The sequence below is a fragment of the Capra hircus genome, chromosome 1 (assembly GCF_001704415.2).
Source record: "Capra hircus breed San Clemente chromosome 1, ASM170441v1, whole genome shotgun sequence".
NCBI lineage: Eukaryota > Metazoa > Chordata > Mammalia > Artiodactyla > Bovidae > Capra > Capra hircus.
The window spans coordinates 92590619-93744051 of NC_030808.1; the positions used below are offsets into that span (position 1 = coordinate 92590619).

The 1153433-nt window shown below is 37.2% G+C and overlaps 2 protein-coding genes, 1 non-coding gene and 1 pseudogene across 3 annotated transcripts; 3 read left to right on the forward strand and 1 right to left on the reverse strand.

The window, feature by feature from the left end:
• Window positions 77582-861297, reverse strand: NLGN1 (neuroligin 1). The gene is made up of 6 exons (XM_005675300.3): window positions 860671-861297; window positions 840040-840851; window positions 605168-605320; window positions 85140-85352; window positions 80957-81746; window positions 77582-80157 (listed from the first exon to the last, which is right to left on the reverse strand). Exons 2-6 carry the CDS (start codon window positions 840530-840532, stop codon window positions 79335-79337), a joined length of 2472 nt encoding a protein of 823 aa, XP_005675357.1. The 5' UTR covers window positions 840533-840851; window positions 860671-861297; the 3' UTR covers window positions 77582-79334.
• LOC102188172 lies at window positions 315936-332219 on the forward strand (annotated as a pseudogene).
• On the forward strand, window positions 932833-986275 carry LOC108636355 (poly(A) polymerase type 3-like). The gene is made up of 3 exons (XM_018050230.1): window positions 932833-933003; window positions 983925-984371; window positions 985703-986275. Exons 1-3 carry the CDS (start codon window positions 932833-932835, stop codon window positions 985919-985921), a joined length of 837 nt encoding a protein of 278 aa, XP_017905719.1. The 3' UTR covers window positions 985922-986275.
• On the forward strand, window positions 1052140-1052211 carry TRNAC-GCA. The gene has a single exon. It is a non-coding gene; the product is annotated as a tRNA-Cys (tRNA).

Genomic DNA, 1153433 nt, shown 5'->3' on the forward strand with positions numbered 1-1153433 from the left:
AATCTTCTACTCAGGGTTCTTATAATTAAAGACTCTAAGTAATCTTTATAAGCACAAAAGGTTAACCATGCACAGAGTGCTCAGATGAAGCATTTCAGGGAAACACTGAAAACTTTCTAAATAAAGCCAGAGCCATTGAAGCTGCTGACTAGAAAGTAACCCCTGACTGATAATATGTCGAGACAAGCCATTATCCAGGATGGGTTGCTTTGATTTCAGTAAAGTGAAGTGCTAATCTAAGCAGTTAGTTCTTCAGACTTTCCAGAGACTAAAGAGGATGCATACCAGCAAAACAAACACACTTGCAGAGCATGTAATTTCTTAAACTGACAATCGAGTCTGTGTTTGCTAGTATTCATATTGACAGAATATTAATAATATTTCTGAAACATTTTCACAAGTAATAGATTAATCTTTATAAATAGATGTGTTTAAAATATGGATGAATATCCACTGGTTCCAACATAAAACTCCATGACATAAATTACAAGGACTTCCATGATTTGGCTTCTGCTGTAAAGCAATGCTCAAAATTCTCCAAGCCAGGCTTCAGCAATATGTGAACCATGAACTTCCAGATGTCCAAGCTGGTTTTAGAAAAGGCAGAGGAACCAGACATCAAATTGCCAACATCTGCTGGATCATGGAAAAAGCAAGAGAGTTCCAGAAAAACATCTATTTCTGCTTTATTGACTATGCCAAAGCCTTTGACTGTGTGGATCACAATAAACTGTGGAAAAATTCTGAAAGAGATGGGAATACCAGACCACCTGACCTGCCTCTTCAGAAACCTAGATGCAGGTCAGGAAGCAACAGTTAGAACTGGACATGGAACAACAGACTGGTTCCAAATAGGAAAAGGAGTGCGTCAAAGCTGTATATTGTCACCCTGCTTATTTAACTTCTATGCAGAATACGTCATGAGAAACACTGGGCTGGAAGAAGCACAGCTGGAATCAAGATTGTCAGGAGAAATATCAATAACCTCAGATATGCAGATGACACCACCCTTATGGCAGAAAGTGAAAAGGAACTAAAAAGCCTCTTGATGAAAGTGAAAGAGGAGAGTCAACAAGTTGGCTTAAAGCTCAACATTCAGAAAATGAAGATCATGGCATCTGGTCCCATCACTTCATGGGAAATAGATGGGGAAACAGTGGAAACAGTGTCAGACTTTATTTTTGGGAGGCTCCAAAATCACTGCAGATGGTGACTGCAGCCATGAAATTAAAAGACGCTTACTCCTTGGAAGGAAAGTTATGACCAACCTAGATAGCATATTCAAAAGCAGAGACATTACTTTGTCAACAAAGGTCCGTCTAGTCAAGGCTATGGTTTTTCCAGTAGTCATGTATGGATGTGAGAGTTGGACTGTGAAGAAAGCTGAGCTTCAAAGAATTGATGCTTTTGAACTGTGGTGTTAGAGAAGACACTTGAGAGCCTCTTGGACTGCAAGGAGATCCAACCAGTCCATTCTGAAGGAGATCAGCCCTGGGATTTCTTTGGAAGGAATGATGCTAAAGCTGAAGCTCCAATACTTTGGCCACCTCAAGTGAAGAGTTGACTCATTGGAAAAGACTCTGATGCTGGGAGGGATTGGGGGCAGGAGGAGAAGGGGACGACAGAGGATGAGATGGCTGGATGGCATCACTGACTTGATGGACGTGAGTTTGAGTGAACTCCGTGAGTTGCTGATGGACAGGGAGGCCTGGCGTGCTGTGATTCATGGGGTCACAAAGAGTCGGACACGACTGAGCGATTGAATTGAACTGAACTGAACTGAACTGAACTGAATCTCTTCAATCTTGTGTTTCACCTTGCCCTGACTCATGCTCTGTCTTTTGGCCATACTCAGCTACTTGTTTCTGCTTGAAAAAACCCAGGTGATTAAAGCCTCCATAGTTTTTCACAGGTTGTTCCCATTGTCTACCATTCTAGCTATCTACTACTGGGTAATAAATCATGCCAACACTTGTAGTGGTCCTGAGAGGTGGTGGTACTTAGCTAGGTGTTGCTTTCTCTGTGGGGTCTGTCCTGTGTATGCAACCAGATGATGGCTGGAACTAGAATTGTCTGAGACTTGTTAATTCACATGTCTGGTTCCTGGGCTCAAAGGAGTCAAGCAGCAATGGTCTGGAACAGTTGGCTTCTTGGGCATTTCTCCATGTGGCCTTTTAAATTGATCTCTCCAGAATAGTAGCTTCAGGAGAGTCAGATTTCTTATGTGGTGTCTTGGGCCTTCAACTATACATGTATCAAATGAACAAGAGAGTCAGGTAGAAGCTACATCATCTTTTAGGACCAGCCTTACAGTAGTTGCACAGTATAATTTCTACTGCATTCTATTTATTAGATGTGAGTCACTAAGGACAAATCATGTTCATGAGGAGAGATATGAGGAGTGTCAGAGAATGTGAGGACATATTTTCAGATCATCATACACATACATAGCAAACACCTGTTACTTTTCAAGGCAGTCATCTCCACCATGATGCCTTTGGACCATGTTCACATCCTACTTTATTCCTTTCCCTTTTTCAGATTAATCATTTGCTCCACTGTAACTCTACTCCTTATATGTGCTGCTATTACTACCTGTATGATTATATGTATTGAACAAGACATATGAAAGTATATGTGAAGCTTATGAATACCAGAAAATTCATTTCCTACAAATCAGATTTGTTTTCCAAAGTGATGTTAGAACATTTTTCCAAAGTTAAGAACATTAGGCTTTGGGCATCATGAAAAATTACAAGTTGCTTACTATTTTGTCTATATCAAGGAACAGGTGGCTAGAAACCCTAAACTTATTTTTACTTTGCTAGAATTATGGTCGTTGCAAGTACAGTGTCTTACCTTACATTAATAAAAGCCCCTACTAAAAAAAAAAACTAGAGAATAATGTAGAATACATTCATCTTCTTTCTCTCAGTAGATCTTCCAGCACTGATTACCATGAAAGACATCAAAGGCCCATAAAAGTCCAATACAGTAATGGAAGAAGGAACTTTTCCAAGTTGAATTTAAGATGTGATGGATTTGCAAAATGTAACGGCTAACTTCCTGGCAATTGTATAATGAATGATAAGCAGAAATTAAGCAATGCATTTCTATTTGTTTTAGATTTATATATTTGTCTTTTGGATACATGCTGGCCATTGAAATGGACAGCATTAATCTTTGGCATCTTCATTTCATGCCATATATAAAAGCTAGTTATAAAGGGTGTTGCAACTCTCATCCAAATTAGTGGAAGCAAAGTTATTTATATTTAATTTTCCCAAGAGTCAGATCTCTTACTTCCTATGCATTTCTATATCAATTAGCACTTATATGTTGAGAAATTTTAAAAAGTTGAATAGTTTACTGGCATATTTTGGCAACTTGAGGTCTCTGGCACCTGCAATTCCATGAGGAATGGGTAATTTTTCCTTAATAGTAGAAGAATAGTAGGGGTCACATTTGGCTCAGAATCATGGGTAGAGTTTTCATAAAATATCACCCTGTAATCATTACTTACCGCACACTTTAGCAGGACAGCTGATGAGGAAGAATGACAGAACAGGGACATTGCCATCAACAGGCAGAGCACGCCTAGTCTCAAGAGTGTAATTCGGTTCCACTAGTACTTAGAGACACTTACTGTCACATTATGCTACCCTACAACTAAGAAGAGTTTAGGGGATAAAAATTATTGTTTAGGGAAAATGTGTGATTTTCTGATGGCACACACGTCAAATTCTGTTCAAATAAAAGCCAAGACAAGCGAGAGATCCTATCCATTCTCTTGTGCCTTCAATGGACTTTAGGACATTGTATCCCATAATTTTAAAATGCTTCCTCAGGCAATGCATCCTTCACCCAAATCAAGTGATATGGAATGAGAGATACTGCTCAATCATCAAACAGAGAAGGCGGTAGAGGCAGGCTCTCAGGCTCTTTACTAATTTTTCTATGCCTTTAAATATAGCATGAAAAAAATTTACACTAATTTCTACCATCGTCATTTTATATGTTTTTAATTTTTTCAGTTCAGAAATTGGGAAATGATGATCACTCATTTATTTTTGGACATTTTAATCCTATATCTCTTGCTTTGTGATTTTGGGTATGTTCATAAAGTGAAAAACAAAACCTAAATCTCAACAACCCATGTACACGTGGTGTTTAGTGTTGGCACACATGGATGGCTTGAGAAGATTTCTCCCGTTCACAGTTTTTATCAGCCACACTCCTCTCCTTAAGCTTTCCCCCAAACAAACAGACGTGCCAATAAAACAGAGAGCATGTGTGGCCAACAAATCTCTTTGATGAGTCTCTGAGTGTCTGATTCCAGCCAAATTACTGCTCACAAGCTCTTTCTATAGAGAAAATTTCAAGTTGCCACCATTTACCTAATTTTCATTAGCACACTTAGCTCCTATAAAAATTTCCCACGTCTCCAAACAGATATTTGCAAAGTATGAAAAAAAATAATATCTGGATATTTATTATCTATGCTAATTTATGATTTAAATTATAATAGAAGGGTAAAGTCAGAATTCTATTCCCTAACAGGTCTGAGATAAAGACTATTGAAAGAATAAAATGATGAGTGAGGTCGTTAATATAGAATAATCACTTGAAATAATTTTGGAGGGTTTTATAAATTTATTTCAAGGGGAAATGCTCTCTTTTACTTCTTGCTTCATGTGTTTACTAGTTTCTCTTCTGTATGCTTACTTAGAATGATTCATGTTTGTGTATGATTTCAGCCAAGGTAGCTTCCTCTTGCTTGTTAGATGGGAAAAAAAATAGAAAATATGAAAAATATTCTCTTCAAAAGAGGGGATCACAATTTGGACAGTGATAGTAAACACAGACTCTTCCTTATTGAGGACTGTTCATCATATTTCCCTTTTCCTATCTATTGTTTGTTTTTAATTTGACTTCTGTCTTTCAGATGACCTTAGTAATCTCTTTTATTTTCCCTTTGTTTTTTTTTTAATTTTGAGATATATTATATACTGCATAAAAAATAATTTAGTCTAAAAAGTAATTATAATCTATATCCACCAACTATACCCAGTGCTGAACCATATCTAGCCCCATTCCTCAATAAATTTGCAATTTTAGTGGGTAAAAGAAAAAAGTAAGTGACTGAGTATAATGAAATATTATAAATATTTTAATAGATGCCTGTATATAAAAAGTGGATGCCCAAAATAGGGAGTGGTCAGTTGTATTCCTTGGGAAGAGGAAGGACAGGGATGACTTCATAGATTAAATTAGAGGTGAGTCTTAGTAGAACAATGGGGTGGTACAGGATTCTAGGCAGAGAAGTGACAAACTCCTGAAAAAATCTGGATATGTTTTGTTTTGAAATCCTAAATGGGACTGTGAGATGTATATGAGGGAGAGGGCCTTAGTACTTCAAATTTTCTCTAGAATTTCAGTTCTGAGGTTTGAGAGGGACACATCTGGAGGCAGAGTGACCTGATAGAAGGCTGTTTGGGTAGCCCAGGAAAGGATTATGGCATGGATTAGAGAACACAGAAGCAGTATGCAAATTCAAGGACTTCTAAAGAAGTACATGTTTCAAGAATTGTTAACTAACTGGATGCAGAGAGTAATAAAAAGAGGGTATAAGAATCAGCCCCAAGTTTTTCTTCTAAGTGAACCACTTAAGTTGATGGTGATACTACTAGGTAAGACAGAAAATTTAGCAAAGTTGCTCCATAATGTGAATTTGGATATAATGGGATTTATGATTGGTTCTAATCCTCCTCCTGGCCCCAGGGAAAAAGGAACATGAGGAAACAAAACAGGAAGGAGGAATATGAAGCAAGGAAGAGCTGGGAAATGAATTCCTTTTAATTATTTGAGCCTTTTTTCAGTCAGTGTATGGCCATCTGTATTCAGTATGTTTCACTATCTTTACCTTTGTGCCTATTACAATTTTATAACATGACTTTTAAATTAGCCTTACAATAATGTGACCTTGAATTATAATCAACACGATGCTTGGACCCCACATAACATTTAGCTGGCTTTCTAAACTATGTATAAGTGCAGGATAGCATCAACGATGAACTGACTTTTTGTGGTACTTATCATGCATGAACATGAAACCCATTAAGTAGGTATATGAACCTATATTTAATATCAAAACTGTTTGAGATGGAAATACAGACTTGGTGGCCATCAGTATATATTTGTAGTTGAAATCATGGTTATATTTGTTGTGGGAAAGTGACATTTTAAGAGTGGGGAAAAAAGTAATCACAATCAAAAACAGTTCAGGGGATCAAATGAACGCAAGGTCATGCGAACTGAAAAAATAGGGAGATGTTTGGAGATGAAGAGAATGAGGCAGTAACCTAAGACTGGAAATTTCCCCTGTGTTTGATTATTAGAAAGCAGATTATTAGATCTTGGACACAACCATTTTAGTGGTATTCTGGGGTGAGGAGGGGTGGAAGACAGATTGTAGTGAGATGAAAAATGAATGAAGTTAACAAAGTGAGATTGAGTGCATCCTTTCAAAATATTTGAATGAGAAAGTGAGAGTAGGATTTACAGTAGTTATTCAAGTAGGTGGGATCAGGAGCTTTAACATGGACAAAACTTCAGCCTTTCTGTGGTGTCAGGAGCCAGAGAGAGGTCTAGGTTTCAGGAGAGAGTGTGGCTAGACTATAGAACAAATATCTTGGATATTGACAAGAATTAGATCAAGTGCCAGGGGGTAAGTTTAGCCTTGAGAAAGAGAAGGAACACTTCTTTCTCTAAGGTTAACTGAGAGGAAATCAATTTGTAGATCTGAAGTAAATCAGAAATAGATCAGCAGAAATCAGAAGGAAAAAGTGACCTTGGGTGCTGTTCTCTATTCTTTCAGAGAAATGGGGGGAAGCCTGATGATAAACCATTAAAGGGGATCTTGAGTGAAAACTAACAAAGGTTCAAAGTTAGTCAATGTTATGTTAGAGAGAAAATTGCTAAAATGGACTCAAGTGATTTCTGTTTTCTTAAGCATTGTTATAAAAATACCCTGTTGTCTTGATTACTAAAAAGAAGTAGTGAGAAAAAAATTGCTGTTAAAAAACAAGGAACACTAGACTGAGGGTCTGGAGATGGGCTTCTGATTATAGTCTGGCCATAGTTTAGCTCCATTATGTTAGAGGAGAAAATATAAGAGGTTTCTCATCTGAAAGGAAAGATTTGAACTAAATAACCTCTAAATTTCCTTCCTCATAGAAACCTAACTTTGTTTTGATTTTGATTAAGGCAACTAAAAAGTATGGAGAAATGTTTAAGCCATACTAATTTATATACTCATGCTGTGCTGTGGACACCCGGTAGCAAGAGACAAACTATAGCTTCAAGTAGCGGGTAGAATTTTTTGTTTATTTCAAAAATATTTATGGCCTCCTACTTTGAGTCAAACACTGTGCTAGGTGTTGTGTGAATAAAAAGATGTATTAGATGGGTTTAGGTCCTCAAGGGAGCTTACAAACTAGTGAAAGAGTGGAATATACATCTTTCAAATGTTGAAACTATAAAATCAAAGACAAGAAGAAACAATAAACATTCCAGGACTGACTATAACAATGTAGATAGTCTTTGTTCCCAGGCTGTTTGTTAATTGCCACAGACATTTGCTGTTAATTGGCCAGGACATTTTCCAGTTCAGTTCATGTGATGTGCTGCTAGTTCCCTCATGTCTACTAAATCTGTTGCCACTGTAGCCTGGAGAGATTTTCAAAGTGCCATAGAAGACTACAGAAATGTTACCTCCCTGCAGAGGGAATTGGTTTGGGCATGAACCCATGAGCAGTTTAATGTCATTCAGCTTATGCCTTGTGTTATCCTTGAGCTAACTAAACTCTGCCATCAGAAGCAGTGTTGCTGCTTTGGGGCTGAGGATTGGGGGTTTCAAGGGATAGTATTCTATTAAACTTGACATTAACTCCTCCTCTGCTTATCTGCAAACCAAATGATTTCTCAGTACTCCCTCCCTTCCTCTTTTCTTCCCTCTCTTCTTTCCTGCTGTTCTCTCTCTTTTCCTTCTTTATTTGCTCATGTAGTCTATAAATTTTTATCCCACTGTTACTGGGCCCTGTGCTAGATGATAAAGGTGTAGGGATAAAAAGTATGGTCTATTTTCTTGCAAAGCTTATACAGGAAGAACATACAAACAAACAGTCATAATTCAGCTTGATAACTGTTCAGATAGTATTGTGCAATAAAGAGAAAGAGGAGTGATACATCTAAAGAGGAAAGAAGGCATGGATGATGGTGAAGGAAGACATTTTGAATGGAGTCTTGAAGCATAGCCATGTGTGCATTTGTGCATATGTTTTGAGGGGAGATGCTATTGCATCTTCAGAAGTTCTGAGGCAAGAAATGGTCACAATTAGGAGAGTTTGATCGAAGTCTGAACATTTTGTTTCTGCTCCAAATGGTGGAAGAGAAGTGGAAACTTAACCCTACTTCTGCCACTTACCTGCTAAACTGGAGTATATCCATCTTTCTCTCCTATTCTCTCACATCTTCTCTCTTCTTCAATTGAAATTTCATCAAGGAACACCTCCTACACACACACACACACACACATAGGTCACAGGACCTTGTCTTAATCTATTTGTACTACTCAGAAAAAAAAAAGTAACTTTCTTGCTGTTGTAGAATGTCTATATACTATTATCCATTTTTACTAGTGAGGCTGCTGCTAAGGACAGGACAGAGTCATTAGGGTAAGTTCCAGTGGTTTGGAAGGGCTATAGGGTACAAAGAAAAGAGTGCATAGTATGAGGTGGCAAAGGTGGACAGAGGTCATATCTCCACGTACCTAATGCCATTCTGAAGAGAATGAATCTTACTCAGAAGGTGATGAGAGCCACTGAAGCTATTCAAGGAAGGAAAGACAAAACCAGACCTATATTTTGTTGGCCATGATTTATTCTGAATCATGAATCATATTTCATAGTATATACTCAAGAATTTGGCATGGCCATAAGAGGTCTGGTTTTTGCCCTGAGCTTCTTGGTGGTAAAGTGAAGTGAAGTTGCTCAGTTGTGTCCGACTCTTTGCGACCCCATGGACTATAGCCTACCAGGCTCCTTGGTCCATGGGATTTTCCAGGCAAGAGTACTGGAGTGGGTTGCCATTTCCTTCTCCAGGGGATCTTCCCAACCCAGGGATCGAACATGGGCCTCCTGCATTGTAGGCAGACGCTTTTAGGCAGAGTATCTTTGTTCAGAGTGAGGATGGCCATACCAGATTTTAGGATAAGGCCAGTCATATTTTATAATCTTAAGGTCAAGATTAGTTATGACAGGGAGACAAATCATGTGATTTAGTCATGTGGTATCAGTCAAACTGGAGGCTGAAATCAATGACATGGGGAATAAATCAATATTATGTAGGGAATTCCAACAGTCCAGTGTGTACTTCCACTGCAGGCTGCAAGGGTTCAATCCCTGTTTGGGGAACTAAGATCCCACATGCAGCAAGGCGTGGCAAAAAAAAAGTCAGTCTTTTATGTAATGGAACAGCAATAAAAATTATGAATTCTGATGCTTGGGTAAGCCTTCTTGGTGGCAATGCTTCATGAGTACTGCCACAAGTTGATGCTGGGAAAGTAATGCATCCTGACTCCATGGGGAGCAGACCAAGGAAGCTTACATTTAGAACCCTCCTAGACAGTAAGTTTTATGAGTCATTTCAGTGAATTATTGAAACTGATGATGACTTTGGGGCACTGCTCTCCCCACCCCACTGCACACTGCCAAACTTACAGTTGGTATAAAAATTGAGGCCAGTTTTGGGGACTGTGCCTTGTAATTTTAAGGTTGCCTGAAACCTCTTACATTAGTTAGTGTTAGTCACTCAGTAGTATCCAACCCTTTATAACCCCATGGACTGCAGCCCTCCAGGCTTCACTGCCCATGGAATTCTCCAAGCAAGAACACTGGCGTGGGTAACCGTTCCCTTCTCCAGGGGATCTTCCCGACCCAGGGATTGAACCTGGGTCTCCCACGTTGTTGGCAGATTCTTTACCATCTGAACCACCAGGGAAGCCCCACTTCTTACACATAGGAGTTAAAAGTAGAGGCTTTGGAGTCAGACTTGAATATAAATCCTAGTTTGGTTGCTTTTCAATCTGTGTTACTTCTCAAAGTTTTACTTTCTTCATCAGAAGCAGATGCGTTGGTGCTCTGTATCACCTCCCTTGGCTTACCTTGGGTTTAGCTGAAGCTGTGCTTCATAGTTCACGGGAGCTCAGACTCACTTTGCCCTGGTAGTAGATCAACTCTGGTGTAGGCTGTGTATCTCCCTGGGCAGTAGGAAGCTCTCAATCAAAACAAACATGGCCCTGGGCCAGTCCTCTAACAAAGGGGGACAGCAGCTGTAGTAAATGCCTCAAACTCTCACCATTTGGATGGCCATTTCTTGGAGGCCTCCTGTCTGCTTCTCAGATATTCCTGCTCCTGTTGCCAACAGCGGCAATCATAGCAATTCATCTTATATTGGCTTTTCCTCCCTTCCTTACTTCTGCTTTTCTTACCTAAGACCTTTCTCACGCTCTAGTTTAGAACCTAAATTAGGACACTATCACACTCTTACTATGAAGATTAAATGAGATAACATGTTTATTTAAAAGAGAATTAGTGCTTTGTATATAAAGGCTGCTATTAGAACAGGACATAAAACAAGCAGTATTTAAATAGCTGGAGAGAAGGGGATTCATTTGAGAGATTTGGGGAATTCATCTGAGAGATTTAAAAGATATTGGATGGGTATAATATATATGCTAAGAGATAGTGTGAAATCTGAGATGACTTTGACATTTGTCAAGGAAGAGACTGTGAGAGAGAGGCAGGTTTAGTGGTGGGAAACATTGCATTTAATATTTGACAGATGAAGTTTGATATTCTTGTGAATAGACAAGTATGACTGTCCATTATGATGTTCTTCCTACATCTCCACAACTAGAAAGACAGGCAGTCTAAAAACCGAGTGACCACTGATCCTAAGTAACTCTCAGCATCATCAGAGAGATGTGTATAGAACAGAAGACAAGCCGGACCTGTGCCCATTCACATAAATGACCCTTGTTTGATCTGCATAGTGCTTCCCCATGTATAGATACATTTTATTGTTTGTTTTATTTATTTCTGAATCATTTTGTAAGTGATTTTATATGAAAATCAAGATTTTTATTTTTTCTTAAAAACAAAATCAACTTAACACTAATCCTGCATTTTTGAATGGAAACACTCAGGTAGGCCTGAACAGCCTGTCACTTGTAGAACAAGACATGCTTTCTTCAGCTGACCACACACCATACCACCTGCCTTTTAGATCAAGGGTGAATTGTTATTCACAATGCAGGTGATTTTTAGTTGTTCCTATAACAGAAGCACATCACTCATTTTTGTCATGTGTTTGCTTCCTTGTAGGCATTTGTGATCAAAACCTGTGCAGAATAGGACAGTAGGGGATATGAAAGGGTAGGTGCTTTGAAAAAAAGGTGAAACTGAGGATCTTGTGCTGAGTTGAATAGTTTTTCATCAAAATTCATGTTCACTGGGAACCCAGGAATGTGACCATATTTGGAAATAGGTTGTTTGTAGATATAAGCAAGTTAAGATGCGGCAATTCTGAGTTAGAGTGGACCCTAGACTCAATATAACTCAAATCCACGTAGGAGGGCACACACACAGAACACTATGCGACAGCAGAGGCAGAAACTGGAAGGCTGGATCCACGCCAGGGAGCATCAAGGATCTCCAGCAGCGACCAGAAGTGAGCCAGAGGCAAGCACGAATCCTCCCCTAGACAGGGCATGGCCCTCCCATTCTTAATTTTGAAACTCTAGCCTCCAGAAATTTGAAAGAAAAAGTTTCTTTTTGTTTAAGCCACATATTTTGTGGTGCTTTGTTATAGCAGCCCTGTTATATAGCCCTGTTATAGCAGCAGGTTTTATAGAAACCTAATAAGGATAAGACAAAGAAAAGAGGAAAACAACAGAAAAGCTGGTTCAAGGAAAAGAGCGTCATTATTTTGATCAAATGCTGAAAAGTGGTCAAATAAAAAAGGACTGAGATGGTGCAAATGTCAAATAAGAGTTTAGTGATGAGCCTGGGAGGAGCCCATCAAGCGAGTGATGGGAATGAGTGGAAACCAGAGGGAAGTGGACAAAGGAATGAATGTGAATTCAAAAGACAATGCCAGTGAGTAGATTCAAGAAGCCTCTCTTGGAAGGAGATGAGAGCAACAGGATAATAGAGGCACATCGCACTTAGGGAGCAAAGATAATTTTTCTTTTTAAGGTAGATACTGTGCATATCTGTAGTGATCAATCGCTGAATGTGCCTACTGATCCACTCAGCGCCCTGCTCCAGCTGTTCTATTAGGAAGTCAACATGGATGAATCATGCTGGCCGGCTCTGGTGCACTCTGACTGCTGGTTAGTTTCCTCAGTGGGAGACACCAGCAAAAACAGAAGCAGCGTCCAAAAGTGAGCTCAAGGTATTTATTGCCCTGCCTTCATCCCTTCTCGGGTCATGGGTTAGCATGGCTAAATGCGCCACAGCTTCTGTCTGGTGGTACTCTCCTATAGCAATGGTTCTCTCCCAGCCTTCTGATAAATGCTCCCTCCTCTTGCCCCTTGGAAATGGCTCTTCCTCTGATTCCTCCTCACCTTCCCTCATAGGCACTCCTCCTTGTCAATCTTCTCAAACAATTAAATCCATCTCCCTGTCTGCTATTTGCTGGACATGGATTAACACATAAAGGAACCTCCTCCTAGGGGCCCAAGGCACACAGCATTGCCTCTTACACAAGTCCTTTACTTTCCTGGAAACCATTTTGATGACAAATCCCATGATATTTAGAAAATTATTCTTCAATTAATGGCTTACAAGGAGGAATTTCCTCCCTATTTTCTGTTATTGTCATTATTCTATTTTCTGACCCTTCTCATATTTCCCTCTCTTCCATTCTGGTTCTCTCCACTGTCAGAGAAAGTAAAGACCTCCACCAGTTTTAAGGCATGACAGTTATGTGCAGGCCTCTTTATCTGAGGGGAATACAACACATCACCAGAGGATAATGGTGAACTATGTGCAGAGAAATGAGGCTTATTATTTAGAGTATATGTGTATGCGCATGTATGCAAGCACAGTGTATATAAAACAGTATTTGTTGTCATCCTAGAAGTGGCCAGGAGGAAGAGAAATTTGATTTGATGTGGTTGAGATGTCAGGTTTTTGGGCTCTCGTCCATGCTCTGCTAAAGAACTGCACATGACCAACGATAATTTGCAGTTTGGAGTTTTCTTCCCTGTCTCTTGCTTCTGAGTTTCTTTCTCACATCCTCCTCAAGGGACTTAAATTTTTCTCCTTCCTTCTCACATTCTGCATCTGCTGCGCCTCAAACGGGGTCTTCTCTAAAGCATGTAAGAATGCTTAACTGTCTCTTATTTAAACAAACAAACACATAAACAAACAAAACTCAAAAGATCATAACTTCTGTACCTGCTTTACAGGAATGTTATGGGGAGCATGAAACCGACCTGGGTGTAAACTCCATGCAAGCAGCGATTACACCTACCTTAATCTGTGCTGCATCTCCAGTGCCTCGCCTGTTACCTGGATAACGACAGAAAATAAACTGACCAATGAATAGTTATAAAATGGATAAATAAAACGAAATGATACATGTGCTTTGAAAGTGGTGTAAGATATAAAAGCATATATCCTAATTCATTTTTGAGTAAATTTTGATGAACTATAAAGCACAAGCAGAAACATGCACACACCATCAGTTCAGTTCAGTTCAGTTCAGTCACTCAGTCTGTCCGACTCTTTGAGACCCCATGAATCACAGCGCGCCAGGCCTCCCTGTCCATCACCAGCTCCCGGAGTTCACTCAGACTCACGTCCATCGACTCAGTGTTGCCATCCAGCTGTCTCATCCTGGGTCGTCCCCTTCTCCTCCTGCCCCCAATCCCTCACAGCTCAATGACCTTTTATAAAGTACTCACAATGCAGAGCCAGGACCAAGGTCAAGAACCAGAGTATTAGTGACACCAGGCACCGCAGCATTCCCCACCTTGTTCCGTTCCAGTCCCTACAAACTTCCTCACAGAAAGCTCTCTTGTATCCAGCTTCCCTGATGCGACATTTTGCTTGGCAATTTTAACCCGTATTGTTCTGTGACATTAATCCTTTCTTATGGATACACAATATTCCATTGTATGATATGTGGCAGGAGGGGAAAGGGATAGGGCACAACCCTTAAAGAATGACATAGCCAGTTGAGACAAACTTAGAACAGAAACTGGTTAGAACCGATTAGATCCAAGATCTTGGAAAGCTCAACTGCCTGTAGACCTTGGGCCTTGTTATGCACTTATTGTAATATATTACCATATGCCACGTGATATGCCCACAGGCTCCATGACAGTTCAGCGGCGGACCATAAAAGGCTGAGGAGTGGGCAGAGGCCCAGTTCTTGGAAATCCCTACCCCTTCCTCAAAATAGTTGGAATAATCTAGTTAGCATATGCAATTACCCAGCCAGCAAAAGCAAACCTCCTCTACAACCTCGACTGCTCTCACCTGAGGCAGCAGGTTGCATTCTGCCTATAGATGCATCTCTTTCAATAAACCTGTTTTCACTTCACCACTGCTGGCTCTTGAATTCTTTCCTACAAGAAGCCAACAAATCTTACTTGGTAGGTCATTCCAGGAGCTTGCTAAGATGTGGGACATGACCATCCTCTTGCACCGGGTTTTCCTGCAACAAATATACTAGAATTTAGGAATCAGTTCTACTTTCAATAGACATTAGCTTTATCACCAGGTTTCGGCTACGGTGAATAGTGCTTCTCTGAACATTGTCCTATGTGTCTTATGCTGGATTATATCCAGTAGTAGAATTGCTGGGTTATATAATTTTTTTTAAGGGTATGTATTAAAATGTCTCCTGTAAACACTCCTAAAATACCTAATAAGTAATAGAAGCTCAAATTTACTCAAGTAAAAAGGATTTTATTGCAAGCTACACAAATTCCACCAAATTTAAAAAAAAATGGAAAATTAGCAAAAGCAGACATATGAATTCATAAAGCACAGCATTTGTGTTTAAACAACTCTACATGTTTTAATAGATCCAGAAGCACTTAAAATTTTATAACCCAGAAGGATGCCCATGAGGAGGCCACTCAGTCATCAAGAGCAGATTAAATTGTCAGGATAATGTACTATATTTTAGGAAAATTTTTATTAAAAAATTAAAATATAATTTGAATCTTAATAAGAAAAATATTTAGCAATGTGGGAATATCTTCTACCCCAAACTTGCTTTACTTAGGAATCTAAATAGCTACTATTTATTGAGAGGGAAAAAAGCACACTTTTTGTATGGTGAGGAAAAATATAATGGGGAAAACTTAAATTTACTTTCAGCATATTTTAAATAAGGTATATTTTCTATACTTTAAAAACATATTTTATAAGAACATATGCACAGTAACCATTTAATAAATATATTAGTTATTTATAAATTTTTTACTTTTCTTACATATAATATACATGTAATGAAGTAAAAATAGAAGGATTTTCATTAAAATTTGTTGATTAAATATCTATATAGTGCATATAATAGGCATCATGTAAATTTTATATTAATCTACCTACATTATTAAAAGTTCTATTGGCCACACAGTTCCTCACAGGTGATGAATTTGTGCTGGAATCTTTATTCTGATTTCCACAGTGATATCCTACCTACATCATTAGGGAGGTAATTACTGTTTTCTCGAGGTTCTTATAAAGATGACCTCGTGCTTTGTTATTCAACCTTCACTGAAATGTGTCCAGTGCAAGAGAGAATAGGACTATTATATTATTAGATAAGCATACCTGTCCCTTGGCTAGTTCAAAAGGACATTGTAAGAATTAATGAGATTATATCACTGAAGTACTTTTAAATACTGGAAAAATTCGAACGATGTAATAGTTATGACTTAAAATAATCACCAAAGGTATATATCGGGAATTTGATTGTATTTCATTCACAAATTATTAAGTCAATAAATTAGCTTTATAATGTCATTTTTTACTAAATTCAAAGGGTAGAGTTTGGGATTAATTTAACTTTTGTGAGAGAGACCTTTTCTGTAAAGCAAGACTCTGCCAGTGGCAAGTTTGAAAATGCAGCCCAAAGGGGCTTAACCATTATAGGGAATTGATTAACTCAAGTAATTGAAAAGGCTGGGGGTGGTATACCTTCAAGCTTGGCTGGCTGCCAGAGGATGGAGCAATGAAACGGCTACACTCTTCAGCTTCTTCTCAGTCCTGCTTTGTCCTCAGGTGATTGCCAGTGTCAGGCAAGCTGTGCTGTATAAGAACGAATTGGGTCAACAGCAGTTTCACAGGCTTTTCAACCCAAGTGGAAACCCCAGAGAAAACAGCAGCTTGTCTTTCCCAACAGTTTTATGCAAGTCCCCAGAATATTGTTGGTCCACAGAGGGGAGGCATTCCCCACTGTGGTCAGTATGATATGACCTCTGTTAGCCAGGACTGGGCCACCAGTGGGTGGATCCAGGAGTCGGTAGTTTCAGCCTTGTCTGATCCCTAGTCTGAATGGGAAAGTTCTCTCTGCCCAAAGGAAAAGTAGGTCCTGCTACCAGAGGATGAGACTAAAGGCAAAATCAGCAAAGGACCCACTTTTTTTTTCTTTTAAAAAATTTTAGTCATTTATTTATTTTTGGCTGTGCTGGGTCTTTGTTTCTGCAGCAAGTGGAGCTGCTCTTCATCGAGGTGCACAAGCTTCACTGCACTGGCTTCTCTTATTGCGGAGCACTGACTCAGTAATTGTGGCGCACAGGCTTTGCCCCAGGCATGTGGAGTCTTCCGTGACCTGAGATCAAACCTGTGTACCCTGCATGTGGCAGGCAGATTCTTAACCACTAGACCGCCAGGGAAGTCCCAGGTTTTCTTTCATCAGTGTGAAACATTTGAATCAGAAAGCTAAAACACAAAACAAAACAAAAAACTTCCACCGAACCCAGTTTTGTTTTTAACATTTCTTGAAGATGGATGAAACATTTAACAGTTAGTGCCTAGATGTTCTGGCACTCTAAATTACCTTGTGTTTAGTGAAACTACTTGTCAAAATCTTATTGACTTTGTTTTTGAGACTCACTGCCATATTTTATCTCCATCAAGATCACAAATGTACACATGTTAATCAGGATATTTGGGACTCATAATCAAATACAATGAATATGTAGGCCAAATCTGATGACCCTGTTATGTTTGAACACCTACTAATTAGGAAGCTGTGAGGTTTCCGAGAGCCAGTGACATGTTAAAACTCCAAAAATTAGAGGAAAACCAGAAGACCAATCAACCCGATTTTATCTGTAGAAGATATTCTCCACAAATAAATAATTAAGAAGGAATTTAGAGCCTCAAGGGGAAAATTAAAGATCTCATAGAATAGTAGGAAAAAGTAACAAGGGCAAGGAAAGTCAAATAGCAACAGATGCACTTGTTGGTGGGCCATTTGAATTTTGCTGGCGGGATAACCCCAGCAGGAGGGGCATTTTCACATCGTTTAGCAGAGGCCACAGCAAGGATAAGGAGTTCTAATCACTTTATTAGAATTGCAAAGTCATCATAGGAGATATGGCATGTGGGAAATATTTATAAAGATATTCAATGAAATGCTTGTATGACCACAAGAAATAACGGAAAGTAGATGTTGTTCATGGACACATTAAGAGAAAAAAATTCATTTATCTTGGCTAAATAGATGGATTCATGAGATTCTCTTTGGTGAAGAAAAATAATTGTTCTGAAAATGAAGTCTTAAGCTGGCAGCTTTAGTGCACAATATTGGACCATGAACTCCAATTAAGCTATTATGCCCCTTTGGTAATGGTGATTAAAATATTAATCTACCTTGTAATGTTGATTGTAACATATAAACTTGAACAGAGGTTTTAAAAATCACTTCTGATAGGGAAGTTTTGAACTACTGTATGTGGGATTCTGTTCTTCCTATCAAAAATTTCTTAATGATTTTTTTAACTTAGACACAGCAGATCTTAGTGATTTTATAAACCTAATTTGATATGTAAAATCTACTGGTTCATTACACCAATCTCTTCTTGTGGATGAGGTTCAAAGAAATCAATGTGTGCATAGCAGTGGCTAGGTTCAGATAGACACCTATCACCACAGATCAGGTCACCTTGGTGCAACTGGGTATCAATTAGTTTTCTATTGCTGTGAAACAAATCATCATAGATGTAACAGCTTAAAATAACATCCATTCGTTACCCTACAGTTTATTTTAGGTTAGAAGTTCGGATGTGGAGTGACTGAATTCTCTGTTCTGGGTCTTATAGTACTGAAACTGATGGCTAGCTCTTTTTCATTTGGAGACTGGGAGAAAATTTGTTTCCATTTTCATTAAGCTTGTTGGCTAAATTCCAGTCCTTGTGGTTACAAGACCACAGACCCTGTTTCCTTGCTGGCTGTCATGTGGGGGCTTCTCTTTGCTCCTAGAGACTGCCACATGGCTCTGTTAATCTGCAAATCTAGCAACTGGGACTCTTACATATTGAATCACAAACTTTGGGAAGAGCCCATTTTCTTTCAAAGGCTCACCTGATTAGGTCAGGCTAACCCAGGATAATTTTTTTCTCAAAATCAACTGTCCCATCTAATGTAATCCAATAATGAGAGTAAAATCCATCATAGTCATATTATCAGGGATTACACAGGCTATGTACCCCAGGGAGGGGGCAACTTGGAAGTCATCTCAGAATTCTGTCTACCAGAATATATTTTTTTGACCCAAAAGTAGGTGGCTAACTCTATAATGGTCTGTTTCAGGTCAAGTATTTTCAATCCAGTTTTCAACCTGTTTCTTCTTATCACTGTCCTGTCTTCCAACGGAGAGTGAAGCCAAGTAGACCTTAGGAATCATCACTACGAACAGAGTTAGTGGAGGTGATGCAATTCCAGTTGACCTATTTTAAATCCTAAAATATGATGCTGTTAAAGTGCTGCACTCAATATGCCAGCAAATTTGAAAAACTCAGCAGTGGCCACATACTGGAAAAGGTCACTTTTCATTCTAGTACCAAAGAAAGGCAATGCCAGAGAATGTTCAAACTACTGCACAATTGCACTCATCTCACATGCTAGCAAAGCAATGCTCAAAATTCTCCAAGCCAGGCTTCAACACAACATGAACCAAGAACTTCCAGATGTACAAGCTGGATTTAGAAAAGACAGACGAACCAGAGATCAAATTGCTAACATCCATTGGATCATAGAAAAAGCAAGAGAGTCCCAGAAAAAATATCTATTTCTGCTTTATTGACTATACCAAAGCCTTTGACTATGTGGCTCACAACAAACTATGGAAAATTCTAAAGAGATGGGAATACCAGACCACTTTACCTGACTCCTGAGAAACCCATATGCAGGTCAAGAAGCAACAATTAGAACTGGACATAGAACCATAGGCTGTTCCAAATTGGGAAAGGAGTATGTCAAGGATGTATATGACACCCTACTTGTTTAACTTATATTCAGAGTACATCAAGGAAAATGCTGGGCTAGATGAAGCACAAACTGGAATAAAGATTGCTGGGAGAAATATCAATAACCTCAGATATGCAGATGACACCACCCTTATAGAAGAAAGCAAAGAGGAACTGAAGAGCCTCTGGATGAAAGTGAAAAAGGAGAGTGAAAAAGCTGGCTTAAAAGTCAGCATTCAAAAAACTAAGATCATAGTATCTGGTCCCGTCACTTCATGGCAAATAGATGGGGAAACAATGGAAACAGTGACAGACTTTATTTTGGGGGGGCTCCAAAATCACCGCAGATGGTGACTGCAGCCATGAAATTAAAAGATGCTTGCTCCTTGGAAGAAGAGCTATGACCAACCTAGACAGCATATTAAAAAGCAGAGGCATTACTTTGCCAACAAAGTAGGTCTCTCTAGTCAAAGCTCTGGTTTTTCCCGTAGTCATGTATGGATGTGAGAGCTGGACCGTAAAGAAAGCTGAGCACCAAATAATTGATGCTTTTGAGCTGTGGTGTTGCAGAAGACTCTTGAGAGTCCCTTGGACTGCAACGAGATCCAACCAGTCAATTCTAAAGGAAATCAATCCTGAATATTCGTTGGAAGGACTGATGCTGAAGTTGAAGCTCCAATACTTTGGCCACCTGATGCAAAGAACTAACTCATTGGAAAAGACCCTGGTGCTGGGAAAGATTGAAGGCAGGAGGAGAAGGGGATGACAGAGGATGAGATGGTTGGACGGCATCACTGATTTTATGGACATGAGTTTGAGCAAGCTCTGGGGGTTGGTGATGGAAAGGGAATCCTGGTGTGCTGCAGTCCATGGGGTCTCAAAGAGTCAGACATGACTGAACGACTGAGCTGAACTGATCTGATCTCCCCATGATTGTGAAAATTGACAAACTATGACACAACATTAGGTGGTGGTTTCCAAATTTAAGTATGTATGAATCTCCTGGGGAAAATATTAAATTTTCTGATTGCTGTCTGTCAATCCTAAGAAATTCTGGCACAATAGGTCTCAGAGAGAGCCCAAGAACACACATTTTAATAGTGATTCTGATGTATCCAATCAGTAGAAAAAAGTTCAAGAAACACTATGACTTCAGCATCTCTATATTGATCCTGGCAGTCTGTCCACATGTATTCTCTATAGCCTGGCATATCTAGCATTGTTCAGACTTGAAAACTGGAATTTCTGAAAATATTTGAGGACTAAATCTGAGAAAATGACAAATTAATGTAAAGCTACTTCAGATGAGAAACACGAAACAAAATCTACATATATATATGTATATATATATAATATGTGATAGAGAAATCACTTTTCTTAAAGAATTTTAATGACTTCCTGTGTCATTATTAAAAATTTTATCAAAGAAAACAAAACAAAAAATGTTATCTTTTTTATCTGTGCTGTAGTTTGTTAGGTTTGCACTAGGAAATTTAAGGCATTCTTTATTGAGGTTAAGTATCATGAATATTTAGCTTCCCAGGTGATGCTAATGGTAAAGAACCTGCCTGCCAGTGTAGGAGTCCGGAAGACATGGGTTCAATCTCCGGTTGAGTTTGAGCAAACTCCGGGAGATAGTGAAGGACAGGGAATCCTGGTGTGCTGCAGTCCATGGGGTCATAAAGAGTCAGACATGAGCTACTGAACAACAAAATCAGGAATACTGACTGCATTTTCCTTTTATTCATACATAGTAATGATCATGGAACAAAGCATGAAAAAAGTGTTGCAGACTCCATGTGTGTATGTTAGTTACTCAGTAATGTCCAACTCTTTGTGACCCCATTGACTCAAGACCCCAGTCTCCTCTGTCCATGCAATTATCCAGGCAAGAATATTGGAGTGGGTTGCCATTCCCTTCTGCAAGGGATCTTCCCAACACAGGGACTGAACCCAGGTCTCCTGATAGTAGGTGGATTCTTTACCATCTGAGCCACCAGGAAAGCCCGCAGACTCTACACTCATGCTGAAATAGACCTTGTATTTTGTGATCATCAGTTAAAGCCTGAATACAGAGCCAAAATCTTGATTTATGAATAGAAATGAGAAATGAAATATAAAAAATAGCATCATAATGAGAGACACATTAAAAAAGAATGCTGTTTTTTAGGACAATTTTTTAGAGTTACTCTGAATATAGGATTGTTTATCTTTTAAAATTTAACTCTAGTGACTTAAATTTTATTCATATTTTATTTTCAAGGGCTTTCACTCCATAATTAAATCAAACCCTGTTTGTTCTGGAAAGTATTAAACATTTTAAACAAGAAATGTGTACATTGCAACTAAGACATTTGCAATCAGGAATGAATTAAATTTGCCTCATGATTATGCCACTTTTTTGAAAGTGAGAGTGTTAGTTGCTCAGTCGATCCCTACTCTTTGGACTCCATTGACTATAGCCTGCCAGGTTCCTCTGTCCATGGAATTCTCCAGGCAAGAATGCTGGAGTGGGTTGCCATTTCCTTTAAAATAATTTTATTTATTTAGGCTGTATTGGGTGTTTGTCGCTGCTCCTGGGCTTGCTTTTGTTGCAGTGAGCCAGGGCTTCTCTCTAGTTGTGGTGTGCAGGCTTCTCATTGCAGTAGCTTCTGTGGTTTCAGAACATGGGCTCTAGGGCACTCAGGTTTCAGCAGTTTTGGCACGTGGGCTCAGTAGTTGCAATTCCCGGGCGCTAGAGCATAGGCTCAACTGTTGTGGCATTGGGCTGCATCGCTCTGCGGCAAGTGGGATCTTCCTGGATCAAAGATTGAACCCATGTCTCCTGTATTGACAGGCAGATTCTTTACCACTGCCACCAGGGAAGCCCTTATGCCACTTTTTAATAAAACAAGGTAGTAGATACAACATCAGATACTCTTTAGGACCTGGTGAAATGCAAATAAATCTTTTCAATTGCCATTAGTAGCAATAATTGTGGTAATAAATGAATGTGAATATCCAGCTTCACTTTTACTTACCCATTCACAGAAACCAGTATAATTTATCAAATTTTCATGCCTGCTAATTCTACTATTAGATAAAAACCTTGCCTTTTTAATAGCAGAGTTTCATTTGATATCTAAACCATGTGTAGTTACTGAAATCTATTAATTTCAAAATATATGTGATGATAATACATGATGATTATCAAAGTGAATTCTAGAGCATGATTTGGCTAGTATGGTTATAGATAGAGGCCATATATAGGTGGAAACCATACATAGATATGGTTATACATAGAGAATGAAGCATAAATCAGGATGTTTTTCTTAACCATTGCATTTCCATATGAATTTTTTTCCCAGGAAATATTTTCTTTTTCTTTCTTTCTTTCTTTTCCAATTCACATTTTTTTTCTGAGTCACCCCTCAATGAATTGAAAGGCAGATTTTTTTTTTCTTCAAGTTCTGATCTTTCTTCAGTATCTCCTTCGGCACATATCCTTTCTCTTCTATATAGTTTCTTCTTTTTCTTCTTGGTTTAAATTCTATGGTCTTGAATTTTGCTAAATTCTTGGAAGGTAAATGTGGTAATCTTAAAAATTTCCATAACCTTCATCACCTTTCTCATCAGCCTTATCACCTGAAGAAACGGCATATGACCTTCCTCTTCCTTTATAGAGTAAAACCTAAACTCTCATACATAAATGCCCACTGCTTTCTTCTCTGCAACTCAAAGTACTAATATATTCATACAGCATCCCCTGCTTGCTTGACAGAAGAAATGCCTTATCATATTAATGCTTAATACCTTTCAGTATGGCCCAGATTCCAAATGATCATGTCTCATCAATTTCTTGCTTTTGGTTCTTCAATTTGGCTACTACTTTTTTCTGTTTAGTTTTGTAGTGGAAAGAAAATAATTTTTCCTCTACTCTTCTAGATTCTTGGCTGAAACCCCCATAATAAAAAACAGATTAACAGGAAGATAAGAAGGCAAAGGCAACCCACTCTGGTACTCTTGCCTGGAAAATCCCATGGATGGAGGAGCCTGGTAGGCCGCAGTCCACGGGGTCGTGAAGAGTTGAACACGACTGAGCGACTTCACTTTCAATTTTCACTTTCATGCATTGGAGAAGGAAATGGCAACCCACTCCAGTGTTCTTGCCTGGAGAATCCCAGGGACGGGGGAGCCTGGTGGGCTGCTGTCTATGGGGTCGCACAGAGTCAGACACGACTGAAGCGACTTAGCAGCAGCAGCAAGAACAATTTTAAACCCTGGTAAGGCCCCTTTTCTCATATAAATTTACCTTACAAAAGAGAAAAGACTACTATTTTCAGAACTTCTTTTGTGTCTGCACTTTTTTGAAATAATCAGTTCAAAATAATCCATAAGCCAAAAGGACATACTTTTGGGTGGCATACTCTGCTACCCTTCAGCTTATAAACATAATCAAATCTCTGTTAATAAATTTTCCCTCAAAAGACTAGCATCACCTGTGTAGACTACTCATCTACGACCAAGTTTTTCTTTTCTTTTCTTTTCTTTTTTTTTTGATGTGGACCATTGTTAAAGCCTTTATTGAAAATTTGTTACAATATTACTCCTGTTTTATATTTGGATTTTTTGGCCATGAGACATGTGGGAACTTGGCTCCCCAAACAGGGATCGAACCTGCACTCTCTTTGCTGGAATGCAACGTCTTAACCTCTGGATCACCAGGGAAGTCCTCCAAGTTTTCTTAAAAGAGTAGTTTACATGAAATTTCTCCATTTCTGATCTTTAACAAACAATCCCTTGTATTCTGGCTTTTCCTCTCATGAATGGATACATTTATTTATCTTCTAATCTCTGCCCATTTTGTTACTGATTACTTTTGGATTCTTTCATATAGATTAATATCACTTTCATAATATTCCAGCATTTCTCCTTCACTATGATTTTATATTCATCTCTATCACCATTCTAATTTAGTCTTCTTTGTTTCCTCTTAATGTATACATATAAATATCAGTGTTCTAGTTTTTCTCTTGGCTGTTGCCTCTTCTTCTATTATTTTTCTCTCAGTGATTTCATTTATGGTAACTAGAAAAATCACTTCCTAATCAGATTTTGCTTAACTGCTCCCTTGAATTTTAAAACCAACTTTTCAAATGTCTTGGTGAATATTTCACAAGGATGTCCTTCCTGAATCAGAACTTTAGCTTGTCCAGAACTGCCAGTCCCATCATGGCAGTCACATATCCAGAATGGTGCTCCTTCCTGTTCATCTTTATGTCCCTAGCGCTTGGCACTGGGAAGGAGTCAACATATGCTGAATAAGTTGCTCCTTCTTTATCAATGGTCTTTCTATTTCATCTGTGATTTGGGTTTCAGGTCAGTTCAGTTCAATTGCTCAGTCATGTCTGACTCTTTGCGACCCCATGGACTGCAGCATGCCAGGCTTCCCTGTCCATCACCAACTCTGTAGTTCACTCAAATTCATATCCATCGAGTCCGTGATGCCATCCAACCATATCATCCTCTGCCATCCCCTTCTCCTCTCACCTTCAATCTTTCCCAGCACCAGGGTCTTTTCAAATGAGTCAGTTTTTTTTCTCATCAGGTGGCCAAAGTATTGGAGTTGTAGCATCAGTCCTTCCAATGAATATTCAGAACTGATTTCCTTTAGGACCGACTGGTTGGATCTCCTTGCAGTCCAAGGGAGTCTCCAGAGTCCTCTCTGAAGAAGCATGAGATGTATAAATGAAATATATTTCCACAATGACTCTCCAGAGTCTTCTCCAACACCACAGTTCAAAAGCATCAATTATTTGGTGCTCAGCTTTCTTTACGGTCCAGCTCTCACATCCATACGACTATGGGAAAAACCAGAGCTTTGACTAGACAGACCTACTTTGTTGGCAAAGTAATGCCTCTGCCTTTTAATATGCTGTCTAGGTTGGTCATAGCTCTTCTTCCAAGGAGCAGACGTCTTTTAATTTCATGGCTACAGTCACCATCTGCAGTGATTTTGGAGCCCCCCAAAATAAAGTCTGTCACTGTTTCCATTGTTTCCCCATCTATTTGCCATGAAGTGATGGGACCAGATACCATGATCTTAGTTTTCTGGATGTTGAGTTTTAAGCATGGAATTTTCTTGGAATTCTTCCTTTTCTTGACATCAGTATTAAGAAGATCTTGTCAACTAAGTCTTTCCAATATCTCATGCTGTCATTGTCTTCTTTCCCATTGCTTTTGCCCTGAGTTGATTCACAAGAGGGTAAGAACATTAGACTACTTTGTTCACAATTTTAACCTGAACAGCTAAAAGAGTGCTTGGTACATAGTCATTGTTCAATAGATATTTGATGAGATGGGTTGAATCAAGGGCTCTCTCTCTCTCTTTTTTCCAAGACTATTACAATAGACTTCTATCTGGACTCTTTGTACCCAGTCATTTCCTTAATTCATCCTGCACATCAGAGTCACTTACAAACTTTTACTCCTCTATCTTGGTATACAAATTCTTATTATTTGAAATGTATGCCACTCTTTATCCAGCCTCAGAGTGATCAGTGACCAAACTCCCGATTATTCCCAAACATCTGTTCAAGCTGTAGGTGCACAAAACACACTTTTCTTTTCCATTTCAAATTCTTTCTTCACTGAGAGTACATCTGTATCTATGTATGCCTCCTGAGAAATCTGTATGCATGTCAAGAAGCAACGTTTAGAACTGAACATGGAACAACAGACTGGTTCCAAATCGGAAAAGGAGTATGTCAAGGCTGTATAAGCTGTCACCCTGCTTATTTAACTTGTATGCAGAGTACATCATGTGAAATGCTGGGCTGGATGAAGCACAAACTGGAATCAAGTTTGCTGGGAGAGACACCAATAACCTCAGATATGCAGATGATACCACCCTTATTGCAGAAAGCGAGGAAGAACTAAAGAGCCTCTTGATGAAAGTGAAAAAGGAGAGTGAAAAAGTTGCCTTAAAACTAAACATTCAGAAAACCAAGATCATGGCATCCGGTCCCATCACTTCATGGCAAATAGATGGGCAAACAATGGAAACAGTGAGAGACTTTATTTTCTTGGGCTCCAAAATCACTGCAGATGGTGACTACAGCCATGAAATTAAAATATGCTTGCTCCTTCAAAGAAAAACTATAACCAACATAGACAGCATATTAAAAAGCAAAGACATTACTTTGCCAACAAAAATCTATCTAGTCAAAGCTATGGTTTTTCCCATAGTCATGTATGGATGTGAGAGTTGGACTGTAAAGAAAGCTGAGCACCAAAAAATTGATGCTTTTGCACTGTGGTGTTGAAGACTCTTGATAAGTCCCTTGGACAGCAAGGAGATCCAACCAGTCCATCATAAAGGAGATCAGTCCTGAATATTCATTGGAAGGACTGATGTTGAAGCTGAAGCTCCAATACTTTGGCCACCTGATGTGAAGAACTGACTCATTGGAAAAGATCCTGATGCTGGAACATATTGTAGGCAGGAGGAGAAGGGGGCAACAGAGGATGAGATGGTTGGATGGTATCACTGACTCGATGGACATGAATTTGAGCAAGCTCCAGGAATTGGTGATGGACAGGGAAGCCTGGCCTGCTGCAGTCCACAGGGTCGCAAAGAGTTGGACAATACTGAGTGACTGAACAGAACTGAACTCACATGACTTTTACATCAAACATCATAATTTCTACTTTACTATGTCAACCGTCCAGTAACTCTTGAATATATTTTAACTTGAAAGTGTAGAGTCTAGGCCTTTGCTGAGGTATCGCTGTACCTTTTAGTTTGTCCAATGCATTCTTAGAAGTTGTTACCTAATATCAAAAAGTAGCTTTCATGATCTATTTGAGTTGTCATAATCCTTTGGTTCCATGAAAACAAATTGGATACCCACAGGTCTCTCTCTCTCTTTCTGTTACTGAAAAGAATGGAATGAGATCAAGAAGCTCATTTTTAATCAAGTTGCAAATTATTAATTTAATATATTCCAAGGATAATATTCCATAAATGATACTGCCAGACATTTTAGAGGACCGAGGTCTTATGAATATCTGTCCTGAGAAATATAGATTATTTATTTTCTGCATCTGAATTGCCAGTCCATTTATGTTAAACTTTAAATTAGCAAGACTTTATTTCTCATTTTACTCTTTTCATTGTATTACTATAAAGCATTGTATTTTGATTGGCTTCATAACTATATGGTGCATGTTGATCTTGCTTTATGCTCTAGATGTGTTTTGAAAAAAAAGTTATAAAATGAACACTGTGATTTAGAGCCATGTTTCTTTTTAACTTTTTGTCAGATCAGCAGTGGTATTAGATTAAGAATAAAGTGCACAATAAATGTAATGCACTTGAATTATCCCCAAATCATTCCTCCACCACTCATATGGGGAAAAATTGTCTTCCAAGAAATCAGTCCCTGGTGCCAAAAGGGTTGGGGATCACTGTTGTACATCTGTTCCATTTCATTCTCAGGATAATATTCCAAAGCAGAACATGTTCTTTGAACTCTCCTCCATATTTTGATTATAACTTGCATGATTTTTGGTGTCCCACTTGTTAGGAAATAATCCAGAGATAATTTCCTTTTTATAGTATGTGAAATTATAATGTGTTATTATCACTTAATAGTATTTAATAATTTAAGGTATCATCTTGCCATTACCAGGAGTCTTGGGCAGAAAGTTTAGAAATGTTATCAACAGATACTACTACAAATCATGCTCATACAATATGAGGCATTTCCTGTATTACCACAGATGCAATAGTTTTTATGTTTTAAATCTGACTTGATAGATTAAGTAACTACTAAGGTAAGTTAACAATTCAAGTTAAGAAAAAAATCAATAAAATTAAAATTAAGAAAGACAGTAAAAGAATAAAAGCTTTTTTAATTTTTAATTTTTAAATATAAATTTATTTATTTTAATTGGAGGTTAATTACTTTACAATATTGTATTGGTTTTGCCATACATCCACATGAATCCACCACAGGTATACACATGTTCCCCATCCTGAACCCCCTTCCCTCTTCCCTCACCATACCATCCCTCTGGGTCATCTCAGTGCACCAGCCCCAAGCATCCAGTATCATGCATCAAACTTGGGCTGGCAATTCATTTCATATATGATATTATACATGTTTCAATGCCATTCTCCCAAATCATCCCACCCTCTCCCTCTCCCACAGAGTCCAAAAGACTGTTCTATACATCTGTGTCTCTTTTGCTCTCTCGCATACAGGGTTATTGTTACCATCTTTCTAAATTTCATATATATGCATTAGTATACTGTATTGGTGTTTTTCTTTCTGGCTTACTTCACACTGTATAATCAGCTCCAGTTTCGTCCACCTCATTAGAACTGATTCAAATGTATTCTTTTTAACGGCTGAGTAATACTCCATTGTGTATATGTACCACAGCCTTCTTATCCATTCATCTGCTGATGGGCATCTAGGCTGCTTCCATGTCCTGGCTATTATAAACAGTGCTGCCATGAACATTGGGGTACATGTGTCTCTTTCAATTCTGGTTTCCTTGATGTGCATGCCCAGCAGTGGGATTGCTGGGTCATAAGGCAGTTATTTCCAGTTTTTTAAGGACTCTCCACACTGTTCTCCATAGTGGCTGTACTAGTTTGCATTCCCACCAACAGTGTGAGAGGGTTCCCTTTTCTCCACACTCTCTCCAGCATTTATTGCTTGTAGACTTTTGAATAACAGCCATTCTGACTGGCATAAAACCTCATGGTGGTTTTGATTTGCATTTCTCTGATAATGAGTGATGTTGAGCATCTTTTCATGCCTTTATTAGCCATCTGTATATCTTCTTTGGAGAAATTTCTATTTAGTTCTTTGGCCCATTTTTTGATGGGGTCGTTTATTTTTCTGGAATTGAGCTGCAGGAGTTCTTGTATATTTTCGAGATTAGTTGTTTGTCAGTTGCTTCACTTGCTATTATTTTCTCCCATTCTGAAGGCTGTCTTTTCACCTTGCTTATAGTTTCCTTTGTAGTGCAGAAGCTTTTAAGTTTAATTAGGTCCCATTTGTTTATTTTTGCTTTTATTTCCAGTATTCTGGGAGGTGGGTCATAGAGGATCCAGCTGTGATGTATGTTGGAGAGTGTTTTGCCTATGTTCTCGTGTAGGAGTGTTATAGTTTCTGGTCTTATGTTTAGATCTTTCTTTAATCCATTTTGAGTTTATCTTTGTGTATGGTGTTAGAAAATGTTCTAGTTTCATTCTTTTGCAAGTGGTTGACCAGTTTTCCCAGCACCACTTGTTAAAGAGATTGACTTTAATCCATTGTATACTCTTGCCTCCTTTGTCAAAGATAAGGTGTTCATAGGTGTGTGGATTTATCTCTGGGCTTTCTGTTTTGTTCCATTGATCTATATTTCTGTCTTTGTGCAAGTACCATACTGTCTTGATGACTGTGGCTTTGTAGTAGAGCCTGAAGTCAGGCAGGTTGATTACTCCAGTTCCATTCTTCTTTCTGAAGACTGCTTTGGCTATTTGAGGTTTTTTGTATTTCCATACAAATTGTGAATAAAAGTTTTAATACATTTTAAAATCATAATGAAAGGATAATTTTCTGGAAAAATATACATTGCCAATTTGAAGCAGGAGTATTATAAAAATGTAATTAGAAAAATACACGGAAATTTACAATATAAAATAATTATTTTAGCATAGTTCTGGAGTAAAATGGCTTCAGTTCAGTTCAGTCACTCAGTCATGTCCGACTCTTTGTGACCCCATGAATCGCAGCACACCAGGCCTCCCTGTCCATCACCAACTTCCGGAGTTCACTCAGACTCATGTTCATCGAGTCGGTGATGCCATTCAGCCATTTCATCCTCTGTCGTCCCCTTTTCCTCCTGCCCCCAATTCTTCCCAGATCAGAGTCTTTTCCAATGAGTCAACTATTCTCATGAAGTGGCCAAAGTACTGGAGCTTCAGCTTTAGCATCATTCTTTCCAAAGAACACCCAAGGCTGATCTCCTTTAGAATGGACTGGCTGGATCTCCTTGCAGTCCAAGGGACTCTCAAGAGTCTTCTCCAACACCACAGTTCAAAAGCATCAATTCTTCAGCTCTCAGCTTTCTTCACAGTCCAACGCTCACATCCATACATGACTACTGGAAAAACCATATTGGTCAGTTATTTAAAACTTCAAAAGACATATAATGCTTATACCATATAATATGTAAAATGTTTTAAAAAAGGAGAAAACTATTCAAATTTATTTTTGAAATTGTAAAACCTTGATACCCAAACTTGACAAATAATAAAACAAGCTCTAGGTCAATATCATTGAGCATATGTATAAACTATAAACAAAATATTAGCCTATAGAATTCAACTCTGCATTAAAAAGTATCATCTATCATGACCTAGTAGAATTTATTTTAGGAAATATGGATTATTTAAACTTAGAAAATCCACTAACAAATTTATCACTTCAAACTGTCAAATGAGAGAAGCCTTATGGTCATCTCTGTCAAATCCAGTTATTTCCTTATCTCTAAGGAAACTTGGAGAAAAAAATGCTTACTTAAAATCATAAACAATATCTACTTTGGCCAATAGCTCATGTCATACTTAATGGTGAAACATTTAAAAGACTGCTTTTAAAAATTATGAACAAAATAAGGATAGCTTCTGATTGTCATTTCTAAAGGAAATACAGCCAGGATCCCTAAATCTTCTAATGTTTTCCAATCATCAGTTGCAAATATAGTTGCTGCTGCCAAACCTTAGTTTTTACACACGAAATATGATAGTTAAACTGATACTTTTTTTTTTGTTATTATGGCTTTAACCATGCAATCATGGGAGATGCATGATTCTGAAGGATCAGACTTAGCCTGTTATTTACCTACTAGTGTGAAAAGAGTCAGTCAAACAGGAAGTCATGTGTGTCTCAATATTATTAAACCATCCACATTAGATAAAGAAGAGACAAGAGATATACAGGGCAGAGAAAGAAAGAAAACTTGAAATGAGTGACCCTTCCTAATTGATTTCTTCTTATTTAATCTGTTAGTATAGTCTAGGTTTTGCTGTTGTGACAAAGTAACTATGAGAACTTAGATACTTTAGATACTCAAGTAACAAAAATTTGTTTCTCTTTCATGCTGCCTGTTCAGTGAGGATTGATATGGAGCTTTGTTCCACTTAGCTATCAGGGACATAGGCTGATAGTGGCTTCACCATCTTGTACCTGTATCATGTGGCACACGTGGTCTCCTCCTATGGCTTCGCCAGAGAAGATAAAAAATGGAGGTTTCTCATGGGGTTTTCGTTGTGTGCATGCTAATTGTATGCTTCAATTGTATCCAGCTCTTTGCAACACTATGGACTGTAGCCCACCAGGCTCCTCTCTCCATGGGATTCTCCTGGCAAGAACACTGGAGTAGGTTGCCATGCCCTCCTCCAGCTCATCTTCCAAACCTAGAGATCAAACCTGTTTCCTATGTCTCCTGCTTTGGTAGGTGGGTTCTTTACCATGAACACCACTTGGGAAGCTTAGGCTTTTTACGGCCTCAGTCAGAAAGTGATTAGTGTCATTTCAATCACACTTAATTGAATAGAAAATATGATCCTTTAGAATAACCCTTTAAAATAATAAGTGGGGTATCTGTTGAGCATCTACCACAAAGATTAAAACTAGTCCTCCTTGGTGACCCTCAGACTTTAACCAGTATATGAGTGGGATTACACTGACTGGATGTAAAAAAAGTGTAAAAAGTGGAGTGATTATCAGTTCAATTATTCCTTACTACAAGTGTGACATCCCAGGTGTTACTAATAAATTGACTTGAAGTGTAAATATCAAATATATTCTGTAGTTGTTAGCTTGATCAGCACTCTCTGCTCATAAATAAGCCATAGCAGATGCCAACATTATCAGAATGTTGAGGTGAGCCTAGATTCAGAAGCAGGAACATAGTTAAATGATTTTAACTATATTAATAGTAACAATATCACAACAACTATTTTTCTATAGTTGCATAACAAATTGACATAATTTAGTGGCTCAAAACAACACAGATCTATTATCTTACTATTTCCATGAGTCAGGAATCTGATTATGGTTTACTGGGTCATCTGGTCAAGGTCTCATCATGAAGAAATCAAGATAACAGCCAGGGCTATAGTCTCACCTGAGGTTTGAGGTCCTCATCTAGTCTCACTGGTTATTGGTAGAATTTATTTCCCTGCAGTTCTGAGAGGTCCCCATTTTCTGGCTGGTTTTCATCTGGGGACCAATCTCAGACTAGATCTTGCCCTCAGGTTCTTGCACATGGCCACCTCCCCTCATAAAATGGCAGTTTGCTTAGTCTTTGAAGCCAGCAGGAGAATCCTCCTAATTTTAAAGGACTCACCTAACTGTGCCTGGCCTACTCAGGATAATCTCTCTTTGGCTAACTTACAGTCGACTGGATTGGGAACTGTTGTTGTTGCTGTTGTTGTTGGCTGTGCTGAGTCGTCATTGCTGCCTTGTGCCCTCTCTAGTCGCAGTGAGCAGGGCTGCTCTTCAGTTGCCATGCACGGGCTTCTCATTGCAGTGGCTTTTCTTGTTGTGGCTTGCAGGCTCTAGGCCATTCAGCTTTCGCTAGTTGTGGTGCAGGGCCTTAGTTGCCCACAGCTGGTAGAACTTTCTGAGACCAGTATTCAAACCTGTGTCCCCTGCATTGGCTGGCAGATTCTTTACCACCAGACTACTATGGAAGTCCATGATTAGGAACCTTACAATACAACTGATAACTCCATCATGTTTTTTGGCACATTCAAGGGGCGGTGGTTACCTGAGAGGAGGGAATCTTTGAGGCCATCTTTTAATTCAGTCTACTGCACTCAAAATATTTGAGTGTAAATACATATATATGGAATTTAGAAAGATGGTAACGATATCCCTGTATGCGAGACAGCAAAAGAGACGCAGATGTACAGAACAGACTTTTTGACTCTGTGGGAGAGGGAGAGGGCAGGATGATTTGGGAGAATGGCATTGAAACATGTATAATATCATATAAGAAATGAATCGCCAGTCTACGTTCGATACAGGATACAGGATGCTTGGGGCTGGTGCACTGGGCTAACCCAGAGGGATGGTATGGGGAGGGAGGTGGAAGAGGGGTTCAGAAATGGGAGCTTATGTACGCCCCGTGGCGGATTCATGTTGATGTTTGGCAAAACCAATACACTATTGTAAAGTGAAAAAAAAAATAATAACAATAAATAACTAAATAAAATGAAAAAAAAATTGAGTGTATACTTTGAGTCAGGCATTACGATAGGCATTTAATGTGCCTTATTTCATGATTTCTTTTCACAAAACCCTATGAAGTAGGTATTAGTAGTCTTATTTTAAAGATAAGAAAATGGAATGTCCCAGAATAACCTGCTCTAAATATCACAAGCAGCAGTTATTGAGACAGAATTTGAACCTAGGTTTGATAGATGCAAAGTCAGTCTGCTTCCCCTCTATACTACATGGTGTTTCCTTTCATTGCCACCTACTTAACAGAACAACTGCTGGGTGTGCCTGGCACACCCTGGATGTCATTTGTTGTGTACTATGTCTTTTCACTATGCATGATCACATCCTCCTCTGATGGATAAAATCTTTAAGGTTTTAGACTTCAGTGCTGCTGACCCGAGAACAGTTCTGTTTTCTTGGAAGGGCTTTGGTTATCTCTGACTTCATCCATCCATTTTTTAAATATTAAAAAAAATCCCTCTCTAAAAATTGAGGTAGAACTGAGGTACAATGGCATATAAATTTAAGGTGTGCCTCAGGCATGCATGTGTGCTCACTCGTGTCCGAATCTTCACAGCACCATGGGCTATAACCTACCAGGCTCCTCTTTCCATGGGGTTTCCTGAGCAAGAATACTGGAGTGAGTTTCCATTTCTTTCTCCAGGGGAGCTTCCCAACCCAGGGATCAAACCCCTGTCTCCTGTGTCTCCACATTGACAGACGGATTTCTTGGCACTGAGCCACCAGGGAAAGTCGTAGCATAGTGATTCACAATTTTTAAAGATTATGCTCTGCTTATAGTTATTATAAAGTGCTGGCTGTTTTTCCTGGGCTGTACAATATTTGTTCATTTATGGCGTATGGTAGAATAGGGCTGGGAGAACATGAGATGTTGTGCAAGAGTGTGGGTGTGTTCAGAGAAGGGAGTAGTAAGGGTCACACTTGCCTGTCTTTAAGCCTTGTGCATAAGACATGGATGCTCACACCTGGTTCAGATCTCTCTTTTTTTTTTTTTAAGATTTAAAATGTTTTATTTTTTATTTTATTTTTTTTAATTTTAAAATCTTTAATTCTTACATGCGTTCCCAAACATGAACCCCCTCCCACCTCCCTCCCCATAACATCTCTCTGGGTCATCCCCATGCAGAGGAGACCTGGTGGAGATACCAAAGAACTGGTTGGAAGTAACAAGCATGAAGTAGCTTGGGGTATAACACATGCCCTACGAATGTGGGGTTAGTTAATGATGTGTGGTTCAAAGTATTTTGGGTTCTGGTATCTTCCTTTTACATTACAAATGCTCACTATTAAGAACATTGTTCTCAAATTTCTTTTCCTTGTATAGAGATAAGTTGACTCCTGAACAAGGCACTTTTCTAGTATCTCTGTTATAGGGGCTTCAAAGCTAAATACTTATCACAGGAGTAACCATGTAACCCAGTGACAGATAGTTCCCAGAGCAGGGGCTTTCTTTCATAATGAAAAGTGAAGTCTTACTCCGAGAAAGCCCTTTACCCCTTCACTTTCTGTCTATTCCCTGCTGGGAATGCAGGAGGAATGCTCAAGGGGGAACAGCCACCTAGAAATGGTGATGCAAAAAAGTCAACAAACTAAGCAGACAGTAAAGCAGCTGCTAGGCAGACTTGTCTTTTTCCCAACTTCTTTAGGTAAACTTAGTTGACATCTAACAGATACAGAAAAGTATAGAAGTCATAAGAATACAGCATGCATCTTTGTAACCACTACCTGAACCAAGATATGGTTAGCACCAGAGAAAACCCTCTCATGCCCTCTACCTGTTATTATCTTCTTCTTCAAAGGTTATCACTGTTCTGATATGTATCATCAGTAAATATTTTTTCCTGTCTTGAAACATCATATAAATGGAATCACATAATATAGAAGAATTGTACAAAAAAGATCTTCATAACCCAGATAATCATGAAGGTGTGATCACTCACCTAGAGCCAGACATCCTGGAATGTACAGTCAAGTGAACCTTAGGAAGCATCACTATGAACAAAGCTAGTGAAGGTGATAGAATTCCAGTTGAGCTATTTCAAATCCTAAAAGATGATGCTGTGAAAGTGCTACACTCAATATGCCAGCAAATTTGGAAAATGCAGCAGTGGCCACAGGACTGAAAAACGTCAGTTTTCATTCCAATCCCAAAGAAAGACAATGCCAAAGAATGCTCAAACTACCGCACAATTGCGCTCATCTCACATGCTAGTAAAGTAATGCTCAAAATTCTCCAAGCCAGGCTTCAGCAATATGTGAACCGTGAACTTCCAGATGTTCAAGCTGGATTTAGAAAGGGTAGAGGAATAAGAGATCAAATTGCCAGCATCCGCTGGATCATGGAAAAAGCAAGAGAGTTCCAGAAAAACATCTATTTCTGCTTTCTTGACTATGCCAAAGCCTTTGACTGTGTAGATCAAAATAAACTGGAAAATTCTGAAAGAGATGGGAATACCAGACCACCTGACCTGCCTCTTGAGAAACCTGTATGCAGATCAGGAAGCAACAGTTAGAACTGGACATGGAACAACAGACTGATTCCAAATAGGAAAAGGAGTATGTCAATGCTATATATTGTCACCCTACTTATTTAAATTATTTGCAGAGTATATCATGAGAAATGCTGGGCTAGAAGAAGCAGAAGCTGGAATCAAGATTGCTGGGAGAAATATCAATAACCTCAGATATGCAGATGACACCACCCTTATGTCAGAAAGTGAAAAGGAACTAAAAAGCCTCTTGATGAAAGTGAGGGAGGAGAGTGAAAAAGTTGGCTTAAAGCTCAACATTCAGAAAATGAAGATCATGGCATCCGGTCCCATCACTTCATGGGAAATAGATGGGGAAACAGTGCAAACAATGTCAGACTTTATTTTGGGGGCTCCAAAATCACTGCAGATGGTGATTGAAGCCATGAAATTAAAAGACTCTTACTCCTTAGAAGGAAAGTTGTGACCAACCTAGATAGCATATTGAAAAGCAGAGACGTTACTTTGCCAACTAAGGTCCGTCTAGTCAAGGCTATGGTTTTTCCAGTGTTCGTGTATGGATGCGAGAGCTTGACTGAAGAATGCTGAGTGCCAAAGAATTGATGCTTTTGAACTGTGGTGTTAGAGATGACTCTTGAGAGTCCCTTGGACTGCAAGGAGAGCCAACCATCATCCATCCTAATGGAGACCTGTCCTGGGTGTTCATTGAAAGGACTGATGCCGAGGCTGAAACTCCAATACTTTGGCCACCACATGTGATGAGTTGACTCATTGGAAAAGACCCTGATGCTGGGAGCAACTGGCGGCAGGAGGAGAAAGGAACAACAGAGGATGAGATGGCTGGATGGCATCACAAACTTGATGCACATGAGTATGGGTGAACTCCAGGAGTTGGTGATGGACAGGGAAGCCTGGCATGCTGCAATTTGTGGGGTCGCAAAGAGTCAGACACGACTGAGCAACTGAACTGCACTGAACTGAACTGATGTATATACATTCATTCATTCAAGCAGGGGCTACTCTCTAGTTGTGATGCATGGGCTTTTCATTGCAATGTCTTTTCTTGCTGCGGAGCACAGGTTCTAGGTGGTCAGGCTCAGAAGCTGTGATGAATGGGGAATTTTAGTTGCCCTGGAGACACAACTTAAGGACTAAACAAGGACAACAATGTGAGATCTTAGTCTCACAGACCAGAGATTGAACCTGTTGTCCCCTACATTAGCGGGCAGATTCTTAACCACTCGGCCACCACAAAGTCCTCTGTCTATATTCTTTTTTAATTTTTTTCTTTAATTTGGTAACAATGTAGTTGGTACTTTTAAACACACTGGGAATACAGCACTCAGGAACTTGTGGTGTATTTGTTTTAGTGGAAATAAACACAAAATAAAATAGATAAAATATATGTTAATGAGGATAATTGCCATGGAAAAGAATTGCAGGAAGATATTTTGCAGGGGCCCAGGCAGATCACAATTTTAAATCAAGTAGTCAAAAAATGCAATGATAGGAAAACATTTCAGCAAAGGCCTGGGTGAGGATGGGCAGGCAGACCAAAATTTGGAGTCTGGATATTTGCCAGACTACTCTTAGAAGAAACATTTTCTGTTTTTTTTAAACACAATTTTTTCTAGTGTTTTTAAAACACACAATAGTACCAGCTTTTCTGTACTTTTAAGGGAACATGCAACAATGTTTCCTTCTAGTCCTCCGGAGAGCTTTTGCACCAGTCTGTTCAGACTTTCATTTTTCAAGACCAAGTGATGGAATTCCATTAATTAGCACAAAGTGAGGGGGAAGCAATCCTGAAAAGGTCAAAATCTACAACATGAAAAGGAAGACAGCAGAATTGGATTATTGACAAATGGACCATGGTGCATGTGACACTGAGCCCTTTGCCTTCCCTCCCTGCTTACAGGGGCCACGGTTTATGGATTGGTCAGTGTTTCTTTCCAACCATAAGAGGAGACTGTACGTACTGATGATGCTTGGCTTTTGCTGGCCCCCAAGACGTCTCTACTCCAGCAGCCCCTGGTTCATCTCCAGTCCATTTCAGTTCTTATGTTACACTGATGTCAGAGGGTCCTTCTTTTTTCTTAATTTTTAATTTTAATTAATTAATTTTTGGCTGAAGTGGATCTTCATATCTGCACACTGGATTTCTCTAGCTGTGGTGAGCCAGGGCTACTTTTCATCATGGTGTGTGGGCTTCTCATTGTGGTAGCCTCTCTTGTTGTGGAGTACAGTCTTTAGGTGAGCAGACTTTAGAAGTTGCATCAGCTTTCTAATATCTAAAAGTGATCCAATCCTTCTTTCTTAAAACACCTTTGGGTAGAAAACTCTCATTAAGATTTACAAGATCCATCAAGGCTGGTCTGCGCCTGTTTCAAGGTTCCTATATCACACACTGTATCACTGTATTCTAACAGAACACTGCACCCTTTTGCCTTTCTGGATGCTGTTTTATTTTCTTAGGTGTCCTCTATTCTTTCTCTTTCTCAATAATGTAGTTCTGCCATGGTGCCCTGGCAACCTTGCACACATCCACATAGATCATGCAGGCAAAATCTTTAGCCACAGCTAATCTGAGTCTTGGCAGAATGCCTTTTGCTCTTTCCAGGACTTGAAAGGATGAGGAGCTGTGATGAGGTCATCTCTCACTTGCCTCTCTATTTCCCTGAGAGGCTGCTGGGAGATAGTTTCTCATCACCTCTGATGAAGCATGAGGCTTTCTGTCTTATCTCCTTTAGAGTAAGCTGCATAAAACCACTTAACAAGTTTAGAATTGAGTCAAGCAATGGGGTATCCCACAGCTCATATAGCAGTCAACCAGCACCTTTTTGTTTTCCTGTCACCCTTTTTGGTATGCAGGACAAAGAGGGAGTTGGCATTTTTAGCTATTCTTTCTTTCACTGTCAATATAAGTAATAAATTTCCTGTATCTAAGTGTAGCTCATTATGTCTTTACTGAGTCAGTCAGAACTTAGCCTTGAACCTTGCCTTGGTTCTGCCTGGTGGTTTGTGCTTCACAGATAACTCCCACTTCCTTCCATTCCCAGCTCAGCCCTCCTCCATCTGAAGCCTTCCTTGTCTCACGTGTCGTGCTCAGTCATTCAGTCGTGTCTGAGTCTTTGTGACCCTGCAGACTGTAGCCCACCAGGCTCCGCTGTCCATGGGATTTCCCAGGCAAGAATATTGGAGAGGGTTACTATTTTCTTCTCCAGGGAAACCTTCCTGACCCATGCATCAAACCCACGTCTCCTGCATTGGCTGTCTGCTTTTTTACTGCTGAGCCACCTGGAAAGCCCACTGCTGCTGCTGCTGCTGCTAAGTCGCTTCAGTCGTGTCCGACTCGTGCGACCCCATAGACTGCAGCCCACCAGGCTCCGCCATCCCTGGGATTCTCCAGGCAAGAACACTGGAGTGGGTTGCCATTTCCTTCTCCACAGGCTGCCTTAAATACCCCTTTCCCTCCTTTATTTTTTTAAATATATCTATAAATATCTGTTCTAACAAGATTAATCTATCTACAACTGTACTGTAAATATGGTAGATATTAGATGAGGCTATTAAGAACTTGAAATGTAGCTAATGAATTACAAATATGAAGTATGAACAAAAGTATAATTTTTTTCTTAATACTTTAAAAATATTGATTTACCATTGAAATAATACTTTGGAACTGTAAAATTGAGTATATTATTAAAATTAACTTTACTTATTTTTATTTCTTTTTAAAAATAGACTTTATTGTGTAGTAGTTTTAAGTTTACAAAAAAATTCCCCAGAAATTACAATTTCTCATGACTCCTGGTCTCCCAGTTTCCCCTACTACCAATACCTTGCATTAGTGTGGTACAGTTGTCACTCTGATGAACAAATATTGATGTATTACTATTATTAATAACTAAAGTCTATGATTTACATTAGGGTGTGCTCTTCCCTGGTGGCTCAGATGATAAAGTATTTGCCTGCAAAACAGGAGACCCAGGATTGATCCCTGGGTCAGGAAGATATCCTGGAGAAGGGAATAGCAACCCACTCCAGTATTCTTGCCTGGGGGATTCCATGGATCCATGGGAGCCTCGCAGGCAATAGTATGGAACTGCGAAAGAGTAGGTCACAACTTAGCGACTGAACAACAACAAATCTTCAGTTCTAGGATTGTGTCTTTTTTTTTTTTTTTCCATTTCTTGAGGCCAGTTCTTGGAATTGTAGCAGCTTAAGTCATGGCTTCAGCCTGGTCATCATGTAGTTAACTTCACATGGTGGGGGTTTCAGTATCTATAAGATATCTCACAGCATATAGCTCAGAATATTATCTATAGCCTTTGAGAAGGAACTAAAGGTCCTTGACTATGCTTAATAACTAAATTACTATTACTTGGTCTCCTTTGCTTCTCCATGTTATCATTTCTCTGATTAAACTTATTCTTTGGCTAAAGTTTTTCCACAGACAAAGGCAGGCTGAGGTCATGGATGGGGAGCAAGGACCATAGGGTTCATATGGTGCCTCTCCATTTCAGTAGTTGTTTATCCAGCTGCACACAGCACCCTGGTTTGGGAGTACCTTGAAGGTACATTTTTAAATAGTCTTCACAGTGCCTAGTTCAGTTTCCTGATGGCTTATGGGTACAAGTAAATGTTTTCCAAATCAGTAAATAAATTGATGGACTGAAATATTAGTGGTGTCAGATGTGTTGTAACATCGCCGACCAAGAAGCATATGCACCAGGAATAACTGCATGTTATAAGTGTTGAATTCAGAAAGCCAGCACAAAGCACGGGGTTTGAAAAGAGAGTGACATCCGTTTCACCCCAGGAGGCACAACAAGTAATCCGTGTTTGAAGACATGAATAACACTTCATTATAAAAGTCAATTTTATACCATATCCCTGGAGCAGCTAGCACAGGAATTGTCGGTTTTCAACCTATTTGCAACTGCGTTATTTTATTTTCCTCTTTGAGGGCAATATGGATTTTGGTAATTTTAGTGCTCTAGAGAAGCAACACATTTGTGCATAAACCTCTGTTCAAATAAAGCAGGTAGTGACCTTTTAATTCTCTGAATGTTATATTGTTGTTGTTTCTCTCAGTGATATAAAAGACTGGGAAATTTTTAGAAAAAGTTTAGAATAGACAGTGAGCCAGAGGAAAAGATAAAAGGAAGAAATCTGTAAAATTCATACATATATTCATCATTCACTGTATATTACTTAGCCTACAGCAATCAAAGCAAGTTTAAACTTGTAAAACCAATATTTGACATTGTTTTTCAATTTGCTTCAGATTTCAAAGATATTTTGCTTTATTGTTAATTTTCATTTTTGCATTTATCATCTAATACTTTATACTATTACAATAATTTATATATATGAAAGAATTTATCTGTTGTCAGAAAAGGCTTTTGTCTGTACTTACATATTCTTTGCCTTTTTAATTTTTACATGTCTAGATTTGGCAAGACTTTATGCCTACTAATCACAAATAGACATTCCCAGCTATATTTAAATTTGTTTAAATTTGGAATTTATATTTGTTTGAAAATGAAATGAAATTATTATCACTCAGTCGTGTCTGACTCTTTGTGACCCCATTAACTGTAGCCTGCCAAGGCTCTTTTTGTCCATGGAATTCTCTAGGCAAGAATTCTGGAGTGGGTTGCCTTCTCCAGGGGATTTTCCTAACCCAGGGATTGAACCTGCGTCTCCTGCATTGCAGGCAGATTCTTTACTATCTGAGCCACCAGGCTTTCATATCAAATTTGTTTGACTCTGATGCAATTGATACATGCTGTTTTGGTGATAATCATGTTGATAATACTCTCTTGATCCTGACCAAAATAAGAGCATACTTAATAATGTAACAGAAGTTCATGGGGAAGAACAATGGTTTCACAGAGTACTAAAACAAGAGCACCAGTGTTCTTGGTAACTTGGTTGGGAAAGCTTATGAAAAGAAATGTGAGCTCATACTATGGAAGAATACAGTTTTTTCACATGTACTGTGATATTCAACTCCTTATTATTACCCTTATGGATCAGAGGGTCAGACAAGTTAAACAATGACCCCAACATTTCTCATTTCATAGATGTGGCAGAGATACTAGTTGAACTCATGCCATCCAAGGGTATATTTAACAGACTAACTGTTAGGAACACACCTATTCAGAGTATGTTTTATGAAACATCTCATTCAACCTTAAGAAGAAAGCAAATGTAGCCTGTTTCCTAGAGCAAACCAACCAATCCCTAACAACAATAAACAGGTACATCCATGCATAAACCAATTTCATTGCCAGCACTAAAGTAATTGATACATCAGTTTCCTCCAAGTCTTGTAGGGCTTGTAACTGTAATATTATAATGCTTCAATTGATGCTGTATGGAGTCTACTTGCAGTAGCATTCTGTAATAGAAGATCAACAATTTCTTTTCGAAATCCTTGTTAATCGCTTTCAAAGTACCAGCTACTCACCACAATGTCACTTCTGAAAGGTAGTTGTTTAATATTTATAGCATTCTCAGGTATGTTAGCCTCTGTGCAGAATACAAACAGCCTAAATCTTTGTTCCCTGGAGTAGTAGTTACCAACCACACCATCAAGAGCTCTTTTTGTAATTCGTCTTTCCACTGATGGTTCAGACAAATATTTTGTCTTCCAAGTAAATTGTTTATAATAACTTACCATGGTCTTACACTGGGAAAATAAAATTCTTATCTCAGGACTTTTCAAATATTTAATTTAGGGTTCCTGTGGTTACTTCATGGATGTCTGGGTTCCAAGAATTCTAGACTCTCTTGTGCCAAAGTTTCGGTCCTTGACAGCCCACATAGCCATGTGCATGGAGCAGGCAGCACCTCCATAAAGTGACTGAAATGGTAACAATTCACTCTGTCTGGACTCACTCCATACCCTAAAATTCCTGCATTTTCTCTGTTTCCTTGGGGGCACTGATTTTAGGCTCCAGAAGGGTCTTCTTTTTCATTTCAGAAGTAGCTCTGGATGGAAGAACACTGTACAGCATTGGGAGCTGGAGAATGGAAAAGTGTCCTGGGCATAGAATTGGGAGACACTGAGAAAAGCTGATGAAATGAGAGGGGGCAGGATAAAAAGAGGTTATACTGAAAAGCTGTGGGATGCTTGGAAAGGAGTTGAGAACGGTGACTGAGTTTGATGCTTGGGAGATGGTAAGGTAGTACAAAGTAACTAAGTGATTATTTAGGTGACTGAGTTTAATCCATCTCTGTGCTAAAGAAGCATATCTTCTTCTGTCTCATTTTAGCAACCTCCCACTGAAACCGCAAATGAAGCATTCTTTAGAAAACATTGATTTTTTTTTTTTTCTCTTCTGCTTTCATCTCTCTGTATTTGGTGTGATATTGGTAGGATAAGACTTCCTTGGGTCTGTCTGTGCTCAAGTTTCAGTTCTTATAAATTCTATTGAACTTAATTTATGGATAGTGATTAGAAAATTTTAAAACAGAATTAAATGCATTATCTGCATAGTCAAATAGGATTTATATTAGGTTGAGATATGATAAGAGTACTACTCTCGGGCTCAAACAGTCTGTCTCCAGCTTTGTAATCATGGATAAGTCACTCATGATACCTGAACTTTAAGCTCTGTAGCCTGGGCTGGGGAGCACCTGAGGAGACTTCTAGAAGTAGTTTCACCTCATGTTTGGGAGTGAGCACCCAGTGTCCTTGGGTATTTAGCTGGGAGAACTTATTGAAGACAGTCTAGAAGAGCAGATTAGGAAATGTGACATCATATTATGAAAGAATATAAAGAGATCCCAAGGCTTTCTCTCTCTCTCAAAGTCACTCAGTCCTGTCCGACTCTTGGCAACTTCAGGAACTGTAGCCTACCTGGCTCCTCTGTCCACGCAGTTCTTCCGGCAAGACTACTGGAGTGGTTAGCCATTCCCTTCTCCAGGGGCTCTTCCCAATCCAGGGATCAAACCTGAGTCCCCTGGATTGCAGGCATTCTTTACTGTCTGTGCCACCAAGGAAGCCTGATTCTAAAACTATTAGTACTCAAACCAAGAAAAGTTCAATTGGAAATATTAAACAAAAGTGGGCTCCTATAGGTTTAACTAGATGCCAGAAATGTTGCTGTAGATACATCTTTACTGAAGAAAGAAAACCATGTACATGAAAGTACATGCTTAAATACATACATACATACATACATACATAATCTTTCTCAATACATAATCTTCTTTTTTTCCTTTGGCTTCATCTTGTAGCTTGCACGATCTCAGTTCTCTGACTAGGGATGGAGCCTGGGTCATGCATAGCAGTGAAAGCCTGGAATCCTCACCACTAAGCAACCAGGGAACTCCCTGTATATAGTATTCTTAAACAGTGGAACTTGCTCTTGAAAATTCTGGTTTGGTTCCTGTTCCAGATCAGTCAGAACCATGGTGAATAAACCAGATGTATAAATCACATCCTCTTGGGTAGTTGTTTTATTGAAACATTTAAGAAAAATTGTATAATACAATATCCATTTAAAAAGATATAAAACATAAATATATATATTGATGAATTTTGTATGCACCAGTACTTGTGTGGTGATCTCTCAGTTTAAGTAAGAGAATGTTGTCAGCACCCTGAAGCCCTTATCCGCGTTCCCAAAGACAACTCTTCGTTTCCCCTTTGAAGCGTCCACTGATCCAGCTTCTAGAGTAATATCTTCTTTTCTTTGTTTGATAAGTTTCACTTCCCTGGTGGCTCAGAGGTTAAAGCGTCTGCCTGGCATGCGGGAGACCCAGGTTCGATCCCTAGGTCAGGAAGATCCCCTGGAGAAGGAAATGACAAGCCACTCCAGTACTCTTGCCTGGAGAATCCCATGGAGGGAGGAGCCTGGTAGGCTACAAGTCCATGGGGTTGCAAAGAGTCGGACACGACTGAGCAACTTCACTTTCACACGAAAGATTACACTCCTAAACAGTAGAATTTAGTTTAGCTTGTTTATGAAGACAATATATTTTTGGATAGAAATGATTTAACATTTGAAGAAGCTCAGATCATCACCATTCAGTACTGATTAAGCACAGCCAACATGCTCCACTGATGACATGAGAGGCAAAGTGTGTTCCCTCAAACAACTTAGCTATGTCTTTGTTGACAAGAAGTTAGTTGATTTTCAAGCAATATTTTCTACTACTTAAGCTCTTTTCCTCTTGGTTCCTTCTTTTTAATTTCCTGGCTCCTTTAAAAATGTCCCTGGATGTAAAGTTTGAATATAGTTTCATAATAATGCTTTTTTAAAAAAATCATGAATTATTTCTATATTCATGGCTGTAGACTGTTCCAATCTTGACTTTGATTAAGCTAACCCATTTCCATTTCTTTACACAGCAGTGTGATTTGCAGAAGGTGGGAGATATCAGTCAGTTCATACTTGCTGATGCCTGTAAAGACTGTTGAGCTGTTTGAAAGAAAGTTGTGGCTTGGACAACTCTCAGTACCATTCTGCCATCTCCTGTGTAGACTAGTCTATTGATCTCATAAAACTTATAGATGTACTTCAAATTGTTTTACTTGTAGAAACCAATCTAAGAAGAGTTTAGCCCTTTAAAAAGCAGCTACCGGGCATAGAGAGGCTAAGAGTTCAATGCCTCAGAGTATTTGGGGCTAGTAGAAAAAAAAATGAAGTTATTTTTCTTCAGATCAGAGAAGACTAAAGGGACAAAGACTCCAACACATTAATAAATGAGACATGACCTTTTCCACTGATCCCAGATATTAAAGTTGCTTTTCCAAAGTAAGAGTTTTATTTTTCAAGAGAGACAGGGTCATGTGGGAGAGAAAAAGATCAGAAAATAAAAGGTGATGTCACATCAGAGTAGTTATAATTAATAAGTGCAGCTGGAAACAAGATGAGAAATGTCAAGAAACTAAAAAAACATAATTTTAAATAACTACTGTAATCTAGAATATTGTTTTCAAAAGAAAAAATTCTTTCAAATACAAATCTGTGTGTGTTTAATCAGATATAGCTCAGTTGAAACTAAACAACCAGAGGTGTACTAAGTGATTTCAGGGCAAGTGGGATTAATCTTTTTTAGTTCACCATGTGAAAAGAAAGATAAGTCACCCTGTGGCCAATGTCTCTTTCTTATTTGGGGAACAATATGTAGCAACATGTTAAAAGACTCTGTAGTATGGGAAATTTAAAATGCATACAAAAATAAAATAATAATGATGCCATATTTCCATCACCTGGCTTCAGTGAGGATCAGTCAGGATCAATGATTCTCAGCCTGGACACTGCATCATTTCAATAGTAAATATTGTTTTAACACTCATCTCCAAACACATGGATATGTATTGTCATTTTCATAGTCATAATCAATGTTTTCTGTTTGTAAAATCCTTTCTCTCAAATGATTACTCTACTATTTCTTCTCTCATATATTAGTTCTCCAACATTAATGTGGGTGAGAACCACCAGGGAAGCATATAGGATAGAGATGGAGAGTGTGCATTTTAAACACATACACTGGGAATTTTGATACTGTTGATCTGTGGAACACTTTGAAGAACAGGACTATGGAAGTTCATATTAGAGTTTTGAGGTAATCCTGTGAGGTTAAAACTAAAGTGTTTCATGTGAAGTCTAATTTTAAAGTTTTTTCTCTATGTCCATCGTACGTATTTAGAACTCACCAATGTACCACTATTTGCCACTTCTTCTTATGATAATTTTACATTTGTTCTCTGTTTAACTGATTTTCAAGTTTCATGTAAGTGAGGTCTATGTGTTATATTTTTAAATAAATTGAAGTTTTATCACTTCTTTTATGAAATGTTTGGTTTTAATTATTATTATCATTATTATCGCCACTCTGCACAGCATGTTGAACCATAGTTCCCTTGACCAGGGATCTAACCTGTGCCTCTGCAGTGGAAGCACGAGTTTTAACTACTGGACCACCAGGAAAGGCCCATGGAGGTGTATGTTTTAGAAAGCAGTTGTTTCTGATCCTGTCTACAATATTTACTATGGGACTTATTAAATATTTACTTTATAAATTGGATAGCTGAAGTTCTCATCAGGAAGGAAGAGATAGTTTTGGTTTTCTCTTAGAGAAAATAAACTGTATAGTCCATGGGGTCACAAAGAGTTGGACACGACTGAGCAAATTTCACTTTCACTATAAAAAGGTATTCCTTCTATCACTTAAGGTAAAATTAGAAAACCATTCCTCTGGTAGAGAAATGCTTGGGATGATCTTTGTCTTTCTGACTCCTCCCATAGAGAGAGGCAGACGAATAAAACATGAGTGGGCAGACTTAAAAGCCAAGCTAAAAAACTTGGGCCAAAATTCTCAGAGTAGAAGGATTATTGTGAGGAAAAGCTAATGATTGCTCTTTTATAAGTTGCAAGAAAGCAGGGATTCTTACTAGAGAGACAAACAAATGTTTTCCCTGATCAAGAAAGGCAGATAGACATTGACAAACACTCTCAGCAAGCATCATTATAAAGAATTTGGATCTCTACTGGCCCCAAAGGAAAGTCTGAACAGAAGAGATGTGGTCACCAAAAATTACAAAAGGGAAATGAAAATCATCCTACTTTTAGGATGAAGGTAAGTCTAGAATTTGCAAGAAGGCCTAAAGAACATCTCATATCAGAGCCTGGGGCTGCTTAATGTCATTCTACTGTAGTTACAAGTATGTTTGAGGTCCTCCTTGGTCCCCACTTGTACAAATCAGCTGGACATTATTAGTAGATGAAAAAAGCAGATGTGGCACTTAAGTTTGAAGTGAAGCAATGGAAATAGAACTCATAATTTCTCTGGAAAAAAGTATTATAGGTAGAAGAATGCAGGAAATTATATTTAAATACTGTGGTGTCAAGTAGGTGAACCAGGTAGGTGCTAATAGGAAGTAAAGGAATAAAACTTCTCTAATGATTAACAGATATGCTCCACTAGGCCACCTTTTATTTCTGAGTTGGGGATCTGTTAATGTAGCTTGTGAGTTCCTTAAACAGTATGATCAAAAGCCAGAGGGGGTCTTCTCTGGTGATCCAGTGGCTGATTTATCTGCCAGCCAATGCAGGGGATATGGGTTTGATCCCTGGTTTGGAAAGATTCCACATACTGAAGGGCAACTAAGCCCGTGTGCCACAACTACTGAGCCCGTTGCTTTACAGCTCATGCAGCTAGTAGTTACTGAAGCCTGCATGCCATAGAGCCCATGCTCTGCAACAAGAGAAGCCACTGTAATGAGACGCCCATGCATCACAGCTAGAGAGTAGCCCCTGTTTGCCACAACTAGAGAAAACCCACACACAGCAACAAAGACCCTGCACAGCCAAAAAAAAATTAAAAAGCAAGAAGACATTTGGCATAAAAATACCCTTATTTTAGAATACATGTGCTTAAGTATTTGGTTGTAAAGTGTTATAATATGTGTGATGTACAGTCAAAAGAGATAGAAGCATAAAACAGAAGTGGCAAAATGTTATCAACTGGTAGATTTCAATGAAAACTGCCATTCGTTCAGTGTTTCTGTGGCTTTGAAAATTTTTAAAATAAAAGTTGAAAAGTAAAAGAAATAGTACAAGTATGTTTATAAATATAAAGGAAAATACCATATAAACTAGTCAAAAGACTTGAAATTTATTTTCTCTGGAGAGAAAAACCAGGTAATATTGACTGTTTGCTGTTTTTCATTACATGATTTTTGGTACTGTTTGTGTCTTTACATCCTATGAAGGCAATTCTCCCACAAAAACTAAACACTGGCTTAAAAAAAAATCCAAATAGGCAAACTGGGAGATCAGATTGCCAGGTGATTCATAGAATCAGAAAACTGATTGTTAAATATCCTAGAAAAGTTTTATCTATGTGCATGAGGACAAATGTGTACCATCTAAATGAGCAGAATCACTCGAGAAAAGAAAATGATAGCCACATCAGGGAGCAAGTCAACATGAAATACAGGGAGTCCAAGTCCCTCTCCTAAGTGTCAGGAGAGGGGACAACCTTCCCTACGGTCAGTCAATTCAGTTTTTCTTCTTTTTTTTAATTAAAAATTTTTTATTTTTTACTTTTAGCTGCACTGGTCTTTATTGCTGTGAGTGGGCTTTTCTCTAGTTTTGGTGAGCAGGGGCTTTTCTTCTGTTGTGGAGCATGGGCTCTAGGCATGCCGGCTCAGTAGTTGTGGCCCTTGGGCTTATCCCACAGCATGTGGGATCTTCCAGATCAGCGATCAGACTCGTGTTCCGTGTATTGGCAGGTGGATTCTTAACCAGTGGACTACCAGGGAAGTATCAATCTATCTCCAGAGATAATACAGGATTACTTATTCATGAAGGATTACCTGAGCAAGGACATTTCCAAAAACAATGAAATTAATATAGGCATTTACTGACATCTTAAAGTTCATCTTCTGTAACTAGGCTTCATGGACAGGTCATAGGTACCCTAACTACTAGCTCTTGTTTGTGGAAAATTCTGAAAGAGATGGGAATACCAGACCACCTGACCTGCCTCTTCAGAAACCTGTAAGCAGGTCAGGAAGCAACAGTTAGAACTGGACATGGAACAACAGACTGGTTCCAAATAGGAAAAGGAGTACATCAAGGCTGTATATTGTCACCCTGCTTATTTAAGTGGTTAGGTAAGGAGTGTGCATTTTCTGCACCCTGTTAACCAAATTTTGGTCTCAATTTCAAGTATGTGTACTTGGGAAACCCTCAGAGTACTTACTTTGCAAACGGTTCACTAGCTCATTAGTAAGACCTGAATCTGGGTTTCCCTCCGAATGGACTTCCTATTGCTCCTGGTATCAAGGGCAAGATGTAGACCTTGGTGAAACAAGGTCGTCTTTGGAATATCTAAGCTGGTTTTCTCAGGTCAGTTTTCTCTTGCATCTGGTTGGTTTGCCTTTGGTAGGTTATAAGGCCCATATGCAGACTCTGATCCACTTCTTATCATGCCAGTGCTCAAAGAACTTGGATTCAGGTTCACAAAGGTAATTATTGAAATGAAAAATAGAGACAAAATAATTAAACTAATACATTTTTCACTTTTTTTCCCCCAGAACATTGTTTTAAATGTTAAAAGGAATTAACACTGCCTATGAATACAATGGCTTTCCAGGTGGCGCCAGAGGTAAAGAATCCACCTGCCAATATAGGAGACACAGAGACACGGGTTTGACCCCTGGGTTGGGAAGATCACCTGAAGAAGGAAACGGCAACCCACTCCAGTATTCTTGCCTGGAAAATTCCATGGACAGAGGAGCTTGGTGGGCTACAGTCCATGAGGTTGCAAAGAGTTGGACATGAGTGAGCATACACACGTAAATACAAGAAAAGTTTTTCTATCAACTTAATTAGTGATTGAACATGAAAATGCACTAGGCTCTGTCAAGAGCAATTCATATAGACTTAACTAATGTTTATTTATTTTGGGGATCATTCAGTTAGTGTTCCAGTACACTCCTCTAGCAGCCACTTATGGACTACTTTAATTGGGCTCATTATATTTCCATTCAACTCTTCTAATATAATTTATTATGATTTTTATTTAATTGCGTATATACGTTGGTAAAGAACCAAATGCCACCATAATATCCTTAAAAATCTAAAATATAGGTTCCCTGATTTTCTACTTGTATGTTCACCATTCACACTGAAATGTGAGAGAAAAAGAAAAGAAAAAAATGAACTTAAATGCCATGAACTTAAATTTGTTCTAAGCTTTTGGAGAGGAGACATAAATTGCTAAGGAGGAACTTTAAAGACAAACTGAAAAACACTCTATTTCATTGTAGCATGCTTCATTTCATGGGTTTTTAAACTTAACCACAGCAATATGTACTCACGGTGGCAGAGACGTTCCACAATTGTTTGCACAATTCCACTCAGGCAAACTGGGTCAGGCAAGGAGGCATGATTGAAAGGACAAATCGTCTGCGTTCTCTTTCAATTCTTCCTCCTCTCTAGCTAGTCATGCCTAACCTATTATTTAAGGCCACCACAAACCCTGCTTCTCTTGTACAAATTTTCTTCGTTGGGAACCCCCTGCTTTTTCCTAACCTGTTTGCTTTTACTGTTGGTACCTGTAGTTAGCACATTACGTGGTAGGAAATTTTATTCCATATTTTTTCTCCATTGTACCATGTAACAAATTATTTTCTTTCAGATATGACATCACTTAATTTGAAAAGAAAAACAAGGGGAGCAGGCATGTTGTCAAGAACTCAATACTAAATAGTTATAGGTTAAGGTGGTTAAGTCTTTCTATTTTTTTGCTCTCTAGGATCATTTCTTTCTCAGACGTAACTACCTCAATTCAACTTTTTCACATGTATGCCTTCAAGCTTCTGTGCCTTTTCATTTCAGGCCATTCAGCCTGGAATGTGTTCTCACATTCTTTGCCCATCTTTCAAGACTCTTGAAAGTGGCACACTCTAGAGTCTTCCTTGGTGTGCCTGGTCAGTGCTTTCTTCTTTGTACTCCCTGGATATGCTTCTTAGACCACTGTTTAATGCTCATTTCATTCTGTCCTGTTGTGCAACAAACTCTTCTGCTCTTATGAGCTTCACTATAGTATGATATTCCTTCCTTGAGGGAAGGTGCCTATTTTATGCATCTTTGTACCACCTGCAAAATCAAAACTCCACTCTTACTATATACTGAAGTCAATGAACTGAATATATATGACAGAGTACATCCATTATCTGTTTTATGAGGTTTTTTCAAAGCCAGACTATCAATATCTTTGGGGCAGAGGCTGAGACTTTTTGTTTTTGTAATGCAACAAAAAATGAAGTTAGTTAAAATATTGCAATTTCATCTTCCTGTACGTTTTGCTTTTAAAAAACCCTCTAATTTACAAAAACTCATTTGGATATCTCAACAACCTATATCAGCAGGCTATAATGGTCTAAAGGGAAAAAAAAGCACATGGTCTTTTCCACGGTCTTAGAGTTAGCCAGACCTGAGTTTGAATTCCTTCTCCACTATCTACAGGCTATGAGATCTTGGAAAAATTCTGTAACTTCTCTAAAAGCTGCATTTTTCTCATATTAAGGCTAACAATTAATTTTACAGAATTGTTGGGAAGAAAGTGTGATATATGGATGTAAAGACATATGATTCATATTTGACATTGAATATAAGTGAAGATTTCCCTTCCCATCATGCTTCCTAGGAAACAGAGCTTTAGATGGGCTAAAGGATTGTCCAAAACCACACAGCTGGCAAAGGATTAAAAATAGTAGCAAAACTAGGAATAGAATCAAGGCCTCCTGAATCTAGGTGTATGCACATTCCGTTGTGCTTAAAATCTGGGCTGAGACTGTACATTCCTGCAGGAAGCCGGAAACTACTCACTTGCTATCATCCTGTTACCACGCAGACTCTATAACCTAAGATACCACTGCAAAACTTCTGCTTCCTGGTATAATGAGGAAACTGAGGTCCACAGAGGTTAAGCGCCTTGACCAAGGCCATATGGCTCTCTGGGGGCCATGTCCACCTTGCTGTCATCACTCTTGTCTCGTGACTGAGACACTGTGGTTGAATCTGGATGGACCCTGGAAGGAGGAGACAGGCCCAGCTGCAGGATGGCAGCATGAAGCCTGGCTCCAGAGCATCACACAGAAAAACAGAAACTTGGTGTTTCTTTGGCAAGCTAGACTCAGACCACTGTGATAAGAAGGAGAAGGAGGATTAAGATGGCCGAGAGAGAGGAGACTCAGAGGACAGTGAGGACATGGATGAGATGAATGATTCCAATGAGTGGCCTGATGATGGAGAATCATTGAGATGGACACGGAAAGCAACAGAAAGAATTTGGACCAGTGGATGACCATGGTAGAGAGAGCAGGGTAGCCCAGGAAGGTTCCACACCAGCCAATCTGCTCTATATCTGCTGCAGAACCAGCTGATGGTTGTATAAGAAAAAGAAAAACAAAACATAGGGAACTTCTCTGGAAGTCCACTGGTTAAGGCGCTGGGCTTTCAACACAGGATGCATGGGTTCAGTCCCTGACTGGGACACTAACATCTCGCATGTTGTGCAGCTTAATCAAAACAAGCAAAAACAATACCCAAATAAACAGTTTTTTGAAAAAATATAATTAAAAACCCCCCAAAACACAGCAAGAAAGACTTCTGCTCACCTGACCTATAGGTGAGGAAATGTCACACTCAAGCCATCTCCAAGTAAGGAAATGCAAATAATAAAATTGTGGGTAATTTATTAAATTTCAGAGATGTATCTGTTGCTGATGAGTGAGTATCTAGCTAACATAAATTGGTTAAAATCATACATTCAGTAATTGAAATTATTACCCATGAAGTGGAACCGGGAGAAAAAGATACTGACCTGTAATGCATTCCACTTCATCCCAACACGTTCTTTCTGCCAGCTGCATTCCCTCTTCCTCCCTTGCTAAGATCTGTATAAATTAAGTTGGAAAAAAAGAAATGTGGCATGTGTATAGCTAAGCAAGAAGTGTGCTTAGTTTAAAAAAATTAACCCTCATATGCATTAACCAACGATCCTCTAGTACAAGGAGCCTGGAAACCATTTGGATGATTGACTACTTATGATTTCATGGAAACTGTCAGAAGAAGTAAAGAAATAGGAAATTTAAAGGGCTTGGAACTCCTGTGATGTCACAGAAATGTTTGCTGGAAGGATTTCAGGAGATAAAATTCAAAGCAATTTCTGAAATTTCTGTGCTTTGGATCAGAGCTTTTCAAATTTCTAAGGTGGATATGAATTGCCTGGGGATCTTGTTTCAACATGAAGATCCTGATTCTGTAGATTTCCAGGAAGTCACGAGTTTTCCCTTCTCTAACAAGCTCCCATGTGTGCTGATATTGCTGGCCCTCAGGCCTCACTTTGAGCAAGATGGCTTTAGACCATGTTGACCATTTATAGGTTACTGAAACACTGAGATCCTTTAAATAGTTGCTAAAATTTGCATTTTGAAAATAGTGGTTTATCTGGATTAATGATAACGTAAAATCAAGTCATGAGTCAAAACTGAACTCCAGGTTGAGCTTGAGTCATAGTAACATCAGCTTTAGAATTTGTTTTAATCCATATGAAGATAAGCCTACATTGTTTCTTGTGTCTGTAAGTGCTGAATTATTCATATGAATCCTTCAGAGCAGCCTTCTATAAATCAAACGGTGAGAACTGAACTGAGAATTGTAATGGTGAGAAATTCTGAGCTCCTAACCTGATTTACCTGAGCATTCTGTCAGTTATCTTTCTCCTGTTCTGACCCAATCATTCCTGGTGATTTAATAGCACCTAAATATAGCCCCAGAGACTCTTTCATTGCAGTGTGTGATCTTCAAGCTCTGTGATTTTAAAGCCTTGATAGAGTTAAAATTGAAATCTTGAAGTGCCATATCAGAGACCTTCTAGAGAATGTTTGAGTTGGTTCATCCAAATGCTTTCACTTGGTTAACAAAGTTGGCCTAATAAGGCTCTTCTGGAAACAGTTATTTGTGACAAAAGCATCTGATTTGACTTATTTTACAGAAATATTTTGTTATACCCTTTAATGATAATACAATGTTCTCCCCACTCCTTCTCAGGACAACTTGGTTTGTGTAAGGATTAAAATATTTTATATGGATGATAATCATTTATTTATGCTGATTTTCTATTGATTAATGGATCCTGACTTAAATTAAAGAAAGTAGGGAAAACCGCTAGACCATTCAGGTATGACCTAAATCAAATCCCTTATGATTATACAGTGGAAGTGAGAAATAGATTTAAGGGCCTAGATTGGTTAGATAGAGTGCCTGATGAACTATGCAATGAGGTTCGTGACATCGTACGGTAGACAGGGATCAAGACCATCCCCATGGAAAAGAAATGAAAAAAAAGCAAAACGGCTGTCTGGGGAGGCCTTACAAATAGCTGTGGAAAGAAGAGAGGCGAAAAACAAAGGAGAAAAGGAAAGATATAAGCATCTGAATGCAGAGTTCCAAAGAATAGCAAGAAGAGATAAGAAAGCCTTCTTTAGCAATCAATGCAAAGAAGTAGAGGAAAAGAACAGAATGGGAAAGACTAGAGATCTCTTCAAGAAAATTAGAGATACCAAGGGAACATTTCATGCAAAGATGGGCTCGATAAAGGACAGAAATGGTCTGGACCTAACAGAAGCAGAAGATATTAAGAAGAGGTGGCAAGAATACACAGAAGAACTGTACAAAAAAGATCTTCATGACCCAGATAGTCATGATGATGTGATCACTAATCTAGAGCCAGACATCTTGGAATGTGAAGTCAAGTGGGCCTTAGAAAGCATCACTATGAACAAAGATAGTGGAGGTGATGGAATTACAGTTGAGCTGTTTCAAATCCTGAAAGATGATTCTGTGAAAGTGCTGCACTCAATATGCCAGCAAATTGGGAAAACTTCAGCAGTGGCCACAGGACTGGAAAAGGTCAGTTTTCATTCCAATTCCAAAGAAAGCGAAAGAGGAGAGTGAAAAAGTTGGCTTAAAGCTCAACATTCAGAAAATGAAGATCATGGCATCTGGTCCCATCACTTCATGGGAAATAGATGGGGAAACAGTAGAAACAGTGTCAGACTTTATTTTGGGGGGCTCCAAAATCACTGCAGATGGTGACTGCACCCATGAAATTAAAAGACGCTTACTCCTTGGAAGAAAAGTTATGACCAACCTAGATAGTATATTCAAAAGCAGAGACATTACTTTGCCGACTAAGGTCCGTCTAGTCAAGGCTATGGTTTTTCCAGTAGTCATGTATGGATGTGAGAGTTGGACTGTGAAGAAAGCTGAGTGCCAAAGAATTGATGCGTTTGAACTGTGGTGTTGGAGAATATTCTTGAGGGTCCCTTGGACTGCAAGGAGATCCAACTAGTCCATTCTGAAGGAGATCAACCCTGGGATTTCTTTGGAAGGAATGATGCTAAAGCTGAAGCTCCAGTAATTTGGCCACCTCATGCGAAGAGTTGACTCATTGGAAAAGACTCTGATGCTGGGAGGGATTGGGGGCAGGAGGAGAAGGGGACAACCCAGGATAAGATGGCTGGATGGAATCACGGACTCGATGGATGTGAGTCTGAGTGAACTCGGGTGTTGGTGATGGACAGGGAGGCCTGGTGTGCTGTGATTCATGGGGTCGCAAAGAGTCGGACACGACTGAGCGACTGAACTGAACTGAACTGAACTGAATGGATCCTAAACGTTAGAGACTAGGAATTTGACCAAGAACCCTAATGCATTGATTAGAGGAGTAAGAAGTTGAGTACATTGAAAGTTAGATGTAAAGCTCTAAAAGTAATTTGAAACAATCACCAATATGATGCAAATGGTATTATGAAGATAAAACAAAAAGTTGGCCTTTGATTATGCTTTTTCTTATCTGCCTCAGAAGGCTGCTGTGAGGAAAAATAGGAAAGTGTCTTTGAAAGTGATCTGTAAGGTCTAAATGGCATCTCTGCCTTTACTGCCAATCTGTTTTACATAAGATCACCACACGAACCTTCTTAAAGCATCAGTTTGATGACTTAATTTCCCAGTCCAAGTGCCTTCAACTGCCCATTCCAATGTCCTCCTGATGAATCGGTTTTGGCTTCCCTTGGCTTTTAACAAGCATCATGCTGCCATTCTAGTCTTCCAGTTATTTTGCTATTCTAACCTTATATTCTTATGCTGCGGGATCATGTCTGGAATCTTCTGAGTTCCTGGACCAAATTTTCCATTGTCTCCTGGACATTTCCATTTGGTTGTCCCATAGTGACCCTAATTCCAAACGTGTTCCAAACTAAGATCATAACCCTTCCTTATATATTTTCCATTATCCATTTAGTGCCTAAACCATGAAATGGGGAGTTTGGGTTTTTGTTTTTTACCTGCACCTATCTCACAAGCCCACTGTCAATAAGTAATGGGAAATTTTGCTTTACCTGCCCTTCTCTCACAGGCAAACCCTCTTTATTCCCCACACCCATTAACTCTACCAGACATTTTTTCAGAGGTAATATCCTATAGTTCTTTTAGTGAACAAATATTGATGAATCACCTGCCATGTTTTATTGTTGCATAAGTTTTATATTGTTGCTAAAATATATTACTGCAAATTTGGTGTATTGAAACATTATTTTACTTTTGGAAGTTAGAAGTCTGATATGGATCTCACTGGGCTAAAATCAAGGTGTGGGCAGAGCTATGTTTCTCCTAAAGTCTCTGAATTTCTCCTGAATTTCAAAATTCATAACATCTACAAAGTAACTTTTGCCATATTAGGTAAAATATGAATAGGATGTGGAGGTCTTTGCTGGAGACAGAGGTGGTTACGTGAACATTATTCTGCCCATCCAAAGCAGTATGAACACAAGAGTCAATATGATGATACAATCCCTGTCCTCAAGGAGTCAAAGCAGTGAAATGAGTGGGTAGCTATTTTATATATATTCTGTAATTATTGCTGTGTAATTATAATAAATATAAATATAATTATATATTTATATAATAATATATATAGTATATATAAATATATAATTATATAAATATTATTATATAAATACAATAAAAATTTCTTTGGGAATCAGGGAAGGCTTTGGAATGAAGTGATATCTAAGACATACGATTAAAACTGTCTTTGAGATTTTTGTTACATTTTAGGAGGGAGAATAATGGCACCAAAATAAGTTTGGTACAGCAATTAAGATATTAATTACATCAATATGATTTTTTCACTTTTACAGCAGTCACCAGACCGGCTTAATATAGACATTAGTTCTCCCGCAAAGATACAAATGTGGGTACTCTATGTATGTGCTACATTTATACACATAATCTTTATATATATACAATATACCATTAAACAGATAACATCAGCTATAGAACCAACACATAAATGCAAGGCACTTTTCTATGGGCAGAATGGAATAGCAAATCAGGCAAAATTCTTCTGTCTAGGAACTCACACTTCAGAAGGGATACAGGACATGGGCATACATATTTACAAAAATATGAGGCAGAAAGAACTGACTGTCATAAGAAAGATATAGATACAGCATTGTGTATATAGAGCTTGAAGGTGAATACTTCCAACTTAAAGAAACCAAGGAAGCAACTTGCCTGGTGATGCAGTGATTAAGAATCTGCCTTGCAATGCAGGGGCCCTGGGTTCAATCCCTGGTCAGGGAACTAGATCCCACACATTGCAACCAAGGATCTTGTGTGCTGCATCTAAGACCCGACATAGCCAAATAAATAGAATAAAATGAATGATAAAAAGGAGAAACCAGGGAAGACTTTACAAATCATGCCTGATTTGAGTTGGAGAATTGAAATATGGGCAGTTGAACTTTTTCACTTTGGTGATGAGAAAAAAAAAAAAATTAAAAGGCCATGTGTGGTACTTCCCTGGTGGTCCAATGGTTAAGAATCTACCTTGTAGTGCAGGGGATGCAAGTTTGATCCCTGGGGGGGAGGGAACTAAGATCCCACATGCTGGGAAGCAACTAAGCCCTTGCACTGAAGAGTTTAATTAATTAATTTAAAATAAATCAATTTTTAAAAGTTATTTTATGAAAAGGCCATGTGCTCCACATTGCTCTTAGACAGAAGAGAGCAAAGTTCCTGTGGGGATCTTTGAGTCTTTGGAGATGAGAATTCTAATTATAATTTCACCTGCACTGAACAAAATTATTTATGCACTTCTATTGCTCCCACCAAATCTTCAGAGGGATCTTTCTGCTGCAGTTTGGTAAGGGAAATATAGAGAAATAAATCACATACTTTGTCAGAAAGGGACAGATTAAGAAATTTACAAGGGGGAAACGTACAATTACTGAATATTTTCTAGAGGGAAAACAGAAATATTTATACCTTTGGGAAATTATATTACAATAATTCATTTGGTATATATTAAGCACTGACTCTGCAAAACACTGTGAGAGATGATTTGGGGAATACAAGTATTTTAAGACATAGTCCTTATTTTTAATTCTTCTATTTGGGGAGGAAAAAACAGAGATTGAGTACATGATAAAACTGTATATTTCATGTTACATGGCTAGGATACAACTTGGATCAATTTTAGTGGGTCTGATTTGGGAATGCTCATGAGAGAGAGAACAACCAAGTCTGACCTAGAAGAATAAGCAGGGTTACAATAGATTAAGGCATGGTCACTGGAAAAAGGTTAAACTTGTAGGGATAAAATTTTGGCAAAAAGAATCACAGGTGAAAAATCATGGAGGTAGAGTAGTCAAGACATTTTCAGGGACTTACATGTCATTTTCTTTTACCAAATCTGAACTGAGCAGTAATTTCAGGGAGTAAACTGAAAAGAAGATGGTCCCTGACTTCAATGAGTTTACAGCCTTGATGAGGGTACAGAGAAAGACAATTAAGTAAAGTGTGATTTATGTTGTGGCAGAGATAAAGCAGAAAACCCAGTTTTTGCCTTTTTAGAAGTCACGAAGAGCAAAGGGAGGTGCCCAGTGCCATTTGAGCTGAGTCCTAAGGGATGACCTTGAGCTGGCCAACAGATGAGCAGGGAGATGGAGTTGTCTGCTTAAAAACCCAGAGCACAAACAGCACAATGCATTTGAAGAACTTGAGAACATTTCTTTGTGATTGAAGTCCAGGCCTTTGGGAGAAGAAGATGAAGAAACTTATTGATATTGATAGCAGTTGGACCATATGGGATTTTGGAGACTATGTTCAAGGTTGTTTTAGCATCCAGATTAGAGTGATTGAGAGTGAAAACTATAAAATGGAATTGGGAGGCTTCCCTGGTGGCTCAGTGGTGAAGAATTCACCTGCCAATGCAGGAGACATGTGTTCAATCCCTGATCTGGGAAGATCCCACATGCCGCAGAGCAACTAAGCCCATGAGCCACAACTATTAAGCCTGTGCTCTAGAGCATGGGAACCACAACCATTGAGCCCACATGCCTCACCTACTGAAGCCTGCACGACCTAGAGCCTGTGCTCAGCAGCAAGAGAGGCCACTGCAATGAGAAGCAACTACAGGTAGGCCCCACTTGCTGCCAGCTAAAGAAAAGACTCAGCACAGTCTAGTTTTGTGTAGACTAGGTTGAAGACAGTCTTGGCAATGGAGTGACCTTAGCTAAGTAAATGCAACTGATGGGTCTTTTTATCTAACATACAGAAGAGTAGTTTAATGATTGACCAAGATATTCAAGGCTGAGTCCTCACAAGAGAAAACTAATCTCGAGTCTTAATTCACCTCTCCATTTTACTGTTTTTGCTGGTCTACATAGCAAAGAAAGGCTTCCCTGGTGGCTTAGTGGTAAAGAATCTACCTGCCAATGCAGGAGACTCAGGTTCTATCCCTAGGTCAAGAAGATCTCTGGAGAAGGAAGTGGCAACCCACTCGAGTATTCTTACCTGGGAAATCCCATAGACAGAGGAGCCTGGTGGGCTGCAGTCCATGGGGTCATAAAGGGTCAGACATGACAGTGACTTAACAAGAACAATAGCATAGCAAAGAAAGGATAAAGTATTTTCTGATAGATGAGCATAATTATCTCCATGTCAAATGTATATAAAGCTATAGTTTTATATGTCTTAGTTTTTGGTAAAAAGAACTTTCCAATTTAGGACATGGAAAATGTAGCTTAACGTAGAATTTGAACTGTGGGGAATTCGAGGAGGAAATAGAAGAGCTTGAATCCTAATTAATGAATATCATCTTGACCACTGTTTCCTCCCTCTTTAGATTTTTTTTTTTTTCTGAAGATGATGATTCATCAGCTTCAGCTATAATTATTCAGGACTTCAATCTTTCCCAATGGTTTACAGCTCTTGAAACAGACATGTGTTCTTATGTTCAAACTGTTGGTTGCTAGAGGAAAATATTTCTTAAACTTCTCCCTCCCTCCTTAACGCATCTTTTCACATCTGCTGGGCATCCCAGTTTTTTTCCCTTTCTCTTCCTCGCCTAACTCTCCAAAATGTTTTATTCTAAACTGTGCATATATCCCTAAGCTCTTTCATTTTGTCTGGAACATGATATAGTCTCAGTGTAGAATGGCAACCTGATGTAGACATAAGATATAACGAATGCTAAGTGTACTTAGATCATCAACTAAAGAGTTCCTTCTATATACAGTCTTATTCACACAATACACAATTATCCTTTCATCACTTTTAAAAACATGCACAGCTCCATTGCATGAACTCACTCATGTTGCTAAAAGCCTCATGAAAATCTGAACAAAAATAGTTTCCATTAGATATTCTCCACCTCTAATGTGGAACCTTTCCTGTATCACTTCCGTTTAGTTTTTTCTTCTTTTTTGTAAAATAACTAATTGCTGTTCCTAGGCTCTTTAGGACTTAAGGTAAAAAAAAAAATACTAATAAGTCACAACAATAGTGTGGGTTCCAAGAATCAATCTCAAATAGAGACGGCTAGAGAATTAGAGATGACATAGACATCTTGGGCAGTGGACAAAGAAATAAAGAAACAATTAAATAAGATCTTTATCAGTAGCAGGGGGAAAAGTGATTAGAGAACTGTCTGTTGCTGTATAATTTGGGAAGAAACTCAAGACCATCACCTAGGGTATTTTTTATTGGAGTGTAGTTGCTGTACAATGTTGTGTTAGTTTCTGCTATACAATGAAGTGAACCAGTTATACGTATGTGTTTGTGTGTATATATATATACGTATGCATGCATATATCCCCTTCCTATTGCATCTTCCTCCCACCCGTATCCAGCCAACCCCTCTGGGTCACCACAGAGCACCAAGCTGAGCTCCCTGCACTATACGGCAGGTTCCCACTAGCTAGCTATGATACATGATAGTATATATAGTGTATCTTAAAGTTGTTAAGACAAACACCTTTGTCTTTAAGATACCCTACTTGGTAGAAATTCCTTGCAATTCTGTGGTAGCGTCTATCAGGCACTGGTTTAGGTTTGTAAAACCAGGAGCAGGTGAAGGTGTACTTTTGTTGTTGGTCTTTTCTGACTCCAGTCTAGATCAAACTACTTACCCGTCACAGATTATTTTCTTACTATTGATTTTTTTCTGATTATAGGACTCTGCAAACTTGTTGTTTTTAAGCTAGTTTAATAGTAAGTGGTAGTTAGAAAATATGGTCTGTAGATGTGAAGTATATATAAAACATATATACTTAATAACACAAAGCCCCATGATGCCTTTCTGTAGACTGGGATCATAAGCCAGAGGACCTCCCTTTCACTGACTAGATGGTTTTAAACTCCTTGGGGATTTCCCATCTGGATGTAAGATGTCACATACTAAGGCAACAAGCGGGTTTTAGTCATAAGCACACAAGATAGACAGAGGTAGGAACAATCCACATGAGGTTTCTACATGCTCTTCTACAGTCTTGTAGATTTCAGAAACTAAAGCTAAAAAGTTCCCAGTTTTACAACAGCATCCATTTTACTCAGGCCTGAAATCTTGACTTACCTGGTGAAAAAAAAAAAAAGCTAATTCCTCCTTACCTGTTATGTCAATATAACTTTTAAATGGATCAAAAAAATTAAACTTTAAATAACCAGGCTGTAAATACAGAAGAAAATATGAGCAAATTAACAAAAAATTCTTGGAATGGGAAATGTCTTTCTAAGCAAGACACAAAATCCAGAAAACACAAAGGAAACACTAACACACTTAAATAACGAAACACACTCATTTCTTCCCAGCACGAAATAACATAAAATTCAAAGGAAAATTGAGCAAAATTATTTACAACACACATGACAAAAAGTACTGATTTTATTTATCTGTAGAGAGCTCTTATGATTCCATAAGAAGAGATTAATAAATAGAAAAATATACAAAGTAAAGGAAGACATTTAATATAAAAAGAAATACAATGGTCTATATGCATAAGAAAAGATGTTTTACCTCAATTAAAAAAACAAATTAATACAATAATGACTTTTCACTCATATTAAAATGGAAAAGATAAAAAAGTAATAATTGCATTTTTGGCCATAGTGGAGGGAGATGGGTACTCTAATACACTGTTGGTGGGAGTGTATGTTTGCATAACATCTTTGAAAATCAATCAGGAAATAGTCAAATAAGAAAAAATATCCTCTGATACAACCTTATTCTTACAACCTGCTTGTAAGAATTATCCCTCAAGTGTGTATTTCCATTCATGTGAACAAACAGATGTTCAAGGATTACATTTTGTGTAATACTTTTTGCTTTTTTCTGTAATAACAATGATCATTCTGTTTGTTCTGAGTTTTCTACATCCTTCTCAAGTTCAGAAAAAAAAATTAAATCCATACCAATGCTATATTTTTTTTCACATGCTGAAACATAGCAAATACTCCATTTTATATTCAAGACCTCTCTCTCATGGTCCCCAGTGACACATCTGAGCTGTACTCGTTTTCTGGTCTCCTGAGCAGTTCTGTCTGTTCTCTCCTTCTGTCTCTTAAAGCCATGACTTCTTGAATTGATACACCTGGATCAATATTTTGTTTATATATAAAATTCTAAGTAGATCATTAATTTGTTCAATGTCTTCCATTTCCAGCGCTGATGTTGAGATCCCCTTTTCTTTGTCTCTAGAAGCTTTAGAAACTTTTCTTCTGATGCCCTGACATTTCATGACTATATGCCTTGATGGAGTGCCCTGTCCATTACACTAGGCAATGGTAGGTTCTTTCATTTGATAAAATCATATCCTTTAAGGCTGAAACATTTTCATGTATTACCTCTTTTATTGCAATTCTTTTTATTTCATTGTAAATTATGATACAGGTGCAGAAAAACCTCACGAAATAAGTGTTTGTTTAATAATACGTCATTATAAGAAAAATACTCTGGAAAAAAACACCCAGATTGAGAAACAGAACTTTGCAGACCTCCTCAAAAGTCCTTCACGTGCCCTATCCCAATCACAACTTCTTTTCTCTCCTTTAAATTAACACCATCTTAGGTGTTTGTTATTCATCTTGCTTTTCTTTATATTTTTTCACCCAAGGGTACTTTCTTAAGCACTTTTCTAGTTTTTTTTAAGTTTTCTTTTAATCTACATATCTCACCATAATTTTTCCTGCAATTTTTTGTTGAAGAAGGCAGAAATTTTAATTGAGAAAATTTCCTATATGGTTTAACTGCTCTTTTGACCTTTATACTTCTCAGTAGTTGCACCTAGAGATCTAATCAGATCCAGGTTCACTTTTGGGTGCAAAATTTCTTCAGAGTTGATGGATTTCCATCCAGAGGCACATCATGACAGGTTGTTTCTATTTTTATAAAGATACTAATGCACAATAGTTAGAACTATTAATTTATCAGAAGTGAGAAAATATAAAATTGTAATACAATCATCCTTCTTTTATTGGCTGAAATAATTCTATAAAGAATAAATTCTTTGCATCTACAACTTGGCTACCTAGTAATATAATTCACAGAGGAGTGATAGGACAAATTCTTTAAGGCTTCTTTTTATTTATCAGTTTTCAAAACAATGAACTGAACTCCAGTTATTATCCATAAGTGACAGAAGAGATTTTATTTCAAATCTATTATTGACTTATGAATTTTGATCAATTGAAATTATCCTTATCAATATTCACATTGTCCCATCTTTAGATAGTGAGATCTTCAAGTTGACTCCTGAGTCCTTCAGATATACTTATAGAAGTCTTTGGCAAGATGTTCCAGATTCATCTATTACAGTTTGTTCCCCAGGTCTCTCTTTCTCCTTTCTCTCTCTGTTTAATTTTAAAGTAGTGAACATTATTTGAAGACCACAATTCAAACTCTGGAGCTGCTCATTGCTACTGACTTGATGATTCCTTGCATAACTTTTTGTTTATTCTGAAACTTCCATTTTAAAATCCAAAACCATAGCACTTTTATTTAACCTGTTCTATCTTGCATCAACATATCCTTCCTTCCACATTAAGATTCAGTTCAGTTCAATTCAATCACTCAGTCATGTCCGACTCTTTGCAACCCCATGAGTTGCAGCACGTCAGGCCTCCCTGTCCATCACCAACTCCCGAGTTCACTCAGACTCACGTCCATCAAGTCGGTGATGCCATCCAGCCATCTCATCCTCAGTTGTCCCCTTTTCCTCCTGCCCCCAATCCCTCCTAGCATCAAAATCTTTTCCAATGAGTCAACTCTTCACTTGAGGTGGCCAAAGTACTGGAGCTTCAGCTTTAGCATCATTCCTTCCAAAGAAATCCCAGGGTTGATCTCCTTCAGAATGGACTGGTTGGATCTCCTTGCAGTCCAAGAGGCTCTCAAGAATCTTCTCCAACACCACAGTTTAAACGCATCAATTCTTTGGCACTCAGCTTTCTTCACAGTCCAACTCTCACATCCATACATGACCACAGGAAAAACCATAGCCTTGACTAAACGGACTTTTGTTGGCAAAGTAATGTCTCTGCTTTTGAATATGCTATCTAGTTTGGTCATAACTTTTCTTCCAAGGAGTAAGCATCTTTTAATTTCATGGCTGCAGTCACCATCTGCACTGATTTTGGAGCCCCCCAAAATAAAGTCTGACACTGTTTCCACTGTTTCCCCATCTATTTCCCAAGAAGTGATGGGACCGGATGCCATGATCTTCATTTTCTGAATGTTGAGCTTTAAGCCAACTTTTTCACTCTCCTCCCTCACTTTCATCAAGAGGCTTTTGAGTTCCTCTTCACTTTCTGCCATAAAGGTGGTGTCATCTGCATATCTGAGGTTATTGATATTTCTCCCGGCAATCTTCATTCCAGCTTGTGCTTATTCCAGCCCAGCGTTTCTCATGATGTATTCTGAATAGAAGTTAAATAAGCAGGGTGACAATATACAGCCTTGATGTACTCCTTTTCCTATTTGGAACCAGTCTGTTGTTCCATGTCCAGTTCTAACTGCTGCTTCCTGACCTGCATACGAGTTTCTCAAGAGGCAGGTCAGGTGGTCTGGTATGCCCATCTCTTTACTGGTTCTCAAAACAGTGGAAATGATTGAATTAGCATATCACAATATTGTTTGTTTGCTGTAACCCTCACTACACAGGTAAAAATTTGTGTAGCAATAGCACTATTACCAAACCTAATATGATTGCTGAAAGTAATGAAAATTTTGCAAGTGATTTTCCTTTCTCCTCACATTTTTTATAGTTGTATTATGTTTCCATTGTCAAAGCATGTAGCTATTGTCCAATGTACTCTCTACTTTATAATCCTCATTTAGTCATAGTCATATGAGTGAATATACATATAATGTTCAACATCAGTCTTTACATCAATGTCTTCTTTCTGTTTGTCTGGGATAATTTTCTGGTACATTTCTCAGGGAATGTTCATGGAAAAAATATTCCCTGAGTTCTTGAATGTTGTTAATCATTTGTCTATGGCCTTCATAGCTGTATCTTAAGTAAAGTTAGTTTATGTCTGAATATAAAAGTCATTGGCTCACATTCTCTTTCCTTGAACATATTACATATGATAATCAATTTTCTTCTGGCATAAAACAGTGCTTTGGAAAAGTCTGATGATAACCTCATTATGAGAGTCTCCATCATAAAAAATTTGACCTTATTACCTGGATATAAATACCCAAAGAGTTGTTTCTTTTATTTCCGATAATCTCACTAAAATAGAATATGTCTTAATATCATTTTGATCAGTTTTCTCCAGTATTCAGAGCATTCTTTCAAAATGTAATTTCAAATCTTTTTCTATTACATTTTCTGAAATTACACTTTTATTGTATTAATTTTGTTCTGTGTTTTGGTTTCCTTTTAAGAAGATTCCATATACACATATATTGAGTCTCATTTGTCTACCTCCTTATTTGCCATTTATACTTGAATCATTTTCCTTTTTCCTTCTTTTCATCTTTATTTATGGACTTTTTTTCTCCTTTTTACCCTACCAGTCCATTCTGAAGGAGATCAGACCCTGGGATTTCTTTGGAAGGAATGATGCTAAAGCTGAAACTCCAGTACTTTGGCCACCTCATGCGAAGAGTTGACTCATTGGAAAAGACTCTGATGCTGGGAGGGATTGGGGGCAGGAGGAAAAGGGGGCGACAGAGGATGAGATGTCTGGATGGCATCACTGACTCGATGGACATGAGTCTGGGTGAACTCTGGGAGTTGGTGATGGACAGGGAGGCCTGGCATGCTGCGATTCATAGGTCGCAAAGAGTTGGACACGACTGAGCGACTGAATGGAACTGAACTGATGTGCTTGAAATTGTTTAAAAAATTTTATTTGATGTATTAAGATTTTAATTCCAATTTCTTATCCTTTCCTTATGATTTATACTATTTTTATAAATTCTTCCCTATTTCAAGGTATGACAATATTTTCTTATATGTTCATCTGAAACATTTGAAGTTTGCTTTTCACATTTATACTTTTAATTTATGTAACTTTTTGAGTGTAGTGTGACATAGAGATAATTTTCTGTCATGCAGATAGCCATTTTTAGCTGAAGAGTTTTCCTTTTCTCTTGATTTATAATGTTGCTCTGGCATACACCAAATTCCTCCTTTTTCATTGATCTGTTTATGAGTTCACTATTATTCTCCATTTGTACCTCTGAATCGATACTACAGTATTTTAATTAAAACAGCTTAATAGCAACTCTTGAATTATGGTAGGTGAATTTGTTGCTCCTTATTCTTTTGCTTCAAAATAATCTTGGTTATTTTTGATCTTTACCCATCTAAGGTTTGGAAACAAACAAACATACCCTGATGCAATTTTGATTAGTTTGGATTCATGGATAAATTCAAACAGTTTTATTTATTTACTTTATCTCATAAAGCAGACATATTACATGCTCCTGTGGAGCATTTCCAGATACCTTAAAAAAGAATATATACATTTTCTCCTCCACGTCCACACATAGGCAATACACATTTGCACATTATTCATATATGAATGTAATATTTGTAGGAATATATATATATATATATAAATTAGTAACTGTCAATGTTTCTGGGGAAGGAATTAGGATTTGAAGTGAGAGAGATGATTACTTTAAAATATATTATTCTATTTGGATTGTTTTACCTTGTTCATGAGTCATTTTTTTGTATGAAACAATCCCATTTGAAGACTACAGTTGCCTGGCCTAAATCAGCATCTAAACTATGACAGATTTTCAGTATAAGAATTGGGCAAAGTATTAAAGTAGCAGAACCACATTCTTTTTCTATGATACCATTTACCATAAAAGCGCTAGCCACTCAGAAATCTTTAAATAGAAGTTATAGAGTAATTACCCTAATTTTCCTACTAAAGATGACTATGATGCCATTCAAATATTTTAAATGAAAGAAAATCAGTTCTTGAAATTTACCTGATAATGCCTCTGGCTATATGTGTAGACAAAACGAAGAATTAAATCGTTTAGTTGTTATTAATGGGTGTACACATGCTATAGTTTATTCACTTTTCTGTCATAAATAGCTCAATGACCTACATGTAATAGATCTTTAATATTTTTAAAATAATTATTTAATGAGTAAGTGCATGGAAAACAACTGATGGCTGCTTTGAGGGTGATGTGTGGCAGTTTGCTGTGGGGTGTAAATATAAAACCTAGAATATAATAGGCACTCAGCAAATGTAGCTACTACTGTTCTCAGTACTATACATACTACTTCTATACTTATTACTCCAAAGCTTTGTTCTCATCCTGAGTCTGGACAGTGCATTTGTTAATGGTCTGGGTCAAGAAAGAAGGAAGTTTACCATTTTGATGGATTTCATTCCTCTTGGATGGAAAGATTTTCAGGTGGCATTTAATGGTGTTCAATATCCTAAAGACGAGGTAAACAAATTATCAAGGACAAGATAAAGGTAGAATTTTCTTAATGGCTGTATGTGTGTAAGATTTTAAAGAGTCTTAATAGGGAAAATGTCTCAGTCTGAATTGCTAGTGTACTATGACCACTAAAGAAGGTAATACCAATATAAATTATACTTAAAAATAGTTTCTACGATGAGGATATTTAAAGTGGTGTTCTATGAAATAGAGATCAACCTGTACTTGAAGGGTTTGCTATGTTCAACTCTTGACATCAAACTTTCTGAAAAGTTTGGTAGTATATTCAAAAAATAGTGTTCAGAATGATGTATTGAAAATTGAAAATTTTCTTTGGAGAAGAAAATAATTCATGAAAGATATAATAACTGACTTAAAACAAAAAGGAACAGTAGATCATAATAAGGAAGAAATTCGAAACAGTCCCATATGTAGTAGGCTGCTTTAGAATTCCAGGCTGATAGTATTAGATAGGGTTGACAACCACATGTTAGGACTGTAGAAGAGTATTAAGTTAAGTGGTTGGATCAGATGAGCTTTAAGTTGAATATTTTGTATCCCATGATCTATTTTGGCCTAATAAAGGGTGAGTTTAGATACAGCAGTTTTATTATTAGAAATAATTGTTACACATTTGCCTCTGTTGATGGACTTGCTCAACAGAACTCATATATTTCTGGTAACTCAACAAATGTTTTATGTTTACTATTTTGAGACATATCAGAGAGATAAAACAAGATATTGCATAATAATGTGGTATAGTTGGTAGCACAGAAGGTAATCTGAGTAGTTTAAGGGTTTAAACCTATTCCTGGTGTGGTAATTATTATTTGTTATTGGGTAAATCACAGAGTTGGCTCATGTGTTTAACACTCAGCACATTGTCTGGCACACCTTGCATACCATTTGGTGAGTGAATAGATGTCTAATTTCTCTCATTGCTTGACTGGTGGTCACTAGCTTCCAACCTGCCTGAGGCATTGCTTATTGACCAACCTAGATAGCATATTCAAAAGCAGAGGCATTACTTTGCCAACAAAGGTCCGTCTAGTCAAGGCTATGGTTTTTTCCAGTGGTCATGTATGGATGTAAGAGTTGGACTGTGAAGAAAGCTGAGCACTGAAGAATTGATGCTTTTGAACTGTGGTGTTGGAGAAGACTCTTGAGAGTCCCTTGGACTGCAAGGAGATCCAACCAGTCCATTCTAAAGGAGATCAGTCCTGGGTGTTCTTTGGAAGGACTGATGCTAAAGCTGGAACTCCAGTACTTTGGCTACCTCATGTGAAGAGTTGACTCATTGGAAAAGACTCTGATGCTGGGAGGGATTAGGGGCAGGAGGAAAGGGGGACGACAGAGGATGAGATGGCTGGATGGCATCACCAACTCGATGGACGTGAGTTTGAGTGAGCTCCGGGAGTTGGTGATGGATAGGGAGGCCTGGTGTGCTGCGATTCATGGGGTCGCAGAGTCGGACACGACTGAGCCACTGAACTGAACTGAACTGAATTGAAGACTTTCCCCACAAATTCCACAACTTTGAAGAAGAAGCCATAAATAAAAATGGGAGAAGGCATCTGAATGGAAGCTGCAGGAACTGGGAGTTGGAGGGGGGTGGGGGGAGATTTCCTGTAGTAGAGGAATTCCAATCTGAGAGGGAAGCTGAGTGTTTTCAGGAGAGAAATAGAAATGTCTAAAGGGAGATACAAAGCAACTTTCCAGGATGGGAGCAGTACAAAAGTCTTCAAATTATGATACTCCATTAGAAAATATTGCTTTCATATGCACATTTACAGAATATATTTGGGACTTTTTTTTTTTTTGAACTTAAAAATAACATTCTTTCACCTGTAAGGAAATGTAAAAATATAATGAGAAAATGAAATAATACCAACATGAAATCCTACTAACATCAAAATCCTTTCATGGAAAGTAATACTCTGAAAATGTGTTTTTGAACTGTTTATTTGGTACTGATACATATGTGGCCACAGAGACCAGCAAAGAAAGCAATGACAACCATTTTTAACAGTCTGAAAATACTGGTCTTTAGACCATGCATAGGGAAATTCTATGATGTCCTATTTGTTTACTGTACTTCCATCTTGGGCAATATTCAGATGAGAGATACCACACTTCACTTAGTCTTCCCTACCAAGGTCATTACTGATTAGATTGTACAAGGCTAGAAATATCTCTCTCTAGATTTTATTTTTGTGACACAAAATAAAATTTTGTGATTTTATCTACTGACACAATTTAACCAAGACTTGGGTCAAGTTTTAAACTTGGTGCTTCTTTCTAATTATGATTAATCTTATTCTCTAAGGAAAATAAATTATGGTTTAATGGGTTTTGTTCAAATCCCTGTGTATCATACAACTCTGCTTTTAAAAGCAACTATTTGGAGGCAAGAAGTCATAAATTAAAAATTGAGAAGCTTTTCTTCTTTTCTTTCTCCTTCAGTTCCTCACTCCCCTTTTGCTTTTTCTCCTCTCTCTCTCTTTTGACAAGCTGTGTAACAACTGTATCCAAGTTCCCAAACTTTACTCTCCAAATTCTTTCCCTGCCTTTACCAAGAGGTGAACAGATCATAAAATATCATTGTTTTCATCAAATCAGAACTGTCAGCATATGTGTGGGCAATAGAAAGAAGTTGCAAGGAAACATTTATTTTGGAAATGTTTTGGGGTGTGTCAAGCAAAGAAAAAATTATTTCTGAGTTTAAAAATGGCCAACACAACTTGGAAAACATGGTAATATTTATTTGTGATGATGAATTTGTTTTAATGAAAGCCACGGATGTCAAAACACAAACTGAAACATGACAACCCAATGGCCTTTTATTAAAAAAAAATGACATATGTCCCATTAATATGCTAATGATAAGTGCAGAGAGGGATGAATCAAAAACACTAAAATCCTTCTAAACACACCATCTAATACAGATATCAATTCTGGATATGGCATTCAAAAATAGTTTCTCTGCTTTAATTTCATCTGCTGAGTTTTTGTAACTGTATTTGTACAAGTTTCTTTAAAGCTCTAATTATTATCATTCATTTCAACACAAAACTGCTAGCACTTTGGCTTGACTTTTCAGAGAACTAAATTCTGTCACATTGATACATATGTAGAGAGATATATTAATACAATATCATTTGTCATTTGTAAATATATGAGTCTGAAAGGGCCATCATAAATATTCTATAAACCATATAGTTCCTAAGCCATATATACCATATGGTATATATAATGACTGACTAGAAAAAAATTACATAACTGTTTGATTTATAATTGTTGCTGACAACTCAGACTTCTTTTACATTAAAATTATTTATTTGAAAAAAAAAGTTTGCTATAGATTTAAATTTCTACATGTACCATTAAATAAAATGCTAAATAATTGCTGTTATCCAGAAACTCACCTTGTTCTGTCCAGAAGTCATTTGGACCTATTTGGTAACATACAAAAATCAAACTAAATGTAAGAAAAGACTTTTTTAAATATAATTTTCTTACTGAAAACTTATAAGATGGTCATCCAATTATACCTTTTAAATTGAATTATTAGGAGCTGCAAATTAAAAAAAGACAATAATGTTCATAAATAAAATCCTAGAAGAAAGGCACTTATGCCCTGCACATGGTTATTCTACTTTGTAGATGCTACAACCGTTTTCAAATTGAGCTGGTTTCTGGCTTGCATACAAATGCAGCAAAGTGTCAGAATAAAACCAAATCAGAATGCTTATGGAAAATAATCAAGCTGGTTACTAAATACGTCACCTCAGTAGGAAATTTCTTTAGTGACTTCTGATGGAAATTTGTAGTGCATGCTGCTATATCAAGTGCAGGAGAGGTATAAGGCTGTTGGAGAAATTCCCTTAGTTTATTGACCTAAAAACCAAAGCAACTGTCGTAACAATAAAGCTTGACAAGATAATTAAATGAATGATAACAAAATCTCAGCAGGGAAGTGCCCATTAATTAAATTTATTTGGGAGCATGTTTTCACAAGTATAACCAAATTATCTAATTTTCACTCACATTAAAAAGTGATAGTCTATAACAACTAATTACTAGAAATGAAGGGGAAGGCCAGTACTTTGAACCAATAACACAGAAGAAAACAAACTTCAGAGGATTGCCATGATATTTGACAGCTTCCTAAGAACTCCATTTATCATTTTACCCTGTGAAAGTATTTCTGTGAAACTCGCCAAAGAAAAGAATCCCAGTAAGTTCTACATAGCAGTGTCTTTAAAACTGGAACACAAAACCACGTTCTTTGAGTCTTTTCATTACATTAACATGTGTCATTATAAATATGTCAAGAGGTGAAATAAATGAGAAGAATATGTTATAGAAAAAACAATTGAGTTTTGGCATTTCTTTTCTGTAAGAAGATTACTGGCATCCTTGCTATATTCTTTAGTATTATGTATGGTTGATTGTTTTTAAAAATTTCACTGCTGCTTTCATGTGGTACAGATCAAAAAAATTAGAATTAAAGCATTATTTGGTCAATTTTCAAATTTGAAATGAAGAATAAAATAATCTATATGTTACTCAAATTTTCTGCTCTGAGCTATTAGCATGATCTCTCCAGATTCAAGCTGGGTATTTTTCATGCTATAGCAAATGATTTTCCAATTTCTTACAGTTAATAATGGAACTCATGAGAAATCTGTAGTAGTCAAGTAGATTTTGTTCACAGTCAACATATTCAACAAAAATTTAAAACTCTGAGAATTGTTACTTTTATATTGCTAATCCCATTCTCTAAAACAACATTAAACCGTTGATAAATATTTGACAATAATTTGTGTAATAGCTATACAATGAAATCAGATCATGAACTTTTTATTACCAAATTTAGAAGTAAGTTGAAGAAAGTAGGAGAAACCACTAGACCATTCATGTATGACCTAAATCATATTCCTTATGATTATACAGTGGAAGAGACAAATAATTCAAGGAAGTAGATCTGAGAGAAAGAGTGTCTGAAGAACTATGGATGGAGGTTCATGACATTGTACAAGAGGTAGTGATCATGACCATCTCCAAGAAAAAGAAATGCAGAAAGGCAAAATGGTTGTCTGAGGAGGCATTACAAATAGCTATGAAAAGAAGAGAAGCGAAAGGAAAAGGAGAAAAGGAAAGATATACCCATTTGAATGCAGAGTTCCAAAGAATAGCAAGGAGAGATAAGAAAGCCTTCCTCACTGATCAATGCAAAGAAATAGAGGAAAATAATAGAATAGGAAAGACCAGAGATCTCTTCAAGAAAATTAGAGATACCAAGGGAAACATTTCATGCAAAGATAAAAGATGGGCACAGTACAGGACAGAAATTGTATGGACCTAAAAGAAGCAGAAGATATTAAGAAGAGGTGGCAAGAATACACAGAAGAACTGTACAAAAAAGATCTTCAAGACCCAGATAACCACAATGGTGTGATCACTCACCTAGAGCCAGACATCCTGGAATGCAAAGTCAAGATTACGAACAAAGCTAGTGGAGGTGATGGAATTCCAGTTAAGCTATTTCAAATCCTATAAGATGATGCTATGAAAGTTCTGCACTCAATATGCCAGAAAATTTGGAAAATTCAGCAGTGGCCACAGGACTGGAAAAGGTCAGTTTTCATTCTAATCCAAAAGAAGGGCAATGACAAAGAATGTTCAAACTACTGCACAATTGCACTCATCTCACACACTAGCAAAGTAATGCTCAAAAGTCTTTAAGCCAGACTTCAACAGTACATGAACCATGAACTTCCAGATGTTCAAGCTGGGTTTAGAAAAGGCAGAGAAACCAGAGATAAAATTGCCAACATCTGTTGGATCACCAAAAAAGCAAGAGAATTCCAGAAAAGCATATACTTCTGCTTTATTGACTATGCCAAAGCGTTTGACTGTGTGGATCACAACAAACTGTGGAAAATTCTGAAAGAGATGGGAATGCCAGACCACCTTACCTGCCTCCCAAGAGATCTGTATGCAGGTCAAGAAAGAACAGAAGTGAACATGGAACAACAGACTGGTTCCAAATAGGGAAAGGAGTACGTCAAGGCTGTATATTGTCACCCTGCTTATTTAACCTATATGCAGAGTACATCATGCAATATGCCAGGCTGGATAAAGCACAGGCTGAAATCAAGATTGCTGGGAGAAATATCCCCAAACTCAGATATGCAGATGACACCACCCTTATGGCACAGCAAAGAACTAAGGAGCTTCTTGATGAAAGTGAAAGAGGAGAGTGAAAAAGTTGGCTTGAAACTCAACATTCAGAAAACTAAGATCACAGCATCCAGTCCCATCACTTCATGGCAAATAGATGGGGAAACAATGGAAAGAGTGAGACTTTATTATTTGGGCTCCAAAATCACTGCAGATGGTTACTGCAGTCATGAAATTAAAAGACGTTTGCTCCTTGGAAGAAAAGCTATGACCAACCTAGGCAGCATATTCAAAAGCTGATACAGCACTTTGCTAACAAAGGTGTATATAGTCAAAGCTTTCGTTTTTGCAGTAGTCATGTATGGATGTGAGAATTCGACTCTAAATAAAGCTGAGTGCCAAAGAACTGATGTTTTTGAACTGTGGTGTTGGAGAAGACTCTTGAGAGTCCCTTGGAAAGCAAGGAGATCCAACGAGTCCATCCTAAAGGAAATGAGTTCTGAATATTCATTGGAAGGACTGATGCAGAAGATGAAACTCCAATACTTTGGCTACCTGATGCGAAGAACTGACTCACTGAAAAAGACCCTGATGCTGGGAAAGATTGAAAGTGGGAGAAGAAGGGGACAACAGAGGATGAGATGGTTGGATGGCCTCACCCACTCGATGGACATGGAGTTTGAGAAAGTTCCTGGATTTGGGGAGGGACAGGGAAGCCTGGAGTGCTGTAGTCCATGGGGTCACAAAGAGTTGGACATGACTGAGCGACTGAACTGAACTGAACTGAACTGAAGACAATGAAATAAAGTTAATTTTGGCTTAATGTTTGTATAAATTGTAAGCGGCCTTGGCTACTTGCAGTTTCAGCACAGGCAGGGAAGTATGAATTAATATGTGATGACAAAAATATTCTTTTAATTTTGTGACTTGTTTTCTAAAGAAAATCATCATCTAAATAAATATATTTAAAACATTTGGGTAAAATCTAATCACATTATTCAAAATACTTATTGCAATTTAAAATTTTTTTCAGCTTTAAAAACAGCTCTTCATATTCTATTTATTGTGGGACATCATTTTACATTCAGAAAAGTAGCTGCTGTAATATAAAACTAGAAACTAATGCTCACAATGATGACATCATGACCTCAAACAGTAATAAAAGTTAGAGCTGCTTTATCTTTCACAAAGTTTTTGCTACATTAATAAAAACAAAATAGGGCTATGGTTTGTTTTCCTAGGTCATTTCCCTAAATTAGTATAAAATAAGTGTCTGTTTTGATAGCTAGGTAGATCGAGTAACAGATAAGTTTAGAGCAACAGATAAGTAGATATAAATAAGGCCATCATTAAAATAGAATGGTTTTGCTAACTGAAGTAATGCATATGAAAGATTTCATTTATATCTTATTTTGTTTTCATTTCTATTTTTGTCTTTATCTTTTGTTTAATCAATATAGTAAAAGACAGTTTTCTGATTAAACAATATTTAAGATGCAAAACAATTCTTTATGTTTACATTGGCAGTTCACAGCCTAAAAGCATAATCACATCAGGCAAAAACTGAACATAGACCGCTCTGGATTTTGAAGACTTTTTTTTTCTTCCAATAGATTTTTATTTGAAGCTATGGAGCAACATCTACATTTTACTGATAGTTAATAATTGGAAGGGGGAATTATAAGTAAATAAATTCCTCAAAATAGAAGATTTTTATCTTTATTGTTAGCTTAAAGTCTTGCTCAGCACTTTAAAATTTTCTTAGAATGATAACTTTCTATCCATTACTTTATGGGAATTTAATCACCCTGATATTGGGAAACTAGATATTGTATTTCATAAATGTTGCACATTTATTTCCAGTAGACCTGTTTCTTGATGATCAGAATTGGACCGTGTGTTTCTAACTGAAAACGATTGGCACATTTTATTTCCACGCCACTTTCACAAGAAGAGGTATTAAAAAATACAATGCTAATACTTTTCATGAGTTCCTGGGCTTATAAATTCATAATAAAATTAATGTTTCATCAGTTTCATTTTAGATGACACTTGATTTTAAATACACAGTGTGTCTTCTGTAGAAGTTAACTACATGTCTTCAAAAACCCGACTGGTCTAGAGAAATGACTCTCTGAGACAGTCATGTTTCATTTCTTCTTTCCTTTTTTTTTTTTTGTTTTTAAAAAAAGACAAAACAGCAATAAACATTTTAGCTCTTTAATGAGCAAAGATCATGTCTCTTAGCATTGGACTAATAGTCATTATTATCTTTATTTCACGCAATGACCAATGACATGGCCAAGATGTACAAAGTTGTTTCCATCAAGTAGTATACAATTTTTTTTTGTATAATAAGCTTTCATTCTTGAAAAAGAGTAACTGAAAAGAAAGGTTTCTGTTACTGCAGTTAGTTTGTCAGAGAAAGTTCTTTGCATTATCTTACAAACTATCAAAATTGCTAGTCATCTGAAAAAATGTAAAAAAAAATCACATAACTTTAGTCTAATAGAAATATAGTACAGGTAAGAGAGAAAGTATTTATCAGGATGTGCTCTTTAAGTCCATCTCGATTTTTTTTAATATAAATGTACATCTGATTACATATACAAACATTTGGAAAGGTCTGTGATATACTGTTACTGGTAAACAACAAGGGGATGAAGAGTTTTCTGTGGTCTTAGACTATTCATTTAAAATCACACGTACGTGTAAGACTATAATCCTCCAGGTGTTGACGCTCCTTCTAGGTTCTTTATCTACGTTGCACTCTATTGAGACTGTGTGAGTAAATTCCAGTGAAGGAACCTCAGTGAGAAAGATAAGTGATGTGAGGAGGGACATAACTTTATACTGAATTATTATCAGTAAACATTTTGTCATGCAACATGAGTAAATCAATGAACTGAGAACTGTAATCAGAGTGGTAATTTGGGGCATCCTCAGATCATAAAGACTTGCAAGTTACTCTTTGGACACACTTCACCTTACCCAAAGGAACAAAATACAGAATAACAAAAACCACAGCAAATTATAGATTCTGTAACATATGTCCGATTAGGGTTATATTTCTAGAAAATATTTAGATGGGAATGAAAAGAACATTAAAAACACAGGAAATTTTTTTTTTTCTGGGATTCATATCAGCGAGTATTCACCACTATGCCTATAGTTTCTTCAGATACATTTAGTAACTAATTCCTTCTATTATCAAAACTACTGTGAATTATTTTATTGTAATTACTTTTGCCCCCTAAATTCTTCTTTAGTTTCTGCCAATTGATGGAGGAAGCTTCTATTAAAAACTTCAGTGGGATGAGAAGAATTTTAATTACGGCTTAATCAACAGCACAGCCACCAAGCATATAAATTATCATGCACATCGTGCTAAAAATATCCAGTTTCCTTTATCCCCACAACTTTATACTGACAGCACTTATGTGATAATGTTGTACCTGCCAGTCTTTAAACTTCTTTGTTTTACTGGCAAATTTCAGCATGAGCCTCTGCTAAGGCCATTAACAGCATTGGTGCTTTGTGTACTTATCCAAATATGTAAATATGGTCTACACAATAAAACAGCTCCAAATAAAAACTGGTGAAAATTATCTGACATTCCATTGGTGTGTCCCTTGTGCATATTCATGGTTATTTTTTAAATTTTTATATTTTATATTTCAGACATAGTTCTTTCCTGTTTGGTGTTCCACATGCCTACTTCCATTATGTAACATAAATCTTCAAAAAATTAATTCTTGAATGTGAATGAAAAAGTATCATTCAGAACAACTGCTTCAAGCAATTGAAATTCGCTTTTAAAGTTGATTTGTGTATATATGTACAATTCTTTTTTTTTCAAAACCCCCAAAGTTCTTGATATGTATATTCACATAATATTCCTCCTTATTTAAATAGTAAGAGTCTTGTAGGTTGAAAGCCAAGGAATCTTCAGCAATCTTTTACTGCAATCCATCAAAAAAATAGTTTGTTTCTCTTATCTGGCTATACCCTGGTTGTTGAATGTGAATGGGGGTGGGGGTGGGGATGGGGCAGAGTATTGTTCTGTCCTCCAGTAAATGTATTGAATGTGTGTAAGGGTTGAATCCCTGGTATAGTGTTGGGAATCATTGTGATGGTGTTGGGTGTCATTAAGGGAACATCATCAGGTGACCTCCTCATAGCTAGTGTGTAATCTGGGGGGCAGGCGGTCCGGAGAACCACCTCGTGTGGATGGATGGACTCACACTCATGATCCAAATCAGTGTGCTTCATTTGCAGGGACATGATCTCCTCTTCTTGTGCGTGGGTCAGATCATTGGTAGTCGTGCGCTGAGGGCTGCATCTCCTGTGAACGTCATGTCTCCTCTTATCCTTTTTGTAGTACAGGGCTGCAAAGGCCAAGATGTTCAGAAACAGCAGTGATGCTCCAACGGCGATAGTGACGCTCAGCTCTGTTGAGTAGTCCCTTTGATCCACTGAAAATGGACTTGGCTGTTGTTTGGGATCATCCTGCTTGGCAGTGGGAAAGGCTGATGTGACAGGTACGGAATTTTTTCTTGTAGGTCTGAAAGTGATGTCAGTTGATGGCACTTTAGTTGTTGTCGAGGTATACTGGGAAATGTCATTGAGATTATGCAGATGAGGTACCAGCTCCAACCAGAGGTTTACCTTATTGGCTCTGTAATGTTCTTTAACTCTTGGTTTTAATCCAATATGGAGATAAAGTTGGTCTTTCTGGGAATATCTGGTCCATGCTACTTCTTCAAAGCGATTGGGTTTGGTATGGATGAATTTTGTGTCTTGAGGGACTGGTTGATTTGGGTCACTAAAAAAGAGAAATTATGAGAAAGAAGTTTGCTTTATTTTTAAAAAATCATAATAGCACTAGTTTAACATTTAATTGAAGAGGTAACTCAGCAAGGCTTTAGACTGTTTTAATATAACTTGGGTTAATTTAGAAATAGCAGTTCCATTTCAGGCAGGTTGTTAAATGTTTGATAATATAATTTGAGTAAATCTCACTTTCTTGTTCTCTCTACCCATGGACTGCTACACATCCAAAGATTAAAAAATTCAAGTACAAGTGAGTTTTCTCATAGGCAAGATAGCAGAGACAGCAGTGGGGAAAAGTTGGGATTTGGAATTGGCAGGTGAGGATTGGAGTCCTAATGCTGCTATATACTAGATATTTGACTATATATATGTGAAACTTTCATAGCCTAAGGCCCTTTTTATGTAAAATGGAATTATGGTATTTGACCTGCTCTCCTCACAAGGTACTTGGGAGGATCAAAAGGCATACAGTACTGTAAACTGAAAATCTCTATAAAATAAAACTTGTCATTATTGAATAATAATAATAAATCTTGTGTAATTAAAAAAAGAAAATAAATTTAATTGAGTAATGCAATAAAGATAAAAGACATTCTTAATAAGCTTTACAAAGTAAGAATAAAGCAGTGATTTCTGAAACACCACAAATATAAATTTTGAATAAAGGAACTTAAATATCATTGGCATCAACCTATTAAATTAAATCATTTGGACACAAAACATGTATATTTTAAGTGCTTAAGAGGATATTTTTACTAAAGTATAGCAAACTTCATTCCTTAGGTACCTACCCAGTTTTAGCAAAATTTGTCCAGTATGTCATTACGACAGCACTCAGCATCACATCATTTTTGGAGAAATTGCAAGGAAATAACTCTGTAGGTCCAATCATGGGTATTCCTAGTACATAGGGAACTTCATCTCCATGAGCTGCATCAGCCCAGGCTGGAACCTGATCTGTTTGGCAATGATGGTAAAAGGCATAGAAATAGGTGGGTGAACCAAAATTTGAGTGAAGATCTGCTGTAGCCACAGCTGGTGCCACCCACTGATGGTCCGTAAACAAAGCTAATAACGTCTTCCTTCTGGTTTCAGGGTTATGACGGTCAGCCCAGTCAGTATACATGAATTTAATGGTTTCTCTCAAAACATCTTTGCCTTCAGGATATCCATATAAGTTATCAACAAAATTAGAAACAGCAAAGTCAAAATCACTAGCAGATATACCATCATCACTATCTACTATATTTTCAACAAATTTTAATCCTTCCCCTTGGTTAACTCCTAACATTATATCATAGTTGAGAAACTCTCCTTGCTCCATCAGTATCTGAGGGTCATCTGGTATCACATCACCATCAATCACAGGTCCAAAGGCTATGTGGTATCGTGCTGGTTGAATATCTTGGTCAACAAGTTCTTTGTAAGGCTTCTTCTGCAAGCATTCCACCAACTCTACTGTATCTGAAACATTGCAACCAACTTTTGTGGCCAACATTCTAGCATATTTTGCAGGTTGGAAACTAACAGCCCAGCTGGAAAGGGCTGTTCCACTTTGAGCTATTGCTCGTTGAAAGAGTCCTATGGGGAAAAAAAAATAATAATAACAAAACATTTCAGATGACCTTTGAATAATGTTGTGGTAAAACAATCAAATCTGATATTTGAGATGTGTATATAAAAACCCAGATATGACTCAAGAAACAGGGAGATAGAGACATTTTTGCTTAAGAGAAGGTACACAAATTCATCCCCAGGGTACAATGAATTGGAAAGATGGATTAGAGTCTTCTGCTTTCAGTAGCAGCTGCTTTGAGAAGGAAGAGATCTAAATTGTGCACTGTCTCAAAAAAGAGTAAACAAGGAGAAATGGAGAATGTGGAAATAGTAGTGGTAAAAGAAGTCTCAAGTATTCATTTGCTCAGCATGTAAACACCTATGTTACTGTCACAGCCAACCAGATGGGGCTCTCTCCCCTTTAGCTCTACATCACACTTTGTATTGTCTTTTGAGGATATTTCCTCCAATTTGGCTGCATGTATCTTTCTTCAAAATGGCTCTATGTGTTTGTTTTAATCAGAATTTATTTGAAAACAATTGTTGATATGTTTACATAATTACTGGAACTGGGAATCTGCTAATACCCTGGGGATGGCCTTAAAGGCACACAAAACAGAATATCACTTTAGACATACTCTTCCCAACTCTTTATATTAGACACAGTATGTTGAATACTCATCTTTCTGAGGAAGATATAACATTTGCAGTGTATTCACTAGGTTAAAGAGAAAACCATCAGCAGAAGGATTTAGTGGGGGCGGGAGGTGATTTAACTTTTTCCACTGTTGAACGTGCACTGCTATATTTTATCATAAAAGATGAAAAGTACATGGTCCATTGCTTTTCATTTAATTACATTTAAAAATTATAAATCATGGTCCCATATGCAGCTTGATAAGAGCTGCATACCATTCAAATTTATAAATGAATTTTACTTATTAGGGTATTTTCTAATAAAATTCTCATTTTTAAAATATAATTTATCTATTCTATTTTAAAAATTACCTTTATTATCAATTTCCAAACATAGCTTTGTATTTCAGTTATTCAAACACATGCTCAATCATTCATATGTGTTAACGTATAAGAATTCTTTTTCACAAAGGTGCTAAAGTAATGACTAAATTAGAAGCAAAGCTTTCTCTTTTTTTCTACAAACACATATACACATTCAAAATGCCTGTAATGTTTCCAGATAATTATAAAATATTCAAAAAGTCAAAAAATACTAATAAATATTTGTTTTGATTTCTGACATCTTTATGAAAATATTTTCAGTTTGCTATAGCAAAGAGAATACCTATAGTACGAATAACTTTTTAAAATTGTGCTTGTCAACATTGGCTCAGAGAACTATTTTACTGCTTAAAAATTTTATAGCTAAAATAAGACATCTATAAGATTCTTTCCCATTATAGGGACTTAATGACGTTAACTAAATACACCCAAAAAATACATATATCACATTTAATATAGTCTGAAATATGCCATCTAAATGGTACTGGGAAAATCCACATATTTTATCATTAGTGAGAGTACTAGTATGCATTATTGTTACAGGCCTGAGAATTGTTGCAGCTCTGGGAAGTTCCCAAACTTTAAAGTCTATGTCTGTAACGGAGATAAAATTAGCCTGATGATTCCAAGACCCCTTCTGAGCATCTCCTGGTCAATTTAGGCAGCTTTGTTACTAGAAGTAAGCTTAGAACTAGATCACACATAAGTACATTTATCTAGCCAGGCATGGATAGATTTCCTTGAAGAGTGTGTGTAATGGAATGCTATGTTTTCACCTGTTTACACAGCCATTTGCCACTGTTTACCACATTGATTGACTGATGAATAGCAACACTATCTGATGAAGTAATTGATTCATCTCTTTAGAAAATGCTAGTTTTATACTGGCTGAAAATGGCTGTGATACCCATGTTTACTTTACATTTAGAAAAAAAATTTAGAAAAAAATTAGTGCAAATACCCTTTGAGACCAAAGGACCCTAAGAAGTCTGAAAAGATTGGCTAACGTTATCCTAGATGAGTACTGGCATTAGTATAGTCTTCAAGCTAGAACATTCTAATCTGTTCAATTAAGGAAAAAAACAACAAACTTTATTATTTCAAAATAAGTCACTTCACTGAAGACCAAAATCTCTATACTTTGGAAGAGTTCTCATACATGTGCCATTTTGTTATCTCAAATCAGAACTCTACTGATACAAGTGAGATATTACATAAACTATGTCTACAAATTAAGTCAATAATAATATATGATCCTCCAAATATATAAACTCATTTAATGACTGTTATTCTGGAATTTGACATTAATGTGTCTTTGATGCCAAAAACAAATATTCTGTGTCTGGTGCTCATATCCTAAAAGTTAGTCTTACAAACTGACGAGCTTCATGATTTAAAACTGACAGTGTATACTTTCTTAATATCTATAAACTGACAATGGAAAAGCAGAAAACATAAGATGGTCTATGTTGCTATGTATTCTCTCTTTTCCTATCTATTCTGTATGTATAATGGAGAGAAAATATTCACTTTACAGACTTCTCCAACAAAACACCACTGTTCTTGTGGATATTTCAAATTAATAATGCTATAAGAATGGGTGACTAAACTCATGGTAAAATGGGAGTTCATAAAGACCAGCATGATAAGCCTGGCACAGGCATTTTGGAAAAAAGATGTCAAGGCCAGAAAATGGAGACAAAAACAATATCTCGTGGATTTAACCAGCCTCAGTGCTCCAGGCTGCTTTGACAGGCTTCAGGGGGAAAAAATAACATTTTTGGAGTTGAAAATAGAAAAAGAACAAAATCAAACATATTTTTCTTTTTAATCAAAAGCTCTACTAGTGACCTTAATGCTTTGACAATTTTGGATCATGCATGCAAGATAATCAAATGTCTGTCCTCTACTCAGACAAGTGAAAATGACGTTTTCAGACGAACTAGCTTACAACCGCTTCCTTATTATCTTCATACTAGTAAAGGGTTAAAAAAGTTTACCATCTAGAAAATGGATTATATACAAGCCTTGCATTAAACGATAATTTTTTTAAAAACCCATGTCTTTGATTTTGATTACTGAATCAACATAACAGAAATGTGAACATCTTTGATTTTCCCCAAAATCACCCTTTGGAGGAGAGAAACGTTACTGTAATGCTAATTATTCTGAAATGTGCTTGTAAGGGCATCCATACCAAGCTCCACAGGAAACAAAGAAAAGAGTTTGACAAAAATTTAAACATGCATAGAGACGCTGAAGAAACAAAGTTTGAAACAGTTATTGAGTTCACTCTAACATTTAGTTTAAACAGAAATATATACAGAGCATCACATACTACTGATGGTGGTGGCATGCAGACACCAAAATTGTCAAAATTTGCAACCTGCATAATACCTTTGGTTGAATTGCTCCAACGGTTACCTTCAGAATAATGGGATAAAGTCAGCAGATTGACACATGAACCCCCAGCGCCAGATCCAAAAACAGTGATTCTTAAGGGGTCACCACCAAAGAATCCAATATTCTCACTAGTCCATCTTAAAGCCTGTATGAGATCAAGGAGTCCATAGTTTCCTTTTGCAGCCTGATCCCCTGTGCTCAAGAAACCTGGAAAATAGAAGACATCAAAGAACACCCTTTTGAGTTGACATGAGTCAAACAGATAGAAAATTTAAATAAAATTGAAACCTGTTTTCATCAAGATGAGTAAAACCCAAGTTCTTTAGGGAAAAAATGATTTTCCACCAGAATAAACTAATTTACTTTAGGAAGAATAGCAGAGACTAAAATCTGGAAAATGATATTTATCTTCCCCAAATGTTTCCCAAGCTATCCAGGTAACAGGTAACAGGTAGCAGGTAAAGAGAGAATGAAAACATTGTGAAAGACCTCAAGAGAGACATTCTAGGGGCTGACTTACTTGGTGGAGATATTTGAGATAGTATCATGGAGTGTGGAGAAGGCAATGGCACCCCACTCCAGTACTCTTGCCTTGCAAATCCCATGGATGGAGGAGCCTGGTAGGTTGCAGTCCATGGGGTCGCTAAGAGTTGGACACGACTGAGCGACTTCACTTTCACTTTTCACTTGCATGCATTGGAGAAGGAAATGGCAACCCACTCCAGTGTTCTTGCCTGGAGAATCCCAGGGACTGGGGAGCCTGGTGGGCTGCCGTCTCTGGGGTCGCACAGAGCCAGAAACGACTGAAGCGACGCAGCAGCAGCAGCAGCAGCAGCAGTAGCAGTAGCAGTAGCAGCATCATGGGGTGTATGAGGGTGTGTTTTTGCATAAAAACTGTCAGTCCTCAAGTTGCTCGTGGTCTAATATGGTTGGAATTTCAGGTATGTGTGGTAGACTGGCAGGATATGAGGACACAGAACAGGGGTATTTTTCTAAGACTTGTGCATAAAATTATATGCAACTCTTTGTATGTATAGGTATATGCACATATTTATTGATGATGTGCCATGGTTAAGAATCACTGTAGCTGATATAATTTGAGATTACATTTTAGAATGCCCCAAATGATAAACTGAGATAATATAAGAAGTTAGAAAACAATATAGAACATTTGAAGATTCTTAAAGAGTTGAGATCCATATTTCTCCAATGTTCAAAGCTCCATTTCATAGTGAAGAGGAATATATGTTGATTAATGGAGAGAATGAGGGTGGGGAGAGGTTACAAAGATCTAAACTGACAGAGTAGAAAAGGCAATTTAAAAAAAGGAGATGGATAGTGTAAAACTGACAAACAGAAACCTCAATTAAAATAGAGCTGGGAAGTCAGAAAGGGGAGTTGTCATGCACTGTGACAATAGCAGAACCCAACAGAAGAAAAGCTTTCCTTGCCTGGCAAGAGCTCAGCCAGAGAGACTCTCACAACTCAGGCCCTGAAAAGCCTCTATACTTCAAACTCTTCAAAGTCCTCCAACAGACTCTTTGTTTACTATATGCTCCCACCTTCCTTTTCCCTTTTTTAAAAAAGTCCTTCTCTCTTTGCTGTGGGGGGACTGGCATGTGGCTCGCCACAGTTGTAGACCCCAAACTGCAATTCTTTGTTGATCCCAAGTAAACCCATTTCTACTGGAGAAATTGCTGGCAGTCTATTTAAGTCAACATTTTGGTGGCCTGAATGGAGATCCAGAGAAGATCCCTGATGATTTCCTGGCTAGTGATGGTAGACAAGTGTGATGCTCACATTGAACCCATTGCTGCTCACTGCTTTTCTTGTCAGCCCTGGGATTTAAGAGTTAGTCTTTCTTCTGGATGTAAGCTTCTGCCCTATTTGCATTTTGAAGCCCTCCAGTCTTTACTGGGGATCTGTTTTAAGACTATGTCTTTTCTGGCTACCTGGAGAAGGAAATCACAATCTACTCCACTACTATTGCCTGGAAAATGCCATGGACAAAGGAGCCTGATAGGCTACAGTCCATGGGGTCGCAAAGAGTCAGACACGACTGAGAGACTTCACTTCACTTCACTTCTTTTCTGGCTAAGACTTTGTTCTGTATGTGTGCGAGTACTTATTTGGCATCTGCCTGATTTTTGAAATTGGCCTTCTTGAATTGGAACTGTGCTCATCTTCGGGAGGATTCCTTCTGGAACAGGGGGTAGGACTGTTCCTGCTGGAATTGGCTAGCCTTTGGTTCATTCCACTGGGATCAGGGGCTGCTTCATTATAACTGTGTGGGTTCAGCCTTTGACTCAATTCCTTTTGGAAGAGGGGCTATTTTATTGGCACTGTGCTATTAAGCCTTTGGCCTGATTCCCCTTGAACTGGGCTGTTATATTAGAGCTGTACTGAGCAGACCTTCAGAACTAGAGTGTTCCTTCTGAACTGGCTATTATTAGACCTGCAGGCTGTTTGAGCTATTTGAGTTGCTTGAGATGTTTATGCTATTTGAAAATTATCCTTTTACTCTAGGTAGAAATCTTTGAGAAATGGGATCCCTACTATCTAAAGTTTTGAGCATGCCCATTTACAGGGAGTCTGGCCAATTTTATATTTAAAAACTATAGTCTTTCCTCAGGCATATTTCTAACCAAATGGACCAACCTAACTAAAGGTGATTTAGAGTATCACTGGCCATTATGGGGAATTTTTTAAATCCCCAAACTCATTTTTCTTAAAACCAAACTGGACAATAATCCAAGATTTCCAGAAACTTAATGTAATACTTATTTTAATTGGTATTCTCAGGTTTCCAAATGTTATCAGGAGCCTAAAATTGCTTCTTTGCAAAGTAAGATGTTTAAGATGAATTGAGGCAGAAAAAAAAAAAGAAAGAAAAAGAAAAAACAAAGAAAGATTCAGTTCAGTTCAGTCGCTCAGTTGTGTCCAACTTTTTGTGACCCCATGAACCACAGCATGACAGGCCTCCCTGTCCATCATCAACTCCCAGAGTCCACCCAAAGCCATGTCCATTGAGTCGGTGATGCCATCCAACCATCTCATCCTCTGTCATCCCCTTTTCCTCCTGCCCTCAATCTTTCCCAGGATCAGGGTCTTTTCCAATGAGTCAGCTCTTCGCATCAGGTGGCCAAATCATTGGAGTTTCAGCTTCAACATCAGTCCTTCCAATGCTTCTAAAACCTCATGCTCCTTCCCTGCCTTCTTTGTCTCAGGACCTGCCTCTGGTGCCATATTCCTCCTTCCCTCTATATCACCTGGTGGTGGTGGTGGTTTAGTTGCACTAAGTTGTGTCCAACTCTTGCAATCCCATGAACTGTAGCCTGACAGGATCCTCTGTCCGTGGGATTTCTCAGGCAAGAATACTAGAGGGGGTTGCCATTTCCTCCTCCAGGGTATCTTCCTGACCCAGGGATTGAACCTGGGTCTCCTGCATTGCAGCCAAATTCTTTACCGCTGAGCCTCCAGGGAAGATCTTACATCACCTACACCTTCTTTATATGCTAAATTCCTCCACACTAATTCTCTTGCCAAACTTCCCTTTTCCTTGAAACCATAGTCAAAAATTTTCCCAAAGTAACAAAAAATCCTCACAGAATTACTAAGGAATTCAATATAGTCATTCAGACTTATCTACCTGGTTTATCTGACTTATATCAGCTAGTTCATAAGTTTGTTGGTGAAGCCCAGACCCACTACTGGATGAAAACTGCTAATTGAGAATATCCTGAAAGGTCTCTAGAATTACAACTGAAAGAGCAGCCTGCTACTTTACTATCTAATCAGGCTCAAGCAATCACCGGTGACTCATCAGGCAATTCCTAGGGATTTACCTAAGTCTGTTGATTGGACAAAATTCAGGCTTGCACACAAAAATCTGGTGAAACTGGTCATAACTATTAAAATCAACTTCAGATTATTTTTAGAGAAAATTCTTTTCTTCTTTCAGATGTTGATTCTATCCTGGTAACTTTAAATTCTATATTTATGAATGGGCTAAACTGAGACCTTTTCTTCCAGTAAAAAGAATCAGGATGGAATGGAAAACCACATCTACTCCTGATTTAGTTAATCTGACAAGCCAGCTTTCTCTCACTCTAAAGGAGTCACCTAAAAGGAAAAACATCAACATTCTTAATCCTCAGCTCCAGCAAATGAAGATCCCTAAGCAAAACCTAAGTCTTTCCTGATGGCTCAGATTAAAGAATCAGCCTGCAATGCAGGAGACATGGATTTGATCCCTGGGTCAGGAAGATCCTCTGGAGAAGGAAATGGCAAACCACTCCAATATTCTTGCCTGGGAAGGCCCATGGACAGTGGAGCCTGGAGGGCTACTACAGTCCATGGGGTCGCAAAAGAGTTGGATACGACTTACAACAACAAACAAAACCCAAACTACCCTGGTTTCTTCTATTATTGAAAAGAGCCAGAAAATTGAAAAAGAGATTGTTACAAATTTAGGTGCTGTAGGCACCTTCAGTTTTCCAACCTGCCTTTCTATGTTCCTTTCACTTCTCAATGACGGGGCTCCAAAGGACCACAGGGGCTCTTCCCAACCCTCCCTCTTGATCGGCTTGGAGAAATATTACTCCAGATTGGGGATGAATCTCTTCCAGTCCTAAGTCACACTCTCCATGTTCAAACACACTCCTGTAAAGCAGCTCTGCTTTGGAATACTAAAAAGTTCAACTAGTGGGGTTGAACTGCCGGGAGCCAGTGTGAGGAAGCCCGCCCGTGACAAGGTCATGAGGAAGGAAGCTGACATACGCAAGGCGTGCTCAGACTTCAGGGACCCCTCTGGAAATTCCTAAGCATGTACCCCAACAAAAATCTGCCGGCTTTTGTGCTCTGCTTTTCCACTCTTCTGACATTTTCTGGAAAAAGTCAATTCAGGGCTTTAGTCTTCTGCATTTGAAAGAGTGTTTCAATCCAAAAACCCTCTGATGGCTTTCTAGCCTGCCTGCAGGACTCGTACAGCTGCGCCTGTGATTGTTTGAGGCCTCCTGACCGCAGGAGGCACAGGAAGCTTAAAACATCCTAGGAATGTAGGAGCTTCCGAGGAGTCAAAATCTTTAGAATAGGACTGATTAAAAGTTTCATTTTTTGGGTCAATGCTTGCTGCCAAATTTTCATATCCTTTATTTTTAGATATAGTTGGTATATAAAAAAACAAGTAGTAGACCTGGTATTAGCAACATTAGATCTTTGAGTTAAGTACCTTCTTTGTTATATCCCACTGCACCTTTGTTCTATAGAGATGTAACTTTAATGCTTTAAGGAGATGCAGATTAAAGAAAAACACTTCAGGGGAAACAAAATTAACATTCATTAAGGAAGAGAGCCAAAAAGTGTTAACAAGCCTCTTGGCCAAAAGATAATGTAAATCACCTGAGACCTTTTGTATACAAAATGATATACGGAAAGAATCTGGGTTGCGAACGCTACATAATTTTGTGTTATCCATTGATCTCCATGTTTTATCAAAAGTATAAAAGGCCTTCTGAACAATAAAGGCCGGGGGCCAGGGGCCGGGGGCCAGTTTCTCGGGCCAGCTTCTCGAACTAGTCTCTCGGCCTGGTTTCTTGGGACTCTGGCTCCCCCCGTGTCTTTTTCTCTCTTTCTTCTTCTCTCCCTTTCCTTCTCTCTGCTCTTTACTTTAACTTCAGGCTGAATCTCCACCTGGGGCGCGGAGGCTCGCCAGGTCTACTTACTTGCCCTGGCTGTTAAGACCCGCATGAAAGGGAGCTTAAGGCGAGGCACCCTTAGATATTTAAGCGGGTGCTGGTGGCCCAACGTAGATGGTGCAAATTCCTTGTCTGGAATTTTATTGGCCTTCCGCGTAAACCAAGCTATTCAGCCCTCTTCCTCCACTTAATCTTCTTACTACACTATAGTTTCCTAATCTAATCTTATATTAATAAATAAACAAGTCTTTCCACGCCAACACCGTCCACCCTTCGAATTCCCTGGATCCACCGGGGCTGGACCGCGGCATTGAACCTCAAGAGGTTCCTGTCTCTGAATCTATTGCCTTTGTTTAGGCCCTTTGAAAGATACACATCATATGAGGTCAAGACTTCTTAGAGAAGAATCATGCCAGAATTGCTCTCTCCCAAAAGGGGAAGACAATTCCAGAACTTTACAGCAATCATCAAAGTAACATACCAGTGGAATTTAATTACCCTTTGACATATTTTATTCATTCTGTCTCTGATGATACTAGGGCTGATTCTGGAAACACTGATCTTTGGCCCTATTACATCAGTTACCACCTTCCTTATGGGTAAATCATCAACTGATGTTGGTAATTCCACATTACATCTCTTATCAAGATTCAGATGGGAACTTCCCTGCTGGTCCAGTGGTTAAGAATCTGCCCACCAATGCAGGGGATATGGGTTGGATCCATTCCTGGACCAGAAAGATCCAACATGCTGTGGAGCAACTAAGCACATGTGCCATAACTACTGAGCCAGGTGTTCTAGAGCCCAGGCTCTGCAGCAAGAGAAGCTCCAGCAACCCACAACTAGAGAAAGCCAGCGTGCAGCAGCTAAGACCCAGCACAGCCAAAAATAAATTTAAAAAAAAAGTTCAAATAGATCCCTCAAAATCTTTCCCCAGAATTAATCAATACCTTACCGTAAAGAAGGCATGAAGCCCATAATAGATTACAAGGCTCAAGGCCTCATTGTCCCTTGTACTAGTCCCTGTAACACTACCATTTTACTGATGAGAAAACCTAAAAGCCAAAGGTGAAAGTCTGTCCAGGACCTCTGAGCAATAAACAAATTGTTATGCCTTGACATCCTGTTATTCTTAACCTTTATGCTCTGCTGATATCCACTCCTTCTGGAAGGGAATCCTTTACAGTAATTGATTATGTGGCACATTCTTTAGTATTCCAGTTGTTGAAGGTAGCCAATAACTCTTTGCTTTCACTTAGGAAGAAAAACAATTCACCTAGCTAGTAAAATAATGTCTGATGGTTTTGCTGAGAGTTTTTATTATTATCAATCCTGAAGGATGACCTGGATGACACAAAGTTCCTCAGAGGTTCTACTTTGGTGCAATATGTGGAGATTTGCTTCCTTGCTTTCTTCGACCCTTTTTACAAGAAGGGAACCACCACTTGCTAAGACTTTCAGCCTTAAAGGGACATGAGGTCTCCAAGGGAAAATTGCAGTTTGTTCAAACCTGGGCTCGATATTAAAGGCATCTGATGTTATTAATAGAACAAGGGCTTTACCTAGATCCAGATAGATTTCACGGTGTCTTAAATTTCCATAAACCCAAAACTAAGTACCGACTCTGAAGTTTCCTTAAGCTAGTCAGTTCAGTTAAGTTCAGTCACTCAGTCGTGTCCCATTCTTTGCAACCCCATGGACTGCAGCATGCCAGGCCTCCCTGTCCATCACCAACTCCTGGAGTTAAGCTAGTCAGTTACTGCCAAAAATGGATTCCAAAATTTCTCTCTTATGGCCATATTTCTATATGTTTTTCTCAAGAATAAGGACCTTGACCCAATTTTATGGGAACTGAATGATGACATAGCCTTTGAGGCCTTAAAGCAGAGTTTGATGAACTTACCTGACCCTTGGATATCCTAATGACCAGATTCTCTTTTTCTTTTTTTTATATATATAAAAAGGAAATGAATGTCTTGGATGTACTCGCTCATAAACACGGGGACCACCACTGACCCATGCATGCAGTAGCCAGCAAATCAACCCCTGGCACAGGGATATCCCCCTTCGCTTAGAGCCACTACAATTACTGTCCTTCTGATTAAGGCCACTGAGAAAATTGCTATCCCCTTTCACTATTTTTGTATACCACAGAGTAGAAGCCCTCCTAAACTCTCATCACACTCAACATTTCTTTGTCAGCCACCTCATGTCTTATGAAGTTCTTTTGTTAACTGCTCCTCACATGAATCTTCTATGTTGTAACAACCTTAACCTTGCTACTCTTCTCCCCTCTGTCTCTGATGAGGTCCCTCACAACTGCTTAATGCTGATGTACCACCTCCTGACTCCTCCTGATGATCTACAGAAAATTCTTTTGGGTAACATTTACTTCTCACGGTTCACTGATGGTTCGTATTTAAAAGGTAACAACGGGAAATATTGTGCTGGGTTTGCTACTTCAACTCCTTTTGATAGTGTTGAGACAGCACCTTTACTTATGGCTACTTCAGCCCAACACACTGAATTATACTCTCTTACAGTGGCTTGTACTTTAGCCAAGGGCAAAACTGCTAATATTTATACTAATAGGAGACATGGTTTCAGAGTACCTCACAATTTTGGAATGTTGTGAAAGCAGTGTGGCTTCCTTACTTTCAGCATAAATAAAAGTGAACCCTATGTTCAGGAACTATTGAATACAATGTTTTTATCTGCTGTTTTAGTATTAAGATTCTGGGGCATTATAAATTTGACTCTCTTGAAGCTAAGGGAAATCACCTTGCTGACCTTTCCACAAAGAAATGCTATCTCTGAAGGAACCACTAGATAAACTTTAATAACATGTATACATAAGAAAGACTCGGGAAGACTTTGCCAAAATGGTTGAAGCCTTCACCTTAAATGCCATTTCAGCTAAAGACAAAAGAGGATGCTGGTTTGGGACTTCAAAGGGAATGAAGGAGATTCACGTGAAGATGGGCCAGGCAGAATGGAGATGCAGATGTAGAAAATGGACTTGCGCACACAGTCGAGGAGAGAGAGAGTGGGATGAGCAGAGGAAGTAGCATCAGCATACCTACACTCTCAAGCATGAGATGGATAGCTGGTGAGAAGTTGCTGTATAGCACATGGAGCCCAGGGTGGCGCTCTGTGATGACCCAGAGGGATGGGATGGGGGGTGGCTTGGGAGGCTTGGGAGGGAGGGAAGGAGGAAGAGGATGCATGTAAAATCATGGCTGATTTGTATTGTTGTATGGCAGAAAACAGCAAAACATTGTAAAAACTAAAAAACTAAAAATTAAAAAAATTAAATTAAATTTTAAAAAGATGTACCAGGCAGAGACATGGGACACAGAGCTGACTTTAATTTATATGAATTGCTAAACTCTCCCTACCACATTGAGCCCATATTCTTCATAGCTATCCCTGGGGACAGTTCACTTCCTGTTATAGGCCCTTTTATCTAATTCTTTAGGCAGCGTTAGGGGGAAATAAAAGGAAGACTTATTGAGTCTTCTGTTTCTTAAAAATAAACAGCCTAAAATAATCCTCATTCCAAAGACACATTTTGGGGTGACAAATTTTACTTCCCTAAAATATAAGTGAAAAAGTATTTTATAAAAGATTCTATTTTATAGATTATTAGTTTATTACATGGAAAATATTTAGAGATATATAGAGATTAATTAAGTACATTAAGGGATGTATTTTCCAATTTCTGCAAGTTTATGGAACTAATTAACTTTAAAAAGTAGATTTATTCTCTTATTGAAGACCCATTACAGAAACTTAACATAATAGTTCAATGTTTGTGATAAAAGTTATTTTATTCAATTTAAAATATACCTCTAATTTACTTTTTTGAAAAACAGGAAGTCAATTACATTTGTGAAAACAAGACTGTGATAATAATCTCTTTTGACTGAATAACTCAATCCATTCTCAGAATGGATATATGAACCAGAAATTCTTTAGGGTCATTGTGGGAAACAGATGAAGTCAAATCTTCCCGGATAATTTTGAAAAACACTAAGAAATACAAATGATTAGTCTTTCTTTTCCTACAAGACCCAAATGCTAAGAAACAAAAGGACAATTCCTAGTCTATCAGGGAAGTGAGTGTGTGTGTATACAATCCTGGAAATATTAAATCATTCTTGAGATGGAAGTTTTAAAAAATAGGTTCCAAAGACACATATCTTTCTGGTTAACTCATCTTTTATTGAATCTACATAATAATTTAAGGAAAATTTCATATCTTCTTATATAAAAGAATATTGCAAATATGTAATATTCATATATATGAAAGCATATTAAAATATTTAAAAAAGTGACAAGGAACTCTTTTACTTTATTTTCTATTAAGTGAATTTTGGTATAATACAGAACCATTAGTTTAAACTCCTGAAGGAATTTGTTATAAATGTTTTGATCTATAAAAATAGGCTGATGGCATGAACCCTGAAAACAACATTATGGAAGGATTACTGTGCATTAGATAGAAAGGACTCTTGAAGGACAAAGGAGATATGAGTGTGTCTGTGTTTGTGTGTGTGTGAGACAAACAGAGGTTGATTAAGAGAATAAGAATACATTCTAGGTAGTTTATTGCTTATAATTCTATATCAAAATATAGATCTAATATATTCAGATCAAAATCTGATATCTAAATATAACTTATGACACAGTGCAAAATCCAGGGTTTATATTTAATTCCTCTTGAAATAATATTGAATGAGTCCAGTTACAGTCAAACAAATCTCTACATTCACACAAAAACTGATTTACTGATAATGAGCATTCAATACATTACATGTAAAAATAAAAAGTAGTAATAAATTATCTCTACAATAACTAAATGTAGTATCTCTTCTATAATTCTAGTTTTAGTTGCATCATTTAAATCACTCAGTTAGATTGGTCAAATAGTTTTTTGTTTGTATAATACTGTAAAGCATGTCAATTATCTCCTTAACCACCTCTATATACAATTAAAAGAAATCTTATAGCATCTTAAAAAAACCTTAAAATCAATTCTCCAAAATTGCACTAAATCATAGCATAAAAAATGGAACAAATCGATGCGTCAAAAAACTAAACAGACATTTCTCCAAAGAAGATATACAGATGGCTAGCAAACACATGAAAAGATGTTCAACATCACTCATTATCAGAGAAATGAAAATCAAAACCACAATGAGGTACCATTTCACACCAATCAGAATGGCTGCTATCCAAAAGTCCACAAGCAATAAATGCTGGAGAGGGTGTGGAGAAAAGGGAACCCTCTTACACTGTCAGTGGGAATGCAAACTAGTACAGCCACTATGGAGAACAGTGTGGAGAGTCCTTAAAAAACTGGAAATAGAACTGCCTTATGACCCAGCAATCCCACTGCTGGGCATATACACTGAGGAAACCAGAACTGAAAGAAACACCACATATACCCCAATGTTCATCGCAGCACTGTTTATATTAGCCAGGACATGGAAGCAACCTAGATGTCCATCAGCAGATGAATGGATAAGAAGGCTGTGGTACATATACACAATGGAGTATTACTCAGCCATTAAAAAGAATACATTTGAATCAGTTCTAATGAGGTGGATGAAACTGGAGCCGATTATACAGAGTGAAGTAAGCCAGAAAGAAAAACACCAATACAGTATACTAACGCATATATATGGAATTTAGAAAGATGGTAACGATAACCCTGTATGCGAGACAGCAAAAGAGACACAGGTGTATAGAACAGTCTTTTGGACTCTGTGGGAGAGGGAGAGGGTGGGATGATTTGGGAGAATTGCATTGAAACATGTATAATATCATATATGAAATGAATCACCAGTCCAGGTTTGATGCATGATACAGGATGCTTGGGGCTGGTGCACTGGGACAACCCAGAGGGATGGTATGGGGAGGGAGGAGGGAGGGGGGTTCAGGATGGGGAACACGTGTATGCCTGTGGCAGATTCATGTTGATGTATGGCAAAACCAATACAATATTGTAAAGTAATTAACCTCCATTTAAAATAAATAAATTTATATTAAAAAAATTTTTTTAATGGAACAAATCACTGGGTAAAAGACTGTGTCCTAGGCACCTTAAACATAAAGATATTTAAAACTGTGTGACTAATAACCTCAAACTCTCTGGCTAAAAATCCAATCAGAAATTGCAGGTGCTAACTCTCCTGATCTTCCTAGGTGCTAAGTCCTGTCAATTCTTCCTTACACTCTGTCTCTGTATTCTACTCATGTCACTGACTTATTCTAGATACTATTTTCTTTTTACATTCACACAATCTTTCTGACTAGTTGCTCAGCCTTGGAGCAAACAAGTTTTCCTTATATTCTGTCACCAAACTCACGTTTGAAAAATACTCTGTTTTGAGGGCAGACTGTAATATCAAAATAAAACCCTTATGTTAAGATATAATTGGTTAGTTTCTCTTTATTTTTTGAGTCAAGATTGTTTAAAATATGATGACTTAAAAATTCCTCAAATTGGATAATTTGGGGTCTGAGTAGGGGAAAAGAACACACATAGTATATTTAATTATACATCATCTTTAGCTAGCTTCCTTGTTTTTGTGTTCTCTTGAGAGCTACCGTCCAAATTCTTCTCGGAAAATAACAAAGGATAAAGTCAAAATAATTTCTTTTTTGTGTATATCCTCCAGAAAAAAAAATTGCTCTGAAATGACACTGATATCTTAATATCATATTACTCAGTGGTATTTCTAAACTTGTATATTTCAGTACATTGGCTTATTTGTTTCTTGTGAGATAATTTGCTTTTTAATGTCCCATGTTTGGGAAAAGGAAACTGTGTTACTGACCAAGGCTCTTGTTCCTGGTAGTTAAACATGAAGGAATACAATGGGAAAGCAGGTGAATGCTAAAAGATGTATGGAAAGAAAACACCTGTAGATATTTTATTTTTTGCCCCCAAATTCCCAATATTTTCAACATGCCCAAGGTCAATAGATGAGACTGATCCTTCTATATTATAATCTAATTTTAACATTTTGTGACCCCTTCGGCCAAACAGGACTAAAATACTTATTTTAATCAATTTCTTTTGAAAATAGATAGTAATGGAGAGGAAAAAGACCATGATTTGCTTAGCCCTGAATTATGTATACTATTCCCATTATAAGAATGGCTCAAGGGACTTCCCTGGAGGTTGAGTGGCTAAGACTCTGTGCTCCCAATTTAGGGGGTCCAGGTTCAATCTCTCATCGGGGAACTAGATCCCACATGCCACAACTTAAAGATCTTATGTGCCACAACAAAAGATCTTGCATGCCTCAACTAAGACCTGGTGCAGCCAAATAAACAAATATATATATATATATGTATATATTTTTTTTTACAGGAGGGTTCAAGATGCTGGGTAAAACATCATCCTCAACCCCAGATCCAGTGCTATGGCCTCTATTCTCCACCCCAGCCTAAGATTGTTCATGTTTACACTTCTTGGTCACTGAGTCAAGAAAAGCTTATCCAACATTCCTTGAATTAGGCTATTGTGTACTCTCGCCTGGAAAATCCCATGGACGGAGGAGCCTGGTAGGCTACAGTCCATGGGGTCGCAAAGAGTCGGACACAACTGAGCGACTTCACTTTCAATTTTCACTTTCATGCGTTGGAGAAGGAAATGGGAACCCACTCCAGTGTTCTTGCCTGGAGAATCACAGGGACGGGGGAGCCTGGTGGGCTGCCGCCTATGGGGTCGCACAGAGTCGGACATGACTGAAGCGACTTAGCGGCAGCAGCAGCAGCAGCAGCAGTGCTTATGTATTTCAATCTGGAAAAGAAACCTGCTACCACAACTGACAAAATTTCTGTTTTCTGGATAATCTTTCTCACTAAGAAGTGATAAAAGAGAAATCTCCTTTCTAAAAGGTCCACAGACAAGAAATCACACTGTTTAATTGTCTTAATTATGCAGGAATGTGGCTAGTGATTTAAATGCATAGTTTACAATGAGGGACCCACAATGCTGCCATATAAAGAAAAGGTTTCAGGAACTACCCACTCCAGTGTTCTTGCCTGGAGAATCCCAGGGACAGAGGAGCCTGGTAGGCTGCCGTCTACGGGGTTGCACAGAGTCGGACACGACTGAAGCGACTTAGCAGCAGCAGCAGCAGCAGCAGCAGCAGCAGCAGCAGCAGCAGGAATTACTACACAGTTTAGAACTATACTATATTGCTTCAGGAACAGTAAGGGCTATACAAATTTTTATAAATATCTAACTGTCTAACATAGATTTTGGTCTCTCTTATGTAGTATATGTGTGTGTATGTACTTGATAATTATAATTTATATTTACAATTTGCTCATCTTCTTAAATTTTTTCTGAGCTGAATGTTTCACTCCATCCACCCCCAATGGCCACGCTATACCTGTTTGCTGAACAGGAATTAATAAATTACAATTCTGTTACCACATGGAGACCAACCACTAAACTTTCCAAATGAAACTGTTTGTCTTTCTTTGATGGCAACAGAAGAGTGAAAATTTAGGAGCAAACCCTCTCAGCAGACAACCTCTGGGGAAAATGCTTTTAGAGGTAAAGTGGGTGGCAGTAATTTTAAAGGAATTAAAATAGGACTGTCCTGGGCAAAGCCTATGTGAAAAAAGAAAACTACTATTTTAGAATAGTTACCAAAACTGTTAACACATATTAGTTGCACATATTTACTTTGACCTGTGGGATGAAATAGCAAAAAAAACAAAACAAAACCCAATTTAAAACCAGTGATATTTGAGTCACTTTGACCGTCCTAAAACAAGCAGCAGCAGTCAACAGCACAGAGCTGCGATCTGAGGAGGAAGGAGGCAGGCTGTGTTCCTCAATCCCACACTAGCTGATCCCTGAGGACACAAATAATAAAAAGGGAAGGACAGGAAATAAAGTCTGGACAATGAAGAAATCTGATAATACAACTTGATTTCACATGAATAAGGCCAGATTGTTTTATTTCTATCATCATAGACTATTTGAGAAGATACACATCATTCTACGGTATGACGAGCAAAATCTGGTCTTTACTAAGTGCCGCTTTTACTATATCGCTCCTTATTAAAAGGTAATCTGACTGATTTAATGATCTACATTATTTTTGAATACGTTCAGTATTACAAAAACTTTTCAAAAACCAGAATTAAAAATTACTGTGTATTTCTTCACCCAAATTTCCTACAACCCAACGCCTTCCTTCCTCACTCTTTTCTCTCTTCTTCCTTCCTTGTCTTCTTCCACTTTTCCTTCCCTCCCTCTCAATCTCTTTCCCATCAAATCTGGAATCACAAATGGAATTTAGTTTTTCACTTAATCTCCTCAATTTCAAACAGTTTGTTGGTCTGTCCTAGCTTTTCTCATTTTTGCATATTTAACTTATCTGCAGAGTACATCATGAGAAACACTGGGCTGGAGGAAGCATAGGCTGGAATCAAGAAATATCAATAACCTCAGGAGAGAAATATCAATAACCTCAGATATGCAGATGACACCACCCTTATGCCAGAGAGTGAAGAAGAACTAAAGAGCCTCTTGATGAAACTGAAAGAGGAGAGTGAAAAAGTTGGCTTAAAGCTCAACATTCAAAAATCTAAGATCATGGTATCCTGTCCCATCACTTCATGGCAAGTAGATGGGGAAACAGTGGAAACAGTGGCTGACCTTATTTGGGGGGGCTCCAAAATCACTGCAGATGGTGACTACAGCTTACTCCTTGGAAGGAAAGTTAAGACCAACCTAGACAGCATATTAAAAAGCTGAGACATTAGTCAACAAACGTCCATCTCATCAAGGCTATGGTTTTTTCAGTAGTCATGTATGGATGTGAGAGTTGGACTATAAAGAAAGCTGAGCACCAAAGAATTGATGCTTTTGAACTGTGGTGTTGCAGAAGAGTCTTGAGAGTCCCTTGGACTGCAAGGAGATCCAGCCCGTCCATCCTAAAGGAGATCAGTCTTGAGTGTTCATTGGAAGGACTGATGTTGAAGTTGAAACTTCAATACTTTGGCCACCTGATGCAAAGAGCTGACTCATTGGGAAAGACCCTGATGCTGGGAAAGATTGAAGGCAGGAGGAGAAGGAGATGACAGAGGATGAGATGGTTGGATGGCATCACCAACTCCATGGAGATGAGTTTGAGTAAGCTCCGGGAGTTGGTGATGGACAGGGAGGCTTGGCATGCTGTGGTCCATGAGGTCGCAAAGAGTCAGACACAACTGAGCAACTGAACTGAACTTGCTTTTCTTGACTTCTTTATTTTTTGAGAAATATAAGTCAGTTATGGTGTAAAATGTCCCTCAAGTAAGGTTTATATGCTGTGTTTCCTCATGATTATACTTCCTCAGGTTATGAATTTTGGGCAGAAAAATCATAGATATAATGTTTTTTTATCTCAATCTAGCATAATGGGGGGCACTGGTTGATTTGAAACAAATATTAAATTCATCACATTTTATTATTAGATGGAATTGGCTGCTTTTCTTTCTCCCTGATTTGGATTCATTCATTCCTTCATTCTTAGCAGTATAGTCTCATGGCTTCTTCCTATATCCTGGGGATTATAACCTTTTACTGCTAAGTCGCTTCAGTTGTGTCCGACTCTGTCCAACCAACCCCATAGACGGCAGCCCACCAGGCTCCCCCATCCCTGAGATTCTCCAGATAAGAATACTGGAGTGGGTTGCCATTTCCTTCTCCAATACATGAAAGTAAAAAGTGAAAGTGAAGTTGCTCAGTCCTGTCCGACTCTTCGTGACCCCATGGACTGCAGCCTACCAGGCTCCTCCGTCCATGGGATTTTCCAGGCAAGAGTACTGGAGTGGGGTGCCATTGCCTTCTCCAAATCTTTTACTGCTATTATTTATTTTGATGCTTAGATGGTCCCACATTTGGCCAATGGAAGCTTCTCTATATTGCTTCCAATGTCATTTTGACATGCTTCCATAATCTTTGAGCACATTCTTATTTCTCTTTGGTGCAATAAATTGTCATTTTTTGCGAGAAATCTCTAACTAATAGTTGAGTTCTTTGACTTCTTTTTAGTTAAAATTTTGAATAGCCTTTTCATATATAAAGCAATGAAAAAATTTTAGTAATTACAAAACTAAGTAAATTTACAAAGAAATTTGGTAAAGTATGTTAATTAAGGTTACATAGAATAATTATAGAGATTACAAAAAGCTTTAGCACTTTCAAAAGACAGAAACTGAGGCATCCTGAATTTTGGAATATAGGAATATCTCACTGGGTAAAAAAGTAGAAGACAATAAGGTAAAACTGCTAATCTGGAACAACACTAAATAATCTTACTAATATCACATATAGAAGTATCAACATCCCATTATACACACACACAAACACGCATGCACGCATTAAACAACACAGGTAGCAAAAATAAATCTATAACTCTCCTTGTGTGTGCTCCATCACCCAGTCATGTCCAACTCTTTGTGACTCCATAGACTGTAGCCCACCAGGCGCCTCTGTCTATCGGGATTCTCTAGGCAAGAACACTGGAGTGAGTTGTCATACCCTTCTCCAGAGGATCTTCTCAACCCAGGGACCAAACCCAGGTCTCCCACATTGCAGGGAGATTCTTACCATCTGAGCTATCAGGGAAACCCAAGAATACTGGAGTGGGTAGCCTATCCCTTCACTGGGGGAACTTCCAGAGCCAGGAATTGAACTGGCGTCTCCCTGGGCTGCAGGTGGATTCTTGCCAGCTGAGTCACCAGGGAAGCCCATAATTCTCCTTAGCTAAAAATTTTAATGACAAAGTTTGAGGATTATGGAAATCGCTCGGTAGTTTGGAGAAGAGAAATGCTACCCACTCCAGTATTCTGGCCTAGAGGATTGCCTGGACTGTATAGTCCACTGGGTTGCAAAGAGTCAGACATGACTGAGCGACTGTCACTTTCACCAAATTTTCAATTTCAACTTTGAATTACCTAGATGATACGAACAGAACAAAATAAAGGCAATGGGCAGGGCAGAGAAACAACTCCTTTTCTGAACACTTCAAATGCGCTTTGAAAACTGTAAAAGATAGGAAACATGTAGACAAGATGGTTTAGCAACCAATCTCTGGGTTACCTCTATCTGAGCTCTTGCCAAAGTATATTATCACTGGTGTATCGGCCTATCTCCCTGATTAAACAGAGGCCATCTTTGTGTTCCTAACACTTAATTACCATTGAATAAACATTCCATGAAATAATTAATCCATAAATAATGAGTGAACTTTGTAGTAGAACTTTTACCACTCTGTTCTCTCGCCTGATGGAGTATGTAGCTAATGTGTATAGTACCTCTCAGTTGACTGTCAAAATATCCCAGGAATCAGATAATATTAATATTGTTGTTGTTCAGTCACTAAGTTGTGTTCAAGTCTTTTGCGACAGGACTACAGTCTACCATGTTCCTCTGTCCATGGGATTTTCTAGGCAAGAACATTGGAGTGGGCTGCCATTTCCTTCTCCAGGGCATCCTCCCAACCCAGCAATCGAACCTGCATCTCTACACTATGTTTAATACATTTAGAACTGCCTTTGTCATTTTTGAATAAAAATTTTCTTTTAAGAAAAAGCCTATAGGGTGAGATGGATTGGGAGAGCAGCACTGATGCATATCCACTACCATGTGTGAAACATATAGCTAGTGGGAAGCTGATGAATGGGAGCTCAGCTTGGCGCTCTGTGATGACCCACAGGGGTGGGATAGGAGCAGGGGCATGGGAGGGAGGCTCAAGAGGGAGAAGATATACGTATACATGCAGTTGATTCATGTTGTACAGTAGAAACCCATACAACATTGTAAGGTAATTATCCTCTAATTAAAAACAGATTTTTTAAAGAAGAAAAATCCTAAGAACTATAATAATCTTGAATATTCCCTTTTTAAAATTTCCAAATTCACCAAAATATTACAGTCATTGTAGTTAGTGGGATCCTGGCTCTGATTCCATCACTCTCACCCACTGATTCTTCTCTGCAGAGGACCACTGTTTTTTGGCTTGTTTAAATGGTCAACTTCTACTCAGTCTCCAAGCCTCAACTCAAATATTGTTGTTGGGAGAACTTCAGACACAATTAGCCCATCTTCCTTTCAATGCCCAGTTTACCCTGAACATTCCTTTGTAGGTATGTCCTAACACTGGACTGTAATCATTTGTTTGATCCTACCCCCAGACGGGGCTCAGTACCGTACATTCAGCAGATATGCAAGAAATGTTTGTGAAGTTAAAGATGCCTATTTCTAAGCACTTCTAATTCCAGAAAAAAAACAGTTAAAAATATATACGACAAGAGAGAATTAATTATTTTTTTAACGTAAGTCAAAATAGGTATGTAGTTGGAGTATCCTGGTTTACAAATACCAGAAAAATCTAGCACCCTTATTGATGCTACTGAGGAAAAACAGCCACTGAGGAAAAACTGAACATCCATGAGATAAACCTTGTAAAGGCAGTATGTTAACTTTCCTCTAACACAAGGTGGCTCAGACAGTAAAGCGTCTGTCTACAATGTGGGAGACCCGGGTTCAATCCCTGGATTGGGAAGATCCCCTGGAGAAGGAAATGGCAATTCACTCCAGTACTATTGCCTGGAAAATCCCATGGACAGAGGAGCCTGGTAGGCTACAGTCCATGGGGTCACCAAGAGTTGACACGACTGAGAGACTTCACTTTATAGACATTATAGTTAGATTCAAAGGCAGAAACCAAGCATGGGTAACGATTCTACAGCAAATGGTCTAAAAATATGTTGAAAGAGAAACGTCTCAGGTTAAAAATAGTGAAAGCTACAATACAAAGAAAACCACACCAAATTACTTCCCAATACTCAAACCTCTAACTAAGCTTGAGTGATAATCCAAATTTCCCAAATTTTAAATCATATATTTTGTGAACCTAACTTTTCTTAGTTTCAATTAGTGGTTCTTCAAAGAAGCTTGTGAACTCTAGATTAGGGTCATATGGCATGCTGTTTAGAGTGGCTGTTAAGTGTACATAAAGGCAGTAGAACAGGGACCCAGAATATCCTAATTCCAGAGTCCAAAGTAGCATCACCAGCAACTGGCCTCGGGTGATCTTATTTATTGATGCCAAAAGGACATGTGATAAGTCTTGATTAGATGTTAACCATAAATCCACCTAATACTGAAAACCGGAATAATTCTTTGCTTTTGGATTCTACTGAAGCCTAAGTGACATGGTGATATTGGTTCTTGCAGTCCATCAGAAATACTGCCTGAAGCCTCAAATCTATTGCTGCATTAACCAGTGAAGGCTCATCGTGGAGGAAATTCTATATGTAACTTGGCCTTCAGTTAAAGAAATTCTTCAAAAGTTTTCGTAGCCCAGCAATTCCTATAGTAGCTAATATGGATCTTCAGCTCAGAGGGTCATGGGATGCTGTTCAATAGCAAAGGAAATATTGAAACAAGTAGAAGGTCAATTTAGAAGAAGCAGTGATCTGAATCTCCCCCAGGGTGCCCTCGCATTAAGCTTGGATTTGTAATTGAAAATAAATCTTTCATGTCTGGGTGACAAGTCCGAGGTCCTGTCCTGGGTGCAGTTTTCATGAAGTATTATATTTTCCAACTTGAAGTCACTGTCCTTTTCAGCTGATTTTGACCTGCCATGCCACAGTAGGCTGTAGGCTGCCAAGTGATTAGCTATTCAGGAAAAAAGTGAAACTAATCTCTGTATTAATATACATGAAGTGAAATGAGAAAGGATCAGAGACTTGGAGGCACAGAGACTGATGTAACAAGCTGTGCAGCGAGGCAGACTCCCCCAGACCTGTTAGGAGAACCAAATCCCAGAGAGGAAGGGTGACATTTGGCAGAGGTGCTGGAAGAGACAGTTGCTGCGGGTTGAAGTGACAACTTGATTTTCTTGCACTTTAATGTAAAGAGTTAGTCCTTTTTCAGAATGAAAAGAGCATTCTGTTATTATGCCACTTAGCGAAAGGCATGCAAGTGGAGAACTCAATTTTTTTTTTTCTTTTGCTTTGAGGATGGGAAGGGAGTTATATTGAAGAGATGTATCAATTTGGAGTTTTCTGAGGAACGTATATATATCATCTATCTTCCAGTAGAAATACCGTCTTTCTCTTAGAGAATCAGATAATCGTGGAGATGAATTCATATCACAAATATGAATCTTTTCATGAAAATTAGTTCATTGAATCAGCATTCATTGGGCACCTACTTTTTGCCAGGCACTCTGCAAGATCCCCTGGAGAAGGAAATGGCAACCCTCTCCAGTATTCTTGCCTGGATGACTGAAGCAACTTAGCACGTACGCACTGCTAATTATGCAATGTACAAAGTCTAGTCAGACATGTCTCCTGTTATTCAGAGAGTTAATTTTATCCAAATGTTTCCTGAATGTATTTCTTGGTCTTCCTGCAGTCTCACCATGGAGAGAGTATATGAAAAAGATTCTTAGGAATCTACCTACTGAATCAGAATGTCTGGGCAAGAGGTCCAGAATGCCTGTGGATGGAATATGCACTTTCAGCAAGTTCCCAGATGAGTTCCATGTGCACTAAAACTTGAGAATTCTGATGTCTTAAAGGAAAAGAGTGCAAGAATTTCCTACCCAAAATATTAGGGCTGGAAGTAACTTTAGTAACTAATGTCATCGTGTAATTATATGCATGAGAAACTAGTATCAGAGACTGAACATAAATTGCCTGATGTCACACAGCTGTTTAGGCATCCAGTTTTCCTATCTTCTAAGCCCTATATGCTTGCAAAAGGTAGCTACATTGTCCATGTTCACTCTTCTTTTTGTGCTACTAACCCACAATTCCCATGTAATAGTGTTTTGGGTTATAGGATTATGATGGCGAAAATTAGCTATATGAAATTATTTACCCTTCCGACCTCTTTTCCAGACTACTTTATATTTGCCCTTAACTATTCTAGAAAAACAGGGGTATTTATTCATGTAAAAAAATCAATTCTCCCGCAACAAAAAATGAATATATGAGGTCTATTCTATGTACCTTTATTAACTTTTCTTGCAGTGAAAAATGCTTATTATTATCTATAAATTATCCTTATATTTCCAAAGGAAAGGGAAAACTGAATTTTAAATGCAGGGAAATCAAATCTTTAATCTTAGTTTTAAAGTTCTAGCTACCTTGGAAAGAAAATTCTCTTGTCAACTCATTTTTTATTATTCTTTTTGGTAGGAAATTCTTTTCAGAATTGAAATACCTATATAGTGCAAGCTAGTTTCTTTTTGTTCTGTACTCAGAGAAGATAGAAAACATCTGGCAGCTTCTTCTGGCAGGATATTCAAGAAAAATCTTTATACTCTCAGGCAAAATAATCCAGCTTTTTTCCCTGCCTCCATTGTATGAATCTATTTCCCATCTCTTATATAAATGGATAAATGCATAATATAGATGAATATTTGTTGGTCAGAGCCAAGTTATAGTAGTTTAATTTGCAATTTATTTGAATAAAGTTAATTATAGCAAAAGCAATGTTATTCTACAGAAAATAACGTGCTCTTTAGGCTTTTCACCTATTATCCATGCCAAGAGAAAAATCATTATGCAGCATGCTAAGAATTTTTTTGATCTCTAAGAGGAAAGGCCGCTTGCATATTGCATTGGACCAGCTCTACCTCTGTGAGGTAAAGTTACTCATTAACAGAGCCACCTGAGTGAGGAAATTGTTGCAGCACAAAGGAGTCAGCCTGTAGAGGGAGCCTTTTTCTAATTCACACAGAGGTGCATTCTGTGTTTTGCAGAATTCAGGGTAGCTGACCCAAGGGGTACCCAACACGCTTCCTCCAATCGTTTAGGATTATATTTGTGTATAAACAGGCTTAGACTCTTTCCCCATTTCACCATTCTTACAAAGAAAATAAATAATAAGTTATACCCTGCAATTAAATGCACATTATTTGTAAAGCTTTCATTAGTTCTTAATCATTTCTGTAAATATCTTAGAATTATAAAAATAGCAGTTTTGTATTTTATACTTGACTGCCTTTTGTTTCTTAACATTGAAATTGGAATATTGCTAGCACCAAAGAGGAAAAATTGTACCAAAGCGCACATGAGGGGCTGACTCAACAAAAGCAGTCGGCTCCAGTTAGAGGTACAAGTTTGGCAATGGAGCAAACCTTAATTTCCTACTAAGCTGAGCTGGTATGGTCATACTGTACCCAGTGGTAAAACAAAAAATTGTCTTTCCTTATTAAAAACAGCATGTCAGGTTCTGCCCAGAGAAACTTCACTCAGAGGAACAAGTAGGGCTCAGAGGGTAAGAAGGGGTGATCAATATTTGATTATATAGATCCTAGGTCACAGCTGCTCCTTTCCTGAGCTGGGCTACAGCTCCTCTTAATTATTTGCGATCAGAAATAAAGAATATTAATTTCTCAAACTCAGCTTTCAGGCCCAGCACCTAGTCTGCTCCACTAGTATGACCTCCTTCTCTTTTTTTCAGCCTGTTTCATCCAGGTCATGCTTCTATTCTTTTTTTCCCCAGACTCTTTCTCCAGGCTTTCAGTTATGTCAGTGTCCTACTTGTGTTTTCTTTACCATCTGAAATTTTCTCTGCATTAGACTCTCACTCCTCAAGGTGCCATTTTTTCTTTTACAACTCTTTACCCTGCACACAAATAAACACCTTTGTTTACACCCAATAAAATTAAAATATTTTAATATATATTATAATAAATTACATACATATGATCATTCCAGAATATGGACTAATTACATGGATTTTAGTAATACCTATTCTATATGCTTCCTAGGTAGCTCAGTGGTTAAGAATCCTCCTGCAATGCAGTAGACACCAGTTCAATCCCTGGGTCAGGAATATCTCCTGGAGAATGAAATGGCGACCCACTCCAGTATTCTTGCCTGGAAAATCCCATGGGCAGAGGAGCCTTAATGGGCTACAGTCCATGGCGTTGCAAAAGAGCCGAACACGACTAAGCAACTAAAACAATGACATCATTCTATTATATGAGATTAGTTGCTCAGGCGTATCTGAATCTTTGTGACCCTATGGACTATATAGCCTGCCAGGCTTCTCTGTCCATGGAGGGATTCTCTAGGCAAGAATATTGGAGTGGGTTGCCATGCCCTCTTTCAGGAGATCTTCCCAACTCAAGAATCGAATCCAAGTCTCCCTCATTGCAGGCGGATTCTTTACCATCTGAGCCACCAGGGAAGCCCATTCTATTATAAAGCAATCAATAATTCTTGTCTTATGTACCACAACTAGAATTTAGTGAGAACATTACACTACACTAGGCTCTTGTTTAGGTACGTTACATGTCACATTTCATTTAACTAGATAATGACCCTGACTAGTAGATAAAGAGTGTGAGGTCACCTAGTGAGTTAATAAAAAAGTAAGACTTAAAGATTTTGTCTTGAAAAAAAATGCACTTAATATTTTGATAAAGAAGTTTGCCTGTATGTATGATCTTTCTTTACATCTTCTGTAGCAACCGAAAGGGTGACTTTTCCTGGGCTTCTAAGCATTCCTCTTTTCAACACTTAACTTTTTTCTCCTTAACAAATCATCCAACCGACATAACCCCCATTTCTTCCTTGATAATATAATCTTCTCCTTTCTACAGTCACACATTGGAACCAATGCATGATCCATTTGTGACAATGAAACACAGCAGTCTCCTTCTTATAATACAAAGGCACAATCAGAGAAGAGAAAAATAACTAAGCAAAAAAGGAAAGTGCGGGAAACTCCTCTGGTTTTAAACATAACTCAATAGAAAATTTGTCTTTCATCAAAAGTATTTCCAGGATAATGACTTGTGGTTTCTTTAGATTTCATATAAGTAGAACAGGACTCCTTTTTCATAAAGTAGGTAAGTGGATAAAGTACTCATTCATTACTACATTAATTTTAAAGGGAATGTGAACTAGCTTCACTTGATATCAGCACTCATCTCAAAGAAAACCGCTGTCAGTCAGAGCTCCGGGGTCAGAACTGTCTAGTCTTATTTCCAGGAAGGGCTATGTTCCTTTCTCAGGAGCAACTTAAATAGACCAACACTGGACCTTTGCCCTGAGTGCATCATTCTTCATACCTTCTATACAGGACCATATGGTTCTGGTGGGAGGGGGCTCCCTTAATTATATGCAGAACATACAGTTCAGCTCAAGGGAAAATGTATTGGAGCAAGTGACAGGCACAGCATCAGGCACTGAGTATAGAGAGGCATGGGGATATGGAACACACATAATTAGAACAATCACACTATAATAAAAATGAAGGAAGACATGCTCCTCTCAACTTACTACTTCTTAAATGAAGTAGTACATAATATTAAAGGTAAGAGTGGAGTAGGGTATTACCTACAACAGGCATATTTATAACGCCTAGAAAATAAGACTTTAGATGTGCAACATCTTATTCGGAGTCTAAGGCTGTATCATTGAGAGACAAATGTACGGGCACTAATACAATTGTTATATTCCCTTGAGGGCTCCTTACGACTTTCATCTGAAGCTTTCCATTGTATTGAGGGCCATCACAAATCTTCTGGGCATGGAAAAGTCACAAAGTAAAGGGCAGAGAAACAAGGGTGGGGAATTTGATAGTGTTAAAGTAATATAAGGAGCTCTAATATTGAGGCTGTATATGGGATTATAGTGTCCATTTTTGGCTTTAACTTCCTATACTGAGATATAACCTTTATATTAGAATTCTTTATTTTGCAATATTTATCTCCCAGTACACTTCTTAACAAACCATTAGTACTCAATTGCTAAATTGGTGACTATACATATTTATTGTGGATAATCTTTTTTTTAAGTTTCATTTATTTTTGATTGTGTTAGGTCTTCACTACTGCGTGCAGGCTTTCTCTAGTTGCCATGAGTGGGGGCTGCTCTCTAGTTGCTGGGCACAGGCTTCTCATTGCATTGGCTTCTCTTGTTGCTGAACACAGGTTCTTGGGCATGCAGGCTTCAGTAGTTGTGGCACGTGGGCTCAGTAGTTGCAGTTCCCAGGCTCCAGAGCACAGACTCAATAATTGTGGCACATGGGTTTAGTTGCTCCAAGGCATGCAGGATCTTCCCGGATCAGGGATCGAACCTGTGTCTCCTGCATTGGCAAATGTATTGTTTATCATGGAGCCACCAGGGAAGCCCCTTATTGTGGATAATAGTTATAAAAAATTATGTACAAGACTCTTTTCCATATTAGACTATAAACATTTGAATGAGATGGAGGGGAGTGAAAAAAATTCATCTTTGTATCCTCTGCCAGCTTCTAGCACACAATAGGTCATACATTTATAGGATGACACAATGTATAAATGAAGTTGGGGTCTTGGCTCTGCCATTCTCTCTTCCCCTCCCCTCACTTGCTAATGACCTGGCCAAGTCCCACTTGCAAATCTGAAGATAGAGCTGGAAGCCTGGCCCCTACCAGATCCGAAGCAGAACTGACTGTGCGGTGAGCCACCTCATTCACTAATGCAGCCAGTGTGGAGGACTGAGGCACTCCTGGTCTGCTAATTTCTTGTGTACAGACACAGGCTAAAAACATGTCCTGTGGATGATTATTTTTCAAGAATATGTAAATTTACATACACCACACATCTGTAAATTTTCAGGCACGTTTACAGACACTCTCAGGACTCATTCAGAGGAGGTCAGACACTGGAACAAAGCAGGGCAGAAGCCGCGGCTGTGCAGCCTGAAATTCTAGCCTGTAACAGCTGGGAGGTTTCTGGCTGAGACGGCTGTTTGTGACTTCCTGCCATAGCTGTGATGGACTCTTGGCATTAGCTCGCTATCTCGTTTCCTAGCCGAGCCACTTGATTGGTGAATGATGAACGCAAGTTGGTCTGGCTGACAGCTGTCTACTACCCAGGAACTATGGAAAACTGTGAGTAAAGTTAAAAGATTGGAGAGACCTCTCAGCTGCACTGATAAAACCATTTAGATGAGAAGTCTGACTAAGAGGTAAAGTTGTGAGAGAGACCTGTCACAAGGTCCTTTGTATAAGTTTTGAGAAACAGACTTTTAAGAGAGAAATGGAGGGGGTCTTTTCTTTCAAAGACATTGAAAATACCAGATAAAGTTGAAGAACTCATGTTAAAAAGAAACTCAGTGAGTAGTGAGTCTGTTGAGGTCAAGGTTATTTTTACAATTTCTAGGAATTGTGTATTCATAAGGCTTACTGTATAGTAGGCTCTTAATAAATGTCCATGGACTTGAACTGAAAATGGACACAGTACTGTCAAGACTAGAGAATCACCTGTAATGCTGGTCTCTAAATTGGCCTAAATACATGGACAACTCATAAATTTTAGTGGCATTATGAAGAAGCATATACAATCTTCCTTAATGCATGACTGATTCCCTGGGTTGCCATTTCCTTCTCCAATGCATGAAAGTGAAAAGTGAAAGTGAAGTCGCTCAGTCGTATCCAACTCTTGGCGACCCCGTGGACTGCAGCCCACCAGGCTCCTCCATCCATGGGATTTTCCAGGCAAGGGTACTGGAGTGGGGTGCCATTGCCTTCTCCGAATGTAGAGAATACTTAAGATATATCAATTTTCAGACTTGGAAATGCTCCAATTAAATTGGCTCTTGAACTACTGGTTCTTGAGGATTATTCTATTCTAAATGCCTACCTGGTCCATGACAGAACACTGTTAAAGATCAATGGGTATTTAAGCTGAATTAGTTCAATTTACTCATCACCTTCTTAAGGTAGACTAACCATGCTCTCTCTGGTTTCTACTGATCCATTCATCACTGTGGCCATCTGATGATTATCAAGAACCATTTTTCTCTGTTGCAAGGAACTTATGCACCCATTCATTCATGAGCGTAATTCCTCTAGAATCAAGGAAAAGATTTCATTAAAAATGAAACTAGGGTCATCCCAAGGAGATTTTTACTGAAGCGTAGCCTCACCACTTCCCACGAGATTTTGTCTGTGTGTGGAAAGCTGGTTTTACAATTATAACTAGTTGGATTTAGAGAGAAAATCACATATAGAACAACCAATACAATTGAAAGAGCAATGATTTTATTTTCATTAAATTTGACTTTGGCCAAATAGATAAGTAAGTGTGTGGTGGGAATCTTGCTATTTTCTTATTTCTTTTAGGTTTTTTAGGTTTCTTCTAATCTCGGCAAGCCCGAACCAGGGTTAGCACTATTCTCATTCTAAAATACTTGTTTTGGGACTAGCTAAATAATTTCGTCAATGACTATTGAAAGTCTAGGAGTCACCTGATGTGTATCCCTAGGGCTTTGTCACATAATAGGCATTCAATAAATATATATATTGAATTGAATTAAGAATGGGCACAATTTTGTTAAGGTGAGAACCACCTTTGATATTAATCTCCAAGTAATGCCAGTTAGGTTCCATTACCATATTACGTGACATTTTCATGTCATAGGGGATTTTGTAGACAACATTCAGAGTTGGTTATGTGTTAAAAATGTGAAAAGAAATTGAGCAGATTATTTGAATCAAAACATAAACTGATCACCTTTTTCATATAGAGAGCTTTTGAAACTTACTTTCAGAAAACACCTAGAGGTATAATACTTGATGTAAATAATATTTACTAGTAATATCAAGAATTGGGAAACAATGTCATCATTATTTATAGCCTTTGCAGGGTTAATTGAATCTCTTATCTATTCAGTTATCTGTGTTTAGAGATCAGATTTATTTTTCTCATGGTTTTTAATTCCAGGGAAAAGCTGTTCAACCAAGAATATTTTCCTAAATAATACTGGCTAGGGAAAATAGAAGAGTATAGTTTTAAATCAGCTGCCTATTATTATTTGTCAGTTATTGGCAGTGTGTTCTTCCAACAGTTTTCAGAATTGATAGAATGGAGTGCCTAATATTGAGTTAACTCTTGCCCTTCCCCACAATCTCAACAGAAAATTTAAGTCATGTTTCATATATTAAACAACAGCAGCTATGTAGGAGAATTAGTTAAAAGTAAGGGTGGTTGTCTTTTGAATTGTAAATCACCGAGACTCTAAATGCCACTTTGAAAAAAAAAAAAAAAGAGTGCTATGAATCTACACTTCCCAAATGGAATCTAGGGAGATTAAGCTACTGCTGGCTGTACATCTGTTCCACAAAACAGCTGCATCAGAGGGTATGGATTAAAATAGAAATAGATTGTGTAGATGCTCTTTTGGCTCCAGAACATCCTTATAAAACACCTAGTCACACACATCCTCCATCTAATTTTCTAGCAACAATTTAAATAAATACAAGATGTCAGACAATAGTCCCAGTTCAGGGAAAAAAGGACTTCAATTCCACCCAAGTTAATTGGGGCTAGAATCATTCCTGCGACATCTATGGCAATTTCACATTGGTGCACTTCAATTAAGGAATAATAAGAGTGCAAAGTAATTTATACTCATAGATTAGATGTCGTCTGTGAAAAATTACCGATTAACTCAAAGGCGGCCTCTGGAGTGCTCACCAAGCATTTTAATGGGGGTCTCTCTGTCACCTCTTGTCCTAGTCTCTGGTCAGAAACTAACAACACTCTAAATCTGCCTTTTAGAAGATTCAATATACCTGTTTTGCACATCTATGACTTCTCCTCTTAACAGTTCTCTAAACCATAACTGTTTTGCTGTAATAATCAATTTTAATCACCTCTTATTGTTTTATTTTCTTCACACTTTCTTTTTTCTTTTATTTCAACTCTTCCAGTATTACTCAGCATTAAAAGGCATTTTCTTCAATAAGGTAACAAGAAAAAGATGTTTTGAGGGGGATGATATTGTTATTCAAACGTTCTGTATTGTTTTTTTCACCTAAATGAGTACACATAACTAACTTTCAACAATGAGAAAATGTGATGTTTCTTGTAAAGAGGGACTTGATTCTTAATTACTGTTTTCTCTAAACTAAAAATTTATGTCTTAGTCAATGATGATTATCATGTAGAAAATTTTGTGCATAATATTTGACCTTTTTAAACTCTCCACAAATTAAGTAGGAGGATTATTACTTGATTATTTGTTCTCAAATCAGTACTATCTTCTTGAAGTGTCTAAAGACACAGCTAAAAAACATTAAATGAAGACAAAAAACTAAAAATGGCTTAACTGAAACCATTACTCTCTTTCCCTTCTTCAGTTCTTATCTGAAAACAACAACAACAAAGCAAAACATAAAGAAAACCTGCACTTATTTTATTAGGAAAGAAAATCGTCTACTTTCAGTTGTTAGTAATTTATTCTAAAAGATGGAAAACCACAATTAAACACAAGTGAAGCAAGTTGACTTCCCCCTTTCTCTGTGATGAGGAAGTGTCAGAGAGCTTGGCCTAACATGGAGAGACAATCTGGGTACTAAGGTGAGTTGTCCCACTTATTAGGGGCATGAATTTCGATGAACTGAACATATTAATTTTTGTGCAACATTGTTTTCTGAAGGCCAAACATGGGAACAATGAAGCTACTTTGCTGGGCTAATTGCATTAACAAGGGTTGACCCTGTGAGCTAAGGGCAGTTGTCATTTTTGTAGGTCACTTTTCATACAGGATCCCAGAAGAACTTTTAAATGTTTATTTCTATCTGTAACAAGTATTTCGTGGTTCTCTTTCTAAGAATAAGGAATTGGCTACACTGTAAATAATGAGAGCCTGCAACATAACCAACTTCATATGACTTTCATAGAACATAGTATGTGTGTGCATGTGTGTGGGGCTCTGTTGTGTCCAACTCTTTGTGACCCCATGGACTGTGGCCTGCCAAGTTTCTCTGTCGCTGGGATTTTCCAGGCAAAAATATTGGAGTGGGTTGCCATTTCCTCCTCCAGGGGATCTTCCCAACCCAGGGATTGAATCTGGGTCTCCTGAGTCTCCTGCATTTGGCAAGTGGGTTTTTTACTACTAGCTCCAGCCACCTGGGGAGTCAGAGGGCATGTTTGTTGTTCTTCACTTGCTAAGTCATGAATGATTCTCTGTGACCCCATGCACTACAGCACCAGGCTTCCCTGTCCTTCCCTATCTTCCCAGAGTTTGCTCAAATTCATGTCCATTCAGTCAGTGATGCTATCTAACATCTGATCACCACCCCCTTCTCCTTTTGCCTTCAGTCTTTCCCAGCATCAGGATCCTTTCCAGTGAGTTGGCTTTTCACATCAGGTGGCCAAAGCACTGGAGCTTCAGCTTCATCAACAGTTCTCCTAATGAATATTCACAGTCGATTTCCTTTAGGATTGACTGGTTTGATCTCCTTGCTGTCCAAGGGACTCTCAAGAGTCTTCTCTAGCACCACAGGTTCAAAGGCATCAATTCTTTGGTGCTCAGCCATCTTTATGGTCCAACTCTCACATCCACACATGACTACTGAAAAAAGTATAGCTTTGACAAGATAGACCTTTATCAGCAAAGTGATGTCATTGCTTTTTAATACGCTATCTAGTTTTGTCATAGCTTTCTTTCCAAGGAGCAAGTATCTTTTAATTTCCTGGCTGTAGTCAACGTCTGTAGTGATTTTTGAACCCAAGAAAATAAAATCTGTCACCATTTGCACTTTTTCCCTGTCTATTTGCCATGAAGTGGTGGGACCAGATGCCGTGATCTTAGTTTTTTGAATGTTGAGTTTTTAGTCAGCTTTTTCACTCTCCTTTTTCATCTTCATCAAGAGGTGCTTTGGTTCCTCTTCCATATCTTAGAATGGTATCATCTGCATATCTGAACTTGTTGATATTTCTTCTGGCAATCTTGATTCCACCTTGTGATTCATCCAGCCCAGCATTTTGTATGATGTACTCTGCATAGAAATTAAGTAAGCTAGGTGACAATATACAGCCTTGACTATTCCTTTCTCAGTTTTGAACTAGTCCATTGTTCCATGTCTGTTTCTAGTTGTTGCTTCTTGACCTGCACACGGGTTTCTTAGGAGACAGGTAAGGTGGTCTGATATTTCAATCTCTTTAGGAATTTCCACCTCTTTAGGAATTTTCCACAGTTTGTTGTGATGCACTGACAGAGGCTTTCATATAGTCAATGAGGCAGGAGTAGATGTTTTTCTGAAATTCTCTTTCTTTCTCTATCATCCAACAAACATTGGCAATTTGATCTCTGGTTCGTCTGCCAGAGATCCTTTTCTAAATCCAGCTTGTACATCTGGACGTTCCCCTTCATGAATCACAGCCTTGTCATGTCAAAGGGGCTTGCATAACTCAATGAAGCTATAAGCCATGTTGGGCAGGGCCACCAAAGACAGGTCATAGTGGAGAGTTCTGACAAAATGTGGTCCACTGGAGGCGAGAATGGCAAAACACTCCAGTATTCTTGCCACAAGAACCCCACAAAGAGTATGAAAAGAGAACATATTAGAAAAGTTTAAAAAGTGGTTGAGATATAAAAAGTGATACAGAGGGAGATTTGAAGAAAAGGCCCAGGGGAAGTATGTGTATACTGAGGTGCATTAGTCGTGTCCAACTCTTTGCAGCTCTATGGACTGTAGCCCACCAAGCTCCTCTGACCATGGGATTCTCCAGGCAAGAATACTGGAGTGGGATGCCATGTCCTCCTCCAAGGGATCATCCCAACCCAGGGATCAAACCTGTGTTTCTTATGTCTTCTGCTTGGCAGGTGGGTTCTTTACCACAAGTGCCACCTGGGAAGCCCAAGGGTAGGGACCTGGCTAATTTAATGTTAGGTAATAATTTCTGAACTTCAGTCATGAAAATGTGATTTTTCTTTGGTTTGGAAGTCTTGCTTTGTGGCAGCAGCTTATTTATACTGCTGACTCTGTTCATTTAAACCTGTCATTGCCAAAGTAACTATATCGCCAGCCCGCCTACCCAAAAGCCTAAAAAGCCAGTAAAGTCCTTAGATCCAAGAAGATAGATATGGTTAAAAGGAGGAATTTAAGTATAATCTTCCTCTTCCTTGAAGCAAAGGGTTATTGAAGCAGTACACAAAGGACATACTTATTTTAGAAATTAGGAATGTCTATAAGTGAATATTTAAATACCCCCATGGCTTGGGCCTATTTAAACATTCTATTCAGCTTTGCAAGATATGTGATTAAAAATGGTAGGTGACTAAACAAACCCAACATACCCTCTCTCAACTTTCCCTCAAATAATGAAAAAGATGTGGAGAAACAAAATGCTTTAATGCTTTAAATGACAATAAAAATCAAGTCTGGAAGTAAGACTATGACAAACCTCTTGGAGAACTTGGAACTGATCATAAAATTGATCAAACTGGATTTTATTCATTTCATATTTACAGATCATTTACAATATGCTAAGCAGTGTAAGCAACTTACAAATGCTGATTTATTGAATCTTGATTAACCTTATTACTAACCTCAGCTCAAAAATCACACAGTTGATAAGTAGTACAGTCTGGATTTGAACTTAGATGCTCTGACTCCAAAGTCCATGTTCAACCCCAACATACTTTGCTGTAAAAACTAGACTAAAGATGACTTCATGGAGCTGAGGTGCTGTGCTGGGCACACAAATTGGCAAGGATGTGTGTATAGGTGGGCTTACTGGTTTAGAACCTATTTCCCCAAAGACTGTAAGATCCTTCAGGAGCCATGGTGTGTTTGTTCTCTTATGTACATTAAATACCAGGAAGATGTTCTTTGTTTTTATTGGCAGATAAACGTATCCCTAAATGTTGGTTAGAAAACTGTTTCCTAGGTCTCCTGGCTGAGAAGTCCAAGGTCAACACCTGGTTAGGCATTCATCTCTCTATTGCATGAGAGTCTAAGGCCATACCATCCTGAACACTCCAGATCTCATCTCTACTGCATGAGAACTACATTTAAAATTTGTCTTTTTTTTTTTTAATGAAAAAAGAGCAATGCACTAAAGAAAACTTGAAACCTGAAGAAGAAAATAAAAACATAAAATGGAAAAAAAATTCTTACTAAAAAGAAAAACTATGACTTACATTATAAAATGAGAATTTTCCAAAGAAAGGAGGGTTATGATTACATTTTCTAGTAATTAAAATGATTATAATAGGATGTTATTCACCTTTGTTTTTTTAGGAGAAAAGTAAAGGAGAAAAAAAGATGCAGTGTTCAAAGCACTGTGTGACTCTCAAGACTCGTTTTTGTCATTTTTAGCAACTGTTAGTCCAGGATAGCACCTATTATTTTAAGTAGATACCAGATAAGTCATGCAAGGCCATCTCAGTTGTAAAGTAGAAGATTTCGCACAAAGAACACATTTTGGAAATTGGTGACATGTGGAAAGAGAAGAGAAACAGCTGAGGAAAAAGGGAGAACCTAGTGTCTCCCCCAGTTTGCAGAATTGCCCTGACAAGACATTTTCTACCTGGATTCCTGAGTTGGGACCAAACAAAGTAGGGGAGGAACCATAAACCCTCTTACATATTTCGTGTACTTGAATTCTTACTTTGTTTCAAGATGATGCAGGTGTGATATTAATTCTGAGCCCTTGAATGTCTGAGAATAGGAATTTTGTTGTGTATATTGTCCTTGTGCCATGACGTTTTTGCCTAAAACTTGTGTTGTCTTCTGGAAAGAAGTTGGATACAGGGCTGGGGCCAGTGTGATTTTTTTGTTTCTTTCTAGGTATTCTGTGTTGGTTTTATTGTTTGCTTTATATACTTTGTTTGGGGGAGACACAAGATGAGAGTATGAATTTTTTCAGTCTTTGTAATTAAAAAAAAGTTTTAAGACTTGTCTGAATGTGGGTATCTATTTTTAGTCTTTGCTTATAGTAAGGGAAGGCTCTTTTATTTGCTATATTCATTTTCTCAGCTCAAGAAAACTGTTCCATAATACATTTCATTATGCTTCTGTTCCAATTTTTAGATCTTTCTTAGAAAACTCTACTATTCTAAAGTTAGTTTTCTGTATTTTTAATATCATACCTGTTATTTTCTCCCTCCTCACTGCAACTCTATTCTCCTTTCCCCCTATATTATAAGTGGGCTTTTAAAGTATAACCTCTTTATCAGTGGGGCTTCCCAGGTTGTTCCCAGTGGTAAAGAATCCACCTGCCAATGCAAGAAATGCAGGAAACATGGGTTCCGTCCCTGGATTGGGAAGATCCCCTGGAGCAGGGCATGGCAGCCCACTCCAGTACTCTTGCCTGGAGTACGTGGACAGAGGAGCCTAGAGGACTATAGTACAGTGTCACAAAGAATCAGAAATGAGTGAGCACCCATGTGTGGCATGGCTATGTCTGTGCCAGTGAATCAGTTTTCTACTGTATTGATTCTACTCTTTGCTAACATCAATCACTGTGGATTTAAAATCTGTCACTATTATTTAATTCTCTTGATATCCTCCCTTATCTCACCACCCATTTTTAAATATCAGCCTGATGTTTTTTATTTCAATCTATTCTCTCCAAGTTGATTTATACCTCTGTTTCAGAGGTAATACATTATACATTCTAGGAAGTATGTCAAATTTCTATAATTATATTCTGGCTTCTGTATCATTTTCAGAGGTCTGCTTTTTTATTTTCATCATGGTGATAACTTTCTTTCGGTTAGTAGTATTTTTAAATGGGAAAATATTTTTAGTTTTGATGTTTTCTCCTTTATTTTTTCTTGAGCATGATATCCAGATCCATAATTTGTCAAATTACAAGTTATGACTTGTTCTTAGTCCTACTCAGTTAACTTTTCAACTGGCAAAATTCTTATCTTGGATCTAAGACTAAATAGCTGTTTGATGGACACTGTCCTTGACATAGTTTTCAGCAGTTACAATTTTATGGACTGCCTCTGTCTCCAACATGCTAAAACACATAGAGATATAATAACTATCATATTAGCTAGGATTCTTTTAATTTATAAAAGGGATGTTTAAAGGAATCAAGCAAAAAAAAAGCAACAATAAAGGGAATCTATTGGGTCATATAATAAAATATTAATAGCTAAAAAGTAACTGACATCATGCATGGGTGCATCCAAAGGTTTAACCTCTACTGTCATGACCCTCTCTTGTAAAAGTTCTAGATACAAGGGGCCAAGAGAAGATTAGCACAGTACAAACATACTAGATGCAAAGATGTAAGTTCTCATATAAGATGTAAGATTTGGGCAGCACTTCACTCTGCTTTTTAGCCATAAGTATGAAATGGGAATGTAATCAGTTCCCAGGTAGGTTATTGATGATCAGAGCCAAAGCATTTCATTCACCCTAGTGAGTAGTAAGCATACAGTCAGTATAGATGACATCCCATTTGAAAATAAAATAAAAAATTAAAGAGATATTGAGAAAGAGAGAATAATATCAGCATGGCTCAGAAAAAGTGCTTATCTCCATAAATTATTTACTAAGGGGATTGGAAAACAAATATGGACAGTATTATTTTACACTCTCTGTAGGGTATAAAAATGTATATAGTATGTGAAGCTGGATTAGGCAGTTATAAAGATAAAATAAGTGTGTACTGAAAACGCAAACTTGAAGGAGGAAGAAAAACTTAAACTCCCCTATAATAGAGAATAAAGGACAAAGATAGAAAAAGAAAGAAAAGAAATTAGAGTTTGAGACAATAACTATGGAACCTTAGAGTTGTAGATATACATTTTAGAGGAAAACATCATCAAGGTTATTAAAGAAGGCAAATATCAAGTACACATTAACAAGGCAAAATTTCAAGTACAAGGATGGTATTTCCCTGAGTTTAAAAATGAATATTATAATGGCCTAGAATAAAAAGATACAAATAAATAAACACCTACTAGGTCCTTTGAATCACAAGGACAATTAATACATCCTTTTGTCAACTGTATAGATAAAAAAGTTGCCCACAAAGGAATAAAAGCCTGACAAGTTGAGACATGAACTAGAAAACAGAAAAGGTGCTACTGAATTTTCAGTATATCAACCTATGACTTAAATTTTTTTTCCTAAATAAATATTTACTCACATGAAAGCAATAGAATGATAATGTCAGATATGCTTGGCTCAGAAATTATGTCCATTCTGCAGATATTATTTAAAGATGCATTCCAAATGATTGAATGACAAATTAAAACTCAGAATTTAAAAACTGGAAAAATGTATCATTAAAGGACATCAGTCATGTCCAACTCTTTATGACCGCATGGACTTAGCCCACCAGACTCCTCTGTCCATGGGATTCTCCAGGCAAGAATACTGGAGTGTGTTGTCATGCCCTTCTCCAGGGGATCTTCCTGACTCAGGGATCAAACCCAGGTCTCTTGTATTGCATGCAAATTCTTAACCATTTGAGCCACTAGGGAAGCCCAGTTAAATGACTGGATATGATGTAAATTTGTTAAACATAGTTAATACTCTTAGTAATTGTAGTTTTGGATAGACAAACAAAACATAAAACATTTCTGGAATAGAAGCTGTTTAAGCTATAAATAAAAATAATGTATATTTTTAGATTTAAACAAGTAGATTACACTAATAAGGCCTTAAATTGTGTGTGTGCTCAGTTGCTCAGTCATGGTTGACTCTTTTGTGACCCTATGGAGTGTAGTTCTCTGGGTTCCTCCGCCCATGGGATTCTCCAGGCAAGAATACTGGAGTGGGTTTCCATTTCCTCCTTCAGAGCTTTAAATTGGGAGGAAAGCAAATAAAAGTGAAGATATAGTATTTAAAGTTATTCACATTAAATTCGGAAAGCAAAAAAGACTTTAATTTTGGAGTTTACCCATGAATTAACTATAATATAACTAACTCCTTGAAAGCAACTCACTAGGATTCAAGTTCTATGTTTTCTTGACTTTTAATTATTGATGTATCTCAGCTGCCTAAAACACTTCCTAGCATACAGTATGTGTACAATAAATATTAGTTGAATGAATTACTTAATGAACTCACTCTTTAAAGCATAGTGTGTATGTGCATTTACTTCTATAGATTTAGAAACAATTGTCCTCATTGGAAAATTAAAAATAAACTCACAGAACTCATACAACAAAAACTAAGAACATAAAGATAACTGTTTAGGAATTTTAACCAAGATAAAGAATAACAAAAACAAACCCTAAAACTAAGCTACATAAGGCCAAGCAGAGTGGCAATGATAATACATCTAAGTAGGATAAATTCTACTTTTAAAAAATGATTTTGTTTTAAGAAACAAAATCCAAATACATGCTGATTATAAGCAACATGTAAAAAATGTAAAAGTCATTGGACATAAAAGCATTATAAGGTAAAGAAACTAAAAGCAAGCCTTGAGGGCAGTAGTATATTTAGATAAAGGAAAAGTAAAAAAAAATATTAAATAACATATATTTACATTTTTTCCTAAAGAAAAAAAATCCACAGTTGGACCACAGTTACAACTTACAATGAAAATAGTTGTCATGAATATTTACATTACAAAGAGAATAACATTAAAACATATAAAAATAAGCCTCCTAGAAAAATAACAATTTTAAAAATTAATGTGCTGGTAAAAGAACAATTACTTAAAAGACGTTTATGTAACTGGGTATTTGAGAGACTAAGCAGGAAATATATATAGACACAGAGAATTTGAATTATATGATTTGAATTATGGATTACAGGTTGAATTAATTTGGTTGTAGTGAACCATAAGCACCCTGCAGAGAACACAAGTTCTTTTCACACACCTATATCATAGTTGGGTTTCCCAGATGATGCTAATGGTGAAGAATCCCCCTGCCAATGGAGGAGATACAAGAGACATGGATTCTATCTCTGGGTTGGGAGGATCCCTTGAAGTAGGAAATGGCAACCCTCCCTAGTATTCTTGTCTGGAAAATTCCAAGGGCAGAGGAGCCTGGTGGGCTATGGTCCATGGGTCTGCAAAGCGTTGAACATGACTAACTACTACTCTTAGTTCTGCGTTGTAAGAAAACACTATTCCATTTGGAATAAAGCCTTTTATATTTTTACATATTCTATCTTACTATCATTCAAAGGATAAGTTAACAAATCCAAACTTTCAAACTTCAAGTAGCAATCATAAATCTCATTTTTAATCACAAAGGACACATACATCAATAAAATATCATGTTTATTAAGGAGGACTTCCCAATTTAATTAAAACAGATTCCCTATTTTTAAAAATTCATTTATTTAATTGGAGGCTAATTACTTTACATTATTGTGGTAGTTTTTGCCATATGTTGACATGAATCAGCCAGGGATATACATGTGTCCCCCATCCCGAATCCCCCTCCCACCTCCCTCCCTATCCCATCCGTCTGGGTTGTCCCAGTACACCAGCTTTGAGTGCCCTATTTCACACATTGAACTTGGACTAGTGGTCTACTTCATATATGGTAATATTATACGTGTTTCAATGCTATTCTCTCAAATCATCCCACCCTTGCCTTCTCCCACAGAGTCCAAAAGTCTGTTCTTTATATCTATGTCTCTTTTGCTGTCTTGCATATAGGGTCATCATTACCATCTTTTAAAATTCCATATACATGCGTTAATATACTGTATTGGTGTTTTTCTTTTGGACTTATATTATTATATTGTATATATTATTATATACACCCTGTATATAATAGACTCCAGTTTTATCCACCTCGTTAGAACTGATCCAAATGCATTCTTTTTAATGGTTGAGTAATATTCCATTGTGTATATGTACCACAGCTTTCTTATCCATCCGTCTGCCTATGGACATCTAGGTTGCTTCCATGTCCTGGCTATCATAAACAGTGCTGTGATGAACACTGGGGTACACGTGTTTCTTTCAATTCTGGTTTCCTTGGTATGTATGCCCAGCAGTGGGATTGCTGGGTCATATGGCAGTCCCTAGAACTGAAGTCTCAGCCAAGAAGAAATGTTCAGGGGGTGGTAATGGAAAGAGTTGGAGTTATAGACTTTGCATATAACAAGGAGGATTAAAGAGGTAGATAATCCTTGTTTAGGGACTTCCTAGGTGACTCAGCAGCCAAGAATCTGCCTGTCAATGCAGGAGACATAGGAGACTCAGGTTCGATCCCTGGGTAGGAAAGATCTGGAGGAGGAAATGGCAACCCATTCCAGTATTCTTGCCTGGGAAATCCCATAGACTGAGAATTCTGGTTGGCTACAGTCCATAGGTGACAAAGAGTTGGACACAACTGAGCATGAACATGGACACATCCATGCAATCCTTGTTTAGTTCCCAGTTTCATTGGGTTAAATGTTCTCAAGGGTAGATTTCTAAATGAATTTAGGGGATATATCAAACTTCTGCTGCTAAGTCGCTTCAGTCATGTCTAACTCTGTGCGACCCCAGAGATGGCAGCCCACCAGGCTCCCCCGTCCCTGGGATTCTCCAGGCAAGAACACTGGAGTGGGGTGCCATTGCCTTCTCCAATGCATGAAAGTGCAAAGTGAAAGGGAAGTCACTCAGTCGTGTCCGACTCTTCATGACCCCATGGACAGCAGCCTACCAGGCTCCTCCGTTCATGGGATTTTCCAGGCAAGAGTACTGGAGTGGGGTGCCATTCAGAGCATATGAAATCTGAGTTCCCAGCCCAAGTCAGTGACAAGGTTGAGAAAATTCAGATCAAATGCTCTTACATGTTGGTTTGTTGATGTGTTAACTAAAAACAAACTAGCTGTCATTATAGTGATAAGAACAATTGATTATTTTTTTTACCAAAGTCGAGAAGGATGGGATATAAAACGTATCAAAGGAAGAAATGTGAAGGGAAATTATTTAAAAATTCAAAATATAAGATAATTTTGGGGAAGAGATTATCTTACATATTTAAAAACTGCAGTTATAAATGGCACAATTTTATTTTACATTAATTTGGTGCTAAAAGCATAACTGATTTAGTGGGGCAAAGCTAACTCTCATATTCTTTTATTCACATTAAATTGAAAGTAGTTTACTGAAAAAAAAGTATAGAGAATTAAAGTTTAGAGGCCCAAATAAAGAATAAAAGGAAAGAGAAACTATATGCTAATATGTCATAGGCAAAACAAAAAATATGCTAGAAATTAGTATATAATACAGATGTAATAAATACTGAGACTGCATTATTCCTAAAGAAGTACATGGCAGGGTTGGTCCAGGTGGCCACTCTTCAGAGATTTGTATTCACTAAATGTCACCTTCAGTGCAGGACTCCTCTCGGCTGAAATTCCCACAATTGTGAATCATTTCTTTGGCTCAAGAGGATATGCATTCTAAATATTCAGCTATCACTATGCTATAAAGCCAAGGAATGTACAACTCCATAGTTTAAAGAAGATTAACCCAGTCTTAGAAAGGTGGACTTTTTTCTCTATATAATCACCAGGAAAAAGAACCTTAGGGGTGGAGCCAGGATGAGAAAAGAGGCAAATGAGGAAGCATGCCAGACTGGCAGAGCCAGCTTCAGTTAGCAGCAGCATCCCAGTTTGGGGTTCTGGAATGACAGAAAGGCATGAGAGCCCTGGAGACCAGGAATCATGAGTCTAAGGACACTTTATTTAGGGAAAAGTGATACTGTGCAGAGGAGATGGGAGCCACCAGAATTCTCCTACAATGCCATTCCTCTATGCTGTCTTGCTGGCAGCCTGCAATCTTGAACACTGAAGGCACAGTTCTTTGGGAAATTGTGGAAGAGTCTATTGTCCAGACTATCTATCTCTCATCACTTCTACCATCAGTATTTCTTTTTTTTTCTTTTAATTAATTAAAAAAAATTTTTTTTTTACTGTAGGATAATTGGTTTACAGAATTTTGTTGTTTTCTGTCAAACCTCAACATGAATCAGCCATAGGTATACAATACCCTCTCCCTTTTGAACCTCCCTCCCAGCTCCCTCCCCATCCCACCCCTCTAGGTTGATACAAAGCCCCCTGTTAGAGTTTCCTGAAACATACAGCAAATTCCCATTGGCTATCTATTTTACATATGGTAATGTAAGTGTCCATGTTACTCTCTCCATACGTCTCACCCTCTCCTCCCCTCTGCCCAGTTCTACCATCAGTATGTCTTTCTTGTCATGAGTTAGCCATGTGGTACTCTTGCCTGGAAAATCCCATGGATGGAGGAGCCTGAAAGGCTGCAGTCCATGGGGTCACTAAGAGTCGGACACGACCGAGTACCTTCACATTCACTTTGCACTTTCATGCATTGGAAAAGGCAATGGCACCCCACTCCAGTGTTCTTGCCTGGAGAATCCCAGGGACAGGGGAGCCTGGTGGGCTGCCGTCTATGGGGTTGCTCAGAGTCGAACATGACTGAAGTGACTTAGCAGTAGCAGCCATCCACATTTAGACTCCTAAGGCCCTAATTTTCTCCATTCCTTTTTGTAAATCTACCCTTAGCAAGTTGACTCATTGGAAAGACTGATGAACATCAATCAAAAATTAAATTTCATTTGACTCAAAATTCACTCCTACATACCTATTCCTAGGTACTCTGGGAATACTTGGGCTTCCCTGGTGCCAAAGTTGGTAGAGAATCTGCCTGCAATTCAGGAAACCTGGGTGCGATCCCTGGATTGGGAAGATTCCCTGGAGAAGCAAATGGCAATCTACTCTAGTATTCTTGCCTGGAAAATCCCATGGACAGAGGAGCTTGGTGTGGTACAGTCCATGGGGTCAAAAAGAGGTAGCAACTCTACCGTGACTTAGCAACTAAACCACCACCACCACTGGGAATACAGAGACAAATAACATCCAGTCTTTGCCAGTCAATGAGGAACCCAAACCTATGGTAAAATATAGCATGAAAAGTATAACAATACAAGGTATAGAAAACAGTGATGCAACATAAGAAATCTTGAGGAGGCTTCCTGGAGAAAATGATAAAGCTGGATTTTGCAGGATAATAAGAACAAAAGCCAAAATTCATTGAGTATTTTCTATGTTGTTGGTTGAAGCTGTATTATGAAGGATCATATGTACGGTCTTCTTATCTTCTAACCTTACACCATGAGGATTTGAGGCAAGGTTTTAACAAGCAGGGTGAAAAGGAGATTACATGAATCTTCTATCAATTTGGCATCAACATGTAAAGTATATTGGAGAAATGTAAGGCCAGAGAGAGAGCATTTATTTAGAAGTCTATTCGATTACTCTCAGTGTGGAATGATGTCACCTAAAGCAAAAATCATAATAATGAGGAGGGAAAATAGCAGATGGTTTGTTGCAAGTAAACATTTAATCTGCTACTCTTCGAGGTATGTTTGCATAGTTTCAGGGGTTACACCTTCACTAAACTAGGACATTTTTCAGAGTGAAATGGGACACTAATATCAATTATATCTAGTGAGAAGGTATAAACAAAAAGACTATTCCAGGTAACCTGTTAAAATTAGATTTAAGTAAACTAGTGGTAAACTGGCAAAGAGGTCACTTAGGGGTGGAAAGGAAAGAGACATCTCAGAATGCCCGAGATATAAGTGGTCAGCTCTGAAGGACTGCCTTGCTGACACCTAATTCAATGTGTGTTTTTGGAAAGCAGAGGGCAGATTTGCATACTTTTTCAGCTATAACTGTCATATATAAAGCTACTCAACATTTAGAAGCTTCCAGACATTGTAACAAGTAACTTCTCACTGGGGTGATTTCTCAATACCATGCACTACCCTTGGCTCTAGTTGGCTCTTCCTTGGAGTAATGCCCAATTCTCTCTGAGCTCCTAAGAAGTACAAATATTCTGCTAAGGGGCAGAATATTCCATTAAGCCAGCTGTGCTGTGACTGATACAGCAGAAGCTTTCACAAAGCTCTCCTTAGAGCTGGAGCAGCATAAACTTTAGCAACAGGTCAGATGTGCTTTTGAGCTGCTGCTGGACAGCAAGTTGACACTGTTATCATTATTGTTCAGTTGCTCAGTGGTGTCTGACTCTTTGCAACCCCATGGATTGCAGTGCACGAGGCTTCCCTGTCCTTCACTGTCTTGCGGAGCTTGTTCAAACTCATGTCCATTGCGTCGGTGATGGCATCCAACCATCTCTTCCTCTGTTGCCCTCTTCTCATCCTGCCCTCAAGCTTTCCTAGAATCAGTCTTTTTCAATAAGTCGGCTCTTGGCATCAGGTGGCCAAAGTATTGAAGCTTTACTGATATGACACTGATATGAAAAGAGAAAGTATCAGAAAACATTATGCACCAATGGGTAGAATTTTATAGGGATTAAAATAATTCCCATAAGTCAATCACATGCTAATATTTTAAAATACCTTGCTGGGCTTCATAATGTCATTTGTAATCATATTTCTGTAGTTTTAAAAGGTATTTAAGTGCCAGTATTAGCAGTACGTGCCATTGTTGGAGAATCAAGAAAAAGAAAACTATGATCATGAAAATAATTATTCAACATTTCTTCACTTGAGTACCAACTGTTAAATGATAGGAGAATTTCTTACATCTATATACACAACATGTACAACTTTCATTTGGCTTTTTCATTTAAAATTGTATCAAAATAATTCCCTACACTATTAAAGTCATTTCAAAGTATAATATGAAAACAGGGTAATATTTTGTCTTATAAGTAAACTATAATCTCATTCATATCTCTATACTTAAATGTTTAGATTGATGCCAATATTTCACCAAAACAAATAATGCTGAAGTAAACACCTTTGCACAAGAATCACTTTTTCCTATATTCTGATCACCTTTAGATTTTTAACAGCGAAAACACTGGGAAGAGCTCTATTCATATTTTAAGGTAGATAATGCATGCTGCAGTTCATGGGGTCACAGAGAGTTGGACACGATTTGGCAACTGAACAGCAACAACTACAACAACAATAATATATTATGACATTTCTTTCAAAAAATCTCATATCATTTTACACACCGGTAATTGTGAATGTTAGATCCATCTCACTCTCCTACTCTTAGCACCAGGTATTATAATTTTTGTAATCATCTTTGATAACTTCATGAGGTGAAATGGCATCTCATTTTCTTTTAATTTGTGTCTCTTTGATTTTTTAGTGAGAATGCAAATTTTCTCATGCTGTTCACAAATACATTTAAGCTTTCTTGATTGAAATTTTCCAGGAAAATAGTTATTTCAATTCTCAGTCAGCTTTTGCGGTTGCATGCAGTTTTTTTCTGTTTTACACTTCTCCAATGACAAAAGGCTCAAAAGGTGCAGAGGAAGGTGCTGTATACATGGTGGGTGTTCAAGACACATCAGGGTGTCTCATTTGCACCTGGTTACATTGCCACCTATGAACATGGGAGGCCTTCAAGTGTAGGAAAAGCTTCTGGAAAAATGTATCTGAAGACTGTAGCAAAATGGGAGGAAATGTTAACGAGAAGTAATTTAAGGATGTCACTGAACTTCTTTTAATTCATCCGTTTAGGAAGAGGGTGTTTCCTGTCAAATCAATATCACACAAGAACTGCAGGCTCAAGGATATTCTGCTCAGACAAGAGTGGAGAGACAGGTTCCCATATGTAGGCAACAAAAACAACACCAACAGCCTTAGGGAACTCAGGCCTAAGAATCAGTAGTCATCTTCCTACCAAAAGAAATTCTTCTAAAAGTCATTATCACATAATCACAATTATAATTAAATGAAAATTTACTATAATCTTTTGCTTCATTCTTATTGATAACTTAGCAAATCGTACAAATATGGATATCTGCTAGTTGTTTTTTTTCTTTTTTTTAGTATTCATTGGCAGGAGATCTTTGCCTAAGACAAAGATATGAAGGAAAGTTTATTATGCCTCAAATCAAGCTACTAAAACAAATCTCATTTCAATTTTATTAGTGTGGGAATTATATAATTTGATATTGTTGCAAATTTGTAAACTGAGAGTTTTGAAAAGAAGGGGCAAGGGATTAGGTGGGTATATATTATGAGTAGACATGGGTTCAATCTCTGGGTCGGGAAGGTTCCCCTGAAATAGGACATGGCAACCCACTCCGTTATTCTTGCCTGGGAAATCCCATGGACAGAGGTGACTGATGGGCTACAGTCCATGGGGTCACAAATAATTGGACATGACTGAACAGCTGAACACAGAGATACATATATTATGAGCTGGGCTTGATGGAGATCTCAGTTCCATTTTGGTTCCATTTGAAACATAACTTTTAGGAAACTTGCCTAAGGTCATACAGTTAATGCATGGAAGACTCATAATTAAAACCTACCAAAACCTACCTTTGGTCTGGCACCAAAGCACACTTTCTTCCTGCTTCAGTTTCTGTCTCCAAAGTCTGTTATGAGTCCTTTAGAAATAGTAGCTCATTTAATTTTCTTAGTAATTCTATATTAATGGGAACTATAATTAATCTTACTTTACTGTGGTGAAGCTAAATGGAGAGAGATAACTAATTTACCCTAGGTCACATAGCTGGTAAGTGGTAGAGCTAGAAATCAAAATGCAGTTTGAGGTTGGCGCCTGTCCCCTGAACCACATCACTGCTTTACTTGTTGTGCTATGGAAACATGGAATTGCTGATCTTCAATGGGAGCAGAACCTACAGCCTAATTTCTACACAGTAACACCCTCTAGGAAATTATCAGCATCTGCTTTACAATCTATATAATACAATAGTCTACTTACATAATGAATATTTGTACTATTTCTTGGTTCCCACAGAAATCTGGCAGATGAGGAAAATCATACTATTATCTCATCAACAGGTTGCTTACTGGGGGCAGGGCATACTCTGAAGAAGAGCTGTGGAAAGGAAGGGCACATTTTATGCTGTAGTTTGAAATGATATTTTTTTCACTTGATGTAGATAAAGAGCAAATGGAATTTTATTTGTAGGAGCATATCACTGAGGAATTAAAAATGGCAACCATGTAGTTACCCCATGCTGAATAGCATCTATGTCACACTTATTTTCTAAAAGATATTTTCAGTTCAGTTCAGTTCAGTTCAGTTCAGTCGCTCAGTCGTGTCTGACTCTTTACAACCCCATGAATCGCAGCACGCTAGGCCTCCCTGTCCATCACCAACTCCTGGAGTTCACTCAGACTCATGTCCATCGAGTCCATGATGCCATCCAGCCATCTCATCCTCAGTCGTCCCCTTCTTCTCCTGCCCCCAATCCTTCCCAGCATCAGAGTATTTTCCAATGAGTCAACTCTTCACATGAGGTGGCCATAGTACTGGAGTTTCAGCTTTAGCATCATTCCTTCCAAAGAAATCCCAGGGCTGATCTCCTTCAGAATGGACTGGTTGGATCTCCTTGCAGTCCAAGGGACTCTCAAGAGTCTTCTCCAACACCACAGTTCAAAAGCATCAATTCTTCGGCGCTCAGCCTTCTTCACTGTCCAACTTTCACATCCACACATGACCACAGGAAAAACCATAGCCTTGACTAGACGGACCTTAGTTGGCAAAGTAATGTCTCTGTTTTTGAATATGCTATCTAGATTGGTCATAACTTTCCTTCCAAGGAGTAAGTGTCTTTTAATTTCATGGCTGCAGTCACCATCTGCAGTGATTTTGGAGCCCCCAAAAATAAAGTCTGACACTGTTTCCACTGTTTCTCCATCTATTTCCCATGAAGTGATGGGACCGGATGCCATGATCTTCGTTTTCTGAATGTTGAGTTTTAAGGCCACTTTTTGACTCTCCTCTTTCACTTTCATCAAGAGGCTTTTAAGTTCCTCTTCACTTTCTGCCGTAAGGGTGGTGTCATCTGCATATCTGAGGTTATTGATATTTCTCCCAGCAATCTTGATTCCAGCTTGTGTTTCTTCCAGTCCAGTGTTTCTCATGATGTACTCTGCATAGAAGTTAAATAAGCAGGGTGACAATATACAGCCTTGACGTACTCCTTGTCCTTTTTGGAATCAACCTGTTGTTCCATGTCCAGTTCTAACTGTTGCTTCCTGGCCTGCATACAGATTTCTCAAGAGGCAGGTCAGGTGGTCTGGTATTCCCATCTCTCAGAATTTTCCACAGTTTATTGTGATCCACACACTCAAAGGCTTTTGCATAGTCAATAAAGCAGAAATAGATGTTTTTCTGGAACTCTCTTGCTTTTTCCATGATCCAGTGGATTTTGGCAATTTGATCTCTGGTTCCTCTGCCTTTTCTAATACCAGCTTGAACATCAGGAAGTTCACAGTTCATGTATTGCTGAAGCCTAGCTTGGAGAGTTTTGAGTATTACTTAACTAGCGTGTGAGATGATTATCCCCTTAAATATACATGGTAAAGAAAATACACTGATGGTTTTAGTTCTGTTTCTTTAGCCCCTGCTGCTACTGCTGCTGCTAAGTCACTTCAGTCATGTCTGACTCTGTGTGACCCCATAGACGGCAGCCCACCAGGCTCCCCCGTCCCTGGGATTCTCCAGGAAAGAACACTGGAGTGGGTTGCCATTTCCTTCTCCAATGCATGAAAGTGAAAATTGAAAGGGAAGTCGCTCAGTTGTGTCCGACTCCTAGCGACCCCAGGGACAGCAGCCTACCAGGCTCCTCCATCCATGGGATTTTCCAGGCAAGAGTACTGGAGTGGGGTGCCATTGCCTTCTCTGCCTTAGCCCCTACCACATAGAAAGTATCCTGCAAATACGTGCCTCTGGAGATAAAGGCACAGCTGGAACCAAGATTGCCAGGAGAAATATCAATAACCTCAGCTATTCAGATGACACAATCCTTATGACAGAAAGCAAAGAGGCACTAAGGAGCTTCTGGATGAAAGCGAAAGAGGAGAGTGAAAAAGCTGGCTTAAAACTCAGCATTCAAAAAACGAAGATCATGGCATCCAGTCCCATCACTTCATGGCAAATAGATGGGGAAACAATGGAAACAGTGACAGATTTTTTTCTTGGCCTCCAAAAGCACTGCAGATGGTGACTGAAACCATGAAATTAAAAGACGTTTGCTCTTTGGAAGAAAAGCTATGACAAACCAAGACAGCATATTCAAAAGCAGAGACATTACTTTGCCTACTAAGGTCCATATAGTCAAAGCTATGGTTTTTCCAGTAATCATGTATGGATGTGAAAGTTGGACCATAAAGAAAGCTGAGGGCTGAAGAATTGATGCTTTTGAACTGTAGTGTTGGAGAAAACTCTTGAGTCCCTTGGACTGGAAGGAGATCAAACTAGTCAATTCTAAAGGAAGTCAGTCCTAAATATTCATTGGAAAGCTTTGGCCATCTGATGTGAAGAACTGACTCATTAGAAAAGACCCTGGTGTTGGGAAAGATTGAAGAAAGGAAGAGAAGCAGATGACAGGGTATGAGATGGTTGGATAGCATCACCAACTTGATGGACATGAGAAGGCTCTGGGAGTTGGTGATGGACAGGGAAGCCTGGAGTGCTGCAGTCAATGGGGTTGTAAAGAGTTGGATACGACTGAGTGACCCACTCTGGGGATAAAAGTAAATGATCTGTGCTAATAGGACCATGATTAAACTCATAATTGAGCCAAATCTCTGTTATGTGGAACCGCATGACATTTGATTTGCAAAAGTTGTTCCATCTGACTTTACAGGAAGACACATTGATGATGCATCATTTTAATTTCTTTCCTGAGCATTCACTGGAAAAATGTAGCAAACGGCAAGGTTGTTTATTTGTTACACTAGTGCTCCTCCAAAATCAAATGAACAAAGGCAATCTTAATTTCATGAGTCAATTATCTTAATAAATACCTACATAATTAACTGAGGAATTCCCTTTGGAAAAGCCAATTGAGTAATGATTTCAATATAGGGAAATAGAGGGAAAAAACAATTCTGAGGTAATATAAAACTTTCTTACCATTATCAAATGTGATGTAGGAACTTTCATAAATATATATACAAATATATATTACAAACCACTTAAGTATATATAATGCACAAATAATGTCAGATCTGATTATTATTTGTGCTCATACAATGACCAAATTTAATGGCAACTAGGAGAATTGTATTTTTAATACACCAGGTATGTTTATATAACAAATAAATATTAGATTATGATAACATTAATTTCTTTCTCCATCTCTGTACTTTGAAGATAATTTCACTTGCATTAATTAAATAACACAGTTTAATAAATATTTCTGAAAGATGGTTTGAAATCCAGGTTCCAGCATTTGACATATTTATCACCAGACATCTATTAGTCTTTAAGAAATTTTCTTTGCCTTTTTTAGGTCATAGTTTTCTCATCTATAAAATAAACAGATTGAGCTAGATGAATTGTGAAGCTCTTTTCCTGTTATGAAAATTACACTCTCTTAAAAAATGAAGTCAACACAATATTGTAAAGCAATTATCCTCCAATTAAAAAGAAATAAATTATAATTTAAAATATTTTTAAAAATCTTCCAAAACAAAATAGAACTGATATCAATTAGCTAATTGGTAAATAATAAAATAATTGGCAGCAAAAATAAAATAATTATTGGGTTGGCCAAAAAGTTCATTGGGACTTTGGGTAACATTTTACAGAAAACTCGAACAAACTTTTTGGCCAACCCAATGTATATTACGTGGTATGACTACTATGTACTGTAGATAAATCAAGAGAAGATTACAGATTATGTAGTTGTTCTACATGCCATTGAGTTTTATAATATCTCTACAGATGGAAATCAGTATCTGCTCTCCTGAACTGCTGAAAATCATTAAAAAATAAAAATCTTATAAAAAAGTAGAGGTTATAGAGGTGAAAACAATTGTGTTTGCAACTCTGCCATCATTCAAATGACTTTTGTGAACTTCCATTTATTTTCCTAATCTTTATATTCTTTAAAATGGAGTGGATAGTAGAAATATTATTATTATTATTATTATTATTATTATTTCCCCAGTAAGTAGGAAGAATGAGTATTCCCTTGGGTGGCCATGCTTTAGCCTTACAATTGCACAGGAATTTGGTTGATGTAATGAATCCATTGTGTTTAAAATTACCATTGTGTTCAATTAGTTAATTGTACTGGTAATAAATATTACTTTACGTTTTTCACAGAACATCCATGTGAACCTGGCAGGTGAGTGTAACAATTGCTTGTTCCCACTTATAAATTTAAATAAAGCCTATGTAAGTACTCCTTATTACGCTTAACTTGCCTATTATTACTAGACCTAGTCTAGAATTATTTTCAATATTTGAATCACTTAAAGTCAAGGATCCCAGCTCTACTTGCTTTCATTTCCTGTATACCAGTAATAAATAACCAGATCTTTAAGATGTAACTTCATTAAAACACACATGCTCCTTTGCATCAGGGACAAATGGAAAAAGATACTACCCCAGAAGTGAATAATTCCCTGAACTGCCAATTTGGATAGAATGGCCACAATCAGGCAGCCCAAGATATGGGGGGAATATTCACAAAGGAACATTTAGCAAGTCACTTCTTCATTTTAGTGTTGTTTTAAATTTTAGTGGATGGTATATAGCCCTTTTTAATTGAGTAACAGACATATAGCACCTGGTTCTTATGTTATAGATACTTAAAAAGTAGAGAAGTAATAAAATTCGATGCATCGTGAGTTTAGTAAAAGCTGAGCTCAACAAAAACTAGCCTAAAAGCATCTTATATATTCTTTAATAGTATCCCAGTGTTATAGCAATTGCAAAGTCACATACAGACTAGAATTTAAAATTACCACTTCTGTGTCATGCTAATTGAACCTGGAAAACAAAACAAAACAAAACAAAACAAAACACAACTCTGGAGAAAATCCCTCTCACAGTATGACCTGCTTAACTCTTCCTACTCAGCTAGGCCAGGGTCCTGCATTGTCTGAGAAATGGATGGTCACATATACACCTAGATAACCAGGGAGGAATAGCTAATATTCCATCCCTTCCCTGCAGATACAGTATATACCTTTAATTAGAAACCATATACTTTCTTGGCATCCATGATCATTTCCTAGCTGTGCTCATAAAAAACTTCCATGCTTTCTTCATAACAGAGACAATTCCAGCCATCTGTCTCTTAATCATCTCTTTGAACAGATTTTGATGATCCAGGAGATAATTAAGTCTTGGCGATTGTTAGTGAATTTCAATTTTATTTCATATAGGAAACATGACATTCAGCATAAAGGAGAAAATTATATGGAACTTTGTGATCATGTCTATACAACTTCTAATAAAATAAGATCACTATGCTCTTTTGCTGTATTTCATATTGGTGTTTGTGCTCCAGAAATCTCTTCTTTGATATGTGTAATATGTCTTGTTACTCTAGAGTTTAATTATAGTGATACAAAAAACCCCCAAAACATTAAAAAAAATTACTCCCCAAAATGAAGATAATTCATGGTCCAAATTATAAAACTTGTTTTTCTGCAGGCTTATATTTCTGACTTGCAAGAATAATCTAATAATACAGGGATAGACCAATGGTCTTCCTCAGTGGCTCAGTGGTAAAGAATCTGCCTATAATGCAGGAGACACAGGAGACATGGGATGGATCCCTGGGCCAGGAGGATTCCCTGGAGGAGGGCATAGCAACCCACTCCAGTATTCTTGCCTGGAGAATTGCATGGATAGAGGAGCCTGGCAGGCTACAGTCCAGTGGATTGCAGAGTCAGACACGACTAAAGCAACTAAGCACGTACACACAGACCAACAGTACAAGGCATTATGCATCACTTTGGTTATTTATGTTGCAGATTGGTTGGACCAGATGCTGGTTATTGAATCTCTTCTCCCCTTTTCCATTACACAAACTGAATGTCTGTGGGATCCCTGGAAGGGTTTAGTGGCATCTGAAAAACCCTTTAAAGTCCCAGGCATACTTTTGTTTGTCTGTAGAAAAAGACTATATTTTCCATTAATATTTCAAGCAAGATCCAAAACTTATGTATTAGGATCTTTTTGAGACTATTATGTGGTAACTAACATCTCAGATTGCATAGACAGCCCTTCCCAAGTCAGGTATAGTATTAGGGAGATACTTAAGACAGTTGTCATTTTCTGTTTTGGGAGAGGGGAAAAGGGCAGCAGAGACAAGTAAAGAACCTGTCCCAAACCTAAAATAAAACCATGGGCTATTACTTGGAAGGTTTGGTTTTTCCTTTTGATTCAACCTCTGAGCTCTCTGAATTTAGACACATTAATGGTTGGCTCTTGGCCTCAGATTCCCTATCTTTAAACAGAGGTACATCAGTGACATTCAAAGCTGTTCTGTGAAAAATCCTGGGAATTTTGGAAAAATAATTGAGTGACTTTCCAAAGATGAAAGACTAGTGCAAAACAGTTGTTAGCTTCACACACCTCCTAAAGGGAAAGGAACACGTGGTTGATGCCAAGTGAGTGTATGTGTCTACATTTACTTCCTCAACACAACGACTCTAGTTGTGTCAGACGGTTCCTTAGGATTTACACGTCATTCCTTTTTTGAGGTGTTGAAACTGTTCAAACTTCTAGAATAGTTTTATCTGGTATGGTAATTATTGGGTTTCCCAGGTGGAACTAGTGGTAAAGAACCTACCTGCCAATGCAGGAGACATAATAGATTTGGGTTCAGTCCCTGGATTGGGATGATTCCTTGGAGGAGGTCATGGCAACCCACTCCAGTATTCTTGCCTAAAGAATCCCATGGACAGAGGAGCCTGGTGAGCTATAGTCCATAGGGTCACAAAGAGTTGGACATGACTGAGGTGACTTAGCACACATGCATGTGTGGTAATTACTGGGCTTCCCAGGTGGCTCAGTGGTAAAGAATTCACCTGCCAATGCAGGAGACACAGGAGATAAAGTCTTGATTCCTGGGTCAGGTAGAACCCCTGGAAAAGGAAATGGCAACCCATTCCAGTACTCTTGCCTGGAAAATTGCATGGACAGAGAAGTCAGGAGGGCCACAGTCCCTGGATTCTCAAAGAGTCAGACATGACTGAGCACGCAAGTACCGTAACTGTTAGTTTACAATTCTGTTTCCTCCTCTGCATTGTAAGTAACTCAGGAGAGGCATTATTTCTTGCTTATCTATAGAACCTAGAAAGTGATTGAAACATGGAAGGAGAAAGATAAGCAAACAAAGGTGAAGAAAAATAATGTATACAGCAATATGAAAGGTGGGTTAGAATTTCATGAGACAGATAAAGACAAGCAGAACTTTTGGGATTATCATGCAATAATAGTCTATGTGGTGGGGTAGTCAGTTCAGTCGCTCAGTCGTGTCCGACTTTGCATCCCCGTGGACTGCAGCACGCCAGGCTTCCCTGTCCATCACCAGCTCCCAGAGCTTGCTCAAACTCACGTCCATCGAGCTGGTGATGCCATCCAACCATCTCATCCTCTGTCATCCCCTTTTCCTCCTGCCTTCAATCTTTCCCAGCATCAGGGTCTTTTCCAATGAGTCAGTTCTTTGCATCAGGTGGCCGAAGCATTGGAGTGGGATAGAGTGGGGGTTAAACTGGAGAGATATTTAAGAAGTTTATGCTAATGACTTTGTGGCCAATTTGGTAAGAAATGCAGAAGAGAAAAGCCCAAAATAACTTTTGCATTTCTATATTAGGTTCCCCCAAACCAAGAGAAAATAGAAGTAAGACAATTTGGAAAGTGGTCATGATTTGTTTAATTATGGTCATGTTAATGGGAACACCAACTCATGCAGTTCTTTTGTGTCTCTTGGTATACTTTTGTGATTTGAGATGGAAAATGCCTTTATTTCTGTGGAAAGAAGTCAACAAAGTTCGAAAAACATCTTGGAAAGGTATTCCCGAGCTATTCAGTTGTCAACAGAGCACTTGTTCTGGATCTAGGATACATATTTAGAAGTTGGCCAAAGACATCTGACTGCACATACTGACTTGAGAGATGCCAGTGGACAGGTTGGTTGGAGGAAGGTGAGTGGGTGAGATTAGGAAACGGCAAAGTGAGAAGGAGGTATTAACAGACTGACAGAAGGAAGGAAGGTAGGAAAAGAAACTGAAAGTGAAGGGACTTGTTAGGAACTTTACTGTGATACTTTTCTAGGTTTAATGCCGAAAAACTACACAGATTTGAACTTTCCCCGTAGGAACTTATCACCAAGGACCAAAAGAGGCATTGATTAGATTAATGATAAATACAAAAAGCAGAAGTGGCACACTCATTTGGCACAAAGGGAGTGTAAAGCACACATTTAGTTAGGAAGGCAAGGGAAAGAGATGTGAGAGATTCTGTCAGTGGGAACAAGGCGAAATTGTCAACTCTCTTTGATCCATGTGAGAACCCCTGTTAGGAGAAGGTAAAATATTCTTGGTAATTTATGGAAAAGATATAAAACCCCTGAAGGATTCAAGACTGGCTACTCTTCTCTCTGGTGGCACAAGCCATGTAAGAATCTCGGCAAATAAGTTCCATGAAATGTGAGAATTGATTTTGGAAAGGTGAAAAAAATATTAGTGGTATACTTTAAAAAGTACGACCTTAGAATATAAAAAGGATAAGGGGAAAAAAGTGATATTTTCAAATAAACACTTCCATTTATATCAATTCAACAACTCTGGACAGTAAAATAGATACAAACAGCAACTGGAATGGTCTAATCAACACCTGGGAAGAAATGGAAGAAAGAAATGTTTCAGTGGTGTGCAGAAAAGAGATTACATTTACATGTGTCCTGTGAACCTGAAAAATGGAAGAGAACTGTAAACTCAGAGAAAAGAAAACTTCACTTGCCCAAACAGGACTCTTATTTGACCAGCTATATTGACTGAGCTGAATCTAATGAGTTTTTGTGCCAATGCAAAATGGACCCCAACTATAACCTAGGAACTTTTTATTCAAAAAAAGTGATTGAGACAGAACCATGCTGATTGTGAAATAAATTATTTACTTTGCAAGCCACATAGTACATCTGTTTACTGTGTGAAATAATGCACCCATTGATTTGAGGCAGGGAGAAGGCTTTAATTTATCAGTTTTTTAAACTTTGAATCAGACTGACGTTTGCTACGAAGTTTCTATATTGAGCAGAAGAATGTACTCTTAAGTCTGGAAGTCTTTTGTTAGTTGAAGTACTTGCAAAATAAAGCACAAGAAGGAATTACACCATCTTCTTATTATAGCTAACTAAAAGGTTTCAAACAAAATTAACACTTGCTGCATGAGTTAACATACCATAAAGTCAAGCAAATTGCATCTGTATTTAACATGCATATGGAGTAACCCATTAATGAAAAAACTTATGATTTAAATTATTTGAATACTTATGTCTACTTACATCAAAATATTAAAAGGTTTAGGGCTATATATTTAATTCTACTGAAAAGGGTTGAATAGTGTTTCCCCAAAACATGTCCACCAGGAAACTCAGAATGTGATTTTATTTATAAATGCAGTCTTTGCAGGTATAGTAAGATAAAGTTATACTGGATTAGGGCAGGCCCTAAATCCAATGACTAGTGTCTTTATAAAAGATAAGAGAGGATGATGAAACTCAGACAGACAGCTTGACATTTTCAGAAAAGAAATGTTTATGTATGTTTTTGTGCACGCATGCACAGTCATGCCCGACTCTTTGCTACACCATGGACTATAGCCCGCCAGGCTCCTCTGTCCATGGGATTTCCCAGGCAAGAATTCCTCCTCCAGGGGATCTTCTCAACCCTGGGATCGAACCCACATCTTCTGCACCTCCTGCATCCAGGCAGCTTCTTTACCACTGAGCCACCTGGGAAGCCCGTATGTTTATATAAGTACTTCTTATCCAGGAAACTGGTTCTAAATAAACTTCAAGGATTGTTCATGACACCAAAAAGTTGAATGACTTGCCCAAGGTCATTTGGTAAATCTGTGTAACTTAACATTGGAACCCAGGACCCTCACACATTTGGAGTCTTTGCTGTAGATACTGTCTCTTGCTGCCTCTGACTTAATGAGGATAATGCTATAGAAAAATGACTCCTGTAAACTCTACTGTCAGTCAGTAGGAGCTGGAAAAGTGCTCCTGTTGATGGCTTTCATGATTAGAATGCGGTGCAAAAGCCCCACACTCTGGCTTATAAAACAAGCTAAAGTGTCCCCTGCTTCCTCACCTCATCATTTCTGGAATGGTACTTATCTTTCAAGCCACAAAACAGTGCTGATGCCAAGGCCATAAAAAGTATTATACGGCTCTGCCTGCCATCTTTTCAAGGTGGGCTGGCAAAGCAGAGGACCACAGACAGAAAAATGGAGTAATAAAGTTTAAATAGTAGGCAATAATATTAATCTGCTGTGCTGCAGTGCCGATTAAGAGATTGAACCAACTCCCTGCAGTTCTAATTGGATTTTCCTGTGTTTTCTACAACCCTTAGGGCTTTACCCTGGTAAATCTTATTTTTGCTTGCCATTTATTCCCCATGAATGACTCCCTGTAATGGATTTATCTGTAAAAACACAAAAGCTGCTTATATTGACATAGAATTATTTTGTAGTTTTCTTTGTAGATTGCTGGCATGTTACTTCCTAAAAATCAAGTAATTAATACACTGAATCGTTGGGCTAATTGCTGTCTAAATATTTCATATGCATAATAAGATATGAGACTATAACTCAAGTACTGGGAAAGCACAATCATGTGTAAAGCGATGCCCTGGAAAACTGTATTATGATAAGACTAGTAAAATGGATCCATACAGCATTATGGATAATGTCTGAGGTAATCAAATGTAAAATGAAAGAGGAATAAAGCTTTATGTACACATATGTCAGGTATATTTCCCAAATCCGTAAGAATCATTTTCACATGGTCAATTCACTATTATTTTTGAAATAATGCTATATTCCTCTAAATTTGTCTTCAAGTGTATGAGTGTAGGAAAAGAATGCCTTTGTCAGGATATTCTGCTCTTAAGGCTCGAATCACTGCTTGGTTATGACTCCAATAACAACCATGATAGCTCCAGCTATAAAACATTAATCATATATATTCCTAAGTCTAGATCAGAGATGGAGAGTGTGTGAAATAGGGTCCTAATAGGTGCATCTGTTCAGGGGATCACCTTACAAATTTACGACTAACTTTTTGATTGAGTTAAATAGGGCTGTTCAATTTGTCTTTTATCATACATCTAGTGATGCTTCTATTTTCCTTCAGTGTGTTTTAAATTTTGATTTAGGCTAGTACCATCCATGAAACCACCTACCTCTGGTGATTTGCTTACCAGAATCTCCCCTCAAATTCCCACTCTCTGCTAGGTGATCAAATTTTCTGCTTCAAACTCTCAGAGCACACTCTCTGCTCTCCAACTTAGGGTGTCTTGCCCTTCAGATTTTGTAGACATCTTAATCCTGATTGCCAATGAGTTTTTCATCCTCTCTCTGCCTGGTTCCTTCCTGCTATGGTATCCACTAGATTTCTAACTTCTTTCCACTGTCTTCCTAATGGCTTCTACCTGATACCAGATGGCTGTTTTTCCCGCTAGTGTTGACATCTGGAAAACTGATCTGCACTCAGCCATCCTGCTTATTTTCTGATGGGATGTTTTGCTTTTATGCTGTTTCACTTGCATCAAACATTCTCTGATTTTCCCAGTCTCTGCTTCCACCTCTGACTAGTGATTTCTAACCAACCATATTAAAAAACATTTACTGAAGATCTCTCATGTGTCAGTGCATTGGGCTAATGGGAATACAGGAGTAAACAGGTATCATTCCTGTTTTCAAGGAGCTAATGCTTTGTCCAGGATCTGTTTTGTTATACTCCTTTCCACGTACCAGGTGGTTTACCCTTAAATCTCACAGCTGCGGTTTTCTAGGCTTGGCAGGCTTAGTAGGATCTGAGACGTTTGCTAAAATGTCAGAGATCTGGGGTTTTCAGTGGTGCTCTAACGGTTAAGAATCCACCGCCCAATGCAGGCGATGTGGGTTTGATCTCTGGTTGGGAAACTAAGATCCCGTATGCTGCAGTGCAACTAAGCACACATTTCAGCAACAAAAACCCGGTGCAGCCAAAAAAAAAAAAAAAAAAAAAGGCAATACGGGCTGCATTTATTCAATCAGAATCTTCAGGGACGGGATCTAGGAATCTGCCTAAGCAAGTAACTCCTATAATTATGTGATTGTGTAAGAGATGATCTAAGAACCCTATCTTGAAAACTGCTCAAGTGCAAGTCTCAGTACAAATCTATGGAACAGCTTTAATAATCCCCGGTTTACAGATAGAGACACAGAAGAGTACAGAGTTGCATAATGTTCCCAACTGAAGAGTAGAAGAGGCAGGGTCCAAACCCAATCTATATAGTTTTAAAACCCTTGGCATTTTCACTCTGATCCTTCACAGTCTCTTATCTGTGTCTTTCATGGGTCCTGGTTCCTATTCCAGAGTGGTCTACCAAACAAACTATTTAATTATGGCACTATCTGACCCTGGTAACAGCGGCAATGGTTACTTCTATGTGTCGATTTGCCTGGGCCATGGTGTGCCCAGACATTTTGGCCAAATATTACTCTGGATGTATTGCTTAAATTAATGCTTTCTAGATGAGATTAACATTTGAGTCAGTACGCTGAGTAAAGCATATTACCGTCCATAACATGCCTGTCCATAGTCGCCCAGTCATATCTGAGTCTGTGTGACCCCATGGACTGTAGCCCTCCAGGCCCCTCTGGCCATGGGATTCTCCAGGCAAGAATACTGGGGTGGACTGCCATTTCCTTCTCCAGAGACCAAACCGTTGTCTCCTGTATTGACAGGCAGACTCTTTACCACTGAGCCACCTAGGAAACTCCCTTCCTAACGTGCGTGGGCCCATCTAATCAACTGAAGACTTGAGTAGAACCAAAGTGCTGAGTAAGAAAGCTTGACTGCTGAGCTGGGCAGGTGGTCTTTTCTGGTCTTTGGACTCGGACTGAAACCCTGGTTCTTCTTGGGACTTGTGCCTCCTGGATTTTGGACTAGAACTTTGTCAGCTTTCCTGGGTCTCCAGCAGATAGATTGCAGATCTTGAGATTTCTCAGCCTCTATAATTGCATGAACCAATTATATATATATATATATATATATATATATATATATATATATATATAAATTCTTTTATAGGTTCTGTTCCTCTGTGGAACTCTGAATAATATAAAAGTATTTGCCAGCATTTTAGAAAATAAGGAATCATCTTTTGGTATCATGACAAGTTACCTGAAATAAAGTTGGATATTTCATACTTACTTGAAAGAGGGAAGACTGAGTATGAGCAAATATGGCAGAAAATGATCTAGGTCAGAATGAGTCACCAGCTAAACATAAACCAAAATTATTCTGTCAGGACTCAAGCATCATCCCAATCTCAATAAATGGCAATAACAGCCAGAGGCAAGCCTCCCACTTTAGGGAACTGATGAAATGCTTCCAAACAATAGAAAAAGGGCTACTGTCAGCTGGATCCCTGCACAGAGTGGGAAACTTAGAGAATATCAAGAACCAAGAAACTACAGTTACAATGAATTCTAAGGGGGAAATAAAACTTGGGAAATGTTGGTAACTTTTCTAGTACAAGGCTTAATGAGCAATGTCTTAATTACACTGTTCTGACCCACTTCTCTTCAGAGTGGTCTTAATTTTGAAGTGAAACAGCTCCCATATAAGAGTTTTCTAAAGACAAGGATGTCTTTTTTTTTTTTTTAAAGGTGTTTACTGAATTTATTAACAATATTGCTTCTGTTTTATATTTTCAGCCATGAGGCATGTGGGATCTCAGATCCCCAACTAGGGACTGAATCCACATCTTCTGTATTGGAAGGCAAAGCCCTAACCACTGGACCATCAGGGAAGTCCCAAGGTTGACTTTTTTGAAGGAGGTCCACAACATGAGAGTGGGGGACTTCCTAGGTGGTGCTAATGGTAAAGAACCCGCCTGTTAAAGCAGGAGACATGGGTTGGCTCCCTGGGTCGGGAAGACCCCCTGGAGGAAGAAATGGAAACTCACTCTAGTATTCTTGCCTGGGAAATCCCATGGACAGAGGAACCTGGAGGGTTGCAGTCCATTGGGTCGCAAAGAGTTGGACATGACTGAAGTGACCTAGTATGCATGCACACACCACAACATGGCTGCAAAACTACATGAGGTGAGATTCTTAAGGACATAAGTGCTGTTTATTGAAAAAGCAATTCTCTGTGCTGATGGGCAAAGAAAAAGAGTATTTGTGCTAGGAAATATTTTGGCTACACTAAAAAAAATTTATAAGAGCGAGTGAAGTAAAGCAGCATTGCACTTAAACCACCTCTGATAATCTCCTTCCTATTCCTTAATCTCCCTCAAGGAAAAATGATGAAGCAATACTTAAAAAAAAGAAAAAAAAAACTGTACTGGGAGCATTTTTATTGTCTGTCTTAAATCCTCCCTACTGCAATTTTACCTTATTACTCTCAGGAAGGTAAGGAGTGGTCAAAGAATGATATTAGTCATAGTTTTCTTGGTAAGTGATATTCCCTTGGTGGCAGATTCTATTACCGTGAATATTCTCATTTTAACCTTGCTTGATTATTTAAAGGGAACTTAAGTGGTATGGATTCAGCTTGTCTAAAGCTTTAATTTTTCCCATGAAAAAAACAGAGTAAGCCATAAAAGAACCGTGAGAGGGCCAAAGACAATTTTCTGAGGAAATTATTCATTGACTTCATTTACTTTAAATTGCAAAACTCTGCATCTAAAGTTCATTTATTTTCTGGTGTGGGCAAACTTATGAAGTAGGTAAGGCTTGTCTTCCTCAGCCCCCTCACTCCTTTGGCTGGCAAATCCTGTGGTGCCCCTTCCCCCTCTATGGTCCTGGGGTCTTCTGGTCCCCTCTGATGCTATGGTCCTGGGGTCTTCTGGTCCCCTCTGATGCTATGGTCCTGGGGTCTTCTGGGTGACCAAGGATTTTCTGTCACTGCACCTCACTTGGGACTGCCGTACTGGCTTCATTCCATTCTGCACATATCCTCCCTGTCCTCTCACCCTCCCCTTCACTTCAGAAAAACTTACTGGCTTTCTTTATCATTCTTCCAGAGTTCTTGCTTCTAGCTGGGTAAGGTCCACTAACCTGATGAACAACTTTATGTGTTAATGGAAAACTGTTACAGTTTGAATTGTGTCTCCTCCACAAAAGATACGTTGAAGTCCTAACCCTTATTACTTCAGAATATAGAAACAGGGTTATAACAAGTGTAGTTAGTTAACATGAGGTCTTTGCTTGCCATTTCCAGTTTCTGGTGGCCTTAGGTATTCCTCAGCTGTGGAAGCATAATTCCAATCTCTACCACTGATGTCTCTTGAAGTTTTATTTTCCTGTGTCTGCTTCTTATAGGACCCCAGTCATACTGAATTTATAGCCCATCCTAAAAGAATATGACCTCATATTAATTAATTACATCTTGTCAAATATGATTTCAGAGTTCTAACCTCTAGAACTGTGAGAGAATGAATTTCTGTTATTTTAAAAAAAACACAGTGGAATACTACTATATCATGTAAAAGAACAGAATTTTGCCATCTGTAGCAACATGGATGGACTTGGAAGGCATTATGCCAAGTGAGATAAGTGAAAAGAAGACTCACAGGTATAGGGAACTAACTAGTGGTTACCAGTATTGGGGAGGCACAAATTACAGGGTATAAGATTGGCTTAGGATTGTATTGTACAGCATAATGAATGCAACCAATAATTTTTAATAACTGTAAATGAAAAGTAAAGTAACCTTTAAAAATAGTATAAAAATTAAAAAATAAAGTACTTAAAGCAGTAACAAAAAACCACCACTAAGTTTATGATACTTTGCTGTGGCAGCCCTAGGACGCCAATACAGAACCTAATTTGTTAAAATGTTATAACTGAATAACTTATATATGTCTATTACAATAAGACCTTCAGTAGAAAATGATATAGCAGAAGCAATATTACTAAGGATGTGACTCAGGTACCTGACAGGTCAATGGGAAAGGTATTTGGAGATGGAAAGGGATGTGTGGTATCCAGCAACTCTACCTAATCCTGTATCAGGGTATTTTGAGCTGACCCAGTATCATAATCTGATATCTAAACTATATACTAAATATTGCATATATCGATGAGGACATGGCATGGAGGTAGTTATCACTGGCTGAGAGCCTAAAGTATTATGTGCTCTTGTAGATCTTTGCTCTTCTCCTGCAATTTTGCTCCTTACACAGTTTTCTTCATTTCCATCTACCCATTTGTTCAAGGCCAACATGATTGGCAGATGGAAAAAGAGATTTTTTACCCCCCTTAAATTCTCAGCACCTTGCATAGTGCATGCTACAGAGCATGAGTTCAAAACTTGTTTGAAAGACCTGAGCTGGCTTACCACCTGTCACCGCTGGGGGAGCCCTGTGTCCTTCAGTTGGTCTGTCTCTCTCACTGGTTCCATGGAGTCTTTTAAAACTCTTGGAATGCAAATCCATTTGCTGATGACAGGAGGTATAGAGGGAGCTATAGGGAATCAATGGGAGAAATCTAGAGTCTGCCCTCAGCTCAGCTACTAACCAGATCCCCAAACCCGGACAAGGCACAATTTAACAGGAATTACTAAAGAACACTGCAATGCAATTGAAAGTGAATTGAAAATCCAGTAAAATTGGATTTCTAATCTCTGTACTGCCAAAACTTCACCCGTGGGATTTTCATGAATCTCCTCTGTGTCACAGTTTTCTCCTCTGAATATTAAGAAGATTTGAATATTTAAGAGGAAGGCATAAAACCACTAGGTTCTGTGGGGTAAAGGTCTGCAAGAGTGAAAGGAATGGAAGGAGAAAGGTTGTCCCACTGGGAAGCTGGAGTAGGAAAGATAAAAGCACCATTTTATTTGGATCCAGTGATGAGCGTCGAAATACTTTGCTTTTACTGTCCTCGAGTATATTCATTGGCAACACACTGCCCTTCTGTTAGAGTTCCATGGTTTTCTGTGACCTACATTTGCTGTGATGTTTTACTGACTCCTTCATTTGAATTAGCTGCTTTTTTACAAGCCTCCAAATGCCATTATGAATCACCGAAGCTCATGCCATCTATCACAGTTATAAGGCATATAAAAGATGACAATCATCAGTCAAATAGCTTCACTCCTCCTGAAACAAAATTTTCTCAGTGCAAAATAAATACTCTCCCTCCTGCTAGGTTAGCTAAAATTTATACTCCTGTTATGCAAATAGTCCTCAAAGTTTCAGAGTAAAGAAAGTATTCAGTGTGTTGGATCAGTCATAGGCAGGAGATATCATTTTAAATAGGAGTTTTTGCTTTGAGACTTATGCACAGGCTTCTGAAAGCATCACACTTTTATTAGTGGGACAACAAGGGGTGCTCATATGCTTAAATATATCTTAAAAAACCCTTTTAGTTTATGTCATGAGCATTCCAGAACCTTACATGATAATAGTTAAATCCAACCATAATTTGTTTCTTAGGCCAAGAAAGAAACATAATAAGAATCTATCTAGTTGCTCAGTTGTGTCTGACTCTTTGTGACCCCATGGACTGTAGCCTGCCAGGCTCTTTTCGTGGGATGCTCCAGGCAAGAATAGTGGTGTGGGTTGGTATTCCCTTCTCCAGGAGATCTTCCCAACCCAAGGATCAAACCCCAGTCTCCTGCACTGCAGGCAGATTCTTTAAATAGGAAAATATAAATTTTATGTTTTATTATAAATAAATACATGATAGTATAAAATCAGTGAATTTTTACCTAGAAGAAACCCAAGATATGTTCACTGTTAAGTCAAATGAGGATTTGAGATTCAAGGTTCAGGTCATTTCACCAGGGAAAACTCCTAGTTAATAATAGCTGGACCTGAAATTCAGAAGCCCTAGCTTTGATTTGAGCTCCCTGTCAATTCCATTAGATTCTAACAGTTTAAACAATTAATTAAACATGGCAGAAACTCCTCATTGCCACTGAATATTAATTTTTCCCTTCTTGTTCTGATTTGATTTTGGGCATCCATGCATCCAATCAAAACAATATATTTCCCAGGAAACTTTAGACAATGGTGTTTAGTGTAAGGATTTTGTGTAATTTCTAAGAAGCTGGCATCCTGGATTGTAAAATGACCTTCTAGAAGGAAGTGAGGCTAAGATTATAGAATCCTGGGTTACTGATAACCATAGATATGCCCTACAGATTATCTCTGAATTTCTTTTACTTGAGAAATGAATAATTACCTTTTTAATGAGCCACTATATTTTGTGTTTTCTATACTATATATATATAGTCAAGACTATTTCTAAATGTTCACTGGGTTATTCTACAATTTAAAAAAAATCTGGAAGCTTTCTCAGCAACTGCATGTTTTGGAATCAGCCATCTCAGATAACCAAAAGGACACCAAAAGGACTTGAGTACGGGTCCATTCTTAAAGAAATAAGCCTTATTTCAAGAGATAGCACTACAATATGTCCCATAAATGTGTTATGTACTTACTAACACCTTTATTAGCGACCACTATTGTCACATAGCAGAGGAGATTAAGAATTCACTAATAATTATCTGTTTCTATAAGCTAATTTTACAACAATTTACTATACATTTCAGAATAGCTAATGTAAATCCAAGTAAATCAGAAAGAGAAACACAAATACTGTATATTAATGCATATATATATTGAATCAAAGAGGATGGTAACAGTGATCCTATATGCAAGGCAGCAAAAGCTGCAAAAGAGACAAAGATGTAAAGAACAGACTTTTGGATTCTGTGGGAGGAGGCGAGGGTAGGATGATTTGAGAGACTAGCACTGAAACAGGTATATTACCATATATAAAACTGATATACAGTGCAAGTTCCATGCATCAAGCAAGGCACTCAAAGCTGGTGCTCTGGGACAACCCAGTGGGATGTGGTGGGGAGGAAGATGGGAGGGGGATTTAAGATGGGGGGGCACATGTCCACTTGTGACTGATTCATGTCAATGTATGGTAAAAACCATCACAATTTTGTAAAAGTACCTTCCAATATTGTACCCTCAAATTAAATTAATTTTTAAAAAGAAACAGAAAAATATTTATCTTAAACTTATATGAGACTCCTATTTTTACCTTTTGAAAAATTATACTTTAACAGAAAAATTAACTATGTATATAGGCAACTATTTCAGCAGAATTTTATTAATATCAAAAATTGCCTACAATTCAAATGGTGTCACATACTCCAAAAGGTAAACCATAGTGATTTTGAAAAAGTGTGACTTACCAAAAATTTTTTTCATATTGATTCTTGTAGGACGAATGATGCACATAATGTGCCCTCCTCCCAAATTTTCAGTCTATTCCACAGAATGTGTGAATATGTTACACAGGGAAACGCTGCAGATGTAATTAAGATGAATAATTTGCTGGTCTTAAAATTAGGACATTATCTTAGATTATGCAGGGTGGTCCGGGGTGATCACAAGGGTCCTTAAATGTAGAAGAGGGAGGCAGAAAGAAAAGGTCAGAATGATTTGATGTGAGAAGGACTTGACCAGTTGTTGCTGCCTCAAAGTTAGAATAAGGGAACAGGGTTGGCTTCTAGAAGCCAAAAAAGTCAAAGAAATGGATTCCTCACAAAAGCCTTGAGAAGAGAATGTTGTTCTGCCAACACTTTACTTTTAGTCCAGGAAGACCTGTGTCAGACTTCTGACATGTACAGCTATAAGTTAATAACTTTGTTCTATTTTAATCCACTAAATTTGAGGTAATCTGTTATAGCAGGTATAGAAAACAATCTTCTCATAAATGAAAAATGTCATTTGTAATAAAGCTAGTCCTAGAATTCAGTTCTTAAGGTAGGGACTGGTAGGGAGAGGAAAACAGTACAAAGACTTTGAACTTAGTCTCAGGTTTGTCAATTATTAGTCAAGAGACTATGAATCTCATTTTCTTTGTACCTTAAGCTCTTTCCAGCTTATTTCTACGACATTTCAGGAAACAGAAAATTTAGTCATCAGGGGAAAATAGGCAAAGCCCCTCCCACCTTTGCTAACACCAGTCACCTTGTTAAACCTGTCTATAGTACTCTTTGAAGGGCATATTAATTTATTCCAGAAATATTTGTTTTGTACCTGTTCTGTACCAACAGAGGATGAGATGGTTAGATGGCGTCACTGGCTCGATGGACAAGGGTTTGAACAACCTCTGGGAGATGGTGAAGGACAGGGGAGACTGGCATGCTGCAGTCGACTGATGGGGCTGCAAAGAGTCAGACATGACTGAGTGCCTGAACAGCAACCACCAGGTATTCCAAGGAGCTGGGGATACAGCAGCAGGCAAGAGAGACAGGGCTGTTAATCTCATAGAGCTTTCACAATGGGGAAGAGAGAAATACACAGGGAACACATAAGAACATAAATGTAAGTTCAGATAGTGAAAAGTAAAATGAAGAATATCAAAGAAGGGGATGTGACAGATAAAAACCGGTGTTAGCATATAAGAAAGGGGCTGGGGACTAGTACGCAATATAATTTATGGAAATGATTTATAAGTTCAGGTGGAAACATTAAGGAGGAGCCTGCCATGTGATGATCTGCGGGAAGAGCATTTTGGGATGAGGGAACAAAGTCCCTAAATGTGGAAATGACCTTGGTGGGTCTAGAAAAAGATATAATGCCTGGGTTCCCAATTCAATGCATAGCAGCCTGGGAGAGCAGAGGAGGAGATGAAGGGTAGAAAGCTGGACAAGCATGAGAGTAGCTAGTGGGGATGTACTAGTGTCATGAACATCATCCTTCTCCAGAGTGACAAGATGCCTCCTCAAATCAACACGTATCTCATCTGATCTAACCACTTCTTTAAGCATTTACCTGGAGGAATACGTCTACCCCTGTATTGCAGAGATCTACTGGAAAATACAGTGGATACTATTTTAATGTTGACAAGAATTTAGTAACAACAAACTTTGTGATGTTCTTCCGTACCATGGTTTGAAGTATGTGTTATAATGCACAGGGTTAAAGGTTGTAATACAAGAGAAGCAGAGAGTAATGGTGCTGTCAAAGGGAAAGATGAAGGAAGACTTTAACAAAATACCAAAACAAAAGTAGCAGCACCTCAGTGAAAAACATAGAATTACTACCTGCCTATGTCACTAAATGATATAGGGCTCCTCAGGTGGTGCAGTGGTAAAGAATCTGCCTGCCAAAGCAGGAGATTTGGGTTCAATCCCTGGGTCAGGAAGATGCCCTGGAGAAGGAAATGGCAACCCATTCCAGTATTCTTGCCTGGAAAATTCCATAGACAGAGGAGCCTGCTGGGCTACAGCCCAGGGGTCGCAAAGAGTTGGAAACGACTGACTGATGACTAACACTTCCATCACTTTTCACACTTGCTATATCACTAGGCTAAGGCACATGTTGCCCCCTGCTGCAAATGTACTAAAGACCTTCACAAACACAGACAAAAAAAAAGAGTATTAAGTTCTTTTAGGGCAGTTGATGCTTTCCTTTGGGATTTTACTGATTGAATTGAGGTTTTAGGCACTGTGCTTATTTTCTTGACTCTCGAGATTGATAAATTTTCATTCCTTTTTCACCCTTAATGGCATTATCTTGTAATAATAGTACACATTAGATGACAACATATGGATAGGCCATCAGATTCATAAATGAAAGCTACCTAAGGCAAGCTCTGTGTCAGCAATACTTCAGAGGACTGGCAAACTTTCCATGGGAGCTTAGACTATATCTGATCCCAGACTTAGCTCTGAAGTCCTTGTGATCAGATTTAAATTAGGTGTTTGGAATGGAAGTCATGTCAGCTACAGTAATGGGGAATCATCTGCCTTGACCTACCATTTATTTCCTCTTCTTGTCTGAATAAACTCACTGTTATGCTGTGGGAGCAAACTGGATCACCCTTACCCTGCTCTTTGCTTTGTAGATTTACTGAAAATTTGGTGAAGAGAAATAAAGTTTGACTTGATAAAATTCAACCATGTCTTCCACTTCCTACAGACTACCCTCAATTTGAAATGAGAATACAAAGTCACACTGCTGCTTTCCTTTGGGTGGTCAGGCCGGAAGCATAGAATTGGAAATGTACAATATTTTCATGATCTGGAAATAATGGCAAGTGGATGCCCTTTTTATATCATCCATTCATGTCCCCAAAAGGCATTCTTAAGAAGTTTCTTTAAACTAAATTGATTTGCCTTTTGCTAAAGCTTTGTTTTATAATGTGTCAAGGGGTTTGAAAAATACAGGCAGTATTCAAAGAAAGCAAAGCAAACACAAGCAGTGCTTACATTATTTACCAATTAGAAATTGGCACACACTTCTAGTTTGCATATATTTGAATTAAGAGAAATTCATTTATACATCTCTAACAAGAATATTAATTCAACTTTTACTGAAGGCATAGAATGCGTAAATTTCTATGCCTGGCACCATGAGGGGTTCAAAGAGGAAAAAGAGATTATAGTTTGGTCAGGCATCAATACACACAAAGAATGAATAATTTTGAGACGGTATAAGCAAATGTCTTTGAGGACAGTTCTTTGACTGTCTTACTTGGAAAATAGGATAAGAAAATTATCCTGATGTACAAAATATCTCTCTAGTAGAACTTTCTCATAGCTTGTGCTACCCATGTATAGGAGCCATATGCATGTGGATTATAATAGCCATTCAGTTCACACACTAAGCTTGGCAAGATAATATGAATCAATTTCTTTGTAATAAAAATGCTCATTTTATTTCTCATTGAGTTGAAAACAGAATTGCTTGTATTCTGTCTATATCCTTGGACTGGATCATTTGTACAGTAGTTGGTGGCTGAGATGGTAAAGAATCTGCCTGTAATGTAGGAAAGCCAGGTTTGGTCCTTGGGTTGAGAAGATCCCCTGGAGAAGGTAATGGCAACCCACTCCAGTATTCTTGCTCGGGAAATTCCAGGGACCGAGGAGGTTGGTGGGCTATAGTCCATGGGATTGCAGAGAATCAGACACAACTGAGCAACTAACACAAACACACACACACACACAAGCACTACACTACACTACTGCATGCTTACTACATGCCAGGCCCAGTGCCTGAGACTAAGAATCCTTTGGAGTCTCATTCTATGTAGGATCTGGGCATGGCCTTTATGCTGGGAGGTAGAATTGAAGGTTACACTGGCCAAGCATGTTGCTTTTGTTAATTATGAGCATGTTTTTTTTTTTTTCCCAGTCTTGCCCTCTTCATCATGGATGAGCTATACAAAATAACGCAGAGTCCTCATGCAATCCCTACAAGTCTGAATGCCAATCCACTAGGCCCAAGCACCCAGGTAGTTTTTATTCACTGTTCTGTTCACGTTTTTCAGACCCACTTGGTTCTCCAGAGGTATAAACACTCAAAACAAGCACCATTCATTTTTCAAATATCATCAGGCTGCAAGAAGAGGAAAGAGAAAAAAGAATTTTTAATATCCTTTCACATTTCCCACAAAAGCCTAAATCAGGAGTCCATTGTAAGTCTTTGATGTATTTTCCCACTGTAACTTGGAAAGCAGTCCAGGGTCTAGGAAAAGAGTGTGTGTATGCTAAGTCCCTCAGTCATGTTCGACTTTCTGCAACTGCACTGACTGTAGCCCGCCAGGCTCCTCTGTCCATGTGATTCTCCAGGCAAGAATGCTGGAATGGGTTGCCATGCCCTCCTTCAGGGGATCTTCCTGACTCAGGGATTGAACCCACATCTCTGATGTCTCCTGCATTGGCAGGTGGGTTCTTTACCACTAGCAGCACTTGGGAAGCCCCCAGGGAAAGGGAGGATAAGGCAAATACACACAAATCATGTTTCACACTCCCAACTATAAATAGGTTCTCTGGAATAATCTAGGAGGCTCAGGCCAATTGAGTATCATATTGTTTCCTGCCCTGTACTAGGTCTTGCTGGGTAAATAAAGGCTTACCTCTTCCCTCTAAAGCCTATCGTTTCAAAAGAATAGGAACATTTGGTGCTGCCTGGGTTCTAATGCTCTTTCTCCCTTTCTACACAGGACTTCAGAATGCCAGTTAAGATGAAAAGTCCAGAAAGCAGTTCTCAGCAGAGATCTTAGCCTGCATTTATCTCACCAGGAGCTGAAAAGAAGGCCTGAGAAACTGCAGGAGGCAAGTTCTCTAGAAGATTGACAGGTGTCCAAAGCAGTTCAGAATGAATAGCTGTGAGGGGATGAGGCTAGAACACAAGTCCCCCCCCCTTCCTATCTTCCTTGCAGAGTAAGTGACCTCAGTGGAAAGCAGTGATGAGAAGTCTGAGGGAATAAAGGATTTGACAGGAAGTCTGTAAGTCAAGGGAAGTGGTGTGAGGTAAAAGGGATTCTCTCTGGAAAGATGAAAGGGTGTTCTAACTAAAACACAATTCATACTTTTGCCAGTTATTGGCCCTGCTTCTATGACGCCTAATAGTGCTTCCTTGATCTGGATCTGCCTCCTTGACCTTGGTGGCTGAAAGCTGACGTGAGCCTGGAGCACACTGTCTGAGTTCTTTCCTCTCATCACAGACAAACAGGAGACCAATGAGAAAAGAATCACGATGCCTCCTCAAAGCCTTTGGAGGTATCTGCTCAGGAGATGACCTGTGATTATTTGTAGACTGCATGGTGCATTTTCCTTACAAATTTTTTTCAATTATGTTTTTATTTTTGTTTGCTTACAGGATCTTAGATCCCTTACCAAGGATTGAACCTGTGCCCTTCTCAGTGAAAATGCAGAGTCCTGAACACTGGACTGCAGGGAACTCTCTGCATTTCTTGATCTGAAATCAAATTTGTGCCTCAGATAGTAGAGTCTGCCTTGCAGTGCAGGAGACCTGGGTTTGATCCCTGGGCCAGGAAGATCCCCTGGAGATGGGAATGGCTACCTGCTCCAGTATTCTTGCCTGGAGAATTTCATGGACAGAGGAGCCTGGAGGGCTGCAGTCCATGGATTGCAAATAGTAAGACACAGCTGAGCAACTAACACTTTTACTTTCTTATTTTTGACCTGAAACGAATATGATCATCTTAGCTAGAGAGTTCTGGTAGACTCACTTGGACTTTAACAACAGAGGTGTCTGTTTGGTTGCTCCATTTGTTTTCCTATGTTCCATGTTCACTGAATTAATCACATGATTTCCATATTTTCTTCACCTATGTTGATTAAAATAGTTAATAAAAATAATCATGGCCACTGCCTATTGAGCACTGGATACCAGGCACTGTATTGAAGTATGTTACATGTAGTAACCTCAGTTACCTTCACATGAACCTTCTAAGGTCGGACTTAAGTTTAAGAAGACTTTTAAAGCCACACAGTTTTTCAAACAGATTTCTTCTCTACAATATATTGCGGAAGCATGTTAAAATCAAAAGAGTATGTATTTTACAATCAGAATTTAAATGCTATTAAATTTATTATTTCAGAGAAAGCAATGGCACCCCACTCCAGTACTCTTGCCTGGAAAATCCCATGGATGGAGGAGCCTGGGGGCTGCAGTCCATGAGGTCGCTAAGAGTCAGACACGACTGAGCGACTTCACTTATGTATACAATATATAGTCATCTGTCTCAGATTCTTTTTAAGTGGAAAATCATAGAAATTAGAAAGAGGGACATACCTTCAGGTGGTTTAATTCATTATTAAACTCTTATAAAATTTAGCTTCCAAATGCCTATGGCAATATAATTTTAAAAAAGGCAAGAGATCTGCACGTATATAGATACTATGACTGAAATAATATATAAAACTCTTGAAGAGTTGAAAACTTTAAAAATGGCTACTATAATAAAGAAAAGAATGAAACAATGCCAGTTGAGGCTACATGGATGGACCTAGAGATTACTACGCTAAGTGAAGTAAGTCAGAAAGAAAAATATCACATGATATCACTTATATGTGGACTCTAAAACGTGACATAAATGAATTTATCTGTGAAACAGAAACAAACTCATAGACATAGAGAAGTGATGTGTAGTTGCCAAGGGTTGGGGAGGGGGGGGATGGAATGGGAGTTCAGGATCAGCAGATGAAACTATTCTATATAGGATGAATAGACAACAAGGTCCCACTGTATAGCACAGGGAACTATATTCAATATCCTATAAATAAACCATAATAGAAGAGGAAAAAAATGGCAACTATAATATAAGCATTACAATATTATTTGCAGTAACAAAAATACAGTTACTTTGCTTTTTTAATGTTAACTAAAGGCCTGGCGTGCTGCAATTCATGGGGTAGCAAAGAATCAGACACGACTGAGCGACTGAACTGAACTGAACTGAAAGTTAAAATTTTAATTTATTATTATATTTGGAGAGTTGTACAGACTAATTGTACATGGTGTACATGTACAATAATGAACATGAACTTGGGCAAACTCCAGGGGATGGTTAGGGACAGGGAGGCCTGGCAGGCCTCTGCGTCCATGGGGTCACAGAGTCGGACACCACTGGTTGACTGAACAACAACAACTGACTAATTATAAAAGAAGTGCTGAAGTAATAGCAATAGAATTCTAAACATCTTCATTTTCTTTCTGAAAATTGTAAAGATATAATATTTAGCTTTGAAAGTGAAAGTGAAGTCGCTCAGTCGTGTCCAACTCTTTGGGACCCCGTGGACTGTAGGCCACCAGGCTCCTGCGTCCATGGGATTTCCCAGGCAAGAATACTCGAGTGGGTTGCCATTCCCTTCTCCAGGGGATCTTCCTGACCCAGGGATCAAACCCAGATCTTCTGCATTGCAGGCAGACACTTTAACCTCTGAGCCACCAGCTGCTACTGTTGCTGCTGCTGCTGCTAAGTCACTTCAGTCGTGTCTGACTCTGTACGACCCCATAGACGGCAGCCCATCAGGCTTCCTCGTCCCTGGGATTCTCCAGGCAAGAACACTGGAGTGGGTTGCCATTTCCTTCTCCAGTGCATGAAGGTGAAAAGAGAAAGTGAAGTCGCTCAGTCGTGTGTGACTCTTAGCGACCCCATGGACTGCAGCCTACGTGGCTCCTCCGCCCATGGGATTTTCCAGGCAAGGGTACTGGAGTGGGGTGCCATTGCCTTCTCCGCTGCGCCACCAGGGAAGCCCATATTTAACCTCAGGCTAATTGTATTCTGAAAGGAGAATATGACAGAATCAATGTTAAATCTTCAAGGGCTTTATTTTCAATAACTTAGTTTTCTTAAGAGAGGAATTCAGTGACTTCCTAAGGGTAAAATTACCACAATTTTATTTTCATGTCACTTGAAATATTTGTGGAACATATAAAAATGGTTTCTTATTTTGAATCATATAGAAATTAATAAAAGTGACACAACAATTTGTTAACTGTTTGTGTTAAGCACAATTACATAATTTCTGGATCAAGAAGTTTTGCGGCCATATGATCATGTGACTAGTTTCTAAATTCCATTTCTGCCAACTCATTACCAGTAATCACATTTAAATCCTTCTTTAATAAACCTCTTCAGACTTTAAGATATGCTATCTGGAGGCAGATAATCCAGAAGGATTTACAGGTGGCATCTAAAAAAAAAAACCTGTTTAAAGTTTAGTTAATATGTATTTTAATGTTTTGCCTGTCTAGAAATTCAAAAGTTGGAAAATTTTGGTCAGATGATATCCTAAACTGTTGTAGACATGAAAGAGTATCCACATTAAAAATTAGTCTTCATCTGTGAAGCTTTTCTTGGGTGTTAGTCATAGAAATGCCATAATCTTCTATAATTTACCATGCATAGATACAAATCCAGTGAATCAGATTACATGTTTTTGCTTCCTCATGAACTTTTACTATCTCAGAACTTTCACTTCTAATTTTGTTATTTAGGAAAAAATATTTATATATTTAGTGGAGAAAATAGCAACAGAATCTGACACACTCCGCTGAAACCACAAGGACTTGTTACCATTCATGAATGAGTTTATCTTATGAACTAATCCAGTGACTGATCAGCTGAAACGTTCAATAAGGATTTCTCTGTATAAGTGAAAACACAATTAATCCATGCTTTTGCTTCATTATATTTTAAGTTAAAATTTTTTTGACATGTGGAGACTATTTCTCTCTCTGGGAACAAGTCTGGAGTGCTGCAAAATCCTAAAATATACTCTGATTCATTGTCCTTAAAGAAGAAGAAGAACAACAAAACTGCTCTGGCATTAGAAGTCATTAAAGACTTGAGCTAATAATATGCTAATTTTATAAAAGCTTTAAAAAAAAATAAAACCTCCCACTGCTATAAAAAATTAGAGATTTGAAGAAACAAACAGTATTCAATAAATGATTAGTATCTGATTTAATTTAACTTATGTAGCTATAAGTCTGTTGTCTCTTAAGTTTAATAGAAAAATATAAAAATCTATCTTGGGCAAGATATACTTTACTTCCTTCCCCTAAAAATCTTAATATTATTGCTTTAAGGAAAATACCTGCACAATCATTACAATTTTAAAATAATGACTCCAAAAGAAGTTCTATATTATCTGAATTAAATTATAATATCTACCCATAAAATCTGTTTTGTGTCTGTGTTGCTATGGAAGTTTTTTTAAAATAAAGAATGATTGGATTGTCTCTAATAATAACAGAAGAGCCACACAGCTTTATCATTCAATTCTAGAAATTCTGTAGAGAAAGACAATAAAAAAAACATTCTGCCTCTTTCAAGACCTTGCTTCATGAGCATTCCGCAACTCTTGGTCTGTATTCATGTAATCTGGCTTCCTATGTTGGTAATGCTGGAGGAGAGGGTACAGACGAGTGTTCTGTGGGCTTTCATCCATTTTCTTCATATACCTGGCTACTCTGGATGAATCAGATCTGTATCTGCCTTCTGCAGCTGAAACAGCATGGCTGTTGATGGAATAACAGTGCCCTGGGCAACAGAAGAAAGTCCTTAGACAAAGCACCACAGGAAACATCCGCCTTGAGCTGTCTAAAACCAAATGTGCAACCAACTAACCTGCAGGGGTGAATGCCTGCGTCCTCCAGTCACTCTCTGCCCACTTCACGACCCTCCAACAAGAATCCTAGACATCCTTCAGTGAAGGAAATCCTCGGTAGCAATTGGAATAATAACCTTTGCCAGACTGCACAGGGCCAGAAAATTACTTCTTTTGTCTAGGTCACTGCAGCATCAGGCAATTTCTGCTAGTGGGGATGTGAAAAGGCAGTCCCCATGCCAAGAACTAATAAACATAGGGGAGGAGATCTTAAGTGTGTGCTTCAATAAGTAAGCCCTTCATACACATATCTGTTCAGTGACACGTTCAAATCTGTCTGCAAAAAAATTGTTAAGGGAGTGTTCTCTCTCTTAAAAGAAAAAAAATGCCCAGGAGTTCTAACAGAAAAATAAGGGCAATTTACTCGACTGGCATGTATCACCACTCACCGAGGGTTAGAATCCTGCCCTCTGCCACCTCTGTGCAACTCATTGACTTCATGAGGGCCAGCCTCTATTATTACTGCTGCAGATATTTAGTCTCAAATAACAGATTTTTTAAATGAGTCATATCCAGGTTTTCTTCTACTTTTTCCCTGCAGTAACACCAGAATATTTCATCTGCATCTCTGTTGCCATGGAAAAATGAACATTCTGAAAAGCAGGCAGGATTATGAGTTGAAGGCAAAGTCTAATAGCAAGGAACAGAAAGAACTCAGGTTGAAAACATATACACACCACAGTTAACATTACAGAAAAATGGCAGCTTGAATAACAAGGAAAAAAGAATAGAATTTCATTAAATCTCTGACCTTTTAGATAAAGTATTTTGAGTTTCAAAACTATTTTTTCAGGTTTTGTGGGGTTTTTTACATTTTTTTTTTAAAGTGGAATAACATTCTTATGCTTAGGAATAAAGTAGGCACACTATTTTCACCACCTGTGCATGGTTGGCAGGCACAAGACCATTGTGCAGCAAACAGCAGATAATTGGATTCCGTCTACACAGTGAACCTGCTAGATCATTAGCAGCCTTTCATGTTGAAAATAGACATGATTAACAGGAGCTGGGAACCAGCCTTTGTATATAGCTTAATGGAGCAAGAAGATCTCTGCTGGACCCAGGTCATTTGATCCCAAATTCTTCAGGTACCATAGGTATTGTGTGCACAAGACATGTGTCAAGCGAGACAGATAAGAAAAAAGGTAGAGAGACAACAAGAGATAGGACATGTCAAGACGGCAAAATGAGAAAAGAAGTGAATTGAGAGTGTAAGAAGTGAAATGAAGAAATAGAAATGGGAAAAGAAAGAAGCATAAGAGAAAAGAAGGGATGATCAAAGAATAATATGCAGAGAGAGAAAATGAGTAGGAAGAAATATGAAGGAAAAAGAGAACACAAAGGTGAAAAAAGCTGCCTTTAACAAAAAACTTCACTTAACAAGTCTGGGAAAATTAGGTAAAGGAGAACCACGGAAAGTGCAGTGGCATGTTACCGTCATATTGGTCTCATGATCTTGTCCATCTAATGAGGTTTCTGTCCCTCACATCCTAGACATGTAACCTAGCAGGACACTATGGGGTCTTCCTGGGACAGACCCCTCCCCCCATGTCCTCTGCTTACCTCTTGTTTGTAGAAAAACTGTGATCTCTTAGGCCTCCTCTGAATCACAAAAGCCTGAGTCAAGACTGAATGAAAGCATGTGAACATGTAGTGACATACTTACTGGGCGGGCCATGAGGACTGGTAATGATATCTGAACACATTTCTTGTCTTATGTTATAGATGTTAAAACCTCTACCAAATGGAAGACATTAACTACGTGATGATCATGAGCTTATAGCCCCCAGACTAGTTAACTACGTGATGATCATGAGCTTATAGCCCCCAGACCAGTTACTAAAGCCAGAGAATTGATGTTAATCCCTCTGACACTGCCCTGTTGCCTTGCCATCAACCAATCATAATATTGTGCAGGAGCTGATCACAAACCCTATGACTAGCCTCCCTACTTGGCCTTTAAAAGTGCTTTCCTGAAACCCATTGAGGAACTGGGGTTTTTTGAGCATTAGCTGCCCCGGACTCCTTTTCTGGCACCTTACACTGAATGGTGTATTTTCCTTCACAATCTGGTGTCAGTAGATTGGCCTTACTGCGAGTAGGCAAGCAGACCCTGTTTGGTTCAGTCATAGGCACAAGCTTTAGTTGAGAGTGGATGGAAACCCCCGTGGGAGCTCTCTATGTGTGAGAAATCTCTTTCAAGGTTGTCCTCTCCTTTTGCATTTAAACTCCGAGAAGAACTTGAGGATTTTGTGACATCTTGATTCCTACTCGTTAGACCTTATCCATCCAAATGATCAATCCCTGAATCTCCAGACTGTAATTTTAACCTGACTGTCCATGGGGTGAGAAAGCTGTCAGTAGCCCTCCACTGCTGAGGAGAGATGATGCTGTGTAGTAAGGAGAACAGTGAAGACGCAAGAGACCTGGACTCAATCTCCACAGGGCCACTAAGGAAAAGAGACCTTAGCAGATGCAAGAACAAATGAAGCAATTTCTACCCTGGGGAACTGAACACTTACAGATTCTGAGGATACTCTTTCTCTAGGTGAGATAAAAAAGGTTATCAGTACTCTAGACCCCAAGCAATTGGAATATTTCTCCTGATGGCTGAGGAGAAATCCTAGAGAGAGGAAGGCTAACTGGTCTTTTTAAGGTTAAGTAAGACAAAGTTGCCCAATTTAATGGCTGAGAGGGAGGCTGGAGTGAGATTTTAGTCCCAGATAAAAGCCCATATAAAAGGAAAGGGTTGTTAATATTGTTACCTTGTGACCTTTATTAGTTGAATTTAATCTTTCCTCAATGTTTATAGCACTTGCTCTGAAATCTTATTCTAGTGAAGCATCGATCACTTTCTGCTATGTGTACCAATTCATACCTCATTGCAACCCATAGACTGGGAGGACATTCAAGGCTGAATCAGTGGTGGATTAATCTTAATGCCTTCCACGGCATGTAAGTTGAGCCTGTGCACAGTAAGCACTTGCCTTACAGTTGATGTACAAATGACAGAAGCAGTGGAGGAAGTCTGTTTCTGGGTCAGGATATGAAGACTTAAGTTCTGTGCTTATTTTGAGCCAGCTGAGTTGGGAGCATAGGATTCAAGTCTTAGAAGCTGAGTGGCTAGTGTCTTGAGTATAACTATAAAATACTATTACATGCTAGGAGCTTGAAAAGTTACCTTTCCTCTCAGCGTTGACACTACAAGGTAAATGTTATTATCTCCATTTTACAGATGAGGAAACAGGTAATTAAGTAATTCATCCAAGGGGACTTAATGAGTAAAGGGCAGAGGCAGGAAGGCTCAAACTCAGGGCTGCTGGTGCATTAGTATTGGAACCCAAGCCAGATTAGGAACTATAAGACTTCCTTTATTAAATTTGGTCTCCAGAGAGAGGTCTCCATGCTTAGAAGTCCTGAAACAGGTCACTGGCAGGGAAAAAAATGCCAGACTAACTTGACTCTAATGTGGGCTTTGGGCAGATATTAAACTTCTATGTCATTTGCTTCCTCCTCTGTCAATAACACTATTCTGTAAATAACAGGACCTCCCTCGCAGTTATTAGGTATATTTTTGTTAAGTTGAACTGGGATATTGGAAAACTCCTAGAACAGTGTGTTGGTACACAGTAATTACCATAGTGAATGCCACTTAAATCTGAATTTCTGAAGAAGTGAAATGGTAGAATTTGAAAAATGTGGACACTTTCTTTCCATGAGCCATTCAGGGCATATATTTGACAGCCCCTCCATCTCTGGTCCTAAGTTCATGGCAAATCTCAATTATCGTATTCATTCATTGACACAGTTGTCTGTGCAGTGAAAAGACCACTCTGAGAGGGACTCTCCTAGACTCTGAACTCTAGGACAATTGTTCCACACTGTGGATTTGCTTCCTTCTGCTAGTTAGTTCAGATCTCCCAGAATTAGAAAATAGTGCCCTGACCATACATCCACATTCATTCTTGGTACTATTACTACTGATAGTAGCTAATATTTATAAACATTTAGCTCCAATACTTTGGTCACCTGATGGGAAGAGCCAGCTCATTGGAAAAGACTCCGATGCTGGGAAAGATTGAAGGGCAGGAGGTGAAGGGTGTGAGAGAAGATGAGATGGTTAGATTGCATCATCAACAAAATGGACATGAATTTGAGCAAATTCCGGAAATAGTGAGGGACAGGGAAGCATGGCGTGCTGCAGTCCATGGGGTCACAAAGAGTCAGACATGCCTGAGCAACTGAACAACAACAAACACTTAGGATGAGTCACATATTGTCCTAAGTCCTTTATGTCTTACTTAATCCTCACAACAAACCTATGACATGTGCTATTCTTGTTGCCATTTTACAGATGAGGAACACGTAGTGTACATCCACGGTCACAGCATTATGTACTCTCAGTATAGCAAGGGTAAATGGACTCCCACAAAGCTGCTCCATGTGTTGAGGGTGTACAACTCATCATAAGACCAAATCAGAAAAAAAAAATCCAACCGTATTATTTTTGTCATTAAATAATACCTCAGAGGGGGAAGTGTGGGCATTAGATAAATATGGTGCAGTGAATATCACTTAATTACAATAAAGAGAAAAATAATTAATGGAAATATAGCCAGTATTGTTATTATTTAAAAATGCAAATAAAAATAAGATCCCATTTTTTTAAAATTGTCAAATTTGGAAAGTTAAGCAATAATGTCCAGTTTTGGGAATAGTGTTATGAAATGAACATTTTCATATTCTTCCAGGAAGAGTGATAATTAGTCTATTTGTGGAGGCAAAAGATATCAAGGGCTTTTCAAATTTTCATAATCTTTGATTCAATAATTTCCCCATCTAGGAATTTATCTCAAGTAAATAAGCTGTACAAAATATTTATATGTGAGGATTATATCATATTCTATTTAATAAAGCACAAGTAGAAACCCAAGACCCAGGCTCAGAAAAGCATCTGGGTTCAAATCTTAGGCCTATAGTCACTAGCTCTTTAAGCTTTAGGAATTTTATCTCGCTAAGTCTCAGTTTCTACAACTGTAAATGGGGTTTGGTGTAGAGCACTCTGCAGAATGCCTGACACACAGTATGTGCTCGACAAATATTAGTTGTCTCATTTTCATTATTCTATTATCATCATTACTTGTTAACCTAAATGTACAGCAATGTGGAATGGGTGTATTACTTCTAATCACCTATTTAACGGAATCATGTTTTTGAAGATTAATGACATATAGAAATGATAATTAAGCAAGTGACAAATACACAGGGCAAAATTAGAGAAATCATCACAATTTCTTATTATATGAAAGTGAAAAAAAGTGAAGTCACTCAGTCGTGTCCGACTCTTGCAACCCCATGGACTGTAGCCCACTAGGCTCCTCAGTCCATGGAATTTTCCAGGCAAGAATACTGGAGTGGGTTGCCATTTCCTTCTCCAGGAGATTTTCCTGACCCAGGGATTGAACCCAGGTTCCGTGTGGCAGGCAGATGCTTTACCATCTGAGCCATCAGGGAAGCTCTTTTATTATATAGTGTATAGATATACGTGTGTATGCATAACTCGTTGTAGGAAGGAAAAAAATAAAACATTAGCATGTTAATACTAGAGAATTCTTGAGATGACAGGTAACTCTGTATTTGCAAAGTTTTCTATAAAGAATATGTGTTACTGTTATAGCTAGAAAAATATTTTAACAAAATATGTTTTTAAAGCAGTTTTCACAAAAGATTAATACACACACACAAGATAATGGTAATCATTTTCAAAATTGCAACCATGAATTTTTGTGGGATTTTGACTACCCAAATACATTTCCATTGTCTAATAGCAAGCTCACTGGTCATTAGGAAAGGTAGGTTGTCTTCATTAAACAGTCTAGCAGGATTGTATTCTAGTCCCTTCCCTCTCCTAGCCGAGGAAGAGTCATGTTTTTGAAGTGAAACTAATTCTGTCCTCCTTTATTATGATTTGAATCTAGAATCTGAGTAGAGCGGCACACAGATTGAAAATATTGGAATTCATTCATTGTGGTATGGCTCTTCTGAACACTCTGTACCTGATATAAACTGGACCTAAAGTTCTGACTTATTTCTCCACCAATATGACTTGGTTCTTGCATTTCCAAGGTTGGGTTTTCAGTCTTCCTGTCGTTCTGTGGCTTTTTACTATTGTTTCAGTACATTTCCTTTTGCTTAGGGTGGTCAGAGTTGTCTTCTGTTGCCTGCAACCAGAGATTACGTCTCTTGTATTTAATTTGTAGTCTTGAAGAAATGGCTAAAGAAAAACTCATTAGCTTATTAGTGGTGGCCTCAAGACAGACAAGAATTTTGGCTCATCATTAGATCACAACACACGTGCTACATTTTTGAAAAGTATCCTTTTTTCAGTCCTATGTGCTATTTGTCAAAACTGTTTACGTAAAATTTTCTCACTTTCTGTGGTCATGGCCTGCTCAACATATCAGTAAAACTGATGGCAGAAAAGGATAATGATTTTTGCAGTTCATGCATTCCCAGTAACAAGAAAATGTTATAAAAGATTTTGTTCCAGAGAGACCAAATAAAACATTCATTAAGAGCATGAACTCAGGGACTTGACCACCTAAGTGGTCTAATTAATTCCTTCTTTTCCACTTGCAATCTAAAAGACCTTAGGAAAAGCTACTTAACCTTCAGTTTTCTTCATCTGTAAAACTGAGATAACAACAGTTCCTATTCATATAGCTGATATAAAGATTAATAAAGTCAACATGTTTAAATCATTAGGATAGAGCTTGGCATATATGAAGTTCTACATGTGTTAACAATTTTTATACACTGACAATAATGATTATTTGCCACTATTTAAAATCTAGATGATTTATTCTTCAAATTGTAAGTCATGTCAAATGAGTATTTTTTATAGAAAATAAACCCCAAAAGATGTCTGGCCATGTTTTGACCTGTGATTCATGAAAATGTGTAGAAAAGAGTCAATTCTATAAAAATATACCAAAACTTTAATGAAATAGCAACTTCTGTGCATGAAAAGTTAAGATCATTAGTTACAGTAGATGGTTATAATAATTTTTAAAACATATATACATTTTAACTGATATTGCATATGAGGTGTGTCCAAAATGATAAATTCAAATTGAGGACTTTTGAAAATGAATTTCAACTTTAATTTACAAATGAATATTCATGAAGACCTAAGTAAGTATAATTTTGGATAACTACTGGAAGAGCTTCAGATTACCCATAAAGTGAGTAAAATAAGAGAAAATTTGATACATAGTATCATCCTCTGATTTATCAATAGCTATAAACTTATGTTAGGTTCTGGAGATAATAACTGAGTATGACAAAATCCTGGGTAATAGAAAGTTTATAGAATACTGCCAGGTACACAATAGGCATTTGAGAAGGAAATGATGCTACTTAAATGAATGCATTACAATAATGAAAATCATTTTAAGAACTGGTTTTTAAGCTTATTATTGTCAATCTATGCTTTTTAGAATAGTCTATCTATATACTGCTGAAGATTCAACTTACACAAGTTTCGAGCTTCTTTTCTAGTGAATCCTCATTCATCTTGGCAGAGGATTAGAAGACCAGTGAACTTCTATATTCGGGGCCTAAGATTTAGGTTTACTCTCCAGGTTTGGCACCTGGTAAACTTGAAATGAGCTCACTGAACAGCAGCTGATCCCCAAACCATGTGAATGTTTGGCCATTCTACATTAGTAGATTTCCATTTTGACCTCTGATTATACTTCATCTTCCTTGATACAGGGAATTATTTTCTAAACTGTAGCCTGCTTCACTGATGGTTTCCAAGAGTTGGGTTGTGTTTTCTATACTCACTGTTCTTTAGTGACGTCTGTTCTAACCTAGATGAATCATGTAGAATCAAGAGGATGTGGTCCATCAGAGAGGGATATTGCTTGTACACAGATGCTTGACCTGTCTTTTATAATCAACAAACCTGACTCCTGGAGATTTCTAAGGCCCCACTAAGTTCAAGTCTGAATTCAAACTCTGTGTTGGCTGGATGTACAAGCTCATAGATTAATTGGCCCCCTAATATCTGCAGTGTCTTTCTCTGGTTTATTAATTATCTCTTTGAGTGTTCATATAATAAACTTTCAATTATTCATATGTATACTTACTGCAGCTTTTTAACTTGTGTCTTAATGATAAAATAATAATTGATGTTAAGAAGGATGTCTCTGAAATGCCATCAATATCTTTTAAAGCTCCATTTTCCAGACAAGCAAAATAATAAACCTGCTTGTTTACTCTGTTTTGAATATAAAATTCCAAGAATTATCATATATGATGGAAAGTAAGTAGTCTAAATGTCAGTACTTCTGTGTTTGCATCCAGCTCTGACTGGAATATAAAAAAAATACCTTGAATAGGTCACTGAAACTTTCTGGGCCTTTTTCCTGTATTTTTAGAGTGAAGAGGTTATACTTTATTATCTACAAGATTCTTTTCAGTTTTAAAAGGTAGTGCTAAATCTATTGATGTTTATATCTATGTCTATGTCATCTGTTTATACCTATTATCTAATTTCTTTTCAAAAAATAATTTTTTCTCTACAAATAGCTTTTTTACAGCACAGTTAGCTTTAGTTCTGGATATAATCTAAATAAATTGATTTAGTTGGAAGCACTGAATTGGATAGGTAGAATATGTATGAAAGAAAACAATAGAGATTGTTTCTCAAATTAAGGTTTTACATGTTTGGTATTGGGGGAACTTTTAGAAAGTGATCTGACATTAGATTAAGAAATACCATGTTCCTTTACTATAAGTAAATAAAATAATAGAGGTAGAGGAGAATCATGATCCAGGGAATAGAAGTACCATTTCAACAACTAGTTGAAAAAGTAATGTTCCCAAAGAAATGACTAGTCATCAAGCAGGCAAAAAACTCTGGTCATTCAAAATTCAACATTCATTTGTGATAAAAACCCTCCAAAATTCAGGCATAGAAGGAACATACTTCACATAATAAAAGACATATATGATAAACCCACAGCAAACATTATCCTCAATGGAGAAAAATTGAAAGACTTTCCCCAAAAGTCAGGAACAAGACAAGGGTGCCCACTCTCACCACTAGTATTCAACATAGTTTTGGAACTTTTAGCCACAGTAATCAAAGACAAAAAAAGAAATAAAAGGAATTCAGATTGGAAAAGAAGTAAAACTCTCACTGTTTGCAGATGACATGATCCTCTATATAGAAAACCATAAAGACACCACCAGAAAATTACTAGAGCTAGTCAATGAATATAGTAAAGTTGCAGGATATAAAATTAATACACAGAAATCCCTTGCATTCCTATACACTAACAATGAGAAAACAGAAAGAGAAATTAAGGAAACAATTTCATTTACCATTGCAATGAAAATAATAAAATACTTAGGAATAAATCTACCTAAAGAAACAAAATCTATATATATAAAACTATAAAACACTGATGAATGAAATCAAAGATGACACAAATAGATGGAGAAATATTCTTCATGGATTGGAAGAATCAATATGATTAAAATGAGTATACTACCCAAAGCAATCTATAGATTCAATATAATGCCTATCAAGCTACCATTGGTATTTTTCACAGAACTAGAATAAATAATTTCACAATTTGTGTGAAAATACAAAAAACCTCGAATAGCCAAAGCAACCTTGAGAAAGAAGAATGGAACTGGAGGAATCAATCTGCCTGACTTCAGGCTCTACTACAAAGCCACAGTCTTCAAGACAGTATGGTACTGGCACAAAGACAGAAATATAGATCAGTGGAACAAAATAGAAAGCCCAGAGATAAATCCACACACCTATGGACACCTTATCTTTGACAAAGGAGGCAAGAATATACAATGGAGAAAAAACAATCTCTTTAACAAGTGGTGCTGAGAAAACTGGTCAACCACCTGTAAAAGAATGAAACTAGAACACTTTCTAACACCATACACAAAAACAAACTCAAAATGGATTAAAGATCTAAACATAAGACCAGAAACTATAAAATTTCTAGAGGAAAACATAGGCAAAACACTCTCCGACATAAATCACAGCAGGATCCTCTATGACCCACCTCCCAGAGTAATGGAAATAGAAGCAAAAATAAACAAATGGGACCTAATTAAACTTAAAAGCTTTTGCTCAACAAAGAAAACTATAAGCAAGGTGAAAAGATAGCCTTCTGAATGGGAGAAAATATTAGCAAACGAAGCAATGGACAAAGAATTAACCTCAAAATATACAAGCAACTCCTGCAGCTCAATTCCAGAAAAATAAATGACCCAATCAAAAAATGGGCCAAGAACTGAACAGACATTTCTCCAAAGAAGACATACAGATGGCTAACAAACACATGAAAAGACGCTCAACATCATTCATTATCAGAGAAATGCAAATCAAAACCACAATGAGGTACCATCTCACACACTGGTCAGAATGGCTGCCTTCAAAAAGTCTACAAACAATAAATGCTGGAGAGGATGTGGACAAAAGGGAACCCTCTTACACTGTTGGTGGCAATGCAAACTAGCACAGCCACTATGGAGAACAGTGTGGAGAGTCCTTAAAAAACTGGAAATAGAACTGCCATATGACCCAGCAATTCCACTGCTGGGCATACACATTGAGGAAACCAGAATTGAAAGAGACACGTGTACCCCAATGTTTATTGCAGCACTCTTTACAATAGCTAGGACATGGAAACAACCTAAATGTCCATTGGCAGATGAATGAATAAGAAAGCTGTGGTACATATACACAATGGAATATTACTCAGCTATTAAAAGAACACATTTGAATCAGTTCTAATGAGGCGGATGAAACTGGAACCTATTATGCAGAGTGAAGTAAGTCAGAAAGAAAAATAATGAAATAGTATATTAACACATATATATGGAATTTAGAAAGATGGTAATGATGACCCTATATGCAAGACAGCAAAAGAGACACAGATATAAAGAACAGATCATTGGACTCTGTGGGAGAAGGCAAGGGTGAGATGATTTGAGAGAATAGCATTGAAACATGTATATTATCATATGTGAAATAGATCACCAGTCTAAGCTCGATGCATGAAATAGGGCATTCAAAGCTGACGCACTGGGGCAACCCTGAGGGATGGGATGGGGAGAGAAGTGGGAGGGGGTTCAGGATGGGGGACACATGCCATAGCTGATTCACGTCAACGTATGGCAAAACCACTACAATACTGTAATTAGCCTCCAATTAAAATAAATAAATTAATTTTAAAACACTCTGGTCATTTGAGTGAACTCAATTATTTTTCAAAAATTTAAGAGAGTAAACAATGGTTCTGTTCAAGACTGAATTTTTCAAGATAAAATTTCTCTACTGTCTTTCAAAAATTCTATTATAGCATATATTTTATGATCTCTTCAAATAAAACAATGTGTCTGTTTTTTTCATCATCTGACATTGTCAAAAGTAAAACATATAACTTCTCTGGATATCCTGTTAAATGGTCAACACAAAGTTAAATTTCAGAGGCTTAGGCACAATAGAAAAATTAAAGTATAAGTATAATAAGTATAAAAGTATAAGTATAATAAGCCACAATCACATTTGTTTGTTTTAATAAACCTTTTTATATTGTATAAACAAGTAGTTCTAGTAGAACTTATTTGCAGGATTAATTAAGGAACCTACTTGAAGGAAATTTTATAGATGCTCAAACACTCAGGTTATTTTATGTGAAGATAAACCTTTGAAATTGATTAAAAAAAAAAACTCCAAAGCTCCAAAATCTGAAAGCGTAGGTTTGAGCTCCAAAGCCTGGGATACACCATTTCAGTATTCTTAATGATTACACTTCTTGATATGGTATTACAATTGTGATTTTTGCTAAGCAGGCAATGCATGTCAGCACTTTATTCATAGTTTCAGTGAGGTGTCATGCAAACAAGTACATGAACACTATCAAACAACATGTGATTTGTAGCCTCATTTTTGTCTGGGGACACAATTTCACATAATGATACGTCATAGAGTTGCAAGTCAGCCTCCCTTTTTGATCTCTGTCAAGAACAAAACTGGGAAGCAAAAATGGCTTTGCTCATTTGTCTTTTGCTTGCTAGTTGCATAATTTGACTAACAGCTTAAAAGGAAGCATAGCTGTATAACTCACTATGTATAATACTAATAAACAACTACACTCTGTACTTTGAATACTTCTTTTCACATGCATAATAGAGCAGTCTCCTAACAGCAGGTGGAACTCTGACAGGGCAAAAATGGGTTAGTGTATAGATTAGTATATAGATGTATACCCTATAGTGTTAGTGTATAGATCACTGTATAGATCTGTTTATTTGCATAAGAAAAGCTCCTTACAATTAACATATAGAGAACAGAAAGCAGATTTCTAAGAAAAACTTGATCCATGAAGGACCAAACAAGTCTGACTACTTTGGCTTCCTTTCACAAAGCATGCCATTTTTACCCGTGAAAAGGCTGAAAAAACAAGTGTAACGTATTGGGTGTATGTAGAAAATAAAAGTTTTATAAACATACATAAATGTTTATGTAAGTTTATCTATTGTTTAAATATAAATATGGATTTATATATGATATATAACTATAAATATGCAAATGAATTTATATAAAATAATTTATACATTTTATATATAAATATGCATTATTTACTATTCCTAGGTGGCTCAGTGGTAAAGAATCTGAATGATAATGCAGGTGATGCAAGAGACCTGGGTTCTGTCCCTGGGTTGGAAAGATCCACTGGAGTAGGAAATGGCAACCCATTGTAACATTCTTGCCTGAAAAATCCCATGGACAGAGAAGCCTTGTGGGCTAAAGTCCACGGGGTTGCAAACAGTCAGAAACGACTAAGAACACACACTATATATAATACATGATATGCATCAATAACATAATTATGTACAGTTATATAAATATAAAGTTTTATAATATGATTTATTAGTTGGCTGTTTATAACTATTATCTAAATTAGTTATTATATATTATTATAATATATATATTACTGTCAACAGAAAGAGAACAGAATAAAATCACCTCAAGTATCAGATTATCTCTGCTCCAATGAAACCCTTAATATTTGTCTTTGGAAAGAGATTTCTGGAAAATCAGTTGCTTTGTCTATCTGAAGAGTCAAAAGTGACATTCCCTGATGACTGTATGTAGATCAGAGCCTGTTTGGGCACACGGGAAAGAATTTTGGAAATGTACAGACACCATTAAAGTGATGAGAGGTTAAGGTATTTAGGTATCAATAACATACAGTCAACTAAAAAATCATAAACCAGTACCTGTAAATAAACCTAAAACGTCTTCTTAAATGTGTACACATGCACACATGAATATACCAATGATGAGAAAAACATAATCTTGGTAAACATGTGCTGTGCTGCACTTAGTGGACAACTCAGTCATGTCTGACTCTTTGTGACCCCGTTGACTGTTGCTGGCCAGGCTCCTCTGTCCATGGGGCTTTTCCAGGCAAGATTACTGGAGTGGGTCCATGCCCTCCTCCAGGGGATCTTCCCAACCCAAGGATCAAACCTAGGTCTCTCACATTGCAGGAAGATTCTTTACTGTCTGAGCCACCAGGAAAGCCCAAGAATACTGGAGTGGGTAGTCTATCCTGTCTCCAGTGGAACTTCCCAACCCAGGAATCGAACTGGTGTCTCCTGCACTGCAGGTGGAGTCTTTACCAGCTAAACTACCAGTGAAGCCCCTTGGTAAACATAACCTATGCTAAAAATGTCTGATGTCTTTATAATCTTTTATAGTTTTAATAATCTTTTATAGTTTATATATAATTACATAATTATCATTATGTATATACTATATATAATTATGAACTTTTATTGTTAATTAAAACTGTACTTCTCTGAATGCCTTAAAAAGTTGCATGCTTCCATTTCTTTTTTTCCTAAGATTTGCCACCTTTTATAGTGTTGTAAGTTTCACAATAGGATGAGGGTTTTTCTTTTTTTGCTTTTTAAACAGTCCAAAATTCTAGTAGATGCTATTTTTTCACATGATACTTTCTTTCTTTTTAAAAATATGGAGTAAAAATTGCATTTGAAATAATAAACACAAAAATCTAGAACTCTTATTCACCATGCTACTTAAATATCACTCAACAAAGCAGAAAACATGCTTTCTAAGTCACATGATAATTCACTTCTTAAAACTGAATTGTAACACAGTGCTCAAGTGTTGTACCTTTTCTACTCTTTAAGTCCCAGGTGGCATCATGTTCTCATTTATTGAATGTCTCTGATAGTCAAGTCACCTAGCTATAAATTGGCTTCCCTCCTAGCCTAATAACTTAGACAATTCTTATAAAACAACTGGAATATTAAAATTCAGACAAGTGACCCAAAAATGGTCCTAGAGGGCAGGTCTGCAATTTCCTAATTTGCACTTTCCTTATTCCTCATTTGTTAAGTTTTGCAACATCAATTTTTATACTATTGCTGTTTTATCCCGGCCAAATGGTTGTTGAATTTTAATGAACTGTCTCCCTTTGACAAATGAGTTATTGTTTGATATATTACATTAGGGATATAGAGAATAAACAACTTATGGATACTAGATATTTGGATAAAACACATTCACATAAACTAGACTATTAGTGTAATGAGTTTTATTAATTGTAAAAAAGATAATACACAGCAGATTTTGAAACCTGCTGAAGAATGATGGACAAATGCATACTTTAAATCTCAGTACCTTAAAGGAAATGGCAAGTACTTTCACATAACCAAAATTTCTTTCCTTTGTTATGGTTCTAGAAAAATTTTACTTACATGAAACAGATCTGAAGGATGGAGAAGCTTTTTCTAGCCCTCTTGGAGGAGGTTGCCATTAACCCCACTAGAGAGCTGCTAGAACTCACACAGGACTGGGGAAATAGACTCTTGGAACTTACACAGGATTGTGAAAATAGACCCTTGGAGGGCACAAACAGAACCTGTGCACACCAGGACCCAAGATAAAGGAACATTGACCCCATAAGAGATTGACCTAGACTTGCCCATGAGTGTCCAGGAATCTCTGGCACAGCAATGGGTTGGTGGTGGCCTACTGCAGGGTTGGAGGCACTGAGTATAGCAGTGCCTGCATGGGACCTTTTTAAGGAGGTCACCACTATCCTCATTACCTCAACCATATTTTCAGTTCAGTTCAGTCGCTCAGTTGTGTCCGACTCTTTGTGACCCCATGAATCGCAGCATGCCAGGCCTCCCTGTCCATCACCAACTCCCAGAGTTCACTCAAACTCACATCAATCGAGTCAGTGATACCATCCAGCCATCTCATCCTCTGTCAACCCCTTTTCCTCCTGCCCCCAATCCCTCCCAGCATCAGAGTCTTTTCCAATGAGTCAACTCTTCACAGGTGGCCAAAGTACTGGAGTTTCAGCTTTAGCATCAGTCCTTCCAAAGAACACCCAGGACTGATCTCCTTAAGAATGGACTGGTTGGATCTCCTTGCAGTCCAAGGGACTCTCAAGAGTCTTCTCCAACACCACAGTTCAAAAGCATCAATTCTTTGGTGCTCAGCTTTCTTCACAGTCCAACTCTCACATCCATACATGACCACTGGAAAAAGCATAGCCTTGACTAGACGGACCTTTGTTGGCAAAGTAATGTCTCTGCTTTTTAATATGGTGTCTAGGTTGGTCATAACTTTTCTTCCAAGGAGTAAGTGTCTTTTAATTTCATAGTTGCAGCTACCATTTGCAGCGATTTTGGAGCACAGAAAAATAAAGTCAACCACTGTTTCCACTGTTCCTCATCTATTTGCCATGAAGTGATGGGACTGAATGTCATGATTTTAGTTCTCTGAATGTTGAGCTTTAAGCCAACGTTTCACCCTCCTCTTTCACTTTCAACAAGAGGCTTTTAAGTTCCTCTTCACTTTCTGCATAAGGGTGTTATCATCTGCATATCTGAGGTTACTGATATTTCTCCCGGCAATCTTCATTCCAGCTTGTGCTTCTTCCAGCCCAGCGTTTCTCATGATGTACTCTACATATAAGTTAAATGTGACAATATACAGCCTTGATGTACTCCTTTTCCTATTTGGAACCAGTCTGTTGTTCCATGTCCAGTTCTAACTGTTGCTTCCTGACCTGCATACAAGTTTCTCAAGAGGCAGGTCAGGTGGTCTGCTATTCCCATCTCTTGAAGAATTTTCCACAGTTTATTGTGATCCACACAGTCAAAGGTTTTGGCATAGTCAATAAAGCAGAAATAGATGTTTTTCTGGAACTCTCTTGCTTTTTCGATGATCCAGCTGATGTTGGCAATTTGTTCTCTGGTTCCTCTGCCTTTTCTAAAACCAGCTTGAACATCAGGAAGTTCATGGTTCTTGTATTGCTGAAGCTTGGAGAATTTTGAGCATTACTTTACTAGCATGTGAGATGAGTGCAATTGGGCGGTAGTTTGAGGATTTTTAGCATTGCCTTTCTTTGCTGGCATACTGAGCGCAGCACTTTCACAGTGTCATCTTTCAGGATTTGAAATAGCTCAACTGGAATTCCATCACCTCCACTAGCTTTGTTTGTAGTGATGCTTCCTAAGGCATGCTTGACTTCACATTACAGGATGTCTGGCTCTAGGTGAGTGACCACACCATCGTGATTATCCGGGTGGTGAAGATCTTTTTTGTACAGTTCTTCTGTGTATTGTTGCCACCTCTTCTTAATATCTTCTGCTTCTGTTAGGTCCATATCATTTCTTTCCTTTATTGTTCCCATCTTTCCATGGAATGTTCCCTTGATATTTCTAATTTTCTTGAAGAGATTTCTAGTCTTTCCCATTTTGTTGTTTTCCTCTATTTCTTTGCATTGATCGCTGAGGAAGGCTTTTTTATCTCTCCTTGCTATTCTTTGGAACTCTGCATTCAAATGGGTATATCTTTCCTTTTCTCCTTTGCTTTTCGCTTCTGTTCTTTTCACAGCTATTTGTAAGGCTTCCTCAGACAGCCATTTTGCTTTTTTGCATTTCTTTTCCATGGGGATGGTCTTGATTCTGTCTCCTATACAATGTCATGAACCTTCATTCATAGTTCATCAGGCACTCTGTCTATCAGATCTAGTCCTTTAAATCTATTTCTCACTTGTACTGTATAGTCATAAGGGATTTGATTTAGGTCATACCTGAATGGTCTAGTTGTTTTCTCCACTTTCCTCAATTTCAGTCTGAATTTGGCAATAAGGAGTTCGTGATCCAAGCCACAGTCAGCTCCCGGTCTTGTTTTTGCTGGCTGTATATTGCTTCTCCATCTTTGGCTGCAAAGAATATAATCAACCTGATTTCGGTGTAGACCCTCTGGTGATGTCCATGTGTAGAGTCTTCGCTTGTGTTGCTGACAGAATGTGGTCCACTGGAGGAGGGAATGGCAAACAACTTCAGTATTCTTGCCTTGAGAACCCCATGAACAGTATGAAAAAGCAAAAGACAGGACACTGTAAGATGAACTCCCCAGGTCAGTAGTTGCCCAATATGCTACTGGAGATCAGTGGAGAAATAATTCCAGAAAGAATGAAGGGATGGAGTCAAGGCAAAAACAACACCTAGTTGTGAATGGGACTGGTGATGGAAGCAGGGTTTGATGCTATAAAGAGCAATATTGCATAGGAACCTGGAGTATTAGGTCCATGAATCAAGGCAAACTGGAAGTGGTCAAACAGGAGATGATAAGAATGAACATTGCATTCTAGGAATCAGTGAACTAAGATAGACTGGAATGGGTGAATTTAACTTAGATGACCATTGTATCTACTACTGTGGGCAGGAATCCCTTAGAAGAAATGGAGTAGCCATTATAGTCAACGAAAAAGTCCAAAATGCAGTACTTGGATGCGACCTCAAAAATGACAGAATGTTCTCTGTTCATTTCCAAGGCAAACCGTTATTCACTGTCACGGTAATCCAAGTCTATGCCCTGACCAGTAATGCTGAAGAGGCTGAAGTTGAACAGTTCTATGAAGACCTACAAGACCTTCTAGAACTAACACCCCCAAAAGATGTCTTTTTCATTATAGGGGACTGGAATGCAAAAGTAGGAAGTCAGGAAACACCTGGAAAAACAGGCAAATTTGGCCTTGGAGTACAGAATGAAGCAGGGCAAAGTTAATAGAGTTTTCCCAAGAGAACACACTGGTAATAGCAAAAACCCTCTCCCAACACCACAAGAGAAGACTCTATACATGGACATCACCACCATAGTTTGGCCCCAGGTAAATAACAAGGAGGGAATACAGCCCCACCCATCAACAGAAAACTGGATTAAAGATTTACTGAGTATGGCCCTGCCCATCAGAAGGAGACCCAGTTTCCCCCTTAGTCAGTCTCTCCCATCAGGAAGCTTCCATAAGCCTCTTATCCTTCTCCATCAGAGGGCAGACAGACTGAAAACAACAATCACAGAAAACTAACCAATCGATCACATGGACCACAGTCTTGTCTAACTCAATGAAACCATAAGCCATGCCCTGTAGGACCACCAAAGATGGGTGGTTCATGGTAGAGAGTTCTGACAGAATGTGGTCTACTGGAGAAGGGAATGGCAAACCACTTCAGTATTCTTGCCTGAGAACCCGTGAACAGTATGAAAAGGCAACAAGATAGGACACTGAAAGATGAACTCCCCAGGTTGGTAGATACCCAATATGCTACTGGAGACCAGTGGAGAAATAACTTCAGAAAGAATGAAAAGACTGAGTCAAAGCAAAAACAACACCCAGCTGTGGGTGTGACTGGCAATGGAACTAAACTCCAATGCTGTAAAGAGCAATATTGCACAGGAACCTGGAATGTTAGGTCCATGAATCAAGGCAAACTGGAAGTGGTCAAACAGGAGATGGCAACAGTGAATATTGACATTTTAGGAATCAGCGAACTAAAATGGACTGGAATGAGTGAATTTAACTTAGATGACCATTATATCTACTACTGTGGGCAGGAATCCCTTAGAAGAAATGGAGTAGCCATCATAGTCAATGAAAGAGTCCGAAATGCAGTATTTGAATGCAGTCTCAAAAACGACAGAATGATCTCTGTTCATTTCCAAGACAAACCATTCAGTGTCACGGTAATACAAGTCTATGCTCCAAACAGTAATGCTGAAGAAGCTGAAGTTGAACTGTTCTATGAAGACCTACAAGATCTTCTAGAAGTAACACCTCAAAAAAGATGTCCTTTCCATTATAGGGGACTGGAATGTAAAAGTAGGAAGTCAAGAAATACCTGGAGTAACAGGCAAATTTGGCCTTGGAGTACAGAATGAATCAGGGCAAAGGATAATAGAGTTTTGCCAAGAGAATGCACTTGGTCATAGAAAATACCCTATTCCAATAGCACAAGAGAAGACTCTACACATGGACATCACCATATGGTCAATACCAAAATCAGACTGATTATATTCTTTGCAGCCAAAGATAAAAATGGAGAAGTTCTATATAGTCAGCAAAAACAAGACCGGAAGCTGACTGTAGCTCAGATCATGAACTCTTTATTGACAAATTGAGAATTAAATTGAATAAAGTAGGAAAAACCACTAGACCATTCAGGTATGACCTAAATCAAATCTCTTACTATTATACAGTGGATGTAAGAAACAGATTCAAGGGATTAGATCTGATACAAAGAATGCCTGAAGAACTATGGATGGAGGTTCATGACATTGTACAGGAGACAGGAATCAAGACCATCCCCAAGAAAAAGAAATGCAAAAATGTCTGAGAAGGCCTTACAAATAGCTGTGAAAAGAAGAGAAGTGAAAGGTCAAGGAAAAAAAAAAAAAAGAAAGAAAGATACACGCATTTGAATGCAGTTCCAAAGAATAGCAAGGAGAGATAAGAAAGCCTTCCTCAGTGATCAGTGCAAAGAAATAGAGGAAAGCAATAGAATGGGAAAGACTAGAGATCTCTTCAGGAAAATTAGAGATACCAAGAGAACATTTCATGTAAAGATGGGCACAATAAAGGAAAGAAATGATATGGACCTAACAGAAGCAGATGATATTAAGTAAAAGTGGCAAGAATACACAGAAGAAGTACACACAAAAAAATCTTCATGACCCAGATAATCACAATGGTGTGATCACTCACCTAGAGCCAGACATCCTGGAATGTGAAGTCAATTGGGCCTTAGGAAGCATCACTATGAACAAAGCTACTGGAGGTGAGTCCAGTTGAGCCATTCCAACTATTGAGCTATTTCCAAGTCTACTTGAGCTAGGGAAGTCCAGCTGACCTATTTCCAATCCCAAAAGATGATGTGGTGAAAATGCTGCACTCAAAATGTCAACAAATTGGGAAAACTCAGCAGTGGCCACAGGCCTGGAAAAGGTCAGTTTTCATTCCCATCTCAAAGAAAGGCAATGCCAAACAATGCTCAAACTACCACACAGTTACACCCATCTCACATGCTAGTAAAGTAATACTTAAAATTCTCTAAGCCAGGCTTCAACAATTCATGAACCGTGAACTTCCAGATGCTCAAGCTGGATTTAGAAAGGCAAGGAGCCAGAGATCAAAATGCCAACATCTGCTGGGTCATCGAAAAAGTGAGAGTGTTTCAGAAAAACATCTATTTCTGCTTTATTGACTATGCCAAAGCCTTTGAGTGTGTGGCCACAACAAACTGTGGAATATTCTTTAAGAGATGGGAATACCAGACCACCTGACTTGCCTCCTGAGAAATCCGTATGGAGGTCAGGAAGCAACAGTTAGAACTGGACAATGGAACCATAGACCCATTCCAAATTGGGAAAGGAGTATGTCAAGGTTGTATATTGTCACCCTGCTTACTTAACTTATATGCAGAGTACATCATGAGAAATGCTAGGCTGGATATAGCACAAGCTGGAATAAAGATTACTGGGAGAAATATCAATAACCTCAGATATGCAGATAATATCACCTTTATGGCAGAAAATGAAGAAGAAATAAAGAGCCTCTTGATAAAAGTGAAAGAGGAGAGTGAAAAAGCTGGCTTAAAACTCAACATTCAGAAAACTAAGATCATGGCAACAGTCCCATCACTTCATGGCAAATAGATGGGGAAACAATGGAAACAGTGCAGACTTTATTTTTTGGGGCTCCAAAATCACTGCAGTGGTGACTGCAGCCATGAAAATAAAAGACGCTTGCTCCTTGGATGAAAAGTTATGACCAACCTAGACAGAATATTAGAAAGCAGAGACATTACTTTGCCAACAAAGGTCCATCTAGCCAAAGCTATAGTTTTTCCAGTAGTCATGTATGAGAGTTGGACTATAAAGATAGCTGCATGCTGAAGAATTGATGCTTTTGAACTGTGGTTTTGGAGAAGACTTGAGAGTCCCTTGGACTGCAAGGTGATGCAACCAGCCCATCCTAAGGGAAATCAGTCCTGAATATTCATTGAAAGGACTGATGCTGAAGCTGAAACTCCAATCCTTTGGCCACCTGATGTGAAGAACTGATTCATTGCGAAAGACCCTGATGTTGGGAAAGATTGAAGGCCAGAGGAGAAGGGGACAACAGAAGGTGAGATGGTTGGAGGGCATCACCAACTCGATGGACATGACTTTGAGTAAACTCCGAGAGTTACTGATGGACAGGGAAGCCTGGCGTGCTGCATTCCATGGGGCTGCAAAGAGTCACACACTACTGAGTGACTGAACTGAACTGAACTGGACAATTACTTAAATAAGGTGGTAGTTGAATGCACAATTAGTGAAATGAACAGGTGTTGAAGAGTAATTTAGAAAATTGAGAACGTTGGAGCTATGCTTCCCTTGTCCCATACTTCTTCCATTCCACTAGGGAAGGGTGATATTTTTTCTCTCATGTGAGGGTGTAGGGCTTGGATTACAAGTACTCTTTGCTCTGGTCTTCCATTAGTACTTGATTTCAAAACTATTTACTCAGGCACTATTTCAGTAAGGGAAAATATTTCAAGCTAACTCCCACATACTCAGAGGCTGAATGGCCCAAAGGTTCAAATGCCAGCACTTAAAAAATATTATTATATGCTAATTATGGGCATGATGATGAGGCACTTCAAGATTCTGAAGTGCCTTTCTAATCATTGTGTAAAGAGCAAATTGTATTTGATCTGACTTTAATGTCAAGAATATGTATATTATTCTAGCTATAGTAAAAATTCACATACTGTAAATATAATAATTTCCTGCTTACCAGGATACTTAAATTCCATTAACATCAATTGGTGAACAAGAACCCTGCTGACTCTCTGAAGTGAACTTGAATCCATTCTCTACCACTGACTAGGTTTGTAAACACAGGCAAGGAGCCAAGATTCCTTAAACCTTGGTTCTCTCACCTGGAATACAGAATAATCAAACCTGCAGCTTCCTATTGTTTGGAGGATAAATAATACAATGAAGATCCAATACATAGAACATATGAGGGATGGGTTTATAAATAGTATTTGTTGTTGTTCTTATTGTTATTTAGGAGTGGGAAGGTGGAACTAGTGGTAAAGAACTCGCCTGCCAATGCAGGAGACATAGGAGATGTGGGTTTGATCCCTGGGTGGGGAAGATCGCCTGGAGAAGGAAATGGCAACCCACTCCAGTATTCTTGCCTGGTGAATCCCATGGACAGAGGAGCCTGGTGGGCTACAGTCCAAAGGCTCACAGAGAGTCAGACACAACTAAAGCGATTTAGCACACATGCAGGTAGTTTAGTGGGTTGGTTAATAGCAAGGACTTTGGGATAAACACAGCTGGATTCCAATCCTGGTCTTACTAACTTACTGCTGTATGATCTTTGACATTCCTTCTGATTTCTAACTCTGAGTTCCCTCCGTGGTAGCAGGGAGCTTGCAACAGTTCCTATTTCATAGGATTGTTGTGGGGATTAAGTAAGATGGCCCATGAAAGGTATTTATTACACTAGCTGGAACATATCAACTACTCAGTGAAAGGTAGCTTGTATTTTTGACATTATTGCTGTTTTTATGTTTACTATTATTGGCTATTATTTTGTGCCTTTTCCTTTTCTTGAAACATTTCTTGGAGAAAGATATTTCTACAAATTCAAATTACCGTATTTCATAAAAATACAAAGCTGTAAACCAAAAGAACTTTGGAAAAGCATGAAGCACAGTACAAATATGCCATGATGTTATCACAAATGACATTTTTGTTACTAAAATCATTCGGCAGCTGTTAGTTCTACTTTTAAAACCTTGTTCTCTTTGATAAATATCATTTAAGTATTTATATCCTTAAACTCAAATAGTTATTTTTAAAATTATTTTACAAGTCTTTTAATTTTACTATCGAGTAAACACTAGAATACATTCATTCAATAATATGTGTGTTGATTAACTCATTCCATACATATGTAATGAGTACCTACTATGCCCTAAGAGCTGAGCTTAGTGTGGAAGATACAAAGGCATTTGAAGCACTATCCTTGGCATCTAGGAGCCCACCGTCCTGGTAGACCCACAATAACAGTTTTACTAATGAGAGAACCGTGAGTAGAGGTTAGGGATTAGGGAAGATTTCTCCCAGGAGTCCATCAAGCCAAGGTGGAGCTAGAAATAGTTAATGTCATCATTTGATGACTTCTAAGAAGCTCTCCAGTTGGAGGTCCCACCTCCTAAAGTATGCAGGTGTTTTTGGAACTCTGTTGGATTTGGTTAACTCCCTGTCATGGTTGCCAAATTTCCACTAAGTTGCTCTGTGCTTACAAATCCCCAGCCTTTGGATATGAGTTTTAAGCATGTCACTGGGATGGGATTTGAGTTTATTCTCTCTGGCCCCTTATCTACCTACCATATGAGGATAAAATAATCAACCATTATTTCCATAGGATTAGATCTGTGTTTAAGACTGTGCTGATTTGAGATATAAAGAATGTGAAATCTAGAAAAATGCTACAGATGAATGTATTTGAAAAGCAGACGTAGAGACACAGATGTATAGAACAAACATATGGATGCCAAAGGAGGAAAGAAGCAGTTGGATGAATTGGGAAATTGGGATTGACATATATACACTACTATGTACTCTTGCCTGGAAAATCCCATGGATGGAGGAGCCTGGAAGGCTGCAGTCCATGGGGTCGCTGAGGGTCAGACATGACTGAGTGACTTCACTTTCACTTTTCACTTTCATGCATTGGAGAAGGGAATGGCAACCCACTCCAGTGTTCTTGCCTGGAGAATCCCAGGGATGGGGGAGCCTGGTGGGCTGCCGTCTGTGGGGTCGCACAGAGTCGGACATGACTGAAGCGACTTAGCAGCAGCAGCAGCAGCAGCATGTATAAAATAGAAAACTAATGAGAACCTACTCATGGCAAAGGGAACTCCTCTCAATGGTCTGTGGTGACCTAAATGGGAAGGAATCTGAAAAAAGAGTGGATACATATATACATATAGCTGATTCACTTTGCTATACAGCATAAATTAATACATTGTAAAGCAACCATACTCAAATAAATTTTTTTTAAAAACTGGCTACTTTCACACTTTGCCCTCTCTATGTCCTTTTTCTGTGGCCCCTGTCTTTTCTATACCCCACCATTATGTTTGTACACATTTTCCTCTTCTAGTTAATTACCCTTGTAACAGTAGAGAGCGTTTAAATTTGTGCCATCCCTCCCACAGGCACCTAGCATGGTGCTTCATACTCTGAAGGCATTAATACTTATATAAATATAATTATTAAGAAAATTAATAATATGCCAATTTCCTGGCCTTTGGAATGATTACGTACAGTCAACATCCTTCTCCTTACACCTTGCCTTTGCATTTTTTACATTCCAATTCTATAGGTCTTTCTGTCTCAGGTAAAATTCAGGTAACCCATACAACGAAAACATCTTTCTAAGCTTGGAAAGCATTTTGCTTTGTGCCAGATACTGGCTAAGTGTTTCATCCATGTGCCAGGGTCAGAACCATGTTAAGGTATGAACATGGTTGGCCTTGATCATCCCCCACCAGGGGGTTTGGCTTTATTCAGATTATAGCTCAAGAATCCAGAGACAAAAATCTGTCTTTTCCATTTCACAGATGAGGAAAATAAAACTAGAAGTTAATGCATCTTGTCTGATGTTACACATCCTCTAATTCTGGAGACAAGATACAAATCCAAGGCTCTGCTCTAAACAACTGTACTAAATGTATTCATTTCTGCTTTGTAACTAATATATATATTATATAAAGTATATAAATAGATGGCTATCTTAAGTTTCAGAAGAGACCATATATTCTTTGAGTGCAGATTCATGCATTGCTGCTGCTGCTAAGTCACTTCAGTCGTGTCCGACTCTGTGCGACCCCATAGACAGCAGCCCACCAGGCTCCCCCATCCCTGGGATTCTCTAGGCAAGAATACTGGAGTGGGTTGCCATTTCCTTCTCCAATGCATGAAAGTGAAAAGCGAAAGTGAAGTCGCTCAGTCGTGTCCGACTCTTCGCGACCCCATGGACTGCAGCCTACCAGGCTCCTCTGTCCATGGGATTTTCCAGGCAAGAGTACAGGAGTGGGGTGCCATTGCCTTCTCCAGTTCATGCACTATTCACCTCTATATCCCTTAAAGCACTTAGATCGTGGTCTTGGATAGTAAGTGCTCAGTAAATATCTTTGGAATTACTATGTCTTATTTAAGCAATCACAATTAAAGACTTGATTTCATATTGATTTCTGAGCTTCTTAGATGATAGAAAAAAGGTAATGATGGCACTTCTTGAGAGAGAAGTGAAAATAATACCTTCTGACATGACACGGTAGAAACTTATGCTCTGAGAAGCTGCGTTGGCTGGCGAATATAAAGCAGACTCTAATCTATCAGAAATGATAAATTGGATACGCTAGCCAACACGTCAGGCTTGATGCACAAGCATTAGGCAAAATTCCTTCAATTTGTTCTGATTAGTCTATGGTGACATTTTTCTCCTTGCATAGGTTAACTGCCAACCAGGAGAAAGTAAAAAAATCTCAACTTTATTCTCTTAAGATCACAAAAATACCAAAATAGTGAAAGAGCCAAAGAGGGTAACACCAAACATAAAACTAAAATCAATGGGACGGTATAGAACAATGGATGGGGGACAGGGAGAAAAAGATAATTGTGATTTTGTTTTAGGAAAAGTTACTTGAAATAACTTACAGGTTTCTCAAGCACAAGGTGTAAATGCTAACATACAATAGATGCCACGGGATGATTTATTGATGAGAGTCCCTTAGGAGCTTTGCAATAGCCATCTTTCCTTTCTAAGCATCAGCTCTGCTACTTTTATTAATTCCTATTTTATCATTCATTTCATTTATCCAATAAACATTTGTTGAACGCCTATTATGCTCTAGACTTTATGTTAGGATCTGAAGATACAGTGAGATTAAAAGGCCCTGTTCTCAAGGAGGTCAAGCTTAGTTTATGAAGACCTAGATATAATGAAGAAAGTATGAAATAAGAGGATGTGTGTGTGTTAGTTGCTCAGTCATGTCTGACTGTTTGTATGACCCCATGGACTGCAGCCCACCAGGCTCTTCTGTCCATGGAATTCTCCAGGCAACAATACTGGAGGGGTTGCCACTCTGTTCTCTGAGGGATCATCCCAACCCAGGAATGGAACCTGGGTCTCTTGCATTGGAGTAATAGTCTTTACTGTCCTAAACATATAAATTATATGGAGTTCCAGTATTTCAGCTGATTTTTTTTGTTGTTGTTAATTTCTATTCTAGGCTACTACTGCCAATAATTATTTAAAAATATACCTCCTTTCCTCATTACTTTCCATTCTCATCTTTCAATGCTTATTGTAAGTGTCACTAAGATTTGTAAATGTTTCATGTATCTAATATTTATGTTCATTACTTTGTCTAAAACACACTGAGATCCACTCAGATTTGAGCATTCGTTCAGCCAAACTTTCTTGAATAAATACCACAATTGAGCACACTGAGATACATGGATGATAATAAACAATTCTCTCCCAAAAGAAGCACATAGTTTAGAATTTCACTGTGTGATACAGTGGCCACTAGCCACATGTGGCTGGTTAATTTTTTATTTTAATCTATTAAAATAAAATGAAATAACAAGTTCATGTTCTCTGTAACAGCCAACTTTCAAGTGCTCCATAGCCAATGTGGCTAGAGGCTCTTGCATTGGAAAGGACGGAAATATTCTCATCATCACAGTACTAAGCAGTGCTGTTTTAGATTATGTGGAAAAGGGAGTGGAGAAGTTGGTAGGCTTGAATATATACAATCATGGACTATGGAGAGAATTGTTAATAGATGTACAGAGTGTGATAGAAGGTTGAGGATCTGGAAAGGCTTCATAGAGGCAGAGACATTTGGGTCTCAAAGGACAGAATCAAGTGAGTTGAGGGAGACTTAAAACAGCACAGTGTATTCAAGGAGCTTTACAGTACGGCCTCTGAATATAGTTGGGCAGGTTGTACATGTCACGATTCAAAAGGGCCCTCCTTAAATGTTAGTTTTGCTACAGGCACCTTACTCCTACAGGCCTCCTTACATTTCTTCACTCTGGGCTTCAGTTTACATCTGCTGCTGCTGCTGCTGCTAAGTCGCTTCAGTCGTGTCCGACTCTGTGTGACCCCATAGACAGCAGCCTACCAGGCTCCTCTGTCCCTGGGGTTCTCCAGGAAAGAACACTGGAGTGGGTTGCCATTCCCTTCTCCAATGCATGAAAGTGAAAAGTGAAAGTGAAGTCGCTCAGTCATGTCTGACTCTTAGCGACCCCATGGACTGCAGCCCACCAGGCTCCTCCGTCCATGGGATTTTCCAGGCAAGAGTACAGAATTGGGTGCCATTGCCTTCTCTGCACTTTATATCTAGCTCCTCCTAAAGTCTTTTCTCATCTTTCTATCCCCATCCCATAAAACCAAGCCTGAATTGTAGAACTTCTGAACATTGAATCCCACTGGCACTTGTCTTCTGAGCTACACGATAGAGTGTATTTACTAGCTTCCACAGTTCCTCAATATTTCAACTATTAGTATTGTCTTTTGTCTACATTTTAATGCCCAGGAAGGAAGGCAGTGTCCAAGTTCTCTATTCTTCTGTGTCCTTCACTGCAACACTTGGGATACAGGTAGATGCTCTGATTGAGTGATATGGTAACTTACTACAAATCATTTTTGTTCAGCTTCAATCCATATTGAACTAACAACCTGGTAAGCAGTCTAAAGTACTGGGGATAAAAATGATTAAAATGAAGGATGATGTAGAAAAGTAATGTTATAATTTTGGGGATGGGGAAAATTACATATATTTAATTGCTATAGAAGAATAATATGAAGTAACCTTGAGGTTAATCCTTATGTAATGTGACAATACTCCACCATATAACTTCCCCTTGATGTTTCTGGTGGTGGTGTTTTAGTGCTAAGTCATGTCTGACTCTTGTGACTCCCTGAACTGTAGCTCATCAGGTTCTTCTGTGGATAGGATTTCCCAGGCAAGAATACTGGAGTGGGTTGCCATTTCCTCCTCCAGACGGTCTTCCTGACCCAGGGACTGAACCCATGTTTCCTTTATTGCAGGTGGATTCTTTACTGCTGAGCCACTAGGGAAAGTTCTATTGATTTTGCTACTTTAATTTTTGGTTTAGTGCTTTTTGTTTGGGGTGAGATAGACCGAATACTTTTAAGTTATTTTACTCATTGTCAGTTCCTATTAATCATGTAAGTTCTGAGTAAGAATAATTTTGATAATATAGTTTATTGAGTGTAAATGGTCTGATTTACATTTCCATCGGTCTGATTGCTTATCTTTATGTCTAATATTTTTGAATTTTGTGTTTTTCTATTGAGTGGTGGTCCAGAAAAGATGCTAAATATATTTTCTCTCTTACCAATGTGATCATTTACGTGGCTTTTTTCAGGACTTGGTATGAGGTATGCTTTATTTTTATTTGGAACCATCTTTGAATTGATCCCTGACATTCAAGGTTGAGCTTCACTTTCAACTGAAAAATAATAATTCACATATGTTGTCCATAAGCCTAGCCATGTCTTCTGTAAATAAGAGGAACATTGATTGTTCTCACCATGAGACCTTTCAGTTTGGTTCAATCCAATATCCAAGACATAACTTTCAGGACTTAGGCAAATATTAAGTGACCTGGCAAAGAAGGAGTAATCATACACTTTCCTGCCTTTTCTGCTGGTTTCTGGAGATGCGCTTACAGTTGGTAGCATTTTTTAGGGCAGCTTAAATTATGAATGGCATGTGCATATGCGGGCATGCGCAAGGGAACAGAGACAATGCAGAAGCGATAAATATTTGTCTTCCTGCTCCTATTGTAGTGTTTCCTAGCACTTCCCCCCTTTACTTCTTTTTCTCCTCCCTTTTCACCCCAACATTTACATCTTCAGCATACTGAAATCTCATCACAATAGGCACTGATTTTGTTTATTAATGCTGTTCTAAATTATCTTTTAGTAGTAACTCAGTTCAGTTCAGTTCACTTCAGTCGCTCAGTTGTGTCCGACAGAGGTTAAAGCGTCTGCCTGGAATGCAGGAGACCCGGGTTCGATCCCTGGGTTGGGAAGATCCCCTGGAGAAGGAAATGGCAACCCATTCCAGTACTCTTGCCTGGAGAATCCCATTGAGGGAGAAGCCTGGTAGGCTACAGTACATGGGGTCGCAGAGTCGGACACGACTGAGCGACTTCACTTTCACTGCTTTCACTTTGCGACCACATGAATTGCAGCACGCCAGGCCTCCTTGTCCATCACCAACTCCCGGAGTTCACCCATGTAAACTCATGTCCATCAAGTCGGTGATGCCATCCAGCCATCTCATCCTCTGTCATCCCCCCCCCCTTCTCCTCCTGCCCCCAATCCCTCCCAGCATCAGGGTCTTTTCCAATGAGTCAACTCTTCGCATGAGGTGGCCAAAGTATTGGAGTTTCAGCTTCGGCATTAGTCCTTCCAATGAACACCTAGGACTGATCTCCCTTAGGATGGACTGGATGAATAGTTGGAATTTATTCATTCATTCATTCTCTTAGCCAATAGTTACTGAAGCACTGTCTATATTTTGAACAAAGTTTTCTAGGTAGGAAATGCAAAGAAAGATGAATTTCAGATCGTTCCAAATAGAGGCTCATATGGGGGTGATGGCATCAACGGAAATAAAACAAATGAATGTGATATTGTATTATGTACTATGGAACTAAAAGAGACATTGAGATATCTAACTCTGCCTGGCAAGACAAAGAGAAACAGGACTGACAATGGGAACGGGGCTTTCCAACAAAGGGTGCAACCTGTGAAAAGCAAGGATAAGACAGCTCAAAGTAAAGTCTGGCAACAGTTTCCATGCGGTGGGAGTGGTGAGAAGTGTGGCTAGAGAGTTGGGCATGGTTGTGGGATGGATTTTCAAGTAAGAAATTTATACAGTAGGTGACGGAAAGATATACAAGTGGCAAAATTAGATTTGTATTTTAGAATGATCTTTCTGAGTGCAGTTCAGAGGACAGATAAGGAATTGGGAAAAAGAATAGCAGTGTGATTATACTGGGGAGATTCAGGAAGGTTTTAGAAAGGATAGGAGAAATGAGCCAAGTCTTAACAACTGACTTGGAATAGGGCATGAACTTCTGTCTTCTTAGCATATATTCTTATCTCAACTTGGAGACTTTCTCATTTTATCTCCTACTGCCTCTGAACTCTACTTGCCCTTAGAATCTTCATATAAGGCCACTCTAAGTCACTTAATGGGTTTTAATGTTTTTCTACTGAAAGAATGGTGCATAAGCCAGTGACACCAGCATCACCCAAGAACTTATCAGAAATGCAAAATCTCAGGTGTCAACCAAAACCTACTGAATCTGTATTTCAGTAGGATCCCCAGGTGATTTGTATGCATGGTGCACTTGAAGAAGCACTTTCTCATGGTTCTCCATGCCCACATTATAGTGGTTTGGGAGTAGAGTGGTAGTTTCTATGCTCTGCTTCTTCTGACTCCCCCAAAGCACATAATAGTGCTTATTGTTGGTGGGTAGCAGGTACTTGCTAGCTGATTTATTTTCAAAATAAGAGTGTGACTTTAAGCAATTCAACCATTTCAATTTAATAGACATTTATTGCAACTGGGTGACCAGTTAAGAGTTTATTGCAATATTGTCCAGGTGAGAAATGATGTACTGCATTAAGGCAATGTTAGTAGAGAGTTAAAAAAAAAAAGAAGAAGAGGCAAGGGAAAAGAAATATCTAGAAGGAAAGATTGGTATGTTATGCTTATTACAGATACGACAAGTGAAGGTGAGAGAAAGACATGACCTATGGGTGAGGTGAATATAATCACCTATGATTTTACTGGCCAACTAAAGATCAGATGAGATCCCAAGTTTATTCAGAGTCATTCTTTCTACATTTTTCTACTTTTCTCTTTCCCAGCCAACAAATATTTATTGAGTTGGTACCTTCCAGAGGGTAGGCTCTTTTCCAGGTGCTGTAGATAAAAAGGTTTATCCAATATTATTTGGTCTTTGCCCTCAAGGAATTTACAGCCCAATAGAGGACACAGAAAAACAAACTGGCAACTGACATAGAATGAAGTAAGTGATTTGATAAAGGTAACAGCCATGGGCTGGTGGCCCCAAGGAGAAATATTGAATCTAGATTTGGAATGGATGATTTCAGAAAATGCTTCTCAGAAGAGGGAACTCCTGCAAAGAGCTCTCAAGACCTAATAAATAGCCAGGTATATGTGCATATGTGCAGTGGATAAGATCGGAGGCTAGAAGTAGAATTCCAAAATACAAAGGAAATCTTACAGAGAATGCCTTGCAGAGTAAGCACAGAGGGTTTATTCAGTAAATTTATGTTGTTCCATGTGGCAGCAGAATGCTGTGTCAGGAGGAGGTTTGCTATACTGAAAAATACAGGTGAATAACGTTATGAAGTGTCACTCATCTAGTTATTGCAGATCAAGGTACACAGTAATTTCTTATAAACCATGTCTCTCATGTGGAAAACAGGAAAACTTAGTGAAATCTTGCTCCTTGTCTGCAAAGAAATAAATCAAATGTAAATCTGTTTTCTCTGCACTCCAATCACTTGTTAGACTCTTGCTGATCTTTCAAAACCCACTTAAATATCTCCGTCTCTCTCTTTTTTTTAAAGTAGCAAACACGTATTCTTGTTCCACAGTTCCCAAGGTTTTTGTACCTTATAATTCATGGGCTGCCCTTTTTCTTTCTTATAGTCTGAGTTTTCTACTTGCTTATGATCTCTAAGCAGTAAGGAATATTATCTATTTTTATAAACATCTTGGTCATTGACATCATGCTTGGTACAGAGTAGGCACTCAGAGAATAGATGTACTATCTTAAATTAACTGGTTCTTAATTATGGGGTGAGGCATATAAATGATGATGAAGGTGAGATTTACCATCTTCATAGGAATAAAATTATGTGAGGATTTTCCCACATTGGCTTTATATGTATAAATCATTAGTAGATTAATACTAGGCTTTGAGAGGGTAAAGATTAGCACCTTTGCCCCTTCATTAAAGCTATTTGCATCCTGTAAAATATTTCTGAATGCCACATCTGTTTTTGCTATAATTGCATGACATTTCTCTACAAACTGCTCAAAAATAAATTTGCACTTGTTAATTTTCTTTGTTAGCTAAATGTAACCATTCAGCTAGGTCAGATTCACACGAAAAGTGGACAACACATTGTAGACTACAAGAAAGAGAAAGAAAAGGTGATAAAGCCGCAAACCTTCCTTCAGTCACTGCTGGCTTCTTTTCGGAGGGAACGATTCCCATGATACTAGTGTCCTTGACATTTAACTCTCATCTCCCTAATGTATGCTAAAAGGCTCTCTCACTTCTGCATTGTGTTTAATTTTTCTTTCCTCTCTAACTCTTCTGTGACTTTTTTGCCTTCTTACTAGATTGAAAGAAGGGGCTGCATTCTTTTCATATAGAAACGGCAGCAGGGGGTATAAATAGTGCTTGACAGCTCTTTGATTTTATTAAAGAAAAATTGATGGTCTCACTGAATCAGCTTGGGATTATATTACTATAATTCTATCACTGTTTTGGCAAAAATGTCCCTCCCCATCCAGGGCGTCATAAATGATTAACTGTGAGCGCAGATCAAAAGCTTTCCTATGTAGGTTCTATTGGAGGGAGGAGGTCATATGTTAAAAGGTGTCAGAGGGTGGCTTTGTGAATGTTGCCCCTTAGAAATGGATTTCAAATTAAAATTCTATTCTTAAACAAGTAAGGATTTTGTGGGAAAGCTGAGATCACCTTTGGGTAGCACTCTTAGGGAGATAACTCCCAGACATGTTCCATTTCTCTAGAGTTGAAACACACCCATTTGCCGAAACCAGTGTAACTACTCTGGCTTTGCCATGGGCTCTGCATTGCCCTCCTTCCTCTCAAAGGTCGACAAGGCATGATTTAAAAATCAACAAAATAAGTGTTTTAAGTTTAAAACACAATTATATCACACTAACCTTTCTTCTTGCCAACATCTAGCAAATAGTATTAAGATGGTGTGATCAGTTAGGGAGACTAAAAAAAATCCACTTGACATTTGACCCTGACTATGTATATACCAGAAACTGTCTGAATACTGATGTTTTTCATTACTCAATTGCAACACTTCAATATATTTTCTCTTCCACTGTACTCATTACTTTCTCAAATACACGCATTCAGTTTTATCTACTCAAGTCTTTTCTGAAACTTCTTTGTTTCTAAATAATCTTGTAGGTACACATGGACCTTGAAATCTCACTTATTCTTCATAACCTATTATGTAGCCAAGAACTCAATTTAATCCTATCTAAGCTTTAATTGAATAGTTTAAAATACTATTCTCCTGTGAAGCAAGCAATTCATTTAAAAATAAATACAGTCTTTCTTATATCATAATCCTGGCCCTGCAATTGTTGAATATTTGAGGAAGCTAATGACAACTTTAGTTTATCACTATGATTATCATAATTTCACTACTAATAATTACCTACCGATTTTAAAAAATGATCTGAAAAACAATGATATGGTAGATGAAATGAACTTGAATTACATATACTTTATGCTTTTCTCCAGATTTATCAGAATGATTTTATAACCTTGGGAAAGTCACTGAACCTCTCAATATTTCTATTCTGATCTCTTTAAAATAAAGATAATAACTTCACCTTATCATCTACTTCAGTGATGAAGGTGTAAAGACTCATAATCATAAAAAGCACATCAGGCTTTATGAAAGCCAGACTCAGCATAAGTATAAAGTATTTCTGAGAAAGAACACATGAAGAGTTTGCAAACACAAAGTTTTTATAACATGTTTTGGAAAAAAAAATACATAAAGGGAATAAATCATACCTCAATCCTCATTTTCTGAGGTAAACTCCTGTATCCACTGTATCCCCTGTATTATTAGTTCAAGTGAAGGACCTGAGGAAATTTTCTGTCACTACATTTAGCATTCAGCTATGGCTTCCCATTGCTAGGCAGTGAAATACTCATCTTCTACTTTAAGCATCGGATTTACTGCTCCTAATAGGAGATTTGCATTTGTTCTAAGATTACAAATAACAATTATGCCAAAGCAATTACTCTTAACCTCAATTTGTAGCTCTTGCTTGCAGCAGGGCACTTTCATCTGTTCCATTTATTTTCATTCTCATTTTGGCCTGGAGGTATTTCTAAATAAATCAATCACAGTAGATGTTGGAACAAGTCTATTGAATAACACCTAGACTGACTACACACGCTGTGTGGAGAATGAAGGAAATTATAACTATAAATCAAGTAAAAAGAGAAGGCATGCTTTGTGGGTCACTTATCTGAATAGATTAAGGGAAAAAACTTTTGCCCTAGATTAGCTTGATACTTTGCTCTTCTTCCTGCTTATTCTTGTGAATACAGAGATAGCATTTTAAGTGGAAAATACAAAATAAATAATACACTGCCTACTTTATAAATAATTTGCAAATACTTTGCATAGTATACATGAACTTCCTTTATCAACAACCATAATTTGTAGAAATCACTAGTGATTATAAAAATTGTTTTCATCATAAGTTTCCTACTGTGTCAGGAAATATTAAGCCCTTTATCTTTTTTGTACCTATTTTACAGATGAGAAAACTGAAGCAAATGGAGATTAAAGAACTTGGCAAATTCATGAAACTAGTGAGTGGCAGAGTTGAGAATCCATCTTGGGCGTGATTCTGGAGCCAGTGTTCTCCTCCTTCACTCTTCTACTTTCCCAGGATGTGTCAAATGCATGACCAAGCAGTATTTTTATCTGATGTCACTACATCGTGGTTAAACACTGATTCCAACGTGAAGAATAAAGCAAAAGCTTATTAATTGTGACTTTGTTTTTGTTAGAGATACCAAGGGAGCATTTCATGCCAAGATGGGCTCGATAAAGGACAGAAATGGTATGGACCTAACAGAAGCAGAAGATATTAAGAAGAGGTGGCAAGAATACACAGAAGAACCGTACAAAAAAGATCTTCAAGACCCAGATAATCACGATGGTTTGATCACTCACCTAGAGCCAAACATCCTGGAATGTGAAGTCAAGTGGGCCTTAGAAAGCATCACTACGAACAAAGCTAGTGGAGGTGATGGAATTCCAGTTGAGCTATTTCAAATCCTGAAAGATGATGCTATGAAAGTGCTACACTTAATATGACACCAAATTTGGAAAACTCAGCAGTGGCCACAGGACTAGAAAAGGTCAGTTTTCATTCCAATCCCGAAGAAAGGCAATGCCAAAGAATACTCAAACTACTGCACAATTGCACTCATCTCACACGCTAGTAAAGTAATGCTCAAAATTCTCCAAGCCAGGCTTCAGCAATACATGAACAGTGAACTTCCAGATGTTCAAGCTGGTTTTAGAAAAGGCAGGGGAACCAGAGATCAAATTGCCAACATCTGCTGGATCACGGAAAAAGCAAGAGAGTTCCAGAAAAACATCTATTTCTGCTTTATTGACTATGCCAAAGCCTTTGACTGTGTGGATCACAATAAACTGTGGAAAATTCTGAAGGAGATGGGAATAGCAGACCACGTGACCTGCCTCTTCAGAAACGTATATGCAGGTCAGGAAGCAACAGTTAGAACTGGACATGGAACAACAGACTGGTTCCAAATAGGAAAAGGAGTACGTCAAGGCTATATATTGTCATCCTGCTTATTTAACTTATATGCAGAGTACATCATGAGAAATGCTGGCCTGGATGAAGTACAAGCTGGAATCAAGATTGCTGTGAGAAATATCAATAACCTCAGATATGCAGATGATAACACCTTTATGGCAGAAAGTGAAGAGGAACTGAAAAGCCTCTTGAAAGTGAAAGAGGAGAGTCAAAAAGTTGGCTTAAAGCTCAACATTCAGAAAATGAAGATCATGGCATCTGGTCCCATCACTTCATGGCAAATAGATGGGGAAACAGTCTCAGACTTTATTTTTTTGGGGGCTCCAAAATCACTGCAGATGGTGATTGCAGCCATGAAATTAAAAGACGCTTACTCCTTGGAAGGAAAGTTATGACCAACCTAGATAGCATATTCAAAAGCAGAGACATTACTTTGCCAACAAAGGTCCGTTTAGTCAAGGCTATGGTTTTTCCAGTGGTCATGTATGGATGTGAGAGTTGGACTCTGAAGAAAGCTGAGCGCTGAAGAATTGATGCTTTTGAACTGCAGTGTTGGAGAAGACTCTTGAAAGTCCCTTGGACTGCAAGGAGATCCAACCAGTCCATTCTGAAGGAGATCAGCCCTGGGATTTCTTTGGAAGGAATGATGCTAAAGCTGAAACTGCAGTGCTTTGGCCACCTCATGTGAAGAGTTGACTCATTGGAAAAGACTCTGATGCTGGGAGGGATTGGGGGCAGGAGGAGAAGGGGATGACAGAGGATGAGATGGCTGGATGGCATCATGGACTCGATGGACATGAGTCTGAGTGATCTCCAGGAGTTGGTGATGGACAGAGAGGCTTGGTGTGCTGCAATTCATGGGGTCACAAGGAGTCGGACACGACTGAGTAACTGAACTGGACTGAACAATGCTTTTATTTCTATAGTCAATACTACTCATATTTATTCAGAATATAGCACAATGAAAGGTCATAAGTAAATGATTGACTGTATGGAAGTATATTGAATCAAAAATCTTGCATTTAAAAAATGTTTAGACTTATTAATATATGAACCACTTCTTACTTGGTATCCAAATAATTATTCCTTATCTATAAAACTGAAAACAATTGTGTTCCATAAATTTCAGTAGTGTTCTCTCTTGCTGAAGACAGTGCCTTGTTCTTAGTTATTTTTTTATAGTTATCACATATGATATATCTGTAAAACCAGTAATGTATCTTATGAATGAAGGAGTCAATCAGAATTCATCACCAATCAGTATGGCCACTCCTTCTAATCATAATACAGATGAATGTATTCCAGTAGATTTTAAAATTTAGTATTCTACTTGTTGTTTAGTACTCTACTTAGCTATTTTTAAAGTAGTTTTATAAAATCAAAAGCTATAAAATATGTAACTGGGGAGAAATGAAGTGCAAAAAGTAGCAGAAACATTACTCTAAATACCTTCTGTCAGAGAAAAATAATGACTTGATATATTTCCTTCCAAATATTTTCCATAAATATATTTGTGGTTGAAGTAGAGTGTTTATATAGCCCCAAATTGTGAAATACTTTCCAAATGTTCAGTATAGTGCATAGTTAAATCAGTATATTTTTCTAAATTATTTCTATGTTGTACAATAGCATCATTTCAATTAAATATTTATAGCTTTCAGATTATAAAAATCTCCTATTCAGGCCCGACTTCATAACTCTTTATTTGATGTGTTCCATAAAATTTAGCACTGAACAGTTAAAAGCATGCATGGATTAGTTCTGAGTCATCAAACCTGAGTCATCTTTCAGTTGAGGCAAGTCATACACATCACTAGGAACTCTTTACCGTCCCTATGTTACGCATATAAATTATAGCCAAATGATATCCATATTAACTGTGAGTGTTCATGAGTGTCTGTACGATTGCACGCGCAACTTGCATTTCAAGTGTATGCTTTTGATTTTTAGGTCCAATTAAAATGATGTACCTGGCCTCTGTTCTGTTCCCTTTGGACAGCAATCTATATCACAAAGTCATCATTCACCATTCTTTCACTATTCTGCACTTGAGCATACAAAACAATTTATAACATTCCTTAAAAAAAAAAAAAATTCAGAATACTAAGCTGTAATGGCTTTCTCCTTCCCAAGGAGGCAGTCTGCTCACTAGAGAAAGGGATTCTTAACAGCTGAATGCCGAATTCTGTTTTCCCATACATCACAATTTGAATTTTTATTTTTATTTTGGCCATGCTGTATGGCATGTGGGATCTTCGTTCCCCAGTCAGGGATTGAACCTGTGCCCCTTGCATTGGGAGCACAGAGTCTTAATCACTGGACCACCATGGCAGTCCCTGGATGGCTAGAACTTTTAAAATGCTATTAGTGATTTATCTTATTTATATCTGTGCACAACTATAGTTAACTTAAGACAGTTTTAAATATTGTATGATGAATTTTATTCTAAAAATTCTGAATGTTTCTGTAGGTAACAGATTCAAGGAAATTCTTATTTGACTGCTTCTTATATTTAATTGATATAAATATATTTAATGAAGCTTTACTTGGGTACTGTAAGGTAAAAGGTGAAGGGTATTTTCCACTTAAATATATACAGTTGCATTTTCCTATTTCTCAGCCTGACTTCTAAATTACACAGTAAAATACAATATTCAACAAAACTGATTTCAGAGCCAGAAATCTTACAAACCCTCATAATAATGTATTCCCTGACTTGTTTGTGGCTGTGGATGTGGATTTAATATAGGAAACATATACTGAGTGCAGCAAATGGGAAAGACTAATATTTTCACCACAGGTGGGAGAAGAGAAATATTTCAAAGATTTTCTTATTGGCAATTTTGCCAATGGCAAGCATGGCAGAGGTGTTAAGAAGGCATTATAAATATATCTAGCATAGCATGGACTAAACTAGGATTATATTACTTAGGGCAAGTCTTTTAACCTCCTCTGAGTCTCATTTTCCTCACTCTGAAAATGGTGGAAAAGATTTGTGATACCTCACAAATAATTTAAAGTAATCAAATACTGAGGCACTTTATAAATACTAATGCCTTCTGCACATGAGAAGTGAAGGGGTTAATAGATGCCACAGGATTCTGGGAGTGGAATTTTAATGATAATCTTCTGTGCAATATCCATGCCACTTAAGTAGTGAGTGGATATTTTAAAGATTAGAAGAGATTCCAAAGAGATAGAAAGCCTTGGGAAAACTCTTGGCATCGAAAGATCCAAATATCTGAACATAAACCCAATATAAAGATTTCATTAAAATGTGGGGTTCAGCAAGTAAATTAGAAAGACATTATTACATTGACCAGAATGATTCATTGGGCATAGATATAAACATTTGGGAGAAGAATCACAGAATTGAAGCCCTGGCACCCAAGCTGGTGACCCTGACATGTGGAATGTGAGCTTCTCAAGGCCACAAAACTTGGAGTGAAAGGTGAGAAACTGGTGGCAAGGAGAGCTCTGGGACTATGAAAGAAGTCTATTGACGTAACTAAATGTTTCAAATTTGGGAATAATGTAATACCTGAAAATTCAAAATAAAGTAAAATATATTTGAGGTGCTGGCATTATAAGAGTTCTGAGAAATGCTTATGAATTCATTTCAGCCTATTTTATTAGTGGCCTTAGAAGGAAGATAAATAATTTTTCAGTGTAAAAAATCTCTTAAAACACACTAAATGAGTTATTAAATAGAAAAGGGTAGAAATTAGTTTACAAGCACATATTATGACAACCCACTCCAGTACTCTTGCATGTAACTTTCCATGGACAGAGGAGCCTGGAGGGCTACAGTCCATGGGGTTGCAAAGAGTCATCCATGAATGAGCACACACAGCACATTCTAGATCAGAGTTCTCTTTGACCATAGCATAATATGCAGCTATTTATTTTCAATGAGCAAATTCTACAATTGAAAAATGATGCAGAGGGAGCATATTCAGGATAATAGATATAACAGACTTTGTCCTAAAACTCATTTTGTTCATGATGCTATTTAATTTAGGATAAAAAACAACAGAGTAGGCAAATTAAAATACACATTAAATCTTGCAAAATTCCTGTTTTTCATACAACTCTCTGATGATAATAGACACCTGATTTTAAATTACTTTTCATAAAGTTTTATATTTTTTGATTTGTTTGCAAAAACATTTGACTCACCATTCTAAAATATGTGATGTTACTACGTATTTCAAACTAATTTCTTTAGAAAAAGAAAGAAATGAGAGATTTAATCATATAGCTGTCTACCAATTCTTTCAACAAACTTATGAAAACCCTACTAAATATCAAGTACACAGATGACATGGCCCATGATTTCTTTTCCTTAATAAGAATGCACATCTTTGTTTCACATTTTTCATGTATAAATATATAAACAGGTATATTTAAGTTCAGTGATAAATCTGTTACCTGGTAAGGATACAGAATGCTGAAAGTTGTTAATTAAACATTTGGGTTAATGGAGCAACAGCATACATGCCTGTGCTTCCCTGCTGGCTTTCCTGGTGGGAAGGGCTTCTCTGGTGGCTCAGACAGTAAAGAATCCTCCTGCAGTGCAGGAGCCCTGGGTTCGATCCCTTCCTTGGGAAGATCCCCTCGAGGAGGGAATGGCAACCCGTCCCAATATTCTCACCTGGAGAATTCCATGGACAGAGGAGCCTGGTTGGCTACAGTCTGTGGGTTGCAAAGAGTCAGACATGACTGAGCAACTAACTTTCATGTATCAGGTTCGATGCAGGATACAGGAAGCTTGGGGCTGGTGTACTGGGATGACCCAGAGGGATGGTACAGGGAGGGAGGTGGGAGGGGGGTTCAGGATTGGAAACACGTGTACACCTGTGGTGGATTCATGTTGATGTATGGCAAAACCAATACAATATTGTAAAGTAAAAAATAATAATAATAATAATTAATTAATGATAAATGGTTAAAAAATGTTACTGAAAAAATCAAAGTTATTTAATTAAGATGATCAAAGTTTCTTCGAGATTCTTCCAAATATGGTGGTCACTTACGCACATTAGCTGGTTTCACGGTTTTAAAACAAAAACAAAATTCTGTCTTGAGAACTGAAAATATTTGGTGGCTGCTCTCACGTGCATATAATTCAATGCAGAGCTGAAGGTATAGTAAGTTTTCCTACTCATCTACACCCTTTCGAATCATTTTTTCTTTCATTAGAACTAAAACAATTTATGAAAGAAGTCTGTTTGAAGCACTTTCTTTCCTGTCAGCCTCTGGGCCGATGATGTAATACAACAATCCGTCATGGAGCCAGGGAGCCCTGCTGATAGATTATAGCAGTGGATCATCCAGGTGCTGCTCTGCACTGTAGCATGCCTTTACTAGAGCACAAAAGCAAAGTAGTTTTGAAAAAAGTAAAAATTCCAGGGAAAGCACTGTTTGGATTTTATTTTTCAGTCTCCAGAGATCTTATTAAAGGTTGTAGGAGGTGAGAAATGTTGATGGAAAAGTGAATAAAAACTTAAAAGATATACAAAAAAAGAAAATAAAGCTTCTAGGTTCTGATTCATATGGAGATTTACTTTATATACTGGAGTGGGTAGCCATTCTCTTCTATAGGGGATCTTTCCTACCCAGGGATCGAACCCTGGTCTCCTGCATAGCAGCCAGATTCTTTACCAACTGAACCACCAGGGAAGCTCCTTATATATTAGAGAAAAAACGTACATTTGATTAGAGAGATTAGAAATAACCTTGGGTAATGAATGATGATCTCATGAAAGGAGAAAAAAAGAAAATAATTAACTTAAGTTTCAAAAGAAGGTTGGTGTTTTCCCCATTCCCACCCATTAATAGAAAATATTCTAGTGCAGTAGATAGTGGTGTCCTATAGTTAGTAATAATCTTAATACAAATAGCACTTAATGAGACTTCTCTTTGTGAGGTTTAGTCTCATTTGTTCTCCACTTTAAAATGAAGATTCAAGGAACTTGCTTGTCTAGGTTCCATGCAGGATACAGGATGCTCGGGGCTGGTGCACTGGGATGACCCAGAGGGATGGTATGGGGAGGGAGGTGGGAGGGGGTTTCAGGATTGGGAACACATGTACACCCGTGGCAGATTCATGTTGAAGTATGGCAAAACCAATACAATATTGTAAAGTAAAAAATAAATAATAAAAAAATAAAATTAAGTTTCAAGGAACTTGCTTATAACACATGGCTAGCAAATGCTGGGAAAAAGATGTAAGCCTAAGCTCCCAGATTTTAAATCCAGTATGGTAGAGTACAAAGAGAACAGATCTCTATATATCTTCCTCTTAGGACTGGGTGTCAATAAAAAATAATAAATCATATACCTAGTCCTATGCTTGACAAGAGAACAGTTGAAGAATTAAAGTGATTTTTTTCTTTGCTTTCCCTCATCCTTATTTAATCAGATGCCTCTGCCCTGAATTACAGGCTATTATAACATCCTATATGTTAAGCCATGGAGAGTTTGCATATTCACAAGATGGCAGAAGAGCCCTAAGAATGCTTTAAACTTGTCACATTTCTTACTGCAAATACTTTGTCAGGTTCCATAGGCATTTTATCACTGAGGGCAATCTGATAGTTTCTTTGGAAAATAATGAAGCAAAATTTAGAAGAAGAAATACAAAATCTTGAATAAATTCAATAAACCAATTTCATGATACAGAATTGGATATCATTCAGTTGTTAGCGGTTGATCTTATAAAGCAGAACAAAAATATGGTTTTATAGATGACTTTCTTAGTGAATGAGGCAACTGTTCTGGAAGTTAAGGAAATGAGAATGATTTGTGACTAGAGTTTATAACCCCATCAAACCCAGTCCGTACATGGATTACTTGATGTGGATCTAGATGTTTCATTTTGACAAACTAAAGAATGAGGTGAGAATCTGGAAGCCATCTCATGTTAGTAAGGCACAGAAAAATTGAGTAAATAGACACAAGGGAAGGGGAAAAAAAGTCCTAAAAAGAATATGAGACCTGCTTCTATTTGTGGGTGAGGGGTACAAGGCAATCATGTTACATTTCTCAGAGAGTCATAGCTGGAACACATAGGACAAGATACTAGAGGCCAGGTTATTCCTCAGTTTAGGTACTGTATTGTTCTGAAATAGGTTTAATTGCTTTTTTATATGACTGCTGAGGTTACTGTGGAACTACATGCCAGAAGATTCCTGGATTGGATGCAGATTTGAATCAGTCCTCTAAGCCCTTCTATCCCTAGAATTCTTGATTTTTTGGAAGCAGATGGAAGCTGAAGCTCACAATGATGAAAATCTTGGATCACATTGAAACAGCCTTTTTTAACAAAATAGTTTTGGTGTTTTGTTAAAGTCTGAGAGATTTGTGGGAGTGTTTACCACGGTTTATGTTGTGGCCGAAAAAAAATTGAGAATTTCTGATCTAATCTGTACACCTTGTTTATTGGGCTTAAGGAAAATTAAAGATGACAATTAGAACTCTAGCACTTTTAAAAATTGGTGTACTATAGCACTGCTTTCTTTTATTTGAAACAATAACACAAAAGAGACAGTTCATAGAAGAGAAAATATCTCAGGCTTGTATTTGTGCAAATATTCATCAACAGGCTCAAGAGATTTTACAGAGAAAAGAAATGAAGAAAATGTGGAAATATTTAGCGCTCAAAGTCCTCCTTAACACATAATGAATCTTGGTCCGTGGCTATTAACATCCTGAACTTCTCAACAGTAGGGGGAATCCCTGACATCCTGTGGATATACTCAAGACAGGAAGCAATAAATCAGCCTTTCCTTAATTTCTCTTAAGAATACATTTGGGTATTGTAAGCTATCACTGTTTTTCATTATAGCGTAATAAGCATTCACCATTTTTAATGGCTTGTGTTTCTTCATTTATTTTTAAATACTGAATGATATTTTTTTTATTGTGGAAGACACTTTAGATAATAATGAAAGTTTACTTGTGTATCTCCTATAACACACATAACGCAACCAAAATGGCAACAGACTATAAACAGTTATGGCCAAGCCACATCAGAGTCAGTGATAATCGCATCAAAACTGCTGTCTAGCTCATGGTAATTGTAAGATGCCATCAACTGAAAGGTTTCTGAGTCAAAATACAGGGGGAAAAGTGTCTTTGAATTAACGAAATATGACATATGGAGAGAAATTGAGCCTGGCATAAAGTATTCCTTATGTGTCTCAAAAGTATTTTATGTAAAGGTACAAACATTTGATGTTAATCAGCTTTTCTTAACAGATTGTTATTTTAAAGCCATGTGCTTAATCAATGTAAAGAAAAATATGCTATAATAAAAAGAAAAACAATTAAACTTTAAAAACTTACTTAAAAAGAATTCAAAATGGTTGTCTCTTCCCCGTGCATGCTAAGTCTCTTCAGTCATGTCTGATTCTGTGCGACCCTATGGACTGTAACCCACCAGGCTCCTTTGTCCATGAGGTTCTCCAGGCAAAGATATTGGAATAGATCACCATGTCCTCCTCCAGGGGATCTTCCCTACCCAGGGATCAAACCCGTATCTCTTGCATCTCCTGCATTGGCAGGCAGGTTCTTGACTACTAACACCACCTGGGAAGCACAGTCTCTTCCTCAGTTTATAAATTTATTCATCAGAAAACTAGGCCTATTTACTTAAGATCTTACTACCATCAGGATAGCTGAAATTTCTAAGCAGCATGCACAGTGCTGAAATTAGTATTCTATTATTTCATTATTTAGCTCTATAGCTTTTTTTCACAAAATTTCCTAGGTAGAAAAAGTATCTTCAGTAGATACTAAGCTCTTTTTCCACCAGTTAGCTAGATTCTGAATAATGTCAATTAAACAACAAAAACTGACTTTATAATATTTTGTGCATGCTGATCTGCTTCATTAGTGTCTGACTCTGTGCAACTATTTGGATATCTGATATTGTATATATTGTGTAGATATATCTCCCATTCAGTAGGTTGTTTGTTCTTTCTGACAATGGTTTCCTTTGTTTTGCAGAAGCTTTTTGGTTTGCTTTAGTCCACTTGGTTAACAGTTTCACTTTTATGGCGTCTGCTTTTGGTGTCCTATTTAAAAAATTGTCACCAAGACCTATATCAAGGAGATTATTACTTATATTTTCTTCTAGGAGTTTCATGGTTTTGGATTTCTATACAAGTCTCTAATCTATATTGAGTTAATTTTTGTGTAATGGTGAAGTTTCATTCTTTGCAAGTGGTTGTTCAGTTTTCCCGACACCATTATTTGAGACTGTCTGGTGGCTTAGACGGTAAAGCGTCTGTCTACAATGCGGGAGACCTGGGTTCAATCCCTGGGTCGAGAAGATCCCCTGGAGAAGGAAATGGCAATCCACTCCAGTACTATTGCCTGGAAAATCCCATGGACAGAGGAGCCTGGAGGGCTACAGTCAATGGGGTCGCAAAGAGTCGGACACGACTGAGCGACTTCACTTTCACTTTCCCTGTTGTATATTTTGTCTCCTTTATAATATATTAACTGACTTTATATGTGTGGGTTTATTTCTGGGGTTCCTATTGACTGTCATTGATCTATGTGTTTATTTTACGCTAATACAGTACTGATTTATAATAGCTTTACAACATAGTTTGAAATCAGGGAGGGTAATGCTTTCAGGTTTATTTTTCCTCTCAAGATTGCTTTGGTTATTCAAGATCTTTAATGATTTCCTACAAATTTTAGGATTATTTTTATCTTGCCATGAAAAATGCAACTTAAATTTTGATAGGAATTGCACAGAATCTGTAGATTGCTATGAGTAGTATGAATATTTTAGTAGTATAAAATTTCATAACCCATGGATATGGAGTATCTTTTCATTTATTTTTGTTTTCTTCCATTTCTTTCATTAAAGTATCTTAGTTTTTAATATATAGGTCTTTCACCTCTTGATAAAATTTATTCCCAATTCTTTTTACTATTTTGTAAGCATTTTTAAATGAGTTTAAACGAGACTTTTCTTAATTTCTCTTTCTGATATTTCATTTTATTTCAGCATATAGAAACAACAGATTTTTTGGTTTTGCTTTTGTATTCTGCAACATGATGAATTCCTTTGTTAGTTCTAACAGTTTTCAACGGCGATTTCAGGGTTTTCTGTATATAATATCATATCATCTGTGAATTAGTTCAGTTCAGTTCAGTCGCTCAGTCATGTCCAACTCCCTGCGATCCCATGAACTGCAGCACCAGGCCTCCCTATCCATCATCAATGCCTGGAGTTTACCCAAAGTCATGTCCATTCAGTTGGTGATGCCATGCAACCATCTCATCCTCTGTTGTCCCTTTCTCCTCCCACCTTCAGTCTTTCCCAATATCAGGATCTTTTCAAATGAGTCAGCTCTTTGCATCAGGTGGCCAAAATATTGGAGTTTCAACTTCAACATCAGTCCTTCCAATGAACACTCAGGACTGATCTCCTTTAGAATGGACTGGTTGGATCTCCTTGTGGTCCAGGGGACTCTCCAGAGTATTCTCCAACATCATAGTTCAAAAGCATCAATTCTTCTGCGCTAAGCTTTCTTTATAGTCCAACTCTCACATCTATACATGACTCCTGGAAAAACCATAGCCTTGACTAGATGGACCTTTGTTGACAAAGTAATGTCTCTGTTTTTTAATACGGTGTCTAGGTTGGTCGTAACTTTCCTTCCAAGGAGTAAGTGTCTTTTAATTTCATGGCTGCAATCACAATCTGCAGTGATTTTGGAGCCCCCCAAAATAAAGTCTGACACTGTTTCCACTGTTTCCCCATCTATTTGCCATGAAGTGATGGGATCAGATGCCATGATCTTCATTTTCTGAATGTTGAGCTTTAAGCCAACTTTTTGACTCTCCTCTTTCACTTTCATCAAGAGGCTCTTTAGTTCCTCGTCACTTTCTGCCATAAGGGTGTTATCATCTGCATATCTGAGGTTATTGATATTTCTCCCGGCAAGCTTGATTCCAGCTTGTGCTTCATCCAGCCTAGCGTTTCTCATGATGTACTCTGCATATAAGTTAAATAAGCAGGGTAAAATATACAGCCTTGACGTACTCCTTTTCCTATTTGGAACCAGTCTGTTGTTGTTGCATGTCCAGTTCTAAGTGTTGCTTCCTGACCTGCATACAGGTTTCTGAAGAGGCAGGTCAGGTGTTCTGGTATTCCCATCTCCTTCAGAATTTTCCACAGTTTATTGTGATGCACACAGTCAAAGGCTTTGGCATAGTCAATAAAGCAGAAATAGATGTTTTTCTGGAACTAACTTGCTTTTTTGATGATTGCTTAGTTTCCAATTTGGATGATCTTTCCAATTTGGATGAGCTTTTTTTTTTTTTTTACTTGCCTAATTTTTCTGGCTAAGATTTCCAATACTATGTTGAATAAAAGTAGTTGACAGTGAGCATTCTTATCTTGTTCTTGATCCTAGAGGAAACATATTCAGTTTTGCATTGTAGAACATGCTGTCATGTGGTAGGTTTGTCATAAATGGCTTGTGTTATGTTAAGGCATGTTCCCTCTATACCTGTTTTATTGAGAATTTTGTCATAGATGTTGAATTCTGTCAAATGCTATTTCTGCATCTATTGAGAAAATCATATGCTTTTTATCCTTCATTTTGTTAATATGGCATATCATACAGACTTATTTGTGGATCTTGAAACATTCTTGCACCCCTGAAATAAATCTTAGTTGGTTATGATGATGATCCTTTTAAACCATTGTTCAATTCCATTGTTAATCTTTTATTAAGGATTTTTGCATCTATGCTCATCAGGTACAGTGGCCTATAATTTTCTTTTCCTGTGGTATCCTTGTCTGGTTTTGGCATTAGGGTAATGCTTGTCTCATAAAATGAACTTGGAAGAGTTCTCTTATTGGAAGAGCTTGAGAAGGATTTGTATAAATTCTTCTTTGAATGTCTAGTTCACTGTTCTACTTCACTGGAAACTACCAGTGAAGCCATATGTTCCTGGACTTCTGTTTTTGGGAGTTTTTGGTTACTGATTCAATCTCCTTACTAGTAATTGGTCTGTTCAGAGTTTCTGTTTCATCATTATTTAATCTGGTAGGTTGTATGTTTCTAGGAATTTATCCACTTCTAAGTTGTCTAATTTGTTGGCATATAATTGTGCATAGTAGTCTCTTATGAGCTTTTATATTTCTGTGGTATCAGTTGTAACATCTCTTTTCTGAAATGACTTTTATATAAGCACATCTAAGCACACATTTATTGAGCACATGGTAGATACTCAATAAATATTTCCTTTTCTCGATTTCCTCCAGAAGCTTCATGTGGATACCCCTTAAAACTACGTGGAAGTCAAAAATAATATTTTCTTTGCTAAGTAAATATTTTACTTCTACGTATGAAAATTTGACAGTGAGTAACAGTTTTCAGGTGAATTGTTTTAGTTGTTATTGCATTTCTAAGCTATGACCCCGAGCCTGAATATTAGTCATACAATTTTCCATCACAGATTTGGAATTGCTTTCACAATGCTTTACTCAACTGAGTAGAAAAAGGGAAAGATAAAGAAAACACAAATCTATAGTATCAAGTTTTCTTAAAATCGGTCACTATTTTTTTACATAAAAATGAAAATGAAAAAACTTATATTTATTTTTTTTATTTTTTTAAAATCTAATTTATTTATTTATTTTTTTTAAGATTTAAAATGTTTTATTTTTTATTTTTTTTTTAATTTTAAAATCTTTAATTCTTACATGCGTTCCCAAACATGAACCCCCCTCCCACCTCCCTCCCCATAACATCTCTGAATTAAATTGACATTTAGTTAAGTTAACCCTTTAAAGACACACTAATCTTCAGGGGGTTTTATGGGTTTTTTTCTGGTGTTGTCACATTTATTCAAGAATTGGACTATAGATAACACTAATAGAATTTTCTACTAACAACTGATTAAAACCCACAGCTTAAGTTACAATGTAGCATAACAATAACATTTCACAGAGGACTTTATACTCCACAAAGTGTATTCACAAATACTCTCATTTAATGGACAGATAAAAAAAGAAATACATTCCAGTGAGCAGAAGTATTTGGTGTGAAGAGGCTGAGGCAGGATGCTGTGTTTCCAATACCTTGGAAGAAGATCACCTGGGGAAGGGAATCTGATAATGCTGTGTAGAAAAACTGGATGGGAAGAAGAACTGAAACTGTGTAACTAATGTTACCAGACACATGATGTGGTGAGGTCCGCCCAGACTGATGGCAGTAACATCGGGAACAAATGCAATGACAAAAGTAGAAATAATCAGATGTGTTTGCCTAGAGGCAGAAGTAGGAATAAAGTGGCAGGGAAACAAGAGAGAAAGTTGATGATCACTCTGACATTGAACCTATGTGGCTAAGAATATGACATCACCACAGAGAGTAGTAGGAAAATAATGGGAAGGAAAGATGGCTTTGAAGAATTATTTTATATTTAAAGATAATAATAGCAGCTCTCATATAAAACTTAAATCTGCCAAATATTTTTCTTAAGTGCTTTACATTTATTAATAAACTTAATATTCAACAACTTTATGTATAGACAGTCAAGCTGACATGATTTCAATGATGTTAGAAGCACAAAAATTGTTGTTCTGGACTTTGACACTGACTGACCAAAATAAATCATTTTCAGTTCTTCAGATGCCATTGTTAAAAGTGTATTTTATATTGATCTGTTTGGAAGCAAGATAGCTTCACACTATTTGCAGGGTCAAGCATGAAGTTTAGGAAGAAGATGGGAATAAATATTTAGAGATTAAAAACAAAAAATGTTCAGTTAAGGTATTATGCTTTGCAGTCATCTCTTCCAAAATACTTCACAAAAGTATAAGAATGAATATGAAAAAATGAGATGTCAGCAACTCAAGTAAATGTCTTGTGGGAAAAAAATGCTAGATTTAAAAAAACAGATGTTTAACCTCAATTTTATTGTAAATAAAGTATTTTGGTGGTGAAGGATGCCAAATAATTTTACTAGTAGAAATAGTATTTAAATAACTGATTACTATAGTTAAGTGTAAAAAAAATTCTTTTTCTCTCTTTCTTCTTTAGTTTTTTGGAGGGGGGTGGAAATACTGAAGCAATTGGAGAAAGAAACCATTAGGATCTACAGGTCTACAATGATCTCACAAATGACTGAGGTAAAAAATAATGAGAGAGAATGCCAATGCGGTAAAATATTAACATTTGAAAAATCTTGAAGTTTTTCATATAATTTTCATAAATCTTCTGTAAGTTTGAAGTTATTTACAAATAGAAGCTGAAAAAGAAAAAAAACAAGAACTGGATTCTGTTCATAAAGCCTGTGCTTATGTGTGTGTGTGCCTATCTGAAGGCTCTGGAATTGGGTAAAACGAAAAGAATCCATGCTAAAATCAGGGAACAAACTGAACACTTTTCTTTGCATGAAAAAGAAGATTCCATAAGAAATTGATTTCATCTGGTCCATCCAAAGTATCTATGAAATTACATTGCTGTGGATGTTAACAATGTATCTAAGAGAATGAAATCAATCCCCTTGGAGGCTGTCATGGCACCTCCTTAAATGCCTACCCAAGGTTAAACTAAGTGTAATAGGAAGAGTTGAAGAGCAATGGCTACTGTATAATTGCTGAGAAGCTCATTGCAATTTCAAAGGAGAAGGATAACAGGTGATCACTTCCTTTGATGGTTATAGTACAAATGAACTGGAGTCAGACCAGCAGCCTAACTCAATTAACACATCAGCCTCATAGCGTAGAGAATTTGTCTCTTCATGCCTCTCTAAATTTTTGCTCTTCTGTGTGATCTCTTTATAAATATTTCTCTCCACCAAAATCATTTTCCCTATTGAGCTTTCTTTCTCTTTTCCACTCCCAGATTTCACTAGATCCCGTTTCTCTTTTTTTTATCTTTCATGTCTGCATAATCAGAATAAATTGGGCTTTATAAAACTGAGTTGTGTATTTAGTGAATAGCATGTGAGTCTTATCAGATTTAGAGCTGAATTAAAAAAAAAAAAAAGTGTTTCTCTCAATTAAAAACTGCCCTTAAAATGACTATTTCCTTGATTTGGCCCTTCATTGGTTGGTTTGTTGGTTGGCTGGCTGGTAGTTGAGTGACTCTTATCAGTTCTAAGTATGGATCAAAACTTTATTGTAGTCAGGCAGGTACAGACAGCAAGGGTGAAAATCTCTCAAGTATCTTACTTCACACTTGGTTTTCAGAGTGCCATAAATCCGGAGAACTGTGGATAAAGAATAGGAAGTCTTACTTCTGTGGTAGCAGCCCTTCCCTAGGGAGCTAGTCAAGCTATTTTTACAACCAATACAATGATGTCCACTGCATACTGGATGAGTATCAACCTGGCTGTTCCTGAATTGACTCAGTGGTTACTCAGGAGGGAATTCTTCTCTACCCTACAGAAAGGAAATTTTTATGTCTTTCATGTACATTGTGGAGATTTCAGAAACAAGATTTTAAAGAGGAAGACTAAAAAAAGGTAAAGGCATCCAGGAATTGTGAGCAGCTGTTACCACAGTCTAGATTAACACAGAAGTTTGCCAGAAAGGCCTGAAGAATGAAGGAGGTTGATTTTTAAGGTGGGTTAAGGAGCTCAGACATAGTGAGCCTGATGTCTGTACCAAGTCTTGATAGTTTGATTAATGGCTTTATCAAACTATAGGACATATACTCTGTCCTAGCTCCCCTTACCCCCTCCCACTTCCCCAGCCTCTCACCTTATGTGATACATATACACCCATATAAAAAATACTGCTCTCCATACGTGTTTCTCAAACATTAACTTGTTTTAAATTTTGGCATTAACTGTAAATTTTGTGCAAAAATCAGACTTTGTTAAAATGATAAATTTCGTACTTTTTCAAACTTGCATATTACAGATTAAATTTCCCTCTGAGTACAAGGACTTCCTTAAGTGAGGTGCCCCCCCCCCTTATGTTAGACTATGTCTTTAACATCATTCTCAAAACTATTACCTTTAATGTATAAATCAGGTTCTGTAAATTGAACCTTATTCTCTAGCCTATAACATAATTGTATAAGAAAATCTAACTCTTCTCATTGTCAGATGACTAATTATATAAAGTCACTGAATGAAAAGGATTTCTAAATATTCCATTCAAATTTGATCATATTATTTTTATTCAGAAAACTAGGAGCATTAAAAGAGCAAAACAAGGGGGCTTTTGGTAAAGAGTGTGCCTGCCAATGCAGGAGACATGGGTTTGATCCTAATCTGGAAAGATCTCACATGCCATTAAGCAACTAAGCCCATGGGCCACAACTATTAAGCCTGGGCTCTAGAGCCTGGAATCGAAACTACTGAAGCTCTCATACCTAGAACCTTTGCTCCACAACAAGAGATGCCACTGCAGTGAGAAGCCCACACATCACAACTAGGGAATAGCCCCTACTTGCTGCAACTAGAGAAAAGCCTGTGCAGCGATGAAGAGCCAGTGCAGCAAAAATAAATCCATAAATAAAAACCTTAAAAAAAGAACAAAATAGGTCAAAAAGAAAACCAGGTGCTATGGATTAAATTGTGTAGCTCCCCCAAATCACGTGTTGAAGGCATAACCACCTGCAATGTGATGATATTTGGATGTGGAAGCCTTTGGGGGATAGTTATGTTCAGATGAGGTCCTGAAGATGGGACACTCATAATGGAAGTAGTGTCTTTTAAGGAAGAGATAACAGGATAGCTCCTCTCTCTCTCTCAGTCTTTCTCTCTGCCTTCTGTCTCTTCTTTCTCTCTTTTGTCTCTATCTCCCTTCCCCTTTGCCCCAACCCCATCCCCACAATGCGACACAGTGAGAAGGAGACTGGGCTGCTAGCCAGCAGGAGCGCCCTCATCAGGGAACCAAATCAGCTGGCAACTTGAACTTCCCAACCTCCAGAACTGTGAGAAATAAATGTCTTCTCTTTTACCCACCCAGTCTGTGGTATTTGCTTATGGCAATCTGAGCTACAACTCCACGCAACAGGGTGAACACATTTCCTGGAGCCCAGCAGACCCTAATTGTGATATCTCCTGAATATATTTCCCAGAGAAATGAACTATTTGGGAAACAGCTGTTAGTTTAAAAGGCTGACTATAGTATTACAGCAGTTGACTGCCTTAAAGGGTGTACCTAAAGCCACTATCCAGCATATAGCATGTTTTAGCTGCTTTTACCCCATACAGGCTTTTGAGAAGAAGAGAAGCAGAGCATGATGGTATTTTTAAAAGAAAAACAACCTTTTTTCATCTAATTCTTACCATTGCTTTTTATGCCTTGGCTGGTTAAAGCTGGTGAATTTTCCTCTCACAGCCTATGTACCCTGCTATTTGAAATAATCAACATGTGCCTTGAATCTGGCCTCCTGCCAGTTTATGTTATCATGGAAATACTAGATTACACATGAAGATGGAAACATTGTAAATAAAAAAAAATAAAGGAATAACATTCCTTTCTGTATGTGTATAAAATGGATTTCACTAAGGTCTATTTTGCTCTCTGGAAATCACACAAGGCTTCTTTTGTATTACACACACACACAAATATGGACACACACATGCACTCTAGCTCTTGCCACCCTTATTTTTTTTTAATTCATTTTGATACATTGTTATTCACTTTGCATGTTCTGCTTATTTTCATTAAAATTTGTGCTATATTCTACTTCTATAATATAAAACAACTCTAGCCAAGGAGACTTGTGTGAAAATGAGAACTAAATGGTTAAAAAAAAAAATCCATTACATCCTCAGTAGCTATGCTATTTGACATATCACTGAAACCTGAAAAACACATCAGTAACATTTTCCTATATTGTCTAATGAAAAGTTTGCAAGCATATTTTCACTGTATACTGTTCACAAATGCCTCATTGTCCCCTGACAAATGGTCTGTAGCAAATCTCTAAAATTTTCTCTCATAGTACTACAGCTTAAAAGATTCATACCATCAAACGCTGCACCTCAAAGGCTAATGTCTACTCTCCAAATTTCAAATACCGAAGCCTAATAAAAATTTAAAGAGTCCGAGCTCCTCTCTCCAGGGAACAGCTGTCAAGCATCTCTTGAAAGAAAGAAACATAAACAGCCTCCACCTAGAGTACCAAAGTCTTGTCTTTGAAAAAAGACATAGTAATGGCAAGTTTTTTTAATAAAAAAAGAAATTCAGGTTATGCCAGTTGATGTTAAAATGATGGGCTTTTGATCTCTCAATAACTTAGGAACAAAAATGTTTCAAATATATCAGATGTATTTAGGAAGGAAAATGAAAATCTTTTATACACACACACAAACACATATACACAAACATATACACACAAAGATTCTATCTTGGGGACATTGTGTTTTCTTTTTAAGTGCTTTCACTGTCAACCTTCTATGCAAAGGCTGATTTATTCTACTCATAGCTGCATTTCATTAAGTCAGGACTGCCCTGGAGACAAAACAAAGTTCATTTCAGTTCGGCAGCATTTCATATTTTTCCCTCCTCTCAACACATTTCATCAATGATCCTTCATTTACACTTTCTGGTTCAGTAAAATTCCTTGTAGTAATGTTCTTTCACAAAAGCTTGATTTGAAAAACCCTGTGTAGAAAGGCCCAAACGACTTACTTTACGTCATCCATGGAACAATTTATTTGAGGACAGGGAGCCCTAGATTAAGTTGGAAAAATCACCCCTTATTCCACAGAAATGCAATCTCATTTTTCCATTGTAGTATCCTAAAGTATATTATACTACCACTCTTTAAAGAAATTTATTTGAAATCAGTTTAATATTGACTTTCTTAGAAGCATAAACTCTCCCTTTTATGAACCATGTTCTGCCTGGGATCTTTCTGCTAATTTCTGCTTTGAGAAGAAAAATATGCCATCTTAAAGAATAATGATAGTTTTAGATCCTTCTTAATTTTCTAATAACCTAATATAATTCATTGAAGATGAGTTACCTTCAAAATTTTGCCATTAGCCACTAACCACATATGGAAATGAATCACAGTTATATTTTATTTTGGCTACGTTGTAGTTCATTTTCTGTAAATGACAAAGATAACCATGTTGAATTAGATAGCATTTGGAAAAATAGTGATGCTTTTATGGGAATAAATTTAGATGAATTCATTCATGTTATCTGCATTGTTAAATGAAGTGATTAAATTTATATTCATCCATTATTTCTTATCCAAATTATACTGATAATTTGACTGTGTCCAAATACTTAAAGCTACTATAATCTAGTATTGCTAAAGGAACAAAAAACTTAAAAATAACCATTTGGCAACTGAGATTTGATAATTGAAAATGCTACTCCATAAAAACATATAAACATAAAACATAAATAGCACTCAAAAAATTTAAATCCTTACATTTCAAAGTTCAGTTTATTTCTTAAAAAACATATATTCTACAACATATTGTACTTTTATTTTGTAAATGTGATATACCATCTTCAACTCAATTTATATTTAATGAAATTGTAAGCATTTCAAGATGTTTACTGTTGCTAAATCATGAAAAATTAAGCAAAATATAATGTAATTAGGCTTTCCTAATGGCTCGGGGATTAAAGAATCCACCTGCAATGCAGGCCCGTGGGTTCGATCCCTGGGTGGGGAAGATCCTCTGGAAGAGGAAATGGCAACCCACTCAAGTATTCTTGCCTAGAAAATCCCAAAGACAGAGCAGCCTGGCAGGCTACAGTCCAAAGGGTCACAAAGAGTTGAACATGACTGAGCATAAGCATGGATGGATGGGTGAATGTAATTATTAAGTTGTAGAACTGACATTAGAAATAAAGAAAAAAGTTAAGATCTCCAGCCAGACTATGTGTTGTCTTCAGTGTAATTTTCTCTGTAACCAAAACACTACATATATCTATACCTATGGGTACTTCAAATATGTGTGGGAGAATGAATATCACCATGTCTTCCTACATATTTTTTTTTAATCTGAGGGAAACTGAGTTGAAAATTGTCTTTGTAATGTTATCTTGCTTATACTAAGTACATGACCATTGTCCATAAAATGCAGCCTTCATAATTTGTCAAAATTACAAATTGTGGTAAGTCCTATGACATGTTGAGGAACACATAAGAGAATGATGCATCAGAAATAAACCTCTTCAAAGAGGAACCACTTAAACTAAGACCTGAAGATAGATGGAGAAGTCACCAACTAGAAGAACCTAGTTGCCCAAGTGGAAGACAAAGACATGAGCTGGTGTTTTAAGGCTGGCTGGCGTGTAGTCAGACAGCGAGATGAAAGGAATGAGGTAAAGCTGGAAAGGTAAGCTAGGGCTAGATGATACAGAATCTAGTAGAGACTGGCAAAGAATTCACATTTTATTCTATATGCTTGAAAATCTATTGCAGACTTATAAGCATATAAGTAAAATGATTTGATAAACTTTTAATAATGACCATACTGGCTTTTGTATGTTTAACAGACAGTAGTCATAGCAGTGGGTATACAGAAGTAGATGGTTTAGGATCATCATACTACATTAATTATCTGAATTTCTTAGTTGAACATGAAAGTTTTAGAAGTGGTCTCATAATATGATAGAACTCTCTGGATTCTCAGTGAATACCTTGTATCCAGGCCTGAGTGATGTGTCCTTTAAAAATAACATATTTAATAAACAAAGTATTATTCATCTTTATTTTGTTGTTTAATTGAAATTGAGAACAGCTTTTCTTTCCTTCTGGTGAAGAATCCTAAGTATGCTAAATATGGTTCAGATGATATATTTATGTATTTGTATATAGACAGATAGGTAGGTAGGTAGATATTATATTTTGCTAGGTGATTAATATATGATGCATTTGGGGTAGCCTAGATGAAAAGTTTAGCTCTACATTTCTTTAAATAGTTTAGAGTTTTAGCTAATAATTTTATTTCCACCACTGCATATTTTGCAATTCAGAAAAATACAAAAATTAGACCTATTTTGGTCGGTTGATTTGCATCTGATATATGATAAATAATAAATTTCTTTCTTTTCTTAAATTTTTGATGGGAGAGCTGATATACAGAGGGGTTTTTGTATGTATATTCTTTCCTTCACAATCATTTTCTTTTCTATTCACATTGTGAGGTCCAAAAATTCTAATAAATGTTTGAGATTTTTTTTTCCTCAGCTAACTTTTAACTAGGAAATGGGTTTTTGAAATAAATCTTTTGTCCATATGTAGTGTAGGATTTAATGACTGAACAACAGTAACCAAGTGTGGGAATCCGTTAAAGAGAAGAAAGGGAACTCTGTCCAAAGAGTTTAGGAATAGCTGGGTTTCATTTAATATACCAATGGCTCAGGGAGCATATTTCATTTAAATTAGTCACTCAGTCCTTGATGCAAAAATATTTTTAAAAACTAGACTTCACAAAAAAATCCATCAACATAGCAATGATCTGAATAAGTCTACACCAAGCTGTGCTTGTTTTCTGAAGACTATGGTTTACAAAGAATAAATTATAGAGATTCAAGAAAACTTAATCTGTCTGAGATAAATTCTGATGAGAAATTTATTTGGGAACATAAATATGTTCTAACTTAGAAGCCTGAGGACAATTCAACATTCCAGAGAAATGCAAACACACACATACAATGGCCAAGATGTCAGAAGAATATTTGAATAATAGTGCACATGATCAGCATGTTCAATATGAGCAGCTATTTCAAATGCATGTAGACATTGTCAGGAGGTGATTAAGGAAGAAAGTAAAATTTAAAAATATTAACAAGTAGAGACCAATTGATCAGTTTATATGTGCTGTGCTTAGTCACTCAGTCATGTCCAACCCTTTGGGACTCCATGGATTGTAGCCCGCCAGGCTCCTCTGTCAGTGGGGATTCCAGGCAACAATACAGGAGTGGGTTGCCATGCTTTCCTCCAGGGATCGTCCCAATCCGGGAATCAAACCCAGGTCTCCTGCATTGCAGGCAGGTTCTTTACCATCTGAGCCACCAGGGAAGCCCAAGAATACTGGAAGGGGTAGCCTATCCCTTCTCCAGCGAATCTTCCCGACCCAGGAATCAAATGGGGGTCTCCTGCACTGCAGGTGGATTCTTTTCCAGCTGAGCTACCAGGCAAGCTGATAACTACTTCAAAACTTCAAATTTATATATATATATATATATAAGTTTAAGTTTTATATATGTATATATAACTGCTTTTATATTATATAATATATATTTCTAAGATTGTATAAGTGAAAGTGAGGAATGAACTTCTTTTATATAACTCACTATTTCAAAACGAAGATTACTTTTGTTGATTTTTATGTGTAAAGGCTTCTGAAAGTGAAAGTAAAAGTCGCTCAGTTGTCTGACTCTTCCTGACCCCATGTAATAGTCCATGGAATTCTTCAGGCCAGAATACTGGAGTGGGTAACCATTCTTTCTCCAGATCTTCCCAGTGCAGAAATTGAACTGGGGTCTCCTGCATTGCAGGCAGATTCTTTACCAGCTGAGCTACCAGGGAAGTGTAAAGGCTGCTATTGTCAATACATGATTTTACAATCTCGCTGTATTAGACATACACTTAGAAAAGAAAGAGAGAATTACTTGAGCAGTAGAGATCTTTCCAGACCTGGGGAAAACATGTCTATGGCCCAGGGAATTTAAAGGAAGAGGAGAGCACCTACAATGTGGAAAATGTCGTTAAAAACAAACGACCTTTTATCTATCATATATTGTTCAGGTTTTGACCTTCAAATATTTTTAGAATTCTCTGGGTTAAATTTTTTAAAATTTATTCAGAAATATTTGTTCAGTGCCTATATCATTTAGGAAGGTGATAAAAGATTTTAAAGCCATTAAAAAAAGAAAAAAGACCAAAACAACACAACTGTCCTTACATTCAAAAATGTCTATAATTTGATACCAAAAGAAGAGATGCATGCTAATAACTATTAAACAAAGCCTAAAAATTAGAAAAGAAGGTGGTGACAGACTGAATGTTTAAAATACAGGAGTTCTCTTGGGAAGGAGAGGCATATGTAGGCTTCAAGACAAGTTTCAGTTTGCTACTGAAATGTAGGATTTTAACAGGTGATGTCACAAGAAGAAGATATTTCAGAGGAGTCGTATGAGGGAAGATGAACATTTAAGAGAGGATGTTAAATTGAGGTGTTAAAGAATGTTAAGTAAGTGTGGCAGATGCTACTGATGTTTGCTCAATATTTCTGGTCAGGACATATCTGTGATCCAATTCTGGCCAACGGAACCCTGGTAGAAATCAGGGATGGGTTTACTATTACTCTGAAAGATTTTACTCTTTATTAAATATAAAACGTATGAGAGCTAGATGAGGTCATGACTATTGGATGAAGTCAAACCTTAAGAACTTCCTTATTCACTGGGTCCTTGCAAATGTAAATATTCTATTCGTACACATAGAAGAAGAGGAGGGGGAAATGTCAGAATGGGCTCATGTACTGTTGCACCAGGTTTCAAATGGTATAATATGGCAACTTGTACTTCATTTGGTAGGTCTATAATAGCAGAATAATATAATCTTGGAAGTGTGTAGTATAAGTAATAAAAGCTTTACTGTTTGCATTGTACACACTTGTACCCCAGTCAGGCTTATAGCAGGTGCTAAGTAAATAGTTGATGAATAAATGAAGGGTTGAAACCATACAAAGAGTCATTATAGAGTCTTCAATAATTCTTAATATTTTTGACTCCTTCTTAATAATCCTACTTGGATTTATAACATAAAATTTCTCAGACTACATGTATATGTGTAGATGGTATCTGAATCATCAAGATCTATGTATTTAAGTGGGACGACACAATTAACTGCTAGTAAATTCAGTTATGCTGCTGAGTACTAATTATATGCTACTGAAAATAATTTAAAGGAATATAGGCAAAAGAGTAGGAAGTAGGAAAGAATGTAAATGTAGCTATTGGATCATGGCAATTTGTTATATGTTTCCAAATTAGCTGGGGACAGTGTTGTAAGATTGTATTTATTTATTTATGCATCTGTAAGTAATGGGGAGGTACCTACCATTTAGGAATAATTACTCTCATCTTGCAACTTCTATAGGCAATGTATGGCTTCTGCAAGATTGTCCAGGGTATATTATGTCACTTTTGATTGGAATCTATATTATTGAAACTGAATAGAAAAACTGCATTCATAAATGATGCATTTTCCTAAGGTCTTTTTTTAAAAATTAGAAAAACAATGCAAATGTGGGAAGACACCCATACTCCTTAAACAAACTGGAGAATAGCTGATGTTTGTCACTGACAAAATTAAAAATTCATTGTTCAGTTTAGTAGCTTGAAAGCCTGTTATGTCACGTTCTTCACTGAATGACACACATTCTTCTGTAGAAGTGTTCTTCTGCTAAATGCACACCAGAATGTTGGTAATTGGGGCATGCAAATTTGTTCTGCAACTAAGAACAAGAGGAGGATTTAGAAGCTATTTTAATGTGGTAGTACATTTATGTTTAAAGTACAATAATATTCATCTCATTATCATGCATTATTCATATGCAGTGTTTGAAGTGGAGGTCTTTCCAAATATATTAAGAAACTCTTATTCACAATAATCTAATTAATTCCCATATCCTCCCTTTCTCTGATTTCAGCAGGTGTAAATCTTCATGCTGAATTATATCACAGCCTCTAAACTGGCACTTCATGGGCCAGATCCAGCTAGTGATGTGTTTTGCCCACATAGTGTGCAATGTCTTAAAGATCATTTGTAAGAATCTAGAAAAAGGAAGCTATCACACAAAAATCCGGATTTTTCAGTCCCTTTTGTTAAAATCAAAAGAGCTGGAAAAAGGGAGCCTATACTTCTTCATGGCAACAATTTTCTGTACCTCAGTAGGCCTGTAGGGGACACCCTTATGCTCTGATTTCATGCAGGCCCCGTCATGCATGATTTGTCTTCCCTCAGTCTAAAGAGGGCTTCTTCAGGTACTGGGAATATGTAGATGCTACTCATCACATCCTTACACACAGCCTGGTTCAATTTAATAGTCTATGGCATTAGCTGTAGTTTGGCATGAATGAAAAATACTGGCTACTTCTATAATGCTATTTCTGTAACTGGGAATGAATGGTAAAGCAATTTCAATTATCAGGGGGGTCACTGGGAAGCTACATCTATCAAACATCTTGAAGAATCATGTCTGCTTCTTCAAGAATCAAGTTTTCAAGTCTCTTAAAAAGGTGTTTTTCATCGTTGTTAAAGCTCAGTTTCCATGATCTGAATTTTCTTTCTTTCTTAAACTTGCTTTATGTAAACCCTACTAAAGAAAAGAGTACACTATAGATTATGGAGCCATGAAATTAAAAGACACATCTTCCTCAGAAAAAAAGCTATGACAAACCTAGATAGCATACTATTAAAAATCAGAGACATTACTTCGCCAACAAAGGTCTGTATGGTCAAACCTATGGTTTTTCTAGTAGTCACATGTTGATGTGCGATTTGTATCATAAAGAAGGCTGAGCGCTTAAGAACTGATGCTTTTGAATCACTGTGTTGGAGAAGACTCTTAAGGGCCGCTTGGACTACAAGGAGATCAAATAAGTCAATCCTAAAGGAAATCAGCCCTGAATATTCATTGGAAGGACTGAGGCTGAAGCTAAAGCTCTGATATTTTGGCCACCAAACGTGAAGAGCTGACTCACTGGAAAAGACCCTGATGCTGGGAAAGATTGAAGGCAGGAGGTGGAGGGGGCGACAGAGGATGAGATAGCTGGATGGAATCACTGATTCAATGGACATGAGTTTGAGCAGACTCCAGGAAATGGTGAAAGACAGGGAACCCTGGCATGCTGCAGTCCATGGGGTCGCAAAGAGTGAGACGCAACTGAGCAACTGAACTGTACTGAATGATATAGTGTTAACATTTTAGGTAGATATGGAGTTTAGATTTTAATATCTTTTAAAATGTTGTAACTATGTACTTTAGCATTATGGTACAAAAAAGTACTACAATGCATTATAATTTTACAAACTAAGAATAATGCTAATATCTTAAATTTCAGGGTATTTTCTAGTCCTTCAAAACAGAGAATGTAATTATCTGGGTTTTTCCATAAGATGTTATGGTGCAATCAATGTGCTGCAAAATGCAAGCAGCAATGTCAGAGATTGAAGATTGATGATTTATTTTTTCTTTAAAGTGCAATGTGTTTCTTTGACACCTTTTGTTTACCTATTTTTTCTACTTTATCTTAAATGCCTTATTTCTTCTATGAATACAAGGTAGACACATTAATTAATCAAGCAATATTGCTGTATTCAGTCTGTAGATGTTGTTTAATCAGTAATTAATTTTTGTTATGAAGAGTTTGTTAAAACATCCTAAACTCATATCTGATGGAGAAAAATAAACACATTGGAGGTTTAAATAACTGTTGGAAGAGGTAATTGAGAGGACATGACCGCCTTGTTCTGAGAACTGGACCTGAGCTATCAGAGGTTCCTCACTCGCTTACTGTCCTTGGAATATACATCCTGCCCACTGTGCCCACAGTGGGAGCCATTTTCAAGGACACAGACTTGAGAGAAACATGCTGTTGAGACCATCTGGATGGTATTTGTGACCAAACCCAGGTAAGGTCTCTATGTACACTTTCAAGATTCTAGTAGGCAGGTGCAACAATCCATTCTTCCTCTGGCCGCCCATGACTAGCCTCCTGAGGAGGTTTCCTTGCAAATTAAATCTGCCACCTACCACTCTGAAGTGGTCTGCCTTTTTCTTCAGTTTTCTCCCCACCCTCTGTGCAAGGGGGCCAGATTGGGAACCAATAACTGACCGTAAATTCATACTATTTCTCTGTGGATGTGCCAAGGGCTGTGTTGTGGGGAGAGGCTTTCAACCCCAGTCATCTCCATCAGCGTCTCATCTGAATAAAGAAAGCAAAATTCTATTCTGAAACAAATCTCTGCTTGCTAATTCTTAATCAGGGTACACAACCACCAAGCCATTTAGAGCAGAGAGATGATTAGAGGTGACATCTTGGGAGAGAGCAATTGCATCTTATATTGCAGGAATAGTAATTGCTAGGTGAAGTCGCTCAGTCATGTCCGACTCTTTGCGACCCCATGGACTGTAGCCCACCCGGCTGCTCCGTCCATGGGATTTTCCAGGCGAGAATACTGGAGTGGGTTGCCCTTTCCTTCTCCAGAGGATCTTCCCAACCCAGGGATCGAACCCAGGTCTCCTGCATTGTAGGCAGACGCTTTATAGTCTGAGCCAACAATGAGATTTAATAATTGCTAAGTTATGGCCAAACAACAATCATAGCACTCTTGCTTCTGTGGCTCTCCTTACTCTGGTGTCATAACTTGGAGTTTTTATAAAATACAAATTTCCTAGTGGCTAACTGTGGCTTCAACTGTCTCCATGTTCTATGTAGTCTGTGGCAGCGTAAAATGTATATAATTATTATTTTATGTTATAAATTATTTTATGTCTTTGTACTATATAATGACATATATTATACATTATATAATACACACTTATGTTATATCCATTAATATTAATTATCAACATATATTATTGATATAAATTAATGTATATATATTTGAAGGTTACTGACACACACAATCACGTGCTTCTCATCCTGATCACTATTTCAAACGTCCAAAATACTTTATTAGATCTAGCCCTGTCTCAGCTTTTAGAATTCTCGCTATGTTTTAGCTTTTTAGTTTCTTTCTCTTCTTAGAAAAACCAAGCTCATCCTACTGTATGGCCTTTGCTTGTATTCTCTTTGTGTGGAACATTCTGTGTTCAATCAGTCACATTTCTAGTGTGCATAGGTACTACCTGAAGAACAAAAATGTTTCTAGAAAATTTGAGTACACGTACTCTGTGATGCAGAAATTCCACATATAGGGACATACCCATAGACAAACACATATGTATCACATTAAAAGTCTGATTTTAAAAATAATCAGCACTATCATAGCTGTAATAGAAACAAGAAGAGAACAAACAACTTGAAAACATTCCAAATGTCAATAGAGAGCAGGATGGATAAATACACTGTGATGAATTCACACGCAGGAATATTATACATTGCATTGAAAATGCATGAATATGCATCAGCATGGATGAATATCAGAAACAAAATGAAGACCTAAAAAACTCTAGTTGCAAACAAATGGAAAAAGCTATGATTTCATTTCTCTAACATTGTAAGTATGTTAAACTAGACAACCTGTTGTCAGGTATATATGTGTGTGCTAAAATCACTAGGAAAATCAAGCAAATGACAATCACAAACTTAAAAAATGGTGGCAAATTCTAGATGTGGTGATAGGGGAGAAGCTGAGATCAGCAGGGTACACAGAGGATTCAATGTTTTATTTCTAAAGTTAGATTTTAAGCATTTGTGTATTTTAGTTCTATATATGTGATATAAACATGGAATAAATAATATAAATAATGACATTTTATGTATTAAATTGGCCATCAGTCACTATGTATTCATGTTGCTTTATTTTTTTATACTTATCACCATCTGAAATCACCTTACTCATTTATTGATGATCTGTTTATTATTTCTCTCTCCCTTTCCCCACCAGACTGCTGGCTTCATTAAACTGGTACCTGGTCTATATAGTTCAGTGCTAAAAATAAGATAGTATCTTACACTTACTAGGTGCTAAACATAGTGATTTGTTCATTTAATGAATCACTAGCTGATATGTATCACAGATGTACTAACTACAGAATATTATGAAGGAGACATTTTTAGGTATTTATGTTTCATTCCCATAAGGGCCTTAGATTGTACTTGGATTTATTTATATCTTCAGTGACTCAAACCATTTTCTCATCAAACTGAGTTTCCTGTTCCTGCACCCATTGCTCTTCCTTGAATAGCTGACCATCCACACACGTGATTTTATTTTCTTCATGGGAGGCATTTTGAATTTTGGCATCTAATGAATCCTAATGTGACAAGATGAAAGATCAGGAGACACTTGAGCAATGCTCCTCTCATCTATACTATCACTAGATAGGAAAATTACTCATAAATTTCCTGAAGGATATAATCCTATTCCTGTTAACCCTGTGAAAAATAATTTGCTTGTATTAAAGAAACATCTTTTTCTTGTTAATTTAATGAAAAAGTTAAAAAAAAAACTATTACTTAAATGGTATAGAAAGCCAGAAGAACTTAATTACCAAAGAAAGACCAGAAAAATGTTAAGTGAAGTGTAACAACAATTATAAAATGAGCTAAGAAGCCATTAAGCAACATTTACCATATGTATTTTAAGATTTTGCTTTTACTCAAATTGTACTCTTTGGCTATTTAATTATTGCAGAAATAATAAATGATAATTCTTTACTGTAGAGATTAAAAATAAATTCTTAACGTCATCCCCAAGAATTGAGTCATTAACTAATATACATATTTTTTTCTAAGTGAGTTAATAAAAAAATAACTTTCAACTTTTGCCTGTACAATTTATGAAGTAACCTATTCTTCCTCCTCAGCTCTTCCCTTAAAATTTAATCTCTGTAAAAAAAATTACTGATTAAAAACTGATCATCACACAGGATACAGCATGCTTGGGGCTGGTGCATGGGGATGACCCAGAGAGATGTTATGGGGAGGGAGGTGGGAGGGGGGTTCATGTTTGGGAACGCATGTAAGAATTAAAGATTTTAAAATTAAAAATAAAATTAAATTAAATTAAAAAAAAAAAACAAACCTGATCATCACCTACCAGATAGAAAACTAAAGGAGATACTACCAGCCACGAACAATCACAACTTTTAATGTTGCAGAAGGAGAAATAATGGGATGGAATAGTTCAGCCCCAAGTTTCTGGACTATACTGCTGGAGTATGAATAATACTTTTTGTAGCCCAGGAACTGTCATATGACCTCCAGAAAGTTACTTTCTTTCTGGCTAATACCCTCATCCATAAAATGTGGATAATAACAGTTCTTGTCTCATAGAGTTTTGAAGGCTGAATGAAATAACACATATAAAACACTTGGAGTACCTCTAGCCTACAGTATATATTTTACCACCGGTTATCTGAAATATAAAACTTTAAACATAAAGATTTATTTATTTGACTCAAGTTCTATGTGAAAGAAATTATGGGTATCTTACAAAATATCTCTTGAAACCTAACTCATGACAATGAACATGTCTAAATTAAACTAAGAAAATAGATTAGAAATAGTCAAGTTAGCATATAAAGTGATTATCTGGCAAGAAACCATGGATCAACTCTGTGCTTAAAATTTTATAAATGCTTTTTGCTTGTCGAAAATACTGGATGTCTTTAAGTTGGATGAAATAATATATCACAAATGACATGAAAAATATAGCTAATATTTCCACAGAAGAAAAGTATCTGGTCAATAGAAGGAGAAGACAAGCCATGAACAAAGAGAAATTATTTGCAAAGGACACAACAGACAAAGACTGTTATTCAAAACATTAAAAAGAATTCTTAAGACATTACAATGAGGAAATAACACTATTAAAAACAGGCAAAAGTCTTTTCATAGTCGCCTCACTAAGAAAGATGTATAGACAACAAGAAAGCTTATGAAAAGATGTGAATGTTTATGAAAAAATTAGGGAATGGCACATTAAAACAATGAGATAGCATTACATGCCTATTAGGATGGCCAAAGCCTAAAGTGCTAACAGTGACTTAAAGCAAAAGAAATTTTTGGTCACTGCTGATGAAAAATGATACCCACTTTGGAACACAGTTTGGCTGTTTCTTATGAAACTAAAACATTCATATCATACAGCTGAATAATTATGCTCCTTGATAATTATCAAAATAAACTGAAAACTTACATCCACACAAAAATTTCCACACAAAGGTTTATAGCAGCTTTAGTCTTAATTGCCAAAACTTGGTGGCAACCACAATGTCTTTCCAGAGGAAATGGATAAAGTCTGGTACATCCAGACAAAGAAATATTATTCAGTGTTAAAAATAAATGAACTATCGTACCCCAATGTTCATCACAGCACTGTTTATAATAGCCAGGACAGGGAAACAACCTAGATGTCCATCAGCAGATGAATGGATAAGAAAGCTGTGGTACATATACACAATGGAGTATTACTCAGCCGTTAAAAAGAATTCATTTGAATCAGTTCTGATGAGATGGATGAAACTGGAGCCAATTATACAGAGTGAAGTAAGCCAGAAAGAAAAACACCAATACAGTATACTAACACATATATATGGAATTTAGGAAGATGGCAATGACGACCCTGTATGCAAGACAGGAAAAAAGACACAGATGTGTATAACGGACTTTTGGACTCAGAGGGAGAAGGAGAGGGTGGGATGATTTGGGAGAATGGCATTCTAACATGTATACTATCATGTAAGAATTGAATCGCCAGTCTATGTCTGACGCAGGATACAGCATGCTTGGGGCTGGTGCATGGGGATGACCCAGAGAGATGTTGTGGGGAGGGAGGTGGGAGGGGGGTTCATGTTTGGGAACGCATGTAAGAATTAAAGATTTTAAAATTTAAAAAAGAAAAAACTAAAAAAAAATAAAAAATAAATAAACTGCAAAAAAAAAATTAAAAAAAATAAATGAACTATCAAAGTCATGAAAAGACATGGAAGAAACTTTAGTGCGTATTACTAAGTGAAAGAATCCAATCTGGAAAAGCTACATACTGGATGATTCCAGCTATGTGACAGTCTGAAAAAGAAAATTATGGTCACAATAAAAAGTTTAGTGGCTGCCAGGGCTTAGTGGGGGCAGAGCACAGAATTTTGGGGGCAGTGAGCCTACTCTGTGTAATACTACAATGGTAGATACTTGTCATATGTTTGTCCAAGCTCATGGAACGTATAGCACCAACAGTGAACCCTAATGTAAAGTATGGACTCTGGGAGATTGGGACGTGTCAGTGTAAGTTCATTAGTTGTAACAACTCAGTTGTACCACTCTGGTGGGGAATGGCCATAGTGGAGGAGGTAGTATATATCTGTCAACAGGGGTTCATGGGAACTCTGTACTTTCCTTTAAATTTTATTGTGAACCTATAAAGCTGTTCTGAAAAAAATAAAGCCAATTCATTAAAAAAATGTATCTGGCTTGTAGATATTGACTAAGCAATAATATAATAATGTTAGTAGAATATAGAATCTAATTTTTCAGCACAAGAATTTGAGACTGGGTATTGAAAATATCTTTGGCTTATATATCTTTGGCTTTAGCCATGATTATAAAACAACTAGAAAATTAAGTTCAAATAAACAAAAATGTTTCAAGTTTACTGTCTGAAATTAATCAACTAGGTGATTTAATTTTTTTTTACATAGTACCACTGCAGATGGTGACTGCAGCCATGAAATGAAAAGATGCTTACTCCTTGGAAGAAAAGTTATGATCAACCTAGATAGCATATTCAAAAACAGAGACATTACTTTGCCGACTAAGGCCCGTCTAGTCAAGGCTATGGTTTTTCCAGTGGTCATGTATGGATGTGAGAGCTGGACTGTGAAGAAGGCTGAGTGGTGAAGAATTGATGCGTTTGAACTGTGGTGTTGGAGAAGACTCTTGAGAGTCCCTTGGACTGCAAGGAGATCCAACCAGTCCATTCTGAAGGAGATCAGCCCTGGGATTTCTTTGGAAGGAATGATGCTAAAGCTGAAACTCCAGTACTTTGGCCACCTCATGTGAAGAGTTGACTTATTGGGAAAGACTCTGATGCTGGGAGGGATTGGGGGCAGGAGGAGAAGGGGACGACAGAGGATGAGATGGCTGGATGGCATCACTGACTCGATGGACGTGAGTCTGAGTGAACTCTGGGAGTTGGTGATGGACAGGGAGGCCTGGTGTACTGTGATTCATGGGGTTGCAAAGAGTAGGACATGACTGAGCAACTGAACTGAACTGAACTGGCCTTCCTTTTTTATATTTTAGTGAACACCAAAAGTTGAGGAAATAAAGATTGAAAGTTGAATTGATAAACTCATAAAACCACTTAGATTTATATCATTATGCAGAATAAACTAAATATTAAGCCAAGAGTTCTGTAAGTTAGTAATAAGAGTGAATGTAAGGGGGAAGGGAGAGAAAAAATAGTAACTATAGAATAATTGTAACAATAATGATATCAACAACCTATAATGGAATATAGTCTGAACAAAATGAATCACTATGCTATACATCTGGAACTAATAGAATTTGTAAACCAACTATACTTCTATTAAAATAATAATGATATCATTCTGAATTGCAACTTAGAGTTACTCAAGGAAGTAAAAATTAACCTCTTTAAAAATAATTTGCATAAGTTTGGTAAAAAAAAATTTCAAGTAACTTGAATTAACAGGAGATCATATTCATTGGTAACTAAATTTTTATACCAAATTTCAAGCACTTTCCATATATATATATTTAAACTGTATACATATATATATTTACTATATTTACTGTATATATACAGGTAAAATATATATATTTTATATTTATATATTTTATATATTTATATATATATATACACACTCATATACAGACATGGGCTTCCCTTGTAGCTCAGTGGTAAAGAATCCGCCTGCAATCCAGAAGTTACAGGGGACGCAGGTTGGATCCCTGGGTCAGGAAGATCTCCTGGAGGAGGGCATGGCAACCCACTCCAGTATTCTTGCCTGGAGAATCCCATGGACAGAGGAGCCTGCTCGACTATAGACCAAAGAGTTGGACATGAGGGAAGCCACTTAGCATGCACACAGGCAAACAGGCATATTCTACTGAGACCAAACTTGCTATCTGTTGCACTATTTTATATACCCCAATGTCTTGCAAGTCATTTGTGTTTTATATTAAACATTATGTTAGATTTTAGGGGACCTGAGATTTCCTAGTGTTGGGAATGATGCCAATAAATTAACAGATAGAATGGTTGGAAAACAATGTCAGTTCTAACTTTGAGTCAAATGGATTAACAGTCCAACTGGAGTAATCAATTTCTTCTGTGCTAATGGTGCTAACAAGCAGAATGACACTTGACCAAATACTACCAGATGAATGAGTTCCAGAACAGTTTGGGCACCATATGTGCAAGTAAACCTGTTTTTGTTTCTTTCTTGAAATCAGAAGCTGAAATAGATGTTATTGCCCCATTCTGCACAATAAAATCAGAGAAAATAACTTTACTTTTCAGTATTTAACTTTTCCTACATGTAAAATAGCTGAAATAGTACAGACTATTCTCTTGTTTTACCCAGTGAAATGTCAAAATTAATATGTCTGTACTGATTAATTATGCACATTTAAAGTCTTTTGTCATCCCAGGACATTCAATGACACATAGTATTTTTGGTGGAAAATAATAGTCCTTCTGTGCGAGAATTTTGAAAGTTATTTCACACCCATGAACTTATTTGAGATTTTCAATCATTCAGCAAGGTCATCAAAATAGATATTAATATCCCCATAGAACAGATGAAAAAACTAAGGTTTAGAGAACTGACACGCTTTCCCATAGTCATTTGGTGATGATGGTTTAGTCAATAAGTCGTGTCCAACTCTTGTGACCCCATGGAATGTTGCCTGCCAGGCTCCTCTGTCCATGGGATTCTCCAGGCAAGAATACTAGAGTGGGTTGCCATTTCCTTCTCCAGGGGATCTTCCCGATCCAGGAATCGAACCCAGGTCTCCTGCACTGCAGGCAGATTCTTTATCAACTGAGCTATGAGGGAAGTCCAAATTCTCTACCACAGTCATTTGGTCTATATCAAAGCCTAGGTAAGGGACTCCTAAAGTGAATTAGGTAGAGTCCAGATCAAAACCTAGGTTAATGACTACTAAAGAATTCCTCTTTGCTGCAAAATGATGTTTTTTACCTTCTTAGTATAATATTTAAACAGCCTTAAAAACTGTGTAATTCATATTTGTTTGTGATTTTTGTGGTGTGCTTACTGATCTATTTCATTTTCCTTTAGATCGTGTAGAATAATACTCTAGGAGATACTATTCAAAGAAATAAAATTTATAGCAGCATTTCTCAAACTATTCAGTGGAACAGTGTTGTGAGGCTGAAGTTAATATGTATTCAAAAAAAAATAGATCCTACAGTCAAATTAGTTTGGGAAATCTAGCATATTAGAATCCTTTGAGCAATTAATATACTGAATCCTGCAGTAAAGCTACCTGTTTAACTTTGTTACATATCATTGTATACCAATGATATAACTGAAATTGATTTCTTATGCATTTAATTAGAGTATAATTGACTTTAGAACAGTTTGGGAAATAATTCTTTACAGAAAATATCTTGAATAGTAAATATTTGTAGTTTTTTCTTTATTTTTTTCTAGTAAAAAGGCCTTGACTCTTCTCTAGTTATAATGATTAAATTCTCATTTTAAGCACTTTGAGGGCAAGCCCTAGATGTGGCTCATCCTCTTCTTTCCTACTAAGAATTGCTGCCCACACAATGGTAAGTTTTATATGAATATAATCATCAGACATTTATAGAGTTACTATGAGTACACTACTGCACTAAAAGTAAAAACAAGTTTAACCAATTTGTAACAATTTCCTTGAATTAAATCAATAAGTGACAAGAAAAAAAAGATGAGAACCCTAACCTTGAGATCTTTCTCCTCTTTTCTGATGAAAAATAAGAATGCATTTCTTTTTTTTAAATTTAAATTTATTTATTTTAATCAGAGGCTAATTACTTTACAATATTGTATTGGTTTTGCCATACATCAACATGAATCCGCCATGGGTGTACACATGTTCCCCATCCTGAACCCCCCTCCCACCTCCCTCCCTGTACCATCCCTTTGGGTCATCCCAGTGCACCAGCCCTAAGCATCCTGCATCCTGCATCGAACCTAGACTGGTGATTTGTTCTTATATGATATTATACATGTTTTAATGCCAGAGAATGCATGTCTGATGAGAAAATGCATCCTACTCTGCTAGAGACCAAAGGAAAAGGCAGAAATCACATTTCTCCTGCAAAATCTTCACTTGAACAGGGGAAAATTGGTTCCATTATTGACAAGATAAATTATAATTATACACACTCACACACATTGTTTTAAGATAAAGTAATACAGCATAGCATTGGTGACGGGGAGGGGGCAGTTGGGGAGCCAATGCATTGACCTAATATTTTCAAGATAGGGTATGCATCTTCAAACACTGAGTGTAACACTTAAACATCTTTAGTAGAATGTCAGGACTAAGCCTTAACTCTCATAAAGGCAGTGACTGTATTTTCTTCGCCACACAGCACCCGAAACTTGGCTGAGAGCTGACACACTGATAGTTATTTGTTGAATGAATGGATGTATGAATGAGCATCATCAACCCTGCTCTTTTCAGTATCTTTTGAGAAGTTTTCTCACTGAGATAAGAGTATCTTCAGTTGAAAACTCCCACTATTTTCTTTTCAAAGTCTGTTTTTACTAAATAATTTTTCATTAAAATTCTCTCTAACCAAGAGATGAAAAACAGTGCCTTAATACATAGTAATATGTATCTGGTTAAAGCCTCAGGCATAGAGCTGCCCAGCAGGACAACTTCAGGGTTAGATTATTGCAGGCTCTGCTAGTGGTCAGTCTGGGCTGGGACCAAAATGGCCTTGAGGTCCTATTACATTTCTGAGTGATGGCCCCTTTATCATACTGTCTGCCCCTAGAGATATTTAAGAAGCCCAGAGTATTCTTCCCAACACAGGAATCCAATTTCTTGTCCTAAAGTCTTATGAAAAGCTGACCTGCCTAGAGAAGACATATTTTCAAATGGAAGAGAGCCAGTTTATTCATGGTAAACTGAGTTGTTTCTCCTGAACCCAGCGAAAAATGTCAAGAAAATAGTATTTTTCCCTTTCTTCTAGTAGAATCCCATCCCCAACTTCCTCTTAATAATCAGGCAGTCTATACCTACCTGATAATATATCTGCCTAATAATCAGGCAGGTATGCTTTTCCTTAAAAAATTGTAATTGAATAATTTCCACTGTTCAGAACAATGTTGCTCTGTCTATCCTTAAGTATAAAGTTTTCCCTATATTTTACCTGGCTCTGTAGCCACAGAATTCAATGACCTAAGTCCAAATTTGATACTACTGAAACACATAAGTTTAGCATTAGGGTTCATGAAAACAGTCTTGTGTATTCATTGGACTTGGTTCCTTTTGCATCTGAAAAGTGGAGGTAACAAACACCAATAACATGGTAGGGATTGCAATGTGGCTCTATTTTCCTGTTCTAAATATTAATGTAAACACTCCATCGATAACATTAGACACATATTTTCGCATTTACAGATATATGCCATATCCTGTGAGTTGCAAAATATTCAGTAATTGAGGACTGCTTCAATCTTGCAATTTTGGACTATTTCAATCTTGCAATTTTGGAGTTATTTTCAGATTGAGCAAAGATCAAAGCACCCTACATATGTGCATAGCTTTAAACATATTAGACTAGAAATAAGCCATGTTTGTTGAGAAAACAAAAGGAAGGTAGAATTATAAAATGTAAAAGTAGTCTGCAAATAACAGTCACTTTTCATTTTAATGAATTTTGACTTTTAAAGAAACACTAAGTAAGTTCTATTTATTTCATAGATATTTGATTATTATTTTTAGAACATAGTAAGTTCTATTTATTTCACCATATTTGATCTGGGTCTGAATCTTAAAATTGGGTTTTCTAGAAGCTACTAGTTTAAAATAAGGATTACTTAGTCAAGATACTTGTTAATCCGTAAATTTTATGCTATATACTTAGCAACAAATAAACTTCAATTTTAATTTCAAGTTCAGCTAAAGCGTCAATGATCTCATGATTATTTCAGCATTGGACCCTGCACACCCTTGCATATAACAGGCTATATTTTGAACCCCATATGTGTGTACATTTTTTTCTGTGAAAAATCTGGAGATGACAGAATATACTTTTAAAAGTCAAAACTGTTAAAACATTGAGCCCGTTTACCTAGAACGAGAGTAAACAATAATAGAGCTTGCTATTTCAAAAATATATTTGGATTATTTATAGGAATCACTGAAACCTTCAGAAGGTTAGAAAAACATTTGCTTTCAACAATGTACTCCCTAGGCAACTAACCCCCTCTCCAAGCATATTCAACACTATTTACCTTGAAAAAATGTTATACCTTCCTGTTATCTGCTTGCCATTAGGATATAACAGAAAACAAACCTACTGCATGTTTTAGCTCCTGCTAAGTCGCTTTAGTCGTGTCTGACTCTGTACAACCCCATAGATGACAGCCCACCAGGCTCCACCGTCCCTGGGATTCTCCAGGCAAGAACACTGGAGTGGGTTGCCATTTCCTTCTCCAATGCATAAAAGTGAAAAGTGAAAGTGAAATTGCTCAGTCGTGTCTGACTCTTCACAATCCCATGGACTGCAGCCTACCAGGCTCCTCCATCCATGGGATTTTCCACGCAAGAGTACTGGAGTGGGGTGCCATTGCCTTCCCTGATATTCTAGCCAACTACTCACAATTTTATTTGTAAAAGAAAATACAAATAAAAGTTGTAGCCTTGTTCACTTACTCAATATTTTCAGACATTTACCTAATATATGATTTAAAATAAGGGTTCTGAATAATATAATCTTTATGAAATTGCCTCAAAAGTGGTTAACTTAGGAAACCATATGTCTGATTAAGATGCATTAGAAATCTTAAGAAACAATAATGTTACAAGTGGGATGATCAGAATGATAGCTATTATAATAAAGACATTAGGAAAATGGTGTTAATAATCTCAGAACTTTAGCAGAACATTAAATTGCCTTTATATCAGAAGTAGCTATGATTATTTCTGAAAAGAAAGTATAAATAGCAAGCTCTTGCATGGGGAGCACCAACTCTTTCAGGCAGATAAGAAGGTATAGCCCTGAATCTCCTTCACACCCTTTGGAGAATTTGTTTGATATTTAGGAAGGCAGGATTAGACTCTGGCCTCTGCTTGTGCCTGGGCACCCAGCTCCTCCTTAACTGGTCAGGTAGCATTTCACTGTGTATAATAAATTGATCCAATCTTCACTTCTGGGATTGCTTAAGAGTTTCTTCAGAATTGCCAGGGCCCACACTATCTAGCTTCAAGTCATTTACTTAGAAGCTACAGGCTGCTTTGGGGCTGTCCAGAAAAATGAGGATAAATCAGGTTTCCTTTACTGCTTCACACGCCTCAGTCTCTTTATGTAGTGTCATACTGGGCACCCACTATGGAGTCGGTTTCTCAGCCTCTCAGTACAAAGTCAGGAAGGGGACAGGACATCTCATTCAGGTTCAAAAAGGAATATAGCTTTTCTATGCTCAAGGGCTGATTTGTAATTTAAATTATAAAGATGCCCAAAATTATTTATTTAATTATTTTGGGCTAAGTATACAGCTTCATGTACATGGAAGTATTGGGGTGATAACCAAACAAGATGGGCCATGTTGCTTTCCTATTTATTCCTGTTTCTCTTATAGACTGTGTAAAAACTCTGTTCATTTTACTTCACCAGTCCTTCATCATCTATTCATTTTTCAGGGTTCTGCAAACTGACTTTCTCATTCACCACTTTCTAATATGGTCATTTTGATTCTCAGTCTGTTGACCACTTTTCAGGTTATTCTCCTATTTCTGTTCTTGAATCACAGCCATGCCTTCCAATAGCTTTAATAAAATAATTTGTCCTCTTCCTTCCCCTTCAAGATCGAAACTGAGGAAAGCCTTGTCTGAGAAATTATTAACAGTTTAAGTAGTTATTGGTCATGGCTGCAAAGTTTTGTTTGGATATTGGAATAACCAAAAGAGCTACCCAGGTCTATTTCCAATTCTTAAAAAGGCTCAAATAAAAACAGTGTGTGGTGGGTGGGTGGGGTAGAAAGTGGGGGTGTGTATGTGCTTGTGGTGTGAGGTTGTGTATGCTCATGGTATTGGGGGGCATGTATTGTTTGGGGCAGTTGGTAGGGGAAGGATTTTAAAAATCACTATTTTTGTAATAAGAAATATTCATTTCATTGTGAGAAAGAATGCCTTGATAATTAAAAAGGCAGGTAAGAAAAAGTTTTATCTCATGGGATTGACAACTTGCTTCTAGAAAGTTATTGTTCATCTTTGAGAAGTGTGTGAATTTGTTCGTACAGTTGGAGGAGTAATTTGGAAGGTCTCCACTGGAGATAAGACTATGATGGAGGTCTTGTCCGTCATAAACTATTTCGCCTGGCTGGGAATGCCAAAGCCTCTCCCCACATCCTCCATCTCCTCAGCACCGAACCTTCCACCCACCTCCCAACCAAAGTTAAAATTATGCTTGATTCAAAAGACAAAATTCTCTAAGAATTAACTGGCGGGTGATCCAGGGATTAATTCACCCTGAATTTCTTAGGTGCGGGACTTGTACTGTTGGGAAAGCAGAGATGGTTCCTGAAAGAGAAATTAAAACGATGGAGTTTCCTAAAAAGCAGTTGGAATCTAGATGTCAAAGGATAGAAAGACGTCTTTCCAGAAAGGCTCAACCTAAAGATAAGGAAGCAGGATAAGATCTGGGCTCTTTAATGATCTGTGAAGGTTTTAATTCCTTGGCTGCTTGTCCTTCAGCTCTACATTTCTCCCCTTCCACCATATAATTAATGCTATGGACCACATGACATCTCAGAAAATTTCCATAAATCATTAAATCCTTGTTTTCATATTAAAAAAAATCAAGGAGTGGGTCTGAGCTGACATGGATGGAACAAGAACTGAATGAATTCACTGGCAGAAGATGAAGAGAGTCTGAGGTGACAGTGAGAATGTATGGTGCCCAGGAATTCACAGCAAACTTTGTGAGGTGCTGGACTTTCCACAAATCATGGGCTAGAGCTTGAACCTAACTTATTTATGGCCAAAAGACAGAGAGACTCTAGCAGATTTTTATTCTGTGCTGGGTAAACATTCCATACAGTTCTCTCAGTCTTGGCAAGGAGTACTGAGTATTATACCTAGAACATATCAATCATTTATTGAATTTCCTATTGAGATCACTTAAAATAATCTTATTACTGGATAAAGAACAGAATCTTTTTCCTGACACCTGAGGCTGTGACAGAATCTACTCTGAACACTGTGAAGCCTATGGTAACTAGTTGAGTGCTTGAACTCCAGGAAATGCTTAGTAAATGTTTACTGATGATTAATCCAAAATGTTCCAGAAGCTTTATAGGAGGTTACAAACAGATTGGGAAAATAAAAATCCATGAATCCCTCAAGAGAGAGACAATCTTACAAGAATATTCAAACTATTTTCTCTGAAGCAGTTTTAAAAGAACCATGAAAGGAAAATTCTAAATATCCTATCTTTATGATACAGGTTTACAAATACAATCAGAATGCCAAGTATTACTAGAGAAGGCTTGATTTTTTTGGTTTCACCTTCCCTTTTGCCCCTTTTTGTTATGAAAAATTTCAAACAACAGAAAGTTGAGAGAATAATGAGTGTTCATATGCCCATCATCTAAAGTCAACAGTTATTAATATTTTGCCATATTTGTTTGTCCTCTCTCTTGCTCTCTTATTTTCTCTTTCATTTGAGAGGGATTATCTGAAAGTAAATTTCATACATAAGTCTTTCCCTCAAATAATTCAGTTTTCACCTTCTAAGAATAAGCATATTTTCTTATGTAGCTATAATTTCACTATCACACTTAAAACATCACACTTAAAAATATAATTCTGTAATATCACCCAATATCCAATTCAAATTCAAATTTTCCCAATTGTCACTAAAGTGTCTGTTACAACTCTTTTTTAAAAACCAATATCCAATAAAGGGTCCCATATTGCCTTTGTTTGTTACGTCTAGAGTAGTCCCCTACCATTTTTTTCTTCCATTATATAAAGACCAGGCCAATTGCTTTGTAGAATGGCTTACAGTCTGGATTTCTCTGATTGTTTCCTTCTGGTTTGAGTTAATCTGTGCCTTTGTCCTCTGCAATTCCAGTGAACTAGAAGTTAGATCTAAGGCTTTGGTTATTTTTAAATTAAACAATCTTAAGCAAGAATACTCTGTAAGCAATACTGTTACTTCTTATTACTTCAAGTCAAAAGGCATATAATGTCAGCTAATCCCACTAGTAATAAAGTTAAATTTGATCTCTTGGTTAAGGTGATTCCCACAGGATTTCTCCATAGTAAAAGTAAGTTTTCCCACTTGCAATTAACAAGCAGTCTGTAGAATAATACCTTGCAACCTTACATTATTCTGTTAGCACTTCCCTACCCTCAACTTCCACATAAGGGCTTTAGCATTCACTAGTGATCTATCTTTGAATCAACTGTTTCACTAGGGATTACTCAGCACTTTTTACTGCAATTAGAGATACAAGTGATATCCTAGAGGAAGTGTAAAGAGGAAGCCAGACCATTAATAAAAATGTTTTTGTCTTGAACTCATTTTGAGAGTTGTTCCTACAGAACAGCATAGAATGGATAAACAATATGGTCCTACTCTATATGCTTTAACCTCTGAGCCACCAGGGAGTGGTATATCTATAGCACAGCGAACTATATCCATCTCCTGGATAAACCATATGGAAAAGAATATTAAACAAAGAACGTATGTGTGTGTAAAACTGAGTCACTTTGCTGTACACCAGGGTTTGGCACAATATTGTAAATCAGTTAAAATTCAATTTTAAAAACACCAAAAAACAAAACATTCACACACACACAGAAAGCAGATAGAGGAACTACATAGAGGAACATACTTGCTTCTGTGGGACAGACATTTGAAAAATTGTTCAAAGATTCAGGGAAGTTTGAAGAGGATAACTTTACAGTTTGTCATTATGACCACTCTGGTGGTCTTCATCAATTGTTGGTTACTTATTCTGTGGGAACCTGGAATAACTAGATAGCAAGTGTATTAGAATTGCCTACCAGAAACAAGAAATATAGGAGGGGAGAGTAAACACAGCATAAGTCTGAAATAATGTTGGTGATGGACAGGGAGGCCTGGCGTGCTAAGATCCATGGGGTCGCAAAGAATTGGACACGACTGAGCGACTGAACTGAAAAGTAACTTAGTAAGTTAGGAAGACAAAGAACATCTTCTAGAATGGAAAGAATTCGTTAATTTCCTCTAGTTCAGATCATTTTTTAACACCACCAAAATCAAGGATTGAATGAATTCAGAGGGATGGGAGTCTTTGAGGTGTGAAGCACAGCTCATCTGAAAACCTGAGTTTGTGAATTTGAGAGTTACCAACTGGTTTATAGTCAGTCTGTGATTTTTTGCAAGCTTGTTTTCTAGTTTTATGATTTAAGATAGAAATATGATGCTTTCTTTTATTTTCCTTTCCTTTGTCTGAATATAAAAATTGGGTATGCCATTAGCAGAAATTATACAAAGAAAAACAAGGATAACTCCTAATTATACCCTCCAGACATAATCTTTTCTAATACTTTGGTGTTTATCATTCAAGATATTTTTCTTTACATATATATAGTTTAAGAAAAAATGCAATTAGATTATTATACTGATTTTGTAATCTGCTTTTCCAGTTAATGTGTATGACGGACATTGTTCTGTGTCCTCTTTCTGTGTTATATTATCATTAATGATTACATTATATAGAGGTACAATAATTTATTAAATAATAATCTTTTGAAAGGCACAGGGCACTACTAGTTTTCACTGTTGGGAGCTGTATAGAAGTGATTTTTCTTATATTTCAGTTTTTGTGCACTGTCCTGTAATTTCTTCACACAAAATTCCAAGATGTAGAATTGCTAAGTGAAAAGACTTACATTTAAAATAACTACTTGAAATACATGTTTATTCTACTTATTGCTACATGTTTAGCTATCTAATTCTGTTTTGTCTAAATCTGACTATTTAATTTTATTTTGCCTAAGTTCAGTTTTTAGAACATTTTACATGTACAAACTTATCAGAAAGCTAGCTATGACATCACCTTCAATGGTCTGTTTGTTTAGTAAATATCTCTTCTAGTAATCAGAGGCACAGAATTTTTCTACAGACCTCAGGCTACCAGATGCTATATTACAACAAAAGTAAGTCTTACACCAAATTCTTTTACAAAGGTTAATTGGAAAGTAGACATAAATGTTATCATACATCATTTTATTGTAAATTCAAGGAAGCTTATACTTTCTGTCCTGAGAAACTCTGGAAAAGACTATAAATGGAAATTCTTTTTTTTTTTTTTTTTTTTTACATCATAGGCAGAATGCAGCAAAGGCAAAGACACCTAATTTTTGTGATGGTCAGGCAACAAGGTACTTCAGAAATGGGTACAAATGGGTGTCCAGATATGGAACACATTTCAGCAGGTTTTAACCTGTTGAGTTCCATATATCCTAATGGCTTGTTTAGGAAAGGATAGTGAAGTCCTTACTACCTTTCTAGGCAACACATTTTATACATCTGTCATTTGTGGTGACCTCAATGGGAAGGAAATCCAAAAATTATATATATATATATATATATATATCTGATGTTTACTTTGATGTACAGCAGAAAGTAACACAACATTGTAAAGCAACTACCTCCAAAAAAAATTAATGAAAAAATGCTGAAGTCCTCAAGGAGCCTAACATGTCTATTTTAACTCAAGTGTTATATGCACTTTGGCTTCTAAATTCATCTTTGTGAACTTAAGAGAATTCTTAGCTTTTACTAAGAATTTATGTAGGTTGTGGCCTGTGGGTATTTCTACCCCCTCTTTACAATGGAATGAATGCGTGTGTGTTTTAGATCCCTGGTTGGGGAACAGGAGGAACAGGCAGTATGTTAAAACACATTGATTCATCCATTCCGTACCAGCTGTCTGGGATACCTTACCTTTTTCAGTTCTGAGAGAAAACATTGATTGGCCCTCACCATTTCTAAGTCATGAAGGTACAGAATAGAAAATTTCCTGGGCAGACCAAGACTTCTGAAACCAAATTAAGATGTAATCAGAGTGGAAAGTCATCTACTTTTAAATGATACTCATCTGCTTGTATTAAGTCTCTCATTTCTAGATCTGACAACAGGCTAACCATATGTGTTTGAACTTGTCTACACTGAGGATTGTTTCCTATAATGTCTAGGTAATAGACCCAAACAGATAGAGTAGTTCTTTTGCTCTTCATGTACCTGCGAAAGGACACACTCTGAAAGTAAATTTCTCTCTAATTTTCTTTGTTTCCTGTTTCTATTTTGATTTTCTGATCCTGCTGTATTTGGCAGGTAGACACATTTTCTAGATGAGGCAGTGAGGAAGGCAGGAATCAGGACATGCTTTATGATGTTCTTTTCAGGTTGCTTTATGCAGCACCATATCTAAAGAACCCAGCCTTCCTGAATGTCCAGGCAGGTGGCTCCTTTATGAAGCCACTGAAATAGCTCGTCCCAAAATGGACAAGTGACAAGCTACCAACTGAGTAGATAAAAGCACTGTGCTTGGGGTTCTCTAAGGTCAGTCAGTTTGACTAAATGTACAAAGACGAGAACTACACTGACTTTGGGGCTGCTTTTAAAATGGGTCAATAAATAATCACCATTCAATCAGAACAGCAGTGAAGAGACTGGATGTATTCGAAGGCAGTTAAATGGAGGTGAAAGTAACTTTCTTTCCATTTAACTGAGCTGTTGTAAGGATCAAGCGAGAATCCAGATGAAAATGTTTCAGAAAATGTTGTCTAATTCCTATCTATTCTATCCATTCTATTTTTGATAATTCCAGCCAGAGAGAAGCTATAAATATTGCCTGAATTATTACCCTTTATAAAATTATTAAAAAAGAATTCCCCCTTTAAAATCAAATATAGGATGGGTAGTAAACTGCTGACCAACTGTGGTCTGTAGATGGATTTGGTCAGAGCAGACTTTTCATTTTAATGTACTTGTCATCAAAGTTAAAAAGTTAATGTTCCAATACAAATTTTGGATTTCTCTTCTTTATTGAGAAAGTGGGAGATTTGGAAGCAATGGTTTCTCATTCATGCATTCATTCAACAAATATGTATAGAGGTTCTACTACATATCAGGCATACTTCTAGGCATTAAGTAAATGATGGAGCAAAGTATGGCAAAAATCAGCTAAAAATAGCAGGTGCTGCTACTTCATATAAGTACATGCTCTTTAGTTTTATCACAGCCTCTACCACCCCCACTTTACATTCTGACCATCAGGAACACCATATTCATTTCTTATAACTGCCTGGTTCCTGTAAACATTTAATCTGTTTGAGATGCCTGTAATACACCTGCAGTTTGCATATCTTCATTCAAGTTCTAGAAAGAGATACTAATAAATCCAATTTATTCATTCTTAATAGTACATGAGGAATTAAGTTAGGAAGAAAATTGCTGTCTGTTATCAAATTCAACTCAAGCCTCTATTGAGTCTCTGATACATGTACATTCTTAGAGAGGGAAGTCTGGGAATTGAGCTTTGGAAGGAGGGGATTTTCCACAGTAGGATGCAAAGGACGCATGTGTCATTTCAGGGGACGATAGAAGAACTGGCATGTTTGAAGATGTTGAAGAGACCAGTCTGGCAGGAGCACAGGATAAGGGAGGGAACAGCATAGTTTCACAGCTCTTCACATGATCCAAAACATATTATTGTCACTCCAGAAAATTGGCAATCACAGGTAAATCTTCCAGAAAATATTGAAGGATAACAAAGAATCAAGTGGTTTTAAAATATTATGTTCTTATGATACCTAAATAAAAGAAAATGAGCACAGACTTGGATCATGTGTTTGTTACTATATTTGTAAAGCTTTGAAAGGGTGGAAAACAGGCAATTGAGGAGTTTTTAAGCATCTACATTTGGTCCCACAGAAGTTTCCACATACTTGGGCATGATTGAACCATTCAGATAACTATTCAGATAATACTCACATAGTATTCTAATATACTGTTTGATGAGTCATGATGATAAAAGTACTTATTAAGCCTTGGCTCCAGTCTAAGAAATATTTTTAACTTGTTCATGTGTCAAAAATAACTTTTGAAATTGTATTATTTTCATGACATTTTTGGAAAGGATGATAAGATGCCCAATTGTACATGCATGTAAACTATATATAAATGTGTTACAAAGAGAAGTGAGGATAGTAGTTAGGAAGTTAGAATGCCATTCTAACACCTGACATTTTGTAGTTCAGCAAAGAAAACTTTTGATGTCCTTAGGGGCCACGAAATCTCATCAACATGCAATTTGTTTATTTTATTTTAGTAAGTGCTGTGTAAATACCATGTGCCTAGTGCTAGATTAGGTACAGTGGAGATGGCATCTTAGAGAAATCACAGAACTTGTTACCAAGGAGTTCATGATTTTCAGGGGTCTAGTTTTCCAACATGGCATTTGCACAGGTTTAAGGAAAGGCTGAAAATCTCATTTTCTATTCTCTTCTCAGTCCCATGGTAAGGCAAGTTTTCATTATTGGGAGTGGATTGACTGCTAAACTAAATTAGCAATTATGATGGGTACAATTAACTGATAAAGAATTTATTATCACTTAAAGTACCTTAAGAATTAAATCTGATATTTATTTAACCTTACTCTGTACAGCACATTGGGCTGAAAGGGATACAAAGAAATAATGAAAGTCGCATTCAACACTTGGCTCATCTGTACCTGTCACTCCACAAGACACTTCATGGACATTATAATTTTTAAACTGTGACCCAGGTCTGTCAGGTTGCAAAGTCTATTTTCTTTCCTCTACAGTACGCTCTAGTGCTTGCCCTTAGCAAAGTTATAAATCCAGTGGCAGAGACAAGGCTACTACATGCACATAAAGCAGTAAGAGAATAAATAGAATTTAGTTCTGTGGCCTTGATTTTAATACCAAAACAAACAAACAAGCATCAACAACAAAAATAACACAACTGGTTTGGGCTAAGTGGCAGAATAGAAGTATAGGTCTCCATGTCTTTAGCGTCATGAAGGCCAGATTTGCCTTCACCCTTTCTTACAGTGTGACCTTGAACTCTGATCCTCAGTTTCTTCATCTGCCTCATGACATTAACATCTACTGCACTTGAGAATTAAAGCTACATGTAAAACACCTTGCCTAATGTTTGCCCCAAAGTAAAACCTCTGTGTTATTCAATTCAATGGGCATTTTCTGTCTCATGTTAAACAACCTTCACAATTTTTGACAGTATTACTGGTGCCAGCTCTCTTGAAACATCTTCATTCCTTGTGATCTGAGATTTCAGTCTTAATTTTTCCCCCTATCTCTGTGGATACTTCTTGATTTTTTTTCAGGACCCAGTGCTGGATCTTAGCCTGCCTCTTTGATCACTGTACCTTCTTCCTATAGACTCTCATGGACATACACACGTATATTCTGACAACTTCAAAGGTATTTCAGACTTCAAACTATCTTTTGAGTCCCAAACTGGATTATATAACTCCCTATTCAAAACCTCCACTGACTATCCACTTGACCAGTTTCCAAAGTGACTATGTCCACACCTGAACGTCCTATATCATACCAATTTCCCCAAGCAACTGATAAACCTACTCATATCATACTTCTAAATACTTCAGTGATTTTCATTGCTCTTAGAATAAAAATCTTACCTTTTCCTGCATAGCCACATTGTAATTTGCCTTGGGATTCTCCAGCTTCATTTCATGCCATTCTCCATCACATTCAATAATCTTCAGATAGACTATCCTTTGTTAAGATCTTCAACTACCCAAGCTCCTTCCTGAGTCAGATGTTTTGCACCTACTGTCTACCTCTTCGCCTGGTAAATTCTTTGTGAAATTTTAAGTTACAACTTAAACTTTTCAGAGAAACCTCCAAGAACTCCAGGCTATGCAGATTAAACTTGGTTCTTTTGCTACACGCTTTTATAGAATAATATGTTTCTCCTTCCTAGAACTTAGAGCATTCATTCTATGTATATATACGAGAAATCTCTTCCTCTTCTTACAAAGTCCCAATCCTATTGGATTAGGGCCCGCTCTTACGTCCTCATTTAATCTTGATTACTTTATCTTGACTTCCCTGGTGGCTCTGATGGTAAAAGTGACTGCCTACAATGCGGGAGACCTGGGTTTGATCCCTGGGTCTGGAAGATTCCCCTGGAGAGGGAAATGGCAACCCACTCAGTACTCTTGCCTGGAAAATCCCATTGGCGGAGGAACCTGGTAGGCTACAGTGCATGGGGTTGCAAAGAGTCCAACACAACTGAGCGACTTCATTTTCACTTTCTTTTTTTCACCCTTCAAAGACTTTATCTCCAGATATAATCAAACTGAGGGTTAGAACTTCAACATACTAATTGTAGGTGAAAACAACTCAGTTCATAACACAATGTTTCATAAATGAGATAAGACTTGAGATGGGCCAAAGTATGTATGTGGAGTGGGTTGCCATTTTATTTTCCAGGGGATCTTTCCTACCCAGGGATTGAACCCACATCTCCTACATTGGCAGGCAGATTCTTTACCACTGAGCCACCAGGAAAGCCCCTAAATTATGTGGGAGGAGAAGGCCATTGAAGTACATAGTATATATTCACAGATTTTAAAAGTCAAGGGCAAGTGCTGATTAGCGCAGGAGTCATTAGGAAGTAACTGCAGATTCTCCAGACATCAGCTATAGGCAGAACGGGTCATGTGGGTTCCAGCTATGATATTCACCCGTATATGAGGACTGAAAGCGAAAGCTTCACTAATGACAATGGAAATAGAAATTTTCAGAGAAAATTTTCCAGAAAAAGAAAACAAACTTACAATAGCTTGAGGGAAAAAATACATATATTTATGACTACGAGGCAAGAAGGTTTAAAAAAGCACTATAAGAATGAGGAGATGGTGAAGAAAAAAATTTTTAAATATGGTAGTGATCTCAAGGTAGAATGGGAAACAAACCAGCCACTTGACAACAAATTCATCACTGCTTGCCCAGGGGCAGAAATCTTTGACCACCGCAACAGCTGCAGGAGCTCTCTAATCTCTGGTAACTCCCCATCAATGAATTCCAGTGTTCAGGAGGCCATCATTTTTTCTGCCTTTGCCACTGGTTTTCATCTTCAAAATATATGTACAAGTGGCTCTCTCTTTGCCTTGGAATCCCAAATTATGAATCCTGGTTAGCTGGTGTGGTATATCAAAAAATATATTTGGTGTTTGTTTCTGATTCCTAGGACAGAGCACCTGAAACCTTTGAAACTTCCTTAGTGATAGGAGTGTCTTCTGTAATTCATAAGGAGCTTTGGAGCACATGCTAATGAGGTGACTAGTTGGGGTCCCTGGATAGGCCCAGGATGAGGCTGGTCACTGGAAAGACCAAGTGACTGGAGGGGTTCTCAGTCCCACCCACTGTCTCAAGGAAAGTAGGAGGGCAGAGAAGGCTGAATATTGAGCTCTAGAAAAACTCTAAAGCAAGAAGACTTGATGAGTTTCTGGGTTAGGGAATATGTGGAGGTTTCGGAAGGATGTACTTGCAGACATCCTTGGTGCCTCAGACAGTAAAGAATCCGCCTGCAATGCAGGGGACCTGGGCTTGACCCCTGGGTCGGGAAGATCCCGTAGAACAGGGAATGGCTACACACTCCAGCATCTTTGCTTGTAGAATTCTATGGACAGAGGACCCTGGAAAGCTACAGTCTGGACAAGACTGAGCGATTAACATTTTTCACTTCATTGCCAAACACAGCAAGGAAACTTCACATCTCCCACCCCTGCCATGCTTTGCCCTATGCGCATCTTCCATCTGGCTGCTTCTAGGTAGTTTACTTTTATAATAAATCAGGTCATGTAAGTAAATGTTTCCCTGAGTTCTCTGAGCCATTCTAGTACATTATTAAACCTGAGAAGGGAATTGTGCAAACTTGAATTTATAGCTGTTTTGTCTGAATTTGAAATTGACATCTGCAGTGGGGGCACTCTTGCAGGACTGAGCCCTTAATCTGAGGGATTTGATGCTATCTGCAGGTAGACAGCATCAGAATTAACTTTGTAGGACACCCAGTTGTTGTCTGCTGAGAACTAAAGAATTGCTTGATGTAGGAAAATCCCCACTCATCTGGTCTCAGAAGTCTTGAAAAAAGGGAAGAAAGATATAGTTTTCCCTTACCGGTGGAGTCAATACCAGAGAGCCTCATGTTCGGTGAATTTATCTCAGATTAAACATCTACAGTTACACTTCTCAACTATGTAAATGTATAACTGGTAGCATTTGGCATCCCCATCCTTGAGTTCCAAATTATCTTCAAATACTGGTGGATATTTGAATGCATCCTTAACCATTTTAAAAAACTTTCTCCTTATACATTTGAAAGTTAGGATATGTATTTATCATTTTTATTTTTAAATAACTTGATGCTGAAACAAAAAAATTTGGTACATATGTCAATACAGACTCTATCAGCATTGTGTAAGTATGGCAGCTGCTGCTGCTGCTGCTAAGTCACTTCAGTCGTGTCCGACTCTGTGCGACCCCAGAGATGGCAGCCCACCAGGCTCCATCGTCCCTGGGATTCTCCAGGCAAGAACACTGACGTGGGTTGCCATTTCCTTCTCCAATGCATGAAAGTGAAAAGTGAAAGTGAAGTCGCTCAGTCGTGTCCGACTCTTAGCGACCCCATGGACTGCAGCCTATCAGGCTCCTTTATTCATGGGATTTTCCAGGCAAGAGTACTGGAGTGGGGTGCCATTGCCTTCTTCTAACAAGTATGGCAGATCCAGCTATAAAGGAAAAAGAAGAGAAATCTCTCTTCACTTTGTTATTTAGAAACCATCAACTAAGCAAGGCTAGGCATGATTTTTCATGTGAGGGAGAAACCAGGGCAAGCAATCTTTGCTTTAGAAGATCTAGCTCTAGGTTTTGGCTTAAAAACAATGTCATTGTTGAATCTGAAGGGCAAATTTGCCACATGATAATCATAGGGATGTCATAAATTGCATTCTTTCCTTCTCCCCAAAGAGGTTATTATAGAACAAGGATTATTTTGAAAATGTCATCAGAGATGTGGAAAAAAATAATCTCCCCCTCTAGGTAGAAGATAATAAAAGACTAAGGGATCCTGGTGGATTTTCAGCTAACAGAGGGCACAACCTTGCTTTCAGTTAAAGCAAGAAAAAATGCGACAAGGTTATATTTCTTTTGTAGGAACCTGCTATTTTTATTTTATGGTTATTAAGCCTTTCCTTCATGCTCAAGCTCTTACAGAACATGCAAAAAAAAAAAAAAACAAGTTTTCAAAATGGGTTAAAAATCTTAGGAGAAAAAATTCTGCTCTCAATAAGGTTACCTCTGGAAAGAGAAAAAACAATTAAACACAGGCAGCATTACACACTTTGCAATGTTTTTATGGAGACTGAAGGCTTCGCTGGTGGCTCAGCTGGTAAAGAATCTGCTGCAATGCGGGAGATCCCTGTTCGATTCCTGGGTCGGGAAGATCCCCTGGAGAAGGGAATGGCTACTCACTCCAGTATTCTGGCCTGTAGAATTCCATGGACTGTATAGTCCCTGGGGTCACAAAGAGTCGGACATGACTGAGTGACTTTCACTATGGAGACTGCAAATGGGCAGGATGACTGGGCTTGGGGAAAACGTTTACTCATTTTTCTTTTTATCTATTCCTTTTATTCCATGGGACATTTCAAGGCAGCAAGATCAAGAGCCAGTCTAGAGGTAAAGGGATTTCCAAGAGAGGACAGATTAGTCTTTAGTTGTGAAAAATGGGAACATTTTCCACATATATGAAATAGGGTAAAAGAATAGATGGGGGAGAGTGTGCCTGTAAACTAGAAGTAGAAAAGTCCATTTAATTTAAAAAAGAAAATGACAAGTGCAAGAATAGTGAGTTCAGTTTCTCATTTTTTATGCGCATGTAGGTTTAGTTCTGCAAAGAAAAGGGATTAGAAACATCTGTTCTTGTAGTACATCCTAAGCTATAATTTTTGTCCCCATAAAATTCCATGTACCTTAAATGATGAGTGCTTAATAACTGGGCATATAGTTCTCATTGTGTAAGATCCTAGAGATGCTGAAGCTTGAAAGTGAAAACTAGTTGTTTATATTAGACGAAAATATTCAGTGGTGAAGACTGAGAAGATTTGAAGATCCAGAAATGAATCTATTCAAGATCTATTCAAGACTAAATTTTATTCCCATAGCTATGAAGCAAAAGCTTTAATTTTTTTCCCCTGTGCGGAAAGCCTACTTTAGAACTAGTTTCTAGGGCTATTAGAAACACAAGCCCCAATCACGGCATTAGCTAATTTCATACACTTGCCAACTTGTCTACAATACAGATGGGAACCGATGTGGCAATGTTGCCCTGTGCCCTACTGACAATCTTCTCACATAAAGTAGAGATCACCCTATTGGGTGGAAATGTGACTGGTCAGTGATCTCAAAATAAAATGCTGCTGTAGACAACAGCACTTTCAGGCACACTTTTTCCACTTAGGACCTGCGAACAGAGTGGAGGTCAAGTAGAGTTGAAAAGGTCAAGTGGCTCTCAGACAGAAGTCACTGCTTTTGTTCTTTCAAATGGTGTCAGAGTCACTGCTCCAGAACAGCAGAAATAATGAGCATATGTACTTGGCCTGAACCCTCCATGTTATACTAACTATAGATCACATGCAAGGCTACCCAGTTGACTCTAAAAGTATCATTCAAGTTGAACTTGAGTTTCCCTGGCTCTATGGCACTTCCTAGTGTATAAGTTACAGGGTCTTGAAAGCTGCAGGCTATTAAGTCACTGAAGTGAATGGCTAACAACAAGGCCTATTGCCCTGCAGATTCAGATATACTGCAGGTCAAATAATGACTGGCAATTTGATCTCTGGTTCCTCTGCCTTTTCTAAAACCAGGTTGAATATCTGAAGTTCACAGTTCACGTATTGTTGAAGCCTGGCTTGGAGAATTTTGAGCATTACTTTACTAGCGTGTGAGATGAATGCAATTGTCATTGCACTCATAAGAATATTTTAATTCTTCACTTGAACCAAGTGAATATTGAAGTCTAAAATCAACAGTCAGCTTTCTGGGATGTAGGGGACATATTTTCCAAATGCTATTTTAGCCTTTGAGTGCCCAAAATTTTACATGTCACAATCCATTTTGAGGGCTTCCCTGGTGGCTCAGTGGTAAAGAATCTGCCTGCCAATGTAGAAGATGTGAGTTCAATCCCTGGATTGGGAAGAGCTCCTGGAGAAGGAAAATGGTAACCCTCTCCAATATTCTTGCTTGGGAAATCTGACAGGGAAGCCTGGAAGAATACAGTCCACGGAATCACAAAATAATCAGACATGACTTAGCCACTAAACAACAACAACAATAATACATTTTGCAGTATATAGATAGAAGTGGTATTCATAAACGCAAGACAGTGTGAATGTTGATGTTGTTGATAATGACGGTTGTGGTGGTGGGAGTGATGTTGATGACAAAGATGATAATGATAAAAATCTCTTACATTTGACTGTTTTCCAAAGCTCTTATATTGTCCAGGGCAACACTTATAAAAGTGATTATACAAGTTCCATGCTGCTGCTGCTGCTAAGTTGTGTCAGTCGTGTCCGACTCTGTGCGATCCCATAGATGCCGGTGTACCAGGCTCTGCCGTCCCTGGGATTCTCCAGGCAAGAACACTGGAGTGGGTTGCCATTTCCTTCTCCAATGAATGAAAGTGAAAAGTGAAAGTGAAGCCGCTTAGTTGTGTCCGACTCTTAGCGACCCCATGGACTGCAGCCTACCAGGCTCCTCTGTCCATGGGATTTTCCAGGCAAGAGTACTGGAGTGGGGTGCCATTGCTTTCTCCGATACAAGTTCCATGGAGCCTACAAAATTTGGGAATTGAGGGGTTAGTAATTTCTCTTCTGTGCTATATTTTCTAGATGTTTAATATTCCAAGAAATTCTTCTTTTGTAGACTTTTAGGAGGTAGATGACATATACAGAATTTCATATGGGAATATTTCATTCCCTTACCCTAAAACATCCCTTACCCTAAAATCCTAAAAGTAGAATATTAAAAATATTAAGTGTCTGGGGGAATATATTTTATGATGCTGTCAACTGATGTATGGACATACAGAACCACAGTGCTGGAGGTGACCACGGTTACATGCCATCCAGTTCCATATCTTCATTAAGCGGATAGGGCTTTGAAGATCAGAGAAGTTACTTGACAATTTTAGGGCTTCCATACCAAATTAGAGGTAGGGAAGAAATTATAGTCCAAGCTTTCAAACCCTAGGGTCTTTCTTTTTATTACATCTTCTAAGATGGAAGACTAGCCCCAGGCTTCCTTTATCTTTGCCCAGTCTCTAAGTTAACCTTGCCACACTTTCACTTATCACCTATTCTTAAACTTTTTTATACCTTTAATTTCTTGGTTCAGGAATTCAAAAGTTATCTCCATGACCTCCAGGCTCTCTGCTGAAAGGACCTCTCCATGAATCATTTATCTTTATATGGATTCTGTAATATGGTTTTTATCTGTTTAACCAATGAGGAAAACAATATCCAGACAGTAAGATTTGTTCAAGGTCACGCAGCAGTTAGTGATATGAAGAACCAGGCCAGGATACTGTCTGATGGCTAATCCCCTTTTCCCACATTTTTATTTATTTATTATTTTACAGAATAAGGGCTATTACCTTGAGTTTAAGTGCCAATAATTGTCTTATCTAAGTCAGTTAGTTATGTCATTTAATCTTCTCATTGGCAAATAAATAAATTCAGGATAATTATATCATTTTCAAGGTCACAGTGTTAGCAAGCAGCTATCCAGGATTTGAACCCAAATCTAATTTCAGTGTACTGCTCCATTGACCATACTCTGCTGACTTTAATTTTTAACTTGAAAATAGAAAAAAACAAAAATCATAATAAATTTTGACAGAGACAGTCTACAGTCACAAAACAACTTTTAATATCAATGAAATCAACAGTCTTTTGTAACTAGGCAGCATAGATGTCTCTATTAAGGTCTGGAAAATTAGGTTCCTCTCCAAATTTTACTCTTTATTGGCTTCAAAATCTTAAGCAAATCACTCTGAATTGCAGTTTCCTGGCCTTTAACAGATAAAAATTGATGTATACTAATTTGTAGTACAGTTCTGAGATTAAGATCTGGAGAGTCAGAGATGATTGTAAATTGAAAGACCCTACTCACTGAGAGAGGAGACCTACAAGCATTCTTAGAACCTTCTGGCCAAGGTAAAAATGAATATTAGACAAAAAGATTTGCTTGCTGGGTACATCTCTGAGGTAGACAATGATAACAGCACTTTATGGATAATTTAGAAATGCCTGTAAACTATAAAGCACAATATAAACGTGATAAACATAACTAGAAAGTGAGTAAAATCATGTTTACCAAGTTTGTAATTTAAGAGGAAACAGATTTTGAAGGAAAGAAAACTTATTTATATTTTGTGGCTTGTTTTTGACACAGTAATTATTTTTGTGACTTGATGGAGTTGAAACTGAAAGCCTCATAAGTGAGGCATCAGATAAACTGGTATGAAGCAACCACTTTACAATATTTAGAGCACTCCTGGGAGTTTTGAAACTGTTTATATGCCATTTTAAAAGAGAGGATTATGCAAAATGAGAGAAGAGATCACTTTTACAACTTCACTCATATTATGGGGGGCTTTAACTTGATATTCATAGATTGGTATTTTAATGAGTTACATAAAGTCTCTCCCTTAATGTTTATGACATATGTTTGTTTCTGTAAGTTGCATTTCTGGGAACATAAATGCCTAAACACTTCTAATACTCTAAAAGCCACACAGGTGAAAAAGAAAAGAAATGCAAGCAGGTTGGATCAGCTGACATAAAAAACAAAGCTTGCGCATGTACAAAACTGAAGAATTAAAACTGGTACCTCAGTATAAATAAATATGATGTAGAAATAAATTTCTGTTGCACAAAAGTAGTTTCTTTAAACATATTGGAAAATGTCTAGCTAGTCTTTGCACCATTCAACCTAAAAATAGGGAAGGAAAGGGAGATAGAGAAGAGAGCTTCTGGCAAAATGAAAAATTACCTTTATTAGAGTGGCACCTACTTCAGCTGTATTGTAGCTAAGTTTTGTCTGAACTGGTGTTGTAAATCCTGATTTCCAAAGATTTATAGTGTGATTATAAAAAAGGTTGATATAAACCCTTCAAATGTCCAGCCCTTAAGATTTAAGTTGATTCATCAATGTACAGGGACTGATATATAAAAATTTAACAGTGGGCTTATCAAATATCAGAAGTATTTTAAAGTATTGACATATTTCTAAATATTAGATACCACATAAATCTATATGACAGCTCTATGACATAATTTCTATTTGCATCCAAATCCACATCCAATATTTAAATTGAGTCTCAGAGTAGTTCAGTGATTATTCCAAGGTCATACAACTAATAAATGGCAAAGCCAGGATGCAAACCTAGAGAGGTTAATTCTGAGCTCCAATTGTTTAATTGTGTAGAAGTTAGTTCCTATCACCATATCTAAAACAACACAGAGCATCTTCATTTGTTTTTATGGAAATAATTGTTGTAAAGTTCTCAGGACAAAAAAAAAATAGATTTAAATTCATTTATCTAGGGAATAGGGACAGCATATTAAAAAGCAGAGACATTATTTGCTGACAAAGGTCCATCTAGTCAAAGCTATGGGGTTTCCAGCAGTCATGTATGGATGTGAGAGTTGGACTATAAAGAAAGCTGAGCACTGAAGAACTGATGCTTTTGAACTGTGGTGTTGGAGAAGACTCTTGAGAGTCCCTTGGACACCAAGGAGATCAAACCAGTCAGTCCTAAGGAAATCAGTCCTGAATATTCATTGGAAGGACTGATGCTGAAGCTGAAACTCCAATACTTTGGCCACCTGATGCAAAGAACTGACTCATTTGAAAAGACATCAATGCTGGGAAAGATTGAAAGTGGGAAGAGAAGGAGACAACAGAGGATGAGATGGTTGGATGGCATCACTGACTCAATGGACATGAGTTTGAGTAAGCTCTGGGAGTTGGTAATGGACAGGGTGGGCTGGAGTGCTGCAGTCATTGGGTCTCAGAGTTGGACATGACTGAGCCACTGAATTGAACTGAGGGCTTCCCTTGTAGCTCAGCTGGTAAAGAATCCACCTGCAATGTGGGAGACCTGGGTTCAATTTCTGGGTTGGAAAGATTCCCTGCAGAAGGGAACAGCCACCCATTCCAGTACTCTGGCCTGGTCGGACTCAAATGAGCAACTATCACTTTCAAATTTTCAAAGTAAGGGATGTGCAAATTATAAGAAAGTACCACAAAGTTTTAAACAACTTTTTACTGACACTTTACCCTAATAAATACTACTTCTGCTGCTGCTGCTAAGTCGCTTCAGTCATGTCCGACTCTGTGCGACCCCATAGACGGCAGTCCACCAGGCTCCGCCATCCCTGGGATTCTCCAGGCAAGAACACTGGAGTGGGTTGCCATTTTCTTCTCCAATGCATGAAAGTGAAGAGTGAAAGTGAAGTCGCTCAGTCATGTCGACTCCTAGCGACCCCCTGGACTGCAGCCCACCAGGCTCCTCCGTCCATGGGATTTTCTAGGCAAGAGTACTGGAGTGGGTTGCCATATAAATACTAGACAAGAATATATCTGAATTAAATAATAAAGAATATGTCTCATAAAACTTTGTTATTCTGGAAATAAAGCATATCTTTTGTGCACTGCTTTCACTTTACCATTTTTCTTCAGAAATCTTAGGAAGTCAAAATCTCTATATGTTATCACTTGATATTTTTGAAGATCAATTTTTTGAAAGTGTATGAAATTAATACCGTAATTTACTTGCATATGAAAATGTGTCTTTTGGAGCTTTATAAAGTGTTGATAAGCAGATGCCCTTAAGATTACCACCTTCAAATAAAAAAAATTCAAAGCACTTGCACATGGTATAGAACATAAAAAAAGCAAATGTTATCTGGTATGAGGGGTAGAATAATTTCTATTTTGATTTTTCTCATCTTCCTTTCCTTACTAATGTATCTGTTCTATGATAATGTTAATATCCCTTGAAAGTGAAAAATCAAAAGCTATAGAGAATACTCTGTACACATATAGTTTTATATATACATATTCTATAGAGATAGCACATTTGCTTATATTTATCCATAAAGATTTGTGGTTTGTATCAAGTTGTTTTGAGGATCAACTAAAAAAGAAAAAAGCCAAGTCATTAATTTATTTGGTTACTGTCTGAAAGTGAAGTCGCTCAGTCATGTCTGACTCTTTGCTACCCCATGGACTGTAGCCCACCAGGCTCCTCCGTCCATGGGATTCTCCAGGCAAGAATACTGGAGTGGGTTGCCATTTCCTTCTCCAGGGGATCTTCCTGACCCAGGGATAGAACCCAGGTCTCCTGCATTGCAGGCAGATGCTTTAACCTCTGAGCCACCAGGGAAGCCCTTTAATAGAGAAGCAGGAGTAATAAGTGACATTTTAGAATGACTTTTCAATACAACTGGAGATATACTGTACATTCTGTATCCAACCTGGACAGTTAATCAGTGTCCTGAATCTATCGAACAGTGAGCAGAACAGAGTGAATTTAGCAAATATTGAAACTTGTGCCTAGTCACTTGGTTGTGTCTGACTCCTTGCGGCCCCATGGGCTGGGGGACCTGCCAGGCTTCTCTGTCTGGGCAAGAATACTGGAGTGGGTTGCCATGCCCTCCTCCAGGAAACCTTTCCAACCCAGAGATCGAACCCAGGTCTCCTGCATTGCAGGTGGATTCTTTACCACCTGAGCCACCAATAGCACTGAATTAAAAAGAAGAGACAAATAGGAATTTCACTGATCACTTCAATATAATAACAATATTGACACTGACTATTCCTATATTTACTTTAATGACTGTATCCATGAAGTTCAAACTCTTTATTTTGGGAATTGGTTCTTATACTCATAACAGCTTTCTGAAGTATAGGGAGTTTTTTTAAGAAAATTATACATATGGCAATGGAGTAAGAGAAAGTTTAAATTAATATCTATCTATATATCTATTTCAATATCCAGTTGGCTTTATTTTTCAGCTGGATAGTTTGATCTTGTTACGTTCCTACATATAAACCACCTACCTATACATTAAGACTCAGTTCTTATACCTCATGCATACATCTTTCTAAATAGTTAGAGATTATTCTAATTCATTATCTAATGCTGACTGCCTATATGTTAATTTGGCAAATATTCAGATATTAGTTTGTGACCTTTCTTTAGTCATTCTATTAAACCACTGTTGATCTTACATCTTAGCTTCTCACCTACATAATAATCATCTTGCTAGCTTGGTTTTTCTCTTAGGCTGAAAATTGGTAGTTCCAGGACTAGGTTCACTGGTATATCCAACAATACATGCATTTAGTTTGGTCTAATACATTTTATAATTAGACTAAATATAAAAAGAATTTGACCTTTTCCTTATGACATGTTTTCCTTATAAGTTTATGAGTAAGTTCATGTGTTCATTTATTCATATTTTATTTTTAATAATGTAACAGCACTCAGAAACCGTCTATTCAATCCATAAGACAGGATTTTAATTACATGTATCTAATAATGTATTCCTTTCCTTTCTCCAGCAAATGCAATTACCATTCTATATCACTTGTATTCATCATTCTCCTTTTTCTAGAGTTTTATTGCATTTGTATAATATCCACTAAAAGTATATTTTTATAACTTTAACTCTACAAAAAGTTAAAAAGGCAATATAAAATATTTTGGAATTTTATTTTATATTTAACATATTGCTAAGCTTCATCTATATTATGTATCTTCCTGTAGTTCATTTGCTTTGATCATAGTGGGTTTAAAAACACATGAAATAATTTTCCATATTTAAGGATTGGGAGATGAGAGTTTCCATAAAAACTCAAAACTTCAGCTTCTCTGAAGCAATCGTATGAGCTGGAGATACTTGTTCTGCATTTTTATATGTGACTTATCAGAGCTTAGAAGCAGCTACTGCTTTCCCTGGGGACTGACATACCCCGGCCCACTTCACTACCTTACCTGGCCACGTTGTGGAATATGAGTTTGTACTTCCCCTCTTAAACTGGCCTTTAGTAATTAACAGAAGTAATAGTTGATAGTTAAGAAAATCACAGAATCTTAGATTTTTAAAAAGCGTTTTTAAAAAAAGATGATAATTTAAAAAAATGATCTACTCCAGCTGATTCATGAGGAGACAGTTACTGCTGCCCAGTGTCAGGTGGTACCCAAGCATGTATAAGAAGGACTAACAATAAATATTTCTCAGCACTTGCCTTGGGTCTTTCTGAATGTGACATTTAAGAAGCAGCAGTAACTATTTACCAAAAGTCAGAAAAGGATTATCCTCTGGAATAATACATTTCCTTGATCAGTGCTTTAAATTTGTCTACCCCATCAACATTTTACCCTGGATCTCCCGAGAGTCAAAGAAAATGTTCTAAGGTTCTGTGTTTATATAGTCAAGATACATTGACAAATTGAGGCATTCATCCAATAATTTAAGCAAAGAGCCATTACATTAGGAAAATAATATTGTTGACTAGGATCCTTGGTCAAACTGACATGTTTTGCCAGTCTACATCAAGCATTCTCTGTTATTCATTTGTTCATACACTGAACTATTCTTTGAGAACTTACTATGTGCTAGGCATTGTCCTTGTAGTTAATGTCATAACAGCTCTCTTTTGATAATATTCATTCATTGCTACAATGTATTTTAAAAAAAAACTTGAAAAGTGAATTAGTAAAAAATTAAAAAACATTTGTTTTCCATTGATTTCAGGTTTTTAAACTTTTCTTATGGATGTTAGATCCAAACAAGAAGAATTATATCTAACCTTACCTGAAAAAATAATTACAAGGAAATAAATATCCCTTTAAAATATCTACATAGAAATAAAACTCATCTACAGCAATAATGCAAACAGCCACACTGAATGCTATGATTAGTTTATTAGGAAGGCAGAGATATGGAAAAGAATGCGCAAATCTACAGGGAAATGTGGCACAGTGCCTGATAGAAAAGAGAATTCAATAACTGCCAATCAGGGAAGTGTTCGCTGAGAAGAAGCCATCTAAGTGAACATCGGTAGTTTCAGGCTTTAACAAGTCTGGGGAAGCATGCACTGGTGGAATGCATACTTCTAAAAATGATAAATTAAGTGTATACCACTCTGAAAACTGGAAAAGGTAGAACACTTCATATAATTCTGTGAAGGCAATGTTTTAGTTATTTTTGCAGTTATTTAGCATGTCTTTAATTCACAAAAAGGCCTTTGCCTTTTCAGTCGGCCAAGTGAGAAATGGTTCAGGAACTTATGGCCAGCTTATGATTTTTACTTCAGACACGAATGCTACAGCATCAGCAGACAGGATTCCACATCTAAATTTCAAAGAATGTTTTCCTAGAGAGTAACATCGAATGTAACCCTGAAAGGAATCTTTAGATGCTTAAAATATCATCACGTCTTTGCTTATCATAAATATTCCAATAAGGTACAACACGTTAATGGCTAATACTCTTTTCCACGCTGGATAAAAATTGAACTGAGCCCAAATAAAGAGGGATAAAGAAACATTTTTAATATGTTACTTTCTTTCAAAAGTCATAGGTCAGCAATAAAGAAAAATACTCTCAAAGGAAAAGAAAGAACTTTTGACAGTATGGGTCAAATAAAATGTTTATGAAAATTAAGTGGGTTATTAAAACATGCATGGTCAAATAAGAGGAAGGAGTCCTTGTAAGTTAGGCATAGAGAAGAAAAATTGAGGAGCAACTCCAAAAAAGCCATATGTCTATTCAACAGAACATAACAATGACTTCAAAGCTAGTTAAATCCAAATTAGAAAGTGATGAACAAGAAATAATGCCTACTCAAAAGGGGACTGCAGATAGACATAGGGGAAAAATACTTTTAAAACTTTAGATAAAGGAGCTTATCATTTACAAGTTCCCCCAGAAGGACAAATCACCCCCAAAGTACAATAATGTTAGCTTAAATTATTAGAAGACATCTGTTTTATATTTTAATTGTTTTTCATTTCTTTTTCCAAATAAGTCAATTAATTCTAAATGCTTAGGAAGAATAAGACAATTCAGTGTAAAGGTTACTTAAAATACTCAGTATGCAACTGTACACACATGTCTATTAAAAATTTACAGAGACTTTTTTTTCTATAAACATATTACACTTATAAAATACACAGATGCACTCAATATTAAAGATATGGCTTACACTTTAGTATGCAGAAGTATAATATGATATCACTTGTATTAATTTCCAGAGATTTAGACTGAGTGAAAATGCAAATCCCCAATCTTACTTACAAAATTACACTTATACAGTGTTCTGGAAATGACAGAATTATAGAAATGAAAACCAGATTAGTGGCTGCCAAGGATTAAAGATGGGGTGAAGCTGGAGGAAGGTAGGTGTGGCTCCAAAAAGAAACAGAAGAGGTCATTGTGGTGATGCTGTTATTGTCTATCTTGCCTGTACCAATATCAATATCTTGCTTGAGACACTCTACTATAGTTTTGTAAAATATTATCATTGTGGGAAACTGGGTAAAGGTAACATGGGACCTCTGTATTATTTCTTACAACTATATCTACAATTATCTCAAATAAAATGTTTTGTTAAAAAGTATGATGTATCAGAAATCCATGGCTATTAGTTGCTATGAATAAGTGAAATGAAGTAAAATAATTCCAAAAGGATGATAAAAGACAAGAAGAGACTATTTTTTGAGGAATCCTGAGTATGGATGTATGATAAATTTTATAACCTAGATGTCCATCAGCAGATGAATGGATAAGAAAGCTGCGGTACATATACACAATGGAGTATTACTCAGCCGTTAAAAAGAATACATTTGAATCAGTTCTGATGAGATGGATGAAACTGGAACCGATTACACAGAGTGAAGTAAGTCAGAAAGAAAAACACCAATACAGTATACTAACACATATATATGGAATTTAGAAAGATGGCAATGACGACCCTGTATGCAAGACAGCAAAAAAGACACAGATGTGTATAATGGACTTTTGGACTCAGAGGGAGAGGAAGAGGGTGGGATGATTTGGGAGAATGGCATTGCAACATGTATACTATCATGTAAGAATCGAATCGCCAGTCTATGTCTGATGCAGGATACAGCATGCTTGGGGCTGGTGCACGGTGATGACCCAGAGGGATGTTATGGGGAGGGAGGTGGGAGGGGGGTTCATGCTTGGGAACGCATGTACACTCGTGGTGGATTCATGTCAATGTATGGCAAAACCAATATAGTATTGTAAAGTAAAATAAAAATAAAAATTTAAAAATGATTTTAAAAAATTTATAATTTATTTCTAGACCCAGGTATATTGAGGGATGAAATCAGATAGAAAAATTTTAGCTTCAGGGTATACTAGAAAAATCTAAGCACTTGAATTTTTGAGAAAATATTATATACATGGAATAATGCTAAGTTCTCAAAGAAGTAGGCATATATCAAAGAATGCCTTAAGTTCAAAAAGTAAACAATGTCTTACAAACTTTAAGTTAGGACTAGATTCTAACATCAGTTCAAATCCTTTCTCCATGACTCTGGTAGTGAGATTTTGGTCACGTGATTTAACCTTTTGAACTTCATTTTATTCATCTGTGAAAGAGGACTAATGATTCCTTCCAAGGACTGAGTATGATATCTTTTGTAAAGATCTTATCAGTTGGTCAGGTGCAGTATGGATATCCAACCAATAGCAGTTATTGCACTGTTTTCAGGGGTTCAAGAATCTGAGGCAAAGACTGAGCCTCCACTTTCTTGAGCAGTTTACCCATGTGACCCAGCACACACTTTATGGCTGTGGAGTATTGTAGCCATTCATACAATAGCTCCAAAGCTTATGTCACTGATGACATACATTTCCAAGGGCCCCTAAGTGTCCTCTGTACTATTATTTTCTAATGGAGAAATGGCAGGAATTCACTAGCTAAAATTTAAAAGGTGGAAATATATTTTTAAGAGTTGTACATATCCAATAAAGAAAATAATTCTCTCAATATGAAGATACTTGCCCAGAATGAAAACAATCTGGCAACACAGTTAAGTTGACAGCAAAACCCTTTGATCTAGTCAGTCTGGAAACTCAGTCAGTTTCAATTCCTTTCCGTTTAGCACCTTCCACATCCAGTGACATGTTAACTCATGAATTAAACTTTCCAATCTCCCTCTTACTGATTCTTCTTCTTTTATTCCACCTTATGTGCCAAGACACAAGTATATATTATTTTTCACCTATATCTATAAGGGATCAAACCAGTCAATCCTAAAGGAAATCAACCGTGAATATTCATTGGAAGGACTGATGCTGAAGCTGAAGCGCCAATACTTTGGACACTTGATGTGAAGAGTCACCTCATTGGAAAAGACCCAGATCCTGGGAAAGATTGAGGACAGGAGGTGAAGGGAATGACAGAGGATGAGATGGTTTTATGGCATAACTGACTCAATGAACATGAGTTTGAGCAAACTCCAGGAAATGGTGAAGGACAGGGAAGCCTGGCATGCTGCAGGTCACAGCCTGTGACCCTGTCCATGGGGTCACAGAGTTGGACACGACTGAGCAATTGAATAACAAATACGTATGCAAAAGCCTCCTCAATGAATCCTCACTTTTTTGCTGCTAGGTATAATCTGAGAACACAATTATGCTGCATATTCTTACCAACGGTCTTTCCAGGTGGCTCAGTGATAAAGAATCCACTTGCCAGTTCAGGAGAGGCAGGTTCAATCCCTGAGTCAGGAAGATCCCCTGGAGGAGGAAATGGCAACCCACTCCAGTATTCTTGCCTGGAAAATGCTATGGACAGAGGAGACTGGGCAGCTACAGTCCATGGGGTTGCAGAGTTGCACACGACTGAGTGACTGAACACAAACACACACATTCTTTCCAACAATTACCACAAGCCATATCCTGAAAACTCATAATGTCATATAATGTCCTGATCAGAAGAAATCTTTGGCTGCAGCATAATGTTTGAACTCCTCAGTCATGATACTTTATATCCTCTGTAATCTGACCCCAATTTCATGCCAACCATCTCAACGAAGTCTATGATCCTGCCAAAAGAAACCAACATTAACCCTGCTGACTTGCAGGACTTCATGAATATGAGCGTTTCTCCACTTCGTCACTTACAAAACTCCTACTATCTGAAGCCTGGCGTGCTGCAGTCCCTGGGATGGCAAAGAGTTGGACACGACTGAGGGGCTGAACAATAACAACCTCTGCAAGTGTATATGTGCTCAGTTCATTCAACTCTTTGTGACCCCATAGACTATAGCCTTCCGGACTAGCAAGAATACTGGAGTGAGTTGCCATTTCCTACTCCAGGGAATCTCTCTGACCCAGGGATCAAACCCAGATTTCTTGCATCTCCTGCTTTGACAGGTGGATTCTTTACCAATGCACCACCAGGGAAGCCTACTCATCTGCAAGACTCAACTCAAATCCTACTTCCTCCCTGAAACTTTTAACTTCTGAGCAAGAACAAAGTAAACAAACAAACAAACAAACCAAAAAACCTCAACTTTTTCTGTACCACTACATCTCATCAAATATATATTTACTATATGTTTTTCATATTTATTTAAACTATATTTAATGTTAATATATATAACTTTGATTATGTGATATTGTATTTTACATTTTAAAAATAATTTTTTGTTGTTGTTGTTCAGTTGCTCAGTCATGTCTGACTCCTTGCAACCCCGTGGACTGCAGCATGCCAGGCATCCCTGTCCTTCACCATCTCTTGGAGACTGCTCAAACGCATGTCCATGGATTCGATGATGCCATGCAACCATCCATGTATTTTACAGCAAAAATAAATGCTATAAATAAATATGCAAAGACTGAATGTATGCCTAGTAAGACTATCTTTGAATATCCAGTGTGCTATGCTCCTTGGTATTCATCACATGTAAAACAGTGAGTTCAACAGATGGTTTTTTAGTAAATGAAGGAATGACTGCATATATCTGTATCCCTGGATGAATATACCCCAGCACACCATATCCTACAAGTACTCAGTAAAAGCTTTTGAGTCAAATAGTTCTAGTGAAATATTATTATAATATTTCTAAAGCTCACACATTCAATTTAAGTGAAGCATTACTATAATATTTTTGAAGCTCAAACAGCCAAGCCATACAACATGGATAGACGGAAATGAACACCTGCAGAAGAAATAAGGAAATAACAATAGCTTAAGAAAAGATGGTTTGTAATGCTGAAAGACGAAATAAGAAGCCATTGTGAAAGGCTGAGAAATGGGAAATTGTATTAAATATATAAGTAAACGAAAAATAAAGTGAAGTATCATAATTTATGAGATGAAACAGCCAGGCCTTTTTATTTTTCTGCCTTTACACCAAAACTAAGCTAGGAAATATTACCAATAACCAATATATAGAAAAAGGAAATGATAAATATGTTTTGTGAAGTTCATAATGTTAGGTATCACGGAGAAATGAAAGAAAAAAGAAAGATGTTGTTATGCTCTAGCTATTTCCCCGCAAATCTTAAAACATATGTCTAGAAACTTTATACATAAATGCACAGCTATGTCACATAGTACAAACTACACTAAGAATATAGCTGGTGAGGGATTTCGGTGTGATTCTCATAGGTGATAATATTTTTATGTTATATGCAGCAGTTCACCATAACACTAACACACCAGAACATAACAAAAGGCCTCAGATTAAAAAGCATATCTCTTTTGCAAAATGCTGATGGATTGATATTATTTTATTTTTATAATATTAAATAGTATATTTTATATGTGCCCATTCTTCAGAACACTTATCAGCCAATAAAAACCCATTCTCCTTGCATTGTGTTTAAAATAAAATCTACTCCAGTTCTAGAAATTTACATGAGAACATTCTCTGACTATCTGAGATGGTCTTTCCCAACAGAGAATTTTTAACTGGAGGAAAAGGTGATATTTGGATAAGCAAAAATGAGCCTTTATCTATACAAGTAACTACTTTGAAATATTTTTTTAAGGATTTTTGAAATGCTAACAATGATTATTGGTACTGTTTATAATATTCCCTTTCCAGTCCAAAATTTTTGGAGGAAATTGCTTTTTATCTCTAATCAGTTTTATACTTAATCAAAACCTTCCTTGAAATGTTTCAACAAATGTGACACACCAGGAAGCTCCATGTAACAAAATGAAATGTTACTATGACTAACTTCTAATGCAAAGAAACCCAAATGTCAAAACAATGTGGAAGTTGTAAGAACAACTGCAAGCTGAGAAAAAGATTTACAGTTCCTCCTGGTCCCCCACTTATTTTATAGCTGCCATATGAGATTATCTTTCTGGATGAAAGCTGCATTGATAAAGAGGTTTAATTGTCTGTCAGTGTGCCTTATGGTGAAGTTGCTTCATTTACTTCAAGCCTGAATCTCATTACCAGTTCAATTCTCTGGGCTCCTCTCCATCTAAAGGCGGTGCTTAATTAGTGTAGCCGTGGTGATGAAGGCAAATACAGCTTGCTTTCCTTTCCCCATCTTCTCCAACGAATCTAATAGACTATCGATTTTCCATCCTCAAATAGATCAGGCACCATTCAATCATGTTATTAGCTGTCATTAACTTGAATTCCCCACTTTGATGAGATATCAACACCATCAAGGCCATCCGATGAACCAATCAACAACTAGGCAGCACCTGCAGTTGGAAATCTCTGAAAACCATGCCTAAAATACTGTTCTTTGTTATTTTTTTTTTCCAGAGGAGTTTATATTCCCATCCTCATTTTTCTTATTTAGCATTTGAATAAAGCTTTCATTTCCTAACAACTATACTTGGAAAGAGGTGTTTGCTTTTGAAAGGTTGATTGTGTTATCTGTCGACAAGCCATAATTTTACTCAAAACTAATTCTACCCCTTTTCCACATCTGTAATATTTTGAAAATAATCTGACACTATAAACAGTTAGAACTTGTCAAAGCAAATAGATCCTTCTAATTTTAGAAAAAAGATCTTTATTAATTTTAACTGTAGTTTTACGAGATGATTACATTAAGAAGCAAAGGGGAAAAAAATGAACATCTCACTCCCCCACTGCACACACATATGAATGTTCAATAGCTAAACCAAAAGGGAAAAGAAAGCCTGACTGTGATTTTGTTTAAGTGTGGATCAACACAGGAGAAATCACAGTCAGCAATACCTGTGTCATTGAAAAAAATGGCAACCACAAAGGCCTCTTCAGAGAGTAAAAAGTCTGAACGTCTGCCTTCAATTTTAGAAATATTCTTTATTTTTTAAAGTTACAGAACATATTATTTACTAAGATATTTATTGTACAATGAAAATAAAGTGATCATTCCCTTTGTCTGAAATGCCATTTCTTCTCACAACTTTCTACATGTTGAAACTCTATTCAAGTACCCTTTTCTCTGTGAGTACTTCCTGATATCCCCGTAAAAGCAACTGCAATTTCTTCACTGCTCCTATTGTCTTTTATTTATCAGGGCATTTCTGACATACAGCATGGCTTAGAGTAAAAGCACTTTTCTTCCCTTGAGGACAGGTAAAAATATGTCTTTATTCATCCATTCATTCAGTCAGTCGGTTGGCCAGTCATTCTTCTAGTCATTTATCCATTTATAAACATTTACCACAAATCTATAATGTGGTACATACAACTGAACACTTTTAACACAGAGATTTGTTGATTTATGCAAAATTTAGCCCATATTGAAAGATTCCTGAGTTGTCTGGAGTCTGGCACAGCAAAATGGGAGCAGCAATGACAGCACAAGCTTACACTGTGAGTTTTCATTTTAAGTGAAATCCTGGAAAACTCAAGGAAGATTTGTCTTAATTTTTTTTTTTTTTTTTTGCTCAACAAGAAACACAAACTCCATACTCAATTAATGCAAAACCTGAATAAACTAAAGTATGCCTTCTATGATCCACAGAAAGGTCTAAGAGTAGCCAGGGGTCAGAGCAAAGTTTTAAGGAACATCCTTAAAGATGATACATCAATCTTGACAGCTGCCATGAGAAATCCCCAACTCAGCAAAACACATTGGCACTACATCGCATCCAGAAGTGAACACTGAGAAACACTGCAACTTTTGGAACACAAGTTCATTGCCTGAGAGAATTAATTTCACAGATTTTTTTTTTTCACATTTTAGCTCTCTTTGACTAAACAGTAAGTTTTCTTTTCCCAAGGTGCCTATGTCATGCTAGCAAATTCTTTTGAACTTTTTACTTCTGAGATTAATTAAAGCTTCCTTCTCAATTTCCTTACCATGTTTAACTAAATGGTTAAAATGATGGCACATATATTGCAAGTCAACATAATTACTGATAACACTAATAAGTTTTAATCACTTTCTGTAGCTGTTTACCCAGATACGGAACTACATTCTCTCCTTTAATCCCAGAACCCTAGGGACAGACTTCAGTGAGAATGAATAACATTAACACCATTTAAATGGAATCTGAGCCAAGAGAATCTCTAAGCATATTTTCGGATGAAACCAGGGCATTTTTGAAAATGTAATACCAAATAAAATTGACCAGTTTCTCCCTCATGTGTGTTAAAATCTGGAGATCATAAACAAAATTAAACACTCCAAATTAGCACATATACCACAAGGCGTATATCATGGCCTGGTATCTACAGCAGCAAATAACATTTGCAATTCTAAAAATGTTTTACTTATATGTTATAAATGATTTCAAAATGCATACATGTGGATTATCATATTCAGATTTCATCACACATTTATGAGATTTGGATCACATAATTATCATTTTCAATTTATAGATAATGAAAGCTGGTTCCATGGCAGAACTAGAACTAAAATGTCTGCTTCATAACTCCCACTGTTTTCCCTTGATTTTCCCTTTTGATTTATACAGTTGTTTTTAAGGACTGCTTTTGGTTTTAATAGAAATGTCCAGTTTTAATAAAGCAGTTTATCTTTAATATGAGTAACTATCAGAATTTCCCAGCAGGGAGCCCAACTTAGTTGATATCTTCATTTTGTGGCATTTTCGTTTATTTAATGAGATCTTATTCAAGTTATCAGAGCTAAGATTCCTGATAAATGCACAGCCAGGCTTCTACATTTTCGAATGGCGTAGGTATTTTAAGACATTATTCACTTTTTGGATTTTGGTTATACCACTCATTTGCCTTATGCTCTGTTCTTTAAACTGGAAATCATTCTACCTATTAGTAGTTTAACAGACAATCCTTTTGCGACTCAAAATGCTATCAGTTTATGGAGCAGCAGCCTTTGTGAGATTTGGTTAGAAATGCAGAGACTTGAGCCTCACAGTGAACTATTTATCAAAAATCTAAATTTTAACAAGAAGCCTAAATGACTCAGATGCGCATGAAAGTCTGAGAAGTACTACAGTACTCTATACTCTATTTAGTGTATCTCTTCTGAACAGGACTGCAGAAAACTGAGACTATCAGACATCCAACTTCTTATATATTTTCTTATTGTTCTCCTCACTTGAAACAGCATTTGAAGCATCGAATTCCCTGAATTCGAAAAATATCCTCCACCTTTTACCTTCACTGAATAATTTTTTAAGTATGTATACAGGCAAATAGACATAGACATGTATATATATATTTTATACAAAGAACAATTATATCATGCACATCTGAATTTTCTTTTATGATAAACACAAGTTTTACAAATTTGCAAAGACTGAATTACAAGATGTAAAATATAGATAATCAAATATATTCAGTACTTCGCATAAACAAAGGAAAAATATTTAGGGGGGTTAATGAAACTCTCAGTGGAAACAGACCCAATCCTGGATAATCTCATTAAGAGCTTTACTGCAAGTAGTAACAAATTAGCAGCATTATGCATGCGATTTGTATTTAAATTTCCTTTTTATATTTCCTGTGAATGCATTTGCTTTGGTCCAACATTTATAGGGAAATGCTTTGATTTTAATCAGATGAATGTTAATACCACTTCAGTGATATGCTGCAGAGAAAATACTTGGAGGAAAGACAGATAAAACAGCTAATCCAGACATAAGCTTAGAGCTACACTAACTGAACTGTGGGCAGTTATGCTTGTACGTATGTACCACTCATCCACTGAAAATGAATCACTGCCTATTAGGGGGAGCTGCTGTGGAGTGATAATGAGTGGGTATCCTTGTTCCTAATTAGAGGCTGTGCCACACCTCTGACCACTTCCATCAGGACTTGCTCTCTCTGTGAAACCCCAGGAGCTATTTCAGTTACCCTTTTAACTGCTTTCTTTGTAAACCCAGAGCAGAGATTTTCCATTATACACTGTGATTTTATTCACAGCTGGATACACTGACTCCAAAATACTACATAATTGTGCCCTATACTCATATCAATTGAAATCATTTTGGATTTAATGATTGACTATTCAAAAGGTTGATGAGTGACTAGAGGAATTATCTGTTTTTAACAGAAGCTTGATAGAAAGGACTCACATATATTATATTAATACAGAAAAACAATTCCTTGCAGATCTAAAGCCAAATCATTTTAAAGGCTTCCTTTTGGCTATTAATATTCCATTTGACAATCTACACTGATCAAATAAACTGCCAAGATTTTACTTTTCTGTTTTGTGTGTAGACCGTCCAAACTTATTCACATTCATTCACTAATTTTTGCCCTGAAGAATAAATATGAATGATTTCTAAAAGTGATTTGAGTTCTAAGCAGAGCTATACTTGAAATTTTGAATAGTTACAAAAATGAAATGATTAAGCCTTTAAAATTCCTTGCCATGGACAGAAATTTCCCATCTGCTTATTAAGAAAACATTCAGAAAATTGGATAATTATAATCATTTATATGTAGCTAGCATCTTTCTGCAGTGGTACTTATGGACCAATTGTATCATTAACCATCAAATCATTTTCAGAGTAGAAAAATTGAAACCCTTCGAATATTTGGTGGTGGTGAAAGCCACAAGTTATCAGTTAAAAAATAACATATACACACAAACACACAACACTTGTCTGCTTGTATGTTTACTTAATTACTTAATAAACTCCAGGATATTCTCAGAAAGATGTTGTCTTGTCTTTTAAGGTCCCCTGTGAAAGTGTCAGAGAGTTTCTAAATGCCACTAGTATTCAGTTCAGTTCAGTGACTCAGTCGTGTCTGACTCTTTGCAACCCCCATGAATCACAGCACGCCAGGCCTCCCTGTCCATCACCAACTCCCAGAGTTCACTCAAACTCACGTCCATCCAGTCGGTGATGCAATCCAGCCATCTCATCCTCTGTCGTCCCCTTCTCCTCCTGCCCCCAATCCCTCCCAGCATCAGAGTCTTTTCCAATGAGTCAACTCTTCACATGAGGTGGCCAAAGTATTGGAGTTTCAGCTTTAGCATCATTCCTTCCAAAGAACACCCAGGACTGATCTCCTTTAGAATGGACTAGTTGGATCTCCTTGCAGTCCAAGGGACTCTCAAGAGTCTTCTCCAACACCACAGTTCAAAAGCATCATTCTTCGGCGCTCAGCTTTCTTCAGAGTCCAACTCTCACATCCATACATGACCACTGGAAAAAGCATAGCCTTGACTAGACGGACCTTTGTTGGCAAAGTAATGTCTCTGCTTTTATTTTTATTTTTTTTCTCTCTCTGCTTTTAAATATGCTATCTAGGTTAGTCATAACTTTCCTTCCAAGAAGTAAACGTCTTTTAATTTAATGGCTGCAATCACCATCTGCAGTGATTTTGGAGCACAAAAAAATAAATTCTGACACTGTTTCCAGTGTTTCCCCATTTATCTCCCATGAAGTGATGGGACCAGATGCCATGATCTTCATTTCCTGAATGTTGAGCTTTAAGCCAACGTTTTCACTCTCCTCTTTCACTTTCATCAAGAGGCTTTTTAGTTCCTCTTCACTTTCAGCCATAAGGGTGGTGTCATCTGCATACCTGAGGTTATTGATATTTCTCCCAGCAATCTTGATTCTAGCTTGTGCTTCTTCCAGCCCAGCGTTTCTCATGATGTACACTGCATATGAGCTAAATAAGCAGGGTGACAATATACAGCCTTGACATACTTCTTTTCCTATTTGGAACCAGTCTGTTGTTCCATGTCCAGTTCTAACTTGCTTCCTGACCTGCATATAGGTTTCTCAAGAGGCAGGTCAGGTGGCCTGGTATTCCCATCTCTTTCAGAATTTTCCAGTTAATTGTGATTCACATAGTCAAAGGTTTTGCAATAGTCCATAAAGCAGAAATAGATGTTTTTCTGGAACTCCCTTGCTTTTTCCATGATCCAGGGGATGTTGGCAATTTGATCTCTGGTTTCTCTGCATTTTCTAAAACCAGTTTGAACATCTGGAAGTTCACAATTCACGTATCGCTGAAGCCTGGTTTGAAGAATTTTGAGCATTACTTTACTAGCGTGTGAGATGAGTGCAATTGTGAGGTAGTTTGATCATTCTTTGGCATTGCCTTTCTTCGGGATTGGAATGAAAAGTGACCTTTTCTAGTCCTGTGGCCACTACTGAGTTTTCCAAATTTGCTAGCATATTGAGTGCAGCACTTTCACAGCATCATCTTTCAGGATTTGAAATAGCTCGATAGGAATTCCATCACCTCTACTAGCTTTGTTCGTAGTGATGTTTTCCAAGGCCCACTTGACTTCACATTCCAGGATGTCTGGCTCTAGGTGATTGATCACGCCATCATGATTATCCGGGTTGTGAAGATCTTTTTTGTTCAGTTTTCTGTGTATTCTTGCCACCTCTTCTTAATATCTTCTGCTTCTGTTAGGTCCATAGCATTTCTGTCCTTGAGCCCATCTTTGCATGAAATGTTCCCTTGGTATCTCTAATATTCTTTTTTTTTTCTTTTATTTTAGTTTACAATACTATATTGGTTTTGCCATACATTGACATGAATCCACCACAGGTGTACATGAGTTCCCAATCCTGAACCCCCCTCCCACCTCTCTCCCCATATCATCTCTCTGGGTCATCCCAGTGCACCGGCCCCAAGCATCCTGTATCTTACATCAAACCTAGACTGGCGACTCATTTCTTACATGATAGTATACATGTTTCAATGCCATTCTCCCAAATTATCCCACCCTCTCCCTCTCCCACAGAGCCCAAAAGTCTGTTCTACACATCTGTGTCTCTTTTGCTGGCTTGCATACGGGTCATCATTACCATCTTTCTAAATTCCATATATATGTGTTAGTATACTGTATAGGTATTTTTCTTTCTGGCTTAGTTCACTCTGTATAATAGGCTCCAGTTTCATCCACCTCATTAGAACCGATTCAAATGTATTCTTTTTAATGGCTGAGTAATACTCCATTGTGTATATGTACCATAGCTTTCTTATCCTTTCGTCTGCTGATGGACATCTAGGTTGCTTCCTTGTCCTGGCTATTATAAACAGTGCTGCAATGAACATTGGGGTACACGTGTCTCTTTCAATTCTGGTTTCCTCGGTGTGTATGCCCAGCAGTGGGATTGCTGGGTCACAAGGCAGTTCAAGTTCCAGTTTTTTAAGGAATCTCCACACTGTTCTCCATAGTGGCTGTACTAGTTTGCATTTCCATCAACAGTTTAAGAGGGTTCCCTTTTCTCCACACCCTCTCCAGCATTTATTGCTTGTAGACTTTTGGATCGCAGTCATTCTGACTGGCGTGAAATGGTATCTCATTGTGGTCTTGATTTGCATTTCTCTGATAATGAGTGATGTTGTGCATCTTTTCATGTGTTTGTTAGCCATCTGTATGTCTTCTTTGGAGAAATGTCTATTTAGTTCTTATCACTGATGAACATAGATGCAAAAATCCTTAACAAAATTCTAGCAATCAGAATCCAACAACACATTCAAAAGCTCATACACCATGGCCATGGGGGGTTTACCTCAAGGATGCAAGGATTCTTCAATATCTGCAAATCAATCAATGTAATTCACCACATTAACAAATTGAAAAATAAAAGCCATATTATTATCTCAATAGATGCAGAGAAAGCCTTTGACAAAATTCAACATCCATTTATGATAAAAACTCTCCAGAAAGCAGGAATAGATGGACATTTCTCAACATAATAAAAGCTATATATGACAAACCCACAGCAAACATTATCCTCAATGGAGAAAAATTGAAAACATTTCCCCTAATGTCAGGAACAAGACAAGGGGGACCACTTTCACCGCTACTATTCAACATAGTTCTGGAAGTTTTGGTAACAGCAATCAGAGCAGAAAAAGCAATAAAAGGAATCCAAATTGGAAAAGAAGTAAAACTCTCACTGTTTGCAGATGACACGATCCTCTACATAGAAAACCCTAAAGACTCCACCAGAAAATTACTAGAGCTGGATATAAAATCAATACACAGAAATCCCTTGAATTCCTATACACTAATAATGAGAAAGTAGAAAAAGAAATTAAGGAAACAATTCCATTCACCATTGCAACGAAAAGAATAAAATACTTAGGAGTATATCTACCTAAAATGTGGGGAGGGAGGTGGGAGGGGGGTTCATGTTTGGGAACGCATGTAAGAATTAAAGATTTTAAAATTTAAAAAAAATAAAAAATTAAAAAAAAAAGACCTATATATAGAAAACTATAAAACACTGATGAAAGAAATCAAAGAGGATACTAATAGATGGAGAAATATACCATGTTCACGGATCAGAAGAATCAATATAGTGAAAATGAGTATACTACCCAAAGCAATCTACAGATTCAATGCAATCCCTATCAAGCTGCTGCTGCTGCTGCTGCTAAGTCGCTTCAGTCATGTCCAACTCTGTGCGACCCCATAGATGGCAGCCCACCAGGCACTCCCATCCCTGGGATTCTCCAGGCAAGAATACTGGAGTGGGTTGCCATTTATGTCTCCAATGCATGAAAGTGAAAAATCAAAGTGAAGTCGCTCAGTCGTGTCCAACTCTTCATGACCCCATGGACTGCAGCCTACCAGGCTCCTCCATCCATAGGATTTTCCAGGCAAGAGTACTGGAGTGGGGTGCCATTGCCTTCTCTGCCCTATCAAGCTACCAGCGGTATTTTTCACAGAGCTAGAACAAATAATTTCACAATTTGTATGGAAATACAAAAATCCTTGAATAGCCAAAGCAATCTTGAGAAAGAAGAATGGAACTGGAAAAATCAACCTGCCTGACTTCAGGCTCTACTACGAAGCCACAGTCATCAAGGCAGTATGGTGCTGGCATAAAGACAGAAATATAGATCAATGGAACAAAATAGAAGGCTCAGAGATAAATCCACATACCTATGGACACCTTATCTTTGACAAAGGAGGCAAGAATATACAATGGAGAAAAGACAATCTCTTTAACAAGTGGTGCTGGGAAAACTGGTCAACCACTTGTAAAAGAATGATACTAGAACACTTTCTAACACCATACACAAAAGTAAACTCAAAATGGATTAAAGATCTAAACGTAAGACCAGAAACTATAAAACTCCTAGAGGAGAACATAGGCAAAACACTCTTCAACATAAATCACAGCAGGATCCTCTATGATTCACCTCCCAGAATACTGGAAGTAAAAGCAAAAATAAACAAATGGGACCTAATTAAACTTAAAAGCTTCTGCACAACAAAGGAAACTATAAGCAAGGTGAAAAGACAGCCTTCAGAATGGGAGAAAATAATAGCAAATGAAGCAACTGACAAACAACTAATCTCTAATTTTCTTGAAGAGATCTCTAGTCTTTCCCATTCTGTGATTTTCCTCTATTTCTTTGCATTGATCGTTGAGGAAGGCTTTCCTATCTCTCCTTGCTATTCTTTGGAACTCTGTATTCATATGCTTATATCTTTCCTTTTCTCCTTTTTTTTTTTTTTTCGCTTCTCTTCTTCTCACAGCTATTTGTAAGGCCTATTTGTTATAATATTTCAAATATATTGAATTTGTAGAGCCACTAGTATAGGTTCTACCAATTCAATTATATTTAAAAATATTCTAACAAATATTCTTAATTAAGAAGAGTGTTGAGAATTTCCACTAAAATAACTTGATTCAACAAGTTTTCTGAAAAATTATCACCCCTAACAAAACCTAAAGACATACTAATAAAATAGACTAGTGGTTTCACTGTTATCAGCTATGTTATTCAAAAAAATCATAAAATACTTAGTAGAAATTCCATCTTAGTCAAACATAATGATTTTCATATTTATTTGGGGGTTTTCACATTAAAATTTTATCCATTTTCAAACCTAACTCCCATCCACTTTTGTAATGGAGCAGTAGACGTATAGTCATAACCTCTTGTCATTGCGTCCCTAACACTCCAGTCAGGATTATGCCCTCTGATTAAACCTTACAGGTCATTTTAAATGTATGTATTCTCTGCAAGAGTAAAGAAGTCCAAGCTATTCAGTTGACATTAGCACATACTTATTAATCATAAATTAACTGTGAATTAATTTACTAGATAAGCCAATTCTCATATGGAAATCTGGATTGTAAAAGAAAAAATGAATATGTATACTTGAATGTGATGAAAGGAACTATCAATGACACGATAACTGGATTTCTTAACAGTGGTTTTCAGATACAGAGTAGGGGAATTATGCCATCTGTCCCAAATTTCCTATCGATATTTGATGGTGTTATCTAATTGAAAGCAGAAGCATTAAGAAGTGGAACTACCTCATTCCAAAAATAATTTATTTACATTCTTATTTATCAAGAGTGCTATCTGTTGGCATGGCTTGAGTTTATCACTCATAAAATTAATGTTGGCATATTAATATAAAATTGAAAGCCTCCAATGGACCAGAGGCAAGGATAGATTCTGAGATTATAACGACAAAGTTACACGATCTCCGTTTTCACTCACATAGCTCCTGGACCATGTGAAAAGCATTATGATGAAGTATTAGGGGATAAATAAATAGAAAAGATAGGTAGTCTGCCCAGCCTGGGTGAATTAGAGAGTTAAACTCAGTTGAAAGAGGGAGATTGTGGGAAGGGCACCTTGTATTAGTGTGTTCAGATAAGATTTCAACTTCTTTGTCATTGCTCAGCAAAGCAGGAGAAAGGATATGAAACCAAGAATTCCTAAATTTCAAATGATTCTTTAATGTTCTATGTCAGATGTCCTAATTTTACTTAATTCTCATCCACACAGAAAAAGGAAGAAGGCAACATTGACACTAACTGATTGGTGACAAGCTTCTGTGAACAGGTTACAAGAATTTCAGTCAACCTAATGAAGCTGAAACCAGCCACTCACTGGAACCATGCCAGCAGGTTATTAATATGTCAAGAGAAAATAGAGCAAATGCTTATCAATTTGAGAAGAGGCTTATTTTCACTATTAAAAAAAATTACTTCAACTGTGTTTCCCAAAATGAATAGTTTCCACATAATACAAACTCAAATACAATGCAGCAAGTGCTATGAAGCAAAAAGAATCATCAGTGTTTAGCTTCTGAACTTATTCTATGAGGCCACATTTCCCTGATAACAAAACAAGATAAAAATATCACAGAAAAACGAAAATGCCAGGCCAATATCGCTGATGAACATAGGTGCAAAAATCTTCAACAAAATTTTAGCAAACAGAATTTAACAATACAGTAAAATGATCATAACCATGACCAAGTGAGATTAATCCTAAGGATGCAAAGATGGTTTAATATACACAATCAATGTGATATACCACATTAACAAACTGAGGAATAAAAACCATATTATCAATTCAATAAATGAAGAAAAACCTTTTGACAAAATTCAGCATCCATTTATGATTAAAAACTTTCCACTGAGTGGTTATATATATCTCAGTATTAAAAAGGCCATATATAATAAGCCCATAGCTAACATCATACTCAACAGTGAAAGCCTAAAAATATTTCCTCTAAGATCAGGAACAAGAGAAATTAAGAAAACAACCCCATGTACTTTCACATCAAAAGCAATAAAATACCTAAAAATAAATCTCAAAAAGGAGGTAAAAGCTCTGTACTTGGAAAAGGACAGAGGCAATGTATAAGGCACTGATGAAAGAAACTGAAGATAACAAAAACAAATGAAAAGGTATACTGTGTTTGTGGATTGGAAGAATTAATACTGTAAAATGACTATATTACACAAAGCAATCTAGAGATTCAATGCAATCCTTATCAAAATAACCATGACACTTTTCACAGAATTAGAAAAATTAGAAAAAATGTATATAGAACCAAAAAAATCTGTGAATTGTCAAATTAATCTTGAGAAAAAAGAATGAAGTTGAAGGTATCACACTTTCAAAGAAGAACATAGATAGAACATAGGCAGAATATTTATATGACATAAATCATAGCAATATATTTTTTGCATCTGCTGCCTAAGGCAAAGAAAGCAAAAGCAAAAATAAACAAACAGGACCTAATTAAACTTAAAAACTTTTGCACAGCAAAGGAAACTACCCATGAAACAAAAATACAATCTACTGATAAGGCATTAATATCCATAATATATAAACAACTCATAGAACTCAATATCAGAAAAACAAACAACCCACAAAAAAAATGGACAGAAGAACTGAACAGAAATTTTTCCAAAGAAGACATACAGATGGCTAACAGGTACATGGAAAGATGCTCAACATCATTAATCATCAGAGAAATGCAAATCAAGATTACAGTGAGATGTCACGCCACATCTACCAAAATAGCTATCATCAAAAAGACCAGAAGCAGCATATGTTGGTGAGAATGTGGAGAAAACAGAACCCTCATAATCTGTTGGTAGGGATGTAAATTGGTGCAGCCACTGTGGAAAACAGTATTGAGGTTCCTCACAAAATCAAAAATAGGAATACTATATGATCTAAGAATTTGACTCCTGAGTATAAAGCCAAAGTGGGGGAGGAAACTAATTTAAAAGATACATGCACCTCAATGTTCGTAGTGGAATTATTTACAATAGCCAAGATAGGGAAGCCATCTAAGTGATCATCAGCAGATAAAGAGATAAAGAAAAAGTGCAGCGGAATATTATTTACCCTTCAAAAGAATGAGAATTTGCCATTTGCAACAATGTGGATGGACCTAGAGAGTTTTACGCTTAGGAAAATAAATCAAAGACAGCTATTCTATGTCATCACTTATACATGGAAACTAAAAGATAAAACAAACAAATATATATAATAAAATAGAAACAGACTCACAGATAAAATAAGCTAATGTTTACTAGTGAAGAAAGGAAAGGGAAAGGGGTGAGACAGGTGTTTGGGACTAAGAAACATAAACTACCATGTATAAAATAAATAAGTCATTAGGATACATTGTACAGCACAGGGAAATATAACCATTATATTATAATAACTTTAAATGGAGTACAATCTATAAAAATATATCATTATGTTCTATACCTGAAACTAACATTATAAATCAACTCTACCTCAACAAAAAATATCATCAATGTTCATGTCCTCTTTGATATTGATTTTAAAACTCACACATTATTTTTATTAAGGATTATGATAATACTAATAATTACTCTGTCACAGTCTTATTTTAGGATTACTTATTTCCACGATGCCTACAAAAATGTACATGGATTTCATATAGCAGTTGTGTTATTGGGAACCTGAAAGAGTATACTGATAGTAGTGACTGAGAAAAAAAATAAGGCTCAAACCTTAAACGATCCACCTACTTCTCCTAGGTTTCTGGGGCCATACTCTAGTCCACTTATACCCTGAATGCCTCTCTTATAGATTAGTAATAAATCAATGCTTGAAAATCCCTATTTGTTGCCTACTTATTTTTTAAATTTAAATATAATCGATCCTGACTCTGTACCAAAACCAAATAAGCATGATTCCTGGAAATCTTTAAGTAGAAAACTAGTCTGGACTTGGATTGGCTTGAGTATTCAATGTGTGACTTCTCTTCCCTCGTATCATGTTGATTTCTAAGGCCAAGAATTCCTTCTATGCCTGAGGAATGAAGAAAAGAAGCAATCTATTTTACTCTTTCTCTTTGGGAGTGGAAATGATGAGGATTTCTGACCTTCCTCTAAAGTCCAAAGAGTATGATCAGCTTTGCCATTCAGGCATTTAAATGTTAACAGAAGTTTACTTTGTTGAGGTTTTTTCAAATAACTGTACAGTGGGTATTTGCAAATTGCTTTAACACAGTTAAATATATGAGCAGCTTGAGCAAAAGAGCATTGTCTAGTTGTATGATTTGGTCTTTGATCTTTTAATTTTGGATTACTTTGGTCTGAGGTCATTGTGAGTGTACTGATCTCTGTTATCACATCTGATATTCTTCACGACCCTTATGATGATTAACACATGGAAGAATATGTTTGCTATGCAAGTTCCAGGAAATGGAATTGTAATGACAAATGCAGAGAAACCATTTGTTCTTTAACTGCCCATATGCCCTCCTTGGAAAATTTATGAGAAGAAAGCCACTATGAGCCTCATTTTCTTCAAAATCATTTGTCAAATTTGTCTCAAAGTCTTTCTGCATTCAGTAACATTTGTGAAATATTTACTGACTTTCTGATTTGTTGCTATAAAAATAAGGTAAGACATATAACTTATGCAGGTAATTAGTGTTCTATTAAATAACACTTCCATGATTATATTGTTTACTAGACTTTAGAAAGTGTTACATTATTAAGTATTAATATATAGATTTATTGGTACTTGATTAAATAAACCCATGTTGTGTAGAGGACTTTTCAGGGGTTACCATGGGAGACAGGTATGAAGGCTAAGCATATGGGGTTTCTAATTCTTTCCCATAATTGTTTTAATCTCAGCAGTTCTGTTTTAATTTATATCATATATTCAATGACCATTAAAAATGTCATATAAAACTATTCTACTGCCAAAATTGTTTGAAAATTTACTCCCTGAATGTGGTGCTTATAAGTAGTATCTGTAAAATGTTACACATACAATATGCATGTATGTAGGGGCTCTTAAACAAGACAGTGACTCCCCTGTTGTGTTTTTGCAATCTAATTTAGCATATATCTCAGCAATTGTTAGTGACTTTTCAGGTAATCTACAAGATGTATGTAACAACTGCATTTAACTTAATTTTCATTGGCTACCTGTTTGCTACTAAAATTGGATTTTTCTTCTTGAACTAAATCCAGCTCCATACCTGTGTTCCTTTTTTTTCTTTTTCCACAAAGCACCTTTATAACTAACTTTTGAAACTTCTTCAGCAGATTCAAGGTCTATTTGTCTATCTTTCAGATCCTGTCAAGTCACCCTCATACATTATCTTATCTCAGTCATGTTGACCATGAAGAAACAGCCTGACAAGGCTGCTGATGCAGAAAAAGGCTTGTCTAGTCAAACATCCAAAAATGCCCCAAAGAAAGTGTCCAGAACATTTGATATGAGGCTGCATGTCTGATGAACTCTCTTTGCTCCTTGCTCGGGCAAGAGAGAAATGGTTAGATGCTACAGACAAGTCTCCTCTGATCAGCCTGATCCCTCTGCCTCTTTTCACTCTGATTAGGCTATTACTTGGCAAAAGGTGGGACCACTGCTGACCAAGTCACAAAGCTGCTGAGATGAAAAATGTTACGCTTTGTGAATGGCTTGCTGTTTCCCTTTTCTACTTAAAAACACATATTCTACTCTTTGTGTGTGTGTAGGGCCAAGGAAAGCTGAGCAGAAACACAGTTTATTTTCCCTGGAAACACACAGGGAGGATATTTATCAAGGTTTAATAGGGTATAACAAGGAATCTTAAAAAAAAAAAAAAATAGATACTATTGCTTATATCCTCAGGGCAGACTGCTTGAAAGAGATAGAAGAATCAGCAGTGTAGGTTTTAAATGATGTTTGAATGATTACCAACTAGAGCTAAGTTATGAGACAAAGGATTTGAAGACATGTTGAAAACAACTCTACAAACATAATTCATCATTATTACACATTATAGTTTGACTCTACAAAGGAGTATAAAAACTACAGGATCTTAGGGTAAGTGTGTGTGTGTGCTTAATCTCTCAGTTGTGTCTGACTCTTTGTGACCCCATGGACTATAGCCTGCTAGGCTCCTCTGTCCGTGGGGATTCTCCAAGCAATAATACTAGAGTGGGTTGCCATGCCATCCTCCAGGGGATTTCCCAGCCCAGGATTTGAACCCAGGTCTCCTGCATTGCAGATGGATTCTTTACCCTCTCAGCCACCAGGGGATCCCAAGAATACTGGAGTGGGTAGCCTATCCCTTCTCCAGGGGATCTTCCTGACCTGGGAATTCAACCAAGGTCTTCTGCCTTGCAGGTTGATTCTTTACCAGCTGAGCCACCAGGGAAGTCCCTTAGGGTGAGTAAATAAGCACTAAGCAGGAACTGATTATGAATATGTCACTATGTTAGGAACTGTGATAATGAAGGGAATCCCTGCCCTTAAGGTTTTAATAATTAAATGGGAGATATCAACATATAAGGGCTTCCTAGGTGGCTCAGTGGTAAAGAATCTGCCTGCCAATTCAGGAGACACAGGTTCCATCCTTGGGTTGGCAAGATTTCCTGGAGAAGGAGATGGCAACCCACTCCAGGATTCTTGCCTGGGAAATACCATGGAAAGAGGGGCTTGGTGGGCTACAGCCCATGGGGTTATAAAAGAGTCAGGCACAGCGTAGTGACTAAACAACAACAAATCAGCATGTAAATTGTTGTTGCTATTGTTTTCAGTCACTAAGTCATGTCTGACTCTTTATGACCCCATGGACTGCAGCACACCAGGCTTCCCTGTCCTTCATTATCTCCTGGAGTTTGCTCAAACTCAGGTCCGTTGAGCTGGTAATGCCATCCAACCATCTCATCCTCTGTCACCCCTTTCTCCTCCTGCCCTCAATCTTTCCCAGGATCAGGGTCTTTTCCAATGAGTTGGCTCTTCACATCAGGTGGCCAAAGTATTCGAGCTTCAGCTTCATCATCAGTCCTTTCAATGAATATTCAGGGTTGATTTCCTTTAGGATTGACTGGTTTGATCTCCTTGTTGTCCATGTATATAAAAATGGAGAAACTGGAGTCATGGAATCTAGTCACTAGTTAATGAAAATTTTCAGATAAGAGACAAATATACATAAGAATGAAGAAGGGACTTTCAGACCAAATTTACTATAAAGGTAGATGCAGCCATTACAAGAGTCAGTAAGTGTGTAAGTATGAGCACCTGTGATGGAGGGTACAGGCAGAAGAAAAATAATAATGATTTAAGCTTAAGGTATATTGAGCTGAAATGTTAGCAAAAGATTCACAAGGAAATGTTTACCCAACAATTGCAACTACCCAATTGCCAACATCCGTTGAATCGTAGAAAAAGCAAGAGAATTTCAGAAAAATACCTACTTCTGCTTCATTGACTACGCTAAAGTCTTTGACTGTGTGGATCACAACAAACAGTGGAAAATTCTTAAAGAGATGGGAATAGCAAATGACCTTACTGCCTCCTGAGAAATCTGTATGCAGGTCAGGAAGCAACAGATAGAACTGGACAGGGAACAATGTACTGGTTCCATATTGGGAAAGGAGTATGTCAAGGCTGTATATTGTCATCTTGCTTATTTAACTTATATGCAGAATAAATCATGTGAAATGATAGAGTGGATGAAGCACAAGCTGGGATCAAGACTTCAGGGTGAAATATCAATAACCTCAGATATGCAGATGACACGAACCTTATGGCAGAAAGCAAACAGGAACTAAAGAGCCTCTTGATGAAAGTGAAAAAGCTGGCTTAAAACTCAACATTCAAAAAACTTTCACTTCATGGCAAATATATGGGGAAACAGTGGAAACAGTGAGAGACTATTTTCTTGGAATACAAAATCACTGCAGATGGTGACTGCAGCCATGAAATTAAAAGATGTTTGCTCCTTGGAAGAAAACCTATGACCAGCCTAGAAAGCATATTAAAAAGTAGAGGCATTATTTGCCAACAAAGGTTCACTTAGTTAAAGCTATGGGGTTTCCAGTAGTCATGTATGGATGTGAGAGATGGACTATAAAGAAAGCTGAGCACTGAAGAATTGATGCTTTTGAATTGTGGTGTTGGAGAAGACTCTTGAGAGTCCCTTGGACACCAAGGAGATCGAACCAGTCCATCCTAAAGGAAATCAGTCCTGAATATTCACTGGAAGAACTGATGCTGAAGCTGAAACTCCAATACTTTGGCCACCTGATGAGAACTGACTCATCTGAAAAGACCCTGATGCTGGGAAAGATTGAAGGCAGGAGAAGAAGGGGACAACAGAGGATGAGATGATTGGATGGCATCACCAACTCAATGGACATGAGTTTGAGTAAGCTCTGGGAGTCGGTGATGGTCAGGGAAGCCTGGCATGCTGTAGCCCATAGGGTCACAAAGAGTCATACATGACTGAGCGACTGAACTGAACTGAACTTGAACTGAGGGAGGCCTGATGTGCTGCAGTCCTTGGGGTTGCAAAGAGTCAGACACGACTGTGCAGCTGAAGTGAACTGAATCCACTCTTCTGAGACAGTTTTTTTGGACTAATTATACTTTTACAAAGCACTAAAAATTATATTTTCTCCATTCCTTTTATTCATTTAGTCAATAAGCATTTGCTGAATGCCTTCTATGTACCAGGTACTACATTAGATATATGTAGCAGAACAAAACAGACATGGTAACCCTTTCTTATGGAATTCAAAGTAAACTGGAGCAGGCAAACAACAAATAAGTAAATAAACAGGTACATAACTACACAGTGAGATCAGTGCTACAAGGGAGAAGAAAAGGGTGCTATAAGTGAGATGCGTTTTGAATTTGGTAGTCAAGGACATTCTCTTGAATGAGATGACATATAACCTGAGACTCAAAAAATAAGAAGCTGGGCATTCGAAGACTATTTTAGGCAAAAAGAACGGCATGTATGTTCATCCTGAGGCCCCTAAGAACTTGTCAATTTTAGGAAATTTGCAATTACAGAGACTTCTACAAGGAGATGTAAAGTATGTGTCAGATATAAAGCCAGTTTTGCCAGTGACCAGAAAGAGGAAGAGGATTTATAAACTTCCCCCATATTGAAGCATCTCATTAAGTAGACCAGGAGTTCAATGAACAAAATGCAGCAGTGACCACTCATCAGTGTGGGTCTGTGCTATGAGACAGGGAAGGTGACGTCCTTGTGAATTTTGTGTCGTTAAGAAGAGGGAAGCCATATGTTTAGAAATATCATCTAACACACAGCATATTTTTAAATCCTGCTATTTCAAATGTAATTGTGGAATTTTGTTCCACAATTTTATATATACATTTATTTCTTAGAATTATCTAGTGAGATAGACATTATTATTATTTTATTTTTATTAAAGAAGTATCTGAAGCTCAGTGAGAAGAAAATTGCCTAGGGCATTACACAAGCAGATAGGTAAAGCCTGCTGCTGCTAAGTCGGGTCAGTCGTTTCGACTCTGTGCAACCCAATAGACGGCAACCCACCAGGCTCCTCCGTCCCTGGGATTCTCCAGGCAAGAACACTGGTGTGGGTTGCTATTTCCTTCTCCAATGCATGACAGTGAAAAGTGAAAGTGAAGTCACTCAGTCATGTCCAACTCTTAGCAACGCCATGGACTGCAGCCTACCAGGTTCCGCCGTCCATGGAATATTCCAGGCAAGAGTACTGGAGTGGGTTACCATTGCCTTCTCCGAGGTAAAGCCTAGACCCTCCTAAAATCCCACATTTACTCCATGAGATAATTATGTTCACAATGAAAGTTTCAAGTAAAATTTTTCAGAGGATTTAGTGTAGATTAATAGAAACTGTAACCTTCAAATATGAGTCCAACCAAAATGAAACCCAATGGATCCCTATTAAATCTTAACAGCATATGGTGTAAAAAACAGTCTCAGTTTGCATATGGGAACATTAAGGCAAAGTGACATGGAAGGACTTGAGCTACAAGCCACATAAGCTTTGATCAAACTGCAAGATGATGACTTTAGCCTGTAGCTACCAGTTCCTGTAAAAGGTACTGAGTCCTTAAAATACAATTGTTTAAACATATTAGATGGAAAACAAAAGATAGTAACCATCTTTCCATTTATGTTTCAAACTAAATTGGTTTCTAGAGTATTAATTAAATATAAAGTTACTAAAAAGTTCAAGAAAATGTGTAAGTATTTTGTAATAACCTAAATGAGGAAAGAAATCTGAAAAAGAACAGATGCATATATATGTGTGTGTGTAACTGAATCAGTCTGCCGTACACTTGAAACTAACACTACATTGTAAATCAACTATACTCCAATATAAAATAAAAATTTTTAAAAATTAAATAAAAAATATGCAAAATCGTCTTGCTTCCCCTAGATTTGTATTAGAGTTACTATACTACAGGGAGGAGGGCATGGCAATCCACTCCAATATTCTTGCCTGGAGAATCCCATGAATAGCAGGGCCTGGCAGGCTACAGTCCACAGGGTCACAGAATCCGACATGAGTGAAGTGACTTAGCACGCATGCAAGCATGCAGTATACCAGACTATGGGGCTGCCCTGGTGGCTTGGATGGTAAAGAACCCGCCTGCAATGTAGCAGACCCATACTACACAGAACACTAAATGGCAACCCACTCCAGTATTCTTGCTTGGGAAATCTCCATGGCAGGTTACAGTCCATGGGGTCACAAAAGAGTTGGACAAGACTTAGCAACTGAACAACAAAAACAACAACATATAGGACACTATATGACACTATAGAACACTAGGACATAGTGTTCATACTGCTTTCTTGGATAATGTTCATATTTGTACATCCATGTGGTAAACACAAATTTCCTTAACTCAGTTTCCATGGAAAATAGAATTTCCTTACTTATATTCCAAAACCATAATACTAAATGTTATATTTTCTTTTTTAGATATATAAGAGCACAGAGAAGACCATCTGAGGGAAAAAAAGGAGATCTATGAAACACATTAGAATGGGTATTTGTTGGGGATGAGAGGAAGCAGGAGGGTCAGTCTTTATATTTTAATAAATATGTATAGTAATAAATGTATATTAACTAAGTTATTCTGACATTGACTAAAAGGATTTTCTAAATATTAAAGTTACATCAGCTGACAGAGAAAATTATATTTGAGGTTTGAACAATTTTTTATAAGGTCAAATTTATGGACTAACTTTATATCTTTATGAAATGACCAGAATTGTCATGTACCAACATGTGCCAAAATGCTCCAGAGACCCCTTTCCTCCTGAAGTGAAAAAGAGAGAGAGAAAAATTTTATGAATAACATAACTTTTTGGTTTGGCTCAAAAATGCGAAACACAAGATCCTGAAATTATCATTTCCATTTAATTTTCCTAAATTACCAAATGGCAACTTATTTTGATAACAGCTTTTAATTTTAAGCGCAGCTCAGAGTACCTATGGATAAATTATACCTTCTGATAACCAAAATTCTCATGTTCCCATCTGAAAAATTTTGTCTTATAATCACTAAAAAGACAACAAATCTTATCTATCATAGCAATGGCAATGGCCCTCCATTTTGAAAATGAGATTATTCTCTCTTTTTCCTGTTACACTCATACATAATCCTTCACATAAACCCTTCCCTCTGGTTTTTCTTATGTGTCTTTCCCAGCTCATAGCTGCCTCCTTGCATTTGCCCGTCCACTACTATCACAAAAGCTCTAAAGAGTCACCTGTTTTTGGTCTTTTCCCTGAATAATTCCACTTTATAGCTATAGTCAATGGGGTATTAGGTACTTGAGGACTGCTTTGTACACAACATATCCATTTTATTTTTCTCTCTTCATGCTTTTTAAAATTCATTATATTTTTATTTATAATTTAAATATATTTGTCTGCTCTTTCATAAATCAAGAGATCCAAAACCTCAGAGATAGTTAAAAGATTTATTTTCAACTCACTTACTTCAGGATTTCTTTGGCACAGTATTTGCAGAGCAGATTCAACTACTTCGCTCTTTACTTTGGAACTTGGCCATATTTGAGGAGCCTTATAATAGTAGTGATAATATTAGAGTTTAGATAATTTATAGAGGTAGGGGAACCATTGGTTAGTAATTAATGAATTATAAATTTCCTTTTAAACATATTCATAAATTTAACTGACATTATAAATTAGGTGGACTTTATAAAGTCTCACATCTAAAATTCAAGGAAAATCCCCCAAAACAAATTTTACTACTTTTCAAAAACCAAAGTTTAACACTGTTACAAATATGTTTTCCAGTATCTAAGGAAAGGAAAAATAAATAATTTATCAAAGTATGTTAAAGAATAATATTTCTAGAGACTTCCCTGGCAGTCCAGAGGTTAAGATTCTGTGTTTTCACTTCAGGGGGCACAGGTTCAATCCCTGATTGGTGAATTAAGATTCTGCAGGCCATGCACATAGATAAAAATAAAAATAATAAAAGAGAATTATATGTCTGTATTAAAAATGACAGTGACCACAGCATGAGGAGCCTTATAATAGTAGTGATAATATCAACAGTAGTGATAATACAGTAGTAGTGATAATATTCACCTCTTTGTTAGTTTTAAAGAAGAAAACACTGTGAAAAATAAGTTTTGAATCTAATATGGTCACTGGCTAGATACTATACTAGCTAAAGCAAATATTTCTGCAACAGGCCAAGGTTAAAGGTGAACTTAATACTAATTTGGGTTTTCCTTTTAAGTAAGTGGAAAGTATTTCCTATCATTAAGTCTAATTTATAAATCACCTTGAGAAATTTTTAAAAATTCAGAGTAGAAATACATTCTATAATAGTTGAATAAATGCACAGCTCACATGAAGCACTGGTAATAAAAATAGATTCCTATGAAAATAAATAGCTGTTTTAAAAAGTTTAACTAGAGAAGACCAGCACTGAAGCCCTTAAATAATCCATTTGCCAGATTGATTAGAGACCACCACAAATTTTATCTTGGTTTCATAGTTCCAGGTTAATTTCTTTCAGTTACCAGTTCATCTCAGATCAATCATTGCTCTGGGTAGGTCAGAGCTGTCTGGAAAAGAGAAATTCTGCCTCATAGTTTTAGCACTATGCTTCCTCAGGCTACACAGATTATGGCCTAGCAATGCATCAAGGTTGCAACATTATTTACAATTGTGAAAATCTGGAGGAGGTGGCAAATAACTTTGAAGGTGAGACATTATTACTTTAAAGTGAGTAAAAATTACCTGGATGGGTCAGACAAGGGCCACGGGTTGACATTTCTATCCAAATTCCCAATGATGTCTACACTGCTGTTCTGAGGACCACATTTTAAATGGAAAGTGGTTAGAAATCCCTGGGCTTTCTGGAAAATTGCTCTGATTTCCTGCAAGAAATTTTTATTTTCTTAAGTTTTGCTGTGGATCACGTACAAATATTGCCAGTCCTCTCAGGTTTTTAATCCTTATGAGCCCTTATATGCAACTTGATTTCTATTGGTTTGGTTACAAAAAGTTGCTTTTAGTTGGTTCTCAAATAGCCGAGTCACCCTGAATGAATTGATCCAAATGTTTTTTCCCATTGAAATATCTTTGTGAGGCTTTCTAGAGAAAAAAAAAATCATTTCTTAAGGCACTCTCTATTTTATTTCTTTTTCCTATTTAAAATTCTAATTCAAAATAGTTTGCATTATATAAAGAGAACATTTTGTTGATTCTTACACAGAAACGAAATACACATAGAGATGCATGTTCTTTACCACAGGCAGGCTGATTTCTCTCTACTTGTATGGTTCTTGTCTGTCATATTCATGGAAAGTTTTTACTTTATTCCTCATTTTAAAAGTTAATGATTGAGTGGATGCCTATGCTATGAGACAAATGGTAGATTCTTAATGAAAACCAAGTCTTTGTCTACTGAACTGCTTTTTGGCTGATAAAGAGTTAATGAGTTAAAGCAAAATGATTAGATATAGTAAACATACCATCACAAGAACCCGGCTCTACTATATGCCATCTTGAAAGAAGGAACGGTCTGTTCATACAGTCTCTAAGGTAAATTTTGAGCAGCATATTTAGCTTTCTGTATGCCTTTGTGAATTTGTCATAGAAATCCTGGATGTCTATCAGTAAGAGAATTACATCTTGAACATAACTGGATTAAATGGATCTGTGATACACTCCACATGAATATTGCAGAAATCTCTTGAATGATTTATTGGTACCCTCACCCTTTACAATAAGAATAAAAATGCTGCTGAAAGATCTGTTAGATTAGTATTTATTAACTACTTTTTAATTTTTTAAGTATAGGTTCCTTTTGCCCCCAGGGCTTACAAACACAAAGAATAAGACATATTTTCAGGTCCCTGGGAAAGACTATGTGCTTATAAATTGTGCATTTCTTTAAGCTTATGAAACTCTGAATGTAAATATCTTAATATAGTCTCATTTTTTTTTTTTAAGAAAGCTGCTGTGTTTATGGACTCTGGACTATACATCCACGAGTCTGAGGCAGAAGGCACAATTTTGTGATATTCTGCTCAAGTTCTAGTTGAAAGAAGGAAAGCAGTAATAAAGGGCAGGTTAGAGGAAGAACCACATACTGAGAATGGCTAGATAAGCTTCTAGGGGAAATATTTTAAGCAAATGGTACCCAAGACAGGTTATATGTTTATTTATGGGACAAACTTCTACATCTTCCATTATGTTCTGAAGTGAAAGAATGCTGATCATGCTTCAGTCCCTGGAACTATATGCATTTAAATTAAAAATATAGAAAAGTACAGTATACACTGAGGTGGGATCTATCGACTGTGTCAGAAATACTAGCGTTTTCATTTTTCCTTTTGTAATAGAAGTCATTGTGTGTGTTCGGGATGGATTCTTGGTCTTTATTAATCTCAGCCATGAAAGCATCTGAGATTTTAAAAGCTATTGATTTTTTAAAAAGAGACTGTAGTTCTGTTCTGTGGTATCCTCAACTTCTATTTCAAATCTGTCATAAACGGGTCTTCACTGCAGATGGTCCAGCACTTGGTGATGCATTTTAGGCACCTTCTTTATTTCCTTTTGAAAAATTTGGATACTTGTTTAATTTTAAACAATAAAAAATCATTTTGCTTTGATTGATGATCTTTCCCCACTCTCTTTCTTTGGACAGTTTGATAGGCAAGGCCTTCAACTGTGACAATTAAGGTTGCAAAATGGACACTTTCCAGAAGGTTTTAATTTTTTATTCTCTGGAGGCCTCCCAAGTAGTCTATTTTCCCTCCTAGTCACCTTTAAATTTTCACTTGTCTTTGATTCTTATTGCTTTCTCTCCTGGAGGAAGGCATCTGAACCTCTGTTGGCCCCTAGATTGAATTGTTTAAGCTTCTTCAAGTTAACTATTAAGTTAGGGTATTAAGGTCAATACAAAGTAAATCTTGAAACAAAATGGATTTTCCCCCCGTCACTCTATGATATTACTTTATTTTACATCATGGCATTATAGGGAAAAACACAAAATGTAATGAATGGTAAATATATATCATTTAGTAAAACCTATTAAAACTTTGTTTGTATTCATAATGATTTAAAAGTCTCTGCCTTGAGTAGCAAATGGTACCACACTACAGGAATACAAAGCAAAAGATGACAATAAAAAATCTTCCTGAGATGGAGAACTCATTTGCTTTCTTTTTCTGTTATGTAGCTTGGGATTAAGAGAATTCCATATATCACTATAATTTTCTCTCATAACTATTCAACTGAGGAAACCATGGGGCAATGGATCCTTACAATCACTTAGGGAGAGTATTACAGGAACATGGGCAAACATAAACATGCTAAAATTAATTTTATAGTGTCCACAGGTCTAATTGTAGCACAGAACTTTATACTACATTTAAAGGCCAGGAGATAGAGTCACAAAAACTCCCAAAGAATGAGTCTATGCAAAGATCTAAACTCCGTACTTGGACTTGCAGTGAGAATGAAAGAGCAGGGTGTACTTGTTAGTTAAATCACTTAAAACTTGGCATCAGTACACATTTTCTTTTTTCTTTCACACTATGTAGCTTAAGATAATAAAGGCATTTTATACCTTTTGCAATTTATGCATGCACTGGCAAGCTTTGTAATTCTACACCTAACTGTTTTAGAAAGGTTGATCAGCTTGCTCTTACTGTACTAAATTTAAAACAAAATGGCTTTAAGAGGATGAGTGCTTCAAACAAACTCCTACCTTATTGTTTGAAAAAAAGTAATAGTTTGTCTATGAAAAAAATGATATTATATTTCAGAAAATATTTTATATCAATCACCAGAGTAATTGCATTTTGGATGCTAAAAGAGATTCTGAATTTTACCTTTGAAAGTTTATAACAAGACAAAATTAAAGACTATAATACAAAATATACTTTATAGAGATTCTGTTATAAGCTTTTGATTTATTTTTAAAAAAAGTGGATCCCTGTATTATATATTATTTAAGGCTATTTTTCAAATATTTATTTCAAATAAAATAATACTTTGAATATTTTGAAAAGTTTGAGATTGTTTTAGAAAATGGGAGCAAAAACTTAAATGAATTTTACCACAAAGATACAAAGGCTATTTAAATTTTTGAGTTTTCCATTCCAATAATTGTAAGCAAGTATATGATATATATAGTCACTTTTATTGACATAAAATTTGTACTGTTTTCTAAACTTAATATTATGATATATTCACTTCTCTAAATTTCTACTGGAGCTTTTTATCCTTTCATTTCAAAAGTCATAATGAATATTTTATCATATGACTATTTTCTTTAAGGGTACATATTAAAGTTATTCAGCTTCCCTGGTGGCTCAGAATGCTGGAGACCTGGGTCTGATCCCTGGGTTGGGAAGATCTTCTGGAGAAGGAAATGGCAATCCACTCCAGTATTCTTGCTTAGAGAATCCCTATGGAAAGAAGATCCTGGCGGGATACAGTCCATTGGATTGCAGGGTTCAACCGAGAGACTAAGTACAGCACATTAAAGCTATTAATAACTGAATTAACATCTCAAAAATCAGAAAAAAATGCTTAAGACCACTTGTTTAACAGTCACTATAATCCAAAATTGTATATATATTGATTATATATATATACACACACAAACACATATATATATATATACATACACACACATGTTTCATTAAATATTTATGAAAGACCAAGTGATTGTGGTTGAGGTAAGAAGTTGGTGAGATATTTGGTACATTTGGTCAGTGTAATTACCTTACACTATATATATGTGTATATATATATGTGTATATATATATGTATAGCAAGGAGATCCAACCAGTCCATCCTAAAGGAAATCAGTGTTCACTGGACGGACTGATGCTAAAGCTGAAACTCCAATACTTTGTCCACCTCATGCAAAGAGTTGACTCATTGGAAAAGACCCTGATGCTGGGAGGGATTGGGGGCAGGAGGAGAAGGGGATGACAGAGGATGAGATGGCTGGATCGATCGCATCACCGACTGGATGGACGTGAGTTTGAGTGAACTCTGGGAGTTGGTGATGGACAGGAAGGCCTGGCGTGCTGCGATTCATGGGGTCGCAAAGAGTCAGACACTACTGAGTGACTGAACTGAACTGAACACATATATGTATATACATATATACTATTTGACTTTTAAAAATTCACACACAGATGGGTATTAATGATTTAATCCAAAAATGCATTCATATGCTTGAAAATCAACTGACAGTATTTTCTGTAATGGTAATTAGGAGACTTTTATTCAAACACTTGACTATGGTAGGAGCTTAAATATTGTTTGTTAAAAACTATAGAATAAATAAATTTATTTTAAAAAGTTGAACTTAGATTCTGATATATTAAAGTCTGTTTGCTGCCAATAAACTGAGTATACTAGCTATTTTACTTTCAATGAGCTATGTAACAATAGATAAAAATATAGAAAAAATAGATAAAATTTGGATTTTTAATTCAAAGATTAAAAAATTGTCTTCTTCCCTCTCTTCCTCAAGCTCTCCTTTCCCACTTTGTAATCCTCTGCTTTGAAGGACAAAATACAAAAGATCTTTGCTCAAAATATTAAGAATCAGACCCAGTGACTACAATACAACTAGAAGGTGGGAGATAGCTTAAGAAGAAGAGCTGTGTGTTATGAAAATTCCTCAGCATGAAGTTTTAAATAACAAGGAAGGATCTGAACAAGACTCAATGGATAAGAGTGAAATTACTGACAGGACATATACTGCCAAAGAAATTATCTGAGAATTTTTGAGAATACAACTTCACGAAGACATGAGTGAGTGATTTGTTGTTGCTGTGTAACTGCTCAGTTGTGTCTGACTCTGCAACCCCACAGACTGTAGCCCGCCATGCCCTTCAGTCCACGGAATTCTCCAGACAAGAATACTGGAGCGGGTTGCCATTTCCTTTCCACAGGATTTTCCAAAAGTAGAGATGGAAACTGAGTTTCCCACATGCCACCAGGGAAGCCGAGTGATAATAGAAAGATAATTCAGTGAAGTAATTGAAGGCCTAATAAATGCTATTTTTCTTAATTTGAATTAGGAGGTTTTAATTATTCCATCCTAAGACGCATAATTTCCCTAACATTTCATTTGGAAGAATTTCAATATACAGCAAAGTAAATACAGTAAGCAAAGAATACAGTAAGCATTCATATAACAACAATACCCAACCTATTATTATATTTGCTTGATCACATATGTGCCATCTATCCATTTCTAAGGTGCAAATTTTAATAAATAATTTTTGTATTTTTATAATTGCAGATTTTATGAAATTGGATCACATTTCACAACCAACTACCAACATATATTTTAAATATGATAGTGCTGTTTTTCTTTAAAGGATTGTTTCTAACTTGGTGGTAACTCCTACAATCAAAGATATTTTATAGTTGAGAAAATATAGTCATAGTTTTGACAAAAAGATGAATTACAATTCAGTCTTCCTATTAAGTTTTTTTAAAAAGAGATAGTTCACATTATTTAAATATTTAAAGTTGACTTTAAGTAAGATATCAAGACTGAAGCTCATCATTCTAGTATAAAAACATGAATCATGATTGAATTATAGAAGATAGACTTTTATGGCATATCATGAGTGGAACAAAGATTATAGGAAAAATTTGAAGCATTAAATGTCAGGAACAGTATTTTCTGAGAAGTTATTAAGAGGCTGACATCACTCTCTCTTAATTTAGATCAGATAATCCTTTCCAATCACTTTTTCCTTTGAATATTGATGAACCCAACCATCATCTCATCCTTACTTCAGTTATCTGTGCTCATCTGTATTCTGAATCCTTAGAGAACAAAGAATATAAGAATATAATTTATGTGCTCGGTCTCTTTTGAGTCTTCCTCCCTTATCCTTTGCTTTTTCGCTCCATACCATCTTCGAGAGCAGAAAGAGTATGTTGTTTTTGTTTTAAGTAAAACCTAGAGAGAATGGAGTATGAAAAGATAGATGGAATCTTCTTGTAACCTATTTATTAACACCTCTTTTTTAGGAATGACTATTGTTAAATAAGTTGACTATAGCTATGAAGTAAGTCCCTGTACAATCTTAGAAAAATATATGAAAAATGCAAAAGGAGAGAACTTAAAAAAAACTGTGATTTGGAATTTCTGTTTTAGTACTCAGTTGTTTGAAATTAAGTAATCAGCCTTTTCATGTAATTATTTCTTCCCATATTCCTTCCCACACAAAAGTACTAAATTAAAAAAAAAATCTTCTAAAATGTGTGAAAAATGTTTCTGCTTTGTGAAACAGTGAATTGAATGGTAACTTACTAAAAATTTAGCTGAAGTATCATCTTTTTGTATTCACTGTACTGCAAAAGAAAAAATAGTATTTTTTTCTCTCCCAGAAACTGTTTGTTCCTCTGCAGAATGAATGGTTCTTGAGCTTTCTGTTGTTGTTTTTCACAATACATAGTTGTTGTTATGCCCCTGTCCTAAGAATCTGTCTACCAACTCTCTTTCTTCTTGTCAGAAACCCTGTTACCAGGATCTTTTTATCTTATTTGCTGTGGTTATAAAGGAAAAAAATTGAGATTAGGGTATGAGCTGGTTGCAAAATAAGAAAAAGTACTCCAAGGGTTTGAGAGTTTTTAAAGAATGAATTACACAGGCACTAGCACGAGTATATGAACTTTCCGAATCTATTTTTTAAATATTCAAAGACTTAAGAAATCCATATTTTAACTATGTTCCAAATAGCTAATATGTTCCAAATTTTAAGTAAGCTAACTCAAAATCCGGATGTTACTGAATATTATAAATACATTTATAGATTTTAAATGTGTTTTCAAAGTACACTGAATGTCAGATTGTCCTCAATTTGTAATTTGCTTTAAATTATAAATTTAACCATCATACTTAATACATACTGATTACCTCGAATGGGCCAGGCACTATTTTAACTGCTTTATATACATTAACATGTTTTTTTCACAACTGACCAATGAGTGTGCACATTTCCTAGATGAAGAAATGAAGGTTGGGAGAGATGAGACAACTTGCTGAAGAAGACTCTCCACTTAAGCTCTGTCAGTCTGGATCCAGAATCTACACGCTTAACCACTCCACTATATCATTTCATCTAATATATGTTCCCTTAAGAACAAAATCTATGTTTAGTAAAAAAACAAAAACAAAACAAAACAAAAAAACACAAAAAACGACTATATATAAATAGAAAAAATTGTAAAATATGATCAGAATTTTACCACACACAGGAAAAGAAACCACTTTTGGTATATTTTCCTATTTAAAAAGTTTTATAAACGAAGCTCTAACCATGTTTGAGATTTATTATATATCCTTTATTCAATTTAATATTACATCTTAAAATCATTTCTAATCTATTATGCAGTTCTTCTGATTAATATTTTTCAATGACTGAATAACATGGCATCAACTGCTTATATACTGGTCTTATTTTCAACCAAAAGTAATAAAGAATGATAGCTAAAGCTAGTATGAATAAGTGTGATAGAATATCTACAATCTACCTCTTTTAATTGCTACTTTTTTTTGAATGAATTTCCTCGTGGCCCAATGATCTAAATAAAGTTTTAGTAAAAGAACATTAGGATGTGTATAAAAAAGGAAGAATGGGCAGTCATATCAAGAAAGTATGGAGAATACATGTATACATCTTATATCAAAGTGTATTTTGCCTCATTGGAAAACCTCCTAATTGAACATTCTTTTTAAACTTGTTTGATGTTTTCACTTTATATAGAGAGGCAAGTACAAAAGTATAACTTGAATAATGAAATAGATTTCTTAGGCTCTCATTTTAACACCCATAACCAAATAATAATAACACTGTATCTATAGTACATTTACAATGTACATTCAGTATCAGTCTTATAGCCTAAATTCCTCATATTAGAACCCTCTATTGTTCTCTGATATGAACAAATTGAGTGGCAGAAATGTCCTTAAATTTGATTAAATAATTCAAGGTAGGCTTCTATAATTTAAGTATCTCTCTTTTCCCCAGTTACAAATAAATATACAATGCATGCCTTTCTCTGATGCCACCAATGTAGAGCAATGCAGACATTTTCTTGTCCAGTTGAAAACTCACGGTTGAGTACACAGCAGAGAGGTGCAGCCCACCCATTGATGAAACAATTTTCAAACTCAGCCAACTGCCCAAGACAGCAACCAGATTTCTGACCTATATTCTCTACCAGAATGATAGAAAAGGGCTAATTCATTCTGTCTCTTATGACTCATTGGAAAAGACTCTGATGCTGGGAGGGATTGGGGGCAGGAAGAGAAGGGGACGACCGAGGATGAGATGGTTGGATGGCATCACTGACTCGATGGACGTGAGTCTGAGTGAACTCCGGGAGTTGGTGATGGACAGGGAGGCCTGGCGTGCTGCGATTCATGGGGTCACAAAGAGTCGGACACGACTGAGCAACTGAACTGAACTGATGACTGAGCATCTCCATCCCATCGGCTACATGTTTTGAATGTAGGCCTTGGTGCAATGGTTGTTTGGACAGAAATTATGATAGCAGAGTAGAAAGAACCAGATGTAATATACAGAGATCATGCACAGTCTTTAGCTAAGTGTATTAGTATTGCAATCTGAGAGGTAAGAAGGAGGAGAAAAATACATTTACATTTTTCTGTTACACATGCACACACATAATTATATCATAGGTTTTGCTTCACTAAAATAATAAAGAAAAGTAATGTGCATTTACAGAAATACACTTAATATTAAAACAAGTGTTCTTTAGATTTGGAGGTGGGGAAGGATTATGCAAGATACTCTCAGAGTAGCACGTTGCAAAGTATGACTGAAATAAAATTTCTCTTAAAATAACATATCCAATGTTGCTTCTAATGTAAAACAGCAGTAAATAAATTGCCAGTCCATTTCTTTTTCAGTTGGTGCTCAGTCACTCAATCATGTCTGACTCTTTGCAACCCCATGGATTGTAGTCTGACAGGCTCCTCTGTCCATGGAATTTCCCAGGCAAGAAGACCGGGGTGGGTTGACATTTCTTTCTCGAGGGGATCTTCCTGACCTAAGGGCCAAACATGCATTTCATGTGTCTCCTGCATTAGCAGGTGGACTTTTTACCACTGTGCTACCTGGGAAGCCCCCTTTTCAGTGACTATAAAGCAAAATGCTGCTGCTGCTGCTGCTAAGTCGCTTCAGTCGTGTCTGACTCTGTGCGACCCCATAGACAGCAGCCCACTAGGCTCCTCTGTCTCTGGGATTCTCCAGGCAAGAACACTGGAGTGGGTTGCCATTTCCTTCTCCAATGCATGAAAGTGAAAAGCGAAAGTGAAGTCGCTCAGTAGTGCCCGACTCTTAGCGACCCCATGGACTGCAGCCTACCAGGCTCCTCCATCCATGGGATGCTCGAGGCAAGAGTACTGGAATGGGGTGCCATTGCCTTCCTCGATAAAGCAAAATAGGGAAAGTAATTTCTATCCTTAATATTAAATTATGAAAAAAGAACCAGGATCTCGAAGATTGGATAATAACTTTAATGTTACATAAGTAGGAAGCGGCAGCCAGGATTTAAGTTTTAATCTTTCTTCTGACTTTAAAGAGTAAGCTCTTTCCATTAGCCGATTACCATTTTTCTGTTTGTTTTTGTTTTTGAAATGCCTATATGCTTTTTGTGAGGAAGAATCCTATATACGTTAATACATGACTAGGATAACATAATTGAAACCACATAGAATTTTAGTGTTTTAAGAGCCTTCATAAATGATATAGTCTAAATTTCTGCCCAGAACCCTTCAGATGGACAATTTACTATTAATGCTTGTAAACATATGCTATTGGACACCTCTGTTTTCCTCAATGAGTAGACTCTGCTGACTCCAGAACATAACACAACGGACTGTTTGAAAACTTTTCCCCAAAAAGGAGACTTAACATGTATGCTTGTCACTCTCTTGCAACATTACATGTTATAAATAAATTAGCAAAATGAACAGTCTTCCATTTGCTGCTCTCCTTGGAAAGCTTACTAAGTAGTAACTTTTTTCTAACAATACAATGAATCCATCATATAAATTAGATTTTTAAAATATTCTACTTAAGGTTTTAGCAGTAATGAGTATTTTTCATCTGTAGGCAAAAGGCTATACAACATATGTAGATGTTTGTTTGATTTTGTTTTTCCATCGCTGGCTCCTCATGGATTCACTTTAGAATTAACTTTGTTATTCAGTAGAAAGCAACTGCACATCTGTGAGATGGTTTTGCCTTTTGTTCCTACTAGAGACCAAATTTTTGATATTTTGAGCTACATTAAAGTGTGCCTTCCTTGCCTGATTATTGAAAGTGAAAACGAAGTCATTCAGTCGTGTCCTACTCTTTGTGACCCTGTGGACTGTAGCCTACCAAGCTCCACTGTCCGTGGGATTCTCCAGGCAAGAATACTGGAGTGGGTTGCCATTTCCTTCTCCAGGGGATCTTCCCGACCCAGGGATCGAACCCGGGTTTCCCGCATTGGAGGCAGACGCTTTAACCTCTGAGCCACCAGGGAAGTTAAGCAATGAAGCTAAAGATCTAAATATGTAAAGATCTAAATATGCCAACTTTGTTCATGTTATTCGACTATTTTCTGAGCATTTGCTACTGTCTATAGAGTTATTTCACTTTCACTTTTCACTTTCATGCATTGAAGAAGGAAATGGCAACCCACTCCAGTGTTCTTGCCTGGAGAATCTCAGGGACAGGGGAGCCTGGTGGGCTGCCTTCTATGGGGTTGCACAGAGTCGGACATGACTGAAGAGACTTAGCAGCAGCAGCAGCAGCATAGACTTATTTTATATTACTTACTCTAGCATCACAACTTAAGAAAGTTAACTGCTTCCCTTAAATAAAACAAGTTTCACTTAAAAAACAAGTTAGTGAAGCTATTTCACAGATTTCAATGACGTAGTGATGTAAAATTAGGGTATCTAAGTTGACGCATTTCGATCTTAATTGAGCAACACTTTCAAAGTAGAGCAATGCTCCATTTCCTCCCACAATATATTCTCCATAATCTCATCTTTAAAATGGGAAATTTTCTTAGAAAATAATGTATCTTTTCACTGCAATTTGTCAGTTGAGGTGCCCACCAGAGAGCTAGTTTAACAGCCAAATATCACAATAAACTGTGGAAAATTCTGAAAGAGATGAGAATACCAGACCACCTAACCTGCCTCTGGAGGAATCTGTATGCAGGTCAGGAAGCAAAAGTTAGAACTGGACATGGAACAACAGACTGGTTCCAAATAGGAAAAGGAGTACGTCAAGGCTGTATATTATACCCTGCTTATTTAACTTACATGCAGAGTACATCATGAGAAACGATGGACTGGAAGAAACACAAGCTGGAATCAAGATTGCCAGGAGAAATATCAATCACCTCAGATATGCAGATGACACCACCCTTATGGCAGAAAGCGAAGAGCCACTAAAAAGCCTCTTGATGAAAGTGAAAGTGGAGAGTGAAAAAGTTGGCTTAAAGCTCAACATTCAAAAAACGAAGATCACGGCATCCGGTCCCATCACTTCATGGGAAATAGATGGGGAAACAGTAGAAACAGTGTCAGACTTTATTTTGGGGGGCTCCAAAATCACTGCAGATGGTGACTGCAGCCATGAAATTAAAAGACGCTTACTCCTTGGAAGAAAAGTTATGACCAACCTAGATAGTATATTCAAAAGCAGAGACATTACTTTGCCGACTAAGGTCCATCTAGTCAAGGCTATGGTTTTTCCTGCGGTCATGTATGGATGTGAAAGTTGGACTGTGAAGAAGCCTGAGCACCGAAGAATTGATGCTTTTGAACTGTGGTGTTGGAGAAGACTCTTGAGAGTGCCTTGGACTGCAAGGAGATCCAACCAGTCCATTCTGAAGGAGATCAGCCCTGGGATTTCTTTGGAGAAATGATGCTGAAGCTGAAACTCCAGTACTTTGGCCACCTCATGCGAAGAGCTGACTCATTGGAAAAGACTCTGGTGCTGGGAGGGATTGGGGGCAGGAGGAGAAGGGAACGACAGAGGATGAGATGGCCGGATGGCATCACGGACTCGATGGACGTGAGTCTGAGTGAACTACAGGAGATGGTGATGGACAGGGAGGCCTGGAGTGCTGCGATTCATGGGGTCGCAAAGAGTCAGACACAACTGAGCGACTGAACTGAACTGAACTGAACTGATACATATAAGATACATAAAAAATACATTTTGGGGGAATTTGTTTAAAATACACAGTTGTGTGAACAAATTAGCTTCTATTAACAGCTGCAGAATATTCTGTAGGTTAATTATTCATAAAATGGACTGCCCAGAGTTGCTTTGGACAGGAGAAATTTGAAATATCTAGTTACCATTGTCAGTGATTTCCAAGAGTTTCAAATCATCTCAGCCTCCTGGACCAAGTGATGCTATGCTCTTGAAGCAGCTGTAGAATGCAGGGAAATCATCTTGGTGCTCTGTGATGAACTAGAGGGGTGGGATAGGGGGGTGTGGGCTAGGGGATCAGTGGGAGGGAGGCTCAAGAAGGAGGGTATATATGTATACTTTTGGCTGATTCACATTGTTGTACAGCAGAAACCAACACAACATTGTAAAGCCATGATCCTACAATTAAAAAAAAGAAAGAAAGAAAAGGAATGGAGGGTATACAGATAGAATACATTAGCCTTCTCCTGTATCCAAAATGTACAGTCATCCAGATAGAGGAAATGTTATTGAAGAAGAAACTTCTAGTCTTACATGTTTGATTGTTTTGATTTAAAATATTCTGTGCCCTCTGTCAGCCTTCTCCTGGTATTTTTTTTAGCGGGTAAGGTAAATATCCTGAGCTAAGAAATGCCATGTCTCTCTCATAAAAATGGCACTCAGAGGTCTTTCCTTGTTGGGTAAGATCAGAACTACCCACTACAAAAGAGAGCTGTTAAAGGTACGTTGGCACCAAACTGAGACTCTTTCATGGCCACCCTTAGAATTATGAAAGAGAAATGGGCAGAAACCGTTTCCCCAAACATGTTTTACTCAGAGGAAAATAATTCTAATGGCAGTTACATCAGTTTTTGATTAGCTGTGATCTATGAAAAATTTTAAATATGTCATCTCTAATCATCCCAAACTCTGCCAGGAAGGGACTACTGTTTGCATTACATACATGTAGAAATAAGGAATCAGCAATTTAAAATTGATTAGTTATGATTAAAGGCTAGGTGGATAAAGGGTAGGTGTGGGACTTGAACCTTGAATTTTGATCTCTCTGATTTCATTGTTTGTTTCTTTTTTCTCTACTACAGCATCTTTATTTTTGAATCTTCAGAAACTTCCCTTGCAAAAATTACATATGAAGAGGAAACAAGGGCCAAAAAAAGCAAAGAATGTTATAGCTCTAATATGGAACCTTGGCAAGAATGCAGTGATGAGTGTGGAACAAATGTTAAGCTTACTCACAAGTTCAGTGAATAGTTCTCCTGCATCTACTTTGCTGTTTCCAAAGAGGCTGATTTAGATTTTGTGGTGCCTGAGGGATTGGGGGCAGGAGGAGAAGGGGACGACAGAGGATGAGATGGCTGGATGGCATCACGGACTCGATGGACATGAGTCTGAGTGAACTCCGGGAGATGGTGATGGACAGGGAGGCCTGGCGTGCTGTGATTCACAGGGTCGCAAAGAGTCGGACACGACTTGAGCGACTGAATTGAACTGAACTGAACTGAGGATTATACAATCTTTAAGAAAAAGGCAAAAAAAAAAAAAAAAATCCAAACACTAATTTTGGCACAAAGTAAATATTTATTTAGAACTAGAAAGTAAAACATACCAAATATTGAAACATTAGGGATTCAAATGCCTTATTCTGGGATCTCTTCACCAGAAATACAAGCAAATGCTTCAAAAGCCTTCCAGTAGCTAACAGTATTTACATTGTGCGTCTGCTCAGTTGCATCCAACTATGCGATCCCATGGACTGCAGCCCCCCCTCAGGCCCTTATGTCCATGGAATTTCCAGGCAAGAATACTGGAATGGGTTGCTATATCCTACTCCAGGGAGTGCTCACAGGGCCTATGCAAATAAGAGGTCCTGAATATTAACTTTCATTAGCATCATGTAAATTACAGTGAGTATGGATGATTCAAATGTATTTCAGTAATATTACAAGTTAATCCTTGTAATGAAACTTTAGGCTATCCACCTTAAATCCACAGTACTTTCAGAAACATGCACACATACACATACATGGAACATAAACAGACACATGGGCACACACACATATACATACACACATACACAAGCACTCCCATTTTATGGTCCCAGAGAAGGGAGGAACTAATTCTTAACTCTCCCTGGCAGCTTCAAGAAAAGTTTCATAGGAGACAAGACAATTTAATTGTATTGAGAAAAATGTATAGTAGTTTGTTAGGCAAAGAGAACACAGAGAAGCGTTTCTAATCAAGATAAAAGCTTCGGCTGAACACAGTGGAACACTGTCTGGATCTTCTCTGACCCATCCTGAATCCCTGGAATCAGATGGGAATCCAGACCCAGTGTGAGTGTTCAGGAAACCTCATTAAAGTTTGAATAGAGTGATGAGAAGAAAGTGAAATTCTCTCTCTGTATGTCTACAAAGCAGCTAAACCAATAAAGGAAAACTGGGTCTAATGGTTAAAGAACTGATCTTAAAATATTCTAAATCTAGAATTACAATATGCCTGTATCACTTCTAAGAAGAACAAAATGTATTTGGAAAAAATTTGTTTTCAAAATTTTAAAACATTCTGGTATATGTTTCACTGATTCAGTTTTGGAGACAAGGGATGATATATACTGGACAAATAACATGTTATGTAATATAGATAACATAATATAAATTATAATTTAATTGGGTTAGTAATTACAAGCTAACTGAATGACGGAGTGTGGGCAGAGATATGTAAAATAAAGTGCTGTTGCTTAGTTTAATTACTATCTCAGATGATATTACACCCACAGTGATTCTTCATAGAACAGTGTAAAGTGTATATACTTAGTATTAAATTAGCTATTTCCATGCATGATTTGATACTGATAAAGTTAATTAAAGCAATGAAATTAAGATATTATTGGCTTATTTTCAGTTGCATGGAGACATATCTAAATACTGATACACACAAGAATAAATAATCTACATATGGATTACTTCTGTGTCCTCTTTTTAGTTCTAATTGCAAAATATAAATATCTTAAAGCAAATTTTATGATATTTTAACACACAAATGCTTATGAGGTTTACTGGTAAAAACTGAAGGAAGAGTCATATTAATTTGCAGAAATGTCTACTCTTCTGCGGCTCCATTCTGTCCTTAATTAGAATGTGTAATTCCTGGGCAGGTTACACCGCCAAGATGAATATCAGAAAAGAATTTTGATTCATTTTGTGACATTTTCAATCATGTCTGGCATTTATTTTAAAGGAGCACTTAATCAAAATTGTTTCTAATCTAGGGACTCTGATTATCATTTTAATTGATTTGCTATTTATTGATTGAGTAAGAAACACAATCAACCAATTTTATGTTGTTTAAAATCATTATCTTCATATAATAACTTAATAGTATGCTTCAGTAAAGTAAATTATTGATTATTTCCTAAATTTCTCCAGATCTCAGGGCATGAAAATACACATTTTAAATTAATTTTATTGGACTATAGTTTTTTTTACAATGTTGTGTTAGTTTCTGCTGTACAGTGAAATGACTCAGCTATATGTATACATATATCCCTTCTTTCTGGATTTAACTACAATGAGGTATTATCTCACACTGATCAGAATGGCCATCATCAAAAAATCTATAAACAATAACTGCTGGAGAGGATGTAAAGAAAAGGGAATCCTCCAGCACTGATGGTGGGAATGTAAATTTGTACGGCCACTGTGGAGAACAGTATGGAGGTTCCCTAAACAACTAAAAAACGGAAATATGCATTTTTCAAATATTGATGGAATAGCTTTTCTTTCTCAGAAATATTAAAATTTAAGTTAAACTATTATAAAAACACTCTTTGAATATCACTCATATTTGGGATGAAATTTTATGGCAGATCCTATACTCTCCTGTCAAATAGCTCCTACAACTCATCTATGGGTCGTTAGCATCACTCTGAGAGACATCAAGGTAAATAAATCTTGCTCTGGTCCCATACCATTAAATTCAAGACTGTACTTGGTTCAAGTGGGGGTAATCATAGAAAGGGCAAGAGTAATGGATGAGAAGTTTGTTTAGAATTGAACAAGGTTCCTAGTATACACTAGCTTTTCTTTTTAATATAAATTTATTTATTTTAATTGGAGGCTAATTACTTTACAATATTGTATTGGTTTTGCCATACATCAACATGAATCCGTCACGGGTGTATACTTGTCCCCCATCCTGAACCCCCCTCCCACCTCCTTCCCCATACCATCCATCTGGGTCATTCCAGTGCACCAGCCCCGAGCATCCTGTATCATGCATCAAACCTGGACTGGCGATTTGTTTCACATATGATATTATACATGTTTCAATGCCATTCTCCGAAATCATCCCACCCTCACCCTCTCCCACAGAGTCCAAAAGACTGTTCTATATACATCTGTGTCTCTTTTGCTGTCTTGCATACAGAGTTATCATTATCACTTTTCTAAATTCCATATATATGTGTTAGTATACTGTATTGGTGTTTTTCTTTCTGGCTTACTTCACTCTGTAAATAGGCTCCAGTTTCATTCACCTCATCAGAACTGACTCAAATGTGTTCTTTTTAATGGCTGAGTAATACTCCATTGTGTATATGTACCACAACCTTCTTATCCATTCATCTGCTGATGGGCATCTAGGTTGCTTCCATGTCCTGGCTATTATAAACAGTGCCACGATGAACACTGGGGTACATGTGCCTCTTTCAATTCTGGTTTCCTTGGTGTGTATGCCCAGCAGTGGGATTGCTGGGTCATAAGGCAGTTCTATTTCCAATTTTTTAAGGAATCTCCATATTGTTCTCCATAGTGGCTGTACTAGTTTGCATTCCCACCAACAATGTAAGAGGGTTCCCTTTTCTCCACACCCTCTCCAGCATTTATTGCTTATGGACTTTTGGATCGCAGCCATTCTGACTGGCATGAAATGGTACCTCATTGTGAATTTGATTTGCATTCCTCTGATAGTGAGTGATGTTGTGCATCTTTTCATGTGTTTGTTAGCCATCTGTATGTCTTCTTTGGAGAAATGTCTGTTTAGTTCTTTGGCCCATTTTTTGATTGGGTCATTTATTTTTCTGGAATTGAGCTGCAGGAGTTGCTTACATATTTTTGAGATTAATTCTTTGTCAGTTGCTTCATTTGCTATTATTTTCTCCCATTCTGAAGGCTGTCTTTTCACCTTGCTTATAATTTCCTTTGTTATGCAGAAGTTTTTAATTTTAATTAGCTTTTGAATTGTGCACTGTATAACCCTAAGATTGATCAGAAGCTCCTGGCTCAAGTATGGTGGCCATCAGCATATTTCTGGACAAGGCTGTGTCTCAGCCTCCTTAAACCTTGTTTTTAAGTCTGAGTTGAAGGGAGAAGTTGTGCTTTCAGAAGATCCACTGTGGTCCTTACTCACTAAGATTATCCATGACTATATCCACTAGTGAGGCCTCAATGAGGAAGTCCAGCAGCTTACACCTCATTTGTTATGGATAATGTGGCTGATTTCCCTGCTGTCAACTTGGACTGCAATGACTGAGCTTTCTACTCTTTGGAAAAGTAAATCTGGTGTAATTTGCTAAAGTTAAATTCATATCTGATCCTGAATACTTGTGTTTTGTTCTAGACTTTCAATATGTTTTCAGCAAGAAAATAATACCTCTGAAAGTATGTTCACTCATTTCACATTTTAATTGGTTATAACTATGAAAAATAGCTTTGAGTTAAATATTTTCTTTTTCATGTCTATGTTTCTACTAAAATAAACATAATTTAAATTAGTGTGAAATCATTAATCATAAGCAACACCTAAACCACAGAAGCTTAACAATAAGTACTAGCATGTAATCATCTTTGTCAATAGAAAATGGGTGATAATTGTGATTTAGAAAGTCTGTTTGATTCACTTTCTCCTCCCCGCCCCCCCGGATTTAAACAGAGCTTGTCTGAGGCAGTTATCACTTACTTCAATCCTCCTTTTGGAATCAAGTCTTTTATTTCAAGACACTCTCTACACTAAAGTCCAAATAACCTTATGTTGCAAACATTCCCAGAAGAGTCCTGTTCCTGACCTTTTCATTGCCTTCAATTTGATTGACATTCTTTCTGTATATTGTATTGGTCTCTGCTTTTTGCTCTGTTGTTTGTGTGTGTATTTAGTTGCTCAGCAGTGTCCAACTTTTAGTAATCCCATGGACTGGAGCCTGCCAGGCTCCCGTGTCCATGGAATTTTCCAGGCAAGAATACTGGAGTGGGTTGCAATTTCCTGCTCCAGGGGATCTTCCCAACCTAGGGATCGAAGCCATGTCTCTTATATTTCCTGCATCGATACGTAGATTCTTCACCACTGTGCTACCTGGAAAGCCCCAAACTGATAACTGGTCTTTGCTTTTGTATTAGATGGGAACCAACAGATTATTGTGTCATTCCTGGCAATATTTACATTTTAAATTGGGATATTATTAGTACTTTAAAATAGTGGTTCTCATTTTTTTTTTGCCTTTTTTTAACCCATAAAGGACCATTTTATTGTTTTGCCTGTAGACCTTATGTTTTTGAAGACTTTGACTCTCATTTTGCATTTTTTTGTGATAATAACTGATTGAAATGGGCACTGTGATGACCAGACATGTGATTCAGTAAATGAGTCTGCTCCATCCATCATATCTGAAAAATTTCAGTGATGCCACTAACAGTTAATCTGAGCTTCTGATTAGCATGAAATTAGGATTGCTATATGTTCAGCCAAATGTGAAGAAGTAAATTAAGGTTTTCATGAGGATTTCTATAATGTTGGAAAAAAATCTTTCAGGCTCTACTGCTACCCATGTGGACTTCTAGAAGGAAGAGAACTGAAGCAGAGAATCAGTATCTTGGTCCAAAGCAGTGATTTCAAGGTTTAGCATTTTCTACCAGTGAAGGAAATGATTTTGGGTAAATCTTGTCAGCTCTAGGCTCAAATAGATATCTTCTTATTAGACACTCATCGCAATGCTATTCAGATATTCTAAAGTGACCACCCCCCAAGAACTCTGAACTCTTTAAGAGTTACTAAAATGTATGCAGCATAAACTCTTAATCTTAATGAAATAAAATACTAAAATATGTAAACTTTGCATATAAACCTCATGATTGATGACATTGTTATTCAAATGGTATTAAAGGAATGCCCCCCTGTATCCTTAATATAATTCTATGTGGCTTTTCATTCAGGAAAAGAAAAAACACAAAGCATGACTTAAATATTTTCTAGTTCCATCTCTGACAATATATGTTTCTTGAACTCATTAAATCTAAAATATTATTTTTTATTGATTTGTTTTCTCTTGAGACTGATTAATAGTTGAGCTACATGTTGTGCATAGTAATACCATACAAACAGAACTTAAGGAATTATTTAGGTAATGGAACCCTTTGATACAGATGAAATTCCCCGTAAGAAGGTATGTTTTATTGAGAGTCACTCACTTTATTAAGGGAATATTACACTTTTTACATGGGAGCAGCAGTGTATCTTAATGTCTTCAATCTGAGTCATTTATGTCAAATACCCTGCAGAGGTATGAACACTTAACAGTGGTAATGATTCACTCATTTATTCCCCAATCACTCATAAACCATTAGCTTCTTCCTAGCTGCTCTGGCCATGAACTTATTTTGGACTCTTATGGTCAATTCCTTCAATGGGTCTTCCCACACAATTGTTAGTAACCTATTACCTTATGCTATGGTGGCCACACCAATACTTGTCTCTGTTATCCACAGTGTCTGTTCCGTGTGTTCCTGTCGTGGACTGAAAACACTGTGGGAAGCGATTAAATAGCTTTACCAATCTATCAGGTCTTAAATTTTGTATTGCCCACTTATAACTTAGATCATATCACTGAACTACATCCTTTTATCATCAGTACCCTTAATATGTCCATCACTTTCATAGTTTTATTATAACTTGTCAACCTTTAACTCCTGAGCCTACATTTTCCAATCTTGATTTGGATGACCTGTTACATGGCAATCTTAGAACAAACTCTTCATCATCATGCCAAAGTTAGTTTTCTGCTGCCTTGCTCTAGTTCCTATATAACAACACCATCTTTCAGCTCATGGAAGATCAAAACCTCCTTCTGTCCCTTTCCCCAAAGACATAAAATCTCTCCTTGGGAATCAGAGTCCTCATATCATACTTTCTGGTTAAACATGTTAGACAAGCCAATGAACTCTCTGACTCTCAAATTTCTCATTTGTGGAATAAAAAAGCAAGCAACTACCACTTAGTGCAACTGTGTTAAATACAATAAATACCAAAGTTTTTTCCTACATCAGACTTACTTTCCAAAGATTCTCAGCTATATTTATCCCTTTTTGTAGCCAAGAAACACAACTGTATTCATTTCTTAGCAACCATGCACCTCTTCCACTCATTTATTCATTCAGATCTCTTCCATATGGAATATCTTCTAATCTCTAAATTTTCTAGAAGGCATTGGCTTTCTTGATCCTGCAACCAGATCTAACTGGTATATAAATGGCTTAAAAGAAATTCTTAGTGTGGATTATCACAGAAAGCATGTACTTAATAAAGAACAAAATAACCTGAGACTATTTCTTAACCTTTTCACCAGCTCCATATTTTCAGTTGCCCATCTGACATCATCTAACATGGGATAGGCAACTTTGCCTCAAATTCCATATAACATAACTAAGCATTCAGCACCACCTTTTAAATTAACTCTATTTCCATACAAACCTATGTCCTTCAGTATTCTGCCAACACTTCTCTTTCAGGATCAAATGATCAGTCATCTTTTTAAAAATTCATATCAAATGATACAATAACAGAAAACTGGAAGCTGCCTCAAATTCCTTTTATTCTTTCACGTAGTCACCAAAAATTTCAGAAGTTTTCCTGTTTAGACTTTCTCTTTTTAAAAACCATATCTTAGCCATGCCCCTTACTTACTCTTAATGAGTACACCAACTCCATAGTAATTTATCAGTTTATATATTTAGCTATTTCAGACATTTTAATATAATAAACTTTTTGTTATTTAATATACAGACTTTTATATTAAAATGTCAGGGATTATGAAGTGCATGTGATAAATTATTTGGCAAATAATAACCAACTATAAGGCATAGCTATAAGGCTTTTATTTTCAAGTTAATAGAAAAATCTTAGGCAGAAATCTTCTATCTAAGTTCTTTTTAATTCTACCTTTCATGATCTTAGTTTACCCTTTAGAGTTGCAGAAAAGATCAGCTTTCCATATTGCCTCTAACTATGTCCCAAATCATCATTCTATGCTTATTTGTCCATATTATAACAGCATGGTAATAACAAGAGCAACTATTATTCATGTACTGATCAATTACTGAATGCCATATTTAGTATGCCAAGCTATACAGCATATTAATGCCACCCTAGACAGCACATTAAAAAGCAGGGACATTACTTTGCCAACAAAGGTCCATCTACTCCAAGCTATGGCTTTTCCAGTAGTCACGTATGGATGTGAGAGTTGGACTATAAAGAAAGTTGAGTGCCAACAAATTGATGCTTTTGAACTGTGGTGTTGGAGAAGACTCTTGAGAGTCCATTGGACTGCAAGGAGACCCAACCAGTCAATCCTAAAGGAAATCAGTCCTGAATATTCATTGGAAGGACTGATGCTGAAGCTGAAACTCCAATACTTTGGCCACCTGATGCGAAGAATCATCTCATTGAAAAGATCCTGATGTTGGGTAAAATTGAAGGAGGGAAGAAAAGGGGACGACAGAGGATGAGATGGTTGGATGGCATCACCGACTAGGTGGACATGAGTTTGAGTAAGCTCTGGGAGTTGGTGATGGACAGGGAAGCTTGGTGTGTTGCAGTCCATGAGGTCGCAAAGAGTCAGACATGACTGAGCAACTGAACTGAACTGAACACTTAGTATTGCATATTAGCTATCTCACTTAATCCTCACAAAAACCCTATAGCGAACCTCTGTTGTTTCCATTTTACAAATGAGGATACTGAGATTTAGTGATATTAGGTCATATAAAGAGTAAGTTTAAGAGTTGGAACTCAAAACCTATTCTTTCTGTCTCCAGATCCTGTGGTAAAAGGAGCAAAATATGCCATCCAAAATATGCCACTTTGGGATATTGATTATATTGAATTAAAGTTACTTAAGAAACAGCAGTTACTAAAAGGACACTCTGATCCTCCTTCGTTTTCCTAAAAACAGGAAATGAATCTCCCATGTTTAGGGGAGACCGTCCCTGTACTAGGAGGTAAAAAGACATTCTATCACTAGAGACAGAGAATTCAGGGGCAAAAACCTATATAATTAACCTTGGTACTTCTTTACTAATTAGCTACCCTAAGCTCAAAACCCTTTGTCAATCCAACACTAATGTATTGCTTCTTTGCCTAAATGCTTTGGTTACTTCTCTGAATCTCATATTTTGGGGGATACTGTACATAAAAAATTAAATCTGTTTTTCTCTGGTTAATATGTCTTATATCATTTAATTATTGTCTTAGTTTCCCCCTTTAGAGTTGCAGAAAAGATCAACCTTCCACATTGCCTCTCTCTCTCAGAAGAAAGAAGGGAAAGGTTTTCCTTCTCTACCTGTGTTAATAACCAACACTAGTATACAACTTTTTCAGGAATAACAAAAATGAGGTTCAAACTACTTTCTTGTTGCTCTTCTGACACACCGAAGGTGGTTTATTATCTCTTGACTTCTAGGCCAAAAGCTATCTAGACAGTTGTATAAGCAATGAGCTGCACACACTGTCCCCCATGTGGTTCAGTCTCACACCTTCACGAGCTCTATCAACTCCTGCATGTGTGCTGAGTTCCTCCATTGTGTCCAACCCCGTGGACTGTAGCCTGCCAGGCTCCTCTGCCCATCTAATTTCCCAGGTAGGAATACTGGAATGGGTTGCCATTTCCTACTCCAGGGGGTCTTCCTGACCCAGGAATCAAACCCGCATTTCTTTTGCACTCCGGCGTTGGCAGGCAGATTCTTTACCACTGCACCACTTGGGAAGTCCACTATCAACTCACTCGGTTGTATTCCTCCTTCATCTAACCTTAAAATACTCATTTGCTCCAGAAAATATATGTTGAGATAATATAAATTTTATTTCTATCTTATACAGAAAAAAAAAGTGTATGAAACACACGCAGTTGAGCATCTTATGGGCCTCATAGCCTCCTTCATGTACTGTATTTATATAAACAGAAAGTCTCATTAATTACATCTTCAAAATATCTCCCAGGGTATTCCCTTCCTCTTCATTCCCACTCTCATCAGTTATCTGGTCACTGCAATAATTTTTTAACTTGTTTCCCTCATTCTGTCTCTTCCTCTCTAATCTAACTTGTGCCCAGTTATCAGTTACATTACCAAAAGGCCATTTTGATCACATTACACTCTGGTTAAAAACTGCAGGACACACCTATATCCAAGGTAATCAAGTTATTCCTAAGTATTTAACTTCACTGCCCTGTGAGGTACTGCTACAGGAAACATATGACTTATTCTATGCCTTATGCCAAATTACACATATTCTGACTTCAATATCATACAGCTTCTTCTGGATTTACAGAAAGATTAAACCCCATTTTTAATCCATTTCCAAAGCCTGTGCACATCCATTGTCTCCTAATGAGGATTCCCTTCTGTGAAACTAAGTTATCCTCTTCATCTCTACCCCACAGTTTAGCACAGAATCACATACATATATATACACATATGTACAGCAGTAACTCTTTTCATCTCACCAACTCTTTTCTCTCAGTACCTGGCATATTACAGGCATCACTCCATCTCCACACACCTTAATGTGGTGTGTACCTGCTGTTCAACAAAATGCTTTGCTTGATTTTTTTTACATTAAAAATAAAAATTGCATTTCTATCCCATCTATTACTTTGGATAAACATCATGTTAAGAGTTTAAAATGAAGCAGAAATAAGGTAGTTTAATTCTATGGAATGCCCTGTAGTGATCCAAATAGGAAGGAAGTCCAAAAGGGAAGCGATATATGTATTTGTATGGCTGACTCATTTTGCTGTATAGTGGAAACTAACACAACACTGTAAAGCACCTATGTGTACTAATATGCTAAGTTGTTTCAGTTGTGTTGACTCTTTGTGACCCTGTGGACTGGAGCCCACCAGGCTCCTCTGTGCATGGGATTCTCCAGGCAAGAATGCTGGAGTGGGTTGCAATGCCCTCCTCCAGAGGATCTTTCCCACTCAAGGATCAGACCTGCATCTCTTATGCCTCCTGCATTGGCAGGTGTGTTCTTTTCTAGTCACGCCATCTGGCAAGCAACTATATTCCAACAAAAGCAATTAAAAAAGAGAAAACACTCAAAAGAAAAGGGAATTTGTGGCTAGGATCATTTCTTTAACAAATATAGCTTCTTCAGGTCCACCAACATTTTCTAAATTAATATTTTAAAACAAACTTTAAAACCCTGCAAATAAAGTCAGTCCAAGGTGAACATTTCTGATAAGTGAATAATGTTTTGCTAATTCTAAGTGCAAAAAGACCTATCAGGTTCAAATTAAGAACATACACGGTTTAGCAAGGGGGGGCGGTCCATAGACGTTAGGATATCTAGCAGACTGGGCTCATGTTTTTGGGCTGGGACAGATTTGAAGCTTTCCAATAGATGTTTATGTATTTCATATGTTTTCATTTTCACTGTACTCACTACCTTATTCTCAAGAGAGGGCCCTAGGTGCTTAGGCAGAGCAGGCAGCTGCTATCTAGCAAATCTGGAGAAGCACTGAATGGTCATCATACTCAGAAACTCTTTTCCCTCTCAGCTATTTTCATAGCACCTAAAATGTCAATTTCCAGTAGGGAAAGCAAGGAATCCCAATTAAGATGCAAATTCACATGTAGCGCTAGAAGAAAAGACTCAAGGGGGAAAAAATGTATTCCAACTTCACCTACTTCCCAGTTCTGCCTCAGGCCAGCCTGCTGAGAGGAAATCCTGTAGAGCTTCAAAGTAAAGAACTAGGGTGAGCTTTTCCAGAGCTCTGTGTTCTGATTCTCAAGACAATTCTCTGTACTTGAACAGTCTACATTTACTTTCTTTAATATTTATGTCCTTTTGAGCTTTTCCTCAAATGCCCCAAACTATTTTCTTCAAATAGATGAATTTGATTGTCCCATTTCTTAAAGGGTGTCTAAGTTTAGATATCTGGAGACACTGGCACAGAGTGTAATAGATGACTTCAACTAGGCAACAGAGCTGGTCTGCACAGATACATCACAAATTTGGCAAATGAAATTCCTCTAGTAGGACAGTGTGTGCCCATCAGAGCACAGGAGACCTGAGAATAATTGTTTCCATAGAACTCTACTCAGATCTGCCTACTTTAACCCAATGAAAACTTCATCTTACTCTGTAATGTCACTGAGAAGAAAAGTGACACTAACTTTCCATGTGGATTTTTAAACCGCATTTTCTAAACAAACACTGTTAAAAACCTCTTCACTGATTTAAAATGGAAGAAAATCAATTCTGGATATTGAATTTGTAATTATTGATCTACTCTTTCTGAATACTCAGAGGAAATAAAAGTACAGTTCAGACTGCCTCTATAGTCAGTAAAAATACGCCCCCTAGATATATTCTGCTCCTGCTGCAAAGTTGCCTCAGTGGTATCCGACTCTGTGAGATCCCAGAGACAGCAGCCCACCAGGCTCCCCCATCCCTGGGATTCTCCAGGCAAGAACACTGGAGTGGGTTGCCATTTCCTTCTCCAATGCATGAAAGTGAAAAGTGAAAGTGAAGTCGCTCAGTCGTGTCCGACTCCTAGTAACCCCATGGACTTCAGCCTACGAGGCTCCTCCATCCATGGGATTTTCCAGGCAAGAGTGCTGGAGTGGGGTGCCATTGCCTTCTAGTTTTACTAAATTCCCACTTGTAATAAGATTAATTTAATGGGGCTTGGAAGGTAGAAAGGTAAATTTATCAAATTCATTTCTCTCAGCAACAGAAGAAAAAAGGTCAAGATTTGCTAACTCTGATAACTTTAAACATAGTATCATTATTTACCTATTTCCCTTTGAGATTATGGTTTTGAATTTTTCCCCTTATCTGAAGGAGTTATGTTTGGCAGCTATCCATATTTTCAGGGCAACAGCGAAATATTTATAATGCTTATTAAGCAGAGAACTTAGGAATATAGGGAAGGAAAAAGATTTTTAGATTGTGTCAAATATTCTTTATGTTATTATTTTTATCACCAAGAGCATCACAATCTGAGAAAAACACATTAGCTTCAGAGAGTATTTGAAGAACTTACTTGCTATCAACTTTTTCTTCTATCAAATACCAGACTAATCATTTGAAAGACTGTTGTTTCTGATTTTTTTAATATAGATTATAATTTTCAATACAAATAAGTCATTCATATATGAAGTCCTGCCAAAACACACTTTGCCCACAACAAGAACCAACTTAAGGTTAGCACTTAAAGAAAGAAGGTGTCATAGAGACATGATTTTACCTTATACAGTAGAAAACCTAAAGACAACTAAAATTAAGATATACACATGCAGATACACAAAGATTTGCTCCATAATCCATCTAAAAACTATATTTAGATAGAATTGACATCATGGTCAACAGTGAAAAAACTAAATAAGAAAACAAATTTTTAAAAGTATATTCAACCTTGGAATAAGTTGACAGGTTACTTACACAGATTTGAAGTATCAAATACCCTGTCAAATACAATGTCTTAACATAACTTCCTTTTTTAAATTTGTGTCAGATTCTTCTAGAATATTTTAATTTTTAAAACTCCATCATTTTCAAGTTACTTTAGTTACTAGATCATCTGTTATAAATGAGGGGAACAGAAGAAAAAAAAGATAAAGAATAAACTGCTTCTGCAAATTTACATTAGTGAGACCATGAATAATTAGACTAACAATCATTTGTATAGTGAAGTTGGCATTAAGTCTATTGTAATAACCCTTTTAAGATTTCAAAAATATCATTAAACTTTCCAGCTGTTCAAATTTGTTGTAAAAATACACATTTACAAAGCCAAGTGTATTAGTTATTTTATGATATGCAACACATTAATCCCAAATTTCATGGCTTCAAACAATGATATTTATTATCTCTTTGGCACTGCTTAGCTGGATCTTTTGACTCAGAGTCTCATCAGGACTGCCTTCAAGGTATGGAGTAGGGCTGCTGTCATCTTAATGCTCAACTAGGGGGTAGACCTGCTTCCAACCTCGTTTATGTAGTTGTTGGTAGGATTCAGTTCCTCAAGGGGCTTGATCAAAGGTTACCCTAGTTCCTCATCTCATGAACCTCTCCAAAGAGAAGACCGCAACATGGTCACTGACTTCCTCAGACCAAGTAAGTTAGGAGAGCTGGTCGGGGTGGGGAGGGGAATAATGGTAAGACAAAAGTCACTTTCTCTTATAACCTCATCACATTAGCCATATTCTCTTCACTAGAAGATATTCACCAGGGACTGTGCTCACGCACAGGGTCATGCTGTGTTGTGCGGAGTCACTCAGTTGTGTCCAACTCTTTGAGTCCCTATGGACTGTAGCCCACCAGGCTCCCCTGTCCATAGGGATTTTCCAGGCAAGAACGCTGGAGTGGGTTGCCCTCATCCAGGGGATCTTCTCAATCCAGGGATCAAACCCCAGTCTCTGACATTGCAGGCAGATTCTTTATTGTCTGAGCCATCAGAAAATCCAGGGAGAGGGCATTATAAAAAAACATGATTATGAAGACATGGGATCACTGCCTGTCATTGTAGAAGAAGTGTACCACATTACCCAGATGGAGTTAAAATAATATCTTAAAGTGTTTCTGCTTTCTGCTTGGTTTTTCCAGTAGTTAAATTACATGTGGATCTAAGAGTTGGACCATAAAGAAGGCTGAGGGCCAAAGAACTGATGCCTTCAAATTTTGGTGCTGGAGAAGACTTGAGAGTCCCTTTGGCTGCAAGGAGATCAAACCAGTCAATCCTAAAGGAAACCAGCCCTGAATATTCATTGGAAGGACTGATGCTAAAGCTGAAGCTCCAGTACTTTGGTCACCTGATGTGAAGAGCTGACTCATTGGAAAACATTCTGATGCTGGGAAAGATTGAAGGCAAAAGGAGAAGTGGGGCAGCAGAGGATGAGATGGTTAAGATAGCATCACTGGACTCAAGGGACATGAATTTGAGTAAAGTCCAGGAGATAGCGAAGGAAGGGAAAACCTGGAGTGCTGCAGTCCATGGGGTCCCAAAGAGTTGGACGCAACTTAGTGACCAAACAACAACAACACAGCTTGTAAGTAACTGCATCAAATTTCAGACTCAAACTATGAATCTGGCACCACAGTTCATGTTCTGAATTACATACACTGTATGTGAAGGGCTTCCCAGGTGGCACTAGTGGTAAAACCCGCCTGCCAATGCAAGGTATGTAAGAGATGGGGGTTTGATCCCTGAGTGAGGAAGATCCTCTGGAGGAGGGCATGGCAACCCACTCCAATATTCTTGCCTGGAGTATCACATGAAGAGAGGAGCCTGGTAGGCTACAGTCCGTAGACTCTCAAAGAGTCAGACACAACTGAAGTGACTTAGCACGCACAGTATGCACATATGTTTGTTAAATTAAGATGGTGGATTAATACTCAGAATTACTTTCCTTTTCTTCTTTCTAATCTCCCATGTCTCAAGTTCCTGTTCATCAACGAATTAATCCAAAATATTTTACACCTACTAAATTCCAGTACTATATTAAGAATAAAGTATTGTCTTAATGCAGCTTTCATATTTTTTTCATAGATGCTTTCCTTGTTTGTTTCTTCTTTATCCCTAAAATATCCAGTTATTGGTACTTTATATTTGCTATTCCCTTTCCTCCCTTTTTATTATTAAAGATTTCAAACTATAAAAAAGTTGAAAGACCAATAACTACTTATAAGTCCTTTTATTAAATTATCTATTAATATTTTTACCACATCCTCTGGCTTCATCTCTTTCTTCCTCTCTGTCTCCTTCTTTCTCTCCCTCTTTCTCACATACACACACATGTAGCTTGTGCACCCACAAATCATCATTTTTATACGCTATTTGATAATAAATTTTAGTACTTTTTAAAATATGCAAACCTCACAAGAACTTAATTTTATTTATTTTCCCATCCTTTGTGTAACTGTCGTATATTTTACACTTACATATGGAATAAAACCATATTATTATTTTAAACAGACAGACATTTTAAAAAGAAATTTTTAAAAAGTTGATTGCCTCTTCTATTCTCCCTCCCACAAACGTATCATTTTCCAGAGATCTCTGTTCTTTCCTGTAGGTTAAAGTTCTCATTGGTGTCATTTCCTATAGCACCATAATTTTTCTTTTCTTTTAGCATTTCTTGTAGTGCAAGTCTGCCAGTGAGGAATTCTATCAGTTGTCATTCATCCAAAAATACATTTATTTAATCCTTTATTTCAGAGATGTTTTCATTGGATATAAAATCCAAGGTTCAACTTTTCCATCCTTTCAACATGTTTGAGATGCCATTCCAACCTCATTCATACCTGGCTATGGTTCATTATCATTACAGGAGACAGTGATCAACACCATCCCCATGGAAAAGAAATGCAAAAAAGCAAAATGGCTGTCTGAGGAGGCCTTACAAATAGCTGTGAAAAGAAGAGAGGCAAAAAGCAAAGGAGAAAAGGAAAGATATAAGCATCTGAATGCAGAGTTCCAAAGAATAGCAAGAAGAGATAAGAAAGCCTTCCTCAGCAATCAATGCAAAGAAATAGAGGAAAACAACAGAATGGAGAGACTAGAGATCTCTTCAAGAAAATTAGAGATACCAGGGCAATATTTCATGCAAAGATGGGCTCGATAAAGGACAGAAATGGTATGGACCTAACAGAAGCAGAAGATATTAAAAAGAGGTGGCAAGAATACACAGAAGAACTGTACAAAAAAGATCTTCACAACCAAGATAATCACGATGGTGTGATCACTCACCTAGAGCCAGACATCCTGGAATAGGAAGTCAAGCGGGCCTTGGAAAGCATCACTACGAACAAAGCTAGTGAAGGTGATGGAATTCCAGTTGAGCTATCTCAAATACTGGAGGATGATGCTGTGAAAGTGTTACACTCAATATGCCAGCAAATTTGGAAAACTCAGCAGTGGTGACAGAACTGGAAAAGGTCAGTTTTCATTCCAATCCCAAAGAAAGGGAATGCCAAAGAATGCACAATTGCACTCATTTCACATGTTAGTAAAGTAATGCTCAAAATTCTCCAAGCCAGGCTTCAACAATACATGAACTGTGAACTTCCTGATGTTCAAGCTGGTTTTAGAAAAGGCAGAAGAACCAGAGATCAAATTGTCAATATCTGCTGGATCATGGAAAAAGTAAGACAATTCCAAAAAAAACATCTACTTCTGCTTTATTGACTATGCCAAAGCCTTTGACTGTGTGGATCACAATACACTGTGGAAAATTCTGAAAGAGATGGGAATACGAGACCACCTGACCTGCCTCTTGAGAAATCTGTATGCAGGTCAGGAGGCAACAGTTAGAACTGGACATGGAACAACAGACTGGTTCCAAATAGGAAAAGGAGTACATCAAGGCTGTATATTATCACCCTGCTAATTTAACTTATATGCAGAGTACATCATGAGAAACGTTGGACTGGAAGAAGCACAAGCTGGAATCAAGATTGCTGGGAGAAATATCAATAACCTCAGATATGCAGATGACACCACCCTTATGGCAGAAAGTGAAGAGGAACTAAAAAGCCTCTTGATGAAAGTGAAAGAGGAGAGTGAAAAAGTTGGCTTAAAGCTCAACATTGAAAAAACGAAGATCATGGCATCTGGTCCCATCACTTCATGGGAAATAGATGGGGAAACAGTGGAAACAGTGTCAGACTTTATTTTGGGGGGCTCCAAAATCACTGCAGATGGTGACTGCAGCCATGCAATTAAAAGACACTTACTCCTTGGAAAAAAAGTTATGACCAACCTGGATAGCATGTTGAAAAGCAGAGACATTACTTTGCCAACAAAGGTCCGTCTAGTCAAGGCTATGGTTTTTCTAGTGGTCATGTATGGATATGAGAGTTGAACTGTGAAGAAAGCTGAGTGCCAAAGAATTGATGCTTTTGAACTGTGGTGTTGGAGAAGACTCTTGAGAGTCCCTTGGACTGCAAGGAGATCCAACCAGTCCATTCTGAAGGAGATCAGCCCTGGGATTCCTTTGGAGGGAATGATGCTGAAGCTGAAACTCCAGTACTTTGGCCACCTCATGTGAAGAGCTGACTCATTGGAAAAGACTCTGATGCTGGGAGGGATTGGGGGCAGGAGGGGAAGGGGACGACCCAGGATGAGATGGCTGGATGGCATCACTGACTCGATGGACGTGAGTTTGAGTGAACTCTGGGAGTTGATGATGGACAGAGAAGCCTGGCGTGCTGTGATTCATGGGGTCGCAAAGAGTCGGCCACGACTGAGCAACTGAACTGAACTGAACTAAATGATATTTTATCTCCTTTGGCTGGTTTCAGGGTTTTCTTTTTAGCACTGAATTTTAGCAGTTTGACTAGGATCTATCTGAATGAGGTTCTCTTTCTATTTACTCTATTATTGATGAAAATTCTTTAATCCATAACTTGATATTTTAACACAAATTTGGTAAGCATTTAGCTATTATTTCTTCCAAAAATTATCTCCATTTTTTCTCTCTACTCTTTTTGGGACTCATATCACATGTAACATAGATTACTTGACATTGTCTCTCAAAACATTGAAATTCTTCACTTTTTTTTCAAGTTGTCCTGTTATATTTGGATAAGTACTTTCTACTGGTCCATCCTCAAGTTCAGTAATCTTTTCTTTTGCATTCTACAGTTTCATTTTAAGCCTATGGTTGATTTTTAAAATTTAAGATATTCTAATTGTTAGCTCTAAAATATTCATTTGTTGCACTTTTATAGTTTCTGCTTCTCTGCTGATATTTTGCCACATATTTATTTATTGTGAACACTCTTTCTTTTAAATCACTGAATATATTTATAATAATGGCTTTAAAGTCCTTTTCTACTCGTTCTAAAATATGAATCTCTCAAGGTCTGTTTCTTATAACTGTCATTTTGTTAATTATGAGTCATACTTTTCTGTTTCCTCACATGCCTAACATATTTTAAATATTTTATATTAAACATTAGAGATGATGTTGCTGGGAGTTTAAATCATATTTGTCAACATAAAGAATTTTGAACTTTGCTTTCTTTGATTCACAGTATTTATGTTTATGTATATAAACACATATATATAGTAATATATATTTTAATTACTTTTATTTTTTATTTCCCTCTTTTTTTCTTGATCTGGATAGACAGTGTCTTGCTTAGTTTATTAATGTGTCAAAATGTCAACATGGGATGTGTCTATTATCTCTTCCTTTTTTTTGGTTAATACTTAATTAACCAGTCTCTTTCTTCATTATTTATTTCTTTGTAGTGCTTTTATTTTTATTTGCTGTGTTTCTAGGTTGAAAAATTAACTCATTTATACTATTCTTTCATATTTTTGATATAAATATTTAAGATTATGATATTTTCTGTTAACTGATTTATTTATATCACACAGATTTGAATATATGGAGTTTTATATTAGTTTTTGGAAATTCTTAAATTAGGATTTGTATGTTCCTTTTTCCTCAGGATTTGTTTAATAGATAATTCTGATATTTCCAGGTTGAAAGTCTTTTAAAATTAATATCTCATTTGCTTATGTATTGATACAAAAATGTTAGTATTATTAAAACTTTGTAACATACTAAGATCTTCTTTATAACTTAGTATACTGGTCAACTTTTATGAATGTTTCAAGAGTACCTGAGAAAAATGTATATTTTCTATTTTCATGATGTATATTTCAATATGCATTTATAGTGTCTACCTTAGGGGAGTTGGTGATGGACAGGGAGGCCTGGCGTGCTGCAATTCATGGGGTCGCAAAGAGTCGGACACAACTGAGCGACTGAACTGAACTGAACTGAACCTTACTAATTTATGTTATTTAGTTCTTCTGCATCTATGGTAAATCCCCTACATACACTTCTTCAAGTTGCAAACTTTCAAAGATGCAAATGTGTAGCCAGGCATGAGTGAAATTGCAGCTGGCCCTCTGTCTCCTATTGCTGATGATCCCTCAACTCTACCATCTCCTACCTCCTCTCCCTCCTCCAGTCAATAACTCTTCTTGCCTGTTCACTTGATGCCAGTACCTCTATGCCAGCTGTTGTACTGTACCTTTCATGATACTATACCAAAAGATTAAAGATATTTTCTTTATTTTTTGTGCTGTTTTTGAATGTATTATTTGTGTGAAAACGATTCTAAACCTATTCGAGTACAGTAATTATAAACTTATTATACAGCTGATTGTGTTAATTGGGTACCAGGCTAACTTTGTTGGACTTATGAACAAATTGGACTATGAACATGCCCTCAGAATGGAACTCTTTCATATGCAGGGGTTGTTCAGTCACTCAGTCATGTCTGACTCTTTGTGACCCCATGGACTGCAGCATGATCTGTAATGCTCTCTGTTAGCCACCTGACCAGCTGCTTGGTTCCCTCGTGCCACTTCTGTGCTCCCTTTTTGGTATCCTTTACAATGGGAGACTGAAACCTCACTGGGCAGATGGACTGCCTCCAAGAGCCTAAGGATTTGATCACCATATTTGATTGGGGACCCTCGGGTGGTCAAGTGGCCTCTTTCTTTCCAAATAGCAGCATGTGCATGTAGCACCAGAAAGGCATGCTTGGAGTCAGTGTAAATATCTACTCTTTTTCCTTTTCCCAGCTCTGACGCTCAAATCAGAGCTATGAGCTCAACTAATTGTACTGAACTACCTAGTGGCAAATTTTTAGCCTCGTGGTCTCAAAATTGGAGACTACTGCATATCCGGCTCTTCTTTTTCCATCAAAGACAAAGCTTCTTCCATCAGTGTACCAGATTTCCTCAGGATTGGTCAGAGGATCTTCTGACAATCCCTCTTGGGATTTTGTGCAGTGGTCCAAAGTTTCTAGGCAAGAGTGAAAGGGGAGAGAGCCCTCGGGGGTAGGCAGGAGAGTGGCAGGGTTAAGAACCTCACAAGGGGACATAGTCAGACCTGGATTTTCCATCAGCACTACTTGATATCTGAGGATTCTTTGATCAGACATCCATAAATGGCCTCTCCCATTTAGGAGTTGTTTCACTTGGTGGCTGGTAAAAATAGTTTGCCCCCAAAAGAGAGTTTTAAAGCATCTTCTATCAGTTCAGTTCAGTTCAGTCGCTCAATTGTGTCCGACTCTTTGTGACCCCATGACTTAACTGTATTTAATTTTGTCATATCTTAGAGTGAAATTGATATACAGTTCAAATTTGAACAACAGGAGGGTTAGGGGTGCCAACCCTTTGCACAGTTGAAAATCTACCCTCGGTAGCCCTGGTTCCAGGGTACCTGAGTTTCTTCCATACTCATGTTTCCTCTGTATTCACAGACTCGACCAAGTATGGATCGTGTAGTACTCTATGTTTACCATTGAGGAAAGTCTAGCATACAAGTGGACTCACGCATTTCAAAACCATTCTATTCAAGGGACAACTGTATTGAAATTTTATTTTGTTATGCCATTTTAAAACTATAATGTTATAAATCAAAAAGAAAGATCTATGCCTTTCAGAAGAATTTGCGTGCTCATATGTTGAGACATTTCATGGTGTGATCAACCTTATCTATCTCTTTAACTCACTGTGGGACATTTCCCTGAAATTCATACTTTAATATTAGGTGCCTTTGCCATAATTTTTCAGACCATCTTATTGGTATAGTTTTTATTCTTGCTCCTTGGATCAACTTTATGTGTCCAGCAAACTCCCATTCATCTAAGTTGCTTCTTATTCCTCCACTGTATCTTTTCAGTAAAGTCTTCCCAGTCCATTTAGGAAGATAATTAGTCTCTCCTTTGCAGATTGCTAAAAGCAGGATGCATAGTTTTATTTAAGTATTTATTATTATGGAATGATGTAATGATTTTATTTCTTCTATCCTTCTATTGTCTCCTTTACTTGGCAGTAAGCACTTTGAGTGCAAGGAACTTGCCGTTTTTATTTTTATACCTAAAGATTCTCATACAATGAGTGGCATATAGTAGATTCTCAATAAATACTTAATGCATAGTAATCAAATTACTCCCATAGCCATAAATGCTTTCTGAATGCCATACCTTATTTATTTCTCACAATCACCTTGATTTCTTAGATATAGCAAGATACCCTTTTTACAATGATTCTCCTTGGTATATGTATACTTGTACTTTCCACTATATACATTACCATGTTTGCTTGTACTGATTTTCCTATATATCTAATTCTCTACTAGATTATAGGCTCTTTTCTGAGGGGAAACTTACTACAGCTTGATAGAGGGAAATTACTAAGAAACTGTTGAATGAGAGAATAAATGAATAAACAAATGAGATAGGTACCACTGCCAAGAAAAGACTCTGGATGCTATTATTAGTATTTAATATAATGTAATACTTAGATGCAAACATAGTAAATGCAATATTTATTACACATAATTATAATGCTAAATCAGTGTTAAATTAGTAACCAAAGTATTTTGCTTACACAAATTTTAATAGAAAAAGCAGTTTTAAAGTAATAAATAACATATCAATAAATGACTATGTTTCCTTACCATAAAGACAATGAATTCAATAGTATTTATATTTTGGAGAAAAAATCTAGATAGAAAAAATATCTATCTCCTCTGAACAATGAGACTATATTAATGAATGAAGCACAGAAGTTCTAGTTCTAAAGGACTGTGATATAACATTCCCATTTATCCAATTATTGCTTTCCTCTCAAGGGACACTTTCAAATCGTTGAATTCTTAGTTGATATTTAATCAGTTAGAATTTTTGGATAAAATTTTTTTTAAATATTGGCATTACTATATTTGAATGATGGCAAGAGAGAAGGCTATGGTTTTTCAGGTGGTCATGTATGGATGTGAGAGTTGGACTGTGAAGAAAGCTGAGTGCCGAAGAATTGATGCTTTTGAACTGTGGTGCTGGAGAAGACTCTTGCGAGTCCCTTGACTCTTGAGAGACTGCAAGGAGATCCAACCAGTCCATTCTGAAGGAGATCAGTCCTGGGTGTTCATTGGAAGGACTGATGCTGAAACTGAAACTCCAGTACTTTGGCCACCTCATGCAAAGAGTTGACTCATTGGAAAAGACTCTGATGCTGGGAGGGATTGGGGGCAGGAGGGGAAGGGGACGACAGAGGATGAGATGGCTGGATGGCATCACCGACTCGGTGGACATGAGTTTGGGTGAACTCCGGGAGTTAGTGATGGACAGGGAGGCCTAGGGTGCTGTGATTCATGGGTTCGCAAAGAGTCAGACACGACTGAGTGACTGAACTGAACTGAAACAAACTGGAGAGATACTCAAACTCCACCTGGCCTCAGGAAGCCATTTATAAAGTTTTGATAAAGAAAATAAATCAGTTTTTATAAAAACATAATGCCACCTACTGCAAATCAAACTATAGGTAGCCTTTCTACCATAAATTTTAGTCTAATACTTTATCTGTTGATAATTACAACAAAACAAGTTTTTGAAAAAAATTATCTGTAACTTCCCATTGTCCTTCATTTCCAAATTTCAAAGCTTTCTAAAAAGTCATTTTTATTTTTCTAAAACTTTTAAATCATTCAAATTAAATCAATGGATTTGAGTCAAGTTGAAATGCCTAATAATAGTCTTAATATTATGACATATCTTACTGACTCTTTATCTATCTGAAGAAAAAGGTTTCTTATCCCTCTCCCCTCATACACACATACATAAAACCTCATGAATAAATTAAATAAACCCATTGAGCCAGTCTTATAGAATATCTAGACTTCCAATTATTTCCAAGTAAAATTCAGAGAATTGACTTAAGTCAACAGATGGTTTGGGGCTTGTTTAAAGAAGAAATTATTTCACTCCATATGTAAGCTTGTGAGACATGCAATCAACTGCTGCACTTTTGCACATAATTTCTAGAATTCCATTTTAAGAAAATGCATCCAGAGAATATTTAGTAGAGAACCAGTAACTTTAGAGTTTCTTTTCCTTTTACAGTAGTCAGGACCTCATTACCCTGTCTTACTGGTCCTTAATAAATTGGCTTGAAGCTGCTGCTATTTTAATATGTTTTATCTAAAATCCATTTAATTAATTTTGTTGATTATTTTAAACATTTTAATTAGCTATATTTGTACTTCTGGACTACTGAAGCTAAAAACAACAATGTATATCCTTTTAAGAATAAAAGTAATCACCTATGCAAAGTTCTTCTGAGACAATTATTTCATAGGGGTTGACAATAATTCTTTGAGTGGCAACTAGGAAGGGTGATATGCTTTATTCCTCCAGTTCTACTCTTCTTTACGGCTGAACCATCTATAGTGCATTTACCAATTCTACTGGCTTTCCTCTGAGTGTAATGACTTTCCTTGTACTCTGTTAAAAATATATCCCCACAAATCAAGAAGAAGCAGATTCAGACTAAGTGGCTGAGAAGATTTACATTCTATTGCTAACCCAGTTATTACTCTGCTGAAAACCCCATAGCATCAATATAATGAATCCCTCAACTTCTGCAGCAAGCACAATTTTTCTTCCCAACCTCATTGGCTCCTAACTTTCTGCTTGACCTTTTACAATCTGTGTGCGGCAGAACTTCATTACAACCTTTTAATGATGCACAAATGGCACACAACACCAAGGTCACAGAAGATCCCAAGTGAAAACTTTTCAAACACCACTAGAATAGATATTGAGACCTCATTTAAGAGGCAGAATAACCTTATGGAGAAATCATACCTTAGGATTTAATGTGTTCCCCAAGGGCTGATAATGCAAAATATTGACAATGTGGTAAGTTGAATAACTAGCTCTCAACAAACCTTTTTTTTAAGAGGAAAAGAAACTGACTTATCAAGCTATAAATGGCTAAGAGATCCTAAACAGTTCTTTTGGTGTCCTATCTCAGTGCTAGGAGGATAATAGCTTTAGAATTCCACCCAGACAGGTTTCATTATATAATTCACAACATTGATGTAAGCTCAAGAAGCCAACACTCTTATATATATATATATTTTCTTATCAGCTCAAGCCAGCAAAAAGCACCTCAAAATCCCATTGTAAAGTAAGTTAAGAATGTGAAAAGCACAAAATTACAGCATGGCTCTTCTCATGATTGATTGACTGAAAGTGGAGGAATCTTGAAGGTGTAGGAGTAAGCAAGTTGAATTGTAGGGCAGGATGGGATGTGCAAGAAAGAGGAAGGGAGAATTTGATTCTGATCAGCAATCTCCTTCAAGAAAAATGAACATTTGCTTGGGGAGCGAGAGTAAAGGGAAAGAGCCTCAAGGAAATGTTTATTTCTACTTGCTTTAAATCTTACTGCTCAAGGAAAGTAGAGAATACATGTTCTGATTCTTCTTTTTGTACTTTTGAATCATTTCCAGGGTTTGTTTCCCATTTTCTCTTTTCCTGCCCTTCCTCTTTTTTCCTCTTTCTCTATTTTCACATCAGTTCAAAAAGTCCAATTTATACATGGTAGAAGTTATATGATCTGCTAACATATGAGATAGAATGGCTTGTTCAGGTTTAGCTGGAAAAGGGAAAATATTCCAATTCACTGCTCCCCCTAACATAGTCCCCCAACTCAAGTTTTTATTATAGAGTATATACTGAGTACCATGTGGAAAGAGAAATGAAAAATAAAAATAATTCTGAATTGGAGGCCTCTAGGAGAAGGCAATGGCACCCCACTCCAATACTCTTGCCTGGAAAATCCCATGGACAGAGGAGCCTGGTGGGCTGCAGTCCATGGGGTCGCAAAGAGTCGGACACGACTGAGCGACTTCACTTTCACTTTTCACTTTCAGGCATTGGAGAAGGAAATGGCAACCCACTCCAGTGTTCTTGCCTGGAGAATCCCAGGGATGGGGGAGCCTGGTGGGCTGCTGTCTCTGGGATCGCACAGAGGCGGACATGACTGAAGGGACTTAATAGCAGCAGCAGCAGTCCAACATTGGTGGTACCATGATGACTGGTTTCTATGTCCTTAGGAGAGCTAAGTAATTTTTCCTCCAACCCACACACTCACCAGCAATTTTAAAGAGGACAAAGATGAGAATTCAGAAGTCACAGAAATCAGTTCTAAATCCATAAGGGCTTTGAGTCCTTAGACGCAGTGTGTACAAGAATGTGAGTTATACTGTCATATACAGCCAGGTTCAAATCTCCAGCTTAGATGCTTTATAGCCATGCAAACTCAGCACAATTATTTAACTTCTCTGTGCCTCAGTTTCTTCCTATCAGTTAGGAATAACAACTAACCTGGGTAGTTATTGAAAGAATTAGGAATAATAATCCATGTAGAGTCTATTGCTCAGAGCTTGCCACTTTAATGGATTCTCATGAAACAACCTGGGGTCATCTTAAGTCACAAGGCATATGACTTGATTCAAATATTGCCAGAAGTTATAGGTTTTCATTTTCACCAACTGTAGTCTCAAGATTGCAGCATGGCTATTAGGTTAAAGAAAAAATATGCTTTCCCCAAGGTTTTTGCAGAAAAGTCTATCTGATTTGATATAGCACACTATTTAATAGGAAGTGAGTCAGACACAACTGAGCAACTGAACTGAACTGAACTGAACAGAACATTGGGAATGGCTTCCCAGGAGCTTCAGTGGTAAAGAATCTACCTTCCAAGCAGGAGATGCAGGTTTGATCCCTAGGTACGAATGATCTCCTGGAGAAGGAAATGGCAACCTACTCCAGTATGCTTGTCTGGTAAATCCCATGGACAGAGGAGCCTGGCAGGCTACAGTCCATGGGGTCACAGAGTCTGACATGACACAGTGACTAAACAACAACAAAACTGGGAGTAGAGGCTGATGCATTTTATAATCTATTCACAAGATTGATCACTAAACTTCCCCCACACTCCCCTAGAACACCTTCATTTACAGCAGTTTTGCTCTTAAGCCATCCTATCCCATTGGCACTGAAAATACTCCTATGTGGAATTTCAACATAGTATCTCTTCTATGCAAAGTTGCCTTTGAGGCCAGGCTAACCCATGGCTTTATTTCATGGTCTAAGTCAATACTGGGCACAAAGAGATCCCTTTACTAGATTAACAAGCAAAACTACCCAGGAAGAAATACTAGATTGCACCATTTACCCTGCCAGGCTCTCTGCCGTAGGCTCCAGGGCCCAAGCAGTATGATGGCTGGCAGGTTTGGTAGTGAGCACAGATGGAGAATAATTGAGGTGCCCCAGTTAGCACCAGGCACATTGTGGAAGCTCAGAAAAGTTTTAAACAGCAACGGGAAACTGCTCATATTCTCTCTACATACAGCTATTATATACATTTGTGAATATATTTGTAGATCAGATTACTCACATTTCATCCTCAAGCCTGCAGGGTTGAATGTGAAAGACCTGGCATTTGCTTTAAAAATTCTCAATATCTTGCCCAAGGATATGCTGAACCATTGGTACCAGAAATTATCTATAGACAAGGAAGTATTGACAAATTCAGTGCTTTAGATATTCCTGTGTAGAAATTTGCTGCTTTAAAATTTTTCAAAAAATGGCATAGATTACTGTAAGGAATACATTTTTTCTGCAGTAATCATGCAATACACATATGCATTTCCAGACTATCCTCACACCTTCTGGCAGAAATAGGTCAGTTAAAATTAGTGATGGGAGAATAATATTTTATTAATGTTTAAAATATATATGTGCAAGTTGACTTGCCATATAGTCAAGTAGTTTTTGATTAGTATTCATCTACTTACTTAAGAATTCTTCAACAAATATTTATGAGTATTTACCTATTGTGTTTCAAGCAATTTCATGGGCTCTGGGAAATGGCATGAAGGAAGCAAGATGAAATACATAAATCTCTTTATTAGTGCTATAACATAGCACTCTTAATGCTCTTTTCCAAATTCTGTGAAAGTGAGATTCATCTGCAGTGGAATGGGAATGATGTCCAATTCATGTGCTTTTATCTAATTTAACTGAAACAGGTACTTTCCAGTATAAATGCTTTACTTTGCCATAAAATTTCATTACACAATGTGTCAAAACGATGTACAAGCAAATGGAGTTAAAGAAGTGAAGTTTTCATAATTCTAAAAAGTCAACTGTGAAAATAAAAACTGCCTCTCTGCCTAATTCCCCATGCACATCCTGCTTTTACATGAATAATGATATAAAAGATTCTGAGCTCATTCACCTGACAAAGGAGGCATAAAAAATACCGGTAAATATATTCTTACTTGCCTTGTTACCATTTGCCATCTGTATGGTTATTGCATTCTACAGTCACTTCACTAAAGATGCAAAGAAATTTTAGCTACAACTCTCTTCCCTCAAAATCACAGTCACTGTCATGGTATTGGATTAGTAACGGTTGCGAGAATGTGGTTTCCTCCCAACACCAGAACAGTGTCGGACCAAGTTCAAAAATCTGCGGAAGAGTTACCGAAAAGCGAGAAATGGCCCTGTGCTAGAACCCTGTGCCTTCTTTGAGGACATGGGCGCTTTGTTGAATCCTGCAGCACATGTTTCATCCACAGATAAGCCAAGGGAGATTCTGTCTCTCCCCAGACTGAAGAGAACTGGCATCAGTGCTAATTAATCTAGAACAGATCAATATGGTGGAGGAGGAAGAAGCTGCAGAGGAGTCTGATGGTGATAAAATGGGCGTTGAGTTTACCCGGAAGCCTGAGCTTCATGGTGGCCCTGTCATATTTCAAAACCTGAGTGGTGTGCACAGGGGCTACGAGGAAACCAAGACTTTCCTTGACACCCTCCATGAGACTTGGTTTTATGAAGCGCTGCAAGCCTGTCATCGGAAGAGCAAGTTGTATGGGGCTGTGTCTGAGCAGCTGCGAGAGTATGGCTTCCTCCAAACTCCAGAACAGTGCCAGACCAAGTTCAAAAGCCTTCAGAAGAGTTACCACAAAGTGAAAAATAGTCATGTGCTAGAGTCCTGCAGATTCTACAAGGAGATAGATACCCTGATTAACTCTCAGGCATCTGCTTCTCCCATCAGCTCCCTAGAAGATGCCCCATCACCCTCAGTTCAAGAAAGAGACGACATGGAAATTGAACCTAAGGAACCTACAGGCTGGGAACCTGAGGAGGATTCCCAGGAGGCGCTTGTTGAAGACTGGCAGCAGGAGAATGAGTGAGGAGGAAATCATAAGAGAACCAGAATTCCATTCTATACATGTGTCTCTTTTGTCTCTGAGGGAGAGGGAGAGGGTGGGATGATTTGGGAGAATGGCATTGAAACATGTATACTCTCACGTAAGAAACGAAGTGCCAGTCTATGCTCGATACAGGATACAGGATACTTGCGGCTGGTGCATGGGGATGATCCAGAGAGATGATATGAGGTGGGAGATGGGAGGGGGATTCAGGATTGGGAGCTTGTATACACCTATGGTGGATTCATGCCAATGTATGGCAAAACCAATACAGTATTGTAAAGTAAAATAAAGTAAAAAAAAAAAAAAAAAAAGAACCAGAATTCCAGGGACCTCCAGGTTTACTGCAAAACCCGAGCGATTTTGAAATTGCAAGTAGTATCAAAGACGATGCAATACAGGTAATCTGTAAGGACATGGAGCAGCATAGGACATTCATAGAAAAGTCTAAAAGGGTCGTTTTCCAGAATGTTGATCCAGGTAAATGTCGTAAAAGGGATTGCATCTCAGGAAGACAGTGGGAAAACCTTCACGGAATCGGACAGGGAAGACTGGTGCCTCAGCTTCGAGATTTGGGGAAAGCCCTAGCGCATCAGAGGCCTCTTGTGGGGAAGAGGCCCTTCCGGCTCCTCAGATATGGAGAAAGCTTTGGAAGGAGTGCGCATCTCATGTGCCGCCTGACCCACCAGAAGGAAAACCCTTCTAAGGGCAGTGTCTGTGGGAAGTGCTTTGGCAGAAGCAGGAGTCTAGTGCGACACCAAAGAATCCACACGGGAGAAAAACCTTTTAAATGTCTCAACTGCGGGAAAAGCTTTAACGACTCCTCCAACTTTGGTGACCACCAGAGAATTCACACAGGGGAGAAAACCTACACAGGTGGAGAGTGTGGGAAATGCTGCAGCCAGAGCTTGAGTCTCATTATACATCAGAGAACCCACACTGGAGAGAAGCCCTACCCGTACGGAGAGTACGGGAGGAGCTTCACCAACAGTTCGCACCCACCAGAGTGTCCACACGGGTAAGAATCCCTACAAGTGTGTGGACTATGAGAAAAGTTTCAATAACGGTACGAGATTTCGCGAGCACCGGCGAGTACACACCCCGGAGAAGCCCTACGGGTGCATCCAGTGTGGCAGACACTTCAGCAAGAGCTCTGTGCTGATCAAACATCGCGAGGTTCACCTGAGAGAAAAGCTGCTGCCACCCTGCCAGTATTCTGCTCCCCGGAGAACCCACTCAAGGAAGGGGAAGGCTGATGACTTCAGGCAGACTTCATGATGATGAGCTCTTCTCTTCCTAACCGTCCACTTGGCCATTGTACCCTGATCTCACTCTCGGAAGCAATCTTTTCTTATCTAGAAAGTGTCATTCCCAAGATAAGCTTGAGAGTATAAATAAGCTAAAGGCTTGGAGCCTGTTCTCACCTCTGCCTCTTACTTGATTAGTCTGTTCCTCTCCTTCTAATACTAATCCAATACTGGCAACCAGTACTAATCCAAATATTTTACTCTTTCTTCTATTTTTGACTTCACAAGGATTTCTTTTCATCATCTGAGACTATCTCCTTTCTACTGTAAAAGAGGTAAGAGGTTTTAGCAAATTAAAGGAAATAATTTACCACCCCCCGCCAGGGGATCTAATTTTATAATTATATCTAGCAAATGTAGTAACAATAATTCCCTTGACTGAAGATGACTCTTCTCCATATTAGAAGGTCATTTTTTTTTGATTGAGGCTTGCAACAGATTTAGATGGACAGTTGAAGGGAACAAAAAACGGACCCCAACTTAGCAAGTTAGATGACCAGAAACAACTCTGGAGAATCAAGAGATGACAGACGTGGCAACCAGACTGCCCTCCCATGGACATCCAAACCAAGACCACTGCAGGATCAAGGTTACTTGAGCCAGAGCTGGCTATCAGTGGTAATAATAATGTATAATATATATGTATAATACATATATATTATATAACAATAATATATAACAAAAATATTTAAGGATTAGAAAACTACATGGAGGGGCATTCCTCAAATCCAGTTGCCAAGCAACTCAATTTTATGTCCTGTGTCTTGGTGAAAGGTTTTGTGTGTGTGTATATATATATAATTATATGTTCACTTTTCTGCCTGGCTATCGTCAGACCTAGAGCTGGACTCATAGTATGAGATATTCAGAGTCCCTGCAAATTAAGGTTCATCAGCATCTCACATGTGCTGGCTTCTTTTTCTGCTAAGCACTGCAGCATTAACACATGTCTAATTACTAGGAAGTTTCCCTTCCCCTCACAAAAACAGTGCCCTGACACATCGATGCCTCTAAATTTTGTTGTGATAAAAAAACACCTAAGTTATGACTTACTTCTCTTCTCCTCTAATTACAATTTAAGGCCAATTTAAAACCAATTAAGTTCTTGTTATTTTTTCCCCAGTCTGCCATTAATAGGCCCTAAATCACAAGAATATAAGAGGCTGTGCAACATCAATCTACAGTCACAATACTTTCAGTAGAGTTGTCATGAAATTACAGAAGGGTAACAAAATGATTAGATGTAATTAGGCAGGAGGAAAATAGGACTCAACTCAAACTGTCAATCAGCAAATAATTAATCTTAATGTAGAAAAATGAAAAAATATATATATATATACATGACTTAAAAGTCATATTATAAAAACTGCATCCCCAAGAAAATGAAAGCAACCAAAGATAAATTAGAAGTCCTTTATTATTAATTTGATGAAGTTCATGTTTACCATAATAAATGACAAGGTTTCTCAATTTATTAAAATGCCTGAAAGGAGAATGGCTTTCTTAAGTCTAAAATATAGCACTTGAGCTTATTAGCAAATGACATAGAGAAATTTAATGTTTTATTAAATGGTTCATTACAGAAAAATAGAAACAGAAATGGCCATTTATCTTCGAGGAGTAACCATAAAAATCCCATTATATATACTAGTCTCAGAGAACTTCTATAGTGAGAACTTTGAATTCCCTTTTGTATTGAAAGTAAAACCCGCTCCAATGAAAGATGTAGGGTTTACTTATCTTTTAAGAAAATTATAACCCTGAATTAGTAGGAAAAAGCCCAAGTAGACTGTTTAAGTGACATATGAATGATAATTCTGTATTACATATAATTCAATAAAAGGAAAAAAATATTCTCAGACGGGAAAGATTAAAAAAGATCTTCCAGTCTATCTTTGTTCCCATCCATATGACTTGATTTCAGAACCTCCAAAACCTGAATCTATAAAAGAGAGCAAGAAAAACTATTCTGCTCTTAGTAAGAAAATACATTTGAAAGAGAGTATAGCATGAAAAGGGGAAAGAGCAGACATTAGGAACCACCCGATACACTTATTACATCAAGGTAAATTATCTAAATGTATTTCTAGGAAAATAGGCTGCAAGTTATCATGGTTAAGAGCCTGATTTCTAGGGATAGGTCTTTGCTCAGATTTCCTTGGGCAAATTATTTAACCTTGTTAAACTTTAAATTCTGCATCTTTAAAGAAGGGATAATCATAGAGTCTTTCTCATAGAGTGTGAGGGTGTACAGTTTAAGCATCTGCATCACTGGTTTACTTAGAATGATTTCAAACTAATAAAAGTCCAGTAAAACCAGCTGGAAAACGTACTATAAATATGATGTCAAAACTATATAGCCAGTGTCAAAAGGTGCACTTATAATTAGTATGGTAATCAGTGAAATTGTGTTTGTAAGCCCACTAGAGGCATAAATATTTAAAATTAAAACAATGATATTGCTTCACAGTTTGCAAAATTCTTTCAATTTCATCACCATATTTAATCATCATAATGACACTGAAACCTGAGTGGAACAAGGAACTCCAATCTGGTTTTTGATGAGCAGACTGAGGCTCAGGAATAGTGAGAAATTTGTCCCTCACTGCATGATATTAAGTCTTGAAGGCAGGAGACACACCCAAGCTTTTTCTTTTTTTTTTTTTTTGGCTTTTAATGTTGATTTCAAGGTACTTTCTTCCACATTACACTATCCCCCTAAAAATAATATTGCTCTGACAGATTGCTATAACTCTAAAAATTCTTACACGTGTGCTTTGGGAATAGTATAAGAGTAGGCATGGAGTACAAATAGCCTCATTCTGTAAAGTTTCTCCCTGGATAAGGTAGTGATTAGCTAGCTATAAAACATTATTGTGACATCTATTTTGTTAGAAGCATTTTTGATAGAGTATTGCTGCTATTTTCACAAAGCAGTTGGTACTATAATATAATCATCTCTGGTGATTAAGCCAAATTGGGAATCCTCTAGAAGTCTATTGGTTGTGAATTTTGTTGTCAGATTTGCAGTACTGAAAATCTCACAGATATCAGTCACTAGTGTCAGTGACACAGATGCTTAAACTGTACACCCTCTACTAGAAGCATCTAATTATCTCACCATTCTCTTATTAATGTCTAGTAACATGAGAGTTTAAATAAATGACATAGTAAAATATTAGCCTCAAGGTTCACCATAATATAAATTTGGTTGGTTCCATTTGATTTTTATTACCGTATTAAAAAATATCTGTACAATACCCTATTTAATGCATTAAATTATATGCTATAAGAAGAAATATGGCTATTCACTTCAAGTTAAAAAATGAACAGGTTCCAGTGAACTTTGCATCATGGGTTTTTTAGTATTGATATTTATTACAAATTATGTATTCTCAAGCATGAAAAGTAGAAGTTAGCCACTCAGTTATGTTTGACTCTTTTGCAACCGCATGGACTGTACCCTGCCAGGCTCCTCTGTCCATCGGATTTCCCAAGCAAGAATGCTGAAGTAGGAAGGAATATCCTTCCCTTCTCCGGGGGATCTTCCCAACCCAGGATCAAACCCAGGTCTCCTGCATTGCAGGCACATTTTTTACCATCTGAACCACCAAGGAAGTCCACTGTCAAGTATGAACCTGCTAAGTTGCTTAGTCGTGTCTGCCTCTTTGCAACCCCATAGGCTGTAGCCTGCCTGTAACTCTGTCCATGGGATTTTCCAGTCAAAGATACTGGAGTGGGTGGACATTTCCTTCTACAGAGGATCTTCCCAGCCCAGGGACTGAACCCACATCTCTTACAACTCCTGCATTGCAGGAGGGTTCTTTATTACTAGTGCCATCTGGGAAGTCCTGTTCTCAAGTATATGCCTTGCTTAATTTAAAAAAAATCAATTTTCTTGTTAACTTTGAGGTATCCAGAGAAAATAATTTATATACTTACGAAGGAAAAGGAAAAGTAGAACATGCTTTCAAAAGAGGGCAGAATTGTGTCACTCTCGCTTACACATTGATTGCAGCCTCATGCACTGAGTATTTTTCTCCTATACGTGCGTTCTCTTTGCCCCAGATTGTAATGACACTTCATTTTACATCTCCAACCCAGCACATTCATAAAGCGGTTCATAGGGAAAAGAGTCCAGTGACATCTTATTATGAGTGTGAGGCTGCAAGTAAAAAAAGAAATTAACATCTTGCTGAAGATTTGCTTGGAGTTTGTGAGCCCTAAGTGTTAAAACAGTTTATGCTATATGAATAACTAAATTTCTCCACAGAGGAGAAGAGGGTCTTTACTGGCACCAGAAAAGCAGAGAATCCATGTCTAGAGCTATTATTGTCAAGCACATAAATCTACATCTCTTTTCAATAGTATTGCCCTGCATCTTTATCCAGACAAACAGAAAGTTAGATAGAGTAAAAGCATATGAGGGAAGCTGCTGTATAGCACAGGGACCTCGGTGCTTTGTGATGACCTAAAGGGGAAGGATGGAGGTGGGGTGGGCGGGATATCCAGCAGGGAGGGCAATGTATGTATATGTATAGCTGATTCACTTCATTGTAAAAGAAAAACTAGCACAATAATGTAAAGCAATTACACCTCAATTAAAGAAAAAAAAAAAACAACATAGAAAGTTCATCTGTCTGCCAGGGATACACTTTTGACTTCTGAGTAGGTGGGATCAATATTTTAATGACACAAAAAGCATAATTCCATATTCTTTTTGAGCTTCTCACACAGGCTAATGCCACTTACTCTCAAGCAACATCTCCTTCTGTTAGTCTGATCCCATAGTTCTCCCTATAGCCCTGGGTACTATAATTACTTCCTTCCTTTAGGTTTTGTGACATGCCCTGGTTTATAAGCTATTCTGTCCCATTCACATCCTCCAATCCCTGAAGCATCTTCCAGGCATCCATGTAGAGTTGATTGCCACATATAAGGGTAAGAGAAAGTCAGAGCCATTCCAAATTGATTGTAAGAAATCTGCCTTGCAGCCAGTTAGTTCTACTACAGTAAAAGCCAATTCACACAAAGCAAAAGGGAGCTCTCCTTGGTCTACCTGGCGGCTGACCAGCTAACAAAGGTGAGAACGGAACGGTCTCATCAATAAAACCCCAGGCTTGGCAACTCTTCGGAGGGACATACCAACTCTTCATTTACTCTGTCTCTTAGACTGGGGCTGTGAAATTCAGTCCACATGGGTCCCTTTACAAATCGGTCTAATACAGCAGGTGGTGCTCCGAAATGGGAAACCAGTGGGAACTTGGGTGAGTCACGTTATTTCTTAGCTCCTAGTTACTTCATCTTAAGAATAGAATCTTATTTCCTAGTGTAATAATACCTGGAACCACATCAAGTAAAACATGTAAAGCAGAGTTGGTGCAGCAGAACCAGAAGAAGGGAATCATAGGCCTCCCTGGGTTCCTTACCTCCTGCATTTGGCTATGAGGGAAATATAAGGAACATTAGCATCTCATAGGACTCTTTTGGAAACTGTGGGATCAGTGTGTGATGTCACACACACACATTTAAACCCCTGTGAAAAACCTACAGTTTCTGATAATTATACTAACAATATCCTGAGAAGCGCTGGGAAGGGTGTATCTTCACAATGCTTCTGACTGTTGGATGCCAGAGTTGGCCAAGCCTTTTCCCAATATCTAACCTTTCAGCCTAGCCCTCTCTTCTTTCTCTAATGAGACTTATCATGCTCAACTGGCCAGAGAAACAGACAGAAATGACACTTCTCACCCTCAGAGCAATAACTCTAGTCCCCATTTCACCATTATAGCTTCCCTCCTGTGATTCTAGAATGTTCTTCAACATTCATGAGTACACTTTAAAGGAAAAAAGGGTATAAATGAACTTATCTATGAAACAGAAATAGTGTTACAGATATAGAAAACAATCTTATGGTTACCAGGGAATAAGAAGGGAGAGGGATAAATTGGAAGATTGGGATTGACATATACAAACTACTGTATATAAAATAGCTAACTAATAAGAACCTACTTATTAGCACAGGAAACTATTCTCAATACTCTGTAATGGCCTTTATGGGAAAAGAATCTTAAAAAAGTGGCTATATGTATATGCATAATTGATTCATTTTGCAGAAACTAACATTACATTGTAAAGAAACTATACTCTAATAAAAATTAACTTTAAAAAGACACTTCAGCTGAGAGAAGAAAAACTTTAAAGAAACTCTTGCTGAAAAAGATGCCAAGACGGAAGTCCCGAAAGACCAACATAATTAACTTAACCTTTTTAATCCCAAGCAGAGCCTCTTCTCTGTAAGCAGCCACAATATTAGTTGTCTAATAGTGACTTTGCTTATTTGATGCTAAATGATGCATTATTGCCTGACAGTTGATTGTGTGTGTGGGCTAAGTCTCTTTTGCCGTGTCTGACTCTTTGTGACCCTATTAGCTGTAGCCTGGCCAGGGGATTCTCCAGGCATGAATATTAGACTGATTTGCCATGTCTTCCTTAGGGGGTCTTCCTGACCCAAGCATCAAACCTGCATCTCTGATGTGCCCTGCACTGACAGGCTGGTTCTTCCCCACTAGTGTCACCTGAGAAGTTCCAACAGTTGATTGCAGACTTTTAATCTGTGATAAATATTAGGTCAATGTGATCCACAATCATGCTAGGAAAATTTGAAAAAACAGACATTTCACAGTCCCAGTTTCATGGAATTGAATTCCTTTCTTTTCATGGTTATTGATACAAGTATCAGCTAAAACCTGATCCTAAAATGATTTTTCTGAGTACTTTACATTTGCCTCCTTAATGTCAATGCCAGTAGCCTATATCAGTGCCCATTCTTTTGAACTCTATGGTTGGTTTCTAATCACTAGAGTTATTCTCTAATGTGACTGTACATAGAAGTGCTGACTACCTTTGGTATAAAATTTAGAATGTATACCTATATGTAAATCTGTTCTAATGTCATCTCTTTCCATAAACCATACCAATGATCTAAATGAAATGACTTTTAAACTTTTTCCTTATTGCTTAATATTTAGCAGAGAATCCATAAAACTGACATTTTCTCTTCATTATTTAATGTAACATAACTGTCTTTCATCTGTCTTAACTCCCCAATACATTACCCTCTTTTATTTCCCTTCCACTCAGTATCCTTCTACCAGTGTCTTTAGCCCTCCACATTAAGCAGCATATTGATTATCCAGCTTCTTTCCCTCTCAATATTCTTACACAGTCCTCTTGTATAGGCTTGGCACATCCATCATCCTGTATTCCTCTTTTATACATAGTGAATAATCATATTTACATAGTGTCCAGTTCCAAGGAATTAAAGCACTTTAGATTACTTTGGGAAAATATGTATAATCAGTTCTGACAGCATTTCTGAGACAGGCAGAAGCAAAACACTGTAATCCATTTTTACTAAGTAAGAAAGATGGCAGTGGAGATAGGGAATTAGTCTTCGTTCACACAGACATTTTCTAGTAGTTACAAACTGACATTCAATCCCTGGCCAAGTGTGCTGGCTAGCCCTCTCCATCCCCTTCTTCCCATTCCTGCTGTGACTCCCCCTAGTCCAGGCCATCTACATATGCTATTGCCACAACTGGAATTCCTCTGAGACTTCCCATTCTTTTGACTCTAATCTGCTCTGTTTTATCCTATTACGGTCAGGATGTGCCTTCATGAAGAACTTCTCTGCTCATGCCATTTACTGGCTCAAAAACTTCAGTAGCTTCCTATCATCCAATACATTGACTTTTCTCACACCAGCATTTGAGTGTCTCAATCTAACTTTTCAAATATATCAATAACTGCTGCCTTATATCAATATATGAATATTCTATGTGGCCAATAGAGTTACTAGCTGTTTCCTCAAAGTCTCAAGCTTTTCCACTCACAAGTCTTTGTCCACACTGTTTCTGATGCTCAAAATCACATTTCTCCCCCCCCCCCCCCCCCCCATGCACTAGTCCTGTCACTTTTGCTCCTTGGGGATCATTTCCAGTGCTTCTACTTATATGAACTTCATTCTGGATTTGTGAGTCAGCTGGAATCTATCTTTTTCAAAGGTGTAGAAATTTTTGCTTGTCTTTTGGTGTTTATGATATTCTAATGTATTCTTTCTCTTTTTTACTTATCAGATTCATACAATATAAAATATCTTTGTAGCAATAACTCTTTCCCTAGTACTTTTAAAAGCTTTTTGTAGTAACTAGCATCTATAAGTCTTTATCTAACAAAGTTCTTTATGCATTTAATTTGATTTCATTAATTGTATTGCATCATACTTATGAATGTATCTTATCCTCATGCGTTATTTTTCATTACCATTCACAAGATCATCATTTAACATTCTTTTAAAATTCTTGAACTCTGTTTTTCTCTATTATTTTTGTTGGTTCCTCTTTCATCTCTTAATCCTGGCATTCCATGTGGACTCTCAGATACTCCTTTATAGATTGGTTCTTGTCTCTTACCTATATACTGTCTCCAGGAGGAGTTCTCTTACTCACAGCTCTAATGTGTGACACACAATACTACCTACAAGTTTTTCTCCAGCCCTGCTCATTCTCTGTTACCCCACTTCCAATAGTCTCTTTAATGTTTCTGGGAGGATATCAACTTATATGTGACCAAATTCACACCTCTTCCCCAGAGACTCTTTGACCATCATTGACACCAATGGCTTCACCTCTCTTTGGCGCATTAAGCTGAAATTTATCCTCTAAATCAATCTAATTCTGTCACTGTGCACCTAAGGAAACTAAAGCTTGGAAAGGGTAAGGGGTCAGCCCAAAACTACATAACTGATTTTTAGATCAGTTAATATTAAACCAGCAGCCCATCTAGAGGGGTGTCATAGAATCAACCCCAGGAAGTCTGCCGTATTGTAGCAATGATGAGTTGAGGATGCTGACTCTGTCCTACAATGTCTCTTCCTGAGGGTAGGTTTAACACATCTCCTCTTGCCAAGTTCTGATGAGTTTCTTCTTGTGCAACTGCTTTATTTAGATCTTTCAAATGGTAAACTTGATCAAATCTTCTTTTTATTGCCTTCTAGAAAGCTCATATTCCAATTTTTGCCTACACATAGCAAACATTTCAGATTTCAGAGTGCCCATTTAGAACCCCAGGGTACTACATGGTTTCAAATTATTTTTCCTTCCAAAATTTTTCCTTCACATAAATTTCATTAACTACCTTCGTCTGAAGGAAATAACTTGTAAATTATATCTATTTGTTACTATCTTCAATATTTTGGAAGAATAAAACAAAAAATTAACATTTTCAATAAAAATATTTAGCTGTACAAACAACACAGTGATAGGGATAGAACTTGGTACAAGGTCTCCAGATGCTCAGTGGCACACTCTGTCTTATCTGGCTGTTCTTTATATTTACTTGATACATACTGTGTACTTGTGTGTGTAGGTATATGTGTATGCTTAAGATTTAATCATTTCTTATCCTTCCTATCAGATTGTAAAATCCCAAAGGATGGGAATTGTCTATAATTTTTTTTTACAGTCTTCTCAAGCAAATATAATGGTATGTGCATATGGTATCAACACAATAACTGAATTTGGACAATTCTCAATCTATGACTAAATCCTAACCCATATCTCAATTCTCAGTCACCATCTCATTTATATATAGAACTATCTGACCTTGGCTAAAACTGTAATCCTTTACTTGATAGAATAGACATGTAATCATGGGGTTTACTGTAAAATGAATTTCTGTTAATGGAATCTTGACTTCTCACTAACTTGAGGGAAATGAAAAAAATGTGTACTTCATAAAAATATACAAGTGTACCTCATAGATATTGTGGGTTCAGTTCCAGATCACTGTAATAAAGTCAATATCAAAATAAGCAAGATCCATGAATTTTTTTTTGTTTTTCACTGCATATAAAAATTATGTTTATACTTCATCATAGCCTATTAAGGGTGCAATAGCATTATGTCTAAATATATATATATATATATATGCTTTAACTAATACGTATTTTATTGCTAAAATGTCTAACCATCATCTGAGCCTTCAACAAGCTATAATCCTTTTGCTCATGGAAGGTCTTGGCTGGATGTTTATGACTGCTGACTGATCAGGTGGTGATTGCTGAAGGTTGGGGTGGCTATGGCAATTTCTTAAAATACGACAACAATGAAGTTTGCTGTGCTGATTGATTTTCCTTTCACAAACAATGTTTCTGTATCATGCAATGCTGTTTGATAGCATTTTATCCACAGTAAAACTTCTTCCAAAACTGGAGTCAATCCTTTTAAACTCTGCCACTGCTTTATCAATTAAGTTTATGTAGTAATATTCTAAAGCCTTTGTTGTCATTTTAATAATCTTCACAACATCTTCATTAGAAGTAGATTCCATCTCAAGAAACCACTTTTCTTTGCTCATCCATAAGAAGTAACTCCTTATCTATTCAAGTTTAATCATGAGATTGGAACAACTCAGTCACACCTTCAGGCTCCACTTCTAATTTTAGTTTTCTTTCTATTTCTACCACATTTACAGGTACTTCCTCCATTGAAGACTTGAACTCTTCAAAGTCATTAATGAAAGTTGGAATCATCTCCTTGCAAATTCCTGTTAATGTTCTTATTTTGACCCTTTGCCATGAACTGTGAATGTTTTTAAAGGCATCTATAATGGTGAATACTTTCTGGAAGGTTTTCAACTTCCTTTCTCTAGATCCATCAGCAGAATCACTATCTATGGCAGCAGTAGTCTTAAGAAATTTATTTCTTAAATAATAAGGCTTGAAAGTTGAAAGTACTCCTTGATTCATGGGCTGCAGGATGGATGTAGTGCTAGCAGGCATGAAAGGAACACTAATCTCACTGTACATCACTATCAGAGCTCACGAGTGACCAAGTACATTGACAATGAGCATTGATATTTTGAAAGAAATCTTTTTTTTTTTTTTTTTTTTGAGCAGTAGGTCTCAACAGTGGGCTTAAAATATTCAGGAAAACATGCTGTAAACGGATGTACTGTCATCCAGGCTCTGTTCCATTTATACAGCACAGACAGAATCCATTTAGCATAATTCTTAATGGCCCAAGGTGTAGCCAATGATAAGTGAGCACTGGCTTCAACTTAAAGTCACCAGCTACATTAGCTCCTAACTAGAGAGTCAGCCTGCCCTTTGAAGCTTTGAGGCCGGGCATTGACTTTTCCTCTCTAGTTATGAAAATCTACATAGCATCTTCTTTCAATGTAAGTCTGTTTGATCTACGCTGAAACTCTTCATTAAATATTTTAGGTAGATTTTCTGGATAACTTCCCATCGCTTCTATATTAGCACTTGTTTCACCTGCACTTTAATGTTATGGAGACGACTTCTTTCCTTAAGCCTCATGAATCAACATTCTGATATTTTCAAACTTTTCTTCTGCAGCTTCCTCACCTCTCTAAGCCTTCACCGCACTGAAGAGAGTTAGGGCCTTGCTTTGGATTAGGCTTTGGCTTAAGGGAGTGCTGTGACTGTTTTATCTTCTATCCAGACCCTTAAAACTTTCTCTACATGAGCAATAAGGCTATATACATATCTTCCTTATCATTTTTGTGCTCATTGGAGTAGCACTTTTAATTTTCTTCAAGAGGTTTTCCTTAGAATTCACAACTTAACTAACTCTGGTTCCAGAGGCCTCGGGTTTCTTCCCATCTCAGTTTTTGAACATACTTTCGTCACTAAGCTTGATTATTTCTAGCTTTTTATTTAAAGTGAGAGATGTGTGACTCTTCCTTTCACTTGAACATTAAAGGCCATTTTAGAGTTATGAATTGGCCTAATTTCAGTACTGTTGTGTCTCGGGGATTAGGGAGGTCAAAGGTGAGGGAGAGAGATTAGGGGGACGGCAGGTTGGTAGAGCAGTCAGATCAGACAGCAATATCTGTCACTTGCCATCTTATTGGTTTGGCCATCTATATTTTTGGTCAATTGTATATATAGGCATGGTTTGCAACACCCCCAAAATAATTACAGAAGTAATGTCAAACAGAGATCACTGACCACATATCACCGAATCCAATATAATAATAAAAAAGTCTGAAATATTAAAAAGTATTACTAAATTACCAACATATGAAACAGGATACAAGCAAATGCTATTGGAAAAATGGCACCGATAAACCTGCTCAACACTAGGTTGCACAAAACTTCACTTTATAAAAAACGCAATATCTGTTGTTGCTGCTGCTGCTAAGTCGCTTCAGTTGTATCCGACTCTGTGCGACCCCATAGACAGCAGCCTACCAGGCTCCCCTGTCCCTGGGATTCTCCAGGCAAGAACACTGGAGTAGGCTGCCATTTCCTTCTCCAATGCATGAAAGGAAAAGTGAAAGTGAAGTCGCTCAGTCATGTCTGACTCTTAGCATAATATCTGTTAAATGCAATTAAATGAAGTATACTTGTATTTACAATGCAGCCAATATTTAAAATTAGGGCAACTTGATTACATTCTAATGCACTTAGAATATATATATTCTATGCAGTGAATGCACTGAATATATATTCAGAATATAGCAATCTTATTTTGTGCTTATAAGTTAAATATAAAGGCAGAGAAAATAAGTAAATAAGTAAAGGCAGAGAAAAATACAAGAATTTCTCATCTAATGACATTTTATAGTTTTTTTAACATTTCTATTTTATCTAATATTTCTTTCAGCATGAAGATAGAAATATTTAAAACTCTATAAATTCCACCTATTTATCATTAATTAATCATTAATTAATTAAATAATTAATCATTATTTATCATTAAAAATCATTAATAACATCTCTTAACAATTTCTGTTTACACTCAAAGTGGATTGTTGTTTGTTTTTTGGCCATGTGGCTCATAATGTGGGATCTTACTTTCCTGACCAGGGATCAAACCTGCAACCCCTGCACTGGAAGCATGGAATTTTAACCACTGGATTGCCAGAGAAGTTCCTCAAATCTTTCAAAAACTATTTTAAGTATACTATACAATTTTCATAGATATTCACTATTAGCTCTTGTAAACTTTGTTGGATAAGTGACACAACACTAAATAAAACTAAGAAATAAGAAAGCAATTTTTTTGCTTAGCAGTGGAATCCACCCTCTGATACTTTATAAATATATAATTATTTAACAATTTTTAAAAATTCTCACCTTGATTTTAAAATGTTGGCAGCATGGAAGATATGAGAGATATAAATCTGTATTTTCTAAGATACAGTCTTGAAGAAAGAGATACTTAGAAGTTTACACTGAGATTGTTTTCTTTTTTCCATGTAAACATAGAAAAGCATGAGCCTGTTGAACTCAAATTATGGGCTCAAACACAGAAACAGGAGGTAACTAGAGTCTAACAAGTGTTACACTGGGGAGATTGCAGCTAGATCATTAGCAGAGCCCAGAAATACTGCACAGCCCTATTTCCTATGCACTAAAGTAGAGCTCCAGGATGCATAAACATTCACACAAACAAACGAAAAGAGTTTGTGTTTCTTTCTTTTTTTTTTTTTTTAAATCTATTTGCTTCTGTTAGAGGCATTGGTGCCTGCTCTTAATGAAACAGGGGTAAATATGTTATTCTGCCAATGTTCAGTTTTCCATTATTATTTAAAGAATGAAACTGCTGTATTAGAGTCCATTTGAGGAAATACTATTGTCATCTTTATATGTATAAAAGCAATTTCAAGTCACCGCTGAATTATATTTAAGAAAATATTGTGTAGAGCCTCAATTTTTCATGTTTTGCAAAATAGTAGGTACAGTTCTTAGTTATATGCTTGCAATAAATCTCACACATATTGAGATAATACCTTTTTCTTTAGGTCATTGTTGAAACACTAAGACTATAATCACCAAATAGTCTCCAAACAAATAGCTTTTACCCTAGCAGTACTCTAAATCATAATGCCTTTCTTCAGAGTTTCTGAAACTAAGAAAGTCTGATTTGAAATCAGAACTCTTGTTACAGAAATTATTTCAGAGCACTGAATGGCTTGCTTTGTTTCGACAAAGAAAAAAAAAACTCAACATTCCATATTTACCCTCTGTTACATTATTTTAGTTGGACTGCAAGGAGATCCAACCAGTCCATTCTAAAGGAGATCGATCCTGGGTATTCATTGGAAGGACTGATGCTGAAGCTGAAACTCCAATACTTTGGCCACCTCATGCAAAGAGTTGACTCATTGGAAAAGACCCTGATGCTGGGAGGGATTGGGGGCAGGAGGAGAAGGGGACGACAGAGGATGAGATGGCGGGATGGCATCACTGACTCGATGGACGTGAGTTTAAGTGATCTCCGGGAGTTGGTGATGGACAGGGAGGCTTGGCGTGCTGCGATTCATGGGGTCGCAGAGTTGGACATGACTGAGCGACTGAACTGAACTGAAGTGACACTATTTTAAAATCATATTTGCAAGTAGATTTATTTAAACACTGTAAGTAAAATATAAAGCATGAAAATGTAAGCCATTAGAGCCATCATGATACTATTTTTAAAAATGCTGGTTTGAAATTCCAGCTTTTTTCCAGGTATTATGCAGGTTCACAGATGACTGTTTGCTAGGTAGCAGAAGCAGTCCTACCTAATGTTAAGTCATTTCTCACATATGAAGTGTATGATTAGCAATATTGATCTTCATTTCAGGATGACACAGCACACTGCTTAGGAATGCAGTTTAGAGATTCAACTGGACCTGGATTAAGCTTTGGTTTTGTTACTTAGGAGTTGTGTGACTTCAACAAATTATTCTACCACTACAAGTTTGCTTCCTTACTTCTAAGCAAGCATCATAAAAAATGTTTATTTAATAATGTGTGTGTTAGTTAGTATTGCTTAGTCTCGTCTGACTCTTTGCAACCCCATAGATTGTAGCCCACCAGGCCCCTCTGTCCATGGGCTTCTCCAGGCAAGAACACTGGAGTGGGTTGCCATTTCCTTCTCCAAAAGGAACTAAAGAAAGAAAGAAAGTGAAGTCGCTCAGTTGTGTCTGACTTTTTGCAACCCCATGGACTGTAGCCTTTCAGGCTCCCACATCCATGCAATTTTCCAGGCAAGAGTACTGGAGTGGGTTGCCATTTCCTTCTCCTTATTTAATAGAGTGGATTTGAAAATTAAGTGGAACAGCCTATGCTAAGAAACAGCACAGTGACTATTAACTTTTGATTATTTTTATCAGCATTATTTTTCATTAGGCATATATGTTTTGGGAAAGAACATAAATCGATTTATTCAGTCAAATGTGATTTTTGGCTTTTGTTCCTTGGCCTGAGAAATCTTGAGTAATTTATGTAAAAGTCTTTGAGAAGAATCAAAGCAATACAATAGAGAAAGAAAAGTCTTTTCAGCAAAGGGTACTAGAAAGTTAGATACCCACATGGAAAAAAATAAAATTCAAAAACTACTTTACATCATATACAAAAATTAATTTGAACATTCACCCAATTGTGACATCCAAACATTAATGCTTTTAAAGAAAAATAGAAAATACAAAAAAAAATACAAAATATCTTTAGGACTTGGAGCTAAACAAAAGTTTCTTAGAAGATAGAAATCAGTATCTAAAAATGGATAAATTGAAATACATCAAAATTTTAAATTTCTGCTCATCAAAAGATAGATACCTTTAAGAAAATGAATAGGCAAAGTGGGAGAAAGTATCTGTGAAATGTATACCTGATAAAGAAAAACTCTGCAAAATATACATAATTCTACATTCTAATGATAAAAAGTCCAACAACCCAATTAGTGTGAAAAATATTTGAACAGACTTCTCACTAAAAAAGATAAAAAAATAGCCAATAAGCACATACAAAGCTGAAAAAGAAAAAGAGCACCCAAAAAGCAGTCAAGATCATTATTATCCAGGAAATAATCATTAAAGTTACTACAAACACTACAAAAATGAATAATAATATTAAAGTCCGAGCACACCAGTACTGGGAAGATTGTGGAACAGTTATAACTGACATATATTATTTTTACAGAAAATGGTAGTCACTTGGAGATATAACTCACAGAAATTCTATTCCTTTGTATTTATACAAAAAAGATGAGAATTTATATTCATAAAAAGATTTGTCCAACAATATTCATGGAAGCTTTAGTGATGATGACCTCAAACTGCAAGCAACCTAAGTGTCCATTAATTGAAGAATAAGTAAACAGAATATAGTATAATAATAATAGAATGAAATACTATTCAACACAAGAAAAATACTAATATGCCAAAAACACAGACAGTTCTCAATATAATTATGCTGAATAAAAGAAGCCTTATAGGCAAAATGCATACACTTTGACTCCATCTACACAAATTTCTTGGTGGCTTCCCTAGTGGCTCAGACAGTAAAGTGTCTGCCTACAATGCATGAGACCTGTGTTCAATCCCTGGGTCGGGAAGATATCCTGGAGAAGGAAATGGCAACCCACTCCAGTATTCTTGCCTGGAAAATTCCATGGATAGAGGAGCTTGGTGGGCTACAAGTCCAAGGTGTCGCAAAGAGTCATACCTGACTTCACTTTCACTTTCACTTTATTTCCACAAGGATTTCTAAACAAGCAAAACTATTCTGAAAACAAAAAAAAAATCAGTGATTGTACTTTGGATTGGGCAATGACTGTGATGAAGCATGCTGTCAGTGTAACACAGTCTGTTTGCATTTGTGAAAACTTTGTTAAAAAAACATTTAAGATTTGTGCATCTGTGTCTGTGCTTTGTATCAACAGGAAAAAAAAAAGCTATGAGGAAAATATTGAATTCAGGTTATATATGCATATTAAAGCATCTGAAGTATCAGAAATGTACTGATTGATACCTGAAATTTACTTTGAATTGCACCAAAAACTAAGATAGATTTATAGATAGAGGGATAATAGATAAATATGGAGAAAAGTAAGTATACAAATGTTAATCACTGAATTTAATGGTAGATTTAGGAGTGCTTGTTGTAAAGTTCTTTCAACTGTATTGATGTTTGAAATTTTTTATAAAATTTATCAAAAAAATTGAAATTTTCTGATTTTTTTTTCATTTTCTAGTAAAGGGGAAATCATAATTTCTTCCTAAAGAATTTTTCTGAGATAAAAGGAGACAGTGACATCTCAGGTACATATTCTGCAAATCTGTTTTCCCACAATTTTTGTTTAGTCACTAAGCCGTGTCTGACTCTTTGGGACCCCGTGGACTATAGCCTACCAGGTTCCTCTGTTTATGGGATTTCTCAGGCAAGAATACTGGAGTGGGTTCCCGTTTCCTTCTCCAGGGGATCATCCAGACTCATGGATCAAACCCGTTTCTCTTACACTGGCAGATGGAGGATTCCCACCGAGTCACCAGGGAAGGCTGCACTGCGGATTACCTACTCATTTTCCTCAGAGGTGTCCTTCAACGAGCAGAAGTTTTCAGTTTTAATGTAGCTGATCAATTATTCTTTTTATAATGCATGAATGTGTTGCCCAGCACAAAGCTGACCTACTGTGTGTGTCATGTGTGTTGGTCCTCTTATCCTTTACTTCACCAACATCCTCTTTCAGGGTCACAGGGGGCCCCTTGCAGAGGAGGCTAGAATCTGCTCATATTTTCCCACCTAACTTCCATTCCTCACTCTTCCTGTACGGAGTTGGGTGTCACTTGCTCAGAGTTTCTTTTGAAGGGTGTCCTTGACCTCTCCAAGGAATAACAGACCTCCCTCCCCATCTTTCCCATCCCCATACACAGACCTAATCAGAAGTAGACCCACAGTGGACATTCAGCCTTTTTTAGCCTCCTGCATCTTTTCTCTGAAAAGAAAAGAGTAGGCAAAAAAGAAAGAGGACAGAAGAATACAGCAGGCTGGATGTCAAATTAGAGCCTATCACAAATAGTGGGGAGCTGGAGTCAACTGCTATGGAAAGCCAAGGAGAATTAGGACAGAGAAAAATCCCTTTGACTTGTGAGAACTGTGAATACTGACCTCAGAAAGATCATTTTCAGGAAAGTGGTTGGAACATCCGAGGATTGGCCTTATTTCTATTCTCGGCTTATCAGTAGCTCATCTTCAACAAACTTTTCAGCTACCGTTGTGGCGACATGAAGGTCCTGCCTATTTTACTGGAGTTTCCCACATTCTTAAGCAGAAAATGGTTACCTCTTAATGTTCCTTATCTTCCTAAGCACAGGCAGTCACAGGCCTGTTACAAAGGCTCTGTGAACACAAATGATTTCAAACACGCCGCACCCTCATGGCCAGAAACCCTGGCTGCGCTCGTCAGTCCTGCAACTCACCCCATTGCTTTTCTCATTTTTTCAGGTGTGCATATTTCGTCCTGTGCAAGGACTGAGCTCCAGTAGCTGCACTAACCTACTGAGTGTTATCTTCCTTACCCGATACATTTGAATGCTTCATTCTCAAGGGGGAAAAAATCACTTGGAGCCAATGAAAAGGCTTTTGGAATTACAGAAAGAAACTGAGAAATCTTGGACAGCCCTTTCCATAAGATAACCCCTTTTGAGATTAAAAAAAAATTATATATCCTAGATCTGAAGGTAAAATTACGAGGTTACTGGCACTGGAGACTGGGTAACTCCTTCCCAAATGACTGGCTTTTCAGGCAGTCTATTTGTTTTCTCATGCCCTAGGAATCTTGTACTATGTGAAATAACTTCAAAGGAAACTAGAGCTCGCTAAGTGAATTATGTTTACATCTGATGAGCAATTTTCGATGCTCAAGACTATGATAGGTTGTGTGGAGCACATACAAGGAAAATATCACATGTTCTTTGCCTCGAGGGTTACCCACAACAAATAACAAAAGAACCATTTAAAACACAAAATAATTAAGCATCATTGGCTATTGTGGGTACAGAAGGAAAGGGATTAAGAGAGCTGGAGTATGTTTCTTTAATTCTTCAAGATTTATAAACAACAAGAAAGGAGACCACTTTAAGAATATGTAGGGGTTATGAAAGGTCACCTGAACACTCGGAAACAAAAGAAATTTAAGACAGCTCTAGACTCAGAACAGTAAATTTTTTTTCCGAATCGAAAGAATTTAACTCTTTGTAGTAGCTGTTTTTGGAAGAGTTTTTTTTTTTTTTAATAAACCAGTGGGCAAACTTAGAATATTCCCTAAGTTATACAGCATATGCAGGAGCATTCTATAAGAAAGATGGTAGACATTGGCATTAAACTTTATTTTTAATATGTGCTTACATGATTAGAAGACTATTCCTATAGTAAGTTGTAGAAGTGGCTTACTACTGGGAATCTTCTAATGGGAATATATTTGAGGTAAAGTACATGTCTCACATCACAAGAAGGGCAGAGGATACAGGTAAATTCCTTCTCAATATGGTGAATGAGTTGAGAATCAAGTGAAGTTATAATGGCTGACCTTCAATGAATCAGCTTGGTACAATAAGTAAGATGTGCCCAACTGGCCACAGGACAACTAGACAATAGATTTTTTAAAAAAATCAGTTTTGACCAAAACCTGACAATTCAGTAGGGCAGTAAAGCTCTATGACTTGTTCACAGAAATTAAATAAGAGTTAAAACCCAGTGAGGATTATATTCTTCAGATTCACACTGACTGCCACACTCTCTCTTTATTATCTTATTTCAGTTATTATTCTTTAGGAGGTTCATGCCTCATAACATTCTTTGAAGAAGAAACGTAATTTTCCATATTTGCAAATGTATTTGTGCCATAAAATTCATTCAATATATTTTTATTACTACTGGAGGCATTAACATCAGGTATCATCTCTGCCCTGACTTTTTTGGACTAATACTTTTTCTTTCAACCTATTACAATCCCAGTCCTCACAGCACCATTCTTCAGTAATGTTTCACCACACTGTCAAGGGTACTTGTTTACTGTTGAAATTACCACCCGATTAATATCCCCAAAACCACTGTTTTAGACTTCTCCTATGGCTATTTAATTACTGTTTTCACATGTTTACTTCAGAGGAAGCAAAAGGCACGAAAACATGCAAAATAGCATTAGTGACATATTGGCCTTGAAAAACTTAATTATACTAAGTAAACACACTACAAAATGAAGTTCACCCTTCACTATCAACCTTAGCTAACATCTAAGTAGTTCTGTTTCCCATTTTCTCATCTGTGCTTGTTTATAAATAGGATTTTGTGAGATGACACGGTCTAGATGCATGGTTGACCCTTGAACAATGCTGATGGTCAAAAAAAATCACATAAAGTGACAAGCTATGCACCTATTTCTCAAAGGGGAGGAATGGGGGAAGCTGGTTTGGTGACTTGCTTTGACTCCAGAAACTACATGCTTATATACTAACACCTTTTAGTTGTTGTTGTTTAGTCTTTCAGTCATGTCTGACTCTTTGAGGCCCTGTGGACTGCAGCACACCACTTTTCCCTGTCCTTCACTGTCTCCTGGAGTTTGCTCAAACTCATGTCCATTAGTGATGCCATCCAACCATCCCATCCTCTGTCACCCCCTTCTCCTCCTCCCTTCAATCCTTCCCAGGATCAGGGTCTTTTCCAGTGAGTCGGCTCTTCTCATCAGGTGACCAAAGTATTGGAGATTCAGTTTCAGCATCAGTCTTTCCAATGAATATTCAGGGTTTATTTCCTTTGGGATTGACTAGTTTGATCTCCTTGCTGTTGAAGGGACTCTGAGGAGTCTTATTCTCCTAACACTTAAAATAACTCAATTATTCCAGGACATCAGAGAGACTAGAACTTCCACTTGGGGTACCCAGTCTGTCATCTTTTGCCCACACTAGGCTGCCTTACTCATTTGACACTGTTGCTGTTGTTTTCCATTTATCCAAGGGGTCCTAGTCAGTGTGCAGGTAGAAAACATAACTCTCATCATATTGTTCCTTTTAATGCTAAAATCACATTTAGTTTCTCTGAACAATGGGCTAAACTTCACCACCCCACTTACTTGTTAGTTTGGAGCCAAAACTGAACTGTTTGTATCACGTCAAGTTTCTCTGCAATCAGTAAACATCCACAGTGTCCTTCCATTTTTTGTTAGAGAAAATAAAATACATTTCCATAGAAAGAAGAGTTTGTCTAGAAGCAATACTGAAATTTAGCACTGGGTATATACTCTTGTGGGTGAGATGATAAAACACAGACAAGGTTATCATCTGAGTAATGCAGTAGCTCTCCCTCAGTGGATTCTCAGTCTTTCCACTTTCTGCAACTTAAGCTTCTTGTGTCTCAGTTTATTAATTAATAAAATGAGGATAATAATAGTATCTAATTCATACAGATGTTGTGAGCATTAAATCTTGTCATATTTGTAAAGTGCTTAAAAGACTATTTGACATACAAAAATCACTACCTAAGAGTGTGTTAAATACAACTAATATGCATAAAATAAATCTGCAAAGCCAGGAAGTGTAGAGGAGGCCTATGGCATGAATATCCTGGCTAAATTATCTGCGTGCTTCTTTTATTTTGTTTTAAAGTACAATCTGGGCTTTAAGTTTCTTTAGTTGATTGAAAATTTGTTAAAGAATAATATTTATATTATAAAAGTAATATTTTAATTTCTTGCTTATGTTAATGAATTGACACTTAATACTTAAAAATGAATGACACTGACTATCTTTACTGTAATGATATTTTAAAAAAATCATGCCATTTCTCACATCAGACCAAATAACACATTGTCTACTTTTTAAATGGAGAGTGTATACAGTTGGCTCTCCAAAGAACCATGCAACCATGAATGAAGTCAGTGGCCTGAACACTGAAGTTCAAGGCAGTGATAATGGGATGTAGATTTGCTAGCATGTGGATTTCTCAGGCAGTCTCACCAGCCACACCATCCTCCCTTTCTATTATTTAACGGAATCGCAAACACTGGTAACAAGACCCTGGATTCCAGCCAGCCCAGCAACATAGAAGCCACGCTCACTCCAGCTCTACTCTGCAGGGTGAGATGTTTGTGAATGATAAATGGTAGCAGGATATCGAGGCAGGAGCTGCATTAAGTGGAGCAAATGCAAACTTGGCAGGCAGATGAAATGTGCTAAGCACATACCAAACACAACATCAAGCCATGTGGCAGAGCTGTGAGACACTGGGAAGCAGTCAAAATTGCCAGCAAGATTACAGGTGACACAGACACAAGAGCATCAGGCACATACGAGACAAGATAACCAACCACAGACCACACAAGGCAACAGGCTGACCTGAAAGGTTCTGCTGAGCACACGTCTTCCTTGGTGTCTTGCCTAACTGAGAGCAGCAGTTTTAAACAGGCTTATATGACAATAATCAGTATGATATAAGATGAGCAAAGTCCATAATGATGCAGTGAGTTCCTATTTACAGTTTTCAAGTGATAGTTGTTTGTTACCTGTTTTAATGAAATTAATTTAATAAAATGAAACCAATGCAATGCTACTTTTTGCATTTTATTAATTTCCTTCTAGTCAAAGAGTAAATGCTTCCCGACCATTATATTTTTGTGAGGAATAAATGGGATACTGTGAGTGGGAAAAACTGTCATGATTTTAGACACACAGCAGGTCCTTCAACTGTGATATCCTTAATTCTTGATAATCTCTATTGTTCTGAAATCATCTACCTCAGAGAAGTTAGCATTGCTACTCCAGCATTCTTTTTGTCCCCCATTGTCACTTTGGTAACCATAAGTTTGTTGTCTATGTCTGTGAGTCTCTTTCTGTTTCGTAACTAGGTTTATTTGTATCACATTTTAGTGTCCACATATACCATCATATGGTATTTGTCTTTCTTCTTCTGGTTTACTCTACTGAGCATGACAATCTCTAGGTCCATCCATGTTACTGCAAATGACACGATTTCATCCTTTACTATAATGAGTAATATTACATTGTACATATGCACCACATCTTCTTCATCCCTTCCTCTGCCAACAGACATGTAGAGTCCTTCATGTCCTAACTATTGTAAATAGTGCTGCTGTGAACACTGGGGTGCAAGCATTTTTTAATGAATTTTTTCTGAGTTTTCTTTGGATATATGCACAGAAGTGAGATTGCTTGATCATATGGCAACACTGTTTTTAGTTTTTTAGGGAACCTTCATATTTTGTTCCATTGTGATGCACAAATTTACATTCCCACCAACAGTGTAGGAGGAAAACAACAGAATGGGAAAAACTAGAGATCTCTTCAAGAAAATGAGAGATACCAAGGGAACATTTCACAAAAAGATGGGTTCAATAAAAGACAGAAATGGTATGGAAAAAACAGAAGCAGACGATATTAAGAGAGGTGGCAAGCATACACAGAAGAACTGTACAAAAAAGATCTTCACAACACAGATAATCATGATGGTGTGATCACTCACCTAGAGCCAGACATCCTGGAATAGGAAGTCAAGCGGGCCTTAGGAAGCATCACTATGAACAAAGCTAGTGGAGGTGATGGAATTCCAGTTGAGCTATTTCAAATCCTAAAAGATGATACTGTGAAAGTGCTACACTCAATATGCCAGCAAATTGGGAAAACTCAGAAGTGGCTTCAAGACTGGAAAAAGTCAATTTTCATTCCAGTCCCAATGAACGGCAATGCCAAAGAATGCTCAAACTACCACACAATTGCACTCATCTCACATGCTAATAAAATGATGCTCAAAATTCTCCAAGCCAGGCTTCAACAATACATGAACCGAGAACTTCCAGATATTCAAGATGGTTATAGAAAAGGCAGAGGAACCAGAGATCAAATTGCCAACATTCACTGGATCATCGAAAAAGCAAGTAGTTCCAGAAAAACATCTATTTCTTCTTTATTGAATATGCCAAAGTCTTTGACTGTGTGGATCACCACAAACTGTGGAAAATTCTGAGGGAGACTGAATACCAGACCACTTGACCTGCCTCTTGAGAAACCTGTATGCAGGTCAGGAAGCAACAGAACTGGACATGGAACAACGATTAGTTCTAAATAGGAAAAGGAGTATGTCAAGGCTGTATGTATATTGTCACCTTGCTTCTTTAACTTATATGCAGAGAACAAAATGAGAAACGTTGAGCTGGATGAAGCACAAGCTGGAATTAAGATTGCTGGGAAAAATATCAATAACCTCACATATGCAGATGACACCATCTTTTTGGCAGAAAGTGAAGCAGAACTAAAGAGTCTCTTGAGGAAAGTGAGAGTGGAGAGTGAAAAAGTTGGCTTAAAGCTCAACATTCAGAAAACTATGGTCATGGCATCCAGTCCCATCACTTCATGGCAAATAGATGGGGAAACCATGGAAACAGTGGAGACTTTATTTTGGGGGGCTCCAAAATCACTGCAGATGGTGATTGCAGCCATGAAATTAAAAGATGCTTACTCCTTGAAAGAAAAGTTATGACCAACCTAGACAGCATATTAAAAAGCAGAGACATTACTTTGCCATCAAAGGTCCATCTAGTCAAGGCTATGACATAGTCATAGTCATGACTATGGTCCAGTACTCATGTACGGATGTGAGAGTTGGACTATAAAGAAAGCTGAGTGCAGAAGAATTGATGCTTTTGAACTGTGGTGTTGGAGAAGACTCTTGAGAGTCCCTTGGGCTGCAAGCAGATCCAACCAGTCCATTCTAAAGGCAGTCAGTCCTGAATATTCATTGGAAGAACTGATGTTGAAGCTGAAACGCCAATACTTTGGCCACCTGATGCGAAGAGCTGACTCAATGGAAAGACCCTGATGCTGGGAAAGGTTAAGGGCAGGAGGAGAAGGGGACAACAGAGGATGAGATAGTTGGATGGCATTACCGACTCAATGGACATGCGTTTTGGTGGACTCTGGGAGTTGGTAATGGACAGGGAGGCCTGGTGTGCTGCGGTTCATGGGGTTGTAAAGAGTCGGACAAGACTGAGTGACTGAACTGAAGTGAACTGAGAGCTGTGGAGATCAAAATGAGCATAGAAGTAACTATATTATGAATAAGATAACAAACAAAATTAAAGAAGATAGTATGAGAGAAAAGGGCTGGAGTCTTTAGAGAGTTTAAGAAGATACATTTTGGAGGGAGTAGTTGCCAGGACTTTGAGTAGACAGCTAGGTAAATGATATTTTTTAAGAAATTCTGCTGAGTGCTATACTATTCAGCAATACTAGTATAAGTTTATATTGCATCAAAGACTTGGTGAAGTTTCATTATTGTTTTAGCATTTGTTTTTTCAAATGGAACTACACCTAACTTAACCAAGTTTTATTTGCCTTACCCTTCTAGCTATATTCTTCTTGAAAACCTAGGACAATCCATTTTTGCCACACAACTGCTACGTAGTAAACATTTTCAAATTGAGTTATAATGATCTTTACAGCATGAATTAATTTTGGAAATATTTAGTATACAAACACACAATATAGAAAGAGGGTAAGATTAGGAGCTGAAAGTCTTGCAACTTAGCTCCAAGTTCTGCCTTTGTTATTCATAGGCTATAAATAGAGGGGGTTTTATTTGCTTATTGGATCTCAAGTGCAAAGAACTGGGTTAAACATTCTTAACATCTTGTGGTACATGGTCAGGACAAGTATTCTAAAGCTATGTATTTCCCCTTTCGTTGTTGTTGTTGTTCAGTCGTTCAGTTGTGTCCGATTCTTTGTAACCCCATAAACAGCAGCACACCAGTCTTCCCTGTCCTTCACCCTCTCCTGGAATTTGCTCACATTCATGCTCCTTGAGTCAACGATGCCATCCAAACACCTCATCCTCTATCACCTCTTTCTCCTACTGCCTTCAGTCTTCCCCAGCATCAGAGTCTTCTTCCAATGAGTCTGCTGTTCACATCAGGTGGCCAAATTATTGGAGCTTCAGCTTCAGCATCAGTCCTTCCAGTAAATATTCATGTTGATTTCCTTTAGGATGGACTGGTTTGATCTCCTTGCTGTCCAGGAGATTCTCAAGAATCTTCTCCAGCACCACAGTTCAAAACCATCAGTTCTTCACCACTCAACCTTTTTTATGGTCCAACTCCCACATCTGTACCTGAGTACTGAAAATATCATAGCTTTGACTATACAGACTCTTTTGTTACTAATTCCTTTACTTAAACTGCTCCTGCCTCAGACTCTATTATGCTTGATAGTTGACGTGTAAAATATGTAGTAGGGTTCTAGGTTTATCTGTTCTTTAAATGAGTAAGGTTTGTGATATAGTCTACATTTTAGTTGTGTTTTTTCTTTTCGCTTATGATTTTTAAAATTAGCCATATAGCTATACATCCACTTTGAGTAATTAGGACTTTTTAGAAAACATTTTTTTCTTAATTTCATCCAAAACTGTTAGTATCAAATACACTCAAGGCACAATAGTGGACATCAGTGTTTGGCTTCTGGGAATAGAAGACTGAATAAACGAGGATATCTGAAATTTTTTTTTCAATTTTTTTACTAACTTAAATTTCTAGTAAAAGGTTTAAAGCTACTGATAAAATGGCCTCATTCCCTTCTCGTAAGAAAATATTTCCCACAAAATACAAGTAGCTGTCTCTCTGTGACTTTTTAAATAAAGGAGTTTCACATAGTTAAGTTCTTCTGTGTAACCAAGGTCACAGAGCAGTCTTATAACTGCTTCTCTGCAGCAATAACTTTTTCAGAAAAACTAACTCAGTTTACACTCCTATCAACAGTGCACGAGTATTCCCACATCCTCAGCAACCCTGATAGTTATTCCTTTCAAGTTTTTGCCAATCAGATTGATAAAAAATGGCATCTCATTGTTTTAATTTGAGTTTCCCTCCTTACTAATAAGTTTAAACATCATTTTATATGTCTATTATCCATTGGGCTTCCCTTTCTGCATCTTTCCTTTCCTAAATACTTTACCAACTAAGTCATACTTCTATGACTTCTCTTGGAATCTGTGGCATTGTCATTGATTTCAAGGAATTCCTAGTATATTCTAGATAACAATCCCTGTTATCAATTTTAAATACTGAATATATCTCCTTTTAAACTGTGACCTTCCTTTCAGTTTTGTGTATAACATTTTCCAAAGAACAGACTATCTTAATTTTCTTCTTTATGCTTTGTATTTCTTGTCTGTGCTTTTTGAATCATGTTTAAGTCATACTTTGTAACTGTAAATCAGAAAGATTACAGGCTAGTTACTCAATGATTCTTAGCAACTGATACCCTCATTTGGAAATCTCAGTTTGGCCTATGTGTTCATTAACCATTTTTTCACAATAGTTTTCTAGAAAAATACACAGAAATCCATAGAAAATGGATTTCTAGAAAAATCTTCATAATACTATGATTAATAGGAACTGAGAATGTAGTTAGAAAGTGAAAGTGAACTCGCTCAGTCGCGTCCGACTCTGCGACCCCATAGACTGTAGCCTACCAGGCTCCTCTGTCCATGGGATTTTCCAGGCAATAGTACTGGAGTGGATTACCATTTCCTTCTGCAGGGGATCTTCCCCACCCAGGGCTCGAACCTGGGTCTCCCGCATTGTAGACAGACGCTTTACCATCTGAGCCACCAGGGAAGTCCTATGTAGTTAAATAACATATAATAAAGTATCTCTAATTCTTGGCCCACAGGAAGCATGTACTAAATAGTAGTTATTATTATTACTATAAGAAGAGATTATTAGCCAGAAAGAGCTAAAGAAAGAACCATGTGAGTTCGTGAAAAATGACGGGTGTGATTTAGAGGTAGGCATTTAATTTTTATTTGTTTATCTTGTGCAATTAAATGCTAATAAAATGGAATGTGTTTATTTTCTCTTCTAAAGAGTTTTATATGAAAGATGCCACAAACTCCAAATGGCACTCCTACAGAGCCAAGTGTTTAACTACAGCTAGATTGACAGTATGGTGATGATTTCATATTGCAAATCAGCAGACAAAATGATTCAAGGAGTCATTGATGTTTATGAAAGACTTGATTCATAGTGCCCTTTCATGGGAAATCTGACTTTTACCAGCCTTTCCTGTGCTTCTGATAGAGGACATCAGAATCTTTCATGGCTCTGAATGATGACTTTCTTAAAAAAATTTTCATTCTATTTTTGCCAGACTGCCCTGGGGAGATCTACAGAGGACCACCTACAAATGACTATCTTGTATACAAGGAGAAAATTTTTCTCAGTGGGATATGGAAAGTGTAACTCTGAGAAGTTATATAAGGGTCATAAATCTAAAGTATTCCCAGTCCTAGCCTCTTCCACATTATTGAAAATATAGTTGATCCTACCCAGAAGATAAACTGTTTTCCAGAAGAGAGACCATATCCTCCTGTGGTCCTCATTGCATGTAGTACTCATTTACTGGCACAAGTCATAGGACCTCTCCCTTTTATTCCCCTAAATACCGTATCACTCCAAGCTTTATACCCAACAGATACTCAAGTATTTTCTGACTTAACAGATGATTTATGTTTTACTATGTGGCTTCCCAGGTGACTCAGTGATAAAGAATCCACCTGCCAAGAGGAGACATGGGTTCAATCCCTAGGTTGGGAAGATTCCCCAGAGAAGGAACTGACAACCCACTTCACAAGTCCTGCCTGGGAAATCCCATGGTGAGAGGAGCCTGGCAGGCTACAGTTCATGGGGTCACAAAAGAGTCACACATGACTTAGCAAATAAACAACAACTACAACATGTTCTACTATGGCAGTCTAACTGTGGTCAAGTCCATGTTATTCTTAAAGGGCTACTAGGAACACCAGGGCTTCCCTGGTGGCTCAGAAGGTAAAGCATCTGCTTGCAATGCGGGAGACCAGGGTTTGATCTCTGCATTGGGAAGATCCTCTAGAGAAGGAATTAGCAACCCACTCCAGTACCCTTGTCTGGAAAATCCCATGGATGGAGAAGCCTGGTAGGCTACAGTCCATGGGGACGCGAAGAGTCTGACACAACTGAGCGACTTCACTACTAGGAACACCAGGGAGTTATGACCTTCTGGACGTAGTAGATAAAGCCCTGTTTAGATTTTTGCAATGAACACTAGTTCTATCTTCTGTCTGCTCCCAGCACTAGTATCTACATATGCTCATCTGCAATTTGTGATACGGTAAGTATGTTTTATTTCCTAAGTGTCTACATATGATGAGTGGTATAAAAGGACGGGGGGTGTAGAGAACAAAACTCCCCAAACTGTTGTTGGCAGTCAACCCTTCCCATTTTCCAGATCAGTCTGCCCTTCACATAAAATCTGCAGCTGCTGACTGCAGGGCTTGTCACTGTTACCAATTCTGCCTCTTCATCACACAGTCAGCATGACTGTTTTTGCTCAATCAAACTTACCCCAATTTGAATTGTTCCATTGGAGTGGTCTGGCTGCTGCTGCTATTTCCCAGATATTAACATAGACATTACAGCGCTCCAACCACTCAAAGACTGCAGCAACACAGTCGTCCTGGATGGCAGCCACTCCAGGGAGATCTCAGACAGATGGCTGTTTGCAGAGAATTTAACAGCAGTGCCTCTCCACACTGCGATGATGGATTTCCACCTCAAAGGAAGTAATGGGCATTAATCCCCTTGAGATTTCATGATATTCATTCCATGCCTTTCTACCCATACCTCATTCCTCACCCTTACAACGGCAGGCAGATGCCAGCATTTCTGATGCCTGAGAAGAGGGACCTCCTATGATTACCAAAAAGCCTTGTATGTAGGGAGAAGGAGCCTATCTCCAAACAGAATCCTAGCTCTTGCAGTGACCAAATTCGGGACCCTAGAATCATATATCTTTGTTGAACTTTACATTTTTTTCATCAGTAAGACGGAGATGATAATGCTTAACTCATCAAGTTTTGGGGAGAACTAAATGAGGTGTTATATGCGGAGCACAGAGCATCTTCCTGGCACACCACAGGTGTTGGAAGAATGTGAACTCTTGCAGGTAGTCATATGCCAATGTGGTAATTTAGCATAATAGTGCCTCTCTTATTTCTTAATTTTTATTTTTTATTTTTGCCTTTTTTTCCTCTCAATTACTCCCCCTTCTAGTAATTTATAGGAGTAAATTAAATATATCCTTTTAGATTATTTTTTCATTTTTAAGTTAAAGTGTATTTAAACATACAGTATGCAGAGTGTTGGAGAAGACTCTTGAGAATCCCTTGGACTGCAAGGAGATCCCACCAGTCCATTCTGAAGGAGATCAGCCCTGGGATTTCTTTGGAAGGAATGATGCTAAAGCTGAAACTCCAGTACTTTGGCCACCTCACGTGAAGAGTTGACTCATTGGAAAAGACTCTGATGCTGGGAGGGTTTGGGGGCAGGAGGAGAAGGGGACGACAGAGGATGAGATGGCTGGATGGCATCACCGACTCGATGGACATGAGTCTGGGTGAACTCCGGGAGTTGGTGATGGACAGGGAGACCTGGCGTGCTGCGATTCATGGGGCCGCAAAGAGTCGGACACGACTGAGCGGCTGAACTAAACTGATGCAGAGTATGCATGTGTGCTCCATAGTGTCCAACTCTTTGAAACCTCATGGACTGACAGTAGCCCCCCAGGCTCCTCTGTTCATGGAATTTTTCCAGGCAAGAGTATTAGAATGGGTTGCCATTTCCTTTTCCAGGGGATCTTTCTGACCCAGAGATCAAATCCATGTCTCCTGCGTCCCCTGCACTGGCATGCAGATTCTTTACTACTGTACCACCTTGGAAGCCCACTGTATGCAGAGATAAGCATCCCAATCCTAAGAGTATAGCCTAATGAACTTTTGCAAAGTGAACAATCCTATAGTCAACACCTTGATCTATTATAAAAGAGATCATTGTCAGCACTTTGCATAGTCCCCATTTATCTCCTTCAAGGTCCTGTAAAGTTGTGAAAGATGATAGTAAGCTGGAATGTACCCAGAAGATTCAAAGAATCTCAAGAAACTTTGCATCAGGGACAAAAACTATATTGTATATCAAATGAATGTTCTTCTAGAAGAGGAAGCTAGAACTATGATTTCCCCAACTTGCATCTAGTTCTGCCTCAGTATTCAGGGACAGTGTGTTTCAGCAGTTCACCCCAGGACTTTCACTTGAAAGATTTCTTTCCTGACTTTCAGAGCTAATATTCTAGGCTGTGTTTAAAGATTACATTCTCTGTTGCATCTTCCTACAAGCTAGTCTTAAATGGTGTCTTGGCAATGGAGAATTCATCTTTCCAAAGACAAGACAACTCACCACTAGCCATAACTGTTGGCTTGATGGTACTCATTGGGCATGGATTCTGTTGTGACATTGTTCAATAAATCAGAAAAAAAAATCTCTAATAATTAGGATTTATTTGTGAAGAAAACCCTAAGATTTTTATGTTGTGTAAACTCATATTGGTACAACTCTAATTATTCAACTTGAGGTACAGTCAATGAGAGTAACTGAAAATTTTAAATTTTAATTATTACTACGGTGCATACATACATAATTACCAGTTTGTTGTCAAGTGACTACTTCAGAAGATAAGTTTGAATTGTTCTAAAATTAGCATATCAATCATCTGCATGTATAGACAGATTTAAAGTGCTTTAAAAATTTCTTATTACTCCATTGTGTATATGTACCACAGCTTTCTTATACACAATGGAGTATTACTCAGCCGTTAAAAAGAATTCATTTGAATCAGTTCTGATGAGATGGATGAAACTGGAGCCGATTATACAGAGTGAAGTAAGCCAGAAAGAAAAACACCAATACAGTATACTAACACATATATATGGAATTTAGGAAGATGGCAATGATGACCCTGTATGCAAGACAGGGAAAGAGACACAGATGTGTATAATGGACTTTTGGACTCAGAGGGAGGGAGAGGGTGGGATGATTTGGGAGAATGACATTCTAACATGTATACTATCATGTAAGAATTGAATCGCCAGTCTATGTCTGATGCAGGATACAGCATGCTTGGAGCTGGTGCACGGGGATGACCCAGAGGGATGTTGTGGGGAGAGAGGTGGGAGGGGGGTTCATGTTTGGGAACGCATGTAAGAATTAAAGATTTTAAAATTTAAAAAATAAATAAATAAATAAAATTTTAAAAAAAAAGAAAAAAAAGAAAAAAAATTTCTTATTAAACTATGGATAATAACCATGCTAATATTATTAATTTTCACTGCAAAAAAATATTGTTCTCTTTATGAAGATAAAGATACAAAAATTTACAATAAATTTCCTAATCTGACTTAAGGAAGGTTTATTATTTAACTGCCCTGAAAACAATAGAGGTATGAAAATTATACATCAGTAGACGAGAAAAGCAAGGCAAAAAAAAAAAAGGAAATAAATGCTATGCATATTTTAATAAAGAGTTCCCAAGATATGAAGCATATGAAAATAATGTGTTGAAAAAATAGTCATACAAGCCCCCAACCACCTTGTTTCTGTAACTACAGCTTTTGAAAATTAAATGCTCATACACTCCTTTTCCTCCGTCCATGTCCATGGGATTCTCCAGGCAAGAGTACTGGAGTGGGGTGCGGACGAGCCTGGTGGGCTGCAGTCCATGGCGTCGTGAAGAGTTGGACACGACTGAGCGACTTCACTTTCACTTTTCACTTTTATGCATTGGAGAAGGAAATGGCAACCCACTCCAGTGTTCTTGCCTGGAGAATCCCAGGGACGGGGGAGCCTGGTGGGCTGCTGTCTCTGGGGTTGCACAGAGTCGGACAGGACTGACGCGATTTAGCAGCAGCAGCAGCAGCAGCAGCAGCAGCAGCAGCACACTCCTTTTCACTTGGCAATTCTAGGATATCCTAGATTGTTTTATATCACAGTAACAAATACACGTTAAATTTTAACTCAGCCCCACAGCAGAAGGCTGTGTAAAGCAAACAGAATAAACAGAGGAAGCTGCTTCATTGGGGCTGAGGAGAGACCCCAGTGCTGCCCATCTGATTGAGGGAGTGCTAGACATTAAAGGTTTATCCTCACAAGAAACATGCACCAGGAACCAAGAGAGACACCAGAAATTTGACAAAGGAGGTAGAGATATCTGCCACCTACTGGCCATCTGTAGAACAGCAAGCAACAGAGCCTAGAGCTGGAGAGGCAGCATCATGGAAGCCTCCTCTGAGACTTGCACCACCATAACCAAGTCAAGCTCTTGGGCATTGCTCTCGAAAGAAAATGTTCAAGGGCCCTTCCAAAGAAACTGGAGATTGCCCTTTCCAGGAACTCCTTTACCTGGAAACACTCTTGCTTGCAAGTGACTGAAGCCAACACAAACTATCTCATTGAAATAAAAAAGGAATGCATTATTTCATGTAAGGAAAATCAAGAGAAGAGCTAGACTTAGAGACAACAAATCAGAAACGTGATGACCTCTGGATTTCTTTCTTTTTCTCCCCACGTCTCTCTCATCACTTTTTTCAGGCTTTCTGCATAAAGATTTATAGTCTTAAATCTGTTTTCTCTACACACTTAGACTCACAGTGTCTGGCAGTTCCCAGGTGTGCATCTTAACTTGAATGTTGAGAGAAACTGCCTTACTTTTTATTTCTTTTACTTTCTATTAGCTGGCTTCCGATATGGTTGTGTTTCATAAAATAGTTAAATTAGAATAAAAAATATATCTGGGAAACCAAAACAGAATTTCCATCTAATTGCTTTCCCCAAAGGAGATATAAAAAAACAAAGCAAACAACCTTTCTTCTACAAATACTACCATTTCATGAAACAAAGGGACAGTTTTAACTTGAGAGAATTTTTTATAATCTCAAAATAAAGGGCAGTTCTTTAAATGAATATATTTAGCTTTAGGAAATGTTATTACATTATTTTTTCCATTTCACCCATGAATGCGTCATAACTGACCAGGAACAGTCTTCGTAAATCATCTTTCAGTGATACCGAGAGATATGAGAAAGGTACTGTGGGGACCTGCAAGCAGTGCGAATGTATTTCTCTCTCCACAGAATCTTGTATTGTCTTCACCACTGCCCACCCTTCTCCATCCACTCATTTACTAGAAACCAGAGACAGGACACGTTTATTAAAAGGAAGAAACCAAGGAGAAAAAGCCAGCAAGAGAGAAAAAAAAGGATAAAGAGAGATACTCAGTGGTTAAATCATTCATGGGAAAGATGTGAAGCTTGAAGAGAATTAGGATATGACACTCGGAAATAAGCCACTTTGACATCAGATTTCTTTTGAGCTAAAGGCATTTGAGTTCCTGAAATCATCAACTGCCTAAAAGCAGGGCCTCCCCAAAGAACTCAGTTGTCATAAATCCCCTCCCTGGAAGCAGGTCACAGAAACAGCAGGAGCTGGAAGGACTCTCTGACCTCCCTCATCTCCCCTGGAGTGGGTCAGAACACTCTCACGGGAGAGATGCCCTTCCTGTGTGGGTCAGAAAGGAGCATCTTATTTGTGAAGATTGAGGGACACCCAGAGGACTCCAAACAGGAAGTCCTTGCTCTTCCCCCAGTTTACCTCCCTTATTGCACACCCTTTGTCTTATCATGGGTTTCCAAGATTCTCCACTCTTCATCAAACCTAGAGGTTTAACCATTTCTTTGCTCAGACTTAACCATTTCTTTGGGTTGTCATTTCCTTCAGAGGGCTCTCATGTCTCATAAAACTTACGTTAAATGAATGTGCCTGCTTTTCTCCTGTTAATCTGCCTTCCTAAGTCTAATTTTCAGGCCCAGTCAGAGACCTTAAGAGTAAAAGGGTTTCCTCCTCTTAAACGCATCTCATCACTTTCCGGACCATGTACTTTTAAATCCTTTCCTCTCTCTGAATCTGTTACACAATATAAAAACACAGACCACAACGCCTGATCTTTCGTTTAGCACCAACTAAAGGACACAAGATTACTTCCGAATTCCAAATGTTCATGTAAGAATATGCAGCCTAATTTGCTGGTATTGTTTTCTAATTGCATTGCATGTGTCCCTCCCATACCTTCATAAGCATAATGAGATCTTTAAATGGAAAATTTTTCTGCAATGTTGAAGAGCAAAACTCAGACTGCTACACTGGAATATATTCAGTCATTCAACAACAAGCCAAGCTTTCAAATTAGCATTTGCATTAGTGAATGACTCAGATATAATATAAAATTAATCCTTTACAAATTTATACAGGCTTCCTCAAACTGTTAGTGTAATAGATTTCCTTATGAAAGCACATTTAATCACACCTTTTAGGGAGAGTATTACATCAAGATCTAGACATCAATGTTTAAAAAGTTAGGTAAAATTACATTTCTAATGAGAAAAAAATTAAAAAGTAAAAATTAAAATAATACCAAAATTATCAACATAATTTTCAATTTTCTAAAAGAGCTGATAGAAATCCCATCAATCTTGTGGTGTCAATTTTGGCAAGGAAAAAAATTTGTCCTTCCAAGGCAATGCAGCTTTTGCACAAATCTTAAGTTAAATTATTCTCTTTGACAAAAAAATCACATCATATTCATTTCACTTCCTCAAGCATTTATTGCAGAGAGAATCAATTAACAGTAAAGTTAATTACTAACTATAAAGTTGCTAATTGAGACAAATTACACATGATGGCTTTGCAATCTGGGTAAATGACAGGTTCAGGTGGATGTGCAACTTACAAATTTACGATATATAAGATATTTGTCTTTTTAACAAAAATTTCAAAATGACCCGTGAGTTAAAATGTAAGAGCAACAGAAGCTACCATAACATGATGTATTAGAGCTCAGAATTCAGTAACAGGACATCTCCAAATTAGAAACTATTTATTCAAGTTTTACAACCAGGTCATTGAACATTGTTAAACTCATCATACAATCTTGTGACTTGAGACCCTGAGGACTGAGTTACAGTAAGGGTCAAGGTATACTGCTAGAATGGTTTTTATCATGCTTGCTATTTAATATTCTGGTAAAGTCAATCATTCATTCTAGTATATACCTATGCAAACATTTTAAAGTGTTTAAACCAAATGCTAAATGTTTGGAGTTAAATGCTAAAACTTTGGAGCATTATTTCCTTTGTGAAAACTAATTTCTCCCTTTCTCCTAGTATGAAATGATTCATACTCAGAGCAGAAAACCTGAATGAGTAAGAAGAAAAACAAAAATCACCAATAAGTCTATCATCCAGGAATATTCACTATGAAGATATTGGTGCCTTTCTATGTATCTATCTCTAGCTCTATTTGCAATCTTGAAAGTGTTTACTTGCAACAAAATAGCATCATACTGTACATATAATTTTATAATCTACTTGCATAATATGTAGATAATTTGGGAACACATTTCCTTGCTTAAATTCAACTATATATTTATTTATTTATTTATTACTGTTAGTATTTGGTGTTATTAAATAAGTGATTTAAATATTATCCCATTTTTGTGACATTGGGAAGTTTCCATTTTTGATACAAAAACACTGCTGTGGTGATATCCTCTTAACTAATATTTGTTTACATTTAAGGTTATTTGTCTTTCTTATATTTTAAAATAAATACATATGTATTGCTATAGGTTTGGTCCTATTTTTGAAAAATATGGTATTAAAGTTATACACACTTCATACACACAATCCACATTAAAGTTATACAACACAATCCACTTTGTATGGGGTCTAATTTATACACAGATGTATTTGGCTACTTTAATCAAAGGCAATACTCCTGTGCTTTCTAACCCACAAACGAGTTTGCAGAGGTAAAGGAAAAGTAGGGAAACCAAGTAACATATTTGAGTGTTTCATAATCTTGAAAAGAGAACCTTGTGTATAATGTCCTCTAAAGGCAATTTAAATTTTGTCTTAAGGGTATTTCCACATGAATCTATGGAATCTCACTGCTTGAGAAATCAGGTAGTTCAGTTCAGCAGCTCAGTCGTGTCTGACTCTTTGTGACCTCATGGATTGCAGCACACCAGGCTTCCCTGCCCATCACCAACTCCTGGAGTTTACTCAAACTCGTGTTCATGAATCAGTGATGCCATCCAACCAACTCATCCTTTGTCACCTTCTCTTCCCGCCTTCAATCTTTCCCACCTGAGAAATCAGGTAGGGCCTTCTCAATAAATCCATTATAAAATGGCCACAGACTGTACCAATTTCTGATTCCTCTAAAAAGACAGTCATGTGAATTGAATTCAGCTAAATAGGGTATTTGACAAGTTGCTAAAGAAATGATTTTTTATATCTATACAACCCAGAGATTAAGCTACACAGGTATGCATCAAAGACCTGAATTTGATTAAAATGTTTGTGAAGCAACCATAGACTTCTGCATAATGAGGGATTTGGATAAATAAAAACTAATTTTCTTTAAAAATCTAGAGTTATATTGAGTCTATGGTTAAATATTCAAGTAATTTTATATATAGCATAAAATTTGAAATCAGGTTCTGTAAGAATATAATGTGCTATTTCTTGACTGATGGCCATAAAATTAAAGTAATTTGACAGGATTTTATCTTTAAAACTATAGGTAGGGCAAACTTTAAATTATAAATAAATAGAGCAAAAATACGGTGTATAAACTGACCACTTGGAGACACAGAGTGAAAAAGACTTGTTTTTGTCCATATGAAAATCACTCAAATATGTGAGTTGCTGGAAATTTTCTCCAGCTACTCAGTTTGTTTGTTGGCCATTCTTCTAATGACCGTTTCCACTTTCACTGCTACTCAGACTTGGAAATACTCTCCTTTCTATTACTCTTCCCTCAAGAACAGTAATCATCATTTATTAAGGCTCTACTCAGGGTTAGGTACTGAGCTAGGTGCTTTATATGGTAACTCACTTGATTCCCATAACAAGTTTGAGAGGTAGGTTATTACCCTCATTTTATAGATGAGCAAACAGAGGGTTGGAGAGATTGAATGATTGTCTCTGAGACATAATAATTGTGATCTAAGATTCAAAATCCTACCTTGTTTACCTGGCTCTAAAGCCTCTATCTTTTATGACATGCTATTAGAGATTAAGGGACAGATAAAGTGTGATCTCTTTCCTCTGGATACAAGCTAATGGTGAAATACAAGTAAAGAATGAAATGCAATTGCATGGGGAGACAGTAATAACCTTTAATAGAAGTGTGCATCAAGTGTAACAGGTGAGGGGGAGGTGACTATTTCTTCCAAAAGTGATAACATTTAAATAAGGCCTTGAAGCACAAGGAGAATGTCCACAGATGGCAAAAAAAAAAAAAAGGAGAACAATATAGATGGGGAAGGAATTGAGTGGTTTAAACTTAAGCAAAATATGGGTGAATCTGACAAGTTTGTGATGATATAGCAAAATGTTTAAGATGATATGTTAATAAGTTTGTTCTTTATTATTTAGGACAAATAAAAGGATAAATATAACACTCATTTATATAGAAAAATGTGGTTTATATATCCTAAGAGATTTAGAAGCTATTTGGTGATTTTTAATTTTTTATAGTTTCCATGGGTCTTGGTTTGTTTTCAATTTTGAGATCCTCTGTTAACTATCTTGTTAACTTTTCAACACTTGCAAAGTCTTTGACAAAGTTTCAATTTACTTAAAACACATAGCAGTATTAAACATAACCTTTAGAAAATACCACTTTTAAATGAGAATAGCAAAATGGAGATTTATCTGATGTTTTCTCTGGCTTAAAGAATGTATTTGAAGCATCACATACGCTTAGGTTCTGTCTTTTAGTCTGAAATTTTAAGGTCTATTCAATCGTTAATAATTTTAAATAACTGCTAGATGACCTTGTAGCTAATAAGTTGACACCTTTGTATTGGGTTTGATCTTCCTGAAGATAAACTCACTGACTGACATAATTGCCTCTGAGTTAGTAAGATACTGTTATTTCAGCATTCTAAAAAATTATTTCATCCAACTGTGAGCATATTGGTCTTAAACTCAATTATATTGTTATTTGGAAGGCAAAAACAGTTATTTGCAAATCATGCCAGCATTAAAGCCTTTCAAATTCTTTATAATAAAGTATTAACAGTGTGAAGACTGTTAGAAATAAAGAATTCATTCAAGAATACTCAAAATCCCAAGTGTCTGTTATCATTTCAAGAAAATACCCTTTAACCAAGAAATGGACTTATCAAGAGGCACTGCTGCTGCTAAGTCACTTCAGTTGTGTCCAACTCTCTGCGACCCCATAGACAGCAGCCCGTCAGGCTCCCCCGTTCCTGGGATTCTGCAGGCAAGCATACTGGAGTGGGTTGCCATTTCCTTCTCCAATGCATGAAAGTGAAAAGTGAAAGGGAAGTCGCTCAGTCGTGTCCAACTCTTAGCGACCCCATGGACTGCACCCTACCAGGCTCCTCCGTCCATGGGATTTTCCAGGCAAGAGTACTGGAGTGGGATGCCATTGCCTTCTCCCAAGAGGCACTACTTTGTGCAAAATCTTATCTGTCACGTGTATCACAATTTAAAGTTATTCTTGTTTCTGAATTTACTATCCCCTAACATTTTTGCAAAAACTGCTCTTTATATTTAAAGATGACAATTATGATTCATTTATTGCCACGTATAAATATCAATAAAGCACCTGTGTTTCCTCCTTACTATCTGATTCACTTTCATTGCTCTAAACTTTGTGCCCTGCTCTGGTAACTTCATGTTGAAGTATAGCAGATTGTGCTATCCCCAAACATGGCACTTTGGCATACTGATTATTTTGAGTTGAAAGCAGGTGAGAAGAAATAGATAAAAAGAAAGCTCTCTGCCCTCCTAAAAGGAGGACACAAATTTACAAAGGTGTTTCTCCTCCTTGCCCTACCAGAAAGGACAAAGTTTAATTCCCAGAGGCAATTTTAGACCTTAACAGTCTGGAGAAGGCACCAAAGGAATCTATACAACATATTCTACTTACTAGCTCTTAGAAGGCTAAAACTGCTTTTCTTTGTCATTTCTTCAAAAATGTATCGTTATTTGCTGATGATACTATATAAACTAAAATTCTAAGCCATCTTAGGAAGTCACTCACTTTTCCCTGGGTTCTCCCAGGTATACACATATACCTGTTAATCAACTTTGTTTTTCTCTTGTTAATATGTCTCTTCTTATAGCAGCCTCAGCTAAGAATTCAGAAGGATTAAGGGGGCAATTATTTTTTTCTCCTACAATATCATATCGAAAATCCTCAGAGGAAAGAAGAGCTCTTGATTAATTGTTATATTCAAATCTAGAATCTCTGCTATTAATATATCCCTTGAAAGTGGTACCCACAGTCTCAACCATACTGCACACAACATGACAAACAGAATGTAGTCTTAATTCCAGGAGTTAGACGAGTAAAAGGCAACAGACCATCCTCAACTCTTGCCTTAGGGCTGAGTAATGACCAAAACTTGACCCTGGTTTCTCTGAAACAATGGCAGATAAACCAGAATTCTCCCAGTTTTCTGAGAACAGAATTGCAAATTTTCAAGTTGCTGATTTAAAAACTATGAAACTTATTCAAGGACTGTAGAAGGGACACTAGAACTCCTCCAATTGAAGGCAAAATGATAAAGATGACATGAACCAGACAATAGTTACCTATAGTGTTAGTCAAGACTGATCTGTTCTGTTAATTGTTCTGTGGGAAGCTGAGTGTCAGGGCATGTGCCCTTTGAGTGGGAAATGGTATTTCCTTTGAAACCAGTGAGATTTCCTAGTCATTCATACTGAAAAAAGATCAGATTAAGGGGCTTCCCTGGTGGCTCAGCGGTAAAGAATTCTCCTGCACTGTAAGCGTTGACTCATTGGAAAAGACTCTGATGCTGGGAGAGATTGGGGGCAGGAGGAGAAGGGGACGACCCAGGATGAGATGGCTGGATGGCATCACGGACTCGATGGATGTGAGTCTGAGTGAACTCTGGGAGATGGTGATGGACAGGGAGGCCTGGTGTGCTGCGATTCATGGGGTCGCAAAGAGTCAGACACGACTGAGCGACTGAACTGAACTGAACTGTAGGAACTGCAGGAGACACAGGTTCGATCCCTGGTCAGAAAGATCCCCTGAAGGAGGGCATGGCAACCCAATGGAATATTCCTGCCTGAAGAATCCCATGGACACAGGAGCCTGGCAAGCTACAGTCCATAGGGTCACAAAGAGTCAGACATGACTGAAGCAACTTAGCATGCAAGGGATAGAAAAATAACAACTAGAAAAACAGACTTCATCAAGAAAGAAGTTGGGGTAAATTCTTATTTTGTCTATCAGACAGTAGGGTAAAGTGGACCTGGAATTCCCTGAAGCTGGAGTATAGGTACTAAGGGAGGTGGACAGGGCCACCGTGGGGGCACTGGGCTACATCAACTACAAGGTCAGAAGCACAGACTTGCTGTCATGGTGGGGTAAGGAGGCAGAGAAATGTGAGAACTTTAGCAAGTTCTCTGAGATATAGAGAGGGTTCCTTGGGGGTTCTGAGAAGCACTGAAGGATGTTTTCAGGAGAAGCTCTGGCCCTACAACTATCAATTCAGCATTAAAAAAAAAAAATCCATCTCATTTTATAGCTATAGGCTATAGAAAGTTCTGGAAATATTGATATCAATTTGGCATTAAAAAATGCCATCTCATTTTATAGTTACAGGCTATAGAAAGTTCTGGAAATATTAAGCACTTACTCTATACCATAGGGCTTCCCTCATAGTTCAGTTGGTTCACCTGCAATGCAGGAGGCCCCAGTTCGATTCCTGGGTTGGGAAGATCCGCTGTAGGAAGGCATGGCAACCCACTCCAGTATTCTTGGGCTTCCCTTATGGCTCAGCTGGTAAAGAATCGGCCTGTAATATAGGAGATCTGGGTTTGATGCCTGGGTTGTGAAGATCCCCTGGAGAAGGGAAAGGCTACCTACTCCACTATTCTCGCCTGGAGAATGCCATGGACTGCATAGTCCTTGGGGTCGCAAAGAGTCAGACAGAACTGAGCGACTTTCACTTTCACTGTACCACAGAATTGCCATTTGTTTTCTCATGTGGCAAAAGAAAAGTTCCAAGGGAGAAGAGAGTTTTCTAGGTTTTGTTTGCTCATGTAAACTTTCTTAGCTCAGTGTTTCAGTACAGTGTGAGCTTCAAGGAGTATTGTTGAATACTTGTTATTTAAATACATTTTTACAAAAACTCTGAAAGGAGCTATTAGTATCCCCAGTTTACAGATGAGAGAATAAAACTCGAATTAACAGAACTACCAGGGCCACAGAGTTACAGAGAGAGAAGCAGCTTAGACTTGAACCTGGATCTCTTCTTTACCATTAGACAGCTACAAGCACCGTGGCACAGTTATGGGTCCAAGAAACATAAGCTAAAACTCTGATAATAAATAGAATCTTTAAACCCCCAAGCTAGTTTGCATTTCATGTTTATAGCTACTGTTCTGAATTGAAACTCTGATTATACTTTTTTTTTTTTCTCTTAGGGGTACCAAGGAAATTAAAATAAATGGGCCACATTCACTAATGTGAAATTGGAACCATTTTCCCTCCAGTCAGTTAAAAAAATGAAGGCACATTACACAATACAGCAAAGCAGGATGGCCAAAAGGAAAGGAAAAGCCAACAAACACTAAAGCCAATTTATTACTCCAATAAATGTCAGGGCAGTAATTGTGTGAGACGCAGATTAATACTGAAAAGAATGGATTTGTGTCATTCTTAAAATATAAATATGAATGCTTTTGACCACAGAGTTAATAAAAGTATGTTGTCCGCAGTGACTGGTAATTGATGTGAAACGGTTACCTTTACTTTATCCTGTAAATGGCAGAAGCAAAGCTTCTACCAAGGGTGCTATTCACACGTAAATTGTGCTTAATGGTTTCCTGTTAATGTGTTCTATTTTTATAATGAAAGTCTAGCCAAATTATAAGAGAGATGCTCTTAACTCCTTTACTGCTATCAAATTGAATAGTAATTGAATCAGGCAAGAAATTCCTCTTTGACCTTGAAGACTGAGATTTAGATTTTACCTTCTCATCCTATCATCAGATTTAAGAGAGACATGGTATCAATTTTTCTAGCTCTTTATATTTTATATGGTAACCTAATGGCACTAAATAAAATGCTTCCAAATGGAAAATGCAATAAATCATCAACAAACTCATCAATTATCATACAGAAACAAGAAATTTTGATGAAGCCCAACTTTAATTCATTAATTCAGGTTTCTCATTCAATTTTTTACCTGCTATAAGATATTGACTAATAAGCAATTTAGCCATTATGTAAAATCTGTCAAAAGAATCGTGACTATCTGTAGGAATGAACAATCAAATCAGAAGAAACACAGTGTATAGAATAGACAATACTATTATACATACAGATGCCTTAACAGAATTATTCCTGAAGTATTTAAATAATATTTAGTTCAATTGAAAAGAGTTTTATCACTTTGTATTATTATGTTGTAAATTTAAAAAATCAGATAATAATTGAAAAGTGTCAGTATTTTGGTTTAATATTGTTAAAAGGACTGATCCTTTATATAACTTCAGTGATTTTTCAGGAGAATATGATTTACATGCAATTGGCAAATTACAAGCTACATTAGACAGATCTATCCTCATTTTGAGGGAGCACATGGCTAATTACATTCATGCTCATTTGAACTTCAGAGACTAAATTGTCCTTAAGCATCACAGAGTTAATCTTCAGAGGTATTATGTTTGAATTAAAAAATATTTTGAAGTCCTGTTTGTAAGCCATGTTTAAAGTTGTCATTTCACATTCCCTACAATACTTATAAAAAGTTGATACTGATTTAGAGGGGAAGCACCTTCCTACTGACATCCATAAAAGTTTCCAAATTCCACTACTGTAGTCACTAAGGTCCTTTGGGACCCTCAGCTTCTCTAACCTAAGTGTCCTATTCATGTAGCATCACCCAGTTCTGTGCCTTGTCCTCTCCACATGGCCACACCTCTCTGATCTTGCTTAACCTATTCATGCCTTCTGCCTATGGAAGTCTTAACCATCCTTTATGCTCAGATAAGTCATTGCCCTTGTGATAAAGGATTCCCATGTCCCCCCTTCTGTTGCCTGTTAGAAATTAATCACTCCTACTTTTCTCTATTCTCCCATGAAACACACCTTACAAATTCTATTTACTTTCCCTCATCACCAGCTAGATAATAAGGTTCCCGAAGAATCAAACTATTGTACACTTAGTGTTTAAGAGTGTTGACTCAGAAGTCAAAGAAACCTTGGTTAGTTCAGGCTCTAACTCCACCAATTTCTAGCGAGCAAATGTAGCCATGCTATGTAACCTCTCTAAGTCTTGTTTCTTCTAGTATAACCCTATCCGTATCTATCTCTTAGATAGAGATTTTGAAAAAAATTCAAGAAACAATGCATTTTTAAACACATTTATCATGGTATCTGACATATACTAAAAACTCTGTAGCTGTTAGATATTATAATTAATAGTTATTCCGCATCTTTCATAGTGGAACACAGAATGTAACGCAGAATAGATGTTCAATACCACTAGATGAGGGACTGAATAAATGAATGAAATTAAATCAACAACAAAAAAGAAAAGGCTCTAACTTGAAAGGGGGTTTTCAATTCTTCCCAAGAATCACTGTCTATATATCCAAGAACATGAAAGGACCCTAAGTTTCATAACGAAATTTGCTTCTTATTGGGTAACTGTTTATACAGGGAAGATATGGCCCTAGTCCTGTTGTCTTACATTAATCTATGTTTCTCCCTAACTGTACAGAGCCCAAGCTGTACAGTAGAGTGAGGATCAGTATTTTGAACACACTCAGGATACATTCTCCTCCTCTAGGGATGGGCATAGCTGTACAAGTGAACCTGAATGTCTGCCTGAAGAGCCAAGAATAACTCTATGGAGTTAGGGCAAGGGTAAAGGTGAGGCAGAAACAGAAAAGAACATGGGGAGAAAAATGTTGGGATGAAAAGCAAGGGGAATTTAAGATTTTTATGTATCTGCCTTTACTTTCACATATTTTCTTCAAAATCAAACAATGATATAGTCTTTTTCATAAAGGGTCCCTCTCTGTTGGGGGAGGTGTATAATTCCCTTCCCACTGACATCAAGCTTTAACATGTGACATGCTTTGGCCAATGAAATGTGAGCAGTAGAGACATATGCTACATTTGAGCAGCACTAGGGGATACTCTGTGGTCCTTTCATTAACTTTTCCCCTCCAGTGACCTGTGTCTGGCAGAAATGAAGAGGAGATGGAATGGGGACACAACTAAACCAAAATCTTTATTGCTGCAAGGATGGAGATGAGCAAACTTGGGGAGATGGTGACAGAGAAGGAAGCCTGGTATGCTGCTGCACATGGGGTTTAAAGAGTTGGACATAATTGGGAGACTGAACAACAAAAATCACAACGTAACCCAGCAAAAACCACATTAATACAGAACCCTTTTGGGGTTCATTCATCAAGTAAGATCCTCTTACAAAACCCTGCAGTGGCATTCCCCGTATTCCTACTACACACACAAACACACAAAGACACACACACAACCCACCAGTGAAGACTAATTTGGGCCAGAAAAACCACTATAATCATTCTGATCATTCTGGAGAACTCATTTCTAAAAACTGCCCACCTAACCAGCATCATATTGTTCGTGCATGTTGATATTAACAAGTGTATTTGTGTGTACATACAGAGATTCATCTATCTTTGAATCTACCTGCATCTCCAGGTATATGTACAATAAGAAGACCTGAGTCCTGCTTTCTATAGTTTACGATATTTATGAGATTCCACATATGAAATCCTTGGAACATGAAAAGCTAGTTCTTGTTTCATAACATTCAGCACTGCTGCCCCATGTAGTGTGCTGAAAACGGAGGATGATGCAAACATATCTTAGGAGATATAGTTTCTCTTATCAAGAAAATGACTGCTTGTTAGAGACTTAAACATGCACATGATAAGCTATAATGTATCCTAAGATATAAAGTAGTATGTGCCATAGGGGAAGGTGAAACAAAGCGCTCCGGGAGGTCATAGTCAGGAAGGATTCAGGGGATGTTTCACAAAACAGCTTTTGAGAAGATTGATGGGAAGAGAATAGAAACATTTGAAAATCAAAGAATGGTATCATCTAAAGTACAGAAATTGATATAACAACTCATTTGATTAAAGCATGAAACTGTGAAGGATGTAAGAGGTGTGTATTAGTTTGCTACAGCTGCCAAAACAAAATACAACAGACAAGGTGTCTTAAACAACAGAAATGTATTTTCTCACAGTCTAGGGGCTGCAAGTTCAAGATCAAGGTGTCAGCAGGTTGGGTTGCTCCTGATGCCTTTCCCCTGGACTTACATGGCCACCTCCTCACTGCGTCCTCGCGTGATCTTTTTTCTGTGCAAAGGCACCCATGGTATCTCTGTATGTCTTAATTTCCTTTTCCTATAAAGCATCTGGTTCTATCAGATATAGGCCCACCCTACTGGCCTCATTTTAACTTAATTACCTCTTTTAAAGCCCTATATCCAAATACAGTCACATTCTGAGATACTGAGAGTGACCGTCTCAACATATGAATTTGGAGGAGACACAACTCAGTCCACAACCAGTTGAACAGACAAAATAAGGTATGGTTTGGTCGGAAACTGGGAAGAACTGAAAATGTGTAATCAAGAGAGGGACACACAATTAGATCTGTGATTTACATAGATCATGTTTGTGCATGAGGTAAATAAGACAAGGAGAGAGATTGGACAGATCTTTTCAAATACAGGCAACTAAGGATCTGATTAAAGAAAGCCAACATAACATTGAAAGGCAATTATCCTTCAATTAAAAATAATAAAAAAGAGAATGTCAGTAAGGATGGAGCAGAGGAGATACTCTTGAGAAAAAATGAGAGACAGAATGAATAATGAAAATGAAAATATAACTGAATTTAATTTTGTGACTGGATGACTATACATGGATGGTTACAAAGGTAAAACTCTTGATTAGAATAGTAATAGAAGTCTTAAAACTAGAAATATAATCTAAAGAGGTAGAAAAAGATCCTCAAAAAAGTTATGAAGTTAGAAGAGGAAGCATTTACAAAGTCATTGGGGTGTTTAAAACTGTTTATGGGGGAAAAGAAGAACCAACTTAGAAAGGTCATTAGATTTGGCAACCAGGGCAGTACTGATAATCTTATCAAATGGTCTATGATAGACAAGGGTAGGTTATGGAGGAGATGAAAATGGAAGTTGGAAAAGGTAGCTTGATTATATGGCACAGGGGAGTATGAGAACAAGGCCTTACAGCTGAAAGTATGATGAAGTCAACCTTGCTAGCTATTTGACGATTTGAGTTTTATAACAGCCTAGGAGCTAGAAGTTACCATCATCCTTGTTATACGATGGGGAAAATGAGACACAGGTGAAGTATAGTATTTAATGTTACATAGCTGGTTAATCAAAGAGCTAGATATTTGACCTTGGGCATCTCACTTCAGCACACATACATTTAACCGTCATTCTTTTTTCTCTATATATAAATTTAGTTTGATAGTAAAAAAGAAAATCACTGAAGGTGGCAAGAAGAGCATGAACCATTTCATATGGCAAGAATGAACAGCATGCGTTTGTGTGGGTGGGGGGTGGGGGGACTGTGAGATAAGGCAAATGAAACAATGGGCTTATGCTGTGCACTCATAAGGGATAAAACAGGAGCAAGTTGAGGGAATAAGTAAAGTTTATTTATTTGCTCTTTGCAATTGGAATCATTTTCTAAATGAAAGAGTCATATATATTCTAGTCTGTCAGTATATTTAATATTTTTGAATATTTATATTCAAAATATATTCAATATTTACTGAACATATACTACATTTCTGGCACTCACACTAGAATCTAAAGATAGGATGAAGAAAAATCCAGAACTTATGGATTTTCCAAATAGTGATACTTAAAGGGATCACTAGCAATTTAATGAAGAATGGAGGTACTATTTTATATCAGAGGTCATAGATTATAATAAAGCTGCCTTCATCTTTAATGGGACATACAACTCAAGGAAAGTCATTACACCTCTGATATCCCAGTTTGTCCATCAATGAAATAGAGATGAAATTACAACAGATGATTATATCCTTGAATAAAAGGCACATTGGAGAGGTGAAGTAATATTAATAAATGAAAATAGCATATAATACTATCTAATAAGAAGAAATCTTCATTTTATTTTCATTAGGGAAATATTAATTATTAGATTTGACTCAGGTAGACTTGTTATTTTAAATACACTGAATAATCTTTAGAGGCTTTAATCATTTTCTCCAGAAGTAATAAAGACATAATTTGTAAAATCTGAAGTTAATTAAATTTAAAAAGTCTTACAGTAAAATGATGTTATGATTGAGATTTAACATGGACATAATTTAAGACACAGTTATGACTCCCATGGCAACCATATCTGGCCATATTACACCGTCTCTCGATATGGTCTTTTACTCTGTTTAAACAACAGATGCTAATATTTGGACTGAGATGTTCTTTGATGACATACATGAAAGTATTTCTGCATTTTGAAATCTTGATGACAATCATTCCATTTTAAATATAAAGTAGAAATATTTTTTATTGCTTAAAAATTAACATCTTTGCATTCAGAAAGTTAACAAACAGAAAGAGCCAATATAAATTCACATAGGACCTTCTTCCAAACTAATTTAATTTTTAATAAAGAATATCTTGATTTTAGCAGTGTACTCCCTTAGGTTTGAACATTTTTGTCTATTATTTAAAGAATGATATAAAATGTATTAAAATTTGCAGATGGCAAAAAACAGAGGCATAGCTGATATGAGAAGTGAGAGTCAAGATTCACATTTATCTTGACAAATACTAACAAGTCAGTCCTATGCCCAAACACCTGATAATGCAGCAGCTATATTTTACTTTCAAAAATTCAACTGCACAAGCCTAGCCTAGTAGACAGTACTGGTAAGAAGTCATGGGAGGGTTCTGATAATTTTGGTTAAACATAATTTAAACCATTACAAATGGTCTTTGTAATAACAAAGCTAACAGGAAGCTTCAAGCCACACAAATTGAGTTACAAGTTTAAGTTCAACAGAAGTGATCATTGTTGTGGATCTGGTGCTTGGTTAAATTCTGAGAAACATATTTTAAGTGATACAGATACTCAAAACTTCATACATAGACATTGAGGAAGGGATTGCAGAATTGAATGTGAAATATTTTAAGTCATTTACAAGATCCATCCAAACATTAAAGTTCTTTGGTTGTATGGAAAGTATAAACTACTACAGAGCATGCTAATATAAAATAAATCCCATTAAATACTGTACATATAATCTTTGATTATATACTACAAATACTTATAAATATGAGTTTGCATCAAAATTATTATTATCTTGATAAGTTCAACTGTGAAACAATAACAGTTCATATCCTATTAACTCAATAAAAAGCATCTAATCATGTAGGCTTTACAGGTAAGATAGACAAATATGTTTTTTCTTTGAAAATCTTATTCCCCATCCATCTTTTAACAAACCATATTTTTTACACTGAAATTTACATAAAATGATATGCTAGAATTTTAAAATATCCATTTTTTATTCCTGCAGGTAAAATATCTATTAGATAAAAAAGTCTTTTAAATTTGTTTTTAGGCTAAGCATGATTTAGAACACGAGACAAAGGGTTTCTTAAAGTCATTTTATTTTAATATATATCTACTCACCAAAAGCTTGACTTCCTAGTTTAGAGTAGTGCTTCTGAAATTTTAATGTGCATACAATACACCTGCAGATCTGAAGAGGAACCTCAATTATGCACTTCTAGCAAGCTCCCTGGTGATATCAATGCTGCTGGTCCATATGGACCACTCACTGATTAGCAAAGATTTAATGAACTCTTCTACTTCAGTAGTGCTATCAATTATTCTAAAATAAGTCTCACTTAATATATAACATAAAATAAAATAAATTATTTTCAAAAGAGGAAAAGAACCTTTGCAATTTTCTCTTCCCTATAAGTCCTTAACATTTGTGATGCTGTTCATCTGATTAATGTCCCTATTACTCTTGTGAAACACTAAATCCTTCTTCCCATCTTCCTCACCTCAAAAGGGCTCACAAAATTGTCTCCTGACACCCCAGCCTCACCATTCCTCAATTCCCTGTTACTTCCTTTTGGTTTTATGCTGTACCCCTTTCCATAGGCTTTTCAGGTTGTTATGGACTGAATGTTGGTGTCCTCTCCAGATTCATATGCTGAAACTGTATGTCTCAATATGAAATTAAAGAAACAATCCCATTTATCATTGTAACAATGAACAAAATATCCAGGAATAAATCCACTTAACGAGACAAAAGACCTGTATGCATAAAACTATAAGACATTGATTAAAGAAATAAAACACACACACACACACAAACACACACACAGATGGAGAGATATACCATGTTCTTAGATTGGAAGAATCAATATTGTGAAAATGACTATATTGCCCAAAGCAATCTACAGATTCTATGCAATACCTATCAAATTACATTTTTCATAGAACTAGAACAAAAAAATTTACAACTTGTATGGAAATAGAAAAGACTCTGAATAGCCAAAGCAATATTGAGAAAGAAATACAGCTGGAGAAATTAGACTTCCTGACTCCAGAGCATACTACAAAGCTACCAATAATACATAACTTTTTCAAAGTCTTTTCTGATTCCTATATTTTTCTTTTTAAACATACCCTCTATTTTGAGTAAAGATAAAGCTTTTTGCAAAAGCAACAAAAGAAAAATTTAAAAGTGGGATTACAACAAACTAAAAAAGCTTCTACACAACAAAGGAAAACATTAACAGAAAGAATAAGCAGCCTACTGAAAGGGAGAAAATACTTGCAAATCATATATGTGATAACTGGTTAAATAACAAAATATATAAAGAACTCACACACATCAATAGCAAAAACAATCCAATTAAAAATGAGCAGAAGATATGAATAGGCATTTTTTCAAAGAAGACATACAGAAGGCCAACAGGTACATAAAAAGATGCTTTGGATCATTAATTATCCATTCAACTCTTTGAGACCCCATGGAATGCAGCATGCCAGGCTTCCCTGTCCATCCCAACTCCCAGAGCTTGCTCAAACTCATGTCCATTTAGTCATGATGACATCCAACCATCTTATATTTTGTTGTCCCCTTGTCCTCCTGCATTCAATCTTTCACAGCATCAGGCTCCTTCCCAACAATCAGTTCTTCGCATCAGGTGGCCAAAGTACTGGGGCTTCAGCTTCAGCATCAGTCCTTCCAATGAATATTCAGGACTGATTTTCTTTAGGATTGACTGGTTGGATCTCCTTGCAGTCCAAGGGATTCTCAAGAGTCTTCTCCAACACCACAGTTCAAAAGCATCAATTCTTTGGTGCTCTGCTTTCTTTATGGTCCAACTTTCATATCCATACATGACTACTAGAAATACCATAGCTCTGACTAGACAGACCTTTGTTGGCAAAGTAATGCCTTTGCTTTTTAATATGCTATCTAGGTTTGCCACAGCTTTTCTTCCAAGAAGAAAGCATCTTTTAATTTCATTAAATTAATGAAATTAATTATTTTATTAATAACAGCTGCAGTCACCATCTATAGTGATTTTGGATTCCAAGAAAATAAAGTCTGTCACTGTTTCCATTGTTTCCCCGTCTATTTGCCATGAAGTGATGAGACCGGATGCCATGATCTTCTTTTTTTGAATGTTGAGTTTTAAGTCAGCTTTTTTACTCTCCTCTTTCACTTTCATCAAGAGGCTCTTTAGTTCCTCTTTGCTTTCTGCCACAAGGGTGGTGTCATCTGCATATCTGAGGTTATTGATGTTTCTCCCGGCAATCTTGATTCCAGCTTGTGCTTCAGCATTTCTTATCATGTATTCTGCACATAAGTTAAATAAGCAGGGTGACAATATACAGCCTTGATGTACTCCTTTCCCAATTTGGAACCAGGCCATTGTTCCATGTCCGGATGCAAATAAAAACCACAATTATGGTCTTCTCTGAGTATATGCCCAGTAGTGGAATTAGGTCACATGGTAGTCCCACTTTTGGTTTTTTAAGGAACCATATTGTTCTCCATAGTGGCTAGATCAACTTATATTATCACCTACAGTGTAGGATGGTTCCCTTTTCTCCACATCCTTTCCAGCATTTATTATTTGTATATTTTTGATGATGGCCATTTTGACTGATATGCAGTGACATCTCATTATAGTTTTGATTTGTATTTCTCTAAAAATTAGTGGGATGGAGATGGTTGGAGTGAGGCCCAAATGGGAGGGAACATGTGTGTGTGTGTGTGTGTGTGTGTGTGTGTGTGTGTGTATAAAGAGAGAGAGAAAGAAAGAGAGAGAGAGGTGATTAACTTTGTTGTACAGTAGAAACTAACAAAATGTTGTAAAGCAACTGTACCCCAATTTAAAAATAAACAATTAGATATCATCTCACAACTGTTATAATGATTATTATCAAAAAGACTAGAAATGACAGGTGTTAGCAAGGCTGTGGAGAAATGGAACTTTAGTGCACTGTCAGAGGGAGAGTAATTCGGTGCAGTTAGTATGAAAAATAGTATGGAGGTTCTCAAAAAATTAATATGGGACTACCATATGAGCCAGAAATTCTACTGCTAGGCATTTTGCTAAAGAAAATAAAAGCACTAATTTGAAAAGATACCTGATCACCGTAAGCTATCACTCACTTGAGATAACATAGATAGACTTAAAGGGCATTATGCTAGGTGAAATAAGTCAGAGAAGACTGATACTGTATCATCTCTCTTACATATGGAATCTTACATAATATGTGTACACACACATACACACACACACACTCCTAATAAACCAAGCTAACAGATACAAAGAAGAGATTGGTGCTTGCCCAGGGGCAAAGGTTTAGGGATGGGAAAAACAGATTAATTACTCTTTTGTGGTCTTTTGTTTATATAAATGGAATTTTGTGGCTCAGACGGTTAAGCGTCTGTCTACAATGCGGGGGACCCGGGTTCAATCCCTGGGTTGGGAATATCCTCTGGAGAAGGAAATGACAATCCACTCCAGTACTATTGCCTGGAAAATCCCATGGACAGAAAAGCCTGGTAGGCTCCACGTAGTCCATGGGGTCTCAAAGAGTCGGACATGACTGAGCGACTTCACTTCACTTCAAAAATAACTAAAATAATGTAAAAAGTAGAAGTGTTCCAAAATCAGGTACAGCATTTGCACTTGTTAATGGCGCCAGTATAAACTGCTACAACTTCAAAAAAAATAAGCTTCTTTAAACTCATTAAATAACTAGTTCAAATCATTCTCATAATCGTAAAGGATAAAATTAAAACTTTTAGGGCAGTTGGAAAGCCCATTTTAATCGTCCTTATCTGTTTTTTCTACTTTATCTTCCATAGAAATTTAGATTAGCATGCTTTTCAAAAGTCTTTTACTGATGAATTCTTGGTATAATTATATCTTGCTTTTAAGCCTGCTTTTAAGCTTGCTTTTAAGCCATAACAAACCCTATAGAGGCAGTCCCTGACTGGGCTTGTTATATCTTCTGGGATTTGGAAGAGCCCAAAGGAAGACCATGTACCATCCCATCCCCATAATACTTGATTATTAATATCAAGTATTAATAATTTAACTCTGGCTACCACTGAACACATCTGACACATTCTGTACTTGCACACTTTACCACACTGCCCCTTTCAGGTCAATTTTATCCTTCCCTCCTTCATCTTAAGTATTTAAATTTACCTATCTACCATTTAAGTTTCACTGAAGTCATGGTTTCTTCTCTATTCATCTCTACCCAATGAGTTTTTTTGCATTCTTGCCCTCATTATGTGACTCTCACACTATATGTTTAACATATTTTACCATAATACACACAGATAATTTCTCAATCAATGTACTAGAATTTTCTTATACAACCTTGACTTAATTCTGTGGATTCATCAATCTCTCTGAACTCTGTAAAACCTATTGACAGCTTTCCAAAACCTACAGAACTGGGAGGTGGTAGGATTTTCTCTGATTCATCCACTCACTTTTGCTTCTGCAAGTGGAACTGTCTGCTTGGCAAAGGTATTCCAACATTGTTTATGCTGGATAAACATTTATTTTGACAATGAAGATGAATGCGAATAGAGTAATTGTTATGAAAACTAATATGTTGCTGTAAATTAGGTATTATTGTTTAGTCATCAAGCCATGTCTGATTCTTTGGTGACCCTATGGACTGTAGCCTTCCAGGTTCCTGTGCCCATGGAATTTTCCAGGTAAGAATACTGGAGTGGGTTGCCATTTCCTTCTGTAAGGGATCTTCTCGACTCAGGGATTAAACTGGTGTCTCCTGCTTGGCAGGTGGATTCTTTACTACTGAGACACCTGGGAAGAGTGGCCACATTAGGTACATACGTATAATAATTAAAGATAGAAAACATATAGAATTTCTTTTTCTTATATTTGTGCGCAATTTTCTTTAGATTTTTACTCCAAATAAGTAGAAACAGGAAGTCTGTAGTCAGGGTATTATAGATAAGAAAGACTGTGAAGGATTCCCTTTAATGGACTAGGATGCAAAGTAAAGTTGTTGGTCTTACATCAAAAGACTGGCACAGTAATGTGTATTTATATGTTTAGGGATGACAAATGTTTAAGGTATTCATGCAATTCTTTATTACAAGTCCTTGCTTTAATGGACTTTTAAAAATCTAGTTATATTAGAAAAGAAATTTTCTGTTATTTTTTAAAATTGATAACTTTAGAAAGACATGCAATTACCACATTGTTTAAAATAAGTTTTCACTCTTCTTTTGAAGATGCCACTCTACTTTGAAATGCTTTACCATTTGTACTTACTAGTAATATGCTTTCATTATTCTAGGGTGGATTCAGTTCTTTGGAATTAGTTAAATGTCAATTGAAGCTCCATTTTTGAATAAAATAGTGATCATGCTGGTTAAATCCAGCTTTGGGCAAAAATGAAGTGTAACTAGAAAGAAAATTAATCTCTTAGTCTTATAAACTGGCTCTGAAGGAAAATTAAGAGGTAAGTTTCCAAAATGTTATTAGGATTTTAAAATACAAAGTGTCAGCAGGAGAATAAAGGTACCCTTTTAGCTATAATTCTTGAAAAAATTATATTAATTCTTTCAACCAGTGATTTTTACCAATTTTTCACACATACATTCTTGAAATGTTCATTATTTGCATCATCTTATTCTTAGTAATTTTTCTCCATTATTATAAGATATACAGCCGAAATTATATTTCTGGTTATTTATGACATAGACTCAGAGACATCAAAGTTAAAATAATCTCCTAGAACTTCTCGAATGTCATCTATGACCAAGTACTTTAAATAAAATCCACTCAGAATTTTAAAAATTTTGCTGGGTAGAATGTAGGAAAAAAGTGTCATCTAAAAGCTTTCTTTAAAACTCTTTGAAATCCCCTTTTGGGGCAAATTGTTCTTGTGTTCTGGGAAAAATACTACCCAGAGTTCTATTATGAGAACATCAAGGAGTCAGACTTTTCTGCAATGGATATGACTAATTAACTGCGTCTCTAAGGAGTTCAACTGTTCTATCAAGTAACCAAGTTGATTTTATGGGACATTCAGAGTTGCACCACATGTCTGGAGATACTGGCTCCTAGAGAGGCTGTTGTCTGCACAGAAGAAACCATGGTCTATGTCTGAAGACTGTTACTGGCTATTATAGAAGTAAGCATGCTTCCTCTGTTGGTGTGTAAAACTTCTGCTAGGAGTTAGGGGCTAAAGACCAGCAGCAGAAAAAAATGGTTTGTATGGAACCTTTCATAGACTGTGTTATGCGTAATAATGCTTTCAGATCCACGTGATAATGTCTGGTGTGGCGTTGGAGGGTGCAAAATGTAAAAGATTTTCCTTTCATCTCTGTCTAGAGTCTAGAATATACCAGTATTTCAGGGGTTGGCTGCTTTGAGAGAACTGAAATCAGCAGGACTATTGGGTTTCTCTGTGGGAGCAGCAGTGGGAATGGCAGTGACTCCTGATGAGAATAAAAGTGTAAATAGATTTAATCCTGAACATATGTCCACATACGTTCTGAGGACTCTGAGATAAATGCACTGTAGGTGGTGAGTACCTAGTTGGGAATGGAAGGGATGAAATTGCCATAAATGGGTTTTAATAGAAATGATATTTTTTGAGACACACAATCAAGTGAAGTTTGACTTTGAGATTATACTTTACCATTTCTTCTTAATATATCAATATTTTAGCCACCTATGGAAAATGTCACGACATTATTAATTACCTCCTCTACTGAGACATGCAAGGCACATGGACGTTTTCTTCTACAGATGTAACAGTGTGCCTTAAGCTTGGATAAATTACACATGAGTTGGAAAGCTGACTCTAAAGTAAGCATATTCCAAATTCAAAATTAATTTGACAACGGAGGACCTGGCAAGTAAAATATCAGTGAATGAGGTGAAAGCAATGAATGCTTTAGAGGCTGGCTGTCCAAAGTGTAAAGCCTACCTATGCTCCTTATTAAAATATAACACAGGAAAAGCTATGTATCTGTGTTGGGCTTCACTTTCCTCCTCTGTAAACTGAATATAATTGTCAGGAGGTTCTGCAGATCATGAAAGCTAGCCATACCCATCCCTTCAGCCAATCTCAGTGTGGCTCAGTTCATAGAGGCATTTGCACTGATGGTATTATGTTGCCCATGGGACATTAGTAGTCAAAGTTTATTGACAATGGGCAAGATCTTGGATGACTCTTGGTTAATGGGACCAGTACTAAACCAACTGTGAACCTCAATTCTAGCCCTGGGTCTCCTGTTACTATGAAGCTTGGTTCCATTATTTTACTTCATTGAGCTTTGAAAGTCTCCTTCTTACATTATGCGGTTAGATCAGAAACTTTAAAAAATAGATTTATTTGTTTTGTGCTTGGGTATAGTCGTGCTATTAGATGTAGCTATAGCATAATAGTTAAGAACACTTTAAGTTAAGAACTTAAACATTTTAAAGTTAAGAACTTTATATGTATTCCTGCCTGGAAAATTTTATGGATAGAGAAGCCTGGTGGGCTAGAGAAGCCTGAAAACTTGGGCAAGTTACTTAAACGCACCATGCCTCAGTTTCCCTAATTGAAAATGGAGGTGATGATAAAATTACAATCCTCACAGGATCACTATGAAGAAGCACAGTTGCTTAGAATAGTGCTATGAACATAGTAAGAACTCAAGAACTACTGTTAACCTTAGAATCCATTTGATAAAGGGCTTTAATTAAAGTAGAATTATGAACGAAAAGCCCCTCTCACATAGGCCTCAATTTCACAATTCTTAGCAAACTTAATACAGTCTTAGGATTCTGAAACACAGTTTAAAATTCACATTTAATGGGTGATTTTGTGTATTTTATCCAGATCAGAAGTGCATGAATTTGGAAACATCGACAGAGGCAGAATTCTAATAAATTAATATGAATCTCTCATGCCATCTTTGATGGATAACTGATCTCCATTGAACAGAATATCGAATAGGAATATTCCTATTCCCATCATCATCATTTTGTACAAAAGTATGCTGTAGCCCCATTCCAAGATTTTATCATTTATATATCTCATCCACTTCTAAAAATGATTTGATGCAGTTAACTGTAAATTTTTATGACCATGACCTGTATTGTGAAACTATATTATGCTATTATTCATAGTGTAATAATTACCTTAAATATAACATGCCTTCATATAATGGATCCTGTTTCATCTGGAAAAAAAGAATCCACTAATTTGATTTAATCACGCACTATTTAAACACGTCACAACCCACTATTTGAAAAACTTTATATGTATTCCTGCCTGGAAAATTTCATGGATAGAGAAGACTGGTGGGCTACAGTCCATGGTTGCAAACAGCTGGACATCAATAAGTGACTAACACATACACACACGCGCGCGTGTACGGATTTGGAGCTTATGTTTTACATTTTTAGGGTAGTTTTGCTGAGGAAATTCCTGAAGGAAGTTCTTGGGATGCACTGCAGATTTACTGAATCAGAAACTCTGGCTGTGAGACTAAGTAAACTGTGTTTTAATAAACCCTCCAGGTGATTCTGATGCACTTTAAAGTTTGAGAAGAGCCAAGTCAAAACCCCAGCATTTCTTTGTTGTTATATATACAATAAGTATCTTAAAATAGAGACAGAGATAATTTTATATATGTGGAATGGCAGCAAAGTACCACATAAATTGTAGATGCTGAGCCACAACCACTGGACAGAGTAAGAATTATTTTTTCTATTTGACACCATTTGCTACTCCAAACTTTACTTTCAATTTAAAAAAAAATGACAACGTAGATACACCAATGCTTAGACTGATATATTCCCCTTGAGAATTTGATATATATTTGTCGATATTTTGAAACTAATTGAAGTCATTCCTACAATTAAAAACCAAACACAAAATAGTCTACCATTAAACAGGGTGCATTTTGGAGTGTCGGACCAACTAATGATAACTTTTCCTTATTTCTCACTTCACTCATGGCAGAAAGTCCCCTGCAGCATTTTGTACGATAGGATGCCATGTGGACACAGATGATCGGTCCAGGATAAGCACGTGACCAATTTTAGCTCAGAGTCTGCCTTTAAGGAATTTAGGACTGCGATTCATAAAGATTCATTCATTCCTTTTCCTTTCTGCAGCTGGATTTGAAACACACAAATTAAAGGAGGTGAGGGGTGAAGGGAGGCATGTTTTATTCCATAAGCCTTTGAAAGAGAGAATGCTGGTCTACAGAAAGAATGGGGTGGGCACATAGAGAGAAGCAGAAAGTTCTATCAGACTCCAAGTCCCTGGCTGCAGTACCTTCCTTGGGAGAAGTGGCATTCTGGCCTTTGGTTTTCATGACACCCAAATAATCTCAAACAATATCTCCTTTTAGCTTAAGCCAGTCCTAGTTAGTTTCTCTCATAAGCAACCAAATATTGCAAATCAGGCTGGTAGGCTAGATAATCTTTAGGAAACTAAGAGTAGAAAAAATGAATTCTTTGGTCCAAGAAAATCCACAGAAATGAGCATGTTTTAAAAAGGAAAGATAAAAAACATTAGACATTTTCACGTCAACATTTTTTATATCTAATAGTTTTTGAAGGTTTGTTGCCCAGCTCTGCCAGCTTCCATCCTTCTCCTTCTGTTTCCTCTTTGTAGGGTTAAAGCTTCAGACATTTTCTCTGTAAAGCTGTTGATGTTGGTCTAGCCTTCTGCTTTGTATTTTTATAATTATTTGACATCGGTAAAGTGCTCATGGAATTCCAAAAATTGTTAAGAATTTTAAAAACAAAAAATTTCCATCTTCTTCAGGCAAAGCACATATCCTTAATTCTAACTTAAAGTCAAGGAGTTAGATTCTGGTAGAGAGAAAGAAAGGATTAATGCTGTCACCTAATTTTGCCTGGATCCTTTGCTACACAAAATGTTTCAGTGTAAAAGAAGAATGAATCATGCAAGAGCTTAAAATTTTGCCATCAGATGTAAGATAGAAAGCTAAATTCTAATGGGTTTTAAAATAGAGTTAATACATTACTAATTAAGGCTTTTTTGCTTTTAATCAAGATTAAATATGGAAATATTCAGACAAAAGAAATCTTACAAAGCTACTATCTACCAATATATTGTCTATATGTTTCACAATTTTAAAGTAAAATATGAAATATATATATATTTTTTCCTAATTTATTTAAGTTTTTCCATAAGAGTTAAACATGTAAAATCCTTTATGTAATCCACTTCTATTGACTTATGTGTAATATTTAGATATAATAGCATGAAACAAAAAAGTGTTTAATTTTATTTGTGTGTGTATATATATATGTGTTTGTGTATATACACTTGATCTACTCTGCAACAAGAAGAATGAATCTTATGTCCAAATTCCATCTGATGTGTTACATATACAGTTAGCACAGAATGGACCATTTAGGGCACATGTAGTGTATCTTTTACAAACCACAAGTAGCAGCATGAATAACTAAATGGGTGAATTTTCTTGGCCACATACAAGTGAACTCATGAGGAATTCATCTGTAAGATGGTTTAATGTTCCCACTGCATATTCAAGTCATCTCGATGAAAATGTTATATCACTGAATATGGGATCCAACTGTGCGGAGACCACTCATTATGAGAGTATTAAACTGTGTCCCAGTGACATCAAAATAATGAAAATGCCTATAAGGTGTCCCTCTTCTATTTATTTACATATTGTAACAAGAAACAGGAGGAATAATAAATGATAATGAAGAACCATTTATTCCCCAGAGATTGAATAGCCTTGTCCTATTTTACCAGACAATCATTAATTTTAATTGCTTCAGATTTGTAACCCACATGGATAAAATTAAAAGCCATTCCGACATGAGAAAAACAGACTAAGATTGCTGTAAACAGAAATCTCTTTCAGGATTTCTTTTTTTTAACAAATAAGCACAAACATTGCTGCATTATTTGGACTAAGCATCTATGATAAATATTTGGATTTTTACAATAAACAGAACTTTAGACTATATGTGTATTATTCATAAATTCTTGCCTTTTCTGGGTCTATATAAAATGAAAAATATATATTAAAACTAACATAATGTACTTGAGAGTGTGTTAAAACTACTCATTTAACATTCAGCATAAAAAGTTACTATTATACTGATTTTCATTATCATATTTTAAGATAAGTCTATTCTACTTGTGAAAATAATTCTTAAATGAGACATTTATGTTTGATTTTTATGGCAGTCAGATCATAACTATGTGGTTTATTCCTAATTCACTTAAAAAAGACAAAGAGCCACTGGTTCATTTGTTGAATCAGATTTATAGCCATGTGGGGGTGCCCATGGGTTAATGCAGAATGGAACAAAAAAATCTTTCTTCATTTGCTGTCTCTGTGTCTCTGCCCTGAGGTCCTATGTAAAACATTCAGGAACTGCATCATGACTATACAGATAATGATTTATTTTAGACTTGAGTCCTAACACACTGTTGAGCCATAAATCATTTTAATGGGTCACCAGTAGATTATTAAAACCTGCAAAAAGTAGAATCTAATTGAAAAGGTCAAAGTTCATTTTACTAATAAAGGTAAACATCAGTTCACTTCAGTCGCTCAGTCATGTCCAATTCTTTGCAACCCCATGGACTGCATCACACCAGGCCTCCCTGTCCATCCACAACTCCTGGAGTTTACTAAAACTCATGTCCATTGAGTCGGTGATGGCATCCAACCATTTCATCCTCTGTTGTCCCCTTCTCCTCCCACCTTCAATCTTTTCCAACATCAGGGTCTTTTGAAATGAGTCAGTTCTTCACATCAGGTGGCTAAAGTATTGGAGTTTCAGCTTCAGCATCAGTCCTTCCAATGAATATTCAGGACAGATTTCCTTTAGGATGGACTGGATGGATCTCCTTGCTGTCCAAGAGACTCTCAAGAGTCTTCTCCAACACCACACTTCAGAAGAATCAGTCCTTCGGTGCTCAGCTTTCTTTATAGCTCAACTCTCACATCCATACATGACTATTGGAAAAACCATAGCATTGAGTAGACAGGCCTTTGTTGGCAAAGTAATGTCTCTATTTTATAATTAGCTGTGTAGGTGGGTCATAACTTTCCTTCGAAGGAGCAAGCGTCTTTTAATGTCATGGCTGCAATCACTATCTGCAGTGATTTGGGAGCCAAGATAAAAAATAAAGCCTCTCACTGTTTCCATTGTTTCCCCATCTATTTGCCATGAAGTGATGGGACTGGATGCCATGACCTTAGTTTTCTGAATGTTTAGTTTTAAGCCAACTTTTTCACTCTCCTCTTTCACTTTCATCAAGAGGCTCTTTAGTTCTTCTTCACTTTCTGTCATAAGGGTGGTGTCATTTACATATCTGAGGTTATTGATATTTCTCCCGGCAATCTTGATTCCAGCTTGTGCTTCTTCCAGCCCAGCATTTCTCATGATGTACTCTGCATATAAGTTAAATAAGCACGGTAACACTATACAGCATTGACATACTCCTTTTCCTATTTGGAACCAGTCTGCTGTTCCATGTCCAGTTCTAACCGTTGCTTCCTGACCTGCATACAGATTTCTCAGGAGGCAGGTCAGGTGGTCTGGTATTCCCATTTTCCATATTTGGTATCCCAATTTCCCACAGTTTGTTCTGATCCACACAGTCAAAGTGTTTGGTATAGTCAATAAAGCAGAAGTAGATGTTTTTCTGGAACTCTCTTGCTTTTTCGATGATCCAGCAGATGTTGGCAATTTGATCTCTGGTTTCTCTGTGTTTTCTAAATCCAGCAGGAACATCTGGAAGTTCACAGTTCATGTATTGTTGAAGCCTGGCTTGGAGAATTTTGAGCTTTACTTTACTAGCGTGTGAGATGAGTGCAATTGGGCGCTAGTTTGAGCTTTCTTCGGCATTGTCTATCATTGGGATTGGAACGAAAAGTGATCTTTTCCAGTCCTGTGGTCCCTGCTGAGTTTTCCAGATTTGCTGGTGTATTGAGTGCAGCACTTTCACAGCATCATCTTTTAGGATTTGAAACAGCTCAACTGGAATTCCATCACCTCCACTAGCTTTGTTGGTAGTGATGCTTTCTAAGGCCCACTTGACTTCACATTCTGGATGTCTGGACCTAGGTGAGTGAATACACCATCGTGATTATCTGGGTCATGAAGATCTTTTTTGTATAGTTCTTCTGTGTATTCTTGTCACCTCTTCTTAATATCTTCTGCTTCTGTTAAGTCCATATCATTTCTGTCCTTTATTGAGTCCATTTTTGCATGAAATGTTCCCTTGGTATCTCTAATTTTCTTGAGGAGACCTCTAGTCTTTCCCATTCTATTGTTTTCCTCTCTTTCTTTGCACTGATCACTGAGGAAGGCTTTCTTCTCTCTCCTTGCTATTCTTTGGAACTCTGCATTTCCTTTTCTCCTTTGTCTTTCACTTTTCTTCTTTTCACAGCAATTTTAAGTCCTCCTCAGACAACCATTTTGCCTTTTTGCATTTCTTTTTCTTGGAGATGGTCTTGATCCCTGTCTCCTGTACAATGTCATGAACCTCTGTTCATAGTTCTTCAGGCACTCTGTCTATCAGATCTAATCCCTTGAATCTATTTGTCACTTCCACTGTATAATTGTAATGATTTGACTTAGGTCAAACTTGAATGGTCCAGTGGCTTTCCTTACTTTCTTCAATTTAAGACTGAATTTGGCAATAAGGAGTTCATGATCTGAGCCACCGTCAGCTCTGGGTCTTGTTTTGGTTGACTGTATAGAGCTTCTCCAAATTTTGCTGAAAAGAGTATAATTAATCTCATTTTGGTATTGACCATCTGGAGATGTCCATGTGTTGTCTTCTCTTGTGTTGTTGGAAGATGATGTTTGCTATGACCGGTGCATTTTCTTGGCAAAACTCTGTTAGCCTTTGCCCTGCTTCATTCTATACTCCAAGGCCAAATTTGCCTGTTACTCCAGGTGTTTCTTGACTTCCTACTTTTGCATTCCAGTCACCTATAATGAAAATGATATTTTGGGGGGGTATTAGTTCTAGAAGGTCTTGTAGGTCTTCATAGTCGATTCAACTTCAGCTTCTTTAGCATTACTGGTCAGGGCATAGACTTGGATTACCGTGATATTGAATGGTTTGCCTTGGAAAAAAAAAGAGATCACTCTGTCGTTTTTGAGATTGCATCCAAGTACTGCATTTTGGACTCTTTCGTTGACTATGATGGCTACTCCATTTTTTCTAAGGGATTCTTGACCACAGTAGTAGATATAATGGTCATCTGAGTTAAATTCACCCATTCCAGTCCATTTTAGTTCGCTGACTCCTATAATGTCAGTGTTCACTCTTGCTGTCACCTATTTGATCACTTCCAATTTGCTTTGATTCATGGACTTAACATTGCAGGTTCCTATGTAATATTGCTCTTTATAACATCAGACTTTATGTTCATCACCAGTCATATCCACAAATGGGTGTTGTTTTTGCTTTCACTCTGTCTCTTCATTCTTTATGGAGCTATTTCTCCACTGATCTCCAGTATCATATTGGGCACCTACTGACCTGGGGAGTTCATCTTTCAGTGGCCTATCTTTTTGCCTTTTCATACTGTTTATGGGGTTCTCAAGGCAAGACTACTGAAGTGGTTTGCCATTCCCTTTTCCAGTGGACCACATTTTGTCAGAACTCTCCACCATGACCCATCTGTCTTAGGTAGCCTTACAAGGTATGACTCATAGTTTCATTGAGTTAGACAAGGTTGTGGTCCATGTGATCAGATTGGTTAGTTTTCTGTGGTTCTGATTTTCAGTCTGCTTGCCCTCTGATGGAGAAGGATAAGAGGCTTATGGAAGCTTCCTGATGGGAGAGACTGAGGGGGAAACTGGGTCTTATTTGATGGGTGAGGCTAGGTCAGTAAATCTCTAATCCAATTTTCTGTGGATGAGTGGGGTTGTGTTCCCTCCCTGTTATTTGCCTGGGGCCACACTATGGTGGAGGTAATGAAGATAATGGCAACCTATTTCAAAAGGTCCCACGCAGGCACTGCTACAATCAGTGACCCCAACCCTGCAGTAGGCCACCACCAACCCAGGGATCGAACCTACATCTCCTGTGGCTCCTGAATTCCAAGTGGATTCTCTACTGCTGTGCTGCCAGGGAAGCCCTTTGGTGTGTATACATACATATTTAATATACATATATATTATACAAACATACATTCATAAATATATATGGGTGTGTATGTGTGTTGTGGAAGATGATAATTTATTGCTTACTATGAATTGTAGGAAAGAGACAGAAATGTTTGAAAGGCACTTTGCAATGGAGAGCAGCTGCTGGTGCTGGCTCTTATGGACAGGCAGGGGAAATGATATTGGTATGTTTCAAATATAGTTCTTAAGACAATTGCATCAGAATGACCTGAACCTAGACCCCACTCAAAACCTACTGAATCAAGCATCTCTGATGTTGAGGAGCTTACATAAAACTGGCTCTCCAGGTAATTCTTGTGTGTTCTGATATGTGGGGGGTCAATTGCACTAGAGACCATTTCCACACTCTGAGAAGGGGTGTCTATAACCTTCAATAAAATATGACAGAAATATTTTCCCTTGTACCTGATATTTCCTTCTACCTATGATATCCAACACAGTAACCACTAGCCACAGGTGGCTATTTAAATTTAATTAAAATTTAATAAAATTATGAAATCAATTTCCCAGTAACATTAACTCCATATCAAGTGTTCAAGAGACATGTAAGCTAGCAACTATTGTGTTGGATAGTGCAGATACGGAGCATTTCTGTCATCTCAGAAGTTCATTTGGACAGCCCTGCTCTAGAGGTTTTTAATGAATCATGAATTTGGCACAATGTTTTCAGATTGAATACAGTTATAGATTTACGATATTGAACGACATACAACTTACCAAATGCACACAAGTCATACAAACTATATATATATATTTGGATTTTAAAAGTATTTTTTTTATTTCTGGTGGCTCAGCTGGTGAAGAATCTGCCTACAATGAAGGAAACCCCAGCTTGCCTCCTGGGTTGGGAAGTTCCTCTGGAGAAGGGACAGGCTACCCACTCCAGTATTCTTGGGCTTCCCTGTTGGCTCAGACGGTAAAGAATCTGCCTACATTGTAGGAGACCTGGGTTTGATCCCTGGGTTGGGAGGATCCCCTGGAGAAGGGCATGGCAACCCACTCCAGTATTCTTGCCTGGAGAATTCCCATGGACAAAGGAGCCTGGTGCATGCGCATACGCTAAGTCGCTTCAGTCTGGTCGACTCTTTGAGACCCTATGGACTGTAGCCCACCAGGCTCCTCTGTCCGTGGGATTTTCCAGGCAAGAATACTGGCGTGGGTTGCCACGCCCTCCTCCAGGACATCTTCCTGACCCAGGGGTGAAACCCACATCTGTAAGAGATGTCCCCAGCATTACCAGGCAGGTGTTTTACCACTACTGTCACCTGGTAAGCCCTACTAAAAGGTAGTTACATGCCATTATACATTTGTTCAAGCCCATAGAACATACAAGCCAAGAATGAACCATAATGTAAACTCTGGACTTGAGTGATAATGATGTGTCAATATAGGTTCATCAATTGTCATAAATGTACCACTCCAGTGGAGCATGTAGATAATAGGGGAGGCTATATATGTGTGGGTTCTGGGAGTTTGTGGAAAATCTTTGTACTTTCTCCATAGTTTTGCTGTAAACTTAAAATTGCTCTAAAAAATAAGGTTTGTTAAAAATGAATATATACTTTAAAAAATCTTTTAAGTAAGAAAACACAGACTCAAAAAGCACATTTTATATTCTAATATCCTTTGCTATGTTTCTTAAGAAAAAATAAAATTAATATATTTTATTAGTATAAAATATTTATTAATATTTATAACTATACACACACATTTCATACCAAACAGCTGTGAGTTGTTTACTAATTTCCCCTTTAAATTATAATGACATTATCTCAAGAAGACACATACTGCTTGAACTACCATTATCATCAAGTTGCCAATACAGTAAACAATTTTCATGATACTGGCTGCATCAAATAATATTCAAAATAGATTAAGACTCTCTGAAAAATAAATCTTTAAGGCAATGGAACTTTGTTAACTGGAGTTGTTATATAAGTCACATAAAACTTTGCATGCTTGTTTGTGAAAATTTTCAAACAATTGCAATCTTAAGTGTGTTTGTAAATAAAACAAAATATATTTCTATAAAGGGACTATTGCCTCTTTATAAAGTGTCACCCGAGATAGGGAGAGTGAAAAATAGCTAACAGGCAGAGTCTGGATGAGAAAGGACAGGTAAGCAGTACATGGGGAATATTGTGAGGTTGCCTAGCACCCAAAGACTTAAAAATAAATGAAGTCACTTTTTCCTAAGAGAATAACTATATAATCACCCAGTGGGGTGTGGTGTGGCAGTCATTCATTTTAGCCTATTTAACAGCCATTTCTACTTCTTGCTAGTTAAGAGAAACCATCCCTCACTCTCATCCTGGGCGATATGCCCAGCTGCTGAGCATGGATCATGATTATTCTAAACCGGTTATGCCAGTTCTGTTCTTCTCTGCCAGTAATTTGTCTAGAGCTGAGTTGGTGATCCAGGTCTGCCCAAAGAAACGTAAAGAGGGAGGGAGAGCTTGGATGAGGCGGGGTGAAGGTCCTATAAGAGAGAGTAGAGAGCCTTTTACCTCTGTCCCTCCCTTCTTGATCTGTTGGTTGTTTTATGACAACTTGAAGCTGTGAGGATCATGAGATGCAAAACCAAACTCCTGAGAATGTAAGAAAGTACGGGTGGGAGAAGAAAGTCTTCCATGACATAACTGAGCTGCTTTCTATACTTTGCCCTGAGACTACAAACTCTCAGACGTCTTTTTAAATGTCTTTATAGTTTTAGCCACTGGGAATGGGATTTTTGGTTACTTTTGGCTGGACACATTCTAACATTTATAGTGGGAAAGGATGAAGCAACACAAAGTCTTCTTAAAGGGGAAGACTACTAGGTTGGACTATGACTCAACTCATCTGTCATCATAATTTAAAAAGAAGTGTCAGTCCAAAAGAGGTTGCTCAGATATGGAGGTAAGGAGAAAACAAAACATCAGAGGAAAAAGAAATCATCCCTGAATGTCATTCAAGCCTGCCCATGGGAGAGGGGGTTTTGGCAACAGATTTGAAGTATGATGACACTGCTGTCAAAGTTATGTGTACACTGGAAAAGAGTTCTTCAAGCTCTCTTAGGTAAGGATCATTTCTTAAGAAAAACTGACTCAGATTGTTTTGAGTACAGCATGTGATTTCATGTGCAGGCTTGCCTAAAGGTAAGGAATGTGTACGTCATGCTGGTGCTGTTATAGCAGTTGATTTGAGTGTTGGGTTTTCTCATTCTATGGTAACAGCTGCCTTATACCTCAGGCTTTGTAGGCTTAGTTAATGAGTGACAACCTGTGAGAGATGTAACAGAAGGCAGTTAGCTGAGCCAAAGCCTGATGCATTCACCAAATTAGGTGCCACCTCGTGAAGATTCTTGCCAATCAGCTGACTGGTCTTTCCTGCCTTATCTTTCCTTCCACATTCTAAGTGTGAAAAACAAAAGTGGATTGCACAAGAGAGATGGAGAGAGAGACAGCAAAGCTGAGAGGTGACTGATTGAGATGACAGCAATGGTAGGTAGAAATGGCAGGGAAGGTATGAAGATGCTGAGGAGAGAGCAGTGGTACTGAAGGAAAAGAAAAAAAGAGATGTGCATCTAATAGGAAAATTAAAGTAGAATCAATCAGTTCAGTTGAAGAAAGCAGTACATAAAACATATTTGGCAATAAATACATTTTAAAAACAGAACTATTGGTATGTGGAATTCAGGACAGTTGTACAAGGAACAAAGAAAATACAGGAAAGAATGTTAATTTCGGTGTGCACAACTCTGTTTCCAGGAAGCATTATTAATAATTATTGGAAGAAATATTTGTACCCTTTGGAAGTCACGATAGGTAAGCTTGTGAGAAGAAGGTAAAGCCCTCTCACTCTGGTTCTTCCAGTTAAAGTCAGAGCAATTTTTAATTTTTCTTCATTCATCCTAGAATTGGCTAAGGAAAGCTCTAAGAAAACAGCAGGTTTTCTTAAATAAAGGCCTGACAGAAAGAAGCATGGTAGAAGAGAGAATATAAAAGAGCATCTCATCTTTTCTAAGAATGAGCTTGTCCCATAGTCACACAGAAACTTTATTCCCCACAAGGAAAAAACATTTCAAATAAGATCTGCCATTTGTTGCAACTCTTTTCCCAAGGAGAGAAGCAAACTGTGATGACTTCCGGTACTAGCCTGCTGATAGGGGTTATCAGACTAGACAGATTGTATTTTATATACTTGTTTCTGTTTACTCCAGTGTTTGTGTCCCCAGATCTCTCCTATGTTTGGAAACAAAATTAGACATGAACATATGAAACTACATTTCAAAAGTGGGCATATTCAGTAATCAGGTATCTAATTTTTCTTTAGGTGATAGAAAAATGGTGAGCTTTCCCACAATGTATCTGAGCATCTTTCTTATTGCTCTAGGCAATAAGAGATTACAAGCTTTAGTAAAAGTGAAAATACACTTTAAAATATCAGTATTGATAAAGAAAGGCATTTGGAACATTTGACAATGAAGCCACAACTAATAGGCAAACTCATTAATTCTCAAAGCAAGTGAGAATTCGACAGCAAGAGCTCCTTTCCTGATAAAAGTGAAAAGAATTATTAAGTCATTTGCTAAGTCCAACTGAATCACAGTATGGCATATACTCAATACAATGATACAATTATAAATAACCACAGGGCAGAGCTGGGTCTGCACATTACTCTTTGCACAGGTTCAGAGGATGAGGCCCTGAATGACTGTTTTATTGGTGAAAATGAAGTTAATGGTGACAATTATGGTGTTGCAGATGATACTGCTCCACTAAGGCAAACTAGGCAGTGGATGTAGAAAGGAACTGCAAACAGAGAAACAAAACATAGAAAGTGTCATGGAAATGTTTATAAGCTTCTGGATTCAAGCCTTGATATAATATTTTTCATATTATAATTATTTCCATATTTTGTCAACCCTCATATCAAGATGAGTGCTAAACTGAATTTAAACATGGGCACTTATTCCTTTTCTAATTGCAAAAAAAATGGAGCTCAAATTTTCTGACCTGGTAGCATTCCCACATTTGATTCCCTCAGATTTGAATTTCTTGATTCAATAATAGGGCCAAAGTCAATTTGAAGTAACTTCTGAACTAATTAATGACAAGAGCAATCTGACTCTTCCCTTTGTTACAAGTAGCGTTTAAAGCTCTGACCTCTCTGCCTTAGGCTAAGAAGTAGGAACTGCATTATGCCAGTCCTCAAAGAACACTGGAAATGGTAGTGGTAATTTCAGGGAAGATTTGTTTCAATTTTCTATATTACCCACTTCTAACATCCACTTCAAAAATCTAGGCAGTTTTGCCCAAAATGTTGTTTGGTCAACCTTATGAGGCTGGATAAAGTGTGTTTCAAAGTAATTTCACTGCCTTTTATCTTTCCAAATATTTGTAATTTCTTCCAATCTTTACTTCAGCTGAAGCAAAATTCTCTAGAAGACTAAAGGAAAGTTCATTGAAATGTCATGAAGGTCTCTACTCTAAGACTTGAGCTAAACCAGCTATTCTAGGAGGACAAGAACCAAAGAAAGTGGTCTGGGGAGGACCAATCACTGACTTGCTCTGACACACCTTAGGCCCACTCATGCATTTGATATTCTGAAGGGAGGAATTCATCTGAGAATTGGACAAATGTACCTATAGGACTAAGAGACTTGATCCCAACATTTAGATCCTGTGTATCAGTGTGTTAGGTCTGCTGAAACTAAATCCAAGAATTGGATCACCTAAAGAACAGAAATTTATTGCCCCATGTTTGTGGAGGCCAGAAGTCTGAAATCAAAATGTTGGCAAGGTAAGTTACTTCCAAGGGCTGTGAGAGAAGGATCTATACCAGGATTCTCTCCTTAAAGTGTAAAAGGCATCTTATTCCTGCATCTCTTCACATCACATTCCCTCTGTACATGTTTATCTTGCTGTCCAAACGTCTCCTTTATATAAGGACACCACTCATACTGGATTAGAAGCCCTCTCTGTTCCATGTACGACCTCATCCTAATGTTATTAACTTAAACTAATTATATCTGTGATGACTTCATTTCTGAAGAAGATCACTTTTTAAGGTACCTGGTGTTAGGAATTCAATGTACGAATTTTGGGAGACTCAATTCAATCCATAATGTAATAGTTTCTTTTTCTTTTTTTATTGGGATATAGCTGCTTTAGAATGTTGTGTTAGTTTCTACTGTACAATGAAGTGAATCAGCTATACATATACATATATTGCCTTCCCTCTTGAACCTTCTTCCCACCCCCATCCCCCATCCCATTCCTCTAGTTCTTCACAGAGCACCGAGATGAGTTCCCTGTGCTATGAAGCAGGTTCCTATTAGCTGTCTATTTCACTCATGGTAGTGCATATACATCAATTCCAATATCCCAATTGATCCCACCCCACTGTTTCTACACATCAGTTCCTGATGTTTGTGTCTCTATTCCTGCCCTGCAAATATGTTCATCTGAAACATTTTTTCTAGATTCCACATACATGGGGTAATATATGGTATTTGTTTTAATAAGTCACCTTATTACCAAATGCATGACTTCAGGCATATGTAGGCATTCTCTTGAGCAAATTCATTTGAGGCATCTGAAGTATGGAATCATTGTGTTAGTGACAGTTAAAGGGAAACTTTTAAAACTCCTTGTTTTAATTTTTCAATGTATATTTTCTATAAAAATAGACAAAAGTTTCTCTCTTAACCTGTCAACTGGCACAAGAATGAGTTTCTGCTACCTGGATAAAGGTTTCCTTGGCCTGAAATCCTTTAATTTTACACAGCTTTCTGAGATTTAAAATTTATTGGGATGGAGTGGGAAAGTTGCCTGCACATGCTCTCATAGAAGGGGGCTGATCTGATCTGGGATCACTCCAAACCTTATGGATACTAATGAGTGATTTCAGCAAATAAAGCAGAAAGTTTCAAATCATCATGGCTCTTTCTTACTGCAGATGTGTAGCCATTCCCAGGGGGATTACAGAATGTCTAGAGTGGATGGCAAGCTTGCTTATAACATAGCACCAGACAATTCTGGACCATGCACCAGAAGATAGCTTTAAGATAATCTAATCCAGCATTTCTCAAACTGAATTTTGTGGAATGTTAGTTCAAGCTGTTGCAGGATAAGAAAAGGTGCTATGATCAGATAAGTTTGATGAATGCTCAGTTAAATAATATAGAGGTTTATTTCCAAAGGATTTTTTATTATTTTAAAATTACAAATGTGTATTTTGAATCTCCAAGAGAGAGAGAGCTGTAGTAGTCAGAATTTCCTACATTATTGTACCATACAAGCTTTTGCAATTTCTTGCATTATTTTGAGTAAGCCAATATTTAGGTTTTAATGAATTGGCATTTTTGTAGAAGCTAGTATGGATTACTAATCTGGTCTCATTCTCTCATTTGATATATGCAGAAATTTTGACTATGAGAGATAAGGTGTCATGATGAGGTCCCTAAAGTCTACAATCTTTGGTTATTTGGCTTTAATGAAGTTATATAATAAACCAGAGAGCCAGAACCCAAAGCTAGGATCTTCAGTCACAGCCAGTAAACTTTCTCACAGCCACTGGGCTCCTGGATGTACTGAGCACTCCTAGGGGGTTCAGTTAGATTTGATTTGCCTCTGAGAAGATCTGCTTATGCCAAAGAATTGGAAATCACTTCAGCCATCACGCTGCTTGGTTTTAATTGAGAGATTTATGCTAGTCCTGAGACATCCTCTAGCCCCAAGGTGTCAATTTTGAGGATATGTGACAGTAACCTAAGAAGCTTATTAAAAAGATTCAGTCATTTATTCTACCTGTTCTTGTTGGAGCATCTCCTACAAATACAGCCATGAAAGGACCATAGAAAAGTTCCTGCGCTAGTAGAGTTTCAACTTTAGCAAAAGAGAGATAGATATTAAATGTCAAAAATAAAGAAATAAATAAAATCTGGCATTGCTATTTTGATACAAATAAACTGTGTTAATGAGACAGGAACTCCTGAGCGACAGTAGGGGTTACTTTGAGGAATCAGCGAGTTCTGTTGTATAGAGGTAACAGTTGAACTGCGACTTGAATGGGGAGAAGGAATCCTTCATGGGAAAGTTGGGAAATGAGACATCCAGGCAGAGGAAGAGCTGTGTGTGGACTCTGAAAGTGAAAGTGTTAGTCACTCAGTCACGTCCGACTATTTGCAACTCCATGGACCTTAGCCCGCAAGGTTCCTCTGTCTATTGGAATTCCCAGACAAGAATACTGGGGTGGATTATCATTTCCTCCTCCAGAGGATCTTCCCAACCCAGGGATTGAACTCGGGTCTCTTGCACTGCAGGCAGATTCTCTACTATTTGAGCCACCAAGATCTAGTGGAAACAGATATGGCATGAGTCAGAGACCAAAAGAGATTGAAGTATAGGAGCCAAGAGGTAGGTAGAGAGATGGACATTGAGGATGACAAATTCCTGGAATTCAGCTCGAAGGATTCTGATCTGGGATAGATCAGACAAAGATCCTGCCTTTCAAACAAAGATTCAGGTGTTTCTAATTTAGGAAGTTCATGAAAAACGTGTAATGAATTTATGCACTAATCCTTTGTGCACACACTGAACTCAAAACTGAAATCCGTAGCATTTCCTGAGCAGAGTGGGACCAGTGCTCTCCACTCACAGTTCATACATCCAGGGCAAATTTGGAACAGTTCAACAACTGATCTGGAGAAATTTTAGGCCAAAGGGAAATTTTAGGCCAAAGGGAAATTTTAAGCGGCCCTGTAGTCATGATTTAAGTAAAGTAACTTACTATTTTTTTATTATATGCCAATTGATATACATTTTGATCAGTTCAGGTCAGTTCAGTCGCTCCGTCGTGTCCAACTCTTTGCTACCCCATGAATCGCAGCACGCCAGGCCTCCCTGTCCATCACCAACTCCCGCAGTTCACTCAGACTCACGTCCATTGAGTCAGTGATGCCATCCAGCCATCTCATCCTCTGTCGTCCCCTTCTCCTCCTGCCCCCAATCCCTCCCAGCATCACAGTCTTTTCCAATGAGTCAGCTCTTCACATGAGGTGGCCAAAGTATTGGAGTTTCAGCTTTAGCATCATTCCTTCCAAAGAAATCCCAGGGCTGATCTCCTTCAGAATGGACTGGTTGGATCTCCTTGCAGTCCAAGGGACTCTCAAGAGTCTTCTCCAACACCACACTTCAAAAGCATCAATTCTTCGGCTCTCAGCCTTCTTCACAGTCCAACTCTCACATCCATACATGACCACTGGAAAAACCATAGCCCTGACTAGACGGACCTTAGTCAGCAAAGTAATGTCTCTGCTTTTCAATATGCTATCTAGGTTGGTCATAACTTTTCTTCCAAGGAGTAAGCGTCTTTTAGTTTCATGGCTGCAGTCACCATCTGCAGTGATTTTGGAGCCCCCCAAAATAAAGTCTGACACTGTTTCCACTGTTTCCCCATCTATTTCCCATGAAGTGATGGGACCAGATGCCATGATCTTCGTTTTCTGAATGTTGAACTTTAAGCCAACTTTTTCACTCTCCTCTTTCACTTTCATCAAGAGGCTTTTTAGTGGCTCTTCACTTTCTGCCATAAGGGTGGTGTTATCTGCATATCTGAGGTTATTGATATTTCTCCCAGCAGTCTTGATTCCAGCTTGATTCCCTCCTTCCTCCAGCCCAGCCTTTCTCATGATGTACTCTGCATATAAGTTAAATAAGCAGGGTGACAATATACAGCCTTGATGTACTCCTTTTCCTATTTGGAACCAGTCTGTTGTTCGATGTCCAGTTCTAACTGTTGCTTCCTGGCCTGCATACAGATTTCTCAAGAGGCAGGTTAGGTGGTCTGGTATTCCCATCTCTTTCAGAATTTTCCACAGTTTCTTGTGATCCACACAGTCAAAGGCTTTGGCATAGTCAATAAAGCAGAAGTAGATGTTTTTCTGGAACTCTCTTGCTTTTTCCATGATCCAGCGGATGTTGGCAATTTGATCTCTGGTTCCTCTGCCTTTCCTTAAACCAGTTTGAACATCAGGAAGTTGATAAGTAAATGTAAAACCAAGTAATGCATTCCTCTTCAAATATGAAGATAAAGTAAAAGAAAATTGACAATGTCTATGAGAAATATGCTAAGGAGCTTATCCAAAACAACCAAGGAAAAAAATACAGAAGAAGTCAATAACTTGTAGTTTTAAATTTAATTATTTCTTATTTTGTTCCTTTTTTGTTCCCTTCAGAGAGAAAAATAAAAGTAATAGGTAAAATAAAAATGACTTTTTCTGAAGAAAAAAGTAGAATTTCAGTAGTGTCTCTGTTATTCTAACTCTATTTACTATCTTTAGACAACTATCCACATACTACTCACTAGTGACCAATACCTCTTCAAGATTCATTCCAGGTATGGAGTTGTATCATGTTGCCAGGCAACAGAGAAGTGTCTGGTGATGACAAAAGAACGTAATGTGTGAGCCAGAATTTGGAACATAGTTTTCAAAGTAACTGCAATCAAAACTTAACTTAAAAAAGAGAAAATAATACTTACAAAGTTATTTATATGTTCCAGGTACCTATCAGTACTACCCTCACAGAAACTCACAGTAGCAACAGAGATGAAATCAATCTCTTACTAATAGGGATCACCCTCACCAGTATGACAGGAAGCATTTTGACTCAAAACTGGTACAGGGCATGTCTGACTATGACCATTAATCAATCATTTACTACTTTTCATTCCTATTTTTTTTATTCTCTGGAATGATCATTCTTCATTTTATAGAGTTAACTGCCCTTACTCTAAATTTACAATCCATGACATCCTCTGGCTCCTTATATGTGGGTTCTTAAATTCTATGAACCAAGCATTCAAAGATATGTGGTAGTTAGAATAGTAGTCTATTGGAATTCTACTTTTTCTCTCCTAAAAGCATTTTCTTTTTACTCCCATTAGTCCTATTCTTTCTCAAGAAAAAAATGCAAAGAATAATTATACATTAAAATATAAATTGTGTAGTTTCTATTTTTTAATTGCTTTAGATAAATCTTCTTAGTATGTGAAATTGTCTATTTTCTTTTAGTTCTCAGAAACTAGAGTGCCTTATTCTTGGCATTTACATTTATACCAAACTAAAGAATGGCACACATGAATAGTTAGAATAGAGCTAACGGTCAGATATCTGGATTCTAGACCTATTTATTTCACTTTTTATACACATGACCATGCAATATGTTATTTAATGCCTTGGAGTCTTAACTTTCTCATGTGTAAATTGACACTAATACATATTCTCTGTTCCTGACATGTTTGAGGTAAATATCAAAAGAGATTTAAAATATTTGAGAGTGAGAGTGTTCTGAAAGTCATAAATGTGGCACAAAAGTGTCATTAAAATCATTTTACTTGAAATAAAAAGAAAACATCATGGCAGGTGATTTATGTATTTATGATATTTGTATGTGTATGACTTGTCAACATTTATTATATCAAAGAGGAAATGAATGCTTGCAAAATGCTTCAAAATTTATAAAGTGCTATATAAATATGTGCATTATTGCTAGAATATGATTATATATAAGAAAATATGCCTGGTACCATGGTACACAATGCAAAGAGCAGACACTGTAACACAGATATAAGTTAATTATCTTAAAAAAGGACATATGTAACAACATTAAAATAAACAGCATATCAAAACCTGCCCCTACCTAGCAGTATAAAACCAGAAGACATATCTGGCCAATGTCATTGAACAACAGATATAATACATCAAATGAAATAAGATCCCAGCTTTAATATAACATAGAAGTAGCTGGAATTATACAGTGTATCAGTGATGCCTATAAGCAATGACCAAAATTCTCTAGCACTTTTAGCTAAAACAACTTTATATGGAAATGTGTTTGGTCAATATTCCCACTAAAAAGATTCAACATTCTATACTTTTATTCCCGGTGTGTGTGTGTGTATGCGTATGTCAGTCGCTCAGCTGTATCTGACTCTACACGACCCCATGGACTATAGCCTGCCAGGCTCCTCTGTGCATGGAATTCACCAGGCAAGAATACTGGAGTGGGTTGCCATTCCCTTCTCCAGGGGATCGTTCGGATCCAGGAATTGAGCCCAGGTCTTCTGGAAATGGCAACCCACTCCAGTACTCTTGCCTAGAAAATCCCATGGGCAGAGGAGCCTGGCAGACAACAGTCCACTGGGTCGCAAAGAGTCAGACACGACTGAGCGACTTCACTTTCACTTTCATTTCTGCATTGCAGGTGGACTCTTTACCGTTTGAGCCACTGAAGTGAAGTGAAGTGAAGTCGCTCAGTCGTGTCCAACTCTTTGCGACCCTGGGGACTGTAGCCCACCAGGCTCCTCCGTCCATGGCATTCTCCAGGCAAGAATACTGGAGTGGGTTGCCCTTTCTTTCTCCAGGGGATCTTCCCGACCGAGGGATCGAACCCAGGTCTTCCACATTGCAGGCAGACGCTTTAGCCGCTGAGCCACCAGAAGGGAAGCGTAATTTACCGTATAAAACCGTTCAAATACTGTCAACTCAAATGCTTGGTGAATCTACAAGAGGGTGATAAAAAAAATGATCTAAAATAAAATCAGTTATCCTGACTTGCTTGGCTGATAATTTAAATCAGTGAATAGCTGAACTTTGTTGAACATTTCAGCATTTTATATTTAATCCTCCCACAATTGTTATACTGTAGTTATTATTATTCCCAGATGAGAAAACTGGAAGTTTAAGTCATCAGCAAGACAACAAGAGATTCATATCTGGGCTTCAAATCAAGTTTCATGTGACTATGAAATCCAGAGTCAGACATTAATATAGTCTTAAATATAGGCTGCAAGTAAAGATTTTATATAATTTAATAAAATAATTTATGTAAAATTATGTATAATAGACATAACTGAAATTAATAGTTGTGGAAGTCTGGATGGAGAAGAATGTATGGATTAAATGATAAAAAACTCATTTCTCCCCAAATAAAATTGACAATAATTTATATTCTACAAAATATAGACCAATTACAGTACTCAAATATTAGAGGAATATTTACACTAACTTGAAGTAACGTCTACTGCCATCCAACCAAATTAAACAGAGAAGCTATTTTATATATATTAAAGCAAGAACTTTTATACCTGATGAGTCTGGAAGAGTGTGTCATTATACAATCTTTTTTTGAAAGCATATCAATAACCATATGAATGTCTTTATGTTTTGATATAGCAGTCTATACTCATAGGTATATATCCAAGGGAACAATCCAACAAGAAAGAAGCACTATATTTCCAAAGATGTTCCTTGAAGTATTATAATAAGGAAAAAAAATAGTAATAACAAATGTCAAATGTCAAATGTCAAACAAAATAGGAATATCTTAGTAAATTATAATGCATCAACCCAGTGGCATTTTTTACAGTTATTAAAAATGATAAACATAAACTACATAAAAATGAAAGTTGAAAATAACATGAAGGAAACTTAAAAGAACATATATTGTAGGATAATATGTATTTTTAATCAATGTAGTTTTGTATACATTATTTCTTACTTGATAGTTAATGTTTTAAGTGAAGTTTTTATATGTTAATCCTATAAAGTAATTTTTCAATTCTCCAATTCAGTTTCCAGTGATTTAAATTTGGCCAAGAGGCACAACTGGATGGTATAACCCACTGTATTTTTACTGAGTAGGTGAGTTTGTATCAGGAGCAACAACACATTACTTCTAGACATTTTTACCTTTATGACACCATGCTTCAATATAGAAGATGAGATGGAAGTAAATTTATGCCATTGCTACTACCTGGGAGCTTAACATTAACCTCAAAAGTATCAATACAGTCATGATTAAGATGGTAAATGAGAAATCTCAGTTCAATACTTTGAACACATTTATAGAGTATTCTTTTATAAAAAAAAAAGTAAAAAAACTTTGGTATCCTTAAGAAGAGGAAAGAAAGAATTCTAGGAGTTCATAATCTAAACTTATCTGGAAAGATATATAAGCAATCAATAAAAGGATATGATGAAAAGACTAGAACAGGAAGGCAAAAATAGTTCCATGGTTGTATAGGAAGATAATGTCCCTATAGTAACCTTGGTAAGACTTCCAGTCTCATGGTTATCTTGAAAAATTTTGCATTGTGTACCAGGATTAGCCCAAACTTTGTTACAACAGAACATTCTTTAAATATTGGTGCTCAATTACACTAAACAGAGCCTTCGTCTCACTGCAGTCTTTCTGTAAGACCTTTCTTACTTATTAACTCTGTCTTATCTTCACATCTTTCCTATTCAACCTAGATTCTTTGAGTCATTTTTAAAATAAACTTTCATGTTTAATAATCCTGTGACCTTATACCTGCCGTATAAAATCTTCCTTTCATACTCTGAATCTCATCGCTTCCCATCTGTTGATTTCCCTCTTATGCATTTCTGATTTCTTCCTTTCTCTTAGATTATTCCATTCTATATTTAACATTCCCAAGTGTGTCTCATCAAACAAATAAAATCACCTCTCTGATCCCACTTTCTCCTTTAGTTACTGCTTTACCTCTTCCTCTTTGCAGTTCATTCTTCTGAAGGGTTATATGTATATTTAGTCCGCCATCCGTTCTCCATTCTATATTTTCACTTTCACTCCTTAATTCACTCCAATCTGACTTAATTCTCACCTGCCTTTGCCATTAGTTTATTAGTGAAACAACTCCTAATGTCACCGATTAATTAAAATGAATATTTTTGGTCCTTATTTTACTCATTTTTACTTGATTCTCAGGATAATTTGACAAAGCAGGTCACTCTGTTTTTCTTTGGCTTCAGCGATATCCCATACTTTTGATTTTCTTTCTTCCTGACTACTTCTTTTTATTTTTATTCATTTGTTGTTTCATTTGTACCTAATCCTTACATGCTGGGGTCTCTCAATGCTAGTTGCTAGGCCTTCTTTAGTTTCTCTCTGTCTTTATAAATAATTCCATGCACTTTCATAACTTTACTTACCACTTACTTTTACTTTTAACTGCCTATTGGATGGCTCACATATCTCGTAAACTCAAATTAAAAATTTCCTGCCAAAACTGTTTTATTAATCTTAGTGAAAAATGCCAATATGTCATCACATACACAAGCTAGAACTTGGGATCCATCTTTATAAGTATTGCATGCTAACCAAAAGCTCAGCTGAAGTTCCTGGAAGCCATCTTTAATATTCCCTTATCAATCATTCTTCCATCCAGTCAATCATGGATGAAGACAGTCAATGTCACAGAAAGCAGGAGGAGGTATATAATTCTTCGTGACACTGTATCTTATATGAAGCCAGATCAGTGCTGGACATGATCATTATGGGTCAATAAATACCATTTATTTGTTACTTGTAAACACAAGAGTCATGACCTTTTATCCCCTGACATTGACATTGTTGGTACTTTCTCTTCCCTTGGGTTCAAGACAGTTGTCTCCTGGTCTTCTTCCTATTTCTTTCCTTCTTCTTTCTAACTTTGTTGGCATGTTCATCTTCCTTCAAGCTGCAAGATGTTGACAATCTTCTAAAACTGCTCCTTAATTATCTTTCCATTTCTAACTTGATATTTTCTCCCTATGTGATCTCATCCATGCTTACAGATTCAATTATCAGCTAGTCAAAATCAATTCATACAATTATATCTTTAGGCCATAACACTCTTCTGAGTTCCAAATTTGTATAACCAACTGCTTACTTTACATCTACTCCTGAGTATTTCAAAGACATCTCAAACTCAACATGGTCAAAATTGAATGCATGAATTTCCTTCCCTCATGCTCCTAGAGTCTGGACTCTGTCCATTATTCTCTGTCTCAGTAAAACCTGATCACTAAAAATCAACTTTGGCATCTTTAACTTCTCATAGGAAATGTTTAAATTCCTGCTTAAAAAACTTTAAGTTGTTTCCTAGAAACTCCTTAATATGCTGTAGATGATCTTACATGCTTCAATCTTTACCAACCTTATCAAACTTAGATAAAGCCCCCCGTTTATCCTTTGAACTTTGATTACACTAGTAAATTGCTGTTTTGCTTATCCTTTACCATAAACCCTCTCATCACTGAATCAAGGCAATTCCCCCCACCTGCATCCCCATTTGAACTATGTTTTCTTCCCCTGTTTGCCTAATTACCAACTGGTCATGGTTCACATTTTAGTTTGTGTTATTTTCCCTGTGAAGCCTTCTCTTAACTACTTGGTGATGTCCAATAGCCCTATTATAGGATCACATAGCATGGATATCTATCTATCAGAGCATTTGTCTTCCCTGGTAGCTCAGCTGGTAAAGAATCCACCTGCAATGCAGAAGACCTGGGTTCAATCACTGGGTTAGGAAGATCCCCTGGAGAAGGGTGTTGCTATCCACTCCAGTATTCTGACCTGGAGAATTACATGGAATATATAGTCCTGCTACTGCTGCTAAGTCACTTCAGTCGTGTTTGACTCTGTGTGACGTCATAGACAGCAGCCCACCAGGCTTCGCCGTCCCTGGGATTCTCCACGCAAGAACATTGGAGTGGGTTGCTATTTCCTTCTCCAATGCATGAAAGTGAAAAGTGAAAGTGAAGTTGCTCAGTCGTGTCCAACTCTTTGCGACCCCATGGACTGCAGCCCACCAGGCTCCCTGGTCCACGGGATTTCCCAGGCAAGAGTACTGGAGTGGGTTTCCATTGCCTTCTCCAATGTATAGTCCATGGGGTCGCATAGAGTTGGACACGACCGAGTGACTTTCACTTTTCACTTTCATAGCATTTGTCATGGTTGTAGTCATGGACATATCTGTGTGAGTGTGTATGCATGTGTTTGGAAACTTGAGGAAGAAAGGACCTTGACTGTATTTGATCACATTATATCTACAGTACCCAGCACATGGTAAATACTCAATGCCTACTTGTTAAATGAAAGAACACATGAAGGAATGAATATGGGAGTGAATTTCTCTGCTCAGATATTGAGTATAGAACCTGGATACAAATCAGTAAAGTGACAACATATAAACTTAACAAATTGGCAAGTGGTCAAAAAGCAAATTATTAAAAAGTTAAACAGTATTTATGAGGGAAGATGAAAAGAAATGCTAATGTTTACTTGAGAAAATGATAGTGAAACATGAAAGGTCATAGATTCCTTAAGGACACATGTCATGGAAAGAATCATTGACTTGCAGAATTGTGCTCTTCAGTATAGCTTGGAAAACCTAACTGAAAATAAAAAAAATTAGAGAGACTAGCTTGTAGTAAGGCATATTTATCCATGATAGAGAATCAGTAAAAAAATAACTTGTCAAACCCATGTCTCCTGCTTGGCAGGTGGATTCTTTATCACTGAGCCACCTGGGCAGCCCTGAAATAAGAGAAAAGAAAAAAAAATGTGGGAATTTGGCAGTCTTTAAGAACTGTTGCCTGGAAAATCCCATGGATAGAGGAGCCTGGTAGGCTGCAGTCCATGGGGTCCCAAAGAGTTGGACACGACTGAGTGACTTCACTTTCACTTTTCACGTTCATGCATTGGAGGAGGGAAATGGCAACCCATTCCAGTGCTCTTGCCTGGAGAATCCCAGGGACGGGGGAGCCTGGTGGGGGCTGTCTATGGGGTTGCACAGAGTCGGACACGACTGAAGCGACTTAGCAGTAGCAGCAGCATGGCTCAGACAGTTAAGCGTCTGTCTACAATGCGGGAGACCCGAGTTCAATCCCTGAGTTGGGAAGATCCCCTGGAGAAGGAAATGGCAATCCACTCCAGTACTATTGCTTGGAAAATCCCATGGACAGAGGAGCCTGGTAGGCTACAGTCCATGGAGTCGCAAAGAGTTGGGCACGACTAAGCGACTTTACTTACTTACTATGTTAGTTTCATAACTCTGGTTGCACTCAATATATCAATATATAAATATATCACTCAGCTGTGATTACCCTGATTTGTCAAAACTTAATCCCATGGACAGAGGAGACTGGCAGGCTACAGTCCATGGGGTTGCAAAGAGTCAGGCATGACTGAGTGACTAAGCATGCATACAACCACTTTGTTATAGTAAATAGTCAGTTGATAAATATTTCTTGTGGATTTACCAATAGTGTATCAGGTGCTTGGGATACAGTAGTGATAACCAGATGTAGAAACAGTAGTGAACAGGATATATTATTGTTCTTAGGAGACTTAGTCTATAGTGGAATAAAGATAAACATGAGAAAATCAATCAAAATGACATGAACACAAAAATGCCACAAAAAAAAGAAGATGAAGGGTAATATGATAGATGATGACTAGAGTGAGAAGGAGTGGACAAGATGGTTAGAGAAGCCCTGGACACTCAGGTTACATGAGAAAAGGGCACTGGAAGAGGAATCAAAAGATACTGTCTCCAAAAAAAGCTCATACTAGCCTGTGCAACCTTGGGTAAGTCAAACACGCTGTCTGAATCTCTATTTTCTCATATTTTCAAAGATATCCTCACATATTTGTCATGCTTAGAAGAACTATTTTATACTTCTAAGTATTAGTATTAGGATATTTTCCCTCCTTGAAAATCAATTACATTTTCATTCTGGAACCAATATTATTCTATGGTTTACATAACACCAGATTGTCACCTTCTTATCATACAATAATTCTTGTCTTGTCATTCTCTCTGTCCCACAGCCTCTTTTCCAGTCAAGTATTCCTCACTGATTGGAAAGGACAGTGGTGGATAGTAGTGTAGGGGATCAAAAGGAGGTGTTTGGAGGAGATCCCCATTGTTGAGCCTCCTCCATTAAATCTCCATGTGAACTCATTCTCTACTTTCCCTGAATCCTCAAATTGGTGAGATAAAAACTAGATTATTTTCAGACCAAGGTATTTTCAGACCAAGCAAGAAAACAATGATGTATCTGAAGACAGTTGAAGGTGTAAATAGACTCATCTTCAGAAGAATGTACAATCCATTTCTATGATGCTGATACCATTTAAGATCCCAGGCTTGGATATATATAAATCCCATTAGCCAGTATTCTGTTTCTAGAAACATATGACCATAGGTCACCTCCACGTTTGAGTTCATTGAACCTAAAAATAAATATTCAGGGTGGCATGTGAGAAGAACATTATTGAGTCTTGAATCAAAATAAGAGTGGAAAACTGATCATTTATGATTTATGATTCATGTATCTAGGAAATGACAATGAGACTACAAAATCAAATATATAATTTTAATTATTATGGAAGGATAAAACATAAAATAGGGCCATCTTAGACAGTAGTGTAAAGTAAGACATTTCTCTTTTTATCAATATGTGTTACAGATTGTTCAAACTTTTAAGAATTGGGACTCAATCCTAAACCTTTCCCTGAAGTCCCCACAAAAGTTTTCACTTCTTTTTATCTTTGCTAGTATTTTATCTCTACCTTTTCCTAAGGATTTTCTATTTTTCCTCACCTTGAACTTTGATTTTGCTCAATCACTGAGTCGTGTCCAATTCTTTGGAAGCCTACGGACTGTAGCACACCAGGCTTCCCATCACTATCTCCTGGAGCTCGCTCAACCTCATGTCCATTGACTTGGTGATGCCATCCAACCATCTCATCCTCTGTCGTCCCCTTCTCCTCCTGCCTTCAATCTTTCCCAGCATCAGGGTCTTTTCTAAGGAGTCAGCTCTCTCCATCAGGTGGCAGAGTACTGGAGCTTCAGAACAGTCCTTCCAACAAATATTCAGGATTGATTTTCTTTAGGATGGACTGGTTGGATCTCCTTGCAGTCCAAGGGACTCTCAAGAGTCTTCTCCAACACCACAGTTCAAAAGCATCAATTCTTCGATGCTGAGCCTTCTTTATGGTCCAACTCTCATATCCACATGAATACTGGAAAAACCATAGCTTTGACTATATGGACATTTGTTGGCAAAGTAATGTCTCTGCTTTTGAATATGCTGCCTAGGTTTGTGACAGCTTTTCTTCCAAAGAGCAAGCATCTTTTAATTTCATGGCTGCAGTCACCATCTGCAGTGATTTTGGAGACCAAGAAAATAAAGTCTCTTACTGTTTCCATTGTTCCCCCATCTATTTGCTATGAAGTGATGGGACCAGATGCCATGATCTTTGTTTTCTGAATGTCGAGCTTTAAGCCAATTTTTTCACTCTCCTCTTTCACTTTCATCAAGAGGCTCTTTAGTTCCTCTTCACTTTCTGCCATAAGGGTGGTGTCATCTGCATATCTGAGGTTATTGATATTTCTCCCTGAAATCTTAATTCCAGCTTGTGCTTCATCCAGCCTGGCATTTTGCAAGATGTACTCTGCATATAAGTTTAATAAGCAAGATGAGAATATACAACCTTTATGTATTCCTCTCCCAGTTTGGAACATGTCCATTCTTCCATGTCCGGTTCTAACTTTTGCTTCTTGACATGCATACAGGTTTCTCGGGGGCAGGTCAGGTGGTGTGGTATTCCCATCTCTTTAAGAATTTTCCACAGCTTGTTGTGATCCACACAGTCAAAGGCTTTGGCATAGTCAAGGAAGCATAAGTAGATGTTTTTCTAGAACTCTCTTGCTTTATCTATGATCCAACAGATATTGGCAATTTGATCTCTGGTTCTACTGCCTTTTCTAAATCCAGCTTGAACATTTGGAAATTATTGATTCACATATTGTTGAAGCCTGCTGCTGCTGCTAAGTCGCTTCAGTCATGTCTGTGTCTGTGTGACCCCATAGACAGCAGCCCACCAGGCTCTGCTGTCGCTGGGATTCTCCTGGCAAGAACAATGGAGTGGGTTGCTATTTCCTTCTCCAGTCCATGAAAGTGAAAAGTGAAAATGAAGTCGCTCAGTCGTGTCCAACTGTTTGCGACCCCATGGACTGCAGCCTACCAGGCTCCTCCATCCATGAGGTATTCCAGGCAAGAGTACTGGAGCGGGTTGCCATGAAAATGAAGTCGCTCAGTCGTGTCCAACTGTTTGCGACCCCATGGACTGCAGCCTACCAGGCTCCTCCATCCATGAGGTATTCCAGGCAAGAGTACTGGAGCGGGTTGCCATTACCTTCTCCAACTGTTGAAGCCTAGCTTGAAGAATTTTGAGCATTACTTTGCTAGCATGAGAAATGTGTACAGTTGTGTGGTAGTCTGAACATTCTTTGGCATTGCCTTTCTTTGGGATTGGAATGAAAACTGACCTTTTCCAGTCCTGTGGCCAATGTTGAGTTTTCCAAATTTGCTGTCTTATTGAGTGAAGCACTTTAAGAGCATCATCTTTTAGGCTTTGAAACAGTTTAGCTGGAATTATAAAAATTTTAATTCTCCGCCAAAATCTAATTTCAAAGGTCAGGATTTGTGGCTTGTTTTACTTCTTCTCAATAGTGTTTATCTAGAGCCTTGTATATAGTAAGTGCTTAAGAATTATTTGTTAGGTGAATGAATGAGTCAAAATCTGAGGTCTCAAAAGTACATGTATTTTATAAAAAACACAAAGCACAATGAAAAGTCTTAGGTTTATAGCAAAGTTACAAAAACATACATGATAATCACATCTCTAAAAATTCAATGTTTATTCTAAATACTAGAACTGTTTTCTTAGGAATGAAGTAAATCTTTCATCAAATACCTTCCTAAAACTTTACAGTTTTATCTTTCAGCCTCTCTTAATCCTAATCGCATGATAAGACTTATTAAGTCTAATCGCTCTTTGAGCAGACTTGATTATTTACCCTGAGGCTACATTGCAGATTCCAAGTTGTTCTGCACAGTTGTAATTACCATATGTTTTGATTAATCTAATTCTTTTAGCTGGCTGTTTACTGAGTGGTCTTAGTGTCAATCAATTATCCTGCTAGCCCATGCATCAAAACAATTAGAATGGGATTCAGTTCTCAAGGTGTAGTCATTAGGGTATTTTATTACACATTTCCAAACTATTAGAGTATAACCAGAAAAAGACAAATAGGAGATTTTTAGATGTAGTTTTATCACTGATAATAAATACAGAACTACTGGGGAATCATCTATGTGGCTAATATTATGATCAAGGATAAGGGTCTTGGAAAACATTACTAAAGACTTGAAGAATGAAGCTCTGTAGCTCTAAGTAAATGGAAAAATAATCAACACAAATCGATATTTTCTTTCAAATACACCAGAAACTAGGCTTCTCTAGTTAACACAGAAATTGTCCTTCACCAGGTCACTGCATTGGATATGGTCTCCTACCAATATTTCTTCAAAGAAATGCTTAAAGTGTTTTTTAAAAAATTCAAAACATAATCTTATTCCTCAATAATTAGTTATTATGTTTTTGTTCAAAACTCTTGCAGAATTTGACTAATTCTGTATGCATTGCTCTGCACATTTTATTTCACTCTTCCCCCATTTCCTGAGTCATTGCCTCATGCTACTAAAGACATGACACAAAAAAGGAAAAGATGACACAGCTCCTGGGCTCACAGTCTTGCGGCAGGGGATTAAAACAATGAATCCAGGCCCTAAAGGAGCAAATATCTCAAAGCATAGCACATTAGATTAATCAGAACTACCAGGTGTTTCAAGAGTACTGAGCATTTTATTTTCCACAATAATAAGAATTTGTTTTCAATATACCAGAGACTGTTTTAAAGACTGAAGATGCACTGAGTCATATAGATCTTATAAGAATACTATGAAATGGCTGCTATTAGATATCTTAATTTTACAGATGAAGAACCTAATGCACAGAGAGGCTGAATAATTTGCAAAAGGCACTGAATTAACAAATGACTTTGCTCTACTGTAAACACAGAACCTTGCTTTTAAAGCACTCTATTTTACCAGGGTGGTTCTTAAACTGTACAGCCTGTGTGAGAATCACCAGCTGGGTTTGTTAGAACACAGATTGTTGGATTCTGTGCCTAGAGTTTCAGACTGAGTAGGTGTCACTGGGACCTGATAATTTTGCATTTTTTAAGTTACCAAGAGACGCTATGCTCCAAGTCTATAGACTGCATTTTGAGAACCACTGCAGTATTGTATTAAACTCTGAACCTCTATCATTTGCCTTGGTCTTTTTTAATCTACCCACCACTTTCCCACTATCTTAACTCTCAGCAGGAAGGCTCATCAATTCCCAAAGAAAATAGGACATTTCTTCCAACTTATTTCTGATCTCTCATCGCCTCCTTCAACTACATCTAACTGTTATTGTCCCTGCTTATCTCCTGTTCCACATATGTGAAAGCTTGCTGCTCAAGCTCAGTTTTCCCAAATGCGGACTTCATTACTCTCAGCCCCTTGGGATCTTATTTAACAACATGGACCAGTAAGCTGAATAAGCAAGACTTGGGCATCCAGTTATGACACAACTTATTTTTGTCTCCCATCTCTACATTTATTGAATGGAAAAGTCCCTTTCTTACACCACTACTGTGATAAAAATCCAAACAATTAATAACTTTTCCAGTCATTTGTAGAAAACTAATCACTTTAAATCACAAATTCTATATCTACTAAATACTAGTTGAGTCCTAAATAATAGTCAAAACTCTAAACTTTTATCTAAGCTGAAGTTACTTCTATTGCAGGCAGGCAGGCCACCAAGGAAAGGAATGTGGCAGACTGTGTTTCTTTCTTTTAAATATGGACCATTTTTAAAGTCTTTCTTGAATTTGTTACAATGTTGACTTGTCCATGTTTTATTTTTTTGGCTGCGAGGCATGTGGGATCTCAGCTCCCTGACCAAGGATTGAAGATGCACCCACTGCATTAGAAGGTGAAGTCTTAACCACTAGATGGCCAGGGAAGTACCTAGACTGTGTTTCTTAACTCTCTCCTCTCCCACTAGGAAAGGGAAAGTGGAATATTCTTACTTGGTTAATGCTGTTATAAGATGTTTTATGTTTTCTAGCCCTGTTGTATCTTCATTGGTTTGCTGTGTTTTTCAGAAGCTCCCCAGGTGGGCACTTTCCACTGTAGCTGTCAAATGTGGCCATGAATTGCTCCTTTCATGGCTCCTGATTTCCTGGAGGCTCACTCTCCATAGACCCCTCTACTCATTTGCACTTCAGGTAGTCCCCTTCGTAAAAGCCAATGTCTACCTGCCAGTTCTTGGCTGTAAACCATCCGGGTTCAGAGGTAATCCTAACACATCCTTAGCCCCAGCAAATTCTGGGAAGGGACTTTCTTACTAGATGTGCATAGGGAGGTTTGCACTTAGTGTTGAGTTGGGCACCACCAGTTCTCTGTGCCCTATGACTAAAGTGAAAGTCATTCAGTCATGTCCGACTCTTTGCGACCCCCATGGACTACACAGTCCATGGAATTCTCCAGGCCAGAATACTGGAGAGGGTAGCCTTTCCCTTCTCCAGGGTATCTTCCCAACCCAGGGATTGAACCCAGGTTGGGAAGATCCTCTGGAGAAGGAAATGGCAACCCACTCCAGTATTCTTGCCTGGAGAGTCCCATGGACAGAGGAGCCTGGCGGGCTACAGTCCACAGGGTCACAAAGAGTCGGACATGACTGAGTGACTTCACTTTCTTTCTTTCTTTCACTCCCACACTGCAGGAGAATTCTTTACAAGCTGAGCCCCAAGGGAAGCCCAAGGATACCAGAGTGGGTAGTGTATACCTCTCCAGCAGATCTTCCCAACCTGGAAATCTAACCAGGGTCTCCTGCATTGCAGGCGGATTTTTTTTTTATTTTTAACCAACTAAGCTATCAGGGAAGCCCCTGTGACTAAAGGGAACCCATGTCATGGCCTTAGAGAAGCCTAGGAAATCTAAGCTGCCATCTTTATGAGGGACGTGGTACCTCACTTTAGGATTTCACATCTACTGTTTCTCTGTGATCCAGGGGAAATTTCCAAATAAAATTTCTATTACCAAATTATTCACCACTTTGTATAATTATTCTCAAACAGCTCTTTCTTTCCATGGGGTGTGATAATCTGCTCAAATTAGAAAAACATATTCTTAACCTCTTCTCTCTCTCTCTCTATTTTCAGCCAAGTCTATATATTCTTTCTCCATTTCTTCAAGTTTCAATTACTTCCCATCATGTGGAAATTTGATTTTAGCCCTTTTCACCCTCTGAAAGTTGCAAGTGATTTCCTAGTTGCTCTTTTCTGTGGATATTTTTTCAGTTCTTATCACAGCTGACTTCTCATTGGCAATTCTTAGTATGAACAGTTCCCTTCCTGGAGTCTTTCTTTATTGACACTGCTTTCCCGTTCTTTCTTTATGGTCCCCTCTATCATTCAGAGTCTTCATCGTTTTTATTTTTTTCCACACTATCCCTTAAATAATAGAGAGTGTATCCAGGTTTTCACCATTAACATCTTGCTATCTAACTCCTATCTATAATCCTTTCTAGGCAATAGAACGAGTGGTGAATCACCATTCACACAGCTTTGCTATTTAATACACCACTACCAATAACTCACAAACTGATTTTCACTAGATGTGCACTCTCTGTCTCAAATTTAACATCTGAAACACCAAACTCCAAATCTAGTCTTCTACCTTTATTTCCAGTCAGCTATTCAGTAGCACTCAATCCTTCTATTACCTCTAGAATTTGGTTTTCAATTCTACTTTTTAAGAAGTAGCAGCTAGCATCACCAAACCTACTGCACAGTAACTCTAACTACACAAGTATTCTATAGATAAGGACACATGTTTAGAAGTTAAATAACTTGCCCAAGTCATTTAACTGTTAGCTGACAAGGCCAGGATTTAAATCCAGATCTAGGTAGGTCTTCCATGCTGTATTCTTCTAGTAGCTCCAGAGTCTGAAGGTGAAGTGAAAGTTTAGTTGCTCAGTTGTGTCTGACTCTTTGAAACCCAGTGGACTGTAGACCATCAGGTTCCTCTGTCCATGGAATTCTCCAGGCAAGAATACTGGAGTGGGTTGCCAGTTCCTTCTCCAGAGGATCTTCCTGATTCAGGGACTGAACCTGGGTCTTCTGCAATGAAGGTAGATTCTTTACCATCTGAGCCACTCCTCCTACAAATGTCCCAGCTTTAATGTTCACTTATAATTTTGAATAAAATCCAACTTTCTTTCCATTGCAAGCGAAGACCTAATTATTTGGCTTCTATGTCCTTCCTCCTTAATCTCTTCCTACCTACCCATAAAACAACTGGACTGCAACCATACAACTTCTTGCATTTGGATTCAAATTTCAGTGAAATGCTGTCCCTTCTAGCTAGAATGACTAACAGTGAAATAACCTTCAGGACTCAGGCTGCTGAGGTGACTTTCCTCTGTTTTTACAAAGCACCCTGGATATCTTCTCTCATAATACTTACCATAGACAATTACAAGCCTTTCTTAACATTTACTTGAATCACCCACTGCTAAACACATGTACTCTATTGGTCGTTAGCAAAAAGGATTGGGCTTCCTTTATCTTAGGAGCTAAATAAACTAGAGTATATTTTCTAATTGATATATATTTACAAAATACTAATCTAAATTGCTTCTATTATTTTAGATATCAGAATCTATGAAAAGTTAAAAAGAGAAACTCTGTCAGAAATTCAATACACTATTTTGCACCTACTTAATGCATTAAAATAACTGTATATGCTGCTGCTGCTGCTGCTGCTAAGTCGCTTCAGTCGTGTCCAACTCTGTGGAATCCCATGGACTGCAGCCCCAGGCTCCTCCGTCCATGGGATTTTCCAGGCAAGAGTATTGGAGTGGGTTGCCATTGCCTTCTCCAAAATAACTGTATATATGTCATTTAAAAAATATTATAGCGATATTATAAAAATAGGCCATAAAAGGTTCTATTTTATGGTGAAATTTTTTAAGCACAAATATCCATCCTCTCCATGGTTCATGAAGCAGAACTCTGAAATTTGAAATCAATTATTGTGCAATTACTTGGGATGAGTCAAAACTCCTTTTCGGTAACAATTTACATTCTACTTGAGGCACCCCTCTGTGCAAAAGTGGCGAGAAGACAAATCGAGTTCCCAGATTTTCATAACAAATGTTAGCTCTAACATAGACTTACATCATGTTTAACAATATGCATTACTATTGAATCAACAGCATAGAACACTGGCAGTTCAGACTCATTGCAGAATCTAGTCCTGTACTGACTATAGTTTAATTCTAAAACAAACTCATGTTAATCTATAGTATCTGGGACAGACTGTTCAAGGAACAGGCTAACTCTTGCTTTCGTTTTTTATATTCTGTCCATGGGCTAATTTAGAGTATAAATTATAGAACTTTTAGATAATCTCTGAAATATTTACTTGCTTGCTTGCTATGTTGCTCCAGTCATGTCTGACTCTTTGTGACCCCATGGACTGTAGCCGGCCAGGCTCCTCTGTCCATGGAATTCTCCAGGCAAGAATACTGGAGCGGGTTGCCATTCCTTTCTCCAAGGGATCTTTCCAACCCATGGATCAAACCTAGGTCTCATGCATTGCAGGCAGATTCTTTACTGTCTGAGCTACCAGGGAAGTCCTAAAATATTTAATAATGGTATTTAGTTGTTGGCTTTTATAAATGGGTGACATAAAAATATTGAAGAATATTTCCCATTATTCTTCAAAATTACATTGCAATTATGTTACTTTAAAACTCTCTGTAAGGATTCATTTAATAAAGTATGTAAAAATTCAATATTAGGAAGTAATTTGTTTTTCCAGATGAACTGGTCTGCATTCCTTTATCAAATAATTAAAATCATAGCACATGGCATATTGTCCCTGTGATTTTGATTACAGAAAAATGAAATTGCTTATAATTTAATTTTTATTCCCTATGTTTGGTCACATTTTGATGCTGAAATCATCCTCAAGTCATTTTCATTTACACAATAAGTAGGAAATAAAAATAAAGTGAAAAATACATATAAACCTATATATACATTGACAGTAATAAGCAAATTTTGTTTTTTAAGTCTCCTTATATATTCTTTTCTTATTCAATTAGGTCTAGTTAAAGATGATTTCTCAATAATTGTAGAGTGTTAGAGAACACATCAAAGTTCACTCTGTGATAACTTTCCAGAAAGCCTACTTCTAAGTCACTTCAGTCATGTCCGACTCTGTGCGACCCCAGAGATGGCAGCCCACCAGGCTCCCCTGTCCCTGGGATTCTCCAGGCAAGAACACTGGAGTGGGTTGCCATTTCCTTCTCCAATGCAGGAAAGTGAAAAGTGAAAGTGAAGTCACTCAGTCATGTCTGACTCTTCGCGACCCCATGGACTGCAGCCTACCAGGCTCCTCCATCCATGGGATTTTCCAGGCAAGAGTCCAGAAAGCCTAGGATTCAGTAAAGCTTTTATTGAATATCTTTTGACTATAAAGTATTTATTTTCTGTTTGACACACTTTATTAAAAACTTCCTAGCAGGTTTATGTTGAAAAAGTAAAAACTTAACCAGAGGTTATAGGGGAAGTTTAGGGTGACTTAAAAGTGAAAAAAAAAAAAAAAAAGGCCCTTATGAAAATGCCAAAGGATAGATTTTGACAAGAACTCCTTTTTAGTGGAAATAGTAGTTGTGTTAAAATTAGTACAATAAAGTATTTAAAGTATTTTTTAAGAGAAAACATACTATTAAACATCTCATCAGAGTCACCTTATTCCAGTTCAGGCAAGAGTCCTAGAAGGTGCCCGGCAGGGTTACAGGAAGTGAGGCTCTCAGGTTCTGCCTGCTGGAGGCCAGTATGGTCTGTTTGCTGCGATCACTGTCCGGCAGTCAGGAGTTCTGTCATATTGCTTGAAGGCCTTAGAGTACTTCTTTCGCCTACTGTGCTTACAATCACTTCATTTAAGCTAGTCTATCAGCTGCTTTGCCACCCTGCTGTTATCCATCTTCTACACATGTCCAGTCCAGTAAATATGAATCTCAGTGAGCTTTCCTTCCATGCTGACGTCCCAGGACCCTGCTGTTGTTGACCTTGTCTTGCTATTAGATGTTAAGTATGACTTGCAGGCAAAGTTTATAAAACTGTTCCAGAAACTATGTGATGTTTTTCTTCAGATATTCATTTCCAATTCATCTACTAAAGAAGTTTTGGCATTGGCATTATTTAGTTTGAGACTTTTCTCTTTGAATAAATGTAAAGCTTGGTTCCAGCTTTCCAGGTGGCAGTAGTGGTAATGAACCCACCTGCCAATGCAGGAGTCATAAGAGATGTGGGTTTGATCCCTGCGTCGGGAAGATGCCCTGAAGGAGGGCATGGCAACCCACTCCAGTATTCTTGCCTGGAGAATCCCATGGACAGAGGAGCCTGGTGAGTTATGGTCCATAGCATTACAGTCAGACACAACTGAAGTGACTTAGCATGCATGCACATAAAGGCTTTGTTCATGTCATATTTCTGTAGAGTAGTAGTGTTAGTCGCTCAGTCGTCCTGACTCTTTGCGACCCCATGGACTGTGGAGTGCCAGGCTCCTCTGTCCATGGGATGCTCCAGGCAAGAATACTGGAGTGGATTGCCATTCTCTTCTCCAGAGGGTCTTCCTGACCTAGGGACTGAACCTGAGTTTCCTGCATTGCAGGCAGATTCTTTACCTTCTGAGCTACAGGGAAGATCAATTCTGTATACTTACCTTGCAAAATGTACCCTATTTAATGAAATCACTCTCAATTTGGGGTTTAGCAAGGTCTATGCATGCTGTTGACACTATTTTAAGGGAATATTTCATCTATTTCTATAGTGTTCTGTTCAATTTTTGTCTTTTAAAATCTACCAGATTGTCATTGTTGATTCCACTGAACAAGCAAATAACAATTCATAAAGTCTGCTTATCACCGAGTGCAGAAGACATTAAGAAGAGGTGGCAAGAATACACAGAAGAACTGTACAAAAAAGATCTTCATGACCAAGATAATCATGATGGTGTGATCACTCACCTAGAGCCAGACATCCTGGAATGTGAAGTCAAGTGGGCCTTAGAAAGCATCACTCCACAAAGCTAGCGGAGGTGATGGAATTCCAGTTGAGCTGTTTCAAATCCTGAAAGATGATGCTGTGAAAGTGCTGCACTCAATATGCCAGAAAATTTGGAAAACTCAGCAGTGGCCACAGGACTGGAAAAGGTCAGTTTTCATTTCAATCACAAAGAAAGGCAATGCCAAAAAATGCTCAGACTACCGCACAATTGCACTCATCTCACATGCTAGTAAAATAATGCTCAAATTCTCCAAGCCAGGCTTCAGCAATACATGAACCGTGAACTTCCTGATATTCAAGCTGGTTTTAGAAAAGGCAGAGGAACAAGAGAGAAAATTGCCAACATCCGCTGGATCATGGAAAAAGCAAGAGAGTTCCAGAAAAACATCTACTTCTGCTTTATTGACTATGCCAAAGCCTTTGACTGTGTGGATCACAATAAACTGTGGAAAATTCTGAAAGAGACGGGAATACCAGACCACCTGACCTGCCTCTTGAGAAATCTGTATGCAGGTCAGGAAGCAACAGTTAGAACTGGACATGGAACAAAACACTGGTTCCAAATAGGAAAAGGAGTGCATCAAGGCTGTATGTTGTCACCCTGCTTATTTAACTTATATGCAGAGTACATCATGAGAAACGCTAGACTGGAAGAAAAACGAGCTGGAATCAAGATTGCTGGGAGAAATATCAATAACCTCAGATATGCAGATGACACCACCCTTATAGAAGAAAGTGAAGAGGAACTAAAAAGCCTCTTGATGAATGTAAAAGAGGAGAGTTAAAAAGTTGGCTTAAAGTTCAACATTCAGAAAGCAAAGATCATGGCATCTGGTCCCATCACTTCATGGGAAATAGATGGGGAAACAGTGGAAACAGTGTCAGACTTTATTTTTGGGGGCTCCAAAATCACTGCAGATGGTGAATGCAGCCATGAAATTAAAAGATGCTTACTCCTTGGAAGAAAAGTTATGACCAACCTAAATAGTATATTCAAAAGCAGAGACATTACTTTGCCAACTAAGGTCCGTCTAGTCAAGGCTATGGTTTTCCCAGTAGTCACGTATGGATATGAGAGTTGGACTGTGAAGAAAGCTGAGCACTGAAGAATTGATGCTTTTGAAGTGTGGTGTTGGAGAAGACTCTTGAGAGTGCCTTGGACTGCAAGGAGATCCAACCAGTCCATTCTGAAGGAGATCAGCCCTGGGATTTCTTTAGAAGGAATAATGCTAAAGCTGAAACTCCAGTACTTTGGCCACCTCATGTGAAGAGTTGACTCATTGGAAAAGACTGTGATGCTGGGAGAGATTGGGGGCAGGAGAAGAAGGGGACGACAGAGGATGAGATGGCTGAATGGCATCACTGACTTGATAGACGTGAGTCTGAGTTAACTGCGGGAGTTGGTGATGGACAGGGAAGCCTGGCATGCTGTGATTCATGGGGTAGCAAAGAGTCGGACATGACTGAGCGACTGAACTGTACTGAATTAAGAGTTAGTGTATGGAATGTATATATACGTTCAGCAGCCAGCAGGGTCATCTGAAAGTTCTTAAATTATAGGTTTCCAAATTTTTTATGTCATGTAAAAAATGGGTGGTACAAATAATTCACATACTTTCCTAGTTTATTATTTAATTATCTTTATATTATTTGTTTGATAACAGAATAATATTTGCTTCTGATGACAGTTCCTTCAAGACTGATGTTTTATTTCATATTAGTATTTCAAATCAAAACAAACAAAAATATATATCTCTTGGCATCTTCAGATTGGTTCATATCATACACTTTGAGATTTAGGAAAACAAGTTATCACCTACAAGGGGAATGCATGACAGTGTGCTTTGAAAGGCAGAGTTGTAGACTTTTGACTGGAACCGAAGAGTCTCTTGATGAATGTTAAAGAGGAGAGTGAAAAAGCTGGCTTAAAACTCAATATTCAAAAAACTAAGATCATGGCATCTGGTTCCATCACTTCATGGCAAATAGATGGGGAAACAATGGAAACAGTGACAGACTTTATTTTCTTTAGAACCAAAATCACTACAGATGGTGACTGCAGCCATAAATTAAAAGTCATTTGCTCCTTGGAAGAAAAGTTATGACCAACCTAGACATAATATTACAAAGCAGAGACATTACTTTGCCAACAAAGGTCCATCTAGTCAAGGCTATGGTTTTTCCAGCAGTCATGTATGGATGTGAGAGTTGGACCATAAAGAAGACTGAGCACCAAAGAATGGATGATTTTGAACCATGGTGTTGGAGAGGCCTCTTGAGATTTCCTTGGACTGCAAGTAAATAAAACCAGTTAATCCTAAAGGAAATCTATTTCCTGAATATTCATTGGAAAGACTGAAGCTGAAGATGAAGCTACAATACTTTGGCCACCTGATGTGAAGAGCTTACTCATTAGAAAATATCCTGTTGCTGGGAAAGATTGAAGGCAGGAGGAGAAGGGGATGACAAAGGATGAGATGATTGGATGGCATCATAGATTCAATGGACATGAGTTTGAGCAAGTTCCAGGAGATAGTGAAGGACAAGGAAGCCTGGCGTGCTACAGTCCATGGGATCACGAAGAATTGGACATGGCTGAGTGACTTAACAACAACAGAAAATATTGAGCATAGGAATGAGGAATTTTAAATCACTGGCTCTGTTGTTACAGAGAGAGACAAGAAACCAAATTGTGATGAAAATAATATGTATCTCAAATATTAGTTTACAGTACTCAAAGTTAAAAATGTTCAATTCTCAAAAAGAGTACAAGCTAAATACTACTGAATTGTATAAAATTGAAGTGTCCTTAAGACATGAATAAGCTTGGCTCAAAATAGATAGTTGTATTGATAGTCCCTTTCCCCAAACCTAACACACAAAATACACATGCATGCTATAAAAATATGTATACTTTTATATGTATATTTTAAGTTTTTTAACAGTATTATCAGTAACATTTTCATTTACTGTAATGAAGTGTCTTATGTTTTCAGCTAGTTTAGTAATTTCTTTAGAGCAGCAAGAGGATTTTTACTTCAAGTAAAGATATCATTTGTGTCCAATGATGTCTTAAAACTTGGCTACTTAATGAAAGATCCTGAAGGAAAAGGAAAAAAACACTAAGAAAAATATTTCCCATCTGTGGAATATTTCTATATACATTTTCACATAAGGGTAGCAAGAGGTTATAATAAAGTATAGCATCATTTATAGACCACAGACTTCTTAATTCAAATAACAACTGTAGATAATTCAAGAAACACAATTTGGAAAATAATGATCAAAAATATAAACCAAGATACACTGCTCTTCACAACTATACAACAGAGTTCTTTATGACTGTGTCTGTTCTTATTCAGATATGATATCTAGATAGCTACCACAAAATCCAAGGTCTTCTTTAAATCTGGTCTATGTGATTGCCAACCCCATCCTCATGCACTATTTCAAAATGTTAAGTATAACTCAAACAATATTGTTACTTTAAAAAAAACTGGCATAAAATGTCAAAAAAAATGTTATTTGAACACAAGGACATAAATGTATAAGACTATCATGGAAAATCAAACTGCCACATTTAACCATGCCCCCTTCTATCCATTTAGGAAGAATCATTATTAAAAATTTAAAGAAAAAAGTCAGAATTACTGCTGATTCCTCCATCTTTTACAAGCAGGGTAAGTTTAGAAAGCAAGAGGATTGTATTTCAAGCTTCTACCTCATACAAGGTGAATATGAAATGCATGGTGCTCTGTGAAGAAGTCCTTTAACGTTCTGCCACAAAAAGTATAAGTTTAAGTCTTTGTTTCCTGATCTAGTGGAAAGAACACTTCATGGGGAATCAGAAGTTGTATGGCTCTGCTACTGGCCAGCTATGTGACCACAGGCAAGTCCCATACCCTCTGAATGTGGTCAAATGTAACATGTCCAAGATTGCTGTAGAAGACTTTGAGGTACTTTCCAATGCTGACATTCTGTCATTTCAGTTGGGTAACAGGATGAACTATAGCAGCAGTCCCCAAAGTTTTTGTCACTTGGGACTGGTTTCTTGGAAGACAGTTTTGTCATGGACTAGGTGGGTGGTGGGAGGAGATGGTTTTAGGAGGCTACAAGTGAATTACATTTATTTTGCTGCTGCTGATCTGACAGGGGGCAGAGCTCAGGTGGTAACGCCAGTGATGGGGAGTAGCTGTAAATACAGATGAAGCTTTGCTTGCTCATTTATCCACCACTCACTTCCTGACATGTGGCCTGGTTCCAAACAGGCCTCAGGCCAGTACTGGTCCATGGCCTGGGAGTTGGGGATCCCTAAACTATAGGATTCTATGTTGTCCCTCACTAATCAGAAGTACATAAAAGAAGTATACCTGCATATGTATAACTAAATCTCTTAACTGTACAACTGAAATTAACACACTGTAAATCAATTATACTCCAAATGAAACTTTTAAAAAACAAGAAAACAAAAAAAGAAAATAAAATTTTGTGTGTAAGATGTATGAAAACACACAGATTTACTAATTCTTTGCAAGGGGCAAGGAACCCCAACCAAATGTTATTATCATGACAAGCAGATTCTACTTTGCTATTGTGCTTTTAAAAAAGTAAATACATTTCATCTAGATACAAAAGTATATGGTGGTGGTGGTGGTTTAGTCACTAAGTCGTGTCCGATTCTTACAACCTCCTGGACTGTAGCCTGCCAGACTCCTCTGACCATGGGATTCTCCAGGCAAGAACACCAGAGTGGGTTGCCATTTCCTTTTCCAGGGGATCTTCCCGACCCAGGAAATGAATCCATGTCTCCTGCATTGCAGGCAGATTCTTTACCGACTGAACTACGAGGGAAGACCTATACGGTAGGTCTATATGCTGTTGCTAATCATTTGTTTCTTTATATAGCTGTTCAAAGATGTTCAAATTGTGTGCTAAATTCTTGCCTCGATAAGATATTTGACAGTAACTGTTAAAATTGTGTTTGAATCTTGAAAGATTTTTTATAACATGACATGGAGAATTGAAATAAAAACAAAACTACCAGCTTCATGCTAATGGGGCTGCTACTAGGAAATACCTGTGCAAATTAGAAGTCAAAAAAAGAAGTCATCATTTCTGGGAGGATGAATTATAAAAGGTGTCCTTTCTGAGAATACTAAATCAAAAAAGCAGCCCCATTTGGACTATTAACAAAAAAGCACCCTCTGTTCCAGCTGATATGGCTGGGCAAGGAGGGATGGGCTGGGTTTCAGCATCTAGTCTTCCTTTCACTTAGGGCCCTATGTCAGTATCTGAAGCAGGCCTCTTGGGACATCCTGTTGAGAGGTATGGATCTTCCTTCAAGATCTTCCTTTGGTATCTTCTCTCTCTCTTATGTCCCCATATTTTCTCTTTCCACAAATACATGTGGTTAAGTCCCTCTAAATAAAACTCTTTTGTGAATTTCTAGCTACTGACCTTGTCATCTACTTTTCTGCACATGCTGGCTTCTATAAAGTTTCCACTAATTTTCCCACTAGTCACCTACCACACGCTCCTGAATAGAGCACAGAGCTCTCTGTCCACATCTTCTTTCTCACTTGCTAACCAACTGGCAAACCCACTAGATACCTTCAAGTTTTATCTTACTTGATCCCAGAATTCAACATTTTCACTATTTCTAGATCATAAAATCTCTCTTCTGTTAGCTTTGGTGTTAACTCCCTGTTTGAATGTTTAATTCTCCTAATATGTCTAATTTTATTGCTTTCTGAATATCAGTGTTTCCCCATGCTTTATCTTTGGCCTTTTTTTTTTTTCCTCAGTCTAATTTTAAATTAGCTTCTCCAGGACTTCCCTGGTGGTCCAGTGGTTAAGAATCAGCCTGCCAATGCAGGGGACACGGGTTCAGTCCCTGGTCTGAGAAGATTTCACTTGACGCGGGGCAACAAACCCCATGTGCCACAACTACCAAGCCTACACTCCACAACCAGAAGAGCTACAAGGAAGCCACCACAATGAGAGGCCCACTCACTGCAATGAAGACTAGCCCCTGCCAACTTGAGAAAGCCCTCACACAGCAACAAAGACCCAACACAGCACACACACCCCCCAAAAAAATCTTCTCCATACCTGAAACTTCAGCTTCTATTAACACTGATGACTTCCAAAACTGTAACTCACACTCTTTTCCTGAACTGCAGATGCCACCTAACTAATCCACAATCTCTCCTGAAACCCGCTAAGCATGTGGAGTGTGACACATGTGAGACAGAATTGGCCATTTTCATTTTCTTCTGTGTTTTCCTTTTATCTCCCACATTATCTAAGGTTCACAGACATCAGAAAAGCAATTTATAAAACTACAAAAATGTTGCTTATAAGATTTTAAATTTCTTTCATGAACCCCTTTTCTAACTGCCCCCTTTACCCCCTCTCCCCCACTTAACTTCATGGCTTCCATCTCTGTCTTAATTAAAACCATCCTCTTTTCTCACCTCAGCTGTTTTAATCATAAAATTGGAATAACTCACATAGCTGTGGCATGAGTCAGATGATATGATATATTTAAAAGGCCTGGAACACAGCAGGAGTGAAATAAATGAAAGAATGTTATTATTGTTGGAATTATTATTTTTATTACTAGTAGGATTATGAGGTTCCATAAATTGCAACTCGATCATAACTACTACAAACTTTATTTGCTATAGCAATAATAGTTCAGGGTTGAACTTGATCTGATTTACTAAATTAGTGTTTTTTCAACTGTTACACAGCAGTGAAAGATTATAGACTAATACAACATAAGAGATCCCAACTTAATTTAGAATTGCAGACAGATACGGTATACTGAGCATCAGCTTTCAAAGTTTTAATTAGAAAGTATCCTTAGGCTATTGGGTACCTGAAGGATAACTTTGTAGTTACTGAGACACATCCAAGAATGTATTTGTTAGTTAATGGAACTAACACATGCTTTTGCATTAACAGAGAATTTCCTAGTTTACTGCATAGTAAATTCTTTATCCTTTCAGAACTTTAAACTTTGGGACTGAATTTCCCACTTGAAAAAAGAAATGATTATTTAGGAAATATTTGAGACTTTCTAGCATCTGTTTTCGAATTGAAAAGTAGTTCCAATAATGTTCAAATAAAGGGAGAAATAAAACATCCATGTTGAAAGTTTTAACTAAACTGTGACAGTTCATGGTAGAACGTTCACCAAGAATAGACTTGGATGACTAAGCTCAGCCTGAAAAGGATGTTTGACTTAACACATTGTATTATAAAGACAGGATGAAATACTGTCTTCACCAGGCCTTCAGTTTAAGATGGCACTTGAATAAGAAGCTTCTTATGTGACTCCTTATAGTGATCTCCAAAATGCCTTCAAAGACACAGAAAATTAAACTACATATACATATAACTATATATATCTATATAACTATATATATATATAGTTCAGAATTCTGTATTCCGAACTTCGTTTTGTTGCAAGCTCACCTGTCTTGTGCTTGATTTTCAAAGTCCAACTTCATTTTTAAAAATGATCTTCTCAGTAGAAACTGTTCATGAACTGAGTACAAAGACTCAAGACTTCTAAAAACAGCTTACTACTTTTCTGTCTCCCTGTCACATTTTACTCAGATCAGCAGATAGTTAAGATACTGAAGACAGAAGGATGACTTCAGGATGAAGACTTTCATGAATGACAGATCAACTATAAGTCACTTTGGGGCCCAAGTTAGTAGACAATAAGAACTGCCATTATTAAGCTTTAAGGTCAATACTAATGAAACTTCTCTAATGAAATTCTTCTAATTTTCAGAAGGCTGAATTTAGATCCTCCATTCAGCATGGAGTCTATCCTTCCTCACCTGCAGAGGAGGAGCCATCATTATCTCCGCGGTACTGAGTCCTCTGTCTTCCCATATGGTTTTTCTTTAGGTTTGCAGAAACCTACATCCACCTTATATTCAACATCTGTATTTAATGCCAGTCTGTCTTCAACTTAAGCAGTATATGCAAGGGAACTAGGTATGCACATATCTCAACTACTACAAATGACTTGTCTACTTTATAACATTTTTAAAATAGTCCATATGTATAGACACTATTTTATAGAACTCCTAAATTGGCCCTGCAATGGAAGAGAAACCAAATTATAATCAGCTTTGATTAGTCAAGTTGGGAATAGATAAAGACATCCCAAACCCAAGAACTGCTACAAGTCTGCGGTATACATTCAAGGTAATAATTTTTTGAGCTCCCTTTCAATTATTTCCACACTAGTGTATTTCTGCTTTCACACAGAGCCAACAGTACTCAGAAGAAAAGAAAGAAAGGAAGGAAGGGAAAAGAAAGAAAGAAGAGGGCAGGAGATGAGCAGAAAAAAAGTAGAGATAGGTACTTACTGTTTATATTCTAGTTCATATAGCTAAGGGATGTAAAGTATACGGAGTAAACGGCAAGGAATCACAAAAACAGAAAATATAATATTAAATTGTTTTACAGTATCAAGTTCAAATGATATCCATGATAACACACCTAAAGAATGTGCTATAGGACAAGTAAAAATAAACAGACAGATTAGGAAATGACATCTAAATTTGACATGAAAACAGGAATCACAACAGTATAAACCTAAGTGATATTTCGGACATTGATGGTGTAACATTGATAATCTCTACAACATATAGATCAGGCATAAGCCTTCACAAAGTGAGTAATATTGTATTTAAACCAGAAAGAAACAAAATGTTTATAGTGGGTAGAAACTTTAGACACAGGAAAAAAAATAACTTGCTTCTGATTTTACTTAACTATGTAACTGACAAGTATATATAAAGATCTTAAAAATAAAATTAATACAATTGAAGTAATTATTTCTTTTTATATATTTGTAATTAAAGTCCTTGGGTCAGGAATTTTCCTTGGAGGAGGAAATCACAACCCACTCCCGTATTCTTGCCTGGGAAATCCCATGGACAGAGGAGACTGGTGGGCTCCAGGGGTCCAAAGAGTCACAACCGAGCATGCATATGCACAATATCCTATATCTTTGCTTCAAAATTCCACAAAAGTATTTTAAAATTATCATATATAAATACCAAAAAACCTGAATAAATTCTAAGAATAGATCGCTCTTAGGCCATCTGATCAGATATCAGCCTTTTATGTTCTCAGGTTTTGCAGCCATGAATTCAGCCAACCATGAATTTAACCAACAGCAGATAGAAAATATTTGGAAAAAACATTTCAGAAAGTTCCAGCAAGCAAAAGTTAAATTTGTTGAGCATCAGAAACTACTTACATAGTATTTTACATTGTGTATTTACAACTATTTTCCCTGGTGGCTCAGTTGGTAAAGAATCCATCTGCAGTGTGGGAGACCTGGGTTTGATCCCAGGTTGGGAAGATCCCCTGGAGAAGGGAATGGCTACCCACTCCAGTATTCTGGCCTAGAGAATTCCAAGGACTGTATAGTCCATGGGGTCGCAAAGAGTCAGATATGATTGAGTGACTTTCACTTTCACTTTTTTTGCACTGTATTAGCAGGAGTAGCAGCAGGCATTATAAGTACTCTAGAGAAAATCTAAGTATGTGGGGGGATGTGCATAGGTTATGTGCAAATACCACACCATTTTATATAAGGAACTTGAACATCTGCAGATTTTGGTATCTGTAGAGGAGGAAGAGGGTCCTGGAATCATTACCCATGGATACAGAGGGATGACTGTACTATAAAAAAAGTTAGAAATAAAATTGCAAACATTCCAAAATTCCCTGAAATTTAAAAGAAAAGGACTCTATATAACAACTGTTGGGGCCAAACAGAGGGACAAATTCCATTTAGATATTAGTTATAAAAATGACAGTAAGAATACTGCATATCAAAATTTCGAAGGCATAGTCAAAGGTTTAATCAGAAATTAAAATTTTATCTGCAAATGCTTTTAATATTAAGAAATGAAAACTAAAAGCAAATTGGCAAATCAGTTTATTCAGTTTTGCAGTGAAAAATTTAATGAGTTATAAAGCAGGAAAAAACAGCGAAAGCTATTTGGCAAAGGCAATCAAATAGACAAACTTCTGCCTTATGTAATACTGAGAAAAAGAGGGTGAAAAAAAAAAAACAAGAAATATCGCTGAAGAATAAAATAAAATCCAATTTTAGAATATCTATCTAAAATAAAATAGAGCAAAAACCAATATTTCAGAAGTTCCCCATAGACTGTAGCTACCTAAAATATAATAAGCTTTGATGTTCATGTACGCATTACAATCTGTAGAACTTAAGCATCTGTTTGGAGGCAAAAATTTTTCTGATAGTGCCCTTTTTGACTTAATGCAGGCAATGATTAATTAGAGTTGGTTTAACCCAAACAACTTATCCATACAGATAAATACCATATTTTTCTCAGAAAGACATACACATTTAATGCTAAGATATTTAAATTTGTCTTATAGAGTACTCTTCAAATTTGTTATTTTTTCAGTAATTTTATAGCATGCGTCATAGTCCTGCAGCTATATCACTAATATTTTTTTGTTTTGACAGCCTTTCACATGGATGCCTGAAATCACCATTTCATCATGCTCTGCATATTATTAACTCATTAAAAACTATCCAGGTTGGTAGGAATCAGTGAGTTCTCTTAAGAAAGTCCTTCATATGCTTAAATTAGTGGAGAAAATAAATTTTCTAATCCCCATAGAAATCTGTGGGCTATTTAATATGCAGGGTTTTGCAAATCTTCTTTAGGATTCATGGATGAGAAGATTATATTTAATGTTATATATCAATCATGAACAGTATCATCATACTTTATTTTGAAGAGAACATATAAAATTGAATACCACTCTTTCAGTGTATTTGTGTGTGTGTTAGTCATGTTCATTTGTGTCTAACTCTTTGTGACTGCATAGACTATAGCCCACCAGGCTCCTCTGTCCATGGAATTCTCCTGGCAAGAATGCTGGAGCGTGTTGCCATTTATTTCTCCAGGGGAACTCCCCTACCCAGGGTTCAAACCCAGGTCTCCCACATTCCAGGCAGATTCTTTACTATCTGAACCACCAAGGAAGTGTATTTAGTATGTTATAGGAAGTGTACTTAGTGTGTTGGAAACATTAAGAAACATTTCTTAATGTTAAACACATTAAGTGTAACTTAAGTGTTATCACATAACAATGTTAAATACATCAAGTGTATTTAGTATGTTGGAAATGTTAAGAAACATTCAAATACACAATCTGGACCACCATGGAGGAATTAATGTTTCATTTCGGAGAAGGCAATGGCAAGCCACTCCAGTACTCCTGCCTAGAAAATCTCATAGACAGACGAGCTTGGTAGGCTGCAGTCCATGGGGTCGCTAAGAGTCAGACAAGACTGGGCGACTTCACTTTCATGCATTGGAGGAGGAAGTGGCAACCCACTCCAGTGTTCTTGCTTGGAGAATCCCAGGGACGGTGGAGCCTGGTGGGTTGCCGTCTCTGGGGTCGCACAGAGTTGGACATGACTGAAGTGACTTAGCAGCAGCAGCAGCAGCAAAGTAAATTTTTTGGGAATGGCAAACCACTTCAGTATTCTTGCCTTGAGAACTCCATGAACAGTATGAAAAGGCAAAATGACAGGATACTGAAAGAGGAACTCCCCAGGTCAATAGGTGCCCAATATGCTACTGGGGATCAGTGGAGAAATAACTCCAGAAAGAGTGAAGGCATGGAGCCAAAGCAGAAACAATACCCAGTTGTGGATGTGACTGGTTATAGAAGCAAGGTCCGATGCTGTAAAGAGCAATATTGCATAGGAACCTGGAATGTTAGGTCCATGAATCAAGGCAAATTGGAAGTGGTCAAACAGGAGATGGCAAGAGTGAACATCGACATTCTAGGAATCAGAGAACTAAAATGGACTGGAATGGATGAATTTAACTCAGATGACTATTATATCTACAACTGTGGGCAGGAATCCCTCAGAAGAAATGGAGTAGCCATCATGGTCAACAGAAGAATCCGTAATGCAGTACTTGGATGCCATCTCAAAAATGACAGACCGATCTCTCTTTGTTTCCAAGGCAAACCATTCAATATCACAGTTATCGAAGTCTATGCCCCAACCAGTAATGCTGGAGAAGCTGAAGGTGAACAGTTCTATGAAGACCTAAAAGACCTTTTAGAACTAACACCCAAAAAACATGTCCTTTTCATTATAGGGTACTGGAATGCAAAAGTAGGAAGTCAAGAAACACCTGGAGTAACAGGCAAATTTGGCCTTGGAATACGGAATGAAGCAGGGCAAAAACTAATAGAGTTTTGCCAAGAAAATGCACTGGTCATAGCAAACATCCTCTTCCAACAATACAAGAGAAGACTCTACACATCGACATCACCAGATGGTCAACACCGAAATCAGATTGACTATATTCTTTGCAGCCAAAGATGGAGAAGCTCTATACAGTCAGCAAAAACAAGACCAGGAGCTGACTGTGGCTCAGATCATGAACTCCTTATTGCCAAATTCAGACTTAAATTGAAGAAAGTAGGGAGAACCACTAGATCATTCAGGTATGACCTAAATCAAATCCCTTATGATTATACAGTGGAAGTGAGAAATAGATTTAGGGACTAGATCTGATAGGTAAGAGTGCCTGATGAACTATGGATGTAGGTTCATGACATTGTACAGGAGACAGGGATCAAGACCATCCCCATGGAAAAGAAACGCAAAAAAGCAAAATGGCTCTTTGAGGAGGCTGTACAAATAGCTGTGAAAAGAAGAGAAGCAAAAAGCAAAAAAGGAAAGATATAAGCATCTGAATGCAGAGTTTCAAAGAATAGCAAGAAGAGATAAGAAAGCCTTCCTCAGCGATCATTGCAAAGATTTAGAGGAAAACAACAGGATGGGAAAGACTAGAGATCTCTTCAAGGAAATTAGAGATACCAAGGGAACATTTCATGCAAAGATGGGCTTGATAAAGGACAGAAATGGACCTAACAGAAGCAGAAGATATTAAGAAGAGGTGGCAGGAATACACAGAAGAACCATACAAAAAAGATCTTCATGACCAATATAATCATGATGGTATGATCACTCACCTAGAGCCAGACATCCTGGAATGTGAAGTCAAGTGGGCCTTAGAAAGGATCACCATGAACAAAGCTAGTTGAGGTGATGGAATTCCAGTTGAGCTATTTCAAATCCTGAAAGATGATGCTGTGAAAGCGCTGCACTCAATATGCCAACAAATTTGGAAAACTCAGCAGTGGCCACAGGACTGGAAAAGATCAGTTTTCATTCCAATCCCAAAGAAAGGCAATGCCAAAGAATGCTCAAACTACCTCACAATTGCACTCATCTCACACACTAGTAAAATAATGCTCAAAATTCTCCAAGCCAGGCTTCAGTAGTACGTGCACCGTGAACTTCCTGATGTTCAAGCTGGTTTTAGAAAAGGCAGAGGAACCAGAGATCAAATTGCCAATATCTGCTGGATCATCAAAAGAGCAAGAGAGTCCCAGAAAGACATCTATTTCTGCCTTATTGACTATGCCAAAGCCTATGACTGTGTGGATCACAAGAAACTGTGGAAAATTCTGAATTCTGGTATTCTGATAGGAATACCAGACCACCTGACCTGCCTCTTGAAAAACCCATATGCAGGTCAGGAAGCAACAGTTCAAACTGGACATGGAACAACAGACTGGACCAAATAGGAAAAGGGGTACGTCAAGGCTGTATATTGTCACCCTGCTTATTTAGCTCATATGCAGCGTACATCATGAGAAACGCTGGGCTGGAAGAAGCACAAGCTGGAATCAAGATTGCCAGGAGAAATACCAATAACCTCAGATATGCAGATGACACCACCCTTATGGCAGAAAGTGAAAAGGAACTAAAAAGCCTCTTGATGAAAGTGAAAGTGGAGAGTGAAAAAGTTGGCTTAAAGCTCAACATTCAGAAAAAGAAGATCATGGCATCTGGTCCCATCACTCTATGGGAAATAGATGGGGAAACAGTGGAAACATTTTTTGGGGCTCCAGAATCACTGCAGATGGTGACTGCAGCCATGAAATGAAAAGACGCTTACTCCTTGGAAGAAAAGTTATGAGCAACCTAGATAGCATATTGAAAAGCAGAGTCATTACTTTGCCGACTAAGGTCCGTCTAGTCAAGGCTATGGTTTTTCCAGTGGTCATGTATGGATGTTAGAGTTGGACTGTGAAGAAAGCTGAGCACTGAAGAATTGATGCTTTTGAACTGTGGTGTTGGAGAAGACTCTTGAGAGTCCCTTGGACTGCAAGGAGATCCAACCAGTCCATTCTGAAGGAGATCAGCCCTGGGATTTCTTTGGAAGCAATGATGCTAAAGCTGAAACTCCAGTACTTTGGCCACCTCATGCAAAGAGTTGACTCATTGGAAAAGACCCTGATGCTGGGAGGGATTGGGGGCAGGAGGAGTGGGGACGACCCAGGATGAGATGGCTGGATGGCATCACTGACTCGATGGACGTGAGTCTGAGTGTACTCTGGGAGTTGGTGATGGACAGGGAGGCCTGGTGTGCTGCGATTCATGAGGTCACAAAGAGTCACACAGGTCTGAGCTACTGAACTGAACTGAAAGTACATTTTAATTGAGAATACAATTTAGGATAGAAATACTTACAAATAAATTAAATTACATTAAATTAAATTAAATTTCTTTAAAAATCACAACATTAAGCTTACCACTAGCTTTTAAGGAATGAGGAGGAGAATGAGGAAATTGGATGGGAGTGGAGAAGATAATGTTGACAATGAAAGATCGTGTGGCCAATTTAAAAGGCTGTCATTTTCTTTTCTCAGTTCACAAGCTGGCTTTCACTTTTTTCCTTCGATTGCAGAATATTGTAAGAGGGAAAAATAAAAGAAAACAAAACTGGATTCTTATCTTAATTTACCACTGATATGCTGTATAACCTCAGGTAAGTCTCTTTATATTTCTCTGCTTAATATCCTTGTTTCTAAAATGAAGGACTTGGCCAGACCACATGACTCAAGTATTTAATCTCTGCCTTACCTACTGACTGTGTGCTGATAAATTCTTATTCACCACAACAGCCAGCAGGCTGGATTTTGCCAGCTATATAAACATAGCACATAGTTTATGGACCCTGTTCTAGATCTTCAGTTGAGTGACTGGTTGACAGATGATTATTTTATTATCATGCTTCATAATTTTCAAGCATGCTTAAATATGAAACATTAGATAATAAATTTTAAAAATACAATTTAAATATATAACTTGATACAATTGATGAAATCTGACAAAATCTGTAGATTAACTAACAATATTATAACAATGTTGGAAAAAAAATCTCATCATATATAGGTGTTTTTATTTTAATTTCATTTAAGATCTCTATACAGAGAAGGCAATGGCACCCCACTCCAGTACTCTTGCCTGGAAAATCCCATCGGCGGAGGAGCTTGGTAGGCTGAAGTCCATGGGGTCGTGAAGAGTCAGACACGACTGAGCGACTTCACTTTCACTTTTCACTTTCATGCATTGGAGAAGGAAATGGCAACCCACTCCAGTGTTCTTGCCTGGAGAATCCCAGGGACAGGGGAGCTGGTGGGCTGCCATGTCTGGGGTTGCACAGAGTTGGACACGACTAAAGTGACTTAGCAGCAGCAGCAGCATGTTAAAAAAGAATTTGTCACTAGTAAAAACATAACATTGATTCCATATTTTGCTAATAATTAGCACTAAACTATACTTTCATATGACAAGCTATATTTGAGTATTTAGAATGGTCTATAATTATATTATTAATACTGATCTATATAATAGAAATATATTCAAAATGAGCAAATTCATTAACCAATAAATTAAATGATATCAACCACTTTCAAGGTTCTTCATCATTAGATTAAATCTTGACAGTTATAGAAGCAACAATTTTAGGATATTCCTAACACATTCACATGTTAGTAATGTTGTCCTTCTTCAATTATTTTTAACTAAAGTTTAAGTCAAGCAATTATTTTCTAGTTTCCTGTTTATATTCCAACCTATCAGTCAAACTATGATTATGCCTAGACATGATATCACACCTATCTATAGCATTATTTGATTGGTAAGGAAGCTGGTTATACATGAAACTGACACTATATCTCCACATAATAAAGCATTCTTTTGACAGGGTATTTATCATGGACTCTTTTTGTAAAAACCAATTAGAAGCTGTTGTGATAGAATTTTTCCACTGTTATAACATTCTGTACTTTCTATGGAAATAAAAAAATTCAACTCTGTTTTTCAAAGCATTATACCTATCTTAAAGCACACTTGAGAAGTTTGTTGTGTGCCATACACAATTCTTTATTATTTTTTCTTTCTGACAGGGCACAGTGTTGATACTCTCTGACAGGGCTCAGCAAACTATGACTCACAGGCTAAATGTAGCCTCTTGACTATTTTTCTATGGCCTATGAGTTAAGATGGCTTTTATATTTTAAATGGTTGGAACAATTCAGAAGAAGAATTTTATTTCATGACTTGTGACATTTACATGAAAATAAAATTCCAGTGTCAATAAGTTTTGTTGGAACACAGTCACATTTGTTTTTAACATATGATCTGTGGCTATCTGTTTGCTACAATGGCAGAATGAAAGAGCTGCAGCCAAGATCATATATATGGTTCATGAAACCGAAAACCTTTAATATCTGCCCCTTTACTAACAAAGTTTGTCAATCTTTTCCTATGGTACATTGATACCTTAAAGAGGTTTTCATGGATCCTGCAAATACACAGTATTATATCCAGATTCAATGGATAGCTGTCATATTTGTGAGCCAGCCCACCATTCCTATATTTGTGTGCATATGTGTATGTGGCTGAATCAGGTAATCTAAATAAATGATGGAAGCGTATTTAAAAAGAAAGTCCAGGAAAAGCTGCTTTGGTTTTAGTTTGCCCACTGTGTCTGAACATAGTTTACTGTGGTTTAATATGGTTAATAATAAATTATAAATAATTCTAATCAATTAATGATTAATTTCTTTTATTCCTTCAGAAGTATTACATTTATACTAAAAGAATATACATGAAGAAAGTAAGACACAAAAGTGATTTAGTAAAATGCTGATTTCACTTTAACCTAACAGTTTATCCAGGAAGTTCTAAATGAAATTCATCTCGCAAAACAAATTTTCTATAAATTTTAAATGCAAGGTTCCCAATGAAAATGGTTATACTGCTATGCACTTTAATGATAATGCTTATAACAATAATAACATTTTACATTTATCTCAAGATTTAGTTTAGAAAGACTTTCCTGGTGTGACTACTGATGCAGATGATTAGTAAAAAATGCTTCATTTAGCACCGAGTTTTCCTATACAATGCACTGATGTAGACAAAACAAGTAGCTGGGGGTGACATTCAATTGCTGTTTTTCAGGAATATGTTATTGAAAGTTAGTGAGTATAGCAAAGTTCATTAATAAGCATCTACATTTCTTTCATTCTTTTCTTCCACAAATTATAGAATATAATGATGATAATATTTTAGATTTTATATATTGTTTCCATATATACCATTTGTAGTTATATCCCCTCATACTTCATGTATCAGCCTTTTCTTTTACCATTTGGCTATAAAGTATCTCTGATGGCTGTATCTGGGCTGACTATATAACTCTTCTCCAAACTGGGATACTTACAATATTAAAATGAGACCCCCGTTAGTAATTACCACAGGAAAACAGATGCCAACTGAAACAGATCAGGCAATCCAGGCCTGTCCACCATTAACCAGGACCTCACCTTGATACCTGTACACATCTGGATAACAATCAAGTTTAAGAGTCAACATAACTTTATTCAAAAAGTGACAGTGCCTTTTTTTTTTTAATGAAATTTCTTCTGCAAGACAATTAATAATGTTTTAGGGGAGTTTTAAAAAAGTGTGTCTTGTGGTAAATCACTTTAGGTAAAGATAATATGATTTGGGTATTAGTTAAGACAATCCAGTCAATAACCTGATTTAGAAGTGTGAATTTTTTTCTTTCACTGTCCTTTATGTGGTTAAATACAATTGATTGCTTTTATTAATATTTTTAAAAATTAATAACTCAAATCTACTATGAATTTTATAAATAGCAGAACAGATAATTAATCATTAAAAGATATAGAGGTTAAAAAGAAACTAAGTACATTAAAATAATATTTATTTAAATCGGAGGCTAATTACAATATTGTAGTGGTTTTTGCCATACACTGACATGAATCAGCCATGGGTGTACATGTGTTCCCCATCCTGAATCCCCCTGCCACCTCCTTCCCCATCCCATCCCTCAGGGTCATGCCAAGGCACCAGCCCTGAGCACCCTGTCTCATGTGTCGCTTGGACTGGCGATCTGTTACACATATGGTAATATACATGTTTCAATGTTATTCTCCCAAATCACCCCACCCTTGCCTTCTCCCACAGAGTCCAAAAGTCTACTCTTTACATCTGTGTCTCTTTGCTGTCTTGCATATAGGGTCAACATTACCATTTTTCTAATTTCCATATATATGCATTAGTATACCATATTGGTGTTTTTCTTTCTGACTTACTTCACTCTGTATCATATGCTCCAGTTTCATTCACCTCATTAGAACTGATTCAAAAGCATTCTTTTTAATGGCTGAGTAATATTCCATTACTCAATGGGTGTTCATTGGAAGGACTGATGTTGAGGCTGAAACTTCAAACTTCAATATTTTGGCAACCTGATGTGAAGAGCTGACTCATTTGAAAAGACTGTGATGCTGGTAAAGATTGAGGGCAGGAGGAGAAGGGAACAACAGAGGGTGAGATGGTTGGATTGCATCACCGACTCAATGTACATGAGTTTGGGTAGGCTCCAGGAGTTGGTGATGGACTGGGAGGCCTGGTGTGCTGTAGTTCATGGGGTCGCAAAGAGTCGGTCACAACTGAGCAACTGAACTGAACTGAAGGGTCTTAGCATGCACATACTATGGTTATTTTGTCTATAAAACGACTGGAGTAGATGTTCCATGATGTCCCTTTCTTGAATCAAAGTTTATTTTTATGACTACATAAACTTGGTAACAGAGAGCACATATATATTTTGTATCAGAATTTACCATATCTTTAGAGTTTTCCTTCCTTTTAAGTTTATCCTTAACAAAAGTGCTTAGTTTCTGACAAAGAATTAATCTCAAAAATATACCAGCAGCTCCTGAAGCTCAATTCCAGAAAAATAAACAACCCAATTAAAAAATAGGCTAAAGAATTAAACAGACATTTCTCCAAAGAAGACATATAGATGGCTAACAAACACATGAAAAGATGCTCAACATCACTCATTATCAGAGAAATGCAAATCAAAACCACAATGAGGTACCATTTCACGCCAGTCAGAATGGCTGCTATCCAAAAGTCTACAAGCAATAAATGCTGGAGAGGGTGTGTGGTGTGGAAAAAAGGAAACCCTCTTACACTGTTGGTGGGAATGCAAAGTAGTAAACCCACTATGGAGAACAGTGTGGAGATTCCTCAAAAAACTGGAAATAGAACTGCCATATGACCCAGCAATCCCACTGCTGGGCATACACACTGAGGGAACCAGAATTGAAATAGACATGTGTACCCTAATGTTCATCACAGCACTGTTTACAATAGCCAGGACATGGAAACAACCTAGATGTCCATTGGCAGATGAATGGTGAGAGCCACGGTACATATACACAATGGAATATTTCAGTAGAGTTCAGTTCAGTCACTTAGTCATGTCCAACTCTTTGCGACCCCATGAACTGCAGCACGCCAGGCCTCCCTGTCCATCACCAACTCCTGGAGTTTATCCAAACTCATGTCCATTGAGTCAGTGATGCCATCCAACCATCTCATCATCTGTCGTCCCCTTCTCCTCCTGCCTTCAATCTTTCCCAACATCAGGGTCTTTTCAAAAGATTCAGCTCTTCATATCAGGTGGCCAAAATACTGAAGTTTCAGCTTCAACATCAGTCCTTCCAATGAACACCCAGGACTGATCTCCTTCAGAATGGACTGGTTGGATCTCCTTGCAGTCCAAGGGACTCTCAAGAGTCTTCTCCAACACCACAGTTCAAAAGCATCAATTCTTCGGCACTCAGCTTTCTTCATAGTCCAACTCTCACATCCATACATGACCACTGGAAAAACCATAGCCTTGACTAGACCAACCTTTGTTGGCAATGTAATGTCTCTGCCTTTCAATATGCTATCTAGGTTGATCATAACTTTTCTTCCAAGGAGTAAGTATCTTTTAATTTCATGGCAGCAATCACCATCTGCAGTGATATTGGAGCTCCCCAAAATAAAGTCAGCCACTGTTTACACTGTTTCCCCATCTATTTGCCATGGAGTGATGGGACTGGATGTCATGATCTTAGTCTTCTGAATGTTGAGTTTTAAGCCAAATTTTACTCTCCTCTTTCACTTTCATCAAGAGACACTTTAGTTCTTCTTTTTCTGCCATAAGGGTGGTGTCATCTGCATATCTGAGGTTATTGATATTTCTCCCGGAAATCTTGTTGATATTTCTCCTGGCAATCTTGATTCCAGCTTGTGCTTCATCCAGCCCAGCACTTCTCACGATGTACTCTGCATATAAGTTAAATAGGCAGGGTGACAATATACAGCTTGACGCACTCCTTTTCCTATTTGGTACCAGTCTGTTGTTCCATGTCCAGTTCTAACTGTTGCTTCCTGACCTGCATACAGGTTTCTCATGAGGCAGGTCAGGTGGTCTGGTATTCCCGTCTCTTTCAGAATTTTCCACAATTTCTTGTATCCACACAGTCAAAGGCTTTGGCATAGTCAATAAAGCAGAAGTAGATGTTTTTCTGGAACTCTCTTGCTTTTTCCATGAGCCAGCGGATGTTGGCAATTTGATCTCTGGTTCCTCTGCCTTTTCTAAAACCAGCTTGAACATCTGAAAGTTCATGGTGCACGTACTACTGAAGCCTGGCTTGGAGAATTTTGAGCATTACTTTACTAGCGTGTGAGATGAGTGCAATTGTGTGGTAGTTTGAACATTCTTTGGCATTGCCTTTCTTTGGGATTGGAATGAAAACTGATCTTTTCCAGTCCTGTGGCCACTGCTGAGTTTTCCAAATTTGCTGGCATATTGAGTGAAGCACTGTCACAGCATCATCTTTCAGGATTTGAAATAGCTCAACTGTAACTCCATCACCTCCACTAGCTTTGTTCGTAGTGATGCTTCCTAAGGCCCACTTGACTTCACATTCCAGGATGTCTGGCTCCAGGTGAGTGATCATACCATCATGATTATCTGGGTTGTGAAGATCTTTTTTGTATAGTTCTTCTGTGTATTCTTGCCACCATTCTGCTTCTGTTAGGTCCATACCATTTGTTTAGCATTGTGCCCTTCTTTTCACAAAATGTTCCCTTGGTATCTCTCATTTTCTTGAAGTGATCTCTAGTCTTTTCCATTCTATTGTTTACCTCTATTTCTTTGCATTGATCACTGAGGAAGACTTTTTTAAATCTCTCCTTGCTATTCTTTGGAACTCTGCATTAAAATGGGTATATCTTTCCTTTTCTCCTTTGCTTTTCACTTCTCTTCACAGCTATTTGTAAGGCCTCCTCAGACAGCCATTTTGCTTTTTTGCATTTCTTGTTTTGGGGATGGATTGATCCCTGTCTCCTGTACAATATCATGAACCTCCATCCATAGTTCATTAGGCACTTTGTCTATCAGATATAGTCCCTTAAATCTATTTCTCACTTCCGCTGTATAATCATAAGAGATTTAGGTCATACCTGAATGGTCTAGTGGTTTTCCCCACTTTCTTCAATTTAAGTCTGAATTTGGCAATAAGGAGTTCATGATCTGAGCTACAGACAGCTCCCAGTCTTGTTTTTGCTGATTGTATAGAGCTTCTCCATCTTTGGCTGCAAAGAATATAATTAATCTGATATCAGTGTTGGCCATCTGGTGATGTCCACGTGTAGAGTCTTCTTTTGTGTTCTTGCAAGGGGGTGTTTGTTATGACCAGTGTGTTCTCTTGGCAAAACTCTATTAGCCTTTGCCCTGCTTCATTCTGTACTCCAAGGCCAAATTTGCCTGTTACTCCAGGTGTTTCTTGACTTCCTACTTTTGTATTCCAGTCCCCTATAATGAAAATGACATTTTTTTGGGGGGGGTGTTAGTTCTAAATGGTATTCTAGGTCATCATAGAACCGTTCAACTTCAGCTTTTCCAGCATTACTGATTAGGGTACAGACTTGGATAACTGTGATATTGAATGGTTTGACTTGGAAACTAACAGAGATCATTCTGTCGTTTTTGAGATTTATCCAAGTATGTATTTCAGACTCTTTTGTTGACTATGATGGCTACTCCATTTCTTCTAAGGTATTCCTCCCCACAGTAATAGATATAATGGTCCTCTGAATTAAATTCACCCATTTCAGTCCATTTTAGTACATTGATTCCTAGAATCAGTCCCTTCAGTCATGTCCAACTCTGTGACCCAATGTACTGTAGCCCATAAGGCTCCTTTGTCCATAGGATTCTCCAGGCAAGAATACTGGAGTGGGTCACCATGGTCTCCTCCAGGGGATCTTCCTGAACCAGGGATGGAACCCAAGTCTGCTCCATCTCTTGCACTGTGTGAGTTCTTTACCTGCTGAGCCACCAGGGAAGCCCCAATCATAAAACAGATTACTATATCAAACATATTTCAGTTGCAAGTAATATAAGTCCAACTTAAAAAGGCTTAAGCAAAAACAAGGGTGTGTTTATGTGCTTAATTGCATTCAACTTTTTGCAACCCTAGGGACTCTAACCCACCAGGCTCCTCTGTCCATGGGATTCACTAGGCAAGAATACTGGAGTGGCTTGCCATGCCCTCCTCCAGGGAATCTTCCTGACCCAGGCATCAAACCCATGGCTCTTCAGCCTCCTGCATTGGTAGGCAGATCCTTTACCACTGAGCCACATTTATTAGTTTAAAAATCCATGATAGTATTAGGTTAAAACTGGACAGGATCCTAGAATCAAAGGATGTCACAAGGACTCTTTGTAGGATATCTCCTTTTGAGGACAATATGGCTGCCAGAAGCTTGAGGCTTATATTTTCCATCTTTATGGCTCAGCATAAAGAGTTGAAGGAAAGTGTGGGACTTAAGACTATTGATCTCACTGGGGCAGGAGCTCCCTAAAACTATGTCTTGAAGGTGGAATAGACTGATTGGCATGTACACAGGTCAAGAAGAAACAGAACCAGATATGGAACAACAGTCTTCTTCAAAATTGGAAAAGGAGTATGTCAAAGCTGTGTATTGTCACCCTGATTATTTAACTTACATGCAGAGTACATCACGCAAAATGCTTGGCTGAATGAAGCACAAGCTGGAATCAAGATTGCCAGGAGAAATATCAATAACCTCAGATATGCAGATGACACCACCCTTATGGCAGAAAGTGAAAAGGAACTAAAGAGCCTTTTGATGAAGATGAAAGATAGTAAAAAGCTGGCTTAAAAATCAACATTCAAAAAACCAAAATCATGGCATCCTGTCCCATCACTTCATGGCAAATATGTGGGGAAAAAATGGAAACAGTGATAGGCTTTATTTTCTTGGGCTCCAAAATCACTGTGGACAGCGACTACAGCCATGAAATTAAAAGACACTTGTTCCTTGGAAGAAAAACTGTGACAAACCTAGACAGTCTATTAAAAAGCAGAGACATTACTTTTCCTACAAAGGTCCATACAGTCAAAGCTATGGTTTTTTTCAGTAGTCATGTATGGATGTGTGAGTTAGACCATAAAGAAGGCTGTGCGCCGAAGAACTGATGCTTTTGAACTATGGTATTGGAGAAGACTCTTGAGAGTCCCTTGGACTGCAGGGAAATCAAACCAGTCAATCCTAAAGGAAAGCAACCCTGAATATTCATTGGAAGGACTGATGCTGAAGCTAAGGCTCCAATAAAATTTGGCCACCTGATCTGAAGTGCAGACTTGTTAGAAAAGACCTTGATCCTGGGAAAGACAGACGGCAAGAGGAGAACGGGATGACAGAGGATGAGATGGTCATTTGAGTAAACTCTGGGAGATGGTGAAGGACAGGGAAGCCTGATGTGCTGCAGTCCATAGGGTCACAAAGAGGTGGACATGACTGAGCGACTGAACAACAATAGATTGATTGGCCTGTCCCAGCTCACATGCTTATCTATGTTTGTGTAGGAAGGAGGTTCTCATGCCTGAAGTGTATAGACTTAAATAGTGAGAAAGGTTATTTTTCCCTGAGAATTCTCAGCCCTCATATTCTACTCCTGCTACAATGTTATTTTACAGAAAAGAAAAGTAAATCACACCTGGTATGGCATCAAGTATGGTACTTGTCCACTAAAGAATGCTCTAGGTCACAGACACATATACTTTCTACTGCATGTGCATCAGTTATCCTGTGAAAGAATTATACAAGATGCAACATTAAACCATGGTGAAATTATGTGAGTATGTAAAGATATATTAAAATTCACAAAAAGGTCATAAGATATACAAAGATCAGAATGATACCTGTTCTTAAAGAGGTTATACCTAATAGGAGGAGACCAGATCAACTATGTGTGGCTTCGGTTATTATTAATATGCTAATCACTACTGTTACAAATGCCAAGCAAAAGTCTTAGCCATTGTCTGATTTTATCAGATTATGTGAATTTATCAGACTAATTTTAGGACTGCACAAAATTTACAAGGAAATTTTTTAAAATATTTATTTTCTCTAGTTAGATGGAGAAATAGCTCTTTCTAAAATCATATAAACATCTTTTGTTTTTACTTTTTAAGACTTCTTAAGCATAAGCTGGAATATGAATACATATATCTAAACCCTTCTTTTCATATAAACATTTATTTAATATCATTAAATTTATAACACAACGTTAAACACTGCAATTCCAAATGCTTTTGTAACTATGAAAAAATATTTTAAATTTTTCAGTAATTAATTTTTTTTTCATCAACTACTTAACTAATACTTATTATAAATGAGGCTAAACAGACTTGGCTAAATGAAAATCTTAATATATACAGAGACAAATTTTCAAAGTATTTACCACTTTTTCCCACTGAGTTACTGCAGTTTAAAAGTTTAACATAAATTATTCCATGAAATATTCTTTGGAACATTTTAACAAATGAAGAAAAACAATAATTCATTAAATTCCCTTCATTTTCTTAGTTATAAAATGTGGTCCCGACATTTGTTTAAGCCACAGTAACCACACAAAACCTATTTGTATCTTTCAATTGCTAACACTTAATAAGCACTCTGTTGAAGCATTTTCCAGGTCTATAAACGGAAATCTTTCCAGAAGCAGATGGTTAAACATCCATCAAAATCAGAAGGCAAAATTTATTAGATCCTGCAAAGGTAATTGATCTAGCAATGCAACACATAATGATTTCCTTCTGACATCTTAAAGTCTAGCAACACTTTGGTAAATCTATGGTAATAGATTTGTATAAATTCTAGTTTTATTTAATTTTCTTTTTTAGGCTTATTTCAATGTCATACTTCACTTTCGGACACAATATTATACAGATATTCTTTAGTATTTTTTAAGCTGAACATTTATGGATGACTTCAGTTTTAGGACTTGGTTTTACCAATGGAAGGTTATTTAACAATTCATCATATTTAGTTTCAAAGTAGCAAAGACAGGATTTCAAAAGCACAATTCAGATGCTTCTTTTACCTCAGAGTTTATAAATTGACATTTATAGCACTGGCTATTAGAGTTTTTCTGAAAATAAAATAAGGAGAAGTAGAACTTGTAAAATGCCCCAAGTCATATAGGAAAATAAATCTTTCTAATAAATCTTTCTTTGTAATGTTTTATTTACAGTTTTGCTCTTTTCCACCCTGCAGATTAAGAAGTCTTATATTTCTTAAATGTATCATTTCTGCTAGGAAAGAAAAATGATTAAAGGCTGGATCATATATAAAGCTCTCCTTTTGGCAGTCAATTATTGAAATAATTAAGAATATATTCAGAAAGTATATTTATACTTTGAGAATTTGCAACTATAATAAACAGCATCTGAACATGCTATCCTTACATAAAGGGAACTATAAGTGTAGAGAGAATGTATGAGGAGTTATTTTTCCAAATACTCATTTATATTGATTATCTAATTGTTTAGCTGTTTCTCTCTATATGTAAGTGCCATTTTTTACATGGGTTTACTATAGTTAAAAAACAGAGTGAAGAAAAATGTCTTCTCATTGGGCAAAACTTTTCCAGGGTATAAAATTATGATTCCTAAAAATCTAACAAACTGTCTTATATTTTCTTTAAAAAAAAAGAAAAAAAAACTGTTAAAATGCATCATTTATCAGTTTCTCTAAACTCTTTTATTCTGGCTAGGGTTTTTCTGGATAGCTAGTAAATTAGAGTTTTTTGTAATTAACTAAAGTTTCCAGATACATAATCACTTTAAAATAGAACTTTAGTAAGAATCAAGACAAAATACATTACTTTTTAAGATTTGTAAGCACAAGTACTGGAGTGACAAATAGATAAATATTCATGAATTCACCCACACTCATCTTTCACCTTCCCTCCTGTTGCTATGGCATAGACTTCCCTCTTTCTCTCTGTATAAAATATTCTCTTCCTATGTCCTGGGGCCTACTTACACCCAGTTTTCAGGTACCATCTTTTTCCTGAAACTGTTTATCTCTGTCTATATATTCACTAATGACAAACAAATGCATTTCTCACTGAGTTTAAGGCAACTATACCTACTTGTCTGCTGATCATCTTCACATTTATGTTCTGCAGATAACTCAAAATCAAATCTTGACACATCAACAGAACACATGTTGGATAATTCAGCATTGTCCACATAGTAATAATTATAAAATCAACAACTAACATTTACTTTAGTAATGTGCTTCATGTTCCAGGCTCTGTGCTATACACATAACATTCCTTATCTCATTTATTTCTCACATCAACTTCTGAGCTAAATATCTTCATTTTATAAACAAAGAAATTAGAACCTGGAGAATTTAAGTAACATTTCTAGTGCCAGCCAGCTTGAAGTGGCAGACTTGAGGTTTGAAGACAGGTTTTTCCATCACCAAAATGTGTGCTCATAGCCATATCTATGCTTCCTCCCTCTTTGCCTCATAGAGCTTTAAATGTTGATACTAATTTTAAAAGACACAGTCATTGAAGCAATCTAAATGTATATTGACAGAGGAATGGATAAAGAAGATACGCTACCTACCTACAACGAAACACTACTCAGCAGTAAAAAAAAAAAAAAAAAAAAAACAAACAATGAAATAACACCACTGCAGAGGTTGTCATACCAAGCTAAATCAGAGAAAAGACAAATATCATATAATATCACGTGTATGTTATATGTGGAATTTTAAAAAAATGGTACAAATGAACTTAGTTAGAAAGCAGAAATATAGTCACAGATGTAAGAAATAAAACTAGGGTTACCAAAGGAGGAAGGGGAGGGAGGGATAAACTGGGAGATTGGATTTGACATATACACAGTACTATACATAAAATAGATAACTAATAAGGACCTACTATATAACACAGGGAGCTCTCCTCAATACTCTGTAATGGTCTATATGGGAAAGCAATCTAAAAAAAGCGTGGATATATGTATATATAGAATTTATACACTTTGCTGTACACCTGAAACTAACACAATACTGTGAATCAACTCTACTATAAAACAGAAAAATAAATTTAAAACAAAAAGAATATCAGCAGAGAACTAACCAATTATTTTAAAGGTTATGTGCTTTTCAAATGGAAGTGAAGGCAGGTAATGTTGATTGCTTCTTCAGATGATAACATTGAACAAATTACATTTTTACATTAAAAAAATCTATATCGGAGTCTAGCATGATGTTTTGCACTGGATATTTGTTAAATAAATATTATCCTACAAAATGTGATAAATAAATAAATAAAACACACTCATATCCACCAGATGCCAAATATCAGGATTTTGAAGAATAAATGAACAAATAGTTAACTGTTTTATCTTTCAGTTTTTGAACTCTGATAGCAGCAGGTACTACATTTCAGTAAAATGGAGAAATCATTTTTTTTTGACTATCCAAATAAATTGCCTCCACTGTTCCAAGTCACTAAATGCCTATTTGATTCTACTCCATGTAATCTGTAGATTACAATTCTAACAATGAGTAAGAACACTGAGTACTGGCACTTGATATGTCAATATAGTGATATTACTTACTAACTTACTTTTTCAAATATCCATCCTTCTTATAATCTTGTCATACACTAAACAAAAAATGAATTTTAAATTATTGCTCACAATAAACTTCTGCACTGGTTATTTTGAAGCAATTTTATGTGGACAATTTGAAAATGTTTTAGTAAAATCATTTTTCATCCCTAAGAGTCCATGTATAGCACATGTTGTAAGAAAAGTATAATATTTACCAAAACAACAGTTAATGTTTATTGAGGGTACCAAGCATGTGCTAAATGCCTTATATGTAACTTTATAACATAGTAAAAGAGTTAACATATGTAAAGCACTAAAGACAGTGCCTATCATGTAGAAAGTACCATAGAGATGTATATAATATTATCATTTTCCTTATTATTATTATATGTAGGAATATATTAATCCTAACAGCTAGTTAGTGTTTACTACTGTTGCATTATAAAGATAAGCTAATTTCACCCAGGCCACATGACATGGGTGAAACATTGTGGAGAACCAAGCAATGTGATTCAAGGAACCCTTCTTTCAAAAATGACAGTAAGCTACTATTTAAGTTGGTTTTTCCTTCTAAATGAAATGAATCTTAAACATATGAGAACTGTTTAAACTCACCAATGTGAATATTTTTAAAAAGATTCTATATTCCAGTTGGCATATGGCAATGATTAAAGATAATGGATGTCCCATTGAGTAGAGGTCAGTTCAGAGAAAGTCTCATTCTTAACAGTGGAAGCATGAGAAGAGCTCATCTTTCTCTAGGGTAATTTGCAATAGATATAAAAAGATCCAACATGGACCTAGCCTTTGATTTGGTTGTTACTGTTAAGTCAATAAGTCATGTCCAACTCTTTGTGACCCCATGCACTGTAGACCACCAGGCTCCTCTGTCCATGGTATTTCCAGGCAAGAATATTGGAGTGGGTAGCCATTTCTATCTCCAGGGGATCTTCCCAATCCAGGGATTGAACCTGGGTCTCCTGCATTGCAGGCAGAATTTTTTTTTTTAATCACTGAGTCACCAGGGTAGCCTTTGATTTGGTAGTTCCATGTCTAGAAATCTGTCCTAAAGATATGATCCAGGAGATGCAAAGAGAGAATTTATGCATAGCAAAAACTTAAAAATGAGTTAAATATCCATTAATGGGGCAGTAGGTTAAGTAAATTCCTATACTGCCACATGACATTGTATAAAAAATCATACTGTAACAGTTACTGACATGAGAAATGTTCATAAACTATTGCTAATAAAAATGTATGTTACAAAATAATATAAAATGTGACCTTTTCTGCAAATAACAAAAATTTAAACATCTGTATATAAACACACAAATCCTACAGAAACTTTTACATGGACTCCAAAAGAAATGCGTCAAAATATTAAATTAATTATCAGTGTGGTGGAATAACAGGCTATTTTGGTTTATTCAATGTAAGTTGTGAGTTGTTTGCTTTTCTTCAGACTGAATGCATATTACTTCTACTATTAAAACAATAGGGCTTTCCTGGTGAATCAGATGGTAAAGAATCTGCCAGGAGTGCAAGAGACCTGGGTTCAGTCCTTGCGCGGGGGCTATCCCCTAGAGAATGAAATGGCAACACACTCCAGTACTCTTGCCTGGGAAATCCCATGGACAGAGGATCCCGGTGGGCTACGTTCCATGGAGCCACAAAGAAGCGGACAAGACTAAGCAACTAACCTTTCTACTACTAAAACAGTAGATGTTATTTTAAATAATTTAATGAAGGAAATAAAACACTGAGTGAGATTTTTCCTGTTATATGAAAGTGGGTCTGTGCAGAAGAAGCTGATGCCATCTCTAAGGAAAGAGACAGATGACACAGACACATAAATGTAAGCGCTCAGCATTGGTTTATGGCACCAGGAAAAGTCAGACTGTATTTGACTCAAAGCTGTGGCGTTAAGACCCACCCTGACAGCCTGGAGCTGCCTCCCTTAAGTAATACAGTCTACTTTCACCGGAGCTTGCAACACATCCCTGTCCTTTCTCTACAAATGCAACATATAGAGTGGAAGATTGACAGCTCGTTAAAAGCTAATTAGGAAGGGGAGGAAAGAAGCAAGCCTAGTACAAGCAAAGGGGTATATTTTCCTCCCTCAATTATGCTGAAGACCAAACCTCTTTTAAATGCAAGTGGGAAATAGTACATTTTTACATACTGAATGTATCATGTTAATACATTTCAAGAGTCAAAATCCTGGATGCAGAAAAATAATATATGTGTAAAATAAACAACTTTTCATTGGCATTGAAAATATGTGCATATTTCTTCCAGGGGAAAATGGCATTCTAGCTCATTAAATTATGTCAAGAATCATAGCTAAAAGTCAACACAGACTGTCACCAAGCATCACAAAAATAATGTGGCATGGGTTGGCAGCTGAATACTACAGACTGTGCAAATAATGACAAGGAAAGCCTGATTCCCAAACCACTTAGTACAGATTCCAGCCAGCTCTGCACACTCCAGAGGCACTAACATTATGCACAGGGAAATTAGGTTTACACCCACATCAAAAACTGTATTTGTTAGGATAGAGGTGTAGGAGGACATGCTGATAGCTGCACAGATGCAACCGACGTCACCAGGGAGAGATTTCTGGTTCCTGGTCCCACCACCCTCTCTGAAGGAAGCCAAGATGTGATGAAAAATACCATCTATTTCAGAATTTCTCAAAAAAACTCCTGAAATCAAGCAGATGAGGTATATATTGGAATCCTGCTATCAGATCACCTTATTGACTTTCAAATCAGGTCAAATGAAGCCCAGATTGGATGAAAGCAATCCAATCAAATTTCCATCTAAGGCTAGGTAAAGGGGGCTTAAGGATCTAAATTATTCACAAGTGGCCTCTGTCTCATTTTATCAAACATCAAAGTTTGTCAAATATAAAGTCACCCATAGAATTCTTAGACAGAACAAATGTAAAGCTTCGGTTGAAATTATTTTCTTTATTATATGTTTACTTAAATAATAAATCAATGTGAATCTGGCTTGGTCACTTCCTTCAAGGAGCTATCTGCTAATAATCTAGGAGGGGAAGCAAAAATACAAAAGAGATAATTAAAATACACTGCATCCAATCATCAGACTAGAAAACACAGGGAAGGAGCAAAGGAGTAGTCAAATATTCTGGGGATGACAGAGAGGTGAAAGATGGCCTTACAAGTGAGTCTCACAATTTTCCAGCTTTATCAAAACTGATAATAGGAGAGATCCATGAGGTCACATCTCTCTTTCCTCCTAGCTAGACTTGCTAGTTAAACTCCACACTTGGTAATGAATACCCTTGGTTTCTGAGAGGGATCTAATAACATTCCATCCCAATCACTTTCTCCAGGACCAGAAGCTGCTCCTCCCAGTTTCTCCCTACAGACTAGCATAGAGTGTCACAGAATGCTGGGGAACATTTCCACTGACTTGTGTGTAAACAAAGCTTTAGACAGAAATGCTATTTTTGTCTTTTTTTCATCCAGTATTTTTTTCTTTATGATCATTCATGATTCATTTTAATTGAGCTCAATTTGGAAATTAACATAAAATAGAATTAAAAAATACAGTTTCTTGCAAGAAATGATTGTTCTTAAGAAGGGAGTACAATGCTTTCTTCCTGCCATGTTTATAATTCTCCTTCCACAGGGACCAAAATTTTGGTAATATTAACTGGACATTTAAAATGAGGTTTTATTATAAGAAATGATAAAATGTTTCAGTTTCTTATTTTACATTTTGCTTTGTCTAATATTGGCTGGCACATTTGTCTGTCAAATAGTTGCTCATTATCTGTGTTTCTTGTCACTTCTCTTGGAAAATATAAGCAAACATATTTATTACTAATGATGTTAGGAAGAGATTGATTTTCCTCTGTTTTACTACTCAGTGAATAATTCTTTAGCAGCTGCAAAACATTAAATGTTAAGTAGAAATACAACGTTGCTTCCTGAAGTGGTTCTGGAATAACAAAATGTCACAGCTTCACACTTGGGAAGTTTTGTTGGGCTCCCTAAATGCTGTTCTTACTTTTATAGGCAATAATAGTAGGAGATGTGAAAATCAGATGGTGGGGAAGGAAATTTGTTTGTAAAGTACAACAAAATCAAAGACCCTTCAAATTTAAGAAGTTTAATTCCTCCAAAAGCTTCAATTATTGGCTCATTTTCAATTCTTAGAGTTCTCTGACAAAGCAGATAACACAAAATATTACCCAACTCAAGGAGGAGCAGAGACTCCAAGTACCTAAGGAAGCTGAAATGTAATTGATTGTGAATGACCTTTCACTGAAGTTAACTTCAAGCCTTCCATGCTTTCTTGATCTGGCTTGTATCCTGGTAAGAGTGATGGGTGCCTCACTGAAATATGAAGAACTGATTCTGAAATGCAAACAAAGGATGGATGGCTCAGCAAGGATCTTGCTGGGTTACAGTGAGTAAAGAGAATAAAGAGATGAAAGTAATTAATATGGAAGCATTTACAAAGAAAAAAATGTTTTAGAAAATGTTATGCCCTTTTTTACTTTCAGGGCTATTAATATGCTACACTGTCAACCCAAAAAGAGAATTAAGAGTAAATAAACTAGTGATGTTTCAATTATTTTTCCCCTAGTTCCATCTCCATATTCTTTGTTTTTTTTTTTTTTTAAATTTTAAAATCTTTAATTCTTACATGCGTTCCCAAGAAGGAGTGAAACAAAATAGGGAATATTATAATAAAATGGAGTGATTCTTTTTCCTTGCTTAAAAAAAAAGTAAATGTTTCCAATGATTGCCCAAAAAAAAAGAGTAAATAAACTGTACTTTTAATTAAATTAATATATGAAAATTTAGTTCTAACACTAATTCCCAGATCTGTACCTTTAATCCTTATCATGACTACCACTATTTTAATAAAGTATCAGTCATGCAAGGAAATATTTGAAGCTGTAATAAACCATGAAAGAAAGGGAAACAAATACAAGTCTGTTACAAGTCAAATACAAGTCCATGGGCACAAAAGTTTCATATCTCTTTTGACTGCATTTTGCTCTTAATAGATGGAAACTTTTTCCCCCTCCAAATTGAAAAAATATATATTCCTGTAACTATAACATTGAACTGAACATGTGACATGTTCAGTAATTGCTGGTGCTATTATGAGACTGAGATAGGCTGGAAATAAAGTAAAATCTGAACCATATCATAATCATCTGAACCTGAGATGTCTTACCTTCCTCCTATAATGGCTGTTAGGCTAGTCTTCAGTGAATGACAGAGGACAGTGTTACATTTTTTATTGTCTTTCAAACCAATACCACCAACTCTTTCCAGGGTTACTTCTGAGTTAATTACACGGATGTAAGCTTGACTGTGGTGTTGGAGAAGACTCTTGAGAGTTCCTTGGACTGCAAGGAGATCCAACCAGTCCATCCAAAAGGAGATCAGTCCTGGGTGTTCATTGGAAGGACTGATGCTGAAGCTGAAACTCCAATACTTGGCCACCTCATGCGAAGATGACTCATTGGAAAAGACCCTGATGAGGAGAAGGGGATGACAGAGGATGAGATGGCTGGATGGCATCACCGACTCAACGGACATGAGTTTGGGTGAACTCCGGGAGTTGGTGATAGGGAGGCCTAGCGTGCTGCGATTCATGGGGTCGCAAAGAGTCAGACATGACTGAGCGACTGAACTGAAACTTGACTGACCATATAGTTCTTAGCTCTAAAACAGAATACAGTCATTACAAGCTGGCAAAAATACAGACAGTGATTCATATATATTTTTATATATATGTCTATGTATAATATGTTTTATATAAATACCTACATATATATAATGTGTATTTATATAAATATAAATGTAAATATACATATATATTTTCCTCAATATTCTTGACCATGGTATTTCCCTGGAAAAACATACTCCAAACCTAAGAACACACTTATTAGTGGGTAAAGAAGGATGATCAAAGTTCTACAAATGTGGAGGACTGGGCAGCTTTTTCTATCAGTGTTGGCATCTGATTAACAACAAAGAGCCAGCATCCCATAGCATCAATGGACATTATTCATAAGTAGAATACTTTCACGGTGAAAAATGATAATGCATGTGTATTCATGGTATAGTGTCAAGTGGAAGCTGATCATTGTGTCTGCTGCTGCTGCTACTGTGTCTAATGAATGCCAAAATGGCTAAGATGGAAGAGAAAAAAATCTAAATAATTAATCAAATGCACAGTTGATTTCTGAATAATCCAAAGACTATGGCAGAAGGACAGTTAATTCTAACATCTTCTTGTTTTCCCTTGAAAGAAACTGAAGAAAAACTGTTGAAGAGTCAACAACAATAAGCGAATATAAATTTTTTTAAAAACCTTTCTCTCTATCCTTTCATCTGTCTAAACAAGCCCTCAAAAGCCTTTGGCTTTTGTTGATTGGAACATCCAGCATAATAATACATTCTGATGTGTTTAATGTAGTTCATGAAGTGAAAAGGCATCTCTAGTCAACCTTTTAAGTCAACTGTTTCTTTTAAGCTTCAAACCATGGGGGGCAGGGGGTCCAATAGGATGATCCAAACTGTCACTCTGAAACATTTAGTGATGCCTGATTCTAATTAAGCATATCACTGACGCCTGACTTCAGTGAGACAAAGGGTGCCATCAGTTTGATAAGACTTCACTAAGCAGGGCTTAAAATTAATTTATAATTTCTTTTATGTTTGTCATGTGTTGTGAAAATGAACTGCCATTCAATTTTTCATAAGCTGCGCACAAGCAGAAGATTTAATTTCAGGCAATGTTCTGGAAGGCCTGGGTAGTTTAGGAAGCAAATTATGATTCCATACTGTGATCTTCATATAATTGAAGCAGCAAGCAAAACTATCTGGTATGTGGATATTGACATTCGCTATCAAAGTCTATACACATTTATAGGCTAGACAACTTCCACTATTTTCTCCCTGTAATTAACCCCTGAAAGCGTCTCAAAAGCCCTTTTATTAAGCTGTACCAAGTGTAATGTTTAAAACTTTTAAATAAAATATTCTATAATTATGGAAAATGGGGTAAGAATTGTGAAGTTTCAGAAGCAGTGAAAATAAATGGTGGTAAATGATGATCATTAAAGCATCTATAGTCAGTATTCATATAATACAGTGTAAGTCAAGATTTATTATTATAAATGTATAATAATAAGCAGCTGGCTGGTTTCAAGAGCACCTGGTTGACAATGCACACAGAAATTCAATAATCTTAACCTGTTTATGAGAATTATGTCACTATCAAATAGCATCTGGGGAGAAAGTATAAGGATACTTTATGAAATCAGGAGGGATATGGTTATGGGAAGATCTCAAGGAATTTTAGATGAGATATTGTCTCCCTATGTGCAAGTGTTCTCAGAAGGGTCAGTCTCCTTCATTATACTGTTAGGAGATAGAGCAAAAGATTCATTTTGAAATTTAATTTGTTCATATTGGCTTTTCAGAATGGAGCAGATTAAATCTGTAGTTTCCTATAGATGTTTCAGGACAAAGCTCAGGAAAGAAATTCAGGCTGATTGAGTTAATAGGTTCCATTATTTCCTCCAATGGGAATGAGGTCTAATCTATACTGTAGACCAGAATCTACAAGATAGAAGAAATTTTTAAAGGTGAGTTTTAATTTAACCATGACTTTATTTACTATTCACAGATCAGAGCTTGAAGCATAAATTGCAATATATTTTACTTGATTATATACAATGTGTTTGTTGTTTAAGACCAAATAATCATTTTCGACTTGAAGAGGCACTGAACCATTTTCTAAGAACACTGAGATAAATATCATCCAGCTTCTCAAAAGATAAAAGCAGACGAGCGGATGATTCAGCAAAAGCCAAAACCAAAACCAAAACCAAAAATAACCCAATAATACTCTAAAGGTGACAAATGGCATGTTTCATAATTATTTGGGCAAAAATGTAAAGCAAGAATTTAATCATCTATTAATAAATTTTAAGTGATTTTTTTTCATTTGTAATATCATTATAGTGAGACAAGAAAAGTGGATATGGTAGCCAAATGTTTTAAAAAACAATGTTTCTGTCAGCTGGAAACCCTTATGTCTGTTTTGACAATCCCATCACACTTATACAGACTGTCACAAAGGGGAAATCTTTCAGTTTCCTCTCAGCAAGATCATTATGAGCCTTTTTTATTGATTGCTTCCTGCAGTATGTATAATCCTCTTTGTGGCTCTGTGCTATCCAGGGAAACTGTTGTGTGTAAACAACCACAGGTGATTAGCGATCAATGAGTGATTTTAACCTACAAGATAAATGTAATAGGACAAGGACCTCCATGTTAAGAGCTGTTTAGTTTTCATTCCCTACGGATTTAACTTGATTCTTTTCAGCAGAAGGGAGAAGAACATGGAAAATCAATGTTGCTGGTTGAGTTCAACACAGTTGAGCTCTTCTGCCCATAACAGTTAGATAAACATTTCCAGTTGAAATTTTAAGCTACCTCATGAACTGTAATTTTTCTAGTATTTGCACATTTGGCATTTTGTGGTATGCTTTTACAAAATATTCTGCTAATGACTCATTTCTATAAGCCCATTTTGCACAACCCACACAATGCTTCTCTACAGAAATGTGAAGTAAGGCACACAGCAGATCTAAGTTCAAAGTTATTTAATTGTCAAGACTAAATGACTGTGGTTATATGAAGAACCAATGAAACTATCACAGTTTTATTGTTTATGTGGACATATCATGGAATTTAAAACTCTTGGAGATAAAAGAAACCTTATCAATTACCTATTACAAAGTTTTCAATATGACTGACTATTAGAATTACCTGGTCAGCTTTTTAAATATAAACATTCCTGAGTTTTTTTGTCCGGGTACACTCAAGCAGAACCTATGGAGGCCTGGATATTTGAATTTTTAAAAGGTCCTCAGATGGGAATATATTAAAAAGAAAAAGACATGTATAAATGGTCTCATAAATAAATCTATTTCAGCAAAAAGATTAAAAGTGTTTACTGTATACATATTTTTCCATATGCTACATAAATATATGCATATACTGCAAATTTCTGGAGGCATACAAAACTAATTACATTAATATCTTCTTAAAATAAGATATACAGTCTAGATGGGGAAGAGATTTAGGTTCATTATCTTATAACATTGTGGTTTTGTTTTGTTTTGTGTTCAACTTTCATTGCTTAAAAAAAAAATTCAACTTTTAAAATAGGTTCATCCAGCCTTTGTGTTGATCAGCTAAATTCAGGAAATACTGATTTACTCATTTCACCCCCAAACATCATCCCTGAATCAGCTGAGAGGTAGAAAGTTGTGTGGGGTACAGATCACCATCCCTAAACTTTGCTTTTACGATCAAGGATACGTGTGTACTAAATTGTTTCAGTCATGTCCAGCTCTTTGCAACCCTAAGGACCGTAGCCCACCAGCCTCCTCTGTCCATGGGAGGAGAGCATGGCAAGCCTCCATTAAGGATATCTGTCATCAATTACTGATGCTGACTGCTCCTGAGGTGACGTCTTTTCTCAGTACCTCTCTCTGTAGGATTTGATTGAATGGGATGCAGAGTACAGAGAAAGAGGTAAGAGCCTCCCTCAATCTGGAAAGTGTTCTGGCCCTCCTATCAAGCTATAGCACTGCAAAAACCAAGCTAGTGATTAAATACTCATTTGTTCTCAGTTGTCATATCCTAGAACAATATACAGTTTCTAATTTGTCCCTCGTTGATATTTTATATACACTAGCAGTATCAGTCAAGACAGATAAAGATGGACAGTCAAGATGGACCACAGTCTCAAAGAATTCCAAAGTTCCAGTGGTTTAACAGGACAAACAAGTTTCATTTGTAAATACCCGAACACCTCTCACTGATAGGTGAATTATTTCATAAACTTATGAGACTGAGTTTATCGTTAAGAAAGAAACAAAAAGGCACCTGAGCAGCTAATATAGTCACAAAAGGCATTAATTGAACTAACATTATCTGTTAGTTATGTACTCATAATTAACAGCCCACGCCCTTACTTTGAACCAATGTATCTTAAATCTGGTCATTTTTCTAACAGTCTTGATGGTCTTCTTGCCCATTAAATGGTCTGAGAGCTGCAGCATGGAAATAGAGAAGATGGTAAAGGAATAAAATTATTAACTCCACAATTTGAAAGTTTGTGGTACAAGTTAATTCAGAATACTTGCCTTATATTTCTATGCATGTCTCTGTGTTCACCTGAGTTTTATTTTACGCGGTTTTACATACTACTCTAGGGGGGGAAAAAATCTTATTTCTGTAGCATTTCTAAACAATGAAAGGAAATGAACTAATTCAAGAAAGATAGAGTACAATTAGAATCACTTCAAAGTCCTTCAATTTGTTAATATACAAACCGCCTAACATGACAGTGAATGCTGATGCAAAAGCACCAATGTTAGGGTAAAAACTAAGGCAATAAAGTCTTGCTTTCCATGTTATAATGCTAAAACAATGGTGGTACAGCAAAACGAGGCATATATCTTGTAAACCTCAAAGAATGATAGAATCCATACACTGATTCATGAAAGGTTACACAAGTTGCTTCATTTTAAAGGCATTTTCCTTCAATCTTATGGTACCCTTTCAGCTGAGAACTTTAATTTAAAATATGTGAAAATGCAACAGTCAAACTTCAATAATAGTGTCCACAGGTTGCCAATCTGCCATTGTAATTCCCAAACAGATTCACCATGGTGTCACACTACTTAGATGTCATTACCGTTATAATGCTAGAATAAATGAGAGAAGTACTTTTATAGTGCTTATTAACCTGAAATGAATAAACCCATAGTGTGGGAACCTGAAATAATGCAAATTAAACACAATGTAATAAACATGAAATGCACGGTACTTATAAGGAAGTGTAGGAGGTAGACACCTATATGGCCATGCTTAGGATGAAACATGGTGCCCTTAAGGAAAAAGCAGATGCAGAAACTGGATTTATAAACTACAAAACCAGAATAAGTATTTGAAAGATTAAAAAATGCAACATTCAGGCTATTTTGTTAGAGCTGTTACATAGAATTCAAGATCTGATTTTTGCCTTCAGACAACAGACAGCCCAGCTAGCATTTGAGTAGACACAGAAAAAGATTAAAATACACTGACAATCTATTATAAATCAGAATAAATAGTACCCTGAAAACTTTATTTGTTTATAAAACTACATTTACAATTCACAACAAACTTATGAGGTTGATATAATGACCCCCATTTTTTTTTAATGACCCCCATTCACTGTATTAAGACTGATTGAATGCCCTACCCAGGAATTTGGGTCAATTCAAACTCTTTCAGTTATAACATAATCTGAAGAAGAATAACTTTTTTTCTTAAAAAATGAGATATCCAGGACCATCCTTTCAACACAGGCCTCTGTTCATAAAATATTCTCTCAAGAAAATATTTCTTGTAGTTAAGTTTTTAATAATCGTGATGGTTGACATGACCAATTTTACTGATACAATGAATATGCTAGGCCTTGAGAGAGACCTGATAAAAATATGTTAAAGAAGGCTCACCTTTTGGGGAAGAAAGGAAACAGATGTCTCCCACATTAAAAATAATTCTGGAAGACTTAAAAATTATTGCTTTAGATCAGGACTTGGCACATTTTTTAATTGCAGTGGTCCAGATATTAAATGCTTCAGTTTTGAGGCCATAGGGTCTCTGTTTCCACTAATCAATGCTACCACTGTAGCATGATAACAGTCATAAGCAGTAATTAGATGAATCAACAGGTCTGTGTTCCACAGAAGTTTATTTATGAACACTGAAATTTGAATTTCATAGTTTTTACATGTCTTGAAGGATCTTTCATTTGATTTTGTTCAACCAATAAAAATGTAAAAAGCATTCTTAGCTCAAGGGCTGTACAAAAATAAACAGCATGCTGGATTTGACCTATGGGCTGCAGTTTGCTGACACTTACTTAGATGACCCTGCTGTAGAAATTCTTGTGCCAGTTGCAAGTGAAAATAATAAATGCTTGGAAAACAATAAAAATAACATAAAAGAGGAAACTACTCCCTTTAAAGGGTTAATATTAATGTTCAGTTTAGTCGCTCAGTCCTGTCCGACTCTTTGTGACCCCATGAATTGCAGCACACCAGGCCTCCCTGTCCATCACCAACTCCTGCAGTTCACTCAGACTCACGTCCATCAAGTCACTGATGCCATCCAGTCATCTCATCCTCTGTTGGCCCCTTCTCCTCCTGCCCCCAGTCCCTCCCAGCATCACAGTCTTTTCCAATGAGTCAACTCTTCGCATGAGGTGGCCAAAGTACTGGAGTTTCAGCTTTAGCATTATTCCTTTCAAAGAAATTCCAGAGCTGATCTCCTTCAGAATGGACTGGTTGGATCTCCTTGCAGTCCAAGGGACTCTCAAGAGTCTTCTCCAACACCACAGTTCAAAAGCATCAATTCTTCAGCGCTCAGCCTTCTTCATAGTCCAACTCTCACATCCATACATGACCACTGGAAAAACCATAGCCTTGACTAGATGGACCTTTGTTGGCAAAGTGATGTATCTGCTTTTGAATATGCTATCTAGGTTGCTCATAACTTTTCTTCCAAGGAGTAAGCGTCCTTTAATTTCATGGCTGCAGTCACCATCTGCAGTGATTTTGGAGCCCAAAAATAAAGTCTGACACTCTTTCCAATGTATCCCATCTATTTCCCATGAAGTGATGGGACCAGATGCCATGATCTTCGTTTTCTGAATGTTGAGCTTTCAGCCAACTTTTTCACTCTCCACTTTCACTTTCATCAAGAGGCTTTTTAGTTCCTCTTCACTTTCTGCCATAAGGGTTGTGTTATCTGCATATCTGAGGTTATTGATATTTCTTCCGGCAATCTTGATTCCAGCTTGTGCTTCTTCCAGCCCAGCGTTTCTCATGATGTACTCTGCATATAAGTTAAATAAGCAGGGTGACAATATACAGCCTTGATGTACTCCTTTTCCTATTTGGAACCAGTCTGTTGTTTCATGTCCAGTTCTAACTGTTGCTTCCTGACCTGCATATAGGTTTCTCAAGGGGCAGGTCAGGTGGTCTGGTATTCCCATCTCTCTCAGAATTTTCCACAGTTTCTTGTGATCCACACAGGCAAAGGCTTTGCCATAGTCAATAAAGGAGAAATATTAATGCAATGATCCAATAATCTTCAGGAAGTGAGTGATAATTTTGATCAACATAATCTATATCTATGACAAGTTTTGGCAACTAGTTCAATATTTTCCATGAGGTGTTACCCTTGAAAATATGTTTAAGAATTTTTAACAAGCTCAGAATAGCAGTGCTGAAGTCTTTACACCATCCATGGGGACTGATATATGTCTTTGGAGACTAAAAATCGTATTAGTTGCCACCTTCCCTCATGGTATAATTCAATATTTCATTAGAGTTTATAAATCCTAATAATTTTTTCACCCTAGTTACTAAAAGAATGCTTTTAACACTAACAGTTGGTTAAAAACATTAAAAAATACATATACAAAAATTAAATAAAATCTCAGACAAACGGGTTAGAGTATTAAAATTCTAGTTTCTGATTTTACCGGATTTTTTTCCTGAATCACTTTTATAGAAAGTTTGTGTGTGTGTGTGTGTGTGTGTGTGTGTGTATACTCATGCCCTATGTAGATTATATATTCTCATAACAGATGGAACCAGCCACTTTGAACTTCAAGAGGCTGGAATTTGGTTGACTTTGTAGAGGAGTGGCTTTACTGGATTTTTCATTTATCCTGGGGTCCAATGAAACCAGCAGCTATTGACCTTCAGGGCAGATAGGAAATTCCATATTTTCATGTCACATTAAATAAGTTTTAGGTTAGATTTTTATTATTGATTTTTGTCCCAAGATTTTAACTAAGAATTGTATCTCTCATTCACTAAGTTGCAGCTAAACTTCATCTCTGATATATATATATATATATTTTTAGCTGTATGTTAGGCAAGTCTCTTAACTTCTTACAAGCCTCAGATGGTTTAACTGTAAATGATCTGATATGAGCAAGATCAAGAAAGGCTTCACAATCTAAAGAACTAGTTTGGATTTCAGCAAAATAATGATGGCCTGAACTAAGGCAGTCAAATTAAAAAGGAAAAGATTCTAAATTTCTCAGAAAGAAGGAACTTAGCATAGAATTTAAGAGCAATGGCTAGTCTGAAAAGCTAGCTTTATTTGTGAATAATGTTGAGGTCTAGGAAAGAACACGTAACCACCAAACTTCACTTTCTTCATTTATATAATGGAGATGTTAGGGAAAACACACTGATTGAAACTGCCCACCCTAGTCAGGCACGATAGAAACCATCTGCATGAGTTGTTTTATGATAGGAGGTCCTGCTAAGGAACATAGAACTAGTAAGCCTCCACCACTGGAAGAGTTCAGGAAAGGTCAAAAGGAGACACCACATGTCTGACCACTTCCCAGAATCCTCTCTCACATCCACCTTGGCTAAACAAGGCATGCACCACCAGGAAGGACTCTGAGTCAGAATGACTGGCTAAAGACAACCCGGAAACTAATTCCAGCATCATAAAACCCGAGACTGCGAGCCATGTGACAGAGCTGTTCTCCTGGGTTCCCTTACCCTACTGCTCTCCACCCGGGTGCCCTTTGCCAATAAAATCTCTTGCTTTGTCAGCACATGTGTCTCCTTGGACAATTCATTTCCGAGTGTTAGACAAGAGCCCAGTTTTGGGCCCTGGAAGGGGTCTCCCTTCCTGCAACAGAGATAACAATATTTACCTCACAAAGTTGCTGTGAGCACTTCATGAACTGAAAAGTCAATACCTACAACAAGGACTGGCCATACGTCTTCACTAAATCCTGGCTCTTTTATTGGAGAATATGCCACAGGCATGCATAACCTCTTTTATCTCCGAAGAAAAACATCTGAGATTTTAAAATTCAACCTCATCAGATATTTAAATAAGGACATGTTGGTGACAAAACTATGGACTCAACCTGCTCTGTGATTTGATCTTTACCTAAATAAAGGTTCATTTTCTGATTGAGACTGAATCATCAAGAGGTTTTCTGGGAAAGCAGTTTGAGAATGCAAACCTTGTTTTTAATCAAAAACAAGGAAATTGTAATTTATTTACAGAATGTGCTTTTTCAGGATATATAAGATAAGGGGAAAATCTTATTTGCTAGGAATAAAGATAAGGTATACTATGTGATCTCCATTGCAGAAAAGGACCAGAAAGCCAAGCAGCCCTATGAGAAGTGGATAGTTACAATAATTCTTACCCTTCATTTAAAAACTATCTCTATTTGAGTTTCATCACAATATCTGCTTATAATTCAAAAGCAAATCTTTACTATTCACTTTTTCTTGCAACCTCTTCATAAAACGACAAAGTAGAATGAATAGCTCTGATAATTTTTCATCGGCACAGAACGTAAACTATCCCCCAATTTTTGTGATTCTGGTAAACTGTTAGATGCACTTAAAACTGTTCATTCATAGCTGTTTCACTTGTGCATATGTTTTTTTATCTAATGATATTTTACTCTTAGAAAACAATCCAGTCTTTTGCACCTCCCGCCTCAATACTGGGGTCTTCCCTGGTGGCTCAGATTGTAAAGAATCTGCCTGCAATGTGGGAGACCTTGGGTCAGGAAGATCCTGTGGAGGAGGGCACGGCAACCCACTCTAGTATTCTTGCCTGGAGAATTTCACAGACAGAGCAATCTGGCTGATTTACAGTCCATGGGGTTACAAAAAATTGAACACGGCTGAGCAACTAACATATTCACTTTCCTCAGTAGTGATACAACATTGTGTATCTTCAGGTGTTAATATTTCTCCTTCGGTGAAGGGAGAATTTGCTTATCATATTATTTGGTAAATCATCCTTATTCAATTACAATACACATTTAAAGAAAGAACCATGATCTGAAAAATATCTTAAGAAAAAGAAATCTATCAGGGAATTCTCTAGAGATCCAGTGGGTAGGACTCAGTGCTTGCTCTGTGGGGACCTGGTTCAATCCCTGTTCAGGGAACTAAGATCACATGAGCTGCATAATGCTGTTCCCCTACCCCCCACCCCCCCCCAAAAAAAAAAGAATCTATGAAAACCATCTGAGATTTTGAGATTAGGCGAAATAGGTGAGATTAGCATTTCTGGAATGCACAAAGAGTCTGCTTGATGTTATTCAGACACAGAAACAATCCGGTCATTGCCTAATGGGATTTGCATCTACATTAAGGGAAAGTAAATAAAATATCACAAGAAAGTGCCACTGATTTATCTGATGGTCGTTATCATCTCATCACACATTTCTGAAAGAGGAAATGGAAAAGGCCAGAAGGAAAAATAGCTAATTACATCAGATCTGACCCCTCTTAAAGTGCTTGGGGTCTTCCCAAGCATCAGTGGGTCTGAGTTACCTGTAATTTTGTGGCAAACTAAATAAACTGTCTCCAACACCTGCCGTGTTTTTCAGCCCCCAAGAGAGCCACTTTTCCACCACTAACACATGGCCTTAACTGAAAGATGGCTTTTGTGAAGCATTCTTAATGGAGGCTCATTTTTACCTACTTGCAAGTCAGGTGATGGGAAGCACGTCCTTTCTCTGTACCACAATGTGTTCAAACCACTATCTTTCCATGTTCTTTTCTCCTGCCATTCACTGAACTTCTAGTTTCTCCCGGTGGTACCATCAGTCACTACAGACTTTGGCATCTGATTCATGGGTCTCTCCCTAATACAATTCTAAAACAGCCCTGGATGACTCCAGTGTTTTTCTGAATATTTAACTTGGTTGCCATCTCATCTCTTTGATGATTGATTCCTTCTTCCCCCATCTAATTGTTCCATAACTTCCAAGATACCCATTTTTGCTCATCACCAGTATCTCTCCTGGAGAAGGCAATGGCAACCCACTCTAGTACTCTTGCCTGGAAAATCCCATGGACGGAGGAGCCTGGTAGGCTGCAGTCCATGGGGTCACGAAGAGTCCGGAACGACGGAGTACTTCACTTTCACTTTTCACTTTCAGGCATTGGAGAAGGAAATGGCAACCCACTCCAGTAGTCTTGCCTGGAGAATCCCAGGGACAGAGGAGCCTAGTGGGCTGTCGTCTATGGGGTCTCACAGAGTCGGACACGACTGAAGTGACTTAGCAGCAGCAGCAGCAGTATCTCTCCTACTTGTTTCGAAGATTCCCAAGATTCCTGAGGCTTCCTGTTGTCTGTCCTTCTCAAGATATGGTTGCTTAGGACATCTGTGATTCTTTGAGCATCCTTCTAATAACTGGCACCACTATCCATCATACCAGCCACCTTTATGCTGATGTTAATCTCTCTTGATTTCAGGTGGCTTATACCAAAAGAACATTAGCAGATACTCCCACATTTACACATGAGCTGAGCCGCAACACAGTAGCTGCCTGAGGCAATCAGTGCCTGGGATGAGTCACAGCTACCTGGCTTGTCCTGCCTGCACATGAGTTATTCCCTGATCTTCAGTCAGTCACGTACCAGCTGGTCTTTAAAAGTGCTAACTCATTCATTCTCTTTAGCCCATAAAACATGTGATGAAACCATCACTCTAATCAAGATTAACAAATAAAAACTAGTTTAGTAATTCCAACAATTTAGTCCTCTCCACACCCTGCCACCACAAACCTAAAGAAGCTGTTCACACATACAAACTTCAGTAACCACGGGTGATGTCACTATCCTAACAGTTCCCCTGAACAATAACATAGGAGTCAATTTCTTTCTTTCTATTTTTCTCCCAGATTTAACTTTAGAAATAGCCTATCAATATTTTTTAAAAATTATATGAATCTTTCTCTTTTTCTCACTGATTTCCTACCTGAAGATGGATTCATTTTCTGACTGAACACAGTTCATTGCTCTTTAGCACACTGGAATTAATCATATTATATATTAAATGTTTATATATAAAATATTTATATATATATAAATCATATTATATATAAAATCAGCATTTTTTTTCTTTAATTCTGTAGCTTAGTAATAAATAACAACATAAATAACACAGAAAAAGGAGTTATAGCCTAATTTGTTCCTTATGAATCAACCTTTAAAAACACAAAACTAAGAACTAACCTATTGCCACAATAACATAAATCAACTTGAAGCAGTACCATTTCTTGTTTAAAAACTGTAGGAACAGGAAAACTCATACTGGTCACTGGTTGAAAAATAAGCAAGTAACTTACCTTTTACTGACCTTAAGTACTCATATGCTCACTCAGACACAAACACACTAAAAACAAACAAAACAAAACAAAAACTGCCCTCGGTTAACAGAAACCCAATTCTTCCATTTGCTCAGGTAATCCTGCCTGGTTTTCCTCTCACACCTCTCATCCAAACTATGAACAGATTGTATTGGCAGAACTTCAGACACACTGAGCAACTTCACTTTTCACTTCACTTTCAGACACCGAGAATCTTAACACTTCTCACCCCTCTTAGTGCTACTATTCTTCCCTAATCTACTATCTTGTTTCACTTGGATTATTACAATGTTCTCTTGACTGGCCACCTAACTCATCCATGCAAAAGTCAAAATAATCTGGTTAACGCATAGGTCAAATCTTGTCACAAGTCCTGTCAAAACTTTCCTTTTTTCCTATTTATGCACAAATAAAAGGTCAAATCATCAATGACCTTAAAGTCCCTATGCTATCTGGCTTTCTAACTCTGACACTATTTCTATCCATTTTTTCTCACAGTCCCTTTTTCCTAGTCCCTCAAGAGTTATTGATGTTCCTTGAATACCAGGGACATACTTCTGCCTCAGGATCTCTGCACTTTCTGCTTCCTTTGCCTGAAATGGTCTTTCCTAGATATCCACAGAACTTGCTTCCCCATGCACTTCAAAGTCTGGCTTTAAATATTTGCATATTGAAGGCTTCCATGACCAGTCTCTTTTGAAATTACTGTACCCAGCTCTTCTACACTCCTGCTACCCTCCATACTTCTTATTCCACCTTCATTATTTATTTTCCTCCAAAGTGCTTCTCATCTATAACAAACTTAATTTGTTATATAGTTATGTTAGATTTTTTTGACATTCCCTAGATAAAAATAGGCTTCACGCAGGTGGGATATTTTGTTTGTTTTGTTTATTGATTTACCCTGAGCCCCTAGAATGTTGCTTGCAATTTAACAGGGTCTAACTTAATATTTATCAATTAAGTATCTGAATTCACTTATTAATTCATCTTTTGCAAGTAAAGATAATACAGGCAATGAACATAAAAAGGTCAATAAAAGTAAGCCATCACTGAGGTTGGAACTAGGCTCCACAAGTATACTGAAATAAATACCAGGAAATTATAACAATAAATAGTTTCATGCTGCTTCATCATTTATAAAACACTTTCACATCTCCTTAACAAAACCATGCAAGTGAGGAAGTAGTGCTATGCATTTTACAGGTAAGACTTCCCTGGTGGCTCAGACGGTAAAGCGTCTGCCTACAATGTGGGAGACCCAGGTTCAATCCTTGGGTCTGGAAGATCTCCTGGAGAAGGAAATGGCAACCCACTCCAGTATTCTTGCCTGGAAAACCCCATGGACTGCAATAAACCTGGTAGGCTACAGTCCATGGGATAGCAAAGAGCTGGACAAGACTGAGCGACTTCACTTTCACTTATCTTTCTGCAGATCGTGACTTACTAGAGGCCACAGAGATTTTAAGAAGCAGGCCACCTTGAGTGTTTGAACAATGCTATATCCATCCAGAAGACTATGCTTCATTACCTCTTCCAAGAGAATGCCCCAGACTTTCAAACCACCTACCAAATGCAGATTATGTTGGATACAATGTTTAAAAACCTTGCTCCCTTTTATGAGGAAAACTGGGCATCAGAAGCACCAAGATAAATATGACAATTAGATTAACTCTCCATCTTCTTGGTTCATAGTTTGAAGTACAAAATGCATGCTCTAAACTCTATCCTAAAATAACAAAACAAAACAAACAAAAAGCCTCTATCCCAAAAAACAAGACAAAACAAACAAAAAACCTCTATCCCATTTTCTTAGATTATCTCATTCTATCCAGTTTCCTTCACTGAGGTGGAATAGCCTTTCACCTACTTGTGTTGCATTACCTTCAGTAGTTACATTTCATTTTCAATGAAACCCTATTTAATGAATATTTATGAGTATGTCCCTGCAGTGTTCATTCAATGTGTAGACTTCCCTTCACAGCAGGCTGCAGTTTTACATTTTGCTTTTTATTGCTAAAATGTTAGCCATACAAATTGATGTTGCTTAGGAAATATGAAAATAACAGTTCCTCTTCTAACTGTAACATTTCTACCAGAGTCACTAGGTACAACATTGATGGTGATAAAAAATAATAAACAACAATAATTAGAATAATTGGCCCCAACCCTGGGGTAATATGCAATTTACATTTTTGATAGATGACATTAAAGAGTAAGTCTCCCAGTAGGTGCAAAGTTTCCTAGCGAACACATTCATCATTTCTAAAAGCATCAAGTGCAGATGCTGGCATAGATATTCTCTTCTTACCTGAAAGAGCATCAACTAGTTCATTCGCTATCAGGTGTCATCAGGAGGAATTATAAGGGCTTCCCTGGTGGCTCAGGGGTTAAAGCATCTGCCTCTAATACGGGAGACCTGGGTTCGATCCCTGGGTCGGGAAGATCCCCTCCTGAAAGAGCATCAGCTAGTTCATTCACTATCAGGTGTCATCAGGAGGAATTATAGGGAGGAATTAATTTGAAAGAGCTCATTGGATAGACATATACTTTAAAAAGGAATTCCCAGCAGGTTCAGTGGTAAAGAATCTGCCTGCCAGTACAGGATGGGCTTCCCTGATGGCTCAGACGGTAAAGCGTCTGCCTGCAATGCTGGAGACCCGGGTTCGATTCCTGGGTCGAGAAGATCCCGTGAAGAAGGAAATGGCAATCCACTCCAGCACTCTTGCCGGGAAAATCCCATGGACGGAGGAGCCTGATAGGCTACAGTCCATGGGGTTGCCAAGAGTCGGACACAACTCAGCGACTTCACTCACTCACTCAATACAGGAGATGCAGGAGATGTGGGTTCGATCCCTGGGTCAGGAAGATCCTCTGGAGGAGGGCATGGCAATTCACTCCAGTATTCTTGCCTGGGAAATTCCATGGACAGAGAAGCCTGGTGGGCTACAGTCCACGGGGTGACAAAGAGCTGGACATGACTGAGTGACAGCACACATGCGCACACGCTTTCATAAAGAGCTTTGATCCTCCCAGAAAAGATACGGGAAATTAAGTTGCTCTGTTTTTCTTCTCTTTTTGTAAGTGACAGTGATTATCTATAAAATATTCCATTATAACTACAGAATCAAAAATCACATAATTCCCATCCACTCAGTGAAAAGGTAACTTCAATTAAAACTCTCAGTGGGTGGTCTGACATCTGATACTGTGTGGGCAAATCTGACAACCTGCCATATACTTCAAATTCCTTTAAGGTGAATGTACAACTTAGCTGGTAATTTACAAGAAAGAAAGACTATGCAGGAATGCAAAATAAATGACACCAACCATATGGTGCTCAGATTGTAAACCCCTGATGACAAGAAGATAGCTGATCATCTTGCAACTGTTACAAGTTTTTCCTCCATCTGAAGTCATTGTGAAGCATTGAATTATGCAAGGAGCACTTTGCTCTTCTCATATCAGGGAAAAGTAAGAACTGCATTAACTTTTGTCCATGAAACATGGATTAAAGGGATTGTATCTCATATGCCAAGTTGATATAAAACCTCTGGATTGGGTTTGTTTATAGAAACTGACCTTCACAAGAAAATTCAGATATTCTGTAATACAGAATTCTGTAAGAACGGTATCTATAATAATAACTGACCTTTCTTTTGAAAGGTTATTCCTTTCAGAAGTTAACTATACATTATCTATTGTGAGAGTGCTTCTAATTGCCACTCCATTGATGACAGGGGAAGAGAAAAACAGATTTCAAGTTGAAAATTAAGACAAAAGCCATCTTATTATCTGTGAAACTTCATTCAATTCGAACACTATTAAGTGCCTTATACGTGTCACAAACTATTTTAATTATTCCAATAAGTGTCTGAGATAGGAATAATTAATATCATTTTATTTTAACAGATAAAATCATTGAAATTCAATAGTTTGTCTACGATCGCTGAAGGTAATGTATCGCATAACTGGGATCCATAGCACACTTCACAAGGCAAACTGGAACGCCGTCAGTTTAACTGGCTCCCTGAAGGAGGTTAGACGCTGACCCTGAAGAACAGAGGCTCGAAAGGCTCTGTCCCAAGTGTGTGGCCCCAGGCAAAAAATTAAATTCCCGAGTCTCAGTTTCCACACATAAAAGAATACGAACACTAACCACTCCCTAAGGTTAATGATAGGTAACTCAAAACTCCACATGTAAAATATGAAGTTTTATATTAAAAGTTGTTTAGAACAACTCCTTGGTCATGTCAATAAAAACAAACAACAGAAATCTATCTATAGGTGTATTCCTGGAAATCTGTGTGTGACTCTGAATGTTAGGGAATTTCAAGGACTAAGAAAAGGGCTGTACGGCTCCTACATACAAGGCCCTGGACTGGGCATGACCAGGTCTTCAGAGAAGTATGAGACTTTCAGAGTCCCTCTTCCTATCACTGCAAAGGCAGGGTAGGGGTCCTACAAGGGGTAGGACCCCTTAGTAGCTGCTCCCTTGCTCAGGATAAAGAAACCTTTAATATTGTCTGTGGCACACAGAATGCCTAGATGAGAATGGAAGGCCAAGTTCCCCTCAATGGTCCTCACTTTTCCCCCCAATCCAAAAATGAGCCTACTCTTTGAAAATACACACATACTCACAGTTCCAAAAATGGTCTTTCTAACTTCATGCCCTCTCCTATTCATCCTCTCTTCCTCCAGCCTGGGAAGAGTCAATGGCAGTACCGTGAAGGGAGAGAGAGGTGAAGTAGGTGAAAAAGTTGTAGAAAAGACTGATCATGTCTCCACCTCTTCCCATAAGTTCCTGAGCCTCGGTTAGACCTGAGCTGGGAGAGGGGAGAATTCAAACCTGATGAAATATTTCAGCTTTGCCAGTATACTAGACTTTCAATATTCAAAATTTTAAAAATTAAATAATTCACAAAGTGTCCAGAAAAGCTATAAAGAAATTTTTAATTATCGGGAGAAAAAATGATTTGCCAGAACTTATTAAAAGGGGAAATGGTAAGAAAAGACTCAATTGGCTTTTTGCATATAGTCTACCAAAATCAACAGACAGTAAAGCTACAATACAATTATAATGATGTAAGCACTGTATTACTGGATTGTCCTAAGGTTTGGAAACACTTGGTTAAGGTTTATCCTAAAGTCAGAACTGATAATTCATTCAGTGCAGTTCAGTCGCTCAGTCATGTCCGACTCTTTGTGACCCCATGAATTGCAGCACGCCAGGCCTCCCTGTCCATCACCAACTCCCGGAGTTCACCCAAACTCACATCCATCGAGTCAGTGATGCCATCCAACCATCTCATCCTTTGTCGCCCCCTTCTCCTCCTGCCCTCAATCTTTCCCAGCATCAGGGTCTTTTCAAATGAGTCAGCTCTTCGCATCAGGTGGCCAAAATATTGTTGCTTCAACATCAGTCCTTCCAATGGACACCAGGACTGATCTCCTTTAAGAGGGACTGATTGGATCTCCTTGCAGTCCAAGGGACTCTCAAGAGTCTTCTCCAACACCACAGTTCAAAAGCATCAATTCTTCGGCACTCAGCTTTCTTTATAGTACAACTCTCACATCCATACATGACCACTGGAAAACCATAGCCTTGACTAGATGGACCTTTGTTGATAATGCATTGGGTGCTGCCTTCATCCATGCTCCCCAATACTCGGTTGTATAAAATTTATAACATGAGTGTGGTTCCCTGCCTTCATGCAGCATCTAATCACATATACATATGGGATGTAAAAGAACATTACAAGATTCAAATATGATGGGTAGTAAAGACGGAACCGGTAACAAAAACCTCATATGATCAAAGAAATGAAATTCTCTGTGTACTACTCTAGAGAAGGAATTGCTTTAACATGGATAGATTTTGGATGGGTGGTAGAGGATGATGGATGATGGTGAATACACAAAACAAGTGACTTTGTTTGAAGTGGATTATTCTCAGAATTTAGTGAGAAACAAGGTTGGGATCAGACAACAGGAATCCCTACAAAACAGACTCATATGTGCATGCTCAGTTGCTAAGTCATGTCCGACTCTTTTGTAGCCCCCTGGACTGTAGCCCACCAGGCTCCTCTGTCCATGGGATTTCCCAGGCAAGTATACTAGAGTGGGTTGCCATTTCCTCCTCCAGGGGATCTTCCTGATCCAGGATTAAACTCACATCTCCTGCACTGCAGGCGGATACTTTATCACTCGCCACCCGGAAAGTGCAAAAGCAGGCTCAGGTGCATTTTAATCTCTGTGGGAAGCTAGAAATTGATTTTCGAGTTTCATGATTAGAAAGGGAAAATAACAGAAGACAATAGTGTTATCTAGGGAAACTAGAGTTGGGGACCTAGATCTTTATGAGGTTTCATGGTATAATTCAGTTACAATTAGGGAAACTAAATTATGTTTTCCAGAATGTAAGAGATAACTCTTTTGTAGTTAGAAAGGTAGTCTTTTTTTGATCTAATTATTCATAGATAAGGTGAAAACAGAAAAAACAAAAATATACCATTTAAAGAATGAAATTATACTTTAAAAATGTATCTTTAGACCTGGATTTTTAGAAGTATTTCATTGTATGAGCACTTTAAAAAAATTTTTAAAGAGAACTAGATTATAGTAAGATCTTAGTGTTTTTAACACACCATGATTCTAATGAAAATGACAGGACTAAAATAGGAATGAGTGACAGTTAGAGAAGTTTTGAATGACACACAATTTTTGAAGATCTCTGCATCCTAATTGGAGTGGGAGAAATCAGAGGAATGACATAGATGTTACTTTCAAAAATAAACTTTTTTAACGGTAATGTTCTATTTCTTACTCTGGGTACTGATTTATTATGATGTAAACTATGAACATATATTTTTCAAACTTCAAATCTATGGCGTGTTTTAAAATTTAACATAATTTAAAAATTATGCTAGAAATATTTCAAATTGCTCTTTTTAGAATGTATTTACCAACATACATTTGTCAAATGATCTGTTCTTTCTAGGAAAAGTCATCATTATCTTCCTTGTTCTATAGGTAGGCTGTGCTTTGGCAGCAGGTTCTCCCGTTCTTTTACTCTGAATCTAGAAATGGGACTGCAGTTCTCCAGCTCCCAGGTTAGCACAGTGGTCCTGTGAGGTGGGCAGCTGAAGAGAACATCTGGACAATAATAGCTGTTACAATTCTACATTTTATCCAAGTCGATGTTTTTTACTTGTTCCGAATTGGTAACAAGCATCTGCCTCAGAAGTTTCTCTCCTCATTCCTGAAGGCATTGGGCTGGTTTGTCAGTCAGAGAGTTACTACTCTGAATTTTGTAAATGCACCATTTTTTCTTCAAAATGTTGTTAGTCCAAAACCCCTGTCAAAATACCAACATCCCTCAAAGAACCTCAATGGTTTACTTTCATTTTCTACATACAGCTCTCTGAAATGCCGTTTTTTAAATTGAGTACTTAAAATGGATTATATTGTTAACATCTATATAGGGCATTTTCTATCACAATAAACAGTGCTTTAGTGAATGTTTCTGGCTTCTGCTTCCCTCCTACTCTTCTCCCCAAACTAAGCCCAAAGGCCTGGCCCATGGTGTGTTTCTACTTGTGTTTCTACCTGTGTCTTAATCCTTTTTTAAATTTTAGGGAGACGATCAAGTTGCCAAAGAATTTCCACATGAAAATAAACATTAAAAATGGAAAATAGGTTTTGAAAGATTGTAACATTAAATATTCTTAAACAATTCTGGATAAGATTCCAATTAAAATTTTATTAAATGCACATAAATATTATTTTTTATTCAAAGTAATCATATAATCTTAGAACCAGATGATCCCTTAAGGAATCACCAGTTTGTAGCTTTTAGGTATATCTGCTCATATGCCTAGTTCTAAAGAAATATTTTTAAAACTATGTACTTTCATATATTTCACTTCTAAAATGTTTTTTCATAAATTTAACACTTGAAAATATATAATTCCCAATACACCATAAGTACTGGCAGCTTAAAATAATGTTTATAACTTTTATTTTTATCTGATTGATTCTAAATATCACATCAGTTTAATATGCACCATGATGTATTACAAAATATACTAAATCAACAACCTTTCCTGAAACAGTTAATATATTTTACATAGTTTTTTATCCTTGAATTTTTATTTGATTTCACATCTCCCTCAAATATGTATTTTAATAGAATTAATGTTTTACACATGAAAGACCTCTGTTGAGCATCCTCTTAAAATTTTCTGCCACAAAAATATGTGTATAAAAAGAAAAAAGCAAAAATTTCCTGTGATCAGGAAAATCTAAGTGGTAACATTTTATTTTCAGCTTTAACTTTCAGTATAATTATTGATTAAGACAAATAAACATCAGTTTTGATAATTACTAAACAAAATCAAAATAAAGTGGAAATTCATTTCTTAATGAGATGGATGGTTCTTGATTCTATTAATACAACCAGTCCTTGTACTCAAGGCTGAATATTTTTATTGCTCTAATAAGATGGTATTCAAGATAATTTTTATTGTTAGTTTTTATTTTTATATGTCAGTCCTGAGAAAACTAATATCCATAAATAAAAAAATGAGAATAAACAGTTTTGTTACAGAAGCATCATTCAATTCTTTGAACTCCTTCCAAATTATGTGCCAGAAATCACATAGTAATCTGTAATAAAAAATTACTGTTAATGATCTCAGCTGACAACTCAATTAACATCACCTTCAATTTTGTTGAAAAGAACTGAAAAATTAATTGACTGTAAAAGAATTTTTTTACTCAGCTATTCTCTTTCTCAATACAATTTTCTAAATTTTCTTTGTTTAAGGCTCTGAAGTTGTTTGAATTCACTTATCAGATATATACTGAAGATTCCACGAGCTAGAAGAGGGAAATCATACCATAATCATAGATCAATCAGAAAATTTTAAAATATTTCAAGATTGCTTCATCTTGGAAGATGTTTAACCCATCCCTGAGACTTTTAAACCACAGAAATCAGTGAACTTTGGGTAGCAAGAGATGGATATTGCTCTTTATGAAGTGCACTTACAGAAGGAGAAGAAACAGGACACGTGTGTTATCTCCAAAGCAGTCACATTCTCAGAACAATCCATCTTAGAGCGAAGTGTGCATCATCATTGAGGGTGGACAATGATTCCTTTAGAAGTACTGATTCTGAAACCTTTGGAAAACCTTAAAAGTTCCAGGATGTGTTACTTTAGCTTGAAGACCACAGTTATCAGGGCTTCGCTTGTGGTTCAGCTGGTAAAGAACCCACCTGCAGTGTGGGAGACCTGGGTTTGATCCTTGGGTTGGGAAGATCTCCATGGAATGTATAGTTTTTCCAGTCACTGTAACAACAGATTTTCATACATGAACTTATTTAAATCTCAGAACAGCCATAGGAGATGGGCACTATCGGTCTTTGCATTTTACAGATAAGGAAACTGAAGAATAAAGCGGTAAATTGACTTGCTCATGGTATTTAACCCCCAAGCAGCCTGCCTGCTGTGACTGCACACCTACTGCTATCCCAGAAAAAGGTCATACTCTTAGTCAAGAAAACTATTTTCCAGGGAAGACACATAGCATTGGAAAATAAGGGCAACGTGATTAGTTATTTTCAAAAAATAACTTCCAACTTCTTTTTTCCAATTCCCTTTGCCCCTAATCTGCCATTTTCTCTATTCTGAGAAGAAACTCTACAGTTCTTGAAGAAAGTTGCACAATTAATTAAAAAAAAATTATCTTGGAAAAATTCAGCCAACGCCCACTGGGATAAATTTAGCAATTCTATGAAAGTATAATAGCTTTTATAAAACATAATACTAAAGCATTTACCTATTTCCTAGAAATAACTTCTCAGTTTCAGAATGTGTACAAATGCGTTTGGATTTATGGAGAGAAAAGGCTTTTTTAAAATTTGAGCTATATTTCCTAATAAAGTTAATATTATATAAGAAAATTTGTTGAAAAATAATTAGCCACTAAATTGAGTTGATTGGTTTAAAGTGAATGATGTGGCATTCATAAGACATTCAATTTTCTTATTAATTTTAATTGTACCATATTTTTACATTTAATATTCATGTGGGAATTACGTGAAAGTTACAAAAGGAAAGCATTGTGATTTCATAGTCTTTTAATGGTTAAAAAATGTAGCTCCTTAGCATTTAACTAGAATTTTTATTTCAAAAGTACTATTAAGTATATAAAAACATAAAGTAAGTACAATTGCTTACGTAATTATGATATAGAATCTTTGTAAATCACTTTTAGTACTAATAAAGATTATTTAACATAGTAACATTTATTTTCATATATCTAAATCCTGGTTTCTATATGAATAGGTTTAAAAATTTGTGGGAGATGGTAAGGTTTATAAGATATTTATTAGTCAGAATTTTTTTTCTCACTCATCTATTCCTTTTACTAAGTTATTATATATTTTATCTATGAAAAGCATCAGTCATGATTAAAATAACTAGATAAAAATCTATGCCACTATAATAAAACATATTATGTGAAATTAAGTATGAAGGGGACCTTGCTAGAAAATACAAAGCTTTATTTTTTACTCATGTTTTGTCAAAGTAAAGAATTCTGTTTTTTTGTTAAATTAAATCCATAGTTTATCTTAAAAGGAAAACAATGAGAAACCATAGAGGGAGATAAGAAATACATAAAATCAAATTTGAAAATATATAAAACTTTAGAATAGTACACATAATTTTATACAATGGTTATAAAAGAGTTATATCACTAAAAAGAAAAAAACCAAAACAGAACTTTATGCTAATAGCACAAAAAATTCTCAAACGCAAATGCCTGCAGTGGACAAGAAGGTAATGTAAATACGCAGTGTGAAACGGAAGTTCCATGTTCTGTCTAAAAGGGAAGCCATTAGTCAGCTATGAAAAATGGTTGCCAGTGCTCAGCTGAAGACAGAAATTTTTTTGGCCACATGGTGTGGCACATGGGATCTTAGTTCCCCAAACAGGAACTGAATCCATTCCCCCTGCATTGGAAGCCTGGAGTCTTAACAACTGAACTTACAGGGAAGTCTCATGGATTTTTTTTTTTTTTTTAATGTAAAATCTTCCAGTTATTCAAAGTCAGCCATTGACTCCATTTCTTTTTAAACTACTACAGTTAGCTACTTCTAAGATGGCCATTATCAATTCTTTAAGCCCTGTATGCACATGACATTCCTCCACAGGGAGCAGCTCAAGTGACACTGTGTCAGCAGCAGACATACCTTTATATAGAGCCAAGGCCAGCCTCATATAGGGCCCTGTGCTTCACATGGGAGCCTGAATTTTCACCTGACTCTGGGCTTCACAAATTATATGTAATCTGTGAAGCGCTGAACAGGACTTGTCATCTCTGCTTCCTGGCTCTTGTTAAGAAGTCCATGCTACTCTGCTACAAAGAGTGGCCCTCACAGAGGGACACAGAGGCATCTGATGTGTGAGTGAAGAAACCGTTTTGGATGTTCAGCCCATTCAAATCTTCAAATGACTAAAACCAAGGAAACTGTCTGACTGAAAACCCATAAGACCCAAATGAGAAACACCCAGTCGAGCTCAGTGAACAACAGTATCACGAGACAACTCTAAAATATATTGTTAAGTCGCTACATTTGGGGTTGGTTTATATGACAGTGGATAATCAGAATGGCACTAAGTTGGCTATACAAACATGTGACTGTGGGCCTCTATAATTTTTGGTCCACTACCTGTGGCATGCATTAGCCACTAGGGTTGATGGCTATCTAGAAATATTCATCAACATATTATTTTATCTTGGTATTTTAAATGATTTTATAATCTTGATTACATTGTTTGAAGAGTTCAGACAATAGATTTTCCTTTTTTCTCATATTGAGCTGTTTTATCATTTAATCCAATATTAGACAACACAAATATTTAAATTATTTGAAAAAGTTGCTGTAATTTGTTGGTCAGTTTATGTACATTTGACTAGCACATGCTGCCAATGCAATGTTTTTGATTTTGCTCCCATATGAAGACAACTTGAATTGAAATGATTGTATTATTGAGTCATTTAGACACCTTTCACAAACACAAGTCTAATAAGCCATCAAATCCTCTCCCAAGTACCCAACCCCCCCCTAAAATCTTAAACTATTGCATTTTTCCAGGAGATAATTCCTCCAAAACTTTAGGCCATGTACCTTAATCATTAATTTGAAAGTGAAAGTGACTCAGTTGTGTCCGACTCTTTGTGACCCATATGGATTATACAGTCCATGGAATTCTCCAGGCCAGAATACTGGAGTGGGTAGCCTTTCCCTTCTCTAGGAGATCTTCCCAATCCAGAGATCAAACCCAGGTCTCCCACATTGCAGGTGGATTCTTTACCAGCTGAACCAAAAGGAAAGTCCAAGAATACTGGAGTGGTTGGTCTATTCCTTCTCCAGCAGATCTTTCCAACCCAGGAATCGAACCAGGGTTTCCTGCATTGCAGGTGGATTCTTTACCAACTGAGCTATCAGGAAGCCCTTCATTTGAGGTGTTATGCAAACAAATGATTAAATAATTCTCCTTGAATTTACCTTAGTAAACATGAAGATTTCCTGAACTATATTTATATTTTCTTTCTTCTATCACGATTGGCAAACAACTTATGTTTGCCTGATCCTATCCATTTGAACTTGAAGGAAGGTTTATTAATAAAAATTGATCCAAAATATTAGACATAAATATTAAGATGTTTTTTGGGGGGACAGGAAGATTCCCTGGAGAAGGGAATGGCTATGCACTCCAGTATTCTTGCCTGGAGAATTCCATGGACAGAGGAGCCTAGTGGGCTATAGTCTATAGAGTCACAAAGAGTCAGACACGACTGACTGACTAAACAACAACAACATTTAGTTTTTTATACACATTGGTTTTTATTACAAATCAGGAAGACAATCTGTTTCTATAGTCATCCTCAAACACTTCTAGTTGCATTCATCTGGATCAATGAGGCTGTTTCCTTAAGACCTTATTTTGTAATTGATATATTTAGCAATCATCAAGGAGCATCACTACCACCAAACTATTACATGAGACTTAGGAAGTGTCTAGCAGCACCCTGGTTGCTAAGGCCTTGCTATAGCTTTCAGTATAACATATTCAGAATGGCACAGAGGAAAATATTCTGCTTAGGACAGAAAGTGAGTGACAAAAACAATCATGTCCTAGGGGTCTGTTTTAGCCAATCAAGCAATTCAAATAATCCCAACTACTATATTTATTAAAGATCAACAGCACCAAATTCTTCATAATGTCAATTTCTAATTATTTGTATCATCAAAGTTTCTATATATAAGAGATGAAACATCATGGTGAGAACAAATACTAGTTGGTAAGACTTTAGTTTCTTTTCTCATTTTGATAATTACTTACTGTATAATTGGGACAAGTCATAGAATTCATATACACTTTAATTGCTTCCTTCAATGAGGACAATATAATCCTGTTGGGAAAATGCCTTGATAATCTCTTAAGTGAAGTGAAAATTCATCTTTATAAGTTCAATTAAATTTGAGTTGCTGAGAAATGATTATTTTCTTAGGGTAAAATAGATGAGATTTAATCACAATCAACACAAAATAAATCAAATCTTTAGATGGATGAAAGCAAGTCATTTTGAATGTCTAGATGCATTCCTAGTATCAATTGAATTTGAACACAGAAAAAAAAATCACTGCAAGCAAAACCATAGATTACTGAAGTCAATTGCACTGTTTCTACTGTATATCCATTAAATAACAGTGTAGTGAAATCAGTTCCTGTGAACTCCATGTAAGTTCCAAGCTTGCAGGGTGTTTCTCAGTTTAATTCATTTTGAGTCTCAAACTTGAAGCTAAATGTTAGTTGAAAAATAAGTCAATAGGTCCAGAAATTGAAATACATATGCTAAATTCTAGTTCACTTTTATATTACGGTCCTTGAATTTATAATTCAAAGTTTGAAACTACAAACTGTTAATTTTAAACTTACTAATGTATTTGTTAACCAGGTATGAGATGCTAGAACAGTGATTTTCTAACACTTCTCCCTCGTTCCATCTCTCTCTTTCAGTCAAAACAAATAACTGAAAAGCTCTGAGTGGCATAGGTTGAGAGGTCTGGAGCACTTAAGTCTTCCTTTTCTCAGCAATCCTTTCATCTTCATTTAGGTGGCTTCTAAGTGAATCTGTGAAACAGTTTAAAACCTATAGGTTGGGCTAGGGAATGGCAAAATTTTTATAAAAAATGAGATGAGCTAATGGTTTCTATTTTGAATCGGGTAGAGAATTATAATAAAAATGGCTGAGGATGAAAACAGCTAAATAAATGGGTTGGCAGGTATAATGGTAACATGGCTGCTTCAACTAGGAACAATTTTGCATTGTTACACTGGCTAACCTTTTTGCTAGACTGTTCCTTTTCTGTGTGATAAAATATAACACTTAGGCAAAATCTTAAGGAAACAGGTTAGTTTTCAACTCAAATTTGGAGTCTCTTTATTATATGTGTACTCTCAAGGGGGAAACAACATTTATATTTCTACTAGCTTTCTAACAGGACTTCCCTGGTGGCTCAGACGGTAAAGCGTCTGTCTACAATGCGGGAGACCCGGGTTTGATCCCTGGGTTGGGAAGATCCCCTGGAGAAGGAAATGGCAATCCACTCCAGGACTATTGCCTGGAAAATCCCATGGACAGAGGAGCCTGGTAGGCTACAGTCCATGGGGTCACAAAGAGTCGGACACAACTGAGCGACTTCACTTCACTCAGCTTTCTAACACGCTTGCTTTAGTAATTAAAGAATCATTCAATCCAAAAGGTCATTCATTTGGTATCAACTTGGGGGGAAATATCAGTAGACTAGATGACTACAGAAGTAGGATAGAACACTTGATAATTGCAAGTAATTATCTTATTTTATTTTCATTTCACTTTAGTGCCTTAAAGTAGTTGTGTTTAGTCTTTCTTATAAGACTGGAAGATCAATATTTGAACTGCTGAATTCATGCAATATAAGATTTGCTCTGTTTTCCTCAGTCTCACTGAGAAATACCTTAACCACTCAGGGCACTTTGCAATGTAGGACCCCTCCACCAAAACGTAAAAGATAAATAGCATCTCAGTACACTAATTTGATTAAAGTACAAAACTCTTCAGCATCCATGTTAACATTTTTGATACCGTTTCTTCTAAAATTTATGTGAATCTTTAAAAAAAATTATCCATTATGAAAGAAAAATTAATCTTTTTAGCAAAACCATTCATATTTAATAACTACATATGTAATAGAAAGATACTTTCTATTTGAATGTTTTCCATTTTTAGTTCAATAAAAGGTAAAACTACTAGTAAATATGTAAGCAATTAGCCATATAAAGTAATATACAAATCTTTAAAAAAACTGTTTATGCTATAGGAATACTTTTAACTTTTTTTAGTTAAATTACAATGATTTATAGACAGAGCATAACTCAGTAAAGAGTGTGAACTTTGGAAGTGGCCAGTTCAGTTCAGTTCAGTCGCTCAGTCGTGTCTGATTCTTTGAGACCTCCTGGACTGCAGCCCACCAGGTCTCCCTGTCCATCACCAACAACCGGAGTTTACTCAAAATCATGTCCATTGAGTCAGTGATGCCATCCAACCATCTCATCCTCTGTCATCCCATTCTCCTCCTGCCTTCAATCTTCCCAGCATCAGAGTCTTTTCAAGTGAGTTAGTTCTTCACATCAGGTGGCCAAAGTCATGGAGTTTCAGCTACAGCATCAGTCCTTCCAATGAATATTCAGGACTGATTTCATTTAGGATGGCCTGGTTTGATCTCTTTGCAGTCCAAGGGACTATCAAGAGCCTTCTCCAACACCACAGTTCAAAAGCATCAGTTCTTCGGTGCTCAGCTTTCTTTATAGTCCAACTCTCACATCCATACATGACCACTGGAAAAACCATAGCTTTGATTAGACAGACCTTTGTTGGCAAAATAATATCTCTGCTTTTTAATATGCTGTCTAGGTTGGCCATAACTTTTCTTCCAAGGAGCAAGCGTCTTTCAATTTATGGCTGCAGTCACCATCTGCAGTGATTTTGGAGCCCAAGAAAATAAAGTCTGTCACTGTTTCCATTATTTCCCCATCTATTTGTCATGAAGTGATGGGCCCAGATGCCATGATCTTAGTTTTCTAAAAGTTGAGTTTTCAGCCAACTTTTTCACTCTCCTCCTTCACTTTCATCAAGATGCTCTTTAGTTCTTCTTCACTTTCTGCCCTAAGGGTGGTGTCATTTGTATCTCTGAGGTATTCTCCCAGCAATCTTGATTCCAGCTTGTGCTTCATCCAGCCAAGCATTTCTCATGATGTCCTTTGCATATAAGTTAAATAAGCAGCGTGACAACATACAGCCTTGACATGCTCCTTTACTGATTTGGAACCAGTCTGTTGTTCCATGTCCAGTTCGAACTGTTGCTTCCTGACCTGCATACAGATTTCTCATGAGGCAGGTCAGGTGGTCTGGTATTTCCATCTCTTGAAGAATTTTCCAGAGTTTGTTGTGGTCCACATAATCAAAGGCTTTGGCATAGTCAATAAGGCAGAAGTAGATATTTTTCTGGAACTCTCTTGCTTTTTCGATGATCCAACGGATGTTGGCAATTTGATCTCTTGTTCCTCTGCCTTTTCTAAAGCCAGTTTGATCATCTGCAAGTTCATGGTTCACGTATTGCTGAAGCCTGGCTTGGAGAATTTTGAGCATTACTTTACTAGCGTGTGAGATGACTGCAATTGTGTGGTAGTTTGAGCATTCTTTGGCATTTCCTTTCCTTGGGATTGGAATAAAAACTGACCTTTTCCAGTCCTGTGGCCACTGCTGAGTTTTCCAAATTTGCTGGCATACTGAGTGTTGCACTTTCACAGCATAATCTTTTAGGATTTGAAATAGCTCAACTGGAATTCCATCACCTCCACTAGCTTTGTTTGTAGTGATGCTTTCTAAGACCCACCTAGCTTTACATTCCAGAATGTCTGGTTCTAGTTTGGTAATCACACCCTCGTAATTATCTGGGTCATGAAGATCTTTTTTGCATAGTTCTTCTGTGTATTCTTGCCACCTCTTCTTAATATCTTCTGCTTCTATTAGGGCTTGTTTCAAATTCTTGATTCTACCACTGGCTGGGCTATTTTGGATAAATTGCCCTAAAAGTCCTGTTTTCTCTTCTGTGAAATAGGGTAAGGCAACCTATCTAATAAAATGGATGTGGCTTAGATAATTTAATGAAATTGTGTAAATTAATAGGCACAGATTCTGTTACATGGTAAAAACCCAATAAAAGCTTCCTCTGTTATGTCCTTTTGGATATATAATATAAATTTAAATATGAACAAGATTAAACTTGAACATTTCTCTTAATGTCCGCTGTATGATCCCAAAGTAGCTTTCCTACTTCCCAAAGATATCCATGCCCTAATATCCAGAATATTGAATATAAAAAATTCATATTAATATAAGAAGGGATTTTGCAGATGTGACTAAATTTAGGAAACTTAAATGAGAGCATCCTGAATTATTAGGGTGGATACAACAAAATAATAGAAGTCTTTGCAGTGGAAAGGAGGAGGCATGAGACTGAGAATCACAGAAGTTATGATGATGGAAGCAAAGGTCAGAGAGAGAAAATGAAATTAGAAGATACTGGGTCACTGGTTTTGACGATGGAAGAAGGTGCTGCAAACCAAGGAATGAAGGCAAGCTTTAGAAGATGGAAAAGACAAGTAAATATATTCTTCACTAGAGCTTCCAAAAGAAATGCAATCATACCAACACCTTGATTTTGAGACTTCTGATTTCTAGAACTGCAACGGTAAGATAAAATCGGGGCTTCCTTGCTGGCTCAGATGGTAAAGCACCTGTCTGCAATGTGGGAACCCGGATTTGATCCCTGAGTTGGGAAGATCCCCTGGAGGAGGGCATGGCAACACTCCAGGGTTCTTGCCTGGAGAATTCCATGGACAGAGGAGCCTGGCGGGCTACATTCCCTGTGGTAGCAAAGAGTCAGACATGATGCACATACTAAAATCTTCACTTTTTGAAGATAATAAACTTAGGTTGTTTTAAGCCTCCAAATTGGTGGTTGTTATAGCAGCAATGGAAAACTTAAACAATTAGTGAAGACAACAAATGACTTAAAAGAGGCTGCCACTCTATACATTTTAACATTCTGCTTTCTAATACCCTCTAGAGATGTGTAGCAAGCTACAGAGACCTATGAGTAACTATTTACTATGTGTTAACGAGACAAGCACTTTAAAACACTATCTCATGTAAATCTGAAAACATCCTTGGAGAGAAGTGTTCATTTATCAGTTTTATAGATGAGAAACTATATAAATCTATTGATATGTTTAACTTGCAAAAGGACAAACAAAAAGAAAGTGAATGAATCTGAACTACAGTCTGTTGATTTAACATTCCATGTCAGTCACCAAAAATAAATTGAGATAAGGGACCAAAAATGAAAGGCTGAAGAATGTGAGGTTGCTTTGTGAGAAACATTTGTGAATAGCTTCTTCCTGACTTCAGATGATAGTATTTCAGTTTGTCATATATGTGAAGCCTCTCAAACAAGGTGGGAGTTATCAGGGAGACCAGTGCTTCTGCCTTACTTTTAGTTTGAATATCTTCCCTAACAGGGAGTAACGGTCTGAACATCACTAGAGAACTCAGGACTGATCATTTTAGGTCATGACAGATCTAAAGAGTTTAGATTTGTTTAGGTCATTAAACAAATCAAAAGGGCAAAAAAGAAAGTCATGTTTATATACTTTGTTTCATAGAAAATCTGCTTTTGTAATCAAAAGCCATTGCCATTGTCTTAAGAAGTGAAGCATCAATATCTATATAAGAAATTAAAGCCAAATTAATATTTAATGAATACTGATTCTGTACCTGGTCTTATACTAGTCACCTTAATATATTATACTTTATATATATATATATATATATATATATTAGTATTTGGTGCTGCTAAATATTAGTATTTGGTGCTGCTAGTGGTAAAAAAAAAAACTCTCCTGCCAATGCAGGGAGATGTCAGAGACAAGGCATCAATCCCCGGGTCAGGGAGGTCCCCTGGAGGAGGGCATGGCAACCCACTCCAGGATTCTTGCCTGGAGAATCTCATAGATGGAGGAGCCTGACCAGCTACAGTCATAGGGTCCCAAAGAGTTGGACACGACTGAAGTGACTTCTCATGCATGCATGCATTTCTATAAAAGAGGTACCTAATCCTCACAAAGTTTGTCTAAAATTACACAGTCAATTCAATTCCAGGCATGACTGATTCCAATAGTCATGATAAAATATTAACACAGAGAAATATGAAATAATCCAAAGGATAATTATCTCCCTTAAGTTTCCTTTAAAGTAAAATCCAAGAACTTCCTCCTCGTCCAGTAAAGCAATATCGGATTCTGTAAATCAGATCCTTCATCTCTAAATTTATTCCTAGTTTCTGTTATGTAAATTCTTCAAATCCCTTTGGAGTTCACTTATTCAGATTTTCTTGCTAGAACTAGTTTTTAAGCACTGTGTACCTCCTTCCCTTTCTAAGTCATTCTCACTCAATTAAGTAGTTGCTGGAAGTCAGCTTATTCTCCAACTGTGGAGAAAAGAAAAAAACAACACCCAAACTGACACAAAACAAGGTCTGTTTTTTTGTTTGTTTTTTGGTCTCTGCTTCTTTTGACAATTTGGTCCAATCACCAGAAACCATCCAAAACATTCATTTGCTCTTCAAACATTATTCTAATCGAAGTATTTAGATCTGTTTTTAGTATTCTCAAGGAGCCAGTGAATTGTTAGCCTCATAATACTAGGATATCCTTTAGGGATAAACTAGAACATTGATTCTATATTACAGTCAGGTCAAATTTATGCACTTTTATGAAAAGGTAGCCTCGTCTCTGTTATCCACACATTTTATGTAATCTTGACTAAACTATGTATCTAATTGGACTTTCAGTTCAGTTCAGTTGCTCAGTCATGTCCAACTCTTTGGGACCCCATGGACTGCAGGAAGCCAGGCTTCCCTGTCCATCAGCAACTCCTGGAGCTTGTTCAAACTCATGTCCATTGAGTCGGTGATGCCATCCAATCATCTCATCCTCTGTTGTCCCCTTTTCCTCCTGCCTTCAATCTTTCCCAGGATAAAGGTATTTTTCAATGAGTCACATCCTCGCATCAGGTGGGCAAAGTATTGGAGTTTCAGCTACAGCATCAGTCCTTCCAATGTATATTCAGGACTGATTTCCTTTAGGATGGACTGTTTTTTCCTCTTTGCAGTCCAAGGGACTCTCAAGAGTCTTCTCCAACATCACAGTTCAAAAGCATCAATTTTTCAGTGCTCAGCTTTCCTTAGAGTCCAACTCTCACATCCATACATGACCACTGGAAAAACCATAGCTTTGATTAGACAGACCTTTGTTGGCAAAGTAATGTCTCTGCTTTGCAATATGCTGTCTAAGTTGGTCATAGCTTTTCTTCCAAGAAGCAAGTGTCTTTTAATTTCATGGCTGCAGTCACCATCTGCAGTGATTTTGGAGCCCAAGAAAAAAAATCTCGCTGTTTCCATTGTTTCCCCATCTATTTGCCATGAATTGATGGGACTGGATGCCATGATCTTAGTTTTCTGAATGGTGGGGTTTACAAAATTTGGCTTTACAATAGTTAAAAATTACATATGAAGAGGTGTTCCATTAAAATTTCTACCTTGAATGTCATCAGTGATCAAGGTATCAATCCTTTATTGTCACTATTATGACAACATTTAAAAAGAACTCTTACATGTGTCCAATGATTTGATACTAAATATTATAATTACATTGCATTGCAATTATGTGCTTCCCTTATATATTTCCTTAATCTGGAGTTTATTATTTATTTGTTTCTAATATCACTCTACTTATAGTGATCAATATATCAATGAGTCAGTGAATGAATATATTATTTCTAGCATGCTACAAGTATGTTTGATCAATTGTGTCTGGAGCTTTGTAATATAATAGATATTATATCTTCAGCACAATATTAATATCTTTCAAAGTGTGGAATTTTCAAGTTTTAAAATATATCTTATATAAGATCTTAACTTTAGTTACTGTTTCATGATGTGTTGCAAAGGATTAAGTTATTAGATATCTTCATAGTTCTTCACAGCTCACTCATTAAACTCAGCAATAGTGAGGTAGCTAAAAGGCAATTGGACCCCATATCCCCTGTGTCTGATGATCATCAGATTAACTTGTACTATATGCTTGGACTGTACCAGTTTTAATAATTTGCCTATCTAATGCTGAAGCTGAAGGTCTGATATTTTGGCCACTTGATGCAAACAGTCAACTAATGGGAAAAGACCCTGATACTGGGAAAGATTGAGGGCAAAAAGAGAAGGGAGTGACAGAGGATGAGATGGCTGGATGCATCACTGAATCAATCAGTGGACATGAGTTTGAGCAAACTCTGGGAGATAGCGAAGAACAGGGAAGCCTGGAGTGTTGCTGTCCATGGGATCACAAAGAGTTGGACAGGACTTAACAACTGAACCACAACAATAACAATGATCTTGTTCTCCCAAGAATACTAAGATAGAGTGAATCTTTACTTAACCTTTATAGATTTGAAAACAGGTTCAGAGAAGTTAAAATCATGCTCATGGCATTCATGTTCTATGTTGCCACACAATGTAGATTCAGCCTAAAATGATACGTAATCCAAAAAAATTTTTAAAAAGGAATGGGAAAGGAATAAGGAAAATTAGAATAGGCATTAAACCATTAAACAAAGGGGAAAACAAGGTGCATGGACATTGGTGATAAAGGAGACAAAAGGGCATTACGGTTCTTTAAAAAAATGTAAAAGACTAGTCCAGACCTGAAGAGGGGAGCAGCAAATGACACATCACATGACTTGAGCTTATAAAATTGCAGTTCACCATAACTATGTCTGACACATTTACTATGTATCTGCATGGTTTAACAGATGAAATAGGTCTTTATTAATTTAAGATGACTGTATTACCTATGGTGAAAATAATTCTAGAAGTTACTGATTAGTTGTAAGATAAAGAATCATTAGCAGGAGAGTGTATACATATATATTATTTTTTTCCCTTTTTGCACGCTCCTCACAAAAGGTTGAAAAGCTTAAATGGATATTATTCAAGAGCAACAAATTTCATGCCTGCAGACACAGACTTCAGTCCACTGATCTGTCAAGAGCAAACAATGTTTGCAATGTAAATTTGTTTTTTCTTGACATGTAAATATCTAGACATTTGAAAATAAATGAATTAATTATGGCTTCCATATGCTAAGATACTGGTTACTCATAAGATGTAGGTCATAAAATTTGAGTCTTTCTCCAATTGGAAATCAATTTCCACTGATTTGTTCACATACTCTTACAAAACACCCCTTGAGACCGGAATGCATTTAAAACTGACAGGTTGAGGCTAGAGGTCTAATCTATAACCATGGAATGGAGTCAGGTTAGTCAGGTCCCAAGACATTCATGCCTGAAATCTCAACCCTGTTAATATGCTGCCCAAACAACCTAATCTAAAAGACCAAAGTCACAGTTAAGGTGTAAATGATTAAAAAAAAAAAAAAAAGTTGCAATTAATGTTATAGTAACTTTACTGATTATTAAAAAAACTCAAAATAAAAGATTATATATCATTCAAGATAAAATCTCATGCCACATTCAAATACCAGCTCAAATATAATCACATCATCTAATGAACAACCCCCCACACAAAGTATGGCACACTTTTAACTTTAGGTCAAAACATACTTGAAAGAGTTATATTGATTTCTGAAACAGTGATCTCTGGAGCTGACCTCACATAAGCATGAAGGGCCTATGTCAGAGAACTCAAATCATTTTCCCACTCAGCCTGGGGATCTTACCTTTACTGATTCATGTTTCTTTTAGTATTCCCTGTCTCCATGCTTCTATGCTTTCACTTTCATATAGCAATAAAACCACACACACGACTTTATGCTTTGTCCTGGACTATGAAGGTATGCATTTTGGTGGAGAATACTGCTTTTCCTCTCTCTGTATGTTATCCTTCACCTTTTTTTCCCAGTAGACAGTATGTGTCATGGCCTCTGGGGATGCATGAGGACAACCACAAATTAGGCAGAGCCTGTAAAAGCCTTAGTGGCTTTTGCTTTCCAAAAACCCAAAACTTTTGAAGAGGCAAAGGGGATGTACAGGCTGAAGTGGAGCAGGGGTGCCTCTGATTCAAAAGTGATCTTTCCAGGAATTTGAGTGAGGGGAGAAATCTGTGGCTAACAGAGCAATGGGAACTCAGCCATATCCAAGACAGAGGTGAGATCACAAACAGAGACGGATAAATGAGGGAGAGACGGATGAATGAGGGAGAGACGGATGAACGAGGGAGGGAGAATCACAGCCTAAAACTACGACCCTCATCCTAAGGAAGCAGAGGGCCACCAAATTTCAAAAGACCACTTGAGCTTGTCAGTGAGAACCACAGCGACACAGTGCTTGACAAGAGTGCGGTTTCCTTGTTTGGTGTCTACTGTATAAATCCACTGGAGTGTGGTGTGATCCTGGCCTTCAGAGGAGACCCTAACAATGAAGGAGACAAAAGTTACCAACACCAGCAGGACAGAATTCCAGTCTACATTTTTACATCTTTTTCAATACATATTCTGTTTTAAAGCAGCAACAGAAAATTCAACAGAGACTCTTCAGGAATCACCTCATGGGTTAGAATCAGAGCGATCTTGATAAGAATACTGTTAAAAGGCATCGTTCTTCTGTTTGACATACTTTTTGCATGAGGTGAAATGTGGCATGTCCTTGCCAGAGTAAATAATAGTACCTGGATACTCACCAGTTTAGCTAGGATGTTGAGAGAGGAAAGCATGTCAGCATTCACTGAGAGACCCACCCAGCTGCCTCTTTCAATGCCTTCTTACCTGTCTTCCTCAATCCTGTCTGGGCTATCAGCACCGAACCTGGCTCTCTAGGACCTGCTCAGCTGCTACTTTAAAACTCAGCTAGAAAATCATGTCTCTCAGTTCCTGTGGTCATTAGTGTGAAGTTATAATGAACTTTTAGTTCTATGGAAAACACTAGAATGTGACTTACAGCTGTTCCTTCCAAATGCTAGGATATCTCAGGTCAAAGTCCTAAATTCGAAAGACAGTGCATTCCAAACACGAACCACACCTTTTAATCAATCTTGCAGATTGCTTTCACGTCCACTGACTATCTCCGTGGTGCATACACTGCAATGCTTTCACACATGAATTCTTTCTTGTGAAGCCTTTTCTGCTTCTCACTTGAAGCAGCACTGCTCTGGGGACATAAAGGTAATGTTCAGAAGTGTTGGCAGAACCACATTTCAGTGCCTATATTGGAGTTTGGGTGAAGGAATCTTAAGTGAAAGAGAAAGAGGGATATGCAGAGGGCTCCCCAGTTTCTTTGGCCATTGAGGGTGCTCACTCTGCCACTCCAACCTCTACATTTTTCCTTTCATTATGCAATTTTATTTGAAAAGAGATTATAATACCTTAAAGGAGGTGTTCCACATTAATACAGTAATCACTTATCGTCCTAAGACCTATATACTATTTTCATTTGGCAAACTACCTTCTTCATAAAAGTCTGTTTCATATGATAGTGTATTATAAGGCCCATAATTTTACTTCTGTTATTTGTAATGTTGTTGTCTTTATATTAAGTCATAACTATTCCCTCATAAGTTCTATTTTTCAGTATGAAAATGTTAAATGTTAATTCCGTTGATATGCGTAGAGAATTTACTGACTCATATTTCTAATTCAGGACATATGGATTGTTTCCGAGTTTTTGCTTTACAGATAATGCTGTACTGAGAAGAACTGCATTGCATCCTGAGAGCTCAGATGCATAGACCAGGCACTTAACACATATGATTTATAAGGCTCCCAATCACTGTTCAGGATGGATACTGTCTAGCCTATTTTACAAATGAGGAAACCCGAGGCTAACAGAGGTAAAATACTTCCCTAAGGGCACTCAGTGAGCAAGTGGCAGAACCAGGATTTGAAATTCATATCTATCTGACTCCAGACTTCATTCTTTCTCCCCTATGTCACAGAACTCTTTATTGGAATTTCCTCAAGAAAAAATCCCAAGAGTGGAACTGTGGAATCAAAGAGTGTGACTATCTCTATGGCCCTTGTTACCTACACATCAATGAAAATCCACAGTGAAAAGGAGACAAGAAAAATTACGTGTAAATCTATTGTCTACCTTCCCTAAAGATCTCATGCTCTTTCTGGTCAGAGAGGAACACTGTCAAGCTCCATTTTTTATATTTGAGAAAATGATATGCAGGGAAATTTAATTATTAGCTCATTTTTCATACAACCAGATTTATTTTGATTTTATACAAAATATTAGAAAATGACACTCAAAATTTAGCACACTGTAAGTAAAATGTCATTAATATCATAATTTAAATACTTGTTTGCAACTCTATTGGCATAGACAGAATGCTTCATAAACAGAGGTACGCATATTTAATCTGTGAATTACTAAGGGACCTTTGTATAGCAAAAATTAGAGAGGTCCCTTTAGCCAGAATAAAAATAAACGTCAAGGAGACAAAGGGATGCTTTCATGGTTTGAGATACACTATTATTATTATGCCTTTTCAACAAGTATCAATGCTCTCTCTTCCCTTTCACTGGAAACAGTGGAACCTTTGCTGAACTGACAGTCAATTAGAGCCAGTCAACAGAAACTGCTTTGGGTCACATGGCACCAAGAACTGTTGTTGCCATCGCAACTGCACTATGATAAATTAGCCTGTCTCCACTAAGTATTTGGTTTGCCTACATGCCCTAGAAGGTGCCGTTTTGATATTCTCCTTGACAGTTTTGAGCTAATCTCTGATTCAACCTTTTCAGCAGGTGTGCTAACATTTACATATATTGGGGTAGAGCAAAAGGAAATTAGTATTTTTGACTCATTAGATACATGTGTCAGTGTTTCTAAATGATTACCATATTTAAGGAGTATTTTCACAAAGTTTGATCATTGTTTTAGAAGCCATTCTACACAAGGTTAATATGAATTTATTTCAGCTCTTGAATACTTACATATTAGCGTCACTTAGTAATTGAGATAAACTATTAGATCTAGGAAAGCTAGAGGAAAAAATACTAGGCATAGAAGCACTGGAGCTTGTAATAGCTTAAATAATTATCTCAAAAATTAGCACATTTTCATTGTTTAGAGGATTACTCTCAATAAATTCTGTATATTATAACAATTTGCTTCTTTCTAGAGGTGAGTTAGGGTGAGTTTAAAGCGCTTGTTTTTTTAATTTACTATCTCTTGTATAGTTACGTTTAATGAGGTTCATTGATATTGGCATGTGAAATGCAATAAAACATATTGTGATCTCAGACAAGGTATATGAAAACAATGAATCATCAATATTTAGCAACAATGTAAAATGTTTTGTTTGCAAGGTGTTTCATGTAAATTTTCTCTTTTAATTTCCAATACTCCCTGATAATGTAATGATACCCATTCTATAGATGATGAAGAACAATTTAAGAAGGTAAGAAAACTGCTAGTTTCAATGAAATGAATATAGCCCTAATTTATAATCAAGTATCTGAACCAATTACAGATTCTTTAAGCTGTGTCACTATCAAAATGATTATTTTTCCCCTAAGTGTTTACATAATATACATGTTAGTTGACAGCTTTATATATTATTTATAAAAATTTAGCAATTTAAAAATCTTAAATATAGTAATACATCTATGCTGAAGTTGCATGAAAATCTGCATACCACGCTCATGCTCAGTCACTTCAGCTGTGTCCAATTTTTTGCAATCTATGGACTATAGTTTGCTAGGCTCTTCTGTCCATGCGGTTCTGCAGGTAAGATACTGGAGGGTGCTGCTGGGCCCTCCTCCAGGGGATATTCCCAATCCAGGAATCAAACCCATCTCTCCTGTGTCTCCTAATTGCAGGAAGGTTCTTTACCCGCTAAGCCACCTGGGAAGGCCCCTGCATACTATACACAGAACTTAAATAAAATAAAAGGATACCAAAGAAATATGACCTATATTAAGGAATTATCTACATTACTTTTCCCCCATTTTTTTCCTGCATTGGGAAAAAAAAGAAAAAAGGAAAATCACAAAAAAGCACAATATAATAATAGCAAATTTCAAATTTTAGACTTAAAATGATCACATGGATTACTGGAAGGGAGAATGAAGGCTAATGCTATTTGTTGTAGGAAGACTGCATTCTCTCCTCTGTCTGTCTTTCAGGGTTTGGCTCATTTTTGAGCCCATGCTTCTCCAGTGGTAGCCCATGGATAAGCAACCTGCGCTACCTGAGGGAGCTGGAACTGCAGAATCTAAGGCATGACCTCAGTTCCACTCAACTAGAATCTGTGTTTTAGTAAAGTCCTGAGTGAACTATGTGGTGATCTATCTATGTGGCCTTTCAGTGGTAATCTATGTGGTGATCAATGGACATGGGTTTGTGTGGACTCTGGGAGTTAGTGATGGACAGGGAGGCCTGGAGTGCTGTGGTTCATGGGGTCGCAAAGAGTCGGACACAACTGAGCGACTGAACTGAACTGATGTGGCCTTTAATATTCACTGCAACTATTACCAACAATCAGGGAAAAGAAGAAAGAAACTGGGTATCAAGCCCAGTGGTTTCAAGTGCCTAGATTAATACTCCAGGGACCTAAGGATTTAAAACTAGGAGGCCTCTGGGTTAATAAACTGCTCACCCATTGACCTGACAGATGAAAAATGATATAATCCATCAGCAATAATCTGCATCTTCAGGTGAACTGATGTTCAGTAGTGGAGCTGGAACAAGGTGAGTCTTAAAATGAGACTGTGAGGTCTATGATGCCAGGGACTATATCTGGCATAGAACACACACACACAGACACACAGACACACAGACACACACACACACATAAACACAGAATCTCTTTTGAAAAAAATTTGTTACAGGAAAGACCCAAAATCTGCAATGCTTTTGTTTGGGGAAGTCCTATGATAAAGTTTGATCCCCTAGGGACAATTTATCCGCAGAAGAATCCAGACGGAAACACAAGAAAGATCAACAGCTTCCTAGCCTTCATAATGAGTCAAGCCCAGGGTTAAAATGAAGTTTGCGTTACTTTTTGAGATACCAAATGCCAGTGTCTGGACTTTTTTCTGTATCTTAACTGAGCTTTCCTGACTCCCTTCAATCAAATATTCCTTGCCTTGAATCATTCTGTAAGGACTTCCTGACTTAGTAACTAGCTAATATAATAAGATGCATATGCTAGTCATTTCCTACAAATGAATAACATTCATTTTGAGAGAAAATGTCTTAATCCAAATGTGTGCCAGTAATGGAAGACTGATCTGTTTTCCTATTCCACTGATAGGAAGAGGCACTTTGCGATACTTGACACATGGTGACTCTTAAGACAAATGGTGACTCTTAAGACACTGGGTTTAAGCTACTTGAGTCTGGCCGGTTGATGCTATTACTTGTAACCTTTAGACAAATTAATAAAGTTAAAATATATCTTTAGCCTGCCAATAGTTTCCATTAAAAAGGTTTGTATAGGCATTAAAATTATGTTAAAAGAATTCAAATGAAAGAAAAACAATTATTGTACAGTTCCACTATTTCAACAAGCCAAATCATTTTCATCTTTCTCTATTTCCTTCTGGTCTTTTACAAGCAGTTTCTTTTTAAAAAAATGTAATTTCAGTAATGACATCAATACTAATTGCCCCTGGCTTTGCCAACCCCACTAGAATCAGATATCTGTCACCAGTAGGCTGCATTCTGCCTGGTTTCAGAGCCAACTCTGCACTAGACAGGCTTTAAACCCAACATAGGCAGGTGGTGTTATACTGGTGGGTGTGGGGTGTGGGGATAGAAATTATCGTTGTCCATTAAATATTCAAGTTCTTTAAATTTTTATGTATAATAAACAACTCCAAATTCCTCTCATGTAGTTCTTCCCTTATATTGAATTATTTCTTTTTTAATTTTTTTAAATTTAAATTTATTTATTTTAATTGGAGGCTAATTACTTTACAATACTGTATTGGTTTTGCCATACATCAACATGAATCTGCCATGGGCGTACACATGTTTCCCATCCTGAATGCCCCTCCCACCTTCCCCCCAACACCATCCCTCTGGGGCATCCCAGTGCACCAGCCCCAAGCATCCTATATCCTGCCATCGAACTTGGACTGGCGATTAGTTTCTTATATGATATTACATATGTTTCAATGCCATTCTCCCAAATCATCCCACCCTCTCCCTTTCCCCCAGAGTCCAAAAGACTGTTCTATACATCTGTGTCTCTTTTGCTGTCTCGCATACAGGATTATTGTTACCATCTTTCTAAATTCCATATATATGCATTAGTATACTATATTGGTGTTTTTCTTTCTGGCTTACTTCACTCTGTATAATAGGCTCCAGTTTCATCCACCTCATTAGAACTGATTCAAATGTATTCTTTTTAATGGCTGAGTAATACTCCATTGTGTATATGTACCACAGCTTTCTTATCCATTCGTCTGCTGATGGGCATCTAGGTTGCTTCCATGTTCTGGCTATTATAAACAGTGCTGCGATGAACATTGGGGTACACGTGTCTCTTTCAATTCTGGTTTCCTCGGTGTATAATTTACCATAAGTGAGATTATGAGGTTTAGAAATGCAAACATTTTTGTTGCTCTTTAAATATAATGAAAATCACTTTCACAAAGCTTTTTTTTTTTTTGCTCCATCCCTAAAGGTTTGGGGTGGGGATGGAGACTGGCACTGGAAAATTGCAAGAACTCCCCAGGATGCTCAGATGAACTCCTCTGAGCTGAAATGACCAGGTAAGTGTGATGTTTTCACTGCACTCAAACTAGCCATGGTATTAACCTTTAAATATTTTTTTTTAAAAATTTAGAAGCTATAAATAGTTCCTTAATCCCTTATTGTTATAGTTTAAACTGACATATATTTGAATCTATAGAGTGCACTGTTTGCTTCTTTTAGCTCTAGAGTGTGTTGAAAGATAGTTGAAGAAATTGCAAGCAACACCATCTCTAGGAAACTTATTTCAACTTAGTAGTCTCAACTCTTCATAGAGGATAATAAAAGAAAATGACTTAGCTGGAGGACAGAAATGTAGGGACACGGGGAAGGAGAGTGTTTGTCCTTGACTCCAAAGAAATCCTCTGTGGAATATTCGACTCTGTAAATACCAAGAATGCATTGCTCTACACCAGTGAATGGGGCAACACACTTTAAATTGTGCCTCAGAGTCAGAGGGTATCATCTGACATAACACTTCAATCTGAATAAAAAGGGCTTGCTGGGGAAAAACTCTTGCACTTAAATATCCTTTCAGAAAGTGAAGTGAGAAATGCTGGTGGTGGCATTTCTTTATAATGAAGCAGAGCTATAGGCTTGCTGGGTTTTGAATCTTTCCTGCCTGCTGAGCCTGGCCAGGGGCAATAATAAGTAGATATTTCATGCCACCATTTCTTCTTCTTTAGGTTTTAACGATGACTAGGTCCAGATGATGGGAAAGACCTTCAACCGTTTCTAGAGGGGAAAAAAGCCAAAAGCTACAGGAGAAAATAGTTTACAATTTGCTTCATATTTGAGGTTTTCAAATACCTTTCCAAGCAGTTATTAATTAATCAAAGAGAATTGAGCCTTAGTAAAGTAGGCATTCTTAATATTTCATGAAAAGAAGGGGAAAAAGGAAAAGAAATCTAGTGTTACAGAAGAAGTAGATTTGAAATAGTCCAAAGCAGCATCCTCATTCATGGATCACAGCCCTGTCATGGCAAAGGGGCTTGCATAAGCCAGTGAAGCTATGAGCCATGCCATGGAGGGCTACCAAAGAGACAGTGAAGGACAGAGGAGCCTGGGGTACAGCAGTCCATGGTGTCGCAGAGTCGGACATGACTTAGCCACTGAACAACAACAACAAAAAAGAAACAGCCACTGTTTTAGCTCTGTGTTGGGAATGATGGAAAATGTACTTATATCAATAACTAAACCACAAATTTGTTTACTAAAAGCAATAGGTTGTTCAGATGTGCGCATGCATGCATGCTCAATCACTCAGATGTGTCCAACTCATTGCAACCTCAAGAACTGTGGCACTCCAGACTCCTCTGTCCTTGGGATTTTTCCAGGCAAGAATACTGGAATGGGTTGCTGTTTTCTCCTCTAGGGGATCTTCCCAATTCAGGGATTGAACCTGCATCTCCTGAGTCTCCTGCATTGGCAGGCAGAATCTTTACCATTGAACTACCTGGGAAGCCCCAGATAGGCGGCAGTGCAGTAACGCTCTGGGATTTTTCAGAGCAGGGTGGATTCTCTTTTCTATTCCCAGAGACTATCACAAAATAGGTATACAATAAGTGTCATAAGACATTGAGTCTTCCCAACACAAGTCATGAATTAGTTTATCAGGTGTTTACTAAGTCAAATGTATCAGAGATCAGATTTCAGTAGAATTAGATAATAGAGTGAGTAAATTGGATAAGGACAAGAATAGATGGGAAGAATAATAAGATAGAAAGCAATGTGATCTCATGCAAAGAGCATGCGGGCTTATGGGCCAGAAAATGTTAGATTTGAATTCTAAATGTGCTACTAACCTAGTTGCATAATCTTAAACATACTACATAAACTCTCTGCTTTCAAGTCTTCTGATCTATAAGACAGTTGGTAGGAGCTAGTGAATAAATACCAGTTTTCTTTCCCCTTGAAATGAATAAGAACCAGCTGGTTAGGTTGTTTCAGTGCCCCTGATGAGAAAACAGTAGAACCGGAATCAATGACCCATTGTTCCTTCTTACTCCAAGAGTTCTTTAATCCTACTACAATTTAGGATTTATTTATTACAATTCATTCATATAGTATATCATAGAGATATGTTCTCTATGATTAAATTTCAAGAAGCACCCACAAACTGATGGAAGATATTTTTATTTCTGTTAGGGCAAGAGTTTTCAGAACCTCCAAGTCCTACTGGGTCAGTGACATCCATTTTGCTTCAAGAAAAGATTATGTAGTAAGACTTTCTTGCAATTATAGAGGCAAATGCGCTAGAGAAAGTGCTTTTGGATCCATTCCTTCTGTTATTTTTACCAAATATTTCTGTGCTTGCTTGAAATGCACAAATGATGTATTTCTTATCACATCCATCGTCACTAGCAGATCTAGTAATATAATTCACGGACAGCATCCAACAGGCCAGTGTGTGCCCCAGGGTGGGCCACTCGAGAGGTCTGTCTTCCTTTCTCTTAAAGATTTAGATAGTGCTAGGCCAGGAATGGGAAATGTCAGGAACACATGCCATTATTGCCCTGCCTTGCTGATGGAATATATCCCTTGTAGAACAGCGCTCTCTCTCACTGAACCAGCACAAAACCTTGGCGTATTCCTTAACATGGTGCAGGCAGTACAAATTGGGGTTGGAAGTTAACATGAAATTTTTTGGCTCTACCTGCTCTAGAGTCATTTTACGATTGGGCTGAAGTTCCAGATTCAAACTGTGCAAAATAAGAACAAAGAAATCACCAAGGCATTTGCAGTGCCATTCATCTGTAGAAAATGAATAGAATCTGGAACCTGTAGGAATAGATCTCAGCAGGCCTGAGGCCTCATCCTGCTATGGAGATAGTCCATTTGGGAAAGAGAGCTCAAGCAAGCATGGAGAGAGATCCTGGAATTGTTACCAGTTATTTGCATCAGGCAGGTAACCTGAACTTGCCTTTATTGTCAGGAGGTGCCAAGGGGGTGCAAAACCCCATTTCCAAAGTTCTTATAGGATCCTCACCACAAGAATATGGCAGAAGCAGCAGTATTAGGGTTTTTCTGGGACCAGGAAAGACAGGACACCTTGTCCTCACTGGAAACACTGAAGGTTCTCCAGCTTTGTGCAGTCTGTATCGGTAAGACTATCCTTCATCTAATTGAGTGGAGCTCATTCTAGTCTACAGCTGCTGGCATTTTTCTGTCAAATCTTATTGCCATCACTTTGCTGCCTACCAAGCCAGGCCACAAACACAAATACATTTTTGTACTGTCAGATCTGGTCCCAAGCATTCCCTCCCGGAAGGAGAAGTAATCCAGAAGAAGAAATGAAAAGATGTACCATTCATGCCTTTTTCCAGCTGCCATGCTGAGGATGGAAACATTCCATGAACCTATATGCCATGTATTTGTGCTTGACCACTTGAAAACGGGGGTTTCCCTGCTGGCTCAGTGGTAAAGAATCTGCCTGCCAATGCAGGAGACTCGAGTTCAATCCCTGGATCGGGAGGAGCCCATGGAGAAGGAAATGGCAACGCACTCCAGTATTCTTGCCTGGAGAATCCCACGGACAGAGAATCCTGGCAGGCTACAGTCCATGGTGTCCCAAAACAATCAGATACAACTTAGCGACTAAACAACTTGAAAACTGAATGGGGCAAAAATGCTATCTACTCGCATACATACAAAAGTGTAGTCCATTTAGAAAAGCAGGGCAGGAAAAAATAGACAAGATGTATTTGGAAAAAAAAAAGGGGGGGGGGTGAAAATTAAAAAGAGAAAAGCAAGAAAAACGGGGATTTTAACCACCTGACAGTAGAAATAACTTCTTTTTGTATTTCCAGGGCTCCCACAAAGTTTCATAAGTATTAGTCCAAGAATAAATATTTGTTGGAACAAAACTGAATAGAGAAAAGGGAGATAGGGAGACAGAAAAAAAAAGAATTAAAATCGAAGATTTTTACATCAATAGCTGTTTTATTTTAAAAAGTCCATGCACTAATGAAAAAAAAATAATAAATAAGAATTTATATGCAGACTAAAAATCTCAGAAAGTTTGATTTTTCAAAAAACAAAATAAAATTGGCAACCTAAAGTCACATAAGATGGATATGTTAACGTTTAAATTGTACTGTCATATCGAAGACCTTCAAAATTTCTTGAAACAGTAAAGCTCCACTTCAAAAGTAAACTTTGTAGCTACTTGAAAATGAAAAAAAAAAAGAGAGAGAGAGCCTTCTGAGTCTGTGCTGGGGAGAAAAAAAGACTACAAGTATTTTAAAGCCAACTTCTAGAGGGCACATCAGGATTTGAAAGGATATAATAAAAGATCCCCTTACAGCTGCCTGAAATATATGACAGTATTTCAAGGAATTTGGCTAAGACAGACACTGACTCTCATTTGAGACTTTAAAATAGAAGACAAACTGTCCCAGCTTTCAGCAAATGCTTCATTGTTTCAGAAGGTATATACCCACAGGTATAGTTTCCTACCTTCTCTCCAATATCCCGTACTCAAAGGCAACTGCCTTGATGAGGTAACCCTGGCTTCACCAATTGATAATTTCCACATTTTAATCATCTCTTCCCAGTCTGCGGCTGCCATCTGTCTCTTCTAGAAGGGAAATATGAAACTGCAGTGGTAGAGACCTTTGTTAAAGAGTTTAAAGAAACAATTTTATGTTTTATATAATTTTTTTCATATTTTTTAAAATAGTGAAAGTGCAAAATTAAATCATCATTATACAAGAGCTATTAGCACATATATATACCTCTAGCCCAGGTAGCACACTGACAGAGTCTGTCTGCCAAAACAGGAGACACAAAAGATGCAGGTTCAATCCCTGGGCCAGAAAAATGCCCTGAAGTAGGAAACGGCGACCTGTTCCAATATTCTTACCTGGAAAACTCCATGGACAGAGGAGCCTGGGGAACTACAGTTCATGGGGTCAAAATGAGTCGGACATGACTGAGCAAATGAACACACACATATACATCCAGGGTAAAAGCTTCATCATCTGTTCAGGCCATGATTAATCCTGGCTACTCCATTTCCTTCCCTCATTCAATTGGTAGCCAAGTCAACCTGGTCTATTCTTTCCAAATCACCCTTTTCATAGAAATCCCTTTTCCTTAGATCTAATCATCACTCTCCTGGATGGCTACAGATTCAATCTGATAAGGCCATAGTCTTCCTAAAAGTCCATCAGTGTGGTGTCCTTTTCTCCTAGGATAAACTTAATAGAAGAGGCAATGTCCTTCCTGACCTGGCCATTGTGTACTTCAGAAGTCTCTCCTCCACACTAAACTTTTCTAGACATTTACATGTGTTGTTCATCCTGGGTAGAATGTCCTGATCCACTAAAGCTAAGTTAGGTGGAAAGCCCAAGAGTTCTTACAGTTTTTTCATCATCGTACTAATAGCACTTAATTTGTTTTTATCTGTATTACCCTATCAGTTCAGTTCAGTCACTCAGTTGTGTCCGACTCTTTGCAACCCCATGAACTGCAGCATGCCAGACCTCCCTATTCATCACCAACTCCCAGAGTCCACCCAGATCCATGTTTATCAAGTCGGTGATGCCATCCAACCACCTCATCCTCTTGTCGTTTCTCCTCCTGCCCTCAATCTTTCCCAGTATCAGGGTCTTTTCAAATGAGTCAGCTCTTCGCATCAGATGGCCAAAGTACTGAAGCTTCAACTTCAGTATCAGTCCTTCCAATGAACACCCAGGACTGATCTCCTTTAGGATGGACTGGTTGCATCTCCTTGCAGTCCAAGGGACTCTCAAGAGTCTTCTCCAACATCACAGTTCAAAAGCATCAATTCTTCGGCGCTCAGCTGTCTTTCTGGTCCAACTCTCACATCCATACACGACCACTGGAAAAACCATAGCCTTGACTAGACAGACATTTGTTGGCAAAGTAATATCTCTGCTTTTTAATATGCTGTCGAGGTTGGTCATAACTTTCCTGCCAAGGAGTAAGCATCTTTTAATTTCATGGCTGCAATCATCATCTGCAGTGATTTTGGAGCCTCCAAAAATAAAGTCTGACACTGTTTCCACTGTTTCCCCATCTATGGACCATAAGACCAGATGCCATGATCTTAGTTTTCTGAATGTTGAGCTTTAAGCCAACTTTTCACTTTCCTCTTTCACTTTTCTCAAGAAGCTCTTTAGTTCTTCTTCACTTTCTGCCATAAGGGTGGTGTCATCTGCATATCTGAGGTTATTGATATTTCTCCCGGCAATCTTGATTCTAGCTTGTGCTTCCTCCAGCCCAGCATTTCTCATGATGTACTCTGCATGTAAGTTAAATAAGCAGGGTGACAATATACAGCCTTGACGTACTCCTTTTCCTATTTGGAACCAGTCTGTTGTTCCACGTCCAGTTCTAACTGTTGCTTCCTGACCTGCATACGGGTTTCTCAAGAGGCAGGTCAGGTGGTCTGGTATTCCCATCTCTTTCAGAATTTTCCACAGTTTATTGTGATCCACACAGTCAAAGGCTTTGGCATACTCAATAAAGCAGAAATAGATGTTTTTCTGGAACTCTCTTGCTTTTTCAATGATCCAGCAGATGTTGACAATTTGATCTCTGGTTCCTCTGCCTTTTCTAAAACCAGCTTGAACATCTGGAGGTTCACAGTTCACAGAAGCTCTTTAATAAGCTAATGATTCTCACCATTGGTTTGGTTCCAACACCAGAAAACTCTGGCACACAATAGTTGGGAGATTAATCTTTGTAAATAGATGCTCCTGATATCATCTTTACACTAGATACTGTGAGTTCACAGAATAGCTATAGTCTAATACAATTATAATTATGTTCTCAGCTGGCTCAGAAACAAGTCAAAATTCATTATTCCATGTCTATTCCAAGCTTCCTCAATGACCACCCACCCCCCAAAAAAGAGTAAGGCTATGTAGCCTGTTGAAAGAACCAAAAATCAAATAATAGATTATAGTTGCTAGAGGCTTGCCAGTTTAAAAACAGTTTGTGTAGCCCTGGTTACTAAAAGGTCATGTGTAAGAATAAACACAATCTTAACTTAGTCCATTTTGTAAAAAGTAAGTTTATGTTACCATTAGAAAACATTGCTATGTGAATCAAGTTGACCTGTAAATCTGAGATACCACATTTTTCTTTATTCTTATACAAAACTCTCTGAAAATCACATGTTTAGTGTCAAGAATTAGCTTTCTTTTTTTTTTTTTTTTTTTTTGGCCACATCAGGAGGCATGTGGGATCTTAGTTACCTGACCAGGGATGGAACCCATACCCCCTACAGAGGAAGCACAGCATCTTAACCACTGAAGAAGTGCAAGTCCCAAGAATCAGCTATTTCTACTCCTGAATCTTCTAATGAGGAAGGTGAAGACACAGACCAGTCATGTGTCCAATCCCTAAGAGGACTGTTTCATGGGTCCCACCCAAGAAGAATAGGAAAATTGTGGGATTTTGAATAAGTTAAAGAAAAATTATACAAGCTAAAAGTAGTTGGGATATGGGGAAATGGTAGAAGGGGAGAAACTGGAGGGTTTCTTGAAAAAGTCTGAGCATTGATTAGGATAATTATTAACATTTTATTCAAAGGCTATCTGTATAAGCAGATTTTGGATGCCAAGCCAAGTGCAAACCTATCAGAAAAAAACCTATACCAGAAGATCTGATCATTAGTTTTTATACTAGCTTGTCATTAAAATGACTTAAATATAAAAGTTGTATTTTAGACAAGCAAAATGTATCTGAAGTTTCAATATATACTGTGTAATGTTGTGAGACAAATGGCTCCATCTCTGATACAGAAACTGCAATATGTCCTTTCAATTCAGTTCAGAGTTCTTGAAGGGCAGTGCAGTGATTTTCAAAGTAAATCAATAAAATTTCACACCATTTTAGGGCCTATTCTTGAAAAAGAAGTTAAACCCCCTGTGTAAATTCAGATCATTTCCCAACATAGTTTCCAATATGAAATGATCAAATCAAAATGTCTTGAGTACCATGAAGAGAGATAACACCATTTTATACTTGAGTTTTTAAAAATAGAATATTTTATTACTTTGCAGGGAATCTATGAAATAAGAATCTAATTTACCTAAGTTTTATATACAAAATATGCAAACATTGAATAAGCAAAATAAGGAATATTCCCTAGGGGGCAGCTAACAAATGGAATAAACTCCAAAATGATACTGCAAACAGATTTAACTGTAATTTTATATTATTCAACTCTAACATGCAATAGAGAAAAATGCCAAGCTGCTGAAAGAAAACACATTCTTTAAAAAAAAAATCACACAAACAAAACAACAAAAAATCATGCCAGCTTCCAAATATTCTGCTTCTATTTCTATTTTTTAGTTATTGGTTTCAGAAGCAAGTCTATGTAATTAATCCTGCTTCTTCCTTCTCCCCTCCCCACATCATGATGGGCCACACAATATACAGGAACATCTTACAGAGAGCATACACATGTGAATTCCTAATGCATTTCATGATGCCATGTTAAAAACTGGAAAATAGTTTTTCTGGAAGGTGAAGGAAAAAATATATATATTAGCTTTTGCTAGGCTAAATTATAGCAATGGGATATTTTTTATTAGATGGTCAAAATGTCCTAAGAGAGCATTCTTATGTGGTTTTGTTAAGTTCTATGCTGTTTTCCTTGAAGAGCAGTTGCAAAAGAGAAGACGCTGGAGTCAGAAGTCTTGGCCCTAAAACATGGCTATGTTAATTATTGTGTTTGTGACCTTAAAACAATTACTTCATAATTAGCTAGTTTTCTGTGATGCAGTATAGATGAAATATCACACCTTTCCTATCAGGATAAAATGCTGAGCAGAAAATAATTAAGCTTGAATTGTTTTACTGATTTACTAGGATGACTTTCTTGGTCAAAATAAATGTTGCTCTCAGTGCCAATTCTGTCTCTGAATCTTTGAACTTTGCATATCTGCCTTTCTCTGAAACTCAGAAGACCTCAAGATGGTTTTGGATTGGGACAGGTAATCCTAAGTAAGCCCTGCCTCTTAACAATGAGAAGTTAGATTCCCTCTTTTGCTCGCCACAACCTCTACATAGTTATGAAAACCTGCAGAGCAGAGAGATAAAGATAGGGTTATTCAAAACCATATTTAGTTATAAGGAAAGTAATAAAAAGGGCTTCATGGGGAGAAATCCGTGAGTTTTTAAAATTCATTTTTGTTTTCATTTGGCCAGCCTTGATCCAGAGGTAATGACTTCTTTCCCTGGTTGGTTACCTATATTTGCATATAAGCAGGACAATGACATTAAGGTATATACACATCTACAAGGTAACAGATGCACCCAGAACTATGGTCAGACTTTGAGAAGGACCATTCCCATCATCTGGGGGCTCTTCATTATTAAATAAATGAAGTAAAGCCAAAATAGAGTTAACAAAGCTTGGACACATTTTAAAGTACATGTTTGAGAAATCAATGTTTTCAGCATTTAGTAAAAAAGAATACAATATAATTAGGAGGTATTTCCTTATTTTCTCTGTCTTGACCATTATCTTTACTGACCTCTTTTTAATATTTCCAAAAAGCTTTGCCCTTTTATCTTCTGTGTTTTGGTGAGGTGAAAACATGAGGAGTGGAAGATCCGCCAGCTGCTCAAGAGTCATCGGCTGGAGACATCTCAGGGGAAGAGGAAAATCTGAGCACATAATCTGCTATGAACTCAGTTGAATGCATATGCATCATTTTATTTCCATGCTTAGACATTTCATAGTTCTTTGGTCTTTGAAATCCTTAAGAAAATTGTTGATTTTGTTAATTTTATTCAAGTAAAGGAGTGGAAATAAAACATCAAATAAAAATAAGTATAATTTAGTCTCAGCTTAAGCAAATGTCTTCAGTTAATTTCTTCTGCTGATTTCTATAGGTAAAGGGTCATATAGTAAATAAATTAGGTTTTATAGGCCATATAATCTGTCACAATCACTCAACCCTGCCATTATGGCCTGAAAGTGACCATAAGAATATATAATAAGAGAATGGGCATGGTTATGTTCCAATAAAACTTTTTACTTATGGAAATTTAAATCTCATATAAATTTTATGTCATAAAGTTATACTTGCTTTGATTTTTCTCAATTGTTTAAAAATGGAGAAATCATACTGAGCTCAGTGGCTATCTAAATCAGGTGGTAGGCCACATTTGGCCTACCAGGCAGAGTTTGCCAAGCCTGGTTTAATCTCACTGTTCTAGTTTAACTAACAGCTGTACAGCAGTGGCCTAGGGTTACTCATGTTCTCAACTGAGAAGTTTCATAGAGGTAACATCTTTCAGCCTTGTTCAAAATGTTCCTGGAAAAAGTTAAACGAGTGTAGTCTACTCATACAAGTCACAATTATTTTTTTACCAATTAGCTTGAAAAATGTCACTGTGTTAATTTTAATCACAAAAATCATTAATGCATACTCTAGACTCTGTATCAAGTCTGGTAAAATTTTGTTTTCTAAGATCACCCTTTAAGTTTTGAAGCTTATGTACTCCAGTACCTCAAAGCTTTTTGCTTCTACTAACGTAAACAAAGCCCACAGTTTCATGGAGATTGAAATGGGAATGGTGGAAGGAAAGTAGAAGGAATGGAACTGGCTTCTTGTTTATTTTGCTAAAAGATTCAGAGAAGTATATGTTTATCGTTCTTTCTCTAAACTGAATTAACACATAATATTTTCAAATAAGTCTGTTATCTTTAGAAACAACTAATTTTTCACCCCACTGATCAAACTTGATTTCTTTATTGCTATTATCAGTTTCTACGTTCTCTTTAAGCTCTACCTGAATCATCCACAGAACAATTTCATTTTTTCCTTTAAAGTTCGGCTTGCTCAACATCTTTGGATCTCTTTGAAAATGTATTGATGCTGTGGCTGATAGTCTGTTTATTATAGTAACTATTTATTATAGTAACTATTTGTGGTTGGTGCCTTGTCAAGGAATGCACATCCCTACTACTAAAAAATGACTCACAGTTCATACTGACAGCTTTACTTCATTATTGGATGAGTCCCTAGTTAACTGTTAAAAAAAAAAAAAGAAACTAAAAAACAAACCACAACCACCACACAGATGACAACAAAAACAAAACAATCCAATTAACCACATTATCTGGCTCCTCAGATCTACCAGCTAAGTATATAAGGGAGGATATCCTAGGGAGGGATTGAGGGAGGAGGAGAAGAAGGCAACAGAGGAGGAGATGGTTAGATAGCATCAGCAGCTCAATGGACATGAATTTGAGCAAACTCTGGGAGAGTGAGGACAGGGAAGCCTGATGTGCTTCAGTCCATGGAGTTGCAAAGAGTCAGACATGATTGAGCGACTGAACAACAACAATATACCCTAACATCAGTGGCATGCTGGTTAATACTTAAGAACCAGTTGTCTGGAAAAAGAGGCCCGATCTGTAGCTTTTGATGATTTCTATGATGTGAATATTCCCACCATGGTCCATTATAAGTTCTCAGTGTAACATATTTGTGTCCAGATTTGGGGAGAGATGGATGCAATTGGCTTTTATAACCAGTAAGAGCTAGCTTCAGCACATCACTGCCTGCTACTGTACTAAAAAACTATAGTAATTTCTCCCCATATCTAATAGAGAAACTGTAAAGCATAACTTCTTCCTATATTTGCTTAAGCAAAATGTAAAGTAAAAAATGTACAATGAAATATAATTGCATAAATGTACAGCTATAAAAATAAAATCCTCTAAATGATTGAAATATGGATAAATATTAGACTTTAAAAATACAGGCTAACTTACAAATAAAGATCTTGATACTTTATATCTTTTAGTAAAATTTAAAATTGTTACATATTGTTACAGAAAATTGTTTCAGAAAAATGATCATTTATGTCAGTAGAGGATTGCCCTATTCAGGCTCAGTGGTAAAGAATTTGCCTGCAATACAGGAGATGCAAGTTCAGTCCCTGGATTAGGAAGATCCCTTGGAGAAGGAACTGTCAACCCACTCCAGTATTCTTGCATGGGAAATCTATGGCCCGAGGAGCTTGATGGCTGCAGTCCATGGGGCTGTAAAGAGTTGGACATGACTTAGTGACTAACCAATAACAAAATATCAGTAGAAGCTAATTTTTAAGACAAAACCTTTCATTAGATATATTTTCTCTTTCAAATTATGGCAATTCCAGTATAATCTCAATATGCATTTCTCTTCTGTGTGACTTTTAACTTCTTTTTTTCCCAAATATTAACGTTTTACAGTACACCATGGCATTTACAATATGATTGATTGAAATGACTCGTGCAGCCTAAAAGGAGTGAGAACATCCTGCTATTTTATTGTATTGATTTGTAACATGAGTGATAGATGTTCATGGTATGGAGAGAAGAAATCTATGGCTTCCTTGTAGAACTGAGTCCCTAAAATGTATCCAGTTCAGTGAACAAGACTCTTGTTAAGATATTTATTGTTTATCTTGCCTTTCACTACTTAGAACAAAAACACTTTACTGGTTTTACATTCAAACAAGGTTATCAGTATGACAGTATACATAACCTAGACATGAGATCAAAATGTAAATTCTCACTGGATTTCCTAAGGGGCACACTCTAAAAGTGAAATCTCTTTATAAGGATGAACCAGGCCTGTTGGTGACTGAGACTATGTTTAGACAATACTTAGTAACTTAACAATTTATCCAATCTTAGATATTCATATTTGTATCCTAATTTCTAGGTTCTACAGAGCCACAGTGGGCCTCAGCTAGTATGTTTATTTAATGATTATATTGGTAGGAATTGAAAACGGTAGCAATGATATGGAAAAGTACTCTTTGAGGGAAAATACTAAATCTCACACTATGAATTTAACACAGTAGTTATTTAGGAAAATAGTAGGTTCTTAAAGATTTTATTACACGGCATCAAGGTGCTACATGGGTGATGATCTCTATTAGGATTGCCAGAAGGGGAAAGAGTGGGGCTGGATCTTGGGGAATCTTATTATGAGGCAAAACAAAAAAGTCCAGAAAGATCATAAGAGTTTAAAAATATATAAAACACAGAAAAGTAAAAAATCATGGGTTCAGTAGAATAGAGATATTCAAAAAGTAGCTAGATGGAAAAGGGAAGTAAGGTACTTGCTTGTGAATAACAGAACATTATTTCTAGCAAATAAGATCTTCGGGGACTCTGGAAACAGCATTTGGTAAGAGATAGGAATAGTTGACGGCAAAAATTTGACAGGCTGTATTTCCTAGCAGGACCAAGGCAGGTTGGGAACACCAGATGACAGTCCAGTTCAAGGAAAGGTAAAAAGGCGTGTGACAAGGAAGGAGGTATTTATTTGAGTGAAATGAGAATTGAAGTCAAGTTCTCTAGCTGAGGAAGATTATGATTAAGTGAGAAAAGGTGGGAGTGATGCCAGATAAGAAGGCTAGACTGAAAGAACTGGAGATTTCAGGGCTGAGAAGCACGTTATAATGATATATGCCAATGTCCATTTGGTGAATGGGAACTACATTCTGAGGTTGGAATGGAAACAAGAAAGAAAAGCATAGGTAATGTCAGAGAATTACCAATAGTGCATATTCCAGCTTTCATCCACATGCCAACTAAGGTCCTAAATACTAGTGAAATAAAATGCCTTCCAAGGGCATGGGGAATTCACAAAAGCCACCTCCAAAATTTGTTACACTGGAGATGCAAACCTATCTAGTCCTTTCAGATACTTTACAATAGGTTATACAGAAGACTTCTTAAAGGAGATATCTCGTTTTCCAGAACCAAAGATACTTTAAGGCTACATACCATAAGCTTTTCTAGTTCTCAGACAAACCAGCCTGACAATAATTATTGGGTTCTGTTCTGTGTATGTGGGCAGAATAATGCTCCCCAAAGATGACTATGCCCTAATCCTAAGAACATGTGAATACATTGCCTTCCATGGCAAAAGGAACTTTGCAGATGTGATATGCAGACAGACCTAATCTAAAATCAGTAGTTCGTAATGAATCCAGCCCCACTACTGCAAGAAACTGAAATCTGCCAACGACCTGAGAAAACAAGGAATTCGATCTTACCATAGAGCCTGCAATTACAAACACAGTCCTGCTGACACCTGATTTTAGCCCAGGGAGACTTGTGTCTGACTTTCTAATTTCTTGATTATAAGATAAAAAGAGTATGCTGTCTTAAGCCACTAAGTCTGTGGCAATTTGTATGGCAGCAACGACAGGGAGGCCTGGCGTGCTGTGGTTCATGGGGTCGCAAAGAGTCGGACACAACTGAGCGACTGAACTGAACTGAATGAAAAGCTAATACATTGTGTGACTCTGAAATTTCTATTAGAGTGTATCTTTAACAAACATCAAAGAAGAATGAGAGTCAACTTAAAGAATCTTCCAGGACAGCAAATGACTTGGAGATTCCTTCCCTCACCCCAGGTGGTTGGAAAAGTTGCCAGCTATCAAGGACTATTCCATTCTTATAAACTTGAACCTCTGAGATGAACTGTGTCTAGCAATGAACTCGCATGCTTTCCTTTTACCTCTTGGTAAGCCACCATGCTCCACAAGTTCCCCAGGCTTCTGCCTAGGTTCCTGTAAAATAGTGTGCTGGATGTAGGCATCCAGTGGGACCAGACTAACTATATAATGATAATCATCTTCAGTTCAGTTCAGTTCAGTTCAGTCGCTCAGTCGTGTCCGACTCTTTGCGACCCCATGAATTGCAGCACACCAGGCCTCCCTGTCCATCACCAACTCCCGGAGTTCACTCAGACTCGTGTCCATCGAGTCCGTGATGCCATCCAGCCATCTCATCCTCTGTCATCCCCTTCTTCTCCTGCCCCCAATCCCTCCCAGCATCAGAGTCTCTTCCAATGAGTCAACTCTTTTCATGAGGTAGCCAAAGTACTGGAGTTTCAGCTTTAGCATCATTCCTTTCAAAGAAATCCTAGGGTTGATCTCCTTCAGAATGGTCTGGTTGGAACTCCTTGCAGTCCAAGGGACTCTCAAGAGTCTTCTCCAACACCACAGTTCAAAAGCATCAATTCTTCGGCACTCAGCCTTCTTCACAGTCCAACTCTCACATCCATACATGACTACTGGAAAAACCATAGCCTTGACTAGACGGACCTTAGTCAGCAAAGTAATGTCTCTGCTTTTGAATATACTATCTAGGCTGCTCATAACTTTTCTTCCAAGGAGTAAGAGTCTTTTAATTTCATTGCATTATTATTGCTGCAAACCCTATGATAATGATATAATGGAACTCAATACCAAATCCATTGTGTCATAAGAGAGAAAGCAACCAGTTTGGGAATGGTAGGAAAGAGGACATGGAGGTGCTTCATGGGATTTTAAACAGTGAATAGGAATTTGAAAATTGGATACATTGACAGGATGTTTTACGCAAGAGTAAAGGTACAAGTAAGGGCATGTAAAGGGGAAATGACTTTGGTTCCTTCTCATTCAAACCCTGCATGAACAAGGATAAAGCGTGGAAGTGGCAGGAGGCCAAGGATGTTGCTGGATAAATATTCAGAGCTCATATCATGAAAGACCTTCTATGACATGAAAAGGAGTTTGGGATTTATAAACAATAGGCAAGCTACTACGGAATTTTTAGCAGAGGAAAACAAACTCATATTTATGCTTCTGAGGCAACATGAAGGACAAACAGAGCTGGTTTAATCAGAGTAAAGAAACAGGTTAGGAGCCCATACAATAATGTTTACACCAAAAAAGATCAAGGACAAAGGTAAAGTGATAAACATAAGGTGAAGATCCGAAAATACGTAGAGTTTGCAGGATTTGGTAACCTTTCATGAGGATGACTAAGGAAAGAGTCAAAGATCATCATTAATCATCACGATCACCATCAAGAGTAGTTTCTGCTGGTGCTTATATAGGTCTGCCTCTACGTTAAGCACTCAGCACTAAATTATGTCATGCTACTAGCACAATAAAACTGAGAATGGTATGACTGTTACATCCATTTTGGAGGTGGAAAAACTGAGATTTAAAGAGTCACACTGTTAGTTTGAGAGCCAACTTCCAAATCACGACAATTGACCTCAGAACCCATATGCTTTATAGCTCTTAACCACCATGTCATTGCCCACAAGGCTTATACCTAAGTTAATGGCTTGAGTGACTAGGTGGATGGGGGTATCTCTAATGAGAAAAGTCAGAAAAGAGAGATAATAGCTTGAGCTGGAAATAATTTCCATTTAGGACACGTGACTTTGAGGTGCTAGGAGACGTCTAGGTGAAGAACCAAAGGACTCGGATTTGGGGTCTGATTTCTCAGAGAGTTGTGGATGGGAGATAACTGTTTTTGTTCTGAATCTCAGTCTGGGTTAAGCATTAATGTAACTAGCAGGTATACAAGAGGCAGGGGACTAGGAATTACACAGCTATGATATAGATTCGAAAGCTAGTGGAGGTGATGGATTTCCAGTTGAGCTATTTCAAATCCTGAAAGATAATGCTGTGAAAGTGCTGCACTCAATAAGCCAGCAAATTTGGAAAACTCAGCAGTGGCCACAGGACTGGAAAAGGTCAGTTTTCATTTCAATCACAAAGAAAGGCAATGCCAAAGAATGCTCAAACTACCGCACAATTGCACTCATCTCACACGCTAGTAAAGTAATACTCAAAATTCTCCAAACCAGGCTTCAGTAGTATGTGAACCGTGAACTTCCAGATGTTTTTAGAAAAGGCAGAGGAACCAGAGATCAAATTGCCAACATCCGCTGGATCATCGAAAAATCAAGAGAGTTCCAGAAAAATATCTATTTCTGCTGTATTGACTATGCCAAAGCCTTTGACTGTGTGGATCACAATCAACTGTGGAAAATTCTGAAAGAGATGGGAATACCAGACCACCTGACCTGCCTCTTGAGAAACCTATATGCAGGTCAGGAAGCAACAGTTAGAACTGGACGTGGAACAACAGACTGGTTCCAAATAGGAAAAGGAGTACATCAAGGCTGTATATTGTCACCCTGCTTATTTAACATATATGCAGAGTACATCATGAGAAATGCTGGGCTGGAGGAAGCACAAGCTGGAATCAAGATTGCTGGGAGAAATATCAATACCCTCAGATATGCAGATGATACTACCCTTATGGCAGAAAGTGAAGAGAAACTAAAAAGCCTCTTGATGAAAGTTAAAGAGGAGGGTGAAAAAGTTGGTTTAAAGCTCAACATTCAGAAAACGAAGATCATGGCATCTGGTCCCATCACTTCATGGGAAATAGATGGGGAAACAGTGGAAACAGTGTCAGACTTTATTTTTGGAGGCTCCAAAATCACTGCAGATGGTGAATGCAGCCATGAAATTAAAAGATGCTTACTCCTTGGAAGGAAAGTTATGACCAACCTAGATAGCATATTGAAAAGCAGAGATATTACCTTGCCAACAAAGGTTGATCTAGTCAAGGCTATGGTTTTTCCCGCGGTCATGTATCGATGTGAGAGTTGGACTGTGAAGAAAGCTAGGGCCAAAAATGGATGCTTTTGAACTGTGGTGTTGGAGAAGACTCTTGAGAGTCCCTTGGACTGCAAGGAGTTCCAACCAGCCCATCCTAAAGGTGATCAGTCCTGGGTGTTCACTGAAAGGACTGATGCTGAATCTGAAACTCCAGTACTTTGGCCACCTCATGAGAAGAGTTGACTCATTGGAAAAGACCGTGATGCTGCGAGGGTTTGGGGGCAGGAGCAGAAGGGGATGACAGAGGATGAGATGGCCGGATAGCATCACTGACTTGATGCACATGAGTTCGAGTGAAGTCCGGGAATTGGTGATGGACAGGGAGGCCTGGCGTGCCGCAGTTCATGGGGTCGTAAAGAATCGGACACGACTGAGCGACTGAACTGAACTGAACTGACTGAATATAGATTCACTTCAGATATTTAAAAAAAAAGGGGGAGGCTTCCCCAAATTTACTCGGCAGTACACTATCGCCATCTACTGTTAAGGCTGTCAAGAACAACACTTCTTCTGAGGCAGCTTGAGACCTCCCTGCCTGTTATGGCAGTAACTCTTTGGCACTCTTCACTCCCCTCCCCCTCTAACTGCTGCAGTCACCATATTCAGTCACCTCACATTTTCCTGCCTCGTGGTTCCTGAGCCATAACTGGGATACAGACTTGGGCAGGAACCCCACAATAGTGTAGCAATGTGGAAATCATAGTAAGAGTTCCAATCAATAGATGCTATTACTTATTTCTCATTTCTTAACTGTCATTTTCTTTTTTTGCTTTATCTTTTCCAAGTTCTGAATGCAGTGTTGACAGTGGGTAGTTATACACCTTTTGAAACTCATTTTTCCCGTCTGCAAACTGGGGCAACTATTAGTTACTTAACAGTGCTCTCCTGAAGGTAGAAATAAAACAATGTATACCAAACATGTACAGGAAAATTCTAATACTGTTTTGTTCCTCTCAACCTTCATCTGGCCAACCCACATTTAGAAAGAATGCATCATATGTGAAAACAGAAGCTGCATAAAGTGAAAACAGAGATGGCAGGAACTATTGGAGATCATGATATAGAAACTTATAAAGTAGCCCGTATTCACAGGTCCCAACAATGAAACAAAGGTAAATAAAAATGAAAATACATAAAAATAAGGCAATTGCAAAGAAATATATTTAAATATGTGTATAAAACTCTGTTGTAAAATATATTTAAAGTAGTGTTAATCGCTCAGTCTTGTCCGACTCTTTGTGAACCCCTGGACTGTCGCTAGGTTCCTCTGTACATGGGATTTTTCCAGGCAAGAATACTGGAGTGGGTTGCCATTTCCTCCTCCAAGGGATCTTCCCAACCCAGGGATCATACCCGAATCTCCTGCATTCCACTCAGATTCTTTACCATCTGAGCCACCAGGGAAACCCTTATTTAAAATAAGTAAATACTGATAAAGTGAAGTTTAAGTTTCAAGTATCAAGTTTCCATGATAAACAAAACCATTTCATCTCTGTGATTCACTAGAACACTGATGCAGGTGACTTACTTCCCCATGAAGCCTGCTTCCAAAACGTAATTGCTATGACCTTGGCTGTAGAATATTCTGCTATTTAGTGCACTTTCCTGCATATTCATTCATCAAGTATTTATTATTCACTGCTAGGTGTGAGGCAGTGTGCTAGAAGCAATTTGGTCTTTTCTGCATGATGGGCATTATTGTGACTTGATTAGGACAGAGCTGGAGGGTTTATTTAGGGATAGTATAATTAGATTTCAGTGGAGCACTGGGTATTAGAAAGGACCAACCTTTCTAAATTTGAATATGTTGGATTTCAGAAGAGTCCCCAGGATCCTTCAGTGGGGGCCACTCACAGTCACTGTCCTTGTAAATTTTGGGATTGTGCTGAGGAGGTTGGAAAATGGCCCTGAACATTGGCCAGGAGTAAATCATTCCTGCTGTTAAACATTTGTGGATTTTTCAGCTAGAAAAAATTGGATTTGGGAATTTTGTTGGAAAAGGTAAAGGTCAAACTAGGCATTAGTGGAAGAGGGATGTACTGGGCAAAGATATCATGTACAGAAAAAAGAGAAATTATTATAGGGCTGTGCTTTGACCAAACGCAATATTCTTCAGGGATTTGAAAGGCTTTTTGTCTATAAACATTTTAAATGATTTTTCAGATTATTCAGATAACTTGAACATCCAACAAAATACCACATCAGGTTAAAGAGGATCTTGGGAGATATTATTAGCCTACAATGCTTCAGGCTGGGAAATGGGAGATCAACAAATGTATTTGCTACTTTTGGTTATTTAGGCCATTGCATCTGATCAACAGCTCAAAGAACAAAGAGTGTACAATATTATTACTGTGTCCATAAGGTTTACAGTGCTTTACTGACATTACCTATCGACTGTTCGAACATCTATGTGTTACGTGGAACAAGTGGTCCTGTATCACCCTGTTGTTTCACAGAACTAGACATGGAGGTGAGGCTCTGGTAGGAGAATAGGTCCTGAGCAGGAGAAAATAAACAGAAAAGGGGCCATGCCTGCCTATCTCCACTCTTCTCTTCTCCAGTCTATACATGATCCATTTCAAAATAAATACTCAATGATGAAGGATTCAATATTTAATTTCCTTACAATTTTTTTCCCAAGGTTATTTATAATTTAACTCTCATTACAGGTGCAAGCAATTCCTTTTCTATCTGTAGCTGAAAATTGCTGTAGCACACAGAATCGGACCATATTTTAATGAAGTCTTTTATTTGTGCAGGGGTTGCTACTGCCATGTGTGAAGGAGCTCTCAGATTTTCCATTAGAGGCCACACTTTGGATAGGTTTATAACTTGAAAGTAAACCTTTTCGTCAGGTTGAAATAGGGCAAAAAAGGTTTTAGCCTTAAGAGTACTTTGTTATTTCATAATAATAAATCAATTTTCTTTCAGATCAGAGTGCAATAACAATTTTCCTCCAATGCTATCTCTGTGTATTTCTTCAGGTTTATATAGATGACCACCCTTCACACATTTATATCTCCAGAAAGCATTTATCTGGGGTCAGGGAAAAGGGTTCAAGAGTAAGACAGTTGAACATTTTGTGCACGATGCTAATGCAATATCCATAAACGTCAGTGAGATTTTGCACTGAGGAGCATCTCGCATCTCTGTATCCAAGGCACAGGCTCCATCTCTGATCCAGGCAGCCTTTTCACAAATGCATTCTGTTGATTATTCAAGAAACAGACAAGCATGTGTGGGTGGTTCTGAACAAACCTCTCACCATTCTGTGAAAATCTAAAGGGGTAGGTCCCAGGAATGAAGGTCAGTTTTTGGGTCTGAACACATGAAAGACAGTTTCCTGTGTGAATGGTAATGCTATCACTTTTAAAAAGGAATTTCCTCTCACAGTCCAGGTTAACACAGAATGCTAAAGGGGACAGCTTGGTTGCAGATTTCTAATCTATAGACCTTATAGCTAAGTGGAGTAACTGAAAATGATTACTTTGTCACCAAAAAAATGATACTGAGCCCAAATAAACTCTTGCAATTTTACTTAAACACATACAGACACATGCTCATGCACACATACACAAAAACAATGAACATTTTATTTTTGGCAAAAGCTCTCCTGATTTCTACAATTTGACACACTCTTTCTTATCTCTATGAGATTGAAGAATTCAAATTTTTTTCTTTGAATCATTCAGAATTGGAGTTAGTGATGGCGCTTTTCAAAGTGTAAATTTATACACCATATCTCTTTCAAAGGGCGTGTATTTTGTTGGATGCATCTGAATTAAACAGCTTTCTCAACCAGTACAACTAGTCCTTATTACTGCTACTGGCAGCCAAACAACTATCATGGTTGCTGCCAGACCTTATGTTTGCTGGGTTCTTTTATTCCTTTTCATGTTTCACTGTCTTTCAGTCTCAACCATCTTAGCCACCTTTTTTTAACATAAAATTGGCAGGATTTAAAACATCATTTAACAACAACAAAAAAAATCTTTTTACTTCTTGACAACCCAGAGAAATGGATCCTTCTAAACAGAAACAGATTTCTTAAAAAATTGGCACGTCACAACTAAATGGTCATGCCACAAAGCTTTATAATAAAACGTATTAAATTAACCCTTTGGGATTCCTACTCTGGCTCTATTATGCTTTCTTTGTCACAGTCTCCAGTAAAGCAGTGGCAGGTAGCTGGCTAGAGACTGCAGTTATATAGAAAAAGGACAGAGAAGCAAGATGGCCTCAAAGACGGGTAACTCACCTGTCAGCAACTCACAAACCTCCCCTCAATAACCATCTTGTCATGCTGCCTATAGTCAAAGCTCCTTTTGCTTATATGCAGCTCTGAAAATTATGCTTATTATTGCCATGATCTCAGAAAGGCAAATTATTATTATTATTCATCCCCATGTCCTACTTTCACGGTGAACAATTATGACTTCAGATGAGAAATAACTGTTTCATATCAAAATGCTCAGACATTTACGGAAATATATAGCTGTCATTCTGCACAAAATTAGAAGCCTTCAATTTTAGTTTCAAAATGATTCTACATGCAAATAGTGAATATAAACAAAATATTTCTATAGCTGTTGTGAAATGTAGTATTCTGCCCTAATAAGAGCATGTTTCCAGCCAGAGCAGTTGATTAACAACTAATTCATGACAACCCTGTCTTTGTGTATGTCTTGTAAATGATTTGCTGTCAATAATCCATGCACAAATGACAAATGAGGTAATGGAAGGAGGACTGACTTCTGAGTCTTGGTTTTAATTGGGACACTGCAGAGTTGAAATACTCCTCAAAATCACAAGGCCCTCTTCAATACCTGAAAAAAAAGTTATGTAGTAATATAGTGTAGAGAAAAACACACTTCATAAAAACTTTCTGCTATCTACTATTTTAGACAGAAGTTCTGAGGAATCATATTCATAAAATTTTATAGTATAATATACATTCACTATATATTTAAAAGATTAGCCTATATTGAAATGAGCATAATACAAAAATATGCTCAACACTATTTAGTTTATCTGTGATATTAAGAAGCACTTCAGGGTCTTATTCTGCTTTAGGATAGCTATTATTAAATCAATTATTATTGGACTGGGAGGTTCAGATATGCTGATAATTGAGAGTCTTGGGAATAGAATAAAGAGGGTATTGTGAGTCACAAAGATTTTATTCCGTGTCTCGTGTATGCAGATCACATACACCAACATGTTCCACTGTCACTGGCAATAAATATTTCCTACTGATGCTAAATATCTGCATTACCTAAGGAATGAGATAGAATATCAGTTAAAAAATCACTTAGAAAGTTCCAACTAAAGTTTATAAATTACTTCATTGAAAAGAATGCATATTTTGATGATGACAGTAGCGGTCAAAGTGTTTTTGTGATGTTGTTTTTTTTTTGTTTTGAATCTTCACAGTGACATTTTTATAAAAGCAGATTAATAATTAAAAAATAGTTATTAAGATAAAATGGGAAAATCTACTTTAGAGCTGGTTATTTTTAGAAATCAAAAAAATATGTTTCCCTAGTATATTTTGAAAATGATTGTGCTTTAAATCTAACCATGTAAAGCGTCTGCCTGCAATGCGGGAGACCCGGGTTCGATCCCTGGGTCGGGAAGATCCCCTGGAGAAGAAAATGGCAACCCACTCCAGTACTCTTGCCTGGAGAATTCCATGGAGGGAGGAGCCTGGTAGGCTACAGTCCATGGGGTGGCAAAAGTCGGACACAACTGAGTGACAACTACTACTAACTACTAAAATTAGAATTAAAATTGTCCTCAGTAGCAACATAAAGTGTTGGGTAGAGCACTGAACAGGAGTTGAGAGACTTGGGTTTTCCTCCAGAACATTGCCTCTAATTAGCTACGGTCCTTCAGTACGTCACTCAAAGCTTTCAAAATTTTAGTGAGGTGGAGAATGGGAACTAGGTGACAATTTTCATGACTTGTTCCAACGCTAAATATAAAATATTTGATATTTTAGACAAAATTCACCAAATAATTTTATCATGATTACTAGACCTGTTAAGTCCACATTTTGACTGGATTCTGACTTTACACTCAGCATTTAGCTCTAGTGGTGAAAGAAGATAAGGAAACAAAATTGAGAAAATATGTATGAGATGTGGATTTTGAACTCTTCAGGCTTCCAAAGCTACTGTGATCTAAGAAACAAAACTAGAGTCCCCCCAATTAAAGTTTCTTAAATGTGATCAAGTCCTGAGAATTAAAAAAGTATGTATTCCCACTCTTGGATGGTGTCTTTAATCTTTCCAAACAATATTGTTTAAAGATTATGAAGAAATGAATTTTGCCCGAAATGAGATGAAGAGTCTATGCCTTAAGAAATAAATGGTAATGATGAATTTTGACTATTCAACTTTTGATATACACACTGGATGGCTAATATCCCAAGACTTATTCTGGTGACAAAGTAGTGTGAAGATATTTTGTCTCTGAAAAACTGAAATCTAATCAGATAAAAGAGCCATACTTTTACAAATACATTTTTCCTTGAATTATTCTATGTTTAGTCTATTTTGCAGTATGAGGAGAATCATAAACATGGCATGACTGCAAAGCATGCAGGGGGTTGACGGGTATTTTTATTAGTTTGAATTGTCTCCAGTCATGCACATATTACTTCACTTACTGTGAAGGCAGGAGGCTACTTTTTTTCACAGGAATTTCCTGAGTTGAGACACCAAGTCTATATTTACATAGCTGAAGAATTTTGTCTGTCATTTTGATCTTTAGCCTTATCCATATTTTAGATTTTACTGGTAAAATGAATTATTAAAATTATTTTTGCTTCTGAAATATTTTTGCTGTATGTACAGTTTAAGGGGGATTCCCTGGTGACTCAGATGGTAAAGACTCTGCCTTTAGCAGGAGACTCAGGTTTGATCCCTGGGTTGGGAAGATCCCCTGGAGAAAGGAATGGCTGTTTATAATTTATGTGCTATGGAAATCTTGAGAACCAGAAGGTTGTCTGCACTTGCCTCCTGTTGAATACTCTTAGTCTTCATGAAAGTGAAAGTAAACATGAAAGTGAAAATCACTCAGTCATGTCTGACTCTTTGCGACCCCATAGACTATACAACAGTCCATGGAATTTCCCAAACCAGCATACTGGAGTGGGGAGCCTTGCCCTTCTCCAGGAGATCTTCCCAACCCAGCGACTGAACCCAAGTCTCCCACACTGCAGACAGATTCTTTACCAACTGAGCTGTCAGTGAAGCCCCTTTGTCCTCATAAGGAAAGACAAATAATAATTGGTAAAATTGATGAATCTATTAAAAATGTAGAATACACATTAGGGTATATCTGGTACTCAAGATGCAAATTTTTAAAACTGTATACTTAGCTGTTGTTTTCATAGTTAAAGAGTAATATTCAAATAAGAGTAAATTTGAGCAATAGAAGGGAGTAAAATATTACTCATGGTGTCTCCATAATGTACATAATTTTACAGTTTGGAGGTACTTACTTTCATTTTAAAGTGTCCTTCTTTTATATAGATATAATAATTCTGTTTTTATCATTTTATATGCTGATATTTCATTTTGCATTATATAATAAACAAGATACCATGACCTTACAGAGTCTAGTGACCATTATTTGTAATGGCTGCATAGGAGTCTATGTGGATGTACCATAACTTACTTGAATAATTCACTATTGATGGCTTCTAGTGAAAGTGAAAGCGTTAGTCACTCAGTCATGTCCAACTCTTTATGACCTCATGGACTGTACCCTGCCAGGTTCCTCTGTCCATGGAATTCTATAGGCAAGAATATTGGAGTAGGCTGCTGTTCCCTTCTCCAGAGGACCTTCCAGACCCAGGGATCCAACCTGGTTCTCCTACATTGCAGGCAGATTCTTTACTGTCTGAGCTATGGCCTCTAGGTGATATGAAATACTTCTGTCTTAAGTAACATTGAAAAAAAAATCCCTACAGTATATTTTTTTGCACATTTTAGATTCTTTCCTGTTAATGCATTCATTTAAAGGAAATCGTAATAAGTAAGGTTATTATGTATATGATTCCTGGTACAAATTTCCAATTACTCTCTAAAAAATTTTTTACCAATCACAATATACTGGATACTATATTATATTATTATTATTATTTAACAGTTATTGATTTGGGGACTGGAAATAGATCTTTAATGTTATTTCAATGTAAGGTTTTTAAATATAGAAGGGTTGAATTTTTCTTATAGATTAGTTACATTTTTAGTAGTGATTATATAATGTCTTTGTCCATTTATCTTCTGAGATTTAACATATTTCAGTATCTGAATGCTTTGGTAATGAAGATTTGTAGTTTTTTAATATTTGCTAAAAGTTATATCTCAAAAAATTAAATTTTTCTCTGCAGTTTATTTCTTCCCTGTGTTTTCTCTGTTTCCTGAGTTTTGATTTTTAACATTTTAAAAATATAAGTGTTTAACTGAATATTTAGTGAATTGACAATGGTGACATACATTTTATTCCCTTTAGATAATTATCCCTTAATCACTTATTGAATGACCTTCTTTTTATTAATGATTTAAAATTCCTATTTATCATGTATTTAATATGATACATATATCAGATTCTTACATGTAACAGGATCTATTTCTAGGCTAACCATATAGCATTTATCATATTAAGTATTTTAGCTTTTCAATATACCTTAAAATATTTCCTTTGCTTTCAAACTATAATATAGCAGTGAAAATAAATGCATTCTTTCACTTCTCAATTACATACTGTACTTAGTACAAATACTTTTACTTTCCTTTAAATAAAGTGCTTCAAATGAGCTGGATAGATATAATATATTTATGAAAAAATAACAGAATGCAGGGTATGAATATTGTTCTACATTGTGTGGGGAGTTGATTTTAAAAACCACTTTTAAGAATTGAATCGCCAGTCTATGTCCGATGCAGGATACAGCATGCTTGGGGCTGGTGCATGGTGATGACCCAAAGAGATGTTATGGGAAGGGAGGTGGGAGGGGGGTTCATGTTTGGGAATGCATGTACACCCGTGGTGGATTCATGTCAATGTATGGCAAAACCAATACAGTATTGTAAAGTAAAATAAAGTAAAAATTAAAATTAAAAAAATAAATAAAAATCACTTTTAAGAATAAAATTGAGGTCAGGGGAAAAGGCATTACATAATTTCACAGTAAAACATTATTATTTGCTAGATTCCACAGGGCCGATCTTTAGATTCCATGAACATTGTGACAGTTCAGCTGACTTTTATTGCATTGGTAGATTATATATGTGTTGATTTGATTTTAATTCATATGAGATAAAAATAAGTGTACACAGCAGGATCCTCTATGATCCACCTCCCAGAATTCTGGAAATAAAAGCAAAAATAAACAAATGGGATCTAATTAAAATTAAAAGCTTCTGCACAACAAAGGAAAATATAAGCAAGGTGAAAAGACAGCCTTCTGAATGGGAGAAAATAATAGCAAATGAAGCAACTGACAAACAACTAATCTCAAAAATATACAAGCAACTTATGCAGCTCAATTCCAGAAAAATAAACAACCCAATCAAAAAATGGGCCAAAGAACTAAATAGACATTTCTCCAAAGAAGACATACGGATGGCTAACAAACACATGAAAAGATGCTCAACATCACTTATTATTAGAGAAATGCAAATCAAAACCACAATGAGGTACCACTTCACACCAGTCAGAATGGCTGCGATCCAAAAATCTGCAAGCAATAAATGCTGGAGAGGGTGTGGAGAAAAGGGAACCCTCCTACACTGTTGGTGGGAATGCAAACTAGTACAGCCACTATGGAGGACAGTGTGGAGATTCCTTAAAAAATTGCAAATAGAACTACCTTATGACCCAGCAATCCCACTTCTGGGCATACACACCGAGGAAACTAGAATTGAAAGAGACACATGTACCCCAATGTTCATTGCAGCACTGTTTGTAATAGCCAGGACATGGAAACAACCTAGATGTCCATCAGCAGATGAATGGATAAGGAAGCTGTGGTACATATACACAATGGAGTATTACTCAGCCGTTAAAAAGAATTCATTTGAATCAGTTCTGATGAGATGGATGAAACTGGAGCTGATTATACAGAGTGAAGTAAGCCAGAAAGAAAAACACCAATACAGCATACTAACACATATATATGGAATTTAGGAAGATCGCAATGACGACCCTGTATGCAAGACAGGAAAAAAGACACAGATGTGTATAACAGACTTTTGGACTCAGAGGGAGAGGGAGAGGGTGGGATGATTTGGGAGAATGGCATTCTAACATGTATACTATCATGTAAGAATTGAATCGCCAGTCTATGTCTGACGCAGGATACAGCATGCTTGGGGCTGGTGCATGGGGATGACCCAGAGAGATGTTATGGGGAGGGAGGTGGGAGGGGGGTTCATGTTTGGGAACGCATGTAAGAATTAAAGATTTTAAAATTTAAAAAATAAAAAATAAAAAATAAATAAAGTAAGAATATTATAAGAAAAAAGAAAGCTCAACATTCAGAAAACGAAGATCATGGCATCCTGTCCCATCACTTCAAAAAAAAAAAAAGTGTACAGATAGAATGTATGGTCTTATGCATATGTATATATATATGCAGGAAACTTCCTTTCAGTTTCTTCTGTGTGTTATGGGTATATGTGGGTATAAAAATTTCAGCTCATGGAAAAGTTTGTCATTCCTTATTAAGTAACCTAAATCAGACTTCCTATTGTTCACTGTTAACAATATATTAGTAGACAGTACAGAAAGTGCTATATTTCTATTTTTTACCTGAAGATCACTATGAACAGATGTAGGGCAGGCCATAAATCTGAAACAATCTATATTCTAATATGCTGCATTACAAATAGCACATAAGGGTAAAACTTTAAGATTAGGACAGGTAGTTTTAGCATGCCCAGAAATAGAAACTGGGTTCAAGGAAAAAAAGTCATAAATCGAAGTTGATCTCTTCTGTCTGATTTTTTCTGCCTTATTTTTAATTTTTAAAAAATCTATTTTATAATTCTATCTCCCCTAGAGAATTCTGGTCAATTACAGAGCAGGAATTCTTTGTAAAGGCAATGCAACTTTATCATTTTTTAATGTTGATCTAATTTCATGAGAAAAAAAACCTCTTTGGATTATATAGGTTTAAAAATTAGAAAGAAAAAAAATCATATTTAGTTATAGACTATGGGTACAAAGTAATTAAATTTAAACAAAGTCTGGAGAATTTATCTATCCACTGATGGTTTGTCTGCGAAATACTATTCTAAAGTTCAAAGCATTTTAAAATACATCCAAAAAATGCTTTCAAGAATCAGTTCACATGGAAATTATGCTTCTGGCCATGGCCAAGTGACTCTTATTGGAATAACTATCTCAAATGTGACAACTATAAATTCTGGCAATTATAAACCACACAAAACTAATTGAAGACACTGGACAACATCTGCAAGGGTATGCATATCTTTGGAAGAACATAACAGAATCTGGAGTCTCTACAATATATCATTCATGACGTTCACTGATATCATCCAAATTATATTAAAAGAATAGGAAAATGTGATCTATACTCAATAAAGAGGTAACTAATGAAGACTGGAATTCAGAAGTACTGCAGGGTAAAATGAATAGACGAGGATTTTAAACGGCTATTATAACTCTGCTCAAGGATTTAAAGACACCATACTCAGCATTAACTGAATAATAAGGTACATCAGCTGGGAAGTAGATACTGTCCAAAATATGAACTTTTTGAACTGAAAAATATAATATCTAAGATAAAATTTCATGTTATTATATGATGAAAATTCAGTGAATTTTAAAATTGATCAATAGAAATCATTCAATCTAAAATCAGAGAAGAAAATATTGGAGAATCAATTTGCCAGGACTGTTTAAAATATTTCTGATTGTAAATTGCCACAACTTCTTTAGATAATAATGCGGCAAATCAGTCAAAATATGTTAATATCCATATAACTGTTGACTCAAAATTCTACTTCCAGGCATTTATCCTAAAGAATATGAGATCCTTAAAAGTAGAGGATAGGCTTCCTGGGGGGTTCAGCTGTGAAGAACCTACCTGCAACACAGGAGCTGAGGGAGATAAGGGTTTGATCCCTGGATGAGGAAGATGTCCCTGGAGGAGGGTATGGCAACCAACTCCAGTGTTCTTGCCTGGACGATCCCATGGACAGAGGAGCCTGGCGGGCTACAGTCCATAGTGTTGCAGAGTCAGGCATGACAGAAGTGACTTAGCACACATGCTAGGGTATAGAGGATAACTTCTTTTCTGTCTGCTATACTTCTAGCACATAGAATAGTGTCTGACACTAGTGTTAGTGTTCAGTCATTCAGTTGTGTCTCTTTGTGACCTCATGGACTGCAGTACACCAGGCCTCCCTGTCCCTTACCATCTCCTGGAGTTTGCCGAAGTTCATGTTCATTGCATCAGTGATGTCATCCAGCCATCTCATCCTCTGACACAGTCTTCTCTTTCTGCCCTCTATCTGTCCCAGCATCAGGGATTTTTTCAATGAGTCATCTGTTTGCATCAGAAGATCAAAATACTGGAGCTTCAGCTTCAGCATCAGTCCTTCCAGTGAATATTTAGGGTTGATCTCTCTTTACATTGACTGGTTTGATCTCCTTGCCATCCAAGGGACTTTCAGGACTCAGAGGTTAAAGCATCTGCTTTCAATGCGGGAGATCCGGGTTCGATCCCTGGGTCGGGAAGATCCCCTGGAGAAGGAAATGGCAACCCACTCCAGTGTTATTGCCTGGAGAATCCCATGGACGGAGAAGCCTAGTAGGTTACAGTCCACGGGGTCGCAAAGAGTCGGACACGACTGAGCGACTTCACCTTCTTTCTCCAGCAACACTGTTCAAAGGCATCAATTCTTTGGAGTTCTGCCTTCTTTACAGTCCAGCTATCACAACTGTACATGACCATTGGGAAGACCATAGCTTTGACTATATGGACCTTCGTCCACAGAGTAATGCCTCCACTTTTCAATACACTGTCTAAGTTTGTCATTGCTTTCCTGCCAAGAAGCAATTGTCTTCTGATTCATGGCTGTAGTCACCAACAACAGTGATTTTGGAGACCAAGAAGAGGAAATCTGTCACTACTTCCACCTTTTCCCCTTCTATTTGCCATGCAGTAATGGGGCCTGAAACAGTGGAAACAGTGTCAGACTTTATTTTTGGGGGCTCCAAAATCACCACAGATGGTGATCGCAGCCATGAAATTAAATGACACTTACTCCTTGGAAGGAAAGTTATGACCAACCTAGATATCATATTCAAAAGCAGAGACATTGCTTTGCCAACAAAGGTCCGTCTAGTCAAGGCTAGGGTTTTTCCAGTGGTCATGTACGGGTGTGAGAGTTGGACTGTGAAGAAAGCTGAGTGCTGAAGAATTGATGTTTTTGAACTGTGGTGTTGGAGAAGACTCTTGAGAGTCCCTTGGACTGCAATGAGATCCAACCAGTCCATTCTAAAGGAGATCAGTCCTGGGTGTTCATTGGAAGGACTTATGCTGAATCTGAAACTCCAATACTTTGGCTACCTCATGCGAAGAGTTGACTTATTGGAAAAGACCCTGATGCTGGGAGGGATTGGGGGCAGGAGGAGAAGGGGACGACAGAGGATGAGATGATGAATGGCATCACCAACTGGATGGACATGAGTTTGGATAAACCCCGGGAGTTGGTGATGGACAGGGAGGCCTGACGTGCTGCAATTCATGGGGTTGCAAAGAGTCGGACATAACTGAGTGACTGAACTGAACTGAACTGAACTGAATGGGGCCTGATGCCATGATCTTTGTTTTGTTTTTCTTTTTAATATTTAGTCTTAACCGTGGCTCTTTCACTCCCCTCCTTCACCCTCATCAAGAGACTCTTTAGTTCCTCTTCACTTTCTGCCATTAGAGTGATATCATCCACATATCTAATGCTGTTGATGTCTCACCCACCTTTCTTGATTCAGGTTTGTAACTCATCCAGCCGGGCTTTTCTCACAATGTCCTGAGCACATAAGTTAAACAAACAGCGTGACAGCAGACAGCCCTGTCATACTCCTTTCTCAATCTTGAATCAATCAGTTGTTCCATATAGGGTTCTAACTGTTGTTTCTTGACCCGCATATAGGTTTCTCAGGAGACAGGTTAGACGGTCTGGTATTTCCATCTCTCCAAGTGTTTTCCACAGTTTGTCATGATCTACACAGTCAAAGACTTTAGTGTAGTTTTAAAAATAAATATATTTGAAAGAATGAATGAGAAAAAAGATGAATGAATAAATGTATAGATGGAAAATAATAGAAGAAATTACAGCTGATCCTTTAGTAACATAAATTTGTAATTGTCCACATATAAACATATTTGTTTCCATTTCTACCACCTAAGCTTGGTTGAATCCACAGGTTTGGAACTTTGAATCCAGAGAAACTGCATATACAGAGGGCTCCTGCTGTTGCTGCTGCTAAGTCGCTTCAGTCGTGTCCAACTCTGTGCAACCCCATAGATGGCAGCCCACTAGGCTCCCCTGTCCCTGGGACACTCCAGGCAAGAACACTGGAGTGGGTTGCCATTTCCTTCTCCAATGCATGACAGTGAAAAGTGAAAGTGAAGTCACTCAGTCGTGACCGACTCTTCTCAACCCCATGGACTGCAGCCCACCAGGCTCCTCTGTGCATGGGATTTTCCAGGCAAGAATACTGGAGAGCGGTGCCATCGCCTTCTCCGATACAAAGGGCTAACTATATATTATACTTGATTTTTGACTGTATGGGGTGTCAGCAGCCCTAACCTCATTGTTCAAGGGTCAACTGTATGTATATAAGGGTCTTCATAGCAGTATTGTTTCTTAAAAAAATACCAAATATCCAAACCCATATACTTGATTATATGAAATCTAAAACATTCATAGGTTTAAATGCTTCTCTTATTGCAAGTGATGCAGATTAGTATTTATTGCTATTATATTTATGCTATAAGTTTAGTCAAAAGTCAGGTTACAAATCAGTATCCATGTCATGCATTTTATCAGAGAAAGGCGATCAAAATTAAATCTCTTTAAAATTTAAAAATAATACCCATAATAAAAGACGGCTGGGGTCTTCACTAAAAAAATCACACCTTACTTTTTATTTAAAACTACCTAGCTTAGTGACCCTAAATATTTTTTAAATACCAAAGACATTTTCAAAGTACAAACATTAGCTAGCATACACAGGTTAACTTTTTAAAGTGGTATAAACTCTAAAATAAATTCCCAAGGCGCTTAAAACAAAAGTGACACCAGTGAAGTAGCTGTATTTCTTATAGGTAAGTCACTTATCTTGGAGACCACTGGACAGTCGTTTAAGAGTACAGATTGTAGAGTTACAATCCTGAGTTGAAGTCCTAAGTCCACCATTATCAGAAAGGATGACTGGGAAAATGTATCCCCTCTTTGCCTCAGTTTTCCCATTTTTAAAATGGTTATGTTAATAGCAGTTAAAATATGTTAAAATTATCCAGCTAGTAAAGGTAAAGCATTTAAAATAGTGCCTGACATATATTGCTACATAATTGTTAGTCATTACCTTATACTTGTATAAGCCAGTTTTATTATAACAGCTTTTTAAAAAAAATTAAGATTTTAAAATTTTAAAAAAATAAATAAATAAATAAAAAAAAATAAAAAGAAAAAAAAATAAACACTAAAGGAAAAAAAAAAATCTTGTAAAATAGAAAAATGGGCAAAGGACAGGAATAGAGGACACACACGTGGTGAAACTCAAATCGTCAATAAATATAAAATATGTTAAACCTCATAAGTAATAATGAAAATGTAAAGTCAAATGAGATATTGCATACCTGTCAAAACAGTAAACAAATAAAATTTGAAAGCTAAAAAAAAAAATTAAAAAAAAAATTATATTGAGATAATTTTAGACTTAATAGAAGAGTTTCAAAAATAGCAGTTTCCTTATATCTTACACTCAAGTTCTGTTTATGTTGACATCTTATATAACCATAGACCATTTGTCAAAAATGAAAAATTAATCTGGATGAGTACTATTATCTACAGTACAGAATTTATCCAAGTTTTCCAGCTTGTTTCACTAACATAATTTTTCTTTTTTAGGATCCATTCCAAAGCCCTACATGGCATTTAATTGTCATGTCTCTTTAGCCTCCTCCCTTCTCTGACAGTTTCTCAGTCTTTCTTTATCTTTTATGATCTTCACACCTTTGAAGAGTAATGGTCAGTTATTTCATAAACTGACTGACTCATGAGTTGGTCTGTCTAATGTTTCCTCATGACTAATTTCAGTTTCTGTATTATTAGCAAAGATAACAGACAGGTGAGATGCCCTTTTCAGCGAGTGGAGTGGAGGCATGTCATATGGTTATGCACTGCTGGTGCTGTTAACCTTGATCACTTGGTTAATGGAGTGCAGTATCTGGCAGGATTCTCCATCATAATGCTACTTTTTTTCACTTTGTAATTTCACATTTGGTGAGGGGATACTTTGAGACTATACAAATATCCAGTTTCTGTTTAAACTCACCAAGTTTAGCATTCATTGGTGGATCTTGACTAAAGCAATTATTACTTTGGGGTTTAATAGTGATTTTCTTATTCATTCTTTCTACACTTATTCACTGAAATTCTTCTCTAGAAGAAGGTGTCACTTCAACCCCATTCATGCATTTACCTACTTATGTATTTTTATCAGTATGGATATATAGGTATTTATTTAAGGTTTTGGTTATAATCTAAAAATTATTCATTTGTTTTATATATTTATTTATGCTATTCATTTTGTTGGGTAAGTTGTTCTACTTTCAGCCACTGGGAGCTATTTCAGGTTAGCTTCTATGTCTTTTGGATAAACCCTATTTTTTTTAGAACTTTTTATTTTCTGGCAACACAAGATGCCCCAGGCTTATCTTATGTTTTCTTGACCTAGCTCTGGAATCATATAATACCTTTTAAAATCACACTATTTTTAGAAATGCTCTATATTTCTTTCATGGCAATGTAAATCAACACTATCTCACTAAAAATTTTCAATTATTGTCTAATTTTAGTCCTTTCATTAATTGTTCTAAAGTGAAAGGTACTATTTCAATTTTATACATGTAAACACCTGAACATTATTTTAATTAATCAGAATTAATTCTTGCTAAATTCTTAAATAAAATGAAGCTCCCCAAATGATTTAAACTGTGAGATGTAAATATTCAGTGATTAAGTTACAAAGAGGAAAAGGTATTTTGTAAAAGTGATTTAACCTGCTCTGATACAGAACCAACACAAATGTGCTGTCAAAATTACCCATTTCCACAAGTGTCATAACCTACTGTTCAAAAATAACACATCTTGTTTCCTCCAAGAACCCCTACCTACTTGACATTTCTTAATATGTTCCTGCCTTCCAGGGGAATCAATTTGATTTTTCAGCTCCTCAGCACTGTTACTATACTTAGAATATTATCACGTTTATCAATCACTATCTTCAGTTTTAAGTTTTTCTCAGGAATTTTTTGAGATGCTTTTCAGGCACTGTTAAGCTTTAAAACCTCTTATCTATCCCAGATGGACCTGCACTAAATTCTTTGTAAGTGTCTTCTAATTTCATACTGGGTAGTTAGATTTCATTTACAAAGTCATGTCTGAGTTTTTGCTTGCTAATCATATGAAAATAAGTCTGTCATTCCATTAGATAAAGCATTCAATTGAAATATTGGACTCCTGTCAGGATTTTAGAAAGAAGTTTCCTACCATCTAGGATTTCTAGCCTGTTTAATATCTTAAAACCAATTGAAAATACAATACTGTAAAATGTAGGACATTATCAGGAATATTTTTGGACTATAAAGGGTTAAAACCAAAGTGCTTTCTCATTAAAAAATAGTGACGCCATGTTTTTTGTTTAAAATTGTTTTGAATAAACAAAAAGTCTTGCTACATTAGTTTTCATTTGCAAATACAATGTTCAGTATGTTTATGTCTATTATGATCTTATTACCCATATTTGCATTGTGTTTCACAAGTTACAATAAATGGCTTTGTGTGCATTATTACATCTGATGCTTTAAACAAATCTTTTTAGAAGGCTGACCAGATTTTATAAATGAATAGTCCAAAGGTGAAGGAAATTCAGCATATACTGCAGAGTCAGGACTTAACTACAAATCTTATGAATGAAGGTTTCAGACACAGATTTTACCTGGAAAGTCAAATTTGAATGGAAGTGAGAGGGAGCTGAAAGTCACTGCCATATGTGCAACAAATAATTGTGGATTCGTGAATTTCTGTTGGTGTGTCTCAGCTTATTAGGGCTGCTTTAACAAACTGCCACAGGTTGTGTATCATAAAAAAATGACAGAAATTTAATTCTCACAGTTCTTGTGGCCAGAAGTCAGACCTAATAGGGCTGGTGAGGGCTTTCTTCCAGGTCACAGACTTCTTGCATCCTTACATGGTAGAAGCAGCTGGGAAGCTCTGTGGGGTTTCTTTTCTAATGGCACTTAGCCCACTCATGAAGGCTCCATCTCACCTAATCACTTCCCAAAGGCCCCACCTACTAACACCACCACCTTTAGGAGTTAAGATTCCAACACATGAATTCTGGGGGGACACAAACATTCAGTTTAGAACCCAGCTCAACCAAATCACATGCTCCAGCAGTAGCCAAACATCTTTTGCACTTTTCTTGTGGCACTCATGTCCTAGATGGCAAAGTCTGACAGGGACTGTGGAAGCTTGTGAAAACTCTGTGCTCTACTACGGAATACCTGAGAAGGCATGGCTTATTCCCCAGTACTCCTTAGTCTTTGAAAACCAAAACCCAATGATTTGCTAGAACTAGTAACCATGACTGTAGAGCATTGCCTGTAGAGCACGTATGCCTTAAACGCTTCAAATTCCACTAGTCAAAAAGGGCGCTGTCTTAGGGCTTGGGTTAGGTTTTCTTTATCTATAATCAAATGGCTCCCTCCTTTCATTATCTTTCAAAAACACTCTACTAGTCACAAAAGGGAATAATCAAGAGATGGGGATAGATCTGTGCAAATTTATTACTAAAAATGTACATCTTATTAGAAAAATTTGAGTAATAAAACTTCACCTTTTTACACACTGGAGATCGTGCTATTATTACTGCTCTATGACAGGGGTTTATAACTTAAATCTGTGAACTTGGATAAGGAAAAAGATTATATGTCTTTCATCACTATCCTCTAATTTGCAATTTTGCATTGTGTTTCATTTTGAATGCAGGCAATAAACCACAGCAGTATTAGAAGTACTGTAATTCTGTTATCAATAGAAAGCATCAGTAATGTCATATCACATGATAATCATTACAGATATGCCAAAATATTATTAATATTTATGCTCATCACAACTTTGAAATGATGGTTGCTATTAGACCACTTGTAGATGTCAGCCAAGCTTCAGCAATACGTGAACTGTGAACTTCCTGATGTTCAAGCTGGTTTTAGAAAAGGCAGAGGAACCAGAGATCAAATTGCCAACATCCGCTGGATCATGGAAAAACCAAGAGAGTTCCAGAAAAACAACTATTTCTGCTTTGTTGACTATGCCAAAGTCTTTAACTGTGTGGATCACAATCAACTGTGGAAAATTCTTCAAGAGATGGGAATAACAGACCACCTGACCTGCCTCTTGAGAAACCTATATGCAGGTCAGGAAGCAACAGCTAGAACTGGACATGGAACAACAGACTGGTTCCAAATAGGAAAAGGAGTATGTCAAGGCTGTATATTGTCACCCTGCTTATTTAACTTCTATGCAGAGTACATCATGAGAAATGCTGGGCTGGAAGAAACACAAGCTGGAATCAAGATTGCCAGGAGAAATATCAATAACCTTAGATATGCAGATGACACCACCTTTATGGCAGAAAGTGAAAGAGAACTAAAAAGCCTCTTGATGAAAGTGAAAGAGGAGAGTGAAAATGTTGGCTTAAAGCTCAACATTCAGAAAACGAAGATCATGGCATCTGGTCCCATCACTTCATGGGAAATAGATGGGGAAACAGTGGAAACAGTGTCAGACTTTATTCTTGGGGGCTCCAAAATCACTGCAGATCGTGATTGCAGCCATGAAATTAAAAGACACTTATTCCTTGGAAGGAAAGTTATGACCAACCTAGATAGCATATTCAAAAGCAGAGATATTACTTTGCCAACAAAGGTTGATCTAGTCAAGGCTATGGTTTTTCCAGTGGTCATGTATGGATGTGAGAATTGGACTGTGAAGAATGCTGAGTGCCAAAGAATGGATGCTTTTGAACTGTGGTGTTGGAGAAGACTCTTGCAAGTCCATTGGACTGCAAGGAGTTCCAACCAGTCCATCCTAAAGGAGACCAGTCCTGGGTGTACATTGGAAGGAGTGATGCTGAGGCTGAAACTCCAGTACTTTGGCCACCTCATGCGAATAGTTGACTCATTGGAAAAGACTCTGATGCTGGGAGGGATTAGGGGCAGGAGGAGAAGGGGACGACAGAGGACGAGATGGCTGGATGGCATCACCTACTCAATGCACATGAGTTTGGGTGAACTCCGGGAGTTGGTGATAGACAGGGAGGCCTGGCGTGCTGCGATACATGGGGTTGCAGAGTCGGACAAAACTGAGCAACTGAACAGAACTGAACTTAAATGTTGTTATTCAGTGGACTAATAAGAATGCCCACATAATCTTAAGCTTTACATTTAAAAATATTTTGATATTTTGTATTTCCATATAATTGGTTTTCCTTGTAATTTTACATATTTTATTTTATTCATTAAAGACATTTCGCTTTCCTGGTGACTCTGTGGTAAAGAATCTGCCTGCCATTACAGGAGACGTGGGTTGAATCCCTGGGTCAGAAAGTTTCACTAGAGGAGGACATGCCAACCCACTCTAGTATTCTTGCCTGGAAAATCCCATGAACACAGGATACTTGCATGCTACAGTTCATGGGGTTGCAAGAGTCAGACACAACTTAGTGATTAAACAACGACAAAAGATATTGTTCTGAGAAAAGAGCCACCAGATTGTCAAATGAGTCTCAGACCAAAGAGTGTCAAGGATCTTCTTTTAAAAGTGAAAAAGCTGACAGTCTACACACTCTGAAGGGGTGAGGATAGGAAGTCTCTTGATTGTCCAATAGCTTAAGATAGTCACTGTCCAAAGTCTGCAGTCCAAGAGATAGGATATGTAGCTGAAGTAAGAAAATATTATATCTGAAACCAGGTCATGACTGTTTAAGAAAACTAGGCTTTCACAGATGACCAGGACATTCTAATATACATAAAGACTACTTGAAAAACATTTACAATATTTGTAAGTATTTATCTTTTACTAAGAACAAAAACTACACAATAAAACAAAACATGGATGTTAAACAATGTCTTGTTCTATATAAATATAGAACACAAACATCTAGAATTATACATGACTCCATCATTTAAATAATTTATAATAAAATCTTTGAATATTATTTACTATGCTAATTTTCATTATGTTGATAAAATTTTTTAAAGCATCTCCTTAGCTTACAATATTTCGAGATCCATAATGTATACATTTTTCCAGTTAGCAAGTTGAGTTCCTTCATGTGCCAGGCTCTGTTGACCTCAGGGTTTGGGTTATTTCTTAGTAATATGATGTAACTGACATCATGTCATCAAGCTCTAAGATCTGGTTCACTTCCTCTTTCACCTACTTTCCTATATCCTCTCTGTCTCCCTGTGTGATAAAGAACCAAAGACAAAGCTTCCAAAGATAAAGGAAATTTCCAGACATTATTCAGGCAAAAGCCCTTTGTGCAAAGAAATAAACTAGATACTTAGTGAGATTATAAGCTTTAAAACCCACTTCAAAACTTTACTTTTAGAGAAGCCAAATAAAAGCCAAACACTAAAATCCTTAAAGCGAGCTGCAGGGCCTCCGTGGGGGAGTAAAAGTGCAGTCATTCTGCTACCCCTGTGTGCTCACCCCAAACACTGAAGAATCCTAGGCTGGACCCTCTGGTTGGCCTCAGGGAACTAAAAAGCTGCAGCATACTAACACACACACACACACACAATCTCCAAGTGAAAACATTCTTCTATAGCAAAAGTAGCAGAAAAACAAATTCCCCTTAAAAAAGAAACAAAATTTTGTTTAGTCAAGACATCATTGGACAAATCCAGTAATCACTCAGGCATTTTCCCAGAAATCCTGCCTGCCTACAGAGATAAAGAGAACATAGCCAAGAGAGTACAGAAGTCATTTTTAATTCTAGAAATTATTGCTTCATTTTAGTTCAGACTATAGAGCAGTGAGTCAGTGGTAAAGAATCCGTCTGTCAATGTATCAATGGAGAACTTGCAGATTGGATCCCTGAGTCAGGAAGATCACCTGGAGAAGGACATGGCAACCCAGTCCAGTATTCTTGCCTGGAGAATTTCATGGACAGATGAGCCTGGAAGGCTACAGTGATGGGGTCCCAAAGAGTTGGACACGACTGAGTGACAGCACTCATGCATACTGCATTCTTAATCACATTCGCTCAATCGTTAGCACAGGCCCACCCAGAAGACACAGTAAAGACCCTGCTATTGCCCATGTGTTCAATTCAGACAAAGAGCTAGCCAGTCAGTCTGTTAAATCAAAGCGTCATCCTGACTGTTTAATGCAGACCAGGGGACTTTCTTGACGACTGCCTTCCATGAGAGGGAGGCAACTTCCCATGCCCTTGGCCACAGGATCACAGTCCCCTGTTTCCTTACCCAGCCTCCCTGGCTGCAGCTGGCACTCCCTCACCTGGTGGATCTTCCAAACAGTCTTCATTTGATTAAAATATAAGCCAAAGGTTTTGTTCAGCAATTTATTTCTCGTGGATTTCAGTTAACTGCAACGACTATTTGAAAATAAAAAGTTCTAGAGATAACAAATATTTATATTTTATTTTAATGTCACCCAAGTTTCAAAATTTCATTTTCTAGTTAATGTCCCCCAAATTTCCAGCCAAAGCAAGACAATGATCATGTATTTCACACGTCACCTAAAGCAACAGGACATGTATGCTCTTGTGGTCTCTATAAAGACCACTCTTGTACCAGATGAAAAGTATTAACAACAGCAAAATGCAGGTCTGAAACAACTGAGAGCTTGTATCAATATATTATCAAGATGGTGGTCCAGACATGACTCTACCATTCCATGTTGTCTGGGATTCAGGTATCTTAAACATGTTTAGCTACTAGTAGGGCTTTGAAGAACAAAAGTCAGTGATCTATTTCCAGCTTGCTTTTTAATTGAGATTGAGATATTTCAACTCGAGCAGCATTTACTGAGATCTTCTTATATGCCAGGCATTTTGTTAAATCATAGGGAAACAATGGTCAGTATCTCTCTGGCTCTGGTGGCTCCTCAATGTAATATCCTCAGTGGGTAAACATCTAATTTCACACTATCCATTTTCACTGAGGGCTAACAGAAGAAAGAAGAAACATAAAAATTGTTTCTGTTCCTTTCAAAAAACTATACAGTTTCAACTATCTTCCAGCTTGACACATTCTTACATTCAGAACCAGATAAATCTCTCATCCTGAGTACTCCTTTCATTGGACTGTTAGAGCAAAATTAAACAGTTCCCTTTTTTGCTGGAATTATCAGAAAACTCTGAGCTAAGACAAAGGAAGACAAAAGCCAATGACCTCACTTATATGTGGAGTCTGAAAACAAATAAGCTAACAAAAACTCCAAGCTTGGAAGGAGAGGATCAGAGGAATTGAGAGAGTAGCACTGAAACATACACACTACCATGTGTAAAAGAGCTAGCTAGTGAAAAGCTGCTGTATAAAACAGGGAGCTCAACCCGGTGCTCGGGGACAACTTTGAAGGCATGGATGAGGGGGGTAGGAGAGAGGTTCAAGAGGGAGGGGACATAGGTATACTTACGGCTGATTTATGTTGTATAACAGAAATCAATACAACGTTGTAAAGCAATTATACTTAAAAAAAAAAAAAGCTCATGGTGGGGAAAGTGGTTGAGGAGGTTAGGCACATGGGTGAAAAATGTTAAAAGGCACAGACTTCCAGTTAAAAAATAAATAAGTCATGGGGATGTAAGATACAATATATCAACTCTAGTTAATAATACTGTATTGATATCTGAAAGTTGCTGAGAGAATACATCTTCCAAGCCTCCATCGCAATTTTAAAAAAAAGCATAAATCTACAGTGAGGGATGTTAATTAGACTTATTGTCATATACATTTTGCAATATATACAGATATTGAATTCTTAATGATGTGCTTGTTACTGTTGTTCAGTCGCTAGGTTGTGTCCAACTTTTTTGCAATGCCATGGACTGCAACCCGCCAGGATCCTCTGTGCATGGGATTTCCCAGGCAAGGACACTAGAGTGGGATGCCATTTCCTTCTCCATTAATAATGTATACCTGAGACTAATAGAATGTTGTATATCAATTATACTTTAATAAAATATATGTAAAAGTCTTAAAAAGAAAACACTGAGCTAAATGATTCACTAAAGTGAAAGTGTTAGTTGCTCAGTCATTTCTGACTCTTTGCAACCCCAGGCACTGTAGAGAGCCAGGCTCCTCTGTCCATGGAATTCTCCAGGCAAGAACACTGGAGGTGTCCTGCCATTCCCTTCTCCAGGAGACCCTCCTGACCCAGGGATCAAACCCAGTTCTCCCACATCGCAGGCAGATTCTTTGCCATCTGTGCCATCAGGGAATTTTATCTAAAACCAACCTCTAGGCCTATATGTTTTTCTAGTTCTTTTAAATTTCCTAAGCTGTTTCAAGCTAATTAAGTATTCATTATTTCAACAGGCAGGAACTAGGTGAGATGTACTTTATTAGGTTTTTCCAAAGATGTAGTCCCTAATTTCATGGAATTTATAGTTCTGGGGTTTTGATATACATAAATAAATTTATTTAAAAGTTTGAATTTCAAATGAGATAAATATAATGGCAAAAATATATTTAGATAACGTAATAACAGGCCTTAAGAGACACATGGTAATGTGTATAGTAAATACCAGCTATTTTTGATGGAAAAGTAAGGATATCTGCTAAAACGTAGGAAATGCATTCTGAACAGACTTTCCGATAATCCAACATGCTTCACAAACTGAAATGTATTTGTACTGGTCAGCACTTCCTCTCTCTCAGCCTCTGAATCTATTGCTGAACATCACAGCCAGCAATGAAGTCAGCCATGTCTAGAATAAAAGACTTTCATTCAAATGTGTGCTTAATTTATCTGAATCAGATGCCTCTGTCTGCTGGAATTCTCGATACAGAGTGAAATTGTAATTTGTCCTCTGTCAGGCATCTGATGCAAACAGCAACAAAAACACTAGTCAAAGAGACAATTAATTAGAGCTTTTGTGCAATATACATATATATTGTATATATACATATATTATATAATGCATACTATTATATAAAGGTATAATTTCACTGAGGCCAGTACAAAAATGGGAAGCATGAGTGGAAAAATGCATCGTCTTTCATGCTGGTTTGAGGGTCTCTTCCCACATGAAGGAGCCTGTGTTTCCACTGAAGTGGTCAAGTTAGGTTATTGACCACTCATAAATGCAGCTTCCTACAGACAGATTTTTTTCATCCATTTCCTATTCAAAAACAGAAAGTGTCTTAATGTAGGCTCTGGGAAGGGGATTTAAAGAGAACCTTCATTTTTCCTTACAATAAAAGATTATAGGTTTCTGGTGTCCAGGGAGTAAAACCAAACATTTTCCTTAAGCAATTAATTAGCATACATCTGCAATCTTAGATACCATCATCTGGCAATGTTCAAGATTACTTACCATTTTCATTAAATTGATGGACACTCTAGTAGCATTTTGATATGTGGAACTGGTTTTAAAGGCATATATTCATTTCTATGTTGAGGAAATCACTCATTTTTATCAAATATGAGGTATTACTAATTGAAAGGAACTGCTTTTATTTCATTCTAAATCTGAGAGCAATTTCAATAACAGTACATGATTCTGTCATTTAAGCTACAAAGCTCAGATTTAATGCTACTCACCATTTATCTGCACTTAAAAAAATAACGGTATAGCCAAATGATATCCTCTGCAGTTGGAATTAACTTTTTCTGATCTATTGCTATGTTCCTTAAAAATCTGAAACACCACTCAGTAAAAATATACTTAAAAACATGAAAAATGACATTTTAAGTCGAGAAGAGACAGTATCTTGTGCTCTTTCAGATTCTACTGATAACCTTTGCCTTTTAGTCCAACTGCAGGTATTTCCAAGGATTTTCTTTTCTTTCTGTTTTCTTAATTCTCTGTCCTTTCTTGCCTCCCTCCCTCCTTTTCTTCTTTCCACTTTTCAAATGCCTCATGAAATATTATGGCTTTAGGTCCAACTAATGACTGAAAGTGAAAGTGAAAAGTGAATGTGAAGTCGCTCAGTCGTGTCCGACTCTTTGCGACCTGATGGACTGTATAGCCTACCACACTCCTCCGTCCATGGGATTTTCCAGGCAAGAGTACTGGAATGGGTTGCCATTTCCTTCTCCAGAAGATCTTCCTGACCTAGGGTTCAAACCTGGGTTTCCCTCATTGTAGGCAGACGTTTTACTGTCTGAGTCACCAGGGAAGTCAGGTTACCTCAAAATATGGAATATGGTCAATGGAAACCTGCCTTAGACCACCTGAGGTGTTTGTAAAATGCAAGGGTCTTTTCCCACCAGAACTAAGGAACCAGTTTTCATGGCCATAGGACCCTGGGAAGTTCACATTTTTACCAGTTTGATATGCCTCGTGAAGCTTGACAGTCACTGCTCTAGACTTTCTTTTGTGTAAAGCTTGAAACAGTTAGATTCTGCCTGATTTCTGGTTGAATCCTTCTTTTTGCCATAACCAAAACCATGTTACTCTTGACTCAAAGATATGTAAGCCACACTTTATAGGGACACAGATGTACAAGTGCTGCTTTATTCACTAATCAGTGAATAGTGATCAATATAACTTTATAAATAACTTTGTAATTTATAGTATCCTAATTATTTTAAAACAACAATCCAAGGAAACTTTATGTGATGCCATATATACCAGAATCTCTGGGCAGCAAAAACATGATACTTTTCAGCCTCTGAATGATATCAATATAGACATAGGTATTAATTGAACTTACACGGATAAAACATTTAAAGTATTACTCTTTTGATATTTTTCCTTAACTTCTTGGGTGGCTCAGAGGTTAAAGCATCTGCCTCCAATGCGGGAGACCTGGGTTTGATCCCTGGGTCGGGAAGATCCCCTGGAGAAGGAAATGGTAACCCACTCCAGTAGTCTTGCCTAGAGAATCCCATGGACAGAGAAGCCTGGTAGGCCACAGTCCATGGGGTCGCAAAGAGTCGGACATGACTGAGCAACTTCACTTCACTTCACTTGGGTATCCAATCCCTGTAGATTCTCACATTCACCTTCTCCATACTCACCCACATCAACTATTTCTCCCTCCTCTCATTAATCCGACCCATAGGATTCTGTAACTGCTGATTAAAAGGTCAGGACTCTCCAACTGCTGCAGTTTTACTAACCATTTCTCAATCACTGATGTGAAGAGAGAGACATAGATATGAATTGCATGGAATTTATGAATGTAACTGGGAAATATTAGAAAGATAGAGTTTTAAAATTACATTAAAGTTTTAAGATATGTAGAAAATCTGGACTTTTATCCATGCAGGATTAAGGTTTTGGACATTGAGTTACTTTTTAAAAAATGGCAGTAAGTCACATAAGAACCTTCTCCAGGGCCACAGTTGGAAGAGCTAAAGCAAGTCTAACTCTTAGTTCAAACAAATGAATCATGGTTCCTTTACTTTGAAAACATGTATGTACCTCTAGATATTATTAGTAACTGAATTTGAAACCTCAGCCTATCACATGTCCCCATTATCTTGCTTCTTCAGGTGACTATTTTCTAGGAATCAAATGTGTGTACATTATCACAGTTCAAAGAGTAATTGAAGTGTCTTCCCAACTACCATCACCTAATAAACCACCTTTGGCCACAGTGTCCATTATCAGCAGTTGCCTGATAATTCAGCCTGATAATTAACATGAACTAATAGCTTACTAACAAGCCTTGAAGCAGAGAATACATGTGGATTGTATGTTCCCTTGAAAACTAGTATACTTGGTTTAACATCTGAAAGATACATTTGTAGCTTATATTGGACAAAGAATTATGGTAAAAAATTTTCCACAAAAATCAGTTTATCTATCAAAGATAGATAAAAGCCAAAACCACAATATAAATGACACAAATTGGTAGTTTCAGTAATCTTGTGCAAAAACATATAAATTAGCCAATATTGGAAAGCATATATTTCTTTTCATCTAAGACAGCCTGTTTAATAGATGTATGAACTCAAGCTTCTGGTCAAAATTGCGTCTACTTTCTGGTTCAATAGAGTAAACACATTTTTCCTAGGTTGAAACTAAATTTAGGAGGCACAACTGACCGATTGTTTTCCTGGTATCTAATATCATTTCTGCAGATTTTGATAAGGAGAGCAATGCATTTTAAATATTATTTGACAGCTTATATATAAATCAATTTTAAGAGTTTTTATTGATCATCAAGTGATCTTTCATGTGCTACTCAGATCTTCCTAGCAGTATAGACAGGCTGTATTGTTGGAAGATAGCACTGCGCATATAACATAAACATTCCATATTTATAGTTGGAAACTTACAGTTCTGAATGATGGAATTTTCTAAGTTTTAACTCGTTCATTTTTACTCCTCTACCCATAAAGATATTATAAACGTTGCATATCTTTCTGAAATAATTTAAACCCTATTATATCTAAATACAGGAGAAAGACTGGCCCCAAAAGGATGCTAGATAATTAACATCTCTACTGTATAAATCTCCACTGCCAACCTAATACATATTATTAAAGAAAATGTGGCCTTATTGAAAAAGTGATGCTTCCAGCGACTATGAGTTAACAAAGGCACAACATCTTCCATGAGATTCTTTTTTTGTCTAAACCCAGCAAATCAATTGAATGCTGCTGAGGTTTCATATTTGATATTGACTAAAACTTAGTTGAGAATACAAAATCAACTCTATGTAAGTCAATTTTCGAAAATTCAATTTCTAAAATAGTTTTACTCATAATAGATAATACCAAACATGACTGCTTTTTCAAAAACCCATCATCATTCTCCCATTCCCTCTCATTATCTATTCATTCATTCATTCACCCACTCATTCATATACAGAGAACGAGACCTTAGCTCCTACTAGTTATCTACTATAGAAAAATAATGACTCTCTGTTTAATTACTGTCATTACTGTTTTCAAGTACCTGCCCCCCACTATTAGAAATTCTCAAAGTAATAAGTAGCCTTATTATTTACTTGCAGAGTTTTTCACAAAAATATTCTTGCAACCAGATCTTTCCAAACTACAAAATTACCTTCATGAAAGAACAGATGTCAGGCTTAAAGAAAAGAAGCAGATGTATTCATAGGTATTGGGTTTTTTGGGGGGTGGTTCTCTCAACTGTGTAGGCCTAGTGCTATTAAACTAGTCACCTGAAGAGGGAGTCGACCACCCCTTACTTCTCAGACAAAGAGTGTAAGATACATATTTTTCTAATCAAGTTGTCAACTAAGGGTCTTATGTTTCCCAGATTCTAGCATCTCAGTTCTTTGTCATATTTCATTCCCAAGAACCATCTCTCTTCCAATGTCAAATTTATAATCATCAAAATTTTCTTTCCTTCATTCATTCTGAAGCATAAATAATGTCTAGAAGCCACATTAAAGGTCATCCTTGCAAGATGCGTCTGTATTTCAAAATATGAAAGCTCTATGTTTAAGATTCAGGATAAAGTCTGGAATCAGGCTACCTGAATTTAAACTTCAAAATTTCCCATTCCCAGAAAAGTTACATTCATCAAGTTTCTTCATTTCTCTGTGTCTCAGGCTTTCATTTGTAAGCTGTCAAATACAACAGGATTCTCTCTTAAGGATGAAGTCAGAAATAAACTTAGTGTATGTCAAAGCACTTAGAAAGGTTGTTGGCACAATATACATCCAATAAATTTTGGCTATAATCATTTATGCATGAAAACAGCACAGTCATTGAGGGTGGAACATTTTGGAGGTAAGGCAGTATCTTTCCAAAAGACATTGAAACAATGGTATATAGTGCTCATATAGTACACCATGATGCTAAAACTTTAGGAGATGAAAGGGATGAAAGTGAGTTTTAGAACTGAGATTTTTTTTTTAAGTGTGGATGAACTGAAATAAATACAAAGAATAAAAGTTAAGTATCAACACAGTTGGAATTATAGTTACTTCACATCAAGTCTCTAAAATAAAGCTAAAGATGTCTCTTAATATGGAGTAGCATCTACTTTTCACAAATATCATACTGAACTCACAGTCTTACTCTGGAGTTGGTACTAGCTAATTATACCATGTAATGGACTTTTTCCTGTGGTTATGTACGGATGTGAGAGTTGGACTGTGAAGAAGGCTGAGCGCCGAAGAATTGATGCTTTTGAACTGTGGTGTTGGAGAAGACTCTTGAGAGTCCCTTGGACTGCAAGGAGATCCAACCAGTCCATTCTGAAGATCAACCCTGGGATTTCTTTGGAAGGAATGATGCTAAAGCTAAAGCTCCAGTACTTTGGCCACCTCATGTGAAGAGTTAACTCATTGAAAAAGACTCTGATGCTGGGAGGGATTGGGGGCAGGAGGAGAAGGGGACAACCGAGGATGAGATGGCTGGATGGCATCACTGACTCGATGGACATGAGTTTGAGTGAACTCCGGGAGATGGTGATGGACAGGGAGGCCTGGTGTGCTGCGATTCATGGGGTCGCAAAGAGTCAGACATGACTGAGCAACTGAACTGAACTGAATGGATAGCCCACTCTGAAATAATTTAAACAGTGTCATTAGTTAAACATCATCTATATACACTTACTGTTATACTCCCAATAGAAGCTGAAGGATTGTCACCACATATCCAGTCAAAATTGTGTGATTTTTTTTCCCCTCAAAAGGCAATTAAGACTTTTTACTCTATTTTTTCCCATCTCCCTCCTCCATAACTCATTTATCCAGAGTTCCTCTAAAAATAACTCCTTTACACCAGTAGAACTCTTTTACTTTTACAGCCTTTTTATAGGTGCAAAAGAGTTGCATGTGCAGACTTAAAACCATACAGAAGACTCCTACCATCAGAGCTGACTGGAAGTGTTTAATTATACCTGCACTTAAGTTTCAGTTGTATATATATCAACAATGCCTTTTCTATGGCATACTTACAAAATTAATGGCAAAATAATTACATATTTAAGATAAAAATATGACTTTTTTTGAGAAGGTAATGTCACATTTTTACTAAAAATAAAATATTTTTCATTAGTTTTTTCAAGATGCCAAGTAGTCTGAAAATTCAAAAACTAATTGATTCCTATTATGGTTCCCTCTTGTATATAACAGTTTTGGTAAAATTGCCTTATGATAAATAAAGATTTTGCTTAAGGGAAACAAATTTGTCATCATGATGCAAATAGATTAAAGACAATGGAAGATCACATTCTAATTTAAAAAGTGACAGTAAATGATAATCTACTAAGCAGATTCCCAATATGTGCATCTATCAGCTGTCACATCGATGAACTAGGAAGAATTCATAAATGTTACTTATACCTCATTTCTAAAATGGAGACAAGAGGCTATTTTTCCTATCATATTATGCTTGTTAAATAAAGAGTATAATATCGTAATTCTTGAATACTATACTAAATTCTTGCATTTAAACAAGCCATTCAACAGTCTCTTACTGGATCGACAAGTTTATTTATACCAAAGCAGAATGGTTACATTTGTCCTTTCTGATCATGATTTTACCATTTGAGACATTTCCAATTTTCCTTTCACCAACATCATCAGAATATCAGAAAGAGCAATGTCAGGTTGTACTTTGAGTTTGAAGAGAAACATAACTTCGCCTGTTTAGAGAGATGGACCAGTTTCCCTTCATTAATATAAGAGGAAGACACTATGACAAGTGACCAAGTTCTCATCTGCCTGAAGACTTCCAGACCTCATCTTCTAGGTTACTGTGTTACGGATACTATCATACTGTGGAGTGCCAGTCCTGTCAGTAACTGAGTTAATTTAAGCTAAATCAGAGCAGTAAAGTACCTCTGGCATCTCGCATTTCACTTTTGCTTTCAGCTTTAGTCCAAAGCCTGAGGGAAATGGAAACTCATCGGAAGCCATAACCATCAAATTAGCACATGTGCAATTCTCCCTTTTCCTCACTCTGATCGTGACTGAGGCTTCTTGTCTATTACAGACATTCAGAATGACTTTATTGACACAAGTTCTAGCACAGTCACAATGAAATTAATTGAGGAAGTAAATGCCATTATATACTCTTGTACTCAAAGGGATTTTATTGTAGATAGAACTTACAAGAAAGGAGCACCAAGCTGCTTATCAGAATTCTAAAACCTAAAAGTAAGCAATGATTTCTGCTGCTGGTTGCTGATATGAAGAATGATAATAAAGAAGCTTTAGGTAATGTATTATCCATTTTAGAGAAATCTGGATTAAACATAATCTGTAAAGAAAAGCAGGTATATGCCACTGACAAAAATGTAAAGGTACAAATGAGAATGTTCTGTTTTAATCTTGAGTGAAAAGATTCAGAAGTTAACTTTTTAATAGCTCTATTATTTTAAAAATGAAATATGTATACAAGTAGATCATTTTAAAAATACACATCGGAAAATAATAGAAAAAAACAAAGTTTTCCATCAGCCATCACTCACATTGCTATCTGAATGATTTTTAATTCTTGAAAACTAATTATTTTTATTGGTTCATATAGGCTATTTAACAAAACAAGAGGTTTCATCTACTGCATACATATTATATGCAACATATTAAGCAATCTGCATTTATGAATTCATTCCAGATTGTATGCCTACCATATATCACATATTATATTAGCAATCTGATTAAATTTATGAATTCATTCCAGAAATATTTAAAGAGTTTCTATTATTTGTGACTGACCTGGTCTGGCTGCTGAGCAGTGAGGAAGGCACAAATAATTCCTGTATCTACAGGGTTGAAAATCTAAACATTGGAAGCACAGAGTAAACTAAAGTTAGATATGCTGTTAACTAAGTTATCTAGAATCTCCTTTACTCTTAAAATTTTACCATATAATCAATGAATTGTTTCAGCAAAAGTAATTTATTTAAATAATAAATATGTTGGAATAAAAAAAAAAAGCACTGCCCACATAGTCTCCGTTATTAGTTTGGTGTGTTTCTTTCTATTTCCCATGCATTGATTAATAGAAACATATATGTATCTTCTTCATTCTCAAACAATTAGAATACGTAATATTCACAACTGGGCTTCCCTGGTGGCTCAGATGGTAAAGAATTTACCTGCAGTGTGGGAGACCTGGGTTCAGTCGCTGGGTTGGGAAGATCCCCTGGAGTAGGGCATGGCAACCCACTCCAGTATTCTTGCCTGGAGAATCCCATGGAAAGAGGAGCCTGGTGGTCTACAGTCCATGGGGTCACAAAGAGTCAGACACAGCTGAGCAACTAAGCACAATATACACAATTATATGTAGTATGTTTTTATTTTACTTATAAAGATATTGTAGTCCGTTTTCCATATCAGTATACAGATATCAGTATATACAGATGTAGCAAGTTAATTATCTGAACAGTGTTTCTTTGCTTGTATATAGGATGGTTTCTTTGCCTGTATACAGGGATAGTAAATAGATTATTAAGTCATGCCCATAATTAAATATTTTCAACCATATAGAGGCTATAAAATTAAAAGTTCAGAAGCACACACACATACACACATAATCTACACTATCCAAAGTTTTATTTTTAACTTTTCTGTTGGCAGTAACTTTAACTTTTATTATTTTTAAATATTAAAAATATTACAGGTGTATATGAACAATTATATAAACACATGAATGCCATGAACACATAAACACATGAACTGTCAATTCAACAGTATCTGTTAACTCAACATTATGAAATATAAGAAATTTAGGAGACAAAAATGCTATCCCTCTCTTCTCTCCACCTCTCGATTCTGGATTCTGCTATTTCTTTTATTTTATCATTTAAGAAACTTCTAGTGGTTACCATGATTTATAGACTTTAAGATATATAGACATTCCCTGCTTGGGAAAACCATCTAAGGGTTGGAATCTGAGATATCTGCTCGCGTTTAAGGATCCTGGACTTCATTACTGACTCCCTCAGCTTTGCCTTGAGTCGGAGAGTCTGTCATCAACCAAGGACTTCTGTTTAGTCAATGGTGGGTTTTACTTCCAATTCCAGGGCTTTTGTCTATGTAATCTGCCATGTTCAATATGTTGCTACATTAAAAGCTCTGCCTATTATAATTTTATTTCAACAATTATTTGCTTTCAACATTAAAAGCTCTGCCTATTATAATTTTATTTCAATGATCATAACATTGGTTTAAATGTTAATAAAACAGTATACCTAAAAAAAAAGATATATAGACTTTTACTTCTTTCTTTTGACTTGCCAAAATTACACATCATCCATAGAGTCCATCGTATAAAAGAGGAAGTAGTCACTGTTCTTTCAAAATCATATCTTTTCCACCATCCAGTGTATGCTATTTTATAAATATTATTTGTATGCTTCCAAGGTTTAAAACACGCACTTCAAACTTTGAGATATAATAAAGTCTTTCCTGATGTTATAATATGTTAATTAAGAAAACCTTACAACAGATAATAGCGTTAAGAGTATAAGTTGTGTACTGTAATTGAACTATAGAAAAATATATACAAACCTATATTGTAACTCAAAGATGATGTCAAATACCCTTTGGCTGCCCATTTATGTTTATGTTGACTAGTACAGGCAAGTGGCATGCATTTCTTCGACAGTCCTAAGTCTCTGTCCCACAGGCCCGTCCCTCAATGTGCCCTTTTACTGAAGCAAGGCAGGCGACAAGCACTGTGGAAGAGTCTTATCGGTGGGATGATTTGGGAGAATGACATTGAAACATGTATAATATCATATATGAAACGAATCGCCAGTCCAGGTTTGATGCATGATACTGGATGCTTGGGGCTGGTGCACTGGGACGACCCAGAGGGATGGTACTGGGAGGGAGGGGGCAGAGGGGTTCAGGATGGGGCTGCTGTGTCGCTTCAGTCGTGTCTGACTCTGTGCGACCCCATAGACGGCAGCCCACCAGGCTCCCCCGTCCCTGGGATTCTCCAGGCAAGAACACTGGAGTGGGTTGCCATTTCCTTCTCCAATGCATGAAAGTGAAAAGTGAAAGAGAAGTCATAACATGTATAGGTAGACCAAAAATAAGATTTAAAGATGGGGGTTGAAATGCAATATTACAAATGCTGCATTTCTATAGAAGGACTTGCCCAACAGAATGATATACAGCTTACATAACAAGGTGTGGTTCTAGTTACACTAGGTTTTTGCCTTTCCAGATCGTGCCTGGGTAGTTTTTTACCACTGCTTCTGCCATGGAGAGAGGTTAAATGCTTTTTGAGGGCAGATTTGTGCTTGAAATCCATGTCACAACAGTGGCATTTGTATGGTCAATCCCCACTGTGTATATTCAAGTGGTCCTGAAGTGTGCTTTTCAGGATGGGGAACACATGTATACCTGTGGCAGATTCATGTTGATGTATGGCAAAACCAATACAATATTGTAAAGTAACCTCCAATTAAAATAAATTTATATTAAAAAAAACAGTTTTATGAAGAATTGACCTTATTTACATTTCAACTCTTTAGAGAGCATTTCTCTTTATAAAAAGGATAGAAGTTCGGATGCAAATATCCTTGCCTTTTGGAATCTTTTAATGAATCAACCTGGTCACATTGTCACAAGGGCAGTTTATTTACTCTTTTGAATGTACTTTAGTCTGTTGATGGCACTCATTTTCCCTCCAAGGTATCTGATCGTTGATTTACTAATTTGAGAAAATACTTTTGAATCTCTAGAATGAAATAAATAATATTTTTCTAATAACAATGGGTCACAAAGGAAAATTTGAAAAATACAAAATAATCGATAAGCTAAAAACCACACTCAGAAAAATCAGTATAATTAGAAATCAAAAAGTAGTCAACGATTCTCAGAAATTTAGAAACTCAAAAAAACATGTATATAAATAATGCATGGGTCAAAGAAGATATCATAATGGAAATTTCTAAATATGTAGAACAGAAGTTAAATATTACTTGTAAAAATATTTCAGATACATCTAAGTGTTAATGTTAAATATTAATAAAATATTTACTAATGTAAAAGAAAAAGTAAACTAAAATTAATAAATTTAAAGGTTCTAATAAAATTATAAAACATAACAAAGTAAACTTCAAAACATAATAAAGCAGAAAACTAATCAACTAATAACAAGAAAAATAAACAAAATAGAGGAGGGTAATAATACCAAAAGTTGACCCTTTGAAAGATGTATAAAACAAATAAAACTGGTAGGGTTGATTGAGAAAATAAGAAAGAAACACCAATTTTTAAAAATTAAGACTGAAAGGAAGTAGGAGTGACATAACTGCTGATACTCTTTTGAGATCTACGAATATCAGGAAAATAGAATAAACAATTTTATGCCAAATTTTCTAAAATTTGGATGAAATGGACAATGTTAGTGTATGAGCTCTATACATCTTAAACAGAATTTCAAATATGTAAAATGAGACCCCACTTATACATTATCCAGTGCAAGTTCCTAAATAAACAGATAAGAAACTGAGGCCTAGAGAAGAAAATTTAGTTTTTCAATGGGGGAAGGAAAAGAGCTAGTTTAATTACCTAATTTTATTTAGTGTATCCATGGATTCAAAGAATATTATCAAATGTCTCTTTTACTGTTATCTTGCTCATTCACATCACATGACAGAATTATTTCCTAAGGACTAAAATAACAGCCCTTACAAATATTTTCTCAGATATCTACATGAATAGAGATCTCTCTGAATATACTGAATGTGGCCTGCTACTGATACAAAGCAATAGCATAACAAAAAAAAACAAAATAATTTTGCTAGGTTACAGTTACACGTGTCTCAGAGGTGGAGAAAATAAAAAAGAGGCTCAAATGTATATTTTTTTGAGAAAACAAACAAGAAAAGAGTGTGTTTTTTTAAAAAATACAATTTTATTGTAAGCTCTTTGAGAGCGTAATGCCATTTTCATGGTGTTAGTTATTAGGAAGATGCTCAAAATACTTTATCACTTTACTGTCAAACTAGATAAAATACCAGAGCCCTTGAATTAGAAAGATTCACTTCTTTTCTTTCTCTTTCTTTTTTATTTTTTTCTTCCTCTGAAGTATTTCAGGCTTCATTGCTATGCAAAGTGAGACAACAACAACAAAGTAAAACTAAGCCATACTGAAACACTATATTAAATATATTTTTATTAAGGAGAGAAACACTTTTAATTTATATTATGATTTTCTCCAATCTAAAACCTTAGTCAGTTTTATTATAGACAAAAGCTGTAGAGATATTTTCAAGCTAAGACATGATCCATGATTTCAATTAACCACTGACATTACTAGTGTGGCTTCTATAGTTGTGAAGACATGAATAAATGATCTGAAAATCACTTTCAGAGCTAGAATGAGTACTTCACAGAAATGTTGTAGTAATGCAAAATCCAGAGCTACCTATACATGCAATTTAGTCCTAATGATGAATAAGGAGTCTCATATAAAAATTTCATTTGTGCTCAGTGCTTAAAAGTGACATTCCAAATGAAATTAAATCAAATAATGTATGAGTTAGGAATTATCATGGGAGCCATCTATACCCACTCCTTTCAATATTAAAGTTGTATGTTTACAATGGGATAACCGATGATAGAAATCATGACCCATTTTAATCAACAACTGGGATAAACAAGAGAGTTCAGAAATTGGAAACCTATCCAAATGGCAGTGCTCCCTGAGATATATCAAATTTTACCATTTTACCCAGGCCCTACATGGGCTTGATTACTAGATTATAACTTTAAAACAGAAGGTAACCATTTTTGTCAGACATTGAAAAAGGTGTCTGAAATCAAACATCCCAGAACAGAAAATGACAAATCATTCTATCCTTCTATTTTGTCTGGTGTATGGATATAGGGAAAATATATGACTCAGTCCAAAGCAGAGCAATCTGACAGAGCTCATTTTTCTTCACTCATGCATGTTTTAAATCCAGCACAATGTTGTCCTCTGAGATTTCAAAATGGAAAAGAAAAGGCTGGAAATCTCTTTTCAGGCTCACTGTGTAAGTGAAGTGTATAACAAAGAGGTAACTGCAAAATGAGGTCATATATATATACACACACACACACTTTACAAAGAGAAATGTTTTTGTACCTAGGGTAATACTGAGATTTAAACAGTTTTTAAAAAATATTCTTTCTATTATTAGCACTTGGTTGTTATTGATTTAATTTAAAAAAAAAATATGCTTGAAGTAGGAAGCAATGGGATCCTAGAGTTCTTGGGCAGTAAAGTAAGAAAAAAGTAATGTCCTACAGATACCCAATATAGCTCAATAAATGAAATAAATTTCTAAGGCTGCAGTTTTTAAGAATTTGATCCCATTTTTTTCCTTCTAAGGTAGTAACCCCCCCTTTTTTTTTTGCTACTTTTAGGTCAATTTTCAAAGCTTGTTCAATACTGCCAATTCCAACAATACTCATTTCGTGTCCACTTTGTAGAATTGGGAGGTAAGAGAGGAAGAAGAAAATAAGTTAGTTAAGAAAGTTGGAAGTTAACTGGGGTTTGGAAAACAAATGTTAAGATCTGCAAGACTGACAAGGGAGGAAGTCCTAGGTTGAGAAGACAGTGTTTCAAATCTTAATACTGGGGATATTTAGAACACAGAGGAAATACTGAGTAATGTTTTAGGATTTTGATCAGGAATGTGCCAGGTATTAAGCAGTCAGTGGGTTCAAGCTAGATCAACAGTAAAATTTGGATCAACTCAGATTACCATGGCTCTCTGCTTCCATCTGCTTGACTTAAGGCAATACCTCTGAAAGCCACCCACTTCAAAGCCTTTAGCTGTTATTCTTACATGTTTCTAGAATGTTAGTCAGTGATTCTTATATGAACTACTTCTAGTGATCAAGAGTGAGTCTTAAATAAAAACAGGAGCCACATGAAAGATCTTGTTTCTTATTTTACTTAGTTTTTTACTAATGCCCTGAGAAAATGCCAAAAGAACATCTTCTAGATTCCCAAGTTCCCAGTGTCCTCAAAGCCACAGCATTGTTGGATTCTGTGTGAAAGAATGGTGACACCACCCCATGTACTTTGTACTTCCCTGGGAATGTGGGCTCTAAAGTTCATCTGACACTGAGTCTCACAAAACTCGTCATGAAATTGCATATGCCAACGTCTGGCTTTTCCAGGGATATTGGACCTCTTGTCACATTTGCCGTACACTCTAGTCTTATAACACTCTTTGGTCTTCCACATACAAACAACTCTCATTTTCTTCTGATTCCCTGTGGAAGGGTCTGCATGCATATGCATTTATGTGGATAGATTCCAGGAAGGATCTTCAACCTCTGTTTTTGCACAGCTTGTTTTGGATCTAATTTAGATGGAACTGTCACACCTATAGACAACAGCTCCTGGTTATAAGTTACATTTTCTGTGATAGGAGTTATGTATGCTACTTTCTCTTTTTCAACCTCTGGCAAATACAACTGGTAAATGTCAAGTGTTTTAAAAATGTGTATTCAGATAGTTTTTATCTGAGAGAGATCTGCCTTGTATTTCCATTTCAACTATGTGACTTAGACAAAGACAGCACTCTCTTTAAAATTCAGTCACGCTCAGTTGGAAAACAGGATTAACACCTCCAGGACACAGGTGGTTTAAGGATTAAATGAGATAGGCTAGCAAGTAGATAATGTATAATGAAAGAGCTAAAAAATGCTACCCATGTGTGGTAATGTTACCATTGCTACTTATGGCAACAGCATAAACATGCTACAACTACATTACACAGAAGTGAAGAAGTCTCTGCAACATGAGGAAAGCAGTTTTTTTTTTTTCTATTCACATTAAAATAAGAGGTTGTACACTTGACAAAGTGCCCAAGAGGAATGCCTCAAGATCCTGATATTGGACACAGTTGAGTAACAGGAGAGAAATAGCATCTTTCCTTCTTTTTGCTATTTGTAGGAAAAATAAGATCTGGTAATGAAAATTCAGGGAGAGAGAAGATTCTGGACAGCACCACTATTTCATCAAAAGTAACAAACATGATTTAGGAAACATGAAATTAACTTTTTAAAGGCTCATAGTGCTGTGCCAGTACACGCTCCCCATCCTTCAGTCTGGGACCATAATAATATAAATTATAAGATATTTGACATATTTATTTATAGTGTTGAATTGGGATGTTGCCTTGCCAATATTGAGGATGACTGGCAATACTCAGAATTATCTAGAATTCCATGTTAAATATGGTTACAATATTTCTTGACATGCAAGCCATGTATGTTGATTAACAGAAATTTGGTAATTGTTAGTATTCGCAACTCTCTTTGAACAGTCATGGTCATTCTTTACTTTATATACAGCAGGTCTCTTGATTTGTGACTCTTAGGAAAGATTACAAAGTCTTCTTCTTGGAAGACTACAAGAATGCGTTATGCTGCCATAGACACATCTAAAATTAATGTTTCAAATATGTAGGGCTTAGTGTAGAAAACTCCTTTGCCAGGCACATGCACATCTCAATTTTAAAAAATTAAGAGTATTTTGTCATTAGTTAGCTTCTTGTTAACTTACCAAAACAGACATTTACTAGACAGCATTTAGAGTACAGTTACTCTTAAAAATTATAAATATTTTCATGAGAATTTTAAATGATAAGTTTATTTTATTTAGATATACACACTTGAATGACAACAAGCAAACATCCAGAAGAAACAATCTGAGCAAAGAAAATGTTTTCAAATTAACTGTACTATAATTATTCTTCCTTGGACATGAATTTGAGCAAACTCTAGGAGACAGTGAAGGACAGGAGCCGGATGTGCTGCAGTACATGGGGTCGCAGCGTCAGACATGACTTAGCAAATGAACAATTATTCTTCCAAAGAGTCAACTTTAGTCAATAACTTGGTACACTAATAGGACTAATTTTAAAATACAAGTTTCTTACATTACCTCTCTTATGAACATGGTCATCACTTGTTAATTATAATGATTCTAAAAGAATTCATCCACATCTTGACAAATACTGTTTATTGAAGCACCTAAAGTGATAGCCTATGTTGTATTTCCTTTTAATTCCTTCTTTCTAATAGTGAACAAACGTGATAGTGTGCATTAATATACAAAATACCAGGATTGACGCATTTTGCTCTGTGAAGAATAATTCTTCATGACTTTGAACAAAATATCTAGTCTCTTCTGTTCTGATTTTTTGGTTTTATAGTATTGTTAAAGAAACAAACAAACTAGCCTGGCAAAGACCTGAGCCACTAGGTGTAAGTAAAGTGAAAGTGAAAGTTGCTCAGTCGTGTTCAACATTTTGCCACCCCACGGACTGTAGCCCACCAGGCTCCTCTGTCCACCGAATTCTCCAGCCAAGAATCCTGGAGTGGGTAGCTGTTCCCTCCTCCTTGGGATCTTCCCAACCCAGGGATCAAACCCAGGTCTCCACAATTGCAGTCAGATTCTTTAGCATCTGAGCCACCAGGAAAGCCCAGGTATAAACAGGGAGGTAACTACCTTGCAAAATCTCATCTTGGAAAAACAGCACTGACATCTTTCTCCATGTCTACCTCTATTTCAGGACTATACGTCCTTTGAGCTCCAGCTGGGTTTCAATTACTCCATAGTATTTTCCCTAAAGAACATAAACTTTAATGGCATTTCATTCCCTGTACTTCCAAACTTTTTACCACTCAATATAATTTTGAATTTCCCATACAGCTTTCTTCTTTGGCTGTCATTATTATAATAAAAGAATGAATGTATATATTGATTTGAAAAGAATTAAAGGTATTCATGTCCAGTTCTAACTGGACATGGAACAACAGACTGGTTCCAGATAGGAAAAGGATTACGTCAAGGCTGTATACTGTCACCCTGCTTATTTAACTCATATGCAGCGTACATCATGAGAAACTCTGGGCTGGAAGAAGCACAAGTTGGAATCAAGATTGCCGGGAGAAATATCAATAACCTCAGATATGCAGATGACACCACCCTTATGGCAGAAAGTGAAGAGGAACTCAAAAGCCTCTTGATGAAAGTGGACGAGGAGAGTGAAAAAGTTGGCTTAAAGCTCAACATTCAGAAAACGAAGATCATGGCATCTGGTCCCATCACTTCATGGGAAATAGATGGGGAAACAGCAGAAACAGTGTCAGACTTTATTTATTGGGGCTCCAAAATCACTGCAGATGGTGATTGCAGCCATGAAATTAAAAGATGCTTACTCCTTAGGAGGAAAGTTACGACCAACCTAGATAGCATATTCAAAAGCAGAGACATTACTTTGCCAACAAAGGTCCGTCTAGTCAAGACCTTGGTTTTTCCAGTAGTCATGTATGGATGTGAGAGTTGGACTGTGAAGAAAGCTGAGCACCGAAGAATTGATGCTTTTGAACTGTGTTGTTGGAGAAGACTCTTGACAGTCCCTTGGACTGCAAGGAGATCCAACCAGTCCATTCTGAAGGAGATCAGTCCTGGGTGTTCTTTGGAAGGAATGATGCTAAAGCTGAAACTCCAGTACTTTGGCCACCTCATGCGAAGAGTTGACTTATTGGAAAAGACTCTGATGCTGGGAGGGATTGGGGGCAGGAGGAGAAGGGGATGACAAAGGATGAGATGGCTGGATGGCATCACTGACTTGATGAACATGAGTTTGAGTGAACTCTGGGAGTTGGTGATGGACAGGGAGGCCTGGCGTGCTGCGATTCACGGGGCTGCAAAGAGTCGGACACGACTGAGTGACTGAACTGAACTGAAAGGTATTCATTATCTTGTAGATAAGAAGTGAATCCTGGTTATGATATGAGTAAATATTATATATACACAGAGAGTTAGCACAAATTCATACTCACACTACTCATGCCTTTTTTTTTTTTTTAACCAATTTTTACTATTTTCATACATGCTTCAAAGGCAAGGGTCTTCCTGGGCAAAGCCATAATGAAGTAGAACTTTCATTTGGCCTAATTGCACTGGTTCCCTTTTTGTATACTCAAATTAAAGAGTGTTTATAGGGTATTTAAATTAGGTAGCAAATGTAATTTGATTACTTTAATTAAAATGAGTTCCTAAGTCACTATGTTTTTTCAAAAGCTATACTGATGTACTTTATAAAGGAAAATGGATATCTGAAATATGAACAGAGCTTTTCCCCTATATTAAAGGTGTATTTGGCTTTCAAAAATATCTGACGCAAAAATCTATAGCATAAAAATGGTAAAATGAAAATAAATATAATTTTTTTAAAGAAAAGAATAGGAAAAGAAACACTAAAAAAAGTGAATGGTGGATCAATACACTAATTTTCAGAGAGATTTAAAAAAAAAAATCCAAAAATGAGAACTAAGGTATCTGAATGGTAAAAAGTTACCTACTTTGTTTTCCATATTTCTTAAGTGTTTTATCAGTTTTTACAAGTAATCTTTATAAATACATTAAAGATGTTACATATAATCAGTAAAAATGTTTGAGGTATAACCTATCAATTGTATAAAACAAGGTACATCACCATCAAAAGTATATACATTTTCGCAACTAATTTGTAAAATGACTATCACAGTAATTTTACTTAAAATTCAAAAAAAGGTACTGTCACTATTACTGCTGACCATGAGTTCCTAACATACTATTGGGCTGATTTATTTTGATTTTTAAAATCATAACATTTGGCACAGAAAAAAATCTTAAGAAAATATGAAGCTGAAATACAATCTGTTAAGTAATGCAAGTTTCTAAGATTGTATCAGTTTATCAAAAGACATGTATTCAGTACAAAGTCAAAGACTCTTAGTCAAAATGCACTCAGTGGACACATACAAGAAATAGTTGATGTACCAGTTTATAATTCAATTCATTTGTGAAATTCAGCCACTCAGTACATTACAGTATAAATATGAAGTTTTCCCTGTGTTAGACTTTGGGGATACTCTATATTTGTTATATTTTTTTTAGATGGGATCTAATGTCAGATGTATTGCACTATATACAAAAGTACTTATTCTGCAAAAGGAACTGGGTTGGTAAGAAAAAGTTATTAAGGATATTATTTTTTAAATATATCCAGCATTGTTTAAGATTCAGTTCAAACTGTTTCCTTGCTTTTTAGAGGTGCTGAACCTCTAAGTTCATACTTGAACTCAATTCTTTAAGCCCAAAATGCATCAGCAGTGGGAACATCAAGAGAGAGAAATATCTCTTCATCTCACAAATAATTTACTACCTGACCAATTTATGAAGGAAAGGTGTCATTTGTTGCTGTCCTTTCTGTGGGGCTTCCCTGGGGGCTCAGACAGTAAAGAATCTGATTACAATTGGGGAGACCCAGTTTCAATGCCTGGCTCAGCAAGATCCCCTGGAGAAGGAAATGGCAACCCACTCCAGTATTCTTGCCTGGAAAATCCCATGGACAGAGAAGCCTGGAGGGCTACAGTCCATGGGATTGCAAAGAGTTGGATACGACTGAGTGACTAATGCACTATGGCAGCACCAATGTGTTTAAAACATACAGTTAAAATCTGGGAAGACATTTAAGGAGTTGACTAGTGAAGCAGGTTACATGTGATTATGGTGGTGTCTTAAAAGCAGAACAGTACACAAAGTGAAGAAGATATGGGTATAATGATGCGGAAGACTTGCTGTATTTCTGGTAAACAATTATATTAAAATAGTAATAATAAAGGCAGACTGGATCACAAATAAACTTACTCGAGACTATCTGTAAATATCGTCACCTTCTTGCTCTCTCCACATCAGTTTGATGGGATAAAAACATGACTTTTTTTTCAAATTAAAATGATATTGTTCCTATTATAAATGTTTCTTCATAGACCTCGTCAAGTTGTTATTGATCATTTACAAGTATAAGCAACAACATTAAGCTCCACTGGAATGTGAAAACTACAGAGAAAGGAAAGGACGCTTTTCATTTGTTTTCACAAAACATATCACTGATTTAAAACTTTATATATAAATCCTGAAAAAATGCTATAAGACAATTTCATATAAATTTTAATAATTTTAATTAATATCAAATAGAATTAAACAAGATATCTAATGAATTATGCCATGATCAGTTAGGGTTCACCTCAGAAACAAAAGGTTATTTAAACATTAGAAATTTGCTGCAATTCACAACAACATGAATTTGATGAAGCTTTTATTCCTAGAGAACTCTTCTATGGCAGCTTTTCTTTTTTCATTCTAAATAAATGTTCACTTTCACAGTCAACTAGGCCTTCACAATTTTGTACCCTTTCTTAAAGAGAGTCCTTTAAGCTGTGTAAGTTTTAGCCTCCGTATCAACTAGAAACACTCTAATTTACCACATTAATATGTGAAAAGAAAAAAAAATGCCAACAGATATCAAACTGCATTTGATACAATTTAGATTCTATTTTAATAAGACTATTAGCATGTAATAAATGAATGAGTAGTTAAGATTTTAACATGAGTATCTTGTGACTCTGATCAAAAGACCAAGTCTGGTTTAATGGTAGAATTTTTGAAGTATTCCAGAAATTAAGCAAAGTGACAGCTACTCCTTCTCTTGTTTAAATCCTAAGCTAGAACCATGTAATCAAAATCTTTTAACAAACTCAGAGTTATTTATTGAGCATCTTCCAGGTTCCTAGCACTGTTAATGAAAGGACAGTATTATTAGTAAACAACTTGGATCTAGTCCTCATCCAGTTAACCTAAGTATAAAAAGACATGGATAACATTATTAATTTTCAACTACTTAATTGTTCACTTAGAAAATTTAAGTTATATGAAAATCTATAAAGTATAAAATCATTCTTTAGGGTGACTATTTAGGAATCACTTCAGAAAAGTAATTATTTATAGAATATAATTTTTAAAAAATCTCAAATGTACCTTCACAAAACCCTAAAATATCAAGTAATATATATATATATAATTACAAATGTATGTAACCTAGACATATGTATTATTGAAATAAACATCAAAGATCTGGAAATAGAAGAGGCCTTATTTGTGGGAAAAAATAACTTGACATTGTAAAAAGTGTTTATCTTTTTAAAATTAATTTATATATTCACTACAGAATTAATTACAATTCTATAATGTGTTTCAGGAGGTTAAATCTGATGAAATGTTCTAAAATTTGTCAGAAAAAAATTAAATTTCTGAACATACTTGGGAAAGTACATGAACAAAAAGTAGTGAATGTGTGTGAAGTGGTCTTGACCCATCAGATATTAAATCATAGTATAAAGCAAAGGTCCCAGGGAGAAGGAAAGGGCAACTCACTCCAGGTATCTTGTCTGGGAAATCCCATGGACAGAGGAGCCTGGGGGGTAACAGTCCATGGGGTCACAAGAGTCAGATACAACTTGTGACTAAACAACAATATACACATAGATATATAGGTATATGCATAAAAAATGCAGTTTATATAGAATTGTATATTACCTTAATATGCAAGGATTAATGCCTTAAAACAAGGATTCATGTTTGGAAAGATGATTATCAATCTATTTTTACTGACTGCTCATGAGCAGTAAAACTTTAGGGCTTTTTACACCCTTTATATTTTTTGTATCATTTGAGTTTTCCACAGTAAGTAGTACACTTATATGAAGAAATATGTATTGGTGTGTATGTGTGTGTGTTAAAACAAATACATTAATATAGACAAAGCATTATGCTTATGTTAATATATTTCTTTTTATTATATACGACTCTTACATTTGAGCTCAGATATACTTGGTGATATTAAAGAACTATGAGTCACACTTCTAAAAGAACTCATCTATTTATTGAATGGAAATTTTTCATAGTCATGGGATCTGAGAATTACATCACCATAGAGGAACACAGAAATCATCTGGTTTAATCACCAGTCATAATTTTATATTTGAAGAGGGAGCCTCAGATAGTTGAAATGAGTTACCAAAATTCACACTAGAGGCTATCGCCAGAGTAGGGATGGTTTCCTAATCAGCACCCTTTTTACCATATCACACTGTTTTCTTTCCATGTTCCTAACATTGCCCTACAGTGCTTGACTAAGGACAAATAATTAGCATTGGCTTTAAAGCCAATTTTAGAACAGCATGAAACTCATACCTAAATTATGCTGAATTAAAAATCTTAAGAAGTATTTAATATTTTGCACACTACAGATTTTTATTAATAAAATAGTATTAATAAATAAATAAACTAAATTAGAATTTTCAAACAAGCTTCTGATAATATGTGAACACTTGATCATATTCAGATGAAGGAGCTACTGTCACTCTGCAGTCTCTTGCTTTGACTGATTGGTCTTAAGGTGTTTCAGATGACTGGGGACAACACATGGAGTCAACTAGAGGTCAAATTTGTCATTTTCTGTCTTATCATCTATGAAGTTCAGTAGAAACCTAAGTGACTAACCAATGGGAATTAAAATTAAATACATATTTATCTGGCATAACATATAGACTATTTAAACAAAAGAATATTAAGTTGAAGGAAAAAATATAACCCTTTTCCCAATGAAAAAATTATCTTTTAATTATAGGCTAGCTATTGTAAAGTTAATATGTATTAAAAAAAATCATCTATAGTCCAAGGAGAGTAGGTGATAAGCTATACAAAACATTTATTAGAAATATCTTATGGATTTCTTGCATTTTAAGAAGTTATGAACTCTTGAATTCCTTTATCATTTCATGTGCAACTTGCCACCCACCCACCACCTACTACACACACCTTCTTTATGCCTAGAAAACAGCTTTTCAATTCTTTATAAGTGGTTTAAAAATACACCTATTGCAGTTAATTATAGCTAATTGTTAATGTCAATAGATACTGTTTAATTCTATAACAGCTAGAAAATAAAATACTTCAAATCTCATTAAAACCCAATAGGAGGTAAAACAATTCACATAAAGATTAAATATCTATTAAAAATACAAGAAAAATTGGCTGAGAAAATTGACTCAGTATTCCAAATTGGAAGGTGATTCTCTATACTTCAGTAAATGCAGATTGATATTCTAGAAGGTCTATTGCTTACTTCAAATCTTCTCTTAGCATAGTAGTTCAGGGGAAAATGGCATTTATATATATAAATTAAATATATAAAAATTCATATATATTATAAATATATATAAAATGTATACATATACTTTATACGTACAAGTAGACACAAACGTATACACACATATTTTTAATGTTAAAAACAATGAAATAAGACACTATACCATTCACAAAGATGACATTTGCGGTAAAAATAAAATATATTGGGGCTTCCCAGGTAGCTCAGATGGTAGAGAATCTGCCTGCCAAAGAGGGAGACCTGGGTTCAATCCCTGGGTTGGGAAGATACCCTGAAGAAGGGAATGGTAACCCACTCCAGTATTCTTACCTGGAAAATTCCACAGACAGAGGAGCCTGGTGGGCTATATAGTCCATGGGGTGGCAAAGAGTCAGACACAACTGAGCAACTCTCATTTCACTTTCATACTGTTACTATCTTGCGAGGAACATGACTTGAAGATTTTTTCATTAAAATTAATTTGAAAACCAGTGTGAAGACCAGTGGAATTGGGAGTCTTGTGATATGACATGGGACTAATTCACGGCTTTGTCCTCTCTAGGGTACAGACTTGGAAAAGATTTAATGTAACTAAGATTCTCTGTCAGAGATTATGATACCTACCTTGTAGCTGTGGAATAAGGATTCAGGTTGCTGTTTTTTGTTGTTTAGTTGCTAAGTTGTATCCAGCTCTTTGTGACCCCAGGGACTGTAGTCTGTCAGGCTCCTCTGTCCATGGTATTTCCCAGGCAAGAATACAGGATTGGGTTGTCATTTCCTTCTCCAGGGGATCTTCCTAACCCAGGGACCGAACCCACATCTCCTGCATTGCAGGTGGGGTCCCATTACTGCTGAGTTAACAGGGAAGCCCAGGAAAGACTCGATGTCACCAAAGTTCTCTGTCAGAGATTATGATACCTACCTCAGAATGTGGAATACTGATTGAGGTTACTAATAGCTAACACTGATTTCATGCTTAGGGTGCACCAAGCACTTTTCCAGGATCTTTACCCTTATCAATTTATTAAATTATCACAACTACCTTACAATTACCACTATTTTCTAGAAAAGGATAGAGGGGTTAAATATCATGCTCAAGGTCTCACAGATAGTAATTGGACAATCTATAATCTAATTCCAGATATTAAGGCTTTAAAAACCATGCCTTGCCATTAACAAGATGTATGGCATAGAGAAAATTTTCAGTACAGGGAAATCTAACAGACCTGTTTGTTCTTTACTCTTTTCAATAGATGGTAAGCTTCCTGAGAACAGAAAACATTTGTTTACTGAATAACTTTATTCATCTCTTTGACATTATATCCACCTAGCCTGTTTCAAATCTTCAATAAATGGTTTCTTACAAGTACACGGCATTGAATATAAGCTTTTATTCTATTATATTACTGATTACATGAAAATATTATTCTTAAGGGGAATAATTTGTGTGGTTAACTTTATTGCTATTTTTTCAAAAACATCTCCATATAATCAAAGCTGTATTTTAGAGAAATATAAGTAGGAAAAGGTGCAAGTGGATGAATTTCATAATATAAAAAAGTTTTTTCTTTTTCTGTACATTCCTAAAATCTAATTTTATAATGAATATACTTTTTTGGAGTGCCTAAAGTAATACACTAATGTATTTTAAAAACTTGCCTTTGGAATAAATCACTGTTTTTAAAACTAACATTTCTAATATAGCTGGTAGCAGTCATTGTTGAAAACATTTATTTGCAGAATTGAGGCCTCAATCAAAATATCTGCTTTCCCTTTGTGTTTAATTTGCATTTTGTAAGTAATATAAAAACCCTACCATCTTCAAGATGTGAGAAAAATGCATTGAGAGATCTAAGTAATGTATAAAAATCTTTCTGGCATAAAAAGAGCAAAACAAAGCTATTCATCAGTTGTCATCTCAGAATGCAATCACAAGATATCTTTTAAACAACCTTCTCATTGGAGTGTTTCTTTTTTAAAATAGGAGCACATTTAACTGTCTTTTGCAGGTTCATCATTTCAAACAGTTGCTCTTTAAACATTGAATCAGATAAAGGAAGACCTGTAAGAGAGGCACTTTTAATATATTTTTAAGACAACTATTCTGAAATATTATTAAATGTCAGGGGCAATTTAACATCTTCCTCTCCTTTCTTGTGTGCTCATGAAGCAGTGGTAGTGGTGATGGCCGTAGTTTAGTTGCCAAGTGCCACACCGTGAACTGTATATGGCCTGTAGATCAGGAGGCTCCTCATTCCATGGGATTTCCCAGGCAACAATACTGGAGTGGTTTGCCATTTCCTTACCAATGGGTCTTTCTGACCCAAGGATCGAACCCACGTTTCCTGCATTGCAGGAGGTTGCCTCTATTGCCTGCGGATTCTTTACTGACTGAGCCACCAGGGAAACCTCATATGGAGCCCTCATGGAGCAGTAGAAAAGAAAACATATTAATTACAAAGGAAGGCTTTAAAATGTTTGAAACTATTAACATTTCAGGGAGATATTTACTAGAGGGGTTCCTTGATTCATTTAGACACAAGGACAATGTCCACTGTTCATATGGTTATTAAAAGAAAAGCTTCCATTTAATTTAGTAACTCATTGGAGAAGGCAATGGCACCCCACTCCAGTACTCTTGCCTGGAGAATCCCAGGGCGGAGGAGCCTGGTGGGCTGCAGTCCATGGGGTTGCGAAGAGTCGAACATGACTGAGCGACTTCACTTTCACTTTTCACTTTCATGCATTGGAGAAGGAAATAGCAACCCACTCCAGTATTCTTGCCTGGAGAATCCCAGGGACGGGAGAGCCTGGTGGACTGCCGTCTATGGGGTCGCACAGAGTCGGACACGACTGAAGTGACTTAGCAGCAGTATACTCATAAACGGCATAGCTCATGCCCATCAAGAAAACTACCATCCTAAATGTAAGTGATACCAGTTTGAGGTCATTGATGCTAATGTGTGGAAAGGGGGGTATCAGTCTGGTGTAGTACTGTGAGCACACATAATTCATGTTACCCTTGAGCAAATGAGTTAATCTTTCCAGGTTTCAATTTCCTCCTCAGTAAAATATCATCATTCTCTCCCCAACAGGGTTCTCTCCATTCAGTGTATTTGTGGAAATGGGAGGGGATGACACACAGTGAAATTAGATTTCCTGTCTTTCCAGGTCAGAGTCAGGGTTGTGGTATCCAGAGAATTAAATGTGCGATGTTGATGGGATCTGAATAAGGATTCCTCAGCTTGGGTCCTTCCTATCATCCTCCCATCTTCTCTGATTTCAGACACTCAAGGTAATCTCCAGATATGTTTCTAACTTTCATTCTAAACTTCTTGGAAATGTTCCTAAAATATGAGTGCTAGATTAATTTATATGAAAGCACTGAGCTCCGGGTCTCCTGTTACCTGCTGAGACCATACCCTTGTAGGCCAGAGAATCTAATGGAGTGAGGGAAGTTTTTTCTGGTCAATGAGACTTCATTTGGCAACATGGATGGAACCCTGAGTAGAGGATTTATAAATATCCATTTTAGATAAGATGGCTCATTCATTCATTTCTACTAATATTTTCAAGCCACCAATTATGTTCATGGTACTTGTACTTGGGTAATAAACAAGCAAAGCATAGCTCATGCCCATCAGGAAAATTACTATCCTAGGGGTGATCGATAAAGAGATGACTAAACAGATAAGTGTTGAATACTATGATATCAAAACATTTTAAATTAAAACTAAAAATGAGAGTAAAGAGAACTAGATTCCAGCAATATATTTCCCTCTAATATCTCACCTCAATTTTTAACCTATAAAGAGCTGGACTAGATAATTTCTATTTCAGTCCCTTTCAGTTCCTACTAAATTGTATCCTACTAAATTGCTCCTGGATTAAATCAACTATCTATCAGGTATATTACTGAATCTTAAAGATATATTTGAAAAGAGTATTTTTCTATATAACAATATAAATTTCTCATCTTAATAACATTAAGATACTTCAGAATTTATGTGTTTATGTTTTGGTTTGTTTCTTTGCTTTTGTTAATAGAAGATAATTAGCCTAGAGTTTTAGAAAGTAAATATATGAAAATTCTTGAGAGTCTCTTGGACTGCAAGGAGATCCAACGAGTTTATCCTAAAGGAAATCACCCTGAATATTCATTGGAAAGACTGATGCTGAAGCTGAAGTGCCAATACTTTGATCATGTGATGCAAACAGCTGACTCATTGGAAAAGATCTCAATGCTAGGGAAGATTGAGAGCAAGAGGAGAAGGGAACAGCAGAGGATGAGATGGTCAGATAGCGTCATGGACTCAAGGACATGAATCTGAGCAAACTCCAGGTGATAGTGGTGGAGGACAGAAGAGCCTGGCATGCTACAGCCCATGGCATCGCAAAGAGCCAGACATGACTTGGCGACTGAACAGCAACACAGATATTAATAGGATTTGGTCTTATGTCTCACAGCACACAAGCTATATATTAAGTTCCAATAAAGCAAGCCTTCTTTTGTACTGATGCTATAAAGAAATTGTAGGGTTTGATCATTAGGGCATAGACTTATTTTACACTGCTCCATCAAAACTGGGGACTTCCCTGGTAGCTCAGGGGTAAAGAATCTGCCTGCCAATGCAGGAGATGCAGGAGACACAGGTTCAATCCCTGGGTTGGGAAGATCCCCTGGAGAAGGAAATGGCAACCCACTCCAGTATTCCTGCCTGGGAAATCACATGGAAAGAGAAGCCTGGTAGGCTACAGTCCATGGGGTTGTAAAAGTGTCAGACATGACTTAGCAACTAAACAACGACATCAAAATTATATGAGTTCTAACATAAATAACCATACATCTGTTAATAAAAGAGAATTTGTTCAACTAATATCATCAGGAGTGGTGGGAGCATGGAACAAAATAAAGAGTGAGATACCATTTTATGGAAATTCACTATCTTTTATGATCGCCAAGAAACCTGTTTTCACATAGTCCAATGTCAGTTTTTTTATCCCCTCAAACCCTTTTCCTCCCTAGAGATGCCATCTTGAAGTGCAAGGTATTTTGCCAATTCAAAGAATATCCACAGATCATAAGATAATGCCTTTATTCCTATGTCATAACCTTCTTTGCTTTATAACTCTTGGTCATTTTAAACTACTAGTGAATTCCTTGAGAGTGGCAACAACTTTGTCTATTGTCTTTTCTGATATAGTATATAATCCATACTATACACTCAATAGGGGGAAGGCAATGGCAACCCACACCAGTACTCTTGCCTGGAAAATCCCATGGACAGAGGAGCCTGGTGGGCTGCAGTCCATGGGGTCGCAAAGAGTCGGCATAACTGAGCAGCTTCATTTTCACTTTTCACTTTCATGCATTGGAGAAGGAAATGGCCACCCACTCCAGTGGAGAATCCCAGGGACGGGGGAGCTTGGTGGGCTGCCGTCTATGAGGTCACACAGAGTCGGACATGACTGAAGCGACTTAGCAGCAGCAGCAGCAGCAGCAGCAGCAGCATACACTCAATAAAAGTTGTCAAATGAGTGCAAATGTTGAATGATCATGCCAAATATGTCTAGAACTATGTTTACTCTGTTAAAAAATTTCTAGAATGAAACAATGAAAAACATTATTATTCACTGTTCCTTCCTTCCAGTATTTACAGCCAAATTCAACAAATTTAAATGTAAAAGCAGATGACACAAGCTGGAAACTTCTCTTACTCTGCTGCTAAATTTGCAGAAAAGGTACTCTGATTCCAGCCTGAATACCTCAGCCTGTCTCTCATGTTTCAAGAACTTGTTGCATCAGACTTTCAGTCCCCCATCAAAACTCATTCTCCATTGTTTTGGTTTTCATATTTAATTTTCCTTAGATATGTGCAGGACAACCCCTCCAAACACACCTACCCACATGCAACCACACCCACACACTACATCAACACATGAAAAAAACAAATAGAGCACTTTCCTCCACTCTACTTTCCCCTCACAATACCTTCATTACGAGAGTTCTTGATACAGCAGTCTACAAGGGTGATCTTTCCACCTTCCCAACCTCAGGTAAGTACGTGTTCCTTAGCCTTTTGCCATTTGAACTATGACTCTATCATTCTTTAAAAATCATGTTCCCTAATGCATGACCACTAAAGTTACCAGTATTTTTCCATTGCCTTCTTGGAGCATCAAGCATTATTTTTCATCATGTTTTATTCTTTGGATCTCCTTTCACTTGAGTGCCTCTTCCTACCTATGCCAATTTGTCTTTGTTGTGATTTCTTCTATGTAGAAGTTTCCCAAAGTTTTTACCTTCAACATCTTTTGCTCCCCAATATTTCTCCTTTAGAAATTTCATTTGCACCCAAGACTTCAGCTATGCCCTCTATGGAAACCATCCAAATGTCTATCTCCACAACAGGTGCCTCCAGAACTATAAATCAGTGTTTGCCATTGCTCATCAGGCATCTCCACTTCACTGTCTCACTACAAACCTAAATCAGCAAAATTGTAAGTGACTGAACTCATCCTCCATTCCCTGAACAATTTTCCCTCGTTCCCTTGGAACGCCAAGACAATCCTCCAATTTCATCTATTTTAGGAGCTCGGTTCAAAATTTTTCTAAAGCTGCCTTAATGGGTAAATATACTCTCATTTCAGTGGAATGGGATGAGGTCACACCAGATGATCTATATTTGAGGAAAACTCTACAGTGGAGATAATGATCCATTTATAATACCACAACAAACAATTTTGCCACATTTGACTGGTATTTGATTTGGTATATATAGATGCAGATATAGATAAAAGGATAGCTTGATAGAATTAAAATTTTTCCAAAAAATTTAGAATTGCTTAGACACTACAGAAAAAAGTGGGAAATAATGACTATAATGCTAGTAGCTTCTATGCTTACAGTGCAAAATCATCTGCAAGTTTATAATGGTTAGTATTCTGCATGTTTATAATTCTCTTCTCATTGTGAGGTCACAGCAGTAATATTCACAGAGATGCTGGAGGAAGGGAAGCTGCACAGGTAAGTTGAAGTCAGCTTGTGAGAACATTAAAAACTGGGCAGGCATATCAAAAAACACAGCCTCGTCTTTTGACTCTTCCTCCCTTCATCCGTTCATGAGGTGTCCTACAATATCTCTCACTAACAACAACAAATCCTCTTTCTTTTCATGCTCATATTTTTGGTGAACAAATTTGCACCTCACATTCTCCTTGCTATGTAGGTACATGGCCTTCTATTTACACTCTCCTACCATTATGTACCTACTTATTATCTACCACTATTTCCTTTATTATAGTCCAGGCTTATCTTTTTACTTCAAAAATGATCACTAAATTTCCAATCCTAATTTGTCTGTCAAGCTGAGTATAAAATACACCTTCACTCAAGTTTTCCTTTAAAATATCACAGAGGTTAGGCTGGAATCCCTGCTTCAGGTTGTCTCTGGGTTCCAATGTACACAGCAGTCACTTACTGGCAGAGTAAATATTTCAAGTTACTTATATTTTCCTGTGCCTCATTTGCTTTATTAAGAGAGAACACAAATGACAGGGCTGTTAGGCACATCCATAATAACGTATTTCCCTTCTGACTGTCACAACTGTTTGGATGATTTAAGTAATATCCACCTAGTCTTCAGCATTTGTTAAGAGCCGTAGATATGTTAAGTGGTCTTGTCACAGTAAAAAAAAAAAAATTCACAATTTTTTGAGAGACCCTCAGAGGATCTTCAGGGTCTCACTGTGCTGACGACCTGACCTAGATCAACACAAGGGGAAAACTCACTGTTTAAGAACATGACAGTTTTATATAACAGGTAAATTCAAGTTTTACTTGAAACTAAAAATAAAAGAAAAGGAACAAAATGACAGACAGGGTAATGACTTTGTGTTACATGATTTAAGCTTAATGAATTAAGAAAGGCTGATATATATATATATATATATATATATATATATTCACAATAACTAAAGATTAAATAAGTTTCTGGCCTGTATCTTAATCTCTAAAGAAAAAGTAGTCACGCAATTCAAAGAGTTAAGAAAAACAGTAATGTGAGTATCTCATTTTCTGTTCAATATTTGATTTTTGATAATATAAAATTAAACCAAGAGAATTAGTTTCATGAATAAAAAATAATTCCTACATTCTAACATCTTGAATATATACAGAAGGAAAATATAGTTCAATATCAGGGAGACTTTTCATGCGAAGCATCAGTCAACCTCGACTGCTTGCACATCATATTTTTCTTCACACTCTCAGGATTCCAAACATAGAGACAATTTCACTCTATGAGTATAGAACCCATTGCCTCAGCAATAATAAGCCCAATTTTTTTCTCTCTCTAAGCAATTCAGAAGTTCTTGGAAATATTCTGAAACTCTACCAACATCATTATCTACTTTTTTTTTACAAGTTCTGTAGAAAAGCAGCAATGAATCACACATTCATTCAACAAATATTTCTGAACAGTCTCTTTGTGACAGGGAGGGATTTAGGGCTGAGAATCCAGCACTGAAACAGGCAGGCAAATCCTGTTCATATTAAACATACATTCTAGTGGGATGACTTTAAGACTAGGGTTGGTAAAGTTATTTATCATATTAAAAAATAACTTTTCAAGGAATCCAAATTACTAAGTAAGTTCTTACTTGATAAATGTGATAACTTAAATCAGTAATTGAACAAACCATAATGTAAAAGCTAAAAGTTAACTTTCAAACTAAAACATGTCATAAATATGCAGTTGGTCAAACAAGATATGACATATTTAAATTATCCAAAATATGATATATAGAAATTATCCAAATTTTGGGAGTTATACTTATTTTGCAAGGCTATATATTTGGCTAAATCTGAAGTTAAAACAGATACAAATAAAATGTTGTTCTTATATAGTCAATTACCAAGATATATCTTTCAATTTTTCTTTCTTAAAAAGTCAGACTACACAAAATTCTCAGGTTAACCATGTTACAATGTAAAAGAACAAGCCTTGACCCAGACACCAAAAAAATATGGTTCTAGACTCAGTTTTATTACTTTATGTCACTTACCTGCATAGTACTGTTTCCTATTCTGACCAATCAAAGTAAGACTATTTTTTTTTCCAACTGCAAGCATGCCATTTATAAAATTTCAAAAATACAAATTTTCAGTGAAGCACTATTTACAACTGTCAAGTTATGTAAGTCACCTAAATGTCCCCCAACACATGAATGGATTAAAAAAGGCGGGATATATGCACCTAATGGAATAAAAAAGAAGAAATCCTATCATTTATCACAATACAGATGAACTTGGAGGACATTATGTCAAATTAAATAAACCAAACACAGACAAACTACTACATGATTTCCTTTATACAAAGTACCTAAAATAGACAAACTCATAAAAGCAGAGATCATTATGGTATTAGCAGGGACTGGAGAAAGAAGAAGGAGAGTTGTTTTCATTGGTATAAAGTTTCAGTTATATAAGAATTATTTTTAAATATCTGTGGTACAGTATAGTGTCTATAGTCAATAATAGTATATTACACACTGCAAAGCTTTTTAAGAGGACAGTCTCATATCAAGTGTTTTTACCACAAACAACAAGACACAAGGAGACTTTGGAGGTGATGGCTTGATACTTTCATTAATACCTTGGTTGTTGTATGGTTTTTGGATACATTCATATGTCAAAACTCATCAAATTATCTCCATTAAGTATACCCAGGTTTTAATATATCAATTATACCTCAATAAAACTGCTTAAAAATACAAACTGGCTATTTTATGACTTGAAATTATATAAAAGCTTCAGATAACGAATACCCATTGTCTAGAGGTATATAGTCTCCACCCTTTCTTACCTTCCTCCTCTGCACAGAACCTAACCATACCATATATACACATTTTGGCTAGTTACAGAGGTCAGTTATTTCATTCCAATCCCAAAGAAGGGCAATGCCAGAGAATGTTCAAACTTTACACAACTGCACTCATTTCATATGCTAGCAAAGTAATGCTCAAAATCCTTAAAGCAAAGTAATGCTCAAAATCCTTAAAGCTATGCTTCAACAGTATGTGAACCAAGAACTTCCACATGTACAAGTGGGAGTTAGAAAAGGCAGAGAAACCAGAGATCAAATAGCCAACATTCGTTCGATCATGGGAAAAACATACTTCCGCTTCACTGACTACACTAAAGCTTTTGACTGTTTGGATCAAAACAAACGATGGAAAATTCTGAAAGAGATGAGAATAGCAGACCACCTGACCTGCCTCCCGAGAAACCTGTACGCAGGTCAAGAAGCAATAGTTACAACCAGACATGGAACAACAGAATGGTTTCAAATAGGGAAATGAGTATGTCAATGCTGTAATTGTCACCCTGCTTACTTAACTTCAATGCAAAATACATCATGCAAAATGCCAGGCTGGATGGAGAACAAGCTGGAATCAAGATTGCCAGGAGAAATATCAATAACCTCAGATATGCAGATGACACCACCCTTATGGCAGAAAGCAAAGAGGAACCAAAGAGACTCTTAATGAACATTAAACAGGAGACTGAAAAAGCTGGCCTAAAACTCAACGTTCAAAAAATGAAGATCATGGCATCCTGTCCCATCCCTCCATGGCAAATGGAGAAACAGCAGAAACAGTGAAAGACTATTTTCTTGGGCTCCAAAATCACCGCAGATGGTGACTGTAGCCATGAAATTAACAGACGCTTGCTCCTTAGAACAAAAGCAATGACAAACCTAGACAGCTTATTAAAAAGCAGAGACATTACTTTGCCTGCAAATGTCCATACAGTCAAAACTATGACTTTTCCAGTAGTCATGTATGGATGTGAGTGTGCAAAGGTACATATAGTCAAAATTATGGCTTTTCCAGTAGTCATGTGTGGATGTGAGAGCTGGACAATAAAAAGGCTGAGTGCTGAAGAACTGATGCTTTTAACTGTGGTGCTGGAGAAGACTCCTGAGAGTCCCTTGGGCAGCAAGGAGATCAAACCAATCAGTTCTAAATGAAATCAACCCTGAATATTCATTGGAAAGACTGATGCCAAAGCTGAAGCTTCAATATTTTGCGCACCTGTTATGAAGAACCAAGTCATTGGAAACGACCCTGATTCTGGGAAAGATTGAAGGCAGGAGAAGAAGCGGGTGGCAGAGGATGAGATGGTTGGATGGCATCATCGACTCAATGAACAAGTTTCATCAAACTCCAGGAGAAGGTGAAGGACAGGGAGGGCTGGCATGCTGAAACCTGGCATGCTGCACTTCATGGCGTTGCAAAAGTCAGACATGACTTAGTGACTGAACAACGACCAATTGTTTACTTATTTATTTTGGATATGCCACAGTTAAAAAGAAAAATAACTTAGTTGTTTATTATTAAATATGGTAGGAAAATACTCTGCAGTAGAAAGAATTAATTAGCATTTTAATATAGAGATACACTTTAATATACAGATATAAAAGAGAACTTTTTAGAGTGCATTTGAATTTGAATGCTCAGCATGTCACTGAGTTTGCCTTTCTGTTCTAAGACTCAGATACCTGGAGTCTATCTCAGGAAACAGCTATTCCTTTTGCTCAATATATTGTACATTAATGAATATAATTATGGAACAAAAGGCTTTTCAATCTTCAGATAATTTTATAACAGACTTTCTTTTAAAATTCAGATTGTGTCATAAAGAAAGGAGACTTGTCTATGTCTACTGTCCTAAAGCAGATTTCCCTTTATTCTATAGTTTCTATGCTCAGTTCAGTTCAGTTCAGTTCAGTCGCTCAGTCATGACTAACTCTTTGTGACTCCATGAATCACAACATGCCAAGCCTCCCTGTCCATCACCAACTCCCGGAGTTCATTCAAACTCATGTCCATTGAGTTGGTGATGCCATCCAGCCATCTCATCCTCGGTCGTCCCCTTCTCCTCCTGCCCCCATTCCTTCCCAGCATCAGGGTCTTTTCTAACGAGTCAATTCTTCACATGAGGTGGCCAAAGTATTGGAGTTTCAGATTCAGCATCAGTCCTTCCAATGAACACCCAGGACTGATCTCCTTTAGAATGGACTGGTTGGATCTCCTTGCAGTCCAAGGGACTCTCAAGAGTCTTCTCCAACACCACACTTCAAAAGCATCAATTCTTCGGCACTCAGCTTTCTTCACAGTCCAACTCTCACATCCATACATGACCACTGGAAAAACCATAGCCTTGACTAGACGGACCTTTGTTGGCAAAGTAATATCTCTGCTTTTCAATATGCTATCTAGGTTGATCATAACTTTCCTTCCAAGGAGTAAGCGTCTTTTAATTTCATGGCTGCAATCACCATCTGCAATGATTTTGGAGCCCCCCAAAATAAAGTCTGACACTGTTTCCACTGTTTCCCCATTTATGTCCCGTGAAGTGATGGGACCAGATGCCATGATCTTCATTTCCTGAATGTTGAGCTTTAAGCCAACTTTTCACTCTCCTCTTTCACTTTCATCAGGAGGCTTTTTAGTTCCTCTTCACTTTCTGCCATAAGGGTGGTGTCATCTGCATATCTGAGGTTATTGATATTTCGTCCACCAATCTTGATTCCAGCTTGTGCAGCTTTGGCCACATCATGCAAAGAGTTGACTCACTGGAAAAGACCCTGATGCTGGGAAGGATTGGGGGCAGGAGAAGAAGGGGACAACAGAGGATGAGATGGCCGGATGGCATCACCAACTCAATGGACATGAGTTTGAGTGAACTCCGGGAGCTGGTGATGGACAGGGAGCCCTGGCATGTTGTGATTCATGGGGTCACAAAGAGTCAGACATGACTGAGCATCTGAACTGAACTGAACTGAACTGAATATTGTTGCTATATTCAAATAATTACTAATATAATATTGTATGTAGTAATAATAAGAATAGTAGCTGTAGTAATATGATGCTAACCTCCAAGAATAATTAACTTCATAGTATGAATAATATTTCAAAATTCCAATATATTTCTTACTTATAATAACATTTTAAGACTCTGAAGTCATTATAGAATTGTCATTATGTTTGGGACTTGATATATTATGCATTATAAAGTTAGAGCTATATTCCAACACATTCTAGTGTCTTTAATAGCCTCTGTAGTCATGATGGTGTAGATTTATGTTACAGACTTATCTTAACCATTTTGAATTTATGTTTTAATCACAAATGAGTACCTGGTAGCAAGTTCCAGCCTGGCTTGTAAACCTATCAGTATAGCCATCCCTGCTAACATCTCTGAGCCCCATGTATTCCACATACAAACTAGAATTATCAAGACATACCCTGCCGAATTTACAAAGATCTTATGAGGATCAAATGAGAAAAGAACTGTAAAAACAATTCATAAATTTCAAACTTCTATGTATATCAATATTTTTCTAACTGCCTTTAGTCTATTGAGCTATATTCATTCTTTTGTTCTAAGTTTTTCTTTTTCACTAAGAGTAAGACAGGTGACCACTTCTTCTTTCCTACCAGGAAGGAAGCATCTGGTATACTTGGATTGTGTCTCAGGACTTTAATTCAGGATTAAAAACTTTCTACATATCTGTGGTAGCCAAATGTTATTTTAAATCTTCTTGGAGATAGAGATGGCATAGATGAAAGAATCTGTTTTTGTACATGTAATATTGAATACATTTTGTTGTTGTTTAATCACTGAGTCTTGTCTGACTCTTTGTGACTCCATGGACTGCATGAATACATTACTATCTATATTATTACATATACTAATAATGTGTATTATTCAAAATATACATCTATTAAAATGAATAACTTGTTGACTTAGATTATTGACAATGATATGTGTTTCCAAAGAAAAAATTGGGGGCCTAAATTTTACTGTTGCAAATTTAAATTATCATTCTAGGAGAATTTTAACAAAAAAAATTTTATTGACTATCAGTTGCAAACAAAACATATCTTTTACTGAGAAGTCTCTCTCCTTTTTACAAATAATATATACCTAAAACTAACATAGGCTGCTTTGTGTTCTAGAAAGTCATATTTTATTTTTTCCTAAATTTTAAAAAGGCAAATATTACAAAAGATATTTTTAAAAATAGTTGGGTTTCATTTGTGACATGACTGAATTTCTATGACCCTTCCTAGGAGAAGGCAATTGCACCCCACTCCAGTACTCTTGCCTGGAAAATCCCATGGTCAGAGGAGCCTGGTAGGCTGCAGTCCATGGGGTTGCTAAAAGTCGGACACGACTGAGCAACTTCACTTTCACTTTTCACTTTCATGCATTGGAGAAGGAAATGGCAACCCACTCCAGTGTTCTTGCCTGGAGAATCCCAGGGACGGCGGAGCCTGGTGGGCTGCCGTCTATGGGGTCACACAGAGTCAGACATAACTGAAGTGACTTAGCAGCAGCAGCAGCAGTATGGCATCATGTTAAAAAAAAATAAAGCAACCATGTATTATAAATAGATGGATACTGCCACACTGTTTTGTTGAAAGGAAAATAGAAATGAGGTTAATATTAAAATAGCTATATATTTTCAAGAGGTTCATTTCATAAATAACTTGCCTGTTGTGCATTAGAGTTGATGCTGTAGGCATATCAAGCACTAACCTATTGTTTATTATAGACCTATTTTGTCATTTTGATGGTACAGATTCAAGTATGGCAATCTTCTTTCCTTTCTCTGCTTCACTGGCTACATGACTTCCCTTGGCTAAAACCATCCCAAAACATATACTTGAATGTCATAAGTTATGACAGCCTGGGAGCTGAATGGGAACCCTATTAACTGACCTATGAAATTAGAGAATTATAAGCCTTGAGGAGACAGGTGGGACTATATGCATAGTTACTATATTAAACAGATATCTCCTTAACATGCTCAGATAAGTCCAAGTAAAAATAAAAACATCACATGGAAACATATTGATAAACTGATTGAATATATATATTCATATATACACACATATATATTATACAAATATATATATGCATATGCACACATTCACACATATCTATACATATAGACACATACAGCAACTCTAGTAATTCTATAACCTACTAAAAGTCATCTTGAAAATAATAGTATGGCCACTCAGTGGAACAGCTTAGGTTCAGTTAACTATTTGCTGTAGGTAAGAAGGAAACATCACAGATGACTTTTAAAACCATTAGCTATATAATTATGCTCAAGGCCAAGTGCTAAATAAGATGAGCTGCATGTTAACTGCTAGAATACAAGAGGGCAGAAGAAAAAAATTAAACTATGAATGAAATGGATTAGAGAAAACAAGTCAGGTAAATCTTATAAAGGAATACAAACCCTGGAATTATGATTATTTGGATTATGAAGACCCACTAATTTTACCAACTTTTTTTCCTAGCTGGACCTCTCCCCTAAACTGCAGAGTTGCATATCCAATTACCAGGTAGAGACCCCCCACTTTGATACCTAATAGGCATTTCCAGAGCTTTCCAGGTGGTGATAGTGATAACCTGCCTGCCAATGCAGGAGACAAAAGACATGGGGGTTCAATCCCGGGATCGGAAAGATCCCCTGGAGGAGGGCATGCAACCCACTCCAGGATTCTTGCCGGGAGAATCCCATGGACAGAAAAGTCTGGCAGGCTACGGTGCATACCATCACACCGAGTCAGACACGACTGAAGCGACTTAGCACGCATGCACACAGGCATTTCCAATTTGCTATCCAGCCCTGAGCACCTGCTGTACCACCACCAAGTTGTTCCTCCTGTTACCTTAGTTTTCTCAGAACATGGAAGCTCCCTGTCTCAGTGGCTAAGGAATAAAAACCTTAGAAACATTCTTGTCTCCTTTAAACCATCTTTCAAATCCTATTAGCTCTACCTTCAAAACACTCAGAATCCAGCCACTTCTACGGTTACTATTTCAGTCTGAGCCACCATCATATTTTACCTGGATAATCACAGTAGCCTCCCACCCATTCACCCTACATATACTCTTGCCCTCTCTCCAATCTATTCTCAACACAGAAGACAATGTATGACAGTTAAAAAAGTAATTCATGGCATGGCATCATTGCTCAAAACTCTTCAAAGTCTTTCCATATTACTCAAAGGGTAGGGACAGGGGTGGGTGGGCAGGGAGCAGCTACATTTCCTCCAACGGCATCTCTGCATCATCCACCCCATCCCAGTCCCAGGGCTCATCTAACTTACTTGGAGGCTGATCTGTCCCTCTTGCAGCTCAGTTCCTTTGCTTTCCTTCTCTGCCTAAAACCTTCTTCTCTAGATATTTAGAGGTGCAGACTCTCCATCATATCTTTATTAAAAGCCTTCTCTGGCCACTCTATTAAGATTCACTACTCCTTTTCAAATTTCCCACCTACATTCTATGATGTATTTTTTTCCTCAGCGCTATCACAATCTGACATACTTCATATTTTACTTACTCATTTTTTTTATTGTTTTCCTCTTCTCACTTGAATCTGAGGCACAACAAGGGAGAGAATTTTGTTACTTGTTTGCTTCTGTGTCCTCAGTACCTAGAACAGTATCTAGCATGGTAGAGTCATATGTGAATATTAGCTGAATGAATGTTGAAGGACTCCTACCCGAGAATCACCCATCTTTATCAGACAGAAGGGATCTTTATTTCTGGACATAAACTCTCAGCCTAGTTTTTCAAATCTCATAAATTTCTGAAAAACCTTCAAAATAGTTTAAGTCCTGAAAATCATGGCAGAATTCACACAAGAAGAAATCTGCAATGTCAAAATTAATAAGCATTTATATAAGTGTCTACATAATATGACAGTGACTCAAATCATTCTATTATATATTCATATAATGAAGAAGCTTCAATCATAGGAATGATTTTGGCAAATTGAAGATTATAAAAACTATAAAACATCCTTTAAGTTTCTTTTCTTTAGATAACCAAAATGTTAATGTGGAAAAGGGTACAATTTTGTTTCATATTTTCTCAGGGTCTATAAAGAAATACTCGAAGTCTTCAGTTGCTGTCCTTTTGCCATCCACACCTCCAAATTCTGGGCAGTCAGATAAATTTTTATGATCCCCCTCCTCTAATTTTCAGTTTTAATACTAATGAGCAGCTTAATGTTCCCTGCATGTGCTGACCCTCAACTCTTCTGGACCAACTGTTTCATATTCATTCTTTAAAATCCAGCTCAGGCACCCTTTCTCCTCAAACAGTTTTTCTCATTGATCCCCTGCCTAGCCATGAGATAAGAACCAATTGCGTGCCCCTAAATAGCCTAAGCTTATTTCCATCTCTTCACTAGAACGCTCATCTAATCTTGCAGACCCTATGTAACTTAGATTTTGCATCCTTGTCCAAATTCTATTTCTATCAGTCTACTCTGATATGCTGTGCTCCAGTGCCACTGGTCTGTTTTCTATAGACTTGTTCCTAAGTCATTTCTGATTCTTTGAGACCCCCAAGGAAGATCCTCTAGAGAAGGAAATGGCAACCGACTCCAGTGTTCTTGCCTGGAAAATCCCACAGGTGGAGGAGCCTGACAGGCTACAGTCCATGGGGTCGCAAAGAGCCTGACATGGCTGAGCAACTTCACTTTCTTTCCATGGACTGCAGCACACCAGGCTTCCCTGTACTTCACTATCTGCTGCAGTTTGCTCAGACTCAAGTCCATCGAGTCGATGATGCCATCCAACCATCTCATTCTCTGTCACCCCCTTCTCCTGCCCTCAATCCTTCCTAGCATCAGGGTCTTTCCCAATGAGTTGGCTCCTCCCATCAGGTGGCCAAAATACTGGAACTTCATCTTCAGTATCAGTCCTTCCATTGGCTATCCAGGGGTGATTTCCTTTAGGATAACAAATCACAATTTGAGGAACTTGATCCTTCTTGGTCTTTCTGCACAATGCTGTGTCCCAGGATCTTGGAATGGATGGCACCTCAGGTCTCAGCAGGAGTAGCCCCAATCTGCACAGTCTTCAGTCACCTAATCTAAAGCAGCTTGTCAAACTCCATCTCTGAGCATCATCATGTTTTATCTTTCTCACAGTACGTATTGCTCTCTGATATAACTACCTAAATTGTCTATACGCTGTATTTATTCTCATGTAGAATATAATCACTATGAATCAGAAACTTTGTCCTGATCCCTATTATAGGACCTGGTGTCTAATAGGTGATAACTAAACACTTGTTGAATAGGTGAGAGGAATTGTTTACCAATAGAATTTACAAGTTTAAATATCTTTTTCACAGATCAGCAAGCTTCTCAAGAGCAGAAAGATTATATTTCACTCCTCTTTGTATCCTCAATATCTAGCTTAGGATAAATTAACTATTTAATTATTGTTTTTCAAAAGAATGAATCATCATCAGTATTTTCTCCAGAAGCCCTTATTTTCATAACTGCAAACTAGCTTTTTAAAGAAATATACTCAGACCGAACTTTAGAATCAATCTCTGAGAAGTCAGACACATAAAGTTTAAGTGTTGCCTTAAATGACAAAAGCATCATGACTGAAACAGTAATGGCATATTTCTTTGCTTCCTGATGTGCACCAACTCTCTTGCAGTTAAATGGAGGCACATCACTTGTTGTGGCCAACACCATCAGCTACTTTGACCTGAGGCAATGAAACGGCTACGTGCAATTCTATGATCTTTAGCTGGCCTCGGAATAAAAGAAGGCCATGTATAGCGGTGGCAGAGACACAGATTGAAATTGACATAATCTGAGTTATAAAAATGTCACACAGAGGACAGATGATCAAGAGAGTTGCCTGTATCTGGAGAAGAATTTGAGTGAACAAGAAAAAAAAAATAGTATGTCATATTAAGTGATACTTTGATTTAATTCCTGGAGCAAAACTTAGCCTATTTGGAGGAACAGAGAAACACTCTTCTATTTAGACACACACATAGTGAATAGTCAATGTACTTTTTGTAATAAAAAAAATACTCTGAAATTAAATTGCATGAATTTGTCAACTTTTTGAATTAATATGTCTCATGGGTGCAATTATATAATAAATTTAGGAGCTGAGTGCATATTTTCAGTGAGGCGGCTTAACTTTGCCTCCTTCCATCAGACCCTTGACTCAGAAAGCATTGTATTTTGCTCAAGAACGATGACCTGTGTAATGAAGGAAAATCACAGTTTAGCATTAGGCTCTCACTTAGCTATCTACAGAAAAATTATCTTAGAGTGGGAGGTTAGTAACCTTTTACCTGGGAAACCTCAAGTATTTGAGAAATAACAGGATCAATGAAATAATTTGATAATTTCAATAATCAAAAGGAAGCAAATGGTGATTTCAATTTTATCATTTCTTTGATCTAATCTTCATAAATCTATTTCCCATTAGTGGAAAAGAACATATCAAACACCATATTAAAAAAGATCATTTTAAATGGAGATGAGCATCCGAGATAAATGTGGCTGCAAAGTTCCTGAGATTTGGAGAGAAAGGTGTAAACACCAATTATTTTTGACTGATAAAAGGCCTCACATTGAGGAGGAAATAGAATAAAAAGAAAAATATTAAATAACAGAATACATTTTACTGATATTAGCCACTATAAATATGATATGGCCAAGCAAAGGATATAAAAAACCCAATCAAGCTGAAATTTTTGAAAAATGTCATATGATTATGTTTTCCCACCATGAAATATGAAAAAAAGATCTTTTTAAATGTTCATTATCATAATGGCATTTGCAAAGAAGTAGACTTTATTTTTAAAAATAAATGAAACTCAAACTTTCAACATGTTGAGACATCACTTAAAAAGTTTTTTTCTTTTTTGACTAAAAAGCTTTCTCAATTCCTTTCAACAGAGCTTCATAATCTGAAGTGCAATAAAGCCTAATTTGAATTTTTATAAAGTGAGTGAAACGAGGAATATTTTTAAAACAGAGATCCTAATTCCACCACTCTTGCATTTGTTCTTTGGCTGGCACAGTTTTCTGTGCTCTTCTCTTGGGCACAGTTTGAGGAGGTTTAAGTGGCTACTTGGGTCCACTTTAAGGCTGCAAGATTGCTGGATGGAGTTTTTATATACTCACAAAACTGAAAGAACCCATATAAAGTTTCTAGTCTGCTTTAAGAATACCATGGGGCTCACTGTTAGACAATGAAAGATATTTCTAGTTACTTATATTAGATATATTGAAACTACTAAAAATGGTCAGTAAAAGAAAAACATTCAAACCGTAATATCAGTACATTATGTCACTAAAGCATACTCCTTATGATAAGGAACATTTAAACTTCTATCAGTAGTCTTCATAATGGGAAGTGCTTGCCTAAGGGAGTCACAGTGTAATCCAAAGGATTGGAGGAAGAAAACAACAAAACATATGTTTACGTTAATCTTTCGTAAAGGAAAAAGAAATCTAACTTTTCTGATATTCAGGATGACACTGAAGCCTTCTCCCTGGGTCTGTAGATCAAACACACCAGGTAAGGGCACATGTCACGTACACCTGTGATATACAGTGCATGAAGATTCCTGAGGGCAAGAAGGATATTGCTTAACAGTCTATTATGCCCTTTTAAATTTTGTTGTTCTAGGGCATACTGCACATTACATCAGCTCAGTTAGATGGATTTATTGTTTACATTATCTAATTGTAACAAATCTAGCACTCACAAGGGGCAGGTGGCTTCAAAGGGTTCCTACAATAAATATCCACAGATTGAAGGTGTTACAAGTACAAATAAGCCACAAAAGTGACAAAATGGCACTTCTTTTTCTGTTAAGTGAGAGCCTTAGCCAAATACATTCCAAAGCAGAAACCATGACAGTTTAAATCTAATTAACCAAAATTCAGTCTTTACATACAATTATCAAGACTATTGTATGGATTTAAATATACTATGATTAGTAATGAACTGCTACTTAAAAGTACTTTGGTGTCTTTGTGAATCATCTTTTTCAGTCCTAACAGCCATTAAAACTAAGCATTAGACTAATCCTAGAAATAGTCTTCCAAATATCTGCATGACAAAGTATGAAACTAGTATTTTAAACATCACAATGATTTTTAAGCACATGGCTTTTAAAATGCATCTAAAAATGAGTAACATAACCATTCTTTTAAAATGCCATTTCATCTTTAAAATTTGTCTTTTATATATTTTTATGATATAGATAATATATTAGGACCATAATATATGCATATAGTGGAGAAGGAAATGGCAACCCACTGCAGTGTTCTTGCCTTGAGAATCCTGGGGACAGGGGAGCCTAGTATGCTGCCGTGTGTGGGGTCGCACAGGGTCAGACACGACTGAAGCAACTTAGCAGCAGCAGCAGCAGCAGCATATGCATATAGATTACAAATATAACCATGAGCTGAGGAATCTTGCTTCAAAAATGTATCCTAACAGAGTATAATGAAAAAGTAAGGAAACAACAGTCCAGAGTAATAGTACCTAATGTGGTAGCCACTAATGACAAGTAACTAATGAGCACTTAAAATGTGGTTTGTGTCACAGAACTAAATTTTAAAATTTTATTTAATTTAAAAAACAAATCAGTGTCAACAGCTGTTTTCTGTTAAACTCAACTGTACTATTTTGGTAGGAATACCTTTTACTTTATCTGTTGGAAATAAGCATATGAATTGAGATGTTCTGTAAGTGTAAAATATACACTTTATTGCAAAACAGAAAAAATACATAATGTCCATTAAGATTTTGTTTATTCCACCTAAATATCATAGCATTTTGATTGAATAAAATAATAAGTTGAATGAAAAAAATTAAATAAATTTTATCTGTTTCTCTGTAGTTTAATGTGGCCACTATAAAAGTGAAAATTATATATATTGATTATATTATAATGAAAATAGTAATTTTCTCATACAAAACAAATATCCATTAGAAAATTTACCTATATAATGCATATATACCTTAAGAACCCATCTCTCTATATGCTTTGTTTTCAACATCCCTTGTCCTGACCTGCTCTGTATTTGGAAGTTCTATTTTTGCTGGCTGTAGCAACAGGTCTCGAGGATAGGCAACCCATGGAGCAGATGAATGTAGGTTAGTAGAGCACACCAAAACAAGATACACGATTAAGCCTAAACTATAGGGGTTGGGCTGTTTATTTTTATGTTTTTTACCATAGAATTCTATTTATAAAATTGTCCTCTGAAAATGAAACAACACATGAAAAGCTTTTTTTGAAAAACTTAATGCCTAGAATGTCTTTGGTTTCTCCAAATAGTCATGTTTCACCATCCTTCTGTTATTAAGAACTAAAGAAAACTTGGTAGAGTCCCAGCTCAGAGCCCAAATTATCAACTCTGGAAATGTTTTGAGACTATGTCTTTTCCCCTTTTCCATGCCTTCTATTTTTGATAAACTCAATTCATTATTTATATGTAACCATATTTTATTGTATATGCTCTGATAAGCTATCACAAATACTTTCTAAAAATGGAAGGGTAAGGGTAAAAATAGGTGTTTATTTAATATGTAGCTAATTACCTTTGTAAATATCAAGATTATGTAAGTCATGGTAAAATATTACTATGGAAGTATGCATTTACTATTCATTTCAATGTGGAGTAGCCTGGAATTAGGGAACTGTTATATAGATTTGCTATGGTCCCTCTAAAGAAGTTTTTCTAGAAAATTAATCCAAATATAAACGGTAGACTATAAATAATCTGCTTTGGTAAATATTACATATTGATCCTAAAGCAGAAGGGTTGAACATACACTCTGAAAAAAAGAGTTTCTTATGACTTTAAACATGTTTAAATTACGGCATGTTTCAAGGGAAAACATTATGTAATGAAGCAATGTTTTTATTCATGTTTAAAAGGAATAATAAATATTTCTTAAAGTTTATAATATGAAATGAAAAAAAAAACTTAATTCCAGCACAGTTAGAAAGCTTAAGAGTTACATATTTTCTATCAGAAAAACTGTTCCTAATTATGATGATATTAACACAAAAATCCTTCTAAAAACTTCTTTTTGTTTGATTGTGTTGTATATTCTCTATGAGAACTAACTTTTCTGGAAAATATGTTTTTCAAAGTTCAGATACAATAAGCTAGCACATACCGGAATAGAAATTAATATTTCTCTTGGATCTGTCTTATCTCAGGGATATGCCTCAGCTCTTTAGAAAGAGTTTCTAAATGGTGACTTTATTATCGGTTGAGAAATATAACTTGTCTCGTATATGCAAATTTTTTCTAAGAATAATATCTAAACCTATGGTCCTAATTGCACTTTTATAAAAAAATGGATCAGGATGCAGTTAATCAATAGTTAGTTTATGATCTCTCAAGCCACCACTGTCTGCTCTTGACAATAGTTGAGTCCCTGTAAATCAATTCAAGATAGGTAAAGTATCAAAAGGCAAAGTCTAAAAAAAATTACAAAAAATATTTTCCTTTTGTTTCCTCTTGCATTTACAAAAGAGCAACTCAAATCTGAGTTTAAAAAAATTTATATAGATTGCATAGCCTATTACACACACAGAGTCCATAGTTACCCTTTCTGCCATTTTTATATATTTTAATTCAAAGACTGGTGTTTAATACTGTTTTTATGTTTAATGCTCAGGAGCACCAATCTTTTTACTTATTCCAAGCTAAGCAGGAAACAGAATAAAGCAAATATTAAATGCAGGGTAAATGCAGAAATTGAGAATCCATCATGGCTCACCAGTAAAGAATCTGCTTGTAATACCACACAGGCTCAATCCCTTGTCAGTAAGATCCTCTGGAGAAGGAAATGGCTGCTGCTGCTAAGTCACTTCCCAAGCAAGAATATTGGAGTGAAATGGCAACCCACTCCAATATTCTTGCTTGGGAAATTCCATGGGCAGAGAAGCCTGGCAAGCTATAGTCAATGGGTTCACAAGAGTCAGACATGCCTTAGCGACTAAACCACAACCACCAAATGCAGAAATCACTTACCAGTTTCCAATAAATTACAGCTTTCATGTATTACAGTACCAATACACAGTGTGCTTCTCCAGAGGATACTTTTCTTGCCACTGCTCCTGGGGGCAAAATACCATTTTGCTACCATTAACAAGATCTAAGTCCATTCTAAAGGAGATCAGTCCTGGGTGTTCTTTGGAAGGACTGATGCTAAAGCTGAAACTCCAGTACTTTGGCCACCTCATGTGAAAAATTGACTCATTGGAAAAGACCCCGATGCTGGGAGGGATTGCAGGCAGGAGGAGAAGCGGACGACAGAGGATGAGATGGCTGGATGGCATCACCAACTCGATGGACGTGAGTTTGAGTGAACTCCGGGAGTTGGTGATGGACAGGGAGGCCTGGCGCACTGCGATTCATGGGTTCGCAAAGAGTCAGACATGACTGAGCGACTGAACTGAGCTGAACTGAACCACATTTATATACACTAGACACAAGGCTCATGTATGCACATAAGTAGTACTCTTCACTACCTACATCCACCATCAACCACCTTTACCACCTCGTCTGTACCCTACGATATGTATATCCCAAGAAGAGGAGACAGTGAATTAATCTGCATGTTTATTAGTGAGTTTTGAATTATATATACAGAGTACTTACTAGTCTGAAGCATATTGGAAAACCAAATAACACAAATTGTTTATTTCTAGTTTGGGTTGCAAGGCAGCTACTATATTAAACAGTTATTACATGCAACAATAAAAAGTAGGATTGGCTTTCTGCATGCCGAAGTGAAAGCTATGGAAGCACAAAGAAGAGACAGATCTGGCCTGGGTTAGCTCTGCAGAAGGTACGGTGATAGTTGAGTCTGGGGGATTGGGCAAAATGTGGCAAGTAAGACATTGGAACTGATCCTGGTAAGCTATGAAGAATTTAGCCCGGATTGTGTGGACAGGACTTTCCAGAAATGAATAAAAGATACAGTTTGCTGAAGAGAAGAGCAACATTCCTTAGCAGACCTGAATGGCAGGAAATATCTGGAATGGATCCTAGAGTTAATAAGAACCATTTGGAGACGATGAGCAGAGGAAAACTAAAAAACAAAAATTAAAACTGAAAAAAAAAGCAAAAAATGATACTTATATTTATAAGCTATTTTGCCTGCCTGTGGTGTGGAATGAAATTACATATAAACTTGAATCTAAAGGCTAGAAGTTCAGCTGGAAGACCCGGGACCCAAGGTGAACAGTCAGTAGCAATAGAAATAGAAAGATGGAAACAAATGTAAGGAATTTAAAAAAAAAATTAAATTGTACCAATTAAAAATAGGAAGACAAAGGAAAAGGAGCAAAATTTGAATGTTTATGAAGTAGTTCAAGAAAATACTTTAGAAAGAGAAAAGAAAGAAAAAGAGGAAGACCTCATGAGATGCTCCAGCGGATGAAGTTGCAGTATGTGTTAATTGCAAAGCAGTGAAAGTGAATGGGATTTCAAGGACCCTGGCACTAGGTCACGGGAAGGGAATCCTGACTTAGTCTCATACTGAGGACTCTTCAGAGCAAGGAAAGGATCATTTGCTCCTTTAGCAAACTAAACCCCAAAGCAAAATCCAAGACCAAGTTATTTGCTTGGAACAAAGAGAAAAAAAAAAAACAAACTGATACTGGATGAAAAAAAGAGCACATTCCATTTAATAATAATAATAATAAAAAACAATAATGGGACTGCCTTAGTACTTTGCATAGACTATCTCAGGGATATAAGGCTGATGAAGGAGGACACTTGAACTGTCTCTGAAAAGAACAGTGTCCCGCTCTCTAAGGATTCAGTAGCTAAGGGCTAGTCCCTCCGGTGGTATTCTTTCCTGGTATATTTGCATTTCACAAACCAATTTTGCTCACTCAATTCTGATAGAGAACTTTGCCTGATTAATTGTGGGTGATCTGTTTGTTTGTTTGGATTTTTGTATTTTTAACCTAGCTGCTTGTTCAAAGGACTTCTTTTGCTTCTAATTATCTTACCTCTTTTAAAATTACTTCAAAATATTTATCTATCTTCCAATATTTAACTTTGAAAATACATGGAGAGAAACACAAACCAAAAGCTACAACTGTACTAGCATAGAGGCCTTTCCAGAATCCTTCAGTCTACATTTTACCACAAACTTTTTTTTTTTCAACAGCCTATTCTTTTTGGAAATACAACTCAACAAAATTTGTGCTAATAGTTTTATTTGTTTAATGGCATTCTTTTTACTCACTGTGAGGTTTAGAAAGGAAGGTTTCAGTCTGACTTTTTCTAACAATGTAACACAGACCCCCAACAACGAGGAACTGATAGTGGGCCGTAACTTATGTTCATGGAATAAGTTCATGGAATTAAGTTCATGGAATAATGTTCATGGAATAAGTCAATAACTGAGTTAAGATTATGGTCTCTGGTCTGAAAAGGAAACTCACTATCTTTTTGTTTATGGACTAGTGAGTTGCAATCCTTGTGAGTACCAGAAAATAGTAGTCCAATTCTAGTCGCAGACCACTGTAACTAGAAATGAGGGAAATGTTTCTTCTATGTTCTAAGGTCTTATTCCAAATCACTGGTTTTAATGAAATCATAAACCACATGCTTCCAACCTTGTCACGGAATTTTTTTTTACATCTCTTTTTTAGGACAACCAAGAGCTTCAATGAGGTCATATTAACAACACAGAAACTTAAATAAGAAGACAATATTGGCTTGGGAAAAAAATTCTTTCAGGTTTTTCCATAAACATCTTAGGGGAAAATCTGAACAAATGTTTTGGCCAACCCAATAATTTATTGCATTTTCTTGTACAGGCCAGTCTCTGGAATAATATCGATCATATTAATTCATATTCCTCAAAGCAGGAATTCAGTAGAATTCTCCATAATGATGACTTGATTCTTCCCATTATCAAAAAACGGAGGCAAAAGCAGCAAACCCCGTGATGCTCTTCATATAAAAGACAAATTCCCATACTCACCTGAGTCAGGCAGCACTCAGTTTGTGCGTCAATCCTTTATGAGCAAAATATCTGTCTCATTCACAGAATTTACCAAGCATGTCACTTTAATGAGGCACAAGACATGGTTGTTCTTTTTTTTTTGTATCTATAACAGAATGTCAAATTTGATCAGGGTCTAGGCCTACTCAACACAGTTTTTTAAATGCAAATCTAATCACCTATCTGCTCAATGCCCTATCATTGTTTCTCATTGTTATTGGAAGTCCTAAATCTTTAATGAAATGCTGCGTGACCTGCTGCCTGTATTTAGCCTTTTTTTGACACTGCTCACCCCTTACTCAAAGCATTCCTGCTAGCCTTGCTCATATCTTTTAATATATGAAGCCTCTCTCTTCCTCTGGATTTCACTCAGACTCTTCTCTCTGCCTCAAACTTGGCCTCCCCCACCCCATGACCACATCAGATCACCACTTATTGACTCTTCAGATCCACTTTACATTTATTTAACAAATCTTTTCTGAGAAAATACCATGTGCCAGGGATTAAAACAGGATCCCCAGGTGGCTCACTGGGTAAAAATATCCACCTGCAATGCAGGAGACGCAGGAGACGTAGGTTCGATCTACGGGTCAGGAAGATCCCCTGAAGGAGGTCATGGCAGTCCACTCCAGTATGTTATGCCCGCAGTCCAAGTCCCCACAGCTGAGAGAACAAGACATCCAAGGCAATGCAAACGCAAAAGGGAATTTATTACTAGCTCGAGCCAGGGCCCTGGCTACATCCAACACAGTGGAATAAGGCCAGAGCCCCGATCCCTGTATTACAGTAGTATTTACAGGTTTAGGACAAAGACAGGGAATTGGCAAGGTTGGATTGGTTACAAGGGTTTCTTTGCATCTACTAATTGGCTAGATTTTCGCCTGCGCGGGCTTTCTTAGGAGATTTCTATCCCTGTCCTGATTGGCACAGACCAGGCTACGGGGAGCATACTGATTGGTCGAGTTCTGGTGCCAGCGGAGGATGATCTCAGCTCCTCCTTGGCAATAACTCAGCCCCTCTGTAAAGGAGACTTAGGCCTACCTTGGCCCCCTGAAGCCTGTCATGGCGCTTGTTTGGTCCTAACAAGTATTCTTGCCTGGAGAATCCCAAGGACAGAGGAGTAAAGGTTTGGACATGACTGAAGCAACAGAGTACACAGCACATGGGGACTAAAAGTAGCCTAAAGAGATTTCAGAGTGCTAGAAAGTAAAAAAAAAAATTAAAATTCAAATATAAATAGGAAGTAACTGGGTATGGGCTTCCCTATTAGCTCAGTCAGTAAAGAATCTGTCTGCGGTGCAGAAGACCCAGGTTGGACTCCTGGGTCGGGAAGATCCCCTGGGGAGGGAAATGGCTACCCACTTTAGTATTCTTGACTGGAAAATCCCATGGACAGAAGAGCCTGGTGGGCTACAGCCCATGAGGTCACAAGAGTCGGACATGATTTAGTGACTGTTTCATTCATTCACTCACTTGGGTATGATTGATCAATGCAATAGAGAGAATTTTAAAAGGTAGGTGACTTGTAACATGCTGACTCTTTTTAGACTGGATAAACATGGACAGTCTCTCCAAGAAGAAGACATTTTAAACCAAATCAGAATAAGCAACTGGCCCCATAAAGATCTGATGCAGAGGGAACAGCAAGTATAATATCCCTAAAATGGGATGAGTTTGGTGTGTAAGAAGAACAAAATGTGATTGGCATAGAGAGGAAGAGCATTTTGAGACAAATTAAGGGATACATATACAAGAAGTACAGATACTAAGTGATACATATACTTCTTCACACAGGGTTCTGTGAGACAGAGCAGGGACAGAGTTTGTATTCTATTCTCAGTGAACAGTGGGGAAGCCAGTGGAGGGTATTAAGCAGAAAAGTGAGCTGGTATAATTTATGGCTTAAAAAGATAATTTGATTTTGCTGTGTGGAGAATGGATTATAGGTAGGGAGCAAAAGTGAAAGAGATAAATAATATAAGAGTCTCAAGGAGAACTGGCTTAGTTTGGCAAAGGGAGAAATGGAAAGGAGACAGATCCAGGATGTATGTTGGAACAAGTCACTGAGAGAAGTTGATGAATTGGAGGTTCAGCCTAAAGAAAAGACAAATTGGCAAAAGTCTGCAGAGGTTTTCTTTGCTTGTCCAGATGGATGGCAGTATCAATGCCATCCATGCGGGGTTGTGCTCAAGAGAAGACCATCTGGGCTAGAATCCTGGTTCTACCACTTAACACTCTTTGACCTGTATGAGTATGAACTAGTTACTTAACCTCTCTACTCATTTTTTTTCTGCATTTATAAAATCAGGAAAATAACAATCCTACCTCATAAGGTTATTATGGGAATTTAATAATCAAATCCTTGGATTATCCAATGGGGAGCCAAAATAAAAAGTGATCTATGCAAACTGCCCAAAATAGCTTTTGGAATTTTTCAATGAATGTGACTGTGATTGTTATTACTGTTGCTGCAATAATTACTATAACCTAGATGTAAAAGACAAATATGCAGACCTGAGAAAATCAATATATTTCAGCTATTAAGTTGGAGATTTTCATTAATTGTTAGAAATCTCAGTGGGTGGAAGTACATAAGTCTGATGCTTTGAGGAACAGTCAGTCCTAAAGATGCAGTTTGGAAGTCACTATTTATAGATGGTATTTAGAATCACAAGAAACACCTGGAGAAACAGGCAAATTTGACCTTGGAGTACGGAATGAGGCAGGGCAAAGTTAATAGAGTTTTGCCAAGAGAACGCACAGGTCATAGCAAACACCCTCTTCCAACAACACAAGAGAAGACTCTACACATGGACATCACCACATGGTCAACACTGAAATCAGACTGATTATATTCTTTGTAGCCAAAGATGGAGAAGCTCCATACAGTTAGCAAAACCAAGACCAGGAGCTGATTGCGGCTCAGATCATGAACTCCTTATTGCCAAATTCAGACTTAAACTGAAGAAAGTGGAGAAAACCACTAGACCATTCAGGTATGACCTAAATCAAACCCTTTATGACTATACAGTGGAAGTGAGAAATAGATTTAAGGGACTAGATCTGATAGACAGAGAGCCTGATGAACTACGGATGGAGGTTCGAGACACTGTACAGGAGACAGGAATCAAGACCATCCCCAAGAAAAAGAAATGCAAAAAAGCAAAATGACTGTCTGAGGAGGACTCAGGGACTTGGTGATGGACAGGGAGGCCTGGTGTGCTGCGATTCATGGGGTCACAAAGAGCTGGACACGACTGAGCGACTGAACGGAACCGAGAACAATGAATAAATTCCCCTATGGAGACATGGTAAGGAAGGGAGCCAACACATCTGCATAGCAGCACTTCGATATTTAGGTATCAGGGTAGGAAAGAGCAAAAGGAGCTGAGAAGGAGCAGATAGTTAGGCAGGAGGAAATTCTGGCATCACGCAAACAAGCATACACGAAAGGGACTAGCTAACTGTGTCCTGTGCCATAGAGAGATGACCAATGGAACTGACAACCTCTAAAGCTCCTATCTATCTAAAGTTTCTTTTTTTCCAAAGGACAAACAATATCTCTACTTCAGGAGATCATTTAAGCACTCAAACTAAAATTGATTACCATCCAGCCCCTATTAAAACTCAGTTAGCACAACTGGTATTTGAGAGAAGAAATCTATGGACCAAGTTAACTATCATTGCTTTATATTGGTTTTTAGTTCTAGTCTATTAAATGTGAAACCACCAAATGTCTTACTTGAACTGCATTTGGTTAGTTCTTTGCTAAAATGACACTATAAAAGTTGTGGACATTTATCACGATGTCTTTGGCTTTCACAGAGGGTTAGCATATAAACATATGCTGAGAATATTTCTATGTCTTCTAATGGCATAAAGACTATCACAGGATTCCTATTTTTTTTTTTTAGTATTCCAATTACATACAACTCATGATAAATTTCTCTGTAGTATACTGTAAAAACAACTTCTGTGTATTTTTCTGATATACACGTTTCCTTTATCTCATAATAAAAATTATGAGATTCAATCCATTATCCTTTTTACTTTGCCTCTAAGCAACTGGAATATATATTTATGCTCAATCCCAGTATATTTTCAAAGCCTAAATTTCTGAATCTTTTCTCTATAATATATGCATTCATATTCAGTATGGTTTTATCAACCTATGTACATGTGTGTGTTTGTCACAAATTGCTTCCAATTTTTTGAAGGAGAAAGAGTATAAACAAATACAAATAAAAAGAATGTCCTTCTTTCTTCATTTAATCTCATCCTTCACAGTTTTGCTCAAATACTACCAAGTCCATGAAAATATCTTTCACTCTTCAAGGACAGATTGATTCCCTCTTCTACCTATTAATAACACATTTGGATGACAGTGTGATATTAGTATCATAATATATAATATTTTATTATATTATATATATATCAAAAATATAAGGTCATATTTAGAGTTTGTTTCTTTCAGGCTTCAGAGTCAAACAAATTTTAAAAATGCAAAAAATAATGACAAAACATTGAGTCACTTAAATGAATATATTTTTCTTTTTAAATCATGATCATTACCTACACTTTAGCATATCTGCTAAACTTCTCAGATTCAAATAAGAATCTCATCACGGTATCATGTTGATCCATCTGATATTCTATGTTTTCTTTCTTTGTTGTTCTGAGTTTTTATATATCAAGTGACCATGTACATACAAATCAATTAATAAATATACGTTATTATAAAATATGAAGTAGAATATCAATATTCTTTATTGATTGCCTATTTCCTCCCTCGAATAGATTGAAAACCCTTTAAAGACAAGGATTGTACTATTCTTATACTTCTTAGAAGATATACAGTGCTAGAAACAAGTGTTATATATTTGATGACCAACAACTCCAAATTTATATTTATTTCTTTCATTTGTCTCATAATACTTGAAGCATTATTATTGCATAGACATTATACTTATAAGAATTAACAGGTCTCACAACAATAGAATAAATATCAACTTAGGTGTTCATTAAAATTTATATTCAGTAATGTTAATAAAAGTTTGTTTTAATTGACTTAGTCTTACATGACATTATAAAGTTAGCTAAATATACTTCTTCAAATATAGCTGGTAAATGAACTAGCACTTAATTATTTTTTCCATAGATGGGTAGTAGAGACATTAGATTACTAAGCAAAATATTTAATTAGACCCTTTACTAAGAGGTTGCCAAATGTCCAGAATTATCAGTAGCTCTGAAATATTTAAGAGAATTTTTTCTAAAATAAATCACGTGTTTGAATTATGAATGCATAATTGCCTCTAAAATATCCATATCAAAATAAAACTATCTTATTATATTTCCATCAAATAAAAATCTTATATTTGTCTAAGATCTCCACAGAGATAATTTTTAAATTATTTTTCTCTAAAAAACAATAAATTTATTCTAAATTTAGAGAGGGGGCTGAAACACATTTTTAACACTAAATTAGTTAATGTATGCTTCCATTTTTAAGATTTGAAAATATATTTGGATGGTTTCTATTTTCAAAAATTATTGCATATCTCCTCTTTATACAGAAGAATTTCTTTCATATTCTCTTTCGATGCTTGTCCATAAGTACATATACTTATCCTATGTAAAATAAAAAATTATTTAATACTACTTTCCTCTCTTAAGACCACTTAACCAAAGCATTTCTCACTGTTTCCAACATTATAATTTTTATTCTGATTTTTTAACCATATACTATTGATAGAACACTAAAAGTAACTATTAATAATTATTTTAAAAACATTTTAAAGAGCAATTTATATAATATGTATTAGGTAACAGAGGACAAAGAGTTAAAATGAGGACAAAGAACGTATATAACTAAAGTCTAAATTTTTACTAAAAGAATGTGACACTGAATAAGATGCTGTTGTGGAGAACTTTAAGAGAACCTGAGGAAGTAGGTTAGCAGGCAGAATCCTCTATACACTAGGCTTTTTTTCTTCAACCTTATTATAGTTTTCTTATCACCACCAATATAGCATTTTCAATGCAATGATAGAGATAGTCTGCATTACCATTTCAAAGAAAACGAGGACAGGGTCTTGGTTGGGAAACAATGCTATCATTGGAGGTATTTTTTTTCCTTCTATGCTAATTCTACTTTGCAACAAACTAAATATCTTTTTTAATATAAAATACTTTAAACTGCGAACTTGGCTGCTAGATATCTGTATGAAATTTTTGACTGAAACATTACCACATTTTACTTTTTGCTAAAACAAACTTGTAATAGTTTTCCTTTGGGCTGGCAAATTCAAAGCAAAACTAATTACATTACCTGTTTCAGGCAACTTGATATTTTTTGTCAATCACCTGAGATCAAGTCTCATAATTAGCCAATGTATACATTGGACCCCAAAATTCATTTCCATAACACCAAAACTTGAAATCAAAACACAGCTCAAGATATATTCTGACATGTGATCAAATTTTATTTTCTACTTAAAGTCCCAAACTCTCCCAAGAGCCAACTAAATAGCAATACTTTTGGATCCCACACCCAAGAAAACTTGGCTTACCTTGTTATTGTTAGACAAAGTATTAACAACAGCTAAAACCCTACAGTCCGTACTGTTGCAGCCCCCCTGGTAGATCAGCTGTTGATCTGGTTGTGGTATAACACACATGCGAAGTATGCTGAAGCAAATGTTTTGATAATATACTCTTCATGAATTAATTCACTTAAATACTTTTTCTAAGGCCCAACATATATTTTAGGAAGTGACCAGAAAATATCAGTTCTAGAGCTAAGGTTCCAAAACGCCCCTAAAAATGTTTCACTAACAAAGTTTAGTACTTTATCATGTTGAGAGGAGATCTATAAAGGGCAGATAAACATTAGGGTATGATGTCTCTTAGAGGAACAAAGGAGCCCACTAAATTTTAAATCCTAAATGTAGCAGAGTCAGAACAAATATTTAACACTGGAAAAATTATCCATTATCAACCGAACACTGCCTGCCATTATACAGATCAAGTTCTTCATTTTTTAACTGGTGAATCTTTTGTCCTGAAATCCAATCATTTAGAATACGAATTTAAAGAGGATACAAACAAAGATCAAAGTCACGTCATAATCAGTTCCAAATGAATTTTTAAAAATGGGCGAAACTTGTACTAGCATAACAGCACAAGTTATTCTATGAGATCTGTATGTGAATATAACCACTCATAGGCAACATAATGTATGGCCAGAAGATTTTTTAAAATAAAATCACTGTATATAACTATGCAGATGTTCAAGTCCTTGAAAACACTATTACCATAATTTGGCATCTAATTTTGAATTTTCAATTGGAAAACTAGTCACTGCATCGATTTTCAATTTAAGAAATTCAGAAAAATATGAGAATAATAAACATTAAAGACAATTTAGCTATAAACAGTGCCATAATTAAAGTTACATGCATTAAAGATAGTGAAGATTCTCACATTCAAATCTTGTCTAAGAAACCAATGACAACACTATGATATTTAAGATTAATTTGAGAAGATTATTAGTAACAACTCTTTATATATCTTCTAACATGGAGAGTTTTCATTGGCGTGAGGTCATTCACCCCTATGTAGTGAAATTATAATAACATCTGAAGCAATGCATGATTACACATGATGGGTACTTGAACTGATGTGTATTTGAACAATGCTACAGAAATATTTTATACCTACATTGCTGGAGTGTATCTATTATATTACCCACCATACTCCAAATTCAAAACAGCACACTAGAAATAGATCAAGTCTCACTTTGCTTTGCTAACACATCCCCTTCCCCAAAACACACAACCTTGATTGACAAAAATTATTCCTTTTTATATTTTGAGATTGGCATAAACATAGGATTATGATTACATACAAGAGATTAGAATAATAATAATTAACACTGATGAGAAATATAAACTGATTCCCAATGTGGCTAAAATAAATGATATTAACAATTATTGTGAAGGAGAATATAATTCAAACTTGTCTTTCAAAATGTTTCAGAGCAAAGAATGAGTATAGTATCTCTTTGTGCCCAAATAACAGAAATTATAACTTCTAAGTGCATAGTAAGAGATAGGACTTTGATCAATTAAGATTTAAAAAACGACTTCTTGTAATAATTGTACTCTTAGCAAGTATCTTTAAAACACCACAAATAGAGGAGTTTTATTAAGTGATACAGATTTTTTTACTCCTTAATTGTGATAATACTATAAAAAAATAAACATATAAGTAGAACAGCAAGTTTATACTGATTTCAGGGTACTTGATAATTTATTTTAAATAATAACACTGCTGTATAATTTTCTTCAAGAAACAAAAGATCTACAGTTTGATTTTGTTTCACATGCATATTGACACTTTGTGAAATCAATGAATGTTTTGCAAATCAAATAGTTCAACAACTGACATCTAAACAAAATATTTCTAATTGCATGTGATAAGCTAAAAACAAACAAACCTACACAGCAAAGGCAATCATTTTCCAAAGCTAGTCCATACACATATTCTTGAAGAGAATATAAACTAGTTTCTACGTTCCTGGCAAACCTCAGCCAATTTTATAGCATTGTAAAAAAGAAATGCAGAAGAGAGAAAAATCTGCCCAGAGACTTAATTCTTCTTAAGAAAGGCCCTGCCATTGCTACTTTTCACATTTCTATACAGCCAAGCTAAGAAGAGCATTCCTCAACAATGTGAATAATTTCATTACCTTTTATCATTAAATATCAAAACTAACCCTAGCTGTCTTTTGTCAAGTAATATATGGACATTTATAGAATTAATTGAAAATATAAAAAAATTTTGCTTCAAAATCAGCAAACATAGAACAATGACTGAAAGGAAGCAAGGCAAAACAAAACAAGTCAAAACAAAATTATCATATCTTCATGGAATGATGCTGAAAAAAAAAACCAAGAAACTTCTTACCGAGTACCCCAAGTCGATAGTTGACTGTGATGACGATCACATTGCCATAACTTGCCAAGACACTCCCATCATATAAATTTCCAGTCCCTTCCATATATGAGCCACCATGGATGTATACCATCACTGGTTTGGGACCACCACTGTCCCGAATATCTGAAAAACAAACAATTGGCAACTGTTCTTATCCTCTACATGCATAATGAAGCAGAGAATAGATTTTCCAATTTAGAAACAAGAGGGCATGATTTTAAAATAATTCTTTAAATTGTTGTCTTCGTTAAAGTGTTTCTTAAGCAACTTGTATTAAGATCTATTGCTGAAAAAAGCAATAAATATTTGTTGTTTTCTTTCTAAAATTTTGTTAAATATTATAAAACTGAATTACAAAATTTGGAATAATTGAGAGTAGGTGTGAATTTCAGTGCTATTTTTAATTGATTTTTGATGTGACAGTAGAATTAAAGAAATAATAGAATGATAATGATTCTTAAAACTTCTTTTAACAATTGTTTAGACTTCCTATGGAATTTATGAGCCAAAAACTAAGGACAATGCTATAGCTGCTATTATGAATAAAACACTCTTTTCCCCATCTTAATTATTGTAAAGATTCATATTGAATGCATCATAATTACATTGAATAACTTATCCTCCAATTTGAGAACATAATTATAACATTATTTTACTGAATTTGAAAGAAATATCATTTAACTATTCAAGTACTATCAGATGAATTGTAGGCAATAGGGTGCAAAAATCTATATTTTTATCTTTGTTGCATTTAGGGGACTTTCATTCAAATGATACTTTTCAGTTCCATTCAGGTCATCTGTTCATTCAAATTATCCTTATCCTTTGAAAGAAGAAAACCGACTGACACTTTGGCTCTATGATTTTGTCATGTAGACATTAGAGAAAATACAGCTAAGTTCAAGTGAACAATTCTAAAGTTTAGAGTGAAGTTGAAGTGATTTCTATAGTTCTAAATTTTAATCAAATGTATTTGCTTTTCTAAGATATTTACCATGATTATGTAGCTTTCAACAGGGTCTAGAAATAATATATAAGGGAAACACTGGATAATTTTAAATGATAAAAAAGTACTAATTTCTGGAGACAAAAAATGCTAAATTGTATATTGGTTAACATTGGAAGTGAAGTCACTCAACCTGTCTGATCAATGGACTGTAGCCCCCCAAGCTCCTTTGTCCATACTATTTTTCGGGCAAGAATACTAGAGTGGGTTGCCATTTTCTTCTCCAGGGGCTCTTCTTGACCCAGGGATTAAACTCAGGTCTCCTGCATTGTAGGCAGACTTTACCATCTGAGCAACCAGGGACCCCATATTGGTTAACAAGGTTTTAACTGTTATATAAATTGAAATATTATATGTGTACATATATCTGTATGATTATGAATATGTACATACTTGAAACACTATTATATAATAGCCTATGATCTCTTCTATCCACAATTGAAACCAAATTACACCGTGTGTAATCTTTCTTTTTTAATGTTAATAGTAATAAAGTGTCATTTAATATGGCTTTTTTCTTTGCTTTTGACATATTTTATCAAACAAATCCCCTACATCATAACAATTGAGGTTTCAGCTTTCAAAATAGACTAATATGATACGAACTCATTGAAAAAACTAGTGATAATTTAGAGGCTGCTTTACATTGTTTTTTAAAAAGGTGACAAGTAGAAATGTGTTGATTTTTTGACTGTAATAATAATTTTTTTCAATGTAAATCATTTTAAAATCAGGAATTGTAGCTCAACTTGTTTGTCCAGATTTTCAAGTTGGAGAAATAGCTAATTGCAGAATTTAGAGACATTTTTAAATGTCTAGTTTAAATTTGACTTAATATCTAATATCACTATGAGTTTATCATACTCTCTCCTTCTCCGCACAAATGTGTACTTGAGAAGTGTCTTATTTTTAAGTGGTGAGAGGAGGATACTCTGACATAAAGACCATCTACTAGACACACCCTACATTTAGTGAGAAAACCTAAATGTATTTTCTCCTTAAATCCGTGAGAGGGAAAATTATATTCATTCATTTGTAAGACTTGGGGAACTCATAGAGATGTTAGGCTTATAGAAAGAAACAATTCTGAAATTGTCAAACTCTGCTCCTTAAATGCCTGTTCACTGCACACAGTTTTAGCTTATTTTTCTAGTATGGCTGGCACTGAAGAAGCAATAATAAATTATTAAATCAAAATCATTAACTGACTATTCACAGCAGACACTGTACTTTGCTAATTGTATGCTTGGAGGTAGCACAGAGGGAGGCTGTTTCAGAATTCTTCTTTAATTAAAATTACATAGAATTACAAAGCACCAACTGTGAACAGTAATGAAATCTTGGTAGAACCATTCTGTTCACCTGGAGAACAATACAGGCACACATTGAGAAGACCTGCCACATCATATACACCTAATATAGCAGAATGGAGTAGACAGTGCCAGAATACACTGAAAATATGACAGTAGACTCTAGGAGGGATTCTAAGCGGCATCTCTCTAGTTTTCTTTGAAAATTAGACTTGAAAGGATTACTGATTGATTGGGCTGATTCTAATTTCCAATTTGTCTTTCCAAACTTCTCAATGATTTCAACTTTGCTTAAGTACTTGAATGTGTCCAGCAGTTCTTTTCCAGAAAGTTCTATAACATTCTAATGCTGTGTTCTAAACAATATTTATTTTTGCTTGAAATAACCCTGAAGTTACTGCTAGATAGTATATTAATCACCAACATAGGCAACATTCTTGTACATAAAAACTCAGTACTGCTAATAAAATTTGGGAAATGCCATATTTATACTATAGAACAATTGCTAGCTTTTGATAGTGCTTTATCAGAGTGGTTCACCTTTAGTGGTTCATTAAAAACTTTACTTTTGATAGCATTTTATCATAGGGTTCATCTTAGATTTTACTTTTCTTCATAGTCTACAGGTCTTTTCTGATGTAAATATAAATAGTAAATTGTTCAACTATAATAAAGATAACAACAAAACAATAAAGGTAGATAGCGTAATATAAATATAAATTTTGATTTTATAAAGAACTAGACTCTATAAATGAAATTGATATACCAGATAACCTACTATTGAATACTATCAACTAACGCCATCATTTTAATAATAAAATTTGGAATAGCCATGTGGTCTTTAGTGCAAATATATTAGGTGTAATAATTTATAATGAATTTATTAGAGCCATATTGTCCCTCTACTTTGTCTCATATGTTCCCTTTGAAATTAAGTGCATTTCACCTAAGATATCTGACTTTGCCTGAATAGCTGCTACTGACCTCACTAAACTCAACAGAATACTCTCAGAGACTAAAACACTAGCTCAGGTTTAGTAAAACTACAAATATTCCTAAAGTATGCTTATATTTTCTGTTATTTACAATGTCTTAAAGTTTTGCTAATCATCTAGGTCTTTAAACTAAGTGGGAAGAAATACTATACACTGCTGATTATTTTTATTCTAAAATTTTTACAGTAAAAAATTTCTTTTTCAAGTTATAAACTAACAAACTGGAAACTGAATAGGTATTTTGATTTCAAATTTTAGTAACTATTTTATCTTTCTGATAAATAAAAAATTTAGCTAGTGCCAATAGCTCTGCTGCTGCTGCTGCTTCTGCTGCTAAGTCACTTCAGTTGTGTCCAACTCTGCGCGACCCCATAGACGGCAGCCCACCAGGCTCCCCTGGGATTCTCCAGCCAAGAACACTGGAGTGGGTGGCCATTTCCTTCTCCAGTGCATGAAAGTGAAAAGGGAAAGTGAAGTCGCTCAGTCGTGTCCGACTCTTCGCGACCCCATGGACTGCAGCCCATCAGGCTTCTCCCTCCATGGGATTTTCCAGGCAAGAGTACTGGAGTGGGGTGCCACCGCCTTCTCCAGCCAATAGCTCTAGAGCAGTCAACTGGGATTTATTTTTGCCTGACAACCAATATTTGAAGTCATAATTCCCTTTAACAGTCCTGGTGAATAATTACTAGTCACATAACTCCTTGAACATGTTTACTGGTTTCTTTTTTCTTAAAGGACTCATGAAGTTTTTAATTTCCCATAATTTACAATTTGGGGGCCTCTAACAAATTTAAAATTGGAGGGTATTGCCTAAATCAAATCTTTCCCTGATACATTTAAAGACATTTCAAGAAATTTTTTGCCCTCTACTCATTTGATGAACTTCAGTTATTATTCAAAGGTTTTTATCCTGGAGGGTATTTGAATTTATCCTTATCGTCTAAACAATTACCCAAACAACACAGAGGAATAAGAACCTGGATTGATTTCTTGGACTCTACACTTATGAGTATTTAAAAATATTTACTGATTTGGTAACTCTTAGGATGACTGGCTTAATACTCAACCTAAATACTACCTGCCAATTTAAGTTGGGGTTTAGGATATTATTAATGGTTATTTGAAATGTTAAGTATGCTTCAAATTATGTCTATGAGATATATTTACATTTACAGAGCTTAGTTCACTGTGGTTGCTCAGAGGTATCACTTGTAAACACGTAAATATCTTACTTGATGCTCTTTTACCAAAAGCAAAAAAAAAGCAGCACATAAAATCAGCCATCAAAATATTTTTTTAAATGGGATATGATGTAAACAAACATTGTGAGTATTCTGGGAAAATTTGGAGTTTACAAAGTTACACACCAAGCAATCTGATAACAAATGTCTAAGATCTAAGCATTTTCAGAGGATTTAACAAGTCTCCAGGTCCCCAAGTGTAAGCTGTTTTCATAGAGCACTAGGAACAACAACCCCATGTCCTCACAGTGAATAAATGTCTTTGATGTTTTAATTTAGATTTCCACCAGGGTTAAAAAAAATCAAAAAATTTTTTTGATATTATAAATTTATTTTTAGCTATTTAGCATTCACAATGCTAAATTTAGCATTCAATCCTGGGCAGCTATAAAGACTTATTTCAAGTATTAATGACTGTGTTGTATTTAACCTCAACCCACTGGTAGTATTCATGGCAAATGAATATTTAATCAAATGTCATAAATTTCATTTAATCAAAATAATTCTTAAATGTTATAAAAATATTAACATCTAATAAAGTTTTTAAATATTTAATAATTTGGTTCTATAATTTTCTATTCTGAAGTAGTTTATTAAATATATATACTTTATGAAACAATTTCAATTGTTTAGTAAGAACACATTCATAGTTGTTCCTCATGGAACTAGCACTTCTGCTGGCCTGTGTGTGGATTATCTTGTTTTGGAAAATCTTTCTTACCACATTATTGTTTTTATGAGATTTCATTTCCAAGGTTCTGGGAATTATTTTTAAACCTAAGATTATATTAGTCATCTCTATAAGAATCATAACTAGGGTGGCATTAAAAAAGAAAGAAAACTAATTGGAGGCAAATGAACTGAAAGTCTCACTGGGCCTCTCTAGACACTCCATTTAATACCAGGTAAAGGTACATAATGGAATGAGAAATCTCAAATCAACCTAGTGAGTACTTACATGTACAGAGTATATCAGAATTGTAAGTCATAAGAAAGTTGGAAAGAGAAAAGAATTTTTATATTAGTACAGTATCAAGACATTATTACTTATAGTTAGCAACGATCTGAAATTCAGAATATTTTACTTGCCCATCTTCAAATTATGTGCCTTTGATATTAAAAGATATTCATTTAATCTTCTCATGGTTCTTAAGTGGTTAAATAAGGTTTACTACAATTATCTAAATAGGTGTATGCCTTTCACATCCATATGATTGTATTATTGATGTAATATTTAAGCACACAAACAGAAAACAGTATTTTTTTAACCTAAACTATATTGCTCAAGAAACACTTTATATCAGCTTTTAGCTTGTCTTTCACTTTATTAGGTGTGGTTTTTTTTAAACAAATATAAAATGTCAAAATGAAACATTTTGTATTGGGTAAAATATTTACATAGATTAGAAAACATGCAAAATGCATACAAAGAGACTACAGGGAAGAGATTGTTAGTTCAAAGAATGTGGACAAGTTTCAGTCAAAATGTGGAATGAAACATATCAAAAGTCAGTTCAAGAAAACAACAACAAAAAATGCCCCTCTTTTCAAAACGTTGTAATGGTTGGCATCAAAATCAAAATTTAACATTCATTTTTTTAAAAATTAAAAATGTATATTCATATGTAACAACAAGCAAGAAGACAAAACACATCAAAAACGGGAATTAAAAACAACTCTTCAAAAAAAGACAAGAAGCAAAAAAATAGAAAAGGGTGGAAAAAATGATTGAGGCCCTTGTCATGCAAATAGGTTGGTGGAGAAAAATACCTTCATCTTCAGCACCGTCATTATCACCTAAATCATCTGTCTGTTTCTTTGTAAGGGGACCTAGGATTGAGAACGGAGAAATGGAGGGAAAAAAAAAAAGACATTTCAAGAATAAACAAGACTGAGGGGAAAAAATAAGTGCAAATACTAAAATTCTCAAGGATTATTTCCAAAAAGCGTGGGGGAGTGATTACATCAAAGTTGGTTATCTATTTTGCTTGAGAAAAAAAAAAATTCCCTTTCCCCAAAATATCTCACAGATTTGGCTTGTGAATATATCCAGCATAAAAAATACATATGGTTTGAAAGTCACATCATAAGCAAAGGAAATGATTTTTTTAATACCAACTGCATACAAAAAAAGTAAACAGTTTTATTAGCTGAAAGAACTTAATTTATTCAGTGTCTTTTCTAATTTGAATTGGTGACAACAATAAAGAAAGTAGGCCAAACTCATTCATTAATTTGGGACAATAACATTAGGGAAAACAGAGATATAAAAATTTTTAGGGTTTTTTCTTTTCTTTATTTTTTTCTTCTGTTTTATTGTAAAAGCATTAACACTTAGGTTTTACGCATTTTTATGTCACACATTTTTCAAAACTGATTTTTTTTAAATTACTTGTCATTACACAAATATTTCCCCATGTGTTTTGATTAAAAAGTAGCCATGGATTTAAAACCTTTGCAACTTGCACAAATGTATGAATAAATCATCTCATCACTTGTTAGAGCAAAGGTACCACTGTAGACGTCAGTGTTGATAATTAAGGTAGTTACAGAGTCAGGGCTTATATTTCATAATCAATTTAGAAATATAACGAATTATGCCCTAGTGCAATTTCATGCCCAGTGTAGTTATTTATAAGGGGTCATGTTTTAGGATAGTAATTGTATTAAAATACTGTGAATGTTTAATAAATGTTTTATTATTCTTAACAATATCAATTTGCTAAGAATAAAGTAGGGGAAGTCAAAGGCCATATGAAAGTAATTTTAAGCATCACATAATTGACATATTCAGCACACAAAAATGCATGTGAAGCCCTGCATTTCTTTTTGTTTCCACAAACATTTAATTTGTATGGCATTTCATAATCCTCATGCAAGAAGCAATCATTACAAACACATAACACTCAAGTTAAAAGACAGCCAACCACATAACCATAAGCAAGAGAATTTTGTCATGCATAAAATAACAGTTATAGAAAAAGGAAGGAAAAATGAGGACTGAACGCCATATGTCGATTTTAATAATATAAATAGTAAAGAAGCAGGCATTAATTCTAAGCACACTTGATAGGAAGGGACTGTTAAACATTTTGAAATTTCTAAGTCTTTTCAGCAATTACTATGTATTGTTTATAATTCAAAACTACATTTAATATCACAGCCTTCAGAGAATAAAAAATACCATCCCAGAAAACATAAGGGAAAAAATGAGACGTATGTGAGTATCATCAGCTCAGAAGGACAGCCTTGAAAAATAGTAATAACTGGCAAAGATCAAAGACTGGACATAGAGAAATTGATGATGTAACAGAAGGGACCCATTGATTACTCAGTTGTAAGGTGATGGTTTCAAGGCCATTCCCAATACAGAGGAGCTCTACACAGTAAATTAAATGGTAAATTTCATAGTCCTGCAAGTAATCATTCCATTGAGAAGAAAAACTAGATGAAAGCAACAGTTTACAAGTAGCACTCCTTTGCAAGTTCACAGAAATCAAAATTTCTTGAAATAACCCTGTTTAAATGAAGAAATTGTCCTCAGTATTATATGATGTTCATGCAACAATGTTGCTGCATTTCTGAAAAATAGAAAAACATTAATTTTGATTTTAAAATTACTGTATCAGAACTGTATTTGAAATATTGAATATCTTACATCATGTAAAATATTAGACTTAGAAAAATGTTTAACTTTTCTGTAATTACCTAAAGGAATAAATCAATAAACCTCAACAAATATATTTTCTTGCATTTCTAGTTTCAAGGACATTATATAAAAGTTATGGTTTTATTTACTAGTTAACAACACAGATTAAAGTACAGGATAGTTTCTTACTGATGCCAAAACACATCTGTTTTCCAATTTTAGCTATATTACTTAATTTGCTTAAGTCTTGGCTATATTAGGAAACCCTTAATGTGAGCTCAAGTTTTTCTTTGCTAAAGTGTTATTTCAATAATTTTCGGAGACAAACGTAAACCCTATCACAATTACATTAAGTGTGTGGCTATATATCTCTCTTGGAAGATATCTTTCTTTCTCCTCTTAGGGTGCCCAAGGCAATTTACACGATTCCTTTGGGAAATCATTCAGGTTCTACAGCCAAGAGTCAGTGGTTTTACATACTTTGCTGCTAAGTCACTTCAGTCGTGTCCGACTCTGTGCAACCCCATAATGGCAGCCCACCAGGCTCCCCCGCCCCTGGGATCCTCCAGGCAAGAACACTGGAGAGGGTTGCCATTTCCTTCTCCAATGTATGAAAGTGAAAAGTGAAAGTGAAGTCGCTCAGTCGTGTCCGACCCTCAGCGACCCCATGGACCCCTTCCAGGCTCCTCCGTCCATGGGATTTTCCAGGCAAGAGTACTGGAGTGGGGTGCCATTGCCTTCTCCTTTACATACTTTACACACATACAAAATTGTTAGCTCCTGGTCTACATGAGATAAGATAGCAAAAAAACTAAAATTTATTAACACAATATCTCCCAGTTGTCTGCATGGCGAACATAGTTCTCAGTTGCTATCTTGCCTCTGGGTCTATATTAGTAGATAAACCAGGAAAACGATACTATGTCTGTGGGAGAACTTTTCCACACAGAGAATGGCTAAACCAGCTTTTTGCTACATTATTTATAATCACTTGTCATATTCAGAAAGTTGCAATGATCTTAACTGATGTGAGATAATGATTACATACATACACTACATGGAACATCTTTTACTGTGGCAATTCTGAAGGGTTAGAAACATACAGGTACTGCTTCAGCATCATGAACAGATGAGGGCATCATTATTCAAAGGAAGGGTTAAGCCACTTTCTCAACTAAAGAATTCCATTTTTTGAATACTATTTGAGGAAAAAGAAAGTGAACTCAGTTGTGTCTGACTCTTTGCGATCCCATGGACTGTAGCCTACCAGGTTCCTCTGTCCATGGAATTTTCCAGGCAAGAGTACTGGAGTCGGTTGCCATTTCCTTCTCCAGGGTAACTTCCTGACCCAGGGATCAAACCCGGGTCTCCTGCATTGCAAGCAGATGCTTTACCATCAGAGCCACCAGGGAAACCCTTGTGAATACTATTTAGTAGGTTTTGTTTAAAATCTTGTTGGATGATATTAAATTGTTCCCACATTATGGGTTTCAGTAGCATTTCAGATTTTAGTGGGTCAAGTACAGTTGGGTTTTCTTAACATCAAGAATTTTTTACACATCTGATTTTTTGAAGGGTACCTGGGAAGAAGGGCTGATAATTTTCTAGCAAGAAAAAAAAAAAAGGATTATAAAAAGAAAGAAAACAGATTTCCTTTATCTTATGTGCCTAAAGGCACTAAGAACAAATATCTGAGAGGTTTTGGGTTGCAAACTGAGAAACTAGAGTAAATATGTTTATGGATTATAGAAATATCTCTACATGATCTCAAGATTCATCATTCCCAGGCTGGAAAGAAAACCATTTCCTTGATCTCTCTTCTTTCTAGAATATTAGCAACTCTGTCTCACTTTATTTCAATCTGTTACTATTGATGTAATTACTGATGCTTAAAAATTTAAAGTAGAAATATTTTAAGGGGTAATTGTCATTAATTTTCTAACAAAAATAGGCAACCACTATTTAGAGACTGTGCATTCCAGCAAGTTGATCACCATGATTTCCTCAAAAGGGCAGAATATTTACCGTTCATCATAAATAACAATCATTATCAACATTCCAACCACAGCTTATGCTTCTTTTAAACTACAAATAGTGCATCTTCAAAACCAGCAGTTTAAATGGGCATCTTAAATCACCAAAGTATAAAGGAAATGAGTCCTCTACAACCTGAGTGTGGAAGTGATTTATTCTATATTGAAACTCCATAGGGTCTGTCTTCCTTGAGGAACTCACTCATAACTCTTATGAGAGTTAATAAGAAAGTAGATCGCATGTCTTTTTGAAATGAAGTGAGAGTAATTACTATATTTTATATCTCCCACAGCCAATAAATAGATTCAGTGGTGAAACAACAGAACTAAGAAAGGTACAGAAACTCCTAACCATGAACTTTGAACTCATTTAAATCCAAAATAGTTCCTTTTCCATTAACATAATTCAAAGTATCATCCTTTACAAAAGATGCATGATGCATTCTTACATTTCAGAATCTGACCACAGTGCCTTTTATATTTTGAAAAAGGAATAAAAATATCAGCATTTCTCTGTAGTTAACTGTAGATAATTATGAGCACTGAAATAATTACTATCCACCCACATTAAAGCTGCTTTTTATCATTCCCTTTGATGAAGGTCTAATATACTTTAGGTCTCAAATACATTAGAACTGATTATAAATTCCTTCATTACAGGTTCAATTCAGCAGAAATTATTCATACTTTGTGTCACACAAAAAATGGCAAGTAGGTTGAGGGTGTCACTAGCTTCTGATTCAGAAAGCTGTCCATGAGAAATGTGTCCTTCTTAAGAGAATCCACGTGGAATTTTTGGAATTACTGAGAGCTCCAGGCTCCAGTGAGTGCCACCATCATGGAGATGGAGAACCCTGGCTAAAGACAGTGCTGCACTCTTTCCCTGCCCTCTTTACCCAACAGTGTTTGAGGTAAACTGACTGTAAAAGGTTCCTAAGGCAGTTTCCACACAATGGGAAAATCTAAGAATGTTGTCATTGTTGTTTTGGAGCCACTGGAAGCAGGCTAAATCTTTTCAGGGATGTTGTTAGGACAAATTTATTTACAATACTAAGATCAAGGATGTAAAAATCTATGTCTGAAGAATATATGGAGGACAACACTAGACTTCAATACAGTTTAAATAAAAACAGAAGTATATTACTATATCTGATTTTTTCCAAATTGATAAACATTTAAATACAATGACTTTAAGAAATCAAATATCACAACAACTGGTGTCATTGAAAAGGTATTAAATTTTACCCACTGAAATTTATTCTATTTAATATAACTGTAATATATATCTCTTAAGAATGTAGAAATGCATGAAAGTAATTGACTTGGAATAATACTCATTAATTTACTAATATTATACTACCTAAAGTTATCACACTTCTTAAATAATCGATTATATGAACATTTATGAAAATATTATACCGAAAATACTTTTCCTGAAAATTTTTCAATTAAAAATATTTTTTTAATAATGCCATAAACCCACATTATGATAAAATTAAAATGCAATGCAAACAGCTGTAATAAAATACTAGAAGCAAACTTTGGAACAACTGATAGTTTTCAAAGAATCTATCTATTGTGCAAATTTTGATGGCACTAATATTTCATTCATGACGTTTCAGTATCCTTTAGGTAAGCTGGCTGTTTACGCTAGTGGTTCATATGTACAAATGCTATGGAAATTGATTTCCAAGGTTATGAAAGCAGCAGCATGCTCTATATTTATCTTTGTGTTTGAAGAAATTGCCAATATGAACACAAAACATATTCCCTCAGACAGTTCTTTAGGGAAGAATACAGATGTTTGGGGAAAATACATGACATTTGGGAAAAAAAGAGACACTGTTATTAGAATCCAGAAAGAGAGGAAGAACAATTTTGGGTGGTGCCAGAGTGTTCTAAATAGTGTTCTTAGTGTTTTAAATAACACTGAACTGAAGAAGTACTTATTTATATTTATATGAAAAGTGAGTTTTTTCTTCATAAAATTACTTTGACTACAACCCTTTAAAGTCAAAATAAAAATGTCTAAGATCTGGGGGAAAATTTTTAACTAGATAAAAAGTAAACTAAGTTAACCCCTAATCTGAGCATCACCAAATTTATACATGCTCATTATTTTTTAACACTATATTTGTTTGATTTTTTAAAAAAATGCAGATGCAATATTGCATAGCTTGAAGAATGTCAGAATAATGTTCCTTTCCCATCTGGGACAATGTGGCTGTCTGCTATATAAACCCTTCAGTACTTTGAGGATACATTCTGTACTGCCCTAGCTTTCCACATATTATCCAGAGATGTACTTGGAGTATGATGAGGATACAAGTGCCATCAGATGCTCAGAGATATCTCAACTTGGCTAGATGATTGGGATGGCATCAATAGCCTAACTTCCCTCTCATGGCTGCCAATATTCAGTCATTCAACAAATGTTTAATATACTATGTTCTGTCCTCTAGATATACAGTGGGCAAAAAAGCAAGACATTTTCCCTTATGAAAATTTCTTTTGTAGAGAAAGAAACAATGAATAAATACTCACACACATAAGTGCATATTCAAAAACTGTGTTAAGGATATTAAGGCTTGATGTTACCAGATGTTATACAAGGGGATCTGGTTGAGCCCAGGCAGTTTTCACTGAATAAGTGCAATATAGCCCAATTACTGAAGGATAAGGGAGTACCAAAGAGTCGGACACGACTGAGTGACTTCACTCACTTCACTCACTCACTCACTCAAGCAGGAAAAAAGGCTGCAGATAGGTAAGTAGGGTGGGAAGCTGTCAATATAGCATGTGCAAAGTCTTAAAATGAGAGGGAACCTGAAGGTCAGTGTGGCTGCCATCTACGGTGCAGAACAGAGTAGTGGGTGATGACAATGAAGAGACAGGCAGGCATCATTCCAAGCATGCAGCTCTTTCAGTCTGGGGAATTTTTTCTTAATCCTAAAAGCAACACGAAGCCATTTAAAAGATTCAAGCACAAACTGATAAATTCTGCTCTATTTGAATCTTAAACAGAAAATCAGAAAGAGGCAAAGTCATTCTAATAAATATGACAGAGGAAATTTTATATAGGTTTTGAATTATATTTTTTATTAGACAAAAATAGCTATATTAGAAGAAATTAGATCAGGAAAAGGAGTCTACAGTATCTTATTCTATTACTGTTTGCAAATATGTCACCAAAAAATGAAATCTAAGACACTAGCATATCTGAGATTTTATAAATATCTTAAAGCTTTCTTTTAAATCTATACTTGGATTTATTTTGCCTGAAAATTAACATACAGAAAATTAATATATCCTAATTATTCTTATATTCATAGAAAAATATAGCCCACAAGCTATTCCTTCTTGGATATTTCATTCCCATCTCAGTATATCAGGGATGTCCAGCATGTCTACCTCAAAGTCTGTTTTAACTCCTATCATAGGTTTTGCTTTTTCTTTGTTTCTAAACTATAAATCTAGAAACAATCTTGAACCATTCCTTCTTCCTCCCTTTTGCCTTAACCAGACTTCATTAATTTTTCAAGAGAAATTTTGTTCCTGTCACTTTTTCCCCAAACTATTATTAGCCTGGTCTGCGGCCACCGTTACCATATGCTTGAATTATTATAGTAGTCTTATAGTTGCTCCCACTGTTATCCAGACTCTAGACCATCTCCCAAGTCATCCTGTAGTCCATAAATTTTTGAAGTAGTAGATTACAATAGTTGTGAACCAAAAAAGAAAAAGATTTAATAATCATCGTCAACTAAAATATACACACATTCAACTCTTTCTAAGACTAAAATTGCAAGCGCTCCAAGGGAATGGGAATGTAAAAGCATGTATAACAATTTTGTACTGTGAGTTTTAAAATAGTTATAAAGACAGATGAAAACTAAATATAGTTTAACACTCATTTTGATGTTTTAGAAATTCGTGAGCAAAAATAAGATTTTTAAAATTCAAAATGGAAACAAATCATGTAAAATATGTTTTTTTAAATACAGTTCAGATTAGTGTTTATTAAACACTACTTTTGTTGTTTCATTACTCTGTTTAAAAATGTTTACTATCTCATTATTCTGTATTATCTTAGACTAAATGCCCAAGACTGAACCATAAGATACTCCTATTCTTTCTAGATTTCATCTTTTCATTCTACTGCTTTCCAAAATAAATCACATCTGAATTCTAATAAATATTTAAAGAGGAGCTAACACCAATTCTTATAAACTCTCAAAAAAGATAAGAGAAGAGAATGCTTCAAGATTCATTATGCGAAGCCAGCATTACTCTGATATCAAGATCAAACAGACTACAAGAGAAGAAAATTATAGGAATATCCCTGATAAATGTAGATGCAAAACTCCTCAACAAAATTTTAGCAAACCAAATTCAACAATATATTAAAGGAATCACGTACCATGATTGAATGGGATTTATTCAAGGATTTATTGAACCATTCAAGGATGGTTCAATACTCACAAATTAATGTGATGACACCACATTATTAAAGTAAAAGATATAAGTCAAAGATCATCTAAATAGATATAGAAAAAGTACTTGGAAAAATTAAGTATCTTTTCATGATTAAAGAAAAAAAGAAACCAAAAAACTTTTATCAAATTTTAAGTGGGAAGGTATCTCAGCTAACAAGAGTTCTGTATAACAGACAAGTGTATAGCTAAAATCATATTCAGTAGTGAATTACTGAAAGCTTTTCCTCTAAGATTAGAAACCAGAAAAGGATGCTTACTTTCACCACTTTTTCCAACATAGTACTTGAAGTTCTATCCAAAATAATTAGCAAAGAAAAAGAAATAAAATATATCCATCAGATAAGAATAAGCAAAAACTATGTATTTGCAAATGACCTGATATCACATATAGAAACTGTTAATGTTATTAATAAACTGTTTCAGTTAAGTTTCAGAATACAAAATCAATATATAAAAATCAGTTGTGCTTCTATAGCAATGAAATATGAGAAAGAGAATTTATGAAAACAATCTGATATACAACACCATCAAAAAATTAAAATTCTTAGTAATATATTTAACCAAGGCAAAATATTTATATAGTAAAAATTATAAAACATTGATGGAAGAAATTGAAGAGGACCCAAATAAATGGAAAGATATCCCATGTTCATAAACTGAAAAAATATTTTTTAAAAGCCCATACTACTTGAAGGGATCTACAGATTCAGTGCAATACCTATCAAAATTCTAGTGTCATTTTTCACAGAAATAGAACAAAAAAATTCTAAATTTTGTATGAAACCTCCAATACTCCAAATAACCCAAACAATTTTAAGAAAGAATATCAAAGCTGGAGGTGTCACACTTACTGACTTTAAACTGTATTACAAAGCTATAGTAATCAAAACAGTATGCACTCATATAAAAAATAGATACACAGATCAGTAGAACAGAATAAAGACTCCAGAAATAAAAACATGCATAAATGGCCTATTAATTTTCAACAGTGGAACCTAGAATATACTATAGAGAAAGGATAGTTTCTTCAATAAACAATGTTGGGAAAACTGGACAGCTACATGCAAAAGAATGAAATAAACCCCCATCTTACATCATACACAAAAACATACATACATTTTTTACTAAAAAAGTTAATAATTCATTAATTAAAACTCAAAATGCATTGTGACTTGAGAACAAAACATGAAATATTAAACTCCTAGAAGAAAACATCTTTGTCATTGTTCTTAGCAATGATTTTTTTAAAAATCTGATACCAGAAGTAAAACAACAAAAGCAAAAATAAACAAGTGGGACTACATTAAACTAAAAAACTGCACAGAAAAGGAAACCATCAATAAAACTAAAGGCAACCTATGGAATGGGAAAAAACAATTGTAAACCCCATATCCAATAAGAGGTTAATGTCTTAAAATATACAAGAAACTCATTCAACTCTGTAGCATACAGCAATAAAAATATTCAGAACATTGAATAGACATTTTTCCAAAGAAGACCTACAAATGATAAACAGGTACATGAGAAGGTTCTCAGCATCAATAATCATCAGGTTAATGTAAATCAAAACCACCATTAGATATCACCTCACATCTCTTAGGATGCCTCTTATCAAAAAGACAAGAGAACAAGTGCTGGAGAGGATGCGGGGAACAGTGAACGCCTGTACACCGTCAGCAGGAGTGTAAACGGGGACAGCCATCATGCAGAGAGTATGGAGGTTCCTGAAGAAGTTAAGAGTTAGAGTACCATATGATTTAGCAATCCCTCCTCTAAGTATACATCCAAAGGCAATGAAATCATTCTCTCAAAGAGATATCTGTACTTCCATGTTCATAGCAGCATTATCCACAAATAACAAGGTATGGAAACCACCTAAGTGCCCATCGGCAGAAGAATGGATAAAGAAAATGTAGTGAATATATTTACCACCCCACCCTTTAGTTAGTGTGTTAGTCATTCAGTCATGCCTGACTCTTTGCAGTCCCATGGACTGTAGCTTGCCAGGCTCCCCAATCCATGGAATTATCCAGGCAAAAATACTGGAGTGAGTTGCCATTTCCTTTTCCAAGGGATCTTCCCAACCCAGGGATTGAACCCAGATCTCCTGCACTGCAGCCAGATTCTTTACCATCTGAGTCACCAGGGAAGCTCATATATACACACAATAGAATATTACTCAGCTTCAGAAAAGAAAGAGTCTGCTTTGTAGTAAAATGGATGAACCTGGGGTGGGGGGCATTATGGTAAGCTAACAAACCAGAAAGACAAATAGACAAATATTACATGGTGTCAATTAACACATGGAATGGTTAAAAGTCAAACGTATAGAAAAAATATAAAAATAAGTGGTAGGGTTTGTAAGGACTGGGAGTGGGAGAAATAGAGAAGGGTAAAAACTTCATAAGATGAAGACAGTCTGAGGATCTAATGCACAACATGATAACTACAGCTACAGGTGATAACACTCTACTGTATAATTGAAATTTCTAAGAGAGCATAAGTTACATATTCTTACCAAACATATGTGAGGAAAAACCAAATAATAAAAATAGAATGCTTTTCTTCCCATTGTAAGTCTTGTCACTATTTCATAGAAGCATACTCTTGCACTCACACCTTGTGTGTTTTATCTCATAGCATTAATTCCTTAAAGTTCTATTTATAACAAACTCAGAGAGGAGAAAATAAGACGGATAATCATAGGGCATCTCCTCAACAATAATACGTAAAAATTTTTTACCCTGAAAAAAGGAGTACTACTGTGTGTTTCTGCCTCAACTGCTATATTCAGGATATGAAGAAGATGTAGTTCTATATGCCTCAGCAAGACCTGATTGTGAAAATACCTTGATTCTTGGACATCACTCTATTTTAGGTCCATAAGTTAGATAAATAAATTGAGCCAGTAATTATTAAGATCCTATTATCCAAGTGGGTCTCACAGGGAAATAAACAGTGAAGACAAGTTCTCTAATGCTGAAGTCCTAGGTAAGCCTAGTGGCTGAATGTGTGTTCCTGAGATGACTATGTGAGTTTCCAGTCTCCTGCATGCCTGTCCTTGTTAATCATCTGTGATCCCCAATGAAACAGTTTTACTCTTTCTACTCCACGTACTCAAGCCCATGTGGGTTGACTCTCTCTTGCTATGTGAGCTTGAATCTGTTGGGGACACAGTTCTGTGCTCTTTCTCACCTGATGCAATGAATGTCAAATTTACACTGGATACTGTAGAAACACTTTTGAATCCAGTGATCAAATGGCCAGATTCATAGGGCAGACACTAGAGCTGGAAAGGGACCCTAGTGAGTGACTATCAAATCCTCTTGCTTCACAGGTCCTCAACAAGACAAAAGTAGAGCATGAAATGACTTTACCTGGCCCCAGAGCTGGTCAAAAGCAGAGCTAGGTCAAGATTTCAGGTTTCTTACTTAGTTAGCTCCTTTAAAATAAGTCACATGGCAATAAAGGACAAGCAGGAAAATGGAAAAACTGAGTGTGGAAGTATCAGATATAATATAGATCTTTTTAAAATGAACCACAAACTGATAGACTTACCATAATTATATTACAACTAAAAGCCTTTAGGACTTCCCTAACCAGTATTTCATTTAGAAGTAATCGAAATTAAACTTTAAATAAAAATGAATATTTATAGAAACACCTTTAAATGGAAAAACTAGAAAAAAATATTAAAAACAAGCCAATAGACTAGGAAGGATGAAGATCACAGAATTTAAACAAAATAAGTAATGTAAGTTAAGAGTAACAACTTCCTCACAGTGAATATTATTAGTAAACTAAATTGTTATGGAATAATTTAAGTGCAGATAAATGAAGTAGTCAACCTGACTTAAAAGAAGAGCAAGAGGCCTTGCAGACACCACCACTCCACAGCCTCCCGTGCTGTCTAGCCATGATCAACCCCACCATGTTCTTCAACATCACTGTCAACAGAGAGCCCTCAGGCCACATCTCTTTCAAGATATTTGCAGACAAAGTTCCAAAGACAGCACGCTGGTGACTTCACACGCCATAACGGTACTGGTGGCAAGTCCATCTATGGTGAGAAATTTGATGATGCAAATTTCATCCTAAAGCATACAGGTCCCGGAATTGTCCATGGCAAATGCTGGCCCCAACACAAACGGTTCCCAGGTTTTCATCTGTACTGCCAAGACTGCGTGGTTGGATGGCAAGCACATGGTCTTTGGCAAGGTGAAAGAGGGCATGAATATTGTGGAAGGCATGGAGCGCTTTGGGTCCAGGAATCGCAAGACCAGCAAGAAGATCACCATTGCTGACTGTGGACAAATCTAATAAATTTGAAATGTGTTTTACTTAACCACCAGACCATTCCTTCTGTAGCCCAGGAGAGCATCCCTTCACCCCCATCTGCTTGAAATATCCTATAATCTTTGTGCTCTTGCTACAGTTCTTTGGGTTCCATATTTTCCTTACCCCCCTCCAAGTTTAGATGGATTGCAAAGTTATATTTATGCTTATGAAATAAAAACTAAACAATTTAAAAAAATAATAAGAGCAAGAGCAGCTAGGGCTAATGCACAGCCATATAGGCCAATGAAATAGTGAAATGTTCTGTTGTTCAGTCACCCAGTTGTGTCTGACTCTTTGCAGCCCCATGGACTGCAGCAAGCCAGGCCTTCCTGTCCCTCACCATCTCCCAGAGTTTACCCAAGTTCATGTTCATTGCATAGGTGATGCCATCTAGCCATCTCATCTTCTGAAGCCCTCTTCTCCTTCTGCCATTGATTTTTCCCAGGATCAGGGACTTTTCCAATGATTTGTCATGCAGATTAGATGACCAAAATACTGGTGCTTCACTTTTAGCCTCAGTCCTTCCAGTGAATATTCAGGGTTAATCTCCCCTAAGATCGACTGGTTTGATCTCTTTGCTGTCCAAGGAACTTTCAGGAGTGTTCTCCAGTACCACAGTTGGAAGACATCAATTCTTGGGTGTTCTGCCTTTTTTGCTGTCCAGAAAATGCTCTGTACAGGTCAGCAAATTACTGGTTGTCCAGAAACCTCTACTCTAGCACCTCAGATGCTTTAGCTCTAGCCCCTTCCCCAGATGTCCTCAGTGTAGCAGATTTAAGAAACTAAAGGATTGATTCCTGGCACAGCAGGGGGCTCCCAGCACCAAGAGACATCACTATATAGGCTGATAGTCTTTCTGACTAGACAATTTATATTTTAAATATTACCTCTGGACTAATCTGAAGCACATTTCTAAACCCAGAATCCTATGACTCTAAATGTATTTCCTAAAATATACAGTAATACCTTTTGGTATTGTGAATGTGTTTAGAGACAGATATGTGTGTGTGTGTGTCCGTGTGTGTGTGTGTGTGTGTGTGTTTCGTTGTTTGTTGTTTGCTGTTGTTCAGTTGCTAAGTCATGTCCAACTCTGCAATCCAATGGCCTGTAGTCCACCAGGCTCCTCTATCCATGGGGTTCTCCAGACAAGAATAGTGTAGTGGGTTGCCATTTCCTTCACCAGGGGATCTTCCAGGACCAGAGACTGAACTAGCATCTCCTACATTGGCAGGTGGATTCTTTACCATAAGCCACCAAGAAGCCTGTATATATAGGTTTAGAGACAGATACACACACACACACACACACACACACACACACACACATAGTTTCAAATACTGACTCTTTCATGTGCTGACTGTGTAACTTGCAACCCACTCCAGTGTTCTTGCCTGGAGAATCCCAGGGCCAGGGGAGCCTGGAGTCTATGGGGTCGCACAGAGTCAAACACGACTGAAGCGACTTAGCAGCAGCAGCAGCAGAACATATTTTTTAACTTCATAGATTCTTACCAGCCCAATGCCAATGCCCCTTAAACATTGTTGTAATAATTAAGGTACCTAGGAAAGGGCTTAACATAAAGAAGTTTGGTTAAATTTTTGCTTGTCTTTCACCTCTCTCCTATCCATTGACTCAAAACAACTTCTTAATATGCACACACATACACATACACTCACACATATACTTCCCTTCATAACATGTTCTAAAGAGAAAGGACTTAGAATTAGGTCATTCCCACTCAGTCATCTACCAGCTATATGACTTTTGCAATGTTCTTATGCTCTGTATTACTCAAGCATCTTTAAATATAAAGTTGGAAAATGCCAACAGAACAGAATAGAATCCAGTAAGACTATGTTAAAGTACTTCTTCACTCAAGAACAATTTCCCTATTATCTATACATAGCTCCATATTTTGACAATGACAATATGCCAGAAATAGCTTTCTGGATGATCTTATGTCTAACAAATAATGGATTTTCATATATTTTTAACAGTTAGGCTAAGCCAAGCAGTTCAGCATACTGATTAAAGCAGAGGTTCTAGAACTCTGCTACCTAGTTCAAATCCTGCCTTGGCTAATTACAAGTTCTTTGATCTTAATTTCTCTATTTCTTCATTTATTGGTTTGTAAAATAAGGACATTAATAATGACAGCTACCTATGAAGCTGTTATAAGAACTAGACAAAAATATCAAACTGCTTACTTGATACAATGTAAATAGGCAACCAAAATACTAGCTATTGTAGTGAAGTAGGTAGTATTATCTTTAGTTAGTAGTTTAGGAAATAGAAATTAATGAACTTGTTCAAGAAAACTGATACTATATTAACTACTCCACATGGTTGATCACACTGACTCCTCACAACTATTTCAAATCCCAGGATTATTATTATTCTGTTAACAGGTGAATTGGAGAGGGAGTCTAGGGAATAGAAAAATAAAAAAAAAATTAATCCAGTACCTTTTTCTGTAAACAAGGAGCCAGGATGTGGACCCAGATATGTATTATTCTGAAATTCATACTATCAGGACTATTCCATGCCCTCACAGAATATCACAAAAATGTTTTAAAAATTGCGTTCCGGGAAATCAAAAGAATAGCAGTTAAAATCCAAGAGAATCTCAATGAGATGGATATATATATATATCTGAAATCTGAGACTCCTTACTCACACTGCTTCTAATCTGTTACATGGCATAGATGCAGTGAAATGATGAAGAAAACATAAATGAAACAATTACAAATGTGGGAAAGTAGAGCATAAGATGTGCTCAGTAACTCTTCTACGGTATGAGGAAAGAGAAACAAGACTGTATACACAGGATTAAAAAATAAACACATGTGTGAGTACTGTGCTCTGCAGAAGGAAGGAGTCTCATAGATGTCCTGTCCCTAACAGAGACATTGAGTACACAGGAAACTAGCTTTATACAAGCAAAGCAGCCTGGAAGAAGTCAGGAAGCATGATCTATTTAGATGGAGAACATCACATTTGAACCAAATCTGTTACTTTGTCCCCGGGCTAAGGACCCCACAGGCACATTAGAGCCTAGATGAAGCTATGAGCAATTGCTCTCACAGTACCCAAAGGCCTTACAGGCATGAGATGGTTCACCGCAAAATGACATCTGCCAGGATCTGTAGTGAAAGAGCCCAAATTACTAACGAAAGAACTAGGTTCTAGGTTGAACTCCACGATTTAATCTGCGTGACATTGTTCAAGTTACTTCACATCTCTAAACCTCCCTTGCTTTAGCTGTAGAAAGGAAAAGACAATGCCTTCTATCCATCTCAGGAGATTATTGTAGAATCCAATAAGATGATGTCTACGAACATATTGCAAAAGGCTTTTCCATAGGAACCTTGTATTACCTAATTATTAGTAAGTGAAGCATAAATCATGGGGACTACCAATTACAAAGGTCACAGTTATGACACAAAGAACTGGCTGCATCACATATTCAAAAGAAAAGTATCTGTATTATCTTAAAAAAATCCACATATACTTAAGACAGTTATTAAAATAAAAATCTACTTGCATCCTTACATGTCTATAAAGAACAAGTTTTGGAATCAGATTTCCTGTTGCTACATTCTGGTTCCACTGTCCTCCCTATTGTCAGACTTTAAGCAAGTTACTTGAAAACCCTGGCCCTTGATTTATCCATCTGTTAATTGAGAATAGAAATATTATGAAGCTCATATATTAAACGTGGTAATAGGGCTTCTCTGGTGGTCCACTGGTCAAAATCTGCCTTGCAATGCAAGGGACATCAGTTCAATCCCTGGTTCAGGAAGATCCCACATGCTGCAGGGCAACTGAGCCCATGTACCACAAGCAATGAGCCTGCACTCTAGAGACCGCAGGCTGCAACGACTGAGCCCAGCGGGCCACAACTACTGAGGGCTGTGCAATATGCCCTAGAGCCCATGTTGTGCAATAAGAGAAGCCACCACAGTGAGAAACCTGTGCACAGCTGGAGAATGGCCCCCGCTCGCTGCAACTAGAGAAAGCCTGTGCACAGCAACAAAGACCCAGCTTGGCCAAAAATAAATAAATAAATTTTTTTAAAAAACTGGTAATATATCTGGTACTTCTAAGCCAGTCTCTGGTACATTTTTAAGGACACACTAAATATTAAGAATTATTATTAAAATAGTAATTGAAACATTAAAAAACTAGATTAATTGATACTAGGGCAACTGCACAATAAAATAAAATAGGTATTTTATGGTGTCTTTATAGAAGTAAACATTCCAAATGTATTTAATAAAACCATTACCCTTTTGATTTCTGGCCATTATAGATTTGAAATGAAAATTTTTTTTCAAAACAACTTTCTTTTTTTATCATTTTTGGCAAAATGTCAGGTCTGAATTTGTAGCATTATTAAAAAATACAGAAAATTTAAAAGCAAAATGTCATAACAATTCTTTATTTCCATTGTAATAATAATCATCAAGAAGAGAGTTGACAGGTTTGAGACAAGCTAGCATTCTCATACTTTACCCAGTTAAGATGCCAAAGAAATTTTTGCCGAAAGGTTAAGAATGATATTCAGGATGAGATTATGTTTTTAAATTATTTGAACATTAAAATATTCTTGTTCATTCTATTATCATCTCAGACATTCTAGCTTTATTTTATAATGTGTAACATTTTTTAAAAGGTGAAATCACACTATAATAAGCAGTTGCTTGAGGGTAACCCCACTCACAGTGAGCCTTTAAGATGCTCAGTTTAAGAATATCTATAATAGGAAGCATGACCAGTGAAAGCTTGCATTCTATTTTGTGCATGAACTGTGTTTTGGGGAAACCCATGAGCAAAATTAAGGCATTTGATCTTCAAAATACAAACATGCCATCTTAAAACAGGCTTATCTCTCAAGTATTTAATAGTTACTGGATTACAAGAATCAATGCGGGATAAGAGGCCCCATGCTTTATTGATTTCTCCTTCCACATATTTTCATTCTACCCTTTAAGCCATTAAAATGCCACGAATCAAGCTACTTTTTGCAAGATAGTCCAAAATAATAATACTTATCAAAGATGACATATTTAATACTTATATTTTGCTACTGGCAATCAAGAATGCCTTTGAAGAAAAAAAATGTACCCATATAAATATAAATGCTTTTATATTTAATCTCCAGTATTTTTATAATGAAAACAGAAAGCACATTTTTTTCAAATATGGAAATCACATTTGATTTTGTGAAATATTTCATATTTAGATAAACAGCCACGTCATGAATATCACAGAATTTTTTTTAATATAGAAAACTGGATACAACTGTATTAAAATTTAAAGCAATAAAAAATATGCACTTGACTTCAGGCAAGAGATGTGTTTCAAAAATTTGCACATGAATCAATGTTTGTAAGTTTTAGATACACTAAGAGAGGTTTTAGTGTTGAAACCCTGTAGTGAATTATTTGGATAAATAAATCCCATTTACAAGAGAATAATCACTCCAACGTGTGTTTTCTGAGTTACCATCCCTATGTATTTCCTCTCCGACGAGGGTTACATCTGTATTTGGGCTCCCTAGGTGGCCCAGTGGGTAAAGAATTCACCTGCAGTGTAGGAGACACAGGAGATGCAGGTTTGCTCCCTCGTTCATCCCCTGGAGGAGGGCATGGCTACCCACTTCAGTATTCTTGCATGGAGAATCCCATGGACGGGGGAGCCTGGAGGGCTACAGTCCATGAGGTTTCAGAGTTAGACATGACTGAAGTGACTGAGCACACACATGGTATTTATTTAGTATTAAAACCCAGCTTTGCTTGGCCATGTTAAAAAACACTATCTAATGTTTAAATTGTACAGAATTAGAGTTCATTTATCCTTTGTGATTCATCTGAAGATTACTTTTCATTGAGAGCAAATGAATTTCAACATGATTTTTTTGAAATGGAGTAGAAATCTGTAGGCAACTAAATTGTTCTGGACGTTTCCGATTAAGCAGATGGACAATGAAAAGCCTCACAAGAGAACAAGAACATAAAAAGACTAAAATGGTTCATCATCTTAAAAAAGGAAGAAAGAAAACTGAATAGATAGATTCAGGACAATTTCAATGTATAAAATTCACACTTAGAAAGCTTTCCCACATTGCCCTTTTTCTGCATTTGAACTTATCTTTCAGAATTAATGCCTATAAAAAATCAGAACAGTTTAGTTCTTCAGACGGTGCTTCTCCAACATATGTGCATAAAACACCTAAGGAACTTATTAAAAATGACAATTCTTACCTCCCCTTTCTCCTGAGATTGGTCATGGTTCAGCCAAGAATCCAATAATTTAATGATGACTGAGGTCCATGGGCTAAAATTTGAGGAAAACTTGTGTTCTAGATTCTTTTCCTATTTGGGGAATCTTGACTCATTTTTTCTGTTTTGACTCTCAACTAGAGCAAATGGAAAGTTGTCCATAAATATATTAAAATTGACCACATTGTGTACGTGCTAGGCTATGACACATATCAGCTGTAAATGTCTGTGTGACTGCAAGCTCAAGGCTAAGGATGCCTTCTCTTTGAGAAGACAATGTCCAGAAGAAACAAAGTTGCCCACTCCAAATAAAGTTGCATTTTGTGGGAATATTTAAATAGATAGAAGGTAAAACTATCATATATGTATATAAAATCAATGCAAACATGTATGTGCCATTAAACATACTAAGTAGCTCTATTCCTTTGCTTTCATATTTATAAATCTACTAAAGAAATAATCTTTATTTCAAAGTACTTCACACTATACTGGCAGGAATAAATAAAATTTATTTGACTCTGACAAAATTTTTGATTCTTTGAGGTTCAGCTATCAGCAGGGATATCTACTTTACTGTGGCACATAATGGAAGAAAAAAGGCTCTGTTGCTGCTGCTGCTGCTGCTAAGCCGCTTCAGTCGTGTCCGACTCTGTGGGACCCCATAGATGGCAGCCCACCAGGCTCCGCCGTCCCTGGGATTCTCCAGGCAAGAACACTGGAGTGGGTTGCCATTTCCTTCTCCAAAGGCTATGCAGGAAATCCTAAATCGGGAAAGGTCATTTTTAGACAATGAACCCAGTGTGAAGCAGTTCAGAACTTTCTGTTTTAGAATAATTAAGGAGTGTAACATAAGGAAGATGTGAAAATTGTCAAGAAATATCCAAGGGGGATAAACATCAAAAAGTGAGAGACATTTACTCCCTAGAACATAATGAAATGAACAGAAGTATAAAAATGCAATAGGAACAGAGTACAGTGATCCAAGGGTGGTGGCACCATCTGTGGCCTGGGAAATGAGGAATTCTTGACTTTCTGTCTAGTGCAGGAGCCAGGGAATCAAGGGACTACTATTATATAAAGAGCTAAAGTCTTATTCTCTTTGTCTACAGACTGTGGATATCTACAGCTCTCTCCTTGTTTACGTGTGTGTCTATCGTTGTGTGCATGGATGTTACATCTGCTTCTGTCTGTGTTGTTTCTTTGTGTGTGAGCATCTGTGAGTTTTTCTGTCTAGTTAAACATGTGTTTCATTTTTGTGGAGTTCCATGTCACTCACTTTGCTTTGGTCTAAATGGCTCTGAATGGATGAGACTCTGCCCAGTTACGTCTTGCTGCTTATCTGCATGCTTCACTCTGCCTTGTGCATCTCTCTGACCAGGCACCTGCTTTTTTTCTATGTCATATATATTTCTCTGGGTCTCCATTTATGAGTCTCTCTTGCTGCTTCTGAATGTCTTTGACACGCTGTGTCCCATTCTGTTTGTGTTTTTGTGTGTATTTTCCTCTGTGAGCCTCCCCACTGCATCTCACTGTATCTCTATCGCTGTCTCTGAGTTTGTTGTGGATGGCATGCATATCTCATTCTGCATTTTCCCCTGTGCACCTCCCTTTCTCTCTCTTTTTGTGCCTGTGGGTATGGTTTGTTTGTGAGTGTGTGTGTCTTTCTTTTGCTCCCATTTATGTGTGCATCACTGAGTGGTTATCTCGTTGTGTTCACTTTTCTCTGTCTGTTTCTCTGTTCAGCACGCCTGTGGGAGAGGAGGCAGACAAGAGAAGCTCCCGTGATACACGCCCTCTCTCAGACCCAGTCTGTCAGTGAAAAGACTTAAGGAAATTATCTAGCCTTTTACTGCCTCTAGACAGAGCTACAGCTAACATATTCCACAGAGAGATGTTAATATTCATCTTTCTTACCTTTTCTAATACATCTGTTGACACTGAAGTGTTATACTTAGAATATCTGTTCTGTGATCTAAATATCTTTAAGCCCTATTTCCTTAAGAAGAAATACATGTATGAAAGCAACTTTTTGTAGGACTGGTGTGAAAATTACATCTTCTTAGCACACGACCTGCCACATAGTTGGTGCTCCGTAAATTCTATCACTACTTTCAGGGCATATATTTTTGTTGAAAAGTTAAATTCCTCTAAGAAAAACTGCTATGTAATGAAATACTTTAAAGAGAAATTATGTCACACAATGTCTCTACTTTTTAAAAAACACAGAAGAACATTATAAAAGGGACCTTGTCAAAGAAATATTATGACAACTTTTTAGATGGAAAATATATTAGAAAACAGATTTCCATACTTTCAGTGACCCATGGGATTAATCCAGTAGCTCTAGATTATGCAGTTTCTTAGCTCATTTAAAATAAAACCCAAATGACATCTACAGCATGAGATAACCTACTGCATCCTGTTCCCGTGGAGCAGGTGAGGACATTGAGGCCAGGGAGACTGACTCAGTCACTTGTCTTAAGTTACAGGCCACAGTAAAAAAATAATGTGCTACCAAGACCAATTTCCTTCAGGTTTATACTCCATGCCATTTATAATGCATTTTTCTATATCTACTATGAATTTCAATTTTTTTTTCATTTAGTGTATCCTGTAAATAGATATTTATTCACAAAGTTGAAAAATCAATCAATAAATATCAAAGTACATTGAAAAGTCATGGTCCCATCTCATCTACCTGTAACTCCCTGTTCCTTCCTTTTATGTCCAATCCTGTAGGTAACTACTTTTCGGTTTTGTGTGTGTTCTTTCTGTATTCTCCATGCAAATTCAAGAAAATTATTTCTACAGCCATGAGCAATTATAAACTATATGCATTTTTTACTCTTTTTTACATAAAGGATAATATTTTAAATTAACTGTTTTGCTCCCTGCTTTTTTTTACTGAATGATATATCTGGGAGATTTTTCTGTATCCATAAATATAAAACTTCCTCATCTTGTTTTTTAATATTGGATGGTGATTTCAGATTCTTTTAAAAAAGAAATTTAATTAATTGTGAATACTTAAAGAGGGAAACAGAAGTGTGGTAACAAGATATAAGGCTATAGTTTGAGAAATTCCTGTAACGATTTTCATTCACGGGTGGTAAGGAACAATACAAATAAAAGGAGCTGAACTTAGAGCACAGGATAAAAGTTGCCAAGCCATACCTGCTCCCTTTCCTGTTCTCCATTTGAGGCATGGAGAAATACCTACAGCTATTTTACTATTTATTCCCCAAAGCAAAAGTCCATAAAATATCAACTTTGATAAAATAGGAGCTGTTAGAAGGAACTGAACTTTTTGAAAATATGCAATGCTCACAACTACAATAGTAAGTTATCGGTTTACCGAACCATACACAAAATTTTCTCAGTTTTGTACAATAAATTTTTAATGATTTTATAGTAAAACAAAGTTGCTGAGATTTTTCTTTAATTCCATTGCCTTTACTACATTACAATTTATTTGGTTATCTGTGTATTATGAGGGAATGAACATTTGAATGACTATGAGCCTGTCAGGAACTTTGCTAGATGTTGTATGTACTTTATCCTAGTTAGCACTTTCAAAGACCTAATTGTCACAAAGTTACACAACTAGATACATATCTGATTTGACTTACTGTTTTCTATGCATCCACAATTTACAGTAGACAAATATGACTGAAAGCTTCAGAAAATTCTCCAACAGTAGGACTGCTTTTGTGGGGCTCACAGGACCAGTTGTAATAACAGTAACTAAAGGAGCAAGTAGAAGCAGATTCATCCACTGTCTTGAGTGTTACCCAGTAAGATCTCAGACATCCCTTAAATCTCAGATCAAGTGAAGCATAATCAAATAAAATTGCCAGAAGTTATTTTTCCATGACAGGCACATAACACAGCCCACGTTTGAGCTATATAACTCTATTAAGAGCTGCTGCTGCTGCTAAGTCGCTACAGTCGTGTCCGACTCTGTGTGACCCCAGAGATGGCAGCCCAACAGGCTCCCCCGTCCCTGGGATCCTCCAGGCAAGAACACTGGAGTGGGTTGCCATTTCCTTCTCCAATGCATGAAAGTGAAAAGTGAAAATGAAATCATTCAGTCGTGTCCTACTCCTAGCGACCCCATGGACTGCAGCCTACCAGGCTCCTCTGTCCATGGGATTTGCTAGGCAAGAGTACTGGAATGGGTTGCCATTGCCTTCTCCATCTATTAAGAACATGGGATGCTAAATCTACTTTACATTTAAAAGGGACTTCATCTTTTTTGAAACATATATTGCTTCACTGTGTTCTCCTAATCGCCTTGTACATCAAGGGCAGATGTTCGTGTTTTAAAATACATCCATCTTATAAATATAATCACAGAAACAATGTAAGTTAACTCCACCTTTCCAAAATCCCATCACTAAGTAGTGATGGCAACTATATTACCCATGTTTGATCCAATACCTTTCATGGAGATCAATCTAAACCGTCTTTAGATTCAGAAATGACCAACTGCCCATGATAACAACATAATCATTAAGTCATTCCAAAAATGAAATGATCAAAAAAAAAAAATGGCATCTAAAACATCCATCAAAGCCATCCATCCATTAGCAGTGAACCAATTCAGTCTTAGGCATTTGTTAAAATGAATTAGATAGGTCCATATGATCTGATATTAAAATTATGTAACACATGATTAAGAAGAAAAGGTACATTTCAGAACAATATGAAAAGCATCACCTCATTTTTAAAGCAAAAGAATTAAACTTACACATGTTTAAATGCACACAGACATTCCGTCAAAGGATAACTAGAAACTGTTTTACATTGTTTTCACTAGGGAGAAACTGGGCTTCCCTGGTAGCTCAGCTGGCAAAGAATCTGCCTGCAGGAGACCCCAGTTCGATTCCTGGGTCTGGAATATCCCCTGGAGAAGAGATAGGCTACCCACTCCAGTATTCTTGGGCTTCCCTGGGGGCTCAGTGGGTAAAAAATCTGCCTACAACGTGGGAGACCTAGGTTCAATCCCTGGGTTGGGAAAATCCCCTGGAGGAGGGAATGGCAACCCAATTCAGTATTCTTGCCTGGAGAATCCCCATGGAGAAAGGGGCCTGGTGTGCTGCAGTCCATGGGGTCTCAAAGAATCAGACGTTACTGAGCGACTAAGAACAACAGAACAGGGAGTAAGTCCACTATGTGATATGGGGAAATAGGTTAAATGTTTACTTTTTCACTTACACTCATCTCAATATTTCATTTTTATCATAAATATATATATTTTTATCACTCAAAATATCATATGGTCATAATTTTCAACTGCTGTTACATTTGAGACAAACCAAATAAATACTCTAGGCATACCCTGAAATGTTTGCTTTTCTTAGATTACTTCTTGCTCTATGATGCTTTGACTTTATTTGTGCCAAAATCTCTACTGACTCTTTGAATGACTGTTTGATTTCTCTAATTAATTATAATGCTAGTGAGGAGTTTACACAGGGATAAATGTGTTGAATTTTTACGTCAATAAAATGGCCACTCAGAATGACATTCTGGTTAGATGAACAAGACACACACTATTATCTTGATTACCAGTGCACATGACATTGAAGGTACAGATGGGCAACTTAAAAGTACGTTCAAGAAACATTCTCTGAACCTTTAAAGTCTTCCAATTATTTGAACTCACCATAGCAATTATTTCAGCTGATAAACTATTGAGTCTGATTTGAGACTCACATTTAGGACATAAATATAACATTTGAACTCATTTATGATCCCAATAAGCACACACACACATATGCATGTATTTCTATATCATACAGAGAGAAACATCTAAGAGTTGTTTTTACACTGTTAAATATTTAAACCAAATGACAGCACTAGCAACTGTAGACTAATACATTCCTTAACTCACATTATTATGTAGGGAAGTTAGAAGCATTGCAGCGTGAATTAAGGACAAAGTGTCAACCTTAAGTTTAAATAAGGACTTTTCAAAGAACAAATGATATATTCCATGGACAGCTGTCTAGAAAATGTGTAGCTTTTTATGCATGCAATTTTTAAAGTCTGTTCATGTATTTTAATTCTCTGACTCACAGACCATCCAGGTTAATGGATAGCACTTTTTGGCAAACAAACAAACAAACAAATAAACAAAAACATCTGACAGAAGATTTTTAAGAATGTTAAAAGAATTTTTAAACAGAAGCATCAGTTTGTGAACCTTTCACATAATCTTGTAAAAATAGTGGTTGAAGAGAGAAAGCTAGTAAAATATTTTTCGCTGTTTGACTACATACTTGGCTATTCTTCCTTAAAGTCTGTTACCCATTGCCTGAGACCCACACAGTTAGATTTGTAGCTGACAACTCTTCTCAAAATCTGTTTAACTAAAATGCGATCAGTTTAATTTTATCATTTCTGTAATATGCAGATTCAGCTTAGGTTCCACAATAATTAGTTCAAACCACATTAACCATTCCTGCCATATTGCTTTCAGTTGGCTTGATGCTTCTCTGGTTTCTGCAATATATTTTGAGCATCTGAAGGAAGGGGGTCATGTCAAATTCATCTTTATACCTTAAGTCACTGTCTACATCTTGACACATTTTAGAACTCAGTAAAGGTTTCTTAAGTTAAGAAGAATAACAAATATTAAGGTAAATTACTTGAATCAAAGTAGCATTTCACCTAAACTGGATGTCTTCTAAATAAAGAATCAAACAAATCTCTTCTACCTAAATAGTTACAGGTACCACATGCTATTAGCTAAATTATAGCACTCACAATATGTATTCTGAGGCTTATCTGACACCTTATACAAGAAGACAAATTTTTTAAAAATTCAGTCTGTGTTCAATACAGTGTTCTCAACTAAGAACAATCAAATAATATTTTCTAGAAACAAAATGTTAAAATGAAATTTTGAACTAATGTCTAATTAATGAGAAGATCAAAATTTTCTAACTTATCTAAATCTTACTGTTTCAACAATCCTATTTATTGCCACAGATCATTGATGTAAAATTCATCAAGAAACTCTTATTTATGAATATTATTATTTAAAACATTTGATATTTTGTAAATAAAACATTAAATGTGATGCTAGCCTAGGGACAGATTAGGTATACAAATTAAATAGGATAATTTTATGATTCTTTTTACTATATAAGAATAATTTTATTATTATAAATATTATTGGTTAAACTGTAATACAGCAAAATCTTCGAGCACATTATTACTTTTCATCTGTATTATCCTAAATTCTTCTTATAATGTATAATCTTAAATTCTATCTTTGTTCTTCTATTTAAAGAACATGAAGTAATTGAAGTTGCTTATTGAACAAACATCACATGCTACTTAAAATTTATTATTGCCATCCATTTTTAGAGCACTGACTTCATTGTTAAGAAAGAGAAGACTGAGAGACAAAATACACTCAATAGTGATATAATGTTTTTGACAAGAAATATGGAGGTTAAATTATTGTCTTTGTATGACAACCTTAAGGCAGATAAATAAGAGGAAACATATATTAGTAGAGAATGATAGGAAAAACTATTTTTAGGAGCAATATGTTATATTATTCATATCTTCTTAGGGGAAAGATGGCAAGTTTATTGGCTCCCCTCTGCCCTTATCTCTGCCAGCAAGAGCCATCTGTAAAAAGATGGAAACATTGGCACACAAAAAATTCACTTCTGTTTCCTAAAATCATTGCCTAATAAAGTCTGGGGCATATTTTCCAAGGCTCTAGTCTTTTCCATTTTTCTTATTTTTCAGCAATCAGAGGGATACTGAGGTACTTCTTTTGGGTAACTTAAAGTCTAATTTCAAAATAAATAAGAGATTCATGAAACTTGAAAAAAATAGAGTAGGCCCAAATGAATAATATTCATATTTATAAATATAAATGTATGATCACAGGCCATGAAAAAAGGTGACTAAAAATAGGTACTAAAGAAATTGTATGCTATTTTGAAATAACACTTTTACAATCCCAGCTTCTATAATTAGGAATGGACTTTCAGGGACCAAGGGTCCACTTTAAAACCTTAATTGAAAAATAAATTTGATTAATGTTCATAGGATTATACCCCTTAGGAATATACTATAACCACTAGAGTATTGATTGTTTAATAAAATGATCATTCTGAGTCACAAACACATGCTCGATTTTTCATTCATGAAATAGACAGGAAAGTTGCATAAACTCTTTCAGACCAGCATGAAATTTGGAAAAGAGTGGTAAATGCTCTTCAAACAAGTCATTTGAACGTTCAAAGGTAGATTTTACCACTTATTTATGAAGATTAACTCACAGAATACATAACACACTACTTTGGATACCTGAAGTACTTTTAATGGTTATAATAAAATCTAATAAAGTTACCCCTTGTTATCTATTATATTCTGGGCACTGGCAAAACACCCTTTCATGAATGACCTTATTAGTTCTACTCATAACTCCATGAGGTAGATACTGTTATTATTCCCATTTCATGAATGAATAAACTGATATTTCTAGAAATATTATGTAACTTGTCCAAAACAATGAGTGGAGAACATGAATTTCAGTTGTGTGATGGAGCCTGAGGTTTCAACCCCTTGGGCTCCAAAATCACTGAAGATGTGACTGCAGCCATGAAATTAAGACACTTGCTCCCTGGAAGAGAAGGTGTGACAAAACTAGACAGTGCATTAAGAAGCAGGGACATCACTTTGCTGACAAAGGTCCATAGAGTCAAAGCTATAGTTTTTTCAGTAGTCAAGTACAGAAGTGAGAGTTGGACCATAAAGAAGACTGAGAGCCAGAGAATTGATGCTTCTGAACTGTGATGCTGGAGAAAACTCTTGGGAGTACCTTGGACAGCAAGGAGATCAAACCAGTCAATCATAACAGAAATCAATCTTGAATACTCATTGGAAAGACTTTTGTTGAAGCTGAAGCACAAAATCTTTGGCAACCTGATGTGAAGAGCCAACTCACTGGAAAAGACCCTGATTCTGGGAAAGACTGAGGGCAGGAGGAGAAGGGAGCGACAGAGGATGAGATGGTTGGATGGCCTTATCAACTTAACGGACATGAGTTTGAGCAAACTCCCAGAGACAGTGAAGGACTGGGAAGCCTGGTGTGCTGTAGTCCATGGGATCACAAAGAGTCAGACATGACTGAGTTAGTGAACAACAACAACACTGCTTACTTAATTATATAGATGCTCTATTTCGACTGGGTTTTATTTTTTAAAAATTTGAATTAATCAAAACCTCTTTGTATGGTCTATGCTGCTGGCTTGGATATAAAGATAATGGCAAAAATAAAGACAGAGTCACAGGTTTGATCGGTGTTCAGTTGGTTGTGTTATGAAACGCATTTTTACCAAAATCCATGTATCAAGCCTCCCTACATGAGTTCTTTTTCAATGAATCATAAGAAAAGGTTGTAGAGGTATTAGCATGTAGGTTGGCAAAAACAGTTACTCTTGCTGGAGAATCACTTTCAGTTCAGTTCAGTTCAGTCACTCAGTCGTGTTCGACTCTTTGTAACCCCATGAATCGCAGCACGCCAGGCCTCCCTGTCCATCACCAACTCCCGGAGTTCACTCAGACTCAAGTCCATCAAGCCAGTGATGCCATCCAGCCATCTCATCCTCTGTTGTCCCATTCTCCTCCTGCCCCCAATCCCTCCCAGCATCAGAGTCTTTTCCAATGAGTCAACTCTTCGCATCAGGTGGCCAAAGGACTGGAGTTTCAGCTTCAGCAGCATTCCCTCAAAAGAAATCCCAGGGCTGATCTTCTTTAGAATGGACTGGTTGGAACTCCTTGCAGTCCAAGAGACTCTCAAGAGTCTTCTCCAACACCACAGTTCAAAAGCATCAATTCTTTGGCACTCAGCTTTCTTCACAGTCCAACTCTCACATCCATACATGACCACTGGAAAACCATAGCCTTGACTAGACGGACCTTTGTTGGCAAAGTAATGTCTCTGCTTTTGAATATGCTATCTAGGTTGGTCATAACTTTCCTTTCAAGGAGTAAACATCTTTTAATTTCATGGCTGCAATCACCATCTGCAGTGATTTTGGAGCCCCCAAAAATGAAGTCCGACACTGTTTCCCCTGCTTCCTCGTCTATTTCCCATGAAGTGATGGGACCGGATGCCATGATCTTCGATTTCTGAAAGTTGAGCTTTAAGCCAACTTTTCACTCTCCTCTTTCACTTTCATCAACAGGCTTTTGAGTTCCTCTTCAGTTTCTGCCATAAGGGTGGTGTCATCTGCATATCTGAGGTTATTGATATTTCTCCGGGCAATCTTGATTCCAGCTTGTGCTTCTTCCAGCCCAGCATTTCTCATGATGTACTCTGCATATAAGTTAAATAAGCAGGGTGACAATATACAGCTTTGATGTACTCCTTTTTCTATTTGGAACCAGTCTGTTGTTCCATGTCCAGTTCTAACCATTGCTTCCTGACCCGCATCACTTTAGGGTCATACATGTTATTTTTGTGTATAGAACAAAATAAGAATATAACAAGCCATTCATTCATTCATATAGCTTCCACAGGAATTTGATTTATCATCAGAGTGTGATCAAATATGAGGAAGTTTCTTTTAATCATTTAATTAGTTTTCTTCTCTTATATTTAAAGTCCTGAAGTTTGATCAAGATGGCGAATGAGGAGGATGTGGTATTCACTTCCATCCATGAACACATCAAAAATCATCAACATGTGGAAAACTTTATTGAAAATTAGCGGAAAGACTCCTGTACAACCAAAACAATAAAAAAGGAAGAGGGTAGCAAGCGAAAAAAAAAATCAGGTGGAACCTGTGCCTCATGAAGAGGCTCAGAGGAAAAGGAAAATTACATGGGCAGAGATCTAGCCTGGGGAGTTAGCAGTTCAAGCTATAAATTGGGCAGCCCAGTCCTGGGGTGTAACATGGAAGATAAGCCCCTTCGGCTGTTTTGAGGGCCACCAGAACAAAAGGGAAGGCTGTACTCAACTTGTGAGGAGTGTGTAAATGCTGGTATGCTCCCAAGGTAAGGCAGAGAGGGTGAGGACTGTTCCAGTGGCTGACCAATTTCCCACAATGAGCACAGCACAGACTCCAGCCTGAACCAAGTAAGTGTTCCAGCTCTGTGCACTTCACCTCACAATTCCAGGTTGGAGTGAGGATTACCACAAATAGGAAGAGAGGTCAGCCCTTGGCCATGGGATGTGGAGGCAATCTGGGACCCTGGGAAGTGTCTGATCATAGTAGGAATGGCCATTGTTGGCACTTACACAGGTAGCATCATGGGTGGTCCTAATTGTTTGGAGTGGCTGGACTGTGACAGTCTGCACCCTGATACATACTAAGAGCCAGTGGGGGCCCTGCCTGCTCCACAAAAGAGTGAGGGCAGCAGGGGCCAGAGGGAGGGGTCAGCTGTAAAGAACAATGGAGACTCATCCACTGGAGGCCATTGTCAATGCCAGCACCTGCACAGGCAGTGCACTGGAGGCACTGCCTCCGTCTGCGGCTGGCCCACTGCAGCCCACCCATGCCCTGAGGGAAGAGCCTACATAGACTCCTTTTGCTCCAATACTGTTTCTCCCTAGGGCAAGGATGGTGGTCCTAGGAGAAGACCACAGATGCAGAAGGGAAGAGAGGCAACCTAGATCTGGTCCTCACAACTTCTGCTCCGTCAGCTTGGTATGTGACTCCATCCCCAGCATGGAGATGATGGCCACTGAGCAGAGGGGAACACTGCCTCTTCACATCAAATCCAGCTCTCCACCATAGGCATGGGCACAAACTCCGACATAAGGACACCCCTTAAAAACCTCAATAGGTAACTGTTTCATCTAAATTCATACAGAAAGAGAAAGTTGAGCAAAATGAAATGACAGAGGAACTGGTCTCTACTGAAAGAGAAAAATCCCTCAAAAACATAATACTATAGAAATATTTTACTATATAATGAACACAAAGCATTCATGATAAAAATGCTTACTGAATTAGAAAAAGGAATCGATAAACAAAATGAGAATTTTTAACATGGAACCCACTCCAGTATTCTTGCCTGGAAAGTCCCATCGGTGGAGGAGCCTGATTGGCTGCAGACCATAGGGTCGCACAGAGTCGGACACGACTGAGCAACTTAGCAGCAGCAGCAGCAGCAGCAGCAGCAGAAAATGTAAAAAAGAACCTGTCAGACTGAAGAATACAATAAATGAAATGAAAGACACAGTAGAAAGTAGAACAGTAGACGAAATGAAACAGAAGACTACACAGGCGATCTAAAAGACGGAATAAAGGAAATCACTCAATCAGAACAGCAAAAAAGGAAAAACATGTTTAAAATGAAGATAGTTTAACAGATCTCTGAATAACTTCAACTGTACCAACATTTACATCATAGGATCATGGAAGGAGAAAGGGGGGGCGTTAAAAATAAATTTGATGAAATTATGGCTAATAATTCTCTAAATCCAGAGAAGAAAACAAATACCCAGGTAAAGGGAACACAGAGGGTCCAAAATAAGATGAATCCAACCACACTCACATTGAGACATATCATAATTAAGACGACAAAAGTTACAGTTGAAGACAGAATTGTAGAGTCAGCAAGAGAAAAACAAAGAGTAATATATAAGGGAACTCCCTTAAGGCTATCGGCTGAATTTTCCCAGAAACTTTGCCAGCCATAAAGGAATGGCATGATATATTCAAAGTGCTAAAAACCACATTTAATGGAAACATGATAGCAGACTAGGTAAAAAATCAAGAATGGTCAGGACTTAAAGCAAAAAAAAAAAACAAAAACAAAAACCAAGATGTTCATTTGAATGTCTTCTTTCTTAGACAAGATCAAGAACAAAATAATTCCAAAGTAAGCTTCTAGAGCATCAGTGAAAATCTTTGAAAGGAGATGACAAAATAGCTGGCTTGTGATTCCTAACACAATACTGATTATATGAAAAATGATTTATATGTAGACACATTTTCCTTCCCCTCCCCATGGAGGGAAGATAAAAGCTTTGTCTCTCTTCCTATTCAGTACGAGTAGCTTCAAAGAGTAGACTTGAAGACCTTGGTAGGCAAGCCTTGGAGCTCACCCTGCAGAGTAGGAAAAAAGGTACAAGCAAACACTGACTGAAATGAGTTATGGCAGGGGAGCAGAATGTTGTGCAGTAAGTACCCTGTATATGGGTGAGTTCCATTCCAAGAGTGTGTTCATAAGTCCATTTTTTTTTTTGCAAGTCCAACAAAGTTAGCCTAGATATCCAACTAAAAAAAATGGCTATATAAGATTATACTGTAATAGACATAATACTTTTCACACAAATAATACATAAAAAACAAACACAAAAAAGAAAACATTTTAATCTTACAGTACAGTTCCTTGAAAAGTACAGCAGTATATAATACCACAGGGCTGGCATCCAGTGAACAGGCACGAAGAGTTACTGACTGGAGAAGGGAGAAGAGATGGGAGAAGGTAGAGTTGAAGGGGAGCCTGGTGGGCCGCCGTCTATAGGGTCGCAGAGTCGGACACGACTGAAGCGACTTAGCAGCAGCAGCAGCAGCAGAGTTGCAGGACTGTCAGTAGTAAGAGATGGAGGGCAAGCTGCAGTTTCACTCACGCCTGATACTGATGGCACAGGTTCTGGTTCCTTGTTGGATTCAATTCTATCTACCCTCAAGAAAAGATCTAGTGATGTCTGGGCAGCAGATCTTATTTCTCATCATAGATGACATGGTAGCAACTGTACTGCATTCTGAACAGCTGTTGCTGTTCAGATACTGGTCTACCTTCATGTACTGGTCTACATTCGGGCTTTGTGACTCAAAAACTAACAATACCTCCTCAGATAAAGACAATCTTCTGGCCTTTTCATGTTTTGTGAATCTTTTCAGATTCACTTATTTCTTCTTCCTCTTGTCACTGCACTCCCTCAAATCTATTCACTTTTGTTTCCATCATCATCACTTGGCACTTCTTAGCAGCACCAGCTACATCACGGCTGCTTTTGTACTTGTGTCTGGACATCCTGGGCTTAAAATACTCTACTCTACGCAGCAGTAGACAGAAAAGTGCACAAAGTCACAGCCAGCTGTAGGGTGCATGCATGTGCCAGCGCAAGCCTGACGTGGGAACTGACATGATTGGAAACACGAACACACTGTGTTGGATCTGTAACTGCCCTTGCGCTCATAGAAGACCAAAGGTGAAGACGTCCAGCAAAGTGAATATGGAACTCATGGTACAAATGCTGACCTGGGATCCTTAAAAAGAAAGTTTAAGCAACCAGAGTTTTGCCAGAGAAAACAGCTTTTTCAGGAGGAGGTCAAAGTGATGCCCTTGGATGCAAAATTAAGGGGAATTATAACCTGCTGGCAGAAGGAAGGAAATAGTGGCTGAAAGAGTCAGGCAGCCTGCAAAATAACAAAAGAACACAGCGAGTGAGGAGGATCAGAGTCACAGAGGAGCAGAAATGGGAAGAGCTTAAGAGCAAAACACGCCAGCATCTTCTTCAGGCTTCTGACATGATGCAGTTTCAAGCTGCAGAAGTTTAACATTGAATAAAATGTAGGATTTTCACAGTTACAATGGTCTGGGACTTTTTTTTTTTTTTTTTTTTTTTTGGTAATCTAAGTGTGACCTATCATAAATTTCCTCTGAGGGAAAGAAAATGGTCCACCAACCAAGTGGATTTAAAGGCACAATAGGAAAAAAGAAGTTACTTTATGATTGTCAGGTAATGAGTCATTATTTCCATCACTGATTCTACTCAACACAGAGAAATTTTATGCCAAAAATAGGGGGGAAAAGATGTTAATATAGGAAAAGAAACAACATCTATAAGAAATACTAACATTTACATAGATGATTTAAGAATCAGTGTCAAACTATAACAAGTCCAATAGGTCTGACACAAAAATCAAAAGCTTTCAAATATAAAAATAATGAGCAATCAGAAAATATTATAGAGAAAACTGTCCATTCATAATAGTAACCAAAAATATGCTAAATTTAAAAAATTTTTAACGCATTATAGATTCAGTTGTTAACTTACTAAAGAGTACAAAAGACCAAAAAAGGGAAAAGAAAATAGGTGTAGAATGATACATATGTTTTGTTTAAATACATGTAAAACATTCTTGCAAAATTTTTTGAGTAGGCATGTAAATATATAGGAAATGATGGCAGATATACTGATTACAGCAATTGTTTCTGAGAATGGAAAAGAGATTGGATAAGACTGTGTGGATCACAACAAACTGGAAAATTCTTAGAGATAGGAGTACCAGATCACCTGACTCATCTCCTGAGAAGCCTGTATGCAGGTCAAGAAGCAAGAGTTAGAACCAGATATGGAACAATGGACTGGTTCCACATTGGGAAAGGAATACATCAAGACTGTATATTGTCAGCCCACTTATTTAACTTATATATAGAGTACATAATGAGAAAAGTCAGGCTGGATGAAGCACAACTTGGAATCAAGATTGCCGAGAGAAATAGCAATAACCTCAGATATGCAAGTGACATAACACTTATGGCAAAAAGTAAAGAAAAACTAGAGAACCTCTTGATGAGGCTGAAAGAGGAGAGTGAGAAAACAGGCTTAAAATGCAACGTTCAAAAAACTAAGATCATGGCATTTGGTTCCATCACTTCATGGCAAATGAACAATGAAAACAATGATAGACTTTATTTTCTTGGGCCCCAAAATCACTTTGGATACTGACTATAGTCTTGAAATTAAAAAATGATTGCTCCTTAAAGCTATGACAAACCTAGATAGCATGTTAAAAAACAGACACATTACTTTGCTGACAAAAGTCCCTATAGTCAAAGCTATGGTTTTCCAGTAGTCATGTATGAATGTGAGAGTCAGACTGTAAAGAAGGCTGAGTGCCAGAATTGATGCTTTTGAACTGTGGTGTTGGAGAAGACTCTTGAGAGTCCCTTGGACTGCAAGGAGATCCAACCAGTCCATCCTAAAGGGGATCAGTTCTGGGTGTTCACTGGAAGGACCGATGCTGAGGCTGAAACTCCAATACTTTGGCCACTTGATGCAAAGAGCTGACTCATTGGAAAAGACCTGATGCTGGGAAAGATTGAGGGCAGGAGGAGAAGGGGACGACAAAGGATGAGATGGTTGGATGGCATCACTGACTTGATGGACATGGGTTTGGGTGGACTCTGGGAGTTGGTGATGGACAGGGAGGCCTGGCATGCTGCGGTTCATGGGGTCGCAAAGAGCTGGACATGACTGAGCGACTGAACTGAACTGAACTGAATCTACAACAAAGGAAGCCAAGAATATACAGTGGGGAAAGGACAGTTTCTTCAATAAATGGTGTTGGGAAAACTGGAGAGCTATATGCAAAAGAATGAAGCTGAACCACTTTCTTACACCATAAAAAATAAGCTCAAAATGAATTAAATATTTAAATGTGAGACATGAAACCATAAAACTCCTAGAAGTGAATATAGGTAGTATGCTTTTTAACATAAACCTTAGCAGTAATTTTTGGATATTTCTTTTCAGGCAAATGCAACCACAGAAAAATAGGAATACTTCAAACAGCCACAGTAAGGTAATCATCAACAAAACAAAAAGGCAATCATTAATGGAAAAAGATACTTGAAAAACATATGTTAATAGGAGATTGATATCCAAAATAGAGAAAGAACATATACAACTCAGTATAAGAAAGCATATACTCTATTAAAAAAAAGGACCAGAGGACTTGAGGAGACATTTTCCAATAAAATATGCAGATGACCAACAGATATATGAAAAAAGTGCTCAGTATCCTGATTATCAGCATCACCTACTCAATGGACATGAATTTGAGCAAACTCCAGGAGACAGTGAAGGACAGGGAAGCCTAGTGTGCTGCAGTCCATGGGGGTCACAAAGAATCAGACACAACTTAGTGACTGAACAACAAAATCACAAATTATCAATGAGGTGCTAATCAAAATCACAATTGGATACCAAGTCATACCTGTTAGAATGGCTATTACCAAAATAACAAAAATAAAAAGAATTGGTGAGTTGTAGACAAAAGATACCCCGGATATACTCTTGATAGGAATGTAACTTGTATATTCACTGTGAAAACAGTGTGGAGGTCCCTCAAAAGTTAAAAATAGAACCACCATATGATCTAGCAATTCTACTTCTGGGTATTTATCCAAAGAAAATGAAAATACTAAATCAAAAAACCAAAAAAAAAAAAAAACACACCAATATATGCACCCCTATTCTCATTGTAGGATTACTTGCAATAGCCAGGATAGGTATGCAACCAAAGTGTCCAACAATAGATGATTGGATAAAGAAGACTTAGAGGGTATTATGCTTAGTGAAGTAAGTCAGACAAAGAGAAATACTATAGGATTTTACTTATATGTTGAACCCAAAAAACAAAGGGAGAAGGCAATGGCACCCCACTCCAGTACTCTTGCCTTGAAAATCCCATGGACAGAGGAGCCTGGTAGGCTGCAGCCCATGGGGTCGCTAAGAGTCAGACACGACTGAGCAACTTCACTTTCACTTTTCACTTTCATGCACTGGAGAAGGAAATGGCAACCCACTCCAGTGTTCTTGCCTGGAGAATCCCAGGGCCAGGGGAGCCTGGTGGGCTGCCGTCTCTGGGGTCGCACAGAGTCGGACACGACTGAAGCGACTTAGCAGCAGCAGCAATAGCAGCAGAAAACAAAACAAATGAACAAATAAAACCAGAACAGATTCATAGATACAGAGAATAAACTGGTGGTTTCCAGAAGGGAGAGGAGTCGGGAGATAAGTTAAATAGATGAAGGGGATTAAGAGGTATAAAATTCCTGTGATAAATAAGTCACAAGAATATAATATACAGTACAAGGGATATAGTTAATAATACTGTAACAACTTTGTATGTGACAGATGGTAACTATATTTGAAGTGAGGTGAAAGTTGTTCAGTCATGTCCAACTTTTTGCAACCCCATGGACTATAGCCCGCCAGGATTCTCTGTCCATAGGATTCTCCAGACAAGAATACTGGAGTAGGTTGTCATCTCCTCCTCCATGGGATCTTCCTGACCCAGGAATCGAACCCAGGTCACCTGCATTACAGGCGGATTCTTTACCATCTGAGCCACACTTACAGTGATCATTTTTTAACATGTAAAACTATCAAATCAAAATGTGGTACATACACCTGAACTAACATGATATTATATGTCAATTATAGGTCAATAACAAATAAAATTAAAAAGGAGTAAGTTTACCATTGCTTTCCAGTCCAGAAAATTACTTCCTCTACACTTTTCTAGAATTATGATTTCCTCAATGTGCTCAAACACCCTAATTATCACATCTGCATTTACGCTTATAGATTTGTTTTTAAATGATGGCATATGACTGCAAAATTAAGATGAGTCACAAGGATAATGAAGTTCTTCATTTCCTATTCAGTTTAGAAGAACCTACTATGCACAAAATTGTGCTAAACATCCCCCATATGCTTACAGATCTCATCATATTATGGGAAGATAGACTTGTAGACAATTTAAAATCAGGATGTTTGAAATGAGTGATAACAGCAAACCATTATGGGTAGGGGAAAAGGGGAAGGAGAATCAATTTTTCTGTGAAGTCTTAGTGAAGGCTTCTTTGTAGAAGTACATTTGAGGTGAAAACTGAAGAAACAGAGCGCTATTGAGGGGTAAGAGACAGGAGCAAGACCACTACAAGCTGAGGAATCAGCTTGAGCAAAGGAGTGAAGAAATGATTTTTACTTTGTAACCTGGGTGAACTCCAAGCTCAGTTCCAGAATGTTATGTTATTGGCAGCATGTTTTCCAGTTCACTCGACTATAAAGACATCTATAAAGATGGTATATAAGTGGCAAAATAACAAGAGTAGCAACTTTTTCACCAGTTTTATGGAGTGCTTACCATGTTTGTTGCATCACATTCAGTGCCTTATTAAATACGTTAAAAGTCATATATGGGAGGAACAATTCCATTCCCATTTTGCAGTTGAGGAAACATAGAGAGAAAGGGCAATTAATTTGTCTTAGGTTGTATTTCTTACAATTGGTGGACTAGAATTGTGAGTCAAGTGTCTCTCACTCTAAATGGTGTTTTCTTCATCATTACACCCTATCTTCTCTCAAGGGAATTAGGAGTCCATGAGAAAAAACACCAGACTAGAATTTTAGATATACTGTAGCAAATATTGGTTTAATATTGAACCAACAGAAATGTAAAATATCAGAGGGTGACAATGAGGTAATGTAAATATTTATATATCACTCTATAGTTTAAAAAACTTTTAAAAACTATTAATTTTAGAAAGAGCAAAGGACAGAAGTTAAGACAATTCATTTGTACCCCACACTTTAGATCAACCACCAATCATCTATCCACAAAGCTTTAATTTTGCAAATGTTTTATCTGTGTAATTATCTTATTAAATTTCAGTATTTCTAAATAAACAGTGAACTCCCAGAATAAGAGTAAGCTTTCTCAATTTTGTCACAGTATCAGGCATTTTCTTGGCATTTTCAGCTAATAAATGGATGATGGATATATAAGCAAATGTTTCTTCATCTGCAAACTAAAAATTTGCTCTAGGTCTCTTGCAGCAGCAGCAGCTAAGTCGCTTCAGTCGTGTCCGACTCTGTGCGACCCCAGAGACGGCAGCCCAACATTTTTCTGAAGTCCAGGAAAAAGAACATAACTTGCAAACTTTGCTGCACCTTTGTAACATAGCAGAAACTAGGGACCTCCATTAACTGCCTTGAGCTGTGAAAAGTACAGATTTTGCATGCATAAACTATAAACAGCAAGAACACTGGTATTTTTCTCATGTTCTATAAGGGAAATACTACCTTTTATCAATTGGGTGAGTGGTATGAGGAAGAATGTAACAGAAGCCAACTAACTCTGAACTCTTGAGTAGTTCAAATAATAACTCTAATGAGATGTTCCTGTCCATTTATTCACTGGTGGTTGACTAAAGGAAGTTAATTACATGAACTCAACCTTTTACTCTTCTTTCCATTCAGGGTCTCTTTTACCAGCCTAATGCTTATCTCCAAACTTGCATTTTGTGTGCCAGGCACCAGGTAGATCTTCGCAAATGATTCTTCAGACATAGACTCACCTCTCAAAGAGCTAAGCACCTAGAAAGGCAGACAGCTTACACACACACACACTCACACAAACACACACACACACGAGTTGCCAAGGGAGCACATGCTGAAAAGTTGAGAAGTTTTCTGAACTGAAAGTTGGGTTATGGGAAGGAGCTAGACTGGCAGGGAATACAAGACACTAGTATGTATGTTTGGGGAGAATGTTGAGAAGTGAAGTACAGATCAGGAAGCCCAACGGTTAAGTTACTTGAACATGTACTATAACCCAAGCAAAGGTGGAAGATGAGGAATGGGTCAGGTTACAGCTCCCCTGGTAAATCAGGCTAACTAGCTTGGTTTTTCTTCTGGAAGAAATAGCTAATATCACTGAAAGATATTGGCAGGGTTTTATGGTAAATACTATACTGATAGCTGTGAAAAAGATGGATCAATGGGGGAAAGATCATTATTAATGCTGAAAAATCACTATTAATCATTATGACCAAAACTACGCCTCCTGATTCAGACTCTTTGGGCCATGATGAGGCTCAAATAAAGTAATGGAGACCCAACTAGGTCAATTAAAATTTAAGTTTGTTGTTTTGCTTTTGACTGAAAAAAATAATTTAGTACTTGTGACTATTACATGCATTTGATAAGTAAAAGGATGAAAATTAAATAAAACATAAATGTATTTGGATGGAAATAATTTTTAATAGATAGTACTAGGAAGAGATAATTAAAAGGTAGCCTTGAAGAAATACTTGACATAAGCTGATGAATGGTGACCATTCCAAGAGTCTGAACATCTTTGAAAGAACAGAAGAACACAAACCTTTGAAAAAAACATAAGTTTGAACACCTTGTGCTTGAGATGAAGATCTTCTCAAGATCCTAAGAAGCAAATATGTACAGGATTGTTTACTAGGATTGGGGGAGGGAGCTATTCATTCATTAAAAAACTGCTTAGTGCATGAATTGTCTCAACCATTTTTCTCTCACATCCTGTTGAACCATCTTGAGCAACTGACAATTCATGAATAAACTCATTCTTTATCAGATAAGAAGAGCTTCACAAAGAACATCTTTGCTCTCACATAGCAGGAACTAGATATTTTCTAAAGGATCAGTGAAGTACTCTACTCTGAACCATAGCTCTAATCTTTCTCTCTCTCTCCTTTTTGTTTTTGGTAAAACTCAGGTATTGGAAAGTCAAATTGGGCTATCTAATTTCCATTTCATATATATATCATATATATATACATATTTTTTTTCATTATATATATAATTTTTTTCTAAATGTTTCATGAATACATATGAATTTGAGACAGAACTTTAGGTAGGAAAAAACTAGAAGTCAATGCAGGAATTTATTTCTGAAAAATAACTGTACTTAAATAATACTGAGGTGAATTAAGAAACTTAGACAGAAGGAAAATTTAAATGTTTAAAGGAACCTTAAAAATTACAATTTAAACTACAAAATAATATTATTCAAAAGCAGAGAGTAAAATGATTAGGGATGCAATTGTATCAAATATGAAGATCTTTTTAATGGCTGGATGTTAACAAATGATTTATCTAGACTAGTTTCTTGATATTGAAACTATCATAATTTAAAAAAGAAAGAAATTTTAAAACATATACAGTCAGAATATCAAATAAGATGTTTCTTACTTCTCCAAATTGAGAGTCACTGTGTCCATTCTTTTTACTTAGTAAACAATGTATTCATATATGGAATGATTTAATCAATTAGCTGGATAGTTTAAACCAAATAATAAATTTCTCATGGAGAGATCTTGAAAAGTCAGTATCTGAGACTACCTGAATAAATTATCCAGTACTATTAGTTTTAGTTTCTTTCGGGTGAAAATGCCTGTTCCCTTGAAAATACCTTTGTACACTCCAAGATTTTGGCAATCATTTCCTATATATTAGAATATATTTTTACGTTAAGTACAAGCCAACTTCAAACTATCTTGTCCATCACTCATTTTTTCACCAACATATTTTGTATATTATGCGCCAAATATAACTCGGTCTTGAAGTGTAAAAAATTCCTTTAGGTTTACAGTATTGTTTTAAGTATCAATTTCACATTACAGGTTCAGTGTCTAAAGACAAATGTTAAGCACTTAAGGAAAGCATGCCAACCCCTTCTTATGTTTTTCCAGGTTAGTAATTTATTTCCACATTATAATTATACATTAAACATTTACAGCCACTTATAGCTGAAGTTTTAAAGTGCCCTCACAAGATAAACTGTAATTACTATTTACTGTACCATTACTGATCTGAAGAATGGAGCATCAGTGAAGGAGATAATTTTAGGGAGAGAGGCAGCAGATAACTTTTCATCAAAATTTCAAAATTATTGTTTAACCAGATAAAACTTTGGTAATAAATCATTTTCATTTAACACAGGAGTTTTTAAATGGCTCTGTCTAAGATAAAATGATAACCAGAAATAACTCAAGTTCACACCCTGCATTAATTTATAACCTTGTCCCTAAATTATACAAATGGAAATATTTATTATTTTTGTATCTATAAGATAAGTTTCCCTTTGTTTCTTTCAATATCCACTGAGGCTAGCTCTCTTAACAAATTGTGAGCTAACAAATTCACTTTACAAATTGTGAAATTTTAGTTTCAACAGTTTCCTATTAGAATAATTCAATGCAGGGACAATGCTCTACTAACTTTGTGACTTAACCTTTTTTCCAGTTTCTACCCTTGCAAAATGGAGAAACAAAAACACTTTAGGTATCCTACATAATGTATATAATAGGATGACAAGCACACACCAAATATATAGTTATTGTTCAATAAATAGAAGATAATACTGTTGCTACCGCTACAATAAATGCTAATACTAATAAAAGTAGGAGGAGGGGAGAAAGAAAAATAAGGTGAATGATAAAAAGCACAAGGAAAAGAGGAAGAAATGACAAAACACAATAAAGAAATTACATTTGTGTGTGTGCATATATATATATACACAAATATATATATATATATATACACATGTATATAATAATATGAAAATAGTAATTTAGAAAATAGAGGGTATTCTCTTCCACCAAGTTGAACTATGCCACCAAAACCCTGTGTCTGACCTACTTCAAAAGGACACACGAGATGTAACACAAAAATGATGAAGGATCTGTGACCAAATAATCATATGCTGGGAAAAAAATGTGCTGAAAAGAAATGGATATCAATTCACTTTTCTTTTCTCATTGAAGCAGATAGCAAAAGTGTGTAAAACCACTTTTCTTGGTAACCAACCACATTACATAAGAGTAGGTCTCTGTGTGGAATCAGTGGTCATTCCAAAATCCCTGGAATTGAAGGAAAATAAACAGGACCAATGGAATGGATGTTTTAAAAAAGCACATAAAATTCTCTAAAACAGGATGCCATCCCTATTAAACACAGGACCAATGGAATGGATGTTTTAAAAAAGCACATAAAATTCTCTAAAACAGGATGCCATCCCTATTAAACACTTGCTGCCTCTTTTGGGTTGTAGAGAAAGGAGAAGGCTACAGGAAACGATTTCAATTTCAAAACAGGACATAAGAAATTCTAGTTCCTTTTTCAACCTTCTGCTCATACTGGTAAGTTTTCTCTTTGTTTCTTTGCATATCATTTTATCTACCACTTCTCCAGGGACATTATCACTGATTTCTCTCGATCTGCTTAACCCACAATGTAGAAACAGCTCTTGCCTATCTGATTAAATTATCTTTTATTAAAAAAAAAAAAAGGAACTTTCCTTTCACATTGTTTTAGACTATGAAAACACATTTTCCTGTATATCTTTCTCCACTGTGTATCATAAGAAACTTCATGCTGTCAAGAAAAAAATGCTTTACAGGTCTGGGGAAAATTCACAATGAATGAGATATGAAGTAAGGTAAACCAAAATAAGAAAAAGAACACAAGTACCCTATCAAAAGAAAATTAAACTTGTTATGTTATACAAAAGAAACCAAAATTATGATTTTCTCTTGTATTTTCCAATTTTATTCAAAAGAACATATATATATATATCTACATTTATATCTATATCTATCTGTATATAGATACTTTCTTCCTACCCCTTACATAAGACCTGGCACATAGTAGACAGGTGAATAATGTTTGCTGAATGAAGAAAAAAATTCAATCAGACAAGTGAACACATATTTGTACTTTCGAGTATACTAGAACAAAAACAGAGTGGGGCTGCCTTATATCAGGGCTTCCCTGTGGCTCAGACAGTAAAGAATTTGCCCGCAATGCGGGAGACCTGGGTTTGATCCCTGCGTGGTGAAGATCCCCTGGAGAAGAAAATGGTTACCCACTCCAGTATTCTTGCTTGGAGAATTCCACGGACAGAGGAACCTGGTCAGCTATGGTCCATGGGGTCAAAAAAGTCACACACGACTGAGTGACTAACACTTTCACTTTTCTTTTCCCTTACATCATGTGCTAAGATAACATTCATGAAATAATCAACAGTTAATTATCTCTGTTCTTAGCAGTATAGGAACGGCAGAAATTTTTTCTAACCAAATAAGTTTAACAGATTGGAAGAAGAAAGGGGGGGAAGTAAGTTCTCCAAACCCTGTCTATATCTCTAATCATATCCTTACCAGCAGCTGTAACAGGGAAAAGAGCTTCCCTGGTGGCTCAGTTGGTAAAGAATCTTCCTGCAATGTAGGAGACCGGGGTTCCATCCCTGGGTCAGGAAGATACCCTGGAGAAGGGAATGACAGCCCACTGTAGTATTCTGACCTGGAGAGGAACCTGGTGGGCTACTGTTCATGAGCTCACAAAGAGTCAGATGCAACTGAGCAACTAACAGTTAACTTTTTTTTTTTTAATTCTTTAGGGTCATCTCCCAATTTACTTTTTTTTTTTTTTTTACCTTTATTTTACTTTACAATACTGTATTGGTTTTGCCATACATTGACATGAATCCACCATGGGTGTACCTGTGTTCCCAAACATGAACCCCCCTCCCACCTCCCAACACTTAACTTTTAACTTCAGCAGGAAAAAGGCTACAGACATACCTCTAGGAGGGAAAGGAGGGTATATCAGATCCATATTCTGTGATTGTTTGGAGAACTCTGTGACAGTTATTGAAAGAGATAGCCTAGATTGTCATAAAATCAGTATTTAGAACTTCTGTTTCAATGAACTGACTCTTTCCTCCTCTCCTTCCTTTTGTGTTTCCTAACATGTTCTGAAAGATGATGCTGTAAAAGTGCTGCACTCAATATGCCAGCAAATTTGGAAAACTCAGCAGTGGCCACAGGACTGGAAAAGGTCAGTTTTCATTCCAATCCCAAAGAAAGGCAATGCCAAAGAATGATCAAACTATCACACAATTGCACTCATCTCACAGGCTAGTAAAGTAATGCTCAAAATTCTCCAAGCCAGGCTTCAGCAATACCTGAACTGTGAACTCCCTGATGTTCAAGCTGGTTTTAGAAAAGGCAGAGGAACCAGAGACCAAATTGCCAACATCTGCTGGATCATGGAAAAAGCAAGAGAGTTCCAGAAAAACATCTACTTCTGTTTTATTGACTATGCCAAAGCCTTTGACTGTGTGGATACAATAAACTGTGGAAAATTCTGAAAGAGATGCGAATACCAGACCACCTGACTTGCCTCTTGAGAAATCCGTATGCAGGTCAGGAAGCAACAGTTCGAACTGGACATGGAACAACAGACTGGTTCCAAATAGGAAAAGGAGTAAGTCAAGGCTGTATATTGTCACCCTGCTTCTTTAACTTCTATGCAGAGTACATCATGAGAAACGCTGGACTGGAAGAAACACAAGCTGGAATCAAGATTGCCGGGAGAAATATCAATAACCTCAGATATGCAGATGACACCACCCTTAGGGAAGAAATTGAAGAGGAACTAAAAAGCCTCTTGATGAAAGTGAAAGAGGAGAGTGAAACAGTTGGCTTAAAGCTCAACATTCAGAAAACGAAGATCATGACATCTGGTCCCATCACTTCATGGCAAATAGATGGGGAAACAGTGGAAACAGTGCCAGACTTTATTTTTTTGGGCTCCAAAATCACTGCAGATGGTGACTGCAGCCATGAAATTAAAGGACGCTTACTCCTTGGAAGGAAAGTTATGACCAACCTAGATAGCATATTCAAAAGCAGAGACACTACTTTGCTGTCTAAGGTCCGTCTAGTCAAGGCTATGGTTTTTCCTGTGGTCATGTATGGATGTTGAGAGTTGGACTGAGTGCCAAAGAATTGATGCTTTTGAACTGTGGTGTTGGAGAAGACTCTTGGGAGTCCCTTGGACTGCAAGGAGATCCAACCAGTCCATTCTGAAGGAGTTCAACCCTGGGATTTCTTTGGAAGGAATGATGCTAAAGCTGAAACTCCAGTACTTTGGCCACCTCATGCGAACAGTTGACTCATTGGAAAAACTCTGATGCTGGTTGGGATTGGGGGCAGGAGGAGAAGGGGACGACAGAGGATGAGATGGCTGGATGGCATCACTGACTCAATGAACGTGAGTCTGAGTGAACTCGGGGGGTTGGTGATGGACAGGGAGGCCTGGCATGCTGCGATTCATGGGGTCGCAAAGAGTCGGACACGACTGAGCAACTGAGCTGAACTAAACTGAACTGAACATGTTCTGACCCCCACCAAACTTGATCCTAATATTGGCAGAATCAGAGTCAATGAACAGGCAGGCACTTTTCAATGTCTAAGTTACTCTCCTGCAGTGAGCTAAGCACTTAGAGATACATTAACTTACAGGCCTCTTGGGTGCTCTTCAGAGTAATGGTTTATAACAGTTAATAATGTATAACATAACTAGAGAATGCCTTAGGCAGGCTCATTGTGTAGTAAACATAATAAAATGGTTTCTTTTTAGTATCAATTGGAAGTACATTATTTCTCCCACCATTAAGACATAGTAAATGAAGAAAAAGATCACATCATTTGCATATTTTATATAGCTATGTTATATTTTATCTCATTTAGATTTTAATTACTCAAATGCTTTATTGTTCACCTTTTATGTATTATATTTTTAAAAGGTACAAATATTTGTTTACACCATCACAAGATTGATCCCATGTTTAGCAACCCACTGTTATAATAACTGCTTTTCATTTTATTATAAAACAAATGTGCTTCATTACTAGGAAAGTCAAATTTAGACACAGCATGTTTGCTTGTCAGAGAATATCATTCTCTGAGGTCTGATTTAACACTTTTCCCTTCTTTTCAAGGGGGACACTTCTCACCTCTCAACCACCTCAGAACCGCTCAAACCCCCCTTGGCTTATCTCCTGTCCTGGAGAAATAAATAAAATAATCAGGATTAAATCAGAATAATGACTCAATATTACTGACTAACATTATTAGTAGATCAAACAAAATTTTTTTAATTTAAAAATTACTAGCAGATTATAAGATTATTGTCCCTCAAACTTTCTCTGAACTTTCAATTGCTTTTGGAATTATTTCTTTGCTTTGAACTCTGAGAACTACATGTCTCTGTTGGCTCATTCCAAGCATTTAATCAAAGACTTTGATATTAAGCTGATATTTCTTGGCTCATTGCTATCAGGTTGGTCTTCTGTCATTGATTTGTTCCTGGTAAAAGTCTGTTATTTCAATTGAGAGCTTAAAACAGAGGAAAAATGTAACAAGGACAAAAAAAAATTCACTCAACTCATACAATGATGGCCAAGGCCTTATTTGCTCATTTTTACTAATTTTGGAATTACCAGGCTAGAAGTATTCTGTAGGAAATGAAGGTTATTAAAGAAGATGAAGTCTATTAAAACATTAATGGAGGGTCCCAATCTCAGAAACATGATGATCTATTTAATAAAAAATCTCAGAAAGAGCTGTTCAAAATGAGCTAAATAACCATATTTAAAAGTGGCAATGTTCCATAAATCTTGACCATCAGAGTGCCTCATCAGGACCCCTTAACTTTTACCCCAATGCAACTGCACTTCTGATTCACACTTAATTATTCAAACTGTCTCCCTGACATCTTACCCATCACACTCTGCCTAGCTGTAGGGCTAGTAAATACAGCTTAAGTGATCAACCTATCTTCCTGGTTTGGAACCTCTGCCTGCCTCCAAGGAGACAGCGTCTCTCTTTCCAATAGAAGAGGTAATAGGTTCTCCAGTGGGCTTTGAGCACCCCACCAGCACAAGCAAATTAGGGTGTTTTTTAAACACAAGGAGTCCATCTCAGTATTATCATTACAGGCTAATTTGAGTATTTAAAAATTTGCGCATTGGCTTATATTCAGTTTATACGCTGAATATAAATAAAGAAAACTTTATGTCAAAAATGGGTAAAATTGAGTCAGCCTTCAGCAGTTCCCAGTGTACTTCACAAAATGGCTGGAAATGAAGTAGAATTTACTATCTTATTTTACCCAGAGGCTACCAAAAATAATTCCTATAACAATTGTTATCGGCCCAGAGTCAAAGCTGTATGATTTTAGGTAGCTCCTGGAAAACATTTGCTAATCACTCTTTTTTTGCTGACTTGAACATCAAGATTTGTGTAATGCCAACATATTCACGAATTAGAAACTTTAGTTGCTGTGATTGTCATTTGTTACTGTAACAGCAAAATTGGCATTTCAAAAACTGTGAATAAGAAAGATACACAAATTTTTTCCATGGCTTGTTTTAATATTATCAAAGGTTTCTGAATCTTACAGACATAAGAACTCATTCGTGTCATGCATGGCTTTAATAAGTGGAAAATATACTAAGGAAAACTAAACTGAACCACTTACTAAATGATCATATAGTAGAATGAACTATGCAAGAAGGATGGTAGTCTGGTTTTATGCACCAACGAATAAAACATTAAGAGATTACATAAATAAAGTTCCTTGGTTCAGTTCCACTTGCTGTAGCAAGAACTTCTGAAGTAAAATGAAAACAAAAACCTGCCACATCTTGACTAGAATCATTTTAGGCTTCTAAAATTGTACAAAACTCATAGTTTTCACAGTTTGTGTTAAATCACTCAGTTGTGTCCGACTTTGCAATCCTTTGGACTGTAGCCTGCCAGGCTCCTCTGTCCATGGAAAGAATACTGAAGTGGGTTGCCGTTTCCTACTCCAGGACCTTCCCGACCCAGGGACTGAACCCAGCCATGTATCCTGTGTCTCCTTTATTGCAGGCAGGTTCTTTATACCCTGAGCCATAAAGGAAGCCCATAGTTAATAATTAGTGTATTGATTCAATAACTATGTCCAAAGTTTCTAAATTCCTCAAGAAACTGTGAAAAGTGCAAAGATAAATGGGGATTTTTCTCTTAAAGGATTTTATAGAAAAATTGAGGAGACATGTATATAAGCAACTATAATTTGAGGTGGGAAGTGGTAATTGCCTTAAGAGAAGTAAAATTAAAGTTTTATGGGACCCCAAAGCAAGATGACAGAACTTCCAACTAGTAAGAGAGAAGATTTTATATGAATGTAAAATTTTAAAGCCACTGACAAAGAAGCACATGTGGTTCAGAAATAGACCACAGCATATTGTGGAATATAATGGATCACTAAGGAGGTTTTTCAATTCATTGAAAAGGATGGTGTAGTTAGTAAATGGATGTTGTAACTGGCTATCCATTAGAAGAAAATACATTGGAGCCCTCCCTGTCTCACCCAATTCCCATTGATTAAAGATGTAACTATAAAACAATAAAAATCTTATAAGACAATTTAGGAGATTATATAATACAATCTAGATATTTGAGAGTCTGTTAAAAACAAGATTAAAAAAATAGATGATAAACATATTTACTACATACACATTTAAAATTCATATATGAACAAAATATATCTTCAGCAATTAATAAATGATAGACTCAAAAACAATTACTTGTAATACACATAATTTTAAAAGTTTACTTTTCACATACTAAAAGCTTTAATAATAGATAACAAAAAAGGCTGATATTCCAGTAGAAAAATGAGCCAAAGATAATCGCAGAAAATTTACACAGCAAATCAAAATGGCCAAAGATAGATGGAAGTATGATGAACCACCATGGAAAGTGAGAGAAATGCAAATGAAAGCAATTCTGAAATATGACTATTTTCTCCAATAAATGGAATATGACCAAAAGCATAATAATGCCCAGTATTCCCCCATGTTGTAGGGAACTCTCATACATTGCTTACAGAAATGTTAACTTTCACAAACTTTTCAGAAAGTAATTTGAAAGCATGTGTTCAAATTAAAACACACATACCAGTGATTCCACTGCCACAGGGTTTTAGTGGCAAAACTAGCAGAGGAAACCTGAATGCTTATCACTAGGGAAATGGTTGGGTGAATTGTGGTTGATCTCTGCTGAGACTATTACAAAGTTATAGTCTTCACCAGTTATAATCTTCACCAGGTGATGAGACCGGATTTCTGTAATGAGCTGTTAAGTAAGAGAAAGCAAGATGCAAAGATGTATAGATGAAATCTTTCTATACTGTAATCCACACAAAGTTATGAAAGTTGTGTGTGTGTGTGTGTGTGTGTATAATTATATGAATTAATAGAATATGGAAGTAGCAAGGTAAAAATCAAGATCCTGGGGGCAGAAAGTGAAACAAAAGGTGATGGGAAAGGGAAAGAAAATGTATAAGGTAGAATAAAATCAACTCTTAATAATACGGGCTGAACATCCTGCATGTCTGTAAGTGCAAAACTCCTAACTCATCAGTAAAGGTACAGAAAACTGGAGACATCTCTGCACCAATGGGGCTCCCAGAGTGAGAACATAGGAGAGGATCTATAGTTCTACTAGAAGTAATTTCATAGCCAGACTGATTGAAGGTTATTACCAGTTCCCCAGGAAGGAAAAATCAAGGGCTGCTGTTGGAACCTACACAGCCTTCTTTTATTTAGCTGCATGTAATTGGAAATGTTAACTGTTTAGTTACTTTTCTTTTTTAATTTAAAAATTGAGTTGAATTTGAAGAATTATTACAAATATAAATGGAGAGTGGGCATTTTTGGTAATATAAAGTTAGTTTATTTTGCTAAAGTATAAAGATGTGCTAACAGAAAGCAGAGGGAGGCATTTCTGGAAATATTCATTTAGAGCTTAATTATGGGAAAGACTGGCTGGCTAAGCAGCTTGGACTTGAGGCACTAGGTTGCTAACATATTAACAGGAAATCTATAAGATCTATAGATCTTATAAGAATCTATAAGAACTGGATGGAGGTTAGGGGACAGATTAGCAAAATGAGAATTTAATTTTAAATAACATTTTATTTCTACTGTCATGAGTCAAAAACTTTCAGCAGAAGAATTTTTCTGTTTTCTAAATACATAACATTAGAAAGTCTGATATCATCAATTCCCCTCTATCCATTGTCTTTGTTAGCTTGGGCTGACATGACAAAATTCCATAGACAGGGTAGCTTAAACAACAGAAATTGATTTCTCCCAGCTCTGGAGGCTTGGAAATCTAAGGTCCAGGTGCCAGCCAATTCAGTTTTCAGTTAAGAGCTCTCTTCCTGGATTGTAGAAAGTTACCTTCTTTCTGTGGCTTCACACAACCTTTCCTTGGTATGTGAATGCATGGGGAGAAAAAGAGAGAAACTTCTGTGCCTGCCTCTCCTTATAAGGTGACGAATCCTATTAGATTAGAATCCCACCATTATCTATCTTAATTATCTCCTGTGAGTCCCATCTCCAAAGCCACATTGTGGCTAGAGCTTCAACTTGTGAATCTACTGCTGCTGCTAAGTCGCTTCAGTCCTGTCCAACTCTGTGCGATCCCATAGATGGAAGCCAACCAGGCTCCCCCATCCCTGGGATTCTCCAGGCAAGAGTACTGGAGTGGGTTGCCATTTCCTTCTCCAATGCATCAAAGTGAAAAGTGAAAGTGAAGTCGCTTAGCCATGTCCGACTCTTCACGACCCCATGGACTGCAGCCTACCAGGCTCCGCTGCCAATGGGATTTTCTAGGAAAGAGTACTGCAGTGGGGTGCCACTGTGAATCTGAGACAGACACAATTCAGTCCATAGCAGCCATCATCCAAGTTTGATAAAGATTTGTTACTCTTATATCATGTCCTACTTCTTTTAAGTTACAAAGTATCTTAAAGCAAGTTTCAGATATCATATCATTTCATACCTATACACCGCAGTAAGCAATTTTGAAATCTATAAGCTTTTATTTACATAAACACATGGCCATTCCACACCTAATAAAATCAACGATAATTCCTTGGTATAATTTAACAACTACAACATTTTCAAATTTCACTGACTGTCTCCAAAACACCATTTTTCTATTGTTTTGTTTGAATCAGAATATAAACAATGTCTGCACATTGCCACTGGTTGTTATATATCTTAAATTTAGTTTACTATAACTATCTTCTCTCACCCATTTTTTTGTTACCACTAGCCTAATTTTAAAACTGAGTCAGAATTTTTGTTAGAATGTCCTGTATTCTAAATGTATATGTCTTATCATGATGTCATTTAAAGTGCCCTCAAATTATCTACATTTCTTGTAAAATATTAGTTAACTCTAAAGACTTTTTTAGATTCAGGTACAACTTATTTTTTTAAAGATATTTTATAAGTGATGCGGCATATTTTATTTCCCAAAATATCAGGGTGAATATGTCTCATGATGTTGGTTTGTCCTACTTTTGATAATTCTAAGATTAAACAGTGGGTCAAGATGATGACATCTGATTCTCCATTAACCTTTCATCTGATGGCTTGATCTATTAATGATTTTGCCTAAATCATTGACTTCACTGGGTATTGCAAAACTGTTGACTTTCCTTAGTTATACTGTCTTCTACAATTTATACACGTAATTTTTTTAACAAACTTTTTTCTCATCTATTAATGATTTTGCCTAAATCATTGACTTCACTGGGTATTGCAAAAATGTTGACTTTCCTTAGTTATACTGTCTTCTACAATTTATACACGTAATTTTTTTAACAAACTTTTTTCTCATCAACATTTAAATGTTTAAGAAAGCTTGGCACCATCTTGGGCTAAGAGGAGGACCACATGTTTATGTCTTATTTTCCTACATAGGTTAGAGTTGTGACAGAACTACTCACAATTTCCTATAGATTTATTGATTCACCCAATATTTCTTTTAAGGCCACTATAATAAGCCTAGGGAATACATCAGTGCACAAATGTTCAAACATTTTTACACAAAATCATTAATAAAGACACTAATGATAAACCATATAAATAAGTAAACTATGTAGTATTTTAGATGGTGAAAAGTCCCCTGGAAAAATGTGTGACAGAGGAAAAACTAGGGCCTGTTAAGAGAAAGGGGCATTGCAATTTCATATAGCAGAGTTTAGAAGAAGCCTTACAATATTACGATACTTTAGTGAAGACAAAAAAAGAAAAAACGAGAGACCACACCGTGTAGATATTGGAGGGAAAGTATTCTTTACAGACAGAACATCAAGTAAACAAATGTCCTAAGGCTAGAGCATGCCTACTTTACAGAAGACCAAGGAAGCCGGTGTAGCTGAACATGATAAGCAAATAAGAGAGAAAGGAGATATTCAAAGAAGTATTAGGAGCTAGACTTTGTAAGACTTGGTAGGCCACTGTGTGAACTTTGGTCTTTACTCTGGATAGAAAAGGAGCCACTGAAGTGTTCTGAGGCAAGGAGTAACATGATATGACATCCATTTGAACATATCACTGTGGTTCTTGAGAACAGGCCTACAAGGGCAAGGATAGAAGGAAAACAAGTATAATGAAGGTGAGGGATGATGGTGTTTTGGTCCAGAATGGATGAAAAGAGATCAGATTCTAGACATATTTTGAAGATACAGCCAAGACAGTTTGTGGGCATATAAGATGTGGGGTGTGAGAGGAAGATGAAAGTCAAGGATGACTTTAATATTTCTGATCTGAGCCACTAGAAGTTTGGAGCTGCTTTTAGCTAAGTTAAGAAAGATCATGAAGCCAAGAAAAAACATATGGACATGTCATGCTGGAGATGACTACTGGAATTCTAAATGGAGATAGAGAACAGGCCGTGAAATATTCAAATCTGAATGGAAGGAGAGGCCTGGAGTAGAAATTTAAATTTTACCGTTATAAATTCAGAGATAGTATTTAAAGTCAGGAGTTTCAGTAAGCATAGCTTTGAAAAAGAATTCAAGGATTGAGCCCTTTTATCATATTCACATGCTGATGGAAATGATCACATGCTGATGGTAAAGAGGAAACAAAAAAACCCAGAAGGTGGAAAGAGGGGGGGGTTGTTATGGAAAATTTTCCAGGAATTGGCAAAAGGAGATGATGTCTAGTATATAAGTCAAGGGTTTGGCCTTTCTTGCAATATAAGGGTGGAGATGGGGGCTGGCAGGAGGTGAGGTGAGGTGAGGTGAGGTAAGGTAAGCTAAGATAAGGTAAAGAGAGTTCATGAACACTCTCTCCTCGTTGTTTTCATTTTTTCACTGAAACAGGAGGCAAGATAATGAGCTGAGAGTAAAGACTGAAGAAGAACTATTGACAATTTGAGGGAAGGAAAGGTCAATGACAGAAGGAAGGAAAATAAACAACAGAACTGTAACATAATTATCGGGCAGCCTGAGAGCCACTTGAAGTCGGCAGTATATTTAGAGTGGCCAGCCACACAGTATGGTTGTGGCCTTTCCTATCATGTTCAGCAGGATGAGTAAAGAAGCAATCAAGGTCTAGGAAGAGAAGAGTAGAGAATTAAACATAGTTGTAGATAAGAGATAACAAAGATGGACCGTAAGCTGTTTAAACTCGAGGAAGAAGATATTAATAGGATGAAAACAAGGACGAGTTAGTTAAATCAACAAGTGCATTGCTGAATAGGATTGAAAATTTAAAGATTTGGGGGTATCAAGGGTAAACTTGGAAAAAAGTAGCTGGTATTGTAGAGAGATACACTGAAAACAAGATCATGGAGGAATTTCTACTTCTGACAAATCAAATACAGGATGTGCCTTTGGGAGTGAGTGGTTGACAGAGAGCAGAGGGCAAGAAGGAAGGAGAGAGTTCAGGAGGTCTACAGACTTCACAGAAAAAACTGGAGAAGTTTTCCATGCTAAAAAAAAATCAAGAATACAAATCTATATTTTTAAGAAACCAGAAAACATATGTTACTGGCAACTCAGAAGTCTGGCAAGAGGGATATTTGTTATCATAATCCTGGAAATAACTCACATTCATGAATGGAATTCTGAAGATCAGAAAAATACAATTACGGTACACATGGTACATAAGATCTTTACCTGTCTGATAAAGAGACCATGTTTCAGCCACTTTTCCTAGAATTCTTTTCTCTGGCTGTGAAAAACCACTCACATTAAAGCACAGTGTTTTCACATCATAGGACTTGGAGTCAAAACCAGATTCAAATCACAGCTTCATGATTTACTAGATGTGAAAGTTTGGTCAAGTTATTTAACCCTTCGTTTCTTGTCTGTAAAATCAGGAAGTAAACTTCAAGGATGATCATGGGACTCATAAAAGGTAATGCTAATATTATATTATTAAAGAATAAATAGATTATTGTAACATTAGATAATGAAATTGTTAGCATAGTACCTAGAACAGTGCTTAGTGAGTGAAGTCGCTCAGTTGTGTCCGACTCTTTGCGATCCCATGGACTGTAACCTATCAGGCTCCTCCGTCCATGGGATTTTCCAGGCAAGAGTGCTGGAGTGGATTGCCATTTCCTTCTCCAGGGGATCTTCTCGACCCAGGAATCGAACCCAGGTCTCCAGCATTGCAGGCAGACGCTTTACCATCTGAGCCACCAGGGAAGCCCAGAGAGTGCTTAATAACGATTATATTTTATTGCTAAATCCTCTTAAACTTTCACATTTCCATGAATTCATTTCTGTTTTTGTCTTTTAAGAATACGCAGTTCCTTCCTGTATACAAAAAAATGTGTTGGCTTGTTTATCTAGACTCTTAATGCCTTGACTGAAGCAAGTCTTATCAGTGTCTGATTCTTAGCACAGCAGACTCTCACTCACAGAGGTAATTTAATTAAGGCCTATTTGAATGAATTGAAAAAATGGATGTAACATGTCTAAAACATGTCTACATTTACAAAAATGAGACTAAGTCCTGAGACTGTCTGTGATCTCAATTAAAAGACAGTGGGTTCAAGTCCCAATCTGACTTCTGTGGTTTCATTATGACCATCATGTCTTTATTATGTGTATTAAAACATGTTATTTTTATAATCCTCTTTGGCAAGCAATGAGTGGAAATGTGGAATATTTAAGCCATTTGAAATTAGATCATGGCAGGTTTATTTCTGTTTTTGTTTTCAAAAAGCAAATGATCTGTCATTGCACATAACTTAATTATAAGTAATATAGTCCAATCACAGGTAGTCCCCTACACTGGTCACGGCTCAGTTAGCAAAGAATCTGCTCGCAATACAGGAGATCCAAGTTCAACCCTTGGGTGGAGATCTCTTGGAGAAGGAAATGGCAACCCACTCCAGTATTCTAACCTGACAAATCCCATGGACAGAGTAGCCTGGTGGTCTAGAGTCCACGGGGTCACAAAGAGTCAGACACATCTTAGTGACTAAACCACCACCACTACTTTGGTCATACTAAAATTATATTTTAAAATTCAAAGCTATACTTCTTGCAACCAGAATTCAGTTTCAAGGAACATATTTGTTACATGGTTGAAAACTTGGCTTTCCAATTGTTTTTTGAAATATGTTCTCTGGAACTATTATGCTTAATGTGATTTTTTACCCCAGCCACCATGGTTAAAGTACTTCCTCAACAGAACTGTTCTTTCTTCAGGCAGTTGAGTTGTGTTGAAATGTTCTAATGATCTCAGGGTCAACTACATTACAAAGAGCTTTTTTGCCTTTGAATTTTCTACCAAACATCATAACTCTGTTGGAGTTTAAACCTCAGTGTAAACTGCAGGAAGACTGGCATTTGCATAAAGGGATTATGTACCATCTAAAGAATTAACTACAGGGAAGTTGATTTATCTGCCTTTCTATCAAAAGAAACCTCTGCTAACTACTATTTCTGCAGTGTACAACAATAATTAGTGTGCATAATGACTCCTTTGAGGCACAAAAGTGCATTCTGAATTCTCAATAGATATAAAATTATTTTGGTAAGATCCACTATTACGTGTACTGTACTACATTCTAGTTCTTGGAAAATTGGCAAATCCCATTCAGTCTGTAAGCTGATGTTTTGTTAAGTACAAAATATAATACCCTGACTCAAGGAAATGAGTTTTCTATCTTAGTTCAGTAACCTCCAATTTGCAGAGGTGATACAATCCAGGGACACACAGTTACCAGAAACTTCATTACTCGAGTTTAAAACAAATAAAGGAAGCCCAAGGTTATGGTCTAAGACATGAGAAAAGTGTTGTTGTAGTAATAAACATTCATTAAATATGGAGAAAAATAAAGTCACAACGACTGAACAACATGAAATAGGCTTCAGCAGGAAATCCAAAATAATGAGCAGGGTTACAAGGTATAGAAAGAGAGGAAGGACAGGGGATAAGGAAGATTGGTTCAGCACAGGGTAAGTCAGGGCAGGGCAGTATCCACATACGGGAAGAAGCCTCTAATGGGATATCAGAATCAACTCAGACTAGGCTGGACAAATTTCTGATCAGAGCAGAGGAAAAGCACACGGCAGAAGCTTGGAGACAAACTATATTAAGTTTACTTAGTTCAGGAACTCTTATCTTCCGCTGAGCATGAATAAACAGAAGATATACAAAAATTGCCAGGAACATTTCCACTCTCCAATTAACTTCATATAGTTTAGAATATTTTATTGTAATATAAAAATTTTACCAGGTTACAAAGGCAGTTGCTCTCAGAAAACCAAGTAATGGAGGGACATTTCATTCTGTTTTTAGTTAATATGCATTGATCATCACAGCCCAGTGACAGCAATGTTTAATGGGTCATAAATACCTTTTGTTGCAAGAGAAATGTTTTGAATGTATCTGTTACTACCAAAATTAATTCCCAGAGTAGAAACACTAGCTACGAAATGGTGTCTTATATGTGGAATAAGAATCATTGGTGTTTCAAACTAGAAAGTTGAGCTTTTATTTTGGACAGAAGGTCTTTCTTGTTAAGGAAATCATTAGTTATGATTTGATTTACTGACATCAAATTATTTGACTAAATTAACTGAATATGTCATTAACATGCTAAATTCCCAAGCTGCGTAACACAAATGTAAAATGTATAATATTACAATTAGATGGAATCCTTAGAGACCATTCAGTTGGGACAATCTCCTTATATTCCAGATGAAGAAACAGAGGGCTAGGAAAGACAAATTGATCAATTCAGGGCCAACACAGCTCCTAACACATCTATTCAATAGACTTTTTTATTATTATTATTAAACCATGAGATCATACAGAAAAATGACTGTAAATCTAGCAGGCCATAAATTATCTTATTTTGTCCTGTGACTTTATACTGAGCTTGCTTTCTAAATTATAGCAAGACGATGCTTAAATTAAAAAAAATGAGCAAAACAATTTTGGAGACAAGTTGTATATTTAATTCAATTGTAGTGTTCTCCACCATGTATTTTCATCTTTACTTTTTAATCCTTGATTAACTTGAGTAAATTTGGCATAAAATAAAATACAGTCTACCTATACATAGTTCTTTTTCTGCTCTGGCATTTTTGGCTTCCTAGAAAAAAAAAATAAAACAGAAAGAATGTAAAAGAATAAAAGAAAAGGTGAAAAAGTAAAGAAAGCATGCCTAAGGGTATGACCAGGAAAAGATGACCACACTCTTTCGTGGTCATCAAAATGGGATGCAGTCAGAGGGGTTTAATCCATGTACCAGAACCTCTAAGTACATCTGAGTGATATCCAGGTATTCTGTTCACCGATATATGATGGCATCAAACACAGAGAGGATGCCTCATATATGCAAACAAAACATAAGCATGCATTTGAACTCAGTTTCACAACTTAATCATGCTATTATGCATACCATGACTTCACATGTTTGCAATCAGAGATACAAACAACCTGAATTCTCTATACCCAAAGGCAGGACCAAGGAGTAGCTATCTTGTTATGCCAATTAGCATCTCCCAACTGCAGCTTCACTTTTATTTTTGTCCTGTTCCTTCTGCCTGCCAATGTTGAGCATGAGCTCTGCTTTATCATGCTGTTTCTGATTGCCCCTGTCACATTTCAGGGACCTGAAATATGCCTTTGTTCTCCTCTAGTCTGCATTACTGTACTTGTTCAGCGCATTCATTGGAGAAGGAAATGGCAATCCACTCTAGTACTATTGCCTGGAAAATCCCATGGACAGAGGAGCCTGGCAGACTACAGTCCATGGGGTCACAAAGAGTTGGACACAACTGAGCGACTTCACTCACTCAGCTGCACTCAAAACTTCCCCAAGTAAATAATCAGTCTTAAACAGGTGGCTTGATCTACAAATGTAGTTTCCAGAGGTTACAAAGACACAAATCTCCCACTCATTCAACTATACTGCTACCAACATCCTCTCCTTTTTCAGAACCTAGAAGTTTCTTCTGATCTTTTCTTTATGAGAATGCAAACTGTTTTTTAAAAAAAGAACAACCACATATGTGTAGTAAAGAATTTGACCTCACCTACAGAGAGGTCTAGTTTTTGTCCTGGCTCCTTTTAAAATCCTTGGAATTTCCTGTGTGATAACAGTGTCTTTTGGAGAAGGAAATGGCACCCCACTCCAGTACTCTTGCCTGGAAAATCCCATGGATAGAGGAGCCTGGTAGGCTACAGTCCATGGGGTCGCTAACAGTCCAACATGACTGAGCAACTTCACTTTCACTTTTCACTTTATTCATTGGAGAGAGATATGGCAACCCACTACAGTATTCTTGCCTAAAGAATTCCAGGGAGAGAGGAGCCTAGTGGGCTGCCGTCTGTGGGATCACACAGAGTTGGACACGACTGAAGCGACTTAGCAGCAGCAGCAGCAGCAAGAGTTTCTATGTATGTACCCTTCTCCTCTTATCTGGTCATTATTCCTATCTCAGTGACTCATGGAGGACCCCATGGATCACACCTGATAGTTTATGTTAAAATGTATTTAGGGTCCAGAGGTTGGTCAGACTGAAAAAAAACACCACCACATGGTTTCGAGCCACATATCTCCAAAGAGGAGAAGGGGGCTGAAAATTGAGCTTAACCCTACTGATAGTTGTTCAGTTGCTCAGTCATGTCTGACTCTTTGCAACCCTATGGACTACAGCATGCCAGGTTTCCCTGATCTTTAACATCTCCCAGAGCTTGCTCACACTCATGTCCATCGAGTCGGTGATGCCATCCAACCATCTCATCCTTTGTCATCCCCTTCTACTCCTACCTTCAATCCTTCCCAACATCAGGATCTTTTCTAATGAGTCGGTTCTTTGCATCAGGTGGCCAAAGCATTGGAGGTTCAGCTTCAGCACCAGTCCTTCAGTGAATATTCAGGACTGATTCCCTTTAGGATGGACTGGTTGGATCTCCTTGCAGTCCAAGAGACTCTAAAGAGTCTTCTCCAACACCACAGTTCCAAAGCATCAATTATTTGGTGCTCAGCTTTCTTTACGGCCCAACTCTCATACCAACACAAAACTACTGGAAAAACCATAGCTTTGACTATATGGACATTTGTTGGCAAAGTAATGTCTCTTCTTTTTAATATGCTGTCTAGGTTTGCCATAGCTTTCCTTCTAAGGAGCTGCTGCTGCTGCTGCTGCTAAGTTGTTTCAGTCGTGTCTGACTCTGCGATCCCATAGACGGCAGCCCACCAGGCTCCCCTGTCCCTGGTATTCTCCAGGCAAGAACACTGGAATGGGTTTCCAAGGAGCAAGTGTCTTTTAATTTCATGGATGCAGTCTCCATCTTCAGTGATTTTGGAGCCCAAGAAAATAAAGTCTGTCACTGTTTCCGTAAAATGGCTGATAGTAATTAAATCAATAATTACCAGGTGATAAAGCTACAACAAAATGCTGAATACAATAGGCTCAGGTGAGCTTCTTGGTTGACAATAATCCATAAGGATCATCATCCATCAATATCAGGTGAGTAACGTATCTATGAAAATGATGGAAGCTTCTCATTTGGAACTCGACCAGAGTTCACCCTATGTGTGTCTTCCTTTGGTCGGTATGTGTGATACAGTGTGATAATGAGATACTGTTGTGACCAACGTGGTGGCGGCCTTGCCTAGTCCTCGTCATCAGGCAAGTGAACTCTCCTCTGTAGCTACTGACAGGCACAGTTTCCCCTTTATTTGGAGAGCTGTCTTTGGGCAAACAGGAGCCACTCTGTCCAGTATATTACCCATTGCAATGATTCACACATTGGACAAAAGGCCCCCCAACCCCATACAGCAGAATGGGAACAGCTCTGTGGGGCAGTTAATGCTCCAGGGCTCCTGGAGTGATCAGGCTAAAGTTCAGCTCCCCCTAAGACCACCTTACTTACTACCTTCTCCTGCCCTATCCTGCCATTTCTTGCATGAGCATTCCCTCAATAACTGCCTGTACAAGAATTCTCCCCCTCAGCCGTTACTTCTAGGTAACATGAGATATGATGGATAAACTAGCCAGTATATGAGGAATTGGATTATAACTTTTATGTCTTTGAGTTTTATAGTTCACATCTGATACAGAGAAGAGATTGTTCTATTTGCTACTGCTGTAAGAATGCTACTTTGTTCCTTGACTTTGAATAGAAGATAAAGGAATGTACTTTCCCATGCTGTAAGTCCTGGGTGTGGGTCCAAAACCATGCTGGGTGGTGTTTGCATGCATATGTACGTAATCATTTCATCTCTCCCATCTTTCCAGATCAATCATTCTTATTTTATAGAAGTGGTAAAAATCTCCTTAAGGTCACACATATGATGACTGGAAAGCTGGGGGTCAGAGACAGGTTTGAGTCCAAAGTTCATCATTTTTCAAAGGCCATGTCATTTTCTCAGAGGACGATATATTGTAAATGTACTATAACCTCTGTAAAAATATAGAAGCATCAAAATAGGCTGAAATTCTGACAGTTTTCCAATGCCACTTCCACTCTGCATGCATCTGTATTTCTTTATCTGTCTCTGTGTTCTTATACTCCACATTATTCCACAAAGGCTTTTTGAAGATAGTTATGATGGAACTGGGCTTCCCTGGTGCTGTAGATGATAAAGAATCCATCCACCTGCAATGCGGGAGACCCTGGTGTGATCTCTGTGTCAGGAAGATCTCCTGGAGAAGGGAATGGCTACTGACTGCAGTATTCTTGCCTGGAGAATTCCATGGAAAGGGGACAGATGAGCCTGGTGGGCTACAGTCCATGGGGTCACAGAGTTGGACATCACTGAGCGACTAACACATATACATATATGATGAAACTGCCACATTTCTTTTCACCTATGGGGAAGAAGAACATGTCTCAGCTAACTCTCCATCCCTAAACACCCACATATAATAACCTACAAATAGGAAATTCAAATATAGCCAAGTTCTTGCCTTGGAAAAAGGAGTCTGGCAGGCTACAATTCATAGGATCGCAGAGTCAGACCAGACTGAGCGACTGAGCATGCAACACTTAGGGAGAAAGTTGATTAAAAAAAAATTATTTCTGGATATAGTGATAATATGTAGATACAGTCAGTAACCATGAGGCTAATTCTTTACATTCATCCTTTTCTTATTCTCTCTCCCTCATTTAGATATGGGAAGACAACAGTCAATATGTACACAGAGGTGAAAAGTCCCACCAGTTTCCACTAACACATTGGAGGTAAACTCTGAGGGAAACCATCCCACCATTACATTTTCTTCCCAGAAGCTGTCACCAGGGATCAAAGGTGGCTCTGCACATACTAGGTAGATATCATTTCCTCCATTATAACTTCCACTTTGCCAATGTGCCCAGATATAATGCTCTTTCCATAAAAACAGGGAAGTCACCTGCCAGAGTAAACCTAAGGGATAAGCTGTTTTCTCTCTCCAGTGCTTAAAATTTTCTATTAACTGCACCTTTCCAGATAGAATGCTTCTTGACTCTTACAACAAAAATAAAACAATGCAGTTATTTCCAGATCAGTTAGCATATCAATCAATAATATGCTCTTAGGGTCTTAAATATATGATTTCAGGAAAAATAAAATTTTGCTTTATAAACTTCACATCATACCTCAATGTTTGCACATATCCTAAGAATATTCCCTAAACAAACAAGATTGTGACTTGCTTTAGAATGGAGTATAGTATTTGATTTTGGATACAAGGAAATGTGTCTCAGTGAATGAATGAGTGCATTAAAAAATATCTCCTACAGGATTTGAAAGAGATTATGAGAAAATCTGCCATTGAGATTAGAATACGATTCTCCCTTGCCAATCAAGCAGAACAGTAACAAGTCATTCTAAGAGAGATTCATTCATCTGTTCAGACACTTAGCAGGTAATTATTGATGGCCTACTACTACCAGGCTCCATTTGATATGCTAGAAGTGATGTATTAAACAAAAAGAAACATGATCTATGGTTTATGGGGATTACTTATTTTCTGGTGATAAACACAGATCTTGAGTAAATAATTGTATAGATATCTATTATTATATATGTGACTCTAAAGGGAACTCAATATGCCAGCAAATTTGGAAAACTCAGCAGTGGCCACAGGACTGGAAAAGGTCAGTATTCACTCCAGTCCCAAAGGCAATGCCAAAGAATGCTCAAACTACCGCACAATTGTACTCATCTCACACGCTAGTAAAGTAATGCTCAAAATTCTCCAAGCCAGGCTTCAGCTGTGAACTGTGAACTCCCTGATGTTCAAGCTGGTTTTAGAAAAGGCAGAGGAACCAGAAATCAAATTGCCAACATCCGCTGGATCATCGAAAAAGCAAGAGAGTTCCAGAAAAACAGCTATTTCTGCTTTATTGACTATGCCAAAGCCTTTGACTGTGTGGATCACAATAAACTGAGGAAAATTCTGAAAGAGATGGGAATACCAGACCACCTGATCTGCCTCTTGAGAAACCCATATGCAGGTCAGGAAGCAACAATTAGAACTGGACATGGAACAACAGACTGGTTCCAAATAGGAAAAGGAGTAAGTCAAGGCTGTACATTGTCACTCTGCTTATTTAACTTATATGCAGAGTACATCATGAGAAACGCTGGGCTGGAAGAAGCACAAGCTGGAATCAAGATTGCCCGGAGAAATATCAATAACCTCAGATATGCAGATGACACCACCCTTAGGGCAGAAAGTGAAGAGGAACTCAAAAGCCTCTTGATGAAAGTGAAAGAGGAGTGAAAAAGTTGGCTTAAAGCTCAACATTCGGAAAACGAAGATAATGGCATCTGGTGCCATCACTTCATGGCAAATAGATGGGGAAACAGTGGAAACAGTGTCAGACTTCATTTTTTGGGGCTCCAAAATCACTGCAGATGGTGACTGCAGCCATGAAATTAAAAGACGCTTACTCCTTGGAAGGAAAGTTATGACCAACATAGATAGCATATTGAAAAGCAGAGACATTACTTTGCCAACAAATGTCCGTATAGTCAAGGCTATGGTTTTTCCTGTGGTCATGTATGGATGTGAGAGCTGGACTGTGAAGAAAGCTGAGCACCGAAAAATTGATGCTTCTGAACTGTGGTGTTGGAGAAGACTCTTGACAGTTCCTTGGACTGCAAGGAGGTCCAACCAGTCCATCCTAAAGGAGATCAGTCTGGGGTGTTCACTGGAAAGACTGATGCTAAAGCTGAAACTCCAATACTTTGGCCACCTCATGCAACTAGTTGACTCATTGGAAAAGACCCTGATGCTGGGAGGGATAAGGGGAAGGAGGAGAAGGGGATGACAGAGGATGAGATGGCTGGATGGCATCACCAACTCGAAGGACGTGAGTTTGAGTAAACCCCAGGAGTTGGTGATGGACACAGAGGCCTGGTGTACTGTGATTCATGGTGTCGCAAAGAGTCAACACGACTTAGCGACTGAACTGAAATGAACTGAACCGAAAGGAATCATTGAAATGTTCCATAAGAGTACATGACAAATGAGATTTCATACAGTTTAGATAGATAGGAACAGTTTTCCTGAGGGGCGTTTAGACTTAGACTTGAAAAGAGGCAGAAATTGCTAGTGTAGAGGGAATAGCATGTAGAAGACCTGATAGGAGTTAGACAGGGGTGTGGGTTTTGTGGCTGGAGCCCAGTGAGTGGAGGTGAGTGTATTGACAGATGAGTTATAACTGCTAGAAAGGGAATTCCTAGCTATAGAAGGCCAGGTAGGCTCTAGGTTAAAGATTTTTAACTTTATCTTGAGAATAATGAGAAAAATTGAAGGTTTTTAATAGGGTCCCCTTAACCTGAGATCAACTTTTAAAGTATGGGCATGAAGCTTCCATTCTTTCGCTGGCGGGGAATTACAAAAGTAAGACATCAATCTTCAGGGAGCAAATTCTATCATTATCTTCATAACCCACCATCTAGTACAATGCTTCACTTAGAGAAGGCATTCATTGACTATTGAGTTAGTTTTAAGTCCAGCGCCCTGACTGCAAATCATCTATATGCCCTTACATAAGTAACAGCAATATTCTGAGTCTCAGTTTTCCCATCTATGTGAATATGTTTGATTATGCTTACTCTGAAATCTCTTTTAAATTAACAGACTATGACTCAAATATGCCTTTGTCATACATAAATAAATAGAAATCTGACTCCTTTTCTGGAGGAGCTGTTTCCTGGCACTGAACCATCCAATATCCATGTCACATTGCATCCAAATGTCTCATCTGATACTTGCAGATTCCCATAAATGCCTGTCATGTGACCTTGGGCAAGTCACAATCTCATGTATAGGATAAGAGGTACAGATTTTATGATCTTCAAAATTCCATTTTAGTCCTCAAATAACACGTATTACTTTCCTCCCTATTCTAGTCACTGATGCAACTCGGAAGGCAATTCTATGTTTGTCTGAACTTATAAAATAAACAAATATATACATAAATAACCGACTATTTCCTGTGGAAAAAAAAGAATTTCAGATATACTTAAGCAGAAAACATCATTATCCATTTATTTAACTAAATTAGCCAATTACTAAATGTTAATCCAATTAAGCATAAACTAGGTAGGATCTCTTAGGATTTACCACTTTAAAAAAGTGATCTTTGGCAACATATTTAGATGAGTACATGGAAATAAGAAAGGACAAAGAAAGCTATTGTTCTGCCCACATTTTCCATTTTTCTTCATCCAAACTGTAATAAGGACATTAGTTACAAGCAAGACATCTCTAAATTCAGAAAACATGGTAAGAGTTGAATTATCAAGTCACTAATTCTGCAGACATTTCATGGTAAATGAAGAAAACAAGCGCCGCTGTACATGTCTGCCATGGTTTGCCCGTACACAGAGCTCATCTACCAGGGTCAGAAATGAATTGTTAGGAAGGCCCACCACTGACTCAACTGGACGTCCCAGTTTCAGTTTAGTGCTAGGATACACAGATGGCCTGTTAACAATGCTAGGAACATCTGGAGTTCACGATGTGAGCCAAAAATGACTGACACAACTCTGCTGAAGAATAGAGACATTTTAGTTGTTGGAAGGTATACGCAGTAGTGAATAGAGATGTATCAGCCTCACCCCAACAGAGTAATCAATAGGCCAAAAGATTAATAACAGCCTCTCAGTACCACTGCTGATCAGCAGCTTCCAAAAGTGACTGAAGGCAGGGATATGCATACAGAAAGGCAGAAGGAAAAACAAAGATCTGATACACAGCACAATTAAAAGAACTGCAAAGATTGAGATGGACTTTCCTTCTCTGGAAAAACATTTCAAAGAGCCCTGTATTTTATAATGGTGATGGTAGGGATAATGATGGTGGTGGTGATGATGATAATAATGGGGATGATGATGGTTTTTCACTTCCTACTATGCTTAGTTGATTCCTAGTTCTCTTTTAGACCTTAGATCAACCATTACCACCTTACAGAGGCTTGCCAGACCTTCACAGCACTCAAATTCTTCTGAAATATGCTTTCACCTGTCCCTCCTTTCTGCAGCACCTGCCTCAGCGAGAGTGTGCTTCTATTTGTATGACTGCTTCTTTGTTGTTCTTCTCTCCACCCTATTATATACCCACTGTGAGCAGATAGGACACATACTTTTGCTTATTGCCATGTCTTTAGACCAAAGCATGGTATCAGAGGGCTCAATAAATGTTTAAAGAAAGAAGAAAAGGAAGGAATTAAAAAAAATTTTTTTTTGTATACATATCATATAGCATCTATTATCCTGATGTGGTATGTACTTCTCATGTCAGCCCTTCAAGGTGAGTCCTATTATTTTCATTTTATTGAGTCAATGATCATAGGTTCCATAACTAAAATATGTGAAGCACAGACATAAACCTTGACCAGTGTGGCCCCAAATCCACGCATTTTCACCACTCCTTACTAAATATATCATGGTGCCTCTTTATGTTACATAACTTTGTCTGAATTCCTAACTGATTTATTTTAATTTTTTTAAAATGGTGATGTGCTAGTGTTCAGAAATCTTACATAGTTGACAACTGCCTCCTCTGACAGGTTTTACTATACTAAACATTAAACAAATGACAAATGAAATCTGAGTGTCGACCTGCAAGCACCAGGCTCTGCAGGTTGTCAACGAAACTGCATAGGCTGGAGTTAACCTTGAAGGAGGAAACAGGGAACTTGCCCAGAGAATTCAGAGTCTATTCTTGAACATTTCCCACTCCCTCTCCATCAAACAGCCCAATGAGAGGCCAGCAGCATGCTGATTCTGTTATCTCATCCCTGTAGCCCCATAAAACACTTTTCCCTAAGATACAGAAAACTGAATGTTGGCAATGCTGTTTCATTGCCAACTGAAAAACAGTGATGAGAAAATTCTAAAAGAAACAAAAAACTGCTTTTCCTCCCAAATTCTATGTGAAGGAGGCAAAGATATGGATACTTGCTATGATATATTTGATAGTACAAAGCTCTGACATGAAGTAATATGAATAATAAATAGCAGCTGTTCAAGGAAGGAAATATAACAGGGTAGAGTAAATGGTGTATTTGTCCCTCGAGCTGATGAGTACTTAGTCACTACAAAATCATTCTCCCAGAGCACATGATTTAGACTGCACTCCAGGACAAGCTACTCAAGATTCTATACATGTTACCACTCCTTGTTAGATATTTGCGTGATTTTAAATATTAAAGGTGCTATCAAATATTAATGATAAAATAAATTAAATTTAGACTGCACAACTCAACTGTTGCAGATATTGCTAAAGTGTGAGTTTATTATGAGTCTTTAAGGGTCAACAGCAGAAAGCTTCCATCTAGAGAAAGGTCTCAATAAAAATACAAGTTTTGGTAGACACAGCATTCTGAGGGAATCAAACACTGCCCTGTAATTGATCTCCTATAGCGAAGTTGCTGCTATTAATAATAGGTCTACCCACGCAATCTCTATAAGTTTTGGGAAAAGTATATTTAAATTCAAATATGTACAAATAATTTTACAGGTAGAATACAAACAATCCACCACCCAAATTTAAAAAATAATTTATCCAAAATAAGACCCATAGGAAGATCCTCTGAAGAATGAAATGGCAACCCACCTCAGTATTCTTATTTGAGAAATCCCATGGACAGAGGAGCCTGGTGGACTACTGTCCTTGGGTCACAAAGGGTTGGACATGACCTAGCAACTAAATAACAGCAAAAACAGGACCCGTAGGAACAGGTTCCTAAAACCTCACTAAAACAATGAGCCACTTTCATGGAAAAAAAAAAAAATCAATACTTCCTTTCTTGCAAAGGAATCTAGCACAAATCAAAAGTGAAAGAGAAATGTATGCCAAACTCAGGCAGAATTTGTTGCAGCAACATATCATATAAAAATTAAAACTTAACTTTCTGATATGGTCAGTAGTGCTTTATGAAAGAAAATATAATGGTCTAGAGCTATAGCCATAAAATACCTAGTTATGAGCCCTGAGAAAAACTCAATATTTCCGACACAGTATCCTCATCTGTAAAATGGGAATACAGTAACTACCTTTTAAAAAAATCACTGTAAAGATTAAATAAGATATCCCATATATTAATACATCATGTTGCAGTCATGTATAGCATGTAGTTGGAACTTGAGAATATTTTACTTTCTTTCATTAAGAAAACCAAAGCTTTTTAGAAATAGCATTAACTACATTTAATCGATTGGAATAAATAGAAAAATTCTATATTTACTACCTGGAACAGTGACAATGGTCCATCTAGTCAAGGCTGTGGTTTTTCCAGTGGTCATGTATGGATGTGAAAGTTGGACTGTGAGGAAAGCTGAGTGCCAAAGAATTGATGCTTTTGAACTGCGGTGTTGGAGAAGACTCTTGAGAGTCCCTTGGACTGCAAGGAGGTCCAACCAGTCCATCCTAAAGGAGATCAGTCCGGGGTGTTCATTGGAAAGACTGATGCTAAAGCTGAAACTCCAATACTTCGGCCACCTCATGCAACTAGTTGACTCATTGGAAAAGACCCTGATGCTGGGAGGGATAAGGGGAAGGAGGAGAAGGGGATGACAGAGGATGAGATGGCTGGATGGCATCACCAACTCGATGGACAAGAGTTTGGGTGAACTCTGGGAGTTGGTGATGGACAGGGAGGCCTGGCGTGCTGCAATTCATGGGGTCGCAGAGTCGGACATGACTGAGTGACTGAACTGAACTGGACAGTGACAACTTATCAAAATATTAAAAGAGAATCTCAGTTATTTTGTTTCCTCCCTCTCCAATGTCTCTGTTGATGATTGCTCGAGCCTTTAGTTTCACTAAAATGTCAATGTCCTTTAAAGGGAAAACAGATATATTGTCATCTCTAAAAAGATGATACAGTCATCTTTGGAGAAAAGGAAGTGAAATGGGGTTCTGGAGAGAAGAGAGTTGAACAAAACAAATTATATCATGAAAGGATGGGGAGCATCACAGGATAAACTAAGGCATCTCTGCGATTTGGTTGACAGAAGAATTGAAGTGAGCCCAGTTCTGCTTGCTCACCAGAGGGCCTAGAGGGAACAAGAATGCTAGCTTCTACAAAGGGAGCATGAAATAGAGGGATGTGGTGGGTATATGGATACATACTCAACTTTCTCAGAGATATAAGCTGTCTCACTTTTCTCAGACTTTGTATCTTACATGTTTTAAGTTGTAACATGATTATGTTTCCATGAGTTGCAGCATTGTTACAAAAGACCACAATAAATAGAATAAATGGCAGTGAGCCCATTTATGCCATTTCAAAGATTATCAACCACTCAGAACATCAGTGTATTCTTTTGATCTGCCACATAATGTGCATATAAGTAATATCTGGTGAAAGCCAACAATATCACCTATTTTGTGAAGGCACTGGATAAAATATATTTCTATATTAACTCAAGAAATAGTTCTCAATTGCCAGTTATATACCAGATATTGTGCTAGGCACAAGAATACAATACATGCCACTTAATGAAAATGAAGAAGCAAGTTAATAGATTGTTATTGCCTTGATAATTATGATATTTAAGGTGTAATACTTAAGTACTATCTTAATTAGATTCTATTGGTTTGGTGTTGCAAAGAGCTGGACATGACTGAGTGACTAAACTTTCACTTTAGTTTATAAAATACTAAGTCAAATTTCTGTGTAGTCTTTCTTGTAACTAATTCTGAAATCTACTAACTGGCTTCTGGATGCTAATAATTCAGTGTGTTTTATAAGGTCAAACTTTTTGTCTAGTCCTTGAAAGTGTCACAGAAGATAATCTGATTCCTTCTTGGTTTTACATCTCATCTACTTTAATTTGGTTCTTCTTTGTCAGTGTTGGTCCTCAGCCCTTACCTCTCCCACCTACATACTACTTGTTTTAGTTTTTAGAACAATTTATTCATTTAATTTCTCCTTCAATTCCAAAATCTGTCATTATCCAAGAATTAAACATATGTGTGCTTCCTTGCCTATAAACTGCGGTATGAGGGGGAAAAAAAATATTTTTACTTTAGACATTGTTGCCTGTCGTCATTACTTTTGTTTTCTGTATTCTCTAGTTCCTAAACTTCACTGTGTTATTTTACTTCTGTCCCTGAGATTTCTCTTTCCTTTTCTGTATTAATTCTTCTCTTTACAGTCACCATTTCTTGGGAAAAGGAGGTTGGGTAATGGATTAGAGAGAAGCGGTGACCAGGATACTGGTTTTATTCAAAATACATTGGTTTTATATCTGGTTTTATATGAATTTATCTAAAGAGCTATTTTCATTCTGTACCTTGTGCAAAGGATAGTCCGTTAACAGTTAAAAACTCACCTAGGAAGGTCATGAAAGTGGGATACCACTTTTTTAAAGATTAGAATTTTTCACTTACCCTTACTGTAGGAATAAACTAGTATTGTTCAAAATCACTGAAGCCATTCCAACTACCTAATTTAGTTGATGCCCAATAATTTTAATTGTTTGCTTCTATGGCAGCCCCCAGGGGTAGTACTCTGTGTTAATTTACCTACCTTCATATTTTATGTGTTCATCACAGTGACTTGGACCCATCTGGAGAAATGAACTGGTTTTGAATCACAATATTCTCTTATTAGAAGACACATCCAAAAGTTAAGGTAGGTTTCTTTATTCCTTTTATTTTTTTTAATAAACAAACTAAATTAGGGAAAGTGAGGAAAGCCAGTACAACTCTGTCATCCCAAATATGTTTTAAACTATCTGTTAGGAGACAAATCACTGTTGTATCATTCTATTCAATTTTCACGTGACATCAACCCAGAAGGAAAAAAATCTCATTAAGAATCCAGGAATTTTTATCAGCATTATTGGGACTAGCAACTAGCAAAGCTAAAGTGTATTCACTATCTTTGTTTTGTTAGCAAATAGTCTATTCACTGAAGCTGCTTGATTGGAAGTCCAGAGCCACTAGACAGAGAGTCAGCCTCTTATACAAGGCATAAAAATATTTTGACCCGACATTCATATTTTATCATTTTCCAAGTAGAGTCATTTTTTTCCTCTGCCCTTGCCATGATGTGACATTTAATTATGGATTCCCCAGAAACCTTTCCCTGAGGTCTCTTACATCAGAAGTACCTTTTCCGGAGGACTCCAGTGGCGTTTATCATCATGATAGCAGCTCCCTATGGCTTAGCTCGCTATTAAATCCTGAATTAATATAAGCAAGTCCTTTCCATTGACAAGATAAACAATGTTTCCCTTTGTTTTCCAGAAGATCTACTAGGTTGGTTGTCAGAGCCTGGACCTTTAGTATGTAGCCTTTTGTGTAAGTTAAAATCTTTACAGATATGTGTGCTTTTCATCTAACCAGATTTTGCACATCTATTATAGCACACCCTCAATCAAAAGATGTTTCTGCATTGCCTACCAAGTAAAGGCTAAATCAATAGAAAATTATATTCTTCAAAAAATGCTTTTAATTTTTATGGGAAGAAGATTACATACATAGATAAAGATAGATATTATATAGACAAGATAATTGATACATAAGACAAATGATAAATAGATAAATAGATATGAAATACAGATAAACAGATAAGGTAGATGATATATAGATCTAGACCTACAGCTTTTTTTTTCTCCTTATCTCACAGTGGAGGCAGGGATATCTTTCTGGGACATCTAGATTCAGATTCAAAATGTTTTTTCTGGCTATAAACTGACTGCTAGGATTGACATAATTGTTATTTTATGGATTTCTTTGACCATGCCACTAACGTGCATATATGTTGCTGTTCTTTAGTTAGTAAGTCATGTGCAACTCTTTTGCAGCCCCATGGATTGTAGCCCGCCAGGCTCTCTGTCCATGGGATTTCCCAGGCGAGAATACTGGAGTGGATTATCATTTCCTTTTCCAGTGGATCTTCCCGATCCAGAGATTGAACCCACATCTCCTGCACTGGGAGGTAGATTCTTTACCACTGACCCACAAGGGAAGCTCAATGGACATGTATATTTCATATCAAATACTTTAAATTTGTACCTCCTCATTTTTGCTGCTGATGCCAAACATATTGAAAGAAAATAGGGCAAGGGTGAAACACAGTCTGTATCTGTCTTTCAGCCTGGTTTTACAAGTGTTTTGCATTGTAAAAGTGAGTATCCTCTTAAATGAACTACTAGCATATTATATCCAGGAACACATTAAAAAAGATCATCTGCCATGACCAAGTAGCATTTAACCCAAGAATCTGAGGCTGGTTTTAGATTTCATTAATGTAAAATACTATAGCAACAAAATAAAGGACAGAAATCATGATTACTTCAGTATATACAGAAAACTCATTTGAAAAAACTCTACAGCTCTTCATGAGAAAAGCACTCAATAAACTAGAAATACAAAGGAATGCCTTCAACTTGATACAGGACATCCATGAAACACCCAGAACTAATTTTACTATTTTAATGATACTGAATGCTTTCCCCATAAAATCAGAAACAAGCATATCTGCTCTTGATACTTCTATTCAACATTGGACTAAAGGTTTCTGCCATGGCAATTAGGCAAGATATTGAAATAAAAGGCACCATATTAGAAAAGAAGAAGTAAAAAAAAAATCTATTCAAAGATAACTTGTTCTATAAAATAACGACTCCATTAAAAAACTATTAAAACTTACAATCGAGTTCAACAATTTTGCACTATACAAGATCAATATAAAAGCTAAATTCTATTTTGTATACTATACTGTTTTCATTTGAATGAATAATCAAACATAAACTTAGAAAACAACACCTTTACAAAAGCATAAAATAATCATAAAATATTTAGGAATAAATTTAATAAAAATACAACACTTTTATTCTGAAAACTATAAAACATTATTGTAAGAAATTTTTTTAAAACTAAATAAAAGGGAGACCAGTTTATGTTCCTCTATCAAAATACTTATTATTGTTAGGATGGCAGTACTTTCCAAATTGATCTATAGACTTAACCTAAATCCTATCAAACTTTTAGCTGTGTGCAGAAATTGGTAAGCTGTTTCTAAAATTTAAATGTTAGTTTGAGGGACTCTAAAATGCCAAAATAATCTTGAAAAGCAACAAAGTTACAGGATTCACAATTCCTAGTTTCAAAACTTACTACCAAGGAAGACTGTGCTACTAGCAAAAGGATAGACATACAGACTGATGGAATAGAATTAGGAGTCCAGAAATAGATCCTCAGGTTTGCAATAACCAATTTTTTACAAGGATACCAAGTCAGTTCAATGGAGAAAGAACAGTTTTTTCAACAGATGGTACTAGGTCAACTGGCTATCCACATATAAAAGAATGAAGTTGGGCCTTTCATCATACCACAAACAAAATTAAGCCAAATGGGCCATAGACCTAAAGGACAGGGCCTATAAAGCTCTTAGGGAAAATATACAGGAGCAAATCTTTGTGAGCCAGGGTTAGGCAAAGTCTTTTTATATATGACACCAAAAGCACAAATGGCAAAAGACAAAATTTATAAACTAGATTTCATCCAAATTAAAAACTCATTTGCAAAGGATACCATTAAGAAGATGACAAGACCAACCACACAATGGGAAAACAAAGCCTGTATCGGTATGTGGATTTTCAAGTGAAACTCATTTTGATTACTCTAATGACTCCTTTCTCACACTGCAATCCTTCCAAAGCCCCCAAGCATCCCTCCTACATAAGAGAAGGCTTTATGAGAAGTGGAAAGGAAAATGTTTTTGTTCAGAAATAAAAACAAAAGAGAGAAGGCTTAATTATATCTCATAACTATGTTTTGGTCCCTTTCTGTGTTTGCATTTCTTCTCCATTCTTTTGATGCTGGTTCTACAAACCTGTCTGCGAATTATGTTCCTTGGACATTATGCTTGCCAACGCATTACACAGAAAATGTCCATAATGAACCTATATGCTTTGTCTAAGCTCAGTGTTCACATTTGCAGGGCTTTGTAGGGAACGAGGATGGGGCATAGGACCAAGTTCCTCTTTCTTCGACTAAGAAATGAATGAGTAATATCACTTCTATGGATGAGAAGGTTGGAGAACAAACAAAGGTACGAAAGAATTGAAGGAAGGTAGAAAGAGTTCTCGTTTCCATATATTGCATGAAGTACTGAATATAAAGCTTAAAAATGAATTGAGCTGAGTTCATTTTTACTTTAGTCCCACAACTATCTCTAACCTAGGGCATCTATTTCCTTTTGTCTTTGCCTAACTTCCAATCATGGAGTCTTCCAGATTTTCTGTGCTTGCATCTTCTTCGTATCTGCCTGAGGAAGAAGTTTCTAAGAACGCCTCCAAAAACTAAAATCATCTGAAGGGAGAGTATGGATAAACAAAGATAAAATTTTAATAATGTACTTGAATGACACCAACAAGAAAAGCATTTTGAAATGCCACCTGTAATTGGAAAAATAATATTTATATATAAAAGGTATCTTTAAAAAGTCATGTGGACATCACCATTCCCCAGTGCAGTATGAGTCAACTCTAGACCTGAGAGTGACAAGCCTAACTGAATTGTCAATCTTTAATGTTATTTCAAGACCCTAGAGCAGAAAATTATTATACAGTCTCCCGTGAAAAAGGAATAACAAAAATAGCAAAAGCAAATTTCATCCCCAAAGGGACTCTGCTCCTCTAAAAACTTATCTCTATGCAGATTTGAGACAGAAGAGTTGGCCTGGTGTGCTAAGAATCAACCAGCTGACGAAAAGCTTTATATGCAGTGGAAGAATAAAAAGTTAAATATAATTTGTGAACTAGTAAGAAATTTTAGTCCTTCTCATCAGTTCGTGAGAGGGGTCTTTTTCCTAATCCTTTGATTTGCAGCACTCTGGGATGTAAGCTGGAATTGTTTCATGAGTATTTTACATTCCTTTTCTTGAGCTCTGCAGTAAATTCAAGTAGCCAAAGATGAACCGGGAAAGAAATTTGTTTCACTGATTCTGATATGCAAGATCCGAAGGGAGAAAGGATATGAAAATAAGCTACCATGAATAAAAACAACAAAATATTCACTCCCTGGACCCAAGAATATTAGGACTTTGGATTTCGGTTATTACGTTTTTCAATAGCAGTCAGAGTTTGAATGAACCATGTATACATTTTGCATCTATGTCTACTCCTAATCATAAGAACCTGGAAAATAGAATATTAAAATGACATACCACCAATGGAGCTCACAAAAACAAAATAAATTTCATTCCTTTCATCACAGACCTAGTAGATCCTTATTTGTGTAGCCTGATTTATAACTGACAGTGTATTAAGTTTAATTTTAAGAGGGAAAAGAAAAAAAAATTGAAGAAATGGATATGCGATGCCATGTTAATCATACAGAAAGAAGGTCTATTGTTTTATTTGCTTTACTCTGCCATTGTTTATACAACTGGTCTGACACTTTTAATCAGAGTTCAGGAAGAAACCATCACAACAACTAGTTGAAAAATTAACTCTAAGAAGGAAAATTTCTGCAGAAAAAAAAATAGGAGAAAGTGAGCTTTTTTTGAGAGAAAAAAACGTGATCTATTCAGACTGCTTATATTAAAATGAATTAACTGTCCACATAGTTTATTATCTAAAATAATTCATAATAGGTAGAGAAACAGCATTCCTATTACTTTAGGAATATAACTTAGTTTATCACCTAAGCAAAAACAGAAATCTGATGGTATGTATAAGCTTCTAGGACCTTAAAATCATCCATACTATAAAACAAAATATTGGTTAATAAAAACAACCATAAAGGGATCCTCTAAAGTTAATGCAATTATAAATTGGTCTCTGATTACTTTTGTAGAAGTAGTGGACCATCTGGAACTTTTTTAGATTTAATATTTAATAATTAAAATATAATAGTAAAGTATACTTGATTTGCTCATGGAAAGAAATCATACTAGGTAAGCGGAAGTATAATGTCCTTTGTTATTTAGGAACTATGGTCATTCAATAGAATTAGTAGATCTAATTTTAAAATGCACCATATTTGCATATATATATATATATATAAAACTGAATCACTCTGTTGTACACTTGAAAGAAATGTAACATTGCAAATTAACTATATTGCAATTAAAAATGCACAATCTACCAATAAGCAATGTTTTTTTATTTCTTATTCAATTTGGCCAAATGGTTAATTTTTTTTTCTGGAAAATTTAGTACATAAACACCCTCCCTAGTACTTGTAACAAATGTGAAAAGACATAACTTTGTTACCTTTCAGACCATATGTGTTTTGAGGATTTAAGAAAGTAGAATCATAATAAAGGACTCTGCATGTTAACAACCATAGGCAAAAAATGCTGAAAGCCACAGCAGATTGAATTTGGAAACTGGAGCCATAAAGTACACCAAGATTTCAAGATGAAGGGCCAGGGACCTCGTCAAATCCCTCCCATACAGAAAGGGCTGCACCTGTAGACAACACGCCTGAATCTCTCCTTGCACAGCTGACTGTAGAAACAATGTATTACACTCCCACCACCCAGGTGCTCTGCTTTGCAGGAAAGACTTCAGGCTTCCTACCAGACAGTACAACTGCTGAAACAACATTGAGCAGGAAACAATGATTAGAGAAAAGAGGGATGGGGGGAAGGAAAGAATAGAAAGGGGTTAAGCCTATCGGTTTCAGACATAATTTAGAAGCACTAAATATTAATAATATCTTTCCCTCTAAAATGTAATGACTCCTATATAATAAATGAAAACAAGAGCAACCATTCCTGAAGGCTGTGCAACATTATTTTAAAAAAATAAATCACTATCTTAAATGCACTTATAACTCAAGCACCACCTGCTGGTTCAGTGCTAGATTTTCCCACTCAGCAATTCCAATTTGATTTGCATTCAAATCAGCCAAGAGGACAATTCAATTTTCCATAGGAATAAGGCAAGATCATTATAAATTTTAAAAATCAGTTAACCCAAAATTTTCCTATGATTTAAAACAACTTTCTACTTCCATCTTATTCACATTTGGTGAAATATTTACAATGTACTATTAGAGGAACTGAAATATAACTTGTTAATCTGAAAGATATGATAGTTTATATACCAAATGTTAAAATTTATGTACATTTCAGTGGTTGCATCTATACTCTCATTAATTACTTGGTTACAAATATCTGGCTAATGTTTATTTTTATTGTAATAATATTTTATGATAATATATGAACCTTTTACTATCTTAATAAAAATAAACTGTAATATGTCACACAGACTAAATAACAATGTAACAACAAAAGGAACTATCAAAAGAAAAAGTTTATAGAAATGACTCCCTGTGAATAGCTGGTTATCTTTTTCAGAATTTCAGTAACCAAAAAAAAAAAAAAAAATTATATTCTTGGACAATGGCCTGAGAATTACATCACTGAATCAATTTTGCATTTGTTTTAAAAACAGTCACTTTTAGCTTCTCACAGAAGATTACACTAAATTAAAATAAAAATAACTATTATCAATGCAACTACTCAAAAATAGTTGGTTATTTCATTAAACAAAATGCATCTCTCCCAAAGCGACTCTGTTAAATTTATCTAATATATTAAAGAAGCAGCTATGTGCAGCACTTCCAGGCATGGCCCCAAAGCCTAACTGGTAGCAGTATCTTAGGGCTACATTAACTGTGTATCCTAGGCAACCAAGTAATGGCTAAAGCACCACAGTGTTTGTTTAAAACGTGATGTGGAAAGCAATCAGAAGAGCTTCAATTCCGGAGAAATTCCTTTTCAATGTAAGTCTCACACTGTATTAGAGTGGTGCTATTTGCACCATTATAATTAAGATTGTGTCACCATATTCATTATTTTCAAGGGTTTGTAACTGAGCTGTAAAAAATTAGTCATAGTAATTAAAAGACGGAAAACATCTAGTTATGCTAAGATGTCCTACTGGGGCATTTAAGGTCCTAGTGAAGAGGGTTTAAAGCAATTTAAGTGACAGACAATACTTTATTTTAACTAGCTTAAAATACTCGCCAATGATAAATGGGAGGTGTGCAACAGAATAAATGCAAACAATAGTTTAGTTTGTATTTCTCTTGAAAAAATTATACATCAGCTATTCTAAGACTATAATGATTATTCTTTTACGATTTTTATTGAGTTAATTCCTCAGTGGCTGTCTTTTGATTAATATGTTGACAAAGAGCAGTATTTTTATCTTTAAAATTTTCAATTTTGATGTTTTGATTACTTAAAGTAATCAGTCATGATCCAAGAACCTAAATACATGCTATTTTGCACTTTTCACTTAAAAATTTATATGCCTACATAAATCATAGGAACAGGATTTTGTTCTTGATGGATATTTTAAAACCAAGTCCTTTTTTTAAAATCAGTTTTCTTAAGAAGGAAAAAAAGAAATGTTTCATCTCCTGTTGTTCAGCTTGAGGAAAGAACTTGGTTTTTGTTTTCTTGTTGTTTTTAACAGAAAAAAATAAGCTGTGGTTATGATAAGGGAGAAGTAGTAATTAACCTTTACTAATATTCACACAATGCTTTGATAATCCTAAATGCTGTATGTGTTCATGCCTGTTCAGCAGCTTCAGTCATGGCCGACTCTTTGCAGTCCTAAGGACTGCAGCCTGCCAGGCTACTGTGTCTACGGGATTTCCAGGCATTTCCAGGCAAGAATACTGGAGTAGGTTACCATACCCTCCTCCAGGGGATCTTCCCCAACCAGGGACTGAACCTGCATCTTCTGTGTCTCCTGTACTTAAGGCGGATACTTTTGAGGTGAGCCACTGGGGAAGCCCAAAATGCCGTACATCACATATTTATTTCATTTAATCCACTGAACAGTTCTACAATGAAGGTAGTATAGTTCCCATTTCACAGTGAGGAAACTCATAATCCTAGTGGGACCCAAGATGCAAAGTTATACATTTTCATACCATTTGAGCACTTCTGAAGTAAAAATTTAAGACTGAAAATAATCTACCCTTTGATTATGATTTTATAAAGTATTAGAGACAGAATTACAAAGTAACTCCATTTCTCTTTTCATTCTCCAGATTTCAGTGCCAGGTTTCATTGTAATATTAACAACTATATAACACTCATCAAACCTATTAACTAATCAAGAATAAAATGAAACTAAGAATTACAAAAAAACTATTTTCCCTTTAAGCCATCTAGTAATAATACAATCTAAATTATACCTAAAATAGTACTGAATTCTGCCAGAGAAAAAGAAAAAAAAATCATCTGAGACTCAACACAGTAGATATTGGAAAGAAAACAGTTCCAGGTTATAGGATAAAATTCCTCTTCAGAGCTGCTCCAATGAGAAAAATCCCTTGGTTGCTGGCCAAAAATCTGTCAAGGTTCATATCATGGCTTTGACGCCTTTTCCAAATTCCTTTAAATTTCTAAACCTAAAAATATCATTCACCTAGCTGTTTTCAAAAATAATATATCAAGAGATTTTATTAACTACATTGATCCAAACTTAATATTTTTCTAAGGAAGTTATGAACATTTTTAGCTTTATATTTTTTAAATGTCCTTTTAATATATCCTATAATTTCTGCTTCTATCGGAATACCAAAGAAGATAACAGTATAAATCCTTGCTTTTCTCCCTCATCTTTTCCATTGTAGATTGTTGAAAAAGAGTGGGGGGAAAAGATAGGATGTCCCCCTTTTAAATGAAAAAGGCAAGGAAAAGGAAATATCCAAGGCATTAGATAAGTATTGTATCCTATAGTCACCACTAGCCACATGCGGCTTTGAGCACCTTAAATGTGGTTAGTCCAAATTGAGACATATTGTATTTGTGAAATATACATTGAATTCCAATGCTTGGTACAAAAAGTATGATCTCATGAATAATTTTTATGTTAATTACTTGCTGAAATGATAGTATTTGGATATATTGGGTTAAATAAAATAGTTACTATATGTTTTAACATGTTTAATACATTCATTTATTTTTAATATATTTTTCAAGCATGGTTTCTAGAAAATTTTAAATTACATGTGGTGAAATTTGTAGCTCACATTCTATTCCACTGTGTCAGAAAATCAAAGCATGAGTTATGGCAGTTTAAAACAGAAGTCACTAATATAATGTACAAAATTTCCCTAAAACAACTTTGTTTTACTATTTCTTTTATATCTTAGTATTTCCCAGAGAATTAATCAAATTAATTTCTTATGCATGCATATACATAAGCATATAACCATATTTTACTCTCTTGTTCAATGTATCTTCAATATCTAGAATAGTGTCTGGCCAATAGTAGGCCCTTAATCAGTAACCATTGATTGTATTTTGAACCAATGTGTTTTTCTAGTATTAAAACAATTCAGAGTAGACAACAAATAGAAGAGAATTTGCCTTCCAACCCCACTCAGAAATTTCAAGTCCCATAGATGAAGTATTTTAAAAGAAGAGACATGCAAATGAAAAATGAGACTTCCAAAGCATTTACAGTAAATGGAGATCGGCAATAAGTAAAAATTTAACTGATCAGATTATCAATTCACCCATTTATAAATCCAATAATGGATATGTTAAATATTTATAATGGGGGAAACTTGGCAATCTAAAAATTGAATTTACCTTCAATATATACTATAAGCATGGCTATGAAAGACATTTTTAAAGCTTTCTATTCAATCTTGGTGATATTTCTCCTTCCAAAGGAAAAAAGTTCACTTGCTAGCATACATCTTCTATAAACAGGAGAAACTCCAAAGTGTGGATTTGCATTCCATCAAATACATTATGATAAATTAAGAAGAAATCATTAAAAAAGCTTAAATATTTTGCATATTGCTTTGCTGAGAATCCAAGTTTATGAAGTGTGTGTATTTTAAAACACCCACAGAACTTATGTCCCTGTGTAAAAAAAAATTAGAGATTATAAAAATCTTTAGTTACTAAAGACTGGAGAATTGGGAAAGGTGAAAACAAAATGAAGTAATCCCCAAAGACTCAGAGGCCCAGAGAAACCTAAGAAGTTGAAGTATAGGAATAAGATGGCTTACCTGGGACAGGAACCCTGGACCTATTCCTGATTCTGATCACTCAATCCAAAATGCTTTTTTCAGAGACCTTTAAACCTTGAAATATATTTACTTCCTGGGAGTTGCTCTGAAGCTGAAGGAATGGAGGGAAGGGCCTTTGCTTGGTGGATCTGAATTAAACTCTAATTACAAGAATCCCGTCTCCATGAGTTACTACCACTGTGTTCATAGGGCAAAAATTCTTCAAATCCTTGGTTTCCTCATTTAAAAAACATACAATGATAAGCCCTCCATGATAGATTTCTGTAAACTCATCCAAACGAAGCACTAAGTACAGTGTTGATAACAAATTGCCATAGACTTAGTGGCTTGAAAGGAGACAACTGTATTCTGCCACAATTCTGGAGGCTTGAAGTCTGAAACCCAGCTGTCATCAGGGCCATTCTCCCTCTGAAGCCTAGGGAAGAATTTTCCCTTCCCTCTTCCTAGCTTCTGGTGGTTCTCAGCAGTACATGGTGTTCCTAGACTTGCAGCTGCCTCACACCACAGCCTGCCTCTGTCTTCACATGGCATTCTCCCGACATGAGCATCTCTGTATTCTCTCCCTGTCCTGTAAGGACGCCAGTCCTTGGATATAAAGCCCACCCTCATCTAGCATGACTCATCTTAACTAATTATATCTACAGAGATCCTAGTTCCAAATAAGGTCATATTTTGAGGTTTTAGGTGGACATGAATTTTGATGTTGTTGTTCCATAGCTCAGTTGTGTCCAACTCTTTGTGACCTCATGGACTGCAGCATGCCAGGCTTCCCTGTCCTTCACTATCTCTCAGAGTTTGCTCAAACTCATGTCCATTGAGTAGGTGGTATCATCCAACCATCTCATCCTCTGTCACCCCCTTCTCCTTCTGCCTTCTATCTTTCCCAGCATCAGGGTCTTTTCTAATGAGTCAGCTCTTCACATCAGGTGGCCAAAGAATTGGAGTTCCAGCTTCAGCATCAGTCCTTCCAGTAAATCAGTTCTGCTCAGTTCAGTTGCTCAGTCATGTCAGACTATTTGCAACCCCAGGGACTGCACAACGCCAGGCTTCTCTGTCTATCACCAACTCCTGAAGCTAACTCAAACTCATGTTCATCTAGTCAGTGATGCCATCCAATCATCTCAGCCACTGTCACCCTCTTCTCCTCCTGCTTTCAATCTTTCCCAGCATCAGGTCTTTTCCAAGGAGTCAGCTTTTCGCATCAGGTGGCCAAAGGATTGGAGTTCCAGCTTCAGCATCAGTCCTTCCAATGAATATTCAGGAGTGATTTATTTTAGGATTGACTGGTTGGATCTCCTTGCAGTCCAAGGGAATCTCAAGAGTCTTCTCCAACACCACAGTTCAAAAGCATCAATTCCTCAGGCTCAGCTTTCTTTATAGTCTAACTCTCACATCCATACATGACTACTGGAAAAGCCATAGCTTTGACTAGATGGACCTTTGTTAGCAAAGTAATGTCTCTGCTTTTCAATATGCTGTCTAGGTTGGTCATAGATTTTCTTCCAAAGAGCAAGAGCCTTTTAATTTCATGGGTATAGTCACCATCTGCAGTGATTTCAGAGTGCCAAAAAATAAAGATTTTCACTGTTTCCATTGTTTCTCCATCTATTTGCCATGAAGTGAGAGACCGAACACCATGATCTTAGTTTTCTGAATGTTGAGTTCAGAAATATTATTCCAATGAATATTCAAGGTTAATTTTCTTTAGGATCAATTGATTTGATCTCCTTGCCATCCAAGGGACTCTCAAAGAGTCTTCTCCACCACCACAATTCAAAAGCATCAATTCTTCGGCACTCAGCCTTCTTTATGGTCCAACTCTCACATGAATTTTGAAGGGGTGCTATTCAAACCACTTTAGATACTGGAGTAGTTCAAAGTCTCACATAGCTTTAAGCAAAATAAAAAGTCAAAAACCACAGAGTATAAAAAGAAGAGTCACCTCTGTTATTTACTGTCTTCTTGTACATACATGCAAAGTTTACACTGACCTGTAGTATAAACATATTATTTTTCAATTTCCCAAAACTCGCCTTTAAGACAGTTTCTACAGAAGTTCTTGTATTTCTGTTTTCCTTAGGACTCACAGTCTAGCCACGTCTTATACATTCGTCACATCTATCACTAACTCTGGTCATTTTTCTCTGCTACATCTCTCACATCCATTTGTCTTTCTCACTTCCAATTCTACCCAACCTTAGCACCTCACACCAGCATGAGAATAACTATCTTCAAAGTAACACTGGTCTCAAGATATCTGAATCATAGGATAAACCACTAAAGATTATCTGCTTACTTTTTTTTTTCACAGTTCCTCATAATCCCTAAACTATCAGTGATTCCATTTCTTTGGCGTAGAATCTAAGCTCCTCAGATCAGTGGCGAAGGTTTCAGTGTTTTGACCTGAATTATCTACTCAAAAATACTTTCTTTTACCACTAAATGGGAAACCTCATCTTCACTGAGCCCGAGTTTATTATATCTATTGCCCTCCTTCACTTCTTGCTTGCAAGAGGAAGTAATTACAAAAATCCTTTCTCAGCAATATCAAAAAAATGTGCCAAATACATTATATCAGAATAATCCTGCCTTCATCTCACAAGGCACTTTATTTTTTTTTGTATTTATAGTTTTCATTTTCTCAAATTGTGGCAAAGTATACAAAACAGAAATCTCACCATCTTCCCTATTTTGAAGTGTACAGTTCAGTAGGGCTTCACAAGGCACTTTAAATCAGTGGTCCAAGGCAGACTCTGCATGCATGCTCAGTGGTGTCCAACTCTTTGTGACCCTATGGACTGTAGCCTACCAGGCTTCTCTGTCCATGGGATTCTCCAGGCAAGAATACTGGAGTGAGTTGCCATGCCCTCCTCCAGGGGATCTTCCTGACCCAGTTTTGAACCTGCATCTCCAGCATCTCCTGCGGTGGCAGGCAGAATCTTTACCACTCAGCCACCAGGGGAGGCTCCAAGGCAGAAAAGTTTCATAAATGCACCAGAATTCTTCCCCGAATGAAAGTTAAATAGTTCAGACACATGTTTGTGCACTGGGGGCCCACAGCACATGTGGATGCTCTTGTGGTGATAAAGAAGGGAAAGTGCACTGAGCGAGAGCTAGGTTGAAAGGTTAGAAATTGGCTTTTACTGAAATGAATTTCAATTGAAAGAAGACTATTTACTTGGAAGTAGTGGATGGTGAAAGGCGAGCCTGGATTGTGTTAATATCATTTTCAGGAGATTGATTGAGACGCTAAAAGGGCATAAAACTCAGCACTTAGATAGATCAGTGACAGGCATAAATGGGAGCTATTGACAAGATGCTATTAAGTGGTGAGCACTGGAAGATGTATTTGATGAAACTTTAAAAACTTAAACAAATACAAAAGGGATACTGTCTTGCAAAGAAAAATATCTTTCTCTCCTGAGGATTCAGCTCTGTATATAAGGTTTTGGAGAATGGTCATTTTAGCTTACCACTTTGACCAACTGACACGATCCCATGAAATAGTCATGGTATCTAGATTTGCTCTGCTCTAATCTGTTTCTCCCCTAATGTTTCATTGTTGCTTTCTCCTCCCAAAAATGACTGTGTGTCTTCTGGTAGTTGAGGAACCATCCAAATCAGGCAAATTCCCAATTTTGTTCTCGATTGAAAGATGCTGAGTAGCAAATTTAAGCTTCAAGTTTAAACAATTCCCTTTTTCTCTCTCCTTTTTTCTACTCCCCTGATAAATCACCAGGAAGTTTTCTCATATTTTAATAAGCAAAGGGAAAGTGAGTTGCTTCTGAAGCAAGAAACATAACTTTTATTATCCCTATTCCCTGTTACTGACTGTTATTAATTTTAAACTTTTGTTGCATTTTTTAGGTAATAAAAAAAAGCAATAAAGCAGTCCTTTAGTACAAACTGTGCAACACTTGTGGTTTGCTTTAAAACTCAAACATACTTTATAAAAGAAGGTAAAACTATCTATGGCTCTCAAGATAGACAAAACGAGTTATAAACCAAAAAGAGAAAAACCTACTTCACTCACTCAATAAATATTCGAGAGCTTGCTATGGATAAGGTTTAGAGCAAGGTGAACTGCTACAGGTCATTGATAATATTGCTGTATTTGCTCAGGTGACGAGTGAGAGTTCAGAGAATTAAAGGATAATCATCACCACATAGAATACTGTCACCTTATCATTTTTATATTGTCCCTACTGCATAGCTCAAAATTCGATTTTACATAAATTATTTCATATCATACTCATGAGAATCCTGTGAGAAAAGATGCAGGAAAGATACTACCGTCATCCTCTTAAAGATGGGAAAACAAGGGTTTTGATAGGGTAATTATATTGTCATATTCATCAGAGAACAGTGAAAGTACTCAGTAGAGCTCATGTCTTCCTGACCCTTAGTTTGTGCTCTCCTATTTCGTAACCAAGATGAGAACCAGTGATTTCACTCTTTTCTACAAGTTTCAGGTTCAAGGAATACCGGAATGAAAAGGACAAAGGCTGGAGGACACAACTTAAGGTGACCTCCAGTCAGGTCCTTCTATACTCCTTTTCCCTTAAGGGCATAACAAATGACTTGCTTTTCACCAACAGAGTATGAAAAAAGTGACAGTCACTCCTCGAGTATATTATGGTGTTTGGCAAAGGTGGTGCGTTGTCATTCTCCTGACTGTGTTACATTATATGAGTCCATCTTAGTAGACTGTGTACCTAGTCGCTCTTTGCAACCCCAGGGACTGTAGCCTACCACAGTTCTCTGCCCACTGGATTCTTCAGGCAAGAATACTGGCATGGTTTGCCATGCCCTCCTCCAGGGGATCTTCTCAGTCCAGGGATCAAACCCAGATCTCCTGCATTGTGGGCAGATTCTTTACCATCTGAGCCACGGAGGAAGTCCTCTTAGAGGACTCGAGCTTGAAAAATTCACCTGCTATGCTTGAACAAGCAAGACACATGCTCTGAGCTGTCTATTCAGAGGGTCAAGGAAAAGAAACAGGAGTGGCATCCAGGAGTGGAGACTGACCCCCATCAGATAGCCCACAACTGAGGATTTCAGTCCTACAAATCTAAAGAAATGAATACTGCCCACACCTTAGAATCTAGGAATTGGATATTTCCCCAGATGAGCTTCGGATGAGACTACAGTCCTGGCAAACACCTAGGATTTAGCTGGGGATCCTGAAAGAGAAAACTCAGCTAAACTGTAGCCAGATTTCTAAGTCATCAAAACTGAAATAATAAATGTATGCTGTTTAACTTACCAAATTTGTGATTAGTCCTTATACACCATAGAAAACGAACATATTACCTATTTCTAGTTCTATATACTATAGCCTGAGGGCTTCCTCACTGGCTCAGACAATAAAGAATCTGCCTGCAATGCAGGAGACCTGAGTTCCATCCCTGGGTCTGGAAGATCCCCTGGAGAAGGGAATGACACCCACTCCAGTACTCTAGCCTGGAGAATTCCATGGACAGAGGAGCCTGGTGGACTAGAGTCCATAAGGTTGCAATGAGTTAGACATGACTGAGTGACTGACACACAGATACACATAGCCTGAGCCCTCTAACTGTAAGACTGATATAAATAAATCAAAGAATGTTTGAAGGAGGGAATAATTTTGATAATAAAACTTGTTTAAAAACTTAAAATTCTGAGTTAGGCAATGTTGAAAATCTTTGCATATACTATATGAATTAGACTTTTGAATGCTGAGGAACTACAAGGTTCAGCCCTTGGAACTTGCATGTTCTCTATTCTCATTCTCATTGTAGGCCATTGTTTTTCAAGGTGAGAAGCATGTAGTAACTTGTGGTTTTTGGACAAAAATAGAAAAGGAGACAAGAAAAACAAACTGTATCACACATAGTAAAATAAAGTTACCATGGAGCAATACATCTTTTTCCAGTGCTTAGGTCTGTGTACCTTCCTGATGTAAAATGTTATTTTAAGTGTGGATAGTACCAAAAATATTGAGAAACACTGCCCTAGGTGATGCTACCCTGTTTCACGGTATTAAACAGCATCTATTCTAGGATAGAGTCATTTTATGTCAATTTTGTATCTCTAGACTATACTTCTCCAAAATTCAGACCCATTTTCTAACTCTCTGCTCAACATTTCTATTTGAATGAGTAATAATTTTCAAATGTATCATGTCTAAAATCAGACTCCTGACCTTCTCTATGGACCTTACACCGACTGCCCACAGTCTTCCCAATTTCAAGACAAAACCCAAGAGTCATTCTGATTTTTCTCTTTCTCTCATTCCCCATATCCAATTATCAACAACTTTGTCAATTCTACCTTCAAAATACAGAAGAACCTAACCACGTCATACTATTTATGAACTCCCATGTGAAGTCAAATCACCACCATCTCTCAGAATCCCTGTAATTAAACTTCCTGCCCACTCTCTGCCTCCACCTTTGCTCATTTCAGTCAGTCTGTTCTCTTCGTGGGTGCAAGAATGATTATGGAAGTAAATTATTACGCCTTTTCTCAACGACCTTTCCTCTGAATTTCTATTGCATCTAGACCCATATTTAACTGATAATAATAAAAATTACTTTTTATATATAGGGGCTTCCCTGGTAGCTCAGATAATAAAAAATCTGTCTGCAATGCTAGAGACCCAGGTTTGATCCCTGGGTTGGGAAGATCCTCTGGAGAAGGAAATGGCACTCCAGTTTTCTTGCCTGGGGAATCCCATGAACAGATGAGCCTGACGGGCTACAGTCCATGGAATCATGAAAAGTCAGACACGACTGAGAAACTAACACACTTTCATCTATGAAATCAAAAGTTGTCTGATGTTTGCTGTCAACCATCTGGCAGTTGTGATGCAGCAGCTGCTGCTGCTACTGCTAAGTCGCTTCAGTCATGTCCGACTCTGTGCAACCCCATAGATGGCAGCCCACCAGGCTCCCCCGTCCTGGGATTCTCCAAGCAAGAACACCGGAGTGGGCTGCCATTTCCTTCTCCAATGCATGAAAGTGAAAAGTGAAAATGAAGTCGCTCAGTCCTTTCCAACTCCTCGAGACCCCATGGACTGCAGCCCACCAGGCTCCTCCATCCATGGGATTTTCCAGGCAAGAGTACTGGAGTGGGGTACCATCGCCTTGTCTGTGTGATGCAGCACTTGTAGCTTAGTCATGAATAAACCTGGTTATAGCTGCTCACAGCGTCACCACTTCAACTGAATTATAGGTAACATTAGGACTACATATCTTGAGTTTACATCTTCAATAAGTCTCTATTATGATTCAGTGTTTAAATTAGAAGCTATTATGTTTGCAACAAGACCCAGTGGCAGGCCAGAATGGCATGAAGATGAATCTTTGTCTAAATAAACTAAATGAACTCTTTCAATAAATAGAAAATAAAAATATTTAATTGGAAAACTATACTACTGTTTACATGGAAGGTTTGTTTCTTTCTTAGTCATATATGGAATAATGGGCTTCCCAGGTGGCTCAGTAGTAAAGAATCTGCCTGCTAATGAAAGAGATATAAGAGACATGGGTTCAATCCCTGGGCCAGAAAGATCCCCTCGCAACCCACTCCAGTGTTCCTGCCTGGAGAATTCCATGGACAGAGGAGCCTGGTGGGATACCATCCATGGAGCTGCAAAGAGTTGCATGGAACTGAGTACAGCACAGCACATATACAATAAAGATGAAAGTAACACAGTCTTAAATGTGACAATATATGGTAAAAGACAGGTATAAAAGCCTTATAATGTTCTACATGGCTCTTAAATGCTCTTATCCTGATATCTTCCTGAACTTATCTCTGCAAAATTCTCCCCCTTGCTCATGCAGCTTTAGCCATGATGGCCTCCTTGCAGTTCTATGAATATGTCACAAATGCTCATGTAAAGGACTCTGCCTCTGCTCCTCCTTCTACCAATATGATCCCACTCCCTCCACCCCTGTAAGACTTATTCACTAATTTCTTTTAGGTCTTTGCACAAGTGCCATTTTATTAGTGATATCTTCCCTACATATACTATTTAAAATATTCCTGTCCCTCTCAAGTTAGTTTTCTCCATATTCTATTATTTTGTTTGTTTGTTTACTGTCTTTTTTTCCTCCACTGAAAAGATCCATAGTGCCTGACACAGAGTAGGTGCTCTTAAAAGTGTGTTGAATGAATGAATGAATGAATGGATCTTCACAGAAATCTTATGATACGTATTAATATTATCAATGATAGTGATAATATTATGCTTACTGTACTGATGAAGAAAGGGAGGTGCAGAGAAGCTTGTGAGGGTCGCATTGGTACTAGACTTGTCAGACCCTGGGTTTGATGTGGCTGTAGTGCCTAAACAATGAAACTTTCCTTAGTATCATTTCTCATGGCTCAATATGTGAATACAGTCCAAGGCCACTTGCAAAGATAAAAAAGTAAAGCTTGCACAGGGTGATGGCATTCACAAAGCTATCAGAGCTTACTACTGAGACTGAAAAGGCTACCAATCCAGTCTGTAAATACTAACTTTGGAGCAATTTTTCAATTAATTCTGTTATTTTACTAATCCCTTAGAGGTGCCATTGCTTCAGGTATTTCTTCATTTAAGAAATTTAACATTTTACAACAGATTCCTGAAAAATATGAAAGACTCTAAAACTCTAGTAATTAAATACCTAATTCAGGTCCACAAAGGCTCATTTTTACCCAGCATATACTCACGATGTCCACCGAATCATAGTAGCCTCCTACTCGGCACCAATGCCTGCCTGGTACTTAATACTGGCCAAATATGGGCCACTTTTCCATTCTGTTAAAATGATTAAATGGATATGCAGAGAGAAGAGTAAGTCATGGTTGAGTGACTACTGTACTGCAGAGATGATACAAAATTATTTTATAATTTTCCTAGCAGTAATAAACATATTTTCTTGCTTTTAAAATTCTCTACTATCTCAAGGCCTTCTCTAATAATCTCTATAAATAATTACCTGAAATGCACATAGTGTGTTTTGCCTTTGAAAATCCCATTGAGTTGTTGTAAAGATGGAATAAAGTAATTTATAAATATACTAAGAGCAGTAATTAGCACACAGCAAGCACCCTTAAACACATCATCATTTTTATTATAAACTCTTACATATTTGTATTTAACCTTAGAGTTTGGTCAACTGACAAATTTGGAAGTAGAAAGTAAGGAATTGGTTATGTGCAACTAAAACTATAAAGTTTACTTACAAAATATGTACTGTGCCTCATATGAGCCCTCAAAAACAAACAACAAAATGTCATTTACAAATGAAAGGATAGGCTCCTCACTGATGCTGTTTCTGCCAGAAATACTCTACCTTACTCTCTTCCTGGTCATCTACCTCTTGTTCATTCTTCAGGACAGTGATGAAACGTAGCTCCTCAAGGCACCCTTCCTTGACCCCTAAGGGCGGCCTGACCTACCACTCCCATACTTATTGCAACTGTACTTCAATATCATTCAAAATTAACTTCAAAACTAATTATATCCTAGAATTAGCAAAAGCTCCATGAGAGCAAGTATGAAGTCTGTTTCTTCTCCATCTCTGGATCTTAACATTGTTCCTGCTATCTAGTAGGCATTCAACACTATTCGCTTAAAAGAATAAATTTAATTACCTTACCCTTGCTAGAAGAGAAACTCAAATGGAAAATCGAAAGGTCTAGAATTTCCATAATATATTTGCATAGAGATACAAATAAAATATTTAGTTCTGCTGTGTTTATTCTTTAGTGGATTTAACTCTTAAATAATGTGTGGGATAATGAAAGATTCTTTTTTCTAGAGCTGAAACAAGATTAAAAGATCACCTACTTCTATCCTCTCATTTAACATCTTTTGTCTTTCCTAAGTAAATAATTTGTGATAAAATGAAAGCTGGCTCTGCCTATTATGTAGGTAGACTTTTAATAAGCCTTGATAAGTAATCTAGAATTCACCATACATTCCTATTGACTAAACTGTGCTTTCATGGCACGTGGTCCCAAAGCCCATTTATAATGCAAGAGGAAAAATAAATGACATTTGGATCATCTGGATAAGGGGACATTGAAACTTATCTTCAAACAAGTTATCATAGATATTTTTAAACATGAAAAATAAAAGTTTCAAATTTGGGTCTTCAATTTAACATGCATTGGTACCACTTGAGATAGTTTAAAATAAAGATTCTGGTTACTATATTCAGAAATTCTGATTTAACAGGTCTAGACTATGACTCAGAGACTGACACTTTTTAGAAGCACCCCAAAATCTACAACCACAGTTTGACAAAACTCTCCTGGACCATAGAAAGGAATATGTGTGTGTGTGTGTGTGTGTGTGTGTGTGTGTGTGTGTCTGTGTGTATGTATATATGTGTGTGTGTATATAAATATATATATGTGAACAGTTCAATAGTTTCGGGATTTCTCATTAATCTCTGTCCCCAGCATAGTGCCAGTATTTTCTGAGGAAAGATGAAAATAAACTATATGAGGTTATTTGTGAGGTACTGACAAAATATGATCTCTTAATTTTCCCATATCTTTCTGACAGTGTTAATAACACCATCCAACAGAATGCCTTCTCCCAGAAGGAAGATGAGTAAGATGTAAATTCTTCTGAAACCAATACTATAGAGTTTTAGTGAGACTTGTTCATTCTTTAAAATGAATTAATTTATGTGTAACTAAAGGGACTGAAGAACCAGATAGTGAGCATTAGTTAGTGCGTAACTAAATGATCTGAAGAACAAGATAACAGGCAGGTTAGTTTTGTGAGGAAAATACAAAAAGAAGATAGTTAGGAACTTGGTCAGGTAAGAAGTCCCTCATAATGAAGTAGTCTAGGTGAAACAAGAGATCAGAATGGATGCATTTTATAAGGGAATTAAGTCCAGGAAGGACTAAAAGAAAGTAAAACCAGAGATAAAAAGACAATGTTGTTATTTCCAAACTACCTAGAGCAAGCCTCAAAAAAAAAAAAAAAAAAAAAAAGCCTTATTCATCCATCCATTCACCTATTCATTTACATTGATACACTCAACAAATGCCTGATGAATACCATGGAACTGGGCCTGGGTATGCCTTGCTTTGGAGAAAAAAGCAGTCAGCAGGGCTAAAAGACATGATGATCTCTGTCCCCGTGAAATTCCCATGCAAGCCTGGTCTATCCTGAGGACAGAGAAAATGACAGGGGTATGAAAAGTGAATCTCATTACATAACTTACCCTCAACTTAGCTCTGCAACTAGATAATTATTTTGTATCATTATCAGTGATTCAAGAAAAGTCTTTCACATTCAGTTTACTAATCGTAATTCATTCATAACAGTAAAGTTTCAGATATTTTTATAAGCATATTTTGGTAATTATTTTTAAAAACTATTCTTTAAAAAAATTCATATATTTTAACACTTCTTTTAGAAATAATCTTCATCAGATAGAGCTTCATACTGAATGGGATCATCCAGGCAGGTGATGCATCCATTGACCTATTTAGGCTATTCATTGATTTGAACCTACCACATGAGGATCACATCTAATGCATTTTCTAGTGGGAGTCATAGACTTTTACAGTTGGGAGGATCTTTGAGAAATATATTTTATGCCTCCTTCTATTCTAAGTTGCATAATATGTGGTCTAGAGCAGAATTTTACAAATTGTGACCCATTCATGGATGGTGAAATCAATTTAGTGATTTGTGACCAGCATCTCTTTTCAATGAAATAAAGCAGAAAGTAGAGTCCACTGTCTGATACAAAAGATATTATTCTGTGAAACACATTTTTTCAGTTTTTAACATACTGTGTATCTTAGTATACTGTGTATTGTCTATATTGTGGTACCATGGAAAATGTGTTGGAGCACACTCTAAACACTTTGGGAGTGACTGGTTAAGAGCTGTTACATCACAATCGGGGAGCAAGGCCTCTAGTTTTCTACCTCACCCAGTCTTACCTGGCAGGAAAAATCTTTTTTTGTGTGAAAATGGATGAGCAATATCAAGTGAATGTACTTCTCTTAAAGAGATTTTTATAGCTTAAAAATTAAAACTATTTACCTTTAATCTTTTCCATAAATCTTTGAACCATAAAGTCTAGCAGAAGATAAACATAAGCATTTCAGACCAGATCACATCAAATTCTATTAAAACCAAAGTTCACTCACAATGTCCACTAACTCTAAGGATTGCCATGGCATCAGCATATCAAATTGTCTAACTAAAGTTTCTTTTATTAGATGTTCCCTTAATGAACTTCTCATGACAATGCAGTACAAAGATGGGCTTAGCAGTGGTTACAAACCATCTGCTGAGGCTGGAGTCACTTAATAAACAAGTAGCGTGTAATGGCTGCTGGAGGCAAAATCAAACACTAGAAATGAATTCAGGTCCTGAGATCAAAGGCACAGTTTCATTGATTAATGTGTCAGGATAAACATTCTGAGGCAGTCCTGTCCTTTCAGTGCCTTCACTGTGCTTCCGTTGCTAAGATATCTTCATAAAGATGCATGGCAATTATTCACCTTGGAACAGTAGGCAATAAATGAGTACAGAAGAAGGGAAAAATTAAAAGGCCAACTTATCAAATAATAATCTAAGCCACATTTATACTTCAGTCTGATTGCAGCATTTTCTCTTGGACTTAAGGATACATTTGGCTCCCAGAAACACTAAAGCTCATTATAATCATTATTAAAATAACACTCTTCTTAAGTCAGCAGGAGTTGGGTGTCTTGTTGAAGCTATGCATTCAGCCCTTAGAAAGAAGGAGAATCAGGCAGTGCATCAAGTAACCCCTCAGGACAAACCTGAATGGGCTCTGATAAGCTCCAAGGGGGTGCCATCTGAGGTTTTCTGTAGGCAAAGAGATTTCGGCTACCTCTTTCTTGCTATATATCAGTAGGGCTTAGGCTGCTCTAAGAGAGAGACGGGAGTTTAAATGAGTCACTTCTTATAGATTGTATAGGTGATGTGTGTGCAGTCTAAGTGGCTTCAGTCATGTCTGATTCTGCAACCCTATGGACTATAGCCCATCAGGCCTGTCTGTATATGGGTTTTTCTAGGTAAGAATATTGGAGTGGGTTGCCATGCCCTCCCCCAGGGAATCTTCCCAACCTAGGGATCGAACCAACATCTCTTGCCTGCATTGGCAGGCAAATTGTTTACCACTAGCACCACCTGGGAAGCCTTATATAGATGATACCTTAACTGAAATGCAGATATTTTGTATATATGGTATATATTACACATAAAAAACCCCTATTGACACTCATGTGTTCAGGTAAAATGAATATATATATAAAATCTGTGACATCTTTCCAGTAAATGAGAAATATTTTAAAGTCAGAATTTTAAAATGTCAGTAAAGATTAATTCCTTTAAATCCCTTTTCTAAAACTTCAAACTCATTCTCTCAACAGCTCTTGCATATAGTCAGTTTTGACAGGAAACCAATAAAAAGCTGTAAACTCAATTTTATTTTGTTTTTTAAAATAACTCAAAGCTTTTTATATTAATAGTAGAATTGTTTTATGAATATCTCTATTGTAAACATGTTTATTTATTAGGCATTTTAAAAAGCCTCCAAATAATTTACAATACAACTCTCTGCTGTCTTATTTAAATTGTTTTTGTTCAGCAAAAGTTGAAAAACTTCATTAAGTCTAAATAAAGACAAAAATAACTCTGAAATCCTGTTTTCCTAGTGTTACAACATAACAGAACCAGATTTTATTTTTGCATTTAAACTATCAGCCAATGCAGTGTGTGAAAAAGTTTATATATTTTTGACTAATAAACTTTTCATCTATAAAAACAAAGCATGCTACTTATTTAAGTAATTTTTCTTAGCAATGCAGTATCAGAAAGTATAAGAACTCTATATAATGGTCAATGGATAGAAAATGAAGAGAAACTGAAGTCAAGGTTGTTTGTAATAGTACCTTTTGCTACCTTCATTCTGATATGGTATAATACCAGACCCTCAAATGTTGAAGTTCTTTACTAAGTGAGATGAATCACACCAAGAAAACTGTTTGTTGCCTGTGGACCAAGGTAAAATGGAATATTTATTTTCCTATTCTTCTCTTGGTACCAGAACCGTGGACTTAACAATAAATTCTGAGCAGAAATAGTCTGTATAATAGTTGTGGAATGGGGCATGAAACATGCCCCATTATGTTATGTGGAGGCCATCAAACATGAATATTTTAAGTTCTTATAGGGCAAAACAAATTATAATGTCCAAATTTATACTTAGGAAATAAATTGAAAAAGAATATGAAACAATCATTTGAGGGAAGGCCTGTATTCGTATTTACAGAAATGAAGAAATATCTACTCAGATTCCACCTGAGTAGAATGCATCCACTTCTTTCTTTCCCCACTGATGGGCCATTTTCTGGAGGCTACTCTGACTTCCTGATTGGATTTTAGGAAGTGCTTCCAAAGGGGTTGCCAGAAACTTCCTTCCACCTCTTCCCTATGTTGTACCAAAAGGAAGCAAAGAGTAGTCCCCCACAGCTTCGCTCTTACCATGTGGTTATTCTAAAAATGCCTGGCAGTCTAACCTCCCAAACACCTATAACGGACATTTCTGATCTTACCCCTGCTCACTTTTCTCTTTATCTTCTACCAACAGTTGCACTCTCTTCAGCCAACTCCCTCATTTTTCTCCAGCAATATTATGCGATTTGAATTTTCTCAAAGTATCCTGGGCTTCCCAAGTGGCCCCAGTGGTAAAGAATCCATCCACCAATATAGGAGATATAAGAGACACAGTTTCGATCCCTTGGTCGGGAAGATTCCCTGGAGAAGGAAATGGCAATCTGCTCCAGTATTCTTGTCTGGAGAATCCCCTGGACAGAGGAGTCTGGCAGGCTACGGTCCATAGGGTCACAGAGTTGGACAGACTGAAGTGACTTAGCACCCATGCATCCTGGGAACGTGCTGTACCCTCAAATTTTGATACCCTCCCCCACTCTCTTCTCAGGTTAAACCACATTTTTTCAGGATCTAGTTCACAGATTCCATTCTCTAGAAAGGTATCTTTCATTCACAGAGTAAATGGGTTCTCATTACTCATTATGAGCAGCAACCTATACACACTTCTATCTGCTGCAAAATAATTACCATAGCATGTTACAAGAGCCTATTTGCTGCTGCCTGTTTAGTTGCAAAGTCATGTCCAACTCTTTAAGACCCCATGGACTATAGTCTGCCAGGCTCCTCTGTCCATGGGATTTCCCAGGTAAGACTACTGGAATGGGTGGCCATTTTCTCCTCCAGGAGATCTTCCCAACCCAATGACTGAACACGTATCTCCTGCGTGGCAGGAGGTTCTTTACCACTGAGCCACCTAGGAAGTGAGAGCCTGTTTACTCAAGAGCCTATATACTATTAAATGTATTTGTTGTCATTCAGCCATTCAGTCGTGTCTGACTCTTTGTGACCCCATGGACTATAGCATGCTTCCCTGTCCTTCACCTCCTGAAGTTTGCTCAAACTCATGTCCACTAAGTCGGGGATGCCATCCAATTATTTTGTCCTCTGTCATCCCCTTCTTCTAGCACCTTCAATCCTTCCCAGCATTAGGTCTTCTCTGTTGAGTTGGCTTTTCTCATTAGATGGCCAAAGTATTCGAGCTTCAGCATCAGGCCTTCCAATGAATATTCAGGACTGATTTTCTTTAGGATGGACTGGTTGGACCTCCTTACAGTCCAAAGGACTCTCAAGAGTCTTCTCCAATGCCACATTTCAAAAGCATCAATCTGCAGTGCTCAGCTTTCTTTGTAGTCCAACCCTCACATCCATACATAAATACTAGAAAAACCATAGCTTTGACAGTATGGACCCTTGTTAGGAAAGCAATATCTCTGCTTCTTAATATGCTGCTTAGGTTTGCAATAGCTTTTCTTCCAAGGTTTTTTAATTTCATGGCTACAGTCAACATCTGCAGTGATTGTGGAGCCCTCCAAAATAGTCTGTTACTGTTTTCTTTTTTCCCCATCTATTTGCTGTGACGTGATAGGACCAGATGACATGGTCTTCATTTTCTGAATGTTGAATTTTAAGCCAGCTTTTTCACTCTCCTCTTTAATGTGTGTGTATATATATTAATTTTATATTGACATATAGTTGATTGATTTGTGTTACTTTCAGGTATACAGCAAAGTGATTCAGTTAGACATATACGAGTATCTACTTTTTTCAAATTCTTTTCTCATATAGGTTATTACAGAGTATTGAGCATTGTTCCTTGTGCTGTACAGTAGGTCCCTGCTGGTTGCTTATTTTAAATATAACAGCATGCACATGTCAATTGCCAAATCCCAATGTATTCCTCCACCCTATTTTTCCCCGCTGCTGCTGCTGCTGCTACTGCCAAGTTGCTTCAGCTGTGTCCGACTCTGTGTGACCCCATAGACGGAAGCGCACCAGGCTCCCCCGTCCCTGGGATTCTCCAGCAAGAACACTGCAGTGGGTTGCCATTTCCTTCTCCAATGCATGAAAGTGTAAAATTGTTTTCTTAGTCAATAAGCCTGTTTCTGTTTTGTAAATAACTTCTTTTGTATCTTTTTTATTCCACACATGAGCAATATTTGTCTTTCTCTTTCTGACTTATTTCATATAGCCTATATACTCCTTAGTGTTCTCCAATTGACTTGCAATTTGTTTGAGACCAAGAATAGCATTTTTCTAATCACTTTCTCTTCTAGCCTAAAGATTAATATAATAGTTAAAATTATGGAATACAAATATGGTGTCAAGCACAGTTCTAAGCAATCTGTGTCCAATAAATCTCACAACAATCTTTGTGATGGAAATACCTTTTTCCAGGGGAAGAAATCAAGAATTGGAGAGGCCAACCAGGGTTGTAGCTGTCACTGATGGAAAAGAATTTTGAACACTATGTCATTTGCTCACAGAATCCATTTTCTTAAATGCCATTTTTTAAAGTCCTTAACAAAGATTTTATAAATCAGTTAGTGAAAGTTTATATCCTTAAGAGTTATCAACACTTGCATTTCCTCTTTTAAGACATTCTCAGCTGAGCTAATGATATAAAACAAAAATATGAGTGTTTTCAAAACACCGTTATAACCAATTATCACAACCAATGTAATGTAATTTGAATCTTAAGTTAATATCCTCAAAAAACTGGTGTTACAAATATATCCACATTATTCTTTGCCATCAAACAGCCAACCCTCTTTTCCTTAGTTTATTTGTTCTTTCATATTTCTCTTTTATCTTTGTATCTTTGACCATCTCTATCAAGGTTGTGTGTGTTAGTCACTTAGTCATGTCCAATTCTTTGTGACCCCATGGACCTTAGCCCACCAGGCTCCTCAGTTTGTGGAATTCACTAGGCAAGAGTACTGGAGTGGGTTGTCATACCCTTATCCAGGGGATCTTCCCAAACCAGGGATGGAACCCAGGTCTCCTGCACTGCAGGCAGATTCTTTACTATCTGAGCTACCAGGGTAGCCCCAGTCATATTTCCTTTATCTTTGTATCCTTGACCATCTCTACCATGGTTGGAGGGAACAAAATATAAAAACCATGACTTTTGGGAATAAAGCCATAAAATATCATCAAAACATTTTTATAGTATCTAAGGAGTGCATATGTAACCACTTAATGAAAGTAAAGATAAAGAATCATGCCATTATATATACTGCTAATAGTTAAGATCTATTGAGTACAGACAGGTGTAGGCAGCATTCTAAACACCTTGGAAACCTCAGTTAAGTTCAGTTGCTCAGTCAGGTACAACACTTTGTGACCCCATGAACTGCAGCATGCCAGAGTTCCCTGTCCATCACCAACACCCAGAGCTTGCTCAAACTCATGTCCATTGAGTCAATGATGCCATCCAACCATCTCATCCTCTGTCATCCCCTTCTCCTCCTGCCCTCAATCTTTCCCAGCATCAGGGTCTTTTCAAATGAGTCAGCTCTTCACATCAGGTGGCCGAAGTATTAGAGTTTCAGCTTCAACATCAGTCCTTCCAATGAATATTCAGGACTGATTTCCTTTAGGATGGACTGGTTGGATCTCCTTGCAGTCCAAGGGACTCTCAAGAGCATTCTCCAACACCACAGTTCAAAAGCATCAATTCTTCTGTGCTCAGCTTTCTTTATAGTCCAACTCTCACATCCATATATGACTGCTGGAAAAACCATAGCCTTGACTAGATGAACCTTTGTTGGCAAAGTAAAGTCTCTGCTTTTGAATATGCTGTCTAGGTTGGTCATAACTTTTCTTCCAAGGAGCAAGCGTCTTTTTATTTCATGGCTGCAATCACCATCTGCAGTGATTTTGGAGCCCCCCCAAATAAAGTCTCTCACTGTTTTCACTGTTTCTGCATCTACTTGCCGTGAAGTGATGGGACCAGATGCCATGATCTTCGTTTTCTGAATGTTGAGCTTTAAGCCAACTTTTTCACTCTCCACTTTCACTTTCATCAAGAGGCTTTTTAGTTCTTCTTCACTTTCTGCTATGAGTGGTGTCATCTGCATATCTGAGATGATTGATATTTCTCCCAGCAATCTTGATTCCAGCTTGTGCTTCATCCAGCCCTGCATTTCTCATGATGTACTCTGCATATAACTTACATAAGCAGGGTGACAATATACAGCCTTGATGTACTCCTTTTCCTATCTGGAACCAGTCTGTTGTTCCATGTTCAGTTCTAACTATTGTTTCCTAACCTGCATAGAGATTTCTCAAGAGGCAGGTCAGGTCGTCTGGTATTCCCATCTCTTTCAGGATTTTCCACAGTTTACTGTGATCCACACAGTCAAGGCTTTGGCATAGTCAATAAAGCAGAAATACATGTTTTTCTGGAACTCTTTTGCTCTTTTGATGATCCAGCAGATGTTGGCAATTTGACCTTTGGTTCCTCTGCCTTTTCTAAAACCAGCTTGAACATCTGGAAGTTCATAGTTCACGTATTGTTGAAGCCTGGCTTGGAGAATTTTGAGCATTAAAGAGTACAGAAAGGTCAAATAAATTTTCCAAAGTCAGCCATATAGTAAGTAAGTGGTGAAGCTGGGATTCAAAGCCAGGCAATCTGGCCATATATTGCAGGATTATTATAATTTTGAAAATGGAAAGAATTTATAATTTTACCAAAAAGGAGGGCAATTTTCAGTGTCCTAAGCATCAAATCTGAAAATAAAGCTAACAGTTGTGTCATCCTTTTCCTTCCCTTAAATGTTCTACTCTTACGCATACTAACTCATTAGCACTTTTCTCTTTGCAGATAAAGAAAAATAAAGTTCATTTTTAAATAAATGAGAACTATGTTACGAAACCATGTGTCTCTGCAATTTGTAAACCCCAAGATGGGAATAGTTTATTGAGTAAAGAAAACACTGATAAAGTATACATTTTCTTATGTTTAGCCCATTTAGGACCTATCATTTTTTAAAATTCTGATTCCATATTATCATAGGATTCCCAGGGATATGGCAACAGCTGTTTTTTGTAATGTTTCATATCAGCCTCCATGTGAATCAGCACAAAGAGAGAATATTTTGATGTCTGCCTAGAATTATGAAAATGCAATCTTATTTAAAGTAATAGTTCACTTGAAATCACAATTTAATTGTATTGCTTGATGAGCAGTCTCTTAAATTATACTTCTGTCTCTTTGTCTTTGGGTTTATCACTGTCTCTAACCTGGCTGCTGCTATATAATCTCTGATTTTCTCTTTCTTCATGTCTGTGTGTCCTCTCCTTTTCATTTTTTCTTGCTGTTTTACAGTTCTCTCCACCCAGGCCAATCTGTTTCGAAATGTTGAAATTGCTGGTGGCTCAGCAGGTAAAGAATTTGCCTGTAATATAGGAGACTCAGGTTCAGTATCTGGGCTGGAAGATCCCCTGGAGAAGGGAATGGCAACCCACTCCAGTATTCTTGCCTGGAGAATCCCCTGGGCCGAGATGCCTGGCAGGCTATAGTCCATGGGGTTGCAAAGAGTCGGAAATGACTGAGCGACTAACACTTATGTTATCTTAACTTAAAAGTTTGAATTTTAATACTTCAAGTTAAAAGAAATTTTATTTATAAGGTTTTGTTTAGTTCTTACTTGTAGGGTTGGTGGTATTTGATAATTAGTAATAGTAATGATATGATAGCAATATCAGCTACAATGGGCTAGGCATGATTTGTTCTAAGCACAGCCCATGTATTAATTCATTTAATATTAATGAGATCCCTAGGAATTGAATTCTATTATCTTCATTTTATATCGAGAAATCTAAGGTCCAACAAAGTAAAACAACTTTCTTGAGGTCACACATGTGGTGGTGAGCTAGTTTCTGAACCCAGACAGCTTAGCTACTGTGCTAAAAGACTAGACAAGCTTATTGATTCAGAATCTTAAGAGTAGTGAGCTTAATCACAGCTAATAAAGAGTAGGTAGCTTAGGCTTGAAATTCAACAAACAGGCTTGAAATTCAAACAAACTCCCTCTTCTTACTAGCTATGTGTTCCTAGGCAAGCAATTCACCTTCTCTAAATTTCAGTTTCCTTAGATACACTTGCACATCCAAGTATAATACCTTCCTCATTATAAAAATGAAGTGAACTAAAACCAAAAAATCATCATATACCACATGTCTTATGAATTATTATTTGGCAAAGCCATGGAAGACTGTCCATTACTTCCTGATCTACATTCCATTCACTTTCTAAAGCTGCTTAAAAGCAGGAACCAAATAATACACCATGGTTCTTGACAAACGTCAGATTCAAAAGTAACATGACCTGCATCGTTCTGTGCCCTCACAGTTTTCTATTGCTCACTCTCTGACCCACTCAGTGAGCTGTGGTCTCAGAATCGCTTCAGACTTGGACAAGGATTGTCGCTGCTCTGGGGAAGTGCTGTTGCTTAGTCTTTGGGGTGGCATCCAGACAGTCCCATTGCCAGTTAAGTTCTGGCTCTAACCATACCTTATCCTTAGGTAGCTGGGCTCCATTTCATGGGGACTCAGCAGCACCTTGTTGGGCCAGTTCCTGTAACAAGCATAAGCAGCCGCCATACTCAGCATACTCAGCAGGTACTCATGATGCCATACTGTGCTTAGTCGCTCAGTTGTGTCTGACTCTTTGTGATCCCATGGACTGTAGCCCACCAGGCTCCTGTCCATGGGATTCTCCAGGCAAGAATACTGGAGTGGTTTGCCATGCCCTCCTCCAGGGGAGTCTTCCCAACCCGGAATTGAACCCAGGTCTCTCGCACTGCTGGAAGATTCTTTACCATCTGAGCCACCAGGGATCCCAAGAATACTGGAGTGGGTAGCCTATCCCTTCTCCAGGGGAACTTAACAAGCCAAGAATCAAGGCGGGGTCTCCTGCATTGCAGGCAGACTCTTTATCAGCTCAGCTACTTGGGAAGCCCAGCAGTTACCCATAAGAGCAGGTAAAAGATAGAATGGTGGACACACATCCCCTGGCAAAAGAACAAGTCTCTTCAGCCTCCAGTTTTTATTTAACCCTTTGTTGATCTGAACCTAGTAATATGAACATTATGAGCCTTCCTGCTTTTCAGTTCAGTTCAGTTGTTCAGTCATGTCCGACTCCTTGTGACCCCATGAACCATATCAGGCCTCCCAGTCCATCACTAACTCCCAGAGTCCGCCCAACATCCATGTCCATCGAGTCGGTGATGCCATCCAACCATCTCATCCTTTGTCATCCCCTTCTCCTCCTGCCCCCAATCCCTCTAGCATCAGGGTCTTTTCAAATGAGTCAGCTTTTCACATCAGGTGGCCAAGTATTGGAGTTTCAGTTTCAACATCAGTCCTTCCAATGAACATCCAGGACTGATCTCCTTTAGAATGGACTGGTTGGATCTCCTTGCAGTCCAAGGGACTCGTCTTCTCTAACACCACAGTTCAAAAGAATCAATTCTTCTGTGCCCAGCTTTCTTTATAGTCCAACTCTCACATCCACATATGACCACTGGAAAAACCATAGCCATGACTAGACGGACCTTTGTTGGCAAAGTAATGTCTCTGCTTTTTAATGTGCTGTGTAGGTTGGTCATAACTTTCCTGCCAAGGAGTAAGCGTCTTTTAATTTCATGGCTGCAGTCACCATCTGCAGTGATTTTGGAGCCCAGAAAAATAAAGTCAGCTACTGTTTCCCCCTCTATTTGCCATGAAGTGATGGGACCGGATGCCATGATCTTCGTTTTCTGAATGTTGAGCTTTAAGCCAACTTTTTCACTCTCCACTTTCACTTTCATCAAGAGTCTCTTTAGTTCTCCTTCACTTTCTGCCATAAGGGTGGTGTCATCTGCATATCTGAGGTTATTGATATTTCTCCCGGCAATCTTGATTCCAGCTTGTGCTTCCTCCAGCCCAGCGTTTCTCATGATGTACTCTGAAAATAAGTTAAATAAGCAGGGTGACAATATCCAGCCTTGACGTACTCCTTTTCCTATTTGGAACCAGTCTGTTGTTCCACCTTCAGTTCTAACTGTTGCTTCCTGACCTGGATACAGGTTTCTCAAGAGCCTGCCTTTATATGTCAGCAAAGAGACATGCAGTAAGGTAGTAGCTTTCACTGTCTTGTTTCATTGGGGGACTTCTTTTCTTTATGCCCCATTTAAAAAAAGAACTTTGTTTATATATTTAGTTTTGGCTGTGTTGAGTGTTGCTGCTCAGGGTTTTCTCTGGTTGTGGAGAGCAGGGGATATTCTCAAGTTGTCATGTGCAGGCTTCTCATTGTGGTGGTGTCTCTTGTTGTGCTAAGGTGTTCCATGGCAAGTGAGATCTTCCTGGATCAAGGATTGAACACAGGTCTCCTGCACGGGCAGGTGGGTTATTTGCCACTGAGAGGCCAGGGAAGCTCTATGCTCCGTGTGTTGACTTGAGAGACTGTCCTTTACCTCCCTGACTTGGAAAGCAAGTTACACACTAATTTTTCTTCCCTACCACCAGAAACAAATGAATAACCCTACTGTTTTAAGCCAGAAAACATCCAAGTTGGGATATCTGTGAAACAGTATCCTGAGTCATTTAAATCTAAACAGACGGCCCAAATGAGCTTAACAATACCAGGTACTCACCATAAAATCAATATTATCATTTCTCCTACAAATGTTAGCATCACTTGATTGTGTGTTTTTCCTGTTTCCTCAATTAAGAATTAGGCAGTCTCTGTACCTTATAATCTGCATAGGTAAACACTGAATATTAAATATGTGTGAAAAGTGAGAGTCTGAGTTCTGGAGTTTCAAACTTATAGCTCATAGCAGTGTTTAGTTTCACTGGCACAGTACTTTATTCACAAGAGTTCTAACAGATGCCTTTAGGAGGTGTATGGATTCCCAGGTCGACTCAGGAACCACGAGTCCCTATCATCTTTAGACTGTTAATATCTATTCTCTTACGTGCTGTGCTAAGTCACTTCAGTGGTGTCTGACTCTTTGTGGCCCCATAGACTGTAGCTCACCAGGCTCCTCAGTCCATGGGATTCTCCAGGCAAGAATACTGGAGTGTGTAGCCATTTCCTTCTCTACTATTCTCATATAGTACCGATCTATTAAAGCAGAAGATATTAAGAAGAGGTGGCAAGAATACACAGAAGAACTGTACAAAAAAGATCTTCACGACCTGGATAATCATGATGGTGTGATCACGCATCTAGAGTCAGACATCCTAGAATGTGAAGTCAAGTGGGCCTTAGAAAGCATCACTACAAACAAAGCTAGTGGAGGTGATGGAATTCCAGTTGAGCTATTTCAAATACTGAAGGATGATGCTGTGAAAGTGCTGCACTCAATATGCCAGCAAATTTGGAAAACTCAGCAGTGGCCACAGGACTGGAAAAGGTCAGTTTTCATTCCAATCCCAAAGAAAGGCAATGCCAAAGAATGCTCCAACTACCACACAATTGTACTCATCTCACATGCTAGTAAAGTAATGCTCAAAATTCTCCAAGCCAGGCTTCAGCAATACGTGAACTGTGAACTTCCAGATGTTCAAGCTGGTTTTAGAAAAGGCAGAGGAACCAGAGATCAAATTGCCAACATCTGCTTGATCATGGAAAAAGCAAGAGAATTCCAGAAAAACATCTATTTCTGTTTTATTGACTATGCCAAAACCTTTGACTGTGTGGATCACAATAAAATGTGGAAAATTCTGAAAGAGAGGGGAATACCAGACCACCTGACCTGCCTCTTAAGAAATCTGTATGCAGGTCAAGAAGCAACAGTTAGAACTGGACATGGAACAACAGACTGGTTCCAAATAGGAAAAGGAGTACGTCAAGGCTGGATATTGTCACCCCACTTATTTAACTTCTATGCAGAGTACATCATGGGAAACGCTGGGCTGGAGGAAGCACAAGCTGGAATCAAGATTGCCGGGAGAAATATCAATAACCTCAGATATGCAGATGACACCACCCTTATGGCAGAAAGTGAAGAGGAACTAAAAAGCCTCTTGATGAAAGTGAAAGGGGAGAGTGAAACAGTTGGCTTAAAGCTCAACATTCAGAAAACGAAGATCATGGCATCCGGTCCCATCACTTCATGGGGAAACAGTGGAAACAGTTTCAGACTTTATTATGTTTTGGGCTCAAAATCACTGCAGATGGTGACTGCAGCCATGAAATTAAAAGATGCTTACTCCTTGGAAGAAAAGTTATGACCAACCTAGATAGCATACTCAAAAGCAGAGACATTACTTTGCTGACTAAGGTCCATCTAGTCAAGGCTATGGTTTTTCCAGTAGTCGTGTATGGAAATGAGAGTGGGACTGTGAAGAAAGCTGAGCACTGAAGAATTGATGCTTTTGAACTGTGGTGTTGGAGAAGACTCTTGAGAGTCCCTTGGACTGCAAGGAGATCCAACCAGTCCATTCTGAAGGAGATCAGCCCTGGGATTTCTTTGGAAGGAATGATGCTAAAGCTGAAACTCCAGTACTTTGGGCACCTCATGCGAAGAGTTGACTCATTGGAAAAGACTTTGATGCTGGGAGGGATTGGGGGTAGGAGGAGAAGGGGACGACAGAGGATGAGATGTCTGGATGGCATCACGGACTCGATGAATGTGAATCTGACTGAACTCTGGGAGTTGGTGATGGACAGGGAGGCCTGGCGTGCTGCAATTCATGGGGTCGCAAAGAGTTGGACACGACTGAGCTACTGAACTGAACTGAACTGATTCTTTCATAGTACTTAATTGGTTCTTTTTTTTGAATTTTTTTTTTTATAATTTTTGTTGGAGTATAGTTGGATATACAATGTTGTGTTAGTTCCAGATATAGAGCAATAGTTATAGATGCTTTCGAGTTTGCAAAGCCTGAATTAGATTCCTTTAAAACTATGTATTATTTCCAAACTGTCTCAGGTATAAAGGATTTCATTGTGAAAAGAATCTCAGTTAGTAAAAAATTTACAGATACAATTATAAATTTAATTTAAGTTTTCATTAATTTAACAAAAGCTCTGCTATCTGAGACACTGCACTTGTGCACTGTGAGGCATGCAGTGATCCCTGGAGATACAGATGTAATATTCTGCATATACCAAGGTTTAGAAAATTAAATTGTCTTTAAGCAATATGACTCACTTTTTTACATGACAATTGGAAATATTCAGAGACACTGCATTCAAAACTAGGTTTTGGTACTTAAATACTGAAAAGTTAGACTGTGTTAAGACAGTCAAACAAGAAAGAAAAGAGTGAATCCTGGGAAATCAGTGCAGAGGGTTTTGTTTAGTTTTGACTTGATTAATGTGATAGGAATATAGTTAATAATGTATTAAATGAAATGTTAAACATGACAATAATGAGATTCCTGAATCTACAGGATTCCAAAGAAGTCAACAAGGTACGTACTGGTCCTTTTCTATTTTATGTAAAGCGAATATTTTCTATTGTCATCTTTTGTTATGTTCATTTAAATTTTCCTATAATAACATGTTAAATATATATTCATTCATTAAATATTTGAAAATCTATGGATCAGTTGTGTTTACTGAATGCCAAATTTAATTAAAGATAAGTCCATCACCAGTTTGGCATGGTATAGAAGCAAAAGTAATGTTGGGTGGATGAATACTTAAATTTCAACATATAAGTACTGTATTAGATATTTATACCTTTAAAGTCTACAAATGGCCTTATGTTTTAAATATACTACAAAAGAATTGAAAGGACAAAATCTTTTTAAAATATTGATTTCATCTCCAAGTAAACCAATGTTAACAATTTGATACATATGCTTCGAATAGTTTATGTTCTGCTATATCCCTGGATCAGGAAGATCCCCTGGAGAAGGAAATGGCAACCCACTCCAGTATTCTTGCCTGGAGAATCCCACGGAGGGAGGAGGCTGGTAGACTACAGTCCACGGGGTCACAAAGAGTCAGACACAACTGAGCGACTTCACTCACCATATACATACTTGTATAATGTGTACAGGATTGGTTATTAGTCCTGTTAGACAAATACCAAGACTTTCCTGACAGGCACATATACCCAAAGCTGTAGCTATGTCCGCATGAATTAATTGGTACACTCTGTGACTTTGACATATAAGATTTCTCGATAACTCCATACTCTATAAATGTGTTAAAAAAAAAATGCCACAACTCAACACACCCCACCATAGTATAGAAAATCCTTGTTTCTAAAGCAAAATTAATATACCACATAATGCACTGGTTTAAATATAAACGGTGGCTCAGTAGTAAATCATCTGCCTGCCAATGCAAGAGACACAAGAGACATTAGTTTGATCCCTGGGTCAGGAAGATCCCTTGCAGGAGGAAACAGCAACATACTCCAGTATACTTGCCTGGAAAATTCCATGGACAGAGGAGCCTGGCAGGCCTCAGTCCATGGGGTTGCAAGAGTCGGGTACAACTGAGCACGCACACACATCTTCTTTTTTAATTATATAACGTGTATAAAATTTAAAATTAGTATATTAGACTTATCATTATCATTGAGATATTTGTAGCATTATCTATTGGTATCTCTGGGATATATTCAAGAGTGTCAAGTATCATCATTACCACCCCCTGACCCAGGTGAGGTGGGCCCCTGGGCCCTCTACTTTACAAGGCCTATCTATGACTCCCTACGATTCTACACTCCTTAAGTGACAACGAATCTGCAGGGCCAAATGGATGTGACCACTTGCAGTTTATGATACTTTTCTAGAACTTTTCCCAGGATAGATAAAACTCTGACATTTCCTGCCCTAATCCTAAACTTGATCTTGGACCTTGTAAGACTCTTTCCTGATCCATCCTCCTGAAGATAGAATATGTGTATTCCCAGACCAGAAGGTTGGCTAAGACAGAGCTTTGGGGTCTGGGAAGTTGCATCAGGAATTCATTAGAATCAGAGCACATGATTTCTTGCGGTGCAACACTGAGCAGAGGGTGGGAAAGTGATGCCTCAAGCAACAAATGGGAGGCCTCTTCAGTAAAGGTCTGAGGTGGAAGTCCAAGAGTTAGAGAATTCTAAATTCAAACCTGAGCTTCTGAGTCATTATGAAAGTGTATTTATCCAGAAGAATATATTTAACAGTTTCTTATTTTGCAATTCTTTAATAATTTGCTGATTTCCCACAAAAAGTTAGGGGTAAGGCTACATATGATTAATACTCTTAACCTCAATGTAAAATTGTCATGATCAAAATATAATTTCTTATATAATTGCTAATATAAATTTAATCTGACTATAAGAGATTTTGCCTGTCACTGTTAATTAAAACCGTACTTTGTCATCTGTGATAATCCATTTATTATGGTAAAAGTCGTTAATTTTGGAACCAATAACAAATTACAAAGTGTAATTGCAAGGGCTGTTTTATAAGGATAGGTAGCAAAATTGCCTTAATATTCAACAATGGTGAGGTAATTTCAAGTGTTACCATATTCCTATCTCACAGTCCATTGGGTTTAGTATTGGCAGCAGGCAGTGCTATAATTTTTCAGTTTCTTAATTAGATTAAGCCATTAATTTAACTATTCTATCATACAGGAAAGAGAGTATAACCCTATTTGTGAGTTGATTTTTCTTTCAGCTTTTACTAAACAATCTCTGATGGATGCATATGGTTTAACATTTATAACTGGAATCTTGTTATCTATTTATGTACTTAAGATTCACATCACTGTGAACACATGGGGAGAAGGGGACTCAGTCTCCTTGTTTACTTCCTACTGACATAAAAATTTACATCTTAACTCTAATATTTATGATTATAGAAAAATGAACAAAGCACTTGTCAAACTATTATTTATTCTTCATTTATTATTTATTTGGGAAGTATATTGTTATTACCTTCATTTCATAGATGAATTAAGCTAACATTCACAGAAGAAGTGGAACAGCCTCAAAATCACACAGCAAGAAAGTGACAAATTCTCTGATTCCACATCCTGTTTTTTCCAAAACACCATATTTCTCAAAAATCACACTTTTTATGGCAGAAAACAATGAGAATTCATAAACAGAAAAAACTGACATTACCTTCCCTAAATTAGTAAATATTGCCAAATCATAAGCTATTTGATTATGATGAGATGGCTCAATGGCATCAGTGACTCAATGGACATGAGTTTGAGTAAACTCTGAGAGTTGGTGATGGACAGAGAGGCCTGGTGTGCTGCAGTCCATGGGGTCGCAAAGAGTCGGACATGACTAAGCGACAGAACTGAACTGAACAGAAGCTATCCATGGAGGATGAAAGATGGATAAGATGTAGTTCCTGCAACCAGAGAGCGTACCTACTAATACTGAAGCTGAGAAATGCCTACATTAAATTAAGAAGATAGGATAAGTCTAAATGTTCCATAGGAGTCCAGGACACCACAGATATTTAAGGAAGAAGATAAAATGATTTCTGACAAGAGCAATCAAATCAGTCATGATTTAATAGGGATAGCATATGCGCTCAGCTTCCCATGATGAATCAAGGCATACAGGGAGAAATCAAAGCTTGAGCATGGCTATGCGGGCCTTTGTCTATGCCTGTGTGCTACATCTATGTCTTTATAGCTACATCTGAAAGTATATAACTATGTCTATATCTACATCCACATCTATATCATCTATAAACACAGCATCTATAGGCAGATACTCATATCAATAGGTTTGCAATGCCTGTTAAACTTGACTTCTGAAAAGAGCAGTAGATTTAAAAGCCAATTAAATATATTTTAATCTATCATAGCAACTCAGGCCAAAAAAAACAAAATGTTAAGGACAATAAATGAAGGTTGTGAAAACTCTAATTTTCCTAAATTGATGGTGGGGGTGTAAATGGCCTGAACACATTTAAGGCAGCAAATCTAATTTCAGGAACCTACACTTAGGAGATGAGGAGAACATGGCAACCCACTCCAGTATTCCTGGCTGGAGAAACCAAAGGACAGAGGAGCCTGACAGGCTACAGTCCATAGAGTTGCAAAGAGTTGGACACGACTGAAGTAAATTAGCATGCATGCATGCCTAGACAGCATATTCAAAAGCAGAGACATTACTTTGCCAACTAAGGTCCATCTAGTCAAGGCTATGGTTTTTCCAGTAGTCATGTATGGATATGAGAGTCGGACTATAGAGAAAGATGAGCACTGAAGACTTGATGCTTTTGAACTGTGGTATTAGAGAAGACTCTTGAGAGTCCCTTGGACTACAAGGAGATCCAACCAGTCCATCCTAAAGGAGACCAGTCCTGGGTGTTCATTGGAAGGACTGATGTTGAAGCTGAAACTCCAATACTTGGGCTACCTGATGTGAACAGCTGACTCATTGGAAAAGACTTTGATGCTGGGAGGGATTGGGGGCAGGAGGAGAAGGGGACGACAGAGGATGAGATGGCTGGATGGCATCACCGACTCAATGGACATGGGTTTGGGTGGACTCCAGGGGTTGGTTATGGACAGGGAGGCCTGGTGTGCTATGGTTCATGGGGTCGCAAAGAGTCGGACTCGACTGAGTGACTGAGTTGAACTGAACTGGTGCATAATTAGGAAGTAACTGAATATGTGTTCAAAGACATAAGTACATTTATTATAGTCAGTCAGTCACTCAGTTCAGTCGCTCAGTTGTGTCTGACTCTTTGCGACCCTATGAACCGTAGCACGCCAGGCCTCCCTGTCCATCACCAACTCCCGGAGTTCACTCAAACTCACGTCCATCAAGTCGGTGATGCCATCCAGCCATCTCATCCTCTTCGTCCCCTTTTCCTCCTGCCCCCAATCCCTCCCAGCATCAAAGTCTTTTCCAATGAGTCAACTCTTTGCATGAGGTGGCCAAAGTACTGGAGTTTCATCTTCAGCAGCATTCCCTCCATAGAACACCCAGGGCTGATCTCCTTCAGAATAGACTGGTTGGATCTCCCTGCAGTCCAAGGGACTCTCAGGAGTCTTCTCCAACACCACAGTTCAAAAGCATCAGAACAGTAATATAGTAGAATAGTAGAGCAGTATTATCTATAATGGAAAAATGTGAACAGTCCAAATCTTAATCATATGGAATTTTTAAAATAAATTACTGACCATCATTTTCTAAAATTAGTAGATGTACATGTATGAACAAATCATCACTATATCAATTGCAGGGTGTAAATGATGGAACAGAAAATATAGTATGCCAACATTTAAGTATATAAAATATATGTACATATGCATAACAAGTATGGAAAGGTCTTCACCAAATCATAAACAATGTTTATCTCTAAAAGTAGAACTAAAAGGAACTTTCAGGTTCTACTTAACACTAACATTGTTTGAGTACTTACAAGCATGTTTAATTATTATAAGCTATCATAACACATAATTCTCCTCAACCTTACTGTACCCAAATAATCTCAACCTTTTTAGAATATTTTTTCTTAATTATGCTTGATTTCTGAAGACCACAAAGCAGTATTACAACAACTAATTTTCATAAATATAAACAAGGTTTTCTTGGGTGGTCAAAATGTCCAAAGAGGGAAAAAAAAGGACAGATAGGTTAGGTTTTCTGCTTGATAACAGAATAATTATTCCATTTGCATTTAAAATAAAAAAATGTCAGACTGGTTCAAATGAAACTTTCTACCCACTAAACTTATTCTTAAATTTTCTATTTCCTTCATCTCTTTTCCATAAAAAGAAACACTTCCTCAATATTTTAATTAGGTGATTATTTATACAACTATAAAACCCTCTTAAGAATTCAAAGATCTCAGGTATGCTTCCAAAATCACTACAGATGGTGACTGCAGCCATGAAATTAAAAGACGCTTACTCCTTGGAAGAAAAGTTATGACCAACCTAGATAGCATATTCAAAAGCAGAGACATTACTTTGCCAACTAAGGTCCGTCTAGTCAAGGCTACGGTTTTTCCAGTAGTCATGTATAGATGTGAGAGTTGGACTGTGAAGAAGGCTGAGCACCGAAGAATTGATGCTTTTGAACTGTGGTGTTGGAGAAGACTCTTGAGAGTCCCTTGGACTGCAAGGAGATCCTACCAGTCCATTCTGAAGGAGATCAGCCCTGGGATTTCTTTGGAAGGAATGATGCTAAAGCTGAAACTCCAGTACTTTGGCCACCTCATGTGAAGAGTTAACTCATTGGAAAAGACTTTGATGCTGAGAGGGATTGGGGGCAGGAGGAGAAGGGGACGACAGAGGATGAGCTGGCTGGGTGGCATCACTGACTCGATGGACATGAGTCTGAGTGAACTCTGGGAGTTGTTGATGGACAGGGAGGCCTGGCGTGCTGTGATTCATGGGGTCGCAAAGAGTCAGACATGACTGATGGACTGAACTGAACTAAACTGATGCTTCAAAGCAATAATATGTATATATACCTGTCTAAAATCCACTACATAAAATGAAATCTGCCAGGTAATATAAAGGCATTTTTCCATGCTTTTCTTTACATAGCGGGGAGAAAAATGAAGGAGAGAAGGAAGGAAGAAAGGGAGGGACAGTGGGTAGGTGGGAAGGAGGGTGAGAGGGAGAAGGAAGAAAGGAAGGAAGGAGACAAAGAAAGAAAGTTATTGGTATCATTGGCTGCTGTTAAAACACTTTCACAACGACCTATTTCTTTACATCAAAAATGACAGGTCCACCCCTGACTGGTATATTTCACTGTTGAAATTGTGGATCCTGCAAGTTCATATGAGATTTTTCAAAGTTAGCTTCAGGTTTGTCACTAGATTTAGGTCACAAATTTATCTAGTTTGTATTCTTTCAGTAAAAAAAAAAAAAAAGTTTGCAAAGGATATTAGTTGAAAAACAATATTGATTTGTACTTGCATATGTCTAAAGTTGTCAGTGCCTTTTTGGGGTTGATAATGCCTGACACTGGAGATTTGAGTGAAGCTGGTTTGTCAACTGGGATGGTAAAAAGCCTATGCAAAGTAATTTTCCACTAAAGAAAATTGCCAAGATTGAAAGTACTCTGACTGTTATCGATTATATGGTAGCAGAAGTAGAGTTGCCTGAGCAAATGGTAGCTGAAAACACAGAAAAGAAAATGCACTGTTAAGTTCAAGGCACATGCAACATCACACACACAAAATTTTCTGTCATTTGATGAAAGAGTCTTGGAAAGTGGATACCAACTCTTCATCACTAACTTAACAACTCTAAGTGCAATAACCTGCAGTTTACACAGGCATTTTAATTTAGAAACAACAGTGATTTTCACCATTATTAAATATTAACAGTAATCTCATTGAATCATGCTGTGTCAGGGAAAAACTCAGTAGGCCAAATGGCAAAATTTTCCACCACAGCATGATAAATTCCTCCAAACTACTATTGAACTTTGCAACATTTTTGCCAATGCTTCTATTAGATATCACAGGGAAGTCTCTGACTCATCATACAAATTGAAATTTCACAGATGAAATGTTGATTGTGACAACTGTTATGAGCACTTTTGAAAAGTGTCCCCATTATTTACCTCACTGAACAATGCATAATTCCCAACTGACTATGGGAGCAAATAAATTATTTTGTTTGAATAAATCAATACATCCCCAAAGACTATAGTCTGACCAACTCTGACCATTATTTTAAACAATGAAATCACCTTGTCATTTTAGAGCATGGTTGAAGACTATTCTTCTATGACTGAGAACATTAGCATTGTGGAGATAATATCAGACACCAGGACACACTGCCATGTGCCAGACCTACATAACATGTTCCTGTTTCTAGCTTATGCTCCCCAATCCATGCTTTTGCACTGGCCAACAAATACTTGGTGTACTCACAAGTAACTGAAGCTTCTGCATCTGTTACTGCAGGTAAAAAATAAAAAAGCAGGTAATAACACAATATGTGTGTGATTTAAGGAACAGCTCCGCCAAAGCCTCTAATTGCTCTCAGGATCTGAATTGGCAAAACAGTAAGACATTCAACAAAAGGCTCTATGCAGGTAGGCCTATAAAACCTAATTATTTTTCACAAAGCAGACCATTCCATTTAAAATAAAAGAAAGCTATGAGCAATAAAGACCATGCTATTAACAATTAGTCTTCTGCACACATGATTAGACTCAAAGAGATAAAGAACCCTCTAAATTTAATGGAGAACCCCATACTTCTGGCAGGGTTCAATATTCTGTGCTAATTATGTTCAAAGACCTTGTGCTACTTAAAAGTACTCAGACTGCGAAGTATAACACTATCTCCATGGATTCACTGCTAACATTTAACTTTGATATTAAAATATATTTGAATGTATGAATTCAAGAGTAATTTTTTTCTTACAATCATTTTAGGACTGGTTTTATGCCTTCACCAACTATAATATTTACTGATATGTATGTAATTCATCATTTCATAGAACTTAAAAAAAAGAAGGCAGAGAATCCTATTTTAAGGAGGAATGAAAATTCATCAGAGGGTCCACACAGTAAGTAAAGGCAATGCAAAAAGACTTCAGAGCAGAGAATCCAATCTGCTATTTACAAAATACGATCTTAAAACTTATTTTAAATGAATGATGCAAAAAAAGAAAAATCAGATTGGATCCATCAGAATCCAGGAAGAAATCCAGTGTGATTTTTTTTTTATTAAATAGAATCATCATGCCCCTTTTTAAGTAGAAAAGACACTTATTTTTTCATATAGTTTTATACTAATTGGGTTGTATAAAGGGTACTTTGCTACTAGCATGCAAATGTAACTTTGGTTAATATAAATGGAAGTTATCTACACACCACAGCTGTGCAAAAGACCAAAGGTAAAGTGATTGGTAGTGTTTAATGGATGAGTTCTTAAAAAAGGAACTTAAGTAATATTATGTAAAAAAATTCTAGATTTATTAAGCATACAGAGGAAACACTATTTTTGCCATTAGAATGGGATGGTCAGGGATGCTCTCATTGTTTGTTGGACTGTATTTAATCTGTAAATGTTTATAATCTTTGTAAAATAAACGAGAATCCCATTGGCATTCAAATAATATTGTTTGAAAATAAAACCATTTTAATTTTATTTCTGCATGTGTGCAAAAGGAAAACAAGTAAAAACAGTTTTAAAGCCACAGGGAAGCAGAAGAGTCTTTTATTCCCTCTTAACTGCACAATAGTTAGTGTCTCCATAGAAACTGATGGTATTGCAGTAACGTGTCATCAACAAACCTGGCCTTCTAAAATATACACAAGTATGTTTATAAAGACATTGAGAAAGCATATAAATCTCTATAGAGCAAGAACGACAGCTCAAAATTATGATGGTCTCTTGGTGAAACTAAATTCTTTGTGGTCATCATCTTATTCAAAGACGGTATAGCTTATTAGAAACATTGCTTGGACGTTGTGATTGAAGACTTCTCTGCAGAATCTTGCTCTTGCAAGTTATTTATGTGCTTATGTCTGCCTTCCTAACAAGTACCAAGAGGGTAGGGGTCATGGTTTATCAGTTCATGACTGCTTCTCCTGTCTTGAATTCAGCAGGACATGTAGAAATTCTTGTTCTGAAATGATCCCCTCCCCACCTCTATCCCCTTACCCTCACATCCACTTTTACCCCTATTCCTTATCATAACATATAAAAACATTTCTTAAGCAACGGCCTTTTGTAGGCAAATATTTTCATATTATGAAACAGAGGCAGTTTAACAGAAATTACATACCTGTAGTCAGTTTTACTTAACCCCAAAATTCGTCTTATTTGCACTAGCTGTGTGCATAAGTTACATTTATTGTAACTAGCTGTGTACCTTGAACAGATCATTTATCTCCTCTGGCTTTAGTTACTCCAGTGCAATAGGCTTATATCACTTAGATATATGCTATCTCTGTTATTTGAAAAGAACCAAGAGTATGGCTCTGGGTCCTGTCTGAATCCCTGTATTCTAACTGGAACCTCAATTATATATTTTAAAGTTAAAAATAAAAAAAAAACCACATTAGTTTCTTGCTAACAAATTTTAGGGATTTTTAAATGCTATAAATTTATTATCTGACAGTTGTGAAGTCAGAAGTGCAAAATCAGATTCACTAGCCTAAGTTTTAAGGGGTCAGCTGGGCTGCTCTATTTCTGGGGGATCTAGAATTGCTTCTTTGCCCTCTCCAGCTTTGAGAGGCTGCCCTCGTCACTGGCTCAAGGTTGAATCAGTATGCCTTCGGTTTACTTCCCCACATCTCTTCTGACCCTAATTCTCCTGCCTCCCTTTTAGGGCACTTGTAATTACATTGGGTCCACCCAGATCAATCAGTTCAGTTCAGTCGCTCAATCATGTCCGACTCTTTGTGACCCAATGAACCACAGCATGCCAGGCCTCCCTGTCACCAACTCCCGGAGTCCACCCAAACCTACGTCCATCGAGTCAGTGATGCCATCCAACTGTCTCATCCTCTGTCATCCCCTTCTCCTTCTGCCCCCAATCCTTCCCAGCATCAGGGTCTTTTCAAATGAGTCAGCTCTTCGCATCAGGTGGCCAAAGTATTAGAGTTGCAGCTTCAGCATCAGTCCACCCAGATAATCCAGCATAATCTGCCCTCCTCTATGTTTGTAACTTAATTACACCTACATATAAACTTTATATATAGAATAAACAACAAGGTCCAACTGTATAGCAGGAAGAACTATATTCAACACTCTATATAAACCATAGTAGAAAATAATATTAAAAAACATGTATATATAGATAGAGAGATAGATATGTGTAACTGAATCACTTTGCAGTATAGCAGTATTTAACATACATTGTATATGTTTTGTTGTTGTTCAGTCACTAAGTTGAGTACAACTCTTTGTGACTCCATGAATAGCAGCATGCCAGGCTTCCCCATCCTTTACTATCTACTGCAGTTTGCTCAAAGTCATGCCCATTGAGTCAGTGTTGCTATCTAACCATTTCAATCTCTACCTACTATACTTCAATTAAAAATAAATAATTATATCTACAAAGTTCCTTTTGCCATATAAGGTAACATATTCATAGACTCAGATTAGAACATGGACATCTTCAGGGAGAAACATTTGTCTCACTGTATACTTTACAAAAACTTTGGATAAACGTTAACGGAATTTTCTGGCACCTTTGAGAAAGGCTAGATTTTAAGATTCCTATTCAGTTCAGTTCAGTTGCTCAGTCATGTTTGACTCTTTGTTACCTCATGGACTGCAGCACGCCAGGCCTCCTTGTCCATCACCAACTCCCAGAGTTTACTCAAACTCATATCCATTGAGTCGGTGATGCCATCCAACCATCTCATCCTCTGTCGTCCCCTTCTCTTCCTGCCCTCAATCTTTCCCAGTATCAGAGTCTTTTCAAACAAGGCAGCTGTTTGCATCAGGTGGCCAAGTATTGGAGTTTCAGCTTCAACATCAGTCCTTTCAGTGAACACTCAGGACTGATTTCCTTTAGGATGGACTGGTTGGATCTCCTTGCAGTCCATGAGACTCTCAGGAGTCTTCTCTAATACCACAGTTCAAAAGCATCAATTCTTTGGTGCTCAGCTTTCATTATAGTCCAACTCTCACATCCATACATGACCACTGGAAAAAACATAGCCTTGACTAGACAGACTTTTGTTGGCAAAGTAAAGTCTCTGCTTTTGAATATGCTGTCTAGGTTGGTCATAACTTTTCTTCAAAGGAGCAAGCATCATTTTATTTCATGGCTGCAGTCACCATCTGCAGTGATTTTAGAGGCCCCCAAAATCAAGTTTGCCACTATATTCACTATTTCTCCATCTATTAGCCATGAAGTAATGGGACCGGATGCCATGATCTTAGTTTTCTGAATGTTTAGCTTTAAGCCAACTTTTTCACTCTCCTCTTTCACTTTCAACAAGAGGCTCCCTAGTTCTTCTTCATTGTCTGCCATAAGGGTGGTGTCATCTGCAAATCTGAGGTTATTGATATTTCTCCCGGCAATCTTGATTCCAGCTTGTGCTTCTTCCAGCCCAGTGTTTCTCATGATGTACTCTGCATATAAGTTAAATAAGCATGGTGACAATATACAGCCTTGACGTACTCCTTTTCCTATTTGGAACCAGTCTGTTGTTCCACCTTCAGTTCTAACTGTTGCTTCCTGACCTGCATAAAGATTCCTCAAGAGGCAGGTCAGGTGGTCTGGTATTCCCATCTCTTCCAGAATTTTCCACAGTTGATTGTGATCCACACAGTCAAAGGCTTTGGCATAGTCAATAAAGCAGAAATAGATGTTTTTCTGGAACTTTCTTGCTTTCTATTAGATTTCTATTACTCACTCCCAAATACACACATTAACAGTCTATTCTGGTTTCTTTATAATTGATTACTCTGCTAGATATCAGTCATATCTCTTATAGAAAAGTCTTTTGCATGCAAAAGATAAATCCTTTTATCTTTCAGAAGAAATGGCAGAAATCCTTGGAGACTAGGTTAGATTCAAGTATTAGCTAAACACCAAAAACACAAACACAAGTTTCTGCCTAAAATTGATGCATTAGAGAGAAAAAACAGACCTTTCGTTATGTGCATACGCCAAGAAAACTCCATGCAACTATGATAGAAGTTCTGAGTTCAACACCAGAAAGTCATTATGAAAACATAAACCCCTACTGTTCAGCTTCCTTCATACAGTCTTAATGATGGTGGGATTTATTTGTTTCTACCTGTAGAGTACAAAGTACTTTATAGTAATATAAAGGTCTGAATATATCTTTTCTCACCTTGAGAAAGTCACTAACTAGGGTTCACAGCTATAACAAGGCAGTTTTCTATAAGATTTAATTAAAATGAACTAATCTGGCTCTTTTGATTGCTTTTAAAATTATCTTGTATTTTTCCAAGAAATGGAATGTTATGAAACATAAGGAAATAGAGCACTTTTGCAGTAGTGATTAACATGAGTGCATTTACAAGAATTTTTACAGATATACAATTAACAATAATATTTTAGTATATTTCCCAGGAGCATGTGGCTTTTGACATTTGGGAATACATTTCATTTTGCTGATTTACTCCATTGCTCATATCTTACCAAGTTATTTCCCTAAAGATGAATAACTAGCTATGCAGAGTCTCATCCTTTAGATGGCAAGAATGTAAATTTCCTCAGTTTGGTGGGTGAATTAGCTCTTTTTAGCCACAAAGGTCCACTTAATAAATGATGCTCCAGTGCCCTAAATGGTACCTCTGTGACCAGCAAAATCCTTCTTCCTTTTTCCTTTCATATCATATTCTAACTTTGCAATAGTGGGCAATTTTCTCCCCACTGGGGGAACAGGAAAGCTCATTATTTGTGAGGCATTTTACAATGTCTCTATTAGCCATTCCTCAAAAAATAACTTGCTGCTACTCTTATACCTTTCTACATTAATCTTTCCCATAAGCCTTAGGGCATACAATGTTCTTGGTCATATTATAATTCCCATTTTTCAAGACAGAAAAACAAGTCAAGGTCACAGAGGTTATGATGACTCAGTTTTGGAGAGGAGGACTCAGACCTCTGACTTTAAACCTCCCATTCTATTGCTTAGCTGACTGAGACACTTATATTCACTGCAAGGGCAACTTATTTCAAATAATCCATGAGAAAGCAGAACAGTTTTTACTTGTGACCTGGAAAAATCAGGCCATCTGGCTGCCCTCATGACACATTTGAATAAGAATATCAGGCTGGAAATTTAGGTCAAAGCAAGCCAAGAAGAAAAGGGCTTCACAAGAACAGACAGACATATTTAATGTCAGGTTGATTTTAGATAGGTCCTAAAACGTATGATGTATGTTTTTAACTGTATTCATGACATTTAGTTTGGATTCTTTTATCTTATGTTCATGCTTGGTAAATCATCATGAAATCTGGGTTCTGAAATGGAAAAACAGATAAAGTAGGTAGAACACAGAATACAATTAAGATGAAGCAGTACCTACATTTTAAATATATAGCTATTAACTTTTAAATCAGTCATACATGAGTTTGTTTTGAGGTAAGGCTTTGTAAGATGGAAACGGCAACCCACTCCAGTATTCTTGCCTGGAGAATCCCATGGACGGAAGAGCGTGGTGGGCTACAGTCCACGGGTCGCAAAGAGTCGGACAGGACTGAGCAACTTTCACTTCCACTTTGTAAGATGTGTTTTAAATGAGGTATCTCATACTTTTAAGGCCATGTCCTGTTTTTGGAAGGGAAATGTGTCTTACTATCCATATTATTATCAATTTGATTACAACTATGAATGCAAGTAGCGCCACCTAGGAAGCCCAGAATGGTACATACAACAGCTAAAATAAACAGTTATCTTAAAATTATCTTACAGGCATGAGGTCACATGTGCTTCACAATTAATATAATGATAGTAATTTAAATAAAAGAAAATTTAGATTAATTTTAGAATAACCTCCTTCAATTAGCTGTAAGAAATATTTTGACTATTATTAGAACAAATAAGGTAATTCTACATTACCAAAGTATATATTTGTCAGTCTTATTGTAAGTTAAGTTCATCTAAAAATGTTACTTAGAATGGACATTTGCCTTAGTTTCCTCAGTTTTTACACAATAGACAGTGTGTAAAATTGGGACAGTTAGGCACAATGAATAGATGTCCCTAAGATTGGCTATTGTAAGGATTTAACCATGGTTTACGAGTATGACCAAACAGTAATCTAAGAAATAATTTGGCAATGATTAAGGGATAGAGGGTTGTAGTTTTTGGTGTTAAGGATTTCAGGTATTTTTTTTTTTCATAATACAGAAAAATTATAAAGCAAACTACTACTTTTTGAGGATATATTTCTTTTGTATGGACCACATGGTATGATAAAAAACAAAGTATAGATTAAGAACTGAATTAATATGGTAATCAATTGAATCTGAGAAGCGACTATCCTTTTAAGGCATTTTTCCGTCAGTGGGTAAAGTCTTAACCATCGAAAGGGAATATTTTGTTGTTCTCCCATTAGAAAGTGCATGAATCCATTAGGTTACCAGAATCTGTTTAATGGAATGGTCTGAAAGGTCTCTTATTTCTTATCATTGGAAGAATCAGTATTTAAAAGAACACCTGAGCCCTGATTTTATTTTCACTTGTATATGGGAAAAAAAAATCTTCAATTTGATAACTCAGTATTACAATATAATTCCTTTGTTGCCTGAATTTCCATTCTTAAGCAAAAAAAGAAACACCACCATTATCACCAAGTAGCATTTATTGGCTGGCTAATCACTACAGAAAAATACAAATCTCCACAAATCAACAATTGCCTGCAACGAAGCTATGATCCTCCTAATAATTTATGGGCTGACACAATAAAATGTGAAAAAGCAGATAGTCTGTAAACTACCTAGAGTAAAGCATGAAGGAATTTTTTCTCACTTCTTAAGCCTTATTTTAATGCTTTTAGTCCACTAGTTACCATTCATTGCAGTACACACATTTACAAAATAGCCCCAGTAATCTGAAAATATATAAATGTAACACTGAAAGGTGAATAATTTACCCTCTAATCACAGAGATTCTAGTCTATACAGAAGAACAGACATGAAAATTAGAGTTAAAATCGTTTTCCCTCTCCCTGTCTAACAAATAGCGGAGATACTTGAATATTGCTCTCAATCTTATTTAAAAATTCCATAAAATCAGATAACAGGAGTCAAAAATCATCACTAATTCATATATAATAACCTTTATTATCACCAAATTATATTAAAACACTGTGTACAAGATACTTTGCATGCATTATTTATATTTTTCACAAAAGATCTTATGAGGTAAGCACTATTTTCTTTTTTTACCAGATGTAGAAATTGAGGGCTTCTCCGGTGGCTCAGATGGTGAAGAATCTGCCTGCATTGCAGGAGACTCAGATTCGATACCTGGGGTGGGAAGATCTCCTGAAGCAGGGAATGTCAATCCTCTCCAGTATTCTTGCCTGGAGAATTCTGTGGATAGAGGAGCCTGGCAAGCTATGTCTATGAGGTCTCAAAGAGTCGAACTAAGTGACTAACACTTGCACGTGTAGCAATTTTGGTTTAAAAGGTAAAATATTGTAACTTCCTTGATGTCACATAGAATTTCACAGGAAATTCAGAGCTCCAAAAATTCCACACACACACACACACACCAAAAAAGAAAAGAATCACTGGTCTACTCCCAAACCTATGTTTCTCATACAGCACCATGTTGACTCTCATCAGAATTCTCTATAGACAGCTATAAAATTAAAATACGTAATTAAAATATGTATATGTTAGCCAATAGAAGACAGCATAAAAACTGGAGAGAAACACGTAAGTTTCCCCATGATCAAAACCAATGTGGTAATGTTACTTTTGATGGCATTTTTAAAGATATATGAGAAGAGCAGCATTAATAAGTATAGACAAGGATGATGCACTTAGGCTATGGTAGACTATCAAATTTTGGCAATTATATCTTTACAACAACCCTATTCTTATCTGGCAAAACACTTCTATGGAGCTTGTTCCTCTGTTAGGTATTTATTCTATAATATCATAGAACTCCTTGTAGGTGAATAGTGATCATCACATAATCATGGAAATACCTTCAGAAACTGAGAATTTTCTGTTCACATGGCGTAACATGTCTCTGTGGCTCAATCGCATAAGAAACAAGGAAACAAGTCTAATTAGTGTTCTTTCAATTGTCAATGGGGCATATTCCTAGATAAAGGAAAACAAAAAGAAGGTAAAGGATAGAAAAGGACTCAGAAGAGTAGCAAACAGGGTTGTTTGTTCAGCACTTGTCTTCCACCTTCTAGAAACTTCAGTCTACTCTCTCCTCATAAATAGTTCTCATATGAATGTTCACTTCAGCTCAAAATGACTCCATTCTTGGGCCACAGATGATTAGTTCAGTCTTGGGAGCTAACACAGTCATTCCTCCACTATGTCATCAGAGAAGTTAAAGTGTTCAGGGAGGCACTGAAGGCAAGATACCAAGATAAACAGAAACAAAATGTCAGGAGAGAATGTTGTCAGCATTCAATCTTTGGTTGTTATTCCTGAGGGCCAGTTGCCACTATATCATTTCACAGTTTTATTGTTCACTATTTTCTTGAAATATATAATCTAATAGATTTCCAGTTTTTTATCAAGTTAGTTGGAACTAAATTTCTATGTAGGCACAACTCACAAATAAATGGCTACCATATATTAAGTATCTCAATATATGCTGGTACTATGGCAAGTCATAAACAGCATATTAAAAAACCAGAGACATCACTTTGACAGCAAAGGTCCGTCTAGTCAAAGCTACATTTATTCAGTAGTCATATACAAATGTGAGAGCTGGACTATAAGAAAGGTTGAGCAACAAAGAATTGATGCTTTTGAACTGCAATGCTGGAAAAGACTCTTGAGAGTCCCTTGGACAGCAAGGAGATCAAATCCATCCATCCTAAAGGAAATCAACCCTTAATATTCATTGGAAGTATTGATGCTGAAGCTGAAGCTCCAAAACTTTGGCCACCTGCTGCAAAAAACCGACTCATTGGAAAAATCTCTGATGCTAGGAAAGACGGAAGGCAAGAGAAGCAGGGGACAACATAGGATAAGATAGTTGGATGGCATTACTGACTCAATAGACATGAGTTTGAGTAAACTCCTGGAGATAGTGAAGAACAGGGAAACCTGGCTCGGGGTCACAAGTAGTCGGACACAACTTTGCGAATGAGAAACAACAATGACAGGCATTTTACAAACTTTCTCTCTAATGTTTTCAGACATCCTATAATAAAGGTATTATTCTCTGCATTTTACAGGTAGAGAGAGAAACTGAGTGCAAGTCAGAGATTCAATTGCCCAAGATTTTACTGCAAGAGTGAGAAAGACAAAACTGACTCACAGATATGCTTCCTATATCCAAACCAGAAAGTGTATGGACTACTCACTGATACCTGATCAAAACAAAAACAAAAACAAAAACAAAAACATGCAGAGGTAGCAGACCAGTGTAAACAGCAGTGGAAAACACCAGCATCAGAAGATTCCAATATGAGGGCGAGCTTTGCCACTAAAACTTTATCAATAACTCAAAGCAATAAGTGGGTGGTAATAAAACCCAGATTTGAATGTATCCCATGAGTGGCACTGTTTTTGAGAAAGACTTTGTGAGTCAGTCTGGAAACCTAATCACCATTTTCTACATACAAATATATATATATATATATTTTTTACTTCCAAACTATTGACTAACAAGTGAATGTTAGGACACAACTCCTTTGAAACTTGGGGTCTGACTGTATTAATACTGCTCATGTTGATAGAATTTTGAAAATTATAGAAGTACATTTTCAAAGCACTTTAGATACTGAAGATAAATAGTCTTCCTTGTTTTTCTTCTGAAAAATTAATTTATTTTGAAATACATTATTTATTGACAACTTTATTTGGCCATAAAATATGTAATATTTTAAAAATTGACTAGTTTATAAAACATTGGAAGTCTTTGACTATAAGGCTCCATATGCTCAGTCCTATGCACTGTAGCCCATCAGGCTCCTCTGTCCATGGGATTCTCCAGGCAGGAATCCTAGAGTGGGTGTCATTTCCTCTTCCAGGGGATTTCCCTGACCAGGGACTGAACCCACATCTCTTTTGTTTCCTGCACTGGCAGACAGATTCCTTTCCAGTGAGCCTGCTGGAGAGCCCATATAAGGCTCCACATATATAGTTAAATGCCTCTGCTGCTGCTGCTGCTCTAAATCGCTTCAGTCGTGTCTGACTCTGTGCAGCCCCATAGACGGCAGCCCACCAGGCTCCCCCGCCCCTGGGATTCTCCAGGCAAGAACACTGGAGTGGGTTGCCATTTCCTTCTCCAATGCAGGAAAGTGAAAAGTGAAAGTGAAGTCACTCAGTTGTGTCCGACTCTTCGTGACCCCATGGACTGCAGCCTACCAGGCTCCTCCACCCATGGGATTTTCCAGGCAAGAGTAATGGAGTGGGCTGTCATTGCTTTCTGCAAATGGCTCTGCTGCTGCTGCTGCTAAGTCGCTTCAGTTGTGTCCGACTCTGTGGGAAAGTGTCAAATTACAAAGCTAAAAAGTCTCAATATGATTACTAAGAAAAGGAAGGACAAATAAAGATATAGCAGAATTGCATAAACCTACAAGTTTTCAACAGCTCAGTTATCTGTCTGCACTTTAGTGGCACGCTGGCAAAAGAATATGTTTTTATTTTCCACTTTTGAAATTCATTTTTGCCCATATTCTTTACAGCAATTGGTTGTGCAAACACAGTAAGTGTGTTCTGTCATAGTCAATAAAAGGCAACAGAAAATTACACATGAGAATAACCTTCCAATCAGGATCATTGCATACATATGCTGAGAGTCTCCATTTAACAATCTTACTTTTCAATTTACAATCAAGGCAGAAATCCATCAGGCAAGTAATATTTTCAATGATGCCTATGTAACAATGGCAGGCTTTCACTCTGATATTAGAAACTAAGCACAAAAGCACATCTTATTTACCCAACCATACACTCTGACAAACAAAACCTTGTGCAATGTTGCTTCATTTTGTAGCACAAGACAATCTAATAACAAAGTATGTCTCGTTGAATCAATTTATATCTCGGCTTAGTTGAAGTTTTCAATGGTACTCCTCAATACGTTCCAATGCACCAAACACACTGAGACACCAAGTAGGACTTTGTCATTATCCTTCACAAGCTTTCAGCACACCACTTGCCCCTCAACTGTCCAAATCATTTTCAGTTTGCTTAGCACCTCTACATTATGTATAATTTAATTGGTGATTCATCTGGTCAAGTTTTGTCCTATCCTACCCTAACAATGAATCTGACTTAAACATATAGAAAAAATAGGTATAATTGATAATTGATCTTATTAACTTAAAGCAGGAGAAGGCAATGGCACCCCACTCCAGTACTCTTGCCTGGAAAATCTCATGGACGGAGGAGCCTGGTGGGCTGGAGTCCATGGGGTTGCTAAGAGTCAGACAGGACTGAGCGACTTCACTTTCACTTTTCACTTTCATGCATTGGAGAAGGAAATGGCAACCACTCCAGTGTTCTTGCCTGGAGAATCCCAGGGACAGGGGGGCCTGGTAGGCTGCTGTCTATGGGGTCGTATAGAGTCGGACACGACTGAAGCGACTCAGCAGCAGCAGCAGCAGCAACTTAAAGCAAGAGGAAAAACCCCTTCAGTTTTATAACACTTTTAACTGGCAATAACCAACATATGTCTCACAAAATCACTAACAGGGTCAGTCAACTCCCTGTTGATATTTTAGGATTCAGTATCCTCTGGATTCTCCTCATGCTTTTCTAGGATTGTTTTTCCCTACTATTTTCCTATATCTTCATTTTGCTGTCAGTGACTGGTCCTTAGAGTGTATTCTTTTATATTTTATAAATTTCATTCTGCAGCATGCATGAATTAAGGTCCCCATAATAAGAATTTTCAAATCACTTTTATCTTGTTCTCCAGTGTAATATATACAACATCCCCTGAAAATATTTGCTCTGGAGACCCCAAACAAAACCCAAGAAAAACTTTTTTCTTGATAAATTTACTTATTTTTTTCATCTTCTTAACCACAATTTCCTATTTTCCTTTTGTTCATTATTTTCCATGTTTTCAACTCCACGTATTATTTATCCATGATTCTGTCCTATAGCAAGTATTAGAGAAAAAAAATATTTAATTCATGTTATTAAATTCAGGAGAATAAAGGCTAATATGAATAAAAGTTCCAATAAAATACAAACAAATGCAGGTTGCTAAAGTGATGCCTAGAGAAATTCTCTTCAATAAACAGATAATTTAACTTATAAATATCATATCAGTATTTCAGCACCTTTTTATGTAGTGTTTGAAGTACTCATAAAGTTTAAACTCAGACTAAATGCTATTTTCTAATTAGTCTTAATAAATCTGGAAAACCCTTTGACCTTTATCAGAGAGCTCAATCTAAAATCCTGCAACCTGAATGAAAGTGGGCCTGTAGATAGATGTTTGCTTTTCTGGCCCAAAGACAAAATGTAAGTTGGATCTGAATACATGTGGGTGGGTTATTTACTCTTTATTTTCCTATGTGCACCATCATTCTCCTTTGCTTTGACCTCTGATGAGTTATAGACTTTTGCTACTACCTATGTAGGAATTTGGAAAAAAAACACTCGTTGCCTGTAAATGATAGGCAAATTTCATTTCGGTTCCACCTTGAAACTTATAGTTAAAACCTATTTCTAGTCCTTAAGAAGACTGACTCTACAGATGGTTCACTGGTCACCAGAAATACTACCTCCAAGATAGCAAGATCCTCAGTATTTCATCTTATTCTGCTTCAAGATGTCAAAATTACTCACTACTATTTTTCCATGAAATTATGTTACAAAGATCCCTACACCACCTTCTCATGATTTTAATTCTTAACCACTCTCACAGTATCCTCTTGAGGAAATTATGTAACAAACTCTCCAGGACCACAAATTTGTACTGTGTGAAACAGTAAAGATATTTGATTCAATTGACTTGCCCTACCCCACCTGTGGGAAAGACAGTTGTGTCATCAGCTCTTTCTGAAATTAGAAAGAGCTTTTCTCTCTATACAGTAGCTGTTAATGGGACCATGACTCCTTATTTCTATCAGCCTTCTTTCCATTGCATTTAACCCTGTTCATATAGACCACCTTCACAGATGTGTTCTAAGGATTAGAGCTAATCCAACTAAAGAGTTGAAAGTGTCTTGCAAAAAAAAAAAAAGTACTTTATACTTAGCTTTTAAGTATAAAGTATTATATTATCATTTTCAGTTCAGTTCATTTCAGTTCAGTCGCTTAGTAGTGTCCGACTCTTTGGAACCCATGAATCTCAGCACGCCAGGCCTCCTTGTCCATCAGCAACTCCCGGAGTTCACTCAGATTCGCGTTCATCAAGTCTGTGATGCCATCCAGCCATCTCATCCTCAGTTGTCCCCTTCTTCTCCTGCCCCCAATCCCTCCCAGCATCAAAGTCTTTTCCAATGAGTCAGCTCTTCGCATGAGGTGGCCAAAGTACTGGAGTTTCAGCTTTAGCATCATTCCTTCCAAAGAAATCCCAGGGTTGATCTCCTTCAGAATGGACTGGTTGGATCGCCTTGCAGTCCAAGGGACTCTCAAGAGTCTTCTCCAACACCACAGTTCAAAAGCATCAATTCTTCGGCGCTCAGCCTTCTTCACAGTCCAACTCTCACATCCATATATGACCACTGGAAAAACCATAGCCTTGACTAGACGGACCCTTGTTGGCAAAGTAATGTCTCTGCTTTTGAATATGCTATCTAGGTTGGTCATAACTTTTCTTCCAAGGAGTAAGCGTCTTTTAATTTCATGGCTGCAATCAGTTTAGTTCATATTAAATTCAAGTAGCTCACCTTTGCCTTCAGGGTTCTGTAGCTTTCTGTGCACTTGTAAATCTCAGCTATCAAACACATTTCTAAAATAATATACAAGTGAAACTGGTAGGTTACCAACGATTTTTGACACCCACTGAAGATGTCTGATCTGTACAACCAATGTGGTTGAAAAAAGCCAAAGTTCACATTTATATGGTATTCTGTATTTTCAAAGATCACTTGGTATATTATACAGCAGTCATATGGTAACTGGGACTCAGGGATAATTATCAGTTACTTTATATGCCACATATGTGAACATATCATAGCTTTTTAAAAAATAATTGAGTAAAAATGCATGTCTACCATGCACAGAGAAGTGGTAACTGCCAAACAACGTTTACAGCTTACTTATTTTATACTTGAAAAGACAGGGACTACTTAAATAAGTGATGCAACGGTGCCTACAAGGTTAATATAGGAAAATGGACTTAACAAAATGTTAGTTTTAAATAAGACCTTCTCATCTCTAGAAACTAAAATTAAGGAAATTATAATGATGCCAGATTTTTTAAAGATGTCAATTTTTGACATAATCAGTACACTGAGTTTATTTACATGGAATTTTACTAATTATTCCTACCAGAAAAATAAATCTACTAATTTCTGATATATTAAATCCACAGCATGCAAAATATATGCATCCAAGAGCAATGAAATTAATTTTGTTTTTAATTATAAAGATACGCATTGTGCTAGGCCATCTCGGCTTTCACATGACTGAAGTCCTTCTGGAAAAAGAAATCCAACTTGTCCATTATCACCCAGGAGCCAACAACTCTTCAAAAACTTCCAACAGTGAAAACATTTCACCTAGAGGAAATATTTGTTGTTGCTGCTTCATTTTGTTTTATTTTTGAGACAGATCAATATCATTCAGAACAGCTTTGGTAAATCTAGCATACACTCAATCTAGAAAACACCACCCATGGTCAAAAGTGCAATAGAAACCATTTGTACTGATTCCATATTTGATCTCAACATAAGCTCTGGAGAGGATGCAAGGTCTCTTCTAAACTTTAACGTTTATTTATTTCTGAGTTGATACCTGGGTCATATGTTTTCCCAGTATACCTTAAAGATATGGATTAAGCATCAATGTACTTAGATCTATTCTAGAATATAATATACAATACCTTCCTACAGAGATCTTATTTTCCATCACTATACAAAAGAAACTCTGGGTTACTGAATATGACCATATAATAAAACGAACAAAAAACTAAAGAGTCAATTATCAATTAAGAATAAAGAATTAGGGAGGGTGCTAATTTTGTAGTAAATGCAATGGGATGCAGGTGAGAGAAAGAAAATGATAGAGAGAAAAGCAGAATGCACATTGACTAAATTAATCAGAAAAGAAAAGCTTCAGAGATGGAGAGGCTGGAACTGGCATTTGAAGGAAAATGGGCTAAGGAGAAGTAGGAAGAAAGGAAAAGAAACTTCCGGTTGGGAAAACGGTGTGAGCAAAGGACAGGAGTAGGAATATTCCCTAAATGTTATATCACAGAAGCCAACAATGGCTCCCAATTATCCTTTGAATATAATTAAAATTCCTAATCATCAGCTTCAAAAGGTCTACCTCCCCATCACCTAGATCCTACAGCTAATACTGCATTCAGGTTTATGAATTTAACTCCAGAGTTATCACTTCTGCAATCTCTAAAACTTCTCCTAAGGTACTTCTCTAAGGCACCACAGCGTGTTCAACTCAAAAATTTCAAAAATGATTTAAACTCAAGCCTTTCTGTCTTTGGTTCCCTTCACTAACCGCTGCTAGAGGACAGACAACTAGTCTTAGCAAACTGTGTAGCGTGCAGGATAGTGTATAATGTGCTCAGTCGTGTCCGACTCTTCGCGACCCCAAGGGTTGTAGCCCGCCAAGCTCCTCTGTCCATGGGATTTTCCAAGCAAGGATATTGGATTGGGTTGCCATTTCTTTCTCTAGGGGATCTCCCTGACCAAGGAAATGGACCTGCAGCTCCTGCTGCATCTCCTGAATTGCAGCTTTGTTTTTTTTTTTGTTTGTTTTGTTTTTTAATCACTGAGCCACCAGGGAAGATCCTCTTCATACACAAAACATAATTTGTGTTTATGCTTAACTGTGCTTTATTCTTCCATGCGTTCAGTGTTGTTGTAAACAGAAGCAGAAACTAAATATTTCATTAACTAGATTAGATTATGAGGCCCTTGAACCACTTATGTATCAGGGAATTTCTATTAGATCTAGAATCAGGGATTTTTATTACATACTTCATGCATTTATTCACCAAACATTTACTGATAACTATGAGCAAAGCACAATATACATTTATAGTATATGGTATTTGGACCACAAAATGATTTCAACTCAGTGGGAAACCAAACAGTAATTTCAACAGTATGTGAAAAATACATGAGATTTATATATGACGCAATTTCAGGAGTTGAGAGCTTATTTCTAGATGTGGTATTCAGAATTAGATTCATCAATAAGAATGTGTCTGAGCTGGACAAGAATTATAATGCCTAGAAATGAGAGGAGATGACAATCTAGGAATGCAGAACAAAACAAAAAAACAACATAAAGGTATGAAATATGTAAGCTATGACGGAGGTGGTGAGCAACCCAGTTTAAATGGAGCAGAGTGTATTTAATTGCATAAGATTTTATACAAACCAGTCCAATTTGCACTCACTTCAGAATCACTATAATTATTATTTTTAAGTGTCACCTGTGAAATGGGTTCACCAGAAAGGATTCTGGAGTTCTGTCTTAACTCCTGAGTCTGCCAGTAACTAACTGATTAATATTTTTAAAGTTCTAAGTCTCAGTTTCTTTAAATATAAACAAAAAATTAGAAGCACCCAATATCTTCAAATTTCCAATATTCCCTGCTTTAACAACCTATTTACTTTTTTTGGTACACTCATTTCTGTTTATTTATAGTTATTTATCTGTGTCCATTCTCCACAAATAGAATGTGGACTCCACGAACGTAGGGATCATTTCTACCCTCTCCACCACTGTATTCTAAATACTTAATCTAGTGGGGATATAGTTTGAAAATTATCAGTGTTTTTTTATCATGTGAGGAGGATTTTTATCTTTTAATTCACCCAAAACACCTAATTGAATGGGGCGAGGTAGAATAGGACGACTAGTATTTGTTTAAGATGAAATACAAAAAGGGAAAAGAAACGGAGATAAAAGTAAGCTTTTGGTAGTCAAAATCTGATTTTTCTGTACATCTAAACTTTGCATTATTTTATCTTGAGAAATATGTCAAAATTAATTTGGCTCCTCTTGAGGGTAATGAGGATCAGACTTGGCAGAGTCAACAGGAAAAGGCTATGGAGCCAAATCCCACTCTCCCCTTTCTGGCCCCAGAGAATTCTGGAAAAAAGTTAAAGTTGAAAAAAAAAAAAAAGTTAAAGTTGAACAGCCATTCCAGTAGATGTGTGTCGTGACATTCCAGATTGTCCAAAAGATAGGGAGGAGCATCAGGTAAGTGGGAGGAACCTTAAGAGCCGAGTGGAGCTTGTACTAGTTGAGAGCTCTACCATTACTCGATCTAGTCTCTGTAACTTTGGAAGAAGCCAACTCATGGGATACCCCACATGGTCTTGGAACACAGCTTAATCTCATACTGTTAGATGTAGAAGTAATCACACAAATAAAGGCCCTTGGGTTGGTTTTGCCAGATTGCAAGCACTATCTGAAGGCTTCCCAAGTGGCCCAGCGGTAAAGAATTTGCTTGCCAATGCAGAAGACATGAGTTCTATCCCTGGGTGGGGAAGATCCCCTGGAGTAGGAAATGGCAATCCACTCCAGTATTCTTGCCTGGAAAATTCCACGGACAGAAGGAGACTGGAGGGCTACAGTCCAAGGAGTCACAAAGGGTTGTACATGACTGAGCACACACATGCAAAGCACTGTCTCCTATGGTCAAGATATTGAGTTGAGAACCACCAAGCCTGCTATGCAATCACCAGGACGATATAGAAGAATCCAGAAAAGTGGGTGGAAGTGAATCAGAGCAGAAACCAGGGTCCAACTTCCTTGGAGCCAAATGGGGCCAGTGTAGTCAGTCAGAGGAGATCAAGATCTATCAGGATGGGACATAAACTGTACTAGCTGCAAATATCAATCACAAATAATTGGTTCACTCACATGGAAGGTGCAGGAACTAAATCTGGCAACAGGATACTGAAATGGAGAAACTCACCATTTGCCACAGTCTCACATATAACACCGTTCCAAATACTCCTGATACAACTTTAGGGAGGAAAAGGCAGTCATAAAATTTTATTTCAGAAAGTAGCAATTTGTCCATGAGATTTTGAAGCCTAATTTTGAATACTAACTATAAGACTGTACAACAAAGGAAAATATAAGCAAGGTGAAAAGACAGCCTTCTGAATGGGAGAAAATAATAGCAAATGAAGCAACTGACAAACAACTAATCTCAAAAATATACAAGCAACTTCTGCAGCTCAATTCCAGAAAAATAAACGACCCAATCAAAAAATGGGCCAAAGAACTAAATAGACATTTCTCCAAAGAAGACATACGGATGGCTAACAAACACATGAAAAGATGCTCAACATCACTCATTATTAGAGAAATGCAAATCAAAACCACAATGAGGTACCACTTCACACCAGTCAGAATGGCTGCGATCCAAAAATCTACAAGCAATAAATGCTGGAGAGGGTGTGGAGAAAAGGGAACCCTCCTACACTGTTGGTGGGAATGCAAACTAGTACAGCCACTATGGAGAACAGTGTGGAGATTCCTTAAAAAATTGCGAATAGAACTACCTTATGACCCAGCAATCCCACTTCTGGGCATACACACTGAGGAAACCAGAATTGAAAGAGACACATGTACCCCAATGTTCATCGCAGCACTGTTTATAATAGCCAGGACATGGAAACAACCTAGATGTCCATCAGCAGATGAATGGATAAGAAAGCTGTGGTACATATACACAATGGAGTATTACTCAGCCGTAAAAAAGAATTCATTTGAATCAGTTCTGATGAGATGGATGAAACTGGAGCCAATTATACAGAGTGAAGTAAGCCAGAAAGAAAAACACCAATACAGTATACTAACACATATATATGGAATTTAGGAAGATGGCAATGACGACCCTGTATGCAAGACAGGAAAAAAGACACAGATGTGTATACCGGACTTTTGGACTCAGAGGGAGAGGGAGAGGGTGGGATGATTTGGGAGAATGGGAATTCTAACATGTATACTGTCATGTAAGAATTGAATCGCCAGTCCATGTCTGACGTAGGGTGCAGCTTGCTTGGGGCTGGTGCATGGGGATGACCCAGAGAGATGTTGTGGGGAGGGAGGTGGGAGGGGGGTTCATGTTTGGGAACGCATGTAAGAATTAAAGATTTTTAAATTAAAAAAAAAATAAAAAATTATAAAAATAAAAAAAATAAAAAAAAATAAAAATAAAAAAACAGATTGGAAGTTTAAAAAAAAAAAAAAAAAGGCAGATTGGAAGTTTAGCTAATTTTTAACCAGTAGAGGAAGGCAAGAGTAATTTTCCTACACAGCCAGTTAGAATATGAGTTAGACCATGTGATTTGCCTACAGTATCTTTAATAACATAGTGTCTGGCACATGTTTAGTATTCAATAAACACCCTTATTTTAATAACTAAACCAATTAAATGGCTCTCTAAGTAACTATGATTCTTTAATTCCACAGTATTACTAAGATTAAATAGAAAATACAAATGACCTTTTAGTTGTTCTCTGCTTCCCAGCCATGACGCTCTCAGAGGAATCCAAAGTCCTAAGAAAACAATATCGTTTTTCGAGGCCAAAATTCAAATCCCAATGAATCATTAACTTGGTCTAAGCTTACTGAAACTTACTACCTCAGGACAACAAACAAATTAAGAAGATTCTATTGCCTTTTCGGAAGCCATTAAGAAATCCTTACATCAGTATTTAAGGAAATTTCCATAACAAAATTTCTAGCATTCATGGGCCTCCCTGATGGCTCAGCTGGTAAAGAATCCACCTGCAATGTGGGAGACCTGGGTTCAACCCCTGGGTTGGGAAGATTGCCAGGAGGAGGGCACAGCAATCTCTTCCAGAATTCTTACCTGGAGAATCCCCATGGAAAGAGAAGCCTGGCAGGCTATAGTCCATGAGATCTCAAAGAGTTGGACACATCTGAGCAACTAAGCACACATATTTGACTTATCGATCTGCAAAACATGTTCAACAAATACTATGGCATGTAGTGTCATTTAATATTTGAAGAAAAGGGCCTTGAAAAGTCCAAGCACACTCTCACACAGACTCAGTTTAGGTCCACAACTCAAACAAATACATTTCTATGTATGAACCACAGAACACCCATAAGATCAGGCATTTTAAATACTAGAATGTATTATTATTGGAGAAGGAAATGGCAACCCACTCCAATATTCTTGCTGGGAAAATTCCAGACAGGAGCCTAAAGGGCTACAGTTCATGGGGTCACAAAGAGTTAGACATGACCGAGCAACTAAACAACGTCTCACTATTGCATTCCCTACTGTTGATTTTAGACCTTTCTTAGAACACTATTTCTTGAAATTTAACTCAGATTTTAAAACTAGTATGCGATTAGAGTGGCTGGTGCCCTTCAGACTGTTTTATGTTGGTTTGTTTCTAATTTGAGAGCCTCTTATTGATTGTATGGCACTACTTGCTAGATGTTCTGTTTTTAAGAACAATATTGTACCGGAAAATTATCTGAAATCTCAGCTTATGCACTTTTCAAACACCTTGCTGGAGATATATATGTAAAAAAAAAAAAAACTTATCTGAGCCCATAACTTAACCCCTTTTTACATATCAATATTTAAAAATTTTATTTTTGTCACAGTTGAATAGGAATGTGAATCTTCCCAAATACAATTATTTTTTAAAAATCCAGACACAATTTGTATTTTGTTTTTCAGAACATTATCGAGAGTCACTTACCATTTTGGAGAATGGGGTGACTGACAGCAGAGCTCTGATAATGTTTGTGTCTCCAACGCCTGTATTTCACACATGTATTTGTCTGCATTTTAGCCATTTTAGCAATTCTATTCATAGGCATACGCATCTGACTACTCTATCTTTTAGTGAAGCCATACCCATGCATTTACATAATGAAGTATATATCATTTTAAAATTAGTTTTTAAAAAGGCATATATAGGTAGAGAATATCATCTATTAGTTTCATTTCAGTATAATTACAAGTACACTAAGTTTATCTTTGTTTTTATTTTCATTAGGAGGTGGGTCAAAGAGGATCTTGTGATTTATTTCAAAAAGTAGTCTGCCTATGCTTTCCTCTAAGAGTTTTATGGTCTCTAGCCTTACATTTAGGTCTTTAATCCATTTTGAGTTTATGTATGGTGTTAAGAAATGTTCTAGTTTCATTCTTTTGCATGTAGCTGTCCAGTTTTCCAAAAACACTTATTGAGAGACTGTTTTTTCTCCATTGTATATTTTCATCTCCTTTGCCAAAGGTAAGGTGCTGAAGGGTGTGTGGGTTTATCTTTGGGCTTTCTATCTCATTCCATTTATCTATATTTCTGTATTTATGTCAGTACCATACTGTCTTGATTATTGTAGTTTTGTAGTATACTCAACCCTAATTAAACTTAAAAGTGTTTGCATAGCAAAGGAAACTATAATGAAAATGAAAAAAACAACCCTAAGAATGGGAGAAAACAATTTCAAATGCAGCAACTGACAAAGGATTAATCTCCAAAATATACAAGCAGCTCATGCAGCTCAATATAAAAAAATAAATAAATGAAATAACCCAAGCAAAAAATGGGCAGAAGACCTAAACCAACATTTCTCCAAAGAAGGCATACAGACGGCCAATGAACACATGAAATGATGCTCAACATCACTTATTATTAGAGAGATGCAAAACAAACCTACAGTGAGGTATCCCTTCACACTGGTCAGAATGGCCAACATAAAAAAGTCTGCAAACAATAAATGCTGGGGAGGATGTGGAGAAGAGGGAACCCTCTTCCCCTATTGCACTGTTGGTGAAAATGTAAACTGATACAGCCCCTATGGAGAACAGTATGGTGATTCCTCAAAAATAGTAATAAAACTACCATATGACCCGGCAATCCCACTATTGAGCATATACTCTGAGAAAAGCATAATTCAAAAAGACACATTTACCCCAATGTTCATTGCAGTACTAATTACAATAGAGGGGAAACATAAGCAACCTAGATGTCCATCAACAGATGAATGATTAAAAAGTTGTGTTATAAATATACAATGGAATATTAGTCATAAACAGGAATAAATTTGAGTCAGTGAGGTGAGTGAACCTAGAGCCTGTTATACAGAGTAAAATAAGTCAGAAAAAGAAACCTCATTTTGAGAACCACTGTTTCAGAGGAACCTACTATGCTTCCACAATTATGGCTAAGTCCCAAATCTGAGGAAAACAACATCATTGTCAATTCCATTTGGAGTTTCCTGGCAATCACAGCAACACCCAACATACATAGATTAAGAACATCCCAGTGTCACACACCTTCTCAACCATGATAACTACCCTTCCTGAACACGTCACTATACCAAATATATCACTGAAATTTAATAGGAAGTCCTTGAGTGTCTATTATATGTAAGACATTGAAGTGCAGTTGTCTAGCTCATCTACATGACTAGGAGAAGCACAGATAAGCAACAGCATACCTATGATTAGAGGCTCGCAGAATTTTACACAATGATGAAAACGAAAATTAACCATCCTTAGGAAATTACCACGGAGCATAATTTGAATTCAAAAGCTTTAAGAATACAGTAACTCTGACTTTAACAGAAGTGAAATAAAATAAGTTTAAATCTCCTTTTTGAAAATTAAAACAAGAGAAATAAAAAAAAAAACTTTCACTGATTAAACCATTGGGGTTATTTTGTCTTGATTATTTTTAACCAAATACTTCATGTCTCTTCATCACAATACAATATTAAGAGAACTCTGAATTCAGCAACTCAAGAATAAGCTAAAATTTCTCCAGCTTCAGTTATCTCAATATTGCTCCAGAGTTATGCTATGAAAAATCAATGTGTAGTGTGACCAAAATGACAAGGTCCTTGGATCTTAACTCAATGCATTTCCTTATAAAATGTTTTAAAATTTATAAATATTAGCCACCTCTACAAGTGAGCATGTCCAATGATTATTGGAATCTGCTATGCCTCTTTTTCTCCTTCTTCCCTTTACTCTTCTTATAGCTTGATACAATCGTCTTCCTTCCTCCTCTATACACACATCCCCCTCATGAGTTTTGGATTCTGATTTTCTCAACCAAGTGAGAAGATTATTATTTTGATTTCAATTGTGTGATAATATCTGATGTTGAGAAGTAAATGATCTGTTCATGCCCACATTAAACCCTCTCATCATGCTTACCTTTTTGATATAAAATATACAGGGAACTCCAGTTCCTGCTTCAGAGTCACCCCATTTTGACTTAGGTTGAATTATTGAATTTCCTGGATATCAGTTCTTACCTGACATTCATCTCCCTGTCCTATGAACATAGTGAAAGAAAAGGAAAGTTGCTCAGTCATGTCCAACTCTTTGCGATCCCATGGACTATACAGTCCAAGGAATTCTCCAGGCCAGAATACCAGAGTGGGTAGCTGTTCCCTCCTCCAGAGGATCTTCCCAACCTAGGGATAAACCCAGGTCTCCAGCATTGCAGACGCATTCTTTACCAGATGAGCCACCAGAAGAGCCTAAGAATTTTGGAGTGAGTAGCCTATCCCTACTCCAGGGGATATTACTGACCTAGGAATCGAACTGGGGTCTCCTGCATTGAAGGTAGATTCTTTACCAGCTGAGCTACCACGGAAGCCTATTCTATCAACACAGAGCTCATGTTCTTGAATCACTCTCAACCTATCACTAATAGATAGATCTTAATATCCTCCTCGCTTCATGCCTGGTAGCCCATGTTCCATGCAGTAGCTAAGGAATAACAGTGATACCTATTAACTTAAGGCCTCAAAAACCACCCAGCGATATTAGTAAAGTAAGGCTCAAAATTCTCCAAGCCAGGCTTCAGCAATACCTGAACCGTGAACTTCCAGATGTTCAAGCTGGTTTTAGAAAAGGCAGAGGAACCAGAGATCAAATTGCCAACATCCACTGGATCATGGAAAAAAGCAAGATAGTTCCAGAAAAACATCTATTTCTGCCTTATTGACTATGCCAAAGCCTTTGACTGTGTGGATCACAATAAACTGTGGAAAATTCTGAAAGAGATGAGAATACCAGACCACCTGACCTGCCTCTTGAGAAACCTATATGCAGGTCAGGAAGCAACAGTTAGAACTGGACATGGAACAACAGACTGGTTCCAAATAGGAAAAGGAGTACGTCAAGGCTATATATTGCCAACCAGCTTACTTAACTTACATGCAGAATACATCGTGAGAAAACCTGGGCTGGAAGAAGCACAAGCTGGAATCAAGATTGCCGGGAGAAATATCAATAACCTCAGATATGCAGATGACACCACCCTTAAGGCAGCAAGTGAAGAGGAACTCAAAAGCCTCTTGATGAAAGTTAAAGAGGAGAGTGAAAAAGTTGGCTTAAAACTCAACATTCAGAAAACTAAGATCATGGCATCCAGTCCATCACTTCATGGGAAATAGATGGGGAAACAGTGGAAATGGTGTCAGACTTTATTTTGGGTGGCTCCAAAATCACTGCAGATAGTGTTTGCAGCCATGAAATTAAAAGATGCTTACTCCTTGGAAGGAAAGTTATGACCAACCTCGATAGCATATCAAAAAGCAGAGACATTACATTTGCCAACAAAGGTCCCTCTAGTCAAGGCAGTGGACTTTCCAAAAGTCATGTATGGATGTGAGAGTTGGACTGTGAAGAAAGCCGAGCACCAAAGAATTGATGCTTTTGAACTGTGGTGTTGGAGAAGACTCTTGAGAGTCCCTTGGACTGCAAGGAGATCCAACCGGTCCACTCTAAAGGAGATCAGCCCTGGGTATTCTTTGGAAGGAATGATGCTAAAGTGGAAACTCCAGTACTTTGGCCACCTCATGCGAAGAGTTGACTCATTTGAAGACTCTGATGCTGGGAGGGATTGGGGGCAGGAGGAAAAGGGGACGAAGGGGATGAGATGGCTGGATGGCATCACCTACTCGATGGATGCGGGTTTGGGTACACTTCAGGAGTTGATGATGGACAGGGAGGCTGGAGTGCTGCAATTCATGGGGTTGCAAAGAGTCAGACATGACTGAGCGACTGAACTGAATTGAAGAATCCTAAGAGCATTTTACCATAGTGTTTAGAACACTTCAAATTATCAGTGCATTCAGAACACATTTAGCACTTAATTTCCTTAAGATATTAGTAACCTCAGCCCACACAGCTCATAAAACCTGAGGATATGTCTTAAGCATACATAAAAAATGATTCAAATCTGTTCCCTTCTTGTCCACAGGGTTTCTGAAGATTTTGTCTTACAGTTAGTAATTACCAATAAGTTTCATTTTGTGTCTATTGTAATATTGGGAGTAACTTATTTAAATTGATTTTCAACTGAAGCAACTACTGGGTATTCTGTAATTATCTTTTTATGAAACACAAACCATACATTATTAAATTAGCTTCCATTATTAAAGAAAAAGGCCCTTAGATAGTCTAATAATGAAGGCTAACATCATGGTAATACTCATTGACACCATACTGAGGCATAGAGGCTTAAAATGATGACACAAATTAAGTTCTATCAGTATGAAATAATATAGTATCTGCAATGTAAAAGAACTTTAATAAAAACAATAACTTCTGAATCATTAGATTGATGTAAGACAAGGATTATTTACCTTTAAAGCTTTTGAAATATCATTCCATTGTTCTTTTCTCTAAGTTTTAGAATAGCTAGGCAACGGTCGCAGCTGTTTTGGCCAGAAAAATACTACATTAAACAACATACAACTTTCAAATTCTAAATATCTTTTACAGAAAACCTCTTTCATATTAATTCTCAATATATAATTTTAAAACTAACAAAGAAGCAAACAATAACCTGACTCAGTGACCATCACTTTTAAAATGTTTTAAATTGAGTATCACATGAGCTCACAGATCAAATGGGACCACTTCAGTACACTTTAAAAATTGAGTTCTTTGGACATCACAAGCATATTTTCCTTTGGCCTAGGTCTTCAAAGTCGAGATGTGAGGAAAGCTAATGGCCTGTAAGTAAATGAGAGCAATAAACACCACTTACATCTTATTACTCAGGGGTACTTCAGACTTACACACTGCTGAAAACATGGCAAATACACTATGCAGATTCTGATGTTTAACCTCCAAATTTATCCTTGTCAAATATGTTTCATCTACTTTTTGAGCTCAAAGTGAAAATGCACTGAAGGGACTCGTCAGTTTCACCAAGCCACGTTTCTGGAAATTTGAATATAAATGAAGTCTCTAAATATCAAATTGTATCTTAATTGCACTAGGAAAAAAAGTTCTATTTAAAATACACTCTTGTGTCATCAAAAGCAAAAAATTCTTTTGAAAAGTTAATAATCACCCTGAATTATTTTCTGGTTTAGCAGCTTGAATTTTAACTCACTGAATAAAATAAGTACTCATATAATTAAGTATTAAAAATAATATCCTATATTCGTATATTATGATCAAAAACAGTAACCACTAGCTTTGGAATCAGCTGGACCTTGATTAAAATCAAACATTATAGACATTTCTAACACACATCCTTGGTATCTGTTTTTCCATCTGCCAAATGGTGATAATATGCATCTCTTAGGGTTGAAAGGATGATTAGATTTGCAAACACTCACAAAATACAAAGCATAATACTTGACATACCCTTGTCAACATCACAGTTTATCTTGTGCCTCCACCATACACATTATCTTATTTGATCCTTCCAACCAAGTGAAGGGAATGCCTTTCATCTTAATTGTATGGATCTGAGGTCAAGCATAAATGATTTGCTCATAGGAAGTGGTTAACTTCCAATTAAGTGATTACTTTATTACTATGAAAATGAGGAGTGAGAAAAAGAGGACAAGAAAACTATATTTTGTGTTATTACCCCTAGGTTATCAAATCTAGTCTTTTCTCAATTCTTTACCTTTTACATGTCTCAGCACTGGTTATCATTCTGCCCCTGGGAGATCCCTCCATTTGGAATCAATTCTACACACTCATTTATGACAGGCGAAGGAAAGCTTAGTGGGATCTGAGAAAATTTCAACCCTATTTTCCAGAAAGATAATAGCAACACTCACTAAATGTGGTCTTTTCAAACACACAGTGCATGAAGCAGCATTAAATTCATGGGAACAGAGGAAGGGGCAGGGAAGAAGAGCCTAAAATATGCAGGAAAGATCATTTCTTCCATTGAGAACACAAGGGGATAAAAATGAAAGAAATGCGAATCAAATGAAATCTCTGTATTTTAAAGGGAGTAAAAGCCAGTTGCTCGTACATCATTTATAAATACATGCCAGCTGCATACTAATACTAAATGGAAGAAAGCAACATTTAAATTTATTTTTGTAAAACTAACCACAAAAATGCATGCTGTATACAGAATGCCCTATAATAAAAGCACAGCTTTCATCTCTGTCACTAGTTCCAAGAGTTGCTGTTACAGGGATGACAATTTAATAAAAATCTCTAAATATTCTCTCATACTAGAGAAATCTCCTTAAATTACAAAAGCTTTGGTGGATTTCTTCAACTGAAGAGATACCTAAATTTGATATAACCCTCAGGTTTCAATATGTATGACTTTCTAGTATATAATCCAATGAATGACATCTCGGGCAGCAATTTAAAAGGTATGCAGACAGCATGCATTTTTGTGGTTAGTTTTACAAAAACAAATTTAAATGTTGCTTTCTTCCATTTAGTATTAATATGCAGCTGGCATGTATTTATAAATGATGTATAAGCAACTGTTTTTTAAGTATCTTTTGGAAAATCATGGCATATATAGTAATAGCTATTGTTACAGACGAGTAGAAATGACTTCATAAAAGGAATTATTTAATAACAATTTTCAAAATAGTATTAATAATAGCAATAGTTATCATTTCTTAAATTCACGATGTCAGCCATGTGAAGTGGTATGTTTATACTTTCCATCTAATTCTTTCAAAGTCCTATAAGGTGTATTATCACCATTTTGAAAATGAAAAACGGAGCCAAGAGAGTTGCAAAGGTCAGGTTCAAATCAGGTCTCACAAACTTCACAGCTTGGTTTCCTACTTAATGAGGCTTACATCATCTGTCAGTCTTAGTTCATTTTATAAACCTCAGAATCCTTTATAAATATTTTTTAAAACTCCAATTTAAATAAATAAATTTATATTAAAATAAATAAATAAATATTTTAAAAAATAAGGGTGCTGAGTGGAATAGTTCAATGAATTTCCAAATATCACAATAAGTATAGTACTGAGCATTCACTGAGCTCATACCAGCTCTGTGCTAAGGGTATCCCTTGCCTGCTCATTCAGCTTGACCACATTCCTGTGAGATAGGGTGCTGTCAACATTCCCATTCTCAGCGCAGGAATCTGGTGCAGAGAGCTGAAATAACTTGCCCCCTCACACATCAAATATGTAGTTATCGGCAGTTTTGAGTCCAGAGCACAAGTGCTTAATCAGCATTCAAATGCTTCTTACTCAGGGAGTTCATTATAAAAAACAGTTCCAAAAGACTGTGGGTCTCATCCTGAGAGGGAGGGAGTGCAGAGACATACCTCCAGTACGCAGCCAGGGAGGGCTGAAGGGGCCAAGGACAGATTCATCAGGCAGGCTCCAGAGGGCTGACTGTCACAGAAATACCTACTTACAATTACTGATAACAGCTTGAGCCACAGAAATATATTATTTAGAATGACAGCAAGGAAGCATCAGTGCAAATTCATCCTTGCCTTTAGAAGAGGGAGAACAGCTAAGAGTCAATTATTATCCATCAAAACATCAATCTTCTTCTATTCCTCCTCCACACCCAAACACTGACCATAAAGTCATTTTGCAACTTGACTTGAAACAACAAACATTTCATGTTTCTATTTCCTTACTGTGTTGTGTTAAAAAAAAAAAAAAGTGCTCTGCATATAAAACAACCTCTGCTTATCTCAGCTCACAGGATGGAAAATGCTACATATGTTCTGGAGAGTAGTCTGAAATTATACAAAGTTAACAGTCAATCTTGTCATCATGGATTTGATAGCCTAACAAATTACAAATGAAAAACTGTAGATAAAATCCCTACTGGTAAACATTATTTTCCTGAAAAATATGCTTTAACATGAAGCAAATGGGCAATCTTTAAGATGAATTATTCTAGCTCTCTTTTTAATGTAGCCTGAAACAGAAAGTCTGACCCAGTTTCCCATGTTTCAAATTCTCATTCCTAGGCATCAGATTGATTAATTTGGGTCACAAAGAGTGCATCTGTTTCAGTTCTTGGTTCAGAATAGTCTTTAGCCTTGTATTTTATTTATATATACATATAGTGTATATATAATACAAAATATATAATATAAAATATCTCTATTCAGTGGGTATATTTAATATGTATTATATATCATATATGTATTATATATATTATGTATTATATATATATTCATTTAAATATGAAGTCAGATCAAAGAATTTTAAGGCCAAGAATTAAGTTATAATATATATCTATATATACATACATACACACAGACACACACATAATTCAACCCCCAAAGATACTTCAGTTTCCTTACATATGCCCTCATGACAGAGGTCTAGACGGGCTGTCAACCAACTTCCTCTCCTTCAATCATTTTCCCTTAACATGTTTCAAATTCATGCTGGAATATCATCACGGTCATAAAATAGTGTTACTGAGAAAACACAAGGATGATGACCTTGATCCATTTTGCTGCTTGACATTCACAGAATTAGAATTTAAAATGAATTTCATTTAGAATTTTTAAAATTCACCACCTTCATAGCAGAGAGAACACGGTTCTAAAAACTAATGATTATATTTAAAATTAATCAAAAGATTACACTATTAACTTTCAACCTTTACTTAAAAAAAACATTTTTAGGCATTTCTAGAACTACGAGAGTGATGATTTATACTAAAAGTATATTTCTGATCATTGCTAAAATGGCATCTTCTTTTTCAAATAAATGCTGTTACTATTCTACAAATGACTATCAGCATGCAATATGTAAATAAAATTTCTAAGAAACCTGCAGTATATTCACATAAATTAGCACAAAACTAACACTCCTGCTAAAGAAAAATATATAATTTAAAGACAAGATAGTCTTTCCATCCTCATCTTTCCACTGCAGCCTCAAAATATTTGTTATTCTGAAGTATTTCCCTCCATCTTCTTCCTTTATCTTCCTCCACCCAAAATCCTATATTCCTTCCAAGTATTAGTCCAATATTATATCTTTAGTAGAATGTTCCCTGACTACTGGCAATCATAATTAATGCTCCTTCAGCATTTGTTTTCCAAAGAACTTTCATCGTAGAACATGCTGTACACTTTAAACCATGGGGCTGGTTTCCATGACTCAGCCATCCACGGTCAGCCTCTAGCCATGGTACTCATGCATCTGGTTTCTCATCAGCCCCAAGGGTCACCCCAGGCATCTTCTTGGCTTCTGGCTTCAACTTTAAGAATGTGAATTCACTCTTGAAAAAGTCCGCTCTCCTTGAGGCCAAAAGTATTTTACTACACTATCTTTTACTCTTCACTCTAGTCATTTCTTCTGATGCTGCTGCTGCTGCTAAGTCGCTTCAGTTGTGTCCGACTCTGTGGGACCCCATAGACGGCAGCCCACCAGGCTCCCCCGTCCCTGGGATTCTCCAGGCAAGAACACTGGAGTGGGTTGCCATTTCCTTCTCCAGTGCACGAAAGTGAAAAGTGAAAGTGAAGTCGCTCAGTTGTGTCCGACTCCTAGCGACGCCATGGACTGCAGCCTACCAGGCCCCTCCATCCATGGGATTCTCCAGGCAAGAGTACTGGAGTGGGGTGCCATCGTTTCTTCTACTGATCTTCAAATAATTCCCTTACACTGACAGAAAAAAATAACTTGGCTTACAATCTTCCTGTCCAATCTAACTCCTGTAATAATTTCGAGTGATTTCAACATATGTACTCTATTCCCCAGCTTCTCAGTATTTTTAATTCTCTTATCCCCAAATTGTTTCAGCAACCCACTCATTTAACCCTAATCTACAGAGTACTATATGACTCAGGATTGTTCTACCTGTAAAATCTTTAAACTATTTTCAGCTCTTTCATTCCTTTATTCTTTCTGAGATCCTGGAGTCTCTGAGTCCTTGATCTGTGCATTTTCTGCTGATCTATCAATTTCTTCCTATACTTAGTCATTTTTACTAGCCCTAGTCAACCACATTTTTCTCTTACCAAAAATCCCAATTAACTCATCCACTTGTCTTTTATCAACCTTAGATTGCTTCTAAAATCTAATTCTACATTTTTAACATCTAGACTGAATAACAATGCAAAATGAAATTCTTTGTATTGACAGACTGGCTCAGTACTAACTAATTGGTGGTCTCCAGAGTGTTCTCAAACTCAGCAACATATCTAAATCAAATTTATTTAATTCCCAACTAAACCCTGCTCCACTTACTATATTCTCTCTATTCATAAAACTACCCAGCCTTTAGAGACTATTCAACTCTGACATGTCACGAAGCAACATGTTCTTCTAAATATCTCTAAAATCTTCCTCTCTTCTCAATTCTTGTTGAATTGGCTCCTATATTTCTCAACTATTTGAAGGCTCCCATATTTTTCCCCAAGATTACATCTAAGCCCCTCAACTAGTATTCTGCTTCCAGATGATTTTAATATCTTTTTTCCATGCTGTTGCCAAAAGTGATTATTTTGAAATTCATATCAGATCATGTCATTCTCCTGATTAAAAAATATTGCTCATGAATGGTTTTCATTACCACCATCATGAAGACTAAATCCTTTGGCTACTACTGTATAAGTTCCTGATAAATCTGGCCTCAGTGTACCTCTCCAAGCCTCATTTTCAGCTACTTCCTCAACTTTTTGAGTCAATCCATAGTGATTATTGCAACAGTGAACTATTGCGACACCTCTGAAATCTCAGGACATGAATCTGTCTGTTTAGAATGACTCAAGGATGTCCACCTGATAATTACCACTACTCCTTTAATTCATAGTCAAGCATCATCACTTTCTTGAAGCCTGTCCTAGTTTCCCCATGGTTCTGTAATAACTAGGCACAGATAAGCTCTCCCTTCTTTGTACAACCCATGGCCTTTCTGTTACTTCTAATGCTAATGACACAGTTCTTATATAAGTCTTACATATCCCTTCCACCAATTAAGTTCCTTAAGAGGAGGAACCATGTCATATTCATCCTAGTGTTCCCAGTATGTAGTGCAAGTACTGATAAATAGTAGGCATTTAGTATATGTTTGTTTTATGACTATATCAGAGATGCTGTGAGAATGAACTACTCTTGTCACATTAAAGGCCCGTGGACATTCAGATTGACTGTATGTATTGCATTTCAATTTAGAAACTGTTTCAACAGCTGATATCATAACTGTTTTCACATACATATAACAAGATAAGGGAAAAACTGAGAAAATGACACATATTCCATTCACAGGACCAAACATAAGTTTTAAACATTACACCAGAAATTGTAGACAATTGAAAATTAAATTATATTATATCAAGCCTTTTTTTCTCTGAAAACAGCCACTTAACGTCACAGAACGAACAGAGCTCTAGTCAGCCATCATATTTAATCCCACCTCAAGTATTTTTGTATCTCTTTCAATCAACTACTTAATGTTTCCAAAGTTTAGTTTCTGACCCTACCAAATGCGGGCATTAACATACAACAAAGGTATGATTGTGGAAGGTTATGCGAGTAGTTAGCACACAGTGTCTGGTTGGTAGTGAGATGGTGCATTTATAGTAGTGTATTTTCCCCATGGATATAAGTATTTAGATATTTACATCTCTATTTCTATCTGTATCCACGTTTTTAAGACTAGATGTTCAGAATGTCTAAGTGTCATATATTGGTTATGAAGCTATCCAGTCTATATGGTGGTCTCTGGACAACAAAAATTCTATCTGTAAAGAAATCATCTTGGTTAAAAACAAAACAGAACAACTGTTGCTAAGGAATTCAAAATCAAATTCTCTCCAAAATAATTTAAGGGCCACTTGAAGACTTGAAATGATAAATTTATTAATAAGTTCTGGGAAATGAAGATGAAGCAATGAAGAGATATGAAATACATAGAACTATATGCAAGAAGAGCTTAAATTTCATACGTTTCTGGACTAGACTAGATGACAGAAATCTATTCTAGCACCTAGTTCCAAGCAGATGTAAGATGGAACTACTTTTAGGTCTGGAGAAAGACAAAATCCTATAACTGTTTGGCTCCCTATTGTATCCTTAGGTGTGAATCTCAGGTCTCCAGACCACCTTTCTGGTCCAGATGATAGCTATCTTCCACTCCATAACTGTTTGAACATCTGTATATCCTGCCCTGGTCCCTCAACAAAGCACTGTCTGAGGGCTTCAGAAATATTCTATCTCTGGGTCTCAGGTCCTATAGCTCTGATTCTGTAGCCTCTCCTTTCCTGGAAATAACATGCTCTGAGTAGTTATACATGCTATTTCACCCTTTTTTTTCTCCTCACCATTCACTTTTAAATTATTTCAATACACTTTAATTATCTCTATTTGCATGGTATTATGCCCAAGGTAAAAGACAATACTAACACTACTAATTCTTTTAATAATAAAGATATTTTAATAAATGGAGAAGAATTGTCCCACAATCCTAGGACTCAACATATAGACAGGCGAGAAAAATGAAAACAAATAATGGGAAGAATGCATGAAAAATTGCCTTGTTTGGAGCATATTAAGATGTACAAGTGAAAATTTAGGCATTCTTAAGGATGGATATTTACTTAACATTTACAGTATGCAGCAACTACATATTCACAATAAAAATATCATTTGTATTAAATGTATTTTCTGATAAATAACTGTATATGAATAGTATAGCCAAGTTACATACACAAAATCAGTTATACATTTAACATAGTATCTTTATTAGCCAAAAACAAAAGTTCATTTTATCTAAAACAGATAGCCTGTGCATTCTCTATATCTGAGCAGTTATTGGGGGCTGAATGGCCACTGTCAGGGTCCAGGAGGGAAGGACTGGCTAAAATTCTTTACATGGGATTTACACTCATTTGAAATATAGCAGAGCTCTGGTTCCATTGCCAGGTCTTGCTGTCTTTTTTTCCATTTTCATTTGGGAACTTTTACAGATTTACAGTCTGTCAAAGTCTACCCCAGCTCCATAACTATTTAGAAAGCAGGAAAGACCAGCAAGCTCGAAAGCTTGTTGAAGGTTCCCTTTCTATGCTCCCTTTGCTACCTTTTTAAAACTAAACTTCTTATTTTAAATTATTGTCGATTCACATAGAGCTGAAAGAAATACTGCAGAGAGATCTTCTGTACTCTTACCCAGTAAGGTAACATCTTACAATACTGTATTACAATATCACAATCTGGCATCGGCATCAACACAACCCAGTGACTTTATTTAGATTTCCCCAGTTTACTTGTACTTCTCTGCGTATATATATGTGCATATGTGTGTGTACACGTGTATATGTGAGGACTGACAGTGTGAGTGTGTAGTTCTGCGCACTTTTATAACTAGAACAGTTCCATGTATTCACCACCAGAGTCAAGAAACAGGAAGATACATGTATCCCAAAGTTCATCGCAGTGCTATGCACAGTAGCCTAGACACAGAAGCAACCTAAATGTCCAACAACAGAGGAATGGATAAAGATGGCGGACATATAACAATGGACTACTACTCAGCCATAGAAAAGAATGACACAATGCAATCTGCAGCAACACGGATGGACCTAGAGACTGTCATGCTAAGCGAATTAAGTCAAAGACAGTATCATGTTATCGCTTATACGTGAAATCTAACTTCTAAAAAACAATACAACTGAACTTATTTACAAAAAGAAGCAGTCTTACAGATATCCAAAACAAACTTACGGTTACTAAGGGGGAAATATGTGGGGGGCATAAATCAGGTGCTTGGGATAAACATACATACACTATAAAATATACAAGATAGACAACCGACAAAGACAGCGTATAGCACAGGAAACTACTAAATATTCTGTGATTACCTGTAAGAGAAAAGAATCTAAAAAAGAATGAATATATGAATGGAGCAGTTCATGGGGTCGCAGAGTCGGACACGACTGAGGGGCTGAACTGATACATGAATCACTTTGCTGCACACCTGACACAAACACAACATTATAAATCAGAGGCCAAGAAAAATAAAATTTAAATAAATTAAATAAATGAATAAAGTAACAATTGCATAAATAAAAGAAATAGAACAATTTTATCACCACAGAGATCCTTTGCATTATTCTTTTGTAACAATATCCACTTCTTTCTTGCCTCTTGCCACATGCACTCCCTCCCTAACCCCTAGCAACTATTAATTTGTTCCCCATTTCCATAGCTTTGCCATTTCAAGAATGATATATAAAAAGAAGCACATAGTATGTACTCTTTTAGGACTGGCTTTTTTTTTTTTCACTCAACATTATTCTCTTGAGGTTCATCAAACTTGTTTAGTATATCAACAATTCATTATTTTTTATTGCTGAGTAGTACGCCATGGAAACATTGCTACATCTCTTATTACGCTGCATTTTTAAATGGCATGATAGAAGAGACCATGGTTTTTTGCATCAAGCAAGCATGGGTTCAACCTCAATCTATACAACATTATACATGTTACTTAACCTTATTTTTCATGTACAAACCAACCTCAAATGTCTTTTAGAACATGAAATGTTAGATATTTACCAAGCATCTAGCTTGGTTTCTATCATCAGTAAATGATAGCTAATAAAGTATTAGCAGATGCCAAGAATAAAATAATTAGTTAACACTATGGGGCTAAAGTGACACTCGCTCTACCTACCACCACTTTTTTCTCATTTACCTGTTGTTTGACTTTCAGATTAGTTCTTCTCTGTAAGGACTTTGCAGAGTTTTTTTTTTTTTTCTCTCTCTCTCTCTCTTTTTGCTTATTTGCTCTAATAAATTGCTCAGTTTACTTCTGCTAACTGAAGTCCTAAACTGATTAAAATGATCAGGTCTGGAAACTGAGCTGGCTGCTCAATTGAGAGATATATGTGCAATGAAATGAGGCTGGGATTCTGACATTTTGAAGATCAACTATTTTGAAGACCAAAAAAGAATAAAAATAGGATATTCTATTGATATTCATCCATTTCTAAATAAAAATATTTCATTAAAAAATCACATAGACTTCAGTGCAATCATTTCCAAATATTTAATCAACAAAGATTTCATTTTTATTGCTTTTCTCCTTTATACTAAATCCAAAGCTTCATATTTTTAAACAGTAATAAATATCATTTTTTAATAATCAATGCATTTTACAAATTAAAAGGATATAGCTGCCAATCAAAACTTCTGGGCAGCTTGGGAAAAATAATGCTAGCATTCTGATTGATGGATTTGAGTAAAAAATGAAGAAATACAGCAAACTTGAATAACCTCATCAAACATGGAAACAATTAGGTTTCTTAACAACAAAAATAATCTCAGAGTCCTGTCACTACCATTACAGATTCCTGGAGGCAGAAATTTTTGCCTAATTTGGATCATTTCCCCCAAGTTTATGAGCTTATGTCTTATGTCAACTGAGACGATCTAAATTCTCTTAATATGTCTTATTCACCTTTATTTTTTGGGAAAATTATTATTAGAAAGGTCTTCGCCCTGAAAAATTTTTAAGCTACCTTAACAATTAATGTGCTTCAGTCCTTAAGTTACTGTTGTCCCAATTAACTTCCCAGTAGTAGTTTCTTATGCAGACACCATTTTTGAAAGGATAAAGTCTTATATCTTCAACAAATTTTTCTGTAACTTTGAATCGTGTGTTCAAAACACCACATTTCTTCCCTACAAGGCTTCCTTTTCAGCCTAAGATAAAGCTATTAAGTGCATTTGTAGTTAACAAAGTAGTTAAGCTTTTCCAGTTAAGGCCTAGAGACCTGGGTAAGTTATTTAAACTAAACTCTCTAAACCTCAGTTTCCTCATCTGTAAAACTGAGATGATAATGTGAATGCTTAATGTTTGGCGTGCAATAAGGTCTTGGTAAACACGCTTGACAAAATGACCAATAACTCACATGGGAAATAAATTTCAGAAAAGACCATTTTACTATTGATTGTTCTTATGTTTTCTTTGATTTTTATAGAAATCTGCTAAAAGAAAATTTTAATATTGTACACTTTTCATTTACTGTTTTATTACTCCAGAAAATGAAACAAACCTTCATGACCTTAATATGGATCTCTAGATACTAATGATTATTGGGTGACTGAATATAATTAAAATAAAAACAACAAAAACGGATATTGTATTCAGAGATCACACTTTAACGTCTAACTGCTGCTGCTGCTGCTGCTAAGTCGTTTCAGTTGTGTCCGACCCTGTGTGACCCCAGAGACGGCAGCCAACTAAACTCCCCCGTCCCTGGGATTCTCCAGGCAAGAACACTGGAGTGGGTTGCCATTTCCTTCTCCAATGCATGAAAGTGAAAAGTGAAAGGGAAGTCGCTCAGTCATGTCTGACTCTTAGCGACCCTATGGACTGCAGCCCACCAGGCTCCTCCGTCCATGGGATTTTCCAGGCAAGAGTACTGGAGTGGGGTGCCATTGCCTTCTCCAAATGTCTAACTAGTTGTGTGATATTAACAGCATACAAATATTTCCCAAGCCCCAGTTTTTCTCATGTGTAAAATGAGATAATATCACTGAGCTTACAGGGTTATTCTAAGAACTAAATATAATAATGTAGGTAAGATACTTGGTATCATGCTTGATGCTCCTTTCTTTTTCTTAAAAATTGACATTTTAATATTAGTGCAAAAATCATGGTCAGTAGGTATCTAACTTGACAAACCAGACCAGTATTTCAAAAAGCAGCCATATTTTAAAGCTTCCTCTCTTAACATATATCTTAAAACTTGGATACTATTTCAGAGTAAATGGACAGGATTCTACTGAAGTAAATAGGAAGATGTTCTCTTCCTCTATGTGGATGACATAACCACATCATCATATATTAAAGATTTCATCAGGGGTTAACTAGGACTGGAACCTAATTATTGCCAAAGAAATGCCTTAGCATGAATTATGTTCAAGTAAAATCACTGTATTTGGAGACATTCTTCAAAATTCAATTCTCTATGTTGTTTGGCAACTTAGTTTTCTCAATTACCCACGGGTACATTTCATAGGGTCAGAAAATGCCATTTGTCTTGCATAGTTCTTCCATATTATTCATGAGGAAAAATTTTGATATTGATAATGGAAATCTCTGAATTATCCATAAAAGTTCCCAAACTATCAATTTAGTCCTTAAAAAAAAATCAATATTTATACACCACAAACCAGCTCCCCTGTCATACCATAACAGTTCTTAAAAATAAAACAATCATTCCAAATTTCCTTACTCTGAGCAACCAATTGCTTATTGACAAGGTCTAAATCAGAAAAATGTCCAGTGTGTCCCTGAAAGTCTACTTCCTTCCAAAATATCCCCCAACAAAGAAAGTCAACGCAAAATTGGAACTCATGTTTCCTTCTGTGCCATGAATAATAAAATCATTTACTTATAACAAATAAATAAATAAAATGTCCCCAAATAATGAACATAATCATTTATGTTGTTATAAAGTGGCACTGACCTCTCTTTTTCAGGAAGGAGAATAACAAAATAATTCAGCTTAAAGAGGCACACTATAATAAGTACCTAAATTTGAAGAAACAGATGAACTTACTTGCAAAGCAGAAACAGAGAGACAAACTTAAAGAACAAACATATAGACACCAAGGGATGAAAGGGGAGGGTGGGATGAATTGGGAGATTGGGATTGATATATACACACTACTATATGCAAATTAAATAACTAATTAGAATCTACTGTATAGCACATAATACTCTACTTAATGTTCTGTGATGACCTAAATGGGAAGCAAATTCAAAAAAGGGAGATATATATATATACACATAGTCGCTTTCCTGGTGGCTCAGATGGTAAAGAATGCAGGAGACCAGGTTCGATCCCTCGGTCAGGAAGAGCCTCTGGAGAAAAGGAATGGCTACCCAACCCAGTATTCTTGCCTGGAGAATTCCATGGACATAGGAGTCTGGCAGGCTACGGTCCATGAAACTGCAAAGAGTTAAATACAACTGAGCAACTCTTATTTCACTTCACTTCATGTATACATATAGCTGATTCACTTTGCTATACAGCAGAAACTTAACAGTCACTGAAAAGCACCTATACTCCAATATTAAAATAAAAAAAAAAAACAGCAAAATGGTGATGGTAGGGGGAGCTGGGATAAAACTACGAAGTATTATTAATATGGTATTGAGGTCAATAATAAAGAGGTTTGGAAAAGGCTACCCACTCCAGTATTCTGGCCTGAAGAATTCCATGGACTACAGTTCTTGGGGTTGCAAAGAGTCGGACACAACTAAGCGACTTTTACTTCACTTCCCTTTTGATTAAAGTAAACTAGGATGAAATTATAAAGAAGTGTTTCAGGTGGTAGAGGAGAGAGGGAAGAAGTAAGCTCCTTTGAACAGGTCAGACCTCTATTAGGCAATTTACATGTGCTCTTCCATTCAATCCTCATGTCGACTCTTTTCAAGACATATTACCAGCATCCCACTGTACTGATGCAGCACAGAGGCTCTCAGAGGTTTAATATTAAAAACATGTCCAAAGCCATTGAGAATTCAACCAGGATTTAATCTTTAACTATCCAAGGGTTTTTAAATCATTAGGTGTCAGAACAGACTGTGCTGTAAACAGTGATCTTATACAGGTCTCTTAAGCATTTGGGCCAGTCTTTATCTACTCTAATGGTTACCATCTGCTATCTCACAGGTATAGATTAATAGCACTTGAAATATTCTTGTATTCTCTTTGAAGGAAAGGTAGCATATAAACCCCAAGTGTTACTCTGCTCAAACCTTAAAGAATAGTATAGCTTCATGACTACAAATAAGCTATTCCTTTCTGCTTTAACTCTGCTCAGCCTTAAATCCTTATTCTCCACTTAAATAAATCATCTTATCTACAATACTTTGTTAGTGGACCCCTGACCTCTAGAAGCCCCAAGTTCTTGTCCCAGGTCTTTCAAGCATTAGCATGTGTTTGCCCTTGCGTCAGACACTAGAAATACCAGAGGGTCAGTTTCTTTACCTCACCTGTCAAGTGGGATGAGGTACTGACTCCATCTGCATCCTGGGAAGGACCAAATGGGTAAAGTCAGTGTGAAAGTGTTAGGAAGTTGAACAAAAAGCCTAATATAAAGTGTCAGGAGAAATAGTGTTGCAGGTACATTAAAGCATGAAGTCATTTCCTATCTAGGTCTTCTCTCTTCCAAGTGAATAAACATGCTAAAGTAAAATAGTCTGATCCTATATCATTTCAATAAATATTTTAGACTTCTTCTTCCATTTGCTAAGAATTTTGTTAAGAAAGCAAAATTATATTTTCCCAAACATATGAATAGCCACATATAAAAATAAATGGTATATGTGTGAAGAGGGCACTAACCATCCCTCTGCCTGCTTATATAATTAAAAGCCAAGGCATATCACCTTATAAGAACAAAATTAAGAAATATGCCATTATATACTATAAAGGCATTTGCTATCTGTATCATTCTTAGCCACTGGAATTTGAGTATTATTTTAAGTACTCAAATAATTAGTTGAGTATTGTTTTAGCATTCTGTTTCCTTTTTGCACACTGGGATACGCACTACCATAGATACTTAACTTTTAACCTTTATTTTTTATGCTAAGAACTTCTGACATTTTAAATCTCAACAGTGATGATTAACATCTTTGCTTGATGCCAAAAGCTAAAAACTGATAGGCCCCTGCCTATATGACACCTTTCAGTAGTCACACACTCCAGCAGTTACTAATTTTCCAACCCAGTACCTGAAGATGACATTTTGATAAATTTGCAAGGGACTTTCTGAACTATTTATTAGTTCAATATATGAAAAAGTACACCTTTGGTAATGACATTTTGTTCTCAAAATAACTTCATACACTTTGTCCATTTTTAAACTGAGCTACTTACCGAATTTCTGAAAATACCACCATTAACTCATAATTAAAAAATGGCACACTTCTATTTCTCATTTCATCACCCTTGAAAGCGGTGCACTTTTATATGGCATCCAAAATTACATTTTCTAGAAAGAAAAGACTAGCATGATACTTTATAATCCTTCTGTAAATAAATAAGATGATCATCACTTTTTCTTCGTTACTCTAAGTTAAAATGAGACTGAGTTAGACATTCTCTCTCTCAACCTCAAGAAATGGGTCAATAGTTAAAATAAAAATAAAATGTCTGTTGTAAAACAATTCACCACCTCTAGTCATTTTCCATGTCATGTCTGAGCTGTGTGTGGTATTAATAATCACATCAAGCCACCAAGCATTTACTAAGCTTCTTCTGTGTGTTCAGAATAGTGATGATCACTTTCAAATTGCATGGAAATCAAGATCTAAGGTAATAGCAATCAGTTTTAATAAATCAGCTTATGTTTTGGATTCATCTGCTTTCTCTTTCTTTATAGGATAGATCAACTTAAGAACAATTTGGGGGAAAATATCATAATTTTACCATCATAACAAAACTAACACTTATTTTTAGTATGTTAAATTTCAGACATGCACATACATGAATGTTTCTTACATAGTTTTAATTATATTGGAAACATTTTATACTTTGCTTTGTTGAAACCTGATTATCACTCAATTATTTTAAACTGCCTGATCCATGAACGCAAGCATAATTAAGTAATTACAGGCACCAAGAACCATACTATCTGCTGAAGTGTGTCCCTCCTAAATTCACAAGATCTAGTTCTCATCCACAGCACCTTAAAATGAAGTCATAGCTGGAAATAGGATAGTTGCAGACATATTTATTTAAGAGGAAATCGTACTAGAGCAGGATGGGCCCCAATCCAATATGACTGGTGTCTTTATAAAAAGGAGGCATTTGAAGGATAGACATTCATGCAGGGAGACTGATATAAGAAGAATGGAGTGATACTGCCACAAACCGAAAACCACCAGATTCTTGCACCTTCAGAGGGAGTACAGCCTTGCTGACACCTTAATTTCAGATTTCTGAACTCTAGAATTGTGAGAAAATTAATTTCTGTTGTTCTAAACCACCCAGTTTATGGTACTTTGTTACAACATCCCTAGGAAACTAATACAAACAATATATTAAAAGATTGTACCATATGACTCTCTACGCAACAACAAATGTAACACCTTTGTAAGAAGTCTTACTGCCTCTTAAGACCCTTCAAGTCACTCTTCAAACTGCCACCACACTGTTCTTTCTTAAATTAAAAACACAATCATTTTGAGAATGCAAATTGGTGCAGCCACTACAGAAATCAGAAAGGAGGTTCCTCAAAAAATAAAAATAGAACTACCATATGATCCAGCAATCCTACTTTAGGGTATATATCCAGAAGAAATGAAAACAGGATATGAAAGAGATATCTGCATTCCAATGTTCATTACAGCATTACTCATAGTAGCCAAGACAGGGAAACAACTTGTGTCCATCAACAGATGAAAGGCTAAAGAAAATGTAATATATATAGATATAACAGGATATTATTCAGCCATGAGAAAGAAGGAATTTTTCCTATTTTTGACAACATGGATGGGTCCTGAGGATGTTATACTAAGTGAAATAAACCAGACAGAAAGAGAAATACTGCATGATATCATTTATAAGTGGAATCTTAAAAGAAATTAGTCAAACTCATAGAGAGTAGAAAAGTAGTTGCCTGGGGTCGGAGGTGAAGGAATTAGGGAAAAGTTGATTAAAGCTTACAAACTTGCAGCTTATGATGAATGAGGTCTAAAGCTTCAAGGAATAACACAGTAACTAGAGTTGATAACATAGAAAAAAGAGAATGTAATCATTTTCCTCAACTAAACTAAAATGAAGAAAAATTATCCCATCCCAGTTTTTAATAAAGACATGTAATAATTCACTTTACTACTTAAAATGACAACAGTGTTTCTAGGAAACAACAATGTTTATAAGGAAAAAATAAACGTAGCACAAAAATATAGCAATGATAGCTTTAATATTTATGATAAACTACTCTAGGCCATTCTCATCATATCTCCAGTTTTCTAGAAGAGATCTCTAGTCTTTCCAGATCTATTGTTTTCCTCTATTTCTTTGCTTTGTTCATTTAAGAAGGCCTTCTTATCTCTCCTTGCTATTCTCTGCAACTCTGCATTCAGTTGGGAATTCTTACCCTTTCTTTTTTTAAAAAATATAAATTTATTTATTTTAATTGGAGGTTAATTACTTTACAATATTGTATTGGTTTTACCATATATCAACATGAATCTGCCATAGGTATACACGTGTTCCCCATCCTGAACCCCCCTCCCTCCTCCCTCCCCGTACCATCCCTCTGGGTCGTCTCAGTGCACCAGCCCCAAGCATCCTGTATCCTGCATCAAACCTGGACTGGCGACTCATTGCATGTATGATATTATACATGTTTCCATGCCATTGTCCCAAATAATCCCACCCTCGCCCTCTCCCACAGAGTCCAAAAGACTGTTTTATACATCTGTGTCTCTTTTGCTGTCTCGTATACAGGGTTATCGTTTCTTCCTTGCCTTTGGCTTATCTTTTTTCCTCAGCTATCTGTAAAACCCCGTAAGACAACCACTTTGACTTCTTGCATTTCTTTTTCTTTGGATGGTTTTGGTCACTGCCTCCTACACAATGTTATAAACCTCCATTCATAGTTCTTCAGGCATTCTTGTCTATCAGATCTAATCCCTTGAATCTATTTGTCATCTCCACTGTATAATCATAAAGGATCTTATTTAAGTCATACCTGAATGGGCTAGCGGGTTTTCCTACTTTGTTCAATTTAAGCCTGAATTTTGCAACAAGGAGCTGATGATCTGAGCCACAGACAGTTCCAGGTCTTGCTTTTGCTGACTGCACAGAGCTTCTCCATCTTTGGCTGCAAGCAATATAATCAATCTGATTTTGGTGTTGACCATCTGGTGATGTCCAAATGTAGAGACATTTCTTGGGTTGCTAGGAAAGAGAGTTTGCTATGGCCAGTGTGTTCTCTTAACAAACCTCTGCTAGCCTTTGCCCTGCTTCACTTTGTACTTCAAGGCCAAACTTGCCTGTTATTCTGGGTATCTCTTGACTTCCTACTTTTGCATTCCAACCCCCTATGATGAAAAGGACATCTTGTTTTGGCATCAATTCTAGAAGGTGTTGCAGGTCTTCATAAAAATCAGTCAAGTTCAGCTTCTTCAGCATTAGTGCTTGGGGCATAGACTTGGATTATTGAGACCTGAATAGTTTGCCTTAGAACAAAAGTGAGAGCATTCTGTCATTTTTGAGACTGCATCCAAGCACTGCATTTGGGACTCTTTTGTTGACTATGAGGGCTACTCCATTTCTTCTAAGGTATTCTTGCCCACAGTGGTAGAGACAATGGTTTTTTTAATTAAATTCACCTATTCCTGTCCATTTTAGCTTACTGATTCCTAAGATATCAATGTTCACTCTTTTCATCTCCTGCTTGACCATGTCCAATTTGATTCATGGACTTAATATTCTAGGTTTCTATGCAATATTGTTTTTTACAGTGTTGAACTTACTTTCACTACCAGACACACCCATAACAGTGTTGTTTCCGTTTTGGCCCAGCTTCTTCATTCTTTCTGGAGCTATTAGTTTTCACCCTCTAATCTTCCCCAGTAGCATACTGGACCCCTGCCATCTTTCAGTGAAAGATGGGAACTCATCTTTCAGTGTCAACTCTTTTTGCCTTTTCATATTGTTCATGCGGTTCTTGTGGCAAGAATAGAGTGGTTTGCCATCTCCTCCTCCAATGGATCACATTTTGTTAGAACTCTTCACTATGACCCATCTGTCTTGGGTGGCCCTGCATGGGATGGCTCATAGCTTCATAAGTTACTGAAACCCCTTTGCCATGACAAGACTCTGATCTGAAGGAGGATAAAGGACAGAATTGGTAAGGACCTAACAAAATCAGAAGAGATTAAGAAGTGGCAAGAATAGACAAAAGAATTATAGAAAAAAGTTCTTAATGACCCACATAACCACCTAGAGCCTGACATCCTAGAGTGTGAAGTAAAGTGGGCCTTAAGAAGCGTTACTACAAACAAAGCTAGTGGAAGTGAAGGAATTCCAGCTGAGCTATTTAAAATCCTAGAAGATGATGTTGATAGAGTGCTGCACTCAACATGCCAGCAAATTTGGAAAACTCAGCAGTGGCCACAGGACTAAAAAAATCAGTGGTCATTCCAATCCCAAAGAAACACAATGAAAAGAATGTTCAAACTACTGCACAATTGCATTCATTTCACACACTAGTAAGGTTATGTTCAAAATCCTTCAAGCTAGGCTTCAGCAGTATGTGAACTGAGATCTTCCAGATGTACAAGCTGGGTTTAGAAAAGGCAGAGGACCAGAGATCAAACTGTCAACATTCACTGGATCATACAGAAAGCAAGGGAATTCCACAAAACATATACTTCTGCTTCATTGACTATGCAAAAGCCTTTGACTTTGTGAATCCCAAGAAACTGGAAAATTCTTACAGAGATAGGAATACAACCACCTTACCTGTCTCCTGAGAAACCTGTATGCAGGTCAAGAAACAACAGTTAGAACCTGACATGGAATAATGGCCTGGTTCCAAATTGGGAAAGGAGTATAACAAGGCTGTATATCACCCTGCTCATGTAACTTATATGCAGAGTACATCATGCAAAATGTCAGGCTGAGTGAAACACAAGCTAGAAACTAGATTGCTGGGAGAAACATCAACAACCTTAGATATGCAGATGATACCACCCTAATAGTAGAAAGTGAAGAGGAACTAAAGAGCCTCCTAATGAGGATAAAAGAGGAGAGTGGAAAAGCTGGTTAAAAATTCAACATTCAAAACACTAAGATCATGGCATCTGGTCTCATCACTTTATGGCAACAAGTAGAAAGGGAAAAAGTAGAAGCAGTGACAGATTTTATTTTCTTGGGCTCCAAAATCACTGCGGATGGCAACTGCAACAATGAAATTAAATATGCTTGTCCCTTAGAAGGAAAGCTATGACAATCCTAAACAGCATATTTAAAAACAGAGACATCACTTAGACGACAATGTTTCATATAGTCAAAGCTATGGTTTTATTTATTGTCATGTACAGGTGTAAGAGTTGGACCATAAAGAAGGCTGAGCACCAAAGAACTGATGCTTTTGAATTGTGGTACTGGAGAATACTCTTGAGAGTCCCTTGAACTGCAAGGAGATCAAACCAGTTAATCCTAAAGGAAAATCAACCTTGAATATTCATTGGAAGGACTGATGCTGAAGCTGAAGCTCCAATACTTTGGCCACCTGATGTGAAGAGCCGTAGAAAAGACCCTGATTCTGGGAAAGATTGAAGGCAAAAGAAGTGGGCAGAAGAGGACAGAATGGTTAGATAGCATCACTGACTCAAAGCACATGAATTTGTTCAAACTACAGGACATGGAAAAGGACAGGTGCCTTTTGTGTGGCAGTCCATTGTGTGATCATGGGATCACAAAGAGTCAGACACTACTTAGTGACTGAAAAACAACAACAACACTACAGGCCATGCATGGAGTTTAGCCACAACGATTATATGCTCCTAGCATTCTTTTGAATTAAGCATTAACATGTCTATCAGCTCAGTTCAGTTCAGTTGCTCAGTCGTGTCCAATTCTTTGCAACCCCATGAAGTGCAGCACACCAGGCCTCCCTGTCCATCACTAACTCCCGGAGTCTATATTAAGGATTAAAAAAATATGTGAGAAAGTGATTTGTTCATAGGAATACCACAAAAAGAAGTCCAAGCCAGGGTTTCACCCAGATTTGCCTTTCTTGATGGGACAGGCACCTAGTTACAGAACGTGTGGAAACTACAATCCCTGAAAGCCCCTTTCAGGTACCATTTCTACTTGTGTTGCAATTCAAGATTATTTCTTCACTTCATCCCAGCCTTCCCACTACCCTACCTCCCATTCAACGTAGCCATATATGAACTTCCAAATGTACAAGCTGGGCTTAGAAAAGGCAGATGAACCAGAGATCAAATTGTCATATTAGTTGGATCATAGAGAAAGCAAGGGAATTCCAGAAAAAAAGAAACATCTACTTTTGCTCCATTGACTATGCAAAAGCCTTTGACTGTGTGTCTTTATGTGTCTTTAATTTAGCTGGATGTTTCCCTGTTCATTATTTCTGCTAACATCTTTTTTTTTTTCTTCTTTTTCTTCTTTGAAACCTCAACCAAAGTGACAAATGCCTTCTTATATTTGAGAACTATCACTTGCATAAAATCTAGTTAGATTCTCCACAAGGAAAATTTGATGATCACTGCCTACTTTCTGAATTCAAGATAATCTGGAAAAAATCCAATTATAGTCTTTAGACAATTATATTACTATTCACTTAATTATACTCAATTATATTCAGGTCTATATCTTCCTTCTAGACTGTAAGCTTCTTAAGGAAAAAACATTGCATCCCTAGTACCTACAACATATGATAAACACACATTTATAGATTACATAAATAAATGAGTGAGATAAACATTATTTTTCTGCTTTACTGAGGTGAATTGACAAAAATTGTAAGTTATTTAAAGTGTGTATTGTTATGATTTGATATACATTTGCACTGGGAAAGGACTCCCCCATCAACTTAACACAATGATCACCTTACCTTTTATATGTTTTTATGAGAATATAGTATAATGTTAAGTTTTCATGGTCCCATGTTTTTGTTATTACAGATAATGCTACAATATCTGTACCAAAATATAAATCCTCTTTCTCTTTAAGGAATCCACTTTAAAGTCAGAGAACAAAACATTTCTTGGTCCCCATAGTAGTTGCTCAATAAATGTGTTGAATAAATATTGAATCTTAAACGTATTTCCCCCATCAGGTGGAATATTATCGACTCAGTTAACATAAATGGGCTAGGTCTACATGCATTGCTGCTGCTGCTGCTAAGTCGCTTCAGTCGTGTCCGACTCTGTGCCACCCCACAGACAGCAGCCCACCGGGCTCCCCCATCCCTGGGATTCCCCAGGTAAGAATACTGGAGTGGGTTGCCATTTCCTTCTCCAATGCAGGAAAGTGAAAAGTGAAAGTGAAGTCGCTCAGTCATGTCCGACTCTTAGCGACCCCATGGACTGCAGCCCACCACCTCCTCCATTCATGGGATTTTCCAGGCAAGAGTACTGGAGTGGGGTGCCATTGCCTTCTCCTCTATATGCATTAACACTGATAAATCTAAAAGACAAAATGTTAATGTTGAAAGGTAAAAAGTATGGAAAGTAAATTTGGTTTTATATGTATAACAGGGTTTAGATATAAAATTGAAATGTATAATATTTTATAGTATTTATGGTCAAATACATATGTATGTATATGATTAAAAATGACTGTGATTAATAAATGCCAACTTCCTAGAGAGGGAAAGAGAATGAAAGGATAGTCTGAGTTAAGTTTAGCTATAGTATATCTATTATACTTTATTTCTAAAGAAATATCAAAACAAAATATTATATGCAAAGCTGAGAGATCTAATGTTAACGTGCCAAATGTTACCATCCTATTAAATCAAGTTGAGGCAGTGCATGGGTATCTGATTTATTGTTTTCTGAATATTTCATTTTTGAAATATTCCATAATTAAAAGCAAGTCATTCAAAAGGTATAGCATCAATGAAGAGGGAAAGGAAACAGAAAAATCACCATTAGGTAAATGCCGCAGTAATGATTGTCGCAGGCAAGATCCACTCACGGATTCAAAAATTAGTGATGATATGGTAAAGAGAAACAGGACATTTGAATAGTCTCAAAGTATCTCCTCCAGGGGACTTATTTGTTACCAGGGGAAACATACCAATTTCACAGTAGAGAAACCCAGCAGATGCCATCTTATCAATGTGTTCAAGGTTGGTAGTATTACCAGTGATAAAATACGTGCACATCACAAAGCCCTAAGTGCCAGGCATTGTAAAAGATGCAGTTCTTGCCCAGAATGCATAACCTCTTTCAAATCAAAAACTGTGGAACATTCTCCAGAAAAACTAACTGGTATTCTTCAAAAGTGTCAAGATCATGAAAGAAAAGAAAACTCTGAGGAACTATCAGAGACTCAAGAGAAAAAGCAACTGAATCCAAATGAGAACCTATATAAGATCCTGGTACAGAAGAAACAAAAAGACATAACAGAGAAAATTGGAGGTTGATATAAGGTCTGCAGTTTAGATAATGGTGTCATACTAATATAAAATCCTAGTTTTGATCATTGTACTATGGTTACACTACATGTTACATTAAAAGAAGCTTGCTGGAGTGTGTTGGGGAAATCTCTGTATTATTTTGCCAAATTTCTGTAAGTCTAAAATTAGTTATTTTTTAAAATATAAAACACGTTGCATATCTATCAATCCCACAAATTTACCTGTAGGAATATATCCTAAGGGAATAATTTGAAAAGCTCACAAAGCTGTATGTGTGCATGAATGTTTACGGGTGTATACATATTCCATTATGGAATTGCTTAAAAAATTAAAATGGAAATAACCATAAATGTTCAAGAAATAATTATGTTTGTTACACAAAGATATACGTAGCCATTAAAAGTATGATATTTCTTGATGTTTATTGGCATAAACAGATATTTGCAATCTGTGTGTGCGCTCCTTTGCTCAGTTGTGTCCAACTTTACAACCCCATGGACTATAGCCCAACAGGCTCCTCAGTCCATGTTATTTTCCAGGCAACGATACTAGAGTGGGTTGCCATTCCCTTCTGTAGGGGATCTTTCAGACCCAGGGATTGAGCCTCCATTTCTTGCACTGCAGACAGATTCTTTACCATCTGAGCACCTGCGAAGCCCATTTGCAATCTACTGTCATGTGAAAATGAACAATAAAATATATATAAAACACAACCTAATTATTATTTCATCTGTTTATTTTTACTTTTTGTATTTAAGTCCAAAATGTTCCTATTTCTGAATATGTTCAAAATAATTGATCCTAAGCAATATACAGTATTTATTTTACATTTGCTTTTTAAGAGAGTCAAGAAAATGGATGTTCTGTTTGTTAATATCTATTCTTAATAATTTTAGAATAACTGTTCTTGGATTTCAAGATGTTTTGGTAAGGAATACAATTTTTAAAAGTAATATTATAAATAAACTGCTCATCTTTATCATCATTTTAATTAATATTCACACAAAAGTAGTTTTGTTTTTTAACTTGTGATGGAAGCAGAGCTTTTACCCTCAGGATAGTGATGCATCTATGACATATTCAGAAAAAACTGGGATCATTTTCAAAGAGAGACAGCATCATCAAGAGAGTTCCTGTTAAGGAATGACTGATCTGTTAGTCATATCTCTATACAAGAGTAAAGATCTTTAAACTCTGACATCTTCTGATTAAAATAAAACTAACAACATGATTTTCCTTCAAAAACAATACATTTTTTAAAAATAAATACATCAGGCATGCTTTCAACTTTCTTCACAGTATTATTTTTAACTCTCACTGAATATAGTTCATTTCAAATGATGCACATTTTGGTCAGAGGTTATGGTTTGGTCCAGAATTGCAGCAGTGTATTCTATTAATAGGGAAGATGATTCTTAGGCTTGTGTCTATCTATGTCAATAGAATATAACTGTCAGAAGGGGGAAAAAAACTTTACATAACTTCTGAAATGCCATGATTTTATCAGGAACTCAAAGTCAAGAAACATTTAGGAGAAGATCTGGAGCTAGAGTTTCCAGTCCCGGCATGACGCTTTTTCCAATTACATCACAATCTGCATCCTTATTCCCATGCAACGGTATAGTAAAATAGAAATTCACTCATTAACCACCTGCAGGCCTATGATGATGAATAGCCAGTTCCTGCCCACCAGGAGTTTATGAAAAGAAATCAGGCACATAAACAAATGTTTCGGGCTTCCCTAGTGGTTCAGTAATAAAGAATCCACCTGCCCATGAGGAGAAATGGGTTAAATCCCTCATCCGGGAAGATCCCACATGCAATGGAGCAACTAAGCCTGTCTGCCACACTGCTGAGCCTGTGCTCCAGAGCCCAGGAGCCACAACTACTGAGCCCACAAGCCACAACTTAAGCCCATGTGGCCTGGAGTCCATGCTCTGAAATGAAAGAAGTCACTGCAATGAGAAGCCCTCTCACCACAACTAGAAAGTAGCCCTCACTTGCTGAAACTAAAGAAAAGCCCAGGAAGCAATGAAGATCCATCACAATCAAAAATAAATAAAAATAATTAGACAAAAAGCTTCGGCAATGCCCATGTTAGTATCAATCAGGGCTAGAATCTAGTAATCAATTAAAAAATTTTTAAATTTGAATAATTATAACACATTTCATAACATAAAAATAATTTACCTAAAGGATTTGATCACTATTCTTTTAGATTTTCTAAATACAGCTGATATGTTCCATTTGCACATGAAGAAAAGCACACACCACATCAGTTCAGTTCAGTTCAGTTCAGTCGTTCAGTTGCTCAGTCGTGTCCGACTCTTCGCAACCCCATGAACCGCAGCACGCCAGGCCTCCCTGTCCATCACCATCTCCCGGAGTTCACTCAGACTCACATCCATCAAGTCGATGATGCCATCCAGCCATCTCATCATGGGTCGTCCCCTTCTCCTCCTGCCCCCAATCCCTCCCAGCATCAGAGTCTTTTCCAATGAGTCAACTCTTCGCATGAGGTGGCCAAAGTACTGCAGTTTCAGCTTTAGCATCATTCCTTCCAAAGAACATCCAGGGCTGATTTCCTTCAGAATGGACTGGTTGGATCTCCTTGCAGTCCAAGGGAATCTCAAGAGTCTTCTCCAACACCACAGTTCAAAAGCATCAACTCTTCGGCACTCAGCTTTCTTCACAGTCCAACTCTCACATCCATATATGACCAATGGAAAAACCATAGCCTTGACTAGATGGACCTTTGTTGACAAAGTAAAATCTCTGCTTTTCAATATGCTATCTAGGTTGGTCATAACTTTGCTTCTAGGTATATGTAAATGCTTTCCTTTGAAATACATATTTTTGTATTAATATTTTCCCATGTTCTAGACAAACACTATGTCTGACCACATACCTGAAGAACTGGGGTTTTACAGTAATGTATGCTTAACACAGAACTGGGGTTTTTGGTAAAGGGATTCAAGTAGACAGAAATTAAGCAGCTTTTATACATGTTGACATCTTTAGTGTCATTTACATAAACCTTGTCATTTCAGCAGAACTAGAACCACACATTTACTTAACACTGATCTTCAGAACATCTAAATGCTTTGACAGGTATGCCATTCCACCACTTCTGCTAAGCGAATGAAGGGTGATGTTTTCAATTTTGGTATCTATTTAACAAATATTTGTAAAGACCAACCATATGGCAGTCAGTAATTCTGAATACTGACTGTATTGTATTTGATGAGCACTAAAATGTGCAAACCCTGGGTGACTCTCAAGAATTCATCCAACAGTGGAGACTTAAGTTGGTTGAGAAAAAATTTTTTTTAATAGAAACAAATATAAAAGAACAATAAAGAATGTAAGCCGTGTGATCAGAGGAAAGGGTATTAACTTTAGAGATCTTTTTGGACTCAAACTCAGACCTTTACTAACTAGTTGAATGAGATTAATTTCTCGGCACCTCAATATTCTCATCTATGAAATACACACACTACAGTGCCATTCACCCTACATGGCGGCTCAAAGAAGTCCATGAGAACATATGTGAAAGTGTCAGAAGTGTGTTTTTCTCTCAGTAGGTGCTCAGTGACAGGAAACTTCCTTATCCTTTGCCTTAGGATTACAGAGGAGAGAATTACTAGTTCTACCTGGTGCTTTTTTTTTTTTTTAAACTTTTAATTCTTCCCTTATCTGAGATACCCATTGAAAGTGAAAGTGAAAGTTTAGTTGTTCAGTTATGTCCAACTCTTTGCAACCTCTATGACTGTAGCCCACTAGGCTCCTCTGTCCATGGGATTCTCCAGGCAAGAATACTGGAGTGGAAAGCCATTCCCTTCATCATAGGCTCTTCCCGACCCAGGGATGGAACCCAGGTCTCTAGCATTGCAGGCAGACTCTACCATCTGAGCCACCAGGGAAGCCCAAGATGCCCATTACTTTTTATGCTCCTTAAGGGGATGATTTGGTCATACTCCTTCTAGAAGAGTCTCTATGTACAATGAAGCTGACTCTGCATTTCTAAAAATTAGACACTGATTCTAAAATTTTCATTTCCAGAAGAAAGCATCTTAATAGGAAGACAAGAGATAGTGAATGTCATGTGTTGTAAATTAAAGATGAGGTGAACTTTCAGGGCATCATTAAATTTTTTTCAGAAGTTCATTTTAGATCCAAATAGAAGAGTAGTCCTTAAATATGTAATGATGAAGAATTTAAGTATTTTGTTTTTGCAAAAGGATGTGATTTTTATTATTCAGAAAATACCATCTTCTTAGCTATGATATGTGCATAATTCAATATGGATCCAGTCCAATGTTTCATTTTGTGAAGAAGTACATTTTTTAACAATTCATATTGTTCTGGCACAAAAATAAATTACAGTGCTGAAAAAGCCCTAGAATAAATATAATGACAGTATACCTCACGCTGAATACTCCTCCATCTTCCCAACAGCTTGCTAAAGGGGAAAAACACCTAAGAAATACTTCTGCAGTTCTTTCAAACAGTGCACTCCTACTCATCAGCCAGGATTCCTTTGGGAAAAAGGCTGCTCAAAATGGAAAAGAATGGTACTGATTTACAGATTTTTAAACTGATTGTTTTGCAGGAGCTTGGCTTTCAAGCATATAAATTCATTGCTCTACACTTGACCATTTTCTGACCAAGATTACTGACTGCTACAGGACATAATAGTGCAGAAAAGATGGAATCTTTAGAAAAGAAGCATGTTGAAAATGGTTCCCAGCTCAACTACCAGTACTTTGCTAGTCATCTTTCAAGTGCAGTTTTTTTTCTGATTCATTTGTGGGTGGTTTTAATATCTCTAGGAGCTCCTCTTGTTCAGCACAGTTCTTTACAGTATCTTTCCAATGCTATTTATTATTTTGGCACCAGTTTCTATATATGCAAGTACTTTCTTTTTTACAGCATATAAAATTATTTTTTCCATACATTATTTAAAAATGGGGAAGAAACTTTTCTGAAAGTTGTTCTTGTCCTGTTTTTTCCTCCAGGTTCAGTAAGAAACATAAGCATATATCAGTATCCTTTTTCTGCTATAAAACCTTAATAAGTCAAACAACTGGTGCAAAGAAATTTTTGATTCATAATTTTTTTAGTAAATCAATTAACTAAACCATACTATTCATTTAAAAATTGTTAGCATAATCATTGTGGTGTGTCAGTTTCAAACAGCTTTTAGTTACAAGCCTTTAAATGCTCTATGTTAAATCTTACAATAATAAAAAGAAGGCATAATTAAATACCTTGCAGATGAGAGAACTGAGACTCGAAAAAGAGAAATAAGCTGTCCAAAGTCATATCTATCAAATTATTAAGTCGGGATATGAATTCATATCTGACGACTCTGGAATATCTCTATCTATCCCACTGTATTTCAAGTATTTCTTTGTAGAAATTGAAAAAAAATTTACAACTGAATGCTGCTTTGTGCGATTAAAATAGTTAATGAATTGATTTATATATTGTCCCTGTAATATGCTGTATAATATGGTACAAAACAAGACTCCCTGACTAGTTTCTCTTTCATCTGAAGTACATATCTAGTTTAGGGTTTCTCAACCTCAGCACTGTTGACATTTTGAGCAGGATAATTCTTTATTGGGAGTAGGGGGTTTTTACTGTACATTACAGGATATAAAGCAATCACTTACTTGTTCTCTACCAATAGGTGCTAGTAGCATTCTTCAATGGCTGACCATCAAAAATGTCTCCAGACATTCTCAGACATTTTTCTCTCAGTGGAAGGGTAACAGAATTATAAGCTATACAGTGAAGAGTGAAATGATTAAAGAATTTACCTTGTGCAAACACTGGCATGTGTCTCCAGTTGGGAACTGCTAATTAGATTAATAAAATTCTACTACAATGAATTAAAAAACCTCCAATTTTTCATAGAAAAACAAACATCTAATATTTATAAAGAATAAAATAGATAAGACTGTCGCCATCTTGAAAGATACTTCAAATGGATTTCTGAATCAGCCTTAAACTGCATAGATTATTCTAACAATTTTAATATAGTTTATGAAATGAAACATATTTAGAAGACCAGGTTTTAGGATATCATAGATGAGAGAAACCTTAAATTGTACAACCTCCTCATTTCATATTGGAGGAAACTGAGATAAAGGAACTTTGTCAAAGTAGAATTTTTAAGTAGCAGAACTCTGCTTAGAAGGCAATTATTTAAGTTTGCCATTCCTTCTTTATGAAGTTAGTCCTGATGGGCCTATTTGACAATGGACTTGAACAGACTTAACAATTTTCTTCTTAAGATCCCACAATGTCCTTTGTCATGAGTGTGCATGAGCTAAAAGGAGACTTCAATAACCAGGAAAAGATAGCTTGTTTTTCCTTCAGTGGGAGGGTAACAGAATTATAAACTATACAATGAAGAGCCAATGATTAAAGAATTTACCTTGTGCAAACACTGACATTGTCTTGTCATTTGAGTTCTGACAGACCAATGTCTTCAGCAATCAACCCACAGCAACCTAATTAGAAAAAAACTGCTGCTGTCGTTTGATTAGCTAGGATCCCAAATACTGTTGCACACATGCTTCTTGTTCTGATTACCATGCAAATCACATAAGTAGATCACTTTTTATATTAACTATATCAGGATACATTTCTTTTTAATCAATAAAATGGTTATTCTCATGACCTTCACTAAATGTCCAAAAATTCTGGATTACAATACTTAATGATGCTGGATAATTTATAATCCTGAGTGGCAGCTGCATTTAAGAGTCAGCTAAAGACAAAGAACAATATACATTTCTTTAATCATGACAAAGACTCATATCTGGTGATACACTGCTCTAGGAACTCATATGTTAAATATATAATCCAAAAAGAATTTTTTTCAAGTGGTAGAAGGCAGATTCAGTATTCTAAGGGGAATTATTAGTGCTCTAGTCCATCACTACCACTGTGTAATATAATAGTAAGCCATATACCCTTACCACATGGTTTGGTCTGTACCTAATAATGGGAGCTTAACTTAGAAGTCAAACAGATATAGATAGGATCAAACCCATATGCACTGACTTAGCCATGTAATGCTAGGGAAGGTATATGCCTTCTCTGATTTCAATTTCTCCATCTGAAAAATGTGAATAATATCACTCACTTTTATTAAGACACATTGTAGGAAGCCTTTAATAAACATTACGTGTTATAATCATCATAGTCATCACTTCTTGTCTTGGAGTTCCAGAGGAACTCTACAAATTTTTCAACTCACCATTCTACGTTTACTTCCCTTGATCCTGTTCATCTAAATATTTCATTAATTAGTTCATTTATCGTCAATTCTGCTGCTACAACACCTATGAAAGGCACAGTCATTCTCAAGTGAACTAAGATAACAGATCTTTAACTGGATACTACTCATTCATGCTTACTCTCCAGACTCTTCAAAGTATGTTTTAAAAGCATTCTTACAGTCTCCTGGTTTACAGCTGAAGAAACTAAAGCCCAGAGAAGTTCATTAACCTGAAGCCACACAAAGAGTAAATGGCTGAGTCTGAAACTGAGCCAAACTTCCTTCCAGTTCATAATGATACCTCCAAAGGCAATGTAAGGAGAGAACAGTCTGGGGAGCCTCATAAAATGTGAACCAGAATGTTTGTCACCAAAGGGACTTTATTGTACAACACATCATATATCTTTGATTCTAATTTCTCATTTTAAAACAGTAGTAACATTCAGCATTTTAATGGTATCAGATAAGACAGGATATATTAAAGCAGTTTTTATCCCACAAAATTGTTTTTAATGTCAGGTAAATTAAAGCTGAATTAATATATAAAGCATCATATCCCAAAGATTTTCACTGAAATGGAATTTTGATATTAATCTTGAATGGACTAGATTCAAACTAGAATGGTTTTGATTCTTAATCATTCAGGTAACTTAAGAGTTTTGATAACTTTTTAGAGGTTATAAGAATGAACATATGATCAGAAACCTGTAACACAAGATTTGAAAGTTATGTTAAATAAATAAATTTCAATGCACATATACAGAAAATGTCTTTAACGTGACCCCAAGCATGTATTTCCCTTGAAAAGAATATAAAATTATGACTAGTCCAGTATGACTACTCTGCTTTTCTTTGATAACAAGCTTTTGCCCCAATGGCTGTGATATCTGAAACAAGTGTTCCATGGATGTCAACTGACTTTAATGAGTGATTCATTGTACAATGGAAACTACTTTGCATTCTCTCTAGATGCTTTCACTGTGTGGGAAAGATAAAGCTCCATTTAGCTTGGGGCTGACATAGTGGAACATAATTCACCTGCCTCCACACTTCGTATGTTGGAGGCTTCTACAGAATGGCAAGAACAAGCACTCTTTTTACTACCACATGCATCACACTTTCTCTTGCTACCTGCTTAGGAAAGGAGACCTACATAAACCAACAGAGAAAAGAAGAAGAAAATCTGTTTATCTATCATTTAAATACAAGAAGTTAAGTAAATTCAGAACAAAACACATGAGTTTCAGGAATCATACTTTGTCTACAAGATGCATATTGAGGTGGGAGACCATTATGATAGAAAGTTTTGGCAAATATAGAACCACACACAGCTAACTCCTAGCTAAAAACAAACACATGTGTGCAAATGAAAAAAAGCAGTGAAGAAAACACACTCAAGGACACACAAAAGAAACCCAGAGAGTCACAAATAAGCAGCAACAATACACACATCAAGATCTGAAGTTAGCTATGCTTTAAAATGTGTGAATCAGGGATCAAAGAATCACAGTGTCCCTTTGATATAATAAACCCAGGATGTTAGCTGGTGAAGACAACCCTGTGGTCCAAGGCTATTTTTCAAACTGCTGCTCTGAAAGGTTCTAAGTGCTAAATGATTCTGGTCATACTTACTTGCTTTTTAAATGACTCCCACGTGGTTAATATTTCTGACATACCCTTGTATACGCCAGGTAGATGGTTGTATCATGCAGCGATTGTCATTTTAGCTGTGTCATGAAAAGCTGACACATGGCAAAAAGAGAACTCAGCAAATAGAATAGACTTAGAAATCACCGCTCGCTTATTCAAAAAAATTACAATACAAATGTCTGTTCTTTAATCCACTTTGTTTTTAACAGCTTATACATCACAATTAAATATAACATGAAAATACATTTATCTTAATTTGACACCCTTCTGAACTCTAAAATTCTTCTATATTTGTGTTTTATTTTCACTGAACATTTTTTTATCAGTTGCACTGGCTATTGCTCACAGTGACACTAATGGTAAGCCAGGATGCTTTGGTTAAAACATAAAAATAGAAGCAATAGAAGTTAAGGGATTCATCTGCCTAATAAGACAACCTAAGCTTCACGTTACTGGTGTTATATTTCTCCCTTGGAAAATACAGGGCTGCAATAATTGTGTGCCTGCCTTCACACAAGTGTCAAATAAGGCTACCTGGGATATGTATTCTTTTTGAATAATTTTATTATTTTACAGGATAGTTTCACAAATGTTTTAATGACAGCCCTCCATTATCTGCATGTATATAAATCATATAAGATGCAGTCCTGTAAGAATTATAAACCACACACAGATATCATGCCCCACAGATAATTTGGGGCCTCCACTGAAAGGCCATGGTTAGAATTGGAATCAACAACATACCTCTGTATACTTCAAATAGGTCCCTGGGGAGAGTCAGGCAAGGTTAATCCGAAAGAAAGTCTTAGGTTAGCAGAACCTTTGGGCTTTCTTGGTGGCTCAGACAGTAAAGAATCCACCTGCAGTGCAGGAGACCTGGGTTCAATCCCTGGGTTGGGAAGATCTCCTGGAGGAGGGCATGGCAACGCACTCCAGTATTCTTGCCTAGAGAATCCCCATGGACAGAGGAGCCTGGTGGGCTACAGTCCACGGGGGTGCAAAGACTCAGACAAGATTGAGCAATAAAGCTCAACATTGCACAGTGGCACCTTTAGCTTTGAACCAAAGCAGAGTGGCAAGAAGACTGTGATACCTTCTTCAACCTGATGGATTTTTGCCAGCTTTGCAAGATGATGCACAAATGAGAGTGAACACAAGAGAAGTTATTTGAGGGAAGAGGAGAGTTCTGTGCCATTTCCAGATTAAGGTTACAGTAGCTAAAATGCTTCAACATCGAAATCAGAAGTAGCATTACACTAGCATATAAAAAAATATACATATCATTATTGTAGGTCACTATCCTGGAGTCCACACTGAGAACCTAGATTACTTTTCTTATTTCTCATCCAAACTTGTCTGTCCCAAGCTGTTTCTCTTTTTTTCTATAAAGCAACTACTAGAACTGTACCCAATAGAATTAACAAAAGAGTAATTGAGGTTATACTTTAGTTATTCCCAAGGAAAACAAGAGGAGTGGGACCTTGTCTGCGAAGACCCAAGACCCCCCTGAATACTAACAGTTGTGGCATGTGGTGTTTTGGACTTGTGGTATAAATATGTATAGTCACAGCACCTACTAATATATCCGCAATCATCTTGTCTGTTCAGTTACTTTAATTTAGAGACCCAAGTTTTACCATTTTCCTTTCCTTAATTATCTACATTTTATTGGTAGGGTTGCTACAGACTAATTTCTTTCAAACCCTTTTCCTCAATTTTGGTGAAAGTGTCTATGCACTTTCAAACTTAGGTTTATCACTCCCACAGCAGATCTGGGCATACATCTGCTGCCACATTTATCAGCTTTTATGAGAAAGAAAGATGAAGCAATAAGAAACTTTGGGGAAGAATGTTTCTAACAAGGATCATCACCCATTACTTCTCAAAATGATTCATGGATCGTGGTTCTGTCTCTGAGGAAGCCCTGTTATTTATTTATTTACTTATTTAATGTTACTGAAGATGAAGTGAGTCAATCGGGGGCTCTGGAGTAGGTGGACTAATTCAAAATTTTTTTTTTTTTTTTAGCTAATGGCAAAATATACATACATATTGTAAAACATTCTAAAACAAGAATGTGTTATCAGGTTTCCAACTAATGATTTTAAAGAGAAAGTACTTATACATAAAAAAATACTGAACTCAAAGTAAAAACCTTATATTAGCAGTCCTCACTACTTTCCAATACTCCTTAAAAGGACAATTTAGATCCTTTGAAAGAGGCAAAATCTCAAAATAATAAAAGAAGAGAAAGCAGACAACAGTATTATTTTGAGGCCAGAATCCAGAAAAACAAGCAATAAAGTACTTTGCTAAAAAAGCTGATTCTTAAGCTGGCAGTGAGAAGGTCAAAACCCAACCAGTTTCACTGTAGAACTCCAAATGTTCCAAGAACTGGCAAACAAATAGCTGGAAGGGTGGTGAATCAAGTCTAAAAACAGCAGGATTCTCTGAAAGTATATGTAAGTAGCAGAAAGATCCCTAGATTCCCTCATCCCCAGAATTCAAGGCTCTAACTTGAGATATCAGAGTGAGTGGAATTCAAGAGTCAAACATACCAGGAGATCGCAAAGGCATACATATTCCTTAGTACAGTTAGATCATGATACCATTTGTTTTCCATGATAATAATGAAAATAGACTCTCACTGTATTTTATTTCATGGTTTTCAAAGAATTTTTACATTTACTATCTAATGTAATCATCAGTACATTAGATAAGAAATGTCCCTGGGTCAGGAAGATCCCCTGGAGAAGGGTATGGCAACCCACTCCAGTATTACTGCCTGGAGAATCCCATGGACAGAAGAGCCTGGTGGGCTATAGTCCATAGGGTCACAGAGTCAGAGATGACTGAAGAGACTTAACTCACAATCATCATAATGGCCTCCTTGTATGTAAGACAAAATAATTTCCTCTGTTTTTACAGAAAGAAACAGAGGTAGAATTAATCAACTTGCTAGTGAAATCTTGAATAGTGGTGCACAAAGTCTTCCCATCTCAAATTTCTTGTAGCTTAGATTACCCTTTGATCTCCCCCCATAGGATTACTTCTCCAAGAAAGCTATTTGCCATTATTGGTGTTCATAACAATTCCTTCAGAAGCTTGATTAAAATAACAGTTTTAAAGATTCTGATTAAGACTGAGGTGAGGTCCTGAATAAGTAACTAATTACTCAGGTGATTCTAATGCAAGTAGTGGGAGACCATCCTTAGAGAAATACTTCATTAAATATTGTCATCGTTATCAGAGCAGAAGGCAATATATCTGGGCCACATCAGCCAGGTCTCACTAAAAACAAATAAAATAACCCCAAACCCAAAGCCAATTGAACTTTTCAATAAACGACATTATCAAGATATACCCTTGACTATTATTAAGGGTGGTCTGCGATATAAGGAACATTGCAGTTTTTGTAAACGTTCTATAAAGGATATTTTTCCTGGATTGGTGGAAACTATACACACACATACACACGCACACACACACAAATGTTTTTCAAAATTCATGACAAGAAGAAGAAAATTATCAGTTCTAATTAACTTGGCTTAGTCCCTATTTTAAAAAAAAAAATTACAGGATAAGTTCCTGCTGTACAACAAAGTGAGTCAGCTATACCTATACATATACCCCTCCCTCTTTGATCTCCCTCCCACCCTCTCCATCCCATCTCTTTAGGTCCTTACAGAGCACGGAGATGAGGTCCCTGTGCTATGCAGCACGTTCCCACTAGCTAGCTATTTTACACATGGTTCCTTTTTGTCTTGCCTACCAAGAAGTTCAAACCTGAATTTAATATAAATTAATAAGATTTTAGGCATATGTACTTAACCACTGAGAGCCTTACCCTCACAAATATTCGTGTGAGTTTTTTTTTATTTTTTAATTTCTTTATTTTTTGATTGAAGGATAATTGCTTTACAAAATTTTGTTGTTTTTAGAGTTTGAGTTATTTTTATTTTAATTGTCTCATTATACATGAACTTTAAAAAACTATCTTAAAATCATTTGGGAAGTAGTCAGGATACAAATTATAAATAAACACACCTGAGAAATAGGAAGCAAACAAATTCATGCAGAAATAATTTCAACATGAAACAAGGACAGGGAGCTAGAGATTTGCAGTGGTAGTTTTTTTTTTTTTTTTTCAAAACATAATTCTTTCAGGCACAGTTGGTAAGTACACCTGTCATATATGCTTCCAAAAATGTAGCTCAAAATGATAACATACTGAGAGAAAAACAAATCTTGAGAATACAAAATTCATTTGTTATAACCAGTTTTGCTTACACTCTCTCAAAATAGCCATCTGTACTAAAATGTGTACATAACAGAACAACTTGCTGCAATACAAAAAGGCTTGCATATATTTAGACCTCGGAACTTTCTAAAGGCTTGGAAACTTTCCAAAAGCACCTCTCATACTTGCTACAGAGATGTTACAAATAAGTGAACAGGAGTGGATGTAAATGAAGAGCAGCTGCTTAAATAAATCCTATTGTAATGTCATAGCCCAGTTTGTCATTTTTTCCCCTTAAAACATCAATCGTCTCCTTAAAACACCAATTTGCCCCTTCTAAGGTCCTCCCTGACTTTTATTGAATTAACAAGCACTTGCATGATGCTTGATACATGCAGGTAATTTTCCTGCGTGCTTTACAAACACTAGTTGATTTAATTTTCATAGCAAACTATGACATAGGCAGTTCAGTTCAGTCACTCAGTCGTGTCTGACTCGTTGCAACCCCATGGACTTCAACACACTAGGCCTTTCTGCCCATCACCAAACTCCCGGAGTTTACCCAAACTCATGTCACCCAACCATCTCATCCTCTGTAGTCCCCTCTCCTCATGCCTTCAATCTTTCCCAGCATCAGGGTCTTTTCAAATGAGTCAGCTCTTGGTGTCAGGCAGCCAAAGTATTGGAGTTTCAGCTTCAGCATCAGTCCTGCCAACGAATATTCAAGACTGATTTCCTTTAGGATGGACTGGTTGGATCTTCTTGCAGTCCGAGGGACTCTCAAGAGTCTTCTCCAACACCACAGTTCAAAAGCACTAATTTTTTGGCACTCAGCTTTTTTTATAGTCCAACTCTCACATCCATACATGACTACTGGAAAAACCATAAACTTGACTAGATGGAACGTTGTTGGAAAAGTAATGTCTCTGCTTTTTAATAAGCTGTCTAGGTTGGTGATAACTTTTCTTCCAAAGAGAAAGCATCTTTTAATTTCACGGCTGCAGTCACCATCTGCAGTGATTTTGGAGCCCCCAAAAATAAAGTCTGTCACTGTTTCCACTGTTTCCCCATCTATTTGCCATGAAGTGATGGGACCAGATGCCATGATCTTCGTTTTCTGAATCTTGAGCTTTAAGCCAACTTTTTCACTCTCCTCTTTCACTTTCAGCAAGAGGCTCTTTAGTTCTTCTTCACTTTCTGCCACAAGTGTGGTGTCATCTGCATATCTGAAGTTATTGATATTTCTTCCAGAAATCTTGATTCCAGCTTATGCTTCATCCTTCCCAGCATTTCCCATGAGGTACTCTGCATATAAGTTAAATAAGCAGGGTGACAGTATACAGCCTTGACGTACTCCTCTCCCACTTTGGAACCAGTCTGTTGTTCCATGCCCAGTCTACCTGTTGCTTCTTGACCTGCATACAGATCTCTCAGGAGGCAGGTCAGGTGTGGTATTCCCATCTCTTTAAGAATTTTCCACAGTTTGTTGTGATCCACACAGTCAAAATTTCCCCAAATTTCATAGTTCCTATGGAAGAGCTGGGATGTGAACACAAGCAGTCTGATTTCAGCATCTGTGACCACTAAATACTCTACAGACTCTATGCTATATAGACATAGAGACCGAAAGGCAATGTCTTAAAGTAAAAATAATTTCATGCACTAATTCCTCACCTCTTGGGAGAATGAAGATATACATCTACCTACATTTGCCATTTCAAACAAAATACCAGAAGAATCTTCTTGCAGATATTAGACATTTATAGATTCTTACTTTATTTTGAAGAGAAAAAGAAAAATCTTTCATGATGTGGTTCCTCAATCGTGAGACATTTCTTTTATTTAATGATAGCTTTAGAGGGAAGGAAAACAACTGTTTCAAACATACATGTCAATTGCAAAGAGCATTCAATTTAAGAAACAGTGAAAATGTAAAAAGATGAAACTTAGAACCAAGAATATAACGCAATTATTTAATCCCTTCTTTTTATGGGTTTCCTACTTCTGTTGATATTTTGTTATAACAAGGACCTGACCTATATAAAGCTTTAAACTGCCTTGAATACTACTTAGATAGGATAAAAGTAATAACCAGATTACTTCCAATTGTTAGAAATTATTCTATTAAGACAAATCCTATGTTATACTATTCAGAATCAATATTTGATAAGATGTTCCTAGTATTGTCCATGTGTTTAAATGCACTAAACTACAACTCTTTTAATATTCTTTTTTTAAATAAAATATGGTAGGAAAATGAAAGTTAAAGAGTTATTAAAGTCATCTTAGTACAAGATAGGAAGTTAAAGTATTCAGCTATCTGCTTTTAATTCTCTCTAAGGTAACTGCTCTGGCAATATATTACTATGTAATAAACTACCGCAGAATTAGTGGCTTAAAATAGCAATAACCCTTAGTAATTATTTCCTTTCTTTAAAATCTGCAATTTGAATAGGGTTCAGTGGAGAAGATTCATCTCTATAAGTATAAGACGGGATAACTCAGTTGGGCTAAAGGACTTACTTATGTCTAAGAAAATTCACTCACATGACTGGCTAGTTGGCAGGGCCTGTTGATTCAGTCAGGGGTGTTGGCCAGGATCTTTGATTCCTGTCCATATGGGCTCTCCATGGAGCTCTTTGGACCTCCTCACAGCATGGTGTCTGGGACATCTTGATATCTGTAAAGTTTCTGTGATACTTTCTCTGCCCTGGCCTATATGCCTCAGAATGACACTTCTGCTTCATTCTGCTAGACAAGCAAGTCACTATGGCCAGCCCAAATTCAAAAGAAGGGAGATTAGACTCCACATGTTCATGTATGAGTAATCAAGAATTTGTAACCATCTTCAATCAACCATCAATTCAGTTCAGTTCAGTCACTCAGTTGTGTTTGACTCTGCAACCCCATGAATCCCAGCACGCCAGGCCTACCTATCCATCACCAACTCCCAGAGTTCACTCAAACTCATGTCCATCAAGTTGGTAATGCCATCCAGCCATCTCATCCTCTGTCGTCCCCTTCTCCTCCTGCCCCCAATCCCTCCCAGCATCAGAGTCTTTTCCAATGAGTCAACTCTTCGCATGAGGTGGCCAAAGTATTGGAGTTTCAGCTTCAGCATCATTCCTTCCAAAGAAATCCCAGGGCTGATCTCCTTTAGAATGGACTGGTTGGATCTCCTTGCAGTCCAAGGGACTCTCAAGAGTCTTCTCCAACACCACAGTTCAAAAGCATACATTCTTCGCCACTCAGCTTTCTTTACAGTCCAACTCTCATATCCATACATGACCACTGGAAAAACCATAGCCTTGACTAGACGGACCTTTGTTGGCAAAGCAATGTTTCTGCTTTTTAATATGCTATCTAGGTTGGTCATAACTTTCCTACCAAGGAGTAAGCGTCTTTTAAGTGAAAAGAAAGTAAACTATATTGACACTAGAAGGATATATAAGTGCATGAATTACTTTATAAACCGAGTGTGGTTTCTAAATTATAACTAAAGATTTCTTAATTATAACTAAATATCCAAAAACAAAGAAAGTTTGATAACTTCAATTACAACTAAAAGAAAACTACTGTGTTCTAAAAGATACCATAAGCAGAAGCAAAAGAAAAAAAATTACAAATTGCAATAAAATATCTGCAGTTTATCTCACAGAAAAATCACCCTAATAAATAGAAAAGATTCTAAAAATCAAGAACAGAGAGACAGAGACATAGACTGACCAAGATGGAAAGACAGTACAGAGAAAAAGATACCAATTGTTTCTAACAAATATTAAAGGGACCCAACATGTTTATAACCTACATAGTAAATAAGACCAAATTTAACATAAAATGGGAGACCATTCCCAATCTGTCATATAGGTAAAACTTCAAGTTTGACAGCACGCTCAAAGACAAGGCTGTAGGGAAATGACTAGTCTATAGATTACTGGTGGCAGTGTAAATGGACAAACACGTGGAGGGGAAGTTGGCAGTATCTTTCACAATAAAAGACATTCCAATTCCAGAAATTCATCCTTAAGATAATCCTCCAAAGGTAAAAACCAATATATCCAAAACATTATTCACTGTGTCATTACTTGTCATGGCAAAATAGTAGACACCATCTAAATGCTATCCATAGGAAACTTGATTTGGTTAAAGAATGATGAAAGAGAATTATCTAGGTGAAAAATGAAGGAAGAAGATGTCAAGAGAGAGTGTTACCGCCAAGTCATATTATTAGGTAAAAAAAGCCAAGTGCAAAAGAGTAGATAAAAGAGATACTGTGAATTTATGCCTCATTTAAATGAAAAAGAGAAATAAAACTATGTTTATAAGAAAAAAAAAGTTTTGTTTTGTTTTTTGCCTTGAGAAATTCAGAAAGATTTTCTTACCATTAACTAAGTAGAAGTAGGGGTTGAAGGAAATTTTTATGAGAAAGATTTGAGCATATGTTTTATCTTTTGGGCCATATAAATACTTTACATATTCAAAATGTAAATTAAAGAGGACTATCACAAAATTTAACCAAAGCATAAACAAATAAATCATACCTGTATATCATAAAACTCAATCAAAGCAGAAACAACTTTACTGCACTTGTATATCAAATCATAACATGACCCACCTAAATAAAAAGAAATAATTGAAGTGAACTGAATACAATTTTCTGGTTGTATACTGTCAGTGTACCTGAATGTTATAAAGGGTGAAAAGAACTGCGACAAATCCTTTTTTTTTAATCTATTAAAGGTAAAATTTTGTTTTATTTTGAAAACTCACAAAGACTGATGCTGAAGGTTTATGATTGCCATAATTAACATTCATTAATCAATTTAGTAAATATTTATTGACCACCCCTCTCTTCTCAAGCACAACAGATATAAGGATTGGAATTTACTTCTTTGGTTTTCTATGCTAATAGAGGGAAAGACATCATCTAAACAGTGTCTGTGTGTGTGTGTGTGTGTGTGCGCGCGCGCATGTGTGTGTGTATGTTTCAAGACAGAACAATGAGTACATATTCTGATTTTGTTAGGAATCAGTTTTCACTATGAGAGAAGGAATATGCAAATATGGAATGTGGGAAGTTGAGAAAGACGCCTATGGTAATGCATATCTGAATTTGAGATAGAGATGTGAACTCAATGATTTTTTAAAATTTCTTTGTTGAGGTATACGTGACACATAATAAATTGCATATGCTAAATGCATAATTTGATAAGTTTTGACAGATGTGTGGACTTATTACTATCCCTATAATAAAGACTGCATTCAAGTTTATCACTCCCCAGTTTTCTCCTATCCATTTGTAGTCCCTATGCTTTGTCCTTTATCCCCAGTTTTCCTTCCCTGTAGCTATTCATGTTCTCTCTATAACTATAGATTAGTTTGCATTTTCCTTTTTTTTTTTTTAGTTTGCATTTTCTAAAAGTTTTATACAAGTGGAATTATCCAGCACATACTGTTTCAGTGGGAAAGAGTCTGGCTCCTTTCATTTAGCATAATTATTTTGAGATTCACTCATGTTGCTGTATCAATAGTTGGCTCTTTTTTTTTTATTACTAAGTGGTATTAAAGATGCTTATTCCATGGAAGGAAAGTTATGACCAACATAGACAGCATGTTAAAAAGCAGAGATATTACTTTGTCAACAAAGGTCCATCTAGTCAAGGCTATGGTTTTTCCAGTGGTCATGTATGGATGTGAGAGTTGAACTCTAAAGAAAGCTGAGTGCCAAAGAAGTAATGCTTTTGAACTGTGGTGTTGGAGAAGACTCTTTTTTTTTTTTTTAAATATAAATTTATTTATTTTAATTGGCGGTTAATTACTTTACAATATTGTATTGGTTCTGCCATACATCAACATGTATCCACCACAAGAAGACTCATGAGAGTCCCTTGGACTGCAAGGAGTTCCAACCAGTCCATCCTAAAGAAGATCAATCTTAGGTGTTCATTGGAAGGACTGATGTTGAAGCTGAAACTCCAATACTTTGGCCACCTGATGCAAAGAGCTGACTCATTGGAAAAGACCCTGATGCTTGGAAAGATTGAGGGCAGAAGGAGAAGGGGACGACAGAGGATGAGATGGTTGGATGGCATCACCGATTCAATGGACATGGGTTTGTGTGGACTCCGGGAGTTGGTGATGGACAGGGAGGCCTGACGTGCTGCGGTTCATGGGGTCACCAAGAGTCAGACATAACTGAGCAACTGAACTGAACTGAACTCAAGTGGTATTTCATTTTATGAATATTCTTCAATTAGATTATCTGTTCAGCTGTTGGTGGCTAGTAGATGATGGTAGTTTAAGATTTTTGGCTAATACTAAAAAGGATTTTATGAAAATCACATATAAATCTTTGCATAGACACATGATTTCTTTTCTTTTTTTTTTTTTAGAAGTACAGTATTTTAATTTTATTTTATTTTTTTATGTTATTTTATTTTATTTTATTTTTTAAATTTTTTTTATTTTTTTATTATTTTTTTATTTTTTTTATTTTAATTTTTTATTTTTTTTAAATTTTAAAATCTTTAATTCTTACATGCGTTCCCAAACATGAACCCCCCTCCCACCTCCCTCCCCACAACATCTCTCTTTTCTTTGGGTTAATTCCTTAGCAAATGGATGATAGGCTCATATATAGTAGCTGTCAGTTAAGGTTCTTAAGCATCTGTTAAACAGTTATCCGAAGTGTTGTACCATTTTACCTTACCACCAGCAATGTGTCCATTCCTCCACATCCTCCATTAACAATGCATGGTAGTCTTCTTAACTGGTCTACTATAAAACACATGTAGTGGTATACCATTGTTGTTTTAATTTTCATTTCTTCAGTAAGTAATTATGTTGAGCATCTCCTCATGTACTTGTTTCTTATCTCTAAATTTTCTTTGGTAAAATATTTGGTCATATATTTTGACCAGTTTTTTTCTGTGTTTTGGTTTCTCATTATTGCTTTTTGAGGCTTCATTATATAGTCTGGATATGTCTTTTATAAAGGTATGATCTTCAAAAACTTTCTCCCAACGTGTAGCATCTCTGCATTCACTTAACAGGCTCCTTTGATGAGCCGAAGTTTTAAATTTTGGTGAAGTTCAATTTATTATTTTTCTTGAAATCAGGTAGTACTAATTCTCCTATTTTTTTCTTATTTTTGAAAATTGTTTTAAATATTCCAGATTTTTTGCATTTCTCTATGAGCCTGAGAATCAGGTATCAATCTTTTTGAAAAACAAAAGGCCTGTTAATATGTTTATTGGAATTATACTGAATCCACAAACCATTAGGAAGAGAACTGAAACCTTAACAACAGTGACTCTGGATCAATGATCAAGTTATATCTGTTTATTTCAGTCTTTTTTACTTTCAACAACATTTTTCAGGTTTTGAATATCTTTTGGCAGATTTATCCCTAAGTATTTTGTGTGTCTTTATGTTAAACTTGATAGAAATTTGCTTCTGTTTTTCTAGATTCATGAAGTGGAAGCTGATGTTATGGATTTGAGACCTTCTAATACAGGAGTTTATTGCTGTCTTCCCCTATATTGTGCTTTAAGGGTAGATCATAAATTTTAATAATTGCATTTTTTCATTCAGTTTAAAATACCTTATAACATTCATTGTGATTTGTTTTGACCCATATGTTATTTAAAAGTATATTATTTAGGTTCTAAACATTTGGAAATTTTCTAGAGAATTTCTCTTACTGATTTCTAGTTTAATTCCATTAAGGTTGGTCAAAAAATATACTTTGAATGATTTTAATCTTTAACAATTTATTGAGACTTTCATGGCCCAAAATATGGTCTACCTTGGTAAATATTCTGTGTGCCTTGAAAAAGAATATATATTCTACTCTAGGTTAAGCGGAATGCTATATGCATGTCAACTGTTTCAAACTGGCTGTTAATATTGTTCAGCTTTTCTATATTCTCATTGGTTTTCTACCTACTGGTTCTATCAATTATTGAGAGAAGATTATTCTAATTTATCTATTTCTCTATGAATTTTGATCAAACTTTGATTCATACATTTTGAAAAACTGCTACTCGACATAAACATTTAGGCTGGCTATGTCCTCTTAACCTCTGCCATGTTGCTTACTGTAAAACCAAGTTCTATACCTTCACTTCAGTTTTTGACTCAAATGAGTCCGCTGCTTGGTTGAACTTTCAGGACTATACGACCCCAAACAATTATCTCATTCTGCTGGGTAGGTATGTGAGAGATTGTTGATTGGTAGTATTTTCCTAGGATGTAACCCTGAGTCAGAAAGAGCATGATGGCTAGGAAAAATTTTATTGATTAGCTATTTTATTCTTAATAGTGTGTCCCACTCACATTTAGTGTCAGAAAGCAAATACAGTGGAATCGCATTCTCACTAGGTGAAGTATGTTATATCAAAGATTCAAGCTCAACAATACTACTTCCCCTATCCCTGCAGTCCTCACAAAGCCTCAGCATTTATGTTTCGCACACAAAACAGGCTGGAAATAACACAAAGGCATGACAATCCTTCACTTTAAAGTTTCAATTCCTCTTTTTTTCTATTTTTGTTAAAAATAAAATCACTTAATCTATCTTTTACATGAATGATTCACCTTTGGTAACAGCAAATATGAAAATGCAATAATTTATAAATACCAGTGGTATCAAACCCAGATCTAAGTTTGGCCCCTTCCTTAAATTCCCACTTCTTTGACTTTTAAATGCTATGACTATACTTCCTCAATTTATGCAACATTTCTTTTAGTGTGTGGTGATAAATTCCTGTACTGTGTGCCTATAATGTACCTTCATGTAAAATGGGCCTCATTTTACAAATGAGACATACAAATATCAAAGGAATTAAAAGACCTGATGTCACATACTGGAGAAGGAAATGGCAACCCACTCCAGCGTTCTTGCCTGGAGCATCCCAGGGACGGGGGAGCCTGGTGGGCTGCCATCTATGGGGTCACACAGAGTCGGACACGACTGAAGCGACTTAGCAGCAACAGCAGCAGATGTCACACACTGAGGGAGTGATAGGAGGGAACTATTAAAAAATAGAACAAAAATATTAGATAATAACCTCCTAAAACTTTATTTTTAAAATCTCTATATACATTTCTTTTAACAATGCTCACAAATCTCCAACTTACTGTCCTTTACTTTTACAACAATTTGTGTTACCTTTTCCTATTAGATGGAGAAGGCAATGGCACCCCACTCCAGTACTCTTGCATGGAAAATCCCATGGACGGAGGAGCCTGGAAGGCTGCAGTCTGTGGGGTCGTTGAGGGTCGGACACAGCTGAGCGACTTCACTTTCACTTTTCACTTTCATGCATTGGAGAAGGAAATGGCAACCCACTCCAGTGTTCTTGCCTGGAGAACCCCAGGGATGGGGGAGCCTGGTGGGCTGCCGTCTATGGGGTCGCACAGAGTCGGACACGACTGGAGTGACTTAGCAGTTCCTATTAGAGAATGAAATCAACCTCTTCCTACTGAAGCTGACAGAACCTTCAAACTCCTTTTATACTCACTTCATTTCACAACTACAGTGACTTCAGCCTGGAACATCAAAACAGAACCACACCCAGGGTTTTTCACCTTTATGGCTACATAAAAGAAAAATTCTAACATATGCATTTTCCCATCTATTCATTATTTTGTTTTGTTTTAAAAAGGAACTGTACTGATGAACATGAAGTGGCATAAAACCAGAGTTTTATCCTAGCTGGAAAAAAAAAAAGTCTTATCTCAAGTTTTAGATGCTTCGAGGATGCAGAAAAGAAAACATCTATATTAAAATCTACCAGTGAACCTAACAGCACACATCTTCAGCTGCAGTGAATGGTTTACCATCAAGGTTTCACAACTTGGAACTTTTTGGAACTTTTCACTTCCAAATGCAGAAAGGTAAGGAATGAAACAGCATCTCTGGTGAATTTTTATCTGGGTTCAGAGGACTAACTACAAATCAAAGACAGAGAGAAACACAAGCACCAGCAAAGTTTATATCCTATGTGCATAATACAGAGATGTATGCACAAAAGAAACAATCTTTATGTCTCTGCCTTAGGCTTCCCCAGTGTCTCAATGGTAAAGAATCTGCCTGTAATACAGGAGACTCAGGAGATGAGGGTTTGAGCCCTGGCTGGAGAAGATCCCCTGGAGAAGGTGAAAGCGAAGTCACTCCGTCCTGTCTGACACTTTGTGACCTCATGGACTATACAATTCATGGAATTCTCTAGGCCAGAATATTGGAGTGGATAGCCTTTCCCTTCACCAGGGAATTTCCCAACCCAGAGATCGAACCCAGGTCTCCAGCATCGCAGGTGGATTATTTACCAACTGAGCTATCAGGGAAGCCCTCCCCTGCTAAAGGAGATGGCAACTCACTCCCTATTCTTGCCTGGGAAATCCCATGGACAGAGAAGCCTAGTGTACTATAGTCCATGGGATTGCAAAGTCACATGACTGAGCACACACATATATTGGTGTAATGTCTCTGCACAATAGTACAATTTATGATATAATTTCCCCATGCCCTTCTCACCTACAACTCAGTTCTATATTTTAAAGCATAATAGACACTTCCCTGAGCTCAGCCTCCAGAGAACAAACATCTGACCAACACAGACATGCCTCATAACATCACAGTATCACAACACCTCAACTATAAAATAATGCCTGTAAAAGCAATAAGGGTCATAAAAAAATAAAATTCTGATTATATTAGAAGCCTTAAATAGGTATATAGTACTGTTTCTTGTCTGGGGAGGCCTTACAAATAGCTGTGAAAAGATGAGAAGCGAAAAGCAAAGGGAAAAAGGAAAGATATAAGCATCTGAATGCAAAGTTCCAAAGAACAGCAAGAAGAGATAAGAAAGCCTTCTTCAGCGATCAATGCAAAGAAATAGAGGAAAACAACAGAACGGGAAAGACTAGAGATCTCTTCAAGAAAATTAGAGATACCAAGGGAACATTTCATGCAAAGATGGGCTCAACAAAGGACAGAAATGGTATGGACCTAACAGAAGCAGAAGATATTAAGGGGTGGCAAGAATACACAGAAGAACTGTACAAAATGGGTCTTCACAACCCAGATAATCATGATGGTATGATCACTCACCTAGAGCCAGACATCCTGGAATGTGAAGTCAAGTGGGCCTTAGAAAGCATCACTATGAACAAAGCTGGTGGAGGTGATGGAATTCCAGTTGAGCTATTAAATCCTGAAGGATGATGCTGTGAAAGTGCTGCACTCAATATGCCAGCAAATTTGGAAAACTCAGCCACAGGACTGGAAAGGTCAGTTTTCATTCCAATCCCAAAGAAAGGCAATGCCAAAGAATGCTCAAACTACTGCACAATTGCACTCATCTCACACGCTAGTAAAGTAATGCTCAAAATTCTCCAAGCCAGGCTTCAGCAATACATGAACCGTGAACTTCCAGGTGTTCAAGCTGGTTTTAGAAAAGGCAGAGGAACCAGAGATCAAATTGCCAACATCCGCTGAATCATGGAAAAAGTAAGAGAGATCGAGAAAACATCTATTTTTGCTTTATTGAATATGCCAAAGCCTTTGACTGCCTGGATCACAATAAACTGTGGAAAATTCTGAAAGAGATGGGTTTCTCTTGAGAAACCTATATGCAGGTCAGGAAGTAACAGATAGAATTGGACATGGAACAACAGACTGGTTCCAAATAGGAAAAGGAGTCCTTCAAGGCTGTATATTGTCAGCCTGCTTATTTAACTTATACGCAGAGTACATCATGAGAAATGCTGGACTGGAAGAAGCACAAGCTGTAATCAAGATTGCCGGGAGAAATATCAATAACCTCAGATATGCAGATGACACCACCCTTATGGCAGAAAGTGAAGAGGAACTAAAAAGCCTCTTGATGAAAGTGAAAGAGGAGAGTGAAAAAGTTGGCTTAAAGCTCAACATTCAGAAAATGAAGATCACGGCATCTGGTCCCATCACTTCATGGCAAATAGATGGGGAAACAGCGGAAACAGTGGCTGACTATTTTTCTGGGCTGCAAAATCACTCCAGATGGTGACTGCAGCCATGAAATTAAAAGACGCTTACTCCTTGGAAGAAAAGTTATGACCAACCTAGACAGCATATTAAAAAGCAGAGATTTTACTTTGTCAACAAAGGTCCGTCTAGTCAAGGCTATGGTTTTTCCTGTGGTCATGTATGGATGTGAGAGTTGGACTGTGAAGAAAGCTGAGCACCGAAGAATTGATGCGTTTGAACTGTGGTGTTGGAGAAGACTCTTGAGAGTCCCTTGGACTGCAAGGAGATCCAACCAGTCCATTCTGAAGGAGAGCAGCCCTGGGATTTCTTTGGAAGGAATGATGCTAAAGCTGAAACTCCAGTACTTTGGCCACCTCATGAGAAGAGCTGACTCATTGGAAAAGACTCTGATGCTGGGAGGGATTGGGGGCAGGAGGAGAAGGGGACGAGAGAGGATGAGATGGCTGGATGGCATCACTGACTCAGTGGACGTGAGTCTGAGTGAACTCCGGGAGTTGGTGATGGACAGGGAGGCCTGGTGTGCTGCGATTCATGGGGTCGCAAAGAGTCGGACACGACTGAGCGACTGAACTGAACTGACTATTTCTAGACTAGCTTTTTAAATGTCACTTTCACCATTTTATAGTGACCAAAGCAAAAACATATAAAAAAACTTACATATAAGGGAATAGTCGTAAAAAAAAAAAAAATTGTCCTCCATTTGACTCATATCAAGTATGAATCGTTCAATGTGAATGTTATTCATAAGCCAACTATGGACCACTGTGACCATTGTTTCCTCTATGTATTATAATAGCAGAACAAATGAAAAAGTAGGAAGAGACTAAAATTATTCTTAATATTTTAAACTGCATATTTCCAAAGCTATTTTATATTAAACTGTCTCCTAGATACAACACCTAATCATTCCATGTATAATATAGTAAGACATCTCATAGGCCTCTTTAATTATTTTCCTTGACCTATAGATTTTAGAGATGGATGAGCCAAGTCATTTTCTTGAGAAATAAAGAGTGTTTCAGATCACGAGTATGTACTTTCAGCCAAGGTAACACATTTCTTATGAATGTATTGAAGTAACCTGTACTACTTTATTCACTCTTAGACTAATACAAAGAGACAAAAAAATTTTCCCAGGATTTATCTTACTTCTGTTCCTCTTTAAATCATATAGTTGACAACTGAGAATTTATTTCTAACACTAGTTGAGGCATAGCACTGTCAGAAGACACCCAAATGTCTTTTTTTTTTTAAACCTCTTTTCATGGGAAGTCATTTTCATCCTAATTCTTTATTTCAGATTTCTAATTTTGTTATCATTATCTTTTCCATTATATTTATTAAGGACTCAAATAGTGTATGAATCCAAGAGAAATATGAGAGTCATTGTGTTATCTGAAAATATCCTATCCATCTTTAAAATTTGATGACGTTAACAATGAATGTCCCTAGAACTATTTTTGAGCTAGTCCAAATATGAATAAAAAGTTTAAAAGAATCATTTTCTGAAATTCCAGACCATGAACTCAATTCTATTCAGCTTAGAAATTTTTAGTTATAACATACCCAAAATATTCCCATCTGAGATTTTAAAAAAAAAGATACACTAAAGATGAGGAGTGAGGATTTTTCTGCTTAACAAAACAATACAATGAAATGAAGGAAGGCAAAAGGAGAGAGAAATGTCATGGACAAATTACGATCTTATGGAAGGTAAGCAACTTCTGAACCTCAGTTTCGTAACCTACACAGGTTATAATTTCTTTTAGGGATTTAACTTCCCACATAATTCTGGTACTGTAAGTTTTACTTTTCTTTGGGGATCTATGTTACCTCTAAGTGTTCTAGGATCACTTCACCATTCCATTAATTACATAATGAAAAGACAGCTAACAGAAGCGATTTTTTCCCCCTCCTTCTTTCCTTTACTCTTTTGGCTTCTAAAGGAAATAACCAAATGTGGAGTTCAGGAAATCAATAGGGGTGAGTTCTCCTGGACCTGAGGAATGAGGGGTGAGTTAGGAGGAATCACAGATATTATTTACACATGGCATTTCCCCCTTACACTGGTTAATTACAGTCTACTGAACAACCAATTGATAAATGCCATTCTTAATGCCCCTTCTTACTTTTTAGTAGAAACACAGAACCAGGGTATGCAATTTTCCAAACAAATTAAAATAATTTAGAAGTTGGGAATAAAACACTCTCCCCTTGATATCTTTGCATGGCCAATAAATAAACTACAGTTCTCCTTTTCCTTGGAATTGCATATCAGGAGCCTAACATTCTTAATCACTATCTTTTTTCCATATCTATTTATTAACAGGCTCGATAGTAAAACAACTCCATAGAAATGTGGGTCTCATTTTATTAAACATAAAACTAAGTCCTTTCAAAAATGTTTAATATAATTAACTCACCATGGACAGATTCTCTTAATAATTTTGAGGAAATAATCAATGATATTTCAAGCTTTTCATTGATATAAAATGTCTTCCACTTAGTAATGAGAAATTAAGACAATAAAGAAAAATCATTTACAGAAAGTACCAAACAAAAGAAGAGAAAGCGAATTGTAATCAGTTCCTTAAATGGCCCGGTGAGCTTTCATTCGACAAAAGTGTGTCTGAAATCATTCTCTTCAGAAAAATCTTCTATATTCTTATTAGAAATACAGTCAGGACACTATAAATCTTTGTGCTTGTTTTTCCTCTTCTAACAAACAGAAAAAATAAACCCAAACATTCAAAAGCAGAAAAATGGAACAACAATACCTCTATTTCAAAAGTAGAGAGAGGACTCTACTTCTATAGCCATCTTGCCTTATTTCCCATTAGAGAACTAATGAGAATTAATATAGGAAAGAGAAGCTCCCTCACCCTTATCTGCAGAATCAGCATTGCTCCAAAAAAAATAACTCTTTATAAACTTAAATTACTTAACATCTCTGAGACACATAAATAAAATAGGGATGACAATGCCTGCTTCATAGGGGGAGTGTGGATGGCACGTGTATAAGAAGCAAATAGCAGATGGTAACATACAACAACCTATAAATATTTTCATTATTATTTATGGTATTATATAGATATCTGTTTTTAGGCAAAAGGAATGTTCATGGACTCTGTAAAAAGTAAAGCAGATTTTTATTATTAACAATTTTATTTTTTAAGTAGTTATATTTTAGGAGAGATCCAAAATTTAAATCTATATATGTGTCGCAATGGCAACCTTCCCGCACTGTGTAATAAAGCACTTTCATCCACTTAAATGTTCTAGTGTCATCCCAAGGCCGCTTCCCTGACTGTTTATTTCTCCATCTCTTAGCTTCAACCCTTCCACCGCTCCATCCGGGTCTACCTCTCTCCATCTTAGATTGGGATCATCATAGGGAGAAAAAATACCTTATTGCTCTTTGTGTGCACCTCCTTTCCCAATTCCAGTTCCTCCTGCACACTGATGACAGAGAAATCTTCCTAAAGCACAGTTTTCATTAACAACAGTAAATAAGCTGAATTATAAATGCACCAAATAAAATAATAGTTAGCATGTATCTTAAAATATATTGTATTTTTAAGACAGGAATGGTTAAATGAATCATGGTAAATCCTATTACATATGTATTAAAAATTAGTGTAAATAAAAGTAAGGTATACATTACAGATGTGGCTGGATATTCATAATTTATTGCTAATTGAAAAATAGAAAATTGCTGAGTAATACCTATTATGCCATTCTGTTTTGTAAGAGTTAATTATATACTTATTTGCAGATAAATGTTTGAAATATAGATATATAAGAACATAAGGCACAAAAATATATGTAAATACAGAGGATTGTGATATTGTTCATAGTAATCATATTTGTGGGATAGGATTGAAGAGCATGAGGGAGGAGATCTTATTTATTTATTTATTTTGTAGGGCACATAATGGGCATTTTGTGTAACTTTAATATTCATTTTTAACCATATTTTTCACTTATTATATCTGTAAATTATCTGGTGAGATGGAAGAGGCTAATGAGATGGTTTACCTAAAACTATATTGTTTAGCTTTAGAAAAAACAACAAATATGTATTTTACAAGTAATTTGAAAATTTTTAAGCCTATAATGTTTTATATTAAAAATATTGATTTAGGCAAGATTACATTTATTGCAATATAAAGTCTTGAGTAGATTTTCTTTATTTCTAGTGGGGAATTATTTAGACAAGTTGTCATTTATCATACCATCTCAGAATTTTATTACACTGGGCAACAGAAAAATGCCCTGCAGTGTTGTCTTAATATAAGCTAATATAAGTGAATTATATGTAAGAAGCTTAACAAGCTATGGGAGATGAGAAAGAGTTAAGAGTAAAAAAAAAAACCACAAAAATCCAGCCCAATATATTCTGTTTTTCTATAATATGATACTGCTAAATGAGAACTAAAAGGAAAATCAGGAAGTTTCTTTCTGTTGTGGCCCTAGAAAGTCTAATTTTCTTTACCTGATAAATTTCACCAGAAATTCATGTCTCAGAAATTCATGTCTCAGAGAAGCTGTTTCAAATAGCTCAAAAAGACTGGACTTCCTTCATAGGTCGCAATTCCTTTGCCTGTCACTGGAGGCACCCACATAGAACCCACACTGCCATTTCTGAATGATACAAAAATATTTGAATCAGATATCCCCAAAGTTTCTTCCATGCATGAACTCCTGGGCTAGAAGTTTTGCCAAAGTTTCTTCCATGTGTGGACTCTTAAGGTAGGAACTTACAAAATCTCCCATTTCCTAGCAGATCAATTGTAAACACCCGTTTTGTCACGTAATAGTACACACATATGGAGAAGGCAATGGCACCCCACTCCAGTAAAATCCCATGGACGGAGGAGCCTGGTAGGCTGCAGTCCATGGGGTCGCAAAGAGTCAGACACGACTGAGCGAATTCATTTTTACCTTTCACTTTCCTGCATTGGAGAAGGAAATGGCAACCCACTCCAGTGTTCTTGCCTGGAGAATCCCAGGGACAGGGCAGCCTGGTGGGCGGCCATCTATAGGGTCGCACAGAGTCAGACACGACTGAAGCGACGCAGCAGCAGCAGCAGCAGTACACATCTATGTGGCTAAGAGCATACAGTGGGAGAAACTGCCCTAGTGAAAGTTAGAAATGCTAGAGGAATGACAAAGTAGCTGCACAATCCAGATAGCAAGGGTGCGTGCAGAATGAGATAAGGCTAGAAAAAACTGGCAGAGGGCAAACCACAAGAGATAGTATATGAAGAGAAACTGAACATCAAATAGGGGTTTTTAACTAGAGTCTATGAAAGGGCAGTAAAATAATCAGTCGTGTATGAAGATATTAATTCTAGATATAGTATTAAGATTGAAAGGAGCCAACAAAAGCTAGCTCTTGATAATACTTGGCTCAAGATCCTTCAAAGACTCGTCATCTCAAACAGAGTAAAAGCTAAAGTCCGTAACGTAGCCGACACGGCTTTCTGTGATCCAACTCCCATACCCCAATTTGTCAAATGTTAGCTCTCATAAGTCTCCTTTATATGGCAAATATTGCTTGGTATCAAAAGTTAAGGATATTTTAAGAGCAAACTACAAACTTTTGGCTACTGGAAAGGCTTTCGTTACCCATTAGACTCATAGTTCTCTGACAGTAGATACTAATCTCATCCCAACCCTTCTTTGGAACATCAACTACAAAAACCTTCCTTCAAAATGAATCCTCTGTAGTTATCAAAAATCCCATCTGTGTAGCTAGTGAACCTACAGCATTAGAGAAACACAAATATCTGGCAGCTGTTTTCCTTGGCTCTTAATCTCAAGAGAGAAAGAATGGATGGGGAGAGCCTAGTTACCTGTAAGAAAATTCTGCCTCCTGGAGCTTTTCTAGGCAGGAAAGATTCACTTTGCTGTACAACTAAACTAAAACCAACTATACCCCAATAAAGTTTTTTAAAAATCAAACAGCCAGCTGGTATTCAAATCTGTGATTGATTGAATTTTCTGGCCTTCACCTGATATAAAGGACAAAATGACAAAACAAAAAGTAAATCAGTCTTTTTTTCTTTTTTCGCTGCTGCACTTTGTTTATGCCATTTTTTGAGTGTTTATATATAGACCATCAGCAGAAGCGGGACTTCCCTGGTGGCTTAGACGGTAAAGCGTCTGTCTACAATGTGGGAGACCTGGGTTCGATCCCTGGGTTGGGAAGATCTCCTGGAGAAGGAAATGGCAATCTACTCCAGCACTATTGCTTGGAAAATCCCATGGACAAAGGAGCCTGGTAGGCTACAGTCCATGGGGTCGCAAAGAGTCGGACACGACTGAACGACTTCGCTTCACTTCATCAACAAAAGCATCCCTTCAGATAAAATAATCTCAGAGTAACTTCAGGCATTTTCCACAAGATTAGGATGCACCAATATTTTTGAAAGGAAAGCAAGATGAAATTCTTCACTCTATTCTTAGAAGTTTCATAGCTATGGTTTCCAGACACTCTGGGGGAAAAATAATGCAGAATAAATGTTTGTACAACCACCATTCAGGAAGCCCCACGTTATGACCAAAATATCCAGCAAAATTCAAGAAGCACTAAGTGACACGCACAGCATACTAAACCCATTTCCACTGATGCAGCCCTCAGCAAAATGAATTTTTTTTCTCTCTAAGAAGAAGATACTTTATTTCCTACAATCTGGAATGCTCAAGATAGACATCACAGATGCATCTGAAAACAAACTTCTATGTTGTCAGCAAATCATGAAGATTGAAGGCTGCCTCCTAGCACTGCTAAAGTTATGGTAGCATTTCTATTATAAAAACCATTTTCTAAAAGTTTATATCCCAGCTGTAAAAAAAATCTGCTCCTGGATCAAGTTTTGTAGGCTTAAGAAACTAGAAAAACATTAAAGTTCATTATGAAAGAGGAACATTTTAAAACCCTATCTTACAATTATAAATTACCAAAACATAATTTTCTAGGCTTTTGTGTCACAACATAATTTTAATATACAATGCAAGAAAAATAATGACCAGAAATTTATAAGATGGAAACTCATTTTCACTTATTCTGAAGGCCTGCTGGGAAACAATTTCTCAAGTAAATAACTGTCATTCCAGAGTAGATTTTACTCCTAGTTGGACTAGATTTACTCTTGTAACCATGGTTATCGGTAACTACAAATATCTATACTCACTGAGTTGTCAAATAATATTATACTTCAAAGATAACCCCGGGACAAAAAACAACATTTGCAAAGTACAAAGACAGAAATGAAGCCCTTGCTCCTGGTAGCATCACTTTCTCTCATTTATACATATTTCACACAAATATGTACTCATCACCAAACATCCACAAACAGAAACATACAAACACAGGAGCCAAACACAAAGTCTTTTGCTGTTTTTGGCTGTTCAGGAGTAAAAGGAAAATTAAGTCCCAAAATAATTTTAAAAAATAAAAGGAAAGAAAAGTTATGCCCTAAAGATTTATTTTTTTAAATCTACACTTAGGATGAACAAATAACATCATAAACAATCTTTTGCAAAACAAAGACTCTGTATTCTCCACATTTTAGTATTCTCTACCTGCTTGCTTAATAGAATACTCCTTACTGAATGATTATTTAACAGATACCTGCTAATAATGATGATTTGAACCATACATTCAATTAAAAAAAAATCTGCTTTCTGAATGGACTTGTCTCTCTCCAATCACTAAAACCATAAACAAGGTTATCAGTAGGAATCATTGACAAGGGCAAGTTGTCAAACCACAACTTCAACTCCTAAGAAGGCAATTTAGCTACTGGCTCTTAACCTTGGAATTTTCTCCAAAGCTCCCCATCTGGACCAACTTTCCACCAAATCATACCTCTTCTCTTTCATTTCCTTACTACACTTCTTAAGTCCCATCTCTCCTAAGTTTCTTCCGCTCCAACCTCTAACAACTCTAATATCTGCATACAGTGTTAACTGAGGTAACAACGTCAAAGATTTATGACATTTGAAAGAAAATTTAAGTAAGGCTGGAGTGCAAAATTGCAACCCACTCCAGTATTCTTGCCTGAAAAATTCCATGGACAGAGAAACCTGGCGGGCTACAGTCCATAAAGTCGCAGAGTCGGTCGCTACTGAGTGAGCACAAAACAACGTGAGAAGAATATTGTTTGACAATAGGGACACATGTAAGAAAGGAATTTTAAAGAATACTAGTGCCTAACATTGGAGAAGGCAATGGCATCCCACTCGAGTACTCTTGCCTGGAAAATCCCATGGACGGAGGAGCCTGGTAGGCTGTAGTCCATGGGGTCGCTAATAGTCGGACACGACTAACTGACTTCATTTTCACTTTTCACTTTCATGCATTGGAGAAGGAAATGGCAACCCACTCCAGTGTTCTTGCCTGGAGAATCCCAGAGATAGGGGAGCCTGTTGGGTTGCGTCTATGGGGTCACACAGAGTCGGACACAACTGAAGTGACTTAGCAGCAGCAGCAGCAGTGCCTAACATATATCATTGCAGAAATGAACCTCACAAAGGAATGAGCTTTTCCCTATGGAAAAGGAGAAATTCTGAAGGATGATAATATTAAATAGGAATGTTGTTATATTGATTACTGCACAAAATGTTGGTGGCAGGAGAAGGTTGTCTAAGTATCAAAGGTCAATACGAACTACCTGAAAGGAATATGCTGAACCACTTCATTTGGGGGGAAATGCAGAACACTGCTCTCCATATATATTTTAAGAAAGTTTTCTTCTTCTTATTATTATTATAGATTATAACCAACTTTATTGTGAAATGGTCTTTGGGTCTATCTCCTTAAATATAGCATACTTACTCCAGAAATAAAGAAAATCAGGTAAGAGTATGAATAATTACAATTAGGGGTTCTAGAACTTCATATTCATTATTTTAAAAACATTACTGTTCTCTCTCCATGATGCCAATAAGGGAAAACATTAGCTTTGTGCCTTGAAAATCTTCCTCATCCTTTGGAGAGAATGTCAGCCATTTAGGCACTTCCTTAAAATATTTTTCTCCTTGTCTGTGTAGACTTAGTAATCCCTTCCAAAACATCTTAGCTTCCTAATTATGCTTGACTGGCCCTGCTTTGTTCACTTTCCTAGGCATGCCTCATAAGCAACTGAGAAACATAGTTTATTCTAAAGACACGCAGTTTTTCTCTTTTTCTTTGTCTGGAAAAAAGAAAATCCTTCTCAACAACTCCTGCCATCTTTAACCTTCAGCATTTTTCAAGTTCTCTTGAATTTTTGGTATACACTGTTAGACAAAAATTTTTCTATAAAAGTTAAAAGAAGAATTTATTGGATTGTGAAGGCTTTTTCAACTATAATTATACAAGTCTGATACAGTCTGAAATGAAGATTGATTTCTTCAATATCTTAACAGTGCCAAGACTTTTTTTATTTTTTAAATGAAGGTACAGATGTTTAAACCATCAATATTAAACAAGATGCAAGGGGGTTGGAAATAAAGGGATTAGTTATGCATATACGATTCAAAGGGAGTTGCCTAATAGAAACTTGATATATACAACTTGCTGAGAGTTCTTCATCTAAAGATTCTCAAGTTTCAAATAACTTTGCATTGGGTATTTTGCAACCTATTATTACATGACTCTTCCTTTAAACCAAAAATATATATTTTCTAATGATGACTAGTTAAGTCTCTGAATATGGAATATTTCTTTTTAATTTGAGAAGTATTTGTTAATTAAAAAGGTAATTGCCTATTGATCACTTTGCTATTCTTGAAGTGTAATTTTTAAGAACTCAGAGATGGTGTTTGCTAACCTAATTAACATTGGATCAACTCCAATCTGGGAATATGGCCCATGTACAAGGAAACAGTTAAATCTTCCTGTCTAAAAGACTTTAAAGAAACAAAAGCAATAAGTTATTCTACAACTTAGATATGTCCCTTACCACTGTGATTAAAATGAACAATAAAAAGAAAGGATTATAGGAATCCTAAAATTGCTTACAAAGTAGTAATAATTATTATATAATGTTCCACAAAGTGCCTTGACCTCATTAAGTAACTGAAATATTACATTTAGCTTCTTAAGACTAAATTCTAAAGGCATGTCAGGTCCTAAACAAATGACAAAATGCAGACATGGCTTAAAGTATCTCTAAGATTCTCCTCAATTTTATTAGACAGTAACTATACAATGTTTTGGGCTTCCCTGGTGGCTCAGAGGTTAAAGCGTCTACCTGCAATGCGGGAGACCTGGGTTCGATCCCTGGGTCAGGAAGATCCCCTGGAGAAGGAAATGGCAACCCACTCCAGTATTCTTGCCTGGAGAATCCCATGGACTGAGGAGCCTGGTGGGCTACAGTCCATGGGGTCGCAAAGAGTCGGACACGACTGAGTGACTTCACTTGCATACAGTGTTTTACATATTGAGCGAATATATATTTAAAACTTTCATTTGGCATATCCTTTAATTCCTTTCTTTATGTGCATATTTACAAGGACTTCTTCATTGGAACCAATCACAAGGTCAACAGGTGGCACTGCATAGCTTTGATGCTCACATTAACAACTGTTAAAGGGCAAAACCTAAAATTCATGAAATGCATGGAAATTCATATGAATTGTAGGCAGAAAAACAGTAATAATGAAAGAATGAGAAAGAGATTTTGTGGGATTCCCCCGTGAAAGATGAGTGAGCTCACCCTAAGATTAATGCCGAATGACATCCTCACATCTGTAAACAAGGATAGAAGATAGCCTTCACTAAGAAGAGTATGTTATATGGAAACATTATCTCAGAGGTGAGGAATCCAAGCCCATTCAGATGATCCTGGGGCTTCAGGAAACTTGCTTATTCAGGAAAGCCAGACTCAAGTCAGTAAGAACTAATTTTTACAGCCTAAACTCCCAGCTATGTAAATGACGGAAGATGAGAGCAGTATCTGACAAGAGAAGGGAGCATTCACATAGAAGAGAAAGGTACAGAGATTCAAAAAAAGAGGAGTTCAAAGGACAAATACATCATTCAGGTACAACATCAACAAAAGCCTCACAGGAAGACAGCCGAAGAATTCAGACAATGAGTACAGATTTTTAGGAACGATTTATTTTGCTGAACAGGCAACAGACAAAAAGTCTCACCTGGATGAAATGCACAGCCAACTGGTTGAAACTTAAAGTATGAGTCCTTGTGAGAGAAAAAAAAAATATGTCAAATAAGTGACACATAATCATCTTAAAAATTAGGGGAAAAAAACCCCCACAGCTGCTGTTAAGAAAATCATGAGTAAAAGAACAGCCTTTAAAGCAAGAAGTTTTGTACTAAAGACTCCAATGAACTCATTTCCTACAAACAAACAACAACAACAAAAATAATGCTAGGTAAAATGATGCAATAAGGCAAATAATAAGATTTTGGCTCTCAAGCTAATATGCTAGGAAATGACAAATTGCAAATGCTTCTATATAATGCATTCAGCTTAAAACCATGGTAGATCAAAGTACAGAAAGAAAGGCAAGAAAGAAGATATCACTTTTGATGACACTGGCTTACACATGAACCAATTTTATGAAAACGTTTTTGTTCCCTAGACAGTGAGTTTCAAGAGATTCCCAAGGGAAATCTACTTTTGTCTCCCGCTGGGATAGTTCTGTCATTTTGGCAACAGTTAGTTTTTGAAAATGAAGATTATGAATCATCAGCACAGTCTTTGAAAATGATTTGAAAAGTCAGTAGTTATAATGGTCAATTTAAAATCTCTAAAAACAAACCATATGACAAGTTTATAAGCTGAGAGTCACAAAAAAACACTAACAAAAATAATTCAAAATGATTAAGTCATTTTTTACGGAACAATTCTAGAATAGCTGGGGGAATGTGCTCCTTGCCCCCAATATATACCCTTGAGAGAAAATTTGGTAAACATTAGTTTCAATGACAAAAAAAATGCTCTTAAGTATACATATTTCTGGAAAAAAAATTATCAAGAGTACCCTGTATAAAATAATAAACTTTGATGCTACAGATTGCTCTGAATATCTTTTACTTCAATTTTGAAATAGTGATGATACAATTTCAAGGAAAAAATCATGCAAACAGCTGGTTAAAATAAATTTTATAGACTCTTATTCTGAAAGTGCCAGAAATTAAAAACAGTCATACTTGACATATTCCATTTGAGTAAGTTCACTTTTTGTAATAATTTCTAGCCATTATCTTCTAAATTCAAAATTTATAAAAACAAAGACACTTAAGTTTTTACTCATGTGTGAAAATCCAAGATAAACTTTATCTTTCTTTTGGTGATACTAGTATTCATCCTCCAGCTTCACTGTCCAAAATGGTAGCAGTTAATTATAGATGCCCATTTAAATTTTAATTTGTACTAATAAAAGTTAAGTGAAATTAAATAGTTCCTCAGTCACGTTAACTATATCTTGGAGTTCTTAATAGCCACAGGTAACTAGGGGCTGGCATACCAATCAGAGCAGATACAGAACATTTCTATGACTACAGAAAGTTCTATTAGACAACATTGATCTATAGGCTATAAACAGAGAAGAGGCTTCATGCATTTGAATGTATTATGATATAGATGCCAATATAAATTCAATTACTAAAGCTATATTTCTAGCTACAAGAAAAATAATCTCACTAAATTTCGAAGATGTTTCTATCATCTTTTATATTAATCACAGTCCATAGTCTTAACACTAGGTTTTTTCACTTTTGTACTGAGTTTTCAAACTGGTAACTCTGTTAAATGTCAACTGATTTATATCTGTAGACTCCTTAAAGACTTTTTTTATTACATTAAACATTCCAAGATTTTTGAGGCAGATATAGTTGACTGAATCAGGCAAGTAGAATGAATACTTCTTAAATACTTTGTTATTTTACTAGTTAACAGCTGCTCTTAATTTTGAATCAAAAGCTAAAATATTAAAGTATTAGTTAATTCATAAATAGTACATAACAGATTATTTAGCAAATGGTTCATCATTTGTAGCTCGAAACAAACATGTATTTTATATCTTCTCAAAGAAAGAAGGGAAGGACTAAGGCCCATTTGGAAATGCTACTTGGGAGAAGATGTAGAAAGAAGCATGAGTAAATGTTCACATGTTTCCTCTTAATCAAATATACTAAAACCAATAAGGAAATCGAAATTTGTTTATTCAATTGCACTCTGAGCAAATAAGTACTAGGGTGGTTAGTAGCGGTGATATGTATGTCTGAGAGAGGGTGACAGTAGGAAAAAGGAATAGTTTTTCCATTTTCAACAAAAATATTTGGCCAGTCCACATTAGCTTATCTCTAAAACCCATATCAAGGATACTGTCCTAATGCATGTATTATCATTCCTGTACTCTAATTCTTCACCATTGTAGTTTATCTGTCCATTTTCCTGCAAAATTAAAGAAAAAGGGAGCGGTACTTCTAACAGTGATATCTCCAGCCCCTCAATAACTCAAACTCTGCAGAATAGTTTTTAAACATCATAGAATATATCCAAAAATAGTTGATAATTCTCTAAATATAATCAGAAAAGTGACAAATGAGTAAAGACTATTTGATTCACCCATCTGTATGACCAAACTGACACGGATGAAATCTCTGACAATTACATGCAATTCAAGAAGATTCTCACTGAAATACATATTAATAATGCTATCCTCAGAAGCTTATTAAACTATCTGAAAGTCTCTAGAAAAAGATTTTCTCATTTTTTTTAAACCATGAGAATTATAAACCTTATTACTTCCATAGTTAAGAAAAATTAGACAACCTATGAGCTATAAATTAGTCTTAGAAATACTACCACAGGTTGTCTAATGCCCTCTAGGCTGTATAAGATTTAACTAATTAATGGAAATAGCCTCTATTTGTTCTTACTACATAAGGTGGCTATCTTGAATTCACATCTTTAAAGTATTACACTTCATAGCTAGCTGATTTAAATTATCCCCTTGTAGATAAAACTAAGATATATCAATATTACACCACAGATAATTTATTTAAATTGGTATTATTAGTCTTTTTAAATATAAAGAAGAAAATATATCCTTGTTGTAGCCTTAATTCATTGAAAGTCATGGGAACAGACATCTGCAACGGTTTAGTTTCTGGGAAACAGGGAAACACAGCAACAGTAGCAGGCAAGAAAACATTAAAGATGGCATTTAAACTGTTACAAGAAATGAAACAAGCTCACGCTACATTAAATCCACACATGAAGTGAGGCGTTCAACTCATCCTCCTGTCTAAAATTCTTGGTGAGTCAGTGAAATAGTCAGAAGAAAATGCAGCAAACATTAACCCTTTCTCCATTGCAACTCCCTTTGTTCCTATAAAACAAACTCTGAAAGAGTGAAATATGAAAATGTCTCTAGAGATCATGGAGCCTAAACCTCATTTCACAGATGAGGTGAAAACTGAGGCCCAGAGAGGTAACATGACTTGTTCAAAGTCACACAGCAACACAGTGACAGAATGAGAATAGGAAGCCATGAAACCAGCCAGAGCTATTTCCACAGCTGATGTGTGGGCAAGAGGCTGGAGGGCCAATCCCTTCCCCAGAAAGCAGCCTTTCAAGTGCATCTACTGATTCTCCTAGCATACCTTTCTTTGTTTGAAAAAAGAAAAGATAAAGCTAATAATATTCTTTATGCTCTTCAGCGGAGAAGGCAATGGCAACCCACTCCAGTACTCTTGCCTGGAAACTCCCATGGATAGAGGAGCCTGGTAGGCTGCAGTCCATGGGGTCATGAAGAGTTGGACACAACTAAGCGAATTTATTTTCACTTTTCACTTTCATGCATTGGAGAAGGAAATGGCAACCCACTCCAGCGTTCTTGCCTGGAGAATCCCAGGGATGGAGGAACCTGGTGGGCTGCCATCTATGGGGTCACACAGAGTCAGACTTGACTGAAGTGACTTAGCAGCAGCAGCAGCATGCTCTTTTAGAGCCTTTTAAATAGATATCAATAGGACTATAGGAAATTTTAAAATATTTGGTAAGATTTTTTAAATTACTGATCAATTTCTTGTCAGATGACACAATTGTAAAAGCCTATTAATTAATTTTTTTTCCAAGTCCCAGCCTCTTGTAACATCAGTCTCACCAAAGACAACTGCCAAATTAATCTTCCTAAAACAGTTTTAATCATGTCACTGTCTTAGGCACAAACATCTGGTGGCTCCCCTTGGCCTACCAAATTAAATGTGAAATCCTCACACTGGCATTCAAAGTCCTTCACAAAATCCCAATCAATCTTTCCCTGGTATTCTTTACCTGTTTCCCAGTCCATCTTCAACCAGGAGATAGTAACAATCACCGTTAACTAGGAGACAGTAACAATAGTCATTCTTTTCCTACCTCTCATGCCTCCCCTCACTCATGCTACTCTGTCCTCTCAGCACACATGCTCTCTTTTCATATCTACTTATACAAAGCCAAGGTCACCTTAAATATGATCATTTTCCTGTCTGTCCACTCTAACCTGATCTAAAACACATTCACGATTAGATATCATTCCTATCTTTCCAGCCTCCAAGGACTCCAGTTTTTCTTCTTCAGTGAAGATTATCACATTCCCTTACATTTACAGAATATCAGACCTGTCCTAATTTCCTTTTTCATCCAACTAAGTGCCTTTACAACAGAGTCACAGGTTTCCCTGCTTCCAACATGCAATCAGTATCGTTGGCATTCATGCCAAAGGGTTTTCAGGACAAAACAGATAAGAATGATCTAAGCTTCACTGAGATTTATGTTGAAGTCCATGTCAGAGAGAGGCCAACAACATGGACAGGGTAAACAAGATGGATAGAGAGGAATAAACATGTCTTGCTGCAGAATGATGATGGGACAGGATGCTAGCACTTGGGGTTTCACGAATAATCAAGTTTAGTCCTTCACACAGCTGAGCTTCCCTGAGAATCAACATTCCCTTGGGCATTGTTGCTGTTCAGTCACTAAGTTGTGTCTGAACTCTTTGAGACCCCATGGACTGTAGCACACCAGGCCTCCTTGTTCTTTACTGTCTCCAGGAGCTTGCTCAAGCTCATGTCCATTGAGTCAGTGATGCCATCCAACCATCTTATCCTTTGTTGTACCTTTCTTCTGCCCGCAATCCTTCCCAGCATCAAGCTTTTCCAATGAGTTTGCTCTTTGAATCAGGTGGCTAAACTACTGGAACTTCAGCTTCAGCATCAATCTTTCCACTGAATATTCAGGGCTGATTTCCTTTAGGATTGACTGGTTTGATTTTCTTGCAGGCCAAGGGACTCTCAAGAGTCTTCTCCAGCACCATATTTAAAAAGCATCAATTTTTCAGTGCTCAGCCTTCTTTATGGTCCAACTCTCATATCCATACATGACTACTGGAAAAACCATAGCTTTGACAATATGGACCTTTTGTCAGCAAAGTGATATCTCTGCTTTTTAATATGCTGTCTAGGTCTGTCATAGCTTTTCTTCCAAGGAGAAAGTGTTTCTTAATTTCATGGCATAGAACACATTTAGACACTTTTTTCTTTTTAACTCTTTCAGCATAATTAGTGCACTGAAGAAAGTCATTTGTTCAATGATCTGGAAGATGGCGTGCAGCTCCCCTAAGGCCTGCATCTGTTATTGGGCAGGATATATGGCAGCTTGCTGTGTTTACTAATTGGGTTGGCTAGTTACTTCCTCTTTCTATTTTTCAGAAATCCTCCCAAAGAAGTAATTTCCCTATTTGACTCAGATTCTTAAAAGTGAGCAGCATGATCACTTTAGAAATGTAAACATTCATTTTCCTAAAATCTCAAAATGAGTTTGATTTTTTTTCTCTGTCTTTTCCTGGGACTACTTTTCTTCCTCTTCTAGCAGGTCAGCATCAAAAAGCAATTGGGGCATTCTATCACATTCTCATCTTACCAGATATTCTGGCCACTGCTCTAGATCCCACATCCTGTAGTCTCAGTCTTTCTCTGAGGTTTATGTGATTTTAAAGATCGAGGTGTATGAGTCTGAGGGAAGAGCCTCCCCGATCCCATCTGTACTTCTCACAGCAAGACAAGTGGCTATGCTGCTCCAAGGTTCTTTGGGTCCATTCCACTTCCATGCAGATAAACACAGCACTTGATGTGAACAGTTAAATAGCTGGAAAAACAGGCTGAGTCTGTGTAATTGGCCTTGTATACCTTTCTCAATCTTGGCTTGTCAGTGAGAATTATACTCACACAGGCTGTGACAGTGGGTGGCCTTTTCCTGAGCGAAGTGTTATGTACCCTATTCATTTCTTGTTTAGAAATCTAGAGCTATGTCCAGCTCTGAAATGACAGGAGTAGAGGAATTTCAGTGAAGAATATTAATGATCTTTTGCCTCCTCTTTGGTTAAAAAAAAAAGAAAATAGTATTTTTTCCAGAGGCTTTCTCTGCCTTGATGAGGTTAATAATTTATTTGAACATACTACAATGGCACAAATAGCTTTTTTTGTACCATCATTTTGATAAAAAGAAAGAAAAGGAGGGCATATTCATATCCATGATCAATTTTGCTGAAAATTTCACAAGATCATATTCATGGAGGAGATCCGGGAATATGATTTATTGACAGCCTCATCTTCCTCAGGACCATATAGTCACCAATCTGCAGTCAACCTTGCCAAGGCTTCCTTGCTCACTGTCCACCCCCATATTTTTGCAATCAATTTCCAATTCTGCTAACTCTGCTTTGAAATGTCTCTCAAATTCATCATCCTTTTTGTTTCTACTGCCAGCCATTTTTCCTATGAACTATAGGACCATTGTTTCCTATATAGGCTTCTTTCCTGTAATCTAACCAATCATACAGCCTTCCTGTCCCTTGCTTACTTCTTCTGAAACCACACTTCTTATCATAATCCCTTGCCCAAAAAATCGTTAATGGGAAACTAAGATGATGGCATCCAGTCTCATCACTTCATAGCATCCAGTCCTATCACTTCAGTCCCATCACTTCAAATAGATGGGAAAGCAATGGAAACAGTGTCAGACTTTATTTTCTTAGGCTCCAAAGTCACTGCAGATGGGAACTGCATCCATGAAATTAAAAGATGCTTACTCCTTGGAAGAAAAGCTATGACAAACCTAGACATTGTATTAAAAAGCAGAGACATTACTTTGCCAACAAAGATCCATATAGTCAAAGCTATGGTTTCCCAGTAGTCATGTATGGATATGAGAGTTGGACGATAAACAAAGCTGAGTGCTGAAGAATTGATGCTTTTGAACTGTGAAGTTGGAGAAGACTCCTGAGAGTCCCTTGGCCTGAAAGGAGAACAAACCAGTCAATCCTGAAGGAAACCGGCCCTGAATATTCATTGGAAGGACTGATGCTGAAGCTGAAGCTCCAATACTTCGGCCACTTAATTTGAAGAGCTAACTCATTAGAGAAGACCCTGATGCTGGGAAAGATTGAAGGCAGGAGGAGAAGGGGATGACAGAGGATTAGATGGTTGGATGGCATCACCAACTCGATGGACATGAGTTTGAGCAGCTCTGGGAGATGGTGAAGGACAGAGAAGCCTGGCGTGCTGCAGTCCATGGGGTCAGAGTCGGACACAACTGAGCAACTGAACAACAAAGTTGATAGTAAAATCACTCATCTTCTTAGCTTTTAGGCCTTTTAACATTTCACTAAAACTAGTATTGATCTTTTACTACAATGCAATATTTTCTAGGACATAAATAACTGAACACTACAGTCCTCAGTCTCTGTTAACTGTTATGCCTTTCTTTTTGCTGGACAAAAGTCCTACATGTTTTCCTGTTGACAGACTGTTGACATCATTCAAGGCTGATCTAAAATAATACCTCTTCTACAGAACTTTTCTGATTCACATCCTACTTGATGATTTCTTACATTCTTATAAGGATCAATAGCATGTCTTTCTCTTAATGACCTCTCTAGTCTTACAGTACATATACTTAATTATTTATAATTTACCTTCTTACTAGATTTTAAGTACCCCTGTGTAGTGTGTATAATGTGTATATCTGTGTGTTATTAATTTGTACAGTCTAGATTTGTATTCCAATATCTAGCATGAGGCATTCCACATAATAAATGCTCCAAAAATGTATGTTGAATTCAATCAACATGTATTTTCCGAGTTATTACTGAATGAATTTTAAGTTCATTTGTCTAGTCATTAATACAAAGCTACATGAATTATGCACCTATCTGTTCTTTTTAGTAAACTACATATAAATAAAACATTTTACTCTATTTCTAGTTGACAGTTTGTGATTTGCTGTCTATGTATGTTTCTCTTATCATTTTCAAACTTGTTCCAACCAAGGGTAGGTTACAAACTTAGCATTCTTTCTTCTGTCTCATTACATTTTCCTGTCATCTCTTTCTGTCTTGTTCTGACATACTTATCTCTCCCTCAAGTTCCATTGTTAAAAGATGACTCAGTTGTGTATGCATGTATGAGTGCGTGTGTGTGTGTGTGTATGTGTGTTTGTGTGTGTGTGTGTATATATATATGGCAGGCTTCCCTTGTAGCTCAGCCAGTAAAGAAACTGCCTGCAATGCAAGAGACCTGGGTTCGACTCCTGGGTCAGGAAGATCCCCTGGAGAAGGAAATGGCAACCCACTCCAGTACTCTTGCCTAGAGAATCTCATGGACAGGGGAGCCTGGCAAGCTACAGTCCATGGTGTCACAAGAGTTGGACACAACTTAGTGACTAAACCACCACTATATATATGACATTATTTTCAGTTTTCCTCACATTTGGCATATGAGAGATTAAAAATTTGTTCAGTGTTCTATCCTGTTCTGTTTGTTATCTGCAACTCTTTTTTTTTTCCTTTTATCTTTCCTCTCTGCCATTGACACTTTGCCTTTTATCAAACTTCATTTCTTTATTCTAACTCACTCTTGATCCTGTCTTTCCCTCTTGAGTCCTGGTGAAAAAGCATGGTCAGGATGGCTGGTTATGGGGAGTAAGGGCAATGAGTCAGGGAGGCACTGGGCAGTGAGACATCCTGTGCTCCATCCCTTCTTCAGCCCCCCCAATACCACTGAACCTGCTAATTCTATCAGGTTGTCAGTAATCATCTTCTAACCTTCATTTCCTCCTTTCTACCCTCCAGGCATTGCTTTTGGTAAGGCCTGCGTGGTCACTAACACCCATTACAAGAGCCCTCTGGTCATCTCTGCTGGGGTGTTTCAACCAGGGATTCTATAATTTACACTGTTGACAGACAGAATATTCTAAAATGCTCATCCAATCAGGTGAAGCCTTTGTTCAAAATGTTTAATGACCCGCCATCACCTAGATAAAACCTCCAAAATCCTTGGACATGAAGATCTGGGAGCTGCCTTATCAAGGTTTCTCTCTCATGCACTCTCTGATTACATGTTGCTCTCTACCTGGCAAAACTCCCTCTTCCTCACCCCAGATCATTTTGCTCAGGAGATGGGCCGCTTCCACACGCTTCACAGTTCATTTCAAGCAAGACAATGATTATAAACCCATTTCTCTCCAGCTCCCATCCAAGATCAAACTAGCCCTTCCCTCCTTGGGGCAGCACCTGGCCACACACAACCTATATATTTACTTCCCTCAAAGCACCTCTGACATCTGTTATACTAGTAACTAAGGGCACAGTTAAAGGAGTTGAGCTGCTTAATTGTGAATCCTTGCTCTACCATTCTCTAGCTGTGCAATCTCAGACAGTTTATGTAACCTACCCATGTCTCACACTTCTCATCAGTAAAGCAGGGAAACTAACAGTAACAACTTTGTAGGGCTTTTGTTAGAATTAAATTAATATTTAAAATGGCTTCCTTGGTGTCTCAGAGGTTAAAGCGTCTGCCTGGAATGCAGGAGACCTGGGTTCAATCCTTGAGTTGGGAAGATCCCCTAGAGAAGGAAATGGCAGCCCACTCCAGTACTCTTGCTTAGAGAATTCCATGGGGGAGGAGCCTGACAAAGAGTTGGACACGACTGAGCAACTTCACTCACTCACTCAAAACAATGACTAGCTCAGGATAGGGACTGCACAAGTGGTAGCTATTATAACAATTATTATCATTATTATTCCTTGTTTGATTGTCCCTTACAGGCAAATATCAATAAAATTAAATTTAAAAAAACAGTAAATACCAGTTTTTATCCTCAGTTTCTAGTATAGCCCCTAGGACAAATTAGATGCTTAATAACCATTTCATAAAAGAATGAACAAATGCATAAAAAGAGGAATAAGAGAAAAACAGATCTTTTATTTTCCCAAATTACAACATGTCCCTTTTCCATTGTTCTCTTTAGATGTGAGGGGAACTGTAAGGCCACACACACAAACGTTCAGAGTGCTTTAACAGCTGACAGTTCTAATCAAACTTTCCAACTTGCACAGAGGGCTTCTGTTCTACCATATCTCAGAATTACAAGAGCATCTATGGGTATTCAGAATGGGGAAAACCCCAGCAAAGCCAAGGAGCAGGACTGGCTGCATAATTTGTGAGGCCCAATGCCAAATGAAAATGTTAAATCCCTTGTTCAAAAAGTCTTACAAATTTCAAGATGGCTACAGTAGAAAATTTTACTAAGTGTGAAGCTGTTCTGAGTACAGGAATCAGTTTGACCGCACAGACTACCCTCCTATGAAGCCAGCCCTACCAGGAATCTAACATCTTCTCATCAGCTCCACAATGTGTTCTGAAATACATATTTAGTCTATATTACTGCCAGATTTCTTTCACTCACAACTAAACTGTGACATTCCAGGTCTACCGTGCGCTTACTATGCCTCTTCACCTTGAACTGCCCAAGATCCAGCCTCCACCATCCACTAGAAAAGTCACTGACCTCTCCAGATATCTCAGTAATCTGCTGCTGCTAATTCCCTTCAGTCGTGTCCGACTCTGTGCAACTCCATAGATGGCAGCCCACCAGGCTCCACCGTCCCTGGGATTCTCCAGGCAAGAACACTGGAGTGGGGTGCCATTTCCTTCTCCGATGCATGAAAGTGAAAGGTGAAAGTGAAGTCACTGAGTCGTGTCCAACTCTCAGCGACCCCATGGACTGCAGTCCACCAGGCTCCTCTGTCCATGGGATTTTGCAGGCAAGAGTACTGGAGTGGGGTGTCACTGCCTTCTCTGATCTCAGTAATCTAAGCACCCCTTATCCATCAGGCTCAAAATATGCCTTCATCAGTCCTTTTAGGGTACAAACTTTGTCCCCACAATTCTGCCTATGATTCTGTACATATTGGAAGGTCTCATTCTCTGGTTTGCCTCATTTTATAAAGAGATATCTGTTTTGTTTTTTTTTTTTTTTTTTTGTAGGAAAGTCAGTAGTTGCGAATGCCTAATAAAAGAGGAAAGGGCTAAATAACCCTTTGGGTTCATTAACATGTTAATGGTGACATGACCTAACCAAATGGGAGGCTAAATCCTAAGGAAAGAGCTCCCCAGAACAGGTCCCTGGAGGAGTTATTTCATACCATATAGAAAATCCCTTAAGCAAATCCAGTTAGACCTCTTCTTATCTCATCTAGCACTCAGGCATTGCCTCTTGAATAACCTCAAATGAAATGAACCTCAAATGAAATGTCTTAATAGAAACAGTGGTGAGAAGGCCTATCATAGAAGTAGATGGTAGAACAAGGACAAAGAAAGTGAAATAATTACAAAAGAAAATATATTTGTCACAGGAGGGAACTTGGAGTTGGGTAAGAGGGAAAGGAAATTAAATTAGAAGGTGGGAAGGGAAAATGAAGCTGCTGGCCTGAAAAAGGAAAATCATTCTCTGTGCTCCTATTACACAAATGCGTTGTTGGCGTTCTGTATTAAAATATAAATTCAGTGCAGAGGCAATAAGGCTGGCAGAAACGTGCATAGGCAGAAAGCCAAGAGCCTTGGCTGTTGGCAGCCACTCGGGCCCAAGGGCCCCTGCAATGGAATCCAGGTTATATCTGTCACAGACTGAACCACTGAACACTGTTATTTCTTAGTTAAGGACTCTGGTGTTGGCTTTGAAATTTTCTTCATTTTGGGAGCCATAAACACATAGTGACTTCATAGCAGAGAGGAACAGTATAAATTCTTACTTGCTCTGTCAGGTGAAGAATGATAACATTACTCAAAGAAATGCAGATGGTGGGAGACAAAGACTTTCTCCAGCAAAGTACATTATTTCTCAAGGATGTTTATGTTTTGGAATAATGTTTATTGAATCCCTTGTGAGTACTGAGCATAGAGCAGTGAAGAAGAGAAATGTTCTTCTGGGGCTGACAGTATACATGTAAGCTCATAAATGAACAAGCTAATTTCATATAGAGATAAAAATGTAATGCAGGAGATAACCAAGGGGATGTAAGACAATAACCAGAGGAAAGGTGTGAGGTGAGGTTAACTTAACAGAATGTTCATCAAAGGCTACTTTGATAAGGTGGCATTTTGCCCAAGACTTTGCAAAAGAGGTAGTCATGGTACATTCAAGGTAACAGGAGCAGCAAGTACAAAGGTCCTGAGGCAGGACAGAAAGTGGTGGGACGAACTGAGAGAGTAGGATTGAAACATATAGATTACCATATGTAAAACAGATAGCCAATGGGAATTTGAATGCGACTTCACTTTCACTTTTCACTTTCATGCATTGGAGAAGGAAATGGCAACCCACTCCAGTGTTCTTGCCTGGAGAATCCCCAGGATGGGGGAGCCTGGTGGGCTGCCATCTATGGGGTCACACAGAGTCGGACACGACTGAAGTGACTTAGCAGCAGCAATGGGAATTTGCTGTATGAGGGAAGAGGTAGCTCAAATCTGGTTCTCTGTAACTTAGAGGGGTATGATGGGGTGGGATGTGGGAGGGAGGTTCAAAGGGAGGGGACATATGTACACCTATAGCTGATTCATGTTGATATATGGCAGAAACCAACACAATATTATAAATCAGTTATCCTTCAAATAAAAATAAAATAATTTTTAAAAAAAGAAAGCAAAAAAAATATATATATATATACACATACATACATACATACATACATACATACACACACACACACACACTGGCTATTCCAGTAACCAAAAGGAGATCAGTAAGGCCAGAATCTAGAAAGCAAGGGTGAAATATATGGAAGAAGACATGGACAGAGGTGGGCAGGAATCATCATGTAGGATCTCATAGACTATGGTCAGGGCATCCTACATTTATTCTAAAAGAAATAGGAAGCCCCTGAGGGGACAAGAAAGGGGCCATAGCAACTGATTTCAGACTTTAATGATCACATTGGCCCCTCTGGGCAGAATGTATTGCAGGAGCAGAAATGGGAATAGAAAGACCCATTATAAGGCTATTGTAGTGGTTCAGGCAAGAAATTATGGAGATTCTAGATTATGATGAGGGACTTGGAGAAGGGAGGAAGGAAAGATCACACTGACATGGAAGGATAAGTCTGCAGTGTCCTGAGTAGGAGGAGGAAGTGATATCTTCACACATTCCTGAGGGGTCACCTCATGAGGACAGGGTTGGCTCCTATAGCTTCACAATTAGGAAACACCTCACTTACTTAAAGACTACATCTTCAAGAGCCTCAGTTATTCATAACATAAAATTTGTTAAAAAAAAATCTTTGAACAAATGTATTTAAATTGTTACATATTACTTGTAATAGAGACAGTCATTTCAAGACTATTTGTTTTAATCTCATGAACAAGTTTCTTTTTCCTTTTTCTTAACTGTGATTGTTTCGTTTCCCAATCCATGACAGATCAGATTCAGTACCCCTGAAGCTGGCAGGTAGTGTTTCTAAAGCCTGGTAAAGTGATAAAAATAGCAAAAGATAATTGCTATTAGGGCAAAGAAGGTGGAGACACTTATACTTACATATCCACATCCACAAATAAACAAGCAAATAAGCATTTGAAATAAGTACGCAGAAATATTTTAATCCAGAATTACTCGGCAAAATGGTCGCACAGGCCACAGTCACCTTTGAAGGCATGCAGGGACAACCATAGTCTTACCTGGGTGCTCACATCAAGGACAACTTTCTATCACAAGACATCTCTAAACCATGGACACCTCTCCTACGTGTTCCCATAATGCTTCTTGCTTCCCTTCCTCAGGGTGCTTACGACCTTGTTTTCTCTTTCTGTATTTGCTACCCCCACAAGATAGGGAATGCTTTGAGAACAGCTCTTTAACGCCCCTTTCATCCCAGATGCCTTAGCAGGTAAAGAATCCACCTGCCAATGCAGGAGATGTAGGAAACACGGGTTCGATCCCTCGGTCGGGAAGATCCCCTGGAGAAGGGAATGGCAACCCACTCCAGTACTCTTGCCTGGAAAATTCCATGGACAGAGGAGCCTGGAGGGCTACGGTCCATGGGATGACAGAGTCAGACACAACTGAGCACGCATGCATGCATGCATCTCCTGGGCCTATGAGAGTAGACGCTCAACCAAAGTGTGGAAAGAACCACAGAGCAGCAGCTGTTAATTTACCTCTAGGAGAGACAGCCTGCAGCCCAGAAACGCAGCAGCTGTTGCATCAGTAGCCAAAGCATTCCCAAGCTTTAGAGATTTGTATAGGTACAGCATAGGCTGTTTATTTATTTATTTATTTTAACAGATGGACAGAAAGTTTTAAACCACTGCTTGTTGGCAGAGCAACAAAGGTGGGCTCAGGCAACAGGGCTGATATAATTATAGTGTTGGTTATGCCTGATGTGTTTTATTCTGATGTGCATATTTTGTGTTCCATACACATTTAAAGATTTAATTAAATGTTTTATTATAGGGAACACAGTGCCAAATATCAGCATCATTACCTTTTTAATTTTTTTCCACAGGAACAACCGTTCCCTGATTTGGTTTTGAGATTTCAGTAAAGATCAGGCTTATATTTACTTGCTCATACTGACATGGTCACTAACAAAAATGTCCTGTGTTTCTTATTACTTGCCAGCTGCAGTGGCCGTTTAAGCTCCCTGAGGGCAAAGGATGTGTCCTGCCATACTGAGCCTCCAGCTGAGTTCTGGACATTGAGTGCTTTATCCACGGTGGGCTCAGACAGAGGGAGAGGGGACAGCCATGTATGAAATCTGATGCAGGGTCTTCTGGATGTACAAAACAGAGCAAAGCAGGATCAACACCAAAGAGATAATAAATTAATAAGAGACAGATAGATAGATACATAGATAGATAGATAGGGGAAAGCACTGTTTTGATAGTCAAAGATTCCATTAATGACAATCTGAGGCCTCAGGAAATATTCTACAAGGTTTTACATGTGTGTACATATGTATGCATATGTGTATATGTGTGTTTCTCTCAAAAAGCCTTTGCTAGACAGCACAGATGACCAAAGATCTCCATAAATTAAAAATGTGAAAAAAAAAATCTCATCCTTGCTCTTTTGGAGTTGGAATACAAAATATTTTCAATGGTCATTACAGAAAAAATTCCTCTTCTGTATCCAAATTTATAAATATTTCAGTTCTCATTGAAATAAAGTTAATTACCTAAATAAATGACTTCCAGAATTTTTTAAGCAACAGAATCCCTTCCTCCTTTTTAAAGAAATCTTGGAACTGTAGGTAGTCTCTCCCTATATGTGTAAGGAATGAAAGTCAAGCTCTGCTGGCGCCATGAATGGGAAGGAGCATGGCAGTGTGTGATGGTGGAGGCTTGGGTGTGGGTCAAGAGAGGCGCTGGCAGGCTAGGTGGCTGCCTAGCTCAGAGGCAGCTCAGAATCCTCAGGACCTGCCTGGCTTATAAATTACTGCACCAAAAGGACCTACCCATTCTCTGGTTAAAGCTTAGAGCTGCAAACTGAGGCCTGACCTGTTCATTACCTGAAAGGATGCTGAGCTTGAAGAGGATGCTGAGTGGGAACTTAGCAGGAGTGCAGAGTGACCACTAGCTAGAGGCATTCCTCTTTCCACAGACCCCCTTCATTGGGGACATATCTATACCTGAGAGACCAAGGAATCCAAATCGGGAGTATAAATATTATTAATAAGTTTCCCTAGAGCTCCCTCTTCATTTCCTAGCAGCAGCAATACTTACAGTTGCTTCATATCAATGAGAAAGGGTTATATTTGCCCTGTGTCATTACTGTGCTATACACACTTATCCCTCTGTCCTCTCTTTCTCCTTCCACTTAGAGAAGCTGGAAAGAAGATTCTAGAAGAGGAGCCCAGAAGTTTTTTGGAAAAACAGAATGTGAGCCAAAAAGAAGAGAGGAAAGATGCTTTTGTATCACTTTTTGTCAGTTTATTACTGATTTTTATAAAAAGTTTCACATGTCAATGAAACTTGTGGGCTATAGTTAAATTGCTCTAATGCTATCATTACATAGATATCAGATGCATTGAATTAAACAAAGAAATAGCTCTTTAATTAAAAATTATTTTGAAAAGAACTTGGTCCAATTTCCTAAATATGATAAGTGAAACAGTATTGAAAATCAATGCTACCGGAGCTTTACTTTGTAAGATCTTAATCTTAACTAAAACTGTGTGTGCATGTAAGCAACCATCTGTATAAGATGCTTAAAATTCAAAGAATTAAAAAAAAATCTGAATCATTTTGTCTACACAAAGTCAAACACTTAAACACTTAAAAGTATCTAAATTAATGCATAGTATGCAATCTTGATAGAAAACTACTTAAACACAAAGAAACTTCTAAGTACAGAAGAGAGAATCTGGATGGCAAATTAAATTTGACTGAAGAGATGGGATATCAAGTTAAATTTGAGTTTTTATTTGAAAAGGAGTGTCAGCGTGCCTAACTAGCAGCCATGTGACCTTGAGTGAGTTATTTAACCCCAACAAGCCATAATTTTTCAACTACAGAATGGGTATAATTACCATCTTGAGATCTTTCTGGGATTCAATGTGAATGAAAAAAATGGAAAAGCTCATGGTATACTTAAAGAATTCATGTCCAACTAGAACCTCTGTTACCCCAAAATTCATGTGCTGAAGTCCTAAGGCTAACTACCTCAGAACATGACCTTATTTAGAAATAGGGTCTTACAGATATAATTAGTTAAGAGGAGGTCATTAGGATGGGCTCTAACACAAAATGATTAGTATCTTCATAAAAAGGGGTAATTTAATAATTCAATAACAAAAAAAACCCCAAAATCCAATTAAGAAACAGGTAGAGGATCTGAATAGATATTTTTTCTGAAGAAGACATACAGATGACCAAAAAGTGTACAAGAAGATGTTCAACATCACTAATTACCACGGAAATACAAATTAAAACTACAACAAGATATCATCTCATATCTATCAGAATGGCTAAACTAATAGAAATTGTTGGCAAGGATATTGGGAAAAGGGAACCTTTGCCCTCTGTTGGTGAGAATGTCAATTGGTGCAGACACTAAGGAAGACAATGTGGAGGATCCTCAAAAAAATAAAATAAAAATAGAACTACCATATAATTTAGCAGTTCTTTTTCTGGGCATTTATCTGAAGAAAATGAAAACATTCATTCAAAATGATGTACGCACATGTTCACTGCAGCATCACTTACAACAGTCAAGATATGGAAACAACCTAAGTATCCACTGATACATAAATCGACAACAGAATACTATTAAGCCATAGAAAATGAAACCTCGCCATTTGAGACAGCACGGATGGGCATTATACTAAGGGAACTAAGTCAGTGAAAGACAAACACTCACTTATAAATGTGCAATTAAAAAATCAAACAAGCAAAACAATAAAAGAGAGGTTCCAGATAGACGGTGGCTGGGGTGAGGCACTGGTGAAATAGGTGAAGGTAGGGGTCAAAGGTACAAGCTTCCAGTTACTAGGATGTGAGGTACGGCAAGGTGACTATAGATGATAATATTGTATTATATGTTTGAAAGTTGGTAAGAGTAAATCATAAAACTTCTCACCATAAGAAAAAAAAACGTAACTAAGTTTGGGGATGGTTGCTAACTAGAATTATTGTGTTGATTATTTTCCAGTATATATAAATATCAAATCATAATGCTGTGCACCTGAAGCTAATATAATGTTGCATGCCGACCATGCCTCAGGAGAGAAAGGGAGAATGCCATGTGAAGATATAGGGATAAGATAGCCATCTACAAGCCAGGGGGAAGAGACCCAGAACAGCGTCTTCCACACAGCCCTCAGAAAGAACCAACCATGCCAGTGTCCTGATCTCAGATTTCCAGGCTTTAAAACTGTGAGACCAAAATTTTCTGCTCTGTAAATCATGCAGTGTGTGGTGTTTTGTTACAGCAGCCCTAGCAAGGAAATGATCTTATCTGGAAATAGGGTTCAGAAAATGTAATCAGGATGAAGTCACACTGGATTGGGATGGGCCATAAATCTTATGATTGGTGTCCTTGTGAGAAGACCATGTGACAACACAGAGACACTGGGAGACACCCAGAGAAGACCAGGTAGCAACAGAAGCAGACTGGAGCAATCCAACTGCAAGACAGAGAACACCAGTGACTGTTGGCCACCAACAGAAGCTGAGAGAGAAGCAGGGAGACCCATTTCCAGAGATTCCAGGAGTAACAAAATCTGCCAACTCCTTGATTTTGGACTTCTCAGCTCCATAACAGTGAGAGAATAATCTCAGTTGTTCATCAGATGAGTGGATAAGAAAGCTGTGGTACGTATCCACAATGGAGTGTTACTTGGCCATTAAAAAGAATACATTTGAATCAGTTCTAATGAGGTGGATGAAACTGGAGCCGATTATACAGAGTGAAGTAAGCCAGAAAGAAAAACACCAATACAGTATACTAACGCATATATCTGGAATTTAGAAAGATGGTAATGATAACCCTGTATGCGAGACAGCAAAAGAGACACAGATGTATAGAACAGTTTTTTGGACTCTGTGGGAAAGGGAGAGGGTGGGATGATTTTGGAGAATGGCGTTGAAACATGTATAAGATCATATAAGAAATGAATCGCCAGTCTAGGTTCGATGCAGGATACAGGATGCTTGGGGCTGGTGCACTGGGATGACTGAGAGAGATGGTATGGGGAGGGAGGTGGGAGGGGGGTTCAGGATGGGGAACAAGTGTACACCCGTGGCGGATTCATGTTGATGTATGGCAAAACCAATACAGTATTGTAAAGCAAAATAAAGTAAAATAAAAATAAATAAAGCCACACAGTTTATGGCAATTTGTTACAGCAGCCCTAGGAATCTAATATAGGGAGTGTTACATAAAGTATTCTGTCCACTTACAAAAGACTATGTGAAGACTTATGGCTGGAAATTATGCTTCCATATCTAGTCCAGAATTTTAAATTATCAAATCCAGAAGAAGATTATGTGATTGTTACTAAGAAATGTATGACTGGTGTGATTTCTGAAGCTGGTCATTTCCTAAACTACTTAGCATGTATGTACTGGGTTGGCCAAAAAGTTCATTCAGGTTTACCCATAAAATTGTGCAGAAAAACCCAAACAAATTTTTTTACCAACCCAATACCACCATGGAAAGAAAAAGAAGAGAAGGAGAAACATAAAAGGTGAAAAGATTATCAACAAAATCTGTAATGGAAAGTAAAATTAAAGCAAAGATTACATCATAATTATGAAGCTAGAAGTATGTTCTATTTGTGAAATCAATATATTAAAACATGTATCATTATACTGAGTAAGAGAAAGGGAAGCCTTTTCTACAGAGGGTTTATTTCCTGGCATAGCTCTTTTTGCTGGTGGCATATCATATGTTTTCAATTTCAATCCAACTTTCTATAAGAAAAAAAAAGGTATTTATTCTCCAGAAAAACTGAACTGGTCAACTATAATAGTCTTTTAATCATCAGCTTCGGTAGATTCTCTGCCTGTCAGTAAACAATGGGACAATCGATGCTGTTCTTTTAAAACTTTACAGCCCTCTTAGATCTACTTCATTTCACAGTTTTGGCTGAAAGTGTTTAGCTTTCAGAAGTCTTAACCACAAAGTGTCCAAGGTACTAATTCAAATATAAAGCCATATCTCTGGTTTAATCTTGGTTCCCATTCATCTTCAGTCCCCAGCAATCCAGATGCTGTACTTATTCCAATATGCAGTGATTTTTCCACTACCAAACTGGCCATCAATTTCATTTTCCATTTGATCTGGGATCCCAGATAAATGAGATTGCTGTTGCTGCTGTTGTACTGTTTTGTTTTATTCCCTCTGTTCTAAAGTTACCTCCTTAAAGGAAATACAGTTGGCCAGATAACAGATTATATATCATTGGGCAGGATAATTAACTTTCTTGGTGCTCCATTTCTGCATTTATAAAGTGGGAATAAGAATCTCATAGGATTGTTGTAACATTAACTAATAAAGCTAATGTCTAGAACTTATAAATAGCTCAACAATGTTCATTCTATCTCCACTTGCCTTAATGTTTTGCACTGAATAATTAAAACAGGATCAATAAGAACAGAATCATACCATGACTTCTGCCCATGTACTCATACTCATGGACTCCACCTAGCTACATGCTAATTTAAATTGCCTATGTATGCTTTTTTTAATCCAAAACCTCCAACTGTGTACTGGAACCCATCTTTTTCTAAAGATATTATTCTAGAAGTCTATCATCCTTCTCCTATATTTTTAATTCCAACTATACACAAATATTTCTCTATTTCTTCTATCTTAACCTACAGCAACAAAGCAACCTCTATGGTCCCTAATACACCCATTTTTCCGCTCACTTTCACAGCAAAACTTCTTAAAATTATTATTTACGCTTAGTGATTTCAGATCTTCACCCATTCTCTTTTACCCACTCCAGTATGTCAGATCCACATAACCTCACAAAAGTTGACTTGGTAGCATTAATCACTCTTCTTTATTTTGATGCATTCTTTACTTGGCTTCCAGGACAACAAAAATATCCTGGCCCACTTCTCCTCTTCTCATCTACACGTCACGCTTGCTTAGTCTCCACAGTCTTCCTTCTCTTCCGCCAGACCTCTGCACGCTGGAATGGCCCATGGATGAATCTTTGGTATCATTTTCTTTCCTCTGTTTTCATTCAATCCCTTTTATTCTCAGTCTCACAACTTTAAATTTTTACCTTTTATATCACAGTTCAGTTCAGTGCAGTCAGTCGTGTCCGACTCTGCGACCCCACGGACGGCAGCACACTAGGCTTCCCTGTCCATCACCAACTCACTGGGCTTGCTCAAACTCAAGCCCATCGACTTGGTGATGCCATCCAACCATCTCATACTCTGTAATCCCCTTCTCCTCCCATCTTCAATCTTTCCCAGCATCAGCGTCTTTTCCGATGAGTCAGTTATTCACATCAGGTGGCCAAAGTACAAGACTTCCAAATTTGTATTTCCACATATATCTCTCTACTGAATGTCTAATTGGTCCCTTGAAATCTATACATGGATAGAGTCACCTCAAACTGAACATGTTCAAAAGTAAACATCATCCTTCTATTGTGCCCCCCAAAAAAGTATTCTGTGTTGTTGTTGTTTTTTCTCCATCTTCAGTTCAGTTCAGTTCAGTTGCTCAGTCGTGTCTGACTCTTTGTGACCCCATGAATTGCAGCACACCAGGCCTCCCTGTCCATCACCAAATCCTGGAGTTCACTCAAACTTACGTCCATTGAGTCAGTGATGCCATCCAACCATCTCATCCTCTGTTGTCCCCTTCTCCTCCTGCCCTCAATCCCTCCCAGCATCAGAGTCTTTTCCAATGAGTCAGCTCTTCGCATGAGGTGACCAAAGTACTGGAGTTTCAGCTTTAGCATCATTCCTTCCAAAGAAATCCCAGGGCTGATCTCCTTCAGAATGGACTGGTTGGATCTCCTTGCAGTTCAAGGGACTCTCAAGAGTCTTCTCCAACACCACAGTTCAAAAGCATCAATTCTTCGGCACTCAGCTTTTTTCACAGCCCAACTCTTACATCCATACATGACCACAGAAAAAACCATAGCCTTGACTAGACAGACCTTTGTTGGCAAAGTAATGTCTCTGCCTTTCAATACGCTGTCTAGGTTTGTCATAACTTTCCTTCCAAGGAGTAGTAGTTAGTAGTTTGTCGCTCAGTCATGTCCGACTCTTTGCGACCCCATGGACTGTAGCCTACCAGGCTCCTCCCTCCATGGGATTCTCCAGGCAAGAGTACTGCCTGGAGTGGGTTGCCATTTCCTTCTCCAGGGGCTCTTCCCGACCCAGGGATCGAACCTGGGTCTCCCGCATTGCAGGCAGACGCTTTAACCTCTGGGCCAGGAAGCGTCTTTTAATTCCATGGCTGCAATCACCATCTGCAGTGATTTTGGAGCCCAGAAAAATAAAGTCTGAAACTTTTTCCACTGTTTCCCATCTATTTCCCATGAAGTGATGGGACCAGATGCCATGATCTTCGTTTTCTGAATGTTGAATTTTAAGCCAACTTTTTCACTCTCCACTTTCACTTTCATCAAGAGGCTTTTGAGTTCCTCTTCACTTTCTGCCATAAGGGTGGTGTCATCTGCATATCTGAGGTTATTGATATTTCTCCTGGCAATCTTGGTTCCAGCTTGTGTTTCTTCCAGCCCAGCGTTTCTCATGATGTAATCTGCATAGAAGTTAAATAAGCAGAGTGACAATATGCAGCCTTGACGTACTCCTTTTCCTATTTGGAACCAGTCTGTTGTTCCATGTCCAGTTCTAACTGTTGCTTCCTGACCTGCATATAGGTTTCTGAAGAGGCAGGTCAGGTGGTCTGGAATTCCCATATCTTTCAGAATTGTCCACAGTTTATTGTGATCCATACAGTCAAAGGTCTATTCTTCTAGGTATTCAGATCAAAATCTAGGAATCTTCTCTGACTGTTCATTTACTTTCACAGTCCATAACCAAATGATTAAGAAACATATCTGTAATGTATTAAGACTTCCACTTCTATTGTTACTTGTCTAGTCTGTGCCTGGATCCGGCTGATATCTGATCCAAACTACAACATCCTCTTATTTGCTCTCCCAGTTTCTCCATACTCTTCTACAATCTACTCTTAATATGTCAGCCAGAATAACCTCTTTAATATAAAGTCATATATTAGTCAATATTTGAAGTCAATTTAAAGTCAATACAAAGCCCTCTTTACTATAAAGATCATTGCTGCTCTCGCTCTACACTCTTTCCAGATTCACCATACTCCCAGTTGTTCCTTAAGTACAGGAGGCAGAATTAATCTTAATACCTTTGTACTTGCTCTTTGCTGTGTTCTTTCCTCATATACTTATTTCATTTCCTTCAGACCTTTACCCGAAGAGGACAACACTATTATTTTCATGTTCCACAAGACACTTAAGCCTCCATACCTTGTTAATTTCTCTCTTTTGAAACCCTCTAAATTTAGTCATTTATTGTGTTTATCATCTAGGGTGTGTCCCATACACTAAGATATAAGCTCCAAGAGGGTAAAGATGTTTTTGCTTTTTATATTTTATTGATATATTTTGGGGCCCTAGAGTGGTAATCTAACCAGCACAGAGTAAGGACTCAATAAACATTTGGTAAGTGAAGAAAGAAATTAGATAAAATTGTATAAGCATGAAGAAAGAATATTCTGGAATACAATTCCCCTTTAAAATCCTAAACACACTGACAACAATATTAGTCACTTTTATACACAAATCATTAGGAAAATACCAGTTTCTATGTTCAATAAACTACCAAATAAACCTTAACTTTATGGAGAAGGCTCTTGAATGAATTCAATAGTATCTCAGGTAAAGACTACTGAACACAGTATGGAACAGTAAAATATTTATGAAAATCAGGAATAAACTTCTCAAGGAATCAAGAATTGTACCAGAGCCATATATAGAGATTCTAGTTTTCTACACAGTAAAACTGGGGTAAAAAACTTGTGCAGAAATGAAAACTGATTCTGCATTCACCTTAGAAGAGCTGTGCAAATAACAGTCAAAGTACTGGAGAAATACAAAGCTAAACATCTCTAGGGTATCCGTAAGCCAATTGATTTCCAGTGGATTCTCTGGGTCCCTTGTTCTTCCTTCTTGTGTTTATTGCCTAATATTTGACCATATTCCTGTTTGTTGGCAACTCTCACAAGAGAGCAAACTAGAGAATGCAAAAATGAAACATAAGCAAATTAAAGCTACTCCTGATTGCAGTCAAGAGGACTATGCCGGAATCTTTGGACAGAGAGAAAACATATGTACTATTTAAAAGTATTCACAGAACCTACTTTCATATTTCTAAAGTAAGGGCAGTCATATACTTTCTTCATAAAGTTTTGGTGATAAGATGTCAGTCCTCTATATCCAAATTCCAATTTATATCACATATCATCTGCCCATGTGGCCAAGTGTTGGCAGTCATCTCATTTTAAGCATTAATCCTTTCTTTCAATTTTGCAAGGATAAAACCCTAAAGAAATATCTAGAGAGTAATTAACATATGGCTAAAACTATCATGGGAAATTTAAAAAGATGGATTAAAGGGTACAACTGGGACCTGTCGTAAATGAGAGGAAGCCGATTGGTAAAAATATGGTTTTCTCTTCACTTGCACAGGAAAAAAATCTTATAAAGACTTTATTTAAAAATCACAGCAAGGCATCTCTTAGAGAAATAAGATTTCTTCCTCTCATACACATTAAAAGTGTAGAAAATATTTGTTCTTTGTAAACTTACTTGAATGTAAGTTCTATAGGAAGAGAGAACTTTGTTTCATTCATTACTGACAGTGCCTATAATAGGCAATTAAGGAATATTTTTGAATGAATACAGCATAAACAGATTGACACAAGGGTAGGAGTCCATCTGCCTCTGCAGATGACCATACACAATTTAAAAAAAAGAGATGAATAATAAGCCAGAATTTTATTGGTACCTAGATAAAATGCAACACAACTACTCCTATACTTCCTAAATCATCCTTTATAAACTTCTAGAATTTTGTTGAAGAACTCACAGTCTATTTGCAATATATATATTTGTATATACATACACATGAAATGATTAATATTTTTCAACCAGGAAAACATGATTTCTGGAAATGACCCAAATAGACACTTCATGATAGAAAAAGAAAAAAAAAGGTGAAAGTTTGGGGAAAAAATTCAACTACTCTATGTAAAAGACTAGCTCTAAAATTTATTTTCTTTTTTCAAAAAAACTATTAATTATAAAAAATTGCATTAAAATTTTTGTTATTTAGATTCTAGGATAATATAAAAGTAGCAAATAAGTAAGCATAAATTATTTATTAATAATATAGTGAATACCAAAGTAAACCAATTTTTTAGAATTCTTAATATAAAAACACAATAGATGTGGACTATAAACAACACAGTCTGATGTAGGTATCTATAGATCTTGTCCTCAGGCTAATTATAAATTAGTTCAAAGTTTGCCAAAGTAAAAGCACAGCTTACATACTTCTTTGCCAACTGTCTCATAAAGCAGATGGAACCAACAATCTAAAGGACAATGAAAGATAATTTTTTAACAAATCCTTTTCCTTCTGAAGTTGTATGAGAAGAAAGGTCACTTTCTCACTAGCTTACCTTTTGATGTCCTTATCATTTTTTGATTGTACACATTTTTATGTATTATGCTCTATTTATGCATTCTCCAATAGCATCTTTATTTATGACTTTGTAAATCAACATCTTTGTGATAGGAGGCGAAAGTCACTTAGCTAATTACACATACTTGATAAGCTGCATAATAATAACTACTGCAGTACTGTACATTAGTTGAAAGCATGTAAATCACTGCAGTTATTCTCATCTGGGAAAAAACAAGAGACTTTTTTTTTTTTTAGTTATTTAAAACATCTTTGTTGCCTCCATATCCACCTGCTTAAGTATACTATTCTTTCAGCCCAAATCATGACATTAATAATAAAATGAAGGTTAAATCCAGTTCTATGAGTCTAACCAAAGAAATAAGAACAAAAACAAAACAAAACTCCAATTAATCCAAATACTTCTGATCTACAATTGAGGACTTGGTTATATGAAGCTTCTTCCGGATAATGCAATTGCAGTAAAAACGAACAGTTTAGACACTCCCCACCCCACAAGAATGTTGTAATGAAATCTGACTTGGTCCAGCCAGGAGATTAGAAGTGCATACAGAGAGAGAATGTGCAGCACTAGAATATTAATATGACTTCTGTATGAAGATTGAAAATTCGGCAAAGTTATAATAAGGTCAAAATAACACTTAGATAATTTACTGCCAGAGAAAATCATACTCTCCTATGAGTGATTTACTGGATGTTATATAAAAACGGAGTGTGGACAAGCTACATTCAGATGCAAGCTTGCAGCTGTCAGTGTCTACATTTGCTCAATCTGGCTAGAGGATGATTTGAAGGTTGATTTAATTGTAGCTTCTGAATCATGTTCTTCCCTATGTTTTAAATTGTTTAACATAAATATAAAAATGTTAAAGCAATTTTAAGACTGTAAATATTTAGTATAAAAAGCTGCAAATCCCTTTTTTTTTTTTTCTGGAGGAATGACTGAAAATAGGAAGACTGTCTGGGAAAATATACCATTACTTAATAACGGTGATTGCCCAATAGTTACAACAAATTTACCCTTATATGAGAAAGTTCATAGGATATTCAGAGAGAACTAAGGATAAACAAACATAAACTAGGTTTTTGTGACCTGTTTCCTATAAAAGAAACAGGAATCTATTATCTGTTAAAAAAAAAAAAAGGTTCGGAGATCCAAGTTGACCAGCTAGGAAGGAATATCTTTGGTTACCCTGCCGGCAATGTATTTACCTAAGTATCTTCTCTATACCCAAACTCAAAGCAGAGATTCAAATCCTGCCCATGCTACCAGCACCAACACAAGGCTCCACCAAGGAGCTTTGTCAATGTCTAGTCAGCTAGAGCTCTCCTCAACCATCTTTCTATTCTTTGACAGCCTTCATCAAATTCCAGGTTTCACCTAGCCATTCACTTCCAGCATCAGCAAATCATCCTTAGGGAGAATATCTTGTTCCTCCTCTGCAAGCTGTTTCCCCCATTTTTTTATTTCCACTTTTATACATACCTCCTTTTCTACATATTTTCTTGCCGGGTTTTCTGGCACATTCCTTGGATATTCTTTTTACTGAAAAATGAATAGAAGACTAGAAAATAACATGGCGCTCCATCACAGACCGCCGGAACATGCAACACCACTATCTAACTTAATATGCTCCTGCATTTACTGAGTGCGAGAGATCCCCAACTTCGCTGAGTCTGCACATGCAATGGAGAAATGTTGATGCATCTTCTCAGAAGTCATTCGGTAAGAAATGGAAATTAGGAACCCATTTCTACCTAAATATACGTGCTGCAGAGGAAAGAAGAGGAGTAGGCACAGGGAAAAAGAAGAACAGAGACACTAACACACAGAAACAGAGCGGCATGCACGCATGTAAAATATGTCTACATGCCAACAGGAAAAGCCATGCATGCTATCAGTGCATAAACATTAATATCGTTAGAATGAAAAAGAGAAATATAAATATATCTCCCTGTTTTTCCTGTAGTAAACTCACCATCCTCAGTTGGGACGTATATGTTTAAATACAGGCAATCTTCACTCTGGTCTTGTACATACGATGAAACCACATCCAAGTTATTAGTGAACCACACAGGAAGCATGACTTCTGGCAATCTGCCATCGATGATATTCTGGGGGCAGACAGGAGCAAACTGAGTGGCATTCCTGATGTCTGACCAAGGAGACGGTGGTTCTGGAGGCTGAAAACGATGTTCCCCTGTCGGCGGGGCTGCATACGGAACACCAAGAAACTGAATAACAGGACCCAAAATTTCATTATTGAGTTCTTTCTTGATCCCTCTTATTTTGCCAAAGTTGGTAGTCACCAGTGGGTCTGCATCATCCAATTTTTGTGTGAGCACATGGGCAGCGTGAAGCAAACAGCTTAACACACAAAGAGTCAATGAGGCACCCAACCCCCTGTGTACCAAGCAGGCCGTGACTGCTCTCCAAACATAATCTGGCCACGTGCATCTGGGCACTGCCATGGTCCCACATTAGTTGTACAGTTGTCTGGTTACAGTGAGTCACAGGTATTTGTATCCACTTGAGAAAAACCGTATATTGGTAGACTACCCCTCTGATTTCTTAAAGGCGAGTTTGTCAAGAAAAGCTCAGAAAGCTCTTCGTGCAGCCAGTATCTCCATTGATTTCACGTGTATTGAAGTAGCATCTTCAATCATCACTATTTATCAGACCATATCCTATTGACTATTCTGTTTTCCATCGTAGCAATGTGGTGAGAGTGGCCACTGACTGTACATTTCCCGCTTACAAATCAAATCCAGTTAGCTGCAGGTCTATATCCTAGAGAAAATGAAAATAAATAATTAGTACAAACAAGCTAAAATAGAGAGAGTGATAACTAGATGTTTTACAAGCTACAGAAATACATTAATAGTGGCTGGAGTCAGGTGAGTTAAATGCTACCACAGGAAAATTATGGTTTGATGTAAGATGACAGGTAAAATAACTGAGTATTAGAATATTGAGAAACTTGCCTCCTGACTTTATACACATTTAACAGAAAGCAGCTCTTGTCAAAATATACAGTGTCAGGAGCATTTCACAATACAGTTTTTTCTTAAATACTGAAGGCTTATGTTAAATTTTTCCTTTATTGAAGATCTTCAATCATTTTATGGAACCACAGTATTAATCATCAAATATACTAAAAATTAGAACTCAATAGCAGAAAACCTTTTTAAAAAAATATTGGTAGGGAATTAGTGGACTAGAAATAAACTTTGTAAGAAGGACTATGTTTATTAAACAAACAAAGTATAGGCCCAATCCCATCTTATACAGATAGACAAAAATAATTTTGGAACAAGAACACCAATGCTAGCTCAACTATAATCATTTCAGTGCAACTAATTCTGAAAGATATGGGAATACCAGACCACCTGACCTGCCTCCTGAGAAATCTGTATGCAGGTAAGGAAGCAACAGTTAGAACTGGACATGGAACAACAGACTGGTTCCAAATAGGAAAAGGAGTACGTCAAGGCTGTATATTGTCACCCTGCTTATTTAACTTCTATGCAGAGTACATCATGAGAAACACTGGGCTGGAAGAAGCACAAGCTGGAATCAAGATTGCCAGGAGAAATATCAATAACATCAGATATGCAGATGACACCACCCTTATGGCAGGAAGTGAAGAAGAACTAAAGAGCTTCTTGATGAAAGTGAAAGAGGAGAGTGAAAAAGTTGGCTTAAAGCTCAAGATTCAGAAAACAAAGATCATGGCATCTGGTCCCATCACTTCATGGCAAATAGACGAGGAAGCAGGGGAAACGGTGGAAATAGTGGCTGACTTTATTTTTCTGGGCTCCAAAATCACTGCAGATGGTGACTGCAGCCATGAAATTAAAAGACGCTTACTCCTTGGAAGGAAAGTTATGACCAACCTACACAGCATATTAAAAAGCAGAGACATTACTTTGCCAACAAAGGTCCATCTAGTCAAGGCTATGGTTTTTCCAGTGGTCATGTATGGATGTGAGAGTTGCACTATAAAGAAAGTGAGCACAGAAGAATGCATGCTTTTGAACTGTGTTGTTGGAGAAGACTCTTGAGAGTCCCTTGGCCTGCAAAGAGATCCGACCAGTCCATCCTAAAGGAAACCAGTCCTGGGTGTTCATTGGAAGGACTGAAGTTAAAGCTGAAACTCCAATACTTCGCTCACCTGATGCAAAGAGCTGACTCATTTGAAAAGACCCTAAAGCTGGGAAAGATTGAGGGCAGGAGGACAAGGGGATGACAGAGGATGAGATGGTTGGGTGGCATCACCGATTCAATGGACATGGGTTTGGGTGAACTCCAGGAGTTGGTGATGGACAGGGAGGCCTAGTGTGCTGCAGTTCATGGGGTCACAAAGAGTCAGACATGACTGAGCGACTGAACTGAACTGAACTGAACCTTATAAGGTCAGTCTCCTTGCTATTTCTCAAAAGTATACACAAAGTCACTGGCTACAGTTCCTTCACCTTCAATTAAGATTCAAGAATTTAAAAGACAAATTACCATTAGACACAACTTGGAAAAGAGACAGAAGTTGGCATCATTATTTTGCAGATTTTTTAACCATCTAGTTACATATTTTAGGCCTTCCCTGGTGGCTCAGTAGTAAAGAACCCACCTGCCAATGCAGGATACATAAACTATATATTTTAAATATCAGTAAATTTGCAACAGGAAAATGAATTTTTGAGTCAAAGTCAATATATTTTAAATTAGAAATGTTCTTACTATCTGACAGAAATCAAAGGAACAATACAGAAAAGAATGTGGCAGTTTAAAGAACAACCATACCTAATCATAACATCCTGTATATTGATACTAATCAAACATCTAACACTGTTTACCCAGACCAACTTAAGACACATCAGAATAAAACGTAACATTCAGTGCCATGCATTTCACAGTCTACCTTACATTAACTACAAAATACCAAACAACTCGGCAAATCTGTCTTTTCTTGTTCAAGGAACTTCTTAGAGTGCTTAGTTTGAAAACAACGGTGTTGATTTGTATTATAGATGGTTCTATCCTGTCATTTTATGGGAAGATTCCTGAAGAAGTGCTGGTCTGGCAGTGAGGCTTCCCTGACTTTGTGTTATTGAAAAGGAGATTGTGAAAACTATATAGGGCAGCAGGAGATTTGATTCAAGCCTGGTGTTCCCTTAGCTCTGAGCAATTCATCACAGATGGCAATAAGGAAATAAATGTCTTTCTTCAAGAATATCTCAGTCTGTGTTAATTCGCATACCTTTGCTATGAAAGCATATTAACATACAAAAGTCAGGCTTAGACCACCCCATTTCTGTGCCAGAACTCCAGCATCTGTTGAAGATTTAGCTACACAAACTCATTTCTGTTGAGTATGTAATGCTCATTCTTACACAGAATTGTAGTGGGCCACAATTAGGTCTTTTCTGATGGCATTTTGGTCTTAAACAACTAGGTCTTTCCTGGTCACATTTTGGTGTTAAAATGCAGCATTTTTGACACCTAAGAGAATCTGTGGTGAGGATTTAAAAGTCTTCAACACCATATTTTATACAACCTAATCTTCAATAGTTATTCATAAATATTCATTACACACTTACACACTCATCAATAATAAAAAAGTACTTGTTTGGTTCCTAACAAAATAACTCTCATTTACACACTCACAAATCCTTAACTGTGTTAAAAATAAAAGGGCTGCTGTTTCCCACTAATGTGCTACTTTAACACAAATCGTAGAGGATGAGAATTTTGCATGCCATGGTAAGTTTTCAAATTCTAATGTTTAGCTTTTGAGGTTACAAAAACATCCCATTATACATGGGCTGACCTGTACAGGGAATTATAGTATGGACCCTAAATAGTTTTCAGAGGTCACTGTTATAAGAACAACAGTTGCCCAAGTGCAATGTACAAATATGGCTAGTTTAAATAACTGAAAATTTAAACGTGTGTGTGTGTGTTAGTTGCTCACTCATGTCCAACTCTTTGCGACCACATGGACTATGTAGCCTGCCAGACTCCTCTGTCTGTGGGATTCTCCAGGCAAGAATACTGGAGTGGGTAGCCATTCCCTTCTCCAGTGGATCTTCCTGACCCAGGGATGGAACCTGGGTCTCCTGCATTGCAGGCAGATTCTTTACTGCCTGAGCCACCAGAGAAGCGGGGTGTGTGTGTGGGTGGGTGTGTGTGTGTGTGCGCGCGCATGTGTGTGTGCGTGCGTGTGTGTGTGCGTGTGTGCATGCCAAAATATAGACTCTCAAATTTGTTGTTAGGAAATTTTTGCTATTTATTGGTGTTTCCTTGGTATATGCCAAATCCTTAGCTTTTAAACCTTTACACCCCATTTACAACAACCCTATAAACTAGGTTCAACAGTTATTCCCTTTTAACTCACAAGGTATTGAGACTTAAAGAGGTTAAGTGCCTTGGCCCTGGTTCTCAGCTAATCAATAGCAGATCCAGGAGCCCACAGGCATCTAATTTAAAGGCCATCCTTTTGATCATTACACTAGATACAGTCTCTAACTTCACAATTAACACTTTTTAAAAAATTGATCCTAGTGCCTTTAAAATTGAATTGTAAAAGTGTTTTATGTTCCTTCAGAAGATAGACTCTAGGTAAATTCTCTGACAATTTCATATAAACAGAAATTCAAATGCTTACCCTGTTCTTACTGCAACTTTGGATTTTGTTACCTTTTTTATGACTTTTTAAAAAATTATTTATTTTAATCAGAGGATAATCACTTTACAGTATTGTGATGGGTTTTGCCATTCATCAACATGAATCAGTCACAGGCAGACGTGTGTTCCTCCCACCCTGAACCCCCTCCTGCTGCCCTCCTCACCCTATCCCTCTGGGTTACAGAGCACTGGGTTTAGGTGCCCTGCCTCATGCGTTCACTTGTACTGGCCGTCTATTTTACATATGGTAATGTACATGTTTCAAAGCTAGTCTCTCAAATCATCCTACCCCCCACCCACTGAGTCCAAAAATCTGTTCTTTACATCTGTCTCCTTGGCTGTTCTGCATGTAGTATCGTTATTACAGTCTTTCTAAATTCCATATATATGAGCAAATACACAGTATTTTTCTTTCTCTTTCTGACTTACTTCACTCTGAATAATATGCTCCAATTTCATCCACCTCATTAGAACTGACTCAAATGTTTTCTTTTTTATAACTGAGTAATATTCCATTGTGTATACGAACCACAATTTCCTTATCCATTCATCTGCTGATGGACCTCTAAGTTGCTTCCATTGTAAATATTGTAAATAGCTATTGTAAATAGCACTGCAATGAACACTGGGGTAGATGTGTCTCTCTCAGTTCTGGTTTCCTTAGGATGTATGCCCAGCAGTGGGACTACTGGGTCGTATGGCAGTTCTATTCCCAGTTTTTTAAGGAACCTCAACACTGTTCTCCATAGTGGCTGGATCAGTTTGCAAGATTTTGTTACCTTTTTTTCTCCTTTTTAAACTTTACATTGAATGGGTGTTCATATGCATTTACATTAAAATAATGATGAGTAACCAAAAACAGCCCAAATTTATAATAGCACAAATGTCCACTAACAGATATTGACAGATGAACTATGATATATTCACAAATTAAAATTCTACACTTCAGTGAAAATAAAGAACATAGACTTAAATATCAACATGAATAAATCTTAAAATTTTTGAACAAAGATTAGATACAGGAAAATGTTATTTAAATAAACCTTAAAATATGTGAAACAAAACTATACATTATTCACAGATGAATGAATATGTAATAACACATGATTTATTATCCATGGGTAAGAAGAAAAGGATATTAAATTAGTTCTAGAAATTAATTAATGCTATTAATTGATTAATTGGAACTATGAATGATAATCTGTGATGGGGCCTTAATTTGATCATGTTGGGTGACGTGTATACACACACATGTGAATACACACGTGCGCACACACACCTTTGTTGAGGAATTCTCTACATTTTTCTGCATGCTTGAAGCATTTCATAATAATTATTGATTATACATTAAAATAATGAGGTCAGAAAATCCTTATTCAGCAGTCCAGGCAAGTAGATGAACTTATCAATCCACACTGGACTAGCTTTCCTCTGACTTTTTCGTAGGTGAAGATAACTAGCTCACAAATTCCTCCATTATTCTTCTTTGGTTAAGGCATGTGCAATTCCAAAGGGACTACAAAAATAAAACAAAATAACAAAAATAACAAAACAAAATAAACAACATTTAAATAAAACATCAAAAATGGGAATGTATTATCTCTTGCATTAATTTATCATAACACCTGGTCCATTAACTAGTTTGTTCCTGAGTGACCCAGATCAGAGATGATGCTAGAAAGAATATAGAGAAATTTCTAGAACATTAAATATTCACAGTAGGTGGACACATTCATCCAATTCTTTCTTTACTCAACATTTATTGGCTATCTATGATTCATATGCTGTTGTGCTAAATCTTACAAGAATTTAAAGATAAGTACAGCCTACTAATTGTTTCCAAGTAGCTACAATATTGAAAAGAAACGTCACATTAAAAATGGCTCTCCTGCAGGTTGGAATGTGACATGTGTTCAGTAAATATATGATTACAGGGAGTTGGAACCCAGGAAGGTGTCTCCAACTTCTAACTTTACATAGCCTATTATGTCTTATTTTTAATATTACCTATATATTTTCTATCTTTGTTTTTACTGATTGTTTTCATTTGTTCAATCTAACCCCTCCTACTGAATTTTTTATTCAGGGGCAAGAATTTTGTGTTATTTTTATATCCATCATAAAATCTATGTGAAAATTATTTACCAAGTGTAGGCATAGGTTGCAAATGATCTGAACTGACTACATACTTATTACCAAAGCTGCTTAAAGTTTGACCAATGCTATACAACCAATGGTTGTTATTCACCATAGTTATACGCCATAAAGTCACTGCAAACACTGAATTGGGAAATATGGATCCACATCGCTCAAAGAGAAATGGATCTGTGTGTGTGTGTGTGTGTGTGTGTGTGTGTGTATGTGTATGTATATATACATGTATATATGGGCTTCCCTCATAGCTTAGTTGGTAAAGAATCCGCCTGCGATACAGGAGACCCCAGTTCGATTCCTGGTTAGAGAAGATCCACTGGAGAAAGGATAGGCTACCCACTCCAGTATTCTTGGGCTTCCTTTGTGGCTCAGCTGGTAAAGAATCTGCCTGCAATGTAGAAGACTTGGGTTCAATCCCTGGGTTGGGAAAATCCCCTGGAGAAAAGAAAGTCTACCCACTCCAGTATTCTGGCCTGGAGAATTCCATGGACTATGCAGTCCATGGGGTCATAGAGAGTCAGACACGACTGAGCGACTTTCACTTCACACTTCACACATATATATAGTTATATAGATATTTCACATTGTTATGAATGAATTCATCCTGGTAGATTCTATTTTCTTTATTTTACAAAAGAGAAAACAAAACTCAAAAGTGTTTGGTGACTTGTCTGAAGCCACTTCACTAATGGGCTTCCCAGGTGGCTCAGTGGGTAAAGAATCCCCCTGTAATGCAGGAGATGTGGGTTTGATCCCTGGGTCAGGAAGATCTCCTGGAGAAGGGCATGGCAACCCACTCCAGTATTCTTACCTTGAGAATCCCAGGGATAGAGGAGCCTGGCAGGCTACACAGTCCATAGAGTTGCACAGAGTCGGACATGACTAAAGCAACTGAGCATGCACGAACCTCATTAACAGATGTCAGAGCTGGGATTCAAATCCCTTCTACCTGACCCCAGAGTTGGAGCTTCTTGCACTGCAGTGCACTTTCTACTGTCTCCATGCTCTGATCATCTCTATGTGGGAGTTGAAGCAAGAAGTCAGATCATCACCTTGCTCAGTCTCAGCAGGAAGTGCGCTCATGTGGTGACTCACATTTTTTGCTGCTTTGCTCATGTCTGTGAATGACTGCAAAAGCACTGTGAGTATTGACTTTGGGGTTAAAAAAAATTTAGTGAACAGGCAAAACTGTAATACAGATCCAGGAATAATGAAGACTGACTGTATTAACTAAAGAAAAATAATGCTTTGTATCTATGAATCTATAAGTTATTTTGAGGTCAGAACATATTAGCCTTGTAACAGCACTTAGTAATAATAATGGGATTTAAGAGTTGCATTTTGTAATAATAATGTCATAAAATTTCATTTAGTAACATCTGGTTTCAGTGGAGTGCAGCAGTTTTCAAAGGCCAAGCCTGGCCATGCAACTGAAATGTGCTTTCGGGAAGAGCTCACTGTAAGAGAATCTGACCATCAGCAGACTGTGGGCTTCACACTGGTGGTGGTTCAAGGGGTATCCCATGAGACCCAGGAGTAAGAGAACAAAGAAGCCTGAGTCTGAGTTTCTAGGCCCCATTCAGTGCATACCCTTCTCCTGCTATTGCTCTATTTGCCTGTAATAAAGCTGCCCAATGAGTATAAACTATTTGAGTCCTGTGAGTCCATTCATTAGCTGACCACTTAACGTAAGTAAAGTGCAATTAATTCACATAGTAAGTAATTAAAAATGAAATGAATAAACAAATGTATGCAATCAGAAAAAAAATGTTAGGCTTTAAAAGAAGAGACAGGTCTACTTCGAGTTAGTGGAAGAGGACAGAGTTCATGAATCAAGAGGAATATTAGCTCGGCCTCAAAGAATCAGACCAACGCTGATGGTCACAGAAGGAATTCTGGGTAGAGGGTACATTCTAGAAACAGTGGAAAATACATGTAGTAAATAGTGTGGCTCTCAACCTCCCTGAGGGCAGCTCACACTCCAAGGCAGGAAGTCCACACCAGTGCAGAAATGTCTGCTCTTCCTTTCTCAATGCAGACCCACTCAGAGGGGCCATTCCAGCCCCCAAGCTCCCTATGGAAAGGGGCCAAGGGAGAGGTTGGTGGTGATTCCCTGGTTCCCCCTGCCCAGGTGCTTCTCCCAATGGCAAGCCTAAATAAACTTTTAACAAGCAAATCTCCATCTCAGAGCCTCTTTTATTTTTTTCCCTGAGAAACCTGACCTATGAAAGAAAGGAAAAAGAAGGAGCCACATTTGAGAAGGGCACAGTTTGGTTTGGCCAGAACACAGAGTAAGTGAGGCTGAGCACTGGATGAGACTGGAAAGGCAGGCTACTGCCAAATCAAGCAAGCTCTTCGTTAAAAGGCTAAAGAGTTTGGATTTTATTCACTGGATGATGAAAAACCATTAAATAGACTTAGGAGGGGAAAAGTATTATCAAATATATTCACAACAGAATTAAACTGGCAGTACTGTGGAGCAGAAATCCCCAAAGTAATGGGTTTATACCCCACCACAAGAGGACCAGATGAGAGAAGGGAAGTAAATAGTTGAACTTCTATGTATTATAATGTTTTATAAAGCAAAAAGAAAACAAAACTAAGCTTGATAACATGTATATATGGTTTCATACAGTGACTTCACATGGTTGGATGTTGCATACAGCACTTGAGATGTTCTTGGGAAGGTTATGGTTCTACACTGTAGTGGATTTGCCAGGAGTGGCATTTTGTTGTTGTTATTGTTCTTTTTCAATGTTTGGTGATGTATTAGAGTTAATATCACTGGATAAGCACATTTACACATTTTTCACCATGTTTTAGTTAATATAAACCTCACAAAATTGACTACTAAATTATGTTTTCCCCACAAGATAAATACAGATTAAAAGAAAGTACTAGTAATAGAATATGGATGAGAAACGAGCAGAAATAAAACTTCTCCTAGTTCTAGCATAAGCTCTTCTTCAGCTATACTGCAAGACTGAAAATAATGACTACTAAGAAAAGTTATGACCAACCTAGATAACATATTGAAAAGCAGAGACATTACTTTGCCAACAAAGTCCGTCTAGTCAAGGCTATGGTTTTTCCAGTGGTCATGTATGGATGTGAGAGTTGGACTGTGAAGAAAGCTGAGCACCGAAGAATTGATGCTTTTGAACTGTGGTGTTGGAGAAGACTCTTGAGAGTTCCTTGGATTGCAAGGAGGTCCAACCAGTCCATTCTGAAGGAAATCAGCCCTGGGGTTTCTTTGGAAGGAATGATGCTGAAGCTGAAACTCCAGTACTTTGGCCACCTCATGCGAAGAGCTGACTCATTGGAGAAGACTCTGATGCTGGGAAGGATTGGGGGCAGGAGGAGAAGGGGATGACAGAGGATGAGATGGCTGGATGGCATCACTGACTCAATGGACGTGAGTCTGAGTGAACTCCGGGAGTTGGTGATGGACAGAGAGGCCTGGCATGCTGCAATTCATGGGGTCGCAAAGAATCGGACACGACTGAGTGACTGAACTGAACTGAACTGAGTCATATATAATAACAAGCAGAAAAAATATTTGAAAACATGAAGAAGATAACTTTGAAATGGAAATACAGATACATTTTAGTAGCTCTGAACTGTGCCTTAAGAATCTCTAAAACTTTAGATATTAATAAATAATGAAAAGAAGCTATCAAGTTTATAAGATATTAAAAAAAAAACCTGACTTTTTCTCATTATTTAATGTCTATTTTTGTGTATGTGTTGCAATCTGATAATAGAAATATTTATGGAGGAGTATAAATATATGTACTATGTTTAGTCGCTCAGTAATGTCTGACTCTTTGCGATCCCACGGACTATAGACCACTAGACTCCTCTGCCCACGGAGGATTCTCCAGGCAAGAATACTAGTGTGGGTTGCCATTTCCTCCTTCAGGGGATCTTCCAAACCCAGGGACTGAATCCAGGTCTTCAGCATCGCAAGCGGATTCTTCACCGTGTGAGCCACCAGGGAAGCTATAAACATATATTTCATCCTTTTTATGATTTGGTTATCGAAAACAGAGTAGTATATGACCACAAACATGTGGAAACCATTACCTCAGTAAACGAACTGGTGGAGAAGAAGCCAGAAACAGTTTTATTTTCATATTTTATTCGTCAGTTTGAAGTATAGTTAAATATATCTAAATTTATGTGAAAAAAACATCAAAACCAGCTAATATTAGAGAGCACAGCTACTTGCCAAGCTGTCTCAAGTACTTTACATTAGTCCTCACAACAAACTTATAATCCAATTATTCTTATTTGAACGGAGGAAAATGAGACTTTATACGGCAAGATAACTTTTTTAAGACCACAGAGCTTAAAAAAGAGAGAGAGAGACAGAGAGAGAGACAGAGACAAGACTCCCTACCTCTTAAAGAATATGCCCTGTGTATGATACATGACGTTTTGCTTCTGAATGAGACTAACTCAATAAAGTCGCATACTCAGTTTGAGAGATTTTAGAAAGAAAAACATACAGGACACCAACAGAGGGAAATATGAGGTTAACAGGCATAATATGGAGCAGATGGCATGGTATTGAAAGTTTTTCCAGCAACGTTCCATAACAAGAGGCAAAGAGTAAATGACAGAAGTTAGGACTGAGGATAAGCAAGTTAAGAATGATAGAATTTCAAGGAGCAAAGGTTATAAGAATTGGTCATTTCAGTGTTGAACAGATCAACTAAATCTAGGGAAGAAAGCAAGCAGTACCAGAAGGGCACAAGGAGAAAAAAGTAAGACAGGATTAGAACCAAAAGTCACATAGATGGGAATATCAAAGTTCAAGATTGGTCATGTGGAAGTTCAAGTGCTATCACAGCCCATGTTGCGGCCATACCAGCATGTAGCTACAGAGAACAAATGTCCTGACAAGTATATTCCGCAATGATCATCAATTAATTAACAACTTCATTAATGCCAGCACCAACTACTACGAGTTAGAGAGAATTATCATCTCTGTGTAACAGATAATTAAACTGAAGATCAGAAACACAAAGCCTCTGAAACATTTTTCTATTAAAAAAAAAAAACAGCACAGTTTTATGAATGTAGGGAGTTGCAACAAATAGAAAGAGATAAGGCAGAAGAATTTAAAGGGTTTAAGGATAAACCCTGCCTCCTCCTCAATTTTGTCCAGAGCCCCCTTCCAGAAGGAAGGGCAGGCAGGTCTCTGCGGGTTCTCAGTTTGCAGCCCACTCTCCCTTGCCTTCACAGAATATGTAAGCAGGGTTCTACTTGTTCTCTCTCTCCTTGGGCTACTTCCACTCTGAATGAACTTCTCCAATGACGTAAGCAAACAGCAGAGAAAATAGCATGGTAGGAGAAAAGGCAAACTAAAATTTGACAGTAATAAGAGAAAAAAAAATTACCAACAAAATATTTTAAAGAATAGCAAGGAAAAAATTGTTTAGGTATATTCCAGATATTGTACCCGGTAACAAACTGTCTTAGTGAAAATACAATTCTAATAAAAACAAACAAACAAAGAACATCACTGAGAGTCCTGGTCAGTGAATTCAGTCCAACTTATTTACCAAGATTCTTCCTTCCTGGGGAATACTCTTACCATTAGATTTTGCCTGGAGAGACTCCAGCCAGGATCCCTCAAGGCCATTAGAACTAACAAGATTCAAATGTCAGTTCAGATCCTCGCAGCCACAAAAACACTCCCTCTGCCACTCTCGAAGCATTTGTAGCCTTTTTCTTCAGGAACCTTTAGTACTTTTCACCACAGAAATTTGTAAACTCGGATTGCCTATTCATCATTATTACATCATTTAGTGCCAAGCACTGGGAAGGCCAACAAGGAGATAGTCATGGTGATGACACTCTCAGAGACCGAAAGTCCAATGGGGAAGACAAACGTTATGTGGATCAATCACACCACTCAGTTATAAAGGCTTTGCAAAGAAGGATAATTCTCGGAGGGGAGAGTTAATGAGCCTTGAGTAAAAAGGATGACTGTCCTGAAGAAGTTATCTGTAAACTGGGTTCTGAAAGATGAGTGGAAGTTGACAGGGGACAAATCCTGTCAGAGGCGAGAGAAGACCCAAACACTGTGAAGCCTGGGCCTCTCTGTGAACAAAGAGTTTAGTGTGGCTTCAGAGAAGGGTGAGGCATCAAGCCAAAAAAATCAGGATGTGAGATCTTACCCCAAATATGATGAGAATAATTATAATCACAAAAATAACAATCAGGTTAGCCTTAATATTTGAGAAGAGAGGCTATGGCTTTTGAACAGTTGATTTGAAAGCAACCATCCCCAGAACAATTGATTACATTGTAAGTCATTAGAAAATATCTCTTGAACGACTAACCCATTCATTCTATACATTATTTTTCTTTCATTAACCCTACTATCAGATTTTATTTATTCAACTGTGATACGTGACCGCTGTGAAGGCATTATCTTAATTACACTTGGCAGCAAAAGGAGATAAAACAGAGAAGAGGTGAAGATAAATAGAGGACAATGAAAATTCCTCATCATGCAGAGATGTGGAGGCATGTTCTTATAGACTGGTGACTAATTTTGTTACCATTTGGAAAAAAAAGTGAGATCTGAAGATGCCATAACAGCTTTCTGACAGCAGAAAGAAAAAGAGATCAAGGTGATAGCATTTCCTTCTGCATTTTACAACTGAATATTTCTACTAAGACCATCATTACAACAAATGGCTAAACTTTAGTGAGTTTCTCCTTTATTTTATTTTGGGGATGCAAGCGAAACAATCCATTTAACATTTGACTATATAAATAAGTTTTACTTTCTGTTTACTCTGAACCTACTCTCAGAATCTCTACATATTAATTGCTGTTTTAAAATCTACAGAAGAGGGTTAACTTTCAAATGTGGAAGGATATTAAGAGGATTTGAAGGACAGCAACTGTAAAACAGAATGTTTAAAAATAAAAGCACAGGCAACTGTTTTAATGCATACGTCAAATACCACAGGATGCATATTTAAAACCAATTGGTGATGCTGTGACTCTCCTAGAAGAAAATGAATAATCACTCAAGAGCTCAGGAGAGACAGCCAGGTAGAGTGGATCACTTCCCTGGATATTAAACTGAAGCTTTTGTCTGAAAAGGGCTACTTTGGGGTTGCAAGCCATCGTGTCCAGAAGCATACCTGCCAGCATCTTAAGTGTGCCTTAAGTAACTTAAGTATGCCTGCCAGTATCTTTATAGTGAAGACAGCACAACCTAAGAGCAGTGCTACCTTCTCAAGTCACTGTTCAAGTCTGTTTTTGTTTCTGGTGAGTTGTGCCTGGGAAGAGTGGAGAACTGCCACTCCTGGTGCCCTGCTTAACTGAAGTTCTCTTTAAAACTCCTGTGCTGCCAGACAATGGCTACAACTTTGGCAGAGGCAGTGCTAAGTTTTTCAGTGTGGCCCTGTGCCAGAGTGAGTCAATCTTGACCCCTTGCAGGATGATTAGCAGAGAGGGGGTAGTTAAACCTTTATACCCATTCATTCCTAGGTTTCTGCAGGAATTGGCAAATACTATAGTTACTATTGTTTAAGGAGTAACTGTCTGCTAGGAACTGGACTGAGACCACCAACTCCTTTCATGTAAGGTACCAGACAACAATAAGGGTTCTGTCACTCCTGATTTGGCTTAGAGATCAAGTTTTGCCCCAAAGTGACAGATGATTATACTTGCAATCTTCTTCAGATATTCACATCTTTTATTTCCCTTCATATTACAGTTCTATTAGTACTAACAATAACAGAATTCAAAGCAATACTCTATCCATGTGCCATTTGTATAACAAAACATCAGTGAAAACACAAGAATTTAATATACACATAAGTTTAAGTGAATTCACCATTTAAATAAAATTAAACAATAGGAATCTGGTAACTATAAATTTTTTAAAAACTGAAAAAAGAATGACTAAAATGCCAAACATGATTATATTTTAGATCTTACTGTCCATGTTCTAAGTGTTTGAATTAGTGCTTCCAAAGTTCCTTGAGATATCACATTTTCTACACAGCAGAAAGTAACTCTAATATTCATTTTGGTAAATTATAACCTCAAATAATCCTATTATATTGTGAGTCCTGATAAAATAATTTATCACAATATATAAACTACATAAAAATTTCACTAAAGTTTCAATTCTTATTTGTCTTTAATTAAAATTCAATCTTTTCAATATATTTCTACTTTCGGAATTTTGCACATAGTTTTAAAATATGTATCAATTAAAACTAACAAGTGACTTAGGTTAAGAAAAATTAAAAGCAAAAATGAAGAGATCAGGTATTAAGCAAGAAGTTACATATTTAGTTGTTAATATGCAAGACTAGGATGAGGTTTTTTTAGTCATTCAGCAATATTTGTCAGTTGCAAGTAATATGTCAGGCACTATTCTGGGTGTTGGAGGAAAACACATGGCTTTGAAAATCCAGACAATACCCCCTGCCATTATAGAGGTTACATAAGCTATACCACTGTATTATTGTAGCATGTAAAATGCATTACTCATATATTAAATAATTCCTCAGGTTTATTACTAAAGACCACAGCTTTAAATAACAGAAAATTTTGGCAACAATCTCATAGCAACATATGCATTAGAATACTTGGCACAGTTAAAGAGGTAAAGACACTAAGTGACTTTATTTTTTACCCATAAGAAAAAGGATAGATAACAACGTCACATGTGTGTAAAGTTTTGGACAGCTAAGTAATATAGATTTAAATTAAAAATGACAGATGCACCGACTTGAAACTTGAAACATAATGGTTACTGAAGTGAACCTTTACTCCTTGTAGCCTTATGGTTAACTAGTAGATGGCTGAGTATGATTTTCAGGTCTTAATATTGACAACTGTTTGTCAATGTGATATGTGGTAATCACTGTTTTTCTGGTGAGTTCTGTCATAAGGGGAATGGTGGTCCTATGGAAAAAACTTATACTAACAATAATTCCAAGTTAGTTTTTATCAAGTCAGTATTCATTGATTTAATGAGTGACCATGTTAAATTTCCAAGCATGGAATATTCCATATGAAAGTATGCACCATAACTATCTAAAAAAAGACAAGAAGATTTTCAATTCACTTTGAAATGTTACAACTAACCCCTTTTTTTTCCCCTCAAAGACTCAATATTCACTGGGTATTTCAAAGAGGAAAAACCTACCATTACACATAGGTATGTATAAGAACAAGTTAGCCTGTCTGTTGCCAAAAAGACAGTTGTTGAAGAGCATGTATAAGACCTTCATGCTATTGCCTGACTGCTTTCCTCTTTCCAGAATTACCTACATTAAATACAGACGAAATGTAAGAAAACCACAAATATCTCTAGGGAAATATTTGCCCAGTATTCCGTCTCTTCTCCAACTTCTGCCCAGATATAAAATGCCACCACCAAATAAATAAATGGGCAAACAAATAATCTCTAAAATTTATTTCTAAGTGCCCAAAATTAAACAGAACTATAGGTGCAGGTAAGTTGATATATGAGCAGTCCTCTAACTGAAACACCACCTACAGCACACCCAAAGGGATGGCATGGATTCTGACTGGTAGATTAGGCAGGCATATATGGTATTAGGAAAACTGACCACAGAAAAGTGAAAGGCTACTGTGTGGCTACTGAAAGGCTACTGTGTCTGAAGGGAAGTGGTATAGAACATGCCTGGATATAGTTAACGTATTAAATCGAAATTGTTATAGTAAAGTGTAAAGCCTGAAATAGTGTATATTCTTTGATTTCATAAGGCAGAGCCAAGCGCATCAACTTAAAGGCAGGTCCTAAGATGTCAACTGAGTTTAGTAGGTCTAGTCTCAACCTGGAACTTTCTTTCTTGTCATGTATCCCTGTGGTTTTTCATTTTATATCTGCAGTAATAACTTAACTTACATTTGTTCCAAAATGAATTTCATGCTTAACTTGTTTTTCTTAATTAAACTTTCTTTAGCAGTCCCTAATATGTGTATTATTGAAACTCATTAGTCCTATTCACGCTTGCCTGTCAGTTTTTGGCTACACATTCATATATTGAAGTGCTCGGCTGCTATATATAGGAAGAAAATTAAATAATAAATATGGGAATTGAACGTTTTATGAGTGTCAAGATGAAAGAGTGCCTGCAAGGCCCATAAGGTTTCACACAAAAGAGGCATTACTGCTAAAGCTAACATGCTGACACATCTCTCATCTATAAAGTCTGCAGTAATGGCAGCAGTAAAGCGTTTCGCCATTGACTAGAATTTCTCTTACATGCAACGGAAACAGGCACAGAAGAGATTATACTGACTGTTATAAAAAGAATTCATATAAAATCCTCCAAAAGTTTAATGTCTGATAATTTCAAATGCCTGGAGTGATTTATTAGTTTTGCTTAACTTCAGTTAAGCTTAGAGTTGGCAGTCTCTCTCTCTTTCACACATTTGCTACCATAAAGGTGTTTTTTGTGGGGGTGGAGGACAGAAATAATTCATATCCTTCTATAGTAAAAGAGTGACAGTTGACATTGTCAATGTGATGTCATTAATAACAAAGGAAAAGTAATCAAATCTGTTACTATAAGAAATTATTCTTAGGAACAGTTGAGAATGTTGCTATCCTACAAGATTAAGAGATTAGCTACTTGAAAATGTTTTAAATTATCTTTCAAAAAGCATTTAAAAGGACACCCTACATTTATCATGAGTCTTCTATATGTTAATTTTTCAAAGATTTTCTGGGCTTTGCAAATTTGAAATATTGAAAACTGAAGTTTTAAACTAACTATAAGTTTTAAGTTTTGTTGTTAGCATTTCTTGACAAAGCAAAAGAAACAGAAGATTTGCATTTTGAGATGCCATGTGTTAAATTTCAACAAATCATTAAAATAGGAGTGCCCTTTTCATTTTGCTTTCAATTAAGAGTGGAGCAATTTCCTTTAAAAAAAATCGGTTAGTATAAAATAACATTTAACTGTATTTAAATATCTCAAAATCATGAAACAAATATGCAGCAAATGTATTAGCACCCCCTGAATGTTAGGCCAGCTAGATCACACGAAAGGGTTCTAGGAACAGGTGCAGCAAAGCTCCAGTGAAGCAACTTGAGTTATTCCATGGTGATAAGCTTTGGGGAATCCAAAGCTATTTCTCATCACACACATTAGAAACCATGCTTGTCATTTTCAGGGCTAATTGAGAGTTTCTACTTATTTACCCCAAACTACCACATTTTGTGTATTCTGTAGCAAAATTGGAACAGATGATCAAGGCCACCATGTTCTTTTTAACAGTCATGACAAAAAAAAAAAAAAAGACCAAAAATATTATTTGAATAAAGTAGAGTAAATGTAACTAAGTGAACTCTTCAGGTTTTTTAATAGCTCTCAAAATAATTCACTCTATTAATAATAGAGAACATTTATGTAACTGGGTGAGTTGCTCTTCGTTTACTGTAGCTTTTAAATTATTTGGGGGTATATAGTTTTATTTATTTTTATTCCTATTATTATTAACTTTCCAAAGTGAATCTACCACCTACAAAGTTTACCAAAGTTTTATGTTAGGAACTGCTTGTAGAAACCACAGAGTGGGTTAAAAGTTTTCACCTTTTCATTTTCACTGCCAAAAGAAAATGGAACAGGGGCCACAAAATATTGATTATTCTTGCCAGAGGAAAATATTGTTCAGTCATGACAAAGGCACTTTAAGCCAACTCTTCCGACTTTCTCACCATTGTGCATGCCACTACCACCGGGTCAGTGGTTGTGAAAGATGTAAATTCACTTTTACAAGGACTTCCTTTTTCATATCTCATACTCTCCATCTACTTTCATAGTCTCAACACTATATTCTCTACTGGCCTATAAAGAGGGATTCTAATCCATCTCCCATTTGCCTTCATGATATATTTACTATTATATTTTGTTATTTGTTAGCTGTCTGTTTTAACTTAAATTTTTAAAAAGATGTTAATATTAGTGGACAATGTAGCTATGATCAGTGGCTAGAATGTACCAAAACACAGAATATCCATTCTTCTAGCTCATGCTGCACATAAACCACATGACTTAGAGCTGTGTTTAAAAGGCAAACCCAGCCTCAGAGATATCTTCTTAAAACTAACACCCCTGCAGGAACTATTTCTTGCTATTTTTATAATCTCTAGAAAAACGTTAAAGTCTGCAGAAATAAGTAATAACGTTTCCAATGTAGAACCCTTGGGAGACAAGAGTTTCATTTTTTGCTATTTAATCTTAAAAAGGAAAAAGGAATGGCATTGATCTTGTTTCAGAATTTAGACTTAAGAAACACATAGATACACACAAATCCAAGAAGAAAGTTTGGTGAGGCTCCTCTTTTAATACCAGAATGTCTTATGTATCTGGAATTCTTGAAGTACTTGATGATGAGTGCTTAGTTCACGATGAAGAGGTTTTAATGCTAAAACCATAAAGGTATATGGTATCTACATCTATTTCATAGTCTATAAACAGAGACCCCTGAAAAAATATTTGATGCTCTTCTTTAAAATAATAACATGTAGATCATTCATTTTTGTTTTAACAATTATCTATCTCCATTTTAGTCTAATGCAGCTGAATGACTGAGGTTTAAAATTTAACGAAATGGCCTTAAATAGGAAAAGCCAACTAACATTCTGAAGGTATAAGGAGCCTATGAAGGCAGGGGAGTGCCTTAACTCATTTAACATATCTACATACATATTTTAAATCCCTTCTCTCTACGTAATTGTTCTGAACCTATGCAGACTCCAAAATTGATTCAGAATTATATGCCTTTCTGGATTCCAAAGCAACTTTTAGTTTCCTTAGTCAATCAATACTCACTCATTGGAGTGATTATTTTTAATTACATCTACTGAAATTGATTTCCCTTCTGTAAATAAAGATGAGCTTTTGTTGACAGCAATGAAATAATATTTAAAAAAAAAAAAAAAAAAGCTCTTAATTCAGCAGCAAGAAAACGTCTGGAAACGCGCGCGCACCGTTCAGTTGGAAAGAAAAGCCAGTAAGTGGTGAGGCAGCCAGGGCAGGCATGCATTGGAAATACAGCCGGCTGCCTGGCGCACTTGCCAGCCTGGGCCCTCGGCAGAAAGGCTGCAACGCCTTCCTGGACTGGTCCAACTCGAAGAAAAGTTACCTCGGACTGTATTAGCAAAGTCGTACAAGTGAATTACAAGACAACATGTGTGGCCGGTCACCCACTCTTATAGTCTCCGTCTGATGCAGTGAACCTGTAACCCTTTAGTGTTCGGCGGGGAGGAGGGAGAGGCGGGAAGGGGAAGGATGGAAGGGGAAGGGAGAAAGAGACAATACGAAAACGGCCAATCCCCCCTGCAAAATTCCCCTAGAAGCCAAGACAGCTGCCAAAACAGCGGCAGAGATAGCAGCGGTTTCTACTTGGGCTTTCCCCCTCCACATGCAGGTTTTCCAAGGCATCGTTGCCTCCTCTCTTTAAAGTATCAGTAGGAGAAAGCTCTAGATCCAAGAGGGATCTCTCAACTGAGAGATTTTCAACGCAAAGTTCAGAGCTTGGAGGGTTGCTCGGCTTTCCCACCGTCGCCACAAAACACTGTTTTTAAGCTCGATCTAGGTAGCTCCCTAGAGATCTACCGGAGATGTGCGAGGTGGTTCACATCCCTCCACTTCACTCCCCATTTCACAGGCACCGCGTCCGCAGCACCTTCCGCGCAGCGGCACACAGACCCAGGCAGCCCCCTCCCAATAAAAGACCCCAAACTTACCCTCAGTAAGATAAATCCACAGAGCGAGCCCCCTCATCTTTCCCCAGTCCCCTTCCAATAATTCAAGGAGACAGTTTCTACAACACTTCGCCGTCAAATACAAGCTGAATTGCTCCAAGTATTTACCAGTTCCTAGACGCTGATTTTGGAATCTTGAGCATCCGGTAATTCTTGTTTGACAATTCAAGATGCTGCCTTTATTTGTTTTCTTTTTTTCTTCTCGAAGCAGCCGCAACCCCAGTTTTGCGCCCCCCCCTTCCTTTTTTTTTTTTTATTCACCCACGGACACTTCCAAAACGTGTCGATTGATCCTTTTTTCTCTCCAGCTGCAACCACGATCCAGAATCCTTAGGACCCCAAGCCACCTCCATGTAAATCCGAGCATCAGGCAAGAAATACAAATGATCAAACAACGTTACTTCTTTCAGCTGCAATCAGATAATCCTACTAATCCAATAGATTTATCTCGATTGGAAATTGACCTCAAAAATGAATCCCTGGTGCTGATGTCCAGTAGAGCGATTTCGTAGCCCTGTTCGGATGACCAAAAGAACTGTGGATTCTTTCTTTCTAAAATGTTTTTGGATTCTGGGTGCACAGCTAGCAAAAAAATGCCGAGGACCCTGGTTTTCCCCTAATATAGGTTTCCACTCCAAATCAGTGCAGGATGAAAAATGGTACAAAGATACCCCTAGTGGCTTAAGGTGATATTGCAGGGACTCATTTTCTTTTTTCTTTTTTTTGAAATCCCTTCTCCTCACCTTTTCCCGCCCCCCCCACCCCCCAATGTAGATAACTGGCTGCTATAGTAGTGAAACAAGAAGGCTGACCGTAGATTACCATGAATAGTATGTGACTACTTGAAAAAATCGTCTTTCTTCTTTGTTTTACTTTAAAGACTGAATCTGTGCTTCTTTCTCCTCAGTATTCCATCTTTTTCCTACAGAAACTTTCCCAGGGGGGATAGAGTAGCTAAAAGGCCAATTTGGGACAGCCAGTGATTTCAAAGCAAATGTATTTGCTTCCTGAATAACTACAGATATCAAAAGAAGCCTCAGTGTGCCTGAGATATGCTGTGTTTTTGGGGGGGAACCTAAGGAGCATATACATATATTTGTATATATATGTATACATATACACACACATATATATGTGTATATACATGCATTTATGGCAGGTTTTAGAGGGAAAAAAATGCAATGAATTTCAGGATTCCATTCGGTAAGCAATCTCTCTTAAACTTTACTGTGCCTACCAATAACCTAGTGATCTTTTTAAAATGAGGATTCTGATCTAATAGGAACAGGCAACGGATGAAATTTGCCTTCACAGCAAGTCTTCTGACCACACTCTGATTTATCAAGGGCCCAGTAAACTCAGGAAGCTTAATTCACCTTCCTGCTGGTGGGTGTAGTAGCTGCAAGGACTCCAAGATTTTCTTTCCTAATTGACTAAATAATTAAACCTTTTTTAGTGTAAGAGCTACTAAGGAGTCAAGAGATCTTACTTCTACCACTGGTTTTGTTGTTAATTGGCTATGTGACTTTGAGCAGTCACTTTTGACCCAGGGTTAATTTATCTATTAAAAATCAAAGAGTAAACTCAAATAAATTAACAGGTATACTTGTTCCTGGATGGAAGACTTGACTGTAATTTAATCTATAAAATTAAAGTAATTATTATTGAAAGCCCATGTAGTTTTTCATAGAACTTGAAAAGTTAATTCTACAGTTTGTTGCAAGAGGGAAGGGTCAAAATTTGTCAATACAATTTTGAAGAACAAGGTATGGGGAATTTCTGTATTGACTATTAACATTTAATATACAATGACAATGACTGAAGCATTGTAACTTTGGTTCAGAGATAGAAGTTGGTCCAGGAAAATAGAATACAGGACTTAGTAATATATCCCCACATTTATGGAAACTTGATAAATACCAGGTGGCAATATGGGCAGTACAGAAAGATGAATTATTCAGACAGTAAATTAGGCATATGTAAAACATGTATGTATATCATGAAAGTTAAGCATAGACTGAGAGGATATATTTGCTATGCAATGTTTGGTTACATAATCAAAGAAGGATTAGTATCCAAGTACCTAAAGAATTCTCATAAATCTATAAAGACAAGAACATTATTTTAAAAATGAGCCAACAAATGATTAAATGACAGAAGAGGATTCTCAATGTTCAATAAACATCTGAAAAAATTATTGAATTTTCCTAGTTACTACAGAAATGCAAGTTAAAATGGTGAAGTATCATTTCACAACTATGAAACTGGCAAAATTTTGTAAGTCCAGTGATAAGAAAAACTTATGAGGATGTGGAGAAACCATGAAGGACAGGTAAAATAGTACAACTTCAGATAGAAGTTTAGCAATAAAGATTCTTCCATCCTCAATTCCAATTTCTCCACTCCTGCATTCTTTTGTGTCTCTATGCATGTACAGAAAATGCCCAGTACAGAATTACTTGAAGGAGAAAAAAAAAAAAAAGAAACTTTGGATATATAAGTGAACAAGGAGTTTATAGAATATTCACATATTGTAATAGTACATGCAGTAAAAGAGAAAAATGAATGCACTGTAGCTACTTGAGTTAGCATGACCGCATGCAGAAATGCAATGTGGAGCAGCAACAACAAAAGCAGGGTGCAGAAAGAAAACTGTGGGTTGATACATTTATATATCAAGTTTGAAAACATTATGATGTATATGATTATAATTATATTTTTTTGAGCATATGCATATATAGCAAAAGTATATAAACATGCATGACAATGATAAGCTTGAAATTCAAGGTATACTTTATCTTTGGAAAGAACCAAAGTTAATGAAATTAGAAATTGGGAGCTTCAACCCAATATTCATTCTTTCTTTCTCAAACTGAATCTGGAGTACACAATGTTTATAGAATTACATTATAAATTGATTATATGTCTGAACCATTTCCTTAAAATGAAATATTTAAATTAGATGATTTCTATGAACCCTTATAGTTTTAGGAAAATTTCTATTTAGAAAAGTATACGTAGAAGTGAAAAAAATAGTATGGGAGTTCAGAATTTCAGAATCTACTGTCTGCACAGAAGTCTATACAGATTTTTTAAATATATGTAGCATTTTTTTAAAAATCTATAGTACTTCATATTTCTAAGAACTGGAAATGTATAGATCCTTATTTCTTTCTAGAAGGGATATACAAATTTCCAGCTAGCAAGCAAAAATCATCACCTAAATAAGAAAAAATGTGGTTGAAATAGGGGGAAAAAGGAATGTTCAACTACCTTTTTTGTGGGGAGTGGTATTTTCCTTTGATCTTACATATAGCAATAATGTCTCTGAAATTGTGAAACAGGCAATCAATCGATCATGTTCAGTTCTGACCAGTTAACTGGAAACCACCAAATCTAGAGTAGCCCTATGTTAAAATACGACACAGAAGAAACTCCTTCCAGAACTTAAAAACTCCACATGTGAATTCAAATAAGGAGGCTTTGTTGATGGGAAATATGAGAAATGGAAATCTCATTTCCAAGTCATTATTTTTCATAATTCATGCAAAATAGGAGAGGATACTAAGGAGAGTCCAATCTTAGAAGTAAAATAAGCTATATCCATAGTTAATATTCTCAACTCAACTCATACTAAACTCAGAAAACAAGTCTGGAAAAATCAACAACGGACTGTCAACCATTCAGAAGTTTTCCTGAGCAATAAACAAAGCAGCTTTGTTATAAAGAAAGAGTGAAAGGACAAATTAATTTCCTTTGAGAATGGAATACACAGGGCAGAAGTAGTTATATTTCTGAAATTTGGAGAGGTTGACATATTCTTTCAGTAACCACTTATTGAATACCTCTTGCATACTAGGCACAGTACAAAGCATAACATACAAGAGTTGACTCTAATACAAACAACTACCATAGTCCCTGAATTTGCTTCTGATGATTGATGTGTTGATTGTAAATGGCTAACAGTTATTCTGAATTGATAATTAATCATGCATACTGAAGAGACATAGATATTAATATAAAACTGAAGTTTCATCTTCAGTGTGTTTCAGTCAGTTCAGTTCAGTTCAGTCGCTCAGTTGTGTCCGACTCTTTGTGACCCCATGAACCGCAGCACGCCTCGCCTCCCTGTCCATCACCAACTCCCGGAGTTCACCCAAACCCATGTCCATTGTGTCGGTGATATCATCCAACCATCTAAGTGCACACTTTTGATGGGTGGAAAGTCACGCAGGTAACAAAGTAAAAGAAGGAGAAGTAGGAGAATGAGAATAAAACATGAATAAAACTCACTTCTTTCCCTGATTTACTTTACACAGATGATAGAAAATTACTTAATCTTTATATTCTTCACAGTACAAATGGTCAGTGAATGAATCCCTTAATAGACCAAAGAGTGAAACAAGCCGACTTATACATGAAGAAAACAAATGTATTCTCTACCTGGGATGGGCTCTCTCATCAGAGAATGGAATAGAAAAGTAAAAAATTACTATGAAAAACAATAATGGGAAATGAAAGCCCAAGAATGGCAAACTTGAGTGCCAACTGGAATATAGAATCCCAACTTGATTATGTTGCTAAAATTTCAGCTATGCTAAAACCAAGGGTAGATATGATTACACATCCTATTTCAATTTCTGCAATATAAACAAAAAATGATTAATACCAAATGGATCATGTAAAGAAATGACACAGTTCTACTAATAATAGATGAGAAAGTATTGTTGCTTTTAATACAAGAGTCATTATGAAAACAGAATTGTGATTTTTTTCAATAATTGATATAAGAGCACACTTTGATGATGAGGTCAGATTCATCAAGTTCTGTCTGATAATAAACATTTTAAGATGTCATGAAAGATTGGTCTATGTCTAAAAAAAAGAATCATATAAAATATTGTAAAATAGATTTCAAAACCAAGTCTTGGGGAAAAAAGACTCTTCCACCATCTTTAGAACTCCCCTGATATAACTTTATTTTAAGTGCTCAAGTCTTGAATCTAAATGAATGGCAATTGGGAATTATGAAAGGCATAAAGATAAAAAGTGTTGCAATATTTCAAGTCCTAACTACTGCAAAGGTGGCTGTTTACGAAGAGGTTCTTTCTACAAGGAATAGTCTGTTCACACAATTCTGCTTAATTAGAAAAGACTACTTAAAACACTTGACTGATACTGAATGTTTGAGGTATGTATTGGGAGAATACATCTGCTCCAATGCTAAATTTACCAGATGCATCTTTATATTTCTTGGTTGGAAGACGTGTAATGGAAACCAAGGAAGGAATGATCAAGACTAGATATTTTAGGATGAGACTGTTACATAGAGAAATAGGGCTTCTTCATCAAAGCTGGTTTGACATAACGAAACACATGTTCAAAGCTCAGGGGCTTAAGTCAGAAATGCATTCAAAATTTCAAAACAAACTTGTATCATTTTCAATTACTAAAAATTTCCAAATATTTGTGTTATTATGTTAATAATTAAGAATCTATTTGGTTTTTTTTTTTTTTTGAAGGAGCTCTTAAAAAAAAAACCCCATAATTGGTATTTAGGCTTCACTGGTGGCTCAGCGGTAAAGCATCCACCTGGAATGCAGGAGACATGGGTTCAATCCCTGGGTCAGAAAGGTCCCCTGGAAAAGGAAATGGTAACCCACTCCAGCATTCTTGCCTAGCAAATCCCATAGACAGAGGAGCCTGGCAGCCTGGGTAGCAAAAGAGTAGAACACGAAAGAGCGACCAAACAAACAATTGATATTTATATTTAATTGGTACAATTATTCTTTACTTAACAATACATTTTCAGGTTCAAAGATTTCAGCTGTCACTAGCTCAATACATTATTGTTTTATGGGGTATCTTATTTATTTAAAATTGTAGATTTTTATATGTTTGCAATATTGAATATTATTTATGCCAATCTTCTCATAATTGTCATAGCAGTAATTTAGCTGCATTAGACTCTATCATATCATGATTAATTTTAGTACACTGCAGTGTAGTCTAGAATGTATCTTATAATAAGCATTAAAAGTATTCCTTAAGCATGCCCTTAGTACCAAATAAATAAAACAAGGAAACCATCTTATTGTAAATCATCCATTAAAGTTTATTGTATAATATTAGCTTGAGTCTATGTTTCCAGTATTTGTAAAATGTATTGTAAAATTTGACCTAATTATGGAAAAGTCACATGAAAATTAATGTTCTATAGTTCAAGCTGGAAAAGAAAAAATTCAGTTCTATCCCAATGGCATCGCCATCTCATTGACTTCGCAGACACGGGTTGGTTACTCTTTCTTCTCTAAATAGGATTTTATGCTAATAACACAATTAAAAGTAAACACAAGCCTGGATTTTCATCATTGTTCAATTAGTGATCTAATGAGCATCATCTACGTGTCCCAAAATATTTAGGGAACATTAAATAAAACATTAAATAAAGGAGACCTTTCAGTTACATCTTAAATGGAAATGGATATTCTGTCTCTTGGTGTGTGTGTCTGTGTGCTTCTGTGTGTGTCTCTCTCTTTCTTTCTCTCCCTCTCTCTCTGTCTCTATGTCCCTCCCTCTCAGAATCCGTGAGCACATAAATCTGACTCTTTAGTTAATTTTTGATTACTTACATCAAATTAGAAATTATGTCACGAATGTTTCAAAAAGATGAGTTTTTCTAAAATCACATGTATTCAGAGTTAGAGCTTGTGTTTTGATAGTATGTGAATAAAATCATTTCTGATACCTGGAAACAAACAATAAAATGATGCAATCAAACAGAATGATAAAACCACATTACACCCAGTGTATAAGAAGTTGTTCAACCATTTAACCATTCATTATAAAAATCGCGACCTTCAGCTTTAGCACTTTGCTTTTTCACTAAAAATTTCCCAACCCTCCCTAGAAATAAGCAAGCTTATAAATGTTTTGTTATTTTAAAAATTAAATCTTGGCCTGTAAGTTTACTAGAAGAGAGGGAGAGAAGGAAAGAGAAAAAATAGCTTTTAAATAGTAGTTGCTTAAGTAGATTATGCAGAGAAGATAACGTCAAAAAAGTTCAAAGCAAAATTTCTTATAAATCACAAAGTTAATAGACTATAAGTCAGTTAGTTTTGGAAAACAGAAAGTTTACCTATCAGACAATGAAGCAAGTATAATTCTTGGCTATCTGTAATACATTAAACCAGTTCATAATTCATATCCTCAGGATTCACAAGTCTGATAAAGATATGGAAAACATCATATAGCTGAAATTAATTTTACCAGGATTCAAACCAATCATTAAAAGAAGTAGAGTACATTTGAACTGTGACCCAAATAATTACAATTTTATAGTCCTTGCATAGACTCCAAAAATCACCTTTTGCTAAACAGAAAAAACCCAAGAAGACAAATGACTGATGTAACTAAGGCAACACTGCATGCAGTCTATGGCATAGATAGATGAGAATCCATTGCACCATGCCACTTCAGACTTGTTGCTATTTACCTTTGGTTACTTATATTAATATATCATCATTCCTAAACCAAACTGTAAAAATTGTAATCAACAAACAAACCAAGGAAGCATAACATTAAATGTAGTTAACACAAAGGAAACTATAAGTAAGGTGAAAAGACAGCCTTCTGAATGGGAGAAAACAATAGCAAATGAAGCAACTGACAAACAACTAATCTCAAAAATATACAAGCAACTTATGCAGCTCAACTCCAGAAAAATAAACAACCCAATCAAAAAATGGGCCAAAGAACTAAATAGACATTTCTCCAAAGAAGACATACGGATGGCTAACAAACACATGAAAAGATGCTCAACATCACTCATTATCAGAGAAATGCAAATCAAGACCACAATGAGGTACCACTTCACACCAGTCAGAATGGCTGTGATCCAAAAGTCTACAAGCAATAAGTGCTGGAGAGGGTGTGGAGAAAAGGGAACCCTCCTACACTGTTGGTGGGAATGCAAACTAGTACAGCCACTATGGAGAACAGTGTGGAGATTCCTTAAAAAATTGCAAATAGAGCTGCCTTATGACCCAGCAATCCCACTGCTGGGCATACACACCGAGGAAACCAGAATTGAAAGAGACACATGTACCCCAATGTTCATCGCAGCACTGTTTATAATAGCCAGGACATGGAAACAACCTAGATGCCCATCAGCAGATGAATGGATAAGAAAGCTGTGGTACATATATACAATGGAGTAGTACTCAGCCATTAAAAAGAATACATTTGAATCAGTTCTAATGAGATGGACGAAACTGGAGCCGATTATACAGAGTGAAGTAAGTCAGAAAGAAAAACACCAATACAGTATACTGACACATATATATGGAATTTAGAAAGATGGTCATGATGACCCTGTATGCGAGACAGCAAAAGAGACACAGATGTATAGAATGGACTTTTGGACTCAGAGGGAGAGGGAGAGGGTGGGATGATTTGGGAGAACGGCATTGAAACATGTATACTATCATGTAAGAAACGAAGTGCCAGTCTATGTTAGATACAGGATACAGGATGCTTGGGGCTGGTGCATGGGGATGATCCAGAGAGATGATATGGGGTGGGAGGTCGGAGGGGGATTCAGGATTGGGAGCTTGTATACACCCATGGCAGATTCATATCAATGTATGGCAAAACCAATACAGTATTGTAAAGTAAAATAAAGTAAAAATAAATAAAACAAATGTAGTTAACATCGTAAGTAAAACAATGGTCCTCCAAAGATGCCCACATCCTAAACTCTGTAATGTGTTAACTTCATGTGACATATGGGAGTATAGGTATGATTAAGGATCTTGAGATAGGCCTGGTGTATTCAAAGGGTCCTTATAAGAAGGAGGCAGAAGAGTCAGAGATGTAATAACAGAATCGGAGATCACAGGGAGATAAACTGAGAGAGCTGGAAAGATGTTACAACATTGGCTTTAAAAATGGAGGAAAAGGCCAAAAGCCAAGGAATGCAGGTGGCCTCTAGAAGTACAAAAGGCAAAGAAGTAGATTCCTCTCTAGAGCCTCTAAAAGAGCACAGTCTTTGCCAAGACACTTTAGATGATTTCCTGAACTGAAAATTAATACATTTTTGTTGTTTAAGTCACCAAATTTTAAGGTAACTTGTTACAGCAGCAATAGAAACATAATCCAATTAATTAAAAAATTAGAAGTATTTTGAGAATAATCAATGCTATCCAATAGAAACATAATGTGTACAGCATATGCTATTTTATACTTGCTAACATATATTTTTTAAAAGAAGTAGAATCAGGTGAAATTAAACTCAATAATTTATTTTATTTAGCTCAATATATTTTAAACAATATCATTTCAACATGTAACACTACCAAAAATGCTTGAGATATTTTATAATTTTTCATACAAAGTATCCAAAATCTAATCTTGGACACGGAGGTATCCAATTTCATTTCAAGAGCTCAATAACTATATATACCATATTGAATAGTGCAGCATTAGACTGTATGAATCAAATTAAAAGAAACAATTCATATATTATTTTATAGAAGATTCTAATATTTTCTTATATAATAATCTAGATTAAGAATCAAAATGGAATCTAAAGAAATCAGGATAATTATGTGCTAATTTTCTTATAATTTTGTGCTTGAGAAGTGTATTTAAAAAGAAAAACTAGGAAAGGAAGAGCAACAAAATAAGGTGAAAGAAAAATATGATTACCTAATGACACTAAGTCATCTGATGTTTCTCAAAACTGCTAAGTATAACAGAAGAGAAATTTCTCTGATATTTTCACAGCAAAAAGATAACCAAAGCCAACTAGGTAATATGAACAAATGACCAAGAGAAAAGCAAAGCACTAAACTCGAGCTTCCAATTTCTCCACAGAAGAATGATGTACAAATTAGAAAAAGAATATGATGGAGAGGAAATGGTAAGAAACCCTGTAGGTAATTTAAATTAGTTTTAAGATCCAATTCTAAATTGGTTACCTAATAGGACACTAAAAATACTTGAAGATGTATTCTTGGAACTAGTATCTATTATCTTTGAGTCACCATGGAAGAACATCAGGAAAATTGTTAACTGTCCTATTTTTCAAACAGAATTCCAGAAACTGAAGTTTACTATTCTTTACAGTAACTGAAATTCTAGAATCCACATTCACATGTGCTCAATAAATGTATGTCAAATCACAATAAAACTTATTAGAGCTACTGGCATGACAGATCCAAAATGTGGCTTCATTTGTTTATCTTGACTCCACCCAAAGACTTTTATAAGACCCAATCATAATTTTTTGCTGGACAAAATGAAGTATGAGCTGAATGATGGAGTAGTTCAGTAGATCCTTTGAAAGTTTAATAATCATTCTTCTGTAGCATCCAGTGAATGTTCTTTGATGTCTGTTCTCTTTTCCCTTTTTTTGAGGAGTAACGTTTCCATAAGAGATTTGTTTTGTAACCAGGACTGTCCATTAAGCAAATTAGTCTAATGATGAGTATGAATGAGAAGCTCCAGTAGGAGCCTGGCCTTGATCATAGACTTTTAAAAACAGAATATCTAAAATGATCAACTGTTTTTAGAAATATGCTTTTCCATATTGATTTTTCAAACTATTTATCAAAAGCCCGAATTAAATTATTTAAATATCAAATTTCAAATTAATTTTTGTTGACTTACTGATTAAGTAAGTTTACTTACTTAATTTTGTTTACTTACTAAGTAGACAAAATTTAATTTGAAATTTGATATTTAAATAATTTAAATCAGGCCTTTGATAAATAAATAGTTTATCAAATGTAACATGGAATATCTTGCTCTATCTTCTAGTACAATTGTTTTGTTGTTTCAATTCAGTTCAGTTCAGTCACTCAGTCGTATCCAATTCTTTGTGATTCCATGAAATGCAGCACACCAGGCCTCCCTCTCCATCACCAACTCCCAGAGTTTACTCAAACTTATGTCCATTGAATCAGTGATGCCATCCAACCATCTCATCCTCGGTCGGCCCCTTCTCCTCCTGCACTCAATCTTTCTCAGCATTGGGTCTTTTCAAATGAGTCAGCTCTTCGCATCAGGTGGCCAAAGTACTGGAGTTTCAGCTTCAACATCAGTCCTTCCAAAGAACACCCAGGACTGATCTCCCTTAGGATGGACTGGTTGGATCTCCTTGCAGTCCAAGGGACTCTCAAGAGTCTTCTCCAACACCACAGTTCAAAAGCATCAATTCTTCGGCACTCAGCTTTCTTCACAGTCCAACTCTCACATCCATACATGACCACAGGAAAAACCATAGCCTTGACTAGATGGACCTTTGTTGGCAAGGTAATGTCTCTGCTTTTTGATATGCTGTCTAGGTTGGTCATAACTTTCCTTCCAAGGAGTAAACATCTTTTAATTTCATGCTGCAATCACCATCTGCAGTGATTCTGGAGCCCAGAAAAATAAAGTCAGCCACTGTTTCCACTGTTTCCCCATCTATTTGCCATGAAGTGATGGGACCGGATGCCATGATCTTTGTTTTCTGAATCTTGAGCTTTACGCCAACTTTTTCACTCTCCTCTTTCACTTTCATCAAGAGGCTCTTTAGTTCTTCTTCACTTTCTGCCATAAGGGTGGTGTCATCTGTGTATCTGAGGTTATTGATATTTCTCCTGGAAATCTTGATTCCAGCTTGTGCTTCCTCCAGCCCAACGTTTCTCATGATGTACTCTGCATATAAGTTAAATAAGCAGGGTGGCATCATACAGCCGTGACGTACTCCTTTACCTATTTGTTGTTTAGACTGACACTTTTGCAACCAAGGACCGTAATCCACCAGACTCCTTTCTCATGGGATTTCCCAGGTAAGAATACTGGAGAGCGTTGCCATTTACTTCTCCAGGGGATCTTCCAGACCCAGGGATCAAACTCACATTTCCTGCATTGGCAGGCAGCAACAAGGTCTCCTTAATCTGGTTTTCTCACCAATACCATATGAACATTTCTATTTTATTAATCAACTATATTTTTATCAAAAAGTATTTCTTATTGATAGTATTTAATTGATTTACAAAAAACTCTGGGTTACAAATAAAGTGCTTTGAACAAAAGCTTCAAAATTAATCTAAATCTAAAACAAGCTAATCAAAATATAACTCAATATCAATCTTAATTTTGGCTGCAGAATGTCAAAGTTGTTTCATTTTTTTGACTCCCAATATTAGCAAAATTTTAAAAAAGAAATCTTTCTCCTCTCTCTCCCTTAGTAGACTAGGAAGCAATGTAAAAGACAAAATATTAACAGTAATAGCAATAATAACAAAAGACAGAAAAGCCTCAATATGGTCTGCCTCCGTCCTTGTCTTATTCTCACTACCCTTCGACCTCTGTTGTTTTTAACATACATTTAATACAATAGATAATGTATAAGTGTGCAAGTGAAAGTCACTCAGTCATGTACAACTCTTTGCAACCCCCAGGGACTGTACAGTCCATGGAATTCTCCAGGCCAGAATACTGAACTGGGTAGCCATTCCCTTCTCCTGGGGTTCTTCCCAACCCAGGGACCGTACCCAGGGACCATACCCAGGTCTCGAGCACTGAAGGTGGACTCTTTACCAGCTCTGCCACCAGGGATAAGTGTATATTATATAAAATATATTTAGCTGAACGAAACTGCACTTTGTTAGCACAGAGTGATGTGCACTGGATTTGCTATCAGATGGATCCAGGTTCTGTTTCTAAGTGCTCCACGTGCTAGTGACAGTTTACTCCCTCTGAGATTTTCTTTCCCTCATCTGCAATATTAAAATGGCCATATTATTTGTGGAAAGCCAGAATTATCTATTTTCCTCAGTTCTTTCCCCTATTCACCCTCCACAGAGAAAAATCTCCTAACCATGCCTAAGTTCTGCTATTGGGAATTATCAGTATTAATAAGAGGAATGTCTGTTGGTTTTATAAATGCTCTATTAAAACAACTGCCAAAATCAAAAAACCAAACATCTAAACTGACTCTCCAGAGCTTTGTAAGGAAGGTACTATAAACAACAGATACATTTTGCTTCATACATAGTATCTCAACTTAATATATACTTGGAGAGGGAATGAATAATTCAAGGAAACATCCTAGAGGGAATTCCCTGGTGACCCAGTGGCTAGGACTCAGTGTTTTCACCTTGGTGGCTCAGGTTCAATCCCAGGTCAGGGAACTAAGATACCACAAGCAGGACACTACAGTCAAAAAAAGAACGAAAAAAGAACAACAGAAAAGGAAACATCCTGGGATACAGGGTTACCATCACTGGGCAATGAACCACACAATGCTTATTTTTATTAATTTTTATTAAAATAAACATTTTAAATAAATAAAACCCCATTCTGATGTGTCTTGAAAACTGTACAGAAAATTGTCCACTATAGAGATTTTTATATCACTTCTAAGTAAAGGAACTTGAACCAAGAAAAGTATGACATAAGAAGGTTGATAATTCCATTAAATAACCAAATTCTTCATGCCAAGAGCATCTTTGATATGAGACTCATACACAGAAACACCTTTCAGTATAGGTGATATTTTCCTTAAGAATACCAATAAGCATGGTTGTATTTTGAGTATTAAGTACTTCAGCCTATCTGATTTTATTTCCACTGTAAAAAAATAAAAAGTTTTGAGACAAGAAAGCAGATAATATCTGTTCATTTTCATGATTGAAAAAAAGGACTAGGAGGAAAAATAAATTCTTTATGGCCACACAAGTGTTTTTCAAGTGTAGAAATCAGATTCTGGACTCCCGGTCTGATGTCTTTCCAATAGTACATGTTGCTATTTGTCCTAAATTGGCAGAAAGCCCCAAGATACTTAGCCCTTTAGTTCTCAGAATATTTTTGGTAGTGGTAAGATCTCAAAAAAAAAAAAAATACATGAAATTATAAGGCAAACAATTTCAGGTAAAAACAGAACTGATGTAGTAGACGTTGAAGGAGGCAGGGGAGCAAGAGGCCTGGCCCCAGTGCTCCTCCATCCACAGGAGGGCAATTCAGAGCGCCACTGGAAAGCCACTTGCTCCTTTCACACATGAGAAAATAACTAAGTGATTTGTCCAAGAAGCTCAGTTAGTGACTTCACTTCTCCTGATTCGTAATCAAATGCTCTTCCCCTTACTCTAAAATGTCTTCTAGATCACATGGGTGTTGACAGCCCTGGTTACCCCCTCTAAGTCAGTCACCCGCTCTTGTGTCCAGCCATCGCACCTGCCACACACTGCTTCCCTAAGCATGCTGAACTACTTGCGATTTTTTAAAATCCACCATGCCAAACATCTGACTTCTTCACATGGCTTTCCTTTTGTCTGGAAAGTTCTCTTTGAAAGCCCTCTTTCTCACCTTTCTTACCTGTACAGATCCACCAAATATAAGTTTACCTAGCACTGACTCTAGAGATCATGACACCACCTCACCTCTCATGGGTCCGACTCCCAGTGTTAGGGAGGAATTTTAGTCAAATTTTACTTTTCCTTTTCTTATCATGCTTGAACTTTTTCACCTTCACTACCACTTTGAACCAATTCACAACAACAACAACAACAAAATTGTTGAAAGAAGAAATGCAAGAATGAAGGAATGCTATTTTCTAAGTGATTTTTACAAAAAGCATGAACATGGGAGAACATGGTATACATTTCAGTGGAAGTGGGAACTTGCTACACATGCTGTATCATACCACCAGGAAACGGCAACCATGAGCATCAGCAGCTCCTAATTCACAGCTCTCAAACCCATTACCATAAGAGGAAAACCTTGCCAGATACCTATATTAAACAATCTAATCTTTTAATCATCAATTTGAACAGAAAACCAGAACCAGCAACCATTTGAGGAAAACCCATAGCATTAAAAAGAACAGAACAGATAACTAAATAGGAAAAGAAAAGAAAGAAAACAATGGTGGGGAATTAAATATTTAAGAAAAAAAGAAAAACAAGTTGTTATTTTTTGTTGTTTTTTTTTTCATTTATCTGTTACTCTTTATGAGATTTAAGGGACTACTGTTTTAAGAAAGCAAAAATAGGTTTCTCTGAAAATATACCTATAAAAGAAAGAAGAGTTTTTATATAATTTGAACACTGAAATGAACACTTTAATAGATGCCCTCAGTAACCAAATGCACATGGATACAGATTAAGTCATATGCTGAAAATGAAGTGAAAATGTGTGTTTTGAAATCTAATATATAATAGATTATGAAGAAACATTTAAATGAAGGCTCACAATCCTGGATTCACCCTTGGTTTCTTTTACTTCTTTTGCTTTTAAGGTAAACAATATAATGATTTAATTAAAATTATGTCTAATAAAATATATTTTCAGTATACACAACACTCACGAAACTGATAGAATAAACTAGTACATTAGTAGTGTGAAATCCTTTTGGAGAACAATTTTACTGCACTTTTTAAGAACCATAACATTTCCATTGCACTTTTACATTTTTCAGGCAAAAGTACTGGGAAACAAACACATAGTGTTGAAGAAATAAATCCTAGAATCTTTTTTTTCCTGAAGATAAGCTATCTTTATTTCCCAAATTTATTTTTTTTTGTTTTGTTACTTAATGGTTTTGATTATTCTTGAAATATCGCAGACTGTTATGTGTCATTCATTTAAATTAGCTTTAAGATGTTGATGCTCAACAGAAGACTTATTTATTAAGAAAGAAAATATTTTCCCTTTCCTCTATACGTGTTTACTGGAGGTAAACTTAGGCCAGTGATTTAATTTCCCCTTGTCTAGAAGTTTAATCCAAATTAATAATCCCAAAGAAGAAAAACTTATTTAGAAAGCTATCCTTTGCAATACAGCTTATAATAGCAAAATCAGCAACAATCAAAATACCCAGAATTAGTGGGATATTTAAGTAAGATAAGGTAATATTCTTGATAAATATTTTTAGGGAATTATGTAACAACATGGAAAAATGTTCAAGATGCAATGCAAGTGAAGGAAACAGTATTCAAAATTAAATCTGTGCTCTGATTTCAATTATATAAAAATGCAAACATTTGAGTAATTTGGAGGATAACATAAAAATAAAATATTTGATTTATCTGAATGATACATACCTCTCTTATTTTTATTTAATAAACTGTGTATACTAGATTTTTTTAAAGGGAGAAAACAACAGAATTATCCATCTTTCTCATCAATATCTCAAACTTATTGAGATTAAGTGTACCTCTAATGAAAACAATGATTCCATTTAGAATAGTAAAATATATGCAAGGTTCAAACATTCAACCTTGATATTAAATAGAGGTTGTTGAAACTGATGAATCTGCCTTTTCTAATTTATCTTATTTTATAGAGGGTGACTATACCACCCTTATGGCAGAAAGTGAAGAACTAAAAAGCCTCTTGATGAAAGTGAAAGAGGAGAGCGAAAAGGTTGGCTTAAAGCTCAACATTCAGAAAACTAAGATCATGGCATCTGGCCCCATCACTTCATGGGAAATAGATGGGGAAACAGTGAAAACAGTGTCAGACTTTATTTTTGGGGGGCTCCAAAATCACTGCAGATGGTGATTGCAGCCATGAAATTAAAAGACACATTCCTTGGAAGAAAAGTTATGACCAATCTAGATAGCATATTAAAAAGCAGAGACATTACTTTGCCAACAAAGGTCCATCTAGTCAAGGCTATGGTTTTTCCAGTGGTCATGTATGGATGTGAGAGTTGGACTGTGAAGAAGGCTGAGCACCGAAGAATTGATGCTTTTGAACTGTGGTGTTGGAGAAGACTCTTGAGAGTCCCTTGGACTGCAAAGAGATCCAACCAGTCCATTCTAAAGGAAATCAGTCCTGGGTGTTCCTTGGAAGGACTGATGCTGAAGCTGAAACTCCAGTACTTTGGCCACCTCATGCGAAGAGTTGACTCATTGGAAAAGACCCTGATGCTGGGAAGGATTGGGTGCAGGAGGAGAAGGGGACGACAGAGGATGAGATGGCTGGATGGCATCACCAACTTGATGGACATGAGTTTGGGTGAACTCTGGGAGTTGGTGATGGACAGGAAGGCCTGGTGTGCTGCAGCTGCATGGGGTCACAAAGAGTCGGATACGACTGAGCGGCTGAACTGAACTGAACTGATAGAGGGTGACTACTTTCAAAGTCACAATGGAAAACTTACATGTTTAATGTACTATGGTTTTCAGAATTTTCACACACACATACACACACAATTATTCAATTCTCAATTCTCTTCAAAGCAAAGATTAAATTAGATAAGAGGAATAGGTATTACTATGTTTTTTTAATAGATAAAGATAAAAGGGTTAAATTAATTTCTTAAGGTACTATGGGGGCACAGAATGAAACTCACCATAAACCTTCCTTCTACATAATTATCATCTTATGAGCATATGATATTAGAATATTTCATTACATTTTTACCTACAGAGATAAGTGACTTTTTTTTAGTCTTCAAAAAGCAGCAAAAAGTTTAATTCTTTACAGTTTTATTTGTTCATTCTTTTTTTAAGCAATATAAATTTGACGACACACTATGTACCAGGCAGTCTGCCAGGTCCTAGAAGTAAAGAGATGCCCAAGCCACAGTTCATCCTAAAGGATCTGCAATCTAGGAATGAAGATACACAAATAAATTTTGAAAGGTAGGAGTAAAAGTGATAACTGCTGAAATAGAGCTATCAATAGCACACAGACAAGAAACTATTTAATCACTTGTACGATGAGGATATAGAGGCTGTTGAAGAAAATACTTGAGTAAGGCGAAATAAGGAAAGAAAATCAGTTATATATAAACTAGGGTAGAGGGTGACATTATTTTAGAAAGCAAATTCTTTTTCTGAATTTAAGGATTCACAGAACTCTGCTAATGAGTGTCACTAAAGAATCCAATTTTGCAAGCATTATTTAATTCTCAAATAATTTAGTCTTGATTTGCATAAGGTTTGTTCAATTATACAAGTTTGGGTGACCTACTAACCCATATAATTAACTAATTTGTCTGAATGCTATTGAAGTTGAGGTGAGGGAAGGTCAAGAACAATGCCTAGCAATTAAAAGCCTGGGGGGAAAGCTATAATCTGTAGCTTCAATCTCCATCCTAAAGCTATTTTCCATTGAAATCATGATGCATGAAATATGTGGATCAGTTAACCCATTTACTAACAAGATATGGTGATGGATGCTTTCAAGCTCTCTCTAGACTAATTTGAAATAATAAAGTACTATCGTGTAATAGCTGCCTGACCTCAGCCACTCTGAGTGTCATTAATTATAGCCTTACATCTCTCCATTATATCTCACTCCTTATAGTCCATTCTTTACATAATCCCACTACTCTCAGCCCTTCTTCTTTCTCTATGAATAATTCTATTTGCTTTGAGTTTGAAGAGGATTAACAAAGTGATGGATTAAATCTCTATTCACAATTAATGGAAAAAACCAGTTTAATTCACAGAATTTTAATATGCTTAAAATAGCCTTAATTGGCACTGTCTTCTTTCATCCAAAGGAAATGCTCTTCAATACACACACCTATACTCTTAACAAAGTTCTCATTGTAACATCTGCTCCATCTTCACTCCAATTAATTCTGCTGAAATGTGAACCTGTCAGGTCAGTCAGAGCACTTCTTTCAGGCAAGGCACCTTGGTGGTGGTATGAATCAGTTTATCTTTTGTGACAGAACATGGAACTAGGAATTTGAAGAGCCACGTCTTGAAATCATGTTTCTAGAACTGCTCCTCCTTTTCTTGTGGTGACAGATATCCTACAACTTTCCTCTTTTCCCCCACACAAGATGAACAAGAAAGTCATCTCTTTGAAGAACTGCCCATGTTTTTTTATTTACTTATTTATTTATTTATTTTATTTTTTTTATCAAAGATATTCTTTAATTTTTAGATTAAGTCCTGGGGTTGGCACCAATATTAAGATAGGAGAATGGCTGTACACTTTTTTTTTTTTTAATTTTAAAATCTTTAATTCTTACATGCATTCCCAAACATGAACCCCCCTCCCAACTGCCCATGTTTATTCCACCATCGTTTTAGGAGCTATCCTTCCCTATCCTGCATGCATGCTCAGCTGTGTCCAACTCTTTGCGACCCCATGGATTGTAGCCCATCAGGCTCCTCTGTCCGTGGAATTTTCCAGGCAAGAATATTACACTGGCTTGCCATTTCCTTCTCTAGAGGATTTTCCTGGCCTAGGGATCAAACGCACGTCTCTGGCATCTTCTGCATTAGCAGGCAGATTCTTTATCACTGTGCCACCTGGGAAGTTCCATCCTTCCCTAGGTCCATCAAAATTGTTAGAAGAAGGCTCCAGTTTTCTAAATGTACTCTCACTCTTTTCCTGAATTCAGGGCAGCAGAACAAGTGGGAATTCAGCAGCCCAGGTCCTGGGATTTGGAAGTTTGGAAAATGTAAGTTTGCTGCTCAGCTACTTTTCCTACTCCATGATGCACCTCTGCACAATTCTGCTCTCATCTTTGCATCCACCTCATCCTCCATCTGTAAGGCAACCTGCAGCCTATGTTACCCTATTCAGTCTACCCAGATGACTTTGAATTGACTACTCTCTTCAATTCTTCACCTGGCTGTCTACCCTTTTCCACATCCTCATAGTGCTCACATTCCTCATTTCTCAGGACTAAGTTGTACTGGTCCTTTGCTGAGTTCCTCACCTAACACTGGTTGTAACCTTGCTGGACATCTCCTCCCAATTTTGTGCCACACTCCTAGGTCCCTCATCCTCATCACCCTGGGCTGGGTTTCCCATTAGGCAGGATGCTTGCCCCATAATTCCCTCTACCCAACACTTGACTCCATTTTCTCCTAGACTGTAAGTTCTATGAAGACAGGAAATCCTGCTTATCACTATATTACCAATATTCAGACAATAGGGGTAGATAATACATAGTAACTGGATGAAAGACTTTCCTCATTAATTCCTGTTACCTTTCTGAACTCTTCATTGTAACCCTGGTAAATATGATAAGTGAATTAAAACAATAGCATATTATTCAAAAAAGATCAGGTTAGGCTATAAGTACAACTTTAAAATCCCCATTATTTACAACAATAAAGATTGACTTCTTGTGCATGCCATGTTCAACAGGTTTCAGTAGAGATTCTGGTCCTCAGAGTTACTGCAGTGATCAGAGAATAAAGGCTGAACCATCTTGTGACACTTCCATTTTTTCATGAACTCAGAGTTCATGAAGAAGAAGAAAGCATGGATAATTGTATACAAGCTCTTAGATAGACAAACAGCATACCATTAGCATCTTCTCATATGACCAAAATAAGTTATATGGTAACAGTCAAACTCCAAGAAGGCATGAAGTTTAATCCTCCCATGGCCCCAGATGGAGACAAGAACCAAAAATGTTGATAAGCACTTGTCATGTTTTACACGATTAGTAAAAAGGATGATATCCTTAAGCATTCATTTCTCAGCAGGATCAACATAATTAAAATTAATGTCTTTCTACTTGAAAAAGGTGGATAAACAGAAATCTGCATTCTTCATTATTAATCCCATATCCTATGTGGTCCTTTCACTCAGATTTAGAAAAGGCACAGAGAAAAAGCAGAGGTATTTAGGAGAAGCCTATGCCTACAACAGGTGAGAGGTGTTTGAAAAGGTAAACTTCTTTTGGGGAGAAAGAAATTCTATGCAAAGAGAAGAACAAGTATCTAGTGTTCCTGCTATCTGTTCATGGAGCAGCAGTGAGGCCAGTGCTGGTGGAGCAGAGAGAAAGGGGAAAGAGACTGAAGACGAGGTCAAACAGGTAGTAAGGGACAGATCACACAGGATCTTATTTGCTATTGTAGGGATTTCTACTATTATGAGAAATGGGAACCCCTGGCAGGATGCTGAGCATAACAGTGAAAGAATAAGTTTAATTTTGTAAAAAAAAAAAAAAAATCAGTAAGCTACTGTGCTGAAAATGGACGTAAAAGGACAATGGTGGAAATAGGAAGACCAGTGAGAAGAATCCAGTTGCAGAAATTCAAATGGAATATACTGACAGCCCTAACTGGAATGAGAGTAATAGAGGTGGTGAGAAATGTGTGGGATTTTCATATATTTTGAAGGTAGACCCAAGAAGTTTTCCTGAATATATGAGGGTATGAAAAAAAGAAAGACTCAAAGATGACTCTAAGGTCTGTGACCTTGTTGCCTAATATTATCACATTTTCAAAGATCTCAGTAAAATAAAAATTTGTCTGAGAGCAAACATATACAAGCAGATTGGAGAATAGCTGGAGTCCTGCTAATGTTGCTGCTGCTAAGTTGCATCATGCTAGAGGCTCTTAATTAGATAAAGTTGTTGCTTTTCTTCTCCTCAGGAATATAATTTTACCACTAGATGTAAATAAATGTCTTCTGATAGTAGATAAATCATTCCTGGCTTTTGGTGCCTATTTACCCTATATTTAACTTACCTTAGCTTTTCCTACAGATATACCTGTTTATTCTGAATTTCTCATGCAATACTTTTTCAGATGAATTTGGAGCATCTCTAAATGGCCCTATTGATGCTTTTCAACTAGCAAATGCATGTACATTATCAATAATACCAAGGTGTTTTCAAAGTTTCATTGCACAGCCATTCATTCTGAGAAGGCACACTGAGTTCTCATCACACAATGTTTGATGACTGCAAAGCTGCAGCCTTGTGCTGTAGCCAGCTCACATCCTCAGATGACCCATACCAGCAACAGGCTTCTCTAATATTGTGACATATCATACTACAAGCTGAGTGATTAGAATGGTGGAATCAACATTATCTCAGGAGGTGAGGCTACAGGTGGAACAGACAAATTTTTTTTGGAAGATGTGACAAGATAGGGATTGCAACTCTAGATATGTTAGGTAAAGTTTATGAGACATCTTTGTGCAGTGTTCAGTAGGCAGTACTGAGTGTCTTTGTATACAAATTTGGAATTCAAAGGCACTTTCTGAAATAGAGATGTAGCTTTGAGAAACCATAGCATATAGGTGCTATTTTCAGCCATGAGCCTGAATGAAATAACAAAGGTAGTGAATGGAAACACAGAGGATGAGAACCAAGAACTGAACCTCAGAACATCCCAGTGTTAAAATGTCTAGATGAAGTAGAGTAGCCAACAAAGGAGACTAAGGGGTGATGAGCAAGGACCACTAATGGGCAGACTAAATAAGATGGCATATGTAAGTGCACTTTTTAGACTGTAAATTGCTAAATAAATTTTAGTTGCTGCGGTTTTTAGTGGTTGAATTAAGCCGCCTTACAGCATTACCTACTGGCAACACATATATCCTCATATATACACATACATATGTGTGAATATACATATGCAAGTTATTTTCGCATTTCAGTTAATTTTGAATCATTTCATCATTTCTAGTGTTTGCCTTTTTATCTTGGGGTAAATGCAATTAACTAAAATTTTCTGCAAGTTTTATAAACGTCTACTATTTTAATGTGTCAGAATCTAGTCCAAAATGTACAGGCCAACAGAAAAGCTAGCACTGACCCAAAACTGGTGTGTCTGAACAAGGAAAAAATCATTCTATTGATTGCTTTAAATTTATAACAGTAAATAACCAGTCAGTCCTCCCTTTTCCCGCCTATCTTTCTTCCTCTTCTCTCCCTCTTCCCTTGCCCCTCTCTCTTTTCTCCATATAATTCTACATTTCTAGGGCTCTAAGGAGAATCATAATGCTCAGATTAACTATAAAGTTGACCTAGACAAAATAATGTTATCACTGAAATCAATTGATAATATAATTTAATGTATTTTATTAATGATCAGATGTATTCTCTTCATGAGAATGTTTCATATACTATTTTAAAATCTACTAATATATAATTTTCCTTTAACTAGCCATAAAATATATATATAAAGCTTTCTAGCATTCATAGAACATAAAACACATATTAAGCTAAAATATTTCTTTAAAACTATATCTAAGTCTCTATCTCTATATGTATCTCTATCTAGTTATACCTACAGCGAAAGAAAGCATTGATTTAAAGTATTTACTGCTGATGGGTCTTTCACTACCATCATAATAATAAAAAAAAATTAGACAAATAAAAATTCATAATATTCTGTGTGATGAATGAAACATAGTATCTGCTAGGAAGCTTTGATGAACCAAATTCCAGATAAGAACAAGCACTCAATAGGTGAACCATGGGTACAGCAGCTTCTATACACTGAGTTAAATACTTTATCTGGACAGAGATAGAACAGTCTGTCGTAGACAGACAGACTCTTCAAGGAGAAGGTCAAATCAACCATGCCTTAGATAATAGTGCAGGGCATATAAATTGTATTATATCTGAAAGAGACCTAAATGTTAGAACTGTTTGGACCATCAGATTTTCCCTCTGATTTTTTCCAAGAAAGCAGTTGCAGAGGAGGGGCTGAAAGCTGAGAGATCACATAGTACTCCCATGACCTTAGATTTGGAGGTTTTGGTAGGGACTGATTGAAAATATCTCAAAGTGTAAGCTTTTTCTTCTCCTTGGCAGTTAATATGAGGGATTACTCTTTCAGCATTCTAGCAGACTGAGTTGATCTGGCAATGGCACTCATATTTAACTAGATTAAAGTCATCTGTAATTAGGTGTACCAACTACCATCACTGCTGACTCTGACTTTTTGATCTTACAATTTTGGAAATAGAAGGGTGGTGCACTGCAGTTTCAGATATTTCTCAATTTGTTTAAAGACAATTAAAGCAAACTGGTAATGAAGTGTCATGGGTTTAGTAATATAGAAATAAATGTAGCAATAGAAAAAAATACAAGGGAAAGGGCTCTGTGAAGAGATAAGTAATAATTACTTAATTTAAGGTAGACTTTGATGAGTTAGTAATTTACTTTACAATTTCTAAAGTAATCACCAAAACAAAATAAAGAGTTTTCACTAAAATTTTAACAGAAAATGTACAATGGAATGCTGAAATACACTCAATTAGGAGAATATAGAAAAGCAGGAACAAAATAAAAGGATTAGATAAGGTAAACAAAATAATTAAAGAAAACAGGCAACTTCAACACAATCTTATAATAACTATGCAAGAGGACTTAAGAGGATGTAAGAGGACTAAATCATTCAAAGACAGACTAGAATTAGGTTAAAAGGTGAGGTGGATTATATGTTGTATACAAGAGTCACACTTCAATTATAAAGTCATAAATAAATTAAAAATAAAAAACAGAAACACATGTGCCATGCAAACCCTTATTACAAGAGAGCTAACATGGCTATCATAATACCATAAAAATTAGGCTTTAAGAGAAAGAGTTTTAAGAAAGATAAAAATAACCTTTCATAATGATAAAAAAATAATTTCTTGGGAAGATACAGTAACTGAATATGCATGTACCTAATAAATGAGCTTCAAAACTTATTTCAGGAAGAAGTAAATATATTCATAATTATATTATGGAATTTATTCCTATTTTCTCAATAACAATAAACATATATATTAAAAAGTCAGTAAGTCTATAAAAAACTTGAATTAGGTATCAACTATCTTGAACTAATGGATATTTATTTATTTATTTAATTATTTAATTGAAACAAAAACTACAAATGTACATGGGACATTTGCCAAGATGTAATATGTACTGAGGCACAAAATAAGTTTTAAAACTTTTAAATATAATTTCTTCAATTAAAGGTTAAAAATTATATAAGCATCTCAATTGATGAAGAAAAATAAGTATCAAACTTTATACTCATTTGTAATTTAAATATATGTATCAGCAAACTAACAATAAAGGGATTTTTCCTGATCTGATAATGGACTTATATCTAGAAAAGATATAAGCAATGAAAAATATATAGACAAATAGCACAATAAAAAGTGGTCAAACATTTGAACACAGCACTCACTAAAGAAGACACATAAATGGTCTGTTAAGTCGCTTCAGTCGTGTCCGACTCTGTGCGACCCCATAACGGCAGCCCACCAGGGCTCCGCCCTCCCTGGGATTCTCCAGGCAAGAACACTGGAGTGGGTTGCCATTTCCTTCTCCAATGCATGAAAGTGAAAAGGGAAAGTGAAGTCACTGAGTCGTGTCCAACTCTCAGCGACCCCATGGACTGCAGCCTACCAGGCTCCTCCATCCATGGGATTTTCCAGGCAAGAGTACTGGAGTGGGGTGCCATCACCTTCTCCTAGCACATAAAAAGGTGTCCGATATTATTAGAGTAAAACAAGTTAAAACATCGATGCAGTACATTTTCATACCTCCCAGAAGGGTTTAAATTTAAAATACTGAAAATCCTAAGTGTTGACAAGATATGGAGCAACTGGAATCTCAGACATTGCAAATGGGAATGTAGAAGGTTCAACTACTATGAAAAGCAGTTTGTACGTTTTTTATATTTATACAATTACTGAGTTAGAATTCCACTCCCTATTTAAAAAAGAGAAATTTAAGAATTCATAGCAGTTTAATTTATAGAAACCAAAAACTTTAAAGAGGCTAAATGTTCACCATCAAGAGAACTAATAAGTTGTGGAGTACTATTTATAAATAAAAGGAACAAACTACTGATAAAGTCAGCAACCTGAATGAATCTTTCAGACTCAAAGAAGCCACTTTATACTAAACTTCAAGAAGGATGGGCAATACTAACCATGCTGATTAAAGTGTGATTCAATTCAGAAAAGTAGTTTCTTGGGGTGTGCAGGTGTTAGAGATTGAGAAAAAGCACAAAAGGATCTTTGGAGGATGATGGAAACATTCTGCAATGGGGTACTTCCGCCCATGTGCTGGATTCTCCCTCAAAATTACTGCTGCATCCTAAAAATGACAGTAAATTAACCATCATTGTTGATTCAGTCTTAAACAAAACTATCTTTAAACGTATTGAAACAGGGGAACCTTTACATTGTTTTGCTTCTCTTTTTTTTTTTCTAAAATCCAATATATTTTATTGTTACAAGTTTAATTAATACCATATAAAACACACACACACACTAAATTCAAATAATAATCTGCAAGACATATCTAGGAGAAATTATTACAGCAGATAACATCACCAAGAAAGATTCTCTATAGTCAAGTAACTTTCTGCTCTGCTGCTGCTGCTAAGTCACTTCAGTCGTGTCCGACTCTGTGCGACCCCATAGAGCCAACCAGGCTTCCCCGTCCCTGGGATTCTCCAGGCAAGAACACTGGAGTGGGTTGCCATTTCCTTCTCCAACGCATGAAAATGAAAAGTGAAAGTGAAGTCGCTCAGTCGTGTCCAACTCTTAGCGACCCCATGGACTGCAGCCTACCAGGCTCCTCCATCCATGGGATTTTCCAGGCAAGGATACTGGAGTGGGGTGCCATTGCCTTCTCCGTTTGCTTCTCTTCTGAAATAATTGTGAATTCTCTTATATTCTTAGTTTAGGAAACTGCCAGTTATCAATTATACTTTGTAAAGCTTTATATAGTTATAAATTTCGGCAAATTTTCTGAAAATAGATTCAGCTTAAATATTTTAAAATAGATAAGTCATTTGCAAATGTCACCACATGGCACCAATTGAATCAGCTGCTGTTAAGAAGATAATCAAAAAGAAATTTCCAAGAGCCAAACAAGTTGCAACTCTCACGAGCCACTCTTTGTACCTCTCTTTATGTACAAACACCAACTAACATTACACCCAGAGGGTAAGTTTTGTCTCCTTTCAGATCAAAATTCATTAGTGCTCAGCATATCAGCCAGCAGAGGGCTCAGTGAAAGAATTTTCAAGTCCTCATAAAATAGTTAAAAGCACCTCTGTTAGCCGGCTTTGTTAAACATGTAATTTGCCTCTTAAATCTGCACAGGCAGTGTAGCTGATAATTCTTATTAGTTGTTAAACCTAACCACTACTTATGTTCATTTCACACAGTTCTCTTTTCACTTGTCACATATATCCAATTATTCACAGGCATTTTTAGTACCTCAGTGGACAAATCCTAGAATTTTCAAGTTGAAAGTCACCTCTGAGGTCATTCTTCTGAGGTCTTTTAGTTTAAATCTCATATCCAAGAAACTCTTTCAACAATGTTCCTGATGGATAACTGAGTAACCTATGCTTGGGGAAGGGAGATAAACATATTACCTGTGAAGGAATGCAATGCACATATGCACAATTCAATTATCTGTCATCAAAATCTCTTTTCCTGATATATTCTATTCACTGATCATAGTAATTCTCTCTGCATCTACAGGGAGTAATTTCAATACCTCTTCTAACGGACAGCCCTTCATATATAGAGAGACTCTTGTCATTGCTCTGGATTTGATATCAGCCTTGGTAATTAATATAATTTCCTTTTCATACATATCTATGTGCACTTAGTTTTTTTTTTTTTTAAGTAGGATTTCTTTCTTAATGAACTAGTTAACTGTGATAATCCCCATCATTCTGGAAATTTGGATTTACAAGGCTAAATCTCCAGCTATTTATAATGTTGAGATAATAAAGAACTCCAAAGTCAGGAATAACTTTGGGATCTAACCCAAGGCCTCCCAAACTTTAATGTGCACTGAATTACCTGAATTCTTACTAAAACACAATGTCTGATTCAGTAGTTCTGAGGCAGAACCTCAGAGTATGCATTTTTAATAAGCTTCCTTGTTGCTGATCCACAGATTATACTTTGAATAACAGGATCTAAATAAAGTTTGTTATATAGAAATCATTAAGTTTCAAAAATATAGTGTACTTCTCTATACTATTGTATTTTATAAACATATGATTAAGGCAAAACATTAATAATAGCATATATATGTATATATATAAATATGATGCTATTTAATATTAACCCCTCAAATTTATATGAAAAATTACAGACTATCATATTAGTTCTCCACTGATAATTATTATATGAAGTATGGATGCTTTGAGCTAGGAAATTAATATTCTTTCAAATTATGTTGGATTATTTAGAGGCCAATAATTGCTCAAAAATAATGGTATATTTAAAATCACCATAAATTTTCTGACCCTCCCTGTATCTGTTGACAAGAATCTGATTTCTACAGGTCGACTTTCTTTCCTCTCAGGTGGCCAGCTCTCACTTTTGTCATCAAAAAGAATTCTCAGTGTTTTCACAAAAATGAAAATGAACTTATTATCCAGAAAATAATAAATAACTATATAACTATATAAATTGTAATTACTACCAACTTACTGTAGTTCCTAGGAACTATATGCAGAGCTTTTGTTAATGACAGCAATAATAAAACAGCTACTACTACCATTGATTGAGTACCTATTTCTTGCAAAGTATGATCACTGGTCATGCTTATAGAAATCTGAATAAGTGCAATTGGTACCATTATATAAATGAACAAACAAAAGTTTATAAATGTGAAATAGTTTGGTTGGGTCACCTGAGTAGTAAATGGTTAAGCTGGGGTTTGAAGCTGGATGGCTTTGATTCAGTGATCAGAATGCAAACCTTGCCTGTCTCTGGAAGGGATTTCATATCAATGCATTAGAGATTTTCTGCTGAAGAAAGTAACTGTAACTATCCTTAAAACTGATGGATTATATCAAAACAAACTTTATGTAAAAGACAAAAGAATCTTTTTAAGTGTGAATCCTCAGGACAAGAGATCATTGAAAAGAATTTATGTCAAGCACAATAGTTTTAAAAACACAAAACAATTATTCCAGGCTTTAAGCTCTTTAAATCTCACATATTAACCAAGTGGCAAAGAGAATGTAGCCAATTTAATGAATCCATAATACAGACAGTAGCAGAACTAACATGTTTTAAAGTTAGCACTGAGCTGACTTAGTGCTGTTTTCCCAAATGTAATGATCCTTCACTTCCTTTTTTTTTTTTTTAATTTATAAAAGCTTTGGTAAGAACCTGAAAATGGCACTTCCTATCACAGATATTCCTTTACTTTCTGTAGTCATCAGCTCACTTCATGTCCACAACCCCAGCCCAAAGTCAATCTGTGAGTCATAGATAAGGGTAAGACAAAAGTTATAGATAAGGATAAGACAAAAGTTATAGATAAGGATAAGACAAAAGGTGGAAGTGATTAGATGAAAGAACCAGAGTAAAGTTTTTTCAGATAAAGTGACAGTACACTAAAGAAATCTGATTATAGAAATGTTTGCAATGAGAAAAGACAATATGCGTCAGTTCAGTTCAGTTCAGTCATTCAGTCGTGTCCGACTCTTTGCGACCCCATGAACCGCAGCATGCCAGGCCTCCCTGTCCATCACCAACTCTCAGAGTTAACTCAGACTCACAACAATATGTGTAGGGAGAAAATTTGGAAGAATGTCAGGGAATTTAAATTAAAAAAATATTTCTTATGGGATATAGCTATAAGTGACTAAATTGTAATACATATTTTAGTAAGTCAGAACTTCTCAACGCCTAAGATGTTTGATAATAATATCCTGGTTTACATTCTACTGTTCTAGTTCACTGGCCTACCAGAAAAGTTTATGTTAGTAAAATTAACTTTACTAAGTAGTAACATAATGTTCCCACACAGACTTTACAGGTTACTAATGTGGTTTGTGAACTTTGAGAATTTAACAAATACTTTCGATAGTTTTTCAGTAGTTTTAGGAAATACACTTAACATCAAGGGGCCATATGATGACTATGATGACTCTCAGGTCATTTGAAAATTTTGTGTGATGAATGTGTTGAAGGGAAATAATAAGACAGATGTCTAATATTATTCTTGTTGATGAACTCCTTTGGGTTCTTTAGTTTACTCTTCCCACTCTTCCCAAACTTCAGTCCTTTGTGAAGACTGATGGAGGACATAAAAGCAGAAGTTTCTTCCAGGACACCAGGTGCACATGCCTAAACATGCTATTTATCAAAATATGACATCTATTGGACCCAGCACCTAATTACACTGGTATTTGCTGGAAACCTCATTTGTATTTATTAAAAACAAAATTTTCTCCATCTTAATTGATTAAATATACCTACCATTCACATGTCACTTGTAAAAATCTTCTGGAAGTTTGCCAAAAAAAAATTATAACAAACTAAATACTGTATGGGAAATGCAAAAAGAATCAGTTCAACTGAGATATGAAAAGGCAAATCTTGACTAAGCCAACAACAGAATTCATGACTCCTTTCAGCCTTTTAGAGTCTAATTCAGGTGACGCAGATCCTCATAACCTCCTCATTGCCTTCTGCATTTCGAAGACTATCACCTGCTAGTGACCTGTGGAATTAATCACTGCGGTAGAAGATAGGGTTATGTCACCAATCATGGCACACTGGGAAGGGTTAGTTTTTAGGAGAGACTATATGATTGATTTCTCTAACAGAGTGAACAATGTTGGATTACTTTCAGGCAAAGGGAATATGAACATAATTTGTAAAGGATTGCTTTGTCCTCCAAATCCTAAGGATTAATGTAGTCAGCTGGCTAAATTTGGTTCAAAAATATGCATGGTTATCTTCTCTAGTAATGTAAGTATCACAAAGAACTGGTTCAAGAACTTTTATAACATTCATTGCATGAGTTAGCATCCCTCCTGTAAATAGTTTAAGAAGAGGAAGTCTTTTTTTTCATTCAGGGAGATAGTAAATTTTAGTATTAAATAATAGGCAACTTTTTTATTGACACAGGAGTATAGATTAGTAAACAAGAAAAATGACTTGTTTTTTTTGGCTCATTGAAACTATATTAAAAATATATACAGCATGAAAGATACTATGTAATCACTCTGCTCAGCCAAAATTTGAAGTTGTGTGTGTGTGTGTGTGTGTGTGTGTCTTTTGCTAAGAACTATTTAGCACTTGTAAGTGTGCTGGATGTAATCTTTCATTTATTCAGGAAACAAATAGGGATGAGTGAAAAGAAAAATGATACTCCTTTTAAACACATAGCTTATCCAGATGTATTATCTAGTTATGTGAAAAAGGGATAAAGACTATTTTAACCCACAGTAATAGTAACCACATTTGTAGTCTTAACTCAGAACATGTGGTACCCTTAATCTAACAGAAATTCAGTTAGTGGTTAAAAAAATCCCCAATGCATAAACATATCTTATGACAAATCTTTTTCTGAAATTAAAGCTGTGGTAGGAAGAACAAAATACAGAAATATATATTCATAATTCTCAAGGAATCACAATAAGTGTAAGTAAGTAAGTGTCAGTCGCTCAGTCGTGCCTGACTCTGAGACACCATGGACTACAGCCCACCAGGCTCTTCTGTCTATGAGATTTTCCAGGCAAGGATACTGGAGTGGTTTGCCATTTCCTTCTCCAAGGGATCTTCCCAACCCAGGGATTGAACCTGGGTCTCCAGCACTGCAGGCAGATTCTTTACCGACTGAGCTACAAGGGAAGCCCCAAAAGAGTAGTGTTTTTCAAACTTCGATATGTAACCCAATAATTGGGCATGAAATAAACCTAATGGGATGTGATTAGTTATTTTTTAATGGTCACAGTCAAACAGAAAAAATAGAATATATCAGAGGGCATTGTACATTGTAAAGTAAGAATCATTTAATAAAATCTCCATTTCATATTCCATACATGTACATATGGGTCTAAATATATTTACATATATATTTACACATATTCACATGTGTCAGTGTGCTTGTGCATACTAGATCTTAATATAAGATAATACATGTTTTGTGGGCCATAGTAAAAAATAATTGAAGAATCCTCCAATAAATAATATCAAAGTCCAGGCTTTACTATCAAACTAAAATCATATACTATACTTTCCTTCAGAAAATTGTCTTAAAACTCACTGACCATCATTGCTCTCCAGACAGATGATGTTATTTCTGTAACCACTTCAGAAGCATCACATGATCTAAAAAGAAAAGTTCAAGTGCTGATCTCAAATAAAAACTCTACTTTTCAAGTTCCCAGTTTGATTTCCTCAATATTTTCTCTTTCATCTTTGTAATATATTAAGGCATGCAAACTTCCAAGTTTGGCTAATACAACAGAATGCATTTTAAAATCATCAAATATATATTTTTGTATCCTACTTTGACTTGGTCATATGTACATAAATCTCCTTTGATATATTGACCAGCAATTAATTTTAGAGAGCAGCATAGATTTCTAGGTATCAATTGATGGGATGATAAGCTATGAGATCCAGAGAAATATCAGTAACAAGGTAACTTCAGGTGTTACGTGAGGGGCCAAAGATGTTTGTTTATGCTGCTGCTGCTGCTGCTAAGTCACTTCAGTCATGTCCGACTCTGTGCAACCCCACAGACGGCAGCCCACCAGGCTCCCCCGTCCTTGGGATTCTCCAGGCAAGAACACTGGAGTGGGTTGCCATTTCTTTCTCCAATGCATGAAAGTGAAAAGTGAAAGGGAAGTCGCTCAGTCGTGTCCGACTGTTAGCGACCCCATGGACCACAGCCTACCAGGCTCCTCCGTCCATGGGATTTTCCAGGCAAGAGTCCTGGAGTGGGGTGCCATTTGTTTATGGCAGGCATTAATTTGGAACAAGGGAAATAGATACAATCTCAAAGAACTTTTTGAGCTTTCACTGTTGGAAAGCAGTAATTGAGTAAGTTACTATAGTATGAGCAAATTGCTGGGAAGAAAGAATGCAACATTTTATCACTACTCCAGGGACAGAACTTTAGGGGGAAAAATTCAAATATGTTCAGGTTTTGTTTTAACAGGCCATTCAAAGGAGACGTCTGGTCTCCTTACCAAGTTTTCTGTTCTTGCTCTCTGTAATAGAAATCATGCTCCTTCTTAATGGCCTAGAATTGTAATCAGACCACCTTCATTTTATACTGACCCCAAGGGAGTCCTAACAACTTTTGACTACTGATAGCATGGGAAGAATTCAAACCATTAACCCATTGTCTATAAATACTTTACTCTCATACCATTGCCATAAACAACCTGATTCCGTAAAAGCTGTCACATAATACAACTAGGATGAAGGAAGAACTTATGTTGTTAAGTAGCAACCTGAGAAAAAAACAAGTACATAAAATTAACAAAGAAGTATCAGGGTGGTTCATTGAAGGTCTGGGACTGCATATATGGATATAATATTAGATAAATGGAGAAAATTGGGGCAATCATGGATCAAAATGTATAACACAGCATTTCTGTACATCATAGAGACCCTTCTGGGAAACCCCAGCTCAGCAGTGAGTTCATTTATCAAAGGGATAATGACCCAAAACATTCTTTTGGAGACAGTGTGGAAATTATTTCCTTTTTAAAAGAAAGGTACCTGTGGAACTAATTAGAATGAAGTACTTCTTTCAAGGTATGGGCTATAATCCTGTTGCGTGAATAAAAGATTTACAAGATCGTAGTTAAGAATGCGTGGGAACTCAAATGACAGCGTCTGATGGTTTCTGGTATGAAACTGAGATTTGGACAGATGCAAACTTGTGTGTACTGCAAAAGTCACAAGAGAAAATAGTAATTGTACCCAAGAACAATTTAAATACAAGCCTAGCCCCAAATTCAACTAGCAAGTGCACCAAAGTGGATAAACCTCTCCTAAAAAAGATGGTTTCCTCCAGGAACTTAATGTAAGGGGTTATATTTTTATTTCATACTTTTTGAGTTGTGTACTCTTTTTTTTAAAAGCATATCAATGTATTAATTTAAAACAATATTTTAAAGAGCATTGCTCATTTTGTTAAGAAATTTGGTAAGATATTTATTTTCTTCTTCATTTAGGATGCAGAATAATTTTTTGTTTGCAGATTGTGAGTACTGCTCAACTTATGTGTATAAGTACAGGTATTTTCAAACAGATGATATTGAACATTTGTTATAATTTCACTGTCAGTTGAACAATAATGCAGAGATTTGATAACATGACCCAACTGTCCTGGTTGATCATATTAATGTGTACCAGAGAGATGATTCAGTGATTTCTAACTCATATGCATTTTTACGGTTACTCTTGTGAGAAAGTTTCAAATTTTACTTATATTTAATCTGTTTATCTACCTATCTTAACATCTCTCTATCCTTAAATGACAGGGCTTCAAAGAAAGCTCGTGCTCACATACTTTCTTAGAGTTATAAGTCTTCTGAGGCGCACATTTGTTTCTGTTTCTGCCTTTACCTTACCTCTGGGGCTTCGTCTCTGGCAATGAAATTTTTGCAGAGTCATCAATGATTATCTTATAGCTAAATCTAACAGATAACACACTCTTCATCATATACTGACTTGTCAGTCTCAATGCCGTACTCTTGCTTACTTTCTCCATCTGTGTTACAGCACTTTCTTTCCCTGATTCTACTGTAATACTCTTTCCTGTTTTTTTCTCCTGACCTTAGGGACGTCTTGGTCTCCCATGTCTTCAATGTTAAGGATTCTCAATTTTCTCTTATGGACTGTTTCCCTTTTCATTCTGTAGTCTCTTTATGGATTGCGTCATCAACTCTATGACTTAATTTGCCACCAATATACTGAAAATTTCCAAATCTATATATCTAGGTCAAGCATATTTTTTTAAATCTATTTTTCTTACTGACTACTACATGCCTCTTTTTGGATGTTCCACAAGTGTTTCAAACTCAATATATCTCAAACTTGATTCAAGGATTTCTCCAAACCCAATTATTTCCATGTACTCTTTCAGGGAATGGTGCTGATAACCACGTAGTTGCCCAAGCTAGAAATATGGTGCTTCCTGAATCATTTTTCCTCATTATTTATACCCAATAAATTACTAGCATGTACAAATTCTATGAGGCTTCCCAGGTGGCTTCAGGTAAAGAATCCGCCTGTCAGTGCAGGAGATCTGGGTTTGATCTCTGGGTTGGGAAGATCTCCTAAAGAAGGAAATGACAGCCCACTCCAGTATTCCTGCCTGGGAAATCCCATGGACAGAGGCATTTTATTTCTGGCTTTCAACGTAGTGACTAGCACAGATTTTGAGTTCAATAAACATTTAACTGCATATATAAGTGAATGAATCATCATCAATCTTACTGATGTCTTATTCTCAGAAATTCAAGATTCTGTGGCTACTCATAAAAAATTAACTTATGTGACTTTATCTAAACTCATTTAGTCATGTTTCAGAACACAAGATAATATCAGAATATGCTTGCTATCTTTTGATAAACGTTCCACTCACTAGACACTGTCAAAATCATCAAAAAACTTCAGGACTTTTCAAGAACTGGCTTTATTTACCTGATGGATATGCTCATATGTATATACACCAAGAGTTTACGTACTGGTTTAAAAAGGGACTGCTGCTGCTGCTAAGTCGCTTCAGTCGTGTCAGACTCTGTGCGACCCCATAGATTACAGCCCACCAACTCCACTGTCCCTGGGATTCTCCAGGCAAGAACACTGGAGTGGGGTGCCATTTCCTTCTCCAATGCATGGAAGAGGAAAGTGAAAGTGAATTCGCTCAGTCCCGTCTGACTCTTCGCGACCGCATGGACTGCAGCCTATCAGGTTCCTCTGTCCATGGGATTTTCCAGGCAAGCGTACTGGAGTGAGGTGCCATCGCCTTCTCCATTAAAAAGGGACACTAATGCTAAAAATAAAGTGTTATCTTGAAGAAGGTCCTTGTGTCACGGAAGCCCCACATCCAAGTGATGGATTTCATTAGTGTATCCATTTTTGCTGTCTTTGTAGTACATTGCTAAGTGCTATGCTAATAGACAAAAGTAGAAAATCTGAACATATGTTTTGCGAAATTAGCTGGAAGCTGTATAAGCAATATTTTTTTTTCTAGATGAATAGTTTTGTTTCAGTGACATAGTTTCTGACATTTTAGTGCAAAAAAAGAAAAACAAAATCAATAATAGATATTTCAAAAAGAAGTAAAAAATCAGACAAAATTAAGCTAGGTAATATGTTCATCTGAATTGTTTAAAGCCAGTGAAGCAAAAGAACTAGATAAAATGATGCACGTAAATACTGAGTTTTCATTAATACATTCTACTAGACCACCTGGTGCAAAAGAAAAATAGAAGACAGGCCATGTGAGTATGATGAGGTAGAAAAGTTAAAGAAAATATTCAAAACTGTGGAGAAAAATCACACCAGCTACAACCATTTAGAGGAATAGAAGTATTCTATAGTTAGCAGAATGGAAGGATAACAGACATGTGGCATGGATTTTTACTTACTCTTAGTGTAATAGCTGACATCTTCAGCAACAACATGTTTAGACAAAAATGAAAATTCTATAGTTGAGGGATGGGACTGAAAAATGGGGAGATTAAATGAAAGTCTCTAAAGAGAATTCCAGATCCAGCAAACTACCCAGAAGCCATCACTTATCCCAGGCCAAAAATAAAAATCAGAGAGTTCCTCTCTAAAGAAAATAGAAGAGATCTCAGTATCTAACATTTACAGAAGCCCAGCACAATAGCTGGCTTTTTTCCTAGTCACCATAAAGATAAAACTAATGATCAATCTTGTCCACATCTACAGAGCTTCTAGGAAACTCTTATATAACTCATTTCTAACCATTAAAGGTAACAAATCACTAATGAACATTTAAGGGGGGGAAAAAAAGTGAGAAAAAAGGCACCAAACTATTCAAACGGAAAAGTCAACTCCAAAAAAGAGAGAAAAAATTTAGAGAATAGAATAAGATTTTAAAAGATGCTTTCATTAGTATCTGTAAAGATATAGGAACACATTGAATGTATAAAATAAGAAATGGATTCAACAAAAATGGAGCAATAAAAGAATAAGAGCTCTTGGAAAAAAGGCAAATAAAGTTTCCAAAATAAAAGTTGAATACAAGAAATGAAAGTCACATTACAGGAAATAATCTACAAAGAGTAAAAGTATATTTAATAGAGAAATAAATAGAAGAAAATATGTAATGTAGGAGGTAAAAAAAGCAAGTCCAGTATCTGATTAACCAGAATTCAAGAACTAGACATTAAGAAAAAATGTAGGGGGAAAATTATCAAAGACATAGTAGAAGAGAATTCCCCAGGGCTGAAGGACATGACTTTTCAATTGAAAAGGTTCATCAAGTAACGAGTAAAAGAATGAAAAAGATATCCATGTATAGATTCATCTTTGTAAAAGTTAACAACATCAAGTTTAAGGATGGGATCAAATTATTTTATGAAGAAAAAAAAATAGGTCACCAATGCAGGAACAAGAATCAGAGTGGATTCTAGTAATACCGCAAGTATGAAAACAAGTAGAGCAAAACATTTAAACTAATGGACTATAAATGCAAAAACAGATTCTACATAAAATGAAACTAGTGATTGAGTATAAGGGTAGAATAAAGCCATTTTTAGAGACGCAAAGTATCAGAAAATTTACCATTCTTACTTCCTTTCTTAGGAAGTTAATCTTTCAATATACATATAATTAAATCATTATCCTCAGTCCCTTCATTGATACTTTTGCAATTTCAAACAGTGTAGCTAAACCCTCACTTCAAATGTCAGGAATCACAAACAATATGCACTGACTCCCCATTATGCAGAGTGAGAAAGGACATTAATGCTCCCATCCACACCTCATCCTCTCCCTTGCTCTACCCAAGTTTTGACAGCCTTAAATTTACTTCTATATTTATGTAGTTTGATTAGTTCCAAATTCTCATACCTAGTAATTATTATTACCGTGATGTTGCTGCTACCAAGTGTAGTCAGTTGCAACCTTGAATCATATACTAGGATTATATTTCATCTCTTATAAACCCACTAGCCCTTATATTCGGAGAAGGCAATGGCAACCCACTCCAGTATTCTTGCCTGGAAAATCCCATGGAAGGAGGGGCCTGGTAGGCTGCAGTCCATGGGATGACTAAGAGTCTGACACAACTGAGCGACTTCACTTTCACTTTTCACTTTCATGCATTGGAGAAGGAAATGGCAACCCACTCCAGTGTTCTTGACTGGAGAATCCCAGGGATGGGGGAGCCTGGTGGGCTGCCGTTTATGGGGATACACAGAGTCGGACACGACTGAAGCAACTTAGCAGCAGCAGCAGCAGCAGCCCTTATATTTCTAGAAGGAAAATACTTTTTAGTGTCATTTAGAATGAATTATCCTTTTTCATTTCTCTACCGAATCCCTTTACCATATTCTCATTTTTGCACAGGTAGTTGATCATTCTTTATATTTTATAGACTCCCCCTATTCCCCAGAGTCTTCCGCCCAAAACCTGTTGTTCTACTCTTTTCTAAGCCAGCAGTATAGATATCATAGTAGGACAGCATTTGATTGTGCTTCTAAGTTAAGCCCACTCTTTCCTTGACATCATATATTCATCTTTCTTCGTATACCCTCTTCTTACTATAAGTGAAGTGAAGTCGCTCAGTCGTGTACGACCCCATGGACTGTAGCCTACCAGGCTCCTCCGTCCATGGAATTCTCCAGGCAAGAGTACTGGAGTGGGTTGCCATTTCCTTCTCCAAGGGATCTTCCCTACCCAGGGATCGAACCTGGGTCTCCAGCATTCCAGGCAGATGCTTTAACCTCTGAGCCACCATCTTCGATTAACTTCCAAAGAAGGCTAGATAGCTGGGGGACAGGTCAAGGGCAGGGAGCAGAGGGAAGGCTGATGGGGTAAATAAATTAAACTCTCCTTTCACTGCAGGAAATCAATACACTATGTATAGGTGGATTTAAAAAAATAAAGAGATATCAACATATTTTAAAATACACATCAGAAAAGTAAACACAGAAACAGAAGTGGTTGTCACTTGGAGACAGAATCAGGGAGGAGGAAGGAGTTTAAAAATAAACTTGCTTTTCAATAAAGTTGTAATCACTAGTGCTATTCACCAAATATTCCCAGTCTCTGCCCCCTGAGCATATGGCAGGACTGAACTTCCTGACAATGGAGCTGAGTGAAAGTGACATGTGTCGCTTCCAGGTAGAAACCTTAAGAACCAGGGCATAATCCACCACCCTCTCCCTTTTTCTTTGTAACATTAGTCAGAAACTCCAGGGGCTAATCATCAGCCTGAGTCCCAGAATGAGGATACACATTTCAGAGCTAGCCCCCAGATAACTTGCAATAGATGCTCAGTATGGGCTAGAAACAAGCCTTTGCTATTATGAGCCACTGTAATTTTGGAGTTGCTTTTCACTGCAGCAAACATTAACAGAAGAATGCTACTTGAAACTTTTTTCCAACGTGTGCACGATCTACTTTGATAATAAGACATTTTGAAAAATCAAAAGACAATTTTTATGTTCCAATTTTTAATTTGCCCTAAACAACATAAATTGTCTTTTGAAACAAACACTTATATCAACTGTCTTCTGAAACATCAAAAGACAATCTTTATGTTCCAATTTTTAATTTGCCCTAAACAATATCATCTCTGTGTTAATGGATAAGAATGCCAAATTTATAAACTCAATAAAATGATTTTAATTCTACTTCTCAATAAGGATCCTCCTCTGAACCTCAAAATATGGAAAAGTGAATTTTCTTCATTCTCTGAGGTTTGTACATAACTAGTATCATTCTAGAGGCACAATAGAAAAGGTCATTACACATAGTAGATGCCTTAAGTCATTAGGGTTTAATTCTTTGTGGGACACCAGTTAACAAACACAGTACCTGTAGGAGTTAGTATGGCAACTAATGGAAAGATAGATAGCATTATTATGAATGCATGTAGGCTAAGTCACTTCAGCCATGTTCAATTCTTTGCAACCCTATGGACAGCAGCTGGGAGTTTCCAGGCAAGAAGACTGGAGTGGGCTGTCATGCCCTCCTCTAGAGGATCTTCCCGACCCAGGGATGGAACCCACGTCTCTTTTGTCTCCTACATTTGCAAGCAGGTTCTTTACCACTAGCACCACCTGGGAAGCTAAGCATTATTATACTTTAAAATAATTTAAACCATGAAAAGTAAGTAAGAACTACTTTTTTGCTATGTTAGTTTACATAAAGTACTGTTTTTTTTAAACTTCAATGAGTCTGGAGTGGGGATCATAAATTTGCATTTAACCAATACATGAAGAGATTCTGATACTGGTAGCCCTTAGACACAATTTGAGAATACTGCCTTAATGTTTTATTATTTACATATTAAAGTTCAAAAGATTGTTTACTTTTTGTAAACAAGTATTGATGAGTGATTAACTCTCTCAGTGAAAAGAGTAGTGGAAATGGAAACTGGAAGGAAGCAAAAATAACAAGTAAAATATTATTAAATCCTCATTATCAGGGAAGACTAACCATCTCACAAATTGACTGTGATTAAGAGAGAGTGGGAACCAGGGAGTCATTCTTGATCACCACTCAGAAGACCTCAGTGATTTGTAAGAGATCAGCTGGACCAATGGCCATCTTCCCATTCCCACAGATGCATGCAGGAGAGGAAGAGGGGGTCCAGAGAGAAAGGGATTTGCCAAGTAAAATTTCCGGAGGCCCCAACACCACTCAGAAAGATCATTCCAAGAGGCAGCTGGGTTTGTATTTTCCAACCCCCTTCTGCTGCCTAGTCACAGTGCTTTGCTTTTGCCACGTGACTCTGTAAATCAGTTAATAAGTTGCAGATCAAGACAGCTGACCTGATGACTATGAATGTAGTCTCAGTTGTGTCAAAACTCATCTGTCCACTTCCTTGGCTATATTCAAATCTCATGCCTTTTGGGGGAATAAAAAGTGCCATATTCAGTTAACCTTCTGTTTTTCCTACTTATTTTGACAACAGAAAACCAAAAGCTAGAAATGGACGCTAAAGAAACACTGAAGTATGCTCAAGTATTAAAAATGTATAAAATCATCCTAAAAATAGGCCTTATGATCATCATCAAAAGGGAGTCAACATCTGTGGTCACTGTTTTGTCTGGTTCGACTGTCTCACTCCAGTTTTGGAGTCTGATCAGTTTGGTAGACTAAGTACAATCTTACTGACATTTTACCCCTTCATTTTACAAGGTGTTTTAATACTGCAGGTTCTTTCCTCAGTCCTGTCACTTAGCGCTTGATGTCTAAATGTTGCAGAGAGTAAGATGGGCATTTAGTGAAAAGACAGAATACACACCATTTAATAAGTGAGTTATGTTTCACTGCTGTGACACAAAGCAAAACTTATCAAGTTGCCATGGAAAAAGTAATGTTGTCTTTAATAAACGATACTTTACACAACACCAAAACATGCCTGCATATGTTAAATTCCCCCTGAGCAAGCAGTCTTTTCCATATTAGGAACACTAAACCTCACATTTGATTACATTTCTACTTGGCTTCCTATAAAGAAGGTTAGCAACAAATTTGCAGACTTTTCCCACTCACTGCCCAGGGTCTTATGATGTGTCCTTGTGAAACAAACCATACTCCTGGCATCTGTTTTTTTACCCTTAGTTTCCTTTATTCCATTTTTCTTTTTCCATCTTTTCATTGTTATTCTATTAAATTGTATGTATTTTTATGAGCTACCTCAAACATAGTATAAACACATATAAATAATAAATAGATAATAAAGAGACAGAAGAGGAAATGTTATCTATAGTGTAGACAGGCCATGCACCAAGAAGGAAGCTCGAAACTGTGGCCCTGAAGCTTAGAAGTTACCTCCTACCTAGTTTAAACAGGCCCTCTCAGCATGTTCTATGATTGGTCTTCTTTATGTAACATATGGAAAGAAAGGTATTATTTTCTGTGGTTCTTAAGTTAGTGATGCTTTTGATCCCTTCAGTTTTCATGAATAACATGAGTTGACTACTATTAAAAGTAACAATGGTTAAGAACATTTTAATTTAATTATTAATCAAGTAAAAGCATGAATCAAGACAGTATGCTGAGTGTTACTGGGGTGAAGGGGTCCTCAGGAGTTGAGCAGAGGTGGGACAGGACATGTGGGTAGTGGTTTAGAACTTGTAGATAGAGGCCCACTTGGCTTTGAATCCTTCCTATTGGTACTGCTATGGGTACTTACTGTCTTGTACTCCTATTGAGGGTGAAAGAGCAGAGTGAAAAAGCTGGCTTGAAACTCAACATTTGAAATACTAAGATCATGGTATCTGGTCCCACCACTTCATAGCAAACAGAAGGGGAAAAAGAAGAAGTAGTAACATATTTTATTTTCTTGGGCTCCAAAATCACTGCAGATGATGACTACAGCCATGAAACTAAAAGACGGCTCGGTCCTTGAAAGAAAAGCTATGACAAACCTAGACAGCATATTAAAGAGTAGAGACACCACTTTACCAACAAAGGTCCATGTAGCCAAAGCTATGGTTTTTCCAGTAGTCATGTATGGATGTGAGAGTTGGAACATAAGGAAAGCTGAACACCAAAGAATTGATGCTTTCAAATTGTGGTGCTGGAGAAGATTATTGAGAGTCCCTTGGACAGCAAGGAGATCAAACTAGCCAATCCTAAAGAAAATCAATCCTGAATATTCACTGAAAGAACTGATGCTGAAGCTAAAGCTCCAATACTTTGGCCACCTAATGGAAGAGTCAGCTCACTGGGAAAGATCCTAATGCTGGGAAAGATTGAAGTCAAAGAAAACAGTAGCAGAGGATGAGATGGTTGGATAGCATCATCGACTCGATGGACGTGAATTTGAGCAAACTCCAGGAGATAGTGCGGGACAGAGAAGCCTGGTGTGCTACTCTCCATGGGGTTGCAAAGAGTCAGACACGACTTAGTCACTCAACAACAACAACTAACTGTTTTAGCCTCAATTTCTCTTATCTATAAAACAGGAATAACACAGTATCTGCCTTTTTGCATCCTTCAGAGATTTAAATTGAGATAAAGGCATTGAAGATCTTAGTACAGAATGTATTTTCCATTTACTTTTAATTGATTCTTTCTGTGAAAGTTCCCTCCCTTAAAAGCCTAAAATTTATAGAGCAATAACTCTTATACATAAGACTATAGTAGAAGGGCATATGTAATAAATGCCGTGAAAGTGGCAGAAGCAAAGTAGGGGAAGATGTGGAGAGAAGTGATCAAAGTCAGAGACCCAGCTGTGGTGACAGCTTGAAGAAACGCCTCCAGTGATTTAAATGAAGGGTTACCTAAGGTGTTTGAGAAAACATAGTAAAGGTACGATAAGACTCAGGGTCAAAAGACAAATTGGAACATATTATACAATTTCAAAATAAAATGAAAAAGCTCTCAAGAAGAAACTATTAATGAGAACACTTCTATATAAGGAATCTATCTGTGAAAAGTAACATGCTGTTTATGTTGTCACCAATTAGGATATGAGGTTACATTATAGATCTTATCATAACAACTAGCATTTACTGGGGAATTAATACATGCCAGAAGTTGATTAGACATATAACAGTCCTACAAGGTAAGAACTACCCCCACTTTCCAGAGCAGATGAGGCTTAATAAGCTTAAGTACTTTAACTAAGGTCATTTAGCAAATGATGACATGGAGATGCTTCTTGGCTAAAAGTCTGTTCCACAGCCTGTGATATTCTAACTATCATCCTATACCTTTTTATAGAATTGCATATTATGGGATTTTTCTTTGGTGATTGTGCCAAAAATATAGTCTAGTCACTTTCATGGAGAGTGAGCATCTCATATAGGATTTTATTTTTATTTTTTTTACCTTTATCTGAGTTTATTTATAACTTTCAAACACATCAACTCTCTGAAAAAAAAAAAAGCATAAGGTGAACTTAGATAAATAAAATTACAGGCTTGATTTTCCAGAAGAACCAGGTAATGCCAAGACCAGCAATGTCTCATAGAAAGAATGGTTGTCCCCATGCTCATGGGGTAACAAATAATCTAATATTTTCTGTTATTCTAGTGATTACAACTCATGAAAATGTGTTAATTGCTATGAAGCCTCTGCTAAACTGGAAACACATCTCTGGAAACACAGAACTATGAAAAATATGTGTGTGTGTGTGTGTGTGTGTAGTCCTTTAATATGGAAAAAAATCATGAGTATAATAATCTATAAACAAAGAGGATATGTGAAAATCACCATATTTTCTGTTCTAAATTTTCTAATACATATTTAATTTGAACTATAACAGTTGTGTGTGACTTGCCCAATAATGAGTAAACTCTAATCAGAAACTGAAAATAATTCAAGGTACTGCTAAAGATTATATAACTAATTCTATTATTCTATAAAAAACATAATGATTGCCAAAATAGCATTTGCAAATAGCCAACTAAGGGAAAATAGACAACTGAGGTCATTTTTACATTAAAGAGACTATAATCAATGGAGAAAAGTAATCACAAAGACTTTTCCAAAAGACTGTAGAGTATATTAATGCTATTTGTCATATGATTTTGGTTCTCTATCTTCTGGACATAGAAGTGTTATACTTCCTGATCTCATAGCTGTGTTGGACCATACAAACTTTGCTGATCAATGAATCAGGAATAGAGGTGTCAAGTGAGTCATTCCCAGGCTAAAGCATTTCATTATTCATTCAAAACCCGTGGACTTCTCTTTTCCTCTGTCCCACTGACTGGCCAAATTTGAGACAGTAGCTGTTTCATGAATTTAGATTACAAAATGAGGGGTTTAGAAAATGAGTTTCAGTCAAACTGCAACAGACATGGAGCATGAGTGAGAATTAAACCTTTGTAGCTGTGAGTCACTAAGATTTGGGGGTTGTAACCAAAACATAACCTATCTCAGAACTACCTAATGAAATAAAATATAACCTACATATGTAATTTCAAGTTTTCTAGTAGATGCATTTAAAAATGCCAAAGGAGGGCTTCATTGGTCGTCTAGTGTTTAAGAATCTGCTGACCCATGCAAGGGACATGGGTTCAGTCCCTAAACCAGGAAGATGGCTCATGCCATGGAGCAGCTAAGCCCATGTGCCACAACTATTGAGTCATGCTCTAGAGCCCAGGAGCTGCAACTACTGAAGCCTGTATGCCTAGAGCCCACGCTGTGCAACAAGTGAAGCCACCACAGTAAGAAGCCCACACACCCCAGTGAGGAGTAGCCCCTACTTACCACAACTAGAAAAAGCCTGCAGGCAACAGTGAAGATTCAGTGCAGTCAAGTAAATAAATAAAACCTTTAAAAATAAGTAATATAAATGCCAAGATAAACAGGTGAATTTGATTTCATTAATATTTAGTCCTACAAATACAAAATATATCATTTGCATCTAAAAATGAAAAAGAAACAGGTGAAATTAATCACCAGTCACATTTCCAGTGCTCAATAGCCAATCATAGCTAGTGACTACTATATTAGAGCAGATTTCACTTATTCTGATGATACAGACAATATATAGTATCTAATTAATCACTAAAATTCCTTCAAGAAACACAGGAAGACAAATGGGTTAGAAATAGGAAAGTGAAAGTGAAAGTGAAGTTGCTCAGTCGTGTCCGACTCTTTGCGACCCTGTGGACTGTAGCCCACAAGGCTCCTCTGTCCATGGGATTCTCCAGGCAAGAATACTGGAGTGGGTTGCCATTTCCAGAAACAGTTGGTAAATTCTGGTTTGCTTTAAGATGTAATGGTTTATCCCAGTGGATATGTCCTCTGAAAAGTGTGAAAACTGAACAAAAAAGCAAAAAAAAAAAAAAAAAAAGCATTAGGAATGTAAATGCAGTTTCAATTATCCTTCATTTGGCCAGTTCCTGAAAATAGAAGTGTATACCTTGAAATATCCACAGTTGGTCCTCAAAAGACCAAATAAGACAAATGACATTTTTTTTTTAAAGTTTGAAAGACATATCTGAAAGATCAAACATCTGCAGCTCATAGGGTCTTAGAGCTGAGAAAAATATATAAGCAAGAAAGAGTATTTTTAAATGTGTCTAAAGTAATCAAGAGTGAAAAAAATCCAACAACAGAGTGAAAGCTTTGGGGTTTTTTTACAAGAAATGATTATTAGCGACATTTGAAAGTGTAGCTTTGGTGGATTCATGAGTTAAGGGACCAAATTAAAGGAAATTCAAAAGAAATCTACTGAGGAGGAAATTGAAGCAATAAGTGAAAGGATATAGCAAGAGAAAGAGTAGAAAAGCATTTCGATGAAATAGAGCTCCATTTTAGTTGAAGAGCCCAGGGAAACTTAATAAGAGAAAACAGCCATTTGCAGATCTGTGTGAAGCTAATAATGAAATGCAGGATTTTATAAGGAGATGAGTGGCATGAGGGCAAAAAAGAGCAGTGGACTTAGGTGAGGATCATATATCCTATTTGGAGGCTTAGAGGAATAAAATGTAAGGTAGAGCTTTAGACTGGCTGCCAATCAAAGGTAAGATCTTTGATCTGTTGAGAACTACCTGTTTAAATAATTGGTTACCTTGATTCTGAATGAAAGGAGGCATGGGATTCGTAGGTAGTTGGAAATTTAGCTAGGATAAAGAAAATGAGAACTTGACTGGCTAATAACATGATTTCTATAGTAATGTGTATATATTTTTTTCATGCTGGTAAAATTGAATATAATTTTAGGAAAAATAAAAATGAATCAAACCGAGTCTACCATGTAAACTAGAATAACTTAAGAGTGAAGAAAAATTTTAAGATGATAATTGATTTTTTTCATAAAACTGAATACTATAAATACCTGCACTTTTAAACATCCTATAGAAAAAGCAACAATAAGAAATTCCAGAAAAGATTTTGCAATACCCATGACCATGATATTTTGCCTATATCCTCTTCTGTTTATCCTAAGTTTCAAAATTCTTGAAAAAACAAGGTGTTCAAGCACTATACTTCTATATATTTTTACCTGTTTTCCCACACATGTCCTGACATTAAGGTGTTTGGAAAAATAACAGCAACATAAAAATGACAAAGACAAAATCCAAAAATTCTTTAGTTTATATGCTTAAACACAAAATGTAGCAACTTATGCAGCTCAGTTCCAGAAAAATAAACGACCCAATCGAAAAATGGGCCAAAGAACTAAATAGACATTTCTCCAAAGAAGACATACGGATGGCTAACAAACACATGAAAAGATGCTCAACATCACTCATTATCAGAGAAATGCAAATCAAGACCACAATGAGGTACCATTTCACACCAGTCAGAATGGCTGCGATCCAAAAGTCTGCAAGCAATAAATGCTGGAGAGGGTGTGGAGAAAAGGGAACCCTCTTACACTGTTGCTGGGAATGCAAACTAGTACAGCCACTATGGAGAACAGTGTGGAGATTCCTTTAAAAATTGCAAATAGAACTACCTTATGACCCAGCAATCCCACTGCTGGGCATACACACCGAGGAAACCAGAATTGAAAGAGACACATGTACCCCAATGTTCATCGCAGCACTGTTTATAATAGCCAGGACATGGAAACAACCTAGATGCCCATCAGCAGATGAATGGATAAGAAAGCTGTGGTACATATACACAATGGAGTATTACTCAGCCATTAAAAAGAATACATTTGAATCAGTTCTAATGAGATGGACGAAACTGGAGCCGATTATACAGAGTGAAGTAAGCCAGAAAGAAAAACACCAATACAGTATAGTAACACATATATATGGAATTTAGAAAGATGGTAATGATAACCCTGTATACGAGACAGCAAAAGAGACACAGATGTATAGAACGGACTTTTGGACTCTGAGGGAGAGGGAGAGGGTGGGATGATTTGGGAGAATGGCACTGAAACATGTATACTATCATGTAAGAAACGAATCACCAGTCTATGTTCAATACAGGATACAGGATACTTGGGGCTGGTGCACAGGGATGATCCAGAGAGATGATATAGGGTGGGAGGTGGGAGGGGGGTTCAGGATTGGGAACTCGTACACCCGTGGTGGATTCATGTCAACGTATGGCAAAACCAATACAGTATTGTAAAGTAAAATAAAGTAAAAATAAAAATTAAAAAAAAAACTTTTTTAATGCACTATTAAAGGGCCTTTAAAAAAAAAAAACTTAATGCAAAGGTATAGTTCTTATGAGAACTATAAGGATTTATAGAAATGTGTGCCTCCAAGTTAGGTTAATGAAAAAATAAATATTATACATGTATCCTCACATATAAAAAATTATGTTAGAAGAAAATTATGAAAAAGTTGTTATATAATATAATGTCTATATTTAGAAAAAAATAAATAAAATATCTTTATAGGGTCTTTATAGAGTTAGTCATGGAAATACATTTGTTTTTTTTGTTTGTTTGCTTTTCAGATGTCTATAATTTTTATTCTATAAATTAGGAAAAATATGTTATCATTTAAAGCCTTTTATTTTTTAAAACATTATTTTAAAGTTTTTTTTTGGATGTTGACCATTTTTTACTGTCTTCATTAAATTTTTTACAAATTGTTTAAGAAAAAAGAAAATTAAGTGTCACACTATATTAACATATAATTTTTTGAATAGGCTAATAGTATATGTTAAAACTGAAGAGCTATATAGGTCCCAATACCAAAACAATAACAAGGATTTGGGAAGGAAAAAAAGAAAAAAAAGATTTTGAAAGGTTCAAAAAAGCTGGAAAACTGGAAGGTTATGTCAATTAAAGCAAAGTCCAAGATAATCAAAAATACTCCAAGAAGCTTAATTTTTTAAAAAGAACATGAAGCAGTGAGAAGAATTTCAACTAAAATCAAAGAATATTTTAAATATAATTATACACTAAGCAACTGACAAAAGAAAAGTGATGAAGTGTAAAGAAATAGTCTATGAAGTAATTATTTAGACTCTATCTTCAGAAATATAGCAAAAGAGCAGCATTTACTTAGCAGCAAACCAGATTTACAAGTAGAAAGGTGAGAAATTAAAGAATCAGCAGATTAATACCTTAAGTGACAATTAACTCAGTAATGTTTTCTCTGCTGATAAAAGACCAACATCAGCAGCTCTCAGTCAAAAGTGCTACAGTAAGAACCGATGAAATTCTGAGTTTGTTCTAAAATCTGAAAGTAGTCCAACTAAGCTCACTTCTGGAAATTACCTTCACAAATAGATTTTGCCTAAGAGATATTGCGTATCTACTACTGCCCAAAAGAGAAGATTTCCTCCTTAAGTGAGTTTAGCTTCTGTTCCATTCATTCCCCCTACCATCTCTCTTTATTATTCAGTATGATAGCACATCAAACCCAGCTGCTGGGCTAAGTCACTTCAGTCGTGTCCGACTCTGTGCGACCCCATAGATGGCAGGCCACCAGGCTCCCCCGTCCCTGGGATTCTCCAGGCAAGAACACTAGAGTGGGTTGCCATTTCCTTCTCCAATGCATGAAGTGAAAAGTGAAAGTGAAGTCGCTCAGTCGTGTCCAACTCTTCGTGACCCCGTGGACTGCAGCCTACCAGGCTCCTCCGCCCATGGAATTTCCCAGGCAAGAGTACTGGAATGGGGTGCCATTGCCTTCTCCATCAAACCCAGCAGTGTCCATTATTCCTTCCCCTCTCACTGCCCAATATGGATGAATTGAGCTAGTTCAGAATGATGGGTACACTCCATACATGGATGGAGGGCAATAGTTTGGGCTTTAGAGTCAAAACAGGCCTATGCTTAAATTACTCCAGATTCACTCACTACCTACTAGCAACTTCTTTACCCTCTATAATGTGCACTTTCTTGATTTATCAAATGGGGATAATAATACCCATCTCACAGAGTACTGTGAGAATTTAAGCTAACAATGCAAACAAATCACCTACTGCATCTCAGAACACAGAAAGTGTTTAATAAATTAATTTCATTTTAAGATCTAAGCCCAAATCATGCTCTGCCATAAGAAGCTCTGTACCTTAATTCTTTTTTTTTAATCATGAAAATATTTATTTATGATAATCGTAAGTCAGTAAGACAGACCAGCACAGACTGACACGGCCTTTACAGCTCCGTAAGTGTTTTTATTTTTAAAACACATTCACCACAGGTGAGGTTGGTGGACTACAAGGCTAGTGAAACCTACCACCAGAACCACAGAGACTACCCCACCTCAAAGCCAAGACTGAGCTGTGTCTTGAGGCTGTAGCATGCACTTGAGAAGCTACTGTTCCTACCTCAGAGCATTGCTGGGAGCATTAAATAAGTTAAAATATGTAAGGGTCTTATAATGGTGTCAAGTAAATGATAAGTGCTATGTAAGCACTATTATTATTATTATTAGGCTCATAATAAGTGAACTGGGAAGCTCTGGAAATAAGTTCTAGTGTATGGGATTTTGTATGTAATATATAGAGGTTAAACTTTCTATGAGAGCAGGTACAACTCAGAGATCAGAAAAGGGGTAAAGAATTCATCTTAAAAACTAGTGAACAACAAGAGATCAGACTATAAGCACAGTGCCAAACCCTTTTGTAGAGTCACTGCTACATTTGGGTGTTCAATACTGGTAGGTGTATAGTAGCCACAAGAACTGGGATCTTACAAAGGCAGTTGGTAGAGACAGAAGGTTAGTCCCACAGGAAGATCTTACTCATGTCTCCATGCTGATCTCACGCTTCACATAAGCCTTCCACAGGGTATGGACATGCCCAGGACTTGTGTGATACCTCAAGGCATCCATCTCTTCAGATTTGTGATGTTGTGTGTTTCACTATACTCCAAAACCAGCCAGATATGGGTTCTAATCCTGACTCTCTCACTTACTAACCTTGTGGCTTAAGCACATTGTGTAGTGTGTCTGTTGTTTAGCAGTGAAGTCGTCTCCAACTCTTCTGAAATCCCAAGGACTATAGCATGCCAGACTCCTCTGTACAAGGGATTTCACAGGCAACAATACTGGAGTGGGTTGCCATTTCTTTCCCCAGGGGATCTTCCCAATTCAGGGATTTAACCCACATGCCCAGCATTGGCAGGCGGATTCTTTACCACTGAGCCACCTGGGAGGCCCAGTGTGTCTGACCCTTCACTTATGAAATTATCTCTCAGGATTGCTTGGAGATTAGGGGATATTACACATGGAATGTCTGGCGTACAGTCAGCAAGTATTTGTAAAATATTAGCTACACAGTCTCATCTGATTTCTTTCTTTGTCTCACAGTATCAGAATGTGTTTATTCCCAATGCCTCTCTCTTTACATAGTGGAATCATTCTTATCCCGTTTTGGGAGAAATGCTCATTATGCCCAGAACCTCAATAGACTCTTGTATACTTTGATTTCTTGTGTATATTGACCACCTGGTTACACCTGGTTGCTTTATGTACCATCTCTCAGTTTAGAAAAGAACGCTATCAACCACGGTAGCCATATAAATGAAATAAGTCTCAAATTTCCTTTCAGCCCTTATAAAATAATTCTACTTTTGAACTTTGCTCTATAAACACATATGTTTTAAATTCAAGTTGGCACTTCCTTCCAGGTACGGGCTACCTGAAGCCATCTTTGTTTTGTTTCCTAGCAAACCATACCCTGTTGCTGCTGTAAGTATCTCTCACATCAAACTGCGGTCTCCAGCACATCATCATGAAATGAGGATGTCCTACATGCCACCCTGTGTTTCCTTCTTTCCACTTCCCATAACAAACCTTAAACATGTCCTTCCAAACCAGAAGATGTATTACCACCTGCAATGCCTTCCCCAACAATCCCAAACTTTCCAGAATGTCCCGGTCCCTGAATTTCTGTGGCTGCTGCAACTGCAAGAACCTTGACAACAGTGCATTATAATTTGCTGAATGTTTTTCTGACTCACTCATCTATGTTCCAGTCTTTGAGGATAGGAATAATCTCCTACCCATCTTCTTGATCCCAGTGTTAAACACAGTCCTTGCTCCTAGCATGGGATTTAAACATTTGGTAATTAAATAGATTATCACTCCTCTTACTTCAGTAAAATGGACAAGGATATTAATAGCAAGCACACACATTTGCTCATTCCCATCTCAATATAATTTTCCATCCATTCCCATCCTATCAGTCTAAGTACAAATGGATTTCAGCAGCATATTACCTACCAAGTAGGTTTCTCCCAAGTAATGTGAAGAAATTTAAATATTGAGAAATGTATTAGTATAATTCACCATAACAGATCTAAAGTGAAAAAATCATTATTATATACAACAATATTACACTTTATAGTATATTAGGTTTTATGTAAATTAAAATCCATTGTTGATAATGACTATAATTGTTAATAAGAAGAGAGGTATAGAAAATTATTTTTTACTATGCTAAAATATAACTATATTTATGTGAAATAATAAACTCATGAGTTTAATAAATTTACAATAGAAAAACCTTCATTAATGTCAGAAGCAATACAGTGATGCTTTCTCTTACATATATTTTTTTGACAGAAGTAAAGAGGTGCCATCCAACACAATTAAATAGGGGAAAGAAATACAAATTGAAAGGGAGGTGAATATACATCATTTCCTATTATTATAATTATTTTATCTGGAAATTAAAAAATATCAATGATTAAGTAAAAGATTAACATGTACCCAGAGGGATGGTATGGGGAGGGAGGTGGGACGGGGGTTCAGGAGTGGGAACTTATGTAAACCCGTGGCAGATTCACGTTGATGTATGGCAAAACCAATATAGTATTGTAAAGTAAAAAAAAAAAAAAAAAGACATCACAGACTATTAAAAAAAAATTAACATGTAGAAATCAATAGCTTTCATGCATGCATACAAAACCCAGTTGTGTTGAATAATGAAAGAAAACATTCCCTTTAAATAGCAACAATAATTGTTAAAATTAATGAACATTCACTGACAAATCCTTGTCCCTGAAAAGCCATCATTTACTTTAGGGTTGAATCTCAGCGCTATACATTCTACGGGTTTTTGACAGATGTGTAATGACACATGTTTATCACTGTAGTATCAAGCAGAATGGGGCTTCCCAGCTGACACTAGTGGTAAAGAATCTGCCTGTCAATGCAGAAGACATGGGTTTGATCCCTGCATTGGGGAGACCCCCAGGAGAAGGCAATGGAAACCTATTCCAGTATTCTCGCCTGGAAAATTCCATGGACAGAGGAGCCTGACGGGCTACAGTCCATGGGGCTTCAAAGAGTCGGACATGACTAAGTGACTGAGCACACACAGATAGCAATAAATGTCAAAGATCTAAAAATAAATTAATAAGAAAAGTATATAAGAAAAAAGTTTAAATTCTACATATGAAAATAATTTTTAACCCCCTGAGGACCAAAAAGGGATTAAAACTAAAATCATGCCCTTGCTAAGGAAGATACAAAATTATTAAGTTGTTAGTATCTGTAAGTTAGCATATTTTAATAATAATATTCAACAGAAGTTTTGTAAAAGCCAGACAAACTATTCTAAAGACTAGAAAGAATAATAAACAGTCAAGGCTGGGTAGTCTAAAAAAAAGATTAATGAGAAAGAGCTATCTTTACTAGATATCAAAATATATTATAAGGCTTTAGTAATTAAACAGTATTTGATCTAGTGGAGAAGTAGAAAGAAGAGTCAAACTGAATCAAATCAAAACCCTATAAATTACATATGAAAACTGATCAAATCATCATTGACATACATATAAAGAATAAGATTTCAAGTCAATGAAGAAAATATGTGTTATATCAATACATTAAATAGCATTGTGAAAATCTGGGAAGCTATCTGAAGATAGTTTGGATATAATAGACTGGATATAATCTCATATTTTAAAACAAAAGGAAATTATGTTGAATTTAAAATTTAGATGTAAATTTAAAGCAGTTAATTACTCAAAGAAAACAGCAATTTTTTAAAAACATAATTTAAAACAAGGAATGCCTTCCCAAATCACAAATAACTCAGAAGCAGTAGAAGAAAAACTGATAAATCTGACTACACACAGCTAAAATATTCTCCAAAGGGGAAACAACTTCATAGCCAAGTCAGAAGATAAAAGATAACATGTGCAGAGTATATCATGAGAAACGCTGGGCTGGATGAAGAACAAGCTGGAATCAAGATTGCCGGGAGGAATATAAATAACATCAGATATGCAGATGACACCACCCTTACGGCAGAAAGTGAAGAACTAAAGAGCCTCTTGATGAAAGTGAAAGTGGAGAGTGAAAAAGTCGGCTTAAAGCTCAACATTCAGAAAACGAAGATCATGGCATCCGGTCCCATCACTTCATGGCAAATAGATGGGGAAACAGTGGAAACAGAGGCTGACTTTATTTTGGGGGGCTCCAAAATAACTGCAGATGGTGACTGCAGCCATGAAATTAAAACACTCTTACTCCTTGGAAGGAAAGTTATGACCAACTGTCAGGGGACATTCAACTTTAAGGGATCCAATATGTTTTCCTTTTGTGTGCTGTTTCTCAAGGACTCTCTATTCCTTATCAGTTCCTGGAAAACAGGAACGAGCAGAGCTGCACACACTTCTCAGGACTGAGATCATGAAAAAGGGCACCTGCTTGGATTCCTTTCAGTGACTCCCTTCAGTGACCTTTTCAGTTATGCCCCTCTTACTCAGGATATTGAATGCTTTCTGGCCCTTTGAAGACTGTTATTTGCTTGGCTTTGTTTTTGCTCATTTTTTTTTTACTGGCTAAAGCTGCCTTGTATAAAGATATATAAACATGCATTTATACAAATAAAGCACCCTTGTTTCACTCGAGACTTGGGTCCCCTGCGTCCCTCTTCTCATCGACTCCAGTCCCCAGGTCCCAGTCTACAAAGACCATGACAACCAACCTAGATAGCATATTAAAAAGCAAAGACATTACTTTGCCCACAAAGTTCCATCTAGTCAAGGCTATGGTTTTTCCAGTAGTCATGTATGGACATAAGATTTGGACTATCAAGAAAGCTGAGCACCGAAGAATTGATGCTTTTGAACTGTGATGCTGGAGAAGACTCTTGAGAGTCCCTTGGACTGAAAGGAGATCCAACCAGTCCGTCCTAAAGGAAATCAGTCCTGGGTGTTCATTGGAAGGACTGATGTTAAAGCTGAAACTCCAATATTTTGGCCACCTCATGCAAAGAGCTGGCCCATTTGAAAAGACTCTGATGATGGGAAAGAGTGAAGGCAGGAGGAGAAGGGTATGACAGAGGATGAGATGGTTAGATGGCATCACTGACTCAATGGACATGAGTTTGGGTAAACTCCGGGAATTGGTGATAGACAGGGAGGCCTGGCATGCTTGGTTCACGGGTTTGCAAAGAGTCCGACAGGACTGAGCTACTGAACTGAATACACACATATATAATTATTACAGTTACTGTTATAATTAAATATAATTGTGTTATATATATTTATAATGATATATGACTTTGAAATAAATCATCAGAAGACTCATAGCCCACTAAGAAAATAATGAGCAAAGCATATGGATTGTTTATCATAAAAAAAAAATCAACAACATATGGCTTTTAAACATAGAAAAGAACACTGTATTTTCTGGTATATTAGCAGCAATTTAAATTAAAACCAAAATGAGATATTTTTTAACCGATTAGTTTGGCAAAAATAAACTGTCTGGCAGCACATTGCTTCGGTGGCAGTGCCTGTAAAGGCAAATGAAGATGCAGTTGGTGGGAGTATAACTAATGCAGTTTCCAATGAAAGCACCTTGTAAGGTTTTTTAAGATTAAAATATTTCTGTTAAGTGTTTATATGTCATGTCAGCAAAATGATGCTTACGTGAGGTATACATTGTAATGTTCTTTGTCATCGTAGAAGACAGAGCACCGTCTAATTTTTCACAGTGTGCAGAACATTAAATAAAATCTGACACTTCCATATAATGGAATTCTATGAAAGTTTAAAAAGAAAAAGGTTATGCTGATGAACACATGATAGATAGATCATAGATAAATAGCAGAAACAAAGCACAGAAAAGTGCATATTAGGTTGCTGACTCTAAAATATATTTTCAAATCATACATAAAAACATATATAGATGTTTAGGATTACATAGACTGTATGTAGAAGGAAAAGAAGAAAACTAATCACAGCGATTATCCCAAGGGTGGGGAAAAGGATGGCTGTGTGACATGTGACACAGGAAGTTAATTTGTTCACTATATAATCTGTTGTACTTTTGAATTTTGTATAGCGAGTATAAATCAGTTCCTGAAGATAAACAAACAGCTATTTTATATATTTAATGTAAGAGATAGCCCTTCTCTCCACCATGTTTCTTTCCACCTCTTTCCTAAGAAGCATCCTCCTGCTGTTCATCCCCCTTCCTTCCTTTCCTTTCAAGCATTTTCAAAAGCATCCCCTTTCCCTGTTTAAATAACAGAAATATTCATAGGTAAGTACTTCAAAAGTGCAAACAAATAAACAAAAATCCCTGCTATTATTTATAATGCTTTCTGCCATCTGTCTTAGTTTTTATTCCTTCATTAAGAAAATATTTTTGACTACCTATTCAATGTCAAACAGATTCCAGAGGCATGATAGTGAAAAAAGGCAAGGAGTGTCATGGAACTTGCAGTCTAAAGGAGGACAACTAATCCGACAATAATGAAACACTGCGGTAAGTTTTACACTACAGAATATACAGAACTATATGGGAACTTACAGACCATCAGGGACACACACTTTGGATGTCCATAAAGTGATTTCCAGAGAAATCAACATTTAAGCTACATAAGTAAGATAACTAGAAAGGAATTGGTCATGAGCGTGAGTTCCATTCAAGGAAAACAATCTGAGTATACACAAACAAGAGATCAACTGCCCTTTATGAAAGAAGTTTAAAGTGGTTGAAACTTCAGCATTTACAGAGTGTGATAAAGAATGGATAAGTAGAAAGACTGGAGAGAGGAAAGCCAATTAGAAGACAATGGCGGCGAACGTGCATGTGTGTTAAGTGGCTTCAGTCATGTCCAACTCTTTGCAACCTTATGGACTGTAGCCTGCCAGGCTCCCCTGTCCATGGGATTCTTCAGGCAAGAATACTAGAGTGAGTTGCCATGTCCTCCTCCAGGGGATCTTCCAAACCCAAGGATCAAACCTCTTATGTCTCCTGCATTGGGAGGCGGGTTCTTTACCACTGACGCCACCAGGGAAGCCCCAAAAAGGATGGCAATTCCATTCAAATAACACAAATTTGAAAAGATGGAGGAAATTGAATATATTCAAGAGATTCAAAGGAGTTCAAATACACAAAATTTGATGACTGGATATTGGAGATGAGAAAGAGGAGTTAAGAATTATTCCATATTTCTCTGCTACAGTGAACCAATATCATTGACTAGGTTAAGGGACACAGAAAAAGAACTAGAGAAAATCTTTGAAGTCAGTATTCTATACATTGAGTTCAGGATGTCTGAAATATTTCCCAGTCGTGCTGTCCAGTAAGCACTTGAATATGCTGGTCTGTAGCTTATGCAGATTGACCCAAGCTAGAAGTATAGATGTAGGAGTCATAACTATAAAAGTTGAAACTTAAGCCATACCTCCTCTGTTCTCTCCTCATTACTTCATTTAAGTCCACAAGCTAACAGTGGAAGAGCAAGACAAATGATGAAGGAAAAACAGTGGACATGCAAAATGATAAAAGGGTCAATACTTCAAGAAGACATACAATTCTTAATGCGTATGTACCTAACAACAGAGTGTCAACATCAGTAAAGACAAGACCTGATAGAACTACAAGGAGAAATAAAGGCACTATTATAGTTGTAGACTATAATATCCCTCTATTAAAAATAGATCCAGAAGGTAGATAGTCAGTAAGGACAGTGGTATACTCAACAGTATCATCACTTAATTAGATAAAATTGGCATATACGACTGGTATATCTAACAACAGATTAAACATTTTTATTTTTCAAGATTGCTTGTTACAATCACCAAAGCAGACAACACTCTGTCCTGTAAACACACACTACAATATTGGAAAAATGGAAAACGTACAAGGTCTGCTCCCAGGCCACAGTGAAATTAAGGTAGAAACTAATAACAGAAAGAAGCTGAAAAATCTAAAATGCTTGAATAACAAAGATTAAACAATACATTTGTAGATAATACATGGGTCAAAGGGAAAAAATCTTAAGAAAAAATTTAAAATATTTGAACTAAAATAAAAACATGATTTATCAAAATTTGTGGGATGAAGTAAAAGCAGCACTTAGAGGGAAATTTATAGTATCGAACACATATATTTAAAAATACGAAAGATCTAAAAATCAATAATCTAAGCTTCCCCTTAGAAACTAGGAAAAAACGCAAATAAAGTCCAAGTAGGTAGAAGAAAAGAACAAAAACTAGAGAAAAAGAATGAAAGAAGTTGTAAACATAAAGTCAGGAGAGAAAAATCAACAAATTTAATTCGTAAAGATAAAAAACTGATTAACTTCTAGACAGTCTAACTAAAAATACTGACAATACCAAATGCTGGGGAGGATGCTGAACAACAGGAACTCTCATTCATTGCTGGTAGGAATGCAATATGGTACCAACAGTTTGTAAGACAGTTGGCAGTTTCTCATTAAAAAAACATACTCTTACCATGAGATCCACAGTTGTGCTCCTTAGTTTTATCCTCCAAAACTAAACCCTTAATTCACACACAAAAAAACCCATATTTTGATGCTTTATTCATACTTGCCAAAACTTGGAAGCAATCAAGATGTCCTTCAGTAGGTGAATATAAAATAAACCAATGTACATCCAGACAAATCTTGATAGTGCATTGAAAAGCAGAGACATTACTCTGCTGACAATGTTCCGTATGGTCAAGGCTATGGTCTTCCCAGTGGTCACATACGGTTTTGAGAGCTGGACTGTAAAGAAGGCAGAGTGCTGAAGAATTGATGCTTTGGAACTATGATGCTAGAGAAGACTCCTGAGAGTCCCTCAGACAGCAAGGAGACCAAACCAGTCATCTTAAGAGAAATCAACCCTTTACTGGAAGGACTGATGCTGGAGTTGAAATTCCAATATTTTGGTCATCTAATGCAAACAGCTGATTCACTGGAAAAATCTCTGATCCTGGGAAATACTGAGGGCAAAAGGAGAAGAGGGCATCAGAGGATGAGATGGCTGGATGCCATCACCAATGCAATGGACATGAACTTGGGCAAACTTCAAGAGATGGTGAGGGACAGAGAGGCCTGGCGTGCTGCAGTCCATGAGGTCACAAAGAGCTGGATCCGACTGGGTAACTGAAAAATGCTACTACCACCACCACCTAGACAAGGAGCTGCTACTGCTGCCGCTAAATCGTTTCAGTCGTGTCCGACTCTCTGCGACCCCATAGACGGCAGCCCACCAGGCTCCCCTGTCCCTGGGATTCTCCAGGCAAGAACACTGGAGTGGACTGCCATTTCCTTCTCCAATGCATGAAAATGAAAAGTGAAAGTGAAGTCTCTCAGTCGTGTCCAACTGTTAGTGACCCCATGACTGCAGCCTACCAGGCTCCTCCATCCATGGGATTTTCCAGGCAAGAGTACTAGAGTGGGTTGCCATTACCTTCTCCAGACAAGGAGCAATGAGCTATAAAGCCTGAAAATAGTCTTCCACAGGAAACTTAAATGCATATTACTAAGTGAAAAAATTCCTATCTGAAAAGGCTACATATTGTAAGGTTTCAATAACATGGAAAAGGCAAAACTGCGAGGAAAGTAAAAAGATTAGTCGTAACCAGTGGTTGGGAGAGGAGGAAGGAATGAAAAGGCAGAGCACAGAGACTTCAGTTTCTTCTGTATGATACCGTAATGGTAGATAAATGTTTATGACACATTTGTTCAAACTCATAGGATGCATAACACCATGAGTGAATCCTAATATAAACTATGGACTTTGAGTGATAATGGTGTGTTAGTGTAGGTTCATGTACAATAGCAAATGTACCATGTGGTTGACAAATGACAGTGGTTGAGGCTATCACTCACTGTCAATGTGGAGACCAGGCCTATATCAGAACTGTCTTGACTTTGTGATCAACTTTCAGTTCAATTCAGTTCAGTTGCTCAGTCATGTCCGACTCTTTGTGACCCCATGAATTGCAGCTTGCCAGGCCTCCCTGTCCATCACCAACTCCCGGAGTTCACTCATACTCACGTTTATCAAGTCAGTGATGCCATCCAGCCATCTCATCCTCTGATGTCCCCTTCTCCTCCTGCCCCCAATCCCTCCCAGCATCAGAGTCTTTTCCAATGAGTTTCAGCTTTAGCATCATTCCTTACTGAGAACTTAAAACTGCTCTAAAAAAATAAAGTTTATTCCCTAATTAAAAAAAAAAAACACACAGCAAAGCAATTTATTCAATTGCAGGTTTTCACCCATTTTATTCACTGGAAACATAATGATTTTAAGGAATAACAGCTTTTTCTCTTTAATACACAATGATATTCTCTGATATCAAATGTTTCTATAAATCTGTCATAAATGGATACAATAACATAAAATTATTGGTATTAGCTTAGCATCACTAGAATTTCAAGTTTTCCCTCTACTTCCAAAGCACACACAAAAGTACATTTGTCTGTGCTACAATTGATTTCTAGTTTAAGATAATTTAGTAAAGGCAAAAGCAGATGTTTAATCCTGCAAGTTTGGAATGATCTATCATATATCAACTATCAGTGACAATGAAAGTTTTGTGCTTTGCCCTAGCTTCTTTAACATTCATTTCCAGACAGTACTCACAGCATACATGCTACATACGATTTGTGAAAGGAAAAATCCTCTGTGCTCTCTCTAGGGCCTTCTCATCTCCTGCCAGGCCAGTGAACAAGATGAGTTTCTTTTTATAACGACAAGGCACAGAGATAATTCATCAACTGGAGAGCACAAACAATCCTTTATTCAGCAGAATGACAAAAGGTTATTTAGCTTCTGGCATCTAGTATAGTTCTTGCAAGAACCAGGCCCAAGAGCCAATATGATAATTAATAAATTTCCAACATCTGGGCAGTAAAACAATTTTTTATGAATGTTAAACAATGCCAGTGCCAAATTAAAACCTCCCCTTCTCATATTTATCTATCTGAACCCTTCATTGTAGAGCCAAATTTGCCTGTGTTAAGGCTATAAAGTGGGGATAGTGATGACACAGTAGGAAGATATTACACAATTTGGGAAATCCATATTACTAAGTGTCATTTAATCATATGGACAGTGATGATATCACCCCCTGAGCCTAATGGAGAATAAACCTTGCCAAGAGTAGAGTATCAAGTTAAATGACAGGTGAGTGATATCAATCTTCACACTGAATAAAGGAAACATGTTTAAAGGCAGAATTAGAGTCTCAATTTTTCTAACTTTCCTCCAGCATCCCTTTTCCATGCTTTTTTTTAAAAAAAATAAATCAAATAGAAAAATACTTTTGTTTATGTGGTTATTACTTGCATAGATTGAGAAAGGTGACCTTCAAGTCCTAAAAGCCTTCTCAGAAACTCAGAATCACCCAATTTAGCAGATCATCCAGTTCAAGCCTCTGTCCCTTCCTTAGATTTCCCATCAAAAACAGCATATGGTTATGACTGCAGGTATTTGAATTAAACAATGCATGCCATTGGAATCTTTAAAAAGAAATAAATGTAGTATTCAAAGTATTTGAGTACTAAAGTATTCAAGGTATTTTATGAGACAGCATCAACTTCATAAATCATAAATCCTAGGTAGAATATATTGTAATTTGTGACAGACTGAATAGATACAAATTTAAAACAACATGATCTGGAATTTTAAAATGGCCATATTTAATTGAATTAAAATAGATTCCAAAAAGGGGAATCTGCTAGGATGCACGAGGGTTCCCTTATTGTTTAATTAGTGTGTCTGTATGTGAGAAATATCCTTCCCCCACTTTGATTAGAAGTTAGCGTTACATAGAAGTTGTATTTTTAGTTGGAATTATCCAGAATTTTACTTTGAAGATCAGTTACAATATAGTTGTAATTCTCTGTGAGAAGCAGAAAGCTCAACTGTGAGTGTGTTTACAAAAAGGGGTATGCATATACTAGGGAACTCATAGATGATTCACAGAATCGCAAGAATACTTTAGTATGGTAATAAAATCGAACTAGATGGATTATCATAAGAATATATATTTGAATGTATCATTTCAAACATGTTTTAGTAATGAGGCTGTGTGATCAAAAGAGCTTGGAGAGCAATGTTTTAGACAAAGCTCAGTAAGGTGCACTATCCACTGAAAGCTCTAGGTTATGTAATAAAAAGTTTATAGACTATGAGTTGGAAGAACAATTTATTCATTCATTTTTTCATTCATGCAAAACATTTAGATTTAACTATTTGATATTACTAGTATTTGCCTATTTCTGACTCTAGACAAAGGGCAATTTATGTGATTCAGTCTAATAGTTACCAAGTGTCTTTTATAGGGAAGAACCATGTTATCTATTGCAAGGAACACAAAGAGAGCTATGCCTCCAAAAGATAACAGAGATTTATAAAATCTGTACAGAAATAAATATAATATGCTAAAATTGTGCAGTACTGAGGAGAGAGAATGTTGAGGAATGACTCTCTTCTCATATTCTTCATTGCTTTCTTTTCTGGATTTAGCCATGTGATTTACCATGTTGTACATATTTTTTTCTTAGTATGGCTTCCCTGGTGGCTCAGATGGTAAAGAATCTGCATGCAACCGGGAGATCCAGGTTCTATCCCTGGGTTGGAGAAAGGAATGGCTACCCATGCCAGTATTCTTGCTTGGAGAATTCCATGGACAAAGGAGCTTAGCAGACTACAGTCCATGGGGTTGTAAAGAGTTGGACATGACTGAGCAATTAACAATTTTTAGTATGAAGACAATTATTATATTTCTCAGACCTAACAATTAGAAAAGGCAGGAGTTTATTAAAGTTCTACCATCACAAAATGGCAGCAGCTTTAGGGCTGAGTTCATAGCTATGTGGGCGCTTTAGACAAACACTGTGAAACATGGCTTTGCTAAAACCTTTTCTCTGTTTAATTTCTAAATATGCCTGTGATAAGCCCATAAAACATGCTGAACTTCTTACAGGAGAGTAAGTACTATAATAAAAATAAGTATCCTTTCCTAAGCTATTCAAAATCTGTTTGTCTTATTCTCAAAAAAAAAAAAATTCAGATTTAGTCAATCAGTTTTGTCTGAAACCACAAACATAGGCAAGAAAGGGCAACTGAGGAATGCTTATCTGTGTTTAACAATTTGAAACCTCATGCTTCTGTTGACTAGATAGATTATAAAATTTAAACATGTCTTTGGGTGCAAACTGTATTTAAACTATATTCTTTTTAAGTAATTATGTACTTTTTTAATAGTTCCTACTACATAAAAGGCAGTCTTCTATCCACCTGGTATATATATTTTTAATTTTAAAAATAATTTTTAATTGGAGTATAATGGCTGTACAATGTTGTGTTAGTTTCTGCTGTACAACATCGTGAATCTACCATATATATACATATATCCCCTCCCTCTTGAGCTTCCCTCCCACCCCACATCCCACTCCTTTAAGTTACATCCCAGAGTACCAATCTGAGCTCCCTGCGCTATATAGCAGCTTCCCCCTAATGATCTATTTTACACATAAACTGAAGTGAAGTGAAAGTCTCTCAGTCATGCGGACTCTTTGCAACCCCATGGACTATACCAGTCCGTGGAATTCTCTAGGCCAGAATACTGGAGTGGATAGCCTTTCCCTTCTCTATGGGAACTTCCCAACCCAGGGATCAAACCCAGGTCTCCCACATTGCAGGGGGATTCTTTACCAGCTGAGCCACCAGGGAAGCCCAAGAATACTGGAGTGGGAAGCCTATTCCTTCTCCAGCAGATCTTCCTGACCCAGGAATAGAACTGAGGTCTCTTGCATTGCAGGCGGAATTTTTAACCAACTGAGCTATCAGGGAAGCCCATAGTAGTATATAAATTTCAATGTATTCTCTCATTTCATCCCACCCTCTCTTTCCCCAACTGTGTCCACAAGTACATTCTGGACATCTGCAGCTCTATTCCTGCCCTGCAAATAGGTTCATCTGTATCATTTCTGAAAAAGTTCATACACAGGCCTTAACATATGATATTTGTTTTTCTCTTTCTGACTTACTTCATACTGTATGACAGACTCTAATTATCTACATTTAACTCAAATATTAGTTATCCCTAAAAGAGCCCCTTAGATAGTCACTTTCCTCTGACTTGACTTCACATTGCCCCCAAAAGAAATACAAATATGACATGTATGCTTATAAACATTTTTTACCTGTCACAATTTTTAGATTTAAAATTAATATTTTTTCATCTAGCAGGATTGAATACAAAAATAAATAAATATCTAATAACAACTCATATTATTCATAAGCTATTAATTGAATGCTAGGTCTAGCAACCATAAACCTACCTCCTTTTCAAGAATCTCTTCATGAAATACAGATATATTCCTCTCCACACTCAATTTATCGCTGCTCCTCTGCACACATGTCACAGTCCTCATCTCCTTCCACTCTGTGATTTAGTTGCCTAGATGTTTATTTGCCCTAGCGGGTTAGGAGATAGCGCAGATTCATACCTTATTCGTTTCCGTTGCTCCATAGAAACTAACACAGCTTTTGCCAGATTTTGTCATGGAATAAATGTTTCTTGAACGAAATTATAAAACATTACTGAAGAAATAAACAGCTTACAACAAAAAACAGTTAAAAACCCCACAAAAAGAAACAAATAAACAAAAGGTCTCTTTCACACTGAGGCACAGAATAAAACCTAGGAGTGGATGGTGATGAAAGACCACCGCGATCATAAGGAAGCAAACCTAGAAGCTATGTGCGTCTGCTTTACATTTGGGTCCCCTAAGTACGTCTGCTTTCCATTTGGGCCCCCTAAGTGAAGAATTTACCTTGCTACGCAGCTCCACATGTAAATTCCTACTACAACTGAATGTGATTCCTGTCAAATCTTTCCCTTTGACTAAACTCTGTCCTGTGTACTGAAACATCTTCCATATGCTTATCTCCTTCACATTACGGATCATTTGAACATTGAAGTTAGATTTACAGTAGTGTTTTTAAAGCAAATCCATTCTTCTAAGAGTAACTTGAGATGAAAAACACCTCAGTACAATCAATTCATGATTCAGAGAAAAGTAAATTACACCACAGTATTTTTTTCATAGCATTTTTTAAATTCAATAAAGTACCACCAAACGAACCTTATACTTTCATGCGAGGTACAATTCCCAAGTGCCCATATTTACCTAAAATGTTTAGAACTGCTATTACACTGCTATGATATCCTGAATTTTGCTTGTTATTGAAAAGAAAAATTCATGAATATAGAAATACTATTTATAATTTAAGCACATTTTTGACTGTAAAATTTGACTTAAAATGCAAATTCATAAAGACAGAGTAATAGGAAAAATGTACAGTGAAAGCTTCACATGGGATGAAAATGAGCTTTTAAATCTTTCTTCAAAATAGCTAAATGTTGAAAACATCAAGATTTGTCAAACTTACTTTTGTAACAGTAAGTTTTAACTCAGCTAGAGCTGAAGGTTGAATTCGAGTTTTACTTTGTTTGGGGTGGTGGGGAAGAAAGGGAAGAAAACCTTTTATTAGCTAATATTAACTTCCTGTCTCCAACATTCTTAAATATGGGGCCCCGTAGAAAAGAATTTGAATGTATTTCAGAAACACAATCTTTCTGATGGACTTAGGAGGATGGAATTATGACATCAGAATACCAGGAAGATGGCAAGACTCTTAAGGAAAATTGTGAGAAAAGGAGTAAGAAGACATCCAGTGGAGATGGGCTGGTTGATGTGGAAGAGCAAGACCAGGGTGCCAGAATGTGTTGTGCTCAGCCCCACCAGGACCCAACCTGCGTCCCTCAGTGTCACCCTATGGCTGCTCTCTGCCTTGGAGAAAACAGTTTCATGTGATTGGAAAACTATATACCTGGGGGAGCACGCTATATACCTGTGGGCTTCTCTCTTAATTAGCAGGACAAGAAGAGGAGGTTATACAACACAGGAGACTGACAAATGCCCCAAAGCTCTAGCATGCTAGGAAGAGAGGGACAGTAGAAGTAGTGATGCCCCCCCAGATGTATGACTCGCAGAGCTGAGGGGGCACTGAGGACCACACAGGAAGGCAGTCCCAGACTACATTCGTTTATCCATGGTAGTTCCTATCATATCAAGAGAGACAGAGCAGAAAAGAAGAAGAAAAAAGCCTCTGAACAACATAAAATCATCCCCAAAAGACAACAGGATTTGTGAGAAAAAAATAATCGCATGCTTCAAAGAATAATTCATTGGTTCATTGATCAAACTGAAAAAGCATGTGCACTGGCTAACGCTGTCTATGAAATGAAAGCACTGCAAATCATAACACTAAAAATTATGAACCAAAATTACAAAGCGAGGAAGGAAAAAAAGAAGGCAATAGGAAGGAGCAACAAGGTACAATAATTACTCTTTCAGCAGAGATATGCTAGAGATATACTTTACGTCCACTAAAAGTAGACAGAAGAGCACTCTAACAGATCTTTCATACATGAAAAAAGCACAAAGGATTCAGTCGTCCTAAAGGTAGAATTTTTACAACACACTAATCCTGTCACTACCATTTATTAGGTACCAGATATGTACCTCTCAATGCATATCTCCTATTTCATTTGATTACCGAGATAGTATTAATACCCTCTTTTTACAGTTGAGTAAGCTGAACTGTGGGTAAATAAAATGTCCATGGTCACAAAACTGTTGAACAGAAGAGCTAGAAATCAAGCCCAGATGTGTTGCTTCAAGCCAATGTCCTTCCAGATACCAACACTTTACTCTCTTTATAGGTAATCTGAAAATCTCAGGAAAAGTAGATCATAATTAACAGAATGCAATACTTATGGTCACAATAAAATAAATTTTAGAATGCAGACAAGATATGTGTCTATGGATGTGTATGTGTATACCACATCAACAAACACATTTTAAGAAAGCAAGGAAAGATGTAATGCATTCAGAAGTAATTTCATCAATAAAATAATATGAAACAAAATGTCTACATTTACAAAAACAAGTCAACAATCACCTAGAAAATGCAGTAAAACAGTCTATTGCTAGTTTGTTTAAAGGCATTATTGCATGGTAGAAATACTGAGTGTGACTATATTCTCAATAGCAAACACAGGATTCAAATAAACAGAAAGGAACTGTGCCCCTATTTCCTAAAAGTTTTAATTGAAGGTATCTGATGGTCCCTTATCAACCATGAAAAGATTCCTCAACCAACTCCTCCACCTTCAGTGGGACAAAATAATAAGAATGCTTCTTGCAGCCTCCTTTCATTCAGAACCATAGGCTTATGCAGCCCAAAATAGAGTGAGCCAGAGGTTAATTCTTTCTCATCATTAGAAAACATGTATTTATTCCCTATGGTGGAAGAGAAAATTTTAGCCCAAAAGAATGAATTCCCTGCAGAGAAGTGTGAAGTAGCAAGTGTTCAGGAATTCAGCTCTAGTTCAAAATCTCAGCTACAACCTGAAATGAGTAGAATTTGGGTACAAAACAAGATAGGGATGGAAAAGAACATATTATGTGTTAGAGCAAGGAATTTACAAAACAGTGAAAAAAACCAAAGTTTTAACAACTAAATCTAAATGTAGGATCTGCTGCATTCTTTTTTAATTTTGACCCTTCCCTTGAAGACTGCAGTTTCCTTCTGAAAAAAAATTTTTTCTGAATTAACTCTAAATGCAATGAATAACAAAACTTAAAAAGTAGAATAATGCAGTAGTCCTTTACAATTTTATAATATGGAATACTTGGAAATCTGGTAAAAGATAAATTCTTCTTCCCAGAATAATGTTTAAAAATTTATTTTAAAAACCCACAGAATTTCAAAGGAACCAATATATAGTCATCAATATTTTAAATGAATCAAATTTGTAAGGTAACATTTTATGTGTCTATTAGAGCATTAGGTAACAAAATTCAACTACCAATAATTTCAAAATAGAGATTACTTAAAATGATATTTGAGATGCCTGCCGCAACTCAGGAAAAGTTTTTAATTTCTATAGGTAATGATGTCACAATTAAAGTTACTTCAAGTGTTTATAATGCTTAAATTCATAATTAAACAAAATGCTATAATTTAGCAGAGGATACTGAATTTGTCAATAAAGTCTTGAGAGTTTACTTTAAATATCTGGAATAATATGCTGACAAAGTGAATTAAACATAAGAGTTGCAGAAAATTTATTCAACCCTATTTTGTAAAAGTCTGAAATTTATAGATTCTTTCAGGAAAAAAAAATAACAAAAAACTTCCTAGCTATAAAATGGTAACTATCAGCTTTAGTTCATTGACATTCAAGCATTCCATGCTCTCTTCTTTGAATTGTATGCCTTAATATCACAGAAAAATCCATTTGCCAAAACAAAAAATAACAAACATCATTTTACTAATAAAAGGTATACTTAATAATCTGGCCAGGTTTCAATATTTGTCTGGAGTATCCTTTATTTCTTTTTTCTGCTGACTATAGGTACAATAAATTTGCTTTTAGTTTAGAAACTAAAAAACAAACCAAAATGAAACAAACAACCAAAAAAACCAAAGTGTAACTCAGGGCTTCTCTGGTGGCTCAGACAGTAAAAAATCTGCCTGTAATGTGAGAGGTGTGCTTCAATTCCTGGGATGGGAAGATCCCTGGAGAAGGGAATAGCACCTGATGCAAAGAACTGACTCATTTGAAAAGACCCGGATGCTGGGAAAGATTGAGGGCAGGAGGAGAAGGGGACGACAGAGGATGAGATAGTTGGATGGCATCAGGGACATGCGTTTGAGTAAACTCCAGGAGTTGGTGATGGACAGGGAAGCCTGGCACGCTGCATTGCACGGCGTTGCAAAGAGTCGACCAATTGAGTGACTGAACTGAGCCCACTCCAGTATTCTTGCTGGAAAAAGCCCATGCATAGAGGAGACTGGTGGGCTACAGTCCAGGGGTCTCAGAGGTCTCAGACCTTGACCTATGATTTCTCATCTGAAGGTCTTCGGTTCAGTTCAGTTCACTTCAGTCGCCCACTCGTGTCCGACTCTTTCCAACCCCATGAATTCCAGCACGCGAGGCCTCCCTGTCCATCACCAACTCCCGGAGTTCACTCAAACTCACGTCCATCGAATAGGTGATGCCATCCAGCCATCTCATCTTCTGTCATCCCCTTCTCCTCCTACCCCTAATCCCTCCTAGCATCAGAGTCTTTTCTAGTGAGTCAACTCTTCACATGAGGTGGCCAAAGTACTGGACTTTCAGCTTTAGCATCATTCTTTCCAAAGAACAACCAGGACTGATCTTTAGAATGGAAGGGTTGGATCTCCTTGCAGTCCAAGGGACTCTCGAGAGTCTTCTCCAACACCACAGATCAAAAGCATCAATTCTTCAGCATGCAGCTTTCTTCACAATCCAACTCTCACATCCATACATTACTACTGGAAAAACCATAGCCTTGACTAGACGGACTTTGTTGACAAAGTAATGTCTCTGCTTTTGAATACGCTATCTAGGTTGGTCATAACTTTCCTTCCAAGAAGCGTCTTTTGATTTCATGGCTGCAATCACCATCTGCAGTGATTTTGGAGCCCCCAAAATAAAGTCTGACACTGTTTCCACTGTTTTCCCATCTATTTCTTATGAAGTGATGGGACTAGATGCCATGATCTTAGTTCTCTGAACGTTGAGCGTTAAGCCAACCTTTTCATTCTCTTCTTTCACTTTCATCAAGAGGCTTTTGAGTTCCTCTTCACTTTCTGAAATAAGGGTAGTGTCATCTTCATATCTCAGGTTATTGAGATTTCTCCAGGCAATCTTGATTTCAGCTTGTGCTTCTTCCAGCCCAGCATTTCTCATGATGTACTCTACATATAAGTTAAATAAGAAGGGTGACAATATACAGCCTTGACGTACTCCTTTTCCTATTTGGAACCAGTCTGTTGTTCCATGTCCAGTTCTAACTGTTGCTTCCTGACCTGCATACAGGTTTCTTAAGAGGCAGGTCAGGTGGTCTGGTATTCCCATCTCTTTCAGAATTTTCCACAGTTTATTGTGATCCACACAGTCAAAGGCTATGGCACAGTCAATAAAGCAGAAGTAGATGTTTTTCTGAAACTCTCTTGCTTTTTCCACGATCCAGTGGATGTTGGCAATTAGATCTCTGGTTCCTCTGCCTTTTCTAAAACCAGCTTGAACACCTGGAAGTTCACGGTTCATGTATTGCTGAACCCTGGCTTGGAGAAGTTTGAGCATTATTTTACTAGCGTGTGAGATGAGTGCAATAGTGCAGTAGTTTGAGCATTCTTTGGCATTGCCTTTCTTTGGGATTGGAATGAAAACTGACCTTTTCCAGTCCCATGGCCACTGCTGAGTTTTCCAGATTTGCTGGCATATTGAGTGAAGCACTTTCACAGCATCATCTTTCAGGATTTGAAATAGCTCAACTCAAATTCCCTCATCTCCACTAGCTTTGTTCGTAGTGATGCTTTCTAAGGCCCACTTGACTTCACATTCCAGGATGTCTGGCTCTAGGTGGGTGATCACACCATCATGATTATCTTAGTCTTGAAGATCTTTTTTTTTTTTTTTTTGCATTTCTTCTGTGTATTCTTGCCACCTCTTCTTAATATCTTCTGCTTCTGTTAGGTCCATACCATTTCTGTCCTTTATTGAGCCCATCTTTGCATGAAATGTTCCCTTGGTATCTCTAATTTTCTTGAAGAGATCTCTAGTCTTTCCCATTGTGTTGTTTTCCTTTATTTCCTTGCACTGATCTCTGAGGAAGGCTTTCTTATCTCTTCTTGCTATTCTTTGGAACTCTGCATTCAGATGCTTATATTTTCCTTGTTTCCTTTGCTTTTCAATTCTCTTCACAGCTATTTGTAAGGCCTCCCCAGACAGCCATTTTGCTTTTTTGCATTTCTTTTCCATGGGGATGGTCTTGATCCCTGTCTCCTGTACAATGTCATGAACCTATATCCATAGTTCATCAGGCACTTCATCTATCAGATCTAGACTTTTAAATCTATTTCTCACTTCCACTGTATAATCATAAGGAATTTGATTTAGGTCATACCTAAATGGTCTAGAGGTTTTCCCTACTTTCTTCAATTTAAGTCTGAATTTGGCAATAAGGAGTTCATGATCTGTGCCACAGTCAGCTCCTGGGCTTGTTTTTGCTGACTGTATAGAGCTTCTTCATCTTTGGCTGCAAAGAGTATAATCAATCTGATTTTGGTGTTGACCATCTGGTGATGGCCATGTGTAGAGTCTTGTCTTGTGTTGTTGGAAGAGGGTGTTTGCTGTGACCAGTGCGTTTTCTTGGCAAAACTCTATTAGCCTTTGGCCTGCTTCATTCCATATTCCAAGGCCAAATTTGCCTGTTACTCCAGGTGTTTCTTGATTTCCTACTTTTGCATTCCAGTCCCCTATAATGAAAAGGACATCTTTTTGGGGTGTTAGTTCTAAAAGGTCGTGTAGGTCTTCACAGAACCATTCAACTCAGCTTCTTCAGCATTACTGGTTGGGGCATAGACTTGGATTACTGTGATATTGAATGGTTTGCCTTGGAGACCAACAGAGATCTTCCTGTCGTTTTTGAGATTGCATCCGAGTACTGCATTTCAGACTCTTTTGTTGACCATGATGGCTACTCCATTTCTTCTAAGGGATTCCTGCCTGCAGTAGTAGATATAATGGTCATCTGAGTTAAATTCACCCAATCCAGTCCATTTTAGTTCACTGATTTCTAGAATGTCGACATTCACTCTTGCCATCTCCTGTTTGACCACTTCCAATTTGCCTTGATTCATGGACCTGACATTCCAGGTTCCTATGCAATATTGCTCTTTATAGCATCCGACCTTGCTTCTATCACCAGTCACATCCACAGCTGGGTATTGTTTTTGCTTTGTCTCCATCCCTTCATTGTTTCTGGAGTTATTTCTCCACTGATTTCCAGTAGCATATTGGGCACCTACCTACCTGGGGCATTCCTCTTTCGGTATCCTATCATTTTGCCTTTTCATACTCTTCATGGGGTTCTCAAGGCAAGAATACTGAAGGGGTTTGCCATTCCCTTCTCCAGTGGACCACATTCTGTCAGACCTCTCCACCATGACCCGCCCGTCTTGGGTGGCACTGAGTTAGACAAGGCTGTGGTCCTAGTGTTATTAGATTGACTAGTTTTCTGTGATTATGGTTTCAGTGTGTCTGCCCTCTGATGCCCTCTCGCAACACCTACCATCTTACTTGGGTTTCTCTTTCCTTGGACATGGGGTATCTCTTCATGGCTGCTCCAGCAAAGCGCAGCTGCTGCTCCTTACATTGAATGAGGTGTATCTCCTCACTGCCGCCCCTCCTGACCTTGAACATGGAGCAACCCCACGTGCAAGAAGCAGTGGCTTCACGGGTGCAGGAGGGCCGAAAGGAGCTACTCCACATTCTGAAGGTCTTAGACCTAAGATTTCCTACAACTGAATCAGCATTCCTTCCTATCATAGAGGCTACAAAGCTGAAGCATTTTGGTAAAATAAACTCAAAGGTGATTTCCTCCACAAAGTCTTCTATAATTCTTCAGCTGGAAATTATCTCTGACTTATTTAAATAAATACTTTATATGTACTCCTCATATGGTAATTATAGTCTAATTACTATTGTCCTAGGGAGTTGGTGACTCCCTGGTAAAGAATCTGCCTGCCAATGCAAGAGATACAAGCAAGGCAGGTTAAACCCCTGGGTCAGGAAGATCCCCTGGAGGAGGAAATGGCATCCCACTCCAGTATTCTTGCTTGGAGAACTCCTGGCACGTTACAGTCCATGGATTCACGAAGAGTCAGACACGAGTGAGCACACACATCTACTGTCTCTACTTGACTTATTGTTGAAATCAGAGATCTCAGTCTGGTACCCTATGAGCTAAACCCAGTGTGCAAGTGAATTTTGCTTGGCCCAAATATTTGTTTCATATAAAAAATATAAAAATCACTTAAATAATGAATTTTTGGCTTCTCTTGGAAATACTGGGTCCAGATAAAAACAGTAGGCTGGAACTCAGGAGGGGTCACCCCAGATTGCCTCTTAGGCCACTTCACTCATTTGTATTAAGTACTAAGCCCAGGTGGGCGTTTGAATAGAATGCAATACTTAGTCAAAACTTTGGTATTCTTGAGGCAGCATCAGTCTTAATCATCTTCACAGCCTGCAATAGGCATTTGGTAATTTGTAGCTGTTCCTTCTTTCATGTGCCTTTCCACTCCTAATTTGGTTCTCCTTTTACATTTGACTCTGACACCTCCTTTCCAGCAGGTTGCCAACATCCTGGGGCTGAGTGCAACAGCATCATCTGAGGTAATCAGGGTCAGGTTTCTGACTTCTTCCACATACCCCATAATGGAAATTTCTGGGTTTTTGTTTGGTCAGCTCAGATCCTTTCCTCTTTCTTCTGACACTCCCAGCAATCTTTTAGGAACTACTCACCCCCACCCTCAGGCCTTCTGGTTGTCTATCTGACCTCCAGGAACATTCTTTATTTAAGCAAAAATAGTACCTTTTAAAAATTATACACTTTGATTTATTTATAAACATTTATTAAGTTCCTACCATGTATCAGTGGTTTTATCTTTTAACATATTACTTGTGCCAGTTATCTTTTAAATTATTACTTGTTCATCTGATCATTCATTACATCAGTTCAGTTCAGTTCAGTCGCTCAATCATGTCTGACTCCTTGTGACCCCATGAACTGCAGCACGCCAGGCCTCCCTGTCCATCACCAACTCCCAGAGTTCACTCAGTCTCACACCCATCGAGTCGGTGATGCCATCCAGCCATCTCATCCTCTGTTGTCCCATTCTCCTCCTGCCCTCAATCCCTCCCAGCATCAGAGTCTTTTCCAATGAGTCAACTCTTCGCTTGAGGTGGCCAAAGTACTGGAGTTTCAGCTTTAGCATCATTCCTTCCAAAGAAATCCCAGGGCTGATCTCCTTCAGAATGGACTGATTGGATTTCCTTGCATTCCAAGGGACTCTCAAGAGTCTTCTCCAACACCACAGTTCAAAAACATCAATTCTTCGGCACTTAGCTTTCTTCACAGTCCAACTCTCACATCCATACATGACCCCTGGAAAAATCATAGCCTTGACTAGACAGACCTTTGTTGGCAAAGTAATGTCTCTGCTTTTCAATATGCTGTCTAGATTGGTCATAACATTCCTTCCAAGGAGTAAGCGTCTTTTAATTTCATGGCTGCAATCACCATCTGCAGTGATTTTGGAGCCCCCAAAAATAAAGTCTGGTACATATATACACATAAGACCGCTTTCATGGCAAGTTACTATTTCAGTATTGTGCAGCAGTGAGCAATATAAATACAATTTGTTCTCCCATGGAGCATATATTATAGCAGGTGAGAAAAACTTCAGACAAGTAGTTTTGAGCATACTAAGACGCTTCGATCATGACCGACTCTATGAGACTGTGGACTTGGCTCGCCAGGCTCCTCTGTCCTTGGGGATTCTCCAGGCAAGAATACTGAAGTGCGTTGTCATGCCCTCCTCCAGGAGATCTTCCCAACCCAGGGATCGAACCCGTATCTCTTATGTCTCCTGCATGGGCAGGCGGGCTCTTTACCACCAGGTGCCAGCTGGGAAGGCCAAAACATGTAGTCAGTTAAGTCATTATTTAATAATTGTGGTAGATTTAACAACTGAAAAGAATTGAGAGCCAAAAAAGACTTTAAAACAAGAGGATTCTGAATGGTCAGGAAGGCTTCTGAGGAACCAACATTTTCACTGAGCTTTAAAGAATAGGTTCACTGGGTGAAGGAAGATGAGACAGGGTTCAGTGGGTGCAGAAAGTTGTCAGAATGGAAGGAATGGAGAATCTCAAAGTCCTGAGACAGAAAGAAACCTGGAACACGGAAAGGTACTCAGGAGAAGAGTGGCCCACGGTAAAGCTGGAGAGGCAGCAGGGATTATGTTCTGTAGGGCATCTTGGGATGTATCAAACACTTGATCATTACCCTAAGAACTGTAAGATATAATTAAATTGCATTAAATTAAAACAACATAGAGTTTTAAGTAAGGCAGTGACATGATAGATCTCTGTTTTCAAAAGTTCACTTTGGCTGCAATGCAGTGGCTAGATTAATGCAGAGAGTTCACTGAGCATCAACCACTGCAGATTTTAACCCGGGCAAGAAATGTAAGTCACTTGAACTGAGCTTGTAACAATGAGAACTGGAAACAGGCAAATCAAGGAAGATTTGGAAATTAAAACGTATAACTGAGATAAAGAAGATGAAAAAAGACAGATGTTCAGCATATTTTCCTATTTTCTGACTCAAGCAATGGTTGAAGAAGTGCACCATTTACCGAGACAGAACACAAGAGGAAGGCTTGCTATGAAGGAGTGTGTGTGTGTAGTGCGTGTGGGGTGTGTGTGTATGTGGTGTATGAGAGAGGGGAGAAGAAAGGTATACTTTATTTAGTTACAGACATGTTAATCTGGAAACATGTACGAGATATCTCTGAACTGGAAATATCAAGCTGGCTCTTGAATCTCTGAGCCTGCTATTCAGAATTGGTGCCTCATCTGTTTACATCCAGGAGTTACTGGTCTTGAGAAACTCTGACATTAAATGGTCATATTTGAGGAGACAACCCTGCAGGGAATTCTGAAAGAAGAAATGAGAGTGATAGGAAGAAAAGATGAGGAAAAAAGAAAGTAGCCAGTGAGGTCAAATGCTGCTGAGAGATCAAAAATAGAGGACTGAAAGATGTTATTTGATAAAATGTATTTTGGTGCAGAGTTGATGTGAAGCCGGACTGGAGTGGTTTGAAGAGTGAGTGAGAAAAGAAGACAGGGAACGTTGGATGTAAACAGGTCTTTTTTAACCTTGGGCTGTGAATGGCAGCAGACTAGTGTGGAGAATGAATGTGAGGTCAAGAGATTTCAAGGGTCCTCATACTATCGGAACATTTGAACCACAAGATATGCATTTTACAAACTACATTTTTTTCTCTTTTTAGGCTATATTTTGAGTTATTGAAGCTGATGGGAAAAAAAAAGTTTGAAATAAATTTGAGGCAAAGGAAATCGAAACACTATTTCTGGAAATAAAGCACACTTATGAGCTATCAGTTTAAAAGCCTTGGAATAGGTGCCATATGTTTCTTCATGAATTCAACAAGTGCTGTATAAATATGTTCTATATTATGCATGAATAAACAAATACATGGATTATAATTCCCTGTAGTCTCTAGATGATAATTCTGAACTTAAAAGCTTTGCCCATAGTGGTCCAGTGAAACAAAAGCCAAATTAGAAACTGCACTGACCACTGATGGTTGTCAGTATCTTCCGGAAGAGGAATTATCAGTAACTGAAGTCAACTACATTTCTTATAATCAAGACTAATTGGCAGTTTACAACACATATGCACCATTATAGGCCTCCTAATTATTACGTTTCTGATGTTGCTATTTTCCTGTTTTGCTGCCAATTACTCTTGTGTGTTATTTCTTCTCTTCAGTGAGCAAAGGAAACAAATTGTCTTCAATGGGGAATAATAAGTGAAGGAGAAAGAACCCCAGCCAAGACTGCCTTCTAGATACGCATTCAGAATTTCCCATGGTAAGATATCATAAAGTGAAAATTAGCAAGTATCAGATTTACAGTGCTGTTCTATGTAGCACCTTTGGAAATGGCATTAAGTATTTCAGGATAATTAGAGACTGGTAAACCAACAAATTAATAAAGTATCCCCAGGTGGCCTCAAAAAGATAATGTGGTTCCTACAAAGTGACAAGCGTTCCCAGGGAGAACGGCATGCACTAAGAATGTCAGCTTCTGTAACAACTAAGTAGGCCAAATTGATGAACAATCTTAAAATATAAGTGAAAACAAATGGTTTAATTCAAAAAGTAAAATATTTTACACATTATTTTTATGTAAAGCATATTTATAGAAATCTTTCTCATGGGCAATTTTGCTTTTATAAATTATCAGATGACAAGAATAAGCCTTTGCACATTATCTCATGCTGTTCAGTATTTGGCTTGAAGCCCAGGAGAGGGTCATGCCTTTATAATGATGGAAAATGCAACTATAAAACAGCCAAGGAGTTTAGAAAGTGCCACTAAGCAAAGAGAAAATGAGGTTTACTGCTTTGCACACAGTAGGCACTCAGAAAATATTTGCTATTAGATATGTTCTATTCATTGCCAGATTGCTTAATTCTTATATATTTACTTAAGTAGGCTTTAACCAAGATTTTAAGTATCCAAGTTGTGTAAAGGCCTTAATAGCTATGAAACTTCAGGCTAGTCATTTGACGTACTTAAGTGTCAATTCTCTCATTGTAAATAGGGCTATTTTTATAAATATAATATGTACATATAATTATATTATACATACATATAATGTATATATACAAACATCCATATCTTCTTGCATGTTAATTGTGGGGAAAAAAGGAGATACTATACACAAGCTTCATAAATTGTAAAAGGTCTATAAAATTATATATAATTACTAAATATAATGTAATTCATGTATAATTCAGCTTTAGTTTATATAACCACAACAAACAGCAACTCAAATATAAGTAGGCTCTAAGACTTGAAGTGCATTTTAGCTTCTGCTGCTAACCTGCTCACGGCTTCCTCTAAATGTTTTAACATGAAACCTCTCTGTGAAGGTCATGTAAAAACTTATAAGTACTGCCAGAGGAGAGGATGTAGATTAAAATTCAGTGATGTGTGGCATTTGCTATTTCTCTTTCCCAGTTGTTCTACACTTAGTATTTATACTCTGTACCAAATTATTAATATCCCTCCTGCAGGTGACTTATTTCACAGAAAAAACAAAAACACCATATATTTTTCAGTATAAAGAATAAACTTAAATATTTGGCAACACACACTATACTTGAAACATAGGTGGGCACATGAAAAAAATATTAGCTAGAAAAGCTTATAGCCCTCTTGTGAAAAACCAAGAATTGTAGTAACATCAGAGTAGTAGTTCATATTCCCTGGAAGCATTTATTAAATACACGACTTGACATGGCACAAACCTCAAATCAACTTAATTTGTGTCATTTAAGAGTTCACACACAAATAGAGGTATCACATCTCATTGAAATTACCCCCTTTAGACCTGCAGATTTATTTATATACTTTAAGAGATTTTGAGACATAAGATCCTCTCCTCCCAAGTCTCTAGGAAAATTGCCAAGAACAAGCTTAATGTTTATGGTTAAAAAAATTAATAATCACTTCTGAACACTGAAGAACAGAAATCCACTATTGATAACAGAGTTTGATTCCTGTCAAAATGAACTACTTATCACTGAAAAAGTTTCAACTTGCAAAAATATTTGTAGAAAAATTATTACAGTATGAGTTTAAAGTCATTAAGTATCTGGCAACCTCAAAGTCTAGGTCATGACAGGTATTATCAAACCAAGAATTAATGAAAGGATACAATGGTGCCATCTGTCATGGACTTGCAAACTGGGGGTACTCAGACTCACCACCTTATTATTACAGGGCTATGACTCTACTAAGGCGTGAGGGTGCCCTGGGCAGTTGTTGTTGTTCAGTCACTAAGACATATCCAACTCTTTGCGACCCCATGGACTGCAGCAGGCCAGGCTCTCCTAAGACATGAGGGAGCCATTTGGAACTCTTCCAATCAATAGTCCTTAAGGATTGTTCAGCATTTAATTAATGAGCCAGGGGGAAGCCAACTTTCTTCTGATAAAAATTGTATATCTATTCTTTACACTAATTTGAGAATTTTTTTCTGTGCACTTAACATAAAAAACCAATATTTTAAAAATTGTCTTCCATTCACGTTTTTTTCACATCTCTCAAAGCTGGAAAATATCTAACGTTGAAAATCACTAATTATAGTGGTAAAATAAATAGCAAATAGTAAATGGAACTATTGTCATATGATAAAGGAAAGCTTCTAAGTGAGAGAAGTAGGTGGGGAAAGTCCCCTCCAATTCTGGACTTTGGGTTTTGTTTTTAGTTGCTTGTTTATTTTTAATATTTTCTAGGGTCTTACAAAATAATTATTACTAGACTTCTGAAGTCATCTTATTTCCTTTTCACAACTCTGAAATATCTAATTGGAAGAGTTAAACCTGGAGGACATCAGCTGAGAAGTTGGGTACATACTCAAGATTATCACTGAAACAGATATTATCTTTGGTGTCCACCCCAAATCAAGCTTTGTAATTGATGTTGGAATAAAGAAGAACCTCCATGAAACTCACAGGACAGCAAGAAAATAAGAACCTTTATGACACTCACAGTATAGCAACAAATAGAGACAAGGAAAGAACATAAATAAGGCTTTCTGAGGGAACAATGACAAAGTCAGAAAACAAAAATCCTTTATCCAGAGAAAATGTATTTAATGGAGAACAGTGCCCTCACAGCACTATATAACTTTCTTTTTCTGCTGTTTTGGAAGTACTTGGTACTCTTTACTAAAAGAGATGAAAAAACAAAAAAAGAAAAGATGAGAAAAAGAAAAAAAAAAAGAAACTGCTGGTAGAGTAACAGAAGCCCCAGGACATCAAAATCTCAGTGTGGATTAGGAAGGGATTTAGTAATTAATAAAGATTAAAAGACATCTAGTTAAAACAAGAAATCGTGTTTCTTTAACTCTTACTCTACTTAAGTATATATCCTGTTTAAACATGAATAATATTAATAGCTATATCAATCTATTTTTACCTATTCTCACAAAGAAAAATCTTTTATTCTTTCCTCTGCCAGCCACATTTATGTTCATATTTCAAACTCACAATCAAAACATCTCTGTTAATTGGGATGAGATAACATCCGAATGGCTAGTCTGTCCCTGACTGAAGAATCCACATAGCTAATCTCTCCACTGCTCACAATTTCAATGTATCACAGATTTTTCAATGTTTGGTTAAAAGTATTCATTTATTTGATATCTATCACCTAATTGGTTCCAACCTTCAGGAAAATAGAGAAAAATAAAATTTAGTACATGTGTATATATCTTCAGTTTAGTCCTGTTCACCTGCAGTATATGCTGCCTTCTTGATGAGTATAAATTTCAACACTTTGTATGCTTACATAAAATTACATTTTTATTGGTATCAAATGGGAAAGTATTTATTGATCTAAACTTTATCTGTCCCCAGTATCCCAGAATACTCTGGAAGTCTGCTATTGAAACTTCTTGAACGAGCAGGCAATATTTTAAAGCCCGTAATACAGAAACCCAGGCCCACCCAAGACTTTAGAACCAAAACTTTCTTGTGACAGAATCTTCAGTTAATTTACATGTACACTAAAATTTATGAAAAACTGTTCTAAGAACTTTGTGAGTATTGTTACAGATGAGCACTTAGCAAGATATTTTACAACTGTTTCAATTGCCAGGTTAAGATAACTACTGAGGGACTGCAAGCAGTGACAGTTATGGGCTAAAAAAATAAAATAATATTACAATTTCAATAAAGTAGGAAGTTTAGTTTAGCTCAAATTTTGTGTTAAATCAAAATTTACTACACAGCATGACAAAAAATTTTAAGTGAAGGTATACCTAATTATAGACTACTTAAATAGTTGATAGCAATTCAGTTTAGTAATTTGCTCTTTATTGCAAAGTATTTAGTTAAGGACTGGACAGTGGTAAAGATGAGGGATGAAAGAGTACATATCCTACACAAGCAAAGACAGGAACTACATCTTTGCATCTAGATACTCAGAACAATACAGACACACCATAGGCGATCAATAAAGGACTCATTAATGAACACAGAATGACAAACATATGGTCTCTATTCTCAAAGAGAGAGAACAGAATCGTTTTAGGAAGAAACATAAGAAGAGACATGAAAATATAAAAATCCAAGTATAATTGGTGGCACAAAATCCATGGAAGTTGAGAGGAGATGAAAACAAAAGCATAGATAGATCTGTCTACTAAAAAAAAAAGTCTAGAATTGTGAACTTTGAAATTGGAGGGAAGCAATTAATTTTACAGCGAGAATCTGCAACATGGAGAAATAACAAAATGGCAGAAAGGTAATTAATTAAGTAATGAAAACAAACTTTATTGGAATTCATTGTAAATTAGGAGGGAAAGTATGGTGAGGAGAAAAAAGGAAAAGGCAAAAGAGAAAGAGTAAAAATAAGTAGGGCTGAACCAACACCAAACTGTGACAAGGAAAGACATTTAAAAGGAAAGATAGGGTACACGTACAGCTGTCATAAATAATGTAGGTACTACAAAAAGAAGGGATACAATATTTCTTAATTGCTATCCAGAGATAAGGAAAAGCCTGCCATAGGATCCAGGAAAAGTTAATTATATACTCAAGTTAAATGGCAGGCAAAATATATACTCTGTAACTAAGAAAATGTGCCTGGGTGTTTTGTAACAAGTATAAAGAAAAAGAAGTGGATGTAAAATCAACTAAAATCTCAATCACTGCTTTACACCAAAGATGGCTGTTCTAACAATAATAGAGTGGAGTTAGGTTCAATATAGAATTCTTTTTATCCAGAAGATCATGCAATACCTTTGTAATTAAATTATCTACTGATGGCATAGACATAAAACATCTATGAAGACAAAAAACCATCATCAACCCACTGATCTACCAACAGTCTCAGAAGCAAGGCACAATTTTAAATTCTATATCAGATATAAAGAAAGTAGAGCCTGTGGCAGGGTCTCAATCCTTGGGTCATTTCTGGCTAGGTAACTATAAAAGAAATTATGACTGCACTTCGCTGATAATAAATATATCCAGATAATGATTCTCCTCATTGTTCAGTTGCCAGAAAGGCAATGCCAAAGAATGCTCAAACTACTGCACAATTGCACTCATCTCACACCCTAAAAAGTAATGCTCAAAATTCTCCAAGCCAGGCTTCAGCAATATGTGAACCGTGAACTTCCACATGTTCAAGATGGTTTTAGAAAAGGCAGAGGAACCACATATCAAATTGCCAACATCTGCTGGATCATTGAAAAAGCAAGAGAGTTCCAGAAAAATATCTATTTCTGCTTTATTGACTATGCCAAAGCCTTTGACCGTGTGGGTCACAATAAATTGTGGAAAATTCTGAAAGAGATGGGAATACAATACCACCTGACTTGCCTCGTGAGAAACCTGTATGCAGGTCAGGAAAAAACAGTTAGAACTGGACATGGAACAACAGACTGGTTCCAAATAGGAAAAGGAGTACGTCAAGGCTGTATACTGTCACCCTGCTTATTTAACTTCTATGCAGAGTACATCATTAGAAACGCTGGGCTGGATGAAGCAAAGCTGTAATCAAGACTTCTGGGAGAAATATCAATAAATTTAGATATGCAGATGATACCACCCTTATGGCAGAAAGTGAAGAAGAACTAAAGAGCCTCTTGATGAAAGTGAAAGAGGAGAGTGTTGGCTTAAAGCTCAACATTCAGAAAACGAAGATCATGGCATCTGGTCCATCACTTCATGGGAAATAGATGGGAAAACAGTGTCAGACTTTATTTTTTGGGGCTCCAAAATCACTGCAGATGGTGATTGCAGCCATGAAATTAAAAGACGCTTACTCCTTGGAAGGAAAGTTATGACCAACCTAGATAGCATATTAAAAAACAGAGACATTACTTTGTCAACAAATGTCCGAGTGGTCAAGGCTATGGTTTTTCCAGTGGTCATGTATGGATGTGAGAGTTGGACTATAAAGAGGGCTGAAGGGCAGAAGAATTGATGCTTTTGAACTGTGGTGTTGGAGAAGACTCTTGAGAGTCCCTTGGACTGCAAGGAGATCCAACCAGTCCATCCTAAGGGAAACCAGTCCTGGGTGTTCATTGGAAGGACTGATGTTGAAGCTGAAACTCCAGCATTTTGATCACCTGATGAGAAGAGCTGACTCATTTGAGAAGACTGATGTTGGGAAAGAGTGACAGCAGGAGGAGAAGGGGATGACAGAGGATGACGTGGTTAGACTGAATGGACATGCTGCTGCTGCTGCTGCTAAGTTTCTTCAGTCATGTCTGACTCTGTGTGACCCCCCAGATGGCAGCCAACCAGACTCCCCCATCCCTGGGATTCTCCTGGCAAGAACATTGGAGTGGATTGCCATTTCCTTCTCCAATGCATGAAAGTGAAAAGTGAAAGTGAAGTCGCTCACTCGTGTCTGACTCTTCGCAACCCCATGGACTGCAGCGCACCAGGCTTCTCTGTCCATGAGATTCTCCAGGCAAGAACACTGGAGTGGGGTGCCATCAGTTTGGGTAAATTCCAGAAGTTGGTGATGGACAGGGAGGCCTGGCATGCTGCGGTTCATGGGGTCGCAAAGAGTGACACGACTGAGCGACTGAACTGAACTGAACCTGGGTATTAGTTAAGAAAATAGTTTTCTCTGCATTCAAAGAGAAAACTTTCAAATAAAATCCATAATGGTGGCTTCCATTAGTTCACATAATAATCACATAGTAAACATTACTTTTATTATGATTATTATTAATATATCTGAAGATGACTGAAGACGATGTCTCTGATTATAAGTTTAGAGTTCGTATTTGCAAGAATGAGATGAAGATGGCTGGGTATGGGTGTTATATATAGGATAGATTTATTAAGGAGAAAGTAAAATAAAACAAACATATACAAATCCTCCTTACTAAGTGAGACGGAAGTCTACTTCTAAATCCACATGGATTTCTTCCAATTTATAGCATAAAAACATTAAAAAAAGATATGTTAAACAACAAAAGTTGAAAGTTTAAAACAGTTTATTAGCAAAACCCCCAAGGGCAAAATAAGAGTTTTCAAACCTATTACAGAAAAAGAAGAAAAGATAATTTTAAAAAGAAAGAGGTAATATATAAAACCAATAATACAAATTAGAAAAATTTTAATGATTATTATAATAGTAATAAAATGGTTAATAATATAGAACTGAAGTTTTATGGAAAACACTATAAAATAAATAAACATTATATAAATTAAGCACAAAATAATATAAAGTATTTTGAAATTTTAAAACACACAAGTTTTTAAAAGGCAGAAATTTTAAAAAATACCCAGCAGAAGTTCCGTTATGTTTTCCACTCTAGGCTTGAGGCCCTTGGTTAAAAAAGAACAAAAAACTAATAGCCCATCAAAGAAGAAAGAAAAAATAACACAGAAATTTGAGCTGGAGCCCAAAAAAGTTTTAGTTCTATCCAAGCAAGTAAGTCAATAAAAACAAAAATAATAAACTTCAAAGGATTATAATAAAGCTCAAAGACTACAATGTAACATTCACAATGTACAGTATATATCTAAAACGGCTCAGCCTATGAAAGACCAAGAAACACAAACTATTCTCAAGAAAATAATGAAGGCCAATGCTCCAATGATCTTGAGGCTGAAATCAGCAGAATTTAATGAAGTCATTCTCACCATGCACAAAGTAAATATATTCAAATAAAATCAAAGAATTCTCAGAAAAAAAGCAACTACTGAAGATAACTAATAAAATATGGAATTGAAAATAAAATATTTGAAATAAAATAATTCATTGCATAGTACCCTGGAGACAACAGAGAAAAGAACAGGAAAATCTGAAGATAAAATAACAGGAGTTATACAATCTGAAAAACAGAAAGAAAAATATTTTTAAACAGAGAGCTTTATGGACCTCAGGGATGATATCTAAAGGTCTAGTATACATAGAAGAGTCTTGAAAGGACTGAAGGACAAACAAGGGGCACAAAATATAACAAGAGTTGATGGCCAAACACTGCACAATTTAGTAAAAGATATAAATTTACCTACTAAAGAAGTTTACAAACAATACGTAGGATATATACGAAAAACAAAAACACAACTAGGCACATAACAATACAAATTATAAACCAAACCTACAAAGATAAACAAAAAATCTTGAAAGCAGATACAGAAAAAGGACATATTATGTTCAAGTCAGTTTTCATTCCAGTCCCAGAGAAAGGCAATGCCAAAGAATCTTCAAACTACCTTACAATTGTGCTCATCTCACATTAGCAAAGTAATGCTCAAAATTCTCCAAGCTAGGCTTCAACAGTACGTGAACCAAGAATCTCCAGATGTTCAAGCTGGATTTAGAAAATGAAGAGGAACCAGAGATCAAACTGTCAACATCCACTGGATCATAGAAAAAGCAAGTGAATTCCAGAAAAACATATATGTCTGCTTCATTGACTACGCAAAAGCCTGACTGTGTGGATCACAAGAAACTATGGAAAATTCTTAAAGAGATGGGAATACCAGACCACCTGACCTGCCTCCGGAGAAATCTGTATGCAGGTCAAGAAGCAACAGTTAGAACCAGACATGAAACAACAGACTGGTTCCAAATTGGCAAAGGAGAACATCAAAGCTGTATATTGCCACCATGCCTATTTGACATATATGCAGAGTACATCATGCAAAATGCTAGACTGGATGAAACACAAGCTAGAATCAAGACTGCAGGGAGAAATATCAATAATCTCGGATATGTACATAACACTATCCTTGTGTAAGAAAGTGAAGAGGAACAAGAGCCCCTTGATGAAGAGGAGAGTGAAAGAGGAAAGTGAAAAAGCTGGCTTAAAGCTCAACATTCAAAAAAAGAAGATCATGCATCCAATCCCATCATTTCATGGCAAATAGATGGAGGAACAATGGAAACAGTGACAGACTTTATTTTCTTGGGCTCCAAAATCACTGCAGATGGTGACTGCAGCCATGAAATTAAAAGATGCTTACTCCTTGAAAGAAAAGTTATGACCAACCTAGATAGCATATTCAAAAGCAGAGACATTACTTTACCAACAAAGGTCTGTCTAGTCAAAGCTATGGTTTTTCCAGTAGTCATGTATGGATGTGAGAGTTGGACTATAAGGAAAGCTGAGCGCCAAAGAATTGATGCTTTTGAACTGTGGTGTTGGAAAAGACTCTTGAGAGTCCCTTGGAGTCCCAAGGGGGTCCAACCAGTTCATCCTAAAGGAAATCAGTCCTGAATATTCATGTGAAGGACTGATGAAGCTGATACTCCAATACTTTGGCCACTGATGTGAAGAACTTACTCATTGGAAAAGACCCTAATGCTGGGAGAGAGTGAAGGTGGGAGGAGAAGGGGAAGACAGAGGATGAGATGGTTGGATGGCATCACCAACTCAATGGACGAGTTTGAGTACTCTCCAGGAGATGGTGATGGGACAGGGAAGCCTGGTGTGCTGCAGTCCATGGGGTCACAAAGAGTTGGATGTGACTGACCAACTTAACTGAACTGATAACTAAATGATGGTGGGGGTAAGGATAGCTTGATCTTTATGGATTCCAGATTTCTTTCTTTTTTTGTGTATGTGAAGTGATATAATATTAACTATAATTAGACTACAATATGGGTTTCCCAGGTGGTGCCACTGGTAAAGAACCTACTTGCCAAGGCAGGAGAGAAGAGATTAAGATTTGATCCTGGAAAATCCCCTGGAGAAGGGCATGGTTTCTGACTCCAGTATTCTTGCCTGAAAAATCCCACAGATAGAGAAGCCTGGCTTGCTACAGTCCATAGCATCTCAAAGAGTCAGACCCAACTGAAGTGAGTTAGCATGCATCCATGCACAGACTACAATACACTGAAGAGTTATATGGAATCCCTACAGGAACTGCAAGAAAAGGAAAAATGGTACAGTAAAAAATTAATTTTAAAAAAATCTCTAAAAGTATTTTAAATAATCTAGAAAGCCATAAAAAGGAAAAAGAAAATCAAAAAAGAAGACATGAACAGAAAAATAATAAAAATAATATGCACAGATTCATGTGATAAAAATTGCATGAAATGATAATGGACTAGTATACATTTTAATTAAAGGCAGACTTTCTCAAAATGCATTAAAAACGAAAGGAAGCACACAGCAGCCACAAAAAGATACATTTTAAGTATAAAGATACAGTTCAACTCTCTGACATAAATGACAGCAAGATCCTCTAGGAACCACTTCCCAGAGTAATGGAAATAAAAACAAAAATAAACAAATGGGACCTAATTAAACTTAAAAGCTTTTGCACAACAAAGGAAACTATAAGCAAGGTGAAAAGGCAGACTTCAGGATGGGAGAAAATAATAGTAATCGAAACAACTGACAAAGAATTACTCTCCAAAATGTATAAGCAGCTCATTCAGCTCAATATCAGAAAAATGAAAGACTAAAGCAAAAAATGGGCCAAAGAATTAGACAGCCATTTCTCTACAGCAGACATACAGATAGTTAATAAACACATAAAAAGATTCTCAACATCAGTCATTATCAGAGAAATGCAAATCAAAACCACAATGAGGCACCGGCTCACGCCAGTCAGAAAAGCTGTCTTCAAAAAGTCTACAAACAATAAATGCTCAAGAGGGTGTGGAGAAAATGGAATCCTCTTACGCTGTTGGTGGGAATGCAAACTAGTACAGCCACTATGGAGAATATGTGGAGATTCCTTAAAAAACTGGAAACAGAACTGCCAAATGATCCAGCAATCCCATTGCTGGGCATACACACCAAGGAAGCCAGAACTGGAAGAAACACATGTACCCCAATGTTCATTGCAGCACTGTTTACAATAGCTAGGACATGGAATCAACCTAGATGTCTATCAGCAGACGAGTGGATAAGTAAGTTGGGTACATATACACAATGGAATATTATTCAGCTATAAAAAACAACACATTTGAGTCAGTTTTAATGAGGTGGATGAAACTGGAGTCTATTATACAGAGGGAATTAAGTCAGAAAGAGAAACACCAATACAGTATATTAATACATACATATGGGATTTAGTAAGACAGTAACAATGACCCTATATGCAAGACAGCAAAATACACAACAGACGTAAAGAACAGACTTCTGCACTATGCGAGAGAAGACGAGAGTGGGGTGATTTGAGAGAATATCATTGAAACATGTACATTACCATGATGACCAGTGCAAGTTCAATGCATGAAGCAGGGCAATCAAAGCCAGTACTCTGGGATGACCCAGAGAGATGGGGTGGGGAGGGAGGTGGGAAGGGCATTCAGGATGGGACACATGTGCACCCATGGCTGATTCAAGTTGATGTATGGTAAAAAAGCACCACAATAATGTAAAGTAATTAGCCTCCAATTAAAATAAATTAAGTTTTTAAAAGATATAGTTCAAAGTGAAAAGCTATAAAAGGATATATAATGCAAGAGAATAATAGGATTATCCATATTCAGTTCAGTTCAGTTGCTCAGTCATGTCCGACTCTTTGCAATCCCATGAATCGCAGCACGCCAGGCCTCCATGTCCATCACCAAATCCCAGAGTTTACCCAAACTCATGTCCATTGAGTCAGTGATGCCATTCAGCCATCTCATCCTCTGTCATCCCCTTCTCCTCCTGCCCCCCAATCCCTCTCAGCATCAGTGTCTTTTCCAATGAATCAACTCTTTGCATGAGATGGCCAAAGTATTGGAGTTTCAGCTTCAGCATCAGTCCTTCCAATGAACACCCATGACTGATTTCCTTTAGGATGGACTGGCTGAATCTCCTTGCGGTCCAAGGGACTCTCAAGAGTCTTCTCCAGCACCACAGTTCAAAAGCATCAATTCTTCAGCACTCAGCTTTCTTCACAGTCCAGCTCTCACATCCATACACGACCACTGGAAAAACCATAGCCTTGACTAGACAGACCTTTGTTGGCAAAGTAATGTCTCTGCTTTTGAATATGCTATCTAGGTTGGTCATAACTTTCCTTCCAAGGAGTAAACGTCTTTTAATTTCATGGCTGCAGTCACCATCTGCAGTGATTTTGGAGCCCAGAAAAATAAAGTCTGACACTGTTTCCACTGTTTCCCCATCTATTTCCCATGAAGTGATGGCATCAGATGCCATGATCTTAGTCTTCTGAATGTTGAGCTTTAAGCCAACTTTTCACTCTCTACTTTCACTTTCATCAAGAGGCTCTTTAGTTCTTCTTCACTTTCTGCCATAAGGGTGGTGTCATCTGCATATCTGAGGTTATTGATATTTCTCCCGGAAGTCTTGATTCCAGCTTGTGCTTCTTCCATCCCAGGGTTTCTCATGATGTACTCTGTATATAAGTTAAATAAGCAGGGTGATAATATACAGGTTTCTCAAGAGGCAGGTCAGGTGGTCTGGTATTCCCATCTCTTTCAGAATTTTCCACAGTTTATTGTGATCTACACAGTCAAAGGCTTTGGCATAGTCAATAAAACAGAAATAGATGTTTTTCTGGAACTCCCTTGCTTTTCCAATGATCCAGTGGATGTTGGCAATTTGATCTCTGGTTCCTCCGCCTTTTCTAAAACCACCTTGAACATCTGGAAGTTCATGGTTCACGTATTGCTGAAGCCTGGCTTGGAGAATTTTGAACATTATTTTAGTAGCGTGTGAGATGACTGAAATTGAGCTGTAGTTTGAGCATTCTAAATAGACCTCAAGATAAACAGTATTACCATGGATGCACTTGCTAATAATAAATGAATTTATTCACCAGGAATACAAATATCCCATAAAGATATTTGGGCCTAATAAGAAATCTTTAAAATACATGAAACAAAAATGAACAGAAAAGAGGAGAAAAAGACATTTACATAATAGCAACTGAATATTTTAACATGTATTTTTACGAATTTGTCAGGATATTTTTTAGAAAACTAGACCAAAATTACATAAGCTCATAGATGAGCTGAATGACACTTTAACCCTTTCATTTTTAATTGATATTTATAGAAGAGAAATTGTAGAAAGCACATTTGTCAGATGAACATGATACATTCACAAAGGCAGACCATGTGATTGGCCTTTAAAAACAAAATCACAGTAATTTAAAAAGTATTGAAATCTACAGGTCAAAGACAAAATAACAGGGGATAGTAGAAAATATTTTTAACTAAATGGTAAGAAAGATACAACATACAAAATGTATAGGGGAAAAAAACAGAAAGCAGTGCTTTGAGGAAATCCATAGTTTTAAATGTCTTTATGATAAAAAAAAAATAAAGAGTTAAACCAAGTATCTAAATGTCCATTTTAAGAAGAATTGAAAATTTTAAAAAACAAATTGACCTTAAAGTAAGTAAAAGTAAAAAAAATCATAAAGAACAGAAATCTGAAATAGGAGATTATAAAGCAATACAGAAAATCAGTGGAAGAAAAAAAGCTTCTTCCTTGAAAAGTTCAAAACAATCAATAAACACATAAAATCAGTATGATCAGGAAATATGGAAAGAAAACACAAATTAACAATAACAAGAAATGCCAGAAGGAATATCACTCAGTTATCATAGAAATTAAGGGTAATAGAGAATAATATAAACAACTTTACAACAATACAATTGACAACTTAGATAAAATGGACAGATTCCATGAAAGGCACAGCCTTTAAGGGCCATACAAGACTAAACTGAAATTGAATTAAAGGGAAATATTCTCATAAATAAAAGTCCAGTCCCAGATGGTTAACATTCAAGAATTCTACTAAACAATTACAGAAGAAATAATACCAATCCCATAAAAGAACTTTCAGGAAACAAAAAAGAAGGAAAACCTTTACAACTTATAAAGCCAACTTTAATAGAATATCAAAACAAATAAGTAGGGAGGGGCATTTTCAGAAAATAAACCTACAAACCTATAAACCTGCATGGAAAAAAAAATCCTTAGCAAAATATTAACTAATTGAAATCAGCAATATATAAAAATGATGATACAGCTTGATGAAATGGAACTTTTATGAGCAATGCAAGGTTGGTTTAATAACTGAAATTCAGTGTATAATCAATCATACTAACTCTGGTAACTGAAAAAGACACCAATATGACTTTATCAATAGATATTTTTAAGTACAGTCCCAAAATTCAATACTCTTTTATGGTTAAAAGAAAAAAGTCTCAACAACTTAGTAACCAAACAAAATTTCCAAAGCCTGATACAGCGCATTTATTTAAAAGTATATGGCTTAAAACAAGACAAAATATGTGTACTGATATCCTTCTGTGGCATTTCTTAGATTTCTGAGAAATAAGTGCAAAAATGAATGCATATTTCTGAAATCTCTGGTACAGTCAACTAGCCAAATAAATGCAATTAGAAGCATATCTCCAGTCTTATGTTTAAAAAATAATAATAAACTCCTACTTGATTAAGCTTCTTAAAAACCAACAACTGTGGCAAATAGCCTGCTTAATTGTGAAAATCTGAATACTTTCCTTAAGATTGAAAACAAATCAAGAATATCTGCTTTTACCATTTCTATGCAAGTTTGTGCTAGAAATATTACTCAGTGAATCACAGTTAAGAAAAAATAATGCAATGAGACATATGGAAAGGGAAAAAGTAAAAACATTAATTGTGAACAACATGATCATCTGCACAAAAAACCATAAAGAACTGATTCAAAATCTATTAGACTAGAAAGTGATTCTTTAAAAGTAGAAGGATAAATATCCAATGTTAAATATTCTATTTATATAGATCAATACTTTACATGATATTAAAATGAAAAGCAATTCCACTTATGATAGCATCACTATATGAAATATTAAGAAATAAATTTAACAAAAGTTGTGGAAGATCTATGCAAGACAGTGAAAATCACAAAACACTGCTGACATAAATTAAAGAATGATGGAGCAATATTCCATTTTGTGAATTAAAAAATATTTATTCTCCAAAATTAATCCATAGATTCAATATTATCATTAATAAAATCCCTACAGCTTTTTTGTGGAAATTGACAAGCAGACTATAAAAATTATATGAATATACAAAGGAATTTAAACAGCCAGAACTGTCAAGCTGCTTATAAAACTCACATGGTAATGTCTAAAACATTGAAAGCAATTTAGCAAGGAATAGCAATGGACACGACTGACGCGACTTAGCAGCAGCAGCAGCAACGTCAAAGGATTCATACTATCTGACTTCAAGGGTTAGCAAAATTCTACAGTAATCAAGGCTAATAATATTAGTAATACCAGGGATTAAAAGTGGCTAATAGATCAGTGATACAGAATAACAAGCTCAAAAACAAATTCCCATTTATTTAGTCATCTGATATTTGATAAACATGCAAAAGCAATCAAATGATAGTGGGAAAGTCTTTTCAGTAAATGTGCTGGAATAACTGGATATTCATAACAGGAAAAAAAAAGACAGCTTCTATCTCATATCATACACTAAAATAACTCAGATCATACATTTAAACATAAAATGCAAATAAAAAGCTGTTGGAAAACATACAGAATGTCTGTATAATTTGAGGGTAGTCAAAATTTCTTAAGTAGGCCACAAAAAATACAAACCAAAAGAGGAAGAGGGATATATATACACACACACACACACACACATATTAGACTTCCTTAAATCAAAAAGTTCTGCTCAGTAAAGAAAAAGAAGAACACTGAGAAAATTAATAGGAAAGCAATAAACTCAGAAAATTATCTGTAAAACATAAATCTGACATAGGACTAGTATCAAGGATATATTACAGAACATTTACACTCAACAATAAAAAGACAACCAATAAAACAAAAGAGCAAAACACCTGAAAGAAACACTCCATTAAAGATTTACAAATGGCCAATTAGCACATGAAAAACTGCTCAACATTTTCAGTCAGGAGCTAAATTTAAAGCAAAAACAAAATAAGGTGTCACTATAAGTCTACAATGACCAGAATGGTTAAAACTAAACAACAAAATACCAAAACATACACATCCCCATCTAGCAACACTAAACATTAGCAAAGACATAAAAAAATTGGAAAAACAAGTTAAAAAAAATACAAAGAACCAAACAGACAAGTCGACGTTGTAGAACATTCTACACAATCATTTGATAGGGTGAAATGTAGTAATTTTGAATATAAGGCAGTGACTATATAGAACGCTATAGTAATTTTCTTTCAAATTTTATAAATATTTAGAAACTTTCCAAAAAACTTTAAAAATAAAAGTATGAAGCCCAAGGAAACACTGGGCTTTTTATATATATATATATATATATATACAAATACTTAAAAACGTCAGCTTTATAATATGACATACACAAATTAACTCAAATACATCATCCAGTCCATAGGTATTTGCAACAGACAAGAGTACACACTGAAATTGTTGATTAACTGATCCCTATTTTTATTAGCAGTTTCATCTACTAAGCACAAATTGCAATCTGTTATTAAATGCCGAAATGAATCCATTTTATATTCTTTGAACTAGGAAGCATGAATTCCTTCACTACACAGGCAAAATACGGCACATATCCAGAAGGCAGAGACTGTGGTTCATACCTCATAAACACGCCTGGATTGAATTCTCAGACAAGTGACTCAACAGCTGTGTAACCTGGGGCATGATATTTAATGTTGCTGAACTTCAATTTCTTCATTTGTAAAATGAAGTTGATAACACTCTACAGGCATATATTGAGGAATAAATGAAATTCACTATATGTAAAACTTTAGTACAGAATATGGCATATAATATAAACTCAATAAGTAGAGCTCTCATTTTCTTTTTACTATCTAAGAAATATTTATTGATATATAATAACATGTCTGACAATGACCTGCAGCTGTATGATAGACTCAAAAATCCAGAAGGTTCTTTCTACCAGGACTCTTAGGAAGATATTTGTAATTGTCATGTTATAATATCAGTATTTCATATTTTAAACCCAAGGCAGAGAGTTGCACTAGTAAAATTAAATTCCCAAATATGGAGAATGTTATGTTTATTTTACTCCATTATTTTCATAAAATAAACCAAAAGACTATGTAACTGTCAGAGAGAAATAAGTTTGAAAAAAATCTCCAAAAATAATGATTATGCACAGTAGTCTATAGTTTACATTCATATTGTTTGAATATTTTATTTGAGCTGATATCACCTTCTCAGGTAGTTTATCTCTCCAAAATTTAAAAATAAGAGGCATGAGTGTATTAAAAAAAAAAAAAACTGCATTTTACTACCAACAGCAAGTTTGAAGAGATACTATTCTTGTTGCCTAAGTTGCTCAATGCCTTAAAACCAATTTATTCACATATCATTTTTTTAATAATTCAGTGCAGATAAATCAAAGATTACTGATTCATTTATTCTTTTATATTCTTCCACTTATTCTACTTTTCTATTGGTCCTCTGATGCAATGAATTACAATCACCCCTGGTACTCAGAAGGGATTGGTTCCAGGATGGTCCCTTGTAGCGTCCCCATAAAATCCAAGGATGCTTAAGTCCCTTACATAAAAAGTCACAGGACTTTCATATAACTCACATATGACCTCTGGTATACTTGAAATCATCTCTAGATTACTTATGATGCCAATACAATACAGTTCAGTTCAGTCACACAGTCATGTCCGACTCTTTGCGACCCCATGGACTGCAGCACACCAGGCGTCCCTATCCATCATCAACTCCCAGAGTTTACCCAAACTCATGTCCATCGAGTCAGTGATGCAGCCATCTCATCCTCTGTCATCCCCTTCTCCTCCTGCCCTCAATCTTTCCCAGCATCAGGGTCTTTTTCAATGAGTCAACTCTTCGCATCAGGTGGCCAAAATAACTGGAGTTTCAGCTTCAACATCAGTCCTTCCAATGAACACCCATGACTGATCTCCCTTAGGATGGACTGGCTGGAGCCCCTCGCAGTCCAAGGGACTCTCAAGAGTCCTCCAACAACACAGTTCAAAAGCATCAATTCTTAGGCATTCAGCTTTCTTCACAGTCCAACTCTCACATCCATACATGACCACTGGAAAAACCATAGCCTTGACTAGATGGCCTTTTGTTGGCAAAGTAATGTCTCTGCTTTTTAATATGCTGTCTAGGTTGGTCATAAACTTTCCTTCCAAGGAGTAAGCATCTTTTAATTTCATGGCTGCAATCACCATCTGCAGTGATTTTGGAGCCCAGAAAACAATACAAATGCTATGTAAATAGTTACAAATACAATTTAAATGTTATGTAACCACCAGCGCACAGCAAATTCAAGTCTTGCTTTTTGGAACTTTATGGAATTTTTTCCATGTTTTTTTGATTTGAGGTTGCTTGAATCCAAGAATGCAGAATCCATGGATATGAAGGGACAACTGTATTGCACTTGTAACAGATTCTAGTCCAGTATGTTTATTTTCCCATGGGCTTCCCTGGTGGTCCAGTGGTTAAGAATTTGCCTGCCAATGGAGGGGACATTGGTTCCATTCTTGGTCTCTGAATATCCCACATGCCTGGGGCAACTAACCCTGTACACCACAACTACTGAAGCCCACGGGCCCTAGAGCTTATGCTCCACAACAAGAGAAGTGATTCCATGGAGAAGCCCACATACCATAACCAGAGAATAGCACCCCACCTACAGCCACAACTGAAAAGTGTCTGCACACAGCAACAAAGACACAGCTCAGCCATAAATAAATAAATAATTTAAATGCTTATACATATCCTACTTTTTAATAAAATAGCCTACTTTATTTCTTATTATATAATTGTGATTGCTTAATTATTATATTCTAATATCTTTACAATTTAATAATTTTAATAGAAATGTGAACCATAGATATGCACACCAATTTTAACCTTAGCTGGAAAGCATCCAAATCTATGGGAAATCCTTAAGGCAACAAAATGCTATCATTTATAACTTTCAATTCTTTCTGCATTTAAACATTGCTGAATTGACTCATCCAAACATATATATCGTTGTTTTGTCTCTAAGTCATGTCCAACTTTTCTGCAGACATTCGAAGTATTTATGTGTCAAAAGAGGTTGAAATCTAAAAAAAAGTTATAACAATAAAACAAAAAAATAGTGACATAGCATTCATGTCATCTTTGATCATCATTAAAGGTAAACAACATTCTGAGATTTTATCCTGTTCAGTTCAGTTCAGTTCAGTCACTCAGTCGTGTCCATCTCTTTGCGACTCCATGAATCGCAGCATGCCAGGCCTCCCTGTCCATCACCAACTCCCGGAGTTCACTCAAACTCAATCGAGATGGTTATGCCATCCAGCCATCTCATCCTCTGTCATCCCCTTCTCCTCCTGCCCCCAATCCTTCCCAGCATCAGAGTCTTTTCCAATGAGTCAACTCTTCACATGAGGTGGCCAAAGTACTGGAGTTTCAGCTTTAGCATAACTGCTTCCAAACAACACCCAGGACTGATCTCCTTTAGAATGGACTGGCTGGAGCTCCTCGCAGTCCAAGGGACTCTCAAGAGTATTCTCCAACACCACAGTTCAAAAGCATCAATTCTTTGGCACTCAGCCTTCTTCACAGTCCATCTCTCACATCCATACACGATCACTGGAAAAACTATAACCTTGACTAGACGGACCTTTGTCGGCAAAGTAATGTCTCTGCTTTTCAATATGCTGTCTAGGTTGGTCATAACTTTCCTTCCAAGGAGTAAGCGTCTTTTAATTTCATGGCTGCAATCACCATCTGCACTGATTTTGGAGCCCCCAAAAATAAAGTCTGACACTGTTTCCACTGTTTCCCCATCTATTTCCCTGATTATTTAACTTATATGCAGAGTACATCATGAGAAACGCTGGGCTGGAAGAAGCACAGGCTGGAATCAAGATTGCTGGGAGAAATATCAATAACCTCAGATATGCAGATGACACCACCCTTATGGCAGAAAGTGAAGAGGAACTAAAAAGCCTCTTGATGAAAGTGAAAGTGGGGAGTGAAAAGTTGGCTTAAAGCTCAACATTCAGAAAATGAAGATCATGGCATCTGGTCCCATCTGCTGCTGCTGCTGCTAAGTTGCTTCAATCGTGTCCGACTCTGTGCGACCCCATAGACAGCAGCCCACTAGGCTCCTCTGTTCCTGGGATTCTCCAGGCAAGAATACTGGAGTGGGTTGCCATTTCCTTCTCCAATGCATGAAAGTGAAAAGCGAAAGTGAAAAGCGAAAGTGAAGTCGCTCAGTCGTACCTGACTCTTAGCGATCCCATGGACTGCAGCGCACCAGGCTCCTCCGTCCATGGGATTTTCCAGGCAAGAGCACTGGAGTGGGCTGCCACTGCCTTCTCCCCAGTCCCATCACTTAATGGCAAATAGATGGGGAAACAGTGGAAACAGTGTCAGACTTTAGAAAAATACAATTATTGTTCAATGTCAGGCACTGTTTCAATAAGAAAAAAAATTTTTTTCATTTAATACTGAAAAACAGAATACAAAACATACAAAATAGAACAAAAGTGTTATCAAATAGAAGACATGAAAGAACGAAAAAGCAAAAAACTCACCCACAAAACAAAATAATATAAAAACTAGCAATTAGGAAGCATATAAAAAAGAAAAAATTAAAATAGATCAGTATTTACAATGAGTACACATTAAATAACCTCATCAGTTTAGATGAGACTGAAACTCTTAGAATTTAAAATGACTGTATAGAGTATAGAGTTTATTAGAAATAATAAACTCTAATAATGTTTATTTCAAATAAACTCTATGCTGTTTAAAAAAGAAATTACTAAACCATAATAACAGAAAGTATAAAAGAAAGTAACAAAAAAGAACAAACTGAGCAAATACTCAGGAAAACTTCTGTAATTATACTGCTTTCAGAGAAAATACAGTTTGTGACAAAAAGAAATGTTAGCATCAAAATGAATAATTAATTATATAGTGATAAAATAAAAGAAAACTTCACTAGCAAGACATAATAATATTCCTCCTATATCTTCCCAGTGTAAACTTTGAGTAGGTTATAAGAAATCAACAAAAACAAACATTTAATTTGGCAATTTTAACAGAGATATCTTAATATCTGGCAGACAAAGCAAACAAAGCTAGGATTTAGAGGATTTGGGAAAGACAAATAATGATATCCAATAAATAATTATAAAATTCTAGCCAGATCAGCTAGAGAATTAGTATTATTTCAAACAAACATAGAACATCTACAAAAAATGACCACATAAAATCATTACCACCAAAGAAATGATATACAAACCACATTGCAGCCAAATAACACATATTTAACTATTCCATATCATAGTCTGAAAATTTATAAATATACTTTTAAATAATTCATGGGTCAAAGAAAATACCACAAAGGTAATTAGTAAATATAGAGATCTCAAATAGTAGCAAGAACTCTACATGTTTTCTAGGATACACTAAGAACAGTATTCAGAGGAATATTCATAAGCTTAAATGCATATATTGGAAAAGAAAAAAGGTTTTAAAAAACTAAGCAAAAGTGTAACTTAAGACACTGGAAATTAAAATTTGAAATAACTAAAAAAGAAGGTAGATTTAAAAAACTAAGTAAAAGCCTAACTTAAAACATTAGAAATTAAAATTTGATATCATTAAAAAGAAGGAAATTCTATTTGAACAAAAATTAATGAAATACGCAAATTAGTTGTACTAGGATAAATCAGACAAAAGTTGATTTATGGGAAAAGAAACTGAGAAAACAGAAACTCCAAAACTGAAGAGGACTGTATTGCTCAGGTATGCATCTTAAGCAGGAGACAGCCATTCAAGAGCACTGAAGGATAAAATAGTAAAGAACAATTAGCATAATACTCTTGCTTCTTTCCTGCCATTGCCTTGAACCACATAATGCCTGTTCTGAGAGCTGCAGTGACTCAGCTCTTCCTCAGTATCTAAGAAGTACATCTGAGTGATACAGAGCCTGTGTATGTGAAGGAATAAAAAAAATAGGAGTACTAAAGAGACTTATGAAGTCTTTTCTCCACAACTTTCACTCCAAATCCCTAACTGATAATTACAATCTAAAGTTCTTAGTTTTTGTATGCCACGAGCCCCTTTGACAGTCTGCTGGAACCTATAAACCTCATCTCAAAATATCCATTAACATAGCATTACAAAGAAATTAAATTGAAATTCAACCATCAAAAATTTTTTTTGTATTTACGGTATAGCATTATGTGTGCTTTTGAAAAAATAAAGCATTAACTGTGATAGCAACAAGACTAGAACTTCTGTAATTTCAAAACAACAGTAAGCAGAAATAATACTTGAGATATATATCTCTAACTATAAGCGGCATGAAAACATTTGTGAGAGTCATTGAAAACATCTGAGATATGTATTGTGATAATATCTATTAACATGTTCATTATTTAAAGAAATGTTAAAATTCAGTTGATGCTTTTGAATTGTGGTGTTGGAGAAGACTCTTGAGAGTCCCTTGGACTGCAAGGAGATCCAACCAGTCCATTCTGAAGGAGATCAACCCTGGGATTTCTTTGGAAGGAATGATGCTAAAGCTGAAACTCCAGTACTTTGGACACCTCATGTGAAGAGTTGACTCATTGGACAAGACTCAGATGCTGGGCGGGATTGGGGGCAGGAGGAGAAGGGGACGACAGAGGATGAGATGGCTGGATGGCATCACGGACTCGATGGGCGTGAGTCTGAGTGAACTCTGGGAAATGGTGATGGACAGGGAGGCCTGGCGTGCTGTGATTCATGGGGTCGCAAAGAGTCGGACACGACTGAGCGACTGAACTGAACTGAACTGAAGAGTGAAAATAAAAATGAGATTTTGTTTCACATATTCTGACACTTTCCCCTAATGCTGCTTCTCCTCAGGGTCAAACAGAGAAGGCTTTGATCCTAGGATTTATCTTCTTATACAAGATAGACTTTCTATTATTTTGTGTTCTTTGGGCCTCACTCTACTCCCTTAGGGGCTCTTCTTTCCTAGTGGCTCAGAGGGTAAGGAAATCTGCCCGCCATGTGCGATACCTGGGTTCAGTCCCTGAGTAGGGAAGGTTCCCTGGAGTAGGAAATGGCAATCCACTCCAGTAGGCTTACCTGGAGAATTCTGTGGACAGAGGAGCCTGGCGGGCTACAGTCCACGGGGTTGCAAAGACTTGGATACTACTTAGCGACTGACACTACTTCCTGTGGTTCACCCACTCCCCTTCACTCCCTGGCTCCCTGGGGCTAACAGGGGCTATCATCTAAGTCTTCACCATACGGATTATCTAAGAGAGTAGGCAGCATGCCCAAGGGAAAAGAAATGGAGGAAGAAAGAGGAAGAAGAGAAGAGTGACTATCCCATGACCACTTTATCTAGGGATTCAAAATACCAAGGGGTTTACAGTTTTTTTTTAATTGAAATCCCTATGTGATATTGTGAAGAAGCAGAAAAATATTTCTATAATTCACTTAGAAAGTAAAAACCTATATCCAGGAAAATTTTGATAGTGCATTAGAGGTATAGAGATGGAGGGGATAGTGTTAGGAATACAAATGATTAGATTACCAAAACCAAAAGACACAGGTAAATCTACACTGGGGGGAAAAAAAATCAAGTATATTAAAACATTTGTATTGCATGTCAAATTAGTAATTTCAAAAGTACTTTGAAATTACTTTGAAAGAAATGAGCTCCTCTTCAGACTTTATATAAAAGAGAAATAGGGGCACATTAAAATTTAATTGTAAAAAATGAAAATATAAAAGCAATAGTAATATATACAGATTAGTATAATCTAAGAGTGAAGATGTTTCCATATGTGCCATCAGAATTGAAACTAACACATAAAGGACCACTTTATTTGATTATACACATGTGAAATACAACAAACACTACCACAAACAAAAGTGGAAGACCAATTACAATTTAGAAATAGTGGAGAGGTTCTGGGAAACAAAGTCACTATGTGTAAATTGATAAGAGAGAGATAAATAATAAAAGATGTCAGCAATTTATGAGACATAAAAATGCTTTATTTTATTACTATCATAGAAATGAAAATTAAAGTACCAATGAAATGTAATTTTGTCACTTATCAAACTGCCAGTGTTTTTAAATGAAAATATTCATGCTAATGAGGGTGTGATGAGATGGGTACTTTCACACTCTGCTGGTGAGAATGTAAACTGACATAATAATATTCCTCCAGAGAAATCTGGGAATGTCTTTCAAAGAGCCTTAAAACCTTCCTATACTTTAAGGAGCAATTCAACATCTAAGTAAATACCTTTACAAATTTTCTAAAATGTGTAATAATTATCATCACATTAATATTTAAGTAAATAAAATACTGGATTATTCACAAAGTACCCAACAATACAAGACAAGTAATATATCATGATGGAATGGGAAATGGGAAAGTTGCTCAGTTGTGTCTGACTCTTTGCATCCCCATGGACTGTAGCTTACCAGGCTTCTCAGTCCATGGGATTTTCCAGGCAAGAGTACTAGAGTGGGTTGCCATTTCCTTCTCCAGGGGATCTTTCCAACCCAGGGACCGAACCCGGGTCTCCCGCATTGTAGGCAGACGCTTTACCCACTGAGCCACAATGCTGACCATATCATGATACACCTATATAAAAATGTTTTATCCAAAAACTTACTTAAAGAATATGTAGAAATTTAGGAAAATATGCACTTCCCATATATTTAAGTTAAATCAAAAAGGTGAAATTTACTTAAAATTTGCAAAACAAAAAATTAATGTCTTACTAAGAAGGTCAGAAGAAAATAGACTAAATTGATAACAGTTCATAGCTCTGTGTGATAGTTTATATGTAATATTTTTTTTTAATTTTTCCATGATGATTCACATTACGTTATAGTCAGAAAAATAATAAATGCTATTTTAAATAGTAGGTACTCACTACAAATATTTCAGTAGCTGTTATGAATCATCACTGGAAAATAGTAATTCTGGAAAAAAATAAAATTCTGTGTACAAAACGTCTCTAAAATAGCAAATACTTAGAGCATAATCATTTTATCATTGGGAGCATGGATTCTGGAGCTGGACTATCTTGGTTTGAACACCAGCTTTTTCTGTCTTAATTTCCTCATCTGAGATATCAGAATATTACCACCAGACTAATAATAATAACACAAATATCTACTTCAAGGCATGTTGGTGAAGATTTCAATGAGTTAATACATGTGAAATATTTTAAGAGTATCTGTCACAATAAGTAGAGTATAAGGGTTTGTGTACACACACACCTACACATGTACCCATACACATACACAAACTCACTGTGCTCATGAAATACTAACTACTTAATACCCGATTGATTTTATTTTACTTATAGTGATGAACAAATTAACTAAACATTTTAGAATTTTGTTGCAGCTTAGTTTCAAAGACTCTGCAGTTACTAAATTCAAGTAACATTTACTGAAAGAGCTTAGAGACCTATATAAGTGATTGACTAATTAAGTTGAATAATTAAAAAGCTAGAACTATCACCTAGCCAAATTATCCAGAGATTTCCTATTGATAAATTAGAAAATTTGCCACATTTACTACCAATCTAATCAGACTAAATCCTGTTGATGTCCTTGATTGGGTAATTATGTAATGAGACATTGAAAGTAATTGCTATAAATCTGTCTTAGTATCTATCCAGACCCCATGAGTAACATCTTGGACCTATTCTTCTTATATTTTCCATTGGTTTATTCAGATCTGAACACATATGTGCACAGCATCACCATATAACATGTTCATTTAAAAAATATTTCAAAACTAGAGAAAGGAAAGTGAACTTTATTTTCACATTTTCTGTTCAGTGAAAGTTAAATATTAATTTCAAATAGAAACCCATCATTCATTTCTTTTCCAAGAAGCAAGTTATGCATTGTCTCCTATCACTTTAATGTCATTCATCTGATTCTGAGTCTGCAAATCCATAATACAATATCCAGTTTGTGGTCAGCCTCAGGATTTATGTGCTTTGCACATTTCATTTGCACAAATGAAAAAAAAATGAAAATAATAGAGGGTCAGAGAAGAGGAGTCGCCTAAACACACAAATATATGACAGCACTAGAATATACTCCAAACCCTCTGAATCAAATCTAGCAACTTTTCAACTGTCTTATATAAGAAAAACCCTACAAATTGTCCATTGCTTTACCTATTCAGGTCAGATTCCTTTCCAGTTTTCTTCAATGACAGTTGCAAATCTCTATCACGGTTTGCAAGTCTCCTATTTGACTCCAATTCTTCTCACTTTTTGACACTGACTTTTTTTTTTTAATTTTTATTTTTACTTTATTTTACTTTACAATACTGTATTGGTTTTGCTATACATTGACATGAATCCACCACGGGTGTACATGCGTTCCCAAAAATGAACCTCCCTCCCACCTCCCTCCCCATAACATCTCTCTGGGTCTTCAACGTGCACCAGCCCCAAGCATCCTGTATCCTGCATTGGACATAGACTGGCGATTCGACTCTTACATGATAGTATACAGGTTTCAATGCCATTCTCCCAAATCATCCCACCCTCTCCCTCTCCCTCTGAGTCCAAAAGTCCGTTATACACATCTGTGTCTTTTTTGCTGTCTTGCATACAGGGTCGTCATTGCCATCTTTCTAAATTCCATATATATGTGTTAGTATATTGTATTGGTGTTTTTCTTTCTGGCTTACTTCACTCTGTATAATCGGCTCCAGTTTCATCCATCTCATTAGAACTGATTCAAATGTATTCTTTTTAATGGCTGAGTAATACTCCATTGTGTATATGTACCACAGCTTTCTTATCCATTCATCTGCTGATGGACATCTAGGTTGTTTCCATGTCCTGGCTATTATAAACAGTGATGCAATGAACATTGGGGTACATGTGTCTCTTTCAATTCTGGTTTCCTCGGTGTGTATGCCCAGCAGTGGGATTGCTGGGTCATAAGGCAGCTCTATTTGCAATTTTTTAAGGAATCTCCACACTGTTTTCCATAGTGGCTGTACTAGTTTGCATTCCCACCAACAGTGCAAGAGGGTTCCCTTTTCTCCACACCCTCTCCAGCATTTATAGCTTGCAGATTTTTGGATCGCAGCCATTCTGACTGGTGTGAAGTGGTACCTCATTGTGGTTTTGATTTGCATTTCTCTAATAACGAGTGATGTTGAGCATCTTTTCATGTGTTTGTTAGCCATCCGTATGTCTTCTTTGGAGAAATGTCTATTTAGTTCTTTGGCCCATTTTTTGATTGGGTCGTTTATTTTTCTGGAATTGAGCTGCATAAGTTGCTTGTATATTTTTGAGATTAGTTGTTTCTCAGTTGCTTCATTTGCTATTATTTTCTCCCATTCAGAAGGCTGTCTTTTCACCTTGCTTATATTTTCCTTTGTTGTGCAGAAGCTTTACTTTTAATTTTAATTAGATCCCATTTGTTTATTTTTGCTTTTATTTCCAGAATTCTGGGAGGTGGATCATAGAGGATCCTGCTGTGATATATGTCGGAGAGTGTTTTGCCTATGTTCTCCTCTAGGAGTTTTATAGTTTCTAGTCTTACGTTTAGATCTTTAATCCATTTTGAGTTTATTTTTGTGTGCGGTGTTAGAAAGTGATCTAGTTTCATTCTTTTACAAGCAGTTGACCAGTTTTCCAAGCACCACTTGTTAAAGAGATTGTCTTTACTCCATTGTATATTCTTGCCTCCTTTGTCAAAGATAAGGTGTCCATATGTGTGTGGATTTATCTCTGGGCTTTCTATTTTGTTTCATTGATCTATATTTCTGTCTTTGTGCCAGTACCATACTGTCTTGATGACTGTGGCTTTGTAGTAGAGCCTGAAGTCAGGCAAGTTGATTCCTCCAGTTCCATTCTTATTTCTCAAGATTGCTTTGGCTATTCGAGGTTTTTTGTATTTCCATACAAATCTTGAAATTATTTGTTCTAGTTCTGTGAAAAATATCACTGGTAGCTTGATAGGGATTGCAATGAATCTGTAGATTGCTTTGGGTAGTATACTCATTTTCACTATATTGATTCTTCCGATCCATGAACATGGTATATTTCTCCATCTATTAGTGTCCTCTTTGATTTTTTTCATCAGTGTTTTATAGTTTTCTATATATAAGTCTTTAGATTCTTTAGGTAGATATATTCCTAAGTATTTTATTCTTTTCGTTGCAATGGTGAGTGGAATTGTTTCCTTAATTTCTTTTTCTACTTTCTCATTATTAGTGCATAGGAATGCAAGGGACTTCTGAGTGTTGATTTTATATCCTGCAACTTTACTATATTCATTGATTAGCTCTAGTAATTTTCTGGTGGAGTCTTTAGGGTTTTCTATGTAGAGGATCATGTCATCTGCAAAGAGTGAGAGTTTTACTTCTTATTTTCCAATTTGGATTCCTTTTATTTCTTTTTCTGCTCTGATTGCTTTGGCCAAAACTTCCAGAACTATGTTGAATAGTAGCGGTGAAAGTGGGCACCCTTGTCTTGTTCCTGACTTTAGGGGAAATGCTTTCAATTTTTCACCATTGAGGATAATGTTTGCTGCGGGTTTGTCATATATAGCTTTTATTATGTTGAGGTATATTCCCTCTATTCCTGCTTTCTGGAGAGTTTTTGTCATAAATGGATGTTGAATTTTGTCAAAGGCCTTCTCTGCATCTATTGAGATAATCATATGGCTTTTATTTTTCAATTTGTTAATGTGGTGAATTACATTGACTGATTTGCGGATATTGAAGAATCCTTGCATCCCTGGGATAAAGCCCACTTGGTCATGGTGTATGATCTTTTTAATGTGTTGTTGGATTCTGATAGCTGGAATTTTGTTGAGGATTTTTGCATCTATGTTCATCAATATGATATTGGCCTGTAGTTTTCTTTTTTTGTAGTATCTTTGTCAGGTTTTGGTATTAGGGTGATGGTGGCCTCATAGAATGAGTTTGGAAGTTTACCTTCCTCTGTAATTTTCTGGAAGAGTTTGAGTAGGATAGGTGTTAGCTCTTTAAATTTTTGGTAGAATTCAGCTGTGAAGCCGTCTAGACCTGGGCTTTTCAATTCTTCTCACTTTTATAACGTCTTTTTCTACTTCACACACATGCACACCAAAAGATAAAAACAAAGATGATTGTGTGCTTACTCCCTCAGTCATAAGCCCTTTCTCAAATCATATCAAATCTTCTTCTTTCTGAGGACAGCTGATTTTTCTTCCTTGTCCCAGATAATTTTGATGGTTCCTCCCCCATCCCATTTCCATCCCCTGAGGTCTTAACTAGGCTGTCAAGCCTGTTCCCCACCCCACCTTTGTCTGTAATGCCCCACCTTTTTTCTGGCACATGGCCAGGAAAAGTCAAGCAGAGAACTTCTCTGGATTGGTATTTCAACACTGAGAGCAGAAGAATCTTTTCCCTAGAGGTTGCTAAAATGGAAGGAGTAAAATCTGCATCTCTCAGAGACCACCAAACTAATGACACACAAAAACCCTGTGTGCAGAATTAAACCAGCACCATGAAGGACCAAGATTGTCACAGCTAGCTGCAATGATTTTGATCCTCTGGCTCTAACTTTATGGAAGTCAGTTCTAGCCCTGATTCCCACAAGGATGAGAATCAATCAATTGCCTTTTTGCTTGTGATATTTTGGGTTGGTATTTTAAAATATGTATCAGTTCTATCTCCTCCCTCTTCCACTTCCACTCTGTCTCCCTCCTCTATTTTCTTACCTCCTTCATCTTCATTCTTACCAAAGGTTTCCTTTCATTATTTCACAAACTTTGCTTCATCAATTCATTCCATCACAGCCTTCATTTTATTTTTTCACATAACAAAGACAGATTCCATGGCATATCCTGCTTTATTAACTTCCATCTCTGTCTACTTTCTTTCACAATTAAGCTTCTTGAAAGAATAGTCTATACTTGTTTCATCCACTTTAGCAAAAGGTTTTAGCCCTATTTACTCTGTTGAAATGCAATACGTAAGAGTTAAAATTGATATACTCTTTTCCAAATCCAATTTTCATTTTTCTGTCTTTGTTTTATGTGGTCTATCTCCAACACATGACATTATAGATTCCTAACTCCTTGAAACTTACTCTTCCTTTGGCTTCAAGGTCCATTCTCTTTGCTTTTCCTCTTTCATTATTCAATCTCAGATTCCTACAGGGCATCTTTTTCCATGCCTAGCCCTTAAATGTATTCTTAGGGATATTATTATTTTAATTCTTGGCTTCATCTCACTTTTCACACCTTCACCTACCACTTATATGTAAATGACACCCATGTCCATATTTCTAGTCCAGATCTTCTTTCTGAATTCTGAGCAATATGTACAAATGGTTGCCAATGCTCATTTCATTCAGATATTACAGATAACCTCAACCTCAACAAATCAAAACATGAATTAGTCACACTCGCCTTTGTTCTTCCTTCTCCCCTCCTTATCTTGGTCAATGTCACTATCATCCATTCAATTGCCCCCACAATGACCTTGGTTCAAGTTAATACATTAGATTCTTCTCTCTTTCTCCAACTCATAATCAATCTATAATCAATATGTATGAATGCTACCTTCTATATGCAAGTAAACAAATTTTCTATCTCTTCTAGTATACTGAAATATTCTATTACTGGTTTCTCTATCTTTGATAAAACCCTATCCACTCATACTCTCTATAGTCAGAATGATCTTTCAAAATACAACTTTAATTTTCCACTCCAGTTTAATGACGGATAAGGTATAGATTCTTTATGTTAGCACACGAGACCCTTCATCTTAGGGTCCTTCTTGTTTCTTCACTCCATTTTCACAACCTATGACACCTATTAATTATAGAGTTTCATAGAATGCTCCATATTCTCATATGTCTCTAGGGCTGTACCCATCCTATTTATTCTTCCTGGAATTCCTACTCCAGTATCAAGAAAGCTCAAAAACACCAAAATACACACACACACACACACTCACCAGTTTTTAGAGCAATTTTCAAAGAGTTGATAAACAGATTCACAATATGTATGTGGTTATCTTACCTAATGGTTTTAACTTCTAAAAGTTACACCGAAGAATATCCAAACTTTCCTTTCATATACAGGTTAATAGAAAAAAAATCATTTTATGTAGATTATAAAATTTTGACTTTTTGCTAATACCTGCCTGGAAACCTATTTTCAACTTACAGCATTACTACTGTCTCTAGAGGACAAAGTCCCTGTTCTGCTGGTCAAAGGGAGACATCCACTTGCTTTCAGTTGAATTATGTCTTCCTGCCACATGGGGTTTTGTTCTCTTCTTGGCCTTCTCCTTAGGTAATTCTATAGCTTATCTCACTCTCCTCTCAAGTAATCAATATTTATGAGGCACTGGAGGCAGAGAACTACAGTCATAAAATATCATAACACCATGCCGACTTCACTAATTTCTCAGAGAAGAAAATGACTCTCTTCCTTTCTTTCATCCCATTAGCTGGAATGGATACCAATTCTTTTAAGGCACAAGGCTTGTTTTCTTAACAAATGGATCCAATTAACTGATTTCTAACAACATTTACCAGTTGATCTCTTTTAGAAACTTATCCAGATGCAAAGATTAAAGTATTTATATCAATTTTCAATTTTATAAATCTTGCTAAGAGTAATGGGCTTAGTCAGAAAAGATAAAACATACACTTGAAGAATGATTAGTAATAATTGTTCACTAAGTAAATCAATCATTCATTAATGCATGCTACAAATATTTATTAGATTCCCACTACATCAAACATCATGTAAGGATCTGGGGATTCAGTGCTGTGCAAGATATAGTACTTGCTCCCCAAAGGTTTGCTCTAATGAGTCAGACTTGTAAATCATATGAGATATTTTGCTTTTGATTAGCTGATTCTAATTCATACACACTGGTGACAAGTTGGAAATAAAAATAATAATAACTCTACATATAAATGGCAGGTAAGAGAGTTGAGTAATCAGATGCTAAGTAATAATATATATATATATGTATGTATGTATGCATTCAGGCATGTATATATACACTTGCATACACACAGATTATAGTTATCTCATAAGGCTTTTATTAATCAGGAAACAATGGAATGATTTAAGAAAATTTTTAAAACATTATATATGTAACTTTTTACATATATAGATAACATTGACTACACTAACACAAGTTGTTGCAGTAACATTACTTTGCAACTATATTCTATTTTTCATAAATTTTAGTAATTATAGAGGTGTGACTTGAATTCTAAGTTAACTAGTAAAAAATTAAGTATCATTATTATTTGTTCATTTTTGGAAAACTGATTAGCCAGGGTGTAACTATTTCAGTAAATTTCATTCTGTGCTTAAGATAATTTGAAAACTATTTTTAGTTTATATATAATATCAAAATATCAGAAACCATGTTAACTTGCTATACTTAACTTCTACCATTTCATGAGAACATATAATAAAAAATACATATATTTTATGTTTAAAATAACCAGGGAAAATTGTGGCTATCATTGTGTGTGTGTGTGTGTGTATATATATATATACATATATATATATATACATCAAATTACACATAATGACTTTTAAAACATTAACAAGATGATTTCTTGTTTTTCTGTTCTGTTCTTATATTTCATTTAAATGCTGCATATTTTTATGTGCAGGTAATTTACATATATGTGTGTGTGCACGTGTCTGAATCTGTATCATCTATGTGTATGCCTAACTGGACATATCTATAAAAGCATAGGTATTTTTAAGAAATAAATTGGAATTAATTTTTTAGGATGATGTAGCATTTCACAGAGTACATGGCATGTTTGCCATGCAAGAATTCCAGAACAATTTGTTCAATCAGTTCCTGACTCAGGTTTATTTAATTTGTTTTCAAGTAAAAGAAAGATGATTTCTTTTGTCAAGTACTAAAGATTCTATCACATACTAGCTAACGGTGGTTCTAAAACTCTGAAAGAAGACAAACTAAACTTGAACAGGAAAAAATGATGAAGGAGGAGGAGGGAAAGTGAGAGAGAAGGAAGAGGAGAAGAAAAAATACACGCAGGACTATAAACTTCACTAGAGACCTGGCCTAGTTAACCATGTATTTTTTACTTCCTTTATTTTGTTCTAGGTTTGAGGCTAATAGTGGCACTCTTTCTGCTGCTCCTGGAAGAAATTTTATAAGGAAAGGCAGCCCTCTGCCAAATTACTGCAGAGACCAACATTCTTAATTTTCAGAGGTAGGAGATTCACCACCTTGTTAAAGGCAGCCCTGTGTTATTAGCCTGCTGGCATCCTGGCAGCTGCAGAGCACACAGCAGGTTTCTCCTCCTGACCAGTAAGAACATGCTGAGAAGCTGACTTAAGGATATTTCTTTGGGGACTGTAAAGTGAATGCACACATTTAAAGTAGATGAGGAATTAATGCCCAATGCAAAGAGAAATCCACTATTTTATTATATAATACTCCTATTAACAGACCATTGGCAGTGGGCAAATTGAAGGGGAGGGGTGAGAGAGAGTTTTCTGGAAAAGACCCTGTTGGATCACTATATGTGAGGAGTCATACTCAAGATTCAAATTCCTTAAGTGGCAATTATTTCACTAAAGTTTTATAATTTTTCTTTTCTTTCTGGTATTCAAGGTGTACATTTGAAGGTCAAAGCAGAGAAAGTTGAATTCATTATAAACATCTTTTCTGCAAATTAGAATTTACAGAGCTTCAAAGCTCATTTTCTACAGTTGGGGAAACCAGCCCTCCTTTTAACCCAATGGCCAACATTCAAAATGAACAGAGAAAACAATGTCTTCTTTGACGTTTTCTGGCATTATTCTAGGAAGGCCTGCTATGCTTTCCAGGATAATAAAGATTCTCAATTTTCAGTAATTATAAATACAGCTTTTCAGTATTTCTTTTACTTTGTAACAGTTTAAATTCACAGACTTAGAGATAGCATTAACATTTTTCATAGATCTTAATATTAGGAAGGATACTGGACCATAAATAGATTTCTATTGTGTGCTTACTGACTCTTTGATTACCAGAGGTTTGGACTTCTGGTTACATGAAAAATTTCTTATACTGTACACTTGAAAGTAAGCTTTATATAGAATTAGAAGATTTGCTTCCTCAATATATCTGTCTTCTGTGACATAAATACTGATCTCTGAAATACTGCATTCTTTATGGAATTTACAATCCAACACTGTTTAATTATTCATGATGAGAGATACATCAACTCAAAAGATTCCTGAGAGGACAGATAAAAACAACTTGCTATCTTATTTTGGTCAAAAACTCAAGAGTTAAATAAAAGTAACTTAACAGAGCATAAATAACAGATTTTTTTAAAGTTGATAATTGAAAAACGCTGAGAACAAGATACTGCAGGCATAGTAATTAAATTCTCTAAGAACTTATGTCCCTGTGACATTTTTTGTATTCACATTCTAGGTAGGACTATTTCTTTATTAATAATAGTAAGAGAGAAAAATATTAATTTTCAGGAAAAAATATTAAATAGAGGATAACTTTAATAATTTTAAGGAGGTTGGCAATATTAATAAATTCCTTCTACCCAAGGCACAATGCTAGATACTGGCAGTTCCTCAAGGTTAACTCATATACAATTTGCTAACAGAAGCTATTTTCTATTTAACTATTTAATATAATTCCTAACTACAAATTTTACCCTTGAAACATTCTTTCTGCATAAAGAACACAATTCCCTATATGGCTCACCTATACACTTTCTATATAGGTCAAGATGTAAGGAGGTAAAACAATGAAGTCATTCATAAAGGCATAATGAAAAGGATGAAATAACAGAGAAGATAGGGAAGATTTGTTTCTTTGTTGGAAAAAAAGGAAGAAGAAAGAAAGAGACAGTTTTAAAGCTTATGGTCAAATTTTAAGATACATTACCACTGGGCACACTAAGAAGCTAAGCATTTTCAAATTTATCTTACAGTATAATGTAACCAGCATCCTGTGTCTGTGCTTAGGGACTGAGAATACAGGGTTCTTTATTTTGGACCTAATTATCTTTTCTTAAGAGAAGGATAGCATGTTCCCCAAGTCCCTAAATTCTATCATAGCTCTACAGTTGTTCTAAATATTTTATTTCTGGTGAGTTTTATATTAACCCCATTAACTTCTGCATTAATAATCAGATCTGAATTTCTGAAAGCTGGAATTCATTATCTTCTTTCTTGGAATGTCAATACTGCTAAAATTTGCAAACCTGCCTGCTTCAGCAAAGTTCAGGTTCATGATCTCTAAGCAATCATAAACCTATCTATTTAGACAGGAAATTTCTCTAGTGTACAGGAATAGCAAGTATCATAGACACAAGTTGAGAAACATTAAATGTGTTTGTTCTCAACACCTAAGTGCCAAAAAGCAGCATGAAAACAATGCCATTACAAGTCCAGTAGAAGGACAAAATCATACACATTGAAATTCTGCCTTTAATAAACTTTAAACACATTCTCTAAAGTCTTTGCTGAAGGTTGATGATGTCTCTCCAATCCTAACCCCCGATATCTCAGAATGTGACCTACACTAAAAGCAATAGGGTGTTTGCAGATGCAACTAGGATGAAGCCATACTGTAGTAGGTTGGGCTCCTAACCCAATATGACTTGTGTCCATATGACTTGCGCCCTTATGGCTCAGACGGTCAAGAATCTGCCTACAATGTGGGAGACTTGGGTTTGATCCCTGGGTTGGGAAGATCCCCTGTAGGAGGGCATGGCAATCCACTCCAGTATTTTCACCTGGAGAATCCCCATGGACAGAGGAGCCTGGCAGGGTTACAGTCCATGGAGTTGCAGAGTCAGACATGACTGAGCAACTAAACACAAGCACAACAAGTCCTCATAAACAAGGGGATTTTAAACAGATACAAGGAGAATACCTTGAACATGAAGGCAGAGACCAGGGTGAAGTGTCTGTAAGCCAAAAAACACCAAAGTTCACCAGTAAAATATCAAAAGCTGGGTAAGAGGGATGATTCTTTCTCACAGCCCTCAGAGGGATTCAGCCCTGCTGACATCTTGATCTAGGACTTCAGGACTGTGAAACAATAAACTTCTGTTGTTTAAGCCATTTAGTTTGTGATAACTTGTAACGGCACCCTAGCTAACAAGTACATCTATGATAAATTTAATCTTAGTAACTGATTCTGAAGTACTATTAGCTTATTGTGAATTTTTGTCTCTTTGTCATCTGTTTCCTTCACAATTTCTGTTACCTGCACTGCATTACAGTCATTTCCTAGAAATTACCTTTATTTCCTCGAGGATGATCTGAACCAACAGAAGTATCCCAAGTGTAATGTCTTCCTCAGTAAATTGCTACAATGACAAAGGCTTCTCTTGTATTCTTTTTTCCTGGAAAGCAACTTACTCTTTCACTTGATTTTTTCCCTAGAAAAACATTAGAATTCTTCTTTGCTGAGATTACAAAAGCATTTATGAGCTAAAGACTCAATGCAGATTCCACCTTTGCTTTATGTTATGTCAAAGATTCCTCTTACAACCTATTCTGTCAGAAGCGCATTTACCTATAGAATCAGCAGTGTTTATTATCCAAAAGTGAACTCTAGTGAAGCCTGGGCTGGAGGTATAAAGATGAATAAACAAGGTCTCAACCATTAAGAAGTTTATAGTCTTCCATGGGAGACTGACAGATACATAAACAACTAATCAGAATATCGGCTTCGCAGGTGGCTCAGTGGTAAAGAATCTGTCTCCCAGTATAGGAGATGCTGGTTCTATCCTTGCATTGGGAAGATTTCCTGGAGAAGGAAATGGCAACCCACTCTAGTATCCTTGCCTGGGAAATCCCAGGACAAGGACAAAGGAGCCTGGCAGGCTACAGTCCATGGGGTTGCAGAAGAGTCAGACATGACTTAATGACTAAACAACAACAACAACAAATCAAAATATACTGAGTTGTGTGCTGCAAAAGTCTGTAATTAACACGTTACTGACTCATTACTCTCTTCTATACTGTTTTAGGGAAAAGGAAATGGCAACCCACTCCAGTATTCTTACCTTGAAAATTCCATGGACAGAGGAGCCTGGTAGGCTACAGTCCATAGGATTGCAAAGAGTGGGACATGACTGAGTAAATTCACTTCTTCAGAGTCTTACTGGTGGCTCAGACGGTATGGAATATGCAGGCAATGCAGGAGGCCTGGGTTCTACCCCTGGGTTGGGAAGATCTCCTGGAGAAGGGAATGGCAACCCACTCCAGTATTCCTGCCTGGGAAATCCCATGGACAGAGGAGCCTGGTGGGCTACAGTCTGCAAGGTAGCAAACAGTTGGACATGACTGAGCAACTAACACACAACACATACTGTTTTAGGCACTTAGAAGCTAGAAGCGTTATCTTATTTAATACTATGAACAGCTTCAGGAGATGAGTACTATCATTACTAACAGCTTACAGGTAAGCAGCAAAAGAAACAACAAGGAAATTTATGAAAACTACATGGCTAAAGAATACAGGCCGAGATTCAGCCAAACAAATCCACGATTGTAGTCCCTATGCTACAAGTTCTGTGTCGGGGGAAGAGGTCAGGGAAGCATAATGCATCACAAATATATGCATTTAAGCTGAGCCATGGAGGAACCTAACGAGGAGACAGAGAGATAGATATATCTGCAAGAAAAAACTTCCAGAAAAATAATGCAAAATACAGGCAATCAGAGGCAGTTCAGTATGGATAGAGCTAATGACAGACAAGGAAATAGGGGCAACTGAAGAGGTGGGAGAGGAGATCGAAGACAGAGTGTGGAGCAGACTGAATGCCGTACAAAGTGGATTACTCTGTAGGCAAAAAGGAGTTTTTATTGGGTTTTGATTGTATGAGAGATAGAGCCACGTCTATGCTTTAGATGCAGCCCTGGTGGCCTATAGAAGAGGACAAGTCAGTTCTAAAGGGGAATCTGTCCAAACCACACAGGTGTCTAATGACTACTCTCAAATTGGTTTATAATATGTCTATACACATGGGTATAATTATATAAGAATATATATCTATAATTAATATGCAATTATAATAATTACATATTTAAAGAAAGAGGCAAAAGGGTTAAAAAATTTACAGTAGGTGAATCTGGATAAAATGCAAATAGCTGTATTTTGTACTATTTTTATTTTGTAACTTTTCATAAGTTTGAAATTATTTCTAAATTAAAAAGCATTTAAAAACACAGAATTTGGAATGGTGATTGAAGGGTCAGAGAGTAGGGAGAATAGGGAGAAATCACTTAAGGGGTTTTACTTTGGAGTAATAAGGATGATCTAGAATAAGATGGAAGCTGTGGCTGCAAAACACTGTGGATGTACTAAATGCTACTGATTCTTTGTAAGTTTTCAAATATATATAAATACCAACAGTTTGAGGACTTAATTTTGCATTATAGACATCCCTCAAATGCCAGTCTCAATCCAACTACCCTGGGAATATTCTCTTGAATCTTTTAAAGTTATGGGTACAAGTGCCACAAGTCAAGAAGCATTTTTAAGTGACAGAGACTAATCAGCCAAGCAAACATACTACAGCCTATGTAACAGAACTGCTTTCCTAAGAACCATTAGAAAGAGGAGACAGCCATCACTGTAAGTGGAAGTAGAAGAACTATTAATAGTTAACAACACACAGCTTCCCTGGTGGCTGAGAGGGTAAAGCGTCTGCTTGCAACGTGGGAGACCTGGGTTCAATCCCTGGGTCAGGAAGATCCCCTGGAGAAGGAAATGGCAACTCACTCCAATATTCTTGCCTGGAGAATCCCATGCACAGAGGAGCCTGGTGCAGGCTACAGGCCATAGGGTTGCAAAGAGTTGGATACAACTGAGCAACTTCACTTTCAACAACACAGAAGGGTACTGCTATGTTTTAGTGACCAAATAAATGCTCAGTTGGAAATTGACAATTTGCTCTCTTTAAAGACATGTTTCAGTAACTATTTTAAAGGTATACTATCTATTGTAATGTCAAGGATAAATTACTGAAATTTTGTGTAAAATATATCCAAACCAACCAGCAACACATAGAAAGCAATACAGATGATTAAAATTTAAATCTTTCAAATATAAATAGAATATTATTTAATATAATAGTAGTATTTTTTGATACCACCTTTATTTCTTTTGAATGCTTGATCTCACTCAAACCTAATAACCTTATGATGGATACAGAACAAATATTATAAAACATCTTTCGGATGAAGACCACACATTTAGTAGCTATGGAATCAAGAGTAGCTCTATTATAACCTAGTCATACACCAATTCAGATCAGTTGCTCAATTCCAGAACTCATACTGAATTTCCCTTTACATACTTTTAATTGAACTGCAGTGGATAACATTTAGAACAAGTTTTATTTTCAATTTTTTCAGCCATAATATGAAACTGCACTGACTGAACTCACTTATTACAGACGCACTACACAGCACAGTAACTATAGTTAACATACTGTATTGTATTCCTGAAAGTTGCTAAGAGAGTAAACTTTAAAGTTTCTCACCACACATGCAATTACGTAAGAAGAAGGCATTAACTAACCTTATTATGACAATCACTGTGCAACATACATATATCAAGTCATCATGCTGTACATCTTAAACTTTCTTATATGTCAATTACATTTCAACAAAGTTGGGAAAAAGAAATGGAAAGGAGGACTGTGAGGCCCAAAGTGATGGTGGAGGCAACAGAGGGAAGAAGCCTGGATGCCTGTTTGAGTACATACAGCAGGCCCCTCACTGACCCATACTGAATGTGAATGAGAAATAAATCTTTATTGCATGAACCCATAACTGTGACCTATGAAGCTACTGCTAAACAATAACTCTGTGTCAGGGAGCAGACTAGGTGCTTTCACTTATCTCATTTATTGCACTTATGTGAATGATGATGACTGAGTCGTTATGACATACAGCACATGGGTTAAAAACAGTGACAAAGATAGCTATACTTGTTCACGGTGAAAACACAAATAGATGGTTACTCTTATACATTTTTTATGGAAGTGTTAATTTTCATAATCTTTCTGATCAAAGTTTGAACAATTTGTACTATAATTTGACTAATTCCACTAAAAGTTGAAAACAATCACCTTATCTTTTGACCCACTAATTCCACTACCAAGAATCTATGATCATGAACGTCAAAGAAGTACATAAAGATAAAATTAAGAAAAAAATTGAAACAACCTAAATAACAGTACACCCAAAAAAGATGCCCTTTTCATTATAGGGGACTGGAATGCAAAAGTAGGAAGTCAAGAAACACCTGGAGTAACAGGCAAATTTGGCCTTGGAGTACAGAATGAAGCAGGGCAAGGGCTAATAGAGTTCTGCCAAGAGAACACACTAGTCATAGCAAACACCCTCTTCCAACAACACAAGAGAAGACTCTACACAGGGCCATCATCAGATGGTCAACACCGAAATTAGACTGATTATATTCTTTGCAGCCAAAGATGGAGAAGCTCTATACAGTCAGCAAAAACAAGACCAGGAGCTGACTGTGGCTCAGATCATGAACTCCTTATTGCCAAATTCAGACTGAAATTGAAGGAAGTGGAGAAAACCACAACAACATTCAGGTATGACCTAAATCAAATCCCTTATGACTATACAGTGGAAGTGAGAAATAGATTTAAGGGACTAGATCTGATAGAGTACCTGATGAACTATGGAATGAGGTTCGTGACATTGTACAGGAGACAGGGATCAAGACCATCCCCATGGAAAAGAAATGCAAAAAAGCAAAATGGCTGTCTGGAGGCCTTACAAATAGCTGTGAAAACGTGGGAAGTGAAACGTAAAAGAGAAAAGGAAAGATATAGCCATTTGAATGCAGAGTTCCAAAGAACAGCAAGCAGAGATAAGAAAGCCTTCCTCAGAGATCAATGCAAAGATAGAGAGGAAAACAATAGAATGGGAGAGACTAGAGATCTCTTCAAGAAAATTAGAGATACCAAGGGAACATTTCATGCAAAGATGGGCTCAATAAAGGACAGAAATGGTATGGACCTAACAGAAGCAGAAGATATTAAGAAGAAGTGGCAAGAATACACAGAAGAACTGTACAAAAAAGATCTTCATGATCCAGATAATCATGATGATGTGATCACTCACCTAGAGCCAGATATCCTGGAATGTGAAGTCAAGTGGGCCTTAGGAAGCATCACTACGAACAAAGTTAGTGGAAGTGATGGAATTCCAGTTGAGCTGTTTCAAATCCTGAAAGATGATGCTGTGACAGTGCCGCACTCAATATGCCAGCAAATATTGAAAACTCAGCAGGGGCCATGGGACTGGAAAAGGTCAGTTTTCATTCCAATCCCAAAGAAAGGCAATGCCAGAGAATGCTCAAACTATTGCACAACTGCACTCATCTCACACACTAGTAAAGTAATGCTCAAAATTCTCCAAGCCAGGCTTCAACAGAATGTGAGCCATGAACTTCCAGATGTTCAAGCTGGTTTTAGAAAAGGTAGAAGAATCAGAGATCAAATTGCCAACATTGGCTGGATCATGGAAAAAGCAAGAGAGTTCCAGAAAAACATCTATTTCTGCTTTATTGACTATGCCAAAGCCTTATACTGTGTGGATCACAACAAACTGTGGAAAATTCTGAAAGAGATAGGCATAACAGACCACCTGACCTGCCTCTTGAGAAACCTGTATGCAGGTCAGGAAGCAACAGTTAGAACTGGACATGGAACAACAGACGGGTTCCAAATAGGAAAAGGAGTATTTCAAGGCTATATATTGTCACCCTGCTTATTTAACTTATGTGCAGAGTATATCATGTGAAATGTTGGGCTGGATGAAGCATAAGCTGGAATCAAGATTTCCAGGAGAAAAATCAATAACCTCAGATACGCAGGTGTCACCACCCTTATGGCAGAAAGTGAAAAAGAACTAAATGGCCTCTTGATGAAAGTGAAAGAGGAGAGTGAAAAAATTGGCTTAAAAATCACCATTCAGAAAACGTAGATCACGGCATCTGGTCCCATCACTTCATAAGAAATAGATGGGGAAACAGTGGAAAGAGTGGCTGACTTTATTTTTCTGGGCTCCAAAATTACTGCAGATGGTGACTGCAGCCATGAAATTAAAAGACACTTACTCCTTGGAAGGAAAATTATGACCAACCTAGACAGCATATTAAAAAGCAGAGACATTACTTTGCCAACAAAGGTCCATCTAGTCAAGGCTATGGTTTTTCCAGTGGTCATGTATGGATGTGAGAGTTGGACTATAAAGAAAGCTGAGCACTGAAGAATTGATGCTTTTGAACTGCGGTGTTGGAGAAGACTCTTGAGAGTCGTTTGGACTGCAAGGAGATCCAACCAGTCCATCCTAAAGGAGACCAGTCCTGGGTGTTCATTGGAAGGACTGATGTTGGGGCTGAAACTCCAATACTTTGGCCACCTGATGCAAAGAGCTGACTCACTGGACAAGACTCTGGTGTTGGGAAAGATTGAGGGCAGGAGGAGAAGGGGACAACAGAGGATGAGATGGTTGGATGGCATCATCGACTCGATGGACATGGGTTTGGGTGGACTCTGGGAGTTGGTGATGGACAGGGAGGCCTGGTGTGCTTCAGTTCATGGTGTCACAACGAGTCAGACACCACTGAGCAACTGAACTGAACTGAACTGAAATAACAGTATGCATATATTTAAAATAATTATAATATATCCATTTGCCGAAATATTATGCACCCATTAAAAACCATGTATTCCAAGAATAGTTAATAATGCAGAAAAATGCTTACAAATAAATGTATGTGACATATGCTAGATACAAAATAATTCAACTTGTTAAAAACATGAATGCAAATACGATAAAAATGAAATAAACCAACATGCTAATATTAATTATCTCTACATGATGAGATTAAAAATAGATTTTATTTTATCCTCTATGTCTCTATTTTAAAATGTTATATAATGATCATACATTATTTTTGAATTCACAACATATGTTATAAATATAAAGAAGGCAAGGAATTGTCTAATCCATTTTTAAAGTTTCCACATAAACTTGTTTAAAATTAAAAAGTGCTAGTGCTTAAATCTGTAAGTTATATTCAATAGGAAAATTCACTTATGTGAAACAGCTCATCCCCTGATGGTGTTAGATAAATGAGGTGTTATTACAGTATTTCTAAAAGTTGTCTACCATCTGTGAGTTTATTTTTTAATTGTCTGTTGTTTTTCACATCTAAATTTAAAATCATTTTCACATATAAAGATCTATGATTAAGGTGATCTTTTTGATAGATTGCATCCTCCTGTTTTTGATTCCACCAAAACTATTCAGCAATGAATTCCATCTCTATAATTGCAAAATAGTTTCTCCACTGTACAGGTGAATAAAGTCAAGTTAGAAGTATATCAATATACTCAGAACACTAAACAAGACATGCCAGGACCATGCTGAAGTCTGGCTGTACTGGCTCTCAGGAAGCCATTCTGCACATGCCCAACTCATGTGCATGGTATGATATTGTAGCTAGAAACTGGCCATCATATAATATTTACACCATGGAAATAATCCAATAGTACAATATGGCTTTTCATTTTTCATGTCCCCCTCCCCACAGGAAACCAGTTTACTAACACACCACATCACGTACACAACAATATGATTCTTTAAATTGTGCTTAATTAGCCCAAGACCAGGAGGTCATTATGTAGTTTAAAAAGACATTAGGCCTCACAGTGTAGGGATGCGGGGTTAAAATATACTGGTGTATTCCAAGCACCGAGAAGAGTGCCATATAGCACAGGTGCTCAGAGGGTATATGTTTCACACGCTGACCAGACAACCTGAAGATAGAGAAATTTTTCTCTTGAATCAACCATGCATCATTCCAGCTTCATCCATCAGTCTACTTTATTTTTTTTTTACATTGAATTTTTTTTTCTTTTTTTATTTTACTTTACAATACTGTTTTGGTTTTGCCATACATTGACATGAATCCACCACGGGTGTACATGAGTTCCCAAACACGAACCCCCCTCCCACCTCCCTCCCCATATTATCTCTCTGGATCATCCCCATGCACCAGCCCCAAGCATCCTGTATCCTGAATCACATAGACTGGCGATTCGTTTCTTACATGATAGTATACGTGTTTCAATGCCATTCTCCCAAATCATCCCACTCTCTCCCTCTCCCTCACAGTCCAAAAGTCCACTCTACACATCTGTGTCTCTTTTGCTGTCTTGCATACAGGGTCATCATTATTATCTTTCTAAATTCCATATATATGTGTTAGTATACTGTACTGGTGTTTCTCTTTCTGGCTTACTTCACTCTGTATAATCGGCTCCAATTTCATCCATCTCATTAGAACTGATTCAAATGTATTCTTTTTAATGGCTGAGTAATACTCCATTGTGTATATGTACCACAGCTTTCTTATCCATTCATCTGCTGATGGACATCTAGGTTGTTTCCATGTCCTGGCTATTATAAACAGTGCTGCGATGAACATTGGGGTACATGTGTCTCTTTCAATTCTGGTTTCCTCAGTGTGTATGCCCAGCAGTGGGATTGCTGGGTCATAAGGCAGCTCTATGTGCAATTTTTTAAGGAATCTCCACACTGTTTTCCATAGTGGCTGTATTAGTTTGCATTCCCACCAACAGTGCAAGAGGGTTCCCTTTTCTCCACACCCTCTCCAGCATTTAGTGCTTGTATACTTTCGGATCACAGCCACTCTGACTGGTGTGAAATGGTACCTCATTGTGGTTTTGATTTGCATTTCTCTAATAATGAGTGATGTTGAGCATCTTTTCATGTGTTTGTTAGTCATCCGTATGTCTTCTTTGGAGAAATGTCTATTTAGTTCTTTGGCCCATTTTTTGATTTTTCTGGAATTGAGCTGCATAAGTTGCTTATATATTTTTGAGATTAGTTTTTTGTCTGTTGCTTCATTTGCTATTATTTTCTCCCATTCAGAAGGCTGTCTTTTCACCTTGCTTATATTTTCCTTTGTTGTGCAGAAGCTTTACTTTTAATTTTAATTAGATCCCATTTGTTTATTTTTGCTTTTATTTCCAGAATTCTGGGAGGTGGATCATAGAGGATCCTGCTGTGATATATGTCGGAGAGTGTTTTGCCTATATTCTCCTCTAGGAGTTTTATAGTTTCTAGTCTTACATTTAGATCTTTAATCCATTTTGAGTTTATTTTTGTGTGCGGTGTTAGAAAGTGATCTAGTTTTATTCTTTTACAGTGGTTGACCAGTTTTCCAAGCACCACTTGTTAAAGAGATTGTCTTTACTCCATTGTATATTCTTGCCTCCTTTGTCAAAGATAAGGTGTCCATATGTGTGTGGATTTATCTCTGGGCTTTCTATTTTGTTTCATTGATCTATATTTCTGTCTTTGTGCCAGTACCATACTGTCTTGATGACTGTGGCTTTGTAGTAGAGCCTGAAGTCAGGCAAGTTGATTCCTCCAGTTCCATTCTTCTTTATTCGAGGTTTTCTGTATTTCCATACAAATCTTGAAATTATTTGTTCTAGTTCTGTGAAAAATACCGCTGGTAGCTTGATAGGGATTGCATTGAATCTGTAGATTGCTTTGGGTAGTATACTCATTTTCACTATATTGATTCTTCCAATCCATGAACATGGTATATTTCTCCATCTGTTAATGTCCTCTTGGATTTCTTTCATCAGTGTTTTATAGTTTTCTTAGATAGGTCTTTAGTTTCTTTAGGTAGATATATTCCTAAGTATTTTATTCTTTTCGTTGCAATGGTGAATGGAATTGTTTCCTTAATTTCTTTTTCTACTTTCTCATTATTAGTGCATAGGAATGCTAGGGATTTCTGTGTGTTGATTTTATATCCTGAAACTTTACTGTATTCATTGATTAGCTCTAGAAATTTTCTGGTGGAGTCTTTAGGGTTTTCTATGTAGAGGATCATGTCATCTGCAAACAGTGAGAGTTTTACTTCTTCTTTTCCAATTTGGATTCCTTTTATTTCTTTTTCTGCTCTGATTGCTGTGGCCAAAACTTCCAGAACTATGTTGAATAGTAGTGGTGAAAGTGGGCACCCTTGTCTTGTTCCTGACTTTACGGGAAATGCTTTCAATTTTTCACCATTGAGGATAATGTTTGCTGTGGGTTTGTTATATATAGCTTTTATCTTCCAGCAAACAAAAGCCCAGGTCCAGACGGCTTCACAGCTGAATTCTACCAAAAATTTAGAGAAGAGCTAACACCTATCCTACTCAAACTCTTCCAGAAAATTACAGAGGAAGGTAAACTTCCAAACTCATTCTATGAGGCCACCATCACCCTAATACCAAAACCTGACAAAGATACTACAAAAAAAGAAAACTACAGGCCAATATCACTGATGAACATAGATGCAAAAATCCTCAACAAAATTCTAGCAATCAGAATCCTACAACATATTAAAAAGATCATACACCATGACCAAGTGGGCTTTATCCCAGTGATGCAAGGATTCTTCAATATCCGCAAATCAATCAATGTAATTCACCACATTAACAAATTGAAAAATAAAAGCCATATGATTATCTCAATAGATGCAGAGAAGGCCTTTGACAAAATTCAACATCCATTTATGACAAAAACTCTCCAGAAAGCAGGAATAGAAGGAACATACCTCAACATCAGTCTACTTTAAAACTGTGTTTTGATGGGATAGAGATTGATATTTTGTTTGCAAGATTAGCACTGCAGACTATTCCAGAAGACTTGGATTTAAGAGATGACAGTCTGCTTAAAAACTTAGATATAAGATGTATAAGAAGTCTTAACAGTTGCAGGGTAACCGATGAAATTTTACATCTAGTACCAAACATTGACAACTTCAGGTTAACCCTGAGAGCTATCAAACTGTGGGCCAAACACCACAACATCTATTCCAATATATTAGGTTTCCTCGGTGGTGTTTCCTGGGCTATGCTAGTAGCAAGAACTTGCCAGCTTTATCCAAATGCAATAGCATCAACTCTTGTACATAAATTTTTCTTGGTATTTTCTAAATGGGAATGGCCAAATCCAGTCCTATTGAAACAGCCTGAAGAATGCAATCTTAATTTGCCTGTATGGGACCCAAGGGTTAGTGTATTATTTTTTCCCCTACAAATTCACACTGTGCAATAACGAGTAGAAGTCATCTGCATAAACTGAGGGAGACTTCCCATTCTGTTACGTATGAGTGGACATGTTCGTATCACATTTTCTTTTTAATCTCAACTAGAATTGTCCTCTGCTGTGAGAAGCATAATTATGTACCTTGGAACCACATTTAATTGTACGTAGTTTATAATATCAAAGTCACTAACAATTTATATATAGAACTACCTTGTAAGTCAAAGTTGTGTGGGCATTTGTGCTTAAAAATAATAAAAGGATACTAAAAATCCCCGTATTTTTTTTGTTCGATCTAAATATTCTGTTAAAATTGGGTTATTGTAGGAAAACTGTTGCTTAATGTTTAATCATGGCAGATAACGTCTAAGCAATATCACTTCAGTTATTATGATATAATTGTAAAAATTGGTCTGGCGAATTCAGATTACAAAAGCATGGTTGGGCTGAAGAGGAACCTCCATTCTGCTTTTTTGGAAGTTATGACCTTCACTGCTAACTCAGTTTAAATGTTAACAACATGCACTTTATTAATGGATAAAAGAAATTTAGGTTTGTAAGGCTTTCTAGGTTTATAAAATTCTATTTATCTACACTGTTTATTTTTCATTACAGTATCAAAAATATTTTCAGTTTTAAGCCTTGTTAATGGCATCAGGTTGTGTATTTTCAGGTTTTCCAAACCTCAAGACATTTAATTTGGGAAGGATATGAATTTACAGTTTTTTCTGTCAAAAAAAATGCCACTTTCATCATTAGTTATATGGATTAAGATTAATAGTTATTAAATTGTTTTGTTATCTTTTAAAATTATACCAACATGGACAATGTAGTTGTACCCTGTGTTAATAAGCTTCTACTCCTGATAAGTTAAGGGTATATTAAAGACTAAGTTTCCAGTTTGTTTAAAGTTCATTTTACACAGAACATGCTGTAATGTGACGTTTCTCAAAAATGTAATTGTGTGTACATCCCTATTTCTGTTGTTGACAAGAGAAAAACTAAACATCAGTAGGTGCCAGTTAGAACCTTTATTTTGCTCAACAGGCTCACTGTTTCTAGTAAGGTCACCAGAGTAATCATGCCCAAATGATCGAAACAACCCATTAGTTAAGACCAAGTCACAGTTTCTGTAAAGAATTCCTTAAAAAAAAGTCTTTTTACATGGTTTTTCTTTCTCAACTCCAGCTATGAATGAAATAAAATTTAATCATTGGTTCAGTTTAACAAGGGGTAAAAAGTCCAAGTATCTGTTGACTATGTACTTGAAGAAACTGATTGGCTGTTGTTGTATGTAGGTAAACCCCAGTGATAGGTACCATCTTATGCCTATAATTACACCAGCATACCCACAACAGAACTCCACGTACAATGTGTCCGTTTCAACACGGATGGTCATGGTTGAGGAGTTTAAACAAGGTCTTGCTATCACAGATGAAATTTTGCTGAGTAAGGCAGAGTGGTCCAAATTTTTTGAAGCTCCAAACTTCTTTCAAAAGTACAAGTATGTATTTTAAGGCATGTCGGACATGTTGCTCTCTTAAGTATTGGTTTTAATGGTAGCATATGTGACATCTCTTGCTAGACTAATGTAGTTTGAATTTTCCTTTAAACATCTATACAAGTTTTCTTCTTGTCACAAAGGGCATACTGTTTCAGAAAACATATTATTATTTTGTCAAGGTATAGTGTAGTCCCTACAGTTTTGCTGCTGATGTAACCGAATTTCTGCATTTGTAGCAACATCAGTTCTGAGGGTTTCCTAGTCATCACCAAAACTCTGAATCTGTATACCTTGGCAAAGGAGTGAACTGTTAAAATCTGTAGTTAATATTCTCTTCTAAGTAATTATTTTCATCCAGTTCTGGAAGCTTATTCTTAAGATTCTCTATAATACAGGCAGAGCTAATAAAATGTCAATATATGTAGTCCGCAAAATGTTTTTAAGTCGTTACAGTACATGATTGGCCTACCATTTCCGCCTACTGTTCATAAAGCCCCTCAAGTATTTCTACAAATATTTTCATGGAATCTCAGTGGGTGTCATATTTTTTACTAATGGTTTTAATATAATGATTTAATACTTCAGTATAGGTTAATAGCCTGATTGTGTTGGTTTTGATGAAAACTGTAAGTTATAATAAATCATACTTTAAAAAAAAAAAACCTTGTCTGTTTATTTTCATTTCTTTATTTACAATTGTTGTCTTTCCATCAGTTCCTTAAACTATCATCTTATTTCTATTCTCATTCTTAGAGGATCTAGCCTTCACACCAACAATTCACAGGTCACTGATGACTTTCTGGTTGACAAGCACAGTGTTCTTTTTCTCTTTTAATTCCACCTCCTCTGAAACAGTTTATACTGTTGATGAAATATCCTTTCCTGAAATTCTTTCACACTTTAACTTGTGTATTGTAATTGCATGTCTCCCATATTTTATTTTGGCCATTTTTATCTTGTTCTTTTCTTCATCTTTCAGTCTGACGAAGGATTTGTACAATGCTTAGCAGTCATACCTTTAGGCTTATTTCTTTGTGATTTCCATTCAAAAGAAATATGGCCTCATATCTCATTTCTAATCTAAACTGTTCACTTATAGAAATTCCATCCTGTTCTTTCCTTAAGCTCAGTCAGAGATTTCCAACTGCCTCCTTGGACATTTCCATTTGAAAGTCAGGTCTTTACATCAAATTTGACTAAAACTAAATGCATTACCTTGTTTTACTAATTCCCTTCCTCAGGTAACTACTGTGTTTCTGTGCACTAAGCTGGGGTGTTTCTCTTTTCCCTGCTGTCCTGATGGGTCTCACCTCCGAGGATCTTTCCATTACAAATTTACATAAGGTTCCTACAAGATGAGTCAGTCCTGCAGTGATCCTTCCTCCACGAAACTCTCAGGAACAAATAAAATCAATGATTCACTTTTTTTCTGAGCACTATATCTTCAATGTGGGCTCAGTCTACAAAAGCCAGTATCCTCTGTGATGCTGTTTTAGTTTTCTGAGTTGCAAGACACAGCACCCTATAAGTATTGCAGTAGGCCAGTTAATTGAACAAAGCTTAATTGTGCATTGATAACTTTGAAAAATCTTAATTTCTCTGTGGTGAAATGACTAAGCGTATTATCAAGAAATGGAATTATGAAGTGTTTCCAGACCAAGTTAAGCAACTACAGGTGAATTAATATAGAATTAGGCTTCAAAAGCTCATCCTAGGAAAAGCTGAATGAACTGTGTTCATTCTTTGAAACATATTGATTTGTGAAACCAACATCCCACTGTCTAAAGAAGGCAATTCAGAACTGAAAATAATTTCAAAAAAAATAATAATTCTAAAGATAAACAGGTCATTTGAATGGCTAACAAACACATGAAAAGATGCTCAACATCACTCATTATTAGAGAAATGCAAATCAAAACCACAATGAGGTACCACTTCACACCAGTCAGAATGGCTGCGATCCAAAAATCTGCAAGCAATAAATGCTGGAGAGGGTGTGGAGAAAAGGGAACCCTCCTACACTGTTGGTGGGAATGCAAACTAGTACAGCCACTATGGAGAACAGTGTGGAGATTCCTTAAAAAATTGCAAATAGAACTACCTTATGACCCAGCAATCCCACTTCTGGGCATACACACCAAGGAAACCAGAATTGAAAGAGACACATGTACCCCAATGTTCATCGCAGCACTGTTTATAATAGCCAGGACATGGAAACAACCTAGATGTCCATCAGCAGATGAATGGATAAGAAAGCTGTGGTACATATACACAATGGAGTATTACTCAGCCGTTAAAAAGAATTCATTTGAATCAGTTCTGATGAGATGGGTGAAAATGGAGCCAATTATACAGAGTGAAGTAAGCCAGAAAGAAAAACACCAATACAGTATACTAACACATATATATGGAATTTAGGAAGTTGGCAATGACGACCCTGTATGCAAGACAGGAAAAAAGACACAGATGTGTATACCAGACTTTTGGACTCAGAGGGAGAGGGAGAGGGTGGGATGATTTGGGAGAATAGGAATTCTAACATGTATACTGTCATGTAAGAATTGAATCGCCAGTCCATGTCTGACGTAGGGTGCAGCTTGCTTGGGGCTGGTGCATGGGGATGACCCAGAGAGATGTTGTGGGGAGGGAGGTGGGAGGGGGGTTCATGTTTGGGAACGCATGTAAGAATTAAAGATTTTAAAATTTAAAAAAAATAAAAATTAAAAAAAAAAAAGAAACAAACAAACAAACAAAAAAAAGATAAACAGGTCATTTGAAGATTAACCCTTGCCTTTGTCCATATCTATCCAATAATCATTTTGTTCATTAGCTCCTTGTGTATAGAGTTTTAACTCATGCCACAGGAGGTGGTTTTAGTAATAACATGCATTTATGAAAGATGGTATTAAATAGTAAGAAATACCAAAGTTTTGGAGTCAAGTGGTAGTCTGACACTATCACTTAATTTCTGGGAGAACTTGGAGGATTTCTTAATTTCTCTAAATTCCAGTTTATGATCTGTAAAATTAGAATAAGAAAGCTAATTTACAGAGTTATTATGTGGGTTAGAGATAAAATAACATGCATCTCTATGGTAGACTCTCAGTAAACGATATTTATTATTATTTATACAGCTGGAGAGTACAAGCAGATAGTTAACAAAATGCCCCTTGTATACCCAAAACAACAGTTCTCAAAATTTTGGTCTTTGGACATTTTTAGACTCTGAAAAATTACGGAGTATGTCAAAGACTCTTTCTATTAATATATTTAGGGTACACCTATGGATTATCATAATATAAATTAAATTTTGAAACATTTAAAATATGTATTTACTGCTTCATTTTTACATAAAATAATAAATCTAATATACATCAACAATATATATTTTATAAAAATAAAATACTTTTCAAATCAAAAGATTCAGTGAGAAGTGAATAGTAGCATTGGTTTACACTTTTGTAAGTGTCTTTAATGCTGGGCTTATTATAAGACAGCTGGGTTGTCATATCTGGTTCGGCACTCAGTCTGTTGCGATATGTTGTTTTCCTTGATATATTACAAGAAAATCTGTCCACACACAGATATGCAGTTGAAAGGATATTAGGAACTTTGAGGGATTCTCAGGTCATACTTTGAAAACAGATTGCCTGAAGTTACTCAAGACAATTTCTTGGAGGGAGGAAGTGAGTCACTAAGCCAAATCAGAGACGATGACAATGACAACGATAATAATAATGATAAAAGTAGTAATAAACAAATACTAAATGGCAGAAAAGTGACAAACATTCAAGGCAATGGTAACATCTGTGGTGAAAGTTGAGGAATAGAATGTAAAATATGTGAAATATCATGGCAGATATTTCACCAATGTGAAATATCATTACAGAATCACGCAGCAGGAGTAATACATCTGTACTGAAGAGAACTAAGAAAAAAAAATGGAGATAAATTGAGGGGGTCAGGTGTGGAAGAACCATGGGTTGTGAATTTTCCAAAAGCAATTGAGAGAAAGCATACTCGTATTTGTACCTTGTATTAACTTGTTTTCAAATAGTTTTGAATGAATTATGTTCTACTGATGTTTTTGAGCAAGATGATTCTTACTAGTGTAAGTGGAATTCTAATTATGCAGAACATTTAATAATATCAATGCTTGGGTGTACCAATAAAATCACATATCACTAGTAGAAATTATAGCACTCCCCAAAGATCTTCAGTCCATAGTCTAAGAACAATAGGTTTCTTCACAGAGCTAGATTTGAGCAAAGATAATGTCCCAGAAGCATCAGAACAAGGTGTAAATTGTGCCTTTCTTATATAAAACAATTCTCCATTACTAGAATTACAAAGAGTCTTCAAGAAGAGATGAGGGATGAATGGTGGATAGATAAATGGAAGAAACTAAGAGATAGATTCTGGATTTTTAATAGAATGGGTAGAAGACACTGTTGGAGTTAAAATAAAACATAGGAGAAAATAAACATTTATTTTTGAATTTGCTTGGAAATATTGTTATCAACTCCTAATGAAATTTTAAAAGGAAAAATAAATGGCAATCATTTTGAAGTAGAGGGAGATATGAAAATGGTGAATAATAACTACTGCATAGGAAATCATTTGAAACCAAAGGAAAATCATCATAGAGAGAGAGCAGTAGGGAGTTATTGCCTTAATCTGGGAGTCCAGTAACAAAGCTAAAGGGTAAATTTACCGTGAAGGCAGAATTTATTGACTACATCCAAGCCTTTGACTGTGTAGATCACAAAAAACTGGAAAATTCTTAAAAGAGATGGGAATACCAGACCACCTGACCTGCCTCCTGAGAAATCTGTATGCAGGTCAAGAAGCAACAGTTAGAACCGGACATGGAACAACAGACTGGTTCCAAATCAGGAAAGGAGTACATCAGCTGTATATTGTCACCCTGCTCATTTAACTTTTATGCAGAGTACATCATGAGAAAGGCTGGGCTGGAGGAAGGAGGGAATCAAGCTGGAATCAAGACTGCAGGGAGAAATATCAATAACCTCAGATATGCAGATGATACCACACTTACGGCAGAAAGTGAAGAAGAACTAAAGAGCTTCTTGATGAAAGTGAAAGGGGAGAGTGAAAAAGCTGGCTTAAAACTCAACATTCAAAAAACTAAGATCATGGCATCCAGTCCCATCTATTTCTGGCAAATAGATGGGGAACAATGGAAACAGTGACAGACTTTATTTTCTTGGGCTCCAAAATCACCGTAGATGGTGACTGCAGCCATGAAATTAAAAGACGCTTGCTCCTTGGAAGAAAAGTTATGACCAACTTAGACAGCATATTCAAAAGCAGAGACATTACTTTACCAACAAAGGTTCATCTAGTCAAAGCTATGGATTTTCCAGTAGTCATGTATGGATGTGAGAGTTGGACTATAAAGAAAGCTGAGTGCTGAAGAATTGATGCTTTTGAACTATGGTGTGGGGGAAGACTCTTGAGAGTCCCTTGGACTGCAAGGAGATCCAACCAGTTCATTCTAAAGGAAATCAGTCCTGAATACTCATTGGAAGGACTGATGCTGAAGTTGAAACTCCAATACTTTGGCCACATGATGCGAAGAGCTGACTCATTTGAAAAGACCCTGATGCTGGGAAAGATTGACGGTGGGAGGAGAAGGGGATGACAGAGGATGAGAAGGCTGGATGGCATCACCAATGTGATGGACATGAGTTTGAGTAGCCCCTGGGAGTTGGTGATTGGACAGGGAGGCCTGGTGTGCTGCAGTCCATGGTGTCGCAAAGAGTCAGACGAGACTAAGTGACTGAACTGAACTGAACGGGAAGACAAAATCCTCAGGGTAGAAGTGGTAGAGGCAGGGAAGAGGGACTAGGTAATAGGGATTTAGAAGTGACCTTCTAATGAAATGGAAGACCCAAGGAGACGCATGCACAAAGAGGGAGCCTCCAGCCAAAGGGTTACATTTTAAGTAAGATTTGACAAGAGCAATAATGGTGCAGAGGAAGAAAAGAAGTAGTTAAAAATCTAAGGGAGAAAATCTGGAAAGAAACAAGTAGTTTGGGAGGACAAAGAGGGTTAAACAGGCAAGAAATGTAGGAACTATGAGTGCCATTGGTACCTTTCTTGTTTTCAATGGAAATGCAAACATTTTTCAAGCATTTAACATATGCAGGGGTACTCTCATGGGCTTTACATCAGTGTTACTCAAAACAGCACTGAGGAACTACCACCATTCAGGGATCTATCCCCTATCAGTCTGCCGTGAGACAAGCACAGAAATGAGAGTAACCTTTGCAAAAATGTTATAGCCATTTGACATAGTAACCTCATCTGCTGAATCTAATCATAAAAATTTCTTTTGATTTTTTATTTAATTTTTCCTTAAGGAAAACATTCTTTCCAAAAACGGTCCTTCACCACAGACAGTCTGAAAATTACAACTTCACAAGCTTTACCTAATTTATTTCTCAAAGCTATGCCATGCTGTATTATTCTTAGGGCCACTGTACAGGTAGAGAATATAGGCACTGAGCAAACTCATACAACTGTGAAGTAGTAAGAAATTTAACCTACACAGGTATGTGCGTGCTAAGTCACTTTAGTCGTGTCCAGTCTTTCAGACCCTATGGACTGTAGCCTGTCAGGCTCCTCTGTCCATGGGATTCTTCAGGTAAGAATAGTGGAGTGGGTTGCCATGCCCTCCTCCAGGGGATCTTCCAGACCCATGGATCAAACCTGTATTTCTTAGTCTCCTGCCTTGGCAGGTAGATTCTTTACCACTAGCGCTACCTGGGAAGCCCTACATAAGTTCAGAACAAGAATCCCATGGACAGAGAAGCCTGATGGGCTACAGCCCATGGGGTCGCAAAGAATTGGACACGACTGAGCGACTTTACTTTCACTTTCACTTTCACTATGAGGAGAAGGGATGAGCAGTAGTGGAAGGAGAGAAATTCTTCGTAGAATACAACAATATACTTTCAAGGTATAAAGAAAGTATCACACAAGGAGTGAATCTTTCTAGTCTCCTTTGTGAGTGCAAATCATGGTTGGTTCGATATTTGTGGGCTAAGTCATGAATGTGTATAGAACAATGATAAAACCAACTTGAAAATTAAAAGTATTACTGTTGACTTGTGAGTTATTATTCTCTTTCTCAATTATGTATTGAATGCCTACTACATGTATGACATGGGGCTATGCTGAAAACTGGGCCTTGGGGGCAGGAGATGTTTTAATTGAGCAAAGTAAACTGATAATTTTTCTAAGCCTCAGTTTCCAAATCTATGTAATGGTCATGGGAATAGAATCTTCCCCAGTTGGAATTAAATGATGCAGTCCATGTAAAACTCAGTGCAATGTCTTACTAGTGCAAAGGCTCAAAAAATAAAAACAGAAATAAATGAGGTGGGAGGAACAAGTGTACTCAGGAGCCTTATATTTTCCCAAGAGGACTAGATAACCATATGGTTAGCTAGATTGTGAAATTCCCCAAATGCTACTAAAAGCTCTAACTGAATTTGGTACTTTACCATCCTTTTAAATCAGAATCAAGGATTTCAGTCATGCATCGACAATTCAATCTGTTTGATTGATTTCCTTACATCAAAGCTCATATAGGTGTTAATTGCTTGGAGTTGATGTACCTGACTTGCCTGTAATGGACCTCACTGGCACTCAATAATTTCTAGAGTAATTTCTGTCTCTTCATACTCCTTTCTCTCTGATTCATTCTCACGTTTGATGCTGTCTAGATGACCCTGGGGAAACAGCCTAAGTTCCTTTCAAACTCAACCCTGTAAGACAGTTACAGAATAGACAGAAATGTGCTTTGGGTCTGAAAAAAGAATTCCTAGACAGATCCTTACACTATGGAAACATCAGAGTCGCCTGTAACTAATGCCTTTCCCCAAAGATGATTTACCCCTGAAAATCTCTCTTTTGTTGTTATGTAGACACCAAGAAAACAGATCACAACCAAATTAACAGTTCTTTATCCTTTGTAGATCCAACTTTGGTCTGGGCCAAGAAAACAGAAATTCTGCAATACAGACCACATCTAACTTTTGGCAAACAGTACAATGCAAAGATCAATGAAAAATCAATTGCTGAACTCTACTGACTAGGACTTCTATTTTTATTGGTTCCCAAGAAAGATCAATAAAACATGCCTTGAGTTCTTGAACTCTGAGGTAATATTTGAGTCACAACATCCAACATTCTAACAGTTCAGTCTTAGCTGATTGAACTATTACAGGAGGAAGAAATACCAGAGTGTAAAAAATGAAATACTCAAGGTTTAGAATTTTCTGGAGAACATGCTGGTTGTCTTAGTTACGAAACATGTGGGCTTTTTAAATTTATTACTCTTTCTTATTTTTGGCTTGCTCCTCTGGTGGATCAGTGGTAAAGAATCCACCTGCAATGCAGGAGATGCAGGCCTGATCCCTGAGTTGGAAAGATGCCCCGAAGAAGGAAATGGCAGCTCACTCCAGTATTCTTGCCTGGGAAATCCCATGGACGGAGGACACTGGTGGGCTATGGTCCGCGGGGTTGCAAAGAGTTGGACATGACTGAGTGACTGTGCACTTGCACACACACAAAACCAGCTTAGAAGTCTTTCACAAATAACTAAAAATACCTATATTACACTGTTTAAGTCCAAAGGATAATTGCAGCACATAAAAATTCCTATATGACTTGTAAAAACACATTTTCCAACTCAGAAATTTGTAATCAACTCATTACCACACTGCCCAGCCTACATTAGTAGCTCTCTAAATATGTGTTAATTAATGCTAATTAATAAATATTGATTTTTATAAATACTATTTAGGGTATGTATATAAGAATTCTCATAGCCAAATATAATTCTGCATTGCCAATTCCCATCTACATAGGCTAAAAAAATAATTGCATCACATAAAACATTTTTATTTTAAGTAAAAGCTTAAAAATTCCCAGTAACCCAGAATAACTGCTTTAGGTCCCTGATTATAATTTTATTTTAAATAAAATTAAAATGTGTATGTGACACTCTTACAAAAGTGTTATTAGAATGTTTAACTCCAAATTGTCTAAGAGTTGCCTCTTACTCAAATCTATTATAAAGACTCTTGAAGTGAGTCTGTTTATGCCATATGATAATAGCATAAAAATATCATAAATATAGTTATGGTAATAGCTTTACTTTTCTTCTTTAAGCACAATCAGATATTAATTTCTTCAGATTATTTCAGTTATTAGAGAAAAATATGAACACAGGGAAGTTTATCATACTCTCTCATAATCTAATTTTCACCAAGAAATTAAGTAATATCTCATTGGTCTCTGTGTGTGTGTGTGTGTGTGCGTGTGTGTGCAACAGTGTTTGACTATTCTCAACCTCATGGACTCCTGCCAGGCTCCTCTGTTCAAGGAATTTTCCAGGCAAGAATACTGTGTGGGTTGCTGTTTCCTTCTCCAGGGGATCTTCCTGACCCAGGGATCATACTTGTATCTCCTGCATTGGCAGAAGGATTCTTTCCCACTGGTGCCACCTGGGAAGCCTAGACCTCTCTTTGGTCTAGATACCAATCTCTGCTTACCGTAACAAACTCAAGAACCAGAAAATTAGCATATAAGGCTTCTGAGTAACCAAACATATGTCAGAGTTTGTGCCTTAGTTACTAAGAGTTGTCACTCACACGCACACACACATACAGACTTGGGTATTTGGTTAATCCTCAGCAAAGTAGAAATAGAAAATTAAAACTGAGTATAGCTGACTGAAAAGACACATTGAAATTCATTCATTCACCCATTAAACAACTGTATTTTAACTGAGCTAAGCGATGTGCTGAGCACAAAGAATAAAATGGTGAACAAAACAGATACTGCTAAAGATCAAGTCGTTTAGTCTAGTAAGCATTCTTTGGTAATCTAATAAATACACAAACTGATGGATGCAACAAAGCAAAAGTGCAGGAAACTACAAGATTGAAAGAGGAGAGCAGCATGGGGCAGGGCAGGTGGAGAGAATCAGGAAATACTAACGATGAAGTGACTCTTGAACTGAAATTGGAAAATAGGCATAAACTAGATAAAGGGACAGAAGAACTCCAGGGAAATGACTGAATAGCCTGTAGGAAAGCTCTAAGGCAGGGGAGGACAGTTCAAGTGTTTGAACGCAGATCCATGTAGCTGAAGGGAAAAGATCAGGAGTAATGAGTTATTTGGCAGAGTTGCAATGGCAGGGTAAGCTAGTAATGAAACTTGGGTAGTAGGCTAGTATAGACATTTGGTTTTATCCTAAGAACAATGAGAAGCCATTGAAAAGTAGACACATGAGGAAAAATTCCAGAACAGCATGATGTTGCTGAAGGCAAAGGAAGAGGCTTTTTTCGAAAAAGGAAGGCAATCAAGTAAACAAAAACTAAAAACCACAGTGAAGCTGCTCTCACCAATCGACATCTAAGCTCCTTCGGAGGTGGGGCCTGGTGGGAGCCATTCTGCAGTGGTGTTGCAGAGCATACTGTTGCTACCCAATGGCTACTGCCCTCTTCTTTCTTGTTGACAGATCCTGTCTCCCACTGCTGAGGCTAAAGATGCCTTCCTCATAGGCAGAGAATGTTTTCCAGCATTGACCAATGAAATCTAAGTGACCTCTGCTGGTGGCTTTTTGAAAGGTTTGTCATCCCTTACGGAAATGTGAAAGAAACACTGAGAGATCAAAACAGGTCCTATCTGAGAATATATCCTTAGATCCACTGCAGCTGCCTTGTGACCATGAGGGGAAAACCAAGATCACATAATATCAACACAGCTGAGTTGTTAAATTAAACATGCCTAAAAATTGTGGCTCAGCTGGTAAAGAAGCCACCTGCAATGCAGGAGACCTGGGTTTGATCCCTGGGTTAGGAAGATACCCTGAAGAAGGGAAAGGCTACTCACTCCAGCATTCTGGCCTAGAGAATTCCTTGGACTTGTATAGTCCATGGGGTCACAAAGAGTCCAACATGACTGAGTGACTTTCACTTTCACTTTCAAAAATATTTAGGGGCTTCCCAGGTGGTAGAGTGGTAAAGAATCCACCTGCCAATTCATGATACACAAAGACGCAGGTTCGATCCCTGGGTCAGAAAGATTCCCTGGAGTAGAAAATAGCAACCCACTCCAGTATTCTTGCTTGAAATATTTCACAGACAAAGGAGCCTGGCAGGCTACAGTCCATGGGTTGGCAAAGAGTTGGACACAACTGAGTGACTGAGCATGTGTGCACACCCACACACACACAAATATTTAAGTACACAAAGAAATCGCCTGATGTAGAAAAATGAGTTATCATTTTTAAGTCACTTATAGCTGGGCATTCAATAACTTGCTACCAAAAGAATCACATCTCAGTTAAGCGGATGAACAACTGCCTAGGTGATAAAGAACTGGAAATGGAGAGTTTAGACAGCTGTTGAAAATGACTGAAATATGGAACAGTGGGGAAGCTGCTGGATCTGGAGTTTAGGGAGAGATTTATTTTTTATTTTTATTTGTTTGGTTGGTTAATTTTTGCTTTTAAGAGAGAAAAGTTAGAAATAGGCAAAAGGAGTCCAGAATGGCAGTGGCTAAAAGACAAAGAAGGGAAAAGCCTACGAAAATAGAACAAAGAAAGGTCTGAGGACAGGAGTGAGAACCTCGGGTGAAACAAACAGCCCTCCTGGCTAGCTCAATTTACGTAGGGCAGGCTCAGGAGGAGAAGAAAAAACACATAAAAAGAGGAGCAAAAATTGAGCCTCTGGCTTCTCTTCAAGTCTTTTGGGTTGGCCCACCCTCACACTTCAAGGATGCATTTTCCTTTGCTTGTCAAATAAAACTGAGCTATAACACTGGTCCATCCGTTGCTTCAAATTTTTGCTGCAGTGAGACAGAACCAGGGAAATTACAAACTCCCCCAACATCTATGGTTCCATTTCTCAGATTTAACCTGGCTGAAATAACCTTGGCTCAGCCCCTCAAGGTGGAGGCCAAGCACAGCAGAAGCCCAACTCACCGAAAGCTTCCGCGCTGGAAGCTGAACATGAAGAAAATCCAATGCAATGGAAGTGACAAGAAGCCCAGCCTTCTGGAAACCAGAACAGCAAAAACAAACTTGCTCACGCATCTCAGTCTCAGATTCCAGAAGACATCCTGTTGGGGTAGGAAGTCCTTGCTTCTATGGCTGGAAGGACATATGGCTAACAAAATCTTAATTCCCTTACAATCTCTCGATATAGAGAAAACAAATGATACAGACAAAAAAATAATCAACTTTAGCATAAGCTTCATGAAACTGAAAGGAGAGGGTATGGACAGCCCCACAGGACACAAGATACCATTCCCTCTTCGTTAAATCACTTTCTTTCTGGATTTTGCTGTGTTTTTTTTTTTTCCACAAAATCACTTTGCTAAATTTAAGAATCATATTTCAGAAAATATTTAATTTTTTTTAACTTTTAATTTTGTATTAGGATATAGCCAATTAACAAACAATGCTGTGATACTTTCAGGTAAACAGGGAGGAGAGTGAGCCACACATATACATGTATCCTTTCTCCCTGAAACTCCTCTCCAATCCTGACTGTCACATAACACTGGACAGTTCCAGGTGCTACACAGTAGGTCCTTGTTGTTTATCCGTTTTAAACATAGCAGTGTGTACATGTCCATCCCAAACTCCCTAACTATCCCTTCCCCCTAGCAACCATAAACTTCTTCTCCAAGTCTGTGAGTCTGCTTCTGTTTTGTAAGTTCATCTGTATCATTTCCTTTTAGAGTCCACATGTAAGGGGTGTCATATAATACTTCTCCTCTGTATGACTTCACTCCATATGATATTCTCTAGGTCCATCCATGTTGTTGCAAATGGCATTATTTCCTTCTTTTTAATAGCTAAGTAATATTCCATTGTATAAATGTACCACATATTCTTTATTCATTTCTCTGTTTTTTTTTTTTTTAATAACATTCATGTCACAAACACTCCTGGTTCCTTCCTACTTCACTATCAGCTTATTCTTACTCTCCTATGTTGTCTATAGGAGAGTTGTCTATATGTTGTCTCCTATATTGTCTTTGTAGGATCTCTCAAAGGGAGCTCAATCCTTAATCCTCTTCTTTATACTTTCCATAGCTTTGCTACTGCTCCTGCTGCTAAGTCACTTCAGTCTTTAATTACCATCAATATACCAATGATATTTAAATATTTATTTCAGGTCTTAATTCACCACTGACTGCTTCACTGTCTCCTAAATACGTCTACTTCTTTGCCTCACAGACATCTGTCCCGATCCACAATTACCAATTACCTTCCCTCCCTCCTTCCCCATACAGATGCAAAATTCAGAGATTTCTATTTCCAGGCTTTCACTCTTGTGTAAATACCAGTCTCATCTATTTGCTTGTTTAAATCAAAGACCTGGAAGGATCCCTGATTCCTCTTTTTCACCAGCCCCAACGCGTCCCATATTCGATCAGTCGACCAGAAGGCCTTACTGGCATTAGTTTACACATACCCAGATTCACTCTACTTCTCTCTCCATAACCTCCACTCTAGTCCAAGCCACCATCATCCCTCATCAGAGGACTGTGACAACTGTTCTGCTTCTGTTTCCCTGGCCAACATTCAGTCTCCGGGTAGCATCCAACGTTGTCTTTGTACAGTTGTCAATACAGATCAGTTCAAGTCACTTTCTCATTTAAAACTTCATCTCCAGGGGATTTTCCCAACCCAGGGATAGAACCCAGGTCTTTTGGGGAATACAGATTCTGTGAATACCAGACCATACAAAATCTGCACAACCAACGCAGCCAGTCTGCTTCAGAGCTTTGATACTTACTTTTCTCTCTTTCTGGTACTGTTTCCCCTGATCTCTGAATGGCCTAACTTCTCAGCTCTAACTATACTTAGTAATGATGACAATAACGTCCCAATATATATGTACATCACATCAAAAAAAGTAAACTAAATAAGATGAAATATGACAATTTTTAAATGGCAGAAAGTGGTAAAAAATGGTAACTGAAGGATATAGAAATGTTCTGTATTACTATTGCAACTTCTCTAACTTAAAAAGTTGAAAAGTAAAGCCTGAATTATTTCTTTAAAAAATAAAATTTGAATATAGCAGTGAGTACATGTCAATCCTAAACTCCCAATCTATCCCACCCCTAATATTTAATGAGAAATAGTAAAATGATGATGATGATAGCTGATCATCTACTGTCTTCCCCAAGTTATTCTCTACTCTTCTCTTCCTTGTTTTGTGCTTTGGAAAGATGACCTCCCATGATGGCCCCACCTAAACGCTCTTATCCCTGAATTCTGGCTGGGTGTCCTGATAGTGAACAGTGCCAAGAGACTGAAGGGTGGGACAAGAGAGGTCAAGGTATTGTCCACACTCCCATCTCAAGTTACTTCCCTTTCAAGACAGTCTTCAAACAGTGGCAGAGTTTCTCTGTCACCTCGATTCTTATTAGGGGGGATCCTCAACCACAGTTATTGCCCCCTCCCATAGCCTCTGGTAAGTAACAGTATTCCTTCTCTTTGTCCCTTTAGGCTCAATGGCAGTAATGGCTTCCTATTGTTGCTGTTATCTGGGTGATCTGCCATGTCCTGAGAGTTCCCTTAGCTGAGCCCACACCTCTACAAGCACCTGGCTCATTAAACTCTCTTCAGTTGAACTCTTTTGAGTATACTAATTGATCTTTGACAGATATAATAGCTATGACCATTGAACAATTACTACAATTCAGGCACTGCTCTAAACACACTGCATATATTTAATCTTCACATTAACCTTAGTTTAAAAGGTTTTATTAAGGCACCAACTTTACAAATGCCAAGGAAACTCAGCAACAGAGTTTAACTTTCTCAAGGCTTCCCAGTCAATAAGTGGTAGAATTTGGATCTTGCTTTATATTCTTAATCACCAAACTGTATTGCTGCCCAAGAAACATCATTCCTTGCCACCCTATTCAGTGCTGCCTTCTCCCACACCTGTTTTATTATTTTCCTGGAAACTATCATTTTTTACATTATTTTTAATATTTAATTTATATGGGAGTTTATTCTTGGCCTCTACTATAGAATGATAACTCCATAAGACCAGAAAACTAGTTTGGCTTATTCATATCTATATACATAATGCATAAAATACAGTTTATATATTGTAAGTTCTCAATAAAATATGACTTTCATTTTAATGCTACACTAACATTTCATGGGTAATAGATGGGGAAACAGTGGGAACAGTGTCAGACTTTATTTTGGGGGGCTCCAAAATCACTGCAGATGGTGACTGCAGCCATGAAAGTAAAAGACGCTTACTCCTTGGAAGAAAAGTTATGACCAACCTAGACAGCATATTCAAAAGCACAGACATTACTTTGCCAACAAAGGTCCGTCTAGTCAAGGCTATGGTTTTTCCAGTGGTCATGTATGGATGTGAGAGTTGGACTCTGAAGAAAGCTGAGCACCGAAGAATTGATGCTTCTGAACTGTGGTGTTGGAGAAGACTCTTGAGAGTCCCTTGGACTGCAAGGAGATCCAACCAGTCCATTCTGAAGGAGATCAGCCCTGGGATTTCATAGCAAGGAATGATGCTAAAGCTGAAACTCCAGTACTTTGGCCACCTCGTGCCGAGTTGACTCATTGGAAAAGACTCTGAGCTGGGAGGGATTGGGGGCAGGAGGAGAAGGGGACGACAGAGGATGAGATGGCTGGATGGCATCACGGACTCGATGGATGTGAGTCTGAGTGAACTCCGGGAGTTGATGATGGACAGGGAGGCCTGGCGTGCTGCGATTCATGGGGTCGCAAAGAGTCGGACATGTCTGAGCGACTGAACTGAACTGAACTGAACTGAAGAAATTTGAATGTGAATGCTGGCAAGAAAGCTGTCAGAATTTATATCTGATAGCTTTTATTTTCTCCATAAAGCAGAAAGAGGGATCATCTGTTGACAATAATAGGGAGGATGGACAGATCAAATATCTGCTAAAAGTAGAGAAATCTTTTGAGGGCTCTGAAATCTTTTGCATGGAGCAGGACACTAGAGAAAGGCAGGAGAATTGTTTAGGCCATGCTGAGAGCTCAGCTGAGGTTGGTCAGTATGAATTTAAAGTGCTCCCAAACTTCTCTGTTTTCTGATTTCCTTCAACAGTGCTCAGGTGCCCTGGTGCAAACACAAAGAAAACAGACTCTAATGGAATCAACCAAGAATGTGGAAGAAGGCTGCTGATCTATAAAAAGCACAATGGTTCCAAAGGCTTAGCAATCTGAAGCCATTTAGTGTGGAAGAAAACTGTCCAACATACCTCAGCAGGATCTAAAAGAATTAGTGTATTACTGCAGAGGGTAACAACTGAGCTCACTGCATGTGGAGGGCAACAAGTTCAGAACTGGAGTCAGCTCAGTCATTTGTTAATACTAGCTGTGTGATCACCAGCAAAATACCTAATCTCTCCAAGTCTCAAGTTTTGTTTCTATAATTTGAAACATGTATGCCTTTTTGAGGAGTTATTTTGAGCCTGGGAATTAAATTTTAACTAATCTAGGAATGTCATGCATATAAAACAGATCTTTCTACTATAATATCAGATGAAAGAAAAGTCACTGATTGACAGGAAACCATGACAGTTCTTCATGTAATTCTTTTTTCATGTATTTCCTTATAGTTTTCATATCTGAAGCAGAACAAAAGACTAAAGAAAAAAACTTTAAATAATTTAAATAAGCTGTTTAATTTAAATAAGCTAAATAATTTAAATAAAATAAATAAGCTATACAATAATATATATATGAATTAATCATCTTAGTATGATTTCAGACACGACTGCGCAACTGAACTGAACTGAACTGATTCCACAGCCTATAGTTGTGAATATATAGCTTTTGAAGCCAGGCAGAATAAAAAAATAAAATAATAGAACAAGGCCATTTTCAAATATTAACCATTTTGATCATTACCCATTTACTTCAGGGCAGCCAAACTGAAGAAAGTAAAATAAACAAGATAGATTTTGGGGCCTTTGATTTTATTTTTACAAAATGATAAGAGTCAGGGGCAGGAAGTTTTTAAAGACTAAAATCTATACATTTGTACTTAAAGTAACAGTCGTAATACATGGATCATAAATGAACTATGCAAAAGTTACCTTGTCAAGATTAGAAGAGAATGGCAGTAGTAAAGGTGGAATAAATGTATCCTGGACTTGCATGAAATTACATCAGTGGCTCATTTAACTCAAGCAGAAGCCTAAGTTTCATCTTCCATTTTATGGCTATTAGAGTCTATCCATTCTGATGAGCAGCACTGCCTGCTCTCCTTCTGCTACACAGACAAGTAGCCACAGAAATCTATCAATCATTTTATTAGACATATAACATAATATCAAATATGAAATAAATTTCATAACTTTAAAAAGAGGATACTGAACTTTCTGAAAAGATGTCCTAAATCAGAGTTTTATGAAGAGTATTATAATTTTGAATTTCAATAATTTTTGTATTATTTTCCAATAATAGCTCCAGGATAGGCTAAAAGGTGAACAATATGTGTTATATTTTTCAAACTGTATTTTTTGAAGATTTTTTCAAGGTAAAATTTTATAATTATGAGCCAATAAATACCAAAATATCAACAGAATCATTTATAGCTTATTAGCCAAAAAAGTATGTGCACTGGTCAGTTAACTCATTATTTAGAGTGACATGCTATCTATGAATAATTATGAGTAGGTTCAAATGATCAGCATCAAAAGTGAATTACCTTGTAAGAATTTGATTCCTTCTAATTCTTTATAGCATTACAATGTTCAATACTAAATGGTTATGAGTTTAACTTGCATAATATTCTTTCTACTGAAAAACAGTGAAATTATTCTCTACAAAAAATTTCCAGCTTACCAGTAATGTTTATACTTCCTCCCTAAGCAATAAGCCACAAGATTGAAAGATGTTTGCTCCTTGGAAGAAAAGCTATGACAAACCTCGACACTGTATTAAAAAGCAGAGACATCACTTTGTAAACAAAAGTCCATCTAGTTAAAACTAAGGTTTTTTCCAGTAGTCATGTATGGATAAGAGAACTGGACCATAAAGAAGACTGAATGCCAAAGAACTGATGCTTCTTAACTGTGGTGCTAGAGAAGACTCTTGAGAGTCTCTTGGACTGCAAGATCAAACCTGTCCCTCCTAAAGGAAATCAACCCTGAATATTCATTGGAAGGACTGATGCTGAAGCTGAAACTCAAATACTTTGGCCACCTGATGTGAAAAGCTAACTCATTGGAAAAGACCCTGATGCTGGGAAAGAATGAAGGTAGGAGGAGAAGGTGACAACAGAGGACAAGATGGTTGGATGGCATCACTGACTGATGTTGAAGCTGAATCTCCAATACTTTGGCCACCTGATGTGAAGAGCTGACTCATTAGAAAAGACACTGATGCTGGGAAAGATTGAGAGCAGGAGGAGAAGGGAGCAACAGAAGAAGAGGTCGGATGGCATCACTGACTCAAGGGACATGAGTTTGAGCAAACTCTGGGAGACAGTGAAAGACAGAGAAGCCTGGCATGCTGCAGCCCATGGAGTCCCAAAGAGTCAGACACAACTTAGCAATTGAACCACAGGGTGTATATCCTAGTTGTTCAATCAAGCCATACTATAATTAATTAGGCAGAGTAAAAATTTTAGAAGATTTATAACTATTACTAAAAAGAGACAAAATGTTAATACCCTTCAATTCAAGAACACTGGGCTTCATTTTCTCTCCAATCCTTATCATAAAATCTTGTTAAAATTTATAGAATGAATCACCTTTCAAAAAAATAATTTTTTTTTGTTTTCATATAACCATTAAACTATATTTTATAGTTGTTTCAAATCTAGCGTTGACTCATTAATTACTGAAAATATACAAGAAAACTGAAGTGAAATTTAAACCCTTTAACAAGGACATCTGTATACAGTTATTTATGTGGCAATAAAGTAAAGTTACAAAAATTATTCTCTCCTTCTGTAGATTTCTGTAGGAGTCTCTCTTTCCTTGGAGAACACTGCACATTTTTCATGTTACACATTATTTTTAGATGAATACAAGGAAAATGTGATCTACTTTATTAAAAGGAAGAGACTAAATCAAGTTAACCCTATAATGAAAATAATGAGAAAGGTTTAAATGGAAAACATAATGAGAAAGGTTTAAATGGAAAAAGGTTTAAAAGGTTAAATAATGAGAAAGGTTTAAATTTCAAAGGAGAAAAATAACCACTCAATACATTTTAAATACAATAACTAAATACTCTTCATATATTGAAAATCCTTTCTAGTTCTTTATAGCATTGAAATTTTAAATATTTAATGATTTTAAAATCAAGAGTGAAGTGACAATGCACTCAACATAAGTCACTGCAAGAATACTGGGTGACAAAATTAAGTTCTCCAATGCTGTTGGCATTTTTCCAGCCTACAAAGACATATTCATTCCTCCAACTTTAAATTAATTGCTGTTTATACATACTTTTACGTAATCTGAATCCAAGTGTCATGATTTTGAAATTAAAAGGGCTAATATGCACTTCTGCTTTCTATAATAAAAATAGGTTTATTTCAAAATACTAAAATTAGATTAATGCGGAAAGCATCCCGGCATTTACAATCAGGGCTTGGTGGCTTAAAAGATTTAACATACACTTCACATACACTATTTTGCAGGTGCAGAGAGAGCGCTTTTAATAGGATAAAATAAACTTTAGCTTCTCCAAATGCATGGAACCAGCACATTTCCCCTTGTATTATCCATCCTGGTACACATATTTCATAGTAAGAGAAGCATAAGACATTATGCAACCTCCAGGTAATTCCTCTGTATGCTGCTGCTGCTGCTGCTAAGTTGCTTCAGTTGTGTCCGACTCTGTGTGACCCCATAGATGGCAGCTCACCAGGTTCCCCCATCCCTGGGATTCTCCAGGCAAGAACACTGGAGTGGGTTGCCATTTCCTTCTCCAACACATGAAAGTGAAACGTGAAAGTGAAGTCGCTCAGTTGTGTCTGACTCCTAGCGACCCCATGGACTGCAGCCTACCAGGCTCCTCCGTCCATGGGATTTTCCAGGCAAGAGTACTGGAGTGGGGTGCCATTGCCTTCTCCAAATTCTTCTGTATAGTTTCCTACATATTTCTAATTTAATTCCCATTCATTGCTAGGATTAAATTCCATGAGTTTATAACCATTTCGTAATATAATCTTCAAAGTCAATAGTGAGCCTCAACAGGTTTGGAAGTTCGTTCTCCAAGCTTTACACTAGTGCTTCCTAAACAGGTATTAAACAGAAAACTAAAGTCTGAGATGTGTGTTACGGGGGAATTTTTTTTTCCCTTTCTGCAAATAAACATTGTTCCCTAAGCATTAAGCAGACCTCAGCAAGCTCATCTTTTCAGGTTTTCTCAGAGCCTGCAATATGCTGATGCCCACATCCTTGCTTACATCCAAGGAGAGGATAGGGTATGTAACATTTCTCAAGCATCTTTGATCAAGAAAATCTAAGAAAAATGAACCCAAGCCATGTCTCTACTGAATGTAATTTGGGAAATGCTGGAAATTGTTTCCAGGTAAGTCTAATTTTGAAGAACTTCAGAAAATAGAATTCTAAAAATGTCCACATGGAAACAGTCTTTAAAAAAAAAAAAAAAACTTTTCTCACTAGCATACATCACTGTTCCCTCTCCTTACATTCAAAGAAGAAAAAGGAACATTCGGTCCCCATTAATCCCCTGAAGGCAATTGTACCTTCATCTTTCTCTCTACTGAATAATTCTAATTCCTTTAAGCTTTCGTCAGAGCTCCCATTTTAAAACTCGAGTCATTTTTAATACTTCCTAAATCTTCTACAGTTTGTCTATAACTTTCTTAAAAATGGTAACCCTAAACTTTGAAAATAAAACTATAAAAATAAGTAAAAGCTTTTCTCAATGATTCCTAATTAGCCACAGATAGCAGGATCATGTTCACTTGGTAGGATCATGTTATTTTTTTTTAAAGTGTTACACACTGCTTAGGAAAGGCTGCATACTATGTCTGTCTATAATCCCAGCCCCAGTGATATAGCCCAGAATCTAGGGAATTTTTTCTGAAGAAAGTAGGCAGGTCTCTTTCATTTGCTCATCTCCTTCATTTCTGTCATTTTTAATTATATTATTTTAATAGGAAAGACAATATGTATATGATTCAGCTTGTCAATACGTTATTTAAACTGTACTTTTGTCTTAACCAGGCAATTGGATTTCCATTATAGAAACTTTACTGTACAATTCATGTATCCAGGACGTAAGATTTTCTCCACTGTCAAATGAATCTCTATTTTCTCTGTTTCAAAACAGAGTCCAAAGGAAGAAAGAAGATAAAAATGAAATTTACCTCAAAATAACAGTGATCAAAGGTATATTCCTATTGCCTCAAGAGAAAACTATATTAATGTGTACCTGCTATAAACCCCAAACTAATGAATCCTTGAGAACTAACCTCTCTTGATATTGTCTGCAGTATTAAAAGCAAATTTTAAAACACCACACTCCATAATCTGTGGGGACTAGATATTTGGGAGTTCAGTTTAAGGGCTGAACTGCAGAAGGAAACAGACTGTTGAATTGATAGCTGGTGCAAAATGAGAGTTGGTGGCAGAGATGACGGTAGCAGCTGTTGATGGGTGACGGACAGTAGGGAAGGCACAGTCAAGGAAGGCAAGGATGGCAGACCAGGAAGCAGCAGGAGCATGTGCTCGTGGTGAGGAAGGGAGTGGAAAGGGCAGGGGACGGCTGTGGTGAAAGAAAGGCATTAGCAGAGGCCAAGGCGTGAGTGTCGTATCTTTTCTGCCTTTTCATACTGTTCCTGGGGTTCTCAAGGCAAGAATACTGAAGTGGCTTGCCATTTCCTTCTCCAGTGGACCACATTTTGTCAGAACTCTCCACCATGACCAATTCGTTTTGTGTGGACCTACACAGTATTGCTCATAGTTTCATTAAGTTAGACAAGGCTGTCATCCATGTGATCAGTTTGGCGAGCTTTCTGTGATTGTGGTTTTCATTCTGTCTGCCCTCTGATGAATAAGGTTCATCAGAGGCTTATGGCTTATGGAAGCTTCCTGATGGGAGAGACTGACTGGGGGAAACTGGGTCTTGTTCTGATAGGTGGACCATGCTCAGTAATTTTTTAATCCAATTTTCTGCTGATGGGCTGGGCTGTGTTTCCACCCTGTTGTTTGGATGAAGCCACACAACACCAGAAACTCCTGGACACTCACAGGCAAGTCTGCCTCCAAAAGTAAAATTTCCTGGAGGTTCTCAGTCCCTTTGCCGGATCCCCAGGTTGGGAAAAACTGTTGCAGGTGCTAGAAAACCACTAGATCATTTAGGTATGATCTAAATCAAATCCCTAAAGAGTATACAGTGGAAGTAACAAACAGATTCAAGGGATTAAATCTGACAGAGTGTCTGAAGAACTATGGGCATGGACAGAGATTCTTGACATTGTACAGGAAGCAGTGATCAAGACCATTCCCAGGAAAAAGAAATGCAAAAGGGCAAAATGGTTGTCTGAGGAGGGCTTACAAGTAGTTGAGAAAGGAAGAGAAATGAAAGGCAAAGGAAAAAAGGAAAGATATACTCATCTGAATGCAGTTCCAAAGAATAGCAAGAAGAGATAAGAAAGCCTTCCTCAGTGATCAACGCAAAGAAATAGAGGAAAACAACAGAATGGGAAAGATTAGAGATCTCTTCAGGAAAACTAGAGATACCAAGAGAATATTTCATGCAAAGATGGGCACAATAAAGGACAGAAGTGGTATGGACCTAACAGAAGCAGAAGATATTAAGAAGAGGTGGCAAAAATATATAGAAGAAGAATATACAAAAAAGATCCTCATGACCCAGATAACCATGATGGTGTGATCACTCCCCTAGAGCCAGATATCCTTGAGTCTGAACTCAGGTTGGCGTTACGAAGCATCACTATGGAAAAAGCTAGTGGAGGTGATGGAATTCCAGGTGAGTTATTTCAAGTCCTAAAAGATGATGCTATTAAAGTGCTGCACTCAATATGCCAACAAATTTGGAAAACTCAGCAGTGGCCACAGGACTGGAAAACGTCAGTTTCCAGTCTGATCCCAAAGAAAAGCAATGCCAAAGAATGTTCAAACTACCACACAACTGCACTCATCTCACATGTGAGCAACGTATTGCTCAAAATTCTCCAAGGCAGGCTTCAACAGTACGTAAACCAAGAACTTCCAGATGGTCAAGCTGGATTTAGAAAAGGCAGAGGAACCAGAGATCAAATTGCCAACATCTGCTGGATCATAGGAAAAGCAAGAAGAGTTCCAGAAAAACATCTACTTCTGCTTTACTGACTATGCCAAAGCCTTTGACTGTATAGATCACAACAAACTGTGGAAAATTCTTAAGAGATGGGAATACCAGGCCACCTCACCTGCCTCCTGACAAGTCTGTATGCAAGTCAAGAAGCAGCAGTTAGAACCAGACATGGAACAACAGACTGGTCCCAAACTGGGAAAGGAGTACATCATGGCTATATACTGTCACCCTGCTTATTTAACTTATATGCAGAGTACACCATACAAAATGTGTATGTATCGAATACATACAAAATGTATGTATCCTTGCTGGGCTGGACGAAGCACAAGCTGGAATCAAGATTGCTGAGAAAAACATCAATAACTTCAGATATGCAGATGACATCTCCCTTATGGCGGAAAGCAAAGAGGAACTGAAGAGCTTCTTGAAGACAGTGAAAGACAGGAGTGAAAAAATTGGAGTAATACTAACAACTCAAAAAACAAAGATCATGGTATCTGGTCCCATCACTTCATGGCAAATAGATGGAGAAACAATGGAAACAAAGACACAATTTATTTTCTTGGGCTCCAAAATCACTGCAGATGGTGACTACAGCCATGAAATTAAAAGATGCTGGCTCCTTTGAAGAAAAACTATGACCAACCTAGACAGGATATTAAAAAGCAGAGACATTAGTTGCCAGTTCAGTTCAGTTCAGTCGCTCAGTCGTGTCTGACTCTTTGTGACCCCATGAATTGCAGCAGGCCAGGACACCCTAACCATCACCAACTCCCAGAGTTCACTCAAACTCATGTGCATCAAGTTGGTGATGCCATCCAGCCATCTGATCCTCTGTCGTCCCATTTTCCTCCTGCCTACAATCCCTCCCAGCATCAGAGTCTTTTCCAATGAGTCAACTCTTTGCATCAGATGGCCAAAGTACCGGAGTTTCAGCTTCAGCATCATTTCTTCCAAAGAATACCCAGGACTGATCTCCTTTAGGATGGACTGGTTGGATCTCCTTGCAGTCCAAACGACTCTCAAGAGTCTTCTCCAACACCACAGTGTGAAAGCATCAATTCTTCGGCACTCAGCTTGCTTTATAGTCCAACTCTTATATCCATACATGACTACTGAAAAAACCGTAGCTTTGACTAGATGGACTTTTGTAGGCAAAGTAATGTCTCTGCTTTTTAATATGCTGTCTAGGGTGGTCATAACTTTCCTGACAAGCAGTAAGCATCATTTCATGGCTGCAGTCACCATCTGCAGTGATTTTGGAGCCCTCCCCCCAAAATACAGTCAGCCACTGTTTCCACTGTTTCCCCATCTGATTGTCATGAAGTGATGGGACCAAATGCCATGATCTTAGTTTTCTGAATGCTGAGCTTTAAGCCAATTTTTTCACTCTCCTCTTTCACTTTCATCAAGAGGCTTTTGAGTTCCTTTTCACTTTCTGCCATAAGGGCGGTGTCATCTGCATATCTGAGGTTATTGATATTTCTCTGGCAATCATGATTCCAGCTTGTGCTTCTTCCAGCCCAGCGATTCTTATGATGTACTCTGCATAGAAGTTAAATTAGCAGGGTGACAATATACAGCCTTGATGTACTCCTCCTCCTATTTGGAACCAGTCTGTTGTTCCATGTCCAGTTCTAACTGTTGCTTCCTGACTTGTATATAGGTTTCTCAAGAGGCAGGTCAGGTGGTCTGGTATTTGCATCTCTTTCAGAATTTTCCACAGTTGATTATGATCCACACAGTCAAAGGCTTTGACATAGTCAATAAAGCAGAAATAGGTATGTTTCTGGAATTCTCTTGCTTTTTTGATGATCCAGCAGATGTTGGCAATTTGATCTCTGGTTCCTCTGCCTTTTCTAAAACCAGCTTGAACATCTGGAAGTTCACAGTTCATGTATTGCTGAAGCCTGGCTTGGAGAATTTTGAGCATTACTTTATTAGTGTGTGAGATAAGTGCAATTGTGCGATAGTATGAGCATTCTTTCACATTGCCTTTCTTTGGGATTGGAATGAAAACTGAACTTTTCCAGGCCTGTGGCCACTGCTGAGTTTTCCAAATTTGCTGGCATATTGAGTGCAGCACTTTCACAGCATCATCTTTCAGGATTTGAAATAGCTCAACTGGAATTCCATCACCTCCACTAGGTTTGTTCATAGTTAAGCTTTCTAAGGCCCACTTACTTCACATTCCAGGATGTTAGGCTCTAGATGAGTGATCACGCCATGATAATTTTCTTGTTCGTGAAGCTCTTTTCTGTACAGTTCTTCTGTGTATTCTTGCCACCTCTTCTTAATATCTTCTGCTTCTGTTAGGTCCATACCACTTTTGTCCTTTATCGAGACCATCTTTGCATGAAATGTTCTCTAATTTTCTTGAAGAGATCTCTAGTCTTTCCTATTCTGCTGTTTTCCTCTATTTCTTTGCATTGATCACTGAGGAAGTCTTTCTTATCTCTCCTTGCTATTCCTTGGAACTTTGCATTCAGATGCTTATATCTTTCCTTTTCTCCTTTTCGTTTTGCTTCTTTCCTTTTCACAGCTATTTGTAAGACCTCCCCAGACAGCCATTTTGCTTTTTTGCCGTTCTTTTCCATGGGGATGGTCTTGATCCCTGTCTCCTGTACAATGTCACGAACCTCCGTCCATAGTTCATCAGGCACTCCATCTATCAGGTCTAGTCCCATAAATCTATTTCTCACTGCCACTGTATAATCATAAGGAATTTGATTTAGGTCATACGTGAATGGACTAGTGGTTTCCCCTACTTTCTCCAATTTAAGTCTGAATTTGGCAATAAGGAGTTCATGATCTGTGCCACAGTCAGCTCCTGGTCTTGTCTTTGCTGCCTGTATAGAGCTTCTCCATCTTTGGCTGCAAAGAATATAATTAATCTGATTTTGGTGTTGACCATCTGGTGATGTGCATGTGCAGTGTCTTCTCCTGTGTTGTTGGAAGAGGGTGTTTGCTATGACCAGTGCGTTATCTTGGCAAAACTCTATTAGCCTTTGGCCTGCTTCATTCTGTACGCCAAGGCCAAATTTGCCTGTTACTCCAGGTGTTTCTTGACTTCCTACTTTTGCATTCCAGTCCCCTACAATGAAAAGGACATCTTTTTTGGGTGTTAGGTCTAAGAGGTCTTGTAGGTCTTCATAGAACCATTCAACTTCAGCTTCTTCAGCGTTACTGGTTCGGGCATAGACTTGGATTACCATGATATTGAATGGTTTACCTTGGAAACGAACAGAGATCATTCTGTCATTTTTGAGACTGCATCCAAGTACTGCATTTCAGACTCTTTTGTTGACCATGATGGCTACTCCATTTCTTCTGAGGGATTCCTGCCCACAGTAGTAGATACAATGGTCATCTGAGTGAAATTCACCCATTCCAATCCATTTTAGTTCACTGATTCCTAGAATGTCGACATTCATCCTTGCCATCTCGTTTGTCCACTTCCAATTTGCCTTGATTCATGGACCTGACATTCCATGTTCCTATGCAATATTGCTCTTTACAGCATCAGACTTTGCTTCTGTCACCAGTTGCATCCACAACTGGGTACTGCTTTTGCTTTGACTCCATCCCTTCATTGTTTCTGGAGTTATTTATCCACTGATCTCCAGTAGCATACTGGGCACCTACCTCCTCTTTCAGTATCCTATCATTTTGCCTTTTCATACTCTTCATGGGGTTCTCAAGGCAAGAATACTGAAGTGGTTTGTCATTCCCTTCTCCAGTGGACCACATTCTGTCAGACCTCTCCACCATGGCCCGTTTGTCTCGGGTGGTCCCAGACAGCATGGCTTAGTTTCATTAGTTAGACAAGGCTGTGGTCCGTGTGATTAGATCGACTAGTTTTCTGTGATTGGCTTGTGTGTCTGCCCTCTGATGCCTCTCGCAACACCTACTGTCTTACTTGGGTCTGTCTTACCTTGGACGTGGGCTATCTCTTCACGGCTGCTCCAGCAAAGCACAGCCACTGCTCCTTACCTTTGATGAGGGTTATCTCCACGTCCAAGGAGTGGTGGCTGCACAGGTGCAGGAGGGCTGAGAGGAGATACTCCAGTTCAAGGTCAGAAGGGGTGGCCATGAGGAGATACTTTGCCAACAAAGGTCCTTCTAATCAAAGCTATGTTTTATCCAGTAGTCATGTATGGATGTGAGCACATCCATAAAGAAAGTTGAGCGCCAAAGAACTGATGCTTTTAAACTGTAGTGTTGGAGAAGACTCTTGAGAGTCCCTTGGACTGCAAGGAGATCCAACCAGTCCATCCTAAAGGAAATCAGTCCTGAATATTCATTGGAAGGACTGATGTTGAAGCTAAAGCTCCAATACTCAGGCAACCAGATGCAAAGAACTGACTCCCTGGAAAAGACCCTGATGCTGGGAAAGATTGAAGGCAGGAGGAGAAGGGAATGACAAAGGCTGAGTGGTTGGATGGCATCGCCGACTTGATGGACATGAGTTTGAGCATGCTCCGGCAGTTGGTGATGGACTGGGAGGCCTGGTCTGACAGTGCAGGGGACATGGCTTCAATCCCTAGTCTGAGAAAATCCCACATGCCACAGAGCAACTAAGCCCATGCACCAAACCACCAAGTCTGTGCTCTAGAGCCTGTGCTATGCAACAAGAGAAATCACTGCAAATGAGAAGTCCGTGTGCTACAACTACAGAGTAACCCCTAGTCACCACAACCAGGGAAAGCCCAAGCGCAGCAACAGAGCCCTAGCACAACCAAAAATAAATAAATCTTTAAAATAATGCACAAACAAGAAGAGAATAAGTCCAGTAAGTCCAATAACGAGTCAGGTCAGAACAGGGAAACCAACTATCAGCCAAGTACCAGGGGGCACAACTGGGATTAGAAAAAAAGTCATATTCATCAAGGTTTAAAAGCAAAAGTTACAGCAGAAGCCCACAAGAGTGCTAGATGAATTCCAACCCGTGCTTTCCTGCAGCCTCACCTGCCTTTCACTATTGTTCCTGAAATGGTCTTATCTTCTTTCATCCCACCTAAAAGGCTGCTGATCACTCTAGCCAATGTGGACCTGGCGGTAGGAGAGAAGATGAAAGCAGCAGTTACTGTGCCAGTAGGCACTGTAGCTGCAGGGGTGGTAGTTAATGCCAGCAGCTGAGGAGCTGGTTGCAGTAACTGAGAAAGCAGGTGCTGAGGAGCAGTAGGGGGCAATAGTCAAGCTATATCTAATGTAAGCATTTGCTAGGTAGATTAGGTCTCAAGACCCTTCCTTAGGTTTCCCACTTTTTCTATATCCAAGAATGAAATTTTGACTATCAAATGGATCAAGTAGTGCCTCTTACTGCTGTTTCATGCTGTGTCAGTCACACAGGAATCAGAGTCCAACTCACAAACTTTAAGAGAGGACACATATAGAGGTGTGGACAGGCTAAAGGAATCAAAAAGGAAATGTGGCAACATCTTTAGAGAAGAAAAACAGAAGGAAGTCATCTCCTGACCTAGAACAAGACAAACACACAGTATTACTGGAGTACAGTTAGAGCAGAAGGGTGGGAAAAAAACCTGTTAAAAGTCGCATAGTCACAGAAGGATGCTAGAAATCATGGTCCAAAGAGAGAAAGAGCAGGGAAAATATAACCCAAACTCTCTCTCTTACTACCCTGCATTCTCCTCCTATTGACTGACATCTGCTAGATTTAAACAGGAAGCCAGTTGTCCAGGAAACCTGAGAAAATGTAGCTGAAAGAGGTTAAAGCCAGCCTCTCAGGGCATAGAATAAGACAGAGGGCAGAACATGGATCTGGGTGAGGTGGGGTCACAAACAGAAAACAATCAGTACCTGTACTATAGCATTAATGGAATGCATAGTTAAACCATGCAACGGGACGTCCCGATAGACTTACCCAGTTGGTAAATAATCCACCTGCAATGCAGGAGACCCTAGTTCGATTCCTGCGTTGGGAAGATCCCCTGGAGAAGGGAATGGCTAGCCACTCCAGTTCTGTGGCCTGGAGAATTTCATGGACTGTATAGTCCATGGGGTCACAAAGAGTCAGACATGACTGAGAGACTTTCACTTTCACGTTCAGTTAAACCATGCCAAGAAATCAATTCTCTGGAGCACAGATACAGAGTTTTATCCATTTGAAATATCTGTAGCAAGGGGTCCCCAAATTATGAGATATGGGTCGTGAGTGGTAGGAAATCAGAGTTATTAAACTACGTTTCAGAACCCCTATGTGTGCCATGCATTTGCCAAAGAATGGGAGCCATTAACCAGAGCAAACAGAACATGCGTGATGAGTAGCAGTTTGTGTTGACTTCTAAAGATTCAGAAATGATTTGATTATTGGGAAACAGATTCCACATGTCTCTTCATTGATATATTTGAATGGTGATGAAAAAATGTTTTGCTTTTAATGCCGGTCCCTTAAAGGTGATTTCTTAATTTCTTAGCAAAGGGTATATGATAATCATTTCTACCTTTTTGTTCATCAAGTGCCTAGTATTTGATAAGTTTACTTTAAAAGGGACTTTTAGACATGTTCAAAAGAAAAATATTACTGCTACTAATAGAGATCATGTGTTGTTTGCTTCAGTCCTTGTCATTGTAGATAAGTAGTTTTCTGAACATAGTTACAAAAAACAGAGCAGCTTGGTACTGGTGTTTCTGCCTAACCAAAAAGTCATTACTTCCCCCTCATAAATACGCTCCTTCATTAAAAATGTTACCCTTCTTTCTTGACCTAATACATAGACTATACTGCATTTTTCTCTTAAAATGTCTTTCTTTTACTGAATTGATGCTAAAATATCACAAAATAATGCTTCAGTGAACATGAGGTTTTTATTCGTAACTATACTATTAAAAGAGTATCTAACTTTATAACATGTAGAACATCATATATTTAAAGTGAAAGTAACAGCTGAAAAGGGTAAAGAAATCTTTAAAAATAAAATCAACTTTTCTGTGGCAGATGATGGGGATAGACAGAGGAAGAATGTGAGAAACACTGGCTACACTCAAAGCACAGTGTAAGCATTATGCCAGTTTGTGAAACCCATACCATACATCATATGGAGAAAAGCATTAAAATTATTCAACAACAACAACAAAGAGCTATGGAACAAAAGAGTTAAGTCATCACTATGGCGGACAGTCAGGAAATGGAATTGCTGTTTTCTGTGGGAGTCTTTGTTGCTACTTTTCTAACACTTCAATGGTTGAAAGGAAATCAAACTGTGAGAACTTACTGCCACTCCAATGAGCCCTGGGGAATTTGTCACAAATTTGGAACCTGAGTGGCCTCCAGCTTCACAGTTCTGGCTCTTAGAAGTGACAGAAAGCAAAAAGACCAACAGAGAAAGTAGAGCATTAGTTACACGGAACTGAACACCCACATATTTAAATTTGCTGGACGAACTTCAGGCTACCTTTTCAGTTTTACATTAAGCTAAACGACCAAATAATTTCCTCCAAAACACATGCTATACTTAGGAAAGTTGAAGCAACTGCCAATAGCTATTCACAGATAATCTTGAACTTACTCTTGTCTGGAAGAAAGCTTCTGAAACGCTAAAAACTGGATAAATAACTAAAGACTAGAGTAGTTTTGCAACTCCTTTTAGACTATTTTAGATAGTGCCATTTTCCTAAAAACCTGAAAAATGACAAGAACATTCGCAGAACTTAGGTCTTGGTCCCAGAGAACCATCAAGCCTATTTTAAGAAGTAAATATAGAGAGTGCAGTTGACTCCAACTACACGATACACTCTATTCTGTGAATTCCAATACCCTCACTGGGAAAAAACCCTTCTGTTTGTTCCACTTGGAACAAAAGCATATTTATTGAAACATTTATTTAGACATTGCCCCACTCTAAATCAGTGTTTCTTAGGTAAGGATCATGACCCTATAGTTCCTGGAATGTTTGATGAAAATGCCAATTCTCAGCCTCCATACACAGGTAATTTATGAGCCTGTTAAAATTTGAAAATCACTGCTACAAAAAGCTCATGTATTAGTTCAGAAGTTAAGAATATGGAAATTAGAACCTACTTTGCTATGCTTTTGATACTTCTAGAAAATTTTAGGAAATGAATGGAAACTTGATGAAAGGATATTCTGAGTCATTTAAGTAGGCCTAAAATTGTCAAATATGAATCAATCATAATAAATAGTTTTAATTTCATAAATTTCTTATCCCTCCTGACCCTCCACCTTCTGGCTAAGGATTGTGAATTTAGTAGATTCTAGAATTCTGTGTAACCATGGATTTCTACTTCTATATTCCGGAAGGGAAAATAATCTTAATGATCAAAGAGGATGTTAGCTGATTCTTAAATAATATTTTAAAAATCCTGACTATTCTAAATTTAATACTTTTATATATGTCAATACAGTAAATTAATGAGAATATAAATCAGAAATAAATCTTAATACTAAGCAGGACATTTTACAGAAATGTTTATTTAAACAACTTTTTTCCAAAAATTACAAATTATGCAAGCTAAGCTAGAGCTTCCCAACTGCAAAGAACTTTTATCTATTTAAGAAAACTTCCATGCATAAAATGATAAGAAAACTCATGTTCCAGAGAAAGCCCAATTAAATATATATGAGGAAGAAGCAAAATGATCACTATCTGAAGATGAAATTATGATTTCTAAATTGAAAATGATCAAATCTAAATGGAAGAGCTTAAGAACTTGGTTGGTTATGGATTAAACTCAACATATAAATAAAACTTTCTTATATACTCACCATTATCGAAAATAGGAAAAAAAAAAGTGTTCACAATAAAAACAACCATACAACAGCTAGGAATGGACCAAAGAAAACAACAACTAAGTGTAAATGTTACTGAAGAATGTAAAAAACCTGGCTATCTTCTCTCCCCCTTATTTTTCCTCACTAAAGTAACTGGGTAAAGCAGAGTAAGGTAGGGCCAGATCCATGATGGTCCAGAGCAAGGTGTCAGCCCCTGGCAGATTGAGGAGGGGTTTTGCATAGGGAGGCAACCCTGTGTGAACAGTCAGAGCAGTATGTGAGGAGAATTTACACAGAGGGGCAAGCCCAGATGCAGGCTGCTGGAGCCCAAATGAGAGGAGGAGGGGACAGCCCAGTGAGGAATGTCAGAGCACTGGTGGGGTGAAGAGAGCATATCTAGACAGAGGAAGAAGTGGCAGCAGTGGGATATCCTTTATACGGGGAAACTGATCAAATGTGTACATATCTTAAGAATATTGGAAGCCATATACCTGACTCACAGATAAGAAAATTGCAAATATGGAAAGGAACAAGATCAGAATTAATCCTGTGGTACTTGATTAGAATCTGAAGTATTAATGTAAACTCACTATTTTAAATAGGTAGAAAAATATAGTAATATTGATGTAAATGTGTGTGAATATATTCCCTAGCTTTGTCTATAGAGACAGACTGGAGGGAGTAACACTCCAGTAGTAATATGTAGTATCCAGATTTGGGGTGCTATGTATTACTACTATACTACTACATATTACTAGTATAATATATAACATTTTGTATATTATTTTCCTCTAAAAGGAAATAGTCACTCCTAAAATATGACATAAGAGAATATCTCAATGACTTTGCGTATAACAAAGATTTTTGAGAGACAACATCAAAGATGAAAGCAATGTTGATAACTTAGACTTCATTAAAATTAAAAACTTCTTCTCTGAAAGATTTTGTGAAAGAGAATGAGCTACAGACTGAAGGTAAATATTTAAGTGTAAATGACCAAAAAAAGGAGGAAAAAGGAAATAGTGTACCTTGGAGAAACACCTGGCTTCAAGGCTGGAAAAGGGAAAATACAAGATGAGCCTGGAACATCTTATTGTGCCAGAAAGCAAGGTACTATTTCTCCAAGCATGACAGAGACATGTCAAAAGATCACAAGATCTATTCAGAAGTGCTCCAACTGGTCAAGTATGAGCATAAGAAAGAAAAACATGACAGTAACTTGTACCCTATTAAATAAAGCTGAATATCATGGGAAAATCCTGATAAAAATCAGTTCGATAATTAATTAAAAGTTAGCGGGGAATGAGATATTTATGTAATGTTAAAGCATCTCCAGGAAAATAATTATGTAAACTGGCAATCACCTTAATCAAGTATTACCTGAGAGGATGCAATGAAGAGCACAGGATCTCTTCTGTGGTATTCTCTGGCCTTTCCTGACCTCCCAAGGCTGTGGTTCCCAGTTAGGTCCCAGGAAGCACACTTCTATGATATTCTTCCCAAAGATTCACACTCTCAAGCTAATTACGAGGAAACATCAAATAAACTGACTGATTACCCTGTAATCATTAAAAGTGTCAAAGTCATGAAATTAAAAAATTGAGAAACTGTATCAGATTGAATAAAGCTAAAAAGACATAGCAGCTAAACACAAAACATAACTCTAAACTGGATCATTTTGTTATAAATGGCATTACTGAAACACTTAATAAAAACTAACTAGTCTGAGAATTAGTTGCAGTAATATATCAATGTCAACTTTCTGATTTTGATGACTAAATTGTGATTAGGAAGCAGAACGCCTTTTTTTAATTTTTTTTATTCTTATTTTTTATTCTTAGGAAATGCACACTAACATATTTAAAAGAGGAGACGGGCAACTTACTTCCAAATGGATTTGAAGAAAAATGGGTATTTGTTTTCTCCTTGCAATCTTCTATAAGTTTGTTTCAAAATAAAAAGTATAAAATGATTTGAAAAAAGTGATAGGTAGACTGGGTTCCTATTTCTGAAAATTCAACAGCATAAAAATTCATTTGGCTAATTAATAAAAATTCTAATAACATTATTTTTAACTTAACAAATATGCTACACTGCATCCAGAAGACTGGAAAAGACAGTAAGAAAATATTTTTAAAAGTGTAATACACAGGACTTGTATAACTTGACATTATAAACATTATGAAAAATACACAACAAAATAAAACAATGTAGCATTTCTCCAAATAAACAGAACAACAAAACTGAAGAAAATGTCCAGAAGTTGCATGCACGTGTATTTTGTACATTAAAAAAAAACACACCTCAAATTAGGATGGAAAGGTAGGCTCTTAAATACTGCTATTTAGATCCTTATCTCATACTTCAAAATAGTGAAGTAAAAATTATAAAAAAAAAAAAGAAACTCAAAACATAAAAGTATCTAAAGAAAATATAGGTTAATATATATTAATATATATATAATTTGGTGTTACAGAAGTTAAACTTGAAGTCAAAGAAAGAAACCATAAAGGAGATCTATATTCCCATAAACAGAATAAAGGGACAATAGATTAGAAAAAGTAAGTAAATCTCATTTAGCTAATAAACATATTTTAAAGTGTTTAAATTATTAGTAGTCAAAGTTTTTCCAATTTAGGCAATGAGAAAGAAGATCACATTTACTGAATTGACAAATATTGCAAAGAATGTAGTGTCCGGTATTAAAGAACACACACTAAAACTTTGCCAGAGAAATTACATATGGCCACCACCATGAAAGAGAGCACACTGGGAATATAAATTAAAAAACTGGAAATGTGCATAGGCCTCACCAAAAAAATTTCCCATCAAGAATTTATCTTAGGGAAATAATCAAATAACTATACAAATAACTATATGTAATGCTTGCTGTTGGTAAAAGGAGAAAAAATAACAAAACAAAACTAGAAACAATTTAAAAATCAATTAATTGTTAAACTATGTCATTAAAGCATGAGTTAATAATTATGTCATCTATATTTTACATATAAATATGAGAAATAAACTTACCACAGAGCTTGTGTGGATGCTCAGTTGCATCTGACTCTGCGACTCCATGGACTGTGGCCCTCCAGGCTCCTCTGTCTATGGGATTTCCCAGGCAAGAATACTGGAGTGGGTTGCCATTTCCTCCTCCAAGGGATCTTCCTGACCCAGAGATTGAACCTACATCTCATGTGTCTCTTGCATTGGCAGGCGGATTCTTGAACACTGTACCATCTGGGAAGCCCATGGCAGAGCTTAACAGGTCATTTTTGTATTTAAAAGTGGGCGTGACACACTTCTTAGAAGAAGAGTATTAAAGAGCAAAAGAAAGTCACAGAAACAAACTGAATGGATAAAACAAGTTATCTCGGGATGATAGGACTGTAAGATTTTTCTATCTGCACTATTTCTTTTCTAATGATTATAAAGTTAGCTTGTTTCTTATTTAGTAAAAATAATAAAAGCTATTAAAAACGTCGTGAGGAAAACAATCTGAAACTTAATACGGAAACAAAATATGTACAAAATGTTCAGTCCATAAAGAAACAAAATATCTAAGTGCCAGTGCCAGTCTCTCAGTCCTGCCCAACTCTCCATGACCCCACACACTACAGCCCACCAGGCTTCTTTGTCCTCTCTCCTGTCCTCCTCTGCCCCCTCGAATTTTCCAGCAAGAAAACTGGAGAGGGTTGCTATTTTCCACTCCAGAGGATCTTCCCGACCCAGGGATTGTATCCAATTCTCTTGCATCTCCTGCTTGGCAGGTGGATTCTTTACTACTGTGCCATGTGGGAAGTTCAAAATATCTAAAGAATGTAGTTAAAACTGCATTTTCTTCATATTTTGTATGACATTGAAAATGAAAGTGAAAGTTGCTCAGTCATGTCTGACTCTTTGTGACCCAATGGACTGTATAGTCCATGGAATTCTCCAGGCCAGAATACTGGAGTGGATCGCCATTCCCTTCTCCAGAGGTTCTTCCTGACTCAGGAATCGAACCAGGGTCTCCTGCATTGCAGGCGGATTCTTTACCAGCTGAGCTACTAGGGAAGCCCCTTGTATGACATTATCTGTTATGAAATTTAAAATATCTGCTATTGTTACATAAGAATTACATAGCTGATAGGGATACAAAACCATATCTATAAATTTGCAAGTCATTGTTATAAGCAGTGTTACAAATTTGTACATTTCTGTGCTGTGTATGATATAAAACTAAGCAACCCAAAAGATTTAGCATTGGTATTTGAATTATATTTTCCAAGAGATAATTTAGGAGATGTAGGAGATGCTGGTTCAATCCCTGGGTAGGGAAGATCCCCTGGAGGAGAGCATGGCAACCCATTCCAGTATTCTGGCCTGGAGAATCACATTAACAGAGGAAGCTGGCAGGCTACAGTCCATGGGGTTGCAAAGAGTCAGACATGACTGAAGCATGCACAATGATAAAATATGAATTACTAATTTTATAAAGAGAATGTCTGTTTCCATGAAATTAGAAATGCTTATATTTGATTCAAATAATTAAGAAAGTAGGAAAACATTCTTTTTAAATATAAATAGACTATCTGGAGAATTGAGTTGAACTATCATATCAAGATTGCTGGGAGAAACATCAATAACCTCAGATATGCAGATGACACCACCCTTATGGCAGAAAGTGAAGAGGAACTAAAAAGCCTCTTGATGAAAGTGAAAGAGGAGAGTGAAAAAGTTAGCTTAAAGCTCAACATTCAGAAAACGAAGATCATAGCATCTGGTGCCATCACTTCAAGGGAAATAGATGGGGAAACAGTGGAGACAGTGTCAGACTTTATTTTTGGGGCTCAAAAATCACTGCAGATGGTGATTGCAACCATGAAATTAAAAGACACTTATTCCTTGGAAGGAAAGTTATGACCAACCTAGACAGCATATTCAAAAGCACAGACATTACTTTGCCAACAAAGGTCCGTCTAGTCAAGGCTATGGTTTTCCCAGTGATCATGTATGGATGTGAAACTTGGACTGTGAAGAAAGCTGAGTGCTGAAGAATTGATGCTTTCGAACTGTGGTGCTGGAGAAGACTCTTGAGAGTCCCTTGGACTGCAAGGAGATCCAACCAGTCTATTCTAAAGGAGAGCAGTCCTAGGTGTTCATCAGAAGGACTGATGCTAAAGCTGAAACTCCAATCCTTTGGCCACCTCATATGAAGAGTTCATGCACTGGAAAAGACTCTGATTCTGGGAGGGATTGGGGGCAGGAAAAGGAGGGGATGACAGAGGATGAGATGGCTGGATGGCATCACTGACTCAATGGACATGAGTTTGGGTGAATTCCGGGAGTTGGTGATAGTGATGGGCAGGGAGGCCTGGCATGCTGCGATTCATGGGGTCACAAAGAGTCAGACACAACTGAGCGACTGAACTGAACTGAAACTTTGAAATGATTATTTAATTCTATAGTTTTAAATTGGAAAAAAAGTACCACTGTTCTAAAAATCATCAGAAAAACTATTTTAATCTATTTTCTATGGTACAAACTTTCTTAGACTTAAAATTTAAATAGGATTTTTAAATTCAATAACATAAATGACATACAGAAGTAATTTGTCAGCCACTGGGAATACACTATGAAATGAAAAATATGTCCAAATACAATACTTAATACAAAATGCAGATCACTCTGCATAAACACATAACAAAAAGTACTAATTTCAAATAATGGATTTCAATGTCACTACATTTTACTCACAAAAATTTTTAATTTTATAATTATAAGAGCATGTATTAATATTACTGGACATAAGTTTTGAATTAAAACAGACGGGTGAAATGTTACAGTTCAATGCATGGAAACATTATTACTTATTCTAAAAAAATTCTAAAAACATATTTGTACATTTCAAAATGAACACCTGGGTTTTCTTTTACTTTTTCCAAGTGTATTAGACTTACTTCAACTATATACCTTAAAGTGATAATAATCTTTATGCTTGATGCCAGCATCAATTTGATCATACAGAGTCTAAACAATTCAATTATTATTTTCAAGCACTTATGTGTTTATCTCTTATTTCCAATTTTGACTCCCTCATGTTTTGGAATGGTGTTCAAGTAAGAAGTAAATACATTACTAACATGTAAATTTTTACATGGCTTTACTGGGCAAAGTCTCAGGATTATACTTGACAGGGGTCTGCTTTGTAATCAAAGACAATATTTTCTGAACTGAATCAGTCATTTAGAAATTGAGAAAGCAAAAGCAAACGTGATTTAAGGGGGGAAAAAGTCATACTGCTCTTTGATGCCCTGTTTAAGCCCTGTTTTTCATTTGACCCTCCAATGTCATTTTTGTAGGTTGGGTTATCATTGAAAGAACAGAACAGAATCAATTCGGTGTGGTACCATGTGTTCTCTGTACACTATCATGCTTAAATCTCCTATGTTAAGAGGAAAAGATTGTTACTTCTCCTTTACAGATGAAGGATAAAACCCAGAGGGAAAAGGGGCTTGCTTAAAATTACATAGTTCATATATTTGGGGAATGTAATGAGTATCTTGGGCTTTCATCTTTGCCTACTCGTTCGGTGATCTAATTCAGGTCTCATGGCTTAAGTGCCATTTGTATGTCAACAACTCCCAAATATATACCTATATAGAGACAGAGAGAGAGACACACACAGATATAGCAAGCCTGGATCTCTTCCCGGACTCTGGATTCTTTGTACCACAGCCCAAATGACATCTCTACTTGAATTCCTAAAAGACTAAGTTCAATACACCCAAAACTGAACTCCTGAAATTCATCTCTCAAAACCCGTTCCACCCTAAGTCTTCTCTATCACAGGAGATGCCAAATTTATCCTTCCAATTTCTAATGCCAAAAATCTTACTCAAGTTATCCTGTACTCAGTGCTTCTCCTGGAAACTACTTTTAATCCACAAACAAACCCTATATTGTCAAAGTATTTCCAGAATTCAACCTTTTTTTAAAAAACCACTTCCATATCACTAGACATTATTTACCTAGATGGTTGCAAATAGTGCTGTAACTGGTCTCCCCACTTAAAAACTTGTCTTCCCTATATTCTATTACTGACACCACAAACAGAATTATCCTTTTTTATTATGTTATTTATTTAATTTTGGCTGCAATGGGTCTTCGTTGCTGCACACGAGGCTGCTCTCTAGGTGACGTGTGTAGGCTTCTCACTGCGGTGGCTTTGCTTGTTGTGGAGCACAGGCCCTAGGGCACGTGGGCTCAGTAGTTGTGGCACACAGGCTTGGTTGCCCCTCAGTATATGGAATCTTCCCAGACCAGGGATCAAATCCATGTTCCCTGCATTGTTAGTAGGATTCTTAGCCACTGGACCACCAGGGAAGTCCCAGAATTAGCCTTTTGAATTGTCAGATTCCATCACTCTTCTAGTCACAATCTTTCAACCAACTCATCTTAATCAGAGTAAAACCCAATGTCCTTACCAGGGCCTGTGAAGTCCTACATGATCGGCACCACTTCCCTTACGTTATGACCTTACCTCTGACTTTTTTCTTCCTCCCCCTGAGCAGCCCCTGCCTTATTGCTTCCTTCATGTTCACACCAGGCATATTTCTGTCAACTGCAGGAATTCTGCACTACTGTCTCTCCACCTAAAGAGATCTTCTTTCAAGTCTTTTCCAAACATCACCTTCTTAGTGAGATGTATGCTGATTGTCTGATTTGGAACTGAAATGATACCTTCTCTCCTCAAAGTTCCCCACACGCCTTCTCTCCATGGTACTTATTATCTCTGAACACACTATACAAATAATTTATTCATCTTATTTATAGTCTGTCTCCCCAAAAGTAGGATTTAGCTCCATGGGCTCAGGGATTCTCTTTGGTATAGTTCACTTTTGTAGCCCAAGATCCTAGAACTGAGCCTAGCATTACAAATGCCAGAAAGATTTTTTACAAATGATCAAGATAGATGCATGCCCATGCATGGAAATTAATGTCAAGATCTGAATCATGAAAAAAAAAATCTCTACAAAAGCTTAAGGAATGAGAATAAAAGATAAAGAGTTGAAGTCACCTAAAATATTCAGTCTATCAAACTGCTAGTTAAAAGTATAACACACTTTCTGAGAAAGAAAGTCAATATCTGCCCAGAAAAAGCTGAGTTAAGAATGAAAGGGAATGAACATTTATTGAGCTCATCCTACATCAACATACTGGGCACTTAGCAACAAACTGATGCTCAAAGAGGTTAGTTAACTTAACTGAGACCATAAAATGACCAGAAAAGAGAGAATGGATTAGAAACCATGTCTATCTTATTCTAAAGCTCACTCATGCAATTCAGAAAGCAATACCTTCTAGAATCCCGCTATAAGTCTCAGCAAAAGTTTTTGGAGTCAAATATAACTGGATTTTTTAAAAAATAGGAGTGTCATACCATACTATCCATAGGTACAAAAAGCACCATGCCTTTGTTTGAATTACCTACTTAAAGACCTCAATAACTGGCAATCTCTTACTCTCCTTTAGAGACTGAATTCAGGTGCCCTCTCTATCACAGCATCACCAATCATCACCAGATAACATTTACAACCCTAAATGTTACCAGCAGAGGTTGAAAGGAAGTCTTCCTGTAGTGTGGCAACAAACCATGGGGGGAGGCAGGAGGTATCAGAGTGGTTCATCAGTCTTCCAAACTTTTACTGAGAACTCACGAAACTAAGCTCCCAATCTGCTTGATATTAGGAATATCAAGCTAAATGCCACATGGCCTCCTGTCTTAATCGTTCTGGCTGCTATAACAAAATATCACAGAGTGGGTGGTTTATTAGAAGAAATTTCTCACAGTCTGGAAGCCGGAAATTTGAGATCAGAGCACCAGATTTGTTCTATGAGGGCCCTCTTCTAGGTCACAGATTTTCTCCTTTTATCCTCACAAGGCAAAAGGGTCAAGGGAACTCTCTGAAACGTCTTTTAAAAAGGCACTAATTGCAGTCATGAGGTCTCCAATTGCATGACAACCACCTCCCATATACCCCACTTCCTAAATTATCTCACAGGGCACTGGGATTTCAGCACAGGAATTTTGGAAAGACACAAACATTCGGACCATAGCACTTCCCTTTCACGGAGTTCAGATAGAGTGAAGGAGACAGACAGAAACAGGTTGCAACAGCATAGTATGGCCTTGGGCATGGAGCAGGGCAGAACAGGAATCAGAGGCAATAAAATACCCAAAGTTAGGGCAGGCAAGGTGATGGGGAAATGAGAAGCATGTATCATAACACAGATGATGAGCTGGCTTGAGCGGGTGCTAAAAGCAGGTAGCAGAACCTCAGTCTCTCAGGCAAGGCTCAAGGGCCCATCTCTGTCAAAGCTGCACAAGGCAGGTATCCATTTACCAACTGAGGAACAACAAAATCAGAATGGGACATCAGAGTGAAGCAGAAGGCCAATGATCACTAATGTGTTACATCCTCAAATTCCAGAGCTTTTGAAGAACCTAGTTTATGTCATTGTGCTCTCAGGCAGTAAGGCAGTATCTTACCACAGTTGGAGTGCTAGCTATTGCTTCACTGACATTAGCTTTGGGAAAGAACTGCAGAGGCTAGGAATTAGGAAAGGTGAACAGAGACAAGGGTAAAAAATAACTCTTGCTTTCATTAGACTTCTAAGCGTCTGTTTGCAAACTTGCCAAGTCATAAGCAACTGCAAGAAAAAAATTCTTTATTTGGCAAAAGATTATAAAATATTCAAAATGTACAAATAATATTCATAATGTTTCTTGAAAGAAAATTACATATGCTAATGATAAAGAAGAAAAGGACAGAGGATGGGAAGAATGTGGACATGACCAAGTCTAGGGTAAAAAAGAACAGGAGAAGAGTAAAAGGGGGTGATAGCAGAGAATAGGAAAACAGAGACAAAGAGTAAAAGGAAACACCTCTGCCCTTCTCTTTTGTACACCATCTGGGTTTTGCTGCCTCACAGCTTAAGTAAACATGGTTGGGGCCACAGAATGGGGATGGGAAATTCTCAGAATTCCTTCACTGTGGCCAAATGGGTCTGCACAATCAGTGTGTTCATTCACCCTTCTGATAGTGATGTAGCACACAGGATGCTGAAGGACGCAGCAACCCATAAAACTAGACAGAGAAACAGACAGATCCCAACAATACAATGTTAAATTTCAGGTCACCAAGTTCCCCAGGTGAAAAAAATAACGTACTTCCTATACATTGTTAGTTGTAAAACATAGAGATTTCAGCCCTTCCCCCTTCCAAGCTACATACCCAGATAAACAGACATGGGTGTTATACAGAAATATAGTGCTTGAGCTTTGAGGTCTCTTTCTGTGAGGTTCAATGGTTTATTACTTCCAAGATAAATAAACTCAACAGAGTTAAGCACAATAATCACATGTAGTAATAGCTAATATTCATTTTATTTACTTACCCTTATGTGTCAGGCTCTTTGACAAGCAATTTATATACGTTATTTCTTACACTTCTGAATGCTCCAAAAGTAGAATTAGCTTTATCTTTCATTATAAATAAAGAAATTGATGCATAGAGAGGTTAAACAAATTGATGGAAAAGCTGGAATTCACAAATGGTCCCCTCTAACCATAAACTTATACTCTGAATCACTACACGTCCTGACCCCACTTGAGGGTGCTGCCTTCTGATCTGCTATATTCAAGAGTATCCTATATTCATAAAGAGTTTAATACTGTATAAACTGCCTTTTCAGACTCTGGCTCATTTGATCCTTACAACTGCCTTGTGAGACAGACAAGGACATGTTGTCTTTCCCATCTTATAGGTAAAAACTGAGCCAGGTTAAGCAGCTTCCACCAATCATTACTACATGGCAAAGTTAGGACTTATGTGTACATCATTCAGCTTTACGTTCAGGGCATTATCCAATGCATCAAGCTCTTTTCCATCTGACTTCTTCTAGGAACAACCAAAGTTTGTCTTCATACTGTTAAAATTACTTGTCGAGGACTAAAAAATAAATAATAAGGATCAGAGAAAGAGACACAATGCCTGTCAATTGCCTTAAATTATTGCCCCCCTCCAATCTCCTGCCATCTCCTTAGATTTAAATAGCAATGCCCATATAATAGGGAGCTGTAAATTTGCCCATTTTACACTTGACAAGAGGGTTCTGCTGAAAGCATCCCTTGAAGGTCCAGAGTTTATACCACCGAGTTACTATAATTATTTGAAGGAATGTTAAATCTAAATATCTAAAATCACCCTTTAATCACAATTAGCTTGAAAACCAAGTGTGGTTTTCAAGATACTTCAAGTACTCTGATTTAGCTTGACCGACACTGAACCAAAGACCAAAGAAAAGTTCTATTTTGCAGTTTCCTGCTTCAGTGTCCCTTGTTTCCTTCTGCATCTTACTGTAAGTTCTATTTCAATTTATTTGTTTAGATTTCAAGGATGGACCTTTCATATGCAGATGTCTTAGGGACTCTCCCCTAAGAATGCCCAAAATCCTTTCCCATGTCAGACTTCATATGTCATACTGTTTATCTTCTTAGGTCCTACACCTTCAGCCTTCTCAACACTACTCACTACTCAGTACTTGCAGTCCTGTTCCAACAAATCTGACTTCAAGCTCAGACGTTGCTCCCCAAATCCTCCTTCCTTGCTCTCCCTGAAGATATAAACATGAGAGTCATTTTCCTTTCAAGGGTTTTACTGCTAATCACAGAGGGAAACAAAGAGTAACACAACACACAATGTCATTCTAATGTCTTATCTAAAGCTCCTGACTCCCTCTCAGTTCAAACTACCACACAATTATACTCATCTCACAGGCTAGTAAAGTAATGCTCAAATTCTCCAAGCCAGGCTTCAAGAGTACATGAACCGTGAACTTCCAGATGTTCAAGCTGGATTTAGAAAAGGCAGAGGAACCAGAGATCAAATTGACAACATCCGTTGGATCATCAAAAAAAGCATGAGAGTTCCAGAAAAACATCTACTTCTGCTTTACTGACTACAACAAAGCCTTTGACTATGTAGATCACCACTGTGGAAAATTCTTAAGTAAGTAAGTGAAGCCGCTCAGTCATGTCTGACTCTTTGCGACCCTGTGGACTGTAGCCTACCAGGCTTCTCCATCCATGGGATTCTCCAGGCAAGAATACTGGAGTGGGTTACCATTTCCTTCTCCAACGGATCTTCCTGACCCAGGGATTGAACCCGAGTCTCCCACATTGGAGGCAGACACTTTAACCTCTGAGCCACCAGGGAAGATGTAGAAAATTCTTAAAGAGATGCAAATACCAGATCACCTGACCTGCCTCCTGAGAAATCTCTATGCAGATTAAGAAGAAACAGTTAGACTTGAACACAGAACAACAGACTGGTTCAAATTCAAGAAAGGAATACATCAAGGCTGTATACTGTCACTCTGTTTATTTAACTTATGTGCAAAGTATATCATGCAAAATGTCAGGCTGGATGAAGCATAAGCTGGAATCAAGATTTCCAGGAGAAAAATCAATAACCTCAGATACACAGGTGACACCACCCTTATGGCAGAAAGTGAAGAAGAACTAAAGAGTCTGTTAATGAAAGTGAAAGAGAAGAGTGAAAAAGTTGGCTTAAAACTCAACACTCAGAAAACTAAGATCATGGCATCCGGTCCCATCACTTCACGGCAAATAGATAGGGAAACAGTGAGAGGCTTATTTTTGAGCTCCAACATCTCTGCAGAAGGTGACTGCAGCCATGAAATTAAAAGACACTGGCTCCTTGGAAGAAAAGCTATAACCAGCCTAGACAGTATATTGAAAAGCAGAGACATTACTTTGCCAACAAAGGTCCATTTAGTCAAGGCTATGGTTTTTCCAGTAGTCATGTACAGATCTGAGATTTGGACTATAAAGAAAGTTGAGCATCGAATAATGGATGCTTTTGAACTGTGGTGTTGGAGAAGACTCTTGAGAGTCCCTTGGAGATCCAACCAGTCAATCCTAAAGGAAATTAGCCCTGAATATTCATTGGCAGAACTGATGCTGAAGCTGAAGCTCCAATACTTTGGCCACCTATTGCGAAGAGCTGACTCATTTGAAAAGACCCTGATGCTGGGAAAGATTGAAGGTGAGAGAAGGGGACGACAGAGGATGAGATGGTTAGATGGCATCATCGACTCAATGGGCATAAGTTTGAGTAAGCTCTGGGAGTTGGTAATAGACAGAGAAGCCTGGCATGCTGCAGTCCATGGGGTTGCAATGAGTCGGACATGACAGCAACTGAACTGAACTGAACTGAAAGCTCCTGACTTCCCTCTGAAGTCCATTGGTATCCTAGCTGTCTGAGGATTATTCCTTCTCCAGTCCAAGTCAAATATAACCTTCTAATCTTTCCTGAGCAGAGACTGGGCCTTCCACTCATTCTGCCTTCTGCCCTCACCCAAATTTTTGCATACTACTAATAAGAGTGATGGAGAAGGAGATGGCAACCCACTCCAGTGTTCCTGCCTGGAGAATCCAGGGACAGCGGAGCCTGGTGGGCTGCTGTCTATGGGATCGCACAGAGTCGGACACAACTGAAGCAACTTAGCAGTAGCAATAAGAGTGAAAGTCACTCAGTCATGTCCAACTCTTTGTGACCCCAAGGACTAGAGCCCACTAGGCCCCTCTGTCCATGGGATTCTCCAGGCAAGAATCCTGGAGTGGGTAACTATTCCCTTCTCCAGGAAATACTGTTATAGATAGAATGTTCATGTTCCTCCCAAATTCACAGGTTGAAACCTAATCACCAATGTAATAATATTTGGAGGCAAAAGATTTGAGAAGTGGTAAGCTCAGGAGGGTGGAGTCCTCACTAATGAGATTAGTGCCCTTATAAGAAGGACCCTAGGAGACAGCTGTCTATGAACCAGGAAGTAAGTCCTCACCAAACACTGAATCTGTTTGGTGCTGCGATGTGGGGTTCCTCAGCCTCCAGGAAGTATGAGAAAAAAGTTTTGTTTGCCAAGCCACCCAGTCTATGGCATTTTTGTTACAGCAACCCAAATAGAATAAGACAAGTACAATATAAGTACCTGCTTCCTCATATGCAAATCAATGTTCAGGCATTCCTCTCTCGTTCTCTTAAGCCAGTGGCACAGCTAGATGTTGCTGTAAGACATAGCTCGGGGACAATAAGGTGTGAGAAAGACCATTTCAGGTCCTACATACTCCCTTCTCTGGGTTTCCTGTTCTGATATGTCAAACGTCCCCATGAAACCTAAGAATGGAGACACCACTGAGGTAGTCTGAGGCACCTTCTCTGTCCAATCTCATACCAACCCTCTGCCTTTGATGACTGCCTTCCACCCTACCACCACTGCTGCTTCCCCTCCCCCCAATCCTCTTCCCAGGGAGAGGAGGTCTCTTTCTCCCTTCTTGCCCATGGAGTGGGTAGGTCACCTGATACGTTCAGATTCAGGCCTTCTCACTTGACACAGAACTTCTCTAGACATCTGGGGGCCAAGGCTCCATGAGGACATGCTACTGGACACCAGACAGACTCCTGGCAGATGGCAAAATTCCTGTGGATCCTTTCCTGAGTGTGGTCCCCCTTTCAGGATTTGGAAGTATTATTTTAAAAATGAAATATAAAATAGACAGGGATGCATTGATAGATAGATAGATGGATAGGAAGGAAAAACACCCAAAAAGTAAGCAATATCTGTTTCTCTGACTTGGAGGCAAATTTGCATGACTAAAGTCCCACAGGCAGAAGGATATTAGATCAGATCACATTAACTGCCCCCAGCCCTCAGCCACTTCCCTCCCTGATTAAATATGAGTACTTCCTCAAGGGAGTAGTTTGGCTGGGGTGGCAATGCAGGAAGAGAATGAAAGGTGGTTGTAAAGAAAGAAGAATAAGCACTGTCAGAGAGTCAAGTGCAACTAATCTTCACTCTCATTTTCTCCTTTCCATCTGTAGCACAAACCACAAATAATCAAGTACTGTCTTGAAGAAGATGACTATTACCTGGAAAGGAACCTAAGAAAGCATTCATTGTCAGCATTATGGACTGCAGACTTTATTGTAATCAAGTCAAGAAAGTGCCAATACTTGAGCCGATAGGCATCATCTTACTTTATAGAATCATTTTTTCTTGTGATTCTGTGTAATGAGATTTACCTGATGTGGACAAGGCTAGAGGGTACCGGGGACTGTTAAGAATAAAGCCTTTTTTGTTCAAAGAACTAAAGCAATTTCCCCTTTCCAGTGTTTTTATGATTTGGATTAAAACTGGCAAAGATAAAACAGTAGAAGACCTAGAAACCTCCCCTCCAAGATGAGACAGTTGGAATCAATACATTTTCCTGAAATATTTTGTCAGCGTGGTATTTAAGAGACTATCCTCAGAACTGTATGCATTTGACTGTTTCTTCATAAAAAAAGGTCAGTGTGCTAATGAAGTTACGAGCCTTCTATTTTCTTTTTGGTGTAAAGATTTTTCTCTTTCCCACTATGGGACTCAAAGACAAGCTCACCGGATGTCCTTAAAGTAACCCTGGTTCTATTGTTCAACAACAGATTCACTAGTGCAACAATGTGTGTGCATGTGTTTGTGTCTGTCTGCATGTTTACGAGCGTGTGTGCGTGTGAGACAGAGAGTACGTGTTTGAGCACCGGAATGTGCATGGAGAATTTTATTCTTCATTTTTATTTTTGGTGGCATCATTTATATCACAAAAACAGTAAACTGGCATAAATTTCAAACATACAAACTCCCTGATAGTTTTCTGCAAAGGGACAACGGCAGGATCAGAGAGAATACCTCTTGCTCCAAATATTATTTAACATTTTGAAATATGATTTACTTCCTGGACAGCAGCCAGGCAATTACCATTGGCAAATATTTCAAGTGGGAGAAATGAAGTGGTTGCTTCTAGTCCCATAATTTGGAATTGCTGCTAACAGATTTTACATATCATCAACTTTTCTGCTATTCTTTTTAGAAAAAACAATAAAATCTTAATATTTCTAAATATCAAGCCTTCGTGTCAGCTTTGCTGATGCTTCAGACTAAACTGTGCAAATGGCTCCCTCTGGTGCTGCTAATAGTACTAGTTTTGTTTTGTTTCTTTTATTTCACAGCCATAGATGGAAACCAGATTAGTTGCTGCAAAAGGTAAGGAGAAGCCCTTGAGGGCCTGCATCACTTGAAAGGTTTCTTGGGACACAATCCCACCTGGAATACAATTAGATAAAGGTTGACATCTTTTATGATATGGGAAGACACAATTTCTTCCTTGGCCTTTTTTCCTTTACTTCATATATACCAAAGAGAACTACAAAAGGTAAAAGAAAAGTCATGTTCACTGAACCCTGGCCAGAGTCCCCCATCCTTGTTGTTGTTGCTGAAAATGCTAATACCCCAAGAAACTATTTAAGTACTTGTAATGGACCTCCATGGAGCCATGAAGTCTCCAGCCCTGGACTCCACTTTGACTTGTGACCTACATAGTAGTAATTAGAGCAAACAAGGGGTCATAAATAGTCTTGCAAGAGGCAACTGAGGGCTCTAGAACAGCATCTCTGAATGGCAGTGGGGAAGCAGTTGGCAAAATCTCCTTTCATGGCTGCGGTCCACAGTTGTCTCCAATGACTGCTCTTTCAAAATAAGCTCTACCCACAGACAGCCAAGGTTTGAAGTCTAGGTTCCTAGGTCAGTCTCCGCATTGTAAAGCCACGGTGATTAGTCAAACCCCATCTGCAATCTGCAGGCTCTCCCATGTTGATCTTGTCCTCCTTTCTTTCCAAGAAGCAGTACATCCTCCTTGATATACTTCTCTAAAGCACACCATAGCTTCCACCATCAGCCAGAATGTTAATGCATTATCACTCTGTACACTGAGAAACAAGTGACCATATGTAGCCTATGCCAGCGGAGCTGTAACTGTGAAGAACAATGGCTCTGAGTCAACAACAGAATTAAACTACTCCCTCTTGTGAAGCTCTTCTGAATATTTTAAGTGTTGCCTTGAAAGTGTGGGATTATGTGCAAGCATAAACATTAGCTTAATGCAATTTTTTTTGGTACAGAATATGCCAGAGTTTAAAAATCAGAATTGAAATGCAGAAAATAACTTTGGGATAAATTTCATTTTTTTCATGTGTGATTAAAACATGATTGAAGAGGCATACTCTATGTATAATTAAAGTTGCTTTGTAATTAAGAGATTTATGCATGTATAGAAAATGATACAGCTTAGTTTGGAGATTTTACAAAGGCGCCTATTAAACACTCACTCCCTAGCAAGCGTATGACTCAAGTGTTTTCACATTCTAATGCTGATAGAGTCCTTGAATTTTTTTGAAGCTACCAATTTCACCATTTCTAAATGCTTTTCCCTTCCTTCCATGTGCTTGGAAAATAAAAACAGCATTATCTTCCTTGCATTAGCCAAAACAATGATGTAGAACACTCTACAGTCTAATTTCAAATGCTCAGGAGGCACAAAGAAAGATCCCCTTAATCTCTTGAGACAGAGTCTGACTTATCTTTGCCTTCTCCACTATGCTGAGCACTGCGTCTGACCTGTTATATAAAAAATGTGTACTAAATGGCTATTACTGAGTAAGCAGAGACTGTGTTTTTATATATTTATGGAGTGTTATGGTAGTAACACTTTTGGACATTTTTAAGCTATATTACATTATTTCATGAAAGCCATATGAAGTTGACAATATCAACCCCTTTGGATAGATCAGTTCAGTTCAGTCGCTCAGTCGTGCCCAACTCTGCGACCCCAGGGACTGCAGCACACCAGGCCTCCCTATCCATCACCAACTCCTGGGGTTTACTCAAACTCATGTCCATTGAGTCAGTGATGCCATCCAACCATCTCATCCTCTGTCGTTCCATTGGGCTCCTGCCTTCAATCATTTCCTGCATCAGGGTCTTTTCAAATGATTCAGCTCTTCGCATCAGGTGGCCAAAGTATTGGAGTTTCAGCTTCAACATCAGTCCTTCCAATGAATATTTAGGACCGATTTCCTTTAGGATGGACTGGTTGGATCTCCTTGCAATCCAAGGGACTCTCAAGAGTCTTCTCCAAGATCATAGTCCAGAAGCATCAATGCTTTGGTGCTCAGCTTTCTTTACAGTCCAACTCTCACATGTATTTGGACAGAAACATAAACTAAATCAATGAAAGAGTGAAGACTACACAGAATCACACATTTTGTACTGCTTGGCAACAGGATCACCTCTGAGGCTAAAGCGCTCATGCATGCTCAGTCACTCAGTCGTGTCTGACTCCATGCGACCCCATGAACTGTAGCGTACCAGTCTCGTCTGTCCATGAATGAGGCCAAAGAGTGGGACAGAATAAGTTCCTTTTCCTCAGCATTGTTCATTTTTCAGTCCCTTTCCCATGCCTCAGCTCCTCAATCCCCCATCCTTTGCAGGGATAGCCTCTTGGATTCTTCTGGTAAGCACCTGGCATGAACAGAGGCTTCATCTCACTGGCAATGGTCCTAACTTAAACTGATCTTCCCGGCCTCACTCTCTTGCTCTTTATGGGTGTGCATGGTACAGACAGGGCCCCAGGAGGAGAGGTGCTTCTGTGAAGCCTCATACTCCTTTAGAGTTTTAGAGAACACCAGTGAGGGGATGACATTCTAAGCTGAATACCAAGGCTATTCCCAGTGTATTTCTGACTGGCGGAGTCGTAATGCACTGATTCATGAGAAATTATGACCTTGTTTATGGAGTTCTATAGAAAACATGCTCATGCTCTTCTGACTGATTCCTTCCTTGTTCCCTGGGTGCTGGTTATTCTACCCACTGATTCCCAAAATGAGCTGCTGTTTTTACAGAGAGTGGATTCAAGGAAAGTCAGGAGGGACATGTTGATTTCGTGTGCAATTTAGTAGAAACTGAGGAATATATCTCACTTGAAATTGCACCGCTTAGATTTTAGAAATGGTACAATTTTTTAAGTGATGATGAGGATGATTGCTGGGCATTAAAAGGCAGATTAGCACCAATTGGACCCTCTCTCTCTTAAGCAAATAGGACATTTCAATAAGTGTGCTATAATCCGCAGATCTGAAAGGACTGACTGGAGCATTATATTGAAAGGGAGCTTGGGAAAGAAGGTATGTTTGGAGAGACAGAATGTTGCCAGTGCTTCCTGGGGAGAGGGAATCCAGGTCAGAAAACACTATCTAGGCAGGCTATGATAAGAATCTCCTTATAAGAATTTGATGACAAACAATCAAATGATCTCAAGCTGATTTGGTATCAATCACTTACATGCATAAACACACATTCAGAAAGTTGTATTTTCCATTTCAAATAATGTAATTTATTTTCTGGCAGAAATGAGTTTCTTCTTATATAAGCAATATGGACTAGTTTTTCCAAAAACCTGTTTATTTCAGGATAAATATATTATTGATATTTCTGATCTGCAGAGGTCCTAAGCCAAACTACTGAACACAGGTCAGAATCAGATGAATTTTCTCAATGAGTACACTTCTTTCTTTTCTACAGTAACATTTCTCAATGTGGGTTGGTGTGGGTTTTTTTAGTTTTCCCTTAGAAAAACTCTAGAATGACCAGTTGCTTCTGTCACATATCCTATTCTTAATTTTCACTGTTTTTTTTTAAGCAATGCTTTGCTTCCTCTTACCCATTTATTCATATTCCAATCTCCTTCAAGTAACACTTTCTTCACAAAATCTTCATAAAAATAAAACTCTTTTCTTTATATTTTCTGGCATTTAATGCCTGTATTTCTAAACTAATAACTCTATAATCACAGGTATGTCATATATGATGCTGGCATAGGTACTAGTGTCCTGTATATAAACTGATGCAAGAAGATATTACACAAAGATTGATTTATGAACACATGTACATAAGCAAGTTCTATCATTGTAGGTACTGAGCAAGTCATTTATCTCAACCTCAGTTTTGCCACCTGAGATTTAAGAACGATGCCCTAAAACTGACTAAAAACCAGTATGGCCCAGTCAGTTTCTCAGCTGGAAATACCACTGAATATTTACCGAAAGCTTTAAAAATAAATTACTCTCTTTTACAACATGCATTACAGATCATCTGGGGTCAACGCTGTGATTTTTCTCTTTTAACCATAAAAAAGTCATTACAATGCAAAAACAATCTCAACATCCTATTTTACAGTCTAAGACTCTACTATTAATAATATTCTCCATCTTAAATACTCATATCTCAAATATTTTTCTTGTGGACAAATGGATCTACACATAGAATTAAAACAATTTAATCATTCAATAAAAATTTATTTGCAACAATACTGAATCTCTATCTTATATAATCCATACTTTTTTAAAAAAAAGTTTCAAGAATATCTAGTTGAAAAAACTAGGGAAGGGTTTCTTCATACTGTATAAATCAACTCACTTTTATGGCAAAATAGGTGGGTAAAAGGCAATATTGTGTTTTCTTTGTGGTGACTACAGCTACAATGAGAGAAAAGAGAGCGGGACACCTTTGGAGAGCTTGTTATTCATCAGAAAGTAAGTATCCAGCTTTCTGGCCACTTAAGAGCAGTGGCAATTTTCAAATACAATACAGAGAAGAAACACTGTTGTCTATGGAATTGCACAGTAAGAACTGTCAAGATATATCCACAAATAGTAGCATCTGACTGATCTAAGCTGAAAATCCTTTTCCTTTTATTCATATCTTTTAAAATCAGTAGTATGTGGTTGAGTAACAATAAAACAAAAAATAAAAAAGAAACTTCATTTTTACCTGCCAATTTCCTCCTGCTTTTTACTGATGACTCTCTTTTTAAGCAGAACATTTGTATATAGTGATAGTTAATTTCTTGTGGAAGTTTTCTTTGTTCTTGATAGAAAATGCATCACCGCCTTGCCTCTTCCCACTTTTATATCCTTTATTTGGATTTGATTTATTCAGTAATCTTTCCATTTCAGAATGTTTGAGAAGTTTCCTCGATACTAACTCTGTTCTTTTGAACTTTCTGCTTAGCTCACAGTTGTTCTAAATAAGATATGTACGTGTAAACCTCACAAAAAAGCTGCAAAATCTTAAAGCTATATAACACATATTATATATCTTAAGTATATCACTTTAGAGAAATATATTTCTATTACTATATATTTATATAACACCAGTTTAAATATACATATATATAATATTGTGAACATTCTTTATTACTGATTATCTTTATGCAAAACAATTCTCAGGGCCAAAAGATACATTTAAGTTTAATTTGTCCCAACTATATATTGTAAACATTGAAACCAAGGCCCAGAGAGATGAAGTGAATTACAGGAAGTGACATACATAGTTATTAGAAGAGTCTGCTCTATAAACAGGTCTCTTGATTCCTAGTCTTATGCTTTTTTATCCATTTGGAAGACTAGCTACATTTTCTATACTACAAACTGGGAGGGTAAGAAGAGAATAAAAAGGGTTAAATCAGATTCTAATCATGCTTGCTAAGAATTACATGGTAGTCTCTCTTATCCAAAAGCTTAGAAATTAATCAGTTTGCTTATCATTATTTCATTAGGTTGTTTAAAAGTGAGGATGCATATATCATTAAAGTTGTCATATTTCATTGACTCTGACACACTACTTTTTTAACCTTTAACATCTCTAGAATCAGGACGCATTTTATAATTCAGTACAGCCAAGAAGCAGCAGAGGCCATTGACTTTGCATGCAAAAATTGGTTGCATTCCCCTTGCCATGACCAGACTAGCATCACTCCTGACATTTCAGGACAACTGAAAGAAGAAACATAAGAGCTGGTTATTGTCTGAAAATCTTCCATTGTCACATTCTAGCAAGATCAACATAACACCAGTATCAAACCTTTCAGAAGCTATCAGCTGCTTGGAATGAAATCCTGAAGACAATCATGAAGTACTCTTAAGAAAGGGTGCATCAGTAACACACACACGGACTACCGTCAGCAAAAACATGGGTATGGATATGACTCAGTCAAAAAAATTCTTCAAAAGAATGAGAAGCTGAAAAGAACAAAAATTTTTGAATTCTTAAACCAATGTGTTAATTAATATACTTTTCACACATACACAAAATTAATATATTAGGAAAATCTACATCCATTTAAGTCTAAATTGCTCTTTATCAAAGTATAATGTTCTAAGTGGTAGAAATACTGTATAACGATTTAATTGGGGTGTTTCTTCTTTCTAGAGCACACGTAAAATAATGATGTGTTCTGTAATCAGTGGTTTCTTTGTTTAAATGAAATATTTGTAAAGTATTAAATGTAACTAAACATTTTATCCCCGAAGAGAAGCTTCAAGAACTTGCAGTACCTTGGGGCCAATATTGTGAACCATAATTATGTCACAGTGGAGTATGGTGAAGTACAAGACACTGCCACGTCCAGCGGAAAGGTGGTCAGATAAATACCTGGAACACCCACTCCTCTTATGATCTTTACCTGATACAAACATGCCCACTAAAATGTGAACTACTGTATTTAAAGCTCAAAATCACTGTTTTCACTTTCAAATATGCCTTCTTAAAACAAAAAGTAGAAGCATCTGTTTCTGACCCCAAACACAGATGGAGCTGCTAATTATCATTTTAGGCTTAATTCAAAAATCAGTTTCCCTGGAGGCGAGGAGCCCAGGTCAGAGGTGGTCACTGTAGGGCAAACTGCTTCAGGCCTGGAGCCTGAAAATAGAGCACTGACATGCAAAGATGTGACTCTGAACACACATTCTAAAACGCTGGAGGTAGCAGAGAGGATTGTCAATGTCCATCACAAAATTTGCTTTGAAACGAAGAGAAATCAGATCCATTCTTTCTTAGTTCACAGCTCTTTTACCTTGCGGCTTTGGTGTTAAAGCTTCATTGACCCTTTATACTGGTCACAAAGCAAAATACTTTAGCAAAATGACTTCAGCTATCCACCCTCCATCTACCCTGCCTTAGTTTTCCACCTGTCTGCAAATTACTATGTGTATCTCTGTCAAAATGACTCAGACATCACCAGCATCTTCCTTCCCTGAAACCCTACTGCACATATTGATGGGAGTATAATTCAGAGTTTACTGCACACAATATTGTCTAGTTTCTGAACATATATTCATTCAGGAAAAAGACACTTATTGAGTGATGTATGATACCATTCACTCTTGTACATGTATCTATACATGTACATACATAGACTTTCTCCTTCCAAAAGTAATTTGAAGCAGCTTATGATAAAAAGGAGATCTGAAAGGAGATTCAACCAGTCCATCCTAAAGGAAATCAGTACTGAATGTTCATTGGAAGGACTGATGCGGAAGCTGAAACTCCAATTCTCTGGCCACCCAATGCAAACAACTGACTCTTGAAAACACCTTGATGCTGGGAAAAATTGAAGATGGGAGGAGAAGGGGACTACACAGGATGAGATGGTTGGATGGCATCACTGACACAATGGACATGAGTTTGAGTAAACTCTGGGAGTTGGTGATGGACAGGGAGGCCTGGCGTGCTGCAGTCCATGGGGTCGCAAAGAGTTGGATACAACTGAGCGACTGAACTGAACTGATGATAAAAAGCCCAAATACAATCAAATCTTGATTGAATCAAAGTTTAAGTTCAAGAATGGATTCAAATAATGAAACAGGATAAAGGGAGACAATTCAGGACCCCTTTTTCAACTGAACACAAAATTGGCTCTGAGATTCCATGGAGTCAGACCAAAAAAATGAAAATAAGGCTTTCCTTGTTTAAAAAAAAAAGATTTATCATGTTCAACAAGACACTGGCATGTGAGCTAAAAATTAGTTGCCTCTTCTAGACTCTCCAAGTGAACAGGTACCAAAAGCAGGGAGTGATTCAATTTGGGCATAACTGCTATCAAGTCCTTCTGCATGAGAATAACTGGCAAAAAGTTTCAGCTATTTCTCATAACATTTCTAATTTACAATTATAAGATCATATGAAAAACACATGACAAATGATAAAATCTTACATGCTTGTTACCTGTAAGATCTTACATGCTACTTACAGATCATGTCTAAGAAGAACATGCTCTGGTTTAACTATGGTTTCTGTTATGTGATATATAGGTATAAGTTGAAAATGTAGGGTTTGGGATTTATACATGGAATGTAGTATTATTTGGTGTTTGTAATTCTTCTATATAAGGCCCATTCCTACATTTTCTGATTCTTCAGAAAATATTAAAAAAAAAAATCTCTGGAACATCATGAAAGCAAATCATTCTATATCAGAAGCCTGCAGCCTGACATGTATATACTTTGTATCCACAGATCCAAAGACTACTTAATTCTTGTGTGTGTGTGTGAGGACTTAATTCCAGTGTAGACATTCCATACCCCACTCCAGTACTCTTGCCTGGAAAATCCCATGGGCAGAGGAGCCTGGCAGGCTGCAGTCCATGGGGTCGCTAAGAGCTGAACACAACTGAGCAATTTCACTTTCACTTTTCACTTTCAAGCGTTGGAGAAAGAAATGGCAATCCATTCCACTGTTCTTGCCTGGAGAATCCCAGGGACAGGGGAGCCTGGTGGGCTGCTGTCTATGAGGTTGTTCAGTCAGACACGACTGAAGCGACTTAGCAGCAGCAGCAGCAGACATTCCATATTATTAATATAAGAACTTCAAGGAGGTCAGGGTGTGATATTTATGGCACACCATATTAGGTGCCCTAGGTTACAACTATTGCTTCCTTCCTGTCAGTTAACAATAACTCTGGTTTTGTTTAAGTGTAACACTGCCATGTCCTTGGGAAAAGCAGACTTCTTCTCCAGGCCCTGGGAAAGGACCATGGTTGATCAAAACCAGTCATGCAATGTAGCTCTTTGGATGGGTCACAGTTTTAATCGGAGAAGGCAATGGCACCCCACTCCAGTACTCTTGCCTGGAAAATCCCATGGGTGGAGGAGCCTGGTAGGCTGCAGTCCATGGGATCGCGAAGAGTCAGACACGACTGAGCGACTTCACTTTGACTTTTCACTTTCATGCATTGGAGAAGGAAATGGCAACCCACTGGACATAAACGGAAGTCTGCTGATAGCTTCAGGGGAAAAAGAATCCTTTTTGATAAAAAGAAAGATTTCCCCGAGAAGACTTCCTCTCTTTTTACTTTGGCTAAGACTGTATGAAGAGGTAATGTTTGGCTCTGTGGTAGCCATATCGTTTGTTTCGAAAATTGGGAGCCAAGAAAATTATAGCAAAACTGTCCCAGAGCACTGACAGTTCAAGAGCTGCCAGAGGTAGGCAACTGTGGACCAGTATACTCTAGAATTCCAGTATGCTTTCCTGGAAAACCCCATGGATGGAGGAGCCTGGTAGGCTACAATCCATGGGGTCACTAAGAGTCTGACACGACTGAGTGACTTCACTTTCACTTTTCACTTTCGTGCACTGGAGAAGGAAATGGCAACCCACTCCAGTCTTCTTGCCTGGAGAGTTCCAGGGATAGAGGAGCCTTGTGGGCTGCCATCCTATGGGGTCGCACAGAGTTGGTCACAACTGAAGCGACTTAGCAGCAGCAGCAGCATACTTTGGAATTCTTGTTCTGAGAGATGTCTTTACTGTTTAGACTTTTAATTGGGTATTTTGTTGCCTACATGCAAAAGTTTCATAATAAACATCATATTTTATATTGCTATATTGTACACAGAACTAAGCAAAACCTGGCATTCAAAAAATTCATGGAAAAAAATTGTAATCAGATAAGATCATGGGTCATGACAGCAATACTGACACATCTTTGTAAGGTGTAATTCTTCCCTATAAGTGTAACCAACGAAAGTAAAAGTTGCTCAGTCGTGTCCGACTCTTTGTAACTCTATGGACTGTATAGTCCATGGAATTCTCCAGGCCAGAATACTGGAGTGGATTGCCATTCCCTTCTCCAGGGAATCTTCCCAACCCAGGGATTGAGTCCAGGTCTCCCACATTACAGGTGAATTCTTTACCAACTGAGGCACCAAGGAAGCCCAAGAATACTGGAGTGGGTAGCCTATCCCTTCTCCAGGGGATCTTCCCACCCTAGGAATTGAACTGAGGTCTCCTCTTTGCAGGTGGAGTCTTTACCAGCTGAGCTACCAGGGAAGCCATACTTATTGTATCCAATAACACTTAAAAAAAAAAAAAAAGCCTACACTGAGATAAATAACTAAGCAACCTAATTTAAAGTTACCATAGTCCATGTTAACACCTGTGTACAAGAAAACGTTATTAACCAAATGGCATCACTGGGATGCGCTTGCTTTATACAAGCCTTAGGAAGGAGTATTAAAACAAAAGATCTGTATTTTCTTTCCTTGACAACATTTCTCACATAATTGATGACTATCTAATTTATAATTATGAATATCAAACTTTACTGCTCTATTCAACAGATTGAAGGAGACAAGGTGCTCTCTGACACCCTTGAAAAAACAAAGTTAGGAAGGGTAAGATGCCTCCATTCTGCTCATTATTTTTCCAATTAAACTATCATCCAGAGGAAAAATAAAATCACAGTTTTATCATAGTTATTTTATGAATATTTAGCATGTGGAAAAATTACATCTATCCTCTTCTATGACTATTTACTTTTTTCTTTACTTTTTCTCCTTTCTAATGTATTTAGGTGAACTTTTATATATTCATTATTCTTTCACAGTGGCAAAAACTTTTAAGTTTCCAGTCCCAGATCTGTTTCCCCTTCTTTTTTCATAGATTCTGAAATCCAAGGTAGTGGTATGCCAAAGGAAAGACACATTTCCCAACCTGTCAGGTATCTGGAAGTAGCCATTTGACACAGTTCTGGTAGGTATGGAAGTCTACGGGGAGAATGTCCACATGACAAGAAAGACAAAATGCTCAAGGAGAAGGCCTGTTTGGTCCTTCCTCTCCCACTTTTTCTTTTTTTAATCTCATCAAGAGCCCTCTCCCATTTATTAACCAAAAATCAAACAGATCCTTACCACCACTGCAGTGCAAAGAAAAAGGGGAAGTAGGAAATGAGGGATTTCCTTCCCCCAGACTCCAATCATTCTCAAGTTCTCAATCAGGATGATTTTACCTCTGAGGGACATTTGGCAACTTGTGGAGAAAGTCCTGGTTGTCATAACTGGGTGGGTGAGTGGGTGGGGTGTGCTACCACATCTAGTGAGTAGAGGCCAAGGACACTACTAAACATCCTACTAATACAATGTACCTGACACCTCACACACACACAACAAAAACTTATGAGCCCCAAATGACAACAGCGCCAAAGCTGAGAAATCCTGAGCTAGAAAACCCTGTTGGCTTCCCCTACCCCCTCCTTCCTTGGGTCTAAAGCAGACATGATGCCTGAGGTACAGCGGTGATCTTAGGACCACAGGAAACCACCAACATGAAAGATGAAGCCTGACTCCTTGTTCAAATGCGTGAGCAACTCTCTTCTCCTGACTTTTATTATTAGGAGAGATAAATAAATCTTTACTTAATCCATTATTAGCCAGATTTTCTGTTGCCTCATAGCCAAATGTATTTATAAGCAATACACTTATCATTCACTTATGGTCTACTTTACGTTCGGACATGGAGCTAAGCATTCTGAATGAAATGATAAATTAGGTATATTTTTTAACCTCTGGGAACTTACTCTCCAGTGAGGGAGCCAACCATCAACAAGTGTGAAAGGTGGGCCACTTCTAGTACGGATAACATGTTGTGGGAGCTCAGAGTAAGGACAGCAGGGTGACAGAGAAAAGAGCACTCTAAAGAAACAAATGTTTTCCCATCCTACAGTTAGGATGTATCTGGTAGTGGGGCGTAGAGGAGAGTAGAAAAGTAATCCATAACGGAAGATTAGTACAAGGAAAGCACAGAAGCCTAAAATGTCAAGTAGTATTGGGGAAAATGGTTAAGGAGGAGTCACGTGAATGGAATGAAGAGCAAATTGGGAAGGAATTCCAGGTGGAAGGTATTTTAATCTAAAAAAGGAGACCGGGGAGTAAATTGTGAAAAGACCTGAGTGCCCTCAGAATTATGGACATTAGCATCCAAAATATAAAGAGCCACTGGCCATGGCTGATAAAAGATCGGTAAGACCATAACTGTTTTAGAAAAATAGGTAACTTAGGCGAACTGGTCTCGGATGATTTCATTTACAAATAATTAAATACAATTGAGGAATCATAACTTTCTATTTACATTCTAATAGATTCCAAACTTCAAAATACTTAAATGTGGCAAAGGTGTATAGTTGAACTGTTGCAGTTTTTGATGTTACTGCTAATTCCAATTGTGTTTTGCTTACAAAAACTACAAATTAATATTTGTTAGATAATTCATAAAATAATTCCTTTGTATAAAAATTTAAAAAAAGAATTCTAGAAATAAATGATTATTATGCTTTGCTTTAAAGAATGTTAGAAGGGTTTGTTTCAGCACATGGAAACCCAGAGTGGTATTGATCAATTATACCCACTAATCAATACTGTCCCTCAGAAAGTTGCCAATAACATTGGGGCATATGTTTATATATCTGTATTCTCTAGCTATAGCTAATTCACTATCCTATAGAAATTGTAACTAATTAGAGAGATGTGAAGGATGATACAGACCCTGTCACTGGATAACCATGTGGAAATAATAAAAATAGAATAAAATATAAGAATTTCAGGGTTGGAAGAGACCTCAGACTCAGGGAAGTCAGCCAACCATGAAGAGAGTCATCAAACATTCAGGTACTCTACCTGTAGCAAATGGAGTTATCAGCCTACCTTCTGTGAATGTATATTCCATCTTCAATTTCAAAACAATTCAGACATTGGTAATTGAAAATATGTTATACCTAAACATAAAGGAAAATTTCGCAAAATGAAGCCCCACTAAGGGAATAAAAGACTGAGAGAAAGTACTTTAGAGTGGAAGGAGGGAGACTATGGAAAGGAGAGTTGCTTCAGAGGGCTTTTCTGAAACCTACACTGCAGGAAGTCTACTACAGAAGGCTGAAAGACTGACTCCCTCAATTTCTGCTTATGTTAAGAGGATTGGAAAGACTAACTGTAGAATAGCAGGCTTACAGATAACAGTTACTTCTTTTCATCAAACCATGTAATTGGAAGGCCTGAGTAACGATTAACTTCCAGCTGCTCTGTGAATCACTCAATCACTTTGCAGAGCAGGTATACTTATATTCATTCTCTGCCAAGGGCACGGTAAACCTAATGTTTTGCACTTAACATTTAATATTTTAAGTACGTGCATGGCCCTTGCTTCTGAGCTCATTTCTGAAAGCTGGTGTTCTGTTAGGCTGATTGAAATGCTGAGGCATGTTATACCTTTTACACATGTACCTCCACCTTCCCCAAGTGATATTTTTATATCTACGATCCTATTTATAATTATGATTGGAATCCTCATGGTCGGCATGATCATTTATTTAAGCAAAAATAGTCTACTGTAGTTTCAGTATAAAAAGAAGGAAAAAGTATATGAAATATCTATAAAATGGCAGAGTATCAGACCTGGAGTTAGTTATCCGAATTCATGTTTCCTAAGTTCTACATGTATCACTATGGTCCTGGAAATGAAAAAAGAAATAGTATAATACGTTTGTGGAAAGCAACTACTCATGACTCAGAATGATCACAAATGAATCAAATATTAGACACAAAATTTTCCTCATCTCTATAACACTCTAACAACCTCTTCTGGAATAAATCATTCCCACTAGAAAATCTCAACCTAAATAATTTTAAATTCACTGCAGGTGGCTTTTCATTTCTACTCACAAAGCATTGGGCAGGCCGGTCAGGAGCCGAAGAAGGCTGGAAATGTTTCTACTCCCTCTCTGTTCTGCCCGGGGACTCGACTGCCCCACAATGCATAATCTATTAGCTGCACATCGCGGGGGATCTACGGAGTGACATCTTGACTGGAACCACGCAGATCTGAAAACCACTTCGCAGGAAATGTGGGGAAGAGCAACTTTCCTAGCCCTGTCAAACTACGAGGCTGCACCCGCCCCAGAACGAGCCGGAGGGCCCGGGAGGGAGAGCCCGGGGCTGGAGACAGCTCCTCCGCGCTCCGCCCCGGCCTCAAGCGAGGGTTTTCTCGAGGAGGAGGCATTGTTCCTCCATCTGCTCAGCCTCCGCGTTTCGCCAGGAAACCCTCCCCGCTCTCTGGTAATCTTTTCCCTAACGCTTCGGTACCTCTCTGCCGATTTCTCGGCTCCCGGTCTCTGGTCCCTGGACACCGCTCTAGGGTGAAAGGCTGCAGCGGCTGGGGCGCCGCTCTAAGGCGTCGGAGGCGACTGCACTCGTCCGCCGGAGCTCGGGCGACGTGCGCGCCTCGCTCTCGCTTCCTGCCTTCTCTCGGGGCTCTCCGGCGCGGACGGGCTCCCCCGGCCTCTCAGCCCGACTCCCGCTCGCCTTCCCCGCGGTCTGTACTCACAACCGCGCCTAGCGCTCCGCGTCGCCGCCGAGTCGTCGGCGCGCCGACACGACGCCCCCCAGCCCGCAGACCCGGACTCGGGCTTGGAAGGGTCAGGGCGCCGCGGGAGGTGGGGAGGAGGGGCGCGGCGAGCCGGGGCAGGTGGGGAGCGCGGGGGCGGCGCGGGGCGGGGGAAGAGGGAGCCCAGGAAATGAGGAGATGCATTTGCTTTGAGAACGCCAGTAAGGAGAGGACGGAGGGGGCAGGAGCGGAGAAGAGCCGAGAACACCCACCAGGAGGTGTGGGCAAAAGGGGCAATTTACAAAGTGCCGGGGCGCGAGCTGTGGACGGAGGAGGAAGGAGGCTGGAAGGAGGAAAGGGAAATTAAGGGCAAGTTCCCACCTCTTCCCAGAAGGTCGAGTCTGAAAACGCTTCCCCTGAACAGAGTTAAACAGGGACTGATCGTGTTGTGAAGGGTGGATTTAAAAAGGAATTAAGTGTCGTGTAGTTTTGCCTATGCTAGACTCCGCTCCATCTCGCTCAACTCTGGTAAATGACCCTCCAAGTAAATGAACTGACAGAAAGAAATGGAAGCTGCCTCCGCGGCGGAGTCGTCTAAAGGTACTGGCTGTTCGTTACAGGAAAATAACAATTTGGGAGGTTCCACGACCCCCCAGTGCTAAAGAAACCACCCAGTTCGTTAAAGTTCATCATTTTTTTATTGCTTTTATTTTCGTTAGAGGATAGAGGTGAGGGCTTGGCACCAAGAAACGTTTAAAACAGCTATCTAGGTAGCATTCTTTTCCAAAACGATGAAATGACTTCCTAAAACAGCTAAAAGGGGATTGGGAAACTCAGTTACTCGGCTGGGAGAAGGGAGGGAAGAGGAGGTGGGGAAAGAGAGGCGGGGTGGGGGGGGGGGGCAGGGAGAGAGAAGCATTTAAACTCTAACAGACGTTCACACCTCCAGCAACCCTCTTCTCCCGCCCCCGCCCCAACCCGACGGAATAGAAAAAGGGTTAAGCGTACGGAGAGAGCAGGGCAGGGTGGGTGGTGGGGGGGTAGAAGAGGGAGAGGCGAGGAGTAGGAAGTTCTCGGCCATCCCCGAGATGAAGAAAAACGCCGGAGGTCGGTGCACGCAGGAAGCTCCCTTACCTTTCTCTCTAAGCCCCGACTGCACCTGATCTGCAGCCGTAAATACTTCGTGATGCTGAGTGTGCAGCCAAACGATGGCCGAATGTTGAACAATTCCTCACTCTCCCTCCCCTTTTGAAAAAACAGGCTCAAAAGAATGTTAATACTGTTCTCGTTATCCATCCGCTCCAAAACATTCCGCTTTGTCGCTAAGAGAGACGAAAACCCAGCGCTTGGGCACGCGTTTATGTATTTATATATTATGCGGTCGGTATATAAACATATATACGTTTTCTGCGTATAAATCCAAAAAGAAAAGCACCACAGATGCCTCTGAAAGCGGGAGGGGACGGGAAAGAAAAAACTTGGCAAGCCAAATGTATCCAAAGATTTCGTACCAGGAGCCACCTGCTTCAATATGCAGAATTCCCGAGAAGATTTAGAGGGAGAAGGAAAAAAACATTAAAAATAAAATACCCAAAGCACACACTTGAAACTGGAAGACGACTAAGACGCGTGGAAATGGAGAGGATGAGAAGATCTCCCGAGGGTACACATCCGTCAGCTAAGTGAGCAGTCGCCTCCGAAAATCACAGTCGAGGAGGTGGCTGCAGACGCGTCCCCTGCTCCGGTCCCCGCCGCCGCCGCCGCTGCTACCTGTAGACACGCGCACACACACACACACACCCGCGCGCACCCACGCGGGCACACACACAGCACAACCTCCTCTCCCTCTCTCCCCCTCTCTGTGGCGTTGCTGGGTGCAGGAGTCTGAATCAAGCTAGACCCATCCTCCCGACCCCGTCCCGCCCCCGCAGAGCCACGATTCCCTCCCCCGCCACTCTCTCTGCGCCCCGTTTATTGCACAGCAGTCCCTTCCCTGCAAGCCTCCTCCCCCGGGCCGGAGCCACAATCGCCGTAGGGCTGGGCTTCGGGGGTATGGGTCCAGCGGTGGCAGACTTGATGCGGGTCGTGGTCCTTCCCTTTTACAAGTTCCGCCCTCCCCCCTCCCTCCTCCAGCAGCGACCGAGCATCCTCCGCCCTCAGCACCCGCAGCGCCCGCGGCGGCAGGAGGGGTTAAGGGCCCCCGGCGTCACGTGTGACGTTCACCAAACCCCTCGCCAGAGCGTGCGAGTGAACCGCGCGGCAGGCAAGCTGCGAGGCCTCAGATGCGATGACTTTCTCTGTTCTAGGCGTCATTATGCTTCCCTTCCAGGCGTTTTCGTCTTGGTGACTGCGAGTGAGGAGTTGGAGGCAACAGCCTTTTACTATGCTTCTTCAGTTTTTTTCTTTTTTTCCCTTCCCCCTTGGTAGATCCCTTGCCACAGAACTCGCCCCTGATTTCTGTTTCCACCAGCCAAAGGCAGAGAAAGCTCAGAATTAAAGTGTTGGTTGTAGTCTCGTCTGTGGGAGTAGTGTAAATGCAAAGCCACTGCCTCTGGCCTCTTCCTGCTGGTTGCACCCACGTCTTCTGCCCCTGGATTGGTGATTTTTAAGAATTCATCATAGCTAATCAGTGTCGGCTTTTGTGACGGCTGTGACTCACTATACCACATTGTTTACACCTACACACCTCCTAGCAGCTTCTCTGTGTGAATTTTAAATACAAGTGAGTTAGGGGACAGGGGCCTGCCAAGGGAACCATTGAAATAACTGACTGCAACTTGTAATAATATTAATAAGAGTAAAATTCACAAGTAGGAAATCCGTAGGAGAGATCCGTGACACATAGTCTTGAAAAGTGTTTTTGCTTGTTTAAGTGTTTGCTTCATATTTCTCATTTGCATGTATGCTTTAATCTGTAAAATTCAGGTCAAAGAAAGGAACTTTAACCAACACGTAGAATGCAGTTGCTCTAATGTATTGCTCATTAATTAATAATGATAAATAACCAGAATATATGATCTGATTTTGAAAAATAATCTTTAAATATGACATATTAGTCATAAAAAGGAACAAAATTGGGTTATTTGCAGACAATGTGGATGGACCTAGGGCTTCCCAGGTGGCGCTAGTGGTGAGGAACCTGCCTGCCTATTCAAGAGACATAAGGGACTCAGGTTCAGTCCCTGGGTTGGGAGGATCCCCTGGAGGAGGGCTTGGCAACCTACCCCAGTATTCTTGCCTTTATAATCCCATGAACAGAGGAGCCTGGGGATGGTCGAAAGAGTGGCAAAGAATCCAGCACAACTGAAGCAACTAAGGACGCAGCATACATGCAGATGGACCTAGAGACTGTCCTACAGAGTGAAGTAAGAAAGAGAAAAACCAATATCATATATTAATGTATATATGTGGAATCTAGAAAAAATGCTAGAGATGATCTTATGTGCAAAGCAGAAATAGAGACACATGTAAAGAACAAACATATGAATACTAAGGGGGAAGAGGGGAGGCGGGGTAGGAAGGATTGGGAAATTGGAATTGATACATATAACTACAGATACTGTGTATAAAATAGGTAACTAATGAGAATCTACTGTATAGTATAGGGAACTCAATGCTCTGTGGTGACCTAAATGGGAAGGAAGTTCAAAAAAGAGGGGATATATGTATATGTGGGGGTATAGCTCAGGGGTAGAGCATTTGACTGCAGATCAAGAGGTTCCCGGTTCATATCTGGGTGCCCCCTTCCTTCTTTGGAGAAGGAAATGGCAATCCACTCCAGTATTCTTGCCTGGAGAATCCCATGGATGGAGAAGCCTAGTTGGTTACAGTCTATGGGGTCGCAAAGAGTCGGACATGACTGAGCGACTTCACCTTCACCATGTATATGTATAGTTGATTCACTTTGCTATACAGCATAAACTAACACAACATTATAAAGCAACTATATTCTTGCCTAGAAAATCCCCATGGACAGAGGAGCCTGGTGGGCTACAGTCCATGGGGTTGCAAAGAGTTGGACACAACTGAGCAACTAAACACACACACACACCCCAATGAAAATAGAAAGTCTTAAATATGACATTTTCAGTTCAGTTCAGATCAGTCGCTCAGTCGTTTCCGACTCTTTGCGACTCCATGAATTGCAGCACGCCAGGCCAGGCCTCCCTGTCCATCACCAACTCCCGGAGTTCACTCAGACTCATGTCCATCGAGTCAGTGATGCCATCCAGCCATCTCATCCTCTGTCATCCCCTTCTCCTGCCGCAATCCCTCCCAGCATCAGAGTCTTTTCCAATAAGTTAACTCTTTGCATGAGGTGGCCAAAGTACTGGAGTTTCAGCTTTAGGTATGACATATTACTCCTGCTTAAAAGGAATTTAATACCACATTTTTCCTGACATAGTTTTAGAATTCAATGTATCTCGTCAACTTTTCCTCCTCCGCTCCTCCCCCTGCCCTTTTCTTTTGAAGTAACGTTTAGGTGATGTGTTGACAAATAGTAGATTTTGATATTGCTCCCAGGAAAGTGAAATTTCATTCAAGTAAAACATATATCTGATTCTTGGTGACAGATCTACCCTGCCCATTTATCTAAATCCTGTGAAAGATCTCTGGAATCTGGAGAGTTCTCTAGAATTTCCTTAAAAAAGATGAGAAATAAGTATCTATTCCAATATCAATGAAAGTACCTGACTGAATACTTTCATCTTTCATGGGATTACACAATTAAGGTAACCTGATAGAGGGTATCATTATGACAACCTCAGAACCTTATTTCTTTCTTTTTAAAAAAGAAATAAGGATGATTTGATATGTTGTCCATAACATCTTATGGGAAAAAACCCCAATGAACTTTTTAGCCAACCCAATTAAAGAATATAAAGTTTTGTATACTTTCTTTTTTCCCAAGGCTATGGGTACCATATTCTAAATGCATCCATTGAAGTTAATATCAGAATCCTAAAGGTAATGACTGAACGTTTTTCATTTTTAATATTTGGTATTTATAGTATAATTAATTCTAAATATTTTCTATTGTGTTTTTTCATTATTCTTTTCACAGCTATACTTTATCAGCTGGGCACTATTATCTCATTTTTATGTTAATCTAGGAAAAACTCAAGAATTTTAACACAATAGAATTGTCATACAAATAGCATTTATCACTATCTGTAAATACAAGCAAATGAACCAAATTCTCTTGCCTATTTTTTCTCCACTTTCTCAATCAAAGCCCCTGAGGGAGATAAACCCATACCATACCACTGAATCCCACAAGCAATTAAAAAAAAACAAGAAATTTTGCTTTTTATTTTTCTCTTCATTTGTGGATATGGATATGCAGTTAAAAGCTGGGACTCTGGGATCAGATTGCTAATTTGAATCCTGGATCTACACTTAATATGTTATTGCCTGGTGCAAAAATCTCTCTAAACTCATATTCCACCGCTGCAAAATACAGATAATAATAGTATCTTCTTTGTAGGAATGTTGTGAGGATTATCTAAAATAATGCATATAAAGCTCATGAGACATGAGAAACTAATTTTTCAGGGTTCATTCTATTTTTAGTGTCTATGTGGTATGCTTCCTCCACAGAGTCAAACTTCAATATATGTAGTGACATTTGGGCTTAGTGTTAAAAGCTGATCATGAAATTTGGTTGCATTTATGGTACCCATAACATGAAAATAATGAATTATTAGTGAATTCCTAGACCCTCCCTCTTTTCTCTTTTCTTTATGGGGCTGTATCTGTCTTCTATTAGCTAATTTTAGTGTAAGGGAGTATCTTAAATGTAGATGAGACAGAAAATGAAACAAACATATGAATGGGTGATGAAGGCATCAATAAAATATGAGAAATTGGATTCAATTTACATTGCAGATCATGTGATCTTCCATGTTGTGACATTAACCACACTGAATTTCATGGTCTTTTACCATGTTACATACTATTTGGAATAAATACTGGAACTCTCTGTGAAGTCAATTACAAATAAAAACCTTGTGAAAATTTCCCAAACATATCTGTTGATCCATAGTTGTGAAAGAAGATGTTAATATAACATATATGTAAAGTATTAGCATTTTCTGGGGGAAAAAAGGTTCAGAAGAAACAATCTATTGAGTGGAAGTGGTGGGAAATAATTACCAGGGGAGTAGTGAAACTGACTTTGAAAATGTACGTATACAAGTTAATTGTTGTGATGGTAAAATTTCCTTTCTCAGAAATAAAAATGAAAATATCAGAAAAGGAATGTAGGCTTGAGGGTGAATATTATATTGTATTTTCAGATACTTCAATACAGTGGGATGTAGACTCAGTTTGCTTTCAGTCTAGAAAGTCATTAAGTGGGAAGATTTTTTTTTCCTGTAATTATATATATCAGGAAAATTAAACAGCAAGTTCTCCTAAAGTAAAGAAAAAGCAAGAATATTACTCCATTCTTTGAAAAGACCAAAGACTTACAGCAGGAGGTTAGCACTTTTTTTTTCTTTCAAGGGGCTTCAGAAGAAAAATTATTAATAAAATGTTATGCTTAGATGAAATTTTACTACAACATTTCTCATAAACATATGTATTTTAGTTAAAATAGGTTAAATATAAATAATATACTGAAAAAAAGCTCATAGGGGCAATGAGAATTAATATTTCAGCTCTGAAAGAAATAAAAAATAAACTCTTATAATCTGTCAAACTGTGGCGATGTAGACCACCTGCTCAGCTTCCTGGCAATGTTTTATTATAACCTGGACAAAAGATCAATGCTATTAATACAGAAAAGACAGATCCCAACTTTTAGAATTACCAGCATAGTCTGATAGTGTTTAGTATCCATTTGGCCACAATCCACCTGGTCTCTAAGGCTAGTGCATCCACAAACCCCTTCTCCATTCCATACAGTCTGTATAGCAAGGTCAAATTCATCTTTTTATCTAGTCCTTACCAAATCAAGAGGCTTCCCTGATAGCTCAGTTAGTAAAGAATCCACCTGCAAATGTCAGTTCGACTCCTGGGTCAGGAAGATCCCTTGGAGAAGGGGTAGGCTACCCACTCCAGTCTTCTTGGGCTTCCCTTGTGGTTAAGCTGGCAAATAATCTGCCTGCAATGCGGGAGACCTGGGTTCGATCCCTGGGTTCAGAGCATCCCCTGGAGAAGGGAAAGGCTACCCACTCCAGTATTCTGGCCTGGAGAATTCCATGGACTGTATATTCCATAGGATCGCAAAGAGTTGGACATGACTGAGCAACTTTCACTTTCACTTTACCAAATCAAACCATTCTTGAAAATGCTTAATGAAACTGTATCCTCTATTATGTGAAATGCAAGCTCCTTATCCTGAAATCCGTATCTGACATACTCTCAATCCCACACATCTTCATTCAGCTTCTCTCATTACTTCTCTTCCCAATCTCTACATTTCTCCCAAAAGATAAAATCTGTTGGTCTCCAGGGAAAATTCTAATGATTTCTTTTCTTGGGCTGTCCACCACCATCCCTACCTACTAAACACTTCCAAAAATACTACCTCAAAGATCCATTCCATCAGAAATTATTTTCCCTTATTTACTCTGAATATAACTACTGTCCACCTCCCATAATGCAATTGCACAGTCTCTCTTCTGTTACCATTATTTCTGAATCTTTCATCTCTCTTAGCTTGTTTATAGGATACCAAACAATCTCTTACTCCAAGAGCTTTCCGTTTACTATCCCCTCTTCCAATGTCTCTCTTCCTCCTAATTGGCTCTATGACTCCATCCCACATTCATATGAGGTCTTTGCTCAGGTGTCATTTTCAAAAGATATCTTCACCAACTCAACTATGTAAAAAGAGCATTTTCCTCTTCATTTATCCTGTCTTCTTAACTTCCTACATTTGCTTCAGAATATATATTATAACCTGACTATATTTGTTTCTCCTTACTAAGAGATAGGGCTTCTCAGGTGGCACATTGGTTAAGAATCCACCTACCAATGCAGAAGAAGCAAGAGACAGGTTCAGCCACTGATTCAGGAAGATCCCTGGAGTAGGGAATGGCAACCCATGCCAGTATTCTTGCCTTGAAAATTCCATGGATGGAGGACCCTGGTGGCCTACAGTCCGTGGGGTTGCAAAGAGTTGCACAGTACTGAGCCACTAAGCACACATGCACCAGAGAGGAAGTACCACAAAATTGGGCTTCCCTGGTAGCTCAGACAGTAAAGAATCTGCCGGCAATGCAGGAGACCTGGGTTCGTTCCAGGGAAGATCCCCTGGAGGAGGGCATAGCAACCCACTCCAGTATTCTTTGCTGAAGAATCCCCATGGACAGAGGAGCCTGGAGGGCTGCAGTCCATGGGGTCACAGTCAGACACGACTGAGCAACTAAGCACAGCAGCACGACAAAATCAAGTATTTAGTCTGTTTGTTTACTACTGTGTGATAAGCACCAAGATATATGCCTGACTCTTTGTGGTCTGTAATCATTGAATGAACGAATGAATGGTTACAATCAATTTGATTTGTTAATATTGTAGCAGTTTAGGGGGGCACAATTATAGACTATCATGATCTCAGCCAGCAATCAAATATAAAGGTATAAGAATATAAAGGCATAGGAATTTGCTCAGATATTCTTGAAAGTTATATTTTCAAAATAAATGTCTTACTTAAAATATATTAAAGTTATAATAAAAGGATACAGGCCCTCATTTTTTTAGATAATATTATTATGTTTTCAATTTTTATTTTTACTTTATTTTACTTTACAATACTGTATTGGTTTTGCCATACATTGACATGAATCCACCACAGGTGTACATGCTTTCCCAAACATGAACCCCCCTCCCACCTCCCTACCCATAACATCTCTCTGGGTCATCCCCGTGCACCAGCCCCAAGCATCCTGTATCCTGCATCGGACGTAGACTGGTGATTCGTTTCTTACATGATAGTATACATGTTTCAATGCCATTCTCCCAAATCATCCCACCGTCTCCCTCTCCCTCAGAGTCCAAAAGTCCGCTCTACACATCTGTGTCTCTTTTGCTGTCTCGCACACTCTGTATAATCCACTCCAGTTTCATCCATCTCATTAGAACTGATTCAAATGTATTCTTTTTAATGGCTGAGTAATACTCCATTGGGAGAAAATAATAGCAAATGAAGCAACTGACAAACAACTAATCTCAAAAATAAACAAGCAACTTACAAAGCTCAATTCCAGAAAAATAAACAACCCAATCAAAAAATGGGCCAAAGAACTAAATAGACATTTCTCCAAAGAAGACATACGGATGGCTAACAAACACATGAAAAGGTGCTCAACATCACTCATTATTAGAGAAATGCAAATCAAAACCACAATGAGGTACCACTTCACACCAGTCAGAATGTCTGCGATCCAAAAATCTGCAAGCAATAAATGCTGGAGAGGGTGTGGAGAAAAGGGAACCCTCCTACACTGTTGGTGGGAATGCAAACTAGTACAGCCACTTTGGAGAACACTGTGGAGATTCCTTAAAAAATTGCAAATAGAACTTCCTTATGACCCAGCAATCCCACTGCTGGGCATACACACTGAGGAAACCAGAATTGAAATAGACACATGTACCCCAATGTTCATCGCAGCACTGTTTATAATAGCCAGGACATGGAAACAACCTAGATAATATTTAGAATGGGCATTATTAGCCCCAAATGTGTTCCTAAAGCAGAGATACCGTACTTCCAAAGATAATCTGCTTCTTTAAAAGTCAATGGTATTTTATTACATATGACATAGATTTCACATTTGCTCATTTCCCTGAGTTTTATTATTTAAATAAGGTATCTAGGTAATGTTCTTTTTCTTAAGATCTAAAATTCTTTTGTTGTTATTACTTAAAAAAATGAATTTATAAGGGATTTCCCTGGCTGTCTAGTGGTTAAGACTCCACACTTCCACCCCAGAATGTTTGATCCCTAAAGAACTTGAAATTTATAGAAGCAATTATAAAAACCTAAAATTACGTTTATAATACACTGTGTAGTTAATTCTTAAATCAACTGAAGAGTGTGGTTCAGTCGCCAAGTTATATCTGACTCGGTAACCCCATGGAGTGCAGCATGCTAGGCCTCCCTGGCCTTCACTATATCTCTCAGAGTTTACTCAGATTCATGTCCATTGAGTCAGTGATGCCATCCATCTCATCCTCTGTTGCCCCCTTCTCCTTTTGTCTTCAGTCTTGTCTTGTCTTCAGACCCAGCATTAGGGTCTTTTCCAGTAAGTCAGCTCTTCACATCAGGTGGCCAAAGTATTAGAACTTCAGCTTCAGCATCAGTCCTTCCAATGAATATTCAGGGTTGATTTCCTTTAGGATTGACTGGTTTGATCTCCTTGCTGTCCAAGGGACTCTAAAGAGCCTTTTCCAGCACCACAATTTGAAAGCATAAGTTCTCCAGCACTCAGCCTTCCTTATGGTCCAGCTCTCACATCCATACATGACCACTGGAAAAACTATAGTTTTGACTATGCAGACCTTTGTTGGCAAAGTGATGTCCCTGCTTTCTAATAGATCGCCTAGGTTTCTCATAGCTTTCCTTCCAAGGAGCAAGCATCTTTTAATTTTATGGCTGCAGTCATCATCCACAGTGATTTTGGAGCCTGAGAAAATAAAATCTGTCTCTGCTTCCACTTTTTCCCCTTCTATTTACCGTGAAATGGTGGGACCAGATCTTAGTTTTCTGAATTCTGAGTTTTAAGCAAGCTTTTCCACTCTCCTCTTTCACCCTCAGCACGAGGCTCCTTTCTTCCTCTTCACTTTCTGCTATTATCAGTTATTTGCATATCTGAAGTTGTTGATATTTCTCCCAGCAATCTTGATTTCAGCCTGTGATTCATCCACCCTGGCATTTCGCATAATATACCTATTTCATAGACGGAGATATTAGATCCTAGGCATAAAAGTTTAAATTTGGTACTGCATCCTCTGATTGTAAGTTCAGGTAACTACCACCATCACACTACCCTCCTGAACAGAAAAGGAATGAACAGGTATTAGAATATGGCTTTCAAATACAAGTTGGTCAAGTCTGTATTAAGTATGAGTTCAGGAAAAAACTACTTGAGCCGGAGATCACTGCAAATGTGTAAAGTTTAGATATTCTGTGTCGTTAGTTAAAATAAGTTAGTATGCTTGATGTCAAGAATTGTCCAAAACTTCAACAAACATAGAAGAGACAGAGAGAATAAGAGAAATAAAGACAGAAAGAAAAAGAAGGAAGGATGGGAGAGAGGGAAGAAAGGAAAGGAAGCAGAAAGAAAAAGAAAGATTAAGAGAGAAGCAATCCAAGCTGCAGCGAGAAAAAGATCAATTGAGAACTGAGTTTCTAGTGTATCTTATAAGATCAATTTGAGTTAAACATGCGGATGGAAGGATGAAGAATTAATGGCCTGAATAAATTTATTTTCTAGATTGACACTACTATTTTTAAGAAATATGAAGTACTGGCTTCTGGTAATGGCTGTGAAAGATCTTATTAGATTGACCTTCCTGAAGATAACAGCCATAAACTCTTGGACATAACACAAAAAAGCAGTCACATAAAGGAACAGAACCAGGTAAACAGAACCAGGAAGATTCTTGTAAGGAATCCACACACACAGTTCTGCAGAATGAGTTCTCCTTTTTCGCATCTGTTAACCTAGAGCCAGGCACAATCAGTGTGGCAGGAAAACCAGTGAGTGATTTCTTGGCTTGGGGAGTCAGAAGACCAAATCCAGGGGAAACTGTTAAAGAGGGGGAATCTGAAGGAAGAGAATATGGACATAAAGGGAATGCTCAAATTCTATCTGCCTGCGTCTTTGGTAGACTCCCAAACACTTGGTGCGATAGGTCCATAACAGTTCTCTTAAAGAAAATAGATCTGAGTTAATTTGGGAGCTATTGCCCAGTTTGTAGCTGGAATCTAACCAAGATAATTTCCTGCTAAAATAAAAGAAATAATACTCTTTGGAGGAAAAACAATAGAATTCAGAGTCACCATATCTTAACATTCATGATGTTCAAGATAGAATCCAAAATTATCTGATGTATAAAAATTTAGGAAAATATAATAGATTGTCAAGAAAAAAGAAAATCGTTGAGACCAACCTCTAGATTATTTTGCATGTTGAAATAAGCCAACTAGGATTTTAAAACCACTGATACAACAGTCCTCAGTGAAGTAAAAGAATCTAAGTTTGCTGTACATAAAAAAATAGGAACTATTTAAAGAGAGAAATATAAATAATAAAAGAACCAAAGGATATTCAAGAACTGAAAAATACTATATATGAAATTAAAAATTCCGCAGATGAGCTTAAAGGTGAAATGATGGAGGAGACTGAGGAAAGAGAGAATTGTTGTCCAGTAGAGTCAGGGATCTACTATCCTAGGTAAAGAACAGAGAAAATAGACAGAAAACAAACATATATAATGCAGTCTCAGAAAGAGAAGAATAATAAGGGGGTAAAAATATTTAAAGACTAAATATTAGCTGGAACTTTTATATGTTGCTGGTAGTATGCAAAATGTTGCATCCACTTTGGAAAGTTTTAGTGCTACTTTATCACAATAAAACTATACATGCCAGGATCTGTTTTAGGAACCAATAGTTTTACTTATAAGTATTTACCACAGGAAATAAACATATAGGTTTACACAGATATAGGTAGGCAAATTTTCATAGTAACAGTTTGTTGTTTGTTTTTTTTAATAATAGCCCAGTCTGGAAACATGTTATTAAATGTTCATTAATTGGTAAATGGATAAACAAATTATATTACATGCATAGTTAGGGGGTACTAACAACAAAAAAAGAACATAACAAATCAAAAAACATCATGCTAACTGAAAGAAGTCTAACACTGTTTGCTTCAACTGGTACAGCCACTATGGAGAACATGAGGAGGTTCCTTAGAAAACTGGAAATAGAACTGCCATATGACCCATCAGTCCCACTGCTGGGCATACACACCAAGGAAACCAGAATTGAAAGAGACATGTGTACCCCAGTGTTCATTGCAGCACTGTTTACAATAGCTAGGACATGGAAGCAACCTGATGTCCATTGGCAGATGAATGGATAAGGAAGTTGTGGTACGTATACATGATGGAATATTACTCAGCTATAAAAAAGAACACATTTGAATCAGTCCTAATGAGGTGGACAAAACTGGAAGCTATTATACAGAGTGAAGTAAGTCAGAAAGAGAAACACCAATCCAGTATACTAACACATATATATGGAATTTAGAAAGATGATAACGATGATCCTAAATGCAAGGCAGTGAAACAGACACATACATAAAGAACAGACTTTTGGACTACGTGGGAGACGACGAAGGTGGGACGATTTGAGAGAATAGCGTTGAAACATATATTATCATATGTAAAATAGATGACCAGTGCAAGTTCAGTGCATGAAGCAGGACACTCAAAGTCAGTGCTCTGGGACAATGCAGAGGGACGGGGTAGGGACAGAGGTTGGTGGGGGGTTCAGGAAGGGGGTACACATGTGCACCCATGGATGAGTTATCTTGATGTATAGCAAAACCCAGCACAATATTGTAAAGAAATTATCCTCCAATCAAAATAAATTAATTTTTTTTAAAAAAGACTGTTTGCTTCATGATTCCATTGATACGAAATTCTAGGAAGTGCAAAACTATTATAATAGCATGATCTATTGGGCAGTCTCTCAATGTCAAAGGGTCATGAGGGAGCTTTTAAGACTAATGAATGTGTTCTGTACCTTAATCATAGTCATGTTTCTAAGCCTGTATACAATAGCCATTATTCATCAAACTCTATACTTAAAACAAATGAAATTTATTTTATGTAAATTATACACTAACAGAGCTGAATAAAAGTAAAGAAATGGTATGTAGCTAATGTTAAATTTTATGAAACATTTTGCAGATGAAACAAAGAAACTTATACCTAGTGCAGTTGGTGGTTGGTAGTAAGAAAAAAAATGCAAGTTCTTATTTATTTAAAAAAAAAAACCCATGCTTTTGAAAGATTAATCTAATAGCAGAATACATGATAGGCTAAAAGAGAAGCAATATGGGCTAACAAATCTGTCCAGATATTCAGGTCAAAAATTGCATTATAGCAGTTGTAATGGAAAGGAAATGGTGCGTATGAAACATTTCAAAGGAAGAACCTATTTATTAGGCATATGATTCATTAATCAGTTCAGTTCAGTTCAGTTGCTCAGTCGTGTCTGACTCTGCAACCCCATGAACTGCAGCATGCTAGGCTTCCCTGTCCATCTCCAACTCCCAGAGCTTACTAAAATACATGTCCATTGAATCAATGATGCCATTCAACCATCTCATCCTCTGTTGTCCCCTTCTCCCACCTTCAATCTTTCCCAGCAACAGGGTCTTTTCAAATGAGTCAGTTCTTCGCATCAGGGGGCCAAAGTATTGGAGTTTCAGCTTCAGCATCAATCCTCCCAATAAATATTCAGGACTGATTTCCTTTAGGATTGACTGACTGGATCTCCTTGCACTCCAAGATTCATTAATAAAAATTTAAAATACTGCACATAAATGTAAAAATAAGACATGAAAGTATTCACTGCAAATACTTTATCAGTGTTTACCCATTGGGAAAGAGTGAGAATTTACACTTTACTTTCTATACCATATAGCTACTTCACATTGAGCCTTTACTCTATTTCAATCACTCCACATTTATTATTATTATTATTCTAATCTTCACAACTAAACTCTGAGGTTTGTTTGTTGTTTAGTCATTCAGTTATGTCTGACTCTGCTAAGAAACCATGGACTGAAGCCCACCAGGCTCCTCTGACTACAGGATTTTCTGGGCAAGATTACTAGATTGGGTTGCCATTTCCTCCTTCAATGGATCTTCCCCATCCAGGGACTGAACCCATGTCTCTGGCATCTCCTGCACTGCAGATGGATACTTTTCTACTGAGCCCCCCAGGAAGGCCTATGAGGTAAATTTACTAAGCCCACTTTATAGATGAGGAATTTAAAGTCCCATGTTAAAATGAATCATTTAAGGTTACACAACTGAAACACAGTAAAACTGGTTTGAATCTAGTAACAATTCTGTGGAAAAGGTTGAGTAGAAGAAACAGTTAAAGACCACTGGTGTTAAGAAGAATAATCAGAGAATGGATAAATAAAAAGCTAATATAATTCCAATTTCCTGATTCTCAAAGTCCTCAGTGATCTTCCATCTTGAGAGTAAAAATACAAACCACCTTTCAACATCATACACTCCCCTTATCATGTAACTGATAGAAACTCAACTTAAGTCCAATTAAGTACAAGAAGCAAACTCCTAAAAATCAAAACCACAATTTGTTGGGTTATGTAACTGAGAAGTTAATGATGCATTGAACTCTCACATGACTATTCAGAGACTTGACTGAAGTCACTATCTTTCTTTCCCTTATTTTCATTCCTTGGCTTGCCTCAGCTTTATTAGCAGGCAGACTCTGGGGAGTGAATTCCTGTCAGCAACTCCAGAAAAGCCCTTTCAGCTCAGCATCCCTAGGGAAAATTACCTTGTTAACTCTAGGAAAAAACAAATCATACGAAGGACATTTTTCTGCAACCAGAAATAGAGTTAATTTACTATACCAAGCCTATGACACATGGTGTACATCTACACCAGCTAAGGGGACTTAACACATACAGTGAAGGCTAATGTAGAAAGGCCTGGGATGGTTACCAGAAGAAAGGTGAAAAGACTTTCTGGTGAGTGGCCATAGTAATATAGTTTTCCATATGCCGCTCCCAATTTTCCTCCCATTAGCTCCTTTCCAGGTCCTTCTATCTAACAGAAGTGGATTGGCTGAGTGTGTGTTTATTTATGCTTAGTCACATTCAACTCTCTGCAACCCAATGGAATGCAGCTCACCAGGCTCCTCTGTCCATGGGATTATACTGGAGTGGGTTGCCACTTCCTCCTCCAGGGGATCTTTCTGATGCAGGGATCAATCCCATCTCTCTTGCGTCTTGTCCCCTGCATTGGCAGGCGGGCTCTTCACCTCTAAGATGTCTGGGAAGCCCAGAAGTGGATTAGATGTTGTGAAACCACATTTCATGCTTTCCCATCTCTGAGTCTTTGTTCAATTTGTTTATGCTACTTTGAGTTCCTTCTTTAAACCTGTCTGATGAAACATAAATTTTAGAAACTAATGCATTGAATATTTTAAGTACTTAATGAACTTCATTGAAGGGAATTGTCTAAGTAATTCATTAGACATTCAGGAGACAAGATTATACCCTCAAAGAGCTTTTAATTAGAAAGTTAAAAAAAACACACATACAAATAACCAAAGTATGAAACAAAACAATGCAAGTAAGTTAAAGAGAGTAATGGGAATTCACGGAAGGAAAGGATCAAGGGCGCCTTTGGAGAGGGGAAAATGGACTTCAAAAAAGGCTTTATTAAGAAGGAAATAGTTGATTTGGCTCTTAAAAGTAGTTGAAATTCAGTGCATATTTGTTTTGAATGCATAGATGAACAAATGAATGAAGTGATGTAAATGAAAAAACAAAAGCTTATAAAATTTAGATCTTCCGTAAAGGAAGAAAGATTAGGTTTTTAACTCTAAACTGTAGCAGAGTCAGGAAAAGATAAGTTTTCTTTTTTTCTTAATTTGGATAACAGCCTGTTTGAAGAAGAAAAATGCAAAACAGGATACATTATCTTAGCATTAAGAAAAAATTAGATGGATATAAATGTTAGGTCCAAAAAAGATGAGGAGAATAAATTCAAAAAATAAATGGAGTATTTTAAAGCTAGTCTTCTGAGTAAAAAAAATCTTACATAGATTTGGGGAGGGGGGAAACATAAAATTCTATGGGAAAATGCCTTTCTTTAAATAATTGACTTAAATATAAATAGTAAAGATTAGTTCAGAGTGGATTTCTCTGTTTATAATTGTTTTAGATATGCTCAATTATAATTTATGGACTACATTAAAGTAAAAGAATGCTTCCTCGTACAATATCCAGTGCTTCTTTCTTAATAATCTCCTTCAGCTGAAAGTGTAAAACTGTTTTTCCTGTCATTAATATATAAATAGAGGTGTTAAGTGTCCCTTACAGAATTAGGAAATCAATATTTAGTGCAAAGGGAACAAGAGATGATTTAACTATCTTAGGATTCAAGTTAGAGATAATTGCCCTCTCACATTTCTTGTTTACTCTGTTTCATAGAAATAAAAGTACTATATTTGATACCTAAAATAATAATTCCAATTTTTAAATTCATGAACCAGATTGCAAACCTAAAACAGCAGTTTCACTTTTATTCCAGTGCTCTCACAATGGAAGATGTATCAGAATAACTCGATATTTGGGCTGTAATCATGCAGAGGAAGAGGTTTTACCTCAATCCCATATTCTTATATGCTAAGTTTTTTTTTCTTTTTTATGTAGCAGTTACTTAGCTGTTCAGTCTCTAAGTCACGTCCAACTCTTTGTGACCCCCTGGACTGCAGCACACCAGGCTTCCCTGTCCTTTACTATCTCCCTGAGTTTGCTCAGACTCATGTCCATTGAGTCGGTGATGCTATGGATTTTTTTTTTTAATTTATGTAGCAGCCACTTAGAGCTTTAACTAAAACATTTTGATCACTGGAAGGTGGTAGATATTTGTTCCTACAGGTACTGAAAGGTAATGAACCCTCCTCTCATAACAAGGATTCCCTAAAAGTAATTTTTGTCTTGTAAATATCACAGGTGGAGGAAGGAACCAGACAAAATGTGACTCTGAAGTTGTTAGACATGATGAGTAATGTGCTCTGAAACGTCATTTCATCATTCTGGGCTATATCTCATTTTTTGAGGCCAGAGGGATCTCCTTCCTCCTTCAATCTGTTAAGAACTTCATACACGGCCCTTTCTATCTCTATACATTTATAACAAAATGCAATATATAGAGCGGTAGGAAATGTGGAAGCAATGCATTCCCGGGAATTACGTTCAGTGTTACGGCTCTGCTGACTTATACTGCATGTCCTCCAGCAACTTGCCGGGTCCAGACTCAGTAAGTGCATCCTTGCACTCTCCAGGTCCTACTTCACTGTATTCTCCTTCTTTTTTCCTTCCTTCCCTTCCACAACTCCCTCCTTTTATCTTTTTTCAGCTCAATACTCTCAAGACCAAATCATCAGAGTTCAGCTCAAATATCCCTTTTCTATGAAACCTCCTACCTCTTCCCCTCACGAAGGGAGTAGCACTTTTTATTCTGAACTTGTCTGGCACTTTTCTGTAGTATCCTTGATGCAGGCATCACTGTTTGACTCATTGACTTTTTATGCATTTCTCACTTACTCTAGTTGAAAAACGGTTTATAAAGCTTTTTTTAAAAACAAAATATTTGCCAGAGTGCCTGGCACATGCGTTATCTTGCACATGTAAACAGAACATTTCTGAATAAATGAATGAAAATAAATGCATTAGAAAGGAGAATATTTAAGAGGTTATTAATCACTCTGTGATGTTAATCTTCATACCAGTATGATGGTGATATTCACTAGACTGGTAGCTGTGGAAATGGAGTAAGAAAATTATGAAAACTATTCAGGAGATAGAATCAGCAAGGCATGGCAAAGAAAGTGAGGAAGAGGGAGCATTCAAGATTATTTCCAGATTTCCGGCTTTAGGAAATGAGCAGCTGATTGTACCATTTATGAAGATAGAGAATTCTGAAGAAATAGCAGCTTGGGGGAGAAAAATAATTCATATTATTTGCACATGCTGAATTTTAAGTGCCTGTGAGATCCAAGTTAAAAAAAAAACAACAACTCGGCAATTGATTATGAATCTAGAGTGAGAGTGGTGTGGATATATATAGGGAAACTTTCAGTACATGTGTAGTAATTGAAGCTATATGAGTGACTGGGAGAGATTATGAGGGATAGGGTGTAAACAAGGACTAGAAAGGACTTAGAATCAAAGGAACAACAGAATTTTAGGGTTTAGGTACAAAGGAAATGTGTGGGGATTGAGTAAAAAGTATCCGATACTAGTGAGAAAGATCAGGATGAGAACTCAAGTGTCCAGCAGAGATGTGGGTGGCCTCGGTGAAAACAGTTCCTGTGGAGCACTTAGAAGAGAAGCCAGATAGAAGTGTATTCAGTAGGGAGAGGAGAGGAGAGTTGATGAAAACAGCAGCTATGGAAAATTCACTCAGGAGTCTGACTGCCAAGAGAAAGATGGAGATTTGTGGCTGAAGAGAGAAACTGTTGTTAGAGGAGGTCTTTTTTTATTTTCTTGTTTAGTTTTTATTATTGGAGAGATTAATTTTGAAATATTGATGGAAAGAAGATAGTAGAGAAGGTCAAATTAATGATAACAAAGAGCAGGAAGATTGATAGGTTCTTGAGAATGTAAAAGGGCTTACACACGAAAGCTAAGAGAAAAGATATTGCCCTTCTAACAAGGAGATAAGTGCCATATAGTTTTACTGGTAGACATGGGACGTTGAAGGAGATTCTGCCTAATAGTTTCTTTTGTTTGGTGACATGAGATCCGAAGATATCTATAAAATGTGTGCTCAAGTATGTAATGTAAAGGGGTACTTAAGGTTTGAAATGACAAAACAATCAATATTTAAAACAGCAAATAGATACATGCATATGTATGTGTGTGTGTCTATCTGTACATGATCAGCCATCAAGGGATAATGACTGATAAAAGTGGTGCCCCCTACCCAGGTCTGCTCCTGTGGGTAGGGTAAGAGCTGCTGTGCAACTTGGACATGCACCAGACCACCCAGCAGCTTGGAGATGCCATGTGCAATGCCACCACATGTGCAGTAAGACCGCCACATTACAAAAATAAGGTCTTGTTCTGGACCCTGGACCCAGGGATAGAGACATCAATACAGTTTCTGGAGACAGCTAATGGGCACACACAGAGAGAAATGAACTACTCAAGAAAAGGTTGCAAATTCATACTCGAAGTGAAACATTATTCCTGAGAAAGTTAACACAAATTAAAATCCAAGAGGCAATTTCACTGCTGGTGCTGGTGAATTGGAAATAACAGAGCAATCTAAAAATCACATTAGGGACTTCCCTGATAGTCTAGGGCTTAAGATTCCACACTTCCAATGCAGGGGGCACAGGTTCAGTCCCTGGCTGGGGAACTAAGATCCTACATGCTGCATAGCCTACAGATAAATAAATTAAAGAAATAAATAAAAATCACTTTAACATAAATATATTTAATATTGTCAAAGAGACAGAGGAGGAAATGACACAAAAAATAAGAGCTAAAATTCAAAAACATATAGATATAATTATCATTATATTAGTAATATTTAATAGTAAATATTACTATTATTTACTATTTCATAATATTAAATAACTGTAACTTTCTTCTAAGACTACTCAGTTACTTCCAGGACTACTTAGTAACTCTTTGTTACTACTTAATTACTAAAAATAACTAAGAAATAAAAAACACCAGACTGGATAAATTCAGTTAAAGTATTTAGACCCTCACCCAAACATAGCAGGAAAAGAACAGGGTAGTAAATATTAAATATTCAGAAAAGTTACAGAGCCTGGTGTTTATGTTTAGGATGTAGAAATAGGGAAAGTGTGTTGCTCCTGCACTAAGAACAGCAGTGACAAAATCCTGATAAACTGCAAAATCCTAAATTATCTTGAAACTATCAGAGAGCTAAGTCTGTAGGGCAACTAAGTAATCTGAAGTCCAAAAGACAACAGGTCCTGCAAGCAGAGACGACGTGAGCACACTTCACCTGTGGCCTCAAGTGAGGAGAGGAAGAGATGGATGTCAGGTGCACACAAGCAGGTAAGGAGAATTCAGCTAAACATATTCACAAACTGCTAAAGGCAATTTTTAGATAATAGAACTCCTGGGAGCCATAGACACAAGGGCAACCCACACCCACTGGCAGTCTCTTCTCTAAAGGCTTCCAGTGGGTGCTAATGAAAGATTACTAGCAGGACTGGCGACTGGGGAGAACTCATCAGTGCAGGGCTGGAGGGGGGAAGAACATCCTTGCTGGAGGAAAACCAGGAAGCCCCACCCAGACCCTAGATCCTATGGAACAAAAGCTTTCAGTCACTAGAGGAAGGGCTGAAAACTGTCACCCATACCCCTACCCCAGGCATAGTTGTAAAAGACCCACTGTAGCTGGGAGATGCATAGAAACATAAATAACAACTTCTACTGTACAGTGCAGATAATGTCAGATATAAGTCTGATAGCATACTGGCTTTTCTCCCCCTCTAAAATATTTGAGGCCTTTTGCTCTTTTTATTTTTTTTTTAAATGAAGATACAACAATGCATAAAGCTGAGTGATTTCCTGGGCAGTGTAGCTTAAATTTAGCTTACAGGTTTTGGCAAGTGATGTTGTTTTAATTTTTCAGTTATGTTCTTCACGGTTGCTATATAATCCCTTGGACTTTTAACACCATTATTTAAAAATATATATCAATAGTTCTATCAGCCAACATGTTATCCAGGTTAATGTGCTCTTTGATGAATATGAAACTAAAATACTCTTCATTGTTTCAAATATTTTGCTGGAAAGTTTTGAGAAAAGTGTATCTTGAGCCAACAAAGCCTTGATCACTCTCTGAAGAGGATGCTGAACTACTGCTGACATGACCTGCTAGTGCTGCTGCTGCTGCTGCCAAGTCGCTTCAGTTGTGTCCCAGTCTGTGTGACCCCATAGACGGCAGCCCACCAGGCTCCCCTGTCCCTGGGATTCTCCAGGCAAGAACACTGGAGTGGGTTGTCATTTCCTTCTCCAATGCATGAAAGTGAAAAGTGAAAGTGAAGTCGCTCAGTTGTGTCCGACTCTTTGCAACCCCATGATCTGCAGCCTACCAGGCTCCTCCATCCATGGGATTTTCCAGGCAAGAGTCCTGGAGTGGGGTGCCATTGCCTTCTCCGGACATGACCCTAGGCCACGCTTTTCACCAGACTCTCCCCAAATCTTCCTTTGAGCAGAAATCCAGACACTATTACCTCTCTACTTCCTTCCTTAAGAACAGGTTCAAATTTCTTGCATGTCTCTCTTGCTGAAACTGTTATTATATTTCATCATTCAAATAGGTTACAATATCTAAATTCCTAGATTGTTTAGGATTTGAGTGAAATAATGAGATAAAAATTCAAAATCAAACTAATACTCTTTGTGACCCCATAGACTGTAGCCTACCAGGCTCCTCTGTCCATGGGATTTTCCAGGCAATAGTACTGGAGTGGATTGCCATTTCCTTCTCCAGAGGATCTTCCCAACCCAGGGCTCAAACCTGGGTCTCCTGCATTCTAGACAGATGCTTTACCATCTGAGCCACCAGGGAAGTCCAACCATTCATAAAGAACTATAATTATTAAAGGCTGTTTTTATCCAAGTTCAGTGTCCTCAATAGCTTGTTCAGAGTATTGAGCAACTGGGATTATACCTGGAGGTAAAAACCTCAAGAGCTAAATATTTTCCTCTATTGCCCAGGGAAAATTCACCCTAAAAACAAAAACAAAGATAGAAACAAAAACACCTTCTGAACCCAAACCAAACCACGCTAAACCAAAACAATAAAAAAATTCAGCAATACACCAGATGGCACAATCTGCCTGCCAATGCAGGAGGCACAGGGGACATGGGTTCAATCCCTGGGTCAGAAAGATCCTCTAGAGTAGGAAATGGCAAACCACTCCAGTATTCTTCCCTGGAAAATTCCATGGATAGAGGAGCCTGGCGGGCTACAGTACATAAGGTCGCAAATAGTCGGACACAACTGAGCGTTTGTGCTTGCACGCATGCGCGCGCGCGCGCACACACACACACACACACACACACACACACACACTATATGTTTACTGAATCTAATAGCTTTAACTGTCATTCCAAGATGGCAGCCTATCAATAAGACCATCAGTTTAACTATGTTCCTTGTCATTTATGCTTGGTCACTGGGCAAATGCAAGACCCTTTATCAATCCTGCTGTCTGCATACAACTCTGGAATTACTTCCTTTTAAGTCCTTTTTTTTTTTCCCCCAAATGGATTTATTTTCAATCCATCTTAGTGCTCTCTAGAATCCTAGTTCTGTGGTAAAAATATGTATCTACGTCTTTCTCACTTAATGTTTTTTTAAACCTCCTACACTAACCACAACCAAGTCAAGGAATAACTTCCCTTGAAAATCTCTCAACCTGTTCATATCTTATACATCCTGGTTCTGTTAGCTCACAAAGCAGAAGGGACTTTGGCGATCCCTTAGCTCACCATTGTTGCCTCTAGATATATTACTTTCTTTTTTGAGTGAAAAATATTTCCTCATTTGGTATGTAATATTTGGTAGCACTCTAATCTGCTGCTATCACTCATTGACCTTCTGGTCATGTCCCTCTGTTGAACTTAAGATAAAATGACTCATGATTTTCTCTTTCCTCACATCTTGCCATCATCATAGAGAACTTTAACTGTTGCATGAACAACCTCCAAGATTCTTAAAAATGCTTGCCATAATCGCAGGTTCTAGGACAATGATATTTTCTAACAATTATAATATGCATAAAATTTTGAAGCAATTATTCTATACAAAAATAGTTAATTTCCCTTTTTCTCTTCCAATACATCCCAAACGGCTGCTTTAGTCAGCACTGCCCCCCGCACATTAAACTGCTCAGCAGTTGGACTGTGCTTATGCAAAGTTCAGCACACTTAGCAAGGAATAAGATTTTTTAAGATAATGATCTATATGGAAACATGAAGAAACAAAGGGATTCATATAGGATAATGGAACAAATGGACTAAAAAATAGCCATACCTACTATTCAAAAAACTGTTAGTGTTTGTTTTCATAGTTTTCAAGGGCAAGAGCCCTTGTGTTCAAAAAAACTTTGTATTAAAAAATAAAAACCTTACATTTAAAAAAAGGGGGTGGGGGGGGCAAGAGACCTAGTATTAATACAACTATTAGTGATTGTTTTCATAGTTTTCAAGGGTAAGAGCCCACTGTTTCTCCCTTTTCCTAGCAAAGAAATAAAACTATCATTTTCTACTTACAAATTTTTAAAAGTGTATGAATGTTTATTGAAAACCACAGATAATCACACTGTGAGTACACACTCTTCTTGAAACCTTTGCCAGGAGGGCCAAGGGAAATAGTTCTCTCTCCGGCCGTTTAGATTCGCTTCATCATCTAGTGCTGCCACCTGCTGACCTCTTTGGTATCCCACACTTTTTATGTCCTATGTTAGATCAGAACTGGCTTCCCAGGTGCCTCAGTGCTAAAGAATCCGCCTGCCAGTGCAGGAGCTGCAGGAGACAAGAGTTTGATCGCTGAGTTGGGAAGATCCCCTGCAGGAGGGCGTAGCAACCCACTCTAGTATTCCTGTCTGGAGAATCCCATGGACAGAGGAACCTGGTGTCTACAGTCCATAGGGTCGCAGAGTCAGACACGACTGAGCCACTGAGCATGGACACACATTAGATCAGAACAGATGTTATCAATTTTAATGTGTAGCTGAAAACTGTCAAACTCCCTGCATGGAGCTGCCTTACACTCAGGCTGTTTGGAGCCTTCATCAGTGGTATTCCTATAACCTATATCTACGTCATTGTCTGTGCCATTCTGGGATTTAAGATTTGCACTTCTTCCAGAAACTCTGCAGAGTGCTGGCCACAGCCATTTATTGCCTGAGAATGGCCTTTCCGCTCTGTATGTCCTGCTTTGTGCCTGCTGACTGTTTCTGGGCCCCTCTGAACTGTGCTTCAGCTGTAGTAGGACAGGATATTAAATGCTTTGGCAGGATGATGGCAGTCCGACCCATTTCTGTTCAACAAAAGCTTATTGGAGCTTCTGAGTTGAGTCCTACCTCACAAAGGCTCCGTCTCTGGACTGAAAACACGATTGCAGAGTCTGACACTTTTTCCAGCCTGCACTACCCAGGTGGTACTGCTTAGCTGTTTGCATTCACTTTCTCCAGGTTATAGACAAAAATAAATCCAGGGGGCTGAGGGGACCTCCACGTCTTATTCTTCTAGATGATTGGGAAGAGCAAACTCTGATTTTCTGAGTTCGGTCTGTACGAATCAGTGAAGTGAACTTTCAAAACTCACATGGTTTAGTTGATGTGTGTTCACAAAAATATTTTACCCTCCCAGTGAGTTTGAGTTACATCTTCACGTTCATTCACAGGGAGCCAGTAACATCCAGTGTTATTTCAATATATGTCTGATTCCCTCTTCATCATATCATTCGTGGATCTTACTCCAGATCCACAGATCACAAATATTGTGGAACAGGGGCCTGGAAATCTGTATTCCAAGGTGCTAAACAGAGGCCCTTCTGCACAGAGTTGAAAGTCACCAGTCCCTAAGCCCATGGAGGCAGCTCTGCCTTGGCTCTACGCTAGCACCATCTGCAGAGCTTTTAAAAATATACGGATGCCTGTTCCCCACCCCAGAGCCACACTGTCTTAGAATCTTCAGAGCTAAAGCTTTCTGAATGCCTCTGATAGAATTGAGTGAAAATGTTAATGCAAGTATATATCTGCATTAATCAGATATATATTTTTATCAGTTAATAATAACAGCTCCCATTATTAACTGTTTGCCAAGCATCATACTTGGTAACATCACTTCATCCCCTCAACAACCTATGAGGTTGGTACTATTATTAAGCATTTGTTATCATTGTCAGTTTTCAACAGATAGCTTAGGAATCCTAAAGAAGTCACACAATGAGGAAGTTATAGGACTGGGACAAGAACCTGTTTTGATTCTAAGCGCCTGTCTGCTCATTTGCTCTGTCACACATGGCCATTGCCTTCCTGTCATACAGCTACTTCCCTGATGGTTCAGTGGTTAAGACTCCACACTTCCACTGCAGGGGGTCTGGGTTCAATCCCTGGTTGGGGAACTAGGAACTAAGATCCTGCATACCTTATGACAGGGCCAGAAAAAAAAAAATTATATTAAGAACAAATAAAAGTGTGTACAGCTTTTCTTCACTTGTTTTGTTTTTCTCCTTTGGATTTCAAAATTATTACAGTCTTTTTGTTTCTGCCCTTCTTTATTTTTTGTAATTGTTACTATAGATTTAATTATCAGAGATACCTAACATATATTGCAAATGCACAGAGGATTTAATGAGGGAGGGAGGCTTTCTATGTCTCATGGCTTAGGATGTTACCAGAGAGAGTCTTCACCCACCATAGGATCCTTCCTTGATTATTACTCCTTATTCAGTACGTTGGGAAGTGTGCGCCATGTGTGTGCTACCTTAGGAAGCTTTTTATTAACTGTGTCTTTCCAATGATCCACTTTATTGTAATGATATATATACAGGGACTGTTCTCAGTACTGAGGAATCAGACTATAGGCTTCTCAAGGAAAGACGTGGCATCTCTTATTTCTATATGCCCAAGGCTGGCAGACTGAAGACCATCAAGACAATGTCTTAGAAGCAAATGACTCTGTGCACCACCTACGCCATACCTCCACCCTGCGTGTGTGTACACGCAATTTTACTTTGCAGAACCTGACTTTTTTGTAACACAGGGATAGTAATGTATCTGTTAGGCTTGCAGAGAAGTAGTGAACACAAACCACGTTGTTACATTATGACACATTAAGTCACATTATTACATTGTGACTGTTACAGTCACAAAAGAATGACTATTATTGTAATTATAGGAAACAGTAGACTGGTCACTCATTACGTTACTTACTGAGTGTCCACCCTATGTGTCAAATACTATTCTAGATTCTAGAGCTCATAGGACTTAGTATAGGACACCAATATAAGAAAAATTATACAATTTAAAAAATTATGTATGAAAAAAGAGAAAGGTGAAATGAAATATTGAAGTCAGACATAAAAAGACATATATTGTTTATATGCAGAATCTTAAAAATTATGTAAATTAACTTATTTTCAAAACAGAAACAGTCACATGGACTTAGAGAACAACACAGTTACCAGGGGGAAGGATGGGGGTAAAAGGATAGTTGGGAGGTTAGGACTGAAATATACATACTGCTGTGTTTAAAATAGATAACCAGTAAGGACCTACTGTATAGCACAGGGAACTCTGCTGAATATTCTGTAATAAGCTGAGTGGGGAAAGAACTTGAAAAAGAATAGATCCATGTAAATATATAACTGAATCAGCTTATTGTACACCTAAACTAACACAATGTTGTTAATCAATTAAAAGAAAAAATAACAGTAGATAACCTCATCTGAAGCAGGTCAGGGGGAAAGAGAATGCTGCTCAGAGTCACATAAGCCTAACTGAGAAAACCAAACTTGTTCCTTCTTTTTTTCTTAATTAATTAGGCAGCAGCATCAAGTTGCAAGCAAATGAGCATCAGAAATAATAGTTGCAAGGAATGGAAAGTGATCTGACTATAAAACATAATAGAATTCCCAGGCAGTACTGAGGAATCAGTTCTTAATGAATATGAATTCAGAATGAGAAAAAAATCTTAATTGCACGGTTTCTTGAAGCAGGATTCAAGAAATTAAAAAAGAAGAAGCTGTTTAGTTGAGTTCATGCAGGTTTGCATTGACTGGGTAGCTGGCAAATGGTTTCAGGATCTTGACAAAAGAGTGATTAAAGTTATGGGCCATGGACTTTACACTAGATACAGATGGAATTGGCAATAAAAAATGACTAACAGGAAGAATATGGAGAGAACTATCACCTGAAAATCCTGACAATGCTAGAAAGCTTGTAATGGAAGTAGATGAGCAGACGATTTAAATTTAGGAAGTTGTCATCCAAGAGTAAGACGTTTGGATTAGTGATGTCACAAATGAAGCAGTTTGAGAAAATAACAAATCAACATTGTGACCACAGACGCTGGGTGGCTGCGGTGGAGAGATGGAGAATATCCCTGAGGCTATGGAGGGCATGGAACCAGAGCACTGAAGTCTGCATCTAGACTTGCACAGTGAACCTTGCCACAGTCATTAAATCATGAGGTGGAGTGATCGGGAGGTTAACAACAATCCAGGGGAGAGAGGTGAGACTGCACAGAAGCAGGGAGGTTGCCAGTATGGAGAAGGAACAATGGTCTGAAAGCCACTAATGGGAGCAAAGAAGACACCAACACCATCTGAGGTTAGCAGGTTAGGAAAGTAGAAACTTCTTCCAAGTGAGAGTTCTGCAGAATATGTGTTCTCAGGGGATAGCCAATTTTCAGGTAAGAAAAGAAAGTTGAGAGAATATTCTGAAAAGGTTTGGAATATAAAGGAATGTTTTGATCACAGAGTCCTATGGGTTCAGGAAAAGGAGAAAGCGAAAGAAAAATTAAGTCAGAATATAGCTTCCTGTACGAAGACAAGTAGGTGAAACAGACTAGGTAAAAACAGCAAAATTGGGAATGGGGATTTAATTCTATTAGTTCCTTGTACAATTGAGGGTGTGTATGTATACATGGTTGGTCAGTCAGGTCTGACTCTTTGTAACCCCATGGACTGTACCCTGTGAGACTCCTCTGTCCATGGGATTCTCCAGGCAAGAAGACTGGAGTGGGTAACCAGTCTCTTCTCCAGGGGATCTTCCCTATCCAGGGACTGAACCCTAGTTTCCTGTCCTGCAGGTAAATTCTTTACCATCTGAGCCAACAGGGAAGCCCACAATTAGGATACTTCAACCTAACCACACTCAAGGATAGCCCCAACCAAAGACTTAAAGATTGGGGCTTAGGTCCAGGCATTTCCTTTTCACATTGTCTTCCTTTGTTTATTCAACAAATATTTATTCCAATCTAAATGGTTGGAATGTGTTGGTGAACTAAACTGGCAAAAAACTGCGTTCTTATGCTGTTTTATGTTCAAGAGATAAGACAGAAAATAAGTGATAAGTAGATTTACACAACAAATGAGAACATAGCATAGTATGTTAAAAAGTTTGATTCCATTTGTTTGACTTCCTATGAATGTGTGTGTGCAAAGTCACTTCAGTGGTGTCAGACTCTCTGCGACCCTGTGGACTGTAGCCTGTCAGGCTCCTCTGACCACGGGATTTTCCAGGCAAGAATACTGGAGTGGGTTGCGATACCCTCCTCCAGGGGATCTTCCCAAACCAGGGACTGGACCTATTTCTTTTATGTCTCCTGCATTGGCAGGTAGATTCTTTACCACTAGAACCACCTGGGAAACCCCTTAGTATGAATAGAATGCTATATTTCTAATTTATATTCACTCAAAACTTTGATACAATTTCATGTATTTTGGCATCTAGTATTACTGCTAAAAGACTATAAAATTTATTATCTTAGTGATTAAAAAAATTTGAATGAACTTCTAATCCAATTCTGACAATATAAAGAAATACTATGTCATTAAAAAAAAAGAAACAGGAAATTAACATGTGATACAGTATTATTAATTAAAGCACAGATTTTGTTCAAATTTCACAACATTTTATGCTAGTGTAAATTATTTGGTTTCATATCTTATTCATGATTCCACATTGTATTTAGTTGCATTAAGCAGCTTTAGCAGCATGCAACAAATTCTGATAAATTGTCTATTCATTTTTATTCTGTTACAAATATTTTCTAATTTTCCTGTTATTGCTTCTTGGATACACCCATCATTTAAAAGTAGACATTTAATTTCCAAATACATGGAGTTTTAAAAGTACCTTTGATATTAATTTCTCATTTGATATTAGCTTCACATTTAAATGGTTTCTTCTCTGCAATCACACTGTGTTTTTTCAGTCTTCTAATTTTATTGAAACTTTCAATGGCTAAGTCAAAGATCTCTCTTGGTAAATGTCACATTGTACTTGAAAATATGTGGGTTATTTTAAAGTGTTTTTTGATATTGATTTCTCACATAATTCCACATTGATAAGAGAATAAACTCTTTATGATTTCAGTACCTTTAGACCATGAAATATTTGCACATTGTTTTTATGTCCCTGGAGTGTCTCCTAGTTTATAGTCTATGGGAACTTGAATAGCATTGTATCCTACTTTTGCGTAAAAATTGCATAAATCTTAGTCTTGTTGAATTGGTTTATGGTGTTTTTCAGGTATACTATATCCTTCTACTTTTCTTTATATTCATTCCATTATTTTTTGAGTGTTTAATATTGAAGCTCCAACTAAAAATCCTAATTTACCTACTTAAGAAATAATTGTACTAAATAGTGGAATTATATGTAACTTTGTTCTGTATTTTCCAAGTCTCTTGTAGATGTGTTATTATACTTTCATAATTTAAAAAAGAAAGAGAAAAAAGTGATGAGTGCAACGAAAATGAATAATGTAGGGCATATAACGGGTGGTCACACATGACAAGAAGAATGAGTTCAGATAATGTAGGGTGGTTGGTTTAGGACTCAATGAGATACTGATGCTTGAACAAAGCTTGAAGGAGATGGTGGGATTAGCCACGTGGATACCCGAGGAGAAGAGGATTTCAAGCAGAGGGAACAGCCAGTGCAAAGACACTAAAGCAGGAGCGTGCCTGATTGGGCATGTGTGCTATGTTGCTTCAGTCGTGTTCGATTCTTTGTGACCCCATGGACTGTGGCCCACCAGGCTCCTCTGTCCATGGGATTCGCCAGGCAAGAATACTGGAATGGGTTGTCATACCCTTTTCCAGGGGATCTTTCTGATCCAGGGATTGAAGCCATGTCTCTTATGTCTCCTGCACTGGCAGACATGTTCTTTACTGCTAACATCATGTGGGATACCCGTGTGCCTGGTTATATTTTAGGAATAGTAGGAAGCCAGGGTAGTTAGAGTGAGTAAGAGAGAGGTCAGAAGATCAATGCTTCTCAAACTTCATGCAGGTGCATATGAGTTACCTGCTGCTGCTGCTGCTGCTGCTGCTGCTGCTGCTGCTAAGTCGCTTCAGTCGTGTCCGACTCTGTGCGACCCCATAGACGGCAGCCCACCAGGCTTCTCCATCCCTGGGATTCTCCAGGGAAGAACACTGGAGTGGGTTGCCATTTCCTTCTCTGATGAGTTACCTAGAGATCTTATAAAAATGCAGAGTCAGATTCGACAAGTCCTGCTGGGAGTCTGAGATTCTGCATTTCTAAGGTCCTTCCAGGTGCTGAAGATGCTGCAGGTGCATGGCTCATGCTTTGAGTAAGTGAGGATTTAGATGGCTCTCACCTTGGAAGAGTGAGAAGATAATTAAATTATGGGAATATAATATTATTATGACATGGTATGAAGGACTTACTTGAGGTTACAGTATGAATTTAACCCTGTGTGACTATGTGTTCTCTTCAATCACACTCAGCTGTACAGAGACAGGCATGCAGCTGGCAAGAGTTAGATTCAACCCGGGTTGTTGTTTTGTGATGATAAAGGGAGAGAATCCAATAGAATTAAACATATACACAAGGAAGTATTATAGTGATTGACCATGGGATTTAATATGAGCAATGATTTGGCCTGGAGTAGCTGGTGGAAGAGAAGGCAACGGCAACCCACTCCAGTACTCTTGCCTGGAAAATCCCATGGATGGAGGAGCCTGGTGGGCTGCCGTCTATGGGATCGCACAGAGTTGGACACGACTGAGCAACTTCACTTTCACTTTTCACTTTCATGCATTGGAGAAGGAAATGGCAACCCCCTCCAGTGTTCTTCCCTGGAGAATCCCAGGGACGAGGGAGCCTGGTGGGCTGCCGTCTATGGGGTCGCACAGAGTCGGACACGACTGAAGCGACTTAGCAGCAGCAGCAGCAGCAGCTGGTGGAAAGTCAAACAAGGTCATGTGGCCTTCACACCTAACAGGGCAGTGATCTTAAGCAATCGTTACTGAACATATTATCTCAACCTTCGTGGGGTTGATGGCACATGCAACAAGTGGTTTCAACATTTTAATGAAAAAGATAACATTTTCAAGGCAACTTGCATTCAAGTGTCAGTGATACCTTTAGGTTTGCAATGTTGATGCATGGATGTTATTAATACACACAGTGACACACAAAAACACACAATAATATTCTATACTGTTCCATTCAGTTCAGTTGCTCAGTCGTGTCTGACTCTTTGCGACCCCATGAACCATAGCACATCAGGCCTCCCTGTCCATCACCAACTCCCAGAGTTCACCCAAACTCATGTCCATCAAGTCAGTGATGCCATCCAGCCATCTCATCCTCTGTTATCTCCTTTTCCTCCTGCCTTCAATATTTCCCAACATCAGAGTCTTTTCAAATGAATCAGCTCTTTGCATCAGGTAGCCAAAAAAATACTGTTAGGAAATGAAAATCCTAGAGGAGGGCATGGCAGCCCACTCCAGTATTCTTGCCTGGAGAATCCCCATGGATAGAGGAGCCTGGCAGACTGAAGTCCATGGGGTCATAAAGAGTTGGACATGACTAAGCAACTAAGCACAGAAAATGAAAATATGCTATACCTTTAGGAAGTGGCTTAGAGGGTAAAGCATCTGCCTGCAATGTGGGAGACCCGGGTTCGATCCCTGAGTGGGGAAGATCCCCTGGAGAAGGAAATGGCAACCCACTCCAGTACTTGCATGAGGTGGCCAAAGTATTGGAGTTTCAGCCTCAGCATCAATCCTTCCAATGAACACCCAGGACTGGTCTCCTTTAGGATGGACTGGTTGGATCTTCTTGGAGTCCAAGGGGCTACACTGTTAGGAAATGAAAATTTGAGATTTAGGAAGTATTCCATCATGTAGCCTTTTGATAGTAGCTCTGCTCATCACTGTTTGAGTATATGCCAATGTTACACTTCATTAACATGTAATCACCACTGTGGCTGCAGGTAAACCCATTACTGATTCTTTAAAATTCATTCATCCACCATTGCAAAAACTTCCTGCTGACCTAAAAGCAAACCCCAAATGCTGCTGAGTTATAAACTATCCCACAGAACTCCTCTTTCCTTTATCTTATATCTTGGTTTGGTTCTGTTTCACATTGCTTTCTAGTTCAAATACTGGTATTCATATGGATTTTGATATTAATCTCTAACTTGAAGATAAAGAATTTTTTCTAACTTTCTGCTCATCTTCAGTATCAAGACCATTTCTACTACAGATTTTTTTAGTAATTAAGATTCCCTGAAACAATGAATGACCCCTCCTCCCCTCACAATTTTCCCCAGCATCAGTAAGACAAAAGATGCTACTAATTTCCATTTCTCTTTTCCCTCGCTTCTTATTTGTTTCCTTTGCATGCTACTCTTTCTTATATACACACACAGAAAGTGTCATCTTATCTAGAATTTAGTCTACCTTTTTTTTTCCCTCTTGAAGAACTAATGAGGTTCTTAACAACATGGGGTTTAAACTTGGGTTTTTATTTCATCCAGGCTTGTTCATTTGTTTATTTCGAGTGTCTACAGGAAATAGGTCTCCATGACAAAAAAGAAATGCGCCAAAGTGATACCATGCGTGCATGTTTTCTCCAGTTGTCTTCAGATCTGGACCAAAGCCTGAGGTTTTAGGATGTCTGGTCTCCAGACAGGCAAGCTTTACTATAATAAGCAAATTGTACACAGAGATTAATGCTGATAGCTACAATGGGAAATAACATTAACTTTGCGATCAAGACAAAAACTTTATATACACAAGGAAATACAAGTGTTTTTTAAGGATCATAACCATTTTTTGAGCTGGATGGCACTGAGAGGTCTTTCAGACAAATCAGGAGATGAGGAAAATAAATATGTTCTTATCAATATATGCTATTACCTCCATCACTTGGATGCATTTTATTGCAAGCTATACCCACTCCAGTATTCTTGCCTGGAGAATCACCAGGGACAGAGGAGCCTGGTGGGCTACAGTCCACGGGGTTGCAAAGAGTCGGACACAATTGAGTGACTAAGCACAGCACAGCACATACTGGAATAAGAGAAATGAGATACGCATTAATTTGCATGTGTCTATTGATAAGGCTTTGAAACCACACTTACATATCTCTGTTTTATTTCCACAACACTTGGTTCAGAATTCTATTATTCTACTTCTTATTTGATGCATATCTAAGAGATGCAAGAAATAAGACACAGGGAAATAAGGTTCCCCTCTGAAAATTAATGCTATTTAAATAACATGTAATTTGAAGATACATGTCTTCCTGAAATAGTTGCAGTTTAATCAATAATAACCTATTCTAAGAAAGCACTTTTTAATTAGTTTCTTGCAAAGACTTGGCAATATAGTGTAGAAGTTATGAGCGTCAACTTCAGAACCAAACTGAGTTCAAATTCTGGTTTTTCCATTTCCTAGCCTTAATTTCAGCAACTTACTTAACCTTTTTGTGTCTCATTTTCCCTACCTATAAAGTGGGCATAATATTTTCTGCCTCAAAAGTTTGTATTGAAGGTTAAATGAGTAAATATGTAACCCCTAGTAAGTTCTATATAAATCTTGGGAATTGTTCTTTTTTTATTTTAATTTTATTGGTTATAGTTGATTTACAATGTTGTATTAGTTTCAGGCGTACAGCGAAGGGGTTAGGTCACACATATACATGTGTTCAGTCTTTTTCAGATTCTTTTCTCTTATAGGTTTTCACAGAATGTTGAGTAGAGTTCCCTGTGCCATACGGTGCATCCTTGTTGGTTATCAATCTTATATACAGTAATGTGTGCATGTTCATCCCAAGCTCCTAATTTATCCAGCCCCCGCATGTTTCCCTTTAGGTAACTATAAATTTGTCTTCAATATCTGTAAGTCTTCTTCTGTTTTGTATTAATACATACATTAATTTTACCATTTTTAAATGTGATAACATATGATATTTGTCTTTCTCTGTCTGACTGGTTTCACTCAGTTTGACAGTCTCTAGGTCCATCCATGTTGCTGCAAATGCTATTATTTAATTCTTTTTTATGAGTGACTAATATCCCATTGTATATGTGTAACACATCTTAATCCATTCCTCTGTTGATGGAAATTTAGTCTGCTTTCTTGCCTTGACTATTGCAAATAGTGCTGCAATGACAATTGGGGTGCATGTATCTTTCTGGATTATGGTTTTCCCTGGATATATTCCCAGGAATGGGATTGGTAAATCATATAGTAGCTCTATTTTTAGTTTTTTAAGGAACTACTGTACTGTTCTTGTACAAAGAACAAGAGGTTGTGCAAATTTACATTCTCACCAACAGTGTAGGAGGGTTCCCTTTTTTCCACACCCTCTCCAGTGTTTATTGCTTGCACACTGGAATTGTTATCCATAACAGGAAAGAGGAATAACATAGAAAGGGATTAGGAGCATTCTGACCACAGCAAAGAATATCTTCAATAATTTACTCAAGTCGCCAAAATTTAGTTATTATTTCCTTGTTTCAGAGGTTAATCATCTTCCCTTCATGCATTAATCATCTTTCTTCAGTGTTTAGTCATGGACCTACAAGGATGAGAAACACATTCTAAACTATTGTAAGTTGTTCCAAGCCATAGAATCCCATGAGGTCACTTGCCTGCTGACCCTGTCCTTGCTAAGACTTTTCCACTTAACACACACATATACACACACACTCCGTGCTGTATTTTTCATTTTCTTATTTTCCTTCCATGTTAGACTTGGAGCTTCCCAAGAGAGAAATCAAACTTACTTAAGTTGGTGTCACCACTGGGTAAGAGTGTTATTCTTATATTTGAATAGAATTTGAAAGCTATGCTGGAATGTAAACATCTTGCAGTCAGGGTCTATATCTTGTATTTGCAGTGCTGGTCTGTAGCGGAATGCCTAGTTGACAGCAGGCACTAAGTGGTTGTTGACTGAACATGTTAAAAATGTTGAGGTTCTTTTATGGTAAGTCTAGACAGACTCCAAGGTATAAGTATCAGGGTTCCATAGTGCTCAGCTGATAAGGGCTCACTGGCACAATAGCTCCCAGAAAGAATCTAGGTTAATCTCTTTTTAAAGGAAATGAAAAACATTATTCATAGAGGTCCATTATTTCATTTTAAAAACCAAAAAGTTGGAAATAATATATACTTCTGAAATCTTTCTTAAGAATAAAACATTTCTCAGTTTCTCTTGTTTCCGTAATAATAAAATGGCTTTTCTATGTTAATGATTCCCTAACAAAATGAAAATAGGGATTAATGAAGTGACACTGTAAAAACTTTAAGTGAAACAAATGCCGGAGCACTAAGGAACCCAAAGCAGTCTCTCCTCGTTTCATATTTTCTGCACAGAAGTGCATTTTTGAAGAGGCACAAAGCATAGAAAGAGGGGACAGTTCATTTCCTAAGTTGCACAGTTTTCCACACCATAGATTTTATGACTCTGATAACGCCTACCCTCAAAATCTTCCAGCTCAAGTTCTGTTTCAAAATGCAGAATTTATCAAGGGTATGGAGCCCATTAATCTTCTTTTATGCACCATCTGGTGAAGGACCAAAGTTACCTCTGGTCAGGAACTAGAGTTCCAAGAATTTCAGTAAACATCAGCTTCAATACAAACCTCTGAGATGGACATTTAGGAGGGCCAAATTACTATTTAAGGGTCATGCTCAAGAACAGATGGACTTCCTCAAAATTTTACTAGGTTTTAAAAGTTTGAAGAAAGCAAGATCAAACTTCAGTCCTATGTTTGCCGAGTGCCATTTACTGGACTGTGATACCAGAGTAATTTCTGAGACACATGTAAGAAGGACATGTGATTTGGACCCTTTGGGCTATGATGGGTGTAAAGCAGTATTCACTGGTGAGCAATAAAATCATTAAAGACAGGGGGAGAAACTAATTTAGTATGTAAAGTCACTTTCATCGGTCACTTTATTCCCAACTTTTGAAACAAGGAAGGAGGAGAGGCTATGTGGGTGTGGAGAGACTATGGAAGGTCAGACCATGTAGATGTGTCTAAGTTAAGGATCTTGAAATGGCAAGATTACCCTGGATTATACAGGTGAGTCCAGTGTAATTACCAATGTCCTTGTATAGGAAAGAAGCAAGCAGTAGTCAGAGAAGCAGATGTGACAAAGAAAACAGAGGTCTGAATGTTGCAGCCATGAGCCAAGGAATGCAGGCACCTCTTGGAGCTGGAAAAGATAAGATTCTTCTTGAGTGCCTGCAGAAGGAATGCAGCTGTTCTGACATCTTGATTTTGGCCCACATAAGACCCATTTCAGTTTTTTGATCTTCAGAAGTATAAGATAATAAATTTGTTTTTTAAGCCACCAGATTTGTGGTAACTTGTTATTACCAGCAATAGGAAACTAACAAAGATACTATAATTATTAGGTTGGTGCAAAAGTAATTGCAGTTTTTGCTTTGTTGCAATTTGCCATTTGATAGTGGAATATGCTCTTAATAAATGTGGTTATATTATAGATCATTTTAGTGCACATTTATCACTTTATGTTTTTCTGCTAGTGACTTATTACTTCCTATTTATCTTTATATTTATTTAGACCAAAGAAATGATGTTACACAAATGAGTGATTTTCTTATTTGAGTTCAAAATGAGTTAGTTATAAAGCAGCAAAGACAACTTCAAACATCAACAATGCATTTGGCCTAGGAACTGCTAGTGAATATACAGTGCAGTGGTGGTTCAAGAAGCTTTGCAAGGGAGGCAAGAGCCTTGAAGATGAGGAGCATAGTGTCCGGCCATTGGAAGTTGACAAGGAGGAGAAGGGGACGACACAGGATGAGATGGCTAACTCGATGGACATGAGTTTGACCAGGCTCCAGGAGTTGGTGATGGACAGCGAAGTTTGGCGAGATGCAGTCTGCGGGATCTCAGAGTCAGACGTGACTGAGCAACTGAACTGAACTGAACTGAACCTGCCAACCAACTACCACTTCATCAAGCATCTCCACAACTTTTTTGCAGGGAAAATGCTGCTACAATCAGCAGGAGGCAGAAAATGCTTTGCAAGAGTTTGTCAAATTCCAAAGCACAGAATTTTATGCTACAGGAATAAACAAATACATTTCTCACCGGCAACAAAATGTGTTGATTGTATTGGTTCCTATTTTGATTAATAAAGATGTGGTTGAGCCTAGTTATAAAGATTTAAAATTCATGGTCTGAAATTGCAATTATGTTTGCGCCAACCTAATAAATTTTGGTTTAGTACAAATGTAAAACTAGGTTTCTGAGTCCTGAGAGGCCCCAGACAGTCCAGGAAACATGGGAATACTGAAGTGATCACTCTGATATAATGAGCCACGCAGGGCAATCTTAAGATCAGAGTTTATAAGGGAATAGGCAAGGTGCTAAGGATACATGTTCCCACAAAGTAGCTCAGGGACACGTGTGAAAGCAAAAGAGAATGGTGAAGGTCAAAATTGACCCACGTTTAGTGCCTCTTGGCAACTAGGCATGTATACATTTTTCTGAGAGTCAGGGGAAAAAAGATTAATCACCAGTTAGCATTTTGATTTCATATCATGTAATCTAATCCACAAACAAATATTTTATTTTTACCACTTGATTATTCATCCCTTTCCATTTTTGGTTTGTCTTAAACAACGCATTCTCACCGTCTCTTAAAATTTCAACTTCTTGATTCCACACAAGTTCAGAATGAGTAAGTGAACAGAGCAAAATTTTACAATTGGGATTCAGACTGTTAAAAATCTCACAGAAAACAACACTAAAGATTTCAAACTCTATTTCAAATAATAAACATATATTTGTAACTCTGCCCAGATGATAGTATGTTAACCTAAGTCTACATCTTTGGGTATTAACTTTTCAAATATAATCATGTTGAGCTTTATTTTGCCTTTACTTGTGTAAAATATAGTGAGTAAAAGTGCATCTTTGAGTCAGTCAACCTTGGGTTACCATCTCAGCTCTTCTATCTACCAACACTTGGCTTGTCTGTGCTTGAAGTTACTTAACATCTCAATGCTTTAGTTTCATCATCTATAAAGTAATGAGAATAATAGTATACCACTCACCGTGTTGTTGAGAGGATTTACTGGGGAAAAAAATAGACATAAAATACTCAATAGAAAGTTTAACATCTCAAGGACAGTTAGGGAGTTTGGGCAAGTCATGTACACACTGCTATATGTAAAATAGATAACCAACAAGGACTTACTGTAATAGCTCATGAAAGTCTGCTCAATGCTATATGCCAGCCTAGACAGGAGAGGGGTTTGGGGGAGAATGGATACATGTATATTTATGGCTGAGTCCTGTTGCTGTTCACCTGAAACTACAACATTTTTAATTGGCTCTACTCCAATACAAAATACAAATTTTAAAGTTTGAAAAAAAAAAAAAGGGTTTTCAACAGCGAATCTATTTCATCATTGTTTTCAAATACCTCACTCCTCCTCTCATCCTGAGAGCGTAGGTTTGACTAGGTTTCTGGCTTTCAGTTTGAATGGTTTTACACTTGCTTGGCAGAGAATAAATCATGCCCTAAAGTTTATAGACTTCCTATAAGCAACCTAGTGAACAAAAAGATACATTTTAAGTAACTGCAGTATAAAATTGTCAAGCTATGGTTTTCCAATGACATTACTCATGTAAGCAAATCTACAAATAGCATAAAGAAAATTCTTAAACATTCATAATTTATTGTCCAATGCCTATTAAACACTTTGTTATGAAGTGGCTATACACACTGATTTATCTCTTCATGATTTTACAAAAAGCACTTGGGCCAATATTTTTTCAAAATAGAATTATCAATTACCAATAAAAGTCTATTTTATTTAATCACCCTATCTATAAATTATGTTTTCAAGAATCAGCAATCATGCAGCAAACTTATCTAATAAGCAGAAAAATGGGCAGGTGAAAGATTTTGGGGAAAATATATTCATTTTGATGCAGACAAGAAAGAAACTATGGTTGCTAAGGACAAAATACATAAAGTTGCACATGGCTGAATGCATGTGCAATGCCTTAACAATGCCAGCTATTTAAAATAACAGTTCTGGAAACATATTAAAAAGCAGCAGCAAAAAAAAAAAACAAAAAAAAACAAAAAAAAAACGTTTTCTTCCCTTGAAAACTACCTAGACCACACTTTCCTTGTAAAAACAGTTGAGGATGTGCCGCCAACTGAAATGAAAGCTTTGTTTCTCTTTCACATATGGGCTCTCAATCAACGTATAACATATTTTGGGAAACAAAGCATAAGCGAGTCAAAATTACCAGGTTGATTTTGCTCTCAAAAACAGTTTTCTTCTACTTTTTGTGTAGTCTGCCAAGCTCATCATACTTTTGGCAGATATAAGAAGGCACCTCTTTTGAATCAGTCTCATGAAGCTGGTTAATGCCACTAGCAGCCACTATAAACTGGCAGTACACATCACAGGCTTTTATTATTGCTATTAATCAATGAGGTGAGCTGACATTTAGACTGTGCATAAAACAGGCATGGCAACTTTCTTTCTATAATCAAAAGATTTAAAGATATTTGGAAGATATTTGGGGAAGACCCTGGTATGTTGAAAGGGTCAGGGATTTAAAATTAAAACCTGTTCATAGTCTCATTTATTAATTCAGAGTGTGACAACCTTTTATACAAAGAGATAAATTTTTTAGCTTCAAGGCCCATGTATAACTTCCTCCTCTTCCTTCTCCCCTCCAGCCCCCAACCCCAACCTTTAAAATTTAAAATCTTATTCACTTGTGGACTGGGTCTGGCCCACAGGTATCATTTACTGACAACTGATTCCATTCAAGTGTTTTTAAGCAATATGGGCACAGTCCTCATATAACTAGTCTACTCACAGGGGTAAATGAATATAAAAGCAGTTGTACTGCAGTGTGCCTGGTGCCATAATGAAGTATAGTTTGCTATACCTAACCCAGCTGCAAAGGTGAGGTAATTTGTGACAAAATAATTAGTAGAAGGAGGTAGAAGATTACAGGTAAACACTTGGCAGGCAGAGATAAAAACATGTTAAAAGGCTCTTAAAGGAGAGTTTGGTATAACTGAAGAATCACAAAAACTTTACATGGCCTACAATGCAGAGAAAAGTTGGTAGGAAGATGAACGGCAAGTCAGAGGCAGAACACGCAAGGTCTGATAAGCCGTATTAAAGAGTTTAATCTTACAGGCAATGAGAGGGCATTAAAGTAATTCAATAAAGAATATAAAGTATACATGTACCCCAATGTTCATAGCGTCACTATTTACAGTAGCCAAGACATGGAAGAAACCTGAATGTCCACTGACAGATGAATGGATAAAGAAGATGTGGTGTATACGATGGAATATTACTCAGCCATTAAAAGAATGAAATAATGCCACTTTCAGCAACATGGATCCAGCTAGAGATTATCATACTAAGTGAAGTAAGTCAGATAAAGATCATATGATATCACTTATATGTGGAATCTTATAAAAAAGATACAAGTGAACTTACTTACAAAACAGAAACAGACTCACAGACATAGGAAACGAACTTACTGTTACCAAAGGGGAGAGGTATGGGGAGGAATAAATTAGGAATTTGGGAGTAACATATATACACTACTATATGTAAAATAGATAGGACTGCAAGGAGATCCAACCAGTCCATCCTAAAGGAGATCAGTCCTGGGTGTTCATTGGAGGTACTGATGCTGAAGCTGAAACTCCAATACTTTGGCCACCTCATGTGAAGAGTTGACTTATTGAAAAAAACTCTGATGCTGGGAGGGATTGGGGGCAGGAGGAGAAGGGGATGACAGAGGATGAGATGGCTGGATGGCATCACCGACTCAATGGACGTGAGTTTGAATAAACTTTGGGAGTTGGTGATGGAGAGGGAAGCCTGGCGTGCTGCAATTCATGGGGTTGCAAAGAGTAGGAAGGGACTGAGCGACTGAACTGAACTGAACTGAACAGCATAGCACAGGGAACTGTACTCGATACTTTGTAATAAATTATTGGGAAAAGAATCTGAAAAAGAATATATATATGAATCGTTTTGCTATCCACATGAAACTAACACAATATTGTAAATTAACTATACTTCAATGAAAAATAAATTACTTAATTTTTAAAAGAATATGTGGTGAACAAATTTGGATTTTTAAAATATTTCTTTGGTTGCAAAAGGAGATCTAATTGGAGAAATTCAAGACAGGAGGGAGGTCACCACTTAGGAAGTAATGGCCTTGGATACAGAACAGTTGCTAAATAACAGTAGCTAAATGTGGAAGGACTAAATTGAAATCTCATTTAGGTATAAAAATCGCTGACTCTCTTGGCATCTATAAAACTGAACTAACTGGGCTTCCCTGATGGCTCAGTGGCTAAGAATCCACCTGCCGATGCAGGAAACACAGGTTTGATCCCTGATCCAGGAAGATCGCATATGCTGCAAAGCAACTAAGCATGTGCACCACAACTACTAGGCTTGAGCTCTAGAGCCCAGGAGCTGCAACTGCTAAAGCCCGAGCACCCTAAAACCCATGCTCCACAACAAGAGAAGCCATTGCAGTGAGAAGCCTGAGTGCTGCAAATACAGAGTAGCCGCCATCCGCTGCAACTAGAGAAAAGCCTGTGCAGCAATGAAGACCCAGCATAGTCATAAACTAATGAATAAGTGCAATTATCAAAAAAATGAAACTAGAACACTTTCTAACACCATACACAAAAATAAACTCAAAGTGGATTAAAGATCTAAATGTACAATCAGAAACTATAAAACTCCTAGGGGAGAACGTAGGCAAAACACTCTCCGACATACATCACAGCAGGATCCTCTATGACCCACCTCCCAGAATATTGGAAATAAAAGCAAAAATAAACAAATGGGGCCTAATTAAACTTAAAATCTGCTGCACAACAAAGGAAACTATAAGCAAGGTGAAAAGACAGCCTTCAGAATGGGAGAAAATAATAGCAAATGCAGCAACTGACGAACAACTAATCTCAAAAATAAGCAACTCCTGCAGCTCAACTCCAGAAAAATAAACGACCCAATCAAAAAATGGGCCAAAGAACTAAATAGACATTTCTCCAAAGAAGACATACAGATGGCTAACAAACACATGAAAAGATGCTCAACATCACTCATTATCAGAGAAATGCAAATCAAAACCACAATGAGGTACCATTTCACGCCAGTCAGAATGACTGCGATGCAAAAGTATACAAGCAATAAATGCTGGAGAGGGTGTGGAGAAAAGGGAACCCTCTTACACTGTTGGTGGGAACACAAACTAGTACAGCCGCTATGGAGAACAGTGTGGAGATTACTTTAAAAACTGGAAATAGAACTGCCATACGACCCAGCAATCCCACTGCTGGGCATACACACCGAGGAACCCAGGATTGAAAGAGACACGTGTACCCCAGTGTTCATCGCAGCACTGTTTATAATAGCCAGGACACGGAAGCAACCTAGATGTCCATCAGCAGACGAATGGATAAGGAAGCTGTGGTACATATACACAATGGAGTATTACTCAGCCATTAAAAAGAATACACTTAAATCAGTTCTAATGAGGTGGATGAAACTGGAGCCGATTATACAGAGTGAAGTAAGCCAGAAAGAAAAACACCAATACAGTATACTAACGCATATATATGGAATTTAGAAAGATGATAACGATAACCCTGTATGCAAGTCAGCAAAAGAGACACAGATGTATAGAACAGTCTTTTGGACTCCGTGAGAGAGGGAGAGGGTGGGATGATTTGGGAGAATGGCATTGAAACATGTATAATATCATATATGAAAGGAATCACCAGCCCAGGTTCGATGCATGATACTGGATGCTTGGGGCTGGTGCACTGAGATGACCCAGAGGGATGATACAGGGAGGGAGGAGGGAGCGGGGTTCAGGATGGGGATCACGTGTATACTTGTGGTGGATTCATGTTGATGTATGGTAAAACCAATACAATATTGTAAAGTAAAAAAAAAAAATTTTTTTTAATTAAAAAAAAAACCTGATGATATTTCTTCACCTATCTGTCATAGAAGGTTCTTGTGAAGCACAAGTAAAATGACATATATAAAATAACTTAACAACTCTAAAAAAATAAATACTATGTTTTCTTATAAGAGTAACACCTTGCATTATTAAGTTATGCACATTAAAATTATTAAGCACAGTAGTCTTGATAAAATTATAGTTTGAATAACATTCAAGAAGGCACATGGACATCTGCAAACCCAACTTTATTTCTTTTCTCCTAGATCTGGAGGCTCCTGGTTATTGGGGGTTGCTCCAGGCTTGACTCTAGATAATCTGGGAGTCTTTCATTAGCTGACTCTAGATTACCAGTTCCCTTGTAACTTCCCTATACGTACTTTGGAACTGTAAAAGTGACAAGCAAATGATTATTTTAAAACATACTCCAGAATTGCTAGGGAGAAAACTGCCTTTGGTAGGTTAGAAAAAATAAATAAATAACTGCTTGCTATAGATCTTGAGTGTTTCAAAGACTTCAGAACAGAAGTTGGAATGTCTTTGGAACTAGGAGAGATTATTTTTCCCTTCAGAGAGATAACAACAAAGGAGAATGAGAAGGAAATGGGAACAATGAATAAAGAACCCTGGAAAGAACAGAAGTGCACATGGAGAGGAAGCCAGGGGAAGACACCATAGGATTACAGAAAAGTCTCATTTCAATCTTAAAAGTGTTTACCACCTGCTAGGCAGAGACCCGGAGAAGGCAATGGCACCCCACTCCAGTACTCTTGCCTGGAAAATCCCATGGACAGAGGAGCCTGGAAGGCTGCAGTCCATAGGGTCGCTGATGGTCGGACACGATTGAGCGACTTCACTTTCACTTTTCACTTTCATGCATTGGAGAAGGAAATGGCAACCCACTCCAGCGTTCTTGCCTGGAGAATCCCAGGGACAGGGGAGCCTGGTGAGCTGCCGTCTATGGGGTTGCGGAGTCGGACACGACTGAAGCGACTTAGTAGCAGCAGCAGCAGCAGCAGGCAGAGACCACTTCACCCTTTCCCATTACCAAGTTCTTTAATACTTCAGAAACTATTGTATCACATCAATTTCATGAAGGATTTGTAAGAAGTGGGTGTTGTAGATAATTGTTATATTTATGGGTGGAAATTGGCAATGGTGTTGCATTTTGTAAGAAATTAACTTGTGGAAGCAGAAAGTTGGGTGACAGAGGAGATCATGCAAATATGAACCCTCCGCAAATCTGAAGAAAACGTGGGAGAGACCTGGATTTATGTTGGCCATGAAGTTGAGCTGAGCTCTTTTAGATAATATATAGAACTCCAAGGAGCAGAGGGCCACCCAGCTGACTGTCAGTTGTAGGATCATCACGAATTATCAGAAGGCCTTGGTTCAGATGATCAAGCCTACAATTAAGAAGGTTTGAAACAACCTATTGATGCCAAGTGCTTAGAGATAATCAGTAATGCAACTAAATTATGACTGTATATTATTCATACTTTACTAGTAGTAGAACAATCTAATAAATATCCAAATAAACTGAAGTTTCCTGTAAACTCATGCTCTGCTTTTGAAAATTATCTGTTTCATCTCTTTCTTGAGGCATAAAAGTATAAGATAGAAATATATGGAGTACCTTTCATATAATCACTTCAAAATTACTAATATGAAGCAATATTCATACAACTTCTGGAAAAAGATACTAGTTTATTCATTATATTGATGGAGCAATGAAATGTATACAATATTAATAGCTAATGTAACATAGCGATGTTCTAAGAGTAGTAAACTTCATAATCCCATCCTGTACACTGTAACTACAAACTTTTATTATGCAGAAGATAGAGCACTAGATTAAATTCCCATGGTTTAATTACCATGTCTATGACTAGATAGCTCTGGGACATTTAATAAGCTAATTTACTTCTCTAAGTCTATGTTTTCTCATCTGTAAGATGAATTGTTGGATGTAACTATTTTTAAATATCACAATTCTAAAATTTTGTTTCCTTTGTGAATTGCAATGGGAAGGCCAGAAATATGCTATGTACTTACACTGTTGCCTTAGTGACAGAAATTTCCATCAGCATCACAAATGGATAGTAATACAGATGGAATTATTTATTAATCCATATAACTCTAAAGAGCATAAAATAAGAGAGTTGTAAGGGATTTCTGAGTATTCTATCAAACCTCTACTTCAGTACAATATGATCAATATATCCCCCAAATGGTCTCACTTCTAGAACATCTCCCATGGGAGACACTTTTTAAATATATGACATCTATGTGCCTATTTGCTGGCGTCAGGTTCTATGACTTGTTTGAGACATTTATTTTGGTGTCAGTAGCAGGTAATGATAATTGTTAAGGCCTTTACGGTAAAGATGATGAAAGGTCCCTCTCCTTCTCCTTGCCCTGTAAAAACAGGTCCAAAAAAGGTTTTCTCTTTTCTCTACAACTGACCAGCTACTCAGTTATTTCTCTTTCACTTCAGATTTACACACACACATGCACACACACCTCTCTCCAGATTCTTTCCGGCAGATGGATAGAAAATATTATGCACCTGCAAATAGGTCCGTAAGGCCATATAATGCTAATATGGATGGAGCTGGCTTCTACTGACTTGTGCATAACAATGCATGGGAAATCAGAGCTGGATTCATGCTTTTTATTTTTATTACTTTTAATGCTGTAGTAGATAGAAAATAGAAGCATTTCAGTTTTAAGATGAAAAGAATCCTTGAAACATCATAAGCATTTGTCTTAAGGAAGATTTGTAAATAGCATGCTCTCAGCTTTACATAGATGATACTATTTTGTAATGCCAAGCAAACCTTTTTGAAGTACAGTTCTGCAGGCTTTATTCCTGAAAATATTTCAATAACTGTAACAAAATAAAAGACTTGAAGTTCAATACTCTCTTTTTCCCTCTTTCACTAGCAAGAAAATGTTGAAAGTGGACCCGTCGTTCAATATGAGAGAGATGCCAAATGAGTGAAAGAAGCAGTTATAGAGAAGAAACAGTAGAGTCTGGGCAGCTTGCCTAAACGGACACTTGGGTCAACCTTCATATTGGAATTGAAAATATGAATAATTTTCTCTTCATTTTCCCCCTGGATTCTAACAAACAATGAAGACAGTCTTTGAACTTGTGTTACTTTTTTCTTGTTCTTTTGTAAAGCAGAAAGAGGCAACAAGAGAACAGGCTTTCGATCAGAAAGCCCAGGGCTTAAATCTAAGCACCACAACTTACTTGTTATATGATCCTTGTGAATAGTCTTGATCAGTTTAATTTCAGTTTTCTCATCTAGATATTGGCATGAAAATAATAATGACTTTATAGCATTATAAGAATTTTAAATTATCTGTAAATAGTATACTATGTATTTTGCACAAAGACATCCTTGTTAAATCATATCCATTATTGTTATTTGGATATATTGAATACATATACTGAATTTGGTTGTATATATTGCTGCTGCTAAGTCGTTTCAGTCATTTCTGAATCTGTGCGACCCCATAGACGGCAGCCCACCAGGCTCCCCCGTCCCTGGCATTCTCCAGGCAAGAACAAAGGAGTGGGTTGCCATTTCCTTCTCCAATGCATGAAAGTGAAAAGTGAAAGTGAAGTCGCTCAGCGTATTCAATTGTTAGAGACCCCATGGATTGCAGCCTACCAGGCTCCTCCGTCCATGGGATTTTCCAGGCAAGAGTACTGGAGTGGGGTGCCATTGCCTTCTCCGTATATATTGAGGAACCACTAAAAAAAAGAGACTCACTTTTTAACTTTTAAATTTATAAAACATCCCCCTCTGTTTTAAATAATACGCATGAACAAATAACCAAAATGACTACCTATTCAAAATTATGTATTGGAATAAAACATGTAAATGGAAACTCATATGTATTTTCAGAGCTGAAAGTTGTAGAGTGATTGAGCTTATCGTATGTTGCACAGTCTTGGAATGCTTCAAGCAGAGAGTGAGGCCAAAAGACTTAGTTCAGTTTATTTCTGAGACTAGCTTTCCTTAAGTGGCTATGATGAAAATCACACTGGTAATTTATCCTGTATATCCTCTATTTGCCCTTCATATCCTCTCTCTGACCTTCTCTGCCTAGTTTTACATTGCATTAGACTAACCTCACATGTCTATATTAACTGGCTCTTTTGCCCCCTGTCTTTGGCTTGAGTTCAGCCAGTGGAAAGCACCATCAGGAGATCAAAAACAAAAAAACGGGAGAAATTATCCTTCTTGCCGAGATGAATCACATTTAACTCCCGCCTAAAGAAACTATGGAATTATACAAATATATTTTAAAATGCAGTATCAGTTATTGAACATCAGGTGATACAGGGTAATGATCCCTGAGAGAGAAAACAAGCTGAAATCTGAAATTTCCCAGTGTACTGCCAGGAGAGAGTTTCCAGCTTGCAGTTCAGGAAGCTGAGAACTTTCTGTGTCGAGGAGATGGAAGTGGGAAACAAGGAGGGCCAAGGACGCTAGAGAAGAGGGCTGCACAGAGAAAGAGAGCTTTAGGTATCTACGGAGGGTTCCTGTGGAGTCTTCACCTGAGTACTGATCAGCAAGTGTTTTGGAGAATCATTGATCTTCAGGAAAACATAAGTTAAAATCATAATGAAATGTCATATTACATCCAGTAGAATGACTAAGATTAAAAAAAAAAAGAATGATAATATAAATGTTGTGAAGTTTGTGGAGCAACTGGATCTCCTGTTTTTTAATGGTGCAGGTGTAAAATGGTACAACTGCTTTTGAGAACTGTTTGGAATTTTCTCATAAAGTTAAACATAAATCTACCCTATGATTCAGCAATCCTACCATTAAATATTTACCCAAGATAAAATAAATATGCTTATACTAAGACTTACATAACTTAATCTGTTTATACTAAGAATATTGACAGCAGTTTCCATGATAATTGCTAAAACACCCAAGCATCTATCAAGAGTTAAATGGATACACAAATTGTGATATATTCACAATACAGAATACTCTTCTGAAATAAATATGAACAAAGTACTGGTAATTTTAACAATAGAGGTAAAATCAAAAATACTTAGTGAAAGAATTCAAACACAAAAGAGTATACACTATTTGATCTTATTTACAGGAAAGCTAAGAATAGGCATAACTAATGCTCAGTATTAGAAAAATGCTTCTGAACTATGTCTTGAAGGTGGTAAACTGGCTAGGAAGAGGCCCGAAGAAAGTTCCGAGGGTTAATTATCTTTCCTGAAGTTGTAGTTGCACAGGTTTATACAATTATCAAAACTCATCAATCTGAGCATCTATTTTACATAAATCATACTTCAAAAATGACAACTTGCTGATGACTCAGGTAAATTTGAGAAAAGCAAGATGATGCCAGAAATCAAGGAGATGGAAGAGACTTGAGACAGGGACCCACGGACAAGGCCAAACATTTGTGTTAGAGGAAAGGAAGAGACACCGAGAAAGAACAGTGAGCATGAGATAACCCACCACTGTGAATAAAATTGCCCTCCAGATTAGAAAGAAAAACTGGAAAGACAAAGAAATCTTGTCATTATGTACAATTAGTAAGAATTAGGGGCTTCCCTGGTGGCTCAAGTGGTAACGATTCTGCCTGCAATGTGGGAGACCTGGGTTTGATCCCTAGGTTGGGAAGATCTCATGGAGAAGGAAATGGCAACCCACTCCAGTATTCTTGCCCTGGGGAATTCCATGGATAGAGGAATTTGGCAGGTCCATGGACTTGTAAAGAGTTAGACACAACTGAGCAACTAACAGTTTAGTAAGAATTAGAAGAAATAAGGTAAAAGGTAAATTGAACTTGGAGATACAGAACTATGAAATAGGTATTATAAGAAAGTTTGTGGTATACAGAGGCATAATGAAATTGCCTACAGCTACTTTTCTGACCAATTCTAACTCCATTGTTAACACTCCTTGAGCTTTGAAATTCTGTGCTGCTTAGGAGAAAAATCTTTAAATTCTGGTAAAAGGAAAGAGAGAAAGAAACATTTTTTTTACTCTTACTTTTTCATGTTATAAATCCTCAAATATATTTTTTGGTGTTCATAATTATTGTAAAAAAATATTTTCTTTTTTCTGTCAGTTTCTTACTACAATAAGTCATTATACAGTTATTTATGCTAGAATGGATATGTTAATTTACTCATTTGCATCATTTATGAGACTTTTCCCAGAAAAACACATTTATGTTTGAATAAACACACCTCGTGTGATTTAAAAGCAATCTTTAAGCTTATTCTTCATCTTGTTTTTTTTTTTTTTTTTAAATCAGGTCTACTGCTCCTGACCTCTTGTATGATAAAAAGCAAAGAAGTTACTCAGCAGCTGGTATGGAGGACAAGTTTATATTGTCATAAAGTGTGTCTGGGTCAACTGACAGGTACGCAAAAATCCATCTGAAATATAGTAAATTTTTCTGTTCTAAAGCTAGATCATTGCTTTAGCTTGGTTTTACTTTTAATTATTTAGATTTCATCTTGCCTGTCACATCATTGTAAAGATTAGAAAGAAATCAAAACCATTTATGACATTTACACATGTATGCTCTTTGAGCTACCATAACTGTTTACATTAACAATTATTTTTGCATTGCCTGCTACATTTCTTGTAAAAAAAAGAATACATTTCTTGTATCGTCCATTAAAACATTCTTTGATGTATTTATTTTTCTTGCTTAAAAAATAGTCACTTTTGTCTGATATTTTTTTCAATAAACTCACTATTAATTATAATGTATCTTCTGATACCTTAACCCTACAGATCTTTAATCTCCTCGAAGTCTTTTCTTGCTAAAGAGTCACTTTGGTGTTTGCTTAGTTCCAACTTCCTCAGGAAGATTAAATACAATTCTCTGTTCCCACTGCATCTTGTATAATACAATAGCTATCATCACACTACATTAATTTCCACTGTTAAACTGTCACCAACTGGAACTACTTAGTTTATAAAATTCTTAAAACTGATAGCTTATGGTGAACAGTGTCAGATTCATGATCTCCGAAGAAGAAGATTTAGCTTCGGGACCAGGGACCAGGCTTGATCACTCAAGAGCTTTTGTGTAGCAGAAAAGCTTCTGACATAGAAATCAGAAGGGGGACGGAGAGTGTCTTCCTGATAGTCTTTAGCAAGCTGTTTTATGTCAGAAAACCATTAATCAGATAAGAGAGAAACCTCAAGGATGATGGAGTTTCACCAGGCTCCTCTCCCAGAATATGCATTTTTGAGATAGGATGACATGAGGTGTGTCATCCCCCAGCCATGAAACAATTGATATGAATATTGGTTTGTTGAGCTATTATCAGCCCAAGGTTTGGGAAAAGGAAAAAAAGTTAGTCTTCAGGTGGAAACATTTTGAAGAATGGCAAATTCCAAAGCAAAATCATAGTTTCATTAACATAGCTTAAGAACAACATTTCCGTAAGAAAAATGCATTGGTTGGCTCAAGGTTTGAGAAAAGTTAAGTTAAGGTGGAACCAGGTGTTGTCATGGCAACACAGAATTTTAAGAGACGCTTGCAGCCTATTTCTCCTCCGTTTGGAGAGCCTTGGCCTTCCTGCCTGTTACCCTCTCAAAACCATACAGAAACCAATACAACATTATAAAGCAATTATCTTCCAATTTGAAAAAAATTAAAAAGAAGTTTAAAAAAAAAAACAACCCATACAGACGTATTGTCCTTTTTCCCCATTTCTCATCCCTTCTAACTTTGCCTTTTTCACTCAGAGTCACTGTCCTTCTCATCTCCCTATTCTTCTCAGTCGTATTCTATTTTATTACTACTACCAAACGTATACACAATTATGGTTAAAGGGAGGGACAAAATAAAATATGCAAAATACTGTTGGGAGCCAGCGTGAGGAACTCCGCCCATGGCAAATGTCATGAGGAAGGAAGCTTGGCATACGCAAAGGCGTGATCAAGCCTCAGGAAACCCCCTGTTCCCGAGCATCTACCAGAGTACTTTATGGAGAGCTCTCCCCCATAACCATTTCTCTCAGAGAAGGAGTTAACTTGCAGCTCCAGTTAATAAAAATTCCTGGGCGTGACAAGAGTGTTTCAACTTACGAACTCTGGAGGTTCTCTGGCCTGCCTGATCAGGCTCGCCCGGCCGCATGTGATTGTTTACAGCCTCCCAACTGTGAGAGGCACGGGATGTTTTAAAACTTTCTAAATACAGACTCTTTTGAGAAGTTAGAAGATCATTAGTATAGTATTAGTAGGATGATTAGGAATTATATTGGTGAAGGGTTTTTTCATTTGTCCTGCCAATAATTACTGCTAATTCCCTGCCCTGGGTGTGACAAGGATGTCTCAGGTCAAACCTCTCTGCTGACAGACTAGCTTGTGTGACAGCCTCTCAGCCATAAACAGCACAGAGAGTTTGGAGTATTAGCGCAGGGCTTTTTTCATTGATGAGTCAATGATTGCCATCAGGCCTCCATATCCTTAGGCACCTGGGAATATATTAATCAATGTATTTGGAACATAGAAAAGGAAATATAGTAGTTTTTTGATGTTAGCAATACTAGACTTTTTGAGTTAATGAATCTTCTCTTTTGTTATAGATCACTGTACTTTGTTATAAATCACTATAAATCACTATGCTATGTAACTTTATCACTATCTTAAGACAAAATAGATCTTAAGGGGAACACTGGTGAAGGGTTTACATTTGTTGAGCCAATATTTGCTGCTAAATCTCCATATCCCTGTCCTTATAATGAATATAACTAGCATATAGGAGAAATAAGTATTAACCTTTAAGATTAATCATGTTAAACCTTAGGTTAAGTAAATTCCTTTCTTGACTGTAACTCACTACACCCTCACCCTATAGGAATGCAACTTTATTTGGAGGGTGGTGCCTGATTTAAGAAAAAAATCACCCCTGGAAAAATACGTTTTCTGATAAACTGACCAGTATCAGAAAGGGCCATAAAATGTTAGCAGACCTCATGGCTAAAAGATGATGAAACTCATAAGACCTTTGTATAATTTTATATGAAGCACCTGATTGTGACAAGGGTCATGTCTGCTGACCCCCGCGTGACTCTGTATTCATTCCTATGTATAACAAAAAGGTACATAAACAAACCTGAAAAATAAAGAAATCGGATCAGTTTCTGGAAAGACTGATTCCCCCGTGACGTTTCTTTCTCACTCCCCGTTTTCCTGGCTGAATTCCCATCTGAAATGTGGGTACTCACCAAGCCTGCTAATTCTGCCTGGGTTTCTGAGATCGGACCAGGGAGGCCTCAGTGCCTCCTCTCCTTTGGGAGAGTGGAAAGACGCCTGTGGCCTACGTAGGTGGTGATTGGGATTCCATGTAAACCAGTTATTCAGCCTCTTTTCTCCACTAATACTCCTACTACACTATCTGTTTCTAATCTCCCTCTATATCTGTAATTAAATAAGTTTTTTCCAGGACGCTGACTCCGTCCCCACCTTTGAATCACCCTGGATCCACCGGGGCTGGACCCCGGCAAAATTCCATCTAGGGAATTGGTTCCCAAATGGTGATATTGTTCTGATTAATTCACTATAGAGTTGACACTGGGCCAGGGCGCTTTAGTTTTAGAGATTTATCTGTTTGAGTTTCATAAGACAGAATTCAAAGACAAATGTATTCAAATTAATATCTATATCTACACCAAATTTAGGTTTACATCAATGAATATAATTGTTCTTATACCAAGAACTGTGGAGTCCAATACTGTGGACTGGATAGACATTCTGACATTTTATCAGTGGATCTGTTTATACTGAAAAGGCTGTAAAGCTAGATTCCCTTGCTACTGCTGCTGCTAACAACAATAATAAAACAATCAACTCTTACCAACCTTTGTGTGTGTGTGTGCCAGAAGTGGTTCTAAGCATTTAACATTTAGTTCTCATAACAATCTGCTGTTTAGGTACTATTAGGTACTAATATTTTTCTCTATTTTACAGATACTGTAAATTCAGACTGAAGGCAGAATTTAAAACCAGATGGCTTTAAGTTGCAAGTTCTTAATCGCTATGTCCAAAATACCTCTCCATTAAATATACTACCTCATGAATTGGACTCAGAAATGATAGCGGAAGGAGACAGAGGACATGAGGAAACCATTCTGCGGAATGCAGATTATGGCAAAGGCAATTTAGTTTAGTAGTTAGCACTTACAGATTTGATATTTCTCTGCAGTAGTAAAAGTTGCTTTACTATTCATATAGAAATGATGTAACTATGACTTACATCAGAGTTGGTGCCAGACATTCACTGGAGTCTGCTTTTCTAACCCTATCAAATATATTGATAAACAACTGGCAATAAAACAATTTTTCCTTAAACAAAATAAAACAGTGTCTGTTGTGACTCCTGGTCTCTAACCAGTACAATAATTGGTACTGGAAGTGAGAACAGCGATTGAAAGGGGTAACAAAAGCAGAAGACAAGATAGGTATCTTTTTACAGAAAATTTTAAAGGTGCAACTTTCTTGCCAAAATTTTTGTACCAAAAAAAGTGGAAACATTATATGAAACAATAATTTTCAAGACAATGGATGTCTGGAAATAAAGGACTATAATGTTTGAAAAGGTGAAAAAAAATATATGAGCTCCTTAATTGCTCCTGCAATATCCAGGCTGTTGCCTTGGGAAAGTGAACTGACTCAGAGCCTGTGGGACTCCCTGAGTTGAGGATACAGAGTTAAGAGTCTGGGGAGATATTACACAGGTGCTATAATCAGGGAAAACAACTATCAGAGAGGAAAGAGCTGCCCAGATAGAGAACCCCCAAGATCTTCAGAGGATCCCCATCAAGCATTTAGCTGAGTATGAGTTCAGTGCATGAATGAAGAAAATACCAGAGACTCAAAAGGCTAAAAAGTGAATAGTGCCCGACAGTCACACAAGACTGGAGACAGTGTTTGTTCCAGTAAACAGACTGAACTCTTGATTCACAGAACACTGCACGCAGTACTCAAAACACTCTTGCCTCGATAATAGAAAATTTAGCCTGAGCCCTGTCTCAGTCTTGTGTAACAAATCTTAAAAGCAAATTCCAAGATCAAACTATTTCCAAATAACTGCATCTCAGAAAAAAACAAGGGATTTTAGAAACTGAAGAAGACACAAGTAAATGAGATTTCTTATGTTCATGATCTAAAAAATTAATATTATTAATGTTTTATACCACTTGAAGTAATCTATGGTTTCAATGCAATCCCTATCAAAATTCCAGTGGCATTTTTTTCACAGAAATAGAAGAAATAACCTAAAATTCAAATTGAACTATGAAAGATCTCTAATAGCCAAAGCAATTTTGAGAAGGAACAAAGCTGGCACATCATACTTCCTGATTTTGAACTCTATTTAAAGCTAATTTAATAAAAACCATACAGTAGTAGCATAAAAGTGACACATAGACAAAAGGAACAAAATCAAAAGCCCAGAAATAAAACCATATGTATGTGATCAATTAATATTTGACAAGGAAGCCAAGAGTCATAACGGGGAAAGATAGTCTTTTTAATAAATGTTGCTGGGAAAAATGGATATTTTCATGCAGAAAAATGAAACTGAACTCTGACCCTTATGCCATTTATAAAAATTAACTTGAAATGGATTAAAGACATAAATGTAAAACCTAAAACTATAAAACTCTTAGAAGAAAACTTAAGGGAAAAGCTCCTTTACATCAATCTTGGCAACGATGTTTTGGATATAATAACATCAATAGCAAAAGCAACAAAAGTAAAAGTCAACAAGTGGGACTACATCAAACTAAAGAAACAATCAACAAAATAAAAGCCAATCTATGGAGTGAGAGAAAATATTTGCAGACCATATATCTGATAAAGAGTTAATATCTAAAATAAGAAATCATACAGCTCAATAGCAAGAAAAAAATCTGGTTTAAAAATGACAGAAACTTGAATAGACTTTTTTTTTTCCAAAAAAAAAAAAAAAAAACCCATACAAATGACCAACAAGTATGCAAAAAAAGTGTTCAACATCCTTAACTATCAGGGAAATGCACATCAAAACCATAATGAGATATCTCTTCACACCTGTTAGAATGGCTACTATTAGAAAGACAAGAGATGACAATTACCAACCAGGATACAGAGACAAGAAAAAACCTGGTGAATTGATGATTTCGGTATGGGGGTTTTTCAAAAAATTAAAAATAGAATTACCATATGACCCAATAGTTCTACTTCTGAGTATATACCTAAAGGAAATGAAATCACTATCCTTAGATATCTGCACTCCTTCATTTATTATAGCATTATATGCAATAGGCAAGACATGGAATCAACCTAAGTGTCTACTGACAGTTAAATGAATAAAAATAAAATGTGATATATGTCATGAATGGAACTTGGAGGGCATTATGCTAAGTGAAATAAGCTAGAGAGAGCAAGACTGCATGGTATCACCAATATGTAGAAACTTAAAAAAAAAATCAAATAAGTCAAAAACATAGAAAGAGACAGTATAATGGGGGTTGGGAAGATATTGGCCAAAGGGTACAAACTTTCAGTTATGTGATGAATAACTTCTGGGGATCTAATATACACTATGCTGGCTATAGTTAAATGCACTCACTATATATTAGAAAGTTGCTATGTGAGTAAAGCTTTAGGATTTTCACCATAACAAAAACATTAAAATGTGAAGTAAAGGTTGAGTTAACAAACCATAGTGTGATAAACACTTCAAATCATTGCACAGTACGCCATAAATTTATACAATGTTATATGTCAATTGCTTCCCAGGTGGTGCAGTGGTAAAGAATCTGCCTGCCAATGTCAGAGACACAAGAGATGCAGGTTCAATCCCTGGGTTGGGAAGATCCTCTGGAGCAAGAAATGGCAACCCACTCCAATATTTTTGCCTAGGAAATCTCATGAACAGAGGAGCCTGGAAGACTATACAGTCCACGGGGTCACAAAGAGTTGGACATGACTGAGCACCTGCGCACATATATCAATTGCATCTCAATAAATGGAGAAAAAAGTATTTCTCCATTTAGAGTAATATAAAATTATCCAGGAACCGACATGGCAAACTTTATTGTGTCTGACATTCAATAAAAAAAAGTATTAGTCATACAACATAGAAGAAAAATATAATCTATAAGAAGAAGAAAAAGTAATCAAAACCAAGTCACATCTGGCACAGTTATAACAATTATCACATCAAGATATTCAAACAGTTATTATCACTGTATCCCATAAGCTGGAAAATCTATTGGGAAAACTAAACATGCTAAGTAGAGACATGGAAGAGATAGAAAGATTTAAATGAACCTCTAAAAAGTGAAAACTGCGCTGTCTAAAGTTAAAAATACATTCTGTAGGATCAATGGTAGATTAGACACTGCAGAAGAAAAAATAAATGAACTTGAAAATAAAGTAATAGAAACTATCCAAGATAAAACAAAGAAAAGAACGTTTAAGAAATTACTGGATTGGTCCCAGTTCCGTTACAATGTCTCTCCCGGCGCCGGCGAACCGGCGAGGCGCGGGAGGAGGAGCCGGGGAGCCGCGGCTGTAACCCGAGTGCCCCGCCGAGGGGAGCGCCCCCGCGCTGCCGCTCTCGCGGGCTCAGCCCGCGGAAAAGAAAAAAAAAATAAAAAGAAATTACTGGATCATGACTACTTGGCAGAACAACTTCAAATCACTTACTAAATGTGTACTTGGAGTCCCTGAAGGAAAGTAGAGGAAAAGGACAGAACAACTATTTTTTTAACAATACAATTTTTTTCAAATTTAATGAAAACAAAAAACACAGATATAGAAATCTCTACAAATGTAAACACAAGTAATACAAAGAAAACTACATCTAAGTGTCTCATAATCAAAATCAGTGGAAAAAGAATTTTTGAAGGTGTCAGAGAAAAATGACACATTATGTGTAAGGGAAACAAATGGTAAGACAACAGATTTCTGATTGGAAATCAGTGCAAGCTAGGAAACAAGAGAGGAAAGAAATAAACTATTAACCTCGAACTGTGTAACCAATAAAAATAACTTTCAAAACACTGAGATTTTCATCAGCTGCAGACTCATATACAAGAAATTTTAAGGACAGTCTTCAGATAAAAGGAAAATGACATTGGGTGGAAATTTGGATCAACATAAAAGGCGAGAGCACTGAAAGTGGTAACTACATGAATAAATACATAAAATACTTGTTACTTTGTGTAAATTTCTTTAAAATCAAATTATTTAAACAAAAATAACAATGTAGTGAATGTTTTGTAACATACATAAAACTAAAATTTTACACTGAAAGGAGATCAATCAAATCAATCCTAAAGGAAATCATTGGAAGGACTCAGTGAGTCAATGAAGCAAATGAATGAATCAAAGGAATCAATGACTCAAATATCCATTGAAAGGACTGATGCTGAAGTTCCAATACTTTGGCCACCTGATGCGAAGAACTGACTCACTGGAAAAGACCTTGATGCTGGGAAAGATTGAAAGCAGGAGAAGAGGGCAGCAGAGGATGAGATGGTTAGTAGTATCACCGAATCAATGGACATGAATTTGTGCAAACACCGGAAGATGGTGAAGGATAGAGGAATCTGGAGTGCTACGGTCCATGGGATCACAAAGAGTGGGCCACAACTTAGTGACTAAACAACAACAAAAACTAAAATCTGAGATAACTGCATAAAGGTCAGGAGATAAGAAATGGAAGTTTATTACTGAAGACTTTAACACTATATATTAAGTGATATAATACCACTTGAAGGTGTATTGTGATAGATTTATACTGTCAACCTTAAAACAACCACTAACACACACACAAAACTATAATTAATAATCCAAAGGAGATAGAATAAAGTATACAATTTATCTACAAAAAAGACAGAAAATGAAGACAAAGGAGACAAATAATAGATGTGACAAACAGAAAACAAATAGCAAATGATAAATTTAAACCTAATAGTGACAAACCTAATGGCATTAGAGTAAGTAGTCTACATATTACTATTAAAAGATAGAAATCGTCAGATTGAATACAAAGCAACTCCTTAGTATATGTTGCCTATAAGAAACACACTTTAAATATGAGAAAAATAGGTGAAAAATTTGTAAATGTTAATAAGATACACACAAATACTAATATTTTAAAAGGCTTGGGGTGGTTATATTAATAGCAAAGCTTATTTCAAAGCAAAGAACAGCAGGGGAAAATAAAGGTCATGTCATGGTGATAAAGGGTTAAATTCTTCAAGAGGATTGAACGAATCTGAATACTGCCATACTTCATCATAGACCTTAAAAATGCACAAACAAAAACAGATAAAACTACAGAGAGAATTAGACAAATTCATGATTATAGTCAGATATTTCAACAATGCTCTCACAATAACCGAGTAATTTTACAGAAAGTCAGTAAGGATATAGAAGATTTGAGCGATACTATTAACCATCTTGACCTAATTGGCATTTATACAGAATTTCATACAAACACAGCAGAATATACATTATTTTCAAATGTCTATGGAAAGGTTACAAAAATATACCATATTCAGATCAATAAAATAGGTGTAAATATATTGGAAGGGCTCAAGTCATACAAAGCATGTCTCTGACCAAGATCAAACTATTTTCATGCTCATTTGGCATATTTGCCTTTTTTCTCACTCTCATCCTCTCATGAATTTAGAGGGGAGTTTTCCAGAATCTACATAATGTGTGATATCACAGCATATTGAATGCAGAAGCTGACATGAGAATCCAACTGTCTTTTATTAAGCCACACATTAAAGATATTTTCAAAAAATTAAAATAGTATCACTCTACTCACTGATTTTTTTTTTTACTCACTGATTTTTTTTGAATAGGGGTTATTTTTTCATAAAATACATTGAATATGGTGATATATAAAAATTGTTCATTATTATTTTAAATTATTTATACTAATTTCTAAAATTCCTGTTTTAATTTCTAACATTGTAAAAAATGTTAGGTATAGCTCATATGAAGATTCTCTATGGAGAGTTCAATAACTTTTAAAACTACAAAGGGATCACGAGACCAAAAAATGTGATAACTATAGCTTCAAAACACAAGTCAAACATTGCCACTCTTTGATTCATAAAAACGTAACTGGTTTTTAAATTGAATATTTCCATTCTGATGTGTCATTCACAGTGAATGTTTACATGGTCAATACCAAATTCATCCTCTCCTCCTCTCCCATGAAATCAGTTCCTTCTACTAACCTATCTGTTTTTATCAGTACTTAATTCTCTGAGTCACTGATACTTGAAACTTTGGAGCAGACATAATTTCTTCTTCTCGTGCCCATTTTTTTGGTTTCTGTATGAAGTATTTGTATTTCATTAGTTTATTAGATACATCTGCCCACTGGATAAGTAAGTTTCCTGAAGATAGAGTCCATATATTAATCATCTTTTCTATTTCCTATGATATTCATTGCTTACTCAAAAATAAGATCTACTAGTGGAATGATCCACAACTGACTTTGATAGAAATGATAGCAAATAGGCACTGACAACTTATTTAATATTACAGACACAATATTATTTGTATAACCTGGAATGTTTATATTCCATGCTGGAATTAGTTTGTTCTTTAATACAAAATCATGAGTGTGTTCATGAGCCTCTGGTCATAATTAAACACAACAATGTAATTTTAATTATCTTTGAATTAACATCATCATAAAAATGCCAATATGTTAGGCAATGATAAAACATCAGTATGTTAGTATATGGAAGCCTCAAGATCAGTTTAGAGCTGCGCAGAAAATTACACTAGGCAGGAGAAACTGCAATAGTACCATACTGTTTCAATTTTACATTATGCTTTCTATACCTAAATTTGCGCCCCTAATTAAAATAGCTGTGAGTCTTGAAAGCCGGGAAATGCATTAACAAAGGTACCAGTGCCGGACCCTGGCTTCATTCAAAGTGTAGACAATTTTAACAACAAGAAAGGGGCTTCCCTGGGGACTCAGATGGTAAGATTCTGACTGCAATGTGGGAGACCCAGGTTTGATTCCTGAGTCAGGAAGATCCCCTGGAGAAGGGAATGGCAACCCACTTCAGAATTCATGTCTGGAGAATCCTATGGACAAAGGAGACTGACTGACTACAGTCCATCGGGTTGCAGAGAGTTGGACACAAGTAAGTGACTAACGCTTCTAGCAGTCCCCAGGGTCACAAAGAGTCAGACATGACTGAACGCTTGACACTTTTAACTTCTAATGGTATTTGAGGAAGATGAGTTATAATAGGGTCACAATAGGGAAATGTGGGGAAGTTTGACAATATGGCTGCTGACTGACACCAGCTCTTATGTGATAATACATGTGAGGTAAGTTCTTTGCCCAGGGGTAGAGAAGCCAACAGCTATAGATATTCTGGTGGTGGTGGTTTGGTTGCTAAGTTGTGTCTGACTCTTGCGATCCCATGGATTGCAGCCTGTCAAGCTCCACTGTCCATGGGATTCTCCAAGCAAGAATAGTGGAGTGGGTTGCCATTTTCTTCTCCAGAGGATCTTCCTGACCCAGGAATTGAACCTGGGTCTTCTGCATTGCAGACAGATGATTTACCAACTGAGCTATAAGGGAAGCCCCTCCTAATAATTTGTGAGGGGAAAGGTAAGAGCTCTGTGCTGTTGGTGAAGAAGTGGCAGGACCTTGATTGCAAATTACCTGCCGTGGGTGTAGTTGAGTGACATGCAAGATTCCCTCTCTGACTTGGCTGGCTTGGGGGCACTGCCTGGCTTACTAAGTCTCGCTTAGGTTTACCTTTAAGAAATACAATTTTATTGACATTTTGAAAAGACTATGTCAGCTTGTTACACTGCCCCCATACCATAGGAAGCTATACTTTCTAAAACAGGTTATCTGGACAGCTAATACCATAAAGGAATCACTATTCCCTAATTATCTGAATTGATAGGTGAAGCAGTATTCCATGAACTATATACTTTTAAAAACATAACTAGTAGCTTTTCCACTTTTTTTTTCCTGAACCATTTGCAAATTTGAGTTTAGACCTTAAACCCTGTGGCTATCAGCTATGCCAACTGTTAAAATCAATGGTGCTATTTTGACTTCATTTTATTTTACTTTTTTAAAACCAAGCATACCACGTTAACTTAGGCCAGGCATTGACTGACTTTTGGTTAGTCGATTCAGCCAAAATGCATTTTGGAAATAGGTTGGAATTATAAAAATGCAAGAACTTTTTCCTAAGCTGATTTAATTCATGCAGCAGTTAAACAGTTTAAATTTCTGGGTAAGAAAACCTCAATCAAGAAGGAAAACACAAGCACTACGTTTATTTAAACTTAGTAATAATTTCCTTAAGTGACAGTTTCTAACATTTGGTACGGAAAAGTTTCAGATGTATGAGGAAGAATAAATCTTTCATTCCATCAACAAACATTTATCGAATGTCTAGTATGAACCTGGCACTGATAAAGAAAGTCTACGTAAAATATCCTAGCTACTTCTATAGAATGAGGTAGAACTAGCTTCTAGAAAATGTAAACAGTCAATATTCTAGAGCATATGAAAGCAATTGAACCCAACTGTATTTATGCATTTCTAGCATAAGCAGAAATGTTATTATCATCAATGTGACAGCAAAGCACCCTTAAAAACCAAGACGTACTTTAGTATTCTTAAACAAGGGCTTAGATAAATGATTTAAGAGTTCTTTAGTTGCTGAAGTGTACATAAATTACAGTCAAATAAAGCAGTTAAATCAAATGTACTCAATTTCATTACTGATATGGATAAGACAATTGTACAATTTTGAGTTCATTTTAACCATCATTCCATCTACCCTAGAGAGATGAAAACAGTTTTCTGGTCTGGAGACAGTGAGGTCTTTGTCTTATTCTACTCCTTGACTTCATGGCCCAACACTCTTGCCTACAGTCTACCATTATTACAGATCTTGCCAACTAAATTACGTCTCCTCTTACAGTATTATACTCGCAGCAAACTTGCAGAGGGAGACTTCTACAAGTTACTTAATCTTTAGGTAGGAAAGAATTTCTAGTGAATATGTTATTTCATGTTGGATTTCTTTCTTTGTCCACTTTTCTTCCCTTTCAGTTTCTGTGGTATTGTACTGTTCTATCTCGTTTAATTCTTATGAATGCTCTGTTCATGCTACTATTGTTTCCTTTAACACCATTACTTACTTATACTGTTGTTGACCCTAAAACTTCCATCTGAGTCTTTCTCTCGATGGTTTGTTTTGCCTTGATTATTTGAAAGACAGAAGGGGCTATTTATCTGCCACTTAGAAAATCCCATCATTGTGATTTGAAGAGAAAAGCTTTCCGGCTATATCATCAGGAAGATACTTGGTACAAGAGAGGAAACACTGTTTGTGCAACGTGCCAGTTAGTTGTCATGATAAAGCACCTGCCACTTATCAAGGCCTCCAGCTGAAATCAGAACCCCTGAAAAATCACCAACATCTATAAATCCACTTTCAATTCTCATACTTTCCTGGGTAAATAAACATGTGATTTCACAAGAAGATTTTTGAGAAACACGGAATGATTTCTAAAGAAAGTCCTCTTTCCTTCTAATTTTAACTCACCATGAATAGATGGGTGTAATCCAAAAAGTTCTGAGTATTTTTTTGAGTGTAAACTGGGCCAGCATTTCCTGGAATTGATCTTGATTGGAGGCATCTGGTTTATAATCTCAGCATCACAAAGAAGCTCTGAGACTCCAACATAAGCTGGCAAATAAGTTTCGAAGAGTTGTGTCTGGAAAAGCCTCTCCTTTGGGGACAATATATTCTACAGGTCTTTTGAAAATTAAGTTACTTTGTGAAAACTGGCACTGACATACTTCAGGGTTTTTTTGGACTTAAATTCCAGGAACATGTGAGGTGATCTGATCATTTTTGTTTTTAGACTCAGGAAATTGATGAGATTCACTGTGCAAATGAGACCTTTTCTATAATAATTAATGGATCTTGGGTCATTATGGTATCTGATCTTATTAAAGAATTATCTCATTAATTACTCTTATAAAATTGATAAGCAGTATTTATTTCAAGACTGCTTCTTCTGCTCATGGCACATGTATTTCTTTTTGTTCAGATGAGTCATCTTTACAGACTTAATGGGCTTCAAGAATTTGTAGGACATGTCTTACTTGATTCATTACACCTTTTTTCAAGTATTTTTCTAGACATATACTATATAAACTGATCAAAATGAAGTTGCACAGTTGAAAAAAGGAGGAATGTATTGGACCCCACTCACTCATCCTCCCTTCATTTCCTGCTCTCACCCCAGAGGCACCTCAGCAGAACACCTAACACCAATCGGATAGCTAATCTAAAGCACACAGCCCTAGACACAACTACTATTTCCAGTCTTTTGCAAAGATATCATAGTAACCACAACATCTTAGCATCTTAAGTTTAGTAAAAATGCAGGAACGTTTACATTTTTAGGGAGTATTTTTATTTACTTTACATGCTCCCTCAGCATTTCTTTTTTAAAAATAATTTTTCATCATATAAGTTATACACGTAATACAGAAATACCAAAAATTAGAGTACAGCAGAGTGAAAAATACCAACATACATACTCATCCTTTCTCACACATGTGTGTGCTCTTGCACTCTCTCTCTCTCTCTGGATTTCTTTAAGAGAAAGGTGAAGAGACTGAAAGAGGAACAAGCATCCCTGTTTTAGCCAGAACAATTTTAAATTTCATCTCTTTAAAATATTACAGTTTCATGTAAGATCTTGTTCAAAGGAAGGTGTATTTTTAGATATATAAAAAAGTTGAAATGCTTAGTTTTAGTCAACAGAGAAAACATAAGCAGCTTATCAAATTGCTTCCCATCAATAACTAATGAACAAAATGTTATAACCATCTACAACTTCAGATGCCAGAAGATTATTATCTTTGCATCAAGCAATATGCTTGAATTTCTGTGGTTGATTAAGGCTTGAAGATAAGACAACAAAGAAGTTTTCTTAACAAAAAATAGCATTGGTCTGTCAGGTTAGAAAGATTATTACTAACTTGAACTAGCACCAAGAGGCTTCCCTGCTGAGGTGATATTTTAATGAAAGAAACCAAAAATGGAAAACAAAGGGAACTGAAGAGTGTGCTACATAGAGGATACATTGACAATACCACAAAAGTTAAAATGAGTGACTAATCAGATTGGGTGTAGAAACAAGATTTTTATACTGAAACATTTGTGGCTACAAATACTTAAGCAGTTAAAATGGTATAAAAGATTAACATGACCCTATAAGGCAAGTAATCAAATTAATGCCTGAATTAAAAAACATAAAACACACAATAAGAAAGCTATGGCTAAACAAAACAAAACAGTCCAAATGAATGTATCTAATTCCATTTCAAGAATTCTAGTAAACATGCCTTATTTACAAAATTTAAATAGCTTTTTTCAAGTAGCAAGTAGAGAATGTCAGATTAGGAATGTTTTCTTTTTTGACATTTAAAATTAATGATAGGAAATTAATATATGTTTGGAAACCAAATTACCATTAACAAAGAAAGTAACATACACAAATTTATATTCATTAAAATGCAGTAGAAATAAAGATTAAATATACCAAATTTCATATATTTACCACAGGAAACTGCTCCTTGAAATTTCTTAGTGTAAAAAATTATGACACTAGATTACAGTGATTTTAAACTGTTTGTGATGAAACGCAATGTTTAAGTGATTTTAAAAAGCCACTTTACTTTCAGCTAATGGGTAATTTATAAAGTATTTTTTATCTGTTTCAATAATATTTCTTATCAATTCAATTAGGTGTTTTAAACCCCATAACTTACTTTTTATATTAATAATTTTCAACCACTGAAAGTACTTGTCATTGGAAGTTACCCAAGACTTATATAAATTATAAATGTTCTTATTACAGCCTTTGTCCTGAGACATATATGAGTATAAAGCAAAGAAAGGATGAAGAAAATGACATTAATTAATTTGGCTGACTTTTTTCATGTTTACTGAGATATAATTAGCATAAGATAGTCTATAAATTTAAGATGTACAATGTGTTGATATGATATTACATGGGAAAGATGATATATTGCATGGGAAGGAATGTGGGCAGGAGGAGAAGGGAAGACAGAGGGTGAGGTAGTTGCATGGCATCACCAATTCAATGGACATGAGTGAGCAAACTCCAGGAGATAGTGAAAGGCAGGGAAGCCTGGCATGCTGTAGTCCGTGGGGTCTCAAAGAGTCGGACGAGACTTAGTGACTGAACAACAGCAATGACGACATATATTGCAAAATTATTACTATAGTGTCATTAGTCAACACTCCATCACCTCACATGATTTCCATTTCTCTTTTCTGGTGAGAACATTTAAGATCTACTCTTTTAGTGACTTTCAAATATGTAATACAGTTTTAACTATTATTATAATAATCATGCTTCACATTTTTTTAACTTTTGTGGTAAATAAATTGTACTATCCTGACATCTATTAATATGGAAAATAAAATTTTAGATATGCTATGTATTCAATAGATGAAATAATCTAGTTATTTGTTTTGTCTACTACATTAGCCTAACAATTAGTGGCACTAGAAGAGAATGTGTATATGATTCATAAAAAGTTTACTTTCATTTATAAAAGATTTTTAAAATAAAAAACCCCCTCAAACTACAGATCCTTCTGTTAGTACAATATAGTTTCATTTTTATATGTTGGTGTGTAATGCAATATAATTTTGGGAGGTTTTATTCAGAATAGAGAGACTCTATTTATTTTTTAAATTTATATGCAATGGCATTTGATGATTTGGTATAATTTAATATCAGCTCAAAAAAAGCATTAAATTAAAGTATTTGATATATAAATAATGGTATAAAATGAGGTAAGGGAAAAAGACGAAATCTAGCATTGTAGTCCTCCCCCATTCATATGCCTATAAACTTCTGAGCCAAAAATCTGGTGAAAGATAACACATAAATGAGTATATAGATTACAGTAAATAAGACATGTGCACTAAATTCCTTTAAGAAATAAAAGAAGACCTAAATAAATAACAAAATACAATACTTCTCATGAATTAAAAGTCTCGATAATGTTAACCTGATTCTCTACAAATTGATCTACACATCCAAAGCAATTCCAATGAAATCTCACTGTTTTTTCCCTAAACATCAAAAAGCTAACCTTAATATTGAAAAAGTACCTATGACATAGACTAGGTCAAACAATTTTGAATAAAAAAATCAAAGAAAAACTTTTAGGTAGCAAAGAACTTGCACAGACATTTCTCCAAAGAAGATATATTCAGATCAGTTCAACTGCGTCACTCAGTCCATTCTGAACACTTGGCGACCCCATGAATTGCAGCACGCTGGGCCTCCCTGTCCATCACCAACTCCTGGTTCACTCAGACTCACGTCCATCAAGTCAGTGATGCCATCCAGCAATCCCATCTTCTGTTGTCCCATTCTCCTCCTGCCCCCAATCCATCCCAGCATCAGTCTTTTCCAAAAATCAACTCTTCGCCTGAGGTGGCCAAAGTACTGGAGTTTCAGCTTCAGCATCATTCCTTCCAAAGAAATCCCAGGATTGATCTCCTTCAGAATGGACTGGTTGGAACTCCTTGCAGTCCAAGGGACTCTCAAGAGTCTTCTCCAACACCACACTTCAAAAGCATCAATTCTTCGGCACTCAGCCTTCTTCACAGTCCAACTCTCACATCCATACGTGACTACTGGAAAAACCATAGCCTTGACTAGACAGAATTTTGTTGGCAAAGTAATGTCTCTGCTTTTCAACATGCTATCTAGGTTGGTCATAACTTTTCTTCCAAGGAGTAAGCGTCTTTTAATTTCATGGTTGCAGTCACCATCTGCAGTGATTTTGGAGCCCCCCAAAATAAAGTCTGACACTGTTTCCACTGTTTCCCCATCTATTTCCCATGAAGTGATGGGACTGGATGCCATGATCTTCGTTTTCTGAATGTTGAGCTTTAAGCCAACTTTTTCACACTCCACTTTCACTTTCATCAAGAGGCTTTTTACTTCCTCTTCACTTTCTGCCATAAGAGTGGTGTCATCTGCATATCTGAGGTTCTTCATATTTCTGCCAGCAATCTTGATTCCAGCTTGTGCTTCCTCCAGTCCAGTGTTTCTTATGAGGTACTCTGCATAGAAGCTAAATAAGCAGGGTGACAACATACAGCCTTGACGTACTCCTTGTCCTATTGGAACCAGTCTGTTGTTCCATGTCCTGTTCTAACTGTTGCTTCCTGACCTGGATATAGGTTTCTCAAGAGGCAGATCAGATAGTCTGGTATTTGCATCTCTTTCAGAATTTTCCACAGTTTATTGTGATCCACACAGTCAAAGGCTTTGGCATAGTCAATAAAGCAGAAGTAGATGTTTTTCCGGAACTCTCTTGCTTTTTTGATGATCCAGCAGATGTTGGCAATTTGATCTCTGGTTCCTCTGCCTTTTCTAAAACCAGCTTGAACATCTGGAAGTTCACAGTTCATGTATTGCTGAAGCCTGGCATGGAGAATTTGGAGCATTACTTTACTAGCATATGAGATGAGTGCAATTGTGCAGTAGTTTGAGGATTCTTTGGCATTGCCTTTCTTTGGGATTGGAATGAAAACTGACCTTTTCCAGTCCTGTGGCCACTGCTGAGTGTTCCATATTTGCTGGCATATTGAGTGAAGCACTTTGACAGCATCATCTTTCAGGATTTGAAACAGCTCAACTGGAATTCCATCACCTCCACTAGCTTTGTTCGTAGTGATGCTTTCTAAGCCCCACTTGACTTCACATTCCAGGATGTCTGACTCAAAGTGAGTGATCACATCATCGTGATTATCTGGGTCGTGAGATCTTTTTTGTACAGTTCTTTTGTGTATTCTTGCCACCTCTTCTTAATATCTTCTGCTTCTGTTAGGTCCATACCATCTATCCTTTATCGAGCCCATCTTTGCATGAAGTGTTCCCTTGGTATCTCTAATTTTCTTGAAGAGATGTAGAGTCTTTCCCATTCTGTTCTTTTCCTCTATTTCTTTGCATTGATCACTGAGGAAGGCTTTCTTATCTCTACTTGCTATTCTTTCGAACTCTGCATTCAAATGAGTATGTCTATCCTTTTCTCCTTTGCTTTTTGATTCTCTTCTTTTCACAGCTATTTGTAAGCCCTCCCCAGACAGCCATTTTGCTTTTTTGCATTTCTTTTCCATGGGGATGGTCTTGATCCCTGTCTCCTGTACAATGTCACGAACCTCCGTCCATAGTTCATCAGGCACTCTGTCTATCAGATCTAGGCCCTTAAATCTATTTCTCACATTCACTGTATAATCATAAGGGATTTGATTTAGGTCATATCTGAATGGTTTAGAGGTTTTCCCTACTTTCTTCAATTTAAGTCTGAATTTGGCAATAAGGAGTTCATGATCTGAGCCACAGTCAGCTCCTGGTCTTGTTTGTGCTGACTGTATAGAGCATCTCCATCTTTGGCTGCAAAGAATATAATCAATCTGCTTTCGATGTTGACCATCTGGTGATGTCCATGTGTAGAGTCTTCTCTCGTGCTGTTGGAAGAGGGTGTTTGCTATGACCAGTGCATTTTCTTGGCAAAACTCTATTAGTTTTGCCCTGCTTCATTCTGTACTCCAAGGCCAAATTTGCCTGTTACTCCAGGTGTTTCTTGACTTCCTACTTTTGCATTCCAGTCCCCTATAATGAAAAGGATATCTTTTTTGGGTGTTAGTTCCGGAAGGTCTTGTAGGTCTTCATAGAAACGTTCAACTTCAGCTTCTTCAGCATTACTGGTTGGGGCATAGACTTGGATTACCATGATATTGAATGGTTTGCCTTGGAAACGAAGAGAGATCATTCTGTCGTTTTTGAGATTGCATCCAAGTACTGCATTTGGACCCTTTTGTTGACCATATTAGCTACTCCATTTCTTCTAAGGGATTTTAGAAGAAATTATACTTCTAAAATATGCCCACAGTAGTAGATATAATGGTCATCTGAGTTAAATTCACCCATTCCAGTACATTTTAGTTCACTGATTCCTAGAATGTTGACATTCACTCTTGCCATCTCCTGTTTGAATACTTCCAATTTGCCTTGATTCATGGACCTGACATTCCAGGTTCCTACGCAATATTGCTTTTTATAGCATTGGACCTTGCTTCTATCACTAGTCACATCCACAACTGGGTATTGTTTTTGCTTTGGCTCCATCCCTTCATTCTTTCTGGGGTTATTTCTCCACTGATCTCCAGTAGCATATTGGACATCCACTGACCTGGGGAGTTCCTCTTTCAGTGTCCTATCATTTTGCCTTTTCATACTGTTCATGGGATTCTCAAGGCAAGAATACTGAAGTGGTTTGCCATTCCCTTCTCCAGTGGACCAGACAGAGCGCAGGTGGCTGCTACGGTGCACAGAGCATGGCTGCGAGGAGCTACCCCACGTCCAAGGCCAGGGGCGGCGGCCAGGAGGAGCAACCCCACGTCCAAGGAGTGGTGACTGCATATGCGCAGGAGGGCCTAGAGGAGCTATTCCACGTTCAAGGTCGGGTGGGCAGTGGTGAGGAGATAACCCCTCTTCCAAGGTAAGGAGCAGTGGCCGCGCTTTGCTGGAGCAGCGGTGAAGAGATACCCCATGTCCATGGTAAGAGAAACCCAAGCAAGATGGTAGGTATTGCAAGAGGGCATCAGAGGGCAGACACACTGAAACCATAATCACAGAAATCTAGTCAATCTAATCATGCTAGGACAACAGCCTTGTCTAACTCAATGAAACTAAGCCATGCCCATGGGGCCACCCAAGACGGGCGGGTCATAGTGGAGAGGTCTGACAGAATGTGGTACACTGGAGAAGGGAATGAAGATATATTAGTGGCTGGTAAACACACAAAAGGGTGCTCACCATGACTAATCATTCAGTTCAGTTCAGTTCAGTCACTCAGTTGTATTCAACTTTTTGTGACCACATAGACTGCAATACTTCAGGCCTCCCTGTCCATCACCAACTCCTGGAATTTACCCACACTCATGTACATTGAGTCACTGATGCCATTCAACCATCTCATCCTCTGTCATCCACTTCTCCTCCTGCCCTCATTCCTTTCCAGCATCAGGGTCTTTTTAAATGAGTCAGGTCTTCTCATCAGCAGGCCAAAGTATTGGAGTTTCCGCTTCAACATCAGTCCTTCCAATGAACACCCAGGGCTGATCTCCTTTAGGATGGACTGGTTGATCTCCTTGCACTCCAAGGGACTCTCAAGAGTCTTCTCCAACACCACACTTCAAAAGCATCAATTCTTCAGCACTCAGCTTTCTTTATGGTCCAACTCTCACATCCATACATGACTACTGGAAAAACCATAGCCTTGACTAGATGGACCTTTGTTGGCAAAGAAATGTCTCTGCTTTTTAATATGCTTTCTAGGTTGGTCATAACTTTTCTTCCAATGAGTGAGCGTCTTTTAATTTCATGGCTGCAGTCACCATCTGCAGTGAATTTAGAGCCACCCAAAATAAACTATTTCCACTGTTTCCACATCTATTTACCATGAAGTGATGAGACTAGATTAGTTTTCTGAATGTGGAGCTTTAAGCCAACGTTTTCATTCTGCTCTTTTATGTTCATCAAGAGGCTCTTTAGTTCTTTGTCACTTTCTGCCATAAGGGTGGTGTCACCTGTGTATCTGAGGTTATTGATTTTTCTCCTGGAAATCTTTATTCCAGCTTATGCTTCATCCAGCCCAACATTTTGCATGATACACTCTGCACATAAATTAAATAAGCATGGTGACAATATACAGCCTTGATGTACTCCTTTTCCTATTTGGAACCTGTCTGTTGTTCCATGTCCAATTCTAACTGTTGCTTCCTGACCTGCATACAGATTTCTCAGGAGGCAGGTCAGGTGATCTGGTATTCCCATCTCTTTCAGAAGTTTCCTTAGTTTCTTGTGATCCACACAGTCAAAGGCTTTGGCATAGTCATAAAGCAGAAATAGATGTTTTTCTGGAATTCTCTTGCTTTTTCCATGATCCAGTGGATGTTGGCAATTTCATCTCTGGTTCCTCTGCCTTTTCTAAGGCAGCTTGAACAGCTTGAACACCTGGAAGTTCACGGTTCATGTATTGTTGAAGCCTGGCTTGGAGAATTTTGAGCATTACTTTACTAGCGTGTGAGATGAATGCAATTGTGCAATAGTTTGAGCATTCTTTGGCATTGCCCCTCTTTGGGATTGGAATGAAAACTGACCTTTTCCAGGCCTGTGGCCACTGCTGAGCTTTCCAAATTTCCTGGCATATTGAGTGCAGCACTTTCACAGCATCATCTTTCAGGATTTGAAACAGCTCTACTGGAATTCCATCACCTCCACTAGCTTTGTTCATAGTGAAGCTTCCTAAGGCCCACTTGACTTTGCATTCCAGGATGTCTGGCTCTAGGTGAGTGATCACACCATTGTGATTATCTGGGTCATGAAGATCTTTTTGTTCAGCCCTTCTATATATTCTTGCCACCTCTTCTTAATATCTTCTGCTTCTTTTAGGTCCATACAATTTCTGTCCTTTATTGTGCCCATCTTTGCATGACATGTTCGCTTGGTATCTCTCATTCTTGAAGAGATCTGTAGTCTTTCCCATTCTATTGTTTTCCTCTGTTTCTTTGCATTGATCGCTGAGGAAGGCTTTATTATGTCTCCTCGCTATTCTTTGGAACTCTGCATTCAAATGAGTATGTCTTTCCTTTTGTCCTTTGATTTTTACTTCTTTTCTTTTCACAGTTATTTGAAGGCCTCCTCAGAGAGCCATTTTGCTTTTTTGCATTTATTTTCCATGGGGATGGTCTTGATCCCTGTCTCCTGCACCATGTCTTGAACCTCTGTTCATAGTTCATCAGGCACTCTGTCTATCAGATCTAGTCCCTTAAATCTATTTCTCACTTCTACTGTATACTCATAAGGGATTTGATTTAGGTCATATCTGAATGGTCTAGTGGTTTTCCCTACTTTCTTCAATTTAAGTCTGAATTTGGCAATAAGGAATTCATGATGTGAGCCACAGTCAGCTCCCGGTCTTGCTTTTGCTGACTATATAGAGCTTCTCCATCTTTAGCTGCAAAGAATGCAATCAATCTTATTTAGGTGTTGGCCATCTGGTGATGTACATGTGTAGAGTCTTCTCTTGTGTTGTTGGAAGGGGGTGTTTGCTATGATTAGTGTGTTCTCTTGGCAAAACTCTATTAGCCTTTGTCCTGATTCATTCTGTACTCCAAGGCCAAACTTGCCTGTTATTCCTGTTTTTTCTTCACTTCTTACTTCTGCATTCCAGTCCTGTATGATGAAAAGGACATCATTTTAGTTGTGTTAGTTCTAAAAGTTCTTGTAGGTCTTCACAGAACCGTTCAACTTCAGCTTCTTCAGTATTACTGGTTGGGGCATAGACTTGGATTACCATGATATTGAATGGTATGCCTTGGAAACGAACAGAGGTCATTCTGTCATTTTTGAGACTGCATCCAAGTACTGCATTTTGGACTCTTTTGTTGACTATGATGACTACTCCATTACTTCTAAGGGATTCCTGCCCACAGTAGTAGATATAATGGTCATTTGAGTTAAATTCACCCATTTTAGTCCATTTTAGTTCGCTGATTCCTAAAATGTCGACATTCACTCTTGCCATCTCCTTTTCGACCACTTCCAATTTTCCTTGATTCATGGACCCAACATTCCAGGTTCCTATGTAACATTGCTCTTTACAGCCATCAGACCTTGCTTCTATCACCAGTACATCCACAACTGGGTGTTGTTTTTGCTTTGGCTCTGTCTCTTCATTCTTTCTGGAGTTGTTTCTCCACTGATCTCCAGTAGCATATTGGGCACTTACCAACCTGGAGACTTCATTTTTCAGTGTCCTATCTTTTTGCCTGTTCATACTATTCTTGGGGTTCTCAAGGCAAGAATACTGAAGTGGTTTGCCATTCCCTGCTCCAGTAACCACATTTTGTCAGAACTCTCCAGCATGACTCTACATGGCATGGCTTATAGTTTCATTGAGTTAGACAAGGCTGTGATCCATGTGATTAGATTGGTTAGTTTTCTGTGATTGTGGTTTTGTTTGTGTCTTCCCTCTGATGGATAAGGATAAGACGCTTATGGAAGCTTCCTGATGGGAAGGACTGGCTGACGGGAAAACTGAGTCTTGTTCTCATCTGCAGGGCCATGCAGAGTAAATCTTTAATCTAATTTTCTGTTGATGGGTGGAGCTGTGTTCCCTCCCTGCTATTTCAGTTCAGTTGCTCAGTCCTGTCTGACTCTTTGTGATCCCATGAATCGCAGCACGCCAGGCCTCTCTGTCCATCACTAACTCCCGGAGTTCACTCAAACTCTGGTGCATCTAGTCAGTGATGCCATCCAGCCATCTCATCTTCTGTTATCCCCTTCTCCTCCTGCTCCCAACTCCTCCCAGAATCAGGGTCTTTTCCAATGAGTCAACTCTTCTCATGAGGTGGCCAAAGTATTGGAGTTTCAGCTTTAGCATCAGTCCTTCCAATGAACACCTAGGACCAGTCTCCTTTAGGATGGACTTATTGGATCTCTTTGCAGTCCAAGGGACTCTCAAGAGTCTTCTCCAGCACCACAGTTCAAAAGCATCAATTCTTCGGCGCTCAGCTTTCTTCACATTCCAACTCTCACATCAATGCGTGACCACTGGAAAACCATAGCCTTGACTAGATGGACCTTTGTTGGCAAAGTAACGGGCAAAAAAAGAGTCTAAAATGCAGAACTTTGATGCAATCTCAAAAATGACAGAATGACTTCTGTTCGTTTCCAAGGCAAACCATTCAATATCATGGTAATCCAAGTCTATGCCTCAACCAGTAATATTGAAGAAGCTGAAGTTGAACGGTTCTATGAAGACCTACAAGACCTACACCAAAAAAGATGTCCTTTTCATTATAGGGGACTCGAATGCAAAAGTAAGAAGTGAAGACAAACCTGGAGTAACAGGCAAATTTGGCCTTGGAATATGAAATGAAGCAGGGCAAAGGCTAATAGAGTTCTGCCAAGAGAATGCACTGGTCATGGCAAACACCCTCTTCCAACAACACAAGAGAAGACTCTACACATGGACATCACCAGATGGCCAACAGCTAAATCAGATTGATTATAGTCTTTGCAGCCAAAGATGGAGAAGCTCTATACAGTCAGCAAAAATAAGACCGGGAGCTGACTGTGGCTCACATCATGAATTCCTTATTGCCAAATTCAGATTGAAACTGAAGAAAGTGGAGAAAACCACTAGACCATTCAGATATGACCTAAATCAACTCCCTTATGATTATACAGTGAATGTGAGAAATAGATTTAAGGGACTAGATCTGATAGAATGCCTGATGAACTATGGATGGAGGTTCATGACATTATACAGGAGACAGGGATCAAGACCATCCCTATGGAAAAGAAATGCAAAAAAGCAAAATGGCTCTCTGAGGAGGCCTTACAAATAGCTGTGAAAAGAAGAGAATCAAAAAGCAAAGGAGAAAAGGATAGACATACTCATTTGAATGCAGATTTCGAAAGAATAGCGAGGATAGATAAGAAAGCCTTCCTCAGTGATCAGTGCAAAGAAATAGAGGAAAAGAACAGAATAGGAAAGACTAGAGATCTCTTCAAGAAAATTAGAGATACCAAGCGAACCTTTCATGCAAAGATGGGCTCGATAAAGGACAGAAATGGTATGGACCTAACAGAAGCAGAAGATAATAAGAAGAGGTGGAAAGAAACACAGAACTGTACAGAAAAGATCTTCATGACTCAGATAATCATGATTGTGTGGTCACTCACCTAGAGCCAGACATCCTGGAATGTGAAGTCAAGTGGGCCTTAGAAAGCATCACTACAAACGCAGCTAGTGGAGGTGATGGAATTCTATTTGAGCTATTTCAAATCCTGAAAGATTATGCTGTGAGAGTGCTGCACTCAATATGCCAGCAAATTTGGAAAGCTCAGCAGTGGCCACAGGACTGGAAAAGTTCAGTTTTCATTCCAATCGCTACTATTTACCTGGGGCCAAACTATGTTGGAGGTAATGAAGATAATGGCAACATCCTTCAATGATCCCATGCATGTACTGCAACACTCAGTTCCCCCAACCCTGCAGCAGGCCACCACCAACCCACGCCTCCACTGGAGACTCCTGGACACTCACAGGCAAGTCTGGGTCAGTCTCTTGTGGGGTCACTGCTCCTTTCTCCTGGGTTCTTGTGCACAAGGTTCTGTTTATGCCCTCCAAGAGTCTATTTCCAAGTCCTGTGTAAGTTCTGGCAGCTCTGTGGTGGGGTTAATGGAGATCTCCTCCAAGAGGGCTTACACCATACCCAAGTCTGCTGCACCCAGAGCCCTTATCCCTGTGGCAGTCCACTGCTGACTCATACCTCCACAGCAGATGTTTAAACACAATTCTGTCTCAGTCTCCGTGGGGTCCCTGGTGCTGGTGCACACAAGGTTTGTTTGAGTCCTCTTAGCATCTCTGGCAGAAATGGGGTTTGATTCTAAATGCGACTTCGCCCCTCCTACCGTCTTGCTGGGTCTTCTCCTTTGCCCTTGTACATGGGGTATCTCCTCTCAGCTGCTTGCTGCTCCAGTGCTGCACAGCCTGATCATTAGGGAAACGCAAATCAAAACTACAATTAGATACCATCTTACACCCATTATGATGGCTATTATCAAAAAAGAATGACAAGAACAAGTGAAGATGTGGAGAAATTGGAGCTCTTGTGGGATGGAAAATTATACAGCCATCATGAAAAATAATATGGTGTTGTTTCAAAAAAGTAGAATTACCATGTGCTGTGCTGTGCTTTGTAATTCCATTGACTGCAGCCTGCCAGGCTCCTCTGTCTATGGGGATTCTCCAGACAAGAATATTGGAGTGGGTTGTCATATGATCCAGCAATTTCACTTTGGAGTATACATTTGAAAGAATTGAAAACAGGGTCTAAAAGAGATATTTGTATACCTGTATTCACAGTATCATTAGTCACAATGGCTAAAGTGTGGAAACAATCCAAGCGTCCATGGATGAATAGATAAGTAAAATGTGGCATATATAGTCAATGAAATCTTGTTGTTTAGTCACAAAGTAATGTCTGACTCTTTTGCAACTCCATGGACTATAGCTCGCTAGGCTCGTCTGTCCATGGGATTTCCCAGGCAAGAATGCTAGAGTGGGTCGCCATGCCCTCCTCCAGGGAATCTTCTTGACCCAAGGATGGAACCCACACCTCCTGCGTTGGCAGACAGATTCTTTACCACTGCACCACCCAGGAAGCACCAATGAAGTCTTATTCAGCCTTAAAAAAACTTTAGCATGCTACAACAGGGATGAACCTTACACTAAGTGAAATAAGCCAGTTTCAAAAAGATGAGTATTGTAGTATTTCCTTTTATGAGGTGCTTACAGAAGTCAATCATAGATACAGAAAATAGGATAGTGATTTTCAGGGGTTGGGGATACAGGGAAATATAGTTATTGTTGGATGGATACAGAATTTTCATCTTAAAAGATTAAAATGTTTCTGGAAATGGATGGTGATGATGGTTTCACAACAATATGAATGTAATTGATACCACCAAAGTGTACACTCAAAGTGATTAAAATAGTAAATTTTATATGTATTTTACCGCAACAAAAAATGGGAGGAAAATCAGTCAGTGCAATTTACCATATTAACAGTCTAGAGAAGAAAATCATATGATCATCTCAATAAATGTGGGAAAAGCAATGTGTTTAAAACCCTTAGCAGACTAGGAAAGGAAATAGCTTCTTTGATTTTGGTTAAAGGGCATATACCAAAAATCCTACAGCTAACATCACTTGTGATGGTGCAAAATTGCATGCTTTCTGTCTAAGATTGTGAAAAAGCAAGGATGGCTGTCTTCACCATTTGTATTCAACTTATACTAGAGGATACTAGAAAGTCCCTTGGGTAGCAATTAAAAGAATAATGCATTACTAAAAGCAAATAGAAGAAAATAATAATTATTAAAAATATTTGTTTGATCTCAAAGAAAGGCAGAACTAAGAGAAGCTTATCTCTGGATGGGAGTGGAAACAGAGGTTAGCAACAGGGGTAAGATAATAAGCAAATGTTCTGTTGTTTGTTCTTTGTTTTAAAACGAGAAGACACTAAAGCTTGTTTTCATACTGGTGATAAAAATGCAATATTTTAAAAAGTGGTTAATATAATGAGAAGGGGAAACTAAAATAAAAAGTTCTTTGAGCAAATGGGAGGATATGCAATCTAGTGATTAAGAAGAATTAGTATTTGATAGTGAGAAAGGCTCTTCCTCAGAGCCCACTTACTCTTTAGCAGAGTAGGAAGAATTTTAGTGGCTTACAAATGGTTTTATGGTGGTGGTGATTTAGTCACTAAATTGTGTCCAACTTTTTTGCAACCCCAAGAACTGTGGAGTTGGCCAGGCTCCCCTGACCATGGGGTTTCCCAAGCAAGAATACTGGAGAGGGTTGTTACTTCTTCTCAAGGGACAAATGATTTTAAGGGTCCACAGAAATATTTTCATGAATTTTAAAGTCAGAAAGTCATAATGTCTTGCTCTTCCTTCATAGAATCCCAAGAAAACTAGTATGGAAGCAGATCCAGGATTGTTGGCAGATTTAGTGGTGGAATAAGAGAAAACACTCATATGATCACTTTTATATTCTCTCTATAATATGAGCTTATCTGGAGGTGGAAATGTCTTGGTACCTTAGCAGAGATTGAATGAATTAGAAAAGTAAGGAAATATTTACAGTAGACATTTCTGAAAATAGTGAGTATAAAAGGGAAATATAGAATGTTGAGTAGGGTTGGGTACTCATTTGAAATCAGAGATCATGCATATAAACAGTAAGGCCATTCTTGCTAGGCTGTGTGATTTACCCCTAAAAAAAATAAGTTACATTCATATAGTCTTTGTGTGCTAGTCAGTTGCCAATCAAGAAAAGAGGAGAAAAGAGAAAAAAGGAAATTTCTTGTTCTCTCCTTTTGCTTGGTATCTCTCTCTCTCTCACTTAAATATACCCCCTTAAATGACAAAAGAGGATTTACTTTAAACTTTAGTATAATTTGAAACATTTATAGTTAACATTTCTCAAAGACACAAAATAGAGAAAATGTGGTTCCATAATTGGTTTATAGAATCATAAAGGTTTTGGGCTTGGGAAGACAGACAAAATCCTAGCTACTCACAACTGTACAATATAGAACAAGATGCTTAACCCTTCTGGCCTTTACGTTTTTTTAACTGTGAAAAGAAAAAAATAAATTCTATAATGGTTTTGATGAAGATTTATTGATGTTAAGTACAAAGAACCATTTACTGCAGTGTATGTATATAACTGTTACATTATTAGCTGAAGGAAAAACTCCCATTAGTGAAAGTTATTAATAAAAATGAAAACATAATCAAATCTTCATATATTATCAAAGTTCTTAACGTGATCTCAAAACTGAGCAGAAAGATACACACAGCTCTTTAAAAAAAAAAAATGATGTCCTTGGGAAATTCTCCATTCATTCTTTCACGCTATTATTAATTAATTTATTGCACAAATATTTACCTAACATATGTTCTATGCCCAGCACTTCCTGAGTGTTGGGCTATAGTGGTAAATCAGGCTTCTGAAACCCTTTAATCTTGGCACTTTTTAACTTGGCGCTACATGTAATTCCGCATGACTCAAAGTTTCACATACAGAGAACAAGTAATCAACCCAGCTTCAGTTTTCAGTTCTGCTCTTTCATTAGGAAACTATCTTGGTTATTTTGAAGATAGATAACTGCTAATTTACATTGACTTTTCTGTATGACTTGTTTTCCTCTCTAATAGAATCTGCCATTTACCTGATAATTTTTAAAAAATAAGCCCTACTTTCTGATTCTTTATGGCCCTTCCTAGGATGGGCATATGATATACACATTCCTCAGCCAAGTTGATCCCAGATAGCAACATATCTGTGCTGTCTCAGCCTTGTTGTCCATAGAAATGCCTGCACTAAGTTATAATTCAATGTTATGAACTAAGCTGTTATCAAAAGCTGATACAAGAAATGACCATTTTTAAAATGTTACTCCATTTTCTGTAAAGTGTGTGTTGAAGACATTATCCATCATTGTTACTCAACATCCGCATAATAAATTTCATCTGGAATACAGGGACAGGACAGTATTTGTCTCACTAGATAAACTTTTATGTTTTCTGTAATCTCACAAAAGTAGTATAGCACAGCAGTTAAGATGATGGCTTTGGAGTCAGATAGCTTTGGATTTGAGGCCTACTCTGAACTTTTTCTGAAAAGGGAAATTAAGTTTTTAAGTCTTGGTTTTCCCATTTGTACAAAGGAGATCCTGGATTTTATTAGAATCAGTGAGATAATACATGTAATATACTTTACAACATCTTATATGTAGTAAACACTCACTTAACAGCATCTTTATGTTTAGTATGTGAAATGTATAATGCTACACTTTTTCTCTCCTACCTTAATCTGCATATCTTGCTTTTCTACTAAATTGCCACAATAACATTGTCCAGGTTATCTGCTACAATAATTTTTCTCATTTTTTCTTAAAAGTATTTTCAATGGTGCTTCATTTATATGTCTTTGTAAACCTACTCAATATGATAGATGCCTTAAAAGTGTTCTAGACACGTGTGTGTTCATGTATCTAAAGAACAGAAAGCACACACAGAAACTTTATTTTAAAGAAAAAATAAATAATAAAGAGCATCTCAAATAAATGAGAAACTGTTTTATCCATAAATAAATGATGCCCCTCATCCAAGGTAAGGAGAAATGGCTGTGCTTTGCTGGAGCAGCCGTGAAGAGATACCCCACGCCCAAGGTAAGAGAAACCCAAGTAAGATGGTAGGTGTTGCAAGAGGGCATCAGAGGGCAGACACGCTGAAACCATACTCACAGAAAACTAGTCAATCTAATCACACTAGGACCACAGCCTTGCCTAACTCAATAAAACCAAGCCATGCCGGCAGGGCAACCCAAGACGGGCGGGTCATGGTGGAGAGGTCTGACAGAATGTGGTCCACTGGAGAAGGGAATGGCAAACCACTTCAGTATTCTTGCCTTGAGAACCCCATGAACAGTATGAAAAGGCAAAATGATAGGATATCAAAAGAGGAACTCCCCACGTCATTAGGTGCCCAATATGCTACTGAAGATCAGTAGAGAAATAACTCCAGAAAGAATGAAGGGATGGAGCCAAAGCAAAAAGAATACCCAGCTGTGGGTGTGACTGGTGATAGAAGCAAGATCAGATGCTGTAAAGAGCAATATTGCATAGGAACCTGAATGTCAGGTCCATGAATCAAGGAAAATTGGAAGTCGTCAAACAAGATATGGTAAGTATGAACATCAACATTCTAGGAATCAGCGAACTAAAATGGATTGGAATGGGTGAATTTCAATCAGATGACCATTATATCTACTACTGTGGGCAGGAATCCCTCAGAAGAAATGGACTAGCCATCATGGTCAAAAAAAAGAGTCCAAAATGCAGTACTTGGATGCAATCTCAAAAACGACAGGAAGATCTCTGTTGGTCTCCAAGGCAAACCATTCAATATCACAGTTATCCAACTCTATGCCACAACCAGTAAAGCTGAAGAAGCTGAAGTTGAACGGTTTTATGAAGACCTACAGGACTTTTTAGAACTAACACCCAAAAAAGATGTCCTTTACATTATAGGGGACTGGAATGAAAAAGTAGGAAGTCAGGAAACACCTGGAGTAACAGGCAAATTTGGCCTTGGAATGCGGAATGAAGCAGGGCAAAGACTAATAGAGTTTTGCCAAGAAAATGCACTGGTCATAGCAAACACCCTCTTCCAACACAAGAGAAGACTCTACATATGGACATCACCAGATGGTCAACACCAAAATCAGATTGATTCTATTCTTTGCAGCCAAAGATGGAGAAGCTCTATACATTCAACAAAAACAAGACCAGGAGCTGACTGTGGCTCAGATCATGAACTCCTTATTACCAAATTCAGACTCAAATTGAAGAAAGTAGGGAAAACCGCTAGACCATTCAGGTATGACCTAAATCAAATCACTTATGATTATACAGTGGAAGTGAGAAATAGATTTAAGGGCCTAGATCTGATAGATAGAGTGCCTGATGAACTATGGAATGAGGTTCGTGACATTGTACAGGAGACAGGGATCAAGACCATCCCCATGGAAAAGAAATGCAGAAAAGCAAAATGGCTGTCTGGGGAGACCTTACAAATAGCTGCGAAAAGAAGAGAGGCGGAAAGCAAAGGCAAAAAGCAAAGGAGAAGAGGAAAGATATAAGCATCTGAATGCAGAGTTCCAAAGAATAGCAAGAAGAGATAAGAAAGCCTTCCTCAGCAATCAATGCAAAGAAATAGAGGAAAGGAACAGAATGGGAAAGACTAGAGATCTCTTCAAGAAAATTAGAGATACCAAGGGAACATTTCATGCTAAGATGGGCTCGATAAAGGACAGAAATGGTATGACCTAACAGAAGCAGAAGATATTAAGAAGAGGTGGCAAGAATACACGGAAGAACTGTACAAAAAAGATCTTCACGATCCAGATAATCATGATGATGTGATCACTAATCTAGAGCCAGACATCTTGGAACGTGAAGTCAAGTGGGCCTTAGAAAGCATCACTACGAACAAAGCTAGTGGAGGTGAGGGAATTCCAGTAGAGCTGTTTCAAATCCTGAAAGATGATGCTGTGAAAGTGCTGCACTCAATATGCCAGCAAACTCAGCAGTGGCCACAGGACTGGAAAAGGTCAGTTTTCATTCCAATTCCAAAGAAAGGCAATGCCAAAGAATGCTCAAACTACCGCACTATTACTCATCTCACATGCTAGTAACATAATGCTCAAAATTCTCCAAGCCAGGTTTCAGCAATACATGAACCGTCAACTTCAGGATGTTCAAGCTGGTTTTAGAAAAGGCAGAGGATCCAGAGATCAAATTGCCAACATCCACTGGATCATGGAAAAAGCAAGAGAGTTCCAGAAAAACATCTACTTCTGCTTTATTGACTATGCCAAAGCCTTTGACTGTGTGGATCACAATAAACTGTGGAAAATTCTGAAAGAGTTGTGAATACCAGACCACCTGACCTACCTCTTGAGAAACCTGTATGCAGGTCAGGAAGCAACAGTTAGAACTGGACATGGAACAACAGACTAGTTCCAAATAGGACAAGGAGTACGTCAAGGCTGTATATTGTCACCCTGCTTATTTAACTTGTATGCAGAGTACATCATGAGAAATGCTGGACTGGAAGAAACACAAGCTGGAATCAAGATTGCCAGGAGAAATATCAATAACGTCAGATATGCAGATGACACCACCCTTATGGCAGAAAGTGAAGAGGTGCTAAAAAGCCTCTTGATGAAAGTGAAAGAAGAAAGTGAAAAAGTTGGCTTAAAGCTCAACATTCAGAAAACGAAGGTCATGGCATCCGGTCCCATCACTTCCTGGGAAATAGATGGGGAAACAGTGGAAACAGTGTCAGACTTTATTTGTGGGGCTCCAAAATCACCACAGATGGTGAATGCAGCCATGAAATTAAAAGATGCTTACTCCTTGGAAGGAAAGTTAAGACCAACCTAGATAGCATATTCAAAAGCAGAGACATTACTTTGCCGACTAAGGTCCGTCTAGTCAAGGCTATGGTTTTTCCTGTGGTCATGTATGGATGTGAGAGCTGGACTGTGAAGAAGGCTGAGCGCCGAAGAATTGCTGCTTCTGAACTGTGGTGTTGGAGAAGACTCTTGAGAGTCCCTTGGTTTGCAAGGAGATCCAACCAGTCCATTCTGAAGGAGATCAGCCCTGGGATTTCTTTGGAAGGACTGATGCTAAAGCTGAAACTCCAGTACTTCGGCCACCTCATGCGAAGAGTTGACTCACTGGAAAAGACTCTGATGCTGGGAGGGATTGGGGGCAGGAGGAGAAGGGAACAACAGAGGATGAGATGGCTGGATGGCATCACGGACTTGATGGACATGAGTCTGAGTGAACTCCGGGAGATGGTGATGGTCAGGGAGGCCTGGCGTGCTGCTATTCATGGAGTCACAAAGAGTCGGACACGAGTGCGTGACTGAATTGAACTGAACTGCAATTATGTTCAAAGCAAAATAATATTAGATTCTTACCTGTGTGTATGAGCATATATACACCTGTCAGTATGCACGTGTGAGTGTGTGTTTGTATATGTATGGGTGTGTGTGTGTGTATGTGTATGGGTGTGTGTGTGTGTATATGTATGGGTGTGTGTGTGTGTATGTGTGTGTGTGTACATGCTCAGTAGTCCACCAGACTCCTGTGTCTATGGAATTTTCCAGACAAGAATACTGGAGTGGGTTGCCATTTCCTACTCCAGGGGATCTTCCCTACCCAGGATTGAACCCACATCTCCTGCAACTTCTGCATTGGTAGGCAGATTCTTTACCATTGAACCACTTGGGAAGCCATTTGGATGTCATTTTTGCAAAAGGTCTATTTAAAAGGTCTATTTTGTTATCATCAAGAAGACAATACCTAGTGAGTATAGGTGAAGATGTGGATAAAAGGGAACCATTGTATACTTCTGATAGGATTTAAAGTGCTTCAGTCACTATGGAAACAAGACAGAGGTTCCTCAAAAAATTAAAACTAGAACTACCACATGATCCAGCAATTCTACACCAAAGTATACATTGAAAGGAAATGAAAACAAAATGTCAAAGAGATATATGCACTCCCATGTTTACTGCTGCATTATTCACAATATACAAGACACGGAAACAACCTAATTGCCTGTCAACAGATGAGTGGATAAAGATGATATGGTATGTGCATACAGGGAAATAGTATTCAGGCGTGAGGAAGAGGGAAATCCTGCTGATTGCCACAACATAGACGGAGCTTGAGTGCGTGGAACATATGATGGGTGAGGTAGATCACACAAAGAAAGGTAAATACTATACGATAGCACTTATATGCAGAATATAAATAAAACAAAAAATAAATCTGAAAAAACTCATAAAAAACAAGAGTAAAGTGGTGGCTACCAGGGGCTAGGTGGTGGTAGGGGTGTAAGTGAGAAATTATTTAAGGGTACAAACTTGTAGCTAAGAGACAAGTCCTAGAGATCTAGTGTGCCACATAGTGAATACAGATAACAATATTGTATTATAACCATAAAACTTGTTAAGAGACTAGATATTAATTATCCCCACCACAAAAAAGAAATGATAATTATGTGATGTGATGAAGGTGCTAACTATAACTACAACAGCAATCATATTACAAGATATAAATATATCAAATAAACATGGTTTATACCTTAATTATGTCAAATATACTTCAATTAAAATAAAGCAAATACAAAAAAATTTAAAATGTCAATTTCGATGGCAGTAAAATATGCAAACCAGAGATATACTTTTTAAACTGTCAAATTGAGAAAAGTTTTACAACTGTTTACATTTGTTATGTGTGCTAAAATAGATATCCTTACATATTGCTAAACCTTTACTGCTAAAAGTTTAAATTGTTAAAATTTATCTGGAAGGAAATCCATTACAAAGTATCAACAATTTTTCAAATATCCTATCTTTAACGCTTGCTATTCTTTGGAACTCTGGATACAGATGCTTATATCTTTCCTTTTCTCCTTGGCTTTTTTGATTCTCTTCTTTGCACAGCTATCTGTAAGGCCTCCCCAGACAGCCATTTTGCTTTTTTGCATTTCTTTTCCATGGGGATGGTCTTGATCCCTGTCTCCTGTCCAATGTCACGAACCTCATTCCATAGTTCATCAGGCACTCTATCTATCAGATCTAGGCCCTTAAATCTATTTCTCACTTCCACTGTATAATCATAAGGGATTCGATTTAGGTCATACCTGAATGGTCTAGTGGTTTTCCCTACTTTCTTCAATTTAAGTCTGAATTTGGCAATAAGGAGTTCATGATCTGAGTCACACTCAGCTCCTGGTCTTGTTTTTGCTGCCTGTATAGAGCTTCTCCATCTTTGGTTGCAAAGAATATAATCAATCTGATTTTGGTGTTGACCGTCCGGTGATGTCCATGTGTAGAGTCTTCTCTTGTGTTGTTGGAAGAGGGTATTTGCTATGACCAGTGCATTCTCTTGGCAAAACTCTATTAGCCTTTGCCCTTCATTCTGTACTCCAAGGCAAAATTTGCCCAGGTATTTCTTGAATTCCTACTTCTGCATTCCAGTTCCCTATAATGAATAGGACATCTTTTTTGGGTGTTATTTCTAACGGGTCTTGTAGGTCTTCATAGAACCGTCCAACTTCAGCTTCTTCAGTGTTACTGGTTGGGGCGTAGGCTTGGATTACCATGATATTGAATAGTTTGCCTTGGAAACGAAGAGAGATCATTCTGTCATTTTTGAGATTGCATCCAAGTACTGCATTTTGGACTCTTTGTTGACCATGATGACTACTCCATTTCTTCTAAGGGATTCCTGCCCACAGTAGTAGATATAATGGTCATCTGAGTGAAATTCACCCATTCCAGTCCATTTTAGTTCGCTGATTCCTAGAATATCAACATTCACTCTTGCTATCTCCTGTTTGACCACTTCCAATTTTCCTTGATTCATGGACCTAACATTCCAGGTTCCAATGCAATATTGCTCTTTACAGCATTGGACCTTGCTTCTATCACCCATCACATCCACAATTGGGTATTGTTTTGCTTTGGCTACTTCCCTTCATTCTTTCTGAAGTTATTTCTCCACTGATCCCCAGTACCATATTGGGTACTTACCAACCTGGGGAGTTCCTCTTTTGGTATCCTATCATTTTGCCTTTTCATACTGTTCATGGGGTTCTCAATGCAAGAATACTGAAGTGGTTTGCCATTCCCTTTTCCATTGAACCACATTCTGCCTTCCTCAGTGATCAATGCAAAGAAATTGAGGAAAGGAACAGAATGGGAAAGACTAGAGATCTCTTCAAGAAAATTAGAGATACCAAGGGAATATTTCATGCAAAGATGGGCTCGATAAAGGACAGAAATGGTATGGACCTAACAGAAACAGAAAATATTAAGAGGTGGCAAGAATACACAGAAAAACTGTACAAAAAAGATCTTCACAACTCAGATAATCATGATGGTGTGATCACTCACCTAGAGCCGTCCTGGAATGTGAAGTCAAGTGGGCCTTAGGAAGCATCACTACGAACAAAGCTAGTGGAGGTGATGGAATTCCAGTTGAGCTATTTCAAATCCTGAAAGATGATGCTGTCAAAGTGCTTCACTCATTATCCCAGCAAATATGTAACACTCAGCAGTGGCCACAGGACTGGAAAAGGTCAGTTTTCATTCCAGTTCCAGAGAAAGGCAATGCAAAAGAATGCTCAAACTACCACACAACTGCACTCATCTCACACTCTAGTAAAGTAATGCTCAAAATTCCCCAAGCCAGGCTTCAGCAATATGTGAATCATGAACTTCCAGATGTTCAAGCTGGTTTTAGAAAAGGCAGAGGATCCAGAGATCAAATTGCCAACATCCGCTGGATCATGGAAAAAGCAAGAGAATTCCAGAAAACCATTGATTTCTGCTTTATTGACTATGCCAAAGCCTTTGACTGTGTGGATCACAAGAATCTGTGGAAAATTCTGAAAGAGATGGGAATACCAGACTATCTAACCTGCCTCTCGAGAAATCTGTATGCAGGTCAGGAAGCAACAGTTAGAACTGGACATGGAACAACAGACTGATTCCAAATAGGACAAGGAGTACGTCAAGGCTGTATATTGTCACCCTGCTTATCTAACTTATATGAAGAGTACATCATGAGAAACACTGGGCTGGAAGATGCACAAGCTGGAATCAAGATTGCCAGGAGAAATATCAATAACCTCAGATTTGCAGATAACACCACCCTGATGGCAGAAAGTGAAGAGGAACTAAAAAGCCTCTTGATGAAAGTGAAAGAGGAATGCGAAAAAGTTGGCTTAAAGCTCCACATTCAGAAAACGAAGATCATGGCATCTGGTCCCATCATTTCATGGGAAATAGATGGGGAAACAGTGGAAACAGTGTCAGACTTTATATTTTTGGGCTCCAAAATCACCGCACATGGTGATTGCAGCCATGAAATGAAAAGACGCTTACTCCTTGGAAGGAAAGTTAAAACCAACCTAGATAGCATATTCAAAAGCAGAGACATTTGCCAAGAAAGGTCCATCTAGTCAAGGCTATGGTTTTTCCAGTAGTCATGTATGGATGTGAGAGTTGGACTGTGAAGAAAGCTAAGCGCCAAAGAATTGACACTTTTTAACTGTGGTGTTGGAGAAGACTCTTGAGAGTCCCTTGGATTGCACGGAGATCCAACCAGTCCATTCTAAAGGAGATCAGTCCTTGGTGTTCATTGGAAGGACTGATGTTGAAGCTGAAACTCCAATACTTTGGCCATCTCATGCGATGAGTTGATTCACTGGAAATGTCCCTGATGCTGGGTGGGATTGGGCGCAGGAGGAGAAGGAGACGACCCAGGATGAGATGCCTGGATGTCATCACTGGCTCGATGCACATGAGTTTGGGTAAACTCGGGAGTTTTTCATTGACAGGGTCGCCTGGCGTGCTGCAATTCATGGGATAGCAAAGAGTCAACATGACTGAGACACTGAACTCAACTGATTTTTAACCCAGTAGATCTTAATTTAATTTTAAATCAATAATTCCACATTTAAGATTTCATGCTACAACTACAATAATAATTTCATTGGAAAATATTAATTTAGATGTAGTATGTACAATGTAAATTTAGAGACTATAAAATTATCAAACAATAAATGGGGAAATATAAAATACAACACGTACATCCATTATCTCAAATGTTACATGGTCACCAAAAATTAGAGCAATAGTATGATAAAATATTTGTAATAATATTTAAGAAAAACAGGAAACCATTAAAATTTATCCTATTAAAGTATGGTTTGAACCGAAGTCCTAAAATATATCCATTACATATTTAAACATACACGAAGTATCTTATATATATTTTATGTTTGGATCTTTATATGTTTATATATTATATATATATATATATATATTTTTTTTTTATTTTTTAAATTTTAAAATCTTTAATTCTTACATGCGTTCCCAAACATGAACCCCCCTCCCACCTCCCTCCCCACAACATCTCTCTGGGTCATCCCCATGCACAACCCAATCAAAAAATGGGCCAAAGAACTAAATAGACATTTCTCCAAAGAAGACATACGGATGGCTAACAAACACATGAAAAGATGCTCGACATCACTCATTATTAGAGAAATGCAAATCAAAACCACAATGAGGTACCACTTCACACCAGTCAGAATGGCTGCGATCCAAAAATCTGCAAGCAATAAATGCTGGAGAGGGTGTGGAGAAAAGGGAACCCTCCTACACTGTTGGTGGGAAAGCAAACTAGTACAGCCACTATGGAGAACAGTGTGGAGATTCCTTAAAAAATTGCAAATAGAACTACCTTATGACCCAGCAATCCCACTGCTGGGCATACACACTGAGGAAACCAGAATTGAAAGAGACACGTGTACCCCAATGTTCATCGCAGCACTGTTTATAATAGCCAGGACATGGAAACAACCTAGATGTCCATCAGCAGATGAATGGATAAGGAAGCTGTGGTACATATACACAATGGAGTATTACTCAGCCGTTAAAAAGAATTCATTTGAATCAGTTCTGATGAGATGGATGAAACTGGAGCCAATTATACAGAGTGAAGTAAGCCAGAAAGAAAAACACCAATACAGTATACTAACACATATATATGGAATTTAGGAAGATGGCAATGACGACCGTGTATGCAAGACAGGAAAAAAGACACAGATGTGTATAACGGACTTTTGGACTCAGAGGGAGAGGGAGAGGGTGGGATGATTTGGGAGAATGGGAATTCTAACATGTATACTGTCATGTAAGAATTGAATCGCCAGTCCATGTCTGACGTAGGGTGCAGCTATTAACTAAATACATAATATGCGTATTGAAAGTGAAAGTGAAATCGCTCAGTCATGTCCAACTCTTTGCAACCCCATGGACTGTAGCCTACAAGACTCCTCCATCCATGGAATTTTTCAGGCAAGAGAACTGGAGTGGGTTGCCATTCCTTCTCCAGGGGAACTTCCCAACCCAGGGAATGAACCTGTGTCTCCTGCATTGCAAGTAGACATTTTTATCACCTGAGCCACCAGGGAAGCTGGTGTATTCTCTGTTTTGTATATATGTTGAAGTACATCTGATCAAACTCAATCAGGAAGACTGTGAGTTAATCAAATAACAAAAAAAGCTAAAGTGCCTATTTCAAAGAAAAGTCATAAAGCTTTTGTTTCTTGTTAAGATGGCAAATTAGTACAGAATGCTGGCTCCCTCTCTCCAGATCACCTCTGGGCATACTATAAAAGTGTGAGAGAAAGGCACATTCATAAATTGTTAAAAATATGAGTTAACTCTGAGGAAACCAATGTTATCATGAATTGTATGTATGATTGGAGCCTACTTTGAAGGTGACCAGAGTTTATTTTTCTCATTATACTGTGAAAAATAATACACATAGAGAAGAATACATAAAACCAAGAGCTTAATTATTATTAAATCATCAGATTAACTCTGTACAGGTCAAGAAATAGAACCTAAGCTGGAAGCCTGAGCATATCTCTGCAATCAAAACTTCCTACCTACCCTGCTTATCCCACCTGAAAAAACTAACCACAATTATGACTTTCATGCATATCTATTCTTGCTCTTCTGTATAAAATTATCAACTCTGCATCTCCCAAAACACTTTAATTTTTATTTAATTTTTGAAAGTATTATTGAATAATGAGTTTTCCCTGTTTATTATAATTTTTGGATATTATACAAAATAATATTTTGTTTTCAATTATACACCTTCAGGAAAATATTGCTTCAGATTTTTTTTTTACTTATTCCTATATTCATTAATTCATTCATCTCTAATAAACATATGGAGATATGTTTTATAACCAATATAATAAACCCATTTAAGTGCACACATGGGTGGTTTAAACATTCACGTTGTTGTTATTTAGTCACTAAGTTATGTCTGACTCTTTTGTAACTTCATGGGCTGGTGCCCACCATGGCTCCTCTGTCCATGAGATTTCCCAGGCAAGAATACTTGAGTGGGTGTCATTACCTTCTCTGGGGGATCTTCCCAACTCAGGAATTGAACCCATGTCTCCTGAATCTCCTGCACTGGCAGGCGGATGCTTTACCACTGTGTGGCCAGGGAAATATTTTCTTTATTATTCAGTTCAGTTCAGTTCAGTTCAGTCGCTCAGTCATGTCCAACTCTTTGCAACCCCATGAATCGCAGCACGCCAGGCCTCCCTGTCCATCACTATCTCCCAGAGTTCACTCAGACTCACGTCCATCGAGTCCGTGATGCCATCCAGCCATCTCATCCTGGGTCGTCCCCTTCTCTTCCTGCCCCCAATCCCTCCCAGCATCAGAGTCTTTTCCCATGAGTCAACTCTTCGCATGAGGTGGCCAAAGTACTGGAGGTTCAGTATTATTTCTTTATTAGTAGTAATAATCAATTTGATAATCAACTGTTCTGGCATGGAATTTCTGTGTGTGGATTCTTTGAGTATCCTGGAACCATGGTTTACAGTTTTCATCTTTTTTTCAGACCTAATTTCCTTAAATATTTTTTTTTTCTTCACACCTTTCTCTCTTCTGGGTTTCTAATTAAATACATATCATATCACTTGATGTTTCCCCCACAGATCACTGAGGTTCTGATCATTTCTTTTGCAGTCTTTCTTTTCAATTCTGTTTGTTTTGGATTGATTTTATGACTCTATTGTTTTGTCTTTAAGTTCGCTGATTACCTTCCTTTGTAGCATCTAACCAGCTCCGTATTTCTTCAAATAAAATTGTCACCTTTACTATATTGAGACTTCCAATTTATGAACACTATATGTTTCTCCATTCATTTAGGCCCTTGATTACTTCAATAAAAATTTTGTGTTTTTTAGCATATAGATATCCTTTAAGGTAATTTGTTATATTCACACTAAGTTGATCATTTGGGGGAACTAATGTAAATAATATTTTTAAAACTGATTTCATTTTAAATGAAAAGGAAACAGAATTATAACTGTTTTTTTGTGTGTTAACCTTCTATCTTGTGACATCGGAAACTAGGAGTTGTGCTTTGCAGAATCCTTGGAATTCTATACATAGACAAGCATGTTATTTGTGAATATGGAGACTTTTATTTCTTCTTTCCAATTCCTATGCCATTTATTTCTTTTCCTTTCCTTACTACACTGGTTGGGAGTTCTCTGTATAATGTTGAGTAGAAGTGGTGAGAGTGGATAATCCTTGCCTTGCTCCTTAAGGGAAAATGTATTAGATCTTAGGAGAAAATAATTTGGTGTTACATCATTGAATATTTTGTTGGCTTTAATTCTTTTTGTACATGACTTTTATGAGGCTCATAAAGTGTCTCTCCCTTCCTAGCTTTCCAAGAAGGTTCATCAAGAAGAGATGCTGGACTTTGTTAAATGAGTTTTCTCCATCAATTTATATGATGATGTAATTTCTCAACATAGTGAGTTATCTTGATTGGTTTTTCAACACTGAACCATTCTTACATTCATGAGATAAAAACTCATGGAACCTGATGAGAGTCCTCCAAAGAGAATTTGGTGGTGCTAGTGGTAAAGAACCAACTGCCAATGCAGGAGATATAAGAGATGCAGGTTCAATCCCCAGGTCAGGAAGGTCCCTGGAGGAGGGCATGGCAACCCACTCCAGTATTCTTGCCTGTAGAATCCCATGGACAGAGGAGCCTGGTGGGCTACAGCCCATATGGTCACAAAGAGTCAAACATGACTGAGTGGTTGAGCACACAGCTCAATGACCCAAAATGCCATGGTTTGACATCTTTCCTATTAATTTATCAGCGTGGGGTTTACTGCGCCAGATTATGTACACATATTATGCAATTGTATAATGTTCAAATGGAAACATGTTGCATGAGAGTTGGCCTTCAGTTACCATTTCTGAAGATAAACTTTTGTTTTCACTTAGACACTAAGGCAAGATAGAGAAATTTCCTTGTCTTATTTTCTTGATGAGTTCGACTTTACTAGTCTACCTTTTACTATGGATGAAACCCAGGAATAATTTCATTTTAATACAGACCTCAGTCCCATTTCTCACGTTACATGGAATTAAGGACTTGTTACCTATTTCTGTGTAACTAATAAAATGCAAATCTCTTATTTTAGAGGTTTCAACATTCCCTTAGGAGTTTTGTAGTCCCAGGATCAACTTAGTCCTCTAGAGTTCAGCCATTTTGGGAGTTTTGTGTGTTTTGTTTTGATCTTTTTTTTTTTTTTTTTTTGAGTTCTTAGATTTTTGATAGTTTGATTTTATTTGTTTTAAATTGGCAGATTTTTAGGATATTTAATGGCTATAGCTAGTCAAAAGTGGGAGTCTATTTAATTGATTTCTAATTATTTTTCACATATTAAATTTTAACTGATTAAAAAATTGATTTGATTATTATTCATGTTCAGGGTTCCATGCACTGCTCTGTCATTACCACACTGCCTGACTATATTTTTTGTTTTCATTTATTTTTTTGAAATAAATAGTCCACAGAAACTTTCAGATATGTGTAGCAAAAGCAAGTTATTGCAGCAATACCAAGATAGAATGGCAACTTAAGATCATAGCTAACCAGTACAGAGACAATAAAAGATCATATCAAATGTGGGTAGCTCTTATCTTAAGCCGGTTAGTAAAACCAACAAAACAAAAAATAAAAATGGACACATACAAAAAAGTTCTACCCCAAATAATACAGTGAAGAGTTTCAGAGAAACTACAAGAGATTCTTGAAACCTCATGATACTCCTTTTTGATCTAGAAACCCCCCTGGGGACCTGATAACTCTCATGAATCTGACCTTTCTCTCCCTCTTCATTCCTCTGAGACATACACTTGTTTTCTATCTCATGTCATTTCCTCCGGGTTCTGCTGTGTGTTAATAAGTTTTAATAAGATGGAAAAATGCATGCTATTGTGTTTGGGTAGTGAATGATTTACCCCGGAAATATGACTCTTTAACCTAATTAAAATGCTTGTCTCCACCAAGCCCTCAAGGAGCAATGTTAATGGTGAGATTTTCAGACATTGTGTCAGCCTCACAGGGATCCATTTTTCACTGTGAGGGAATTTGGCATCCTTCAAGTTTTACCACCACTGAATGGAAGATCAAGTTAAGCTTCCACCCTGTACTTTAAGCACCCTGTTAATTTGTAACACAGCATTTATATGAAAGTGAAGAGAAGTTTATCATGCAGAATGGACCTTAAAATTTTTAGATTTGGAAACATATTGATGATAGTGCAGACTATGGGAGAGTAAAAATAAAATATGAATAAAATAAACATACATATAAATAAAATAAAAATGAAACCCAATAATAATTTCATTTTAATACAGACCTCAGTCCCATTTCTCATGTTACATGGAATTAAGGACTTGTTACCTATTTCTGTGTAACTAATAAAATGCAAATCTCTTATTTTAGAGGTTTCAAAATTCCCTTAGGAGTTTTGTAGTCCCAGGATCAACTTAGTCCTCTGGAGTTCAGCCATTTTGGGAGTTTTGTGTGTTTTGTTTTGATTGTCCTTTTTTTTTTTTTTTTTTTTGAGTTCTTAGATTTTTGATAGTTTGATTTTATTTGTTTTAAATTGGCAGATTTTTAGGATATTTAATGGCCTCACAGGGATCCATTTTGAACTCACAGTTGAAAACTGTGAGTGGAAAGACTTTTATTAAAACTTCATTTAATATTTATGTTTCATTAATACTGCTTCACACGTTAAGCCAAAATCCTTAATTTTAAAAATATCTTTTAATTTCTTCTTGTATTTTTAAATTATTGATTAAATTTATGAATAGGTGATGCATTTGCATGGTTCAAAATCAAAACTGAGAATCACCATATTCTGTAATCAGGTTTTCTAGCCAAGGAGAAAACAGGTTTTAGCCAATATTTTAAAGGGCATTATCAGGGCACATATGTACTGTTTGTAAATACAGACATATACAGAATGACAAAAAAATAACAAAAGCTCTACCTTGAATTTTTAACATTGAACAATGTCAGGCTGAGTGGCTGAATACAAAATTATAATGAAAAACTGAACTGCCCACAAAGAGGAGAAATCTCCAGCAGATAGATATAATAGGATTGTTTCAAAAGAGACAGACTTCTTCTGTCCTCCTTCCAGGCTAAAGTTTTTCACCATTTCCTTAGGAGAAATTAGAAGTTTCTATCTACACATCACTGAACAGCATATATGTATACGTATCTACATATACACTTACCTACACACAGGCATATATATTTAAAGTTTGGGAAACAATTACTTATTCATTACAGATACTTGGACTTGTAGATCCCACCTGACCATTTCAAACTCAAAACAGGCTTTCTAGTTAAGCAGCACCCTTTCCAGAATGTGCTCTACAAAGACAAATTTCTTACTGTATGCATCACATATCAGAAATCATAAACTGTCACATTATTTGTGGCAAGATGTCAATGCTTATAAATGCACTAAAACACAAGAATCTATCAATAACTTACATTTCTATATAAAGAAGATTATAAAGAAGATATTGGGCTTCCCATGTGGAGCAGTAGTAAAGAATCCACCTGCCAGTGCAGGAGACGTGGGTTCAATCCCTGGGTCGGGAAGATCCCCTGGAGTAGAAAATGGCAACACACTCCAGCATTCTGGTCTGGAATATTCCATGGGAAGAGGAACCTCGCAGGCTACAGTCCACAGGGTCACAAAGAGTCAGATATGACTGGGCACGCATGCATAGAAAAGATAATAGAATCATAAAATTTTAGAGCTGGAAGGAACCTAATAACAATCCTGCTGCTGCTGCTGCTAAGTCACTTCAGTCGTGTCCAACTCTGTGAGACCCCATAGATAGCTAAACACAAATAACACTAATTATGCGACAGGCACTGTTCTATATACCTGAGAAATATTAATGTACTTGATCCTGAGCACAACAGGATAGGTTCTAGTACCATTCCTGTTACATACAGATGGAAACTGAAGCACAGACAGGAAGTTTAGTGAATTACCAAAGGTGATATGGCTTAATAATTTTTGAACTAGAATTTGAAATTGGCTCCAGAATTTGTGTTCTTAACCAGTGCAAGTCTAAGAATCATTTCCAAATAAGTGAGGGTAGACAATTTTACCCTCACAATGAGGATAGAAATATTGGGTTGGAATCACATGTAAAATTTACGACCACTGGAAGGAATTTGTCATTCATATTTTCAGTTTTCGATTATTGCAATGTAACTGCACTAAAGAAAAATGGATTTGGCTGTCCCTCTTGATTAGTCTAAGCAATTATATACTTTCCTTTATCTCAAAAAAATCCCACAAAAGTCTATTAACTCAATATAGAATAATAGGTCTCATTTTTTTTAATGGGAAGATAAAGGCTTGAGCCTGCCACTCTTAATCCTTAGTGAATGTTTAAAACTTAAGACTATTTTCACTTAATTCAAAATGATTTTATTAGAAATAATTGAAGTAATTACACTCCCAAATTGATCTATGCTTCCCACTGCTTCAGATTTCTAACGTTTTTCTTTTGAGCTTTCAAAATGTAAAGTGCTTTGAGACTTTTGTAAAAAAGATGCTTTTAAAAATATACACTGTCAAAGTGTTGCCAGTTTCTGTAAAACTCAGTTATATCAGGCACTGTACGTATTCAAATGTTGAAGTGACTCATCTTAGATTCCCTGCACTGCTTTTATGACCTACACCATAGACATAAATGGTTTCAAACTAGAAAACAAGAGATTGTCACTCTTAGCAAGATGACCTTGAGTCAATGAATAAGAGGATTAAATTTTCTTATTTATTTCTAACTTGAAGGAAATCTCTTTCTTTCTCTGATTCTCTCACTCACTCTCTCTCTCCACTTGAAGTTTACAATATGCACGGTGTTCTGGGGGCCTAAAGGTTGTTAAAATCTCAAAGAATAGTCTCAGCCATTGCCACACAGAGGCTATCTTGAATTCTTGAAATAGAAAACAGGAATTGGAAACCAGTTTCTAAAACTAAACCAAGGAAAGAGTTTGCTTCTAAATATGATTATTATCTCCTCAAATATTGCCATAAAGTGCTTAGTATATTTTAACCAGCCTCTATTTTTTTTAAAGAGGGATAAGCTTTGTAATGTTCAATGAGAAGAAAAAGTATTACTTTATAATTAAAAGCATGTATATAGCCACATACTTTTCTTATATTGGTCCATATGTGTTTCAAATCACAGGAGCCAAATGTGGCAGTCTCTCACTTGTCCCCCAATGACCATTTCATCCCTTCTTCCATATGAATAGAATTATTAAGTGGGCACAAGGCCACTCTGAATAAAGATAACATTTCCCAGTCTCCTCTGCAATTAAATTAGTTGTGGCACTGCGACTATATTTGGCTGATGTGATGAGATGAGAATGTAAAGAGAAGTAGCTTGTGAGAGCTTTGGGATATTCCTTAAGAGACAATGCAACTGCACCATTTGACTTCCTCTGCTTCTTTTTCTATTCATTGCTCAGAACCAATGCTGACATCTTGAACTGTGAGGTTAAGACCTCACAATGTAATGCCACTCAAGCTAATTCTGAGTCCTCAGGATCGCAGAGTGCCACAAGTTCCTAGTGGACAGACATAATAACTCTGTCTGAAAATAATTTTTAAATCGTTAGAGTAACCTTCAGACTGCAAATGTGCACTAACAGGAAATGGTTTACAAAGAAAGTCATGCTACACCTAAAAGACATGCTGCACACTCTCCAATGCCCAGCTTAGATCAGTCTAGGATGGACAGTAGATAAGGAGAACAGAAACCATTACCAGGATGCACAAAGGCCAGTGAACAGACAGTTTTCACTGAGACAGCAATAGCTACTATGTGGTCTAATCAAGGAAATCCTTCTATTGATAGAGAAGACAGTTCTTGCTCTTCCTGACCATTGTGATTTGGTAAATCCTCCAGGTTTCCCTGATGGCTCAGTTGGTAAAGAATTCTCCTGCAATGCAGGAGAACCTGTTTCGATTCCTGGGTCAGGAAGATCCCCTGGAGGAGGAAATAGCAACCCACTCCAGTATTCTTGTCTGGAGAATCCCCATGGACAGAGGAGCCTGGTAGGCTACAGCCCATGGGGTCCCAAAGAGTCAGACACAACTGAGTGACTAAGCGCAGCACAGCACACTGGAATAGTAAGCCTGATTGTCTCTTTTCTCTGAATTGGAGCTTTTAGTGTGATTATCTTCTTCACGATCCGCTGTATCAGTCCAAGCCTAATTTAAGAGATAGGAACCACATCATTATTAGAACAAGTAAAGTTTAATATAAAGAATTGCCAACCATAAGGATTAAAATAATGAGAAATCAGGTAGTAAGAATAAAGACAATTCTAAAGACTCTAAGAATAGCAGATATAAAGAGCAGTCACTACCCCTGGGACTGTGACAGAGAACCCAAGGAAGAACCCCTACTCCCACACACAGGGTTGAGAGCCTGACCTTGGTGGACGGGACATGGTGTGACTCACTGGATAGCAGATTGGGCATGCTGGAGCTCAGCCTATAGGCATGTTCATTCATGGTCAACTCTTTGTGACCCTATGGATTATAGTCCACAAGGCTCCTCTGTCCATGGGATTCTCTAGGCAAGAATACTCGAGTGGGTTGTCATGCCCTCCTCCAGGGGATCTTCTAGACCTAGGGATCAAATCCAGTTATCCTACATTTCAAATCCAGGTATTCTACATTGCAGGTGGATTATTTACCATCTGAACCACCAGGGAAAGTGAAAGTCACTCAGTTGTGTCCAACTCTTTGCAACCCCATGGACCTTACAGTCCATGGAATTCTTCAGGCCAGAACACTGGAGTGGGTAGCCTTTCCCTTCTCCAGGGGATCTTCCCAACACAGGGATTGAACCCAGGTCTCCCACATTGCAGGCAGATTCTTTACCAGCTGAGCCACAAGACAAGCTCAAGAATACTGGAGTGGGTAGCCTATCCCTCTCCAGCAGATCTTCCCAACCCAGAACTTGAACCGGGGTCTTCTGCATTGCAGGTGGATTCTTTACCAACTGAGCTATCCAGGAAGGCTGAGCCACCAGGAAAGACCTTGTATATTGTATATGTGGAAGCAAATAATCTACCTTTTAATTTTTAACATTAAACTGTTATTTATTTATTTATGGCTGTACTGCATCTTCATTGCTGCTTAGATGCTTTCCCTAGTTGTGGTGAGCAGGGGCTATTCACTAGTTGTAGCTCCTGGTCTTTAGAGCAAGTATTTATAGCACAGTAGCTGTAGTGCACAGGTTTAGCTGCACTCCAGCATGTAGAATCTCCTGGAGCAGGGATCAAACTCATGTCCCCTGAATTGGCAGATGGATTCGTAACCACTGGACCACCAGGGAAGTACCTACCTTTTAAGTTTGCTTCAGTGAACTATGACAAACCACAACCACATACAGAAAACTACATATCATCAAAAAATATCGACTCTGAATTGGACGTGAAACAATAGACTAGTTCAAAATTAGGAAAGGAGTACATCAAGGCTGTATATTGATACTCTTTTTATTTACCTTATATGCAGAGTGTATCATGTGAAATGCTAGATGGATTAATCATAAGCTGGAATCAAGATTGCCAGGAGGAATAGCAATAACCTCAGATAGGCAGATGACACTACCCTTATGGCAGAAAGCAAAGAGGAACTAAACAGACTCTTGATGAAGGTGAAAGAGGGCAGTGAAAAAGCATGCTTAAAACTCAGCATTCAAAACATGAAGATCATGGCATCTGGTCCTATCACTTCATGTCAAATAGGTGGTGAAACAGCGACAGACTTTATTTTCTTGGGCTCCAGAATGACTGCAGATGGTGACTGAAGCCATGAAATTAAAAGATGTTTGCTCCTTGGAAAAAAAGCTATGACAAACCTAAGCAGTGTATTAAAAGCAGAGACGTTACTTTGCCGACAAAGGTCCATGTAGTCCTTTATGGTTTTTCCAGTAGTTATGTATACATGTGAGAACTGGACCATAAAGAAGGCTGAGCACCAAAGAAGTGATGCTTTTGAATGGTGGTGTTGGAGAAGACTTTTGAGAGTCCCTTGGATTGCAAGGAGATCAAACCAGTCAGTCCTAAAGGAAACCAAGTCTGAATATTCATTGGAAGGACTAATGCTAAAGCTGAAGCTCCGGTACTCTGGCCACCAGATGCAAAGAGTCAGCTCACTGGAAAAGACTCTGATGCTGGGAAAGACTGAAGGCAGGAGGAAAAGTGGACAATAGAGGATGAGATGATTGGATGGCATCACTGACTCAATGGGCATGAGTTTAAGCAAGTTCCAGGAGATGGTGAAGGACAGAGAAGCCTGGCGTGCTATAGTCCATGGGGTTGCAAAGAGTCAGACATGACTGAGCGACTGAACAACAAAAACTGGATGTAGTAACTTGATGAACTTCTGGGTCATTTTTCTTGTGGAGGGAGTTACTATCATTTTATGTGTGGGGGAAAAAATGTATAGTTGATCCTTGAACAACATCAGGATTAGTGGCAGCAACACTAATGCAATAGAAAATCTGTGTATAGCTTACAGGCAGCCCTCCATATAGACCGTCCCTTCAAATCCAAGGTTTTGCATCTGAGTCAATCAACTGCAGATCATATTTGTTGTTGTTTAGTCATTCATTTGTTGTTGTTGTTTAGTCTGACTCTTTTGCAACCCTATGGACTGTAGTCCATCAGCCTCCTCTGTCTGTGGAATTTCCCAGGCAAGAATACTGGAGAGGGTTGCTATTTCCTTCTCCAGGGGATCTTCCTGACCTAGAGATTAAACTGCATCTTCTGCACTGCAGATGGATTCTTTACTACTGAGACACTTGTAATATTCACTATTGAGAAAAATCCATGTAAACGTGACCTACAAACACACGCTGTTCAAGGATCAACTGTACACAGATATTTGAGTGCAAAAGGGATGCATAGTAGTAGTGATTGCCAGTTGTCCCCTATATCTGTCTTTTCTTTCTTTCAGAATATAGTTCGTAACTGGATACATGGCTGCCCAGAATAGAGTTTATTTTCCAGCCGATAGCAATCATGCATCGCTGATAGCAGCTCATTCGTCAGTTTGACAACTGAGCTAGAAGGAGCAGTATGTAGAGGCTTTCAAGAACCTCTTTTAGGAAATAGTGCACATGACCCCTTTATCCATTTCTCAGTTCCATCCACCATCATTTCTCAAGGACTGTGGGTCTCTTGAACTAGAGAGCAAAGATATGTGCAATGGAATAAAGAGACAGGTATCTTAGTCTCTGACACTTGTGGCAGGCATCCCATGCTAGATCTGCAATATTTCCTTGATCATTTCTTACTTGAAAGAAAGGTATATTTGTACATTGCTCAAGCTGTTTTCTTTTTAAAATCACAATTGATCTTAAATATAATATATTCTTTGTTTAAGTAATACTATCACTTCTAACCATTTACAGATAAACTACTCAGCTATAACCGTGATTACCCTCTGTTGTTCATAATGTCCTTTTGACAAGATAATTTGTACATTTTCTAAATATTTTTTTGATGTGGACCACTTTTAAAGTTTTTAATTGAATTTGTTACTATATTGCTTCTGTTGTTTCATGTTCTGGTTTTTTGGCCATGAGGCAAGTGAGATCTTTGCTCCCTGACCAGAGATCAAATCCACACCCCCAGCACTGGAGGGCAAAGTCTTAATTAACCACTGGACCACCAGCAAAGTACCTAGTCCCCTCTGTTGTTCATAATGTCCTTTTGACCAGATAATTTGTAAATAATAATTTTATAACAAGAATCTTTAGTTAAAAGGTAAATCATGTGTTAATTATTTACCTTTTAACCTGACTACATCCTTCTATAAAATTATTATTTACAATGTGGGATTTGGGGTTATTGTGAATTATCCAGACAAGACATATTCTATATGTTAGTATGGATGACAGAAAGTTGGCTATAAAGTATGTCTCTCATATGAACATTCAAATATTTCAAAGATGATATATAAATTTATAAAATGCATGTAAGTGGGTCTGATTCATTTTCCTGTGCCAAAGATTAAGTTAGTGGAAGAGGCATGGGATTGAAGGAGCTTTCTTGATTCCCCTTTGCTGTCTCATTAATGTGAAAACATTGCCACTTAAAAATAATACAAAACACACAAACCATCACAAGAGACAGTTAAGCAAAAATTTTTCTTCCTAATGCTTCCTCAGTTCAGTTCAGTTCAGTCGCTCAGTCGTGTCCGACTCTTTGCGACCCCATGAATCGCGGCACACCAGGCCTCCCTGTCCATCACCAACTCCCGGAGTTCACTCAAACTGACGTCCATCGAGTCAGTGATGCCATCCAGCCATCTCATCCTCTGTCGTTCCCTTCTCCTCCTGCCCCCAGTCCCTCCCAGCATCAAAGTCTTTTCCAATGAGTCAACTCTTCGCATGAGGTGGCCAAAGTACTGGAGTTTCAGCTTTAGCATCATTCCTTCCAAAGAAATCCCAGGGTTGATCTCCTTCATAATGGACTGGTTGGTTCTCCTTGCAGTCCAAGGGACTCTCAAGAGTCTTCTCCAATACCACAGTTCAAAAGCATCAATTCTTCAGTGTTCAGCCTTCTTCACAGTCCAACTCTCACATCCATACATGACTACCGGAAAAACCATAGCCTTGACTAGATGGACTTTTGCTGACAAAGTAATGTCTCTGCTTTTGAATATGCTATCTAGGTTGGTCATAACTTTTCTTCCAAGGAGTAAGCATCTTTTAATTTCATGGCTGCAGTCACCATCTGCAGTGATTTTGGAGCCCAAAAAAATAAAGTCTGATGCTGTTTCCACTTTTTCCCCATCTATTTCTTATGAAGTAATGGGACCGGATGCCATGATCTACATTTTCTGAATGTTGAGCTTTAAGCCAACTTTTTCCCTTCCTCTCTCACTTTCATCAAGAGGCTTTTTAGCTCCTCTTCACTTTCTGCCATAAGGGTGGTGTCATCTGCATATCTGAGGTTCTTGATATTTCTCCTGGCAATCTTGATTCCAGCTTGTGTTTCTTCCAGTCCAGCATTTCTCATGATGTCCTAAATGTACACAAATAAACAAAAATATGAAATAATTGTAGATCCATTCTAGTTTGATGGGGTTATTTAAAAAATGTTAATAAGATCAGTTTTTAAAATATAGCTCATATTTTAGCTAGAACTGAACAAAAATTCAGTTAACATTAGTTAAAAATAAGAAAAAAAATGGAGAAAATCCAAAATCCAGTCACTTTAAGAAAAGAACTCCAAGAGTTGAATATGAAAGAAAAATATCAGTATATAAATATGAATAGTTAAAAATGATGGAAAGTTTGCATATTAATAAATAACTACATAAGGGGAAGATAATATACTATTAAGGAAAATCATAAAATTCTTCTTTGTTAACCAGGGTCCAAATTTTTGTTATAATCTGTATTATGGACTAAATGTGTCTCCCCTCCCCCTAAAAATTCACAGATTGAAGCCCTAACTCCCAGTGATTATACTTGGAGATAGACCTAAAAAAAGGTAATTAAGGTTAAATGAGGTCATGAGAGAAAAGTCTCAATTGAACAGGATTATAAGAAGAGGAAGAGAACCTGAAGTGTGCGTACATAGAGAAAAGACAATGTAAGCACAGTGAGAAGAGGGAGAAAGAAGAAATCCAAGGAGAGGGAGCCACTCAGTCTGGGGTATTTATTATGGCAGCCTGGTTGACTAATACAATCTTGCAATGTGGTCAACAAAGCAATAAAATAAATTGATTAATGAGAAACTATTATGTGCTTTAACCCTAATTCTGGATTTATTCAGCCTAAATTCTGTCTTGAGATGGTCCTCAAAATAGTCAAACTGTCTTTGCTGATGTTTGATGTCTCTTTGTCTTTCCCTGAATCTCTTATTCCATTACTGACAAGCAAAAAGTATGTAGTAATACTTTCTGTGACAGGTCTCAGGCCCTTGACTACAAACAAGCTTATTTGCAATTATCACAACGGTTTAGGAAAGTGTAAACACTGACATTAATACCAAAAATGCCAACATACACCATACATTCTTAAAGTTTAGTGTCAACAAAGATGGCAGACTCATTCACCGACAGAACAAAAGTACAGCTTACATTAAATTACTGCTTGATAGCTGTATTTCCTAATGAATCAACTTATTTTTTCCTTGCATGTCTTTCATTGCCCAGGAAATTTAAAGAAAAAATCATTTAAAATGATTTTAGGGGAGCAAAATATCATAAAAGAAACATCAAATTCAATATTTTAAGGGAAATCTCTCTTTTATATCATTTAAAATATTTTGTATATTCACAGAACTATGTTAGAAAAAGATAAGAACCTTGACTCATAATAGTTTTATGGGTTTAGATGTCCGTTTCAAATAAATAATTTCAATGAGAAGAGTAGAATAAAAATTATACAAAATAAATTTTTCTACTTGGAAAAAACATTTTTCAAATTCACTTGGTACTTGAGTGGGTCTAAGGCATCATGCTATTTTTGACTCAGGGCAATATACCAATTAGCTGCGTGGTTTTGCTGGAGTTTCTTGACCTCCTTTGGTCTTCAGTTCAGTTCAGTCACTCAGTCGTGTCCGACTCTTCGCGACCCCATGAATCGCAGCACGCCAGGCCTCCCTGTCCATCACCAACTTCTAGAGTTCACTCAGACTCACATGCAACGAGTCCGTGATGCCATCCAGCCATCTCATCCTCGGTCGTCCCTTTCTCCTACTGCCCCCAATCCCTCCCAGCATCAGAGTCTTTCCCAATGA

Bases quoted from the DNA above. Each gene is read 5' to 3' on its own strand.
- NLGN1 (XM_005675300.3), bottom strand. From the start codon at position 840,532: ATGGCAGTGCCCAGATGCACGTGGCCAGATTATGTTTGGAGAGCAGTC. The intron at 85,353-605,167 runs GTAAGAAGTTTC...TCTATTTTCCAG, and splicing joins CTATCGACTTGGGGTACTCG to GTTTCTTGAGCACAGGGGAT. The intron at 80,158-80,956 runs GTAGGTACCTAA...TCTCTTTTTTAG, and splicing joins ACAAATTTTGCTAAAACTGG to TGACCCAAATCAACCAGTCC.
- LOC108636355 (XM_018050230.1), top strand. From the start codon at position 932,833: ATGGAGCAACCCCACGTGCAAGAAGCAGTGGCTTCACGGGTGCAGGAG. The intron at 933,004-983,924 runs GTGATTTCCTCC...CCTCAACATCAG, and splicing joins TTGGTAAAATAAACTCAAAG to TCTACTTTAAAACTGTGTTT. The intron at 984,372-985,702 runs GTTAGTGTATTA...TGTTGTATGTAG, and splicing joins TGCCTGTATGGGACCCAAGG to GTAAACCCCAGTGATAGGTA.